This window comes from Canis lupus, chromosome 30 (genome assembly GCF_048164855.1).
Source record: "Canis lupus baileyi chromosome 30, mCanLup2.hap1, whole genome shotgun sequence".
NCBI lineage: Eukaryota > Metazoa > Chordata > Mammalia > Carnivora > Canidae > Canis > Canis lupus.
In genome coordinates, this window is record NC_132867.1 from 20,788,092 (window position 1) to 21,941,524 (window position 1,153,433).

General features: G+C 34.2%; 1 protein-coding gene, 1 long non-coding RNA gene, 1 other non-coding gene and 4 pseudogenes across 4 annotated transcripts; 2 read left to right on the forward strand and 5 right to left on the reverse strand.

Annotated features, from left to right (window-relative positions):
- Window positions 1-99,370: 99,370 nt before the first annotated feature.
- Window positions 99,371-155,991, reverse strand: LOC140621403 (eukaryotic translation initiation factor 4B pseudogene; annotated as a pseudogene).
- A 20,811-nt stretch (window positions 155,992-176,802) lies between these two features.
- Window positions 176,803-691,583, forward strand: NCAM2 (neural cell adhesion molecule 2). Of its 2 annotated transcripts, XM_072806615.1 has the most exons (18): window positions 176,803-177,080; window positions 470,445-470,519; window positions 473,916-474,122; window positions 476,369-476,512; window positions 482,031-482,168; window positions 510,836-510,953; window positions 522,445-522,605; window positions 523,226-523,371; window positions 553,060-553,210; window positions 585,288-585,475; window positions 590,456-590,552; window positions 608,556-608,729; window positions 633,523-633,642; window positions 637,481-637,602; window positions 647,920-648,100; window positions 676,140-676,344; window positions 682,037-682,156; window positions 686,128-691,583. In XM_072806615.1, the coding sequence occupies exons 1-18, from the start codon at window positions 177,026-177,028 to the stop codon at window positions 686,237-686,239; spliced, it is 2,514 nt and encodes an 837-aa protein (XP_072662716.1). In that variant the 5' UTR covers window positions 176,803-177,025; the 3' UTR covers window positions 686,240-691,583. The 2 variants fall into 2 exon arrangements, with proteins under 2 accessions (XP_072662716.1, XP_072662717.1); XM_072806616.1 differs by lacking the exons at window positions 676,140-676,344; window positions 682,037-682,156; window positions 686,128-691,583 and adding an exon at window positions 654,406-660,446.
- On the reverse strand, window positions 274,442-274,569 carry LOC140621850 (U2 spliceosomal RNA; annotated as a pseudogene).
- LOC140621864 (U6 spliceosomal RNA) lies at window positions 525,151-525,252 on the reverse strand. The gene has a single exon (XR_012021587.1). It is a non-coding gene; the product is annotated as a U6 spliceosomal RNA (small nuclear RNA).
- On the reverse strand, window positions 543,390-547,306 carry LOC140621503 (uncharacterized). The gene is made up of 2 exons (XR_012021232.1): window positions 547,222-547,306; window positions 543,390-543,542 (listed from the first exon to the last, which is right to left on the reverse strand). It is a non-coding gene; the product is annotated as an uncharacterized lncRNA (long non-coding RNA).
- A 15,031-nt stretch (window positions 691,584-706,614) lies between the features above and the next one.
- Window positions 706,615-718,304, forward strand: LOC140621404 (small ribosomal subunit protein eS4, X isoform-like; annotated as a pseudogene).
- Window positions 718,305-950,860: 232,556 nt separating this feature from the next.
- LOC140621405 (ADP-ribosylation factor 1 pseudogene) lies at window positions 950,861-951,187 on the reverse strand (annotated as a pseudogene).
- Window positions 951,188-1,153,433: the final 202,246 nt, after the last annotated feature.

The window sequence follows — 1,153,433 nt, forward strand, 5'->3', positions numbered from 1 at the left end:
AGGGGGATCCCTGGGTGGCTCAGCGGTTTAGCGCCTGCCTTTGGCCCAGGGCCTGATCCTGGAGTCCCGGGATAGAGTCCCACGATGGGCTCCCGGCATGGAGCCTGCTTCTCCCTCCTCCTGTGTCTCTGCCTCTCTCTCTCTCTCTACGTCTATCATGAATAAATAAATAAATAAATCTTTAAAAAAAAAGTTAGGAAATCTAATAATGTCTGTTAAAATAGTGCGATTTGCATGTATTTTATGGAAGATGTGATGAAATAATACTAATTTATGGCAGGCATTTTGTAATTGGTTGTTTCAGTCATTTTTCTCAGTTTACACTAAACAGATGGTTATTATTATGTTTGTATTTGTGATTAAATTGTATTCAAAGTAGTTATAAAAATTATCTTCCAGGGAGAGTCAGTTAATTTTGTCCTATTCACAACTCAAAATATGGACAAGATATCATTGAAAATATAAAAGGAAATTTGATTCATTGAATTTTCAAATGAGAGTAGAATCTTATGCTAACTACAGAGAAAAGAAAAAGGAAAAATAAATTTACATAAATATTTTCTACATCCTAGTAATTTATAATCTACTACAGCATAGATGGCAGTTTCAAAAATTAGTATGAGACAATAGGTGTCTACTACCAGGTCTGGGAAAATGCTACCATAATAACATGTAGATCCAGCAAAGCCCAAGTTTATCAGGACTGCAGCCCTGGGAGCTACTGATTTGACAGAGTTTTAGGAGAGTCCCAGAAGGAGACATCAATTACCATTGATATATTCAAAAGGTTTTGGAGATCTCATTTACGACAGGTTTTCTGTAAAACAAATATAAATTAAAAATAAGAGGCTTAATTTGTTCTGTTTAAAATAAGGGAAGAGAACCTGCCTCCTTCCTTTTTCTTGGAGCATTTACATTAGAAACTTGTAATTTTAAGTACTTTCTCCTCTCTTTGAAATGTACATAAGTCCTTTTGAAGAGTAGATTGGCATCTTGTTAGTGTATGACCTAGAAATGTCTTTCTCAAGGACCCTGGAACTATCTCTTTAAAATATGATGACCAAGGGAGATAGCACCCCTATCCGCCAGTCTCTGTGGGAGTGAAGAAGCTTAACTTCTGTGGGCACCTTGCTCCAACTTGCAAAGCCACCTCCTATCATAAAGATAGTTTGTTTTCTTCTGGATAGAGCAAATTAGTTCACACAGATGGTCACCCCAATAATAAGATAAGGTTAAGATGAACTAACTCTGTGTGACAAATAATGCTGTTAAGTCCTCTGATTTGAGAGGAGCTAGTCATTGCTTATGTTGAAAACATGTAAGTAATGGCCTGTATCTGCATGGATGTATAAAAGAGTGGCATTTATTTTGGTCTTCACATTCTCTTAGCAGATTGCTTGTGATTCATATCAAGTTTTGGTTTACTTAAAGTTTACTCAAAAAAAAAAAAAAAGTTTACTCAATAATGAATGTGTTCTTTTTCTCTACTAGCTTTGTAGAAAGGATTTCCGGGTTGGGATGTTTTGTTTGTCAGTGTATTTGCCCAACACTTCCAATGCAGGGGTTCTGTTTGGGGCTGGGTAAAGATTGTGATACAGTAGTTTAGGATTGGTGGCACAGTAAGAGAATGGTCTTAAGTGAGTCTTAATGAGTAAAGATTTGTTGGTTCAGCTGAATTGAGCATTATTATTCTGAGAAGGAGCTATTTACTCTCACAGGGGCAAATAGACTGGCCTGTTCAGATAAATGGCTACCCGATAAGTTCCAAAACCAAATAAAAACGTGTTATAACTTGATCTCTCTGGGTAAAACATTTCTGAAGTATTAAATTCATGTTAATTGCAGGCAGTAGAATATTAAATTCATGTTAGTGTAGACAACCAGCTGTGTGGCTGTAAATGGTTTCAATTCTCATGTAGAAACTTGCTGTTTAAATGGTATAAGACAAATGTTAGTGTTCAGAGTACAGACGCATCATATTTCAGTTAGGATGAGAGAAAGCATGTTCACGATTCTGTTGGAAATCATGACTATTAATGAAGACAAGAAAATTCAATAGGAAGCCATGAGGAGAAAAGATGTTCTAACTAGAATTAAAGTGTGTGAAGCTATAATCTGGGAAGAGGAAGTGAATATTTAGCTCCATTGATTAGTAGCCTGAGGTGAGCCTGGAAAAAACAAAAAAAAAAAAGGAGAGAGATTCTGAAGAATTCTGACCATTAACCTTAGGACTTTGGTTTTACTTGGTAGGACTTGGGGGTGGCAGAGGGAGGATCAATCAACAGTTGACTTAAAAAAGACTTCTCTATTTTTTTAAGATTTTATTTATTCATGAGAGACACAGAAATAGAAAGAGGCAGAGACATGGGCAGAGGGAGAAGTCGGCTCCATGCAGGGTGCCCAATATGGGACTTGATCCTGGGACTCCAGGATCACGCCCTGAGCTGAGGGCAGATGCTCAACTTCTGAGCCACCCTAATAGAGACTTTTTCAATTCAGTAATATCACTAGAGAAAATATACCAGCTGGGACTGCTTTAGGAGCAGAATACACTATTATTTACTTTAATTATTCAATATTAAAAGATGTCAGGAGCAGGTGATTCAAGGGTTACATAATTCAGTTGCTTAACAATGTCAGGATTCTAGGTCACCTTTATATCATTCTCTTGTTGATAAAATGGCTTTCCTGTGGATTAAGCCCCACATATTCATATGACCAAGTCCAATCTGAGACTTAAGAAGGTGGTTTTCTGTTTGTTCATCTCTCTCTCTCTCTTTATCTCCTCTCTTTTTCTTTTAATTAGAGAGGCACACCCTTCTAGAAATCCCCCCAGAAGACTTCACTTCAGATTATCAGATCAGGACACATGCTTATACTCTTGCTGCCAGGGAAGGAATGTGAAAATAAGTTGAAAGAAAAAAAGAACGAGGACAAGAAACTTCCTCCACAAATTTTAAATTACATTGCACAAAGCTACAAAAACATTAAGAAACGTCATTTTGCCTGAAGTACTGACATAATGAAATGATAGACAACTTAATGGGGTAGTCAAGATAAGATAGAACAAATGATAATGATTATATAAAATGTCAGAGGAGTTGTGATAATAAGCTAACTAATTAGAAAACAATCAAAGTATACCCCAGTCTCATGTCATATCATGGCATAAATTCCAGAATGATTAAAACAATTAATTGTAAAAACGAAGCTATAAACTGGATGTTAGAATATGTTTTCAATTTTGGGATCAGATCATATCACAGCATAAAAGTGATAACATAAAGGAAAAGAGAAATCACAAAGGAAAATATATATAATTTAAACTATATGACCAAAAAGCCCCAGAAAAACATGTAGATGAAAATGTTCTTGAAATACTTGCCATTTATTTTATGTATTTACTCACATATCATTGTATTCATCATTAGTTTATGTATTTACTTACATATCATTGCTAATTTAAAAAGGATTTTTAGAATTTTTAAAAATTATATAGATGCCCCCTAAGTGGGTAGAAGAAAATATACAAAGAAAAAAATATGAAAAGAAAACTAATAATAATGATTGCAAATTTGAGCATAATGATGTTTTCTACCATATTGTCAAAAAAGAATAAAAATGAATATACAAGAAATGCTAAGAATGTTGGAAAATCAGCATTTTGTATCTTATTCATCAAGGCAAAAAATGAAAACATGCCTGATTTCTAGAAGATGCTTTGGTAATATAAATCACATTATTAGAATATGCCATGATTCATTATTAAGTCCTGTGAGTGTTGAGTAATAGTGTAGAAAAGTACTATTCCAAGTACTTCCTATACAGTAACCTGTGTCATCCTTGCAAGGCAATGAAACAGGAATCATTCTTTTTTGCTTTTACAGATGAGGAAACTAGCAAGAGGTAGAAGAGATTCAGGTAAAACAGCTGATAAGTATTGGAACCAGATTTCAAAACCATGGTGTCTGTCTCAAGTGCTCATACAGATGAATGTCATATTACTTGGCTCCTGTAATTTTAATAATCTTAAAGAAATAAAGAATTGTGAAAATATTTCTAGAATATATTTACATAAGCAATTTTTAAGTAGTTAAAACTTGGATATGAAGAGATTGTCCAAACAGAAGAATTTTGCTTAAATTGTTTACATTTCTTGGGGTGCCTGGAAGTCTCAGTTGTTAGAGTATGTGACTCTTAGTCTTGGGGTCATGAGTTTGAGGGTGTAGAGATTATTTTTTTAAATGTTTACAGTTCTCAAAATTTTCAGCAGTGATCCTTTTTTTCTGGCTGATGATTAAAATCACTCATAACCTTCATTTGAGAGATCTTAAGTAAATGACAAAATTCAAATTCTGAAAATATATAATCTGTAGTCTTTCTTTCTTTCTATCTTTCTTTTTTACTCTTCCATTTTTTTTTTTTTTTCTAAACAACAGTTTGGCAAATTCTTGGCAGTATGTGGAGAAGCATGGATCTCTGAGATAGAGGAGGTAGGCTATAGGAAGGATAGAGTGTTCAAATTGTTCAATTGAATGACCTGTTTTCAATTTTCCTTCTTATCTTCCCTCACCAACAAAAATATTTCATTGCAAGTTGTTTCCCTATTGTTTTCTATTTAGCAAGTGATAACACTATCATTTTGTCATTTCAGGTAGAACTCATAGACTGAGCCTGTTTATCTGCCTATTCTGGGTTGCCCTATCCTCCTCTTAGGGGATGATTAGACTGATGAATGATGATACTTAGAGATAGATAGATAGATAGATAGATAGATAGATAGATAGATAGATAAATAGATAGAGTAGACAGAGAGAGAGAGAGAGAGAGAGAGAGAGAGTTCCTGTATCTCTATCCTCAGCTTGACTTATCTAACATCAAACCAAGAGATGGGAGAACAGAACTAGCAATTTTGGCCACTTACCTTCACTCTTTGTTCTTCTCTTTTTTGTTCTCTTAATCCATACAAGAGGGGAAAAGCATTCTTTCTGCCATGTCATATTATCCTTTACTCAAGAATAAATGTTATATAGCTCAACTGACAAAGGCTTCATTCTCCACTGAATTCTCTGCTCTGAATCTTTCAGACTGGTTCTTCAGGAATTTAGAATCTCTCTCTCTCTCTCTTTTAAATCTGAAACTGGATTTCAAACTACTGCCTTACTAAAGGGATCAGGTACCCCAGGTGTTTTGGGATGTTATACTCATAATTCAGCCACCAATAGGGTATAATTCAAAGGGAAATTAAAACACATTTTACTTATTTGTGTTATACAAGTGTATTAATATTAGACAAACATCAAGGTAACAACAATATTTTTTTCCTCTTGGGTTAAGTAGTTTGGAGGAGGAAGAGTTAAGTAATTTTTTAAAATGACATGCAAAACATTTTAAATCAGAATAATGAAAGTCATAAAACATTTGAAACCAAGAAGACCATTAGGAGCCTATGAAACTACAAGCTGTGCAATATTATTTTCATAAGGATTAAGTGGAAATTTAGATGACAGACTAATTAGAAATTAAGGAAGGGAAGATGTGGCTACCGCGAAATGAAATGGGCTCACATGCCATAGTTTGCCTAAGAGTTGTAGTTAGAGACAAGGGGGGATAGCTGTGTAATAGAAATGCTGTGCCCGATGTTCCACTTTCCCTCAACCTCAACTAATCACTGTTTCTGCTTTGTCTGTGAGGAAAAAAAAAAAGCATTCATTCAAAATCATTAGGATTTGTGTTATATAAAATACCTGTTCTGATTTTTATTCTTAGTTCTATCACTAGAAAGCCTGATGAAATTAGAAATATGCGATCTGAATGTTTACATTTAAATGATATTTTATACAGTTAAGCCAATATATTTCTCTTTTATGCAGAACTTGATATCCACATTTGAAATGAACTCTATGGGATGTTGAAGAAGATTAAAGATGTAGAAGATAATTGGAAAAATAGAATTCTGCAGTTTAATTTTGTATTGAGGGATTTCTTGAATCTAGTTTTGTTTGGGTTTTAGTTGAGAAGTGGCATTATATTTTATCTCTGTGGAATACATTTTAGGGCAATATTCTCCTTTAAAACTATAAGAGATACATAGAAATGTATGAATCATTGATATATGAACATGATTAAGGAAACTAAGTTGCCCATGCCTAAATAATTCTTTAAAAGTATGCCATTAGAAAAATCATAACATGACAAGTTGTAATTATTACCTTTTAAAAATATCATTATATTTAGAAAATAAATATACTGTGGTAAAATAACCATTGGTTTTACAGACAACAAAGAAAAACTAATGCTAATAATATATATATATGTATACATGTTTTTTTCCTACCTAGATATTTTCTTAATTACCTTTCTTAATGACAAATTTGGATTAGTACAACTAGTCTTTCTATTTCAAATCACATTCTTTGAATTTTTTAAATCTAGAGATGAAGTGGCTTCCTTTGAAATATCAATATCAATAAACATATGCCCACAACTTATTAGCACCAAATTAAGTGAAAGAAGAAACAGACAAGAGAATATTTAAAAATTTAAAGATGTCACCTACTCATCTCTGCATATCAGTAAACTGATTTATACTGAGGAAATCCAGGCATCTATCTGCTATCAACTCACAAATACTAGAAAAATAGATACAGTACATGAGTGGGGCACCTGGGTGGCTCAGTGGGTTAAGAGTCTACCTTCGGCTTAGGTCATGATCCCAGGGTCAGGCTCTCTCTCTTTCTCTTGCTCTCTTGCAAGTAAATAAATAAAAATATTTTTTTTAAAAAGACGTAGTACATGAGTTTAAATTATATAGATGAGGGGGAACTCCTGGGTCACTCAGCAGTTGAGTGTCTGCCTTTGGCTCAGGGTGAGATCCCAGAGTTCTGGGATCAGTCCCACATCCAGCTCCCTGTGAGGAGCCTGCTTCTCCCTCTCCCTATGTCTCTGTCTTCTTTCTGTGTCTCTCATGAATAAATAAATAAAATCGAAAGAAAAGAAAGAAGAAAGAAAGAAGAAAGAAAGAAAGAAAGAAAGAAAGAAAGAAAGAAAGAAGAAAGAAAGAAAGAAAGAAAGAAAGAAAGAAAGAAAGAAAGAAAGAAAGAAAGAAAGAAAATAAAAAAGATGAGGAAGCTGAGCTGTACAAGTAGAATATCAATGCCAGAGGTATAATCAAAGCAGAGTACTTATCTACTATTATTGCTCCAAAGAGTAGAATGGTGGTTGCCAGGGACTAAAGGGTGAGAGAAATGGGAGATGATTGTCAAAGTGCTAACTTTTAGTTATAAGGTAAGTAATTTCCAGGAATCTAGGGTACAGCATGGGACTATAGGTAATAATATTGTATAATCAAACATTGCTTTGAGAGTAGAGCTCCCATGTTCTCACCATAACAACAAAATGGTAATTATGTGAGGTGATAGATCTGTTACCTAATCTTACTGTGGTAAACATTTCCTAATATATATGTGTGTGTATCGATTCATCACATTGTACACTTCACTCACGCAACATTGTATGTCAATTACATCTCAATAACACTGGACAAAAAACTAAGGAGATGGCAGTTTCAAATTTATCTCTTTAGAATCTTGGTGAGTAAATCAAGAGTAAACATGCTTGATATTTAGATTCTTAATTCACTCAAGCTAAAAAGAAACCACTCATACAGGGGGAGCAAAATTTGTTTGTTTGCTTGCTTGTTTGTTTTCTTGATACTAATACTTGAATGAAATGTCTATAGGGAATCCCTTAGGATATAGAAACATATGTCCTGAAGATACTGTATTGAGTTCATTATTTTTTTTATAACTTTCCTCAATTAAAGACAATTTTCCAAAGGACCAAACCACTTATCAGTACTCCAATTGTCTGATTTAAGAGTAAAATTAAGACTACCTGGAGAACTGATTATTTGGTTAAGACCACACTACTGTTTCAAGACCAGCCCCAATATTTGGAGTCATAGGTAAGGATATCTCAAGTATTAAATTTTATATGTAATTGGTAATTCCCTGGTCAACTGCATGGATTCATTCTTATTTCTCTTCCATTTTTCTTTATAGAGTTATTTTTCAGCATAGTGTCTGATAGATTTTTTTACTTTGTTTATTCTTTGTTATTCTTCAAAAGCAGCTTGTAGATTTCCCAAGTTACAGGTGAGGAAATAGATTCCAACTGAAAAATAAATTGACTGAATATTCAATTTAGTCAAACAACTGCATGTAGACAAAGTCTGAAAAGAATCCACTTGCAGAGAATAAGTGTACAAGTTGTCTGCATTACGAAACTTGAGGCCAAGTTTACCCATGGCTCAGATACTTCTTGGTTGTAATTTTACAATCTCATTTGATCATTATTTTATTATTTTATTTTAAAGATTTTATTCATTTATTCATGAGAGACAGAGAGAGAGAAAGAGAGGCAGAGATACAGGCAGAGGATGAAGCAGGTTCCACGCAGGGAGTCCAACGTGAGACTCCATCCCAGGTCTCCAGGATCACGCCCTGGGCTGAAGGTGGCACTAAACTGCTGAGCCATCCAGGCTGCCCCATGATCATGCTTCTAGATAGAAACAATTTCTTTTTTTAACATTTTGTGATTTATGGTACTTCAAATAACTACGTAACACGTAGTACATATTTAATAAGTTTTATATGAATATATAAATGGTAAGTCTTAAATCACTGTTTTATTGTCTATAATTTGATTCATCCATTATTAATTATTAATGCCATTCATGTAAGATTTCAGCAATGGGAATAAGTCTCTTAATAGTTACATTTTATCAATGAGAATGATTTCAGGTAAGTTACAGAAAAAAAATGGTTCAAACAGTAAGATATATTATTTTGAATACAAGAATGATCCAGGGAAGGATGGCTTTTCTATTGGTTAATTTACTGGCTCAATGATATTATTAAAGATCTGAGTCCATTTTATCTTTCTGTTCTATCATTCCTAGTGTATTTCTGGAAAACCTCGTGGATATGAGAGGAGTGAGGAACCTCCAGGTAATACATACCAATATTTTAGTATGTAGAGTGTCATGCCATGTCCAATCACTGGCAAAGGGAAAGGGACGACAGATTACAATTTACTCCAGAGTTTAGGGCTTGATATTGACTAAAATAAAGAATAGTAAGATGAAACCATTTTGCTGGAAACATAACTAAGTCTGCTGCCCATATTTACATTGTATTGAGTTATGAAGTTATTAATTTTCATAGAATAATAGAAGTCAGAATCATTGATTACATTTTTGTAAGTGGAACAGCCTGCCTTTTGAAAATGTATCCATAGTTCTAGTGCTACTCTTCTATGTCCACTTGGTTTGGGATTATCTAAAACTCAGGTTTGAGTGTATCCAAAACAGTTTTTAAATTATCAATTTTTAACCTAGGACCCAAGTTTCTAGATTATGAAAACCAATTCTGAGCTTTCTTGAATTGAGCCCAGCAAGGTTATTTTCCTATCAGCTTTTCATATATATGGGCTTAAAGAGAACCATCTCAAATGCTTTTATAAAATACAAAGAAAGAAAGAAAAAGAGAGACAAAGTGAGGAAGGGATGGAAGGAAATACCCAAATTGCAGAGAATTTTGTCTTTTTAATTTTTTTGCTAAGAAAGGGATATTTAAAAAAAAAAAAAGTCAAAGTCATTACAGAAATCATTTGAACATTCTTTTTACCTTTTTAGTCATTCTGCAGCCATGACTGAGTGCTCATGATATGCTTACCATGTGCCAAGCTACTATTTTGATTAAGATGATTAAGATATATTTGCTTCTCAAATTCTTTAGCTATTTTATTTTATTTTATTTTATTTTATTTTATTTTATTTTATTTTATTTTATTTTTAAATCTTTATTTATTTATGATAGAGAGAGAGAGAGAGAGAGAGAGAGAGGCAGAGACACAGGCAGAGGGAGAAGCAGGCTCCATGCACCGGGAGCCCGACGTGGGATTTGATCCCGGGTCTCCAGGATCGCGCCCTGGGCCAAAGGCAGGCGCCAAACCGCTGCGCCACCCAGGGATCCCTCTTTAGCTATTTTAATATTTATTTCAGTAGAAGATATGTTTTCTTTAGAGGATGATGATTATTTATTTAATAAGGAGGATCCTCTTTTTTTTTTTTTTTTTAACCAATGTTCTCAAAATCTAGGGGAAAAAATGTTTATGAATGAGAAAACACACAAATTTTGTTTTGGGCAGTATTCACCAGCTACACATTATCTAAAGAAAATGTGATGTGAATTTAGAATACCTATGTTATGTCTAAATAAAAAGCAAGAATGTTGTCTCATTGCCAGCAGAAGTAATGTAAAAGTGAAATAATTAAAAATAAAAATACAGGAAAATACATATCCAAATCTCTCTTTGTTATCAAAAAGGCGCTTGAGCATCTTAATTATTTTCTCTCTTCCATTTACTGTACCCCCAATGAAGTATAATGATGGTTAGTACAAGGGCAAGAGCTTTCACTGATGCAAATTTAAATTTACATGAAGATTTTTTATTGTGGTAAAAATAAAAATAACAAAGGTATTGCTATGGTACAGAATAATTGGTTATGATGTGACTAAAATATGAGGAACTTGGTGGAGAGTTGAGGCTGAATGGGATTCCATTAGAATTGGTAGGCAGCTTAAATTATGTATGATCTTCTGTCATGAGCTTTGGAAGAAACAATGATGTATATATACTGTGGATTACTTCCAAGAGATGTGGAGTATGAATTGGAAAACTGTTTTGAATCCTGGTACATCTATTCATTCATTTATTTCCTACTCATCTTTTATCAATTTATCTATCTATTATAATGAAGTGATGATTTTAAAGCATTTTACAATGGAATATGTTTAATCTAATTTTGAGTTGTTATTTTTTGCAGGTCAGATTTTCTTTATTAGTTATTTCATTTATCATCAGCAATAATATAGGCACATGATAGCAAAACTCTGATGCTGCTGAAGAATAATGGGTAAGTCTCCTTTGGGAATCTTTTTTGGGAAATTTGTTTCCTAACCACAACATCTTTTCCTTGAGATGCTGGATATTGCTGATGGTAATTTTGAGTGATTGTCACTCACATAAAGAATGCAGGGCTCTGGATTACTGATTGTCCACCACTGACCCTGGGGCTTGAATTGCATATGTAGGTTTTGGTTATAGTTCCTGCTCAACCTTGTTCCAACTAAAGTGCTGCCTCTGACTATATCACCCCAGAATCTCTGGGGAGGTAGCAAGTACTCTTTGACCCTGTGTCTCCCAGCCTTGTCACTGAGCATAGTCCACCCACTCCAACTTTATATTTTCTTTTTTTTTTTTTTTTAAGATTTTATTTATTTATTTATTTGAGAGAGAGAGAGCACAAGCAGGGGGAGCGGCAGGCAGAGGGAACAGGAGAAGCAGACTTCCAGCTGAAAAGAAAGCCCAATAAGGGACTGGATCCCAGTACTCCAGGATTATGACCTGAGACAAAGGTAGAGACTTAACTGACTGAGCCACCTAGGCACTCTCATACTTATATTTCCTGAAGACTTTTCAGATCTTGTTGCTTCACAACATCAATGAGGTCTCTGGACCATGCCATCTAATTGCTTCTGATCAATGTGATGTCATGCTTTCCCAGGTAGTTTATAAGCTGAAGTAGAGTAGGGGTAGACATTACTTGGGTGATTGGGAACATTCTTCTAGCTTCATTCAGACCGCTCATCTGGTTCTCATTCCCCCTCCTACATGATGATTTGTACAAAAGTAGTATGGAATGTCAATATTAAAAGAGATTACAGGGCATCCCAGGGGGTTCAGCGGTTTAGCACCTGCCTTCGGCCCAGGGCGTGATCCTGGAGACCCGGAATCGAGTCCTGTGTTGGGCTCCCTGCATGGAGACTGCTTCTCCCTCTGCGTCTCTCTGTCTCTCATGAATAAATAAATAAAACCTTTTAAAAAAATAAAAGAGATTACAGTTTTAAAATGCTGTGATTATTGCCTAAAGAGTATAAAACAATGAATATGTGGTTGAAGATATATTATTCTACATGCACATTATAAACTCCCAGTTGGGGGGGGGACTCCCAGTGGTAAATATAACATGACAAAAAAACTGTTTTTCACTCAAATTTTCCTGCATACTCTGAAAAACATTGTATGTGTGGTTGTTATCAATGAAGCAGAGTCACATTTTCTTTATTTTTTTAGTTATTTTATTTAGTTATTTGAGGGAGTCCTTTGAAGTCAGTACTCATGAGTGACACAATGAATAACACAGTATCATCAGTAATGATGTAGGTAACATTAAATAAATGACATTCAAGTATTGCAGAGGCAAAAAAAAAAAAAAAAGTCCATATAGTTTCAATTCAAATAGGCTGAGAAGAGCTATTTCATTAGGTATAATAATGATACTGTTATCTTTTTTCTTATTGTATAAGTTATGAAATTAACAAGAAATGACACATTTGACAATAAAGAATGAGAATACATGGTCTCTGGACCTGAATAAGAGAAGATGGTTTACTATTCTACAAAGAATCTTCTTGTGCACTATGGAACAATAAATAAATACATAAATACTGATTCACTATTTTAAATCTTAATTAAATCACTCTACCTCACATGGGTCCATGAATTTTTAATACATTTTTAAAAATCAAACTCTTTGTAGATCTTTATGGCCCTTGCAAAAATGTTCTGCTTAAAGCTTCGCATAACCCTGGGCTAGTCCAGAAATATGCTATTGATACAGTATATCAGTATAATCACATGATCTGGAATCTACTTTCTAATGTCCAGTCCATACTTCAGTGCTAGCAGATTTGGAGAAAATTAATCCTTTTGTATTTCTTTTTTACCTCTCTTCAGAATGTATTTCTTTTTATTTTTCTTATATCTTTAGTATGGTGTGAATACTAATTACTCATATAGAGTATTTAGTAATTGTTGACTGATATTATTACTACTAGTCTAGTGCTCCATTAATATAGTACTAGTACTATACTACTACTACTCTATTGGTAGAAGATTTGTTCTTGATTTAAAGAGATAATAAGGAAAAATTTCCTGGAGGCAGAAATGTTTGAGAGAACTTTAAGAATACATTCTTAAATATTTAATATTACATTGTTGTTTTGCAAACTCTTTTGTGAAACTCCTCTATGCTTCTCATGTTCAGTTAATTCTGGTATATACACAGCCTTGTTGAGTCCATAGTCCCCGAGAAAAAGAAATGGCTTGTGGGAATTGGCACAATGTGGAGAAGAGTGACTTCTGGGGAATGACATCACAGAGAAAGTGGACTATAGGTACAGAAGAAGAAAAAAAAATCCAGAAGAGAGCAAGAGAACCTGAAGTAGGAATTTAGAGCTTGAGGCCCTTAGAACAAGTGTGTAGGCAAACTTTTCTCCAAATCCTCAGGATCTCTAAGGCCATTGGAAACAAAGTTATCTTCTCCTACCTTCATCATATATGGAGAGATGATTTAAGACAATTTTACCTAAATAATAAAAGAAAAATTGACAAGCAACTTGGAGAGTTTAGGAATGCATAGCAAGTTGCATCTGGTTATATGAGCATTATTTTCCTGGATTGTAATAGTGAACGAGTCAGCTTAACTTAAGTCTTCACTCTGAAAATAAATGAAGCACATATATGCTACTCACTAGAATACCATTTTGAACGTATTGAAGACTGAGTCATGAGTTCATGTGAGCTTTTTTAAATAATTAAATTTGATATTTACCACATCTTTGATTCATTAGTGTTAATTTTTTCCTCCAATAAAATCTCCCTGAATGTTATTTTTTTGCTACCATACCCATGAGGCACCTCTATGGCAAGAAAGCTGAGCATTTCAAGATTTTTTAAGACTTCATCTCTACACCAAGGCTTTCCTTATAGAACCTACAAGTAGGCTAGCACTTCTCACCCAGGTTCAACCTATTTTCTGATTACCAGCATTTTACTACCAGTATTTCAGTGTGTCTGCAGTCTATGATCGGCATTTCCATGTATGGTCCCTCATCCTGACATTCTGTCTGTGGGCATCTCTTCTCTCCTCTGTACTTTTCCATACTACTTCCATGTTTAAAGAGCACTTCCAGTTTTTTATCATTTCAGTGTACTCATTTATAAGTTATAAACTTACAGTACTTATTTTCCAAAATGCTACTGGAACTTGTATTTGAATATTGCCTAAGGAGGACCAATAGTGCTGACTTGTATCATCATTATTTTTTATGTGCCTAAATGTATTGTGTTCCTTACTAGATTCTCATCTCAGGAGGATTAGGTCCTTGCCATATACTCATTTGCTTTGCACTGTGCTCAGCATATAATAGCAATAATGAAGGGCTGATTTGATGTTTTCCTAAAAAATTAGTAATATCATATACATTTAGGATAGAGATAAGCAATAAGATCACTGAAGAAATTTTAGTGATACATAATTTAGGCCTAATTTTCAGAAAATGAAATATAATTGGAAGTTGATATGCACAAGTATACTTTAGATCAACTATAAGTTCTCTAATAATTAAACTGTATAAACACTCTCCAGACATTTCACACTTGAGATGATAAATGCCTGGCTAAATCAATTAATAAATAAACAAGCTAATAAAATGCTGATGAACAAATATTAATCAACTAGAATATAGATCAGAAAAAGTACTGGTAGTCACCTAACTCTAAAAGAGTGCAATTTTGAGCCTGGAATCTGAGCTGTTGGCTATAAAGGATTTATAAAATATGTCAAATGTAATTATGAGTAACAATTTTTTGGGAAAAAACTGCTTCCATATTTGCTGACTTTTTCCTCTGATGACAAAGGGCTGGTAAGTAGCAATTTAATTTTAAAATGTTTTCTTTAATATATAAGTGACGCTAACAATAAATAAGAAATATCTCTGAAAGAGATTTATGCTATAGAGAGATCATTTTTATAACAGAATTTGGAAATTTTTCATTGTATGTATTTTGTTATTGAAAATTATGTGTGTGGTAAATGTGTCACTTACTAAAATTCTCATTTAGGTAACATTTTTTTAAAACATTTTAAAGCCATATTATATAGCCTGGTGATATTCTAGTGCCTTAAGAGTCTTAATGTGTTTTGTATGTATTTATAAAATGTCATATAATATAAATATAATATATATGTAAATATAAAATGTAACATAAATGTGTAATTGCAAAATAACTCACACTATTAGCTATTTAAAGTATCTGATAGATATTAGGGAAAATTGGAATTTTCATAGCTAAATTAAAACTATAGCTGTTGTTAATTTTTTTATGCTTTTAAATGAACATCTTGCTTTACCATGGACAGACAGTAGTAATGTTTATTTACCTTTGTATGTAATTGCAACATCTATTTCTGAAGTATTATAACCATTAGGACAAAATACCCACATAATCTGAATGTAAAATCTGATTTTTTTACTTTCTGCATCACAAATTCTTAAACCAACTTTAAATTTTAGTAGTAACAAAGCATGTTACTTCTTACAAAACATTATCATTCATTCATTAGCCAATTAATTAATATATAACTTAGAACAAGCTGTTTAATTGCATTAATAAAGTTAATAATTTGAAGTAAGTATATTTCATCTTGACCTGATACGTTTACATTTTTATTTTCTTCTCTATTTATGAGAATAGGAGATACCCTCCTTTTTTTTTTTTTTTTTTTTTTTTTAGAATATTAGTTCCTCTTTATATATGGGGAGATACATTTCAAGACCCCTTTGGATGCCTGAAACTGTGGATAGTAGTAAACACTATGTGTACTATGTTTTTTCCTATACATACATACTTACGATAAAGTTTAATGTACGTATTAAAGAAAGAGATTAACAACAATGCCTAATAAAATAGAATAATTATAACACCATACTGTACTAAAAGTTACGTGAATGTGTCCTCTTTCTCTCAGAATATTTTACTGTACTGTACTCATCACTTTTCTCATGATGAAGTGAGATGGTAAAATGCCTACATGATGAAATGAAGTGAGGTGAATGACACAGGCATTGCGATGAAGCAGTGTTAAGCTACTACTGAACTTCTGAGAATACATCAGAAGCAGGATCATCTGCTTCCAGACTGTAGTTAGCCTTGGGTAACTGGAACCCAGAAAGCAAAACCGTGGATAAAGGGGGACAACTATATATAATATTACCTTATGCTATATAGTACCTTACTGTATAACAATAATACCTCATGTTATATACATACATAAATGCATAGTGAATTGCAAAGATTTTCTGTCAATCATCCATATTCTGAAAACATGTTTAGCATCCTTTGTATGTCACAGAAGATAATTTAATGTTTGTAGAGTGTATTGTTTTATACAACTAGGTAAATAAGTCTGAAGAAAATCCCTTGCAGGTAACTTTATTCAAGTTTGGGCTCTTTGTAAAGTTCTTGCTTACCCCAGAATCTTGAGGATTTCCAAGCAAAGTTCAGGTACTCCTTTAACAGATTTTTCTCAATAGTATTCTCTTAAAAGCCTGTTTATATTATTATTGGCAGCAATGAAATGAGTTAAACCATGATAAGTGTGATCTTGAAAGAAACAGTTATCACTATTTCTAACCTATATGTCTTTAAGGGAAATACAGTATTTAGAAATACAATTGAATGAAAATTTTATGAATATGACCTTTTCCTTCACTAACTCTCTTTTATAATGATGGCCTAACTCTATTGGGCCCCATTGTCCTTAGGATTTGACAGAAATATATTGTCTGAATTATGTGGTATTGATTTTAAGATACCAGTTGGTGATTTTAAGAAATAGAGATGCAATGATTTGCTAAATAAGAGGATTTTTTTCCCTAAATGTCTCAGATGATATATAAATAGAACCACTATCCCTGCAAGTGCCTAGTTGCCATCACAAATAATTCAGTCATTGCATTAGTCCACGATTCCGTAGGTTTGGAAGCTATATCAATACCATAAATCCACTCATAGTAAAAATCATTATATCTCCTGCTATAGAAAGAAAAGCAATCAGAATAAAAATACAGTTGATCACTGACTGAATATTTGTACTGGCAAAATTGAGAGTTAAAATCATCTGTGATACCCTAATGTAAATAATATTGTTTTATCATTTGATATACTTTTGCCTATAAGTAACAAAAATTTCAAATTAAATTATGTCTTAATGAAAAGATTTACCATCAGAACAGAAAATGCATGGTCAGAGTGTAGTGACACCCATAGGGTATGCATGGTCCTGGGAAAATATTTTTGGCAGAGAACCCATCAGTATGAAGAATTTTATTTTTTTACAACTGAGTTAAACTGTCATGGCATATGTGAGGTATAGTGATTTACTGATGACTGTTTATCTTAATAGTAGAGAAGAGGGCCATAAATATTTGTTCATTGTCCAAGAGTGCACTTGAAGATTTTTTAGTGTCCAGGCACTATCTCTTCCTGTGCAAGGCTATCAACAATCTCTTTATGTACTTTGCTGTCATTTGTGCCCTTCCTAGGTATATTAGTTTTCTACTACTGCAAAATTGACACAAACTTAGTAGCTTAAAAATTCAAATTTATTCTCTCTCAGTTTTCAAAGGTCAGAATTCAAGGCACAAAGTGATTGGATTCTCTGCTGAAGGCCTGGATAGTCTGGAATGAAGATGTGGGCAGGGACTGTGTTTCTCAGCTGGGCTCTAGGTTCTCTTCCAAGTTCACTAAAGGATGATGGCAGAATCATTTCTTGTGGCTGCAGACTGAGATCCCTGTGATCTTGCCAACTCTTGTCTATAGACTGCTCTTAACTCTTGGAGGACACCTGGATGGAATTTATCACCGTATAGCTCCCCAGACAGTTCACCAAATAGATGTTTGCTCTCCTCCAGAGCAGCCAAAACCTTTTGTCTCTGATGTCCTCTTCTTCAGCCAACAAGATAAAGCACTCAGCTTTCAAAAGGCTTAACTGATTATGCCAGGCCCACCCAGGACAGTTTCCCTTTTGCTTTACATGTGTCATCATCACAAGAATGATATCTCCTTATTTTCCTAAGTCCTATCCGCACTGAAGAGGGAAGGGATGATACAAGGGCAAAAGTCATTGGGGTCCATCTCCACATTCTACTTACCTCACTGTCTAACTTTATATCGAGCACAATGAGAAAAAGGTAGTGAAAAAATATGACATAACTACTGCTCACATTGTGATTGTTTAGAAATGATCTGTATTAAAACCATACAGATATTTTTTGCACCTGTAGTTCCCTAAAATCATTTACTTAATGTTGTCTTATCCATATCTTTCACAAGTTAGGTCCCCTTTGCTTTGGTGCAGTGGTCTCAAAAACTCAGAGGATATAGGTGCAGCCACCCCTGGAGGACTGGTGCATATGTGCCAGGGCTCGCTGCTGTGGTGAGGCGATTGCCAGCATGCCTGGTAGGGTGTCACACAGAGTAAAGAATGCCCTCTACCCCAGGCAGGCATCTAATGTTAACCAGAGACAGTGCCTTGTTCAACACATGCTCCCACTCACCCACAGCTCAAGCCAAACCTCAAAATGTGAAAGTAACCAGTCCAGAGTCCTGCATTTGCAGGGTCACCACATGACCAGTCATTCATTCTTGATGGCCCCCATCTTCAGTGAGCCTGTAGAAATATGCAGCTCTAACCGATGGGAGTGACTGGCTCCTATGCTCCTCTCCTGGAGCCCAGTTATTCACAGGACTCCACATGACCCAATAGGAGTTAAGCCCTGGAGCTCCCCTAGGCATCTGGTTGACCCCAGGCATTTGGTTTCTATAACCGAATGGACCATCAAAATATTTTACTAAACAAAGACAGTCTTTCTCCATTTCTCTGATTCTGTTGTCACTTTTTAATTCCTGGCTATATGCACTTAAATGCTTCCCACATTATTTCACAAGTGTTATGGGAATGCAAAACTTTTGTTTTGTATATGGCAGAGACTGCATAACATAAAACAGACAATTTTCTGTCATTTTCCTTGTTCAAAAATATCTCAAAATCAAAATTTTTCTCTAGCTGGATTTTGTAATGACGTATGACTTTTAAATCTGATTTTATCATAGCCTCCAACATAAATCTAAAACCCACAGGGGTAGCAAATTCCATTTGTATTCATCAGATCTATTATTTAACTGTTAGTCATAATCTCACCCAAATCAGTGAGATTTGGGTAATATAGATAGGGAGATATTTCAGGTTCTAAAGTCCTACAGTTTTATAAAATCCTTTAGGAGCTTGTTCACATATTTAACAACCTCTCTTGTCAAGAAATTCATTTTTCTATCTCACACCCTGTCAAGTGTGTTATTTTCCCCTTTAAAAATCTCTGTGAGCCTCTGCCTTGGTCATTTTGTGTTTTTATCCTTTAGTTGAACTATACATATATTGAGCATTATTAAATGGAAGAAGGACTTGTCAATTTTAAATTTCTTGAGACTTGATTTAATGATACCAACCTAAATAAAAATGAAAAACTAAGTTCAGAATATATGATAGGATGTTAGGAAAGTTTCTGCCCTCCATTAATTATCCTTCCCCTTGAAAACCAACATCATATTAGATAGCTGCAATAATGTATAAATTAAGTTTCATTGCACTTTTAGATCAGAAAATTGTGAAGCTATAATAAATTATGATTGTATATATTTAAAGTAAGCTAAAATGTGTAAATATTTAACCCACTATCCAGGCAAAAATTTTGTCTCCAACTTTACATCTAAGTTCTAAAATAACATTTTCTAATTTTTTCTTGATTGAAATTGACAGAATCTGTTGCAAATAAATAAAACGATTAGGTGACTATGTATTGGTTACTCAGTTTACCTCCTATTAAAGCTAAATGAGAAGGAAGTCTCCAACTCCAATGATCTTGTTTTATAAGAGAATCAAATTAATATCCTGAGATGTCATGTGATTTGCACACTTAATTTTAGGTGCAATTAAAATCAGACAAAAACTAAATGTCTAATACTGCTGTCCTGGCCCAATAAATCCAATTATCTAAATAAATATGTGTATAGATGGTAACTAAATATATATGTTGAATTAAAAAGCAATTAATATGGGATCCCTGGGTGGCACAGCGGTTTGGTGCCTGCCTTTGGCCCAGGGCGTGATCCTGGAGACCCAGGATCGAATCCCACGTCGGGCTCCCGGTGCACGGAGCCTGCTTCTCCCTCTGCCTATGTCTCTGCCTCTCTCTCTGTGTGACTATCATAAATAAATAAAAATTAAAAAAAAAATCTTTAAAAAAATAAATAAATAAAAAGCAATTAATATATCATTTTCTGATGTATTGACAAAAATAATATTACTGGAGTTAATGGAAAGCCTAACAGCCCTACTAGTCTTCTCTATTCCTCAAGATTATTTACTTCTCTAATTATAATGAACATGTAATTATTATCTCATTTCTAAAAGGACAGGTGTAAGATCAGTATATTTGGGTAATATAGATATGAAGATATTTCAGGTTCTAAAGTCCTTCAGTTTTCCAGGAAATTTCCAGAAAATTTAAGGTCTGTATGGTGAGACTAGAGGGCTAGAATATAGCAGGGGTTATGAGTGAGGTAGAGTCATGATTGTGGAAGCTGTTGTAGGCCAGGTAGGTCTGCTCCCCCAACATTGCCCAGCCTCCTGACATCAACTATACACTGAGGAAGATAGGAAATAAATGCAATTTCTACAAATATGTACTTGTTGGTTACCAAATTATTAAGAATTATTAGGAAGACAACATATTGACTATAGCGTTTCCTGACAGGAAAAAAAGAATGTCTTTCATCGTAATGACTGGGCTAAGAATAAGCATTTGTTACTGTTGTGACCTCTTATTCTGCTGGGTCCCTCCCTTCTCCTCAGTATACCATCACCATCTATACACCCAAGGAAAAGAAAGAGAAATAAAAACAAAATGACAAAAATCCTTAAAACCTAAGTAAGCTAGAACATCATGTTGGTAACTCTCAATTTCCCAGAACAAAATAATTACACAAACAGGAATTGCTATTCTGACTGTAGAAAGCATTTGAGAGTTAACTAGGAGAGAAGTAAGATCCATACCTCAAAACAAGATTTAATTGGAAAGTTCTGAGTCAAATTGCTATGGGTTGTACATAGTTACACAGAGTCGGTGCCTTGTTAAGAAAGTATTGGACCAAATTTAATGCACTTCTGTCATTGTAGTGGTGGACAAATCTGTTTTATTATTGCTATTGATGGTTTGAAGGGATTGGGTTTTGGGTTTTTCAGTGTTTTGTTTGTTGTTGTTCTTTTTTTGGGGGGGCGCTTTTTGGTGTCTTTTTGTGGGGGTTTTTTTGCTCTATATGTTTTTCTCTCTTCATTTGACTGTTGAAAATGTAAAAAGGGGGAAGGAGAGAATCTAACTAGAAAGCACAGTGTTTGAGAAGGAAGAGGAATAGAGTTAGCTAGAAAAGTAGTTAGGAACACATCTACAGGAGTTTATAAGGACTTTATTAAATAAATAAACATATTGGGATTATTTTGTGAAGTGTTCCATGATACCAAAACTACAATAATAAAACAATAATAAAATTATTAAGCAATAAATAAAATAAGGAAAGATGAAACCTGGACTCTTTTTCAAAGAAATATTTTACTGTTGAGAAAGGAAAAAAAGCTGGGTGGGTGGGAAATTGTAGGGACATTGTCAAATCTGCTACACTGCTAATGTGAAATGTTGGGATTTGGAGCAAGGGAGCAAGGAGTCAGGTAAATCAAGAAGGGGTTTTTCTTTCTTTCTTTCTTTCTTTCTTTCTTTCTTTCTTTCTTTCTTTATTTAATTTTTTTTTTTTAGCAGCATAAGTTAAGTGATTGGTGAAGGAATCATCCCCAGCAGTTCCATGACCATGTAATTCATGGTTCAAAGCAGCATATGTTGAGACTGAAAAGAATGCTATGTGTTAAGACAGGAATGAACCCGAACTGTCTGCAAACTGGAAACTTATCACAGAGCAAAGCATCAGAGCCTCAGCAGTTGTAGTAATAATGCTAAGTATAATAATGTCATCATGTCATCATCGCCATCTTCATCATCATGTCTTGTGTCGCCTTAATTTTGATGTTGCTGTCATCTGTTTTGTTATGTAGTTTAACCTCCATAGCTACCTGATGATAGGCGTTATTGTTATTACTATTCTTCTCTTGCAGAGAAGAAAATAGTGACATAGGGAGGTTAAATAAATCTGACAAATGTATACAGCCAGGAAGTGATAGAGTCAGAATCTAGGTCCTATCACCCCAAAGGTCTACTTAACACTATGTCCTATAACCTAACTCTAGCAAGGGAGTCAACTAAAACTTCCTTACAAATTCCATGTCACAATGAATAGAGGCAGCTGGAAAAAGTGCTTAAAAGAGGAGGGGACAATACAAAATTAAGAACTGAAGATGCACAAATAAAAATAGAGTTCTCAGTTCCTCAGAAGTAATAATTTCACTGAATTCTACAGTGAGTTTCTTTTTTTTTTTCTGAAATAAAGGAGACTCATGAAAAGTTTTCTTGGAAAAAGAGGCAATCCAAGTAATCATAGGACATTATTTTAGGCAAATGCCCAGCATAGCTGCGAAGAATATTGCCTTGAAACTGAATCCTCTCTCTCAAAGAGATCTCATACGTTAGTAATATTACTACCCAGCTGTTGATTTACCCAAATGTTTCTTTTTTAAAAAATATTTTATTTTATTATTTATTAGAGAGTGAGAGAGAATACAAAGGGAGAGGGAGAAGGAGAAGCAGACTCTCCACTGAGCAGAAAGCCAGATTTGGGGCTTCATCCTTCCCCCAAGATCATTACCTGAGCCCAAGGCAGACCCTTAACTGATTGAGGCACCCCGATGCCTCCCAAACGCTTCTGGAATGCTTCTTTCTAGCCAAGGTAGCATATTAAAAGGTTACCAAACATTTTTACTCATTTTATTTCTTTATTTTCTTGGCTACAATGTTTCATCTTTTATACATTTCATCAGACAGCGTCTCCCCAAACCTCCACCTTCTTCCCATTTTGTCATTTTCTGTTTAGTACCTGTGTGTTCTCCCTTGTAGGCCTTTCCTGACCACCTTCTGCTTTCATGTACCAACAACTGTCTTAACTATGATTATAATTGTACCCAAAGAGCCTTATTGCATTCCCTGTATTTTTTTCTCAATTTATGTCTCCAATTTGAATTTTTAATATCTGTTTACATATGTTAAATTATTGCAGGGTTGGAAATATTTTATCCATCTTTGTACTTCCACCCATCACCATTTCCACCAAATCCAAACATTAGAACTTACACAGTAATCATTCAGTAAATTTTTGTTGCTTTTATTTATGGGTGTTCCTTTCATTAAGGATGTTCCTTTAGGCCGTTTTTTTCCTACACTGTTTTCTTTGGTTCCTCTTGTTCCATTATATTATATACATGTATATAATATATTTCATATATATAAATGCTCTATTTATACGACACAAATGAATTAGGGAGTCTTTTATAGCAGGAGACTAACCATTAATGTGAAAATTTCAGAAGCAATGAAATGAAAGGAGTGCATTATCCTCATCCAACAGAGCTGGATTTACAAATAGCACTTTCCAACTCATCACTGTGAGATTTGCATTACATGACCCTGGAAATTTGGTAGGAATAATTTCCTATTCATTGCCTTCTCTTCCTTCATGTGCCCTTCAATAAAACTAAGCATACATCTCGATTAAGCTTTGCGTTTGGAACTGACAATACCCATGTAAAAGCTCAAGTGGACAGATATTCCCCAATAAACATTTTTTTTATGAAAAGATCAATGACGTATTATGCTGTACAGAGCTGAAGGTTCTAAGTACATTCTGGTTTTTAACAAGCAACAGGAAAATTACAAACTAAATCAATACATCCAACAGAATGCCTGTTCATTTGCTACTGACTCAGGCTATTTCTGGAGATTCTTGTACAGCTCTTTTTTCTACATTTTGTTTTCAGAACTGACACATGGAAACTTAAGGACTGAAATACTAAGACTTCAAAGCTCCCACTCTGTGTGGGAAGCATCTTTCACTGGCATCAAGGATGACACAATCGCTTTCATCATTGGGCTAAATAATAAGCCTTCCTCCAGGGGGCAACTCCTTGGAGGAAGCTCCCTGCACCCATAATGTCAGACTACAATTTAGCAACTTGAGGGATTGTGGCCTACTTGCACATAAGGCATTCGTATTTTTCTAAGGCTTTTGTCCAAGTGATAATTTTAAGGCTATATTTTGAGATTAAAAAAAGAAATTGTCACCGAAATTTCTATTCTGAACATTTGAAAAACAGAGCCCTATAAAATAATATTGTTGTCACATGAAAATATTACTTTTAATACATTTGTTCCTACAGAGAATATAACAACAGCCATAGAAAAATCAAAACTGTGTCTCAAGTATTTGAAATGGAAGGAACATTTAAAATTTTGCTTTTAGCTGAATACAATAGAAAAACATGATACAATACTGCTTTTAAACACATTTACCTCACAAATAGCAATTATGGAAATTAAGAGAATTTTCTAGATGTTGTATTATGTCCACACTTTTTAATTACACAAATATAGCTACTGCTTTTAAACAGCTATTTTCAAATATGTTATTAGCCAAAGTTCTCAATAATGTACCCTTTATGGACGTTATGATACATGCTTTCAATTAAATCTTTTTTCAGTCTACCTGAAGCATTGGAATCTTTGGTATAAGCCAAAATTACTAAGAAATTGGTTGCCTTTACTTTCTTGCAACATAAGCCTACTGTTTGCAAACTTAACATTGGATATATAATCTTAAATTACTAGATATAGTCAGTCTCCTCGTATTGGTGGGACAGAGTCTCAGCTCGGCCCTCTTTACTCAAGCCTACCTAATTGGCTACCTTATGGATTCATTTGGTTGGGCTTTCCCAGCATGGTAGCACTCCCACTCCCTACACACGCATTCCCAATGGTTATGGTAGACTCATCACCCCAATAGCTCTGGGCTTTTCCCTACAACAAATGCAAGAGTTTTCTAAGACTATCAAGACGTAAGGGAATTGGCTATACTCCTAGTGATATAAAAACATTTGCTATATTTAGAAAGTTCCATTGGTTCTTTGAGACTAGAGAACCATTTCACCACACTGTCAAACTGGAGAACCTTACAGAAAAGGTAGCTATAGTACAATTATACATTAATGTGAAAAGTTACTTACTAACTACTATGAATGAATGGCTATTCTGACGGTGATACAAAGTATGAAAAGGAAAAAAAATCATAATTCATATAACTTTGGGTGTTGAAGCTGATTTAAATAGACTATCATTGGGTTGATGCATCGAATTTATGACTAGTGTATATATGTAGTAGTAGTAGTAGCAGCAGTAGTAGTAGTAAAAATATCATAGTAATAATAACAATAAAATTTATTTCTTCATCCATCAGTATTATCATCAAAATCATCAGTATCATACCATAACCAAACTGAAGACATTTTCCATAAGCAGATGAAGCCACTTACTCAATAAACTTAAGAAGGTATTGATATCCAAGTATTCTTAGTATCTTATATTAAGTTCACTCAGATTAAACATCACATTTGAAATTAAGTACTCAGTAGCTGGTTGTGACTGGAGTGAGCTAGCTATGAGCATGAGGTGACAATAAGGGGAGGAACCATGAATACTTTAAAATTTTGTATAGAATTTTAGATACAAATTTAGAGCTGGTGTCTGTAACTTCTCCTTTGTCCTTACCATAGTTTCCTCTACAACCTTCTGGTGCACCTACTTTGAGTGCTTTTTAAATTAGACAAACTTTGATACGACTTCTGCACTTAATGGTTTTATAGACATATATTTTTACATGCATATACATATTTATCATAAAATGATAGAAATACTGAAATTAAAAAAAATACCTTGAAAACTCCTTTCCATTCATGTAAATTTTGTACTTTATTTGTAAATTGTTGTAATTTGTAATTGCTGTAAAATGTGTTGAAATAAAACTGTATAAAGATACAAAATGGAAATATTGACACAATGAAAGTCTGGTGAGATAATTTCTCAATGATAGACCTTGTAGTTTCTCAATGGTAGACAGTATATATCAATGAACATAAGAACCTGGTTTCTGGGCAGCCTGGGTGGCTCAGCTTAGCACTGCCTTCAGTCCAGGGCCTGATCCTGGAGACCCAGGATCAAGTCCTACGTCGGGCTCCCTGCATGGAGCCTGCTTCTCCCTCTGCCTGTGTCTCTACCTCTTTCTCTCTCTGTCTCTCATGAATAAATAAATAATAAAATCTTAAAAAAAAAAACCTGGTTTCTGAGTCTATAATCTTTATCAAATACTTTATGTCCAACATCTAGAACATTACCTGCCTGTTAATAAGCATTTAAGGTAGAGCTTTTTAATGAATAAACAAATGTATGTATTTTCCTTTTAATTTAAGAAACTCATGTAGTATTTTCAGGCATACTTCTAAATGCTTTATAACTGTGTTCCTATTTAATTCTTATGACAACATTATGGGGTAAATGCTGAAATGGACCAACCTTGCCAACACCTTGCTCTCAGACATAGGATCTTCTGAATTGTGAAAGAATGAATTTCCTTTGTAAAGTACCCCGGTTTATTAGGGCAAGCCTTGGAAACTAATACGGCATGTAAGCCAGGTTAAGTTTAAAAAAGAACAAACCTAGGAATCTAAATATAAACAATGGATTTAAATAGTAACAAAATACAACTGCTTGCAGTGACCACCAAAATCCTTGACTCAGTAATGTAGTAGTTTTGTTAGTTTTCTCTTTTAACACTGACCATTTAAGTGTACTCCTTAATTAAGATTTTTAAGTGTGAGAATAATAAGTTTTTCCAAACATAAACCATTGTGTTTAGCAATAATTTTATTTTGATAGGCATTGAATTTTGAAGTTATTCCTATTCCTATCTATTGCAAACATCAAATTTTGGAGAAATTTCAATGACTTGTTTAAAAAACCACACATCCAATTGTAGTATCTTATTATGAATCCTCCGAATCTCAAGACCATATCCTCACCATCAATTAAAATACACTCGGAATATTATTAAAGCCTAGCTAGTAGCTGATGATTTTGGTTCTGTTTGTATATTACAATATTTTTTTTTACACTTTATATTACACTTTTTTTTTCTCTTTTTTACTTTGGAAAAATAAGTTTCATGGGATTTTTTAAAATTTCAGCATTTTATTGCTTTTTCTTTTCTCTCTCTCTCTCTCATTTTAGATTTCTCTCTTTACTCATGGGCACAGTTCCCTATATTTTCAACACTACTAACACTGATAGTTTGCCTGGTCAGTTAACCTTCAATCTTAGATATTTGGGTAGAAAAAGGGAACAGTAGGAAGCAGTCAAGAGAAGGTATCATCTGTGTGATGATGTGAGCATCATATCTCGAGTGAACCAAGGGTTTTAACTCACATTAGAGTTTTTGGAATCCTACAGAAAGTACTCTGGAGAGGTACCACATCTAAATTCTATAGACATTGCTACAGATTTCCATTCTTATTCAGATTGAAAGCTCACTGGTTTTCAGCTGGCTATTAAAATGGAAATTCAAAATACACTCTGCTAATTGTGTTTAAACGGAGCCAACTGCACGAGACACTGCCCCCTCCTCCAGCTCCATCAACAAAGAAAAAGATATTTATGACTTTGATTTTTATCTATGAAAATATGCATTTTTCTTATAGTAATTCTTTTAATTTATGAGCTAGGTACATTAAGTTAAATACAGCATAGCTTCTAGAAAAGTTTTATGTTAAAAATAGTGTCAAAATGGGCAGCCCGGGTAGCTCAGCAGTTTAGTGCTGCCTTTGGCCCAGGGCCTGATCCTGGAGACCCAGGATCGAGTTCCACATCAGCTCCCTGCATGGAGCCTGCTTCTCCCTCTGCCTGTGTCTCTGCCTCTCTCTTTGTGTCTCTCATGAATAAATAAATAAAATGTTTAAAAAATTCATTATAAAAAAAATAGTGTCAAAGTTAGTAAAATCATTTAAAGTTTTCTAGTCACTATATAGATTTTTTCAGATTTTGTTTCAGACTAAAAACTGCATGATAGCTTTTTTTCATCTTTTATACAATGACGCTATTTTGAATCAATCATTACCATATTTGATAACAGATTGAAAACATATTGTTATGTATGTATAATACTCAAATTTGATGTTTTACATAAGCCTCATTTTGTATAAAAGCTTATAACTAGGAAAGTTATAATTAGAATATTAGAAAAAAAACTGTCTTATAATTAAAGTTGGGCTGTCCTTTAAATTCATATCTATAATATTCACATACATTCATTAACTTCAGATCTAATTGGAAGGCACATAATTAATGCAATGGCTCTGAATATTTGTCAAATTACCACCAATCATCATAGTTTCTTGATGATGCTCTACAACACAGGGCATGGACATCAATAAAATACTAATTATGAATTACTAATTATAATGACTCCACAAAGCCTAAAAAACAGCATTGCTATTTAAATTAAATTTAGTTTTATTTACTTAATTTATTAAAGGATGAGCTGTTTCAAGCTGTAGAATTTTGAACTGATATTTTAAATTATTTCTGTTATAATTAATGCCTATTCTTCTGAAAGTAGGAACCACAAACAAAAAGATGCTAAGGATGTAAGGTCATACAAATTAACACATGCTTGCTTAATAGATGCCATGAAGTGAGATAAATGTTAAAATATATTCATACATTTTTATTTCAGCTCTTAATTAAAAAACACACACATGCACCCAGAAATGTAGAAGTAATGACCTTTCAAGAATTTCTCAGAAAATCTTTTTTAAAATTCTATAAATGCAAACGTTCAAAAATGTATTGAAACAACAATAAAGACCACCACTGATTTTTTTCCTGGTATTATGTAAAATACTGTTATAATTAATCTGCTTCTCTCCAAGCCTGAAGTCCCCTGCTATGCATCAGCAAGGTGATCATTCTCTAATAAGTCTTTTCATAGTATAAACTCTAGAAGAGTAATCTTTTAATCAATTAAATTATGTATTTAAGGAACAATTCAAACTTAATTAATTTCAGAACTCATCAGATTGAAACTTGGTTCAGAAACACAGGTAATTCCAAATTGTTTCCAACTTCAAAACATTACTTTTAGCTGGAAACACATGTTAATTACTGAGGCACACGGAAATTAATATCTTAACTAATTTTTTTCAATTCCCACTGACAAATGGAGTACATTTACAAATGTAGACTGTGTGTTAAAGGATGCTTATGTCAATTCACATATTCAACTCCCTTTGGGGGTGATTAACTCAGGGGATCTCCATATAGGAGACCCTACAAGGCTGTGGATGGAAAGCAGAACTAAAAAAAAAAACAAAACAACTTCAGTACTGATCACTATTCCTGATTTATTTTTGGTACTTTTACCACTGTCAGGTTTAACAAATCTTTTCTAGAACTTGTGAAACTAAAAGAGGCCTCTCAGGTTATTTGAAAGGTACCAGTGCCCTTCTTCATCATCTATGAAATGGAGGATAGTTGGAAGAAAAGCAGGCAGGGGATAAGGGCCCGGTCCTAAGAGCAAAAAGGAAAAAGACCTTTAAAAGGTAGACCTTTTTCCTTTAAAAGGAAAAAGACCCCATCCTGTTATTCAACACTACCAAGGAAAGAGCCCTTCACGCTTGCTTTCCCATGTAAACAACTACCTGATTGGTATATGAGCATGTGGACAAAAACCTGATTATGTGACAGGCATCTGGAGGGTTAACCAGATTAAAACAACCTGTCAACATTCTCATAAAATCCCCTAGATGTGGAAACTTTAACGACATCCCTCTCAGGTCCCCTTCTTCTTCAGGAGTTTTGTAGTATCACCCAATAAACTTTGCTTTGCTGCCCACCACTCTTTGTCTGGTCTACTTCTTTATTCTTCCCAGTGGTGTGACCAAGGACTGGGCACTAAAGGAAAAAGAAATCTTGAAACATACATATTTCTGACATTGCAACAAAAGCTATATTATCTATTGCCTGTGTGTTCTTAGTGATGTAATTGGTCTAGGAATAACAGTGTCTTATATTTTGGATTGAAATAAGTCTAGTTAAAGCTGAACCCACTAAATACTAGATTATAATGTTGGTGGTTTTCTTGAAGCTTCACTGAAAATTTTCAAAGAAAACCAGTGTGTCCACAATATATGTCAGCTGGTATCACATTTCGAGACATAAAATGCTTCAATTTCACATACACTTTGAATTCGGTATTGCCTTATTTTCTAATTTGTTATCTCTCCCTCATGTGAAAAAATTTACCTTATTTGAGGTCCCTGCTGGAGAGCTTCTAGAACAGTAATTTCTGAGTAGTATGGGATATACCTTTATTTTACCCTAGAAAGGCTTTCCTGCTGTCTCTGAGGGCAATTTAGGATGAATGGTGCTGACCAAGATGTCCTTAATATTCTCCACAATTTAACTAAATTTTAGACAGGCTTTTTCCTGCCATTAGATCCCTGACCTCCTTTTCACACTGGACTTTTCAGAATAGAGGTAACCTAATCACAGAGAAAAACATTCCATACCAATGGCCCTAATCACAAACTCAATAAACAACCCAGTGCACTCAACACAACCCATTGATCAACCTTCTCTAACACCCTCTGAAACTCTGCCCCATAAGGTTAATGAAGTTGAAACTAACAGAGAATTTAAACTTGTTTTTCAGAGAACTGCTTGGCCCTTAGCAGCCAGTATGTCTTTTCAGACCCCACTAACAAATATGCCTGAATTCAAGGTCAACTGATATGTTTCCAGCCGATGAACAAGCAAGGCCCTGCATTCCTAACCCTAGATAATGAGCCCAAGACCTTATCCAGTTTACACTGGCTCTTGGAGCAGGTCTCAGCTCCTCTTTATCCTATGATAACCTCCTGACACCAGGCACTCAACTTTGCTTTGTTTTTTTTTTTTTTTTTTTTTTAACTTTGCTTAGTTCTAATGTTAAGTAAGTCATGAGACTTACTTAGAAGTAAGTGAGCATGAGATCTATGTTACATACATGTTTGCTCGTGTGTATGCTCCATCTTTCCTCATGAGTAGTCATAAGTTTCCCTACCCTTTTCATCAATATGTATGTAATCTCAATCCCTTATAAAAATTGTTCTCTCCCTATTCCAGGTGGCAGATTTGAACCTTATCCTCCTGTTTTCCCTTGACTGCCTCTCAAATAAAGCCTTTCCTTGCTGCATACTTGGTGTCTCAGTGATTGGCTTTGCTGCATATCAGGCAAATAGACCTGGCATCAGTTCCTCCAGCACTTTTCCACTAGCTCATCCCAGCCCCTAAAAACTTTACCATTCTTAGTTCCAGCAGAACTGAGTTCAGACTTATTTATGACCTCACTTCCCTATTACAATAGTTTCAAATAAACTCATCCTTGCCAGGTTAACATTGTCCAGTGTAATTTTCTTTGACAACCTGGAAAAACCCACAGTGCTGTTCCTGTACTTGTTGCACACAATACTTGAACTAGGATGTACAATATGAGAATTTGGGTGACTTTTGTCTGTGAACACTTTGATAGTTATGAACAATGATGGCTTCTTTGGGGGAATGCTTATGCTTTCTAACAGTTGAAGTTGTATTGGCTGTTGATATTAAGAGAATGAGACTGAGAAATAAAGTGAAAGATGTCAGAAATGACACCTGGGTGGCTCGGTGGTTGAGCATCTGCCTTCAGCTCATAGTATGATCCTGAGGTACTGGGATCAAGTCCTGCATCAGACTCCCCACAGGGAGCCTATTTTTCCCTCTGCCTATGTCTCTGTTTCTATATATCTCTCATGAATAAATAAGAAAATCTTAAAAAAAAAGAAATGGTCACAAAGCAATAAATATGTCAATTATTAGAAATTATTTGCATTAAATTCTCATAGGACATTTAAAAACTGATGAAATGTGAGCTGTAACAGGGACGTGGGTCTCAGGTAAAAGGGCCTGGCTATAAACTAATTAACTGATTTCTTCAGTTAGTGTAAATTACTAAACAATAACAACCCTTCTTTGCACTGTATTGTTGATTAATGGACATTTCTATTTAATTATTTTCAAAATTAGACATTTGTCCAATGTTTCTTTTCAACAAACTAGCCTATCTTATGTGGACCTGCTGCCCTGCCCTGCCCTATGTTTATTAATGCAATTACATGTAAGAGTTCATTTTCTCTTTCAAATTGTAGGATCCATTATTTTCTGATAATACTAGTTGTGGAGGCCGAGAAAAATCAAGGCCATTCCACCTCAAGTTTAGCATTAGCACAAGTACAGCCATCTTAGGCCCCTGTGAATAAGAGCTGAACTTTATAGGAAGAACTGCAGAATGAATCCCATATCAGAAAGACAACAGAGCCCACGACTGTGGTAGAAAGTCCCATATTAGAATGAGAACAGAGCTCAATGCCCTTGAAAGCCCCATATCAGAATGTAAACAGAACTTGAGAAATTCCTCCACCCCTTCTGAAGATTCCCTAGACCAGCTTATAAAAAAACCAGCTGTAACCCACTTCGGGGTCCAAGTCCCTGCTCCCCTGTGTCGGGAATACTTGGACCCAAGCTCGAGCTTGCTAATAAACCCTCATGGCTTGCATCGGTGTCAGCTCCTTGGTGGTTTCTCGGATTCGCAAACTTGGGCACAACAATAGTAAAGAATTTGATTCTGTTCACTCTGCACTTGTCCTAGAGATGCCCATGGGTGTAAAAAGAAGAATTATCAATGCATATATGTATAGTTCTGAGGGTATTTGTTTGTTTTATTTTCAGTGGCATCTATATCTCCTAGAATAATTAAAACATTAAATTATAATTTACTCCAAAGTGCTATAAAAATATTCTTCTCTTTACTATATTATGTCTCTGTATTTATACATTTATTTTTCCAGAATGACTCAATTTATTCCTCTTACTGTCATATTGAAGAACAATGTGATTTTTGAGCCCACAGCAAGTCAACGCATATTTCCTAAAGACATCTTCATGTGATTATTTTTTTCTCACCTAAATATAAACTATCTCCCACAGAAACCTAGCAAAGAAGTGGGATAAAATATTAATGAGAAAACCTCAAGGAAAATACTCACCAAAATATTCCAATAAGTAAAATGTTGTAATCAAAGTATCAAACTGGGTTGTCTGACTCCAGATCTCTTGTTCTCAACCATTTTCTTCAGGAAAGATGAGTAAGAAAATGGACTTTCTTCAAAAAGGTTACAAATCAGTATGAGATGAAGATTTGTATGGAGGTATGTGATTTGAGCTATTTACAATTTAAGAAATATATGAAAAACAAACTAACAATAGTGGCAACATCAAGACTAATAATAGTTGTAAAAAAAACCAATAGTTAATATTTGTTGAGCACGTATTGTGTGCAGGACCTTTTAATAAGCATTTACCTAAAATATTTAACTTTATTTTTGTTTAATCCTTGTCAAAGCCATATAAGGCCTACAGATGATAAAATGGGGAAAATATAATATAATTTGCCTAAAATCATAATTGTGGTGACAAATGCATCTGTATTTTTTTTTTTTTTTTTTTGACAGAATGTTGAGCTCAGCCAGGGAAATGTCTGTCTTTACCACTTTTTTTTCCTCAAGAGTTCATATTTGGGTGGACAACTAACCTTCTATGTGTATATGAAATAATATGAAAAGTAATGTTTTTTTCTAGTAGAGAAAAGCAATAATTCGAGAATTTGTGGAATGTTATTGACACAGGCTATCACCCAAAGTGTGAGGAAATTCTTCCGATTTTGCCACTCACACAGATACACACACTCACTCCTTCTACAATGATATGGGAGAGCTTGGTTCATGTCTCACAGAGTCTAAGAATGTATCTCACCGACCAAGGAGAGTGAGTAAAGCAATAGAAATTTAGATACAGAGAAAGCTCCTAGAAGTGAAAGGGGTCCCCACAGGTTTGCCACTGAGTGCTTGTAGGGTTGGCCTTTTCTGAAAGCCAACCAGGAAACCTAAATCTTTTAACATTATCTATTGATATCACCATTGAGTAAGGACTAGTAATAATACCTTCAATGGCTTACTTCCTTTTTAGGGTCTGGGAATTCTTTGTTGGTCACAAGTAGCTGTTATAACAAGACCCCACCTTGGGCATCTGGGACAGGATGGTCTTGTTTATTTATCTCTGGTTTACTTTCATCTCCACATTTTGGGGATTTTTGTGAGTCTAGTTCTGTGACCCTCTACTTAGCCCAGGCTAGCCCCAATTGTCCTTAACTCAACAGGATGATAATAATCATTATTTGTGGGCATGTCTGTCAGGGCTTTTCAGAATGAGATCTACATTGGAATCTGTGAACTCAGCTCAGTAAAATGGATTGACCTTCCAAGGGTGGTGGTGGTGATGAAATCCAATAAGGACCTGAATAAAATGAAAGGCCGAGGCAATGTCCACACTAGCCAAACTACAGAAAGAGCCCAGATGTCCATCAACAGATGAATGAAGATGTGATATATATATATATATATATATATATATATATATATATATACACACACACACAATGGAATACCACTCAGGTATCCAAAAAAAAAAAAAAAAAAAAGATATCTTACCATTTGCAACGATGTAGTTGTAACTAGAGGGTATTATTCTGAGTGAAATAAGTCAATCAGAGAAAGATAATTATCATATGATCTCACTCATATGTGAAATTTAAGAAATGAAACAGAATCATAAGGAAAGAGAGGAAAAAAATAAGACAAAATCAGAGAGGGAGACAAACCATAAGAGATTCTTAATCATAGGAAACAAACAAGGTTGCTGGGGGGGGGACTGGGTGGGGGTGTGGGGTGGGGATGGCGTAAGTGGATGATGGGCATTAAGGAGGGCATGTGATGTAATGAGTACTGGGTATAATATAAGACTGATAAATCACTGACCTCTACCTCTGAAACTAATAATACATTATATGTTAGTTAATTGAATTTAAAATTTTTAAAAAGCTGAGGAAGAAGGGATTAACTCCTGTTTTTTTCCTGCCTCACTGTTGAAGAGGGACGCCTCATTTAATCCTTTCCTACCTGGCCCAGTGACTAGGATTTATACCATTAGCACCCCTGGTTCTGAGGCCTTCAGACTCAGACTGAATGATTTAACTGGTTTCCTGCGTCTCCAGGTACACACAGCACATCATGGGACTTTTCAACTTCCATAATCATGTGAGCCAATTCCTCAGGTCTAATCTCTTTGTCTGCCCTTCCATCTCCTATTGATTCTATTTATCTGGAGAATCTTGATTAGTACTCTCACTCAGACACACACACAACACAGCAGCACACACGTACAACATTTGGGATTCTCATATATCCACACTTAAAGAGTTATTTTTAAAAACATCTCTAATTTTTAATGTGTAGCACCTACCAAAGTGGCATTCAATATATGTGCAGATTGAGAAATGCAGCTGAAGACCGAACAGAATTCAGTCAAACTAAAATATCCTCAGTGACCCTATGGATTGCGGGTTTGTGACACGCCTCACATAATATTTCCCCTTAAATGTTTTGGAAATTGATTCTGAAAATATACAGATATCAAATGCTATGAAAATTTCTTCAACAGACAAGTGTTTAACTTGATCCAAAGTATTCCAGTTCCTGTTTTAATTTTAGTTGTTGTATTGTGTAATTTTGGCAAAGGAAATACTATGGCAATTTGTTCTAATTTTTTTTTTTCCTTTCTTATAAAAGATCCATGATAGTTGTTTTTTGAACTGCTTCTTTCTCAGTGGTCAGAAATGCTTTTTTTTTTTTTTTGTCTTAAAAAGGAGTTATAACTTCCCTTTCCTATTCTAAAGGTACAGACTTTGATGCACTGTTAGGGCAGACCTTTCAGAAGTGGAGCTTTCTTTTGAACAAGCATAACCCGAAGGGGCATGACCATGTGTCTTCAGTAAAAATGGTCAGATACGGAGCTGATAGTTTTCATTTTAGTGGTCCAGCTCTGCAACTCTTCCTTAGAAAATTATTCTCTGAATGCTTGACTGATTGTTACCTTGTATTTTTCTCACTCTAAATCAATAGAATTCCAGGAGTATTTACTCTCTTCTCCAGGAGATTAAATAAAACAGACCTTATATTAACTGCACATGTCTAGGAAAATATCAAGTAAACATATTCCATGAAAATTAAGACTAAACATTTTGTTTTAAAGTATATGTGAATATTATTGGAATCAATGTATATTTAGTCCAAAAAAGAAACTTCACATAATTTTGTCTCTAGTTTAATTTGTGATTAAAATTTAAATGTTCTCCATAGCCTCCCACTTAATAGCATGACTTTTTGTTTTATACTAGAGAAATGCACATAGAGAAATCCTGTTTTATAAAATGCGCTACCCCATGCCAGTTTCTCCAAACCATATAGTCTTGACACCTTTGTACCATGAGGGTCATGTTAGCAGAGTGGTCTAAAAAATGTTAATACAATTATACTTTTTCAAGTACAGTTTACAGCTCTTTGTGGGGACAGGTTTCTGTTATTTGATAATGCTTGAAGATTGCCAGGCTGCCAAAATGGTAAAAGTTCTTTTGTCTTTTGGGGAAAATCCTTAATAATAGAACAACGTGAACAACACCCAGAGATCTATGGCAAAAAAGGGTGAGGAGGGAGGAGGAACAAATTAAGAACTTTACAGAGAAGGATTTAATGTGGAGTTTTAATTTGGAAGCAATAAATGACATACTTTCAAGCAAGAATAATTTTATTACAATGGTCTTTGTTTATAATATTTTTTCCTGACTAGAAAATATGAACATAATAATTACATAAAAAATAAAAACACATGAAAATACAACTCGTATTTCACAAGCAGATTTCAGAATCCTTTAACATAGAGGATTTTTCTTTACCTATTACATCTAAGCTAATCTGACCTTTCTAGCCTCTCAGTGAATGTTCTTCATATCCTTGTCCAATTCATGCCTCATTCTTGGAAAACACATCCCAAAATACTTAAAGGTTTTCATATGTAAAGTCATAATATGAGTTTCCCATGTGAGAGAAACATTTGTTTTCTTGCTGATGTTTTATTTTTCTGTTTTCATGGCCAGCCATGCAGAGTAACCTATGAAATATCTCTTACATTTAAAACTTCAGACTGATATTTACTAAGGAATATCAGAATCTTAACACAATAACTTTGGAATGTATATTTATTCATTTTACCGAGGTCAATTTTCTCAAGGTGAAATTCAACTTACAATGGCATAGATAGAAAGTTATCCTAATTTTTGAATTTTGTTATTCAATTTTTTAACAGGTACAACTATATATGGATAAAAATCAAAAGGCACAAAAGGGTCTAGAGTAAATATTGAATTCTCCTTATTTATATTCTATAGCCTCTAGATTCTGGTGTCTGAGATATCTATTATTACCAATTCTTTTGGTTTTTTTTACTTGAGATATGATGTGATTATATTGACTCATACCTAAGTACTTTCTTATTTTACAGGCTTTTTAAAACCTAGAATCATAGCTTAGGTATTGATTGTTATCAGCATATAGAGACTTATTTCACTTGTTTGAAAGGAAACATCCTACTGTGTTAAAATGGTGCACTTTGATATGTTCATCCAATCTTTACAGAGAAGCATTTAAATGTTTCCAAAATTCTTTCCTTTCACAGACAAGGTTGCAATGAATCTTTTCCAGTTTGGGTTCCTCCAGAAACAGAACCTAATCAAAGGTCTTGGGTACAAATAGTTTATTTGATAAAGACGCCAGAAACACAGGACAGGGGGTGACAAAAGAGACACAGGGAAAGGAGAGAATCTGAGACAGAGAATCCAAGTTTCAAGAAACTTGCCATTGTAGGTCACTGGATTTCAGTCTTGCTGGGGAACTCTGGCACATAAAGTAGAATATACCTTAGTTATTCCAAATCAGGGGCTGGGAAGTGATAGCACTTATCCACAACTCCTCAGTCCATCATGGACTGTGAGCTGCTCACAGGGATCTTATCTCTATAGTACTTTTGGTATTCCCTGTACATGGTCTGACCATGCTCTTCTAGCTAAGAAGAGGTGGAGGGTGGGAAACCCTCACACTTAAAATGCACATGTTCACGTGAAATAGTTTTTGGGTTTTTTTTGTAAAGATGAGAAGATGTAAAGCGGAAACTGACATGATCTTCAACATTATCTTTATTGGTGTCTTTTTGTACAAGGGCTGGGGGCATGTCCACTTTTAGTTTTCCAAATGATCAATATACCAGTTTTCCAAATGATCAATATACCAGAAGCAATGTGTGCTTCTTTCAATGTATTTTCCCACTGACAGAATTTTTGGTATTTGACATCATATTTTCATAATTATGATATTTGACATCATATTTGCTAATAATTGAAAAAATTAATGCTATTTTACTTCTGTTTTGGTTTGCAGTAGTGTCACTAAGGTTAAGATTAAGCTGAAAAAAAAAAAAAAACACCAGAAGCAGCCTGAGTCATTTTATTTACTTATTATGAACTATCTGTTCACATACTTAACCAATTTCAAAAATCACATTGTTGGTCTGTTTTTTATTGTTTATGACAAGCTCATCACATGTTGAAGAGATAAAACATTTGTTATATAGGAATTATATTTAATAAGATTCATCAAGTATTTTGAGTTTCAAATACTCTGCAGGAAAATAGGATGGTTTTTCAGAAATTGATTGGTTCATGGAAATTATTCAGCTCAGGATAGAAATAATCAAATCTATACTGTAGAAAGTCTTATCAATTTAAATCATCTCTAACAACTTCCATGAATTTTGTAATATACCATAAGATTTCCATGCTATAATTTTTAATAAAAAATATTTGGCAATTTAACAGTATGTTATTATAATAAAGACCTAGGAGTGGGAGTAAAGCATAAATATCACTGGAGATAAACTCAACCCACCAAAATAAAAGATGATGGATAGAGGGTTATGGGCCATAGAAATCTTAGAAATCCCTGTGAAACTTCTAAGAATTCAACCATGACTTGAGTGGAATAACATTTAATGATCAGGGAAAAGTTAATTAGGGCAGTTTTGGTTCTAGGAATGGCATAAGCAAAACCATGGCTATAGGGATAAATAAATATTTTGTGCCTGCAGATCAATGAGGAGATTAGTCTTGACTATATTCATGTTTTGGGCAAGAAAAGGTCATTGGAGATTCTTGAGTCAGGAGAGAGAAAGGTGACTAAAGAGATGTTTCCAAAATCTAGCCAGGGATATGTATGCAGTTTGTATTGGAAGGGAATGAAATAGGAAAGAGAGACACCAGATAATGATGAGTAAAGCATGGCAAATAATCTACTTGAAAGAATCTCTAAAGTTTCAAGTGGCCCCATGTTACACATACAAAACTATAAAATGGATTCCTTCTGAGAACCAAGTTCTAAAGCCATCAGAAAAGAGATGACCACTGTATAACTGTATTTTCCAGCAATATTTGCAAGGAGTACCCATAGAAGAGAAAAATATTGAATATATATATTTGTCAGCCTTTAATTATTTCAGTATCTCATTGTAAGTGGAAGAAACTTGTTAAAAATTTAATACCAAAGCTTAGATTTAGTACCTTTATACAGCTTTGTTTTTGCAGATGAAGAATTGCAGAACTTTATAAGGCAGATTTTGAGAAGTACGGATTTTGAATCTAATTTTGCCTCTGTAACATCCGATCTGCAATGAGATTTTTAGGTCAGGTTTAGTAACCTCTTTTCATTAAAAGATGAAATATTAACTAGAACATTAAGGGAAACCACAGTGCTCTTCCCCCGACAAGAGACAGAAGTCAACCACATTGGTCCTAAATAGCTAAATGAGCAGATTCCTTTTTCTTTACTGAAGTGGCTGTGACTGACACTAACTCCTCTTGCCTTAAAGCAAAATCATGGAGATGTGCTTTCCAGGGAATCTCAATTTGTTGTCTCATTAATCCTCATTTTTATTTGAAGAGTTCCTAGGCACTGGTGCCTCTGCTCCTTTCAGCAATACTATTTTCATTTTCGTTTGGCACTGATGTTAGCATTTAAAACCTTATACCGCATAAGCATTGAGGAATGCTCAAGGAAATAAATAAATTCATCAGACCTGTAGCAACTGGATACTCAGCATCAATTTTCTCTTTGTGGAAAAATTAATGGGTTTGGTAACAAAGTGCCTACAAGAGGCAATGTAGTAAGATTTACAATTTGGTTTTCTCATTCAACCCAATGATTTCTCTTAATGTAGGAGTCATAATATTGAGAGACATTATTTAATATAAAATTGATACTATCATAACATCGTATGTATACTCAGGGTCAAGGTTCAATTGACAATGCAGTAATTGGAGATAAACAGTAAAAGGATTTCTTTATTTCTAGATAATGACACTTCATAAACTTGAATTAAGAAATATCACAGAACTACCATACATCACTTAAAATTGAGCAGTTGTAGGCAATTAGTTTGATATCAAATAAGATCTAAGAACTTTTATATAATCCTGGTATGACACATATTACTAGGTAACCATCAAACCCATTTTTTCTTTATTCTGGGCAGGCAGACTGTTTTCTAGTTTTTCCTACAATTAAGAGGAATAATATGATTAAGTTCTAGCCAATGGAATGAGATCTGATATGATACACCAATAAACTCACAAAGTATTAGCCATGCAAACATTCCCATCCCATCCATCATGACCTTGGTTTTGATGCACTTTCATTGCTTCTTTTTTCTCTTATGACACAGCTATCAGCAGCCAATGAGGCAGATGCCCAGTGATGCTTACCCTCATTGAAGTTTCAGCAGCAGCCCACTGGGTAAATTTCTAGTGAGTCCACCCTAGTGGTCCTCAAATGACATTTTTGATGCTTTTCTCATCTGTACATGAGAGATGTGTTTACTGGTTAGCTGTTCAAGCCTTAGTTTCCTGACCATCAGTATCAAAAAGGGATGTTACTTGCTTGCCAGTCCTGGCTGTGGTTCTCTGCCTGCCAGACTCAGCCATCTGTATCCCAAAAAGTTTGTTTTGTTTTGTTTTGTTTTGTTTTCCGTTTGCCCAGCAACTGTGAACTAGTTCTGGCCTCTATAGAGCAACCCAAGATGTCCATTATCCGGTAGGCTGCAACCATATCTTCTCCAATGAGAATCTGGACCCCAGACTTGACAAAGGGGTCCATCTTCCAAGTTTGTTCCCTTCTATGGGACACTCTTTCTGCCAGAGGATATTCTTTAGAATATTCTTTACCCTTTATAGTTAATAATTCTTTATATATTACACACTCTGTTCAAATTACTATGTGGTTTCTATCTCCTAATTAGACTCTATTGATACAGTAGGATTAAGTATCTAATTAAGTATTCCATTTTCTGAGATACCCAGACACAATTCTACACAATCCTCCAATTGCCAGCAAACATATCTTTTCTCTACAGATAGGAAATTGCCAAATTCTCTGATGGGATACCTAATGAGGCCCAAAGACAAAAAGACCCTGACAGCTATGTTTCTTCAACTAAATAGGCCAATCACTTTACCCTAGAGTGAGGCTCTCAGAAGACAAGTAACATCCACAAATCCAGAGTTTAAAATCAGCTATTCATTCTCCACTTTAAATGCAAGCAAACAATGAAGGATTACCAGACATCTAAGGGAAACCTCTAAAGGAAAGAGAATAAAACAAAGAGAAAACAATTTGGATGAAGTAGAAATTATGTAAAGAATAGAAAAGCTTTAAAAGAAAATAACATTGATAACAGAGAGTCAAAAGATATTACACTGCAACCATGCAAAAAATTACTATTTCAAAGATAAAAGGACACTCTGGTAATTGAACCAACCATAGGAAATTAAAGTGAGGATGGCAGAATTAATAAAAGTAACAGATATATTGAAATAAAAAGCTGGAGAAATCTCCTTGAAAGAGAGCAAATTCTCAAAATAAGGAAAATAAGGAGATGGTATGATCATCAGAGGCCTGCTCCAAGAAACCTAATATCTGAAATTTATGCTATTTCTTACAAAAAATAATTTAAAAAACCAGAATATCATACATAAAATAATTAAAATGTTCCCCAAAACAAGTACATAGTTTGACAAGCCTAGCACATGTTTGAAAGTAGAACCACATCAACACACATACAATTCTAGATCATTATGGACAAGGAGAAAATTCTGTAAGATCTGAAGGAAAAAAATAGTCACATACAAATGATAAGGAAACACAATGGCTAGAGATCCCTAAAGGATGACACAGGAAGCCAAAAGCAATGGGACAGTGTGTTCAAAACGTTGAATCAAAATTATTTCCAACTGTGAATATTTTTCAAAATTTATTTATTTATTTATTTATTTATTTATTTATTTATTTGAAAGACAGAGGGCACAAGCAGGGGAAGTCGGAGAAGAAGAGGGAGAAACAGGGAGCCCAATATGGGGCTGGATCCCAGGACACCAGGATCATGACCTGAGCCAAAGGCAGACGCTTAACCAACTGAGTCACCCAGGCATCCCTTTTCTTGTTTTGTTTTGTTTTGTTTCCATTTGCTCTGTTTTAGATGGTTCCGGCAGATGCTTGTCACTAAAAAAGGAACAAAAGAAGGAAGAAACTGTTTTAGGATACATAAACTAGAGATCTAATGGAGTCCCCAGGAAATGGTGAAAGAAATCTCAAGATGGCATCTGTGCAAGTGGCACAGAGAGCAACCAATCCAGAACAGATCAGACCAAGTGTTCCAAGAGATAGCTTGAGAAAGATGAATAGAATACATGATGGTCTTCATGTTTTAAGAAGGGATTTAGACATGAATGAGTGTAGTAGAAAGTGTACATTGAAAACAAAGCAAAAAACCCAAAGCCAACAAAAAAGAAGGCAAGTAGAAAATTACAGGAATAAAAGGAAAATGTTTAGTAAAAATTTAAAGTATTCATACTTTACTGAATTTAGTTAATTATGAATTATCTTCATAAAGTAAACATTGGTCTATTCCAAATTATCATGTAACTGAATTGGGAGGGTGAGAGCATTTAAGTAGATGATGGAGAGGGAAACAAATGGTTAATTCTTCATCTTTTATGTTGGGAAACTGGTAATATTTAAACCTAAAAAATCAAAATACAATCACATAACTTAGCCATCAAGAGATAAAGTCAAAAGTAGAAAGCTAACCGAAATGAGACCTTAGAAAAGAGGGACAGAGGAAGTGAATGGCAGAGACTACACTTTTTCATAAGAAATTTTAGAATTGGGATCCCTGGGTGGCTCCGTGGTTTAGCGCCTGCCTTAAGCCCAGGGCGTGATCCTGGAGACCCGGGATCGAGTCCCACATCAGGCTCCTGCATGGAGCTTGCTTCTCCCTCTGCCTCTATCTCTGCCCCGCCACCCCCCTCTGTGTGTGTCTCTCATGAATAAATAAATAAAATCTTAAAAAAAAGAAAATTTAGAATTATTTTACTCTTTAAACTGTATGTATACATAACTGCCATACCAGACAGTTTAAAATACTAGTGTCACTGTTTTAATGGATTAAATCTGAAAAGCATTGTATGAGCCACATTTTTAGTTTATTTAACCTTTCTTTTTTCATAAGTTATGTAACAGGGGTTTGGAGAAGTGAAACTTTGATGATGTTGATAACCTAACTTGAAATATCATGTGATATGAAATTTTGAGAGAAAAAATATAATGTATGGCATAGGTATATTTTTGCTATTTACTGTAAACATTCTTTTCTCTATAATTCAAATGAACCTTGGCCATCTTTTAGTTAGAACATGAGGTTCCTTAAAATGTTATCCACATGATAGAGAAATACCTCTTTACTTAGTTTTCCCTAGAGAATAGTCATCTTTACTAGCATTTTACTTTTTGTAACAAACGTCTCCTTCATTTTATTATTAGTGAAATTTAATTTCTTTATAAATCACATATTGTCTTCAAGGGGTATTCTTTCCAATAAAGATTTCATGTCTTTACCTAAGTGCTCTTGTTTGAATCACATGTTGATGGTGTTTCATAAATTGGAACCATAAAATTTCCTTAAGAGTTCAGCTTAATGTATTTTCATGTCCATTACATAAGTCAGTAAATAATAATTCTGTAAGGTGTTAATGGGCATAGTGGGTAAACTAGCACACCATTTGCCAATCTCCTGAAATTGCTGATCGAGAATTCTATTTATATATTGTCTCTAAAATTATTCATGTCTTAGAGTTTTTATGTTGTCTGGCCTAGAATTAGTAGGATCTTGTTGAAAGTATGTATTTTTTTCTTTTATTTTTCAGGGGAGACAATGATAAGAAGTGATAATTTAAACATTGGGACATAAATGCTGAATTTGGCAAAATATTATTGGATATTGTATCCATCATTGGATATTGTATCTTACTTTTTTTTCAAAATCAACAAAAGGGCTCTTAACATATTACTCCAAATTTCGTTTTGACTGTAGGATAAAAGAAAAGAGAGAGAGAGAGTTTTACTGTGTCACTTTTATATGTTATACTTATGAAAAGGACCTAATTAAGATGCCTATAAGAAAACAAAAGGGTGTGGTTGTTATCAGTTGTTCTCTTTATGGCTTCCTGAATATAAACTTTTTTTTTTTTTGTCTCCTCCCTATTTCTTTTCCATCCCATTCCTAACCTCAGTGTCTGATTTCAAAGTCAAGTGGGTGTGCAGGAATAGCCCCAATCATGTTCTACATTTTGGTCCCTTTTCAAAAATCTGGAAATATATATCTTATGTAAGTCTGACAAGGTTATCTTTTTATATTCTCATTTTCATTTTTTCTACCAATCTATGCATTGATAGCACTGATATATAGAACCAAGGTATGAGCTTACTTAGCTATCTATACACAAGTTTGATGTAATCATTTTAATAAAATTAACACGGAACATATAACAAATGTTTTTCAGAAAAGGATACCAATTTGTCTACCAACCATTTATGAATGCCTATTTCCTATAGTCACAAGACACTGACAGTGTCTGTCTGACAGAACAGACCATCGAACCCCAACATTGTTCTAACCTGTAAGATTATACATTTAACCATTATATTCTTAGCTTTGATTCAGATGAAGGTTAATATAATGTAAAGTAAACTTTTTTTTTTTTTTATGATAGTCACACAGAGAGAGAGAGAGAGGCAGAGACATAGGCAGAGGGAGAAGCAGGCTCCATGCACCAGGACCCCGACATGGGATTCGATCCCGGGTCTCCAGGATCACGCCCTGGGCCAAAGGCAGGCGCTAAACCGCTGCACCACCCAGGGATCACAATATAATGTAAAGTAGACATAGGGAAACTAAGCCCCAGAAGTAGAACATCAAGTCCAGAGTATGTAAAAGTCTTCCTACACTTGCACTGTCTGTTGACCATATCCTAACATAGTATTTGGCAGACAAAAAATTCATGTTATTCCTATCTTCACAATGTTCAGTGCATTTCTGAAGATAAAGATGTGACACAGAGTTTAATACCATGGAGTCAGAAGTCAGGCAAATGTGGAATCATAAACCAACTTCTTTAAAAGTTGTTTGATTTCTCTAAATTATAAAATGTTATGTGTAAATATTATAATATATAAGAAGCTCTGTCTTAGATTTATAGAAAAGAAAATAAGGAGTAGTATGAAAAGTTCTGGGCATGATGCCTCAAACAATGTTGATTAAGACTGAAAATCATGATAGAGACACCTGAGTGGCTCAGCAGTTGAGCATCTGCCTTGGTTCAGGGCATGATCCTGCAATCCCAGGATTGAGTCCCACATCGGGCTGCACGGAACCTGCTTCTCTTTCTGCCTATGTCTCTGCCTCTCTCTCTGTGTCTTTCATGAGTAAATAAAAATTAATCTAAGAAAAAAATCCAAAACACTGGAAATCATGATATATAGAGTACATGATGCTTGAAGCAGAGTAGAAGGTGCTATTCCAAACATTGGCATGACAAGCAGATCAAAAAGGAAACAGATATTTGGAATTCCTTCAAGGGAAGAACTAAGACTAATGATCATAAATTTCAAAGAAGATTTGAGGTTAATAAAATGAAAACGATTCTAGATATATAAATTTTTGAACAATTTAAGCTGCCTAAAATATTTCTGATCTCCTCTTCATTTATTTAAGAGGTTGGATAAATTTTTGTCAGAAATCTTCAATGGAGATTTCCCATATATGAAAGGAGATTGCATCACGGTCAAAGAAATTTTAAGTTTTATGGTTTTGAAGTCTGGAAAATTCTTTGAAATATTTCTGTACACCAGATGTACTCAATATATCAGTCCAGGGTGAAGATAAAGTCTGAAATAGATGCATGTGCATAACAAATAGTTACATTGCAAAATGGTTTTGCTAGATAAAATTATTTGCCCTATGTTTCCAGATCTTTAAGTCTATGCTGTATAAATAAAAATGAACTTTTAATTTTATCCAATTAATACCATGTAGAATATAGAATTCCAAATTCTCAACCATTATACTTGGTTTTATCCTACATGAAATTTAGGTAATTGCAAGTTTTGGCTAATGATAACTGTGGCAATTCAATTTTGAACATAACTGTCGATGTAAGGCATTTTAGAAAGAGATAATGGATCTTGAGATTTCAGGAGCTGTTGGTCAAAAGTAATTACTGAAAATTCAGATTTAATAAAAATGTATACATTAGGAGAGATGGAGATGAGCCTGCCTTTTGGGTTTTCTTTTAAAATACAGCTAATTTTGCACTGTTCCTTCTGAGAAATTTGTTGGATATTTGGCTAATAAAGATGTAGAGGTAGAGCCTAGGGAGCTGCCTACTGTTCACTAGATACAATTGCTTATTGACTAACTCTACTCTAGGACAGCTAATATGCTTACATTATCATTTGGGAGACATGTTCACTTCATAATCTGCCTGAAAATGTCATGACTTTTTTTTTATGGCAAAGAAAATATGTGAACTGTTCCTTTAATTTGTACTTTCTCCCCTTCACTTTTTTTTTTTTTTTTTTAATCCAAAAGAACAGGTCTCTCAATTTGGTACCTAAAGACTCTCTTTTATTGGCCCATGAGATTTTTTTTTTCCCATACTACAGAACTTTTTGTTTTCCTATAATGTTTCTTTCAGGGTTTTTTACCCCTATTTCACTCAGTCTATACTCTTTCAGTCCTCTTATTGATCCTTGGTTGTTCTCAAAGGTAAATCATCTGAAATCTAAAACTTCTTGGCAGCAGAGACAGCATTTTTTAAATCTACAAGAGCAGCACTTTAAATTTTAGAGGCTTCCCCCCCTTTTTGAATAACAGTAAATCTGGTTGATGTCAGTTTCAGACTGCTCATGTTAAAGCAAATTGGAAGACTGCATTCATTAAGCATTTTGATGAGAATGGAGTTTTCTTAAATCCATTTTCACAATGGATAACTCGCAATGTACTCAAACAGCAGAAACTAAGGGTTATTCTCTAGAGGAAATTAATTATTTAGGTTGGAAGAACATGTAAAAATATTGGAGCAAAATGGTTTTCAAAAAAAGAGAAAGAAAAAGTGGTGATGTATTCAGATCCTAGACTGAGTCTAGAATAGAACTTGACTCTGCGACATTTTTCTCTAATTTTCAAAGCTTTTAGTATTTCTGTCTTTAGGACTAGGGAGTCAGATCTGCTAATAAACAAACCTCCCTCCAACTCAAAACAAATCTATAACTTCAAAGAATAATCACAAAACTTGTGTTGATATTGATTCATCATTGGAAATGATGAAAATTGTTAACTCTCTTTACTTATAGAAATGCATTATTTTAGTGTTAAAAATAAAACAAAACATACCACTTAAAGTCATCTTTAAAATAGTAGGTTTTCAGAGTTAGCTGAACCTACTTATATGTATATTCTCATGCATCCATGGGAAAGTAGCCCCCCAAGAATTCAATCGTTAAATTACAGTTAAATTATATTATAGTTAAAAGAAAAGATAAAATATACCCCAAGACACCAATATTTTTTACAATAGTATTGAATATCATAAATTTTAAAGGATATTTGATTTATGTTTCAGGTATCTACTGTCAAAAAATCATTAAATGTTTCAGAAAACTTTTTAGTTGAAAAAAATGATAGTCGGATAATTTAAGCAGATAAGTACTTCTAGTTTCTTGAAAATGCCTGAATGTAAAGATACATCTAATATAAAATGGAATGCCAAATGGTAACTTTATAGACCTATATTGCAATAAGGAACAACCATTTATTCCTCTGTAATATCATTTATGACATTCATAATCCAAAAAATTTCACATCAATTTTGATTCTAAAGCATTGATAAGCCTCATAGGAAATTTAAACTTGTTATTTCACACCCAAACTTCATATATCTACACCTCTCACTTAAGTAAACTTTCCTTAAGCCAACCTTGCTTAAATAAATATTCAGTTAGTTAGTAGTATATTTGTGCTTCTGTTTTAAAGTGTAATATTTATCCAAACTATAGATATTATCTCTAAGATACAAATATATCCTCTAAATATTAAGCAATTTGAGCACTAATACATTAGCATGCAGCTAATACATTGTCAAAGGAAATATATGAACACAAGCATCTGATCTCAACATCCATGCTCTTCATCACTGTGCTGCACTGTCTCTGATGCACCGATGTAAGAAAAACAAAATATAACAGATATAACCATAACTCAGTACCAAATTATAGTTTTGTATAGGTCACAGATGAGTTTATAAAATGTAAATATGCATCAAGTGAAAGGTACTTGGAGTTCCCAGACCCACTTGCAATGTGAGGAGAGTATGGGCAGTTTCCCCACACATAATACCAAGCAATTCTCAGATACCAGCAACTATGCAAAAATTCAACTCAATTCTAACACTATATACTTAGAGATACTATCAAATTCCATAGGGCAAAGGTTCAATCCTATAAGACTGTCCCCCACCCACTTTAGAGGCCAGTTGCAAGCCCCAAAATGTTACCAGTGCCTCTGATGGACTGGAGGTTCCAACGATCTCCTTAAGTTTTTTTAATTTGCTGAGAGATTCATGGAACTCGGAATCACTTTAACACATTTACTGGTTAATTAAAGAATATGATAAACAATACAAATCAACAGCCAGGAGAAGATATATGTAGGAAAGGATATGAGGAATGGCACAGAGCATCCACATCCTCTCCAGGCAGGCCACTTTCCCTTAATCTCCATTTGTTCACCAACCCAGAAGCTCTCTGAACCCAGTACTTCTTGGCTTTTGTGGAGGCTTCACTGCATTGGCCACTGGTGATTGATTCCTAGGAGCTCAAGGAGGTGTGTTTTAAGGTTCCAACCCTGTAATCACTTGGTTAGTTCTTCTGGCAACCAGCCTCCATCCTTAAGTTACCCAAGGGCTTCCTAAAGGTCACTCATTAAAATAATAAAAGACACCTTTGTGATTCATATCACAAGAATTTCCAAGGTTTATAGGAGCTGAGAGCCTGGAACTGTGGACCAAGACCAGATACATATGAGAAATATATTTTGGTCACCTGAATGGCCAAATAAACATTTCTTATAAATCATAAAATCACAGATGGAAAACTCAGAAACTAGGAAAATGCAAGAGGCATGTTAAGGATCATGCAAAACAGAAAAAAAATCAAATATATTTTCTCTTTTCTCTTTCAGGTAAAGTTTAAAATGAGGCAAATATTAAATGAAATGTAAGAATGAGGGGAATACCAGGGATAGTCGTGTGGTGTAGTCAGTGACTGTTCCCACAGCTAAAGACTTTACTCTGAATTCTCCAAGTGATGTAGGAGATGTGTCCCTTGAGAAACAGATAAAGCCAAAGGGTGACTTTTTCCTCAATTTGAAATAGGAAGGCATCGGAATAAGGGATTAAAAATATAAGAGAGGGAGAAAAAATTGACTGCAGAATTTCCCAGAGCAGTTACTAACATCCAAAGCATAGCCTTCTAGATTCTATTTTTAGGGGAGTAACAGGGAAGGAAAGAATGAGTGAGAATTGATGAGATAAAGGGGAGCAAATTCTGAACTCTTCACACTTAATGTGGTGACTATGTGCCATTACTTAAAACACCGTCTTTCATTCTGCAAAATTGTCATGACAGTGTATTGAGTGATCCTTCACAAAGGAAGAAAACTCTCTCAATGAATATTTAATATTTCCTTTGACAGAAGCAAAATCTTTCTGATGTACATGGTTACTTATTAAACCAATAAGTAACAACCATAAGAAAAAAATAGGAGCCTCAAATTTCCACTTCATGTTTGCCTTAAAAAATGCGAGGATGTAAACTACCAAATAACAAATCTGCTAGCATAGCTTTATTTCCATGATTAGGCTAAGCAGGTTAAATAAGCTCTTCACTTTATTTGACAATTACCATCAGTGGACACGACACAGTTATTAGAAAGTCAGATAAGTTATATGTTAAATCTGACATCCTCATGGAATACTAAAGTTTGTTTCTCTTGTATAAAAAGTTTTAAAAACACACTGCCTAATCATGTTTTAAATGACAATACGTGTTCTACAACAATCTTTCTCATTTTTGCCTTGATCTAAGAATGAAAGTATTTATGTACATAAATCAATGGCACAGTGTCATGCAGTAAAGTTCTAAACAGAGTAAAGGAAATGTGCTTTTATCCTTAGTAACTGCTACATATAGGCGTTTTGGACCTATAGGAGTTCACCCTTGGATGGTGACTCTCTTTGGGTTCTAATAGAACTAGATCTCTGATGAGAGATCATCTATCTCCATATCCATAATGGGTACTTGAAACAAGCCAGAGGTGAGTAGCTATGGGCAGGACACCATCATATCAGTGCTCTCTCTCATAATGCTGTAAGAATATGGAGCTCATAATAAATAGCCTCAGAAAGAGTTGTTGAAAATTCTCCAAGTAAAAAACATTGGTAAGGCAAGATGGTATGTATGCTCAGTCAGCACAGGCTTTCATCACATACAGTGCTGAAGACCTTCCCTGGTGCTCTGTGAAGTCTCTTCTTGTTCTATAGCTTGAGGCTAAGAATTGTGTTGATTATGCTGCTAAATCTATACATCCTTTTCTATTGTTACAACTCTATTTCCTTGCACTGAATTCATACAGTAATACTCATGTGTCTCTTCCTCTTGGTCTGAAAAATCTAACCAATTATACCAAAAATATTGAAAAGTCTAAATTAGGAATCAGATGATCTAATGTATAACTTTTTCTCTACTATTGAGTAAGAACATAGCAAGAAGTAAATCATTAAAATCCTTTTGCCTCAATTTTCTTACTTATAAATTAGGACTAATAGTATTTCCATTCCTTACCTACTTCATAGATATGATGCAAATAAAAGACCATATGCAAACATTTTTTTTAAATTGAGCATATTATAAGGAAATTAGCTGAACTATTTTATGGAACTAGAAAGGACTATATGGTAATTTTACCATCAGATCAAGAGGTCTCCTTTGTATAAAGACAGGAGAGTAAGAAGCTATTTATCTTGTTTTCTATTTGTAATGTATATGGTTTTTTTACATGACAAATTTTTGAAAGACAAAACATAAGATAAATTTTAAAAAAGGTTTCTCCAACATATCTTTTAACCAGATATATATTTTTTTAAGATAATATTCATTTATTCATGAGAGAAACAGAGAGAGAGAGAGAGACAGAGAGACAGAGACACAGGCAGAGGGAGAAGCAGGCTCCATGCAAGGAGCCTGACATGGGACTCGATCCCGGGACTCCAGGATCACGCCCTGAGCCATAGGTAGGCGCCAAACCACTGGGCCACCCAGGGATCCCTAACCAGGTATATTTTTAAGCAAAAATAAGAAGAATCTGCAGATAGAACTTAATTTTATAGTTTAGAATTAGGAACACCTTATAATTCATAGATTTCATCAATAAATTTAGACTTTTGGTCTTGGATGATCCTACAACTCTGGCTTATACAATGACATCCTACTTCTTCACAAGGAAACTTTATCTCCATTCAAATGAAAAATAAGCTAATACAATTTGGATTAAACTTTCCCATCTGAAAAGCTCTGGGCTATTAGAACATGCAGGACAGTGTCATAAAGACTTTACATGGTCCACCATGCAAACCATTGATATGTTGATTGAGACATAATGGAGTATTAGTAATGATAGATTATTTAGAGCAACATTGTGATGTAGAGACATACAATACATTATGGATAATAAAAGTGAACACATTAATACCTCTTGTGAGCAGGCATTCTTCTAAATGTTTTACATGTATTAACTTAATCCTCATAGAACCCAGTGAGATAATGCACTAGTTCCCTGTTGCTACTGTAATAAATTACCATAATCCTAATGGCCTAAAACAACACAAATTTATCTTTTTACAGTTCTGGAAATCAGAAAACTGAAGAGTTTCATGAGGCTAAGATCAACATGTCAGCAAGGCTAATTCCTTCTGGAAGCTCCAGGAAAGAATCCCTTCCTTGTCTCTTGCAAATTCTAGAGGCCATTGGCATTCCTTGGCTTCTGGTCACATCATCCCAAAATCTGCTTCCGTTGTCAAATCCTCATCTCCTCTTCTATAGCCAAATCTCCCTCTTACAAGGGTACTTGTGATTGGATTGGACCTACGGAAATAATCCAGTATAATCTTCCTATCCCGAGATCCTTACTCACATTTGCAAAGTTTAACATGTAAGGTAACATATTCACAGGTTCTAAGGATTCATACTTCAATATATATGGGGGGCATTATTTTGTCTACCATGAATAACTATAATTATCCTTATTTTATAAATAAATGAGAAAACTGAGGTTTAGAAAGAGATCAAACTTGTGTAAGGCTATTTAGCTAATGAAATGATAGAGCCTGAAATCAGTACAGTAATGTTCAAGTTCATGACCACCATGTCATTCTGACTTTATGCTAATTGAAGGAGAATAAAGCCGTGAATTTGAAACCTTGGTTAATCCATTATCATAGACAAGGATTCTATGTCACAATACTGGGTCCAATCTGAGATGAGCTCACTGAGCATGGGTGAGCTGGCTGCTTTTTCTGTCTGCCCTCATTAGTGTATATGTCAGTAATCCCTAGGTTCCTTTGGTGACACAAATATCTTCCTGGCTCAGGTGTCCTTGATAATGTGGATCAACCAAGCCAGATTTCCTATGATGCCTTTCCTACAGAGAGTCTACTTTTGTGTTCCTCTAATAGCAAAGCAACATGTTCCCTATTCTCTAAGATGGTGTTTCTCTGTCTTGTGCGTGTGCCCAGATCACCTGGGGATTTCACATAGAAGTGACTATGTGGACACACTGCAGTCCTACTCCATCAGAATCTCCCTATGTTGGGACCATCTAGAAAGGTTTGAACAAATTTTTCTGATTATTCTGACATACACCAAATTTTTTAAAGTCATTCTAGATTACATCTTGATTCATAATCTTAAGTATTTGTTCACTATGTTGTTTCCAAGGGGACATTTGCCAACATTTTAAGAGATGTTGTTTTGTTGTCACAAATGAGGAGATGCTACTGTTACTTAGTACATGGAAGTCAAGTTATTACTAAACATCCTATAGTGCACCAAATAGCTCTCTCACAATAAATAATCATGTGGCCCAAAAGAAATCTGTTCCAAAGGAATGTTAGGAGATAATGTGATATCTATTACTTATCCTAGATCCAGTCTTCTCTACTCAAATGTATTTCTTCACATCAATAATTTCATTTAGCATTGACTTTGAAGAAAAAAAAATGCAGGAGAGAAAACAGGTAGGCAAAAGTTGAAAAACTTCCTACATGTAGAGGGTTAGAGATAATAAACTGTCCACATTAATATTTTAAACATATTTTATAAGGAGTAATACTATATTCAGTTGTCTCCTAAGAGCAGAAAACACTGTAGGAAATAGTCGAGCAATCTATGCTTCTCTGACTGAGGTTCACTACCATTGTGTGAATGGTTTCCAGTTTCTAATATGATAACAGATTGAGAGTGGGCATTACCAACTTTTATAGCCTTTAGTCATTGCCAGAATAGTGAAGCTTGATTTTTGGTCTTGGATCTATCTACTCCCGTCAAGCTATATATCTATGAGAAGGTTAATTAACTTCTCCAATCCTCAATTCCCTCATTTAAAATGACTGCTGATTTTGAACTCCAATATCACATATATTCTTATATCTCCAAATGACAAGAGACTGACCTGTGCATGGAACTCCATCTGTTTCATGGGAACTCATTTTATTGAGAACTTACTATGCACATAGGCATTGTGTTGAGCATTTTATAAATATTCTCCCACATTGCTCCTTTTTAAAATAACAAAGCTAAGAAGAAAACAATATGTTTTTTTTTATTTTAAAATGTCTATAACACTTATACTGTTAAACATTGAGAATCTCAGTAATGATTATTCTGATTTTGAACAGCCAAGAGTTTGAAGAACCTAGACATATAAGGGGAGTATTAATTAAATCGTTCAATAAAAATTCTATTATTGATTTATGGTGCTTGGGACCCTGGAAATAAACAGCCAACAGAGCAGAAAAAGCCCATGCTTTCTGGGGGCTAATGTTCTGGTTGCAAGAAACACTCATTTTCCTGGAACAGAAAACAAGAGTCACCTTACCTCCTAGGTATGTGTGAAAACCCTGGGAAGGGACTTGGAGAGAATGCAGATTAAGCTGATTGAGTCTGTTTGTTCTATATCACAAAGGTCTGGATTGCATAAATGGATTTGGTTTGGGTTTGATTGCCCATATATTATAGTTGAGGGAATTGAGATTTGGTAATTGCGGATTAAGAAATTTGCCCATGGACACGCAGTTAGTACGTGTTAGATCAAAGAATGCAATTCAATTTTGCCTGATTCCCAAACCAGGATCCTAATGACCTTGCTGCAATATATTGAGCTGTGATGAGGAATACAGTGGAAGTTAAATTGATTGTCTCAGTGTTGCTTTGCATATCAAAAGATGGTCTGTGCTTAAAAAAAAACTTAGTGTGGTTTGTAATTAGAAAGGTCATAGCAATTCAATAATATGTTTCATTGTGAGTTCCAGTTACATGTTACAGGTTTCTCCTGGATTTCAAACATCTTGTGTATTTTAAAGAAAATACATCCGGAGTGTTTTAAAGAAAGAAAACCAAATGAATAATCTACAAAAATAATTATAATGCCTAAAGTTAAGTAACATCTCCCAAATGTCAGGTACCATTGTAGAAACTGCATATATATATTTTTTATAATTCTGAAAGGCAGTGTTACTGGTTTGATGTTGTCATTTGAGATAATTGATATTTTCTCTAAATTTCCTCAAATAGTATCAGAATTAAGATCCAAATCTAGGTCTATAGATTGCAAAAGGTAAGAACAGATGGTTTTAGATTTTTAAATAAAACTGATGCTTTTTTTTAAATTTGTAGTTTTTAGACAATTTAGACCTTCAATCTGAGGGTCCAAAATGAAAAAAAAATAAAATAGAATTTTTTTATTGAAAATTTACAAGAATAAATGAATGTCCAATAAATTAAATATCAACTTTCAGTTTTATTTAAAGTTATACTGTTTATGCATCTGCAGTTACCAAAGCTTAAACTTGCACTGAAACTTTTGGGACAAGTGTGCTACTGCTTCTCCTTACTGGCCAATCAACTAATGACCAAGAATTACTATTTACAGGGGCACCTGGGTGGCCCAGTGGCTGAGCATCTGTCTTTGGCTCAGGTTGTGATTGATCCCTAAGTCCTGGGATCCAGTCCCACATGGGGTTCCTCACAGGGAGCCTGCTTCTCCTTCTGCCTATGTCTCTGCCACTCTCTGTGTCTCTCATGAATAAATAAATAAAGTTTTCAATAAGAGAGAGAGACAAAGAATTGCTATTGACAGAAGTAGAATTCAAAAAAGAACTTTAAAAAAAAATACTGCTAGAAAGTGTGTGGGTGTAGCCAAACAACCTGAGCACTTTCCTTCCTCAAAGATTACTCCTGATGTATGACATGATTTTGACATTTGACTCAAAATCGTCTTATTTCTTAGGCATAGCGGGGGGGGGGGGGGGGTTGCTTCAATGGAGAAAATAAGTTATTACTCTTATTTTTAATTCTTTTAGTCTTACAGAAAATCTGGATACATGCAATACCTATGTTTTATTTTTTAAATAAATTAGGCAATAGCTGCAATTCATTTCTTGCAAAAAGATGCCACAGGCAAAGCTATTAAAAATCTCTGTAGCTCTGCACACTATACCTGTTTGTAAGGTAGATCATTAAAAGGCAATTTGCTACAGTGAGTTGAATCGCAAGACAAATAATATCTACAAATATGAGCAATTAAATTGAAAACCGCTCACTTTACTTATTCTGCCGTATGACATTGAATCTATAAATATAAAACTTAAATTGTATTTAAAGTATAACAGAATTTTGGGGGGTCAAGGGGTAATTCCTTGGAATGTAACTGAAAGCAAAAATTTACAAAGGTGACTAGAAAAACAGACTTTGGGAAAACTACTGCTTAAGAAAAATACTTTAAAGAGGAAATCGTGTTTATAGTGTGCAGTGTGGACTTTAGTGAATTTCAAGTAGTTGCAGCATAAACATTTTCAGAAGTCATGTCTCTATGTTTTAAACACTAGAATGGGGAATAGAAGCTAAAATAAGAACCACAGGGAACTTTGTGTATGTATATAAGTATGTATGTATGTATATTTTTAACAGGGGAAATTTTTAAATGCATAATATTACTAACAAAATTTCTTTGAGTTGGGCATACTCTCTTCAAGGACAAGACATATTTATCTCGATACAATAGTGTTCTCATTTAATAATTATGAAACACTGAATAAGTAAAAGTATTGAGGAGACAAAAATATTGATATGAAAAGTTTTATCCCATTCTCCCCACCCTGGTTCCCCTTGAATTATCAGTTTAAAGTGATTTTTTTTCCGGTGGTCTTAAATTCAAATTTATTCTCTGCATTACAATGGCAGTTTGTATGATCAAAAACTGTCGTTGGGAGGTTGGAAACAGAGTTTCTAGGGGTGGGGTAGGAGCATCTGCTTCCCATAAGGACCAAGGCCTCATTTGCATGGTATTCTCCACACAGAGCAATCCACATGCAATCACCTGCTTGCTCTGTGATGGGAAGAAGACTTTTCTCTACTCTTCAAGAGTCTTCTGGCCATTTTAAGAATTAAATCAATATGGGATAGATTAACAGGAGAAAATAACATTTAATTATATACAATGGAGCTCCATAAGAATATGAAGCTCATAGGCAGTCAAGTAGTTAAGACTTTATATGTCATCCTGAACGAAGGGGAAGTGAGCAGGGGTTTGGGACTTCAAAAGGAAGGAGGACAATTCATAGGAAGATGAAAAGAGTAAATGTTTGGTAAACCAATTTTGCTAGGCCGTACAGAAACAATGGGACATAGAAATTTTAACAGAGTTTGCCAAGTTCCTCCCTGTCTACTACACCTAATTAATATTATACTGTGGCTATCTACAGTGATGGCTCCCTTCCTGGAACAGGTCCTCTATATAAATTATTTTAGGCATTTAGTGGGGAAGGCAAAATGAAAACCTTCTTGAGATTTCTGTTTCTTAAAAACTACTCCCCCAAACAATCCACATGCCAAAGAGACACACTGTGGGGCAGTCAATTCCATTCACCTACACTCCTTTGCATGATGTTTCTTTTATATGTTAAAATAGCCCAGAGGTGTATATATTTCTCTATCTCCTGTTTACAATTCAAGATAATCTCAAAATTATCCACTTTAAAATCTTACTTCTTCCAGGCTCTCCCACATCAGACCTGGTTAAACGCCTCTTACTGGAAATTACATAATACCCAGTATTTATAGGTATGATAACAGTTATCATACTGAGCTAAAAACAGGGTTATTTTTTCTGAATTAAAATTAAAAGCCCTCTAAAATGAAAAGTTCCTTGAAGATGAAGACTATTTGATATCAGAAATACTACCAGTCTGTCATTATAATTGACATTTTGAAGATGCTTGGAATTTTAGGATTAATGATGACATTTATTTCTGCCATAAATGTTGTTGGGTTGCACATACATTTAATAATATACAGTTGTATGTATAGATAGACACCTATTTGCATATCATCAATTGTATAGGCAACATATATTTATCATGTATGTACCCACATATACATACCTGCATATATGGCTACATATATGTATATACATACACATGTGGTTTTGTTTATATAAAATCATATGTGAATATATTTCTTCCAAACTGGATATCTCTTGTTTGTTCATTTAAGTAAGACTACCTAGCATATCTTTGCTCTTTGAAAGGACTCCATGTGACAGAAGAAATCAAAAGTATGGTTAAAATTCATTTCTAAAATGTTAAATAAATTTTTAAAATTCACCATGACTGCACATAAAAATTGAGTACTCACCTAGATGAGCATTATATGAATTATTGTTTTTGTGCTAATGAACAAATTTATTCAGTAGGATGAGATGTGTGGGAAATTGCCATTCACTATAAAATTAATGAAACAGAAAAAATTTCCCTTTGCAATCTAATGCATTTTAAAACTCAACATAGATACTGAGATTCAAGTTTTTATTAAGTGCAGCTTGATCAAGTTTCAGCATGCATACATCACCGTTGTCCAGCAGTAATTGAAGATTTTGTTGCCTACACTATTACCAGGAACTTCATGTGAATATGAAAATGAGGTGAATGACTATGAGGATTGATATGGGACCTCCGGAGGGTGCCAAGCTCTTCATTTTCATAAGGACTTATTTTCAGATGCCTCATGAAGGTTAAATGCTTCTCAAAATTTCATTACAATTTGGATTTTGGAAAGCTAATCCTGGAAATAAAAGTATAAATCAGATCTTATTAAGCCCCATGATAAAGGAGTTCTCTGTTAGTATCCATTTGTGGAAACTGACACTGACTTACAGGTCGGCTCTGAGAAGGAAATGCTCATTAAACGTATTAAACATATTCAATGAAGTAAGATTTTCTTATGTGAATGAAAATGGTTGAAGTTTCTTTGTTTTATTCTTTGTGTGTGTGAGTGTGTGTATGAGAGCATGTCTATGTGTGTCTCTGTGGGCTTAATATTTGAATTCATATGTTTAGAAAAGACTGCGTTTGATCTTATATTGGACACACACAAATTAAAGCATAGGGATAAAGGCATGATTTGTTTACCATATGCAAATATTTGGATATTTGCACTAAAATGGTAGTGAATTTTCCTGAGTATATAAGGAAGACTGAAGGCTAAATTGATGTCAGAAAAAGTCTAATTGCTTATAAAAAATGGTTGGTATTTCAACAATTCCACAAAGTTAAGCACGGATTCAGCTTGTTGCTCTCCTTTGCTGAGGCCATGATCCTCTTCTGCATCAGTAAGAATTAGTCTAGTCATCTCGTGCCAGCCCTCTGCAAGGAAAGAAAAGAGAGAATGGGCTACCTCATTAATATTCTGTGCCCGTTTCCATTGTGTGGGTTTTTTCTTCCCACACTACCAAGCAATTCTCAGACATGGGGTTGGCATCCTACAATTCAACTCAATTTTGACTCTAACTACTTCATCAGATTCCACAGCAAGGGCTGAGTCCTACAAGATACTCTAAACACTCACCCCCTATACCCTCAAACAACACTCACAATTCAAGCTTGCCCACAGATTTTAGTGGTCCATGATGCCGTCTTTATGTTCAGTTAATTTGCTAGAGGGGCTCACAGAAATCTGGGTAACATTTTTCTTGCTGGATTACCAGATTGTGATAAAAGGATGTAACTCAGGAACAGCCAGATAGAAGAGATGCATAGAACAAGGTCTGGGGAAAGGGTACAGAGCTGCCATGTCCTCTCCAAGTGTGCTACTCTCCCAGCATCTAAACGTGTTCACCAACCTAGAAACTCTCCAAATTTCACACTTTTGCAGTTTTACAGATACTTCCTTACAAGGACATGATTGATTAAATCATTGACATTGGCCATTTATTCAATTTACATCTCCTTCCCTGGAAGTTTGTTGGTAGGAATGAAAGTTCCAACCTTCTAATCATCTGTTTGGACTCCTGGCAACCAACCCACAAGCTTAGATGGAACCCAAAATTCACTTCATTAACATAATAAAGGACACTTTTGCCCCTCTCCTCACTTCGGAAATTCCAAAAGTTTTAGAAGCTCTGCTGGGAATGGGGCTGGATACCAAATATATATTTCTTATTATAAGTACAATATCACACTCTCACATAATACTTAAATGCCAAGGCCTTGAAGTGAAATGTGTCATGTTGGTCGACTCCTCATTGGCCAGAACTCATTTACATGAGCATTCCTAACTGTAAGGAAAGTTGTGAAATGCAGTCTCTGGTTATGTGCTCAGTTTAAACTTTGGGTGGGAAGTTCATTGATTAAAAGGAAGAAGAGAAAATGCATGCTGGGTGATATGTTGTGTCAGTCTAATATCTGGCAAAAGTTTAAAAATTCTCTGGTGTGTGTGTGTGTGTGTGTGTGTGTGTGTGGTTTTGGTTTTGTTTTGTTTTGGTTTGGGGTTTTCTTGCACTGTTTTAACCTGTAGTCTGTTCCCACTCAGAATTCCTCAGATATTAAATACTATCCTAATCAAATTCAGAATGTTATTATTCGATTGTGGTACAGTCAGTAGTCTAAAACATAGTTTCTGACTATGCTTATATTGTTTTGTGTGACTTAAGTCTTGGACACTGTCCACATTTAACTGTCATTTTAGAGTTACCAGTTACAACATTGGGCATATTATCCAGAATGATCTTATTATACTTCCTATTATGTTTGGACAGTTAATATTATAATCAGGGTTTATAGAAAAGATAAACTGGTCTAGAGGATACCTATTATTGGATATACTATTTCTAATATGTTATATATAAGATATAAAAAATACATAATATGTATTTCTAATATATTAGAATATATAAAATATGTAAATATATATAAATTAAATACATAAAAATATATAATATGTATTTGTAATATATTATAGAAATGTGTAGAGGTTACACTACTCTGATGTAGTGGATACACTAGTGTATCCTCTATATCAGTTTATCTATTCTGTAAATCCTCATTGTAATGCTATTATATAATTACTGTTTATAAATTAGTATTAACTAATAATTATTAATATTAATCAGCAATCAATACAATGAATATTATTCATAATTAGTAATTATAAATATAGTATGATTATATTAGACAGAGAGTGAGAGAGAGAGACAGTGACAGACTCTGGGAGATTGAGAGAGACCATCATAAATGCAGACATAGAATTAGACACATCAGGCATCCCGGGTGGCTCAGCGGTTTAGCACTGCCTTCAGCCCAGGGCCTGGTCCCGGAGACCTCAGATCGAGTCTCAGGTCAGGCTCCCTGCATGGAGCCTGCTTTTCCCTCTGCCTGTGTCTCTGCATCTCTCTCTCTCTCTCTCTCTGTCTGTCTTCATGAATAAACAAATAAGATCTTTACAAAAAAAAAAAAAAAAGAATTAGACACATCTGTGAAATATGAGTCAGGTTAAAATATCTCAATTAACTCTAAACTTAAAAACACACTTTAGCAAATATTCTGCTAAAAACTACTTGTTTACTTAGATGTAGCCACCAATTAGGGTTACTGTATGTTACTCTTATAATGATTTATTTTTTTACATCCCCAAATCCCCAAGTGTCTGTGTTTTCTGTTCAAACCATTTTAATTAGTTTTAGCTAAAAGTATCCAGTGTTCTAGAAAGCTGGAGTTTGAAGAAGGGCTTATGAATGTGGTTGGCGGAACAGGATTTAAGGCCCAAGGAAGCTCAAGGACACTGGAACTATAATGGTTTCATCTGAACCAAGGTGATAAGGAATGATAATTGTGGCAAGAAGAGAAAAAAAAAATGGAAGAAAGGAATGGAGATAGTGAGGTTCAATGCAAATTCAAACTGTTTACAATGCTTCTTGGTATGACAAGAAAGTCTTTTCTAAATTAAACTATAAGAAAATTTTCTATTCCTAAAAATGCACCTATATGAGTTGGGATAATTTGGGGGTTAAAGATTGACTTATTGAATCCTATAGTCCCTCTAGCTCTACTCCCCTAACATACTCTCCATGTGGCTACTCTATTTTTAGGCGGTAACAACAACAACAACAACAACAACAACAACAACAATGGAGTAACAGCTTTTAAAAGTTTTACATGGGGTTAGGGAAGACCTGTCCAATGTAGGATAATGAGGAAGGACCTCCTTAAAGCCCCCACCAAATACCTTTTTGATGCACTGCCACAAACTGGACCAGGAGCTCATTCTTTTTTTTTTTTTTTTTTTTTTTTCAGGAGCTCATTCTTGAACCAAACATTCAACAATGACCTTACATTCCAGTTTCCTCCAAAATGTTACCTGTTTTCTGTCATAATTAAATTAAATGGCCCCTTTCACTCTTAATATTGTCTAAGTTTGAATAATAAATTATATTACTGTTCTACCTAAAGTCATACTGGTCAAATCTTGAAATTGGAAATGTGATCTGGTTTTGTTGGGACAAATGTGCAAGATGAAGAAGGGAGGATTCCTTAATGAAATCAGAGTTCTTTATGAAAGAGAAAGAAAATGAACATCTGCAAGAAATCCAAGTGTCCTGCAAGGTACAATTTTTGAGTTATGGGCCGGATTGTGTCCTTCTCACACCCTACATTGATATGTTGAAGCCCCAACTCCCAATGTGACTGTATTTGGAAATAGGGTCACTAAGGAGGTAATAAAGCTTAAGTGAGGTCCTAAGGATGAGACCTTAATCCAATAATAGTGGTGTTTTTCTAAGAAGAGGAAAAGACACCAGAAACCTCTCTGCACACACAGAGTTAGAAGCTACTTGAGGACCTAATGAGAAGTTGGCTGTCTTCAAGCCAGGAAGAGAGCTCTCTAGAAACCAACATTGATGGCACCTTGATCTTGAACTCCAAAACTGTAAGAAAATAAATCTCTGTTGTTTAGGCCACCCAGTCTATAGTATTTTGCTAGGGCAGTCTAAGCAGATGAATATGCCTGCTATATATTTTTATTTCTCTAATAAGAATATGGAAGTTTACCTATGGGTGTGCTGGGCACTTTCAACTGTGAATGCTTTGGGGGAACTGGGCTCTTCTTTTCTACTTCTTCCACTCCATCTACCTCTGCATTTAGAATTCTCCAATTCTCTAATTATGGCACCATATCCTCAACTCTGGATGAGAAGGCTACATGTACAATTGACCCATAGTCTCAAAGCTTTCAAAAGGCTATATGTTATGTATACATTCTTGGATAATTGTGACCCATTTTAGACTTCTCTGATGCCTTATTTATGAGGTGACTGACATGTGGTAGCTTAAATGGACTCAGTATAAATTTTGTCTGCCTTATAAAAACTAAAACCAAAATCAAACCAAACCAAAACAAAATCCCCGTAAAAAATAGGAAGGGTTTTTTGTTTGTTTGTTTGTTTGTTTTTTCTTTTTGAGGGTGGGGAGCTTCTAATATGAGATCAAGGAATATCAAGGAGAGGTTAAAAGAGAAATGTTTAATCAGAAGCGTAGTGAAATATATGCTGTGAATTTGAGAGAGATGTTTTTTTAACCTAACCTCAATTTGGATTTTCCTTATGTTTGTTTGCACCTTCTTCTACTCACTATTTTTCCTCTCAGTTGAAAAGACTTTTTGATGAAGAACAGCATTTCCCATATGCTGTATTTGTCTTTAAATAAACAAAAGCTCAGGTTAAATTCCTCTGAGGCTATATTAGATTTGCTCTCCATTAAGTTTGTTGTTAAGGCATATTTACCAATATAGTGACTATCTAATCTAGGCATTCATTTTAAATTTAATGTACAAGTTCTGAAAAATGCAGGGCATGAAGGGGTGGAAGATTTATGCTGGAAATATACAATTAGACCGAACTGGGACTCTCATCATCTAATTGTTAAGACTGCAGTTCATTGGTTTCTAAATATTTCGTTTACATACCACTATTGAGGATACAAGAAAGTATTTTAACGTGCCCAGGAGGATCTGAGAGAGCAACCTGTAATAAAACACACTAGTACTTCTGGAGTAAAACGTGAGTGTTCACACTAAGTATGAAGAAGATTATAAGATTAATTCAAGTCAGCTTTTGCTTCTGAAAGAATTTAGGTCAGGTCGAATTTGCAGCTGTCTGAGTTAACAAAAGAAGCCTTTACCTTTTGGAGAGTTTTAGATTTCAAAATTGGACAAGGGGTTATGGACCTATAATATCTTCACAATCCAGATTTACAAGGAAGAAACTGAGAAACAGAGAGTAAAAAAAAAAAAAAAAAAAAAAACATATTCAAAGTTTCACAGCTGGTCTCTGACAGAAGCATGATTTAAATTCCTGCAGTGCAGATTCATTAAGTCATCTCTATGAGATAAGTAACAAACCAAGAGAAACTCTACTGTCTCATGGGGTGAGGAAGGTGTCTTGGAGGTGGTGGCACTTGAGGTTTACTCTGTTGATTTTTAAAAATGTGTTACTGACTCAATATTTTTCCTCACCAAGTAAATAAAAACACAGTCAGCATGGGGAAGACATTCAAATGTGACCTTGACTTTTGGATGAATTTGGAGGGGACAGAGAGTTGGAAATAGGTTGAGAAAGGGAAGAGGGGCCAAGTTGTAGACTCTACTCATTCATATAGTGCTTAGAAATCCAGGCATGATCCTAGAAATAACAGGAACATGACTGAATGATGAAATGGGAGGTTTGGAGTTGTGGAGAATTAATAAGTTTACAATACATGAATAAAGAGAAAGGCACAAATTAGCTGAACACCTTCATAAATATAGCTTTCAAAACAAAGCAAATTAGTTAGGTGAAGTCTCCATCAAACCCTGCCCCTAAGTCATTGCCTAAGTTTACATGAGAGGTGCCTGGGTGGCTCAGTCAGGTTAAGAGTCTGCCTTTAGCTCAAGTCATGATCCCAGTGTCCTGGGATCAAATCCCACATCAGGCTCCCTGTTTAGTGGGGAATCTGCTTCCCTCTCTCTCTCTACCCCTGCCTCCTACCCATGCTCTCTCTCTCACACACATGCTTTCCCTGTCTCTCAAATAAATAAAATCTTAAAAAAATTTACATGAGTTCTTTCTATTACCTTTAACAAATCACATTTGTACTAGGTCTATAAATATTAAATTATGACATGACCTTGTCCTCACCAAGCTAGGATACAGTCTGTAGTACAGACTGTGGTACAAATATGGAATATGCTCCTTGAAATTTTTAAGTTTGGAGCTAATTTGAGAGACATTTTTAGAGAGTTCTAGTCAATGTTTGGTATTCAGTTAATACTTTGACTAGTTTAAGAATTCACTGTTAAAGGTGTTACAAATGATATTATGGGGAAATGTCTTGAGATTGCTGGTTATCTTAAAAGCCCAGTTGTAATCCTATGATATAAACATGACCAGTTGGATTGATTGGAGGATTCTATCTAAAGACATCATTCGCTGCGTAAAAACACAATCCAGTGAGTTAACTAAAAATGTAGTACCAAATGGGGGAAGAAGGAATAAGGAACTAATATAAAGTAAATAGAAAATATCCTTTCTCAACATGTTGAAGTAAATCAAGATTGAGTACAGAAAGGGAGTCAGGCAAAATAAGGTGCCAAAATCTATAATGAAATATCAAAATTGTAGAAGGAGTTAATAAAAATGTGCTAGCTGCAGGTTACAAGTCACTGTTGCTTTTGTTATCAGTATATGAGAGAATTAACTATAGTAGCACTCAAATAACACCAGGGTAATTAAAGTTCTGTCAACATTCCTATTATAAAGCCCAGTTTTTCATGCTCAGCCATATAACTTGGTCCAAAGATAATATTTAGGGCACAACTGAAGGCTAAGAAATTTTAGGTTCTATATGGATACCTTGGATAAAAGTGCACACATTATGTATGTTGTGTGCATATTTATCTATATATGTGGATCTCTGTGTGTGCATACATCTGTGTGTGTATATATTCTAAAAAAGAAAAATAATTTATTTAATATAAGATTTTTCAAAGTTAATTTAATTTGAAAACTTCATAGAGCTTAATCAGTTAATCAGTAGTTGTCTATTTGTCTGTGAGCTACTAATTCTTTTTTTTTTTTACCAGAAGCCTTTATTTTTGTGTGTGATATCACTTCCATTAATTGTTAAGTTCATTTACAGAAATTCATCTTACATTGTTTATAATCATGCTTTATCCAGTTTTCCATTTATCATTTACTTGTCTCTTACTTTCTGCACCAACTCTGAAGAGCGTTTTAGAATTTAAACATTAAATTGTGAGGGCTGTTCAACAGTTGATAGGTGCACACAATGTGTTAATCATCCACAAAGGCCAACAGACCTTTGCTAGACCTTGAACTGACCCATCCCATGAGTCATGCTTATGTGTCATTCATTAAAGGATTTTTTTCTTAATCCCAAGTTTATTTTCATATTTTTACTCTTTATTATTGTTCTTTATTTTACTGATTAAAAAAGGAAATAGTTATGGCATAAAAAATAAATTTTATGATAAAACATTGTTATGGACTAACAAGGAAAAAAAAGAAGCTACATGCTGAGCATTTTGGGGTTACTTTTTTGTTAATCTTCTGTCCCAAAATTACAAGAGAGTGTTTGGGCATAAATTATGTCCACTCCTAGATGAAAAGGAGTTTGTAAAATGGTCTATTTCAAAGATAGTTCTCTATCACAATAATAATAATATTTCTATTATATAGAATGCATCCCATTGGTATTAGTAAGAAGTCTCTACTGTAAATTACATAACTGTGAGAATTCAGCATGTGTCATCTCTAATTTTCACAGAAGAGTCCTGTTTGCTAAACAAGCTCAATAATTTCAATCATGATCCTATTGTTGAAAATCCATTAATATGCAAGCCACTATGCCAGGTGCAGGAGAAACTAAGTGATAGTATGATCAGTTCAAAGCTCTCTGACCTCAAAGATCCTATCACCTAACTAAAGGAGATAGATTACAAACAAAAAAAGATATTTACCAATTTAAAACATCTTTTCTTATGAAGCATTAAAAATTTCAGTATCCCCCTAGCTAATTATTTCATTTGTCAAAAAAAGCAGTTTACATGAGGTATATGCATACAAATTTATATACAAATTTAAAAATTACCTTAACAACTTTTAATATAATCAATAGATTGAACTATACCTTGAAAGTAAAACAGGACTCTAATCATATTTAATATCAAAGTTAAAAAATTCCATGTAACTTTCTTAGAGCAAACAAGATACCAACATTTGTTGTCTATAATTGGGATTGCTAAGATAAAGAATCACTATTGAAAAGGAGTTATTTCAAAATATAATCACCCTTATTTCCACTCAGAAAGTAATCATTATTTCCAAGCTACATTGGGCTGAATTTCCTGCTAACAAATGTGATAATATAGAACTCTATGAAAATTAATGTTGCAATGAGAGCTCCAAAAATGATCTCCTCAAAAAATAATATTTGTGCATTAAAATAAAGAATTACACATTGAGTTCCAAGTTAAGCCCTCATGGTATTAATGCAAAAATAGGCTTTGATGTACTCATCTTATATTTTTTCCTTTTGAACATTTTTTAAAATGTTGGAAGTTGGTTAGAAAAATTAATCTATGTACCAAGATTAAGATCACAGTGAGGCTCATTTATCAGGAATGTTCAGAAATAGTATTTAATTTCCATTATTGATATAAGGCTTCCTTTTTTGCTATTGATTATTTCATAAATTTTTTGATTTGAGCTTTCAGACCATTATGGTACTCAGTTTGATTATACCTGAGCCATCATGTGTTGGTAACTTACTTTTATTTGTCTTAGAGAGAGTTTTCTTCTTCTTTATTTATTTTTTTTAATTTTTACTTTAAAGAATTATTAGACTTGGTTTGGAATATTCTGTGTGATTTGGAAATGAGCCAAAAAGATACAAACTCTGGAAAACAAATATTTTTCCATATTCTTCACTACATCCCTTTCCACATGTATACATAAACTTCTGTAAGGTAGTTTTTGCTCTTAGATTATTCTCTAAGAAGCAAGGAAGTATAAAGTAGTGAATATTTTACATTAAAGATACCAGTTCTATTATTTTATAAGATGCAGAAAGGTAGTATGCAGAGAAGAGGCTGTGGCAGTGTAAAATCAGCAACAGCATGAGCTGCTCGGATTTGATACAGTCTCTGCTGAAGAATCTATATTTATTCTCCATGCACTAGCATGGCTGTGCTCAGTAACCAGTGCTCATTCTGATTGACTGATGCCCCATTTTGATTGGTTGATACCCAGCTGTACAAGTTGTTAAATATTTTAAATATCACTCTTCCTCTGCTGGTGAACATGGGCAAACTAATCCCTTCTTAGCCTCAGCTGTGAAACAAAAAATTTGAAGTGAATAGTCTTCCAAATTCCCTTCAGTCATTACAGTCTATCACTTGGGATTTAACTCCAGACAATGAGTAGGAGTCCAGATGCACAGTGAGAAAGGCATAGAGCAAATTTTTGAGAACATCACAACTTGACCACTGGGTTAGAATATATAATATCAACTGTTAAAATAGAAATTGAGTGCAGGCACTGCAGAGTCTTGTGGAGATTATTTTCTCAATTAGACAACATGGGCCTACATGGAGATGGAAGCCAGCTGGTTTTGTAAAACCAAACCTCGAGAGTATAAAGACTAATGTTGAATATGTTCTTCTTTTAGAATCTTGCCAAGCAACTCCAGTCTCCTTGAACAGAATTGCAGAGCCAGAAATTTCCAAAACGTTAAGTCTACATTTCTGTTTGTGAGTTATTAGGTTTTAGAAAAAGATAGAAAATTACTCCAACTGCTTTAATTAATATGATGGATAAAAAACATTTCAGTAATGTAAGCATACTAAGCAAATATTAGTATGCTATTATTTATCATCATTAACTATCATTCTCTGGTTCATAAATACATGAGATACGGCCTCTACTATATCACATGCATTGTGTTACTTGTAGGGGACACAAGTAAACTACTTGTACTCAAATCTTTTTCTCAGGATCTGCCTCTGGGAAAAGCTGGCCCAAGTCAGTTCTGTGTGTGTGTGTGTGTGTGTGTGTGTGTATGCATGTACATATGTACATGGTCATATGTTGGAACAGTGTGGGGGTGGGAGGTGAGATGTAGGGTATTCTAGATGGCTAGAACACCAAATATAAAAATGTGGAGGTGGAAAACAAAGAGAAGAATGCTAACAATACCTAATAACTCACAGAATGACAAAAGGATATAACATACAGAGTGGTAAGAGAACACACTGTAGTGGTTGTTAGAAGCAAGAACATAAATAGCCTTCTATGGATCGGTAAAAAGAATCTGCACTTGCTCATAAAGACCTCTGGGAACTTGCTTGGGTACAAGTGAGTTGGGTACAGAGGAGTTTGTTTGGGTACAAATCCTATTAAAGAAGTTTTGTGTATTCTTTTAAAATAATAGAGAAGTCTAAATGTGCTAATGAGAAGATGATAAAGGAGCAAGATACGAACACAATAGTTATTAGAATTGTTTAATGTCCATTTGTTTTATGTTGATCAGCACATATTGGCTACCAATAGGAAAACAAAACTGAACATCTGCTCTTCTATCATGTTAACAAATAGGGTAACTGATTTCCACAGCTCTGTGTCCCAGTTAACAGACCATTTATTCTGCTTGATCTAGTACACTGTTGAACTCCTCTCCTGAACTTTTCAGTTTAGTTCTTGTATTATTCAGCTTTATGATTTCCCTTTGACACTTTTTAATATTTTTATGCCTTTGTTGAAATTATCACTTTGTTCATGTACTGCTCTCCTAACCTAAGTGAGCATCTTTGTGACTATTATTTTGACTCTCTATTGGGTAAATTGTCTATCTCCATTTCATAAAGTTGGTCCATATCTCCATAAAGTTGATCTCTGGATATTGATCTTTTTCTTTTGTTTAGAAAATATTTCCCTGTTTATTTTCTTTGACTCTCTGTGTTGGTTTCTGTGTATTAGGTAAAACAGCCATTTCTCCCAATCTTGAGAGAGTAGTCTTACGTAGGAGTTGAATCTTGTCAATCAGTCTGACCAGAGATTCCGATCGCCTCTCAAACTTTGGTGATTGTCCAAGTCATGTTTTTTGTTCTTAGTAGCTTCCAGTAGTTCAGGGTGTGCCAAGACCCATCAGTATCCCAAAAACATGGGGAATGTCCATCTGCCTGTTCTGGATCCCAGGCATAATTATCTGGTCCCTCAGCTCTCTAATGCAGGCAAATTGGAAGCCTAACTTTCAGGCAGCAGTGGACATGAGATAATGCAGTCTAGCTTCTTATTGGGGAGGAACTGGGACTGAGTGTGTGTTCATTCACACAGTGCTGTGCCAGAGGGAATAGTTGCTGAAAATTTTTGTGCCCCACAATAGAACGACCTCTGTATTTTGTGTGGCCCTGGGAGACTGGCTGCTGAGCCCTATCAGCATTCAGAGGTGGTTGATTTGGAATCCAGTTTCTCTAATGGAAGCTGTAAAAATTGGAGTGCTATATATGTGAGCAAGCTCCTTCTAAGGAAATACCAAAGACTTGGTTTTACTGTTGGAGAAATCTGTATTTGGAGTGGAGAGGAGACAATAAAGGACATGCTCAAAATCTCCTTCAGGCTTCTGTGAGGATTCCAGTTTGGTCCCATGTACAGAGGGATTAGAAATTGGAAGCACTGCCAGCAGCTGGGAAAGTATTCCATCAACTTGTTTCCAGAGAAACACTGGGAGATGGGTGCTTTTGCCTATGCCCTCTGCACTGAGCCCAGGTGGGTAGCTGCAGGGAGTGTTTGTGCACTCATTTAAAAACTGCTTCTTTGTTTGCTATTGTTCTGTGTGACTGAAGAATGCATGGCCCATTGCCCATCAGAAATAGGTAATTGTGGGGAAGACATCCTTGGGGTGACAGTCTTAAATCCCTAAATGTTGCATTATTAAATTATTAAAGGTATGAATAAGATCCTTCTAGGGTGAAGCTGGAAATTTGGTTTTATTGTTGGAGCAAGACAGAGGGAGGATGGGCCCTTTTGGGCTCCTGGAAGGATCTCATTCAGCACTAGATGCAGACTAATTTGAAGCTGGACCCTCAAGCAAAATCTGGTAATGTATGCACTCAAACTCTTCCAGGGAAAAACTGAGAGATGGCCATTTTTGTCTGCTCCCTCTGCACTGAGTCTCCGGGCAATAGCCAGAGGGAGTGCTCGTGTGTCCTTTTAACAGCTGCTTATGTGTTTGCTATAGTCCTGTAGGACTCATGAATACAAGCCCCACTGGCTATCAGAGCTGGGTGATTTAGGGACCTGTCTCTTGGATGACAGCATTAAAAGTTGGAGAATTACATGTATGGTCTGAACCCTTTGCTCCTCAGGGGAAAGCTGGGAGTTGGGAGTGCCCAGTTGTAAGGCACTGTGCCTGGAATAAGGCTTATGGTGAGAGTGTCTCATCTGTTTCTACTTGTTTCAATGTGGGCATTTTCTCAGTGTGTAGGAGCTATTCAAATCTGGCTTCTGGATTTCTCTCAGAGGGAACTGCACCATGTGTAGCTGTGTATTCTGTGTGTCCATGGGAAAAGGGAAATTCAGGAATCACTTATGACATCAACTTGGTGGTATCACTCTCCTTTCCCCTTTTTATTGACTACAATTGGAAAATTGTGGAATATTGCCGCTTTTAGTTAAGTTGATTTTCCAGGAAAATATGCAAAAAAGGGAGGAAAATCATCACCCTACTAGGCTGTGCAATGCTATTATTAGTCCTGCTAATTGCAGTCTTACAGTCTGCACTGTAATTATTGTTCATAACTCTCAACTGCATCATTAAGATAGGTTCGGGACAATTCTATATCTATCTAGTTTGCCATGGCCACAGGTCAGCCACCATTCTATTTTACTGTTTTCCCACCAAACTGTAAACTAAAGTGCAGTAAGCTTTATATCTTTTTTTTTTTAACTGCTATGCACACGTTGTCAGTGTAAAGATGTACATGAGCATGGCTTTCCTCCAGAAACCAAGAAAAAATACCTTCCAGCTCATATCAGCTACACCACACCGTTTGTAAACAATTGCTTGTCTCTTTCAAATTAGGACTCATCAAAGAGTATTGGAGATCCTCGGTTTAAAATGTCTGGCCAAAATTCAGATATCTACTTAGTCCTGAAAAATTACTGGGACAGAGCTGACACTTAAATTTTCATGAACAATTCCATTATATCATTATGATATTTTTAGTCTGAGATTATTTTTTTCTTAAATGAGGCAGTAAGCAAAAATCTTAGTGTGCCATGTAAAAGTGTATTAATTTTAACATGGCCCTTTGTCCCTATTTAAATATTATATCCATTTATAAATGGGTTACTGGGCTGATAAGAGAATAAGAAATGGCCTCCCAGGCATTCAGATATAGAACCAAGAATGAAAATTAGCAGTCTTGTTTCAAAAACATAAGATATTGTGAATTCAAAATAATTTGAAAATTAAGTGTGAAAAACAATTGTTTTAAAGATTTTTGAATCAAATATTCAGAGTTAGTCTTTGGAGTCATGCTGAACCCATATTTTGGGTAAGCCTAAAATTATGATGTAGCAGGTATACTATTAGTAGATTTGTTTTTATCTTCAGTCTTTCTATCACACCGTTAAATCTCCATGTCTGACATTTCTGGAGGGAGAATACATTAAAGTCCCAGAGCAGCAAGGGTACAGAAGAAAGGGAGCCTACTTCCAACACAACGCTGATAAGCTCAACATTCTGTCCGCCCATCCTTCCGGCACGCTCCATTCCCAAATCTCTTGTTTGTAATGTCTTCATTCTAAAATAGTTGATACTCTAATTCTCTGATTCACTTCCACTTTTTTCTTAATTATCTATCCACAAAAATTGGATTGAACAACTATGTATAACTTCAAGGGAGGCGTGCGCACACACACACATACACCAACACCTTTAGATAAAACAACATTTGGAGTAATTATGTTACTCTCATAGGTTGTAAAACTGAAATGAAAATCTCTACTGGTTTGCTATACTTTCTCGGATATTTTTCTCCCAGAGTGATTAGCATTTCATTCAAATGGCATTTCATGAACCCAGTATAATTTATCGTTATAGGAATTATGCTAAGTATCAGTGATATGAAGGTATCATGCTCAATGTTGGAATTCTGATATAATATCCTATCCAATTATAATCAGGGAACTCATGGTATTAAAATAATCCATCCTATTTTTATTTTTATATTTTCAGAAAGATCTTATATTGAATCCCAAACTATTATCTTCCACTTGCTGGTATTATTTGTACATATAGGCCACACAAAACTAATCTCCTTCTGAAAAATGATACCTGTTCAGATATTTTCAAGGTATTATGATTTCTTATATTAACATTTTCTTTTCAAGATGATATCCACAATTCAGTGAACTATCTTCATGAAATGCTTTCCATACAGCTCAACAAATCTGTGATCCTTATACCACCATGGTCATGCTTTATGGTCTCATTTTTTTCCCCTAACTTTACAGTACTTACAACAATGTTCATTTTACTTACCACTTACTCATTGTCTCTTTTCATGCATTGAAATAAGTTCCCTGCAAAATGAAACTTATCTGCCTTCTTCATTATTAAAGTCTTAAAATATACCACAATTCTTGGCGCATGGTATATTCAATAAATACCTATTATATGAATGAATAAAAGGATGAATCTTGTAGCTCTAAATGATCCTAGGGAATAAGCATTGAACTTAAGCCCCTCATTTGATATATGATACTGAGCTTCAAGAAGACATGTGAATCACTTTAAATCATACAGTTTGCAGCCAGGTTTGTACTAAAATGCAGGTTAATTCATTCTAGGGCTTGCTGTTATTATACCACACAGGTTTATCCTTGACAATAGGAGTCTGCATAATCTCAGTTACATTGTGACATTTCTAATTAGATATGATTTTTATGTATTATTCCATACACCCTGAAATAATAATAGCTCCTATGATTGAAATATTTTAAATGTAGTCTTCTAAAATTGTGTCAATTTTTTAAGTAATTTATATCCTTGTTGTCTCTTACTTGTGACGAGCAAACCCTCCACAATTTTTAACATCCACTGGAGTTTGTGCATTTTTCACACTTCATTTATCTCCATTAAGATGATAGCTGTTGGTTTCATCCCATGTTTCCAGGATATTGAGGTAATTCTAAATTTTTAATGCTGATATCTATGATATTAAGTAGCAATTTCACATTTGTGTTGACTACAAATTTGATTAAAACGAATCTAGGCCTAAGGATGCAAAACAAAGTCTCCAGGGCTAAATTTGATTCATATAAGTATTTTCATTAGCCAGTACAGTTATTTTTTTTATTTTTTATCTTTTTTTTTTAGTTAGTTATTTTTTTTAAATGCCCAAGGCGGCATATTCATTTTCTAAGGCTGGTGTACCAAAATGCCAAAAACTAGGAGGCTTAAAACAACAAAAGTTTCTCTTTTCCTAGTTCTGGGGGCAAGAAATCTGAATTCCAGATGTTGGCAGAGCATTGCTCTGTCTGATGACTCTAGGGGAGAATCCTTACTTATCTCTTCTGACTCCTGGTATTTGACTGTGTAGGGGCCAAGGACAGGCTGCCCAAATTGTGCCACTTTGGCATACTGATTATTTTAAATAAAAGTCACTGAAGAGGGATCCATGAAGAAGGGATACTCACACCCTCCTCCATCCCCCTGAAAGCAGGTGAATATTCATTCCATCCCTATACCAGGAGGTGAAGAAGACACCCTTATCACTAGAGAAGCAGAGAAGGGTATATACACACTTGTTACTTTTTAGCAATTTACTACCACAGCCCAAAATCTGTTTAGAATTCCTTACTAATTGAAGTCCAAGTTAAGCTTTTATTGTCCTGTCTATTCCTCACAGATTTATTGTCTCTATTTAAAAAGCACAAGAACTGTGCACCTTGGTCATTTCTTTAGGTCTCGATGTCATTGTTGGACCTCCATGGACACAAAATAAAACTGATTTTTTTTTCTCCTGTTATTCTACCTCATGTAAATTTAATTCTTAATCCAGCTGGAGGCACTGTTGACATGAAAAATTTCACCCTCCCTGATATCTGCAATCTTTGTCATCTTGTGGCTTGTAGGTACATCGTTCCAGCCACATGGCCATCTTTTCCCTGTGTAGCTTCATTTTGTCTTTCCTCATTGTATGCCTGCCCCTGTGTTCAAACTTCTCCTTTTGATAAGTATGCAGGGCATATTGGATCAGGGTTAATGCTAATGATCTTATTTTAAAGTAATTACCTCTGTAAAAACACTATTTCCAAATAAAGTCACATTCTGAGTTACTAGAAGTGAGGATTTTAACATACTTTTGGGAGAAGAACATGATTCAATTTATAATAGAAAGCATTTAGATTTGTGATCTCTACTCATTTGTGGATATATACTGTGCTATTCATCATATTATACAGACTATGTCATGCAAATCATATATGTCATACATCTAAATCCTAAATGCATATATGTCCTAATATACAATGTATACACATTGTATATGTATGGCATTTTTTAAAATTTTATTTATTTATTCATGACGGGCAGAGAGACAGACACAGGGAGAAGCAGGCTCCTCATAGGAAGCCAGATGCGGGACTTGATCCCAGAGCCCAGGATCACATCCTGAGTGGAAGGCAGAAGCTCAATTATTGAGCCACCCAGGTGTCCCAATGGCATGTTTTATATATAGGTATGTATATGTGTGTATATGTGTGTGTGCGTGTGTGTATCAGCACAAAGTTACAGACTTTCTAGTCTACACACACAAAAAAAATGTTCTCCTTTGACAAAAGCTAGTGGTTAAAAATTTAAGGTAATTTTTTAGCACATAGTGTTTTATCTGATCGACTTGATTGTGAAGCTGGTTTTTATGACTTCATTTTATACACAATGATATCACAAGTCCTCATTCTTCTTTTCAATCTGGTAGCAGATTTTAAGATGGAGCAAAAAGTGGAATCCATTATCATCACCATGCTGAAGTACTGAGATGAAATAATGCCTGGCAATATTTTTATAGATCGAGTAACATCTAAGAGAAAGCACAAATTTTCTTTAAATGACTCTGACTTTGAGAAACAACAGTTTATAGATGAATGAGGCTGAATTCAGACATTTTCTAGCAAAAGTAAGTCATTTTCTTATTTTCCTTATTTATAGCTTAATATTTGAAAAAGCAGAAGTCATCAACTTGCATATTTGTCACAGTTAAACATATAGAACTACAGTGGTTTCAATTAAGAGTTTTCTATTTTTACCAATGATACACATTGGAAAGTAGATGAAAATGGAGCATCAAATTCTAATTCATTAAACAGAATAATGCATTTGTCTAATAAATCTGTCCAAAGTATTTTAAATAACATAGGGGTTACCATGAGATTTGTTATGATGGGATGAAATATGATATATAGTGGAAGTCTTACCTTCTAAAATCTTAATTTAAATTACAGAGACATATTTTCTTATCTTATGATCCATTAAAATCAAAGTGTCAACCTGATTTTTTTTTTTTATTCCTGGAAAATGGTTCCTGTTCACATTGTTCAACAGCAGCACCTACTGGCTAAAAGCTCACCACTGACTTCACGTTGGGTGGATTTCGGTTGTCTTGTATGATCGAAACATCATTCCAGAGCATGGTGGTCAGTCGGAGGGTTGGATAAAGCGGGGAGAAATAGTAGATAATCAAAAGGGCTTGAGTGAAGATTTCTTTAATAGATTATAGTTTACTTTCATACCTAGAGAAAAATGAGATCTTTCCATTCAGGGTTTCTACAGTCTTATTGCTTACGTCACACACAACATGGCTATAGTTTAGAAAGTCTTTATTACCATTGTCTCAGAAGTAGCTACTTTATTTATACATATGAAACATAGTTGTAAAATAAAAAAGAAAAAAAGAAACATAATGTATACAGATGGAATAATAGGATCTATAAATATTATTAAAAGGAAAAAAGTGCTCTATCATAAACATTAGGACTTAAAGGGTACACTTTACAACATAATGGTGGTTATCACAGGAAGAGTTGAAGATTTGGAAAGATATCTTGAATCTCTTTATTATTTTCAACATACTAACTTTGAATTCCAAATACAAACTCTAAATATTATCCTAAAGCATAAATGATGCTTTTGATGTAGTATATCTACATCAACATGTAAGTAATAACTGCACAGCCCACTGATATGGATTCCTTGCCAACACTCTCTGACATAGACAATTGTCGTTTTTTAATTGGGATGTTCAGCTTGCTAAATTTGAAATTTTGCTTCAATAACTTTTTTCTACAATGAAATTACATTTAAGGAAGCTGAATTGAACTTGAGGTTTACTTTAGCCTTAAGAATTTTTATTTAAGAAGAATAAATGTAAGCATTCAGTATTCTAGAAGGGTTTCTTCCTAACACAGTATAATATTCATATTGCAGAGATAAAAGCTGTTCTTTTCTAGCTCTATCAAGTTATCATCTGGTTAGTTATTTCTGATAGTTTGAAGAGCTATAGCAGTAATATCAGTGTTTCTTTTAGTACCTGGGATATATATATATATATTACTGGAAAAACTATTTGCAAATTTGTTTAAAAAATGGATTTTGCAAATGATCACTGGTTGGTTTATTTATTTATTTTTATTTAGCAAACTCTTGCATAATATGTGTTTTGGATCAGAACTTCCCTAAGAGATTAAAACATTAATTAACTTAATCATTTAACAACCTTAGAAGGGTGTAGGATAATTTGTATTAAGTTTATTCACAAATACTCATTCTCTCTTCTACCCATTGTGGGTGGGTTTATTACCCTGCCTGATGAAGTGTGGGTTGGACTTGAGACTTACTTTTGCCAATAGATGGGGTTATCTGCTTAGAAAAATGTGTGCACATTTGATGGCAACACAGGTCTTCAGTGTGTACGCATGTTTCGGCTTACTTCTTATGCTATTATTATGTATTAGGCACTATTCCTTTAGCTAAAGTGAACAGTTTGAGAGGACCTAAACCCAACCTCCAACTTTAGTACCTAGCCAAGCAAAACCTCCTAGATAAACACATTCTAGGTCAACTGAACCTTTCTTAGGCCTTCACTAACTACTGACTCTGGTTTTCATGATAGGGTAGATAGTTGCAACACAGTAGGAACAGGAAGGTGGACAGCTGGATCTTAGTTTACTCTTTGGGTCTCCTCTTGGCAATATCTATGTTGGGTAACAATCATAGGTAACCATAGTTTGACAATGGCATGGAAACCAGAGTTTCAGTCCCTTGAGAATGAAGATCTACATTATCCCATGTGGTGAGCAACCTACACTTGACCAAATGTTAGAAAATAATATGATGAGCATTATTTGTAGCCTTAGTATCAATTGCAACAGTGACTACTATGGATTGTTTTATTACTTTTCCTCTTTAAGTTTTTTTGTTCCCTAAAGAAATTATGCTTTGCTGCCATCATGAAAAAGAAGCATTGTCAGCATAGAGAGAATTTATTGTGAGGAACAGGTGGATCTGAGTGTCACAAGGGTGAACTTCTACAGACTGTCAGCACCTTTCCATGAGTGTGGTACATTATAATTGATTATATATTATAATTATAACTGATATTATAATTGATAAAACAATATTGATATATTTTTAAGTCCATAGTTCACATTATATTTCCATTGTATATTTTATGGGTTTTGACAAATGTATAATGACATGTGTCTACCATTACAGTATCATATAGAATAGTTCCACTATCCTAAAAATCCTCTCTGTTCCATATATTCAGTCCTTTCTCCTAACCATTGATAACTGATCTTCTTACCATCTCTATAGTTTTGCTTTTTCCAGAAAAAACAATGTAGTGGGACCCACATTACCCTTTTATTAATTGCTGAGGCTGCTATCACAATGAGCTCGGGGACTTTGAGGAGTGATGCAATTTATTTTGGGCTGTAGAGTTAGCCTCTCAGACTGAGTCTTTGGATTCTTGGTATGAGACTGTAGAAAACTACAAGTGGTAGGAGAACCTGTCTCTGACTTCCAGCAAATAAGTTATTCACAGCTTTTCAACTGTTCTATTTACCTTCAAGAGATACTTCAGCAGCAGTTGAAAACATGAGCAGCTTGCCCCAGGGAGAACAAAAATTGGAAAAAATATATATAAAACCATAAATCCACCAAAATTATAGGTGGAAAGTCCCAATCGAGAGTCACAGTTAGGGAGTAAACATAGGAGCCATAAGTATGCAAGCCTTTTGGTTTGCTTTCAAATTCATCCTTTTCATAACTATGTAAGTTAAATATTATGATCAACCATACCATTTCTCCTAAAAGGTATGCTCCTTTAATCTTTTCTGGAGTAGTTCTCCAACATACCCTATAGCCACCAACTTGAATTGGCTGCAGTTGTTCTGCTACATGTGAGGCACTTCAATTTTTTAAGGGATTATATGTTGTGCTACTTGAAAACATGATCACTATTTTTATTATTACTTTATCTTTGCACTTGGAAAAATATAACCATCAAATTGCTGCCTCTGTCTAGCTTCTTTCTCTTGGTATTATAACTGCAAGCAAAGCAAACAGATGTTTATGTCACAAAAACATGCAGAAAATATGCTAGGCCAAGAGAAATAACAGGCGCCATGTGCAGTTAGCATTATTCTCTCCAATCCATTAAAGGTGATTACCCCAAAAGGGAACTACCTACCTGTTTGTGCTACTCCTATATTTCTAGGAAATTGTTGATTGATTACTAATTATATAGAAAAAATTGCTTTTCTTGGGTCATACTGAATCTAGAAAAGCACCAGTTATATATCAATGACTGACTTTCTGTGATACTTCAGCTAATATGGAATAATCTGTAATTTAAAATTCAGTTAGTTATAACATTATAATCAGTATTATCAGTCATCCTCTCAAGAAAAAGCATATACTGCATTTAATATTAGCTAATTTCTGAAACTAGTAGAGTTTAATCCTGAACACAATTTAAAAACAAAAGTAGAAATATCACAAATATGAACAATTGTACACAGTCTGATCTTACAAGCAGATTAATTATTGTCTCTCATTTAGATGGCTTTTGGATAATTATTGTATGTTAGCATGTAAGATCTAAGGTCTAAGTTTAGAAGGTCTAAGTTACTGAAAAAGGAAATATTGTGAAGTAATTATTTGAAAAAAAGGTTTAAGTATGAAAATAAGCTATTCTTTATAGAATATATATGTCAATTTTAAGGGAAATCCAAGTCCATCATATGCAATATATTTACACAATGTGCCAACCAGCAACCTGTAGACAGATATTCAATCTTTTTTTTTTAAAGATTTTATTTATTTATTCATGAAAGAGAGAGAGAGAGAGAGGCAGAGACACAGGGAGAGGGAGAAGCAGGCTCCATGCAGGGCTTCTGACGTTGGACTCAATCCTGTGTCTCCAAGATCAGGCCCTGGGCTGAAGGCGGTGCTAAACTGCTGAGCCACCCGGGCTGCCCCTAGATATTCAATCTTTTTATGTTACCACTAATTTTCTGAAAACATCAACTTTTTCAGATAATACACTTAATTGTCTAGAAGTTTATGTTATTAAATACATTCAATATTTTTTACAGTAAGTTCATAGAAGTAGAATTATAGGCCAAAATTTGAATATCTATTTAAATATATGATTCACATGGTGAAAACTTCCTCTGTAAAGTGTATAGCATGTGGTACTCCCACCCACAGGTCTAAGAAAGTTCTGAACTCCTCTACAACTAAACTGATATTTAGCTTTATTATTCCTAGATTCTATTCCAATTTAAGAGATAAGCACAAGTTTTGCATTTAGCTTTTATTTTTTTAAGATTATTTATTTATTTATTTATTTATTTATTTATTTATTTGATAGAGGGCACAAGTGGGGGATGGGGGAAGAGGGAGAGAGAGAAGCAGGCTCTACACTAAGCAGGGAGCCCAATGGTCAGGGCTCAGTCCCAAGACCCTGAGATCACGACCTGAGCCAAAGTCGAAGGTTTAACGTACTGAGCCAGAAGACATCCCAAGTTTTGCCTTTGTTTAAATAATATTTTCTTCCATTAGTATTGGTGTCAGTATATTTTTCTTATGATTATCCCTATGTCTCTACTATATATATATATATAGATAGATAGATAGATAGATAGATATACATATATATATACACATATAAACATGTATATTTATCCATGTACATATGTATGTATCTATCATCTACGCTGCAAATCCCATGATCGTAACCCCTTCTCACTTACATAGTGAAGTATTCCTTTTTTACTACTGACTTAAATTAACTCCTTTAGTAATGATTATTATGATTGTATATCATATATGCTGTTTTCTCAATTTTTATTTACTTTTCAATTTTGCTCATCCATCAGTATTTAAAGCACAGAAGTTAAAATGTTTGTGTAGTCCAATCAGCCAATCTTTTCCTTTATAGTTTCTGTGTTTGGCGGTAAAGAGTGATTTTGAGGCAAGAGTTTTCATTTTCAATAAACTTTTATTGAGCACTTGTCCTAGCTTAGAGGCAGAGAGAGAGTCAATTAAGTGCTTGTCCTGCACGAAATTTCAATCCAGTTGTGGAGATAAAAAAATAAATGTACATTCACACAACATTAAGAAATGTTTTACCAACAGCGATCTACAAATAAATGCAAATTGATACAGTGCAAATTGAGAACATATGTGCTAAGAATAAAGGAATGGGTAATTGAATAGAGTTTTACAAAAGAGGGAAATTGGAGATAATAAAATGCATAGGGCTTTCAAAATTTTCATGACTTCTTTCTCAGTAGTTTTTCTATGCATGTAAGAATTTTTCCACTTTGCACGTATTAAAACAAGCTGGACATTGCTGGACAAATTTTATATACTTTCTCCTGGGACACAAGGAGCTGACATGCTATAAATAGTTAGGTAGAAATGCTATTTTCAGCATCTTTCCATGAGAAATTGAGAGTGTTGAATATGGACAAGAAAGAGAAATTAATTATTTCTCTTACCAACCATGAACACACTCCACACCACCTAATGCAATTATACCTTCCTACCCATCTACCAGACACTACTCTAGAGGCTTAGTTTCAAAGGTAAATATATAATAAGAAAAAAAATTGTGGAAGTGGCAATAGTATTATGAAGTCATCAAAAGAATAAAAGCCACAAAATAAGAAAACAGAACTGTGTACTTTTACTTCCAAAAATATACATCATAATCTAGTTGTCATTGTTCATGTCTGGTGCTCATTTAAGTGGTGGAAAAAAGAATTGCAATTTTGGTGAAATATGTTAGTACTTTCTAGTTGTCACTCAATTTTATTCTAATGTCTTCCAATGATGTCCTGGGAGTTGTCCCTGCTCTGACTCCCTCCAACACTAATCTCCAACGCTCATTGCTGATGCCAAATGAAGCAGGAAGAAGTGATAATATTGTGACAGTGGCTTAGTTTCAATTCTTGTGCCTGCTGTATACCTTACCTTTGAATTTTCCTACACTTAAGTTCTGAATGATTCTGTTCAGAGCCATAATTTTTATTCTTACCTGGAGTATCTGTCATGGAAACTTAAATTCCATAACACTAAAGTGAGCAGGACAGGCCAACCTAGGGGAAAAACTCATGATAATATATCCATGTGAATTCTTTAAACCAAAGAAATTAAAATTATATTTCTCCTTCTAGGGAGCTAATTGATGCTAATGTGAACCCACCAATCATAGTCTTCTCAAGATAAAAATTCTAAACCACAACAGTTTTGTGGTATCTTCTCCAAAGGCAGTATGGAAAATAAACTGTAAAAGGACATTTGCTTTCATTCTGACTTACAGTAACATACTTTGGTTCCAGTAATTGCCTATTGCTAAGACGTATACCTATTATTTCATAGTTTAGGGTTTCTGACAGTTCTATGAAAGCTGCTTATTTCTTCCTTTATAATCCTTCTTCATATGACATTTATGTTTTTATGACCCCCCTTTCTCCATCCCTTGACAGAACTGCATTTAAAGGTAAAATATGGAACAGCCAAAATCTCTTACAATCAGGTAAAGTGATAACTTACTTTCAAGAAGCAACATACCAGGGATGCTGGGAGGCTCAGTGCTTGAGCATCTGCCTTCGGCTCAGAGTGTGATCCCCGGGTCCTGGGATCGAGTCCCACACAGGGAACCTGTTTCTCCCTCTACCTATGTCTCTGCCTCTCTCTATGTTTCTCATTAATAAATAAATGAAATCTTTAAAAAATACCATAAAATATGTTTTGTTGTCTAGTGTGTTCAATTAGAAACGTGTCTTATTTTAGAATTCAAAAAAATGTGTATTGTGTGTTTTGCAAAATTGTTTTTTGACTCTGTTTATCAAATTCTAATGAAAATAAATTTTAATTTAACAGAGTGTGTCTTAAGATATTCATTTTGATTCAGGAGGTTTCTTCTGAAAAATGTTTCCCATTTTGATATTGTCAATGAAAGCATATCTTACTACATTGTGATGGGATAAAAATGAAGGAAGAAGGAAAAATCTTTTATCTGGACTGAATATTTCATGCAGTTACTACTCATGAGAATAAACCTCAGAGGACCTAAATGTCACTAAAACCATCTTGAAAGTATAATTGCTTGCAACTCTTTATCCTTAAAAATCTTACATGCTGCTATGTTTGTTGTAACTGCAATATGACTCCAAGTTGTGTAAAGAAGATCAGAAACTCAAAACAAATGCTTGGTAAATTTAAAAATATTCTCCTTAAAAGCCTTGGAAATATTTGAAAGAGGAAGAAAGATGAACTATTTTATAGAGATAATATAACCATCACTTACAAACTTATTGAAAAACTACTAAGTTACTATCCTTTCCAACATTTCTGTTTTGTTGTGATTAATATATTCCATTCCTTCATCATCTATAAGCATTGGTCTCATTTGAATTCAAGTCTCATGCAAGACAGTATGAAATAATAAAAACTTATTCTCAGTTAAGGAGGCAGAAGATTGAAATAAATATGAATACATTTTATAAAAATAGTTCCAAATTTTGAAATTAATGTTAGTGTAGGATATATGTTATATGGAGTTAAAGAATCAATTGTTCTGGAGTTGTTATATGGGATCATATACAAATATAGGCTTTATGAAAATTTAAACATTCTTATGCTTGATTCTTTGTGATTAAACTTAACCTGCCTTTTTGGTCTTATTTCTGGAAACTACACTCTTGAAATCAAAGTTCCATTTAAATTGAACTCCCTTCTATTCCTGAAAAAATTCTACACCTGCCCCATCTGTTTCCTATACTGTATTTTCTATGGGCAACACTTTCTTTCACTGTCTTCAACTATTTAGTTCCTACTTAACCTCCCAGTTTGGTATTTCAGAATGTTTCTTGATCCTCCAAATCCAGGGTAGTTACCATTCCCATTGCACCCTCTGGTGGTCATTTCCATATCCACCTTAGTTGATTAAGCCAACTGGTATATTCCACACTCTACACCACTGGCAGTTTGAGGAAAAGGCATGTGATCTAATACTAAACAATAGAATGAGAAGCATATTCTGTTAGAAGATTTCTAATAAAAGTTTCCTCATTCACAAAATAGAGCCACTGGAAAATACAGTATCTCTTCTATTTTTAAAACATATTATTGTTGCTTCTGCCATTATTGCTGTTGATGCTATTTTTTACATGATTTCTGAGACTGTTGTTACTATATTTTAAAGAGCTTGATGTTGAAATAAATCAAAACGGTGGAATAATGAAGACATGAGAAAAAATTAAGTTTCTGTCCACATTATGGTGCCAATAAATCAGACACATTTGAGGTCAATTTTAGCAGTTATTAGCATTCCTCTTGTCTATCCAGAACCTGACTTGCTTATATATTTGCAGAATCTTCCACTTTTTTGAAGAAGAGCCTGAAACTCAGTATCAAATCTGAAAATGCCTTATGTTCTTTTTTTTTAGCCTTTCTGGTGTTGGAAGACATTTTCCCATGAATTGCATTCCTGTACAGCTGGAGTCCCTTGAGCAAAAGCATGTACAGTCAATTTTTATGTATGGAAACAGTCCAGGATATTTAAGTCTTTTTTCCTTTTTGTGGGGGGAGGGATTTGTTTATACCCCAGGATATTATACATAGAGATGGCTTCTCTTTCACTGTCATATTTCCTTATATATCACAATGAAGATAATATTCCTGTTGCTCTTTCTTTCTCTGGAGGGGAGGATAGACAGGTCATGAGCAGCCCCACACAAGATCATAGTTTACTAATTTTGACCTTTTTATCCTATGATGCACTTCATGGCATGTGCAGATAACTTCTGGCTCTAGTTATATTGCCCTGTGGGAATTGATGTATAGGGAACAAATACGGATAATAAATGGTGTTTGTCTCTGATTAAGGAGTCATCTGTATATTATTAGTCTGCCCTGGTATGTATTCAACATTCTGTCCCAACACTCAACAGAATGGACTTAGCATGGCAGTATGGTCCTTGACTATTTTTCAAAACTATTTACTTATTTGAGAGAGAGAGAACGTGCACATGGTTGGGGGGAGGGGGAGTAGGGAGGGGCAGAAGGAAGGGGAAGGAGAGAATCTCAAGAAGACTCCCCACTGAGCATGGAGTCCCATGTGCAGTTCCATCCCACAACTCTGAGATCATGGCCTGGGCTGAAATCAAGAGTTGGACACTGAACCCACTGGGTCACCCAGGGGAGCCCCAATCCTTGACTTTCTACAGCGGGCTAACTTGTTAGTTGGCAAGTATGGTAAAATTACAGACTTTTCATTGTTTTCCGCTTGACATTTTATGGCTAGAGCTTATTCTCATGACTAAATCCAACAATTAGCTACATTGCCCATTTTCAACTGGAAATGTTGATATGAAAATTCAGGTACAATACTGAATTTCTAGACACAGCAGCTATATTTTCCAGCACCCACTGGTAGTTTTCTCAACTATGTGAGCTGCCTGACTTCTGCCTGTTGGTGTTGGGAGCCCTGGGATCCTACTAAAACATGTCAGTTCATATCACACGGAAACCTTCTCCTCTTGCCAGAGGGTTTATTATTCTCCATATTACTCACCACAGTTTGATTCACTTCATTCTTCACTTTCTATGTCCCCACTCTGGAATGTAATCTGCATGAGGGAAGGCATTTTATATATTATTATCTCCATCTGCACATACTAGGCTCTCAAAAATATTTCTGAGGGAATATCGGGAATTTGGAAGAAATCAACATCAACTCACTGTTTTTCTCTTGATGAAATGGCCCGTTGTGTGAAGCAAGTAGTTTTTTTCTAACATCTATAAATTTTTAAAAATTAAATATCTGGAGAACAAGTGGAAATGTGATCATAAAGAATAAAATATGCCAATACATACAGTTTGCAAACACATTTTAGGATGTAAATTACCACTATGATTAGCATTTGTGTTAGTTCTCTAGCTGCACAAGGGATTATCCAAAAACTTAATGGTTTAAGACAATAAACATCATCTCACACAGTATCTGTGGGTGGGGAATCCTGGAGTAGCTCAGCTGAATGGTTCTGGCTCTGAATCTCTCATAAGGATCCTGTTAAGATTATGACTGTGGCTGCAGACATCTGAAGGCTTGACTATGGCTGGAGGATCTGTTTTTATGATGGGCTCCTTTCCAGAACTGGCAAACTGATCTGGCTGTTGGCAGGAATTTTCAGTTTTTCACCACATATTCCTCCCTATCCTTAGGGGTGTTAGGGATGACTTACAACATAGCTGCTGAATTCTCCCAAAGGGAATGATGCAATAGACACAGAAATTAATATGCCTTTTATGATTTAGCCTTGAAGTCATATTCTGTAATTTCCAGAGTGTCCTCTTGGTTATACCAGTCAGCTTGATGCCGTGTTGGAAGGGACCTGACAAAGGCCTGACCACCACCAGGTGAACCATACTGGGGCAATAGTGGAGGCTGGCTTCCACAGCAATAATGATTTCCTGCAAGTCTTATCTTCTTGTAAGGAAAAGTATAGATATTTAGAACATTTTTAAGACCCGTAAAGCATTTTTATTAGTGGACAAAGGAAATGACTGGACAAGCCAAATAAAAAGAAGTGTGTAGTTTTCTGATATAAGAGATTCTTAATTTCTCTAGGTATCATTTTTCTTTAGCCACAATTTAATCAACATAGAGACTGAGTTAGTGATATGTTTCTGCTGAAATTTGTGGATGTTGGTAGATTATATAACAAGCTGACAGAAACCAAAGGCTTCCTCACACAACAGTGAGTGCTCATGTTATTATTTACTAATTTCAATCCCTGGCAGATATTTTCTTTAAAAGAATTATAAGCTCTAGCGAAGCCTAAGTGTATGACCATTTATTAGATGGCATCCATCTTGTCTTTACACTTTGATGCATTCAAAGAATTATGTAGATTCTTGCAGGATGTGTTGAAGAGACCTTAAAGTACATTGTGTAATATATGGTATATTATGAAAGTAATACATTTCACTAAATTGTATATGGTAAATTATGAAAATGTGTTTCTTCTCAATATATAGAAGAACTATGAAGAAAGAATATGTCAGATAAAGCAGCATTTATTTTGGCCCACTTTCTATCTCACCAAATTTCATCTGCCATTTTGATCTCTTCATACTATATTACTTAGCATCTGTTAACCCGAAAATAAAGAACCACACAATTAGCAGTTAATGGGGGTTTCCTGGGATCAAAGAACTGAATTTCAGGAAGCACAGATTCAGGTAGAAACTCAAGTAATGTCCTGCTGATAGAGTGAAAGTACAGGGTTTTTATGAGAAAAAGGAAGAGGGAAATTCTATGAGTTGAAGAAATATGAGGGAAAAAAGTTTTCTGTGGATCTTAACAAGCTAAATTACTCTGGATTATACATTGATTGACCATTGATTCTATCTTTAGAAAGTCTACAACCATCAGCCTGTGATTAGGATGTCCCTCCACCCTCTGACTTCTCCAGCAATTTCATTAGACAAATGCCATTTTGCCAAATCCAAAGGTTTTGGCCCAGTTCAAACAAAGGTGGCAACAGTAGTTTCTCTGCAGGCACAGCTCTGGCTCTGTTTTAAAATGGCTCTAGTCATGTCAGTCTTTCACACTGTATCCGGTGCCTACTGAGATTATTAAAAAACCTCTTATGCATTTCCATTTATTTATTTATTTATTTATTTACTTATTTACTTATTTACTTATTTACTTATTTATTTATAGGCACCACACCAACATGAGGCTTAAACTCATGATCCTGAGATCAAGAGTCCCATGCTCTACCAACTGAGCTGGCCAGGTGCCCCGAGTTTAATTTTAATTCTCTATCGTCAGACTTCTTAAAACTTGGATTTCTTAATATCATTCTGAATTTTTACTGAGAGTATTGGTCAACATGGTTAACCAAAATTTAAATTTGTACTCTAACTTATGCCAAATATGATATATATTTTTTTCAAAACTGTTCTCACTTGTATCCTCACATGCTTAGATGTTCCAAAATATTGTAAATATTTAAAAAACTAATTGAATGTCTTTAATTTTACTATTGTTAAAAAAGGGTGGTTCTTGTGTTTTCAATAATAAGAAAAATTGTTAAGCTGTTGTGATACTGGGATTTATAATAAATATATATTGAGTCTTCTGGCACAGAGGCTAAAACCCTTGGAATTTCTTAAATTGTGAGAGAGATAAAAAATGATTTTTGTTCTGTTAATGAGGTGACTTTTATATCACTCAAGTATGAGGGCTGATCTTTTGAGAAAGCAGCCAAGTGATTAAAAGGTTAGAACTTCCAGTACCATCCCACTCACCTCTAGGGAGAGAAGAGGGACTCGGGGTTAGGTCAATGGCCAATGGCCAATGATTTAATTAATCATGCCAATGTAATGAAACTTTTATAGAAACCCAAAAATAGGGAATTTGGAGGGCTTCCAAGTTGATGAATATGTGAGGATTTGCTCCCAGAGAGCACTGAAGCTCTGCGGCCTTTCCGCATACCTTTCCCTATGCATCTCTTCCATCTGGCTGTTCCCAAAATATATTCTTTTATAATAAATTAGTAATCCAGTAAATAAAGTGTTTAAATTCTGTAAGCCTCTTTAACAGAACCCAAGGAGGAGGCTCCATGATGGAAATCTATAATCTATAGCCATATGGTCAGAAATACAAGCAACAACCTGGACTTGTGACTAGTGTTTGAAGTTGGGGAGAACTGAGTCTTCTGAGCTCTGCCCTCTGGGGAATCTGATGCTTTCTCTGGGCAGATAGTGTCAGAATTGAGTTGAATTATAGGAAATTTAGCCAATATCCTGAACGTTGTTTGTTGGTGTGGGGGAACCCTCACCCTACTACATGCACATTGAAATTGGTGATCAAAACCCAAGATAGCAATCTTAAAATAAAACAGGTAATCTGGACTTTTTGTGTCATATTTTCCTCCATCAATCTGAATGGGTACCTTTGTTTGGGTCAATGGCCTATATGAATGACCAGTATTTTACAGATTTATGACTTCTGTCTCTTAGCACTACACATTTTCGTGTACTTGAACTTAAAATTTTATACGGTTAAAAATAAAGTAGATGGAAAATTCAAAACAATTTAAGGCTTTTAAAAAAACTTTCACATTATAGGCACCTGTGTGGCTAGGTTGGAAAAGCAGCAGCTCTTGATTCAAGCTCAGGTCATGATCTCAGGGTTCTGGGATCAAGCCCTGTTGTGAGCTCTTTGCTCAGTAGGGAGTTTGCTTGAGGATTCTCTCTCCCTCTCCCTCTGTCCCTCCCCAGCTTGCACATGCTTTCTTTCTCTCTCTCTCTCTAAAATAAATAAATAAATAAATAAATAAATAAATAAATAAATATTTTAAAAATTCACATTATATGTGCTGTGTAATTCACTGTTTGTGATTGTTTATGCAGTACAATATTCGATCTTGTTCCTTCCCCCTGGAAATATTCTCATATTATTTTTTCAAGATAGCACATATATTTTTCAAAGTTTAATCTTGCAGAATTTTCCCCGATTTTTTTTTTAAGATTTTATTTATTTATTCATGATAGACATAGAGAGAGAGAGAGAGAGGCAGAGACACAGGCAGAGGGAGAAGCAGGCTCCATGACGAGAGCCCGACATGGGACTCAATCCTGGGACTCCTGGGCCAAAGGCAGGTGTTAAACCACTGAGCCACCCAAGGATCCCCTCCTTGATATTTTTTTTTGTTTTTTGTTTTTTGTTTTTTTGTTTTTTTTTTTTGTTTTTGTTTTTTTTCCCTCCTTGATATTTTTAAGTAAAATTTACTAATGATACAAAATTAATTAACAGTTTATGATGTCTATCTTATACATCTATAATGTTAATCAAAATAAAATTTGACTGGAATTAACAAGGAAAAGGCCAAAGTTTTCTTTTTCTCAGGAGCAAATACAAGATATAAAGCTTATATCATTACCTACATACTCATGAAATGCTTCCCTACACAACTAATTAAGCATTTCACACCATGTCCTTTCTTTGCATATTGAATCCATATACCTGGAGATTAAACTGGTCAAGCATTCAAAGGTGCTTATAAAAACATGGTATTAAGCTTTGATTGCCCACACAAATAAGCAATTCATGAAACCAAAGAAATAAATCTATTATATAAAACATGTTGCTAAAAAAAAGACTTTCTTAGTTTTATATAATAGATTTTTATTTAGTTTTCAAATTTAGTTTGACTTGGAACTTTTCGATATCCTGAGTATAACTCTGGCTTTACAAAAAGCCAACATCTATTTTTTTAAAAGATTTATTTATTTATTTATTTATTTATTTATTTATTTATATATTTAGAAAGGGAGAGAGAGAGAGAGCACACGCATGAGAGATCATTAGTGCGAGGGGCAGAGGGAGAGGGAAAGAGAATCCCCAGCAGGCACTTCACTGAGCAGGGAACCTGACACAGGTCTCAATTTCAGGACCCTAAGATCACGACCTGAGCCAAAACCAAGAGTAAGTCACTTAACTTATTGTACCACTCAGGGACTCCGAGAGCCAACATCTATTTTTTAAAGCTCTTAAAAATGTTTTATAAGTATCCTTAGATTTCATCTTCTCATTTATAAAATATATTGCAATTATCTATTTTCTTTCTCCTCAGCTAAATGTTCAGCTCCATGATATCAAGCATATATCTATTCATTTGGTATCTCCATATTAAAAATGCAAGGTAATTATTAGCAGTTGGCAGCATTATAGTATTCTAAACTTTCTACAAAGTGATTCCCAAGCAATTGAGGTTACTAAAGAATAGTAGACATTTGGGACTGGAAATGGACTATGAGATCCAAAGGACTTTCTTATTTTTACACATGAGGCCAATTGTATCAGATATTTTCCGAGGTCATACAGCTTATTAGTAAAAGGCAAGATGAAAATGCAGCTCCCTCATTCCACAAATGTGCATAAAGTGCTATGCAACAGGCACATTGAATTGGTGTTACTCATGGTATGTAGTTATAAATTAACTTTCTTCATTCTTCTATTTTTTAAACCTTCCCAAAGTGAATAGTTCTCCTCTTAATCTTGACTGAAAAGCTAGAATGACTCCATGACATTTTTTTTTTTTTTATCACTATGAGATAGCAAAAAGTCAAATAGTTGCTTTACAATGAAAATACACCTTCAATTCATTGATTAAAACCATCCAGGGATGCCTGGGTGGCTCAGTAGTTGAGCATCTGCTTTCAGCTCAGGGCCTGATCCTGGAGACTCGGGATCGAGTCCCACATCGGGCTCCCTGCATGGAGCCTGCTTCTCCCTCTGCCTGTGTCTCTGTCTCTCTGAGTGTCTCTCATGAATAAATAAAGAAAATCTTTTTTTAAAAAAATACCCAACACATTTTTTTTTAATTTTTATTTATTTATGATAGTCACACACAGAGAGAGAGAGGCAGAGACACAGGCAGAGGGAGAAGCAGGCTCCATGCACCGGGAGCCGGACGTGGGACTCGATCCCCGGTCTCCAGGATCGCGCCCTGGGCCAAAGGCAGGCGCCAAACCGCTGCGCCACCCAGGGATCCCAAATACCCAACATATTGATCAATACTGTAACTATCATTCAATGATAAGATTCCCCCCTCCCCCACCCTGCTAAAGCCAGCTATTTAGTTCATTTCTAGTTGCCTTGAAGTAGAGCTATGGTTCTTCAACTGTTAGGTATCACTCACCAATTTCCCTTCCTTTTTCTGCTATTTTAGCACCATCTGAAACAAAGAGGTTGGAGAGATAAGAGGTGAGGAAATCAGAAAGAGTTAATTCTTTGGTACTATGAAAGATAGCTTTGTGTTCTCTTGAGTAATAAACATTTAAAGCCGTTCCTTCACAGATAATTTTCTGAATTCTCATTGGTTCTCTTGATTGTCCTGGCAAGGGCTTTGTTTTTCAATTAACCAGCTACCCAATTTGCAAACTTTAGCATATTCTCCCTGTGGAGCAGGCTTTAGCCTCCTACTGTTGGTGTCCTATCACCCTGTAGATTATTTCCTGTGCTGACTTCCTAATGGTGGTTGTCTCACTGGGCCCCAGGAATTGCACATCTTTGTTTCTCTGCTGTTGGGTAGTTACCTTCAAGTTTTAGACCTTCTTCCTCCTATTGTCACTGGTCACTACTTTTCTTAAGGATGAGTCAGAATCTCATTCTTTATGCCTTTCCAATGACATAAAGTATATAATAAGCTCCAGGAATGATTTAGTTAAAAGCACCTTCTGACTAAGCTTGAAGTTAGAAAAAGAGCCCCATCCTTATATTGCTACTTACTTTGGTAGAGAACTGATTAAGAATCAAAACAATTCCTATCAATCTGACTCAGAAATCTTCCCTCAATCGTCATTCCCTCAAACATTTTGCATCACGGATAGGAGTAAGGGAACCACTTACCAGTCACTTGCTTTAAAGAACCCTATGAACCAGCAACTCTTTCAAGATACAAAACATGGACTTACTGAAAGTTTGAGTTTAACTTTTTGTTGTAGCTGTTATATATTAGACATTGCCATGGAGAGGCAATGGTGAACTGAAAGAGTCTGGTCCCTGTCCCCTTGGAGGTTAGTGTGTAGAAGGGAAATTACCATTATTCAAATGATAAAAATAACAATTGTAATAATAAAGTGTGAAATTACAACTGAGTAAATGCTTAGAAGGGAAGGTAAATGCTGCTGTGAGTCACATCCTGAAGATGGTTTGGACCAATAAAGAGGTTGGCTGAGCCTTCTGTAAGAGACCATATAGTGGAGGTCTGAAAGTTGAGTACAAATGAACTTGCTGAAATAGAGTGGAGTTTGGGGAGAATTAGGAAAAACATCTTAATCAGAGAGACTTTCTCATTCAATAGTTTAGTGCTGGGACTAACAAAAACAGGCCAGTGGAGATGGTTTTGAGTGAGGATTCCTAGGAGCAAAACTTGAGGCAAAAGATTCTTACAAAGAATTTAGAATATGCAAGGCCTGATAAGCTATCTTAAACATTAATTTTTTATTTTTTTAAATTTTTTAATAAATTTATTTTTTATTGGTGTTCAATTTGCCAACATATAGAATAACACCCAGTGCTCATCCCATCATTAATTTTTAATCTTAAATACAGTGCTAATCCATTAAAGGATTCTACACTGCGGATAGAAGTGGAGGATAAAACTACTCTTTTAAAAAGAGTATTTTAGGCTGTGACTTGGAAAAAGATCTGATGGGGAGAAGCATACAGACATAGGTGACAGATTAAGGAGGTAATCTCCGTATGAGATTTGTTTCAATGTGAGTGGTTGGAAAGCACTTCCAATTTTACCATAAAGCTTATAACCTCACTTTTCCAGCATTAGTTTTAAGACTGCCTGGTGGCCTAAACCAGTTATAGTTTTGGCCAGGTTCAGAAAGACACATTTTATAAAATAATAGGGTGACAAAGGTAACCTACTAGTGAAAGCCTGCTTAATGGCAATGCAGAAATTTCCACTGATTCTACACTCCTCAGTTCAAGTATTATCAATAATACTTTATGAAATTCAATGTTATTTACATTTTGAAAGTGGTTCACATTATATAACTAAAAGCAAAGTAAATGGGTTCTAACTTTCTAGCTCTATTACTAGATGTTTGTACAGCATATGATAAGGCAATAACATGCATAGAACAACTTTGTGTAAAACACTATATCTGCAGTGATATTTTGGGCAGCCTCCGCCACCTACTCTTAATCCTTGCAGACAAGGGCTTCCATGACATGGATGCTTTCTGTCACTGAAAAAAAGATGTAATCTTCTACTACCCCATCTCACAATTTACACTCCAACTTTAATGATCTATTTTTGGTTCCAGACCTACCAATTAGTTTCAAGTCTCTGCAACTTCACAAGTCTCTTGATCTGAAAAAAGAGCATTCTCTTCCCATTCTCTTGGATTCAGACTTCTCATTCTTTAGCATGTGGCTCAGATCTTACCTTAACCAGAAAGCCTATTTCTTATTACTATCTCAACTCCAGTCCCCAAGGCAGGTTTATATATCCTTCTCTTTTCTCCCCTAATGCTCTTTTTTCCCCTAAAGCACTTGACATTTGTAATTAGAATGTTCTTTTTGAATATGTAATTTTCCAGCTATAAACTCTTTGATGAAATTACTTTTATTTATTTTTTAATTTTTCTTTTAGCATTCTTTATTTTCATAGTTCCTTTTTTTCTTTTTCTTTTAATTTAAATTCAATTAGCCAACATATAGTACATGATTAGTCTCAGATGTCCTGTTCAACAATTTATCATTTGCATGTAACACCCAGTGCTTATCAGATCACGTGCCCTCCTTAATGATAAGATTGCTTTTAATTCACTTGTGCCTGCCTAGAACTTAGCACATTGTGTACATGATAAATTCTCAGGAAATATTTGTTGGAGTAAACTAAACTGACATCCCATAACATCTTTTCAGAAATCCTTACAATGAAAACATTTCTTTGAAAAATGTATCTCATTACATGTATTTTGGCCCTAATGGTTATTGTCAAGTGCAATCTTACATTCAGGACCTGTACCTTGCTTTTGACACTAATTAGATTAAATCAGTTAATAAGGCTGCCATGGCATATTTATGGTACAATACTGTGAATAAGTTATTACCCCAGCAGAGATATTTTGAATTAATCTTATATTTTCTTTAGCTCGTTCATCTTTAGAAATGCCAAATAAGGCAATTGAGTATTCACATTTTTCAGAATGCATTTTAGGAGCAATTCTGAAGTGTGAAGGGCTGAAATAATATACATTTATCTTTTTTTCTCTTAGAGCTCAAAATGATAATTTACCATATTGAGTTTTTGGGAGCTAGTACTATGGAAATGAATAAAAATAAAGAACATAAAACTTTTTCTAATAATTTGCTCTTTGGCAAACACAGTTGAAATTATCTTTAAATTCAGAAGGTATGTTTTGAACAACAAGCCTCACAATATCAATGTCTTATATTAGTGTGCATTTTACAACTGGCAAAGTCCCTTCAAACATATTATTATTTCATTCATAATAATACTTTGGGTATTTTGGGATCTGGTTCTGTACTCTGCTAAGAACTTGAGGCTACAAAGATAAATGTGACACAGTCTCTATTTTTCTGGAGCTTTCACTCTCATTGGAGGAATAGATAATGGATGATTAGATTTAAGGATAGTAAGTGTATTGGGTAAAGGGAGGTGACTGAGTTTTCTGTAAGAAATTTAATGTAAGGTAAACAACATTACCTTTTGAGTGATAAATGAAGTCATGAAAAAAACAATAGTCCCAAAGCCTGAAGACATAAGCAATAATTTACTGAATGGAAGTATCAGCTAAAGAAGGAAAAGGTTACTCAGAAGAAAGGCCGGCCAATGGAAAAAAAGATACAAAGATCATAGAAGCTAATGTAGACAGTTTGTTTTTTATTTTTAGAGTGAGACAGTGAGAGTGTGCAAGGCTCCATGCAGGGCTTGACCTCACGACCCTGAGATCATGACCTGAACCTAAATCAAGAGTAGGACACTTGACCGACTGAGCCACCTAGGTGCCCCAAATGTCAACAGTTTTAATCAAAGAGCTATCCATGGGAGTGGGCTTAGCTAAATTTAAAAAATTATTCTAGGTCTATCGCTAAATTTGATCACATCAGTAAGAGATGTATAAGAAGTTAAGGCCAATAACTTCCAAGAATCCACTCTCATATTTAAGACCACACCTCATATGGATATGAAAGCCATTAAATATTTTATTCCTTAATTCTTTTCATTATTATCTGAAGATGACCAAGCAAACTTTAATAATGATGTGGCTTCCCCCATAGATCTCCCACAGGACAGAAAAACAGTGCTAGTTAGCCTGAGATAAACATTTCCATCTATGTGGGAATTACATCTCTTTTTGTATTAACAGATGGCATTCTGGTGTGAATTCCTTTAATGTAAATCTACTACTAGCAATGGAGTTCCAAAATGTTCCAAAGAAATCAAGTTCCAGTGCCTCTAAGACTGAAAACTACGGCAAATTTCACAACATACTAGAGATCCTATATGTAAAGTTTTGGATAGAATTTGGGAGAGAGTGCTTGAGTTCTTGTCCTGGATCCACTGCTGTCTGTGTAACCTTGAAAGATTTACTTTCCATATCTAAGCTTCTTTATCCATGAAATGGGAGACAATTATGTTATTTACCTGATAGAATTGTTGTGAAGAGGCCAGCCTGGGTGGCTCAGCAGTTTAGCGTGGGCTTCAGCCCAGGGCCTGATCCTGGAGACCCGGGATCGAGTCCCATGTTGGGCTCCCTGCATGTAGCCTGCTTCTCCCTCTGCCTGTGTCTCTACCTTTCTCTCTCTCTCTCTCTCTCTGTCTGTCTTTCTGTGTCTCTCATGAATAAATAAAATTAAAAAAAAGAAAAACAAGAATTGTTGTGAAGATATTTAGCTTTTTAGGCAGAATATGGTTTAAGATAGGAAGTGCTGTGTTCCACAATCACTGGTAAACCTCAAGCAGAGTATACTTTTTTTTTTTTTTTTAACTTTAAAGATCAGATTTATTTGGAGAAAACGAAACAACAACAACAACAAAAAAACCCACAACCCAAAGGTTGGGATTTTACATCTCAAGACATTTCCCAGGTATTAAGTCTACAGATTACAAATCATTTTCATAGAAGATATTTTGTACAAATTTTACATGTACTAAGGAGTGAGACAGGACCCCTGCTACTGTGATAACAGGAGGACAGGTGGGGAGTGGGAAAAAAACTGCTTTTTTGGATACAACCATTTGGAAGTAGACCTGAAGAGGGCAAAACCTACCTTTTCAATGGTTCAAAAAAACCCAACCAAACCCTTCAGCCTTGGGTATCTCTCTAAAAGCCACTTCCTGGCTACTGGCCAATCTAAGCCAATTATTTAAAGTTACTCCACTTGGTAAGTCTTTTCTGCCCCTGGGGCAAACGATTCATTAGCTCACTGCTGCAGCACTCCCACAATGCTCGTCTGCATGGCCTGGCAGGGGATAACCTAGGACTGATGGGAGGAGGGCTTGCCAACAAGAGACAGAGGTATCACTTCTCTGCCAGTGCAGGTATCACACATAAGGATGCCGGCTCCTGGGTTGACAGTATAAAGGTGCACATAAAAGCAGGCAAATGAAGCTACTATGTTGCAACAGAAACCAGGCCCTTGTTAAGAAGTTCTCTCCTGTATCATTTGTTCTCTCAAGGGAAGCTTAAAAAAAAAAAAGAAAAGAAAAGAAACCCTCCAAACCCCCACAGCCCCCCAAAACCGCACATTGGTCAAGGCCACATTATAAATACAAACATAGGTGTGGGATTTCAGTGGAGAGAAAACTTGCCAGAACAAAACCAAAAACCTCCCATCAAGGTGGTAAGAACAGCCCACAATCCATCCTTATTTATTTGCCCTCACTCACCACCTAAGCCATTAATTCTAGAATTTTCTGAGGTGTAAAAGGGGTCAAAGAAGTAGAAGCAGGAATGGAGGGAAGGAGTGAGAGTCAAAAGACATGAAGGAGCCCCAATCTGCTGGAGAAGAGCAGTGAGTGATTCTTCATTTGCCTCTGCTCCTGGGGCAGATAGAGAACACCTGGATCAGAAACTGCTTCTGGGGAATGACGGCAAAGAGCATGAGGCTCAGAAGCCCAGGACAAGAGTCTACATTTTTTAAAGCTTCAAGATTTCAATGGATTATGGGTATGTGTGAACTTTCAGAAAGGACAGTATTTGAGAGAGGGCAAAACCAGGACATACAGAAGACTTGGGAATTCCCACGACCCCTAAGTGCTTCCTGTTCCAGGGATCAGTTGAGGTCATGTCATTCACCCCATTACTGGTGCAAAATAATCCGTTACTTCCCCAGAGCCTCTTTTTTTTTTTTAAGATTTTATTTATTTATTCATGACAGACACACACACACAGAGAAGCAGAGACACAGGCAGAGGGAGAAGCCGTCTCCATGCAGGGAGCCTGACATGGGACTGGATCCTGGGACTCCAGAATCACACCCCGGGCTGAAGGCAGCGCTAAACCATTGGGCCACTGGGGCTGCCCCACCCCCCCAGGGGCCTCTTTTTAAACCATGATGTCCCTGCTCATTTTGGTCACCAAGCAGCCCTGTTCTTTAGTGGCCTACAGACTCACTCTCAACTACCCCCCTGGGTGGTAAAAATGAAGGAATTCCCTCAGGCTGGCCCCAGTAATTCAGAATTAAATAAGAGCGTGGGGGGGGGGGGCAGGCAGCCATCTGGAGATTACAACAACTTCAGAGACTAAGCCTACCTTTCCAAAGATGGAAAATTTGATAATGTCTGAGAATTCATACATGCCACAATAGGATAATGAGAATCAGAAGGTAGAAATCGCACTCTTCCTTAAGCCCGCCCTACTGCCCAACCAGATTCCAGACACTGCATCACTGTCACTGCCATTTTGCTAAATGGAGGCCCCCAGGCACTAATCACACAGGCAACTGCATGTGCTATAAAAATGCACAACTTTTCCGTTAAAAGCTGTACATCTCTTTCTCTCTGGCTACATTGGCGATTCTCCAGTTAGTTCAATACTTTAAAGGCTGCAGCAGCATGCAAAAGAATTTCATTTCACTGTTTTTTGTTTTAAAAAAAGTTAAGAAAGGTCTCCAGGAGATGGTGAGTTATATTGTCTTCTCTGGATAGAGGTTTGATTTGCTCTTGAACGTTCCAGGGTGGAGAGACTAGGAGAAAGAAAGCACAGGATGCAGAGGCCTATTCGGTGTAATCTTCTCCTTTGTTCTCATCTTCACCATCAATGGAGAGAGCAGCATACTTGCTTGCAGAACTGAACTTGGAAGCTGGATTTTCTTCAGGTTTCTTTTAATTAGGTGTAGATCGGGAGTCTTGATCCTTTTTACCGTCTTTCCAATCTGGCTCCTTCCAGTGGTCTTTGTTCCCTCCATCTCCTGGACCACGGCTGGAGTTCCCACTGGGGCCTTTTGGGACACTCACCCCATCTACTTTGTTTTCATCTGCTCTCCTTGCTGGTCCTCCCTCCTGTGATTAGGCTGGGACTGCTTTCCCCCCACCACCTGTAGGGGACTGCTGCTCTGTGTCTGAGCTCTGAGATGGAGCAAGAGGGTTAGAACTTCGCTTCACCCAAGCATACTCCTTTGGTGGAGGGGCTGGCATTACCTTCAGAGGCTGTTCAGATTTGGGTGGCTTAGAAGTTGGAGAGTGACAGTCTTCCTCCTTATTGGGTGTTTCATTTTCTAGACACTTCTCACTCTCTCTCCTTCGTGCATTTCTGCCAGATGTGGCCGAGGTCCCAGTCTGTGATGACTCACCTCCTGTCCTGGACCATTACCATCCCTGAGTCTCTTCACTTTCTCCAGCTTGGGTGTCTCTCTCGAGGCCGTCACTCTAGTTTTGTTTGGCTCATCCAGCTGGCGCTGCAGCTTCTCCTGCTCCTTCTGCAGCTGCTCTTCTACTTCTTGCTCTCTAGCAGCTGTGTCAACAGGCTTTGCCCCTCCAAAGACAGAGGCCTCTCAACTGGATTGGGAGGTGCTAGCAGAGGAACCATCTTCCTTAGGAGTACTCCGAGGCTTTAGATTCAGTTTGGGTCTTTTTTTGGGAGGGGGACCTCTATCATCACGCCTATAGTCATCCCGAGAGTAATCATCACTGGAGCTCCATCCCCGGTCATCTGGTCTGTCATATCTATCTTCATAGCGGTCCCTGCCTCCTCTGTAGTCATCATCCCTACGGTACCCACTACCAAATGCTCTTCTGCCACTGTCTATCCTGGAACCATAGCCTCTGTCATAGTCTCTGCTGCCTGGGTCATCATAACGATTGGTCCATATCTTGGCGTGGACCATCCCGATACCCATCCTGATACCCATCCTGATACCCATCCCAGTATCGGTCTGAATCATAAAGGTCTCGATACTTGTCTCCGAAGCTCTCATCACCTCTCCTAGGTGGGTAGTCATCGAAGCTGTCTGTGGCAGGAGGCGCCCTCCAGTCTGTATGTTTTGTCAGAATCCTGATTTCTATCTCGGCCAAAAGAACGATCATCCCTGTCTTTATCCTGTGCTTGATCAGCAACGTCCACTCGAATTCTCCTGTTACCTAGAGACTCTTCTTGAGGCTCAGGGCACTGAGCAAAGAATCCGGGTCCTCAAACTCAGCCTAACCAAAACCTTTCAACCTCTCTGGATTGCTGGGTTCATGTGGTAAACGCACTGCACTGATATTTAATCCTCTAAAGAATTCCTTAATGGAATCATCTATGACACCATAGGGCAGGTTGCCTAGAAAAGCAGTATAGGATGGCGATTTTGGAAGACGGCTCCCGTTGACATTGGGTTCCCGAGCAGCCCGTGGAGCAGTGGGCAGGATGGAACAGTCAGCTGGAGGTGCCCTATACATGTTGTTGTCATTACTGTGCCAAGTGGTTGAAACATCTCCTTCCAGGTCGTCTGTTTCATCAGCCCAGCTGACTGGTTTGGGGACATAGGTGCTTCCTCCCCCAGTCCCTCCATCCTCAGCTGGAAAGTCTGTTAGGGAGATAGTTTTCCCCTTCTTATTCTTCTTTTTTTGCTGAGGCTGCCATGTTGGCAGAGGGTAAAGCAGAGTATTCTAAGGTCTGGTTAAGACTCCAGAAAAATTTTGAGAATGGGTCCATCTGTGCCACAATCAGGAAGTTGGGGGATGAAAAAAGCATCAAAAAAAAAAAAAAAAAAAAGAAAAAAGCATCAATACAGCTGTTGTCTCCAGAAATATGCCATTACCACTTCTGTCCATGGATCAGAGACCCACTGCTTCCATATTTCATTCTAGTACCACATCCTCTCTTTTAGATCATTAATGGCAAATGGATGGCTCATGGAGTACAAAGTGGTGGCAATCTATCTTTTCACAAATCCTCTCTAAATTTAGATTTTTTTTTTTTTGAGACTGCATCTGATTGACAGAACCTCAATATATCGATAACCCCAGTCACAAGGTGGTCTGGGGAAAGAAATTTAGCTTTCCAGACTCCATAACACAGAAAGTAAAACATAGGTTATCACTATACAGTATACAAATCTACTAGCAGATGACCCCCTTCTATCTTCTTTTAATCTCAAAAATTTATACAGATTGGGTAATCTGTATAAAGAGGCCTCCTAACAGTGGATGGATACAAACTGATTTTTTAAAGTATGTGAACAGAAAAACAAAAATACTAACTGGAGTTAGTAGCAAAAAAAAAAAAAAAAAAGTGTTAGGCGATCCCAGACAAAGAGGCAAACTGTAGTTAATTGCTGAATGGAGATCTTATGGCATATTTATTTATTTCCAAGATCCTCCTGTTTTCTAGAAGCTACTTCTGTTTGTATAGCTAGAGAGCAGAATTTGAAACATGGAATGATGAACTAACTTGAAGTTCTGTAAAGAAATCAAGGCATGGTGAGTCTTATAGCCATAGTAAGAACATGAATTTCATCCTGTGTCATTAGGGAGTTACTGGAATTATTTTAGGTACAGAGCAACTAATTATATTTGCATTTATGGAAGGACAATCCACAACTATATGAAACATGGTTTGGGTAGGAATGGGTGGGTATTCCAGGCAGGAGGCAGATAAGACAATGAGCAGTGAGATGAGATGAGTCTTTGCAGATCACTGAATAAAAATGATGAGAATATGAGGAAATTTTATGGCAATGTTAATGGAAAGAAGACAGTATGTATTTAGGGACTATAATTATATGTCTAAAAATACTTAAAGCATTGGAATTAATTTAGATTTTAAAAAATTGGATTGTAGAACTATTCATAGCTATAGGGACAGGTTTGGGAGAAATGATGAGTTCAAATCTACATATTTAATTGACTTGCCTGAAGGTCTTCCCCTAGGAGATATTTCACATATAGCAAATTACATGGACAACAAGTGGTACCTGAGGGAAAGATCTGCTTAGGACATAAGTATTTTGTAAGTCTTTATACATAGGTAATAAAATGCCATGGTTGTACCCTTTTTTTAGATAATGTAAATAAGGTCTGACATATCAAGTTGTGTAGAGGCAGACAAATACTCAATACAAACTTCAGAAAAAAACAGTTTTTCTGTCCAGTAAAAAGGAGCCTTCAAAAATAAGAAGGTATGACTTAAGCTTTGGCAGAAAATATAAGAAAAAGCCCTAGTTCAGTGGCTGAGAATCCTAAAGGTTATAGAGGGGTAAAAGATCATATTGACAGAATATATATGGGGATAATCCCTAAATCATTGGAAATCTCGGTAAGTATTTAGAATAAAATGACAAAGGAAGAAAGTGGAATTCAAGTTGTTGAGGGTGGAATAATTGATAAGGGAGAAGGAATAATGAGAATAAATCACTTTCCCAAAAAGTTTGGCAATAAAGCAACAGAGATATTTGGTGATGTCCAGTTAGAATCCATGATCATAGAAGCAAAAGTATAAGAGCTGTGTGTGTGCGTGCGTGCGTGTGTGTGTGTGTGTGTGTGTGTTTTCTTTGATTGTTTGTTGATTTACTTATTTGTTATGCTAAGAGGTAATGAGTATACTTACATAATTACACTATAGGAACAAAAATGCTAAAGTCTATTTGTCATAGTGTGTTTTGCTGGGTTGATGCTGCTTTGTTTCTGGATTCATATTGGGATGATCTTAGGTTGGAGGAAAAAAACATGGAAGGAGGAGGAGAATCTAAACAGTTGATTTTCACTGGAGAACGGATAAAACAAGAGTAAAATCACTGGAAGGATCAAGGAAAAGGGAAGAGAGAGAGAATAAGTTGCCTCAATTTTGAGAATTTTTTTTTTTTTTGCAAGGAGAAGCCAGCAGCCAGATAACACAGTAGAAATTATGAAGTAAAATATCAAAAGGATATATTAATAAAATGCTTCTTTGTGGTATAATTTTTTTTTTTTTGTCAAATTTTACGTCTTCTGGGGTAAGATTTTATTCACATTTTAAAAGCTTGGCATAATGAGATCTCTCCAAGGAGGGGGCAAAATTTAATCAAGTTATATTAATATGATGATGAGAAAAAGACAAGAAAGGAGTGAGATTGAAAGAGCAACTCACATTTAATCTTTACATGAAATTTCAGGTGGATATGGCCCTTTCTGAATTGCAGATGAGAAAGTGGTGATAAGCAGGTTGTAAAAGAGCAGAAGCAGGATGAAAACACAGAATTTAAAAATCTGTGAAAACTCCCACATGTTAACTCATTCATCACTATAAAAGAGGAAAAAACCCACTTTTTAGAAGTAACAGAACAAAGACTATAATTGGTCCCCCAAAAATCTGTTCTATTCCTTTTTTTTCATTTTGAAAACTAAAACAAAAATTTCCAGATTTTACTCCAAATCGTTGGCTTTCAGGAACAAGAATTTATCAAAAGAAAGAAATAATAACAAAGAGCTTGAGTAGAGTAACTTTGAAGAAAGTTGTTCAGAGTTCATTCACATTGAATAAAGAAATATTGTTCATTTATTGAAACACATGCATGGTGCTATGTTCTCCTGACTTTGTAAACTTTTATTCATTTACTCCTTATCTGTATCTATTTACTTCTTTTATAGCAAAGGAGGTTCCACTGTATTTGAAAGAAAGGAAATTTAACCCATTGATCATGAGCTGAGCACCCAAACAGGGAAAGTTGGGATATCCCAATTAACAACAACAGAATTCTGTATTAGTTCTCAAGTGGGAGGAAAAATGACAGGAGCAGGGATAGGCAGGGCCCCAGGCCCAAGTCACCAAGAGAAGCTGGAAAAACAGAGATCTCTCCAGTGGTAGCTTGAGTATTATCCCTAGAGAGCTACAGAGCTCCCAGTGGAAGATGAACCCAAGGAGGATACACAGTGGTTCTTAGAGAAGCTACAGAAGCAGAGAGAGTGTTGTGGGCTCCATTATGTCCCCATCTCTCCCCTCCCCAAGTTCTTACGTTGAAGTCTTACCTCAGTGCCTCAGAATATGACTATATTTGGAGATAGGGCCTTTTAAGAAGGAATTAGATAAATTATATTATACAGGGGAACCCTAATCCATCGATCTGATGTCCTTCTAAGAAGACAAGATTTGCACACACAAAAGAGATGCACCAGGAGTGCATACATGTGGAGGAGAGTTCATAGGAGACACTGTGAGAAGGCGGCCATCTACAAACCAAGAGAAGGGCCTCAGAGAAAATAAACCTGCTGACACTGTGATCCTAGACTTCTAACTTCCAGAACTGCGAGAAAAATCTTTTGTTCACGCTGCCCAGTCTGTGGTATTCTGTTATGGCAGCCGTAGCAAACTAATATAGAGTGGCTAGGGATATACTCTGGCTTCTTTCCTACAGCTGGAAGATCCCTTCTCTCTTTCTCCCATGGGCAAATATTGCTGGGGAATGAAATGTATGGCCTGCAGGAGTAGCCCCCCTTGTGGTATAAAGCAGAACAACTGAAAGCTCAGGACAGCATGCACTGTGGCAGCCTTAAGTATTAGACTATCTTTTTATCCCATGCTAAAGAGAAGACACCTCTTAAAAGGCTCGGATACATCAAGCTACTCACCTGAAATCACAGCTCGTTAGGGTTCCAAAGCCCCTGCTTTAGCCAGTCACTCTGCTGACTCTTGGTAATAAACTCTAACATTTCTGAAGGTTTATGAGATAGCAACCTTCCTTTGCTACCTCTTTCACCATTTTCAGTGAGAACTGGGCTAGGACAAGGAATATGGTACTTGCACAATACTAATGGTAACACTGAGAGAACATCCAGGTCCTCTGTGTGTGTGTGATATAAACCCAAACTGACCCAATTAAGCTGAGTGTTTCAAAATGTTTGAGATAGTAGTACCACATTTAATGTTATGCTTCATTTCCTTCTAATCCCCCTTTTTTTTTGGAAGTAGTATGCATTTATTTAAATTGAAACTCTGTGTGTGCACGGGGAGGCAGGGTGAGGGTGCTGAACAATAATACACAAGATCATTGAAATTAGACATTTCCTGGGGGTAAAAATTGTGTTGTTTAAATTGTACTGAAAGACATTTTGTCATTCCTTTCATTGGCTAACCAAATATCTACTTTTTTGCTTTGTAGACACATCTGACTGAAATTCATCAGCCTTAGTTTTGCCGAAATAATTCATTAAGGGAAAAACTAATAAACTGGTGAGGACTATTACACACACACACGCACACACACACGCACACACACAAACCACTGACAACCTAGCTTTGCTACATCTGGTCCAGGAATTTGAGTGGCTTACAAACATTTACATGTTAAATCCATAATCTTGTTTCTAATAGATCATCTGAATCCACTCTTCTGTGATTTCTCAGAATTAATCAGTGTCTCCACTGCCACTTGCGTGGCAGTGTTATTACTAATAATTCCAAATGTTTGGCAATCATTCTTTAAAGTATTAAAAGAGACATAAAAAATATACTGAATTTTGCCAGATAAGTAAGTATAAATTCTCATTGGGTGGTATGTTGTGCATATTAATGGAAACTTCTTCAAAGCACATGCTCTAACCAATGACATCACTGCAGCCATCAGGCTATTGCCTTATAAATTGTGCTCTTGAGCAAATCAGTGGCCTACCTAATAAATGATTTTTATTACTTCATCAAAAATAATTTTTTTCTGTAATGTTTCTCTTCTACCAGCATATAATTTGCAATATATTCTTACTTCCATTTAAAACTTTCAGACTCTGAGGATTTCTGATAACTCTGTAATAACCTTGAGAGGAAAGCTCAAATGGTCTTCATGTCTTAGGATCCCGAAGATGTATCGCCTTTTTAATAGGATCTCTTGGTTGTTTTGCATAATTCATGGCTCACATAAGACTTTAACAAGGAAAAATGCATAGTTTATATGATGTTTTGCTGGCATCCTGCATATTGATTGTCTATTATATTTTATGTCTTGATTGTAATATTTTTCCAAAATAATTCACTTTTAAGTGGTAGGACTATAATATCAAGAGTGACTCAGAAATCTATATGCTAGAAATTTTCATATTTGCATGCTCTTATCCTTTCTCATTTTGGATTACAAAGTAGAGGCATTTCTAGATGCTATATAAATGTATGACATTAAGGGAGTCCCCTTTCAACAGAGTTTCATGGTCTTCTGTTACCAATACAGAAAAACAGAAGAAAACAATGCTTTTACTAAATTTCACTCAAGAAACTTTCTGGAATATAAATATCATTTAAAGCAAAGCTTGGACTTAGTAAATTATTAATCATGCTTAGTAAACCATTGTTACCTTCCCTTAAATTTTAATCACAGTATAATGCCAATAAGTAATCATGAAATAAAGTAAAGCTAGAGAAATAATTTTTTCATTGATAGTTTAAGTGTGTATTATTTGTCATCTTTAAGGGGAAAAACAATAAAGCAATCAGCATGTAAAATTAAAAGTAGGAAGATATTTAAAATAAACTTGAACTTTTCTGTAATATAGTTTTACTAGTTTAATAATTTAAGCTTACTAGTTTGTGGTTGAAGTAACTATTCTTTCTTAATCATTTTCTTAACTTCCATTAATGGAAAATGTGTAGAAATAGCACTAAATCCCTTATTGTCTGTCGTGCTCTAGCTCTCATTTTCCAGGGTAAATATATTTGGTTTTGAGTTTTCTGGAATTCTGTTTCCAGGTGAATTTATCTTGAATGACGGAGAATCAGGAGATGTTAAGTAAAGGCTAATTATAAGGAGATTTTTTTTTTAAATAAGGAACATAACTGTGTAGATGTATGTAATTCATTCTTCACTAAAATATATCTAAGCACATTCTCTAGGTCAGCCAGTTGAATTGAATCCATCCAAACGGCCCGTTAATTCATCCTTTATCTACTCTTCAAGTACAGCAGTGTGATTGCTTCACCTTTTGAAGGTAAAGACAATCATAAACATAAGAGATCCAAGGAATCTGTGCAAGGAGACAGTAAAAAACAATCAGTGAAAACAGCTATGGGTTCATCTTTTATGCAGCTGTTTGATTTTCTTCTTTGTTCAAATGGTTGTATTGTTAAGCAGAGACAGCCTGAGATGACATGATTATATGAATACGTGTGAGAAGTGAACAAATGTTCAGCTCCGAAGACAATGCTGCCTTTCTTTCCCTGTTTTGGCATCTAAGAAGGGCACATTTTGACCTTAGTACAATTTGTGATATTAGTACAATGACAGTGGAAGTAATATGCAAGCTTAACATGCCGAGGCACTATTCCAGGCCACACCATTTTAAAAGTATTTTTTTTTCAATTTAATATTAAAAAATCAACACATTCATCAGATTGGAAAGATTTGTTATAATATCAATAAAATAGAATCTCTATTTCATTTGTCTAATATGCTTTCTCAGGGTAGCTTTACGGATTATTGCATGAAAATTCACTGAGCTCCTTTGGGAAGAATAAAGGGAAATTCAGCCTGAAAATCTGATATATTTGTTTTAGATTTGTTTTAAAGCTGTGGTTCTCCACCAGGGGTGATTTTTCCCTCCAGGGAACATTTTGCCACGTCTACAAATATTTTTGGTTTTCGCAACTGGGAAGGTGTTACTGCCATTTGGTAGGTAGCAGCCAGAGATGCTAATCAACGTCCCACAGTGCACAGAACAGCCTTCCCATGATTATTCAGCACAGAAGTTGAAAAGCCCTGTTTAAATGAATTAAAGGTAGAGATGCTCTCTACTCTTTCAGAAAGAAATGTTGCTGTGTGGAATGTGAAAACTTGTCTCCCCTCAAAAACCTGGTTATTGACTGTGCTCAGATGTCTATATAATTTCGAAATCAAAACCATATCTCCAAAAAATCCCTATACACCTGGACTGAGAAAACAAATGATTACATGACGTTTTTTTCTCTATGACCACATTAGGCTTTAGTGGTAAGTTTGAAAATTTCTGAAATATTGCTGCCAACCAGATATAAAGAAAGTGTACTTGTAAAAGGGACACTATTTGTGATTAAATAAGGTAGGGTGGGTATAATGTAAGTGGAAGAAGGAAAAAAGTAGATAAAACAATACATTTAAAAGTATATCCTTAACATTTTGAAATAGATGACAATGATGGCAAGCATGCCCTTTGACAATTCCCTGTCTGGAAATACTGTGAAGATCTTTTTAAGAAGCTGATGGTGTCTTGATCCAACAACATCTTAAGCCTTAATGTTTGACATAGTAAAAGTGCTTTGGCATGTGAAAGAGAATGACTATATCAAGTATTTCTAACTATCAATATCTAACCACATGTTGGGGAACACTAGCATAAATGTTGCCAAAGGATGTACTTAATGGTCTACATGAAGTATGCTAACTTTGATGCACCAGAGGAGATAATGAAGCAAATGTCTATTTACATATTAGGTAATTTTTAGGCCAAATATTACAACAGGTTTTCCTGTCCTTAAAAGTACAAGGACATTCTAACAGTATTAATTCTTCCAAACCATGAACATGGAATATCTTTCCATTTGTTTGTATCATCTTCAATTGCTTCCATCAGTGTTTTATAATTTTCAGATTACAGGACTTTCACCTTCTTGGTTAAGTTTATCCCTAGGTATTTTATTCTTTTTGGTGCAGTTGTAAATGGAATTATTTTCTTAAATTATCTTTATGTTCCCTCATTATAGTGTATAGATATGCTACAAATTTCTAGGCATTAATTTTGTATCCTGCAATTTTGCTGAATTCATTTACCTCTTCTATGTTTAGTATCATGTTATCTGCAGATAGTGACAGTTTAATGTCTTTATCAATATGGATGACTCATTTCTTTTATTTGTCCTATGATTGTGGCTCAGACTTCCAGTACTATGTTGAATAAAAGTGGTGAATATGAATACCTTTGTTAAAATATCCACAGTACCCAAAGCAATAGACAGATTCAATGTAACTCCTATCAAAATGCTAACAGTATTTTTCACAGAACTAGAAAAAATAATACTAAAATTTGTATGGACCCACAAAAGACCCCAAGTAGCCAAAGCAATTGTGAGAAAAGAAAACAAACCTGATTACAAGATACACCACAAAACTGTAATAATCAAAACAGTATAGTTCTAGTACAAAAAATAGACACAGAACATTGAAACAGAATACAGAGCACAGAAATAAACTCATGCATATATGGTCAATTAATTTATGAAAAAGGAGACAAGAATATACAATGGAGAAAAGGCAGTCTTTCCAGCAAATGGTGCTGGGAAAACTGGACAGCTACATGCAAAAGGAATGAAACTGGACCACTTTCTAACACCATACAAAGTCAAAATGGTTTAAGGATTTAAATGTGATACCTGAAGCCATAAAAATCCTAGAACACAGGCAGTTATTTTTGTCTCATTAGTTCTAGCAACAATTTTTCTAGATATATCTCCTAAGGCTAGAGAAGCAAAAGTAAAAATAAACAATTGGGGCTAGATCAAAATTAAAAACTTTTGGACAGTGAAGGAAACTATTAACAAAACAAAAAAGGCAAACTAAGGTTTAATATCCTTAAAGGTTAATATCCAACAAGGTTTAATATCCAAAATATGTAAAGAACTCATACAACTCAAAAAAACAAGCAATGTAATTTTCAAATGAGCAGAGGACATTTTTTCCAAAGAAGACATGGCCACCAGACACATGAAAAAGATGCTCAACATTACATTTCATCAGGGAAATAAAAATAAAAAATACAATGAGATATCATCTTATACATGTCAGAATGGCTAAAATAAAAAATACAAGAAGTAAGTGAGGTGAAGATGTGGAGAAAAAAGAACTCTCATACTGTGGGTGAGTATGCAATTTGGGGCAGCCACTGTGAAAAACAGTACGGCAGTTCCTCATTAAAATGAAATGCTATATGATACAATAATTCTACTACTGGGTATCCATCTACCCAAAGAAAATAAAAAACACTAATTCAAAAAGATTTATGCAGCCCTATGTTTCTTGAAGAATTGTTTATAGTGGCAGCCAAGATATGGAAGCAACCCAAGTGTTCATTGATAGAAGAATGGATATATATCAATATATATTCCAATATATGTATAATGGGACTTGTGTATATATATTGGAATACATATATAATGGAATATAGAATATATAATAATATATATAATGAAATATTATGCAACCATATATTATGAAACCATAAAAAGGACAAAATTGTGCTATTTGTGTCATGGATGGAGCTACAGTGTATTACGCTAAGTAAAATAAGTCAGTCTGAGAAAGACAAATGCCATTTGATTTCACTCATATGTGGGATCTAAAAATGAGTAGGGAAAGAAAAAGCCTAATCAGACCTGTAAATACAGAGAAGAAACTGATGGTTATCAGAGGGGAGGGAGGTGAAAGGGTGGGCAAAATGAGTGAAAGGGAGTGGGGGATACAGGCTTCCAGTAATGGAATTAGTAAGTCATGGGAATAAAAGGCACAGCATAGGGAATGTAGTCGATGATATTGTAATAGCACTGTATGGTGACAGATGGTAGCTACACTTGTAGTGAGCACAGCATAATGTTTAGAGCAGTTGAATCACTATGTTGTACACCTGAAACTAATGTAACATTGTGTCATCTATACTCAAATAAAAGATTTTAAAACATAAGGAGAAAGCCCACATTATGGCTTTTAGTTTTCAAAATGTTTCAGCTCTTTTTTTTTAATTTTAAAGTAGGCTGCACACCCAATGTGGAGCTTGAATTCACAACCCTGAGATCAAGAGTCACATGCTCTACTGACTGAGCCAGTCAGGCCCCCCTCAGCAATTTAATATATAAATATATAAATAAATATATAAATATATAAATATATAATATATATAACTGGTCCAGTTAACCCAATTAGCCTAATGTTTTAAATTTACAAAGCTATCTCTTTAAATAACACTACCATGGAATCAAAGATAGTTAGACATTCAACCTTCTGATTGCATCTTCATAAAATTAACTCAGTAGAAATTCACCTTCTACTGCTGATGGGGCATAAGTGTCCAATTCATGAGTGTGCAACCTCTGCAATCATTCAGAATTAGGTCTGACTTAGAACTTCATTATCACTATCTTGAAGTTTGTAATGATTGAGTTTTGGACAAGGTTCCCTGCATTTTCACTTTCTGCACATTTATACAGCCAGTTCTAAGCATCATCCTGGGATAAAAGAACTAGGGAGGAGCTGTTTTTGCTGTAATGAATACCAGCAGAGAAACACCATAAGGACAGGCCTGCATCCTGGTGGCAGAGAGGTACTACCATAAACAGTGTAACATTCATCCCATTAAAAAATAACCCCCCACACTATTATCAATTTAGGTCAGAAAATTCCCTGTTGAGGCAGCTGTCCTGACTACTGAAGGATGTTTAGAAACATTTATGGCCAGGGTACCTGGAAGGCTCAGTCGGTTAAGCATCTGCCTTCAGCTCAGGTCATGATCTTAGGGTCCTGGGATCAACCCCTGGATTGGGATCCCTGTTCAGTGGGATGTCCCTCTCCCCCTACCCCTTCCCCTTGCTTGTGCTATCTCTCTCTGTCAAATAAATTAATAAAACCTTTAAAAAGAGACTTTCATGGCCTTTTCTGACTTGATTCAAGTAACCATAGCCTCCAGCCCTACTCTTAATTTGTAACAATCAGAAAAAAAGTTATCATCTATCTATAATATATCTGTATTTAGACATTGCCAAATGTCCCTTGGGAAGCAAAATTGCTGCTGATTATGAAGTACTGCCTTTTGTGATTCAAGACCCTCTTACTCCTCTTCCTATTCCCAAACAGGAAAGAAAGCCAGTACACAACCGACTCTCTATACCCTCTGTAAGTAGGTGGACTTTTCAACTTATTTTTTTTTAATTTATTTATTCATGATAGACACACACGAGAGAGAGAGAGAGAGAGAGAGAGAGAGAGAGAGAGAGAGAGACAGGCAGAGGGAGAAGCAGGCTCCATGCAGGGAGCCCGATGTGGGACTCGATCCCGGGACTCCAATATCAGGCCCTGGGCCAAAGGCAGGCACTAAACCACTGAGCCACCCAGGGATCTCCCTGACTTCTCAACTTATTATTCAAACGAAGCCAATTCCTGAGTTAGAAGGGGCGTTATTAATAACACTGAGAAAACAGATGTAAACCAACCCTGTACTGGTCAATGGGGGAAAATTGGTCACATGACCTTATAAGCTACACACAACCAAAGCTGATCCTGAGAAAACCTTTTACTTGAGCTGAGTGCTGAAGCATAGACTGAATGAATAGGGCAGTTTGCAATGTGTGCTTTATGCCCATGCATCCAGTAACTGGACTAATTAGAGGGATCACTTTAACTGTAGTGTGTTCGAGAGTTGGTAAGAATAACAGGACATAATCTTCAAATTCTTGGCATTAGCTTGTAGAAGCAATTCTAGTACAATGGGCTCTGAGGTTTTCAAAAGACACACCCAGAAGTCATTCAGTTCCAGGTTTACACACAAGGGAATATGCTTCTCTGGCAACATATCTGCTTTAACTGATCTCAGACCATCTGGAATGTTGGTAGCAAATTGGACATAGTATTTTCTTGTAGTTCCCTTTACCTCTTCATATTGGCAGATATATTTATTGTTGTTTTGCTTGTTTTCCTGAAGACTCAATCATAGGACTTAATCATCACCTTTCCCACTGCCCACACTTTGTGGGCCAAATAGTATTGCCAGCAGAAGGTAAAACATATGTTGCAGGAAAATGTCATAGATTTCCTTAATATCCCATGAATAAAAAAAAAATTCATATTTGACATAGACTTACAGCAGTGACAAAGCAGTGAAAATTTTTATAAAAAATACGATTAAAAATATAAATATTTTTATAAAAATACTAGACATCAGCTTACCTTTATTTGCATATCTTCATATGCCTCGATAATTTAAAGCATGAAGAAAATTTTTTTCCATCCAAACCATCCTTTATGCTGGTCTGTAGAGAGTGACATCAGGATTTCAGTAGTAAGAGAAAAATAGTGTGGTATTGTTCCTTTGTATAAAATTATCTTAATAATTTATATTTAAAGCAATGAAAAATACATCTTAAAGGACAGTGATTAATTTAAATATAATTTTCTGTTTTTATAACAGTAATAAAAGTATTTTTTGTTTACTATAATTTTAACTTATTTTCTTTTGTTTTACCTTACTTTATATTAAACATATAACTCATTCTAATTACTATTATATTTGTTTTTCAGGGCAATGGCATTTTTACATTTTGAATCCTCAATAATAAAATTAAATCTTGACAATATTCATCTTTATTTTCTTGTTCTTCAATTACAAACAGTAACTATCAAATGGTCTAACAGTTTAGTCCTGGATGTCATAATATAAACTTGATTCCTTTAACAGGAGAGGTTACAAGAAGTGACGTAAAATACTTTGAATCAATCACTAGACTTGAAAAAAAATGTATTTTTAGCACAAACCAAGCTGATTGATCTCATTTCCAGTTATAGGTATGCCCTGCTTTCTGAAAGTTTGCCTTATGCCACTTGCCTTTTATGAAGTACCTACATTAGTATAGTAATGGCTTGCTTTTTTTTCAAAAGCAAAAATCCTTCTGGATTTTTTTTGATTAGTGAAAAACAGGTATTCATAAAAATGAAGTGGTATAACGTGAACTTCCAGAAAGTGGGGATCATCTTTCAGTTTAGGAAATGTTTCATAGGAATGCTCTACTTTGCTCTACTTTTATAGTGGGGGAAACCTGTTATAGCCATAAAGCTCAAGTGGGCTCTTCCTATTACCCAGAAATCCTATTTTACTTGCTCTAGTCCATTCATATTCTTACTCCTCAAGTGACAATTTCATAACTCTCCCAAGTTCCACTTCAATATGTTCAAATTCTACCTATGCCCAAATCTACCTTTCCTTCTTCTTCCCTTCCTCCTTCTTCCTCCTCCTCTTCCATCTTCTCTTAGTTTTGTTGTTATTGTTTCTCTTGTGGGAAAATTTGGTTGTCATCACCCTCAAACTTTCTGTCGAACTTTTATGTGGTAGATGTGACAATTCCTTTTAAAAATTTCATGCTTAGTTGGGCTTTACCTGTCCTAGTTGCAAGATATTTGGAGAAGGGGACATTGGAAGGGGTCAGGTTAACTTAAGTTAATGCCCCCCTCTCTGTTGCTTCTCTGATGGATCATTTGAGGCCTCTGTGTAGTCCTCCTTCCTCTATTCACACCTCCCCTGGTTAAGGATGGCTCCTTGTCCAGCTCTGAGTTACCCATGATCCCACTTTCTACTGAGTCCACAGCATGCCCATTTTTTAGGCTGGAGAGATTTGCTGGTACATTCTGGGATTTTCCACCTGCAGGCTACATACATCCTTTATGAGCCTTATCACTGTACCTTATCTAATGCTCCCACTCTGGTTGACCTTGGCCCTATTCACAATGATTCCCACTTGGGGTGAGGTGCTTCCCTTCTAGAAATCTGTTTTTACTGATTTTTTCTGAGATCTGCCACTACTAAGGCCTCCTGACCACTTCTATTCCTCCTTGCTGCTGTGGTCACAGTTCTGAATGCCTTCCCAAAGGGCTCTACTACTCTGAGTGGATGTGTGATGACTCAAAAGTGATGTGAATTATGAGAATATTTTTGTCTTCTAGTTTTGCTGAAAGGCAACTCAGCTTATAAGGCTTTGATTTTCTGTTTTTTTACGATTATTCTGTGCAGGCCAAAGGAGGAAACGCAGGAAGCATCAGAAACAAATTGCCTCTGTATCCACACCGCTCATGACTTTTTGAAGCTGGTCACAGAACAATTTAATTTTTATTCCAATAAATGTAAAGATCACATTCATTGTGATAGTGAATATAATCTTTCTCTTTTTTTTCTCTCTTTCCCTCTCTGTGTCTCTCTTACCACCTCTCTCTATTTCTCAAGGATAGCATGTACATTGCAAAGAATAATAAATAATGAGATAATAAATGTTGAAGATTTGGATATACCAACAAAAAAAATCTAGTAAGTTAAAAAAATGCAATAGATTTAAATGTCACTGAGTGAGTTATTAAACCAGAAGAGTATAAACATTTATACTTTAGCTACAGAAAAAAAAGAATATTTTTCAATATTCTCTGTTTAATAGGTACTATAAAACTATTTTTATTGTGTGAACCTTTTAAAATGTTTTCTAATTTGTTTTTAATTTAAAATGTCATTTAAATTTACTTCTCAAACATATTTTCAAGTCAATGTGCAAAGAAAGCAGAGTTAGATGCACTAAATATTAATAAACTGTGCCAAACCTCAAAATGAATTACCAATATAAGAACATATACAGAATGTAGGAAATAGTATATGGATTATTTTCTCACTGTATATTTTCTCTGCCCCACAGAAACAGACTCTACATAATCTGAATTATTTAGAAGAACATTTTTATTGTTAGAATTCTTATTAAACTACTAACTCTGAAAAATTCTTTTCTGTTTTCTACAAAGAGGTTCAGATTCACCATGCCAGGAATTATTTTGGTTCAATTTATTGCAGATTTTATTTGCCTTTATTTTTATCGATAGCTTTTATATGCACACTTTTGAGAAAGCATGGCCCAACATATGTAGTCAATAAATAGTACAGATTCACAACCCCTTACTCAAAATCTTTGGGGCCAGATGTATTTCAAGATTCATGCTTTCTGTATTTAGTAAGATAGATTGACACAGATATGATATTTATCATTGACACTCAGTCAAATGATATCAGTAGGGTCATGGCAGTACACAGTAATATTTCTGAAGGAAAGTGGATGAAACAGACACTCCTTAATTGGTGTTAAAAATAGCAACACAATACAAAGAAAATCTTCTAAATAACTTCATTGTCATCCCAACCACATTTTGTCATTTAATTGAGTTATAAGAAAATTCTGATTGCGAAGTTTTGGATTTCAGAGTGGCAGATGAAAGTTAAGACCTGAGGTGAAGACCATCTCTGCAGTTCAAAACACCTTTCAACACAATAATAAAGAGTTTTTGGAGCATTTTAAGTGCCATCCACATGTCAGGAGAGAGTACTTAGCTATAGATGTGATAAGAATCTTATAATTCTATATATGAAATTTGGGGCATTTAAGTCTTACCTTTGACTTAGAAATTTGCTTTTGCTGCATCTGCAAGTCTTCTAAACAATCAGAACTGTGCACCCACTAAATATAAGGTGGTGTTTCAACCCTTGCAATTAGGCTTCTTTTTCCTTTTAGTCGGGAGAGTATGGCTAATAGAAATAAAACAATTTATACCAGCATGAAGTTGTACATATTTGAAGTGTCAAATGAACGGTAACGATGATAAATTCTCAGACAGCTTAGAGATTCAAAAATGAAAGTGACACTAGTTCTCAAGAACTACTCTGCTCCCTCAAGAGCCCAGGAAATATTTAAGTATGAGGGAGGGAGGCATTTGGTGGTGATAATAGTTCTCAAAAGTTCTCTAGTCAAAGCAGTATCTGTCTTCATTGGGGATTATATAAGGTTGTGTATGGGGTGAGTGGGTTTTCACACAAATGTATACAAGAGAAAGAAAAAAGAAAAGAGTGAAAGACGATAGTCTTATGTACACATTCTAGGAGGTTTAAAAAGTAATCCTATGTCAAATGATTGTGATATACATTATGGACATATTGAACATTTTCCTTTGAAAATGTTGAACACTGTCCATTCACTAATTCATTAGTTCATTTATTTATCATTTAATTGTTTGTTGTGTGCCAGATATGGTGCTAGGCACACAATAAATGCTGGGAAAATGTGCTGACATTTTTTGGAATATCCCACAAGCCTTTTAGATCAAATTGCTTGTAACAGCAAATAGCAATTGAGTAGTATATTCAGAAAGTCAAATTAAGTTCAATTTATGGCAGAAGGAATATTCAATACAAGACAGTTATTTGTCATTTTTATGCTTTCCAATTTTCTCATAAGACATAAGTTCAAGAAGTCTATGTCCATTAATATTACAATTCCTAATTATCTATTCTTTTTTTTTTTTTGCCAGAAAGAGAACTAACTTTTCCTTATGGAATCTACTTGACAGCAAGTTAGGTGTTTGCACTGAAAAATAGCATCTGTTCATTTTTCTAAAAGAAAGCTATAGATAAAAAAAAAAAAGAAAGCTATAGATAAATTTCCTTTAGTTACAGACATCCGTGTTAATTTTTCTTAAACAAATATTTCCTGTGTGATATCTAATATGCTATAATTATATATGTTTTGTTAATTATATACATTCTGATTAAAAAATAGAGTTAGCTTAAAAAGCTTTTCTTAAAATTAAAATGCTGCCCATACAATATCTGTTTCAAGAATACCTATACCTCATATTTCAGGATTTTTCATATTTTGGGTCCCGGATTACCAACTTACTTAAGAGGGCATAATGAAGAGCAGTGATGACACTGTATTACTCACAAGCCTGTGAGAGTTTTTGTTTTGTTTTGTTTTGTTTTGTTTTGTAAGATGCTATTTATTTATTTGACAGAGTGAAAGAGCACGAGAACAGGGGTAGGCAGAGGGAGAGGGAAAAACAGGCTCCAGCTGAGTAGAGGCCCCAACGTAGGGTTCAATCCCAGGACCCAGAGATCATGATCTGAACTAAAGACAGACACTTAGCTGACTAAGCCACTCAGGTGCTCCAAGCCTATGGTTTTCAACAGGTGATTTGTAGAACCCAAAGGTCCCATCAATACTTCTCCAGGTCTTAAATTGAAGAGAAGACTCCATTAGCTGGGCTTACTTACAAAAGTTTTTAACAACTGTTAATATAATAGCATAATCCTCTCAAAACAACTATATCTGCATATTTTTAAAACATATTTTTTACTTTTCGACTTACTGTTTTGGCTGGGGACATTATACCATGAATATTTATCATTTTTCTGAAGATACCTGGTACAATTGTGATTTGCCATTTGCACTGGTCCAATAATTCTTCAGCATGCCATTGGAACAGGATTAGAATTCCTGTGGAAAATGAAATGGCTAGCTCTGTATCCTGCATTCCAAGCTTTCAATTTGCTTCATTTCAAAATTACAAGCAGGCTCACATGCCCATGTATACATATATATATGTACATACATATATACATATTTTGTTTTACATAAGAATAAATATGAAAAAGATTACAACATCAGTAAAGGTTTGGATATATATTACAATGTAATTTCAAATTGAGCAAATTGAGTCACTAATATGAATATTTTAAATTATTTTTTTCAAATCAATCCAGAATCACTGGAGATTTAGTTGGTTTTTCAGACAATGCTATGAAAATAAAGCTGCTATGAATCTGAGACCTGAATTCTTGACTTGTGTACATGATAATCTTGAAGTAGAATTGGTAAGCATTAAGCATTTATATACAATGCTAAATAATCTTCCTGTAACATTGTGTAAAAATCACAATTATGGATACATTTAAAAAATAGAATGTACAGCACTGAGGGAACTCTAATATAAAAAATGGATGTTGGGTGATAATGATGTATCAGTGGAGTTCCATCAACAGTCACTGATAGTGAGTAATAGTCTCAATGGGGAGGCTATGTATATGTGGTGTCAGGAGGCTTATGGGAAACCACTGAAACTTCTGCTCAATTTTTCTATAAATCTAAAACTGATCTAAAAATAAGATCTATTGAAAAAATAGCAAAAGTGAAAATATTACCAGAAAATATAGGAGTGTAACCAATGCTGTGTCAAAATAAGAACAATTATCCTTAAAATGTCTTATTTAAAAAGAGGAATATTGAAGGCATCTATCTCAAGAAAGTAAAACAAAAAATAAAATTAATAGTAGAGAGGCAGTTGTTAGGATACAATTTTAAAAATGTGTAATTTAATGAAGTTGCAAACTGAAAAATTGAGAAATAACACTATCTTTAAGTTCCTGAACTCTTCTCAATGTCAGACCTTGCGTTCAGTGTTCTGAATACCTTATTGCATTGGATCCTCATAAAAGCTCTATGAGGCTGACACTTATTTCCATTTTACATAAAGAACTAAGACTTAGACATTGGAAGGAAGTGCCAAGGTCAAACAGAAAGTAAATAGTGGATAGAATTTAAACCAGTTCTACTTGAGCGCACGCTTTTAATAACTAAATCAAAATATGTATAATATACAAATCTAATGCAATTCTTCAAAGACATCAGTGAAATGAATAGTTTCTGGATAGATAGATACGAATACAAAATTTTTCTATAAAGGATCACATAACTCCAAAATATAGACAAGAAAAAAATGGCATAATATGAAAGGTAAAATGGATAAACTTCATCATTTTAAGAAATATATTTTATTTATTTCAGAGAAAGAGTGAGAGCATAAGCATGGCAAAGAAGAAGCAGATGTCCCACTGAACAGGAGGCCTGATGGGGGCTCAATCCCAAGATTTCTGGATCATGACCTAAACAGAAGGTAGACACATAACCAACTGAGCCACTTGGGAGTCCCAAGCTTCATCATTTTAAAATCATATTTCTCTTTAATTAAGCATATGAAAAAAACTAACCAATGCATCTATAGTAAAATCAACAGAATTAGAAAACAATTCAGTTACCTAATGAATATAAGTAGATTATTGCACCCAATAATTTGAGATTACATATTATTCTCAAGCAACCCAATAATTTGAGATTACATATTATTCTCAAGCAAAGTTAGAACAAGTTTTTTAAAGATTTATTTATTTATTTGAGAGAGAGAGAGTGGGGGGAGGGGCAGAGGGAAAGAGAGTATCCTCAAGCAGACTCCCTGCTGAGCACAGATCCTAACACAGGGGGACTCAATCCCAGAACTCTGAGATCATGACTTGAGCTGATGTCAAGAATCTGCCACTTAACCAATTGAGTCACCCAGGTGCCCCAGAACAATCACTTTTTAAAAAGGCTGTGCCCAAGGTCCTACTGTAATAATTTGAAAAGGACAATTTAGAACATAAATAAAAATATATGAAGTACATTCACATTAAAAAAGAATTTATGTCAATGGTGAGATATAACATATTGTTAAATAAGAATTGTAAAAATCAAATTAAATAAAAGACACACAGTTCATCATAGCACTGGACAAGATAATTTTGAACTTTATATGACATGACAACAGCTAAAGGCCATGAATGGATGAAGTGCTCCTGAAGGAACAGAAACACTATAGCTGGTTTACTTGAAAAATTTTTTGGTTCATGGTGGTAATAAAGTTCTAATTTATTAGAGATACATCAAAAAGTCAAAAAGGCAATCTAAGGTTTGACTTTCTAATCAACAGGAAACCTGGAAGCTATACTAGGAAAAGAAAAAATATTTAGCTGTATAAAACTTAAAACTTTTGTAAGACAAAATATGTGACAAACAAACCCAGGATATAAGAATAAATAAGAGGGATGCTTGAAACCCAGAAAACAAATGGTTAATGTCTCTATTATACAAAAGCATGTGTCTATTGATAACAAAATTAAATACAATGCAACATATAAACAGAAAAATTATATGAAAAAAATCACTAATAGGAAAACTCAATAGCCAATTAACATATGATGGCAAATGGAGCATAATCTTCTTAATGGTCAAGGAAATGAAAATTCAATTCACAATGAAAAACAACTGTGCATCCAGCTGATTACCAAAAAACAAAAAAATAGCTTCTACATTTGGAAGAGAAGGTGGGGGTGGGTAGAGCTGGCAACTATTTTAAATAATTGAAAAGCACAAAGTTTATTCCCAAATACTTAAAATTTATATCAAAGTACTATACAAATGTCTATGTGACACATAACAACACGGCATTTGCATTCATAACAACAACCACAGAAGACAAAATAGAAAGAGAGAGACACAGTATAGGAAAGACATTTTACTATACCTCCATAATTCTATGGCCAACCAAATGAGATGATAACATAATGACTTAACAGCAAGTCAGATCAAATTCCAATATGCTGTATTGTATTTCTTGAAAACATAAATTAGACATTCTTTTCACTTATACATGAAACATTTAAAGAATGTTATCTATTTCTCCACAAAGAAATTTTCACTCAATTCTGAAAAGAAAAATGAGTACAGAGGACATTCTCTAATCTCAATAAAATAAAACTACTTATGGATAATAAATCAGAATTTTAAAAGCCCACCATATGTAAAAATTAAAAAAAAAAAAAACAACACAAATCAACAACAAAATTCTTCTTCAAAGTGGTTGAAAGGAAATCGAAACTGAATTTTTACCTGGGATACAAGTTAAGCAATTATTAGGAGAACAATGAATAACTCTAAATTTTTATATTACGTTAAAAAGAAAATTTATATATATATATTTTTTAAATATTTTATTTATTCATGAGAGACATAGAGAGAGAGAGGCAGAGACACAGGCAGAAGGAAAAGCAGGCTCCATGCAGTGAGCCCGATGTGGGACTCAATCCTGGGACTCTGGGATCATGCCCCGAGCCGAAGGCAGATGCTCAACCACTGAGCCACCCAGGCATCCCAAAGTTAAAAAGAAAATTTAACGTTTTTTAGCATATAACTCAAAAGCTTAAGGAAAAATCATAAAATAAAGATAGAAGATGGAAGAAAAATATTGAATTGTTGAAATAGATGAGCAGCAAAATAGTGTTACACTTAGTAATTAAAGCTTTAAGCCAATTATTTGAATAAAATAGTAAAATACATAAACAGCAATAATAATCAGAAATAAGAAGGAACATGCACAACACACATACAGAATTATAATGGGAAAATAACCATTGGCACACTGAAAATTTGAAGAAACCGAGAACTTTGCTGAAAACCATGAAATACTTAAGTACCTATAAAAATTTAGTGTATGGTAGAGGTCGAGAAGTAGATCATTTGATATATTAATGACAGTTGTCTGGGGAAAAAATGCTTGAATCTCTTTCCTTATGGATATGTTAGGAAAATTATACTTATTATTCACCTAAGAAATGCTTTATAAACATGTGATGCATGAGCCTGTTATTCTGTATATTTAGAAGCTAGTGTTAATTACTAAAAGGCAGAAGGCTGTGAAAATATTTCCTCCCTATGATCAAGTTCTCTTCACATCACTGATTTATTTGTAAAGATAAAAAGGAATTCCATATTCATATCAGATGGGAATCAAATGGATATGGTTAAAGCTAAGAACGAAAAATGCTTCTTAAAGACATTGTTTGAAGGGGGCACTTGAAAGAAACAGAGGTAACTTCATTAAGACTGAACTCCTCTGCTTCATTTTATACACTGAGTTCTAAGCTTCTTAGCATATCCTTTTCTCAGAAAATAAGTTTGGTTTTAGCATAGTGACTTCTTTTGTATTTAAACTTAAATGTATAAAGTCCTTTCTCCAGGCCTTATTTTTATGAGTATGCTTCAGCAAATTCAAAGATCCAAGAGATAGTCAATGAATTCCTCTTTTACTCAGCTTTTTTTCTTTTAAATGTGGGGCTTTTGCATAAGAAGATAAATATTATGAGAGCAAGGGATATAATGGAAATCCATAGGTTTTGAGGCCAGATCATTTTTCCAACTGTAGGACTTATCCATGTCCAATTCTCCAACTTCATTTTTGTCCTCAAGGAGTGGGGATAATTTTTTCTTTCTCTTGTTCTCTCTCTCTCCATCAATCTGTAGATACACATACATATATATGATTTTTCTATATATCGATGTCGAGTACGTAGTATATAAGCAACTAATCATGGAAGTTATTAAAAAATGGAGGCTAATCCATATTTGTCTAATTGACAAATATTTATGGAATGCCAATTATGTGTTAGGGTTATTATTATGATCACTATTATTTTTTGTGTAAATTAATATACACAATAAACAAATCATTTTTGAAAAATAATATGGCTGATAATTTTCCTTTGGACAAGCAGGACAATTTATTTTGTTGAGGATTCATACAAACAATTACTTTTAAGCCAATACAATTTAGGCATTAAAATTCAAAGTAAAGTACTAGAGGTTTAAGGATTAGTTGAATTGCAATCATTCTAGATAAAATATGACAGGAAAGGACAAACTGGAAACAGCCAGTATAGTAATTGTTGAAAAAATAAGTAGTAAATGCAGGTTGGACAGAAATGTTAAGCACTGATTATAGGAAACAATGTAAGAGTAATGAATAGCTTTTAAATATTGTTAAAATAGATTAGAGAGGACCAGTGGGTAAATCTCCATATTCTTGAAGGACGATAGTAGTTTTAATATATGTGCAGATTTAGCAGTGATAAGTTTAGTAAACTATTAACCACATAAACACAGATTTCTGGCATGGAATGATGATGGGATTTCCCACTGATTAAATGAAGTATACCTAAAAGAAGATCATGAAGTAAAATATAATTTTATTCACCACAATACACCTTTAAGTTAATGAACTAAACTTTAAGTAGTTTAATCACTATCTATCTTGTATCAGAAAGTAACAGTGAATAAGACATAAAAATAAATAAAATTTACATGTTGAATATTTAAGAACTATTTTATATATTGGAAATATATAAAAACTTAAAACGCTAAGATACTGTGTATGTATGCACAGTGTGTGTGTACGCTGCAAATCTTCCTCTCTATCCATCAACAATAATTGTTAACAAATATTTTGTCTAATTCACATATGGTAACATAATAACATAGCACTATATTCATAAAGATTTCATTTTTGAAAATACAGGTATTAAATTACCCTGATGCGACTTTGAGTAGAAAAATATTCCTTCAGATTAAGCTCTTGAAAAAATTCTTCCTGTAAAAAAGATTGGGGTTTTAAGAGTTGGCTTATTTCTCACTCAAGTTTGTCAATCTTTTCCAAGTTGCTTGTTGTTTGTTTGTTTTATGAAATGCTCTTTATCATAAGCAGTTGATAGAATGCCCACACCATATTTGCAATGTCACAAAGTTTTCTTTCTCTTCTGAAGAACCTATCCAAAAAGAAAGGAAGCATGGTTTTTCTTTTTTTTTAAATACAAACATTTCTAGCCTGTTTAATTGTAATAATAAAACCAGCCATGGTGAAATAGCATTTCTTACTCACAGGTTTTATTATAAAAATTATGGCATTATAGTAGCATAGTGTCCACTTTGAATTGCTATACAATTTGGAAATAAACTTTCCTTCCCCAGTTTTCTTAATAGTTCTTTTTATTTTTTACCTAAAATATCCTCCAAAGTCTGTGATTCAAAGATGCTGAATATTAAAATTTAGTTGAAAGCAATTAAGAGTATTTATGAAAATCTCCTTAAAGAGGTTTAATAAATTCAATAGCCAAAATGAATAAGACTGCTAAACAAAGAGTTTAAATGTTTATTTAATGCTTAATTTGAGCTCCTTCTATTTAGTTATATTTTAAACATCATTTTGTGATACTCAGCAATTTATTTTGGTGTAGTTTTTGTTGGCAATTATTTATTGATTTAGCAAAGTGGAAATCCAGGTTGGTTCTTAATTTATGACAATTTGGCTAAGTCAAAAAGTAGTTTTCTTACAGTATAATGATTATCAACCATATTACCTGATAAGTTTATAGGAAACTATTTCATGCCTAAAGTGGTACAAATGATGATACTCACATATGAAATTCAATGAAATATGCAATGGTGTAAGCACAGTATAAGAGCACTCCTGTGGTTATGGAAACAGGCATATGGATATTAGCTATTTAAATGAGCCTCCACACATTATCCAGTATATTTCAGCATGTTTTATTGACAAATACCATATGATAGAAGTATATGGTAGTTTTGCCTCAGGAAATTCAGAAAGTTTTATCTTGGGGTTCTCATTCTTAAGTTTCCTTGAAAGATGAGAATAAGACAATTCTGGGATTATTAAAAGAAAATATTTAGTAATGTAAAATAGGCAGTGTAATACTGTCAAAGATTTTCAAAATGATTTTTCCCGAGACGTTATATTTTCAAAAGATATTGTCTTCCTAAAATCCACCACAAGCTATATTGAACTGCCTCACACATTCATTTGTGAGCATCTCCTCATCCTACTCACTTCTAAAGATCATATCTTTGAATATAACTGGAACATCAATATAGTCATACTAATAAACCATATCCATTTGAATAAAATAGGAATCTCTGAGTCTTCACTGATGTAAATATACAAGTTAAATACAAATAGAGAGGGAAGTTCTTTCTCAAGATAAAATAATAAGTCCAGAAGTAATAAATGAAATAGCAAATCTCCATTTGGCAATCATCATAGTAGTATTTAACCAGAGCATCAATGAAGAATAGAGGTACTATGTGAAAGTTAGTTGAGCATTGGAATATTTGCATAGTCTCAAAGTACTTTCCAACAAAATTCTTGTTAATTATAAGGAGGAAAGAGTAGATAAAGAGTAGATAAAGCTAGCACACATTGAAATTCACTCATAGAAATGCAATGAGAATACATCATCAATTCTATGATTTTCCTGACAAAAAATGTGTAACCTGACTCTAATCATGAGGAAACATCAGACAAACTCAAATTCTGGAACATTTTACAAAATGACTGGCCTATACTTTTAAAAATCTAAGGCCATGAAGATCAAAGAAGCCCTGAAGAGGTATTTTAGGATGAGGGAAACTTAAAAAACATGGTGATCAGTGCAAGGAATGATCAAGGGTTAGATTTTTCCCCCAAACCAGCATCATTGAGGAGATTGGTAAACTTGAATGTGGTATCTTGTGAAGAGTTTACGGAACTATTTCATACTATGCTTGCAATGCTTTATTTGCTTTTTAAAATATTTGTTTATTTATTTGAGAGAGAGAGACTTGAGGGAGGGGCAGGGGGAGAACCAAGCAGACTCCCTGCTAAGCATGGAGCTCCATGCGGGACTCCATCTCATGATCTATGAAATCACGACCTGAGCCAAAATCACCAGTCAGATAATTAACAGATTGAGCTACCATGGCAGCCCCTTATGTTTTACTAAGTTTGAAATCTTACCAAGACAAAAGAAAAATATCGTACTGATACTGCTACTAATCTATAAAGTTACTCCAAGCCTCTTGGATATATATTATTAAAGTAAAATTAGAAGATTAAGGACCAATTTTTATTTATCTATCAATCCTTTGTCATGCATACTGGTGTTCTAAATAAAGTAGCATTCTAATTTCTTAACTAGATTAACAGACACACTAATTGGGGAAAATTAGAATTTTTTTTCTGTGATCAACCACAGAGCCAACAATCCAAAGGAAAATATATTAAATTCATTTCTGCCAAGTACTTTTTAATGAGTTAGTCATCTGCACCACAATGCTATCAGGCTGTATGTCTATTATACATGAAACATACTTAGTTATTTTTTTATTTAAAATGATGAAAGATGCAAGCATCATTGGCCAAATAATTATCAATCAGGACAACATTCTTTTATAAAGCACAGAATATAGATTATATTGTATCACACATGAAATAGAGTTTGAGACAGATAACATGATACAGAGTGTCATTGCTCTAATTTTGATGATGATATCAGAGACATTATCTAACACAAACTTAAATCATCTGTAATGACAAATATATATAACCCTTACTCATATTTCCAACAGTTCATCAGTTATTAACTTTCAGATAAATGTGAAATTATAGGAGATTTGCCGTATTACTTTTCTCTGGACTATCTCAAGTATAGAGACCTATAACAACTTAAAAAGGACTCAGCAACATTTAAGTATGTGTGTTTATTGTATAATAACCTTCATCCCATGAAATTTTACTCAGATCACAATGAAATGTATTTTATTCACCATGTCAGGAAAAGAAATCATCACTAAACAGCTTGAATGTTATGTTCATTCAAATTTGTTATGGCTGAAAAGGAAAGGAAAGAGGTTTTCTATGCAGTTGTATTTTTCAATTTCAGTAAAACAAAATGAGATTATATTAGTTATAGAAAACACCTGAGTTCTGGTAGACAAGTCTTGTCTTCAAGCTTACATGTAGGTGGGAAGTCATTTAGAGAATATCATTTTCTTTATGCAGTCTACCAAAAATTGTGAATGAAACGAAATGCAGCAGTTTAGCTTTAGTAAACTGTCCACTTCTTGTTAAAGCCTAAGGTGAACATCTGGCAAAGGAATTGCAAATCACAAATTCTAGTGATTTCTTCCATTAATTTGTAAATACATAGCAAGCAAATATAAGGTATTTACTTAGAGAACATCTCAGTTATTGATAATGACAAATAATAAGTACTTTTCTAAAAATCCATATAGAGCCATAGTAATGAGCTTCCATGATAAAGGCAATGCTATAACTTGTTTGGACTATTTCAATTTCCTTCCGTGCACAGGAGATGACTCCATTTCATCACTCGCTTATTGACGAGATGGGGCCAAATAGCAAGTTCGGAACAAAGGAATATGGGTAGATGTGCTGTAGTGAACTTTCACTCCTGGTCCTAAAATTTTCAGTTTTCAGTGGCAGGATGGCAAGTGCTGGAGTTCCATAGACCCAAAAAGTGAAAGAAATTTCCTTCTCTAAATTATCCCTTGAAGGAGACTGGCCCCGAAGAGTTCTCTGACCAACCACATCCATATTGGACTATGACATAAACTTAAGGATGTTCATCCCTTGATATTAAGGGTTCTTTTTTTATAGTAGCTCATCTAACTGACTAAAATAGCTTTCTATTTGAATCATAAGGTAATCTTGAAACAAACAGTAAGTATGTGTGCGTGTATTTGTATGTCTGTGTGTGTGTGCAAAAGTGAGTCAAATTGTATAAATTTCCCATTGCCAGAGTAAATGGATTTTTCCTCCCATTTTCACAGCTAATTTTATAAGAAAGATTTGAATTGTATACAAAATATCCTGATTGTGACTTATTTTTAAAAGAAACCTGAATTCAACACAAATTTGGCTTGGCTTTTCAACCGCCTTTATCTATAGTACCACATGATCAGTGTTCATTGATGTTTGAAATGATGGCTCTGAGAAGGTACAAGATGCTTAACCTTTGGGTCAAGATTTTATCCCAGGGACAAATCATGAAAATTATAAATCCAATGGACCAAATATTATTTTTAGATAGTAATGTCCATGTGAAGTATATAGAGTTTAATATGGAGTAGGTGAGAGTTGGTAGGTCCCCTCCACACATTGATCATCCAGAGAACAATGTCAGGTCTGTTAGCATAATAACAGAACAGACACCTAATATGTAGAGAGCTTGGCAGTACAGAGAACACTTTACATGGACCATCTGATTGAAAGAATCAGAAGGCCACTATTCTGAGACTGCCCTGGTGGGAGTAGTGTTACTGAAAATAGCCTCGACATTTCACTCAGTGTCTGACAAACAATAAATACTGGAAGATCTTTTTTGCAGAGCTAAGTAATCAAGGATTTCTTGCATGTCCTTTGATTCCAAACTCATCCTGTTTGCCAATAGTACTGATGTCACCAGCTGGCGGACTCTCATGATGTTTTAGTAGCATCCCTTTCCTGGAGCCCTTGCTGTGCTTCTTCCTTGAACTTCCAATAAATGATAACAAAATATATGCCCTATAATGAATGAATATCCTACTTCTGAACTGAGGAAACTAGAACTCAAATGCACTCATATGAACTTGTTGTAAGTTCATACTGGAGTTACCTCAGACTCACAGATAAAATAAGCCAGGGCTTTGCACTTTAGAAGATGTATCTTGGCTTTCAAGCCTTTCTACTCTATCCCAACCCCATGGAACTATGGATTATATTCTAATAGTAAAAGATCAAAGTAAGAAAAATTAAGAGCTGACCTCAGCGACCAGTTCCAAAAATCAATGTTCACACCCACCCAATCTCAAAATGCTGCTTCAGCCTGGTAAGGAGAATGGTGATCTCAGTGGAAACTTCAAGATAAAAACAACAGTATGTTGTGGGAGTTAATCAATAGCTTTCTGAGGAGGAGTAAGTCATTCAGCTGAGCTTTAAGTAGGATGCTTCTTCCTGTCAAAGTTTTAAGAAAGGGGTTTGAGGTATATAAACATAAGTTACATCTTAAATGTAGCATCTCAAGGCTTCGGCATTTGGTAACTTCCTTTGCTAATTATTAGGGAAAAAAACGACAGGATGCATTTCTGTTTCAGCTCTGTTTATGGAAATAAAGAAGAGAGGGATGTATTGTCAGTAATTAGGGGACACCAAGAAGAATTGATATTGAGATAAACCTAGTGGCTATATCAATATGGCTTATATATTGGGGATTTCAACATGCAGATCAAGTATCATATTTCTTTTGAGATATAGTTATTAATTTGTGTTCATTAGTTTGAAGCATAACTTTATTTTTATGTTGCCATCCTTTCCACAATATAGAAAAGAGTCTGCAGCCCAATTCTCCTATAGTGAATTCAACATCCAGTTACTTACACTGTTTTATTTTCCTTGCATTAGGGATGGACAGGGATGTATTTATCCTTAAATGTTAAATTGTATCAGAAGGTGAGATGTTCAATTTAAATTGGAAGGATTTCCATTATTAGTTTATTTCTATGTGAAGCGTGGGTAAAAAGAAAGAAGTTAAAATTTATTTTGATTTTGAGAATTTTACAAATGTTACCTAATTTAATTCCCATGATAACACTATCTGAGATAGATATTGGTGTCTTCTCTCGCTTTTTCCTCCTCACTCCCAGTTTTTAGTTTAACGTGAGGAAAGTGAAACTATGAATTTAATTCCTGTGTCCATCATGACTCAGAGCTCTGTCTGATTTCAAAGCTACCGCTATATTTTTCTTTATTTAAAAAAAAGAAGAAGATTCATCCGGGAGCTACTCCTTACAGGATAACATTGAAATAAATTGTCCAATCTGCTTAGAGAGGATAGCTTTTCTTAAATGTAACTAATGAAATGCTCTTCTTATGAATATGAAGCAAATAAACTACCTCAAGAAGCAACAAGGAATTCTGATCATTTGCTTGTCCAATTTTTGTCAATATGCTCCTATTTGCCACGATGGATATTTAATATCTAATTAAGTTGTGTCTGTATAACATGGGTGACCCAAATTCTGACCACAGTTCTACCAATTGTGACCCAAATTCTAACTCAAATTTGTCTCACATTATCTCTTTATGCAGTATCCAAGGGGGAGTAATCTGACTTGCCCCTGGATGAAAACTTATAGATTCCATGGGGGTCCCATAGGAAATAGATACATATATGGTGTCTCATTGTCCTAACGCATCTTAGTTCAGGAAATGGAATGTCCAACCCAAGACATTAACCAATACTATGAACGTGATTTAGTTTCAAATCATCTTCCTTTGGAGATTAGGTCTGGTGGAGGTGAGACTGCTGAGTGACGTAGGCAGACATGACAGCTTTTTGTGTTTTATCTTCTATGCACTGATCTTCCTCTCTGCCCTTTCCTCCACAAAAGCTAACTAGCTAGCTTACCTGTGCAATAGTCTTGAGTGAGTGGGAGGGGTACTGGCAACAGAAGAGGAAAGATCTTATTTGAGCAGATGCTGTTAGGAGTTGGTTTCTCCTTCACTGGACCTGGCAAAGGTTTCTTTGGAAGTTCCCTGCTCGTGCTCCTTTCTTTCGTAATTGCCTTGCTTTGGATGGAGGCATCTCTACACTTTAATAAGTCTGGTCCCCTGTAACTGTTTCCTTAGAAACTGGTAGCTACCTGCAGTTTCTTTTGGCTGAGATTTCCCCACCCATCTGGACAGTCATCTTGCACAGGACACAAAGGAACCACTTACTAGATTGCTCTCACCAACATGGGATGCATCTGAATCATAGAAAATACATATCCTTTACCTCAATACTCTGGATTATCGGGCCACTCCTGGTTACTAGACCTTTCTTGTCTCTGCCCTGCAGAAGGCCACAGTGCCGGAGTGACCCCAGGGCAGGAGCTCAGGCGAAGCCCCTCTGCCCTTGGACTTTGAGCTGAAGGAAGGAGCAACAATCTCTTCTTTTAGTGGAGTCACCACTTTTTAGTGGAGACTGAAATGGAATTAACAGTGTATCTTTTTGCAAAATACCTTCCTCAAATCACCTTCCCTTCTGTGTTTTAAAATGTTATTTGAACAAAAGTATTGAAGAATCATGAAATAAGTTCTTAGACATTTCCCTTTAAAACTCTGTGCATGTTGATTTACTAATTTTGGACTCAATTGATATTAGCTCTTCAGTTAAACTCAGTCTGGAGATGGAATTTTTTTAAAGAATGCATTTATTTATTTGACAGAGAGAGAACACAAGCGGGGTGGGGGGGGGGGTTCAGCAGGCAGAGGGAGAGGGAGAGGGAGAGGCAGTTACCTGCCGAGCAAGAAGCTTGATGCAGGGGTCCATGCCAGGGCCCTGGAGATCATGACCCAAGCCAAAGGCAGAAGCTTAACCAACTGAGCCACCCAGCTGTCCTGGAAGAATTGAATTTAAGCATTGTATTACAAGCATTGAAGATTTTCCCATTTGTCAAGCTACCAGCTAGCCATAAGAATTTGTGTCACAAATAAGAAAAACAAGATAGTAAATACATCTGATACCTGCTTTATATTAACATGAAGGGTAATTAGATATCAGATCTTAACATCACACATCAATATTGAAACAGTGGGCTAGTTGGTCAGGAAAACAAAGAACACTCTGGGAGCATTTAACAGGAGGGAGTATAAAGTAGGGAGTTTTAGACTTACAGAGTATTTTGGAAGATCTAAAAGATACTCTGGCATATTATCTGAACTTACTGTGGAACTAAAATGAATGCTTAGCTTATCTGGAAACAGGTAGCAGAACCTCAGATTTCCACGCACCTATCCACAGAACCCACTGAAGAATAGTGTTTTTTCATTCAGTGTTACTCATCAACAGGGTCTAACTTTGAACCCTCCTAAAATGATTAGCCTGTGTTAGCAGGGAAAAGTATAGAAAAGGATGGGAAGGTGTGAGTAAACAGCAGACATCCCTGCACAGAGATATGCATGTGGATTCGGTTGCTAGAACATACCAAAGAGAAAGTAGAAAATATTCTTAAATGTAAAATGAGAGTAGTTGTGAAAAATTATAAACCATCTTAGAAATATATGTGACCTCACATAAATGTACTACAATGCCTATAAAAATAATGTCATGCAATATGAAAGAATATAAAATTGAGTTCAAAGAAACTATGCACGTATGGTTTTTCTGAAAGAGAATTGATGATGATGTGAAGCAGTTCTTCCCAAAAACATGCACACTGATTAACCTATTGTAAAAGCACCTATTTATTTTTCTAATAAAGGTGACTTGCAGAGAAAACACATTTGCACACTGAAATTTTGCCAATCTGAGATATGATAAACATGGGGGCTTTGTAACAGACTTCAATTCATCTTCCTTTGACATTTTTTTATACTCACCAAAGACATCAGTAAGGCTCTCAAATAAGAGGCAATAAAACCTTTTAGCAAAAATTGAGATGAAATGTCGCCCTGTGTGTGTAGCCAGATTCTGTAGACTAGCCACCCTTGGCAAATACTTTTCAAGAGCTCCAAAGTGCAAGGTAGCAAAGGGAAGCCTTATCAGTCAGCACAGCGCACACTTCATTAACTAGATCACTAGGGATATGCTAAGGAGCTCCTGACATGCATCAGAGTATAATTCTGAAGTGTTTATTTTACATGTACACACACACACACACACACACACACACACACACACCATATGGCATTTGAGAATTAAGACATCCAGATTTTTAAAAGTTATTGCCCCGAAAGCTAGAACATTTTGTATTCTGTTATTCATAATATTAAACTGAGAAACTGGAATTGGCAAGTATAAAGCCAAGTGTAGCATATTATTTATTGCTCTCTTTGAATGGTAGGAGGACTTAGATTTCACCCAAGATTCTAATAGTACTATTTCTTCAAAGAATGTGAAATGAGCTTTCAAACAAAAACTGTGTTTTTTCTTGGGCTACTGTTATCTTTTTTCTTCCACCATGGAAATATAGCTGAGATTGAAAAAAAAAAAAAAAAAGCATTGATTCTGACAGTTTTTAAACAGTTTTGCCAAGAGCTATATTTTATAACAATGTGTATGCAGAATAACAAATATTATAAGAGTTAACATAATAAGAATTCTTTGCAGCTGTGCTTTTAACTGATGGCAATTCAAAGTAGAGTAAATGATCACCAAAAAAAAAAAAAAAAGAGTTTTCAAGTACAGAGTGCTCTCTTACTGGTGTCATCTTACTGGTGTCTTCTGTCTTCTGTTTAGTTACTAGTTTCCATAACGTACTTTCAGTTTCTCTCTCTTTCTTTCTTTCTTTCTTTCTTTCTTTCTTTCTTTCTTTCTTTCTTTCTTTCTTTCTTTCTTTTCTTTCTTTCTTTCTTTCTTTCTTTCTTTCTTTCTTTCTTTCTTCTTCCTTTTTTTTGAGCTAGATCTTTGTGAAAGTGTTGGGATTTATCTATGGTTGCCCATATAAAGAGGCTTCTTGCATTTGCCTGGAAGAACTTGAACATTAAAATTCAAGTTGTCAAGAAAAGCCTGCCAGTGTGGCAGCTGATTAAATGTGATTTGTGAACTCAGGCACCTTGTTCTCCTTTTGGTGGGTAAATTGAGAGCCAGCATCATTTATGGTGAGATCAAGGATGATAATGCCACTCTGTGTGCAACTGAACACTGCGGCTTTTACAGAATTCTGCAGATTTAAACTCCCTATGTTCTCTGAAAGTCCAGGAGATAATAAACTTAATAATTTTAGTAGAAGAACCTGTCTGAAGCTGATATACAATCCATAATAATAATGCCTAAGGACACATTATTCAATAAATACGTGGTGAGGGCCTATTCTGGTCCAGGTACAATACCATGACCTAGACATGGTATGGTGTAGAATAAGAGATGGTTTTAAGGAGATTAGCATCCTGACACCAATTTTCTCTGATGAAAAAAATTTAATTTATTTCACAAAGACCACAGCTATCACATATTCTCCTGAGTTGGCAAGTCTGCAATAGGCACTCATTTATTCATTGTTTTGACCAATACTGCTTATCAATGTCAGGTTTTAGAATCATCCTAATTCAAATAGTCTTTATATATATATATATATATATATATATATATATAGTGGAAGAGGCAGTAAATCTCATGTTTTTTCTAGGCCTTTGAACTTGATCACTATGCTTTTGTCTATCACTTAAGGGTTACTTACTTTTAAACACCGAGGGCCTTTTGTGTCACAAATACATCACCCAAACCCTGGCATTGGGAGTTCAGTATCCATCATCTTTCCATCTTGTGGCTCAAACCTGTTTAATGATACATGAGAAAGTTTGGCCCTGTGCTAAATCAACACTTCCTTGACAAGGGAATAAATAAATTCTGGGGTTGGATAGCTTTGTCAGCTCCTACACCAGTCGGATTGCAGCAGGGACTGGGAAAGCCTTGTCAGCAATTTGTCTGACCTAGCCCCCTCAGGTGTGACCATACTTCCTCAGCTTATCTACAAGAAGGGGACATTCATACCAGGTAAGGTTATATTTACAGCCAGAAATTAAATCACCAGATATTGCATGGGACCCAAGCCAGGAGGAATGGCACTTGTATTGGTATGAAATGAAGAGCAGGTCAGTGAAAGCTCCAGGTGACAAGGCACTCTCTTATTACATTGAAGAGGTGATGGCAGGGCACTTGAAGTTATCCAGCTGGAAAATAAGCCCTGCTCTGGAATATTTATTTCAGCAGCACAGAGATGCTTAAAACCAGTTTCTTCTTTTCATAGGAAGAAATCCAACTGCAAAGGTATCTATTTAAAGTGATTTTTAGGTTGGGGCACCTGGGTGGCATAGTCCGTTAAGCATCCATCTCTTGATTTCAGCTCAGGTCATGATCTCAGAGTCCTGCGATCGAGCCCTGCATCAGGTACCTCCCTCCGTGGAGTGTCTACTTGAGATTCTCTCCCCTTCTGCTCCTCCTCCCTGCTCTCTCTCTCTCTCTAAAGTGTATAAATTAACCTTTAAAAAATAAAGTGACTTTAGGTTATGTATACCAGTGATTGAAGCATGAACTGTAGTTCTATCCTCAAACCTTAAGGCTAATTTGCTGCCAGTCCCTTCCATTATATAAATTACGTTCCAAATTCAGATAAAATGTTACTCCTGCTTTTCATTTTTTTTTAAAAGATTTTATTTATTTATTCATGAAAGACACAGAGAGAGAGGCAGAGACACAGGCAGAGGGTGAAGCAGGCTCCATGAAGGGAGCCCGACGTGGGACTCGATCCAGGGTCTCCAGGATCACGCCCCGGGCCGAAGGCAGTGCTAAACCGCTGAGCTACCAGAGCTGCCCTGCTTTTCGTTTTTATACATAAACACACACATGTGTGTGTAAATACACATATGTAAATATACATATATATATATTCACTCATCACATGTATAATCATAAGCTGCAATTCCCATATTCAAAATATAATGTTGTCTGCACCAGTACCACAGAATGCCAAAAAAGGAATTATAACTTACTTAATTCTACATGAATAATTATAGTTGGATTTCAAATATTATGACATTGTTTTCATAGCAGATGGCATTTTCATTGTATTAGTACCTCACTTCAGACCATTAGGAATCTGACAATGTATCTGCAGTTGAAAATGGAGTTATTTCAGACTTTTTCAAATATATTTCAGGACTACTCTCTGTTCCCCTTGCTGTTTATGAGTTTTTGCCTTATTTTGTTCTGTTTTGTCTTTGTGGCTGACTTATCCAGCTTCATGAAGAAAACATCTATGTGTTTACTCTATATTGACATACAGCTGAGCAATGGTAAAGAGAGAGTGAAAAAAAAAAAAGCATGTTTTCATATATTGATGAAGATATGGGCTGGAGAAACAATGGCATACAGATCAATCTGTGGCTCAGAAATCTGGAATTGTGTTTCTGTTGTTAAGCAGGCAGAGAATAGAGAGCTTTTCATAATGCTTTGTCAATAAAAAGGAATCATGACCCAAAACAAGCAATGCCTCATATTTTCAGCTAAAGCTGTTTGGCTTTTGAGGTATTAGCATTAACTACATTTGTTAATATTGTCCAGTGATTACCATTTTTGGGGGTCATGCCATGCATATGGACCATGTGCACTTACAGGTAAAAATGCCAGAATGTATGCATTCTCAAAGGAATAACAGCCTTGACTGTACACAATTATTTCACAGACTGATGTAATTGGCCTGGGCATGCTTCCAGGCATGGCTAATTTTTCAAAGCACCTCAGATTCTTCCAATGTGGTAGAGTCAAGGTTGAGAACCACTAGAGTAGTGCTTCCAAAATTTGAATGTGCATATAAACACCCTTGCTATCTTGCTATAATGCAAATTCTGATGTAGTAGGTATTGAGTGGGTCCTGAAAGTATGTATTTCCACAAAGGCCTTAGAGGATGCAGATGCCAGTGTTGTATGTACTACATATTGTGTAGCCAGAAGCAAGATGATATGGCAGCTACAATTTCCAACCCACCAAAACTTCAGTTTTAACAGGGCTATAATGCCCAATCTCCCTCTCTCTCTCTTTATTGTTGTTAAGATTTATTTATTTATTTCAGAGAGAGACAGAGCAGGGTGGGGAGAGGCAGGTGGAGAGAGAAACTTAAGCAGATGCCACACTGAGAACAGAGCCTCACAAGGGACTCCATCTCATGACCCTGAGATCATGACCTGAGACAAAACCAAGAGTTGGTCTCTTAACCCACTGTGCCACCCAAGTGACCGCCCAATCTCCTTTTTAGCAATGTTATAAGCCTCAGAATTTCCAATTGCAAGTTTTTGTTTGTTTTTCATTTTTTTAAAGGTTTTATTTATTTATTCATGAGAGACACAGAGAGGCAGAGACAGACAGAGGGAGAAGCAGGCTCCCTGCTAGGAGCCCGATGTGCGACTTGATCCCAGGACCCTGGGATCACGACCTGAGCCAAAGGCAGACACTCAACCACTGAGCCACCAGGTGCCCCTTTGTTTTTTAAGTAAACATTTATATTGCTTTGCCACATTGGTCCACAATCGGTTATGTGATCTACACTCATGTTTCTAGGATCCCATGATGAACAAACATGCTTTCTGAATAAGTCACCTGTATACCTATAAATTTTGGAATACTTTACAAGGCCCAATATATTGAATATGCTGTAAGGTAATAATAGAATGAAACTCATTGGTGCACCTTAACAGAAGCACAATCTATTGGGGCATTATTGGGAAACATATTCCCTAAATAATCATTACATGGGATACCAAAAATATTACTAATCAGAATGTTGTCTATTGTTCAAATATATTTTCTAAAATATATAACTAGGGTATGTATCTGATTAAATTCTGAAGCATTTCAAACATTTTATCAATGAACAAATACTGGTCATTATATTATTTAATTCAGAATTTTGTCTGATACTTTCATAGTTGTTAACCTGTCAAATACATCAAGGAATTTGCTTTGGATTCATATTGTGAGTCTTTCTATTTGGTTTAATATAGGAAATAACAAATATAGTAGTTTGTCTTCATCTATCTCTTAAAACATTTTTTAACCTATGTTATGTTTTTCTAGGAGCAAGACCAAGGTTCATATTTGTTGTACTTTGGCAAGTTGTATTTTGGCAAGTGCTTTTTATTACTTGGTTCAAACAAGATGTGTTCAGAAAAGTAGTGAAGTTTCATGCTATCTGTGCAGAATCCCTTCTTTGTTAGTGGTGTGTGCAAAGCCATCTGTTCTCTTTAGAGCAGCAGTGATGACTTGTGTGGGACAGTGAGTGCTTGTCAGCGCCTGGAAGCTGGTCCTCTGCATAAATCATTATCCTGTCTTTATGTCTCACAAGCACTGAACCCTTTTTAGGTTGCATTTCTAGCTGAGGTTGGCATACACTGGGGGAGGAGTATCAGAGTCAAGGAGAGTTTCTTATTAAATTACTCATCTCACTTTTACGGAACAGCTGCTAAACCAAACTGGCTAAAATATCATAGTAGTTATCCATAGCATATGTTTGAATACAGATGCTCACTCTAAGCAATTCAAAGAGCCAAGGCTGTGGAGGTTGATAAATGTTCAGCTTTTAGATACAAAGCAGAGGTTAAATGGATATGTCAAGATGCTTAGCTTGCCTTGCTACTTTGAGCTGAAGAATAAATGGTGGCAAGCTTACCACTAAGCTATCTTCCAATCCTAGCATGTGAGAAAAAAATTAATGAAAACATTCATCTATTGCTTTTAATAATGCATTGGCTTCATTTTATTTAATTTTTTAAAACTAAAATTTAAATTCTATTCAAATCAAGCAACTCATAGAATGATATGTTTATTTATGCAATAACCTATGCCAGTGCATAAATCCCTAATATTTCTTGTAGGATTTACCTTATTAGAACCAGACAGTTCACTCTAAAGGACTGTTTATTAAAGGTTGATGCATTAAACTGTAACTGTCGTGTGCATGAGCTTGAGATATGACAGTTTGCCTTCCAGATTTGAAATCAGACCACTAGCCAATTCCCAAGGGTCACTTAATATCCATTAAATTATAGCAACTTTGAGTCACAACTAATCTTGAAGGTGTTTGGACTGCTAACCTGGAGATGAAATGTTTTATAACTTATTACAAGTCTCTAATCAATTAAGTGATTCTGATTCGAAGAAGGAGGCATTGTTTTTTGACCAATCCCTATGTAATGCCTACATTGATTTTAGCTACAATATGAAGAGTAAAAAAAAAAAATATATATATATATATATATATATGAAGAGTAAAAAAAAAAACTATTTGAACTATTTCTTCCTGCATAAAGAATTGGCTCAATTAAAGTCATTCTTATTTTTAGCAAATTAAGAAAATATTGATGATTATGTTGCCATAGGCTGCCTAGGTTGAGTTTGAATTCTATTTCCTGATGGGATTTTATTAGGAATTCCATTTCCTGATGCCTATTAGATGATAGGCATTTGATGGAAGTTCCTTATTTTTAGTACTTATGCATGCAAAAGTGTTCAGAGCTGCAGCAATTCCCTAGGCAGATATAAGTCCATGCAGTCTTTAATATATTCTTTGATTAGCTAGATAATTAATCACTTTTATTCATATGCTCAGTACCACATTCACCACTCAATCCACAATACCACTACTAATTTAAACAAAATTCTGCATCTGACATCTTTTTCATATGCAGATTCAGTTCATCCTCAATACTTTCTATCAAGAGGAAGGAGAATAAAATAAAGCTCAGGAAAAGTTAAAATAATCCATGACTGCATTATTCTTCAAAGGAATTCTTAAGCCATCCTTTGAAACATTGTGAGCAATCCCTTTGTGGAAAGTGGATTCATCATATCTGCAGGTTACTGAGATAACAAAATGTGTGGAAATGTGACCCTAATATTAGCAAGAAAGATCAAAGTAGAAAGTTAGAGTGACAATGGTCCACTCTTCTGTTAAAATATTAAAAACAAGATCACTTTCAAGCAATAGCATTATGATCCAAATTGGTACAAAGCAGGCAACACATAAGGCATAAAAAGACATAAAACTATGTTAAAATTTAAAAAAAAAAAAAAAAAAAAAAAAAAAAAAACTATGTTAAAATTTGTTTTTTTTCTATAATTGTTTCTACCTTGTTATTAGTGAAAAAGGCTCTGTCTTTAAATGTTAAGCCATTTTTCAAAACTGAAATAAGACTCATTTGTCTTTATTTTGTTTACATACAGATACAAGAATTTTATTTTATTGAAGCATAATATATCTTTTCAAGCCTTTTACTTAAATCTGTGTTCATTTGATTTATAGCCCTTAAAGCAATCTATGGTTGTATTTATGTTTACTCAAGGCTGACAATCTTGAACCTTTATTCTGAATATTTAGTTCATAATTAAATGATTACTTAATGATACATTTGGCATGTATGTCTTTCTTTCTAATACATTTTTTTCTATTTTGCTCACTTTTTTTGTTTTCTTCTTACTCTCATTCTTTCATTCTTTTGCACTAAGTCTTTTTAATTTTTTCTTTACAAACTATTAGTTACAGAGACATTAAAATGTTTAATGGTGGGGCACCAGGATGGCTCAGTCAGTTAAGTGTCTGCCTTTGGCTCAGGTCATGATCCCAGGACCCTAGGATATAGCCCTGAGTCTGGCTCCCTCCACAACAGGGAGTCTGCTTCTCTGTCTCCCTTTGCCTCTCCCCTTGCTCCAGCTCGTGCTCACTCTCTCATTCAAATAAATAAATAAAATCTCTAAAAAAAAAAAAAAAAAAGTTTAATGGTGAAACTAGAGATTACAAAGATTCATTCTTGAGTTATTACTACCTCTATAGGATAATTTACCTCTGGAAATTAACCAATCACTGAATTATAATAATTTTTGTTTGCTTTTAAAATAATTATGTTTTTAGAATTTTTTTCATTTCAAAAGTGTTCTAATTTAAGATTTAATTATCACTGTCCAAAGTCAGTGATCATCAAGGGCCAGAGATCAAACTTGCCTCTGAAACTTCTGAAAGCATGGGAGAGAAATAATTATGTACTGGAAAATAATTGTCAGACAAAGAGTAGGGAAAGAAAGACTAAGTGTGACCAAGAATAAGGCCCAGGAGATGTATTTATTTTGAAATTCAGGTATAGCTAATGCTCACTTAGTTTTGGGAAACTTAAAACCATCTTAGCAAGGTCCAGCAAAATAAATCATAAATATTTTAAAAATTCTTATCTTAATTCTTATTTTTGATAAATTCAGACCTCCTATGACAGTTTTTTACTTTTCTTATTCATGTTACCTCTCTCAACACCAGTCAAAAATTGAATACTGTTTGTTCAATGATATATCTGGCTTTTCTACTGATTTAGCATTTTCAACAGTAATTATTTTCCTATTCTCCTAAAAATAAATTTATATGCAGTATCTACTTCAAACAAATACCGTAAATTTCTGAATGCATGTCTTACTGATCAGTAATATTAGTTACTGCATTTAAATTACTTAAGTGATCATTCTGAACTTACCTATAATGAAAATTCCAAGATTGTACAATATAGAATGGTAGCTAAGAGGATATACTCTTTATATAATGAAAATTCCAAGATTGTACAATATAGAATGGTAGCTAAGAGGATATACTCTTTAATAGTTATGGTAGTAAATGTTTTCCATAATTTAATATAAAAATCTAACTCCTTATATTTTGAAGTTTTACTTGTATTTAAAAATTATAGAGGTCTCCTTTTAAAATAAAAATGTGGTTGGAGACCAAAAACTGATTATTAATACTTAGTGAATCTCACAAATCAGTCACACTAAGATTTCAAACTTACTTCTCTAACAAGTTGAGGAAAAACAGATTAAATATTCCAAATGCTATCTTAATTTAAAACTTGAGTGTATCTGAATTTGTGTCAGGTACTAATTTTATTTCTCAACTCTGGTCTCTGACTATGCCAATTATCCCTCTTGTTCTTACTATGAAATATAGAAAAATTTCCCCATTCAGATAATATAATATTCTCATAAAACTTTTCTCTTTAAATAAAATTTGCGTGTACTTTGAATCTTTAGTAAGGTAAGATGAAAGTGTAATAGAATATCTGTGATTGGCATTAAAAACAAGTTAATTAAAACCATTTTTCGTATCCTATTACAAACTAAAAATGGCTTCCCATGGCAAAATAATAAACAATATCTTATAGCAAAAGAACTGAAGATTGTGCATTGACTGTGAAAGAAAATTCAATTTGCTTTCACATGACATTTATGCATTTATTATATTAAAATTGAAAAGACAACAAAGAATATAAAGATGATGAATATTTGCCAAGATATTTATATGTAAAACCTCGGTTTCTTTCAATTTTAATAAATTATCATGCATGTTTCAGAAATTCAAATTACTTCCTCTCTGCAGGAATTCCTTTAAGTTTCCCATAATGCTTCTAAGATAGAAGCATTAGTCATTAGTCAAAATGGCAACTAAAATCCATAGCATATCATTGACTCTCAATGACATTGCAAGATGAAAACTTACCCTGATTTTTACAATATAAGTAACTAGAATAACATACTGCATCTGACTCTTGATTTTTAATTTTGGCTCCAATCACAGTCTCAGGGTTCTGAGACCCAGGGCTCTGTGCTGGGCTGGATGTTGAGCCTACTTAAAAGTGTCTCTCACCCTTTAGCCCTTACCATCTCACCTCCCTTTCTCTCCTGAAAAAGAAAAAGAAAATTATGTGAATATATATAGTAACTTTTACATGTAGGCCCCAATTCACTAATTTTCCGGCTTTGACCTAGATCAATATTCCTTATCTGTTCTAAATTTCATTAAATTTGGGCAGGTAATCTTGATCCTTTCTAGAAAAATGAAACACTAAAAAATGGCTGAATTGTCTCTCATAGCACAGGTCTAATCTACTGTGCTTCACTGTCTCTTTGATTGGATCTCAAGATAGGACTTGCATCTGATTCTGCTTAAGTTTATCCTTTTCATAATCTATGGAATTATTTATTTTGTACTATTTTGGAGAAACAAACAAAAATCCTGATTGCCTAAACTTTTAGAAACACTAAAAAGTGTGAGTTAGCATATATGGCATAAAGCGTTTCCCTTTACTTAAGCCTTTAGAGACATTTGAATGTCCCAAAGAAACTGTTTAAAATAGATAAAGAGGTAGGATGTTCTTTTGTAAATTTGTAAGTGTTCACAACAAAGTTAGGTTTTAGAATGCAAAGCTGCCCAGGGAAACACATGCGTTTTCTTTCTTTTTTCTTTTATTCTAAGATTTTATGTATTTATTTGAGAGAGAGAGAATGAGAGAGAGAGAGAGAAGGAGAGCACAGAGGAAGAGGCAGAAGCAGACTTTCTGCTGAGCGAGTCTGACTTGGGTCTTGATCCCAGGACACCATGATCATGACCTAAGCCAAAGTCAGATACTTAAAACTGAACCCCTCAGGTGCCCCAACATATGCATTTTCTATATTCTTACTTTTATTCTGATAAGATAGAAGAATAGAGGTGTAATGTGTTATTATTGAAGATATTACACTTACTATTTTTTAAAAAACCTTAGAGGGTCCAGCATTATATTATATGCTCTTGTCTTTTGTTTATTTGTTTGCTTGTTTGTTTTACAAGGGAATAATCAAGGAAAGATAGATTTTGGGGTATCACCTGTTTATTGTAAATGTATTTTATAATTCAGGACTTTTTATAATCTTGATTTAGAGAAATACATGTAACCATGACTTGAGAACCCCTAATCAAGGTGCTATTTTTATTTCATGAAGTGATGAAAAAGTTCAGGGTATAATCTGGGCACTGGATCTTCATTTCTCCAACCTAGGGTTATCATTTACCTCCCTTCTTGGGTGTCCTATCCCAAAATAAAATTCTTTTAATAAGATTGTCTTTCTGATGTCACTCCTGGAAAGACCCACTCACATTACATGTGTTCAAATCCTTCTTTTTCAGCAATTCTCCAACCCCCTTTTCATATTTATCTCTGCTTGTTCTTATTTTCCAATGCGGTATACAATTCTGCATTTAAAGTGTGTTGACTCTGGAAAATATTGTTTGAATCCTGGTTCACCAAATTACTAGACAATTAATAATTATTAATTATCATCTGACCTTTGTTTTCTCATCTGCAAAAGCATGATACAAAATATGACCTATAAGAGTGTTTTTTTTTTTTTTATAAGAGTGTTTTGAGGGAAAGATGTCACAGTGTTTAGTGTATGGTCCCTAGCATGTGGACTAAAATCAAGGAATGCTTTAAAAATGATACATTCATCCCTTAACTCCCTGTCTTATATTTCAATTACCTAAACTTTGTTTTTTTAACAAAATTTAAACTTCATATTATATATGTTATATGGTATAAAAATGTAAGGAAATGGTATAAAATATGGTAGGGGATATTTATTTTGTTTTTACATTTGTTTTGTTTTGTTTTTGGACAATTGTTTTGTTTTTATATTCAGAGACATAGCCTCTAGGATTGTTTGGGAATGACCAACAGATTTTTAAGTTAATTTTGGGAGACAGCAATTTAAGCGTCTTAGCTGCAAGATATTCTTTAACCCTTTAGAACAGCCCTTTGAAATTAAAGATCAGATTGTTGCTAGAATGTGATTTTCTCTATTTTGAAAAAGGGATATAAAAAGAATTTAAAGGATTTAGTTACCTTTATTCTACCCTGGTAAGGTATAGAGAGTTATGTGAAAAACTAGACAGGTAAGTAAGAAGTAAGGGAAGTTAATATAAATAGTTTTCAAAGCAATATCAGGGAAGTGTCTCAGATAAAAATTTTAAAGTGAGCAAGAGAAAGCCCGATAGTAGCCCCTGAAGGAAATAAATTTGCTATCAACAAATTCCATCCCGTATTTTTCAGATGCTCAAACCGAAGATTAAAGAGTTTAAATTGTTTACAGAGAGTTAATTATGGTAGATAATATCAGAGCTAGATCTGTAATTCAAGTTTCTTAATAAATTATCTTTTTCTTATCCCATCATGAAAGGAAGAGCAAAAGCCATAAGCCATTTAATTGTTGCTCTTAGTACTAATACTGGAGAGCCCAAGGCTATGAAATACAGGCTGAAGGGATGCTCTAGCAATAATTTCTCAAAGTATGTTCCAAGTGATAGCGGGTCCTATGAGAGGTTTAATGGAAAACAACATCTTCAGCATCTAAAATATTTAGAAACTCAAGTCCTTGGCAAGATTCTCTCCTTGACCAACTTTTGGACAGGCTCTTCTGAGCTCTCTTTTTGATGAGGGCTTCCACATCCTTCTTTGTAGAGTCCAGTTCTAGCAAGAATCCTGCTAAGTCAATTTTGTAAAAATATCAACCCTTGATATCTGATCAATTCCTCACCACCATCTTTGGTATCTGATTACCCAGGCATACGTTGAGCAAGAATTCTTTTAGGTCCCTTTAGCCAGAATCCCTCCATATCTCTGATGCTTCCTGACTAATTTTCCATCCAACAACACCTCCAACCTTGCTCCTTGGCTGTCCATTCCCACTTGTTCATGCCGTATTCAGAATGCAGACCAGTTAATAGTAAAGTCTCTTTTTCCCTGCTGCAATAGTTTTTATAAATAATATCTGCTTTTACAACTTTAACATCTATCCTCCTCTGGTTTTCTTTGACATCTCTCTCCATATTTGTGTTAGCATGTTAAGGGATCAGAAATATCCTGATGTAGATAAACCATTCAAATTGGTGCAACCCCTTGACTATTATAATTAACACATTTTTTGCTTATTTTTATGCAAATGTGTAATTGACGGCCTAGGCACTATTGTATTACAGAACATGTTTTGAGAATTGCAGTTCTATGTCCATTCACCGTGATTTGTGACAGTCAAACAGGAACTCAGATTCAGAGAAAGTTACCATTTGTTCGGCTTTTGGTCCTGGTAATGCTTTCTTTAATGCATTTGAAGCTTTCCTTGAACACATAAACTAGAGGATTAGGGTCCTAGATTTTAAATTTTCTTTACTGAAATACTTTCATTGCAAATATTCATGTAATTTATTATGAATAAAATACACCCTCTTGAAATTATTTAACAAGTCAACCCTAAAGTACATGTATAGTGATTTGTATATTATAGTTAGAGGCAACATTTTAAGACAAGTCTATGGGGAGTTATAAATGTGTAGAACCTCTAGGTCGACCCATAAAGCTAATCTTCACTGATTTTAAAAATGTATTTTCCATTTGAACCATTAATACTTAGAGTTTATTTTCAAATGGCACCGTTTATCTGAATATTTTCAGGTGTCTCTGAGATCACTCTGTAATAATTCAAAATCATTAAATACAGGCCCTCTAGTGTAGAGATGGTGACATTGCTTTTGGCTAAACCGTATATTGGTGCAGTGGAAGGGAATCCTAGAGGAGTTCTTGCTTCCTCAGTCATCAGTTAATGACTTGGAGTCTCAATTTTTCTCACTGGTTAATGCTTTACTTAACGCACTAATTTACTGATTTGAAAATCAATGAAGTATGTAAGAGTTCTTTTTAAAGCCCACAATATTCTAGAAACTTCAACTGGGATTTTCATCATAGTGCTATATGTACATGATCCTCCTCTACTCTGTGAATACCTTGAAAGAAGTTCTGTTTTGAGAAACAAATATTCCACATTTTATCCCCAGAATCTGAAGGGATATTAAACATACCGACAAGAAAATGAGTTAAAAAATAAAACAAAAGTGATTAAAATACATTTCCCAGGACAAAAACACTAGAAAACAAGTATCTCCCATTAATATTTGAATCTCCATTGAGATTCAAACAAAATGCTATTTATTAGAAAGTACTCAGTGGGGCACCTGGGTGGCTCAATCTGTTGGATGTCTGCCTTTGGCTGGAGTCATGATCCCAGTTTCCTGGGATTAAGTCCCATATGGGGCTCCCTGCTCAGCCAGGAGTCAGCTTCTCCCTTTGCCTCTCCTCCAGCTTGTGTTCTGTCTCATACGCTCATTCATTCTCTCAAATAAATATATAAAATATTAAAAAAGTAAAGTACTAAATGAATTCAAGTTGCACTGAGTTGTGAAAGGAACACAGACAACAGTCTTTGAAAATGGTGTGGTATTAGCAATTGTAGTGACTTTTTGATATTTCCTACCTCCTTTAAAGCTTGGATCACCTATTTTTTTTTCCATTTGTTACAGGCCTTATCAAAGGAACTAATAAACATTCATAGATGCTTTGTTATTTTAAAGTTATTAAAATGCATACAAATGTCAGAATTCATATAGGAAGTGAGATTGTTTTTGAGAACATAGAGATTAAAGATCTGATCACTCCTGAGCATCATGAAAGTATTGAAGGGGTGTTATCTCATTTCCATGTGGGTAGCTTTATGAAAACGCAAAAAGTATATATCTGTAACTGGAGAAAAAATACAATTGTCTAGATAGGCATTGTTCAATATGAGAGACAATAGTTACATGTGGCTCTTTAAAGTATTGGAAATTAAATAAAATGTAAAAATCAATTCCTCATTTCAAGTACTTAACAGCCACAGGTGGCTAGTGGCTATTATATTGGATGGCACCAATTCTAGAACATTTCTATCATTGCAGAAAGTTCAGGAAGACAGTGCTGATCTAATTTTTTTAAAAGAGATAAACACACACAGTACATCATTTACATTCAGTAATCAGATTGTATATTTTTGATATCTCACTTGGAGTTTTAGATATTTAAAATCTCATTTTAATTTTTACATATTTATTGATCCTCTGTTCTGCATTGTGCTGGAAAAAAAGAGAAATGTGGGACATATTTATATTATTAACATAAAAGTCAGAGGGTCCATTCTTCTGTATATATCTTACATCTCGGTATTCAAAATTTTTTCTAAAAACTGAGACAATTTTTGTTTTAAAAAATGCTTAGAGAACTCCTTAGTATAATGTTGTAACTCAATAAACATTGTCTTCCCTTTAATTTAATTTAATTAATTTATTTATTTTTAAAGATTTTATTTATTCATGAGAGACACACAGAGACAGGCAGATACATAGGCAGAGAGAGAAGCAGGTTCCCCAAAGGGAGCACAATGTGGGACTCAATCCCAGGACTCCAGGATCACGCCCTGGGCCGAAGGCAGGTGCTCAACTGCTGAGCCACCCAGGGATCCCTTTTGTTTAATTTTAAAGGAAACCAGAACCATCTCCACCACTAATCAATGAAACCAATTACATACATGCAGGTTAAATATCAAATATTCATTCTTTAAAAGTCTTTCTTCCATAAGCTTTGCTAAATTTTCATAATTTTCATGTCTTGAATGTATATTTAGGGAAAAAAACAATTTAAGTTAATTTGAAAGGATTTTGTAATATCCTCCCTACAATTCATTTCCTGTCCTACCACCTGCCCTTACTGAAGACAGATTTTTCTTTATTAGCTTTAGTATTTGTCTACAACTAGTATCTGTCAAATTATCAAATTGTTTGAAGTAGAATGAGGATCAGCTAAAGATCTTTTCATACTCAGAAATTCTCTTAAAAATATTGAGGCTGTACAGGAATTTCAAGTTCAGTTGCTCATTGCTACATTCAGGATTTCAGCACTATTTTTTATCACTCTGTCCTGCTGTGCTAAAAGAAATAGGCAACTTTCTATTGAGATTTGAAATGATGACATCAGCTCACCTGGTTCAGGTAAAAAGGTAAAGGACACTATAAAAGGTAAAGATGATTCTATCGTATGTCTGCATGAGCATGCGCACACCCACGCACACATCCCCAACATATTTTTTCTTTATTTAATATATTATAACCTTGAAGGATTTGACATTATCTTTTCTTTTCTTTTCTTTTCTTGTCAGTGGCTTAACTGTCCCAGTCTTACTCCAACAAATAACATTCAAGTCATTGGTCTATTAGAATCATTGTTCAATTAGTATGTTCAACATAGTCTTGCCAAAGCTTTGAAAAGCTAGTGACCTTAATCCTTGAATGAATTGTTGGCTTTAGACTCAAAGTTTTTTCAAATGAACACTTGTTTATCTTGTTGGGTATTCTGCTTTCACATCACTGGTATCTAACTTTATACAATTGGAACTAATGTGGGTCTTTGATACATCGCACTTGTCACTCCTATCCATGCGAAGGTTTTTCTTCTTTTGTTATCATTTGTCTTCATTCTTCAAGACAGTTCTTTATCCAAGTAGCTGTCTTCCACATCTCTCCATAATGGTTGACCTTGTAGATTTAGTTTTCTATCTGGTCATTTAGGGAACGATTTGTACTGTAGGAAAATTATGTCCCCAATTTTCTCTGACAACTGTATTATTTTATCAAGCAAAATACTATCAGGTTTGTCAGGTGTGGTTGTCTTCCTGTGATCCAGGCTGATTTTCTTTAAACAATTCATCACTCCCTGAATGTTGTTTTCTCAGTTCTGATCAGCATTTCCTGTTATTTTCAGTGTACCTGAATTTATTCTGACAGGAAAAAAAAAAAACTTGCAATTCCTTTTCTACTGAAAATACTAGATTTTTCTTCAATAAGATATTTCTTATACTCCTTTAATTTGTTATTGTAATAACTCTATGTTTTGTTTGCAAAGGGCTTCAGAACTGGCAGAGCATTTTCACATACATTATCTCGTTTAAATTTACGTTTTTTTAAAATATAGGTTATAAGATAGTAGTAAATGAGTCAATTTTGTTTAAAAAAAATCATTTCCAGAAAAAAAAATAAGCAAATGTTAACTGTTTATTTAATGAAGGGTCCATGCAGATGTTACATTTGGTTCAAAAGAGAATACAAAAAATAGACACATTTATAGATTAGAAATATTCAGATTAATATGTACTTGGAGGAAAGATGGGTTTTCTCTAGGGTAAGAGAGAAAAGTCAATTGAACCTCAACTACCTAGGGTGCAATTTGCATCTTAATCAATGACCTACAAATTATGATTGAAAGTCTAGAATCAACCCAAAAGGATATGCTGTAGACAGCACATGGTTTTCCACAGGAGTACAATTTTTCCTATAGTTTTCATAAATTAAATAGCGATGCTTAGTAATAAAAGTATCTTCCCATTGAACACACACAGGTGTGAATCAAAATAACTGCTAATATAGCATAAACTAAATTTTATCCTAAGTTTTAGGTACAAAGCAGATATTCATTAGCCTGTATTTTTAATTTAATTTATCGTTTTCATTAACAGAAGTCGGAATAACAATGCTCAAGGGGAGAGCTTTCTAGATCATATACTATGGTATCCTTATATGTTCCAAATGAGTAACATATGGGACATGAAGAAATTGATAACCTTAGCTTCTAAGGGATCCTGATAGAGACTGGGCAGCCAGGGATCATGGGCTAGTCATTTGTATCTCAAAGAGTGACCCCAAGAAGCAAGATCTGAGTTTGCACTCCTCCACATCTTACAGTCAGTGTGTACTAATTAGGAAGATCTAAATTTGATGTTCTGTGCACCTGTGGCTAAAAACATGCTCAGTTCTTCATCTTTTTCAGTAGCTTCTTGCAACACATGGCTCTATCCTTTCTAAACAAGAGGCCCGTGGGACTGCAGGGAGATTCTGGGATCTGGTTCCCAGGTAGCCCAGCGTGCAATTGAAGGAGCAGAGAGTGCACTGGGCAGAGAGGTAGGAAGACAGCACGGGTAGAGCCAATGATGACCTCAACTCTGTGCTTTCCTGTATACAATACTCCTCTTTATTTGCAGCTATTCTATTCTTATGTGGTACAAAATTCAACCTCATGATGACTTTTTTAATACAACATGCATAGTGTTCTTTATTAATTTTAAATTCTTGACTTGTAAAGTTTGATTTGATTTGAAAATAATTCACATTATCATGAAAAATTTTAGCATGTTTTTGGAGTGTAAGAGAAAAGCAAAAGCCATAGATTGTGTAAATATAATGTCAACTAATTTACACTGTTCCAATAAAGTTTCTTATCAGTGGGTATTACCAAGTCGCCTCACTAACTGATGTCCACCTGGCCTGAAGCTCTTACACTTATTGAGTCAAATAGGATCACTCACCTATCATGAAAACCATCTATTAATTTTATTATGATATAATATTAAATTATAATGAAGAATACAGTTCACAGAATCTTGCTACTACAATTTGATATCTATATGACTCTGGGCAAAGCACTCAATGTTTACAAGACTTTGATTCCTCATATATAACATGGGAATAAAAATATTGTCTGCTTTAAAGATTTGTTATGACAATTGAATGAGTAACCCCTGCAAAGCACAATAACTGTCACAAAGTTAAATTTAAAGAAAAAAACTTGCTCTGTAAATGAAATATAATTTCATTTACTTGTTTCCTAAATCTAGTCAGCTCCAGGCACTTAAAGAAGAGGCTGGCATTTTAAAGACTTTTTATGAAAGGGCACTGTGTTTAATCTCTTTCTCTTAATAGGCACCCTGTTACACTTAGATGAATAGTTAATATGAAGTTTGACAAAATTAAGATTCAAAAATCTCTAGGCAGTTATTTGATGATCATAGATATGCAGTGCACTAGCTATGAGTAAAAAGAAAAGACACTCTGGAATAAAGAGCCAAATGTTTCTTATAAATAAAAAAAAGAATGACAAAGGGAGTGATCAATTCCTATTGCTACCAAGCCTTTATGAACAGGGAATTGACAAATTTCTAAAATCCCTTCACTTCTAGTCTTTTAAAACTAGGTTTTGAAAGCATAAATTCTTCATGCCAAAACAATGATGGAACAGTGAAACCTCTAAATCACTTAAGAGGAATTCAGGCCAATCCTTACCCTCCATTCTTCTTCGAGGTGGTGAATAGGGACCTGCTTGACTGTCAGGTACAGAGCATTTTCAGAAAGCTTTAAAACACTGAAGGATCCCCAAGGTCTTGGCCAAGGGATGAGATAGAAAGGGAGTTTACACTGTGTTACCTGGTGCGAAATCATTTTCCAAACAAACAATTAAGTTGGGTGTCCCCATTGATTAATCTTTAATGGAATTTCTGAGCTCTGTGATGACCTGACTAAAGTCTAGTAACATGTCCTAAAATTCCTACAGACATAGGACCTCGGAGATCTACACAAAGTTAATGACCAGAGATGACTCCAGGATCTACAGAGACACTGTTCCAGTGAATAAGATTTGGTACCCAGTGTAATACTGCATCTTTGACAGATATAATTCAGTATATGTCATGTTTTGTAGAAGATTGGGGTGCATATTTTTAGAAAGTAGACTTTAACGTCGCAGAACAAAACAGTCTTTAAGTTTGTAATCCTATTTTCCATTTGAAACTCATACAGACTTTCTCACACAAAGGAGAATTATACTCTGCACAATCTTTTCATCTTGGTTGATTTTATTGCAAATGTTTTTGTTTCTGGCATTGTTTTTCAACATTCTATACAGTTTCTTTGGTGTTTTCAAATTTTATACTTTAATGAAACTGTCCTTAACATAGTCTGAGTCATCATTTAAAAGTTTGGCCCACGAAAATTTGGTGTTTATTTATATGTTGGTGCGCTTCAAATTTACTCTGTTTTCTAAATGATAGTCATAACTCATGACCACATACTTCTTAATAAAATGGTGTGATTTTTTTTTCATTATTTTTTGCAACCTATATGCTCTTTTTTCTTACCAGCAATTTCTTTTCACTTCTGTTCTATGATTTGCCATGTGTTTTTGATAAAGTTTAATTTCTTTATTTTCTTAGTTTTGCTGTTAATTTATCCCTTAATCAAAATATACGGTAAAAGATCACATACTTAAATTTGCTCCACAATTTTTTTTTCTCTTCTAGAGTTTGTGCAGCTTAAAAACAAGCTGATTTCTTTATCTCCATGAAAAGCAAGCATTAAAGAGACATATATAATGATCTCCATGTTTGATTGTAAATCGAAGAGGCTAGCACTCCTGGTATGCTAGTTGTAATCATGAAAAAGAGAGGAATTTTATATTAAGAAATATATAAACTTTATATTTCAGACAGAGCTTAAAATGTTCCATTTGTATTGGAATTTTATGTCAAGAATAACTCTGGCAAACTCAATGTTATTTAAACTCGTTAGTTCTTTAGATATTTTATCACCTTTTATAATGTTCTTTAAATTAGTGACACAAATACAGGTATAGGTATTTTACTCTTAATTTATCAAAGTTATCCCACTTCCTCCTACCATTTTCATTATTTCCATAAAAAGGTATCTTATTTACAGAATTGTACATTTTTCAGAAATGCCAAATATCCACTCATAATCAGCTCTAATCACTGGATTGTAGGATGAAACTACTCAAAGGAAGCCCCAGACATACCCCTGGTTATGTTTCAGCCCATCATTTCACAGAGGGAAAGCCCTTCAATGGAAAGTATATAAGATTCAATAACAAGTATTGGAAGATTTTAGAGTTATCTTTAATATCATCTGACAATTCTCAACATGTCTATGACTGAGAGTACCTGGAGATAATATTCAATGTGGTTTCAAATTCCCATCAAAGCCACTAAACAAACTACTCCATAACCAAAGCACTGATGTTGCCTGATAATTGTTCTGGACTGTATTTGCTATGCCCTCATTTTCATTTTGTAGTTTTGTTTCCATATAGATTTTTTTTTTGAATTAGAGTTATTACATAGTAAGGCATAGAAAGCTGTTTTTTTTTGTTTGTTTGTTTGTTTTTTTAAGTGACTGCATGAGGCTTTCTGGTTGGAGTAGGTAAGACAAAAGAAATGATTGAAGAAGTTTACAGTGTTGTTGGGAATTATTTTAGGAAGATGCAAGTAAATGTGTATGTGTGTATTTGCATGTATCTAAAATATAAATTTGGTATAACATGTCATAATATTTAGAACATTCAAACAATTACTGAAAATAGCTTTATTTTGTAAAGTATAAGTAAATAAGAGGAAAAGTGATGCCAGCTTAGTTTTTTAAATTGCAAATGCAAAGCTAAATGTAATTGAAAATTAAAGATTTGTATATTATTCATCACTTTGAATTACCTATGCTCTGGCTACACTCCATTCCTTCTGATAAGCAAAATTTTACTGGATGCTGAATTTTGGAGTAATTGCTTATCAGTCAAAACAATTGAAAAGGAATGTAATCTATTACATGGAGAGACGAATTAGCTGTTCCTTGACAAACCATTTCATGCAGGTATATTGAAAGCATAATAAAACCCACAAGAGAAATTAAAAAGAGAAAAAGAAAAACTCTATTCAGTTTCTATGTGATGACTTCCAAAAGTTACTGATAGCTTCCAAATGAATCTTTTGGTACCCCCACCTCCCACTTTCCCCCTCACAGTAAAGTTGACTGAACTTTTCTGAAGTGTGTGGGGGAAAGATTGTTTGGAAAATCAGGTCTTGGGCATCCCGGGTGGCGCAGCGGTTTAGCGCCGCCTTCGGGCCAGGACGTGATCCTGGAGACCCGGAATCGAGTCCCACGTCGGGCTCCGGGTGCATGGAGCCTGCTTCTCCCTCTGCCTGTGTCTCTGCCTCTCTCTCTCTCCTCTCTGTGTATTCTCATGAATAAATAAATAAAATCATAAAAAAAGAAAAGCAGGTCTTTTCCAGTTGTCTAGGTATAAATAGTTCTAAGATTTTCATTCTGAAAGTAAACACAGAAACTCAAGTCCTCATGGACTGCAGTGGCTCATACAATCAGCAGTCACTAAACGATCATGCGTCCTTTAATGCTATGCTGCCCATGGCAACCACCTGTTCTGTCTGAATGATGGAGAGTAAAGGAGCATGAAGGGGCAACTCCCAAGCACAACCTGTGCAGAGGGAATTGGATATACAGCTCCCTTCACTATAATTGAATGCCCTGTCTCTAAATCAGTATGTAGCAAATGCACCGCCTGAATGTCATGAAGACAGAGAAATACCTCTTCCCTCCGAGTTTGCTATACATTTTGTAAAATGGCTAAAATGCATCAATGTAATTTTTCAACAGGGTTTTAAAAATAGGGTATTGGTAAAACAATGTGCAAATTACAGGGACACTTCTTACTGCTTGATATAGGTAACTCACATAGTTTCAAAACTTTCCCTGTCTTTCTAAGTATGTACAATGGTTATAAAAATTAAGGATATACTTTTAATTTCTGCTTTCTTGTATCTGCGTTATCATGAATAAAGATTTTTTTTCAAATGCTATCAGTATTACAACTGCTATCAGTGGTTTTCTGTATTTATTGCATAGCCACTATGTGCCTAGGATTTTTTTCCTAGCTATTATTGAAGGAGATGGCCATGTTTTTCATTTTTACTAAATTTTCAACAGTCATGGTGCTACAGTACATAATTATTCATCAAGTATTTAAATTAAACTAAGACATGTACTGCCAACAGAAACTAGTAATCCTCTTTATCAATTCTGTGACATGTTTTTGAACATTCACCTAATATTTTTATGGATGTGGTTTTAAATCCCAAATGAGTAATCAGAAAATGCTTATAAACTTAGACCAGATATACTGGGAAAGGTGCTTTGAGCTATGAAAGGCATGCTCAGATGCCAAACTGGCTGCCTGGTACCTTGAGCTGAAGTGAAAACAGGCCTAAGACCAAATACGTCATTGTGACGTGCTCAATCACAAATCCTGTGCTAGGGCTTTTCTTACCTACTCCAAAGGGGTAGAGCACAAAGGATACAGTACAAAGTGAAACCCTTTTGATGAGCTTCTGTTTTTTGTTGGCTTTTTTGTTATTTTTTCAATAAATCTCAGTGTGATGAGAGAAACTTCAGAATATAGGGAAGAGTGCTTGCTGTCCGTGACCCAGAGGAATGTGAAGGGCCAGGAGGCAAGGGTGGAGCATGCAAAGTGAACTACAGTTAAATATACTAAATAGAAACTCAGGATTTAAGCTAACACAGAATGTATGTTGCAGACTATAAGTGGATTTGATGTATCTAATAACTTACAAAGGTATCTAATTTCTATTGACTTATTACCAAGGGAAAACATATATATATATATATATATATATATATATATATATATATATATGAGAAATTTGGGGGAGAAAGGGACATGTAATACACATTCTGACTGACTTGTATTATCTTCTTTGGTACCCTTCAATAAAATGCCTCTATCTATCTATCTATCTATCTATCTATCTATCTATCTATCATCATCATCTATGTTGGTAAAAATTCAGTACAGTATGCTAGAGTAAAAATTTTATAAAGTTGAAAATTTATTTCCAATATAATCTTTCACTTAGAGAACAGTGTAGTTATCTCACATTTATTCAGGAGCTACTAAGAAATATAGTATGGTATTTCTTATAAAATAATCCATTACCTTCTGACAGCATTTTCATGAGATACCTAACATACATAAAATTTTACAAACATGGAAACTGAGAATAAGAGGATCTAAGAAATGGGATCTGGATGGTTAATAGTGAATGGTGCCGGTGTATATGATGATTGAATCTTGTTAATAAATACCATACCATTTGCCATCAGCCTAATTAAACTTCAAAACATTTGTATATTGTCAAATCTTGTTAGCAAAAGAAAATTGGACTAATTTCTTGAAAATATAAATGTAAATATTTCCCAAATGAATGATTATGAAAGGAACATACACCTTTTTTAAATATGCTGGCCATATTGATAACGAGTGTACCTATTTTTTTAAAATAAAGCATTGCTCCTTCCAGATGCACAAATATTTGTCCACTATAAATTGTCACATGTAATCAAGAAGTAACATCTTCACCCCTAAAGGTCTGTTCTTCCTGAGTGATAATGCCTTTGTCAGTTTTAAAAATCCAAGAAATAAAAATATTCCCTACATTGTAAATGTACAGATTAAATTTGCTATTTAGTGCAACAGCTGATATATATTCCTTTTCTTACAGAAGATTATTTCACAAGCAGGTAGAGAGGATTGTTAATGGTGAGAAGGGGAGGTTGGCAGGAACTTGCCACAGCATGGGGGGAAATGGTGGCAGTAAAAGAAGCTCTCAGTAACTAAGATAAAGGTTATCAGTGGGTGACAGAAAGACCAGAAGGGAAACTAGATTAATGAAAAGGATCAGATATATGCATTAGAATGATTTCAAAAGAGATGTAGATTACAATTACCATTAAATTGATTTTTGAAAATAGTTTAGGTTTTTAAATCACTAGCAAGATTATCTTTAAATAACGTTTTAACAACATTAATGAAAACTTCTTTAGGAATTTGGAAGAATGATTTCCAAAAAGGAGACTCTGAGAGTCTCATATCTGGATTAGTTCTAAATAAGCCAGAAATTTTTTCCCCCTCCACCACTGTGAAAAACACACTATGTGTTCTGATAGAATGTTCCAAAAAAACAAAAACAATAACAAAACCAAAGAACATTAAACATTCATGGGAAATAGGATATTATTTTCATATGATGTGGCATTAGAATTATTTTAAAAACATGAAATCAATAAGCACTTTTGAGAAGCTATAAAAGGGAATTTAGAAATTCTTTTTATTGTTCAGCTCACAGGCTCTTCCAGTCTTTTGCCTGGTGTGCCTGTTTCAAAGAGACCTTGTATCACTACATTATGATTATGGTAAAATGTTGCAATTTCTATTTTGTCATTGCCCAAGGCTCAAATAAAAAGTGAATTGCCTGAGTGCTAGGTTTTTTTTTTTTTTTTTTACATGCATTCGATTTAGGGGAAAAATAAAGTTTGGGTGGTGAGTGCCCTTTGCCAAAGTGGTAAAGGGGCTCAGAAAAGGGTTTCTTCACCTATAAAATAAAGCCAAAAGATAGCCTATGAATACTGCAAGCCAACATGTTCTCACAACAGGGCAGGGAGATAGACCTTTTGTCCCAACTGCACTGAAATTCAAACCTTAGAGGAGTGGGACTTTACCATTCATATCTCCTTCTCTCCCTCTAGATTCCAAGTGGTTTAGAAATTGTTCATGCCTTTGCATTTTAATGGAAACATTTCAAGTAATTATATTTATATTGATAATATAAAGTAATTAAAATATATTTAATTATATTAAATGGCAGTGTTAAGGAGTGTAGATATATAGTGCAGTTTATTTTTTATAAACCTCAATAAGTTAAGCTATTTGTTGCTTCCCTCCCCTGAATTCTTAGGTGTATTGGGCTGTGCCTGAATATTAAATTTACTCTTTATAAATAGGGCGATGGATGATGTCACATTAGTTCCTGAGATAGGTAGGTAACGTGGGCTCCCTCTGGTGTCCGCCTAGTTCCTTCTGAGTTACCTACAAAGGACAGAAGACAAGATCAAAGATTTAAAATATCAACTTCTATCATAAACACGAGGATAAAAAGAGCAAGAATAACGTACATTTTATAAAGACTTACATAAGAAGTGAGCATGACTTTTAATTAATTTGCAACAAGGAAACAGGTATTCCTAGGATAGACACTTATTATGCCCAGACTGCTGTTTACTGAAAATGAAAACATAAGATCAATGTAATTTAGGAATGGTCTTTAGAGATTTTGCCATCTAAGTCTCTAAACTGTAGAAACAAGTTGTTCAATGCTAAAAGAGTCAGTGCTTAAATTTATATTTAATAATTGAGCTCATTAACATCACCTATATTAAAACAAAACTATTTGTACAAAAACCACCGATATTTGTGTCCAGAAAAGCCTTTATTTAAGAACAGAGACAATTTCAGGAAACGTTAGAAAAAATTCACGGTTTTACAAACTTATAAAAGGCTGTTACGTGGTTTAAGAAAGGTAACAATAAGAGGTGGCAGGTTATAATTATATGGAAGACATTCCATGTCCTGATATTTTACCCTGCTTATTTCATTAAATTCTGGTGTGAATGAGTACATTTAAATCTACTTGACTTTGATTTACCAGTCACACAGTGCTAGGAATCTCTGCTCCATATGTATGTATATAATTATAAATATATATTATATATTTATGTGATCATGTTATATATTAATATAAATTATGCAATTTTATATAGATTAATGTCAGTATTTATATAAATTACACATTAAAAATATATATATAGCCACTGATATTTTCTCATATGTGATGATAAATTAGATTATGGGATCCAACTGCAACATGTTTGTGTGGAATGGGGGGCTTCCCACACAACACTAAGCAATTCTCAGAAATCAGCAGGAGGTCCAAGAATTCAAGTCAGTTCTATCTCCTGAAGATAATAACTGAGGGTTCAGTTCTATAAGACTACCTGCCCTTCCTCCACAACTGCAGATGCCAATCACAAGCCCAGGTTGTCACCTGTGCTTCTGACCTACCAACCATAGATTGAAGGTTCCCACAACCTTCTTCTTGGGCTCAGTTAACTTGCTAGAGAGGCTCACAGAACTCATAGAAACATATGACTTACCAGTTTACTGGTTCATTAAAAAGGATATCATTTAGGAACAGCAGGTAAAAGAATGCACAGGGCAAGGAGCTTCTATGCTCCCTGCAGGGCACCACTCTCTCTACAGTTCACATGTTCACCATCCTGGAACCTCTCTGAACCCTGTCCTCTTAGGTATTTATGGTGGCTTCATTACATTGGCAGGGCTGATTATATCATTACCAATTGGTAATTGATTCAACTTTCAGGTTTTCAACCCCTCCCTGGATTTTGGACTTAGAGCTCCAACCCTCCAAACACATGGCTGATTCTTCTGACAACCAGCCCCCATTCTAAGCACATCCTAAAAGTCATTGCATAAATATAACCAGAGACTTGATCTGTCTCAACACTTAGGAAATTTCAAAGGTTTCGGGAACTCAGTGCCAGAAACAAACAAGAACAAAGACCTAATATGTATTTCTTCTTATAATAATATCTTATATATCATAATATATAAAAATACCTTCTTATATAATAAAAATATCTATAATAATATATAATAAAATAATATTATTATATATAAAAATAATATAATTATCATCTCTGTAGTGCTATTTCAAAAGTAAATAAAGTTGAAAAAATATGCAGGGAACAAAATACACCTTTATAAATGTAAATATAATTCTAGAGTTAAATATACCACTCTTGTAAGAATCAGGCCATCATTAGTTTACAAAATAATTCAGCTCCAAAGTCAAAAGTACACACAGGAAAATAACGATTGGATGACGACTGTCAAGTGTTTAGTAAGCTATGCTGTGGTATTGCTGCCTCGGCAACCATTTCATATGACTGACAGCCTGCTGAGACCCTAAACTGAGGCTAGTCCTCTCAGGCAAGTTCCCAACACCACCCCCCTACAGCCCTTGTGATCAAGTCTCCTCTGCTTCCCAGTGACTTCTCTTTATTGCGCCTTAGATAAACCCTCCGTGTAACTAACCAAAGCTCTGACCTTTTGGTTTGAATCAACCAATCAAAGGCATGTGCTCCATTTATAAGTACAACCTTATACTAATACTTTATAATTATAAAGTATAATGTACTCGATTGCCATATTAGGTATGGAGAAAGTCTTCCTGGAAGAAGAGACAAACATGTGCAAAAATTGTTTGCTATGATAGAAATAATCCATGAGTCCACTGATCAAGGCTAGGGAAGTTTTGATATTAAAAAACAAATAAGCAAACAAAAAAATCCCAACAACAGAAAAGCCCAAGATCTGCACTTTTGTCAAGCCTTATCAGATATGCCAGGCCAAGAGAAATCCACAGCTGTTTTGTAAAACAATGACATTGTTTTCTTTTTAAGATTTTATTTATTTATTTCACACACACACACACACACACACACGCACACAGCACACAAGTAGGGAGAGCAGTAGGCAGAGGGAGAGGAAGAAGCAGGCTCTCCTTTGAGCAGGGAGCCTGATGCAGGGCTTGATCCCAGGACCCTGATATCATGGCCTGAACTGAAGGCAAGACACTTAACCAACTGAGCCACCCAGGCATCCCAACAATGACATTTTTATAGTTTATTGTTGCCTTTAAGCAGCCCTATAAGAAACACACACACACACACACACACACACACACACACACACACACATGCACACACACAGGAAAAATGTCTTCTCTTCTTTTAAGAATCTAGTGTATTATTTATGAAAAAAAATGCAAGTTTTCCTCTGTGAGATGTGCTTGCTTCTTGGGTGAACTAGTGAGAAAATCCTCTCCAGATCTCTCCAGTGTGAAGAATGGAGCTGAGTGTCTGCTTTAGTCCCTGCTTTTCATATGGCTTCAGCCTTCACCTCTCAGGGACAGCAGCACATATGAACAGAGAATTCTTTCTAGCATCTGGCGGAAGTCTGAGCTGCTCCATTGACAGGGAGATTATAGTAAGAGATATGAAAAAAAGGGTTTTGGAAAGAGAGAGAGCTTAGTGGATGATCAATCTTTTTTAAAAGCCTAGCTCTAAAGCTTGATCCTTCTATGGTAAAAGGAACTACTCTGTTAGAAGGAGCTGCAAACTCTAATCTCTATTCCCCACACTTTCTTTTGCTCATTTGAAATCCATGTGACACACAGTAAACAACTTTATGTTGGACTCGATTTCTGCAAGTGTTTAGACTAGAGAAGTTGTATAGGGCATTAGATTCTCAGGAAGGTAAGAGAAGGGAAGGAAATTTATTCATCTTTCACGGACCACAGATAAGATAAATTCTTTCTGCTTTCACCCTAGGTTACCCTGTGGAATCACCAGAGGCCATGACAGCAGAGGAAGGACAAGAGGAAAAAATATCACCCTAGCAATGCTTCTCCCGTGCCCAGGTACAAGAGACAGAAATACAGATATAGAAATAGGTTTCCCTGACTATTAGCAAAAACCTCACCATTTAGGTGGAAAGCTAAGGGCCTTATCATGCTTCATCTAGATATTGACATAAATTGGCACTTATTGTTTGCTTCTCTGAAAAAAAAACATAAAATATGAATCTCATATATACCTTATTTATTTATTTATTTATTTATTTGTAAAGATTTTATTTATTCATGAGACACACACACACAAACACAGAGGCAGAGACACAGGCAGAGGGAGAAGCAGGCTCCATGCAGGGAGCCCGACATGGGACTCTATCCCAGGTCTTCAGGATCACACCCTGGGCTGAAGGCGGCGCTAAACCACTGAGCCACCCAGGCTGCCCATATATACCATATTTAGTTGTATCATTTTGATAGCATTGTCTGTCATAATATTGCCTTGTAATTCTAATTTAAACTTTTGTGTTTTGTAAGTTTGTTCAGCCAAAAACATTGCTTTTTGTCAGACCTAAACACATCTCAAGGTGGAAGTAAGAATCTTCATATAAGCTCTGTTGTGGTATTCTCTCCAAGTTTAAGAAAAGAAGAAAAAGTGCAAAAGAAAGTAAAATAATATGTGTTAGGTTTAATAAATCTTTAGGTAGTGATCAAGTGATGGCATGTCCATATTAAGGAGGATATGTATAACTCCCACATGTGGATTTAGTATAGAGGCAAAAATAGTGGCATCACTAATTATTCTAATTATTTTTATTTCAAAGGGGCATGAGAAAAGGTCCAGCAAGTGAGATAAGGCAAATGAATGGTGAACCAGAATGCATTTTTATTTCTAAGTAGATAACCCGTCTTTTCCAAAAGTCATAGTTATCTATGATCCCAAACTATAAAATCACATTCAATTGTTTGTTCAAAAGTGTTACCTATAATTCAGCAATCAGCACAGGTTGTAGAGGACTTTCATCATACGTAGCAAATAATGTACAGGGAATAGCTTTCAGGGTGTATGATTACCAAGATTTTTAACCAATGTTACTTCATTTGTTATCATAATTTTGTTGAAAGTGAAAAAGACCCAGTGGCTACCTTAATATAGGGTAGATCATAGTACTCTGCCCTGAGTCCATTACCCAAAGATAGAAGTGTTGAAATGCAGTTGTTAATGTATCCAATGCTACTATTATTCTGTTATTTCGTATATCAGAGTAATGGGTCTGGAGAACCAAACCAATTATGAGCCTTGGATGGGCAATCAACACCCCACTGGGAAGAACACAGGATAGAAATCGCTTCAAGTAAGTGTTCAAAATAGCAGAGGAGAAAAGACAGGTATGGGGAAGTCACAACAAAAGACTGGGTTTTCCCACAAATACTTGAATGGTATCCAGTGATCAATATCATACCATTACATTACTTTCCACACTGAACAGTGGTGTAGCAGTATTCGTTTGATTTATTTTCTCTCTAACTAAATATAAATATGGACAGGGATGAAGTTTAATTTTTAAGAGCAATATATAAAATACCAGGTCACCATTCAATACATGAAGGACTCTGGGCACACCACTTCCTAGCTCTGGGGTTCAATTTCAAGCTTCCAGTCTTGGGTCAGTTCTGCTGAAGGTCCTGCAGCTATAGAATCCTGTAGTCCTAGGGCCTGCTCTTTAGATACTCTCAATGGCCACATACCTTACGAGGTATGCACATGGCACACGCATTGCCTCAAGGACTGCATCTGCTTTGTGAGTCTCACGCCAGCCTTTTCAGGGAAAAGACCAAAAAAGAATATGGCATGTGAAGTCTGCTCTTTCTCTCTCCCACTTGCACTTCATTCACTTCAGAGTTCACTGCTTTGTTCTTGTCTATTATAGACAGAAAGTGCACTCAGGAGACACATGGTATTTTCCTGTAGGACAGAATGACCCCAAGTATAGCGTATTCTTTGCTAAGCTAGATTTTTTCCCTACAATTCCTAGAGATAAGAAGGAATTGCCCTGCATAAAGACCTACATTGCTAATATTAAATTGATTTCTGTAGATTATTATTCAACACTTAGTGGAAATCCAACTGTGCGCCAGGTGCTGTCGGAACACAAAGTTAGTCACATTCTCCACCCAGTGGGCATAATTACAATCCAAATTAGACAGGTAAATCAAACCAACACAAACACTGACAGCTTTCCCAAACACAGTGGTCATTTCTGAGAGGGAAGGGGGCCTCAAGGTGAGGCTATGGAGCACCACAGCTGCCGTCACTTCATCAGGCCGAATTTAGCTTGAACACAACCACTTTTTAAAGGTGTTAGAACTAAAGTAGAACCCATAATAGATCCAATCTATGGCCGTATTCAAGATTTTTTTTTAACCAAGTGAAAAAATATAAGTGATAGAGTGGTACACTGTGGCATAATTTATGTTAGTGCCTCTTTAATTGTGTTTGCAGTATTCACAAGGAAGCATTCTGTTTGGATAATTACTCATCTTCGTGAAGATCGGTAATTTGGTTCATGAACACTTCAGAAAATTACTCAAAATGTTGCAAGAAGAGAATTTCCTACAAACACTCAGACCTACAAAGTATAAATAAGTGCTTCTTTCATCCTCTTTCTACCAGAATACTTTAAGACATTTCTTCTAAGCATTTTGTGCTTTTAAAGTTGTTCATAAGAGTGTCTTTTTCGGCAAAATAACTGAACCAGTTATTTCTTTCTTTTATGTGGACAATTGATAATGCCACACACTAAAAAAATTATAAATGTTATGACTTAGGGGAAATTAAATATATGCTAAAGATACTTCTAAGTGATAAATATATCCAACATGCATAGTAAATAAAATTACTAAATGTCATATCTCTACATATATACAAATGTGCTGTCATTAATACTTATTTAACAGTACATTGGGTATTTTTCATTTGTAAGTTATTTTATTCTTTCTAATGCTGACAACTAATAAAATAATAGGTTTTCAAATTATAAATTTTATATAACTTCATGTTAATATATATTTAATGTGTATGCCATAATTAATGTGTCGAAACTTGATAATTGCTATTAAAGATCAACAGACTAATATTATTAACCTTTTTAATGTTAACTTCTCCATCTTGAATTTTTGATAATTTAATTAGATCATTCTCATTTTGGTCATTTGGTCATCTTAAGTAATTGAAATTATAGTGCATGTGGAGAATTTTGAAAATTGTCTACTTTTTTCCTTTTACATCATCTTTGCTTTTTTTTTTTAATTTTTTTCATCTTTGCTTTTGAAGAGCCTTTAGTAGATGGCTTATCAGCACGTTATACTTAAAGAAGAGGTTTTAAACTGATTGAAATACAGATATTTGCTGTCAGGTATGCCTGAGTCCAAACCATAACTCTAGCACTTCATGTCTCTGACCTTACCCAGTAGCTAGAGCTTTCTGTCCTCTAGCATCTCATATATAAAATGGGAATAGTAATCCATATCATAATGTTTCTATGAGGAATAAATTGCATGATGTGTATGTACCAATGCCTTAACTCAGTACATAGGACATATTACCTATTCAAAATTTACTAAAATGCTGGGGCGCCTGGGTTGCTCAGTGGTTGAGCATCTGCCTTCATCCAGGGTGTGATACCAGAGTTCCAGGATCGAGTCCTGCATGGGGCTTCCCGCAGGGAGCCTGCTTCTCCCTCTGACTTTGTCTCTGCCTCTCTATGTATGTCTCTCATGAACAAATAAATAAAATCTTTTAAAAAATCCTCAAACCAAAATTTACCAAAATGCTAATGGATGTAGTTGGAGGAGCTCATGGAGAGGACATGACCTCTGGTGGACACTTGAGCTGGCCTGGGCCATCTGAGGCTCCTCATCCTCATCCTCTCCTCTGTCCTTGGAATGTATATTCTATCCATCATTACCACAGTCGGACCCACTTTCAAGGATGTAGGCTTGAGAGAGCAATGTGTTCTTGAGAATATCTAGATGATATATATGATGGAACTATGTTAAAGCTACTGTATTTAACTTTTAAAACTCTGGCAGAGTGGGTACAGCGAGCTGCTCATCTTGTAGTCATTCAAGACAAACCTCATATGTCCATCACCTTGTTTATTAAATCTCTCACCTGCCAATCTGTAGTGGCCTGCTTCTTTCTTTGTTCTCTCACTGCCCTGCATGAAGGGGAGAGGGTTGGTTTCAGACCTCACCTGGGAAGCTCCCAAGGTTGCAAACCAACACATTGCCAAAATTAGTATATTCTCTAGCTGCAGATAGGATGCATACTTTATATTATATTAGAAAACATAATTAATGGGTATTTTCCTCTTATAGTTACTTCCCTCTACCCGATGCCACTTTTCTCATTACATTATAACCATTGCACTATTTAAATTATAGGCAAGTCAAATTTTTATTTTCCATAGACGTTTAGTAAGCACTTACAATCAAAAAAGCAATTCTTTTTTTAAAAGATTGTATTTATTTATTTATTTATTTATTTATTTATTTATTTATTTATTTGAGAGACAGAGAGAGAGAGAGAGAGAGAGAGAAAGAGAGAGAGAGAGAGAGAGAGAGAGAGAGAGAATGTGCGGGGGAGGGCCAGCAGGAGAGGGAGAGAGAGAATCTGAAGTTGACTCCCCACTGAGTGCCAAGCCCAATGTGGGGGCTCCATCTCATGATCCCATGACCCTGAGATCATGACCTGAGCCTAAACCAACAGTCAGACACTCAACCGACAGAGCCACCCAGGCATTCCTCCAAAAGCAATTCTGTATGCTACAGACAGCACAGAAAAAGGGGTTTACTTTTGAAAACTAATAGTACAATGCTTTCTGAACTACCTAACTGCATTAAATATACCCTACTTTAACTTGTGCGCTCTCTCTTTGCATTATGCTTAAGGAGGTGATTATAGCCAATTACCTATTATTTATTGAGCGTCGATTTTGTTGATCAGACCCATTTAGAAAAAAATAAATAAACTAGTTATTTGGGAATTTTAGCCAATAATTTGTCAGCCTGTGATGATTTGGCTCAGTTTTGTACTTTTAAATCAGTTTTTGGCATTGGTAGCTATAGTCACTTTGGTAATTAGAGATGAAAGCTGAATTAAGAAGAAGGAATCTATTAATATATAATAATGGCATCAGAGTCACCAATAAATAAAACTGCTCCTCTGAAATCATTAGAGTGGAATCTAACTTTTAAAAAATATCTTAACAGCAATACTCTCACACTTCATTTAGGAAATAAATTATAGAATTATATTATGTAGTGATTAGGAAATTGATCTTGCATTTTTCCATTTTTAAGCATTCTGTAGCAGAAAAATTATTACTCTGATTCAAGTTATAGTTTTGCTCCAGAAGCTCAATGAAATTGGGCAGGTCATTTAATCTTTCTTAGTGTCAATTTTTTTCATTTGTAAATTTAGAGAGCCAGACTCATATGTTCCACCTAAACTTTCTCATCCCTTTGACTGACTATGGAATACAAATGATGATGGTGTATAGAACAAAATGTTTAGTTTACTACCATGTATTTGTCTGTAAGTAAAAGGAAATCCAGGCATACGTGGCTTATAAACAATTACGACTAGTAAGTCTTCTGATTTCAAAGAAGAAAAATGTCTTGTAAATCTACCAAATTATATATTCAAGTAAATGAAGTTAAGACAAAACATTGAATTAAACACCACTTTGGCCTTTCCAATACTGAGTGAACCTGATTTTACTATACTATACTTAGGTGTTACTGTGATACTTTCTTGAGACACCACCTGTAATTTGAAGAAGATCTACTTAAAGGTCAAATTTTCTGAACATTGATTTTCTTTCTTGTATGAACAATGACTTTTGAAGTTACATTTTATGACCACTCTTTAATATTGCCATTTGCTAATTTCAAGGTGCATTAGGTATAATTATTTTTTTAATAAAGGCGGCAGTAAAAAGTGTATTCAAGTATCAGGCTTCATGGAAGTTACCATATTCCTGCTTCCTCCCTACAGCATTTTCCACTCTGCAACCCTTATTAGCACTAGCTTCTCAATATCTCAAGATTCTTAAACATGACTCCTCTATTTCAGGGGTGAGTTAAAGAACAGATTCTCCAGTGTTTTTAAGACACCGTTGCTTCAACTCTGATGCATTCAATAACTCCACAATTCATTTCAGAATGACCCCAGACCTTCAGTACAGGTTCTGTAGCTTAAGTAGGAGCACTGCTATGTTTGCCTTTCTGGGAGCTGGTCTTGATAGCTATTCATTTGTGTTATGGAAACAGTTATGAGGGCAGAGGAGGGACTGAGCCCTAAACTGGTGAGTGAATACAGGCAAGGGACAGTTTCCATGCGAGGAGGCGTGAGCTCATTGTGAAATATCAGAAGACCTGATTTGAAGTGGTAGGAAGGGATGGAGTCATATCAAAGCTGAGGAAGACAGTATAAAACTGGCCTGCAAGGCTGATATGCTAAAAGGAGATGGGTAACTATAAAGCCAGAGTAGGGAAACTAAGAAAGACACTGGGGTTGTAGGCAATTCTGGAGCAATTATATGAATGGATCAGAAGCCTCTAGGCACATCCCTATTTCCTCAAGAGCTTAGTAGTCGAAGTAAAATAAACTGATAAAATTATCTTAGCTCTCTGGACATATAACAGTTTGTTAAATGGGGTCTGAATCATAATGTTTTGAAAGTAGCCATGTCAGCAGGCTGTTGGCAATTTCTGCATTTTTGAGCATGGGTCAGACATGTTTTCATTCATAGAGGGATTCCATTGATAACTCATTTCAGTAGGGAGAGAGAGGGCACATATGCATCTGTTTTTCTGGGATATCTCTGACTTAATGAAGTTGTCTCTGTGTAGCTGTTTCCACCTTGAATGTCGAAGACATTTTAAAAAATAAATTGAGTGCATAATTAGCAAACTGGATGTTTCCGGACATATAATATTTGTCTTTTTGCTTTTTAAAAATATTTATTTATTTATTTATTTATTTTAGAGAGAGAGAGAGAGTGGGAGAGAGGAGGAGAGGAAGAGGGAGAGGGAGTTTCAAGCAGACTCAGCACTGAGTGTGGAGTCCAATGTGGGACTCCATCCCACAACCCCGAGATCATGACCTAAGCCAAAACCAAAGGACATCTAACCGAAGGCACCACTCAGGCACCTCTGTCTTTTTGTTTTAATGAAGAAGGACTGTGCTGGCTTCATAACAATAGTTGACTCTTTAAAGTTGCTTTCCCTAACTCTGTCCCCAAATCATGCCATTCCAAAACTTAGTTTATAAGATTGAAAGTGTCAAGTCAGTAGGACTTGCCAGACTGGGCTCTTTTAAGTTGCTATGCTCATAGACTTATGTTTAAATGAAGACATTTTATGTAAAGAATTTGGAGCCCCCTTGGGGTTGCTCTACTGAATGCATTTTTTTCTTTGAGGTCTAGCATATAACATTATTTAAAATGAGGGGAAAAAGAAACTTCAGGAAATTGATTTTCCATTATAATTATTGCCTTTTTTGGGAAAAATGACAAAGTAATGACAAAAAGTCACACTATATCTAGGGTCAAATTTGGTTTTGGAGGATGAGGATTGCACCATTAAAAACACTTCTGAGAAGAAAATGGGGCTGGCTTTGGTTTTAGAGAAGCAAACAAACAGCTCTTTTTCTCAGGACACAGGCAGTTGTTTCTAGACCCATCCTGAGAAAGATTTTTTTAATTTTATTTTAGAGAGAGAGAGAGAGAGAGAGCAAAGTGAGAAAGAGTGTATGAGCAGTGGTGAGGGGCAGAGAGTAGATGCAGACTCCTCACTGAGGAGGGAGCCCAATATGGGGCTTGATCCCAGGACCCTGAAATCATAACCTGAGCAGAAGGCAGATGTTTAATCAAATGAGCCACTCAGGTGCCCTAAGAAAGATAGTTTAGAGCAGGACTTCTCACCCTAATATTTTGGATAATTATTCATTGTGGAGGGCAGCTCTGTGCATTGTAGGATGCTAAAGGATGCCAATAGCATCATCCTCCCAATCACGACGATCATAAGGGCTCAAGACATTAACAAATGTTTCCTAGGAAACTGAATAGTCCTCAGCCATGAAGGATTAGGTTAGAGAAATTCTTCTTGGGAGGGTAATTGGTGCCTAAAAAACCTCCCAGCACCGAGAAAGAGAATCCGTTAAGGGGATTCACTATGGAGAGATGAAGTGGCCCATGGTCTCAAGAATGGGTATCTATTTCTTTAAGACTTAGCTTTTTTCGGAACAGTTTAAGTTAACAAAATTGAGAGGAAGGTAAAGTGATTTACCATTTATTCCCTGCCCCTATACGTGCAGAACCTCCCTTGTTATAAAAATCAAACATTAGAATGGTACATGTTTTACCAAGGATGACAGTATACTGCACTTCATAATCACCCAAAGTTCATAGTTTGCCTGAGGGTTCACTCTTGGTGTTATACATTCTATGGGTTTGGACAAATGTATAATAACATATAATCATCATTATACTATCATGCAGAGTATTTTAATTACCTTAAATGTTGTTTGTGCTCCATTTTTTCATCTCTCCCTTAACCGCACTGATCTTTTTTTGTCATCTCCATAATTTTGCCTTTTCTAGAATGCCATATCATTGAAATCATACTGTATGTAGTCCTCTTAGACTGGCTTCTTTCACTTAATACTACACATTTAAATTTCCTCCATGACTTTTCATGGCTTGATAGCTCATTTCTCTTCAGTGCTGAATGATATTCCACTGTCTGGACATACTACAATTTTATTTATCTGTTCACCTACTGAAGGACACCTTGGTTGCTTCTAGTTTTGGCAGTTATGAATAAGGCTGCTCTATAAACATGTGTACAGGTCTTTGTGTGAACATAAATCTTCAACTATTCTGGATAAATACCAAAGAACACAATCGCTGGATTATACGGTGAGAGACTATGTTTAGCTTTCTAAGAAGCTGCCAAACTGTCTTCCAAAGTGGCTGATGTACTGTGGTATCTATTATTCAAGGTTGGGTTTTCTTTTTGTGTTTTATTGTGTCTCTATTACTCTCAAGCTTTCAATATGCTTTACTGAACATCTCTGCTTGAGCTCCGAGCAATTAAGGCAGGTGGCTGTTTTTTAGGCTTCAAGTGAAGTGATACAGAAAGGAGAGTACAGCCTTGGCTAACCATTTATAAGATGGCAAAAAGTAACCTCCGGGGAGGGAACAGCACAAGGTGGTGTTGGGATTACACACAATCACCAGGTTTTATGTGTGAAAGATGCCTCATTTCTCAGGCATCCACAGATGCAATACAAATCTAGTATCTACAATTGGTCATATCTTTAAACCAAGTTATACAACTTCTAGTGGTCTACAGAAATAACCTCCACTATGTTCAACGCTCTATGGAGAAAGATATTCACATTGCAGTGTTTCTCATAAGAATAAAATTACAGAAAAACACTAAATGTCTTAGGGTAGGAAAATTGTTAAATGGATTAGACTATAGTTCATGTAATCAAACGAAATTATTAAATTTATATTTGTCGAAGTTAATGGCAGTATAAAATACTGATTTCCAATATGAAACAAGGTGAAATAGGCCAAGTAGTATTATCTCAAGCCATGCTAAGAAAAACATATATATGTATGAAATTTTGAAGAAAATGGACCAAAGTGTTCAAAGGTAGTATCTGTCAGGTTGATAGGGTATAGACATTTTTAATTTCTTAATTATTAGAATGCAGGTGTTTGGGGAGAGTAAATATTAATCTACAATAAAACATGGACAGATATATTGTTTCATTTCTCTATTTTATTTATATATTGTCAGGTCATTTTCTTCCATAAGTGTTGAGTTCCTCATTTTATGGAAGGTTATCAAACCCAGTATTAAGTACATATTCATTTAAATATGAGGACTAATGATTAAAAATGGTTGTAAGGAAAATGTATCATAATTTTTTAATGAGTGAGGATCATCTCATGTAAATGTAAAATGCAAGTATTTTTCACCTAACAATACACATTAAAATAAAAGTAAAAGAATGTGTATATTCAAATAATGTGCATTGGTTAATTATTAGGACATTATTAATGGTTTGTGGACATATAAGAGGGAATCCTATTGCTACCAGTAGCTTTCTGATTACTAGGAGAATTGCATATCTAACTTGAAAATTAACAGAAACATAATTTTATTAAGGAGAGAACCAAATAATCCTACGCAATAAGAGATTTTCAAATGTAACTACCTATTGTCCTGCCAAAATGCATTTGGTTGGTGTTGTTTCCTCTTAAACCTATACCTGCATGGAATCACTTGCCAGATATGAAGGATTTGCTTTTATCTAGGATGTAAAAACTGCCCCCCCCATGATAGGATTTGTGCAGACATCACCTTGTTTAATATTACCTATGGACAAAAAATGTGATTTCTGAGTGCTGTGATTAATATTTGGGCAATCAGCACTTTCCATTATGATCCTTGTCATATCAAATAGGCTCATTGCTAGCCATTGCTTGATTCCTTTTTCCCGTCTCACTTTGTCCTAACTATATTCTTAAAGTTGTGTCAATCACTGTTTTGTCAATGGGTAATAGGTTTGTTACATTATCTGCTCTGCCCATCATTATAGGTGCCAGGGATGTCTTGGTAAAGAAAAATATAATACCCCTTAGAGTTAAGAAAATATTATTCTGGCAAGTGGCAAATTATAGGCAGTTAATGCATAATTTCAGAGTGAAGTGAGCAGTTATTTGCCCAGAGGGAACATGAAGTAGCCATGAAGGAAAATGACCCCATGTATCTTGAAAGAAATTAAAAAGTAAGAGTCTGTGACAATTAGGGTGCCTCAAGTATCATAAATCTCTCCCTTCTGTTTCTTAATTTCAAGTAGAATGGCTAAGAAAGTAAAGCATTTACAAAGGAAGGTGTTAAATCTAAATTCTACTGCTATAGTAGCTACTGTCAGATGCTCACAAGTAGCCTGATAAAACATCTAAAGTGCTGTTGTATCAAAAAAATTGAAATTATTTTCAAAGGGATGACCGTTAGAAAAAGTGGCATTAATGGAGAAGGAAAAGCAGTAGCAGGATAATCTATTTATAGAGGTATCAGGCTATCTGCCTATATATACAGTGTTTTTTTTTTTTCCTTTGTAATAAAAAAAAAGTCAAAACAGGCAATTTTCTAGACAAGTAAATGAATAGGTATAATGGTTTATGACATTTCAAAAATATAAATGAACACACAGAATGTCCCATTTCCTAATAGTAAGATCCTAACACACATAGATTTTGTTAACAGAGACTAAACAAAAATAACATCAGAAATACACAAACAGAAATGATGTTTAAATCCTGCCCACTACACACCATTCATGCCTGGGATCTATGTGTGGATTATATGCCTGCATGCCTTTTGCAAGAACAGATTGCAGTTGGAAGAGTTAGAACCTCTCTGAGAAGATAATTTCCACACATAATGCACCTTATCGTTTTCTATCTTTGTGCTACTCCTTCATGTTCATTTTATTGATTTTTTAAAAACAAATTTATCTGCTTTCATTTAACCATGCATCCCGTCCTGTTGATATTTCCTACTACTCAGCTCTTCATAGCTTCTGAGTTCTGTTCAACTTTCTCTTACTTTTATAAATGAAATAATTAAAGCCCCAGCTCAATCTCTGAAACACTTCCCCAAATGGATGGAGACTATGATAATTTGTCTTAAATGTAATCATGGGACACATAAAGGAGGGAGGATGCATTTCTATACTTTTTATATCCTGCCCAGGACACATGGCTTAGTCATGTTCAGAGATTTGGCACATTTGGTAAGAGTACTCAGTGTCTGCACATGGGAAGCATGCATTTGGAGAGGGGAGGAGGACAGCGGGCAAAGACAATTTTTCTACAAGTTGTCCTCACACTGGCAATCTGTTGTGGAGCAGGAGTGACCAAGGCAAATGTCAGGTTGTGTATCACTTTGTCACTGCAACAGGGAATGAATGTGCTTCTGATGGAGCCCTGGAGAGACACTCCTACCTCTGGCTAAGAAGCAGTTTGAGCAAGTGTGGGAAGGCTTTCTTTGAGTATGTGTCACCCTGCTATTGAGACCCCACAGCAACATAAATTCAAGATAACTATGCATAAAACGCCTGAGAGCCTATGTTATAATCTTCCCATGGGTTCACAACTCAGACTTGTGTCTCAGGGATGGAGAGATAGCCAGCCTGGATCTTCTCGACCATGTATGTCTGGACCTTTATTTGAAGAGGGTTGTACATACTATTATGATTTTTTTTAGCATAACATAGTCCTACACCCCTTTTCCGACTCCAAACAATCTGTATATTTTACACCATACTTTTTTCAAATTAGACTTCTCTCTGTTCTCCATGCAAGCGGTGTGCTTTCACATTTCCAGGCTCTGCTTAAGCTTCTCTCTGACCTTCCCTGTCTCTACCGATCAAATTTATCCTCTTTCTTCAAAGCTTCCTGAAGCCTTTCTCAATCCTCTATTCAGAAATCATCCTCTCTGTTTATGTCCCAATAACAGTTTGTTTTCTATTAAGATATTTTCACAACCTGATTTATATGATCGGATCTTGTGTTTATTCTTGATCTAGTCAATAACACTATTAGCAAATTGAGAGTAGGATCAATACCTATATCACCTTTGTATTTTCCTGAATATCAGCGCTTTATTTGTTCATTGTTTCCATACACATTGGTGCATACACACACACACACACACACACACACACATTCCCCTTCTCTCTCTTTCTGCTTCTCACAGATAGTTTGTACGCATCTTATAAAATAAGCTTCTACTCAGAAATTTCATTTGTGTTTGATGGATCATTTTTACCTTCTCCCCTTCCTTTACCATATTCTAAGAAGATTTAATAGCTAAATCACCTCAAAGGACACCAGGCAAATTCTCCCCTGGCAAAGTTCAACCCTCCGTAAAAGTAAATTGACTTCCAATAATAAAGAACGGGATCTAATTGTCAAAACTATCAGATGTGAGTGTGTGTGTGTGTGTGTGTGTATTTGTATGTCATAGGTACTTGACTATTCCTGGTGTCACACTGAAAAATTTCAGGTTTTGTGGTGAAGGGGCTATTTGGCACAGGTAGCACGCTTTCAAATGTCTTCTGTGACCCTGTGTGTGTGTGTGTGTGTGTGTGTGTGTAGTATTTCTTGATTCCCTAGAGAAATCAAGAACTGGTGAAAATAAAGGAATCATTTTCACACCTACAGATGTGCTGTTTCCACCCTTTCCCGCAAAGAGCTGACTGTGACCTTACTTAAGTACAGTTGGTGCCTCCCAGAATGAGGAGAGGACGTAAGGTGGGAGCTTTGACAAAAGAATCTCCTAAATATACTGTCCTAAATACAGTATTGTCAAAACCAAGCGAAAGAAGAGGCTCCCAAACGGAGAGGCGCTAAGAGGGCCGTTGGTCAGCGTCCAGCCCTGGGTACCGGACGGCTGCCTTGGCCTCCCCTCCTCTCGCAAACCCACCCCAGATGCCAAGCAGGTGGATCTCCCGTGGAAGGAGCCGGTTCCGCCTGCGGAGCACAGGCGCAGCCGACGCCTGCCCTTGCCTGTAAGCGCGTTTCTCCTTTGCCCCGTGGGCCCCCCGAAGCAGGGACACCTGCATTTCAGCACCGAGCCCCTGTGTGTGCGGGGCGGGGCGGGGCGGGGCGGGGGTCTGGGCGCTGGATTCCGAGTTCTACAATGTTGCCGTCCCCTCCTACTTCCCACTTGAGTGTCCTCGCTCCTAGGGAAACGGCCAGTGGTCTGGCTGGGCGTGAAGCCCCCGGGGAACCAGGACGAACGAGTAGATGGAAGGACGCACCGTCCGCGGCAGCCGCGCCGAGCCCCCGCCAGCCCCCGCCAGCCCCCGCCGCAGGCCCGCCCGCGCCCCGACGAGCCAGGCCCGGTCCGCAGCCCAGGAGAGCTGGTTCTGGGCGCCGCCGCGGCTCCCCCGGCCCGGCCCGGCCCGGCCCACGCGCGCACACGCAGGTGTGTACGGGAGGCGGCGGGCAGGGGCGCGTCCCCGCGCACTCCTCGCGCGTCCCCAGGTCCCCGCGGTCGGTCGCCTCCGCCCGGCCTCTCTCTCCGAAGTACCTGCTCTTAACGCGGCGGGTCCGCGTGGACGGGAGGCAGCGTCCACATCCCTCCGCCTCCCCTCTCCAGCCGGAGGAGACGGGCAGTGTGGACACTAGAGCACAGCTGCCTCCCGTCCGCCGCGGCACCGGGGAAAGCGTGGGGAGGGGCAGCCGGCCCATGGGTCGGCGGGGGGCGAGGCCCGGGCGGGACGGGCTGCCCTCGGGGGAGCGAGGGCCGCGGAACAGCCCGCCCGCCCCCCGGCGCCCCGCTCCGGCTAAGTGCGGACGCGCGTAGAGCGCGGGCCCGGCGGCCGCCCGCAGCCCCGGCATCGGCTCCCGCGGACTAGCCGGCGGCGTGCAGGGCTCCGGGCCGCCTCCGTCCTCGGAGGCCCCGGGGGCCGAACCCGCGGCTGCGAGCTCGACTGCGGACGAATCCCGGGGCCGCGCGGCGCGGAGGGATACGCCTCGGCCGCGCCCCCCTCCCCGCGCCCGCGCCCGCGCCCGCGCCCGCGCCCGCGCCCGCGCCCCCGCCCCCGCCTCCCTCCCGCCCGGCTCTGCTGCCGCCGCGGCGGCCGCTGCTGCTGCCGCCGCCGCCGCCGCCGCCGCCGCCGCCGCCGCCTGGATATAGTGCGGAGAGGCGCGGAGCTCGCAGTCACTTGGCGAGGAGGAGCGCGCGGGCTGCGGGCGGCTGGGGCACCCGGGAGCGGCGGCGGCTCCAGCAGGCGGCCGAGGCGGCCGAAGGTTCTCTCTCCGGGGCTGGACTCAGTAACTTTGGAACTGTCCTCCGGGGTCACGTCCTGAACATGAGCCTCCTCCTCTCCTTCCACCTGCTCGGGTTGCTTGTCAGTAGCGGGCAAGGTAGGAGCGCGGTGCTTTATCGCATTTACTTTCCCTCCCCCTTCCACCCAACCCAGAGAGGCAGAGGCAGAGGCAGGCACCGAAGAATTAAAGGAAGGAACTTAAAGTTCTAGTTGCGGTGCTTGCCATTTCTGTGTTCCCTGTTTATTTTAGCTGCCGCTGAGAAGGCTATCGGTGCTGCGGAGACCCCTAAATAAGAGAAAATACGGGATTTGGAGATTGGCATCAGTGAGCAGGAGATCTAGGCAAACTGCTTCTTCTTTTTTTTTTTTTTTTTTTTTTCTGGGCTCTTGGCTTTCTCCGATTTTCATTATCAAAAATTGGATGAGTACGTTGGTGTGTATTCACAGTTAAAGATCTGAGGTTGCGGAAGGAAAGGGAACGACGATGTTTTACAGAAGGAGCAAAAACTATCAGCATCAAACTCGTTGGTGAAATGTCTCTGCTGTGCAAGAAATTCAATTCTTAAGAGACCCCCTTTTTTTTTTCCCCCTTTCCCGAGACCCCAATTCCTGACTAGGAAGTGAACGATGATGGTTTATTTCTATTGAAACTAAGAGAGGGGCCCTGGATGTTGTGTGTAAGACGGCAAATGGATAAAACTAGGCATGTGTTGCAGTCATTCATTTTCAGCTCCCCCCCCCACCACCCTTGTTAATACATCAAGGTTGGAAATTTTTATAGCGTCAGATTGTAATTACACCTGTGAGGGATGCTTTAGCTTGTGGAGAACTGGGTGAGATTTTTATCTCTCGAGGGGTAAAAAAAAAAAAAAAAAAAATGAATAGCTTACTAGAATAACCTGGGAGAATTTGTGGAAGCTACCTCTGTTTATCTGTATAGAGATAGATCTGAATTTATCTTGCTTTGTTTGGGTAGTTCGCGTTCACGTAAAATATATTTGTAATAAATGGAAGCATTTTCAACTGTCCAGACAAGTTTGGACATTTAATTGGGAACACAACATGCTATAAAGCATGCATTGGTGGAAGTCTCTAACGAAAAAGAAAATAGCAGTAATTTTGTGGTGTGTAATAATTGCGTAGATTGTTATATTATTAGTATGGCATGAAAATTGTTTTTTGAGAAAACATAAATTACAAGACAAGTTAAAATATCTCCACTGTCTTCAATACTAAGCGTTTTCTCTCCTCCTCGGTGTTGCTCGTGTGGTCCAGCAGGGGGTAGTAGAACTCCATTTTAAACCCAGAAATGGTGGTTTCTGTTCTTCCACACTCCCTGGGTCCTTCTATCATTCTTCAGCAGGGCTTGACATTTTGGATATGAAGCCTTCCTTTCTCTGCCCTCACCTCCCTAAAGCTATACGGTGTTAGTTGCTGATGAAACACGATTGGATGCAGATTTTTATGTTCAGAAATCAGAATGCAAACACCGAATGTTGCCATAGTTTATAAAGTGTCTTGGAAAAGATGCTGCCCATTTTCCCTTAATAACATAGAGTATGCAAAATTTCAGTCACAGCGAAATTGCAGATGTGTCCATCCAAAGCTGATATCAGCCCAGTTAATTTAATCACTATTATAGCAAAGATCAACATAGACTTTATGCCCTACAGACATGCTGCTTTCATTTTGGCAGAGCTGCTGATTATGTTTAACTGTTCATTTATAACACGGACAGGTATTAGTGAATCCTAAGAAGCAGCCCCTGAAAATTGCAGTTAAAATAGCACTGCAATTAACCGAGTGTGGCTAGTGAGGAGTAAGACGGGAGCATAATAGAAAGCAAGTTTATGCAGACTTATGATTGCATTGTGACTGGTTTGGGGAAGAAATATGTCTCAGTGGTGGAGTCTGTGAATTTACAGCTATAGACACTAAGTGTGTTGGGATTTGGGGGACAAAAGAGAAATCTGGGAATGTTTAAGTATTATACGCAGACACGATTTAATTTGGCTCTGTATGTGTGACATATCTGAAATTGTGATTCCCCTAATACATAATTCAGAATGCAGAGTGATTGTAAAGAGGGGCTCTAAAACTAAAGCATGCCTGAAAGGGAGCCTATATTCACTGTAATGAAACAGAGAAGGAGGAGAGCATCGTTCTAAAGATCTCTCTATCTAGTGCGATTTAAAAATGCATGGCACTCATAGAGGCGTAGATGCATGTCAGAGAGACCTAGCTTTTGTGAAACTGAACATGTAGTACTTCTGTGCCATGTGTCCTAATGAAGTCAGAGATGCGTGGAAACAGCAATCCTGATCCTGGAGTCCAATTCTTCTATGCTAGTGTTTTGTTCTTCAATTAAGGATGCAGAAGCAAGTATCAGACACCACTGGAGCAGTTTTTGAAAAAAAAAAAAAAAAAAGGGATCTAGTGTAACTCATAATTTTGTTTATTCTTTTATAAATGGGGCCACGGAAAAGCCTCCAGTTAGTGATCCCTGAGCTTGCCTTAGAAATACTAAAATCTCAGCTTGCTGATTTATGTTTCCAACAATATACTTGCAGGGGATTTTATGAAGCATGATTGAAGCTATTGCTTTGGAAAGTGGTGTGCAGTTAGACTGGGGAAAGGCAACGATGATGTATTCCCTTTTAAGTAGTCAAAACGTTTTGAACTGCAGCAGTTGAACAGCAGAAAATGACAGAAGTGAAAAACTGAGCAACTTAAGTGGATGCCAATACCATAATTAGCTAACAAGGTCTAATAGTTCTAACTTTCAACACAACATTATTGTTCTGCTGTAGTGAGAGCCTTTATTATAGCAGAAATGCTCCCCTCAAAAGCCTCTCATTTCCACTGCAAGATTAATATCCAGTGAAGTAAGGTTGGGATTTACCTGTCAAGTCTGAATTTAATTGTCAATGGAAGGGAGATTCTATAACTCTTAACTTTTGCAATTATTTTTCTTTTGTATTCAAAACTTGGTCACAGTCTCTTGTCATCGTAAATCTCAATCAGTAACCCGAGTCTGTGATTCTCAGTGCATTTGCTGTTCGGATCTGTGTAAATTCCAATTCCCAAACTGTAATATGTATGGGCTGCTTTCCTGAAGCTTTTTCACTGCCTTAAATTATTGTCTTCTCCTTTTAAAAATTACTCAAGTATGATTAATAAATATCTATTCCTGGATGCTTACATATATGAAACAGAAGGATTTTTGTATGAAACTGTAAGAACAGAGCTATTCATCTCTTTTGCAGTCCAGTTCAGCCATACAGTCAGAGCACTTACCTAAGCCAAAATCATGGGGAGAGGGAGGTGACTTGCCCAGTTAATTAGCTGAACTTACAGGCATCTGCTTACATTTTCTCTTTCTGGTGAAGTGCTAGTAGGACATCCTTCATTAGAGAAGTGTACCTGCTAAAAATAAGGCTTGGGTGGGTGTGTGTGGCTGTGTGGGTGACTACTAGGTTCACTTCTACAGGAAGTGTGGAGTGTGTGTGGGTGTGTGTGGGTGACTACGAGTTTCACTTCTACAGGAAGGTCTCCACAAACCTGTCTTCAGGGTAGGCTGTTACGCAGACAGCCTCTCTCACATCCTTTCTAATCTACTCTGCTCTAATTCTTTGATGTCAGCCTCTTGTGCAACGTTTCTATTGAAGCAACTCCATATGCATTTGCACTTAGAGAAGATAGGCGGTGTGAATTAATATTGTTATTGTCAATGAACAACCCAGAGGGTTTTCTTTCCTGCTTTATGTCAAAGGAATTAAGCAGACCACTTGGCCACTTTAGTTTCTAAAGCCGAATCGGAGCCTGGGAGAAGAGCAAGAAGGGAAGGTGGTAGGTCCCAGGGGGTCCAGTGAGCCTTTCCAGTGACACAGGGGGCTAATGTTCTTCCAGAGGTAATGTCCTATTAGAGAAGCAATTAATGGAAGAAAATGACCTCTTTCACTACAAGAATAAAGTCAAACTTCATAAAATTTAGTGAATAAAATGGCTTTCTTTCAAACATACAGCTAGTTTGTAATGGGACTGAGAAATGAGCTATAGAAATTGAGGCTGGTAACCAAGCCTAACAGTCTCATTTGTTTTTGTCTATTTCCTTGTGAGGGAGCAATGCGAATGGAAACAAGGCTGCCAATCAGAAGGCCCTGGAACTAGTCCTGCTGCTCTCTCTGGCTTTTGACATTTGGGAAACGATTTTAATTTATCTGTTTTCAGGGTCATCTCTCATAGTAGTGAACTTTTGAAAACATGAAGAAAGTGCTTGATAAGTGGTAGAGCAAGTTTGAATTGCTTGTTGTTGTTGTTGTTGTTGTTGTTTCTGTTTTGGTCCAGAATAAAATGAGTCCTCCGGGTGTTGGTGTATGTGAAATTAATTTAATAATTTAAATATACTTATAAAGGGGATACCGTCCGTTGTATTTCAAGTTTTACTAACCTAGATTGTACATTCTTTGTGCCCTTCATACTATCCCAATTATATTGAAGTTAGACCTATTTAAAAGATCATAAATTAGTTTTAATTTTCCAAATTATATGATAGGAGAACACTTTGAGATGCACCCAGTGCTTTTAGGCTTTTATTAAATGTAATATTCCTGAGCTTCATAGAGCTAAGGTATCTTTAATTGTTCAGCAAATAAAAGTGCTTCTATGTGGCACTATTTAAAATATTTTAATGACTTTTAACTATTTACAGTTTTACAGTTGTAATAGTGCTGATTCCAAATGGCTATCAACGTACTTCCTGGTGTCACATATTCACCTCTGCCAGTAGTGAATGGTTCATCAGCCATTACAAGGCATTTTAGAAAGCTATGATGTAATGAAACAAACATGTCTGAATTTAAATAGTTCAGAAGTCTAGTAAGGAATTTTATGAGTATTTACAAACATAACAATCAATAGATGACAGTTCTAAGGGTGTCAAATCAGTTGGTCAAAATTTTCTTGGCTTCATTTTGTTATTAAAACTAGCAGGGAAGCGGAGAGAACATTGAATTTGAAATCAGAGGACTTAGACCATTAAATCTCTTGACTTTGAAGAAACAACTTAAACTCTCAGAGCCATCATGTGCTTATTTGAAAATCAGACATAAATATATCTAATAGTTGCTATACCGCTGTGAGGAGCAATTGTGATAATAGATATGTGTACGCCTCCTATAAAATGTCAACCCTACTATGCCAGATGTTATTATGCCGGATGTATATTATGAATACAGATAAATCTGTTCATGGTTTAAAAATATTCCATTTATTCAATTTTTTAAGTCATTAAAAACTCTGTGATTATAAACAAATATTGAGGGGGGGCAGAGATAATGTAATTCATGGATGAGTGGTTCATTCATCATTTACTCATTTATCTAACATTTATTGAATCCTTACAGTGCCTCAGACACCTTATTCAGCGATATTCAGAGGAATGGTTGTATAGGTTGCGTGATGAACAACTGCAGGGGGCGCCACTCATAGTCATGGTAATAGAATACATATTTATTTTCACAGTTTTCCAGCAGATGGCAGTAAAGGGTCTTGAGGAATGGATTTCTTATTGTATCTTAAATCCGTTTTATGGGCCAACACCAGGCTGAAATTAGTTGCAGAGAGGCTTAGAATGGGCACACAATTAGGAAAAGTGAGTTAGTAAAGATCAAATAGTAACTAGAGCTCTGGTCTCCAAACTCTTAATTCAGTTCCCTGAACACCAGGCTTTTGCACTGGTTTAAATTAATCTAACATTTCTTCAGCTCAAAGTAATGGTGATATTTAAATTTTGTGCCATTTTGTCAGTTCATTGATTAACAAATACTTGTGCAGGCCTTATAATGAATACAATGCCAGCATCTTGTAACAGTATAGACCACTAGTTCAAAGTTCATACAACGTCCTTGTAAAGAATGCTCAAGAATCCAAAGGAATATTTATTTTGTGGATGGAAATTGAGGTACAGAGGAATTCCCTGATTTGCCTACATCGTTTATAGTTAGTAGTTTTCTGGAGTTAGGATTCGATTTTCTCACTTCTAGTTCAGTGCCTATATTTTAAATGTATTTAATGTATTCATTTGAAAATTTGCATGTGTGTGGGAGCGGTAGTACACAGAATTCAATGCTGGTAGTTGAGAAGGCAAAAAATATAAAAGCCAAATCAGCATAACAGAGATCAATAAACTTGGTCAACAAAATGCTGCAAAATGAGAAAATTTATATAATTAACTAAAAATTAAAAAGCCTAAATAAGCCCTTAGGAATTCAGCACCTAGAAAGAGCTAAAATTTGTTGAGTGTTTGCTAACTGCCAGGCTCTATGGTAAGCACTTTACATGTACTTAACTAGCTTAATATGTAAAACAGCCCTCTAATTATTATATTGCTATTCCCCTTTTACACTTGAGGGCTATGAGGCATAGAAAATTTAAATGACTATCTGAGGTTGCACAGCCAAGAAACAAAGCTGTGAACTCAGGACACATCCAAAGACTTGCCTTTTAACCAGGACCCCACCTTGCCATTCACTGAAGCAGAAGGGTATTCAGCATGGAAAATGGAGAAGATAAGACAAGGGATTCAAAACAGGTGAGCATGCTGTGAGAAAGGATGCCCCAAGTGTTCAGAGGACAGAAATGATCCAATTCAATTAATTTAAGAGTTTGGAAAGGTTAGTTGTTGGGCATGATTGTGGAAATATTGGTGGGACAGAGAGGTAGAAAGGCCTTGAGGCCAAGCTCAGCTTGGCTCTCAGGTCTATATCTTTAGGAGTTGTTGTTTGGGGAGGAAAAGAACATGATTAAAATTTGGTTTGTTTTTAAGTCTCCTGGCCATGCATGGGGTGGACCTGAGGGAAATGATAAAGGAGTTGAGAGGTCATGTCATGTGTTTCTCTGGAAGAATTAATGGATCTTCATATGCCATTCGATTAGGGAAATTGGGAAAAATATAGTACCTGAAATTTTAAGCTTTTTTGACAGAAAGAATGATTATCTTAATAGAAATAGGGAAATATGGGATCCCTGGGTGGCTCAACGGTTAAGCGCCTGCCTTTGGCCCAGGGCGCGATCCTGGAGTCCCAGGATCGAGTCCCAGGATCGAGTCCCACATCGGGCTCCCTGCATGGAGCCTGCTTCTCCCTCTGCCTGTGTCTCTGCCTCTCTCTCCCTCTCTGTGTCTCTCATGAATGAATAAATAAAAAAATCTTAAAAAATTTTAAAAATAATAAAAAATAGAATAAGGGAAATAGATAAATGCAACCACTTATTTTAGGCAAGAGGGTTTTTTGTTTTGTTTATGTTTTGCTTGTTTGTGATTTTCTATGTTGATATGTTGACTTTGAAGTATCCATGAAACATCTAGATGGTAATGTCATCATTAACTTTGGAAAGGCCAGCTGTTGATCTTCATTTCAGAATTTGTCTCCACTTTCATTTAACTTTGCTCTCTTGTCTTCCATCATTGTTTGCACTCTCATATTAATTGGTGTGTATGTGTCTGGATTTTGAGTAAAATTTCAGAAGCATGTAGGTCAAAATTGCTTTTATTATATGTTCTTCATTTTTCTGTGCTTATACATAGCTTTTTATCCCTTTTTATTCTGGAGAAATAAAACATGAAATAAGAAAATTAAAAAGAAATGAAAATAAACTAAAATAAAAACTTAAAAAAATCTTGATATTAAATACATAGAATTGGACATTTTTCTGTGAATCTTCAAAGGAACTAGTATTTTTGAGTGCCTACTGTATGCCAGGTACTGTGCCAGGTATTTTCACTCATTGTCTCCTTTAATCCTGACAAAATCACCATTGATAGATGATGTCTTGAGATTGAGAATGTCAGATTGGCCTTGAGCTATTAACTAGGGTCTGTGGCTGACACCCAAAGTTGCAGCCAAAGAGCATCCTATGCATTTAAGATCTACTTCTGTTTCTTTGTGTGTGTTTTTGATACATGATTGGTTAATAGGGGGATGATACAGGAATTGTGTTGCTCCATATATTACTTCTTTAGCTCATTAAATTTTAAGTGATCAAGAGCAAGCTTTCTCACTGTTAAAGAGAAAGCCTTGGCAATCTATGAAGATGTTAATAAAAAATATGAAAAATTAACTCAAATGCTTTCCTTTACTGCAAGTATCTGTTTAGCAGTTTAAGAACCACCTTGATTTCCAGTATATTATATATCTGGAAATACTGAGAGTACAGCTTAAAAAACTGGAAAGTCATTTTTTCCTGTGTTAAAATGATGTGTTTGTTTTTACTTTTTAAAAGGCTACACCCTGATCATAGTTTTCATTTTATAGTGAATGCCCTTCAGGCCCTGCATCTTGAAAGAAAATGCAAATGCTAGGTACAAGCATCAGGAAAGATTTAACAGTGCTAGTATTTTAATTAGGATTGTTATGGTTGTTGTTAGTGCTTGGTTACACATTTCTGTAGGTCTGGAATGTTCTGACCTCTAATCCTGTCTTTTCCAATAAGCCATGATATTTTTTACTGCGTAATTTTGCAGGCACCAGCGTTTTTCAGGAATGCAAATGTGGTGTTAGCATAGAAATGCATGCCACCACTTGTACAATAAACCAATGTAATAAAGCTAAGACTTACAGTAGAATAGAGTATATCCTAATTTAAGAAAATAAGCGCACTTATACTTTGTTCTAAGGATTAATGAGGGTTTGTGGACAGTGTTTCTATTGTTGTAACTTGTCCATTCTCAAGCAGTTTTCTAATAATACGGTACTACTCTTTCTGATTACTTTTATATATATTGCCTTCCTTAATCTCTCTCTGATTATTTTTATCTACCAATGACAAGTATTGAATATACTGCCTCAACAAAGCAAGTAGCATCTTTATATTATAGTGATAGCTTTGTGTCATTGACGAGAGAAATGTGAAACACAAATTATGTGAAAATTAGATATAACATGAAGTATATGCCATAATCTTTGTCAAAGTACTGATCAAGATATTGACCTGTTTTTTTTTAATTTTCTTTACTTACGTAAACCATATATAATTTTCTAATGCTAACTGAAAACATTTTCAATCCTGTTTACTTCTTTTTTATATTCTTTATTGCAGAATCACTGGCTTCACCCTACCTATTGTATAGATTATATATTAATACTTTAAACTAGGTTACACTTTTGAATTATCAAAGGGTTAGGGTTACCTTGTAGAATTTAACAATTTTGAGTGGATATATTATATGCTGAGATGGTCAACTTAAATTTACCTACCTAAAGTCCCACAATTACTCTGAAACGTAGATACTATTCCTGATTTAGAAAAGAGGAAAATGAATGCCGAAGAGGTCAAATTACTTGTCCGGGAAGAAAGACTTGAAAAATGGTTGGCCCAGGACTTAATATAAATATTTTATTCTTTATACAGCATTTTTCCTATTCTAAAGTCTGTGCTTTTGCAGAAATATATTTTACTCATATTAATGGAGCAATTCTCAGAAATAACTTTGTGGCAGGATGCGTGGGTGGCTCAGTGGTTGAGCATGTGTCTTTGGCTTAGGGTATGATCCTGGGGTCTGGATCAAGTCCCACATCGGGCTCCTTGCTGGGAGCCTGCTTCTCCCTCTGTGTCTCTGCCTCTCTCTCCCTGTGTCTATCATGAATAAATAAATAAAATCTTTAAAAAAAAAAACAAGAAATAACTGTGGCACAGAAGATACTTTATGTTATTCGGCTCTTCAAAGTTATTTTTGGACTGCGTTTACACGTGCTGTTCATTTTAGAGGACTCCCTTTCACTTGAATTACTTGGAAGTTCCTGACTTAAAACTGTTAAGACATTTACCTTTTATTCATTTGCAGGATCTTGTTTCCTTAGCCTCATGCCTGTTACCATGCCCACCAAGCAGTTTTGCACCATTTCTGAGATCCCCAGACTTGGGCTCTGTGTTAACACAGCTCATGTATTTTACACTTTTCCTAACTTTCTTCGGTCAGACAATTCCCATTATTTTTCTTCAAAACTCAGCTAATCCATGTCATCAGTGAAGACATCTTTCTTTCTCTCAACAAATATACCTAATCACCAGTCAATGTGCAGGACACTGAAGATCCAATCATAGGTGGTAATATACCTGAATTCTGCATGTCAGACTTCACTGTAACTGTATGTGACCTTTTTTGTGATCTCCCTGAGAGCAAGAATGCCTTTCCATGCTGGCTTGCTATTAAATACAGTGTAATAGTTAGGGAGTTCACTGTAAATTCATATGTGTATTCCTGGAACATAGTAGATGTTTAGTAAATATGTGCTAAATGAATATTTATATATTACCCACCGAGAGTAAAACAAACTATTTAAAAATATATTTAGTTCTGACTGTTGGGAATATATTATCTGTTGGTCTGTGTATTTGTTTTAAAAATTTGTTTATATCACTACTGCACGTGATAGGCCTTCACTAAATATTTGAGTATCTATTAAATAATCCAGTCACAGTGATTACTTAATTCGGAAGGAAAGAAAAGATAACCTGCTTTATCTCCAATACCGAAAATAAGTTAGACCAGGAGTAAAGCAAACTTTTAAATCTTACTGTAAGATTTGTTCTTTTGAAGCCTTATCTGAGGAATAGGAGACCATTACGTTGTTGAGGTTTCAAAGTCTTCAATACGTAGAAATAAATGAGGAAGATATAATATGTTGGTAATGGTATAATTAAACAGATTAGATATTGTCAATAGTAAATGTCTGATTTGTCAATGCAGCAAGTATTTAAAGCCCTGAAAAATCAAGATAATCCCTGGGGTTAATTAAAAGTTGATTATTCAATCAATGATTATTGGAAGCCAATTTTAAACTGTATGTATAGGAAGACAAGTAAGATAAGAGTATTTTACCTTATTGTTTCATAGACACTTGGGTTTTGCTTCTTTTTAAAAAAATGAAATTCATTTTAACCTAAAAAAAAAAAAAATCCCCTCCTGTCTGGTAGCCATGTTTTGTCCTGATTTTCTGATGTTTCTATGTCTGACTTCAGTGGTAAGAGCATTTAAGTTAATTGGGTTGAATACATTTTCAGATACTCCAGAATGTCTTTATCACCTATTTATTTGTCTTCCTTCCATTTATGCGCTGTTACCAGTATTGCATATGCCACTTCTAACGTGAAACACAGTTGGAAATTAGAGATATGACCACTGCTCCTGATTCATCCATTTTTACTTTCATTTCCCCCCTTAAATCTCACATAATTTATAATCACTTTAATTGATTATCCTCTTGAGTCATTTTATTTCGGAGCCCCCTCACGAGAGCCCCCATGCTAATGCATTTTACTTCTGTGGGCATTGTGTGTGGTCTGCAATTTAGCAACAAAACTCAGCACAGGCTATTACATGACATTATGTCACTCTCTGTGCTTTACTGAAAACTCTCACAGCCATATCCAAAGTGGATAGAAAGTATTCAACTTTAGTATTCTTATGATATTTAAATAATGTTTAGAACAGAATTATGAGCAATTATGAAGTACCCTAAATTGCTCATGTATTTTCTCCTTCAAGTCCTTGTTCTGTTCCTATTTTATGAAACATTTTATTAAAAATACTCTCCATCCTACGCTGTACATGAATACAGATTATTTGGTAAAAGACGCCTTATTTAAGCAGAATGTCTCTCTTGCTAGGAAAATCAAGGGATTAAATTTACTGACTATGGCTGGTCAGGGGACTTATGTTAAGGTAACTTTCACTTGTCTCTTCCTGTTTGGCTGCCTCTCAGAAGGCACCTCATTTAAAAGTCTTTACATCTCAGATGCTGTACCCACACGTGGGTGTGTGATGGGAGAAGAGAGGTTGTTGTAAGACGTGTAAATTATCTTTTACTAATTGTGACTCCAGAATGCATTCTGACTCCTGAGCAGAAAGGCATGCAGGAAGCTAAGAATGAGAAAGGAAAGTAAATACTGTTAGTAAAGATCACTGTTTTGTTTCAAGGATAACTCATCAGCTAAAAGGTAATGAGGGAAGTGGATGGTGGGGTCAGACTTTGAAGAGCTGGGATCAAGTCTGACAGTTACATGTGTGCAAGGGGAGAAGGAGATGCCCAACAACATAGAGAGGGACAACAGACAACCTTGTGTCCTCACGGAGCAGTGTCTGTTTGTAAATATTTAATGGGTTAATTGAATGAAGAAGTGTCAGAGATAAACAAAGCAAGGCACTGGTCACAGCAGTTAAGGACAGATTTTAATCAGTAATAGACCATGTTGGAAATGAAGTATATGACTATATTCAGTAGGGTGAAGAGCTTAGTGTGAGCTGAGCTCAACTTTGATTTGTACAGAGGTGACTGGGTGTTGTTTTCTTTTTTAAGATTTTATTTATTTACTCATGAGAGATATAGACAGAGACGGAGACATAGGCAGAGGGAGAAGCAGGCTTCCTGTGGGGAGCTCGATGTGGGAGTAGATCCCAGGACCCCGGAATCACAACCTGAGCCAGAGGCAGATGCTCAACCACTGAAACACCTGGGTGCCCCAGACTGGGTGTTTTAAAAGGGAGAATGAGGGAATAGCAAGCGAGGTATGTGGGGGCTCAGTAGAATTAGGGAAGTGAAAAATTGCAAAATGTTAGAAGGATGGTTTGGTCTGTTTGAAATCTACCTGGGTTTGTTAACTGGTGGTTATCAAACGTTCCTACTTTCCCACAGAGGTTGGGAGACAGGTGTGGACTGGAGCAAATAGGAAGTCTTTGGCAGCCTTAAGTTTTCTCAGCCACTTTAAGTCATTCCAGGGATGCAGCCTTGAGCTGTTAAAAATGCTAGTGTTTCATTCAAATCTTTATAGGTCAAAGTTGAGGCCTAGGTGAGAGGAGAGCTAAGTGTAGCCTGGTTAGAGTTTGGTAAAGCAGAGAATGTTAGAAAAAAAAAATTTAAGTCACCCTAAAGGGTACTTTCACATGCATTACTTCATTTTTATATTTGCAAGATATATAGAATTCTGAAGTATTATGTTACAGCTGAGGGAACTGAATTGCATAAAAGTTAAGTGGCATCTAATAAGTAAAGGGCTTGAAATTTCAGATTTAGTTAATACTTGGTTCTAAAACTTGACTCCTTTCTCTGACTAAAACATGGTACCTTAGAAACAGAAAGGAGAAAGCAGAAAGGAAGTACTAGGAGTAGCTCTAGTTTCAGGTTTTTACTGCTCTCAGACTATTTCTTTTGAATGGTTAAACTCTGGGTGAGTGACTACTAATTAGTAAACAAGTAAATCTTTTAGGGACTTAAAATGTTAATGAGCACAAAGAACCAGCAGGTTTTAGAAATATTGGGTTCATGGTGGCTGCAAGATGGGGCAGTTTAATTGTCCAGGTTAGTGTAATTCATTAAGGGCTAACATTAATATTTAAATATAAGTTGTATTTTTAAATGGCTTCTCTTATTGTAAAACATTATCATTATTAATAATTCAGTAGGTCATCAGTTCGTGGTTGACTTACTGAGTACTTTGATAATGAAATTACATCAGTTTAGGATGCTTTTAGGGGCAAATAAGAAAAGGACATATTTTATAGGGCTTAAAAATAAAAATCTATTATAGCATATAAGAAACCACCTAGAGGCAGGTTTGGACTTTTTCTCCTTATTTTTTTTGCTCTTTTTCCTTGACTTCATGGAAGAAAGGTGGCTGCAACAGTTTCATGTATTATATTCTTCTGCAATAAAATCTGAATTTAGGGAAGAAAAATATGTCACTGGCCTTGTATTACAAAAAAATAAAAATTCTCATATATCATTGATCAGTCTTCCTTCAGTTCTCATTGGCTTGAATTCTATCATATGAACTCCCCTAAACTAATGGCTGGTGAGGAGAATGTGATCACCATGATTTCCACTTACTAATCCACTCCTTTCTGTTGCTGAGGGAAAGGTTAGTCTCCCTTGGAGCCTATGATTGTTCAATCAAATTCAGTGTTCATTGACTAAAGAATGAGGGAGAGGACATAGGGTGCAGTGGGTGGCCAGATGTGTCTGCTACAGGGATGCTGAGAGGGCCTTTTTTGACAAAGAATGTAAACTGTGTCAGAAGTCAATATTTATGGGGCACCCGGATGGCTCAGAGGTTGAGCATCTGCCTTCAGCTCAGGTCATGATCCTGGGGTCATGGGATCGAGTCCCACATCAAGCTCCTCTCAGGAAGCCTGCTTCTCCCTCTGCCTGTGTCTCTGCCTCTCTCTTTCTGTGTCTCTCATGAATAAATACAAAAAATCTTTTAAAAATAAAATAATTCAATATTTATTAATCACTTACAGTGTGCCATTTCAGTGTACTTTGTATGTGTGATCTAATTTAATTCTTCAGACTAATTGTGAAGATGATTCTGTTGTAGAGAAGGGGCTGGGAACAGGTTTTGAAGTGTTTGAATGACCTGTCAAACTCACAAAGCTGCTCAGTGGCAGAGTTGGGATTGGAACCCTGGCTGGCTGGCAACAGAATCCTCTTTCCCTGCCAGGTCACTGTAAAAGGAAACTGTTAACACTGTGCATAGTTTTACTATTGTTAACTTGAAGAATGGTAGGTAAGAATACCAACTTCCTTTGTGAATAGGGTATATCCTGGGAAATTGTCTGAGAAAGCTGTTATACTTGATCTTATTTAATATGTGTTTATACATCTTTTACCATTTTTTAAAATTTTACAGATAATGAAATTAAGAGAGAGTAGATAAAGCAATTTGCCTGAGGACACATAGCTATGAAGTGGCCAAAGTGGGATTTGATTAAAAGTTTACTTTTAATTTGAGGCATTGAATGCTTCCCACTATATAATGCTTAAAGATTGTAGTCAAAGTATGGCAGGGCTGGGGTAATAGACTTGGAATCAAACAAATTACATAAACCTGATCAGTCTTCCAGAATCTTATGATATAAAATAAACTCATTTTTTTAAAGGAAATATATTTCATTTTTACCCAAACTAGATAGGAGAATAATGTTCTCAAATTTAAGGAGGGCAAGGAAAAATTCTCACTTGGTCTCTGGAAGAGTTGAATGAAAAATAGAAATGGGGACCAGGGTCTCCTTTAGAAAGAGAAGTGGAAATTGGAAACAAAGAATATTGACTTGATATTTACTGATGAGACAGGCTAAGTATTGAAATGAGTAGACTCACTAATCAGAGTGCTAATCTACTACATGCCTAGACCAAGATGTGAACTACACCAGTTCCTGGCCTCTAGATGGTTTCTTCCTGAGACTATACAATGAATTAAAAGGCAGGATAAAGATTAAGATGCTTAGGGTATAAAACTGTGTGCATACTCTTAATTACTTTTTCTTCGAAAGTCATTCTAGTTCCTCCCACCCCCATCCCATGCCAGGTACTCTCATCAACACTGTTTTTCTGAATGGCCAAATATATAAAATATATATTTGTGCATGTGTGTGTGTGGGAGTGTGTGTGTATACCTTTGTGTGTGTGATATATATATACTGGAAAATCATTCCATCATTTTATGCTGTGTCAGAATCCTTGCTCTATTTATTGCATTATTTTCATTAGGGCTGAAATTCATGAATATTTAAAATGATTTGTTCTTTGCTGCTTTTTGCCTCTAAGAAGAAAATGTACTCCATGATAAAACATTGGACTTATTATTCACACTTAGTGTAACTGAAGACTAATTAGCTAGTGTTTAATTTCTCAAGACTACAAAACAATATCTGTTGTCTCTCTGTAACACAAAATGAACAGCTAAACAGCTCTCCCACCTTATTTTTTTAAAACAAACTCCCAGCACACAAACATTCATAATTTATGATGTTTTCCATCAAAACATATTCCCTGAATATAGATAAAATCAGCATTTGGAGCATGGATGCTTTGGTTCCAGCTCAGGGACTGTGATTGAAATGCATGCACATGCTTGAAAAATTCTTCATTTTCATTTTCCCCAGTTTGCAACTGAAGACATGAAGCCTGCTAAGTTCCTAGCAGTGTTATGCTCTCTTTTACATTGCTCTGTACAACTGAGTTACATTTGTTTCAATGCTGCTGAACAAATTGTTTAACATATTTGTAATATCACAATAAGGATTGGATCATAAAATTGTAGATACACATTCTCTTGTATCTGTGTTTGATTGCCATGTCCCTTTTGAGGATTACTAAGCAGATAGTCTGCTTCTATTTCTGATGACAGAGAACAAATTCATTTGTGTAAAGAGCTTTTGTGAGATATGTTGCTAATGTTTTTCATATAAAGCATTTCTGTCTTTGCAGGTATTCAAGACAACTGAGTTTACTTATTTGCAGCCAAATAATAGTGTTCAAATTAAATAGTTTCTATTAACTTTATCATTGACTGGTTTATGGCTTTATGGAGATAAAAAGTGTTTTGAGAGGAGCTTTCCCTTTCCTCTAAATGGCATTGAATGGTCCCATTTTAAAAGATTTTTTTGATATTCTTCTAGTCCTTATGGTTTGGTGACACCAGTCAAAATTGTTTTGGAAGTGTTCAGAATTCACATCGCGTGGCTGCTTGGTGAAGCATTCTCTCTGAGTGGTTGGGTACTAAATGAATTCGTGCCAGCACATGGCAGTTCCAGCCACTGAGGCCAATGGCTGCTTAGTGCTGGGGCAAAACTCTTTCCCATGCACAAGTTGGTAGTGGTTTCCTGTGATTAAATTTGGATCCTGTGGCCCAAATGATGTCTTCAAGAAATAACTCAACATCTGTGTTTTATTTCCAGCTCTGTTCCATACTCAGTGAAGCCCAGATCTCTACTTAGAGCTAAATATCTGAATATCTTTACATTTCCTTTAGCGTCAAGGCAAAAGTTTTGTTAATTTTACTTGCAAACATTTTTATTTTGATTTGTGGGCATGCAAATGCTTTGGGCCCTCAAAATATTCTTTCATATCAGTGGCTGTGAGATGGGGAAGAGCACAGACTCTGATCTCTGGCAGATTTAAATTCAAATCCTCTTCACCCACTTGCTCAATGAGAGGCCACAATCAAGGGATTTACTCCTCTATTCCTTAATATTCTCATCTGTAAAATGGGGATAGTAACAGCACTGCTTACGTAGTAAGTGTTCAATTATATTCACTACCATTAATATTACTATAAAGCCAAGGTATAATTACCTGTTTGATAATTTATTAACCAACCTTCCTTAAAAGGCTTCTTTTTTTTAAATTTTTTTAAATTTATTTATGATAATCACACACACAGAGAGAGAGAGAGAGAGAGAGAGGGGCAGAGACACAGGCAGAGGGAGAAGCAGGCTCCATGCACCGGGAGCCTGACGTGGGATTCGATCCCGGGTCTCCAGGATCGCGCCCTGGGCCAAAGGCAGGCGCCAAACCGCTGCGCCACCCAGGGATCCCCCCTTAAAAGGCTTCTAAAGAGAGTCTGGCTCTATGGAAAACAATGCTGTGGTATAGTGTCTCGATTTTTTTTTTTTTTTACATGATTATTAGTTTTGGAGAGCTGTGTTATCACCGCACCATTGATTACATTCTGTTTAGTTTTCCCACATATTGCTAAGGGTGGGTGACAACTGGTAAGTTTAGCATTTGAGACCTTTATGGTCTCCCTGCTGTTCTTTGTTAGCTGTGTGCTATCACAGTGCAGGGCTTCACAATTGAGGCAGAACAAGGAATTAAGGATAATTATGCCACTTAGTATGTGACCACCTCAGAGCTGTTTAAATCCTGAATCTAGTGCCAAGTTCTGTTTCCCTCTCAAGGACTTTCCTCCTCTTCACATAACCCTACTCAGACTCTTGTCCTGGTTTAGGTGGGAGCTTATTGTCTTGATTTGTTTCTCTACTCTTATCCATCCTTAAGTCAAGTGTGCCTCTTGGTTCTGCTTAGATTTGGGGCAGTATCTGTACCACTGGCCAGATGGTTTGCAACCTGGCCCACACACATGGGGGCGGGGCAAGAAATGATTAAGGAAAGAGGCAGATTGGGAGGGATCAGGCTTCATAAATGCACAGACAAGGCTTGTCTTGAATGGCTGCAGACAGTAGATCTCTACACCTATCTGCCACAATCTTGAACATTTATATAGAGGCCTTAACTGGATGCAATCATGAATACCATCCAGATGGTCTCTCCAACACATTGTTCGCTCAAGGCTGCATACTTGCAAATGGCTCCCATTGTGGGAACAGTTGGCATAGCATCCTCCCTCTAAGGCCTGGGGAGGGAATGAGGAGCCTCCAATTGCCCGGGTCTAGCTTGTGGGTCAGCTGGCAGTTATGTCCTCCTAATGGCCTCCTTCAACGTGGATGTTTCATTTTGGTCCCTTTCCATGATAGGATCAATGAAGGTGGTTCCCACACTACTGAATAAGGCTCTGCCTCAGCTCCCACTGACTCTGATATGCAAAGAGGCTGAGCCTTAGTAGTTCCTCCCTCATGACTTACCCGGTGGTGTTCCCCCCATCTCCTGTGCTACTGGGTTTTCTGGTTTAAGTTTTAACATCTCCTTCCCCTGGCCAAGGTAGTTCAGTGACAATTTATTCTCCTTTAAGATCTGCATCATAATAAAGGGATTATAAGAACACACATTACATCTGTTGCATATCACAGTTGAGTCACTGAGGTCTTGGGGGAAGAGCACCATTTGGGCCATGTGGGGCTAATTAACCTTCCCAAACTTTGTTCCCTATTGTCAGACATGCTGGTGCCCTTTCCATGCTTACAGCTGGAAAACAAAGAAAAAAACCCTATTCTGCTCTCAAATCTCTGAGTGAGTGGTGATGGTAGTAGAGATTATGGTGGTAGGGATAAAAGGACAAGCCAGCCTGTTGCCTCCTGGATCCGCCAAGAATTACAACACAAAGAAGAAAAAGATAACTCTCTTAAGAGACACTTGACCATCACCTGTTTTATCTTTCCCCAAAACTAGCTGCAGTTCTTCTCTTTTTAGGAAATAGGAAACTGTCCTTATATTGGGTGTAGTCTTCCTTCTCTGTGGATATTTTATAACCTTTTTGCTCTGAGTCATCAGTTACTGATATTGAAAGGGTCACTTACTATGAAAATACTCTTTTCTTTCAAGTGCCTGGATTTCAACTCTAAAGATCTAGCATTCAAAGCTATCCATCTGCCATGCTCTATTTAAAAGTGCTATTTGAAAATCACCCCTGATAGTGACCTGTTGGTTCTCCACTCTTTCACTCTCTGTCAAGGGCTGGATGGTTTAGTGCAATGAGTGCAGAGCCCTGGACGGCAGGTTCCCAGAGCTGCAAGATGATAAAGACTCAGTGTGTAGACATATTAGAAGGAAATGGAAATATGAAAGAAAGGGCAATGAGTGAATTGTGATCATTACGTTTACAAAAGTAGGAGGATTGATTTGATCCCCCACTAGAAATTTCAGAATAATTTTCTAGAGGTAGTTTTTTAGATCCTTATAGTAAGATGGCAGTTTTGAATTTGCTCAGTTTATCATATAAAATGAAGCTCAAATCCTGCTTCATTTTTGAAACCTTTCTTAGTCATTCCAAACTGCCTTTCTCTTATAAACCGCTAGAATATAGATTAGTACTGCCCGTTTATAATCTCATATAGTCTTGGGTTGTGCTTTAATTTCACTTTCACTAATCTTGTCTTTTAAATCAGATTCTAAGCTTATACACAAAGGCTTTATGTTATGTGATGCACATAGTGGATACTCAGTAAATAGCTGTTGAAAAAAAATAAGTGAATGATGCTCTTACAGTGCTATTTATATTTGTAGTAAAAGTAGAGATTAAAAACTGTGACAAAAGGAATTTGTGTTAAATAGAAAAGATAAGTATCGGGCAGCCTGGGTGCCTCGGCAGTTCAGCGCCACCTTCGACACAGGGCCTGATCCTGGAGACCTGGGATCCAGTCCCACGTCGGGCTCCCTGCATGGAGCCTGCTTCTCCCTCTGTCTGTGTCTCTGCCTCTCTCTCTCTCTCTTTCTCTGTGTGTGTCTCTCATTAATAAATAAATAAAATTTTAAAAAAAGATAAGTATCTGGCTGTGGGGACTGCTATTTAGCATATTTTACTGATAAATGTTATAGAATATTTGTACTTTTTTACAAGAGTATTTTTTAAAAGGATAAATATTTAAAAATTTATTAATTTACTTGAGAGAGAGAGAAAGAGAGAGAGAGAGAGAGAGAGATTGCATGCCTGAGTGAGCAGAGGGAGGGCTAGAGGGAAGAGGAGAAAGAGAATCCTCAGCCAATTCCCTGCTGAGCTCAGAGCCCAATGCAGGGCTCAATCCCAGAACCCTGGGATCATGACTGAGCCAAAAATCAAGAGTCAGTTGCTTAACTGACTGAGCCACCCAGGTGCCTGATTAGAACAGTTTTGGTAGAAATATAAATTAAATAATCAAAGTTGCCTTGAAGTTCACTGAAAATATGTACTTAAATATTAAACTTCTGTGTTTTTCCTCTTTATATTATTTCAGTTGTTTGAGTCAGCAATTTAATAAGGAATATTTACACTTTTCCTTCTCAATGATCTCTCACAAACTTTTAGAAAAGCTATTAAGTAAGTGTAATAGTCAGAAACCCAGAATCATATCTTCTTGTATATACTCTAGTTACTTATGTGCATTCCCTTCCTATTTATTTATTTATTTATTTATTTATTTATTTATTTATTTATTTGTTTATTTATTTATTTTTAAAGATTTTATTTATTTATTCATGATAGACATAGAGAGCGAGAGAGAGAGAGAGGCAGAGACACAGGCAGAGGGAGAAGCAGGCTCCATGCAGGGAGCCCGACGCGGGGACTCGATCCCGGGACTCCAGGACCGCGCCCTGGGCCAAAGGCAGGCGCCAAACCGCTGAGCCACCCAGGGATCCCTCCCTTCCTATTTAAATTTGTACAATTTTTTCCTGACCCTTAATATTCTATAGCAAAAGTCTATTTCAGTTATAAGAAATATAAAATGACTTTTCAAATGGCACCATCTAGACAAATATTTGAATTATTTTGTTACTAAAACTATCATATTAATAAGACTTATACCCAAATTCATTCATTCTGACTACTAAATACCTCCAAAGAATACTCTGTAACATACGTATTTTGAAATAATTGTAAGATATTAAAAGATCATTTTTTTCTAAATACTCCATTTATGTTCATGTAATATTATAGAGTATTGACAATTTCTGAGTAATCCATTGTTGATTACTTTCAGTGTTTCCTTCTGATGAAACAAATAATAAAGCTCTTATAATCTCTTTTCAGTTTAATTTTAACAGGAAAAAGGTCAGAAGGTGAGAAGTGATTTGTATATGAATATATATCTTATAGTAATTAAATAAGCAAAACAGCTATAACAGAAGCACAGTAAAAGTTAAAGTAGGAGAAATTAGCCATCCCAAAAATGTCTGTGATTTAAAATAAAATATTCCTAAATATTTAATTTGCTTTAAAATGCATTAAGATTTTTAGCCTGTAAATGTGAAAATTTATCTGTGGTCACACTGTGAAAGATATACACACAACAGTACTCCTAAAAACTTAAATAAGAATATGAGAGGCAAGAAAGGTACTACCATAAAAATTGAAATGAGCCATATCAGTGCATTTGAAGTTATATTTAATTCAGAGTTCTGGGATCCCTGGGTGGTGCAGAAGTTTGGCGCCTGCCTTTGGCCCAGGGCGCGATCCTGGAGACCCGGGATCGAATCCCACGTCGAGCTCCCGGTGCATGGAGCCTGCTTCTCCCTCTGCCTATGTCTCTGCCTCTCTCTCTTTCTCTCTCTGTGACTATCATAAATAAGTAAAAAATAAAAAAAAATTCAGAGTTCTGGGTAAAGGGGAAGATGGAGTATGTAATTTTTATTATCAAATGATCAAATTGTACCATACTGTTTATCCAGAAGGAAGATTAAAATTGATTTAATGTGTGGCATCTAAGGTCAGATAATTTTAAACAGTTTAATAGATGATGACTTCCATTCCAGTTTTAGGAAAGATCCAGATATTTTATATAGTGCCATTTCATATAGCTATATTTGGAAAGAGCCTAGGGCAGATCAGATTATGTTAATCTATATCATTTGTTTGTATGTACATATTTTATATACATATAAAATATAAACAAAGAGATAAACATTTTTCAGTGTTTAGTGTTTATATTTTTAGGTAGTTCAGTGATGCTAGATTTTTTACATTAAATCAAGGTGTTAAAACACAATTTTGAGTGATGAATAATGAAAAGAAAAATTCACAAATGCATTTTTCAGAATTGAGTTTGTATATCTTGTACTCATTCCTATCCTTGAAGCCATTGAAGCCTACGGGTAATAAAAAGATATATAAGCCCTGAATCATTTTCTCCAGGGATTAACCATCTAGCATCAGTAATAATACACTTATTCCCAAAGCAATAATACAAAGAATATATGATCTTTCCATATAAGTGACAAAATGCGGTATCAACCTGTGAATGCAATTTGATTATATGTGTGTCCACCAAGTGCTAAGAATTTGATTGAAACAACACAGTGCAATGAAACTCTGACTCAGGAAGAACCATAAAATCAACCAGTTTTTCCTGCCACCACAACATACCAGTTCCTTTATGGTTACTATTATTGTTGGGGTCAGGCACCTTGCTTTTGCTCATGCACTTCTCCCTGGAGCCAAGAAGATGGTTAGGTTTTGTGTTGTCCAAGAATTCCTATAAAAAACAGGGTGACTTGAAATATTTATTCATAAGAAAAAGAGTTGCAAATCATTTTAATCAACAATCTGATTTTACAAATGTAAATAAAAAAATCCTCTAAAGGGATAAGTGACTTGTTCAGTTGTTGGGAGCTAGAAGGTAGCATAGCTTAATCTAAATTGACTTTCAACTTAAGTACAAAAACTTTAAATAGTTCATATTAGGAGAAAAATTGTGTTTGGCCAAAATTTCATGTGCTTTTAAAATTCTTTTATTTTTAAGATTTTAATTTATTTATTCATGAGAGACAGAGAGGGAGGGGCAGAGACACAGGCAGAGGGAGAAGCAGGCTCTTCGCAGGAGGCCGATGTGGGACTCGATCCCGGATCCCGCGATCGCAACCTGAGCCGAAGGCAGCCACCCAATTGCTGAGCCACCCAGGCATCCCTTAAAATTATTCTAAATGTGCCAGATGGGCTCCAGTGTTTTATCCAAATATCCACTATAGTTCTTTATTCCAAAGGGAAGTGATTTAAAACTTAAAGACTAGAACTGTTGTAATATGTTCTCTTTCTCCAGTAGTGACAATACTTTTATATCAGAGAAGAGATTTTCGGGATACTGAGTATCCCACTATTTTTTTTAATATTTTGTGATTAATTGGAGGAATTCAATTCCTATCTTTTTTAAATACTAAAATCACTGTTAAAATTAAGTCTTTATTGCATCTGAAAAAGTGTGTTAAGTTTACCTGGAATCAAACCAGTATATTTTATCTTCCAGGATTTTATTATGTGATGTAAATATTTATTTCTCACAGAGAGGGGGCATTTTTAAGGAAAATTAATAGAAATGCTATCACCCTTCCAGGGGAGAGGAAGCTGTATTGGTAGGATAGAGCCAACAAACTGGGTATACTAGAGGTTATGAGCTGTTGTGAATCAGAATGAGAGAGTAAGTCAAGAGGAAATTGATTTGTGGAGTGTATTATGAAGTCTTGGCCAAAGAGTGTTAAGCAAATTGATAATGTCTTTTGGGAAATTATAGGAAGACAGAGTTGAGTAAGTTCAAGGACAGTCACTATTTTTTATTAAATTGTGAATGATAACAGACTGAGAACAATGTAAACCATTTTCTATGCTGGAGTCCTTTAGAGGTTAAACTCCAGAAATAAGTTTAATGAGAGCATTGAGAACTTGGAAAATATTGGCGTACGTGGACTCATTCTGAAAACATGGTGGTTAAGAGAGGGACTAATGGAGCTTGGAAGTAAGGCACAGAGTGACCATTTCCTAACATTGTGTTAAAGGCAAGCAGAAGAATACTTAACTGGAGATAGCTAGGGTCTATTTGAGAAAAGCAAGAGGTTGGAGAAGAAGGTGTAAAAACATTTCAAAGGTCAAAATCAAATGCTCAGAATGGAAAGTTCTCTTGACATCTTGGGACATCAAAGATCAAGGCACTAGCAGAGTCAGTGTCTGGTGAAAGCCCATTTCCTAGTTTGTAGATAGCTGTCTCTCTGCTGTGTCCTCTTTGTTAGGAGGGGCTAGAAAGCTCACTTCAATATCTTTCATTAGGGCATTAATCCCATTAATGAGGGCCCACCTCATAATCTAATCATTTCCAAAAGGTCTTGCCTCCTAATCTCATTACATTGGGGGTTAGGTTTTCAACATATACATTTGAGGCAGAGGGAGCTTGAGGAGGGCCACAGACATTTATTCTATATAGCCATGTTTAACCATGACAGCTTTCTTATTTTCTTGAGTTCTGACTTTTTTTATTTGACCACAGGCAGTCTGAGGTATTACTATATATTTTCCATTGTTAGATAATGTGAAGTCCCTTATGGATTTACTTATTTTAAGACCTCTTTGGAGAATCAGCTGTTTACCAGCCATTTTGATAAACGTTTGATATATTAGTTTATAGAGATGAATCAAACTTTTGTCTTTTAGCTCAGGAAGCTTTAGGTTTTCAATAGAGAAAACACTTAAGCAAACAGTTCCAATAAATTATTCTAATTATTATAACCAAGGTCTCAAATGGTTCCAAAAATGGAAGCAATTTTTGAACATGAAATAATACTGAAATATAATTTTATCATATTCTTTGACTAGTCTGCTTTCAACTTTGGAATTGTTTCCTCAAGTGTGGAAATGAGAATGTAGCTTTATTTCAGGCTTGCTTTATATCAAGGGAAGAACAGTTAATAAAAATACTTTCCCTAGTTTAACACAGTGCTCATCACAGATGTGTCACATTGCAAATATGTTCAAAAATGGACATATTGTTTGAACTCTCTGCACTTCCTTTTAATTACTCAGGAGCATATCCTGTGTTATATACATTACTTTCCTACCTAGTTAAGTAATTTTTTAAAAAATATTTTATTTATTTATTCATGAAAGACACGGAGAGAGAGAGGCAGAGACACAGGCAGAGGGAGAAGCAGGCTCTATGCAGGAAGCCCGACGTGGGACTCCATCCAGGGTCTCCAGGATCACACCCTGGGCTAAAGGCAGCGCTAAACTGCTAAACCACCAGGGCTGCCCTATTTAAGTAATTTTAATATGCCAAAGTGGGTTCCGAACATGAATACATAGTTCTTTAGGATGCCCTTTTTTCTGAATTGTATTTATTTCTTAAGTTTCTAGAGTGAACAGGACTGTTGCTAAAATACCTCTTATGCTCAGTTGGCTTGTTGATTACTTTATAATTTTGACATTTTTCCTATGTACCAAATTTGTTTTTTTGATTCTTTAGAAATTATATGAATCCCCCAGATCCAATCATCTTATTATTGCACAAATACCATTAACTGATAATCCTATTCAAAAATATATTTTGGGTGAAACTATTTACTTATTAGATTCTTTAATGAGGCCTGGCCAGCTCTTTTGAGTGAAAACCAAATACAGTGATTCACATTTCCCAAACAGACCTTCAGTCTAAATGATTTTGAGTCATATTTGAGGTCACTTTGTTGTTGTCATTGTACTTAATCTTCCCAGCATCTTGTCCTTCTCCCCGGAAAACTTTGGTGTGCAGCCGGCATGTAATCAGGGGCAGAAAGCTGCAGCATAGATTACCTTAACTGAATTAAAATGAGACAGGGCTGTAAGATACGCAGACTTACGCAAGACAAACATATTAGGTTTGTACACAAAATGTCCAAATAGTCTGTCTTTTGTAATATATAACATCAGTAAGTGTACATGTCTATAGTATACCAATATTGTTGAATAAAAATCAATGTCTCATATGAGGATACCTGATTGTACTTAATATTCTCCTGGAGCATAGGGAAACAAAACGTGTGTGTGCGTGTGTGTGTGTGTGTGTGTTTGTGTGTAAGATGTTTAATGTTATAAAAATTTTAAAATGCAATCTACCATCAGAGATACATGTAATTTATATTTTTCATAATTACGAATGTTTAAAATTACTCTTAGTATTAAAATTCAGTATGGGAGGAACTAAGTTCCGAGAGAATTAATTTGATTGAAAATATAGCTCTTTAGCTGCCTTGAAGTGTGGACTTAGAAGTGTAGGAGAATGAGTTACGTGTAGCTTCTGTAGAAAGGTTGTGGTCATAACCCATAAATACAAATCAATGCGCTTTGATTCAAAAAACAGAAACTGTTCATTAGCAAAGGTATGCTCTTGTACAAATATTTACAGTTTTCTTTTTCTGTCTGTTTTGACTTCCTACCTTACGTGAAACTTTAATTGTTATATTTTTCAGATGAAATCTGTGACAGTGGTCAAGGTATATTTTGACTTAATCACAAGCATTTAATGCAATCAGAGAACAATAGATTCTTTCTGATGTAAAATTCTCAGTTGTCATGTTGCTAGTGTGCTGTTTGTGACTAGAATGCAAAGTAGTTTTAATCCATACATCCTTTTTTCTGTGCTGGGATGCCTGCCAAATCTATGTCTGCGATTAACTTTTGAGGTTGTCAGCTCGAAACAAATGTAGGGGCAGGAGAACTCAGGACAGTGGGTCTGTATTTGATGCATATTTAACCATAGTGTTAGCTTTCAGAATTAGAAAACAAATAATTATCTTCATAGACTAAAAGTTTCATTGGTATCATATTTGCTTTTTAAAATTGCTTTTAATCTAAATGTTCAAAAATTTCATGTAAAATTGATGGAATTTAATAAAAATAATCTGTCAAAAATTGTATTACATAATTATCCATGATATTATATTATCTAGAACTCCCTGCATCTGGCTGGAGGTGAAAGTCACAAAATTCAAGAACAGTGTTGCCTGATTTGCTTTAATTCCCTAATTGATTGGTTAATATTCTAGCCAAATGTGATTTAGTGAAAAAATAATGCTTGGGTTCAAAACAAAATTACTGGGTTCATATCCAATCTTGACTTAATTTCACTGGGAATCCATATCTTTGTCTATATACATCTATTTTGTTACCTGCTTTGAGGGTATTCACATCATTAGTGCTGAGTAGGAATGGAACGTAAGAAAATTCACATTAAATGAATACAACCCCTATATCCTAGTTTCTGTTAGATACTTTGAATCCTATAGCTAATCTGCAAGGAATGTTCATTTTATATAAATTCCCAATTAATGAACTAAGACTCAGAAAAGGCAAATCACTCTTCCAAGGTTGTCCAATTGATAATGGTAAAATCTGGAATTCAAAAACTGTGATTGTCCTGTCTGCTTTCAAAATTCTTGTTCACATGACTGCAGACAGCCTTGACTCTACCTTTAGCTAGAACTTCAACTCTCATTTCTTACTACCTTCTTGACGACAGAAGGGAGGAAGTGATATTGAACATTTGAGCAAAGGTCTGTAAAAATATATTTCTTGAGCATTACCTATCCCAGGCACTGTGCTAAACATTAGACATATATAATCTCACTTGAGCCTAAACATAACCTTATAAGGTAAATTCTATTACTGGGCCATTTTCAGAATATGAAAACAATGCTCTGAAGTTTTAAGTGACTTTTTAAAATTTCAAGACAAGGTAGCCTGACTTCAAAGGCCTTATATTTGACTGCATGATATTAGTTTTCTTTTACCACAGAGTTAGTGGTTTAAGCAATACTGATTTTTTTAAAATTCAGATTCAATTTGGGTAACATATAGTGTATTATTAGTTTCAGGGGTAGAATTTAGTGACTCATCAGTTGCATATAACACCCAGTGCTCATTATACCACGTGCCCTCCTTAATGCCCATCACCCAGTTACCCTGTCCCACCCCCCTATCTCCCCTCCAGCAACCCTCAGTATGTTCCTTGTAGTTAATAGTCCTTTATGGTTTGCCTCCTTCCCTGTTTTTATTTTAATCTATTTTTCCTTCCCTTCCCCTATGTTCATCTGTTCTGTTTCTTAAATTCCACAGGTGAGTGAAATCATACGGTATTTGTCTTTCTCTGACTTATTTCACTTAGCATAATACCCTCTAGTTCCATCCATGTTGTTGCAAGGAGCAAGATTTCATTAATTTTTTTAAAGATTTTATTTATTTATTCATGAGAGACAGAGAGAGAGAGAGAGAGAGAGAGAGAGAGAGAGAGACAGGCAGAGGGAGAAGCAGGCTCCATGCAGGGAGCCTGACGTGGGACTCGATCCCGGGTCTCCAGGATCACACCCTGGGTTAAAGGCGGCACTAAACTGCTGAGCCACCTGGGTTGCCCAATTTCATTCTTTTTGATGACTGAGTATGTATGTATATCCCCTCACATCTTTTCATTCATCTCTTAAAGGATATCTGGGCTCTTTCCATAGTTTAGCTATGTGGACATTGGTGTTATAAACATTGGGTTGTATGTGCTCCTTTGAATCGTTATTTCTGTAGCCTTTCAATAAATACCTAGTAGTGTAATTGCTGGGTTATAGCGTAGCCCTACTTGTAACTTTTTGAGGAACTTCCATACTGTTTTTCAGAGGGGCTGCCGCAGCTTGCATTCCCACCAATAGTGTAAGAGGGTTCCTCTTTTTCTCATCCTTTGCCCACATCTGTGTTTCCAAAGTTGTTAATTTTAGCCATTCTGACCTATATGAGGTTGTATCTCATTGTGGTTTTGATTTGTATTCCCTTGATGGTGAGTGATGTTGAGCATTTTTTCAAGTGTCTGTTATTAAGTAATACAGATTTATTTTCTCTCCGTTTTAGAGGTCAGAAAACTGGGATAAAAATGAAGGTGTCGGCAGGAGTGTGTTCCTTTTTGAGGCTATAACTGGGAGGATCTATGTCCTCTCTTTTCCCAGCTCCTAAAGGCCATCAGCAGTTTCTTAGCTCATGGCCCATCTTCAGAGCCACTGGTGTAGAATGTTCACATTTCTCCCTTCCTCTCTTTCCCTCTGTCTGACATTCTGTCTTCACCTGAATCACCCACCTCCCCTTTTTTTATAAGGGCCCTTGCTATTATTATGGGTCCATATAAAGAACTCAGGATAGTCTCTCCACCTCAAGATTTATATTTATTTCTGCAAATTCTCTTTTGCCACATAAGGCAGCATTCATAGATCCTGGGGATTAGGATGAGGACATCTTCAAGGGCCATTTTTTTTCCCCAACCACCAGTGTATATTTTAGAATGTGTGATGTTAAAGGAGGTAAGTTGGAGAACATAATAGTCCTCTCTGTGGAGAGCTCAAAAGAGATTATTCAGTATTAATTGTTTAATCAGGGAAATATTAATACATTTATATTCAGCAACCAGTGTTGTTTAAAAAATACAAAACTAGAGTGGAGTTCAAAGCTGTATAAACTGTATGACAAGAAACTCATCACAATAATTTTTAATTAATAAATATTAATACCAATATATCACTTAATTAATACACATATTACCTCTCTTGAGGCATGACAACTAACATGTATCATTAGTTTTACCATTTATTTTTTCTGTCATTTTTAATCTTGTATTTGCCATTTTCTATTGAGTCATTTTATAATCTGCTGCAATGATTTTTAAAGACTAGACAGGGTATTAATCCTAATAAACAAAATGTCATCCTGAGACATGGTGAGTTTTAGTAAATTCCCCAGAGACACACAACTAATTGGTAATAGAAGCTCACTTGCTGCCTTATTCACTGGACTCTAAAGTGATTGATGTTCGGTCCAGCCACTCCCTAAATTCTAAGAGAGAACTTAATGAGCCCTTAGCCTTCTGATTTTACTGCCTAATCAGGTTCATTTGTGTAATATAGTAATTGGCAAGAGTTAGACTTCTTTTGTGACCTAGATCATCTTGATTTTGGTGGAGGAAATCTGCATGATATGAAACTCTTAAAGTAGGCCTCTATAAGAAACACTGCAGAGGACTATAGGGGAAGGTGGGGAAAACTGAATGGTCAGTCATCAGAGAGGGAGAACAACCATAAGAGACTCTTAGCTATAGGAAACTGAGTGTTGTTGGAGGGGAGGTAGGTGGGAGGATAATTGGGTGATGGGCATTAAGGAGGGCACATGATGTGATGAGCACTGGGTGTTATATGCAACTGATAAATTATTAAACACTACATTTGAAACTAATGCTGTACTATATACTGGATAATTGAATTTAAATTTTAAAAAGTAGGTCTTTCACATGCAAGCAGGCAGTGATGGTCAATGGAATTGTCAAGTAAACTAGAATTATATTTAATGGTCCCAGTTAAGCTTTTACTGAGTTAACTCACTTTTACCTCAATATGCATTAGTATATTTTTTATTAAATATATTCTCCCTCTGTCCCTCTCTCTCACACATACACACACATACACAATTTCATTATCTTTATAAAAGTACACATTGAACAGTGTCATATAGTCTTTGTACAGTTTCAGTAGATTTTTTGGTAATATTTATGCAGATATCTTGATAATATCATGCTTTATAGTAGAGGAACATTAAGGTAAATGTGGTTTGCTAAATTTCAATATTGATTAGATATTTTTAAACTTAGCAAGGATTGTCTGTTCCTCTCCTTGATGTGATGTCAGTGTAATATTGAGCATATGAATTTAGGAAAATATCTAGCTGTTTATGACTTTTAAATTACGTTATTAAAAAAATGGTTTCATTCTAAATTACTCCATAGATAATTTTCTTTAGGGAGTGATTTCCAACTAGTAACGATATATTATAGCCAGTGATTATAGAAATAGAAATAAAACTACAGTGGCTAAACTATTTATATTTATTATTTAGTAAGGAAATTAAATTACAAGTTACGTTTACTTAAGCATAATATATAAATGGCTATTTTAAAGTTAAAGTTTTCTATGAGATTTCCCTTGTCATGTAGGCTAGGAAGTCTCTATGATTCCTTCATCCAGAAAACCACTCACTGGCATTAGTCTGTGAATTACAGGGTAGCTATCTATTTAAACACCAGGAAATGTTATTGTAATTGCTAGAAACACTATCAGCAAATAATCCTAATGTCTACAGTATCTCAGTTTGAAAAGAAAAATATGTGTTGACTATAGCAAATCAAAATAAACCTCTCAGTATTTCACATCAACATTCTGCATTTTGCCTTAGTTCTAAAATATGGATTAGCTCTTAGTGTTTTGTTGAAGGAATATAATTACAGTGCATTATGAAACTATAACATAATGTTATTTCATGGAAGTAGCCAAGTACTAATTTACTCAAACAATAGAATAGTCAGAGACATAATTATTAACTTATTTCATGAAGTAAATTAATGGTTATTGGTAGCTAGTAACAGACTCATCAGTACTGTATTGTGACCTTTAATCTCTTTTTCATAAAATACATTTAGAAACTTATCCACACACCTTGACAAAATGGTGTTCTGTTTTGTTTCTGGTAGTAACTTTAATTCCTAACAGTTTGTTCATTCGTTAGGTTGTGTTTTTACACAAAATTCATAATGTGCGCCACATTGTGTTTAGGCACTTGGGATGATAAAGTGTTAAATGGCTATAGCTAAGATCATGATGTCAGAGGAAAATGTTCCTATATTTCTTATATATAGAATGATATTGATTATAGAACGTAATTTTCAGGAGTAGTGCATGCTTTCCTCTTACTTTGTAGGTTCACCTTCTTCTTCTGACAGCCACTAAGCCAGTTAAGAAGTCCAAGTCCTTCTTGATTTCCAAGAAGTCAAATGATTTTATAGTTAGTATTTAAACTCTTCAAAATGAGAGAGTGAAATTGAATGATTTATAATTGATTGTTCACTTCAAGTTGTTTGTTCTATATATTTCTTAGATAATAAATAATTAGAAATAAGAAGAAATAAGAAATTGATAGGCATTTATTGGTATTTACAGGCTCTATGTTAGGCTACATGTCTAATAAAACAGTACAAATAAGCAGTAATTTGCTAATTTGCAGCCGTAGACTAATTGTTTAAGTCTTCATGATTACCATAAATGAAAGTCTGAGAGAACAGTATGGAGATATTACTAGAGCTCAGATTTTGTCAATTAGAAATTCTAACCTAAAAGTGGGGTGGATGGAGAATAATAATTTTGGTTTGAATGTACTGATTCATTTTGATATATAGTTCCTTTGTACACCACATACTTTTAAGTTGGTACTTTATGTTTACCTGATTAAAATTGGAAACGACAGAGTAGGATGATTCAATTTTCTGATAATTTTGATCTTGTGAAAACAGAACTTCTTTATTTTGAAAAGCAGAATCCCCATTTTAAAGACATATTAATACAGATAATATCATTTGCGTTGGGATGTCTTACAAATAATTCTGCTTTATCTGCTTATGAGATTATGAAAAATGGGAGCAAAAAGGTATTGAAGATGGTCTCTCCTATTTTCTGGCCTTAATAATGGTTTACTTCGTGTTGTTTCTGCTCACAATTGTCTTGAGATTTTTTTTTTCCTGCTGTTACTGTTAAATTACCAATTGGCATGATCCAAATCTGGATTTGTTTTAGTGGCTGACAAGATTGATTTTTATTAAGAGTACAGAGATTAAGAAGCAGATCAGTCAGCATAATAAGAACCATTTAGTCATTTACCCCCCAAAAAGAATAGGTACAGATCTTCAGAAAATGATTTGGCTGAAATATTTGTATGTGAAAGGCAATCAATCCATTGATTAATTTGATTTTAAATGATTTCATTCCATAAAAGAAATAAAAATTATAAATTGCTCTTTTCTGAGAGAACCTAAATCCTGATCTTCCACTGTCACTTTTGAAATTTACTGATTTATTTAATCCCATTTTGACTGTGGACTGAATGCACAAGCAGTCTTCATGCTCAGTAGGTTTCCATTAGGATGGCTCTGCACAGGAACACTTTGCCAAGCAGAACCTCGTTCTCCTGGAAGACGTTCTCTCAATGTTTATCATCTTAAAATGTTAAGCAGACCACTCACCTTTCCAGCCACACTAACAACGGATATATTTCTTGGTCAGAGAAACTAAGACCTGTAACTCTGAAGTGTGTCTATTCCATTCATCTCTATAAAGAAATGTTTCCCACACGTGTTCTTTTACAGTTTCTGACGTTTCCTTTAATTAAGAAAGTAGATATAACAGGCACATTAATATCAATTTGTTCTTTGACAATAGTGGATCACTATGGGATAGCTTTTTGAGAGGGAACAGCAAATCTTGAAGAAAAATAATGTAACTTTAGGAAAAACTCAGGGTTATATTTAAGTGAATGCATATGTTAACTTAGTATTTTAATAATCATTTGGGTTTTTGATGTGTGAAAACATTAAAAATTAAAATGAGAGTATTTTCCCAGCAATTCCATAACTTTCTGCCTTGGACGTATGCAAATCACTGAAGTTGCCAGAGGGTCACTTATGGTGTTCTCTCTCAAGTGCAGCACTAAATGTTAGGATTGCTTGTTGATATCCAATCCTCAGTTAACATCATAAATCAGCGCTTGTCAGATCAGGGAAGCATATTAACTAGAGTTATTATATTTCAAAACAGTTAGGAGTGTTTTTTATTCTGACAGCTTCCCAGAGAGGGGAGTCTGTGATGAGTAGCTGCAGATATTTTACACCGGTAAGGAGGCTACACATTGCCAGTTATTACTGTTAAGGGCAACCTCAGCTAGCACGTCGTAATTCTCTCTAGAATCCTCCATTTTAATTCTTGTCACGCCACAAAGTTATTTACTCCCTTTACCAAGCTAACAGCTGCCAGCCAAGTGCAGTTTTATGGAGTTATAGAATTTTAGAAAGGGTAGAGGAGGAACTGTACAGGATACCTTATGAGTGTTCCTTTTCCTGTTGAAGATCCTAATGGCTTTTCATGACTGAGGACTTACTATGCGCTGGCCTAGAGAAGGTGTTTAGTTTGCTTGCTTCAAATTATACAACTGACATGTCCTGTTCTAGCATCCAGTTCATTTATTTTCTGTCTCTGCCTTTCTCAGCGCACTGTTACCTACAAAAGAATTATTTTTTAATATATTGTTTTGCCATATGCCAGTGGAAACCTATGTATAGAAATAGTGCCATGTCCTACAATCAGTATGTCACAAAATTAATGTAATTTATCCAGATTAAAAAAAAACAAGAAAAGTATCAATTGAAAAGAGCTTTCTGATGCACATTTACAGAGGGCCTTAACAGTAAGTAACACAGAACCAGTGGATACAAACAATATTCCCTATTCTATAAGAATAATACAAAATTAGTGTAGCCAAGAATAAGGGGAGGCTTTGGAGAATGTTGACAACAATAGAAAGTCACTTGGCGAAGCTGTGGTGTGATGTTAAAAGATGCTGTCACTCACTAATTATGTAAATAGATGGTTTTATTTTATTAAAGATTTCTTATTTATTCATTTGAGAGAGAGAAACAGAAAGAGCAAAAAGGAGGGGGATGGACAAAGGGAGAGGAAGAAGCAGGCTTCCCGCTGAGCTGGAAGCCTGATATGGGGCTTGATCCCAGGACCCTGGGATCATAACCTGAGCCAAAGGTAGACGCTTAACCCACTGAACCTCCCAGGTGCCCCAATTGATGGTTTTAAATAAAACAACTGTATGGTTAGCTAATGATAGAGATAAAGTAGATGTACTATTTTTCAATTCTTTGAGAATGATTTTCAGAAGAGAGAGCTGAGGAGCATTGGCAAGTAGAGTGTGGTGAGTAGTCTTTAGGAAAACAATTACCATAAATGCTTTTCATCTTCTTTATTCCAATAAATTCTATCACAGAATAATACCTGAACTTAGGTGAGAACATTTTATTCTGCAGTCTTTGAAGTAGTGAAAGTTGCTATGAAAATGTGAACTTTTTGAGTTTTTCACAAAGTAGATGTACCAAACTATATGTATGTGAACTTTGATTCTGGGTAAGACTTCAGAGTACATTAGGTAGCATGCGTGTGTGTGTGTGTGTGTGTGTGTGTGTGTGTGTACCCTCAAACACATGAGCTGAAAGAATGAAAATAGTGATTATTCAGATGTTGTTTGACTTTATTTATGGTTAGTCATTGGACTGACGAGTAGGGAAAGTTTTTAAATCTGGTATATCTGAATGTGAGCTCACTGTTTAGTAGAAGCTTACTTTGTGGGTAATATGGAGAAATGTGGACCAAAGAATTGATTTGTAGCAGGTTAAATGACTGTGTCAACCTTCATTAATTTTAAGCACAGTGAAACATTTTTGAAGATATTTACACATTTTTCTTAAACAGTAACACGTATACAAAGACAAGGATTGTGATATATAAACAGATTAAGAATCTAAAATTTGGAAAGTGTCGGGATCCCTGGGCGGCGCAGCGGTTTGGCGCCTGCCTTTGGCCCAGGGCGCGATCCTGGAGACCCGGGATCGAATCCCACATCGGGCTCCCGGTGCATGGAGCCTGCTTCTCCCTCTGCCTATGTCTCTGCCTCTCTCTCTCTCTGTGTGTGACTATCATAAAAAAAAAAAAAAATTTGGAAAGTATCTGGAGATTGTTCATTCTGACTGTTGAGGGGTAGATAGGCATAAAATTCTCATGGGGTCTTATGGGGTAAGCATTTGGTATTTCTAGGAATTAACAGGAAAGTAAGGTTTATCTTTCTAAATTTAGAAGTAAGAGTTATTGTGCAAAAATCTCAGGGATTCGTCTTTTCGTGTATTTTAAATTATTTGAGCTTGAATTTTTTATCTATAAATGAGGAATGTTGCCAGGTACAAAATGAAGTGTGAATTACTCCCTTCAGACTCTCCATCTCACATAGCAGCTGTTACTCAGGTTGATATTAGAAACCTGAAATCAGCTTGGTTCTAAATAATGAAGAATTGAGTTGGCTAGGTAAATGGAATGCAAGCTTTATATAGATCTTATTTTCTGCAAGAGCTGTCCTTGATCAATAGGTTTAAATAACAACAAGCTTAATTTTCTTAGAGAACACATTACATTTTATTTCTTTGAAAGCTTTATAAAAAAGGCAAGAGAAACAAAATAAAATGCCTGAAATCGAAATATCAATAGCAATATTCAATTTTATTGTAACACCTGCCATAAACATAACTTATCCACAATTAATGTTTCTGAAATCACTATACCAAGGAATGGCAGGCATTCTTTTTATTAAAAGATAAACTGAGGCACACTAAAATTTTCCAGAGTCAGAGCATGAGTTGATTCAAATGGCACAGCACCAAAGGTAAGGTGGTTTAGGAGGACTCCACTAAAGGGAGCTAAGGGAGAGTTTTTTTTTTTGTGTGTGTGTGTGTGTGTGTGTGTGTGTGTGTGTGTGTGTTTTAAGATTTAATTTATTCATGAGAGACACAGAGAGAGGCTTAGACATAGGCAGAGGGAGAAGCAGGCTTCCTGTGGCAAGTCTGATGTGGGACTTAGTCCCAGTATCCAGGGATCACGCCCTGAGCCAAAGGTAGGCACTCAACCACTGAGCCACCCAGGGGTCCCAGGGAGAGGTTTTTTTAGAGAAGATATGGAAATAGAGCAGATATATTGTTTGCCTGGCTACAGTTTTGAGCAGGTTCCTTATTTGGGAAAATCTTATTGGCTGTTTGTGACTGTTTTTACCTCTAATTTTTCTGGGATTTTGAGTTCATTGACTCTGGCTTTGGTTTACCAGGCTACCAAAGGCTTCAGAAACATCTCAGCCTAATGGCTTCTATGTTTAACTACTTTAACATTTTTAAACACATCAAATTGTATCTAATTTACAAATATGAATTATACCCAAGTAAGGAGTTGTGTATGAAGCCACAGCCTCTGATTTAAAGGAACTGATTATTCCTTTCCCTGTCTCATGCCCCTCTATAAATGGCTACATTGAAGTCTGTAAATATCACAAACACAGTAATTGGATTTATATAGGAAATACAGTTCCGTGGTTAAAAACCAGGGCTTGGAGCACCTGGGTGGCTCAGTCAGTTAAGTATCTGACTCTTGATTTGGTCATAAATCATGATCTCAGGGTCATGAGTTCGAGTCCTGCCTCAGGCTCCATGGTTTGTGTGAAGTCTTGCTTAAGATTCTCTCTCCCTCTCCCTGTACCTGCTCCCTCTCTAAAAAACAAAAACAAAAACAAAAATAAAACAAAAACCAGGGTTCTGGTTTTTGTTTTCTGTTCTGGTTTTTTTTTCTCAGTATGACTAATATGGAATTCTAGTGACACAGTGTGGAATCTTGGATGAGTAATTTAATTATCTGTAAAATAAGAATCATTATATTTATTCCATGGGATTGTTTTGAGAATTAAATGAGAAAATATAGATAAATTGGATGGTAATTCCTGGTACCTAGTGAGTAAATTTTGTTTTCAAGGAAAAAAGTATTTATGAAGAAATATGTGTAATGTTAGTAATTTCTTGTTAGAGTGATGCTGTCAAATTATGTTTTAATTTAAAAGGTAAAATATGCATTATTAGTCTTTGAAAAAATAAAAAAATACAAAACTACAAGTTTATGGAACTTACAACAGGGTTTACTGGAACACGTTAATTAAGTATTTTGGATCATTGATGATAATTTTGACTACTTTTAGCCATAGAAGTGTTTTTTCCAAATATTTTATTTAGACTGCATATATGTGTATGAGAGAGAGAGAGAAAGAGTAAGAGACAGAGAGAGAGAATAAGTTCATTCATGTGAAATTTCACTGTAAAATGTATTAGTACATTTTATCTACTAAAATATGAATTTCAGTTAATATGTCCTAAGAGTATGTTTATAGCTACTGCAATCTTAAAAAATATAATCTTGTGGCAGATTTATACTAGAAGGAATTAGTCTTTCTTTTCAAAGCCATGGAATAGCTTGAATAGCAATAGAAGAGCAGGGTTTGTAAAAGATGGTCTATATTACTCTGTTGGTTTTTCTGATATTCTTTATTACATTTAAGATATGTAAGTTTAAGCTGATGACCATAGTGAGGAAATGCAAGCCCACTCCATCCCACTGGGGATGCCACTTTAATCTCCTGTTAAGAGTTGTATACCCTTTAAACATAGACAAAGGTGAAATAGAAATGCCATAGGATCGGTGTTTCCTTTTCTGTAAAAAAAATACAGTAATTATTATAGATTTAACTGATTTAATATAAATCAAAGTGAATGTGCAAGACTTGTCTCATATTAGGTAGTACTAAATGTTAGTGGCAATGAATAAATCAATGTTTCTGTCATCAGATAGGCTTGCATTTAAAATCAAAGTAGGTCTATTTAAAAAGAATTAATAATCTGAGCCCTCAACTTATTTCAATTTAACATGGACACATATATCACATGCTGTCAGCTGTGTTCTCTTCTTCCTTGCCTATCTGCAGAAGTATTGCATGTTTTCAAGACCATGACCATTCTTTTTGACCTATCTAGTATACCAATATAGAGAAGATTTATACCAGATATATAGTCTTTACAAATACAAGTTCCACACTGTCTGGGTTTAAATTTTGGTAACATCACTTACTAGTGGTCTTCCTTCAGAAAAGTCACTTAGCCTCTCTTATGCTCATTTTCTTACCTGGAAAAGGAGGATAACTATGGGTCCTCACTCCTAGGATAGGCATGAGAACTAAAGGCAATGTGTAATGAGTAAAGCACTCTGAAAAACTCAGATCTCAATAGATGTTACCTATTGTTTTCTACATCAGGTAGAGAAATATCTTATGATACTAGTTTGCATGTCTGTCTTCTACAGGAGACTCTGAGTGCCTGAGCAGTAAGGAAAATGTTATTTACTGTTTTAAGTCTATTCTAATTTCAAGCAAATGGCAGAAAGTTAATTATTTTGACTGCTGTTATACTTAATTTTAAAAGAGCTTTCTCAAATGTAGATTCCGTATTTTTGTTTGGTTTTAATATTTTTTGAAGATATTATTTATTTGAGAGAGAGAGAGAGAGAGAGACCACTAAGGTGGGGGGGGGGGGTCAGAGGGAGAGGAAGAGAGCCAAGCCGACTCCCTGCTGAGCTGGGAGCCTGATAATGGGGCCCAATTCCAGGTCTCTGAGATCAGGATCTGAGCAGAAGTCAGAAGCTTAACCAACTGAGGCATCCAGGTGCCCCTACATTCCCTGTTAATAGGTGTTTATAATGCCTTAAATTTTTGGGTCCCCTGTAGATGACTAGAACTAAATTTTATTTGAAATGCCATTGGATTCTCTCTTCACAAATCCAAACATTTAAATCTCAAATCCTGCCCCGTAAAATCATATGTATTTTTCTCTTACAACTTTTAAGATAAATCCTTTCCTTTCCACTGATTCCTATTACCATAGTCAGGTCTTGTGATACAGAGCTCTGACCCTTTCTGCTTCATCTCTTGGTTTAGATTTTTTGCCAGTACCAAAAAGTGCTTGTAGCTCATTTCTTAGTTACATGTCTGCATTGATGCTGCAGTTCAGGGACACTTTATTCTTACTGATTTTTTTTTCAGTTTAATTAAAAATAATGTTTACAAGGGCATAAGCTAAGTAAAGAAACAACTCTATGGGACGCCTGGGTGGCTCAGCAGTTGAGTGTCTGCCTTTGGCTCAGGGTGTGATCCTGGGATCCGGGATCAAGTCCCACATTGGGCTCCTTGTGGGGAGCCTGCTTTTCCCTCTGCCTATGTCTCTGCCTCTCTCTCTGTGTCTCTCATGAGTAAATAAATAAAATATTAAAAAAAAAAAGAAACTGAGCTCTAGTTTCTGTTGTTTGACAAAGAAGAAAGTGTGAGGAAAGAGAAGCAAAACCAAACAATAATAGCAAAATATCTGAGAAAATTTAGTATTTTTCTCTAAATGGTGTTTATTTAGTTATTTTATTCTAAATTTATGTATTTCCTTTATTTAGTAAACTAACCTCTAAAGGAATTGAGTTAGTATTTGATGGTAAGATATACTACAGCTTCTGAAACACCATTTGAAATAATCTGTCTGCATTTGGATAGCTGCTTTATGAAACAGTCTGTACCCTTTTTCAGAAAGATTTTGTGTTATCACTGGTTTGTATAAGTTAGGAAAGCTATTACTAAATAGTTTTGTTAGATTTGCTTTAAATAATGATTATATATACTTAGAAATGCAATAAAGAAATTTCTATTTTTATTGGGGCATTTAAGACAAAGCTTGTAATTCTTCAGTGATTTCTTTGGTATGATCACATGAATTTGGCTAAACAAATATTTTTTCTAAATAACTACTATTTGAAAAATAGAAAAATATGCTTGAAAACAAAACTAGTTTTGCTAATAGGTTGTCATTTAGTTTCTAAGTATTCATTAACCAGGAGGTGGCTAATGAGCAGATGTTTAATGAGCAACAAAAATGAATAGACAGGTTTTTTGCTTGTTTATTTTACGCTGACGGAAGGTATAGCTGTGGTTGATGAAATAAAATTAAAAAACATTCAGTTTGATGTGACTCAATGGAAGGATGTTCTAATAATAGAATTGAATATGGTGTGGAAACTTGCATTAGAATTTCAGAAAAGTATTGATATAATTTTAGAGGTAAATGAAAATAATTCATGAATAGCATTAATAAAGGTATAGAAACAAATGTCAACTCATGTCAATATATTATGCGATGTTTTAAAAAATATTATGCAATGTTTTCTTGCCCTCTTTTGTATCTCATTAGGTAATTGCCATGTTATTGCTCATTTACGGGGGTGGGAAATTGTGTCACTTTTTGGTTTTTCAAATTCTGTATATCCATGGATTCTTCCATCTTGAACTCAAGTTTACTTACCTGAGATTTCTTATATACTGTGCATCCCTCATAAGATAATCACAAGGCTATTAGAAGAGCATTAGAAAGATCTGCACACACCTTTAGTCGTAAGATATTCGGAAAATTAAATGAATTTGCATTTTATAAAAGGGAGAATCCCAGTCTTCGGATGACTTTTCCATTTTGAGACAGCTGTTTTTTTTCACTTTCTTCTATTTGGTCTATCATTTAAAGCTAATTTTCAGATACAGAACTCTTAAATTTTGGTCTCCTAAATGAAATTTTTCAAAGAAGCCAGTTGTTATCCCTTTACCTTAATAAAAATCCTTTGCTGGTCCATCTGTGCAAATATTTCCTTTTATGGGCCTTCAAGCATTATATTTTATTAATGATCTGTTGTAATTCTACTTCACTTCCCTACAGTAATTACCAAAGCAAAAATTACAGCTTTTCTCTGAATTTTACCTTATGCCTGTTGATGAAATCAAATTGTTTTCTTTAACCCCCTTCTCAGTCTAAATCTGGAACACATTTTGGGGAGTATTGCAGCTGAATTAATCATAATTTATTCCATAATTTATCTCTGCAGCCATAAAGGAAATATTATAATATTATACTAATATATTTGTCTTTATTTTTATATTTAATTTATATGCTGATGCAGCCAAACTGTACAGATTAAATACCCTATAATGATCAAATTCAAGTGTAATTTTTCATGTCCATAAAATACCACAACATTAGGCTTCTAATTACATGTTTGATTCTTTTTAATGGATTTATAATTGATGGCAAAGACCCCTCTGAATTGCCTAATAAAAGGAGCGTGAGAATTGGAATCAGCCACTGAATACCACAGCCACTTCTTCCTCTGTGTTACTATAAAGGATTTATCTGTGTGTTACTCTAATGATGTTTTCATTTAATATTCTAGTTAATATTACGTAACATTATGCATAGAAATGAGCTTTGGAAAATGTAAATAGAATGCAAGTGGAGGTGTTAATATTGTAGTAGGAGTGTCTGAAGACAACCTAATTATTATCCTAGATTATTAGAAGCACAGTGATCCTACAGGTCTGTCTTGGGTCAAGTGACTGATTTAAGGACTGGACTGCTTACATTGACTAGAACTTGCAAAATTTAGATGTTTATCTAATTCACACTGAGTCCTGTATAACACAAAACTAGGTCTATTCCTCATGAATCCTCTTTAGTATGATCACTTCTTAATTTATTTCACAAACTCTCCCAATCTATACCAGAGATAGAAAAATGAAAGTTATAAATTTCTTTAAGGAAGCCCTGGAGAAATTATCATTTTAGAATCCATGTCATTTAATTATGCCAAAATCTATTTTCAGCAGAATTTAAGTCAGAGATTATGTGCTACGCATGTGACTTTTTTTGAGGAGGGTTTATGAATATCAGCAGAATTCTAGAGCCTCAAGAATATGCATTAATTCACATTGCTCTCTGTGTTCCTCATTGACCCCTTTGGTTCGTTCTTTTTAATTCCAGCTCAATGTTATGCCAACCCCACTTAGTCTAGTATTCACTTTTAGATTTGCAACATTTTTGTCTTGCTGGAATGTAAGATACTAAAGTCAGAGCCTGTGTCTTATTGATCTCTGGATTCCCCGTAGAGTTCATCACTGGTCTAGCAAGGGAGCTGAAAGATGTTTTAGTACTGAGTGTTTTACCTTCTTGGTGCTTTACTGTCTTGATCAGGGAAATGAAAACGAACACATTATAAAAGTCCCTGTGTGATTGTTAGAGTTAAATGAGTTAATGCCCTAGATTAGTGCTTAGAACATATAGGCATAAAAATGTTAGCTATTATTGGTTATCACAAGTGTTCTTTTCTTGGAGGTTGTAGGAACCCTGATAGTGCTATCCAAAATGAATGTGCCTGTGATATTAAATATTTGTTTGGTAACAGTATTTGAACCTTGATTTCTTTTATCAAGTGACTTTGAATTTGTCAGTCTTCAGACCAAGTAATCTGGGCCCAACCTCACTTGGTTTCCACTAAAAGGGGGGTTTGTACCAGCTACAGAGAAGGCTGTCAATAGCAGATTTTTAAAAAGTTTTTATTTAAATTCTGTTTAATTAACATATGGTGTAATCTTAGTTCCAGGTGTACAATTTAGTGATTCAGCATTTCCTTATGACACCAATGCTCATCACAAGTGCCCTTCTTCATCCCCATCACCTATTTAACCCATCCACTCCTCACCTCCCCTCTGATAACCACCAGTTCTCTAGATTTTTGTTTCTTCAGGAACTGCTTCAGTTGTAGATGATCCCATGCTTAAGGTCATTCCCTTTCTCTGGGTCTGTCTATAGCCTATAACAAGTAGAGGTGATATATAAAGGTCTGGCTTTCACTACCCAGCTCAGAAAATAAATTATAGCACCCCCCGCCAAACTCCAGAGATTCCACAGGGTTAGTTGAAGCTGCCATTGGGTCCATATTACAGTTTGGCATCTCTCTCTTCCATTTTAGAAGAGAGTGAGAGCTTGTGAGTGAGGGGTAGAGGGAGGAGAGAGAGGATCTATTTTTTTTTAAAGATTTTTTATTTATTCAGAGAGAGAGAGAGAGAGAGAGAGAGGCAGACTCCATGCAGGGAGCCTGACGTGGGACTCGATCCTGGATCTCCAGGATCACGCCCTGGGCCAAAGGCAGGCACCAAACCGCTGAGCCACCCAGGGATCCCAGAGAGAGGATCTTAAGTAGGATCATGGCTCAGTGCAGAGCCCAGCTCTGGACTTGATCTCACAACCTTGAGATCATAATCTGAGCCCAAATCAAGAGTCAAACATTTCACCCACTGAGTTACCCAGGTGCCCCAACATCTCCCTCTTCTTAAGCCTGTATCTCTCCCTCCAATTTAACAGGTGTTGATCCCAAGAGCATACCTTAATAAATATCCTAAATGCTAAAGCACCTCAGAATCTGTTTCTAGGAAACCCAGCCTGAGATACATAGTACTAGTACTTTTCACATAGTGGATGTTTAATAAACACATATAAAATTGAGCGGAGAGACAAAATACAAAGCATTTTATCTTCAGCGTGCAAACTCAGGTGTCCTGGATTACATTTAGCTGCGGATAAGACTAAGTCACAATAGGTGCTCTGGCTCAGTGTTGTAGCTTCCACACCTGGTGAAGTGTCTGATGCCCTAACAGGCTCATGGCAAATTCTTCTCTGCAAAACAGCAGGCAGAATGTTTCTGGCTGTTTAACAACTTCTGTTGCCCGCTCCTCTTTTTGTCAACCCTTTGGGCTCTCACAAAAGTGTAGAAATATCTTTACTGCAAGACAATGATTAATGTCCTGTTTTGCATGGTTAATATGTAACAGAAACAGTGGCTTGGGTAGTCAACCTCAAGACATTTCTCCATTATTGTTATTGTTGATAACAGGCTAGTGTCTCCAATGGAAGGAGAGACTCTTTTTTTTTTTTTTTTTTTTTTTTTTAAGGAGAGACTCTTTTAACCATGATCTTAGTGAGCTCTATAACTGGGGACTCCCATGAAGCCTTTTTCTTCATGGATCCCAGAGATTTTCATCCAAGTCCTACGACAGGTATGACTTGTAGCATCTTTCTAGCACAGAGTAAAGATTCTGTGGCATCTGTGCTGGACAGAGTCCAAGGAATTGTCATCTACACTAAGCATTGAAAATCTTTCCTTCCTCCAAACCCATAAACTCCATCTTCCTTAGAATGAATTTCCTCCCGGAAAGACTTTTGGTCTCTTAGGCAAATAGACCTCTGGTGGCCCACACAGTAATCCTGCCAACCAGACAAGCTCAGACAGGTTAGAAACCCTATAATGAATCTAATTTAGGTTCCAGCTGGAGTTTCCACTATAATTAGAAAGTAAATGATTGTATAGTATCTTGCTTATTCTTTCCTTTAAAGCGAAAATAAAACTAGACAATAATAGACTATTAGTACAGAACTCTTGACTTTTAAGGAAATTTAGAGATAATAAAGGGTTCATAGGCTTCAGATGGTCAATTCTATTTTTTTTTTTTTTGTATTTTGGTGTTTTGCTGTGCTTCACTATTCCCATTACCATTTTTCACCATTTACTTACTCTTTAAGGGTATGCATATATAATTTCCTTTACTTAGACACTTTTTGAATAGAAGCACAAAAAATTATAAGCCAAAAGCCAAAAAATCAGATTTTTTTGTGTGTTCTACTGTGAAGACATTGAGAATGGTTATTATAATTTTATAGAATAAATAAATTATCTTGATAGACTTATTTAAAAATTTAAAATTTGCTTCTGAGTATTTATATAGTAGTTATACGTTTAAATGTTGAAGGAGAAAATGAATTTGTAATATAAAAATTGGGGGTGGGCATCAGGGTATAGGTGATAAATTTTTTTAATCTTTTCATGCCAGCTGTATTTCCAAAATTTTTTTATTACAAATTCTGATGAAACTCATCTGTAAAGCTTATGGACTAGATACCCTTTTAAATAGTTAACATTTATTATTTCCAGTTCTTTTTATGTGTTTTTCCTTGCTTAGTTTTCCTGAATTCTGGAGGTCAACTTTGTGGACTACATTTTATAAGTAACCTATTATTATTATCTCTAAATTTAATTTTTTGCAATTTATTTTTATGTGACATCTTTTAAAATTATTAATTTACATACTTATGTTATTGGCCTCTTATATTCCTAATGCTGTATATTTTTCTCTGTTTTTTTTGGTCACAAGGATATTCTTTTTAAGAAACTAGCTTTTATTTTTAACCACTTCTTTCTGTATTTTTGTGTTTAATATTCTATTACATTAAATTAATTTTTTATCCATATTGGTCCTCAAATTTTTTCTTTATTTTATTGCTCATTTTCTTCTTTATAGTATATACTATCAGTGAGTATGCAAATAGTATAATATATACATATATATGTAATATATACACACACATACTATATACATATACTCTTCCCATAGGTTTAGATTTGAACTATTCTTTTTTTTAACTCTGTATCTTTATATAATTGGGAATCTCAGTTTTTATTTCCTTGTAGGTTTAGAAGATGATCCTTAGAAATACCAATTACTCAGCCAACTCAACATCTAGAATGAAATTTCTTATTTTCAGTGGTTTGACTTCAGAATTAGAAACTAATTTTGATAAAATAAGCATTGTATACTACAGGTTATTATTCCCCAGTCAACTGTCATCACCAAAGCTTTTTGTTATTTTGTGCTATTGCATAATCTTATCACAAATATTTTTAATAATATTGTATATTAGGAGTCTAGGCATAAATATAAATTCATTGTTGAGTATAGTTTGGACAATACTTCCATACTGTGCAAGATATAAGATATTCAGATGTCTGAGTATCTTGTATCTTATATAAGGTAAGCAAACATCTGTTTGCTTTTAAAATTCATGTTAACACTTTTACTTCAGTTTATAAAACTTGCTACTAATATACTCCTGTGCTCTAACTTCATCCATTAATGTAAAATGTGAAGATTATAACTTTGATTCAGTACATGAAGATATACTACTCATATATAATAGCTCATGACGATTATAACAAAATATATAGAAGTATGATTTGTAATCATAGACTTAATGAAATTTGCTGAAGAGTAATTATCTATGTATTAATATTAACACATATACATGTAGAATCAGTATATATTAATACCTCAAATGTTCATGATTTATGATTTTTGGGCATTCAATTATTAGACATATTGGAGAGTTCCATTTCCAAGTCTGTGCATAAGTAGAAATAAAATACCACGGCAAAGTTTAAAATATGAGAGAAAAATATTGTTTCCAGGCGAGTTCATAACTGGCAACTCTATAGTAGTAATTCAAAAAGTAAATAAATTGGTTCCAAAAGAAGTTATATCAAGCTCCACTTTAAATTGTTAGAAGATAAATGAATTGAAAATTTGACGTAAGCAATATATTTTTGTAAAAGCTAACTCAAGTCTTCCCATTAAATTTAGATTCTGAGTATTTGTCTTGAAGAGAAATATTCATGTAGGAAAAGCATGACAAAACCCAAATGTGTACTACTTACTTATAGCTAACCCTTAACTTTTAAAAAATTCTTTCTCATCGTCCTGAGAGAATAATCAATGAGAGTGTTTATATCTCATACATCTTTACAGCTAAAAGCCTTCTTAGGGTGAAATTTCTTAAGTGCAGAAATAAAGAAGCTATCACTTAAAACATCAAGTTTGGATCATTTCCTTTTATTTTAAGATTCATAGGAAAATGTATATCATAAACACGTTAATGGAAAATGAAACAATGAGCTACAGGAAAGAAATTCATGTATGGTATCTCTTTTTCTAGCATTTCTTAAGTATGGAAAAACCCAACTTTTTTACCTGTTATGTTTGGTATATATTTGATATGTCTGGATAAACAGAGAAAAGAGATTAAAACAGAGAAGCCACTGGGGCACCTGGGTGGCTCAGTCCATTAAGCATCTGACTCGATTTCAGCTCAAGTCAGGTCATGATCTTAGCATTGTGAGATTGAGCCCCATGTCAGGCTGTGTGCTGAGCGTGGATCCTGCTTAAGATTCTCTCTCCTCCTCACTCTGTCCCTCACGTCCCCACTCTCTTTAAAATACATACATACATACATACATACATACATACATACAGAGAAGCCAGTAAGGTAAGCTAAATTACTTCCCGAACACTTGGACACCAACTATGTGATCAACCTGTGATGCCATTCAAATAACTTATGGATGTGTGTGTATGTGATTATGTTCACTGGGCAACTTAGTACAATAGTTTAAAAGTAACCTTATCATCTCTCTTGATCTAGCAAGATATTATTTAATAGGTCATGAGCAGGAAACTACACTGATGATTCCCTTTACTAAAAATAATGGTAGGTTTAACATATTAATAAGATATGTTTTAGGTAGAGGATAATGATGGGAAGCCCTAGATAGTTTGAGAGCAGTCCTATTTGATCAGTGTCTTCTTAGTCTGTGCTCATTAATTAGAGGTAGAATGAACTCTCAAAAGGACAAACAGTTTCTTGGTTACTTTTGTAAGTACAAAAGCATATCATATCTCAAAACAAAATGGGAAGCATTGGGGGAACTACTGGTAGAGGTGAGTGGTTAGGAGAAGGCTCAGGAGCCCCCCATGTGGGATTAGACTAATCACCTCATCACTCTGTGCCTGTTATTTACACTGCCTAAACCTTAATTTCCTGATTTGTAAGATCATAATAAGGAGCCTAACTCACAGACTTGGTAGAAGAATTGAAAGAGAAAACCCATGTTGATACAATGCCTGGAATATCCCATGCTCAGTAATTATGAGCTCTTATCACCATTATTATTATACTTACATATCTCTAAATGTATATTACACATTTCTATGGGACTAGAAATCCATCAGGATGAATAAAAGATAAAATAGTACACCTGTTCTTAAAGTACCTCATTTTAGGACTAGCTTTATATCCAATAAACTATTTTCTCTCTGGGGATAGATATTCTGGCTTAGGCATTCTTAACTTGCACTGATTCAACTACTGTCTGTGCCCATGGTTAAAAAACAACAAACAAAAAATGAGAAAAGCCAGTGTCTATATAATAGAAACCTTATGAAGGCTGACAGGATTCATTTTAATATCTAAACATGGAGTCGGGTTGTTGTATTTATTTATGAAACTTCCCAAGAGTGTATACCTTGATCAACAACATATATTGAATATATTTGTGAAGAAAAGGGCAGAAACATTGTGGAATTCCAACAGAAATTAATGAGGAAATATATTTTATTTGACTTTTCCTTATTTTCTCCTACAGTGTAATTTTATTTTACATTTGTAGGACTATGTTGCCCGTTCTTCTAGCTCATTTATCAAGTTGCAAAAATTCCTCAAGAGACAAATTAAAATAAATAGATAATTGCCAGTGGAGAGCAAGTGACAGAGATATGTGTTGTTTTTATCACAAAAGACTTCTACTATTACTTCTAAAGAAAAAACTGATCTGAAAGGCAAGGAAGAGACAGTCTTGTTCAGGGTTACTTAATTCATTGAACTGTTGCTACTCTAGAAAGTTGGAGTGCAGCTTTGATTTATGCAGTTAAAAATTGAGAATAAACAGAGATAGAAATGGATATTGTAATGAAAAGGCAAAGGGCAACCTGCAGATTTGAGAAGGATACACTTCAGTAATTGGAACTGGAATCATGTAACATCAAAGAAACCAAACAGTTGGCTCTTTCTACCTTTTTTCCTCTCCCATCTATTTTTTGGCATTATAGAACCTCTTTAATAATATGTTGGAGTGAATACTTTTTATTATCCATAATCCTAATTCTTTGAAAAATACCTTTTAAGGAGTGTTTCTTTGTTATATATTTTGCCTGGAAACAATCTTAAATATAATTATTGAGTCACTATATTGTATACCTGAAACTATTAAAACACAATGTTAAATATACTGAAATTAAAATAAAAAACAATAAGCACAATCTTCAAGAGCAAAATGTATAATATTACGTTTATGGTAAACATATAATATGCTTATATAAATAAGCTCATATAAATATATAATATATATAACATAAGATGCATAAAATATAAATTATACAAACATAATACTAGAAAAGATTCATTAATCTAAGATCAGATATAAGGGCAAACTTCTCTGTATGTTGGCAAATTGAATTTAAATAAAATATTTTAAGGACACCTGGGTGGCTCAGCAGTTGAGCGTCTTCCTTTAGCTCAGAATGTGATCCCGGGGTCCAAGGATCCAGTCCCACATTGGGCTCCCTGTGGGGAGCCTGCTTCTCCCTCTGCCTCTGTCTCTGCCTCTGTGTGTCTCTCATGAATAAGTGAATAAAATCTTTAAAAAAATATTTAAAAAAATAAAAATAAGACAACAAATAGATGGGTCCTGGTTTTTTTTTTTTTTTTTTTTTTTTTATCCAGTCTGAAACCCTGCGCCTTTTGATGGGGTCATTAAGCCCATTCACGTTCAGAGTTACTATTGAAAGATATGAGTTTAGTGTCATCATGATACCTATTCAGTCCCTGTTTTTGTGGATTGTTCCATTGGACTTTGTCTTAAAGAGGAATTTTAAGAGTCCCCCTTAAAATTTCTTGCAGAGCTGGTTTGGTGGTCACATATTCTTCCAGTTCCTGCCTGTCTTGGAAGCTCTTTATCTCTCCTTCTATTCTGAATGAGAGCCTTGCTGGATAGAGTATTCTTGGCTGCATGTTCTTCTCATTTAGGACCCTGAATATATCCTGCCAGCCCTTTCTGGCCTGCCAGGTCTCTGTGGAGAGGTCTGCTGTTAATCTGATATTCCTCCCCATATAAGTTAGGGATCTCTTGTCTCTTGCTGCTTTAAGGATCTTCCCTTTATGTTTGGAATTTGGAAGCTTCACTATTAAATGTCAAGGTGTTGAACGGTTTTTATTGATTTTAGTGGGGGGTCTATTTCCTGGATCTGAATGCCTGTTTCCCTTCCCAGATTAGGAAAGTTTTCAGCTAGGATTTGTTCAAATACATATTCTGGACCTCTGTCCTTTTCGGCGCCCTCGGGAACCCCACTTAAACGTAGATTTTTCTTCCTCACGCTGTCACTTATTTCCCTTTATCTATCCTCATGAGGTTCCTCAAAGAGTTAAAAATAGATCTGCCCTACGACCCAGCAATTGCACTGCTGGGGATTTACCCCAAAGATACAGATGCAATGAAACACCGGGACACCTGCACCCCGATGTTTCTAGCAGCAATGTCCACAATAGCCAAACTGTGGAAGGAGCCTCGGTGTGCATCAGAAGATGAATGGATAAAGAAGATGTGGTTTATGTATACAATGGAATATTCCTCAGCCATTAGAAACAACAAATACCCACCATTTGCTTCGACATGGATGGAACTGGAGGGTATTATGCTGAGTGGAATAAGTCAATTGGAGAAGGACAAACATTATATGGTTTCATTCATTTGGGGAATATAAAAAATAGTGAAAGGGAATAAAGGGGAAAGGAGAAAAATGAGTGGGAAATATCAGAAAGGGAGACAGAACATGAGAAACTCCTAACTCTGGGAAACGAACTAGGGGTGGTGGAAGGGGAGGTGGGCGGGGGGTAGGAGTGACTGAGTGACGGGCACTGAGGGGGGCACTTGATGGGATGAGCACTGGGTGTTATTCTATATGTTGGCAAATTGAACACCAATAAAAAATAAATTTATATAATAAATAAAAAATAAATTAAAAATAAAAATAAAGGCACACTTCTAGGAGTTAAAATGTTTTCTTTATAAGTAGTTTAAACTTCACTTTATAAACGTTGATGAAAATATTATACAGAATTTACAATAGCAATTACACGAAGGTCAAAAGATTACAGGCAAGAGGAGAGAGATTGCAACGAGTACTAATAAACTGTTGGGATGTAATAAAGAGATGGGATTACTTGTCAGTGGATGAATTGTATATTCTGCTTTCATAGTTTGAAATGGTTTAGTTCCATTTTCAAGATTTCATATATATAACCCTAATATACTGAAGTTTTCCAGACTTCAAGGAGTAACCTCTACTTTTATTGTCCAATAGTTGAACGCTTATAATCCATAAGTGTAAGTGATCCCCAATCAGGACAAAGTATTTACACATTCTGCAAATCTGATTGTTACTTGTCATCTCTCATTTGATTTTTCTCTCAGTTTCTCCCTAGTTGTAACTGGGCTTCTGGGGGAGCATGTCCATGCAACTGATGCTTTTACTTTAACCAAGGCATTTCTAAAGTTGTCATTTTTAAAAGACTTTTTCCTAAGGGTTGAAGATAATATAATGCAGTGATGACACTAACTACCACAATCTGGAGATCACTTGGCTCTGCTCCTAGAGGCTTCAGGCCTCTCACCTTCCCTGGAATTTTTTTTTTTTTTAAGCCATTTCTCTCTTTAGACCCTCTTCTTCATTATGTGATACTCCCCAGATGTTACCCTACCTACAAAAGACCAGAAAATCCAACTCCTCTATCTAGATCCCAACCACTGGGAAGAAAACATGATATTCCTGCAAAGAATTTCATCCTCTCAATCAAAATGACTTCTCTGTAATTAGGCATAATGCTTACCACTTCATCAAGAACCACTGCACCAGTGATCAGTAATGCTCAAGAACTCCCGGTGGATTGATGACAAATACTGTACAAAAAGAATGTACCAAAGTGGCCCCCAAGTACCTTTCTCTCTCACCACCTCCAAAAAACAAACAAACAAAAACAAAAACAAAAACAAAAACCTCTAGCTTTCCAAAGTAAAAAGAAAAAAAAATAAATGAAAGCTTGTATAGCACTTTGTTCCCATTTTCAGTAGTTTCTTTTCTTTTCTTTTTTTTTTTAAATACAATTGACTCTATTCCTACAGTGCATTCCCATTTTTAGTAGTTTAGATTTCAGAAATACTGGGATCTAGTTGTTGAGCGTGTGTGTGTGTGGTTGTGTGTGTGTGTGTGTCTGTGTGTATTCTGTGATGTTATTTCATTGTGCTCATGGATATCTAAGAGCAGTTTTTACATTATTATGTCAAGAACACCTAAAATACCCATCTACTCTCTAATAACACAAAGTATATTTTATTGTGCAATTTATATTAAAGGCATCACCAAACATTTGTTGATACACTCAAAGAAAAGAAAGAGAAACATATAGCAGTTGTCTATAGAGTTAGAAGTATGTTATGTCAAGGATAAGATTTACATAGATTTTGAAACACTTTGTTTTGTCAGCTATACATTCGGGTACTTGTGAAAGCAGGCTTGCACTGAAATTCACAAGAGTTGTTTTTCTTTTCTTTTTTTAAACTTCATTTATATATTGACTCATCGGGTCATGTTTTTCCATGTTGGCTAAACAAAAAAAAAATCAGTTTTTTCTCTTATAGTCCATTTTTTATTTTTTGATATATGAAAATAGCTTTTCCATTTTTCAATGCATTTCTTACTGCAGCCAACCAAATACAGATGTCTTCATATTAATTTGCATTACACTATTTTCTCCTGCCTTGTTTGAAGATTTCTTCTGCCTTGTGCTGGTGGCAGGCTGGTTGTGTTTCACATTTATGGACAGTATTTCCAAGATGTGTTTCTAGGATATTTAAGTGAATTTTAAACTCTGCAACAGAAGAAACCCAACCTGAAAGGCAGCCAAAAGCAGAGTGGGGGAGAATCTATGGTTCAGATCCTATGTTCAAGGCTCTTCACTGACCCCAAAGCACTTCTAAGGACTTCCAAGGCTTTTCTGAGCAGTTTAAAAGCATAAAAAATGTAATCATTTAAATCTGCTTATGGGAAATGTCCTGAAGTGCTATCTATTATTTCATCTACTTATTGAGAGGGTCCTTGTGGGTGTCCCTTCTCCAAGCTTGCCCTTAAAAATGTATTGTGGTCCTCCTACCTGCATAGTGGATGGTGCCTTTACTCAGGTTAGGTTCCTTGCTTGTGGTCTGCTGCAGTAGCACGGGGCAAGGGATGGGAGAGCATGCATGGATTTCCTGTCGTTGCCAGGTGCTCCACATACACATGAATTCCTCCTTGGTCAGATGAGGAAACACACCTGTGCTGTTCAATGGGTTATTAAATTTAAATTCATGAAAATTAAATAAAATTCAATTCCTCCATCAAACTAGCCACATTTCAAATACTTAGTAGTTGCATACTGCTAGTGGCCACAATAAAAATTTTTTTAAAAAGGGAGGATCATCCATGATCATTGGTTTCCAATAGTTGCTTAAAATGTGACACTCAAACTTGACTTTAATAACCCAGATATTCCTTGACCATGGGTGAATGTATTTCTCCCTTTGTTCCTGTCTTTCTCCTCCTCTCCTCCTCATCCTCCTCTTTCCTCTTCCATCTCCTCTTCTTACAGTTGACTTGCCGACTCTCACTCTCTTGCTGTGGCATAGAAATTATTTCTTTTACAGCAACTTCAGTTTTCATTAGCTATTTCATCTACCATGTCACACGTTTGACTCTTTTTTATGCTTGAAATGAAGAACTTCTTTTTATCTTATGTATGTCAACTTCTTTGCATTTTTGTGTTTTTTGATCTAGTGCATAGCAGTTGAAATATAAGAGGAATATAGATGAAGGCAGGGAAAGAAGTTTATACTATGTCAGTTGATTCAGAAGAGAATTTTTAAAGCTAAAGTTTGAAGCTAAATGTGTCAGAGATTTGGGGACATTAATAAGATATGGTATTGGAAGAAAGTAGTGTGAGCAGAGATGAAGTCTTTCAAAATTTCAGATTTGACTTTGGTTAACTTAATTTAAAACTCCAATGAGGGCAGCCCAGGTGGCTCAGCGGTTTAGCGCCGCCTTCAGCACTGGCCGTGATCCTGGAGACCTGGGATCGAGTCCCATGTCGGGCTCTCTGCATGGAGCCTGCTTCTCTCTCTCTCTCTCTGTGTGTTTCTCATGAATAAATAAAATAAAATTAAAAGTAATAAAACTCCGATGAGATACTACCTAACACCTCTTAGGATGGCTATTACAAAAACAAACAAACAAAGAAACACACAAAAATTGTTGGCCAGGATGTGGAGAAACTGAAACCTTTGTATACTGTTGGTGGGAATGCAAAATGGTGCAGCTGCTACAGGAAACAATATGGGGGTCACTCAAAAATTAAAAATAGAACTACCATATGATCCATCAATCTCACTTTTGGATATTTATCCAAAAGACTTGCAATTAGGATTTCAAAGAGATATTAGTATGCAGATGTTTATTGCAGTGTTTTTCTCAAGAAACAACCTGTATTTCCATCAACAGATGAATGGGTAAAGTACAATGAAATATTATTCTGCTTTAATAAAGTAGCAAATTCTGCAAATGTGACAACATTGATAAACCTCATAAAAAGACAAACACTGCATGATTCCATTTACATGATATATCTAAAATTGTCAAACTCATAGAATTAAAAAAATGGAGTTATGGTTGCTAGGAACTGAGAGAAGGGGAAAATGGAGAGCTACTAATCAATGAGCATAAAGTTTCAGTTAAAGAAGATAAGTAAGTTCCAGAAATCTGCTGTACAACATTGTACCTATAATCAACAATACTGTACTGTAGACTTAAACATTGTTAGGAGGTTATATGTTTTATGAAGCATTCTTAAAAATAAAAATATTTTTAAAAGTTTTATTTAAATGGAATTAATATTTCATTCTAGACTTTGTGTCTAAGAAGATGTATATGGGAGTATTTTGTAAATAGGAACGGAATTAAGCAATTATATTAGGGAACATTTTAACCTAAGAACCTTTTTATACTTAGAATACAATACCTGTTGTGTGTATTAATGTCATCTTTATCTTTTACATAGCATTTATGATATAAGCCATATTTTATTGAGAAGTTAAAAATGGTTTTGCACAGTATCCTCTTTGACTTTATTTTTTTTTTCCTCTTTGACTTTAACCTATTCTCAATCTCTAAAATAGTGGTTCTTAGAGAGGATGTTTTGTTCCACAGATTTAACATCTAGGGATATTTTTGGCCTTCACAATTGTGCATGAGTGTGGAGTGCTGTTAGTACTTAGTGGACAGAGACCAACAATGCTGCTAATCTTCTGCCTTGAACAGCATCACCACTGTAAACCAAGAATTATCCAATGCAAATTGTCAATAGAGTGGAGGTTGAGAAATACTGCTGTGGAAGTTAAAAGGTTGTAATGTCTGAATGATTGTTTTTGGCAGTATTTTTGGTCAGATGTAGAAATGTCCAACTTAATGGATTTTGTATAATTATATTTATTACGTGAAATATATTGTACACATGTCTGAACTATAATCTGATTATGAAGTTAGGGTTATGTTTATACACTCTTGACATATATTTTTAAAGAGTGTCTATTATAGATACACTAATCATGTATATTTATTCCATTGGTACCAAGTTCAATAGGATTTCTTATGCATAATACTCAAAGTGGTAATATTTTATTTATTTATTTTATTTCAACTTACCACATCACTGAAAAACAACAAAAGGATCACATCATTGAAAATAGTCACTGATAGTCAAACCATTTTTATATCTATTCTGATGTTCAACGACATGTAAATGTGCTACATTATAAATGCATAATCGTATCTGTGTATGTATCTGTACATTTTCTCAATCCCCTAAGTTTTAGAACATATTACTTAAAAATTATTTTATCTGAAGAAAAATATTCCAATTGAAATATGTTTAATTGTCCCTTTTAATTTTCTATCCAGATGTTTAAATTTATTCTGAAGGAGATAATTTCAGGCATCAAAAATGAGAAACATGAGTTTCAAGACGTATAGGAACATTAGTAATATTAAATGCTGAGTAAAACTGTCTATCTGGACAAGGTGTAATCTATCACACAATATTAAGCAGATGTAGAAGGTGACAAAATTGGAATACTGAGATATGTCTATTTTTTCAATAACTGTAGCTTAATGGAGGGGAGTAAGGATGGTATATGTATGTACATATGTGTATACAGATATCCTCTACTTTTGGAAAGTTCATGCTAAGCCACTTCACTTTTACAAAAGACCTACATTAATACCTGTTTTTGCTAACTGAAAAATCCAAAAAGGATTTTCACTGTTATAAAAAAAAAAGGTTCAAAAGCAGAAAATATACTTCAGTGCTTGTTTTGCAGCGAGGCTTTATCAGAGGCAGGACACACTCCAAGCAACAAGAGTGGCCCCACCAACCTGCTTCCCTGGAAATTATATTTAGCATCACATGATCAAGCAGCCATAGCTTGAACTGTGCCTGTGAGCATCTGTACTCTATTTAGATTTATTTTGTGCATCTGTTAGCAAGATGCATCCTAAGGCATTGGAAAAGCTTAAGAAAGGTTATTTTTTGGGTCTGGGAAAGCTAAAGATTTTTTTCTTCCACGTAAGTTAATGTTAATTGTTTCTTTGCTTTACACTATTTCAACTTATGAAAGGTTCCATATACATGTTCTACTTTCAGATAGCAGGGGAGATAAAGATATAGGTATAGGTGTATATATGCATTCTTATTGGGAAAAGGAATACGTTTTTTTTTTTACCTGTTCACTGGCAAATTTTAATATAACAAACTTAAGCATAGGACTAGTAGAGAAGTGGGAGCTATAAAATGATGAGGAATTCCTTGATGGAGAGTGCTTTTGAAAGGAGGGCAAGTCATCCAGGATCCTAGTAAACTTTTTTGGGCAATAGCCAAATAGCAAGAAATGCTAAGAGGGAAAGGAAAAATCCAAATGAAGATGGGTCTAAAATTAAATTTTTTCTTTTTTTTCCAAGCATTTATTATATTCTGGCTAGTTAACATACTAATATTAGTTTGAGGTGTAGAATTTAGTGACATCACTTGCATACAACACCAGGTGCTCATCACGACATTTGTACTCTTTAATCCCCACCACCCACTTAACCCATCCCCTTCACCTCCCCTCCAGCAACCTTTAGTTTATTCTCTATAGTTAAGAGTCTGTTTTCTGTTTTGCATCTTTTTTTTTTTTCCTCCCCTGTGTTCTTAAAGGATCTTCTCAGCTGGCTTCCTCTTCTCTCCAAGGTATAAAGAGGCTTAGTGGGAAAAGAGAAAGATAGTATAAGGTTTAAAAGATGTGAAGGTTCAGAATAGCTATTCATAGCGAAGAAACTAGCTATGGACATAAGCTGGAAGTGTGAAGAGTTCAACTGAATGGTACCAATCTACATAATATGCAGCTACTTTGATATTTCTATTCTAAAAGAGAGTTAAAGGCCATATTAAATATTAAACAGTCTCTTTCAGAGTGTTCTTGAAAATACAGTCTTAGTGTCATTTCAAGTTATTGCTGAGGCTTGGCTTGATTGTTAGTTGGCTGCTGTTAACAACCACAGTTATAGATACTGAACACATCATTTTTGTTCTATTGTAAGGTGTACTTCTGTTTTTTTCTGGTTTTAGAGATAAAGGTCAAGACCATTTAGATTTAGGTGCATTTTATACAACTAGATTTGATCAATGTTAATGACCCCTTTCTTTTCTGGGTTGAAGGAGGGAGAGCTTTCTTATATTTAAAAAAATGAAATTCTCTATAGATAATCTGAATGGAAACCATTCATTCATTCATTCACTGATGAATTAGAATTTAGATAGATAATTTTGCTGATGCTTAAAAGCAAAATATCCTTTAACCTTTTATTTCTTTGAAACATATACTAACTATGGCAAAATAATAGAAATTAAATAGTTATTGGTATTGATTAGATGTTTAAAATATAAATTTGGTTTGACGTATAGTTGTGTCTTAAAGGTCTATTTATAGTCCTCTGGGTCTGGACTGCTGTTATTTAATTCTGTTAATCTATTAAATATTCATGATGCAGTTTAAAAATAATATTTTTTACAGTGTTTTGATATTCAGTTACAATAATATCACAGAAATAATAGTAGTACTTTGCTGTAATAGCAATTACCATCACACTGTACATTCTATATTGGAAAACAGGTGTAATAGAGAGTAGAGAGTGGGAGAGCACCAACTTTACAAAATAAGGATTGTCTAGGCACTTTTAATCTAGATATTCCTGCTCTCTTAACTTAAATGATAAAGCAAAAAAACACTCATACGTTTACTTGGTAGTCAGAAGTGGTCAAACATAAAGCTAAACATTAATTGGGGGAGGCTGCTTTTTAAAGTGAGGAGAATGTCTTGAAAGAAAGTTTTTTTTTTTTAATTTTTAACTGTCCATGTATACAGAAATGTAAACAAAGCTGAAGGGTAGTATTTGGGCATACATAAAATTATCACCATTTGCAATACACTAATAGCAACATCTCAAAATATTTTTTTGTCTTTTGGGAATTTTTTCTTAAACACACAGAAATCATCATTTCCACATAGAATATCATATCCATAAAACATCTATTTTAAAAACATCAATAAATCACTAAAAAATACATTTGGTGGTAAATCAAATGATATACACCCAACATACAGTTGGCATCTACTCAGTGCCACATCTTAGGCAGGCTGGGATACAGCATGCCTGCCCTTTCAGGACTTGATAACTAAAGAGGAAGCTGGAGGGAGACAAATAATTACATAAATAATAAGAGCATTGTGATAAGTAGGAGAAGAGATGATACTATTTTTGTTTTATTTATAAGGATACTGAGCCTCAGAGAAAGCACGTGGCTCCAATGAGGTTGTTAGACTGGAAAAAAGTAGACAATTTGAGATCAAACCTATTTTATTTCTGGTTTTATATCCAGTACTCTTTTGGAGCTTTCATTGTATTTACATTAATTTAACTATGTTTTGACGTATTCCATGACTTTTTTTTTCCTTGAGTGAATGTGACATAGGTCTATCAATTGAGAATTATTTTCCAAAATTATCTTACAGTGGTCTGGTTTATGTTATATAATGTTTACTTGCAATATCTTTTATTAATTTTTTTAAGATTTTTTATTTGTTTATTCATGAGAGACACAGAGAGAGGCAGAGACATAGGCAGAGGGAGAAGCAGGCTCCCCGAGGGGAGCCCGATGCAGGACTGGATCCCAGGACTCCGGGACCACGACCCGAGCCAAAGGCGCTCATCCACTGAGCCACCCAGATTCCCCTTGCAATATCTTTTAAATTTATTGTTAATTAAGTTTAAGTTTAATTAAACTTACTTGGAACATTTTCTTGAATTATTTGTTCTGTATGTTCTGATTGATGGCCTGTGAAGTTATGTGATGTCTTAAAACAGAGGCTGTTGCTACATCAAACTAACAGTGGGAGCCTGATTTGTATCCTTCCCTAAATTCCTACATTGAAGTCCTAAGTACCAATACCTCAGAATGTGACCCGGATGTGCAGACAAGTTCTTTCCAGAGCTCACTGCATTAAAATTAGGTAATTAGGGTGGGCTCTAATTCCAATATGACTTATATCTTTATAAAAAGGGGAAATCTGGAGATAAACACCCAAGAATAATTCCTTGTGGAGATGGAGGCAGGAATGGAGGTAATTCAGCTAAAGCCAAAGGCCACCAAAAGATTGCTAGTTAGCTACCAGAAGTTAGGAAAAAGATACAACAGATTCTCCCCTCCAGACCTCAGAAGGAACCAACCCTATTGACACCTTGATCTCAGACTTCCAGTCTCCAGAACTGTGAGACAAGCTTCAGTTGCTTAAATCACCAAGTTTGTAGAATTTTGTTAATAGCAGCCTGGCAAGCTGATACATCAACTAATAAGCAAATGTTTTGAATGAGAAAAATGTATTATTTGTTTTTATATTTATACTAATACAGAGGCCAATCATAGCTTGCTTAGAAAAGAAAGCCCTCATATATGGACGATTGCAAATAATAATCTAATCACTTTCAGAAAACAATTATTATGCTTATCTGGGTTTGAAAAGTATATTCTATGTCAGACAATGAGAAAGATGATTACATATAATATATATGAAGAAATATGTGTGAAGAAAATAGTGTTTTGAGTTCTCAAAACGTGAAGCATTTAAATTTACAGATCTTTGCAGTGTTAACCTTATACTGTTATTTATCATAATGAAATGTAACGTGAAAAGAGAGCATTAACATTGGCATAAAATAATAAAATTTTAGTTTTTTTTCTAGTCCAAAGTAATCCTACTTAACTATTTTTTTTTTACCCACTGCTGGCAAAACCAGTTCTGTAGTACCTACAAGTAAATAGATTTATAATCTCAGAATTAGAAGTAAGAAAACTGTCTTTACAGTCTTAACACCATGGAAATGATGAAATGTGGAATTTGAAGTTTAAAAATCACATATAAATTTAAGTGTCAGAGGAAAGAATAAATTTCCCAGTTGATAAAATTCCCACCTTAAATGTGTGACAGACTCTAAAAGGAAAAAAGAAATAACAAAAACAATCCAAACAAAACAAAAATCAAATCTCTTGTGATAAAATGTGCTTAGTAAATTATTATCAATGCTTTCTATAATATTTGTTAATGAGGTACCATTCTAATTAATATATATTTGCATTTTAAATAGCATTAAGAACTTATTAATTATGAGGCACATTATTACATTTTGGGAATAAAATAAAAATAAAAAAATAAAAAAAAATAAAATAAAATAAAAATAAAGGCTTTTTATATCAGTAGAGTCTTTGGTCTGGTGGCATGGGATATATGCACAAATGCTGACATCAGAAAGAAAGCAAAATTGGAGGATATAATGAGAGATAATAACAGGCAATTTTTTTGATTTAGACATGTAGGAAGAGATGTGTTATCTGAGACATGAGTGATGCTGGAGACTTCTGAAGAATTGAGCATATATGTCAGTAGAAGGAATAGGACCTATGAAAACTGTGAGCTGAGAGATTTTAGTACATGCTGAAAATAAAGTAAGGTCAGTGTGGCTATAGCACAGTAAATGTGGATGTTCTACAGCTGCAGATATAGAAGGTGTAAGACTACACCAGTCCCTGAAGGACATGTAAAACGTTTTGATATTAATCCAAGTACATAACCTTAATCATCCTTCAGGTGTCTGTTTAAGCTTTGAGTGAAATAAAAGGAGACCCAGTCCAGCTGTCCCAAAGAACAAGGTTTATCTTTATTCTGCTTCTTAAAAAGACTGACCTAGCACTTTTGTGGAATGTGCTGTGCAAAAGACTTCTTAGATATCTTTTCTCCAAAGTTTCTCAATTATAGCACTCATTAAAGATTACACTCCTTTGTCATTGATGTATTGATATAGGTCCCACATTATGGTTTCTTGTCATGTATGCCCTTTTGCTCCACCAAAAGCATCCTGGCTTCCATCTGCAACCATATTAATCACTCTAGGAATTGCTGTAGGTTCAGAACCCTTTGAGAAGTGTGGTTTCTCTTGCACTTTGATTGATTGTTTATTAGAAAATGAAGGGGACAGTTTTTAATAAAATTCTACATTGTGTTCCACTACGCTGAGAAATGTTAATCTCAGGTCTCCAGACATAGTTTTTAGTTTATTGTAACTTTGTATAGTGGTTGGGCTGTTACTGCATTTTCCCTTGTGTTAACCTAGACATCAAATCTGTAAGATCTTGGTCAGTTGACTGCTTGATTACCCACCATCACCTCTTTTTAGAGCCAAGAGTCTCATTTAGAAATAATAGAATATTATAGAAATTATAGGCCAACAGTACTTCTGTTCCTTGAGTTCCATTTAATACAGGTATTAACCTGAAAATCCTAAGTCTTGTGTGCCCTGGTTTTTCATTTTCATCATATGAATAACAATCTTAAAGAACTCAAGCTTTATGGTTTCCAGTGATAGCTGAGAATCACAAAAGACCCTTAAAATAACACCAAAGACAAATACTTGAAGCAAGTCCACAGCTGAAGCATCATAAGTTTGTAGGCAGACTGGCATTGTAGGACCATTTTTATTCACTTTTGAATAAATGAATCTCCTTTACAGAGTGTTTCTACTCATGTAAATATTCTTTGTTATTAAAAATGGTGGCTGTCATCCTGTATGACAGGGTGTCCAGAGTCCCAAGTCATCGAGGCTGGCTGTTACTAGTTAATTTAATATACATAGTTTGAAATTGTTGAGTACTAATTATTATTCAAGGTCATGAAAGTATTTTGTTATTTAGATGGAAATATGTGCTATGACTAATATATTTATTGTTAGCCATTTACAAAATGGCTTATATATAAGAATTGTATGTCAATAAATTTGAGCAAATTAGACAAAGGAGTGTTCTATTTCATTTCAAAGATAATTTTAATTCACTAACTCTTAGCTAGATTAATGCTCCTAATAAAAATTAAGCACTCCCCAATGCATGGCATGTGTACCAAATGACCTCATTAAATAGGTATATGGAGAACAGATGCCTCTATGACCTGTCTCCAGATTTACTGAGGAGGGAGTGTCCTTGTTTTAGTGTCCCTATGATCAGTGAATGAATCTCCAATTAAAGACACAAGGACAAATATTTCCTCATGGGATATTCTCTATGCAGTTTGGCAAAATTTGAAACGTTATACAAGATTCATATTTTGCTGAAAAAAAATATGATTTTCTTTAAATACCAATAAATCCTTGATTTTTTAAATCAGATTTTAATCTTTGAATATATTTTTTCATTAGAATGCCCTTTCCAGACAATGGGGGTGTCAGTCTTTAGGTTCCTTTTTGTAAATATTACCAGATTTTAAAATGATACCTATTTTGATTTTTTCTATAACTTTTTTATTTTTTCTATAATATTAATCACTATGAATGCATTGTTTTCTGTAACATACATAGGTGTCTAATGAAACCATTATTTTTTGTTGTTACTGTTGCTGTTGCTTCTGCTATTGCTATTGGTTTTATAGGTTTCTCTTAGCTAAGAAAAAATAGAACTGTTAAACCAATACCTGACTTTGTGTCCTGTTACCAATGGTGCCTCCATGTACAGGAATAATATGGATTATTAACTGAAGAGTGAGCTATCTCCTCTTAATTATGATGGTAGCAGTATATACACTTAGACAAGTAGTGATTCACTTTAAGTCATTATGTTGAAGATAAAGTGTAACAAACTGTTGACATAGTTCAAAAAATATAGAAGAATCATTTTCTTTTTGGCCATTAGTTTAAATTGTGCTTTCAATTTTAGAGAATTTGATTTTTTTAGCACCACTTGGGAGTTTTTTAATTAGAAAAATCCTAAATATTATAATTCATTACAAACTTGGTTTGAACTAAGAACCTCTAATGATTTTGGAGGAAAGTAGATGGGGGAGACCTAAAAGGAGGGGTTTAAAAGGTATTAGATATAATTTTCCCTTCTGGGAGGTAAGAATTTGGATTTATAACTCTCTTTTCCTTCATGAAAAATAAGTAAAAATCATTGGTTAAAACAAATGTGATTTATTTTTATTTCAATTTTTGAAAGTAAGTTTGAATTGGACTCTATGAAGGTAATCAGAATAACTGTTACTCAATGAAATCAAGATTTGATCAAAACAGAATGTTTCCCAAAATTATATAGAAACATTCCACTCCACATTCTTGAATTACTGTGTAGTATATTCTGGAGAATAGGCCCTCAGCTATAAATTGAATGAAGGATGAGTGATACCATGCTAGAATGGGTGTTGAGAAACCCTCTAGCAAAACTGCATTAGATAGATATATGAGGCTTATATCTATCTAATTTTATTTTCACTGAATCACTTTAAATGATTTCTTCTATAGGTCCTAATTTCCTTTAAGTCCTTTCAAGTAGAAATAGAATATATCTTATAAAATTATAGATTCATAGATTTTTGTTTTTTGTGATGGCTTATTTTACTCAGCTTAATGTCGATAAGGTATATCAGTGTTATAGCATGTGTCAGAATTTCTTTCATTTTATAAGAATGAATAATATTTCATTGCATATATACACATACATATATATGTAATAAAATGTATACATATGTGTATATAAATCATATACATTTATATACACATATGTATATATAATTATATATACACACATATATTTTGTTTATACTTTCAAATTTTATCCAAAAAATTTTAAAGTATATTGACATTGCATTAAAACATGTCATATCTGATGCATCCTCCTCAGTCATAGTGAACAATTTAGTGTATAATGCAAAATTGCAGTGAATGTGGTATTATAATTCAGCATTTCCATTAGTCCCTGCACATGTTTACTTAAGTACCACAGAAGAGTTGGGTCTCAGATTTTCACTATACCTTTAGTATACCCAAATTGAACAAGTATTTAAGAGTTTCATGTTTCATATTTAGGACCTCAAAGTCCACTCTATATAACCACATTGTCCAAATGAGTTTTGGAAATTATCATTAAACAGTTTTCTCCCCATTCCAGCATAACAGAATGGCATGCCATGTTGTTGGAACCACTCCAGGTGATCTTCCCCTACCCTGTCAAGTGCAAGCATTTATAGGTCACTTAATGTGATCAATAAATCAAATATGTGCTTATATGTCTAGTCTTTGTGACCATAGTGTGTTTTAGGCAGGTTCATCTTTCTTATTTTATATAAAAGGGATCTGAAACTCTGAGGTTTTAAGTGACTTGCCTGAGGATCAAGTGCTTTTGTCAGTCAAGAATAGAACTAAGATCTCTTGATTCTCCAGCCATAGCTCTTTCTGTAATACAGTGTTCTTTGTGGTTTCTGATGTATTATTTTTATTACAAGTTTGTTTGCTTAGCCTTGGTTTGCAATAGCCACACTTTCGTAATTATGTCTTGAAATTATCACTTAATTAAAGCCATGTTTCATGCCTTATCTCCCAAGAAAAATATCCAAGTATGCCATATTCCTGTCTGAGATATGATATGTAAAGAAATAGAATTGCTTATCATAAATGTGTTGATATTACAAAAATGGTAATATATAATTCAAGATATTTTAATGAATTTAAAATAAATGAATTCATAAGATAAATGGTTAATACAAGGATACCTTGAAGATGTGCTTTAATGTTCAATACCAGTTGGAATGCTGATTTAATATTAGAATCCAGGTCAATTGACTGGAACTCTTCCAGTGGGTCAGGATCTAGAATTCATCAGTGGGTCAGGGTCTGGTAGATGGATAAGGTGAAAATCATAGTCACTTATTGCTTCTGAAGAGCCATCCCTGTGACCAGATGGAGTTTAGCTAACACTTGTTCTTTGTTGTTTCCTATGTCTTTACTCTGTGTTCATTTTGGTATTAATAAAATCAGATTAAAGGTATTTCTTTGACAAGATTGATTTGGAGAAAGTACTAAAGAATCATCTTTGTTAATGGTAGTTATTGTTTTATGTGTGGACATTACCTATACAAGATTCAGTTCCCATTTTTTAACAATTGCTGACAGAGCCACATTCTCATACCTGAGTCATGCCTTAATGACAGCATAGGGACAGATTCATTATATACTGAGATAGACTGTGATAGATAAGTAAGAGCTGAATCCTACAAATGTTTGTTGAGATGGATAGAATCAATATGTATTGATGATGTAATAGCTGATAGGTAATTCCCAGTGAACATAAGTAGGTACCATACAGGATTATATAAATAGGTTTAAAGCCTAGGAGACAGTAATTTTATATCAGTCACAATGGCAAGAAGGTGATAAAAGCAAAAACTTACTCTAGGACAGCTACTGTTAATTCATAATCAGTTCTGTGTGTGGTCCCTTTAGATCTACCTGTGTTAATGCCCAAATGAAATCAGAGGCTTCCAGATAAGCCTGACTTTGCTGCAATGTGGAATGGTTGTGGTAGATGTAAATGGCAGTTCCAGAAATCTTCAGCATGTTGTTCGAGTAAATTTCTACTTTGCCCCAAAGTCACAATAACCTGGTCTAATTGCTCATGTTTTAAATGTATGTAAATTTTCCTTTTTGGAATATTCAGTCTTTAAATCCCATATGAACACGATTCAATACAGAAATATAAAATAAGAGAAACTTAACTTAATGAAAATCTCGAAAGAAAAACTTGAGAAACGTATTTTTAAAAATGGAAAACTTTATGATGATGTAATTTAAGAATATGATCATGAAGATCAGCATTTTCAAAAGAAGTTTGATAAAAGTATAATTTGTATTACAAGGGAAATGGACTGAAAACATTCTTCCATAGTGCTTTTATGGGATTTTTAAAAGCTGAAAACGCATTTAATGCTGCACATAATGAAACTTGGACCTTTACAATTTACTAAAACAACAACAACAACAACAAAAACAAAAAAACTTAAACAAAAAGGATCTCTTTAGTTTCTGTCCTGATCTCTTTGCGTGCTTTGCTAAGTAATTATTTCAGGCTTATATTTGCAAAAATTTGTTAGAAAATTAGAGCCATTAGATTTTTTTTACTGCTTTATTTTGTGCACATTTTGCTTTGTCTAGATTTCTCTTTTTAAACATCTTTATAGCTCTTTCAGTTAAGTTTGAGACATGTCATTCCCTCTTCCTTCCTTTGTTTCTTTCCTAAATATCATTTGTCTTAAAACTAGGTCAGTCTGCTTTGATTTAATTTCCTTGCTTTCTGAAGATTATTGATTCCAAAATAAGTTCCCTGACATTTAATATTATATATGATTCATAAAATAGTTTTTAAAGTCCTCACAACTGGGCATGTGCACATATGTAATGTTTTCCAGGCTCCTAACAGGCTACGCTTTTTCAGGCCCCATGGGGGGGTGTACGGAACATAATTTTTTTTTTTTAAGATTTTATTTATTCATGAAACACACAGAGAGAGAGAGAGAGGGCAGAACCACAGGCAGAGGGAGAAGCAGGCTCCATGCAGGGAGCCCGATGTGGGACTCGACCCCAGGTCTCCAGGATCACACCCTGGGCCAAAGGTGGTGCTAAACCGCTGAGCCACCCGGGCTGCCCCAACATAATTCTGTTCAGACGGGCCCTTTTTTCTTGGAGTAAAATGAAGGGAATCCCATAGGGCACAAATTCCTTCTCAGCTGTTGTCTCCCATCTGGTCAGGGAGGCTCAGAGAATTGGGAGGCCTCTCGTTTGCAATGAGTACATTGACAGAGAGTATGAGATGCCTGTAACCTTGGCCATATTGTTTGGGCAATTTCTTCCCATGATCACAGATTGTCAGGAAAAAGGAGGCAGTGTGTTGAGTAGAGAAGTCAGAGAAAGGAGATATGGAATCATTTTCCACCTCATGTGAGATTGGTGATCTGAGACAAGTATTCAGCCTCTCTTAGTTTCAGATTCTTATTTAGGAAAAAAGCAGGGGCGGGGGGGAATCCCTGGGTGGCCAGCGGCTTAGTGCCTGCCTTTGGCCCAGCGTTGTCCTGGGGTCCCAGGATCGGGTCCTGCGTTGGGCTTCCTGCATGGAGCCTGCTTCTGTCTCTCTCTCTCTCTCTCTCTCTCTGTCTATCATGAATAAATAAATTTTAATTTTAAAAAAAGTAAAAAAAGGGGGACAACTCCTACCTTTAAAGAAAACTTTATGACAAGATATTTTAGAGGAAGTGCATGGCATAGGTTTTTCCATAATTTGCAACTCAGGTGATAATTACTTAAGGTAGATAACATGTAGCACTGGAATTGACTTAGTGCTTTGCTTCATCCCAGTATTTCCACATTAGATGATTTAAACCTAAGCAAAGAAAATACTCTGTCTTCTGTTGCAGATTTTAGGTTTGGATTTTTTTTTCCTTTTCCTTAATAGGATAGGCCTTCAGTTGCCTTTCAAAGATAATTGAAGGATTATTGAAAAGGAATCATCTTCTGGCCTTTGCACACAATTAGGAACAACATACCCCTGTTTTTCTGTCTTGTTTCTCAATTTCAGATTAATGAGACTCATTACCTTTTGAGGCTGTAACATTTTTTAAGTGATAATGCCCAGATGTTATCAATGTTACATAACCTAAAAAGTAAAATGGATTGTTTGCTTTAATATTTGCACATTTTATAAGTAAAAACTAAGAAGTACAGAATGAAAATTCTTTTTCCCTCTATAAAGAAATAAAATAGTTCAAACACATAGAAAAAGCAGGAACTTAAAATATTAAGATAAATTTGAGATAAACTCTCACTGAATACATTGCAAAAGAGATACAGGTGTATTTTAACTGACCTTTACTAATAGACCACAGATCACTATTTTATGGCATTCAACTTTATTCATTCACTGGAACACCATGTTACTCATTTACTTGATGTAGAGAGAGGAAATTGTCATGTGACTTTTATAGGCCAAATTGTAACTAACTCTTTAGGGTTTTGGTGAAGTCAACAGTGAAATTTGAAGATTAGAATTTAGGGAAGACTGTAATCAAATTTTGAATTTAACCGAACAAGAATGGTAGCAGAATTATTTAATAGCAATAGTGAAATTGAAGTCAGTAAACTTCTAATTCATAACACTTTAAGAATATAGGTTAATTTTAAGTGAAGGTGTTGTCTCACGTGTAAGGGGAGTGTGTTTGATTTTGTTCTATGTTAACGTATAACAAAATAGAAGCATTTAGTATTACTACCTCTTACTTAGACTCAGTTATTTTTGGGGCTTGTGTATTTGAGTGCTTGTGTATGAATTTGAGGCTTGGCTACATACGTGTTTTTTCATGTAAAACAGTATGGTGTTATATGGATTCAGCCTACTTTTGTATTGAAGAATTGATTGTAATTTCTGAATTGTTTTTAATTGTGGATCATCATCTGACCATTGACATAAGTGGCACTTATTTTAGGTGTCCTGTTTCACAGAATATTTAATCTCTCTAACATTATGGCTGCTAAATTTAGTTTGAAAAGTAGTTTTTATTAAAAATTGGTTTTTATTAAAGACTTCATTAAAAGTCATACTAAATGTTACTATTACTTTAGCTATTACTACTGCAGTTACTATACCTAACACTACTACAGCTAGCAATAGCTAAAGTGCATTTACCATGCACTGTCAATAGTACTTTTGGAGCTTACCTGAGCCTTTGCAGTTACCTGAAGGAGTCACTGGTCTGATTTGTTGTGGTCATCTTTATATCACATGTTTCCTTGTAGTAGAACTGTAGTTTGTCCATCTCCTTCTCTACTATATTCGAGATGTACTAGATGCCTTAGATTTTAGCTAATTCACCAGTCTCTTAGCCTCTAAGCTTTTGCACTTCGCTTCCACTGCCTGAAAAGCTCTTACTCTTTCTTTATTTCAGGATGGGGGACATATGTCCAAGCATTGTATAGTTCAGAAATCCCCCTAGCTTCTCCTAAAAATCTGAGTGGGAAATCTACTGTTTGCTCCTTCCAGAGTCTTTTCCTTCTACCATGGCATTTGTCAAAACAGAGCATCTGTTGATTTGGGTCTCTCACTGGCTCCTTTATTCCCTGAGGTTAGAAATCTCCATTATGATCAGTAGTAGTGATAGTAGTAGTGGCAACAGTCCTGGTAATAATAGTGGTAGTGGTAGTAGCAGTTTTAATAGTAATAGCATTTGTATTTCCAACGTGTTACTATAGCACCTGGAGCTCATTGCAGGCCTGATGTTTGAATGGATGAATGAATACATGAATGAAAGAATGGATAAAATGATATCTTTGTGGTAATTATCATCTCCATTTTACAGGAGAGAAAGCTAAGGTTTCGATAGGTGAAACTATTTCTTTGCAGACCTATCAGTTGAGCTTGGAAACTAGACTCCAGTGAACTCTAAAATCCATCTTTTTTATTTAATGGAGATTTTTATTGATATAATTGTAGATTCAGTGTTGTGTTAGGGTTTTCCAGAGAAATCAACCAGTAAGAAGTGGGTGGATGGATGGATGGATGGATGGATGGATGAATGGATGGATGGATAGATAGGTAGATAGAGATAGATCTAGAAAACATTTGTTATAAGATACTGGCTCACATGGTTATGAGGCTAAAAAGTGTCATGATCTGCTGGTCTGGAGACCCAGGAGAGCTGGTAGTGGTGTTTGAGGATTTGAGTGCTGGAAAGCCAATCATTTAGATTCCAGTCCAAGTTGAAAGCCTAAGAGCTAAGAACTGAGGATAGGAGATCAATGTACCAGATGAGAGAAAATTCAAACTTTCTTTGCCTTTTTGTTCTATTTAGGCCCTCCAAGAATTGAATGGTACCCACCATATTGTGGAGGGCCATATACTTTACTGAGTCTACAATTCCAATGCCAGTCTCTTCTAGAATTACCGTCACAGACACAACCAGATAAAATGTTTAACCAGCCATCTAGGTATCCTCTTTGACTCAGTCAAGTTGACATATAAAATTAATCATTGTAAGAGATCAGAAAAATTCCTTTAAACCTTGTCCAGTTTTCCTCAATGGTAAGATTTTGCAGAACTCTAGTATAATATTATAACTAGGAAATTGACATTGATGTACCTAGCTGATTCAGACTTTTCTCAGTTTTACTCATTTGTATGTGCTTTGGGTGTAATAAGTTCTATACAATTTTATTATCTCTGTAGGTTCCTGTATCAACCAACATAGTGGAAATACTGAACAGTTCCAGTACCACAAAGATTTTCACACTGTGCCTTCACAACAACAGATATTTCCCTCCTCACACCCCCACCAGTTCCCAACTCCTAGCAATCACTAATCTGCCTTCATTTCTAAAATTCTGATGTTTTAAAAATGCTATGTGAATGGAATTATATTAGCATGTAATATATAAGATTCTTCAATTTATAATATTCTTTAATCAGGGGCTCCTGAGTGGCTCAGTCAGTTGGGTTACTGACTTCACCTCAGGTCATGATCCTGCAGTCCCAGGATTAAGCCCAATTTAGGCTCCTTGCTCAGTGGGGAGTTTGCTTCTCCCTCTTACTCTGCCCTTCCCTGCTTGTGTTCTTTTTCTTTGGCTCACCCAGTCTCAAATGGATTAAAAAAATCTTTAAAAAATATTGTGGTAATCAATAAAGAAGTAGTAATAATATTAATAATTTACTTTCATCTGTGCATATTATATATATCACATTGATTAAGAGACTATCATAATTGGATACTTCTTTTCCATGCTATGAAGATAGGGACTATATCATCTGTCCCCCACTCCCCATTTTGTTGCTTCCAAATTGACTTGTAGAGCACACATCATGTAGTTGATAATAAATATTTGTCTAAAAGAATGAATAACTTTGTAGTTAAAATTGTAGAGCTTAAAAATTGTTTATAGTAAAAACTGGGTTTATAGTAAAAACTCTGGGTTTATAGTAAAAACAGGACCCTTTCATGTTTGATAATTTTCACTCTGGGTTTATAGTAGAAACAGGACTCTTTCATGTTTGATAATTTTCACTCATGTAAATAAAATATTTTTATATTGAGTTACAGTAGTTGTCACTGCACTGGTGTGATTTTACAGATACCAGAGAAACCGATGCACCCATCCTGCCATCTCCACTTCTGCTTCAATCAGTGGTTAAAATTATTCCATTATCACATTATCATAGGATTCAGAAGGCCAAAATTTAATCTTTCTTAAAAATTGAATTATAATTGATGTTAGTATTATTAGTTTAGATTATTAGTATTATATTAGTTTCAGGTATACAACATAGTGATTCAACATTTGTATGCATTGCAAAATGATCACCATGGAAAGTCTAGCTGTCATTTGTCACCATACAATATTAATATAATATTGACTGTGTTTTCCATGTTTCACATTGTATCTCCATGATTAATTTATTTTATAATTGGAAGTTTGTACTGCTGATCCCCTTCATGCATTTTTGCCTTTCCTCACTCCCCTTCTCTCTGGCAGTCACTAGACTGTTCTTTGTATCTAGGAATCTGAGTTTTGTTTTGTTTTTATTGGTTGTTTTGGTTTTAGATTCTTCATATAAGTGAATTGTGCAATATTTGTCTCTCTTTGTCTGACTTATTTCATTTAGTATGATGCCCCCAGAGTCCATCCAAGTTGTTGCAAATGGCAAGATTTCATTCCTTTTTTATGACTGAGTAGTAGTCCATTGTATGTGCATGTATGTGATATCTAAAGATATCTTATTGCATATGTGATTTGAAAATATCTTCTTCCATTCCATAGGTTGCTTTTTCATTTTGTTGGTTTTCTTTGCTGTACAGAAGCTTTTTAGCTTGATGTAGCCCCATTTATTTATTTTTACTTATTTTCCTTGGCTTTGGAAAATTTTAAAATTTTAAAAAAGTCACTAAAAACAAGCTTATAGCTTTTGTTTTCTTCTATAAGTTTTATGGCTTAAGATCTTACATATAAATCTTTAACCTGTTTTGAGGTAATTTTTGTATATGGTGTAAGGTAATAGTCTAGTTTCATTCTTTTCAAATGTAGCTGTCCAATTTTCCCAGCACCATTTATTGAAGGGACCGTCCTTTTCCTGCTGTATATTCTTGCCCCCTTTTTTAGATATTAGTTGACCTTACATGAGTAGTATGGGCATTTGACAATATTAATTATCCTGAGCCATGAGCATAGAATATCTTTTCATTTATTTGTGTTCTTTAATTTCTTTCACCAATGTCTTAGAGGGTTCAATGTATAGATTTTTCACTTTCTTGGCTAAATTTATTCCCAGGTGTTTTATTATTTTTGATGCAATTGTAAACAGGATTGTTTTCTTGACTTCTCTTTCTGATAGTTTGTGGATAGTGTATAGAAATGCAATGGATTTCTGTGTATTCATTTTGTATCTTACAAGTTTACTAAATTCGCTTATTAGTCCTAACAGGTTTCTGTTTGTTTGTTTGTTTGTTTTTGGTGGAGTCCTCTATGGTGTTTTCTATATGTAGTATCATGTCGTCTACAAATAGTGACAGTTTTACTTCTTTCTTTTCTATTTGAATGCTTTTTATTTCTTTTTATTGGCTACTTGCTGTGCCTGGAGCTTCCAATACTATATTGAATAGAACTGCGGAGATGGGCATCCTTGTCTTTTTCCTGATCTTAGAAGAAAAGCTTTCATCTTTTCACCATCAAGTATGGTATTAGCTGTACATTTGTCATACACAGCTTTCATTATGTTGAGGTATGTTCCCTTTATTCTCAATTTGTTGAGATTGGGCACATTGATGTTGAATTTTGCCAAATGCCTTTTCTGTACCTATTAAACACTCAGATGATTTTTAACTTTTATTTTGGTATTGTGGTATATCACGTTGATTGATTTTTAAGGATGTTGAACCATCCTTGCATCCCTGGAATAAATTCCACTTGATCATGGAGTGTGATTCTTTGTATTGATGAATTCAGTTTATAATATTTTTTGATATTTTCTGCATCTATGTTACTCAGGGACTTGGCTTGTAATCTTCTTTTTTGTGGTATCCTTCTTTGATCTTGGTATTAGGGCAATGCTAACCTGATACACTGAATTTGGAAGCATCTCTCCTCTTAAATTTATGGAAGACCTTGAGAAACATAGGTATTAAATCTTTGAGTATTTGACAGATTCATTTGTGAAGCTGTCTGGTCCTGGACTTTTGTTCATTGGCAGGTTTTTGATTATTTATTTAATCTTCTTATTAGTACCTGTTCTATTCAGATTTTCTGTTTCCTCTTTATTTAGTATTGGAACACTGTAAATTTCTAGGAATTTATCCATTTCTTCTAGGTTGTCAAGTTTACTGGCATGTAACTGTTCATAGTAGTCTCTTATGTGAGTATTTATTTCTTTATTTTTTAAAAGATTGTATTTATTTATTCATGAGAGGCACAGAGAGAAAGAGACACAGGCACAGGCAGAGGGAGAATTAGGCTCCATGCAGGGAACCCGATGTGGGACTTGATCCCAGGTCTCTAGGTTCACACCCTGGGCTGAAGATGGTGCTAAACCACTGAGCCACCCAAGCTGCCCATTCTTTTGTATTTCTGTGGCTGAATTTGTAGCTTCTCTTTCATTCCTGATTTTATTTATTTGAGCCTTCTCTTTTTTCTTGGTGAGTCTAGCCAAAGGTTCGTCTATTTTATTTATCCTTTCAAAAAATCACCTCTTAATTTCATTTATCTTTCCTATTTTCTTCTTGGTCTATATTTTCTTTATTTACACTATGACTTTTATTAATTACTTCCTTTGACTAAATTTGGGCTTTACTTGTTCTTTTTCTACTTCTTTTAGATATAAAGTTAAATTATTTAAGATTTCTCTTATTTCCTGAGATAGGCCTATATTGCTATGAATTTCCCTCTTAGGATCACTTTTTGCTGCATCCCATAGATTTTTGTGAGTTGTATTTACACTTTAATTTGTCTTTAGGTATTTTTATATTTGTTTTTGATTTCTAACATGGCCTAACATGTGATCTATCAGGGAGAATGTTCCATGTGTACTTGAGAAGAATGTGTGTTTTGCTTCTGCATGTATCTATCAATTCCATCTGATCTAATGTGTAATTGAAAGCTGATGGTTTTTTACTTATTTTCTATCTGAATGATCTATCCATTGATGTAAGTGGGGTTCTAAAATGCCCTACTATTGTATTGGTGTCTTTTTCTCCCTTTAGGTCTTTTAACACATGCTTTATATATTTCAGACCTTCTGTGTTGGAGATATATAATATTTTATCTTATAATAAGTCTTTATCTTAAAACATAAGATATATATATATATATATATATATATATATATATATATATAAAATATTTTCTTGCTGAATTAAATGCTTTATCATTATGTAGTTCCCTCTTTGTCTTGTCCCCCCTCTATGGTCTTTTTTAAAGATTTTATTTTTACTTAATCTCTACACCCAACTTGGGCCTCAAACTCACAGAGATCAAGAGTTATACACTGCTCTGACTGAGCCAGCCAGGCACATCTCTACAGTCCTTTTTAAATTCTACTTTGTCTGACATATTATAGGTATACCAGTTTTCTTTTTGTTTCCATTTGTGTGTAATATCTTTTCCCATCTCTTCACTTTCATTCTGTGTGTGTCCTTACTTCTGAAGTGAATCTCTTAAATTTAGGCAGTATATAGATGTGAGATGTGTCTTTTTCTTTAACCCATTCTTCCATTCTGAAAGTCTATTTACCTTTAAAATAACTATTGATAGGGAGATACACACTTGCTGTCATTTTGTTGATTGTTTTCTGGTTGTTTTTGTAGTTCTTCTCTTTTCCTCTCTTCTGTTTATCTCCTACCTTGTGGTTTGGTAATTTCCTTTGTTATATTTAGATTCTTTTTTTTTTTTTTCATTTTCTTTTGTGTACTTACTATAAGGTTTTGTTTTGTGGTTATTGTGAGGTTTGTGTATATCATCCTATGTATAGAATGGTTTATTTGAAGTAATAGCAACTTAAATTTGAACATATTCCAAAACTCTACCTTTTTATTCTCCTTCCACATTTTATGTTTTGATATCACATTTTATATCTTTTTAAATCTATTTCTTAACTAATTATTGTATTAATTTTGCTACTTTTGTGTTTTAACCTTCATAGTAGCTGTATAAGTGATTGATGTACTACTTTTACAATATACCTTTCCCAGTAAGATTTTTACTTTCACGTTTTCTTGTTATTAATTAGTATGGTTTCTTTTCAGCTCAAAGAAGTCCTTGTATAGATGATGAATCTTTCTGTTCAGTTTTTCCCTAGTTGTTAGTTGACCCTTGAACCTTTGTGATTGTCTAAATTGCCTGGTTCACTATTGATAGGTCCCAGTTGTTGAGGGTTTTCTTAGACCTGTCAGTGTTCCAAGGCTAGGAATCTCTTTTAGCATGAACTTGCTACTTATAAGGAAATGCATAATGGTAGAATTGTATGTGCACAATAGACCACTGTTCAAAATACATTCTATATCTTAAATGGCCAGGAAAGGTTTATCTCATTTTCCTATACAACTTCATTTGTTTGTACTACAGTACTTAGGATGCATAAGGTTAATTTTGCAATGCTGCAAGGGTCAGGGCTATCAAAAAGCAATGTACAGTGCTTCAGTGTAGTAACGTCACCACCTCAGAATCTGTAATTAGACATTTTGAAAGATTTACATAATAAGATGTGTAACAGTAGTTTGGTGGTGTTTAAATGTGAGTTCTAAATAAAATGGACAGTTAATTCAACTAGAAGAGTGAAGAGAGCAGTTTTATTTGGGTTAAAATGTTGTAGTTTGTGCTTCAAAGAGTTCCTGATTTTATTCTTGATTTTTTTTCAAATACAAAAATCAATCCATCCTTTTAATAATGATATTTATCCTATTGTGGACATATCTAACATTCTAGTGTCTTTCTGGCAAGACGAGAATTGCATAAGAATTTAGGTTGTCTCTAACATTTAGATTATGCATGGTTGTTTTTCCTCTTAAATTCTTTACTGATAATTGTGAGGAGTAGAAAAGAAATTTCAGGTTTGAAAAATATTATAGCATACTTTTTTTGTATTCCCTTAAGGATTTATGTTGCTTGCTTTCATTTACTTCTTCAGATCCCCTCTATACTTCTGCACCCTTCTCTTGTCCTAGAAACTGTCTTGTATTTTAGTCAGTTGGGATGGGCCAATAGGGAGTCCTTTCAAGAGACAGAAGAGAAGGGGATCTGAGTGTTTATTCTTTGACTTACTCTTTGAGATTGTGTCCTGCCCTAATGTCACTGTTTCCCTTCAGGTAACTCATCCACACATCTCTCCTGGACTTTGATACCCACTCCTTTCATTGAGGAGACTAGTGGTAACTGCTCCTTCCCTGTTAGCTCTGGTGGCAGAACTTTCCCTCATTGTTTCCCTATTCCTTGTCCACATCTTTGTAATTAGTCCCTTTGCAAATAAGATGCTATCTTAATTTGAGTGTACCAGCTGTATCCTGTGTGGACCATGGGGAGTTACAGCATTTTGGATAGTGCAGACAGGATATGGAATCCAGTGAGACAGGAAATTGTGCAATTATTGCATAAGGTACTAAGAATGCCTCTTATTTGGAACTTCTGTTTGGTTTTGGTCTTTGGGAGGCAGAAATGATGGTCTGCTTTCACATCATTTCTGACAAAATCTCATCTGTGTGTGATCAGTAATTGTGTGATCACATAAAGACTCAATATGACTAAGAATGGTGTATCAGGAATTAGTCATGTCCTCAAATTTGTCCTTACTATCTGAGCATTGTTTTTCAAATACATATAAATAATCTAAATTTATCTTGAAATATATATCTCCTCATTGGTTTTATATGTTGAAGGTCTTTAAAGTGCTTTGGAACCGTAATTACATTATACCAAGAATATGACACTATATTAAATCATAATTAATTTGTATGTAAAGTTAATAGCTTTCAAATAATTAAATATGATCCATATTTGCAATCAATACAAATATTAAATGTACTACCCAAATCACTTTAGAAGAAGCATTACCTCCTTTTCAAACTAAGCATATGTCAATAAAAATTTAAATAATGCAAAGCTAATATAATGGATATTAGGTTATGCCAAAATTATAATTCATGTTGCATTGTTTAATGTACTAATATCCATGATATCGAATAATCTTCCAGGACTATATTTAAGTTATATATAATTGCATTTCTCAGCTGTAAATTTTCAAGAAAAAATTGTGTTGAAATTCTTCACATTGTGAAACTGAACTAAAAACAGAATGTCCATGTTGTTACTTCATACTTTCATATTAGAGGAAAGCTCTCAATCACATATAACAACCCTTGTGATCAATCATTGTTGCAAACAGAGAAGTATTGATAGTCTTATGTCCCAGGGGTTCGTTTTGTTATCAATTTTTTTCCTTCAGGGTCAGCTTTTGGGAGTTTTTTTTTAATTGAGATATAATTGACATGTCATTTTATGTACACTTAAGATGTACATGTCTTGATTTGATTCATTTATGTATTGCAATATGATTACCACCATAGCATTAGTTAACACCCTTATGATGTCACACACTTTTCTTTTTTGTAGTGAAAACAATTTAGATCTGGTTTCTTAGCAGCTTTGAAGTTGATGATATAATATTATTGACTATAATTACTATGCTTTGCATTAGATTTGCAGAACTTATTTATGATTTTAACAATCAGTGTTCACTGAAACTGATTACTGAGCACATCCATTCACAGCCAGACACCTTCATAGGTAGTGGTTTTTAAGCTTTAGGGATCATAGATTTACAATTTGGGTAGCTAGCCATATTATTGTAATCTTTTGTGAGTTTTTAGTTTGTTTTGTTTTGCTTTTTTAGTAAAAACTGACTGTTCAAAGCCTTCCACTCAATACACAGAGTTTAGAACTAGAGAAATTATGCTTTGCAAGAAAATGGAATCTTTATTTGAAAATACAATAAAAAATTACCCCAATAGAAGTATTTGGAACAATTACTGTTAATAAAGAAACCTACCTTTAAAAATAATTTTGTTTTCTGAAAAACTTTCTCCAATAGCATTTTGCTATTCTCAAAGTTATGGTGTAATTTAGAATATAACTGCTTATTTTGGCCAGAAAACTTCTATGTGCTTTTTTCTCCCTAATGTATCTATCCCATCTGCTGCCTATTAGTGGCAATCAAACCCACAATAAAGAATCACATTAAAAACCACCACTTTTTTTTTTCTGTTAGTTTTCTGAAATTATCACACTACTGGTAATGATGGAGGCTGAATATTTCTCTGAACATCTATTTGTAATTGAAATTGGATACCTATACCAGACTGTTTGTCTGAAACTGAGATTTGATGCCCATGACATCTGGAACAACTGTTGTCTGCCTTCTTTCATTTTCTCTGTTTCTCTGTTTCTCTGGTTCAGTTAGTGTGTCCCTCTGCTCTCCCACAGCATCCTCCACTGAGATCTGTCACTGCTCTTTACATAGCATATTTAAGCTGTCTGTCCATGTCCATGTGTTCCTAAAGGTCAACTGACAGTATACGTCAATGGTGAAATATGCTACTAATTTTTTTCTTTTGAGTTTATAAGTATATCCCCTGTGTGCATAAATTGCAACTCCTAGTTTAATAATTGCCATCCTCTTTACTTCTTCTTTCATCCAACAGATCATATTCTCAAACAAAGAATAAATATTCAGAAACCAACAGATATCAATACAGTAACACTAACAACATTAGCAACAACAGCGGGTTGCTAATGGGTTGGAGTGTGGGAATTGGAGGAAGGGACATGAACTGCTACTGTCCTCCAGCTCCTTTCTACTCAAGATTTGGGTTGAGGATCAGCAACATCAGCAGCCCATGGAAGGTTGTTGGAAATGCAGATTCTCAGGTCCTGCTCCAGACATAGTCAGAATCTGCCATTCACAATTTCCAAGCAATGTGTGTACATGTTAGTGGTTGAGAAGCACTGCTTTTCTCTCTTTTTCTAATTTCTTTGTGTCTTTCTATCCACGATTGTCAAATCTGCTGAAGTCTTTCTGGGTATGTGGATTTTTAATGTGAAAGTTCTTAATTTTCAAAAATTATCTAATTTGGTTTTTGTTGTTACTGTCATTTTTTCCCCCTATACTTTCTGGGACCAGTGAAACAAACTGAAAATATCATTAGGTCTGAGAGGCCATCAGTTCGCAAACTGTTCCAAAACATCTGATGTCAGAAGTAAATGTGGGCAGCTTTATTGTATTTTCAGGAAACTGTAGTACCTAAAAAATTAAGCAAACAATAAAAAATCAAGTATTGCTCTCTATACATATGTCAAGTTTTGTTTAGTTTTTAATAAACAGCCCAAGTTTATTTTATCCATAATGCTGGTTGCTTTCACTATTGTACTGTGTGTATCGTAGTCATACAGCAGCTGGAGTGACCCTATCAGAAACAGAGTCGAAACTATCATTTTCTCCAGTGGCCTCTATATTTCTCAGGAATAAAAGTTGGCACCTTGCAAACTTTTTGAAAGACCGTCACTCCAGTTTCTCTTGTTTAAAATTATGTCCAGGCACCCGAGCAAGTTTGCTGTTTCCTCAACCACCTAGAAAAACTCCGCCTCAGTGCTGCTTACCCAGATTCAAGCATGACTCGCTCTTCAGCTACTTAAGGGCTGCTGCGAATGTAATTTTCACAATGAGGACTTCTCTGATGAAAACTGGAAGTTGATAGCCTTCCACTTTCACTCCAGCCCCCTTCTTCTATGCTTTCCTTCTAGATCATTCACCATCATCAGACTTCTGTGAATTGGTTTATTTGTTCATTTCCTGTTTCTCACCACTCCAGGGTTCATTCTATGAAAGGGACTTTTGGTCTTTTTTTTTCCTGATGTACATCCCTGGTCTGAGTGCGAGGCTTGGCACATGGGTGGTAGCTTCTTAATAACAGGTGTGGCAGAAATGGATTACATCCTTGCTTAAAAATTATGTGACATTACTCACAGGTTTTAGTTTGTTTGGTAATAGTACACAGTTGAAGGGGATTTTATTAAGTAAGTGTGTAGTGTAGGTATAACATGATTAGAATCTTTTTTATTCCGTAGGTTATATGTTTCTGTGGGTTATTTATTCCTCTGCTATCCTGAAAGTTTTATGACTATATTATTTTACTTTTAAATGTGCCCATAACATATCTTATCTTCTTTAATAAAATTCTTTTAAATTGTGAGTGCTAAATTGTGATTATCAACTCTATTCTAAATTGTATATCTCAGCTCTATTTTATTATTTGTTTTGAACAAATAAAATAGAAATATAAATAAAAATATAAAATATAAAATAAAAATAAAATTTTTTTTGAACAAATAATAAAATAAAATAGGAAATCCTTCAAAATAGGAAATCTCATACGGTATAATTTAAAAAGTCCAGTTATCCTTTGAAAAGTTTTTTTCTCCCTAAATCAGAATGGCAAAGAAATGATCTTACATAATTCTTTCTTTAAATATTTTACATTTTACTGAGAATAACAAGTATGATTCTGAGTACTATTTAGTTATTAGCATAAGAAAGAGATTTGAAACCGTATGTTACTTTTCTCAAGTGCACTATCTAGCCTCATAATCATCTGACACTGAATAGGTTGTTCTAAATAGAATATCTTTTTTAAAAAAAGATTTATTTATTTATTCATGAGAGACAGAGAGAGAGAGAGAGAGAGAGAGAGAGAGGCAGAAACATAGGTAGAGGGAGAAGCAGGCTCCTCGCGGGGAGCCCAATGCAGGACTCGATCCCGGATCCCAGGATCGTGCTCTGAGTTGAAAGCAGGTGCTCAACCGCTGAGCCACCCAGGTGTCCCATAGATAGAATATCTTAAAATGCACAAGTGATTTATTCCTCTAATTACATCTCAATATTAAAGAAATAATCCTTTTAAAAAAGATTTTTCTTTTTCTTTCTTTTTTTAAATTTTAATTTTTTTTTACTTTTTATAAAATCCTGAGATGTACACAGAAACCCCTTGATAGCTAATATTAATTTATGTATTCTCCGTCAAATAGGGAATAGTTTTAGAAACATTGTTTTTAATGAATAAATTAAACCCTAACAAACTAGATGTTCAATAAATATTTGATAAGTAACAAATTAATTCATTAAAAATGAATTTGTGGTTAGTGATAGGTGGGGAACTTGCCTGTCATGAGAAGGGTCATGAGGCTCTTTCGATAAAATGGAATTGGTAGTGGGTAGTTGGTAGAGGGTCTCTTACTTACAAGTTAATTAAATGTACTCAATGAAGCATTATCAGATGTTTCCACTGTGATAGACAAAAATAACCTTAAAAGAATGACAATTTTGAATTCTCATTTAATCTATGTTAATGATGTAGAATACTTAGTAGACTTCTTATAGCTTCTTTTGAGTTGAATTTCAATTTAAGCATTAAAAATAATTGTAAATATTTATTTTACCCTTATATGCTGCAAAATAGATGGTTAGGCTAGAAGAATTTACTGCACTAATAATTTAATTTTACCTCTCAGTCTTAGTGGAAATATCTATTAGCACGTATAGTTATTTTTATTTTATAAATAATGACAGCTTATAGTAGCTATCTGCTTTGGTGCTAGTAAGAAGACACATAAATGAGTAGCATTTCTCAGAATACTTATAGAGATATTAGGTTAAATATATCAAGTTAGTTGGCTTAATACTTCTGTTTTAATCTGGAAAACAAAATATGAGGCAAAAGAGTGATACAACTTGGGAAATCTGGATAGGAACTCAAATCCCTTGATTCTCAACTAAGCCATGTGTATACATGTAATATATAATTACATACTGTAGACATTCCCCAGAGATTAAGCTGATATATAATTCAGCTAGTATATAATAGAAAATAATACTTCATATCTCTTTATATATATGTTGTTTTTGTTATTTGTGTAGTAAAATTTTATTTAATATCATATAAAATATTAAAATAAAAATAGCAATGTCAATTACAAGTACTCAGCAGAATTTTTGTAGCAATGAGTGGAATGTCAGTTACTTGACATTACCTATAGTTTTCATAACTTTTTTTTAAATATTTTATTTATTCAAGAGAGAGAGAGAGAGAGAGAGAGAGAGAGAGACAGGCGAGAAGCAGGCTCCGTGCAGGAGTCTGATGTGGGACTTGATCCCAGGACTCCAGGATCACACTCTGGGCCGAAGGCAGACGCTCAACCATTGAGCCACCCAGGTGTCCCAATTTTCATAACTTTTTAATAACTTTTCATTATGTGTCAAGTCCAAAGATACCAGAAAATACAGGAATTAGAGGAAGGTCAGGAAGACAATTGGTTATGCCCAGGAAAATTGATAGGAGTAACAAATTGGGTCAAAGTTTAAATGGTATGGTGCTAAAAGGAGGCATGGTTGGTATATGAATAGCAAGGAGGCTGAGATTTTGACATCTTCCTCTTGACCTATCATTTTGCCTCTTCACTTTCTCCTCCCCTAGAATAGTATAGCCTTCTTTTTTTACAACTACCTCTCTATCTTCTCTAGATGCTATTGGACACTGCCATCAACTAAGATATGGACATGTGCTGTAATCTCATACAGTCATTGTTAAGTTTATTTCCAAGGGAGATAGCAGAAAAGAGCCTGTTCCTCTTCGGATCATGGGTTAATAGGATGTGTACATGAAGGGCTCTGTAGATAACCCTTCAAGGGAAACCATGAAAAAATGATAATAAAATTCTTTGTAGCATACAGGTCCTTGCCCCACTAGTCCTCAGTTTCACTTTGCCTTGCCTGCTATGTGGTTACATGAGCCAGTAATTCTTACTTAGACTGAAACTAGGTTCATTTAATTCTCAGCTCGAGTTTTGATTAATGCATCTTCTGTGGCAAGAATAGTTCCTAATAGTGCTGAGGTCAGATTATATATTAGGATATGCTATACTGAACTCACAATTTAAGGTACAGAAGAAACAGGGAACAAATATAATATAGGAAAATAGAACATAAAGATGAAAGGGTGTTAGCAGGCATCAAGTTCAGTATCCATTAATGTGGACAATGAAGTAAAAATTTCCATAATATTTTCAATGAGATGTCCCCACTCATTTAATTAATGAATAATCATATTGACCTCAGATCTGGAATCCCACAACTTTCCATAGAAAGCTGCTCCTTTCAGAGCTCTCTCATAATCAAGCAACAACCTAAAGCCAAGTAAAAAGGAGATGTGCATAATCAAGATTTGTCGTCTACCTAGGTCTTAATCTAGCAATGTCTGTCATACTTATTTCTTGAACAGGACTTCTTTAGCTTCTAACCTTGATCAAGATAGGGATTATTTAATATTTTGGCTCACTGTGTGTCTCCTTCCAGCCTAGCATTCAAATTCTCTTCTGAATACTCTTTCCTTTGGCTTTTGGTTTGGGAAGACTTTATGGATCATTCTTTTAAATCACAAATTTCCCCTATGGTTTTCTCCACAGAATCATTCATTGGACTGTGTGCATGTGGGGGAAAAGGGAGACCCAGACAGATATTTTGCAGTATTCTTGCTTATATGAATAATTTGAGTCCCCAAATCTGCATATTGGGACAATTCTGGTGAGCCAGTTTTGTAATTTCAGAAAAGAAATCCCAGACTGACCAGCAAGAGTGATGTTTTCATCAGGCCACTCTCTTAAAACCTCCCTTACCACCGAGGTCCTAAAAGATCACATAGAAACAAGTTTCAGAGACCTTCAGGGCATTAGATTGACCTCTTAAACAGGTTGGAAGAGAGTATCATAAAACACAGAAATGTGGAAGGGAAATCATATGGGTCCTAGTCTTAGCTCACAATACCCCATCCAGAGGTCACTTCCAGCTATGCTCAGCCTTCAGCACCAAAGGGGTACTTAGAAAATTTTCAAGGCATCAGGAAGCCTGAGGTCTAGTGTTTTAGGACCTCATCAGGGGCCCTGCTTTTCTACTCTAAAGGTATACTTGGCTTACTTGTCCCTCTTTTTGGGTCCAGTCATAATGGTTACAAAGATAGCTTTCCCTGAGTCAGGAACTTATTATACTCCCATCCCCACCTTCTGACCTTCTAATATTTTATGACTGTGACTAGCATTGCCAGTCATTCCATTGCCCAAAAAGATGAGTTGGAATCATCTCCTATCTATTCATCCTCCAATACACAATCCATCACAACTCATGCAGCCTGGACCTCTTAAATAAAATGATCTTGGATGTCATTCACTAGTTTCCATCTTTATAACCTCCTTCATGGACCAAGACAACAGTGCTATAATCACTTTGTAATTATTCACATCCATTCTAGTCCCTCTTCTTGAGAGAGCATCCTTTATAAACTGGAGGTATGATTATATCACGTTTGCTGCCAAAAAATTCACATTTAGTCACCTTTCAGTCTTAGAATGAAGTATGAACAGACTAGTCTAAGGACAGTTTCCTTACTGGGGCCTGTTTTTGCATTGCCTCATCTTTCCCATCTCTCTCCCTTAGCAGCATCTTTCTCTGTGACTGATGTTGGTCTCCAGGTTCCAAAATACAATCTGTATTTCAGTCCTTTGTACTTTCATCCTTTGCCTCTAATGATCTTATCTTCCTTCCTTGCTTTTTACATTTCATCTAGTATAATTTCCTCAAGGAGACCTTTTTCTCAAGGAAATGTCTCTGAGTGGGTCAGATGCCTCTTCTCTAAGCTCTCATTGTATTTTGTACTCATGAGATATTTCATCAAATTTGCAAATTTAATACATTTGCATTCCCCACTGTGTCAGCTTTTATGAGAAGAGATCCAGGACCTCATTTTGCCATACACTGTATATTTGACCTTTATATTGTGACTGGCTGTACAGGTTGGATATTGAAAAAAAAATCACTACTTGGAAATTGAAATTTATGACAGATAATGAAATTAAAGTGTTTATTGTTAAATTTATATGCACAAATATACATTTGATGATAACTTGTAGAGACATGGATTTGTTTTAAAAGCATACAAAAACAAAAAAAAAACAAATGATTAGCCAGATAGTTCAAAAAACAAATGTATTTAGGAAGAAAAAGGAGACATATGCCCTTAAAAAAGCCTGCAGGAAAGGTAACATAAAGATAATCCCAATGCTTGGACATTATTTGTTTTTTTACGTGAAGGGTAAGGTAAGGAATATGCTCAGTCATTAAATATGATTCTTCTAGGTAAACTGTTACTTAGAATATCAAGAAAGTGAGATTTGCTTGGATGAAAACACTTCAATGTGGTGTTATAAATGTAAGTTATTTCAGGGTTTTACAATACGCTTTTAGAATGACTATAAGCTTTATTTTGAACTTAAAAAAATCACGTGTATTACAAGGTAGCTTTCTGCAGAGATATTAGATGCGACATTATTTGAAGGTTTATGTATAGATGTAAGTCAGCATGTTTAAAGACAATTCTCAAAGGGTAGATTAACTAAAAGATTTAAGAAAATTCAAATTAAACACTTCTAATTGGCAAAATTTCCATAGGGATATTAATCATAATCAGTGAATAATAAAGAATATTGGTGTATATTAGAGACGTAATTGTTGACTTCTAAGAGAGTTTTAGGTTTCTCTGAGCATTGATATTTACCATTAAAAAGGAATCAGTCTGTTAGCTTTCTCCAGATAGATTTATTAATTAACATTTGATTAGTTAAATATGGTCACTTTCCTGAAGTAGAACTGTTGTCTTGAATGTCTTGAGAAATATTAAGTCAATTCAGATTATGTCTACGTTTTAAAAAATGAAGTGTATACCATTTCTAAGATGGGAGTGCTAGTAACTTCATTGTCAAAAAATATAAGTCAACAAATAAATTCTTTCAAAGCACGTATGCTACAGTTTAATTTTTTCATTTGGAGGGATTCCTGGGTGGCGCAGCGGTTTGGCGCCTGCCTTTGGCCCAGGGCACGATCCTGGAGACCCGGGATCGAATCCCACATCGGGCTCCCGGTGCAGGGAGCCTGCTTCTCCCTCTGCCTGTGTCTCTGCCTCTCTCTCTCTCTCTCTGTGACTATCATGAATAAATAAATAAAATCTTTAAAAAAAAATTTTTTTTCATTTGGAGGTGTATTTTTTGGAGGAGGGTATAGATCACATGAGTGACATTAGTCACAGAAGAAAAATTAAGGCATACATATATACATAAGATTTTTGATACTTGAAGCACTAGTGTGATTATGTTAAGCATATAAACATATTTCATAAGTTTTTCAGAGTCATCTATCAAAAGATGCAGCTAACTTTGCTTTTAGCAAAAGATGAGAAAAGGGAGAAAACATGAAATATATGGACAATGAGTACATGTTCAAAAAAGTATGGAAGCAAACGTAAAGTGAAACTAAAAAGATAAGATCTTTAAGGGAGAATGACTGATAAAATATTTCTCAAATAAGCCTGTTTCTACAAAAAGCCTGTACACTATTGTGTACCTGTGAAAATATAAATAAAATCATTGGAACATGGGTATTGTAAAGAAAAATATCAGTGAAAAATAAATATTAAATACTTGTGTATAATTTATTAAATAAAGAAAATCATGTTAATTTTTATCCTTTGTTTCAAATTTCAAAGTATCAGCTTTCCCATAGTATCTTTTAGAGAGCCATGATTTATCTTTTCTTTATATTTCTAATGTAGCACAGTATCTGATAGAGAGCAAAACTCATTAAGGATTGGCTGTTGAATATTATACTCTTCCCATCAGAAATTCACAGATGTACTTTTTAAAAAGAAAGGAAGTGAGAGACAAGAGAGAAGAAACTAATGAGGCAGATTGCATCAGACAATATGATCAGAACATCTGTTTATGGGACACTAAAAAGTCCTTAATTATCCTATGGGAAGATCCATGAAGATTCTTCATTTTCCCCTTGCGTTTGTCTTTGTCTTACCTAAAACCCCTTACCTATTACCGTTAATTTTATTTAATACATTAGATAACAATGTCACAATTTCTTATCAACAAGGGTGTTTGCCAGGTTTTTTCAAAGTTCATTATCTCAGACAGAATAGATTAGATGTTGACTTTAAGTGTTTTAATTCACTTCGTTTTAAATTCCCAATTGTTTAGTGTCAATTTCTTTTGACATTTTCACTGTAATGATCTCTCAAAGTATATTTGCATAGAACTGCAGGACTGTAAAATGACACTGCAAAATGAACCTATGCAAACAAATCAATGGGAAAATTATGATTATTCCCATTTAAAATTTTTTGTTAAAATATTAAAACATCTCTTACGTTGTTCATAAATGCATAGAGGCATGAAAAAATAGTAAAACTAATATTTAAAACACTATAGTTTAAAACATTAGGCATATTAAGAATTCAAATGATTTCTTTTTTTGTAAAATACTTCTCCAGATTTGTGTGAACTTGCCTTCTCATTGTTTAGTTCATGGTTAGTATCATTTTTTCTGATGCCTTGGTGGATTGTCATATTTCTTTCTAAGTTTGGATCAACTTTCTAATATTCTTTGTCCTTTCAATATCGTGAAATATTTTTGAGAGTTCCTTTGATGTGATTTTTTTTTTTTTTTTTTGGCATCACTTCCTTTGGAATATCTTCCTCCTTTTTGTCACAATCAATTTTTTCATCTGTGCCAAGTTTTGCCTGACCCAACTTCCTTTGGCTAGAAGCCTCTTCAATGGCAGCAGTATCTGCATTCCCAAGTAAGTTATTTCTTCTATAACTCCATTTGCCTTTGACTTCACTTCAGCATTATTACTTTTAGTTTCTTCCTTAGTTTTCACTGGCCAGTTCCCTCATTGTTGATCCATTTCTGTGAAATATCATACGAGTTTATCACTAGGACACCATGAGACAATACAACCATTGGCTTTGCTTTTGGTTCATGAACTGAATGGGTTGATCTGACCAATCCCCGAAAGACTATAGAAGAAGTGACATGATGGGTCATTGCTCATGATAAACATCTGTTATTTACATAGTACTTTATGTGTTGAGGAGCTAGCGGTTACCTGTGTACTTAGGCAGTTATGGTCAACATGCCATTGTAACAATATAGCCCTGGACCGTGTTTTAGTGGCTATTATTTAAGTGAACTGTGGTAACCAAAATTCATACACCCCGGAACTGTGTAAAGCAAAGACTTCCTGCATTTTTGTTATTTGGTATGGATATTGCTTGTACGGACATACATGTAAAATTATTTCCATTTTTAATTTAGTTTTTTTAAATTAAATCCATTTTTAAATTTAGTTTCTCTAAAATAAAAATATGTGAGTTTATGGAAATTAAAATAGAACCTAGTAAGACTAAGCACAGGCCCTGGCTCTACCATTGGCCTGAAGGCTTAAGGTCTGTTTCCTCTACTTCTCAGGATTACTTATTTTTTTTTAAGTTTTTGTTTAAATTCCAGTTAGTTAACATCCAGGGTAATATTAGTTTCGGGTGTACAATTTGGTGATTCAGCACTTTCATACAACACCGATGCTCATCACAGTAAGTGCCATCCTTAATCCCCATCACCTATTATCTCATCCCTCTACCTACTTCCTTTCTTGAAACCATTAGTTTGTTCTTTATAGTATGCAGGTTCCTTAATAAATTTAAAAATATAAATACCCTGCATCTAGCAGTTGCACTACTAGGTATTTACTACAAAATACAAAAATACTAATTCAAAGGAATAAATGTACCCCGATGTTTATAGCAGTATTATCTACAATAGCCAAATTATGGAAGCAGCCCAAGTGTCCATTGACTGATGCATGGCTAAAGATGCGGTATACATATACCATGGAATATTACTCAGCCGTAAATTAGAACAAAATCTTGCCATTCGCAAGAACACTGATGGAGTTAGTATTATGCTAAGTGGAGTAAGTCAGCCAGAGTAAGACAAATACCATCTGATTTCACTTATATGTGAAATTGAAGAAATACAAAAAATGAGCAAGGGGGGAGAAAGGCAAACCACAAAACAGACTCTTAAAATTATCCATTATTAACAGAGATGTCACTTAAAACTTCTCATATGCTTACTGTTTTAAACACAGACTTTTCTGTATTTTATTTTTTTAAAGATTTATTTATTTATTTATGATAGACCGAGAGAGAGAGAGAGAGAGAAAGGCAGAGACACAGGAGGAGGGAAGAGCAGGCTTCATGCCGGGAGCCCGACATGGGATTTGATCCCGGGACTCCAGGATCGTGCCCTGGGCCAAAGGCAGGTGCTAAACCACTGAGCCACCCAGGGATCCCCAACTTTTCTGTATTTTAAATTGCACATAAATTTCAGTGATGGTCCTGTTTATGTTGCATGAACTTGGACACATAATAGATACCTGTTGGGTGAACAGTAAAAACCTATCTGGCTGTTTCAAGCATGCCAAGGCCAGTGACTATAAGAAGGGTCTGCAGACATTCTCTTGCACCAAACTAATTCTTTACCAGACCTCAGGGATTGATTCATCCTACCAAAGCACAAAAAAAGCAATTGATGAGTCAACTCAAATCTTTGAATTGGTAACAAAAATAACTATGAATTAGATGAATATTGTCGCACTGCATTTTGTAATACATTCTTTCACAGATAGGAATCTCAACACTACTTTCAGTTGTCATGTTATGGGCTTGGACAAAAAGCTAGAATTAGAGGGCTCTACCCTCAAAGAGAAAATGAGTACATGTTCTCATTGACAGGCCCCTCAAGAGGCAGGATGCCTGATACCTGAAAGCACATATTCTAGAGTAGTACATCACATTATGGTAGCCATTAACCACCATGGCACTTGAGCACTTGAAATGTGGCTAATCCAAATTAAAACATTTTCTGAGTGTAAAACACCAATAAAAAATAAATTTACAAAAATAATGTGCTGAATTTGAAGGATTACTATGAAAACATAATGTAAAAATCTCAATAATTTTTGTATCAATTATATATTGAAATAATATTTGGATGTATTGGTTTAAATAAAATGTTATTTGTATTAGTTTCACCTATTTCTTTTTACTTTTCTCAGTGTGTCTACAGGAACTTTAACATTGCCTTATGTGACTCAAGGGGTGAGCTTGGCTCCAGAGCCACGTAGTGAACTAGGTTAAACTTCCAGCTTCACAATTTCCTTGTCATGTGACAGTGGCCCTGGCACATAACCTTTTTGTTCTGTTTCCTTATCTGTCAAATGCAGAAAATAACAATTACTAGAATGTAATTTTAAATGCTTTATTTAAATAAGTTAATAATAAGTATTAAGCACTTAGATATTTGCCTGACATTTACTTAAGCACTATATGTCAGTTACTATTGTTGAGCATTGACCAACAGAGGAAATGCATTGAACATTTTTTCTTTTAAACTCTTTTGTATTTTTGTGTTCTTACAATCAGCATCCTTTACTCTTTCCAGACATATTGCTGTATAATTGGATCAGATTATACTTTGTTTACGTCAGCCATATCAAGACATCTTTTCTTAAGAATACACACAGGACTGTGGACAGAGTTGAAACACAGCCCAATTTCATCACTGTCATGTTTATATTTCATCAGGAGCATATTCACACACCATACTACTTTTTGGTTTACTTCTATGTATAATAATTGTATCCATTGTGTGTGTGTGTGTGTGTGTGTGTGTGTTAATTATAATTATTTTCCTGACCAAAGGATGGCTTTTTTTTTCCACATTGTGGCAAAATAATGGGAACTCTTTTATTTTTTATGAGAGCTCTCTTTTTAGTAAGAAATGATTATGCTATTTAGTTTCAAAAGTAACTTTTTTCAATATGCATCTACACCTATGTTTATTTTTTTAATTTTAATTTTAAAAAGTAACAATTTCCATTTAATATAAATTAAATAATATGTAAACGTTAACTGGAATTTTGAATATAAGAATGTTTAATACTAGTGTGTGGTACTGTGGTTCCTATTATAGTGCCAAATAACCACAGATGTTGTATGAATTTATAGTTTATAGGTTCATTGGTAAATTTAACTTTTAGATATATTTATGAAAAATATTTTACTGTAGATATGATTTCTAAATGTAGCTGGCTTAAATAGATTTCTGTGGTAAACCAAGGAGGAATTGCATTCATATCTGTTTTATGTTAAAAACATAACTTGTGCTTAGATGTTTAACAAAATAATTCTTTTAGGTATCTGTAATATAATTTTGCATTATCTCACCATAAGTGATGAGTGTATGTCAATTTTCTTCTCTGTGTTTTATTTAATGACCAGTACTTCTACAACTGGAATAACCATAATCCAAAATAACCATTCCTCAAACACAGACTTCCAATGACGTGACTCTAGTGTTTTTACATCCTTCTCTTTTGCTCAATGTCTAGGTTTATGATGTAGTCATAATAGATATTCACAGGTAACCACACTCATCTTTCATTATGTACAATGAAAACAGCAAGACTTTGGCAGTTTTTAATCACAGTTATGAATTTTTTCAGTTTGAAATATTTCTATTCTGATGTTAATTTTCTCTTAAAAAGATATCCTCTTATCTAACTCATTTTACTTCCCATTCTATGGTTAGTTAATTTATCTATTAATAGCAGATGATAAACTTCATCTAGAGCTTTCCTAAAGTCTATACTTTATGAATTGAATTTGAATGTATTGAGGCAGTAAAAACTTCAAAGTATTGTAATGGGTTTGTTAAGCATGAATTCTCCTGCCTGAATTCATGTTGGCTATAATTAATCAAATTATGCTTTACCAGGTGTGCATTTGCTATGCTCCCTAAATACTTTTCCATGAATTTAATTCTACAGCAGATGTTAACCTTTGTCACTCTTAATTCATCTTCTATTGTTCATTTTATATTACATTCTGTGATTTAAGTATCTGTTTAATGAACTAATAATACTCATTAAGGTAATAGAATAGATTATTTATTCCAGTGAACTTATTAGTTATTTTAACTGGAATTTCCCATGGATTTAATCTTAACTATGTCCTTAAACTCTGAATTCTTATAGTCAACAAATATGCGGGAAATAATTATTATAAATTAAATTCTAAGTTTTAAAAGGTATCATTCCATTTTTTTTTTCAACTTAGTTTTCACTTTAATCATGTGGACAAAGAAAATGAGACTTTCTGTATTAACATTTATCCAGATGGAGAAGTATCATAATCAATCCCACAAAGAAGATACTTGAGCTCTATGCTGGGTTCTTCACGTAATGAGAAAACATTACAATTACAGCTGGTCTTAAAATGTGCCTAATTCAAAAAGTAAAGAAAATAATTTAAGATATTTATCTTCTGTTAGATAGATAGCACTATGACATATGCCATCAATCTTTAATATTGTCATAGATTATCATTATTTGGCTTTGCAGTAGGGGAACAGTTAAAAGCACAAAAACAATGTTCTATTGGTAATTTTAAATAGAACACAAAATATTTTGTCTGTTTAAAACTGTTATCTTTGTGCAGGTACAAGTGATGAGTAAAAAGAAAGTGTGGCCATAATAAAAAACAATTAACAAGTACCACAACTGGGTGACTTAAACAACAAAAGTATTCTTTTTTTTTTTTTTTAAGATTTCATATATTTGAGAGAGAGAGAGAAAGCATGTGTGTGAGAGAGAGAGAGAGAGGGAGAGAGAGAGAGAGAGAAAGAGAGAACATGGGCAGAGGGAAGGGCAGAGGGAGAAGCAGTCTATACTTTATGAATTGAATTTGAATGTATTGAGGCAGTAAAAAAATTCAAAGTATTGTAATGGGTATGTTAAGCATCCCTGCCCCAAGGAGCAGGGAGCCTGATGTGGGGCTCTCTGTGGAGCTGGATCCCAGGACCTGACCTGAGTTGAAGGCAGACGCTTAACCGACTGAGCCACCCAAGTGCCCCAGTGAAAGTGTTCTTTTTCATGGTTATGTAGGTTAGAGTCTGAGGTCGATGTTTTGGCAGAGTTGGCTCCTTTTGAAGCTTTTTATCCTTGGCTTGTAGGTGACCTTCTTTTCCATGTGTCTTCACATCATCGTCCCTCCTTATGTATTTGTGCCCAACTTCCTTTCTTAATTTTATTTTTATTTATTTATTTTTATTTATTTATGATAGACATAGAAGGGGGGGCAGAGACACAGGCAGAGGGAGAAGCAGGCTCCATGCAGGGAGCCCGACATGGGACTCAATCCCGGGGCTCCAGGATCATGCCCTGGGCCAAAGGCAGGCACTAAACCGCTGAGCCACCCAGGGATTCCCCCCAACTTCCTTTCTTATTATAACACTAGTCATATTGGTTAAGGGCCTACCCTAGTAACCTCTCTGTAACTTAATTACTCCTTCAAAAACCCTATTTCCAAATATGGTAACATTTTTGTGGTATAGGGGGCTAAGACTTCAACATTCATTGTTTTAAGGGGACACAGTTCATCTCCTAACACCCTGAAAAAATTTAAATTTAAAAGAACATGCAAAATATTTGACATTAAGTTTATTAAATCAGAACTTGTGTTGTCATTTTTATTTCATTTGCAAAAAGATTTCATTAACAAGATATATAATTAAATGTTATGCTTCAAATATAAACTGAAATTTTTGATGAAAGAAGATGCTTACAATGTCAAAATGTTCCTTTGTTTCTGACACCTGCAGTGTTTCTTGATTTTTCATACATTTGCAGGAGGCATTAAGTACTGTAGAACTCCATGCACAGTATTACTCATTAATAGATATTTTTAATAAATAAAAATGGAATATGGTTCTCTAGAATTTTTTGGAATCATAACAGCATTATTTTTTCTTGAGTCCAACATAGATCTTTTTGTGTACTATATTTGTCTCACAAAAATATCCAGCATACAAATATTTAGATAGTAATCATTTATATAAATTTTTACTCATATTTTTCTATTTATTGGAATTATAACATTTTTAAATGTAATTTGTTTAAATAAAAAATAAGTGAATATTAAAGAAAGTACTTTACATTCTATTCTTGCTATGATATATACCTTTAGAATTTAATTTTATAAAATTGAAAGTACATGTTATATAATATAGTTCTAAACTATTTTTAGTTTTTTAGTACTGTATGAATAAAATTTTTGTAAATAGCTTCATTTCAATTTTTTGTTTTTTTGTAGCTTTTTTGGCTCTTATAATACTATAAATATTGAAGTCAATTTTTAGAAAACTTAATTATTTATAAAGATGTGCATTGATATTATTAGATAAATGCAAGTTTAAGGATCTATAATGCTATTGTTTCAATGCTATCACTGTATTTTCTTACTATTAGACTTATTAGCTTTTTTCTCTATATATCTTCATAATAGACCTATTTTATAATGTGATGAATTTATGTTTTCATAGAACTACCCTTATTATTCTTACTCACATCTGACATTATATTAAAAATATTCAAATATATTTCAGAGCAAAAGGGATGATCCATTTTTAATGTGTTACCATAGATTAGATATTAAACCTATTAACAGATTTATTGCTAACACTAGCTCTATTAGGGAGGTATTTTTGTCTTCATTTTACAGACAAGTAAGCTGAGGTTCAGTGGATTGAGCTGAGGAATTAGTTCCATTTCATTCCAAAGCTGAAATATTTTCTGTGATGTGCCCTGAGACATGAGGAGGAATGTATTTCATAACTTTCTCTTAATGTTCCTTAACCTTATTTGGCTGGGATGTAAAAGTTGACAAAAAAGAAATACTTTTGAAGTTTACATCAATATGGAAACCCTTTTATTAAATCTATTATTTCTCAGAGGCCTAAAGTGGACTCATCTAGTGCACTCATTTCAAGAAATTACCAGAAACTGATGGAGGGAACATTTCCTGCCTGAAATGTCCAGGCATAGGAAGAGCTAGGGGATGAGGTTTGGTGGCAGTACTAAGAGAAGGTTAGGAATCCAATGGGGAACCCATACCCAAGTGGAGTGACCATCCATGAATTCACTTGTTCACTAGTATGTTAATAGGCAGGGTATTGTTGAGCTCTCATAGTGTGTTAGATATTATCCAGAAGGCCATGGAGGCAGAAGGAGTGAAAGAAATGAGAAAGAAAGCCAAACCTGAGATCTGTAATCAAACAGAATTCTAGACCATAGAAAGGCGGATGGATCCTGGATGCTGCCTTGAATTGTAGTGAAGTACACATATTTTGCCTTTATTTATCATTAATTTTGGAGTACTAGGGTCAGCCAACCTACATTAAATGTATAAACTAAGAGTAAGGAAATGGGATCTAAGAAAAGGGCCAGTTGTTACCTTTAATCATTTCCAAGTGCCAGAGGGAATCTTGGTAGATTTCCTCCATTTCTTCCTTTGGACCTAGAGTTTATAGTAGATATCTCAATGCCCCTAACCCACCTGTCATACCATAGTTATTTCTGCATTGCTGGACATAATTTAGTCATGACGCTTCTGCTTATCTTGCCTTTATTTTATTTTAATTTTCATTTTGAAAATAAATGCTATATAGCCTCTAGTTGCCTGTATTCCAGCATGATACCTTTGCCATGGGTGTAACTTGCCACGTTTTTTAAGCATCTTTTGTCTTCTTGTAGCCAGCACAGACTAAGAAATTAAGCAATGTTTTGGTTGTTTATTGATATATTTTTAATTTCTCCCTCCACCCCTTCCCTCTCTCACTCCCCCCTTTCCTTCCTTCCTTCTTTCCTTAATTTTTTTTGCATTTTTCAAACGAGTCCAGTTCCTCCAAATATGGACTTTTGATATAATTGGCCTCTCGTTCTACTCAGATTGCCTTCTTTTCTCCTTTCTTGTTTCTCTGGCTTGTGACTTCTAGTAAATCTCCTTCCTCACCTATGCAGGGCCTAGAGATGTAGATAAACATCCCTTTTTTGGGGAGCACACTTCTTTCAGGGATCCCTTTGCCCTTTCATTTGTCTTAATGTAACAAATGTGCTTCCCTAGGATTTAGTTTGCTAGGCCTAATACTTTTAATCTGTAACATTGACTTACTAAGCCCTAAATGTCCCCAACAGTACCTCCCAATGAAATCTACGTAGCATGGTGGTATTTAAGGGCACACTGTGTATGTAATGTATGATACTATCTATTTTCTGAGGAAGTAGTTACTTAATGGTCTAAAGTGAATCTATAATATTTACTCTTTAAAAAATACTTTCACAAACATTATTTCAATATAACCTTTTATGTGAATAAATACTAAATAGCACGTGTCAGTTTTCCTTAAAAATTAATATGTAGAAGCATGCACACCCCTAAGCTATATAGATAATAGACAATAAATATGTGTTGTTTGTACATGGGAAAATATGCATGAAAAATATAACAAATACTTAATCATAGTTAATTATAAAACAGAAATGATGCTTCATTTCTCTTGTGTTTTTCCTTTGTGATTATGATTCCTTAGAGACCACTTGTTATTTTTGGAAGCATAAACAATGAATACTACCCTACTTATAACGAAATATGCATGTCCTTAAAGGATCAAGGATGACTCAATATAACCAAGTGCTTTTCTGTCTCTGGAGTCAGACTGCCCATGTCCGAACACCATCTTCAATGTTTCCTGGCTGTTTGACTCTGTGCAAGTCACTGAACTTCTCCATACCTCAATTTCATAATTCAAAAAGTATTCATAACATACATAATTTATTGTGTTGTGGATTAAACGGGATAATGTGAAGCACCTAGTAAGCACCAAATAATTGTTATTTATGAATATTCTTTTTATAGAAACTATAACTTTAAACTTTATTTCAAATCTAGATTTCTGACATCATAGGGTAAAACATGGCACCTTTGTTGGACAAGTAAAAGAAAAATTACTTATGACTCAGTAGCTAATACTGAGAAGTGAGATATTTAAATGTAACCTTTTTTCAAAAAATCAGAATAATGTTCTCTAACTTTTGCACTTGATCTTAGCCAAAAGGCCAAGAACTGATGTGTTCTTTGACTTTTGAAGTAATGAAACAAACAAAAGCAGCAGAAATTAAGAATGAATCTAGGTGGTTGCACAAACAACTGAATAATCCAAAAAAAGAAAATTAATTTAAAATCATTAGTTTTGTGATCCCACTTTTATTTTTTGAGTTTATGCAAGGCTGCTACCTGAAACTACAGATTTTACAATTATTGGTGGAATTTATCAAACATCTCCAGTTCTCACCTTTTTTGGGTATGTTCCGGGATTGTATTTGCCTGCCTCTGAAGTTAGGCCTTGTATGTAACAAATTTTGGCCCATGAAGTACAAGGAGTGGCAGTTGTTACCTTTCTTTGCTCTCCTCTGATGATCCCAGAAGCTCTAGTCAGGAGGAAGCTTCCATCATCCTGAGACTGTGACCATGATCAGAGAGCCCCCTGCTGACCTTCATTGGAGATGAAACAACAGCAAAACATAAACCCTTTAGTTAAAATAAAACTTTGGAGTTGTAGGCGGACTATAACATAGCAAGCCTAAAGCTGTCCTGTCACAACATTTATTTAGATTTTAAATTTAAATGTATAGTATAATATGATATGATATAGGATATATGACATGACATAAAACTTTTTATTAGAAACACTATTTACTTATAATTTTAATTTGAAAGATTGTAAGAAGTTGACAGTCTAATTTTTTAGTTCCTCAAAATATACTACTTCTCAAATGGTAGTTCATGTATGTTATGGTTCTCGTGTATTACAGAAAACTTTAAACAGAGTAGCTTAAGGGAAGTGAATTGGGCATTTAATAAGACTCTTTTGCACTTAACTAATAATTCATGGATATGCACCAAAACAATTACAATGAAAATTGGTTTCAAGTGCAAAATATGTGTAGAGCGCTGTGATAAGTTTTTGAAGGAAAAGAGTAAATGAAAATAGTGGAAATGAGATATTCTCATATGATGGTTTTCTAACTTGATGCTGAGTTATAAAATTTCCAGTAGAAACTATCATTAATGTATTGTGAAACAGTTTGAAAAGGTCTTTCAGTGAATCAACCTGTCTTTGGTTTTGGGGTTTATTTAAAATGAGAGTAATAATAAAAGAAAGAAGGAAAGACAGAAAGAAAGAAAGGAGAGAAAGGCACCATTCTCTTGCTGTTGCTATTTTCCTGATAGATTTTAGGGAGAAATAAAAAAAAAAATCCTTATATATAATTATGTAATATATCCAAATGTCTTACATACTATTGTGACTTTGCCATTTTTATAAAATCTGTCATAAATAGTTTTAAGTCTCATCATCTAATGCATGCATTCTTGTCTTGTCTTTTTATCAAAGGATTCATTCTTGTGAATCAACAAGGCATAGACCCAGACCAAAGAGAGCTTTCATCGTTTTTAAGAAAGTGACGCTAGCTTACAGTCTCCTAGGAAACTCAAAAATTCAGCAGCTGTAGAAAGTCCAAGTTTTACAAAACAGCTATTATTGGGGGTAAAATCTTCCTAAGAAGCCTTCCCTGTAACCTCACCTTATTTTTAAATTTAGTCTAAGAAATACTTATACAGTATTAATGGTTAGTCATTTGTTACAGGAAGAAAAAAATGAACAAAACCCAGATTTGGACAGTTTCCATATTCCTTGATCTGTGTGGAACTGCAATTAAACTCAGGAAACTTAACAAAAAGCTGATTATTTGAAGGGAATGGTCATCAAACAAACAGAAAAAAAATACAAATTCAGTAGGCACGAACAGAATCATTAATGAGGCAGTATAATAGCAATTAATTAGGAGAAATACATATCCATCCCAGAGAAATATGTATTTCAAAATATAAAATATAAAATTAACAATACATGAAATAGCCAATTTCTCTCCATGAAATTAAGAGCTTGAGCTAAATGAGCTTCAAAATTGCTTTCGAGAGAAAAAAAATCTACAATACTTTTTTTTTTTTTTTTTTTTTTTTTTACTTTTGTAAGTGTCTAGCATGCTCAGTTTGTTACTTATGTTCTCTTTTGGATGCTAAGAGAGAAGTACAAAGGAATATTGCTTTTAGAAATATGTACCTGTTTTACATGCTGCTATGGAAGATGGTTATACATTTTGCTTTCAAAGGAATATTAACTTTTGTAATTAGGTGAACACGGCCTAATGTTAGTCATTTCATTTGTGTGTGTTAATGATTCCTTAAATATCAATGGATCTTGATGAGAAAAAATCCTACTTTTAAGAATGAAAAATTAAATTCTAAAACCATTTCCTTGACAACAAAAAAATAACAGCTGTGAAAATAAACATGCTTGTGGAATTTTCAGCATGTTGACTCATGCTTGTCACAGTGGAGTGGAACAACGAAGAGGGATGTCTGACATCCAGCAGATCTAAATAGAACCCCCCCTTTGTTTTCAGTATTATTTCTGGGACTTTGGTAAATTTAAGTAACTCCTCTGAAACTCAGTTTCTTTATGTGAAAAATTCAGTCATTATAATTACCTCAAAGGTGTAGGATTTTTTTTAATTGAGATACTGTCTTAAGTTTTTAGTAAATGTTATTACCCTTTATCCTCGCTCTTCCTAAAGAAACTTAAGTAAGTTCTTTTTAAGCAGTTGCTATAATGTGATATATATGTGTATATATCATTATTGGATAATATATATACTCTGATATATGTTTTATATATATTAGTGTGTTTTGTGTATTTGCATGTGAAATGCAAAATAGATAAGATGGAAAAATAAAAACAAGGAAAATATTTGCCATACATCTTATATAATAAAGGCTTCCGATCATCTTTTTTTTTTTCTCATAGGTAGTTCCTTATATATATACTTTTTATAGAGTTTTTATTAATTGCCATGCATTTACTTTAATCATGGCATTGAACAAGGCAGACACATTTTGCTGTCATGGGATATGTATTCCAGTGAAGAAGAGAAAATGAGAAATAATAAGCAATTGCACTACTAGGTATTTATGCAAAAGATTAATTGCAATTAATAAGTAATTGTACCACTAGGTATTTATGCAAAGGATACACACTGCATTCTGATGTTTGTAGCAGCATTATCAACGATAGCCAAATAATGGGAAGAGCCCAAATGTCCATTGACTAATGAATGGATAAAGCAGTCATTATTTTATGTATATATAGGAATATTACTCAGCCATAAAAATAATGAAATCTTGCCATTTGCAATGATGTGAATGGGGCTAGAGAGTATTATGCTAAGCAGTATAAGTCCGAGAAAGACAAAAACCATATGATTTCACTCATGTGGAATTTAAGAAACAAAACAGATGAATATGAGCATGTGGAAAAAGAGAGAGGCAAACCATAACACAGACTCTTAATTCAAAGGAACAAACTTAGGGTTGCTGGAGGGGAAGTGTCTGTGTGTGTGGGGGGGGGGGCGTGGGTTAAATGGGTGATGGTCATTAAGGAGAGCACTTGTGATGAGCACTGGGTGTTGTATGTTAGTGATGAATCACTAAATTCTACACCTGAAACTAATGTTATATTGTATGTTAACTAACTGGAATTTAAATGAAAACTTGAAAAACTCAAAAAATAAATGCATTAACGTGGAGAGGAACTAAAGACTCCTGCCATGAACAATGAAAGTGAGCTTAGAATGGATTCTCTGGCCCCAGACAAGTCTAAGATTGCAACCCTAGCAGACAGCTTGATTGCAATTTTATTGGAGCCATAACTACTTGTTTAAGCACCTGCTAGATTCTTGGCCTTCAGAAATAGTGTGGAAAATTAACTGCTTATCGCCTCAAGTACTCATGTTTGGAGATCTTTTTTATGCAGCAGTAAATGATGAATACACAAGAGTGCTTAGAAATGAAATGACTTGATGTAGGATTTCACAGACTTCAGTAGAGTTTGAATTTTAAGTTATTAAAAAAGCTTAAGTTATTAAGTGATTTGAAATTATGAAATATATATACATATACATATACATAAAGGGATCTGACTTTGTTATAAATAAAACTGAATTTATTCTTAAAACACAGTAATTTGAGGACCATAATAATTCATCAGGATGTCAAGTTAATTAGGAGTAAAACAGATGTGTGTATGATAATGATTAGAATTGAATAGAACAAACACAAGTGGAACTATTGGGTACAAAGGTGATAGAACTGGCAAGAAATGCTAAAGATGGGGATATCCTTAATATACATGATTACTTAAGATCGATGAGAAAAATAAAAGGCACATAACTAATGAATTTATAAATGACAAAATGCATTTGCAAAAGATGCTCAATCTCATTATTATGGGCAAAAAAAATCAATAATAATGACATTTTCATCCCACAGATTTAAAAAGACTGATAACCTCTTCATTGGCAAGCCCGGAAAACTGTTCATTCTCATTTATTGTAGATATGAGTCAAAACTGATATAAACTCTCTGAAGCTAGTCTGAAAAATGCATACACTTTGTTCCAGAGATCCTTCTTCTAGGAATTTATTCTAATGAAATATTTGAAATATTGATAGAATACTCATTGTTCACTCCAAGATTATTTATGTTTGTGGAAATTTGGAAGTAGTTGATAGACTCATCCTTGTATGTGTAATGAATCATGCTAATGGCATAATGATAAGCAAAATAATGGTTTCAGGATGGTGTGTTGATCATGAATCCATGTATGTAAAATATCCATGCCATTATTTGTGTGTGTATGTGTGCATGTGCGTGCATTAAAAGGTAATATTCAGAATAATGTTCAGCGGTTGTCAATATTTCTAAGTAGTGGAGATCATTTTTTGCTTTCTTTAGATTTTTCTCTCTAAGGTTCTTTTTGCTGACGTGTTGTTTTTAATATTTTTTTGTATATAGACTTTACTTTTTATTATTTTTATTATTTTTTAGACTTTACTTTTTAAAGAAATTTTAGGCTCCCAAAGATATTGAGAAAAAGGTAGAGAGATTTTCCATATACACTCTGCAAAATGTGCCTCTCTGCTTCTCCCATTAACATCCCTAATCAGACTAGTATATATTTTTTTAAATTAATCAACCTACATAGACACATCATTGTAACCCAAAGTCCATAGTATCCTTGATATTGTACATTCTCTGGGTTTGGACAAATATATGATGGCGTGCATCTATCAATCTTTATAGTATATTTTCACTAAAAATCCTTTCTTCTCTGCTTACTCATTCCTCCCTCCTACCTACCCCCTTGCAACCACTGATCTTTTTACTGTCTCCATAGTTTTGTCTTTTCCAGAATGTTATATAGTTGGAATAAAACAGTGCATAGCCTTTTTCAGATTCATTCTTTCACTTAACAATATGCATTTAAGGTCCCTCTCTGACTTTTCAATGTTTTATAGCTCATTTCTTTTCAGCACTGAATATTATTCCATTGTCTAGACTTGCTACAGTTTATTTATTCATTCACTGGAGAACATCATGGTTGCTTCCAAATTTTGGCAATTATGAATAAAGTTGTCATAGACATCTGTGTGCAGATTTTTGTGTAGACATGTGTTCAACTCCTTTGGATAAATAAATACTAAGGAGTTTAATTGCTGTATCATATGGCAAGGGTATGCTTAGTTCTTTAAAAAACTGCCCAAGAAGCAGTCTGAGCCTGGGTGGCTCATTTGTTAACAGCCTGCCTTCAGTTCAGGTCAAGATCCCAGGGTCCAGGGATTGAGCCCCGCATTATGCTCCATTATACTCCATGCTTAGCAGGGGGTCTGCCTTCCCTGTCCCTCTGCCTGCTGATCCCCCTGCTTGTGCTCTCTCTCTCTCTGTCAAATAAATAAATAAAATCGTTTAATAAATCAATAAATAATAAAATTTTTAAAAACTGCCAAAATGTCTTACAAAGTGGCTGTACCATTTTGCACTGTCATCAGTAATGGATGAGCATTCCTGTTGCCGCACATTCTTCTCAGCATTTGGTGTTGTCAGTGTTCTGGATTTTTACAATTTTAATCTACCACAGGTGTTAGGGGTATTTTATTTGTTGCTTTAATTTGTATTTCTCTGGTAAAATTTGATGCTCAGTCTCTTTTCATATGCATATATGCTGTCTGTAGATTTTTTTTGGCGAAGTATCTGTTAAGGTGTTTGGCCTTTTTTTTGGGGGGGAGTGGGGGTTGTTTATCTTCTTATTGCTGAGTTTTTAGAATCCTTCGTATAGTTTGAGTAACAGCCCTTTATCAAATGTGTCCTTTACAAATGTTTTCTCCCAGCCTGTGGCTTTTATTCTCATTCTCTTGACAGTGTCTTTGGCAGAACAGGAGTTTAGATTCCAGTGAAGTCCAGCGTATCAATTCTTTCTGCGCCTTTGATTGACATGTTATTTTTACAAATACAGATAATCCAAAACTATGTAAAAAAGAAAATAAACTGAAGAAAAAATACTTAAAAGTCATAATCTATATCGTGATTTTCTAGTGTAACAAATAAGTACAGAAATGATTCTCTTGCAGTAGTCCTTTTCCCTATTCAAATCTTTTCTTTATAGTGATAATTTAAGATTCACAGTTACCTACCTTATTTACCTTTTCAAGACTTTAATAATCGTTCTTTGCATTTATTGATTTTAATTAGAGCAGAAAAATATAAGAATAATAAGAGAAAATAAAACTGGATTGATCATTGAGGAGAAAATAAAATATCAGAACATAGTTTTTTTTTTAAAGGAAATATATATATATATATATATTTGCTACAGACTTATTACAGATATCAAATTTCCTGGTTTTCAGATAAATCATGGACCAGGCACATATGTTTCATAGAGATTGCTAAAGTGATGTATTCGTTCTGTCAGTTTTTGCAAAAGAATTTAATTGGGTAAAAAGTATTTCCCAAAACTTATTCTCATGTTAAATGGTAGTTTATTCAAGATCTAATGTAGTAATATTAAGAGAATTGTATCCACTGAAATGCTGCTTTATAATTTTGGTTTTCGAGACTGACCAAGAATCATATTTAAAATCAGTAAGAAAGTTCTGCTTTCCATATTTATTTGATAGTAATGTATCTAGTTCAGGGTTTACTAGAGGTCTTAACCTTTCAGGCAATTTCATCTGGCAATAACAGCCATAATAATAATGTGTTACTTTTGTAATTACTCATCTCATTTGTGCTTTACATTCAGTGTCTCATTTTATATTTATCATAACTTGGGGTAGCTTTGATTAATGGCATCCACTTGAGAAATCAGAGAGCTGAGGCTCAGAGGGGTTAAATGGTTTATTCACCATTATAAATCTAATAAGTAGTGGAGAAAGAAAATAACTCCAGAGCTCAGAATGAAATAATGCCTCCAAAAGAGTAAATCAGACTTTCTTTTTTTTTTTTTTTCTTTTTGCATTCAAAGCTTGTATACTTATTCACACAACTTTCAGAATGTCCCATTTGGTTTCACTATTGAACAGGGACAGGAAATTATTTCTGAAAAATGTTTTCCCACTCCAGCTTCTCAACCTACACTTTTCTCTCTGTATAGTAAATATCGCAGTTTTAAATAGAAAATATGGCAATATTCTATTTCTAATAGAATATGGCACCTGCCATGTTTTCTATTTAATTTTTGTTTTGAGTATACTTATTAATTCAATTAAAAATGACTTCATATAAGTCCTAATAAACTGTACTTACTACATTTAAGCGTCTAAGACAAGACTGTAGTCCTACAGAGCTTACAAAGTTGATTGGGGATATAAGGCATGTTAGAGAAATCATTGAACAGAAACAACACCTTCTAATCAATGCTTTCATTATTGACAATTTGGGTCTTATCTCTTCAGCACTACCCAGTGAATATGACATGAGCTGAATTTACTTCAACCTCGATGTCATTGCTAAGATTTACAAGATATTTATTGGAATAGGAGTTATATTTGACTTCTTTAATCTGGTCACTTCATAAGAAACTTATTTATAAGATACTACTTGATTATAATCTAGTATTGTTCTACAGTTTATTAGTGTTTTAATGAACATTTGAAAGTTCCCAGTATACATTATTGCACATGTGAGTGGAAATATATTTGTTCTATGTAAAGCACCTGTAATATCTGAATGACCATGAAGTTTATTTTAATTTTATGTTTTTATTTTATTCATTTTTTGCATATTATATCTCAAGAATGTCCTTATGTTCAAAGGCTAAATTGTTTCACCCAATCATAATCAAATATTTTTAAAAAACAATTTAAATCATAAATGCTTTTATTTTTCATTAAAAGCATTAAAATGTACTGCCTGCCAGGTTTTAAGTTTCACTCAGGAATTCTACAAAGTGAGGCCGTATTTTAGACAACTGAATTTCTTTCACAGTTTAATTTCTGTTATAAAAGTTGAAAAACAGCAATGTAGAATACATTTGGCCATCAGTGGCACTTTTAATTTTGAAGCTATACAGAAGCTGTCACACTGCCATCCAAATGGTTGTCAAAAACGAGTATGCTAATTGAAAAGCTTTGGCTATGAAATGAAGTGTTGCAATTTTATCAAGCAGAGATAAGAACTCCATATAATATGTGGGTTTTAAGGCGAATTGATTATCAAGTTGTAAGACCGGGCCACAATTAGAAAATTCTACATAGATAGGTTTTTCAATTTCTGATTTGTTGTGAAGACTACACAGAATTTAGAATAAGGATATTTCTACCTGGATCTGAAATTCCTCACTGCCAAAGCTCATGAATCTTTTTGTTTTCTGTTGGACCTGGAGGACTATCTGGCACACAAAATACTGAATTTCAGGAATTTATAATCAAACTCAGAAATCATATGCTTTTATCTCTGAATCAGAGTATGTATCCAAAAAATACAGAATAAATCAACCTCATTATTTACTATCTCTCAAATACCACCCAAGGTTGTGTTTGGGGTCAGAGTCAAATGTTTTTGATTGTAGTTATGGTAATGGTCTCTAGTTTTTGTGTTTTTTAAAAATATATGTTTCTGGTATCTAAATTATTATAACAGTAACATAACGTATATGCAAGGGTTGTTTAGTGGCTAGGGTCACCACTAATAGGAAAAGATAATACTGTTTGCAGTGGCTGGAATATATATTTTGTTTTAATTAGAAAGAAAATGTCTTGCTTTTAAAATGTCTTTCCAAGGATAAGTCTGGTATAAGTGAGATATGATTCTGTTGTTTAAGATTAATGATATAAATGGCCAGTTAAATATGGTTCTGCACTTCCTGGAAACTCTTGAATAAGATAATTTAAATATTTGAGTTGCATTATTTGACATATACATACACACATATCTTAGATTTTCTTTTTTTTAAGGTTTTGTTTATTTATTAGAGAGCACAGGTGGGGCGAGGAACAGAGGGAGAAGCAGACCCCCCACTGAGCGGGGAGCCCGATGTGGGACTTGATCCGGGACTCATGAACTGAGCTGAAGGCAGATGCCCAACCGACTGAGCCACCCAGGCGCCCCATATCTTAGATTTTCTAATTTAAAAGTTTGCTAAATGCTTGAAATGCATGATTAACTTTCATAAGATAAAAGTGAACTTCTTTCCCTGCATAGAAACATAACACAGTACCTCTATTGTTTAGTACCTAATTCCTAATACTATATTCCTTGTCTTTTTAAAAATTTCATTTTAGTGTTAATAAAACTATTATTTCATTTTAGTGAAATAAAACATGGTGGCTAACATTCAGTGAAGATACTTTTCCTTCTCATTAAAAAAAAAATTCTACTTTTTTATTTGACACAGTGAGAGAGTGAGAGAGTGAGTGCAAGAGAGTGTGAGCAGGGGGAGAGGCAAAAGGAGAGGAAAGGGTTGAAGGAGAGAGAGAAGCAGACTCCCCACTGAGCAGGAAACCTGACAGGGTACTCCATCCCAGGACCCTGAAATCATGATCTGAGCCTAAGACCGGTACTCAACTGACTGAGCCACCCAGGCACCCACTTTCATATCATTTTTTAATGTAGTGATAAGACTGACAACTTGTTGAACTCCTAAGCTTATTTGTTAAGCTTGAACTTTCTTATAAATAAATATATAATTTAAATAAATATATAATCAACTTGTTGGGGTGCCTGGGTAACTCAGTTAGTTGTGTCTGATTCTTGATTTTAGCTCAGGTCATGATCTCAGGGTCCTGGGATCAAGCCCAATTTGGTGGTCCAAACTCAGTGTACAGTCTGCTTGAGCTTCTCTCTCTTTCCCTCCTTCTGCCCCTCCCCCTGCTTGTGTACTTTCTCTTTCTCTGTGTCTAAAATAAATTTCAAAAAAAATCTTTAAAAATTCTTTTTAAAAATTGTTAATTCAGTCATAGGATTATCGTATTTTTCACATCTATTAAATTTTGAGGACAAACTATAATTCATCTCTTTTTTCCTCAACTGTTAATGCAATATTTGGAATGTAGTAACATCTCACTTAATATTTAAAGAGAAGAACCTTAAACATAGAATGCCAGTCCAGTGAGGTGAAAGAGAAAGGGTTAGTATTTCCTGTCCAAACTTCTATTAAATGTGAAACATATGTGAACATCACACTCACACACACACACACACACACACACACTAATTCTTTAAATTGAGGTATGTAATGAAAGAATAATTTTATCAGTGTTTTATGAACTATGTTTTATCACAGTAACATACCAAATTATCATTAACCTATACTTTTCATGAATGTCCCACAGAATGCCTTCTTCTGTGAATTAGTTTTGAAAACATCCTAATATTTTACTAAAACATTTGTTTGGAAACTGCATGTTTCCCTACTACAAAACTATCACTGAACATTGAACAAGGACAAGGAAAAGAATTTGTGCCTAAATACTGGCTCTACTAATTATAGATGGAGCAAATTTAGTACCTTAATTTAGAAGCTTCATCTCTTACTCCAGTACATTCAGACAATGACTACAGAATTGGTGAGATTATCAAAAAGTTTGGGGAAAAGAAGTGTCTGGATATGGTGCATGTTTAATAACAATAGTTGAATAACGTGGCATGCCATAGTACTAAACTAAAGAATCATTATGTAAATATTAGTTCAGTAAACAAATTCTTTGTTAGTTAACACACTGTAGTATGAGTTTCAGGTAGACAGTACAGAGATTCAGCACTTCCCTACAACACTCAGTGCTCATCACAAGTGCCCTCCTTAATCCTCATCACCTATTGCATCCATCCACCTACCCACCTCACCTCTGGTAACCATCAGAACTATCCTTTGTTTAAAAGCTGATGAAATTAATTTTTCATTGAATATAGTTTCAGGCAAAGCATTATTCTCTGAACAAAAGATTATGCTTACTTTCATCCAAAATAGGATATTGTAATATCCATCTTGTTTCCCTTTCTAATCAATCTTTCTACATTTGAAGAAACTCAAACCTAAATGAATAACATATTGCAGTGACTATGTTTTTCCAAGTGCTGATTATTCTGTTTTACTTTATTCATACAATACTGCTCCTTTAAAATATCAATTTCACTCCAGGGATCAGGACTAGAATTGTGCATTTGGAACTGAAAGCACAGAGGTATTATTTAAAGCTATGGGATTGGATGTGATCCATTAGTCAGGGAAATGGATAGTGGAAGAGATTCCAGGCTGAGCTCTGGGACATTGCAGCATTTGGAGGTCTTCAGGATGAGGTTCGTCTCACAAGAAGACTTAGGACCCACATGGAGGAGAAGCAAGAGAGAATTGCTCCAAAAGCCAGGTGGAGAAAGTGATGCAAGAAGGGGAAACTGGGGGATTCCTGGGTGGCTCAGTGGTTTAGCACCTGCCTTCAGCCCAGGGCGTGGTCCTGGAGTCCTGGGATTGAGTCCCACGTCAGGCTCCCTGCATGGAGCCTGCTTCTCCCTCTACCTGTGTCTCTGCCTCTCTGTGTGTCTCTCATGAATAAATAAATAAAATCTTTTTAAAAAGGGGGGAAACTGGTTGATCTTCTTACAGATCAGGGCAGATCAGATACAGTGCAGGGATAATCCACTCACTGGAACAAGAAGAAAGGCAAAGTGCAGGTGGTTACAGAAACTAGATGCTTGGTGAAACTGTGGTTAGATGGGGAAGGTGAAAGTTCTCTTATGATTCTACTATTTCTTTTTCTTTAATTATATTTACTTATTCATGAGACACACACACACACACACACACACACAGACAGAGACACAGGCAGAGGGAGAAACAGGCTCCATGCAGGGAGCCTGATGCAGGATTCGATCCCAGGACCCTGGGATCGCAACCTGAGCCGAAGGTAGATGCTCAACCACCTAGCCACTCAGACACCCCCCTACTATTTCTTTTTTTTTTTTTTTTCAAAAATAAAGTCCTATTCATCTGATAAATGTGAAGAGGTGGGAGGGAATGTTTGAGATGAGGAAAATGGAGAAGGCATGGAGCACTCCACCAGAGGACTCGGAACTCATTGACTAAGGACGTTATGTGTCCTCTCATTGACTTGTGTGTTTTTCAAAGCAAAAACTGCGCTTCATGACCAGTAGATATAAACTCCAATAGATTAATTATGGCAGAGTAGATTTTTAAAATATTTTATTTATTTATTCATGAAACACACACACACACACATAGAGAGAGAGAGAGAGAGAGGCAGAGACACAGGCAGAAGAAGTAGGCTCCCTGCAGGGAGCCTGACGTGGGACTCAATCCCAGGACCCCGGGATCACGGCCTGAGCCGAAGGCAGACGCTCAACCACTGAGTCACCCAGCTGCCCCTATGGCAGAATAGATTAATGTTTATTGTGTGAATAACTCAATCATTATTTTAATGAATCATGTAATACAGGCATACCTCCTTTTATTACACTTTGCTTTGTTGCACTTCACAGATACTTTATATTTACAAATTGAAGGTTTGTGGCAACCCTACCTTGAGCAAATCTATTGGTTCCATCTTTTTCCAACAGCATTTGCTCGTACTATGTTTCTGTGTCACATTTTGTTTTTTCTCACAGTATTTCAGACTTTATTATTATTGTATTTGTTATGTTGACCTGTGATTAATGATTACAATTCACCAAAAGTTTAGGTGATGGTTAGCATTTTTTAGCAATAAAGTATTTTTTCATTAAGGTGTGTACATTTTTGAGACATAATGCTATTGCATACTTAGTACAGATTATAGTATAGTGTAAACACATCTTTTATAGGGACGTCCAGGTGGCTCAGCGCTTTGGCGCCGCCTTCAGCCCAGGGTGTGATCCCGGAGACCCAGGATTGAGTCCCACATCGGGCTCCCTACGTGGAGCCTGCTTCTCCTTCTGCCTGTGTCTCTGACTTTTTCTCTCTGTCTTTCATGAATAAATGGATAAAATCTTAAAAAAAAAAAAACACATCTTTTATATGCACTGGAAAGCCAAAAATTTCACTTGACTCACCTTATTACAATATTTGCTTTGTTGCAGTTATCTGGAACCAACCACGGTTATCTCTGAAGTAGTGTGCCTGTAGTTGTATTAAAGCCTGCCTTAATAATATTCTGAATGGTTGAACCGTTGTAATTTAGTATAGACATCCCGTTGTCATTTTAATTACTATATTTATCATATACAAATTTATTTTTTGCCTTCTCTGTTAAAACAAAATACTATATTCTTAACATTTGAAGTTTCTTTTTATAAGATATAATATTTTATAGTGATTCCTTGTGTTTTATTTCTACTTTGCCACTCTTTTCTCCCTCCCTCTCTATATATATGTATTTTCCTCTGTACCCCCTAAAACATATTTTTTCCTTACATTCTGCTCTGAGTTCTGAATTTTGTGTTTAGAACATTTTTTTTTTGTCTGTAGAGAATAGAGGCAGCTTGAAAAAGGTAACTATTTTTCTAAAAGCATGACCCATCCTCATTCTTCTATTACTTACCTGTTTCTATTATAACTTCTATCAACAGTGTTGCTTTCCTATTTGAAATAAAGTTGAACTATCACAGGCAGCCTGAATGTACTTTAAATATACCTCAAAGGGAATTGAAATGTATCAGTTCCTTCTTATACTTCCAGGCCTGCAGTCACTCCTCTCTGGTAGTTATTTTGTGACACACTGATTGCCAGATGGTATCAGTCCTGATAACTCCATTTAAGAAATGTACGGAAGAGAAAACTTTATCAGTGTCACCATCAGGCCTTATCACCCACAAGCCAGTGGTCAAGCTAGAAGAATAGTGCAGATCATAAAGAATGTCCCGAAGCAGATTTTTATAGGAGATTGGCCAGTAAGATTGAAGTTCCACAGGATTCATCTTTTCACTCTTGAATCAATAACAAGTATTAGTAAAAGCATATCTTGAGGCCTCCTTCAACTACTTAGGTTTAGAATTGGCTTCCTAGGATTAAAAAGGATGTGGTGTGTTCTGTGGCTTTCCTACACCTGGCCCTTAAATGTGGCACCTCTGTTGCTGTCGACACATAGCCATTTATTCACAGAACAACTTTGTGAAGAGTTAGCATAAGATATTGGGTCTTTTAGAATTTAAGACCTATAGCAGCGGTTCTCAGAGTGAGAATATCCTCCAAATGCATGTACTAAAACTTTCAGGGGATTGTGAATTAAGCAAGCTATTTTCATAATAATGCTAAGACAGTAATTTGACTTTTCTAGTGTGTCGACACTTGCTCTTTCTAGTGGTCTAAAAGCAGTGGTGGGCAAAAGTGACCCTTAGCAAGAATTAGACAGTGCCACAAAATTATTCTAATGGTCATTTTCTTCACTATCACACAATCACAGGGAGAAGAAAGCCAATTTCATTTAAGAATGTTCTTCAATAAGCAGTAAAATGTAACGTGCTCAACACTTGACGACACATCTTTTCAATATTTAGTGTGACAAAATTGCAACAACATATAGAGCATTTCTGCTCCAAACAGAGATATAATTATCTCGAGGAAGAAGCAAATGTGGGTTATTTCAGTGTGAGCTAAACTAGCTATCTGTTTAAACATGGGACATTATTCTAACTTGAGAAAAATGACTGACAAAACACGGTTATTCAGATTTGGGTTACCAGACATTATTTTTTTTCCCTAAAATGTGCAAAGCAAGCCTGTCACTTCTAGGAAACTAACAATATTTGTTGACATTCTTATAATTTGTGCTTTTAATCAGCTAATTCTAAATAGTGAGAAATATACTGCACTATGCATATTTGATGTGGGTTTTTCCTCCAATTATTTATCTCAGGTTTTAAGACTTAAATTAATGCCTCTTTCATTTTGATTGACCTTCTGGTAATCCAATATTAATGCTGGTTTTAACTAGGTATAGTAATATTGTTAGGCAGTTGATTTCAATTTGAATGACCTCAACTTCATCATAATTGCTGTATTTTAGAGTTAAGGCAGTCTAAAAGTGTCATATCATTCTCTGAGTTATAATCATTCATTTGAGTTCTAATCACTCAGGTGAATCAACTAATTTTGCCATGTCTATTTTAGCTCCTGTTTCTATTTCTTGTTTAATCTGTGCTTCCAAAATTTATTCTTACTATTTACTCTGGGAATACTCATGAACCAAACGAAAAACACCTCCCAATTTATATTATATAGCATTTATTAGAAAAATGATAAGCTTTTTGAGTATGCCTTTTACATTACATCTGACTGGCCAAGAACCTCACTCCTCCCAGGTTTTGGGAGAAGAGTGTGGCAAGCTTCCTCGAGAATATTAAGGCATATACACACTTGAAAGTAACATAAAACATCTGATATCTTATTTTTCTTTTGATATTAGTTTTTAAATAGACCTTTGTTCTGTATATAATACCTTATTCTTTAAATAGAATGTAGGCTGTTATAAGCAATATTTCATTTTCCTATATGGTACTTTTAAAAGTATCATTTGTAAGTTGCTTGCAAGTGGTTTTGCATGAATGTGTTTCTAAAATTGGGAATACAAGTGTGATCATGGACTAATGAATCTCCTGGGATATAACCCTTATTTTACAAGGGTCGGTGTTAATGCACCGCCATAGGAACACGTTAGTAATAAGGGTGGAGGTGTCATCTGTGCCAAATATGTTTCTTAAAACTAAAGAGCATGACAAACAATGTGGTTCAGGCTATTTTAATGATGCCAAGAGCACTGAAAAAGCATTTTTATCAAAAGCTGTCATAATGAACCACTGAGCAGACTTTCTAGGGCAAGGGTGGGAGACTAGATGACAAACCAAACAGACCTCAGAGTTTTCCACAGCTTCCTCACCTTCAACTAAAGCATCTCTGCCTTTTTTTTTTTTTAATTTAATGACCTGTTTTACTCATTTTGTCTATTGCTTTCATTTGAAGACATAGTGAAATAGTGTGAAAAAGATGCAAGAAAGCCATAATTAATCACTGTTCCTGCAAGTCATTGTTACATTTACTTGAGAAATTACCCACTGATGTTAGCTAGCATGAAAAAAGAAATTTTATTAGAGTTTTTTCTAGTCCATTCTTCTAGCATTAGTCTTTACTGTCTGCCCCCAGCCCTGAATGCTCAGTCACCATGTATCGCCCTTGTTGTTTAATTACCATATAGAGAATACTCAAGAAACAAGTTCTATAGGAATTGGTTAAGTTAAATAAAAACATTAAAAATGTCAAATTTATTTTTAGTTACCCATCCCATTTAATTCTTCACTGCATGTCTTCTCCACAGTTAAAATATTAGGTTCATTCTGGTTCTAATGGCCAGATCAGTTATTAAAACTGCTCTTCTCACAGGTAATTAAATCCCATTACCAGCTTCTGTAGGTAGGTTCATGGAATGTCTCTGTATTCAGTGTTTATTTTCCTGGTTACAGGCTCCTTTAAGAAAATCTTCTCTAACATGACTTTTCTGAGATTGCTATCCTATAATTCTGTATTCTGCATTAAGCACCTTCATTTTTTGGGTACTCATGATTCTAAAAACTTCCTTCCCAACAATTGTACATGGTTTTCCTGGAAAAAAAAATTGAATTCAGAACCATAGAAATTGTGTCCATGTGTATGTGCATGAGTGTACATGAGAGAGTAAGTGTGTGTGTGTGTGTGTGTGTGATTTGCAGTGTCTTCTGTGGAGAGAAGTAAAATCAATTCAAATTGGCTCAAAGATATTGAAATGTTATCTTGTGCGATAACAGGAAGTTCATGAGTAAGACTGGAGTTTAGGGTTCTAGCTCCACTTCTCTAGGATTCTTTTTCCTTTTTCATGGGTTGGGTTTTTCCTCGGTTAGACTGTTTCCAGTTTGGATACATCAGTTCTAGGCATCAAATCCAGATACAGTAATGTACAAAGGAAGATACTATATCTTCTATCCCTGCATTTCTTACCTGAGGATTAATCAATTTTCAGATCCTCCCAGCAGATAGATGTCTCTTTTACCATAAGTGAGTTATGTGCCTTGTATCAACAGATTATCATGATTGCTTGAATGAATAATTTAGGGAAACCACTGCTCTGACTAGTATAGTACTGAAGGGGGAAACAGTTATTTTCCAGAACATTGTTAGATTGTTTGGAACATGACATACAACAAAGAAAATGTACCCTTAAATACTTTGTAAGTTTATTGATATGTATAATAATATATGATGTCTAAAGGGAACTCACAAAGTTGTTTAGACATACTGGCCTTCATTTGATTTCTTTCAGTGTTAAGTCCTTTCCTTTGTTGACACTCTGGGACACCCCTTTTATTTGTCTGTTTAATTCTCTTCACTAGTTTCCTCAGATCACTTCCTTGAGGAGTCTTGAAGAATCTTCCTAGATCTTCGAAACTGCTTCAAGTCTCTCTGTATTTTTTTTTTTTCTATCACTTAAACACCAGTTGGGTAATCATTGATTTGATGGCTTTCATCTTATTGAACTGTATATTTAGTTTAATGTCATGTCAATTTTGGTCACTATCTTTAGCACCTATTTGGCCCATTTAACATAGTGCTGCAAGAAATAGTTGTTCACCTACTGACTCAACAAATATATTAATGAATGAATGAATGAATGAATGAAGTCACAGAAAGAATTAAAATTACAAGGCAGTGGTCTTTGAAGAAAAACCAGAAACCACCAGTACTAGTCTTTATACAGAATCTACTCTTCCATCATTTGATTTGGCTTATGAAGATTTACTGAGAATTAATGGATGTATCACAGTTTGTGGTCCACATTTTTTTAAAAAAGATTTTATTTATTTATTCATGAGAGACAGAGAGAGAGGCAGAGACACAGGCAGAGGGAGAAGCAGGCTCCATGCAAGGAGCCCGATGTGGGACTTGAACCTGGGAATCTGGGATCACGCCCTGAGCCAAAGGCAAGCACTCAACCGCTAAGCCACCCAGGTGTCCCATGTGATCCACATTTTTATATGTATTTCTTTGAAATCAAGTGGTTTTTCTCACTTAATTTCAAGTTCTATGAAAACAGCTTGTATCTCATTTGATGGACAACTGAAACAAGAACATGACTCATTATTAGGCACATACTAAAACTTGAAAACTTAAATCCAATTCTGTTTGACAACTGGAATAATGAAGAGATTAAGTTATATGATATTCATGTCTTTTAATTATACTGACAGAACTAAAATAGTGCATTTATTTAGGAATAACTTTCAAATCTTAATGGAAAAATCAGTAAATATGAAATTGGAAAAAAATCGTCAATTTTTCCTTGTCAAAGTGCCCACCTGTTAGAATGCCTACTGAGACGCAACAAAAAATAGAGTAAGTTCTTGTGATGACATTGTTTGGTACCTTTGAATGTTCTTCAGAATGAGAATTTGTTACCTTCTTTTTATGCTCAATACTCTTGATGGTTTAAATGGATCACATCATCAGCGTGAAAGGAGTTCAGGTTATCACTGCACATACCCAACCACCTGTTCTAAGGAATTATTTGTTACAAACAACCACCAAGACATAAAGAGTAAGGATATGATTTGATCTGAAAATGAGTTTAAGAACAGGTGACTTAATGGTATAGGAATGGGAGAGGTCATTCTGTCTTCCTGCAAGATGGGTGATCTAAACTGGACTCTGAAGCTTAACCAACTCAGATGAGCTAACAGAAAGGAACATTTTAGGTGGAGAGAAATTAATAAGGGAGAATGCTCCATATTCAATTACTGTATACAGTCTGAACTGATCAGTAGCCATATTAATTAGAGTAACACTGAAAGAAAGGCTTTTGCCTTAATTTTCTCTCTTCTCTTTTTCCCTTCTTTCTTTTTTCTCATCCTCCTTCCATCCTCCTTCATTTTTCTTCTTTGTTTCTTCTTCTATCTCATTCTTATTTTTCCCTTTCCAGCATTTCCACTACTGAATAGTCCCTTCTCCATCTCCACCCCCCAAATACACACTTCTGTGCTTGTTCTTGTTGAGATAGCTTGCTTATACTCTCCCCACACTCACTAATTTCTGATGTAAAAAGATTAGCACCTTATTCCCAGTGATTTTGTATGACAGTGTTTTTAGGAACACAATTATGTTTATGTTGTGCAGGTTCTTAATTTTATACTCACTCCTAGTTTTTGGATTAGTGAGCACTATCCTATGGGTACCTGTAATCATTTTCATCCTCCGCTTTTTTGTTTAATGGTTCCTGTTTTTGTTTGTTTTCATTTTGTTTTAAGCATATTGTGGATTACTTTTTTGAAAGTTCAACTGTCATTTTTCATTTGGAAGATCGTGATACTACATTTGAACTTCATTCAGAGCAAGGTAATTGGGCATTTTCTTTCAGTTCTAATTCTCTTTTTATATGTTCTTTTTAGCATAATGATTACTTCACAGTAATATTATAGTTTTCTTCTTACTTTAATTAATGTCACATCTCAATTCTAAGTGCTTGTTTTCAGCCCCAGGGTACTAATTTCATATCTTGTTTCTTAAATTAGCTGACTGTAAGCTCAGATTTCTGGTGGTTCTGATAGTCATATAGCTATTCCGTGTTCCCATCATAAGAAGAAATTAGTGTTTTAATGAAGGATTTTATGCTATTCTGTTAGGTATTTGATTTTAAAAGAACTGTAGTATTGTTTCATAGCCCTAAGTTGCATATTAAGCAATAATTGCTCTTCAGCTTATATATTTTTGTTATTGCTGGAATCATTCATAGTTTATAAAGTGGCAGAGAATGTACAAAATGCATCTTAAAATAACTGTTTTATTTTATTATTATCCTATTTAATAAGCCAATATAGAAAATAATGCAAGTTTTTTACAAGCTTTAAGATGATTTGTTTATGAACTCAATTTTTTCTTTGATAATAAGGTCTAGGAACAAAAGAAGATATTCTCTAGAGACATCTTATTAGTGCTACATCTAAACTATTAGAAAAAATAATTACAAAAGCAGCTCATAGATATTGAGATTTATATTTTTATATTTATACCACTAGAAATTTGAATCTCAAAATATAAATAGTTTAGCTTCATATTAAGTAAAATCTATTGTTCGTGTTCAGGTATAATCTTTCTACTTTGATTTAAATTTTTGCAAAATCCCATTGTGACCTCATTCTGCCTTGGTCCCTAAGCACTGATTTTTCTCCATTACCTCAGTGTTTGATTTGTTGCCCAGTTAGTAGTGATGATTATATTGAAGCTCCATTGTTGTTATAATTGCTTTAATAAGTGTATTGTCTTTAGTTAGAAAGTTTTACCTGTTGCATTTGTTCCTTATGTACTATAAAGAATGCAAGATACTTTCTTAGGCTTCATTATTTTATTAGGGATATAATGCATTTTCTGAATATAAGGATTTTGTTTATATTAATAGCTTTGTTATTGATTTCTGAGGATAATAACATATGAATTTGAGTTTTCCAGTATTTTGTTTAAAAATGAAAAGTTGAAAAAGACAGTGATGTCACTTGACTGTTAGCAGTTATATCATTATAAAAAAATACAAGTTATATGATGAAGGAAGTAACATTAATTTAGGGATGGAAAAGGAATTTCTGTGGTGTTGCTGTGTGCATGTCTGTGTGTGGGTGTGTAATTCCTTAGGACATGGTTTAAAGATGATATTGGGAGTGTGAGGTGAAAGTAGGAAATATGTACTTATAGGCAGTGGAAGCTGTTCATGCAGAACCCTTGCAATAAAAGGGAGCTTGGGTTTGACAGGATGGGGAAAAGACCAGCTTGGTCCAACATGGAAAGGAATGTAATAACCTTTTTAAAGGCAATGAAAAATTTTAAAAGAAACAATTTTTTTTAAATGTTTTTTGTTTGTATACTGTGAATGACTTTACTGAGAATACATTATTTCTTTATATGCTTGTTGAATTTCTCTGTTTTTCATTGATATTTCATATGATTACTATTTACAATATTGTTTTCTAATATTTCAGAAGTTTCTCTCAAACATCATACAAGTTTCTTTTTATAAAAGTATGAACAATTACACTCTAACAATGTTGATTTCAACAGCTCTAATGTTTGCAGTGTACATCACAGATACTTCCTCCTTTTTTCACCTTCTCCCTTTTTGTCTTTAACCTACTTATTAAAAATTATTCTTTACATTTTAATATAGTTATAATCCTCCAAGTACATTAATTGCCAAGGAGAGAGTGGATGAAATTAGTAGTCTTATTTAATATTTGCTGTTTAATATAAACTCCAAATGATGAAAGAAATTCTTCTATATCATAATTTTATATTTAGTTGCATATCATAGCTAAAAATTTGGATAACTTTGACAAGGCTCTAATTGTGATTGGTAAAGTTATGGAAGTTTATTTACTCTGCTGTGTTTATTAAGCAATTAAAATGTGTCCAAATACGATTAAGGATACAAAAGTAATCATGATCCTTCTTCTAAGGCCAGAGCTCTGAAAGATAAGAGAATCCATTCTAGCCAGTTTAAACAGAAAAGGATTTATCATGGATTATAGCTTGCTCACTGAAGTGTTTTGAGAGCTGATGGAAAAGGCTATATATAGGCTGAGGTTTCAAGAATGCCTCCCAGAATCATGTTATTCAGGTGGCCCACCAATGGACCTGATGCCTCCATCATGATGTGGTATATGATAAATCAGGAAGCTAATACCGGAGTTATCTGCAGATTCACATTGCTTCAGAAGAGGTGGTGAGACAAATTGAAGGGAAAAGGACAATTAATTGAGCTGAGCTGTTTCCAAAAACAACTGTGAAAATATGAGTGTGAGCTTTGAAGACAATGCATTCTTACGAGGATTTGACCCACTTGTGTTTTACAAGGAGTTAAAACCAATTACTGTTATTACTAGAGGTCTGGTAATGCTTACAAGTTATAAAATAAGATATCAGAAGTAGGAAACACTGATAGGCTAGGAAAAGAATCAACCTTTAGTTAGAGGAATTCTGTCCTATGATTGTCCATCTGTAATTTAATACTAATTAGTAATTTAACAATGATAACAAACACATTTTATTAAATTTCTTAATATGTTCTGCTAAGGCGATTACATGAGATGGCACATGGTTCAATATGGGGAAAAAGATCCTATTTTCTGTATATAGTCAAGGTACTCCATATACTATATAAAGCCTGAGTTTCATAATGCATGTAGTCTGGAGCCCTAATTTTAGTAATAGGCAAAAGATAAATAGTTGTGAATATTTTGCCCTCCCCCCCCAGTGCATCATTTCTCCTTATATAAGTTGTAAATTTCCACAATAATGCTATACAAAAAGCTATCCCAATAATTATTGTATAAAACATCAACTATTTAGTATTTCTCACAATTCTGAAGGTTGGCTAAGTGATTCTTTCTGAGCCTACATTGGCTAATTTGGGCTGGGCTTTCTGAGGTATCTGCAGTCAAGTGGTAGGTTGACTGGAAAACTAGCTGGGTCTTAGCTGGGCTAATTCAGTTTTCTTTCACTTGGCCTTATATCTTCTAGCAAGACAGCCCTGTGTTAATAAATCAGAGGCAGGAGTCCAAGAGTTTTGGAAGCATGCCAAACCTGTTGAACCTTCAGATTAGAGCGGACACACTGTGACTTCTCATACATTGTAGCCTAGGAAAGTTATTAAAGACTATTCTAGAAGTAAGAGAGAAATAAACTACAACTCTTGATAGATACTGCAAAACTGCATTGCAGACCATTCACCATACTCTCCTATACATTCTCCTATACAATTCAAGCAAGCTTATTACTCTCAATGAATTTACCCTCAGTGAGTTTTCCTCAACTACTTCTCCCTTATTAAAATAGCAACTCAGTTTCAAATAAACACATGTCTTAGCAGGCTATGTATTGTCCTTGCCAATAAAATTATCCAAGTGTAAGTAAATTTTAAAAATGTTTTGAGCACATATTATTCGAAAATTCTCCTATGCACAATACAAAATTGAAAAACAGAAACAAAACAATAATTTCCAGTATAGCCTGTAAGAAATTTGGAAGTTTTCATGTTATCTTAACAAATAAAAATTGAACAAACTGAAAAACAAAACAAAACAAAACATTTCTTAGATCTGAAGAGAAATGAAATCACAGGGTTTACCATTGCCCTTCAAGTTGAAGACAGGTGTTTACTGACAGGTGTGCACAGAATTACAGCTTAACCTAAGCAGGGTTGAAACCTCCTCAGAAACCAGTGTCTGGGTAGGGAAGCCTGCATTGTAATTGAAGAATTGCTAGAAGCTCAGCATGGAAATGTCAGAGAGAAATTCTCCAGAGAAATCCGCTCCTCGGGGGTCCCCATATTTCTGTGAATTTTATTTCCTGGAGTTATACCAGTTCTCTGTCACATGGTCTCACAGTGAATATCAGAGAAAAAGACGCTTGTGCTCACCATAGAGAGGGCAAAAGGAGCCGTTTTGAAGTAGGCCAGAGCATTCTGTAGTTTTCAACAAGGTCTGTTCTCAGTAGAGCCTAAACTGCTGAGATTTTATTGGAGCCTAAATGGCCTGGGTTATAGTAATACCCAACGGCTCCTCCTTCTACCCTTCCTTATAGGAAAATTCTCAGCTCTTGTTCATCTAACCATCCTGTCCTACTTAAGAGAGAAGGGGGCCTGAGAAGCATATATAAAGTTCATAATCTAGAGGCAGAAAATCACAAAAAGACTGAGCTCTAATTATAGGATGACAAAATGCTCCTTTCCCCCAACACCTTACCATCACTTTACTAATGACTTATTTACAGCATTGTGTAGCCAGTACATCATGGCTAGCAATCAAGAAAAAAATTACAAGACATACTAAAAGTCAAAAACATAATTTGAAAAGACAGAGCAACATCAGAAACAGACTCATGTGGAAGGGATATTGAATTATTAAATTGGATGTTTAAAATAACTTGATTGATATGCTAAAGACTGTAGTACATAAAGTAGACAGACTGCAAGAACAGACGGGCCATGTAAACAAAGAAAATGTCTATGAAAGAAAAGGAAATGATAGAGGTAAGAAACTCTGTAAGAGACAGGAAGATATGCAATTGATGAACTTATTGGTAGACTGGACATTTCTAAAAAAAAATCTGAGATAAATAGAAACCTCCAAAACTGAAAAGCAATAGGAAAAATGATTGAAAAAAAGAAAATATTCAGATCTGTGTGACAAGTCTAGAAGCTATACTAGTATTGGAGATACCAGAAGAAGAATAGAAAGGGGGAAGAATGGGAGAAATATCTGAAACACTGAGTAAGGATTTCCCCAAATTAATATCAGACACCAAACCACAGAACCAGGAAGCTCAGAGACACCTAGCAGGTAAAATGTCAGAAAAACTATACGTAAGCACATTCAAACTACAAAGAAACCAAAGATAAGGACAAAATCTGAAAGAAAAAAAAATACTTGTAGAAAAACAAAGGTGAGAATTACATCTAATCTCTCAGAAACTATGCAAACAAGAAGACAGTGGAATGAAATATTTATTTTTTTTTGTTTTTGTTTTGTTTTGTTTTGTTTTTTGGAATGAAATATTTAAAAGGTTGAGAGAGAAAAAAAGAAAAAATATATAATTTTGAACCCCCAAAAATTATCCTTCAAAAGTAAAGGAGAAATAAAGACTCTGATATGAACAAAAATTTAAGGAATCTGTTGCCTTGCAAGAAATGTTAAAAGAAATTCTTTAAAGAAAAGGAAAACAATATAAATCAGAAAGTCAGATCTACCTAAAGAAAGGAAGAGCATGGGACAGGAAATAAATGCTAAGAACATTTATTATTCTTAATGGACCTAACAGAAAAAAGTTTGTTCAAAATAATAACAGCAATGCGTTTGAATATGTATGACCATATAGAATCATGGGGAAAAGTGTTCAATCTCATGTCACTAGGGACTTGGCACCACCAAATTCTGGCAAAGATCTGGAGCATCATAGACTCATATTCAGTGATGGTGGTAATGCAAAATAGTACAGCAACTTTGGAGGATAGTTTGGCAATTTCCTACAAAATTAAACACCCTTACCAAATGATTTGGCAGTTGTGGCCCTTAATATTTACACAAGGAATTGGAAAATTTAAAAAACCTGCATACAGATGTTTATAGTAGCTTTATTCATATTTTCCATTACTTGATAGCAACCAAAATACCCTTCAGTGGGTAAATGAATAAATGTACTGTGGTGCATCCAGAAAATGAAATATTATTCATCATTAACAAGAAATGCACCATCAGACAATGAAAAGTCATAGAGGAAACAAATGGATATTACTCAGTGAAAGAAGTTAATCTGAAAATGACATACACTGTATGATCTTCAAGTATATGACATTCAGAAAAAGGCAAAATTTTGAGAATAATAAAAATGAGCGGGTTCCAGTTGTTAAGAAAGAAAGGAGGATAAATAACTGAGCCAGACAGGATTTTCAGGGCAGTATTCTGTATACTATGATGGTGGATATCTATCCTTGTATGTTTGTCCAAACCCATAGAATGTACAATATCAAGAGTTAACTCTGGAGTAACTGTGGACTTTGGATGGTAATGATGTTTCAATATAGGTTCATCAAAGTTCATTAATTGTAACAAATGTGTTACTCTGCTGGTGGATGTCCATAATGGGGGAGGTTAGGCATGTGTAGCAGGAGGGAGCATTTGGGAAATCTCTGTACCTTCTGGTCAATATTGCTATGAACTTAAAACTACTTCAAAACATGTCTAGTTAAAAAAATAAACAGTAAGTGGTGTCTACATTTGTCCTCCTTTAACACCTGTTCAATTTTATCTTCTTTTTCAATTCTAAATTGTATACTCCAGGATTAAGGATTATATAACACACTGGCTACTAAACTTAACCTCAAGTGCTGTCCCCTGATGGGAATGGATGTCTTTGAGATATTTTGTTGCCTTCTTTCTTCTTCTTTTTTTTTAAGATTTATTTATTTATTAATGAGAGACACAGATAGAGAGGCAGAGACATAGGCAGAAGGAGAATCAGGCTTCCCGCAGGGAGCCCAATGTGGGACTCAATTCTGGATCCCGTGAGCCAAAGGCAGACACTCAACAGCTGTGCCTCTCAGGAGTCCCTCTTGCTGCCTTATTTCTTTAGTAAATATCTATGATGGATGTTGCAAATAACATGTTTTGCTGTATATGAAGAAATAAATAAGTTAGAAGAGTTAAAATATATTGGTTTTTATATTAATCACTTTAGTTATTCCTTATGACAACTTTATGATTTAGATGTTATGGCTATACCATTTTACAGATGATGAATCAGAGTCACAGAAAGAGATAACATTTAATTTAATTTCATATTGTTTTCAAATTACATTCAAGTTGATAATTTTTGGTACATCAAGGGCAAAGATTACCCTTAAAATGGCTAGGTTATGTTGCCGAAACTTACTCTGTTTAGCACAATGCCCTTCAATCATTTACAGTGAAATTATACTGAGTTCTTACACAATATTTAGAATTTAACAGTATCTACACACATCATTAGACAGCCTGGATTTTGTCTGGCTTACATAAAGAAACCAATATCAAATAGCATTTGTTATAGTCTTTCAGTAGTTAGTGTAGGTTTCTAAAATTGTAACCAACCATCAGTTCTGGAAGGTTATGCTTGCTGATTGAACTAGAATAATAGGGCAAAATATGTAGACATCAAATTAGGGAAATACCTTATCCTCACAAAAACTTTGAACGTAAATAAAACAGGACACCTGGGTGGCTCAGTGGGTTAAGCATCTGCCTACGGCTCAGGTCATGATCCTGGAGTCCCAGGATTAAGCTCCACGTTGGGTTCCCTGCTCAGTGGAGGGTCTGCTTCTCTCTCTCCCTCTGCACTCCACTCCCTAGCTTACATTCTCTCTCTCTTGCTTACTCTCTGTCTCTCTCAAATAAATAAATATAATCTTTAAAAAAAAAAACTTAAATAAACCCATTGCATTGAATTTCTGAATCATGAACCAAACCTAACATATAGTTTAAAACTTGAACCATGTTGTTATTTTAAGAACAGTTTTTTTTTTCTTCTTCTAGGCTTTCTTTCCTAGGATATGACACCATTATTTCAGTTTACCTGAGTTCCAACTCTAGTTCTGCAGCCATCATAGTAGAATAAAGAATAAAACTTGATCCTACTTCTCTAATGAATGGTCTTAGTGAGTCATTAATGTTACCATTTTTACCCTGGGAAAAAAAGGAATGTGTAAAACTGGAGGGTGAGATCTTGCAGGAGCCTGTACCAATTCTCTCCATCAGTCACAGTTGCTAGGCAGAGCTCAGAAACAATAATCTAGGGTGCACAGCTTACTTTATAGCCAGAATGCTGTTGATGCTCAAAGCCAGATAAAAGGAGACAACATGGGGACACTTGGGCATTCTCTCCATGAGGGAAACTGTGGAGTGTACACTTGGCCATCTGCCCTCTAGAAGTACCAAAATACCAAATTGTATCGGTGATGGCCAGCTGGGACATTGCCATCCTCTATCCCTCCCCATCCTCCTTCCTACATTCGTTTGCTACTAGAATATACTGGTGAGCTGGTTGTTAAGCACAGACTTCAAGAATTAAATTACATAAACTACAAATATAAATTTTATTAAAAACAAAGAGGGGCAGCTCGGTGGCTCAGTTAAGTATCTGACTCTTGATTTTGGCTCAGGTCATGATCTTGGGGTCATGGAACCTCATATTGTACCCTGGGATCCACAAGGAATCTGCTTGGGGTTCTCTCTCCCTCTCCTTCTGCCCTTCCCCACCTCTCTCACTCAAGTAGATAAATAAATCTGTAAAAAACACAAAATCTAAAGATAACTCAAACTCCTCGTTTTGTAATTATTTCATTACACATCTCTATGTTCTTTAGGTTATACATCTATTGTATATGACAGAAATACTATATAATTTAGTATTACTCTATGTCTTCTTTAAATGCCACATTTAGTAATGTCACATTTATGGCTGTTTAACTACTTTTGTGTGAGACCTACTATGCAGTTATTTCCCAGTGAATTCTTACTATTTCTCTACATAGTTTCTTCCTTCAACTATATCATATCCTGTTGTGAGATTTAGTTTATCTGACTGCTTTGTGGAAACCTAATTTAAAATATCTGCATGGAGATAAAAATACATTTTTTGAAAAATCAAGCCATTTCAGCCAAAGTAGAAACCACATCTTCTTTTCTCTGTGAACCCCTTGACTCCAAACAAACCTTGTTTTCCAAACTTGTTGAACTGGCATGAAATCAGCACAGCACAATGGTCTCTAAATTGAACTTGAATGAACTTCATATTTCATTCATTTTCAGATTTGCTGGAAAGAAACATGGAAAAAGAGTTAAGCAAATACATCATTTTTTTCTTCTCCAGTATATCAGGTTCACCCAACAAAACAATTGTCTGTAAAGCTTTTCCTCTAGCACTTACTCTGTTTGTGCCAAAGAATCCCAAAGCTTCTACTAATATTGTAATGTTTAACTAACATGCTTTCAAAAATGGCTACATCCAATTATGTTTCTTAATAAGAATGTTCTATTAGTCTCATTTATAAAGGGTGTTTTTCTTAGTAAAACATAATGAAATAATTGCCTTCGACAGTGTTTAGTGAGAGAACTTTGACTGGGGTAAGTGCTGTGAAAAGATGAGGTCAGATTGGAGTTTCATTTGTCATGTTGTCATGGAACATTAAAAATATTTATAGAGAAAAATTTCTTTGAGTTAATGTAACCTAGTGAAAATATATTTTTTAAGATTTTTATTTTATTTTATTCATGAGAGGCACAGAGAGAGAGGCAGAGACACAGGCAGAGGGAGAAGCAGGCTCCAGGCAGGGAGCCCGACGTGGGATTCGATCCCCTGTCTCCAAGATCAGGCCCTGGGCTGAAGGTGGCGCTAAACCGCTGAGCCACCAGGCTGCCCAGTAATTTTTAAATTATTATGGTACTCTTCTCAGATTGTACAAAATGATAAAATACATCCAAATATATTTGCTTATTCATTAAGGCTAAACATATGTAGACCCATATGCACACACACATATATGTGTACTTTGAAAACAAGAAATTATTTTTTATTTTTTTATCTATATGTTTATATTTCTTTTTCTTTTTTTAAGATTTTATTTATTTATTCATGACAGACACAGAGAGAGAGAGAGAGAGAGGCAGACAGAGACAGAGAGAGAAGCAGGCTCCATGCAGGGAGCCTGTCGTGGGACTCGATCCCCGGTATCCAGGATCAGGCCCTGGGCTGAAGGCGGTGATAAACCGCTGGGCCACCGGGGCTGCCCCTATGTTTATATTTCTGTCACAGTTACATAATAACCAAAGTATAAGCCTTTCATTAAATATCTTCAGTACAACGTCATATGCATGCTTTGTGTGGGATATGTGTAAATGTATGTGTGTTGTGGTTGTATTGTGGAAAATCATATATTTGATATATTTGTTGAAGCCCACTAATCTAATGAACCTGAAATTTCACAGTCACTTCTGTGGAAAGAGAAGCTCATCTTGTCATGAGAAATCTTGCTATATCACATACATATATATGTGTGTGTATATATATATATATTATATATAAGCTTTATAAAAATTAATGGCCTTATAATAGGAATATTAGCAATTAAATAAAATAACAATTTATTTGCTAAGCAGTAATATTGAAAAAAACTCAAATGTATGTTTAGACTTACAATTTTATTTTTCTAACTGGTATAGATGTGCATTTTAAAAGTCATTGTCATATTTTGTAAGTTCGAAGAAACACCTTAAAGGTCAGAATAATGGTACTTTTGCTTTCCAAAAACAAACCAATAAAAATACATATAAAAAAACTGCAACTAAATTTTAGTCTTTCAAGTATTTTTATCATAAAAACTTTCAAAAATAAGTAATATATATACATTGTTACTCTGTTTCATCTATGTTTTGCTATTATTAAAAAAGAATAGGAATCAGTCATATATATATATATACCTTATGATTTTTACATGATTTTGTTTTGTTTATAAATAGTTTTGGCCTGACCCTTATGGAAATCATCACATAAGTAATAAATTTAGTACAAGTATAAAATGAATACATCAATGAACATTTAGAAGTAAATATCAGAAAACAGGTATCCTGAAATAGAAGAAAGAGGCCAAAGTGAAACATTTCTAAATATGGTCAAGTAATTGATTATATCTTTATTTAAACACATTTAAATAAATAGAAATATATCTATTTGTCTATCTAAACATATATATTTTATAACAAACTGTCCAAATTACTTAGAGAATGCACAATGATATTAACAACTGGAAACTTGGCTGGCATTCAGCTCACAGATGGGATTGGTGTTTTGGGATGGCAAGTGCAGTATGTTTGCCACTCTATGTTACTACTACTGTTTCTCTTTAGTCAAGAAAAGGATTGTATGCCATGAGTGAAGTGTGTGACTATGCTACTATATACTACATCTGGTATGTGTGTTTTAAGGAAGGTGAAATCAGAAAGAAATCTGTGAATGGTAGACTGTAGTTAATACTGGCTTTGCTTCTTTGTGTGGTCGAAGAAAAAATACAGAGTGAATCAAATTTGTGCAGGAATAATTATTTTTATTATATTTCAAGGATAAGGCCGTAAGAGTAAGGTAAAGTCTTTAGTTCAGAATTAAAATTAATGCACACCTGGTATTCACAGATTTATCTAAGTATTATACATGTCACCATGACTTCCAACTTCACATCTGATAGGGAAACTTCGTTAGTATGCAAATGGAGACATGGGGTGGCTGATGGAGTAAATAAAACATGGACTGAGAAGATCAATATCTCTTCTGAATTAACTGTTGAGACAAATGAAAAATAAAGGATGAAGAAAGATAAAAGTAAGAATTCTATACAACCACATGTAAAAGTTGAAATTTATAAGATCCTATAGAAACAGAGCAGGAGTAGTATGTGATAATATACAGGTACTTTTAAGGATTTGATTTGATTCTGGATGAAATATGAAATAAATATAAAATATAAAATATTTGGACTTTGTAAAGCAAGAAATAAAAATGAATTGAAAGCATATCTCAAGATAAAAAGTGATTTGACATAACAAGATAGTAATGAAACAAAAGATCAGGCTTGCCTGGGTGGCTCAGTGGTTGAGCATCTGCCTTCAGCTCAGGGCATGATCCCAGAGTTCCAGTATCAAGTCCCACTTTGGGCTCCCTGCAGGGAGCCTGCTTCTCCTTCTGCCTATGTCTCTGTCTCTCTCTGTCTCTCTCATGAATACATAAAATCTTTTAAAAAAGGAAGAAAAGAAACAAAATATCAATAGCTAAATTAAATCTACCCTTTGAGATGGTGAAGAACATAATTATTGCTGTACAAAATTGAATCAGAATTGTACAATAAACAATTGTACAATAAAAAATAAAGGAAATAAGGAAATGTTTAAAGTACTAAAGACACTTTAGTATATTATATATGTGCAAGATCAAGCTAAAAACCAAAGAAAGAATAGTGGATAGAAATGATCTAAAATAAATACAGCAAATACTGCAGATGTGTGTAACAAATATTAAATTATAAAATATGCTTAAATTGCTTCTTGAATAACAACCATCAATTTTGCATATAGACAAATTTTATGACATGAATTTGCAGCTGCTATTTATTGTAAATATATTGGTCACATTAATCTGTATAATATCACAATTTAACAAGTTTTAAACAATTGGTAGATTGAAAATAATTTAGAACAGTTTCTATATTTTCTTTATCAAAACCTTATTAATTAGAGCAAATGAGAAGGTTATAATAATAATTTAACTTTTTATAAATTTTTAAGCTGCCTGTTAATTCTGCAGGCAATAGAAAGTTTGACATAAGAAAGGAATATAAGTATGATAAATAAATTGTATGATGAATCTACTTTTTTTTTTTTTTTTATCAGAATCCGCTATAGCTTCTATGGTACTTGTTTGGGTGATGTAAGGTGGATTATGGACTTAGAACATGCAATCATGTACAAGAATACATGAGCCTTTGCCTGAGACTTGAAGAAGAATTAATTAGTTAATTAAAGATTTATTTATTTATCATTTTAGAGAGGGGGATGGTCAGCGGAAAAGGGAGTGAGAGCACTGAATACAGAGCATGACACAGGGTTTGATCCCAGGATGCCTAGATCATGACCTCAGCCAAAACCAAGAGTCAGACACTTTAAAACGATTGAGCCACCCAGGCGCCTTGGAATATCATTTCATTTAAAGAGGAATATGAAACCAATATCTTTAGAAAAATGAATATATTTTGTTAGATATGGACTTCTCTAGCCTTTTTTTTTTAAGATTTTATTTATTTATTCTTGAGAGACAGAGAGAGAGAGAGAGAGAGAGGCAGAGACACAGGTAGAGGGAGAAGCAGGCTCCATGAGGGGAGCCCAACATGAGTCTCAGTCCTGAGACTCCAGGATCCTGCCCTGGGCTGAAGGCAGGCAGTAAACCACTGAGCCACCCGGGCTGCCCCTTCTCTAGCCTTTCTAATTATATTGTCAGATATGCACACATAAAGATGTTAAATAAGAAAGAAACAAAAAATATATATAAAATAAAAAACAAGATAGTTTATATGGTCTAAGTATGTTTTCAACAAAAAAATTGTTCATGAAATGTCTTTCATTTCTTACAGTTTTGTTGTCTGTGGAACAATGCTAACATAATAATTTGCCAGGATTGAGCACTTTGTAACTCAGTGTTTTATACAACTGGAAATTATGCAAAAGTTATCCTGTTCATCTTGGGAAATATATAGCTTCAAGAGGATTTTTTTTTCAAGAGGATTTTCTTAAAGACACTTAATAAAATATTCAATGGAATACCTCTTATTTTAGAATATTTTAGTCAATATTGGCCAAAATTGTGGAATAAATTTTAAGTTTATGGGGATCAATATCCCAAACTCTTAGTGAGCCGTGCAATTGTCTCTCTTATAATTTTTTAGGATTAATATAAAAGCCTCAACATATGAAAAAGAAGCATATATAGTTAAAATTAATCCCAAGTGTTAATTGATAGCCTATAGGGGATAGTCAGTAGAAATTAGTTAATATGGTTAAATATTGACTTAATTTGACATGGTACAATATAATTGCCTTTGAATACTATCCATAGCTGAGGAAATACTTTAGTTTTGCTCACTTTCTCTGTACTATAACCTTGCTTTTATGTAAATTACAGACTATTGTGGTATTTTTTTAAAAGACATTAACTTATTACTTATTAAATCAAAACCAGTTGAAAATACATTCAATGGCATTTTTTTCTTAGTCATTTTATTTATTTATTTATTTATTTATTTATTTATTTATTTATTTATTTATTTAAATTTTTTATTTATTTATGATAGGCACACAGTGAGAGAGAGAGAGGCAGAGACACAGGCAGAGGGAGAAGCAGGCTCCATGCACCGGGAGCCTGACGTGGGATTCGATCCTGGATCTCCAGGATCGCGCCCTGGGCCAAAGGCAGGCGCTAAACCGCTGCGCCACCCAGGGATCCCTTCTTAGTCATTTTAAATTCACAGAAAAATTGGGGGGAAATACAGAGAAACCCATATACTCCCTGTCTGCACACATGCATAGCCAACCCCATTATCAACATCACTTACTAGAGTGGTACATTTGTTACAAGAGATGAACCTACACTGCTAGATCATTATCACCCAAAGCCTGTAATTTATCTTAGAATTCATTCTTGGTGCTGTACATTCTGTGGATTTGGACAGATGTATAATGACATGTATTCATCATTATAATATCATACAGAGGAGCTTCACTGCCTGCTATCCTATTTATTCCTCTCACTTCCACCTCCTGGCATTTACTGATTTTTTCCTGTGTCCATAGTTTTGCCTTTTCCAAAATTTTATATAGTGGAATTATACAATATGTAGTCTTCTCAAACTGGCCTCCTTCAGTTGCTAATATGCATTTAAGATTCCTCTGTAACTGTTCATGGCTTGATAGATAATTTCTTTTTAATGCTGAATAATATTCCATTTTCTGAATGTACCATAGGTTATTCATCCATTTACCTGCTGAAGGGCATCGTGACTGCTTCCAAGTTTTGGAAATTATTAATAAAGCTGCTGTAAACATCAGTGTGAAGATTTTTTTGTGGACTTAAGGATCAATTTTGGGGGTAAATATCAAGGAGCATAATCGCTAGATCATTTGGTAATACTGTGTTTGGAAACTACCAAACTCTCTTCCAATGTGGCTGTACCATTTTGCATTCCCACCAGCAATGTGTAAGAGTTCCTACTGGTTCATAGCCTTGCTAGTATTTGTTGTTATCAATGTCACAGGTTTTGGCCATTGTAATAGATATGGGTGGTATCTTATTATTTCTTTGATTTGCCTTTCCCTGATGACATGTGATGAGGAGTATCTTTTTGTATGCTCATTTTCCATTTATATATCTTCTCTGATGAAGTGACCATTAAAGTCTTGGCCCACTTTTTAGTTTGGTTGTTTGTTTTCTTATTTTTTTTATTTTTAAGAGCTCTTTTTATGTTTTGGATCACAGTCTTTTGCTAATTGTGTTCTTTGCCATTCTTCTGACACTATTGTGACAGAACAATTGTTTTTAATTTAAATGAAACCCAGCCTGTCAGTTCTTTTTTTTTTCATGGATCATGCCTTTGATGTCATATGCAAAAAAGCATCACTATACCCAAGGTTAGCTAGATTGTCTCCTATGTTATCTTTTAGGAGTTTTATAGTTTTGCATTTTACAGCTGGGTCCAGCCATTTCAAATTAGTTTTTGTACAGGATTTGGAATCTATATTTAAATTTGTATGTAGGTGTGGATGTCTAATTGTTCTAGCACCATTTGTTGAAAAGACAGTCCTTTGCTCCATGGTATTGCCTTGGCTTCTTTTTCAAAGAACAGTTGGCTCTGCTTATGTTGATCTATTTTTAAGCATTCTGTTCTGTTTCAGTGATCTATTTGTTTCTCTCTTTTTTTTCCTGATACTAACACTATGTTGATTACTGTAGCTTTATATTACAACTTGAAGAGAGTAGTGTCAATTCTCCAACTTTGTTCTTCTCTTTCAAAATTGTGTTAGCTATTTTGAGTCTTTTAACTTTCCATATAAACTTTGGAATCAGTTTGTCAATATCCATAGAATAACTTGCTGAGGATTTATTTGGGATTGCACAGAATCTATAGATCAAGTTGGAAAGAACTGACAACAACATAGAGACTTCCTATCCATGAACATGGACTATCTGCAATAATTTAGTTCTTTTTTAAGTCATTGGTTTTATAGTTGTTGGGTTTTTTTTTTTTTTTTTTTGCAGATTTTACACCTATTTATTTAGATTTATACCTACATATTTCAATTTTGGGCATGCTAATGAAAATGTTACTGTATTTTTTACTTCAAATTCCACTTTTTATTGCTGGTGTGTAGGAAAGCAGTTGACCTCTGCACATTAACCTGTCCTGGAACCTTGCTAAATTGCTTGTTAGTCTGGTAGGTTTTCTTTTTCAGTTATTTTGGATTTTCTACATAGACAATGTCGTCTGTCAACAAAAACAGTTATTTTGTGCATTTTTTGGTTTTTGTATTTTTGTTTTTAGAGCATCTTTATAAAGCTATAATTCACATATATAATTCAACAACTTAAAATAATTGATTTTTAGTATACTCACAGAGTTGTACAACCATTACCCTAATCAATTTTGTAACATTTTCATTACCCATCAAAAAACTCCAGTTTTTGATCATTTTCATTCCCCATATCCATTTATCTCTGAACAGTCACTCCCCATGTCCCTCTAATACTTCTCTTATCCCTGAGAGAGCACTAATCTACTTACTATCTATATGAATTTTCTCACTATAGACATTTTTGAACTTCTGTTTCTAATTCCTTTCATGTAACATGATGCATTCAAGATTCACTCATGTTGTAGCATGCATCGGTACTTTATTCTTTTTTGTTGTGTTATTTATGATATCCAAAAAAGTATAAAAACTCATGTCCATCAGTGGATGAATGAATAACTAAAATATATATCCATGCCATGGAATATTACTTGACAAAAACAATTTTCTATAACTTTTGCTTCTTAAAAAATTACCAAATTGTCATAATATCTAAAAATATATTAGGTTATTAAATGAAAACCAGTAGACAGCTACTTCTGTCTTTAGAGCCACCTGTGGGGAGTCTTCAAATGAAAACCAGTTGACAGTGTGATTGAGTTGAATATTAAAAATGGTGTGTGTGTGGGGGGGCAGACATTTATTAATATTTTAGTTCATATGCATATGAATTAGTGGTGCAGAAATAATGCTGTTAGGTTAAACTAGGTGTTTTAGGTGTACAGTGATTACTTTTGATTTTAGTTAAAATAGAGGACAATATATTTAAATTTTTATTGTGAAATTCCATAGATGTTTTGCTTACCTCTAAGATCTATATGTGCATATGCAAAAATGTAATTATATCATAAAAATTATATTTATTTTAATAAGGTTAAAATTATTATCTAGAAACTTCGAGCTAAGCTACTACCTATGAAAAAAGTAGCTGACACAGACATACCTGACTGATGCCTGGGGAAAATGGTAGGAGTAGTGGTAAAGACTAAAGTATTACCATTCAGTAACCATGTCAAGAAGCAATGCCAGATTAGTAACTTTATAACTAGAGCATTATATATATATATATATATATATATATATATATATATAGGCCTTTATGCTGTACTATTTTAAAAATAATGTATTGTGGAGCACCTGGGTTGCCCAGTTGGTTGGTCGTCCAATACTTGATTTTAGCTAAAATCATGGTTCAGGGTTGTGGGATTGAGCTCTACATCTGGCACTATGCATGGAGCCTACTTGGGATTCTTTCTCTCTCTCTCTCCTTCTGCCCATCCCTGTCCCCATTGCTCACATACATGAGTGCACACACACTGTCTTTCTCTCTCTAAAAAATTTAAAAACTAAAAAAGTTATGTGTTGATTTATAATCTGTGTAGAATTATATCCTAGTTTTCTCTAATTAGAGATCTATTAACTACTGCAATTCTATATATAGGTGACACTACCTACAGAATAACACTGTATGAAAAATAAACAGCTATTCAATTTATATTCATATTCATATATTCAACTTATATTTCATTCAAAAGATTTTAACTTAAAAATATATGTAATAAAAGTTACCACTTAAAATATTCTTACAAGATTAATTAAAAATTAGTAGCAACTTTGCCTAATTTTTCTCTTTTTCTTTTCTTGCCTCAATACCCATTCATCTCTTATACCTCATTCATTTATTTCAATATATATTGAACTTCTACTATGTGTAAGATCCTGTGTAAGATTCTGGATATATAGAAGTGAAAAATATAAAATATGTATCTATGTAAATAACTATGTAGGTATATTAGTTTTCTATAAATACTGTAACAAATGGCCATAAAGCTGGTAGTTTAAAACAACACAATACTGTAACAAATGGCCATAAAGCTGGTAGTTTAGTATCATTCTGACTGCTGGAAGTTAGAATTTTGAAATTAATCGCAAAGAACTAAAATCTAGGTATTGGCATATTTTCCTTCTTGAGGCTGTAGTGAAGAATCCTTTTCTTTACCTTTTCTAATTTCTAACGGCTACCTGCATGTATTTGCTCAAAGTTACTTCTGTCTTTAGAGCCTCCTGTGGGGAGTCTTCAAATCCACCTCTCTTGCTTTCCCTCACTGTAGGTCTTGCTGTCCTTTTCTCTTTTTTCTCTGACCTCCAATTAGTCACAGGTTCTCTGACTCCCCTGCCATCCTCTTTCCCTTACATAGACCCTTGTGATCACATTTGGTCCACACAAATAATATACAATAATCTTCCCATCTCACTTCAAAATCTTAACTTAATCCCATTAGCAAAGCCCTCCCCCCCGACCATGTAAATGAAAAAAATTCATGGGTCCTAGGGATTATAAATGGACATCTTCAGTTGAGGGAGCATTTTTCTGTCTACTTCAGGAGATATGCTTATATTTCTGTTACAACTGCATTTATAATATATGTGTGCATATTGAGTGGGAGAAAAATGTTCAGTATTCTAATTTTAGATTTAACAGAGTCCCTATACTTATTAAAATAAGTTATTATTAAATTTCATAAACCTTGCTAAAGATTTTGATGGAAAGTTCTTTATGGTATAAACACAGATTTTGGTTTTGTATTATTGTCATAGATAAATATCTCTTTTTATGAAAACATTTTGTTATGGAATATAAAACAGAGACAACTACATAAAGCAGGAATTTGCACCATAATTAACATTTAAAAAAAAGATCATCACATAAACCACAGCATAGTACAGAACCTTATAAGAAGAACTCTGCCAGCACTCTAGAAGCATTTGCATGTTGCTTCCAGGGCATACTCTTTAGAGATAACTGCTGTTCTACCTTCTAGTAATCATTTCCTTGATATTTTTAGCCCTTAGACGTATGGCCTTAAACAATATATTCATACCTGCTTTTATAATATAAATCAAATTACATTCTGTGTATTATGATATGTCTTGCTTACTTTTCTCAGATTATATTTATAAAATCCATCCATCATTTTGTATATAAATCTGGATTATTTATATGATATCTGTACAGAATTCCACTGATTTAATTTAAAATGCAATAGTCTTAGACTGGAACATATTAAAACCTACAAATTGAAATAACAAGATAGGATAATAGTGATGATAATAACCAGGAATTATGTTGGCTTTCCTATCTCATTACACTTCTATCACCAGTCTATACAACATGTTCTTTACTGTTAGTATGAAAAAGCAGCCATATCTGGGACATTTACCATTTCTGTGGCAAAGGAAACAAGTAAATGGTTTGAATTGGATTTTGTCCTTTAAAGCATCTTCCCGGAACTGACACAGAACTTCCATTCCTAATCATAACCCAAGTAGGTCACAGGCTCATACGTGATTTCAAAGAGAGGCAGGGAAGTACACAATTACACAAAGTAATTGTGTAGCTGGAGTGGAAAGGTCTGGCTGTATCTTATGAACTGCAGTAATCAGTTCTGTGACTACAGTATTAATTAGTCATCAGATACTCAATTTACTGTCCTTTCTTCTCACAAAATAATCCTCAAGTACATAGTCATTGTATAAAAAGTACATTATTAATTGGTAACAATATTGGGAAAATGCAATTACTGAGTTTAAAGTTTGTGAGCCTATTTTAAGATGTAAGTTAAACATGCTGCTTGTATAGTAAAATTTAAAAGAGGGAACATTACACTACGAAGAGTGTGCTAAAAATATGGCTGTATATGCCAGAGTATATAAAAGTGATCTTACCTAAAAACATCACTTAAAAAATTAGAATTTTGGAAAGAATCATGCTTTTTTATATTGTGACATTTCACATCATAGCATATTTCTTAAAAACGTTAGTCCTTTAAAGTGCCTATAAAATATTTTAAATCAGGTGAGACTTTTGTGTCATTCAGTATGACTTAGGAAAATATTGACAGCATGAGGATGAGTTCCTTCTGGTTGCTTCCAAGCCTTAGAGGATATCCTTTGAAGACAGTAGTCAGTTTTAGGGGATGTTTTTTGTGTACATGCTGAGATTCTTTTCAGCGCTCTTTGTGATGGATGGCTTCTTTTCTTTCACTTCATGGGTGTAAGGTATTAGCAGGAAATTGGCACCATACTTTGGTATTGGTACATTTGGCAAGAGCATTTTTAACAGTGTTTCCTTAAACTCAGCTCACTCCAGGCATCAGCTTGCTGCCATCTTGTCTAGGGTCTATATTCCTAGAGCTGAGAAACACATCTTATGTCCCCCTTCCAAACTCTAATCAAGGCACTTCAAAAAGCAAGTTCTGCCACTTGCTAAAGCCTTATCTTGGAAATAGCTACATTTCATATTCCCTGAATGTTTACAAGCACAGACTTCATTAATTGTTGGTCTAAAATGTCAAAGTGAAATTTCCCCCATTGGTTTGCCTAGAGCTGACCCAGGTATTATCATTCTCTCCAATCCACTCTGTAAACTGCCTTTACAGCACTTTTCAAACTTGGTGTGATACTGAAAAACAAAAACAGGGGCTTTAGAGACAAATAGGCATGTTTGACATGCCTTTTCTATGCCTCATTTTCATTATCTGTAAATTGGAGATGATAATGATAATAGTTCCCAAATCTTAAGCTATATCTTCTGTTTAGTGTCTTTATTTGCCTACCACATTGTGGGAATCAATTAAAAGTAATTGTTTATATCAAATGACTGGCTCTCACCCCCACCATTTTGTGAACTACATGAGAATAAAGGTTGCATTTTTCACATTATCACCACCCAAATCAACAGCAGTATTGCAAACAGAATGCAATCTTTATATACCAGCATTAGACTCTAACAGATAACTGCGTTTAGCTGTGACATATTCATATTAAAAAAAAAAGTGTATGTTCGTTTTGGTGATTTTGAAAAATATTCCTAATAATTAAAGCACAGTTTTATAGCTAAGCATACTTATGCCAAAAATATGTTTCATGTTTTAGTATTTGGCTATTTGACATTGTGGTCATTGACTTTAGGTGATATTAAATATCTCTGCATTTACAATGCAGTCATTATATAGTAATTTTTTGCATAGTTATTCATCACTTTGTTCATGCTAGGATATTTCACAATAAAGAATGTAGTGAGTTGGATAGTGGCCTTCCCCAGAACCTGTAAAAGTTACCTTCTTTGAGAAAAAGCTCTTCACAGATTTATTTAGTTCATTAGGTCTACCCTAATGAAATATCACAGAATGGATGACTTCAAATACACAAGTTCATCGTCTTACCGTTTTGGAGATTAGAAGTCCAAGAATGAGGTATTAGCAGATGTGGTCTGTGATGAGGCCATTCTCCTCGGCTTACAGATGGCTTCTTGGCTTAGAGATGGTCTTTCCTCTGTGTGCCTCCTTTCTGTGTACACATTTTCTTTTCTAATAAGGACAGCAGTCAGATTGTATCAGGACCCAAACATGTGGCCTCCTTTTACCTTAATTACCATTTTAAAGACCTTATTTCCATATACAGTTACATTCTGTGGTACTGGGGAGTAGGCCTTTAACATAGGAATATTGTGGGGACACAGTTCAGCCCATAGCGGCAGATGTAATTGAATTAAGGATTTTGATATGAAGTTTATCTGCCTGGGCCCTAAATTCAACAACAGTTATTTTTCTAAGAAAAAGATAGTGGAGGTGACACCTGGGTGGCTCAGCGGTTCAGTCTGCCTTCAGCTCAGGGCCTGATCCCAGGGTAGAGTCCCTCATTGGGCTCCCAAAGGGAGCCTGCTTCTCCTTCTGCCTGTGTCTCTGCATCTCTCTTATTTCATTCTCATGAATAAAAAAATAGAATAGAATAAAATAAAAATATAGTGGGGGATTTGAGGTCAACAGAAAATAAGGAGGCAACATGACCACAAAGGGAGATATTGAAGTGAGTGCCCACAAATCAAGGAATGCACATAGCCACTGGAAGGTGCAAGAGGTGAGGAACTAGATTCTCCCCTAGAGCCCTGGAGTGTAATCCTGCCACATTTCAGAATTCTAGCCAACAGAGCTATGAGAGAATACATTTCTCTTTTTTTCCCCCCATTTTGAGTTTTTTTTTTTCAATTAATTAACATATAAGGTATTATTAGTTTCAGAGGTAGTGTTCAGTGTTTCATCAGATGTATAAACACCCATTGCTCATTGCATCACATGCCCTCCTTAATACCCATCACCCAGTTACCCAATCCTCTCACCTTCCTCCCCTACAGCACCTCTCAGTTTGTGTACTATGATTAGGGGTCTCTTATGGTTTGTTTCCCTCTCTGATTTTGTCGTTTTATTTTTCCCTCCCTTCCTCTATGCTCTTCTGTTTTATTATTTTTTAAAGATTTTGTTTGTTTGTTTATTTGTTTTTGAGAGACAGAACGCTTGTGAGCATGAGCTGTGTGTACGTGGGGCAGAGGTGCAGAGGGAGAGGGAGAAGCAGGCTCCCTACTGAAAGGGAGCCTCTGATATGGGGCCCTATCCCAGGATGGTGAGATCATGACCTGAGCCAAGGCAGATGTTTAACTGACTGAGCTACTTAAATTCCACATTTTGTATTTTGATTCTTAAATTCCACATATGAGTGAAATCATATGATAATTTTCTTTCTTTGATTCACTTATTCATTTCTGTTGTTTTAAGCCACCAAGTTTGTGGTAATTTATTATGGCAGCCTCAGAAAACTAATACAAATTTGTTAATGTCTCTAGTTCTTGGCACCTGTTCCTGAAGATTTAGAATGATTTTTCATAAACACCCTTAACCTGTTTGTTTCTGTAGAAAACAAGAAGGAAATTAACATACAAGATACACAATAATATCCATATGTATACATATATAATTGCAACAATCTATAGATGTCTTTATTTTATATTCTGTCTTTTACATTGATGTAGGAGAAATATGTAAGAAATTTTTAAATTCTTATTTTTAGAATTTTAAAGTGCTGGAAAAAATTACGATTGTTTGAAAATATGTGTACAGAAAAGAAGTCTACAATATAAATTTATAAGAATTCGCCAGTAACCTATATATGCATATATCTATATATTAAAATATTTAAAATGCCAATGCATAATGAATTTTAGTTCTATGTATGAAGAATACTGCTACCTTTGTTAAACTCAGTTTGCTAATAATTTAATTATAAAATTTAGTTATCTAGTATAAACAAATCTAAAATTATTTTCAGTTTATTATTATTAAGATTTGCTTTGTTGGAAATATACTGGTAACTTCCATGTTAAGAAAGTGTTCATGATGAACAGTTTATTCACTGAGGAAGATGATATTCCAAGAATTTAGGACATGGTAATGATGGATTCTGAGATTTACCCAGAGTTTCTTTTCAAAGATTATTTTCCTATTGCTAGAGTAAATTGTCAGGCTACTTACTACTTAGAAAGTAAGAAAAATCTTGAAATCCACTTCTAAATCATTAAAATGGGTATAATGTTGTTAATTGTATCAATTTCAAAAGTCTTAGACTAAAATAAAAAAAAGTCTTGAAAAATAAATGGTACTGCAAATTTAAACACAGTTTTGTGAGATATAAGGATAAATTATTGTATTGCAATACCTGGATATCAAAGATAAAAGTTTCTATTTTAGTAATGTTGGCTAGAGCAACTGAAAACTCCATATGGGGCCTCTGGGCACAGCAAATATATTAAGTAAGCCAGAACTTCAGTAAATGATTCTTAGTGAAAATAGAACTATTAACAGAAACATGATAATTTGTATCCTACTATTAGTGCTATTTTCCTTTTGGGCTTCAATAAATTACCATCATGATGTTAACATGATGTTAACAAGCAAGGTATATTTTAATTTTGGAAATACAGAATAAAAATCACATGAAGTCTACAGGTTTTTCTTCACTGTGAATCTCATCAACTGCTTTCTCTTAGTGGGATCACCAGAGTTCAGAATCTTGTACTCTGATTACAGCTGTTAGTTTACTCAGAGGTTATCAGCAAGAGCTTACATTATTCTTTAGTGCTCTTTTTTCTCCCTTTTGTTCAAACTGCCTCCTAGGAAGTCTTGAAAAATCACTTTATTTTTTCAGTATTTTTAACATGTTACAATTTCTGAATCCATACAGTATTAGGAATGCTGTCTAATTCAATTTAAGGACTGTCAAAGCAATAAGTTAATAAAAATCTCTGCATATTACTGGTGGCACGGGTGCAGAGGTCGCCCTAAGACAGTGTATAGTGAACAACCAGGAATGGAGGGAAATGATTTCCTTAATTTAACCCTGACTTGAGATGCACCCGGTACCAAAGGCCTTTTGCAGCCATCCAAATGGACTGTTTACCATAGTCCTAGAGATTCTCTCCATAGTATCTTAATTAATATTTTCTCATCTTTGCACATTTTTGTGAGTTTGACTTTGCTCCTGACAAAATTGGAGGACATGGCGTTTCATAATTGCAAAATTTATACTACGTAAAATATTTTTGATTTTGTTGCTAGAAAACTTGTAGAGTGGCTACAAGTGTGTGTGTATAAACATGATATGTTGCCGTTTGACAAACTTTTCTATTTCCTGTAAATTGCTCTTCCATTAGGAGGGACAGCTTGTCGGGTGTCTCTTTTTATGATGCTAACAGCTGCTGGTGATCTTTGCTTAGATCCATTAATTCACCAACAGTTAGAAATGATGCTATTTTAATTCCATCATTCTATCCTCACTTATTAGTAGATATCTTTATAAAGAAGAACATCCCTTTAGCAAGGCTCCAGTGATTACCTGAACATAATAACGGAGATAAGAACCACTCATGCCCTGACATGATGAAAACCACCACATCACTTACACACACACATTTTTTCCTGTGGACAGTTCACTGTTCTGCACACCACCTGCCCACTTCCCCTCCCCACCCTGCTCCCCAGTACAGTTAGGATATACATATGTGCTCAAAGTATGAGAAGCTTTGTTATGATGTGATTCTGCTTTCATGACAATGATAAGCTTTAGTTTTAAGTATTTACTGAATGCCCTCTAGAACTTCTGTGCAGTTCATGAGGAAAGATTTCAAAATTGTGGGCTATGAGGCACCCATGAGTATAATTCCACAATTAGGATTACCATTTGAATCCAACAAGAGCATTGTAATGTAGGTGAGACTGGTATCATCACTTCTGTTTTACAGATGAGACACAGAGATTTCGAGGTCAGCTTGTTCCTGGACAAAACACCTGGGAAGAAGTAGGGCTAGGATTGACATCCAGGTATTCTTAGTCAACTGCCTGTCTTCGTGTCTTTCCAGTCCCTTTTTTTTTTTTTTCTTGTTATTTCCTTTCCTTTCACCCTAAAGATCACCTTTATTCATATGCAAATGGAAAAAAAAGAAAGAAAACATTCCTCCACCAACTATATGGCTACTAGTGGTATCAGAAAGGCAGGGGAAGCGCTTGCTTCATTCCTATCAATGACTAGTTTTCAGAATAAAGATTTGCCTATTTAGAACCTTCATTAGTGAACAATTAGTTTATATAAACATTGTTATGAACTCTTGAATATAAATGAATATGATGGATTTCCTTCCATCCACTCAGATGATTCTCATTTTTTGATACTCAAATTTTCTCAATTTCTACTCGTAGGAGCCTCTTCAGTTTAGTTAAATTCTTCGGACACAGCCCAACTAAGTCTTTGGTAGCTTCCAAGCTCTCTGGAATAACAGTGTTCCAGGTTTAAGTTATATATCTCCTTCTATTAACCAGAAATCAGACATATCTCCAAAATGAACTGCTTCCTTTTACTGGGCAACTGTATCTGGACTCTAATCTGGGTGCTAGGGATGCTTATTACTATTGCATTCTACCTTGTTCTACACACTTCAGAGAACAGAGCTATGAAAATAGATGCTAGATCTCTTATCTGACATAGCTACATAGATGAAATAAGTCAAGTCCCTGCTGAGTTTTCCAATTCAAATTCAGCCTTTAAGGGTTTTTGTATAATTGATTCATTTCACATCTTTACTTTTCTCCTCCTTTTCAACAACATTAGAAATAATTGAATTAGAGTAACATTTGCTGTACTTCACAATGTACATACAAGAGCCTCAGCAATACAAAAAACAAAAGAACAACCAATAATGAATACTGTAAATAGTTTATTTTTTGATATTTTTTTCTGTCCTTAGGCTGTATCTCGCTATAAACATACAGTCAAATTGCTCTGGCTAAAGTCACTTGGAATCATTCAACCGTGTGTGTTTGTGGGTCATGTGTCTGTTCAATAACTAGACACATATTTAAGTTCACTTTTCCGTTTTTTTCTTTTGTTCTTTTCTTTTTCATTGTATTTGTGTAAAATATTTTGAATGGGTTTCCAGCCAAAAAGCAAAGCAAAGTGTGTATAATATGGATGTATTATTTTTCTCCCCTTTTTCACTTATGATACATGGGGAGCAAATCATAGTTATATACAAGAGTACTTGTTCCTTTGTAGAGCTGGATTTCAGAGATATAGCACACTTTATTCAATTGAATCTTCATTGGAAAAAAATGTGGCTTATTGCTAGTTTTGTTGGGTCCCACTCCTTCCCATGGATGCTGCCATTATTTGCTTAGTTTACAAAAGATATTCTTTTCAAAAGTATTTTTGCTAGTGTATATTTTAGATACATTCCTATGAAGTTATATTGCTGGGTCAAAGGGTAAATAATTTAAAAATTTGTCGTGTTGTTGGTTCATAGGCTCCTTGGGCGCTTCCCGGGTGTATTCTTAAACTGGTTCCTTTACTTAGAGGGCTCAGAGGTACTGAAGAGTCAGACCACTCCAGATTGGTAGGTGGCAGGTTTAATAAGCAAGGATATTCATATAACAAGGCTTGTCTTGGGTGGCTGCAAGATGAGTAGATCTCCACACCTGCCTGCCAGATCTTAAAAGTTTACGTAGAGTCCTTAACTGGGTTCAGTCAAATGTACCTTCCAGATGGTCTTAATACCACATTACTATCTCAAGGCCATGTCCTGCAGGCAGCCTCTGGGATCAGGCAGGGCAAGCTGAATCCAAATTCCAATGACAGAGGAGAGGATGTCAAGCCTCTTATCACCTGGGTCCAGTTCATGGGTCAACTGGTGGTCACATCTTCTTGATGACCTCCTCCAACACACATAGGCCAAATTACTCTTTATAGTGATTTTATCATTGTATCATCCTGTCAGCAATGTATGAAGGTTAATATTTAGCTGCCCCCTAGTTAGTTGAATATGTTGTTATATTTTTGACTTTTTGCCAATGAAGAGTTGAGAAAATGGCATTTCAGTTTCTGGATTATTTCCATTTCTTTTTTCTAGAAAGTGTGTGTTCCTTTCTCTACTTTTTAGTGTTGTTGAAGATTTTCTCTAACTTTAGAGCTCTTCATTAAGCATAGTAGCTCCTTGATATTTTAAGTTCCAAATATTTTTCACAGTTTGACATTTGTCTATTTACTTATAGTGTCTTTTGCTATGCAAGTTTCAAAATGTAATCAAGTTTATCTCACATTTTCCTTATTGCTTCTGGATTTTGAATTATAGCTTTAAATAATTTTTCTTCTCCCATTTGTAAAAAAGACAGCCAAGTTTTCTTCTGTTATGTATATAGTTTTATCCTTTTATATTTAAATCTCTAGCCATTTTGGAATTTATCCTCATGTATCATATGATGAACAGATACAATTTTATCTCTTTTCTTTACTGTCTCCAGTTATCCAAAAACCACTTACAAGAATACATTTTTTGTCTTTTTTTCTAATATGCCATTTCCCCTTTGGAACCTTGTTTTTTCTTGCACCCAAACACAGTTTAGAGTATTTAAAATTTTTGGCATCCTGTGGACCTTTTCTCCTTTTTGTTTATTTTGTTTGTCCCTAAGATGTTTTGGACAAAAATTACTTCTACTTATTTGTTTTTACAAATAAACTTTTGAATCCTATTCTTATGCTTCAGATAATTGATGTGATTTCATTGGCATTGCCAAAAATGCTTAACTTATAGATAATTCACATTTTCATAATGTGGGATTTTCCTTTCACGGGATATAGTATTTGTATTTTGGTTCTGTGTATTACTTTTATGCCTGTTTGTGATTGTCCTTTTTTTTCAATATTTCAAAGTAAAATTGGTTTATTTATTTATTTATTTATTTATTTATTTATTTTTTTGTAAAATTGGTTTATTATATGCCAGCATTATAAAGGCAAGTAAAAAATTAAAAAAAACATTTAAAATAAAATTTTAAAATGATATATTAAAAAAAAGAGTTCAAGATGTGTAAACTGCAAACAAAAGAACATTGCTGGGAGAAATCAAGACTCAAACACGTGCAGACACACCCTATGATCATGTAATAAATGACTCAACAGTAGCAAAGTGGCACTTCTTTCTAAATCTGTATATTCCACTTAATCTCAATATTTACATATAACATAATTTTATATAATTTTATATTATATATATTATAAATAAGTATATATTTTTAAAATTTAGGATGTCTTATTCATGACATGTCTTTGAATTTCTTTTATCTTACCATCATACAACACAGGAGAAATCCTCTCCAGCTTAGATCAACACTCCTGCTCCCAAATGCCTAACACCATGCCTCCATCATTCCTTTTAACCTCTTTTTTACGTTTGTAGTTTTAACTAGAGACAAAGAAGGAAGAATACAAAATCTAAGCATCTTGATTAATAAAATGCTTAGTCAGTAACTGATATATGAGGAAATCTAGAGAAACAGGCAGAAAGTGTTCCAACAGTAATGGAACTTTTCCTTGAAAAGTCAAAGATTGGCTTGCATATATATGAAAAACAAACCAATGTGTGAGAAGTTGAAAGAAAGATTGATCACTGAGGATTGAAAAACTTTATTGCCACTGATATGAATATTAAGCAATCTTAGTCTCTGCATGAATGAATTCCTAGTAGAGAATTCAATGCATTTTGATACATCAGTCATTTTATTTTATGATGACTCCACTGAACTTTTTAAAAGTTTCTTATCATTGAAAAACAAGAAAACCTTTGGTAATGACAAAGCAAAAGCAGAAAGAAAGGCTTTGAAGCTAATGCTAACATGAATTGCAAATATTTTTACAATGGCTTCATTCAATAAGACAAGAAAAACAACAAAAATTTTAAATTGTGTTATTTGTTTTTATTGGTAAGATTTTTCAGCATCTTGAATATTACTTAGATGTTTTTAAGTTGAATAGTTATGAAATGGAGTATAAATTATTAATAACTTATTGAAATTTATATGTGTAATCACAATGATGAAAACAATCTTGATGTTCCCCATGTAACCATGCACTGTCTTCTACAGAATTAAATATTGATGAGAACTATTTTGATTTTGGTTTTGTTATGTAATATAATTTTAGTCGTTTGTTATTTAGGGTAGCTTATAAATCTGTATGCTACGGACAATAAGATGAAGCCAAAATAGAAGAGGGTAAAAGGATTATTGCAAAAGGAAACTATGAATAGTAAACTATGGCCAACACAAGAGAACTTATAAATTAAAGATTTATCTATAAGAGGTTTATGATCTCCAGTATGCATGGAACAATTCAAGACACTGAAGATAAAAAAGATGAATAAATAAGATTTTTTTTTAACCTAAGGACTTTACAGTCTAGTAGGAAAGATAGGCAGGCAGTGACTCAGGTGAAGTATGATACATTTAACAATAGCAGTGTACTTAAGGAGTTTCAGAAAATAGTGAAGACTATGATTAAATTTGCCTGAGGGAACTAAGAGAGCCAGGAAGGCTTCACAGAGAAGCAGGCTTACAGACAGTAAAGATGGCAATATCTTTAAATAGCAGCTGTGCCTGGAAACTTTTGCAGTGGAGAGGCACATTTTTCTACAGTCTTCAAAAATAAAAATAATAATGGATCAAGTGAAAATATGAATTGAATAAATTCTCTCACTGTATGCTGCTGTACAACTATTAGAAATATAAGAATAAGCATCTGTGATTACCTAAAACATTCATAATATTTTTACTGAAATAAAATATTCTATTTCATTTTAACTTTAAGAAGATAAGCTATTTCTACAGGTAAGATCACAGCCTTACTTTACCTTTAGCTTCTATTCAGGTTTCTTTTGTTTGTTTTGTCTTGACTATTACACATTATAAAAAGCAAACTGTCTTTCTGACATAAATATGATCTGATTCTTTTGAGCAGGTGTTTAAGCCTTCTGTGGTGATCTTAAATACCTCATGTGGACTGAAATTACCTGAAGGGTTTGAGCATAAATATTAGGACCACAGAGATGAAGGCTTTCTCTATTTTAAATATTGTTGAACAGGAAGGAGATTGCACAAGCCTGGTTTGCTGGAGAGCAGATACTGATTACTTCACAGTATCACCTTTATTTCATTGCTATTTTCTCTGGAAAATTTTTTTCTCCTCTAAGGAGAAGATATTGTTAAAATGGAGATTTTAAAACAAACCCAAAAGAAGACAAATATAGCATTTCATTCCAGAAATATTTATTTATTTATTTATTTATTTATTTATTTATTTATTTATTTATTTATTTATTGGAATCTTTCAAAGTAGAGAATAATGCTGGACAGCAGTTTTCTTTGTGGGAAGCTTTTTTTAGCAACTGCTGTGAGTAGTCACATGTGCTTAAGTTGTCATAGTTATTAATAGTTCTGAGAATTTCCCTGAGTTTTCCCAGTATATTCAGTTAATGCACAGATTTTTGCATACACATTGACTTGAATGCATTTACTAATCTGCAAATAATTCTTAGAACAGAAATAGAAACAATTGTGATTCTAAAGTTGTATATCTCATACAATATTTACTATATTTGTGCTGTAAGGCATACATAGCTACCTTTTTTAAATTTTTCAAATAGGAATCCACTTTATCCACCAACACTTCTTGAAAGTCTATTTTTCCAGTTTTAATATCATAGAGCCTTTGTCAAAACCAGTAGACCATGTATATGTGGATCTATTTCCAGACTATTATGTTCCATTAATCTAAATTTCTATTATTATTCCAACACCAAACTATCTTCAGTTCTTTATGTTTATATAAATTACTGAAATTAGGTATTATGTATTTTCTTACTTTAAGTTTTCAAAATTGTTTTAGCTATTCTCTTTTTTTGTATAATTTAGAAACTTCTTGAAAATTCCCTTAAAAATGTCTGCAGAGAATTTTGGGAATATTGCATTGAATCTATAGATCAGTTTCCTCAGTTTTTTTAGAACTTTAATTTTTCTTGGGAATTTTTTGCTACTTTTAAGTGTTCAGGTATCGTGTGTAATTTGTTAATATTCTCCCTAAGTATCTTATGTTTTTATATTACTTTAAAAGTTACTATTTTTCAAGCAAAGATATATTTATTTGTTGATATGTGGAAATACAATTAGTTTTTGTATATTGACCTATGCTCTGCTGACATATTTACCTATTAATTCTTACAGTTTTTTGTGTTAGGTTCTATAAGTTTGTTACAAATCATCTGAGAATCACGTAGTTTTACTTCTTATAATATTTATAGTATCTTTCTCCATATTTGTTTTCTTTTTTAAAAAAAGATTTTATTTATTTATTTAAGACAGAGAGAGACAGAGAGAGAGAGAGAGAGAGCATGGGACGAAGAGGGACAGAGGGAGAGGGACATGCAGACTCCCTGCTGAGCAGGAAGCACTATCAGGGCTCCCTCCCAAGACCCGAGCCTAAGGCAAATACTTAACCCACTGAACCACTCAGGTGCCCCTGTATATTTGTCTTTTGCCTGTTTTACTGCTTGAGAACTCCAGGACAATGTTAAATAGAAGTAGTGAGAACAGACATCCTTGTCTACTTCCTAATTTTATGGAAAAAACATTCAGGTTTTCACCATTAAATATAATTTTAAATGGAGGCATTTTGCAAATATTCTTTATTAGATTGAGAAAATGTTCTTCTGTTTATGGTTTAGTAACATATTTAATTATTAGTGAATGTTGAGTTTTGTCAGATGCTTTTTTGGCATCTCTACCGATGATCATATGACTTCCCTTTTATTTTATAAATATGGCATCTTATATTGTTTGATATCCATTCTTGGGATAAATCCAACTTGGTCATGATATGTTATCTGTTTTATGTATTGGTTTCAGTTTGCTAATGTTTTCTTTTTGATTGCCATATCTATGTTCCTGACTGTGCTATTATTTTCTAGTAATATCTTTTTCTGTATTTGGTATAAGACTAATACTCTTTTTATTAGTTAGTTGGGAAGTGTTCTGTGTTTGTTTTCTGGAAGAGTTTATGATGTTTGTTCATTCTTTCTTTTCTTCCTTCCTTCCTTTCTTTTTTGATGCTATTTCTTTCTTAAATTACTTGATGAAATTCACCAGGAAAGTAATTTTGGTCTGGAGTTTTCTTTGTAGGAATATTTTTAAAATATCATATTTGTTTCTTTAATATTTACATGTTTATTTAGTTGATATTATTATGTTACTTGGTTTTTGTCTTTTTTAAGGATAATTAAATTCGCATCTTTATTTTCTAATATTATTCAAACCAAAACATTTTAAAAAATACTTCTGCATCTGATAAATTTTGATATATTTCACTAACATGATATTTTATAATTTCCTTTTTTGATCTGTGGGTTATTTAGAAGTGGCTATTTAATTTCAAATATTTGTAATATACCAGATATTTATTTTGAATTTATTTACCATATGTTTAGAGAATATACTTGGGTTGATTTAGTTATATCATACTTACTCAGACCTATTTTATGGCCCAGAAGATCATCTATTTTAGAGAATATTCAGTGTACACTAGAAAAGAGGTCTAGTCAACAATGATTTGTTATAGAGTACTATTACTGTTTTTTTATGTGAAGTTTGTTGATAGGACCATTCATATATTCCCATTTTTTTCCTATTTTGGCTGCTTGTTTAAATTACTCAGAGAGTAGTGTTAAAATCTCTAACAATATTGTTAATTTGTTTTTTTAAATTGTGTCAGATATTTCTTTTCAGTTCTTCCTTTATATTGAAGCTCTATTATTAGCAATATATTCATAAAGGTTTTCTTAACACAAAAAAATTTTAATGTCATTCTTGTGAAATTAGTCTTTTATTATATTGAAACACCCCTCTCTATATCTGATCATATTGTAATGAATTTTGTTTTGCCCCATAGTAAGATAGCCTTCCTTGCTGTCTTATGATTAATGTTTACATGGTATCTTTTTCTCATGCTTATATTTTTAAATATGTGTTTTCACTATTTTCTGATTAGTATTTTTTCTGATACAGTATCAGAATTCTCTTAAATTTGTTCCTCTATGCATAAATTGATTTTTTAATCTAGCTGTTTGTAAGGTCTTATCTTTATCATTGATTTTTAGCAATATTGTCATGATGTACCTCAGTGTGATTTTTAAATTTTTAAAATAAGTCTAATTAGTAGTGCCTTATCCTTTTATGTGGGTTTTAAGAAATATTGCTGATTGATGTATTTATCCTAATTAGAGATTGCTGAGCTTTTTGAATTTGTGGGTTTATATTTTTTCATCAAATATGGAAATTTTATATTTTTCTTCAAGCATGTTCTGTTTTACTTTTCTGAGACTCTTATGTAATGTATGTTGGATTTCTTGGTGTTAATTCAGACCACTGATACTTTATTCATTTATTTATTTTTATTGGTTAACATTACTGATATGTCTTCACGTTCATTAATATTTTTTCCTACAGTTTCAATCTGCTATTAAACTCATCCAGTGAATATTTAATTTTAGATTTTGTACTGACAACTGTTAAATTTCATTTAATTTCTTGATTTCTTTTTTCTGTAACTCCATTTCTCTTTATTATAATTCATATTTCCCTTTAAATCCTTGACATGTGTATTAATTCCATTTTATTTGTCATTTTCATTTATTTCTTTTCATATATTTTTCTCCTAGTCCATGATTCTTCTTGAGTTTACTATTTTTTGTTGTACTGGTCATCATGAGTGTCACATTGTTAAGTTTCTGGTTTTTGATGTTTTCCTCTAAAGAGGATTGTATTTTGCTGTGATGACGGTTTATTTGAGGATTAAGTTGACCTGTTTAAGCACCTTCTTAATGAGTTTTATGGGAGACTTTGAGGAGGCAGTAGTTTAGAACTAGCATAGCTGGACTTAACGGTCTTGGCCTTTTATAAGTCCCTACTGAATGTTCCAATTTCTCAACAAATTTCTCTGTCTTCTTCAAGTTTGGAACTCTTTCAGCCTTGTAAGTTGTAGTGTTTTTTAAACTTGTCATTCCTTAGTAGTTGTTCTTTCCCTCTGAAAGGTTAGTTTAGGACTCAGCAATAGACTCAAGGGGACTTATGTGATGCTGGAGTTCCTTATCTGTGTGGCCTTTTTTCTTTCTAATCCTCTGACACAAATTTTAGCTGCCTTAACTCCTCTGAGCTTAACTTTCTGTCTTCATAAATTATAGAAATTGTTGTCCTCTGTCACCACCGTGTACTGGTGTCTAGTTTATGCCTCTAGGCAGAAAGTTAGGATGATCTTAAGCCTCATAGTTATTTTTCATTTCTCAGGTCAGTGTACTGTATAGCCTGTTGTCTGTGAAAATATTTTGTTCTATTTCAGTTTTAAGTTGATTAGATAGAGGGTTTGTCTGGAACCAATTATACCATCTTGGCCAGCAATGGAAAGTCTACTATTCTTCTTTTTAATAATATATTCTTTATTAGAAGCCTTTACAAAACCATATTCTTTTAATATGGAACATAATTCCCTCGTCATTTTGTGTGTCTCCTTCTGATCTCAGTTTAAATGCCTCCACCCCATCTCCCCCTCCTCCCCAATACCCTAGAAGCTGTCTGGGATCTGTGAGTCCATATATCCTCTGTATTTGCTGCCATGGGATTCTGTGCTTTCTCCATTAATCCATTTGTTATACTACACCATGTTTATTTGACATTGACTTGTTTATGTACATAACTGGAGAATATGATCAAAATATTGTAATAGAAAAATAATGAAACATTTAGTTCCATAAATGTAAATAATTAAGCCCAAGTTTAGGGACAAAATGAATTAATTTCAAGTTCAGGAAAAAAACCATCATGACTTTTATAGGATATGACTGTGAGCAATATGGAATGCTAGGAAGCCACATTATAGGCATAGGAGATCATGTGAACAAAGGCACAGACTGGAAAATTAGAAAACATAGAAGTGAATATAAATCTAACTTGGGGAAAAATCTGAAGGATATTGAATAATACAATGATGATTGGAAAATTGCATTCAACTCAATCAGTTTTTCAGCAAAAGACCAATGGGTTCAGATACTTCTGGTCGCATACAGGTAGAGGAAGCAAATTTAATCAGAAGCTATAAGAGTAGAAAATAAGATACAATGCTCAGATAGATGTGTAGTAATGAGGAAGGTCCAAAGTGTATGCTTCATGTTTATTTTTCTTGCCTAATACCTGCTTATACTTTTATAACTGAGCTAGAGAATATACAACATAAAAAGTTGAGAGGATGAAATCACATAACTTTTAGCATGAAAGATTGGAGAAGCCTGCTTCAAGTTTGGGTAGATATATCTATTTGGCAATTGGATTTGGATTTTCCAGGTAACAAAAAAGCATAGGACATAGAATAACATGGTAGATAACACCATAAAGAAGCAAGTAGTCAATTTCATACAGGGAATTACATCAATAAAATAACCCATTTTATGATATCCAAAAAAGGGGAATTAATATTGAACAAAAAAATGCATGCACTTTTACAACAATGCTATATATGAATGTTACTTGATAGTGGTTTGCACAAACCAACTCTAAAAAAATTAAATTAAATATGGATAGCATATTATTTGATACTGAAGAAGTATTTTAACTTAATTCAGCATAAGGATGGCAAAGTGGTCCTGTTCAAAAAGAAGTCTAAGATAATAGGTCTGTGTTAGCAAGATGTGTGATACAAATTGTGTTTTATCTGATATTTGCTTTAAAATACTGTAGAAAAAAGCCAAAAAGGGAAGGACATATAAAATTAATGGAAAAATATTGATCATTCTTGACGCCATGTGCTCTAGTTTTGTCTATGTTTGACAATTTCTGTGAGATTAAAAATTCAAGTGTGCAATTTAAAAGAAAGTTTTTGATTATAGATTTTAGAAAAATACACAAATATACTAATTTATGTACACATATATGTGTATGTGTATATATGACACTTTAAGTTATAAATTATATAAAATTGCTATAGGATGAAATAAAGAATTAGAAGACCAACACCAGATATCTTGAAGCTAATAATCGTTTAGGTAGTTGGAAAATGATTAGCTATAGAACCCATTAAAAAATCTGGAGAAATGGTGGTGAGTGGGGCTTTCATTATGATAATGAAAATAAAATTATGAAGAAAGGAAATGCACAAATGCACCATCATTTTGGTAAAAATACCAAGATTGGGCAACTGCTTCAAGTTTGGAGGGAAAAGAGGAGAGCAAATTCAGTTTTGAAACCAAAGTTTTGGACTTGACTGTAGTAATGCTGTCAACCAAAATAGCAAACGGGGAAAGGATTGTAGCTCTAGGAGGAAATATGATGGATATGATCTCACTCTAAGATAGTCCATTAAAGAAAAGACACTTCAGAAAATGCGTTCCATATGAGTCCTCACACAGTTAGTGACAACCATTATCTCTCCCTACACACTCTAATTTTTGAATCTGCTTAATGCCACTATAAATATTTTTATTTGAATATATTAAAAAACTGGATCTGGGCAGCCTGGGTGGGTTAGCGGTTTGGTGCTGCCTTCAACCCAGGGTATGATCCTGGAGTCCTGGGATCGAGTCCCATGTCAGGCTCCCTGCATGGAGCCTGCTTCTCCCTCTGCCTGTGTCTCTGCACCCCCCCCTCTCTGATGAATAAATAAATAAAATATTTAAAAAAAATTGGATCCATTTAAATTTTTACATTTTATAGAAACTCATTAACATGTTGAAATTAAGTATACATTTGTCTATATCTTGTGGATCTTTTATTTTTACTTTTTAAAGAAAATTAGTACAGGATGCTATAGTTGTGTGTTAATCATGATTATTCATAATATCACTATGACTATCCTGGTGCATTTTATTTTACTCTTCTTTTTTGTCAACCTCTGGCTAAATAGATGATTTATTAGTGGCATGATGAAGTTTGGACGTTTACATTAGCTTTAGTATATGGTAAGAGCTCCTTTTTTGAAGTAAGACCTTTAAATCAATAAACTTAATAGAAATCACTGTAATATACAAAATATGCTGAGCAAGATGCATGAAATACCAGGAAAACCTGGGGAAACACCCTTTAAAATAGTTTAAAAAATTAATAATTAGTCTAATTTAATTTGATATGTAGAACAACCATATTAAACTTTTATTTCCATCTATGAAGAAGGTCCTTCTTTCTTTAAATTATCATTGATAATAAGGGTGTCGTAATCTGTACACCTCTGCTTCCTACCCTTGGACTCAATATCTGGAAAATGTTCAGAGACCACTCCAAGCCATACTGAATATTCATCAATCTTTTCAGACACCTATACACAATGATATAAAAAATAAAAATGGTCATGCTACTGTAGTATGCTGCTTCTATAATATTCCTGTCTCCTATTATAAGGGATGAAGCATTTTCTCTTCTGTTTAATAGAAACAAACCAAAATAAGGTAAATTCCAAATTAGTAGTGTTTGAATTCCAAAGGAATAAATTTATTCTGGACACACCTAAACATCTTTGGTTAGATGGTAATGAGGCCAACAAGAACAACAATATTTTGAACATTAAATCATTTCATAACAAATGTTTGTCCTTCCTATTTGATCTGGTATGGGAGTCATATATGACAACACAAGTGTGGCATGGCTTATCAGGAACTTCTTGATAATCCTATGAAAGTGATATTAAGGGGAGCCTGGGTGGCTCAGTGGTTTAGCGCTGCCTTCAGCCCAGGGCCTGATCCTAGAGTCCCGGGATTGAGTCCCACGTCGGGCTCCCTGCATGGAGCCTGCTTCTCCCTCTGCCTGTGTTTCTGCCTTTCTCTCTCCCTGCATCTCTCATGAATAAATAAATAAAATCTTAAAAAAAGAAAGTGATATTAATTGGTTGCTAATTTGCCTATAATACTAAGTCATTAACGGTGGAATTAGTTGTAGATAGATAAGTAGGTAGATAGATAGGCATAAATAGATGCATAGATGCATAGGTCCATAGATAGATATATAGATACAAAGATTAAGGTATAAAAGTGGATATGGCTATCATTATAGATATATGTCATGCTATCTAGATGGTATTCTTTTATGGACATTTTCCAGAGAAACAAAACAAAACAAAGAAAATTAGTTGAGAAGAACTTAACGTATCAAAAAGAATGGAGGGTTACTTCCAGAAACCACAATCATAACTGTTTACAAAACTATGACTATGATGCAGTTGTAATTTCTCCTAACAAAGGCACTGGGGAAATTCCTATACAGGGTTGGCCAAGGAGATGGCGTCTATTCTAATAAGGACTTATTGTCTCTTCTTTATTAATTGTCTAAGTCCCACCTTTCTTCTCTCACAGTTGCCTAATACCTTTTTTACAGAATCCAAACTATTACTGGTAGAAATTTCTGTTTCTGTACACACAGTTTTTCATTTCACCGCAGAGGACCAGCTGTATTCCTACGAATTTTTTTCCTACTTCTCTCTAATAGACTCTGTAACGTACCTGACACATGTTCCTTATTCCCATGGAATGGCTTCTCTATTCATCTGTGGACTCATAGCTGTATCTTTCACTCAACTGATGTGTTACTGCTGCATTAATAGAAAGGAATTATGTCCTGCCCAGAATTTTGGCAGGAAGAGTAATTCACTACTTGAATCTGAGCTAAAATTAGCCTCCACATTGGTTAGAAATATGAACACCTTGTTATGTCCTATGCAATACCATTGAACGTTTTTCCCTGGCTGCTGCACTATGGATTTGTCTTAACTATATTTTACACTCAATGTTATGGATTGCAGTAGCTCCAAAAGTTGGTAAAATTCTGCTTTTGTACCATCACAAATTATTTTGAACACAGGACTGTTGGAAGTCTTTAGGATGCTATCTATGTAGGCTTATGGTCGCACAACAATTATATATTTAGATTTCAGAGAGTAATCATGTATCACCATATTTGTACTATCATCATATTTGTGCATTGTCAAGTAAATGAAGGGAGAGAATTAAGTGCATTACACTTTATAATGTGTGCCCTGTTACAGAATCTTCAGAATGAGAACTTCCTTTATATGGAATAATCTGCGTTTTTAAAAAGATCTTCATAAAACATGCAAAGAACAGCTGCCTGTACTTGCAGCTGCAAGACAGAAATATTTTGGTACACAGTTTCTATTTGTACTGAGGCAGGTGAAGGTTAGAAGGATCCACTCTAGGCAAAACGGTGAAGTCTTTGAAGTTTTGTTGTCGTTCTTGTTTAATTTCTACTAAATTGAACAACCTTACAGCAGCTCCTTCCTCAATTGCAGAAATGTGAAGCTTGGAGGCACACCTCATTCTCTCAGGCATAGATATTTGTACTTAACAGAAGGGAGCCATTTAGGTTAAGGTCTGGATTTTGAGCTCACCTTGATCTGGGTTTGAATTTCACCTCTGAATCTTTTACTGGCTGTGTGATCTTTGAAAGTTTAACATCGATGTTTTTTCATATATTTGTGGGGAGCCTCAGTGGCTCAATGGTTGAGCATCTGCCTTCAGCTCAGGTCGTGATCCCAGGGTCCTGGGATCGAGTCCCACATCAGGCTTCCTGCAGGAAGCCTACTCCTCCCTCTGCCTATGTCTCTGCCTCTCTCTCTGTGTCTCTCATGAATGAATAAATAAAATCTTAAAAGAAAAAAACAAAACAATGTTTTTCTCATGTATTTGTTTACTCAAAAATTATCGAACTATGATAGGCATAGATATAAAATACCAGCAAAGCCTCCCATCTTGGCTTATGAGAATTAAATATCGTAACTGATTTAGAATAATGAATTAAATATATTTGGAATAGAGTATGTGCTGAATAGAATTTAAATTCTACATATCGTGTGTGTACATATTGTGTATGTGTGTTTTGTTCAGTTAATTTTTATTATGTGAATATCTTATCAAGTAAGATAAGAATCTATATGTACATACATAAAATATTGAACTCTGACATTGAAATTGGACTGGATGAGTGATATATACAGGGAAAGAAAGGGCCTCCAAAAAGTAGGCATTTATCAATATTGAAGGAAGGAACAACTGAGAAAGTCAATTTCTACTTACCATGTTTCCAAATATGTTGTGCCTTTATGAACCATAATTAGACAAGGGTTCTGCTTCACCATTTCTCATTATCAAATTCTCTAACTATATGCATTGTGTAATTTTTTTTCTACTGGATTCAATTGTTATTTTATTTAATCTTCATGTGACTATTTAGTGTCACTATGTGAAAAATGGAAAAAAAAAGATAATTTCTGCAAGTTTAAAATAAGCATAGAGAAACAGTAGCTTACCCAGTAATGTCATTGATCCATCTATTTCCATGATATAAAATTTGACTTAAGTATCATTTCTTGTAGCAAAAATATTTTTTAAGTCCATGCTTATTTCAGTCAAGAATTTTACAAATTTTAGTTTGCATTGAATATTCATGCTACACGACAGATGAAGCTAAATTTAATAAAGGACATTTTATTAAAGATAAATGTTTTATTTCTTTCCCATACAAGATTCTAAAATCTTACAATATTTTCTAAAATATTTATAAAAGTTCAAAAGAATGTTAACGTTAGTTAAACAATTTTAAAGATGAAAACAAATTTAAAAAAAAGAAAAAAAGAAAACAAATTTAAAGGTGAAAAGATTTATGGACTATATTATGCCCTCATTATCACTAAAATTGAATAAATCTGATCTGTCCAATCATTTATTAATAACTTACTATTTCCTTTTTTATATTTTAACTCCATAATACAGTGTTGTTTGTACAAGACAATATTGCAAAAAGTGAATTTTCTAGGACATCACTGGGAAGTGTGGAAAAAAAGCTCCAACATCATTACTTTTTAGTCTTTGTTTGCAATGGCATTTGCTTCAGTTGTTCATGTAATCATTTAGTCTTGTTATATATTCTACTGAATGAGCATGGGAACACTGAAAAATATTAGAAAGATTTTTGATTCAGTTTAGGTTACTGACTGAAAGAATTCTGGCCATAAATTCATAAGATCACTTCATGTTGTAACAGTGAAGTCCCTGAAATATTGATTGAGAACTTTGTATTCTCAACCTATGTGTTGGTTTTCTCTTGCTATCTGGCACACCTCCATTACAAAACACCGAAAGAAATTTTCCTATAAATCAATTTAGACAAAAGAAAAAGTTAGAGCAATAAAAACAAAATTATAATACATGAATATACAATTGATTAGATAGAAAAAAATCAGTAATCTTAACACATAGAAAAAAGGACTAAGTTAGGAACTAAAATGCCAATAAGACACTGGCTTCATTTTTTTAATTATATAATTTTCATGTATTTGACAAATATGAATTAAGCTCTTCTGAAGTCCAAATTTTAGAGTAACTTTTTGGGAGTTAGAGTTGATTTTAGTATACTAACAATCAGATGATCACTAAAAGTTTCTTCCAAATGATAGTCCACCATACTAGATTTATGACAATCTCATAATTGTGGAGTTGAGTGAGCTGAGTGAATGTATCATCTTGTATATTATATATTAATATATCTTAGTGTTATTGTAAGGGCCAAATTTAAACATGAAGGCCAAAAGCTAAAAAGAAGAGCTAGCAAGCCTGAGGCACCCTTGAATAATAGATAAATGCATTCAGACCCCGGGAAGGCCAAATGAGCAGAGATTCGGAGTCATGCAAATCAGGCACCATTCTAGGTCTGTATGACCGATGCAAAAGCATTTGTGTGTTTCATGAGTGTGTTTCATTATATTAGATTTGTACTTTATTACTTTTACATTAGTTTGGGTTTTTTTAGTCAACTGATATTTGTTTGAGGAGTTCCTATCAAGTTAGCCAACATTCGGTGTACATGAAAATCTTTTTCTCGTAGGATTTGTATATATTTATGTTAGGAAAAACTTTCAATTTACTACATGGAATATATATTTAGGATATATGGTTTTAAATATTTTCCACCATTCTGTTCTGACCACAGTTGGTGTACTGTGATTTAGTTCTGACCCAGACAACTGCCTGGAGATAGTGCAGACCCCATGAAGTAAGTCCTCAGTTCTCCACAAGACTGCCTTCACTTGAGACAAGCTGCAAGTGAAGTCACCAGTCCACCCATTCTTCTGAATGCCTGAATTCAAATACTAGGGGTTGCATGACTCTCTCAGCCTTGAAAATTTGTTAGAATAACTCCTAGAACTCAGAAAAGCATTCAATATCTGTACTTTTATTATGAAGGATACAACTTAGGAAAAATCTTAATGAAGAGCCATAGAGAGTAAGGTCTGGAAGAGTCATGAATAGTGCTTTCATGACCATTTCTTATGGAATCCGGACAAGTCACCATCCCAGCACTTTAATGTGTGCACTTACTAGGAAGCTCCACTCTGTATGGTCCAAAGTTGAGGTTGCATTACCTATGGCATGATTGACTAAATCAATGGCCACGTGACTGAAATCAGTGGCAATGTGACTGAAAACATTGCCTAGATTCCACAGAGTTAGAATCTCCTTCCCAGGAACCAGGAATGAAACTAGTCAAAAATCTTTATTATATAACAGCTACCATTTACATCATATTTGAATTCAAAGCCAGATGCATGTGGATTAGAAGTATGTGGTACACGGGTACAGTTGAGACCGTTTTGGAATAATTTGGTTCATGAGATATATGATAGAATGTAAAAAGTAAAAATATTTCATATCTCATTTGTTTCTTATTTACTCTCTGCATTATATCTCTCAAAAACAATTGGGATTTTAGCAGGATGAATTCTATGACTAGAATCTTCATGTGTATCTCACTGAATTTATGATATATTTAGAGATATTTATTACAATATTCATATTTGCACATTCAGTTATTTCTTATCCTGCTTTAAAAAACTTACCCTACATCCAATTGAAAAGCAAATTCAGAGAATGATTTATTTCACAGAGATACTCATCTGCACCACATTTGAAATGTAATCATATTTTCACAAAATAAAATTCTAGGACATGATTTCAAAACTATTTCATATAATGAAGGACAACTCTCGGCAGAAGTTTAAAAAATATTCTTCCTGTGAAATAGGAAAATAAAATGGGTCATGTGTCTGAAAAATATACATAAAACATAGAGACGAATGTTTGCTGATTCACCAGATTGTACATTTTCATGAGCAGTTGTGCTTAAAACTTTGTTTAAATACCAGTTTAGCAAATTACTAGCATAAAATATCACAATTTACATATGACTGTAGGCTGTTAAGGGATTGGAGTTTATTTAGATCATGAGAAACTGCATGAAAAACGAAGGTCCTCTCAAGTTCATATACCTCCTCTCTTCCCATTTAGTTGAAAAGCCCAAATTGCACATTACTCTTTCCCGGTATTATACTTGACATATGTACTTAAATGATTACAGGCATAAAAAAGAAGAAAAAAATTCTTGGTAATGATTGGCATGTACCAAGATGTAGACAAAAGCTTGTAAAAAGCTTTGCTGGATTACCCCAAACCCTAGGAAGCAAGCAATTGCTATTTCTAAATGTTACCGGCATCAACACTGATATGAAATATATCCTTTATTGATAAAGAAAAAACAGGTGGACGTTTAATCTGTCAAAAAGTATCATGAGTAAGGAGTTTAAATTTTTCACTTGGAAGAAATTTGGCAGTTCCTGTGAGGAGATTAAACTGCTTTTATGAATAGATAAAAAAGGGAAGTCCCAATTGCTTACTCAGTCCTTGTGCTTAAAATAATGAAGTGTCCAATTAGCATATTCTTTCATCCCCTTTCCTAAATAGTAATGTTGAAGCAAAAAGAGATATTTATATAATCATATATTTCTGTCCTTGATATATGGCATTGAATTAATGATGTCAGGGGTACAGACTGAGAAATAAACTAAGCAATTCCCCTGAAGAAGCTTACACTCCAGTAAAAATAAAGATAAATGCATTATTTTCAGTGGTGACAGCCAAAATCAAGGTCAGTGATTACCTGTAGGAGAAAGCATGATTGAAGTACTTCAAAGGCCGTTCACTAGAAGAGAAAGATGTACAAAGATAGAAAGGAGGATAAAGCTCCGTGGTTAAGAATGCAGCCCACTTATCTGGTTCCCTTACTATGCTAAATGTGTATTAATCAGCACTCTTTCTCATTGAAGACATTTTGTTTAGTAAAAGTGAAATTTTATGGTTTTAATTCTCTTTATCTCTCTCTCTTTCTCTCTCTCACACACACACACACACACATATGTATATACACACACACTCTGCAAACCCAGCATTCTCATGTATTTTTAGTTTGCTTTTTTCTTACATTAAAGAGACACAAAACATCTGAGAGATGCAGTAATAAATGTGTAATCAAGTGTGTTATTATTGATCACAACTTATTTTAAAATCAAGAAAAGCCAGCAAGAGTCAGGCAGAACAAATATTTGATTATGCCACGTTTCCATGGGATGTAGACAGCAGCACTGAGTTATGGAATGAGACCCTGCTCACTTCCTTTCCGCCTACCTGGCAAAATTTTTGTTAGATAAGGCAAAGGATGAACAGTCTGAATCACCAGTGGTTTGAAGCATACAAGAACAATTACAAATAATAAGATAATAGGTGGGCAGTATCTGATTACTGAATTTGGGCTCAAAAAGGCAAGAAGAAAAATTATCCCCACAGAAGGTAATGCTCAGAAGGTATTTCAACTCATAATTTAAGAAAAAGAATGCAAGGGGTGTCTGGGTGGCTCAGTGGGTTCAGTTCATGATCTCAGGGCCCTGGGATCCAGTTCTCTGTGGGGGGTGGCTCCTTGCTCAGTGAGGAGGAGTCTACTTCTCCCTCTCCCTTTCCCTCTGACCTGCACCTGCTCGTGCTCTCTCTGTCTCTCAAATAAATCACATCTTTGAAAAAATTAATGCAAGAAATCACCTTTCTAGAAATGTCTTCTTGCACATTTACATGGGCTAGCATATCCTAAAGGTATATTTGTCCTGTAATTTTTTTAGGTTGATACAGAGTGGTCTACTTCCACCTTCTTTTGTTCCACATGAAGAGAAACACATAAAACCACCTAAAGCTTACTTACTTATCTATCTATCTATCTATCTATCTATCTATCTATCTATCTATCTATCTCTATCTATCTATCTATCTATCTATCTATCTATCTATCTATCTATCTATCATCTATTTAATGTGCCAGGAACACTTGTAAGAACTTCTATGAGTTATCTATTTAATCATTACAAAAGATCTATGGAAAATTATTATTATTACTTCTCTTTTACACATAAATTAAGGCCAAATTTAGGTAAAGTAAAGGTTTTTCATTTAGCAAGTGGTGGGATAAAGATTTGATCCTGACATTGCTTTCAGAAACTTGTGTTCTACCCCTTAATTATTGATGTGGGACTAGATCAGGACTTGATTACTCCAGTTTTCTCCTGGCCCAACATATCTGAGTTGGACTATTGTAGTGAAATGAAAACTGAAAAATGCTACTTGCATCGTTGAGGTCTACTGGGAGTCTCAACTAAGACTCCGGTACCCAAAAAGTCTCTCATTATAGATAAACTCGAGTGGAAAGTTGCCACTAGGTGGCACCAAATACAATCAGAAGTAGAAGGATAAGCTCGGGTCCCAAGGTATCAGGTCCTTTAGGTCAGTTTGGCTGAATAATGTGTTGTAATTCTGAGGTTTACAATATTGAGAATTTTTGGACTTCACTTATTCTTGTTTCAGTGGGGTTTTCTATATTTGATTGGAAATTGAAAAATATTCCAGAAAGAAGATTATTAAAATTTTATGGATGCTTGCAAATACTTTCAGAGAAACTATATTTGATCATTTGAATCAGAATCTGAGACTTGCAAGGAAGTTTAAAGGCAATTAATCTGAAAAGATGGAATGACTGAATTCCTCTTAAAATAGCTAGGGTTTTTTGTTTGTTTCTTTGTTTCTCTGTTTTTAAGTAGAGTTATTGCCTGCACTTCTCTAATAAGAAACACAGTCCCTGAAGACTACTTGTGCCATCTTTGGTCAAATCACAATTAGAAAGTGCTCTATGAGGGTGGGCAGAAAGATAGAAAAAGAGTCCTAAGCAGGCTCCACAGTCAGCATGGAGCCCAATGTAGGGCTCTATTTCATGACCTTGAGTTCATGACCTGAATTGAAGTCAAGAGTTGGACCTTTAACTGACTGAGCTACCCAGACACCCCAGAAAGTGCTTTTTTAAAATTGAGCCAAAATCTACATTTAAATAACTTTTACTTTACCACAGTTCTGTTGCTTCTTAGTCATGTTTATATTTATTCATTAACTTATTGAAGAAGTATTAATTCAGTGATTTACCTTATGCTTGACACTGTGTGAGATGCCAGATGGTTAAGGGGTCAGATAGTGAGTCAAACAGACAAAACTCTTGCCATTGTGGGGTTTATAGTCTAATGAGAGGAACAGACAATTATCAGCTAATCATTGTGATTGTAGATTGTGTTAAATTCTCTGAATGCAACAGAGAAAGGTTTGAGATAGTAATAAGGAAAATAAGACGATCCAGTTCTTACCGTGTGCCAGACACTGTTGTAAGTACTCTTCACACACTGTCATATTTCATTCTTACAACAACCTTGTTAGTCTTTATCCTCTAAACCACCTTTGATAATTCACTAGATAGAACTCAGAGGGCTCACAAAAGCTTTTTCTGATAATACAGATACAGTATTTGTATTACTGTTCATTACATTGAACAGATACAGATTGAAATGGGCAAAAGAAAATGGTACATAAGACAAAGTCCAGGAGAAGCCAAAGTGTAAGCTTCAAAGTGTCTCTTCCCAGTGGAGTCACACTGGGACACACTGAATTCTCCCACTGATGATATATGGCCATACACGCAAAGTGCTGTACATCAAAGTGCTATACGTGCAAAGTACTGTCAACTAGGGAATTCACCCAAGTTTTGGTATGTAGAAATTTTATTGAAATCAGTCCATAGGCATGCAATATCCTCATGACTAACCATAGCCACTCGAACTCCAGTCTCCTGTCAGATCAAAAACAAACACTCACTGTAAATCAGTTTGTCCAAACTGGTTCCACATGGCCAAAGGGCCCAGGCGTACAAACACACTCTTACCAGGCAGATCATTCCAAGAGTTAGGAAATTATTCTCCAAGAATCAGCCAGTGTCTTTCTTTGGAATGTGAATAGTTAGAACAACTCAAGTCTGCTAAATTAAATTTGACTTCTCAGTCCTGTCCTAGGCTCTCTTATTGTAAAGCAATTATTATTTTTTCTGAACATCTGCATTTAGTATAGCATTTATATATCTGTCATACAACAAACCAATGAGAATTACAAATGTATTTGCTATGTTTTCCCAACAAAATCAGCCCTTGCACATATATCAGATATATTATGGACAAGCATCATTAAAATTGGCCATTATTCAGTTATTTTTTGGGTTCTAAGTTGGTTGGCGACAAGCCAGTCACTCTACACAGGCTTGTAATGAGACTGATTAAGTAGGGATAATAATTCAGTTTCAGCCTTCTTTGTATTTTTAAAATAGGCTCATCCTCTGTGGCATTTTGGATTCATTCTGTGATGCTTACTGCTTTATTCCCATTAGAAACCATTGTCTTTTACAGTTCTGCTTCATAACTTTCTACCTACAAAAACACAGATGATAAGTATTTATGCACAGCACAATGTGGCCTATTGGGCATGCAGTTACCTATTTTGTCCATATTATCAGGGGCCCTTCTAAGCATTTAGTCATCACTGTTTATAGTTACATAGTGATTAGTATGCTAAGAATTATATACCACCTCATACTCTGATGACCTAATGGAGAAGAGTTTTTAGAAATTTCTTCACAAATGGTATCTTTTGTAGTAGATGTAACCAGAAAAATGAGAGCCCAAACATTCTGGTACAATACTAGAATTCCACTCAGTCATCAATGATTGGTTTGGATCATCATCATATTGTATGACCAAAATATCTCCCAGAACAATATAATTCAGTTTTATAGGTTTTCATTTGAACTTGTTACTTTCTGAAAGTAGGGATTGTCTTGGAAAACAGATGGCTTCACCCTCTTGGACATCTGGTATAATAATTGTGCTATAGGCCTTTCTTTGGAATATGCAGAGTTTGAACAACTCAGGACTGTGGAGATCACTCTTTACTGCCCAGATAGCTACTATTTGTATCCCCAGATGACATTTCGACTTGGACATGTGATTAATGACCTTCTCAAAATCCAATGATGCAACTTTAGAAAAGTTGATCAAAGAAGGAAAGAGTGACATTTAAACAAAGCGTAAGGAGTGAAAAGGAACTAATCTTAGAAAGAATGGAATGGAAAGCACTCCAAATGAGGAAGTAACTGGTATAAAGTCCCTGAGATAGAAAACCCTGAATATTCTGGGGATTGTAGCAAGTTAAACGAGGATGTAGCATAGTCAAGAATGAGTGAGGGAAAACATGATGTGAGGTAAAATTCAAGAGATATACTGGGCCAGATTATGTAGGACTTTTAACATTTTTTAAGAGTAAGGAATTGTAGAATGATATATTTCTTTTTCAAAAAGAATCCTTCTTTCATGTAAGTGCTGGATTATGGTAGAGGAAGAAGAGATTATGGATGAAAGTAGGTTGCAGTTTTAGGTAGGATGATGGAGAACAATGAAACAAGAGATGAATTCAAGTTAATTTTGGGGAAATAAAATCCAGAACATGAGATACATCAGTGAAAAATCAGGCATTTAAAGCTTTGTTTTTACTGACCTTACATTCTGTTTGAGAGAGACACAATAAATATAACAAGCAAGCAAATTATATATTAAAGATATAAATAAAATAGAAAAGTAGAACAAGGCAAGAAAGATTATGAGTACAGAATGAAAAAGAAACACTGACTTGAATGGAGTGGTCAGTGTGGTCTTATTAAAAAAGTGTCATTGGAGCCATTGCTTCCATTATTTCTCCAGATAACTTGATCCTCTTCTCTGAACTCTAATTTGGTTCTTTTTGTGATGTGTTTTAAGAAAAAAAATACCAATTTTCTTTACCTGATTGAGTTTCTAATTGTCATAATCTATACTATAACATTTTATTTTGTTGCTTTTCCTTACTTAATGGTTCATGGGCTTCTAAGCAGCTGTTTATTTTTCACCATACTACATCTGTTTCTAAAAGATATTTTTGGTGGAACAGAGTCATTCTGGTTAGTTAGAATATTCCATTTCATCAAGTTTTATCAATACCAGTGTAAGAAATAGTCACATCCTTTGCCATAACCTGTTAAGTACTCTGCTCTAATTGGTGCCTTATCTCCCCTTGATGTTCTTAGTTGCATTTTTTTTCTCATTCTCTTTTTCTTATCTACCTAATCTCTGTAGAAATGGTTTTCAATTTTGGGGGGAAGTAAAGTACAGAAAGGAGGTTTTCCAGTCAGTGGGTGGGAATTAAAGTGAATGTTTTTGTCCTGTTTCCAGAGAGGCCTGCCAATCTTACCTAAAACAGAATGACATCCTCTCTCTCTTCTTGAAATTTATTATTCTTTATAATCAGATTATCAAAAAGCTTTACTCATGATTAGAAAATAGATTTTGAAGTGGAGAAAAGGCATATCCCAAGGTAATAGGATTTGCTTTCATATGACAAATCTTCGTTTTTAGTTTGAGTAATTTAGAAGAAAGATACTACATATTGTCCATAAAAATCTTATGAGCTTCCACTTTTGAAAACTAGAAAAAATAAGAGCAAATTAACCCAAAGGAAGTAGAAGAAAATCAGCAATAAAAATTAAAGCAGAAGTCAATGCCATTGAAAACAGGAAATCAGTAGTAATAACAAAACCAAAAGCTTTTTTTTTTTTTTTTTTTTTTTTTTTTAAATCAAAAAATTGATGAGTTTCTAGCCAGGCTGAGAAAAAAAAAAAAAAAAAAAACACAAATTGCTCATATCAAAGGAAATGAAAAAGGGGCTATCACTACAGATTTCATGGACATTAAAAGGATACTAAAAGAATACTATGAATAACTTTATAGTGACAAATTTGAGAACATAGATGAAATGGACAAATTTCTTGAAAGTCACAGTCTGCCACAACGCACAGGAGAGAAAATAATCCAAATTAAAGACATCAAAACAACAATTAATAACCTTCCAGAACAGAAAGAGCAGGTCTAGACAGGTTCACTGGTGAATCCTATTAATAATGAAAGAAGAAATCATACCAATTCTCAACAATCTCTTTCAGAAACTAGAAACAGAGATAATTTCTCCTACTTTATTTTGTTAGTCTTGGATTACTGAAACCAGACAAAGTCATTACAAAAAAGAAAGAAAAAAGAACCACAAAGCAATATCCTTCATTTATATGGATGCAAATATTTTTTACTGACATTCAATAAAATGTCAGTAAATTAAATCCAACACTGTATAAACAAAATTATGTACCATGACCAAGTGGGGTTTATTCTAGATAAAGGTTAATTCAACATTTACAAATCAACTGATACGTTTTATCACATCACAAGTTCTTGAAAATCACATGGTGATATCAATAGCTACAGAAAAGTTTTTGACAAAATCCAACACCCATTCATTACTAAAATCTCTGCAAACTAATAATAGAGGGTAACTTCTTTAACTTGATAAAGAAGATGTACAAAGAACCTACAGCTAACACCATATTGTAGAGTGAGAAAACTTGAAGCTTTCCACCAAGAACAGGAATGAGGTAAAGATAGCCTTTCTCACCACTGCTTTTTGAAATTGTACTGGAAGTCCTATCTAATGCAATAAGACAAGAAAAGGAAGTAAAAGACATACAGTTTGGGAAGGAAGAAACAAAACTTTGTTCATGGTTATCTATATAAAAACTCTGAAAGAACCGTTGAAAAAAAACCCCTAAGTACTAATAAATGGTAATAGCACAGTCACAGGATACAAAATTAAAGTACAAAAAAGTACTTTATTTATCAGCAATGAACAAGTGGCACTTGAAATTAAAAATACATTACCATTTACAGTATTACTAAAAAGATAAGCTTAGCTTGAATCTTTTTTTTTTAAGATTTTATTTATTTATTCATGAGAGACAGAAAGAGAGAGGCAAAGACATAGGCAGAGGGAGAAGCAGGCTCCCATTAGGGAGACTGATGCAGAGCTAGATCTCAGGACCTCGGGATCATGACATGGGCCAAAGGTCACCACTGAACCACCCAGACACCCGCTTAGCTATAAATATAATAAAATACGTACAAAGTCTATATGAGGAAAAGAAGAAAACTCCGATGAAAGATATCAAAGAAGAACTAAATAAATTGAAATATATTTTATGTTCATGAATGATAAGATTCAATATTGTCAAGATATCAGTTTTTCTCAACTTGATCTACAGATTCAGTGCAATCCCAGTCAAAATCCCAGCAAATTATTTGGTGAATATCAACGGACTGATTCTAAAGGTTATATGTTGAGGCAAAAAAGCTGGCATATCCACCTCAGTACTGAAGAAGGACGATGTTAGAAGACTAATAAAACTCTACTTTTAAGACTTAACAAAGAGCTTCTGTAATCAAGACATGGTAGTACTGCTGAAATAATACACAAATAGAGCAGTGGAACAGAATACAGAGGGAATGAACATGTCCATATAAGTAGAGTCAACTTTTTTGACACAGGAGCAAAGGCAACACAATGGAACAAATACACCTTTTTTCACAAATAGTGAAACAACCAAGCATCAATATGCCCTCCCTCCCCCCCAAAAAACTAGACATATACCTTACAGCTTTCAAAAAATTAACTCAAAATGAATCTTAGACTTAAATGTCAAATATAAAATTCAAAACTATAGAAGTCCTATGAGATAGAATAGAAGAATACCTACATAACTTTGGGTATGGTAGTAACTTAGTAGACACAATACTAAAGACATTACCATGAAAGGAAGAATTAAGCTAGACTTCATTAAAACAAGCAAAACACACACACAAAACAAAACCTACAAAGACACTGTCCAGAAAATGAGAAGACAGTCCACAGACTGGGATAAAACATTTGTAGAAGACACAATGGACAAAAGATTGTTACCCAGAATATACAAAGAACTCTTAAAACTAGTAAGGAAATGGATAATGCAATTAATAAATGGGCAACAGACATGAAGAGAAACCTCACCAAAAATGATATGGCAATTAAGTATATGAAAAAATGGTCATTAGAGGATTGCAAGTTAAAACAGCAAGATACCCTACGAACCTATTAGAGTGGCCAATATCCAAAGTGCTGACAATACCAAATGCTGGTGAGGATGTGGAGAAAAATAAATTCTCATGCATTGCTGGTGGGAATGCAAAAAAAGGTACCGGCACTTTGGAATATAGCAGTTTGGCAGCTTTTTTGCAAAACAAACAGTCTTGCCATATAATCCAGCAGTCACATAACTTGATGCTTACCCACATAATTTGAAAACTTATATTTTTTTAAAGATTTTATTTATTCATGAGAGAGACATACACACACAGAGAGAGAGAGAGAGGCAGAGACAGGCAGAGGGAAAAGCAGGCTCCATGCAGGAAGCCCAAAGTGGGACTCGATCTCAGGACTCCAGGATCACACCCTGACCAAAGGCAGATGCTCAACCACTGAACCTCCCAGGTGTCCCTGAAAACTTGCACTTATCACAGAAACTTGCATGTGGGAACTTAAATGCATTTTACTAATTGTAAGAAGCAATCTGAAAAGGTTACATACCACATTTTTCCAACCATATGATATTCTGTAAAAAGCAAAACTGTGGAGATGGTTAAAGATCAGTGTTTGCCAGGTGTTGGGGCACAGCGAGGGATGAATAGGCTGAGTACAGAGGATTTTTAGGGCAATAAAAGCATTTTGTATATTACTACAATGGTGGATACATATCGTTATACATTCATCAGATGGGACACCTGGGTGGCTCAGCGGTTGAGCGTCTGCCTTCGGCCTAGGGTGTGATCCTAGGATCCGGGATCGAGTCCCACATTGGGCTCCCTGCATGGAACCTGCTTCTCCCTCTGCCTATGTCTCTGCCTCTCTCTCTGTGTCTCTCATGAATAAATAAATAAAAATCTTCAAAGAAAAAAATATATTATACATTCATCAGATACCAAGAGTGAACTATAACATAAACTATGGACTTTGGTGGGGATGTACCAATGTAGGTTTATTGGTACAAATATACCACTGTGCTAGGGGGTGTCGATATTGTGGGAGGTATGTGTGTGTGAGAATAGCAACCTTTCATACTTTCTACTCAACTTTGTTGTGAACCTAAGACTGCTCTGAAATAAAGATTATTTTTTAAAAATGTGATGTGATTGCAGGTGCCTGGTGCCTCAATTGGTTAAACGTCTGCTTTCAGCTCAGGTCATGATTTCAGTGGCTTGGGATGAGCCATGTTGGGCTGTGCTCAACGGGAAGTCTGCTTCTGCCTCTTCCTCTGGCCCTCCCCCACCTGTGCTAGCTCTCCCTTGCTCTCAAATAAATAAATAAATCTTAAACAACAACAACAAAAAAATTAGGTGATCAGTTCCAAACTTCTTCCTTTTATTTTAGAGGTACTTGGACACATCTTCAGCTTTAAATTTTGATATTGTAATAGATTACATGGTCAATTAGACAAGGGTGTGGTAATACATTTATAATGTGACACTTTCAGCTTCTGCTGTGATTAATTGCCATACATTAAACATTGGCCGAGAAACCACACTTGGTAATGATCATGGGATTATTACTTATTTGAACAGGGTTCTAAACTGGAGGAAGGCAAAGACTTGTAGGATGTTTTCTTAGGAAATTCTTTCAAATTACAAATACTGGTGCTGCAATGCCTTGTAAATGGTGAGACATTAGTAACAGTAATCTAGGAATAAAAACTAAACTGTATTGACCACTCCAAGTGTGCCAGACACTGGTATTAAGAGACATCACATGAATAATATTATTTTTGTCCTGGGAGTATCCTTGTTTTGTAGGGTCTATTTCAACCTGTTGTGGCATTAAGGAATTTGTGAGGCACCCAGGCCTATAGTAATTGCTTGAAGTCACATAGGTAGAGAATGTTGGAGTCAGATGATCACGGTCTTGCCTCCAGAGTATGATCTTGTCTTCTACCTTCCTCTTAACTGTCACTGACTGGAAATGCAAGAACAGTGAGTTTTAAAGAAAATATTTCATTCCCTTGTTTTCTAGGTCAGTAGGCACCTGAGAAGATTGATGGGTGAAGAGAAACAAAACAAAACAAAACAAAAAAAAATCTCAAATATTTTCTGTAGCCTAAAGATTGTGAAGTACAGTTGATTGAATAACAAACTATTTTAACTGAGAACACTAGTGTGGGCAGACAGAAAAGTTGATGTTAAATCAGCAGAATATTGTTTTGGTGGCTAGAGTAAATGGAATTCTACTAACTAGTGTAGTAGCAGGATTATATTCTGTTTATAATTTCATATTGCAAGGACTTCTCCTTATATTTTTAAAAAGCCCAATCATCGTAAACAAATGAATCACTTTTTATGTCTTTTTTTCCCCCAGTAACCTTAATAAATCAGCGTAGCCCAGACAGAATGTGACTCTTCCACATATTTATTTGCCTTACCAAATATAGATGATCTTATTTTTCTCCCTAGTCTAGTGTCCTATTTAAACTTTTTTTTAGCAAGCTTGCATTTGTTTCCAGTTGTTTTCTGACAGAATAGTGACAAAGTCATCAGTTTGGTAAATTAGGAGAAAAAAATAACAGATTTTTCACATCTGGAGCCTCAGGCTACATTAAAAAAAAAAAAAAACCTCTACAGACACTCATAGCACCTTTATTTAAAAGCATCATAATAGTTTGTGATGTCTTACAAATCGTCCAATAAAAAATCATTTTCTTCTTTCATACATTTATATCATTTTGATCTAACTTAATTACTTAATTTTAATCTTTAGGAGAAGTTTCTTTTTTTTTTTTAGGAGAAGTTTCTTAAAGTAATATATGTATATATTACTTTAATATATATTAGTATATAAATAAATAATATATATTTATATATTACTTAAAATTTATATATATATATAATAAGTATAAAATTAAGTATATATATTATATATGTATATATGTGTGTGTATATATATATATTATATATATATATATATATATATATATAAAGACTTCTTATTCCTACTCACATTCCATCTATAAGTATGAAACATTGTCCTGTAGAAATACACATTAAAATAATGGCTTCTTAGTATACACTTTACATACACATTGCATATTGAACAGTTGAGGTCATATATAAATATATAATCAGTCGCCATTTATAAGGTTTGACATAATTATATGGAAGAAGCAACTGCATTGGCTTAAAGTACTTCAACATTTAAATGGGTGTAGTGTTTCCTCTCACTAACTAAATGGCACCATCAATTTCATCTAGAGCTTCAGGCAATTCATTAATACTTTAGCAGATGAATATATGACATTTAAAATATTCATCTAACTGAAAACTGAAGACATAAACTGCACCAAACATGCTATTGGCTGAGATTTTTCAGAAAAGTTACAGATGTAGAAATCACTTTTCATATGTATCTCATAATGTTGTTTTCCAGATGTGTATTTCATAAAGAAGAAATAAACAGTAAATATGAAACTATATTTGTTTAATTCACTTCTCCTACTTGATCTGCTCTTGCTTTCAATTTTTACCCCGTAATATTATTTATGAGACTCAATAATAGTGGACTTGACTAATGGTAACAGTGTAAAATGTATCTTCACTTTGCTTTCTTGCATGGGGATTTGAGAGGGCAAAGTAATGTAAATAATTAATATAACACAATGCCTAGAGCAGAAAGAGTATTTAAGAGTTGTACAAATGAAAAAATGATGGCATTTTGTATTTTTATTTATGAACATATAAGAACATTGCTCTGTTGATAAAGAAGTGTATCTCAGAAAGGAACTATTTGTACTCAGGTGTTAATTTCTTGCTCTTCATTGGAAAGGAAGTGGTTGAAGCTCAATGGAATTAAATATGGTAGTGTAATGAAGAGTTATATATACAGCACTGTACTTTAGAGTAGCCATATATCAGCATAACACAAACTTACTTAGAGATATATTAAAAGCATTTTAGTTCCTTTAACTTCTAGGGTTGTCAGTGACACTGAGTCTGGTATCCATTTAGAGGTGCACCATGGCAGTGAGGTAAAACATAATGCATTTTGCACACCTTCATTTATCTTTACTGACAAATATAGTAGAGAATGGCCTGAAGGATACACTATGAAACATGCGAAGTTGCCTTTATTTAGTTATTTCTCTAGGTTTCCTTGCAGGAAGTCAAGAGCAGAACTCCAAAGGCAATGCCATGAAACTTCTTTTGTAGGAGGCCTAGACAATTTCACAGATATATGCTAATTTTCTGAGGTATTATTACTATTTCTTAAGATTTTATTTATTTATTCATGAGAGACACATAGAAAACCAGAGAGAGAAGCAGAGGGAGAAGCAGGCTCCCAGGACTCTGGAATCATGCCCTGAGCCCAAGGCAGATGCTCAACTACTGAGCCACCAGGTGCCCCCTATTCTGAGGTATTAAATCCTGCATTTTCCTACATCCTTGGAGTAACAAGTAGTATGCTTAGTTAAAGAAATATTCCTGATACTTTCAAAGTATCTGTATATACTACTTTTTATTAATCAGATATCTGGTAAATATTAGCAGGAGTCTGTTCACAGCCATCGTTCTAGCAAGCCTAGATATCATACATAGTATCATAGTACCCATGTGGCTGGTAAGTAGTGTATCAATAGGCTTAGAGGTCATGAAACTTACAGTTGACCTATAATTTTGAAACTTAGAGATTTAAGCAAAGATTCACACCCTATTGACAATATGTTTAGTGGTAGAATTGTCAGAGTAAACAAATGCTGATACAATGCCTACTTAAATTTGAATTTTAGGTAAATAATGTGTAATTTCTCAGTATAAGTATCTCCCACACTCTATTTGGAACATATTTATACTTTTTAAAAATCAGTTTTTAGGGGATCCCTGGGTGGCCCAGCAGTTTAGCACCTGCCTTCAGCCCAGACCATGATCCTGGAGACCCGGGATTGAGTCTCATGTCAGGCTTCCTGCGTGGAGCCTGCTTCTCCTTCTGCCTGTGTCTCTGCCTCTCTCTTTCTCTGTCTTTCATGAATAAATAAACAAAATCTTTTAAAAAAATCAGATTTTATCTGAAAGTTTTTTGATTGTCCTACATTTAATCATATAGCACCCTATATTGAGTATCTAGGAGCAGATGAGGCTGGACATCATTTTTGCCACATGACCAGCACTGTTTGAGGGATAATGAACTTACCACAAAACTATGTTTCTGGAAGGAAATAAGCATGAATTTCATTTTAAAATTCAATTCATTCAACAAATATTTTTTAAGTGCCGACTGGATGTGAGGAATTCTGCAAGGTACTTGGCAGTGAAAACATAGGATCACTGACTTTGGCGAGAGAACATTATAGATAGGAGACAGATAATAAACAAAATGAATCAGTAATTTTAAATGAAGAAAGATGGTATGATATAAATAAAACACTAATGTGAAAGAAAGGAGGCCATCTTTAATGGCCTTTAAATAAAGAGGCCAGGGAAAGGCTGGCTGAGGGGATAGACATGACCTAACACCTAAAAATTAAGAATGATGTGAATTAGTCATAGGAAAATTGGAGATAAGAACATGCTTGGGAGTGGGAATTCTTCTGTAACAATGCCCTAATCACAAAAGGACTCAATATGGAATGTAAAGGAAAATAGTTATGGAACAGAATGAAACATTTTATAGAAACATTAAATAGGTCTTTGCGAATCATAATGAGAATTTCTTTTTTTTTTTTAATTGTGTTTTCCTGTTTTACTTTTCAAAGTAGAAAGCCATTGGATTCCTCAAAGCAGAAAAATAGCAAACTTTGGTTTCTATTTTCAGAAGATGAGTTCAAGTAACACAGGGAGAGAACATAAATACAAACTGGCAGACAAATTAAGATGCAAATGCAGTAGTCTAGGGGGCAGGTAGGAAGATGGCAGATTTAGAAAACCAGAGTGGGGGATCCCTGGGTGGCGCAGCGGTTTGGCGCCTGCCTTTGGCCCAGGGCATGATCCTGGAGACCCGGGATCGAATCCCACGTCGGGCTCCCGGTGCATGGAGCCTGCTTCTCCCTCTGCCTCTGTCTCTGCCTCTCTCTCTCTCTCTGTGTGACTATCATAAAATAAATTAAAAAAATAATAATAATAATAAAAAATTAAAAAAAGAAAACCAGAGTGGTAGCAATAAAAATGACAAGAAGTGGAGAAATGTAAGGTTTGCTTTCAGGAAGTGACAAGGGCTCCTTAGGCCTACAAAGGAAAGGGCTCCTGAGATCTACAAAGGGCTGAGTGGTTGGGACTAAAAAAACAGTAATGAAGGATGACTCAGCATTCTAGCTAAGAGTAGTACCAGATCATAGGAAGAAGGATCATAGGAAGAAGGGGGTTGTGAAATAAAATCAAGTGTTAATTTTTAAAAGTGACAAATGAACATATGCTTTGGTAGATATCCTAATTATTGTTGTTATTATTTTTATTATTTTAATTAATTAATTAATTAATTTACTTTTAGAGAGAGACCCTGAGATCATACCTGAGCCAAAATCAAGAGTCAGATATTTAACAAACTGAGCTACCCAGGTGCTCCCTAATTATTTGTTGTTTGATTCCTAGCATGAAATAGTCTAATATTTCCATCTAATAGTCAAAACAATGATTTTAACTTTTTCTCCCCCTTATCTCCTAGAGGACTAATTCTCTGTAGAAACTTTGGTTCAAAACAGATATATCTAAAAATCAAAGTTCCTTAAATTTTAGGAAGACGAAGTGTGTTTAAGCAATACATGGTACTCTAAAAAAAGAGCACTGAGGTAGCTGTGAAATGATTCTGAAAAACCCAGTTTTCCAATCAAGAGATAACACCTGTGAATTATTTGATTTTGAATAGGCTCTTTGTATTACTCTGTTACCTTTCCCGAGTCATTTGTCTAGAGATCTTAGATGAAATCAATCATACTTCATAAGTGTATTGATGACTTCAGTGCCATTTCCAGTTTATTTGACTAAAAGTTATCATCAGAATAATTCACAGAAAGTTCTATAACCATAAATACTGAGAAATAGGAGTGTAATTTCAAAAATCTATATATAATTGAGATATCCTTCTAATGATGATGGATAATCATAATTGAATTTCATTATTAGCCATCTGTCTTTCATATCCATTTGCTGATTTGGCTTTCTAATAAAATCATGACAAATATTAATCTGGTTTTTAGAAACATTGACTTTACAATTTTTCCATGAAAAATGTAAATAGGCATAATACATATGATAATATAGTGTTAAAAGAAACTGAGACATACTGAAATTTTTAAGAGTGTATTTGAACAAAAATCAGTATGAATGGGCAGCATCTAATCTAGCAGATAAAAGGAGCTCCTAAAAGCTGCACAAAATGAGAGACTTTTATAGGCAACAAAGCAGGTTGGTTATTGCAAAGTTACTTATTTTTGGGGGGATGGGTGGAGTCTATCAGGCAGACGGTTTAACTAATGCTAATGAAGTGATTTCTTATTGACTAGTTTAAGATTCCACTACTGGGAGAGCTGAAACTATAATAAACTGTAATTAAGTCTCAGTTTGGTGACACAGGACTTTGCATAAGTGACTCATTTTGAGTTTGTTGTCTTAACTTTGACAATTCTTCTGTTTGATCAGCCTCACAAAACCCAAACTAATCACAATCAAATAAATCAGATGAAGACCTCATTCAAGGAGTCATTTTTTTAAGCCAATTTGTTTATTCAGTGATGTTACATAACTGGGTTTCAATTTCCCCAGAAGTATTAATTCAAGTGCAGCAAGGGTGTTGGCCATAGCACAAATACCTCCTTACTCAGCTAAAAGATAGTCAAGGGTTATCCTATTATCAAGAACAAAGCTGGGGCAGCCCGGGTGGCTCAGTGGTTTAGCGCCATCTTCAGCCCAGGGCGTGATCCTGGAGATCCGGGATGGAGTCCTGCGTCAGGCTCCCTGCATGGAGCCTGCTTCTCCCTCTGCCTTTGTCTCTGCCTCTCTCTCTTTCTCTCTCTGTTTCTCTCATGAATAAATAAATAAAATCTTAAAAAAAAAAAAAAAAAAAAAGAACAAAGCTACCCAGAGAGTTTAGGGATTTGGGGGGCCACTATTGCTTTCACAGAGATTCTGCAATATCTTCAAGAGTGAAGAAGTGATTCCTGATCAGAGCCTCATTTGTACTCATTTTTGCCAGGGGAGTAGAAACCCACCAAAGGAAGTGGATTTTGAATCATGAATGCTTCCTGGTAATTCCTGACTTGGGACTGGGAAGATGGCAGACAGCCATGGAGGCCAGTAGAATTTAAGGATGTGTAGACTACCCTGGTGGTTTTATTCTGGTTTCCCTGGATTTATGTCCCTTTCTTTGTACAGACTCTTGACTCAAGGCTCCCCAGGTTGGGGGTTGTTAACTAGAGAATAGGAAAGGGACCTCCAGGATTACGGAGTGTGACACAGTAGAGAGGGGGCTGACATTTTTCCAGAGGAACTGAGGCATTAAAAATCAGAGAGAAGTTTATGACAGGAGAAACTACAGGATCACCATCAAAGTGGCAAACACAACACTGGCGCAGAGGTTGGATCAACCTCCTTTGCAATGGCCTGAGACATGTGAACAATGGGATTATCTTTCCAGGGCAGAGAAAAGCAAAACATGTCCAAAAGAATAAAGACATTCATGATCTAAAAAAAAACAGGAAAAGAGTGTTCAGAGAGTGAAGGAGGGTTAGAATAAAACATTCTTGATTTAACATCTTGGGAGGAAGCAGACTACCTTGATGGCAGCAACTTCTCTGATTTTGAGATCTCCAACTTTTCCTCAGGACCAGATGCACTGTGCCATATTTTGGGGAGCCCCAACCTACTGGTTGCCATGCCAAGTTCCCAGGATGCAAAACAAGACAAACTAAAAGCAGTAGTTATCCCTGGGATAGAAGGATCAACAGCATGTGGACACCCGAAAGCAAATCCATGAGTCATAAATTCAAAGATCTAATTCTTACAAATGTGGAGGGTTGTTTTTTTGGGGGGGTGGGTGGGTGGGTGGGTTGGTTGTTGTTTGCCTGCCAATCTGAATTTGGGAAGAAAGGGACAATATGAAATGTTACCTTTCTCTCTTGACCAGGCACTATGGATAAAGATTTGGGAGAGTTGGCTTTGGCAACAATTCTCACTCTTTGCCAGCTTCTGCTAGTTGAATCCCACTGATATGCTGTAAAGTGAGTCTGGGTGTTCTAGTCAATCTCATCCTGGTTACACGCAAATGTAGAGGAGGAAATTAATATTTCCTCTACCCTTTATGGTGAATACTTGGCTGAGACCCCTTTTTCTCTAGGCATCTCAAAAATGGATGAGGTTATCTGGATTAAAAGTTCCCCACTGTGGCCACTGTAATTCAAGGTTATCTTTGATAAGGTTAATCTGCTTGTTCAGCTTTAAAACAAAATTTTGTTCTTCTCTTGCCTTACACTGGACCCAGTCCAGTTTCTAAGTCAGACCCAATCTGATGCCAGCTGATTTCTGGGCTCAGTCTGGGAAAAGAAATGCTCTCAAATAAAATCTGGAAGCATATAATGTAAAAGCTGCAAAGCTAGATCTGAGAGGGACTTAACCCACAGCCTTAAGAGGCAGCAGGAAAGCAGTGAGTTTGCAGGGCTTACAAGTACCTAAACCTGGTTGCTTATTGCTCTTGGGAGCCTTCAGGGGCCTCTTTCAGTTCTTCCTTTTGACACCAGAATTGCTTAAAGATAAACTGAGGTGTATTAAAAATTTTAAGAGTTTATCTGAGCAAAAATTGATTCGAATCTGGCAGCATCCAATCCAGGAGATAGGAAGTGCTATAGCACATGAAAGACTTTTATAGACCGAAAAGAATGGAAACAAGGAAGTTATACAAGACAAAAAAAAAAAAAACAACAAGTTGGTTATCAAGGGAATTTTCCTTTAGGGGATAGCTGGGGCCTATCATGCAGATTACCTGACTAGCTCAGATTAGGTGACTGTTGACTGGTTTAAGAATCCATTTCTGGGAGAGCTAAAACTGGAATTAGGCTTGATTTGATGATGTGGGTTTTAGCATAAGTAACTCTCCTTTGAGCCTGCAGCCTTGTTTTTGACAATAGAAAATTAAAACATGATCAAAATGTGAGTAAACTTACTTAGAGGAAGAAAATAACATAGTTTTAAGATAGCTTTTATGTAAAATGTTTTTTAAATTTGAAAAAATATATTAAAATGTATTTTTCAGAAGTTCACTGTCCATGAAGAAGGTTTGAGATTTTATATATTCAATATATATATATGGCTTTTGTGATAAATCCTTTTCCAAATGAGAATGTATCATATACTTTATTTTCCAGCTTTTATATACAATCATGAAATTGTAGTAAACCATGGTTTTGTTAAAACAGCTAGATGATGTGATATATTTTTCTTTACAGAATCAACATTTAACTGTACTAGATAATTGTTGTACTAGTTATTTATTACTGAGGATTATAGAGCTATTTGTTGATGTAATGATAAAAGAGAAAAAGAAGAAACCCATAATTTAGAAATTAAAATCTTCTCAACATCATTCTCTATTACAACCAAAAATTGCATCTAAATAGAAATATCTAAGTCATATTAAATACCAATGCCTATTTACCTAGAATATTTCTAGTCTTTTTATTGGCACAACTCTAATGTATTTTCTTTTTTTTTTTTTTTTTTTATTTATTTATTTATGACAGATACAGAGAGAGAGAGAGGCAGAGACACAGGCAGAGGGAGAAGCAGGCTCCATGCACCGGGAGCCTGACGTGGGATTCGATCCTGGGTCTCCAGGATCACGCCCTGGGGCAAAGGCAGGCGTCAAACCGCTGCGCCACCCAGGGATCCCGCTCTAATGTATTTTCATAAGACAATGCCAACCACATTGACAGAGAGGGAGAAAGAGAGGGAGAGAGTGAAAGAAAGAGAAAGGAGAAAGGGAAGGAGAGACAGGACAGATATATTATAGGAGCTATTATGAAAGTTTTCTCACAAACAACTAATTTATTTTTTCTTTTCTTTCTTTCTTTCTTTCTTTCTTTCTTTCTTTCTTTCTTTCTTTTTCTTTCTTTCTTTCTTCTTTCTTCTTTCTTTCTTTCTTTCTTTCTTTCTTTCTTTCTTTCTTTCTCTTTCTTCTTTCTTCTTTCTTCTTTCTTTCTTTATCATCTTTAGCTTTATCAGAAACTTAGAGGATGACCATGTTGTACAGTCTATGTTTATTAATTTGGTGTTAGTGACTTATTTCCTACAAATAAATTAATGTTAAGCTTCATCTATTTTTCCTTTGTATTCCTGCAACTACTTTCTAATTATCAGTTAAAGGTTTAATCCTCATGTATCTCTGACTCAAAATTTGGATCTATTCATAATGTTTCTAAGGGACTTAATAGAATATCTAGAAAACGCTATATTCTTCATAGAGTTATCTTGAACTGCTGTAGAAACATTAATTAATTAGGTTTACCAAATACCTTTGAAATGCTTATCATTTTATGTGAAGATAAATGAATTATGTAGTTATTTTTGTTTCATATTCTTGTATCAAAATTATTTATAATGCATATTTAAAGCCAATAAAATGAAATCATATATTACAATTTTTGTGAAAACTTATTTTATGTAATATATATTAATATAGCACAATATATTAACATATATCCCCCTCTTTTTCTCTCCCCACCCACCCCCCTGGCCCTTTCTTCCTCCCTCTCTCCCTCCTTTTCTTCCTTCCAACAATGAATGGGACATTTCCCCTTCAATGAAATGAACTGTACTTCATCTTCCTTGTCACACTGACCATCACTGCTTTTGCCCTGGAAAAATATTACTGATAGGTAAGTTCATAATATAAGAAGAGTATTTTGCTGTATAATGCCTAGCATATATTTTGGGAAAACATTTTACACATGTTTGTAATTCTCTTTGGGTAGGATTGGATAGGAATTAAATACTAACAATTGTAATGTTATTATTTTGGAGTTTAATCCCGTAAGTTGAAAATCAGTCTTTTGTATCTGAAGATAATAAGGATAATAACAATAAGGATATTGGAAAATGAATTACTTAATATAAGGCATATTACTATTTTCTTCTTGTCATGATAATTCACATAACATTTTTCTCACCAAAGCAACCAATCTGGATGCATTATTCCATTTTCATTTCTGATAGAACAGTTATAAGCCTGAATTTTAACTAGTGCTCTGATTTACCTTTTCTGAGAGAAAGGCAGAGACCAAGACAATGAGGAGTTGGGGGATAGAGTGGGAGGGATGGAGAGAGAGAGACATACATTAGTTCAGCTTATAGGAAACATCAAACATGGCAAACACGTCTTTCTTTTCATTTTAATTTAAAGATTTAGATTTATCGCTAACTTCTGATTTCTCCAACATTCCCTCTACAATTTTCAGTTCTTATATAAACTGTTCATTCAGTTTAGGAAAACTTTAATTTTCTGAATTTTTGTCAGAAAGATATTTTCTAAGAAGGTTATTTAACACAGAATACTCTATGTTGAATACATACTATGATCCTATCACTGAGACTTAAAGAGATAAATTAGACAAGTTTGCTGATCTCATACTCTAGTATTTCCAAGTGGACCTTTTAAAGTGTGGAACAATTTATAATCTGCCTTCAGTAATCATTTGGTTTAAACTCTTAATCTAGTCTTATATAATTCTTTAACACTGGTAGAAATTATTTTTAAAATAATAGTATTATAAGTACATTGTTTAAAATAATACATTTTTAGTATTTAAAAGATAATTAAGGATTACCTATTGTTACTACCTCTGACATGGCCTTCTTATGCTTAGGTCTCATACTTGAAAAGCACACATTTTGGCTGCAGACTAGTGTCACATATTGGCATAGAGCAGGGCAAAAATTTGTCACAAAGGTTGTGTCTGTCTTACAAATATTTGCTAGTTGTCTTAGAATTAGTGAGGGCAGATTCAGAGGTGAGGGACTGTAATATCTGAACACTGCAGTTTTGAAAGTTTCACTCATATCCTGATAAGTACTTTTCAGGGATGCCTCTCACTTCTAGGAATGTTTTCATGAAATTAAGGTTTGAAATGTTTTTTCCTTCTAAAGAACTTAAGAACTTTTGTGTTTTAAAAACTATTTGGAAAGTATATTAACTATAGTTTTTACTGCATTATTAAATTAATGTTTTCTGATGGTTTGCTTGAGGTATTTCTCAAATCATATATACCTAAAAAGAATTGAATTTATCCTACAAATTCCTCTTTTTCTCCCTTCACAAACTGCTTTGCCTTAAGAAATTTTTTTTTTTACTATAAAAATACTAATGAGAAATTCCAGTCAATACTAAAATGACATTCTCCCAAAATGCTCGGGTGTTAACTATAATTAATCCCAATAGCTCTTGTCTTCTTTTATGTGTGACATTTGTCAAAAAGCCATCCTCATACTTTTGGCTTATTATGGTGTATCTGGGCAGTTTTATTCAAATTAGAAAGTATATTAACTTCATGACAGATACAAATATCTCTGGTTATTACATGTGTCATTTTCATGAGGAATATGTAATTGCTTTATTTTATTTTTTTAATTTTTTTATGTTTCAGGTTTTTATTTAAATTCTAGTTAATTAACATATAGTGTAATATTGATTTCAGGAATAGAATTTAGTGATTCATCACTTACATAAAACACCCAGTGCTTATCACAAATGCCCTCCTTAATACCCATCACCCATTTATCCCATCCCCCATCCACCTCCCCCCAGCAACCCTCAATTTGTTCTCTATCTTTAAGAGTCTCTTATAGATGGTTTGCTTCCCTCTCCTTTTTTTTCTTCCTTCTCCCTATGTTCATTTGTTTCATTTCTTAAATTCCACATCTGAGTGAAATCATCTGATATATGTCTCTCTCTGTCAGACTTACTTTGCTTAGCATAATATCCTCTAGCTCCATCCATGTTGCTGCAAATGGCAAGATTTCATTCTTTGTGATGGCTGAGTAGTATTTCATTTATATATACCAACCATCACTTCTTTATTCATTCATCAGTCAGTGGACATTTGGGCTATTTCCATAATTTCGGTATTGCTGATAATTCTGCCATAAACATCAGGGTGCATGTATCACTTCAGATCAGTATTTTTCTATCCTTTGAGTAAATACTTAGTAGCGCATTGCTAGGTCATAGCGTAGTTGTATTTTTAACTTTTCGAGGAACCTCCATACTGTTTTCCATAGTGACTGTACCAGTTTGCATTCCCACCAACAATACAAGGTTTCCCCTTCTCTGTATCGTTACTTGTACCTGTTGTTTCTTGTGTTGTTGATTTTATCCATCTCAGAGGTGTGAGGTGATAACACTCATCATCAGGGAAATACAAATGAAAGCTACAATAAGATGTGTAATTTTTTTAAGATTTTATTTATTTATTCATGAGTGACAGAGAGAGAGAGAGAGAGAGAGAGAGAGGCAGAGATACAGGCAGGAGAAGCAGGCCCCATGCAGGGAACCCGATGTGGGACTCGATCCTGGGACTCCAGGATCACGCCCTGGGCCAAAGGCAGGCGCCAAACCACTGAGCCACCGAGGGATCCCATGTAATTGTTTTATAGTCAGCGTTGCTTGTGCAGATATAGAACATTATGGGCTAACTCTGGAAGCAGTATGGTATCTACCACAGAGGGACCATTCATGTGTTATTTCAGTTCTTTACTGATGTGTAACAAAAACAGACCCAAACTTCATAGTTGTTTTAAAAACAACAACAATGTATTATTCCTCATAATGTTGTTGGTTCATTGGGAATTTGCTTGCATTGCCAAATGGAGCTCCTACAAGGTTCAAAATGACCTCATAGAAATGCCTAACTATTGTGCCCCTGCCATAGGAGAGATCAGCTGGAGTTTTGGGGCAGGGACAGCATTTGTTCTCCACATTGACTTCTTCTCAGCACTACTTGGGCATCCTTTGAGAATAATGGCTAAGTCCCAAGGAGGAGTATTGGCAAAAGCTGTGCAGCTCTAAAGAGCCAGACCTCACAGTTACACAGTATCACTCTTGCCACATGCAATTTTTTCAAGCCTTTGTGGATGGAGACAGAGAAGGGGAAGGAAAGTAAGTTTTCTTCTCCTTGACTGTGAGTTAATTCTATTTATTTATTCAGCAAATAATTGCTTGCTATATTGAAAAATCTTGTAGATTTTGAGTGCTTAAAGATGAGTGTTTTCTCATGCATTTATGTATTAATTATTTTGCCTTGTTTCACAAAAGGTTAGCATATGTATTAGAACTTATGATAAAACACTCTAAAATAATATCACAAACAGAGCGACACCATATAGAAAACTATCGGCCTAGGAAATAGGAAGAAGGTCATATAAAGAAATCCATACATTGCATTGATGTCTTTGCCCTCAAACTATAGCAAAGCTATGGGCAATTCAGGAACATTCTCTTATGAAAAAGCTATCAATATGATGTGGTGGGTGTATGCACATGTGTGTTTTAAAAGAATGTTGTGGTATTCTGCAATCACATCAACTCTGAAAGTGGCATTTTTTTTTTCTTTTATGTCTTCTGTTTTGGGCACTGGGCTTCAGTTCTGTTGAAAACAAGCTATCATCTCAAAACTAGATCACTGATACAACTATATATTTTCACATTAGAAAAAAAAAAGATTGATGGAATTACATTTTATAAAGATACAAACTCAGTTTCATATGCCTTTCCTACATGTTATTCCCTGGTGTTGAATTTCAATGCAATAAGGGGATGTGCTGATAGAAGGAAATTTACTTTTGATTTAAGTTCTAAAATCATACTGTCTTTTACAGAACACAATTCTGTAGTTTTTCTGTAAATATGTAGTAGTTGAGTGTGTCTCTTCACAAAATTACCACTTTGTTGCACATAATCTCAGCACTGTAGGCAAGTAAAAACCTATTCTGTTCTCATCTTACAATGTCTATTTAATAGAAGTGGAATATTCAGTGTTGATGCAGAAATATATAATTTACAATAACTAATGCTGTTTTCATACTTAACCTAAACCTTTTCGGTGTGTGCATTGCAATGAATAAAAATCTTTTACAATGTGCATTTTCTTTAAAATTTTATTTATTAATTCATAAGAGACACAAAGAGAGAGAGAGACAGAGTCACAGACAGAGGGAGAAGCAGGCTCCATGCAGGGAGCCTGATGTGGGACTCGATCCTGGGTCTCTGTAATCCTGGGTCTCTGGGGTCACGCCCTGAGCTGAAGGTGGCGCTAAACCACTGAGCCACCGAGGCTGCCCTACAATGTGCATTTTATGGGTATGGTGATGAGTGTGATGGCCCCGCACCCTTTGTAAGACTGCTGCTCGCCAATCAAACGCATTCTTGTATTAGGGCCTTTGCACTTTCTGAAACTTCTACTGGAATGCTTTTCTCCAGATACTTTCATAACTAGGCTTCTTCCTCCTTTGCTCAGATGTTTACTGAAATGTTGCCTTCTCTGTGACAACCTCTCAGTCTTTCAGTATTTCTTGTCTCCTTTTCTATTTTCTTTTTACACATTATTTGTTACCATTCAGACTGATAACGTATTAATTTATCATCCTATTCTCTCCCTGCTCCATTAGATGTAATCTTCGTGACTACCAGGAATATTTTTTAGTTTAATATTTCTCATAGCTATAGCCCTAACACCTACAATAGCTACTGATACATAGTAGTCACTTAGTAATCTTTTTAAATAAATGAATGGATCATTATTGAGGCATTGATAACTCAGCATTAATCCTAAATGAAATATTTAACATATATATTTAACTGGTGTTCACATAAAGCTTTTTATGTTGATTCCTCTAGAGAATTACTTAGTAACCTTATGACAAGGTGAATTCCCAACAGCAATAGGAAATACATATTAATTTGCACTTTGACACATCTCACTAAATGTAAGAAACATATATAATGTGAAGTCTCTGGACAGTATGAAAACATTTTAACTATTTTAGTGGGAAAGCTATTTTCATAATAATTTCAGAATACATATTTTGAGCCATTCAGTCACCCTATGTCTTTTGATCAAAGCATTTAGTCCTTTTACATTTAAAGTAATTACTGATAGGTATGTACCCCTTACCATTTAGTTACTTGTTTTATGGTTGTTTTTGTAGTTCTTTTGTGTCCCTTTTGTCTCTTGCTCTTTTACCCTTGTGGTTTGATGGCTTTCTTTAGTGTTATTCTTGGATTCCTTTTTCTTTTTTTGTGTGTGTCTCTATTATAGGGTTTTGATTGATGGCTACCATTAGGTTCCTATGTAACATCTTAAACATGGAGTCTCTATATTAAGTTGATGGTTGCTGAAATTTGAATCCATATTTTCAGAATACATATTTTCATATGACATAAATCCCCATAGTTTTACTTTGGTCTTGGATTGTTGAGACAGTAGCCCCAACTTTGATATTCATCTCCATTATACCAGCTATTAATGTGCTTCATGATCCCAAATAACATCTATAAATTTTGTCATGTGTCTGTTTTAAAATGTTCATTAGTGTTTTGCTCTCTTTGAATTGGCTTTGATAAAATTTATATTAGCAATCTTCACCAACCCAGTTTTATTTTAGCTGTTCAATTTAGAATATTACTTCACACACAATTGCTATCATAGTCCTAATGCACTGGAAAGCCAATATCTTTGTAAAATATACTTTAGATATGATTTTGATGGAGATTGGCACTTGACAGCTCGACAGGCTGGGCAGTATTTTTCTATTAAGATGCATGTATGCCTTGTCCAAATCATTTTAGTCACTTGCTCAAAATGTTCAATGGAACATTTGAAATAATCTCATAATAACAATTTCCCTTCTGTGAAATAAAATATTCTAGGAAAAGTTAAGATAATTTTTGTAGTAACCTTTTGAAAATTAAAGTTAAATTTTGAAAGTTAAATTTTGAAAATGTATTTATGATATCTGTATTAAATAGTACCATACAAATGATAAATTCACTCAACCAACATAAACCGTACATATGTTCCATGACACACATGGTGCTAAAAATAGGAATATAATAATAGGTAGCAGTTCTTGGGATGTCACTATCTTAGGCACTGTGTTATCACTTTATATAAATTTGTGCATCCTGTACTCCTACTTATGATGCAGGCATTAATTTATTATTTCCATTTTACAGCAGAGGAAATGCAGGGACACCAGGGTTAAGTAATTTGCTTGGGTCATACAACTGATAAATTATGAAGCGAGGATTCAAATGCTGGTGGTTTGACGGTAGAAGCCAGTCTCTTAATCCCAGTGCTATGCTGCCTCCCATATAACTGTGAATAACTAGGCCACAGCAGTGATTATTAATGAAAGAAACAAACAGATCTATCTTTACTTTACTGTGCAGTGAGTTTTATGAGAAGGGTAAGTAAGGATGCCATGAGAACATGTTGGAGCAGCCAGCTAAAGGAGCTTTGGGTGGCAAGGAAATAAGTTGAGGAAACTTGGTGAGGATACAGACCTACTTTGTCTTTTCATTGTTAAATTCTTCAGCCTGGCCATGACAGTGCTTTGTGGGAAAATGCACTAAACAAATGTGACATCTAAACAAAAATCTTAAAAGTATGAAATATGGAGGATTCTCTCTTGAATATTTCATATGGATCTGAGCTGAGAGGAGCTGAAAGTATTTGTTTTAGCTCATGTCATATTCTTAATCTTTTGTATCTAAAAGAATACCACAGTCTATACTGACCAAAAATAAGTAGGTGGTCAAAGTCCAATTTGCTGTACTGAGACCAAGTTGGAAAAGTAACAAAAATGTAAATAAAAAAGAAAGTAAATCTTACTCCACAGTCTCACATTTTCATTTTAATGATACGGCAATTTAATAGAAGTATAGAATTGGATGCTAATCACCGAGTTTTGAAGTTTCTCACCATAATAGGAGTTTACCAGAATATTTATTTGCTAAGATACTAAAATATGAGAAAGGAAAAAATATTCACTGGCTAATACATACATACCCATACAAATATTACAAAAAAAAAAGGAAGAATATGCTTCAACATTTTTTTTTTTTTTATGATAGTCACAGAGAGAGAGAGAGAGAGAGAGGCAGAGACATAGGCAGAGGGAGAGCAGGCTCCATGCACCGGGAGCCCGACGTGGTATTCAATCCTGGGTCTCCAGGATCGCACCCTGGGCCAAAGGCAGGCGCTAAACCGCTGCGCCACCCAGGGGTCCCTGCTTCAACATTTTTTTTCAGGGCCCTGGAAGGGTTTTACTATTATTATACAATTTTTTTCTGTTTTGTTTAAAATGCTTTTAAGAGAGGTAATTTAGTTTATTGGGTCATACCATTGACAAAAACATACAGTTAAGATTAGGAATCTGTGAAGAGAGTAAAATTAAGGAGTCCATTTCTGTGAGATATGGGAAATGCTAATGACTTCATATGCCAAGGTAGGGCTTTAAAGTTGGTATTTGTAAAGAAAAAAGAAAAAGAAAGAAAAAGAGAAATAAAAAAAAATAAGAAAGTATCCCTTAACTTAAAAGAACTTGAACAATTTCTGCCTTAACTGTAGAGTATATTTTGACACATGAAAGACTGATGACTTCATGCCCTGGTTCTCAAAACAGGCTGCTTCTTAGAATCACCATGGGGATGCTTAAAAATTACAGATGCCTGGGCTCCTCCTCTAGATTAACACTTAAGTGGGCCTGATGGAGACCTGGTCATGAATATATTTTTTAAAGCTCCCAGGTGATTCCAAGGCACAACCGTTGTTGAAAACTAATAACTCAGGGCTTTATAGCAAATTAAAGTTGGGAGGATTATTTCTTGGGAAGAGTTAATATTCTGATAACAGTGTCCCTACATGGTGGCCCTGTTTCTTGCCAGTTTTTCAATCTAGTAAATACTGAGAGTGTTAATAATTAAAGAAATTGTCCCATATTCCCAGGGAGCTTCTAATGAAATGAATCAATATTGAAACGCATAGGCTGTTTCTAGGAAGAGCAAATGAAATGTATTCTTTGGGAAACTGTTCAGCAAATTACTGTCATTATAGTACTTCTGTAGCCTTTTTTTTTTTTTTTTTTTAACAAAAGGAGCTTAAGGTTTCAAGTGGAGGAATAACTGTACGTTTACAGATGGATTTGTCAGAGGTGATAGAGGAGTCAACACTAATTTGGTCAATGTGGACAAATGACACCATATTCTCAGTATGAGGAAAATAATATGCAAAATATATAAACAAAACAATGATGCATGTTTTAGAATTTTCATAGTACCACATAGCAAGTTAAAATGCTTAATCCTCTATAGTTATGAAGTCTAACACTTAACACACTTTTAATACCTTAAGATATTTGCTATAGTGTTTTGGTTTTCAAATGTATACATATACATTTTTAAGAATGTTTGCCAAAAAATCACATTCATCCAGTTTACTCTAGATGTGGCTTTGTTCTATGCTTGTTACTTTTGACATTAGATGGGGGTTAGCAAAGACTCAGGCTAGAAGGTTTTGAAACTCCTATGACATGTGGTCATAAGACATTTTTTATTCAGATACTCAGCAAATTTATCCTTGACTAACTTGTCCATCATCTTTAATTTCAAGCTTTATCTTTTTTGACTTTTAAAATTGCTATTTTTCTTTCAGAATTGTTTTTACTTTACTTATAGAAGATTACCTTTTCCATTATATTCAGTGACCCTCTATGGAAATACAATTATTAATGTTAATTATTTGCTTTTATCTTTAAAAGTTTGCCGTATAGTCACTTTGAAAAATTGTTTGACCATATCTTCCATAACTTCATTTGTAGTGTGCTATGACTCAGCTTGTCTGGTCTTAATTGTGGTAGCAACTGAAATGAAAAAGTTATTTCATAGTAGCACTATTTCAGTTAACCCCAAATGGCAAAACTATGCCAATCAGTAATAAAGTGGAAAAAATACATTGTGTTATATTCACAATAATTATAATATAGCAATAACAAATAAAGGCCTCAAGTTATATGCATAATATCAGTTGATTTTCTATACATCATGTTGAGGAAAAGGAATGGAAAAAGTGAAAGCATATGATATATAATTACATTAACATACAATTTACAAAAAGCTATTGTATTATTTTGGAAGGCAGGATAATGGCCTGGGGCAGATTGTGACTACAAAACAACACAGGAGGTATTTCTAGGCACAGGTACTGTCATCGTTCTTGATGTATAGTCTAATTATTCTCAGCTGTGAAAATTCAAAATGACATAATTTTACAATGTGTGTATTTTTCACTATATCTGTTGTACTTGAATAAAATGTTGAAAGAAACATCCAAAATTTTGCCAAAACTGAGCTACAATCCTAAAAATCCAGATAGATCCTTTTATTTTTTTTTCCAGTATTTTCTGAAAAATAACTTAGAATACAAACAAAATATGGAATTTGTAATTATTACAAAGAGCAAAATATATTTCATCAATTTCTCACAGGCCAAAAATCAACTACTCCTGGGGTGCCTGGGTAGCTCAGTTGGTTGGACAGATGCCCAGTTAACATAATTTCAGCTCAGGTCATAATCTCAGGGAGTTGGGATTGAGCCCCCTACTGGGTTCTGTGCTCGGCAAGGAACCTGCTTGGGATTCTCTCCTTCTCCCGCTGCCCCACTGCCTGTTCTCTCATGCTCGTGCTACCTTTCTCTCACAAATAAATAAAGAAAATCTTAAAAAAATAACTACTCCTTAAAAAAAAACAAAAACAAAAAAAAAACTACCCGTTTACTTTTTTATTTGTGATATTTGAACTAATACCATGATGATCAACAGGAGGTTTAGTAATGTATGTGACCCAGCAGGAACCATAGGATTTATTCTAGGTATACCATTATTCTTTCTCCTCCTAATAGGCTTCTAAACTTTTCAACTTATGTGCATTATGTACATTCTAAATGAGGTTTAAACTAACCTCTTATACATATATATATTATATATATAATATATATATATAATATATATATATCATATATAATATGTATATATAGTTTTTAAAGATTCAGTGAGACTTCAGGTGGTTGGCAAATGAGAAAACTATCTTTCAGAATTCATTGTGAATCATAAAAAATAAGTTTTATTTGTAGGAAATTTTAGTGCTTTTATTTCAATTTAATTATTGACTTAGTAACTAATTTAGGTAGTTTTATATGAGATAATCATGATATAAAAATAGTAAATAGAAATTAAGATCGCTAAAATTTAGAAATTATTAATATAAGAAAATAAATGTGTTCCTGATTTTTAAATGTAGTCTTATTATCATTGTTCTTTGAAAGGGTAACTCATGCTAATTAATTCCGGTAGTAGAGTATTACCAGCTTTTTATGTATGATAGAATTACCTATTTCTTATTTATATATCTTGTCTGCAGAATTGCCCCAGGAATAAACTAATCTTAGCAAAACATGCTATCTTTTTTTAAAGAGACGTGTGACAGCCTTATAAAAACATAGTATCATTTAAGTGTAATTTTTTTAAAGAACAAATGACAATTTTTTTTAAAGATTTTATTTATTCATTCATGAGAGACACAGAGAGAGAGGCAGAGATACAGGCAGAGGGAGGAGCAGGCTCCATGCAGAGAGCCCGACAGGGGACTCGATCCCGGGTCTTCAGGATCAGGCCCTGGGCTAAAGGCGGCGCGAAACTGCTGAGCCACCCAGGCTGCCCACAAATGACAATTTTTAAGAGATTCTTAAATGTAATAATTATGCACATAAATAATACTATGATTAGAAACTTCTGGTTTTGGGCAGCCCAGGTGGCTCAGCAGTTTAGTGCCGCCTTCAGCCCAGGGCCTGATCCTGGAGTCCCAGGACGAGTCCCACGTCGGGCTCCCTGCATGGAGCCTGCTCCTCCCTCTGCCTGTATCTCTGCCTCTCTCTCTCTCTCTCTCTCTCTCTCTGTCTCTTTCTCTCTCTGTGTCTCTCATGAATGAATAAATAAAATCTTTAAAAATATATATATTAAATTAAAAAAATCTTAAAAAAAAGAAAAAATTTCTGGTTTCAAAGTCTTTCTTGATGTTCAATTATTTTTATTATCTCAAATATACAATAGTTCTTGTATTATAATTTATCCCAATGTATTTTTAGGATTTGGAAATATAACATTGTTAGAAAAAAAGAGAGGGAGAAAGCAAGAGAAAGAATGTGTGTATGTATGTGAATTACAAACTTAAATGACATTTTAAGAGTACATTTTAAATATTAAAATATGCACATTTAAGGTAGACCTATTTATTTAAATATTTATGAATCTTGATTTTAAGTCATGTTGAAAAGACAGTTGAACTTTGATCAGTTTCTCTCCTATATTGCCTTATCTTCTTTTCCTTTTTTATTTAGATGCTTTGCAAGAAGACATTTTATTTTGTTTTGAATACTTGTAAAGTAATACTTGTAAAATAATGAAATTTGCTTTAGCTACTAATTCTAAAAGTTGTCCCCAGCAAATATCTATTTTAAGAACTCATATCTTTAAGAAAAGTTTGTAGACATTTGCTATTTTTAATGTACAGGGCACATTTTTCTAACGGCAAAGCTATAGATACTATTTGGAAGACGTCTGTGCTCACCACTAGACGACCAATGCTGCAAATGTAGACACCATTTGAAAATGATTTCCTTATTATTAACTCCTGTCATTCTGGAGCAGACTAGATTGAGTATGTATAATGGGATGGGGGGAGTATAGTTTATTATTGATTGCCCTGATAATGAGGAAGCATTGTTATCAGTCATGGTTAAACATCACTGATGATATAGTGTATATTTGTGGGTTTGTGGATGTTAAAATTGATTACTTTTTTGTAAAAGTCTGCAAACACTGTACTCCAACAGCTACATAAAGCAGTAAATACTCCACAAGTTTAAAAATTTATAGTTTTCCATGTGTTTACCATTTTGCTTTCTCTCATTATTCTCAAATGTATTGTTTTTAGGAAAACTTTAAAGAGTAGGGAAAATAAATTATTATTAATCTATTATAAACAGAAGCAAATTAGGACCCAGATGGGTTAAATGGCTTTCCAAAGGTCACAAGGGTAATAGTTGTTTGAGTAAAGACCAGAATCTGTGTCTTCTAATTTTTGTTTGTTTTTTCTCCAATTAGCTTGAAATGTATGCCTGGATTGGCCAGGAGTTTATAGAACATGATCTCTGTTAAAAAGAACACTTCAAGATTATATTTGAAATTGGCCTAATTTAACAAAGTAAAAGAAAACAATGAAGTTTTTTTGAGTTCTGTGACATCCAATTACATTTACAAATCCTGGAATTAATTTAAATTTCATAAATTAAAAAATACATAACACCATCATATCTCATACCACTAATATATAAGAAACTATTTACTTTCATGGTAATAATTCATTTTATCTTGTTTTCCATCTATACAAAACAGCAGTAAGTGTGAACTTTAAGAAATTATATTGTAAGATTGTTGAATATACCTCCCTTCCAGTATAAATTTATAATGTGAGAAGAATTTTTACATGGACATAAGTCTTGACAATGCCCAAACATCCATCCTCAGTAGTGAGTGAGCTGTGGGTCATGAAGGGCATTGAAAAGAGAAATCATCATTTTATCTCTTTTTTTGCTGTCTTTTTTAATGATGTCATTATAAAGTCAAGAGCTAAATAAATTTTTTGTTCCAAATATAACTGTTATATGACATAAACCAAGCAAATAGAAGGTCATGACACAAATGGTTCTAGTTATTAAAACTTTATCCCTTCCTTGGGGTTATGCCATATGACTTTGTATAATCGTTGTGTCTTGGGTATTCATTAAACCTGTCTCCCTGGTAAATGAGCACATTAGTGAAATAACACATCAAATTGTCATGAGAGTTGAATCAAAGGGGTAGATTATGTCACCATGGTTAGATAGATAATATCTGTGAAATTCTATACTGCAAACTTTATGTTATGTTGCAAAAAAAGTAAAATATGAAGGAAATAACTTTAAATATTGGTCAGTATAGCTGTTAATACATATACATATTTGTGGGTTTTAGCAAATACTCAGTAGTTTATGGAAATCAGGACAAAGTTCCTAGTTAATTATTTTTCATATTCAGTGATGGAATAAAGGTATAATTACTACCCATTAAAGTTCTTTAACAAATTTATTTTAAAATAAAAATGAGTTATTTCATATGGAAGACTGAAATGTTTCTGTAATTGGCTATGCTTTACAAAAACCAGCAATCTCATTTCATGGTATTTATCTCTAAAGGAAGCTCTTACTAAAATAAAGCTGGATATAATTCTGACTAGAGATGCCCATTAACAATCAGCAAGATGCTGGATTAAAATAAGTGTTTGATAAATAATTTCATAAGGGGCCCTTGGATTTTCTAGCCGTGAAGCAGTACCTATATTTATGCTCTTTGCCAATGGCAAAAGTAAATAAAGCCAGTGAATTGCAGGGAAGGACGGGGCTCATTGCCTCATATGGGTCCCATGGATCACCAAGAGTACCATGAAAAGAGATGAAGGGTTCCATCCAATGGTGAATAGTTTAGTCCATTTTAAAAACAATAGCATACGAGAGCTAGATACAGTCACTCTGCCTTGAGCAGTCGAAAAACAAATGAAATATAAACCTTCAAAGTACAGAACCTTTTTGTCAAGTGCAATTTATGTAGAGTCCCTTGGTACACAAAGTATAAAAAGGAGGGCTGATTAAAATGGGGCAGGTGTCTTGGAAACCAGCCCAGAAACTTATGAGAATACTCCAGGGATCCCAAGCCTTCAGTAGAACACATGTGCATTTTAGCTTATACGATGTTAGACCTAATAAAACTTCAGTATTTATCTAATCCCACTCCTTCATTGTGCAAATGAGATATTAAAGTTCTTCAGGTTTGGGGGTTTGCCTTTTAATCCCAAAGGAAGTAGTCAGAAACTTTCTGTCTTCTGAAACCAAATGAGGGGTATTAAAACCATTTGGCTCTTAAAAATTTGCTCAGTTGATACCTATTTTAGTAGCAAATCATTTTTTGAAGACAACTCTTAAATATATAATAAAAAATGAGAAAAAACTGTGTCATCTCTTACAGAATGGCTTTGAAGTTAATAATGAAAATTTTAAAAAGAAAACTACTTCTAGATAAGATTTAAATATTGTGTAAGTAAGGGTGTCAAGGATTACTAATTGGATGTTAAAGTTTCCAGACTTGACTATAGTTGCAAGATATAAACAATATCATAAATCCAAAGTTAAGTGAGAGAGAATCACGTTTTCAAAACAGTTATTTTAAACCTGGTTACTTCTGGATTACTCTTGAACCCTCACCCACTAAAAGGTGTAAAAATGAGGAACTGTTTGATGTTGTGACAGAAAGATATTTTTGAAGTGCGCCTCTTTGGATAAAACTGCTAGGAATTTACTCATTTCTGTGCCAAAGGCAAATATGTGAATTGGTACTCTTGTCTTCTCTGATCAGCCTTTTATGGGACCACTTAGCAATGTGTCCCTGGCTGTCAGGGGAAGACTGTAAAATAATGTCCACCTAGTCTTTGAATATTCTGTAGGAGAGAGATGGGCAAGTGGGTTGTATTGGTGATGGAATAAAGGAAGTTAGTTGTTAAGTTGCAGTAATTCTTGACTTCTAGAATTATCCAAGAGAAGAATGCCTGTGTGTTAATAATGACCAGATTCGGGCCATGCAGAAGTGATGTATTGGGGAAGAGAGGGATTTATTTGGGCTGTATCCAACTGAGCAATGAAAACTGACAAAACAGAATCTGGAAAGAGACCATTGGATTCCTAGGTGTTAAGAAGTGAGCAAACAGCAGCTGGAAAAATTACCTCAAGTGAGGACAGGTCTCCAAATACTGACAGACATGTGCTGTGAATAAATAAATTAGTTTGTACTCTTTCCTAGTTCCAGAAAGCACAGCACCACCTCCCGATATTGCTGGCTTACCTTTCTTATCCACCCACCCATCCACACTCCACTCCCTACCACCTACTTCAACCCACAAGCTTTTAACCAGGGCCAAAGAGAAGAAATTTCCCCACTACACAAATTTGAAATGAGGCAATGGGGGAAAATAAATTTGCTTTATGATTAGACCCTGAATCTTGTTTCTTCAGTATTGTAGTTATTGATGTAAGAACTTATCATTGATAGTAATAATACATTTGGGAGCAAGATTAAGTCCACGCTCCTAGGTAAGATTATAAAGCTTCTGGATTCTTTTGTATTGCCTGAATTCAGTGTGTACATGCATGTGTGTGTGTGTGTGTGTGTTTGTCTGTCTCAGGAGTCTAGTGCAGGAAGTTAAGAGAACAGACTCTAGATCAAGACTAGCTGGGATTACATTCCAGCTGTACCACTTACTAACATTGTGACCTCTAGTGATTTAGTTAATTTTTTGATGCCTTAATTTGCTTCTCTTTAAAATGTGTGTAAGAATAGTACCTACCTTATGGGGCTCTTTCAAGAAATGAATAAGATGAATGATTCTGAGCACATGTAAAGTTCCATAAAATTATTTATTATTGCTAACACTGTTATAAATGAGAGTGCTGGTTAGTTGGATATCTTGTTACTGACAATGTTAGATCAAAGGTCAGACATATTTACATATTTATTAAAAACTGTCAGACTATGTTCTGAAAAGCCATTTACAAATAATCTCCCTTTAGATTTAAAAGCAAAAGCTACATATAAATGGAGGCCATGTGAAGGGAAACATCAGGAGGTTCCTTTGGCGATGAATGATAGTTTGTAGAGAGCCAGCCACTTTGAAAGTTATTTGGGAGAAACACACAGAACAGGTGGACTGTATGACCTGTTTGCCCTGTGAAAATTAGTATTTGAAGTGACCCGATTCTCAACCTGAGAATTTTCAAAGTGACAAATTATGCTCATTTGGCTTGTAATGATGTCCTGATTATAGGCTATAAGACCAATGATGGATTTCCTTGACTTCTTTTCTTAATGTTCTCAAATCCTGTTGTGACCTTTCCATATCCAAGTATGTAGCAATGTTTTCAGAAACAGCTAAAAGTTTCATAATTATATGTTTAAATATGTATTTCATGTCAGAGGATAAACTGACATGTTTTATTTTATATCAGTCTTTCTGTAGGTGTCTTAATCCTTATTTATTTATTTTTTATTTAAACAACTGTGTGATTAAAGCAGTTTCAGGAATTACCTAATTTCTCATGTCTTGGGTAAGACGTACTTTAGACATACCTGTGAAAAAGTATTTAAGATTTTTAAAATTTATTTATTTATTTTAGAGAGAGAGAGGGAGGGAGACAGCACAAGCAGGAGGGGCAGAGGGAGAGGAAGAGAGGAAGAGAGCAGTCTGTGCTGAGTGCAGAATCCATTGTGAGGCTCAAGCTCACCTTCCTGAGATCACGACCTGAGCCAAAACCAAGAGTTGGATGCTTAATCGACTGCGCCACCCAGACGCCCCTGTTTTAAGATTATTTTAAAATTATTTTCATTAGTACATTCTTAGTATTTATTGAGTTTCTGCTGTGCAGCAGGCATAAAGCCAGGTACTGGAGAAACAGATGTGAACAACAGGCAGACTAGCTCACTATCGTCATGCTGCTTACAACCTAGGGACAGAATGGACTGTCAACAATCTCACATTTGTGACTTGCTGGCATTTTGAGGACATGGATTAGATCACCTGGGGAAACTTGAGAAGAGGCTTGGTTTTAAAAACTGAAGATCAGAGAAGCCCATAAATTAGAAAGAGAAACAAGTGCGGTGGAATAAAAATCCTGAGTGCTCTAAAACGGAGCAGAAGAGATTGTTTCCTAAGGGGGATGGTGGTAAAGTCCACAAACACCACTAATGCTTGGTGTATGATGTAGAAACATAGAGGTTATTGGAAACCTTGACAGAGCCTGTTCTGGCCAGGGTGGCAGTTGAACCCAAACTGAGGAGGATTTAGGAGTCAATCAGAAAAGAGAATTGGAGACAGTACAGCAACCAGAAGTTTAGCCAAACAGGACACAGAGAATTGGGATGTTTGCTGGAGGGACATGTGGCCCCAGGGTGAGTTCTAAAGACAGTGAATCTAAGAGCAAGACCGAATAAGCCCTGTGGGGCTGAAATGATGATGTGAGAAGCCCGAGAATGGATGAATGTAGGTTCTTGCATGGGAGGAGGGTGTAATGAAATTACAGATTGAGGTCAGCAATACCAATCTACTGCTAATGAGAAGAGACTTGACAGGGAAGGGATTTCAAGGGGCTGAGTGCCAGCCTCAAGATTTTATGCCTATCTCAGGGCGGTGAGGCTATTGGCATAGGGTAATAGACCAAGGTACGCTGCTTTAAAATAATTTAGGGTAAAATAATTCTTTTATATAATTAGAAATAATGGGCTATTTTGGTTTCTTCTTCAGGGTAGTTTGTTTATGTGAAATACTTAATTTTGAATTCAACAGACTTTGGCCTTAAACGTAAGCTCCTTTTATTTCTTTCTTTATTTTTTAGATTTTATTTATTCATTCATGAGAAACACAGAGAGAGGCAGAGACATAGCAGTCTTCATGCAGGGAGCCCAATGCAGGACTCGGTCCCAGGACCCTGCCAAAGGCAGATGCTCAACCACTGAGGCACCCAAGTGCCCCTTAATCTCCTTTTCTTGATTATGCCAGTTACCTAAAATATTAATTCTGTGCCCAGCTTTCTCCTTTATCCCAGTCCATCCAAACAGATTATGTCTCTATCACTTATGTCTAAGCCAAACTGGGTATAGAATGGACACTCAGATTTCAACTGGATGAATGAATGGGTTGTAGGTGTATCATATTTATATTATATTTAGTTGTTTCCTTCTTTATTATTTAATAAAATGTCCTGTAAAATCTGACCTGTTTGAATCATGCTAAGAGGAAGAAAAGATAAGCTTTTTTACCTATCACTGGCAGAAACGTTAAGGAAAATAGACTGTTCTGGGAATAATCGTGGCCATGAGAGTAAAAACAAACATGAGAACTTCAAAGAACAGCTGAAAATAAGTGGAGAGGATATATATACTTCATTTAATTTTCATTACAGTTAATATCACAGTCTATTTTCAGAAGTTCTCAATAATGAGTTACTATTTCAGGTGTAGAGGCAAATATAGTTAAATGTTGGTATTGAACTTAAAACATCTTTGTCTTAGTGATCATTTTGTAGTGAATTATGTTGCATGTGATACAGTTTCTCTTTCATATGAGAAGACCACAGTTTTTCAAAAAATATTTAAAAAGATAATAAAATATGATAATTAAACAACCCACTTTTAATTTTATCATATGAAATAGATTCCCAGTATATGACCTTTATCTTTACTAGAAAGAGTCTGACCTTAGTGAATAGTTCTAATTTCTCTTTTATTAAAACCATAATTGTAATTGATGTATAGCTTTTCTTTACTTTATAATATGGTTGATCATTTCTTTAATTTATCAGAAAAGCATTCCAGGTTGGAATGAATTTGAAGTATGGCTAAATAAATAAATAAATAAACACACACACACACACACACATACATACACACATATACACTTACACACGTGTGATACATGCACATACAATATCATTTATAATCATAGTTACGGAGTTCTCATAATATGCTAGGACTTGACTGAAGCACTTTACATCTATTAATTCATTAATTTTCATAAATGGGTAGGTATATCTCCCATTTTAAAGACAAGAAAACTGAGACAGAGAGATAAAGAGTTTAATATATATATAATATAAATAATTAACTGGAGGGACGCCTAGGTGGCTCAGTTGGTCAAGCATCTTACTCTTGATTTTAACTCAGGTCATGATCTCAGAGTCTTAAGATCAAGCCTCACGTGGGTCTCTGCACTGGGTGTGGAGCTTGCTTAAGACACTCCCTCTCCTTCTCCCTCTGCCCCTCCCCCTCCTAAAATAAATAAATAAATCTTTAAAAAATAATTAACTGGAGCTGACCTCCATTTTGCAAGGGAGAGAGCTGATACTCCAGGTATACGTTATGATAATGAAAGGATAGAAAGTGGTATTGTAAATTGAGGGTGGGGAATAAATTTTATAGCAACCACTGAGGCAATAAAGGAAGGACAACATTAACTACCATTGTTCATTTTTATTGCCATATTTCTGTAGAAAAACAAATAGAAATAGAAGGAAATAAATGTGAATGAATGTATAAAATTGTTAAGACATAAGAACTATAACATTTCACTTGGTGTCCTAAAGTTTAAAATAAAAGTAAAAGAATAACTCTGAATTAAAGTATTCCATGTTTATGCCTTTAAGGAAAATTTTATTCTACAGAGAAGGCTTCGAGTATTTACCTTATTCTTAAAGATCCATATAGAAATACATGAATAAGAACCTAGAATAAACAGTTAAAAAACAGAGTCAAGAAGGAAAGTAAAATAATTAGGTCACTGCACCTATCTTTTCAAAACCATTATAGTTTTGTTTCTGTGATGACATGATGTTCTGTCTATAGTAGATCATCCCAAAGGTGTGCAGTTCTGAAAAAATAATATTAATACAACATCATTAGCAAGAAGCATTTTTTTTATAGGAGTAAAGAATAGGATCTGGAATGTGGAACACATTTTGTGTTTTATATAAAATGATAAAAAAAAGACTGAGTAAAAATTATTCTGATGTATGTTTGATCAACTAACTCTTTAACATGTTTTTTGACAGTTTGTGCAATGTTGCAGATATTGCTGTAACTGTAATGAACAGCTCAGTATGTGAATATGAAATGTTAGACTTCAGTAATATTTCCTTGATTTTATATTTTCAGATACATCAAACCTAGGAGGGAAGTGATTGAATGGGAAATAAAACTGTGAGCTAAATTGACCTTATAAACTTGTAGTAGGGATGGAAAGACCTTTTTTTTAAGATTTTATTCATTTATTTGACAGAGAGAGAGAGAGAGGGGGAGATAGAGCAAGAACCAGGGGAGAGGCAGAGGAAGAAGCAGATTCCCTGCTGGGCAGGGAGCCCCACACAGAGCTCAGTCCAAAACCCTGTGATCATGACCTGAGAATAAGGCAGACACTTAAATGATTGAACCAACAGGTGCCCCAGACTTTAAAATTTTGATAGGATTGATTAATATCTGAGTTTAGATTGTTAAAATAATCTGACTTCTAAAAATACATTTCACATTCTTAGTCATCCTAAGCTGCATCAGAGTGTGAATCAGCTAGTTGATCTAAGTTCTAACCAATCCCACTTTGGGTTGAATAAGGTCATATGATGTGTTAAACATGGGCAGGCACCATTCAGAGCCCCAAGAAAGGACTTCTGCTTCCGGGAGATTTGTCAAGAGACAGACTTTAGCTGTCAGCTCACTTGAGGATTTCCAACTCAAAAGTCATTTCACCCAAAGTCATATCCTTCTTGGAACAGTGTGGATCTGACGACTAAGTAGGGATAAAAAGACTTGAGCATTTCAGTCCAATACAAGATAATGCTGAAGAACCATTTAAGTTCCACAGCTCTCTCTCTCTCTCTCTCTGTCTCTCTCTCTCTTTTCACAGCTCTCTATGAGGATTGCTGAACCCATTGTACTTACAACCAGCTTTGTAGCTCAATTCTTTTTTCTCCACCTAATCCTTCATTCCTCGCTTCTTTTTCAAAGGGGTTGACTTCTGAACACTAAATATTTCTTGGAGTCTGCTGCACAAAGGATTCAAATCATAACATAAGGATCTGGAGCTCTTAACAAAGTTACCACCTGGGCCCAAGATCAAATTCTATAGGAACTGTCTCAGTTTGTTTGGGCTGCTATATTAAAATACCACAGACTGAGGAGCTTATATATAGCAGAAATTTATTGCTCACAGTTCTAAATATTGGAAAACCAAGATCAGGGTGCCAGCATGGTCGGTGAGGGTGCTCTTTCTGTCAACAGCCTTCTTATGTCCTCACATGGCACAGGGCAGGGGGCACTGTGGGATCTTTTTTTATGGACTATAATCCCATTCATGAGAGCTCCACCCTCAAGACCTAATCACCTCCTAAAGACCTCACCATTACGTTAATACCGTTACAGTGGGTACTAGAATTCCAATATGTTCATTTTACAGGGACGCATTTAGACCACAGTGGGAGCCAAGTGGGTAAGTTGAAGTAAGTGAATCAGCCTAAATATAAAATAATAGCAAGTATGACAATGAGACCATGGGGACCAGAAACCGGAGAGCACAGGCCTTCTCTAAAAACAAATGAACAAAATATATTGCGAGGCAAACAAAATATATTTTCAATCCAAAAGGGAAGACTCACTGTTGCTAAATCTTCAAAGCATAAAGTCGTGTGGAAAGGGAGGGAGAAAGAAGTAAAGCAACACTCAGGATTTTCAAATCTTAAACTCTGAATAACATGTTACAGTTTCTAACTAAAATATGACAAAACAGAATTTAATGCAAATTATTTCTGCACTTTTTGTGTAAAGAATATACTTTGCCAAGTTCCTTCCTGTTCCATGGCTAAAGAACTGTCAGTATAGAAATGATGAAGGTCAGTAAAATACATACAGTAGACTGAGTTGAGGAATTTGCCAAGAAAACGCTGAGACAAAAATCAAAAGCCCCCTTGAACACAGTTAACATGGAACTGAAATATCAGGCTTGGTGAAATGGAAGCATTGCACATTTGGTGACAAAAGATTCGGGCTGAAGGTGGTCTCCATAGTTACTACAGCGAGGGATATAAGTGATATTTTCCATGCCTTGATCTTTATCTCTGTTAAAAAATGCTAACATAAATACTTTCCACTTTACCTGGTTCATTACACTCTTGTGAGGATCATCGAAGTTAATGTATATGAGAACACTTTATCAGTGTTTATTTCTTCATCACACACACACACACACACACACACACACATTCTTTAGGATTTTTTCAGCTGTTTCTCTTCTATCCAAGACGAATTCACTTATTTTCTTAAATATAATGTCTTTCCATTTAGAGATCTGTCCTTTTTCACCTTTTACTATTGTTAACTCTATATATTTGCATTTTAATGCAATTAAAGTTATTATAAATTTCTCTTGTGCATTACTTTGATTTAGTGTAACCATACAGAATACAAAGAAGAATAATCTGTTCAGTTTAGCCAAAATGCATTTTAATGGGGAAGAAAACTATATAACAAAGTGAGTTGAATTAGAACATTCATACCATGAATAGAGAATGACCTTATGTAAAGATGAATTAAAATGCTTTGGAAGTTGTAAGGAAACTTGCTGTTTCTCTTAATAAAATCAAACATTGGTCATTCAAGGCTAGCAATAGAAGAGGAAGAAATTTTACTGTTCTGACTCCTGTCCTCAAGATTAACTTTCTTCTCAAGGTCTGTTAATAATAACCACTGGTCTAAGCATATGGAGCAGAAAAAGGTATTATATTCTTTAAGGCTCCTGGCTGTGGCTATAAACTTCCCTGTGCTCCTCTTTATATTATATACAATATACCTCAATCAACAGCACAGAGCTCCCCATATAACAAATTCTTGATACATAAATTCTTAATGAACATAAATATCAGAGACCAAAATGGAGCATTAAGAAGTGTTTTTACTATTGTTGCATGAATAAAACAAAAGCAATGTAAACACAGAGAATTAACATTCCACCATTAACCTTGAACTTAGTGTCCTTATTCAGAGGATGGACCTAACGAACTGTGGATGACCTTATTTCATGACCTCAATAGAGAACAAGATAAGAATAAAATAAATTTAACATATATATATATAAGAAATGCACATATATACTGCGTAGAGACTGTTTGCCATATAATAGGATAGGATGTCAGATAGTTTGTAAAAGATTTATTATACAGGTTTGTCTTTTTGTTATATAATTGTCTAAAATTCTGAGAAAATACTTAAGTCATAGCTATTTATGTCATATCATGTGTCTCCTCTTAGACAAAACACTTCAAAGCTAAAGCCTGGATATCCTTTGAATATTCCACAGCATTTATACAGTGACTTATGCAGTCTAATAAATGGCCATTGAAAGATAAAATAAAACTCTAGGATAATTAAAACTATTCACAATTTTACTGGTGCACATATTAACTGACTGTATTTCTGTGCCACTACATCAAGACTGCCCCCCAAACTTGAGGGATTTCTAATAAGAAAATGTTTCAGTTTTTGTTTTATTCTTTTTTTTTCTTTTTTTTTTAAATTTATTTATTTATGATAGTCACACAGAGAGAGAGAGAGAGAGGCAGAGACAAAGGCAGAGGGAGAAGCAGGCTCCATGCACCGGGAGCCCGATGTGGGATTCGATCCCGGGTCTCCAGGATCGCGCCCTGGGCCAAAGACAGGCGCCAAACCGCTGCGCCACCCAGGGATCCCTTATTATTATTTTTTTAATCTTTAAAGAGGCACACCTAAAAGTAGAGGAAAAGAAAAAAACAAACCAAGGCAGGATGGACTGGACTAACATAGCTGATAGATCCAATAACTATGCCATGCATTCCTGGCTTGACCCCTGGTAACAGCGCCGTTGTGAAAGGATAAATAGAAAATGCACTTGGAAAAGGGGTGCTTTACTTTGGATAGCAATGAAATGAACTTACATTGGGGTCAACACTTAGTTCATACCAGGAAACACTGCTTGATGGTTCTCAGAAGTTGCATGACTCATGTAGCTGATCAACCGTTAGGAGTAGATTCTGAGAATTCCAAATGAGACAACACCATGCCAGTAAGAAAACTGAAATCTTCATTTGTCTTTCATTAGTAGTTTTCCCAGCTATTATTTTTTCTGGTTCTAAGAGATAAAAAGGATAGAAAACAGTAAGTGGCCAGATAAAACTGTCAGGTACAATTTGTTAAGCCTTAAGCTTTCTGCTCACTATGGAACAGGGGATCAGACACACCAGAAAATGCAGATCACATCTTTAGACAGTGTATTTGCTGTTTAATTTATCTTCTATTTATCAGGTTATGATATAGCTAAATTAGTGACAAGGCTCAAAATGTGATTGCTCTAAAAATAATCTTCTAATTATGTGAACCTTGACCTCTATGAACCTCAAACCTCTCAAAACATCTTGATTCTTTGAGAAATAAAATTGTCTTTTAAATGTGTGTGTGCATGCACATGCACATGTATGCTTATCTTACATTCTCCTAACTTTATAAATTTTTAGGTTCAGTGATAATGTATCTATAGATCTTTTCTTCTACAACTGTATTGGAGTGCATAGTAATCAGTAAATGATTTAAGAATACATTTTATGATTTTATGTATGTTTCCACCTCTCAAGTAGTTTGCTGGAATAACATAATGCATGTGGAATATAATGAGACTACTGTTGCTTGTTGATACTATAGGTGCAGATAATTAAGCCCACCTCTATAGTAAAACAATATTCCCAATTTAGTTTCATTTCTTTACCATACATTTATTTTATGAGTTGATATTAGAAGATGTGGGAGCTAATACTATAAATGTGACTATAGCCTCTAGTTTCAAGGCTCTTGTTTTGGGGCTGATTGAAATAGTCTATCAGGACCTAAAGACAAGACAGCTTCCGAAATTCATGATCTTGAGTTATGCTGCTTTCTCCCCTTTTAGCAAGGAATGCCTCTTTTAATAAGACAAATGTCATCCCCTATGGTTAGTGGGTGAAAGCCAGAATTCTAGAACAGCAGGTGTACCACCAAATGATCTCAAATCAGATAACCTAAACATGGCTCCATAACAACAAATGACCCCGGACCTTTTTCTGACAGAAAAAGGACAATAATGATAACTTTGTACTGTCAGTTAATGGAAAGAAAAACATAACCCAGAAGAAAGAAAAAAAAAAAACTGGATGACTCAGGCAGTTTCAATATCTACTAAATATGAGTATCTGTGTTCCTTAGACTGGGTACACAATGTGCTTCACTGTCAGTTGTTTTTAATATACATATTAAAATTTTTTTTCCAACAATGGCAATGAAATAGATACTGTAAGAAAGCAGTGGTTCTCATCCCTGGCCTGCACTTTTTAATCTCTTAAGGAAATATACCCACACTCAGATTTTCTGTTTCCATTGAATGAAGGCAGCAGCTTTGGATCAGTTTCAGAGAGGTAACTATCTAGAATGTATACTGTTTTATCACATTTTTATCAGAGTATTTTGGATATAATTATTTGTTTCTCTGGTCACCATTATGAATACTAGTTGTCTGCCTCCAATTTCAGAGGCTCTTGAAATGGGCCAAGAACCTGGGGTCCAAGAACACCAATGATTTCATGGATTGAACTTTAAATGTAATTAGTATTTTGGAACTCTATTTTAATTTGTATTCAATTCTATATTATTTTATCTTTATTTATATGCAGTGGATAAATATAGTTATATATAATGTGTACAATACAATATTGTACATATTACATCTATTTAATAGTTACAGCTTATTTAAATTATAATTCAGAGACAGAGTCATCAGACTGTCAAATGAATCATTGACACAAAAAATTCAAAAAGATACAAAAAAAAAAGTTTAAGGAATCCCATGTAAGTGTAATTTGACTTTTAAATTAGTTGCCTCCTCAGAGCTATGGTCTTTATTTCTTTTGTTGTTTTTGTTTTCTTGTCTCTCTTGTTAATAACTAGCTCTAGATTCGCTTATATATTTACTTGTTCTTGTGTATTTCACCTGGGAAATGAAAAACTAGTATACTCTAGAGTGATTTTCTGAAAGCTCATAAAAGTCAACTGTACAAACTTATCACACATAGATTTAATGACATTTATTTTGCCAGTCTTAAGGTTTTGGGGGGTATCACTTCATATACACAGTAAGAACCTCAGAGTAAGTTTGAAATTGCCCATAATATTCTCCAGTAGTATGATTTCCAATAGGATAGAAATTTTGTATTATTCATTCCTGAATCCCAGGAGTCTAGTGCATTTCCTAACACGTGGTAGATGTTCAATCTATGTTTGGGCATAAAGGCATAAAAAACATGAGATGATGCTGTTCTGTTGTAAAAAGCCTGAACTACACAACAGTGAGAGAGTTTTGCAGATATCTTTGCTTGAGATAATCCTCAATTTTGGAATAAATAGAATTTATGGCTTTCCTAATTCCTTTAGAAAATGTATTGATATTGAGAAGTTGATTTTTGCTCTATCACTGGGATTCAGAATTGATTGATTTATAAATATAGAGACTTATTTGTAAGTTAAGTTTACTGACATTTATTTTAAGAGTTCTTCCTTTGGATCATGACAATTTAAAATCAATAACTTTTCTGTTTCTTCTTATTAATCAATACAAGTTTTTGACATTGTTATAGAATGTTTGACATATTTTTTAACACTGAAAGTCATTCATTTATTCATTCAATTAAGTGCCTGTTGGCTTTTAGCAAGTATTTCCTGATATAGCTGGTTACTTTGACCTCTGCTTACTACAATGCTCCATCTTCAATTTTGAAATATGCTTACCTACTGAGTCAGAACTCTCATCTAGAAGTTATTTTACTATTGTCTTTCTTAATTCTTAAAATTTTTAGCTTTAAGCTCTGACTCTGACATCATGACATAAGCATGACAGTTATTCATAGAGAACCATGCCAGCATAATAAAAATATAAAATGAATATTTATGGTTCTCAAGATAGTTACTGCTGAAATTATTTTTATGGGCATGTTTTTGAGATTTGCTTTGAGATTTCCAATAGCTTTGTTATATTTTATAAGAAACACATTCTCTATAACCTTGTGGTACATAATCTGTATAAATCAATGAGAACAAAGAAATTTCTTTGGAAGCCTGTTTTTTGTTTTTTTATTTTGTTTTTCTTAAATAATATTTTCAAGCCTGAGATAATTTTTAAAACTGGAAGAACGGCCACACTGGAAATCAGATCTGGATTCCAGCCAATATTCTGTTAAAGAGTCTTCCAACCTTGGCACTAAGGTTAAAATGGACCCCTTATATTGTACCATGAATATTTGCATGGACTGAAATGAAATCATCCTATTTGAAATAACCTTTTTCGGACTTCTGCTCTCTAACATATATAGTGAAAGGTTTTAGAAAAATTGGCTTGTTGCCAATGTATTCATATCATTGCATACAGCCATCTGGCAAATATTTTCCTTAATTGCTTTTTGGGGTGTTATGCATAGCAAGGAACTACTGTAGCTCTCTTGACTACAATTTCTACATTAATACGGAACTTGATCCTCTGATAGTAGTTACTTGCACTTTCCATTTTTCCTTTACACCCTTTGCTTAATTTCTAAATTTCCCTTTCATAGGTACATGAATTACTATTTGTAATAAAAGACGTGAGATATTTACTGGATGTTTCAATAAAAATTATGTACTTATATGAACATATATACATGTATGTATGTTCATATGTATAGCTGTATAACATATAGTGAATCCACACACATACACTAAAAATTCTGATGAGAAGACAGACATTTATTGTTCACATAATGTACCATTAATGATGTGGATTTTGTAATATTTTACCTGCTGAAGAAGCTTTAATATATTTTAATATTCGAACTGAACATTAGCTTTTTTCTGTATGTCTTCAGACATTTTAATCATAAATTTCTCATAAAACCATTCAATAGCTTACAACCGAGTGTTGTAAATACTAAGTATATCAGAACTTTGGACCTATTAATTGTGGACGTTTAAAATTTTATTTAAATTTTTATCAGTGCTTGGCTACTACTGCAGACTGCCTGAATCAGAATATGCTGGAATATGGTCTAGACATATAATTTCCTTTAAATTTCTCACGTCACTATGATGTGTATAAACTTCCTTGAAACCCACTGCTTTTTATGTAGATTATACCTCGTTTAAATCTTGTTTTAAGTTTAGAAACTTTTTAATAAATCATGATATTATAAAGCCTACTTTTTTCCTTTAAAATAGAATAAAAATGAGATAAAATCAGCACAGTGAATAACCTGCATTTGACTGCTCAAAAGAAGTTTCCAAGATCCCTAATTTTCTTTTTTTTTTAAGATTTTATTTATTTATTCATGAGAGAGAGAGAGAGGCAGAGACACAGGCAGAGAGAGAAGCAGGCTCCACGCAGGCAGCCTGACGTGGGACTCCATCCCTGGTCACCAGGATCACGGCCCGGGCTGAAGGTGGCGCTAAACTGCTGAGCCAGCAGGACTGCCCCCAAATCCCTGATTTTCAAAGAAACTTTAAAGTTTCAAGAAACTTTTTTTTTTTTTTTTAAGATTTTATACTTTATACGTGAGAGACAAAGACAGAGAGGCAGAGACAGGCAGAGGGAGAAACAGGTTCCCTGCAGGGAGTCTGATGCGGGACTCGATCCAAGGACCCAGGACCAGGGATCATACCCTGAGCCAAAGACAGACACCCAACCACTGGGCCACCCAGGTGTCTCAAAAAACTTTAAGAGTACTCTTAGCAGTTTATCCAATTTCATGTCCCCTAAAATACTTGCTATGTTTCTTGGACATAGTAGATATTAGCACCTATAAATTCAATAAATGAAGGGTGTTTAGAAGAGTATATAGAAGAGTATACAAATGATAGAATAATATTTATTTTGCAATGCATTGAATTCCACATCATAGTTGTAAATTTATATGTATTAATAAGCTCAATTTTACGTCATGATAGGTAGATTTTCATAGGATAAAGTTGAATATTGGTTCTTAGAAACTTGTCTTATTACTAAACTAATTCAAACTATATTCAACAGGTATTTAAATTATATTTATATATGGAAATATGAAAGCCCACTTTATAGTTGATTCACCTAATTATGCTCCACAATGCTACTATAGTAGCAGACAAAGACACTTGAAGCACAGTAAAATGTCATATAGCCCTACTAAGTCAGAACATTAATGGCATCAGAAATATTATCTCCAGTAAGTTCTTATAATTTTTTTAAAGAATCCATTTTTACAATACTGATGTTTTATGACTTCATGTTATAGATGTTATATGCTTCTGCAACATAAAATGTCATGCTTAATAATTTTCTTGATTTTGTCACAATTTGGAATCCAGGTTATTTTAAATTGATACCTTAGTTTCTTAGCATATAAATTGGAGATAATGTAACTATTTTGGTAATGATTATTAAATAAAAGGATAAAAGCACTGATTCATTCAGTAGGAACCCAATGCTGCTTGGTTTGGTATCTATAACATCTGCAGTTAACTCAGATTATTATAGATACTAAATAATGTCTTATTAAAACTATGAGGGGATAATTTGAATATGGATGAGGAGATAGCCAGTGTCTCTTTCTTTAGGATGTACAAAGTATTTATAAATGTCTACATAAGCCAAAATCGTATTAATGGATATCTCTCAGAATTTTAACATTGTCTTTAGAAAATTAAAAAAATACATTATGCTGATTATTGAATATTAAAAACAAATAGGGGCTTTTATACCAAGAAGAGCTTAAATAATGTTTGATACACTTAATGAAGCAAACTTGGTTTTAGCTTTGACAGAAAAAAAGTTCTGGGACAATTGGATCTTCTTTAAATTCAAAGGAACTTGGGCCATGATAATAAGCACCGTGAGTGCTCTGTGAACAGTGATTTAATGCATGTTAAATTACTACTGGTTTTTAAATTTCATCATGCTTTAGTTTTACTTGTATTTAATTTGTAAACTCTAGATTTAATATTTGTATTATAATTTCTAAACAGGAAACCTAGAAAACATTTTCCTTTATAATCATACTATTTGATATACTATAATCCAAATACAGACTCTGCAGTCAATAAGGATGAAGCAGTTAATTCTGCTCAGGGGAGTGCTGGAAGGTTTTGCCAAGATGATGCCATTTTGAGAATTCTCATCTTGAAGAATGAATACAGGAATGGTAGGCCAAGACAGGGCAAGAGAAAGGCTAAGGGCAGTAAGATACATAAAAAGGCAAAAACCAACAAAACAAGAGAAAACTTACTACATGAGGAAGTGACAGAAATATAGATAATTGTTAAGGATCTTTTGTGCTCAGTGAGAGAATTCGGATTTCAATACATTGCCACTGAATCCAACAAATACAAAAAGCAAGGGAACATAAAATAGACATTTATAAGTCACTTGTATGTATATTGGCTTTTTGTAAATTAAATCATGTTTTATATAACATTAGAACCCTGTTGGGTAAGGCCCCCTGAAGTAAATGGTTTGTAATGGAAATAAATTGCCCTACCACTTGTGATGAGCATAGCATAACAACCAAAGTTGTTGAATCACTTTGTTGTACACCTGAAACTAATGTAACATTATGTGTCAACTATACTAAAAAATAATAATAAATAAGTTTTTATTTTTAATAACTGCTAAAATAAATTAAAAATGAGTAGTGATCCTCGTTTCAGAAATACCTGAAACATTTATCTGCTTATGAACAATTTTATTATCTGCCTTCTCTGCTGAGTAATTAGATATGAAACTTTTAGGTATTACAGAACCATATCATTCAAGATGGACCTTTGTGCCCCAAGAAAAAATACTACCCAATCAGAAAGCAACAAATTCCAAGTATTAGAACTGCTCAATGAGAGTACACTGTATGCATAAATCCAAAGCCACGTTTCAGTGTGCCTTGGCTACTTAATCAACAATCAGACCTTCTTTGAGAATTTTTTCATGGTAATTGTTTGCTGATTTAACTACCTTTGCTACCTTATTTTATTTATAATTTTATTTTTGTTTTCTTAGTTTTATTACATTGAGGACCATATAGTAATTTTCCATAATAATTTTGCATGGAATGTAGAACCTGCTAAATCAGATGGTTTGACAAAATATGTTTAATCTAGATTGTTTTCTTAAATAAACTTGGTGTAACATTGTAAAAAAAAAAAAGATACCACCCTATAAATTATCTAAAAAATAAAATAGGGAAAACAGAAACAAGACATATTGTAGATTATGTGGTCAAATTTTTTGCATACATATAACACATAGCACAGAATCATAATATTGTTATGTTAAAATGCAAATTGTCCCATTAATTGGGCAAAACTTCAGCAAAATTGAGGTTTAATTTAAAGGGTAGGAAAGAGGGGTGCCTGGGTGGCTCAGTTGGTTAAGTGTCTGCCTTCGGATCAAGTACTGCTCCCAGAGTCCCGGGATCAAGTGCCCTATCAGGCTCCCTGTTCAGTGGGGGAATCTTCTCCCTCTGCCCCTCATTCTGAATGTTCTCTCTCTCTCCCTCTCTCTCTCTCTCCCCCTTTCTCTCTCAAATAAGTAAAATCTTAAAAAAAAAAAAAAAAAAAGGATAGGAAGGAATGTGTGCAAGGGTGAGTTTTGGCAGTCAAGAAGAAACAGTATTATCTATGCCCGATGTTTGTCTCCGTCTTTGCACCGTTTTCCTATGACTAGGCACTCGAAGACATGGAACTTTGGTGCTTGAAGGAAATTAAAGCCATTCTGTTGAATCTGTCATGCCAAGCCAGGGAATCAAGTCTAGGACTCTAGCACAAAGGGGCAAACTAGATTGTCCACAGAGAGCTGTGGGGTTTGCCCACAGAGAGCTGAATAAGAACCTGATTTTTAGAAGCAGGACACAAAGTTATTATGACTCTTCAAATAACCAACCTGTAATATATATTGCAGCTATGAATTATATTGGTTTATTCAGGTATTTGTTCCCAAGTCAAGTATAGCGTAAGAACTTGTCAGCTGGTAGGAATGAATATGGATATGATGGCAGAGAACTAAACCTATAAGCATAAGAAGACCCTCCCCAAATGATAAAATATCACACAATTGAAGTGCATAGAAATTGTTGACTGCAAAATTCTCAAAAAGGTAAACTGCATATCATAATGAAATACAAATGTTCTAGACTCACCGAAAGCTATAATATAATCTGTTTAAGAAAAGTATGACTGTCAGTTTTCCAAGTTAAATAATAAGACTATGCCTCTGAATTATGAAGCAACTTTTTAATACATTATTATTTTTTTGTGACTATGAACTTAAGTAACCAATTAATGGAAATGCTGTTGACACATAAGTCGCTTTGAAGTTGATTACAATTAGTTGCTAGAAAGAATTCCAAGGAATATTGAAAGTCTAACAGCTATAAATATTTCCAGGGTATAAAGTGCAATAGAAAAATTTTAAAGTGTGGAATGTAGCATTGGACAATTGTATGTGACCTTGAATCAATTGACAATGAATAGAATAGAACATATTAAAGAAACATTTTAATTATCAGCTCAAACCATTTAAATGTCTTCACACTAATAAAATGCAATCTGTACTAGGCAGCAGGGGAGGATGGAATTGTCTGTCTCAGTTGTAATATTAATACCAATTAAAAGATTTTGTAATATTAAGAGCCTGGGCAGGCAGATATCTATTAAGTATCATGATTTTATTCTTAGTCCATTTTTAAATTAGAATGACTTGAGTAAAATACTTAGAATCTTCTTTATTTTAGCTTATTTGTGGCAAAATGTATATAAGTTTCAAGCCTTATTTAATGGATGTATTTGACAATAGATCAAAATTTGGTTATAAGATAATATGAGTGCTTGGTAAGTGGTACTACTTATTTGGAGATTATTATAAGAGAGATCTTAAGGAAAAAATCTTGGACATTCTCACCTGTATACAGCTACTTAGTTTATGTTCAAAGAGACCCATGGAAAAATAAGTAGCTGTTTAGTTCTTAAAATTCCCAGCATAAGTTTTCTCATTGCATCATTTCATCTCATGCAGTGTTTTTATATTCAACTAAAATGATCTACTTAAATTTATAAACATATTTTCTCTTTCTGTGGTTTATGTTTAGTGAGGTAAATGTTGAGAGTGGACTATAAGAGTTTCACACTTAATAAGCAGCGGTTGAACAGGATTTTTAAAAATCTGGATTCGTACATTGATACTTGTTTATGTTTGGGCTTAACATAAAAATAATCCTGAGTCTATGATCTATACTGATGTTGCATTGCTATGTGCTTGCTTTATTTACACTGTGAAATTTCTACTCTCAGTATCCTATCAAGAGGTAAATTTGAGAACATGAAATGGTAATGAGCAAGAGTTAAGAACTGATTCCCATTTTTGTGTTGATAATGGGCTTAGGTTGCATTTTAAAGCATAGTGGTACATCTGGTGCTGGGGGAGCAGATCTTGGTTACATGAAGCAGGAAGATTAGAGAAACTTTCAGCCAGTCATGAGAATGGATCTGTGCACAGACATATGGACTGGTGATATCCCTTCACAGGAGGACTGAGAAGAAGACGCAGTGGCAAATACTAGAAACCCATTATCCTCAAAAAAGTGGTACTTGACACACTTTTGCTGTCCACCCACCTCCAACCCCCTCGAAAGCAGCATAGAATTATGGCAAAGTGGTCAGAGTGGAAGAACCTGAGAAACTTGTCCTGAGCATAGTCTCTGAGGAGTAGACTGGGATTGGAAGTGCTGGATAATATTTTATTATAAATTCAGTAGTTTATGTCACTGTCATGGGTTTGGTTGAGAAGAAAGAAAATAAACAGTTGTTCCTTCTGCCACACAATAGTCGACATACTATGATAGATAACACTTGGCCATGCAGTTCACTGTTTTCCCTTATCTCCCATCAAGTTCATTTTACCTTGAGACATTTTATTAGTTGCAGAACATCACCATCTTGGTAATTATTGCACTTAAATTTGGTAATAGATTTGAAATACATACAAAAATACACTATTTACAAGTTATGATAATTCTAAGCTATCATGTTATTTAATGTTCATAACTTAAAGTTTTAATCACCTAAGGTCTACAAGCTGAAAGAATTGAAGTTGACTCTTGAACACAGGTTTGAATTGTGTGGGTCCATTTATACATGGATTTTTTACAGTACAGACTGTAAATATAGACTGTCTTTTATAACTTTCTTAATAAGCTTCTTTGTCTAGGTTACTTTATTGTGAGAATACAGTATTAATATGCATAACATACAAAATATGTGTGAATTTACTAATTATTTATAAGCCTCTGGTCAGTAGTACACTATTAGTAGCAGGTAAATTGGGGGGGAGCATCAAAAGTTATACACAGACTTTCTACTACACAGGGGCATCAGCACACTAACCCCCATGCTGTTCAAGTGTCAACTGTAATTTCTTAAACACTTCTTCAAATAGTTACTTAAGAGCACTGGGCCACTCCATGACTGATGTACTGTAAGAATCTTTCATGAAATACAAATTCTTACAGATTCAAGAAAAATAAGAGAGCTAAATAACTCTCTTTCCAGAGTTATTTCATGAGTGTTGTGAAAGGTGAGCTTGTATTTGTGAGGACAGATTTACCTGTATTAATCAACAGGCAAGATTTCTTTGTTGACTGGAAACAAATGAAGCAAGCATTCCATTCTCTGGGCAACCAGAGAGATTATAGGACAAGTCAGCTACACGGTTGCCCAAGACTATAATCTACAAGGAGTGTTAGAATGTCTTTGAAAGGCAATAAGGTAGAGATCATCTTATTTACCAGAATTCCCCTTGAGGAAGAATATGTTTTGTAGTTGAAGGAGGTCCTTTGATAAGTCACTGATGTGTAGGTGTAAAGGGAAGAGAGAGAGAGAGTGAGTGAGGAGAATGGGAAGTGGGGAGGAACCACCAAACTGGGCAGTAAGGGGGCTTTCTATATAAGAGAAGTACATGGCTTTTTATTAATCTCCCCAAACAGAGACACATGCGCGTGTGCACATGAATTACTAATATCAGGAATTGCTACCAATACTTCTTTCCCATCTTTCTTTCATAAATCACTGAATAAATTTTCCTAAAAGATTTTATTTATTTATTCATGAGAAACAGAGAGTGAGGCAGAGACATAGGCAGAGGGAGAAGCAGGTTCCTCGCAGGGAACCCGATGTGGGACTTGATCCCCAGATTGGCATCACACCCTGAGCTGAAGGCAGACGCTCAACCACCCAGGCATCGCAATCACTGAATAAATTTTAACAGTCTTAAACTCTCTGCTAAATAAGCCTAAATATTATTTTTTAAATTATGCCTTTTTTTTTTTAGGTTCAGCTCCAAGGTCAACAACATCCTTTCCCCAAATATAAACTTAGCAATTGATGGGCAGTTTCATCCAAAATCCATGAAAACTTTTTGCTTAACAGTAGTGCATCTGATTTTTTTGTAAAGCATTTTTATTATTAGAAACAATATGCTGTCATATTCACCAGGCATGGTGATAAATCATTTAGGAACAAGCTTTATTTAATCTGTACAACAGCCATAGGTAACATATGTTATGAGCCAGGATTCAAGTTTAATTCAAATCTGCCTGACCCTAGAGTCCTTGGCACCTTGGTATTTTCAGTGTATTTCAGGAAATAGCCTTAATTTAGGTACCAAACCTATAGTTACACTCTTTGCCACCTAGTGTGTTAAACAGGATTATTTGTTTCTTTTGTGTTGAGCTATAGAAGTTATCTAGATAAAGAGAGGAAAATATAATGAAATATCTTGTAAAATCCATGTTATAGGAAGGGCAGCACATATTTTCTGAAAAAATACATAGGTCTGAGATTGAGATGCTGTTAATTTCCTCTCTCCTACAGTCACTGCTTCTCTCCTCATGTTCCTTTTATTGTCCTCTCTCTCTGAAAATGAGCTTCTTTTGCTCCATAGACCTATAATAGAAATATACTGTCAAGTTCAGCCTGTAAAATGCTGTTCTGGCCAGATTATAAATCCTGACAGATAGAGCCTTGTTAGTGCTCTTTGCCCTGAGTCTTTATACCTTTATACTGTTGAAGATGCAGAGAAAATTACACATTATTGGTACTGATTTAAAATGATACAGTGACTCTAGAACTCAGTTTGGTAGTTTCTTAGAAAACTTCATATGTGGGGCACCTGGGTGGCTCAGTCAGTTAAGCATCTATTCTTGGCTCAGAACATAATCTCAGGGTCCTGGGATGGAGCCCTGCATCAGGCTCTCTGCTCCAAGGGGAGTTTGCTTCTCCCTCTCCCTATGTGCCTCCCCCATTCATTCTTTTTCTCTCTCTCAAACAAATAAAGTCCATAAGAAAAATTAAAAATAAAAAAATGAAACTGTATATGTAGTTAACCATATGACCCAACAATTGCATTCTTTAGTTTGTATTCCAGAAAAATGAAAATATGTATTTACATAAAACCTGCATGCAGGGCAGCCCCGGTGGCGCAGTGTTTTAGGTGGCGCAGTGGTTTAGCGTCGCCTGCAGCCCAGGGCGTGATACTGGAGACCCGGGATCAAGTCCCACATCGGGCTCCCTGCATGGAGCCTGCTTCTCCCTCTGCCTGTGTCTCTGCCTCTCTCTCTCTCTCTCTCAATCTGTGTGTGTTTCTCATGAATAAATACAAACAAAATCTTAAAAAAAAAAAAAACCTGCATGCAGATGCCCATTTCAGCTTTATTTGTAATAACCCCAAACTGGAATTAGCTCAGCAATCTTTCAACAGGTGAATTGTTACATAAACTGTAGAACATACATTCCATGGAATAGTAGTCTGTTTAATAGGGAATGGTTAAATTTGTAACAAGTTTGATGAATATCAGGTCATTGTGCTGAATGAAAAAAAATCCAGAAAAGTTGTATACTGTATTATTTTTTATCTAAAATTTTTGAAGTGGCAAAATTTGGAAATAGAGAACACATTATTGAGTCATAGGGTCAAAGATGTTAGTGGGACAGGTGAAAAGAAGAGTGTATATGAGGACAAAAAGCAAGAGGACAGATCCTGTGGTGTTGGAAGCATTCCCTATTGTTATGACTATGGTGGTAGATTTACAAAATTATACAGTTAATAAAATCGTAGAGAGCTTAATAAACATATAATACACATACCAAATGACTGTAAGCTAACTCGAGGAAATCTGAATAATATAGGTGGTCTCTACCAATGACAATATCTTATTTGTGACGTTATACTATAGTTTTGCAGAAGGCTGTCATCAGAGAAAATTGGGCAATGTGTGTATGTGGTGTATTTGTGTTGCTGTATTGTATTTTGTATCACATCTTCATGTGAATCTTCAATAATCTCTGTTAAAATCTCAACTTGAAAATATACATAACTAAGTAAATACTTGTCCCATGAAAGAATAAATGAACAAGTCAGTGAAGAATTTCTAGCTATGTGTGGATCTGTAATAACTTATGACTGCTTTCTCTTAAACTTATTAAAAACCTAAAATTACTACTAAACCTCCTAGACACATAGGAGGATAGGCATTCTCATGTGACTGGTATGGATTTAGTATATCTAACTTGTAACTTTAGTACTGTTTAGAGTTGCCAATTATTGACTAAAGGTTAAGCTACACTTTGAAATTGTTTAAAATAATAATTTTTGGTAAATGCTTCCCAATTTCAACTGGTTTATAAATAACATTTTATATTGTTACCTCACTTAAAATATGATACGTAGTTCATGACCTCATAAAATATACTAGGAAGCCATATTTCTCAAACTCTGAGTATGGCATGCTATATCAAGAACTTTCAAGGTAAAAGCATTGGGATGATGCTATTATGAACAGTGCTTTTGAGTATATGTTCATATTATACAGCCTTTTACACCTTTTACTGAAGAAAAATCTTATTATTATTTTTTTTAATCTTATTTTTCTGTCTTCGGTTCTCCACAGGCTCATTATCATTTGAAACATGTTTTGTAAATCTTCGGGTTTCATATAAACATAGCTACCCATTATGTCAGAACTTCACAGAAGTATATAAATATCACATAGATTGACAACATGAAATAACTAGGTGCACCCCACATGCAATGGAAGAGTACACATCCTGTTTTTTGATAGATTTTATTTTAAAAAATTGCCTAACATAAATAAAAACATGATATTAGGGGTGATTCTTTGAAGGACATTCCAGACATTCTACAAATGAACCTCTTGATCAGCTCAGATCAATGGAACTGAGTTTTTGGCAACCACATATTGACCGCTGCCACTAAATATACATATGCACCTGAAATCTTGGTGATTTATTTGATAGGACAATATCTGAAAATCAATTTCTACTTTGAGTGCAACCTGCTAAGATATACCAAAGCTAAATTCTAAGTGTTTGTTTTATTTTCCTTCCTTCTGTGAATGAATTTCACTTACACTAAAGATGTGTAGGAAGTGAAGCTCATGGTACTGTGTGGGTGTTTTTGTGCTTTCCACCTATTTTTTGTGTAACTTTTCAATTTTTGAGAATTACAGTCTTTCCAAGTAAAGCATTTTATGAAATATGCTTGTGGAGTCCAGATTGTTGAAATAAGTATGGTAATTACCCATGCTTTGCATTCTTTAGTAATGTCAGCATTTCTAAATAGCCAGCTCCAATTTTCTTTCTATGATATCTAATTTCTATGAAGTACTTATTAAATTATACAACGGTTAGTGAAAAGTTAATTTGAGTAAAGTCACATATTTAATATGGATGCCAAGACAATTGGCAATGTAAGTACAATGTCTTAAGATTGAAGTTTTTTTTCTTCTCACTCAAATAATTACTGTTAACTCTTGAGAAACTCCCAGAGAGTTTTATTTCTTGATACAATACAGGCTGTGCTCTCAGCACAAGACATTATAATGAAGGAGAAATATTTGCAATCAAGTTTAGACCTTGAAATATATTTGGGTATTTGCATTAAAGGAAATCACTAAAATCATGACTGCCGCAAGTAAAGCAAACAAGTTTGTAAAAAAAAAAAAAAAAGAAAGAAAGAAATAATGAAATTAGGATTAGTTTCTTAGAGGGACTTAAGTTCTGATATAAATAATTTTAGTTTGAAGTTACACAAAACAATCTCTTGGCAAGAGCAATAATGATGTCACTGGAAATACGCTGATTTTAGAAGTCTTTAATATATTTAACAATAAACATTGAATGTAAAAGGATAGAACCGATATTTTTTACTGATCAGTTTATTTGTGAAGATCAAAATCTACAGAATAAAAACCTGTGATGATGGAAAGATCATAGAGTATAAAGAACTTCTATAGAACCAACTCCAAATGTTAAGGATATTCTAAGAGAAGCTCCATGAATCTAGTGAACTTATGTGCTTCAGATTTTCCATATATGTATGTGTTCATTTTTCTACAAAGAGTAATACATGCTGTGTCAGAAACTTTCAGGATAAAACAGTTTGGGCAATGCTGTCTGGAACAGAGCCATAGCGATGTACTCACATTAAAACAGCAACACAGCTAAGAGCTGTTCGAAGAACACACTTAAGGATTATTTTTAATGTAATCAGCTCATTGAAATGCCTATTTCTTAAATGTTGCTTGAATAAATAAAATAGAGCTTTTCATTCTTTGAGCCTGAGCAAAAAGATATGAAGATCTCTCTCTATATATAGATAGAATAATAGATAGATAGATAGATAGATAGATAGATAGATAGATGATAGATAGATAGATAGATAGAGGGAACCCTGGGTGGCGCAGCGGTTTAGCGCCTGCCTTTGGCCCAGGGCGCAATCCTGGAGACCCAGGATCGAATCCCACGTCGGGCTCCCGGTGCATGGAGCCTGCTTCTCCCTCTGCCTATCTCTGCCTCTCTCTCTCTCTGATGACTATCATAAATAAATAAAAATTTAAAAAAAAAGATAGATAGATATAGATATATATGTATATCTTCTGGGTTATCAGATATTTGATGAAGATTCTTTCCATGAAGGATAAGAGGAAAATCTCTCTAATAACAGAATCTTTCTTCTCTTTTTCCTACCTCTATCCATTTGCATGGGAAGAAATATAACTAGTTTGACCAAAAAAAAATAAAAAATAAAAAATAAAATCTCTCCAAACCTAGAGAGAAAATTCAAGCTAAACTGAAGTAGAAGACTAGTAAAATAATTATTTTGATAACAGAAACAGGCGTCGTCCATATCGTCCATTTCCCAGACCTTTGGGTCTCAGGCCTCTAGATCCAATTTGAGCAGAGATAGTCAAGAAATCTGTAGTGGGTTTTGACTGTGTGTCAGCCACTGTGCTAAGGCACCAGGAAAGTATCAGTCTCGAGCTAGACATTTAATTATCAGTCAGAAGGAGCTTAGTGAATAAAGACGGGCAAGAATTAAAGGAGAAGACAAGAATATATAGGACACCATTGACAATAATAATAATGTCACCTGCCACCAGGGCATTGATAGCTCAGTATACGAGCAACATTTGGGGAGAATCACTGCTGAGGCAAATTATATACAGGAGTCTACATCTGTGTACAAACTCTAGAGCACAAAGTCTGGACACATCAATGTGAAAGGTAACCATCCATCTAGCCTTGGAGCATAGAAATACTAAATACCAACTAGTATATGCTACTGATATTGAATCTGTGTTTAAATATACATTTTTTATTTCTTTGATTTATTGAATCATATTATCGCAAAAGTGGAGGTGTGTAAGGCACTGTAAAAATGAAAAGATAATCTTAAATGTAGCTCCTACAAGTGGTAGAAGGAACTTTAGAAATAATCCCCCAAATTCTCATCCTGTAGTTATTCAGTTAAACATGAATCTAGGTACTGCTGGGAAGGGACTTTGCAGATGGAATTAAGAATACTCATCAACTGACCTTAAGTAGGGAGATTATCCTGGATCTAGTGTAATCACATAAGCCTTTAAATCAGCAGAGGAAAACAGAAGTGTCAGTTAGATAAGAGAAGACAGAGGCAAGGAAAAGGCACAGCCAAAGGAGAGGTCCGAAATTCAAAGCATGAGGAGAACTCAAGGACATCTGCTGGCATGGAAGATGAAGGAAAGGAACTACAGCCAGGGAATGCAGGTGGCCTCCAGAAGATGACTGTAATCCCCGGCTGAAAGCCGGGCGGGGGGCGGGGGGCGGGGGGGGGGGGAGGAAAACTTAGTTCTACAACCATATGGAACTGAATTCTGTAAAACCTTAGAACCTCCAGGTTCTAAGGAGCCCAGCCCTACCAACACCTTGACTTAGCCCTTGTGCAGAGGACAAGTTCTGCATGTTGTCAGTACTTTTGAACCACAAAAACTGGGTGATATAATAAATGGGTGCCTTTAAGCCACTAAGTTTGTGGCCATTTGGCAATAGGAACCAGATACATTGCACAAGTGCATTTAGAATATACTCTTAGGCGGTGCCTACTTGTGCTTCCAAGCATGACCAGTATGCTGAACCAAGAGAAATCCAGTGCACAGAAAACTTAATCACCAGATTCCAGCTAGCACGCGTTGAAATAGTAGTATTAGAATTATTTCTTACTTTAAAGATTTGCAATGCAGTACACTTTCAGAAAGCCCTCTTGGAGTTCTAGTTCATTGCTAGTCAGACTTTTATGTTGGGCATTTTCACTTTGAAAGGATATTCAGGGGCTAGAAGTTATATAGAAATAAACCAAGTATGTGGCTTAATCCTAGCCTGCAGGGCAGACCAGTTCAGCTGTGCTGCGTCACTCATTACATTGCTTAATTTACTTTTAAAAGAAGAGCAGGAGGCTATCCTAATACTACCTAAATATCTAATACAGTTTGGGAAGTAAATTTGCCCTCCTGAATTTTCACAAAAGAAAATTAAAACAAAAACAAAAACATACAGTGGATGACAATGAGAATCATCTTGTATGTTGTTTCTGTGAACCAAGTTACCATTTGATTTCCTTTCTCAGACATACACCAGCATATCAGTACCACAGATTATGGACAAAATTTGAAAGCATTAGACTCCTTAATATGCAGAGAAAATGAGATGAGATCTTTATAGGGACATTTTTTTTTGATAACATATGTTATGAGCTTTTATAACATAGAGTAGGCTCAAAGCTTTGAAGATCCTGTTATAAATATCAGGTATCGTTGAGCCCCTGAGGCCCAAAGATTATATTTGCCCAAAATCATCATCATGAAGGTTTCCTTTTTGATATTTTTGCCACTATAATGCTCATTAAATTGGTCTACATATTATTTTAAAGAGAGAGTAACAAGATTTATGTGAGTGGCTCATTAACAAAAATACACCCATTTGCAAATAGCAGTTGTAATAAAATGAGAATTTTCAGATAGTTTCTAAATGGCAGGCCCATTAGCTAATATTCTGTATATTTTTATTCTATGACTTTCTTCTACTAGAGATCAAGAGAAACTCCCCTAAGAGGACACACAGCCTTTTACATTTTCGTTTCCTCCTAAGAGGCTGCCAGTGTCAGCTGTTCCATTGGACACTGTTTGTCAACTATATAGTAAATAGTTGCACTGAAGGTTGTGTTTGGAAGAGAAAATGCCCCCTCCCCCAAAGATGTCTCTATCCCTGGAACCTGTTAATATGTTTTGTTACATGGCAAAGGAGAAATAAAGATGGAAATAAGGGGGTTTTTTTTGAGATTTTATTTATTTATTCATGAGAAACTGAAAGAGAGAGAGAGAGAGAGAGGCAGAGACACAGGCAGAGGGATAAGCAGGCTTCATGCAGGGAGCCCGAATGAGACTCGATCCCAGGACTCCAGGATCACGCCCTGGACCAAAGGCAGGCGCCAAACCGTTGAGCCACCCAGGGATCCCCCAGAAATAAGATTTTTAATCAGCTGACCTTAAAATAAAAATATTCTCCCCTAGTCTCTTCATAAAGATACATGGCCTTACTGATACCCTAAATTTAGCCCAGTAAGACCTGTGCAGGCTTGTGACTTAAAGACAGTAAATTTGTCTTGTGTAAAGACACAAACAAGTTTGTGATAATTTATTATAGCAGCAAATAGAAAGCTAATTCAAAAGTGAATAGTTGCATGCTATTAATTTGGTTCTACTCAATTTAAAATATTCACTTCAGTCCCTTAAGGAACTTTACCTCCTATCACCCCACCTTGTCTTTAATTCTATTCTATTCCATCTGCCAAATCTATTTCCATTTAGTGATCCTTCAAAATAATTCCCCTGTACATCTCAAAATGTAATATGTACCGGAATCTCCATTTTATGTTAAAAAGCAAGTTCTTTTTCAATCTGGGCTGAGGTATGGATTCTGCATTTGTACCAAGCTGCTGGTCCACAGATGATACTTTGCTACCCTGACTCAATGAGTTTGCAACGGATAGAACTACCTTCAAACCAGCAGCTGAGTCATACGTAATTATCTCTCTATAATTTTAAAGAACTTATTAACAAACATATACATTATATATATATATATATATATATATATATATATATATATACACACACACACATATAAAACAAAGGTGTATTTTTGGAAAACTCTTGTGTATTCTAGGAGTTCTAAAACTCTTAACTTCCATATTGAGAAAATAAATAGGTTTGAGAGATTTAGTAACATTGTCAAGATTAGAGTTGCTCATGAAAATCTCCCAAAATATTGTGCTACAAAGTATCCAGAATTCTAAATAAAAACAAACAAAACAGTTTGGCTACCTTTCTGAATTGTTTGTACAAAGAGCCTTTTGATAATTAGTGGTTAGTGTTTAGAGATACATACTAGAATATGAAATTTCTCTTGCATTGTAGCTTTTTAATTGATGTGCTCTCCAGAATTCAGTACAGATTACAAAATCAACTGACTATGTCTGCTATCATGACTAAGTGCAAAGATAACCACTTCCCTTTGAAAGTCTGCATTTATCTTCACACATAGTCATTATCTCCAAGGAGAGCTATAGATAGATGGTGGTGAAAGAAATAATAACTTCCCAGTAATTCCAGGAGATGATCTAAATAGACCAGTACACATCATATCGTGGTTTCCAGTTATCCAGGGACCTTTTAAAAACCAGTATTTACACTTCCTCCCAGACCAGCTAAAATAGAATTTTTAGTATTGGAGCTAAAGCATTAATACTTTTTTAAAGCTCTCCAGGTGATTCCAGTGGTCTGTCAGGTCAGCGTTGAGGTTCATTGGTCTGGAACTGCACTATCTAATATAGTAACCACTAGCCACATGTGATTATTGAGTAGTTGACATATGTGTAGTTCAAATTGAGATATTCTGTAAATGTAAAAACACACCAAATGTTGAGGGCCTAATGTGAAAAATGAATGTAAAAGATATCATTAGAAAAAAAAATTTTAAAAAAAGATATCATTAGTATTTTCTATATTGATATATTGAAATGATAATAATTTGGGTATATTAGGTCAAGTAATATGTTATAAAAGTTAACACCTTCTGTGTCTTTTTACTTTTTTTTTTTTAAGATATTTACTTATTTAGCACAAGTGGGAGGAGGGGCAGAGAGAGGAAGAGAGAATCTCAAGCAGACTCTGCGCTGAGTGTGGAGCCCAACATGGGCTCAACTCAAGACCCTAAGATCATTACTTGAGCTGAAATCAGAGTTGAAAGCTTAACTAACTGAGCCACCTAGGCATACCTTTACTTTTTACTAATGTAGCTGCTGGAAAATTTAAAATTATTTTTGTGGCTTATACTTGTGAGCTGCTAAAATTCTTCTATTCAGTGCTCCTCTAGAAAGTCATATAGGCTTTTAATCTGTTAACTCACAGAGTACTTCTTTCTTCTGCTGTTACTTCACTCTGTCTTGCAATGTATTTTAAGCTGCTGGTGCTCAGACTATCCTGCCACTACTTTAGTAGAAATTGAGTGAAGCAAGTAGCTATCATTGACATCTCCAACTTTTGCCATATAGAACTTTCCTTCTTCCTATTCCTCAATGAATATATGGAATCCACAGATGATGTCATTATTTGATTATTTATGGGCAAATGGGTAAAGTTTCACTGCATATCTCAGTATGATATATAGCAATATTCTACAATTTTTTTCAGGAGAAATTCTCCCTTTATTTTTTATTTTTTTATTTTTTTTAAATTTTATTTATTTATTTACGATAGTCACAGAGAGAGAGAGAGAGAGGCAGAGACACAGGCAGAGAGAGAAGCAGGCTCCATGCACCGGGAGCCTGACGTGGGATTCGATCCCGGGTCTCCAGGATCGCGCCCTGGGCCAAAGGCAGGCGCCAAACCGCTACGCCACCCAGGGATCCCCATACCTTTAAATATAATAACCGAAGAACCACTGATTATTAAATACTGGTGAAATAAAATTGGAAAAACGTAATCTTTTATCTTGGAAAATGATCATGGCTTCTTTTTTTTAAGTTTTTTTTATTTATTCATTCATGAGAGACAGAGACAGAGAGAGAGAGAGAGAGAGGCAGAGACACAGGCAGAGGGAGAAGCAGGCTCCATGCAGGGAGCCTTGACATGGGGACTCCAGGATCACGCCCTGGAATGAAGGCAGCGCTAAACCGCTGAGCCACCCAGGGATCCCCTGATCATGGCTTCTTATATTCAAAAGGAATATGGTGATATGGGATAAATGTACAATAATTGTATGTGTTTCTTTCTACTCTCCTTTTTATCTGTCTTTTGGTTTTTTTTTTTTTTTTTTTTTTCTGTCCTTAACTCCATTTATGTTTTTAGAGGAGTAGGAGAATATAAATCTTTTAAGACTGTATATTTTCAAGTGAGCTAGATAAATTATGTTATTCTTCTTTTGTTTGAAGAGTTTGCTTCCTTAGTCAGTCCCCTTTCATTTTATGAGAAAATTTGTTTGTTTATTTATTTATTTATTTATTTTTAAAGATTTTATTTATTCATGGGAGACAGAGGGAAAGAGAGAGAGAGAGAGAGAGAGAGAGAGAGAAAGACACAGGCAGAGGGAGAAGCAGGCTCCATGTAGGGAGCCTGATGTGGGACTTCATCCTGGGACTCCAGGATCATACCCTGAGCTGGAAGGCAGACACAACCGCTGAACCACCCAAGCATGCGTCCCTTATGAGAAAATTTAAGGAAAATATATACTCTGTCATTTTCTTTTTTACTCTTTTTCTACATTTTTTCTTTTGGGACAAAGGCTTTATTGATCCATGTGAAGCCTGACTATTATCCTACGTATTTTCCATTACTTTTACTTTTCTCTTTTAGAAAGGTAATTTTTTTCCAATGAATCATGAAATACGAATTTTAAAAATATTTCTCTTAAGAATTAAAGTTATGCACATCTGGGGAGTATATGTGTATGATAAACACACACACACACACACACACACACACACACAGATATCCCTTGTATTATTCATGGTTTTCCACAGAAACAGAATCAGTAAGACGTATATGGGGAGCAGCTCAAGATGGTGGCATACAAAGACCCTGAACTCACACAGACATACCAGATCTACAGCTAAAATACTTCTTTCTGAAAAAGACCTGAAACTTAGCTGAATGGCTCCTTCACAATGAAGGATAAAAAGACCATGTCAAGATGAGTAGATGATGGAGAGATGAGGTCTCACCAGAAACAACCCTGGTGTGATGACTCACAAGCAGGAGAGATCTCACAAATATGTATCATATCCCTGAAGAGCAAAGGGCTTGAGCTCCACATCAGACACCCCAAGCTTGGGACCTTCACCAAAGAGATGAGCCCCTAAAACATCTGGCCTTGAAAACCAATAAGGGAGACGTAAAGGCTATAGGAAACTGAGACTTGTCTCTTGAAGGGCTTGTGCAGACTCGCCTGCCCCAGAACCTAGCACAAAAGCAGCAGATTGAAAAGTGTCTAGAATATATGTGAAGGAGATTCATGTGGGTTGGTTTTAAAGCATTTTTTGGACAGGAAGAGGTCTGTTGGAATTGACTCTGGGGATGCAAGTTTTGGCTATTGCAATTGTTGTACTCTCTTTCTATCTTGCTAATGCCTTTGTCCTGCCCCTGTACTCTTCTGTGGCCTTCCCCTGCTAAACTTAGCAAGAAGGCTTGCTCCACCATGGTGCTCTTATACAACCCGTCTCATTAAACCCAGTAGGCAGGCAGGCATGCCCTAGCCTGGAACTTCCTCATGACCCTCCCACCACCGGTAAACTTGCTGGGAAGGTTTGCTGACACCCATTGTGCTCCACAGCCCCACCAAAGCCAGTGAGTGAGCACAGTACACACAGGGGACCCCCTTTTTAATGCCTAGCTCTGGTGGCCAAAGGAGCATGCATTTCTGGGCCTCAGGGGACTGAAACAATTAGAGAAACTGTTCTTGGAAGATTATCATCCCCCAGGGTACTGCACAAACAGCAGACTGAAACACACAGATCTTCCTGTGACCACTCCTTCAAGACTGGGAAAGATAGCTTTTCTGCCTAATATGTAAAACAAATACAGTGTTCAAGCAAAATGAGGAAACAGAGGAATATGCCTCATACAAAATAATGAAATAAAACCCCAGGAAAAAAATCCTCAATGAAACAAAAGTATTAGGTATAGTGAAGGGTTCAAAGTAATGATCATAAAGTAGCTCACTGATTTCAAGAAAATGAATGAACACAGAAAACTTCAACTAAGACATAGAAAATATAAGAAAGTGCCAAAAGAGTCACAGAGTTAAAAAATACAGTAATTGAACTGAAAAATACACTAGAGGGCATGAATAGCAGACTAGATGAAGCAGAAGAAGGGATCATTGACCTGGAAGACAGTGCAGTGAAATTCACTCAGAGCACCAAAAAGAAAAATATTTTAAAATATAAAGATGCTTTAAGGGACTTCTTGACAACATCAAGCAGAACAGCATTCATATAATAGAGGTTCTAAAAGGAGAAGAAAGGGACAAAAAACTTATTTAAGAAATAATGACTGAAAACTTCCCTAACCTGGTGAAGGAAACAAACATCCACATCTAGGAATTTTTGAGACTTCCAAATAAGATCAATCCAAAGAGGTCCAAAACCAGACAAAATGTCAAAAATTAAAGATAAGTAGAATTTTAAAAGTAGTAGTAAAAACAACTTGTTACATACTTGTTGAACTCCCTAAGATTGTCAGCAGATTTTCAGCAGAAACTCTGTAGGCAGAAGAGAGTGGCAAAATATAAAAATGCTGAAAGCAAAAGCACTTAAAACAAGAATACCCTGCCTGGTAATGTTATTCAAAATTGAAGGAGAAGTAAAGAGTTTTTTAGACAAGTGAAAATTGGAGTTCACCACCACCAAACTGGTCTTACAGAAATATTAAAAAACCTTCTATAAAATGAAAAGGAATGGTACAGATTAGTAACAAGAAACTCTATAAAAGTAAAAATGTCACTGGTTAAAGTAAATATATAATAATGGTAGTAGATTCATCACTTTTAAAGCTAACTTAAAGGCTAAAAGCCAAAAGAAGCAAAAATAACTATAACTACAACAATTAGTTAAGAGATACACAAGTAAAAAAAGAGAGAGATAAAATGTGACACCAAAATCATAAAAAACAACAAAAATGTAGAGTTTAGAATGCATTCAGACTTCACTAGCTACCAACTTAAAATAGACTGGTAAATAAAAAAAAATAAAAAAAAATAAAAAAAATAAAATAAAATAGACTGGTAAATATATTAGCTAATATATTTAAGCCTCATGGTAACCACAAAACAAAAGCCTATAATAGATACACAAAAAATAATGTGAATGGATCTAAATATGACACTAAAGTAGGGTACAGACCACAAGAGAAGAGATCAGGGAAAGAAGAAACAGAGAACTAAAAATAACCATAAAATCATTAACAATATGTCAGTCAACACATACCTGTCTGTAATTGAAATGTAAATGGACCTAATTATCCAATCAAAAGACATATAGTACCTGAATGCAAAAAAAAAAGTAAGACCCACCTATATGCTGCTTTTGAGAGAGTCAGATATAAAGACATGCACAGAATGAAAGTGAATGAATTGAAAAGTTATTCCATGCAAATGGAAACCAAATGAAAACTAGCATAGCTATGCTTATGTCAGACCAAATAGACTTTAAAGCAAAGACTGTAATAAAAGATGAAAATGTGCATTACTGAATCATAAAGGAGTCAATCCAGCAAGAAGATGGATTTGCAAATATTTGTAAATATTTAAACACCCAATGTAGGAGCACCTAAATATCTAAATCAAATATTAATTTGTAACAGATATTTGTAATATATTTGTAAATATTTAAGCATCCAACATAGGAGCAACTAAATAAAGTAAATATTACCAGATCTAAAGAGACAAAGCAATAGCAATATAATAATAGTAGATTTTAAGACTCCATAACATCGATGGATAGATCATTCAAACAGAAGATAAGAAAACATAAGTGACACCTTAGACCAGATGGACTTAACAAATATATACAGAACATTCCATCCCAAAGCAGCAGGATATACATACTACTTCTCAAGAGCACATGGAACACTTTCTAGGACAGATCATGTATTAGGCCGCAAAATAAGTCTCAATAAATTTAAGAAGGTTGAAATCACACGAAGCATCTTTTCAGAGCGCAGTGATATGAACCTAGAAATCAATCACAAAAAGAAAAGTGGAAAAGTCTGCAAATATGTGGAGATTAAACAATGTGCTACTGAAAAACTAACAGGCCAATGAAGAAATCCAAAGATAAATCAAGAAATACCTTGAGACAAATGAAAATGAAAATACGATATACCAAATTCAGTGGGATGCAGCAAAAGTAGTTCTAAAAGGAAAGTTCATAAAGGCCTACTTCAAGTTCAAGAAAAATATAAAACAAGCAATTTAATTTTATATATAAAGGAACTACAAAAAGAGGAGCCAATGAAGCCCAAAATTAGAAGGAAGGAAACAGTAACAGTGGAAATAAATGAAATAGAGACTAAAAAGACAATAGAAAAGATCAGTTAAACTGGAAGCTGATTTTTGAAAGGATAAACAAAATTGATAAATCTTTAGTTAGACTCAGTAAGAAAAAAAGAGAGAGGGTTGAAATAAAATCAGAAATGAAAGAAGCAAAGTTACTACTGGTACTGAAGGAACACAAAGGGAGTGAGACTAATGTGAAAAATCATATGCTAACAAATTGGACAACCTAGAAGAAATGGATAAATTCCTAGAAACATGTAATTTCAAGACTGAATCATTAAAAAAAAAAATAGAAAATCTGAATAAACTGATTACTAGACCAGAAAATGAATCAGTAATCAAAAACTTCTCAGGGGGATCCCTGGGTGGCGCAGTGGTTTGGGGCCTGCCTTTGGCCCAGGGCACGATCCTGGAGACCCAGGATCGAATCCCACATCGGGCTCCCGGTGCATGGAACCTGCTTCTCCCTCTGCCTGTGTCTCTGCCCCTCTCTCTCTCTCTCTCTCTCTCTCTGTGACTATCATAAATAAATAAAAATTAAAAAAAAAAAAAAAGAAAAAAAGACACTTGCTTAAAAAAAAAAAAAAAAAAAATCCTCCCAGGGCAGCCCAGGAGGCTTAGTGGTTTAGCACCGCCTTCGGCCCAGGGCCTGATCCTGGAGACCCGGGATCATCTCCCACGTTGGGCTCCCTGCGTGGAGCCTGCTTCTCCCTCTGCCTGTGTCTCTGTCTCTCTCTCTCTGTCTCTCTCTCTCTTTGTGCCTCTCATGAATAAATAAATAAAATCTTAAAAAAAAAAAACACCTCATAAAACATAAGTGTCCAGGACTAGACAACTTCACTGATGAATTTTATAAAACATTCAAAGATGATTTAAAATCTACCCTTCTCAGGCTCTCCCAAAAAAATTGAATAGGTGAAATGCTTCTAAACTGAAAAACTTCTAAACTAAACTAAAATGCTACGAAGTCAGCATTATTACCCTGATACTAAAATCAAACTACAAGGACACTACAGAAAAAGAAAATTATAGGCTGATATACCTATGAACATATATGCAGAAATTCTCAACAGAATATCATTGAACCTAATTCAATAATATATTAAATATATTTAAAAGATCATACACTGTGATCAGTTGGGATTTAGTCCAGGAATGCAAGGATGGTTCAGCATTCACAAGTCAATCGAAGTAATCAATGTGATACACTACATTAACAAAATGAAGGGTAAACATAATATGCTTATCTCAATAGATATAGAAAAAAACATTTGGAACAGTGGGTATAGAGGAATGTACCTAAACATAATTAAAGCCATATACAAGCCCACTGCTAACATCATACACAGTGGTGAAAGTTGAGAATTTTTTCTCTAAGATTAGAAAGAAAAGGATGAGTATTCTTTCCACTTTTATTCAACATGGTATCGGAAGTCCTATCCAGCCAATTAGGCAGGAAAAATAAATAAAAAGGATATATATTTTAAAGGATAAGTAAAACTGTGACTATTTGCAAGCAATGTAATTTTATATAAAGAGAAATGCTAAACACTCCACAAAAAAAAAAGCCCTATTTGAAATAATAAATTAAGTAAAATGCAAGATAGAAAATCAATATACAAAGATCTACTATAGAGCACCTGGGGGCCTCAGTCAGTTAGGGTCTGACTCTTGATTTTGGCTCAGGTCATGATCTCAGGGTCATGAGATGGAGCTCTGCATTGGGCTCTGTGTCTAGCAGGGAATCAGCTTGAGATTCCTTCCCTCTCCTTCTCCTTCTATCCCTCCCCACCCTTCTCTCTCTCTAAAATAAATCTTTTTAAAAAATCCGTTGCATATTTTGTACCACTAGCAATAAGATATAAAAGAGAGAAATTAAGAAAACCATCCCATTACAATTGTATCCAAAAGAATGAAATATCTAGGAATAAATTTTACAAAAGCAGTGAAACACCTGCTCACTGAAAACTACAATATACTGATGAAAGAAATTAAGGAAATAAAATATATTCCATGCTATGGATTAGAATAATTAATATTGTCAAAATGTCCATAAAGATGTGATATATATATCATATATATAGATATATATTATATTGTATATATATAAATATAATATATACATGATATATATAATGGAATACTCAGCCATCAGAAAATTAAATATTGCCACTTGCAATGATGTGGATGGAATTAGAAAGTATTATGCTAAATGAAATAAGTCAACCAGAGAAAGACAATTATCATATGATCTCACTCTTAGGTCGAATTTAAGAAACAAAAGAGAGAATCATAGGGGAAGAGAGAAAAAAATAAAGACAAAATCAGAGAGGGAGACAAATCATAAGAGACTCTTAATCATAGGAAACAAACAGGGTTGATGGAGGGGAAGGGAGAAGGAGGGATGGGATAGCTGGGTAGGGGGCAATAAGGAGGGAATGTGATGTAATGAGCAATTGGCATTAAAAAATAAGTTAAAAAATAATTTTAAAAGTCCATATTTTCCAAAGCAATATATAGATTCAATGTAATATGTGTCCAAATCCCAATGGCATTCTTTTCACAAAAATTAAAGAAATTATTCTAAAATTTGTATGAAACAACAAAATATACCAAATATCCCAAACAATCTGAACAGAATAGAGAGCTCAGAAATAAGCCCATGCATGTATGGTCAATTATTTTCTGACAAAAGAGATAAGAATATATAATGAGAAAAGGACAGTTTCATCATATGGCATAATCAGCCATATGCAAAAGAATGAAATTGGACCATTATCATACACCATACATAAAAATTAACTCAGAGTGGATTAAAGGCTTGAGTTTAAAACCAGAAACTATAATACTCATAGAAGAAAACATAAGTGCTAAGCTTCTTGGCCCTGCTATTGGTGATGTTTTTAAAATGTGATTTCAAAGACAATGGCAATAAGAGCTAAAATAAACAAATAAGACTACATCAAACTAACAAGCATCTATCTGCGTGGCAAAGGAAATTTAAAAAAAATTAAAAGGCAACCTACTGAATGGGAGATATTTGCATATTACATATCCAATAAGTGGTTAAGATCCAAAATATATAAAGAACTCATACAATTCAATAACAACAAAAACATACAACTCAAAAAAAAAAAAAAAGCACATCATCACTAATCATTAGGGAAATGCAAATCGAAATTGCAATGAAGTATCATTTCATGCCTGTCAGAATGGCTATTATCAAAAAGAAAAGAAATAATGAGTGTTGGCAAGGATGTAGAGGAACGGGAACCCTAGTGCACTACTGGTGAGAACGCAAAGGAGTGTAGGCACAATGGAAAAGAATATGGTGGTTCCTCAAAAAACTATAAGTAGAACTACCATATGAGGGATCCCTGGGTGGCTCAGTGGTTTAGCGCCTGCCTTTGGCCCAGGGCATGATCCTGGAGTCCTGGGATCAAGTCCCATGTTGGGCTCCCTGCATGGGGCCTGCTTCTCCCTCTGCCTATGTCTCTGCCTCTCTCTCCTTCTCTCTATGTATATCATGAATAAATAAATAAAATCTTAAAAAAAAAAGAACTACTATATGATACAACAATTCCACTTTTGGATATTTATCTGAAGAAAATGAAAACACTGGGGTGCCTGGGTGGCTCAGTTGGTTAAGTCGGGATCAAGTCCCACATCAGGCTTCCACCTTAGTGGGGAGTCTGCTTCTCCCTCTCTGTCTACCCCTCCCCCTGCTCCTTCTGTCTCTCTCTCTCTTTCACTCTCTCTCAGATAAAAAAAAAAAGAAAATGAAACACTAATTTGAAAAGATATATGCACTCCTGTGTTCATTGTACAATTACTCTTTATAGCCAAGATTGGGAAACTGCCTAAGTGTCCATTAATAGATAAATCGGTAAAGATGTGATATTTATTTAAATATATATATTACTTTATATATGTATTTGTAAATACATATCTATTCATAAGTTTATTTTATAAATATATATTATTTATATTTATTTTGCATATGTGTATTTATAAAAAACTATATAAGAAAGGAATATACTCTGCCATAAGGAAGAATGAAATTTTGTTACTTGTAACATTGATGGGCCTTGGGGAGCACAGCATTCACTATATTTCTCTCAGTAAATAATTCTTATGCTAAGTGAAATAATTCAGACAGAGAAAGATAGATAGCAAATAATTTCACTTATATGTGGGATCTAAAAAGTAAAACAAAGCAAAACCAGTCTCATACAGAGAACAGACTGGTAGTTGCTAGAGGGCAGGAGGGTTGAAAGATTGGTGAAATGGCAGAGGTACAAACTTCCAGTCATAACATATATAAATCATGGGGATGCAATGTACAGCATGGGACCATAGTCAGTAATATTGTATCCTATATAATGCAACTTTATATCCTGACAAGCAAAAGGAGACTTATTATATTGATCATTCCACATTGTATATGAATATCAGATCATTATGTTGTACTCCTGAAACTAGTATAATGTTATATGTCAATAATATCTCCAAATAGGATATACATGGGCTTATTAATAAAAGATTTATTTTAAGGAATTACCTCATGTGATCTTGGGAATGCAAGTCTGAAATTTGTAGGACAACCTCTGAGGTTGAAAATGGGATTTCTGTATTATAGTTTTGAGGCAGAATTATTTTGTTTTGTGAGAGTGTGTTCTTGCTCTTAAGATCTACTGATTGGATGAGGCCTACCCACATTATTGAGGGCAATCTTCTTTACTTACATCAACTAATTGTGAAAGTTAGTTACATTTACAAAATACTGACACTGCAACTAGACTAGTGTTGGATCAAACAACTGGCACCATAGGCACTTAGCCAAGTGGATATATTATAATATATATATATATATATTTTTTTTTGAAGCTTTTGTTCTTTATTAAATTCTCTTAAGTGTTACCAATATTATTATTCGAGTTTAAGACAGGGCATATCTTATGAACTACTTATGGGTTCTCTTCTTATAAATAAATTTATAAAGAACACATCCACTAATTTATCTCTACTTTCCCTAAGCTGCTCAATTTTCTAAAATTGAAACAAACGATTCTGGTGTACTAAAACCAGAGCTGAGGCTTTTCAATATGTTCAATTACAATACTTTTAATTTAACTGAGTGGTTGGTGTGTTTTGATGATTTTAACTATTACACAGCAGTATGTACTCATCACCCCGGTCTTCTTCAGCCTCAATTATATTAAAAATTTATATATATATATTATATATATATATCAGATATATATTATATATATATAATTACATGAAGTATATATATGAAGCACATCTATGGATCAGATATATATTATATATATAATTACATGAAGTATATATATGAAGTACATATATGAATCATTTAGAACTACTTTTAGTAGAATAAATTATATTTATATATACACATATATATACACACAAAAATTTATATTTTATTTATGTCAATCTCTCCATCTAAAAATTCATAGGAGAGTAACTATATTCTGAAGTGATTAAAAGCCTCACATAATAAAAATATCTAGGGATGCCTGGCTGGCTCAGTCAGAAGAGGATTCAGCTCTTGATCTTGGGGTCATGAGTTCAAGCCCCATGTTGTGTATAGAGACTACCAAAAATAGATAAACTTAAAAAGATATCTAAATTATTTGGTATCTTAAATTACACCAAAATTTTTGTACATCCGCACACACAGACACAAGCACACACACGGATAAATATATCAAGTCTTGGAGGATCCAGAAGAGTTAAGAATCACAGAAATACAAACTCTACATGAAGAACACATAATTCTATGTTCCCATTCTCAATGAGAATATAACTAAGCTCAATCATGATTGACATATTTTTTATTAAATTCATATATACTGTTGGAAGTGAGCCCACTAGATGGAATCCAAACAAATGGGTCATTTAGAAGGATTTTTAGTAAAATAAATGAAATTTAAAATAGGCTTACAAATTTATTGAACTGCAAAACTGTTGGTAAAAAAAATTATTTGGGGTAATTTGTCAGTCAGAAAGTATAAAATTAAGTACTAATGAAGATATCACTTTGGAATAGTTCATATGTACATAGGTCAGTAAATACAGAAATACATTTTATCAGCTTGGGAGAAAAACACATAATAGTAATGATTTCAGCTCACTAAACAATTCTAAAAATTCTGGCTGTAATCACTTCTCTCATTTAAACATCATGGTTATATTATGTAGTGTTCATTGACTATGAGTAGCTGTAATGCATTTTTGATATAGTCTTACTATAATAAAGTATCGATTAGCTTTTTACATATTTGGTCTTCCATCAGTATATTTATTATATTTATTTTTCAACTTTGTATTGTTCTCTTGCCATATTGGGATGTTTCTATTCATTCTGGCTTATTTCTTTAGCACCATTCATGTTTTTAACACTTTGGCTTTACTCAAGTTAGAAGCAGTGAATAAATTAATAGATAGATCTGAACAGTTATATAATTTTATCCACTAAAACATTTAATTTTCTTATATCCTGCTAATGCCTATTAGAGCACATCATAAAATTCTTTTCATTAATGCCAATTGCACAAAAACTAATTGAGTGAATACAGTGGAAGGAAAATATAATGAACTAATTGGTATGCAAATCATTAGCAAAGTGAAGCTAAAAGATTTAAAAATGTAATAGCTTCACGTTCTTTTAAAGCAGAACTTCATATTATACATACTCAACCAGAAGAATCCCATGTGTTTTTAATATTACCATGAAAAATAAGAGAAACAGTGTTATTTTTAAATTGATGGCCACTCTGTCTCTTTGAATCCTTGTCTTTGACTGAAATCTGTTGACCTGAGTAGTAAGCTTCTTTTCATCGATTAAGTTGTGATGTCATTGTTATAGTACTTAGTAAGCAAGAAACAAAGATAAGGGATTGGCAAATGTGAATTTAAGTCCTTCTTCTGATAGTCAATGACTGTGACTTCATCTCTCTCAAATTTTAAGAAGGCTAGTCTATAAAATAGGGAAAATAGCATTTTCTACATGGTTGTGATAAAAGACAATGCTTTATGTGGTTGAACAATAACATGGGCTTGAACAATGCAGGCTCACATATTTTTTCAATAGGTGTATAAACTTATAGTATTGATAGATACAGTATAGTCCTGTAAATGTAATTTCTCGTTTTCATGATTTTCTTAATAACATTTCATTTTCTCTAGCTTACTGTATTGTAAGAATACATTATAATACATATAGCATATAAAATATGTGTTGATTATTTATGTTATTGGGAAGGCTTCCAGTCAACAGTAGTCTGTTAGAAGTGAAGTTTTTTGGGAGTCAGAAGTTATATGTGGATCTTCAACTTTGTAGGGTGGAATCAGCACCCCTAATTCCTGCATTGTTCAAGGGTCAACTATAATTATTCTCTATAATATACAATCTGTTGTACCTATACTAATACATAAATGACACATTTGTATTATATTGTTGATGTGGCTTAGATACATGCATCCAGCCATCCTTACAAATGATATGCACAGACACATCCCTCTCTAAGTCTTATTTTAAAGAATATTCTTTATATCCTAGTATATTAAATTGTCTACCATATAATCACCTGTGTTTAGTGTTTTGTATATACCATCTCAGTATCCATAACAACCTCAAAGAGGTAGGGACTCTACTCCCCATTGTTGATAAAGTAACTGATATTCAGAAATAATAAGCATCTCTAATCCCTCTAGATATTAGTCACAGTTCATGTGGAAGGCTGTCTGAATATAGAACCTGCATTGTAGCACAATACCTTATTTTTCATGTTAGTTGTCTAACTAGTTGTCTGTTAGTTGTCTGTTACTCTTCAACATGACATCTGCTTCTACTAAGCCATTGATATTATTCATTCAAATACTGTCAATATCTGAAACGTAAAATCCAAGTTTTCTTAATCTTATTTTATGTCCTAAAGCTATTGACACTGTGGAAGCCCTCCTCCTTTTTTAATATTCTGCTATCCTATACCTCCTCAACCCTCCCCTTCTCTCACTGGGTGTATCATTAACTTGTAGCATATTGTGGAAGAAGGGGACTGGACTATGGATATGGACCTGGATTAGAATCCTATATCTCAGGAAAGTCACCTATTTCTCAACCATTGTTTGTTCATCAATGGAGAATAATGCTACCTATCTTGCAAGGATGTTATGAAGATTGAGTGGGTAACATTTGTAAAGCACCTAATAGTTTGTATGCCACTTCAAAATTTGGTTGCATTACCTTACTAACTTACTTTTGAGAATGAGGCCAGGAGATGTATGGGTTTTCTAAAGTTCTGCCATTGAACTCTCTTCTCCTACATATTTTATTTCTATTGTACGTTTCATCTACACTCATGTTTCTAACTATTATTTTATTTTTGGCTACCTCTAATTATTCTATTCTTCTGTTCTAGGTACTGCTCTCACTTTCTCATGGCTTACCTGACAGTTGCATTAATCTCTGCTCTTTTTTTCTTTCTTAAAGATTTCATTTATGTATTCATGAGAGACACACACACAAAGAGAGAGAGAGAGAGAGAGAGAGGCAGAGACACAGGCAGAGGGAGAAGCAGGCTCCATGCAGGAAGCCCAATGTGGGACTCCATCCCGGGTCTCCTGGATCACACCCTGGGCTGAAGGCAGCACCAAACCGCTGAGACACCTGGGCTGCCCTCTGCTCTGTTTTGTTCATTTTGTGTCACCCTATACTCCATTCTCAAAACACTCCTCTTAATACAAACATTTTATTTTAATATAAAAATTCCAAAATGGCTCGTGACTATCCACTGCTATCCAAAAAACTAAAATATACCTATCAAAATGTTAAATTTATTTGAAAATCCCCCTGAAATCTGTCTTCCTAGTAAACATTGTCTATTTTGTCTATTCTTGAAATCAAACTCATTCAAGACTAAATCAAATGGTTCCCCATAACTAAATGGTTCCCTAATAACTAAAGTTATTGGAGATTTTTCTGAAGAGATGATGTCCTCATCACACATTTTTATTTATTACATACCTGGTTAACAACTTTCCCAGAAAACTTTATCTAGCTCTTTTCTCATTTTACACAACACACATAGGTACATGGTGTGTACATATATCTCCCATTACTATTCACTAAATTGCCTTGATTAGATGCCACATTGGTTGTCACCATTATATAATTTCTTACATGGTTCTTGGTTCTAGAAATACTGAAAATTAATTAGCAAATTTCTAGAATAACAGAAATGCCCAAGCAATAAAGATAGATTCAATAACATTTAATAGTTTTTAAAATTCTACTTTTTCTGATTTTTTCCCTCTTTTATCTGTGGGAACCATTAGACACATCAATACCATCCTTTTAAAATCCTGACCATCCTGTTATATTGTCTAAGAGAACATACTTACTTTCTCATTTCTCAATAAAACTCAGAGGTTTTTTAGGTATATAAAAGAAATGGTGAAGAAGTAGAAAAGAAAACATTGCCCTTCTTTCTTTCAAGCCAAGTATACATGTCTTCAGATCAGTAATAGCCACCTTAGAGAGTACTAGAATGAGGATTTTGTGAGCCATGCAGTGCCTCCCTCTAAAGAATGTATAAAACAGGAGAACATAAAGCTTGAATTAATGTACCATGCAATGTTCTATGATATATAGAAAATTTTGTCAGTACCATTGAAACAGCCTTGCTTTGCAAGTTCTTTTCAGACTAGAGCTTGAGTGAGCCATACAATTGAAAAAGATAATAGTTATATTAATGAGATTCAGAAACTATGCTTTATCTCAAAACACTGCCAAACTAAATACAATGTAAACAGAGATAAAGTGGCATGCTTAAGAAGAATCAAGCATAATCTAGAAACAAAAAATAAAGCAGAAAAAGCATTTGCAATCATCACGTTTCAAACGCAATTGGAGAGATCTGAAATATAGCCCATCAGAAGGAAAAAGCAATCACTGAACACAATGCATGACAGGGTTGGGGAGTGGGAGATTCAGAGCTCTGTAGAACATTTGTTATCATAGTGGAGCTCCATAAGTGCTTTTCTTACAAAACCACTGATACTGAGTGCTCAATCCAGCCACACAAATGTGCAGCAATTTGAATGTTAGCACAGAAAGTCAAAGACAAAATTTCCCCCCATGGGTGTTACCAAATACTGCAAAGCCTTTATGACTTAAAGGATTTTCACATTTGTTCTCATCTGTGAATAGGATATGAATCTTTCCAAGGGAGAAAAACAATCTTATTTACTGTAACTGGCACAGAGTAGCTCTGTGCTTCAAATGTTACTGAATTTCCACTATGCTTAAGATGTTTTAGTTGTATCTGGAATATATAGGATGTTCAAAGATAATCTAGATAGAATGTAAACAAATGTTTGGATGCTGTTATCTCATATTTTGTTTCAAGTAGATGTCCTTCACCAAGGGATTATTTTAAAGAATTAATTTTTTGTACAAATATCTGTAATCTTTACAGAAACACATAGATATATGTTAAATATATTTTAGAGATAATATATAACTCTATCCATAAGACTCACTTAACCTTTTGAATTTACATGAAATCCAAAGAAAATTAAAAGAAGGAGATTAGCATTTATATGGAGGCTATTTGGAACAATCTTATTTTTTTAAAAATTGTATTTATTCATTAGAGACACAGAGAGAGAAAGGGAGGAGGCAGAGATACAGGCAGAGGGAGAAGCAGGCTCCATGCAGGGAGCCCAACATGGGACTCAATCCTGGGTCTCCAGGATCACACCCTGGGCCAAACACAGCACTAAACCACTGAGCCACCAGGGCTGCCCTGGAACAATCTTATTTTTAACATATGATTGGCCAACAAAGACAGAACCTGGACAGATATCCTTGTTGATTCTTATGGAGAAATAATAGATTTTAAATTTTTTATATGGAACTATTGTCAGTAATATCACTTCTCTCAAATATTTTTAAAGTGATTAAAGCTGATGAAGTAGAAATGTTCCTTGCATATTATCTTTAAGTTAAAATAATAAAATATTATGTATTGCAATAGAAACATGTGAAGAATTCTGCTTCATTATATATTTATTATATATTAGAATGGCAGTCACAAAAGGCTCATTGCTTTACACAGCAGAGAAAGTCAACTTAAAAATCCTAGAAAATACTTAGATTCATCTGGCATGCATTATTTATTTTGAAGGTGAAGAAATTCACATATAAGAGAGGTTGCAGACTCACCCAAGCTCACATTGTTAAAGTCACAGTTGGACCTTTCTACCTTAATGTACTAATTAAAATAATGTTGAATAATCTATTATAGGTGTCAGAATATATATGTATAATATAACACTGATACTAGATATGAATCCTACTAATTCCTTTTAATTTTCTTTTTACATCATATTCTGTTTAATTTCTTAATCCTTACCTTTAAACTTTACCTAAAGTTAAAATTATAAATATACAGCAAATCAAAATGGAACCGAATTTGCAATACTGTTATTTTCCAGTAACAATATTTCAACAGTTGATTTGAATGAGGTGACACACTAAGAGTTTGTATCTACTGTCATCCGTAATAACATTTAAAATAACTATCCTAGGATTTTAGAAGAGGCAATGCAAAGAGAAACTGAGAAATAGATGTCCAAAAGCTATGTTAATATACATTGCTTCAGACTTAATTTTAAGTAAATAAAATTCAGAATAACACTTTGAAATTCCTGACATAATTCTAACTACAAAGAGCAAAACTGTGAGATTATAAGAATTGCATGGCAGGCAGGTTTTGTGGACTAAATGCTGTAGGCTCTACTGTGCATATTCCAGAAATAAAAATGTACAGTGTCCCACCTAACCTAAAGAATAGCAAGAAGACAAATGTCCGGATGAAGTCACTTTGGATTTCCTTGTATCATCCGGAGATTTATGTGTGTGTGTGTGTGTGTGTGTGTGTGTGTGTAATCATGTCCATATACTCACAGCATTTGCTATTCAGAAAGAACAGCTTGCTCAAAAAGAAAGAAAAACCTATATATTCACATCTGAAAGTAATAGAGTAGAACATTTGGATCTCTGTATAGTTAAGAAACTTTAGCATGAGCATTCTTATAATTCAATAACTGAATGATACATTTTTTGTTATATAGATTTGGATATTTTCACATTAATTCAGAGATTGCAGAATAGCCTTCGTTCATCTCAGTAATACTTTAAAAATATCTTTGCATATTGCATCCAGGAAAAAACTATTCCATGATATCTATATCTTCTATCTCTAAAACCTCATAACAGTTCCAAATAATATCACCACACTAGTCAGAAAGAGTTTTCTTTTTAGTCACCATTGTACAAGTTTTGTCCTTCACAGTTTACCTTGACCAAGGAAGGCTAATGAGAGATAAAACCCAGATCTGTTCTACTCCCCAAAGTTAAGGACTGTGGTTCAGAGCCACATCAGCTGGTAGGACAGGGCAACTCTTTGTAATATCTTTTCCCAGGAGTTGCATCTTTTTAAAAATTTGTAAACTTTGAGTGATAGCTGCTGTCTTTGGATACTGGCCACTCAAGAATGTTTGTGAATACTCCAGGAGCTATACAAACTATACTGTGCCATTCCCTATGTATAGAGAGATGACTCAATTAGGAGATAGTCTTTGATTATCCTCTGATCATTTACATTGTCCTACCAAAAAGCAGGAAGACTACCCGTTAGAATCATTTTTGATTCTTCATTCATTCAACAGATACTCATTGAGAATATATTATTCTGAGTATATCTTGGTGAATAAATAGCTTAAATACTTGTACTCATGGACCATCTATTCCACTAACTCTAAAGAGATAACAAAGGTAAACAAGTAAGTTGTACAGTGTGTTAAATGCTGGTAAGGAATATTAAATAAAAACAGCAAATTAATCAAGCAGGAGTAGTCAAGGTGGGGGTCAAGATAGAGGTTTGAGCAAACACCGAAGAAGGTAAGAGAGTGATCAGTCTTCCTGCTGGACTCATAAAAGATCTTTGATTTTTATTCTGAGTGAAAAGTGGAGCCACTGATAAAATTTGATTAGCTATGTAATAAGATCTAACTCATGTTTTTACGTAATTACTGTTCAAATAAACAATCTTGCTGCTGTGTTGATCAAACTTCTGTTTTTAAGAGATTGAACTTACTACACTATTGATAATGGAATCAATTGTTGAAAGAGGAATGCCAATTAGACATTATGGCAAATATCCAGAGTGAGAGAGAATTGACTTTTGAGAGAATTTTAGCAGTGAAAATGGTGTAGAGTGATCAGATTCTACGTATCATTTCAAGGTAAACCCACAGTATTTTCTGATTTATTACATGTCAGTTGTGAAGGAAAGAGGAATAAAGATTATGAAAATCCATAGGATTTCCCCATCAAAATTATCGAACCATAATATTTCTCCATCAGTTTGTCTATTCCTTAAGGAAGCAAAACACATTCCACCATGCCATATATGCGTAATCCACCAAATTCTCACTGTCTGTCCAGCTCTACTATTTTATTATAGAGAGGAACTGAAACTCATGTTGAAAGTAGTACCAAATATTCACTATGACCAAATAATGGCCATCAGTCAGTAAACAGCCTCATCATGATCAGGGAAATGCAGATGAAAACAGCAGTGAGATACCATTCCAAACCCGTCAGTTTGATGAAAAAGTAAAAATATGTTAATGCTGAATGTTGGTAAGGATATGACAAAGGAATCACTCTCATGTATTTTTGATGGGAGTGCAAGACAGCAAAACAATTTGATAAAACATTTGACAATACTTGGCGAAGATGAAGTCCTCATGTTTACTTTAATGCAGCACATCTTCCCCTAGGTACAGATACTATAGATTCTCCTGCACGTCTTCTCAAGGAGGCAGCAACAAGAATGTGAAGCACATAATACTTTGTAATAGACAAAACAAAAACAAAAACAAATAAGACCCCGCAAAGAATAACCTTGATGTTTATTAACATGTAAATGCATATAATTTAGTATTTATACAGTGCAATTTTATTATTTATCTATTGTTATTTAACAAATAACCTAATATGTAGCTGCTTAAGACAACACACGTTTAATTATTTTATGTTGCTGTGCGTCAGGAGTCTGGGCATGACTTAGCTGAGTCCTCTGGCTCAAGATCGCTCATAATATTGTAGTCAAGATGTTAGCCAGAGCTGTTCTCTCATCCCAACATCCCAATCTGGGGAGAGTCTGCTTCCAAGTTCACTCAAGTGTTTGTTGGCAGGATTTGGTTCCTAGTGAGCTGTTGAGCTGAGAGCCTCAGATCCTTGTTGGTTATTAGAAGCCTCCCTTACTTCCTTGTTATATAGGTTTCTCACCACATGGCAGTGGACTTCCATCAGAGCAAACAAAAGGGTAAGAGAAGGTGAGCAAGAAAGAAGCCAGAATCTTTGTGATCCAATGTCAGAAGTGTCATCTCATTGCTTTTGATTTTCTTTCCAAACAAGTCAGTGGGAAGCAGGGTTCATTGACATACATCTTAGAAACTGTCTACCACAGCTCATAAGAGCAATTAAAATATAGAACAATTAAAACATATGATCTAATGCTGCAAGTACCAGTCTCTGTATAAATGCCAAACATGCAATGTTGCATGTTGAATGAAAAGGACAAGGTGCATAAAATTATATACAATGTAGTACTACTTCTATAAAACACAAATATATATATGATAGATGATAGATACATAGTAGATAGATGATAGACAGATTTAAAGAAAACATGGAAATATAAACACTATTCAGGGCAGCAGTTTTTTTGTTTGTAGAATAGGAGGGGATAATATCAGGAGGTTTAAACAGAAGGGTTTAATTGTTTTTGCAAGAATTTATTTCATACTCTGAGTGTTAAGTATTACATGATTATTTATACATGTTTTAAAATGCTTCAGAAAAAAATTGAGAACCTGCATTCTACTTCAAGAGGGACTCAACTCAACCATGTTATGGAATTTTATCTACAGAGTGAATGGAAAAGTCCTGCTCCATACTCTAGGGATAAAGCATACAGTGCAATGTCTGTTTGGCTCATTCTTAGCTCCTCAAACTCATGGTACATGCAAATTCATTACATCCTCACTGATTCTCAAAAGCAAGCCTCCAACACTGTATGAATCTCATTGTATCCCACTTATTTTAGTTTGCTGGAACCAACTTGCTTTCTTGATCTGTTTTCACAATTTTATCTGGACCACTTTACACCAAATTATGAGTATTATCGTCAAAAAAAATTTTTTTATTCCAACACTTGTTTCTAGACTGACTTTCAACATTGAGTCAATAGGAATACCATACAGCCTTTGCTATATTATCTTTCTCTAGCTACAAATGTATTCGTGGCAGTTTAGCTTGTATAAATAAATACCGAAAGATGTTTTCTTAAATTTGATTTGACTTCAACCAAAATTTCATATTTTTTTTCCTATTTTAAAGAGGCCATGGAACCTGTCTTGGGGCAAGTCATTGTCATTCTGTCTACCAATATACTTTTTTTAGTTTTCAGAGTAATGATTATGATTATTTTTTTAAATAAGGAGATACCTTTCAAAAAACAGACATAGCAATGATAACGACATGTAATGTAACTTTGTACTTATATAGAGGGGAATTTTATGTTTCTCAAAGAGAATTTTGCATTTATAGAAAAACATTTTAGATTGAGTATGAGGTTAATATATTCTGTAAGATACTCTGTATCCAGTTTTGTATGATTGGGAATATATCTATATTTTGTTGATAAATATCAACAATCATAATCAATGAAGTTAGATGAAATATACTTCTAAATTAAATTAAATTTGTGATATACCTGAAGATCCAAATAGAATATAATTTCTGCACCTCATTTGCAATCTTGAAACCAAACAAGAGTAGCCCAAGAAAATTAAATCATAGGCCTGTCTTCCAAAACTACATAAAGAAATAAAATAAAATATTAATATAACAAATACACAGACACACACATACATACACACACGACAACTTTCCCAGAATACATGGGTACTTTAACATTACAGAGACTATTAATACAATTTTCCACATTACTAGATTAAAGGAGAAACAAAGAAACATGCATAGGATTATTTTAGTTGACGTAAGAAATGGAAAAATTTTAAACTTGTTTATAAGTACTATTAGCAAACTGGGACTAAAAGTTAGCTTTCTTAATCTGATAAATTGCATCTACCAGTAGCAAATAGAGCAAGTATAAATAATGGAGAGACTTAGGTCATATTTTCTTTAAGAAATAAGACAAAGTTCCTGCCAACAATCCATTTTTATTGAACATAATATTAAAGTTGTCACGGGCACACTAAGTAAACACAAATAAACCAAAAAATTAAAAAGGACTGGAAAAGAAAGATAAATGGTAGTACTTGTAGATGACCTAATTGGTGACAAAAAATACAACAAATCAAACTAAGTATCCTTCAGCTAAAGAATAAAGAACTGTGATTTATTCCCACAACGCAATAATATTGTGTACCCATGAAAATGACTGAAGTGTATCTTTATGAATCACTATGGATAAAGTTTTCAAAATCCAGTATTTAGTGAAATGCTAAAATTTTAAAACTATTTAAAATAAGATATAATTCATGTAAGACTTAAAAACACACAATATATTATGTGGTATGTGTTCAAACTGTGCATATATGGCCTAATAACAAAACTGCTCCTGGGAACCATTTACTATCTTGGGGATAATTTTTATTCCTAGGGAGGAAAAAAGGAGAAGAAATGGGGGTTGCAAATTTTCTGCATTTGCTGCAATTCTAACACTTTTTTATTAAAGAGAACAATTTAGATAATATATAAATGCCACTTAACATTACATCTAAGTACAGTATCATAATTAAGTGTTATGTTTTTATTCTGTATTTTTTTAATGTTTGAGGCATTCTGTTGCTGTTTTTAAAAGCTAAAACAAGTAATTTTTCATTACAAATTAAAATGTTTAAAATTATTTTGTATATTTAAAATCTTAACTATGAAATTACTTTTTTTTGTATTTCAAAGTATGTATGTGCACACACATGTATGTGTGTACCCTTGTGGAAGTCTTGGCTTAATAATTATAGTGGGCCTTTGCTTCTTCAGTCACTTTTGCTGCCACTTGTCGACCAAAAACATATTGAACCATTAGAGGGTTTATTGTAGTATTTGAGAGGATTTTAAATTATCAAGTAAATTTAAAAATAAAAAAATAATACATTCTCAAATGCTTATCATTATATTATCTTAAGAACCTATGTTGACTTGCTAGGTTGATTACTATAGATCCTAATTGACTATTAAGCTATAGAGACATTTTCCTTGTAATCGACTGACTTTCATGTCAGAATTTTATTTCAGATACTATGAGTAATAAACTATAAAACTATTTGTAAGAAGCTACCAGTTTTGCAAAAGCTTAGTTTATTGGCTGATATCTTAAGCATTACAGTACAAATACTACACTTCTTTTCTTAAATTCCACATAAGTGAGATCATATGATAATTGTCTTTCTCTGATTGACTTATTTCCCTTAGCTTATTATTCTCTAGTTCCATCTACATCATTGCAAATGGCAAGATTTTATTTTTTTGAGTAGTATTCCACTCTCTATATAAAGCCACATCTTGTCTATCCATCTGTTTGTGGACGTCTGGGCTCCTTCCATAGTTTGGTTTTTGTGGACATCGCTACTATAAACTTTGGAGTGCAGGTGCCCCTTCGGATCAGTACATTTTTATTAGTACAATTGTTGGGTTATAGGGTAGTTCTGTTTTCACATTTTGAGGAAACTCCATACTGTTTTCCAGAGTGATTGCACCAACTTGCACTCCCACCGACAGTGTAAGGGGTTCCCCTTTCTCCTCATCCTTGCCAACATCTGTTGTTTCCTGACTTGTTAATTTTAGCCATTCTGACTGGTGTGAGATTTACCAATTACCACTGGTAATTGTGGTTTTGATTTGTGTTATTTACCTGATGCCAAGTGATGTTGAACATTTTTTCATGTGTCTGTTAGCCATTTGTATGTCTTCTTTGGAGGAATGTATGTTCATGTCTTTTGCCCATTTCTTGATTGGATTATTTGTTGTTTGGGTGTTGAGTTTGATAAGTTATTTATAGATTTTGGATACTAGCCCTTTATCTGATTAGTCATTTGCCAATATCTTCTCCCATTCCGTTGATTGTCTTTTGGTTTTGTCAACTGTTTCCTTTGCTGTGCAAAAGCTTTTCATCTTGATGAAGTCCCAGTAGTTAATTTTTGCCTTTGTTTCCCTTGCCTTCACAGATGTATCTAGCAAGAAGTTGCTGTGCCTGAGGTGACAGGGGTGGCTGCCTGTGTTCCCCTCTAGGATTTTGATGGATTCCTATCTCACATTTAGATCTTCCATCCATTTTGATTCTATTTTTGTGTATGGTGTAAGGAAATGGTCTAGTTTTATTCTTTTATTCTTTTATTCTTCTAGTTTTATTCTTCTGCATGTGGCTGTCCGTTTGTGGAAGAAACTGTCTTTTTATCCATTGGATATCCTTTCCTGCTTGTCAAAGACTAGTTGACCATAGAGTTGAGGATCCATCTGGGTTCTCTATTCTGCTCTTTTGATCTATGCGTCTGTTTTTGTGCCAGTACCATATAGTCTTGATGATTACAGCTTCGTAATAGAACTTGAAGTTCAGAATTGTCATGCCACCAGCTTTGGTTTTCTTTTTCAACAGTCCTTTGACTATTCAGGATCTTTTCTGGTTCCATACAAATTTTAGGTTTGTTTGTTACAGCTCTGTAAAAAAAGTTGATGGCATTTTAATAGGGATTGCATTGAATGTATAGATTGCTCTAGATAGCATAGACATTTTAACATTATTTGTTCTTCCAATCCATAAGCATGGAATGTTTTTCTATTTCTTTTGTTTTTCTCAATTTCTCTCATGAGTATTCTATAGTTTTCTGAGCACAGATCCTTTGCCTCTTTTGAGGGCGGGTTTATTCCTGGGTATTTTACTGTTTTTGGTGCTTATGTGAATGGGATTAACTTAATTTCTTTTTGTCCCATTGTGATTGTTAGTATATAGAAAGGCAACTGATTTGTGTGCATTAATTTTATATCCTGCCAGTTTCCTGAATTCCTGTATGAATTATAGCAATTTGGGGGTGGAGTCTTTGGGTTTTCCACATAAAGTGTCATGTAATCTGAGCAGAGTGAATGTTTGACTTCTTCTTTGCCAATTTAGATGCCTTTTGTTTCTTTTTGTTGTCTGATTGCTGAGGCTAGGACTTCTAATACTATGTTGAACAGCAGTGTAAAGTGGTCATCCCTGTTGTGCTTTTGACCTTAGGGCAAAAGCTCTCAGTTTTTCCCCATTGAGAATGGTATTTGCTGTGGGCTTTTCATATATGGTTTTTATGGTGTTAAAGTATGTTCTCACTAGCCTTACACTGTGAAGAGTTTTAATCAAGAAAGGATATTATGCTTTATCAAATGCCTTTTCTGCATCTTTCGACAGGATTGAGAGGATCATATAGTTCTTGTCCTTTGTCTTATTAATGTAGTGTATCACATTGATTAATTTGTGGTTGTTGAACCACCCTTGCAGCTTAGAAGTAAATCACACTTGGTCATGGTGTATAATCCTTCTGGTTAGTATCTTGGTGAGAATTTTTGCATCCATGTTTATCAGGGATATTGGCCTGAAATTCTTTTCTTTTTTTAAAAGATTTTATTTATTTATTCATAATAGAGAAAGAGAGCAAAAGAGAGAGGCATAGACATAGGCAGAGGGAGAAGCAGGCCACATGCAGGGGGCCCGATGTGGGACTTGATCCCGGGACTCCAGAATCACGCCCTGAGCCAAAGGGAGATGGTTAACCCCTGAGCCACCCAGGCATCCCTTGGTCTGTAATTCTTAAGCTTAAACCCAGCAAGAGAAGAGAATTAATAAAGATTAGAGCAAAAATCAATGAAATAGAAACCAAAAGAACAGTATAATACTTCAACAAAACTAGCAACTGGTTATTTGAAAGAATTAAGTTTGATAAACTTCTGGCCAGATTTATCAAAAAGAAAAGAGAAAAGACCCAAATAAATAAAATCATGAATGAAAGAGAACAGATCACAACCAATACTGAAGAAATACAAAGAATTATAAGAACATTTTATGAGCAACTATATGCCAACAAATTAGATAATCTTGAAGAAATGGATGCATTCCTAGAGATGTATAAACTACCAAAATGGAGACAGGAGGAAATAGAAAACCTGAACAGACCCATAACCAGCAAAGAAATTGAAGCTGTAATCAAAAATCTCCCAACAAACAAGCATCCAGGGCTGGATGATTCCTAGAGGAATTCTACCAAACATTTAAAGAAGACTTAATACCTACCTATTCTTCTGAAGCTGTTTCAAAAAATAGAAATGAAAGGAAAACTTCCAAACTCTATGAGGCCAGCGTTACCTTGATCCCAAAACCAGATAGTAATTACGTTTCTACTGGTTTCTCTATTCTGTGGACATTTCTAAGTACATTGCATACATTAATTTATTTAATCCTCATAGAATCCTGTGGTCACTACTTCTCCATAGGAGGAAGTGAAGTGAAGAGTATCAAGTTATGTGGCCAAGGTCACAAAGCTAGGAAGTGATATATTGGTATTTTTAGTCTGATAATCTCTCTTTAGAGATAAGCTCTCATCTCATCTCATTCTTTGTGATATCAGTCCCTTTTGTTCTTAATATATATTAATCTATTCTATAACTAGGTCAAAAATATTTAGTGAATGCATTCTTATATTAGTCATTATTTTTAAGTTGGAAACATGGAAGCAATACAGATTTTTAATGCTCTAAAAATTAAATTAACTATCTCAGAGGTGTTTACAAGCTAATAATCACTTAGTTGGGTTTTTGGAAATAGTATTAAATTAAATATTGAATAAAGACAACAAAAATGATACATTTAACATTTTGAGCATATATTATATGCCCGGGAACTGTTTTTTCTAAGGGCTTGAGGTATATTGATTTATTCAAAACACACACATACACACACACATGACATAATTACATTATCCCATTTAACAGTGAACAGTTTGAAGCAGATATTTTTAATAATTTGTCTGAAGTCTCACAGCTATAAGGTACCAGATTTGGATATGGGATTGGGCTCTATTAGTAGTCATCAAATGCCATACTTTTGCTATTTCTTTTTAAATTAATAATGAAAAAATGTTTTATTTTAATAAAGCCAGAACGTATTAAAAATAATATCTTATATGGTTATATAGACTGTATTTAGTCTATATAGTTTTAAAATGATTATTACTTAAAATTTTTTTCAATTAACATTCTTTGGGTTGTTTCTTGACCTGCAGACAACACTTTGCTATACAGATGATGCTGTGCTCTCTCACTTGCTATGATACCAACATTGTTTTGGTCTCGTATCTTTTCTCTTTACCCTCTTGCGATATATTTAATTTGTTTTTTAAATAAATCTCTCCCTCTCTCTCTTCTTTATTATTTTTTAATTTTTTTTAAATTGTGGATGGTAAAATAGTTTCAGATTTGCTTTATTTTAATGTACTTGCTTAAAACATTAAAATTAGAAACCTGTGTGGCCCTAAATTATTGTTTTGTTTTTATTATGTGATTTGGCTAACCATGAAATCCAAGTCTGTGGCCTAAAGATGTCAAAGCATTACTTTCTAATCGCACATTGTGCTTTGATGCTAAAAGTACAAACATGATTTTGTGATCATTTTTCCTTCTCCTCTATCCCTTTATTTCCATTCTCACTTCATTATGATGAAAATAGCAAGTCCACCTTACTCATCTTTGTAAAATTTTTATTGCTAGTGAGATGCTTATCCATAATTGTCTAAGAATTTTGTCAAAATTGAATTGTATTGTCCTCCAAAATGTTTCCACCAATGCACATAGTTGTATTGTAGGTGGATAGGATATTTCATTATAGCAATAGGCATATGAGAGATATGTAATAATGATTTGTACAATTATAAAATATTTTTGAAGACATTGCTTCAGTGTTTGCTGGCTGCTAAAATTTTGACATCCTCACAAAATTGCCAAGCAATTAAGAATGATGGCAAGACTAGCAATTGGAAATTAATCATTGCTAAAAACGTAGAAGTGTTATATTGATTTGCACTAAGAAAAAATTAAAAGTACAATGCCAAAAGTACCTGGTTGTCTAACTATTGCAGCTAAAGAGCTGATTTAGTAGATGAGGGGGCAGTAAATTTAACCGAACTTTTCATAAAACAGAGATGTGCATGGAACATTCAAAATATTGCCTAATAAATTGAACTGCTGTAGAATTTATATGACAGTTCTCCCTTTTAATAATTTAATGGGAAAAGTTCTGACAAAAACTTACAGGAATGTATGTATCATTATCATATACTTCCTGGGAAAACAGCATGAGATATGCACTTTTGGAGAAAGTAACAGACTATAAAATTAAATATAAAGGCCAAAACACTTGGCTTATTTTAGGTGTAATTTTATACTCTAGCATGAATGCATATTTTTGTAGATTATTGCTGTTTAAGGACTCTATCTACTTTATTATGTTTCATGGTTTAATCATTGCCAGAAATTATTAAAAGGGCAAAATTTAGGAGGAAGTTAACAAATCTTATTTCTGAAAACTTAAAAACACGAACTGATTGAAGTAAATCTTGTGTAGGATCATCCTGCTTGATTTAGGAGCAATCATGAGAAGATACTATTTATGGATATTATGTAGTTTGTACTGTTTCCAACCAAAATGATCTTACCTTAATGTGTTACTTTTCCAGCTGTTGGGAGGTCAGGAATTACAAAAACTGATGTATATTTCTTTAGATATCTAACCTCATTTAGGGGTGTATATAACTACTGTTTCTCACAAATATTTCTAATGCATTTGTATGTTCCATGCCTACCTAAATAGCAAAAACAGAACATAGTACTGAGTCTTCTTGTGTCATTATAAAAGCCAGCTTTGTTCATTTTAATGAAATTCTGTTCTCTTGAAATTGACCATTTCTCTTCTGGCTCTTGGGTTTTTTTTTTGTTTTTTTTTTTTTTTTTAGCTTCTAATTTAGGAACATACTTCTGCATATCCACCACATTCTTATTAAATGCATAATTTTTCAGATAATCTTAAGCCTTTTTGGGACACCTGCGTGGCACATGCTTAAGCCTCTGATTTTGACTCAGGTGATGACCTCAGAGGCCTAGGATTGAGCCCTGGGTAGGGCTCCTCACTCAATGAGGAGTCAGCTTCAGGATTCCCCCTCTGTCCCTTCCCCTGCTCGTGCTCCTGCTTTCTCTATCTCAAATAAATAAAATCTTATAAAAAAACATCTTAAGCTTTTTCTTCCCATTTTCTTGCACTAGTGTGCCACCTGTGACAATACCGGATCCAAACAGAGGTTCCTAAGAGGCTTTCAGATGGTCGATGGTACTAGATTCCTATCATACCCATAATTATAGCATTACTTAAATATAAACCAGTCCTGCATATTCGAAGTTTTCTATTACACCCAAATTATATGACATAAATATAAAAAAATTCTGAAAATAAAGTGTATATAAATACACATTTATATTTAGTTGCCACCAAAAACAGAGATTGATGACTTAAAAACAAGAATTATATTAATTTACAAAATTAATGTTAGTCTAATTATAAAGTCTTTGAACGAAATAATTTCGTATCTCTTACTAGAAGAATCAGTCAGTAAGTATTATGACTAAGTTATACAGCTATGTTTGAATATTACTTGATTTGCCACCTGATGGCAGTCGTGTGTTTGGTATCAGAAGGGCAGTTCGCTTCTCTTCTGGTGAATGGGGTTTAGGTGATTTAGACACATAGTCAGTGATCTTAGGAAAACTAAACTTGTTATGTGGAGAATAATATCAATTACCAAGACTAAAAAAAAAAAATTACCAAGACTAATTTTTGCTAGATATAGGAGGATATATTTACGTGAAAGTTTTTATCCACTTTATTGAGAGATCATTTGACAAATAAAGTTGTGGGATATTTAAAGTGTACAACATGATGATTTGATGTAATATGCTTTTAAAAGGATTCCACCTATCAAGTTAATTAACTCATCCATCTCCTCACAGATATATCTTTTGTGTGTGTGAAAACATTAAGTTCTTTCATGTTTCAATTATGCAATATGGTGTTATCAACCATAGTCACCATGTCATATAGTAGATCTTCAGACCTTATTTATCCTATAATTAAAATGTGTTACCCTTTCACCAATCTCTTCCTATCTCCCCCTCCCCCATCCCCTAGCAACCTCTTTGTTACTTCTTATTTCCATGAGTTCAACTGTTGTCTTTTTATTCCGCATGTCAATGATAATCATGATTCTATTTTCTGTCTGGCTTATTGCACTTAGCATAATGCGTTCCAGGTTCATCTATGTAGTTGCAATGACAATTTCCTTCTTTTTAAAGGCTGTATAATAGTACAGTGTGTGTCTGTGTGTGAATGTGTGTGTGTATAGACACCAGATTTTAAAATTCTTTTATCTGTTGATGGACACTTAGAGATTTTTTCCGTATCTTGGCTATTGTGAATCATGCTGCTATGTACATAGGAATAGTACATACTATTAATATTAATAGTACATACTAATAGTACAACATATCTCTTGGAGGTAATGATTTCATTTCCTTTGGACATATACTCAGAAGTGCAATTGCATCATATGGTGGTTCTTTTTTTTTTTCTTTTTTTTTCATATGATAGTTCTTTTTTTAATTTCTTGAGGAATCCCCACAATGATTTACATTGACTCTGTAGTACTTCACATTCTCACCAACAGTGTACGCGGGTTTCCTTTTCTGTACATCTTTTCCATCTTTTTGATAAGACACATCATTACATTATTATCTCATCATGGTTTAAATTACATCCTTCTGATATTAGTGATGTTGAGCACCTTTTCATGCACCTGTTGGCCATTTGTATGTTTTCTTTGGGAAAATATTTATTCAGGTCCTTTGCCGATTTTTTAACTGAGTAATTAGGTTTTTTGCTATTGAGTTGTACATGTGTCTTGTATATTTTGAATATTAATCCCTCATGAAATCTGTGGTTTGGGCTTATTTTCTCCCATTTCATAAGTTGCAGGTTTTTAAATAAAGAGTAAACATTATTTTAAAAATATTTTAAACAGGATTTTATCTTTTAAAATCATTCCCTGGTGTAATACCAAGATTGTTTCAATTATACAGGAGATCCTTTTCATCACTAACCCTCCAGTCAACTCCCTCTTATGAGTATTAACGATTTCTTGCTGTCAAGACACTGATATTGAGTATACTTAAATTTAAATTGGAATTGTTTAAATGTACTTTGTGTGGCAGATGAAATTTTGATATGACCAACCATGAAAAAAAAATTAAAAGTAAAAGCACAAGAAGTTATATATGCTTTTTCTTCTTCATGAAATTAGTAATTTTGGTTATAATGCATATTTTTCTTGCTATGTAGAGATTGTAACTAAAAAGATAAATTGTGAGGTTTGTTTTTGTTTTTTTTTTTTTTTGTATTTAGTAATGGAGGTTAAATCTAGTAATCATACCAAATAACTATCACTATACATATTCAGCCCTCTGAAATAAGATATAATTTCTATATAGTGTAATGGAAAGTATATACTATATTTAATAGCATACCTAAAGCTCATAACTTTCACACACATTGAAAATAAAGAATTATGATTAAATTGATGATTAACTAATATTTTAGAGTATTATATATTTAGAGTATTATGTATTCAAAGAAATGATGAATAATTATTGACCAACCATGACCAACCATTATGAAAGTTTCATTAACATCCACCCCTAGTAAAGAAAAGGAGGATCTGAGGGCTAGTTTTTAAAATATTTTCAGAGGTTTTACTAATAGCCAAAGTAAACATTAATATTGGAAAAATTAACAATCACCTCTTGAAGGATATTGGATATTCCTGCATTAATTTATTTTTCCATTTATTAACAATATACTATGTACCAGAAAAGCACCTTGCCTGGGAGGTGCCATGATTGGTGCAGAAATAGGGTAGGACATCTGCCGTCATGAAATTTATACTCTTTACGCAGTAAGAAAATGAGCAAGATGTGTGAGGATAGGAAAAATACAAGAAACTATATGAGCCTGCAATGAAAGTATCTTAGAGTCAGGATCAGGAAAAATCCCCTGTGGGAAAAGATACTAATATGCACTGAAATATCTTTTAAATGGGTATGTGTGTCTTAGGAAAGAAATTTAAATCACAATGTGAATGAACTCCTCTTCTTAAGAGAGTGTTTAAACTATTGATTCATTCCCAAAGAAAATTTTTATGTTAAAATACTGTGAAAGATGCTGATTTTCAATTCTATAATAACTTTTTTAGTGATGACATTTCTCATTTGCACATTATCCATGGTGTGAACCATATATGCACTTTTTTTTTCCCCCAGCATTAATGACCTCTTAGCCCAAACTTTCCCTAAGAGTTAATGAGTATCTGGAGTAGAGGAGCTTTTTTTAAGAGGAGTTGAGGACCCTTGATCCATATGGTCATTATGTTACAGGAAATGCCTGACCAGCAGGTCATTATTGCTGTTATTGTGCTGAGAATTTAAATAAATGATGAATAAATTGCTCAGTAGATTCTTTTGCAATTCACATAGATATTTAGTAAAAAGTAAATTGCAGCTAATGGTATTTGAGTTCCATATTTTACTTTTATAGTGGCTACGTTTATAATGACATAACATCGTCTATAATATTTTCCAATTTTATAAGTGAAACATTGCAGGAAAAGAGTTTTCAAGTAATTTCCACGTATCCATCTGGAAGTTAAAATAGGACATCAAATTTAATTATTCAAACACCTTTAGTGTTAGATGACTTTATGGCAGGTATACAAGAAAAATAAAGGATATTTAACATGAATATTGATATGCTTTGTTAACAAAGAAAAATAGCTTTATCTTTTTGCTTTTTACCAATTTAAACTTTTATTAGAACTTAATGAAATATAAATGTTCACATATTTTACATCTTAGGTTTGGACAAGTAAGAAACACTTGGGATTGAAAGATTTCCAGATATTTGTAAGGAAATTTAATGCATAGTTTATTTATTCTCAGATTGAATAATCTCAAAATTATTATTTTATATATGGATTTAATTGGCCAGTGACAAAAAAAATAGATCAGTAGATGGACCTAGTCCACTTCATTACTTCTAGAAATTCTATTAAATTAAATTCATTAATCATGAAACTCTCCAGAGATATCTAAAATTATGAACTGAAAATAGCATGAGTGGAAGTGATCAATACACTTCCAAATCAATTAGGACCCTTTGTATTGAATATAACAGAAAATTCAGATAAAACTGGTATAAATAATGAATGGAATTAATTCACTTAATTAAAAGTATAGTGGGATGATTGACTGTAGATGCACCTTCATCCAGCTGCAGTTTGCTTAGTTCCTCCTCCACATTCAGATCTTGGCTCAAAGGTCAATACCACTAGGATGACCTGGCATCAACCTCTGTCTTTACCGGACTAGATGAAGTCCCTTTGCTATATGTTCCCATAGCACATTCTAGTGTTTTCTTGTTGTACTTAGTAGTAGTAATAAGTGTAAGAGTAGTAGTAATCTTATTATTATTAAAGTTTGTAATTAATTATTTCCTTGCCTGGCATATCTTCAGCATATAGTCTGCACTTACTGAGTCTAATGAATGCTTCAATGAAATCAAGCACCCTTCACCTTTCTTAACACATAACATGACCATGAACATCAGAACTGTCAGTGTTACTTTCTCTTGGCCTTTGTTCGCTGTTTGTGACTGCATTGCTCTCTTCTGAAATTCTGCCTTCCATGAAACTTCCCTGATTCTCAAAACAAAACAAAAACTAAACTATCTTTGAAACCCATGAGATACTCTCTTTTTTTTAGTATTGATTATGGTCAAATATCCTCTAGTGATTTGAGGATGTGTGTTTTTTTCTCTACTAGATCATTAAATTTGGAGAGTATGAATTGTCTTGTGCTTCAATTTTCTATGGTAGAGAATTCACAGCTATAAATAAATATATTTGAGTTAATAAATAAAAGATGCACTCCTCTTATTTGACAATTTGATGTCGTTTACAGCTACCAGTGTTTCCTTGTAAATGTGAAGGGGATCTGAATCTTGATTTGGGTAGTTAGTGCTCTACAATATCATATTTAATCAAATTTGTGCAAATTACATTCCATAGACTGCCTGCTTTTAATTTTTTTTAATTTTTATTTATTTATGATAGTCACACAGAGAGAGAGAGAGAGAGAGAGAGAGAGAGAGAGAGGCAGAGACATAGGCAGAGGGAGAAGCAGGCTCCATTAACCGGGAGCCCGACGTGGGATTCGATCCTGGGTCTCCAGGATCACGCCCTGGGCCAAAGGCAGGCGCTAAACCGCTGCGCCACCCAGGGATCCCAAGACTGCCTGCTTTTAAAAGAATTATCCCGGGATCCCTGAGTGGTGCAGCGGTTTAGCGCCTGCCTTTGGCCCAGGGCGTGATCCTGGAGACCCGGGATCAAATCCCACGTCGGGCTCTCAGTGCATGGAGCCTGCTTCTCCCTCTGCCTGTGTCTCTGCCTTTCTCTCTCTCTCTGTGTGACTGTAATAAATAAATTTAAAAAAAATAAAATAAAATAAAAGAATTATCCCTTAATAAAAAATAAAAGAGTAGATTTTTATTATATAATGGTCTCCCCATATCCATTTATAAGTGAAATAGAATGAGATAAACTCAGTTCTTTTTTATGATGACTTATATTTCATAAACATGCAATACTTACTAGGCAACTTCATTGTTCTCTTTCCCATGAGATAGAATCTCAATAACATCAGTAGATATGTAAGACATAAAAAAATCAGAGTTTCACTCTGATAGGTAGTTACTAAATCCAACATGTATAAAATGAAAATGTTTCTGTAGGTTTTCAAAAATGGTTCTTTAAAAAGTATTTTCTGTTTTTTTTTTTGTAATTTTGTAATATCTAAGAAATATGTATAGCCATTAGTAGGTGGAGGTGTTGATTTTGATAAGCAAGTGTAAAATGTTTCCAAAATAATTTATATCTTTATTTTTATACTTAGTAGTTTTGCTTCTATTTATGAAACTTGGATATTCCTGTATAACTCTTAAATCATGAACATTATGCTCAGATAAAATAATTATTGATATACTTTATGAAAGACTGTTTCCTATTTTTGTAGGCATTTTCAAAATAAAATCTTTAAACTTGGGAGCACTGGATTTAAGCTTATGACACTGTAGTATTTATAAATCTTTTTATAATATTTAGTATTTATTTTTAAGAGAGAAAGAGAGGATGCACAAGTTAGGTGAAAGGCAGAGGGAGGGAGAGAGAGAGAGATAGATAATCCTCAAGCAGATTCCCAGTGAGCATGGAACCCAACATGGAGCTCGATACCAGGACCCTGAGATCATGATTTGATTTATTTTTGAGCCAAAATAAAGAGTTGGACACTCAAGCTGAGCCACTCAAGCTCCCAAAACTTTTTATTTAGGATTATTAGGATTGTTTGAGGTCACAGCATATCTGATGACCTAATAACACACATAATAATAGCAAACTCTTGAGTTTAAGCTATACCCACAGAGATCACTATGTGTGCCGATCCGTGTGTGTGTGTGTGTGTGTCTACATTTTACAAATAACATCTGGAGTCCTATGTTTTCTCTATTACCTAAAATGTCATTAATAATTACAAAATATTTAATGTAGACATTTTGGCAGTGTGGAGGTGCAGGACAGAAAACTAATGTTAAATATGCAATTCTGTTTGTGCACATCTTCTGTCTTATGTGTCCATTTTCAAAGTTCTCTCTCTCTCTTTTTTTTTTTTTAAGTTCTCTCTATTTTTTTTTTTTTTTCCCTTAAGGCCTAAACTGTTAACCTTGGAATTCTGCCCCTTATTTATGTTTCTATCCCTGGTTTCTCTGCTTTCCAAGCCATTAATTACTGATTGATAGTTAATCCTATTTCTGGAGGCACATGGTTGGTATTTTCAGGAGAAGGAACAGAAATAATACAGCTGTAATGGGCATGACTACCTAATTCCATAATCCTTTCATTAGTCAGGCATCCCGTTTAGTAGAGTATTTAATCCTGCAGAGAGCCCTGAGGGAACGGCTCATATTGTCACTGTGATTTCGAATTTTTTAAGGGTTCATATCATTACATCTGAAGAAAAGTTCCATTTAACTACTTTCTATAATAAGCTATGGCAATAAGTAGGTGCAACATAAAACTTTTGGCATATTTAAATATTTCATAGCAAGTGGTGGTACAATGATGAACCTTGGGACTACTATTTTCTCTTTCTAGCATTCCAACTCCAAATTCTCAATTCCTTTATGAATCAGAAACCCATTTGCTAACTTCCGACAGTCTTCATTTAAATGCTCCTTTAACCTGCTTTATAGCCCAAAGTTATGTTGAAATAAAGAATTTCTCTCCCAGATTAAGAATATCTATTTTATATACTGTTTTCCACTTCATGAAAGCACGTGTTTCCAGAAGTAGGATCAGTTCAAAATTTACAGTTCTCCAGATTAATTTGAGACTTGTCTTTCCAGAAATTTTAAAGGTAAATCCTATTTGCTGTACATTATATTATCCTAATGAAGAGCATTGCTACAAAAAGAAATAAAGTTCATTCATCAAATCATGGAGTATAGTTATGATTTAAGTAGGGTTTTTAAAACAATATTCATATTTAGTGTTGCTTCACAGTTTTAAACATTATTAAATACTAGATTGCAGATACTAAAAAAATAGGATAGGATTTTTGGAGGATATTCTATTCCTTTGAAAAATTATATTCAATGCATTTAAATCCTTAAAACCAAAACCCACAACATCATGCTAAATTTGCAAAATGAATTACTTTGATTTTCTATAAAAGTTTGCCATACAAATTGATAATTAGGACAAAACATAAGAAAATTATTTAGATTTACATCTTTATGTTTCCCTTAAAATGATTAATAAAATCAGTTTTTCCTTAATCTAACAGTATTCTTCTAACACTGAATATTGGAAGTTTTACAAATAGTCTTTTAATTATGGAATAGAGTTTACTTTTGAACATAAAGATTGTAGAAGACCAAATATATTATCATAAATGAAAATACAAAAGCAGATTAAGATGAAATCATAGAAACATTTAAAACTATGAATACTTTAGTTTTGAGCATAAACTTAATTTTAAAAGCAAGTTTTTGTTTTTAATTGAGTAGAATCAGGGTGCATCAATATTTTTTTCTTGACATTAGTATTTGTTAGCTCAGACCTACATCAAATCACCTTTGAAGAGGGTGAAATCTGTAAAAAATTTTTGAAAAAGGAATCTTTAGTCACTTTTAGCAACAAACATTAGAGCAGTAGTCTTTCCTGTAAAGAGTTGTAATAAGTGGTCATTTTCCCTTGAAATAATCAACTGGAAGTTCAGAGAGTTGTTTACCTCAATTTCCTAGGGTTGCAAAGTAGCAGCTCCTCAAATATGTATTATAATACTGATAAAGGCTTCAATCGCGTGGCATAATCTTCTCAGAGCAATTCCCCTTGGTGGGTCATTACAGCAAATAATGGAAGCATTTGTAATCTCTAGATAAAATTGGCCTAAATGAAATTAGATTCCCAGTTTTCTCATATGAGAATATTTCCTAATGTTGTCAACATTTATTGAGCAATAAACTGGGGTGTTGACATTGTACAAAAGAGAGACACAGAGCTCCCCCATTTCCTTTAGCTTCATCTCTAAAATGTTTGTTTTTTAAATTAAACATTTATGCAAACTGTAAATTCAGATGCTGTAGAAACCCAGCGCAGAAAGGGCTGGTGAGCAGTTTTTTCCCTGCGGCATTGGCAACTCATAATTTTTTGTAAAAAAAGTTTCTGTATGAAAAGGAAGAGTGTGCATGCCACCACAGCCATCTTCAGGCAACACTCATCCAAGGAGACATCTGGAGCAGAAAATTTTAAGAGGGGAAAAAATGTGGTTGGTGGCAGAAAACAGTAGGCAAGCAGTCTGTTAGCCATATTCTATATATAGGGTATTATGCTTTGCAACCAGCAAGTATTCATAAAAATTAATGATCTACCTATAAAGAACTTATTGGATAGTCCTGATAATGATTCAGTGTCATGATTGTTCAGTTTTCGGTTGGTATTAGTAAAATGTAAAGCTTTCTCTGTTTAAACATTGAATTTGCAGGTACCATCTATCTAATTATTGAAACTTTTTGCAAACTTGCATCTGATGTATGTATTTATAACCACAAATTAGCGACCATTCAGAAATAACATTTGGACACTCATTCCCAAAATGGTGGGAATTTTTTCTGCTCTTACAGCACATTATATCATTGATCAGTCTGTACCTACAAGGCATGGCGGCTTTAAATGAAAATATTCTAATGTATAATATATATGTGATTTAATTTGGATGCATTTTATGGAATAGGATTTTAAAAATTAAGGTCAGAGATACTTTAAGATTATATATATAATTATATTATAATTATTAAATTACATGTTAATAGGTAATAAATATATAAACACAAATAAATATAAATAATTTTAGGTAATCTTACATGTTTTTCATTCCAAACAGCAATTGCTTTAGGAAAATCTGTGGCTAATTTTCTCTGTCTCTGTCCCTGTTTCTCATGCACACCGACACACACAGACACAATAACACCATCACCTTGCTTCCATTTCTTCTAGAAGAAGTTGTGTTGTAGCCAATACATATTTTTGATATTGCAAAGTGCTTGTACTGAAGAAGTACTAAAAGAATAAAATAAAACTGTTTTAAATGGGAATATATCAAGTGCCCAATAGACTTCTTTTAGCCATTTATGAATTGTAAACTCATCCCATTTATGGTGGCATACATACCTAAAAAGTAATGTGCAAAAGCCTAAATGCTTTCTCCCAAAAGTTTAGAAAGTTTCAGTGATTAAGGCACCTGGGTGGCTTAATTAAGTGTCCAACTTGACTCTTGATTACAGCTCAGATCGCAATCTCAGGGTCATGAGATGGCACCCTGCCTTTAAGGTGGTCTCCACCCTGTGCATGGAGCCTGCTTAAGATTCTCTCTTTCCCTCTCCCTCTGCCCCCACACAACATATGTGCTCAGTCTCTCTCTCTCTCACAAAAATAAAAATTAAAAAAAAAGAATTTAGGGATTGAAATAATATTAGCATGCAAAATTATTTCAGATGAATTTGCTAAAAATTTTTTAAAAAGCAAAATTCTCCAATCTGCATTAACTGCTTCCAAAAGAAAATTGGCTTTTGGACTACACTATTGCATATCCACCCTATGGAAAAACTACTTCATTTTTCTCCTTCTTTATCTGACAGGTGGTGTGGTAGAAAGTATGCTTAACCTAATTCTTGTTCTGTCACTAATTATCTAAATCATCTTTGGGGAAATCTCTTATTGGAGTGACCATTTATCCTTTTGGAAAATTGTGCTATTTATAATAGTTTATGAATTTATATTTTTATATCTGCCATCTTATATTATTCTTATATCACTCCTATGAGACATTGGGGAATCATGATTATATTTTTATATCTATTATCTTGTATTATTCTTACATCAATCCTATGAGACATATTGATCATCCCATGATCTCTGTTACCCATTAAGATGTCATGACTTGTTGGGGACTGGAAATGAATGTAAGCAAGTTATCTATCTTCTATATATCAACTCTCATCTGAAGAAACAAGGATAATTATATCTATTTCACAGGGTTGTGAGGATTGAGTTAATATTTATAAAATTTTCAGAATAGTCCTTGGCAAGAGTAAGTACCAAATAAATACACAATTATTATTCTTGTTATTATAAACAACATCATCATTAGCATTACCATAATACAGTTAAAATTACTAGGACCAGAACCCTTACAGGACTTTATTTCCGTGATTAGATTAAAAACCTATATAAAGGATTTGGAACTGTTTTAGGAAGTGTAACTGTTTTTTTTGTACAGTATAATTAATAAATTCAGAGCACATTTTGGACCATAATGTGTCTCAAATATCTTCAGTTAAAAACAAACAAACAAAAAAAAAATCACTGACCTTTAAAAGGGCAGTAAAACAATGGCAACAACAGAAAAATGATTTTTAAAAACATATATTGTGCTGGGAATCCCTGGCTGGCTCAGTGGTTTAGCACCTGCCTTCGGCCCAGGGCATGGAGTCCTGGAGTCGAGTCCTGGGGTCCTGGAGTCCTGAGGTCAAGTCCCACATCGGGCTCCCTGCATGGAGCCTGCTTCTCCCTCTGCCTGTGTCTCTGCTTCTCTCTATTCTCTGTACCTCTCATGAATGAATAAATAAAATCTTTAAAAAACAAACAAACATATATTGTGCTTTAGGAGATTATTTTTATTGACCTTAAAACAACCATAGTTTCCTGATGATTTGTCTATGAGAAAAGTCTTTTAGGACCCCTTTCTAAATGATGAAAGAAGTATCACATCACAATCTATATAGGCTAGTCCTGTTTACTTAAACTTCTAAGTTCTATGAAATGTTTCACATATAGCTGTTACTTTACATATTTTATAAATTATGGAATTAAAACACGTATATGCAAATTAACTTAGCCACGCTCAATGAGGATGTGTGATAGAGTTTATGCTGTAACCCAGATTTATTCTGCCCAAGTTCCACACACGTGCTTTACCCTGCTGCAGTAGGGCAGATGGTGGAGACGACTCTAATGACAAGCTGTCTGGGAAGTCTTGCCAACTCCATTCATGTGAAGCACTTGCCAGGTTGTAAAGGGTTTATTCCAGGTAATTTAAGGAGCTGAAATAGAGACTGATTTAATTTTTAAAAATGTAACCCATGATTTGATACAAAAACTTGCATACTTCTGAACATCCTGTTGACCAAAATGTCGGCTTAGAGTATATTGTGCTTGTAATCAATAAAGTTTGGTCCTGAGAGTTCAAAAACTGTCTTCATTACTTGGTTAGCTTCCCCACTAATTGATGGTACAAGGAAAAAGAAAAAAAAAAAAAAAACGACTAATTGTAAATAAGGTCTAGCTAGAAATCTAGGTTGAGAGCTTGAAGAATAATGTTATTAAATAAAGATTTGGAAACTATTAAAATAATATATCTCAGAAGAAGACTGTGGAAATTCATTCATTCAGCAAGTTATACCACATTATACTTTAATTGTTGAGCACCCATTAAAGTGCTGGAACTATTTTGAGTGGTAGGAATACGAAGACAGCACAGGAAGTCTATTGACAAATGTTTACTGGTTATTTGTTCTTAATATTTAAATAGGAGGTAAGACTTTTGGAATCACCACCAAGTGAAAGAGGTAAAGGAAAGCTTTTCCAGTCAGAGAAGAAATAAGAATAGCCAAGAAATGGTGGAAGAAAAGCTATAGAAGAAGATAATTGTTCCCTGTGTGTTCTAGACCTTCTTATTTCAAGCAAAACCAGATAAACTATCAGTTAAGCTGTCTTAAATACCTAAATTAATACTTCATACAAAGAGATAATTGAGAGATAAAAGAGAGGATCTTGAAAGAAATACAGAAAACCCATAGGGCAGATGCTCCTAAGGTTTTAAAAACCAAAGAAACGATCTAATGCCAGTGCATACAGGCAGTGTTTGCATGAAACTCAGTGTCCCAGAGGTTCAATATTTCTATTAGTGAAGAGCAAAAGTCTTAAAACTGAAGGAAGGAATCATTTAGAATGCATATATATGTTCCAGACCATTTGAGAAAGAGAGTTACACCTTGAAAAAATCATAAAATACTATTAATTCTTTGTAGGGGAAATATTATAGCTCATAAAGTTTAGCAGAGGTTCTATTATTACTGATTGAAAGATATTTGGGGCTGTATTACCTTTTTTTTGGATTTTAACAAGTACAGACATGCTTGGGCTTACCAGTTGATGAGAATTTATTTTACTGTTAAGATATGTTGAAAAATAAGTCTTCAAAGCCATTTTGTCTATCGTAATCGGCTAGGTTTGACTTTGGTCCTGACACTTAATCCTGACATGAGTGGTCATAGTAATGCAGTCATATGACCTTGTAGCTTAAGACATAACTGAGGCCATTTGCCAGCACTTAGATGCTGATTAGAAGTTGGAAGTATAAATTACTTGCAAATGTCATAGCTTGTCCTCTAGAACAGTCATAAAATACATGTTTCTGGGAAAGAATAGAGGAGAAGGGATGGGTCCTATTCGAGGAAAGTAAAATAGAGCCTATTTTACAAATAAACAAAAACAAAGACAAAAAAAATGTATGGGGAAAGACAGAGAGCAGGGGTTCTAATTCCAAGATGTACATCTGAACTACCTGCTGAATGTTTTTTCTATCCTTTCCAAATTCTGTTTTAATTGACCTAGGATGGTCCCCAAACATTGGCATATCTTAAAAACAGCCTAGGTAATCTTATGTAGAAACAGAGTTGATTACCATTTGTCAAGATTAGAAGGAATATTTTTCTGCCTATGTATACTAAGATGAGACCTGGTCAAAGTTGGTAGAAAGCCCTGGAAGTACACAGAATATCCTATTTTCTGCATTAGTTTTGGCTAACTAGTCAAAAGAATAAATTCCCTTCAACATGAAAGGAAATTTTCCTTCCTAGAAGGAAAAACCAAAACTTAGTCAAGGAATAGCTATGCTAAAAACTGTAGTTATTGGAAATACATAGTTAACTTAGTTTTGACATCAAGTTTGTAATCTATACAAATTCTAATATCTAATTGTAAACTTTTCAAGCACATTGCTGCTTTATCTTCTTAGAAAAAGATGAAATTTTGTTATTAACTCAATGAAGTTTCCAGGGGAAAATAAAAACCTTTTAAAATTTTTGTTTTTAATTGAATTTATATATACCCTCCACATTAAATGCTCAAATTATGCATAAAGAAAACAAAAAAAAATAAGGACTGCTGTATCACAGTACTTCATTATGATATTCACAGTACTTCACAGTACTTTATTGGTTAACTGAAGGATACTGATTTGAAGGGACACATGCACCCAGATGTTTATAGCAGCATTATCAACAATAGCCAAACTATACAAAGAGCCCAGATGTCCATTGACTGATCAATGGATGAAGGAGATGCAGGGCCTTTTGTGTGTGTGTGTGTGTGTGTGTGTGTGTGTATACATACACCATTATACATACATTATCCTCCTTGCTCAGGAGGGCTCGGTCCCAGAGGACCCCAGGAAGATGACGGAGGTGGCCACTGACTGTGCACATGGGTGTGGAGGAGGAGGTAGACAGGTGTGTGTGTGTGTGTGTGTGTGTGTGTGTATGTGTGTGGTATAATGGACAGGTGTATATATATATATATATAATGGATTATATGTATTATATAATATATATAATGGATTATCACACAGCCATCAAAAAGAATGAAACCTTGCCATTTGAAACAATATGAATGAAGTTAGAGTGTATTATACTAAGCAAAATAAGTCAGTCAGAGAAAGACAAATACCATATGATTTCACTCATAAGTGGAATTTAAGAAACAAAACATATGAACATAGAGGAAGTGGGAAAAAGGAGAGCAAGAAGCAAACCATAAGAGACTCTTAACTATAGAGAACAAACTGAGGGTTGCTGGAGAGGAGGTGGACAGGAAATGGGCTAAATAGGTGATGGGTATTAAGGAGGACACTTGTGATGAGCACTAGGTGCTGTATGTAAGAAATGAATCAGGAAATTCTACACCTGAAACCAATTTTACCATATATGTTAACTGACTAGAATATAAAATTTGAAATTAAGATACAAACAACTTCATTGGGTGACTCTTTTCCCAGCTTCCCCCTTGAATTGAATCCATGACAAATGATGTGCCTCCTCAGTAACAAGCACTGACGAAAAAAGTCAAAATTCTTCAAATCATGATTTAAAATAAATTGAGAATACCCAGTATCCAAGGAGGATACCGCCTGTAAGATCGGTGATTGAAATAAGGTTGAGAAACATCTTGAACCACTCCTTACGTGTTTCTCCACATTTCCATGGGCCAGCCATCACAGTCGCATTTCATGTGCATGCGTTTCTTCAAGCTTTAAGCTGTTTTCTCTGCCCAGATGCCCTTTCTCTCCCTGTATCACTCATTCTTCATTCAGAGATCAAATATCATAAACCTGTGAACTCTTCACTATATACTGCACTCACCACTTCTGGGGCTAAGATAATGACTCATTCTTTTGTGCTTCTATTAGCTTTTGCAGTTTTATCACACTGTATGTTAATATTGGTGTGATTGCATATGTGTGTGTGTGACAGAGAGATACATATCTCCCTTATTTGTTGGGGGGGTAAGTTATTTGAGAACGTAAATGTGTCTTTTTCCTTTGTCATAAGCATAAGTTTTTTTTTTCCTGTTTTGGGGTGCACATGAAAAGTTGTTCTATTGCCCAGATGGACTGGGCAGAAAGCTTCAATGGCCAGATAAGCCATCTCTTCAGTAAAATTTCTGGGACAAGACATGAAAATAATATAGGTCCGAGTATCTCTTTCCTTGGACCCAGATTACCAGAAATTACTTCTTTAAACATGTGCCAAAGTCTTTCACTCCCTTAAAATCATGTTGCAAATATCAGAGCTTATAATTTATTGGTTTATTTTATACCATATATTTCTCTGGTATTTTTCTTATGAAAACCATTATTTGCATTCTTCCTCTCTCTTTTTCTCCTCTCCTTCTGAGAGAGGGAGAGGGAGGAAAAGAGGGAGAGAAAATGAGAAGGAACAAAGGAAGGATAAAAGGAAAATAGGTAGATAGACAGATGGTAGGAAGTGAGATGTGAGTACCCAGATGGTGGATATGGTGGGTTGTTTGTTTGTTTGTTTGGTGGTTTTAAAATAAGCCCATAAATTCATAGTTTTCCTTTCAAGTGATGGAACCTAATTTTTCTTCCTTTTTGAGTGGATTGTAGTTACTGGCTCACTTCTGGCAAATAGAATAGAGGGTAAAATGACAATGTGCTGGTTTTGAGACTAGGTGATAAAAGCACTGAGCGTTCCCCCTCCCTTTCTGTCTTGGATGCCTCACTGCATGGGTAGTGAATTGCCATGCCCTCAGGGCACCCAAGCAGCCTGTAGTAGGGTGGATGTAGCCAGGAACTGAGGTTTCCTGTTGCCAGCCCTGTGATTTAAGTTGTCTTGGAAGTGAATCATCCAGGTGACATCCCAACTGCCACCACATGAAAAATGTTGGCCTAAACCACCCACCTAAGCCTCTTTTGACATCTTGATTCCAGAAACTGTTAGATAAATATCTGTTGTTTTAAGTTATAATGTTTAGGGTAATAATGATTTGCATCACTATATACTACAGTAAATTGGAGAGAAGTAGATATATGATACATCTGAGAGAAGTAGAAATAGAGAAAAATATTACAGATTTATGCTTACAAATTCATAAATATATGCAATAACAGAGCTACAGCTACCATATTTTAAATAAGTTTTGCCTCCAAGTTTTTGTTTTGTTCATTTTTTTGTAATTGCCAATTTTACAGAAACCTGCAAACTCTTCCTTTTTCTAACCTATTTCATACTTACTACATTTTCTGGATATTGACAATAACCACATTGTAATAAAGGAAACAGAACAATTCGGTGAAAAAAAAAACACTTCCTTACTCATTTGGCTCAAATTTTTAAATTTTAAAAATGAAGTTTTTTTTTTAACTTTCGGTGACACCATCAGTATCTTTACTTATATAAGCCACCTTAGTTTATCTACCTAATATTAGCATTTCTGTGATTGAATTGTCTAATACCTCTATTTTATTTTCCCTAGTACATTCAGACCCACTACAATATTTATCACCACCACTGGTTTAGACAGCAAACACATGATTCAAAATTTTTAGAACAGAAACCTATAAGTCATGACCTCCATCTACTTTTTGGAGAACAATGGATGTGAGCTTTATAGATGGAGGCTTAGAATTCTAAGGCTACATAGCTAGGATGTGACTAGTGTGTCACATTACACTGTCTCTATAGTAGTTTATTATGTTAAAGAATATGAATTAAACAGAGAGACTGTGGTTGTTTGGCTCCTTCAGACAAATCTATTAAAGACAAGAAGAAAAAAAGTTCAGAATGAATCTTTGATTTAAAAGTTAAAATCTATTTTATTTTGGAATATTTGTGTTTCACTAACTGTGTCTTTGATGAATGAAATTCTATCTAGGTAGACCTAAAATAGTTACTGTGAAAGTGAAATATAACTACCCTGTAATTTCTGATGAATTATTTTTTATCCCCTGAGGAACTCTGTGTTGAATGAAATGAGTCACCATATAATCATATTGTTTATCGTAACCAGTGCTTGTAGATTCATATTGCCATGTAATTACACTATTAAAGTATAAAGTAGGACAAATGCACATTCATTCTTATTCACACCTGCTTTTCTTCGATCATCCTGTTTGATGTGATTAACTCAGGGGAGAATTTTTCTACTACTGCTCATTACTGTACAGAGGCTTTCTTTCTTTCATTTTTAAAAACATGAGTTTAAACTGACTTTAAAGGCCTAAGGTTGGAGGAAAGAATAGACAGAAGGGTGACAAGGGGTGGAGAGGAAGTGTGCCCACGCTTGTGTGTGTGTGTGTGTGTGTGTGTGTGTGATAGAGAGAGAGAGAGAGAGAGAAAGAGAGAAAGACAGAGAGAGAGAGAGAGGAGAGAGAGATCATTGATGTAAAGAAAGACCATAGGCCTTATTATCTCCACGTAGAGCATCAATCCTCCAGAAGTGAGAATCTAACTTACTGATCCAAATGCGTAGTCCTTCCCTGATCATTGACTCCCACCTCTCCTAGAAAGCAGTCTTTTTTAGAGAACATAGTTATTCTAACTCCAGATGATGATCTCTAAGTCCCTTTGTTTTGCTTTCTGTCCATTTAACTAGTTGTCATTATCCTTTCACGATTTAAAGAATATCATTTTGCTTCTCATTAAACAATTGAGTAGCTTTCCTTTTTCCCTTTATAACCTTTTAGTGCTCTTCTACTAAATGTTCTTTGACTCATAAGACGAACCATCACACTTAAGAGTTCTTGCTTTCCTACAAAAGTATAGAGTTCACTAAGATTTACAGTTTTCTTCATGTACCAAAATGCTTTGCTCTCAAAATAGAAACATAAAACTTTGATGAAAACTTTCAGATGCTAAAAAAAAAAAAAAAAAAAAAAATGCAAGTCAGGTAATGCTAATTTCTGAAAAAGACTTTATTTCTCCTGATTTCTATCTCTTTTTATCTTTTCCAATAATGTGGCAAAGAATAGTAATAATAATAATAATAATAATTATTATTATTATTATTATTATAAATCAAGGTGATAAAGTAATGTTACCTAGGAAGTAAATCAAAAAGAATGTAGTTTTTTTCTGCATCTGAACCAGTTATTCAATAGCCTTGTACTCCAACATTTTCACATGGGATTCTGCAGAAAATTAAGTTTATAGAAAATGATTTGATTGATTCTTTCAAGCAAGGTATATTGCTAATATTATTATTGATGCATATGAGAGGAGTTAATAGGTTGCATATAATGCCTTGGGGCACTGGACTTTAATTCTCCTGTAGAACTGTGGTTCAGTAGAGCTCTTCCACTCTCAGGGTATGAAAAAATTATCTGCCTGTCCCATCTCCCTCCTTTTTGGCCAACCAGGGAAGGCAGTTGGAGTCCACATTAGGGCCTCCATCTTCATTATATTATAAACATGTTCTCACATTTCTGAAATTTGTGTTGTATAGCCAATGTGTACATTCAGTAAAGTAGTATTTTCTTTGTTTCATGATACACTTCCGCTAAAATGATGACCCTACCTTATAATAAATGTCTTACTAGGGTTAAGAAAATTGAATACCTTCTTTTTGCATCCCATCAGCATCCCCTTACAGATTTATTTTTCTCCCTCAATCCTTTGGCACTAAAATAGAATGTCTCTGCAGCAAACAAGATTTTTCTCTAAATAAAATATTATGACAATTGTTTAAATTTAAATTGGGTGAAATATTTATAATTGAATTGTTTCTTCTGTTAAATTCTTTAGATCTGTGATTTTTCCTACTGCGTGGATTATAGAATGAAATGACAGTAGATTTAATGCAACCAAATATATTTAATGGTTATAAGAGTAATGGATTAATAGTGCATGGTTTTCCACCAAGTTTACCATGCCTCTCTGTGGTCTAGCATTTGAATGATTTCAAGAACCAGTGCCCTAAGGCCTTTTTTTTTGTGCTGGTTGATAATGTGCAGTAATAGGTTCAGATAGACTAATTTGTGTCTAAGTGATAGCTAATATATCTTCCTCCCAGATAGTATTTAACTTGATTAAAATGGACAGGTCAACATAAGGCATTTCAAGTGGGAATTTCAAGCACCATTGAAAGCTAATTGGGCAAGACAAAGCTTATAAGGAAGAAAGTATACTTGGAGTCGCCAAAATTCTAAATGGTTACTAGGAAAAATTATATTTGCATCAAATTTGATACAAGCACTTTGGTCCTCCTCAGTCCATGCTGCCAAGGGAGCTGCTTACTTTACCTAGAAATTTTACTTTCATTACTGATTAACAAACTGGAAAAAATGCGATTTGACTTATATAATGTGACCACATGTGCCACATGTTTCAAAATTTGCATTTGATAGTTATTTAAAAATATGTAAGAATTATGACAGTCTTTTTTTAAACATTTTTCCTAAAAGGGAAAAAGAAATAAGCAAATTATCAAGATACGCAGTACATGTGTCAACAAGTCTAATGTTTATATAGACCCTGGTAGATAACTGCATTAGTGAAGAGAGGAAATACAGATACCACCACAGACCTGGGCATGCATGATCTCCCAGAAGACATTCAAATTCACTTTTTGAGACAATCTTGTGAGCCAAACAAGACATTTCTACTGGCCATCTCATGTCAGTGGATTACCAGTCTGTAACCCCTGAAAGGAAATTTCAGCTCCAAATCTTCTCTTAATTTGTGAATATGTTATTAAGTATATTACATTTCTCTTTTTTTAAGATTTTATTTATTTAATCATGAGAGACACAAAGAGAGGCAGAGACATAGGCAGAGGGAGAAGCAGGCTCCCTACAAGGAGCCCAGTGTGGGATCCAATCCCAGGACCTTGGGATCATGACCTGAGCCAAAAGCAAATGCTCAACCACTGAGCCACCCAGGTGCCCCAAGTATATCAATTTTCATTCAATGTAATTGTAAGGATTATTTTATAAGATGTATAAGTAACTATTTAACAAATTCCCTTTCTGGTCTGGTTATATTTTATTCACAAAAAAACAATTTTGATCATAGATTTTTTTTTCTACAGCTAATCTAATATTACATTATTACAACTGCTTTGTTTATTAGATAATATGTCCTCCACTAGTGCAGAACTAGATTAAGCTAAGTGCATGATTCTGTTTAACACCTGACTTGTCTATTCTGTCTCATAGGGAAAGAATTAAATGCAGTTTTTTTTTTCCTTTTTGACTATATGTCATTAAAAAAAAGCTAAGTGCTCCTTCTCTCTTTTTCTCTAACGTGCATAAGCTAGAATTATTCTTAACAGATAACTTCATCTAAGGCTGACTCTGACTATCTTTGCTCTATAACCTATCTAAATATGTTCTTTAAAGATAGAAAATAGATTATGGAAGATACCAAAACAGGAGATGCACAGGAAATTCTTTCTAAAACTAAATCAAGATAAAACAAGAGTAATGTAAATACGGCAGTTGTGACTTAAGTATTCATGCTATTTTATATCAAATAATTAAACAATAAAAATATTTCCACGCCCATGCTCTCTTTTTGTGCTCTTAAACACGTGGGAAATTACACTGAATAAATTAGTAGCCAGAATCAGGGCACCTCAGTGGCTCAGTGGTTGAGCGTCTGCTTTTGGCCCAGGTCATGATCCTGGGGCCCTAGAATGGAGTCCCACATCAGGCTTCCTGCTGGGAGCCTGCTTCTTCCTCTGCTATGTCTCTGCTTCTCCCTGTGTCTCTCAGCAATCAATCAATCAATCAGTCTTTAAAAAAATAAAAACGAATAGCCAGAATCAATTATAAAATGAAAATGAAATCATCTTCTTTCAGTCTTCAAAAACTCTTTTTTTCTCTCTTCTCTCCTTCCCACTCATCCTCTCCTTACTTCCTTCTCTGTCCCTGTAGAGACATCATTTCCCTACCACTCAGCCAGATCCAAGACTTCCAGTTAAGTTCTAGCATATACAATAAGTTCAGCCTATTTTTGGGCCATTAGAAGTATCACCACCATCTGGCTCTAAATTGTTGAATCTACCAAAACCCCTGGAAAATGGCTTCCTCCTACCTTCCTTGTGTTTTTGATTGTATGGTCTAGAGGTAATTTTCTTTCTTTCCAATTCCAGTTGTTGCATAAGTATGTCTTTGGACTGCTTCTTCTAAAGTCCATCCACAAACTGTCAGTTTTTAATGTTGCCTTCTTTTTATTTTTTTAAGATTTTATTTATTTATTCATGATAGGGCAGGGGAGAGACACAGCCAGAGGTAGAAGCAGGCTCCATGCTGGGAGCCTGACATGGGACTCGATCCCGGGACTCCAGGATCATGCCCTGAGCCAAAGGCAGGCGCTGAAACGCTGAGCCATCCAGGGATCCCCTAATGTTGCCTTCTTTATGCTAGTGTCGCACTTTGCTTATCCATGTTTCTCACATTCTTTCTTGAACATTACATTGGTTGGGTATGGCTCATCTTTCCACTAAATTAATTTTTTTTAAGATTTTATTTATTTATTCATGAGAGACATAGAGAGAGGCAGAGACAGAGGCAGAGGGAGAAGCAGGCTCCATGCAAGGAGCCCGACATGGGACTAGATCCCGGGACTCCAGGACCACACCCTGGGCCCAAAGCAAGCGCTCAACTGCTGAGCCACCCAGGGATCCCTCCACTAAATTAAACTGAGCATAATCTCATTATCTTCTCCCCCTCTTTAAGTGTTAGTTTTTTATTCTAAAAGAGAATGACCAGAAACATTGAGTACTGAAGAATCTGTTTGTGGCACTTTTTGTAAAAATTCTTAATGGAGTGTGAATATTTTATTTTCTTATGTATCCTTTTTGTATTAATGATGAGGTTAATGAATGAATGCAAATACTTAATTTGAACTGCAGATGATTTATTTTTGTAATCCTAGCAATACCTAGAACCATTTCTCCTTTATATGGTAAGTCCTTAATAAATACTATTTAACCAAATCTAATATCAGTTCTTATATTAGAAAACTATTAAAATTAAATCGCCTACACTTTTAAACTGGTAGATATCAAGAACCAGCTTAAAAAAAAAAAAAAAAGAACCAGCTTAGACACTGGAGTTCTAGGGCCCAGTAGGCATCTGGCCAAGATTTCTGAAACAGAGTTGCTAGTGATTATAAGCCCAGGCTTTGGCATCAGAACTCAGTGAGATATGTTAACTTTCATCTGAAGATGCTAGAAATTTTGAAACACAGAGGAAAAAAAAAGAAACACAGAGGAATTACAAAATCCAAGACCTGTATTGAATTCCCAAATAAAAGAATCAAAAAGTACAATATTAAAAAAGAATAGTCAAACTAATAGAATTGATCAGAAGCAAATACCAAAATAAGAAGTCAACTGCAGGAGTCCCCAAACCAAGATAGCCCAAATTTTAATTTCATTATATTTACTTTGTTTCTCTTACTTATTTTCTTTAATTGTGTGTCAAACACTGCATTAAGCTTGTCACGTTATTGTTCATTTTAATTCTTAGAAAGACTCTATAAATTCAGTGGTATCCATCTGCTAAAACTCGGAGACATCAAGAAGACTAACTGACACTTCAGAGCTATTGGGTGGCAGGCCAGGATCTCTTAATCAAGTCTGACCAATACTTGAGTCCTAATCACTCAACATTTCCTTAGAAATCTTGACTGATAGCCTATAATCAAAACTGTGATTTGTGGCTTGGATTTTATTTGCCAAATGAGTTGTGTTTGTGAATGATCAGAAAATGGCATGTTGGTCATTTGGCATTATCCTCTTGCTGAGATTCCCACCTCCAGAACATCTTTTGGTAAGAGATTGGGTTTAAAGACTAGACCATAACCATCATCTGGCCCGTAATCTTCTTATAATGCAAGTCACTGAAGTTGGCCCTATTCTGCTATGCAGTATGCTTCATTTCTTCAGTTGCCCAGTCTAGGTTTGGAGTAAAGAGTTGTACCAAAGCAGGATACTTCTAAGATGGAATAAATATACATGAAGTATTTGGGGAGTGGTAGTGCTAGAATTAGGGAACCACTTCAATGATTTCAGAAAACTCGGGGTGGTAGGTCCTCCATTTGTGACAAGGTTGGTTTTATATCGCTGTTGTGAAAACAGACATTATTCCCATCAACCTATTTGTGGTTGATAGTAAGCATATGTATTAGGGATTTTTTTTTTTACAATTTTTTTTTTCCTCCTAAACGAGTTTGATTCCAAGTTGAAAGCTTGGGTAGAATAAACCACAAGCTATCAAAATGACATAGACAACACAGTTAGGATGCAGCAAAAGTGTTGGTATCCTGAAGTCTTTTGAAGATTGAAGGTCATAATATCTCTATTCTTTTTGGGACTGGTCATGGCCCTGGCACTAGAATCATGCTTTCCTATACTGCAGAGTGCTACAGCTTATCAGTAGCTTCCAGACTTCCCTGGGAGGTATGCCCTATTTAATGAAGAGACTGGAGTGCTTTCTGTGCCTCACTTTGTTAAAGACTTGTCCTCCCAAGATCTAAGCTGGTGGTTTTAATCAAGCAGCGCTTCACCATCCTATGAACCCTCTATGCTATCTCTGCTTGCTTCTGCATCCCTGGCACTATGGCCAGCAGGAAGTAATAATCTGCTGCTAGCATTATATGCTGTCCTTCAGCTAATGGTGTTTTTTTCTTTTCTTTTTTCTTTTTTTTTTCTTCTTGCTTATGTGATAGAGTGCCTTTCAAAGTACCTGACTAGAAACACTTTATCAAAGTATTCTGAAGAATGCTCCCTATTTTCATCCCCCCCATAGCATGGTTTATTTCCCTAATTCATATTTTTTTCTATAGCATTACTTTTTTCTCATGTTAGTCTGTCTCCCACCTGCTAGAATGTAAACTTCACGAGGGTAGGGATCTCTGTCTGTTTTCTTCACAGATTTACCTGATTGCCTGGAATAGTACTTGGCATGTAGTAGATTCCTTGTAAATAGTTGCTGAATGATGTGGCCCAACGATTTGGCATAGTGTGAGCTATCCCTACCTACTCTAGGCTATGGTGATTAGGTCTAAGAGTCTTAGGATGCCAAGCTCATTCAATAATTGTCATCATCCCCCAGAAAATAGTTTTATTGAAAAATTTGCCCTGAAATACAATCCCTGGTATGACTGACACTGGATGGGTAAGTACTGAGGTAATTGCCTTTATATATATAAGCCCATGTTTGAAGATGAATTTTCTATAAGATAGGGATAGACTGCATTAGGATATCTCTTAATCCAGGCTGCTATAATAAGACTGGGTGGTTTAAACAGCAAGCATTTATTTCTCACAGTTTCAGAAGCCGACAGTCTAAGAACAGAGTGCCAGCACAGTCAAGTCTGGTGAAGACCCTCTCTGGTGAAGACAAGTATATTGTTGTATATTCACATGGTAGAAAGAGAATGAAAAAGCTCTTTGGAGTCCCTTTTATAAAGCCACTAGCTCCAGTCACATGATCTAATTATTTCCCAGAGACCTCACTTCATACTACCATCACATTGAGATCAACATAAGAATTTCAGGGGAACAGGGACATTCAGTCCTCTGCCGGGCAGACCAGGATGGGGATTGATTGAAATAATATTTCCAGTTATTAGAATACTATAAATGTTATGGGGGTTCAGACTAGTCCCCTTCCTTGCATACAGAGATCAGTTATTTTACCTGGGTTGTATAAAGTTGGATGATAGATTGCTTATATCTTCTTGCATACAGAAGGGCTATTGGATGCCTTTGATTGTTGGTGAGTGTTCACGCTTAGAGACTGAAATAGAGTCCCTTCTCCCTCCACTTGTTGATGACCTAAAATTCAACCTTAAATAATCATGTGCATTTCTAAAGGAATGCTATGTTTTCAAATGCAGAGAACAGAGGCTCATACAAGTCCAACCTAAAGAACAAGTTACAATATATTCAAATATATTATAGTTCTTCAGCCTAGAGATTCAAGTACTAACCTGTTAATTAACCTCTAGATGAAGTCACTTCTGTGTGTTGGACATACCTGTGATACCCCATCTGTATACTTAGTAACACTAGAAAAGCAACAGTCCTCTGTTCTTTACCACTAGTGTTTTTGATAATGTCATTGTCTGTTCTCTCCTTTGGCTTTCCTGCAGTAGACCTGCAATCATTCATCTTTTTAATCAAGCTGCTAATATAGAATAGAACTCTGCAGTGATTTAGTATGTCCTAGAAGTCATTATCATAGGGTTTCTGTATGTAGGAGGAGAATTTGACCCTGTTCCAGTTTTTCAGATAAACAAGATAAAAAAAGAAACCACTTGCCTGGAATTGCCATTAAACCGTAAACTCTTTGGCTTGTAAAATTAAGTGATGGATTGAATTAGAATACAACCGATTTCTCTGCAGATTAGGAGCAAAGACTGGTCACTGGAGTAATCACAGAATTGACAGCTAAGCACTCCCTTCTGTCAATTAAGTGGGGAGTGAATAATTGGAGAGACAGAAACTTCAGGAACCTCTGAAGGTGGATAAAATGTCCTATGGAATCCTTCTGGCTGTGATTAGAGTGTGTTATTTGCCATCTAAGACTGTAAAGGCTCAAGAAATCTAATAGTGTCTTCTAAATTTTTACCAGACCAAATGGTACAACAAATAAAATAAAGAATCCAGGAACCAAAGATGAAAGAGAAAGAACATGAAACTAGATTTTTTTTTTTTCTGAGCTAGCTATACTTATATTATCTTAGCTAGCATATATAGTGGGGAGGGGAAACCCACTTATGTAAATTTTCAATGATTGGGAGATCCATTGATACATGCATGATTCTGTTGTTCTTGGGTCAGTTGCCCATTTGGGGCTCTGCTCAGTTTCCTGACCCCTTGGACTCATGTCGAGAGGGACTAACTGATGAAATTTAAAAGTACCACTGTAAGGCAGAGTCACATAAATTTAATTAATATTGAAAAAGTAGACAAAGTTGAGCACTATGAGTTATATAATATATGGTTTTACTGTTAATATTCTATTTAAAAGTATATGTATTCAAAATTCACTCTTTCTTTACTTCTGTTAAGGTTCTAAGCTAGGTCACAAAATATTAAAGTGCAAAATACTTTTATCACCCCCAGTACTCAGTATTCAATTGCATGAGATGTAGTTGTTTTGAATGAAAAAGGTTAATGAATAGGTGAGCATGTTATTTTGGTTTTGAAACCTATCATAGAACTCACTGATACAGTAATAATCATCTTTCTTTGCAATCAACAAATCAATCAATCAAATAGTACATATTCAGATTTGCTTCTTTCATTATTTATATGATATCAAAATAGAAAGGTCTGATTATAGAAAATATTTAAAAATATAAGTTAAAATAAGTACCCTCTCTTTCCTGGCAGTGGGAGTGGGGAATAGATTTGTACCCTTTTATTTGACAAATTTAGATTTGAATGTGTTGATTAAAAAAAAAATCCAACTCATGTATACATTTTTTCTTTAAGAAATGAAATAGATGCCGGCAATATTCCAGATTATTTAATACATTTAGTAAAGCATTGTGTTTTCTCAGCAAAAATTCTAATTAGAGATAAGGCCATATAAAACAAATAATTATCCTTCAAATATGGTAGGTTAGACAGAGTGATATGCTGAAGGAGCTATAGACACAAAGAGACAAAGAGAATGAGGCAGACAACCTAATTCTGGAAGGTAGAAGAGAAGAGAAAAATAGGAGGCTTGCCATGTTGAAGAAGAGGAGCTGCATGAAACAGGTGTAAAAAGGGGAGACTTCTGATGTACAAATAACAATTTTCCAGGGGTCTTGTTGGAGAAGGAGTCATATGCACATGTGACAGAATTTGAAACATATGATACCCTGAAATATTAATTACTATACTAGTTTGGCAGAAATCAATCACTTTGATACTATTATAATTTTTCTTAGCACTGATTTAGAAATTTGGTTACTTCAGGTGTGTTTATTACATTATAATAGCTTAAGAGTAACTATCTCGTCCACAATTTTCTGCATAAATGCTGACAGAGACAATAGCTTTTATTTTGTTCGTAAGGATGAAACTTCAACTTTTACAATAGCATCCTAATGCCCGAGCTGATATGTGAGAAGGTGGGGCATTTGGGAGGTGATGAGGTTATGAGAGTGCAGCCCTCATGATGGGATTAGTGCCCTTTTAAAAGGGACCTCAAAGAGCTCTCATTTTCTTTTCACCATGTGAAGACACAAGAAAGTAGGCAGTCTGCACCCTGGGAGAGAGCCTTCGCCAGGGCAGAACCATGCCGGTGTCAGGATCTTGGACATCCAACCTTCAGAACTGATAAATTAATGTTCGTTATTGATAAATCACCCAGCTTATGGCATTTGGCTATAGCAGTCTAGGTGGACCAAGACTGAAGTGAACAAATCTTGCTTAAATACATTCTAACTATATTTGGATTGAGTAAACAATTTCTCAGTTTATTTGGGATGAAAAACGACCAGTACAGTTTGAATGGCAATCTTAGTGGTGTGCAAACATGGAGCAGTCGTCTTAGGTAAGAGGAACAAAGATACGAAATTTGTCTTTGTGAGCACCTCTGGAGCTAACGAAGAGGAGGTGTTCCAGTGATTGCAGTTAACATTCATTTGGTATTTACTTTGTATCAGACACTTTGTTTCATCCCAAAGACAGAATATGGGTTTATTCCAGTTTATACAATTAATTCAATATCATTCAGGTAAATTCTGAATCTTTAATACCACCTTCCTCAGATAGTAGCATCTGTGTGTCTGGTATGGTAGGGAAACCTTCCTTTTTTTCCCTCTCTCTCTGTCTTTTTCTATTAAAGAGAGAATGGGGAGGGAGAGAGAGCGAGAGAGAAAATATTCTTTTTTTTTTTAAGATTTTATTTATTTATTCATGAGAGACATAAGCAGAGGGAAAAGCAGGTTCCCCATGGGGAGCCTGATGCGAGACTAGATCCCACGACTCCAGGATCATGCCTGAGCCAAAGGCAGATGCTCAACCACTGAGCCACCCAGTGCCCTATAGGAGAGAGAGAATCTTAAGCAGGCTCCACATCTAGCCAGTGAGCCTGAAGTGGGCCTAGATCTCATGATCCTGAGCTCATGACTTGAGCCAAAATCAAGAGTTGGATGCTCTACAGAAAGCCCCTGTACCCCAAGGGGAAACTCTCCTACGTAAACTTGGAGACACTGGCCAGTCTCTGGTCTCTTAGTTCTAACTGTGGTCCTTGCTTCAGCTGCTTGGTTTGGTTTGGTTTGGTTTCCAGCCCTGCTAGGGTTCCTGATTCCTTGAACTGGTGTCTTAGAGAAATTGCTGGTGAATATGTGGTTTGTCCTGTGAACCAAGTCAGGGGTGAGAAATTCTCTCATGCGGCCTCAGCTGCACTTCAGCTGCTGTTGGTGCTGAGGACTTCTGAGTTCTCCTACATTTTCTGCCCTGTCCTTGGCGGGTGTGTGCCTCACTGTCAGTCACTCACCTCTCAGCAGGGAAGCCTCATGCCTGATGCTGCTTTCTGCTCCATGAGACTTGTGTGGGTTTGGGGACATTACATCCTCCTGCACCACACAGGAGTCAGGAACACACCCTGCAACAGTACTAACTCCCTCTCTTTTTACTCACTCTGTCACTCTGAGTTCTCTGTTGCCTTGGGTTGTTGCAGTCACCAGTTGTGGAGTTGCTGCTGTTCACACATAGAGCCTGTTCACATGTAGAGCCACACAAAATTGCAAGGTTCCATTTCTCTGATTCCAGCCTTCCTCTACACCTGTGGACAGCCTCTCATTCCGTTAGCCCAAAGTAGGAGGCTGTAGAAGATGAGTCCTGGCAGCTCCATGGTTTACATGTCTTTTCTGATTCTCTTGGCTCCCTGGAAGAGGGGGTAGGCTATCTGCTCTTTTCCCATCTGGAAGGGATTATCCCCAACTTAATTTTTCCGCCCCTCTGAGGAGGTAACCAGTCTGCTCTTTCACTCAGTCTTCAACAACATAGCACCAAGTATTTTGGAAATCGAACATTACTTCAGATGGAAATCGAACGTTACTTGGAAGTAGTCTAAGCACAGAACTACTTCTGGTTTATCTTGGCACCTGCTGAAACAGATAAACCTTCTGGACTCATTTCCTCATCTGGAACCTGAGATCACTAGACTAGAGATCCTGTAGACACCTCCAGGCTGTAATAATCTGACGGAGATGTTTAAAATGCTTTCATTTAAAAAGAAAAGTCGGGGTGGGGCACTGGGTGGCTCAGTCGTTGAGCATCTGCCTTTGGCTCAGGTCATGATCCCAGGGTCTTGGGATTGAGTCCCCCATCAGGCTGGCTCCTTGCTTCTCCCTTTGCCTGTGTCTGTGCCTCTCTCTCTGTGCATCTCATAAATAAATAAAATCTTTAAAAAAAAAAAAAAAAGGCTTCTCTATATTTAACGATCCAAACTAATTTGCTCTTTTTAAAAATTTCTCTGGCTTGCCTCCATGACTCTGTGAACACATTGGAATAAATCATATGTAAAACATCCTTTTTTTGGTAATATTTAAGCTTAGTATTATATGCTCCTGGTCATAATATAAAGTTATCATTGATTTGGAGGCCTAGGAAACAAAACTGTTGTTGACTTCTTAAAACATATAAATTGCTTATTTCATGAAACTATAAACTTTTCAGCCTCATGAAATATTATTGTGGTTATATAACAACAAACTTGATATATATGTGCTCAGGCAAATCTACTCCGTGATCCCATATATGGTTATTGAGTGAGCCACTCAATGAGTAACTAATTGCATATATCTTTGAATGATCAATGTCAGTTTTATTCTAGTAATTGCTGTTAGTTACCCTGTGCTATTGAAAACTTTTAAAAATATTATGACTCATGCCTATAGTCTTTCAAAATTGTTTATTTTAATGGAGTGTATTCCTATAGAAATATTTTGGACTCTGTGACATAATGTACTCATGTTATAGTAATTTTATGATGTGCACTGAGCAAAGGAAATTAGTATACTCTTACATTATGGATGACATCTTTCATTGGTCCTTTATAATTATGCTTCTGATTTAAAACATTTTTGTTCCTAAAGTTGCAGAATACATGTTCTTTCTTTTTTTCCTCACTATTTCACACTAGAATTTGCAATATCCCGACAGCTTTCACGTTTTCTGACAATGTATATCAAGGGAGGCTGATAAGCACTATTAGTGTTGAATACCCAGCCCAATGAGACGACTCAGGGAAGGAAGGCAGGTGAACATTCTGGCATAGCTGTGCTGTGATGGATGTTTGATTTTTGATTTGTCAGGCTTATAAATAAGGTTTAGACTAACCTCAATCTGGAGAGAAAGTCCACACACTTGAAGTAGACAAAGCACTTACATAGGCATCCAGACACTTAGGAATTAGCCCCAACGCAAACACTCTTCCTTAATTTAATTTATTACCGCATAGTATTAGCAGTGATTCAAAATTTCACACAATGTTCTATGCTGGTTTCATCAAGGCAGCTAATAAGTTACATGTCTAAGTGGTGTCTGTTGAAACAAACTTGGATTGGATGTAGAACTTGGACTTAGCTGCCACTTCATGATATTTTAGTTTTAATTAAATGTCACACTCAAAATAAGTGATGAGTGAGCTGTGCTTGGTCTGGTAATGGACTCCAAGCCTGCCCACCACGTAAGCACAGATTGCTTCACTCATCACTCAGACGACATCTTCTAGACTAATTGGCATGAAGGGATATTTTTTCACTTTTATTTACATTAAATGATTTAAGAAAAAAGATTTATTTTAAAATATGGGACAGATGGTATTTTTCCTTCCAGTTTTATAAATATAAAGTAATGCCATTTTTTTATTTTTATTAATGAACTATTTTGTTGAGTGTGCTGTGTGTTGAAGTTTATCTAAATTTGGAGTTTCAAAAAATAAGTATTGACATATTTGGAGTTTCAACTTCTATATTTCATTCTAAATTTATTGCATGCTATTTAATTTCAGACAATGGATTTTGGGAAAAATCATTTTGTCTGTTACAACAAAAATATATTTGAATCTGCAGTAACTTCATTTCACAAACACTTCCTCTTTGCTATGATTTATTTATAATTTCTTGATAAGCCCAGGTTTTTAAATGTTTGACATGTTGGAAAATCTCAATACATAAGTGATTGATTTTTGTTCAGTGCTGTGGTTCCATGACATATGAGTGTAATGATCATAAAATGTATTGTCTCACCATGATGGTCTTCCCAAGCTGATCATTTCTTGACATTTCTTTATAGACATTCTCACTTTCCTTTGGACTTCTTTCTTTCTTTTTATCCTTATTCACTCTTTCTTTTCCTTCACATGTCTCTTTTGAACATTGGTTACTTTTTGAGTACCAATCATTTGAATGACATATTTGTACACATATTCACGAGTAAAATGCATGTCTGATTTGAAACACAAACACTCACAATTACTGAATAATCCATGGTAGCAGAACATTTTACTTGAGTCACTTAATATGTCACTAATGTAATTTATGCAAATTTTTATAAATTTAGCAAGATCTAGATTCTCAAAAATAGAATAGTCTATAGAAAATAAAAGTAGATTTAAAACTCCTTTTTATTCACTTCAACCAACAGAAACATCCATGGAGGAATATGAATAAGAAAGTTTCATTTGTTTTTATTTCATTGCCTATAGTATCACTTCATTTATGTATACATTTTTTAAGTTTTTATTTAAATTCCAGTCAGTTAACACACAGTGTAATATTAGTTTCAAGTGTAAAATATAATGATTCAACTCTTCCATACAGCACTCAGTTCTCATCACAAGTGCCCTCCTTAATCCCCATCCCTTATTTCACCCATCCCCACCCATCTCCCTTCTGGTAACCATCAGTTTGTTCTCTATAGTTAAGAGTCTATTTCTTGGTTTGCATCTCTCTATATATTTTTCCCCTTTGCTCATTTGTTTTGTTTCTTAAGTTCCACATATGAGTGAAATCATGTGGTATGTCTTTCTCTGGCTTATTGTCCTTAGTATAATACTCTCTAGGTCTATGTACACTGTTGCAAATGGCAAGATTTCATTCTTTTTTACAGTCAAGTAATACTCCATTGCATATATACACCACATCTTCTTTATCTGTTCATTAGTAGATGGACACTTGAGCTGCTTCCATAATTTGGCTATTGTAGATAATGCTGCTATAAACATTGATGTGCATGTATCCCTTTGAATTAGTATTTTTGTATTCTTTGGGTAAATTCCTAGTACTGCCAACTGATTAAAACATTGCCCAGCACATAGTAAACATCATATATGTGTTTGGAGTAGAAGAGAATATGTAGGACTCCAAGAGAAGAAATCAAAGAAGAGATCACTAAGAAATGCAGAAATTCAGGGCATATATGGAAGAAGAGATGTATCCAAGAAGACTAAAATAGGAGGATGTAGAAAAGTGAGCAGAGAATAAATATGTAGGAATCAAGGAATGGGACAGTTAAAAACAAAATAGTCAGCAGTGCCTCATCCTTCATTAAGTCAGGTTTTTTTTCAAAGCTGAAAAGTGTTACTGAATTTGGAAATTGGATGATTGTGGTTGACCTTAGAATAGCAAGCCTATTAGTTGAATGAAAAGAACTGAGTAAAGTGGAATAGAATAAAGAATGACTGGGGGCCTCAAGAGTTTCTTTCTTTCTTTTCTTTCTTTCTTTCTTCTTTCTTTTTTCTTTCTTTCTTTCTTTCTTTCTTTCTTTCTTTCTTTCTTTCTTTCTTCTTTCTTTCTTTCTCTTTCTTTCTTTTCTTTCTTTCTTTCTTTCTTTCTTTCTTTCTTTCTTTCTTTTTCTTTCTTCCTTTCTTTTCTTCCTTTCTTCCTTTCTTCCTTTCCTTTCTTCCTTCTTTTTCTTCTTTTTTTGTTTTTTAAGTAATATGATGAAGACAAATAGGATGTACCATAGTAATTTCAGAGAGAAGCAAGGAAAGGATGATTTTTCTTTTTATCTTATTTGGTTATTTTGTTTTGTTCTCTTTTTTGTTTTTGTTTTTGTTTTCACTTAATAATTAGGATGAAATTTTAGGATGGAAGCCCTTAGGTGGAGTCTATAGTTTGACAGGAAGGGGCCAACTGAACAGAAGCATTAGAGAGTCAGGCTTTTTCTTTTAGAAGCCAAGTGATCTAGCAACTGCGACATTTGTTTTCCTAACTTAGGATAGGAAAATTGAATTCAAATATCAAAACAAAACAAAACAAACCATGCAGCTGGAGAGGAATTACACTAAAAAGTTTAACTTCATCTTGATAAACTTAGATGAAAAAATTTATTTAAAAATAATTCTCATGAAACATTCATAGCATCAAATTTCCTAAAGTGTTTGATGACAGAGTATTTTTTTTGAGTATTTATTTCTTAAATGTTTCAAAAGTTCTGAATTTTCTTGAACATTTTCAAAATCTAATAAACCACTTAGACGGTTGTACTATAATGACATGAAAATTCAATAATAAAAATGTGAACAAGTAAACTATTTACATAATTCTCTTAAAGCAGGTAAGTTTTAAAACGTTTTCAATGAAAAATTGAGAATATCATACTCATTTGGTATCAGTAATTTATAAGGACTTTAAGTGAGTAAGATTCCTTGAGAGTTTCTGTAATTACTAGGCAAGTGCCTTCGTTCCCCAACTCCCTGGATGTAGAGGCCAAGGAATAAAAGTGCTTGCTTGAGAAATGTTACAAGTCATTGTATCAAGATAAATCAGTGCCTTAAGTTCTCTCTGCATGTCTGTTGAATTTTAAGTGAATCCAACTCTGCTTTGTGTCAGGCATATAGTAGACTGATGAAGTTGTCAGCTTTTAAACCTCTGTAGGTGATAAACTGGCCCTTTTTAAATGCCATTGTTAAATGTTGTATCAAACTGCAACAGGCTCTTGGGCCCCTCATGGCACTTAGAAATGCCAATGACTTCATTATATTTATATTCCTATGAATTAAGAAACTCTATTTCGAATATCTGCTACTTGATATGCATGCTTAAAGTTATAAATATTAATTTAAGCTTTGTTATGATAGCGATTACCTTTGTGTTGCCTGTGTTCTATCTTGAGAAATAATTTTCATTTAGGAAATAAATTGCAGTTCTGTATATTCTTTTCATTAGCTCTCCTCCTGATATTCTTTTCCATGTTGGTGACCTGTTTCACTGAAGTAGAAAATCTTAATATCTTTGACTTTTTCCCTATTCATCCTAATTTTCTAATTGATCCCAGGTGTAACTTCTATTTTGATCTTTCTTTGTTATTACATCTGTTCCGGTCTTTCCAAATTCTTTGCCACAAGCCAACTCAGATACTCAACATAACTACCCTAGAGTGCATGTCCCCTTAATTATTGTCAGTCATCCTATCTTTGCCTAACCTTTACTAAATGCCAATTTTGTCATGTCAGTATCTATTTATAAATAATTAATGAAGAAAAATTTAAGGTTTGACATTTACCATGGCTTTTGAGATCCTCCAATGTCTTTTCAAAACTATTTCTCCAATGATAATATATTACCAATATTATACATGAACTTAACCTCCTCTATATTGATTTACTAACTATCCTCTGAATGTTCCTTGAATACTATTACCTTACCTGGAATGTCCACCAGCATACATAATCCTTACTTGGAATGTTTATCCTCTTTCTGTCTATTATAATATCTTTCATATTTTTTAAAGTTTTGTTGTCCACTATGCAGCCTTCCTGATTATAAATCTCATGATGGCCGTAATTGATACATGTCATCTTATTATTTATCGTTTTATGTAGTGTTAATCTTTGCAAATAAATTATAATTCCTTTGATTTTGGAATTATGGTTTATTATTTTTGTATACCACTGAATTTAAAAGAGTGATTTGCAAAATGCATATAGTTAATAAACACTGATTTTTATAGACAATTTTTAATTTTTTAAAATTAAATCAACCTTTTAAAGTTGATATTACATTCATTTCTTTGAGAATAGTTCACAGAGAACATAGGTTTATCAACGTTCCACTTTTCAGTCTGTGGGTTAAAGTTTTTTCTTACCCTTCAGAATCTTTCATAAAGAAGAGCACCTGGCTGGCTCAGTCAGAAGAGCATGTGACTTTTGATCTAAGGGTTGTGAGTATACCCACATAGATGGGGTATAAAGATTTCTTAAATAAATAAAACTTTTAAAAAAAGAATGTATTGTGAAGATGCATTTTTTTTTACTATTCAACCTTAATTCTAATACAAAAAGATGATTTATTGGTTGAATTTTAAGAAATGCCATTATGTAATCAGTAATGACTTATAAGAGGTGAATCTATGAAATATTATACTCTACACAGTCTTCTTTAAAGTTATTATGTCTATTCCAAATATATAAAAAAGTAGAACATCAAAATGAGATTGTTGAGGATCAATGAATGCCATTTAAGTTTCAAATTCCATCCTACATAGAAATTTTAATTAGAAATGCTTAATATTATTTTTTCTAAATGAGATAAAGGCCTCATATTACTATCCACTTTCATTTTTTGTGTGTGTAACTTGAAACACCAGAAATGAAGGAGAGATTAACAAGGTAGGTATCAAATAGAAGAGTCCTATCCAGTTTTTTATGGACACAACTTTTGACACTACAAAACTTTAATTTTCTTCTGATATTTGGGTCCAAAATGAGACTATTGGAGGTGGCCATGGGGCAAGAATGATTACAAGGGACTCTGGATGTTAAATCACAAGAGCCATGATTAAGACATGACCTTAAATTTTAGTTCTTCAAGTTTTTCCTAATATGCACATGTTTTAATGTATCTATAGAGGTCAATAGTGCAAATTGAGCCTTTGGGAAATGTATTAAACTAGGTTATTACATATTTTCTTTATATATTTTAATAACCTGAAATATAGCAGTGTGTCTAGTCACCAAAATGTCCATGAAAAATATGTTCTTGATTAATGGGTGAATTGATAGTTTTGCTTAATGAAAAATTAACCAAGTATTTTAATATAAATTAACTAATTAATTTCAGGCTCAATTCCATTTTATTACAATGATAGGATATTTATTATACCCATCAGCAAATTAATATAAAATTATCGAGAACTATATTTAACATTTAAAGTGCTTACATCCTTCAAGTTTTGTCTTTTCTATAAACTTTTCCTTAAGAAAGCAAATTTACCACAAAGACCAAAGATGGAAATTATTTAAACAACAATTGGCAGACATTTCTCAAACTGTCTGATATACTTAAATTCAATTTAAGGGAATGAAGTCATTCCAAAATTTTATAATGTCAATAATGTCAGTGTCCTGTATCTGCCATGTAATAAGCTCTTGGTGTTTATCCATTGTTCTGCCATATAGTCATATTTTTTATCAGTTTAATTAAGCAAGGAACAGAAGTGAGGTTGATGAGCCTTCACTTTCAGAAATTTACATTTAAATAAGGTAGAGAAATTAATATAAGTAGCTATTATGTAAGTTTGATGAAAATGCCTAATGATCAAAGATATTTATTTATTGATAGCATAAAGAAACTATCAAAGAATGTTTTGTAAAGTTATTGATATTTTACTCTTGCTTTGAGGATAGAATATAGCCAGCCATGTGAAAAAGGGAGAGAAAGCCAGAGGAAATAGGTTTGAGTGAATACATAGTGGCAGGAAAATAAGAGTCCATGGAGAAAGGGCAGGGATAATTAATTGCAGTTGTCTCTAGCTTCAGAACATTGAGAAAGATTAATTGGAAATAAACTTGGAAAGGTAAGTTTTCTTTCAATTAAAATTTGTATAATAATTAATTGGGCTCAGTAAATCCACTTTGAGGACTTTTGAACTAGGAAGGTGAAATTGAACAGTTTTAGAAACTTATGCATACAACAGCCTGAGAAATACTTCATGGAAAAAGAGATTGAAGAGAGAAAAGTCAGAAAAAGAAATAAATAATCTGATATATCACCATCTCAGATTAAAATAAACGTCTCACATCAAAATTAATGAGTACATGTATTAGGGGAAAAGTATTGGAAATTAATAAGAATGCAAGCAAATGATATTTCAGAGGCTGTATCTCCAAGACTTGAAAACTGATTGACGGTGACCAAAACATGGAATATAAACAGAGAGCAAGTTTTGGTGGAAGGGAAATGGGTTCAGTTTGCACATAGGAAATTTGAAATTAAAACATGTTGTCCAAACGGAATTCTAGCTGAGGGTTGGAAATCACAAGATTAGATTTTGGAAAAGCGCATACTAAAGATTCAAAGAAAAAAGCAGGGGCAGCCCCGGTGGCTCAGTGGTTTAGCGCCGCCTTCAGCCCAGGGCCTGATCCCGGAGTCCTGTGATGGAGTCCCATATGGAGCTCCCTGCATGGAGCCTGCTTCTCCCTCTGCCTGTGTCTGTGCCTCTCTCTTTCTGTGTCTCTCACGAATAAATAAATAAAATATTTAAAAAATAATAATAATAATTCTAGTTACCTTCTAAAATTTTAGAATATTCAGCTATTTAATTTCAACTTTGACAACAAACTTATTGAACATCTCTATTTTATTACTAGTTTCCTGGTTCCTTCACTTATTTATTTATCTTCTGAAAATAATGCTCATTCACATTTCTTATGTAATATTTTTCTTCTTTTCATGGAAATATTTTAGTAGATGGTTAAAATGTAGTTTATATTTTTATTGTTATGATGACAGTATAAGATTTACTCTTTCAAACAAGCCTCCATATGTTAGGCAAACATTTTCTGTAATTATTGCCCAATGTGGTAGTACATATACAACCAAGAATTCAAATATGAAAGTGAATATGAATTTACTTATTTACATGATCAACAAATTTCAACATGTTAGATTTAATAAGTCTTATATTTGGTCTGGTTGTGAATTACATCTAATCAGACATAATGCTGTTAGACTGTATTTTATAATAAGATTGTATTTTATAAAACTTCCATTTCTTTTTACAGGTAACAAAAATTTACAGGGAAAATAATTTCTGTTTGGACTGTGGAGTTTATAGATCATGTAATAAAATCTTAGAATTCATGTTGAAAGCCATACTAAATTATTATTTAATTTTTTTTCAGCTCTTCTTCAAGTGACAATTTCACTTAGCAAAGTAGAGCTTAGTGTGGGCGAATCTAAATTCTTCACATGTACAGGTATGTATTTCTACAAATATTTTCAGATGATGACTTGTTTTATGCTTTAATAATTTAATATTATATATTTGCAAAATTTAGATAGTGAAAAATTCTCTGAAAATAAAACCTTATTATCATTGGGCTTATGGGACTGGGAAGTGTTAATAACCATATTTTGCATGTTAAAAAGTATGAATTTTATTAGTTAATTCCAAGTTATTAATTTTTCCTGCCAAACAAACTAGCTCATTTATTTTGAAAATAACTTATTAGCAAATATATTGTATGCACAATAACTTAAATAAATTCAAATATTATTCTTGTATAAATGGTAATATGAGGATGAATGAAAATATTATAACTGAATTATCTTTGTAAATATATAATGAATAAATTAGATATGGCACACTGCATTATAGTTGTACCTGAGTGAAAACTTTGGGACAAAGAAAATCAAATCTATCCTTATGAAAAGTGAATTTAAAAAAAGTTAATATTGAATCAGCAAAACTTTTTGCAAGAATTTTGAGACTATTAATCAAAAATATCATATATCATAATACCTGTGGGAGGTTTATGGACCTCATTTAGTTTAATCATGCATATGCAGAATTTTTTCAGAAGACATTTAAATACCTAAGCAATGAATTCTAATTCAGAGTACTATAGAGCTCACAAATGCACACATTTGACTTCTATTTATATTCATCAAATTCATTTTTATGCATACAAGCCTTCATAGCCAAAGTTTTAAAAAGTATTCATCCAGTGCCAGAATTGCTTTTTAGAGTATTTTATTTTTTTAAAGATTTTATTGATTTGTTCATGAGACACACAGAGAGAAGGCAGAGACACAGGCAGAGGGAGAAGCAGGCTCCTTGCAGGGAGCCGGATGTGGGACTTCCAGAACTCTGGGATCATGCCCTGAGCTGAAGACAGACGCTCAACAGCTGAGCCACCCAGGCGTCCCAACTTTTTAGAGTATTTTAAAATTGTTTGTATTCCTGATTATGCTTAAGTCATTCAAAATTGGCTTAAAATAGGCATTTCTGACATAAAATGAATTATAAAAGTCTTGAGAATTGCATGATTTACATCATTATTAAAATCAATAAAGATAGAAAGTTATAAAATTTATAAATAATATATACTATTTTATATATATATTACATGAATTATGAATGTGTAATATCACATTTTATAAAAAACTAATAGAAGCCATGATTCTTCATATGTTTGCCTTCCTAAAGGTCTGAATTAATAGGTCTATTGATACATATTTTTGCATATTGACAAGTAGAAAGGCAGAGAGGAAGTGAGATATTGGTTTATCATCATTTATTATGTTAGCAGAGCTTTAGCATAAGAAAGTAGATCATTGTTTATGAATCTCATCCATGTTTTATATACACAAGTGCACATATGCACACACAGCTCAATTGTGTCACATATTCACAGAATAGTAGTTAAAAATTTTGTATATACACAGCGATTTAAATTATATAATGTTATTACCTCTGTAGGTATTACATAAGGTCAGATTAAGACATAATTTTAAAGAATGAATTAACATCATTCAGTGGTACTAAGTTTCGCTCTTAAAATAAGATAAAATAATGAAATATTTTCTTTTCCTTGTATAAAGTTGCATAACCAAGAGCCATACTGTTGTCATGTAAATTTCCTTATATACATTAAATACAGTAATAAAACAAGAGTCTAAAAATCAGATGTGGGAAACCCTTGCAAGTCGGAATGCTTTCATATATTTTTTCCACTACAGTGCTGACCAAGTTGATATGACTCTGAAGTTTCCTAACACACTAAAGCATAGACATCTGAACTCAATAAAATATATGTCCAAAATTGATATATCGGACCCTCAGAGAGCTAAATAAAAGTATGTCATAACTAGCAAATGAATTTGTATACCACATTTTTAAGAAAATACAAAATTTAATGATATTTATCAGTATGTCCAATAGTCTAGTCTTAATAAATAACATAGAAAGTTTCACTGGAAATTAGTAGTTGTTAGAGATGACATAAAAAGAGAATCATGGCTGCTCTATGAAAATCCATAATAAACTCTCCATGATAATGGAATTTTATACCATATTATTAAGGAAAAGAATGCCCAAAATATTTCACAGAATCTCCTAGTTACTGTATAAAATGAGATTTTTGTACTGTTCAAATTTAAAGTGCTACTCATTTAAATTATTCATTTGTAACTTCTCTGTGGAGAGAGGAATTAAAACACATACCTCCCCCAAATGAGTCATTCCATAACTCTAAGATTTTATGGTTCTGTCCAGAAAGAACTGAAGATAACATATCTAATATCCATTTAAGATTTAACTAAACTGTCTTTCATACTTTTTGCTCAAGCATGTCTAATTTGATATGGTAAGCACAATAATTTGTTCGTAAAGCCATTTCTTGGTAATAAAATAAGAAGGAACAATGTTTTTCAAAGTTGTCCTGCCAATGTTAGTTAACTTTATGCATTTTCCCCTGATACTTTTGAGTTAATAGCATATACTGCTTCCACAAATTATCTCTCAACTAATTAGGTGAAATACATCCTTTTCGTGAGTAAAAGCAAATATTGGAAGTTTTTATGAAGAGGATAAGAACCTGGATTCTAAATTGGAAAACTTAAATAAATGTTTACCCTATAATGATTTGGTTGTAATTGCCTAACAGTAGAAGTATCATTTCAATGTATTCTAATTATCGTATGATTAAATAGTTAACAGTTTTAGATTAAAATGATGAAATTATTCATTTCATTTGAGAAAAGAGATTAGGACTCCATTTCAAAAAATAATTATTAACCTTATCTGTATATGTTTAACAACTTGGGAAATTAATTCCAAATTCAGTATTATCAAAAGCCAAAGTTTATTTTGTGTAAGATTTACATTGTTATGAGCTGTACTTAATTGGGAAAAAAGTGCTATCTCCTGACCCTAGCAAGGAGAATTGGGAACAGGTGAAATCATGTTAGTAATCGTGTTTCTGTTCAGATGTATTGATCACATTTAATTTATGTCTGACTCGGTGGCCAAAGCAAGCTTCGTAACTTAACTGCAGTAATAATTCATAGATTGCTATGGTAAAATTTCAACTATCAGAGCTTAAATACCATACTGGAAGTTTCCTATAGAACTTCTGGGTTTTGCTTATGCAAACAGGATTGAATTCTCAACACTGAATAAATACGAATGAACATGTGTGCTAACATTTGTGTTTACTTTCAATTTCGTAAGATTTTTCAGACTTCCAGCCTTCTCTTATTTACATTTTCCCCAAAAATTGTTAAAAATTGTTACATAATAGTAAATGTCAATGCCAAAACAAACACTTGAAACATATTTTCAAACATTTCTTTTCCATTGCTCTTTGCAGCAATTGGTGAACCTGAGAGTATAGATTGGTATAATCCTCAAGGAGAGAAGATAATTTCAACCCAGAGAGTAGCAGTGCAAAAGGAAGGTGTTAGATCACGATTAACCATCTATAATGCGAACATAGAGGATGCAGGGATCTATCGTTGTCAAGCAACAGATGCCAAAGGACAGACACAAGAAGCTACAGTTGTTTTGGAAATTTACCGTAAGTCATGCATTTATTAGTTGATTGAAATTGTGGTTGTATAAAAACTTGAACAAAAAATGTGTTTAATAAAAAATAACACCCATGAAGAACTATGTGATAGGCAACGTTCTAAGACCATTACAAGCATCAGCTTGTTCATATTTTACCATAGTGCATCTCTAAAATAGAGTGGATAATGGATAATAGTTTATTATAAACACGTAGATGGAGCCACTTCTGTTGGTTAAATAAGAGAGATGAAAATGTTTTAATATTCTCCACCCATTAAACATCTGTTGGACAAATAGAAAACAGTAGATTATTTAATGTTAAGAAATTTATAGGGAGTACTTTTTCATTCTAAAATAAAGTTCAGGATTAGAACAAGTGAAATAACATATATGGTAACACTGAACAGTCTAGAATGAGAACTGAGAAAAGGTCAGTGAAGAAGAGTAGACACACAAAAAACTGAAAACTCATCTACTGGAGAATAATATCTAGCTGAATTCTTCAGCATCAGAATTTTCATTAACAAGGTTCCACACTTACACCTCATTTTATGACTTGAGATTGCCCACTCTCTGCATTCCTTCACCCTTCTTACACTTAGGAATCCTTAGCCTATTTGTTTGTTTGTTTGAAGATTTATTTATTTATTTTAAAGAAAGAGAGGGAGAAGGGCAGGGTGCAAGGGTGGGGGGGGGGAGACAGTCTTAAGTAGACTGCTTGCTGAGCAGGAAGCCCAACACAAGGCTGAGCACAGAGCCCGACACAGGGCTCCATCTCATGATCCTGAGATCACAATCTGAGCCCAAACCAAGAGTCCAGTGCTTAACTGACTGCACCACTGTAGTGGCCCAGGAATCATTAACCTGTTTAAGAACACTGTAAAGCCTGTTGACTCCCTAGGCTGTATCACTTACTTTAGTGGCTTTAAGCAAATACCTATCCTCTCTGTCTTCAGTTTTGTCATCTATAAAATGGATATAATACTATTACCTACCTCATACACAGAGTTATTTTGAGCAGTACATTAATTAATATTGTACAGTGCTTAGAACAATGCCTTAAAATTATTACGTGATAGTATTTCTATTATGTATTAAGAAAAATATGTGAAAATCTATAAAATTTTAAATACTAAGTCATAAGACATCTCTTCCTTATAGATTTATTATTATTATTATTATTACTATTATTATTATCATTATTGAAATAAGACAGGAAGGAAAAGAAAGGCAAAGCATTCCCACAGCATGACTTCCTCTTTGATGCCCAGGGCAAATTGTTGGCATATTACTGCACTCTCTGTTTCTGATTTAGATTTTCACCCCACTCCTTTTGGCTTCTAAGCTCCTTAAGAAAAGTTAGTGTACCTATTTATGTGACTCTACTGTACCTATTTCATAAATAGAAAAAAAATTAACTGAAGTGATCCTTTCACAGACATAGTATTTGGAAAGATTTTTCCTTACTTTGAATGATGCCTGGCATTTTGAAGATGCCTGGTGTTGTTTTGTAAACTAAAGAAATGACTTTTTTATTTTTCCTGGCAAAAACAGTGAACTATTTTTGTGAAAACTTATCAGCAGGCATAAATACCCATGTTCATTCATTCTTTCAACACATTTATTGGGTGTCTACTACATAACAGACAATATTCTGAGTCCTAGACACTCATTAAAACGGAAATGTCACTGGCCACTTGGTGCTTATATTTTAGTGAGCAGAGAAAGACAAGCAATGAATGAGCTTAGAAAAATACATGGATGCCATATATACATGCTATAGAATTCTATAGTGAAAAAAAGTTAATAAGATAAAGAGATGGAGAGAAGTGGATTAGCAAGGGAGATAGTTATTTTATTTGTGAAGGTTGAGCAGAAATCTGAAGGAATTCAAAGGATCACAAGTGCCTGAGGATGAGAACAAACCTGAAACGCAATTCCTTGAATTGCAAAGACAGTTTGTCTGGATCACAGGTACTAGGAAAAGAGAGAAGAAATTGAGATCCAAGTTGTGGGTTGACTCCAGTTCACTTAGGATCTAATATGGCATTGTGAGGACTTTGACTTTTCTTCTCAGTGAGATGTGAAGTTCTTGGGTAGAGGAATTACATTATTTGACTTAAGGTTTTAAAAGATCTAGAGTTAACTAATGATTTAATCATAGCATCAATCAGCACAGATTTTGGAATATGTTATCGGGAGAACTGAGCAAGCAATAATACTTTTATGGTTTGTTTTACTTTCTTGATACAGAAAAACTCACTTTCAAAGAAGTGGTATCTCCTCAAGAATTCAAACAAGGAGAGGATGCAGAAGTGGTTTGCCGAGTCAGCAGCTCACCTGCCCCTGTTGTCAGCTGGTTGTATCATAATGAGGAAGTCACCGCTCTTTCCGACAGTTAGTATTTGGGTAACTCCCTAAATTATATGTTCTAATAACATTGCAATTTTTAGAAAGACTGGATCCACCTTGTTGAATATAGATTTTTTTTTTTAATCCTGAGCATCAAATAACTGTTCTGAGGACTTTAAAGTTTTAAAGTAGGGATTGGCAAACCATAGACCTTGGGCTGAATTCAGCCCCTCTGCTATTTTTGCGTGGTATCATGAGATTGCAGCCAAACTTCACTGTTACATAGAATGCATGGCCACTTTGGGGACAGGGTAGAGCAGCTATGACACAGATGGTGTAACCTACCAAGCCTACAAGACTTACCATTTGGAGATTTACAAAAAAAGTTTGCTGACTCTATCTTATTCAAGAAAAAGTTAGTACAAACAGTATAAAGATAATAAGTGAGTGAAGGAATCAATCCTGATCCATTCAAATTCTACATATTATAGTTCAAACATCATCCCGTAGGCTCATCTACATAATCTTATAATAATATCTATAAGAATCCTGTTTATTATTCTGGCACTGTTCTTTCAGAGACATCTACGTGTTCTAAATATTATGGTAAAATGCATATGGATAATAGACAAAAAAGTACATTCATTCAAATTGTCTTCATAATTTTGATTCAGATTGAGCTAAAATTCCAGAATAATATGACATCTGAAATTGAAAGCATAATTTGCTTATATTATGCTACTTTACCATTGTGCATTGGGAAGCATTTTCAATTTAGAATATTTTTCAATGCATCTGCATTGCAGAGAGTTACAAAATAATTGAATCTTTTTAAATACTCTCCATCTTGGATGATTCCGTTGTGTGTTTTCTAGGAGATAAAACTTATAGCATAAAGGAGAGAGAGCAGATAGTATCTATTTTTGAATATGTACAGAGAATGTGCCATAATCATGTTTAATAGTCATTTTTTTTAAATTTTGAGACAATTTTTCTGGTCTTAGCATTTTCAGCACTTGTCATTTATTGACTACCTCTCTTTTTTCTATTATAATAAGTTAGTGAGAAATAATACTTTATTTCCTCTGACTTTATTTCAGGATAACTGCTTTATATCTTATTAACAAATCACATGAGTACATTGTGCAATGTATTTTCAGCAATTTTTACCTCAATAGTAAAGAAAAGGCAATTCTTTTATAGCAGTTAAATGACAATGTCTAAACATTTTCAGATTGCCTCATCTTAGACTTCAAGTGTGCATCTGGTTTATTGTGAACCTTAATTACATGAAGGTTTTGAAATGAATTATAGTTTTTAAAAGACACGTAGAATAAAAGCCTCAAAGCAGAGATTGATAGTCAAGTGTGTTGGTGACGGAGGAGCGCTGCTTCTGTGATACAGCTCACACATTTTTTTTTTCCCAGTATCCAGGGATGAGATGATTTGAAGCTGGAATGCCATTATGGTTCTACTCCTTTCCTTGGCCTAGAAACTTTGAATCTTCTAAGTGCTCTGTATCTAATTCAGATTCCCTGTCTGTAAACAATGGGTTATTATCTCCAATTTCAACAATAGTTGTTGAGTTTCAATAAGACTTTAGGCACATAATAAATATTTTTTAAATGAATGAATGTTGTGTATATCAGTTTCTCAACACAATGACATTCATCTTTATCCTCCCTTCTCATTGAGTTTTGAAATCTCAAGAATCAGTGTTACCAGAATTATATGCACTCGGCTATAACTAGAACAACAACAACCAAAAAATCCAATGCAGGGGAAGTGACTAGTCTAGAGTAAGCATGAAATGAAACATGGCTCTGAGTTGTATGGCAAGCAAAGAAAAAAAGAATTTTTTTTTTTCTTTTAAACTCTAGGATATAAAGGATTTAGGTGAATTGTGAGGAGGGACAAACTTTTCTAATCTTTTAATATTGAAGGAACTCACCACATAGTTCATTGTGGAGCAATTTGCAAATTCATAATGGATTTATAAGAAATAATATTCTTCACCTGATTATACCTTGTATGGCCCTTTTATTAAAGCTAATGGAATAAGATTACATTTATAACTATGAAAGGAACATGTAAAGAGATTTAGAATAATGTAGTATGTCCAGGTAACTTCCTAAAGCCTTAATGTGGTACGTGAGTAAAGTTTGCAGGCTCCAGATGATATAATGAAAGGTTGGAAATGTCCATCTTATTAGCCTTGCTTTTGGTAGCAGCTGTATGGCAGGTATTCATAATTAAAATTCCAATAGAATATTTGAAGTGGAGGTTTTCCATGTTGCTTGTTGAAAGGAATCCATCTGCTAAAGAACCCAAGCATTTAGGGAGTAAATGTGCCACTTTGTTACAAAGTTGAATATCTTGACTTAGTATCCTCAGGATGGAGGGATATGCTATTGCAGCTGCTCATTCAACTCAGCCAGTTTGAAAGTTATCTCTAAAATATCCTAGATGCCTTTATAATTGCCTAATGAAGTACCTTGTTTGCATCAAAAACTATGGATCATTTTGTTCAATATTTTTTCATGTAATCTACTTCCAGTATAAAAATTCATTCCATTTTAAACTAGTTGTTGAAAACCTAATGTGTGCCATTTAGCATGCTGAATGGTGGCTAGTCATAGTTATCAAGGTAAATAAGTACACTGCCTTCAAAATGCTAATAATTGGGCAGCCAGGGTGGCTCAGTGGTTTAGCGCCACCTTCAGCCCAGGGCCTGCCTGATCCTGGAGACCCGGGATTGAGTTTCACATCAGGCTCCCTGCATGGAGCCTGCTTCTCCCTCCTCCTTGTCTCTGACTCTCTGTCTCTGTGTCTCTCATGAATAAATAAATAAAACCTTTAAAAAATGCTAATACTCTAGTAGAAAAGATTAATAGAGAATCAATGAAAAGGTATATTGAGGTCTATGAAAAGAAAAATGCAATGACAGAGGATGATTTAAAAAAAAAGAATACCTCAACCTGTTAGGGCAGGGGAGGGTGTTCAAGATGTCTGCTGAAGAGAGAAATAATCCTTAAATATGAAAAGGAATAAGCCAGGCAAAGAGTGGTAGGGACTTTTCAGAAGGGGAAAATGCCATCTGCAGCGGCCTGGAGGTAAAAGACACTATGAATGATGCTTTTAAGAAATTGGAATTAGTTCATTATAATGGGGATTTATGAATAAGTGCAACTAGAATACTCATACTAATAGACAAATATAAACTAGGATTGATCATAAAGGACTAATAAGAAAGGAAACTGGAAAGGAAGGTTGAGCCAAGTCATTATGGCCTTAACATCCCTGCTAAAGAATCTGGAGTTTATCCAAAGGGAACATCACTAAAGGATTTTAATCAAGGCAGTAACATGACCCAATATGAATTTGAGAAAGATATTAATGCTTCAGTGAGAAGAATGAATTGGATGGTCATCAAGGCAAAACTCCAGGCAGTGATAACAATTCAAACCCTAATGAAATAGTTGCTGAAGGAGAAGGAGATTTAGACTAAGTAATGATCAAGGCAGAAGTCACAGGACATAAGGTTTGATTAAATATGCAATGGAGGAAGATGGAGAAGTCAAGGATGACTCAAGGAATTTGACTTGGGCAAATAGTTCAACGTAAAGATGCGTGAAGACAGAACTGGGGAGACCATATGCAAAATTCCAGGGATAGATAGTAAAGTAAATTTTTCATTTGATGATTTTGAAGTACTTACAGTCCTTTTGAGTAACGACATCCAGTCTACTGTTAAACACTTTTATAATCATTTAATGGTCTGGTCTGAAGAAAAATTGCTAGTCTCAAAATATAGATGGTGATTGAAGCCATAAGAGTAGATGAGACCAATCATCAGTGGCTGGGGAAGGAGAAGAGAAGAGAACTAGAAAACAATTTGCCTAAAGAAACATAAAGCAGATCACTTACTGAGTATTATCTTATTTTATTTATTTTTCTTAATGCAGTAATGAAAATTTACATTTTAATAATGAAACTTCTGTATAATTGAGTGAAACAAATAGTCTCTAATAATCAAATAGTTCTGATATCCAGAGTTATGTGTGATTGACTAAAGCAGTGCCTTCTGAGCTGAAAATCATGGTTGTTGCTTTATAATCAACATTTCTGTCTCTGGGATCTTCTGAATCTAGATATTTCCATTCTGTGTTAATTATCTCTTGCTTACCCATATGAAGCAAAGTCCTAGTCTGATGATTCCCCTATTTGTGTTTGTAGCCCAAACTAGAATCGATATGGTATTAAGGAGTTGCATTAAGGAAACACGATAGCAGATCAATCCCAAATCTGAACTGAGCTCCAAACTGGCTGATATCAAAGTAGTTAATTTCTCATTTATACAAAGTCCAGTTAGCAGCAGATCTAGGGGTAGGACTGTACCCAATGCATCCATTCATCACTCTAGGCTGAGGGAGGCTCTACCTTTATCTCATGTGCCTTCCATGTTTGCCCTAACCTACCAAGCCACCAGATAAGGAAAGAGCAGTAAACATTGGAATAGATCCAAAAAGTAAATTTCAATGGTATAACAATAAACAGTTCATCCCAGAGATGAATACCTTAAACTAATCGGCGCTTCTACTTTACCAAAAGGTCCAAGGGGGTCAAGGACATATTTCTCATATTTACCAAAGCATCTCAAATACTGTACATACCAAATAGATGATGTTTAATGATGTATTAATTAATGAAATTTAAGATACTGCTTTTGCAACGTTTTAAAATAGGACCAGATATCAGACTATTCTTTACTTGATAAGAAGAGAAAAGGTCTTAGCACTACGACAAAATTGTGATGATTCAAAAATCAGGCCAGACCTTCTAGAAGCACTGTCAGGCTGAGATGATGCCTAGGCCAGCCAGATTATTTTAAGCAATCTACTAATGCATGCCCTGTAACAGCTTATTTTTAATGTATATTCATGTGCATATACTCACATGTAAAATGGAATATTCAAATAAAAATAATCAAGTCTAATCTGTTCATTCCTAAAGTGAATTATCTTGCATTCAGAAAAAAATTCAGATAAATTCAGTATGTGGCCATTTTATATATCCTCTATGTGAATTGAATATTATTGTATCATTCAGCTGCCTCCTCAGAGTATACAAAATTATTAGTTTAATTATTGTGTGAGGAAGACTGTTCAATTTTCTAACCCTTTCCCATACACAAGTTGCTACATATTTGCAGTCAAAATGTCTTCATGTTTGCAATATCTAATCTCTCAGCATTGTTCTTTTGTGTATCATTTCTGCATTCAGAGTACCAAGGGGGAAATAATAGCCTAACCGTTTTATGTGGAAATAAAGTCTCGAATGTGTTTTAGAAAAAAAAAAAAAAAAAAAAGGTGTAACAAGGCAGTGTGGAGTGGAAAAATTGAAGCCATGAAATTACATTTTACTTTCAAATTTGAATTTGTTTGTTGATGAAAAGTTTGATAGTGTCAGACAAGTGCCATATTTTAACTCTTAGCAATTTAGAGCACACTGGACTCTGCTTTCAATTACTGATATCATTTCCTCCCCTTTGCTTACTTTCCAGATCGCTTTGCTATGCTAGCCAACAATAATCTGCAGATTCTCAACATCAATAAAAGTGATGAAGGTATATACAGGTGTGAAGGAAGAGTAGAGGCTAGGGGAGAAATTGACTTCCGTGATATCATCGTTATTGTTAATGGTAAGCAGAGAATACTTTGTATGTATCTTATTATTATTGCATGTTGGGAATATGTTTATTGAAAGGGCAGCCATGCACACGCAGCATTCTAATACACCTCTTCTTTACCTGGAGGAAATCTCCTCATCCCAGCAATAGAATCTGTTACATTGTGTGTAGCCTCAAGGACAGGATCCGTGACTTATTTAACACCATCCTCTTCTTTTACAAAGATTCTCTAAGACACTAGCTGCCTTTTTCTGGCTTTGTAGTTGTTGAAAGAATGCTAAATGAAACCTAGTAAAGTATCATACTAGATTTTACTTTTAAATTGCATGAATCACTTGTTGCTTAAACTAATCTATTTAACAGTTTTGTAGGTTTTCTCAAATTTAAATTTAATAATTGATTCCACAGGGAGATTGATAACTAAGTTTATGATATCACGATGACATCTCTTCTTCCAAACTTGGCTTCTCCTGCTATATTTCCTGCCTGTGTTAACATGACATTCTGTGAGCCCAGATGATATATTAATGTTATCCTGGTTGTCTCCATTTTGGTAATCTAATCTGTAAATGACATGTGCATTGCATACTTTTAACATCTTTAAATATATTCTACTATGATATCCCTCCATAAGAGTGAGCCTTTCAAAAAAAATTTTTTTTCTGGAATTGCTACAACCTTTTTCCTTTACTCTTAGTCTCATGATTTCAACAACTTTTTCTCCATCCAGCCCTCCAACACTTAAAATTGTCAATGCTTCCCATTACCTTTGAGCCAAAATCAAAACCACTTTTTTTGCTATAGGAATCCTTTTATGATCACCAGCCCCTCTTCCCTAACATTCAGCTATGAGCAGCCTACGCTTCAGCCATATGGAAATACAAGTAGTAACAGTACACAAATGCAGTTTTGTTTTTTCTTCTTCTTGAAAATAACACGTTAGGGGTGTCTAGGTGGCTCTGTTGGTTAAACATCCGGCTCTTGATTTCAGCTCAAGTCATGATCTCAGGGTTGTGAGTTGGAGCCCCACATCAGGCTCTGCACTAGTCATGGAGCCTGCTTAAATGCTCTCTCCCTCTCCTGCTACCCCTCCCACCACAAAAAGTAAAATAACAAGTTAGTGATAACTATAATGATAGGATTCTGTAAGCAGAATGTCATTTGTTCTTTTTAGAATAGACAAAATATAATATTAAGGAGTTAGCCACATGTTTCCTATGAGTTAGAGCAAGGACAGAGAAATGAATCTGTGTCTTCTTCTGTATTCTATCCCCATCCCACCATGAGCTCTCTCTCTCCAGGGTCTTGAAGACTGGAGAATACTAGGAATCTCATATAAATCTAAAAGAGTTCATTGGTCTTTTCTTACTTGCAGCAAAGGAGTTTAACCACAAAGTTCTTGCTGAAGGAGAAGGAGAATATTAAAATACTGCTATCTTTTTTCTCTCCTTCTCCAAGTTGTAATTCATTGGGATTTATGGATAATATAATGGAATAGACCAGATGGTATGATATGAAAACTAGACAGGCTGGTAAAAATTGCACATGCTCATGAAGGAGGCCAAAGGGCCAGGCTTTCAGAGAAGAAGCTTTTCTCTTTTAGAAATGCAGAGTCCAGTATCTATTAAGAGTACCATACCCCAGATGTTTTGACCTTCAACACAAGGGAACAGTTTCAGTGCATGAAAAATAGTTTAAAGTGTAGATGTGTATCTATATCTGTATCCCCATCTACTTCTATTACCATTAAGCATCTTTAAACTATTTCTATTATGTCCAGTAAACAAAGATAACTTACACTGTTTAATTATTGACATTTTATACTGTGCTTTATTTTCAAAATAATTTAAGCTGGCATATGTTAAGTATATTTTGTCACAGACAAATCATTGTGCTGAGTATTATTTTATGAAAATGGGGATTATAATATTCTTACATATAAAGTTTTGGAGGCAGTATGTAAATATTTACTATTATATGTTATATATATGGATATATATGTCAAATTATGCACATATTTTACACTAAAACATTAAGTCTGATACTACAAAAGAAATGTTATCTAGCCAACATAGCATGTTCACCCTTCATTAACTATTTTGTTATTGTAATTTCTCATGTAATACACTTAATAAGTGTTCTAATCCATTTCCATACTAGTTTAGCTGTGAATGTTTATACATGATTACATTTATTTCAAAAGAGGCATTATTTGGGTATGAGTGTGTTGGGTTAACAAAGTTTGAATCTTCAAGTCCATCGTGGTGTACGCTCAAAGTGGAATATTTAGTTCTGAATGTCTATTCCTATTATGTCAGGGTTCACAAGTAGATAAACATGAGATTTTATTTTTTTTTACCACTCAAATCAATCATGTAGACGGTTTTCTGTTCTGCCTGCATCAGATGGAGCCTCCCAAAGGCAGGCAAATCATTCTCCTTCCATATCCCAATTTCCTCTAACAGAATCAACTACAGATCCTAATCTGACCTTTGCTCGATCATTGCTTTATCTCTGCTTCTTCTAATTAGTCACATTTTCCCTTTCTGGTCACAGACACTCATACCTTAGAATTCCTGGTGCCACTACTCTTCAAAATAACAGTGTTCACAAAAATCAGCCATTGATTTATTTCGCTTCTGGATGATGCAGTTGGACCCTGTCAAGGGAATGCATTGACTAATGCCACCAGTTCATCTGTGCTTTTCTCTCACATTTTGCCTTTACTTCAGCCAGAAAAATCATTCTGTTCTGGTCTTATTGACTCTGGTCCTGCTTACTGACTACTGGTTCCTTTTACATTTTGAACTCTTATTAGAATTATCCCCCTATTAATTCTCTCTAATAAAACCTCTTAAAGATGTTTCAATGAAAAGTTCAAGGGTACAAAAATAATTAATAATAATAATAATAATAAAGCAATAGCTTTATCCACATTATCTTATCTCTCTTTTTAATTACAAATTTGATTTGTTCTATGACTTTTTCCTTAATTTATGTTGCAAGCCCTCTCTCTTAATTGCTAATAATTTTTATCCTAACTGATCTGGATTTTATCCTGGACCTCCTTTACTTGTCCCCTATTCCTCAAGTACACTGGAGTCCTGACCAAAGGCTCCAGGCAACTCCTTATGTACATTTCACTACTTCCTGTAAAATCTTGGCTCTGGAAGAAATTCTTCTCTTTCTTCTATATTTTGCTTTTGAAAATGTTTCCCTCAAATTTCCTTTCTTCCAATTCATACTTTTTGTTTCAATAATTAGTTGAAAGATATATTAGCTAGGTTCCTCTGTGGTACCAGCAGTATTAAATGTTAGGAATATTTTTTCTTTCCTTTTCTTTTTTTTTTTTTTTTTCTAAAGATGTATTTATTTGACAGAGAATAGGGTGAGCCAGAGAGCACAAGCAAGAGGTATGGCAGCAGGTTGGGGGAGAAGCAGGCTTCCCACTAAGTAGGGAGTCGGATGCAGGGTTTCTTCCCAGCCCCCTGTGATCATGACTTGAGCCTAAGGCAGATGCTTAACTGACTGAGACACCCAGATGCCCCAGGAATATTTTTTTTCTTAACTTCCTCAGTGACTTTCTTACTATATTTTTTAATGCCTGTGTACAGTTTTTCACAAATACTTCTCTCCTCCACTGAAAAGGTTATATATCACTGCTCAATGATATGTGGATTATGGTGCTTCTGGTGGGAGAGTTATGCATCCCCACCCAATTGATGATGTGACTGGTCTGGTCAATGGCGTATAAGCAAACACAGTATACATTATGATTGAAATAAGCTGCAAGAAGAATCACATGTTTCTTATCCTGTTCTTTCCTTCTGACATGAAACTAACATGACACAAAGAGAGACTTCTCATTCACCTTGGACATCATGTTGAAGACATGTGCAGCAGAGTCACAGCTGGTCTGCAGGTGCAGACACGTAACATAAATAAGAAGTTAAAGCATGATTTGTTTAAGCTCTGAAATTTAAGAATCATTTGTTATCGCAGAAAAGCAGACAATGCAATGCAGTCTTTTTCCTACTTAAAATAAGCAAATTAAATACTGTTTAACCTAGGGGTACTTCTAAAATTACTTCGCTGACTGTGGCACAGGCATCTTATAATCCTACTTCCCCCTGATGGTGATCGTTCTTATGATTTTTTTATCACCTTATCAAAATATTGGAAATTCAACTGAAGACTCTGGATAGAAGTTTCAATATTAACTTATATTGCATTTGTATATTTATTGAACAGGTACATATGAAGTGCTAACTGTATGTTTCACAGTATGTTATGCTCAAAATACTAGTAGGCTTAATGTAACATCATTTCCCTCAAAGCACTTAGATTTTTATCGTAATAATTTAAGGTAATCAACTTTACTAAAGTCCTTTATTGTTTATGAGGCAGTTGGATACAAAAGCATATACTAAGCGCAATTTATATGGATATACATGGACTATTTTATAATAAGAAGAGGTACCTAATGTGGCTTAAAGGGAGACATGCTTGGTATTTGGGACAAATCTATTGATGAAAAAGTGTTGCCTTACAGAACAGAGAGAGAGAGAGAGTGATAGAGAAATAAAACAGTATCTACAAAAGAGAAGAGAGGTATGACATGAAAAATCATCCAAAAACTGTGACTGGATGTGATATTTTGGGGAGGGAGTGATAGTAGTTTTAGGTGAAGATACAGCTGGAAAACAGGTAGGGCCAGATCATGGAGGACTATGGACTATCTTCTATGAGACGGAGATGAGCTGACATGGAAGAACAGGAAAACTAGAGAGCAAGGGCATTGACAGAAGGATAGAGGCAGGGAGAGAAAGTGAGTTGGTTAAAGTGAAAGATAATTAGGGCCAGTGCTAAAAAACAGAGAAATGGAGAAGGAGATACATAATCAGGTATTATTTGAAGCAAAGTCTTTGTGTTACGCATGTGTCACAGAGGCTAGAGCAATCAAGGGTAATTTGATGGTTTTTAGTGTAGATTCTAGGTTTTCTGTATAATAAATGCAAACAGAAATAACCAACAAAGTGAGAACTAAAATATATCTGCTGAATTTGACCATTATGAGATTACCAGAGACATTAGAGTCAATGATAGCATTGAATAGCCTGGAAAAAATTCATACTGCAATGTCTTGAAGAATGTACATTGTACATTCATTTGAAGAATGAAGGTAGCAAAGGCACAGCATTTGTTACCCCAGCTCATTGGAATCATTTGTTAAATAGGAAACATCACAAGTTTGAATTAAAGACTTGAGGAAATGGTTGGAGTATTAGGACATTTGTAAGGAAGATAGTCCTTGAACATAAGGAGGATATCTTTTATGCTGAGCCTGGAGCAAGAGAGTCAGAAATGAGTTAGGATGTGGATAAATTAATTCAAAGATAGGTCTGGTTGATAATTTGAGAGAAATGTTGCCACATGAGTTCACTATTCTATTTCCAATCACCTGGCTTCGTCACTAGCAAACATTGATATACTCTGGATATTGCTCAAATATTTCTCCACGGTTTTATGTGTTTACATCTGCTTTTTATTGGATTTTCAAGTAAGCTTTCTAACATGCCTAAAATTTTGTTCACAAATCTTCCAGTGGCTCTCTTCCTTTTATTATTATACCTTACTTTATTACATATTTGATAAATTGGCTAGCCATATTCTCTATAAATTCCTGGATGCTTTTTACTAGATAGTTATATTATGCACCCCCCCACAGACACACTACTACAAAATCTTAGTTACATTTCTTAAAAGAAAATCAAAATCATTTCTGTCTTTTTAACCCATGCCCCATCAGACTCCTAGCCCTTCGTTAAGTAGAACAGTCTCTAAAGCTGCTCAGAAAATGTCCATACAAATGACAGGGCTGGAAATAAGTCTTAAATTTAAAGTGTAGTCAATAGAAAGTTATTTTTATAAAATGCTCTTTTAAAGTATAATGATTCATTATTTTCCAAATCTTTTGTAAATTTGTGGAGAGTGATCCACTAATTGCCAATTCAAACTTGGGATAATGGAAGCAGGAACAATTCAGAGTGGATGAAAAACACCTAGTGGTATAATTTTACAGCAATTGTGTCTTTAGTCTTCCTTTGAACATTAAAATCAACAGTAAGTGACAATGGCCAGAGATATTTGTGCAAGTACATGTCAGAATGGATAGTGCACTTTGTTAATGCAGTGGCCTTCAGGCAGTGATTTTGTATTCCTACCCATTTTCTACCCATTTCTGAAAATTAAGAACATTGGATACTTTTCTTTAAAAAAAAAATGAAAAGTCAGAATTTTCTTCTTTAAATTTTACACAATGTTATATAACATAAAGGATATAGAAAAATAGAAGAGATAGTGAACTAGCCTCTTTATCAATAATATAATTGAATCAACCATTCAGAGCAATAGGTTAAGTCAGTTTAATGACTGCAAATTATGATGGGATTTCTAAATAATGGCAATAATATGTAATTCACCAAAGAATTAGTAAATAGCATTTATCAAAACCAGACTATTTTCTGATGTTATTATTATTATTTTTTTACCCCTAATGGTCCCATTAATTTTGAAAGATTACAAGTCTAAGAATATAAGGTAGAATTTTTTTTTAATTTTTATTTATTTATGATAGTCACAGAGAGAGAGAGAGAGGCAGAGACAAAGGCAGAGGGAGAAGCAGGCTCCATTTACCGGGAGCCCGACGTGGGATTCGAATCCGGGTCTCCAGGATCGTGCCCTGGGCCAAAGGCAGGCACCAAACCGCTGCGCCACCCAGGGATCCCTAGAATTTTTTTTTTCTTTTTACTTTTATCCAATGCTATTTTAGAAACTTCCAGGGGCACCTGAGTGGCTCAGTCAGTTAAGCATCTGCCTTCAGCTCAGATCATGATCTCAGGGTCCTGGGATAAGCCCCAAGTCAAGCTTCTGCTCAGCAGGGAATCTGTTTCTCTCTCTGGCTCTCCACTCTCCTGCTCATGCTGGCTCTCCCTCTCTCACTTTCTCAAATAAATAAATAAAATCTAAAAAAAAAAAAAAAAAAAAAAAAAAGAAATCTCCATAATATAGAAATGTGACAGATATCGGGACGCCTGGGTGGCTCAGCAGTTGAGCACCTCCCTTCAGCCCAGGATGTGATTGATCCTGGAATCTCGGGATCAGGTCCCACATCAGGCTCCCCATAGGGAGCCTGCTTTTCCCTCTGCCTATGTCTCTTCCTCTCTCTGTGTGTCTCTCTCATGAATAAATAAAATCTTAAAAAAAAAAAAAAAAAAGAAATGTGACAGATATGTTAGCATGAGAATCCACTTCCCCAGCCTCAGTGCTTGAGTTCAGCCAAGAAAGAATTCAGAGCCAAACTCTTAAATAAGCAAGGGTCAAAGTGAAACACTCAAGGTGGGGGAGTGGGCAGGTGTGACTGCATGCCAGGGGCGGGGGTCCAGGTTATCCTTTCTTTTTTATGTTTGCATAGGTTATGAGTCATAGCTAGGGTGGTCTCTGACTGAGGTTGCTTTCAGTCATCTAAGGGACTCCTCCTGCCTGTTGGGAGAAGTCTTTGGCTCTCTATGGTCTTTGTTGGAACTGCCATGGCAGCCTTCCCCCACAGGGAGGGAGGGTCAAAACAGCAATGTAAATGTATCAAAATGAAGCTAGAGTTTGCTATAGGACTGAATTTGTAGGGAAGAATGCATGTGGATCCCCTGGGGTCTTTCCTTGCTGTTTGGAACTTGGTTTCCACCCTATATATCAGTCTGAAAGCACCTATTCCCTGCTCATATCTAGCTAACTGCCTATTCTATCAGATAGATAGACAGATGAATCACCTACGTATATCTAAGGACATTTTTTTTTTGCCTTTCCCATCAACATAAATAATTGGGGTGAATATTTAATATAGTTTCTTCCTTTTCTTCAATCTGTATTTCTTTTTTGCCCAGAATTTCCTAGGCACAAAGGGCATAATATTATATTTGCAAGGTTGTAGAAAAGCATACATTTATTTTACAAGGTATTCCTTTCCAAAGGCAGAATTATCCCATTGTTTGAATCAGATCCCAGCTCTGATCTCAACCATCCTCTGAATGGCAGTTTCCTGCTGGTTAGGTAGAGATCGGTGATCGGTCTTTGTAATTTTTCTGTAACCCTTGGTTAATAAGTACAGAAGTGAATACTATCATTTGTGAAAGCAATAACAAAAATTTCAAGAAATCTATAGTGGCTACAAGATTCTGCAACGATGGAAATATTTTACATTTCATGGAATCAATCAGTAAAGTAAAAGACACCATCAGCCTATTATCTGGCATTGTGCAGATGAATGACATTGAGGACAATTAGTGTCTAAATTACATTCATGATATTCATGAGTTCTGTTCTTCAAAGTCTGCTACACTAAAGGATAACTTAGGAAGCAGTGTCACTATTTTATTCATACTGCAAGTTACTTATGACCAGTATTTCTTGCTTTCACTTACTATTTTTTTTGCATCATATCCTATGATTTTCAATAAAAGTGTAGGTATCCAGAGCATGTGTATTTTTAACAGTGGAAATAGTTAAGAAACAGAAAGAATTCCATTTAAGTTAAGTATGGATTAAATAAATACCCAGTTGTAAGTAAAATTAGTTCCCTAAACTGAACACATTTTTAAGTACAGTATGGTTTGCCCCTTTATGTAGGTACATTTAGTTTTACCAGGGTAAAGGAGTGTGTAGGCTCTATATAAAGTGAGTCTTCTGTCTCTGTCTCACACACATACACACACACAAAAGTAGCCTGATTTCTATTTTCTCTGTAAGACTTAATTCAAGTATCATGTCTAGCAAGCTTTTCCCAATTTTATCTGCCTCATTACCTGACTTTCTCTCCTTGAGATCTCATAGCACTAAGTTCATCTCTAAAATTTTCCCAAGTTCAGTTATTTGAGAGGACTCACCAAATTCCATACAGAATACTCACGGAAAGGTCTTATTTTAAAGGAAAGAGTATGCATGGTGCAGCAAGAGGAAAATAATGCAGGTGAACATCAGGCAGGCTTCCGGACACAGTCCCCAGTGTGAGATCCTCAAAAACCCTCTTTGCTCTTTACCTTGAACCACCATCTGAGTGAGGAATCTCCAAGAAGCCTTCAGTGGGGGTCCTTAAATAATTAAAGCAACTTTTATAAATTGGCCAGTCCAGGTTCAAGCTGTTAGGGCAGAAAATGTTTGGAGATTGCTAGGGGAGTTTCTGGCTCATCATAAATTTCAAAGCCTTTATCTTTGTCCAAAGTCAAACAACAGACATCCAAGTATGCCCAAAGGTCTTTTAGAACTTTCTCAGCTGAGCTATTAACCACCTCCATCTCTACAATCTCTCTCTCAGTGTACCTTTCACACTGATTTGAAATTATCTATTTGTGTGTGAAATTATCTCAGACTAGATCATTAATGCTTCAAGAAAAAAGGTAATATTTTATAGCATCAAGAAATACCTTAGAGTTTTGGAACTCTTAGAAAGCAGTCAACTTTAGGAATAATTTCTTCAGCTTTTAATTATGTTATACAAAAGTATCAGTACCCCAGTCACAAAAGACATTTTATTTGATAATTATCATGGCTTACTTTTTTTTTCTCCTGAGGTTAAATAATGCAAATTATCTTACTATTACCTTGAGGACGTTTCTCCCTTATATTACTAATCTACCAATCCAATTTTAGTTATGTTGCATATATTTTAACAGTCTTATTGAGTTATATATAATACATAATAAATTGCATATTTAAAATGCCATATATATACATATATATGTATATATGAATGCCATATATATAATATGACTAATGACAATCAGGATAATACCCATTATCCACAAGAGTTCCCAGAATTTATATAAAACTAAGCATGTGGGAATGCCTGGGTGGCTCAGCGGTTGAGTGTATGCCTTTGGCTCAGGTTGTGATCCCAGAGTCCCACATCGGGCTCCCTGCATGGAGCCTTCTTCTCCCTCTGCCTATCTCTCTCTCTCTCTCTCTCTCTCTCTCTCATGAAATAAATAAATAAAATCTTAAAAAATATAAAAATAAAAGTAATCATGTAAGGGTGCCTGGGTGGCTCAGTCAGTTAAGTGCCTGACTCTATTTCAGCTCAGGTCATGATCTCAGAGTCATGAGATACACCCCTGAGTCAGACTCCATACTGGGCATTGGAGCCTGCCTAAGATTCTCTCTCTCCCTATCTACTCCTCCCCACCCCTCCCAGCTCACTCCCTCTCTCTAAAACTAAAATAAAGTAAAATAAAAATAAAAAATAAGAGTAATCATACAGTATATACTCTTCTAAGTGACTTCTTTCACTCAGCAAAATTATTTGGAGATTCATTCATGTTGTTCCATGCAAATAATAACTTTATTCCTTCGTATTTCTTAGTAACATTCGATTTTAGGAATATTTCACAATTTGCTTATCTATTCACCCAAATGACTATTTGGAATGTTTCAAGTTTTTGCCTTAAAAATGAAGCTTCTATAAACATTTGTATGTATGAGTCTTTGCATGGATATATGTTTTTATTTCTCCTGGAATAATACCTTTGAGAGGTATGACTGGATCATAGGATATGTATGTGTTTAACCTTCTTTTTAAAAAATCCACCAAATAATTTTCCCAAGTGGTTGGACTACTTTATATTCCCAAAAGCTATGTATTGGTTGTTCCACATCCTCAACAGAACATCCTATGGTCAGACCATTTATGATTACATGTGTTTAGTAGTTTCACATTTGAAGATTTAATTTGCATTTCTCTAATGACTAAAGATGTGGAGCAACCATCAGTTTTCTTTTTTTTAATCTTTAATCCACCTTTTTTTATTACTGGATTATTTTCTTATTATGGAGATTTCAATTGCCTTGACCCTAATCTTTCAGAGGAAATATTCATTCTCTCAGTATCAAATATTTGGTTAGGTATAGGCTTTGCAGAGCTGGTCTTTATCAGGTTGAAAAGTGACCTTTCCCTAGATTGGTAAAAAATTTCATCAATAATGAATTATGGATTTTTCCAAGTACTTCTTTTCTGAATCTAATGAGATAATAATATAGTTTGTGCTCATTTAATCTCTTAATTTGGTGAAATACATTGCTTGATTTTAGAATGTTAACTAATTTTATATTTCCACATGGCCATAATGTGTTATTCTTTCATATAACGTTGGATTTACTTTTCTGGGATTTTTGCATCTGTATTCTAAGCGATATTATTCTGCAGTTTCTTGAGGAGGGGTTGTTTGTTTGTTTGTTTTTCAGTTTTCTTCTTTTGTTATGCATTTGTCTTATTTTGGTACCAGAATATTATTGGTCTCATTGAATGAATTGGAAAGAACTTTCTTTATATTGAGAAAGTTTGTGCTTAGTTTATTTTTTCATTAAATATTTAGTAAAATTCATCATTAAAGCCATCTGGGTCTAGAGTTTACATTGTGGGAAGATTTTAAGCTGCTATTTCAGCCTTTAATAGATAAAAGTTTATCCACTTGAAGTTATCTATTTTTTCTTAAGTGGAATTTAGTGGTTTATACCTTTCAAGGAATTTGTCCATTTTATCTAAGTTGCTGACTTTATTGGCATAAAATTGTTCACAATATCCCACTGTTATCCTGCTAATACCTTTAGAATCTACAGTCATCTTGACTTTTTCAGTTCCACTATTGGCAACTTGTATCCTCTCTCTCCTCTTTCTCTGCCTTGTCTCTTTTTCTCTCACTTTCTCTCTCTGTCCCTCACTCCTCTCTCTCATCTTTTCTGATCAGTGTGGCTAGAATTTTGCTAGTTATATTGGTCTCTTAAAGGAACTGATTTGGTTTAATTAGCTTTTTTTTTTCTATTTTATCTTTTCTTGCTTATTCTGGGTTTAACTTGATCCTCTTTTCTGTTTTTTTTTTTTAATTTAAACCTAAAGACACTGGTTTGAAATCTTTTTTTGCCTCTAAAGCATACATTTAATGCTTGAGAATTTCCGGGGTTTTTTTTTTAAGATTTTATTTATTTATTCATGAGAGACACACAGAGAGAGACAGAGACACAGGCAGAGAGAGAAGCAGGCTCCATGCAGGGAGCCCAATATGGGACTTGATTCCGGGAGTCCAGGATCACTCCCTGAGTTGAAGGCAGACGCTTAACCACTGAGCCACCCAGGCGTCCTGAGAATTTCCTATTTGTACAGTTTTAACTGCATTCCACAACTTTTAATATGCTGTGTATACTTGCCATTCAGTTCAAATGTTTTGCAGTTTCCCTTCTGATTTCTTATTTGTCCTGTGGGTTATTTAGAATTGTGTTAGTTTTCAAATACATGGGGATTTTTCCAAATATTGTTCTGTCATAATTTTTAGTTTGGTTCTAATGTGGTTAGAGAACCCACTTTATTTGGTTTAGATCTTTTCAGGTATATTCTCTGTAGAGTAGAAAAGAAAGTGTGATCTGCTGGTTTGGTTAGAGTCTTAATAATAATCAGTTAGGTTAAGGTCAATTGATAATGTTAATCAAGTCTTCTTTATCCTTTTTAACTTCTTGTCTGCTTGCTCTATTAATTATTGAGAGAGGGCTGTTCAATTTGTTAGATTTGTGTATTTCTCCTTGTAGTTCTATTAGTTTCTATTAGTGTTTCAAAACTGTTATTTTATGCATAAGTTTAGAATTATGTCCTCTTGATGAATTGACTTCTTGATCATTAGATTAGGCAGTATATAGATGGTTTAGTGGTCTTTTTTTTTTTTTTTAATGGTCAATTCTAACAATCCTTGACTTTGTATTGGAATATTCGCACAATTTATATTAAATGTCTTATTGATTTAATTGGGTTTAAATCTTCTATTTGTTTTCCATATATCTTATTGTTCTTTGTTCGTTTCTTCTATTTTTGACTCCTTTAATTTTTGAAGTATTTTGTATCAATCAATTAATTTTCTATCCTGGCTCTTTAATTATAAATCATTGTTATGTTATTTTAGTAATTAATTGTCACAGTCCTTTATCAAGTGATGTTATACTATTCACACATTGAGTAACAGTATTTCCTTCCAGCTTTTGTGTAATTATCATCATATGTTTTATATCTATATAAATTATAAACCTTGTATCAGTTCTCCATCTATGGTAACAAAGTACCACAAATTTGGTGGCTTGAAACAATACAGATTTATTACTCCATAGTTTCTGTAGATCAGAAATCCAAGTAAGCTCAGCTGGGATCTTCTCAGGGAATTATAGGTCCACAATCAAGGTATTAGTGGGATTGCCCTCCTTGCTATCAACTCTGAGGAAAAATCTCTTCTAATATTCAGATTGTTGACAGGTTTGTCCTCTTTTTGCTGTAGGACTGAGGCTCTAATTCCTTGCTAGATATCACCCACAGGAGACTGTCTTTGGCTTTGAGGGGCATTTCTGGTGCTTAACATGCAGACAAAGGTGTAGTCCATCCTTCTCATACTTGGAGTATTTCTGACGTTCACTTCTGCTGCATCTCCTTCTGCCTTCTGTTTGGTATTCCAACTGGAGAATGTTCTCTGCTTTTAAGGGCTCATGCAGTTGGTCTGACCTGGATTATCTAGGATACTTTTCCTACTATAATGTTTTAATCCTATTATCATCTGAAAATTTTCTTTGCCATTTAACTTAACATATTCATAAATGGCTGGGCTTATGGCATGGATGACATTGACATCTTTACAGATGAAGGGGACATTATTATCTACTACCACTTTTCTATGTATTTATTTGTTTAAACTGTCAATGAGCTCTTAAGGTGACTTTAATAAGGAAAGCAAATTTTTTATATATATCCACATTGTTACCATCTCTAGAGTTCTTCATTATTTTGTATATATCCAGATTTCTATCTGATATCACTCCTCAAATGTCTGATTGACTTCCTTTAGCATCTTTTTACAGGGCAGGTCTGCTAGTAATGATTCACTTCACCTGCTGTATATGTGTGAAAATCTTCATTTTGCCTTCATGTTTGAAATACAATTTTGCTAAGTATAGAATATAAAATTGAATTCTTTAGCCCTCCTAGATTCTCAACGATTTTTCTATCACTTGTTTTAAGCAATTAGGATTTGATATACCTTGGAGTAGTTTTCTTTATTATTCTTGTATTTGGGTTTTGTTGACAAACTTGTATTATAATCTTTATCAAATTTGGAAATCTTTTAGCCAGTAGGTCTTCACATATTGTTTTCTGTCCCACACTCCTCTGGAACTCCAATTTCACATAGACTAGGCCAATTGAACTTACTCCACATCTCTCAGAGTTCTGTTCATTTTCTTTTAGTCTTTTTTTTCTTCTTGATGTATTAATTTTCTGGATAGTTTCTGTTACTATTTTCAAGTTATCTTCTACAAGTTTAATCTACAATTAATTCTGTCTTGTGTATTTTACCTTCAGACACTGTAATTTTAATATCTATAAGTTTGATTTTTTAAGTCTGTAACATGATCAGCCTTTGCTCTAAATTCTTGAACATATGGAATGCAGTTATAGTGACTGTTTTAATATTCTTTACTGCTAATTCTATCATCTGTGCCACTTCTGGGTCACTTATGGTTGAATGCATTTTTTTTTCCTCATCCTGTCTCATATTGCCTGCTTCTTTTCATGGTGAGTAATTTTAAATTGGTTGCCAGAATTTGTGGATTTTACTCCTTTGCTGTGCTGAATATTTTTGTATTTATTTTAGTTTTTTTTTCAGAAATGCATATGAATTACTTGGAAACAGTTTCATCCTTTCAGTTCATGCTTTTAAGTTTTTTTAGGTGGAATCAAAATAGTCCAGAGCTAATTTTGCCTCACTCTTGAGGTAAAAATCTTTCTAAATTCCTTATTTGACAAATTTTATGAGATGTTTGGTTTGGCTTTGTTTTTCTCATTAAAAAAAAAAAATTCTGGCTGGTGGGAATAAAAACTATTTGTTTCTCTGAGCTTTGCAAATTGTTTCTCCTGAATCTTTTGGGAAGTTCTTTCTCTGACCTCAGTAGTTTCTTCTCATGGACAGATGTGAAACAGTACTCATCTGGAAGCCACAGGGAAACTCACTGCAGATCTCAGGATGTCCTTATTGCACACCTGTCTCCTGTCTGGCACTCTGCCCTGTGAACTACAGCCCTCTTTGCTTCCCCTGAGTGCGTTCTCTGCCTCAATTCAGAGAGACTTCTCGACTCCAACGGGGCTCCTCTTCCCTTCACTGCAGCATAGAAACTCTCTAGACAATTAGCTAGGGCAGTAATAGGACTCACTCATTTCCTCTTATATTTCAGAGATCACTGTTGACTGCTTTGTCAACTGATTCACAATGTCTTGAAGACTTGCTTTGTACAGTGTGTCAGATTTCTTGGTTCTTTTACTTAGTAAGATAAATTGGGCACCTCTTTCTGCATCTTGGCTGGAAGCTTACTTTTTTTTTTTCTCTTGTATTCTTTCAGCATAGTAAACATAATCCTAGAGAGAATGGTAAGAATTTTAATAATGTTAGTAATATGTTTCATTTAATGTGATGTTGCTCACTTGTACCTAAATCCTAACTTTAAAATATTACAGTCTCCTGTTCTGTACTGAATTCAAAATCATTTTGTATCTACATATCTGTGTCTAAATTTCATTTTCTGCCTATGTTACCCACACATTTTGCTTTGAAATTAATGTATTTTTGTTAATTAATTAACTTAATTGTACTCCAGTTTTGACGCTGGACTATTGCTAGCAGGGTGGCCAAAACCATGAACTGAAATGTGGACAAATTTCTAGGTGTTTCAGAAAACAGGAAGAATCCAGAAGCTGTGGAATCTGCAGTTCACGATAGATAAAAACAAGCAGCAAGAAGTGAAGGGATTTTCAGAGTACATTTGGCAGATAGGAGTAATGAGTTAAAGAAAGGGGAGGAGTTTAATAAAGTAAAGTTGAAAACAGCACACCCTAATGTGAGTCAAGACTCCCTCAGATTTTGGGAAATTCCTGAAATTTTCCTGCTTCTTTTTAAATTTTATTTATTTTTTTTATTTAAAGATTTTATCTATTGATTCACAAGAGACACAGAGAGAGAGGCAGAGACATAGGCAGAGGAGAAGCAGTCTCTTTCAGTGAGCCTGATGGGGGACTCAATTCCAGGACCCCAGAACCAGAACCTGAGCCAAAGACAGACCCTCAACCACTGAGTCACCCAGGCTATATCGATTTTCCTGCTTCTAAACGATGAGGAACTGACTTCTCCAGGAGTTGTGGATGATTTCAGATGTCACCTTATTGAATCTGGTAGATAATTGCCATACACTTAATGATACATTAAATAATGCCATTATTTAAATTATACAATGATAGTATTTATAATACAATTATAATTTCGTAAAACCTTAACACATAATTTTTTGAAGTTTGCCTATTTGCTTTATATTAACATCAGTAAAATTTACTTCTTTTTTATATTTACTGTACAGTTCGATGAATTTTAATGTATACATAGATTCATGTAACCACCTCCACCAGATTCAGTAACACTTTTATTTTTTTCTCTTTGAAGTCACATCTTCCTGCAACCTCTCAGCCCCACACAACCACCATTCCCTTTCCTTCACTCTAATTTTGTCTTTTCAAGAATGTCATGTAAATGTAATCATCTAAAGCCTAGCCTTATCTAGGGTAAATACCTTGGGTTTGGTTGCAGGGCCATAAGGTAAGTGCATGTTTTTATCTTCATGAGAAACTGCCAAGTCATTTTCCACAATGGCTGTGTAATTTTGAATTCTCTCTAGAAATACATACGAAGTCAAGTTGCTTCTCATTCATACCAGTGCTTGATTTTGTCAGTTTTGTAATTTTATTTTTTGTTTGTTTTTAATGTGACACATCAAAAGAGGTGTGTAGTGAAATCTCTGGTCCTAATCTGCATTTCTGCAATGCATTGCCATGGCTTTATGCAGTGGCCAAAGATAGTGCACTCCTTTTCCTGTTCTTATCTCTCATTTCTGTTATGGTATCTCCTCTTCAGTGAAATGTCTCTCTGCAATGTCTGTACCCATGTTCTAATTGGATTTTTTTTCTTCACTATTACATTGTTAGAGTTCCTTACAAATTGTCAGTGCAATTTTGCCTTCTAAACAGCCTCTTTAGTGATGTATCTGTTCACTTCTTAGGCACTTTTTTTCTCCTATTGTTGAGTTTAGATTGTCTTTATATATTTCAGATACAATTCCCTGTTTGGAGATGTGATATGCAAGTACTTCCCCCATGCTGTGGCTTATCTTTTCATTCTCTTCACAGTGTAACTCAGAAGGCAAAGCCTTTTAACTTTAAAGAAGTCCAAGTATTAATCTTTTTCTTTATGGACCATTTTTTTGAAAGTGTCATGTCTAAGAACTCTTCACTTAACCCCAAGTCACAGAGACTTTTCTCCCAAGTTTTCTTGTAAAAGTTCTATACTTTTATGTTTTCAGTTTAGGTCTTTGATTCATTTGAGGCTCATTTTTGTATGAGGGATGAGTTCTCTGTCCTCAGGTTCATGTATTTGCATATAGATATGCAAATATTTAAAAACCATTACTAAAACATTACTGTTTCTCAAAGTATTGAAATACCTTTGCAGAGGCATCTGGGTGCTTCAGTGGTTGGGTGTCTGGCTTTTGCTGTGGTCATGATCCTGGGGTCCTAAGATTGAGTCGTGCATTGGGCTCCCCACAGGGAGCCTGCTTCTCTCTCTGCCTGTGTCTCAGCCTCTCTCTGTCTCTCAGGAATGAATAAATAAAATCTAAAAAAAAAAAAAAAGAGAGAGAGAGAGAGAAAGAGAGAGAGAAAAATGGCTTTGCACCTTGTAAACAAAATTTTAAGACATTGGTTGTATCATAAGAGTCTATTTCTGGGCTCTCTTTTCTGTTCCACTGATTTATGCACCTATCCCTGCGCCATTATTATGCTTCCTCAGTTGCATAGCTTTACCCATACCTTAGAATCAGATAGTACAATTACTATTACTTTGTTCTTCTTTTACAAAAATGTTTTACTAATTTCTCTGCCTTTCACTTAAACTTTAGAGTCATTCTGTCTACAAAATGGTATACTGCTGGGATTTTAATTAGAATTGTACAGAGTCTTGATAGCAATTTTGAAATATTTGACATTTTTTTCAATGTTGAGTCTACAAATATATGAACGGTATATCTCTTCATTTATTAAGGTATTTTTTCATTGATTTAATCTGTAGTTTTTAGCATTCAGATGTCATACATGAATGCTGTTTGATTAATACCTAAGTGTTCTATTTTGGTGCTATTGTATATGGTTTTATATTTTAATATGTTTTTAAAATAATATAAATATTTATAATATAAATGTATGTTAATATATAATTGTTCACTGCAAATATGTGTACAGAAATATGATCGTGTTTGTATGTTTTCCTCATATCTTGTGACTGTGTTATGGGCATTTATTAGTTCTAGTAATGCTTTTATAGATTTTTGGATATGCAGTGAAGACAACTATGCATCTGCAAATTGGAAGAAAATGATTTTTTCCTCTCCAATTGTCTGCCTTTTATTCTTATTTCTTGCTTAGTACTGGGTTCAGTATGATGTTAAACAGGAGTGTTGAGTGGGGACTTCTTTACTTGTTCCCAGTCTTAGAAATAAAATATTCATCCTTTTACCTGACCATCATATGGGTTTGGTTTGTTTTCATTTTATTCTGTTTCTCATTCTTCTATTTCCTCTTCCCTGCCTTCTTTTGGATTATGTGAACATTATTTAGTATTCTATTTTATCTACTATGTCATTGGCTATATCTGTTTTTTTTTTTCCTTATGGCTATTGTGATTACAATGTGCCTATTTATCTTGGAACCAATAGTTTACTGTTTCAGTTGAAATGTAGAAGCTGTAGCACCATACGTCCTTATACCCCCTTCTTCTTTGTCTTAATTGTCTTATGTACTATACCTGCATTAACTGAAAACCTCTATTATACAACGCTAAAGTTCTATTTCAATCATTAAACATATTTTTACAAAGATATTTACCATTTCTCTTGCTCTTTCTTCATCCCTGAAACTTCCTCTGATAAAATGTGTCTTTTGTCAGAAGAGTTTCCTTTTCCAGTTCATTAAGGATCAAATCTCCTGGCAGAAGTTTTAATTGTCTTTTATCTGAGCATGATAATGTATTTTACCCTCGTTTCTGAAGGATATTTTTGCTGGACATAGAACTTTTTCTAAAATATCTGTCTTTATGACACTTTAAAAATATTGTATCACCGCCTTTTAGCCTCCATAGTTTCTGATAAGAAACCTACAGTTATTTGAATTATTGTTTTCCTAAAACTGATACATCTTTTGTATTTGTATGGCTTTGGTTTTTAGCAATTTTATGATGTTAATATCTTTATTTTCACAATCTGTAGAAATTCAGGCCACATATTGTGACCAGACTTCTGTGGGGTGTGGATTAAAAATTAGTTACATTTTCACAACCTCTGCAGTATTTTCAGATCTGTATGCATGTGCACCTGGGGCCATTTCAGTACCTGTGTGGTGGTTTATCTCTTAGTTCAATTCTCAAAGTCTTGGGACTGTTTAAGATCAGATCTCCAAATGTACAGCTCAAAGCTGAACCCAATAACCTTTAGTTCCCTGAACTAAAACCTGGGGTTTTATCTACCCCTCAGTGCCACAGATGTGCCTTTATTGAGGGTCAACTAGCTGGAGGAAAGAGAAGGAGCAAAGCAATGGGATTTGCCTTGCCCTCTTGGGAGCACAGCTCTTCTAACTGATGAGAAAGAATTTCTTCTCGCTGAGACTCAGGCACTTGCAGGCTTTGCAGGCTCCCACTGCTGTGTCCCAGGAGAACTCTTCTGTTCTCTGAGACTGAACCAGAAGGCATCTCTGGATCAACATCAGGCCATATTGATTTTTTTTTTTTTTCAGAGTATCCAGCTGCCTTCAGTCCAGGCCAAGGGTTCTGAAGGAAAAATAAATAAATAATAATAATAATAATAATAATAATAATAATGTGGGGATTTTTGTGTTTGTTTGCTTTTTACAGATTTTCTTATAGTATTTCAAATTCTGTTATTTTTCTAGTAATGATGTGCCTGCTACTATTTACATTTCGAAGTCCTCAAAAGAGATTATCCATGCGTGCTGTCTAAGCGTTAGGGAAGAATTAAGTGATACAGGCAGGATGCATTGGGGCGACTCTCATTAACCCAGAACTGGAAATCTGTAATATTATTTTTAAACTTGTTGACATGTAAATGATCAGAATTTTTTGTTGTTCGTTTTTTAAACTCAAAATGAGTATCTTCTCAATAAAGATATTAACTGAAATGATTTACAGCAGCTCACTTGATATTTAATTTGTCATTCAAGTGTGGCTCTGAACTTTTAGCTCAGACTTTAGGATGGCTCAGACTACTTACTAACTTTTTCCATAAGTATATTTAAGACCATTTATATCTACTTAGAGGGGAACAAAGAAAATCTGTAACTCTCTTTCTGGCAGCATATGACTGATGGAAATTATATTGGTCTTATAAAATCTGTTCTTCTAAAAAATATATAATAATTGTAACTTCCTAAAATTATGAACTGTATGATCATTTGATGATTTATTCTAATATCTATTCAGATTTTATAATAAACTGAACAGTTTTTAATATAATACCAAGATAGCCCTTTTCTCCCAAAGTTTTTGTCATCAGCCTTACCTTCATTCCTGTCATATAAATGAGCCAAAGAAAAACCCCTTCCTCCTATTTTAATTGTCATGTTGTTTTTGCTTTCCTAGCATGCTGGGACCATTAGCTCAAAGCCTCATTAGCACCAAATTCATATTTTTACACATCTATTGTTTTAAATATAGCCAAAATATGCATATTTTAACCATTTAGAATCTGTCTGCTTTGCACACCTTGCAGAAGTGCACTCACTTTCTGCTACCTGTAGACAAGACAAACTCTGGGCCACCCCAGGCCGCTGCTGCCCTCCGGAGCTCCCCTGCTGAGCTGCTGAGTGACATCACCTACACACAGAAGCCTCCCTCTCAAACCCACCTCTCCCAGTAGTTTCTTTGACCTCCTCCCACTCTGGAGACACACACTGTCTCTGGAAGGTCTCCTGCCAGGAAGATTTTACCCTCTTCTGCAACCTGTCCAAGCACCACCCAGATATAACCTATTGTCTACTGCTGCCAGCTTACCATGTCTTTTTCCTTGGTCAGTCCTGAAATCCTCTAATTGATCACACTTCACAACAAATTCACTTCTTCAGAATTTTTCACAAGTGATCATTACTAACTCTTTAGGAATGTGTTCTGAAACAGTACATATTAATTTTAAACATATGGCTTTGATTTTAAATTACTTTTCTTTATATAATATGATATATATATCATATTAGGTATTGAAATGGGAAGTTTTAAAAATAGTTAATTCATTTAAATTTTAAAATGTTAATTTATTGTCAAAAATAATAAGTATACTAATCTAAATACCATGTTAAAGAAAATAACATTTTCAAAAATACAGTTACATAGGAGCTTCTTTTTACATTAAAAAATTATTATTGTAGTATAGTTGATGTATAATGTTACTCGAATATACACCTTAGTGATGTGATAATTCTATATGTTATTCAGTATTCACCATGATAACTGTAGTCACCATCTGTCATTATACAGCATAATTACTGTATTAGTAATTATGTATTAGTGACTGTATTAGTGACTATTTTCCCTGCTACAATTTTTATATAATATATATTATGTATATATGTGAGTGTGTATATATACACATATATATATATACACAACTTTTCGTTCTCCATTCATCTATCAGTGGACACTTTGGTTGTTTCCATATCTTGGCTATTATAAATATTACTGAAATAAAGAGAGGGATACATATATCTTTTTGAATTACTGTTTTCATTTTCTTTGGATAAATACCCAGTAGTGAAATTACTGGATCATATAGTATTTTTATTTTTAATTTTTTTTTAAATTTTTATTTATTTATGATAGTCACACAGAAAGAGAGAGAGGCAGAGACACAGGCAGAGGGAAGGCAGGCTCCATGCACCGGGAGCCCGACGTGGGATTCGATCCCGGTCTCCAGGATCGCACCCTGGGCCAAAGGCAGGCGCTAAACCACTGCGCCACCCAGAGATCCTTATTTTTAATTTTTTAAGTTTACTTCATACTGTTCTCCATAGCGATGCACCAATTTACATTCTGACCAACAGTACCTGAGGATTCCCTTTTCTCCATATCTTCACCAACACTTGTTATTTCTTATCTTTTTGATGCTAGCCATTCTGGATGTGAGGTGATATATCATGTGTGATTTTGATGTGCTTGTAGTTTTGATTTCCCCAATGATTACTAAAGTTCAGCATCTTTTCAAGTGTTTGTTGGCCATCTGTTAATGTCTTCTATGGAAATGTGTCAATTTAAATCCTCTGTCCATTTTTAAATAAGATTATTTGGATTTTTGGTGTTGAGTTGTAGAAGTTCTTTAAATGTTTTGGGTATTAACCCCTTATTGGATATATCATTTACAAATATATGCAATATGTCTCTTCATGCAAGGAAAACAGAAGGAAACAAACTATTGGGACTAGTCCAAGACAAAAAGACATCCTTTTGTTTTGTTTTGTATTTTAAATTTTTTGCAAGTTTCTCTAGTGTGTACTATAACAGAAGATAGGGAGATTCTTGTATCTGTTGCTGCATTCAATCTTCTGTGATATATTTTTGAACCCGAGAAAAATACTCTTTTAGATTAGGTGGTTATTGAGCTTTTCCTCCATTAGCACAATCCAATAACTGGGATTGTAAAAACTGTGGGAATTTTGCAGAAATCCATATTCACAGAGATATGTGGTTGGTAAAGGGTTTTGAGGGCTTCTGAGGTTCTTGAAACATACTTTGAGTACTATAGAATATTGTTGATATAAAGCGTACTCAGAAAAACATAAAAATGACCATGCTTAATTGTGAAAATATTCCTCAGCATGTCTAAGACTTTAAGACTTTTTATAAAATTTTTCCCTGAGGTATCTTCTATATTAACTTGAGTCTTTTATTTAGTTATCATCTCTTACTGTGGGAACAAAAAGAAAATCAAAGTAGTGCTTTCCATGCTTCCAATTGTAATCTTTTTATTTGGACTTTCTTTAATAAGGGTTATAATGCTTATAGACATTCAGCTATGGATTAACTTTAGGAATTATCTGAAAATTATTTACTTCAACTTTTATTGTTTTATTTTCTTATTTGTTCATTTATACTTTTTTCTGGTGATAAAAATAATCCATAGCTGAAGTCAAAAATTGTGTAGTGACAACTTTGATTTAATTTTCTTCAGTCAAAATTATATATATATATATATATATATATACACATATATATATGTATATATATATTTTTACTCCTTGACATATAAATTTTACTTCTAGATAATTAACTTGAGCATTGATTGCAGTAGATAAAGATTGTAATAGATAAATATTTGGATATTCTCAGGTGACATACACATGTCCAGTAGTTTATCCACAGGGTAAAAGACTGTGCAATTTGAACAGGAGTGAAAAGTTCTCTACATTGTGACATGAATATATCACTTTATTAGTAGTACTATTAGTTTGAGAAAAGAAGCATGGTATAAAAAAGCTTTATTTTGTAAAAGGAAGAAGGAAACAAAAAATATTAAAAATGTTAATATTTGCATAAAATACAAGTAATTAATTAAGTGGTTAAGGAGGAAAGGAGAAAAGTCAAGAATTTGCCTATCAATTTTATTTCATTATTGAACCTGTGAATATGATCTACTTTGAAAGTCAAAGTAAAAGAACATAAAAATGAGATTTATTTGACAAAATTTGGAAAATACAGAAAAGCATAATAATGCAACAAAGCTCCAGTTAACATTTTCTCTTTCCTTTTATACTTTCCACTGAAAGCAATATTTATTTGCCAATATTTATGACATTTTCCATATTAGAGTTTACTATGAATAGAATTTGATATGCTAACAGAAATATCTCCCTTGAGTTTTTTTTTTTTAAAGCAACATTTTGAGCCAATTTTGTAATCAGATGAAATCAGATAAAACCCTTACTGTTTTCCTCAGATAGGTTTGATTTTAAAACTCAGTTTCAACAAATTATTATAATTATGTTACTATTTTACTATATTTACATATTAGGAAAGTATATGCAGAAAATGCCCACCAATGAGTTACCAATTCTCAGTCAAATACATTAAAAATTGTTTTTGATTAGATTTTATAGAAGGAAGTAGTAAGTATGCTAACACTCTGCATGAGAAACTATGTCTATTTGAAAAGAAATGACTATAACACTTAATTTACTATTATCAATGCGCTAGATTTTCTTTCAAAATGAAATGGTATAATATATTAGCTTTTCTTTATGTTAATCTTATATTTTGTATTTGTTAAATTTATGTCTTGAGTTCCTCAAAAAAACCTTATTCTTACTTAGTAGCACCTTAAATTGAACATCCTCATAAATACCAAGTGAAGGATTATTGCAAATAACTAGAATGAATATTAATGAAAATTGAGAGAAGTTAGATGATAGCCTATGAAACAGAAGTAAAGAGCAAAACAAAAAAAATAAAAAATAGAATAAAGAAAAATCCATGCACATGTGATATCAAGGCCTGATAAGACTATTAGATAGTATTAATCAAATGAGCAAAATCATGATGAGAATGCATTATACATAATTTAAATATCTTACTGCTTAGTGTCTACATAATATTAAAATACCAATCATTCTTTTACTACAGATTATCAGCCACTAAGTACATGAAAAAGTGCTGAAGAGTTAAGTTGTACTTGCTTCCGTGTCAAAGGAGTAGTCTTAAAATTAAACTGAAAAAAAAATGGACTTTTCTAGCATCCCTGAATAATATGAATCAGCTTTGCCAATGTAGTTTCCTAGTTGTTTCATTTTTTCTCTCTTCAGTGTATATGTAAAATGGAAAGAAACACATGTGGATGAACTCATGGAAAGACCTGAGGAAAGAAATTAAATTACTTTCCATATACATTAAGACAAACAATATAGAATATTAAAACCAGAAGGTACTTCAGTGTTAACATGATCTATCTCTTCTCTTGGGACTGAGATAGCATATATGATTTTTCCCTCTTCTTTTTTTTTTTTATTTTGGTAAATATTGCATAAGATAAAAATTTACCAACTTAACCCTTTTAAAATGTACAGTCAGGTGGCATTAAATACATTCATAATGTTGTACAGTGTTTAGGACCATCCATCCCCATAACTCTTTTCCTCTTATAAAACTGAAACTCTATACCCATTTAACAATAACTTGCTATTCTCCTCTTCCACCTCTTGTCCTTTCCATATTCCTCTTGTTATTCCACCTCACCTAGCAGCCCCTGGCAACACAATTCCACTTTCTGTTTCTATAATTTTCACTACTCTACGTACATAGTAAGCAGAATAACAAAGTATTTGTCGTTCTGTGACTGTTTTATTTTACTTAGTTTAGCTTCCTCAAGGTTCATCCATGTGCAGTATATGTCAGAATTAACTTTCCTTTTAAAGCTAAATAATATTCCCTTTTGTGTATACCACAGTTTGCTCATCCTTTCATTCATTGGTGGACATTTGGGTTGCTTCTACTTGTAAAATACTGTGAATAATGCTGCTATGAATATGAACATAGCTGTGCAAATACCTCTTTGAGACTTTGCTTGCCGCTTACCTTCCATGTCTTCTCCTGGAAGCTGTAAGCCTTCAATAAACTCCAGAGATGCAAGACAGTTACGTGAGCCAGATTCTGCAGTTGCTGCCCAGGTCGGGAGACAGATGACTGGTGCTTACTATTTTACCATTCTTTTCAAATCTCCTCTTGTGCTAATGTCTGAGAGTCACATAGCCTTAATAGTAAAAACAAGGAAAAGTAAAAAACAAAAAACAAAAAACAAAACACATGAGTCTTAATTTTAGTAGTCTTCTGCCGGATAGAGAACAGACCTGTCAATTTATTTGATGATATATATTTTGGTCAGATGTGGTTAATCAATGAGTTATAAAAGAGTAGCTTTCCTGACAATGGTGGTGATTGGGGGTGAGGATGTTGTTACCCTTCTCTTGAATAAATTTGGAGGAATTATTGGTAGGTGGTCAATTTGAACCACAAGAGTTTTCCATAGTTAATACCATGTTTTCATTTTCTGAGAAATATTTAAGGGGTAATGCGTGGAGGGAGATTGTAAGACATAAAATATATGTGGAACTGCTAGGTGCTATTGTTGATGAAAGGGAATTAAGCTATCAAATTAGTGGGATCTTTGATTCCTGAACAGCCAGTGAGGGGAATTAGAACATGAAGATGGACCAAAATTTCCACTTAAGTCAGAGTTCTGGGGCTATCTCCCTCCCATTCTCATGTTTCTTAAAGCTAAAGTATGAGAACTGAAACTTGCCAGAAAACATTGACTACTTAATATATGTGGAATATAAATATTTGTAAAGTTATTAGAACTAGATATTTCAGATACTGTCAAATACAAAAAGTATTTTTAAGAAGTTAAAATAGAGTAGAAAAATTATACTAGATATGGGTCTTATGAGATGACAAGATGACAAGATGAAATATAATTGTAATCCCTTTTTAAATTATTTAATCCAACTAAATAGCAAATTCAGAACCAATGAGGTATTACACATAAAATGCTCCATAGTCTAAAACAGTGACTAATGAATTCTCTGAACATGTTGGCATCAGAATTAGTGAACACTTCTGCAGGTTTTGAATGCTGTTATTCTTCAGAATAGCTCTTGAATTACTCTTCAAAGTACCATATAAATAAGCAATAATAATATTGTTCGACAAATCCACATTGTAATTAAGAACGCACATTTCATTAGCAGAGTCACTCTATCATATAACATAAACATTAAGATTTTACAATTCTTACAGGTCATCCAGCGTATGCAGTTTACATTATAGAAAATTATGATAATAAATATTTGTTTAAGGTAGTAAAAATAACAGGATAAGAACTGGAGCATGTGATTCTCCATTTTGAAGTCTTTCTTTAAAATAAAAAAATTTGTTTATTTATGAGAAAGATGTGTACAAGCATGTGGGAGGGGCAGAGAAAGAGAAGGGAGAAGTAGGCTCCCCACCAAGTAGGGAGCTTAGTGCAGGGCTCAATACCAGGACCCTAGTATCATGACCTGAACCAAAGGCAGACACTTAACCGACTGAGCCACCCAGGTGCTCTGAAGTATTTCTATTTACACAAATACTTTACCATAGAGAGAATTTCTATTAAAGAGTTCATTTTCATTATAATTATCTAATGGGTTACAAATATTTATTGTTGTAATAAAATGTAGCCATGATGCTATTGGAACCACTTTTATTATAACAAAATGAAAGGCAATACATTTTGATTAAAATGTGCTATAATTACAAAAGAAGTAAAACAAATTACAGAAAGTCTAATTTCATTGTAGTTAAAATGCAGAGTTAATATCTGAAAAAAGGTCCATCCTATTGTAATACTTGTAATTATTATGTTACTTTAGAGACACCATGTCAGATCATGTCCCTTGTATCTAAATTCATAAAGGCAGAAACTTGATTTATTGTGCTTAATTGCTAAGATACGTATCAGTTCCCATCCCTACCATCGATGGCAATGATACAGCATCAGTGCTGACCTGAATGTTATTGTAGATGTATTTAATTTTTATCACACTTCTAAATGCCTGTCTGGTCATGTTGTTTAGGATATACAAAAAAGCAATTCTAATAATATAATTAATTTTAGGAATATAATTTTGTCATATTCAATTGAAAATCATAAAAGTGTGCATTAAATAAAAATTTATGCTCTACTTTGAAATTTAGCATCTATTATGGACATGGACGCTATTGATTTGTTTATTGCAAACAGTACATTTTAGCAACAGTTTCAACATGTTCAAAATGTGCAGCCTATACAGTTTTTGCAATGTAATTAGTTAGAAATTGGGAAGCTTAATTTTAAAATTGAATTGTTCATGAAAATCTATTTCATACTCTCTATGGCTCCAGCAGTTTCTCTTCATAAAATGTTCTATAGTTGTATGAAGAAATTAAGTGCAGTTAATCAGAAAGAACATTATAGTTTGACACCTAATTTGAAAGCCCTGTCTTGAAGCAGTGAAGGATTGCTTATAGAATTACATACACCAATGAGAACCCAAGTAGGAAATCCATTTATGCTCCAAGTAGATCTCAGTGTTGATGTCAATCAGGGCGCTATAGTCTGTCTTTTTGTGAGAAATATTTCATAAACGTAAGTATATATAAATTTGTTAAAATGTCTAGTTTCTTGTTTCATCTAGTTTGATACGTTAAAAATAGTAACATAATATTAAGGTGAATCATCTACTTATTGTACATTGGAAGGCAGGTCAGTGGTCTTAAGGTCACTTACTGTGCAATCAAGTTCGTCCTGTTGATACAAAGATATAGAAGTAAGCTATCAGGTTCTGAAACTTAGCATTTTAACAACAACAAAAGTAGTTGTAAGAAAGTCCCAATTGTGTTGATGAAATGTTTTTCATCTCTATTTAATCTGCGTTCATCTCTTTTTCTCAGTGCCGCCAGCAATCACAATGCCTCAGAAAACCTTTAATGCCACAGCAGAGAGAGGAGAAGAGATGACGTTATCTTGCAGGGCCTCCGGCTCTCCTGAGCCCTCCATCTCCTGGTACAGGTAGGTTATTGTGCGTACATATCCTTCTGACTTGTGTCCAGAATCAATTTCATGGAACCGTATTTCTGATGTGATTTTATCAAGAATAAAAGTATTCTTTTGAATTTTAATAAAAAGTCATGATGGTTTTGTTTTCTCTTAAATTGGTTAGGTTAAATTGTTTGAGAGATTAACAGAGAGATGGAACCCAAATCAAAGGCTACACCCATTGCATTGGTTATTCTTTGTATAAGGCATGTTTGAGCAAAATGGGCCCAGAAATCTAATGACTGATTCAACTACATTACATTAATGTTACTGCTAGAGAGTGTCTAGAAATAGGAATATTAGAATTAATGGCACCATCATTGTATGTGTATAGAAATCATATTTTATTAGAATGTAATTACGTATTTTATTTATGTACCATATTATTCAGGAAAAAAGCTCATTATGTACAGTTAAATTTCCATAAATATAATGTCATTTTTAAAAAGCTTACTTCATCAAATGAAGAAAGTCTCTTTTCTAAATCTATTCTTTGACAGTTTACTTTTATATATTTGTTTTAGATTTTAGAGTGTTATTTGATTTCTATTAACATCAAACAGCTATCAACATATTTCATTCTTTTAGGTTGTGGATCTGCTGTTTAAAGGGAGACAATGGGGAATCCCTGGGTGGCTCAGTTGTTTTGCGCCTGCCTTTGACCCAGGGTGTGATCCTGGAGTCCTGGGATCAAGTCCCACATTGGGCTCCTTGCATGGAGCCTGCTTCTCCCTCTGCCTTTGTCTTTGCCTCTCTCTCTATCTCTATGTCTCTCATGAATGAATAAATAAAAACTTTAAAAAAATAAAAAAAGAGAGACAATGAAACTTTACAAATGGATAATGTTATTAATACATATTAGTTATTAGTTCAGGTTACCACTCAAACATGGCTACAGATATTTATAGAATCTCTTCTATACTTCATAAACCAATAATGTAAGAATAATCACAAGAAAACAATTAGTAGAAATATATTCACATTGACAAAAGTAGCCATGGTGAGGATTAGATTTTTTAAAAAACTATTTTAAGAAGGATAATTGCAGTCTGATTCCCTTTTTTTCTATTACTTCCTGAGCACTTACAAATATTCTACCCATTTCAAACTTTTATTCATTTAATATGGCAGGTAACCATAAACAAGATGTTTCTTCAAATAGGGAAATAGATATTCTTTGCAAACATTAATTCCTTGCTGACATACTATTAGTATATTTTAAAGGATTATACATCAAACGTGAACATATTCACCCCACATAATGATCATGTATCTCAGAGACTTCTGGTTTCTGATGTGTAACCTTAAAAGTCAATATTACATCTAATTGCAGCAAGAAAAGCTCTTGGATCATTCATTACAATGAACAAATATTGTTCTAGAATCTCATTCTCATCATTGTATCTTTCCAGAGAGACTTCCTTCTGTTTAGATTTCTGTCTTAAAGTTCAATATTTGTTCAAAATTCTCATATTTAAGTGGAAACATAATTATCATAGAGGCTAGAATAAATCAAAATCAGAACCTAATGTAGTAAGTCATTTAAATCTATAATGTGGGATCCCTGGGTGGCGCAGCGGTTTGGCGCCTGCCTTTGGCCCAGGGCGCGATCCTGGAGACCCGGGATCGAATCCCACATTGGGCTCCCGGTGCATGGAGCCTGCTTCTCCCTCTGCCTGTGTCTCTGCCTCTCTCTCTCTCTGTAACTATCATGAATAAATAAAAAAAAAATTAAAAAAAAAAAAAAATAAATAAATAAATAAATAAATAAATCTATAATGTTTTTATCTTTATATTTATATGGCATTTGTTTCATCCCTCTAATGGTGTAAATAATAATTGTTATATTCTCTGGATATTTAATATATAATGGGAGAATGGGAATGAGTATATGATAATGACATCAACAAATTTAAAATTAGTATTAGCAAAAGTTTTTGTTTTTATATGCAGATAAAAGCATGTTATCCTTGCCAAAAAAAAAAAAATCCTGTAATCATTAGGTAATATAGAGTAGCAGCCCAACGAGAAAGACCCAGTCTCCCTGTTGCACAGAGATAATATGTCCAAGGGGTATGAGAGAAGCCAAAAAAAGAAAATAGTTAAGGACCAAAGAATGGGGGAAAATTAAAAAAAAAAAAAAAAAATTCACAAAGAGAATCAGGAGCACTTGGTGACGTGGAGGCCAAAATGCTAGTAAAAGCAGCTACCTCTAAAGTATCTCTCTCTTTGTTCCATTCAAATGCTTCTTCTCTGTCTGTTGAGAATACCATATGGATTTTTATCATTAGCCCATTAATCAGGGAATTCCATTAGTTTTCAAATGTTAAAACAGTTTTGTGTTCCTTGAATGCACCCACTTGATTATGCTGCATTGTCTTTTTGATGTCTTGTTGGAGTCATTATGCTAGTATTTTGTAAAAATTGTCACATTCAGTTATGAGAGATAACTGTTTTATTGTGTTGTTGTTCTTGACTTGCTTGGGATCAGGGCAATACTGACCTCACAGAATGAGTTAGGGAAGCGTTCTTCTTTTGTTTTCTGGTAGAGTTTATATATAATGCTTGTTATTTTTTACTTAAATATTTGGAAAATTTTCTAGTGAAACAGGCTGTGCTAGGACTTTTCTTGTGTAAAGGTTTAACTACAAATTCAGATTCTTTCATACATCTAAGTCTATCCCAGTAATACATATATCTGTTGATATATATGTATATATATTTCCAGCAATTTGTCCATTTCATTGGTTTTTACTAGCTTAAAGTCATTTATAGTATTATTTTATTATACTTGTAATTTGTGCATTATCTATATTGATATTCCCTCTCTCATCCTGATAACCTGGTAATTGGTTATTTGTTCTACTCTCTTTTTCATCCTCATCAGTCTAGATAGAGGTTTCTGAAAAGAAAGATCTTCTCAATGATCAGCTTTTAATTTCAATTATTTTCTATTGTGTTTTTCTATTTTCTAGTTCATTGATTTCTGCTCTTATTTTTATTATTGTCTATCTTTTGTTAACTTTGTGTTTAATAGTCTCTTCTTTTTCAGTCACTTAAAGTGGATACTTATTGATTTCAATCATTTATACTTTTTATAATATAAGCATACCTTTTCTCCTTTAAATAATACTTTAATTGCACCTTACTAATTTTAATATGTCACAATTCCATTTTTGTCCAGTTCAAATATATTTTTAAAGATTTTATTTATTAGAGAGCTTGAGTGTGAGTTGGGGGTGGGGCAGAGGGAGAGAGAGAAGCAGGCTCCCCATTGGGTGCAGAGCCTGATGCAGGGCTCAATCGTAGGGTCCTGAGATCATGATCTGAGCCAAAGGCAGACACTTAACTGACTGAGCCACTCAGGCACTCTTAGTTCGATTATTTGTAATTTTTTTTCTTGTCATGTTATTTTGTCTGCTTCAAATTTTATTTAAATTCCATTTAGTTAACATATGGTGTAATATTAATTTTAGGTATAGAATTTTAGAGATTCATCACTCTGGTATAATACCCATTGCTCATGAGAATAAGTGCCCTCCCTAATCCCCGATACCCATTTAATCCATCCCCCTCATTGGCCCTCCAGCAACCCTCAGTTTGTTCTGTGTAGTTAAGAATCTGTGTTATGGTTTGCCTCTCTTCTTTTTTTCCCCCATATTCATTTGTTTAGTATCTTAAATTCCACATATGAGTGAAGTCCTATGGTATTTGTCTTTCTCTGACTTATTTTGCTTAACATAATACACTCTAACTCCATCCACATTATTGCAAAAGGCAAGATTTCATTGTTTTTGATAGCTGAGTAATATTCTATTGGATATATATATATGTGTATATATATATATTATATACATATACATATATATATATCACATCTTTTTCATCCATTCATCAGTCCATGGACATTGAGCTCTTTCCATAATTTGGCTATCATTGATTATGTTACTATAAACTTGGGGTACATGTGTCCCTTCGAATCTGTTCTTGTAATGTTATTTTTGACATTGGTTATTTATAATGCTGTTGATTTGTTTCATATGTATTTCTGTTATTAGTTTCTAACTTAAATTCCATAACTGTCAGAAAACATACTTGCATATATTATCAATTTATTTAAATTTATTGGGTCTCATTTTATGATCTATATTTTTAAATATTTTGTTTGCATTTGACCATACATACACACACACACATCCATGTGTATACATATGTATGTATGTGTGTTTGTGTATATGTATATATTTATATTCAACTATTGTGTGGAGTAGTCTCTAAATATCAAATAGGTCAGCTAGTTAGTATTCTTCACATCTTCTATACTCTTACTGATTTGACAACTATTGTCTATATCTGTGCTCAGTTCTGTTTTGTTCCATGTCTTTTGAAGGTCTGTTGTATGTTTAGATATTTATCAATATCATAAAAATTATTAAAGAACTTTGTTTAGAAATAAAATGATACCAGATAGAACTTTGAGTACTTTTTTCTGTTTCCAATTTTTTGTCTTTAAACTCAATAAATTATATTGACATATTTTCAAGTTCATTGATAGTTTTCTTTTGCAATGTTTAATCTGCTCTCAAATCTATCAGAGTATTTTTCATCATCCCATTTTTTATCTCTATAAGTTTGAGGAAGGACTTTATTTTTGAAGCAAAATTGGTATATAATATTATTAGTTTCAGATATACATCGAATTTGATTTTTGTATACATTACAAAGTGATCACAACAATAAGTCTAGTTACAGTCTGTGACCAGGCAGTGGTTTCCCTTTACCCGTTTCACCCACCCACTGTCTCCCTCTCTGATATCTACCAGTCCATTCTTTGTATCCATGAGATTGTTGTGTTTGTTCATTTCTTATGTTTTTTTAGATTCCACATGCAAGTAAAACCATAAGGTATTTATGTTTCTCTATCTTTTATATCAGTTAGCGTAGTACTTTTGAGGTTCATTTGTGTTGTCACAAATAGCAAGATATCTTTCTTTTTCTATCGGATTTTTCCTTTTTTTTTTTTTTTTTGTAATTGATTTCTAGTTTCATATCACTATGGTCAAAAAGATACTCAGTGTGATTTCAGTCTTCCTAAATTTATTGAGACTTGTTTGTGGCCTAATGCCATTTATCCTGGAGAATGTTCCATGTACACTTGAGAAGAATTTGATGCTGCTGCTTTTTGATGGGCTGTTCTGTGTATATCTATTACACCCATCTGGTCTAATGTGTTAAGGCCAATGTTTGCTTATTGATTTTTCTGTCTGGATGATAATATATTGGTGTACAGGGGATATTAAAGTCCTCTGCTATTATTGCGTTGCTGTCAGTTTCTACCTTTAGGTATGTTAATACTTGCTATATATATTTAGGTGTTCCTATTTTGGGTGCATAATTATATATGAATGTTATATCCTCTTTTTTGAACGACCCTTTTATCATTCCATAATACCCTTCCTTGTCGTTTTATATAGTATTTGTTTTAAAGTCATCCTTTTGTCTGCATAAGTATAGCTATGCTAGCTTTGTTTTCATTCTTATTTGCATGGAATATCTTTTCCTGTCCCTTCACTTTAGATCTCTGTGTGCCCTTAGGTGCGAAGTGGGTCTTTTATAGGCAACATATCAATAGGTCTTCTTTCATCCATTCAGCCACTATATGTCTTTTGATTTGAGAATTTAGGCCCTTTGCATTTAAATTAATTGTTGATAGGTAGGTACTTAGTGCCATTTTGTTCCCTGTTTTCTGGATGGTTTGCAGTTCCTCCCTGTTGTTCCTTTCTTCTCCTGCTCTCTTCCTTTGTGGTTTGATACCTTTTTTTAGTCTAATGTTTAGATTCATTTCCCATTGTCTTTTTTTGTATCTGCTATGCAGGTTTTTGCTTTGTCAGGCACACCTATAGCAGACTGTATCTATAGTAGTTTATTTTAAGTTGAGAGAAGCATAAGTTTTGAATACATATTAGAGAATCTAGATTTTTACACACCCCCACCACATTTTATGTTTCTGATGTTGTATATTACATCTTTATATTTTATGTATATAGCTTAATAAATTATTGTAGTTATAGTTAGTTTTACTACCTTTATCTTCTAGCCTTCACTGTAAGTTTTTAAGTGGTTAATCCACTATCTTTAGCATATATTTTCCAATCAGATTTTTACTTTCATGTTTTCTTGTTACTAGCTAGTACCTTTTGTTTTCAGCTTGAAGAATTACCTTTAACATTTCTTACAAAGATGGTCTATTGCTATGAAACCCTTTAGCTTTTGCTTGTTTAGAAAACTCTGTCTCTCCTTTATTCTTAATAGTAGTCTTGCTGGGTAGAATATTCTTGTTTGGAAGTTTTTCTTTTAGCACTTTGAATATATCATGCCATTCCCTTTTGGCCTTTAGAGTTTATGCTGAAAAATCATCTGAGAGTTTTATGGGGCTTCTTTTTATGTACCAAGTTGTTGCCTTTAAATTTTCTCTTTTTAACTTTTGACGTTTTACTTAAAATGTGTCATAATATGGATCTCTTAGGATTCATCTCTTTTGGAGCTCTCTATGCTTCCTGGACCTAGATGTCTATTTCCTTCCCTAGGTTGGTTAAGTTGTCAGCCATTATTTCTTCAAACAAGTTTTCTGTCCCTTTCCTTCACTTTTTAAAATTCTCTTTGTTGTTGTTCAAGACAGTTCCACTGTCTTGTCTTCCAGGTTGCAGCTCTGTTCTGCTTCGTCCAAACTGTGGTTGAAACACTTTCTATTTTTAGTTCAGTTATTATTTTCTTTAGTTCTTTGACCTCTTTGATACTTTCTTATATTTTCTGTCTCTTTGAAGTTCTCAGTGTGTTTGTCCATTCTTCTCCCAATTCAGTGAGCATCTTTATGACCATTACTTTGAACTCTTTGTCAGATAAATTACTCATCTCCATTTCTTCAAGGACTTTTTTTTTTCTTTTCTGGGGTTTTATCTTGTTTGTTCTTTTGGAATGTATTCTTGTTTTCTTATTTTGCTTTCTCCGTATTTTTGTTTCTGTGTATTGGGTGGAACAGCTACCTCTCATTCAGAAGTAATGGCCTTGATTGGATGATGAAACTTTTCATCCAACCTTATCCTAGTTTTTGGTCATCTCTAGAACCTTTGTGCTTACCTATATAGCCTGATTTATTCTTAATCAGGAAGCACACACAAGTTGAATGAGCAACTTGCTCCAGTGAGACTCAGGGAGAGACAGCATATGGGCAGAGTGAGCCTCCTGGGTTCAGAGAGGCTATGGGAGAACCCAGAGGGAGCCCAGGATAGGAGGGAACAAATTGGCAATAGTAGGGCCATCAAAGCTCATGGGCAGGACAAGCCAAGAAGTTGAAGCAGGGTTATGGTAGAACACAGGGAATGGAGGAAGCCCTACTATACTATTAAGATTGGGTAAGAATGTAAAAATCATCTTCTCCCCTGGAGAAAGTCCTACCAGACCCCTGTGTCTCCCGGACATGCTAATGAATCTCCACTGCATATGGAAAGATGTTTTCCAAACCACATATTTTTTTAGATTCCTAGGGTGAATGAGTCTGCATAAGACCTTTAAAAGCAGCCTCTCTATTTCTCACAGCTTTTTGGATGTCTGGGATGTAAGCCTTTTTACTTTACAGAGTCAGATATTTTGGGTGCTCATCTCTCCAGTATAATACCTAAGGGCTGAGGTGTCTGCTATGGGGTATAAACTCCTCACTCCTCACTTCGAAACTATAAATTTGTGATCCCTCCGAGTAGTGATTTGCCATGCTGAGGATAGGGATTTTGGTGAGACCATGTCTCTGCCTCTCTTGCCTATCTCAGTGTAGCCTTTTATCTTTATTGTGAAGAAGCTCTTAACTAGTTTTCCAGTATTTTTCAAGGAGAATTGATCCCTGTGTAGTTGAAGATATGGTGTGTCTGTGGGAGGAATTTAGGTCAGGATCTTCCTATACCACCATCTTGAACCACCACTCTATTTACTTGATATTTATTACACATTCTATCATAGAGGATTTTCTTTTTTCTTCTATTCCTCTCCTACAACACTCGTATTTAACTTCCTTGAACATACAGAATATATTTGAATAGTTATTTTAACAGTCTTTTCTCCATCATCTGTGTCATTTCTGGATCTTTTTAATTGATTGAATTTTCTCCTTGTTATGTGTCATATTCTCCCACTTATATACTATCCTTTTTTTTTTTTTTTTTCTTATATACTATCCTGATTATATACTATCCTGGTAATTTTTGGTTGAGTGCCAGGTACTAAGGATTTTATGTTCTGGAGTCCTGGATATTCTTGTATTCTCTTACTCTGGTTAGATACAGAAAGTAACTTGGGAAAAGTTTGATATTTTGAGAATTGCTTTTAGGCTCTTTTAGTGGATGCAGAGCAGCCTTCAGCCTTGAATTAACTTGGTTCCATTACTGAAGCAATATTCTTCTAAAGAGGTGACTTGATGTCCTGCATTTTGGAAGGTCTTTATACTCTGGATGGTTGAGATGCAAATTATTCCAGGTTCTGGGATTGTTGTGCTTTGTCTTTTTCAATGGTTCCTTCCATATACTGGGAAAGCCTTACTGGCATGCAGTCACTTATAAGGAGTTAGTTAAAGATGATTTGGGGATGCACTGCAAATCTCTCTGCCCTCTTTCTTGTGTAGCTGTCTTTTCTTAAATTCTCTGATCCACAAATTCTAGCTACTTTAACCTCCTCCAGCTGAGAACTCTGCCTGGCTTGTGTTTTGGGTTCTCTCTCTGTGAGCTACAGCTTGGAGCAGTCTTTAAATAGTAGGCTGTGGTGGTCCTTACTGGTCACACTCATGAGCTATTTGTTGATAGTGTTTGAAAACTGTTATTTAGTCTATGTCTAGTGTTGTTTGCAGTTTACAATGAGAAGGTAGATATGAACCCTGTTACTCCATTATGGTTTAAAGTGGAATTATCCTCACTTCCTTATAATTTCTACTAATTCCCTAGTTCTAATCCCTATTTTATTGTGCCTAGAAAAGGGATACTTAGAGAATTGGTTTGCATCTTAAAGTATGGGCTTACAGAATTCAATCAGAATTCTTTGGGAATCTTTTTCAGGCATAACATTCCTCAGAAGTGGATAGTAAATAATAACAAGTATATTCTATATCACAGGCTTATTAGGAGATAGGTATTAAAGAGCTATTACTTTGGTTATATCCCTTGCTGATATTTTTAAATTGACCATAGTCTTTACATAGTGATTTCCTCTAAATCTCTTTAAGATCTACCCATCTGCTTCAGAGCCCAAGTCATAATTTTTTTTTCCCATGAAAATTTCCGGAATTTTCATCCATTATTCTTTTTCCTTCTCTCCCACTATAGAGATCCTTCCTTGCCCCTACCCAACACAAAAAAAGAATATGAAAAAAATTCATTAATGGGATTTTCCTTATCCTTTGGTACTGCTGTTACTGCCAATTTTATGAATTCTTCATGATAGGTAGCCATGTCTCACTTATTTGCTGTACTTCAAACATTTAGCACAATATTCCAAATGAGGTGGGGAAATAACTCTATCAAAAAGAACACTAGAATGTATTTAATCTGCTGCTTATATTACTGTGTAAATCTAGGTATCTTCATCTGTGATTTCAGGATTGGGAAAATCATACTTAAAAATTTAGTTCTCTAATCTGTGAATGAGGGTAGGAGTGAAAATGAACAAATGAGCTAATTGTGAGTTTTGAAGTCAGTAGAATACATAAGGAAAGTGTTTTATAAGGCATAAATTGCTTAAACCTCTAGTGTATTATTATTATTGTTCTTCTTGTTCCACAAATGAATAATTTCTATTGACTAGAGTAAGAAATACATTGTATCACTAGTTGCTGTGAAAGTTCAAACTATACATTATATTCTAGACAAAATCACTGAAACATCATTTTTAGTTGTTATGAGATTTAGACTAATAAAAATATGAATAAAATATAAAAAAAAATACAAAGCAGGGAAATCCCTGGGTGGCTCAGCAGTTTAGCGCCTGCCTTCAGCCCAGGGTGTGATCCTGGAAACCCTGGGGTCAAGTCCCACATCAGGCTCCCTGCATGGAGCCTGCTTCTCCCTCTGCCTCTGTCTCTGCCTCTCTCTCTCTCTGTGTCTTTCATGAATAAATAAATAAAATCTTTAAAAAAAACAAAGCAATATATATACATATTAGTATTTTACAAACTCTACTTTCGAACCCTGCTCTTAGGAAATTTTTGCACATTTCGTGATATCTTTAGAGATATCAATAGAAATGGAAAAACAGATGTTAATGAGTCATAAAAGGAGAAGTATTATATTAGGATATGTGCCAATGCTTTCTGGAAAGTGAAACTAGAATTCACTGGAAAGATCATTTATTGTATTGAAGAAATATTCTCTTTCATTCTAGGAAATATTTGTTATAATTCTTTCAGAATTTTTTTTTTTAATTTAAACTTGTATGGCTAAATAGATGTCTCATCCCCTTAGGACATATCCTTAACGTTTTACATTAATGGGCCTTAAAATCAATTCAATTCTTCAAAATACCATTATAAGAAAAACATAGAGGGAAAACTAAATGAGAAAGAAAAGGAGGAGGAAGAGGAAATAAGGAGAATAAATTAGAATGGAAGAGAATGTACAGTATAAGAAGGTTTCACACGTATGAAGGGAAATTGTAGAAATAGTTTAAGATTTAAGTGTATTTAAAGTATTTCTTACTATAAGTTATTATACAAAGTTTGAAAGACATTGTTTTAATAGGTAACAAAAACTAGAACTGGAAGAGAGTGAAGACTATTTCAACTCAAAAAGAACTTGGAAAATATTGAAAATTATTTGTATCTAAGAGGGAACATATATAAGAAAAGTGGTTTCTTCTCATAAATGATTTAAATCATCATATTCAACATAATTTTTCTAGCTGCATTTGCACATAATTGTTTCATCCTACCCTCTTACCATCACTAGTACTTATTTGCGATATAAATTTGTAACATATTTAAATTGCATTTACTTTGAAACTTCTTTAATGGATGTTTCCATAAAAATTCTGTTAATGTGTCCTAGGAACTTAGTCAATAAGCATGTGTTGACTTACCAAATAAAAAGTATATAGGGAGTTAAGATCAATTAAACAAATTTTTTTTTTTTTGCTAGTAAGCAAAGTAAAAATTGAACCAGTGTGCTTTTTTTGCCTAAGGTCAGTGTTAAGATTTCAGCATAGCTCAGATGTTATTCTTGTCTCTAAATTCAAAGCAATTTTCAAGTATAATTTGAATATCTAATAATTGAGATTCACTGGGCTATTCAGAGTATACTTAACGATTAGAATATAGCTTTGTCTATCAAAAGCCATGAAATGGATGACGACTACTGATCACAAAATGGAATACAATCTCCTCCTGAGTTACAAAGTCAGATTTATGAAGATCAACCTCTGTTTTCTTCTTTAGGAATGGCAAGTTCATTGAAGAAAATGAAAAGTACGTATTGAAAGGAAGCCATACAGAGCTCACTGTCAGGAACATAATTAATAGTGATGCGGGTCCTTATGTCTGCAGGGCCACAAATAAAGCAGGAGAAGATGAAAAGCAGGCATTCCTCCAGGTCTTTGGTAAGTATTCTAGCATAGTGGTTAAAATTATAGTGTCTAGAGGGAGGTCTGAGTCAAATTCTCCTCTGTGACTTATATGTCACTAACTTTTCCAAAATTAAATGTGTTTTCTCATCTGAAATATATTTTAGCATTGCAGCTACCGGAGAGAATTATTTTAAGAATTACATGAAATGATACATGTATATTCTTGCAAAATATTGGCTAACTCATAATAGTAGATGGAAATTTAAGAGATAATCACTAAATATGCAAATGTCACACATAAACACATATATACTCCTCAACATAGGTACCATATGACTTTAAAAGAGGAAATTTTTATTTTGTAGTTTAAGAGAGGAAGAAATATCTAGAGGTCTTTTAAATTGCAAAATTTCAAAAGGAATTATAATTTGCATGTTTGTTTCTAAGCCACTTCAAATTATTTTTATGATAATCAATGAGAATTATTTTCTAAAGCTTTTTCTCCTGTACTTTGCAAGTCTCTTGGCATCTCTTTCAAGCAAAGTGTGCTGCTGTAACGCTACAAACTTAAAAATTCTATACTATACTAATATGGACTTAAATGGAAGTATTTCTCTTCCAGACAGATTGAGTAACGTATGTATTCTTTACAGTACAGCCTCACATAATACAGCTTAAAAATGAGACTACCTATGAGAATGGTCAAGTCACTCTTATATGTGAAGCAGAAGGGGAGCCTATTCCAGAAATCACTTGGAAGAGAGCAGTAGATGGCATCACATTTTCTGAAGGCGATAAGGTAATAAGAACTCAGTATATAATGATTTTCAATGCCATTGTATTTTCAGAGTTTTGTGTATTATTAAATCTCATGGTGGACTCCAATTTAAGTAACTTGTAGGAATGCAAGAAATGGTTTAATTTTTAAAAAGGTAACTACCACAGTCAGCCTAAAACTAAGTGGAGGAGAAAAAAAGTGAAAGTGTGATATTTGAAGATGTTTTCATTAAGCCACAAAAATCTTAGGTTGCTAAGACTAGGTTGCATGGACTTTTAGCATACATTGAATCTATAAATTGTGTTATTACAATTTTAGCTCACCCACTTCATGCTGTGAAAATGAAAATCATTCAAATTCACCAGATTCTGCTTCATTATTAACTCTTTCCTCTTTAGAATTGTTGTTACACAGTGGGAGATTGGTTTTGGCTTTCATGTAATTTAGTATCTAATAAAGAGAAATAAGCCCAAACACAACAAAATACATCATTTTGGCAATTGCCATTCCCCTGTAAATAGGCAACCTGTTCTGAGAATGCATTAAAATTTCTAGCAAATTAATTAATAGGTTTCTTATTATTGTTATTTTTCATTATTCATATAAAACTCCAAAGTATAGACAAAAGTGAAGCAGAAAGGAAAAGATATTGAATTAGTGATATGATGAGCTGACATTTCACACATGTAAAAAGGATAAGATTAATATTACAGATCTCTTCTTAATATTAAGGAGAACCCCTTTTAAACTTTTCATTTATTTAAATCAGATCTGTGACGGACAGTGATTTCTACAATATAAATACCTTTGACTTACCAACATTGATAGCAGAAAAATTTGAAACCAATTTATCTAAAAGACATTCTCTATCCCTCCAATTCATCATGTAGTTTTTAACAATATGATAACTCCATAAATTGACAAAACAGCTACCTCCCTGCCTATTTACTGTTTATTCTTTGCAAGAATTGTATTCACATATGTGATATGTACATATGTATGTATCATACGTATATATGATATACGACATGTATTCATATATATCTATATATCACACTTCTTTGCCTCATTTCCTCCTCATAATGGCATTTTTAAGAGTTAATCCTTTTTGGTAATAGTTATGTTATTTTGGTATTCGTATTTTATATATACAAATTGAAAATCAAATTTATAAAATATCTTCTGGCAATCCAGAGAAACCATAGAGTTTGCCTTATATTTTCTTGTTAGAGAATCACAGATATTATTAAGGCATAGTTGCCAAATCTGAAAGGTATATTTCCATAAAACTATTTAATTTTTTCTAAGATTTTATGTATTTATTCATGAGAGACACAGAGAGAAAGGCAGAGACATAGGGAGAGAGAGAGAGAGGCAGAGACATAGGGAGAGAGAGAAGCAGGCTTCTCACAAGGAGCCCGATGTGAGACTCGATCCTGGCACTCCAGGATCATGCCCTGAGCCAAAGGCAGGCGCTCAGCCACTGAGCCACCCAGGCGTCCCTCCATAAATCTATTTTAAATTATATATATAAAAATAAATAAATAAATTATTTAATTAATTATATATATATAAATAGATATATAGAACTGTAAGTAATTGTCAATTCAGTACATTTCTTTAGACAAGATCACTCAAGAATAATGATTGTCATGTCTATAAGCCCTTATCAATTATACGTCCATATTCCTACCTCATGCTTCCATTATTTTCTTGTCCGCTGTAAAATTTCTAAAAGTTCTCATCTTTTTTTTTCATTAGTAGCTGTTTATTGATGAATGATTTGATGTAAAGTTATTTAAAAATATGGAGTACTTGACGAATTTGCATGTCATCCTCACACAGGGGCCATGCTAATCTCTGTATCTTTCCTATTTTAGTATATGTGCTGCCAAAGGGAACAAGCCAGCAACTAAAAGTTCTCATCTTAAAGATAGTGTTCACTCTTCATTTAATAGATGTTTCCTTATGTGTATACCAAAAATGAGAGACACATTATGTTCAGTTTTTTTAATCATGAAGTTTTCAAGTAACTAGAAGGCTGTGATATTTTTTTCTACACTATAAACTCCAAACCACCCAAAACATACAGAAATTTCTTCTCTAGTAGGTATGAACAATAATCAACAGGTTTTGTTTGAACAAAACTTTCTCGATTAAATAACTCATCTTTTCTTGGTGGGGTGGGGGGATTATTTGTTACCACAATTCTAGAACCCATATACTCTTTGGTTTTTCCAAATGTTTTTTCTTTTTGTTTTTCCAAATGGTTTTTCTTTTATCCAGTATATAAGAAATACAGGTTATTCACTTTCTATCTTGACATTTCTCCAAAGTTATTTTAAGATTCATATCTTATTTTCTGCATGGTAAGCCTCCTTTCTCCTAACATTACTAGCTTCTTCAGCAGCCAAAATTCAAAACCTGAATGTTTGACCTAAGCTTTGAAATAAGACATATCTCGTTTGAATCTCACCCCTGCCATTTGACAAGATTATTTGAACTCTATTATTAATATGAGTTTCTTCATCTTTAAAATGTGGATAGTAATAGTTCCCTTAAAGAACAAGAAATGAGGAGTATGCCAAACTCTATATTTTGTAAATATTCAATAAACTTTATTTATCTTTGTTATATTACTTTGCCATATTACATAATTTTCAAAGCATACTTTATCTTATTTCTGTTATTTGGAACAAATTCTAGTTGTTAATAGACTCCATAAAGTCTGGTGCCTAAGATTTGATTAAACAGTATCACAGAGTATATTCAGGTCCTATCTCTTGTCACGGAAAGCATGAGATTATATTTTCAACAAGAATCATTTGGAGAGCCTGTTAAAATGCACTCTCTAGAATCCCATTTCCCAGGGTTGATTTGGTAATGCTAACACAGGACCAAGAAGTACATATTTAATAAACTTATAAGGTTGGTATCATATGGATTGAATTCAGGCCATACTCTGGAAAACAATTCTCTAAGTCAAATGATATTTAACAACTAATCCTGTCAACAGAAATATGCTCTTAACAGATTACTTGGCAGCTGATAGGGGCTTGGGAAATACTGAACAAAACATATCAAAACTTCCCATCATGCATACACTATCAAAGTTTAATGAAACTGCTAATTATTTAGGCCATAGACAGTGAAACAACATCAGTGCAATATGGCTCAAATTTATAGCTTCGCCCAGAAATATGACAATGCATTTAGCAAATATGTTCATCAATGTAGATTTTCAAAGTATGTGGTCTCAATCAATAGTATCCACTTTCCTTGCCTAATTCTTAATCCTCAGCTAAGACAAAAGAAATAAATAGGGATTAAATGTCATGTGGCTTAAATCTGCAGGTAAGTGAATGTCTTATACCAAACTAGAGCATTAGACAGACTTACACAGCACAGTCCTGAATAGCATTAAACCTTGTAGCCCTCCACTGTGGGAGACTAGGTGTCACTGCTAAGGTTACCACCATGGCTGAGAGCAAGGGAAAACCTGAGTCCATTCTGAAAATACAAAGAGAATATCTCAGAAAAGCATATTCAGTATGATGTCCCCATATTTACCAATAAAACATCTGCCTAGTTCTCATGGGGGGAGAGTAATTAAGGAATTGGAAAGTCCAGTACGTATGTTAGCAGAGCTCCCTTCCTATGGAATAAATGTTAGGAGTCCATGAGAAATGTGCACTGCCTGACAAACTTTATGTTAATAACATCTTAAAAAGCACTGTATATGCATTGTTGCAATTTAACTTCTGGTATTCTTACTGCATGGTAAATAACCTCAAAACATAGTGGCAAAAAACAACCTTTTTCTTTTGCTCATGATTTTGTGGATCAGGAATTTGGGGAGGCTTGACTAAGTGGATGAGGCACCTCAAATGGGCTCACATGTAGTTGTTTTCCGTATCTGTAGTTTTGCTGAAGACTGAATGAGGCATATTTAGATACCATAAAAGATCTGTGCATAATAAAGCATCCTTCAGAAATGATAACAAAAAATATGGTACTTAAATACAGAGTCCTTTTAAACTTATGACTATATCATCTAATCCACTTTAATGAATCCTATCTACATTTAAAATAGTATATATAATTTTTAAAACTTCAGAAAATTTCAAACATATGTGTAATATGTAAGAAAAGGAGCTTTAAAAATTTTTTTAATATTGTTATTTCAGAAAAACAATTCATTGTTCATTTTATTATTAAAAAATTCAGTTTTAACTAACTTTTAATTACCCATGTATTGAAAAATTTCTAGGCACTTTAGTGCAACTTAAGTATTATTTATGATTTTCCATAAAAAATATTGATTTACCGGTGTTATCCAGAAATTCATTAAACTGACAGCTTAATATTGGCATATTATTTTGGAGTCATCGTAAGATACATTTGTTATAAAAATCATAAATCACTAGCCCTTTCATTTAATAGATATTATACACGTAATTTTAATAATATTTAAATATATATATATATAAAAAGTTTAAGATACAACCAAAGCTATTTTTATGGAATATAAAACAGCCATGAATTAAAACTAATAAATTGTTTTGTAATTTACAAACTAAGCAATCTAATTTTATATTAAAAACTTTATTTTTAAAATAAAACCATGCTTCTTTCACAGAATTGATCTATGGATTATGTAAGATTATATTTCTAGAGTGTTTTGACATAGTCCCTGGCATTAATTCTTATCATCTATTTTGAACCTGTTTCTTTAAATCATTCCTTCTTATAATTCTTATTACTCAATAAACGTTAGTGTATGTAAGATTATAGGTTTTGATGAATTAGTATGGGATATCATGCAAAATGTCACACAAGTCAAAGTTTAATCCTAATTTTGTCACTTTGGTGTGTCATTCACTATATTACTTCTTATATCTGACCTCAGTTTTTGCAGGTCCAAATCAGGATAATAATGAAATGTCCCTGGAAAAAGTTTCTGGAGATGAAGATGTTATGTTTCCTCATAACTATATGCCAGACACAAATTGAATATCTTAAAAATGTTTTTTTTTCTTGTCCTTAGGGGTATCCAGTCTTCTGATATTTTATGCATGAGAAAATGATCATATTAATTCCCTGTTAATGACTGCTGTCACAAAGGAAACCAGTTAAAAAAATTGAGCATGGTCATATGTCCCGTATGAATAACACAAAAACAGGAGAATAGTGTTATAGTTTTTATAGATTGTGCTTCTATGACATAACTGTATATGGAAATTTACTATAAAATCATCTCTAGCAATATCAATTCCAGATCTTGTAACTATATATCACATTCCGTTTGGAAGTTGACAATCTGAATTTCAGTATTCATCTTACTGTACGTTTGATGTCAATCTCCATCCCTGCAAGGGAGTGCAGATGAGGGCTCAAACTTCCTGGCTTGGATGAGAATAGGTTTTATGCTAAAGAAAGGCTGGTGTTTCTTCTTAAAAGACATCAAATATCACAGATTTCTTTCTGCTCTCTCAGTTCTGTCTTCTCCTAAACCCCCAAATTTTCCTCTGTAGGAAGTGATTCATTTTTTTTTGGACCCATGTAAATCTCCCACATTACATAGCAATAAATATTGATTCTAAATAAACCCTTATGCATTGTAATAAAGAGTATACAGGTCATTAAAATAGGAAGAAAAAAATGTCACACTCCACAAAGCAAGATGACTTAACAGTGCCTGGTCCATAAGTTTTCAAAATATGGTTTCATAGTCATCTGATAAGCCTGATATCTTTTAAACATTTATTAAAGCAATATTGTTACTTGTTATTTTAAGAGTAAATGGAAGTAAAAAGATCTACAGGGAGTGATTTTTACTTTTAGAATTCTTACAAAATGGTAAACATGACAGCATGAAACCCCATCTATACGAGTAGAATGTTTTATATAATAATTATAAAGTGCTTATAATATTGTCTGGGAGATGACATCTTACACATGCCACTTATATACTCTTAAGATACGGAATCTATAATTATCTTATTCCTGGTACATGTGTCCTGCATAATAAATTATAGGCCTTCCTCTACTAGAAATTAATCCCACCCTACATTGCATAAGAAGTATTTGAAATGTATAGCAGTAAGTTATAACTGTCTTACAGCAGAATTTCTCAAACATTAGTCATTTGACAGCTTCATCTCCTCTGTAATCATGTGCTGCCTGTTATGCACTTATTTTTTCTTTAAATTGAATTAGTTTTTCATTTATTCTAACCCTACCCCAAAATGTCAGTGGAATCAAAAGTATGATTATATACTAGTTATGTTTTAAATATCATTAAATAAATATAAAGCTATAAGATAAAATTGTTTTTCAAAGTCATACTAAACATGTGTACCTTCACTGGTACACAGACTATACTTTTAAAATGACTACTTTTTGTGTCAAACATACTTTGAATTAACATGATACAAAGTTTAGGTATGAAATTTTGTGGAGTAGAACACATTCACACATAGCCTGATTAAGACAAAAACCCATTTCCCGTCCTCTTCTTGTTGGGACCAAACACTTCCCTAAACAAACATGGTTCATTATTAATTAAAGGCAAAAGAGATTACAGATACTAGTAACAGAAACTCATTTAGTAACAGTCCTTAATACCAAGTGATCCTTTCAAAATGATGCCAATAGGGCAGCCCTGGTGGCTCAGTGGTTTAGCGCCACCTTCAGTGCAGGGTGTGATCTTGGAGACCGGGGATCAAGTCTCATGTCAGGCTCCCTGCATGGAGCCTGCTTCTCCCTCTGCCTGTCTCTGTGCCTCTCTCTCTCTCTCTCTCTCTCTCTCTCTCTCTGTCTCTCATGAATAAATAAAATCTTCAAAAATAAAAAACTGCTTCAAAATGATGCCAATAAACTCAGTACATAAAGTGGAGTGGTTAACCTCAAAAACAATTTCTTCCTATTTTTTGCTGAAGTAAAACACCAAATTCTACTCCTAGTCTGAATTTAAATTTAGATCAAGTCAAAACTTTGTGATTAAAATAATAGGATTTTCCATTCTTTTACATTCCTTTTGAAAAGGGTGTCTGTGTCCAAGAAAGCTAGCTGATTCTTCATCAACTTTTGTATTTTAAGCCCATATTGCTTTTTGTTACTTCACAGTATTTAAACTGAAATTTAAGATTAAAAATAATTAAGTATGAATACTTTAACATTTCATTATGCACTTATGTACAGAAGTCATAGTTGTACTGAAATGTCCCTTTCTATTTTAATATTGTAGAAGTGGTGAGCAAATTTCTCCAGGTATTTAGACACTGTGATCTGGACAATACTTACTTAAAATGCTCTTGTAGACTAAAATACCAGGTCAAAGAGATTTCTGGCAGTAATAAGGATAGGCAGTTCTTTCATACAACAACTTTTTTTTTCATACAACTTCTTGAACAAAATATGACACTTTAAATTTTATAACAATTTAAATATCTCAGCATATATTTATTACATGATTATATTCATTATTATATTATTATTTTATGCTTTGGGATATTATTACTTTTTATCTATGTACAGCTTTGGACCTAAGGAAATGTCCAGTCTATTTTTTTTTTTTAAGATTTTATTTATTTATTCATGAGAGAGAGGCAGAGACATAGGCAGAGGAAGAAGCAGGCTCCTCTCAGGGAGCCTGATGCTGGACTCGATCCCGAAACGCCAGAATCACGCTCTGAGCTGAAGGCAGATGCTCAACCACTGAGCCACCTAGGTGTCCCGGGAAACTTCCCATTTAAAAAATGATTTATTTAAATCCCTTCTAATGAAAAGCAGAAGGTAATGGATTGAATGTTTCACATCACATGAAAAGCTACACTGAAAATTCTGAGATCTTTTATATTTAAAATGAGAAGATTACATTAACCTTTTCTGTGTTTCTCTCTTTTTTTTAACTCTAAAGTAAATATGACTTCTTAAAAAGATAAATTTCATAAAATGTAAGCAGTAAAATAATCTTTAAAGTGATAGGGTTTTATATGACTAATGTTTTCTTTATCATTTACCCAAATTCATTTAACAGCTATCAACAAATACTACTGAGAACTGTTATGTTTGCATGAACTCTGCTAGGTACAAAGAATGCAGCAGTGGGAAAAAAAATCTTCTACATTATGGTGCATACAACTTCGGAGGGAGATGGAATCAAAGCATATTTAAAATCAGTAGTCTTTTCCCTATGAATATGCAATTCTGAATTATGCAATTTGCACATCCAAAATACCAATTTTGAGTATGTAAGTGCGTTTTTACAAGACTACAGATATTGCTTTGGCATATTTTTTTGTGCTATCGCAGACCCAGTTCAACTTGTTCTTCTGGTTGGCCTGTGTATCATGCACCTTGGAGAGTAGGTCTACTCTCATAGAATATCTCCACTCCGCTTGCTCCAGAATGATAAAAATTGCATAGACTGATTTAAAAACAAAAACAAAAACAATGGCATAAGTGGCTGCGTCTTTGTATTATAAGGAAAAATGAAAGATTTTCAACTTCATTTTCCTCTTTAAATAGAAATTACCAAAATAAGACCAACAAATCCACAATTATTGATTTAAAAGAGAGACTGTAGAGTTTCAAATATCTGAACTTTATTATAAATACTCTAGTGAAATGAAAAGCTAAAATATGGCATATTTATAGCATCATCTTTAAGTATGAAGGACAGAATGTCTGTATCTTTTATATATCTTTTAAGTAGCTATACTTCTGGGCAAATTTTTTACAGCTGTATTTTTATCACTTTTATGATGAATTTTATTTATACCTTTTTACCAAAGCTAGAAGATCCATTTGGCATGCAGTTATGGGCAATTCTTAGTGCCTGATTCTGAGACCGATAAAACAAAACAAAAACACAGGAATAGAGGTCAAGGTGAGAACTATAATGTAAAAAAATAAATAGGCAAATAAAATCAATAAAATGTTTTAGTACAAAATTGAAAGAGCACTGATGATATATTTGTTCAAATATTTTAAAGACATCCATACATACAGTTGAACTAGCTGTATTGCTTAATGCAGGTAATCGTATGACAAAAGGGTAGAAGTTATTAAAAGGCATAGACTTTCCATGAATCAAGGATTACAGATAATGAAATTGTTAAATTTCAAATGAAAGAATGCTCCCTTGAATTCCTCTAGCGCAATTTGCAAAATCAATGTCTGAAAGGAACACCTTTCTTTTAATGTGCTGTGCGTTAGAGGATCTCAAGGAGCTATCCATAGAGTAAGATACATTAAAAAAAATAATCTGCATAACCCATGGGTTCCTAACTACGTTAGCTTTGGTATTCCCAGTTCATTTAAAATACAGTGTTATGAATTAGTGCTATGTATAAGTCACAACATTGAAATAATAACTTAGTATAGTGAGGCAGTGTTTGCAATCTCCTTTTTCTATATAGCTTTTCCATACAACTCAGTTATAAGAAAAATTAAGATTACTTTAGTAAAATCTTTACATTGGGGGGGAAAGTCAATTCTGATTGTAGAGAAGAATGCCAAAGAACATAAGTCTGGCACCTGTAGATTTTAAAGCCTGTATTTTTTTTTCCCTTTGTAGAGATAATGGGCTTTTCTGAAGGATTTTGTATTTGAATGACATTTTTAAGGTCCTCCTAATGCATTTTTTCATACTAGTGCTCTGAGAGCAATATTATAGGTCCCTGCTGGGCAATAGGCAAAATGGATACTTCTATCCCCCATCTGATGTAGGTGGTAGAATAGAATTAGGCAGGTTGGAAATCTTCCTGGATGCTACTGAGCTTGCTGAGAGGTGGGTTTTCAATCATTTACAGCTTCCTGAAATTCTGTTTCCAGCCCACAGCTTGAATAACAATTATCAAAGAAGTCAAGCCATAAGTTCAACATATGCTTTTAAAAACTACTTTTGATAAAATTCGGTGAAATATTTTAAAAATAGGAGTGTCATTATTCTTTTAAAAAACATTATTTATTAATGAACTATTATTTTTAAATGTATTATAAGAATTTCTACTTGAAAGAAGCCGTCATCAGGTTTGTAAGATAGCAGTAGTTCACGATTTCGCAGGAATTGTTCTGGGGAAACATATCATTTATATACTGAAAGTGATTTTAGTATGGCTTTGTAGCAGAAAATATTTTTTTCTTGTAAATACTTTGTCCTACATCGAGTTCAGTTGATATTTATTTCTTCTTATGAAGCAATCTAGTACTGTCCCCGAAAAAATATAAAATCATATAGCTATAAGGAAATATGGAGGTGTCAGTGAATATTAATAGACCAAAAAATAAATTTTCTGGTATTTGTAACTTCTTTATTTTAGTAAATAATATTAACAAAATTCAAGAAACAAGATGAAGCAAATTTGAATAAATGCATGACAGTTATGCAGTCATTTGGGTATGATTTAAAATAATATATATGAAAACTAAATTCAAATTACTATATAATAAATGCAGCATATCTGAGAAAATATTTAATCCAATATCTAATAAACAACTTGCATAAAAATAATACATCTGATGTATTTCGTTGTCAACTTTAAGCATCCAACAAAAACAGGTGCATAAAAGAATGTTACTTTCACAATAATTAACAAATAAAACTGAATACATTTTAATGAAAATTACCTTAGCATAGTTACTGCAGTGCCTTCATTGCCCTTGACTCAGAGGTGAACAGTAAAATTAAATGATGTATTAAACAAAGATATTCAATAATAGCTGTGTTCAGCCATCTTTTGAGCACTGGTGTTTATGATAGGGGTTCAGGGTGGGACAAAAATGTTTTACATGTAAATCAGTTTTGGCTATTAATGTTACATTGTCATGATCTACATCTTGGAGCAGCATTATTACTGTTGCTTTGTAATCCACAGAAAGTTCTTTCGAGTTTCTAAATCTCTTATCCTCAGATTATTTTTAGATGCATATTTAATAGTGCATATACTTATAAGAAAAATGTATTTATACTCTATCAGATATGTAGAAGCAATGCATTTCTAATATTTGTGGATTCTACTGTTTTTTCCCTGACCTAGACCACTCATCTTGCTCACCTTTTTTAATCCCCAGCCTAAAATTTCATTGTCTATTATTATAATTAGGACTTCATACGCATTGCTCAATTTTTTTTTTTTTTTGGCTTCGTGAAATGTTTCTGGCAAAACAGCACTCATGGTTTAATTAACCTCCACATCTATTCCACACATGTGGTAGGACAGCTGAGCTTACATGGAGGAAAAGCTTGTAATCATTCTGAATGGTCTCTCCTTAAAGTTGTGGTGCATACCCTGTGGGCATTTTGTTGTTGTTGTTGTTGTGTACCATTCATTCCACATTTTTCTGGTCCATTTTCTTGACCAGTTTTAGACAACTATCTTCAGTTCATTTCCTACATCCTCAAATTTGCAAATTTCCTCTATCCCCAAAGTTTTGCTGATGATCTGCTCTTTTATTAAGAAGCAATCAAAAAAAACTTTAACAAATTCCTACTACTACATCTACACTCATACATATCTGAACCTGTATGTTACCATGAATGCAATATCTGAGTTTTTTACATGGCTCCTAGTATGCTTTCTAACATATGAATATCAGTCCAGTAATTCAGATCCTTATTCTCAACAATATTTTTACCCAGTACCTTATTTATCATTCCTGTCAACATCCAAAAATATTCTATTATTTTTCTTTTATTTATATATTGCATATAAAACATATGCATTTTATATGTATATCTGTAACATACACACATACCTACTACACATATCCTTCATATATGTGAATATATGTGTGTATAACATATAGACAGGCAGAGGATGGATGGATGGATGGATGGATGGATGGATGGATGGAAAGATAGATATCTCATATAGCTTCCACATGCCATCTGATTTTCTATCCTGTGTAGTCACAGCAAAATCCCTTGAAAATGTTGTTTAACCTTGCTCTAATTTTTTTCCTCCAATTATTTCCTGAACATAAGCTTTGATCATATCACCCCACTGAAGCTCTCTGACAAATTTACCAGTAATGTTCATCTTCTTAAAACTCAGTGGTAAATTATCAGTCCCCCCCCTTTTTTTTCTACCTAGTAACAACAGTGACCCAATGAAATTATCTCTTTTGCTTAAATCTTGTTCTTTAGCTTGCAATATACTTCTGGGTTTTCGTTTGCCACACTTCTCTCTCCTTTCAGTACCCTTTGATTAATCTTTGCCTTCTAATTGGCCTCTAAGTGATTAAAGGCCTTGGTTTGGGGCCCATTCTTGAATTCCTTTCTCTATGCTTATTCCCTTGACTTATTCATCTAGTCTTATGGCTTTGTTTACCACTTGGATCCAGTAAACTCTAAATCTCAACCAATGGACCTCTTCACTACTTCCTAGTCTTTATCCAGTCATGTACCAGACAACTTCATTTGGATATTAAATACGTAGTTTAAAGTGAAAATATCTAGTACAGATCTGTCCATTATCTTCATATTTGCTTCTTCCTCCATCATCTCAACCTTATTAAATGGTGACACTTTCCTTATAGTTACATAGACTAAAATTCTTGGAGTTATCTTTGATTGTTATCTGTTATTACACCCATATTCTTTCTTTAATCTTCTAGCCCAATTTTAAATATATTCAAAATTTGTTCATTTCTTAACACCTACTTATTACTGCTGTAGTCCAAGCCATCATAATTATTTGGCCTAGATTATTACAATGGATTTGAAGAGATCTCAGTGCATTAGTCTCCTTAAAATAGCTAGATTGCTTCACTTGAAACAAGCCAGATAATATCATTCTTTTGTTCAGAAGCTTCCAGTAGTTTCTCATATCGTTTGGAAATTCCTTCTATTACCTGCATGTCTCTGTAGGTAGGCCACTCTTCCAATCTCTGTTATCTCCTTTTTTCCCATATGTCCTACTATTAAGATTAATTAGTTTCAACCAAGTAAAATTTCACATTCCTCCATCAATCCTTGAATATTGCAAGTTTTTCAATAGTGTGTCTACTATATCCATCTAGAATATTAACTGCACATAGCAAGTAATAAGTGTAGTGAAAACTGTCACAAATCTTTGATGTACTGACTACAGTTTCCAATTACTTTTGAATCTTCTGAGAGTCCTTGACTGACAAACTGAGGTCTATATAATAGATGGTTGATTTTTAACAGGTATTAACTCTGAATATATTTTGGTTAATTATTGAGTTCTTCATGTAAACTAAGGATAAGTTGCAGACCACTGTTCTTTCAATTACAAAATTCAGAGCCACTTAAGAACTTAAATATCTCTAAAACACGAGAGTTAATTTCCTCTCTGGACGTTTGCATTCAACTCTGAAGTTCACTGTATCTATCAGAGTCATAGGAGCTGTGATGATTCAGGAACAAATTTTAATTATAGAGACATGTAATGCTGAAGTAATAGTAGCATATCTATTGATCAAAATTTGAATGAATTGATATAATTGTTTGATTACTTAGTAAGTTAATAATCTGTTTATCCATAAATTAAAATGCACTTTGGAGTCAAGTGATAGATAAGGTGATAATTAAGGGGATCCCGTTCACAAAATGAATAGAAATAGGAGATTATCAAGCCATTAAATTGCACATTTTTTGTATGTGTATCATGGAGATGTTGGAGATTTATTGAGGCCTTATCCATCTCTTCCTATATTATAAGAAAACTGCCTGGCTGGCTATTTTGATCAGCACTTTGAGATATAGGACGTTACATATTTATTCACTAATAGTATGCTTTTTTAGTATCTTCTCATAAAATTACAACACTCTGCCCTATGTTATAATTATTTGACCTCTTCTTATGCTTGCATATTCCAGCACACAATTAGAGGCTTGATGAAAGCTGTTTCTCATCAATTTTATGTCTTGTAGCCAAGGTAGTATAATTTCCCAGACCATCTCTGATCCCTGGGCATTTAGTTTCACCAGATCTCCCTTTAATGATAATGTTCTTAATTTTTTCATGGTCTAATGATTGATACAGAACACTGTAAAGATTCACCACAGGCATTTCTGATTTATAATTTTTGGATTGTTTTAAGGAAAATTACTACAATATAGAAATACAAGATGCTTTATCTTCTCCTAATGTCTTTGACAAATTCCACACAGTACCTTCTCTTTTTCATGGTTTCAGGTTGCAGCATTGATTCATTTATCCCATCAAACATTTTTAGTTCTCCTCCTCCTTTGCATTATCATTTTAATAACTTCTATTATATCCTTTCTGAAGAGTTCCTTCTCTTTAATTGAAGGCTTCTAACAATAATAAAAAGTTCTCTTTGCATATGCATTCTTTCTTGTAGCTTACCTATTCTTTATGGAGGATTACTTTATTTGCTATAAAACAAGCAAAATCCAAACCAAAAGAAAAGCAGCTCAATGGAGTTTATATATTTGTTACATACAGTTTTAATTTTTAGCCATTTCTTGGAGATAGGTTGTTTCTGTGTCTGTGTAATGATTTGATGAAATTGTGGTTTTTGGTATTTTGGTGCATAGTGAGTAATTTTTGGTTTTTACATTCATGCCTTATATAAAGCATTTCCAATAAATATACACTGCTTTCATTTATGATAATTATGTTCATTTGCTATGAGTCAAATAGCAACACAGCTACCCAATGCCTGGTTATGAGACTTTGAAATAAGGTTTTAATCACTCAGCATAGCTCCCTGTTCAAAAAGGAGCATATATTTGCTATAATACTAGTGACACATATAATAATTATATATATTAGCTATATAAGATTTCTTATATATCCAATGATGTAGACATTTAAATATATATTTTGCATGATGTAATTTAAAAAGGAAGGAAAAACATACACATACATTGCCAGGTACTTTTTTTCTTCCCTTTATTTTTTTGTTTAAGTTTTTATTTAAATTCCAGTTAGTTAACATATAGTATAATATTAGTTTCAGATATAGAATTTAGTGATTCATCACTTATAAATAACACCCAGTGCTCATCACAAGTGCCCTCCTTAATCTCCAACACCCATTTATCCTATCCCTCCACTTTCTTCCCCACTAGCAATTCTCAGTTTATTCTCTACCATAGTTGATTCTCTACCATAGTTGGTTTTATGTTCTCCCCTCCCCCATCCTTTTTTTTATCCCTATGTTCAACTGCCCAAGTATTTCTTGTGGTTGACTTCAAGTTTCATAGTGTTGTGCTTGAAAAATATGCATGGTATGATATGAATCTGTTTGTATTTGTTGAGGTATGATTTGTGATCCAGTATGTAATCTGTTCTGGAGAATGTCCCATGTGCACTCAAAAAGAATGCTACTTTAGGATGAAATATTCTGATTATATCTGTTAAGTCCATCTCATCCAGTGTGTCATTCAAAGTCATGGTTTTCTTAATTGATTTTCTGCTTGGATGATCTGTCCATTGCTCTGAGTGGGGTGTTAAAGTCTCTTACTATTATTATATTATTATCCATGAGTTCCATTATGTTTGTTATTAATTGTCTTATATATTTGGATACTCTCAAGTTAGGGGCATATTTACAATTATTAGATCTTCTCATTGGATAGACCTCTTTATTGTGATGTGGTGCCCTTCATCATTTCTTGTTACAGTCTTTGGCTTAAAATCTAGTTTGTCTGATATAAGTATGGCTACTCCAGCTTTCTTTTGTCATCTGCTACCTAGATAATGGTCTCCATTCCCTCAAGTTCAACCCGTAGGTATCATTAGGTCTAAAATTAGTCTCTTGTAGGCAGCATATAGATGGATCTTAGTCTTTCTTATCCATTCTGATACCTTATGTCTTTTGATTGGAACGTTTAGTCCATTTGCATTCAGAGTGGTTATTGATGGATATGGACTTAGTGCCATTGTAATACTTTTTTAAGTCTTTGTTTCTGGAGATTTTTCTCTGTTCTTTTCTAGCCTTTGTTGCTTTTCATCTTTCTTTCCCGCTAAAAGAGTTCTCTTTACTATTTCTTGCAAGGCTGGTTTAGTGATCACAAACACCTTTACTTTTTGTTTGTCTAGGCAGCTTTTTATGTCTCCTTTTATTCTGAATGACAGCCTTGCTGGATAAAGTATCCTTCCGCATATTTTTCCCATTCAGCGCATTCAATATATCATGTCATTCTCTTCTGTCCTGCCAAGTTTCTGTAGAGAGGTCTACTGCTAACCTTATTTGACTTCCCTTGTAAGTTGGAGACTTTTCTCTTGTTGTTTTTAGGATTTTTTCCTTATCTCTGTATTTTGCAAATTTAACTACAATATATCTTGGTGCTGGCCTGCTATTGATTTTGCTGGAAGTTCTCTGTGCCTCCTGGATTTAGATATCAGTTTCCTTCCCCAGATTGAGAAGTTTTCAGCTATAATTTACTCAAATAAACATTCTGCCTCTTTTTCCCTCTTTCTTCTGAGATTCCTATGATATAAATGTTTTTACACATTATGGAGTTGCCGAGCTCCCTAAGTCTACATTTGTGATCCAATATTTTTCTCTCCCTCTTCTTTTCATCTTCATCATTCTCTATAATTTTATTGTCATCACTTATTCATTCCTCTACATCTTCCATCCTTGTGGTCATTATATCCAGTTGGTTTTATATCTCAGTTATAGCATTTTTATTTCTGTCTGACTAGTTTTTAGACTTGTGCTCTTTTATCTATGTGGTAAGGGATGCCCTGTTGTCTTCTATGCTTTTTTCAAGCCCAGCTAGAATCCTTATGATTATTGTTTTAAATTCTGGATCAGGCATATTACTTATATCTGTTTCAATTAAATCCTTGACCTTTTCTTGTCCTTTCTTTTGAGATGAATTCCTCTGTTTTGGCATTTTGTCTAGGTCCTTGTTTTCTTTCTGTGTTAGGAAAGCCTGTTATGTTTCCTGCTCCTGAGAGTAATGGCTTTATTAAGAAGAGGTCATATGCTGTCCAGGGCCTGGCACTTCTGTGTCTCAGGTGTGTGCTGTGTGCACTATGCTGCTGTGTTTTGGCTGCTCTTTCTCTCAGGTCAGCCCTCTGCAGAATTTCTCCTTGCCTGCAGTAGGAAGTGTTTGGACTTTGGCCAGAGTGTGGTGAGTTTTAACTAGATGTGCCCTAATCTGCTTGTTAAAAAAGAGATTTGATGTTATTTCCACTAGAGCTGAAGCTTTGCAGAGCTTTCTGGTCAGTAGATGTGGTGCATGTGGGGAGGGGAGAGCATTGTGCTGGTTTTCTGGGTGATGAGCCCGCTGTGCTAGTTTTCAGGCACACTTGCCCAAGAAGAGCAGCACTTGCAGAGCCTAGGGGCCAGGACTTGGTGTATGCAGTTTAGGCAGCCAATGTTGGCTCTTTGCTGCTAACTGAAGTTAGTTTATGCTGAGGAATAGGGGAGAGAAATGGTGTTACTGGCTCTTTTGTCCCCAGAGAGGAAATGCCACCTATCCCAGATCCACTCCAAAGATGAGGAACCCTCTCTCCCATTATGTCGCAGGGCATCCTTACATCATGCCATTTGCCGCTGGGCTATCTGCCCTTATCCACAAGAGCACTGCAGTGCCCTCAGGGGCTTCACACCAGCCATTGTGTGTACCTCCAAAACTCCACTCTTTGAGCCTGGCTGGTGGTAAAAACTCACAAAAATCAGCTCCTCTCATTTTCCCAGTTAGTGACTTTGGGGAAGTGTTTTCCTTGTGTGATCCCCTATGTGTCCCTTCCCCCTTCACTCTCTCTGTGATCAGGGCTCCCTCTCCTCCACAGCACCCTCAATCCATTTCTCCCCCCAAACCACATCTCTGCACCTCCACAATGCGGCCTCTTTACCTCTAGTTGTACAGTTCTGTCAGCCCTCAGATCAGTTTCTTGGGTATACAGAATGATTTTATATTTATCTAGCTGTGTTGAAAGGATAAGACAAGGCTGGTGTCCTCCTACTACTCTGCCATTTTAGCTCCTCCTAACAAAATACGTTTTAACTTACGGTTTCAGTCTGATGAAAATGATGTTAAAAGTGATGTGTACTCTAAGAGTTTTCATATCTATGACAAAAAGTGATCATTGGAGGGTAAATAGGTAAATTTTCTGATGGTCGTGTGGAATTAGTGACAACTTAAAATACTTGTTGGGGCCCCTGGGTGACTCAGGCAGTAAGGATCAGACTCTATTTTGGCTCAGGTCACAGCCTCAGGGTCCTGGGATTGAGCCCATGTTGGGCTCCCTACTCAGCAGGGAGTCTGCTTGTCTCCCTCTCCCTCTGCCCCTCCTTGTGCTCTCTCTCAAATAAATAAATCTTTAAAAATTACCTATTAGAGCTTCTCTTTTATAATGGATAAAGCAGGGCTTGATTTATGCTCTGGATTTAAACAACAAGTACAATTTATGACATTATGGGCAGCACATTGATCCCTGAGAGAAGAGAAACAAATGATATGAGTCTTATGATTGCTCAAGCATAATGTCGGGAGAGTTTCCAGGCTACAGCAAAGAGATGAATGGTCTGGTTGTTTCTCTTAGTTGAAGAAACAGTGTTCCAAATTTGAGTCATCCATGGTGCTAGAATTCGCAGTATGGAATACTAGAGAGGAGAGAGCTCTGTAGGAAAGAGGGAAATTCACACACAGAGAGGTCCAAAGATCTTCAGTATTTTTCCCTGATGTTTTAAGCTGAGTACCAATATGTGTATGTGTGAGAGACTATTCAGAGATATAGAAAGAACCACTGGAATACTGAACAATGTTGCTTTAGTAGTGTGACCAAATTAGTCCTGAACTAAAGATTGCTCCCACCTCCCCTAACAAAATTTAAAATTTCAAAAGAATAAAATAGTTTTCAAGGATTTTAACAGTGTCTCAGAGAAGAGACCAAACACACTGAAAGGAATTAAAAAAAAAAACACTGCACTCAAAGTGTCTGGCACCCTATCAAAAATTATGGCAAGAAATATATAACGAATAGCAAACAAAAATACATCAATTAATATAAACAAATCCATTAATGACGTAGGAAATAGTAGATAAAAATATTCATATATGGGCAGCCCGGGTGGCTCAGCGGTTTAACGCCACCTTAAGCCCAGGGTGTGATCCTGGAGACTCAGGATTGAGTCCCTCATCTGGCTCCCTGCATGGAGCCTGCTTCTCCCTCTGGCTGTGTCTTTGCACCTCTGTGTGTGTGTGTGTGTGTGTGTCTCTTATGAGTAAATAAATAAAATCTAAAAAAAAAAAGAATAATCATATATGTATTTTTTACATATATACTGTCTAAAAAAAAGCATGAGCATAATAAGGAGACACAAAAGAAACAAAGTAAATAATTCTAGAGATCAGGAAACGTCTGAAGTAAAAAAAGAAAAAAAACATGGAATTAATAGCAGATTACATACTACAGAAGAAAAAAATTAAAAAAAAATTAAGAATTTTTTAAAAAAAGATACTACAGAAGAAAAGATTAGTGAAATCAAAGAACAATATAACTTATTCAAATGTATATGGAGGAAACAGACTAATATATTCTTTCAGTAGTCCTGTCTTTTTTTTGTTTTGTTTTGTTTTGTCTTAAGTATTGACCAAAGATGACATAGGATAAGGGCTCTATTTGTCCCATTAGTTAGAGCAAAGAAAAATGTTCCCAAAATATTTTTAGTTTCTTCATACTAAAGTGGAAAAAAATCCATTATAGAATATCTTGTAGGATTTGTATAAAGATATACTAATGGAAAAGCATAGTGACCTCAATTAACATTTATTGAATATATGGTATATGTCAGGTATTTTTTAAGCACTTCATATAACATTATTGTATTACTTCCTATTTGATATTATGCTTCTGCTTTTAAAACTTCTTTGTCTAGAATTTGAACTGGATTACCATACTCCTTAAACTGGTTACATAATTGACTATAACATTTTTCATGTACCTAGAACTGAGCTTACCTAATCGTATATGATTCTAACTAGATGTGGGAAAAAGCAGCAAAGAGTAAATACTCTGTATTAGACAACTTGTACTGTGATAACTCTAGCAAAATAAATGACATTGAAATATCAGTGCCTTTCAATTAAGAATTTTATGGATTTTTATGTATTGACTTTGGATTCAGATCTTCTCTACATTGTTCTAACAGTTCAGGAAATGATCTAAAGGAATAGATCCATCTTGACTGTGCTGTTTATAATTTCCCATGGTAAATGTATGATGTAACTGAAAACAAAGGCAAAAGATTAGAGAACAGTATAATGAAATATCATGTCTATTCTTCACCTTTACAGGTATTAATATTGTGTTATTCCAATTCTAGTATTTTTAATATTGTGCTTCTTCTATTTCCAATGACTATCTTTGTGCTAGATAGTAAAACATTTTAAATTTTAGAATAAAAAACATGGAACCAGGTGACCTATGGATTCTTCAAAGCCTTAAAATCATGGAATCTGTGCTTATTAGTGATTACTCATATTACTTCCAGAGCAGTATGACTTAATAACACGATATCAATGTTCACAAGTTAAGTTCAGTTATGTGACATAAGTCATTGCACTACATCTGAGTATCTTATAATAAATGTTGACTAGGAAGGTTTAGAGTATAATGTGCCTCATTTTTTCACAACCCTTTTCTGTCTTTTCATGGTTGTATGACATGAAACTAAATTTTACCTTAATAGAGGATGTGATTTTTGGATCTGAGTATCTTCTTGGCTTCATTACTTCTTATTGATTTTTTGATAACCAGTTTTTCTTACATATCTTATTTTCCATTATAAAGGATACACAGAAAAAAAATGAGACTCCAGAAATGATAGTGACCATTCTATTTTTCTTGATTTCTTAACCTTGGAAAAACCACTGGAATTTTACATAGATGATACTTTGAATCAGTGGTATATTCTAAGTCCTGACTTTCTATTCTAGTCCCATACTTATGACTTAAATTCGTGTGTTTTGCATTTTCTAAACAATCCTGATATCAAATATTTTGTTTCATTATCCTTAGGTTAGATTAAAATGCCATACATAATTACACAACAAAAAATAAGTCTTGTCAGGCAGATTAGCCAACAGTTATGCCAGAATTATGGTCAGTTATACTATAAGCATATTCCTCTTATTCAAATTTACTTTCTTGGAGCTCTAATCACAATGAATGGCCATAATAAGTAATAGTGAATATCACAGACATGGGGTCATGTTACTTTATATGGCTTTGACCAGTATAAATTTCAGGAAGGTGATGCATAATCATTGGAATCTTAAAATTTTAAAACCATTGAATGGTATCATTGAGTTCATATCAATGTAACACTTACAAGACTGACCTTTCATACCAAAGTCATGGCCTTTGAATAGGGAAGGTCATCCTGATGAAGAGCAAAGTCAAGGATACATGCAAACTGTCCACAAATGTGATGGCAATTACAGACAAATTTAATATCTAGAGTTTTATTTTAGCATTATGGATATAATAAAATATGAATCCCATTATTCAGTAATTTAATTATTTATGTGTGAAATGTTTTATCATTTATCAGTAGGATTTTGCTCTCCTATGGTAGTTTCTTTGTCCTATTTTAATTTTGTTCTTTACTGAATATATTACAAATTTTTAATTGACAAAATATTATAAATAATTGGGATGTAGCTATGGGACTGTGAGAAAAGTCTAGCAGTAGTAATGCACTGGTGAGTAAAAAGAAGATAGGAGAGTTATTATTTCTCTGTGAGACAGAATACCCTTCGCTATCACAATGAAATGGATGTTGTATAAACTTATATATTTATCTCTTGGATATGGATATCAGATGTTTTATGCCAATTTATTTATCATGTAATAACACATCCTAAGCTCTTTACAAATACTCGTTTAATCTGCATAGCAGATTATGAGTGTTGCACTCCCATTATACAGAGACAGAAACTAAGATACAACTAAATTAAGTAATTAACTCCAGGTCATAAAGGTTGTAGGTGGCAGAATTAGGATATAAACTTTCCAGTCTGGTTCTGCCGTCTTAGCTGCTATGTTATGCTAAAGTTGGCATCACACTCGGGCATTAATATGAAATAAGCAGTTCACATTCTGAAAACCATCATTTTGACAACTGTTAGTTGGAACCCACCTTATATAATTTTTTTTGAAATTAAAATCTGTGAAGAGTTTATTCTAGTTTCACTTTATATCAACATCTCATTTATTAACATTTCAATTTTAAATATCAATTTTAAAGTACTGAAAATATAATATGGAACAGAATTATCCCAGTTATTAAAATATGGGTACATATCATAAAAGATGAATATATGCATGCATATGTATAATTTATAGACATACAATAGTTTACTAATGATAGAGAATATTTCCCATCCTGAGCTCTGTGACAGAAACCTAGAAATACTCTCTTCCCTTTTTCTTTCATCACAATTTCTCATCCAATCATTCACTAAACACTGTTGATTCTCCTTTAAAGCATTTATAGAATGTATTCACTTCTCTCCATCTCCACTACCACTACCTTTTCTTAGCACCTTATCCATGCAGTATGCTTCCATGGGCCTCTCTTCTCCCTCTTGAATTCATCCTTCACCCCACAGCATGAATGATCTTTTCAAAGAGCAAACACATTTGCCTTGTAGGCCTGAAACCTTTCATATCCTTTTCCAATTGCTTATGGAACACCCAAATTCCTTCTTTAATTTTTAGCAGTTTTATTTACAAATAATCTATGCAGGATGCAATTCACTCATTAAAGAATACAATTAAATGCCTGTTAGTATATTTGCAGAGCTGTGCAATTATCCACAAAATCAATTTTGGAATATTTTTCATCATCTGAAAAAGAAATTCCTCCCCTCTTGGCCATCACTCTCAATCTCCCCAAGCAGCTGCCGATATACTTCTGTATCCATAGATTTGTCTATTCTGGAAATTTCATATAAATGGAAGCAGTCAATATGTAGCCTTTGTTACTAGTTTTTTTCACTTAGCCTAATGTTTTCAAGGTTCATCCATATTGTAGCCTGTGTGTAAGTATTTAATTTCTTTTCATTGCCATATAACATTCCATTGTATGACTAGATCATTCTATTTATGCATGCAGTAGTAGATGGACATTGTAATGCTTTAATTTTGTGGTTTTATTAATAATGCTATTATGGACATCCATGTATAAGATTTTGTGTGCACATATATCTTTAATTCTCTGGTGAGTGTAATTGCTAAGTCATAAGATAACTCTGTGTTTAATATTCAGGATAACTGTCATATTTTTTTTTATCCAAACCACCTGCTCCATTTTTCATTCTCATCCACCAGCCAATTTGTCCACAGCTTCACTGATACTATTATCTATCTTTTTGATTACAGCTAGCCCAGAGGGTGTGAAGTGGTATTGTGGTTTTGATTGACAGTTTCGTGGTAGCTAATGATGTTGAGCATCTTTTCATGTTATTACAGGTCTTCCTTTGACTTTTGAGCCTCATTACAGCAGTCCTGTCCCTCTCTGGCCACTTTATCTCTTGCCCCTCTCCACTTTATATTAAGTATTCTAGTTCCAGTGAGCTTCTTTCATCTTTCTGAATGTGCCATTTTTTTCCTTCTAGTTCAGGCCTATGTAGTTCCCATTTCCTTCCTCCTTTGTTTCTTCTTTTAGCTTGGCCAGAGCAATTTTGTCAATGTGTGGTGTGCACAGTTGTGCAGAGCCTGACACTCACAAGGGCCCTGTGTGCTTCCATGTATTGCTGTGGTTGCCTTGAAATTCACAATAAGTTTTAGACAAGATATCCCACATTTCATTTTGCAGTAGGTCTTGATAATTATATAGTCAGCCTGGTGCTGGACCCATCTTTATTACTTATCCTTCAGATCTCAGTTTAGACAAACATACCTGTAAGACATTGTCCCCCACCTCCATAGACTGTATCATGTGTGTTTCCTGAACCTCATCTATACCAGCATGCATTATGATGTCATTTTTTTCATCTATGCCCTTTGACCTATAAGACTAAAGGCTCTGCCTTTCTGATTCATTATGATGTCCTCAGAAACCAGCACGGTGGTAAGATATGTAGTTCAACCCCATAGTTATGGCTCAGCAAAGGGCCACATAAGGAAAGTAATTCCAAATATGAACTCCAGGGCCAGACAGCCTTGACATCCAGTGCTATAATTTGTAAGATGTGTGGAAATTGCGTATTTAATGTTTTTGTTCCTCCATTTCCTCATCTTTATTTTTTTAAATATTTTATTTATTTATTTATTTATTTATTTATTTATTTATTCATGAGAGACACAGAGAGAGAGAGAGAGAGAGAGAGAGGCAGAGACATAGGCAGAGGGCAGAGAGAGAGAGAGAGAGAGGCAGAGACATAGGCAGAGGGCTTCCTGCAAGGAGCCTGATGCAGGACTCAATCCCAGGACCCTGGGATCACGACCTGAGCCAAAGGCAGATGCACAACCACTGAGTCACCCAGGTGCCCCATTTCCTCATCTTTAAAGTGGGAAAAATAATAGTCTAAATCTCATAGTAGTAGTATTAGGATTAATTGGGGATTTAGTGAACTAATAAATGTAGAACATTTAAAATAGTATCTTAACTACCACTGTTACCTGCTATCTGCGCTATATTCAGTTCCTATTTGTTGAATACATTATTGACTCTATATACAAAGAGAGAAGAGGGCATTAGAACCTAGGGAAAAATTATGTAAATTAAGAAATTACATTGTTCATATCACTCTTCCTTATATGATTTTGCAATGCTAGAAAGAAGGGTAGTTGTACAAAAGTTCAGTTTAGGGAATCAGAGCAGGAAGAAAATTAAGAAGCTGGGAGCAAGCTCAGAGGAAAGAGAAATTAATGCTAAGAGTAGGTATAGGAATCTTATAAGGAAGGAAGAGAATCTTTCTGTTTAAAATTCTTGCAGAAATTATTCAACTTAACCCAATGTTAACATAATTTTGAGAGGTTAGCTTGAGTAAATTAATACCAGTAACCTTTGGAACATATTTCCTTGTTTATGTAATTAACAGTTATGCTTTTACATTACCTCAAAGTATTTGAAGTTGCATTTAATTTACAGTCAATGAAGCTAGAATGCCATTACAAAAAGGCAAACAGAATGTATGATATAGGGATGCATGGTTTCTGTGTGTCTGTATTTGTCTTGGGTCCGGCGTGCTGTCTCTGTTTGCCAGTTCAACATCAGGAGAGCCTATGTACCCTCACTCTCTTCTCTGTGCCTGCTGGCTTCTCTCAGTTGCTTCATATGCCTTCTGGGGGCACCAGTTTTAAGTTCTCTCTATAAACTGTTCCTCTTTCATTATTCTGAGATCATAATCCAAACCTCCGTTTATCAGGGAACATTCTTCTCACTCTACCCCACCCCTCCATTTACTCATCCTTAAAATGGAATTTTGGCATTCCTACATGGTACTTTTCAGTTTGTTTGTATTATTTTTTCAAATTAATATCTGCCGAATTTTAATCTCCCAAAGGGTAAAAATGGTTCAGTTTTGCTCAACATGTATCTCCAGTGCCTGGGTGCTTTTTGTAGAATAATTGCACAAGAAAACAATTGCTGAGTAACTAAGTGACATAATTCACAAAACTCCCAAAAGGCCAGCCAAAGGGGCCAATGACATCAGTATATAGAATACAGATAGGGAATATCACCACGTCAAATGTGTTGTATACTACAATTGGGTTCTAAACCTGGCAATAAATATCTGGTCAGTATGGTCACAAAAACAACCTGTAAACATGATACATTGCATAATTTCAACAGTCCAGCAATTAAAATTGACAACAAAATATTTGTGTTGGAACTAAACTCTAGAAGGTAGTTATCACATAGATGTATTTCATTAAGTGATTCTTTTTTTTATCATTAAATGATTCTTGATTGGACAGTAAACTATCAATAAACATTTTTTTCAGTGCACTCTATAAATAACCATTTTATAAAAATATTGAAATATCATTCAAATAAGCAGTTCTTAAATTGACCTTTTGGAAAGGCAAAGAATATAACATTAAGTCAAATCAGAGTGCCTTTCTGTAAAGGATTGGAATAATTTTGTATAGTCAGGCACTTTACTTTCTAATCATCTTACTTAATGCAGTGATATAACCTGAAAATACTAGATGGACAGCTAATATGCCCATTAACCTGTCTCAATCAAATATCAGATGTCTTGCATGAATATTTGGTAGGTGGTGAATCAAAGCCAAGATATAAATTAATTTTCTCTCAGAAATATGTAATGCCTTTTTGTAACACAAAGAGAAAGATGTCCTTTGAAATGTCAGATATGAGAAGGAATGACTTTGGTCTTCTAATGTAAGTATTTGAGACAAATGCACATTGTAATTATTACAGAGTCAATGTCAAGTCTGAAAATGACTTATGATTTCTCAGGGAATCACACACTTTCCCAAAGAAATTCTGTTCTTCCAGAATTTCTGTTAATAATTTCAGATACATTGAAAATAACTTTTAAATTCCAACATCTTTACTAGTATCATACTAATTTTTAAAGATACCAGTTTTTCATAAGTCAAAAACCATATCATTTACAGCAGGTAATAACATGAGGACCTGTTTATTTTCAAAGGAGGCATATTTTCTCTATCAATTCTGTGAAAGAACAATACTTTTCCTAATAGAAAAATGAAGAATTTGTTTTGTATTATTAAAACGGTATTTTATCACATTAATAAAGTTACTAACTGCAAATTTTTAATTCATAGTAAATAATAACTGGAGGAATACTTTTCCTTTACTCAACTATATCTAAATTTCACTATAACTTAATTTGCTTTAAAGATATTAGAATATAATGGCCCTGTTCTTGGTACTAGTCCAGGTGACTTTAACATAAAGTGCCATAAAAATAAAAATGTTCTCACATTTGTTCAACTATAATATCCTACAAGATGAATTCTGAAGTTCCAATTAGATTAGAAAAAGTAGTGTGTTCTAAGAAAAGCACAGAGTTCAAAGTAGTACATTTAATAATTATATAAAACAGTTGATTTATTTTGAATATAAACTGATATTTTCCCAAGAAATTAAAGGGATGATGACAGAACCCTGTCATGTAAACATAGAAGAGGTAAAGGGGCAAAGGTTGAGACAGGTCTATGGAGGGTGCTTATGGAAATGACAGTAATTCAGATTAATTGGAATCCAAATTAATGGTATCCAAATTATAAAGTGGGCTTAAACAAAAAATCGATGTCTTAGACAGAAAGGAGATGTCACATGGAAGTCCTTAAATGTCAGGCTGAGACATTGGGATTTTATTCAGATGTCAGTAGAATGTTATTCATGATTATAGAGCACATGGTATATGAAACCTTCATGAAGTTGTTAGGAGAATTAAAAGTTTGCTTTTAGAAAAACTTATTCTTAGCTACACAAGAAATAATTTCTGCATCTGCAATGAGACTTTGCTAAAGAAACATAGGAAATAACATTATGCTGATGGCTTTTGCAGAGTCAGGGAATCTTTTTCAGTCGCATTCACCCTGAGTGTGATTGTTCTCTCTGAAACCCAGAGATGCCCGTTAGCATTCTTCCAACTCAGCAGCACAACTAAGCTTACAAATAGGAGAAGCAGAGAGCAGATAGGTCCCTGGAAATACAGTTGGTAGACATTGAACATGATAATGTTGAACAAGATGATAAACTGAGATTTATCATCACTTACCATGTAAATGGATAAAGACTTAGCAACTGATCTAAGACTGAAGACATGGTCTACCATGGAGCATGGAAAACAATTAGTACCATTCATGGAAGGAAAGACCACAGGAGTAGATCGTGTTGTGCTGGGTGACCGAGTGATATGTTCAGATATACCCATGCTGGTTGAGAAACATCAAATGGGCATGTCCTGAAAGAGACATATCTGGTTCCATAGCTCTCCCGGGAAAGAGGAATCTTGCCTAGAGAAAGAGTGACTACAGGTCATGACAACTGCTAATATGGGAGGGGATGAGAATGTCTAAGCAGAATTCATTGGCTGTGTTCAGGACAGAATACAGGGGCCCCCAAAGAGAGGAAACCTCAACCCAGACTAACAAGTAGTCAGAAAGTGACACTGGGAGAAAACACAATAGAGTGTGGGTGTCCTGAAAGCCAAGGGAAGTTTGCACATAAGGACGGAAGGGTAGTTTGTAGGGTCCAATGATAGAGATGCAGTAAGATAAGAAAATAATACTCATTTAGTTATCAAAAAGTAGTTACTTTGTATAACAAATTGGCCATTCTGTTTGAGATTACTCATTCTAATTTTTACTTCTGTGAGTTTCTGCATTTTTTTTCTCTTCAGTATGTACTCGGGTTGGCCACTGAACATCTTAATTATTGGAAAAAAGAGAATGTCTTTTGCTTGAAAGCCTTACCTTACTATTTTTTAGCAATACTTGAGAGTTGAGGAGCATATTTTTGGTCTGATCTGGGTCACATAATACATTCCCTGCATGTTTTTGTTTCTTTGTTTTTGAAAACCATTTTTACGATCATGATAGTAAATGAATTATGAGTGGCTGATATGATTGTATAGTAATTGCATTCCTTTATAAAACTAGAAGGCAAAAAAGTGATCCTACTGTGTCCCAATCAACTTCATGTTTGAAAAGGAGCTTTAAAATAGTCTTTTGATATTAATAAAAGAAAATAAACAAATTTTAATGATACAAAGACACATATTGAAATTCATTTGAATTTCAGTTATATAGAAAATTAAACAGCCATTATGTTATTACATAATAACTTACATATTTCAAATTAAATGTATGGCATGTAGTTTTTATTGAGGCACTAAAACCTCAAATATTGAAAATAATCAATTCAATAATATTAAAGTACATATTACAAATGAATTATAAAATGGCAGATACCACTATATTTCCTGATTGTGCAAAGTAAAATTCAGTAAATTAACTACCTCTGTTTTAACATGTGTGCTATCAAGGTATTTAAATGATTTAAGAAAACAATTGTAGGTATACCGATTAGGTTGCACACAAGAATTCTTATTTGAAATATAATCTCTAGGCTTTTGGATTATGAGCAACTCCTTGATTTGCATCAATATTCATAGGGCATGTGATTAATCTTTTTCATGTTGATTCCATTTACTTTCTAAGAATGACTTACATAGTGCTGTTTTTAATAATTTATCTGTTATAAATATGGTACCTAACAGACTTTGGAGCAGTGCTGTTTCATGCATTCAAAATAAATATAAATTCTTCTTAAAGCTTTAATTTCCATACATCTTTGTACACTGACTTTACATGGTGAAATGGAAACTAAAGTGAAGGAGGAATATCATTTTCACTGGTGGGTTTCAGCCAGAATTGAATGGGCATTGTTGTTCCATTCTGTTTGTGAAGAGCATAATTGGAAGCCAACAAAGCCCTTCCTAGAACATGCAAGCTTTTTAAAAAGCAAAGAGTGCACTAAATAAAGAGGTTGATAAAATATGTGTTGAAGTTTTTACTACATGTTGGTGTCCCTGTAAGCAAGTGGGTGGGTAAAATGGAAAAGCTAAAAACAGAAAGTCATAAACACAGAAACATTGGTTTTTAAAAAAGTAATACAGGTAAGACTTTATTTTCGTTTATTATATATGTGATAAACACCCTATGTTTGGTCATAATTTTGCACAAAACAAGCGTAAAATCTTTCTTTTTCCTGAATCGATGTAAACAGAGCCCAGATGGTCGTATCGAAGTCAAAGGGCAGCATGGAAGCTCATCACTGCATATTAAAGATGTGAAGTTGTCAGATTCAGGGAGATATGACTGTGAAGCTGCAAGTAGAATTGGAGGGCACCAAAAGAGCATGTACCTTGATATTGAATGTAAGTTATTTTCATTTTGTATGTTTATTAAAACAACTTTTTCTGCTTTGACAAGTATGAATTTTGGTAGGATCATCGAAATACCTGTGTAGTTCATGATTTGATGCATAGCTCTAGAACTATTGTTGGCATTCAAAGTCAGTTTTTAGAGACATCTAGTGGATGTTATAGGACACTTCACAGTACTATATAGATTTAATGGTTTTGATACTACTTATCCTGAAAACTTTGATTTTCTTTTTTGAAGTGTTTAACCCAAACACAATACAATTTGAATTGCATTAGTTATCAGTAATTGGTCAGTATCTTCTTAAAGTTTTATCTGTTTATTTATAATAGTAATAGTCCTGTGTATCACCTGTGTATTTTGTTAAATTATTTTGCATCCTCATAAGATATGAAATACTGTTTTTAAGATGATTGTATCAGCATTCATATTTTATCAGAGTAGTGTTTATTGTCTGTAAGTGGGAATTATGACAAGGAGATGTAATATTTGGGGAATATGAAAGCTAATGCACAATCCACCTTCCATCACTGAGTGGGATTTTAGAATAATTTCACATATATGTTTCTAAAAAGGAAGAAATTTAATATTATTTTCAGTGAATATTCAGGAATCATCAATGTTGGAGATTCTCTGATGTTTGAGAGGACATAACGGTCATAGTGGGGATGTATAAGATGCTCTTATTCACAAAACTTTGGAGAATTTCTTGTGCATTAATATTGATAAAATGTGATTAATAACTGTGAAATAAGATGTATTTTCATGGAGAATGCCTTTAGAAAGTAAATATTTCCTCAAGAACAGACACAAATAATCCATGTTATTTTACATATTCATAAGTGTTCTTGTTAAGAAATTCATGGAAAGGCCAATTAATTACAAAAAATGTGAAGGATATTAAATAATTATTTCACAAATTGCAGGTTTCATTTTCTAAAGGTAGAGAACTTCCAAGAAAGTCCTTTTATTGTCACCATACATCTTAAAAAAATAGAGACCAGCAAAAAAAAAAAAAAAAAAAAAGCCATAATAACGGTACGCACAGAGGAAGAAGTGATACTGATAACTTATTTATTAGCTTTATTTCCTAACACTATTTTCTGCTATTTTCCCATTATTTTATATGTATTAATATGTCACATATTAATAGATATATCTTTTTCAAGTCAACAGCATTTGTACAAATTATGAACATTTCTCAAATTTTCAACATCTTTGTTTATATTTTGTAATTCAAAATAAGTATTTTAAGTCAAAATTTACCTTACTATTTTTTTACTTTTTTAAATGTGAACCTGCATGAGCAAAAATTTAAGGGTGCCAAAACATGATTTATATTAGAGCTGCCCAACCAGTTTGGAGGGGCAGTTCATAGAATACTTCCAGCCTTTTCTCACTGTGCCAAAGAAATGGTAGGCATCATATTCTCTTAATAAAACTTAACTTTAGGGCTTTTTTCCTTCGCATTTTGTAAATATTTAAATGCTTATTTAATATATCCTAGAATTACTACTAAATTATTGCTATAAGTACTCAGAAAAGTGGAGCTCATGAGAAATGAGCATTGTTGATATTTCCAAAACAGAGTAAGGCTGACTGGGTCCTATAGGCAATATTAGGTTAATATATCAGTGCTAGGTTTGGTGCTAATTAGTTGTTTGACATGCATCCCTGGGACCTTGATTTCCATATACGTGAATTAAGAAGGTTAAAGGAAGAAATTTGTGGGGCTTCATTATACTTAACCATGTAAAAATGCTTTTACTCAAGCATAGTCACATCCTACAATCCTAGAACTTCTTAATTGTCCTCCATGCATGCCTACCTGAGTTTTCATTATGAAATAAATAAGTTAAATTAAGGTCTACAATTTCTGTTCTGTTTTAAAACTTCATTGAAAAGAATTTTAAAATGCCATACTGGAACAAACCGAGAATCTTTTCATTAAGCTGTTTAAGATTTAGAATTGGTACTGAGTGACTGTAGACACAAAATGAATAAAACAGAGCTCATGCTTCATTAGAACACTGGGATTGAGAGAGATTTAAATCAAACCTCAACTTGAATTCAAATTTCCAAAAGATAGGTGGAGAAAAATATCAAGATAATGTGAAATGCTGATGTATAATGACATGAGATTTTTAGTTATTACTGATTTCAAATAGGTAGAAAGCAATAGGGTAAACAAATGATTGTATATTGCAGTACAAATTGCATGTTCTTGTGATCTTCTAATAGCATGAATACTTTAACACACACACACACACACACACACACACAAAACATGCTTAGGATACTCTTTTTCAAGGACTAATATAACGAAGTACAAGTTGCTTTTGATCACAGAGGCATTTCTCCTTTGCTTAAAGGTATAGACATTGGTTGGCCTGTTTAATTTTCTGAAGTATATGTTTAGAATAAAGCTCACCAGCAAATTATACAGTATCTCTTATTTAGCCAGGATCAAAAAGAAACAATTTTCTTTGTAAAAGAATGTTTTGAGAATTCTTTGAACATTCCTTGAGATTGTTGTTGCTACCTGTTGATTAGAAGCTGGCTAGGTAAATCTATTTCAAAGATAATAAAATACTTTGTTTCAACTATTGAACCATTGTCTTAATAATTTTTGTTTTATGGATAGCTTTTAGAGCATGTGATCAATTTTTCCTTTAAACAATTAAACATTGAATTTTATTTTTCTTTATTAAGAATAATTAGAGAAATAAATACCCCTTGTTGACAATTTTATTAAAATATAGTTGGATTGTAGTTATGATGCCAATATATAAAGGGCAAAATGTTAACAGTTTTGACATATGGAAGTGCCTGCATATGTGTCACCATTATCTAAACAAACATTTACATAACCTCCAAGGATTTTCTCAAGCTCCTTTGTAATCTGTTCTTTCATTCTCCTCCCAAGCAACTGTTAGTCTACCTTCTATCACTATAATTTAGTTGCACTTCCAGAACTTTATATGCATAAGTCGTACATTAATTTTAATTTTTTACTAAGCACTTTCAGGCAACATACATTGATATGTTGACTATGAATAAAAATTTATAATTTGTTTCTGTCTTTGCATTGTGTGAATAAAACAAAGTTAGTTTATTTAGTCACCTGTTGATGGGCATTTGGTTGTTTTAAGTCTGGGCCTATTATGAAAAGCTCTTGTGAACATTTTTGAACATTGTGTAGAGATTTGTTCTTTATTCTGGAATAAAAATGTCTCTTTGAAGAGCAAAAGATTTTAATTTTGTTCCAGTCCAACTTATCATATTGGACTCATGATATTTTTCATGTTCCATCTAAGAAATCATTACCTAACCTATGACCACAAAGATTTATGACTAGGCTTTCATTTTATTTTATTTTATTTTATTTTATTTTATTTTATTTTATTATTTGTTTTAAAGATTTTATTTATTTGAGAGACAGAGCACAGACAGTGGGGATGAGTGCAGTTAAAGGGAGAAACAGACTCCCTGCTGAGTAAGGAACCTGATGCAAAAAAAAAAAAAAAAAAGGAACCTGATGCAGGGCTCCATCACAAGACCCTGAGATCATGACCTGAGCTGAACGCAGTCACTTAAGCAACTGAGCCACCCAGGCACCTCTAGGCTAGGCTTTATTTTTAATGTTTTGTTGATTTGATTTTTGCATGATAGTCTATGATCTGTTTTGGATTCATTTTTGTGGAGTTAATATATATTATTTTTTCATACATATATCAAAATGACTCAGCACTAATTTTGACTTTCCTTTTTCTAGCTAAGGATTTGTCAATATTGTTGATATTTATAAAATACTAGCTTTGGACTTTTTTAATTTACATTCTTTGTATATAAATCTATTTTCTAGATTGTTGATTTCCATTTTATTTTCAATATTTCCATTCTATATATTTTGGACTTACTTCGACCTTTGATTATATTATAATATTTCCTTGAAGTGAAATATTAGGTCATTTACTTTAAATATTTCTTATTTTCTAATACCATATAAGACTCTACATTTGCCACAAAACAATACTTCACCACAATCCAAAAATAATAATATGTTATATTTTTATTGTCATTTATTTGAAAATGTTTTCTAATTTTTCCAGTGATTTCATCATCGGTCCATAGTTATTCGTAAGGATTTAATCTCCAGATATTTAGTGTTTTCCTACATATTTTGCTATTATTTACTTCTAATTTAATTCAGTTTTGTATAAAAATACCCCCTTAGGTCACTTGGGTGGCTCAGTGGTTGAGCATCTACCTTTGGCTCAGGCCATGATCCTGGGGTCCTAGGATTGAGTCCCGCATCAGGCTCCTCATAAGGAAACTGCTTCTCCCTCAGCTTATGTCTCTACCTCCCTCTCTGTGTCTCTCATGAATAAATAAGTAGAATCTTAATAAATAAATAAATAAATAAATAAATAAATAAATAAATAAGAAATAAGAAATGAATAAACTCCCTTGTGTTATTTTTAGCCATTTTTGTTTATTGAGACTTATGCCCCAGTATATGATCTATCTCAACAACTACACAGTGTATATGAAAAGCATATATATTCTGCAGTCATAGAATACTGTGTTCTATAAATATCCATTAGATAGAGGTAGGTGACAGTGTTGTTTAAATCTTCTGTCTTTACTGACTTTTTTGTATAGCTGTTTTATGACAGTGAGAGTTGTTAAAATCCTCTACCATGATTGTGAACTTTTCTCTCTCACTTTAATCTGTTGCTTTTTGCATCACGTATCTTTAAGTTCAGTGAGGCCATGCTCATTTATAGCTTGTATGTTGTATTCATTTTCTATTTCTGCTAAAACCAATGACAACAAACTTAATTGCTGGAAACAGCCCAAATACATTATTGTTCAGTTCTGGAGGTCAGAGGTTCAAAATTATTTTCACTTGAATAAAATGTCAGAAGGGCTGTGTTCCTCTATGGAGGCTCTAGGGCAGATTGTTTTCTGTCCATTTCAGCTTCTAAAATCTGCCCACATTTTTTGGCTCTTGGTCCTCTTCCATCTTTAAAGCCAGCGATGGCAGATGGAGTCTCTCTCACATCACCTCATCTAATTCTGGGGCTCTTCTCACTTCTCTGTCTCTGACTTTCCATTACATGAGACCCACATTGGATAATCTGGGATATTCTTCTCAAATTAACATATTTAACTTCATCACAGCTGCAGAGTTCCTTTTGACATGTAAAATGACATGCTTGCAGGTTCCAGAGATGATGATGTGAATATCTTTGGAGGGGCAGGTCACTGTTTGCTCTCCCACATATGTTTTCCTCATGAATTATTTCCCTTATTTTCTCCACTAATCATTTGCCTAGAATTATTTTGTCTAATATTCAGATAACTAGTCATACCTTCTTGTTTTTACTGTTTATACACCCTTTTTCATTTATTTACTTTCTGCCTTGCTGTATTTTTATGTGAAATTAAAATGTGTCTTTTTAGGCGGCTTATGACAGAATATTGCTTTTTCATTCATACTGTCAATCTCTAACTTAACATTAGAGTGTTTAAAGTAGGAATCAGTGATAAGTGGACCAGTTAATAAATATTTTAAATTTTCATGATATAATCTCTATCACCTACAAACTATCTTAAAGGCTCATACATTTTTCTCTTACAAATGATTAAAAATGTAAAAAAAAATTCTTAACTGTAAGCATACATATAAGAGATCCTTGGAGTATATTTTGTCCATGGTTCATAGTTTGTCATAGTTCATAGGCTACACTGTTAAATTGAATGCTGTTATTGATATAATATCATTCAGGTGTAAAATTTTGTTTTCTACTTTTTCTCTCTGTTTTTTCATGTTCTGTTTGATTTTTCTTCATTATTTTTAGTTATATAAGATTTTAATGATTTATTTTAATTTGTATATTGGCTATATATTTGTATGTTGGCAATATATTTACTTTAATTTTTATGTTGGCAATATAGTTGTGTTTTTTTTTTTTTTTGGTTTGTTTAAGTGATTCTCTAGGAATTATAATACACAAACCTAACATTTCACAGTCTTACATTGAGGTAATATTTTGATACCTTATATTAAATAGAGGAGCTTCACAACCATATAGATACCTTTACACCTGCCCCACCACTGATCTTTTTATTTTTTATTTCATATGCATTATATCTATATTCATTGAAATCTCACCAGAAAGTATGTTAAATTTCTATTGAATGGTCATACATATTTTTGGGAACTGAAAATAAAATATTTTAATTCACTTATCCATTCACCATTTATTTTGCTTGTCTTCATCCCTTAAGTTCTAAATTTCTTTTTGATAGTATAATCCTTCAGCCTGAAGAAATTTCTTCTCCATTAATTTTAGAGCATATATGTTTGGGATAGACTCTATTTTTTTTTCATCTGAAAATATTCTCCTCATCCCTCATTCCTGAAGGATATTTTTCCCCCCTGGAAAGAATTCTGGATTGACATTTTTTTTTTTTAAAGTTTGGTTCCACTATCTTCTAACCTCCTTGTTTCTGATGAGAATTTCATGATTATTTGAATTGTGAATTCCTTATATGCCACATGTCATTATTCACTAACTACTTTCAAATTACTTTCTTTCTCTATTCTTAGCTCTGAATGGAATGTGTTAGGTGCAGTTTTCTTTGAGTTTTTTGTTTGGGGTGTACTGAGCTTCTTAAGTCTGTAAATTTATATTTCTCAATCTATTTGAGCAATTTGGACATTATTTCTTCAATTATTAGTTCTTTCCTAATCTTTTTCTCATCTCTAGGGCTTTGCTCAACTCATGTGAGACCTTTTGAAATTATCTAAAAAATCCCTGAGGTACTGTTCAGTTTTACACATTTTAACTATTCACTGTTCTTTAAATTAGGTAATTTCTGGTGTTTTCTCTTCAAATTAACAGAACCTTTATTCCACTATTTCCTTTCTGTTCCTAAGCTCAATCAGTGAGTTCTTTGTTTTAAAATATTAATTTCTGTTCCTGAATTTATTTGTTCTTTTTTTTTTCTGTTTATCTCCTGACATTTTTTATCCTTATTCATTTTATGCATGCTCTCCTTTATCTCATTGAGCATAGTTAGAATAGCCAGTCCAAAATCTATAAATCTAAAATCTGATAGAATCAACATTTGGGTCATCTTGGAATACATTTGTTGATTGTCTTTTCCCTTTAGAATTGATCATATTTTTTCTGGTTCACTGAATGTCAAGAAATGTTGGATTGAGTCCTGGTTACTATAATTATTATGTTGCGCACACTGTAAGACTTTTGACAAACATCTGGAAAAAGAGTATTGAGCAGATATTCACTCCTAATTCTGTATTGCCTACTGTGAGCAGTGACTCAAATCTCAATTAACTTCTTAAAGCCTTTTCTATATAAATTTGTGCCTGTCCCATACATTCAAAGTTCAGGGGTTAGGTTGATTTCTGTGGTTTATTTTTTAATTTTTTAAAAAGATTTTATTTATTTATTCATGAAAGACACAGAGAAAGATGCAGAGACATAGGCAGAGGGAGAAGTAGGCTCCTTGTGGGGAACCTGATGCAGGACTCAATCCTGGGACTACAGGATCAGTCCCTGAGCTGAAGGCAGATGCTCAACCACTGAACCACTCAGGCATCCCAATTTCTGTGGTTTATGTGCAGAATTATGGTATCTCCTCTATGACCCCTATTTGGAATTGCCCCCTTGCTATTCATCCTGTATTGGCTTCTTCCAAGGAACTGCTCTATTTCTAGACAGATTTTAACTCCAGTATCACTGTGAAGCTCGACTAAGGCCTGCCCTTTAGACAAAGCCAGGAGAGAGAAAAAGAAGTGGGAAACTAATTTTGATTCCCTTCCACAATGTCCTTGATTTTGTTTAATCTACAGAAGTCTTATATAGTGACTTTTGTTATTGTTTTTGTGTTTTTGTTTAATTTGTATCATCTCTAAAGCTTTTAATCATTACTAGTAGAGGAAATGGACAATCAGATTTATACTGCCATTACGGAAGCAGAAATTTCTATATATTATATTCATATAATTTTAAATCACAAAAATATTTGGTTTCCCTAGTTTCCAGAATTGAGGTACAAATGTTTTAATTTCAGTCTTTTGGAGTGTTTAGTATATTTCTTCCTTTCACTTTTTTTTTTTCAAATTTCATGTTTTTGATTTTATTTTTTATAAATCATATGTTCTCAAATAAAGCATTATACTGATCAAAGATTATTTAAAATCCAAAGTCCTAAAAAGAAGTAGAGTTTCTTTTCTCTCTTTTACTACTTTGATCTTCTGTGCAATTTCATTTATCTATACACAAACCTTAATTATCCTGAAAAGTGTATTAAGTTCTTCCTATGTAAATCATTTCAGATTTTAAATTAAGAAATAGGATAGCTTTAGCTGAAGTTTAGAGTTAGATGTTCAAAGTTTTTAATAGTATCCCTTAGAAATTATCCTATAGAGAGATAATTCTAATTCTACTGATACAGGCTATATTTCATGTAAAACAAAAGAAAATATCTTCTATTTTAAGATGAATAAATACATTTAACGGTACATTCCATTGACATTCTTTTTCCATCTTTTTTTTTAAAAATCTCCAATTGAAAGGAGTTTTTCCTGCGGTTATAACCTACACACAGATGCTACGTATTAGCTATCTCCTTTTGTTTTCTCCTCCAGATGGATACCTTTTAAGTAGCCGTTACAAATTATCGATAAATCTCTAGAAGTCTAGCTTGCTTTGATTGATCCAAATTGTTATGCTATTTCTTCATATACTTTAATGAGAATTCCTTATTTTTCACAATTGAAATTACTCATGAATTCTAGGAGGATACAAAATATGTTGGAATCCTAACCCACTTTTCCACCCTTATATTACATTTAAGAATAAATTTTAGCTTTAGCATGATAATACTTTGTCTATCCATGTGGCTAACCTCTTCTCTATTGTATGTACATGAGATTACTACCTCATGGGTAATATAATGTATTAAAACTGAATCATAAAAATGCTTAAAGTTGATGAGAATTATAGTGGAAAATCCATTTATGCTAAGTTATGTAAATATGCTGAGAGATGAATTTTACCTAAATCAACATAATTATTAATCTTAATTCATTAATTGCTAAAGTTCAGATTTTATTCTTGTGATAGAAATAGAGGAAATGCCACAATGTTATCATTTGTCTACAGTAGTTAACATTATTTTGGGGTGTTGTTAAATGATCATTTGGAATATGTAACCATGGTCATAATTTAAAATATAGTTGGCCTGCTCTTCTCTTCCAATTATTTTCCTTGTAAATTAGTGTAATTATATTATGAAATTTGGAACTCTCTTTATATTTGTGATAACACTATTGTAACAAATCTTCATCTTCTTTCATATAAAGACTAGTAGAAATTTTGATTTTTGAATATTGCACCAATATAAGTACTGAAGCTTATTTCCTGGTAATTAAAGCCTATGTTGTTATAAGATAGGATGTTTTATTTAGCAGCTAAATTACAATAGCAATAAAACTTTTGGAACCTGATAGGCAATGCTATGATAAGTTATTTTTGTAAATAAATATTTATGAATGAGAATGGTAAGAATATTTTTATTCTGTTTAAATCAAAAACAGTATAGGAACTATGAAAACTACAAAGGCATTGCACAATGTTATAAAACACTGACCAGAACAATCTTCATTGCCTGACTCAAGCAGCTACAGTCTTATTTCTAAAAAAGAGTGAAAAAGAATCAAGCCGTTTATAATTGATACCAACTGTATTTACTGTAATAGCACTAAACTTAAAGTATTTAAATTAAACTCCCTTTTTAAAATATTCAAAACCTCTTTTATGTTTCTCTGAAACAGATTTCTTGGCTTCCTGCCAGTTCATTTTCAACATTTCAAAGGCATTACTTTTACGAAGAAACAGAAGTTCAAATAAAGTTCCAATTTATAAAACAAAGGAGACAACAGGCATGTGATTTGTGGCTTAATGCAATAAGCACCGATTACATAGTACATTTGATTGAAATTAGGATATCATTAAGCTTTGTGACTACAGACTCATTGCATATTACCTGTTAATTAGACTTAACTATTTTATGTGATAAATTTAACAGTTACAATGTAACAATGCATGTTAAGAAATAATGAATTTTTCATTTACATTTTTTTCTCATCCAGCTCTCTGCACCTGCTTTTATTTCTTGTTAGACTAATAGCAATAGTTATACTCATTTTTCCTGTGATATAAAAGCATTAGTAATATCAGAAACTGTTTAAGGATGTGGCAATATTAATTAATCTTATAACAGACTCATGTTACTTCCATATTTACATGTGTTTCATAGAATTGATACATCTTTCATCACATAAATTATTTCCTCACATTTTGCACTCTCAAGATAACAGTGATTCTGGTAGCATGATCTGCTGCATGTACAAGATGAGGTAGATAAAATGTGAATTCGATTTTAATATTTAAAAAATTATCTTAGTAAATACTTTGAAATTAGAAAACCTTCTTGGTCATAGTAGACACACACTTATATATGTGATTGAAATCTTGTATTATGATCCTAACTTTTATACTAACCATAATAATTTAAGCTGTCCAGACTCTAAAGAAAATGGCTTATTTGTAGAAATAAGTTGGTTCTAATGCTACCAACAGCTTAGGTTTTATATCCAGTATGATAATTTCAAGGACAGTATTTGAGAGGCATATAAAGCTTATACCTACATGCAGATGATAAGAATAGAATATTAAGGAAAAAAGTGAAAAATCTTTTACTGCTCTGCTGTATTTTTTTAACCCAAACTTTCCATGTATCTCCTGGGAAAATTTGAAATACCATGCTCCTCAAGTAAAGATACTATCAGTTATTCCAATCTTATTCCATTTTTGTCTATTTCTGATAGACATCATCTGATTCAAATAAAATCATGTTGAAATGTACTTCAGAGATTATGATGATAAATTGTTAAGGAATTTTAGGAGATATCCAGCTCTTGAGAGGATAAACCTTAGAAATGAATAAGCAAATATCAAACAAAGAAATAAAAATAGCCATATCATATAGCCCCTGAATTTATCACTGCCTCTTGGCACTTGCTTAACTTAACTGCCCAGAAATAGTGAGCTCTACCTTCAGTTTGCCACAGTTGTCCATCCTTCCTCTGGATTGATTCCTTTCCCCAGGAATCCCAGTTCACACTAGCAAGTGAGTGTCTCAATTTGAGCTGCTATATAACAAGGTATCATAGACTGAATGGCTTAAACACAAACATTTATTTCTCACTGTTCTGCAGGCTGGAAGTCCAAGAACAGGATGCCAGTGTGGTCAGGTTATTGGTCAGAACATTTTTCTGGTTATGTCCTTATATGGCCTTTCCTTGATGCAAGCACAGACACACCTTCTATCTCCTCCTCTTTTTTTAAGGACCTTAATCCCATGAAGGGATTCTACTCTTTTGACTTCATCAAAACTAATTACCTCTCAAAGGTCCCCCCCACCTCCAAATCCCATTATATTAATGATTAGGGCTTTAACCTATGAAATTGGGGTGAGGTGGGAACCCCCTCATTCATTCCATAGCAGTGAACTTTCTGGATTTGACAGAGAAGATCACTTCACAGATGGAACTAGAGCACAAGTTCACAGAGTGAAGCTGTCCACCAAGATCTCCATCACAGGATGGAGAGCAGGGCCCAGAAACAATGTTCTCTTCTGACTCTTACAGGGCACTGCTCCCATTCATGAGAGGTCCACCCTTACAACCTCATCTACTCATCATCTCCCAGAGGCCATGCCTCCTACTGCCATCATATTGGGGAGTAGAGTTGCAGCATATGAATTTGGTAGGGATGGGACACAAACATTCAGTTTGTAACAGTGCTTCTCCACTTTCCTCCTCTTCCTTGAGACATGGTGCCAGAGATTTACCTTGTTGTATTTGCCACTTTAATTCTTAGTCTGCGATAGCATGGCCACCAAAAGTTATGATATTGATTCTTGAAAAAGACCACCAAGGGCTTGAATCCAATGAGCCAGAACTCTGTGGCCATAAATCCTTTAATCTTCTAAATTCTATTCTTTAATTTCTTTGGAGCAGTGGCAAGGACAAGCTTTTCCTAATATTATCTATGTATTCTTGATATCTATCCACTGACTGAAGTCAGCTTTTGTTTGTGATGATTTGAAATAGATAGTTTTCTAATATATTGAGCTTTACAAAAATATTTGAATATATTAGTATTAGCAGCTTTCCTTACATTTTAATGAATCTGCTGGATCTAATCCTAGGATGGTGCTAATTTAAATTATGGAAACTTCAGTTTCCGGATTTGTACAGAGGGAGAGAGAGAGATGGATCTAAACTCATTATTTTATGAATTTAGGCATATTGAGGTTAGGATCTTAATTATATATTTTTTCACTCAACAGTATTTATCAGGCATGTAGTACAAACCAAGCACTTTTCCAGGTGTTGAGTATAGAGAATTAAACTAAGCAGGCAAAAATGACTTTATAAACCTCACCCTGTTTCAAGGAAAACAGATAATAAACAAAACAAAGTTGTAAAATATATAATATGGGACAGTGAAAAGGATCAAGGAGAAGAAAATAGAGCAGTGCAGTGAGATGCAGCTAATGCTATGATAATCAGACATAATAAACATCCCAGAACTCTGCGGCACTTGATAATAATTCCCATGCTCAAATGGAACCAGCTGATACGGGCAGGCTTTCTATAGGGAGCTCTGTGTCAAGCAACAAGGCTAAATTCCATTCTATGGATCCAATGACACTTGTAACCAGGCAGAAGAGGTGACAACTACAGGGAGGAAGCCGTCTTGTGACAATGACAGAGGCACAAGAGAACAAGCCCCATACCGAGAGCTGATTTCATGTGTCTGCTCATGTCACATCCAAAAAGTCATGTGGCTAAGCCTATCATCAGTCCAGCAGGAGAACACACTCCTACTGGGAGGGCTTTGGAAGTGACTATCTGCTGAATATATCAAAAGTATATACCCGTGAATGAAAGATAATTTTAAAATGATATTCAAGTTTGTGAAAACCTATGTATCTACAGTTTTTCTCTAAGTTGCTTCAGAATTGTTGTATCATCACATATCGAATAAGGAAAAACATAATTTTCACTAAGTTGTTTTAAAGATATTAAAGAAGTAAATGGTATTTTTGTATCTTCATTTAATGACCATAATAATTACTTGGGTTAATAATATTTATTGTATAACATTAGAAGTAATGTATTATTAGGGCTCTTCAAAGATGCAAAATGATTGAAGGGATATACAAATATTGCTATATATCTAGGTAACCGGAATCCATTTATGTGGATCAGCTTAGAAACTATTATAAAATAACATATAATTTAATGCAATTATAATTAAAAATGTGTCATAGAGACTATACAAATGAGCAGTAATAGAAAAAAAAAACACATAAAAGCCTCTTAGAAATGCAATATCATCAAAATATCCTGAAGTAGAAACTAAGATCAGATAATGTGGATTCTATATCCATACAACTTCAAAAACCTATGTAACTCATTTGCCTTACTACATTTACTCATATGGATCATTTTTAGTTGTTTGATTTTGTACAATGAAATATTCTTTCCTAGAATAAGTGGAGATTTTTCCAGTATAATGTAATATGCACAAAGCCAAAGCCAATTATTTTGAACATCTCTCTTTTTCTAAAGTGGGGTTAAAAAGAAAGTAAAAGGAACACATATTTGTGATTTTCTAGAAGCTCTCTGGGAAATCCCAAAACTATTTTTGTATGTAATAGGTATCCTTAAATCTTTATTTCTTTTTTTCTAAATTTAGAGTTTTATTTTGGGAAAGCAAAATCAAAAGCACTTTCACAGGTTTGTCCACCTGCTTGAATTTAATCAAATTGACAATAAACTATTTTAAAATAAACATTAGAGGTAAAAAAAAAATGCTTCCTTGGTCAAACCTTCATTATACATTGGTATTTTTCTTTCAGACTATGGTTTACAATGTGTTGTTTCAGTATTATTTTCATTTAATTCTCTACTTCCTAAACCCATTAATGTTATTATAAAACTGTAGATTATTTGTAATATGAATTTTGTACATAATAGTTAATACCAGCTGCTTGATACTTTTTGCCATATACATTCATTAAATTAATATTTATTAATGCTTACTATATGCTAGGCAGTATATTGGCCCTGGGGAAACCCAAATAAAGGATGCACATTTTTTAGCTCAATAAAAGAAACAGCTGAAGATGGAGATCTATGTCAATATTATTTTAGGAGAGACTGTACATTTTTTGTTTTTGTTTATTTTACTGTGATGCAGTGCTCTGAAAATATATCACACATGATTCATTTCTAATCATAGCTTGAATTACTTTTCTATTTGGCTCAAAATATTTTGCTATGTTATGTAAAAATAATTTAATTTTAACAATAGCTTCTCACCTCTTTAAATAAAAGAATGTTCTAATCAAATACACATTAAAAATATACATGTCAACATAAACAGCAGTTAAGCAGGAAGAAATTGTGATCTAAGTCCAATTAAATAATACAATGAGGGCGCCTGGGTGACTCATTCACTTGGGTAGTGGACTCTTGTTTTCAGATCAGGTCATGATTTCAAGGTCATGAGAGCCAACCCCACCTTCTGCATTCAGCAGGGAGTTGACTTGATTCTTTCTCTCTGTCCACCCCCCACACACACACTCACTCACACTTGCACACTCTCTCTCTCTCAAGTAAATAAATCTTATAAATAAATAAATCTAATACTATGATTCTTTGAGAGTTAAAAATATGTGATAATTGATACCAATTTTTATTCAAGACATTTAAAGGAAGATAGAAAAGGTTTACATAATTCCCTGCATTTCAGCCTTTCAACTAAGAGGCAATAAATATAAAGGTAAAGTAGTGATAATAATAATATCTAATGTAATTGCAACTAAATTTGTTCATTATACAACATGCTTAAACATTGATAGGTCATAAGCACCACATTAACTGTTATCATTATTATTATTATTATTGTTGTTGTTGTTGTTGTATTATGGCAATAATACTGAGAGTTTTTGTTTTTGGTTTCCATTATTGTGACCCAGACATTCCTTTATGCATATAAGCAACATTCTAGAATACACAATAATGCACTTTGAAATATAATAGTGAAAATGTTTTAGTTTGTTTTTGAAATCTTTTAGCTCATCAGTGTTTGATAAGTTTGGGAAAAGAATTAAACTTACTGCATATAAGATTAATAACCTAGACATCAAATTGAATCACTAGAAAAAAACTGTACTTTTAACTTGATAGGGCTTTCTTTTCAATTCTAATAGTAGTGACAGACTCCAAAATTATTTGACATGAATAAGCACAAATAACATAAATAACAGAATGTGCTATAGTTAAATTAGACTCTGAAGAAACTAACAGTATTGTTATTTATAAAACAACTGTAACACTGCTATATCCATATGTCCAATCAATCTTCTTTTGACAACTCAGAAATTTTTACCAAAGAGATCCACTCAAGCTTTCTTTCCTAAATGTCTATGTAAAATTGTGCATAATAATAATATAGTCCTTAAAATACTGCAGTTTTATAGAAAATTGAATTATATCAAGCATCAATAGAGGAAAAATTAACCATAGGTAGTAAAATACTTTTATTAGTATACATATGTATGGTTTAAGGAAGAGAAATATTAAGACAAGAAAAAGAAGAGTAGTAATAGAAATAATAATTCACTGTACTTGAAATCAAGCTTTTCTTATTAGTAATAATTATATCACTAATATTAGTCAAATTAAAGAGAACCCCAATGTGTGCTAAAAATCCTATATAAGTTTTATCTTCATATGACACTTAGGACTCCAGGGTTGTAAAATATGCTGAGGGTTATGCATTACTGGATTGTTCAAATTTGGTATAGAAAATGCACATCCAACACTATGGTTGGTTAATTGGCAATAAGCACACATCTAATTTAGTATTCCATGTAGCCACTAGAATTCCCATGATACATGGACTGAATCCAGTTAATTGCCGTAGCTGATTCCACCTATGAGTGAACATGCAGTAGAGCTGGGTCTATGAAATTATTAATTGAATTATCCTCTAAATGTGCCAAAGGATATATTAGTTTTTATTCCCTTGGTAGTTTCCCTCAGCATAAATCAAATGAGAAAATTCAGTGACTGAAAAAAAGCATCAAGGTGTTTTAGATATTAAAAAAACATGTGCAGTTAATTCTTAGTTAATTTAAGGGGCTGGCTCCTTCACAAAATAGGCAATCGGAATCTACAAAAGACAATGTATTAGCACAGAATTAATACAGGATTAAAGTCCTAAATTCTGTGATACTAGGAAAATGAAACGAATGTTGATATACCTTACCTTTTCTATTAAATGCAATGATAATATTTAGAATCTATACTTAACCTGGATTTTCATTCATTTATTTAACTGTTATTTACTGAATGTCAAATATTAATTCAGGTGCCATACAGAACTCAGAAAAGAAACAAGAAGCTAGTGCAAAGTGCTGAAAGCAGGAAAGTTAGGGATGGTCCTCACCATCCCTCATCCGTCTTAGGATGGATTGAGTTAACTCAGAGACAAAGTAGACGCAGAAATAGGCATAGGCCAGCTAATGTGGAACTTTATAAATCTTTTAAAAAGTTTTTGATTTAAGAAGTGTGAAGAGAATCTTACAGCAAGGATTAATCAGAATAGTGACGTTATCTTAAAATAGAAGCTGGTAGGCCAGGAAACCAGTAAGGACCAGCCTTCTAAAGTTAACCAGGTAATGATGATGGCCTCAACCAGGGATATAATAGTGATAACTGGAAGAAGTGAATGGTATTTTTATATGCTGTGATTTATTGGTGAGGAATAAATGTCAAACTTTTAAGAATATTTCACTTTATTGTGTTTCTTAAAAATCTAATATTAAATAAAAAGAATTTGAAAATTTTGTGCCAGAAAGTATGATGATTAGAAGAGGGGGTGGTATTTCGTGGTAGTATAGAAATTATTTGGAGAGTGTGTGAGACAGATTCGCTATATGATTTTCAAAGTCAAATCATGATTTTCAAAGTCAAATTTATTTTTCATCGATTTTAAATCTTACCCTCTCATATGCCTTTCAATTTGATTCACAAAATGGATAGTGTATAGTGTGTGTGTATAGTGAGTTGCCTGATTCTGTTATTCATGAACCTTTGGAAATTCAGGTCAAGGATTTTTATAGATCAGATCCCAGAGCCTGTGTGTTGTGTTTTGTTATCAGCTCCAGCCTGCTCATGAGCAAGCAGAATTCAGGAATCCAGGCCAGCACCCAGCGAGAAGTAAGACTTTACTTAGGTCACAGGTACCAATCACAGATAAACCATGTTCAGAAAAAAGCCTTCAGAAACTACGAGAGAATGACAGGAGAAAAGTGAAAAGCTTGCATTAAGCAAATAATCCAGGAGGGAAGTTTCGTGCAGTGTCAGGAATGCTGTGATGAGTGCTGGCTGCACATTCAGCCCTAAGTCTCAGCCATAAGACAAATAATAAGGCAAAATAAGAAAACACATTTACCAAACAAGAGTAACTTGGCACCAAGTCTGAAAAGTTTCTTTAATGTCTCCTGGTACTCCTGGAACATGCTTTTCCTGATCCCCACTTTGAGGAAATGACAAAATCAGATACTGACACACTCTGCTGTTTCTTCTTATGCTGGCAAATTTAAATTAGAGATTCAGTTAAGGTCATGGACATAAGTACTGTTGAAATGTCCTAGCTCAGCTACCATTTAATTAAACATAAATAACTTCTCTTTAGAGATCTTCCTGTTGTGATAATAGCTAGGAGAACACAGATCCTTGATTTTTAAGGTCTGTTTTCATTTTATATTCGGTTTTACATGTTCTCCTTCTCACAGTCTGTGCAATCATATATATAGTTTTATTAATCATATTCATAAGTAGAATATATGGAATCCTGAAAATCATGTGCTTCCTAGTATTTTCACCACCAAGGAACTCATGATTTTCTCTCATGCACTCTTCAGTTTTTTAAAGATATTAACTTATTAAAATGATATTTAGTAAGAAGGCTTATTCTTCATTTGTATTATATGTGTACATATATATGTAATTACATGTATGTGTGTACAGTAAACTACCAGCCATGAGATAATTAACTATCCTGAAGTATTTATAATTCTAAGCAAAAGCAAATGTCACTTTTATATGGTCCAATGCCTCTTTATATATGGTAAATATTATAACCCTCTTTCTATATTTTTAATTTGTCCAAGACATATTTTCTGTGTTAGTAAACTCCTAGAGTTAAAGAAACAAGTTCAACTATTAGTTCTAGAAAGAAAAAAATTAAAAACCCAAAGCTCAAATTAATAAACAGAAAATTAAGGGGACATAATTGCTATCTGGCATCATTGGGACCTGAATCCAATAGAAGGCCTGACACTATTTTGAATATTTTATTATTGTTATTATTATTATTAATTATTATGTATTATATAATAATTCTAATATAATTATATTCACTTATAAACAGTAACTGCAAATTTCTGTCTTCTATTATAGTTCAGCCTCCAGTCTGTGTGTGTGTGTGTCCAGATTCTTATTGTCAGGCTTGATGGGAAGATTCAAGGTTCAGTGCTAATACCTTTGAGACAAGAACCTTACCCATTCCACTTCCATTGCACTACATATTGCCTTCATTATAGTTATGTATTTTTGCATCTTCCTGATCCACTAAGATAGGATTCCCTGCTGTCACGAATCCCCCACATTTTAATAGAATTTAGCATAAAATAGACAAACAAAAATAATTTGGGTAATTAGTGCAGCAGCCACCCCTCCCAGAGCAGTGCATTAGAATATTTAAGAGGAAGCTTTAGACATCTGATTTTTTTTTCCCCACAAGCTCAAAATATGATTTGATGGATAGCCAGGTTGGCAAAACTTTTATACCTAAACAGTTAATATCCACACTTACTAGTGGTAGCTTTGTGTCAGTGGGCATAAATTACTGTTTAAATCTTAAGCATATTACCTCATGTGCAGTAGCTACAGTTTTTGAAATATGAAAATGAAGCCACTTATGAGTTATTCCAAATAATATTTCTCAACAAATAAAACAGATTGCTTAAAATCTCCCTGAAATGATACATATATGTTTGCACTAGAGCAAATACACAGACACACACATGTAAGTTTGTAAGGCTTGTAAGTTCACTAAGACTAAAAAAGTATCAAAAGTAGAATTACACTGTTGAAAAGATACAGAATGAGAAAGATACCAGTATATATGTTTGCTATTTTTAGAATATGCAATTTTATGTTCACTATTTTTGGGATATTTTAGAAAAATATCCTCTATCTTAGCAGTTACATTTAGTATTTTTTTGCTATATCCTATAAGTGATATTTTTAATAACAAAACCCCATGTTTTTCATTATATTCTAAAATAGTCTTTTATTAGAGGCAATATATGTGCAAGTGTATTGACATACAAAAATAATCTATAAATCATAATTATCAGATTTAGATATGAAGAGAGCATATTCAAAATGTCAGTTTCATAGCACATGTTAGTAATTATAATGATAGAAGCAATGTAACATATTTTCAACTCTTAATGTTTTGAAAAGTAATAACAACCTACTTTCTTCATAAATGTCCTAATAGGAAGTTGAATATCAAGCTCAACTTTGGAAATTCCAATGAATTTTCCTTATATAAAAATTACATAGTATATGCATTTTGTATAGATTATTTATTTTAGACAGAGACAGCATGGGGGAGGGAAGGGCAGAGGGAGAGGGAGAAACTCCCCTCTGAGCATGAAGTTGGAATAGGGGCTTGATCTCAGGACGCTGAGATCATGACCTGAGCCGAAATCAAGAGTTAGACACCCAACAGAATGAGCCACCCAGGTGCCCTAGTAAATAAAAAAATATAATTTAAAAAGTGTTAAGAAACAATCATTACATTTTAAGGCACTAGTAAATATGCTCATTTGGGGATTAAATGTATTCTTTATTGAGATGTTGAATGATATCTTCCATTTATGTTAGGAATTTTAATGCAAGACTTCATTTATTATGGATCAAGAGCAAAAGTGCTGTGGCTAGCTTATTCATAATTTCTTAACCATGAGAGGGCCAGACAGCAAATTTTGAGATTACTTTGAAATATCAATTTATATATAAGCAGCAACCAAACAAATTTTATACACTACTTTAATATATCTTATTATTCAAAATGAAAAGTATGTTCAAATTTCCACACTGGAGCTGAGGGGATTACCTTTGACTTTGATATTGAAACAGTGAATTAATTTTTCTCCCTATTTGCAATTTTAGTAAACTTCTAGTTTATTATTTTAGTTTTTTGTGTCCTGATGCTGATAATGATGTATCTATAAGTTCTTTCAAGTTACCTCAAATTATAAAATAAACTTGAAAGAACATATAAACTTCAAGAAGGTGGGGAACCTTGTCTTTCATGTTCATCATTCGATCCCCATATGCAGAAGAGAATGCAAGTTGAAATCAGGAAATATTTATAAGATGTAAATTCTACAACGAAGCAAAATATACTTTATTGTCTTCTTGTCCTTGCTTTTATTTTCCTTCTTCTTTTCCTCCTCTCTTTCCTTCATCCTTTACTCCTTCTTTTTCTCCCCACTCCAGATTTCATTATTCTCTATTAACCTTAATGTGAGATTAACTTTCCTGAGTTTTTATCCAAGAACTATTTATTCAAGGATATATTGCTTAAATGCAATTCTAACCGTAAAACCATTAGTGCAGAAAATGACTGCTCTGCTCCAGAATACATTTATTCTTACATCATAGCTTCTCATACATGAACAGAGAAATTGGAGAAGTGGTCATGATTTAAATCATTTCATTTTATTGGCATCACCTGGACATAAGTGAGTGTGCACTCGTTTCCATCAAATTTTTTTTCTAAACCGCATACATGTTTCTTTTATTGCTTAAATATAGCATACAGGAGTAATAAATATTTCCTTGATTACTTGGTATAATCACTTCAAACTTTAATTTTCTATTAATGATCTTTAGGAATGAGTCTCTGAAAATGTACTTAGTTATTAATAGAATAACTGTCATAACATGATCATAAAGAGCCAAAAGTCTATGGGTTGGCTCTGCCACCACCTTCCCAAATATCCCAGAATCAAGTTTCTTGTATGTGGAACAAAGATTTGTAGATGACTCTCATGTTCCTTTTCAGATATTAGATGCTATGAGATCTGTCTAGTTCTGCCAAACTTGAAATGACCATGTACACAAAAGACAAGTTTAATTTTGTTCATAGGTAAATACAATAAATACAATAGGTAAATACAATAAATACAAAGATCTCTTCACGTAACGAGAACTTGGTGAATTCACACACAGTTGGGTGTTAATCTTTCATATCTCCTCCTCTGAAAGTCTGGTTGGGGTAAATTTCTTTTTTTTTTTTTTTTGTTTTCTTCTAGTATTTGTAGTTTCATATTTTGTTTTAAAATTAATAATACAAATGCAACTAGTTTTGGTGTGGGGATGAGGTAGGAATACATTCAATCTCTAACTCACTATTTGTTGTTTTTTTATTTCTTTTTTTTAATTTATTTTTTATTGGTGTTCAATTTACCAACATACAGAATAACCCCCAGTGCCCGTCACCCATTCACTCCCACCCCCCGCCCTCCTCCCCTTCTACCACCCCTAGTTCGTTTCCCAGAGTTAGCAGTCTTTAGGTTCTGTCTCCCTTTCTGATATTTCCCACACATTTCTTCTCCCTTCCCTTCTATTCCCTTTCACTATTATTTATATTCCCCAAATGAATGAGAACATATAATGTTTGTCCTTCTCCGACTGACTTACTTCACTCAGCATAATACCCTCCAGGTCCATCCATGTTGAAGCAAATCGTGGGTATTTGTCATTTCTAATAGCTGAGTAATATTCCATTGTATACATAAACCACATCTTCTTTATTCACTCATCTTTCGATGGACACCGAGGCTCCTTCCACAGTTTGGCTATTGTGGACATCACTGCTATAAACATCGGGGTGCAGGTGTCCCGGCGTTTCATTGCATCTGTTATCTTTGGGGTAAATCCCCAGCAGTGCACCCAGCAGTGCTGGGTCGTACGGCAGGTCTATTTTTAACTCTTTGAGGAACCTCCACACAGTTTTCCGGAGTGGCTGCACCAGTTCACATTCCCACCAACAGTGTATGAGGGTTCCCTTTTCTCCACATCCTCTCCAACATTTGTTGTTTCCTGCCTTGTTAATTTGCCCCATTCTCACTGGTGTGAGGTGATATCTCATTGTGGTTTTGATTTGTATTTCCCTGATGGCAAGTGATGCAGAGCATATTCTCATGTGCATGTTGGCCATGTCTATGTCTTCCTCTGTGAGATTTCTCTTCATGTCTTTTGCCCATCTCATGATTGGATTGTTTGTTTCTTTGGTGTTGAGTTTAATAAGTTCTTTATAGATCTTGGAAACTAGGCCTTTATCTGATATGTCATTTGCAAATATCTTCTCCCATTCTGTAGGTTGTCTTTGAGTTTTGTTGACTGTATCCTTTGCTGTGCAAAAGCTTCTTATCTTGATGAAGTCCCAATAGTTCATTTTTGCTTTTGTTTCTTTTGCCTTCGTGGATGTATCTTGCAAGAAGTTACTGTGGCCGAGTTCAAAAAGGGTGTTGCCTGTGTTCTTCTCTAGGATTTTGATGGAATCTTGTCTCACATTTAGATCTTTCATCCATTTTGAGTTTATCTTTGTGTATGGTGAAAGGGAGTGGTCTAGTTTCATTCTTCTGCATGTGGATGTCCAATTTTCCCAGCACCATTTATTGAAGAGACTGTCTTTCTTCCAATGGATACTCTTTCCTCCTTTAGTGAATATTAGTTGACCATAAAGTTCAGGGTCCACTTCTGGGTTCTCTATTCTGTACCATTGATCTATGTGTCTGTTTTTGTGCCAGTACCACACTGTCTTGATGACCGCAGCTTTGTAGTACAACCTGAAATCTGGCATTGTGATGCCCCCAGATATGGTTTTCTTTTTTAAAATTCCCCTGGCTATTCGGGGTCTTTTCTGATTCCACACAAATCTTAAAATAATTTGTTCTAACTCTCTGAAGAAAGTCCATGGTATTTTGATAGGGATTGCATTAAACATGTAAATTGCCCTGGGTAACATTGACATTTTCACAATATTAATTCTGCCAATCCATGAGCATGGAATATTTTTCCATCTCTTTGTGTCTTCCTCAATTTCTTTTAGAAGTGTTCTATAGTTTTGAGGGTATAGATCCTTTACATCTTTGGTGAGGTTTATTCCTAGGTATCTTATGCTTTTGGGTGCAATTGTAAATGGGATTGACTCCTTAATTTCTCTTTCTTCAGTCTCATTGTTAGTGTATAGAAATGCCACTGATTTCTGGGCATTGATTTTGTATCCTGCCACGCTACCGAATTGCTGTATGAGTTCTAGCAATCTTGGGGTGGAGACTTTTGGGTTTTCTATGTAGAGTATCATGTCATTGGCAAAGAGGGAGAGTTTGACTTCTTCTTTGCCAATTTGAATGCCTTTAATGTCTTTTTGTTGTCTGATTGCTGAGGCTAGGACTTCCAGTACTATGTTGAACAGCAGTGGTGAGAGTGGACATCCCTGTCTTGTTCCTGATCTTAGGGGAAAGGCTCCCAGTGCTTCCCCATTGAGAATGATATTTGCTGTGGGCTTTTCGTAGATGGCTTTTAAGATGTTGAGGAATGTTCCCTCTATCCCTACACTCTGAAGAGTTTTGATCAGGAATGGATGCTGTATTTTGTCAAATGCTTTCTCTGCATCTAATGAGAGGATCATATGGTTCTTGGTTTTTCTCTTGCTGATATGATGAATCACACTGATTGTTTTACGGGTGTTGAACCAGCCTTGTGTCCCGGGGATAAATCCTACTTGGTCATGGTGAATAATTTTCTTAATGTACTGTTGGATCCTTGGCCAGTATCTTGTTGAGAATTTTTGCATCCATGTTCATCAGGGATAGTGGTCTGTAATTCTCCTTTTTGGTGGGGTCTTTGTCTGGTTTGGGAATTAAGGTGATGCTGGCCTCATAGAACAAATTTGGAAGTACTCCATCTCTTTCTATCTTTCCAAACAGCTTTAGGAGAATAGGTATGGTTTCTTCTTTAAACGTTTGATAGAATTCCCCTGGGAAGCCATCTGGCCCTGGACTCTTGTGTCTTGGGAGGTTTTTGATGACTGCTTCAATTTCCTCCCTGGTTATTGGCCTGTTCAGGTTTTCTATTTCTTCCTGTTCCAGTTTTGGTAGTTTGTGGCTTTCCAGGAATGCGCCCATTTCTTCTAGATTGCCTAATTTATTGGCGTATAGCTGTTCATAATATGTTTTTAAAATCGTTTGTATTTCCTTGGTGTTGGTAGTGATCTCTCCTTTCTCATTCATGATTTTATTAATTTGAGTCTTCTCTCTCTTCTTTTTAATAAGGCTGGCTAATGGTTTATCTATCTTATTAATTCTTTCAAAGAACCAACTCCTGGTTCTGTTGATCTGTTCCACAGTTCTTCTGGTCTCGATTTCGTTGAGTTCTGCTCGAATCTTTATTAACTCTCTTCTTATATAAAAAAAAAAAAAAAAAAAAAAACTCTCTTCTTCTCCTGGGTGTAGGATCTATTTGCTGTTTATTCTCTAGCTCCTTTAGGTGTAAGGTTAGCTTTTGTATTTGAGTTCTTTCCAGTTTTTGAATGGATGCTTGTATTGCGATGTATTTCCCCCTTAGAACTGCTTTTGCTGCATCCCAAAGATTTTGAATGGTTGTATCTTCATTCTCATTAGTTTCCATGAATCTTTTTAATTCTTCCTTAATTTCCTGGTTGACCCTTTCATCTTTTAGCAGGATGGTCCTTAACCTCCACGTGTTTGAGGTCCTTCCAAACTTCTTGTTGTGATTTAGTTCTAATTTCAAGGCATTATGGTCTGAGAATATGCAGGGGACGATCCCAATCTTTTGGTATCGGTTCAGACCCGATTTGTGACCCAATATGTGGTCTATTCTGGAGAAAGTTCCATGTGCACTTGAGAAGAATGTGTATTCAGTTGAGTTTGGATGTAAAGTTCTGTAGATATCTGTGAAATCCATCTGGTCCAGTGTATCATTTAAAGCTCTCGTTTCTTTGGAGATGTTGTGCTTAGAAGACCTATCGAGTATAGAAAGAGCTAGATTGAAGTCACCAAGTATAAGTGTATTATTATCTAAGTATTTCTTCACTTTGGTTAATAATTGATTTATATATTTGGCAGCTCCCACATTCGGGGCATATATATTGAGGATTGTTAAGTCCTCTTGTTGGATCGGGGTAAATTTTAGTTTATCTGATATAAGGATGGCTACCCCTGCTTTCTTTTGAGGACCATTTGAATGGTAAATGGTTCTCCAACCTTTTATTTTCAGGCTGTAGGTGTCCTTCTGTCTAAAATGAGTCTCTTGTAGACAGCAAATAGATGGGTCCTGCTTTTTTATCCAGTCTGAAACCCTGCGCCTTTTGATGGGGTCATTAAGCCCGTTCACGTTCAGAGTTACTATTGAGAGATATGAGTTTAGTGTCATCATGATATCTATTCAGTCCTTGTTTTTGTGGATTGTTCCATTGAACTTCTTCTTAGAGGGGAATTTTAAGAGTTCCCCTTAAAATTTCTTGCAGAGCTGGTTTGGAGGTCACATATTCTTTCAGTTTCTGCCTATCTTGGAAGCTCTTTATCTTTCTTTCTATTCTGAATTAGAGCCTTGCTGGATAGAGTATTCTTGGCTTCATGTTCTTCTCATTTAGGACCCTGAATATATCCTGCCAGCCCTTTCTGGCCTGCCAGGTCTCTGTGGAGAGGTCTGCTGTTACCCTAATACTCCTCCCCATAAAAGTCAGGGATTTCTTGTCTCTTGCTGCTTTAAGGATCTTCTCTTGATCTTTGGAATTTGCAAGCTTCACTATTAAATGTCGAGGTGTTGAACGGTTTTTATTGATTTTAGGGGGGGGGGAATCTCTCTATTTCCTGGATCTGAATGCCTGTTTCCCCTTCCCAGATTAGGAAAGTTTTCAGCTATGATTTGTTCAAATACATATTCTGGCCCTCTGGGCGCCCTCGGGAACCCCAATTAAACGTAGGTTTTTCTTCCTCAGGCTGTCGTTTATTTCCCTTAATCTATCTTCATGGTCTTTTAATTGTTTGTCTCTTTTTTCCTCAGTTTCCCTCTTTGCTATCAACTTGTCTTCTATGTCACTCACTCATTCTTCCACCTCGTTAACCCTCGTCCTTAGGACTTCTAGTTTGGATTGCATCTCATTCAATTGATTTTTAATTTCTGCCTGATTAGCTCTAAATTCTGCAGTCATGAAGTCTCTTGAGTCCTTTATGCTTTTTCCTAGAGCCACCAGTAGCTGTATAATAGTGCTTCTGAATTGGTTTTCTGACATTGAATTGTAATCCAGATTTGTAACTCTGTGGGAGAGAGGACTGTTTCTGATTCTTTCTTTTGAGGTGAGGTTTTCCTTCTAGTCATTTTGCTCAGTGCAGAGTGGCCAAAAGCAAGTTGTATTGGGAAAGGGAGAAAAAGAGAGAAGAGAAAGAGGGAAAGAAAAGAGAAAGAGAAAAAAAAAGGAAGAAAAAAAAAGAAAAAGAGAAAGAACGGGAAAAAAAGGGGTGGGGGAAGGAAACAAATGAAAAAGCAAAACAAAACAAAACAAAACACAACAAAACAACAAAAAAGAAAGAAAGAAAGAAAAATGAACCACGGGGGGAGTATCTTCTGATTCTGTGTACTGTAAGTCCCTTGGCTTCTCCTGGAACTTGTCCGTCTAGCTGGTCTTCTGGGGGAGAGGCCTGTTGTGCTGATTTCCAGGTGTGAGCACTTGGGGGAGCTGCTCTGCCCCTGCCTGGTGCAGGGCTCAGTGGGGGTTTTTCACCCCGTGAGGCCCCAGGAGGAACCACCGCAGTGGTGGGGCCAGCTCTGCAGCCCTGGAGTCAGCCCCCGCAGTAGCTCCAGAGCTCTCCGTCTGCAGGGCCTGGAGGCTCTGGGGAGGGGCCGCTGATCTGCTCAGCTGGGGCAGGAGCGTCCTTGCTGTCCTGGGCCCTCCCGGCCTCTGCCTGTCCGGTGGGAGGCCGGATCCTGGGCTGTGTCCCTGCGCCCTGTGCTCCGGAGCCTGCGCTGTTGGATTCTCGCTCCCGCTGCTGAGCCCCCGCCCCCCCGAGCTGCTCCCGCCCCACAGCCCCCTCCGTGGAGCCGCCCCGAGCCCCCCCGAGCTGCTCCTGGAACCGCGCAGCCCCCTCCGCACGGAGCCTCTTTCTCTGCCCGAGCCCCCCGAGCTGCTCCTGCCCCGCAGCCCCCTCCGCGGAGCCTCCCCCGAGCCCCCCGAGCCGCTCCCGCCCCGCAGCCCCCTCCGCGGAGCCGCCCCCGAGCCCCCCCCCCCTGCCCCCCGAGCTGCTCCGGGTCCCCCGTGCGCGCTGCAGCCCTTAGGGAGCTCGGCGCACTCTCCGGGGCGCAGGTGTCAGTGTCCCCGGAGCCCGAGGGCATCCCCGCCCTCCTGGGTCCTGCTCCAACCCCCTGCGAGCCCCTTTCCCACGGGAAGGTCGGTGCAGCTCCTGCTCCTCCGGGACGGGGCTCTCCTGTCCTGGGGACACTCGCCCCGGCCTCAGCCCGGCTCCTCGCGGGGCCCCTCCCCCTTGGAGGCCTTTTGTGTCTTTATTTCTTTTTCCCCGTCTTCCTACCTTGGTAGAAGCGCGAACCCTTCTCACTGTAGCGTTCCAGCTGGTCTCTCTCTAATTCTCAGGCCGAATTCATAGATTTTCAGGATAATTTGAAGGTTATCTAGGTAATTTGGTGGGGACAGGTGACTTGGGGACCCTACTCTTCCGCCACCTTGCCTCTCCTTGCCCTGGGGTAAATTTCTTTATTGTGTGATTGATTTTTAAAAATTGTCTAATTCTAACAACTTCAATTACACAAAATATAGGAGATATTTTGTATTTTGACAACCAAGTCAGCATCTTAAACTATGTAAGCTATCTGATATATAATTGTGACCAAAAATTAAGTAGTTCTTAACGCTGCCATATTTGCTTGAGATCTTTGTTGTTGTTATTGTTCTTGTTTTCTTTCCTCTTAAAAGGAAATAAGTTTTTCTTTAATTACCTTTTTTGGGGGGGGTACTCTATCTTTTGTCAAAGAGAAATTATACTGACACTTAAAAATAGTAAGGAAGACTTTATTGGAATGGGGGTCAAGACTGTTGCAATAGGAGAGAGAGATTGAACTCAACTCCAAATACAATAAAGACAAGTGAGGATTTATAGCCAAGGAGCAGAATGACAGAAGTCAGTGGATGGAAAATGACTAACAGAAACTTTATTCAATTTCAGCTGTAATGTGATTCTCGCTAAACTCGCATGCTAGAATTCTCACGAAAGGCAGGCCTGGGTCATGGGCTTTAAGGGTGAGTAAGAAGGAACTTGATCAGATTTCAAAGATATTCAGATATCAATGCTTGAACGATTCCCACTAAACAGACTTAGCAGGATTCTTCACTAAAGGAAGAAGCAGAGCAGGGCAGGACCTAATCACAAAGCCACATCCCTATAGAAAGACTTATAGAAGCCTGACGAAAGTTTTGTCAAGGAGGGCATTGTTGCCATTTTCCTTGCTTCTCATTGTTACCAGAAGGTTTCTAAGGGACGCCTCTACTTTTCCATGCCATGAATGAAATATTTCATCTTGTCACTATATTGATTTCACTGACTTTTTTCTCTACTTTGCTCAGATAAAACGTTCTTCCAATAAAGTGATTTCTGCTCATTGAATTTTTTAGAATTATTTATTTTGGACTTGAATAGGATTTGGAGGACATATAATGCCTTGGGAGAAGTTTCCACTACTTTGTGTTCTGTTTATGCCATATTCTTTACTCCTCTTCCTTCCCCCTGCTGTTTTGTTAACTGCTCAAGTTTATTTCCTCTGCACAATATTTGAAGCTTTTCATGATGGGAAAGGCCTACTTCTTAAAAAGGCCGATTCTCTGAAAATTACTATATTTGATTTATCAACATGAAATATGGCTACTTGTTTCTAGCCTGAAGTTTTCACATGCTGCCTGTGCCAAAGTCACATCCTTCTTCAAACAGTGACCCAGCACTAATTGTTGGATTTTATTAACATGCCAATCTTGTGCCAGTGAATATTGGTGCCTTGCTACAATATCTGGTTTGATATCTACAAAGCATATAACATATAGAAATTTACTTTGTGTTTAATTGTGGATGGAAATTATCAATATTTTCTTGCCTCACACCACAAATATATTTTTTTTAATGTGGCTTTCAGAATAGCATGTACTGCCTGTAAGCATGTTTGCATTCAACATCAGTGATTCCAAATTAAATTCCTACTGAGATCATCAGGCAAACAATTAGCAGCAATTGCTTGCTTTTATAGAAAAATCAAATCTTGCCCTAAGTTTATGGTTAAATTATAATAACATAATACATATTCACACAGATGCCACATCGTGGACAGAGTAGACTGTGAGTCAGCTATTAATAGTTCCGCTAGCATGTATGATTTTCATACTGGGCTATATTTATATGCAAATAAATTACCCATAAACCTTTCCTTAGAATATTATAATATTAAAGAGATTATATTTCATATTTAGTAAGTGTAATAAAATGTTTTATAGATAGAGATAGAGATAAAGATATAGATATAACCTAAGCTTTTGACTCTGAATATCAGGAACTTTGGTTTCTCTTACAACTGCACCCCTAATTAGTTACACATCCTTAGATTTTTCACTTAATCTTCCCAGACCTTGAAAAAGTTTTTGTTTTTGTTTTGTTTTGTTTTGTTTTCTATTCTCCTTGAAAATACCTTCTGTTCAATATATGTGAACTGTTGAATTGAAAACTCATCGATGGCTTAATTTCAAGTAAATTTGATATACAGTGTTTGAGAACCAAGTCACCATCTTACACTATGTAAGCTATCAGGTATATAATTGTGACCAAGACATATCTTAGCTCCTAAGATTCAAATCATTTGGTGGAGAAACAGTGATGTAGATCCTCTCACTTCCTATTACTGGGCTAAGAGAACACACAAAATCTGTGGGAGCACCAAGTACAGAAGCTCACTCACAATAGAAAGTCATGGAAAGGCTGTGTTTAGGTAGTATGGAGCTTAGTTTTGAAAGCAGCCAGGTGAAGGAAGGACGGGCACATTACAAGCTGAAGGATAATCACAGAAGATACCTTTATGTAATATTCAGCATACCTGAGTGCCAAGATGTGTTACTACATAGCTACACAATTCTCTTTGGAGGGACAGTAAGCTGTTTTTGAGTTTTTGTTAAGATAACAATGCATTAAAAGTCCTGTGTATAAACTTTAGATATTTCTATGTATTTTTCTGGAGAGATACCTAAGACTGGATTGCAGAATCAAAATTATAAGGCTTTTTAAGATTCTTTATCTTCTGAGGAATTGTTCAAATTGTACTCACTTCAATAATGTATGATGGGATCCACATCACCAAAATGTTGCTAGCAGTGAATAATATAATTTTGTTCCTGGGGCGAATAGATATAGAATGAATGGTCTCTGGTTAAAATCACCCTAAATTCACATCCCAGACCTACAACTTCGTGCTAGGATAGCTTGACAGCTCTTACTCCAGATCCTTCATGCTTACAACAGGATGACATCTTCCACACAAGATTATTGAAAAGATAAAATAGAATAAAATATATAATCTTACTGTCTTACATAGAAAACATTCAATTAATATTTCATACTCCTCTGTGAGACTGGCATAACAAACATACACTAAAAAAAGGACAAGAATTTTTAAATCACTTGTGCATTTGTACTACAGATTATAATCTGTATACAGATTCTTTTGTATCTTACATAAAATCCTTTGGTACAACAAAATTACTTTAGCTCAGTTTTAAGTAATTAGGGGTAGTAAAACAAAACATTTAAGTTAGATTACTGAAATTGATAATTTACGAAGTGATACAAAGTTTTTAAGGTTAATAACAATAATAGTATAAATACCAGCAACATTTTATCTACCGCTTAATATAGGATTTTGCTTTTATGCAAAAATTTTAAAGGTGAATTCTTTCAAATAATAATATAGCCAAAATATTGAGACTAGAAGAAGTTATAATTGATTGGCATTTGTGCTACATCATAGTTCTAGATTGGAACAGGACTAAAAACTACATTTGTGTGTCTTCACAATTAGGTTATTTCAATAAAATAATATAATAATATTGTATTTTTCTCTTAAACTATTTTTATATAGAGGTCTGACGTAGGATCCTGAGAATTGACAGAGCTTCATAGGGATTGATTAATTTTCAAATCAACTTTGTGGATTAAATTAAATCATTTCTGGTTTAATTAAAACTGGAAATGATATTTCAGGAAAAAACTATTTCTTAATTGTGATATTAACATTTAAAATTAGATTTTATATCTGTTTCAAAATATCTGAAAGAAGAAATTATATGAGTAAGACAATATTTAAAAATGACACAAGACCACTGATTTTGTTATCCTGAACTTACACTTTATAATGAGGTTTGTTTCACAAACAGATTTCACATATATAGATAGCCATTAATTAACTGGATTGATAATTTTTTGTCTGGGCACTAATGTTTCATATTTTAACAATTGGCCAACTTTGAATATTTCTATATTAATTTTAAAATTATTTGATGAGACAGTCAAATGACATATTATCATGAATTCCAATGTCGTGTATTAATAAATATATGAAATTAGAATTGTTGCATCTTCTTTGTAGTCAAGTAGTAATTACTATTGTTTATACTAATTAAGTGATTATCTTAAAGAAAAGGTCTATAAATGTTATGTTATTTTGCTTTACAGATGCTCCCAAGTTTATATCAAACCAAACAATTTATTACTCTTGGGAAGGAAACCCTATCAATATAAGCTGTGATGTGAAATCTAATCCACCAGCATCAGTCCATTGGAGAAGAGAGAAATTAGTCCTGCCAGCTAAAAACACCACTAATTTAAAGACATACAGTGCAGGGAGAAAGATGATATTAGAGGTAAGTCTTGTACATATGAATAAGTTGTATTATTTTAGGAGTTATCTGCTATTTTAGAATATATATAAATATGTTAATATAAATATATTTATATAACAAATATATAATATCTATACACATAGAAATCTCATTATATATCTTTCTTGTGTATTTACTTAAAAGGGAAATTTTATGTGTTTGGACCATGGCCCATTAATGATTAATATCTCACTATTTACTTATATAGAAATATGAGTGTATAGCAAAAGCCATTATTTATCATAAATTTATTTTTGGAAAAAAATAATATCAGGACAAAATAGGGTGAGAGAATGAGTAATTCGTCATTTATTAAGGGCCAATAGTTCAATTTCAGTGTTGATACTAGCTATTGATTCTGAGACCATGCCTTCTAAGACTGGCATATGTAACTTCTTGCTGGGTACATACTTAGAACTTTCTAAATAAACCAGATTTACTTTTTCAGTGCCTTATTTTTTTAATTTTTTAAAGATTTTGTTTATTTATTTGAGAGGGAGAATGAATGATGGGGAGGGAGAGAGAGAGAGAGAAAGAGAGAGAGAGAAGGGCAGCCTCCCCCTGAGTAGGGAGCCCTGATGTGAGCCTCGATCCCAGGACCTGGGATCATGACTTTAGCTGAAAGCAGGTGCTTCACTGACTGAACCACCCAGGCACCCCTCACTTCATTTTATATTATATTATTTTATATTTACATTTAAATTAAGATTGTAGATAATTGTCTTTTGTTTGTTTGTTTGTTTATTTTTTTAGATAATTGTCTTTATGCTGTCAAGTGCCTGGCATTTAAATTCTGTTCGAATACAATGCCTTTTATTTATTAATTGTAGATTGTGTGTGTGTGTGGCAATTCACAAAGTTTGTGTGTCCATGGTCACAATCATGAACCCTTCTAATTTATCATGCTTTCGGTACAATTGGAATCTTCCTTGGATAGCCTTCTTTCACTGAAAGTATACTGTGTTTTGTTTCACTAAAAGGATACTGTGTTTTTCCTTGTGATTCAATTTATAGACATTTTATATATGCATGTTTTAAAATAACATCTGATACTCCTAATTCATTAACTTAAAGGTATTCTAATTGGTGCCACATTAACTCTTTTATCTGGTAATAGGACTTCATAAAATGTTGGTTAATGGAAGGAATTAGCTAGCACTTCCCCCAAATATTTGGGTAACTGACTCTTTGCTAATTAGGCAATTGCTTAATCTGTTTCTTTTTTTTTTAATTTTGCATTTTATTTATTTATTAATATAGCCAAAAAGATAAAAGGCTAGACTGTAAAAAGAGCTATTGTTTTACATTCGATATTCGAGGCCTAGGGAAGAGAGGCTTTGACTATCACTTATATATATGCCCAACAAATACACATATTATAAAATATTAGTAAGACAAACATCTGTGCACACCACCCATCCCAGAGGATTTAGACACCTTGGGGTGGGTGGTGTCTATATCTGTTTTGATTTAAATTGGCTTCTTTGTAACTTTATTAAAATTAACTGGGTGAGTTGACACAAAGGTCAATTTTACAGACATTTGGGTAGATTTAACTCACCCAAATTTAAAAACAGGTTAGGTTTAACTTTAGTTCTGGACACTGTGTTATTGTGTTTGGGCTGCTGTAATGAATACCACAGGTGGGGTAGCTTAAACAAAATAACTTTCTCCCTCCTGCATATTTCTGTAGGCTAGAAGTCCAGATAAAGATGCCAGAGGATTGGCTTTTGGTGAAACTCCTGTCCTTGGGTTGTAGATATGCCTTCTAACCATGTACTCACATGGCCTTCCCTCTGTGCACGTAAAGAAAGAGGTCTGGTGTCTTGTTATCTTATAAGGACATCAGGGCCCATTTTTATGATTTCTTTTAACCTCAGTTACTTCCTTTAAAGACCATATTTCCAAATAACCTTAAGCGGTTAGGATTTCAACATATGACTTTTGTTGGGTGACACAATTTATTCCATAGCAGATCAGTATAAGTTCATGTTTAAATAGCAGACTAATCTGTGATTTCTGCTTTTGGTTCATTTTACCACTTTTCAGTTTCTAGGATAGCTCATAATTCTTCATAGTCAATGTCAAGCAACATGTTATAAATCTGACATTTAAATATTTTAATTTTTTTTATATTTAAAAATTGTATTCATATAAAGCTCTCATTTTATTTACTTTTCTGCTTAAATAGCATTCCTCCCCACCCAAAAGTGAAAACGAAGCAATTTTTGTTTATACGTACCACATGATCTGTTGATTAAAGCATTGACCTTGAACATATACTTTTATGTATATACTATTTTTTAAAACAAAATTAAAATCTTGAATAAATAACTAGAGGGTAGCTAATACAACTTAAAAACAAAATAATAACTACAAAAATGAAAAAGCAAAGATAAGCATTACTAATTTGAATTAATAGCATACATCGTTGCTTAGGATAGTGCAGTGTTATTTTTTGTTAGTACTCATAATAGTCACGTAACTGGTAATTCTTAAGAATATTTTATACATTTAATACAATATTAAATTTGCAACTGATAACAAGTTGATCAATAACCGATTTCTTGAATTGATTTTTTAAAGTTTTTCATTGAGTAAATATATATATTAAGTCTTTCAAATTTATGAATTCTTAAACATAAAAAGTAATCTATAAATCTTTGGATTAGTGTCAATAAAATCATCTATCTGTAAAGGTCATCCATTTTTTTTCCCTGAGCACTTTCTGAGGTAATAAGTCAACATTTTAATATATGGGAAAAAATTTGTTGTAGGAACTTTGTAATAGGTTGATTGGAATAATATTGTGCTTTTGATCATTTGTATTGCTGTTCTTTGCCCTAAGTAAAATGCTAACTATTAAATATGTGATTTTCTCACCATGGAACACAAAGAAAGAGGAAATCAAATTTTTGCAATTTAGGAGAAAGAACAGTGAGCTCCTTTATTAACACTGTACTCCCAGCTCATATTTTGATGTTAAAAACTATATCAAACTATATCTGATTTATTATATACTGTGAAAGCCCAGTATCTTAGGTAAACTTGAATTGTGAACTGAATATTAAAGTGTGAAAAAATTGAACCATATGTAGATATTCCTACCACTTCCTGGATAAATATCAGCAATAACTGATATATTTTAAACATTTAAATATGTTTAAATTAATGCCTTATATGTTTGTTGTATAATATTTCATTTTTGACAAAATTAACTATCATTTAATTGTGCTGGGATTGGGTGTAAAGCCACTATTGGGAGTTGCATTCATACTGTTTTCCTAGAACACATCAGATAGGCTGCAGAGCACATGATTTGATCAAATTATATCTAGGCCTTTGGGCTTGTTTTTTTTTTTTTTTTTAATACTCTGTGCTATTAGAGGTGTTTTCTGTATTTGTTAATCATACATGATAAAGAAGTTATTTCAGATAAAACTGTAAAACTTTTATCTTTTGATTAGTGAACTCCTGGGAACAGAAGACAAAACAATCAAATGAAAAAACCCTGAATTGAGCCTTTTAAAAGTTGTTCCAATTAAACTAGCTATATTTGAATTACTTTTTTAATACTGAGGGGCTGCACAATATTCCTGATTCTCTGTCATGGCCATCCTGTCTACATTTTATCAGTACAGCATACATTATTCCCTGTGGACTATACAAATAACCCCCCTATGCCTGTAAATTGTAGAAAAATTTTTGGCAGATTCCTTTCTCTCTAGTAAAGTTATTTTCAAGTTAAATTAGCCTGGTATATTAAAAGCTGAATGTAAGAAAAATGAATGTTTTAATCACTCAGGAGTACTTACATAAGAATGATTAAAGCTTCTAATCCTTAAAACTTATGATCTATTCCTAGATAGACAGCTAACCAGAGAATGAATGACACAGCTTTTTTGTACTTTTTTCAGAATCACCATCTTCAATGGACCTCAAAATTACACTTTTAGTTAATAGCCTCCCATTACCACAAAATCATTTTCCCCCTTTTGGGATAGAGTTGAAATTAACAGCAACTCTTGTTGTAAGCATATTCTCTCTTAATAACAGTTACTGGGATTGAAAATTATATCTATTACTATCATCAGATCTCTTTTCTGAATTGATACTTCAAAATTTCGGTACATTTGAATTACAGGGTTGGTCACAATGTTCAGCAATAGATTCCTGGAAGGTTAACTTAATTATGGATTTCAAATGTGTGAGGACTGAGGTCAGCTATTTTCCACCTAAACTGAAAGAGAATGATACAAATTGAACAGAAATGGAGGCAAGATACTGTTATTAGCTATCCATATAATGTGCCTGTCTGCAAGGATTGCTACACAAGGGTGACATTTTCTTCCAAAATACCTTCCTGGAAAGATTGATTGATTGATTGATTGATTGATTGATTGATTGAATTTAGAATGAGTCTTCATCCTTCATTAATATTTCACAATCAATAAAGTCATGAGAGGGAAAGAAAACTGATGCATTTCCTGGCTTTCTTGAACTTTAAATCTGCTTGACTTCACGCTAAAAACAAAACAAAAACAAAACAAAAAAACCAGAGGGTTAATTAACATTGCTTTTGGTATAGTGTTCTGTTTTCAAGTTCATGTCGGCAGCAGTTGCAGAATATATATTTTTTTCAAACTGTGTTCTACTTTCAGAGGTTTACATGCATAAATATCTAATGATTTTTTCTTTTGAATAGATGTAATCAAATTGTAGCATTGTCTACTGACTAAATTATTGGTTAACCTATGTTTCATCTAGTCCTGTGGAAATATGGGTCCATTTCTTACATCTTAAAAGGTTGTGATGCTTACTAAATACAGAAAAAAGGAGTTATGGCAAGGCATTGTGAATAATTGAACATGTGTGAAGTTGGTAGTCATATTAGAGTCTATTTTAATACTGCCATGATACTGTTTCAAAATTGTTAAACTTTTATTATTATTAATATTTTAGATAGCACCTACATCTGACAATGACTTTGGACGATATAATTGCACAGCCACTAACCGTATAGGAACAAGATTTCAAGAATATATTCTTGCTTTGGCTGGTAAGTATAGCACAATAATTTCTGAGATCTCATAAAATATTTTTATAAGCAAATAGCTTTACATTTTTTTAGGTCATAATACATGTTATAATTAGGATGAATGGGCCAGTGCTTAAAAATTAGGAATAGTTGCATCTGACAGATAGTGAGGACTTAGAACACTTTTACAAATCAAGATTGATTTTAAACCCTGATTCTAATCCCCCAACTTTACAAGTGAGCTATCTACGAAAGAAATAGGAAAGATATATCTTAAGAAAGCAAATTATAGGGATCCCTGGGTGGCGCAGGGATTTGGCGCCTGCCTTTGGCCCAGGGCGCGATCCTGGAGACCCGGCATCGAATCCCACGTCCGGCTCCCGGTGCATGGAGCCTGCTTCTCCCTCTGCCTATGTCTCTGCCTCTCTCTCTCTCTCTCTGTGACTATTATAAATAAAAAATTAAAAATTAAAAAAAAAAGAAAGCAAATTATATTTTATGTTAAGTAAGAATCCTATCAAAAAATTTAAAAGACCTCTTGAGAGAAAATACACTAAAATTAATCTATTTTAAAATCTTAAACTTGAAAGTACAAATAATCTTATTTTCAAGAAAATTTGGAGCTTACATAACATTCACTGAAAACTATTGCATTTTGTGCATGAAAACATTCTAGTTCTTCCTCAAGAGCTTAAAGATATAGAGATCATAACTTGTAGATACAACTTATTTTAACTAGAAACTAGTTATGTTTTTATTTATATAAATAAGTTATATATAAGGCACACATATATATTTATAGAATTTGCATTATGTTTTACAAGACTGATTGGAAGTCTGAAAATATACATAGCAGTATCTTTACATAGCTCAGAAGATACAAAAACATGATTTATTGTCTTTAGGGCTAGTTAGAGAAATATCAGAAAATTATTGTAATGTTCTGTTTTAATAGAATAAGTAGCTTCCATGAAAATTTTTAGAATGTTTTATTAGTGTTCTAGTATATAACTATTAACTTGATTAAGAAATATGTTTCCTTCTATTGATATGTAAAGTCACATCATTAGTTTGAAAGACCAAACGAGAAATTTAAAAGTTTACAAAGCAAGTAATACTAAAATTATTATGTGACTGAAATCTGCTTATCTCCAATTCGGGTTTTTCTACACGAAGGAGAAGGGAGAGAAGGGATTGTGTGAAGTGCTTTAGGGAAGAAGGGGGGTAAGAAAAATATTGAGATGAAAGGGAATTTAATTTAGGGAGAAAAGGATTAAGGAAGAAAGGAAATAAACAAGTATTTATTGCCTACCGTGACATCATTAGAAAATTGATCTCAATGAAAATCATAGGAAATAGACTATCAACATTTAGATATATGAATAAACCATTACACAAGCATTAATTGTAGGAAAATTAAATGTGCTAAGTCATATCAAAATTCACTGATAATGAATTGAAGTGAGCATCATCTGTACTGATCAGAAGCATTTACTCCTTACATTAATTCCAAGCCTCTAAAATTAGGCAAATTTTCTTGTAGTTAGTATGAACTTTTTTATAAATATAGCTATAAATGTGATCAATATATGTATATACAATTAATTAACATTGATATACCATTTTACATTGTTTTCTTACAAATCATATAGGTTTGGATCTATTAGGTAAACTTATTAATGACAAGATATGTTTTTTAAATTTTTAAGTGCTTGTAATTCCAGAAAAATGAAAAATAGAACATTATATTCATGAGATTTTAATATCTTATTAAATTCTCAAGAAATATTTAATGCCTGTACATTTTCATATCTCACATTTCTTATGGTAACATTTTTTATTGAAAAATATATTTGATATGTATCCTTCTAATTAAGATATTAACTTAATGAGTTTCCCTCAGCCTAACCATAAAAAAAAAATAGAATATGTTCACTCAAGCGAAGAGCTAAAATGTTATTGGAAATATTTCTTAAATATGCAACTTTCCTAATATTTCAAAATTTTGTGACAAATACATACTGAATATTTGTTTCAGAAAGAGATAGATTCGGGGGGATCCCTGGGTGGCGCAGCGGTTTGGCGCCTGCCTTTGGCCCAGGGCGCAATCCTGGAGACCCGGGATCGAGTCCCACATCGGGCTCCCTGCATGGAGCCTGCTTCTGCCTCTGCCTGTGTCTCTGTCTCTGTCTCTCTCTCTCTCTCTCTCTCTCTGCGTGACTATCATAAATAAATAAAAATTTAAAAAAAAAAAAAAGAGAGATAGATTCGGGGGATCCCTGGGTGGTTCAGCAGTTTAGTGCCTGCCTTTGGCCCAGGGCGTGATCCTGGAGTCCCAGGATCAAGTCCCACATTGGAGCCTGCTTCTCCCTCTGCCTGTATTTCTCCTCTCTCTCTCTCTGTGTCTCGCATGAATAAATAAATAAAATCTTAAAAAAAAAAAAAAGAAAGAGATAGATTCGACTGAAATTGTAGCAGAGATATAAAAATGAATTAGACCCACAGACTTAGAGGGGAAACATACATTTAAACATCAGCATTTATAAACATTATTCATTTGATGGACCTTTTTATTTAATGCTTACAAAATTAATGAAGAATTTGAAAAATGAAAGTGCAATATGATTTTAAATAAAATGTAAGAGAAATGTTATGTAGAAATTTAAATATTTCAAAATAGATGTAAGTATCACAGCTCAATATCTCATTAGTTTATCTGACCTAGTAAAAGGTCCAGATCATTTGGCATATGGTACTTTATAACAGATTACTTTGATTCAAAATGTCAATAAATTAAAACAGTGACAATTAAACATGAAATGATGTGCTATCTATTCAGTGAAAAATACAGCAAAAAGCTACCTTTTAAATTCCCTTTGTTTCAAAAATCTTTGTTTCCTTTTTCTTTTCCGTTTTTCTTTTCTTCCTTTTTTTTTTTACCTCCTTTATAATGAAGTCTTACATCTGAGCAAGTAGACATCTGTATGCAGGTTGGAGCAAAGCAGCCTAGCATAGGATGTCTGACTCTCAGCAGAGTTAAAAGACTAATGAGGGGTCCAGTGGTCTAGTGTGGGTGTTGGAGTCTAGGCAAGTGAGAAGGATTTGCATGTGCCAAGACAGAAACAGCAACTCAGAGAGGAGTGTTGGAATCTAATCAGTGTAAGGAGAGGCCCAAATAAAGTGGGAGCAGTGATGGGTGATTCATTTCTACAAGCCTATGAGTAACATCAGTAATTGCATACAGACACACAAATTAGAATGACCCTAGGGTAATGGTTGGGTATTGGAGTTATTGATGTGAAATCAGGTTTTAATGTATGTAGCTAGATATAGAAAGGAGAAAAGAAGTAAAGGAGTGTGTGTGTGTTTACTCAGCCATGTCTACAAGGAACTTCTTTTTGTCAGGAATCTTACTTAGAAAACAATTTCTGTATGTGTAAGTGATGAGCCACTAAATTCTACACCTGAAACCAATTTTACCGTATGTGGTAACTAACTAAAATTGAAATAAAAACTTAAAATTAAAATATATATATATATATCGCTGAGCTAGCTCCATCCACTGGGAGAACTTGGGAGCTTCCACACAGCAAAGCACTACATGTCTCTGGCAACCACATCTTGGTTTCTAAATACTGTTTTTCACTAAAAATAACCAAGATTTCTTGTACAATGGCTGATTCTAGGAGTGGGACAAAGAGAGTACAAGATAAGCCTGGAACAATGTGTTGTGCCAGGAGGAAAGAAATTTAAAAAAGAATAAAGACATGTCGAAAACAAACATCAACTGTTTTTTTGGGTTTTTTTTGTTGTTGTTGTTCTTAAAGATTTTATTTATCTTATCTCTCTCTAGAGAGAGACAGAAATAGCAAGAGAGAACTTGAGTAGGGAGTGTCAGAAGAAGATGACTACTCGCTGAGCTAGAGAGCCCAGTCCCTGGACTGGAGCTCAATACCTGGACCCTGGGATCATGACGTGAGCTGAAGGCAGACAGTTAACCAACTGAGCCACCCAGGTTCCCCCATCAAGCATTTTCTTCTTCTTCTTCTTCTTTTTTTTTTTTTTTTTTTTAAGATTCCATTCATTTATGCATGAGAGACACAGAGAGAGAGAGGCAGGGACACACAGGAAGAGGGAGAAGCAGGCTCCATGCACTGGGAGCCCGACGTGGGATTCGATCCCGGGTCTCCAGGATCGCGCCCTGGGCCAAAGGCAGGCGCTAAACCGCTGGGTCACCAGGGCTGCCCCAATCAAGCATTTCTAACAAATGCCACCATACAAATGAATTCACCTGAGGGGCATCAATGGTTGCTAATGCAGGTGTATATTGAAAAAAAAATAGCGAGCTAGATGACCAAAAAATAAACGGAAATACTTTTAAAGTGCCTATCTTCAAATTATTTTTTAATTACAAAGGAAAAATAGCAACATTACATTTGTAAACCTACCAAATCCCACTTTAATTAAGTGATCAAAATTAGCATCACCAGTAATGAGAAAATTAAACTTGGGCACTGTCAGAAATAGGCAGCAAGAACACAGAATAACAATTGTAATATTCCTGCCAGAAATGCATAACCAGAATCTAGTATGAGGAAATAGAATACAAACCCAAATTGAGGTACTATCTACAAAATAACCAGCCTTCGAAGTGTCAAAGCCACACAAAGGAATGATTAAGGAACTTTCTGTATTAAAGGACAGTAAAGATAAATAACAAATAAATGCCATGCCTGTATCTTTTGTTATAAAGGACATTACTGGGATGATAGGTGAAATTTGATTGCAGTCTTTGGATTAGATAGTAATTTGTTTTATAGAGCTTATGTAGGAGAGTGTTTTGTTATAGTAAATACTAAAGTTAGCACCATATCAATTTATTTTAAATGGCTCAGATTAAAAAAGATAGGTTCTACACACTATTCTTGTACATTGTCTATAAACATGAAATTATATTTTTAAAAAAGAAGTAAGGGCACCTCGGTGGCTCAGTTGGTGTCTGACTCTTGAAGTCAGCTCAGGTCTTGATCTTGGGGTTATGAGTTTCAAGTCCAAGCCTTGCATTGGAGTCCACACTGGGCATACACTCTACCTTAAAAAAGCAACATAACTTGTGAATATAGGTAGCATTCTTGATTTTTAAAAAATCCGAAATTAAACAAAAAAATTTAAAAAAAATCCAATCTTTTGTGTGTACATACATAGCTTCATATATGATCTTATAGTTTTAAATACTGAAAAGAATGTTTGCATATTAAATAATTAAATAATTAAATAATTCATTGATTCACAGACACGTGGTGTTTCAAATATGGAGGTATAATTTTTATTCTAAAATATAGAATTTTATTCTAAAATAGATGTTATTCGAAATAAAATTTAGACACTTTTCAAAAATATCTTAATAGATATGATGATAATACTGTTCTTAACAATCAAGGCATAGACTTAGTAGGATATCGAAGTGTATGGTATAATAGGGTATCAAAATTGGCATATCGACACCACTTATATTCATGTGCTGGATATTTTACCCATGTGCTTCCAACTTAATTTTCCTTTATCTTTGCTGGGAAAGAACAGCTTGATAAAGTTCTAGCAAGAAGATGCATAGGAGTGATTAACTAAGTTGAATCTTGAGTAGTCATCAATATAATTCTCAAAGTACCTCATGGAAGTACATGAGATACTATTTATACATATTTTACAGAAGAAAAATACATTCAGAAATTAAAAAACACAATTTATAATAATAATTATAATTATTTTTATACCTATTCTGATGATGATTTAAATAGTAAGTAGGATAAAATACTGGCTAGTCCGAGGTCTCCAATGATTAAAGTGTCAGTGAGAAAACAACATTTTGTTTTTTTTTTTCTGGTCATGTTTCCTACATGTGATCTTAAGGGGCCAAGTACTAATTTTAATTTCATTTTTGTTTTTACAGTCTCACAATTAATATCAAGGAACTTATATCCATTTGTCAAATGATTTTTTAAAATAAAATTTATTTAGCTGTGCTTAGATTAAATCAGAAAAAACTTGAACAAGATCTTCCTATCAGGCCCTGGCTTCATATTTAGGAGCAAGGATTGTTTCAGTTCTCTTTGATTTATATCCTGTCTTTGGAAAACTACAATTAATGGGAAATATCAAGTATTTCCCATATGTGTTTGATAACAATTTTGTTATATTAACTTTTTACTAAAATATCAGATACAAATGCAATTAGATGAAGAGAGAGAGGGGATCCCTGAGTGGCTCAGTGGTTTGGCACCTGCCTTTGGCCCAGGGTGATCCTGGGGTCCCGGGATCGAGTCCCGCATCAGGCTCCCGGCATGGAGCCTGCTTCTCCCTCTGCCTGTGTCTCTGCCTCTCTCTCTTTCTCTCTGTGTCTATCATAAATAAATAAATAAGTAAATAAATAAATAAATAAATCGATCTAAAAAAATGAAGAGAGAGACAGAGAGGTGGGTTTTTTTAGGATTTATTTTTTTATTTACTCATGAGAGACTCAGAGAGAATAGCAGAGACATAGGCAGAGGGAAACGCAGGCTCCCCACTCAGAGCCCAATGTGGGACTTGATCCCAGGACCCTGAGATCACAGCCCGAGCCAAAGGCAGATGCTCAACCACTAAGCCACCCAGGCACCCCCTTTTTAAAGACTTCTTTTTTAAAAAAATATTTTATTTATTTATTCATGAAAGACACAGAGAGAGAGAGAAGCAGAGACACAAGCTGAGGGAGAAGCAGGCTCCATGCAGGGAAGCCCAACATCGTACTCGATCCTGGGACTCTAGGATCACTCCTCGAGCTGAAGGCAGGTGCTTAACTACTGAGCCACCCAGGCGTCCCTAATCTAACTTTTGAACATTATCAAATGATTCCATTAATAATTTTAGTATTCTTAATTCATTTCATCTTTAACTCTTAACTGTAAACTTTTTCTTATTTTGTCAGTTAATATATTTTATAGTGAATTTTTTTGTAACCCCTTCTTCTCTTCTGTTTCTTTTTTTTAATAAATTTATTTTTTATTGGTGTTCAATTTACCAACATACAGAATAACACCCAGTGCTTAATATAATGAGCTCCCATTTGCTTCATTAGTGATGTGCTTTTATGATAAAGTCACCTTTTCCTGTGCACTTTTAGGGGAAGGACTCTGCTGTAAGCTGTTAGGCAACATATCACACATTGGGGAATGGGTGCTTCTGTCCTGAAGGGGGTTTCAGTGCTCCACAGAAGCCATTCCAAGATCCACCTGATCAGAATTGTGTGAAAGTTAAGTGAAAAAATGAATTCAAAGCACCAGCACAGGGCATGTACTCAATAAGTATTAGCTAGCTACTATTATGGCCAAGTTGTTGTTCATATTGATTACTTTGGGTAAAAGTCAGTTTGTTAAATATCTCTTTAGATATAACACGTAGATCTAGAAAAAAAATACATAGATCTAGACACTGTAGACCAATGCATAGTAAAACTGGATAATGTGATAATGACCTCACTTATATGGAGGTCATTACTTTTCTATTAAAGGATACAAAATTTCATTTGATTTTGCCACGTTTTTCCTTTTGTTCCTACATCTTTTTCACACAAACTGCTCTTAAGTGAGTTCTCCTGTGCTGTACTTCACAATTGATTTTTATTTTAACCTCAGTCAGGACCCTGTACTTAACCCTATTAAATCTCATCTTGTCCATTTGGGCTCACCTTTTTAGCCTACTGAGACCCTGTCAAATTCAATGTTTTAGCCCTCTTTCCAGGATTGACTTAATTCAAAAATATCAAGTGTGGTCATCTCTATTTTCACCTAAGTCATTGAGAAGTCTATCAAGTCATTTTTGAGACTAGAAACCTGCTTATATGCTAACCTGAATCAATTGAACAGAATTCTGTATTTATGGAATTATAGTCAGTCTACTTGTCCTTATATCTGAATCATATTTTTTCTGGACCCTTATTATATATAAAGCTTGAAAGCAGATTCAAGTTTGTTCATTTAGAAACACACTTTCTTCAGCTGAATATAAAGTCAGGTTTCTTTTACATGATCAGTTTTATTATCTAGCCTGGAAAAATCTACATCTTGCTCTTTTTTTAAAAAAAACTATGAGGCAAATTTTTGTGTGTCGTCAGAAATTATTTATGGCTTAATCAACTTAATTTTGTAATTCCCCTGATCCTCTGAAAAAAGGAAATTAGAATAGCTAGATATTATTTTTAAGGAGCTCATGCTTGCATCAATTTTTAATCATTTCTTAGTTCACTCACTCAAAACCTGTATAATGAGTTTCTAATAAGTGCCAGGTACTGTGTTAGATCTTGAGAATCAGAAGATGAGTAATATATGGCCCCCACTCTTTACATTGAAGTAAGAGTACAAAATAAAAGGGTGATGATAGAAATGTAGGTGAAATATTTAGGAATGCAAAATGGAATTCTGTTTAGAATTCTTGGGGAAGGTTTCAAACAGGAATCAATTTCTGAGTTAAGTCTGAAAGACACTAGAAACAGATCCATTGAAAAGAAAGGGAGAAATGGCAAGAATCAAAGGTACCATGCTGTGGAATGGCATGAATTGTACAGTAATGAGAGACAGGAGGCCATATTATGTGAGGGGATCAGTGGTGGTGACGCAAACAGGAAAGTAGCGAGATGGTCAGATTATGCATGTCCTTAGAAACTTTTAGCATGTTTGCATTCTCCTGCATCATGTTTATAGCAAGGGAAGTTTGGAGTTTTTAGTTATAAAGCAGCATGATCCTTTTATGTTGGTAGCATTGTAGACATTGATCTCAACATGGCCTAGATACCGGTATGTGGCAATTGCCAATTTCCATGTTTCTCTAAATATCCTAAAATTTCTAAGTGTAAACTCAAACGTCTTAAAGTAATGTCCTTTGTTCAAGAAAGGGAGATGATAGAAAAAGAATGTGTATATATAAACATATATATATTTTATATGCATATATATATATATTTTATGTATGTATATGTGTGTGTGTGTGTGTGTGTGTATAACAGGCAGATGGATTGCTTTTCTTTTGTTCTGGAGGGTATCAGTGTGGGGAAAAAAAGTAAGCTTTTTATTTCTGTAATGAAAAATAATTCTTATCTTTAAAAAAATCATCCTGACCTTATAAATTCTTCTGGCCACTACATAATTTCTCTGCCTCTTACTCTTCCTTAATAAATAAACTTCACAAAAGAATTGATTATATTTTCTGTACCTAATTACTTTCCTCTTATTCTGGCACACATCTTCCAGTCAGGTTTTTACCTCTACTGCTCTATAAAACCTATTATTAAGCTATCCATTGAGCTGCTCATGCTCAATCAGTGGCCCATTTTTCAATCCTCATACTTCTTGATCTAATAGCAGAATACTACCCAGTTGATCATTTCTTTCTCCTTGAATAATCTCTCCAGCCCCCAACTTAGCTAGCATGTCACCATGCTTTTCTGGTTTTCCTTCTTCCTCATTGGACCCTACTTGATATTTTTTGCTAGTTGTTATAAATCTCCCTGACCTCTTAAAATTCACTAGGACTCCATTTTTGGATCTCTTTGTTTTTATATAAACTTTCATCCTTGATACATTAAGTTCATATGGATTTTTTTGCTTTTAATTTTTTTTAAATTTTGAGGTAGTTGTAGATTCACATATAATTGCAAGATATAATACAGAGATCCATGTACCCTGTACCCAGTTTCTGCCAATGGTAACATCTTGCAAACTTGTAGTACGATATTATAACCATGATATTGGCATCAGTACAGTCAATATACAATCAAATACAGAATACCACCATTTGTATGGATTTAAATACCCCTTGTATTCCACCTGTAACTCTAATATACATCTTCAGCTTGGATCTTTTCCCTGAATGCTATATTTTTATATCCAACTGCTTAATTCCCTCTCTACTTAGGTGTTCTGTAGGCAATGCAAATGTTAAGATATCCAGATATCCAAAGCCAATCTCCTATATTCACCCCTACATATCTTCTTTTGTCATTCTTTCCATCTCAGTAAATGGCAACTGTCTCTTTCCACTTGTTTGGGCCAAGAAACACACAGTTATCCTTGAATCTACTTACTTACTCAGGCCCAACCCTTTGACAAGTCTTGTTGATTCTGCTGGCAAAATATTTCAAGAGTCTCATTGCTTTCATGTCAAATTCTGCATTCTGGTTGTTTTTATTTGTTTGGTTGGTTGCTTTACTTTTGCTTTTAATATAGATAGTTGCATAAATTCCTAAACTGGTCTTCCTGCTTTGGCCTATGTCACCCTAGAGTATAGGCTAAATTTAAAAAATAAATAAATAAAGAGGAGTTCTTTAAAAACTAAAACAAGCAAACAAAAATCATAAGTCTCTTCTGCTCAGAGCATTTTGGTGGCTTACCATTTTGTCCAGTGATGAAGTCATCATGATTATAAAGGCTTCATAATGTTTCTTCCTACACTGTCTTCATTGGCTTCTCTGACCTTTGTCTCCTTTTTCCCACCTTAGTTATGCTCCTACGCATATATCATCCCCTTCTTTAAAACTCCAAGGCATATGTAATTTTTGTACTTACTATTTTCTCTTCCTAGCATTTTCGAGTTGAATTTTTTTCTCCTTTAGGTCCTTGGTTAAATATTACCTTTTTTAGCAAAGATATTCTTGTCCACTCAATTTAATTTTTTAAAATTTTTAACTTTTATTTAAATTCAGTTAATTAACATATAGTGTATTATTAGTTTCAGAGGCAGAGTTTAGTGATTCATCAGTTGCATATAACAGCAAGTGCTCATCACACATCACACATCACATGTCCTCCTTAACACCCATCACCCATCTCCCCACCCCTTTCCTCTCCAGCAACTCTGTTTATTTCCTATAGTTCAGAGTCTCTTATGCTTTGGCTCCCTCTCTGATTTCATCTTATTTTGTTTTTAAAACTCCAACACTCCCAATTCTCATCCCTATACTCCCAACCATCTCCCTTGCTTGCTTAATTTTTTACCACAATATTTACAATAAATAATTTGTATATATAATTTCTTCTATGTAGTTACGATATAACCACCATAAGATAATGATTGCTGTCTCAGTTTTACCCCAGACATAGAAAACTGCCTAGCTCATAGTAAGTTTAGATGAATTATTGAAGGTATAAAGGATTTAGTATACTCTATTTAATTTGCTGATTGAGGGATCCCTGGGTGGCGCAGTGGTTTGGCGCCTGCCTTTGGCCCAGGGCGCGATCCTGGAGACCTGGGATCGAATCCCACGTCAGGCTCTCGGTGCATGGAGCCTGCTTCTCCCTCTGCCTATGTCTCTGCCTCTCTCTCTCTCTATCATAAATAAATAAAAATTAAAAAAAATAATAATAATTTGCTGATTGATCATAGTTGAATTGTCCAATTAATAAGGGACATAGGAGTCAGTGACTTGTGAGAAGGGTCCACACTTGACTATTATAGAAGGTAATAATTTCCACTGGTATCTCAAGAGTAAGTGAGCATTTCAATGGACAATATTAGAGGTAAAAATGATGTAATTAAAAAGAGATCCCTGTGTTACTTCAGTTTAATTGTTGGACTTAGGATAGGAACAAATAAAATGAAAAACAATTATTCAGAGTTAATATAATCACTTGTACAAAGAAAAATTTAAATGTGTGATCAAATGCTGTGAAAAGATTGGTAGACTAATGCTTTGGATTTGCAATTGGAGAAAAACGGATAGGTTGTGAAATTTATAAGGTTTCAGATGTGTTGCAAATTTTCTCTTATGTCAAATTAAGCTTACAATTTAAATAGGAAAAATATATACAAAATCTTATTGGAAATAAAGTGGCTACTCAGAGCAGAGGCCAATGGAACCCATCTCAGCATAGTTCCCCATGGGCATGCAATTAATATGATACTGCATATTCCATGGTCTTGCTAAATTCAGGAGGGTCAATCCTTTATGTGACAATTCCTTTAATATTTGTGTCTTTTATCACATGGGAGACTGAGAAACAAACCAAGCAGAAAAGAACTTCATATTGAGAGTTGGGTGGTTATAAAATCATTGGAGAGGCAGAGAAAGGGGAAGATAAGAGAATCACCAGTCTTCCAGCTTCAAGGTCATAATCTAGCAAAGTACAAGCTCAGAGGTCAGGTCTTCAACTGTTAACCAACCGGAGGTCAGGAAGTCCTACTGCCAAGCTACCCCCTGCTGACTTCACAGCCACCCTGCACCAGAAACTGTGTGAATAGACTTGGAGTAGGGAGTACAGCTTCTGTCTTCATTCACAGTTAGGTCCTCTTGTTCAGATGCACCTCCATCGAGAAGTGGAAGTAGTGTTCATTCCTCTTCAGTATTCTAAACCACTTACTTGTGCATCTCATCCTGAGCTTTTGTGGCACTTCAAACCATACCAGCAAGTGAGTCTGGAAAATGAAAATTTTATCCTTCCATTTCTTATGATAAAGGGGAGTAGCTTAGATGATAGAAATGGATGTGATGTGTCAACAGAAAATGTCTAAGGTACTTCTATTACCTAGATTTAAAGCACCATTCTGGACACATATTCAATCGAGTACTTCCACTTAAGAGAAGTTTGAAAAATACTGAACTCTTCCAACTGATCTAAGTTTAGCAATACCACATCCTCATCTGGGGGGAAAGAGCTGAGTCAGTGATTCTCAGCCTTACCTTTGTCACTGGCACCCCAGCATTTCAGGAAACCAAATTGCCAAAGTAAAGTAAAGATGCCAGGCCAGAAATCAGAGATAGCCTGTTGGAACAGCATGACAGGGAAGCAAAAGAAGAGTTTATGGCCTGAGAAGAAAGTAGGGTGAAGACAGTTTGTCGTGTGAGATTTATAGTTCATGGTAGCAAGATGCAAAAAGAAGTAAAAACAAAAAAGAGAAGAAGAGGGAAGAGAAGAGCTCTCTGGCGATGCAGTGTCCTGGAGAACAGACATGTTAAAGAAATGGAGGGCTTGCCCTTCAAAAAAAGAGGAAGGCAGCCTTCCGTTACAGGTTCATTCAGAAGCCATTGAATACAATTTGAGTGAGCTTACTTGACGACTTCTATTTTCCCTATTGATATTAAGGTCTTTTTATATTTGCTGAGAATTGTGGATGCAGTCGAGGAATAGTTTGAACAGTTGAAACACATATACATGCAAACACACACATGCACACACCACAGCTAATCTTTGTTGTTGCTGTCATTTCAGCATATCTCAGCTTATCCTGAATCCTGAAGAAATATTATTTTGTAATTCCATGATTCATCTCCTTTTAAAAATGTTTCTAAAACATTTACTCATCCGTGATTTCCTATGCACTCACATTATATTCATGAGTTCACGACCTTCCCCTTCACATGAGTATCTTTGGACATATATTTTCAGAATTTTGCTTTTTAGAGTGTATCTTTACTTTGGGATTCTTTTGTTATTGTTGTTAGAAAGAGGAATATGATATTTGATGTATTATTTTGAATCTGTTTTCACACATCTATGTATATATCTGATTGTTGTACTCTTTGTTGTTTTAAATAAGACTCCATGTAACAAGTACTTCCATTTCACTTACTAGTTGCTCTTTTTTATTTATCTATTTTTAAAGATTTTATTTATTCATTCATGATAGACATAGAGAGAGAGAGAATCAGAGACACAGGCAGAGGGAGAAGCAGGCTCCATGCAGGGAGCCCGATGTGGGGACTCGATCCCGGGACTCCAGGATCTCACCCTGGGCCAAAGGCAGGCGCCAACCGCTGAGCCACCCAGGGATCCCCTCGTAGCTCTTTTTTAATTCCATTATTTTATTTTATCAGTATTAAAGTCAGAGAAGCAACTTTTTCCATTGTGTTGGTACCTTTCACAAGATAAAATAATCACCAAAGCATACTTTTTAGAAGTTTCATTTTTATACTTTGGCTAAAGGCATATGTATGCATATCAAAATGTTTATTATATTTGTTACATTATAGCTGTGGCTTTAAGCATATATATAAATATCAAAATGTTTATCAACATTATTTATACACTGACAGCCTTTTTAAAGAAAGGATAAGTGAAAATAGGATTTATGAATTTCCAGTGGTTTATGTCCATCAACTTATCCTCACAACAGCAATTTATAGTGTTCACTTTGTTACCTTTTGTGTAGGAGGAAACTAATAGTCAATGCATTTAATTTGCCCAGGGTCATACAGCAACTCCTACAACAATCTGCTGAAGATTGTTTCTGTCCTGCTCCTACATCATGGCATTCTTTGCTATCATATAATGTCCATGTCTCTAAGCTGAACCTCAGGGTTCTGTCTCTTACCTTCCATGTAACCAAAATATTGACAATAGCTGTGGATACATAATAATACAATAGAAAGGGTGTGGCTATCAAAGAGAGATAACAAAATGGCAATGATTAACATTTACTTAGTCTATCTCAGGTTCTGTTTTGTGTACTGCATTACTTGATCCTTATAGCAATCTTAGCAGTGGGTATTATTCTAATCTCCATTTTAGAAAGAAACAGGTGAAAAGACAAAGGATTTGCCCAAGATTGCTATTGAAAAAAGTAGCAAGGCCAGTCTTTGGATCCATAGATTCCGATGATATAGTTCCAGGCTCTTCATCTAGCTCTATGCTGGTTCTAGTAGAGGTGAAAAGAAAGAATAAAGAAAGAAACGCATGTTTGTACAGTTGTTCTATTCATTTAGTGATGGGTGGCATTCATTAATTATTGAGATGGAAGGTGCTAGGAAGTAGTTTAGAAAAATAGGCTAACAACGATGGGAGTTTTGTTTATGGAATTCAATACCCACAAGCCCCATTGGAAACATAGGACTGTATTGGATAGTCTTCAACAATACAATCCTCTGTTTGCATAGATCCAGTGAGGTCGATAATTCAGGGTATTGGAAGCCAGACTGAAAAGTCTAAATTTGATATTATAAAGAGGAGGAAGCTTCTGAATACCTTGCTCAGGGAAGTGACATAATTAGAGTGGTGCTTTAGAAAGATTGATTTTGCATTTACACACCATATGCATTGAAATTTGGTGGGATGTCCAATAGGAAAGGAAACCAAGAGCCACTAATGGCATTGGACTTAACTAATAAGCCTTGGGCTTAACAGTGGAAACAGGAAGGAAGAGTAGAACACAAGAATTATGATGTGGGAATGATGAAAATAATTTTGTGACTTATTGTGATGTATATAAGAGAGACTCAAGGATGAACGTGACTATAAAACAATTGAGATAGTGGAGGGAAGAATTAGAGATATTGGTTTTAGGCATCTAAGACCTGAATATGTTCTGTACCTTTGTATACTATTTTTTTTTGTATACTATTTTTAATTCTAATCTCCATTTTAGAAAGAAAAATACTGGTGAAAAGACAAGGGATTTGCCCAAGATTGCTACTGAAAAAAGTAGCAAGGCCAGTCTTTGGATCCATAGATTCTGTTAAAATGAAATGTTTAATTCATCATCTATTTCCCAGGGGTTGAGTATAGTCCAGTTATTTTTCTCAATGGCATATATATACACATAAGTATGGAATAATTTGATAGTCAGGAAGTGGTTGAACATACAAAACCAGAATGTAAAAGAAAAAATATTTAGGAAGTTCCTAGAGCTGCAAGTCATAAGCATGTCTTTTTTTTTTTTTTTTCCTTTTAGTCAGGTAACAGAAAGAAGAGATCAACAAAAAATAAATACAAATGAAAAACCAGGGTAAGAGTCAGCCCATCTGAAAATAGACTATCTGGCTAGAAAAAAATATGTACTGCTCAGGTTTTGGTAATGGTATCTTTGTGCTAAGAAAAAAAAAAAAGACTCTTATTTTTCTGTAGTTGTATTATGTCACAGGCACAGCTCAGCTAATGTTGCATACCTCTGTGGTCAGAGTAAGAACCAAGAACCATGTCCATTCTGAACGTGTGGTCAAAGGTGGAGCCCAAGAGGTATCATATGTCTCCCTCCACGAACCGCTCCCCCCTCCCCCGTACTTAGTACCTTTCCTTTTTTAAATGTAACCTTAAATTGAAGATTATAATTGCTATGATGTCCAATTTAGACCTGACTGACATTAGAGAGTCTTGAGCATGAGGTGAAGAATTGGCATCTTATTATGAGCAATCAGAGTGTGGATGTATGTTTTTTTTTCCCCTGCAAATTTTAGATCAGACCTACAGATTAAAAAAACCTATAGTCATAATCTAAGAATTAAAGAAACATGAGGATATAATAATGTTTATGTATGGCAGCTTTCATAGATTTTTTAAGGTAACTTAAAATTTTTATTTCCAGATAAGATTTTAGTAACAATATGACTTTGGGATGCATCAGTATTCTGCACATTAATTTCCAAACCTTTGAATTTTTCCATAATACACTTAATAGGATATCCAAATAATTTACAGTTACTAATTAAAGCTAAAATGTACACTGTTACATTTCTCTACAATATTCTTATCCAGAGGCCATAAGCCTGTCTTTCTGGCTCTTGCCCAGTCCCATTTATAAGGCATACTTTTATGTGATCTGCAGTGCTCTCTTTCAACTCTAGCAAATAAGGCACACTTGACTTTTGACAGCCATTAGAGATTTTTATAGGAATGTTTGATTGTATCAGAACAGGAATTTGCATTTACTGCATTATTTTTAATCAAGTTTTTTTTTCTCTTTTTATAAAATTAATTTCAGAGATATATTTTTATATATACATATATTTTAAAGATTTATTTATTTATTTGAGAGAGAGTGGGGATGAGGGGCAGAGGGAGAGGAAGTCTTAAGCAGACTCTGTGCTGAGCTGGGCTCATTCTCAAAACCCTGAGATCATGACCTGAGCTGAAACCATGAGTCTTATGCTTAACCGATTACACCACCCAGGTGCCCCTTACTTACATGTTTTTATAATATATGTATATATTTTATGTAAATTATATATAAATTTCCAACTTTATGATGATTTCAAATGTGGTATTGAAAAGAAAGAAAGAAGGGTGCACCTGGCTGACTCAGTTACTAGAATGTGTGACTCTTGATCTCAAGGTCATGAGTTCAAGCCCCATGTTCAGTGTAGAGATTACTTCTTTAAAAAGGGGTAGAGGAAGAGAAATTGAGAGATAGATATCCCTTCAATGTTTAATTGCCTCTAATTCTTCGTGTTTCTGGAGTAGATGTTTCATTGATTTCCTCATAGGACTTTTTTCTCTATTTTTTACCATTTTTTATAATTGTTTATAAAGTTTTGTATACTGGAAAATAAAGTTTAATGCAGGATACATTATTGAGCTTGAAATAAATGTGAGTAATGGATTGATACAAAAACACACACAAGACAGATTTTATAGCTGTTTTAAAATATAGGGGTTACAATTTAAATATTCCAAATAAAGCTTTATTCTAGTAAATAATATATAAGTGAAAGTAAACCAGGTCATGTGCAGCTTTATTTAGTTCATAATGACATTTACTCTAAACACTTTCCCCAAAATTATTAATAGAATTTTAATGAACAAAAAGAAATCTCAGATCTTCACAAAAGTTACTTATGCTAATGATTGAATAAAGTCTTTGTTCTTCTTGTATTTTAACTGTACCTACATTCTCCTTTCCTCTCTTTCTGTCACACATACTTAAATACACACACATACATACTCATATACACATAAGAGCTTGTTTTCCTTGAATGCAAATGAATCCTCATATTATATAGAAAAGGCAGCAGTAAAATTATTGCCAAAATCAATGGAATTTCATAATGAATATTTTACTCTTTATTTGCTGTAGTTAAAAAGATTGATTAATGTATACTTCTTTGCCATTTGAAGACATCATTCAGCAGTTTATGCAAGCCTTCTAATTCAAATATATTAAGCAACATGGGAAGCAATTTTCCTTTATTCCTAATTAGCAGAATACCATTAAGTCTTAATAATGGCCATCCATATTAAGCCATCCATTATCCTGGCTTATATTTCCTTTGTTTTCACTTTTTCATAGATGTGCCATCCAGTCCCTATGGAGTGAAGATTATAGAGCTGTCACAGACCACAGCCAAGGTTTCTTTCAACAAGCCGGACTCCCATGGAGGTGTGCCTATTCATCACTATCAAGTGGATGTCAAAGAAGTGGCATCAGAAACCTGGAAAATAGTACGCTCCCATGGAGTTCAAAGTGAGTCAGTGATTTCAAAGTATGTTGGTTAATTCAAGCTGATCTCCAATGTTCTTGTGTGATTGGGTTTTTATTTTCCTTCAAAATGTACCTTTTTTTTTCTTTTAATAAAGTAGAGCTGAGAAGACATTTCTTACTGCCCTACTCTTCTTGAGAATGACTTTAATAGGAGTTGGAAAGTTTTCATCTTTAATAAAGATGGGAGAGTTTAACAAAATCACCAAAGTTCAATTTTATGGAAGAAAAGTTAGTATTTAGAATTGTGGTGGTGGAAAAACAACTCCTGACATGTCAGATTTGATGATCCAATATTCTGAAATATCTTTGGCTTTCATTTATTAGTAAGATGTCTTCCAAAAGTAGGCATAAAAGTCATACTATAAAATGTGGATGTCTTATCGTATGTATTTATGAAGCCATCTATAAAAACTCATCTGTCTACTAAACTTTATTTCAAAATTGTGTTTTGAAACTCAGGTTTTTATTACCAATTATGGCATTTTGGAGAATAAGCTAATTCTGGGAAGTTAAAACAATTTACAGCACTTCTTTTCACTTGTATAGAATTTCATCATGTTGTAAAAATGTGATTTGTTTTCCCACTAAAAGAAGAAACTAAAGTATAAAATCATAATAAACTATGAGAACTGGACTCTATTGGCTGGGATGTAGAACTACATTGCATAGCCGAAAAGGATAGTAAGGAAAATAGTGAGGAAATGATGGTTCCATAGTGCCCCTTCTCTGCTGGCCCTGGCCTGGGGCCCTGGCTGGATCCTAACATGTATGGTGTAAGGGAGCTGTAAAAGCCATGAGCTGTCCTATGAAAAAAGTATGAGCCCTCCTGTGAAGAATTGTCCTAGTCATTCCAGTTTCACCTATGCTGGCACCTACTTGTTCCGTTTTTACTGGGATCAACTATATGTTTTTGATAGAAGTGCCAGAAATATTAATCAATATGTCACAAGTCATTTACCACATGCTTCAAATAATGCTCCCCAAACACATCAGCTCTTATCATTTATTTCAATGATGAGAGGCTTTGCATAAGTAATATTCTTTGTGCAAATGCTGTGTGGTTTAGGAGAGAAGACAATGTCCCAAAGGAATGAGCAAGTGAGTTCTTACTCTAGGGGAAGAAACTATTATCCTAGATTCAAGAATAATTTTTTTTAAGAGAGAGGTGAAAGCTGAGAGATAGCAAGAGAAATGAATTCTTTCTGACACTATGGAACACTCAAAGTGGGTGCTTGTGCACAATCCTGAGGAAATGTGATGTTAAAGCTGAATATTAGAGACATTAAACTTAGCAAAATAGTATTGCCACACCTAACCCTTCCTCTCTGGGGAAGAAGATTAACAGAATCTCTCACCACTTCTTACAAAATAAAACCCCATGAAGAATGTTTAAGGCCCTGATCTGGCGGAGTTATTCCTGTTCAAAAACCTGATGTTGGGGATCCCTGGGTGGCGCAGCAGTTTAGCGCCTGCCTTTGGCCCAGGGCGCGATCCTGGAGACCCGGGATCGAATCCCACGTCAGCCTCCCGGTGCATGGAGCCTGCTTCTCCCTCTGCCTGTGTCTCTGCCTCTCTCTCTCTCTCTCTCTGTGTGACTATCATAAATAAATTAAAAAATTAAAAAAAAAAAAACCTGATGTTGTTACTCCATGCATCCATCTCTCAGAAGCAGATTTCCACGTTCATAAAACAGGCATATAAGAAAGAACATATGTGAATTCACAACAAGAAATCACTGTCCTCGAAATTAGTTGGTTAGAATATCTATGATAGGTATACTCTTTACCTGTGAGTATTTTATGGAGGAAAGAAAACATGAGTCAGAAACCTGTTTGGTGAGTCTTGAATATCAGTCAGGGAAGTTACACAAATGAGCTATCTAATGCCCTCAGACTGGGACACCGTAAAGCTTGCCAGTGAGACTTGAGTACTCAAAGTCCTGGTTTCTCTTCCTCTTCATATAAGAACACTGATCCCATCACAGGGCTCCACCTTCATGACCCATAAAGCATAATTACCTTCCCAAGGCCCACCTCTAAATACCATCACATTAGAAATTTGGGTTTCAACATATGAATGGGGGGGTGGGCACAATTCAGTTCATAGTGCCAAAAAACTCATTTTATTTTAGTCACTGTGTTAAGAACTGAAAATAAATCAATAGATTTTGAGCACAAACTGAAGAATGTGGTATTATCAATATCTTCTCTTTTACAGAGTATGAACCTGAGGGTTATCTATATAAAGGAGAAAACTGAGACTAGAAAGTGTAGCTTCTTATCTCTAAAGTAATATGGATAAATAATAGAGAAATTAAAACTCAAGCCCTAGCAGAAAATCTGATTCCAGAGCCTGTACTGTCGACTCTTATGCACCTTTCATCCTCTATTCAGTCAAGAGTTGAGAAAGTGTAATAGAAATTACTGCTCTGTAAAGTATTAATATGACCCATTATATCTATGTGTGCATGTGTGTGTATATATTATATGTATATATATATATATATATATAGTTTGAAGGTATATAATATAATTTTATGTACATTTATATATAAATAATTTTATAGTATATATATATATATAATGTGTAATATGTGTGTGTGTGTTTGTTACAATATGTTTTAGAAACTTAGTAGAAGGAGTTACATAGAGAATTTAGGGAATGATTTGCCTAACCAAGTTAAATATGAATTAGAGTTGAAATATCCCTATTATTTAGAAGTTTCTTCTTAAAAAGAGGAAAGCAGGAAGGAAGGGACAGGAAGGAAAGGAGGGAGAGAAAAAGGAAAGAACAAGAACCTGTCAGATGACTATGGTTTTACATCTTAAGCATGTTTCTTCACTCCACCCAATATATGTATGGTTAACTAGGTGACAGGATCCAGAATACGTATGATAGATATTGTGTACATGTGAGTTGTGAGATTATGTGATGTATTAGTTGGTGGTTTCAAAAGGATTACAATTGGGAGAAAAATTGGGTTTTGGCCCAAGGCCAAGACAAACAATTTTTTTTTCTGGTCCACACTTCTACATTCTTCCAAAAACTTTGAGATTCTTGGCTGCATACAGGGGTCTAAGCCTTAGATCTCCCTCTCTCTTCTTTCCCCAGTGGCGACATTCAAACCCAATCTCCTCTATTACACATCTGTGCAAAAGCTCTCAGCTGTCTGAGTATCACTGATAATTTCCACAAGACTGCAGTAATTGATAGAAAAACAATTGCATGACTAATCCTCTAGCTGCAGGTCTCACCATTCACGTCATTTTTTTTTCATATCTCAGAGTTTGCCTTCCTTTTCTATGAGATAATATGTGCATTTAAAGAGATTTTTGAAAATGGTATGTAAAATTGCAAGCATATTTTAAAAATTTGATTTTCTTGCTGTATAGGTGACCATATTGTTGAAATTCTGAAGACGTATTTTAAAACACATACATGGTTTTGAATAATGGAGAAATGCTTCTTCGGTACCTTTGTTTTATAGTTTGTACTTCTCATTCATTTTAAAGCTTAAGAGAGTTTTGTAAGCATACTTATTGTCTTTGAGACATTTGTTAGAAGATAAATTTAGGTTTATCTATGAAAAGACAGTTACTATGGTCATGAACATTTCAGCTACTACTTTTTACCCTCACTTGGTTTTATTTATTTAATTTACGTGAGTTTAGTTGATGTTCAGTTATTTTTCTTTGTTCATAAATATCTATAATTCATTATGTACTGTTCCTGTGTCTACTTCTACCTAGAAGTAAATATCAGCTCTTGTTTGATTGTGTTAGCATAAGCAAGAAAATTTTAGCAAAAAAAAAAAAAAAAAAAGCCTGTTAGTAGAGTCTGATTCTAAATAACTCATTAATTAATTTCCAGTGAATTTCACCTGCTTACTCTGCACCTGGTCCTAGGTTTAGAGTGCAATTGCAGTCTGGACCAGTTATTATATTCTTCAAGGTTTAGCTGAAGTCTTACTGATCATCCCAATCACTGATGTGACACAAAACCAAATTTCAAAAACATGAAGAATTATGAACAGATCTGATATCAACAACTTGAACTATTTAAACCTGTGAGTCATTCTGACATTTAATTTTGAGTGAAAAATATGTAGCACAGGTGTAGCAAGACTTTTTGATTGGGAGGGATACATGACATTTTCATTACCCTATCATTTAACACTTTGTAAGCATGTTCTATATACTTCATTGGGCACAAATGAAGAGAAGATAATAATCTTGCAAAACAGCTACTCATTTTTCAGTATTCAAAATAAAAATGAAAAATTAACACTTTGAAATATCAGGTTCTTTTTATCAGAGAATAGAACAATTCTTCAGATAGCATAATCTATTTCTTTTAATTTTGAAATGTTTAGCCAGATAGAATCACACACAGACATCCTTTCAATCTCAACCAAGATTATTATATGCTCTGCTTCATTTGGGTCTAAGGTTATAGCAGAATTTCTCTTTGTTCCTGAAAATAAGGGAGATAATTTTTATTTGAAAATAGTCGCATTTTGTAAATGGGACACTCATTAGGAATATATTCAAATTTTTACCATTTTTATTAATTGAAGGATGTAATAATAACTAACTACAATTTGAAAGTAAGTTCACAGTTGGACTCTACAGTTCATTCATTGCATAATTTCACTAAACCTTCAATATGACTTCACAGGTTGCAGTTGCAGTATGTATATTTTAATCTGTAAATGGTAATTTTAACATTATAGCATTTAGTTTGTAAATGTTGTGATTAAGGTTATGTACATGGTTCATTATTTCATATAATGCCAAACTTTTTATCCAGGTTTTGATTTTAGTTCTATTTTAATTAAAATCTAAAGGAAGGGATGCCTGGGTGGCTCAGTGGTTTAGCGCCTGCCTTTGGCCCAGAGTGTGATCCTGGAGTCCTGGGATTGAGTCCCACATCGGGCTCCCTGCGTGGAGCCTGCTTCTCCCTCTGCCTGTGTCTCTACCTCTCTCTCTCTATGTCTCTCATGAATAAATAAATAAATAATTTTTAAAAATAAAATCTAAAGGAAAAAATATCAACTTATATGGTAGATAAATCCATTTTCAGCTTTATGAAGGAGTTTTTCCAAGATTGTTTTGAAGTATAGGTTTGGATTTATAAATTATATGCCTGTGTCTGATAGGCCCACAAACTTATTTTAAATAGGAGCTTAAAATGGAATAGAATGAAAATTAATCAAATCCTTAGAAAGATTTCAGTGCAACTGAAGAGATGCTACTTCCCGGTGTCTTCCTTTGTCTCAAGGGCGGGGGGGCGGGGGGTGCCCTTAATTCAATGGCATCAACATCAACAGCTCTCTTGGAATAAAGAATCTTTCTGGCTTGAATTCTCCCAAACCACAAACTTAATATATATATATATATATATATATATATATATATATATATACACACACACATACACACATATATATATTCAAGCTGACTCTCCACATAACAATGATAAGTTTATTTATTATATGCATGGAATTTCCTTGTACCAACAGCGCTGTTACATATTCCTCCATGTTTTAGTTTTTCACCAGAAATCACCTCCATGCCCTGCTGTCCTTTCACCACCCCACCCCTATTCACTTTCTCTTAATGTAACAGGCTTGATATGGCCTACAAAGTGTTCTTTTACATTATTTGCCTCAGAGAATTGTTTAGCTTTTAAAGCTGGACATTAATGCCTTTTAGAAAGTTAAGATAGATTTTGGTACAGTTTTTTGTAACTTTTTCCCATTGTTTTGTATTAGAATTTCTTAATCAAATGTTACATTTTTTAAATTAATCCTCCTATGTTACCAGTGTTTTCTCTCATTGTCTCTACTTTTATCTTTTACTCTGCCCTGAATTTTTCAACACTTATTTTTTATAGTTTACCTATCAACTTTTAAAATTGTTAAATCTTCCATTATCAGATAACTTAATTCATGTGTGCAATATATTCTCTTATCGCTCTGATAACTGTAATTATAATTCATTGTCAGAATTATTTTTGCTTTCTGATTTCATTTATTTTCTTAGGCTTACTTTGTTTTTATTGTTGTTACTTGTTTTGTTCTCTGTCATTCACATTGAAAATTTTCACCAAGTATTTGGTGATCCTTGCCTTGGATATGTGCATTTAAAAGTGAAAAAAAAAATCATGCCTGAGCTCTATGCAAAAGGCAGGGTTTTTCAAGCCTTGACATTATATGGGTTTCTAACTTCCTCATCAACAGAGGTCTGTGAAATAGTAATTATTTTCGGATATCCTTTTTGAGGCTTTTCAATTATTATTGGCATACCTGGCTACCAGGACACTGTGGAAAAGCAGATTGTGTCATATGGAGTCAGATGCTTTCCACAAAGTTTTGTCTAGCACATCAACTCCATGCTCTCTCATGTTTAGAATTCCAGAGCACAAAACTTCTTAGGTCCCAGTTATCCAGGTAATAGACCTATCATCTTCCTTTTAGGTGAAAGTGAGGAATTCATCTTCTTTTAAATCTGAGAAGAGGGCAGGATAATACAATTGTTTAAATGTTTGATGATCATCCAATCTCGTGCTTTCATCTTTTTGGACTTAAAATTCCTGAGACTTTCTTGACTTCTGTAGGTCTAGTTTACCTCTCCTTATCATCTCATCTTATGCAGAGTTTTATAATTTTTGATGTAATATTATATTTTTATATGTGGGTTTTTCAACTTTTAAAACAGACAATATTAAATTAATTTGTTTACATATTGATGACATAGTATTGAAAATCACACTTTTAAGAAAAATGAGCATATCAGTGTTACTTACTGAGTAATGATTAGCACCTATAACCAGCTAATCTTCTTACTCTGTTGTGGGTTTATAGGCAAAAAGAAATTCACATTTTTCTTGGAAACTGGATAGCTTCATAGGCACATTCAGTAGAAATTTTAAATATAAATTAAACTTCAATATTTGACAGTTTTTCTAACAATACTAAAAATAACAAAGGCCATTAGATGTGGACACAGTGTAAGGTTGCATATATTGTATAATATATCACCACAAAAAGAACTATTTACAATAGACTGTGATATAAGGGAATCCACTGAAATCATTACAGTAATTCTGCCTACTGGTAGATATTATTACATTGTGCAAAAGAACCTGTTAGAGTCCAAAGATAATTTAATACAACCAGCTCTTTTTTGAAAAACATGCTATTTGATATTCATCTCATTTTTTTTGTTCAAAAACCCATTAATTGTGCTATAGAGTTCAGATTACTTAATAGTTCCTGTATTCTTCAGTGGTAATTGAGGAACATTCTGTATATATACAATGCTATGTCGACAAGGAGGGAATGATAATATAATAGTGCAGATTTCTTTCTTTTAAATTATTAATTCATTTTCGTAGTGAAAATATACAGGATTGGGCTTCTTCTGAATTGTGACTCCAAAAAAAGTAACTTATTGTCAGTGGAAACATTATATTAAAGTTATTGTTTATAAATGTTTTGCTGTGATTATTATTGAATATAAAACCTTCTTGCTTTTGTTCATACTTAAGAAGGTGGCCAGTGTTTATTTAAAATACAGAAGGAAAATACTGAGAACAAGCATCATAACTCAACCAAACCAGAGTAAGCCCACCCAGGTATTTCTTCGAATGTGTGACTTTCCTAAATTTATCAGGAATTTTCTATGTTGTGTTACGGCACCACTAAAAATAATGAAAGAAATAATTGATAGGTCTTTGTTACTTAAAACTTTTTTTTCATTTTTTTTGTCTTTTTATTTTTTTTGGAAATACATCTCAGATGTCCCTGTGTAACAAATGACATGATCATACTTTTAGGTTCTTTCTGTCTTCTGTCTCTCCTACCAACCAAATACATAATGGTTTCATTTAACTATAAAAAGGAATTTCCTTTTTCTTTTCTTTTACCTTTGTGTGTGTTATGCCTGTGTTCTTGAAACACAATTATAAATTTTCTTTTGTTTTGTGATATTTTAGTAGGCATTATTTTCTAAATAATGAGCAAAGGGTTAATGTGGTACAGTGACATGAACATGACAGTTACTTATGTTTACAATGCTATATTATACCAGGTCTCAACAAACTTCCTTGGCTACCAATTGTGTTGAAAAGGGTCTGAGAGGGTTTTGGAGTTTGTTTTTTAAGTAATCTGTAGCCATTACTCTTTTTTATTTTAGTAGGAATGATTTTTCTGTAGGAGGATGTATAGTTTTCCTATTGTTTTCCAATGGCTAAAAGTTATCACAGCATCATTTCCAATTACATTTAAGATTTTTATTCCAATATTTCTTTAATAAATGTTATTTATAGTTGCCTGGGTGACACTGGATTTTCATATATCGTACTACTAAATATTACAATTTTAGAAACAATTTTAAATAACCATTGTTTAAAATTAGTTCTAAACTACTGCAGATTTTAAAATCTTAGTAAATTCCAGTGCTTTTAAAAATTCTCCACAAGGAATATCTTCTACAATTATACTATTTTCAACATAAATGCTCCTGAAGAAAAATGGTTATCATTTTAATGACTGTGTTTCACATGGTAAAAGAGTGACTACAAAAATCATCTGTCTATATTAAATACAAGTGCAATAAGCTTTTATAATTGCAAAAGAAAGTATAAAAGTAGTCCACATTAATTCTAATTATTTTCAGTGAATGGAACTTTGTTCTTTTTTTTTTTTTTTTTTTTATTCATGAGAGACACAGAGAAAGAGAGAGAGGCAGAGACACAGGCAGAGGGAGAAGCAGGCTCCATGCAGAGAGCCCGATGCGGGACTCGATCCCGGGACTCCAGGATCACGCCCTGGGCTGAAGGCAGACGCTCAACCGCTGAGCCACCCAGACGTCCCGGAACTTTGTTCTAATTTGAATATAATAGAAAGAATTCTGTAGGTTAAAAATCTAAACAAGAATATCTTGGATTTTTCATTGTGCCTGTTTTAAAAACAATGAGCTAAATTAGAAATTTATGTATAGTAGAAATCTTAATGAATTTAAACTATATAGATCTAAATATATGGGGAATGAGACTAAGAAGGAACTTGAGTGAAATAATACCCTTAAGTAAAATTATTTCTTTGTTAGAAACTTCCCCTCACATCTCAGTATGAAGACCCAAGTCATTTATAATTCTGCACTCAGCCTGGTCTCTTCTATAATGATAAAGAGAACTTCTACACAAATAATTCTTAACTTTTTAATAAAATTAAGGAACAATTCTGTGTGTATATAATTTTATAAATCAGAGAAATAACTGGTATAAAAAAATGAACTTAATTTATATAAAAAGATGTTTGTGAGTAATGAGAAAAGAAACATATTTCGTGAGTGTTTTATAGGAATTTACTCCACAGAAGGATGGCAGTATTCATTGTTACTAGAAACTTAAAAAAAATAAGAGTCCATCTCGCTGCTCAAACACTTTTTTGAACACCTTAATATTCAGTGTAAATATAATTTTTCCTAGAATATAGCTCATAAATTTTTCTTAATTCTGACAAAGAATCACTGTGAGCTGACCATCATGGTTATTTTAATAGTGAATTTAACTAATAGGGAATCTTAGAAGACATGATTAAATTTTATATCCCTAAAATTTTTAAAATCATACCTAACACATTTCACTTTATTAAATAAATATTATTTGATTTTTTGATTGTTAAGGTTCAATATTAGTAACAGCCTTTTCTGTATTATAGTAAATAAATATTCTCAAAGTTTAAGGAGGAGTGTAGAGCTTTTCCTTTATATGCTAAGTGGCTCAAGATTCTTCTATCTTTGGAAGGGTTCTAAGGCCTTCCTCAGGAGTGCCATCCTGTAAGCAGGATGATTGTCATGGACTGGCATGACCAGAAATGGTTTCAAAGACTGACAATACTCTGGTTCTCAACTCTTGTACATCACATGTGAACCATGGAGATAATGTTCTTTAATATCTTGCCATCTCATATGTTCCTTAGTTTTTCTGTATACACAGGTCTGATTAGCATTTTATACTAATAATGCACCGCTTTGACTTTTCTCACAGCCCTTTTTAAAAATCACTATTATGTATAGCAGTGATATCGAAATAGGATTCTTGTATTCCACGATATATAAAGGATCAGCCATTAAGGTCCATTTCTCTAATCAAATTATATGTTATGATTCAGATAACCACATTTATAAACAATTGGCAATATAAGTATGTATGTGTGTGTACATGTATGTGAGAGTGTATGTGCTTCATATGTCCCTTTTCTTCATCTCATAAAACGTCCCTAAATAAACATATGGCACATCAAAGCCTTTCCACTCACTGTGTCATACATGTGTTCTATGTTCTTATGGCCATACTTGAGTTTGTGTTACTCCTTCCACTCTCTTATCCATCCTTCAAGATCCAATATAAATTTGAGCTTTTTGGTAAGGGTTTATTTTTTAGTAGAAATATTTTTACATTCCTTTGAAACTCTAGAGTAAATATTGCTTATACTAGTATTTGCCAGCTTCTCACCTCATAATATAAGTATTAAGGCACAAGTCACATTTCTCTATCTTGATTGCACATTTGAGAGCCTGTGTAACATATTGTATGAACCTTTGAATCTTCTACATCACCTGAGATGAATGAATGGATTACTTAATTACTAGGTTTACTTATACTCAAATAAAATTATATCATTTTTAACTATTTCCAAATATCTGTAAATTATTAGTGGGTCCCTGCTAAATTAAATGGAGCCATCTAAGCAAGTTGGTTGTTTTTTCCTTTCTTTAAAGTTTTCAGATTCCACAAGCTTTTCTGGATACTAATGTTATGGAATTTGCTGTTCCATAAAATCTGATGCTATTGTATATTAAAACTCCCTTTCAATTATTAAGATTTTAAAAATCTTTTGTAGCTTTTTTAAAAATAGTCTAAATCTAGACATAAGTAGACAATTGAGAAAATAGAGACAGCAGTTTATCTTTCCCTAAAAAAGCAGCCTTAATTATTCCTGTTTTTCTCCACACTTCAGACCAAAGGTAAGCATCCAACCACTGTAGGTCATGTACTTCTGCTACTTGCTCACCTAACATTAAAAACGAAGACCTCCTTACGTGATAGAACATCCTTGTGCAGTTCTGGCAACTGGGCATGTCAATGGGCAGTTAGGATATCTATCACATCATAAAAAAATTAGTATGCTCTGTAAAACTGTGTCCATTTAGCATATTTTACTAGAGATGATCATCCTCACAACTGGGTATTGTGACACAGACACACATAGCAAGAACTTTGGAATCGGAGTTCAAGACATGTGATCTCAAGTCCAGGGTAGCATTGTTTTATCCCCGAATCTATCGGTGAAGCTGCTTATCCTGCATATATCTAATCCATGGATATGGGATGTATTTCCATTTATTGATTTCTCCTCTAATGTCTTTCACAAAATTTTTACAAAAAATATTTTGTAGTTTCTGTTGTGCAAGTCTTAAATTTATTTCATTGAGTTAATTCCTGTTTCATTCTTTTTGATGCTATTAAAATGGAATTTTTTTTTAATTTTCCTTTTTAGATTGTTCATTGTTAGTGTACAGAAAAGCATCTGATTGCTTTGGAGTGTTGACTTTGTGTCTTTTCACTTCATTGAATTCATTTTTTTAGTACTAAAAGTTTTTGTGGGATTTTTAGGATTTTCTACATATAAGATCACATCATCTCTGAACAGAGATAAGTTTACTTCTTTCTTTCTAATGTAAATGCCTTTTATTTTTTCTTGCCTAATTGCTCTGGTTAGAAATCCCAGCATTATGTGAAATAGAAGTGATGAAATCATCTTTGCCTTGTTCCTGATTCTGGAGGAAAAGATTTAATATTTCACCATTAAATATGATTAACTGGAGATTTTTAATATTATGCTGAAGTATTTATTTTTCCCTAGTTGTTTGAGTGTTTTTATCATGATGGTTATTAAATTTTGTCAAATGCTTTTTCTGCATTAGGATGATGATATAATTTTTTATCCTATAATTGTAGTGTTTAATTTTGTATGTTGAAATACCCTTGCTTTTCAAGAATAAATTCTACTTAGTCATAGTGGATAAACTTTTTAATATGCTGCTGAATTTGGTTTGCTAATGTGTTTTGAGGATTTCTGTATCACTGTTCATAAAAGATACTGATTTGTAGTCTAATTTTTTTTTGTAGTGTTTTGTCTGGTTTTGGTATCATGTTAATACTGGCCTCAGAATGAATTAGGAAGTATTCCCTTCTCTTTGTTTTTTCGTTTGTTTTTTGTTTGTTTTAGGAACTTTTGAGAAAAATTGTTTATAGTTTTTCTTTTTATTTTTAAAAAAGATTTATTTGTTTAATAAGAGAGGACGCAGGGCAGCCCCAGTGGCACAGCAGGGTCGTGATCCTGGAGACCTGGGATCGAGTCCCACGTTGGGCTCCCTGCATGGTGCCCGCTTCTCCCTCTGCCTGTGTCTCTACGTCTCTCTCACTCTCTCTCTCTCTCTGTGTGTCTCTATGAATAAATAAAATTTTAAAAAAAATGAGAGAGGAGGCAGAACAAGAGAGAGAATTCTGAAGTAGACTCCTTGCTGAGCATGGAGCCTGACTCAGGACTAAGATCATGACCTGACCCAAAATCAAGAGTTGGCCACTTAACCAACTGAGCCACCCAAGCACTCCAGTATTAGTTTTTCTTTAAATGTTTGATAGAATTCATCAGAAACTTTTGAGTCTAGGGCTTTTCTTTGTCAGGAGATTTTTGAATACTGATTCAATCTTTGTACTAGGTATGAGTCTATTCAAATTTTCTTTTTATGATTTAGTCTTAGTAGGCTTTATGTATCTAGAAATTTGTCCTTTTCATCTAGGTTATCCAGTTAGCATACAGTTCATAGTAGTCTCATAATCCTTTTTATTTATGTAAAATTTATAGTAATGTATCCAGTTAATATCTGGTTTTAGTAATAGAGTATCTTTTATTTGTCTTAGTCTATGTAGTTAAAGTTTTTTTTTTTTTTTTTTTAACTTGTTGATCTTTTTTGAAGAATCAACTTTTGGTATCATTACCTCTATTATTTTTCTATTCTCTATTTCATTTTTGTCTGTCCAAATTATTATTATTCTTTAACTTTGCTGGCTTTGAGATTAGCCATTTCTTCTTTTTCTAGTTCATTAAGTTGTTGATTTCAGATCTTTCTTGTATCTTAATGTAAGCATTTAGTGCTATGATTTCCTCCTGAGCCCACCTTTTGCTGGTTCCCATTAGTTTTTCATACATGATATTTTCATTTTTATTCATCTCTAAGTTTTCCTAACTACCCTCATGATTTCTTCTTTGACTTGTTGGTTTAAGTATGTAATGTTTGATTTTCATGATTTTGTGAATTTTTGAATTTCCCTCTGTTACTGATGTCTGACTTTATACTGTTCTGGTCAGAAAAGTTACTTGATATAATATATATCTTTTAAAGTCTCTTGAGACTTAGTTTGTGGCCTAACATATGGTCTATCTTGGAAAATACCCATGTGCAGTTAAGAATAATCTAATTGTTTGGACAGTGTTCTATACTTAATTGGTTTATTTTTTTGTTTAATTCCTCTATTTCTTTACTTACCTTTTATCTGAATGTGCTATCCATTATTGTGAGTGGAGTATTGAAGACTCCAAATACTATTATTAAACTATTTCTCTCTTCATTTCTGTCAGTTTTTGCTTCACATGTATCTTGATTATCTGTTAATACACATGTATATTTTTATAATTGTTGTATTTTCTTGCTGTATTGAAACTTCCATTAATATATAATTTCCTTTTTGTCTCCTGTGACACTTTTTTATTTAAAGTCTGTTTTCTCTGATATTAGTATAACCAGCCCTGCTTTCTTATGGTTATTATTTACATGGATAAACTTTTCCATCCTTTCACTTTCAGTCAGTTAGTACTTTAGGATCTAAAGTAAATCTCCTATAGATTCTAGTCATTCTGCCAATCTCTGTCTTTTTATTGGAGAGTTTAATCCATTTACATTTAAAGTAATTATCAATAAGGGGGAACTTATGTCATCTTGCTGTTTGTTTTCTTTATGCCTTACAGCTTCTTGGTCCTTTGTTTTCCACATTGCTGTCTTCTTTTGTATTTAGTCAATTTTTTGTGGTGAAATGTTTAAATTCTGATCTCGTCTACTTTTGTGTTTATCCTCTTTTCTTTGTGGTTACCATGGGAACTTCATTTAACATCCTAAAGTTATAATGCTTTAATTTGAATATATACTAGCTCTACTTCAGTAATATACAAAAAGTCTACTCTTTTATAGCTATAAGGATGGAGACATCCTTTTTGGTTGTTGATATCAAAAAATTACATCTTTATGCATTATGTGCCAAAAAATTACATCTTTATGCATTGTGTGCCCAAGAACATGAATCAGTAATTCTTTTAAATGTGTTAATATTTTAAATTATATACAAAAACAAAATTTGGAGTTATGAACAAAGTTACAATAATATCAGCTTTTAGAATACTTAAAAAATATCTCTTTAATCACTTAGAAAACCACCAGTGCAGTTATTAATCATTGTTCTAACAGTACCAGCTTTTGTGATTATCTCTGTATTTGCCTTCATTTTTTATAAGACTGTGAGTTATTGTCTTGTCTTGTGTCCTTTTCTTTTACTCTGCAAGACTCCCTCAAGCTTTTTTGCAGACTAAGCCTAGCAGTAACAAAGCAACTCAGCTTTTGTCTATCCAGAATGTCTCAGTTTATCCCTCATTTTTGATGAACAATTCTGTCAAATATAGCACAGTTTTCTTTTTTAGCACTTTGAATAAACCATCTCTCTGCCTTTGGCCTTCACAGTTTCTGATGAGAAATCTGCTAAGAATGTTATTACGGATGCCTTATATATAATGAGTAACTTCTCTCTTGCTGCTTCCAGATTCTCTCTTGGTCTTCAGCTTTTAAAATTTTGATTAAAATGTGGCTTGATATGGGCCTCTTTGAGTTCATTTACTCTGAAATTCATTGAACTTCTTGGATATTTACATTCATGGCTGAGGTTTTCAGATATTATTTCTACAAATATTCTGTTTCTTTCTTGCTTTTTTTCTTGTGGGACTCCCACAGTATGATTATTTTGCCCCCTGATCATGTCTCACTGGTCCCTTAGGCTCTGTTCATTTTTCTCCAATCTTTTTTTCTTTCTATTCCTTAGATTCAAGATTTTTTATCATTTATTTTCAGGTTCATTGGTTCTTTCTATAGCTCACTCAGATATACCTGTGAAACCTTCTAATAAATTTCTCACTTTAGTTATTGTACTTTTAAGCTCCACAATTTTTTACTGGTTTCTTTTTAGATTTTCTGCCTTTATTTTGGTCATAGATTGTTTTTTGTTGTTTTGTTTGTTTTCTTTGTTCACATCTTCCTTTAGTTCTTTACTTAGAACTAAAGGTGGTTGTTCTAAAAATCCTTTTCTGGTATATCCACTATGAGATATTTTTCAGGAAAAGTTTATGTTGATTAAAATTTTTCCTTAAAAAAAAAAAAAAAATTTTTTCCTTAAATGGGCCATAATTTCCTGTTTCTTTGACTGCCTTGTGAAACTTGTGTTAAAAACTGGACATTTGAATTTAATAATATGAAAACTCTGGGAATCATATCTCCCCCTTCCCTAGCATTAACTCTTGTTATTCTTGTTTATTATTTTTAAAAAATATTGTTGTTGTAGGCTATATCTGTGCCAAGGATCAGACTGTCGTGTAAATGTAAGGTCTCCTTAGGTCACCAGTTCCTTTAATACTGGGAAGTCACTTTGGCCAGAAGAGATGGGGCATGCAACAGTGAAGGGGTGTGCAACAACAATGGCTGCCCCCCTCCTTGTCTGCATTTCTGTGATGAAAAGCAGCAATCAAAATCAGAGTAAGATCCATGGTATTTAGAGGAGAGTGCCCTTTTTTACCCAGCCTGACTCCCACATGCTGTGTGCAAGCCACTCTAGAAACATGTGTGCAGCTGCCTTCTATTTGACTGCGGTGGGAATGGGTAGCTGCTACTGTGCTAACAGGTGAAATTGAACAAAATTTACCAAATTGGCATCCATATCTTCCCTAGAATTTGCATGCTTTTAATAGACTCTAAGTTTCCAAAATATTTACATCAGACTGATTCTGCTAGTACAGTTGTTGTTTAGGTGGGGAGACAAGATTCCTGGTGCTTCCCCCTTCACTATCTTCCTAGAATCCTCCCTTTCCATTTATAATTCTTCACATTCATTGACAATTTAATTATAGACATTTGTTCTTTTAGCTTTAAAATTCAAGATTCAGATGATTTTTTTAAACACTTTCATGAGAGGTTCCAGTGGAATTGTTCAGATGATCATCTTCAGTTTATATGAAGTATTCATAAATAAATGAATTATGCACATGAGTATTTAGCCATAGAATTGTCTGGCTCAAAATATAAATTCTCCAAAAATCACTTTAAAATGCTCTAAGTCAAATAATTTGATAGCTTTAGAAATAGCTATATAGAAATATTTTCATAAAATACTCCAAATATTTACAGATAAATTTTTGACAGAAGTTGTTAAAGGATATGATATTTATAAAATATGAATGGCAAGCATTCATATTGACTGACTTGAAATGCTTAAGGTTTGATGGAAAATGAAATACATACATGTTAAACAAGATAAAGAAAGGAACATACATGATCCAAAGTATCTAGATAAAGTAAAATGTTTCTATGTTCTCAAATTCATTAAAAAATAGCGAGCAATTGATTAGAACTAATGGGGATGTCTGGGTTAGCTATAGAAAAGCATGGTTTCTTTAGATGAAATTTCAAGTACTGTTACGAATTTTAAAAATACTATATAACTTCCTTGGAAATAGAGAAAGAAAAGTTTTTTAGAAGAAACTAGAGAGGGATCCCTGGGTGGCACAGCGGTTTGGAGCCTGCCTTTGGCCCAGGGCGCGATCCTGGAGACCCAGGATCGAATCCCACATCGGGCTCCCGGTGCATGGAGCCTGCTTCTCCCTCTGCCTGTGTCTCTGCCTCTCTCTCTCTCTCTCTCTCTCTCTCTCTCTCTCTCTGTGTGACTATCATAAATAAATAAAAATTAAAAAAAAAAAAAGAAGAAGAAGAAACTAGAGAGAAAACTGCCCAAGTTGCACTTGGTTCTGATAAATGATAAAGGATAGAGCAAAACCAGTTAATCCCTCATTATATGGAAAAGTGGCTAGGAATATATGGGCTTGAGTGGGATATATGAAATAATCTGTTTGATTTAGTTTAAAAATAAATAAGACAGAGTAAATTAGACAAAATGCCCATAAGCAGACCCAGCTGGTAAAAGCCTCTCTCCAGTGACAGGGCTCAGACTCTGAACTCAGGGATCAGATAGTCTGATCTAACTTTGCTTTGAATCTCTCATCATTGCATTTTGGCTTTTATTATAATATGCTCCTGTGAACTAAAGGAGAAAATCACTGAGTTGTGTTTATTTTATGGTGCTCAGAATTTATGAGGATCATCAGCATGCATTTACATTGTTCTTTCTGATAACAATCCAGAAATGCGTGAGTATTCTAAGAGATTGTGTTCTCTGATAGCTTAAATTAAATTTAAAAGGCATATACATTATTGCCATTTTTGTTAGTTTACCATTTTTAGTTTTATATGTAATTAGTGTCTTTGGGAAAATGGAACACATTTTCCTACATTTAGGTTTATGAGGATTTTTCCAATTCCTTTTTTACAAAGGATTTTCTGTACTCTGGTTTTAAAGGCCAGGATTAGGTTGGGGAAGGATGTAAAGTTTTAACTCTAAGACAGAATCTTGTTTAAATCTAAGCTTTGCTACTTAGTGGCTGGTTGATCTTTCTGAGCTTCCATTTATTTATCGAATGTAGAATACAACCAAACTATACTAGTCGAAGTGTGAAATGAATAGCATCAAATGGAATTTGAACAGTGGATTTCCCCAACCCCCAACAAGAAGTTTTTCTTGGAGAAATAAAATGTACTTTTAGTGTTCAGCAGTGTAAGAGTAGAGTCAATAAGTGATAAAGGATACCAGCTATAGATTTAGCAGTGCCCTCTTTGGGTCAGTTTCTGTAAAGTGATGTTTTCTTTGGCGTATTCTTTTAAATATGCCATATCAATTCAAAAACTATTTAATTCTTGCTTTGCATTCAAAATGTGAAGCCTCTGTAAGGGGTGGAGACTCTCCCTGTATATATATAAACAGCTTACCAGATTCTTACAATAAAATGCTTCCAACAATTACACAGTCAACTACAAAAGTAGGGAGCATAATCAATGAGAAAAAATATATATGTTGTTAGGAGATTAAATACCTGAAATGTAGCTTAAAGTTTCTATAGGCACAGTGGAGGGCAGGGGCAGAGGGGGGCATTTAATTACAAAAGCTTAATTTATGCTGACAACCTCTGCCAAACAAACAAACAAAGCTATAGCAACAAAAAGTTTGTAGCATTAAAAGTTTTGTGGACACGGACATTTTAAGAAATTAGCCTATTTATAAATGAAAAGTAATACTCTGATTACTTTTAATCATCAGGAGATTTCATGAATATTTTACAAAAACCTATGGTTTAAACTATAGAAAGAGATGTTTGGTAATTATAGATCTATCATATTTTACATACCAAGTGGGTCCTGAAAACAAGTATCATTTGAACTTTTGAATAGTAAATTCAATGAATAAATTTTGTGTCCTAAGAAATATATTTGAAGTGAGAAAAGTATGAATTGTTTGTGAAAAAAATATTCTTTGATGAAACCATCCTGTTTTGAAATCAAAGTTTTTATCTAGAGTTACTTCAAAGGGAAGCCATTTGATTTCAAGAGACAGTATGTGTTTCTTATGTAAAATCCCATGTCAGTTAAAACTGACTTGTTAAATTGTTTTTTTATGCATAGTTTATACTCATGATGAAAAAGAACATAAAGCGGTACAATAAAGAAAAAATTATGAATATCCTAAGTGACGATCTGTGGTCTTAAAATAGTGCCGTCAACATACTGTTTTGAGTAAAAGTCACAGACAAACCAGATAATTATTTGATTAATTATTCCTTCTGCTTTTCATCAGTACATATCAATATGAATTATGTATTACACAGAATCTATTCATAATAAATGTTATACATCTCAAAGTATGTATCTGTGCAAGTTATATATTATGATTCATAGAAATTTTTAGGCACTTTTGAAAAGATGAGATTATATTCTTTTGCAACTAATGGAATCTTGAAACACAATGTGATTTGTACAAAAATGCATATTTTACTTTTCAAACGTAAATGAAAATCTAACTGAACTGAGAAGGTTGCTTATATAAACTTCTTAAAACTTAAGAACACTTTGCACTGTTAATGGAATAATTCCACAAGTCATTTATATGTATGTAGAGAATAACTGGAGTAAAAGTATTTAATAAATTCTACATTATGGATAAATACACTTTTATTTAAACCTATTGCAAACTCCTGCAGAAGACAGTATGGTAATTCTCTCTCTCTCTCTCTCAAAGAAAAAGAAAAAAAGGAATGAAAGTTTTTTGTTTTATTTTCATTGTGTAGAGAACAAAAGCTGAATCTTAGGTGAGAAACTTCAGGGAATTTTATTATATTTTCAGATTTATCTGAGGAGATAAGCAGCAAGTGCAATTTTGAGTGCTGAGTCCCATCTTAGCTAAGCTTTATGATTTCTCATAGCTGTCTGACATGCCTCACAATTCCTGACAACATAAATAAGTGGCATTTCAGGTGGGTAATAAAGCACTTCTCCATCCAGGGAGTCGTTATCTGCTAATATTGACTAGTTGGAAAACCCTATGGAGAGGCCTGAGGTTTTAAGAGAGCCAAAAGAGCATAGCTAAATTTAATCTCACTTTACAACTTTACTCAACCTAATTAGTTTGCAAATATGTAATTTATTTTGCTCTGAGGGTCATAAGGATTCTGTAGCCTCTGCTTCTCTTGACAGTTGAAGGGATGGGATTTATAATACCTAATTTGGACAAACAAAAACTTACTTTATTCAACTCCCTTTAATGAACTCTGATTCCCTCCTTAAAGGGAAAATGAAACTTCATATTTTTCTCTCTAGCAATACTATTTCCATACTTGCAAAAGTAACGTAAAAAAAGTTTCTGTTTTCCGTCATTTGCTAGTTTAAATGTCATTATTTTATGCATTTTAATATTTGATGCACCTTTGCATTTGCAGCCAGGTGACAAACGGTCTTTTATGAAACTCAATTGTATTAAACCAGGCAGAAACATTAAATTACTGAGGAAAACCAGAACCTTTACAGAACCAATACCTATTGCCATGTCACAGAAAAATTCATTGTGGTTTATAATTTTCAGAAGAATTGCATTGTGATTTCCAAATCATGCTGACTGAATGTAACTATAAAAATACCTTAATTTGTGCCATTTTTCCTTAGAGAACTTGTAGTAGTTTGTAACCTAGATCTACTTTCACCTAATTTCTGAGTTCAAATTTCTAACAAATTATAGGGAAAGAACCCATCCCACACCTCAGTTTGTGGTTCTTTTGTTGTATTGTATGGGCACATTTGGGGAAAGCAAGTCTTCTATTAACTAACTTCATAATTTGAGGTATGAGTCTATTATAGAGTACACAGCTTTCGTTTTTCAAGTGGTAGTTTGCTTTCAATCTCTACCTTGGGTATTCAGAAACCCCGTGTTTGGTAATATGCCAGGAAATTGTGGATGACTTAATGTATATATCCTCTCATTTAAGAAAGGCAAGTCAAATTACAGATCGGGGCTTTGCCTCCCCTGAACCTTTTCCTTTACCTCTCTTTGAATTGGTCCCAATTTAAGAAGTTCTTTCTATTTCAACACAATAATCTTTATGTTCGCACAATGTTAATAAGCCTCATAATAAGTGTTATTGTACCGAAACCCTTACAGTCAGAACTCAAAAACCGACTTCTTCTTGTATATAAACTTCGTAAAACTTGCTTCAATAGGTTTACTTCCATGCTTCTCCCCTATAATTTTGAAGGCCCTCCATCAGGCCCCCTCATCCACTTTACCTATGAGTGTTGTAGCTCAGCACTGTAATAACAGTTCAGCCAACATTTAAGCTCTTTGCTCTTCTCCTCCGTGCACTGCTCTTAGACACCAGAGGGGGGGGAGTCTAACATGGAGAACAGCAGAATATGAGGAGACTTGATTTCAAAATAATTATAATGTAATTAGAGAAATGAGTTTCCCCTGGGCAGAGACAGAGGGACACTCAAAGCTCCTCACAAGCCCTGTGAAATGGTAAAAGAGGAAGAATGCTGACCAGTTAAGCCAGAAAGAGCTTTCACTAGAAACATTCAGATAATTCAAGTAAATGTGGGAGGTATTTGGGAAGGGAGAGGAGGTTGTTGTTTTCATTGTTTAATCTAAAAACCTCATTTCCCCCTCATTGGATAAGCTCTGATACTTTGCTAGCTCTGTTTTCCATTTTTAACCTAAGAAGATGAAACATCTGATTTTCACACTTTTGGTTTACAGATAATTTTATTTACGATTAAAATTGTATGATTTCAGTTCTACTGTTTTACTTGCTGAGTTGTATGAAGACAACTAAACATACACATTAGGGATTGTTCTCACCTACATTGCTGAGTTACAGAGTATCAATGATCTTAAAATGATGACAGCAGTTGCATCTTTACATCATAGAAATATGGACAGGCATAGCACAGAGCAAAGTGGTCTGCAACAGGAAGACAATTTCTCCTATATCCTTATGTAGCATACTGCCTAAATAGGTATCTATGCAAATGTTAATATTTATCAATAAGTGTATAAATACAGAGTATTTTGCCATTAAATGGAGGCAAAGATGAACAACTTTTGTATGATCCATTATTTTGCATCATGAGCAGCATAGATCATCAGTGCATGGTGATGATTATTTCACAGAGCACAAACTATTTTATCTGAACATTCTTTCAATTTATTTTTGTACTTTTGTTTCTGTGACACTTAATAAAACTGTCTTCATTGATGAGGTGGGAGACTAACTCAGCCATGAGACTTGGTGGAATCTCAGTCAATGGTAGAATAAGGCTCAGAACCAAATGACTTCTTTCATGATTTTAAAGCATGCATCACAACAGTGTCTTGAAAGAGTTTGTGTAGTCAAACTAATACCTGTACGAGTCTTCTATGTCCCTATGCTACATTAAGTCATTCTCCAGTAGGGTAAAGGAAATGGCAATCAAACACTGACTGTTCCATGACAACACGTTGAACATTGACTAGTCTGTGAAAGTATTGATTGTCCAAAGGCATTTTTATTACAAGCCCTGACGAACAAATATGTTCGTCGTTATAAAGCTTTGAAAATCTCTGCAGAATAGTAAGCCTATTTCGTATTGGCTTTAAATTTGTTATATTTATTTACTGGGAAAATTGGTAAGATATGATGACTTTTAAGCTCTTGAATTCCTTGTTATACTAACCTTGAATGGAAGCTTTCTTTCAAGGACAGTAGGATTCCAACTTCTCAGCATTTTAGCTTTCTAACTTTTCATTTTATTTCCTCCTCCCTTTCCATAATCTGCATGATCTAATTCACTAACCTCTCAATTGTAGCTATTTATTTTTCTTGGACTGATGTTATATATTCACTGATTTCAGGTCACCAACCAACTGGATTTGGGTTTCTTGAAAAAGCTCACAGGTTGTTAGCTTGTCAGCAACAGTTGGATTCAAGATACAATAAACAGTTGTATTCTCATTTATCCTTATGGCTTATAAAAAGTCAGATATCCCTTCCCATCAGTTCTTTCCCACATGACCTCCTGTAACTTTGACACCAAGTACTATAATCTGAGGTTTTGACAAAGCAATGGAAACTCCAAAACAAGATCAGTTTTTGTTTTTGTTTTTTTACTTACAAATTTATTTTTTTTATTGGTGTTCAATTTGCCAACATATAGAATAACACCCAGTGCTCATCCCCTCAAGTGCCCCCCTCAGTGCCCGTCACCTAGTCACCCCCACCCCCCACCCACTTCCCCTTCCACCACCCCTAGTTCGTTTCCCAGAGTTAGGAGTCTTTCATGTTCTATCTCCCTTTCTGATATTTCCCACTCATTTTTTCTCCTTTCCCCTTTATTCCCTTTCACTATTTTTTATATTCCCCAAATGAATGAGACCATATAATGTTTGTCCTTCTCCGATTGACTTCTTTCACTCAGCATAATACCCTCCAGTTCCGTCCATGTCGAAGCAAATGGTGGGTATTTGTCGTTTCTAATGGCTGAGTAGATCAGTTTTATTACAAGGTAGAGAAACATAAATACGAATGTCAATTTTACCAATTGGAAATATATCCTTTCTGCTGGTCTTAGAACATCTGTCCTGTATTAAATAAGGTTTGGTTGATGTCTTTTTCTTTTTTTGCCATTAAGAATTATCTGTCACATATGATAGAATATATCAGATACATATTATATATATATAATTTTTATATATTTTAATTCTGCATTTTAAACAAAAAATATCTTTACTGTGCATTCAGCAACTTTTTTCTTTTCTGTAGTTTAATAAGTGATTCAGTGAGATTAAATAATTATAATAAAAAAGCTAAAGAGATGTCATGATAATGAATATTAGGGAAAAAAGGAAACAAGGAAATATCAAAACAAATTCATTAAGTATATTCATAAAATGTGGAATGAAATATATCATCTAAAATCTATAATTAGTTTTCAGAAATATGTTAATAAATAATGTATATCAGCTTCACTCATGGTTGATATAAAGCAGTATTTGTACAGATATGTTCCTGGTTATCTATGATTTAAGCTTTTTTCACAATTGATTATATCTTCTATTATGAATTGGTCATTTTACTTAGAGTTATTGTATAAGCCAGATATAATTTCTTTGTGATTGTTTTTGAAGGCGTTGCCACTTCCACTGGTAAATTTTTGCACTACTTAGCAAAAGCAGTAAGACAGCTATGAAATTTTGTTGGCTTCCTCAGAGGAATTTGTAAGGATATATTTTAAAGCTGCAATTGTACCCAGAATTCTTTGGCAAATGGAAGAGATTGGCATGACCCAAGAAACATTTCTAATAACTTTTTTGGATTCTCTCTTATTGGTGTCTTGTTGAATCCAGGTCTGATAAAGTATAGAATTAAGAAATTCAGAGAGAAAATACAAGAGGTGACAACTTTCAAAATAGCACTAAAAATAATTTGACTTAATTTGATTTGATATTTTCAAATAAATGATCTACTTTGGTTGTAGAGTCAGCTTTGTGACACTTTTCTGACATGAGTTGAACACCTTATACTGGAGGCCAGAATTCTGTGTACTTAATTCTACATCTTATGAAGTCCCATAGAAATAATCAATTTAAAGTAGATAGAATATTTGGAATGCAAACAGTAAGGATGTTTTGCTTAGCTCACTCTTATTTCTTGAATACATTGTGAATGTAAGAATCATAAAAGAAGCTACTAATTTTCTTCTTTGGAAGTTATTGCATAGAATTAGAAAACTAAATGAAATAGAAATGAAAGGGGAGTGTTCACAAATCATTCTCTTTTTATATATATTTCCTATTTTTTCAGGTATTTTCTGGAAAGATTTACAGTGAAATTGTTTACTTAGCTTTGTAATAGATCAATTTGTTTACTTATTTAAATATATTAACCATACACACATATATTTTTTTTTTCTTCTTCTAGCAATGGTTGTTTTGAGCAACCTAGAACCAAATACAACTTATGAAATCAGGGTTGCAGCAGTAAATGGAAAAGGGCAAGGAGACTACAGTAAAATAGAAATCTTCCAGACATTACCAGTTCGTAAGTAGTCATCTCTGTTTTGCTCTCTTTCACTATTCTCTTCACTAGCAAATTGAAGGGATCTTGAAATGCAGAGAGGTGTTTCAACACTTTGGGGAAGTGAATTATGTCTTTGGTGAAGTAGTTTCTGAACATGGTGGCATCTGAGATTTATAAAAATAACTTTTCTCTGGAACAAAGGCAAAAAGGAAAAGGTGCACTATGATACAGTAAAACTGCCCTCAGGAAATTTTCCTCATCAGGAAGTTATCCTATTCATTTATAGCCTGATTAATTGGATTATATTGCTCAGACCATAGTCTGTGACAAAGTAAAAATAGTGACTTTGTAATATGTCCAATATTCCATTCTTTTGATGAGACATGACTACTGCCTTTATCCCCCATAAAGGGCCCATTTAGGCTGTAAGTGTGAGAGAATGACACCACTGAATTAATCCATTATCATGGTGACTGCAGAAGATTAACTATTGTAGCCTTATCCCCACTACTATCCTTTTTCAGGATATTGTAAATCAATTGAGTTATATAATGCAAAGATAAATTTGAAAAGACCTCTGTTTCCTTTATGCTGAATAAATTATTTGAAAATGTGAGAAATTTGTCTGTGACCCAACAAATGCTATTGCAAAATCTATGTATCACCCTGCTTCTTATATACACCTAATTTGACAAAATGGCCACAATAAATCATCTTACTCTAATTAGTGACCTACTCTTGGTTTTCATAAAATCTGTCAGATGTCTCATTTTTTCCATTTCCAATGCCTATGTCTTTTTCAGTCCCTCCCTATTTTCTCTCCAGGATGACTGCTGGTACATCTTGACTCACAACCGTACTTTCAGACTAAAATAATTCTAGAGCAACTTTACACAAATTTAAGCAAATCTGTCCCTTCTTTACTTAGAATCCTCAACATCAGCCTTCACCTTCACACCTTCTGTGCACACACACATTTGCCTGCCTTTCCTCCTCTTACCCCTTCCTCTGGCCATAGTGCTCTGGGCATCAGTAGGTGAAAATCAAGTTTGATCCAGCTGTATTCCCTTTCCAATGTGCTGTGCATTCTGTCTTGATTCCTCTCTCCTGGTCACTGCACATCAGCCTCCAAACAGGGACCAGTAAGACCCTGACTAACCACTCCAACTTCTCAACTTCTCCTCCTTCAACTCAGCATGATTCCCTTCCTTCATACCTAGAAAACCCTCCTAGGTGTTTCTAACATAAAACCCCTCTCCTTTACTATTTTTTCATCTTTCCTTTTTTAAATTCTAATGCTTCTGGGATGCCTGGGTGGCTAAGTGGCTGAGCCTCACCTCTGGCTCAGGACGTGATCCCAGAGTCCCGGGATCGAGTTCCATATCCAGCTCCCTGCATAGGGGGCCTGCTTCTCCCCCTGCCTGTGTCTCTGCTTCTCTCTCTGTGTGTCTTTCATAAATAAATAAATAAATAAATAAATAAATAAATAAATAAATAAACTTAAAAAATCTTTTTAAATAAAATAAATTCTAACACTTTTAATTTCTTAGTGTACTGACTGCAGTTGACTTGCAGACTTCTGTCCTAGACATTGAGACTTTAAGGGCCAGGTCTTAGTGTTTTGAATAGTAAATATATATTTTAGTTGCTTCGCAAGATTTTTTTTTTAATTTACTTATTTAAGAGAGAGAGAGAGAGAGAGAGAATCCAAGTGTATGGAGGGGCAGGAGGAGAGGAAGTGGGAAAGCAAACTCTATGCTGAGCATGGAGTCCATGACAGGCTCCATCCCACCACCCTGAGATCATGACCTAAACCAAAACTGAGATTCAGATGCTTAACTGACTGAGCCACCCAAATGCCCAGTAGCTGCTTCTCATGATTTTTTTGAAGTTTAAATAAGATGGTATATGCCAAGTACTTAATATGACATAACTATCCATTATTACTTCATTATTATTTATATTATTACTCTTGTATAAACATTCCATTAAACTGCTAATGGAAACCTTATTTTGATCAATTCCTTTTTGATAGCATTTACATTTGTTTGGAACTTTGTTTTCTTTTCAAGAAATAACAACTGTAATGGAATCACAATTTTAGAATATTGTAAAGGTTAAATGTAGACATAAATATTTTAAATATATATATTAAAACATTTGTGACTGAAAATACAGTTCCTACTGTATAATTATTGTCTCAAAATGCTATTGTCAAAATAATATGATTACAGTATTATTAAATGAATTCATGCTATACAGCATACATTCTAAAATTTAATTTATAAATTATACTAAACTGAATATAAAATTCATTTTACAATACTTAAATTTTCCATAATCTCTTAAGTCTTTTAAAGAAATTATTGTACCAGTTTTTACAGACATTTTAATTCACTTATTGAAAATATGTTACATTGAATACAGATTATATTATATCATAATATCTGAACACTAATTAATTTTAGCAAAATCACTCCAAAATACCTCTATTTACTTTGTTTCTATATGGCTCTAGTATGCTAGGCTGCTTTATTTTTTATTTGCACATCAACATATTCTACTGGCATATTTCTTTAATGATATGCCTTTTCTCAAATAAACTTCTCACTTCATAGGTTTATAAACACCATATTAAGAAAAGATAACCTGCTGAGAAAAAAAAAAACAGATCCCCCAAGTTTGGATACATAAAATCCTCTTCAACTCTATTCTGTTTACTTTGTCTTAACATTCCTCTGAGTAGACCCATACTACCAGTTTCTGGAACCTTGCAAACTAAAGCATGTCCTCAGAAAGTTCCTTAGTATTGCTATATTCCTATCTATATGAATTGGAGGAATTAAAGGTAGAGAATGCCAGCACATGCCAAAGGACATCACATAAGTGACACGCAGCAAATAGTTCCCATTCCAAGTTGCTAAGCAGTGATGGTATCTTTCACATAGAAAACTCTTACATTCCACTAGATCCCTATTCAGGTTAAACATATAAGCATCTTTGTTATAAGACCACCTCCATGGGAAGAAAAACATCAAAGGCAAGTATGTTCATGATGTTAAAAGAAAAAAAAAACATATTGGAACACATGTCTATCAATTAGATACAACAAAATTTCTGTAATTCAAATCTACATCTAGTTAAAAAATACTCAGTATGGAGTGCCTGGATGGCTCAGTTGGTTAAGCGTCCAACTTGTGGTTTCAGCTCAGGTCATGATCTCAGAGTAAAGAGATTGAGCCCCATATCAGGTTTCATGCTCAGCATGGATTCTGCTCGAGATTTTGTCTTTCCATCTCCCTCTGCTCCTCCTCCTTCTCACATGTTCTCTCGTCCCCTCTCTCTTTTCTTTTCTCTCTCTCTCTCCCTAAAAATAAATAGATAAATCTTAAGAAAATACTCATTAAAGCAATATGTAATTGCTAAGCCATTATCTTTCTTGGGAAGTATGTATTCTATATAGTTTGATAACTTAATATGTTTGTATTAATACATATGTACACAATGTAAACCAAAATTACATTATTAAATATGATTGCACACTATTAATAACACAAGAAAAAAATTTACATTTGTATAATGCAGTAATATTCTCAGAACTTCTGCATATCAATTTGAATAATATTTTGATTCTCAGGTGTCACAATTTTGTCATGACACTTTTAGATTTATCTAGATTTATGAATGTTGCTGTTTCTTGAATGGGGAGAAAGGACCAGAGGTTTTATCACACCAAAGGGTAAATTCAGGATCACATCATGTTTTTTTATTACATGACATTGTTCTCTTTATTAGAATGCAGTTTCTCCAGGTGTCTGAGGTGTGTGTAAACATCAAGAATATTGTTTTGCTTATTAAGGTGAACCAAGTCCTCCATCCATACATGGGCAGCCAAGCAGTGGGAAGAGCTTTAAACTCAGTATCACCAAGCAGGATGATGGAGGAGCCCCTATTTTGGAATACATTGTGAAGTATAGAAGTGTAAGTACCTTTTTATTATAATCTTTGTACAGTGTTTCCAAATTGCATTAAATTTGCATTAAATTCATAAGCATATTAGGTGTTGATGTATATTAAATAGTAATGATCAACAGTTCTCATAGAAATTCAACTGCTAATTGTCCATTGCTGAAATTCATCATTATAAATTGTGAAATACTTGTCTTTTGAGTCTGTGTGAAAAATCATTATAAATTGTGAAATACTTGTCTTTCGTATCCGTGTGAAAAATCTAAGCATTAATCATGCAAATCATGCCATGTATTCAACTTGTGCTTTCTAAACTTCACATTTCAGAAGTGAAGTAACATTTCCTTGTTTTTCTGACAAGTTTAACAGGACATTTCACCTTCCATTCTGCTTGATGTTAGTAGCTTCAAGCTAAGCCCCTCTTCTCAATTTAGTTATTGTATCAAAAATGTTTTGTTTTTATTTTTATGAATTATTAAATTATTAGTACCTTAACTTTATTAGGTATATGATATTAATAATTTCATTAAAAACAAATTATTCTCATCAACATTTAATAAAGAATGGCCACATTGAACTTGTGGAAGAAGGATTAGTTTTTTTAAGTTTAATTAGCACTAGCTAATATGGAATTTTGGACAGCTAAGAACTCCTTTGGAACTTATACATGTAGGGGTGAAGGACATCTGCTTGTAGAGTGATGAAGAAAATGACCCAGTGGATTTTGCCTTTGGCTGAAAATTATGTCAAGAGCCACTAAAAGTGACTTCTCTTAACTTTGTAGTAAGTGCCATCGAATATTTGTGTCTATTGTGGAATATATTAAAAGTGAAATGAAATTTTAAATTAAATTTTATAATGTTTATTTATTAACATTTATGATTATCCGTGTCATACAGTGTCAATTTTAAGTTTATATTTGCTGGACACCTCATAATACTTTCTAAGTTTATTATATTTTAGCAAATATATATTTTAGCAAATTATACCAAGTAATTGCTCCTTAATAGTCTATAAATGATTTTCAGCTGTTTCCCACAAATTCATAATTTTGTAAATTGTAGTATTTTTTAATTCAAACATCTAAGTTTTAAAGTTTAGTAAAAAAAAAGAGTTCAGTTTTATTTAGAAGTTTGATATTGAATAGCATACTTAAAATTATTAATTTTAGACATCAGTCTTTTAAATTTAAAATTAATATCCCCTTCCGGGACCTTTTTGTTGCAGGTTTCATGCTGGGAATGATGAGCAGCTGTGGGTATTTTGTGGCTAATTGTCTATGAAGGTTTCATGCCTCTACCCCAAAATGGCTCTGAATGGCTCACCAGTCTTTCTATGAATTTGATGGTTTCATGCTACTCAAGCCAGGTTTCATGGCCATTCTTATTTGACCATCTGGAAACTCTTTGGAAGGGAAAGAGTCCTAAAGGTCATAGGCCTGAGCAGAATCATGAATTAAACGGGGGGAACAGACCTCAGTGCAGATTGTGGCCTACCATTGGACAGAATTTTTGGCACAAAATACAGGTGGATGATAGGAATTCATAGGCAACTCCAATAAAATCCCATTTTTAAACTGAGCTACAATGAGGAGTTATAAAAATACATCTAAAATTTGCTATGAATATAATTTGTACCTAAAATTAAAAGTGATGTTTGACTTATCCTTTCTAAAGAGTTTGATACTGGAATTAATACCAGTGCTATGTTGAATTCAACCAGAATCATTTATTTCAACTGATGATAGCAAGTATTTATTATTTCCTATTGTATCTTTTCTTCATATACTAATGGCTTTTATTAATGCAGCATTATATTTTAGGAATGTATGACTTTTTCATCTTATAAAATCAGGCATCCATAATATTTTTCTTCATGTCTTTCATCTTTAGCACGTTGGCTTTTATCTTCATGTAGATTATCTTGTGTTTTAAGACAGTGGATTCACATCCACATTCCAAATGTAGAGAAGGTAAAAAGCACAAAAGAATAATAGGCTATTTTTGTCTTTCTTTTCTAGCAATACAGTACAAATTTTCCAAAAACTCCACTGAGCAAAATTAAAATTATGTCCCATTAGACAAATAGTTCTCAAGACTGTCACTAAATGAAAAATCGTTAGTTGGGAGTTAGGTCAACTAAATAATAGGGTCTGGGATCTGCCACAAATTGTTAAAATAATTATCTTTATTGTCACAACAACTGTCTTAGTCCACTAGGGCTACCAAAACAAAATACCATAGTTGGCATAAGCAACAGAAATCTGCTGTCTCACAGTTCTGGAGGTTAGAATTCCAAGATCAAGGTGCCAGCAGATTTGGTTTCTTCTGAGGCCTCCCTCTTTGCCTTCTTCCTGTCATGACCTTTTGTTTGTATACATACATCCCTGACCGCTCTTCATCTTCTTATAAAAATATCAGTCATAAGTGTTCCATCCAAATAACCTCCTTACAGACATATATCCTAATAAAGTCACACTGGAATTTAGGGATTTAATATATGAATGGGGGAGGGACACAAGTCAGTCCATAACAAGTTATCAGTCATGAATCCTGTGTATCTGAAAGGACTCACTATTGGCATTTTAAATATAATAGTGAGCCCTCCAGATATCTACCCCCTATTACAGAATGTTTAGTATCCCTGCCCTCACTCACTATATTACCAGTTGTGTCCTTGATCATTATTGAACCCAAAAATGTCCCCTAGAATAGCACTGCATCTGTTTAGAACCAATTATATTCACAAAATGGGGGGGAAATGGCATTTTAGATATTCAAGGGGAAATTATAAATATTATAATAATTTATTTTATCATTTTATTATCTATTTTTAGTATTTATTATTTTAATTAATTAATAATACAAGCCATTTAATATGCTGCCAAATTAATTTTTATTTGTTTTACATGGATTAGAATTAATGTCTTATGCAAAGTTTTGTGTGAAACATATGGATACAAGTAAGTTAAAGTGTTAAGTATAATAGATTCAAAAACATGGAGTAATTCAAATTTCCATAAAGATGATGTAAATATTTTTTACATAATTGTAACTTTCATTCTTTTTCCCTTCTCTCCCCCTCCCCCCAAAAATAGGGGGGGAGGGGAAGCCCTAATAGCAAGGGAGCTCTATTTTGCCTATTTACTCAACATCTATGTTTACTCTACCAGTAAAAAGTTTTACTCTCTTTTCAATTCCATCTTACTTCTGCCTTGCCATACCTCTCCTCTTCATTTCCAATCCCCAGCCCTTTCTAACTTGAAAAAGTGCTGAAGGACTTGTTTTTAAATGCCATAATGAAAATAATTGGTTGCATAATTAACGCATAGCTACAAATGACTGATAATCAATTAGTGTGTTAGTACTCTTAGAACTAATAGCATTTTAGATGGAACACTGTTGTAGTAGCAGAATTTTCGGCTCCTATGGCAAGATTTATAAAAGTAATTCATCTCCATCCTTTGTACTTCATGCAAGGCATTCTACTCTTGGATACTATAAATATAAGTATACACATAAACGTAAACCATTAATTAAACATTCAGTGAAGGGAAGTGGGAGACATAGTTATGGGATACATAAGTCATTGGAATAAAACACATAGCATAAGGAATTGACATAATATCATTGCCTGTAGTCCACAATATTGTAATAGGGATGTGAAATACCTGGACAGATGGTAGCTACACTTGTGATGCGCAGAGCACAATGTATAAACTTGTTGAATCACTACTTTGTACACCTGAAGCTAAGGTAACATTGTGTGTCACCTATACTAAAAAAAATTGATACCTTTTAATACTTTCTAATGGGCAAACTGTACCCTACACAATATGGGTGACTTAGTGGGCATGGGGAGCAGATATCAGAACATAAGACTTTATAATCTAAACATTAGTTTTGCAGCAGTAAGTGTTGAATTGAAATACGCTTACGGAGATTGTATCGACCCCTCAACCACTCTCCCATCTCACTTCAAATGACCAGCTTAGCTCTGTACATCCAAAATACAGCCATTCTGACCCACTTTATCTTTACCATATCATTTATGGTATGTCTTCTACTTAAACACATCAACATTATGTCCATATTTCTGTTTATTTTTCTTTCCCTTCCTTCTCTGCCTCCTTCATCCTACAAACATCATGCTCTGCAGGTCTAATTAGGAAATTCCATGATTCAATGTAAGTTCTATTAATGTGGTCAAACAGTAGCAGATCTTGGGAAGGAATAACTTTCTCCACATATTCTTTCTCAATTGATTACTTCATCACATTTAAAAATTTGCATTTTAAGATTTGGTAGCTAGATATTCATGGCAGCATTTGCCTTGATATTTGCACTTGTATAGAAATAGTAAACTATTTCAAAAACGTTTTTAATCATCTCTTCTCTTTGTATGATTACAAGCCCCTTCATCTATTAGTTTCTCAAACTGGATGAATTCCACAGTGGAGTAAACTACAACTGAAAAACTTGAAAAAATATTTAGCTATATGCAATGTATTTTTTTAATTGTATGACCTCCATGGAAGGAAGTAGAGGAATTCAGAAAGTAAACATTATAAGGATTTTAATCTTGATTGCCTCTTTGACCCTATCTTTCAATTTCTCCATGTGCATGGGACTGTATATTTAGGAACACATGGGAACACATCTAGGAACAACAAAACTAAGCTAATATATTCCTAGTGTGAATGTTGACTGCTAGCAGACATTGAATCTAAGTATGAAACCTGGATTTCACCAGAATGAGGATAAGACAAATCATATCCTAATATAGAGAATGTGTAACTCAATATAGACCAGGAACAACATACTATTCCATGTTATCTTATAGTAGATAGAGTACATGATTTTGTTCAGTTACACATTACGAAGACAGAATTTATGAGATCAGAACTAGAGTAGTAAAAGAATTAGATGTCTCTATGGATTCTTTGTGAAAATTAATGTCTGTAACAGTAAGTCAGTAGGATTAAACCATGTATTTGGAGAATAGACAAGCTTATTAATTTCAAAATGTATATGGAAAAATGAAAGAAATTATTTTATGAACAGAATATTTTACACCTACTTTGTGTTGTAGAGTCAATGTAACTGCATATAATTTAATAAATAGCTTTTTACATGCTTCCATAAGTTTTTCACTGTTTTCTCCCAGATTTGATGATAGCTGTGGGATCATAACTATCACTTAGTGTTGGCACATTAAATAAGTTTCCTGAGCTGAGAAGGACTAAAAAAAATTAGTTGCTTAAAATCAATTGTGAAGAAGGTACTTTAGGGACTAGCAACAGTGCTCTAGCATACGTTTCTGAGTCTTAATTGACCTTCTTAAGCTACTTGGAGTCTCTGGAAGGTGTATCTCAATAGCCATAGGAAAAGAAAATTTTTAAAAGGATATTAAAATGATACCTACGTAAAATTGAGTTCTTGTTGTTGAGATAACTTATTTTCTAATTAATTATTAATGATAATAACCTATTTTCTGATTTTCTTGTATTTAGGTGGGTATACTGAAATTTATTTAAAGCCATCAGTATAGTTTTGAAGCATTTTCAAGTAATAACTATGGCCCTTAAACAATCCTAAGCTTTTTAGGATTTTTCCTTTGCACCTAGTGAAAAGGATAAGTTTTATTCATTCTCGTATTGATATCTTCAAAAAGACTTTGTTGTCTGAATGAATAAAGCCATCAAAGAATCAATGAATGAATCAGTCTGTGTTGAATAATTGTAAGTAATTATATAATTAGATTAACAAATATAAGAAATAATGCAAGAGGAAAAAACACTTGCATTGGGTGAATTTTTATGGGTTTCGAGAAAACAAAGTGATTAATAGGAAAAATTACATTTTAGTTTTCCCTAAAGAGATATGTGAGTGATGGAGACTAGGAGTAGGTTAAGTAAGATCCAGTTTACAACATTTTATCAAGCTTCAGGAAATGGAATAAAGGCAATTTGAATCAGTTATGACAATAGAAAAAAGGAAATTAGAATTTGCATCAACTGTGCTGATTCAGTTAGAAAGAAAGAAAGTAGAATTTGAAACTTTACTAAAATCCTCCAAATGTTATACCTTTTCAAATCACAATTGTGTGTGTGTTTGTGTGTATTTGTGTGTGTGTGCATGCATGCACGGGCGTGTGTTTGTGTATGTAATTGCCAGGTTACCTCTCCTATAATCAGAGTAATAAATGGAGCTGTAGGAGATTCTGGGATGATTCTTACAAAAGATCATACAAATAGTGAGTAGCTGAACCATGCTACCAGGTAATCCAGGAAGCAGAAACTGCCTTTCATGGAAACACAAAATCTTAAAGCTTAACACATGGGAGGAATGTCTGGGTGGCTCAGCGGTTGAGCATCTGTCTTCCACTCAAGTCATGATCCCGGGGTCCTGAGATTGAGTCCCACACCAGGCTCCCCATAGGGACCCTTCTCTGTCTCTCTCTGTCTCTCTCTGTCTGTCTCTCCCTCTCTCTCTCACGTGCATGCAAGCACTGTCACTCTCTCTCTCTGTGTCTCATGAATAAATAAAATCTTAAAAACAAAGCATAACACATGAGATTCACAAGAACCTTAAAATTCATCTACTTAGTACAAGCACATTGCCTCTCCTGTCCTCTGCTGATTCTACTTTCATTTAAGATGATATTGACCATATATTCTCTGACACTTGCAAAAGGATTAGTGAATTACTTCTTATAAATAAATGCAGTCAGCAAGTCCTCTGCAAATAAAACCAACACACCCTTCATCTCCTCTCAGCTTTCCTCCCTAGACAGATGATAGCAAGTATTTCCCCACATGCTGATATTATGATTTCAAAATAACTATTAAGGAGAAATCTTAATTGTCATTTGGCCCTGCTGTCTATTTTCTGAGAAAAAGGATTGCTTAAGAGAAGCTATATCAAAGCAAAATGGCCATTTTTCTTTTAGTAGCTGCCCTTCAACATTAATTGGCTTATTAATAATAGCCCTATTCAGCAAATCATCTCATTAAGTTACCTAGGAGAACATTTTGCAACTAGATTATCTTAAATCATTCCCTAGGCATTTAAATTCTGTAAATTAGGCACTCTACAGATGCATAATTGAGATTTTGATACCTAGGGGAGTATTTGGTAACACCCACTTTAATTTTTTTCCCTATTCCCCAGGAACAGCAATTAAGGGATTAAAAAAGCCTCCTTGTCTAATATTGAATGGAAAATGAAATTGACTTAAATGGGGGGAGATATTAGGACTCCCTTTGGTTCCTTATGCCATCAGTCCAGCTACCTAAAATGATGGAGGGGTTTTTAATTTATCATACTAAGAGCTTCAGCAATTAAGAGTTAAATGATAGGTATTTCAGAAGAGACTATCTACATGTCTTATGCTTGTCAGGAAGTATCACTTCAAATGCTCAGTTCCCAGAAATACTATTTTTGGAGGATTATGTGAAGGACATGAAGTGTCTCCATCACTATGAAGAATAAATTTTATCCTGGGATAATCCAGACCTCAGCTGTTGGCTCATTTTCTGGCTCTTTTACCCGCATCTCTATTCAGATCCAAAGCAAAACTCAACTCTGGATTTTCATCAAGATATTCATTCTCAGCTGACACGTTGTGTTTTGGCGACAGACAGGCAGACAGAAAAGATATTCATTCTCACCAAGCACTTCATAGTTACTTAGAACTTATGGAATTATTAGGGTAAAAAGAAGGCCACAAGGGCAGCTCTTTCCTGCTCTATGTACCCCTTGTCTTTATCTAACCTTTCAACTCTCCTATTTCTCACCCATTCCTTCCTATAGATGTGTATGTGTATACACAGTATAGAACATATCAGATATTTATGTTACATAGATTTTATTGTGTCTATGTATGTGTTTATATATGTGTCACACATACACACATATATAGACACAATATATATGTCTATACACACACAGTCCTCTACAAATAATAAAACCACTAAAATCTATACATACACATATGTATACACATATGCATATAATATGTCCTCTAATGTCATTTTTGAATAAATATTTTAAGGGTTCTTTTTGGTCCATATCTATAGCATTTTTACATTTACTGAAAACAATAAGCCTATAGTGTGTATCTTACTATCTCCCAGTGTTCATGCACCTTTGTGAGATTTTCATCATTGCGCTTATGTTTGCGTCTAAACCACTGTGAAAGAATCACACTTTTTTGTTAAGTTAGGACAAATGAAAAATGGCACTGGAGTTTATTATTTCCAAAGAGGATGATGTCACCTCCCTAGAAGAAACATTCCTAGCCCTGGGATTTAATATTAAGTTTCCCTGTTTCATGCTCCCAGAGCATTCTTGGTTTTTCAAAGAGCTCATGTCTTTCTTCTCACTTGATGTGAACTCCAAGATGAGCATATTCTACGTGTGTTGTTCACTACTGTGTTCATAGTTCTAGAACAGGCCCTCTACCCAGTAAAGGTAGAATGAATAGTTGATGGATGGATTGATAAGGAATGAAGGTGGTGGGAAAATCATGGCTGTTTGGCACAGCTGTCCCAAGCATTTCAAAAGCATGCCTAACCTCCTTTCTTAGACTTACTAGTCATGTAGTGATGTAGGCAAGTTACAAGCATTCTGGTCCAAATTATTTGTTTTTCCACTGGTCTCTTCAGTATTCCTCATATTACCTTAAAATAGCAATGGACAACAATGTATTAACTTAATCCATTTATAAGCTTCAAAAAGCAAAGGAAATGTCTCTTGTTTATATGGCTAACTTTAAGTGCTTTTCCAGAACTCATGGATTCATTAGGGGTACTAATATCTTTAGTTTTAGATGAATTATCAAAATAGCCTGATGCTTTTGTAATAAAAGTTCTATATAACCAAAAATAATTAAGTAGGAAGATAGAGTAATAGTATGGCATCAAATTAATAACGTCTTCTTGTCTCCTTTTAATGAGCACTTCATGTTTGTAGCACCATCAATTTAATGCAATCATGCATTTAACTTCCATAATTTCATTTCAGAGAATAAATCCTCAATTTTTACCATAAATGCTGAAAACATTGTTATGCTTTATAGCCAAAGAAACATTGTAAAATATTGGCTCAACATAAAGTAATACTGGGCTGAGCTCTGAAGTTAAAAAGGATTCATCTGTCTGCCCTTTATCTGTCTATCTACCTACCTAAATCTATCTATCTATGTATCTATCTATCTATCTATCTATCTATCCATCTATCTATCTATCTATCGCCAGGCTCTAATTTACTTATAATTATATCTCTGGGAAATTGAGTTTTGCAGTTTCAGTGATAATTTATTAAATACATCATTCCAGAAAAATATTATTTTATTTTCATACAGTTATTATGGAAATAAGTTCTCCTTAATAATGGCTGTCATTTGTTAAATGCTTATGATTCCTAAGGCCCTGGACGACCCAAAGTACTTGGTTTTCCTCATTGTTCCCTCATGAAAGCTGACAGATGCAACTGTTACTATCATTTCTATAATAGAAACAAGGCATTGAGGTTAAGGAACTTACCAGTGTTTAAATGGTTAACATGGCACAGCCAAATGTTCACATTATTTAGGATAGTTTGTCACTAAATTGTATAGATTTATTTTTCTGTGTTAATTGTAATCATAGTATATTTTTGAAATAGAGGGTAATTATAAAACACGTTCTAAAGCCTTTATTTTAGAATCAGGATTTAAGTGTAGGTGTCCAAGGACAGCATACCATATTTTATTTTCTGATGCTAATAACATTTTTAACAGGTAATAATATTTCTTACATATTATTTTATTATGACTCTAAAACATCAGAGTAATAAAAATTTAAATCTATAAAAAATATCCAGCCTCCATTTGCAAGACATTGTATCTCCCCCCACACCACCTCAAACCTTAAACAGTAGTCTCTGGCAATTATTTTAATGGATATACTAGACTTTTTCTGTAAATCATGTCTTATTTTTTCTGCACACATGACTATTAATAATTGAAAAATGGCCAAACAGTAAAATTATACCTGTGAAATAAAAATAAAGATATTAATGAGGGTGAATCATCAACCACTGAATTATCAGGAATTAATTAGGAAATCATTGTTTGGCTAAAATTTTAAAAATATTACATATATTATAGAAAATTCTTAGAAATGACTTCATTGATAAAGCAACTTTATCAACTTTCTGTAGATGATAAATATCTTTTTTCACTATTAATAAACCACTTTTTCTATCTGAAGATAAATTATTGTTTTTTTTTAAATTACAACTTTAGTATATGGGTATTTACAAAATATTTGTATTGCCTCTACAGAAAGATAAAGAAGATCAGTGGCTAGAGAAAAAAGTCCAAGGAAATAAAGACCACATTATTTTGGAGCATCTACAGTGGACAATGGGGTATGAAGTTCAAATTACAGCTGCCAATAGATTGGGATATTCAGAACCAACAGTCTATGAGTTCAGCATGCCACCAAAACCGAACATTATTAAAGGTAAGCAAAACTATATGCTTTCTTAGGCTGGCAATAAAAACGATATCATCTTTTTTTATAACTCCTCTGGATTTTTTCTTAATATTGAAAACATAATTTTATAGAAGAAAAGTGTAAATTCCAAGTTCTAATCATGATTATTGTGACATGTCTTACTCAAGATTTCTCAAGTCATTCTTGTCATGAAGTATCAGTTAACTTGTAAATACACGCTGACAATTTTGGTGAAGTGATGGAGATAGGATAAACGGTGGGGGTGGGGGGGTGGAAGGTAAGAGTGAAGTGTCAAAAGTCAACATGAAAGATTTCTGATGAGACCAAAAAATCTTTTGCAAAGAAGACAACTTTTCTACCAAACACATGGAGGCTGGTCCTTCACTTTTGGAAAAATGTGGTCAAAGATAACGATAAGCCCATCCATGACTAATCAAGCAAGTTGATTTTGGAAAGATAGACTCAAACACACAATGAGGCAGAAAGGGCCACAGACATAGCCTTAGAAAAAAAATTAATTAGAGTTAAAGGAGGCTCGCAATGTTGCAGGACACCCTACATCCATATTCACAGCACACTAGTGGATTCTACCTTTATTAAGTAACAATGCTTGCATCATTATATGCTTGTGATATGATCAAAGTCCACAGAGGGATGTTAACATTTTTTTCAGATACATGCTGTAGAGGTAAAGATGCAAGAATTTTCCTGATTTATAGTCATATTTGACTCTGTGATTGTCACATGGATCATATTTTAACATCTATCGTTCTTTTAAATATAATATGTAATATTTACTGGGAAATTTTAAACGTACATGTATGAATATATATAATATACATATGCTCTTCATATGCATATATGTAGACATGAGAGCAGCATATTCGTAAGCATGGCTTATTGGAGTCATATGAGAGTATCAGTATTGTTACATAACATTTTTGAAACTGGGTTAAAAATAAAGTTTGTCAGTTCAGTCATGCTCTTTAACCCTCTTGTAACTTCAAATTGATATTAATATCATTATAATGAGCTTGTGATCCGTATATCTTCTCTTTCAAATTGAAAGGATTTTTATATAGTTAATCTTCCTATTAAAAAATAATTATTATTGGTTATGTGGTTTAAAAGTAATTGATATTTTGACTTTGCATTATTAATATTAATTAAGTGCTTCCAATTATCATTTGAAATTAGGAAGTTGGGAGCATCTAGAACTAATATTGATATAATATCATTTTTAAAAATTTATGAACTACTTTTGCATTTATTATCTCATTATTTAGTTCATATATCTCTGACTCTGAATTGAACAAGGAAAAGTTATACTCACTTTACAGATATAAATTTGGGGGTTAAGGGATCTGTTCAAGATCAGAGCTACTTTAGTCATATGACGAATCCAGTACCCTTATAAGATGATACACCTAACCAAGAATAATGGTTGAATACACTGTCAGGTTCATTGCCTTGGTGACTTTGAAACATTGGTAACTACTTCTACAATTACAATGTTTTATATTTGTAGTAATTATCCTCTATACAAATATCTGCAGCATGATATAAATATGATTCTAAATCTGAGTTAAAATCTTCAAAGGATGATCGCAACAGTGTACTCTATTTCCTAAATCTTTAATTTAGCTAATATGTTTGGAGGAAATAATTATTTTTATTGAGATAAAAATTAATACTGTATGAAGCTAGAAGACAACATTTTAATGACATTTTATAGGTAACACAGAAACTGTAAAAAAATAGATTTTATGCAGGTTACTTTATGTTATACTTTCAGAGTCCCTGCTATTTTCAAAAAAATTGTTAATAAAAGCCAAAAATAAGTATAGAAAAAAGGATAAATAAATAAGAATATATGTATATACATATATGCATACATATATAGATACATATAATTACATACATACATATATATACCTAAGATATATTATGATACATTTACTATAAAAAAATATTTTGTTTCAATTTCAAAATCAATTTGTGGGAAGTACCTGTAAGAAAAATGGAAAAATTATGGTTTATAGTTTCAGCTTTGCTTTTGTTACTTAATTTCTCTTGATATGCTTTTTCTTATCTCTGAGTTAGTTCTTCTGGATCTGCAATGTTAAGATTCATTCATTTGTTCCAGATATTTATTGGGATCTTGCTTTGTGACAAGGACGGAGATGAGTAGAGAGGAATGACCTGTGAAAAATACAGAACTGGCCTCTGTCCTCAAAGATTTTACAATCTCCTAGGGAAGATAGACATAAAACCAGAGTTAGAATAACCACCAAATAATTACAACTAGGAGATGTGCTGGTACTGTATGCTGCCATGAGGGGGGTTGGCATTTGCACCTAACTTGGGGTGATAGAGTGGGGGTAGGGAGGGGTTCTCGTAGAAAGTGCCTTCCCAAAAGAAACTTACTGGAAATGAGCCTTCCAGGGAAAGTGTCATATATAGAAGAAGCCTTTAAGGAAGAGAAAAAAAGTTGATCTGCTTTAAGAACTTTAAAAAACATGGCCAAAGAGAACCTGGAGATATGTGAACAGAGATAAAAGATAGAGAGGGATATAATCCAAGGTCTTCTGAAAACTGCATAAACAATCATAAGAGAGTACTCACTTCAGCAGCACATATACTAAAAAAAACAATCTTAAGGGAGATCTTAAACGCAATAAGAACTCATTTCAAGCAAGGACATTATATGAGTAGATAGGCATTACCGACAGATTGATCTTACTCATATGGGTAAAAGGAAGAGATGGATGAACAAGAACACTTAAAAGAAAGTGATAGTGGTAGAAAAAGAAAACCATGAATAAATTCTGGACATAGTATAATGTAGGTTAACCTTAAATGTGTAACAGATCAAATTCAGTAGATATTGATGACTTTTGTGTCTCCTGCTTGGAGGTTGGAACAATGTTGGCATCATCTCTCAGGATAAAGAATTTGAGGAGCAGGATTTGGAGAATAGGATCAAACATAAGATCAGTGTGTTATTCACTAAGTTTGAAATGTCAAGTAGTAGTTATATGTGTGCATTAAGATAAGAAGACTATCATAGACTGGAAACATACATTATGATGTTAATACTAATTGAATGGTATCTGAAGCCTGAGTGAGGATAACAATTACACGATGAATAGTGCCTAAGTTCTATGAAAAGGAGTCAATGTCTGAAATACTCGAAGATATCTCCCTGGTACCTAGAAGGGTGACTGGCACAACATATATGTCAAGGAGTACTTCTTGGGATTACTGAGTAGAGAAGAACTGAGCCCAAAAGGAATTAAAATAATATAAGAAAGAGCAAACCACATCCCTCCCATGAGAATAAGATGTTGTAGAGGTCCTGTAAAAAGAGACGACTGTAGTATCTTGGAAGTTAAGAGAGAGTCATCTTTCAAAAAGAGAAGCTGTAAATCGCATTTGCCACTTTAGATGCTGCTGAGAGGTCAGTGGAACTCAATTGAAAGAGATGTGAAGTGTCCTTCGTACAAACAACTTTGCTGAAGTGGCTGAGAGAGAAATTAGGTAGGAGTGGAATGAGGATTTATGTGAGGTTAGGGAGGTTTAGACTCCATGTTTATTTAATGCTTTTAAGAAGCTTCGCTATGAAGGTGAGCAGAGTTTAAAAAAAGAAAAACAGTGTCAGAAGGACTTTTAGGATGAAAAAAGCTGGAGTCTGTTTCACAGCTGATGAAGCAGATCATGCAGTCAAGGAGAAGTCAGAAAAAGCTATCTGAGAAGGTAGGAGAAAGAATTTCTCCTCTCTAAACTGTGCAGCTGATGCAGAGCAATAACAGCTTCCTGAAAAGGGGAAAGAAGAAGAAAAGATTAATTTATCTATAAAAATGTCACAAGATGATGTCTAATTAACTATAGCCACCAACTTGAATCCTGAATCCACTGGCTGCAAAAGCCTTGTGGAAAGCCACATTAAAGATGTGCCTTTATAGTTTAAGAATTGTTCGGTTTAGCTCCAGAAGGTTTCTCTGGGCAATTTTAAAGGCTGTGAAGAGAGATGGTGAGTTTGGGAGTCTTTATGCCAGCAGAATCCGATAGAGTTAAAATTATGTATTGGTAAATAAGGAAAATGATCTGCATGTGCCTTCACCAAAATTACTCTTGTAGCTGTACGATTTCTTATACCATTTTAAAGTAAATATTATAAATTCAAACTCATATCTGAAATATGTTATCTATAATAAACTAGCAGACCTTAAGTCTTTCTATCCAGTTTTAGAAGATGTGAACTTTCCAAGTTAATTTAGTTTTAATTCATTTTTGGTAGCAGGCATTGCACACTGTCTAAATAAGTTTATGGACTTTTGAATTTAAAAAGTCATTGCTCATGTGCATTCAATATATTTAACTTTTGTAAGCAACAGGCTAAATGTAAAGTACACATACTTGTTGGACTGAAGAACTATTTTTTAACATTATGCTCACCTTCTGTTTATATATATTATATTGATAATAATGGCCTTTCTACATATATAAATTAGTGGATATCACACTTCTCCATAGTGTATTATCCTAACTTAAAAAGTACTTTGTGATGAATAGTATTTTCTCATTTTCACTTATTAAACATGTGTTTACTTTGAAAGATGTGTTTCTTGATTTACATAGAAATAGGGTGCAAAATAACAATCTTGTTCCTTTTTGGAATATTCACACAGCATAATGCTGTCTCTTTTTATTTATGACCAATGAGAATATTCAAATGTTATGACTCGTTCTTATAAAATGATTACAAATCTATAGGAGGAGAGTCTGATAAAATGACATTTATGGATTCATTCTATAATCTCTCTGATTAAAAATACTCCTAACTTGGTGGAATGAATATAATCTAATGTTTTAAAAAATCCTTTAAAAATAAATGCATAAAATAAAAAATCCTTGATGATTTTATGTATTTCAATTTATTTGAAAAACATTTCCCACCATTTCTTTTGGTTTGTGACATGTTTAATACTGTTTCTTTTAATCAAAAAGAGGGAACTTTTTTCTTTTAATATTGTTCCCTTTTTCTGCTTTTGTTACTATGAATTGAACACATGTCTAATTTTAGCACTATCAATATAATTTGGGAAGAAAGAATTCCATTCATACATTGTTAAGATCTGATGATAAAATAATTCTACCATCTGAATTCAAGCATGTAATACATCTCTGAGAGTTCCTCAAATTTAAGAAGATAACAAATAAATTATATAATCACCATCACTAAATATATTGCTACAAATTTTAGGTCTTTTCTTTTCGTGTTTTCATGGTTTTTTTGATTATACCTCTAATGAACTGTAGAGGAAAATTATCTTGATGACGCTCAGTCTAGTTCCAAGAAACCTAGTATAACTCAACATAAACAAAAACAACTCATTCAAGTGCATGGCCAATACTAAAATGTCTTCTTAAAGTTTAATTTATGATCTGTTTGGAATATAAATAAGAGAAATTTTAAAACAATGGTGAACTTGAAGTTTATTTAATTGGCGAAAACTTCTTTTTAACTATCTGGAAATCTCAAAGCTAAATGTTAATACTACACCCAAAGCAATATTTCTTTGAAGCATGTAATGAAAAAATAAACCTATATTTTTATGCTTTTTTTTAATTTTTAAAGAGATTATTTTTAAAGAGATACAATAACATATGTCTAGAGTTTGCCTTTGGTCTGTTGGGCCAGTGCTCCTTGCTCTTCTATTCTTATGGCAAATTTTCATTGTGTGAAATGTAATTTTCACTGCTATTTCTTGGTAGTTTTATTCACTGTTAAAAATCTACTTTTATTAAATGTTTTTTCTAAGATAAAATGGCAGCTAAAAGTACTATCAGTAAACACTGCAGAATGTGACGAGCTCAAATTAACAGTAGCAATGTGAATTTACCAGTAGCCCAGTGATATGACAGCTGCCTGCCTCCTGGCTCATAAGTTACATCTTCATTAGAGAATAATTAAGATGCTTATATTAAATAATCAAAGACAGAACTATTGTCTGGTTTATGTGAAATAAGAATAACTAATATCATGGCTCAGATATGTTTTTAATATGTGACAGCTATTTAGAAATGTTCTATACCGATTTTAGCCATTCTTTGTCTTGTATCAATGTAATTTTTTTGTAGGTAATGTGTAACGGCTTTGTGTAAATCTTGCATTAATTATTCTCTTTTTTTTTCTTTCCTACTGTCACTTTTTTCCTTTTCTTTACTTTCATGTTTGTAACCCTACTCTTTTCTTCCTTAATTATTTTATTCTTACTCTATTTTCAAAAACAATTTCCGTCATGCAGATAAATGCTGTGAAGCGAATAAAGGCGAAAATGGAAGCCAGTCATGGCAGCTGAATGCTGCTGGGTTTTCTTTCATTATAGCCATAAGTTTGTCTTGGATGTTTTAATGTTGTTGTAATATATTTCCTTTTATGCCTTGCAAGTTTACAAGACTAATCGGGAATTCTGATAAAAGATTTTCTATGGTCCAACTAATTATGCATGTATTTTCACCCATGAACAATTAGCCTATTTTCCTTTCCGCAAATTGTCAATCTTTAAAGTAGATAATTTGTCAGAAAATCACTGAAAGAAAGAGAATCAGGAATGTTTCTTCCAGGATACAGTTCACTGCATAACTTGCTTCGTTCTAAAGTTTCCTTTAATTTCTAAGGTTGACCTTGTTAAATATCATGTCACTTTTACTTGAAACATAAGCATTTGCTGCATCTAATCTTCTTTCATTTGATTATTTTGCAAATATAATTCAATATCCATGACCATACACTGTATAAATAGTAATTTTATTATGTAGAATTGTGGATCTTTTATATTGGTTTTCATTGTTACTCTTTCAAATGTAAGTTTCTAACTTCATGGACATTTATAAAATTTCATGGTGTTTACCATTTATATAGAACATAAACCTGGTAACTTTTATTATATTAGATGTGTATCCCTACTGTGCTGCCTATTTTTCTTTTATTGACCTAAAATGCCATAGGAATAAAGTGAAAGTGTTTCCTCTTTTAAATTTGAACACCAATTTAAAATATCCAGACTTTTCATTAAGTGAAAATATATCTCTGCAAATATCCCAAAGTAAATAATAAATTAATTTTGAATGTGTTTAAAAAGTTGCACCCTGTTCACTGGTTATGGATTGTGCTGTGAGCTGGCATCAAAAATTGATGTTGTAACAACATATACGTATACTTATTTTTCACATCTTTCTGGACATGTAAGAGTCAATATCTTTGCAAGGACCAGAGACAGAAGTAAATAATTTAGCTACTACTTGCAAGAAGATGAAACTGAGTTCCATTTTTCAAAGGAACCTGGATTTGAGGGAGTATCATGAGTAATGATTTCAGTTTTCACATTTTCATGCATTATAAAATAAGAAGTGTTTTGTGCTTTTCACTCCCAACCACACCCTAGTAAATGATCTTACTACTCATTCTGGATAATTAGAAAGCAATCAGATTTACATATGTGCGCAAAAGTGACCATACTAATATGGTAAATCATATTATTGGATTCTAGGCTTTGAGAATCACTCATCAAAAACTATTTACTTTTTTGCATGAAGGTATTCTCTTACTCTTTCAAAAAACTAGCTATAGGATCCTATTATGTAAGATCTAAGGCTAGACTTCTCTTTAGTAGTCTATCTTCTTTATCTTTTCTAAACTCTGCAGTGCACTGCTGTCTTTCTTTCTTCTTACCTAGCAATAACCCATCCACAGATTAAACATACTTCTGCCTCCTTCCCTTCTCTTCTGCTGACACAAAGGAACTTCCAGACTTTAGTATGAAAATCTAACCTGCTTATGGGGAATGTTCTATTTTTAAAATCACCATAGCCAACTTTTTGTTTTTTATTAAAGAACTAATTATAAGTGCATATAATATTCAAGGATATCTGTGCTTATAAAAGATATGTAGACTTATTGGTTACTAATATGTAGAAAGTGTTGGGAAAAAAGTTTCAATAACTCTTCCAGGAACAATTTTTCTGTTCACTATAACCTGACTGGATCTTTCCAATAAGATAAATGCTTCTTCAAGAAAGTCATGTAGAAATTATTTTGACATAGTATATGATAGCAAAATATTTTTAAGAACATGGAATAGGTCTCCTATAAGATAACATAGTTGATTTTTTAAATTTAATATTCTATGACTTAAGGTTACCAACAGTGATATGAAGAAGACTCGAAATCAGGTTTATATGATACCTAAAATAATATTTTGACAGTTGATAAAATAATCTAAAATTAAACTTTTATTCTCACAGAATTACATTTAATAAATTCAGCATTTAGTTTTTTTTTTTTTAAAGATTTTATTTATTTATTCCTGAGAGACAGAAAGAGAGACAAAGACAAAGGCAGAGGGAAAAGCAGGCTCCTGCAGGGAGCCAGATGAAGGACTCCAACCCAGGACCCTGGGATCATGACTTAAGCCAGAGGCAGATGCTCAACCTATGAACCACCCAGGAACCCTTCATTTAGTTTTTATAAACATCTAAGTACAGATCAGGTTTTTAATCCTGAAATTAATGAGCAACCTTTCATTTGACCAAATGTTTATGCTTAGAAGACGTTATTTTACAGTTCTGAGAAATGCATACATTCTTGAAAATAGATCCTTAGATATCTTAAAATACAGGCTCTGTGCTTTGGTTTATTTCCACAAGAAATAGGAAAGCACAAAACTCTGAACAGTATAGCTATAGCATTTCAATAAACAAAACCTTAGGGATTGTAAATTACCATCTCTGATTTAAAAAAATAATAATAAAGTGTAAGTGTTGCTAAGTTATCTTTTTTATAATCTGAGTTTTAGTCTTTAGTCTATATGCAACCATGTAATTTGACAGTGCTTTTTAGTCTAATTAGTATCTGCCTATAAGTCTAAGTGAATGTGAATATTGGTAAGCAAAACATAAAAATTCAGCTTATTTTATGTCTCTCCCTCATATTACCCAATGATTTTTTTTCATCCAATAGATTTTTAAATAAAATGCTGTGTCTGAAATGTATAAAATATGAACTTGTGTGTTAAGGTGAGTTTTATGTTAATCATTACATTTAATGTGTCTATGTCTATTGACATGTATATCATATCTCCAAATGTTTAATCATTCCAAAATTTTGTTAACGGGCATATTATATGAGTTATTAGGTTAGGCTGATTTACTTATGAATGATTGCAGCTTTGGCATGTGGAGCATCAGGGTTAATTTCTTGTATAAACATAGATATCTCCTTTTTTTTTCCTCCCAGCTCTTACTTGGTCTGTCTTCTTTTCTCCTTTAATTATTCAGTGCTACTGGTTTCTCTACCCCAAACCAAACTCTGTAATTATTCATCAGATCACTATAAAGCTCACCAATACCACGTGCCAGATGTGCCAGGAGAGTATGCCTAGCAAGTAGCAGTAAATTCTTTTCTATGAAACTTCTTACATGGGAGATTCATAGGTCAATTAACATTTTTCATCCTCTCTCCTCATATTAGTCATTGGGAATAGCTATACTTTATAAATGCTACACTCATACTATTTCCAAAAACATTACACAAAAGAACATATATGCATTCATTCCTGGTAGACATGGACAAGATTAAAATGTCTTATGGCTTTATTTTTTTAAATTTATTTCCATTATTTCCTTCACCTAAAGTATCTTAAGTATTTTAAAAAATGATATAAGTAAATAAATATATTCTAGACATTGGGTTAATAGTGTATGTATGTAATTTCAGTTGGACATATAAAATGAATACATATGCAAATAATTTAATTGCAAATAGTTTTTACTATTTAAATATACAGAAGATTTTTTTAATTAAGAGTTAAAAATACAAGTATGCACAGTAGTTCATAGGTTCTACAATTTGGATCAATTTGGAAGCCATTAAAATTTAACTCAAATATTTTCCATATAAGAATGGCCACTTACCGTATTTAACTAAATTAAAACTGAAATACGGAAAATTCTACTGTAGTTTCAACTTTATACAATTGGATTTGTGATTAGTCAGTTATATTCAACAAAACAGAGTTGCAAGAGGTAATTAATCATTTTTGAGTCAGGATGAGCTCTATTATGTATCTGAAAAGCGTCTTATTTATAATATGGTATACCTACACTGGGAATTGAAAAATAAATTTTAAAATTACAAATGATTTTAGTGATTTAAGGTAGATATTTATATTACCAATACAACCATTAACTATGTTTGGGGCGAGTTTTCAAGAAGAGTTAGCTCATGTTACCTATAATAGTACTTGCAGTTTGAAGTAGTTAAGAAACCTCTCTAGTTATGTAAAATTATCTGAAAATTTCCACCTGTTTGTTTTTGGTTATGATATTGGCAGCACTGGGAGCTTTAGTGTGTTACAATACTACCTAATTAAATGTTATTTATAATTTTCTTTAGCCCTTATGTATTATAATTTTGCTTAATGAATAAAGATATCAGATCATAAGGTTATATCTAAATGTGCCATTTTATGCATCTTATTATTATGGCTCAAATCTGTGAGGTATAATGTAATACCCTTCAAACAACCTTTGAATAGGTACAAATTAAGTAGGTTTTCTCTTATTATGGCTTAATTCCTTCCTTCATTCTTTTCTTCCCATTCATTCCACCATTTCCTCTCTTCTTCCCTCCCTCCCTCCATTCTTTCCTTCCAATTTATAATTTCTAATAGTCCCTCTCTTTCCCTGTCTCTTTCCTCTATTCCTCTTTTTTCCTCCTCTTTGTCTCTCTTACTCTCCTCTCTCTCTCGCCCACCCTCCAGCCTTCCTTTCCTCCCTCTGGATTTCTAGCCATAAATAAATAGGAATAGGATGTATTTTTTCTATTCCTTTTCCATTAATCAGTGGTAAATATTAAAGTCTTAGCATTTGTGGTTTGGATATATGTCTTAAAACCTTCAGAAAGACTAACGTATTGAATGGGTAGCTCAAATTTGCATAATTCATATGACTAGAGATGCAAATATTTGACAAATCGCCCTTGAAATTATTTCAGTATGAATTGAAATTAGTAAAAATTCCATTTCCAAATCAGCTGATGATGTCATAAAAAATAAAGAGAATTATTTAGTCACTATTAATTCTTGATAGTTTATCATAGAATTCAGAAGATATTACCACAGTAAATTTTAGGATCTAACTAAAGAAAAAAAAAATCTAATTAACCTGATTTCTTTTGTATCGCCATCTATATTGGTAGAGTTAACATTTAGAGTTAATATTTTTTTTAACTTTTAAATATAAAGCTTTAGTACTATCTCTTTTTAATTTATTGTACCTAAAAACTTGATGAAATACATAATGTTTATTATAGTATATTAAGCAGCATCTCAATTTTTATCTAAGGTAAAAAATTCAGTAATCTTAAATCTAATTTAATTGTTCTGAAATAAGAGATGTGAGTGTAATATCAATGCTTCATTTTCCAAATGCCTTTGGTTTTAATATCTTCTTATCTAAGATGAATCAGATAAAGATTTTTTGATAGTAGTCCACTCTTCTTCTATAGCTATTCATTAATTTCAAAGCCCAAACTGAAAAAATTGAAATAGCCAAGGAAAACTCATATGTTTAAGAATTCTATTATTATAGCTTCACTGATCTGAACTGCAACTGATGTCCTTACTGCTTTGTTGATAGACTATAATTCATAGACTATTATTTTACCTAATTTTAAAAGATAGATTCATTCAAGTATAATCAAATTTCATTTTAAGTGTGAACTAATTGTATTATAGGTATATTGTAAATTTTCTTAATTTGTGTGTGTTAAGTTATTCTTTATCATTCCATTTTAACTAATAAAATATAAAGTTACATATTTGCAAGCACTACATAATGTTAAGAGATAGCATCTTTTTCTTAATTATATCATATTTATTTTTATTCTATACCTGTACTAAATGGGAACTATGAAATAAGTCTCCTAGCTAATTTTTTTAAATGCAAGCAATTAAAAATTACTGTTTTAAGTAACATCCATGATTCATGAGCTTCTTTAAGAATATTTTTATCTCACATCTTACAGATTTTATGTATAACACTTGTGTTTTAAAGTGACTATTTCTGATCACTTTAATTGCATTTGTTTTCATCATAGCTTATTTTCTTGAAAAAAAAATGTACGTTGTAAATGTATTGTCTTCAGTATCATCTCTTATTTGAAACCCCCAACATAATATCCAGCACTATGTGTAATCCTATGCATGTGTTTCATAGTATATTAAATGTCATTTTATTTTCTGTACCTCTGTGTCTCCATTGTTGTAATAAAGAAAACTGAGGAAAATCTTTGTTATATGTGTTTTCTTTATTACTGGTACAAATCTTTTCTGTCCTTGTTGTGTGTTTTCATTTCTAACTTGGTCAAATCCAATCTCTCAATGTAATAAACATATAATCATTGAGTGACTTCTTTTTGGGATAAATAAATACATCATCAGTCGGCTGATGTAAAATAATTTAGATACACTATTAAATACTGTTTCTTTCATAGTAAACTAGTTCAAGTGTTCTTAGAAGACTTCGATAACCAGTACGAGATGAAAGTAATTGATACTATCTTAATAAAATACAAGAATATAGTTAATAATTTTAATAATGCAAGCATTGTTAAATAGTTTCCTTTCCTAGCAAAAGTTTATAAAGGCAGAGATAAATGCTTAAAGAGATTTTTAAATGTCTTTGGTTAATGTATTGCTATAATTTGGTTTAAGCACCATAAGAATAAAATTATAGAAAGTTCCTAAGTTTCTCTGCTTATACACAGCCAGGGTATGAAACAAAAATGACTTTGGTTCTATTCTTTAATTAATTCTATTTTTTAATGTGTACTGCCACACATGCTGTGTGGAATATTTAATTGACTCTTCATAAAGTCTCTTTAAAGTTTCATTATCCCATATTTTAGATGAGAATAGTGAGGTCTAAAGAAGTTGAATAATTTATGTAAAGAGTCACAGTTAGAATCCAGGTCCAGTGCTCTTAATGAAACATTATATTTCTTTTTTTGTTTTAGTAGTGGACCTGGATTCAAATGACAATTCTTTAATATGGAAATTATTCAGTTGGTTTTTACAAAGGACAAATTGCTGCATTAGATATGAATATGTATTTCTCTTATATAAATAAGTCAAGTGCTGCATTGCCAGATAAAAATGAAACAGTGTAGAAATTACAAAGGAGGAAATGTTCATTTTCAAGATTTGCATAATTTTAAGGCACATTTAATCTTTCTTATTCCAGAACAGCCTAGTCTTAAATGTAGGTCTTAATCTATATATCCCCCATTAAAACATATTTATATACATTTCAAAATGAAAATTTTAACATAATATTTTGTTATAACTTTTGAGCTCTTTCAGTTGATTCAACAGTTACAGAGGTTTTAGATGTGGGGAGAGAAAGAAAGTTGTTTTTCTTTGCTGTTCTTATTTTTCCTGAAACCCTTTGACAATGAGACAGTATCAAAAGGGAAGTATCTGGGAATTATTGGACATTTTTATAGTGACTGTCACAGTGACTTTACATTACTCTATTAGCTGTATATTACTTTCTTGTTTGGGATCACCATGAAAAAGCTAAAGAGATTTGAGGAAATCTACTCGAATAGCGTCATCAATACCAATTATTTTATGTAAACAAATTGAGGATCAGAGAAGCCAAATTGGGAGGCATTAACTCTCAGCATTCTTCCTGTCTTTGTTTTATCAAATTACACTGAATCAGAGAAAGAATAACTCAATCCCTAGTCTATAATTCATACAGACTTTGTCTTTGTCCCACTTCCTTTAATTTCTTCTTGATTGCCTCAAAGAAAAAACAATGTGAGTTAGGAAAGGCCATGTATAAATCAACTACAGTTCCTTCCAGTAATCTCCATACTCCATTCAACAAATCAGTTTACCTTTCTCACTTCCACTTTTATACAAAGCTCCTTTCCCATGATCAATGTAATATAATAAACTCACACTCAGTTTCTAGCTCTAAAGGAATATCAAATTAAATGTGATCACTTTATGATTTTTACATATTTCCTGAAAATACCTTATAAAATGACGTTTTTGCATTGTTAGTGGAAAGAGGTCATTTTCTAGTAATATTTTTGTGTACTGTCTAATAAAGACTAAAACAGGTGTTTTCATATCAGCATCTGTCCTTTTCATTTTAGGAAATCAAAATAAACAGCTTCAAACCAGAATTTACATAGTGACTATATGCTTGCTTCTCTACTGATTTCTCATTTATTATTACAAAGAGAAACAAAATATTTAAAAATTCATATTATAATTAATATAGACTATTTTTCCTTACTTAGATAAGGTTAGCAAAAGTAAAAATCAGCTCTTCAAACTAGCATTTCTGCTTTGAATGCATGAACAACAACTTTGAATTTACTATTGTCTCTATATAATTTCACAAAGGCTAAATATATATGTTACATAGAAGATTAAATGCAAAACTCTCTGATGTTCTTGAAAAATGCTAAGAAAAATTTTTCACAGTGCTTATTGGTGGAAAACAGAAAAAAATATTGTGGCATTTTTATATACTGGCCTGTTCCATCAAATGGCTCAGACATGAAGAAAAGTTTATTTAAGGGAATATAACCATTGCTCTACAGCAAGGGCTGGTCTGGTTCATCGGTGAGTCCCATAATACTAAAACAGGAAGCCAAAAATGTTTAAGACTTTCCTGTGTGTCATCACTTAGCAGGTCATTTTTTTTTAATTAATGAAGGACATAAAAGATTGTTTATTGAATTTATAGACTTTCTCAGTCAATTGAGGCATGTTAGCCATTTTTGGGGGGAAGATTTTCAAGATATGACATTGTATTTTTTTCCCATTTTTGGAAAGACTTTACTTTTGAGAAGTTTCAGGTTCATACCAAAACTGAGAGGAATGTACAGAGTTCCCCATTTCTTCCTGCCCCAGTACATGTATAGCCTTCCCCTTATCAACTTGGAGAATGGTCCATTTGTTACAATTGATCGACCTCGATTGATACCACTGACATCGTTTTTACTCAGAGACCAGTTTTTGCATTAGGATTTATTTTTGGTGTTGTCCATTATATGGGTTTTGATAAATGCATAATGAAATGTGCGCACTATATAGTATTATAGTATTTTACAAAAGTTTCACGGCTCTAAAAATCCTCCATTGTCTACCTGTTTGTCCCTCCTTCTCTCCTAACCCCTGGCAACCACTGGTCTTTTTTACAGCCTCTATAGTTTTCCTTTTCTGTAATGTCATGTAGTTGGAATCACATAGCACATAACTTTTTCAGAAGATTGGCTCCTCTCACTAGGTAATATGCATTTAAAGTTCTTTCATGTCTCTTCATGTTGTGATGGCTCATTTTTTTTTCAGCATTGAATAATATTCCACTATCTGGATGTACCACAGTGTATTCATTCACCCAGAGGAGCATATCTTAGATGTACTTTTTAAATATATTGAAAATCTGCACTTCTATTTTAAAGTATACTATATGATATATTATTTTGAAGTACTATGTACTATGTAATAATATACATTATAAGTGGTCTTACATATTTAGATGTTTCATTTTAATAATGTAATGGGGGTTTTAAAATAGAACCCTAAGGCAGAAATTGAAATCTCTACAACTCAATATAGTGAATGTCTAATGCTGGAAAATTTTCAAAACTTAGTGTTATAAATTCCTTAGAAAATAATAGGATCTATATATTTGTTCATATTTTTTCATTTATTGTCTTATATATTTATAAAATTCAAAGGTCTGTATATTTAATAATTTTGCAATAGATTAGTTTTTAATTTAAACAAACAATTTGTAAAATATTGTAGTTTAATCTTATACAGTTATGATTCAATTTTGTAATATAGAGTCTTTAAGAAAAAAAGTATTTTGGGGGCACCTGGGTGGTTCTGTCAGTTGAGCGTTCGACTGCACTTTAGCTCAGGTCATGATCTTAGGGTCATGAGATGGAGCCCACGTGGGGCTTCACTCTCAGTACAGTCTGCTGTCCTTTTCCCTCTGCCAGCACTCATGTGCACTCTCTCTCCCTCTCTCTCTCTCTCAAATAAATAAATTAATTAAATCTTATTAAAAAAGAAAATATGGTATTTTTTACCTGTGCAAAGTATTCCATATTCAATAAATGGAACTAACTAATGTTAACAGAAAAAAAAATGAATTTGGCCAGTTAATGGTTAAGCCAAAGAACTAAAATTTAAGTTATTCTATTCTTTAACACTGGTTCATGTCTGTTTTTATCATATTCATTCCAATCTAAGAAGTTTTCTTCCCTATAAGTCAATAAAAACCTTCATTATCTTATGAGAAATACTCAAATCATCTTCACCAAAGAAAAATAACACATACCATAAGATTTAAACTGCATATGGAAAAGTACAGTTAGTGAGATAACAATAAATTTCCAAAGTAGCAGTTTGAATAAATAGTTATGACATATAAAATATTTTATATCTTGCATTTTTTTGTGAAATGATCAGTGGTTTCCATTCCAACACACTTAGCAATTTGAAATGTCAGTGTAGTTAGGAGCACAGGTATTCTGTTGTGGAAGGACTCTAGATATTTCACAATCTCTCATGGTTTGTTGCACCAGATTTATAAAAAACACTTAGAAATATTCATTTCTAAAGTTTTCAGTTATTTGAAACATTTACCAAAAATGTGCTGTTATCTATTAGATAATACTTTTTTTTCCAAAATCAGGACAGCTTATATCTTTAATTCCTTTCCTTATATTAAATATACTACTTTAACTTTTTCTGCGAATGTGACAAGTTTTCATCAACACTCTCATAGAAGAATAATAACTTTATATTTTAGAGTGTTCCTTTTTACAGGGAATTGTTTTCAAAAGATAAATACTAAAACCTTAAGAAGGATTGTGTAGATAATAAATTTTTAAAATGGTGTGAAAGAGATGAGCCACTTAGAATGTCATTCCATTACAAATTACACAGAACAGTTATATGTAATTATAAATATATATTATGTAAATGATAATACTTTATCTTATACAGTGTCCATTTTTAAAACATATTAATGGTCACTAATTAATGTTCTATCACTAATCACATGTTCTAGGCTAAGTCTATTTTCTCACTGCTTCAAGTATCAAGTAGAGATTGACAAGCCTGGGTGCATTATGGAAATGGAGGTGGAATAGGAGACAGGAAAGACTGGACAGATGTTTGAAGCCATAGCCCAGGCTTCCACTAGCTTCTTTCCTGCAACAGATTCTAGTTCCCTTCCTATGTATCTCTAACAACTCTCTACCATCTTTTGTGAAAAGATCACACGTTTGAGGTTCTGTTAGTGGTGGTGACTAATTTGGTTTGGGTGATTTATTTATCTACTCAGTTTGCAAGGTCCACATTTTTAATTTCATCATTTTTATCACTTCACTTTGACCTTTTCAACCATCTTCAGTATTTTATCTCTAATATTTATATATATGCTAATTTAAAAATATACCATATATTTTCATACATTTCCACATTTACTCATGGCGTATTCTGTCAATAATCACTTCCTGTCATCACATGGAAATGTTCTCATTCTTCAATACCATTTCAAGCATTGTCTTCTCTATTACGTCTTACTTGACCACGAACTACTAACATATATGATTTTCCCCCCATCTGCTCAGGTTACATTAATTTTTACCACTAGTAAAGCAATCAATTGCATTGCATTTCAGTTTCCAGTTACATGTCTTACTCTACTCTTCTCAATTTAATGAGTCCCCAGTGAAGAGAGTCTTTTGCCTTTTTCTTATTTCATCTTCACAACTGCTTGATAAGATTGTTTAATAAGATTGTGCTAAATTAAAGGATGATCATGTATTTTGGCCCAATTCAGCCTTGGGCAAAAATATTTCTGTATTATCAAAGGAGAAGAAGATATTTTGAAAAGATATTTTATAATTCTGCCTTTGTAAACAAACAAACATTCCTTGTCTAGGAAAAGACATTCTTAGGAAAATGTATAGAGTTTTGTAATTATAAATAATACACACACACACACACACAATTCTCTTCCCATTACCAAACCAGATATCCTCAATTAGCTAATTAGCTAATTATCTTGCCCCAAATCAGACAGTAAATATAAGTAAGTAAATAGATAAATAAGTAAAGTCTGGTTTATCTGTGCTGCCCTCTCAACCTACCTTCTCCCAAATAATACTTCCTAGTAAGGATAAGTGACTTGAAGGGAAATTTGTATTATCATTGAGTGTGTGTGTGTGTGTGTGTGTGTATTTGTTATATGTGTAAAGAACATATTGACGTAAGAATCAAAATAACTAAATAATAGAGACACAGAAACACAATGGTAGGAAATAGATGATATAAAATACAATCTTCACCCCCACACACACAAAGAAATTTGGTAGTAAGCAAGAATACACCTACATCAATATCGCTTAACTGAGTACACCCAGAAAAGACAACACCACCTTATTAAAATGTACTGAAATATATTGAGGATTTAAAACACATACAAATAGTAACAGTAGGCTTTGTTAATATATTTGAATAGTACTGAAAAATCATTGGTAAATTTTACTTATAAGATTAAAAACCTGAAAATTTCAGGAGTGCCTGGGTGGTACAGTTAGTTAAACATTCAACTCTTGGTTTCAATCAAGTCATGATCTCAGGGTCATAAGATCAAGCTCTTCATTGGGCTCCACACTCAGCTTGGAGTCTGTTGGGTTTCTCTCTCTCTCTCTGCTCCTATATCCTGCCCCCTACATTCTCTTTCTTTCTCTCTAAAATAAATAAATCTTTAATAAAAATCTGAAATTTCACCTTTTGAAATTAATGTGTGGATACACAAATAGTGTTATCAAGGATTATCAGATATTAATCTCGGACATGAACTTTTATAATTTGTTTTTGGATTACTGAAAGAGCTCCAATAAACTCAATACATGTTCTTTCAATACACAGCATATTACTTTTGTGTGATCCTAAAACTCAAACATCTGTCAGGCTGATCACAATGCACTTATAAATAGTGCAATTTCATACAATTAAATACTCTTCTCATGATTATAACTTTTAATTTTTAATATAGTTCTAAAGATTTTAAATTTTAAAATCCTAAGACTCCTTTCCCCAAATGCAATCCCTTATAAAAGACTCCACAATTTTCTTTTCACCATTAACAATACTCTTACACAGCCATCACAGATATTAGTTGCATTGCATACTTTTTCTTTACACTGTTCATTGAAAACTGCATGCCTAAAAATTCATGTTGCACCCACACAGTTTTCACTCAGTTAGTTCACTAGGCAGTTAAATATCCAAATAATATGAACTTGAGTGAACTTAAAAAGTTGCTAATAAGTGCACTTTGTCAGGAAGCTGAACGATGTACTTTCATTATCTCATGAATATTAGAAGCTTTTCCAAGAGGGAACCAAGATACAACAGAGAAAAGATCAGAATACAAAAGAGGTACAGTCTTTATTTCAGGGAAGAGGTTTTTGATTTGTTAGAAATAATCTGTTGCAAGTTTCAACCAATTTTTGTTTCAGTGAAGACAAATGTGTCTAAAATGCACAAAATAACCATAAAAACAAATGTAACAATAGTAACAGCAAGAAAAAAATCTAATGGTGAAGTAAAGAGGGAAGGTGAATTACAGAATAGAATTATATGTATATATATACCCACTATATAATATATATATTCTTGTCCCAAACCAGGCAAAAGCAGTTTCATCTATAAGAGTCAAAAAGAGCATTTTTAATAATTCTCTTGCTTTCATTTATTTTAACATCACCCTTACAAAGATCAAGAAAGATTATGACATACAGAAGTATGGGAATGAATGACCAGAGAGATAATTTGCTATATGAATAATGAACAAATGAAAAAGAAATGGTATTTAACCATGCTGAGTTCTAGTCATAGTGAAATTCACATCTAAAACCAGAAGAATGAAAATGGTTTTAAACCTTAGACCTTAATGAAGACAGTTTATCAAAAATAATGATACAAAAACACTTGTAAAATGTAAATACATGTTTACAATTATTTTTATGCATCGCAGTTCATAAGTGTTAGCAATATTCAAATGTTTAAGCTTCTAAAATATAGGAAGGTTTGGGGTAAAAGTGGGGAAATTCTATTTTTTTAAAGAAAATACTGTAAACAAAAATAAAAATAAGCTACTATAAAAATGAGCATAAAGTAACAAGTATAACAAATGAAATAATAATGCATTTGTACAGTTCTTAGGAATTCCCAAATCATTTTCATAATATGATTCTCAAATAATATTTTAGCTAGGATACATTAAAATTATTACTCACATTTTATCAATAATGAAAAAGAATAAAATTGTAATTATGATCTAGTTATATCTAATTGCAATGTGTGAGCCACAAAATGCATGAACAATGCATTGCATTGTGTGTCTATCAAAGTGCAAATGTCATAAAATATTACCTATTTATAATTTAAATGAAAAAAATGTATCTTAGGAGAGTACACTCCATTTTTTTCCTGGGTGTATGTGGAAGCAACAAAAAAATAGTTTAGACGGAGGAAGAATATAAAATCCAATATAGTTGCTCGTCAGTTTGCAGTTTGATTTTTAATTTTTTTAAATTAGCAGAAAATATTTTTAATCCTTGCTGATGCAACTTGTAATATTTTCCTTCTTTTTATTTAATACAGTTTAAAGAGGGTATTAACCACACATTGGAAACTTCAGAAGTCCAAACCTTTGTTTCAAACAGGGATATTAAATATGAATCAAAATAAAATGGATCTATCAATTCAGGAATGAACACCAGGCACCCTAAATGGAGGAGGTCTGTGGTCATGACACAGAGAAATGTGGTATTTGGAAAAATGGAAACAGTGTTACATGTGCTCAGTTTACTAAGATGAGTGGTTTTAACACTTCCCTCTTTAATAGTGAATTTTATAATATGAATAAATCAACATTTACTTTTTTCCTCATTTATGATTACTACTACCAAGGTGACCTGAAAGTCATGTTTTTTGTTAAATATATAAAAATAGATATTTATAATGATTTTTTCTAAATACAATATATAAATATCACATTTACAAACATATGTCTGATTCTCCATTTAGTTTAGCTGAGAAAAGGCTATCAAATCCAAAGACAAATCTTAACATAATTTAGAATCTGTTTAACAGATCTGTTATTCCCAGTAGAGAATAGAAAGTCTTATAAATGCGTAATAAGACATTTATTTACACAATTCCATAGGTTGGAGAATATTATTTTCTTTCTTGACAAGTGGGTTATGTCAAGAAATGTAAATACTGCAGCTTTGTCTATAGTGGGGGAATGTTGTGATTAGACTTTATTTTCAATATCCCCATCATTTTTGAAATTGTGAGGCTTATTAAACTTTTTATAACTTTTTAAAAATTATTATTTTGTTGAACTAGTCTAGACCTTGTCTCATTTCTATACTTTTGTTCTTTCTGCTACACTTTTTTATTCTTTGTTAATGTGGAGATCCTATGGAAAAATCATAAAACATTAATTTACCAATTTAAGATAATTTCCAAGTCTGTAAGTGACAGATGATTTTTGAAAACAGCTTGTTTATCAACAGTGTGAGAAACTGTGAAATCCTTAGGGATGATAGTTGGTTTTGAATCCAGTGCAATGTCCTTTTTTTGGGGGGGGGATGTATTACTGTAGAGTGTGCCTTCTATAATGCAAGATTACCACTAATTCTAGTGAAAACCCTTACTATTAACTGTATGCCTTTATTAATATAAAAGTCTTTTTTCTTCTTTTTTTTGAGCTCTTCCTTTATTTTTTTAATAATAAATTTATTTTTTTATGGTGTTCAATTTTTCAACATACAGAATAACACCCAGTGCTCATCCCGTCAAGTGCCCCCCTCAATGCCCGTCACCCATTCACCCCCACCCCCCGCCCTCCTCCCCTTCCACCACCCCTAGTTCGTTTCTCAGAGTTAGGAGTCTTCATGTTCTGTCTCCCTTTCTGATATTTCCTACCCATTTCTTCTCCCTTCCCTTCTATTCCCTTTCACTATTATTTATATTACCCAAATGAATGGGACCATATAATGTTTGTCCTTCTCCGACTGACTTATTTCACTCAGCATAATACCCTCCAGTTCCATCCACATTGAAGCAAATGGTGGGTATTATTCTTTTGTTCTTTGCTTGTATTTTTTGGAGCTTAATGAATGAAATTAAATTTTAGGAACTTGTGCTTTGTAAGTAGAAAAGGACTTAAAAGGATGTATAATCCTAAAGATTTATGTTGATTTCTATTAGTTCTATTTTAGTACGTATCAGAAAGCCCATCTAGTTCTACACTAATTAGGCAGGCACTCAGTGAAAGTTTGTGAAGCATACATGGTTTGATAGTCTTTTTTTTTTTTTTTTAACTATACAGCCACAAAGTCTTTAGTTAATCCAGATCTGATTTTAAAGTAGCTCCCATTGTGGCTCAGATGGAGCCCAACTCAGAAAACCACCTGCTTCACCTCTTTTCACATGGGACATATATGAGTAAACATGCATGCTTATAGATTTACACCAAGATTTTCCATAGATCAACTGATGTTTGAAAGTGTGTTACTCTGAGCAGGATGAAGGAAGAACAAACATACAAGAAAGGAGACAAGTATACCTACTGCGATTTTGGAGGATATAGTACCTAGCAATGTTATGAGAAACACCAAAAGTTTTTGAATGTCTTCTTGTCTTTCATAGACTAACACTATTTACTTACCTATATTTAGGAATATCTCTTATGGAAAGAGCTACCACTATTCTGGGAGGAAAAAATAAATCTCCCCTCTTAGGACCCATTAAATTAAGAAAATTTTTTTCTTCATATCTTTATTGCCTTTCCAAGACTGAAAGTCATTTTCAATCTATTTGGAGGAGATGATATGTACACATAGAAAAATAGTTAAGTAAAATACTAAACTATTTAAAGAGTCAAAAAACAAGGCTAGTTTTATAAATATAATGTACTGGTTTTTGAAAACTATTATCAAATGTAATACATTTCACAGAAGATTAATTCCGTGTTTTAGTTGTGAATTAATTTCTACAACAGAAACATAAAGATATACATGTGACAAATTTTAAATGAAGGTTTTTTTCTCATTTTAATGCTTTGAATTTATGTTTTTATTTCAGTTAGGATGTGATTACACAAGGTCTGGGGACTAATATGGCTTGAGCTTGACAATTTCTGAATTTCATGGGACAGAAGGTCAGCTGGGAGGGAAGTTATAGAAATACAATTAGAATGACTCTCCTATTTGCTCTCAATAGCAAAATATATACCAAAAAAACAGATGTTTAAATTTTATAATTCCTAAATTATTTATTCTTATTAAATTCTAGTATAAAATACTCTATCAAAAAGCAATACAAAATGATCACTAAAAAGAGAGCTAATGATACATAGATAAGGGGCACCTGGGTGGCTCAGTCAGTTAAGCATCTGCTTTCAGGTCAGGTCATAGTCCCAAGGTCCTGGGATCAAGTCCCACGAGGAGCTCCCTGATCTGTGGGGGGCCTGCTTCTCCCTCTGTCTCTGCCTTCTCCCCTCTCTCTCTGTCTTTCATGAATAATTAAAGCTTTAAAAAACTAAAAAAAAAAAAAAAAACTAAAATAAAGAATACATAAATAAATGATTTACACTGTTGTACCTCATTTAAATTGTTGTTCCTCTAGTAGTGTAGGGAAAAAATAGACATTTTCCTGTTCAAAAAAACTACATGTTTTATTTACTATGTTACCCCTCTCCTGATTTTTTTGAAGATTTTTATTTATTTATTCATTTGAGACACAGAGAGAGAGTCAGAGACATAGGCAGAGGGAGAAGAAGCCTCCCTGGGTGGAGCCAGATGTGAGACTTGATCCCAGACCCCAAGATCATGACCTGAGCCAAAGGCAGATGCTCAACCACTGAGCAACCCAGGCATCCCTCCTCTTCTGATTATTTGATGAGGAATATACAATACAAAACTGACACAAGTACAAACAATATAAAACCTGAAGCTAAATAGTCTTCACTGATACTGATCTAATATCAAGGGTTATCCTGAGACTTAGGCCACTATACTCTCTGGACCTCAGTTTTCTTATCTGTAATGTAGAGATAACACCATTTTCCTATGTCATGGAGTTGTAAAAATTATCATAAAGTATAGTATCATAAAGGACATGTGTAAATATTCTGGAAAGCTAAAAAAGAAAAGTTGAACTTAAAATCTTTTACATTATCACTAGGCTCAGTTTCAATTTGTTAAATAATTAAAACTGTAATGAACTTAAAAAAGAAAGTATATTCTATATGTCACCGAAAAAAATAAATCATTGCTAGTCCCCAAATCCTAGTGATGTAATTTACATGTGTTCATGATTTTGTTTCTGAAAAACCCAAAGACAAGTAAGTAAATTTTCACACCAGACTAAAAAGGTGGTAGAAAAAAAAAAAATGAAAACATTAGAAAATTTGGCTTTCATAGTTATTGTCATGGGATGTGAGAAAATATTAGCATTTAAATACATTGTTAAGCCAATTTTTAAAAACCATAACTTAACAAGAAAATTAAATATCTATTACATAAACTATCTTGCTGTCCACCCTATCCTCTGCAATGACAAAACATATTCAGTTTTCCATAAAAATAACTTCAAGTAACTCTCAACATTTATAATCATGAGCTTAAAAGATATAATTTTGTTTCCTTAGGAAAAAAGTAATTAGCATTTTAGCATCAATATTCCTTTACCATAAGTTGCTTTACAAATATAATGTTTCTAAAGGCTTTTCTAAAGATGGTAATAAAGCAGATCAGTATGCTGGTTTAATGATAAAAAGGTCATAAATAAAATATTTATTATTTAAAAGCTAACTAGCTAAAACTAAAGAAAATAATGTGACTGTATTCTTAAGAAAATAATAAGTGTTTAATAAGAGAAAGTGTCCCACATTAGGGTGCTGATGAAAAAAAATATGCTTACAGAATAGATTAAATTTAGAAGATCAATTTTTTTCTAGCAAAATTTCATTTCCCCAGAATTTTATAATAGCAAAATAGTAGTAGCAGTAGTAGTAGTAGTAGTAGTAGTAGTAGTAGTAATAGTAATACTAGTGCTAATATTGCCAATATTTGTTAAATTTTTACTCTGCACTGGACAATAAATGTAGAGGTGTTAAGTACATTAATATGTTCACAACACTCTTTCCAAAACCCCATGACCAAGTTTGTGATTGTTGCTGTTTCTATAATTGTTCTCATTTTAATAAAGTGACATTGCAGCCTTGAGAAGTTAGCTGCCTCACTCAAAGATATACAGCAGTATGTGATGGACACCAGGTTCAGTGCATTTAAGTAGAAAGCCAGTCCTTTCATACTTAAAAATGGTGAATAAAAGTGTGCCTGGGTGGCTCAGATGGCTAAGTGTCTGAAGCTTGATCTCAGCTCAGGTCTGGATCTCAGGGTCACAAGGTCAAGCCCTGCATGGGGCTCTATGCTGGGGGTGGAGCTTACATTAAAAAAAAAAAAAAAGGTAAATGAAGATTTAACAATGGGCCAGGTAGATCATCATTGACCCGGGGGATTTATTGTCTAGAACAGTGCTGCATGGGAGAGGATCCTAAGTGAAGCAAAAGAAAAGGCAATAGTTTATAACAGAAGGGTCATTTGGTCAATATATCCAGAAGGCCTAATGCCCGATCAGATTTCTATTTTTCAACTCCTCTTTTTTGAGCTTTAGTTGTTGAATCATGTGCAGTAGAGCAAAATGAATTTCCGTGGACTCTGAAAAAAAATTTAGCTTTATATGTAATCAAAGACATTTCATAGATGAATTGTCCTTATTATATTGTAATGGTACATTCAGGTAGGAATCGCGTATATTCAAAAAAGGATAATGGAAGAAAATGTATAAAATGATTTTCTAATTGTCAAAAGAAAGCCTGGTTTGCTTAATGTATTATTTTTATAGCTTGAGACGCTAGGTTTTTTTTTCAATCTTGCCTATAGATATATCTTTGATAAATAACATTTAGAATCTCACTCTCCATTTGTGTATTGGAACTTTGCAGAAAACTTATTTATCTTCCAACACAGTTATGTGTTTGCTTCCTGTTTCTCTTTATCAGAAGTAAAAGAACTATTATCAAAATTACACTTGCTTGGAAGTGTAATTGCTTGGAAGTTGCAAGTTTGTTGATTTAAGACTTCAGGAATTCTTACCTGCAATTTCACAGAAATGCTATAGAAGTACCTCCATGTTCTAGCACAGGTGAACCACAAAGTCACCTGGGTAAGAAGCCAGGAACTATGTCACAGATAGAATGAATTTTTTTTTTTTTTTTTTAAAGAACATGCATTTCCTGGAGAAAAAAAAATAAATATAGATGTCAGGCTCGGTCATTCAGTGGAAAAATCAACTAGGATTTATACAGGTCTGTCATCATCTAGCATCAGCTTGATTTAAAATGCAAATGAGTTACATTGATTCCTTTATATCACAATTTCTTCAAGTCACTATTAAAATATTATACCTAATTTTAAAAATATAACTTAGAAAAACTTTGTTTTACATAGCTATTTTTCAGAAGTGATTTTCTCCAAACTAAGTGTGCATCTGTCCCTATCAATTGCATTGCACACATCTTAGATATTTAAGATGCCATTATGATGCTGAGTAATAAATATATTTTATCATTAAAAAGGATAATTATAATTTTATAATGTTATGTAAGCAAATGTTAACATAATTATGTTAAGAATCATTTTGAATAATTCTCTAACACTGTCTTACAATAATTATTTTCTTCCCTCAGATAGATAACAAAGTATCACCAGTTTAATCTCTTTCCATGGTACTTATTTTTGTGCCAACACTGTTGTGATTGTGTGGTCTAACATCAGTTTTGACTATAGGCATGAAACACTTGATACATCCTCACTTCCACTCTCCTTCTTGCTATTTCTACTTTGTCAGTCAGCATATTCCATCCTATTCCCAGTTACCTCTTTCATGGATAGTTTCTGTATGACTTTCAAGAATTTCCACAACCACAGGTCAAGGAAAAATGACTCCCATCGTCCCTAGCCTTCCCATGATACACTTCAGAAAGGTCATAAGTACCATAGCTCTGAAAAAGTTTGCTTCTAGTCTAATATGATTTAGTAAGATATTAGCTGAAAAAATATAAGTAAATCATTTATTCTAAAATGATGATTTTCAAAATATTCATACACAGATATTTTAAAATGTATTCTCTGTCAAAACAAAGTGCTTGGAGTGCACATAATTTGAAAGTTCAAGGCTTAACTGAGATAATTCTATATGGAACATTTATTTAACCTTCTCCTACAGGAGTTTTGACTACATTTTCCTCTTAATAATGTGATGATCCATTAATGGTTATGAGTTTCTAATAGAGTACAGTTGGGGCTATAATAATATTCATTATCTTCCCCTTGGGAAATCAAAAAATATATTGGAAAGAGTGCTACTTAAGAGTATTTTTCTAAATGAAGTCTGAAAAAATATTTCAGGGACCCCTGGGTGGCTCAGTGGTTGAGCATCTGCCTTTGGCTCAGGGCGTGATCCCCAGGGTCCTGGGATCAAGTGTCACATCTGGTTCCCCATGGGAAGCCTGCTTCTCCCTCTGCCTATGTCTCTTCCTCTGTCTCTCATGAATAAATAAATAAAATCTTTTAAAAAAGAAAAAATATATTTCAAATCATTAACATGTCAGTTGCTTGAAATATTATTAGAAAGCCAGAGAATGGTTCCCAAAAATCATGAAATTAAAATTTACCAGTGACTCACTTTTTTCCTGTCTCTTTAGTTAAGATTTACTTTCAAAATAACTATCTATTTTTTTTTCTAATTTGGAGCTTAGTAAAATTATTTTCTTTTATTTTTTTAAGATACGCTTTTTAATGGTCTTGGGCTCGGAGCAGTCATTGGCCTGGGCGTGGCGGCACTCTTGCTAATCCTTGTGGTAACGGACGTCAGCTGCTTCTTTATTCGGCAATGTGGGTTATTGATGTGCATCACGAGGAGAATGTGCGGGAAGAAAAGTGGTTCTAGTGGGAAAAGTAAAGAACTCGAAGAAGGAAAAGCTGCATACCTGTGAGTAGCAGATATTTGCAGCAATTACATTACACAAGTGCCACAGTCAAGTTTGAATATTTTGCTCAGGGACTTTGCTGAGCAGAGTAAAGAGCTCAACTCTAAGATCAGTGAACACTACTGTCTGCTTTCTGATCTTCAATCTAATGACCTTAAATAATATAACATGTTATGGAGCCAAATGCTTTTGAAAACAGATTATTAAAAAATAAATCTTAAAATGGGATCCACACAAAAATTAGTTACTGTTATGATTTAAATATAAACAGATGGAAATATAGACAATGGTACAAATATATTTATCATTTCTTCCACCGTTTTTCAGTTTATGTTGAATAAAAGAAGGATATAGATGGTAATTTGAGTTAAAAACTTGGGTAAGCTGAGTAAAAATATGTATTATGCAAATTCCTTCAAGTGTAAGAGGCTACATAGAGGCTTCAAGATTGTATAGAGATGTTGTATGTGCCATGCAATACATTATTACAGATTCTAAACTAACTCTTCCAAATTTTGATCAAAAGATGACTATATGTTAGAATTTGGCACTCTCTGTGGCATCTCCTTCAGTTAGAATATGAATTCCAAGAAAATACACAGAGCAGAATACTATAGAAAACTTTTGTTATGTAAAAGATCAACTAAGAGGTTTTAATACTTTTTGTTTTGTTTCATGGCCTTTTGCTAGATTTTATCTAATATCAAAAACACAAAAGGCTCAATTAAAAAAAAAGAGGACACAGGAGAACATGCACATTCACATATAAACATGCAATGTTTATGTATATGTGTGTTTGCATACATATACATATATGTGTATATTAAACCCTGTAATCAAAAATAAGCATTCTTAAGAATTGAGAACATTTCCTTTACTTTTTAAATCTTAGTCTTTCTGTTCCACATCTAACACATACAAAAGAGTTAAAAGAATTTCATAGCCAACACCCATTTATCATCTATGTGGATTATAGAAAAAATATTTTATTTTATTTCTCTTATCACATATTTATCTATTCCCTCAATCCATTATTTTATTTTTTGCATTTCATAATGTATCTATCCACTGAACCCTACATAATTCATTGACCTGCCTATCACTGCATGCAATTCAAAATGTGTCAATGTTCTCTTTAGGTAAAACTTGCATAGTGTAAAATGCACAAACTGTTCCATTTGATGAGTTTTGACAAATGTTTATATCTGTATAATCCAACCCCTATCAAAATTCAGAAATAGCATCATCCACAAAATTTCTCTCATGTTTCTATCCAGAAAACTAACATTACCTCACCCTGCCACAGGCTACTATTATTCTGATTTTTTAAATCATAAATAATTTTTAGCTGTTATAGAACTTGATAAAAATGGGTTCCTGTAATGTTGACTCTTTTGTATCTGGCTTCCTTCATTCAGCATCATGTTTTAAGATTCATTCATAGTGTTCTGCTTATTAGTAGTTCATTTATTTTTATTGTTGAGTCATTACTATTTGCTTCTCTATGCATACTTTTAGGCATCTATAGTCTCATGCACTAATTTCTAGGCTTCACAATATAGGAGAAACCATTCTTTAATAGCTGTATTGAGTTTTTTTTTTTTTACTTTGTTTTGTTTTGTTTACATCTCCAAGCTTATTTCAATCCTACTAAGCAATTTGTCTATGACCATTTCTTATGGATTCTCTACAAGGGATATTTTCACCTCACAGGATTCTAAATCAGATAGTATATATTTTCATTTCAAAAACATTAGATTCGGGATCCCTGGGTGGCGCAGCGGTTTGGCGCCTGCCTTTGGCCCAGGGCGCGATCCTGGAGACCCAGGATCGAATCCCACATCAGGCTCCCGGTGCATGGAGCCTGCTTCTCCCTCTGCCTGTGTCTATGCCTCTCTCTCTCTCTCTCTGTGACTATCATAAATAAATAAAAATTAAAAAAAAAAATTCAAAAACATTAGATTCATTTCAATATCAAAATGCCACCTACTTACTTGTTGGACAAAGAACAAACAGAAATCAGGCTCCACTTCACACTTTGAATCAGATAGTAATGTGTCCCATAGTAAATGTAGCGGGATCAATTCACTATCCAGCATCTCTTGCTAGAACAAAGTCTACTTTTAATAACTTGCTGTGCTTTTACATTATTACCTAAATATATATATATATATATATATATATATATATATATACCAAACTTAGTTTTAGTCTCTTTTTCACATATTAAGAGAACCATATATTATATAACATCATACATATATGATTTATATATTGTATAAAACCATGTATCACACACATATATGTATGTGTGTTATGATATGATATAATACATATATATCACTCATACAAATATAACTCAAAGCTTAATTTTATGTATCTCTATTCTTTTTGAACCACTGAGCAAATATTTCCTGGATAAATACTAGGTAATAAGCACTGCTATACAACCAAGCAGTAAAGAGATGACAAAAGTAAGTAAGAATTTTATTCACATGGAGTTCTTGTTCTGACTTATGAAGACAATAATAGGCAGTAACTAAAAAAGGAAGTGTTTAATAGCAATAAGCACTAAAAAGAAAAAAAAAAAACAAAAATAGAGTGATAAATTCTTACTACAGATTGGGTCATGAGACGCCTTGCAGGGAAAATGAAGGAGGGTGTAGCATGAGTGATAGTGGGCAAGAATATAATAATCAGGGCAGGAATATCCTATAAGGTGGAATAATTAATACAAAAGTTGTTAAGGCAGAAATCATCTTACTATGTTAAAGGCCAATGAACATGAGTGATGCCAGTCAGAGAGAGTCTGGTACAAATGTCATGTTAGAGAATTACTAGATACCAAAGTATTAAATTTACTTCAGTCCAAGTAAGAAATATTTTTAAATAGAAAGCTCCTGTAAGTTTTTTTTAATTGATTTTATTTATTCATTCATTTATTTGAGAGAGAGAGTGAGGTAGGGTAGTGGTAGAGGATGAGGGAGAGGGAGAAAAAAATCAAGCAGACTCTGTGTTGCATGTGGAGCCCCATTTGAGCTGAAACAAAAAGTCAGATGCTTAACTGATAAGCAACCCAGGCATGCCCAATAAGTTTTTAAAGATTGCTTTAGCTACTTGTGAGGAATGCATTACAGAAAGGTTGATAGGTATAGAGGAATTATTTAGAATCAGAATGATGGAGTGGAAGGTCCTTGAAATAATCCAAATAAAAAATAACATTTTTTGGACCAAGGTATAGACATATAAAATGTATGGAGTCTAGATACAGCTGAGGTAGAGTCAAATACTATGTGTTGATTTGACTTTGGGGTGAACTAAAGAGAGAAATCATGTTTTTGTCTTAATTAACTGGAGGATATTGGTGACCATAAAATGTATGGAGTCTAGATACAGCTGAGGTAGAGTCAAATACTATGTGTTGATTTGACTTTGGGGTGAACTAAAGAGAGAAATCATGTTTTTGTCTTAATTAACTGGAGGATATTGGTGACCATGTGCAAAACAATGAGGATATTCAAGTTCTGCCATTTATTTTTATTTCACTCTATTAATTGGTAATTTATCCATCAACACTTTGGTTTATAAGTCCTGCTGGGTTTAATTAACCTTAAAGACTTGGGAAGATGAAAACACAGGGTTCGTTCCTTGCTTGTTATCCATCATAACTTTTTATATCATTATTTCCTGTGCTTTGAGAAAACAGTTTTCAAATATTTTTCAAATATTCAGTGTTTGATTTGGGAAAACATGATATATATTTTTCAAGAATATTACATAAAATTGCAATGAGAAATAGAATATAACTGATTTGATGGATTGGATCTCCACTGGCCTTTAAACAAGATCTGAAGCATTCTTAGACTAGTACTTTCATGTTATCACAATTAAAAACTATACAGCTTTATTACAGAATACGGTAATTACACACTTAGAGAATTCTTGTTTAAAGAGTATAAAGTTCCAGAAAAGAGAAATTAAAGTCCATAGCATACAGAATGACATTCGTGTAAAGTTATAGAATATTATATCATTTGGCTCTTATAAATTTAAATTTACATTTATCTTGCATTCTTATCATGTATCTAATAAAAATGGTGAATGATTTCTATTTTATCAAACTGTACCTATACTCTTGCTTACCCAAGCATTAATTTGTGCAAATAAATATTTATTGAACACCTACATAGGCACCATTCTAAGCCCCAGAAATACAACTCTGAAGTAAAGCAAACTAGTCCCATCCATCATCTAGCTTTTACTCTACTGGGAAACACATTTCAGTTAAAAAACAACCAAATGGATGAATAAATAAATAATTTATGTTATAAATGCTACATAAAAAGGAAAGGATTTTCCTGATTAGACTTACCTGAGCAAGCTGTAAAGGAACTAAATTATTAAAAATTAATAAGATGTAACTAGCCAAGGTGTATGTGTGTGTGTGGAAATGGCTTTTCAATGTTCAGAGAGATATCCAAATCCAGCCCCCTTTACTGGCATGTGAGAGAAAGGAAATACATAACTCCAGTCCATTAAGCCATTCTGACTCACTTCAGGACAGAAGCCTGAGAAGCAGTTGTGACATTTACAGTCCAGGGGCAGAGACTTAATGAAGCCCAATGATAAGACTATTGAATGTACCCTCTCCACACCCCACTTTACCACCATGTTAGTAAATGCCTGTATTTAGCAGTTCCTTCTAACTAGTACATCATGTCCCAGTATCAAGAAAACTATAGATTATACTGAAGGCAAAAATCATTTTGAAGAAGCAGAACTAGCATCAGGGCCAGATTCAGAGGAGGGGAGGGATGTTGGAATTATGAGACCAAGATTTTTTTTAAGTATATGATTAATATGGTGAGAACACTGTAGGACAGCATGAAAGAATAGATGGCCTGTGTAGTAGAGAGATGGAAATTCTGAAAAAGAATCCAAAAGAAATGCTAGAAACCAAAAACATCCTAGTAGAAACGAACAATGCCCTTGATGAGCTTGCCAATAGACTAGACATAGCTGAAGAAAGAATCTCGGAGCTTTGAGGAGATTTAAAAGAAAATACCAAATTTAAAAGCAAACAGAGGGGCACCTGGGTGGCTTGGTCAGTTAAGCGTCTGGCTTTTGATTTTGGCTCAGATCATGCATATGTTATGATATTTTTATTTAAGCTATTTTCTTGAAAATATGAATATCACATTATAGTTAAAATCATTCATATAATTCATGGAAACATTTAAAACAATAAAACATCTCATATATAAATTTTATCTTCTGAATTGTAATATAGGAACAATATTTTTGATGCTATATTTCAAATAAAAAATTTAAAGCATATGGCTAGTTAGAGGGAAAAGCTACTTTATGTCATAATTTTCTTTAGCAAACATTTTTTATTTATTTCACAAAATACACCATCAAATTTAAATTTGGACTTTTGTAAAAAATTAACATAGCTTTGAGGAGAAAAAGAATTCTAGACAAAATGGAACTTCTCCTTTCTATTTTTTCTGAGTGAAAATTATGTGGGTGAGATGAATTTAAATTAAAAAAATTGTTAGTGGTATTCTTAATCTGACTGTGTTGGACTTTTGGCAGAGGGAGGTGGGATTAAGTTGAGATGCTAAACTATGTTTCATAATGCTTCTATTTTTGCATTACATGAGTAAGGTTTTTTGTTTATTTATTTTTTAGGAAAGATGGATCAAAAGAACCAATAGTGGAGATGAGAACAGAGGATGAAAGAATCACTAATCATGAGGATGGGAGCCCAGTAAATGAGCCAAATGAAACCACACCACTAACAGAACCTGAGTAAGTAAATTCAAATGCTTAATTATTTTTGGATAAAAGTTAACATGATAAATTATAACATGATCTAATGATAACATGTTGTAATTACTTATAGCATATATTTCCAAATAACATCATTTGTAGAAAAATATTTCTTTTTCAAATAAAATACATGTGAATATCAAAAACCATTTTTTAAAAGATTTTATTTATTTGAGAGAGAGAGACAAGCAAGAGAGAGAGAGGGCTAGCATGAGTGAGGTAGGGAGGGGCAAAGGGAGAGGGAGAAGCAGACTCTCTGCAGAGTGGAAGCTGGACTTGGGACTCCATCCCAGGATCCTGAGACCATGGCCTAAGTGGAAGGCAGACACCCAACTGACAGAGCCACTCAGGTGCCTCTGTAAACCATTTTCTTACTTAGACATTTCATATGAAAATGTTATATCAATACCAGAGAAAATCAACTGTTCAAACATGTATTTATAATTTTATGTAAAATTATCAAAAACATGGAACATGTTAGAGTCAGATTTTCTTACACTTATTTTACTCTTTAAGAAAGTGATACTTTCAGGGCATCCAGGGGGCTCAGTCAGTTAAGGTTTAAGCATCCAACTCTTGATTTCAACTCAGGGTCATGATCTCAAGGTTGTGAGATGGAACCTCCTGCACTCAGTTGGGGAGTCTGCTTGAGATTCTCTCTCTCCCTCTGCCTCCCTGCACCCAGCTCATGTTCCTTCTCTCTAAAATAAATAAATGTTTGTTTGTTTTTAAAAGAATGTATACTTTCAAAATGTGATATCTGCTGAAATATAAAAAAAGGGTCAGGAAATAAGTTATTATTCTGAATATGAATATCACAATTTAAAATAAAAATTAATAGTGTGAAAATATACACAAGTGTACTTTAAAAGGAAAGAAGACTCATTAGGAAGAGAAAGAAATACTGTTAAATTGTCTATCATTTTAATGTCTATATAGCAACTGGTGCTTGCTCTTCATTCAAGATTATATTATTTACTTCTTTCTACACCCATCAGAGGTCCATTGTAGACATAGCAGATATTTATTTCAACTACATCTGCAAAGAGGATGGACACATTCAAAGATGACGATGTTCATCAACATGAAAGTTAAAGTGATTAAAGTCAAAGGCATTATGAGGGAATGGTAATAGTATTCTATGGAATGTATTAGGTACCAACAAAACCATAGCTATCACATTATTCTTTAAAAACTGCTCACTAAAGTGACTTCTAAATTTTATTTTTTTTAAGGATCCCTTTTTCTTTACCAGCAAAGATTCCCTTGCAGAGAAATTTGATTTAGGCTTCTCATCCTGAATGGAAGGCTATGAGTTGTCACAGGTGAAGAAAATAACTTGTTGCAGAAATTCCCTGATATCTGCTCTCAAGGGGCTGAAATAATTACTATTTAGAGAAATGCAAAGTACTACTATGTAGCTAAAATTTCAGTATAAATCCTCAGGTCATGTCAGTGACTGCATTTAGAGATTATTATCTTCTAAATTGAAGTTTACTCTTTAGAGGCAGCTTTTACAAGATGGGTTCTATAGTTTCCCCTTCAGAAATTAGAAGAATTTTAAATGAAGCAAAATATTACAAAACAAACAAATTTCTATATACTTATTAACACCTGCAATCAGATTGGTGTGTATGGAAACTAGCTAAGATCTGGGTTTTATATGTAAGCTATGAATCACTAAATTCTACTCCTGAAACTAACATTACACTCTATGTTAACTAACTGGAGTTTAAATAAAAACTTGTAACCACAAAAAAAAAAAAAAAAAAAAAACCACTAGCTAAAAAATATCCTTACATGTGTTACATGTGGCAGGATAATATTTTGCAAAAAAAAAAAAAAAAACAAAAATAAAAAAGATGATTTTATAACTACTCCAGTCCTCAGTATAGAAAAGAAATAGTCAACATAAAAACAATAGAATTAACAGTAATCTTTAAAAACAATTTAACATAAATGTAAGTAGTGAAAATTATATATGCAAATATTCATCATCCAAGAATTAGTTGAAAACACTGGTTAATTACAATGTTACAGTTCTTCAAATAAGAGATATATTAAGCATTATGCTAACCTTTTATCCAAGCTCTAAATTTCTCTGTGTTTTGCTGCTTAGAAGTGACCCACTGGTTTTATCTTTTATTATGAATGTTTGCAATATTTGGGAATGGGAGAACTGAAGAACTATGAAGGCATTATTATAATATAAATTAAAGAAACTGCCCTAGTAGGTACAAAGTAGATGGTACTTCATTCCCAGCAATGGGTTGTAGTAACTTTTACCTGTGACTTACTTTTGTTTGGTTAGTTTTCACTAATAGCTTTCATCTTCAGAATACAATACATTCAAAAATAGAAAAGAAATTACAAGTAAATCCCAGAGAAACTAACATAGTAACATTCACTGCACCACAAAATGATGACATTATTTTTTATGATGACATTAAAGTACAGAAGTGAACTGGAATTTGTTTTTGATGTGGAAAAAGTATTTTGTCAAGGGAGGAAATTTTACCCCCAAAGCCATGTACACAAGGCATAATTGTTAACCATTGAATTCAAGAGTGGTAGAAAAAATTATACACCTTGAATCATTGTCATGATAGTAAGATTTGTGAAGCTATCATAATATTTAGAAATAAAGGGGTGCCTAGGTGGGTCAGTCGAATAAGCATCTGTCTTTGGCTTGGGCCATGATTTTAGGGTCCTGGGATTGAGCCCAGCTTTGGGCCCCCCATGTAGCAGGGAGTCTGCTTCTCTTTCCTTCTGCCCCTCATGCTCCCCCTTCCTCTACTCGTGCTCTCTTTCTTGCTTTCTTAAAAAAATAAATAAAATCTAAAAAAGAAGAAGGAGGAGAAGGAGAAGGAGAAGAAGAAGAAAAAAGAAGAAGAAGAAGAAGAAGAAGAAGAAGAAGAAGAAGAAGAAGAAAGAAGAAGAAGAAGAAGAAGAAGAAGAAGAAGAAGAAGAAGAAAGAAGAAAGAAGAAAGAAAGAAGAAGAAGAAAGAAGAAGAAGAAAAAGAAGAAGAAGAAGAAGAAGAAAGAAGAAGAAGAAGAAGAAGAAGAAGAAGAAGAAGAAGAAGAAGAAGAGAGCTTGTTTTTCTTAGTTATAATTGAAAACAACTTTCAAAAAGTGTGTTCATAGGGGATCCCTGGGTTGTTCAGCGGTTTGGCGCCTGCCTTCAGCCCAGGGTGTGATCCTGGAGTCCTGGGATCGAGTCCCGCATTAGGGTCCCTGTATGGAGCGTACTTCTCCCTCTGCCTGTGTCTCTGCCTCTGTGTGTGTGTCTCTCTCATGAATAAATAAAATCATAAAAAAAAAGAGAGAGAGAGATTCTTTCTCCTTTAAAAAAACATGCTCATAAATAATACCAAAATAACAACAAAAAATAATAGTGTCAAGAGACTAAAGAAAACATATATAGTAAATGTAGAAAAGTGAGAAAGTCCTTAAATGCATTTACTTCCATTAAGTTCCAAAGAATATAGCTAATTCACCCAGCTTTTGAATTCTGTAATAGAATATGGCAGCAACTTTTAACAGTTTTTGTTTTATTTTTAAACAGTTTTTATTTGAAAAAATGTATGTACTAGTAACTCACCTATTTGATATATAAAAATACTGGCTTGTTTAAATTCCAAACAATTACATTTTTCATACTAATGACTGTTTATCAATTCTAAGCCACCCTATAGTGAACGATTTGGTGCATGTAAATCTACAAATACCTCAAATGTCTCATTAATTGTTCTGTGCTATATCACACATTTACAATGGACAATATTAGCTAATTATTTAATTATTTTTCTATCAATTTTAACAAATCTGATTTTTTTTCATTCTAATAAGTGCGGGCATTGCCTTCTATAAAGCAATAATGTAAGCATTAAAGAATACCACATTAATTACCTTAGAAAATGAACTTCATTACTTTTATATTTCCTTCCAGAAAATTGCCTTTAAAAGAAGAAAATGGAAAAGAAGTCTTAAATCAAGAAACTATAGAAATTAAGGTTTCTAATGACATCATCCAATCAAAAGAAGACGACAGCAAAGCATAACACCAAGATCACAGAGGCTTGGGCAATGCTACAAAGAGCATTTGGATTGCAGTGACCCTATGACCAAAACTATTCCATTGACCTTAATTTCTTGGGAAACTTCTAGCTTGGAATAGCTTGTACACATATACATATGATCAAATATTCCTACCCATGGTCCATTACCTTTTGTTGTTGTTGTTATTGTTGTTGTTCATTTTGTTATGAATTTCAGTAGAGAGACCTGACTGGCATCAACTCTTGGGTATCAATTTGATTCTGTGATTGAAGTACTGCAATTTATTATACATCTAAAGTGCTCTGTTTCTTAAGAAACATATATTTCATTCAATGACCTCTCCAACCAACAGGGGTTTAAGAAAAAACAAAAGGAAAGAAAAACTTTGTGAGCTAAATGTGTAAGAAAGCCCTGCATGTTTTTCATTCTATCTTGGGCAAATAGATGATTAAAGTAGATTTCAGTTTAAGATGAAAACAGTTAATAAAGGTTACACTTTTTATCAGGAGAATTTCAGGGAACATGGGCTTGAAGGAGCCAGTATCTTTAGCAGATAAGTTGAGAGAAACTGGAAAATTCTTTTTAAGTTATAATTACAGTGCTATTTCAATGTTCATTTTTGGTAGACTAAAGTGCCAGATCAAAATTGTTACCCATTTGAACGAATATTAGTTGTGTGTAAAATTAGATTAGAAAGATTCCGTAAATCTCTCTTTATATATGCCATAATCACTCACAATGGATTACACAAAATAATAAATGTATTGCAAGTGAAAATATGATTTCTGCCCTCAGCTTCAAATAAAGTAAATTGAAATGGTAACAATATCAATGTTGTCTTGATATATTTATAAATATGTGATTATCTTTTACTTTTTAAATAATTTTATCAAAAAATAAGTCCTTAGTGTTGAAATACTTCAACTCGTATCCTCGGATATGCTTTTGGACCATTGTTTTAGATAATCATTGTTTAAAAATTCATTTTCCCAATGTTATAGGTCAATCATTAAATGTAATTGGCTACTGGAAATTAAGATCCTTAGTGGTTAAATTAAGAAGAAATCAACATTTACACATGCCATAAAAATGTCAGTGATAAACAATTGAATTGCCACTCTGTTTTTCTTCTTGATATTGTAGCTAGAAGTCATTTTAAAATTTTGATAAATAACTTTGGTTGAAGAGATTCCTTGGCTGTTCAACACAAACTTTCTAATGTTACTTGATAGGGCCTAAACCAGAATAAAACACTTATTAACTTCCAAGCTATGCAAGCTCCCAGAGGTAAAAGACTGAAATGTGATTTTCATTCATATGTGAGGTAAAATAAATGTATTTATGTTTATAAATATACATACCAGTTGGGAGCAGGTTTTAGATTATTTGTTATCCTAGAGAGCCAAAGGTTTCTTTAGGCCCCATTACATTCATAATCTTTAGTGTTTCAGGTGGTAATATAGCTCAAATATTGGCTGGTTGGGAAGTGCATACCAACAGAACAGTGAAAAAGAGTTTTAACAGTGCAGAGCAACCTGCTTCGCATGTCTCTCTGTAGAGATAACTTGATGAATACATCAAATGCAATATTAATGCTACTCATGAGCACTTTTCTCTACAAAGTGCTTGAAACTGTCAGACAAGGAGAGACAACTAATTTCACAGAACTTTAGTTATTAGCAGGACAGAATGTGTCCGTCTGCATGTTTGTGGACTAAACTCCAGCATCATTTTCATAATTCACAGGATTATAGTGCAGGAATATCCCCCTTGATATTTTTTTCTGACATATTCTGAAGAAATGCTGTGCCTCCCTAGGAATTTGAGTAGAAATTATCCACCTGGTCTTTTGATAGACTTGACTGTTGCTATCTATTTATGTTGGTTTGATCACCTCTTTGCTTTATTTGACGTTTTTTTCCCCCTTTTGTACCAATGTGCTGTAACTAGTCAAAGTACTTGAATTTATTTGTGCAAAGTAAACAGGCTTAGTAAAATGTCCATGAAGCAATAGCCATGAATGCTAACTTTTCCTGGATAGGGCTGGTTTTAAACTGATAATGGTGAAAGAATTAGAAAAACTGAGAAACCAGTTTAGCATGTTTACTATTATTATATTTGTGCTATACTTCAAGAGCAGAGAAATCATAATAAAGAACAAATATTTTTGTGTTTCCTCAGTTTGAAAGTTTGTCTCTCTCATTTCTTTGGACTTTCCATGTAAAGCAATTTACTTAAATATTTCTTTTATATATATATATATTATATATATATACATATATATGCTGTTAAATTTCTTGCCACTAATGTGGAGTAATGATCTGAGGTTAGCAGATAATTTGAAACTAATTGTAGACAAACCGTTTCAAGTGCACTGTTTCAATTGTCTGAGTGGTCCTTATCTCTTGTCCTTGAAATCTATGCCATGCAGGAGCAAGGCAATACTGTGATGAAAAATAATAATAATAATAATAATAATAATAATAATGTTTCAATGGAATGCTCCAACTTGCTCTATTTTTAAAAGTTTCCAAACAAGAGATGCTTGTAGTAAATTGTAAAATATGAGTAAAACTGAAATAATCTGTTCTTATTTTCATTCTTATTCTAAACATGCCATATAACTGTATAAATGTTATTTTTACTGTCTGAGAGTGCTCTTAAATATTAATATAAAATGTCAAAAGATTTGACTGAATATAAGTGGGTTAAATAATCAGAACCCTATGCTAATTTAAACAAAGAAGAAAAAAGTAACTAAAAATATTGATATTTCTTGATAGGTAATGTGCAATTAGGCAATGACAATCTATATTCAACAACATATAGGAAGGAACAGTAATATCAGCATTTTGACACATTCTGTTTTTAAAACTGGCATAAATTAATGTGTCAACATATTTTACAATGATCTGCAAAAGAACTTAAGAATTGTGATTTCTATAGATTTGTTATTTTTGTTGATTGATTTATTGCCATTCTTTTGATGCTAATGCTAACATTAATGTAATGTTTCTCTAGTTTTCCCTTATTTTTAATATTAATAGTTATACATTTTTTCAAAGATGATTTGATCCAGCAAAGTTTACATGAATCTGAGTCTTTGGTTTAAACGTTTATATAAATAGGATTTTATTAATCAAATTATTTATTTGAGTGCCAACAATTAATTGTAACTTTATAATCAGACTTTTATTTTATGCTTCTTATTTTAAATAATTAAGATGTATTTGTGCCTTTGGATTAGCATGATATTCTGCTTTATTAAAGGAAAAAATCAACTGCAATCTTTATTGATTAATTTTGTTCATATCTGTGACACTTAAGTGGTACTGTCTTATTTACATTTAGTGAATAAGCTCAACTTAAATTATTTTACTTTGAATACAAAATCTAAATATAATAAATAATACTGTGCAACTTATTTCATTTATAACAAAGCAATTCCTTTAATGCACATGTAAAATATATTTCATTTTGTCTACACTATTGTTCTAGATAATAAATACATTCTAGATATTGTTAAAATTGAGTTCTACCACTTGTAAGACAAAGACAACATGATATTTTAGGATAGGGTAAATTATTTTAGTGTCACTTGGGTCTACATTATCTTGTACATTTATTTGGGGTTCATACATCATCCTTTATTATTGATAATCTAACCACTGATAAAAATATCTACAAGAGATATAATAGAAAGAATAATCTCCATTTCTTAAGAAATATTGGAATAGCATATTACAATTACTTATTAAAGTTGCAATGTTCTTTTTCATGAAGAATAATGTAAGTGCTCAATGTCAGTTGCTCATGGAGTTCTTCCTCATAATCATATCCAGAATGTTTACTCAACAAACTTTATGAGTAAGGGAAAATATTTTTTAAATGAATTGTTTGCATTATTTATATTTAGAGAGGAAAGATTTGCATCTTTGTGTTAATCCTTTGAAGCATCATTACATTGTCTCTCACACTGAAATGGCACATGGAAGTATTAGGGTATACTAAAATTAAACTATGTAAGGTCACAGAAATGAAGTACTTCAGTCCTGAAGTGAAAATCTTTCAAGAAAGCTTTCTACTCATGCATTTAATCATGTTCTGAGATGAAACAATGATATGTGTAAACGGGAAGCTTATAAAAAGAGCCTAGACGTAGTACTCGCTGAACACATACAATTTTTCCTTCCAGGTCTTTCCAAATCTCCTTTTTTAAAAATGCATTTACCTATGTAGATGCATTCTTTTAACAACACTATATGAGAATGCAGATTATTTCCCCTCTGAGATTTTTATAATATATATAATGTTTAATATTTGTTTGATAACACATTTAACGTTCTTAAAAATAGCTCATTATTCACTATAAAATTTTATCAATAACTTAAATACCTTAGCTGGTACCACCACTTTAGTTTTTTTAATATAATTTTCAGGTTTTTGGCCATGGACGTTCATAATTATTAATATAAAAACTGCTTATATAAATTTAACATTGCCATTTTTTTTAATCTAAAATAAAAACATATAATACACTAAAAGTAGCATCTGGTTTTAGCCTTCTTTGGGAAAAAATAAGCCATGCAATGGCTTGGAGCATTTCAAATCACAACCAGGCATAGGAGACTAAAGAAACAAAAAACTGAAAGAATCAAGAAAGGCAAACTGAATTCCTATATTTAGGATAGATTGGAAGGATGTAAGTGTGAGAAGTGCTGGACCAGGGACTAGGAACACCACTTAGATAAAAATTAAGGCCAATTATACTGGTGCAAAGAGAAGACTCAATTAGATCCAGAGAAAAAAGTTAACTTAGAACCTAATAACCTAATATTCAATTTTGCAGATAGGATTTATTTCAAAAACAATATGCATTATATAAAATGGTACTGTTAAGAAAAAACATATTTGTTCCAATTCTTAAAGGAATGTTCATGGTTTAGCATTTTTGCCTCTAAACTGTGTTAGGAATATGTGAACTTCTTACAAATAAAATTAGAAAACCTTTTTGTTCCCTTTTGGTGTATGAATTCTATGCTGTGTTCAGTATGCATAAAAACATACTTTTCTTTAACGTATATATCCATTCAAATTCTATATTCTTAAGTTAGCTACCACGAAGTTTTCTTATTGTTTCAATATAGTATGTCCCTATGAAATGCTGTATATATATGTCTAAACTGTAAAAATTATACTGCAAATGTTGAAGTTTTGTATTTATGAGAGACATTGAAAGTATGGCTTACAGTATATCAAAATTGTCACTCTTCACCATTTGTATATTAATAGTAAAGATACTTTTACTTTAATAAAGTGTTGCATTTATGTTTATTTTGAATAACATCTCTGCATTGAGTGAGCTTATGACTTGACATTTCTTTTTTTTTCAGATATTTTCATTTTTAAAGAATTTCCAAATTTATCTCTATACATTAAAAAAAAGGAATACTTTCTGCCATTTTGCCCTATGCTGAATCACAATATTTTGATAATAAACGGTTGGTAAGAACAGTACTTAAAATCAAACCAGCAGCATTAGCACTTGGGAGTTTGTTAGAAATGAATATAAGTTTCTGGACCTCACCACAGACCCCCTAAATTAGAAGAATCTGGGAAGGGCTACAGGAATTTGTATTTTAACAAGCCTTTCTAGTAACCTAATGCACACAGAAATTTGAGAGCGAGTGGATTGGAGACACATTTGGGTGACAATCTAGAAGTAAAAACTTCTAGTTCATGTTGAAATTTTATTTCTCATTATTATATAGATTATGTTCAAGCAGGACTTCACAAGTTATAAGAGAAGCCAGTCATTCTTCACATGCTTTTATAAGGTGTTTTCATTTTTTTAACCAGTGTAAAGTTCAACTTATTCTTAAAATGAAAAAAAAAAAAAAAAGAAAGAAAAGCAAATACCAAATTTTCACAAGGGAACAATTCTCAATATAAGCCTTACAAATACCACAAAGTACATACATATGTAGAGTAAAAATAATATTAATAGTTGGTCAAGAATGAAAAAAACATTTATATATGGTGCTTGTTCTGTCAGTTACCCTGTATTTCATTAAAAGAACAGTTATAATAAAATACAAAATATACCATGAGAAAGAGGCTGAAACAAAGTCTCTGATATATAATAAAAATGCATCAGGTAACTCTGTTAATATTTTAGAGAATTTCTTCTATTTCTTTTTAACCTAAGCTATCACCTACTATAATCCTCTTTATTTGTTTTTTTTTTTAATTTTTATTTATTTATGATAGTCACAGAGAGAGAGAGAGAGAGGCAGAGACACAGGCAGAGGGAGAAGCAGGCTCCATGCACCGGGAGCCTGATGTGGGATTCGATCCCGGGTCTCCAGGATCGCGCCCTGGGCCAAAGGCAGGCGCCAAACCGCTGCGCCACCCAGAGATCCCTCTTTATTTGTAATATAGGTAATGAATGTATGTCTCCTAAGAATCATGTCATATATGGAGTCAGCACTTTAAATTTCTTTTTAAATTTAATTACTTTTTCTGAATGCATTTTCAACACACAAGTTAGAATGTTCTCAATCATAAATGTTTTCTGTTTTATGTGAAGGGTCTTATATATGTTCTTATCCTTGGCATAACTTTGTTCACCAAAATAAAATGCATGCATTTGGATATTTTCACTTTCCTGGATAACTTAAGTCATTTGCCAGAGTCAGAATTTGGGGGTGGGAGATGCAAGGAGGAGGCAACTGTACTATTATACTAGAATAATATTAAATTTAATCAAAATTTAATTTACTTTGTCATTTTATTAATCTAGCAGGCTATAAAGGCAGAGGTTTCTAGTATTAAGATATTAAGATTTGGGGATAAAAGACTAACCTGATGATTCAGCTAATATCAACATCTCTTCTTTCACCTTGAATTTTCACATTCCTCTGCAGATCCCTTTATCTTCCTTTATCTGTCATAACAAAAGCATGATCAATGTCTAGAACTGACCTGGCAAGACTGAGATATATAGAGGAAAGAATGATAGCTAAAATCAATCCACTCACAATGGAAAAGTCAAGCAATTACAAACTTTCTTGGAAGATTCATTTTATAAGTAGAGGGTTGTAAAAGGAAGTGGTAATGTTCCTTCTAATTAAAGAGGATGGACCAGGGCAGCCCGGGTGGCTCTAGTGGTTTAGCACCGCCTTCAACCCAGGGCCTGATCCTGGAGTCCTGGGATCGAGTCCCACATCGGGCTACCTGCATGGAGCCTGCTTCTCCCTTGGCCTGTGTCTCTGCCTCTCTCTCGCTCTGTGTCTCTCATAAATAAATAAATAAAAAATAAAATCTTAAAAAAAAAAAAAAAGAGGATGGACCATATGCAAGAGATCACTCAGTAGAGGTTGGGGAAACTTGGTCACCATGTCTGACCATGTGAAGCTCCCCTAACCATTCTAATGAAAACAACCCCTGGAAAGCATAAACAAAATTTTCATTAAGTCAGGAACCAAGAGACCCATATCTTTTCTCACCAGAAAAAAAGATGAGGAAAGAATGTCTCACAAAGTTGCAGTGGGGATAGAACTGAGATTACTAAAGTAATAATAGGAAACAGATAAGAATCTAAGTATTAGAATTAGAATATACTTGGGCTCACAGTCCAATTCTACAACCTATTGCAAGCTCTAAGCTTAAACAATTTATGTAAAAAATTAAATCTTGATTCCATCATCTATAAAATGTGGTTAGATAATAATCATCTCCAAGAGTTGATGTAAAGATTTATTGAGATATTATTAATAAAACTCTTTATGCAGTGTCTACCACAGAAAATAACAATAAGATAGCCATGATTATCTCTATATCTGCCATTTTTTAATACTGATTCTAATTAAGTTGTGCTAGACAGCTACATCACATTCTTTAGAGACTGACCATAAATAAGTCAATTGTTTACTAATCTATTAAATTATCTATTAGTAGGTTAAATTTGAGTCATTAAAAGCTGAAAGTATGGCTTTCCATTTCATTATTTCTTTTACTTCTGTTTTAATTATCTTTTGTTAAATATAAATCAAGCCAAAATATATAATGGCTTAAAACATCAACAATATATTATTTTTCATACCATATCTGTTAATTTGACTCGGCTTGGCAATTATTTTCCTCCATATGGTGTAGCCAAGTTCACTTATATTGCTACTGGTTTCTAGGAAGAAATCCTACAAATGGAAGCCTCATTGTGTATATACTTACCAAGACTTGCATCACACTTGAGATATCCAAGTAGTGAATAACATATAGTCAATGTGTGAGCATAATGTAACAAGAGCATGACATATTTGAGCAACACTCCTAAGTATGGAAACATTCTCTTTCTGTCCCCTAATGTTTCACATCTTTTCTACATGCAATGTGTACTTATCCATTTCCCAAGATTTCCAAAGTCTTATTTCATTAGTTTAAGAGACTTGAGCTTCAATTTCAGACTTTAATCAACTCAATAACTTTGAAATGTCAATAAGGCTCCTTGGTTATTATAACTTGGGTGGGCCTTTCCAGTACAGAGGCACTAAAAAGACAATATAACTGCCCCAGGGAAACCCTACAGATAATTAATTGTAAGATATAAGCAGAAAAAAAAAAAAAAAGCACTAGACATTGCCGTTTAAGATAAAAAGGGAGGAAATTAAGGAATTCAACAATTACCACGTCTACAGAAAATTTGAAATCCAGCCAATCAAACATCACCAGTTCCCCCTTGCTTCCAACAGAGAGCATTTTAACTTTGGTTTGAATTTGTGCCAGTCATTACTAAATCTGTTGCTCCCAGTGGCTCCTAGGAAAACTCTTTGAGGTATACTTCTTTTCTGTGGAAAATGGTGTGTGTAGCTAAGTAAATTTCTTGTCTTGCTACCTGGCCAAATATATCTAGTACTTACAAATCTATTTCCGTTTAAACCGAGTCCTCTTAAGTTCAAGCTAATACAACTCTTCTATTTTATCTTATATATATATTTTTTAAGATTCCATTTATTTATTCATGAGAGACACAGAGAGAGAGAGGCAGAGACACAGGCAGAGGGAGAAGCAGGATCCCTGCAGGGAGCCTCATGTGGGACTTGATCCCGGGACTCCAAGATCACACCCTGAGCTGAAGGCAAACACAACCGCTGAGTTACCCAGGTGTTCCACTAATACAACTCCTTTAGAAACTGAGGGGTGTTTTTGTTTTTCTTTGTTATGGTTGTTTTATTTATTTATTTAAGTTGTTGTTGTTGTTGTTTTTACGTATCAAATTATAACCATTACATTTGACAAAATCCACACTCTCAAATCTTTTTAAGGCAGTGTCTTCTCTGTGTTGGGCTGCAAAATGAGCTATTGAATAATGCTCTTAAGATTCTTTAAAGCCCATTTGTCTAATTAAGAAAGTCTACAAAACACTTCCTTAAGTGTCTTAAGCAATTCCTTAAATTCTATGTGACCCAAAACAAAGGAAACCCTTGTGATTTTTGACCTCAAGATTATGTTTTACTGACAATAGCTTAATTTGATATTTATCCTTATGCCATTTATTGCTTTGTGAAACTTTTGACAGCTATAAGTGTGGGGATGGAGAGAACAAGTCTTGGATTAAAAATTGTTCCTCTTAATTCTGCTTAAAATTTGAGTATCTGTCTTGTTAGCAAATCTTTCTCTTGAAAGATCTTATCATACCTGAGAGGGAAAAAAAAAAAAAAAAAAGAAGATAGATACCACTTTCAGTATGTTGCCTGGATATCTCCTTAGTCAGATTTACGAACTCATTAGTTACATTTTCTGTTTCCCAATTTATCACAGGTAACAGTTTGTTACCTAACTGTTACCTACCTAATTGTTCTGCCTGATTGTTACCTGATTGTTCTGCCAGTATAAAAGGTAGCTTTGTCTCTGGTATCTGATAGTAACTGTTCTAGTGGACTTCATGGTCTCCTTACCCTATTCAGTCCTCTAGCTCCTATCCAGTCACAAAGCTAAAGACAGAAGTTTCAGATTTTGTTACAGTAGTAACTCACTTGCAGTTATACTTTGTGTCTCACTTATCTGAGCTGTATCAGTTTCCCACTGTTGCCACAAAAAAATACAAGGAAGTTGGTGATTTAAAAAATAAAATTAAATTAAAAACCCAACCCAGGGTGCCTTGGTGTTCCAGTCAGTTAGCCATCAATTCTTGGTTTACGTTCAGGTCATCATCTCATAGGTTCTGGGATCAAGCTCCACCTTGGGCTCCATGCTCAGTAAGGAGTCTGTTTGAGACTTTCCCTCCCTATCCCTCTCCCTCCCACTCATGCTCTCTCTATCCCTCTCTATGTCTTTCTCTTTCTCAAATAACAAATCTAAAAAAGAAAAAAAAAAAAAAACACTGCCTGCAAGTGTATTATTTCATATTTGTAGAGGTGAGACTCTGATATGGGCTTCACAGGGCTAATATCAAGACGCCAGAAGGATTGTATTAGTCTGAAGGCTTCTAGAATTCCTTAGTCAGTTCAAGCTGCTATAACAAGTTACCATAGTATTGGTGGCTTAAACAAAAAAACATTTATTTTTTACAGTTATGGAGATGGGAAGTCTGAAATTAGGGTGTGAGCATGGGGGTGGGGGATTTGGTGAAGGCCTTCTTTCTGATTATGTTCTCACATAGCCTTTTCCTGGTGTGTGTATTCAGACAGTAAAAGAAGAAGGGGAGAAGGAAGGGAAAGAGGAAGACAGAGAGGAAGAAGAGGAGAGAGAGAAAGAGCAAGGGGAAGTCTCATTTTATAATTTTCTTTTTATGAGGGCATTAACTTCACCATGAAGGCCTGACTCTCATGACCTAACCTAACCTTAATTATCTCCCATAAACTTCACCTCTAAATACCATCACATTGGAGATTACAGTTGCAACACAAAAATTTGAGGGGGATACAAATATTCAGTTGATAACATGAACACTGCCCACATTCCTTGACTCTTAGTACCCTTCCATCTGCAATGGTACTACTCAGGCCTCTGTTTTTGTCAGCAAGCCTTCTCTGACTCCTACTGCCTGCCTCCCTATTTCTTATTAAGAAGCCTGTGATCATATCGAGTACAACTGGATAATCCAATGTAATCTCTTTCTTCTCATAGCTCCTAACTTAATCAAATACACAAAGCTTTTTTTCCCCTCACATGTAAGGCAAGATATTTGCAGGTTTTAGGGATTAGGACCCCGACAGGCTTTGGGGGTTATTGCTCTGCCTACCAATCTACATTATAAACTATTATCAAATATAATGGTAAAACAACAACACTATTATATTATGATTCTTTTGTGTTGACTTTGCACAATTTGATGTGATTTTTTTTTCCCCTACTGATGTGCTAAGGTCAGTAACACAACCACATTCAGCTGGACCCTCAGGGGAAACTAGAATGTGGAAAATTATCTCTCATCCTCTAGATCTTTCTCCACAGGGCCCCAAATCATTCTGTAGTCCAGTACAAAGATCTTTAGAGTATGGTGAATGGCTTTCAAAAGAGAGTTTTCAGGAGCACAAATTCCAGTGTGCAATTATTTATCAACCGTCTGTTTGCATTACTCTTGTTAATATGACAACAGCTTCCAAATGTTGTGCCTACTCAGTCACTGTGAGAGAGGGTTTCATCAAGACACATGATGGATTAGCAGCGACAAATAAAACATATCCTACTAAGCAGTGAAATGGCTCAAAATATTAAATTTGCAATAGATAAAAAGAGGTTTTACACTCAGAAAGAAAATCATAGAATAGAATGAAATAATAGAGTGTATACAGGCACTAGACACCTCCTTGTTAATTCCCATTATCTTTATAACTGAAATTCTGATCAGCAAAAAGATGAAATGTTTTTTCTTGGATTTATATATCTGGGAAGTAGCAGAAACAAGATTCAAATTCAGGTCAATCTATTCTGATTTTTTCCACTAAGCATCACATATCAAGAGACAACATATATTAATGATGAATTTAAAATTAATCTCAGAATATATCTGGTTTAAACTCAAGATCTTCAGTTATGCTCTCCATATATATATTGGATTTGACAACAAAGCAATGTTAATAGAATCAGCTACATAACTTCAAAATATACTCTTTGGTGATATATTTAAGTGTAAGAAATAAAACATGTACAGCTTAAAAATATAAGGACCGATATTATAGAACATACGTTAAAGCCCGGTTATTTAAAATTCAAAGAAAAAATTATCAACCTCAAATAAAATTATGTGAATAATCACCTACCTTATTTTTACTCCAGAGTGATAAGAAATGTTGAGAGTCAAACTCTGCAGTCTAAGAATGTTTGAAAAAACATTGATTACTTTAAAATAATCAGTAATATTTATTTTTCAAAAGATTTTATTTATTTATTTATTTATTCATGAGAAACAGAGAGAGAGAGAGAGAGAGAAGCAGAGACACAGGCAGAGGGAGAAGCAGGCTCCATGCAGGGAGCCTGACGTTGAACTCTATCCCGGGTCTCTAGGATCAGGCCCTGGGCTGCAGGTGGCGCTCAACCGCTGAGCCACCCGGGCTGCCCAAAATAATCAGTAATATTTAAAATTCAGTAATTGACTTGACGGTGTGAGCACTGGGTGATATGATATATGTTGGCAAATGAACTCCAATTAAAAAAATAAAATAAATAAAAAATAAAATAAAATAAAATTCAGTAAATGAAAGGAGAGAACTGGCTATGTTTTGTTGTTGTTGTTTAGTCTTTGTTCTATCTCTTGTTGACAAGAAATTATTCATAGGTCGTGACTTAAAAACATATTCTAAAAATCATATTTATTGGGGATTTTACATTAGTTATTTTATAATTTATTCAGATTTTAAACTATCCCATACTTTATAAATTGAGCAATAATTGTGATTTTCAATTGTACATAATAGGTAAATGAAAAATCAAATTATGTTCAGAGAACACACTTTGTTATGACTTGACTACTTTTAAATTTATTGAGACTTATTATATAACACAGAGCATCATCTATCTTTGCAAACATTCCATCTAAACTTGAAAAGAATGTGTTTGCTTCTGCATTTTTGTGGAGTATTCTATGAATATCAATTATATCAATTTGGTTGATAATGCTATGTAAGGGTTCTGTATCCTTACTGATTTTCTGTCTCCTAATTCTATCCATTATTCACAGAATGGTGTTAAAATCTGCATCTCTAGTCATGAATTTGTCTTTTTCTCTGTGCAGTTCTACAGTTTTTTCTACTTTTGTTTTGAAACTCATTATTACATATAGAAATATTTAGAATTGTTATGTCTTCCTGACGAATTGGTTCCTTTATCATTGTAAAAAGATCTTACTTATCCCTCATAAAATTCTTTGCTCTGAAATCTACTTTGTCTTATATTAAGACAATACTAACTACCAATAAAAAAAGTAAGCTATATGAATAATACTGCAATAAACATGTAGTGCTGATATCTTCTGGATACTATGTTTTTATTTCCTTGGGATATGTACCCAGAAGTGGAATTGTTGGATCACATAGTAGTCCAAATTTTCATTTCTTGAGGAACCTTTAGGGGCTGTATCAATTTACATTCTAATAGTGCACAAAGGTTCCCTTTTCTTTACTCCTTGTCAACATTTGTTATCTCTTGTCTTTTTGATGATAGTCATTCTAACAGGTATGAGGTGATATCTCATTGTAGTTTTGACTTACATTTCCCTGATGATTAGTGATGTTGAACATCTTTTCATGTACCTATTGGCTCTTTGTGTATCTTTTTTGGAGAAATGTCTATCCAGTTCCTCTACCCATTTTTTAATCAGATTGTTTGCTTTTTATTGAGTTGTATGATCCAAAATATGGAAATTACTTAAGCACTCATCAATTGGATGATGACAAAGAATGGACAAAGAATATATGATATATAGTTTAAATATATGTATATAGTATACATAATATATATGTATTTCTTATTCAGCATAAGAAAGAACATTCTGTTACTTGTGACAACATCATGGACCTTGGGGGCACTATGCTAAGTGAGATAAATCAGGTAGAGAAAGTCAAATACTGTATGATATCAATTATATGTGGAATCTCAAAAACCATACCTTGTAAAAGAAGAGTATAATGGTGGTTACGAAGAGCTAGAGACAAAACGAAGAAATTGGGAAAATATTGTTAATGGGTATAAATTTGCAGTCAGAAGATGAGTAAGTTCTGGAGATCTAATGCACAGCATTGTGGTTATAGTCAACCATACTGTATTATACATAGTATATCTAGTTAAGATATTATATACCTACACAATATGTCCTTTATATCTGAGTTTAAAAAAGAAGTGAACTATTGCCACAATGTACACTATTCTCAAAAGTATTAATTTGAGTGAAAAAACCGGAAACAAGAACAGATTTTATGATTCCATTTACTACAGAAAGAAAGAAGAAACAAAAACAAAACAAATTTTATGAAATGTAACCTAATCCATAGTGAAATAAATGTCAGTGGTTTTCTGGGTGTGGGGAAACTGGAGTGGAGCAGAAGGAAGAGATTTCAAAGTGGTACAGGACAAATTTGTGCGGATGATACATGTATTTATTATTTTAATTGTTTTGATGCTTTCACAGTTATATACATTTGACAAAAATGGCCATATTGCATAAATACACATGTACATTCTATTGTTTACTAATTATGCCTCAACAAATTTGTCAAAATGGAACATACATTTTTATGGCTCTGATGAAAATATAACAAAATCTGTGCTGTGTAACAATTGATGAGGTCAAGTTGTAACTTCAAAAAAGAACATGCATTTTTTTCACTAAAGATATCAAAATAGTATTCATCAAGTGCCCCTCAATTTCTTGGTGAATAATTAATGAAATATACTATAAAGATTTATCATAATTTGGCTGTTATATTCACTTTCTTTGATATCCCATCTGAAAAAGTCTCATTTTATTCTGACAGTTATGAAAACTGAATTTCTTTCTAAATGAAATTGCATATTTATTTTGTAATTTGGAGATTTTCTATTTTTTTTAATTTTATTTATTTATTAATGAGAGACACACACAGAGAGGCAGAGACACAGGCAGAGGGAGAAGCAGGCTCCATGCAGGGAGCCCGACGTGGGACTCAATCCTGGGACTCCAGGATCACACCCTAGGCTGAAGGTAGGCACTAAACCGCTGAGCCACCCAGGTGTTCCTATGGAGATATTTTAATATATCTATGATAGAAAATTAAGTTTTAATTAAAGTGAATAGGATGTGTAGCTTAAAAATTATATTTAACAGTGATTATTGTGAATAGAGCACCATTGCTTAAAACTCAAGGTGAAAAAAAAGAAGTAAAATAAGTTACTTTTGTCAGTTCATTAAGAATGAATGAGTGAATGGATGAATGAATGAATGAATGAATGGTCATAGACCTAAATGTTAAATACACAACTATAAAACTCCTAGAAGATAACAGAAGAGAAATTTAGATGACCTTGGTAATGGCAAGACGTTTTACATATGACACCAAAGACATGATTCATGAAAGAAATAATTTATAAGCTGGACTTAATTAAATACTTCTGCTTTGTGAAAGACAATGTCAAGAGAATAAGAAGAGATGCCACAGGAGCACCTTCATGGCTCAGTTGGTTAAGCACCCAATTCTTGGTTTTGGTTCAAGTCATGATGATTTCACGGGTTGTGGGATTGAGCCTCACATTAGGCTCCATGCTCAATGGGGAATCTTCTCAAGAATTCTTTCCTTCTCCCCCTCTTCCTACTCACATGTGCTTTCTGTCTCTGAAAGAAAGAAAGAAAGAAAGAAAGAAAGAAAGAAAGAAAGAAAGAAAGAAGAAAGAAAAAGAAGAAAGAAAGAAAGAAGAAAGAAAAAGAAGAAAGAAAGAAAGAAAGAAAGAAAGAAAGAAAGAAAGAAAGAAAGAAGAAAGAAAAGAAGAATGGAAAAAAATGAAAAAAAGAAGACACAGACTAGGAGAAAATATTTGCAAAATACACATCTGATAATGGACTGTTATTCAAAATATACAGAAAACTCTTAAAATTCAACAATAAGAAAACAACTTCATTAAAAAATGGACTAAAGACTAACACATATCTCACCAAAGAAGATATATAGATAGCTAATAAGCATATGAAGAGATGCTCCACATCATATAATGTGAGGAAAATGCAAATCAAAACAATAATACAATATTACTACATACCTATAATGGCCACAAATCTAGGATACTGATAAAATTGAACACTGGTAAGGATGTGGAGCAAGAAGAATTCTCATATATTACTGATAAGAATGCAAAATTGTACAATCATTTTGGAAGACAGTTTAGTGTTTTCTTACAATACTAAACATGCTCTTACCATATGATCCAACAACTCTGCTTCAAGGTATTTACTCAAAGAAGTTGAAAACATGTTTGCACAAAAACCTGCACAAAGACCTCTAAACATCTATGTTTATTTGGTGACTTTATTCATAAATGACAAAACTGGGAAGCAACCAAGATGTTTTTTCACAGGCGAATGGATAAACTGTGGCATATCCAGACAATGGAATATTATTTAGCATCAAAAGTAAATAAACTATCAAGCCATGAGAATAAAATAGATGGAGGAAACTAAAAATCATATTACTCAGTGAAAATAACTAATCTAAGAAGGCTACATAGTGCAGGATTCCAACAATATGACATTTTGGAAATGTCAAAACTATGGAGACAATACACAGGTCAGTGACTGCCATCTATGGGAATGAGGGAGAGTTGAATAGGTAGAGTACAGAGAATTTTGAGGGCATGGAAAATATTCCATATGGTACTATAATGATGGACATATGTCATTATATATTTTTCCAATTCTGTAGAATGTACAACATTCAAAAGTGAGCCCTAAGGTGAACTATGGACTTTAGTTGATTATGATGTGTAACTGTAGATTCATTTGTGGAACAAATGTACCACTCTGGTGACTGCTGTTGATAATAGGGGTGGCTCTGCATGTGTGGGAGCAGGACATATATGTATCTTCTCATTTTTTTTGTGAGCTGAGAACTGCTCTTAAAAAATAGTATAACAGAACCTTACATTAGGATACAAAACAAGTGTTAATAAATTTTAAAAAATGAAGTCATCTCATGTACTTTTTTCAACCACAGGTCTATGAAACCAGAAATCAACCACAAGAAAATATCTGGGAAGAACACAAAGGCATGGAGGTTAAAAAGCATGCTACTAAAAAAAAACAAAAAACAAACAAACAAAAAAAACATGCTACTAAACAATAAATAGGTCAACAAAGAAATCAAAAAGGAAATAAAAAAGTACATGAAGACAAATGAAAATGAAAACACAATAGTCTAAAATCTTTGGGATTCAGCAACAGTGGTTTTAAGAGAGAAGTTTATAGTAATATAGGCCTACTTCAAGAATCAAGAAAAATCTCAAATAAACAACCCAACCTTACATCTAAAGAGCTGGAAAAAGAACAAACAAAATCCAAATCCAGTAGAAAGAAGGAAATAGTAAATATTAGAGCAGAAATAAACAAAATATAAATGAAAAGAAAACAAAAACAAACAAACAAACAAAAAACAAGAGAACACCAATGGAACCAGAAGCTGATTCTTTGTAAAGAACAAAATTGATAAACTGTTAGCCAGATGCAGCAAGAAAGAAAGAGGATTCAAAAATCAAAATAAGAAATGAAAGAAGAGAAATAACAGCTGACACCACAGAAATACAAAGGATTATAAGCGAATATTATGAAAAATTATATGCCAACAAATTGGACAACTTAGAAGAAGTGGATAAATTCTTAGAAACATGTAACCCCCCAAAACGAACCGGGAAAATTTAATAGCTTTGAACAGACCAATTACCAGCAATGAAATTGAATCAGTAATCCAAGACGCCCAAAATACAAAGGTCCAGGGCTAGATGGTTTCACAACAGAATTTAGCTAAACATGTAAAGAAGAGTTAACACCTATTCTTCTTAAACTGTTTCAGAAATTGGAAGAGGATGGAAAGCTTCCAAATTCATTCTACAAAGCCAACACTACTCTGATATCAAAACCAGATAAAGACACTACAAAAAAGAGAACTACAGGCCAGAATCTCTGATAAGCATAGATGCAAAAAATCCTCAACAAAATATTAGCAAACTGAATCCAGCAATACAATAAAAAAAAAAAACCACCATGATCAACTGGAATTTATTTCTAGGATGCAAAGTTGTTTAATCTTTGGAAATAAAAGTGATACATCACATAAACAAGAGAAGATAAAAAACATTTGATCATTTCAATAGAGGCAGAAGAAGCATTTGATAAAGTACCACATCAATTCATGATAAAAATCCTCAACAAAGTGGCTTTAGAAGGAACATTCTTCCACATAATAAAGTTTGTATATAAAAAATTAACAGCTAACTCATACTTAATGGTGAAAAACTGAAAGTTTTTCCCCCTAAGATCAGGAACAATACTAATATGTTCCCTCATTATGTTTATTTAGCATAGTACTAGATGTGCTAGCCACAGCAATCAGACAAGAAAAATAAATAAAAGCCATCAAATAGGTAAGGAAGAAGTAAAGCTATCACTATCTGCAGATGACATGATAATATATATAGAAAATCTGAAAGACTTCACAAAAAATTACTAAAAGTGATTAATAAATTCAATAAATTTGCAGGGGACAGAATCAATATACAGAAATCCATCGCATTTCTATACATTAATAATGCAGTAGCAGAAAGAGAAATTAAGAAATCAGTCTAATTTACAACTGCATCAAAAATTGTAAAATATCTTGGAATGAACTGAACCTTGGAGTTGAAAGTCTTATACTCTGAAAACTATAAAACATTAAAATATCCATATACCCAAAGCAATCTACAGATTTAATTCAATCCTTATCAAAAAAGCAACGGCATTTTTCACAGAACTAAAACAAATAATTCTAAAATATATATGTAACAACAAAAGACCCCAAATAGCCAAAGCAGTCTTGGAAAGGAACAAACCTGAAGGTATCACAATCCCAGTTTTTAAGCTATACCATGAGGCTACAGTTTTCATAACAGTATATTACTGGCACAAAAGTAGACACACAGATTCAGTGGAGCAGAAGAGAGAGCCCATAAATAAACCAATGAGATGGTCAATTAATATGAAAAGAATGAAACTGGACCATTTCCTTATACCATATGTGCACAAAAATAAACCTAGGCATCCCGAAACCATAAACATTTTAGAAGAGAGCACAGATAATATTTTCTTTGACGGTGGCTACAGCAGTATTTTTCTATATATGGCTCCTAACGCAATGAAAGCAAAAGCAAAAACAGACTATTGGGACTGTGTCAAAATAAAAATCTTCTTCACAGAAAAGCAAAAGACAACCTACTGAATGAAAGAAGATATTTATAAATGATATATATCCAATAATGGGTTAGTATCCAAAACATATAAAGAACTTACACAATTCAATACTAAAATACACAAATAAGCCAATTAAAAAATGGCCAGAAGACATGAACAGACATTTTTAAAAGAAGACATACAGATAACAAACACACACATGAAAAGGAGCTCACCATTACTGTCAGAGAAATGCAAATCCAAATCATAATGATATATCACCTCACACCTGTCAGAATGGTTAAAATCAAAAGCACAAGAAACAACAAGTTTTGGCAAAGAGGTAGAGAAAAAGAAGCACTTGTGCACTGTTGGTTGGAACGCAAACTGGTATAGCCACTTATGGAAAACTCTAGAGTTACTTCAAAAAATTAAAATCAAAAATAGAAGTACCATACAATCCAGTAACTCCACTACTGCATATTTACCCAAAGAATATGAAAATGCTAATCAACAAGATATATGTGCCTCCATGTTTATTGTTGCCTTATTTTAATAGCCAAATTATGGAAATAACCCAAGTATCCATTGACAGATGAATGAGTAAAAAAGATGTAGTATATATGCATAATGGGACCTTACTTCAGCCATAAAAAAGGAATGAAATGTTTCCATATGCAGCAGCTTAGATGGATCTAAGAGCTCTAAGAGAATATAATGCTAACTGAAATAAATCAGAGATAAACAAATGCCATATGATTTCACTCATATGTGGAATTTAAGAAACAAAACAAATGATCAAAATAAAACAGAGACACACAAAAAAACAGATTCTTAAATATAGAGAACAAACTGGTGGTTACCAGAGGGGAGGTAGGTAGGGGGATGAGTGAAATACGTGAAGGTAATCTCCTTGTCATGACATGAAAGTTATCATGGCCACAAACCGAATAGAAACTTAAGATCTAGACCTCATCAGAGAAGGCCACATTGATGGGTAGATTTGATTTCCCTCGAATTTTTGATGTAAAATTGAAAAAGTGCATTTTTCAGATCCACAACAGCAGAATGATGCTGGTTGATGATGTAACCTGGGACAACTTGATCATGGCTAAAGATAATCTCTCCAGTGCCCATATCAAGGCGTTCTGCACAGAAACTAGTCTGGTGGCTTGGAGAGAACGTAGAATGAAATTAACAAATCACTTCAAAAATCTAAAGAAAGTGTTCTTTATTCATAAAACAAGGAGGCACCCCTGAGGAGCTCTGTTTCCAGCAGACCACAGTTGCCTTCAAGGAAATGTTTGGGAGTGTCCCCACCTCTCGGAGGGATGAGGTTGGGAAAGTTGCCCGGATGAACCCATGTTCCAGTTGCTCTTTCTTAGCAGAACCTGCTGTGTCAATTTTTGAAGTGACATGTAGGATGCCCACAAGGCTGCCTGCCTTCATCCATGGCTCATATGTAGTGCTTTCTCTCCAATAAAGTGTGTTTTTTCTAAAAAAAAAAAGGGGGGGGAGGGAATGTCAAAATTAAGAAAAAAAAATTTGATCAGGCTGCTTCAAAAGTATGTTTAAGTTTTCGCTTTATTATTTTTTTTAAGTTTTCACTTTATTTACAATGTTTTTGGATGGATCTCTGTATAGTTTCTGAGTGGATGCTACAGTGGATAATACAAAATACATATTTGATTTATAGAAATCTACTAATGATATTTTTCCAGTTGGGACAAAGTGTGGAAACCTCATTTCCATTTAGATTCTTTTGCCTGTAATTTTCCAAAATTTAATTATGATATCTTTTTTTTTTAACTGTTAGGGATCCACTCTGTTTCTTGGATCTGTAGGTTTGCATATTTTGCCAACATTGGCAGATTTTCAGCCATAATTTATTTAAATGCTCCTTCAGCTCTACTCTCTTTCTCCTCTCCTGTAGGACTCTGAATATGCCTGTGTGGGATCTTTTTTTTATTTTTCTATAGGTCCCTGAGACTGTGTTCAATATTTTTCAGCTATGTTTTTTATCTCTTTTGTTCATACTAGGTAAATTGTATTGCTTGGACTTTAAGCTTATTGATTCTATCCTTTGTCATATCTACTGTTGAGTCTGTCTAGTGGGTTTTCAAAAGTATCTTTTATTCTATTTTTCAGTTATATAATATCAATTTAATTCTAATTTAAGCTCTACAATATGTATTCGATTGTTTTACAAATCTTAGTTCTTTGCTGGGATTTTCTTTTCTTTTTTTAAAATCTGCTTCAAAAGAATCTGTAATTGATCACAGAAGCATTTTTGTGATAGGTGCTTTAAGATCCTTGTGAGATGATTCATTTCAGTGTTGGCATCAGTTGGCTTCTCTTATGTAAGCCATTATTTTCTTAGTTCTTAGTATGGTGGGTGATTTTCAACAGAATCCTGGGCATTTTGTCTATTGTGTAATACTACATTTTTAATATTTATCTTTAATAATTTTACACTGAATTTATACATAAGATATTCTTGAATTAGAGGAAGATTTCCTATTAAATACTTTATAGTAAATAAGAAGTGGTTAGTCCCCCTAAGGGACTTTATCTTACTCCTAGGGCAACAAAATGATAGCACACAGGATTTTTTTTGCTTTGTGAGTGACTTGACTTGTCATAGGTGAGGGAGAAGAAAAATTTTTATCTGCTTCTAAAAAGGGGAAAGAGGTCGATATCTCTGTATTCCTGAAAATGTATCTTTATTCCAGACATTTGTGATGTAAATAACATGTTTGATGGGTGCCAGATAGCCCTACACTATAAGGAAGAACTCTTTTCAAGGTCCAGGTCCAAAGAATTCTTCCTTGAAATGTAAATATTGAGGAAAATAACTCCGTGTGCTCAGGGCTCATTTGTAGCTTACTGGGAAACTTAGCAGGAGTAGAATCATTTGGTTCTCTTAGAGAGGAGAAATTTTACTCTTATTTCACATTAGAACAATCAAGTAGATAGAAGGCTGCAGATCTAATTCACATGGTATATAAAGAGTCTTTGGAAACTATGACCTTTTTATAGGAATACTGAGAAATTCAGAGAAGTTTTATGTCCCCACAATTAGGAGATTCTGGGATATATATATATATATATATATATATATATATATATATATATATCCCTCATAGATAGATAGATAGATAGATAGATAGATAGATAGATATGAAAGAGAGAGAGAGAGAGAACTAGAATATGAGCATGAGCAGAGGGAGATGGAGGGAGAAGCAGACTCCTAGTTGAGCAGAGTCCTTGCAGGTCTGATCACACAACTCTGAGATCCCTACCCCAGCTAAACCAAGAGTCAGAGGCTTAACCCAGCTACCCCTACTTCATTGTTTATTCTTTTCACCAGTGGGCACCTTATTTAAGTTTAGGCCCCAAGATTTAGTTGACTTTGTAGGCTGTCAGTGGACTTCTCAGAGTCTTTGCAATTGTCTTGGTTGACTTGGTTTATCTGTTGCAACTTGCACTCGCCTTTCCCTTGATCATGCTGCCTCAGGTGGCAGTAGGGTGTCCCTGGATTGGAAGATTAGAGGAGGATTTTGTGGGGTTCCACTAAAAATCTCTCTTCTTTCTACCCCAAGCCAGCCAGAGTCTCTGGGCAGGAAAAAGAGATATCAGGCCCACGTAGACAAAGAGGCTGCTAAGAGGGTTGTCTTCTATTTGGCAGGAAAGAAGAATGCTTCCCCTGCTGGCTGCTTGTCACTATGGGGTTCCCAATTGACCCCCTTAGCCCTGATGCTGTCAGAGGGATTCTGACTCAAGAAAGAAATCAACCTCCCTGGACTGCCTTCTGTGGTTAGGCTGGAGATCTGAAGGCATGGGATCTGGGTGGTCTCTATGTCTGTGTTGTTGTGGGGGTGCAGCCAAACTACCTCTGTGTTGTTCTTCAGATCTTGGCTTCTCTAACCCACTCTCTTCTTTCTATCTGTCAGTGCTCTGTTGGTTGTCTCTTATGTTATTACCAGGGTTTATAGTTGTACTTTGTGCAGAGGAACAGGAAAGAATAGGGAGAAATGAGTCTATACCATCTTGTTTTGACTGTAAGCCCCTCTAAAGGAAGCAAAAATGGAAATCTAAGAAGATGTATTTTGGGTGTGCTTTAGGGAAAGAAGATAACCTGTTATAATATGCTATGAATGTCTAAAAAAATTACTGTTGATACAAGCATATAAAATTGAAGGAAAAACTGTTTAAAAAAAAAGCAATTGTGACATCAGACTATTTTCCAAGTATCTTTAAATGTTTGCTTTACAAAAGCAACAATGGAAAGTAGAATGTTGATGGTGCTATATTTTAGGAAAGAAAGATACTTTTGAGAACATCATGCTTTAAGAATTGTCTTGAGCCTGAAAACATGAAAATAGTAGTGAAAAATATATACCTTTATAAGATTTACTGTTTTAAAAAAAAAATATATATATATAGTTTTATAATTTTAACGGCATTAGCTTTAATTTATTTTGGTGACTAAACTATCCACTACTGATATCAATCATATCTAGGTTATTTTTTAACTCCATCTTATTATTGCCTTATCATTGTTGTGGTAATTTGTTGCTTTAACTAACTGGTTTCTTTTCCATTTTCTATTCTTTTGGCACATATGAACTGTGTGAGCCAGAGTAAAACAGTTTTCACACTATCAGAATGTCGCTCTGTATTCAAGGCCGAGCAAAAGATGCAATCCCATGCAAAGAGATATACTTGGATTTTGGCAGGGAATATCAGGGCAAATACAGTTTCCTATTAGATGAGGATGTTAATACCAAAAGTTGAGTGGCAATCTTGAAATCGCATGTGGTTTTTACCTGAAAAAAGGTAACCTAAAGAAACAGAATCAATTGGTGGAGAGAAACTAAATTTAATGACATTAATTGAATTCTAAAAGAAGTTGTGTTGGGGCACCTGGGTGGCTCAGTTGGTTGAACATCTGACCCTTGATTTTGGCTCAGGTCACAATCTTAAGGTCCTGAGATGGAGCTCCATGTCTGGCTCCATGCTCAGCAGAGAATTTGTTTGAGATTCTCTGTCTCCTTCTTCCTTTGCCCCTTTTCCCCACTCTCTCCATCTCTCTTGCTCTCAAATAAATAAATATATAACCTTTAAAAAAAGTTGTGTCAAAGCTGTGCATTCCTCTGGAATTTTCAATTAGAGAAGTTAATACATTCCCTAGCTTAAATCAGTTTGAGTAAGGTCTTTCTGTATGTATCCTAAATATTCCTAAGTAATGCAATGATTACAATGTTCTTTCACTTTTATTTAACTCCTTATCTGTATCTACATCTTTCCCAGAAGATTGAAGTTCAAAAATTGGGGTCCAGTTTAACTGCACAGGTTTCTTTGTGAGGTGTGGTCAATTGGTAATAACTTGGAATATAATTTATTTCTTCCCACTAGCTATTTACTTACAGATAGGGTACCCTAGGAGGACCCATAAAAATAATGATCACTCTTCATTAAGAGGGTCAGAAGGAAATTGGGCCATCTGTGATGTTCCCAATGGTAAATAATAAGCGGATGTCAAACAAATAACAATGAAAAGCCCCAGCAGGGTTTTTAATGTTCTGATAATAACAGAAGCTGTGAGTGACCTATGCTGTAATGGCTGTAAATGACATGAACATGAGTGAGTCATTAAGGTTTTGCTATTCAAAATTTTACTCTCAATAGAGGACATCCTAAGATGGGAATGAGGTTGAGGGAGAGTATAGTTATATTAAGGACCATAAAAATTTTACCTCGACAGCATACATTATATCAAAATTGAAGCATTTAAAAGATAATTATGCTGTTTAAATTCTTAGCCTTTCCAGATTTGCAAACCTAAAATACTTTTTAAAAAACTATCAAATAGCTGTTTTCTGGCTCCAGTTATATGATTTCAAATGGATATCGCTTGTAGATTATTAGGTAGGTCATCAATGGAACCTGACGTGTTCTTGTGTCTTCATACTGTCACAAAGCCAGAGAGGTAGCAAACCCGGTGACAGGCTCTTATTCCATGGAGGAACTAAGTGATCACACTCACATTTTCCATTGTGGTTTTCCTGAAGTTGTGCTCAGTAGCAAATCAAGTATATTATTTCTATTGCCAGCAGTGAGCTCATTTGGAAGAGATTCAATTCCATGCCAAGGACAATAACCTTCCTTGTTCAGCTTGTCCATTTCAGTCCTATTTTGTGCCTTCCCCCTCCCCCATCAGTCCTGTACACCACAGCCTGATACATACAAATTGTTAAAGCCTAATCTCCCAGCTTCTTCTTTACCCACTGTCCTGATCTCTACATGTTTTTTTTCATAATGGGATCTCTATTCTTTTTGCCTACCCACAGACCCTCTCAAGACCTTGCCTGCAGTGATTCTTCTATCTAAAATGTTCTTCCTTTCTTCTCAATCTGTAAAGCTCTTTTCCATTATTTATGTCCAGCTCATGTCTTAGTATCTATGCACTTCCTGTCCTGACTTAGCTACTCCTTTCTCTCTCCCACAGTACCTCTCCATGCCTCTATTTTATTTGCCTCGTTCCAATTTCTCAACAGACTGAACTGGACGAGAAGGAAAAAAAGTTGTTCATTCATTAGAGTTTCTTTGATTATTTATTTTTTACAAGAAATCTTTCTTTAATGAGTCAATGATTTAAAAATGACTCCAAGACTATTCTGGAGGTCAAATCCTTTCTAAGGCTCAAAGATAGACTAAAGGCTGTCTATGAAACCTACAAAATTATTCAAAACCATTGTGCATGTTTCCTTATGTACACAAAGAAACCATCATTTGATCAGTTTCTCAAATTTGTCCCATGGACAAAAGAGGTTGAGGGCCATGGCTCTAAGGGGTTAGGTAAGAAAGCTGAGATCAAGAAACAGTGGAGAAACTCCTCTCTTATTTTTTTTTCCACACATTCTTAGGATTTCTTTCTTTTTTTATTGTGACAAAATTAAATAATATTAAATTTATTATTTTAATTATTTCAAGTTTATAGTTCTGTAGCATTAAATACAGTTGACCCTTGACCAACACCAGTTTGAATGGCATGAGTCTACTTATGTGCAGATTTATTCCTGTAAATATAAAACAGTTCTGTAAATATATTTTTTCTTCCTTATGAATTCTCCTAATAATATTTTCTTTCCTCTAGCTTACTTTATTATAAGAACATAGTATATAATACATACAACATACAAAGTATGTGTTAATTGACTGTTTGTGTTATTGGTAAAGCTTCTGGTCAACAGAAGCTATTAATAGATTTTGGAGAGTCAGAAGTTATATGCAGATTTCTGACTGCATGGAGGAGCCATGTTCCTTGCCCCTATGTTGTACAAGGGTAAACTCTACATATGCATTGTTCATCCTAAGTTTTTTATTAGATAACATTTCCACAAATATCGAGCTAGATCATAATGCTTTATTTAATTTGAATTTAAAAATGACCACAAAACTAAATTATTACTAATCCCTAATAATATTTTTAGAAATGTTGGCCTGAATTAGCAGTCTCAAAGACAAAAATAAAATTCCAGTTCAATTATGGGTTTTGGCATTTTATTTTATTTTATTTTATTTTATTTTATTTTATTTTAAGATTTATTATTTATTTATTCATGATAGAGAGAGAGAGAGGCAGAGACACAGGAGGAGGGAGAAGCAACTCCATGCTTGGAGCCCAACGCGGGACTCGATCCCGGGACTCCAGGATCACGCCCTGGGCCAAAGGCTGGCGCCAAACTGCTGAGCCACCCAGGGATCCCCGGGTTTTGACATTTTAAAATAAAAATGGTCATTCTATGCTCTTTGCAATTTGCAATTTGCAATTAATGAATGATTCAAAAGACAATTCAAGGGAATATCATCATGTGACATACAGTGTACCTCCAACTAAATTATTAACTGATCTGTTTCTGTCCCAAACTGAACACAAGCTAAAAAAAAAAAAAAAAAAAAAGATGTGACTGTGAAGAATAATAAACTGCTCCATTTGTGTGCTTGCTGGATAACCTTAGACAAACTATGCAGTCATAATTTCTATATATTCTTCTCTTGCCCCATGGCACAATAGTGTCTTAAATAAGCAGGAGTTATAGGAAAATTAATGTCCCCTTTTTATATAATGAGTAGAATTAATGATGTATTTAACTTTGTTCATTTGATTGACTATCTCTTTTATTAAGCCGTGACTAAAGTGTTCATTTTATTTGCTACAACATACTCAGATTCTAACTCAGAGCCTGGCACATAACCAGAACTCAATTATATTCTTGGTAAAGGAGTGTTTGTTTCATTAGCTATGTGACTGACTGTCTGAATGAATGAATGAATGAAGAATGAATGATCTCTTCCTCCCTGTGTGACCTGGCTTCCCTCCTAGCTTCACCTCGCCCATGTGCCTCTCTGTCCTCTAATTCCTTCTTTTTTATCCCTCTAATTCCTTCTTATCTAGCAAATTTTGGCACATCCTCTGCTCTCTGTTCTGTTTCCAACACCTTTCTTTTTTCCTCCCTTAGAATCTTCATTTCTTTCTGTCAATGTACCTTTCCTCAATTATGTGTGATTTCACACTAAAATTGCCAAAGAAGCCCTGTTGCTTTGTCTTCTTACAAGCAGAATATGCAATAAAAATATTGTTGTTACGCAACATCCTTTTGTTTCTCTTTTGAATTATTTAAAAGGTAAGTTGTTATAAATTTATTTATAATTTTTTATTATTTATAAAATTTATTTTTTATTCCTATAAAAAAAGAAAGCTTCTTTTTCTTGCTTGCTATACTTGATTGTAGATTTTTCTATCTTGTGGGTTTGGAATCCTTGACATAAAAATGGTCTATATACCACAGAAATGGAGGATGAGAAAAACATTATTGAAAGAGAGATCAATCTTACCAATCTAAGCAAAAACTAACAGACATGCACAATTAAAATCCTTACATTACATAGTTTTTAATGCGTTAGAAATAGATTATGGGTTTGAGTAGTTGCTTCAATTATTGGTTTAGAAAGTGATTTTTCTGTATACCAGAATCTTGACAATATTTTTTTAAATTTTTTTTAAATTTTTATTTATTTATGATAGTCACACACAGAGAGAGAGAGAGAGAGAGGCAGAGACATAGGCAGAGGGAGAAGCAGGCTCCATGCACCAGGAGCCCGAAGTGGGATTCGATTCCGGGTCTCCAGGATCGCGCCCTGGGTCGAAGGCAGGCGCCAAACTGCTGTGCCACCAGGGATCCCAATCTTGACAATATTTAAGTTAAATTTTTACACAATGAAATATACATAGATACAAAATAGATAAAAAATTCCTTAGGCTTAAGGATCTTAACCACATGCAAAACCAAACAAATGCATTAATTAAAAACAAAATCACATTCTCAATAAAATTTGAATTAGCACCACTACATTTATGTGATGTGTACTATTGATTTATTGAAATTGTAATGTTGATGTTGGGTTTGGCTGTAAAATGCATCTTTTGAATTTTCCTTCTTTCCTTGATCACTGCTATTCAGAACATAATATATTCCCCTTTGAGATGTTTCTATTATTTCTATGATTATATATCCTTTAAAATTAGTTTTTTTTATCAATTCCTCATATTTTATGGGATCAATTAATTCAATAATGCATTCACCAAATATGATGATTTTAAATTAATACCAGTTCTAAAGAACAGTTATAAGTTAGTAAGTAAGGGACCATAGTCAGATAATATTCTACTTGAAATATCCAGTTTGGGTGGCCTGTTTTTGTTTGTTTGTTTGTTCAGTTTGTTTTGTTCTGTTTTAGTTCAGTATATCCATACTAGTTTACCCTTTAGGACAACTTAAATCCCCTACTTCTTTCACATTTTTCCCTCAATTTAAACCACAGTGAAATCTTGAACTCTGAACCATAAATTAATTTTACTTTTACTTGTTACAGACAAGCTCATATACAAAAGCAAGTAAGTAAATGCGAAATCACATGGCAATGTTTGCTTATGAAGTTTACATCTAGAATATTTTGATGCTGATTTTTTTCAAGACCATCATACAATTTAAATCCCATGACTAAAAATATGCTAGACCTTTGTAGAGCCTTTAGAAACTTGTAAGAAGCACTTTTGTGCCTTAATAAGTTAAGTCTTCAGTAGAATCCCATAAGACGTGACAACTTCACTTTATACAGATTCTAAAATAAAGATTTGGAGAAGTTCAATTTGTAACAACATTCCACCACACGGTTATAATCTACAAGACTAGCACTCAGTATCAGCTCTATTTGATTCCACTTTTTATTCTCCCCATCACTGCTGATCAGTTTCTGCTGTACTTATTTTGATATAGCCTCAGTAACACTATTTCACTACTTTGATAAATGTAGCTCAGCATTATGCATAAGCCACAAGACATTTGAAAATATTATATTAAATTCCAAGATAAAATTGACCCAAATCCTTCCAAGTGCCACGAATTACGTCTGTGATAAACTCTCAAAATTAAAAGAAAAAAATATTTAATTCAGCAATGCTCATTCATTTATTTCTCTTTTAGACCTACAGTGTTTGGATGTATGGCCCCTTTGAGTAGAATCCCAAAGAAAGTCCTGGGATTAAAAAAAAAAAAAAACTCATAGAAATTTCTATACTTTATAGATGTGCTATGATTAACAGGACTGAGAATTCCTAACAGAGAGTAGTAGTAAGAGAGGGGAGAGAAAGCTTGAAATTTGGAAGATGATGATGGCTTATCACAAACTTTAGATCATTCATTCATTGTGCCATGTTGTGTAACATGTACTCATTGTACTTATTGTACTTATCTATTCCATCCTCAAAGAATGCAACATGAAGTTGAGTTATTCTCCTTTATTCAATGTCTCCTTTACTCGATATCAATCAGTATGTACTTCCATTAGTGTTTAAATGAACTTTTCTTTGTGTTTAGCACCATTAGATTGGGACCTGCTATGGTGACTGAAATGGTAGAGAGGCAATGGTATAGAGGTATAGTGGTAGCAAAGGCAGAGGAAAATTATGAGATATTTGATCTCAATGACAGTCAGTTTGGTATCTGGTATTTAATGGAAAATAAGAGAGCATTCTCACCCCTGACCTTTTCATTATAAATTGCATTACTGTTATATATTTTCCTTCATTAGTTTTTCTTCTAATCTTTTTTTCCTCATGGAAAGCAATCGGCTTGAATAAAATCCCATCTTTTCTGAATCGCAGCATATATTCTGTTTGAATGTGGATATTAAGTTATTTTTTTTCTAAAGCTATCGAACATGGGTGTTCTTACATAGCCTCAGGATAAATGTTAGGGCTTCAAAGGTTTTAGTTTAGTTTTGTTTTTATCTCACCTTTAGCCTGATGTGAGCCTTTTTTCTTAAAGTTGGAAAATCCATTCCTTTAAATTTAATTGGCACTGACTCAAAACAACGTATCCTAACTTTTGCTGGCATAGTTTGTGCCAATTATGCCCTAAAGAGTATTAGGATAATTCAAATCTACACAACAAAACAACTAAAAGTATTGAATAGACATAACAAATTAAAATATTTCATAGGGTATTTGAGACTAAATCGACAGCCAATTAAAAAAAGAAAGAAGCTATTCTGCAATATAATCTGAGAAAAGTGAAATCCTACTATAACAGAAGAATGCTGCTAAATTTTCATAGGAGCACAGATTTGCCAGATGAAAGTAAATATTTGACCTGTAGATAAGACAAAGTCCCAAAATTCTGTCACTAGCATGTCCATGTGACCAGTTTGTGAGGCTACCAAGATATGTATGGGTCTTTAAGAGTGATACAGGCCATTAAGGACAAGTTTTCTTTGGAGAATTAAAAAAAAAAAAAAAAAAAAAAAACAAAAACCAGTAATCTTTTAGTGCCTAGTGTAGCCATAGCTCATGGTCCCAAGAAGCATCTAAAGCATGTAGCAGCTCCATCGGACACTGATTAAACTGACTAGTTATGTTTGTCTGTCATCCATCTACTTGCCCCCAGAAGCTAAGAGAAGGTCTCCTTCTCATCATTTTCCTGATAAATAGACGTAAGTATGCCCTAACAGGAGATGAAATAAAGAAGATCTGTATTCAGTGTTTCATCAAGAGTGATGGCAAGGTCCAAACTGATATAACCTACCTTGCTAGTTTTATGAATGTTATCAGCACTGACAAGCCTGGGGAGAATTTCCATCTGATCTATGACACCCAGGGTCTCTTTGCTGTTAATTGGCTTACACCTAAAGAGGCCAAGTATAAGTTATAGAAAGTGAGAAAGATCTTTGTGGGGACAAAAGGAATCCCTCACTTGGTGAAACAGAATGCTCACTCCACCCACTATCCAGATCCCCTCATCAAGGTGAATGACACCATTCAGATTGATTTGGAGACTGGGAAGATTACTGATTTCATCAAATATGGTAATCTGTGGATGGTGACTAGAAGTGCTAACCTGGGAAGAACTGGTGTGATCAAAGAGAGATACTCTTGTTCTTTTGATGTAGTTCACATGAAAGATACAATGGCAACAGCTTTGCCACCTGGCTCTCCACCTTTTTTTTTTATTGGTAAAGGAAACAAACCATGGATATCTCTTCCCAGTGGAAGAGGTATCCACTTCACCATTGCTGAGGAGAGAAACAAGAGACTGGCAGTCAAACACAGCAGTGGGTAAAATGGCCCCTAGGTAACATGATTGGAGGAAGTCTTTATACTTAATTAAAGATCAGACAACATGATAAAAAAATAAAATCCAACTAAAATTTGTTCTACTTTTTATTGTCACTGTATACTAACAATTTCAAACAATATCAGTGATAAAATGCTCCTCAAGACAGGGCAGATTGTTTCCATGGCCTCTCTCTCTTGATATGTCACTGATCAGGAGTCAACACTGGAGCCTGCCATGTATGGTACTAGAGGGTGCATTTGACTACCGAACAAAAGTGGAATCTGTGGGCCTTGGTCATTTTTTTTCTCCTTTCCACTCTTATGGATTGAGAAGGAAAGAGCTAGCTGCTGGTTTTTCTCCAGGCGTTACTTAAGAGGATTTCATAATAGTCCATTTTTTTCTTGATAAGGATAAAGAAGTCTAGAACTTAAAGCAAAACTGGAACATTGAGAAATTTGTTCCAGGGACTGTTTTAAAATACTAATTTCTTTTTCTTTTTTTTATGATAGTCACACAGAGAGAGAAAGAGAGGCAGAGACACAGGCAGAGGGAGAAGCAGGCTCCATGCACCGGGAGCCCGACGTGGGATTCGATCCCTGGTCTCCAGGATCTCTCCCTGGGCCAAAGGAAGGCGCCAAACCACTGCGCCACCCAGGGATCCCTAAAGTACTAATTTCTTAAAGCTTATTTCTTAGTTTGTTACTGAGATGGAGAGTTGGATTTAAAAAAAAGAAAATTTAAATGCTTGACTCTTTGGGACACCAATTGGTGGCTCATTAGTTGAGCATCTGCCTTCAGCTGAGGTCATAATCCTGGGGTCCTTGGATCGAGTCCCACATCAGGCTTCCCATAGGGAGTCTGCTTCCCCCTCTGCCTCCATCTCTGCCTCTGTCTCTCTCATGAATAAATAAATAAAATTTTAAAAAACGCTTGACTCTTTGAAGAAATAATGCTGTGATGTTACAGATATATTTATGCCTTAGTTGGCTTTGGTTCAGAAAGTTTCTCATTCTCCACCTAACTCTGGGAAATGAACAAGGGGTGGTGGAAAGGGAGGTGGGCAGGGGGTTGGTGTGACTGGGTGATGGGCACTGAGAGGGGCACTTGATGGGATGAGCACTGGGTGTTATGCTATATGTTGGCAAATTGAACTCCAATAATAAAAAAAAAAAGATAGTTTCTCATTCTCCATTTATGTTAACCCCTTTCTCATGTTCAATTTATTTTTCTCCTTTTCTTTCACATGAGAAAAAAAAAAAGCCTCACACTTTGGTTTAGGGGCAGTAATAAGAAATAAATCTTCTGAGATTTTACTTTAATTAAAAAGAGCTATGTCTGCTTATAATGTTTTTCTTTCTACATGCAGTGAAATTCTATTATGGATGCTGATGGACAGAGAAGTAGAATGTGTGCATCTATATATGGGTCCATAGAAAAAAAACAAATATTAATCTAGTAGTTTCACATTACTTGGGAGGCTCTATGTTTTATAACATTTCCCATTACAATTAGATATCATATCAGGATACTCAATTTTTAAATACATTTTTATATTTTCAGAAAGGCAAAGATAATTTCTGGAAGGAAAACCCATGACTATCTTTTTTATTTTTCCCCCAAATAAATTTTGTTTTTAGCAACAGTATATAGTTTTTTCTCAAAGTATTTATGACTCAGAAGAATTTCAGAAGCCACCTCTCTATATATAGAATGTACAGAATAAAGAGGGAATCCATCCCTCATACTGTTTGATATCATCTGTGATGTTGGATATGTTCTTGTTGTCCAACACAGGAACCACTAGCCATGTGCCACCACTGAATACTTGCATTGTAACTAATACGGGTAATTAAAACTTAAATTTTGTCATTTTAATTCATTTAAACTTAAATGGCCATAGGCAGTTAGCTGCTACCCTATTATTCAATGCAGCATGAACAGCAGTGCCTTTAAAATATACTTTCTCTGGAAGATGGTTTTTCTCCTTGTATTTAATAATACCAGGAAAAGATGCTACTTTCCTCCATATATTCTAGCCAATATAGTTCTAGTAGCTTAACAGGTATTTGATTTCTCTTTCTCTGTCCAGCACCAGTTGCTGGCTGCACACAGGGGTCTGCTATGCCAGTTCCATCTTCACAGCTCCGCTACATGCAGTCAAGGGCTGCATCATTGGTGAGCAAAAATGTGGATAACTCCCAAAGGCTCCTAACTGACTCGCACCAGAAGTGACACGTGTAACGTTGCCTCACAACCCATTAGTCAGAATAGTCACATGGCCTCTGTGTACCTGCAGGGGGGCTTGGAACTTCCCAGGGTCCACAGCAAGGAAAGCAGATAATGGTGAGCAGAATAATCACTATTGCCCTTTATTTCACCTGTGTGATCGTGGACATATTGGACTCTCCAAATTCCAGTTTCTTCATCTTCTTAAAATGTGAGAATTCAAGCTGATCTAGAAGTTCTTTGAGGATTAAATAGGATAATCTTGTGGAAATTGCATCACATACAATCTGGCTCATAGTAAATGCACAATAAGGGTCAGCTCTATTGCTTTCTTAGGTCATTGTTCATTTTTTGTGCTGAGTTTTCCTTTCACTCTCAGTTTAAATGTATGCATGCACTGTAAACCTATCTACTTACAATTTCACTTGGTGTGATATTTGTAAACTTTTTTCTAATAGGATGAAATTATTAAGTGACAAAATATTAAAGAAAACATGAAATATAATAAGTCCTTTAGAATAATTGTTGACACAACGCATTTATTACCTAGTAGTATATCTATCCACTTGGGAACTCAATTAATATAGAAATACGTATAAAAACTGGAAAAATATGAAAGTGTCATCTTTTGGTAATCATTTTTCTCTTTACTTTCAGTAGTAAAAGTTTCATAAATCTGAATTACTCTTCAAAAGAGAACCATACAGTATTTTCAGGCATGGTGTGGGCAATTTGAGGGAGGAAGCAAATGGAAAATTAACTATGTATAATGAATACTTGAGTAAATATTAAAATAAAAATATGTTTATATAGCTAGAGGGTAAGTTCCAGCTGCTCCTAGGCATATTTAAATTATGCATTCTTATTTTAGAGGATATATGACCTTTATATTGCTCTATTTTGGAAATGGCTTCTGTTCATGATTTTGGTAAGAAAATGCCATGTGTGCTCTTATTTAATTGTTTCTAATCAGATTCTAACTAGTATTCAATAATAATAAGGCTGTTTGATTAGTGTCCTTCACTTTAGTGATGGCTTAACAGTGATGGTTACTTTATTTCATATGAACATGCTAGAAAGACAAAAAAAAAAAAACAAAACAAAAACAAAAACAGAGGTCATCTTAGTTCTTGAGATTGAGACTACATGACCAGTATAATGTCTCATTGATGTATCATGAGAGCTGAGAAGAGTTTTAGTCTCATTATAGTGAAGATATTCAGTGCCTTCTGGTGAGTATTTGATCACAGTAGCATATGGTGGAATCACTCTGACTTCTCCTCACACCCATTGTCCCCTTACACACACACACACACACACACACACACACACACACACACACACATACCCCAGCACCTACTCTTCTCTGCATTTTTCTTCTTTCTACATTTCTCTGTTGTAGTTCGTAGAATGGAGACTCTTTCAATCCTGGTTTGGACATAGACATATTCCAATGGGGCCTATGTTACAATGACATGTCTTCACCTACCATTTGTTCATTCACAACTAGTTTGAGGATGAAATGCAGTAAAGGATAAGCAAAGGCTGGTGCCAATAGCTCTTCCTTTAAATAAACAATCCCATTTCCAATAAACTGCTATCTGCTGCTCTGCTACCCCACGTTTAAGAACTCTCTGATCCCATACCCAAACTTGAGAAAAAAATAAACTTTAAAAATGTTAAATGTGGCTCTAGTTATCTGACGCAGGTTTTACAGTGTCTTCGCTTACTAAGGTTTATATCCCTTTCAGTATAATATTTTTAAGCAATATTTCCCAGCATGATTAAAACTCGGAATTTCAGGATGCTTGTGGGGCTCAGCGATTGAGCTCCTGCCTTCGGCTCAGGGCATGATCCCAGGATCTGAGATTGAGTCCCACATCAGGCAACTTGCATGGAGCCTGCTTCTCCCTCTGCCTTATCTCTGTCTCTCTCTGTGCCTATCATGAATAAATAAAATTTTAAAATAACTTGGAATTTCATAAACCTTAGTCAATGTAATTTTAATATAAAAGACAATTTTCATTCAGACAGAAAACTGAGCTTCCTAGATGCCACTTTGTTTTCTGTGTGTGTTTGCATGTGCATGCAACTTATCAGCCCTATTAAATCACCTTGTTATGCTCAACCTTGCATCTGAAGCACTGAGCACCAAAGACCATCATTAACAAGAAATAGCTTCTATTTCAAGTTCCTGTAAAATCCATTGTTGTGTCTCTAATTTTCTTGTTAGTAGTTCTAAAACTAATCAGGATATGTTTCTCTCTCTATCTCAAAATTAATTGTGAAGTTATGTACAACCCAAGGAATCTCTCATTTGCTTCTTTGCCAGGTGGGAAGATTTTCAAATTGAACTATAGTCTTTAAAGCTGAATTTCATGTTTGCAAAAGCAAGGGGAAAAAAAAGAAACAAACATACCATAGAGTGGACACTGCTCTTGTAAGAAGGGACTGAGAGTATTCAATGAAACATTTTAGCAAAATATACCTTTCAAACCAGTCTATCCTGACAGAAGTTTCTAGGCAAAATTACTCATTAGCATTTAATCAAGACAGTCCGGGGCCTTGCATATGCCTCCAGCAACTGTCAAGATACCGTATTTATATGATGAATAAAGTGACAATGGAAACAAAGGTTCTTCATAGTCTAATGTGTCAAATTTAGAACACAGTATAAACCATTAGTTCCAGAGTATGTGCATATGAAGTTAATATTTCCCTGTCAAATTCCAGCACAACTTTAACGTCTATTTCATAGTGAGAAATATATAGATTATAGATTTAAAAAAAGAAACAGTTAAATTGATCTAATGCAAAAGGTGCATAAAAGTAAGGTATAATTGTTCATAATAATATGTATACTTTTAGCTCAATCTGTTTTACAGTTATTAATAAAAATATGAATATTTATAGATCAGATACCAGATTGGGTACAAATATCTTCTCCTTGCCGTCTCAAGGTCTCATTAAATGTCAGAACTTCTTAAGTTTTGTGGAGATAAAAAAGATTTATACTAGGTATATTTCATATATATTTTAATATTTTAAAATATACTAATACACATGTATAAATGTAATATATTTCCATATTTTTGCTCTATTGATAAACTAAGCAATGTGTGTCAGGTAAAAGTTATTTGAAGGTAACAAAAAGCATATTATACACTTTAAGCAAAAAGTAATACAGGGAAATTGGTAAACACAAAAATGTTGGAAGATCTGGAAAAGCAGGCTTCAGGTTGGGCCACCATTATAATGACTCCCAAAACTGTTGTTGAAATCAGCATGACTGCTGCATGCTGATCCCAGGCACTGATCCACCAGAACGGTGGGCCCTGGAGCAAGTGAGTCTCTGCTTGCTTATTACTGTCTAATAAAACCTTAGTCATGAGACTTTCAGTTGTATATCAGTGGACCATATGCTTGGGGGATGATTGCTAACATATATCTTGGGGGTTAGAAATAAAAGAAATTTCCAAAGGAATTTTTATATGTTAAAGTAGATGTACAGGATCCTCTGGGGTTGGGATAATATTAAGCTAAGATTGCCTTTTGCCTTTAGCAAAGTACCAACATCGAGGCATCTGAGTTCCTAGAGGAAAGTCACTCTGCCTGTTTCAAGGACTTGTCAGTGGGCTATAAGTCATAAGGAAATTTAATTTTTCTTTTGCCTTTGCTTCCCATATCAGTGGATACCTCTCCCATTCAACTGTTACTTCCTCAAATCAAATTCTTTTGATTTTTTTCCATGCAAATATTTAATCTCTTCTGCCCCTTTATCTCTCTTCATTGTGTTATTTTAGGCTTTCATGTTTTCTGGTCTAGAATCCTCCAGTAGAACCATCCCATATCCCATTCTTTCAGTCCTCTTGAATGTCAAATTTCAACATGGCCATCAGAGAGATCTGCCTAAAATACAAATCTAACTCAGCTTCTTCTCTGCTCTAAAGCATTCAGGGATCCTCTTACCTAAAAGGTACAGGCTAAGAGCCGTAGCATAACAATTATATGACTCTCCATATTATCTATATCTTCAGGAACCTTTAAAGTTTCCCCCTTTGTATTTGTATTTCTACAATGCCAAATAACTTGCCACATCCTATATGTATCCAGATGCCAAAATATTTCTCTTCTTTATGCCCTGCTTGCCCTCTGACTATCCTGTTCCTGAGTCGCCTTACCTGCTCAAAAGAGGTTTCCATGACTACTCCTTCTCCATGCTTAGTAATATATGCCTTCTAAACACATATTATCCTATATACTTAGTACTCATTTAACTTGCCAGATTATTTTAGAATAATCTCTTTTTTTGTGGGTCTGTTTTTCAGATAGTTGGATTCTTTGGATCAGCATCTATATCAAAATTATCTCTTATCCTGTTAGCCCATTAAATAAGTGCTCATCAAATAAATTATTTAGTTAACAAATGACTTATTAATGATTCTTTTATCATTAAGAGGTATAACACACCTCTTCCATGTCAAGAGTGATATTCTTGAACTACCAGTATTGCTAAGCTACCAGCATTGCTAAAGAATTCATAGCTAAGGATATTCTAAAGAAATAATTTCCTAAAAATTGAAAATGTTAACTGATATATTTAATGGAAAGGAGGGTAAACATAAAGCTTTTTTTCTCATCCTGTGTGTTGCTCCTGTCCTAAGAAAGGTGTTTCTTTGAGCAGGTGCCTCCAGGTGTCAGCCTGCAGGGAGTCATTTAAAACTGGGGCACACCAGGGTAGTTTCCATGGAAGCAGAAATTAACCCCCAGGAACCTCGTATGTTTTAAGAGCCTTCAGGAGCACATCTGGTATAGCCTCCATCAGAGACAACAATTGAGGCAAATTCTTATTATAAAAGACAAGTAGAAGGAAGAGCAACCACCTTAATCATCATTTCCTATACTGCTATAAATCTTCCTTTGAAGTGGCATGTGTTTTATAAGAATATTCAGGGTAAATAGACACTCTTTAGTTTGATTTTTAAAATTTTCTTTTTTCCAAAATTATAAATTATTTTGATTTAGCCTATTTTACAATAGTAATAATAGATATTTAAGATTGATAAACACTTTCTGTCAAATAGTTTATCCATGCTATTGCTTTTAGCCCAAGTTTTTCTTTTTTTAATATTTGTAAATAGCTTTAGTCATATTTTTCCAGGAAAGGTTTCAATTACCCCCCAAAAAAGACTGTTTAGGGACAGCCCGGGTGGCTCAGCGGTTTAGCGCTGCCTTCAGCCCAGGGCCTGATCCTGGAGACCCGGGATTGAGTCCCATGTCGGGATCCCTGCAGGGAGCCTACTTCTCCCTCTGCCTGCATCTCTGCCTCTCTCTCTCTCTCTCTCTCTCACTCTCTTTCTGTGCCTCTCATGAATAAATAAATAAAATAAAAAAAAAAAAAACACGAAAAAAGACTGTTTAAGATTGCTACTCACCATGAAGGAAAATACTGTGACCTAACAACTCTCATTGTTAGGAAAAATTATTTAAGAATCATATTAGGTTTATTTAACAATCTGTGCCAAGCACTGTTGTGTTTTATACATATTAATTCATTTAATATTATACATTTATAAATATGAACTCATTTAATCATAGCAACCTTCTCAAATAGAAACAATTATCATCTCCCCCTATTCACATAAAAAGGAAACTCTGTCAGAATCTGCTTAAAAAATTTGCCCAGATCATGTAGTTAAAAAGTTGTAAAGCCAAAGGTTGGCTTTTATCCTTTTGGAATCAGAGTTCAAGCTCCTTGCTGCTGTGTCCTGTCACCATTTTCTTGTTTCTGGTGCAGAGTAAATGGAGATCCCAATAAGCAAAGGCTTAAAAAGTCCTGTTTGGATCTAGTTTCATGCAAAGATTTAAGATTTGGAAAGAGTGAAAAGAACATGAACAAAATTCTTGTTACAAATTCTTCCACAAGTGTTTGTTCCTTGCTCTTGTCTGGAATCTGCAACTGCTTAAACTCTCCTCTTTGCCTTATTTCTGTGACTTTCACTGGAATATCAATGGATAATGAATTCCTACAACCCGAAAAAATTATTTTACTTAATAAGTGGATCCAAAGCAAAGGCTAACTCTCACACTCTCACATCTATTTCAAAATTGACAGTGAGTAGTATAATTAAGGAAGCAAGAGTCTTAAGGAGAACTATGTCCTTTTACCTGTATTATAAGTCTCAATAAAATATTATAAAATAATACTAAATTAAAAATCCTCCCCCTTTTCTGGCTATATCCATTGAAATGTTCCAGGAGGAATTTCAAACCTGTGATTCATCTAAGTGTCCAGACTCTTGTTCTTCCATACAATAATTTTTCCACCTAAATGGAATCATGACCCTTTGGAGAAATGAATTCATCATGTTTGGAATTGAAAGGTACAAAGTAAGCCCAGAATGCATTGCTATGTCAGAAAGTAAGACAGCTTTTAAGTTTCATTGGTTCATGTCAAATACTCAGAGACTAACTTGACAGAGGTTCATACTGTCCAAGTAGCAATAATTTTAAATCAAATGGATATTGACTGGATTTGCCTTATAATTATATTAAAGTTATATAGTTATATTAAAATAATAAGTCCATAATGAAAAATACACACAAAGATGGCTAGCCAATGGTACTGATAAAGATGAAGAGGATAGAATGCATTGTGCTGAGTCTTCCTAATCAATTATTTTGTTATCACTAATTTGTTATGCCAAGAAAGAACATGAAAATTAGTAATGTAAATAAAAGAGACATTGTTTACCTCTACTGATTTGAAATCATCCTCTAGATTGTATCTTGGGTCGCAAAAGACATGCAAGGTATCTTGAATTCACTTTTAAGTATCTTAAAGAGTTTTATGATCTTAAGATTACAAAGGGCTGGTGAAATTTAAGGCATCCAATAACTTACCCTTTTTTAAGGGCTTCTGGAATGTCAGCGTCATGTGTGAAGAGCCCAGTCAATGCTGTCTCAGCTAAACAATCATTTAATAGGCAAAAATCATAAATAATCTCTCTAAATGGCATTAAGGACATACATCAAACGGAGAAGTACTTGTTCAAGAAAATCTACTATATCATAGTACAAGCAAGTGTCTGTGGTGCTTGACTTCAACTTGCCCTCTTTGCTCATACCTTAGACAGAACCCTCCACATAGCTCTCAGTCTTAGGGCCATTGCTCCAAATCTGGGAGTGACACCAGAAACTTTTATACATGTAGCTCTATTTTGCAGAAGCTGTATTCTAGCAAATGCATTCAGGAGTACTGAGTTCCACTTCCCCACAATGCCCAAAATAATAAGGCAGGCCAACAAAAACAGATTCTAATCACTCTGACAGCTCACACTTAAGGGTGAAGGTTCAAGATCAACTATTACTCAGATAAGAAACAAGACAAGGATGCTCACTATCACCACATTTTTTCAGTAGTGTAGTGAAAGGCCTACCCAAGGAAATTAGGCAAGAGAATGAAATAAAAGACATTCATATATAAATATATAAATACATATCTATATATCTATAAGTATCTATCATATATTGAGAAAGAATTCTAAAGAATACACACTTGCACACAAATTTAACTAATAAATGCTCTCAGTAAAGTTACAAGATACAAGATCATTATACAAAAGTCAATTGTATTTCTATAGACCATCAATAAAAAATGCAAAAATGAAATTAAAACAACAATACCATTTACAACAGCATGAAGAACACTAAATCACTTAGAAAACGCAGCCAAAACAAGCTCAAGACTCTTACATTGAAAACTACAAATCAGGGACACCTGGGACACTCAGTTGGTTAAGCATCCTATTCTTGGTTTCCACTTAGATCATTGGGTTCATGGGATCGTTCTCAGCATCTGGTTTCACATTCAGCATGAAGTCGGCTTGAAATTTTCTCTCCCTCTCCCTTTGCCTCTTCCCCTATTTGCCCACTCTCTCTTTCTCTCTCTCCCTCAAATAAATAAATAGGTAAATAAAATCTTTTTTCAAAGTTCCCTACAAATCATTATTGAAAGAAATTACAGGAGGGGATCTCGGGGTGGCACAGTGGTTTGGCGCCTGCCTGTGGCCCAGGGGCGATCCTGGAGATCCGGGATTGAATCCCACGTCAGGCTCCTGGTGCATGGAGCCTGCTTCTCCCTCTGCCTATGTCTCTGCCTCTCTCTCTCTCTGTGACTATCATAAATAAATAAAAATAAAAATAAATAAAAAAATAAATTACAGGAGATCTAAATAAATGGAAACACATACATGATTTTGAATCAGAAAACAATATTAAGATGGCAATACTCCCCAAAATGACATACAGATTTAATACAATACATAAACAAAACCTTGGTTTCTTTTTGTTTTATGAAAAACTGATCCTAAAATGCACTTGTTTATGTAAGTATCATGAATCGTGTTCTCCTGAAACTTATACGTTGAGTTCCTAACCCCTAGTACCTGAGCATGTGACTATATTTAAAGGTGAGGTCCTTAAAAAGGTAATTAAGTTAAAATTACATCATTAGGGTGGGCCCTAATCCCAGTACTCACAGTATCCTTATAAGCAGGAGAAATTTGAACACACAGAGACATGAAGAGAAGACCATGTGAAGAGACAATCTATAAGAAGAGGGCCACCTATAAACCAAGGATAGAGGTTTCAGAAGAAACTAATTCTGCTATTTCTTTCATCTCAGACTTCTAGCTTTTACACTTGTGAGAAAATAAATTTGTTACTTATTACCTACTCAATAGCATTTGGTTACAATAGGTCTAGCAAGCTAATGCACCAAAGGATATAGAACAACAAAAACAACCTTAAAAATGAAGAGAAAAGTTGGAAGACCCACATTTTTTTATTCCATTGCTTACTTCAAAGCTATAGTAGTCAAGACAGTGTGGTGTTGGTATTGACGAGATATTTGGGCCAATGAAGTAGAATTGAGAGTACAGAAATAAGTCCTTATATTTATAGTCAACTGATTTTTGGCAAGTGTGCCAAAACTAATTCAATAGGGAAATAGTAGTCTTTTCAACAAATGATATTGGAACAAGTAGATATACTCATGGAAAATAAATGCCATTGATGCTGTTTTTCACATCATTCACCAAAATTAACTAAAAATATACTGTAGACTTAAATTTAAGAACAAAAATTACAGAACTTTTGGAAAAGAGAAGTTAAGAATAATGTTATGACCTGGAGTTAAGCAATAATTTCTTAGATATGACACCAAAAGAAAGATAAATTGTATACTTCATCATAGCTGTAAACTTTTGTGCTCCAAATAATACTACCAAAGAATTGAAAAGGCAACCCACAAAATGGGAGTAAATTTTTGAAATTTATATCTCTGATAAGGGATTTGGATCACAAAGAAAATTTATAACCCAATATAGAAATTTAAATAATATAATTGAATACCGACAAGAGATCGAATGGATATTTCTCCAAGGAAGACATGTAAATAGCTAATGAACAGATGAAAATGCACTCAACATTACAGTTAGTAGGGAAATATAAATCAAAATCTTGAAATGATTTCTATGGCTATAATCACAGGCAGATAATAACAAGTGTTGATGAAGATGTGGAGAAAATGTTATCCTTATACATTTCTGATGGGCTTTGGAAATCAAAGGGTTTTCCAAATATTTTGGCAGTTTCTCAAATGGTCAAATACAGAGATACCATATGACCTAGCAATTCCACCCCTAAGTGGACCCAAGGGTCATGAAAACATGTCCACACAAAAACTTGTAGATGAATATTCATAGTAGCATTATTCATAATAGCCAAAATGTTGAAACAATCTAAACGTCCATCAAATTATGAATAGATAAATAAAAAGTGGTATATCCACACAATGGATATTATTTATCAACAAAGTATTGATCAGGCTACAATATAAATAAACCTTAGAAACATTGTGCTAAATGAAAGAATTCAGTCATAAAATACCGTATATGCATATAAATTATTTTTAAACAAATGTAAATTTTAAAATATTTAACTGTATTTTCAGAATATATCTTTAAATATATTTAACCTTAATTCTGCCTCCCGTTTCTTCAAAATATGTATTTTAAATATCTTCTAAAAATCTATATGAATTTGACTTCACTTCCTGGTTGCTTTTTATGTTGTCAAACTGTATACTTTGACACTTTTTAAATATATAATATCACTTTTTAAATATATAATACTAGCCAATCCTTTAAAGTTTGTATATTTTTGAGTAAAAGTGTCTCCTTTCTCTGTGGATCACAGGATTCCTCAACAAAGTAAGAGGTGATTGAATGTATCTTGGCTTTTATCTATGAATAAAATGAAAAGCCATAGCAGTGGTATTTTAAGAAATGGTGTGAAGTAGCCTCCTGCCTTCTGGCCTTCCAGTTATTTAATGTCCAACTGTCTTCTTCCCGAATACAGGGATTTCTTTTTAGTTATTTGTGGAAGCCACATATATAAAATATATATGTGTATGTATATTGTTTATTGTATATATAGTATATAAAATACTACATGTCTGTGATATGTGTGTACATATATACATATATATATTTATATATATGTGTATATATATATTTATATATATATATATATACATATACTCAGAACATTTGCCTTCTTCAGGAAATTTTAAAGTCATTTACTTTTTTTAAAAAAAGATTTATTCATTTATTTTAGAGGGAGAAGATGATTAGGGAGAGGGGCAGAAGAAGAGAGAGAAGGAGAGAAGTAGACTCCCTCCCCACTGAGCAGGGAGCCAGGTGTTGGGCTCAATCTCATGACCCTGAGATCACAACATGAGCTGAAACCAAGAGCTGGTTGCCTAACCCACTGAGCCACAAGGTGCCCCAAGGTAATTTACTTTTAAAATTTAGGGAAGTATCATTGTAGTGGAACAGTCAAGAATATTAACGGTGCACTGGTTCCAGAAGTTACATGCCTTCCCTCTCTTCAACACAGAGCACAGAATATCATAATCTATATATTCATTCATTCATTTATCCATTCCTGAATATAATCAATAGCATTTATTATTAGTGAATAATAATTGGGTGAATAATAATTACTCAACTTAAAGCTAAGAAGCCATCTTCTTGAAGTGAATGCCTAGTAGAAGAGATAAGCTAACATTTAAAATTGTGTCTTTAAAGCATGCAATGGAGATTGAGAATAACTTTAGTAACTGACTAATTTAACCTTAAAGGTGGTCTAATTAAGCTGTTAAAATGTGTTTTTACGTCTAATTTCCAATCCTTCCTATAAATGCTGTATATTTTCAGATATCTAATTTATATACAAAACAAATTTCTAGGTTTATGTGTTGGTTGAGCTTGAAGAATCTTTTGTAGGGGATCAATTTAGCTCTTATAATAAGTTGATCCTATTATTCAATTGTGTTGGCAAAACAGAGCTATTTTATTGTTTTCATTTGTGTCAGTTATGGTAACACCCAGTTGATGTTTATAATACTTCATTTACTCTTCCTGTATGTGTATTATGTTCACCTGGCCTGTTCAATACTTCTGCTCCATCATTGTTTATATTATTATTCAGAGCATTTATTATCCAGAAGAGTGAAGCTATCTGCTTCTTTAACTAGGAAATAAACCTCAGGAGAGTACGTCATGGACTGCGACATACTACATGTTCAAGAAGTATTTATTTAATAAACCATTGACTTAGCTGACTATGCATTTGGGTGCTAGTTTTCAGTTCTCTAACTATGTGCCTTCCCAGATGTTCACATATTCTAATACTGATTTATGCTAATCATGCTTCTCATTTAATTTGTCCCCTTCTCACAGAAATAAACTTCATTTTCTTAAGTTACCTATAATCAATTCTTCAAGTTTTTAATTACTTTCTTTGCCCCAAAGTGAAAGTCTTATTTCTGAAAATGATGTATTATGCTGGAATATGCTTTATCAGTGCATGTAAGTTTAATTAAAGTAGCGAATTCTAGGTAAGTTTTCTTGTCAAAACAAATTTGTTAAACATAGTGACATTTGGAACCACTGAAAAACAAATTATGCACTGTAATCCTTGATTCCAAGGATTCTATTATTTTTTATTTTGCTTTCACGTCAATTTATTTTTAAAACCTAGTTGAGGGCAGCCGGGGTGGCTCAGCGGTTTAGCGCCGCCTTCAGCCCAGGGCGTGATCCTGGAGACCCATGATCGAGTCCCACCTCAGGCTCCCTGCATGGAGCCTGCTTCTCCCTCTGCCTGTGTCTCTCTCTGCCTCTCTCTCTCTCTCCCTCTCTGTGTCTCTCATGAATAAATAAATAAAATCTTAAAAAAAAAAAGTTGAATTAATATATTGATCCAATAGTGAACTAAAACAATCATAAATGTGTAGTATAGTTTATTAGTTTAAAATTTGTGATTATACTATCCATTAAAATTCTAATAATATTATGTCTATTTCATGAACATAAATTATTATGAATTCTATTGCCTTACACTTATGTGACAATAAAACACATTTTACACATGTTTGTTTTAGATAAAAAAATATTTCCCAGATTTATAAAGTATATAAAACAGTTCCAGAAGTTTGATATGTAAGAACATTTATTGACTACTGTGGATCACAAGTGGAAGGATCATTTTTATTCCTTCATCAAATTTAAATTGAGTAATTATAACGTTGCAATATTATAGTAGGCAGAGTAATCAGGATTTTTTTTTTCTAGGAATAGGTTAATTTAGTTATTAGAGCCTTGACTAAGATACAGAAAAAGCAGGGATCCCAAATAAATTTGAGTCAATAATTGAGTAAACAGGAAGAGTCAAACTTTTTTGCATAGGAGTAATTTAAGAACCGAAACAGAAGAGGATTGTGATGGTGGAGGTGGAGAATAGGAGATGGTATGGTGGACATTACAAAATCTAGGTCAGCAGATCTTTGCTTGACTGTGAGTAATAGCAAATGGCAAAAACAAAAACAATAAAGCTGGCCTACACAGTTTTAATAAAAGCATTATGTCTTACAATTAGAAATCCAAGGTGGAGTGAAAGTGAGATCAGTTGCTTAGTAATATCATAAAGGGTCAGATTATTTTCACCATCTGCCCATCCTAAAAGGGAACAATAAGGAACAATTATGTATGTCTGGTTTCCTTTCTTGTCACAAAATGAATGCTTATTATGACCATAACTACATGTTTCATTGTTCCTACTGAACAGGCAGCTTTTCAAAGTTCATGACCTCAGCCAGACATATTCAGCTTAGGTCACATGACTGCCCTTGGACAAAGGGGAGTCACCATCAGAATATCATGCATTAATTGGCTTAGAATAAAAAAGATAGAGCTTTGCAGCTAAGGATGGGGTCCTGAGGCATATGGGGCACAAGGATATTAAATGAAAAAATAATTTCTTTAGGAATGAAAGAAAGATTCTATGTAGGTAGTCAACATTTCCAATACAACAACTATGGATGTCATGTGCAAATAGTGAACAAATATATAAAATGAACAAGCAAATAATATATGACTAACAAATGGACAAATGATTATAAATAATAATACAAAGGAAAGTAAAGAAGTTTACTTTTAGTAAAGAAGCTCAGAAGTTTCAGAACACACTGCATGGACTATGTTACATTTTGGGAGATTTTCTGTATTGTTTGTAAACAGATGGTGCAGAACAATTGGAATGATAACACTTTTGGAGTCAATCAACATGGGTCAATTTATCACTCACCATTTTTATTATCTGTACAGCTTCTCTTGAGTAACTTTTTCTTTTTCTGAGTTTACATTTTTAGCAATAAAATCTTAACTTGAATAATGTTGGTGTGAGAATGAAATGAAAGGATGTATAAAATATATTAAACTCAGAATCACCCCTGTCCTTAGTCTTATCGAGGAATGTCCTTCTTTCACCTAATGCAAACTTCAAGAGACAGGTCAAAATCACTTCTTGTTTTTAACCATCTGCTGCAATTAATTGCAAAAATGGCAATAATTATCACCCTCTCTGTATCCATGCTCCTTTGCCATATGTCTTTGCAGCTCTTTCTTTCAAAAGATAGACTCCATGTTCCTACCCCATGAATCTAAGCTGGACCTAAAACTTGCTTTAACTAAAAAGACATTTTAAAAGACATGACATAATGCCAGTTCCATGTGTAGATTTCAAGAGTCCTTTTCACATTTCTGCGTTCCTTCTTTTGTCCTCTGTGACTGCCATATAAAAAAGTCTGGACTAAGGCACTGAAGATGGAGTGGCCCATGGACCAGTATTCAGCTCAATTTCTCAGCTGAAGCCTCAGATATATGTTAGCAAAGTCAGGATCAGCATATGCAACATAGAGCAAGGCCAGTTGCAAGCTGCTTTTCAAATCTGAAAGCTAAATAAATGCCAGTTGTTTTAAGCCACTAAATATCAGAGTGATTAGTTTCACAGCACTACCTAGCCCACATGTCCTAGGGCACATTTATGCCTTTTGGTGTGCCAACAGTACATTGCACTCTTTCGTCAGCCCACTTATCACATCTTTCTTTGACCTGATATTCTCTCTTTTCTGTGACTCATCTATCCCACAGGGACAGAGACCTTTTTTTTTTTTTTTTTTTGCTCATCTTTGCAACCTTATAACTAGGTTAAATTCCTAACAAATAATAGGTATGTAGTAAATGCTATTAACTGGTGAATTCAATCAAAGTGGTCAGGCTATTTGTAACACATTGGCAAAATTTTAGATACCTCCTGTTAATACTCAGATAATGCAGCCATGACTTGCTTTACGTTTTCTCATAGCTGCAGAGGCATGAAACATCCTGAGAGATTCAGTGACATTTGCTATCCAAACATTTTTGTTCCAATTAATAGTGGTGCTTCTCAAGGGGAGTGCAGCACAAATGAGTGGTCTCAGAGACATTCTCTCCCTGGGAAAACTGAAGTGGAAAATCAAAATATGCCATGGTTTTAATGAAAAACAGTTTGCATAACTCTCAGTAGAAGTGGAAAACTGGGAATTATATTGTGAAATAGAGCGTGTCAAACACAATGTGGCCATTGCTCTCTGCTATTTTCTCTGGAATAATTCAACAGAAAAATCAATGAATTGACCGATTTATCTCTAACAAACCTGTAAGGATTCCATTATTTTGACAATGTTACTCTTTTAAAAATCACTTTCTTTACCTTTCCTACCTATTAGCCATAAAGCAATTACAATTTGCTTTATGTATATGCTACATGTGTTACCATTGTATAGGAACTCAGCACTTAACCACATCTACACAGAAATATTATCATAATAGATTTATAAAACCCTTTCAACTACATGAAATGCCATTTTTGTTTTAATGATGTAAATAATTGAGGGAGGTGGCTTCAGAAAGAACTGCCACTTTCATTTCATATTAAAGACAACAAAATGAAAAGAGTTAATGTATTAAATTTCAAAAAGTAGTTAAGAGTCAAGATTAGAACCAAAATCTTACTTGAAAATCATTGTATTTTTTAACAAAAATATGATTTTATCTGATCTTTTAAAAAATATTGAATTTTTTTATTATCCTCACCATTCTTCAATTTACCCTTGAGCACCAGCTTACTTATCTGACTCATGGTTTTACTTCAGGGCACTAAGGAGAGTTATGGAAACTTCTAAAACTGATTTCCAATGATAGAAACTTTACATACTGAGGAAGTCATTGCCTGCAAATATAAACAACCTTAAAGCTGATCATGAAGAATATTCAGCTCCTGATTTGTCAAGTAAGTAAATTAAAGAAATTTGCAGCCTGAGATGACTCTGGAATTGTCAGTAATTATATGTGATTTTGCCTACTTATACGGTCAGATATACATGTTAGAGAAAAATTATTCATTACCTTTTCCACATATTGTGTGATATGTGCCACACAGTGCCTATTATGTTCCAGGTGCCATGCCAAGTCCTGGCTCTATGGTAGTATATAAAACCAACATAGTGCCTGGTTCATGGAGGTTGTGCTCCAGTGGGAGACACATATTTTTAATAAATAGAAACACAAGTATGAAATTTGAAATTGCAATCAATGTTTTGGTGAAAAGAACATCCAGGTGCTCTGTAAAGAAACAATGAGGATAGATTGAGAGAGAATTAAGGGATGAGCATGCCAAGGAAATGGAAGAGTGAAGTCTGAGAGACAGGTGAGAGCCTGGAGCTCTGAGGGGCTGCTGGAGGGAAGCGAGTGAATCTAAGACGGCCGAGTGTTACATTTTGGGAAGGTGGGAGAAGCTAGGTCATATAGAGCCTTCAATATCAGCTTGTCTAAGAAGACTGAGAATCTAATTTTTTTTGAAAGATCACCATGGCTGCTATGTGGAGATGGTTGAGAAGAATAGAAATGGAGAAACAAGGTAGACAAGTTATCAGAATAGCAGAGACAAGAGATTTTGTTTACTAGTATTCATATTGGACCAATGAAGATGCAATGAAGCACACACAGTTTTTGATTGTTTGGGGGGTAAAGTGATACAATAACAATCAATCAAGGTGATTGATTGCATATGGGGGTTCAGAAAACATATATGTCAAGTATGACCTGCAGCTTTGTTGAAAGCATATCTTCTATCATGAAGATTTCCAAGATTCCTAGGAACAGTGTGATGGATGTATTTAGGGAACGTTCAACATAAGACACATGCTACAACCACAGAAAAACCTAGAAGATGAGGAAATTAGGATAGTGAAATAAGCCAGTCACAAAATGACAACCATTTATATGAGGTATGTAAAGTAGCCAAATTCAGAGAATGAAAGTAGAATGGTGGTTGACAGGGTCTGAGGGAAGAAGGGAATGGGATATCAGTGCTCAATAGATACAGAATTTCAGTTGGGGGAGATGAAAAATTTCTGGAGACAGATAGTGGCAATAGTTTGCAACAATGTGAATATGCTTAACGTGCACTGAACTTTCCACATAAAAATGGTTGAAGTGGCAAGTTTATATTATATATATTTTACTGTAATAAAAAAATAGAAAAAATATTGAACTCAGCAAATCAATGAATCTTCTCACTTGAATGAATTCATGAAAAACAGGCATGAATATTTAGGAATGTATTCCACATCAATTTAATGTATAATATATCAATGTGTGTATGAACTAAAGTATAATGTAAGAAATTGTGCATCGTTGCTTTGGCTGCATTTTGAATTTTATTCAGCAATGCTCTGAGGATGTTTTGCATGCTCTGTGTGTCAGGTTTTAGGCATTGCCTTGTTCTTGTTAAGATCTGGTGTTCCACTTTTCCTCATTTTAAATAACTTTCACCTGACTTTCATTTCCATACCAATAAGTTCATTCTAGCAATAAAATTTTATTGTCAGTCTTTCCAAGTTTTTATTTTCACCTTTTTATGAATACTATCAGGAGACAAGAAAGAGCTTTACCCTTATATAACAATGTGCCACTCAAATTTATTTCCCAAAGTTAATCAAAAGTTTTGGAGGATTTACTTTCTCTTACGGTTATCCAAATGTGTCAATTTAGTAACATATAGGTGTTCTAAAAATTCAGCAGCACGAAGACCACGTTAAAGCCATTGCAATTATTAAACTGAATGAAAGCTGAGCTTTTTGAATGTAAAGAAGGTATCTCTACCTACCCCCAGTCGGGCTCAATGTCTTACACATGAAAGGTATAGACCAGTAGAGAGGATATGTATCATTGTCTATTATCTTTGGATTAGCCTTCTTCTTATATTTGGCTAAGCTCTCATGTTATTCAACAGAGAAGTGATGTAACTTGAAATCTTTGCTTTCCTTACAGTCAGGATGTGGGCATGCAATCTGTGTATCCCCAATCAGATGTCCCCATGTGAGACCTTAAGTGAGCAACATGAAGGCACAGATCTGTATGAAGACCTAATTTGCTGAAGCAAGTGATGTTAGAGGTGTCTGGTGTTAGGAAAGCAGTGCGTCAAGGTCGCATTCTTGAGCCAAAAGTAGTATCTGTGTGGGGCAGTTGTGTTTGCAGAGTGGTAAAGTTCTACGTACCACCTAACATAATTAATTATGTTTCTACTTCAAACAGTGAAAACTGATTCTATTCTTCACAACAAAGAACAGATTTATAAAACTGATAGAAACATTTGTTCAGTGGTCTCCCAGTTGTTTATCATTAGATTTGTAAAGAGCATTTATCATTCATGCATTCAGTCATTGAATCAAGCACTTATTTACCATCTACACTATTGCAAGAACAGAGTTGGGTCCAGGGTAGGCAAAGACTAATAACACATCACATACTTCTTTGCCTAAAGCATACTTAAGTCTAGTCAAGAAGACTAAGTCAATGTACAAGCATAGTAATAGTGAGATCGGGAGTATAAGTAATCAAACAGAATGTGAGATATGAGAATACAAGAGGAGCACTTTCACTAGCCTTGGGAGATCAGTGAAGGCTTCTGAGAAAAAATGGTGTTTTCCAGTTTGGTTAATAGGTCACCTGCATTACGGCTACCTTCTGGTGCTTGACCATGCCAGGTTGCTTGTCCTGCTCTATATATACTATATGCAAATTTTTGGCTTTTTACTCAGGAATCATTGACCTGTGGAACTAACACCCCAAGAAAGTTGGGTAAGGAAAGGAAATGAGTCTGGAAAGCTGCCTGTTCAAATTCCCAATAGAGGAGCAGTAGATTGGTTAGTGTCCCAGACCAAAGACTAGAAGGTACAGATAGGGTTAAGCATCTCTAGGCTGATAGGTTTTGACATTAATGTAAAGTGCCAAAATTTTGTGTCAAAGAGATCTGAATTCGGATCTTCCACTAACTCCATTGGCTATCTTGTTACAGTTGTACAAGCCAATGTGTCGCCACCTTGACAAAAAAGACAATGATACCAAACGCATTAGATGATAGTGAGGATTCAACATTATTAATTGTTTGAAGACACTGACTTTCAAAAAAGATTAGTCTCTTCCTTACCTTTGGATGTGTTTCTGCCAAAAAGAGTTGCCTCTATTTTTGTTGGTTTGTTTTACAGATATTTGTCTTTAATTGTTAAATATGGATGTCAAAGAAGTGTACTGCCAATTCACTTTATGCGATGCACAGGAGAACAGCTGAACAGATGGGAGCTTAATAAATGACTTTCAACAATAGTCGTGATAGTGGTTCATACCTTCTTAAGTCATGTGTAATATTATTGAGTTCACATTCTACTAAAGAAACATAGCCTTAAAAAAATATATGGGAATGTGCTTGTTGATTCCATGAATACTGGCTCCGACCTAGCCTGCAAAAAATAGCAAATGAGAAAAAGACATATTTGGCTAAATGTCAAAGAAAATATTTTAAAATGTACTCGGAAATATGTTAGCAGATGTTTCCCAATATTTAATATTGTTTTCGGGGAAGCTTTGTGTTGGCATAATATTTTCACTCAGATTTAAACTGCTTTGTTCCTAAGAAAATAAAAAGTGTATCCACCTCTCTGATTATGACCCTTTTGTTACTTATTTGGATAAAAGAGAGAGGACTAGAACAATTATGCCTGAAATCACTCTTTATTGAAACTTTCCAGTTTGATATTTCATGCTGTCCTTGTTTTCTTGATTTCCCATGAATTCAGATATTATTTTCTAATTATGGCAGCACAATAACAGCTGAGCTACAGCAGGCTTTTCCTATTACTGAGTTTGGTAAACAAGGTATTCATGATTTCAGCAAATGTCTCTGATCTGAGACATTTTACTTCTTTCTAAGCAACGGATGAGTGAGACACAAGTCCATCATTCCAGGAACAATATGCTAATTACATAGTCCCAGCCCCAGGACTTTAGCCATTACTCCTCAACCATGAACTATTTGCTCATCATTGCTCATCTACCATGTTGGTCATGTGCTCCTTTAAAATTGTTTTCATTTCTTTTATCTTGTAGATCATTGCCTAGAACTTTCAATACAGGGGCATCTGGGTGGGTGCCAACTGCCTTTGGCTCAGGTCTTGATCCCAGGGTCCTGGGATTAAGTCTGACATTGGGATCCCTGCAGGAAGCCTGCTTCTTCCTTTGCCTATGTCTCTGCCTCTCTCTCTATGTTTCTCATGAATAAATAAATAAATAAAAATCTTAAAAAAAAAACCAGAACTTGCAATACAATTTCATTGTTACCTAACAGTAATTCCTCCCTCATTTTATACTATTGCTGTTAATATGGTACTACATTGCAAAAGTGCTTGTTCACAAGTATTTGTTATGGATCTTTTTGCCTTAAGACATACTTATTTTTAAATATTTTTTTTTTATTTGAGGTGGGGAAGGGGCAGAGGAAGAGAATTTCAAGCAAACTCCCTAATGAGTGCCCACCTTGATCCCACAACACATGAGATCATGACCTGAGTGGAAACCAAGAGTTTCACACTCAACTTTCTGAGCCATACATGCACCCCTTTAGACATACATTTATTGTCTTCATATTGTCTGTGATTGTTTATAGACTCACCGTCTTTACTATCTACCATCTGTAGACAAAAGTATGTATTTCTTGTCATGTCACACAAAACCTTCCACGATTTGATGTTAATCGGCCTTTTACAGATATATCACATGTCCTATCCTTTACAAATCCCATGCTCTAGCTGACATGAATTTTTTCTAAGACATGTCTAAATTTTCCTAACCTTTTGTATTGATTACTCTGTTTCTTCTCCCTGCGACAGATACCTTTTGTTCATATTTCCATAAGTTCCACCTTTAAGGCCATTATAAATAGAATCCCCTCTCAATGGATATGAAGGAGAGTTCTAATATTTTGCTATAACAAGCTGCAGTGGACATTCTTGTCTATGTCTCCATATGTGTATGTACAAGAGTTTCTTGGGAATACACACATACTGCCTAACTGTCTAGTTTCCCTGATGCTTGGTAGATGGTGTGATGGCCCTCGGCAGATCCATCTTATGCTAGGAGGTAGGTGGGCTTTCATTTCCCTCACTGCTCTCCACTTGTTCTTACTGGAGCCATGTGACACCAAAGGAAGCATGCCACCCACTGCAGACTTCCAAAGAAGCCCATTGCATGTGCACCACTTTCAGGGAGCTGTCGGTAGAGTTCTGTCTTAGTGGGAGGCAGCAAAAACTCAAGCAGGAGCTCCTGCAGATTTTTCATTTCTTTCAAGGGAGATCTATGTGAGCCAACTCTTCTGAGGGCAGGAGCTGATGCTGGGCCTGACCAGGGGTGGGCCCTGGCTCCTGAGTTGACCATTCACTGACACTGAAGGGGAAAAGCCAAGTGTGAGAGTCCTTTTCCCTGCTCATTTGGTCTTAAGAGAAGACTACCATAGTCTCAACAGTTTATTTTTGCTTTTGTTTCCTTTGCCTCAGGAGACACATCTAGAAAAATGTTGCTAGGGCCCATGTCAGAGAAATTATCACCTATGCTCTCTTCTAGGATTTTTATGGTTTCATCTCTCACATTTTAGTCCTTAATTCCTTTCACATGTATTTTTGAATGTGGTATAAGGAAGTGGTCCAGTTTCATTCTTTTGCATGTAGCTGTCCAGTTTTCCCAACACCATTTGTGAATGAGGTGAAGGGGAATAAGAATAGACTTATAGTGATGAGGACTGAGTAATGTATTGTTGAATCACTGTATTATACACCAAAACTAATGTAACACTGTATATTAATTATACTGGAATTAAAATTTTAAAATATGCATAAAATAAGAAAATAAAGTATGTTAAGAAAAAAAAAAAGAAGAGAGAAGACGGCTGGACATGCTGACATGATAGCAGTGTAACTCTGGCCAAGACCTATTTTCCATGAGAATGTGTCTGAAGCTAGTGCCCTTTGACCACTCTTTTTTTTTTTTTTTTAATTTATCCATTTGGGGACAATGGGATAATTTGAGCTTAAAATTTTTGGTACTACTTAAAACCACATCTTTAAAAAAAAAACACACATCTATTTACATTTACATCTATATTTATCTTTGGAGGCCAGGAAAATAAAAACAAAAATGAACTATTGGTGGGAATGCAAACTGCCACAGCTGCTCTGGAAAACAGTATGGAGATTCCTCAGAAAATTAAAAAAGAAAATTACCCTACAACCCAGCAATTGCACTAGTAGGTATTTACACAAAGGGTACAAAAATATTGTACCCAGATGTTTATAGCAACATTATCAACAATAGTCAAATTATGGAAAGAGCCCAAATGTTCTTTGACTGTTGAATGGGTCAAGAAGGTGTGGGATATGTACGTGTGTGTGTGTACTGAATATTATTTAGCCATCAAAAGAATGAAATCTTGCCATTTGCAATGACATGGATAGAGCCAGAGTGTATTATGCTAAGTGAAATAAGTCAGAGAATGACAACTATCATATGATTTCACCCATATGTGGAATTTAAGAAATGAAACAAATGAACATAAGGGAAAAAAGTGAGAGAGGCAAACCAAGAGTGTATTGAAAAGAAAGTCTTTACAGAGAACAAACTGAGGGTTGCTGGGCGGGGGTGGGGGGGGGTACTGGGCAGGGGGATGGATTAATTGGATGATGGACATTAAATAGGGCACTTATTGTGATAATCTGTTTATGGCAGTAATGAATCACTCAATTCTACTCCCGAAATTAATATTACACTATATGTTAACTAACTAGCATTTAAATAAAAACTTGAAACTACCAAAAAATATTTCCTATAAATGGGAATTTATAGGAAATTGAAATAAATTTTCAATTTTATAAATTATGCTGAATTGGTCATAAGTAGTAACAATTTAGATTTTTACCTAACAGTAATAATCTTACCATAGTAAGATCCCTAGTTTTGGTAGATTTTAGATACTGCTAGGTTTTAAAACATTTTAATTTAAAAACATTTCACAAAATGTGATGCCAATGATCTCCATGTAGCTTTAATTTTAATTTCCCTGAATACAAGTGACATTTCCTAAAATTCCATGATCATAGAAATTAGATAAATTTATCCATACAATAAACAGTGTAATCAAAGGAACTAGAGCTATATTATAAACATAGATCATTCTTAAAAATTAAAATATTGATTTTAAAAAGATGTGTATACTTATACATCCTGCTTTCTATATAGTAGCATACCCCTTATATAAAACTTAAAAGCAGGTAAATCAAGCCTACTTATAGTTTATGGACACATTTATAAATAGCAAAAATGGCTATTTCTGGGAACAGCGGTTAAGGGCTGTCATTGTGGAGGGGGACACAGACTTCTATTGTTTCTAGAATAGTTTATCTCACCAGTGGGCTTACAGGTATTTTATTTTTTTTCTATAGCTTCCCAGCTCATAAATATTTTTATGATTAAAAAATATGGATTGCATACAGTTGATTGCTATTTTATTCTATGATCCTTCATTTTTCTTTCCATGACATAGAAGACAGAAAGTGAGCTATGCCTAACCTAACTCCATTCCATTGCTAAGCTACATGGTCTGAGCCACCTCAATGCCTTGTCCATATTGTGGCAAGTGCATGACAAATGGTCTCCCTGCTTCCTTCCCTACCCTTCTTTTAAGGAATCTATTTCATTTGAAAACTGCCATTAGTTCTTCAAATATTTAAGTCAGATCATGTCATTTTTTTCTCCCCAAAGCCTTGTGATCAATTCCCATTCCAATCACAACAAAAAACGTATTTCATCCAATGGCCATAAGATGTTAATTTTCTCAGCTTATCTCATACTATTCTATGATCAGAAATACAGGAGAATATCATAGGGCATTGATTCCAGATATCCATTCCATTTGGAACACTATTTCCAAAGATATGTGCTTAACTAATATCCCTTACCTCCTTCATGTCTTTTTTCAGATCACACTTTCTCAAAGGGGTCCACTAAACCACTAATTTAAAGTCTTAACTTGCTCTCAATGACACCACCTTGTTACAGATCTCTTCTCATTCTACTCCACTTTCCCCATTTTCAATAGCACTTGTCAATTATAACATGCTACACATTTACTTATGTACTAGGTTAATTATTTACTACGTGTTCCCTTCCACTAGAATATAAGCTCTCCAAGGCTGTGAATCTTTATTTGGTTCAACAATGATCTCAAGTAGCTATAATATGTGGCACTCAATAAATACTTTGTGTCATGATACCTAAATAACTGAGAGAAGAGAAAATTTCCATATTCTATCTTATACTTACTATGGGTAATTGCTCATGTAGAACAAATCAGGACAGTTGGTGGCACTATATAAATATTTTCTCTCTGTGTGTATATTTGTGTATTCTTATGACTTCATCTGGCCAAATTTGTCAAAAGTCACCATACATATGATGACACAAATCCATGAAGGTATTGCCAGGTTCTGTATTAGAGACATGAGGTTCAAGAATTTTGAACTTGCATGAGAAAAGTTCCTTCTCTAGAGAAGCCCACAATAATAATAATAATATGCAGTAATGATGATTTGAAGTCAAAAGATTGCTGACCTAAAACAGTGTAGAAAACATGCACACACCACTTCTGATTACATTTTCTAAGAAAAATCCTACAGCCTTATCTAATTATATGAGAGTAGGAAAATCCAATCCTATTATGTTCCAGAAGCATAACCAGAAATATTTGGAACTATAATAATGACCATCTAATTGGCCTCACATAATTTAAGGCATTCTTCCCTCACACCCACCTTAAATGCTTCTTCTATAAACAGCTGCAGAGGGGGAAAAGATCAAGCTCTGAGTATCTCATTTTAGTCAGATGAAAGAAAAGACTTGTGCATCTCTGAGACATCCACCCTTATTTACTAAAGACCAATTACTAAAGGACCAATGCTAATCCAAAATATCACAGCATTGAGCACTCAGGAAATTACCTTTTTTGCTAGATTATAACCAGAAAAGCATCTAACCTAATGGTTTCTATTCCTGAATTCCTCTTGGAATTACCTGCAACATTTTTTAAAGATACATCTTTTGGCATCACTTTAGGAGATCAAGATTGAGTAGATCTGATGTGAATATCATGGATACATGTTTAAAAAGAATATCTCAGCCAACAGATGCTGATGTTGCTATGTGGACTAGAATTTGTACCACTCTCCCGCAAAATGTTGAAACTATCAAGCTTTTCTGACTTCCAAAAGATGAATTCAGATGTAGTCTGGGGTCAAGGAATCAATATTTCTATCTAATACCTCAAGTTATTCTAGTCATCTGGTCATCTGACAGTATTAACCCATTATTATAGAGGAAAGAACTTTCAGTGAAAGTGAGTTGATCCCTTGTCTTTGAGGCTACATAGGGAGGTGCAATATTGTCATTAGAACTAAAGAATAATAGAGAATATTCAAATTCAAAAAGTGTAGAGATAATCTAGTTGCCTCAGTTAAAAATGAGAAAATTTTTAAAAATTAAGTGGCTTACCCTCAGGGAAAGGAGTTTGCAACTCCTGAGTCCCATAAGAGTCCATGGGACACTTATGACTAAGTAGGACATTGTTTTTTTTTTTCTTCCTTCCCTCCCTTCGTCATTTCTTCCTCCCTCCCTCTCTTCCCTCCCTCCATTTATCCTTCCTTCTCTCCTTCCTTCCTTTCCTTAATGGTTTTCTGTACTAAAAAACTATTTTCAATTATTTGCTTGCTAGAGAGAGAGAGGAAGGGTTTGAGTCCTGAGCACCTGTCCAGAGTGGCAGAGTTAGTTCACAGGGCACAAGGAGGTGTCTTCTCGGGGCCACAGCCTTTCTTGAGCTCAAGCTGCTGCCTACAGATTCATACTGTCTTCTCAGCAGGATGCAAAATCTCAGCTGTTTGCCATTTCTCCCTGAAAGCTGCTGTTGCCCAATTCTTAATGTTTTTTAGGCTCAAGACTTTTAGCTGCTATTTGCTGCTATTGAAGGAAAGAAGTGTCCAAATTGATTTAGTTGAGTATTTTTTGTTAATCATTGTGAAAAAATAGGAAATAAATAAATGAACTGATAAAATTTGAAACATAAGAAAATTTTCAAGTTTGTTAAAGACATCTTTTCTGGTCCATAATTGCTGATCTAGATCCTAAAGAAATAAATTGGAATCTCTGAGATTTTGCACCCAACTTTTATTAATGATGAAAAGACTCACAAATAGTGACCACCACATCCCAGTTTCTCAAGCAAAATGATAAGGCATCATATGCTATATAATAGGCATCTCCCCTCCTTGATGATAGACATTACAGTGAATACTAATGTGTCTTTTCAAAAATTAATTACAGAAAAAAGATACTTGAAAAGTTAATAAACTTCTTCAGTTATATCTCCAATTGTCTTTACTATTTCTCACTTTTAGCTTCTGCAGAATAAGCAGAATATAAGTGAAACCAAATTTCCAGGTCATGGAGTCCTTTCTGAGGGATGAGAGCTGTCCTGGAAACTTAAACACACTTCTTGAGCTCCTATGCCTTTGCTGCCTCATTTCACTAGCAATCAAGTCTACTCCAGATTTTTATAGGCTCAGGCCTTCAGTTAAAGGAAAAGGAAGTTACTGAGGAGAGGTGGTAGTAAACACTCATTCACATATCCATCCATATGATATGGATGTTCTTTTTTAAAATTCATATATATTTTAGTTGATGTTTCTAAAAGAAATGATTCAAACATGCACATGCAATATCCATCGTGCAATAACATTTGCAAACCTAAAGAAATATTCATAATAAAATTTTAATATCACATTTGACAATTATTACAGGTTTTCTGATAGCAATTTTTGCTATTTCAAGTGGAAAAGAAAATAAGGGAAATTATTAGGAAAAAGGATTACTCTTGATTTTCTTCTGAAAAGATGGTAAAAACAAAAATTGATGGTCAGGTTTCACTGTGATTAACTTAACAGCAGACCCATTATTTATAGTTGCCCCCAAGGCTACACTGTATGTTAAGCCCATTTTTATAAAATTGTCTTTATACAATTATTCTTAATTATTTTGCCATTTTGTAGAAATGACTAATCCATGTGTCCTGAATGAAAAATATCTGCACAATTACCTAACTGCATTTTAATTCTTACCTACTGTTCCAAATCAGAGACTCAAACACCCAATGCCTCTCTGAATTAATACTATAATTTTACATTACAAAGAAAACTATCAGAAGTGTCAATTTAATTACTGAAAATCAGCCAGTTTTCTTTCTCTTTTTTTACTATAAAAAGCTTTATCTATAATATACAAAAATATTCAGATAGAAAGAATATTATTTTCCTTACAAAGTTCTTAAAAGTACTAAATGTCTTTTTTTTCCTTTTGAGAAAGAGAGAGAGAGAGAGAAAGAGAGCGTGTATGGTGGATGAGGAGGGACAGAAGGATAAGGAGAGAGACAATCTTAAGCAGACTCTACATTTGGCATGGAGCCCAACTCAGGGCTCAATCTCATGACCATAAGATCATTACCTGAGTGACAATGTAACTTGGGTGCTCACCCACACAGGTGCCCCTTAACATCTTTATATTTTGGCCAAAAATGGACTAGCTGCACTCACCTAAAACAAAACTCCTTCTGGATGACTGACAACTTTTGTAGACACAGCTGCAGTGTATAATGATGGTAGAATTGATTACTTAATTTTCATTTTATTCCTATTACAATTATAAATATATTTGGAGAAAGGTAATTTTCATAAAGATAAATCATTATGCATTCTTTCCTTGATTCAATCAGTGTTTGTTTTAGTTTGAAACACCAGTGATGCATTTACTTCAGCCAGCAACTAAGTAGCATTAAGCAAAAATACTCCCCATTATAGAGCTTTCAGAATGTTCTAACATTAATGTAATTAAGAATTTCCCAAATGCCTGTAAATATGAAGACTTCAGGTCCCCACCATGAGAATCTTCTCTTTAAGTAGGTTGGAAAAGAGATGGAGCATCTGCATTTTTAACAATTGTCCCAAATTGACGGTTAAAGGAATTGCATTTGGAGAAATACAGGTTTGAAACCCAGTGAATTGAAATTAAACTTTATTTTTTAAAATCTGAAAGAGTAACTCTTCTAACACTTGAAACCATGCCAATTTTTGTCTTGCCCAATGACTTTGTTAGCTAGTTTCTGAATAATTCTAATTAAAAGTGTTTATTACTTTGCACTTTCAAAACAAAAACTGAATTTCATCGACCTGTGAAAAATTTCTAATTGTTGAGTAGTATTTATGTAAATAAAATATTTAAATTAATTTAAATAGAGGGAATTTTTAAATAATTTTTTTAAGAGAGAAAGAGAGGATGTGTGTGTGTGTGTGTGTGTGTGTGTGTGTGAGAGAGAGTATAAGTGGCATGGGGAAGGGCGGAGGAAGAAGGAGAGAAAGAATCTCAAGCAGGCTCCACTCCCAGCATGGAGCGCAAGTAGGAGCTCAGTCTCACAACCCTGAGATCATGACCAGAGCCATAGAGTTGTGGAAACTTTCCTGACTGAGCGTCCCAGGCGCCACAAGGTTGTTTTTTTTTTTTTTTTTTTTTTTTATATGTTCAAAAACTACATTCTTAAATCAAATTTGTATGGAATATACAGTTTACTCTCAGAAAGTAATCAATACTTGTTTCTCACTTGGAAGTATTTTAAAGAAAAGTATATTTTCAGTGTGTAAACTTGGGACTAATGCTCACAATGGTCATATTGAGAAATATTTAGTTAGGTGATAAAAATCTCATTATTTCTTTATTTCCAAAGGTGAGGACTGGTTACAATGAAATAGGGTAGTTTATTCTTCAGTTTTATTTATTTTATGTTATAATTTTCAGTGCTTACAATCTCTTAACAAGAGACCATAAGCCACTATGTCCTCCTCTACACTCAAAGGGATGTAATGATAGATAGGAAGGGGAAACAACAGCAGAATTTGGTATTTTTTAAAAAAACTATCAGATTTTTTAATTAAAAATCTATCAGTTATATGCTCCTTTCATTTCCACTTTCTTCTCCTCCCTATTCCCATTTCTCCATCCTTCTAGTTTATCTGTAAGTCTTTGCTCTTTTGAAGTTCTCCCTCACCACGAAAAGAACATAGGCAGCTAACCTGCTGGTTCCAGGAAGAAGAGGAAGGACCTGGAAACAGAGTCGCTCCACTCACTGCAGACACAATCTCTACATCCTCAATCTGCCAGCAGAGCACCAGTGAGGAGCAGAGACAGTGAAGGTTCACTGAGCACCTGGCCAACTTGAACATATATGAGTGATGATAAATGATTGCTGCTTTAAACTGCTACGTTTTGTGTTAGCTCTGCAGCAACAGCTGACACAAACAGGGGGGCAGGGTACAACCACCAGAAGCAGAGCTGGTCCAGGAGATGATGCCACTGGGGACATAGAAAGTGTAATCAGGAAAAACAGACTTACAAGAGAAGGAAGATAAGAGATTTTTAGCTTAAGTCATTATGGAGATAAAAAGTTAGGGAATAACCAGTAAAATTCCATAAATTTTCATCCAAACTGTTAGGACCAAATATATATGGAATATAGAATTTGCAGACTTATGAAGTTATTAGAGTGTATATGTGATATATTTTGTAGCATTCATCAGCAGGTTCGAGGATGATGTCTCATAATAAATTACTCTGAAGCAAAACAAATAAATATTCACAGCAAATAAATCCTATAAAATTCATGTCAATCAGGTCAGGTTTTGCTTCTAAATGAGTTATTAAAAATATTTTAGTTTTTAGAGCTTTACAAGTTTTGGAAGTATAGATGAAGGCCCTGATATGTCAACATAGCAGAAAATTGCCAAAGTATGGAAAATTAGAAGAACCACTGAATTGGATGTTAAGGCTAAAACCTTGTTGGACTACCTAAGATAAGAAAATAAAACTAAAAATTAGTTATGTTTAGTGAAAACTCTAAGCTATTGATGAAATAGTTGATAAAGAATACCCATGCTTTCCTCTGTAAGTAGGAAATTACCCGGCCCCAGTTCAAACTCCTTGTAATATTGTGACTTGAATGAAAAAAAAAATAAATGGAAAATATAGTTTACTGCCTTTTCCATACACTTAATTGAAGAGATCTGCAAAGCCTGAGCAGAGTGTGGACTGTGAAATGAGAGGGCAAAGTGAAAGGTGGGTGAGTAATTTCACTCCAACTCAATTGTATGGCCATGGTCCGTCCCCAAGTGGCTTTTCAGCATGTGTTTTAAAGTAGTCTCTAGCTTATGAAAGACACAAAAGCATAATCATCTCCAGAAAGGTAACCAGAACTGTCAGAAAACATAGAATTGTGTGGCATCCAGACGCTCAAAGTAAAGACTTGTTACGGTCCAGTTCAAATCCACCTGATAATTTAACAGTATGATACAAGCTTAATTCACATCTGCTTATTTGTATGCCAACCAGAGAACTAGTCACTAGGCCCTTATTTCATGGTCTTTAGCATCATATTTAAAAAAAGTTCTGTAGTTTTGGGGCACCTAGGTGGCTCAGCTAAGCAACTGCCTTCGGCTCGGGTCAAGGTCCCAGGGTCCTGGGATGGAGCCCTGGAACAGGCTCCCCACTCAGTGGAGAATCTGCTTGGCCCTCTCCCTCTGCCCTTCCCCCACTGATTGTGCTCTCTCTCTTTCTTGTATACTCTCTCAAATAAATGAGTACATTTTTTTAAGAAATTAAAATTAACAAGTAAAAAAAATTGTGTTCATTGAAATCCCATCCTGTTATAAAATGCATTATCATTACTACTATTATTGATAATATCATTGGAAATGTAAAACTCTCTAGAATTATTTTAAGTGGTATTAAATGGAATAGCATATAATCTTGGGAATGTTCAGGTGCCATACATGGTAATTATATTTGGTAAATAAATGAACATGGAAAATTATGAGACTCATCTTACTGTGGTTCATTTATTGGTTTAATAATGACATGTTCTTGACTAGATGAATGAATGATGAGTATGTTTTTAACCATCCATTAATATTGGACAGCTGAAAATGTTTTCTTTAGTATTTAAACAAGCTGTGTGTATTTGAATGCCCATGTTTTCCTGTTCTTAATTTTCAGTTTGGTTTTTCAATACTTTTGTTGATATGGTCCGAATGTCAAATTTTTATGTATTAGTAAAATTTCCATGGAAACAAATAGAAAAATTTTCAGTCCATGGTTTGAATTTATTAAGTTTTCTTTTATCAAACTAGTGTGACCATTTAAAACTGTATTTCCATGCTTGCTTGTCTATAATAATTTCTAACAATTCATTTCTATGTGCAATGCTTTTTTTTTTACCACTTTGCTGAGTTATGATTGACAACAAAAAGGTGTATGTATTTAATGTATACAACCTGCTGAGTTTGAGGTTAAGTATATATCTATGAAACCATCACTACAATCAATGCTATAAACACATTCATCATCTAAAAAAGGTTCCTCCTCTCTCTTTATTTTAATTTTTTTGTGATTAAAAACATGTAAGATCTATCCTCTCAGCAACTGTATAAGTAGAGAATGCAATTTGTTAACTGCTGGCATTATGCTGTACAGTAGATATGCATGACTTAATCATCTAAGCACAATGTTTCAAAGTCACATCTATTCAGAGGTTTGACTATATTAAAATCCAAAATAAGTATGATATCAGGTACAATGTGTATATATTAAAGCACTCAGAACATATTTGATATTAAAAAAGTGAATATTGCATATTGACTCTCATATTGCCATTTTCCCCAAAGTTGTTAATAAATGAAAAGGCTCTATAGTGTTTCTTTTTGGTAAAAGTTTGAGAATATTTTTCGATTACTTCAAAATATGAAGAGCTTTAATAAGTTAGCTATCCTGATACTATTTTATAAATGCTATTATTTCAAAGAGATGGATATATTCTAGGAGTCTGTTAAAAATGAACTTAGTTCAGAAGAGATTTGATCTTTGTAGGAAACTAATTATATGGAAAATGAATCATTCAAGATATCAAGTACCGAAAAAAGACAATTCTAATTTTTGAAATTCAAAGATAGATCTTCTGAATAGATATAATAAAGAATAGCAATTACAAATAGAAGAAAAATAAATTAAAACCTATCTAACTCTGCAGATGGACAAAAGAACAAAACAGAAATTACAGACAAGATATATTATTAAAAACCAAGGATACCACAGTTTAAAAAAAAACTTTAAAAATTTATTTTAAAAACCTTAAAATTTGTATTTCCAATGTGAATTTTGACTTCAGATGGATATATTCCCTAAAGATGTAAAAATGAACTTTTCCATTGAGAACAGAACTTGTCTAAGAGATATCAAAACTGTATTTTCCATATTATTATATCTGATTATAGCCAATTGATACTCCTAAGTTATTAAACATTAATAAATGACACAGACACCAGACTCTTAGGATCTAAAGGCTCCTTCCTGATCAGTGAACAATGGGAATAGCAAAGAGCTAATCTTGATTTCCTCCTGATTCTGAGACAGAAGTAGCTCTAGTGCTGTTCCTATTTTAACAACTTCATGCAGAGACCCCACAGTTCATTTGAAGTAGTGGTCTAGAATTCTTTCATTTGATGAATTCTTACCTTCTAAATTAAGGTAGATCAAGTCCTGTGAAGGAAGGGTCAAGGAAGCTCTTATTTGTGACTTAGTATTGCTACTGAACCTTAATTTTAAGAAGATAAAATACAGATTTCATACAAATACAAAATTAACATGTGTCGAATGTCTTAACTCATTAACGCATGTGGAAACTAGAAAGATGTGAAAATCAGTTCAAAGAGAAATTTGAAAAACACCTAAATCTATATATTCGAAAATACATTTGCTAAAAGTTGCAAAAATGAGTTCATATTTTATAGGGAAATAAAATGCAAATGCAATAATTGGGGTCATATTTTCTACAGAGCAGAAGTCAATTGTATTTCCACTAAAAAATTGTACACTTTGCAATGGATAAAAATTATTTGCATTTCCATCCATTTTATACAATTTAAATTCCACCCTTACAGAGTCATAAAATTATCTATTTAAGGAAGGCAAACAAAGGTGAAAACACAGAAAAAAGTCCAATAACCCTTGAAGGATGACTAGGCAATGTCTAGAACTGCAATGTAAAGAAACTCAGTAATCTTATTTGCCATTTACATGTTGTGGAAAAATTTTTCCTGAGAGTCTTTTAGTTGCGTCCAAGCCTGAGAGGTTTTCTTGATTTAATAACTCTTGTTTGGCTACCTTTATCTTTCTAATTTCTCAAAGTCTGTAAACACCTAATGGTGATGTTAGTCTAGAACCTCCCACTAGACTGAGGGGGACACTTGACGGGATGAGCACTGGGTGTTATTCTGTGTGTTGGTAAATTGAACACCAATAAAAAATTAATTTATTAAAAAAAAGAACGCAGCTAGTAAAAAAAAAAATCAATGCACAAAATCAAAATATTAGTTCACAATTTTGCTTTTACCTCAAAATACACTGTGCATCATAAATTTAAATAAAAATTTAATTTTGAGAAAGACACACTTACAAAAAAAAAATGCTTTTAGGCGTAATCCTAAATGGAGTCAAACATTCTCAAACACAGAACTGGAATTAAAAAGGCAATTTTTAGCAATCTGCCCTTTCAACTCATAAGTAGAACCCGAAGTGACCAGATATCTCAACAGGACAGCAGGCATGGCGTGATACAAAAAACTATGGCTAGAATTAATAGAAAATAAAGGAATGCATTTCAAACACTAAGCATTAATTGACCTGTGCATTGCTTGGCACAAGTTGCATCTCAATGAATAGTTGGGGATATAAGGACATAAAGGCTCCAGGAGAATACAAAGATGCATAAGTAAATATCCTCAACTCCACAGGTACTCATAACTAATAGGTTTTTTGAGGAAATGGGAGGAAGTTATTTCAGCCCTAGGTCTCATGGATTGCAAACCTAAAGATCCTTAGGGATTCAAAGCGCCATTAAAATAACAGATAGCTATTGTTCTATCATGACTGGCAAATGAATAGAAGGGATTTGTATAAGGGGGAAAGCACTTCAGCTGAATAAATAGAGTGGTGACAGAAGCAAAAGAAAAAACATATAGTAAACATCACTCTCAAGGGAAGGCACAGTACACAATAGATTAACTAGAATAGTTACCATTTCAGAATTAAGTCTACACCAGTCTACACTTGAGCAATCCATAACCTCTGTCACTTCTGAGAATTCCGGATTCTATAACTGTCTCAAGATTGTGTCTTATCCTGCTGAATCTATTTAGCTATAGTAATTCAAAATAAAGCCCTTTATTTCTAGAGCAAAATAAAGAGATGGATACTTTGAGTCCCTATCTTTAGTTGTCATCGGGTTGGACAGGGGGCATGGTGGAGAGTCAGGTAGAGAAATGTGTTTGCATGTGTGTGTATATACAGAGTGAGAAACAGAAAAACAGAGACAGGAAAAAAGGAGAAGGAGGAGAAAGAGTTGAGAATAAAAATAAGTAGGAGGAGAGAAAAGAAGCAGGGAGGAGAGCCAACCTGGGCTTGAAACAAAATCTGGAATTCAATAGCAGAAAAGCCACATAATTATTTTGATATGGCACAAAATAGCTATATGCTTATACCTAAATTCACAGCCTCAGGTACATCTGCAGTGGGACAAGAGAGGGGAGAATGTCAAAACATGTGCCCATTCAGGTCATGGGTTTAGGTTATAAGAATCAGAAAAAATGTTCAGCATATTACATAAGTGTTCTCCTGCTGTTGATATGTTTGTAATTTTAAACCCCCTAGTTTTTTCTCTCTTCTTTCTGTTCTTTTGTCCTAATTTCTATGAATGTGGGTTCAAATCTTTTTTATATCCTTAACACCACTTTCCTTATCCCTAATTATCACAGCTGATAGTTTTAGACCTTAGAGACTATTTAACTAAGAAGGAAAAGTCTGCATTATGAAATAGTTCAACTCCAACCATGCCACCTCCATCAGCTGCTAAAATACCGAGCCTCTTCTGCTCCTACCAGCTCCAGGAGAACTGATGGAAACTAAATTTGTAGAAAGGATTTTGGTTGAAAACAAATTGATCAAAATAATGAATTGGTCAAAACAAGAATACTTATAATATGTTCCCTTTCACATAGTGATAACTTTTAATAGACAGAGGACATTTATGTACTTTAATTTGCCATCAGCTTTTTAAACCATTTGTCCCGTATATCCAAATTTATCATTTAAAACTTTAAATGTAATGTTAGTCAATTATTTCTACTCTATCTAATAGCAATGTTTTCATAACATTTTAAATACCATTTCCAGCTCTAAGTAATTTTTTGAAAACAAATTTGTTGAAATGAATGTTGTAATCATCAAAGTTTATTTAAATAAATTTTGAGCAACCCAAGGTAATGCAAAACTTGAAAACACTAATAATTCCATAGGTTACTACTTGTATTTTTTTTTGTTTTTTATGTAATCACTTAAGGCCCATGTTTCCTATTTGGCCATAGTTATTATACTTTTAAAGATTATAGGAAAAATTTTGAACAGTTTTTCAATTGGTATAATTTGCTTTGGTTTGATATAGTTATTATTTGCAGTTATATTAAGAATTGAATTTCCATTGTTAAAAATACATTCAAGATTTGGAAATAAGCAGAAGGTTAAAACATGCCAGGTGTGTAAATAGAATAGTATTTCTAAGTGAAACTAAAAATCTTTAGAATAATCTAAATTTTTGTGTTTGGATATTTACTGAATATTAATTAACAAAACCAAAGGATAATTTCTGAATAATATTTTGTGTATCCAAAATTATACTCAAGGACATTAAAAATAAAACTCATATTGATACATTCCCACACCTTTTCTCCCTAAGAGAATATAGAGAGGAATGTTGAAATTCTTTTCAATAGCAAAAGCTAATATCTACTTGGTGAATTCAAAATGATTGATGACCTTTCCTTACGGTTATTGATAGGGCCCCAAGAATAAATCCTAGAATTCTACAAAGGAATACTAACACTTTTAAAAAGAGTATGCTAGGAAGATGTTTTTTATTGTGATAAAATATAGATAAGGTAGGATTGACCATTTTAAACATTTTAAGTGCACAATTCAGTGCATTAAATTTCATTGAGTGCATTTACACAGTGCATTACCTCACCACTATTCCTCTTCAGAAATTTCTCATCATCTCATACCAAAACCCTCTACCCATTAAAAAATAATTCCTCATTCCCTGCTCCCCTCAGGCCCTGCTAACCTCTACTATACTTTCAGGTCTCTGAATTTGACTATTTTTGGTACCTCATATAAGTGGAAGAATGTAATATTTATCATTTTGTTGTCTGGCTTATTTCATTTAGCATAATTTTTCAAGGTTTATTCATGTTATAACATGTGCCAGAATTTCATTCCTTTTTAATGTTAAATATTCTATTATAAATAGATAGATGATAGATATAGATAGATAGATAGATAGATAGATAGATAACATACACACACACACACACACACACATCTCATTGGTTCTTCCATCCATCTGTTGATGGATTGTTTCCACTTATTAGCTATTGTGAATAATGCTGCTATGAACATTGGTTTGCAATTATCTGTGGGGGCAAGGGTTAGTCAAAACACCACAAAATTTCCTACTGGCTTGAAGGTCACATTTTCTTGATTAAGGATTTGCTTGATTGCTATAGACCGTGCATCATTTTTCAGAGACCCTATAAGGTTTATAAAGCCAGCTTCTGGTTGTTTTTTGATGTTTCTATGAGTGCAAAGGGGCTTGGAGTTTCATAGACCATTATTTTGCTCTGCAAGAGAAATCTTTAAGCAGAATTGTCTCAAAAAATTTTTTTAATCTAAAAATGAAAATCTTGTGATATTGAAAATAATTTACCTTACATTTAGAAAATGTATTACACTTTTATGATATTCATGGTACACAGATCTAAATCTACCAAACTGTTCGTATACCAGAGAAGTTCCCAGTATATGGCAGTAATGTCACACATTTTGTTTTTCAGCAATTGTATGAGGTTGGTGAGGCAAAGACTATTATTGTATCATGTATAAGAGAATTTAAACTTAGGAACAGAATGTGATCTATATAACTCCTAATTGGTGATCTGAAAACTTCAACACATGCTGTGTGATTTCTTCCTATCAGGACATTTTCCAGCGCCTTCTCTAGTTGGATTTTTTTTTGTTTAAAGTTATACACTCAAATGTTTTGTCATAACTTTTCTGCCAATTCTCATGATAGCTGCCAGGATATATTCAAGGGCCATAACCATTAATTGTACAATCTTCTTGGTCTTCCTGGGCCTTAATAAGTTATGAAAAGATGAATAGAAATGGTATTTATGGTTTGTTAGTGGAATCAGTGGTTTAAAATCAAGTTCCTATTGCTTCTGTCTACTCAAAGTTAAACACTTCACCAAGTCTCTACTCATTTTGCAGTGAAAATCAGCTCTCAGATTTGGACCAAGACCTGAACCACAGGCAGCTGAAAGAGTGAGTTCGGTTTGGCTTGGGAAACCATGGGTGAAATAAAAACAGAGATTATTAGATCAAACTTAAATAAAACTTCAACATAACAATATGACATTACACACCCTTCCTTCTTCACTTTACAACATAAATATGAATAAATATGTCTCAACAGAAAATGATTATTTTCAACAGAAAATGATTATTTTCAATAGAAAATGATTATTTTCAATAGAAAAAGGATTGTAGAAAGGATTTTGGTTGAAAACAAAGTGATCAAAATAATGAATTGGTCAAAACAAGAATACTTACAATATGTTCCCTTTCACATAGTGATAACTTTTAATAGACAGAGGACATTTATGTACTTTAATTTGCCATCTGCTTTTTAAACCATATTCTAAGGCTGAGATCAGTCATATGTCTATAAAAAACAAACTCAGTAGACTTTCCATTTCATTTTATTTGATGTCTCTTTGTTTTTGAACCACTGTTTGCTTTGATTCTCCTTTTTTTCTGGCCACTTCTCAGGAGAAACTGCTGGCTCTTATTCCTCTCACACACCAGAATTTGCTGATATTTTTCAGGCTTAATTTTATTAATTTTCTCATCTCTCTTTTCATGATCTGCCTGATGATCTAATCTCATTGTCTCAACTGTGATCTACTTACGGAAGTTTATAAAGTCTTTCCTGAACTCTAAAACTGTAGTTATTCATTCTCACATTTATTCATATTATAGGCTTCTTTGGAGGTATTGTTCAATGGATCCCTGGGTGGCGCAGCGGTTTAGCACCTGCCTTTGGCCCAGGGCGCGATCCTGGAGACCCGGGGTCGAGTCCCACGTCCGGCTCCTGGGGTATGGAGCCTGCTTCTCCTTCTGCCTATGTCTCTGCCTCTCTCTCTCTCTCTGTGTGACTATCATAAAAAATAAAAATAAAAAAAAATAAATAAAAAATTTGATCAAGCATCCTTTTCAACTTCATCTTCTCAGAATTTTCAATTTGATTTCAAATTTAAGAAACTTAAATTTAACATGTTATATTGGGGCCCCATTCTCTCTATTTCCAGTGCACTCCTTTTTCAGATTTCCTTATGACTATAACTGATATCCTCATGAATGCCCTAACCAAAATCCTAGTTCCTCTTCCCTTCCCACCCTGATTGAATCCACATTGATATAAATCTCCATCTCATCTCTTTTTCTTTTAAATAGGAATCATTGGGATCCCTGGGTGGCGCAGCGGTTTAGCGCCTGCCTTTGGCCCAGGGCGCGATCCTAGAGACCCGGGATCAAATCCCACATCGGGCTCCCGGTGCATGGAGCCTGCTTCTCCCTCTGCCTGTGTTTCTGCCTCTCTCTCTCTCTCTGTGTGACTATCATAAATAAATAAAAATAAAAAAAATAAAGCAATCTGGCTAAGATTCTTAGAATCAATTTAAAAAAATAAATAAATAGGAATCATTTGCTATAAAGAAACGATGAACTTACAACTAACAGCTATTGAAATTAATTTGAACTATAAAGGCACAGACTGAATCATGAAGATGATACTAAGAAGTGTAGAATTTGAGTCCAAAATTCAAACTTGAATGACTAGAAGTTGATTAGCATCCACAACTTTCATAAGGTGCTTCAAAGGTCTTAGATCTTGGAGCCTTTATTCAAAAGTTCTTATAGAACATGTTAGGATAACTACAAACAAATTAAAAATCTATCTATCCAGAGGCAATGTGTTTGAACTTCTGAAATCAATTCTTAAGGTATTCTTCCTGAGGTTTCATTTTATTCTTTTAAAATGGCACTGGAGAATGAAAAAATGGAAACAATAAGATTTTACAAGAGTGAAAGCATTTATGAAACCATATAACTGCCAAAGAACATATTTTAAAGCATCTTAAATGGTTTGATTAATGAATAATTTAAAAAGTCATTGTAGCTAACTACTCCATGTTAAATGACCTTTATCCCTTGGGCATCTGATAAAGAAAGGTTCAGCTTTAAACAATATAAATTGAATTAGAAATTCACATGCTTATCCCAAAGTCATTCATTTTATGAACTGATTACCTCTTTTTTCTCTCCATTGATTTCTTTATGAATTTTCATACAGAATGAGTCATATGATGACTATGAGAAATTAAAAAAAAGAATATTAGAGAAGGAATCTTGCAATAACCCATCTATGCTTGTAGCAAAATTTCCTGAATCCCTTGAAATTGCATGTCTAATTTCTACATATGTCATACTTCCAAGTCTGTGTTTTTGCTCAACTACTCTCCTGGTGTAGAACTTGCTTTTCTCTTTCTATGTCTAAATTCCTAACTCACAGGTCACCAACAGTGTAAAATTTACCTTGATTCTCTTGTGATTAATACATCATCACTTCCATGCATTCTCTCCTGTAACACTTTGTCTATAATATGAGTACCTGCATCAATATTAATGTGCATTACAACTGGTTACATATGCTGATATAAACCCCATATATTCAGTAATATTCCCTTTCTACCTAATAAAGTGTTAGCTCATGAGGTCGGACACTATAACTTTAGCAGTTTTACATGTCCTTGGAAATAGCAAAATGCCTTGAACATGATAATTACTCAAAATTATTGACTTACCTGAATATACTGCTCTACAATATTCATATTCTGGTTAAACAAACTGACCTGGGAGCCCAAAACTTTCATAATCTGAATTCAATTTGGTTATGACTATATTTTGTATTAGTCCATACAGGTATTCTTTGGTTTAATTTAAAGATAGTAAAAAAAAAAAAAAAAAAAAAAAAGTTAAGAAAAAGACTGTATTAGTCCATACAGGCATTCTTTAGTTCAATTTAAAATAGTTAAGAAAAAGACTGTTATACTTATGTATGTTGTATTTTCTATTTAGTTCACATGATTATATGTTTATTATATGTTTATATATCTGTTATTACTGCCATATTAGCTGTAAGAACAACAAAAATAAATGTATAAAATTTACCTATGCATAAACACTGGTAAAGCTTTCTTACATTCTTTCTGGATATTAAACACATTCAGAATCTTCCTGTGGTGATGATCTCTGCAGCTGGACATCTACTAAAATAGAAATGACTTTAATTAAAGTTCCTATTGAGACAGTTGCTTCTAGAACACAGGGTAATCCTCATGGATCAAGCAGTGGCCATCCTACTTATTCTCATAGCTAAGGTTTTATTCCTGATAGGGTAACCACTGTTCACCTTACTTTTAACAAAGAAATCACCTCCAGTGGGCTACAACTCTATTACAGTTCTACAGGTTGGAAACATGGATATTTATTGCAGTTAAGGAACTAAGAATTTTAAAGAGGTGCTTTGCCAAAGCTAGCTGATAAATGACCTCATTCTCCTTCATGTTTATTGTCAACACCGTGCTGTGCTGGCACTCCAAGATGTATGATGTGCTTCATGTCTTTCTGCATGAGTTTCAGAGGCACAGCTCTCGATAAAGAAGCGTGCTTAAATGGCTGATTTTATTTGTTTACCAAAGACTATATCTTTTGTAATTCATCAAAGTATAAAAAGACTATTTCAAGTAGTTTCTAATAATTACAAGTTAAAATACCAATATAGAGGCTTTCCTCTATATTAGCTTTCTTCTTCTTCCTCTGCTGAAGGTTGGGTGGGCTTGATGAGTTTGCAACCCAGGCAACCTTATGGAATCCCACACTCAATAGGGCCTTGTTGATGGTTTCCTGTTCTGCCATCACCATCTTAAAATTCTTAGTTGTTTTTGAACAAAACCCATGTAATTTCATTTCATTCCATTTTGAAATGCCTCTGGCATCATGGTTTAGAATGATTCAAGTGATTTTGGCTCCTGAGGCAGACAGATACAAACCAATTAGGTAAAGTTTCTTTATTTCCAATTCCTTGAACAGGCAGTTTCTATACTATGATCAAGAAAATTGTATTGCAACCTTTAATTTATCTTGCAAACTCCACATCCTTTGTTTTTTCCTTTTCCTAATGAAATGTTAGAAGCTCAACCTCTGAAAACATTAAAAACTATAGCTCATCTTGTTCGGTGTGGGTTGAAAGGAAAGGATGGTCCACTTTTCTCTGGGCATAGAGGTGGAGAGGGTAATTTGAAGATCATAAGGCAGCACTGAGGAACCCATGCATGAGGCAAAACACTGTTTGGAAATAAAAAAATCAATGAAGGCCAAAGCTATTGGAATAATTGCAAGTAAGTGAAAGTCTGTTAGTATTCAGAACCAAAACATTTTATTTAGAGGACTGAAGAGACATTTGAGTTGAATGGGCTTAAAAAACGTACTAGTCTTGGCTACTTGATAATAAAGTACAGCAGGCTTTCCAGAGGCTTACAATCTCTGTGTTAGAATTTTTTTTTTTTTCTGTGTTAGAATTTTAAATCTCATGGGGCACTTGGGTGGCTCAGTGGTTGAGCATCTGCCTCTGGCCTAGGTTGTGATCCCAGGGTCCTGGGATTGAGTTCCACATCAGGCTCCCAGTAGGGAGCGTGCTTCTCCCTCTAGCTATGTCTCTGCCTCTCTCTCTCTCTCATGAACAAATAAATAAAGCAAACAACAACAACAAAAAAGAATTTTAAATCTCAGATGATTTTTATCTTTACATCTAAATACAGAATATAATTAATTATAAAGCATACAATTATGTACAAATTCTAAAATGTTATGGTAGTTTAGAATCTATCAAGGAAATATAGCATAATTCTTAATATCAGCTTTCAGCATATTGCTATGACCTCATTTATCATTGTGTAAAATTGTTTGATTAAAACTGGGTGTATCATACAAACATGTTGCACTTTATTGGAATTAGAAATAGCCCAGACACAATGCCATTAACAGGAGTGCAATGAACTATTCCATCATGAAGGGTCTTAGAATATTGGTAAACATTGCTCCGCATCCAAATTGAGCTTTAGACTCAGTATCTCATTATATAAGTGCAAGGCGTGAATTTTATATGCCGAGACCATGTCAAGCACTATTAAACTGACAAGGGTATAGAGAATGAACAATATAGACCTCTTGAAAACTCTCATTATTGCTTTCAGTCAGGTGGCTACAGGTATATATAGTTTCAAGAGAAAAATGGAATAATTTTTGAAAGCTGTCACTGATCAACATTCTAAATGCACACTTTTTAGGAAAAAACAACACATGGTGATTCTTTTCCAATATGCTTATCAGTCTGGTTATCAAAGTCATATTTCAACATTGGTTGTGCTCATTAAATTTGTACTTGAATATAAATGTTTGAATATGCATTTTTATGTAGCAAAAAAACATCTTTAAAATAATCTAAAGTGGATTCAAGGACATGCTTTGCAGTTGATGATTTACTAACTAGAGATATGACATTTTGATGATCCCTCAAATCTGTTTCCCAGAAGACCCATTGCCCTTTTAAAAGCCATGACGTGTCCTAATGCCTCAGTCACACCTGGGCCCTTGTGACTGGATTTTTTGAGCAATAGAAGTAATATGGATGACATCATTTTTCCTAAAAGCCAACTTGAGGAACTTTGAAGGCTTCGGCATCAGTGGGAGAAAGCCTAACCAAATAAATGATCTCTTCTACAGAAAAATTGAGCCTGAGAGAAGCATTGAGAAAAATACCATTTGACAACCAGTGAGATCCTTTGGGTTCTCATCTTACTTTGAGAATTCTGATTTTCCTTTATACTTCAACAGTAAGGAATCTATTCATTCTAATGTTATGTCAACAATAGAGTCCAACATTTGATATTGCCTTTTCCTTTTTCTTTAAATAAGTAACTACTGGGAAGTAAAAGTATGTCTGGTTGACTGAAAGTGGTTAGAATGAGCCAGTAGCAGAGGCTAGAATAACAGAAAGGTAAACAGGAAGGGTAGGTATTTCTCTAGACACATTCAAAGCTGGATGAAGGCCCTCACAAGGCAGAGTTTGGTACCAAAGCAACTACTAAAGGGAAGAAGACAATATGATGTAGAAGCAACACCCAGTAGAGCAAGGACAACCTGGGTTAAAGTCATGACTCTGCCATTTACACATAGCTTATGAATAAATTACTATATATTTGTTACAGGATTTATTTTTCCTTTAGTGGTGGAGTTCTTGGTCATACCAATTGGAAGAATGTGGGCAGCAAAGCAAAGTTTATTGAGGGACAGTACAAAGCTCCCAAAAAGGAATAGGACCTGTGAGGATTGCCACCAAAATTTATAAGTCTAGGGGTTTTTATGGGTTTGTTGGCAGGCTGTTTTAATCTGATTAACCCTCCCTGAGCCTGTCACCCAATCAGGTTTTTGTCACGTGGGAAAAGGTGGAGGACTCCTTCCAGGGTGGTGTAAAATCCTTTAAGGGTGGTTTCCTCTTAAGCTGATGGCTCTTTGTCCCTGTCTGACTTTCTTCCGACTATCCTTCATGATATTTTTGAGCTTCTTTTTACTCTTATGGAACAGAAAAATGGCAATATCTTCAAAGACAGAAGGATTGAGATTACCTCCTGTAGTTAAAGCATCTGATAGAGTAACTGGTACTTTGTAATTGTTTCTAAATTTTAGTTATTGTTACTGCCTTTTCAAGGAAAAATATTCCCTATATATCAAAATTAATAAATGCCCATAAAATACATTGTTGCACAAACTTGGAGACAAGAAAAAAAAAAACAAACTTGGAAAAAATTTTATCAATTCACTTTTTCCTCATTCTGGGGAAAAATATTTTGATTTTTTTTCTTTCCTTTCCTGTGGCATTTTAGTGAAATAAGTGATAGCATGAATTCTGGGACTAGTCTGTATTCAAATGTTGCCTATACCACTTTCTAGCTGGGTGATCTTCGGCAAGTTGTTTTCCTCTCTTGATGTGTCCTGGTTTCCTTGTACTTGAGTAATATGAGAGTGAATTCTAGGTTTTTATGAAGACTAAGTTAATCTTTAAATAGTTTGTAATAGTATTTGGCATATAGAAACTTCTATGTAAATAATAGATGTAACTTTTCAATAAAATGATTTTGGTGGCATTTTGAGATATTCATCGACATTTCATGTTGCAAACTACTGCATACACATTTTGTGCAGATTTTTCATTTTAAAATATTTATTAAAATTATGTAAATTAATTTGCTAAAATACTGGTGCTGTTATTATAGCTTTAAATTTTATTTATTTTTTTAGCTTTAAATTTTAGCATCAATTTCAGAATTAGTAAAATAGACTTCCTTGTTTTTTTTTTTAAGATTTTATTTATTTATTCATGAAAGATATGAGAGAGAGAGGTAGAGACATAGGCAGACAGAAAAGCAGGCTCCTTGCAGGGAGTCTGATGTGGGACATGATCCCAGAACCCTGGGATCACAACCTGAGCCAAAGGCAGATGCTCAACCACTGAGCCACCCAGGTGCCCCTTCCTTATTTTTTTTTTTTTTTTAAGATTGTATTTATTTCCTCATGATAGATACACAGAGAGAGGCAGAGACATAGGCAGAGGGAAAAGCAGGCTCCCTGCTGGGAGCCTGATGTGGGACTTGATCCCAGGACCCTGGGACCATGACCTGAGCCAGAGGCAGATGCTCAACCACTAAGCCACCTAGGCATCCCATTTAGACTACTTTAGAATCTGAAAACATACTGCTTCCTAAAGTCATTTGGAACAGGAGAATGGCAACATCTTCAAAGACAGTAGGATAGAGATTACCTCCTGTGGTTAAAGCATCTGATAGAGTTACTGGGACTTTGTAAATGTTCCTAAATTTTGGCTATTTTGGTTATATATAATATTTGGTTATATATAACATATATATTCATGTGTGTCTTAATTTTAATTTAATTTAATTTAATTTAATTCAATTCAATTCAATTTTACCCATTCCCTTTACAATTGTAAACTTCCTAGGTGTACTAACTTTCTTTGTTTTCAAATACACATTTGAGTCTTCATTCAAATGTGTACTTAACCTCATTCACTATTACTACCTTTCCCATTGTTTAAAATATATACTTGAAGCACTCTTCAAATGCACATAATCAACTTAATGGTTGTCCTCCTTTTTGAATTCCAAAACAGTTGTTGAAATGTGTTTGTGGGAGGAGTGAGGCTGTAGTAGGAAAGCCTTTCTTAGCCCAATATGAATGAGAATGTGAAAAGGAGGACCCACAGAAACTGAGGTGTGGCAAACACAGCACTCAACAGACCCTTTGATCTACTCCTGCATAGATTCTGTGGTAAAGAGCAGAGATGTGGTTCAGCATTTCCAATTCAACGTTTCCACAACATGCCAAAGTCAATATGGATCTTTTGACTGAAGTCTTCAATCAGAAAGGGTTTTTTGTTTTGTTTTGTTTTTGTTTTAACCTTTCACAGAAAAAGTCAACTTATTTTCTGTTTAAAAGAAATGGAATTCTGAAATAATATCCTCAAAGAAACTCTGAATATTCCTTTATTACCTATAGAAAGAAAAATCAGCCAAGTGTTGTGCCCAAGATTCCGTATCCAAGAAACCACCAAGGAGCCGACACTGATGCAAACACACAAGGGTTTACTTACAAGCTCAAGCTTGGGTCCAAGTGTACCTGACACAGCGAAGCAGGGACTTGGACCCCAAAGTTAGTTACAGCTGAGTTTTTTAGGGCCTGGTCTAGGGGATCTTCAGAAGGGGTGGAGGAATTTTTTCCATTCCAATATGGGGGAAAGGTTGGGGAGTTTCTTAAGATCTGATACGGGATTCTCTGCCCAGGGCATTCTGACCTTTATTGTCTTTCCAATATGGGATTCCCTGCCCAGGACAATCTGCAGTTTTTCCTGTAAAGTTCAGCTCTTATTCCCAGGGACCTAAGATGGCTGTACTTGTGCTAATGCTAAACTTGAGGTGGAATGGCCTCGATTTTTCTCAGCCTCCACACAAGAAGGATTGAAAAAGTATGTATATAAGATGGACTCAGAAAGCAACTAAAGTGTGTTAAAGCTTTCAGGTTTTAGGCATTGTGTTGGTTACATAATGCAGTTTTTTGTTACTTTAAGAGGTTCTGTGAGTTGTATATTATTAACCCTTCTTCAGAGGGGAGAAATTTGAGTTAGAAAAAAATTAAGCAACTTATGCCCTTGAACATAGTTTCTTATTAAGATTTCAGTACAGTATTGAAAATGTCTGCATAGGTTTATATAATCATATTTTATTTATATAAGGCATGTTTGTTTCTTCCCAGGAAACCCAAACTCAAATGCTTTCTAACAGCATCCAGGATTGATGGAGGATATAGTCAGCTAAAGATTATTGTGCTTAGTAATATACCACTTAAAAATAAATATATGATTCTGCTTATATGACATGTACAGACTAGGCACATCTATAGAGATAGGAAGTAGATTAAGGTGATTTAGGGCCAGGCCTGGCAGTTGGAGGGGATAGCTAGAGGGTATGGGGTTTCTTTCTTTCTTTTTTTAAAAAAATTATTTATTCATGAGAATCAGAAAGAGAGAGAGAGAGAGAGAGAGGCAGAGACACAGGCAGAGGGAGAAGCAGGCTCCTTCAGGGAGCCTGACATGGGACTCGATCCCGGGTCTCCAGGATCAGGCCCTGGGCTGAAGGCAGGTGCTAAACTGCTGAGCCACCCAGCTGCCTGTATGGGATTTCTTTTTGAGGTGATGAAAGTGTTTTACAATGATAGTGGTAATGGTTGTACAACATTATCAATATACTAAAAACCATTGAGTAGTACACTTTATTTTCCTATTTTTACTTTTTAAATGTGAGTATGGTTGACACACAGTGTTACATTAGTTTCAGATATACAACATAGTGATTCAACAACTCTATACATTATGCTATGCTCCCCACAAGTATAGTTACCATCTGTCACCATGCAGCACTGTTACAATACCATTCATTCAATTCCCTAAATTGTTCCTTTTTTTTCCCCCTAATTTACTCATTCCACAACTGGAAGTCTGTATTTCCCACTCGCCTTCACCCATTTGCCAATCCCTAACCCCCTTCCTTGTAGCAATGAACACAGCTGTACACTTCAAATGGGTATATTGTATAGTATGTGAATTATAACTCAATAAAGCTGTTATGGGACACCTGGGTGGCTCAGCAGTTTGGCGCCTGCCTTCAGCCCAGGGCGTGATCTTGGAGTCCCGGGATCAAGTCCCACGTCAGGCTCCCTGCATGGGGCCTGGTTCTCCCTCTGCCTATGTCTCTGCCTCTCTCTCTCAGTGTCTCTCATGAATAAATAAATAAACTCTTAAAAAAAAAAAGCTGTTACAAGGACTTAAGACAATCACAGGAAATTAAAGCACAAGTCTCCAATTTTGTTAAACTTGTGTCCATTCGGTTTTGGTAAACATATATCTTGTCCTCAGATATTACAGTAAGAATTAAGGGAAGTACCTGTGCCTATTTTCTGAATGAAGAAATTAGCTATGAGTTTTATTTATTTATTTAGATTTTATTTTTATTTATTCATGAGAGACACAAAGAAAGAGGCAGAGACATAAGCAGAGGAAGAAACAGGTCCCCTGTGGGGAGTCTGATGCAGGACTAGATCTCAAGACCCAGGATCATGACCTGAGCCAAAGGCAGATGCTCAACCACTGAGCCACCCAGATGCCCCAGCTATGATTTTAAATCAAGACCAGTCAACACATTTTTTTTCCTCTTTGTCAATGCTCAAGTTCAAGGAGCCAAAGGGAAGCAAAAAATTGGATTTCATTAAGATTGTGCTTTAGAGAATACAATAGTGCAAGAGAAAGGCAAGCGAGTTGATGGAGTATGCAAATAATTGCTTGTGATCAGATTATGGAGATTTTGGTTTTATGCATAATGATAAAATCAAAGCTTGGTCATGAGAATAAATTGTGGAAGGCAAGTTCCCTGCAGAAGAAAAGATCCAGGAAGTAAGAGCCCAGGGGTCTTGGGAGAATCATTGTAGATAATGAAATCACTTGGGATTTTATATGAATTATCTTGGGAAGACAACCAGTAGGTGAGGAAATAATTCTAAGAATAGTGGTAACAGGTTTGGGTTTGAATAGCTTAATCACATAAAAATCAAGGATTTTAAAAAATAATTTTATCGACTTCCTTCCTTCCTTCCTTCCTTCCTTCCTTCCTTCCTTCCTTCCTTCCTTCCTTCCTTCCTTCCTTCCTTCCATTCTTCCTCCCTTCCTTCTTCCTTCCTCCCTCTCTCTCCTTCTTTCTTGGCAAATTTTCAGTTGGAATACTTCCTGCTTCTTTGAGATGTAAATATTTTCCAAGCCTCCTGTCAGTTTTATAATACTAGAATTTTTTTTTTCCCCCCCAAGGACCTAAGGAACCATTCCTTTGAAATGTAATTATCAAGAATGATAGTGTCCCTAACAGTCTCTGTGGGATAGTAGAGGTCTAACTACTAAAATGGAACATTTAGCAAACAAGATGCCCTGCTCACATCCAAAGACCTATCCCTTGATGCCCTCCAGTACTTTTTCATTAGCTGTGCTCAGTGCTTAAAAATGCTCTCAACCTTTTATTTCCATGGAGTTAAGCTCACCCTCTCTCTCCTATTGCAATAGTCTTGAACAAAGTATTCCTTGCCTATTTAAATCTATGTGGTGCATTTAAAAAACATTTTATTTTTTTATTTGACAGAGAGAGAGAGGACAAGTAGGCAGAGTGGCAGGCAGAAAGAGAGGGAGAAGCAGGCTGCCGGCTGGGCAGAGAGCCCAATGTGGGACCTGATCCTGGGACCCTGGCATCATGACTTCAGCTCAAGGCAGATGTTTAATGGACTGAGCCCCTCAGGTGCTCCATTTATGGTGCATTTTTAAAGATAATTTGTAAGTAATTGTGTTGTTTGCCACTGTAAAAAGGAGACTTTAGGTATGCCTCAATAGAAAGTGCTGAGAAAAGAGTTCTTGCTGGGTTATTGATAGGCAAAGTGAGATTTAACCACAATTATCTCTGTTCACTGTACATGCTCCTCAATATCACTAATAGAGACCTTGACAGGAACTGGAATGCAAGTGAAGTTCTACCGAAACCTCTGCCTTATTATAATGCTACTTATTTAATGGGGCACCAAGGTGGTTCAGTGGGTTAAGCATCTGCCTTCAGTTCAGTTCATGATCTCTGAGTCCTGGGATTGAGTCCCGCAGCATTGGGCTTCCTGCTGAGCAGGGAGTCTGCTTCTCTCTCTTCCTCTCCTCTTCTCATTCCCATTGTTCATTGTCTCCCTCTTTCTCTCAAGTAAATAAATAAAATCTTTTAAAAATATATAATGCTACTTATTTTAATAAAACTGATTCATTAAACACTGAAAAAATCCAATATAAATATTGAGGCAAAAGGTATAACCCAAGACTGATACAAACTAAGTACATAGGATGACACAAAAATCTTGGGGATGAAGCACTGTCCTTTCCCTCCCATCTCCTGCAGAGAGTGAGCAGCCAGCATAAAACTCAATAAGCAAAAGCTAGAAACAGCCATTAGACATCAGCAGTCAAATTGAAGTCAGTTGACAGAGTCACCCAAATTTAGTGCAGAGGGATGGAGCCAACAGGGCTACATTCAAAAATTACTATGTTTCCTCAAAATATTGTAACAGAAATAGGGTTTTTGTTAAATTTGTCTCTTAAAGATTCTATTTGTCAATGTTGGAAAAGAGAAGAGAAGAAGAAGGGAGAGAAGATGCATCTTGCTCAATTACCATGTAATGTATTACTGAAAAGTCAAAAGCATAAAAATACAAAATGAAAAAATTAGAGTGAAAAGTCTTTATAAAATACTTATGTATGATATATCTGTTCAAAAATACTTTAGCATTTTTACAAAATGCATAGTTTTTGCTTTGCAGGCCAAAGAAAGACAGTTTGAATATTTCTATTCTCTCTTATTTCCTCCAATCGGCTATTGAATCAAAGTCATGAATCACTCTTAAGTATTTGAAGTTCTTTCTTTAAGCTACTTTATGTCAAATTTCTCCTTGATTACTAAAAAATTTCATTTTAAGAAAAGACTTATTTTTATGTAATCAGTGGAAATTTTGGAGCTGTAATCTTTTTTTCCTAGGTATTTGCAAATATATTACATGTGAAACTGTAGGGATTAGTTTAGTGGCATTTTTGCAGGCAATATTCTCTTATCCTATTCCTGGCACACAATTCCAGAGTGCTCTAGGCTAATTAAACTAAACAAGACAGTAGTCTCCAAAACAGCCAGGCATTTCTGAGTATGTCAATTTTACATTCACTCAGAATTACATTTACTTTAGGTGGAGAGCTAAAGGCATATAAATTGCTTTATTTTATTTATTTTTATTTTTCCTTTAAAGGATCTTGAACTCTGAAGCTTGCTGATCTACTGGATTCAAATCCTGCATCAACCACTATTTAACTGTGTGGCTTTGGGCGAGTTAAAAAAAGTTATTTAACTGGCACTCCAGGGGGCTAAGCGGTTTAGCACCGCCTTCAGCCCAGGGCCTGATCCTGGAGACCCGGGATCTCCCTCTGCCTATGTCTCTGCCTCTCTCTCTGTCTCTCTCTGTCTCTCATTAATAAATAATTAAAATCTTTTTTTAAAAAAGTTAATTAACAACAAGAACTCTCATTCATTTACTACTGGGAATTCAAAATGACACAGCCACTTTGGAAGACATTTTGACAGTTTCTTACAAACTTAACCATACTCTTACTGTTTGATCCAGCAAACATGCTTCTTGATATTTAACTACCTAAAGGAGTAGAAAAGTTATATCCACACAAAAACCTACAAGCAGATGTTTACAGCAACTTTGTTCATAATTGCCAAAATGTGGAAGCAACCAAGATGTCCTTTAGCAGGTGAGTGAATAGAGAAATTATAGTACATACAGTTAGCTGTTATTGAAAGCTAAAAAGAAAAGAGCCATCAAGCCATGAAAAGACACGGGGAAATGTAAATGTGAAAGAAACTAACCTGAAAAGGCTATATATACCTTATGATTTTGAGTATATGATAATTTGGAAAAGATAAAACTGTAGAAAAGGCATAAAGATTAGTATTTTTTAGGGGTTGGGGGGGATGGATAGGCAGGGCACAGAGGAATTTTAATGCAGTGAAACTATTCTGCAATGATGATTCTGTAATGATGAACATATGTATTTATACATTTGTCAAAACCTATAGAATGTACAACACCAGGGATGAACCCAAGTGTTAACTATGTGTTAACTAAGTGATAATGATGTGTGAATGTAGGGTCATTTTTTTTTTTTTGTACAAATGTACTTCTATGCTGGGGGATGTAGATAGTGGGTGAAGCTATGCATGTGCAGGGACAGGGGGTATATGACAAATCTTTATATTTTCTGCTCAATTTTTCTATGAATGAAACTTCTCTAAGTTAAATTTTTTTCTAAGTTAAATTTATGAATTAAATAAAGTTACTTAAATGCTCTCAACTTCAGTTTTGTCCAATGAGGAATGTAGGTAATGATCACATCTGTTTCATATAGTAGTTATAAGGCTAAATCAGCAGGTACCATTTGCTTAGAACAGTGCTTGTCTCTTAGTACACATGGGTTAGCTGTTATTAGTGGTAGTATATCAATTAGATTTACTAGGACTTCTTTTCCATTTCTTTTATTTTTTTTCCTTTCAAAAGTTTACTTAAATTCAAGTTAGTTCACATATAGGAGTGTAGTATTAGTTTAAGGGTAGAATTTACTGATTCATCACTTGCATATAACACCCAGTGTGTGTCACATTAAGTGCCCTTTTTAATGCCTGTCACCCAGTTACTCCATCCCCCGACTTACCTCCTCTAGCAATTCTTACTTTGTTCCCTATATGTAAGAGTCAATTATAGTTTACTTCCATCTCTCTCTTATATTTCCTTCCTTTCCCCTATGTTCATCTGTTTTGTTTCTTAAATTCCATATGTGAGGGAAATCATATAATATTTGTCTTTCTCTGATTGACTTATTTCACCCAGTATAATACTGTCTAGTTCTATCCATGTCATTGCAAATGGCAAGATTTCATTCTTCTTGATGGCTGAGTATATTCCAAGATGGGTATAGATATACATATGGATATGGATATGGATATAGATATAGATATAATCTCTTCTTTTATCCTTTCCTTAGTCAATGGACATTGGGTCTCTTTCTGTATTTTGGCTACTGTGGTTATTGTTGCTATAAACATTGGGGTACATGTGCCCATTCAAATCTCTATTTTTGTATCCTTTGGGTAAATACCTAGTAGTGTAATGGCTGGGCCCTAGGGTAGTTCTATTCTTAACTTTTTGAGAAACCTCCATATTGTTTTCTAGAGTGGCTGCATCAGTTTGCATTCCTACCATTGGTGCACAAGTTTTCCTTTTTCTCCACATCCTCTCCAACACCTGTTGCCTCTTATGTTATCGATTTTAGCCATTCTGAAAGGCTTGAGGTGATATCTCATTGTATATTTGATTTGTGTTTCCCTGATGATGAGTAACATTGAACATCTTTTCATCTGCCTCTTGACCATCTGGACATCTTTGGAGAAATGTCTGTTCATTTCTTCTGCCCATTTCTTGGCTGGATTTTTTATTTTGAGGAGGTTTTAGTTTAATAAGTTTCTTATATATTTTGGACACTAACCCTATATCCTATATGTCATTTGAGTTTCTTCTCCCATTTACGTATGTGGCTTTTTAGTTTTGTTAATTGTTCTCTTTGCTGAAGCTCTTTGTCTTGAGGAAGTCCCAAATAATTCATTTTTGCCTTTGTTTCCCTTGCCTCTGAAGACGTGTCTAATAAGAAATTGCTGCAGCTGAGGTCAAAGAGGATACTGTCTGTGTTTTCCTCTAGGATGTTGATGGATTCCTGTCTCACATTTAGGTCTTTCATTCATTTTGAATTAATTTTTGTGTACAGTGTTAAGAAAGTGGTCCAGTTTCATTCTTTTGCATGTTGCTGTCCAGTTTTCTCACCACCATTTGTTGAAGAGACTTTTTCCCGCTGAATATTCTTTTCTGCTTTGTTGAAGATCAGTTGACCATATAGGTGAGGATCCATTTCTGGCTTCTCTATTCTGTTCCATTGATCTGTGTGTCTTTTTTTATGCCAGAAGCATACTGTCTTTATGAATACAGTCTTGTAATAGAGCTTAAAGTCTGAAATTGTGATGCCTTCAGCTTTGTTTTTCTTTTTCAGTATTGCCTCATTACGAGGTCTTTTCTAGTTCCATACAAATTTTAGAATTGTTTGTTTCATCTCTGTGAAAAATGCTGGTGTTATTTTGATAAGGGTTCCACTGAATGTCTAGATGTTTTGGGTAGTATAGACATTTTAACAATATTTGTTCTTCCAATCTATGAGCACAGAATGTTTTTCCATTTATTTGTGTCTTCCTCAATTTCTTTCATAAGTGTTTTATAGTTTTCAGAGCACAGTCATTTTACCTTTTTGGTTAGATTTATTCCTAGGTATCTTATGGTTTTTGTTGTAATTGTAAATAGGATCAATTCCTTGATTTTCCTTTCTGCTACTTCATTATTACTGTATAGAAATGTAACAGCCTTCTATGCATTGATTTTTATCCTGCAACTTTGCTGAATTCCTGTATCAGTTCTAGCAAATTTTTGGTAGAGTCTTTCAGGTTTTCTACATAGAGTATCATGTCATTTATGAAGAGTAAAAGTTTGGCTTCTTTGCCAATTTGGATGCCTTTTATTTCTTTTTGTTGTCTGACTGCTGAGGCTAGGACTTCCAGTACTATGTTGAGCAATAATGGTGGGGACATCCCTGTCATGCTCCTGACTTTATGGGAAAAGCTCTGTTTTTCCCCATTGAGAATGATATTAGCTGTGGGTCTTTTGTATATGGCCTTTATGATGTTGAGGTGTATTCCTCCTATCCCTACTTTCTTGAGGGCTTCTTAATCAAGAAATAGTGCTCTATTTTGTCAAATGCTTTTTCTGCATTTATTGAGAGGATCATATGGATATTATCTTTTCTTTTATTAATGTGATTGATTTGCATATGTTGAACCATCCCTGCAGCCCAGGAATAAATCTCATTTGGTCATGCAGTCTAAAACCTTTGGGATGCACCAAAGGCAATTCTAAGAGGGAAGTAAATAGCAATACAGGTCCTCCTCAAAAAGCAAGGAAAGTCTCAAATACACAACTTAACCTTACACCTAGAGGAGCTGGAAAAAGAACAGCAAAGAAAGCCTAAATCCAGCAGAAGGGAAATAACAAAGATTAGAGCAGAAATAAATGACATAGAAATTAAAAAAAAAAAAACAAAACAGATCAATGAAACTAGGAGCTGGTTCTATTAACTTATCTATAAATTAACAAAATCTATAAATCCCGCACTCGATTTTTCAAAAAGAAAAGAGAACGGACCCAAATAAAATGATGAAGGAATGAGGAGAGATCACAACCAACACCACAGAAATACATTTCTTTGTTCTTTATAGTCACCACCCACCCACACTTAAACTGTGAAGCACACTAAACAGAAGTCCTTATCCCTTCTTTACATCAAGAAACAAAAGGTAAGAACTCAAATAAGTTCTATAGATCATAGGTCAGACTGGAAATAGGCCTTCTGTCTCTTAAAACATTTTTTTTTTCCATTACACACTTTGTCTAAGGCCACCTTTACACTCTTAAAATTACAGCCAACTCTGCATAGTACAGTATTAATGGAAAATTCATGCATATGAGAACCATGCAAAGCAAGGAATGCCTGCATTGATGAACCCAAAGAACTTGTTGATGTAGCTTATATCTCTGGATGTTGACCTTATGAGATATTTAAACTGAGAAATTTAAAAATCCAAGACACATAAGAGTGTGATTCATGAGTCTTCAGATTTTTTTTTAGTTTATATCAGATTTTTAAAATTTTTATTTTATTATAATTTTTTTATTGGAGTTCAATTTGCCAACATATACCATAACACCCAGTGTTCATCCTGCCAAGTGCCCCCCTCAGTGCCCACCACCCAGTCACCCCAACCCCTGCCCACTTCCCCTTCCACTACCCCTTGTTCATTTCCCAGAGTTAGGTGTCTAATGACACCAATAATAAAATTACACAGTATGCTCCTGAGAGAATAAGAGTGAGAGGCAAGAAAAATCTTCATCTTTTTTATAAAAATAAATCAATTTGACCTCTTAGATGTTAATGAAAATGTTTTGGAATACCTAGCAGTCCCCAAACCAGAGTTTAAGAACAACTGCAACATACAGTATGTCATGAGAAGGCTTCATACATGGCTGTCCCTGTCCTCAGATACCTCAGTGGCTCCCCGCTCTTTAAAGGAAGCTTTCTCATATTCTTCCAATTGTCTTTCAGCTTGATCATTAATTTCACACTAGACAACTTCTGAGTCTATGTCCCCTTCATGTCCATTGATATCTTTCCCACAGGTGTATGCTCCCTTGGGAGAAAACAGGCCTTAATATCTAAGAGCTTTCTGCCTGTATGAAACTCTTAGCTCAATTCATGCATAGCAGAGCCTGGGAAAGGAAGCAGCTTTGGTCTCAGCTAAAGAACCAGAGAACCCTGAGCTGAATAGGCTTCAGAAGCCACAGAGGTGGCCTAGGCCATACTGGAGGATGAAGTGGATGCTTTGATGTAATTAAGTGAGTAGAGGCCACAGAATGAGGTATAGAGTTGAGCAGGACAGGGCAGTGGATGAGCCAACTGAGACCTATCCAGAGGCTTCATGAATAATCAACAGTGTGGAGAAACACTGGTTGGCTACTTAATGCAGTTTATACAAAGTAATTTCCTTTGTTTTTAAAACATCATGAATGTCGATGAAATGCCCTTTCATTTCACATTTAAGCTATAAAATGTCACCAGCATTTCCAGTTTATTAGATGATGTGTTTCTTTAAAACTTTTGGTTTCACAAATACCATGCTCTATTGTTGCATAAGGTCAGAATTATTTTCTGCCTGTTTATGTGCAGTTTGACAAACTAAATCAATTTTTGGTCTTTAGGAGAATAGAGTCAGAGCTGATATGTTAGACTTTGTGTACATAGCAGTTTTTCATAAGGGTTCCTTATACTGAGGGATGTGATAGGTATTGAAACATCTCCATATCACAGGCTTTCACATGCAAGTTGGCATAGGATATGCCGATTAATAGTTGGATATCCTGTCCAGAATGTAATTCTGCATTATCCACAAATGTTTATTGAACTCTTATTTTGCACATATCATTGGACTGAGTGCTGAGTATAAAAAATAAGTGTAAAATGTAGCCTTCTATAAAGGCTTATCATGGTCTAGATGAGAAAACACATAGGCATTCATAAACATATGTGGGTGAACACAATGTAGTTATAATAATGTAAGGTAAATGCTAAATGTCAAGTGCTATAGACCAGAAATATGGGAGGCTAGAGAAGGGATCTATGGTGGAAATCTGTTTAGGAATGTATCTCTTCCCCGGCCCCTGCCATGGGATATCATAAGAGCACAATAAACCCCAGTAGTATGTATATGGCTCTTGCCTGGTTAATTAGCATATTTTTCTTGCTAGCCACACTGCTTCAAACTGGACCAATGAAAATCTGCTTCCTGATCTACTGAAGTGAATGTGGATGGAACTATTTCTGTGAAGGTCCTAGGCTAGTAGGCTTAAATCATGGAAGTCCTCCTGATTATCTTTGCTACTCAATTAGAAGAGCCTTCTGGGAATAAAGTTTAAGACAAAGAAAACAGTATTGAGAGATGCAGAGAGAGAGGTATTCCTGTATCTCATTATACCTAGAGTTTCTTCTACCCCTGCACTTTTCTGGGGATGTTGACCAAAAAATTCTTCCTATTCTTAAATCAATTTGAGTTGAATTGACGAAACCAGCCATTAAATGAGTCCTGATTCACAGAGGAAGAATAATCACTTGAAGACTGAAATTGCCCAAGAAGGCTTCTTGGAATGATTTGAACAGAATCCTGAATGCTGTTGAGACCCAATTAAGACGGAAGGATGAAAAAGGATATTTAAGACAGGGAAAACACAGAGGGCAAAATCCAGAGTGGAAAGTTTAAAGTCTAAAAGTGTGTAATATAGAGTGGCTTCACGTATGGAAAGAGATCCAAAGTTTTAGGAAAGGGAAAGAATTCAATTTAGCAGAGATAGAAGCTGGTAGATGGCTTTAGGGGTGCTCATATTTAAGCAGTGGAATACAGAATTGAAATTAATGAAGGAAATCTACAAAGAAGAGAATCCAAATAACTAATAGAGAAGTAAAAAATGTATATGTTTTATATATATATATATATGATAGAGATGTATCTATATCTGTATGTATGTATTTATCTATTTATCTACCTGTATCTGTATATGTATATCTATTAGAAATATGGGTTTTTGTCTTGCCACTGGCCCTGTAAAATTGTACATGTAATCTTAAACCATTTACAGACAGGTGCCAAAATCCCCTTCCAGCTTTAATTATTGTTTTTGTTTCATATTTATTTTAGCAAAAATAATACATTCAAGTAAATTTATAAAAAATAAATGTTACCAAAGTTTATAGTAAAAACTACCTTTTTTTTCCTGTCTGTTAATTGTTTCTCTCTCTCCACTCCCAACTTCAGCACTAGAAAAAAAATACTTCCAAGTCTTCCAGCTCTTTCTTTATATATTAGCTTCATATTCTACATAGCATTTATACTGTTTCATTTTAAATTTTCAATTTCAAACATCATCTATTTTCTTCCTGCCAAGTTGACACCCACTTCTACTTTTCCTCAAATAGAATCATGATTTTTGGTCACATTCTGAGTCAGTATTTATTTAGCCTATGTCAATATTTAGCCTATGTCAATACTCTTCTCCACTGAGTCACACAGGGCTGTGAGTATGATGCATTTTTTTAATCAAATAGGTTTCACTTTTCTGCTTCAACAAACTAGTCAAATACTTTTTAGGAATATTGTTTTCTAAATGCTCAAATATATCATGGTAACCTACCAGCTTCACTTTCCTTTCTTGATCTTTCTGAAGCTCTCACTCTTCTCTTTTCCTTCTCAACCTCAAGCTTCTTATCTTCAATCCTGTTTGCAAGGTATCCCAGGGCTCCAAGTTGTCACCTGTCTAGGCTTCAATGGGATCATTTTGCTCTGGAGTTGTTCCTCCCCTTTCTCTGCTAAGTCAGCTACTGCTTCTGTATCTGCTGACTTTTACAAAAACATGTTAAAATCTCATTAGGGTTTGTACATATTAGTTTTCACGTTTTTTTAAAAGCTTCTTTTCTCTGTTTTAGTTTTGAATAGGGGATAACCAGCATGGAGCTAACCTACCTTAATTATCTAGAAATTCCTCCATTCACTTTAATCTCTTGGTTCCTGCCTCCAAATATCTGAATTTTATATTCTCCATATTCTCTTTGGAATATAAAGTTGTTGGTTTTTTTTTTTTTCCCCAGAATCTTCAAAAAATTTTTAAAAGGTTCTTTTATCCCTTAAAGTCACTTCTTGGCATTTAGTGTTATCCCCAAATGCACTCATTTTTGTCCCTTAAATTCACCATTTGTATTCCACAGAGTCCCCACATTTCACTTTTTATTAAGAATTATAAATAACTCAGAAATGATTTTCAGATCCTTATGCTTCTGCTAATAGATTTTAGTAACGTCTCTGACTTGCTTTATAGTCACATATAAGGGTATATCAATCACTTTGAAAACTGATTATGGAATAATGCCTATACTTTAAGAATCTTCTTAAAATTAGTGGCCTGCAAATATATACAGGTATCTTAATAAGTTAATAGGCATTTGCCCTTAGAAAACAGCCACCCCAGAAGACTGTGGTATATTATAACTTTAACTATTGGCAGTTTGAAACATGAAAACTTGAGTAATAATAGGTTCCAAAGCTTTTTTTGCAGTCTCCCTGATGGTCCCATACTACCGGATAGGTTCACTATCAATCAACTGGAGATGGCAACCCCAACTCAATACAATAGCTATTGATTTCACCCACAGCTGCTATGGGCCAGAAATGCAAATTTTACTTGTTATTTATTTATTTTTTGTAGAAATGCAAATTTTTTATCAATCCTTCCATGCGTTTTTTTCCTTGTCAATGAAAGCAAAACCAAAAACAAAACAAAGAAACATCAAAACAAACAAACAAAAAAACAAAATTAAAAGAACCCTCCCATTTAATTTAATTAGCAAAAAAGTTGATAGATGTGCAGCTTAGTTTTAGTTGCTAACTATGGTCTTTTGTGTCTTTATTCAATGATACAGCCCTGAGAAATTCCTCTTAACCTGTATGTGTTTAATTTTTTTAAGTTTTTAAGTCTTCCAAGTACTTTTGACAATTACTTAAATTCTAGTTGTCCATGCCAATTGGAGCCATTTGTCAAGGACTGGCAGCAGAAAGGGAGAGATTCAGTCAATCCTCATTATTCTTAGATTTTGTATTGCAAATTTGTCTACTTGCTAAGATTTATATATATATCCCCCAAATCAGTATTCCCAGCACTGTCAAGGTCATTCACAGGCATGCCCAGAGCATCAAAAAATGCAATTGGCCAGAATGAACTTCTGCCACTGACATGGACCAAGGCCACTCTGGCCACTCTGGCTTCTAGTGTCAGCTCTCATACTCTAAGTGAGCATCCTTACTCTACATGAGCAGTCTATTTAGTGCTATGTTTTCTGTATTTTCGTTTTTGTTATTGTTGATGATGATTTAGCTGTTTAAGATGGCCCCGTAGTTAGCGTTAAAGTTACTCTAAATTTCCTAAAGGCATCTTCTTAGGTGATGATATGCCTTTCTGATAAAATACATGTGTTAGATAAGCTTCATTCAGGCATCAGATATACTGCTGAATTCAATGTTAATGAATTAGCACTATATATTAAAATGTCCTTAAATAGAAGCACACATAAAAATAAGATTATGTATATGGTTGTTGCACATGTTGTGATCAGAGTCTCACAGTACATAACTCTGTATTTTCCCTGGAACAATGGTTCCCCACTTGCTACATCAGTGTTCACAGAGGCTTTATAAAACATAATTACCAAGTATAATGAGAATGGACTGTATTTACTTATTAACCCCACAGATGCCTATTCTAATTCAAAAAACTTGAGTTAAAAGTTATTGTGCAGATTTCAAGTCAAGGATGGATAAATAGGTTAGCCTCCACTACTTCTTACTGTTATATGAAGACTCAAAATAACAAAGTTAATAGTTCTATTTTCATATGTATTTGTTCACTTTTGTTAAAAAAATGATTAAACAAAACAATAGATGATGTAAACAAAGTGTATTTAACCATGAGACTGTAGTTTTCATTCTGAGAACTGCAAAAGGTAAGGAAGGCAGGAAGCTTTTTTTGGGTAAAGAATAACGAAAAAGGAAAAGACAAAAAGAAAATATCAGATTGGCTAGGGCCACATAGTCAGCCTTGTTAGTGGTGAGAAGGAACCAGAAAGTAAGTATGGTGCCCAGACCAGGCTTTGTGTTTGGGGATTGGCTGACTGGATTTATAATACTACATTTCTCCTCTAACAAAGTATTTATAGGGACATGAAAGTTTATCTGAGATTCAGTTCCCTGATGTACCACCTGGGGCAGAAGCAAACTCCATGTTGCTTATTGCTTATGTAGAAACTTATTTCAACACTTTAATGGACCACAGGGAAACAAAAGGAATGACTCAAGTATCTTTGTCAAAGCAAAGCTGCTTTTTTTTCCCCTTTTATTTATGTCATGAACATGTATATAATCTTAAAATTGTCTTTTATATTAATTTACTTTCAAATTTATTTCTTATGTTTTTTGATACTTGGAATTATAGCAGCATCTGAACTTTTTTTTTTAAGAAGGAAGTTTTTGTTTTTGTTTTTAAAGATTTTATTTATCTATTCATGAGAGACACACAGAGAGAGAGGTAGAGACATAGGCAGAGGGAGAAGGAGGCTCCATGCAGGAAGCCAAACGTGGGACTCGATTCCAGGATTCTGAGATCACACCCTGAGGCAGGCGCCCACCACTGAGCCACCCAGGCGTCCCAACATCTGAACTTTTAAACCCAAAATATTATGTTGTTTATTGGCTTCAAAGAGTATGTGCTGAGTTACCTTTTTGGTAAAACAATCAAACCCCTATAATATTTCTGTCCTTTTCTTGAAAAATTCTGAAATAGTAGTTTTAAGTTCTATAGAATCATATATTGAATGTAAAATATATTATTAATTGATGCTAATACATAACAAAACTGAGTATTTAACTGTCATAATTCATCTGCAGTTTCATTTCAATTAAAATAAAACAGGCTATAAATGAATGTTTCAAATTATTTTGCTACGCTCTGATTTGTTTCCTCACTAGGAATTACAGCTGCAGTAAAATAAACTACAACCTAATATATAGGAAATAAGTTAGTGGTTTATACAGTCATGTGGATTTTTTTATGTTAGTTTGAATATTTACGGACTTGGATGCATTGAAATCAGAGTGGTTTTTTTTGTAACTCTACATGCAAATAATTGATTAAATGACCCTTGTCAATGACACAAAGTCTTGAAAGTTAGCTTGTCAGGTCTATTATCAATAATTAAGATAAGACTGAACATACCTTGCTTCCCCAGTTCTGCTTTATTTGCAAAACTTTTTTTTTTCCTTAAAAAAATATCTTCCCAGTTGCTGAAGCAGAAAAATTACTTTATTTCTACCTCAGTGGAGCTTCTGTTTTGGTGTTTGAAACACCTGCTATGCATATATTATGTAAAGAACATACCAATCATTTAGAAAGAAAATTTGAATATAAGTGCCAGACATTACTAAAACCTGTTTCATAATGTGCTTATGTATCATTTTCATTGTTTTACTATTTTATTGCTGTAGAATCAGGCAGGCATGTGTGTGTGTGGGTGTGTGCTTGTGTAATTAATGGATGAGAGTAACAACTACGGTTAACATAAGCCAATAACCTTAGTTATTTACCTGTGCTAACACTATTTGACAAGAATTCTATAAAAATGACGCAAAAATTTCCAATCCTTGTGTTTCTGCTTCATTCTATTTGCATTGGGGTATTTGCATTTAATCATTGATGCTTTTCAAATTGTCTTTGTCTCTCAGAACACAGACTGAGAATGCCCTACACATTTTAAGGACATGTAGATGTATTCCACAAACTTCAACTAAAATAGAAAGTGACACTAGAAACAAGTGATATGTGGAGAAAGTGAAATTTGACCCACTGCCCAAAGCTTGTTAATTACTTCCTTTATTTCAATTGTGATCATGAGGTCTCAAGCAACTTATCCATCCCAACCAGCATTTTACAATTGATGTTTATATATGCCCTGATCTTTCTCATCTTCGTTATTTCCTCATTTGTTTTTTTTTTTGTTTGTTTGTTGTTTTTTGGTTTTGGTTTTTAAGTCAAACACTTGAGAGGGTATATGGATGCATTACCTGCATTGTAAACAATCTGTTTCAGTCTGGATTACATTATCACTGATTTGCAGAAGGTACTATTACAATTGGCAAAAATGGGAGCCTATCTCACTAACATCCTCAACTAACGTCCTCCTTGAAACACTTTTTTTTTCTTGTCTTTTATGACATATCTCTTTTGGTTTCCTCCTACTTCTTCGCCTTATTTTACCCAGTTTTACACATCTTTTAGCTGGACTTTTTACAACCCAGTCCTTTAATCTTTTAATCTGTAAATTCTGCGCTATTTTCAAAGGAATTTTTCCATATTAACTGGCTTTTTTTTCTTGCTCTACAACTTCTATGACTTCCAGCACTGACTTCTCCTTGAATATCCACATTCCTATGTTCAAATACTCACTTCAGATCTCCATGTTATTTCCAGATACCTTTAATTCAGTCTGTCCAAAAGTGAACCCATGAATTCCCATCTGCCATTTTTTGTAGCCCAGTTTAAAGTGACTTCATTGGCCTTCAAATGATCAAATTTAGACAAGCTAGATTTTTCTAGATTTCTTCTTTCTTATCCTCCTTATCTAATTGATTATCAAGTTTTATTTATTTTACTCATTAGATGTCTTTAGAATATGCTGTTTTCTAAATGTTTCACTCCTTTTGTGGTTCATGTTATTATCATTTCTTACCTAGATTATGGCAGCAACCCAATAACTGGTTTCTGTCAATTCATTTTTTTATTCCTCATCCAAATTAATTTTTTGTCTGCATGTGTAATTAATGTTATACAACGTGAAGCCAAAGGCAATGGACAGTCAATAAAATATATAAAGTTGGATGTTGTTATTGTATGTATGAGAGAAGATATTTGGCACTACTGAAGCATCTGGGTTGAAGGAAGACTCTGGTTTGAGGGGTGATGAGTTCATTTTAAGGGCCTGAGATTAGTAAATAGTAATAGAAATGAAAAAAAAAAAAGGAGTTAGATAAGTAAATACTTTTCAGAATGGTGTTTGTGGCTAGTAGATGTGGATATGGTGGTGAGAAGGACTCCTAGCAGTCTGAGCAAGTCAAAGATATATCCTGATTAGATTTAATGCAATCTTCTTTAGCAATGCCTAAGAAAATGACAGTATTCTCTTTCTTATCAGTTAGCCACCATGTGCATGTGTGTATGTAAATATATGAGTGTATGAAGGTACACATTTATAAATGCATATGCCATTTATATGCACACATGCATACACATGTATGTACATATATACATGTATGCTTGTAATGCATATACACGTGTGTGCACACACGTGTGTATGCATTTATACATGTGCATACATACATGCACATAATACATATATAAATATGCCTAATGTATAGATCATGACAAGAATATTTGTTTCTCTTTGTCTGTCTCAGTAATCTAATGCTTTCTAGGATAAATTGAATGTGGGAAATATGGTTCAGAGAGAAATTGATCAATACTTTCTGAACAGATCAAATAGCACTATCTAGAAATCATTTTCTTTCACAGGCTATAATGAACTGTTAAACCTAACCAAGATTTATTAATTTCTTCATAACTTTTTGTGTCTGATGATAATTGTGAGTCTAATTTATTTTCTGAGCCCAAAACTTACCAAATCATCTTTAGCAAGTTATTAGGCCCACATTAGCTCTCTGAACATCTACATTTATGTATAAAAAAATCTGTTTGGATATCTAGCATTAATGAAGAAAGATGAAAACAAACTAGTTCTATGACATTGTAATTGTTAAGCTAAAGACTGGAAATTGTACAGATTTTGATTCTTCTTTTGCCTTTCTTTTTATATCATTACTATCTCAGTCAGTTCATGCTGTTATAACAAACTACCATGGACTAAGTGGCTTGTAGATAATAGAAATTTCTCTCTCATATTCTGGGTGATGAAAGTTCAAGATCAGGGTGCCAGCATGGTCAGGTTCTGGTGAGAGTCCTTTTCTGGATTGTAGATTGCCATCTTCTGGAATCCTCATATGGTAGAAAGAGGGTGAGAGAACTCTAAAGGTCCTTATTATAACTAAGCCTAGTCATAAGGACCCCACCCTCATGACCTAATCACCTCTCCAAGGCCCTCCTCCCTCCTAATAAAATGATGGTGGAAGTTTAGATTTCAACCTATGAATTTGGAGTGGGGGAAGAGACACATTCAGTTTTGTAGATAGAATGTTTAATATTCCAAGCTTGTTAGTCTATGTGAATTCCTTTCAAATTTTCATCATTCATCAACAGGGTGAGTGATAAATTTAAACAACTAAGTTTACATATCTCATGGTATTGACATTTTTCTTTATGAAATAATTTTGTAAAAAATAAGATCTTTGGGTAGCCCAGGTGGCGCAGTGGTTTAGCGCCGCCTGCAGCCCGGGGTGTGATCCTGGTGACCCTGGATGGAGTCCCATATCGGGCTCCCTGCATGGAGCCTGCTTCTCCCTCTGTTTGTGTGTGTGTGTGTGTGTGTGTGTGTGTGTGTCTCATGAATAAATAAATAAAATCTCTTAAAAAAAATAAGATCTTTGCAATATAATAAGTATTTCAGAGGAAGTAACAAAATTTCTCAACTTCAATAATTATTTTGAATATTCTTAACAGAAATTTCAGTAAAAAAGAGAATAGATTTCATATTTAATATGTAGTTTCACTGGTTTTTTTTACTCAATCTTTTTTTTTATGTTATCCCTATGTGCTAGAGATATATGTAATCTGCAGTCACATATATAAACATTTACTATTATTTTTATTTAGAAAATAATTATTTTTCAATATACTAAGGTACAAAGTAAATAAGCATAATATTAATTGAAACCATAGTTTTCCTTAAATGTATGGGAATAGTATTGTAGCATAGTGGAAGTATGTCCAAATCTGGCTTTTCGTTGTATAACTATTCCGTTATATATTATTGGTAAAGAGAGAAATCATCAAATAAGATGGGCTGATTTTTTCCTATTTTCTTGTCTTGAAATTGAGGAATACCAAGACATAAACAACTAAAGGGGGATCCCTGGGTGGCACAGCGGTTTGGCGCCTGCCTTTGGCCCAGGGCGCGATCCTGGAGACCCGGAATCGAATCCCACATCGGGCTCCCGGTGCATGGAGTCTGCTTCTCCCTCTGCCTGTGTCTCTGCCTCTCTCTCTCTCTCTCACTGTGTGCCTATCATTAATAAGTAAAAAAAAAAAAACAAAACTAAAGGATAAGAATCCATGTATACTCCATGGTCAGAGTCCTTTGATTTTAATTTCAGCCCCTTCCACTTGTAGGTAGATGATCATAGAAAAATTCCTTTCCTCATTCTACCTCTAAACCAGAGATATGTATAATGCTGTCATAGGCCTACTGAGAGTTTACTTGAAATAATTCATGGAAAATACTTGTCACTCAATAATTTTTTAAAAGGTAGCACTTTATAAAAATCTATAGAATTTTCAGCTTCTTTAAAGACTACTGAAAAATATAGTGTACGTAAGAGTATTGAACCAATGAAATTCTACTTCGTAATGAACAAATGGATGTTTTCAGTCTTGACTTCTTCAGAGGACTCAAATTTCCATAAGTATGTCTAAGCCATCCCAATCAATATTTAATCTGTCTTTAGTTTAGTAAGAATCTATATAAATGAGGGATACCTGGGTGGTTCAGTAGTTGAGCATCTGCCTTGGGTTCAGGGTGTGGTCCTGGCGCCCTGGGATCGAGTCCCACTTTGGGCTCCCTACATGGAGCTTGCTTTTCCTTCTGTTTATGTCTCTGCTTCTCTCTGTACCTCTTATGAATAAATAAATAAAATCTTTAAAAAGAAGAACTTATATAGATGAAATACAGTAGATATATTTTTAAGCAGACAGCTATACTTTATATCTTAGGTTTTAATAATTACAAAGAGTTTAATATCCAGCCTAAGGTATATATTGGCATTTTAAAAAAAGCATTTACATCACTCTTTTAAACATTTCCAATGGAAGCAAAGTACTCTAATGATTTAATATCCACTATTATATATTTTTAGGAATATATATCAACATTGTTTTGCTTAACCAGCAGAAATTTTCCATTTTTTCTTCTAAATACATTTTTCTTCTAAATACATTTTTTCTTCTAAAACCAATTTCATTCAACTTCTCACACTTAACTTTTATTATAAGGTGATAAATTTTATGCAAAGAAGAGTTTTATTGATTTAATTTATTTTTGTGGCCATAAGCCCCTCTAAACATTGAAAAATTATTTTTTTAAAAAAGATTTTATTTATTTATTCATGAGAGACACACAGAGAGAGGCAGATACATAGGCAGAGAAGTAGGGACCCCAATGTGGGACTTAATCCCAGAACTCTGGGGTCACATCCTGAGCTGAAGGCAGATGCTCAACCACTAAACCACCCAGCCATCCTTATTATCACTATAAGTTTAGTGTTGAGGAGACATTTTATTTTTAAATTTGGAGATTTTTAGTATACAGTGGTGGAAAATTAGACTGAAAACTCCATTAAAGACCCTTAGCAAAGATTTAATATAAAAGGTGTAATTCCTTCAATTCTCTTAAACTACCTGTAGCCACATACTCTTGAATGTCTCCATATACTTTAGTGGCACACAAAAGCCGGGTGGTAGACCACTGATGTGAGGAACAGCACCACACTGGTGGCTAAACAACGTCACAAAGGATCTTTTTGGCTTGCTTCTTTCAGATTTCCTCTCCTAGGCTTGCTTTTAAATAGAAATTCTGGAGACTCATAGGAAAACTTAAAAATAAAAAACAAAAAACAGAATTCTTTAAAAGCAGCTGATGTTTAACATTTTTAAAAATCTTACCTAAATTTGTTAGGGCTGTTGTTTTCTTCCTCTTTCTTTCTTTTTTTTTTTTTTTTTTTAAGGATTTTATTTATTTATTCATAGAGACAGAGAGAGAGAGAGAGAGAGAGGCAGAGACACAGGCAGAGGGAGAAGCAGGTTTCATGCAGGGAGCCTGATGTGGGACTTGATGCCAGGACTCCAGGATCAGGCTCTGGACTGAAGGTGGCACTAAACTGCTGAGCCATCCTGGCTGCCCTCTTTTTTTTTTTTTTTTAAATCAAGGCTGGATAGTCTCTTGGGGCATAGTCTCTTTTGTGTACAGAACAGTTTCTTATTTTAATTTCCTACATAATTTAAAACTTGATGAATTGATTTCATTAGCACATTAAGTCTGCACAGCACTTACATTGCCCATTTCTCTTAACACAAACTAAAGTAAAAAAATAACCTCTGTTGTTGTTTGAGATTTCATTTGAGTAGATTGGGTTCTGACTGATTGCCTCATCACAAGTTGCATTGATTAAGATGAAAGTAGCTACACTTCTTACATCTTCTCAACATCTTATTTAAAGCTTATTTCAAACTTTTATTCGTTTTAGAAATTGTGCATTATACATCCTTGGAAATAGTTTCCAAAAATTCCTTAAGCCTTTAATGTATTCACAAGTTCTTGATTTTCACCTTGGCCACACCAACGCCTTTCATCTAGGGCAATTTTTAAAAATCAGCTGCATTCTTTATCGAATGAAAGTTGCATACAACTGATAAAAGCAAAGATCCATGGTCTATTTCTAAAAGAAAGAAGTAGTCTCCCTGTCCCAAGATCTGTACAGTAATTGTGGACACATTAATTTTCATTCAATTGGATATCCATCAAAAGGGGTAAGTAGTATTTGAAATACTACAGTCCAAGACCTCTTCTAAAAATAAAACTTAAAGGGTTCCTTACTGGTTTGGGGGGCTAGATCCTGATACTTTGGACAAACATTATGTTTTAAACATCTAAGGGGGTTGAAATTTTAATTATTGTTATTGAAGAGGGAAAATTTGAAACAACCACACGTAGATTAAAGTCCTGAAACATTTAGGTGCACTTGGGTGGTTCAGTTGGTTAATGTCTGACTTGATTTCAGTTTAGGTCATGGTCTCAGGGTCATGAGATTTAGCCCCTGGTTGGGCTTCACATTCAGTAGGGGGGTCTGCTTGAGATTCTCTCTCTCCCTTTCCCCCCTATTCCTGTTATCTCTCTCAAAATAAATAAATAAAATCTTAAAACAAAAAACAAGTCTTTAAGGGCTTTCTATTAAAAAAAAAGTCCCGATATGTTTGTCATGAAAAGATCTAAGTCATAATATCGCATCATAAAGAAAATGTCCATTAATATGGCAATCTGAATAACTGAACTTTCAATTTTCAATGTGCATTGTGGAATAATATTGAACAATAAATAGGATTAACCAAGCACTTATTATATACTTGGCTCTGGGCTAAGGATTTTAACTATGTTACACCATTTAATCATAGCAACTCCACGAAGCATGCATTTTTAAATTGGACCTGACAAAGGTGTAAACTGAGGTTTATGTGATAACAGATAAATCCAGGATTTAAATCTTCAACTACATAATGCTGAGGTCTGTGCTTGAAAGCCTTCACTACCTCTCTGAAAAGGAGTTTATTCTAATATCCAAGGGGAGGATAGTTAGGGGGAAACAAGAAAGGGGATTAAGACATACAAACTTCCAGTCATAAAATAAATAGGTCACAGATATGAAAATTACAGCATAGGGAATATAATCAATAAAATTGTAATAATGGGGGAGCCCCCATGACTCAGCAGTTTAGCGCCGCCTTCAGTCCAGGATGTGATCCTGGAGACTTGGGTTCGAGTCCCACGTCAGGCTCCTTGCATGGAGCCTGCTTTTCCCTCTGCCTCTCTCTCTCTGTGTGTCTCTCATGAATAAATAAATAAAATATTTTTAAAAATTGTAATAATGTTGTTTGATGACAGATGGTGCCTGCACTTCTCATGGTGAGCACTAAGTAATATATAGAATTCTTGTATCAATGTAATGTACACCTGAATCTAATACAACATTGTATGTTGATTATACTTCAATTAAAAGAGGGAAAAAAGAATTTCAACAAAAAAGAGGAGAGATAAATAGTACAAGTAATTAAAATGAGTATGCTTATATTTTTTTCTTGCTGTGTTTTATTGATGAGGACAATAGATCTTTCCTGAACTGCTAACTTGATTTCTAATAGCAGGGCATACGAGGTCTGGGTAGCAGTGGCTTCATCACAAATTCAATGTTGTGGTGATTCAATAAGATGTTACACTTTTGAAAGTTTGTATCATCCTGCTGAAATAGAAAAATGAAAATGCATTATCTTTGAAAGCAAAACTAACAAGATAGTAAATGTTGACTATACCTTTTCCTAGAGAACTCCACCCCCGTCATCATGATTTGTTGATTTGCAGCAATGACAATTCTTTTAGATATTTTTCTTGAAGGTCAGTCAAATTTATCCCCCTAGTTGCATTAGGATTTGGGACAGTTTCTCTTATAGTCATGAAACCATAATCTTACCTGGTTGGCATAAGGTTGGAGGATCAGTAAAGTCATGATGACTGCAAGGTTGGGACTCTGTGCACGAGAGAGAAACTCTAGGCATGAAAGGTTTATAAGACTTTAATACAGGTATTGTTTCTGGTAATGAAAAAGACGAACAGAGATAGACACTGTGGAAATTCATTAGTACTAAAAACCAGTAAAGCACTATGTCAAAACCCATTTCTTGTCAAAAACCTTTAACTTCATCTTAGTTCTTGACTGGGGACAGCCAATCAATCACACAATCAACACTTGCTGAGTATGATACAAGGCAAAACTCTAAGCATAGCCTCTGCCCTTCTCAATATGTAACCTACTTAGTCTTTCTACTAAGACAACTTCTAGACATAGCTCTTTTAGTGTCCTTCAAAATCTTTAAAGCAAAATTTTCTGCATAAAAATATTTAATACAGTGATATGTTTCTAATGAAAAGATATCCAGTGTTTCTTTCCCTCAAACACCTTACTTTTTGTTTGTTACCCCATTTCAGAGATGATCTAATAAGAAAATACTAACAGCTGTTTCATTGTGAGTTTTGGTGTCAAGGCTTGAATAAGTTCATATTTAATTCAAGAAGACACACAGTAGGGACTGCTAGTATCCAAGATCAAACCACACTCATACGTAATTCAAAACCAAAGATTTAGTAGGACTCTGCAACTGGTTTTTGAATGAATTACCCAGCTGTTTTAATGGTAACTGACAGTTATTCAGCAAATTAGGATTTAGCAGGAAAGAAACATAAATTATACTGCAAACCTACTCTGTTGTCCATGATATATGTGAGTTAAGATTTACCACCATCCTTAAAAAGTTTAGTTCAGAGATTCTTAAGAAGTTATTCAAAATGGGTGGATCCAGTGATCACACACTTTTGACTTCAGAATTCATTTTATTCCACTGACCTATATAATGTACTGTCTTATTAATTTATCTCTTGTGGAGAAACATGGGATATTGAAAATATTATGTAAGTAGTCTCTCTGTATACTGACAAACAAACATGATTGTATGTTTGCTCTTACTTGGTTCCTATGCCTAGTAGTTTCACCAGGCAAGCATTATATAAAATCTACATTCATTTGTGTATCCCACCCTAGAGTTTTAAAAAATGACCATGAATATACAAGATACAATTAAAAAGGAAAAGAAAGAAAAGTTATTTTAATTCAGATGCTGCAATAATGCTGCATGCCATTACGTACCCTATAATCTTTTTTTGTGTGTGTGCACATATATGTCTTTTCTGAATTTTGAGAATCCCCTGAAGTTAAAGGATGTTTCATGCAAGATGAGATAGATGAGTCTATGGAGAAGTTAAAAATTAGGGTGATTATTAATTTTGGCCCAGATTCTCACACTATATTTCTAGGAGAAACCTAAGCCAATACCATAATTCTCATAAGGTTGAAGTTCAACCAGAGCAAGAAATTGATCATATACATGTTCAATCACTAAACCTACATCCTGACAGAATAATGATGTAGATTTCACATTTCAAAAACGGTATTGCATACTAAGTATAAATTCTAAATTTATTCCAGAAACCTTGAGCTCGATAATTTAATAGCAGTGTTACCTAGTAATTGGAACTAAAAAGATTTAACATGCTGTCTTTTAGTTTTACTTATGCAGGGCAAATTATTTACATCACTTGTCTCCAATTATGGAGGCTGACTTCTAAGGGCAGAGCAATTTTTCAGAGCTGCCTCTGGGAAAAGAGGATAAACTAAAAGATAAATTTGGTCTGGAAACTCTATCTTATAGAACCATCCTGGCTAATACAAAAATTAAAAACTGATTTTAATAAATATTTTTTGTTATTAAGAAAAACAAGGATTTTACATTTGCACTTTTATGAAGACCTAAAACCCTTGTTTTGTACTCCATTGTCATCTTGCACTTGTAGGAATCTGAAGATTAAGCATGTCTTACAGAGCTGTAAAACAAACAGAATCCTTCAGGGTTGTTTCTCTACCCTTGAAGTCAGAAGCTGATTTTTCAAACAGTGGTGTGAAGAAATTAAACATGACCTGAAGCAGGATAGAACAATACTGTAGAGATAAACAAATCCCTTCTGCTCTACCAATTTTGTTATGAGTGATTCAAAGGAGCAAAGTTATAGAGCAGAACATGGTTGCTATGAAATTGCAGATCACTTCAGCAAGAGAGAAATGCTGTGGGTTTATAATTGTATTTGAAGAGACTTAACTTGATTTTTTCCCAGATTAAAAAAAAAAATTGATGTCATTAAAGCTTTACACAATTTAGATTAATGATAGTGACTTTTTTCCTCGAAAACAATCTAAACAAAAAAAAAAAAAAAGAAAATCTAAACATTAGTGAGTTATTAGGCATTTACTAATTGCTTAAGAAATTTAAATATTTAGTGATGATTTATTAAAGTATGGGACTTTCTGCAGCTTTTATATATTTATTTATACAATGACCATTCTTGTCCAATTGATATAGTTACTGATGTAGCAAGCATAGCTGGATTGAACAAGAAATAAAATGGGACGCCAGGGTGGCTCAGTGGTTAAGTGTCCGCCTTTGGCTCAAGGTGTGATCCTGGAATCCTGGGATTGAGTTCCACATCAAGCTCTCTGCGTGGAACCTGCTTCTTCTCCTTCTGCCTATGTCTCTGCCTCTCTCTCTCTCTCTCTCTCTCCCTCTGTGTGTGTCTCTGGTGAATAAATGAATAAAATCTTAAAAAGAAAAACAAGGAAATAAGATGAAACAGAGGTGTTGGCAAACTTGGATAAATGTTTTTTGGTTGAGGTCATAAAAATAAAATGTGAAAAGAAAACAAATTAAAAACGTGATTATATGGAATTTTTGCAAAGATAAAAAGATAATCTTTTTTAGACAGTTACAAGTTAGTTCTCTACCTGGGTCTCCACCCAGAGTGTGGAGTCTACTTGAGATTCTCTCCCTTTGCCCCTACTCCTCTCACATATGCTCTTTCTCTCTCTGTTTGTCAAATAAGTAAAATCTTTAAAAAATACATCAACTTTCTACAATGTTTTTTTTCTACAATGCATTTTTTGCTCTCAGTGTCCAACAAACCTGAAATTAAAATCTCATTAATGATTTTCATCATCTATTGTTATAACCATATACAAAAACTCATGTAAAAATTCTTCATATAATTCTTAAATAATTCTAACATACGTGTCAGGGAAATATTTCTAATCTGACTAAAGCCTACTGCATAGTAGTCCTACTGCATAGTAGCAAAAATATATTATATAAGAAAGTGGAGAATGGAATCCCAAGACATTGACACCTCAGTAGAAATATTTTGACAGTGAATGTGTAGAATGAACAAGAATGGAAAATGATTAAAGCAATGTTGAAATGATAAAAGACTAGTTTTGGAAATTAGGGAACTATGTAAGGCACGTAATGAATGCTCTCCTTTCATGCTCAGTTTCCCTTACTAGTTTATTTTAGTATATGTCTGTCTATACCCTTCTTTGGATTGGTTATATGAAAATTTTCAAACACCATTTTGTCAATATTAGATATGATCAGTGGAATGCTGGGACTGCTATTCCAATAATCTACCTAGGTTTTTACTGATAGGAATATTGGGCAAAGTCTATGGATGCTGGTAGATGTGATGTTCACTCTAGACAATGATAACCAGAACTGTGTGTCATATACTCACAGAACACACAGACTAAGAGAAGAGGGGAGAAAATTGACAAAAAGGGGAGTTTAGTATACTACTAATTATGTCATTCTCTCCATTTGGGGATATGCTGAAATACTTCCAGAATGTACAAATAATTTACAACAGAGTATGGAAAGAATCTTATTTGGAAAAAAAAAAAAAATAGAGGAGGGGCACCTGGAAGGCTCAGTTAAGAGTCTGCCTTCAGCTCAGGTCATGATCCCAGGACTGACCCTGCATCAAGCTCCCTGCTCTGCGGGGAGCCTGTTTCTCCCTCTCCTCTCTGTGATGCTCCCTCTGCTTGTGCTCTCTCTGTGTCAAATAAATAAATACAATCTTGAAAAAAATTAGAAGATAAAGAACTAAAAATATTATTCAAATTCAACATCTCTTATTTCAATTTTATGGCTTTGTTTCAAATAAATAAGCAAAAAATAAAAAAGATGAAAGGAAATTAATGTGAGGAGATAGTAAATTTCATTTTACATGCATTTATCTCTAAGATAATACAATGGGAATATGGAATTGGTTTTTGAGGAAGAGTGAAACAGAGAGGAATTGGCCAAATGCAGCCAAGAAGTCAGACTTGAAGACTGAAAAAGTTTGTGTTCTCTCCTGAATTGAGCATATAGAGAACTGAAACAGACAACCAAGAACTGAGCCTTAATTGAGACCTTACTATGCATTTCTCTTACTGTATGCACGTTTCCAAAGCCTATGTTCTTCTTCACATTTCACTAAATCAGTCATACCTGGGCATATAGTGATAGATTTCGACATTTGGTGAAGTAAGGCATTGAGTGTAAATAGAATCAAAACATTAAAGAAATATACAGAAACACAAATGTAAGGACTTTGAAGTTAAACTTTTACTTTTTGTGACCACTACAGCTTATCAAGCCCCTAGTATTATGCTGGATATGAAGAGAAGCAGGCATTGGATTTGATGTATTTGTGTTTTCAACATTTAGCATTCCATACCATAGATATTAACTACAAAAAAAAAAATTGAAAAAGACCTCACCTTAGGGAATCCATCATTCAGTTTGGAAGAGTAAACATATATGATTCTAAAAATGTGAAACATATACATAAGTAATTTATACTAAGAGTTTAGTAAAAATGATAGGCATTCAGATAATATATATTTTTGTGCATCAAAATAACAAAATAAAATGACCATTAAAGAATACAGTTCAATAAAAATTGTGATATAAATAAACAAAGAAAGTATCAGAAACAAAATTTCAGAGTTCATGATAAGCTTGTCATTTGATCATGGTGTCAAATCCTCACTTACTGAAATACTGAGAGAAGAAAACAAGACATATTCTACACTCACAGCTTCCCTGTCATTGTGAATGGATCTGACCCCTCCTCTCCTTTCAGTTTCCCATCATGCTTCTCCTTCAAGTTTTGCCATTATAACTTGCCATGGATACAGGTTTCCAGAGTCACTCCTTTGCCGTTTCCAAGTCTGTAAACAATGTCTATGCAGTGTTTCTAAAGTGGTAAGGTGGCAGTTCACTGCTCACTTGGTCTTTTGTGGATTTCCACTGCTATGAATTTTTCACAGGCAATTTCTAGTTGTTTTGTATAGGATGGTTCATTCAGAGGTTTCATGGAATATTTCTGGAAGTAAAAGTGGTTTGTGGGACACCTGGGTGACTCAGCTGTTGAGTGTCTGCCTTTGGCCCAGGGCATGATCCTGGAGTCCTCCGATGGAGTCCCACATTGGGCTCCCTGCGAGGAGCCTACTTCTCCCTCTGCCTATGTCTCTGCCTTTCTCTGTGTCTCTCATGAATAAATAAATAAAATCTTTAAAAAAATAGTTTGTAAACAGTTTCTTAATGGGAAAACAAGCTAAGTAATACAAGGAAAGGGTATTTTAAATGGCTTTCTTTTATCAATAATTAAAACTTGTCCTAAAGTGTCTACATGTGTCCATGTAGTAACAAGTGAGAAATGCCATGGTCTTAAATGGAAGCAAGAGAAGCAAGGTAAGACAGATTAGCCACGGAGGCTCTTACCTGGAAGCAGCAATTAAATTGGTTTACTCTTCAACAGGTCTGTGAGTAGGGTGCATTGGAAGAGAGCAGAAATACCAAATACCCACCTATCAACATAGCCCTTTCCATCTGGTTTGATGTTAAAAGTCTGAAAAGTGCCAATAGGCCAAATATTAGAGAAAACAGTGGAAGATATGATGGAATGAATTTAGATAAGATTGAACAGATAAGATAATCATCTTATTTCGTGATTTTCTTTTTTCTTTTTTTTTTTAAGATTGACTGATTGATTTGAGAGAGAGACAGCTGAGGACAGAGGCAGAGGGAGAGGGGGAGGGAGGAGCAGACTTCAGCTGTGCAGGGAGCCCATTACGGGGCTGGATCCCAGGTCCCCGAGATCATGACCTGAAGTGAAGGCAGATGCTCAACCAAATGAGCCACCCAGGCACCCCTGTATTCAGTGATTTTCAGGTTTGAGGAATGTTATTTGAGGTTCAAGGACAAGTCTTGTCTTATGTTGCTTTGTTTTAATTCAATTCTTGTTCAAAGCCCTTGGAAGTAATGGTGTGCCCTCTCTTGGACCACATAGTAAAAGCAAAGAAGAGCTGGACATGTGTGTTATAGCTTTCCAGGCAGTTCTGATAGGACTCCACTTTTCACTAAGTATCACTGCAAAGTATCAAATTGTGGAATTCTGAGTCCAAATAAAAACATCAGCCAATTTTTTCATTTATTTCTAAATCCTCAGATGGCTAAGGCAGGATGCTACATTGGAACAAAAATGCATTTATCTCTTCTAAATATTTGTTAAAATGACAGCAAAGGAATAAGTAAAAGAGAGCTATGATGTCCTGTACGTCATAGGAAATAGCACATGCAAGATTTTCAACAAATCAATGGAATTAAGAGAGGAGAAGTGAATGTTAATTGAAAATGAAAACGAAAGCCCACATAGCATCATAGTTTGAGAATGTTGGGATATGAGACATTTTATCATAAAGGCCTATTGATGGTTCAGAACAATTATTGGGATTCCCAACTTCTTAGGATCAAGAGATTACATAGAGTATCCAAACAGTAAACCAAAAGCCTGTAAAGAGTAACAGTTGTCAAATTGGTGGCAGGTGTTTTATCAGGAAGAAATTAGAAGACAGTGGAGTACAGATCTCTGAAAAAAAAAATCACCATTTATCCAAATTTCCATATTCTGCCAAACAATATACCCAGTGAGGGTAGAAAAAAGTTGATAGATGAGGAATGAACATTTTATTTTATTTTTTTAAAATTTTTTATTTATTTATGATAGAGAGAGAGAGAGAGAGAGAGGCAGAGACATAGGCAGAGGGAGAAGCAGGCGCCATCCACCGGGAGCCCGATGTGGGATTCGATCCCGGGTCTCCAGGATCGCGCCCTGAGCCAAAGGCAGGCACTAAACCGCTGCGCCACCCAGGGATCCCAGAATGAACATTTTATAAAGAAAAATGGAAATAATGAATACAGGAAAAAGAATAACTACCAGGGAAACAGAGCAGAAAACTTGCTGGTTGTCTTGATTCTAAGGTTCTGGAAAGTAGTGTTCCCTGGTAAAAATGAGGCATTGATAGAAAGGATATATGGCTGGACACTCTGAAAATCTTGTGGATAAATTAAAGGCATTGTGTGTGGCATTAAAAATAGAGATGTAACTTACACTTAGCTCATCAACATTCTCCCTGAGTGGTACAGGAGTTGTGACATTAAACCCAAAGTGAAATAAGTAAAATCCTTGCTCAGTTCTGAAGAATATTTGGATTAGAGGGAAAGGGAATGTTTTCTGTTGACATGCATTTCTTAGAATCATTTCATGGACACTGTCTAATAAACATAACCATGGCTTTAGTAGAGAGTATAAACCTCACCAAAATTAATGAGTTAGAAATGAGAGTACAGCCAGCTGAGTATGACAACTGTCATTAGGGGCAGGTTGTCAGGGGGACAAATGGAAACAGAAATGTGACCTTTTTAGAAAATGAGAATTCAAGAGTTACTACCTGTGGTAGAGGGAACAAAATTGGGGCTGAAATCTTCAGGGGCTGGAAATGGGGCAATTTGGTATAGTGACATAAGCATAGAGAAGGGTTTTATTATACAGCTGAGCTACTGTAGCACAGAGGATGAGGCAAGTGGCAAACACCCACAATTTTTTGAGAACTTTTTTTCTGGGTCCAATCTTTTAGAATGTTTTCCTGGTTAAGCTGCAGAGCAATGGTATGCATAAAACATCAATCACTGTTTTACAGAAAAATAACCAAGGTTCAAGGAGATTAAGTAACCTGTCACATTTATGCAGCTGTAAAGAGATATGAGCTGGGTTTGAATGTGTTTCTACTGCTTGTAAAGCTCCTACTCAATGCACTGTCTCATGCTTCTTTCTCCAAAGGTCACTTCTTCAGTAAAAAGTGCTGGGGCATGAATCTGGACCTTCTGATTCCAAAACTGGTTTACTTACTGCTTCATAGTTCACACCCTGAACCAAGAACTGCTGAGTTCAGGGAGTAAAAGAAGAAAAGAATCATCAAGGATTAAAAAAAAAAAAGTCCGTGCTCCATGCTTTTTTATCAAGACTCTGTCTGGAGGTAGCCTGAAGAAATACCACTGCTGTTACAATTATAGGAAATCATGAAAGCCAAATCCAACCATTAACTATAGTAAAACCCTGACCTACATAATGACTTTCCCAAGCTTTAGGACAATAAAGATATCAGATTAGTCCAGAGAAAGAAAGCAGATACTATTTCCTTTTAAACATGCATTGACATTAATGCAGATTTGTGAGAGAAAAATTATACCTTTGTGTTTATTCAAAAAACTGTATAAAAAGCCCATATATTTGGTACTGACCTCTGTGATTTCCTATATTTTCTTTTATGAAAATATATGGAAATGAATTTTAATAATTCCCAATCTTCTTATTTTTGATCTTTTAGAAGTAAATATTTAAAAACACTGCCTATTATTTCCCTATTACAATATCAAGATAACCTAAAATACAATTGTTTCTGTGATACCTGGTATTGTATAAGTTGTACCTAAACTCCATATGAGAATTTTCCATTAACATTTAAATGTCAGAATTTCTATTTTATTTCAACAATGGAAATTAGGACATCCATATTTTTTTTTAAAGTAAGTACCATTCAAAGGACTTCATATGTTAGTTTGACAGTGGCCTTTGTGCTTCAAATACTTTTAAATTCTATATAAATCAGTTCCAAAATGCAGTTTGCTTTGCCAATAGTACACAACCTGTCTCTTACCTGCAGGTGACAGATACACAGTTTTGTAGAACTTCTTGCAGCATATCTATATTCAAATGAAGAGGTTTGGGGATACACTACCAAAATACAGTTAGAGTTTTTAAAATATTTTATTTATTCATGAGAGACACAGACAGAGACATAGGCAGAGAGAGAAGTAGGCTCCCCACGAGGAGCCCAATGTGGGACTCGACCCCTGGACACAGGATCACGCCCTGAGCCAAAGGCAGAGGCTCAACCGCTGAGCCACCCAGGCGTCCCAATACAATTAATTTTATCAGACTAAATCATTGCAAAATAATGTCTATAATGGTTATTTTAAATTTGTGATCTACTTTGCCTTTGAATATATACTAAAGATCAGGGGGGAAAAAGGGAATATGTTGGTCATCTAATGTTTAACCCACCAAATCTACTTCAATTTTATGTATACTTTAAATATGAAGAGACATAGATTTTATATTAAAGTAAAGCTACATGGAGATTTTTGTTTCAAGCTGTTTTTTTTTTTGAAGTTTTATTTAAAATGTAAAAGAAACAATTCTTGAAAATGCTAATAAATAAAGCAAAAAGAGACAGCGCTCTCTTCCTCCTATTCAGCCAGCCTATCCATGGATATGTTCATATTTGGACTCAGAATTCCACAATTTGATACTTTGTGAGAGACACACAGAGAAAGGCGGAGACATAGACAGAGGGAGAAGCAGCCTCCCTGATACATGAGCCAGTTTTGAGCCTTTGAATAAGAAGTTTTGAGACAGAAAATGCTACTATGGAAAAATCAAAATACCATTGAAAAGATTCAAAACAGTGTCACAGATTTAGTTTGAGACTCAGAAGACAGGACAAGAACTGTGGGGATGGCTCCTTGATACAATATTTTTGAAAGGAATGGAGTGATTTTGTGGAGACAAAGTTTGTTAATCAGGGGTCTTGTTTGGTACATTTGAATTTGAAATGCCTGTCAGATCACCTTGTGGCAATATCTGTTTATTTCCGGCAAGGAGCTAAGGAGGATGGTAAAGAACCAGCTTTCCTCTGCATCTCAATGTGGTGGGAGGAAGGAACTGTGGAGGACAGTTAACCAATTTAGGCAGAAGAGGGAGTTCCAAGGTGAATATTCTGGATCCTATGTGTGTTCAACTACCTGATAATTTTCATTATCAACATCAATCATATACATTTAAAAATGATGAAAAGAATATTTCAACTATATAATGTAAGAATAGATTAATCACTACATTATACAGGTCCAAGCCATTAATCATTAAAAACAACAACAACAAAAAGACAGACTCCATTTCACCCAGAAACTATCTAAGCAACAGCAACAAAAAGCAGAAATTATAAAAGCAAAACTTTTTTATAAAAATAAAACCGCTGTATAATGAAATATACTATCAGTAGTAAACAAGCAACAAATTCTTAAAAATAATTGCTGTATGTATAAGATACAAAGAGTTAACAGAACATTTAAAGACTTATTATAAATCAATAAATAATAGACAAACTTTCTAGTGAAAAAAATTGAGCTACGGTTAAGCCAGACAATATATAATACACAAAAGAAAATTGTATTTTGAAGAATACGTCCAATATTTTAAAAATCTAATGGTGGTCCAAGAACTGCAAATAAAATAGCAATGCAGTAAAACAACAAATCAAATGTCTCACATGTTTAGAAAATACTCCCTTCAACTACGGGTGCAAATTTAAATTGGCATACATTTTCTGATGGGCAGTTAACTGAAAAAAGTTTATATTGCCCTGAACCAGTGCATTAGAGATGGCTTAGAAAGCCTTGGCTGCCAATTGAATAATACAACGTTGAATACAATGACAAAAATTAGAAAGTAGTTGATGTCCAGCAGAAAGTGATTGATTTAATATTAAGTGGAATACTAATAAGTCATTAAAATAGCATAGCAGATGTAATAGACATATGTTGCAGGGGTTGGAAGCACACCAATTTGACCTTTATTCTGGGTACTCATAATAATTAGCCTTTGCGAACTATCACCCCCTTCCCTTGCCACACATAGAATGGACAGAGTCCTGATAAGAAATGTCAAGATGCCCTATCTCCCCTGGGTCTTGAGTGGAGTGACACAGGCACCCAACACTTAGAGCTGATTAATCCCAACAGAGGCATCTAGCATTGACTGTGCCTTGGTCTCTGCTAGTTATATCTTTGAAGCTTATCCATTTTCTGTACTAAATATGACAAGTATTTTTTTTAGCTTTTCTGTAAGTTCTATGAGCCAGTCTATATACTTAAGATTGTTTGCTTGCTTAATGGACTATACTTGCTTTCTGTTGCTTGCTATCAGAGAACTTGAAATAAATTAGATATATTTACTGAGAAAATATGGTCACCAAATATTGGTGATTATAGAAAGAAACCTCAACACAACATATTCATGTGGTTATATTTTTAATTTTTTTCCAGTATATTTGCTCTCCAAATAAATAAGCATATTTTAATATTTAGCTAATGAAATATAAGTAATATATTTAATAAAATATGAAGAATAACAATATATGTTTAGTATATTTGGTTTAAGACATAATCCATATTGTATATTATAGACCCAATAATTGTATTTGAATCTACAATTATCTCAATAAAATTTATAATAAAATGCCTTATGAGTATATAAAAGATGTCAAAATTCATTTATAAATAGATAAATGCAAATTAAAATAGTAAGGAACCATATTTTACATAATAGATTGGCAAAATAATAACCTTTGAAAACTACAGTCGATCAGGGTGCATTATTTCATGATGTGTGTGTACCAGTGTTCCAGGCATGAAACAGACAGGTTCTCTGCTCAGGATTTCACAAGGCTGCAGTCAAGTTGGCAATAAGGCTGAATTCCTTTCTTGAGCTTGGGATCTCTTGAGGTTCATGTGATTATTAGTAGAATTCATCTTGCTACTGTATGAGTATGGTATTTCTTTTCTTGCTGTCAATTGAAAGCAATTCTTAGCTCCCAGAGACCGTTCAAATTTTTCTGTCATGGATCTTTCTTAAGCCCCTCTCATCATGACAGTTTGCTTCTTAAAGACTAGTACACTCTCTGGTTTTACTCTGCTAAGATGGGGTCTACAACATAGTCTTAGCAATGACTATCCCCTCATCTTTCCTATCTCCTATCAGCACAATCAAGCCAGAGTTTCCCCACACTCAAAGTGAGTCGATTTTAAAGGGCATAACACATAAGGTATATGTCCACAATGAGTTACTTTATAATTCCTTGTTTCAATATCTCACTAACCCTGCTTTTAAAATAACCAAATCAGGGGATGGGGTTAACAAAGTCCAGTTTATTCATATTAGATTCAGTCTTGCAATTTGACTGTGTTGATCACAGTGAACAAATTAAATATTTTCAGGTCATTTGAACATGTCATGGTGGAAACATGCATGGAGAATCCAACTTAATATAAAATACTAAATTTAAAGAATGTTCAAAAGGGTGAACTATTCTTTTTATTTTAATTTTTATTTATTTATGATAGTCACACAGAGAGAGACGTGGGATTCGACCCCGGGTCCCCAGGATCGCGCCCTGGGCCAAAGGTAGGCGCTAAACCACTGCCACCCAGGGATCCCTGAACTATTCTTTTTTAAAGATTTTATTTATTTATTCATGAGAGAGAGAGAGAGAGAGAGAGAGAGAAGCAGGCTCTATGCTGGGAGCCTGACGCTGGACTTGATCCCCGTCTCCAGGATCACACCCCAGGCTGAAGGTGGCACTAAACCACAAGGCCACCAGGGTTGCCCAAGTGTGAACCATCTTGATCTAATATTAACTTTGCATGATCCTCTCTAAGGTGGAAAAAAAAAAAGCCCTCTTGAATTGTTCAGAAAATCTTTGATTTGAGTGTGTAATAAATAAATGTCCTTCAAAAAAAGAAATTTTGAGTTATTTTTGGAAGTAGTTTGAAAAAAGACAAGATTCAATCAATCTTACTTGATGCTAGAGAGAGATTTTGGTTAAAATAATACAGGATATTCATATCCATTCTATATTTATATTTCCCTGAGCTAAAAATCGATTTAGCCAAAAGGATCATGTTTATTTATACATGAAGAAGGATATGACATAAAGACAAATATAATTCCTAACCTCATGTTTCACTTTTTCATAGTAAGCATAAAATATACAAATGGAACATAAATTTGAAAAAAGTTAATATTTAATAAGAAGTCTAACAATTTTTGAAGCAGATATTCTGCTGTAAGGACATGTGTAAAATATAAGACTTAATGATTATTGAGATCTGGCTGAGAATGTGATAAAGTAAGGATAGGATGAGGTATACCCAAAGAAAAATGAAGGCTGATATATTAATTTTAGTGCCTATAATTCCTCTAATCAAAGTTTTATTTGGAGCTTTAACAAAAATAACTTAACTTTCTAATTTTCTTTACTTAACTATTGTCATTTTTATTTATTTATTTATTTTTTAATTTTTTAATTTTTATTTATTTATGGTAGTCACAGAGAGAGAGAGAGAGAGTGGCAGAGACATAGGCAGAGGGAGAAGCAGGTTCCATGCCGGGAGCATGACGTGGGACTCGATCCCGGGTCTCCAGGATCGTGCCCTGGGCCAAAGGCAGGCGCTAAACCGCTGCGCCACCCAGGGTTCCCTAACTATTTTCATTTTTAAATGGAAAACGTCTAACGATACATTCTTGTAGAGCTTTTATATTTTTATTTTATTTAGATTATACAACTCAAAATCAGTAAATTGACATACTAATTACCTTATTTTTTTATTTTTCCTCTGGATTTTATTTTGGCATGTAAACTTATGGATGTTTAAATCAATACATTTGTCATTTTAATTAAGGATGCATTTATTTTAAGGCATTTATTTTATGCCTTAAAGTGTGTGTGTGTGTATTTTTCCGCCTGAAAAATTTGTAGTAAAGCTAAGTAATTTTTTTGTCTCTTTGAATATGGGTTAGCAAAAAAAAAAATAATGATAATATAAAATGTGAAGAATGATATTATTGAGGGGAACATTTATGGTATGCATAGCTGGAAATTGCTGCTTTTATATTATGTTTTCCATTATAGAGAATAATTTTTTGAGGATAAATTGTTTGAATACAAATGAGTAAGTATTCATATTTAAGATTAACTACAATAAGAGTTTAGTCATCAAGAATTGAAAAGATAATACATTCACATAGTACTATACAGATATTCCATACATGTGTAAACTAAGACTGAATATTAATTTTCTTTCAAATCATGTAAAAACAATTCATAAATGTATGAACTGAGATTCAATGTAATGTGAAAGAATATTGCTTCTTAACATAATTTTATGATTGAGATGTTCTGTGTGGAAATGCCCAGCATGGTATGGTTATAGTAACATTTCAGGAGCAGTTTCAACCATAATGGTTGATAAAAAGTGTGTGAATGACAATAACTACACTTCCTGCAAGGAGACAAAGGATGTTAGGTGAAAGTTTTAGTTTAGTTCTAGGCAGCTACACCAAATTGCTGGAAGAATCAGAAGTTCAACATACAGGTCCATTTTCTAGGAAGGCAGGGCAAGAATTGTTGACATAGTTTTGAAGGAAACTATTTGCAAGGAAATTTGCCGGAGGCTTAAAAAGTACAAATTCCAAAAGCATCTCTTATAAATTCCACATGGCTTTAGCTTCCTTTAGGAAGATTTCTGGGTTGGCAAGCTGTATCTGTTTTGATGCTAAGATCTTTCTCAGGACAAAGGAAATTCAATTGCTCAAATCAGGAAAATCCATGGCTGAGGCAGAACTAGCGAGGGTCACCCCTAGTTTTGCTTCTCACTGTACAAATTATCTTGGAATATTTGCAAGAAAAACATATGCCCAAGCTCTTACCAACAGACTATTTAAATTGATCTGGGGTGGGTCTCAGGTATTGTTTTGTTGGTTTATTACTTTATATTGCTGCCGTAACAGATGACCACAAACTCAGTGATTTAAAACAATACAAATCTATTACCTCGAAGTTCTGCAGGTCTGATTGGCTGGTGTTGCATGACTTGGCTGGTCCCTCTGGTTAGAATTTCAAAAGACCAAAAACAAGATGTCAGCGGGTAGATCCTCATATTTGGAAGATTTGGGGATGAATTCCTTGCTTGTTCAGCTTGTTGGCAGAATTCAATTCTCTGAATAGGTAAGACTGAGTTCCTTGTGTCCTCATCAGCTATAGACTGTGAACTATTACCAGATCCTGGAATCCTCTCGCATTCCCTGGCTCATGACCCACTTAACTCCATCCCTGGATTGGGTTATTTATTTATTTATTTATTTATTTATTTATTTATTTATTTGTAGATTTTATTTATTTATTCATGAGGGACACAGAGAGAGAGAGACAGAGACAGAGACAGAGGCAGAGGGAGAAGCAGGCTCCATGCATGGAGTCCATCCTGGGTCTCCAGGATCACGCCTGGGCTGAAGGTGGCACTAAACCGCTGAGCCACCTGGGCTGCCTATGGATTGAGTCCTTTATATGCATCAAATCCCCCTGAGCCACCCTCTCTCTGCCTCATCTCTCCTGCCTGTTCTTCCACATTCATCTGACTCTTCTCCTTCCTCTTCTAATCCAAAGAGCCATGTGATAACATGGAATCCGCCTGGGTAATTCAAGACCATCTCCTTATTTTAAGGTAAGCTAATAACCTTACTTTCCCCTGTAACATCCCTTCACAGCAATACTTAGATTGGTGTTTGATTGAATAACCAAGGGATGGAAGTTTTGTGGGAATATCTTTAGAATTCGGCTACTACATTTTGTTTTAGGTTCTCTGAGTAATTCTATACTACAGTTAGGGTTGAAAAATATTGGTAGGGATGCATCCCTCCTTTCCTCCTACCTGACCTCAAAATACTTCCATCCTTCTGTAAGAGTCGAATATATCCAGTATGGAGAGAAATTTAAAAATCTCTCTGGGACTTCTGGTTTCAGTTCTGACAATACAAAGAGCTTAGAACCTGTATTACACTTCTATTGCTACTGTAACAAGATTTTACATAGTGGCTTCCAATAGCACAAATTTATTATCTTACGTTTCTGGAGGTCAGACATCCAAAATCAGTCTCACTGAGCTAAAGGAAAGGTGCATGACCTATCTTTTTTGTTCACAAATCTTTACCCAGATAAATAAGACCATAAATCAATAAACAATTTTATCTTTATTCAGGAAACCCTTATAAGCTATTTTTTTTCCAAGCAAAGAGCTCATTTGGGCAAAGAAGTCTCCCTTCAGACAATAGGTTGTAACCTAGCCACATACCTTGCTTGTTTTTTTTTTTTAAGATTTTATTTATTTTTTTATTATTTATTCATGAGAGAGAGAGAGAGAGAGAGGCAGAGACACAGGCAGAGGGAGAAGCAGGCTCCGTGCAGGGAGCCCGATGTGGGCCGGGTCTCCAGGATCACGCCCTAGGCTGAAGGCGGCGCTAAACCACTGAGCCACCCGGGCTGCCCATACCTTGCTTGTTAAACACCAGTTTACTTTCAAGATCCTCAACTCATTGTTTCCATTAGTCTTAAATTATTATGTCACAATCTTTACATAAATCCAATTAATCTTCCTCTCTGAATAAGGGAAATAATCTGAAATATCTGCTTGATCTCAGACCCCAACGATCTATAAATGTCCTTCTTGGTAAATCCCCTTCTGAGACACTGCAAAGACTCTTAAGTCTCTCTTACTGTAGTAGGACCAGTAAACTTTACTTGATTAACAGATTCTTCTGTGGCTTTTTTGATGGTGTCAGCAGTCAATACTTGTTTTATGGTTTGACAACTTGCACCCATTTTGTACACTGAAAATGTAGAACTGCTTTATTTTACCATTTAATGAAGAAATAGAGTCTCAGAGAAGGTGACTGATTTGTACTATTATTTAGAAGTAAGAGACATAGAGTCAGGTTCTAATCCCTGGTTTGACTCAAAGTTCTCCAATGTGTCCAGTCATTTCTGTGCTCTACTACTTTTTTCTCCATATGGGTAAGCATATTCTATGCAATAGAATAATTGATCTTTATCTCTCATTTTCATCATTCTCTGAGCATCCGTTCTACATTTTCAACCGCCTGCAGGACTTTTCCACTTGAATGCATTTCCATCATCTGACACCATTTAACTGATACCATTTAAACTAAACTCTTCTACCCCAAAAATGTAATTCTCCAGACTTCATTATTATACAGAAATTTGACAGTGGTTTTTAAAATCTTAAGCATACATTTCTTGTCTCCCCATTAACATTGTAAATGTCCTGAGGAAAAGGATCTAGTAAGATACTTCTCAATATTGTCCTTTCTGCTAAGCACAGTGCAGTGTGAGGCATTCAGTACAAGGGAGAGAAGAGGAGGGTATCTAAATTGAACAGTGAAAAATGATTGAGCTATAAGTCATTTTAATTACTACATTAAATTAAGTTCAGTGTGACATTTAAAATTACAATTCAATTTGATTCAATGGTCATGAGCTAGCATCACCAGGGGTGCTCAGAAAAAAAAAATAAAAAAACCCAGGGGTACATGCAAAGGATAGTTACTAAACCCTCACCCCTAGGCAAGCTGCTCTCAGGTTTCTGGTACAACACAATGAGTTCTTGAGGTGATTCAAGGGAGGAAAGGAAAAAGGAAACAGAAAGGTAGAAGCTTCTTTTATTATTTTTGCATTTTTTCAGCTGAAATTGTCGACAGAAGAGGGACTTTTCAATTTTCAAGGATATTTGGAAAGGAAGCACATTTTAAAGAGAGAAGAGAAAGTGGAATACTAGAATGGGCCTGAAGGATTAAGACCAGCAGTGCTATCACAGGAAGAAGGCTCTAAAATTGCTGAGCTTTCTTCTCTAGAATCTCCTCAGTTGACTCCCATGCTGATGATGTAAGCAAAGGCAGTCCTCCATTACTCTAAGCGTGCAAATGCTTCCCTGAGGAAGATCAGCCACAAATATAACAAAAGTCATGTACAAGGGAGTGCAACGTTGTCCTACACCAGGCCTCTATCCAAGTCCCAGAATCAGTGGTGAAGGGAAATCAGGAAATCAAATGTAAAGATTTTCTCTCTGTGATGGAAACCTAGAAAAGCTTTAGACATCATCTATTAGGTCAGGGATAAATCTCATGATACAGCATTCGTTTTCATTCAACAAAATCTAGCAAAGATATACTAGATACTCTATTAATATTGTAGGCACACAAAGGAAGTGAATACATAATGTATGTCTGCCGGGAGATGCATTTGCTTGTAGATATAAGCCTTTAGTGCTATGTGGGAATTCTACATTTCCCTATTCCATTCTCTGATCCATGCTCCTGGATGATTTCATACTTGGTCCCATCTTCTCAAACTTTCCAAATCTTCTCCACCATCCTTTCTCACAGAGGGTCATCTTGCTTTCTATTTCACTGAGAGAAGATGAGCAAACTGAAGAGAACTTCCACATGTTCTGACCACCAAATTCACCCACCTGCTCACAGGGTGAGTACACCAGATTTAAATACCACCTGTTCACTGAACATTCCCAGATGCTTAACCTTGGCTCCAAACTTACCCCTGAACTCCAGACTAATATGGGTGGGAGCTTACTCACAATAACTGCTGCCACCTTAGGTGTCTAAGAGGCATCCACATTTCAGTGTGCCCAAAAGATCTTCTAATCCTCATCCTAAAGGGAGGGGGTAGTTTCATTCTGCCAATTCCTTATGTTCAACATCTTGCATTTATCCAGGGCCTTTCCTTTCATCTGATGTCATGTGTCTTGTCCATTTGCAAATCTAATCTACCTTTGAAACACACACAGAATATTTTTTTAAAGATTTATTTATTTATTTATGATAGACAGAGAGAGAGAGAGAGAGAGAGAGAGAGAGAGACGCAGAGACAGGAGGAGGGAGAAACAGGCTCCATGCCGGGAGCCCAATGTGGGACTCGATCCCGGGACTCCAGGATTGCGCCCTGGGCCAAAGGCAGGCGCTAAACCGCTGAGCCACCCAGGGATCCCCCCACACACAGAATCTAATCAAGTTTTACTGTTCATCGATATAAGCCAGGCCTACCACACCATCATCCCACGTGGAATGTTGCAGTAGATCCTAACTGTTCTCCCTACTGAGCTTTCTCTGTGATGCTCCATGCTTGTGATAACATTAAGGAGCCCAAGAATTCTAAATACAAACAGACTTCTCGGTTGTTTGGAAAGTAAGTTTGTCAATGTAAGAAACGTCTAGGTATTTTATTCAGGAATTGGCTGCACCAATTTATTCATTTTACATATTGGACATAAAATTCTTGAGCTCCACTTGAATTATTACTCTGCAGCCCCTCATGTTGGGTGGAAGTGGGTGCCCTCCCCTCTGACTCTTTTCCTTCTGCAGTCTACTGGCCTCTCTGCTTTTTCTCAAACATGCCAACATTGTTCCTACTTCAGGATCTTTTCACCTGCGTTTCTCTCTGCCTTGGACTAGCTTGCTCAATTTTCACCTGATTCAAATGCATCTCCATTCCTGTATTCCCTTTTCTCCTATGCTGTTTTATTTTTATTCTCTACAAAAATACCACCAGCTAACTTTTAGAGACTTAGTGTATGTTTGTTGTCTGTCCCATCTCACTTGAATGCAAGCTCTGTGAGAACAGAGACCTGACCTAACGGATAGTATTTGGCACTTGGGATTACTGCCTGCCATAGAATGGAGCTGCCATAGATATATTGTGAATAAATGAAGACTATTTCAGAATTGAGTATTTCTCTATGTCTGGGATTTCTATTTTTTCCTTAATATAAATATGCTTCACCTCCCAGTAGAACACCAAATATGGCCAGTTTTTCGGGAGTTAAGAAGATGACTAATAAAGTTTAGTGAGTAATAAGTGAAATACTATGGTAGGATGAGGCTTTCATATGTTTTACATTGAAGGCCTCTGATTTGATACCATGTGACTTTTAGTCTCAGGTACACAAACATACCCAAACATCCAGAATATTATAAATTCATCTTAATCTCATGAATATCAAGTTTATTTCTGTGACGTTTAAGTATGAGTGACCTATGTTTGCCACCTCACATGTTTCATTTTAGTAGCCCATAATCCTGGGACACATACTCCTTTATTTTATTTTATTTATTTTATTTTATTTTATTTTATTTTATTTTATTTTATTTTGACTTTATTTAAATTCAAGTAGTTAACATATAGTATATTTTATTAGTTTCAGGGGTAGAATTTAGTGATTCATCAGTTGCATTTATCATCCAGTGCTCATTACATCAAGTGCCCTCCTTAATGCCCATCACCCAAATACCACCCTTCCCCCACTTCCCCTCAAGTGACTCTCAGTTTGTTCTCTATGGTTAAGGGTCTATTATGGCTTGCCTCACTCTCTGTTTTTATCTTATTTTATTTTTCCTTCCCCTATGCTTGTCTATTTTGTTTCTTAAATTCCACATATGAGTGAAATCATATGGTACTTGTCTTTCTCTGATTGACTTATTTCGCTTAGCAGAATACGCTCCAGTTTCATCCACATCATTGCAAATGACAGGTTTTCATTCTTTTTGATGGCTGAGTAATATTCCATTGTGTGTGTATACAGACATAGAGATAGAGGTAGAAATAGGGATATATATACCACATCTTCTCTATCCATTCATCAGTCAATGACACATACTCTTTTAGCTCAAACATGTGAACATGAGCACACAGTAAAGAAACCTAAATTGCATTCTTACGAGTTTCTGTGCTAATGTGACACTCATTCTGTTTTTTTCTCTTCTCTCTTGTATAAAAGCATTTGACTTTAAAAAAAATTAAACATATTTATTACATACTCTAGGTATTGATTTTCAGCCATTTTAAATATAAACTATTATCTTTTGGTTTATGTCACTGGTCGAATGAATCTATTTTAAAGTATGGTTTATACTTGCAAATAACTTCTCAAAAAACATCACGTGTGATGAAATAGTATTTGGAGGTATTGGCCAAAATTGTGTTACATATATTATTCCCTTTTCCCCAGTCTTCATTCATTCAACAAACAATAGTGTTAGTTTCTTTGTAAATCTAAAATAGAGAATTTCTCCTCCTATATACAAACATGAAAATTAAGCTTCCACTGTAAAATAAGGAACAAATGTTTCTATAATATTATAATAGTGTTGCCACTTGTAGCTTTGCAAATTTGATTAAGTTTCGGCATTTCTATAGTTACAGAAAACTACTTTAATCTTAGGAATATAACAGAGTAAGATTAATTTTAATTTTCCCAATGAATGCCTGAAGTTCATTCCTCCGCTATGTGACTAGTGAACATATTTTCCAAGGTCCAGTGGGGTTGCAATATTATTGACACATACAGATTTTAATACACTTATCTTGTTTCATTCATGTCAACAAGATAAATACTTTTCAAGATACCTGATTTTTCTTCCTATTCTCATACTTAATCAAGAGTAAATCAGATAATCTAGACTGTGACTTAATTGCACTGCTGAACTAAAGATCAGTTTTGGTCATTTATCTAATCTTACAGAGTGCTGAATTACTCCCAGCTAAGTTTAATAAACTCCTCAGGTATATATATGTGTGTGTGTATGTGTGTGTGTATATGTGTATGTAAATCTAAGCTCAATATATTTAATACAATTTTTAGATTAAAAGGTACATTTTGATAAAATAACTTTGATTACTTTGTTCTAATAAATATTTTCTTGCTCTGAACTGCCATGTGGAATACAAATTAAGCTTCTTTGTAAATCTAGTACCTATAGGCTAGTATCTCTAGCAAGAGTGTCACATATGAAATATGGTATAATACCCTCTGTTAGTAGAGCACAGACTTTGAATTTTTTTCTCTTAGAAGTTTGATGGTTGGCATGAAATCATGCATATTATCTTGGCCTAGCCACCAAGAAGCAACTAACACTTATTCATAAAAAGTTTGGTTGACATTAGTGTTGCAGTCAGAGGGCAGGATAGAGTGATGCTAATTGACCCATATGAGAATTGGACTCAAGAACTTAGTTTCAGTAGAGCCAAGTGTCACTTACTTAATTAACTAGCTATTCTCTTGATATTATTCAAAATCTGCTTGCGTTGTGCATCACAACTCAAATGCTTCCTCACTCACCTTTGGCCTTCAGCAGGAACCTAAAGGTATTTTAGGCTGCTTTCATAATATATATATAATATAAATAAATGTAAAATTATAAATGTCTGTATATAAAATTCTTTAAGTAAATAGCCCTAAGGATGTTTTCTTAGGGTAACTTACATGGTGAGAGAGTCCTAGAAGAAGTCCAATTTGTAGAATCTGTGATTTCACACATGGCTGCATAGGTTTTGGCCCATTGAAATCATAAATATGCTTGAGAGGATGATGAAAACTCATGGGAAACACATGACCAGACTTATTGTCAACTGCTAAGACCTAGAGTCTCAGAAAGACATGGACACTAAGGACCTTCTCTAATACCCTACGCAGTGTGCATTGAATTTGGGATGAATCCCCTCTCTTCTTCTACCTCCCTCTCCCTGGAGAAACTACTAGAATGAGTATTAGGATAGAGGCCACTTATGAAGCTGATGGAGGATTTTGAAAGCAACATTGAAAAATATTGCTTGAATGATAATTCAATCCAGCCTACCAAGATAACTTTTAACAAGCTCCTCAAGAGGGGGTATATGTAATGAACTGAGCATGTAAATGAAATAAAATAATTACAATCTTAATGGGTAATGTAAAAAGTGACAAAAACAGTCTCTGGATTTTACATACTTTTTTTTGTAAATAATTATTATCTTCATTGAAATGCTTATTAATAAAATTGATAAAGAATCTCCAGTCTAGATAACAGTCTAGGTAAAACTAATTAAAATCAATATATTACAGACAATCTAGTTGACTAATACTATAATTTGCTTTTGCATGTGAATACCCAACTATAGACGTTTTAGTCAAAGTTTTTTTGTAAAAGATGTCATACTGGGGACGCCTGGGTGGCTCAGCGGTTTAGTGCCTGCCTTTGGCCCAGGGCGTGATCCTGGAGTCCCAGGAACGAGTCCCAAATCGGTTCCCTTCATGGAGCCTGCTTCTCCCTCTGCCTGTGTCTCTGCCTCTCTCTTTCTCTGTGTCTCTCATGAATGAATAAATAAAATCTTTAAAAAAAAGACGTCATACTGAATAAAATTCAATAACATTCCTTTTTTCATTTATAGATTAATTCAATGCTTGAAAAATGTTAATTTGTATATTAACTATGAACAACTTAGTTTCTTCTATAAATATGTTTATTGATAGGGATGTAAGTTATATTTATAGAATCATAAAATATTTTCTAATGTGAAAATTATGATTTGTTTACCAACAAGTCAAACAGCTTTTGCTGTGTCTGTTGAAAGTAGCGGTAATTCTTGTCTTCCTTCTCTCTTTTTACTTTAATGGACAGGAGGCTATTTTTGATATGCAATAATAGCAAGTATCAGTTTAGGTTTTGCCTGGTTCCTCTTACTGCAGTGGTATATAGTTGTCTGTATCCAATGCACTGGTGCAGACAATTTGTCCCTGACAAGCTAGCAGACCTAGGAAGTATTTCTTTCTGGTCAGCTATGGGAACTGTGTTAAATGAAGTGGCTTAAGGGATCTACCAATGTAGATTTTTTTCATTGATGAATTTCCAGTATCTATTTATCTTTTCATGATGAAAGAGTCAATGGTAATCTTAAACTTTGAATTGCTCATGTAAATGCATCTTGACTAAAGAAGAACAGATAGGTTAGGGGCACTTGTTAAGTGTTCAAATTATTTACTAAGGTATAACAAACCCATAGAACCTAATGGCTTAAATAACAACCATTTCCTTATGATTGCTCATTTTCTACATCCTGAATTAGAACCAGACACAGGGGGAATGGCTTGTTTCTAATGGAAAGACTCCGATAACAGGAAAATTGAGTATCTGGAGTCTCCCTTACTCATATGTCTAATGGCTGAGTGGGAATGACTCCAAAGCTGAGGTCAGCAAGGAAGATAGACCAAGGCACCTATATAGATGCCTGTCTTTGAGTCTTGAACTTCTCCCAAAATGGAATTTGGAATATGAGAAGATACATCTCAAGAGGGACCATCCAGAGGGTAAGTGAAACAATATAACCAGGTGGTAGTCACATGACCTGTTATAAATGAGCCTCAGAGGTGCTATAGCTCCATGTACTCTATTGGCTGAGGCTGACACCCACCCTTGCAGATTTTAAGTGAAGGAGATAGAGATACGACTCTTGATGGAATGAGTATCAAATAATTTGGAGTCATGTTTGAAAATTGTCAGGGGCTCTGGTGAGAGTAGTGGGAGAATAAGCCAGAGGTAGTTCCTTAAATAGAGCAGGAAATAGAGTAGAGTCCCAGCTAGCATATTTAATTTAGATAGCCCACATCTAGGAAAAAAAATTATCTGATAGGGATGAGATACAAGTAAAAGGATGTGTAAGAAAGTGGTAATAAAGTTATTATCTTTATTATTAATAAAGGATGTGTATGAAAGATGAAAAAAAGGCAAATTCTCCATTTTTTGGTTTTATTTAGAGCTACATAATATATTGGAAAAACACTAGAATTATTTATTTTACTATTTATTGCAGTGTCATGGTGACTCTTTTCACTCAAATATTTATGTTCTTCTAGCAATTTGTTTAATGATTTCTTTTTATTCTGAAGCTTCCCAGGCAAATGCTAAGTGAAAGGGAATTGAAACACATTACCAGGGATGCCTGGGTGGCTCAGTGGTTGAGTGTCTGCCTTTGGTCCAGGGTGTGATCCCTGAGTCCCAGGATTGAATTCCACATTAGGCTTCTTACATGGGGCCTGCTTCTCCTTCTGCCTATGTTTCTGCCTTCCTCTCTCTGTGTCTCTCATGAATAAATAAATAAAATTAAAAAAAAAAACACATTAGCACACTTTTTAAATATTTAATGTTAAAAAATAAAATAATGAATGGATGAATACAGATGCACACATATATACATACATACATACATACATACATATATAAAGTGAGTATTTTTTTTCCTAAAGTGGGTCCTTTAAACTTGATTTTATACTTTCAGAAAATATTTTTGTTCCAAATTAATTTGAAGGAAATTTTAGTTCCTTATTTCACTTAGAATAATTCAAAATCATTATGAAAACAGTCAAAATCAGTCATCATAGGAATACTGTGAGTGTAATACTCCTGTGTATATATTGGGAAAAGTAAAAATCTGTATCATAGGTATTAAGAAAAAAACAAATTCTAATAAGCTGATAAATACTCAGCTTTTAAAAGGAAATAGGTAATGTGCTGGTAAGTGTCAGCACTTACAAATGGGTAGAAAATGAAAGTTATGGGCAATAAAAATCAAAGTTGATATTTTTATCTAGTAATATGAAAGTTTTTATCATTATACTTAAAGTCTCAAAGTGATAACTTTACTGCACATGAATATATATTGGTGCAAAGAATTTCAGGAAAATTTTGAAGATGATATACCTCTTCAGAGAAATTAATTATGCTCAATTATTTTTTACAAATACAAAATTCAGATTCATAAGCAAAAGAAAAGGAGATTGGTTTCAAGGTGTATAAGAGAGTGTTGTGCTTATTTGGAATGATTAAACTTTGTGAATAAAATATACTCAATATATAGTAGATGCTCAGCAAACTTAACTTATTCATTACCTGTCAATGTTTAGGCTTAATATAATTTATTTATAAATTTCTTTAAATTTATATTGTTACTCTTATTTTTTAAATTTTTCTGCCAAAGCTTTAGGGCTTATAATTGACCTTAACTACCATTAATTACATCTAAAAGGATTTTGACTAACATTTTTTGAAATTCAAATCAGCATTATAATTCTTTGAAAAATCTGATTTTCTCGCTACTTTCCCTTTATGTTTACCCATAATTGATCTTTCTTTCTTGACAGCATTTTGGGGACATTGAGTGGCATCTGAAGGCAGTCATGACAGCATCTGAGGAGATTTACAGCACTTAACCTGTCAGTGTTTCGTCCTTAGAATTAAAGAGGAACAGGATATCTTTAGAGCTCAGGTCTCATGCTTAGTTACGTTCAAAATATCTTGTAAAATTAGTTTCAATGTCAGCATACTAATGCCTATGTCAGCTTTTTAAAAAAGAGTGGCAATGATATACAGCCACCTAACTGACTACAGACTATAAAATAGATGGAGTGGTCAGATTTAATCCTAAGTAACCTTTTATCCAATGACAGTAATTACTTATTTGAACCTTTAATTCATTTAAATTTGCTTGAACTTTTAAGTGACTACCCACATATTTTCCCTTTTGACAGATAAAATTAAATGACTAATATGTAGAACAACCTACCTAATGCTATGGTGTGATTGACAGTTGAAAAATCATAAAGCACCTTTTACATTTCCAACTTTGAAAAGCTGAATCTTTAATAAGATCAATTTATATTTGTTACTTTATTACATTAGTTTCACAGAAACATCCATTAAACTAAAAATTCAGGATTATGAATGAGATTCCAAGAGGTTCTGGAACATATGAAAATTTCCTATATATACATTCTTTGCCCGTGAGAAGTTCAAAATCATCCTATTTTCAAGTTTGTCTCTGACTTTGGTAAAGTTATGGTCACTACTTTAAATAGCATTTAAAGCATTTATGGAACAAATGACAAAATGATCCTACCAAAAACACATTGTAAATGTATTGCGCCAATGAAAAGATCCAATATAAATAGTCTTTCATTCCCCTCCTCAAATATACCATTCTCTAACTCACTTGTATCTCTTAACACTGTTGGCTATGTTTATTGACAGTCCTCCTAATTCTAATACTAATTCTTCGTGGTTTTCTGATGTCATCAACTATAAGAATAACTGGAGCAACTTGTTATAAATGACAATTGTTGTGATCCATCTCAAGTTTCTAATCCAATAGCTCTTGGGTGCAGCCCTGGAACCAGTATATTTAATAAACTCCCCCTAATTATTTTGCTTCTAGTTTTCCAAAGATCTTGGTTTGAGAAAAATTATTTGAGAATTTCATTTCCCTTATAGGAAAGATTATCTCTTTTCCCTATCCTCTATGTGAATTGCAAACAGCAGACATAGTTAATAACTCTTATACAATTATGAAGAAAAATGAAGGCATAATTTATACCTGAAAATTCTTGCTTTTGCATGTAAACTTTGGTGAGCATAATGCTATCAGTTGATTTTTGCATTTTTTCTATCTTTTCTTTCATGAGTATTCTGACTTGATTATTATTTAGAATCAGAGGACATTAGAATTTTATATTGGACATCATATTACCTTATAATGAAGTAAATAATTGCCTCACTTTACAGATGAGGAACCTGTCTAGAAAACATATGGCTTTTTTTTTTTTTTTAAGTAATTAGAGGGATGCCTGGGTGGCACAGCGGTTAAGCTGAGCATCTGCCTTTAGCTCAGGGCATGATCCCTGGGTCAGGATGGAGTCCCACATAGGGGCTCCCAGCGGGGAGCCTACTTCTCCCTCTGCCTGTGTTTCTGCCTTTCTGTCTTTGTCTCTCATGGATAAATAAATAAATATTTTTTAAAAAGTAAAAATAAAAGTAATTACATATTAACATCATTTAAATAAAAAATTAGTTATAATACTTGTTCTAGTATCAAAGCTAGAACTGACACTAATTTTAGTGTTATTTCTGAAATCTTCTTAAAAGAAATTTCTTGCTAAATAAGAACTTTGCCCAATAACAATATTTAACTTTATTTTTTTATTTTGAATTATAAAAGTAAAAATAATACAAATATTCTCAACTAAGAAAGAATAGAAAGCTAAATAATTTCTCTGATTTTTCAAATGTTAGTACTCAGAGGTAAAAGGTATTTTCCAGACTTATTAATGGAATGCAGCTTTTATATTTATGTACTTTTTATGTACAACATAATGTTCATATATATATGATTGATATATATCAATCTATATGATATATATAATTTATATATGATTGTCTTACAACTTGTTTTATGTAACACAATATCATTGATATTAAGCCAATATACTGGTCCTAAAATTGTTGTTTTCAACAGCATCTAGCATATAAAAAGCATTAGCAAATATTATATTAAATATATTGAATAAATAAACCAATAGATTAATGAATTATATCTCTCAGTTCCTACATCCCTATAATACTACATTTTTGTTTATTGCCATAACATTTTTCAATCAATGTATATAAGCAGTAATATTTAAATGAGGTTGGATAAAGAATAACTAGCATAGATGTTCAATGCACATTTTTCTTTAAGAAAGAATAAATTATTTTATTTTTCCTTATTAGGAAAAAGAATAGGAAATAATTTTATATCATCAGAAGATATATCCATTATCACACTGCCTTTTAAATATTACAGGATATAAAATAAGCTGCCTTATATTTGCCTCTTCAGCATATGTATGCACATATACATAGTAAATGGCTAACAACTAAAATAGTAAAAAATCATCAATGTACTAAGCTGAAGACATGATATTATATTTATTTACTCACCAACCATCTATTGGTTATGTACGATCAAGCGTCTATTATGTGTGTGAGTGTGTGTGTGTGTGTGTGATATAACAATCCATAAGAGAACATGATCCCTATTTGAAAGCATAGATTTTTAATGAGCTACTCTTACAGGCTCATATGGTTTTTGCCATTTTTTAATTGTATAGCCGTATTTTATAGTCATCAAATAGTTAAGACATTTCTGTAAAGCTCATGTTGCCAAAGTTTACAGACATGGCGACTAAACCCCCCATTTTATTGATAAACTTAATCTTCAGAATGTACTTATCCCTAATTTATTTACCCTTAGGGCATGTGCTTCTCAGAACTGGTGGTTACTCATTCATTTTTGTCTCATACTCGTTCCCCAACAACTCAAATTCTTGCTTTTCTGTCCCTTTTCACAAGACCAACCAAAATGTGTGTAATATATAAATATCTAACTCATGATCAGAAAATCAAAGTATTCTTACTTTCAGAATAATCTTCCCACTAGCACTAATTAAAACTTTTTTTCTCTCATTTTTTTTTCCTTTGCTCTTATTCTAGAGTACTTGATAGAAACTCACTAAAACTTCTAGAAGCTTAATTTTCCCTATTTAAAAAGTATGGGGAGTAACAAAACTGAGACCTAACACTGCCTGCAGACACAGCATGTCTGTTAAGACTAAGAATGAAAAGTGCCTACATTTTACTATTTGTTCCAGGAAACTCTTTCCCTAGAAGACAAGTCTATAAATCAGTAAATAATTTCATTGTTTGTTTCTGGAACTTCTCAGAAACCAATTTATCTGAAGACTAACTTGCTCAAGTAATTTCCTCCTCAGGATAGCAATTTGCCCATCTGGGCCCAAAGCCCCCTTTTCAGGACAATACCTTGTTCAACCAGACAAAACCATTCAACTTTGGAACAAACTGTTGTTTGCTCACACTCACTTTCAAAACTCTCACTGTGCCCATTAATCTTAATTTTTTTCCCATAAAATTGGCTCATTTCAATTAAATGTCCACATTGAAATTCTACCTTAAATTCTCCACTCCCAGACGCTGAACACCTATTGATATTTGTCCTGTGGCCACACCAAGATGCATCAAACTGATGCCTTGTAGTTACAGACAATAGACTCAACTTTGCATGATCAATTCTGGCAATCTTCTGGAGATCTATAGCCAACACTTTTAGAAGTCCTGGCAAGATAGAATTAAGTTCCTTTACCACTGTTCAGTTTTCTGTCATCTAGTTCTCAATTCTGAGTGTGTTTTTTCCCGTAGGAATAAGAAACCCCTTTCAAGAATTCATTAATTATTAAATAAGATTTGCACATTTTTATCCTTGGTAAAAATATGTCCTATTACTGATGACACTGCTATTTGTCCCTATTTTCCCCTTTCCCAGGGAGTGCTATAACCTTGCCAAATTGATACTCTCCTTTAATGCAGCAGGTTGTAAACTCAACTTCGGTTGATGAACTTTTGGGAAGTCAGAGGTCTAAGCTGCTTGTGTCATAGGTTTACTGTAAATGTGAGAAACAAAACAAAACATTTGTCAGGCATTTGAGTGGCTCAGTGGTTGAGCATCTGCCTTCAGCCCACAGATGTCAGCCCCCTGAGAGCACCCTTACCTCCTCCGCACAGAGGATAGGGGATGAATATTCAAAGCCAGAGAAGGGAGATGCACCCCAGGTCTTGATTCTGAGGTCTTGGGATGGAGTCCTGCATCAAGCTCCATGCAAGGAGCCTGCTTCTCTCTCTGCCTATGTCTCGCCTCTCTCTCTCTGTGTCTCTCACGAATAAATAAATAAAATCTTAAAAACAAAACAAAACAAAACAAAACTTTGTCAAATAATAAGTAGTCTTAAAATTTTCCCCAGTTGTGATCAAATCCATGACCAGCTATAGTATTTTCCTCTTTATTGTCTAGGATTTCTTCTTTTAGTCTCATTTCTCAATGCAACCTATTTTTAGCCAAATATTATACACAATAGTCCACAATTGGATAGGAATGTCTTTATATCTGTGTTGAAACAGTAATTAGAGGTTGTTTGTGAATGTCTTCTGAAGTTTCCAAATCTCACTTCACACACCATCTTTTTCGCTCTATGACAACATAGATTTAATTTTTTTTTTTTAATTTCGTGTTACAGCTCTTAGGTTGCTAATTTCTAGTTGTTCAATCCACACAAATGGTTGAAGTTCAGTTCTTCCCCCAAACAAATGCTGTGTTAACACCTTAACAAATACAATTGCTTTACCTGTCTGTCAATACCTGCCATGGCTTTTAACAAAAACTTATTTTTAAGCTATTTTTTGACTAAGCATAAGAAGGATCATCTGGAGGTTGATTAAAGTCTAATTGTATTTAGGGAGACTCTAAGAACGCCAACAACCATCCCTGTTCCTGATATTCAGTCTTGAGCTATTAATTCCCCTGTAGTCATTCGCTTCCGATCAACAGTACACGGCAAGGTTGAGGAGATGTCATTTCCCAGATTTTTTATAAAAGACCGTAACTTCTGTATTGCTAACACATTCTTCCAATGACCTTCTTGGTTTGTTCTTTAACCAAACAAACTGTCATGTGAGAGGACCCCAGCAAGGAACTTTGAGCCATCTCCGGCTAACAGCCCACAGGTAACAGGGGCCCTGAATTCAACATCCCACAAGTGACTGAACAAGAAACACTAAGTGAACTTGTAAATGGTTTCTTCCTGAATCAAGAATTCAGGAGATGAGGCACCCTGGCCTGTACCTTGAGTATAGTCTTCTGTGAGAAACAGAGGGCTCAGCTGACCCATAGAAACTGTAATATAAGTATGTATTGTGTCAATTGCAAAATTTGGGGGTAATGTGTTATTCAGCCATGGAAAACTAATGCACATGGTCTAATATATCAATTAGAATTCTTTATTTTGTGGTTACTTCTTGCTGTCTTTCAATTTTATTCTTCTCTGAGTGCAAGGATGATTTTAAAAATAGGCTGTGTATCACAAAGGTTTTATGATTTATCCTTTTAGAAGCCATAAAAATCAATTTTTTTGTAGCGAACATAACTCTTACTGATTAAACACTAAGTAGAGAGAGAGGCTTTTATTTTTGTTTTCATAGTCTGTGGAACAGCACAGGGAGGAGTCCAGAGAGCCCAACTTGAAACAAAGCTTTCTCAAACACACAACAGGCTGTTGAGGAAACCACTCAAGCTTCTACTGCCCCACTAGGCTCTAGAGAAAGATTCCACAGTAATAGAAGCAGATTTGAGAAAGGACTCAAAATTACTACCACTTCTGAGAGTTGGATGTGTGTTTCCAACTATGGTTAACCTTGGAACAATGTGGATTTTAGGGGCACTGACCCCCATGCAATTGAAAATCCATGTATATGACTTTTTACTCCCCCCAAATTAAATACCAACAGCCTGCTATTGATGAAAAGTCTTAACTGATAAAAGTAAATTAACACATATTTTGTATCTTAAGTGTATTATATACTGTATTCTTACAATAAAGTAAGCAAAAGAAAGAAAAGTGTTATTAAGAAAACCCCAAGGAAGAGAAAATACATTTATAGTACTATACTGTACTATAGAAAAATTTCCCATATAGGTAGAACCACAGAGTTCAAGTCCATGCTGTTCAAGGGTCAACTGTAGTCCCTTCCAAACTGAAGTCTCTCTTGAGTGTTCATATGACTGGCAAACCAATGCTATATATCTGAATCTTGATTCCAATAGAGGCTGATAATTTTAGGTATTTTGAGATAAATCTTGAGTTGATGGGATTCAGGAGCTTGAAAATTCCCCCGGTATAGGATCTAAAGAAATAAAAGAACAAGCTTCAAAGAAATGAAAGCACATGTCCTGAAGCATGTATTTTGTTGTTGTTTAATGAGAATCTTTGAGCATCATCCCAAAGCAGGAGATATCACACCAGTTGTAACATTTTAATATTATGAGTGCAATTCAAAGTTTTCCCACATTTCCTATTGCTAATTTTGAGATTTAGAAAGGACAAGTCTTTGCACTCGAAAGCAAAGGAAATTACAATGCTTAATAATATAGATTTGGAAAGTGACTTAACTATGCATTTTGGGAAGAGAAAGGACTGAGCAATGTGGTAAATTTACATCTGAAAAAAAATTTAAATACTCATTTTCTTAAAAGGAAAATTTTGAGAAAAATAAAGTATACATAGGAGAGATTCAAATATATATTTGAAAACAAAGTGAGTCACAGTCATTCTGAAAATAAGAATAAAAAAGAATCAAAAAGGAAATATGACACTAAAGAAGTATAAATTGTTAAAGATATATTTTGATGGGTTAGTTACATATATGATTATGCATGGGAGGTTTTCCCTCATTGCAAAGCAGTCAAAACATAGTTGTCAACTACGTAAACTCCCTTATGATATAAAATATTCAAATCACATCTAGTTTTCTAGTAGTTTTTAGTGAGGATTCTACACTATATTTCCAAGGCTTGGATAGGTCTTCCTCTTCTAGTTCCAAACATTCATTTTAATTTTTATATTTGGCAAATTATATTACAATTTCCTGTGTCCTTTTCTGGAATTTCATCTGAGCATAAATTAGAGTACAGAATGAGTCTCATTCATCCTTACATCCATACTGGTTGCCCAAATCTGAAGCTAAAAATCATGGATGCTACAGAGCTTTCTGTGGGCAAAAGTGAGACTTGATGTTTCACATACATTTATTTGACAGACTAAACCATATCAATCTGTGAGATAGGAATACTAAAACTTTTTTTTTTTAATTAGAAAGTCTACTAGAGGAAAAATTAGTATTGAAGAAGTGATTTTTTGAATGCTTTACATTTTAAGATGTTGATTAACATGATATTAAAATGGAAAGATGAACTTTAGTAATCAATTCTTAAAATAGCTTCAAAGAAGAGAGATCTGTATTTGAAATTATTTGGTATGCATAATAAAGGGCCTATTTTTTCTTATTATGCAATAAAGAGCTTTAAATAAACTTAAAATACACATTTTGTCTGGAACTGTTTTTCTGTCATTTGACAGTAAATTTTTTAGGTCCCTCTTACCTTAAAACTGTATTATTTTTACATATAGGTTATGGAACTAGAATGCATGTACGATGCCTCTCTCCTATAAATGCTGTCCTTAAAATGCAAAGGTCCTCTATTATGTCATTTATGGTAGTCTCTAGTAGATATTATAAAATACAGTTTGAAATCTATAATTGTTATATTTATTAAAATTGTCTTATTTCAAAGAGAATATATATGTCTTGATTTATTCATTCACATATTTATTTAAAAGCTTTAACTGTGAGTGTATGTCAATAGCCAACTTCCCAAGACACCACTAAAATCACTTCAAATTTGGTGCACCCAAGTAGCTCAGTTAGTTAAATATTTGACTCTTGGTTTTGGCTGACTTCAGTATCTCAGGGTGGTGAGATTGAGCCATGCATCAGACTCCACGCTCAGTGCAGTATCTGCTTGGTTTTCTCTACTCTTCTCTCTCCCACACATGTGCTTGTGCTCTCTCTCTCTCTCAAATAAATAGAATATTTTTTAAAATAAAATAAAATCACCCCAAATTTATTACTTACTACAGTAAGAAAGACTACTACCATTTTAATCTTGATAGTGATTGCTCTGAAAAGAGGATGATTACTTTGACTAACTAGTGTTTGTATAAAGAGATATATGGAAGTTACTTAAATAATCAATAATATTATTGGCAACCTCATCTTTCTGGGTGAGAAATGTCCTGGAATAGTAAAATTAATTTAACAGAGTTCTTTTTTTTAATATTTTATTTATTTATTTGAGAGAGAGAGAGGGTGGAAGCTAGAGAGAGCACTAGCAAAGGGTGGGGCAGAGGGAGAGGGAGAAGCAGACTCCCCACTGAGCACGGAGTCAGACTGGGGGCTCCATCTCAGGACCCCAGGATCCTGATCTGAGTCGAAGGCAGCCACTTAACCAACTGAGCCATCCAGGCACCTCTGATAAAGGCTTTTCTTTTTTTTAAGATTTTATTTATTTATTCATGAGAGACACAGAGAAAGAGAGAGGCAGAGACACAGGTAGAGGGAGAAGCAGGCTCCATGCAGGGATCCTGATGTAGGACTTGATCCCGGGACTCCAGGATCATGCCCTAGGCCAAAGGCAGGTGCTAAACCACTGAGCCACCCAGGGGTCCCCCTGATAAAGGTTTTTAATTAATAAATTCAACTTAATGTAAACAGTGAGCTTTGTGGCTATGGATGAACCTGCTATCTTAATAATTCACTTTATAGAGCCAAAAGTTATAAAAGTAGGTCAGACTTGTGACTAGGTCAAAGTCAGAGAATACACAGGATCAGGCAAATATTTGCTGGGCCCTATCTATATATGACCAAAGTGAATTATGGTCAAAGTGAATCATGGTAGCTCATCAGTGAGGTTTTAAAATAAAGAGTAGAGAAGAGGCACTGGCATATTTATTTATTATTCAGTAAGTACTTGTAAAGATTTTTCCAGTGTTTAGGCACATATCTTCCTTTGCTTGTATAGCAACTACCTGTGTCTCTGTGTGTGTGTACTCTGTGTGTGTGTGTGCGTGTTATCATCAACGGTAGAGTTGTTGGCTAATGTCATGTCACTGACGTTGAAAAAGGACAGCACAAAGCCATGGCTCTTCAGAATCTGTATTAAAATTATACAAATCTAAAAAAAAAACACCCACTATATAAATCTTTTCTCAGTTTCTTGACATCACCTTATTTAATGCTGGCTACCTCACTTCTCATGGTGCTGTGTCATCCATTGTGCCACTTGTTAGTACTCGCTCCTCATGACTCACTCAGTGTTTATTATCAGGCTTCCTTGATGACAATAAATAACGCAAAACTTATTCACTCTATGAAAGAGGGTGCCTAAGGTCATTTATTATCTATTTCAGTTTTCCTCATACTAAGTATGGTACTGAACCAAGTCACTTGAATACTACTGCTATAGACCTTTGGAAGCTCAGTTTGAATAAGGAATTTCTTCATCTTCATTTTCCTTGGAGCATTTTCTTTTTATTCTAGTCCACAGATTCTATAGATAGACCCCTTGAAAGTCAGATCAAATCAAATATATTTTTTCATTCCTTGGATTCTTATAGGTTCCCTTAAACTGAGTATAAGGTTTGGATAGAAATTGGAATCATCACTGTTTTCACGTTTAAGAAATATCTCTTGAAAGTACTAGTTTAGTTTTTTAATAGTTTTACACTGTTATGGATTATGAGCTTTCTTCCTTTCTTCTCTGTCTTCCTTTCTTTCTTCTTATGTGACTAATGCTGTAATAAAACATGTCTTCACAATAAAAGACATTGATTGAAGATGGCAGAATGATTTGTTAAAAGAGTGTAGTGTCGAGAAAATTACCAAACATTTGGAAATAAAGCAAAACTGAATATTCACTATAATGTTCTCTTAGTATTCTAATTGGGCATGTTTGAAGGTTTTTTTAAGATTCAGATTTAGAGAGAGAGAGAGAGAGAGAGAGAGAGTGGAAGGAAGGAACAGAGGGAAAAGCACAGAGAGAATCTCCAGCAGACTCTTCACTGAGCCCAGAACTGAACTATACAGAACTCCATCTCGGGACCCTGAGATCATGACCTGAGCGGATATCAGGGGCCAGAAGTTTAACTGACTGAACCACCCAAGTGCCCCCAATTGGGCATGTTTTAACAGGCCCTTCCAAGAACTATTTGATCCTCCAACTATGGGTCCCAAGAAGTACTCCAAATCCTTTCAAACATCTATGAGACCTTATTTTTTCCTATTACGTAGTGTATGAGGCTGAATTTTCATCATATATTTCAAATTAAATATTATGTTTCATCATATCAAATGCAGAAACAGAAATAAAAATCCTGCAGTTTTATTCCTAATATTAAAAAGACTTGCAAATAACTATAAAATAATGTCACACTTTCCACTTTTTGTTATGGAAATGCATTTATTTTTCAGAATGATATATGTTATTTATATTAATGTTCAATGGATTTATTATTTTTAATGATTTTTTAGATTTAATTTCTAATATTGTAAATTTCAGTAGCTAGAATCAAAAAAACACAAAACTCATTAGCATCTTGAATTTTTTTCTTTTTTTGTAAGTGTTCTATAATTTTTAGTATAAAGGATTACTGAGAACATTTTAAGAAGTCTAGCTATAGGAGAATATAACTAGTTTAATGTTGCTATTTGGATAGAGGCTATGAGATTATATATAAAGTGATATACTTGTGTCTGTAAAAAAAAAAAGAAAAAGATTCAAAAGATAGGGCTTAATTGCCCACTAAGACACACATTAACCAATTTTGCATCTAAACTAGCATTACCAGTTTTTTGCTGTTTTTTATACATAAGCAGTCCTTAAGTGCTCTTAGAAACAACTTTACCATCTTATTGGCTCCGTCATTTGTAAGTTTAAAAATCTTTGATATGTGTTAAATCTGTACCTGGATTAGAGTCACATTTTTAACTTTTTGAAAGTTTACTTTGACAGCAGATTAACTGAATTTTATATTTTATGTGAGTGGTAAAGACCTTATAATACACATGACAATACAACCTTTGTTTTGCCCCATAAAGGAAATTAAAACATAATATTGAATGAGAATGCCCAGATCTTTTGTAGCATTCCACAAAAATATAGTTTCTTCTGAAATTCAGGTTTATTACAAGTTACTGTTTTTGAGGAAATGAAATAAATGTCATCTTCACAAAATTCAATTCTAGAAGTCTTGATTTCTATTTGAATTTACTAAACAAGATTTTGGGGACAGAATTGGTTAAAAGTATTAAAATGTATATAAAGCTAAATGTATTTTTAAAAATGAGTAGTAGAACATGCAAATAAAGGATTATAGAATGAGGAAGGCTACAGATTTATTTTGTTTCTCCATAACACTCAGTTTAAATTTACAAATAATACAATAAAATGCCTTGAACATTTGAGAAAGAAACACACACACACACACACATAAAACAGATGGAGAAATGTAATAATCATCCTTAGAAATTATTATTGGAAAATAAATCTTTAAAATTCTGATATTCTGTTAATTCTGATATTTAATCAAACATATTTAGGTCGGTTGGGCAAAGTCTATTTATATTGCTTATGCAAGTACTACATATTCTGGAAAAAACAACAACAAAAAAGAAAATATGTGTAACAAATAACAAAATATTGTATTTTCTATAAATATACAATTACCTAATTATGTAATGAGCATGGGCTATGGGCTAGGTCCTAGAAGTACTGAATAAGTATATTATCAAAAATATGTATTTAATTACTAGAAACTAATATTATTTCTGGTACTTTTAAATCCATAATTGGTCCAAGCATTGGTCTACTTAAGTTAGATTGTATCTGGTGATAGGTCTTTCTGCACATTATCTAGTTTTGAGAATTGTTAAATAGCGACATAAACTTTTAACAAAATAGCAAGAAATATTTTCCTTGATTTTTAAATTATTAAATATTTAATGAGCATGAGAAGTTTTATCTTATTCCATGTACTACACATGAAGAAGGGAAAGAATACTGTTTTTTTTTTTTTCTGTTTTTGAGAGATGTACTCTAGACTTGACACAATATGATACATAAAAATATTTCAATATGTTTTAAAACTGGAAGAAAAATGAAATACTAGTAATTTTACATTACTATTTCACTATTGGGAAAACTAAAACTCAAAGTATTTCAGTGACTTCGTTTAAAAGTAGACACAAATTTATTCAGTGGCAGAACTAAGACTAACACACAATCGTTATGACTCTGTGGAGGCTGAGAAAATTAAGGCCATTCCACTTTAAGTTCAGCGTTAGCACAAGTACAGCCATCCCAGGTCCCTGTGAATAAGAGCTAAAATTTACCTTACTTCAGTTACAGGAAGAAAACAGCTTACAGCTTAACGCCCTAGAAAGCCCCATATTAGAATGAGAACAGAGCTCAATGCCTTTGAAAGCCCCGTATCATAATGTAAACAGAACTTGAGAAATTCCTCCACCCCTTCTGGAGGTCCCCTAGACCAGCCCTTAAAACTAGGCTGTTACCCACCTCCAAGTCCCTGCTCCGCTGTGTCGGGTGCACTTGGACCCAAGCTCGAGCTTGTAAATAAACCCTCCTGTGCTTGCATCAGTGTCGGCTCCTTGGTGGTTTCTTTAGATTCGCAATCTTGGGCACAACATTTGGGGGCTCGTCCGAGATCTGAGAAACCCCCAGGACCCCATCCGGAGGGTTTCATGTGTGATGAGTTCACTCAACTTTTTCCACTTTTTGTGCGCATATTCCCTGAGAGCTCTAAACTGTACTTTTACCTGTAGGAATTCCAGTCTGTATTGGGTCGGCATTGGCTTAGGCAGAGCGCTGGTGGGCTGTTGTCGGGGGTCTTGAGGAGACGGCTTTGCCCCTGCCTGGAGGACTGGGTCTCATCTGTAAAAAGGACGGAGGCCCTCATCTGTAAGGAGGACGGAGGTCCTCATCTGTAAAGAGGATGGGGGTCCTCATCTGTAAGGGGGACGGGGGTCCTCATCTGTAAAGAGGATGGGGGTCCTCATCTGTAAGGGGGACGGGGGTCCTCATCTGTAAGGGGGACGGGGCTCCTCATCTGTAAAGAGGACGGGGCTCCTCATCTGTAAGGAGGGCCGGCTGCCAGCCCTTCAGATTACTTTCTGTTTTGTCTCTGTGGCCGCACTGGAACGTTTGTCTGTGTTACTATGTCCTTGTTAACTGTGCATTTGTCTGTGTTCTGTGTCTTTGTTAACTGTCATAACTGTTTACATAAGGAGAGGGAAATTTCAAACTTACTGCATGTCAGAATGGCCAACCTTTGGCGTGGGATGGCCCCGAGAAGGAACTTTCCACCCACCTATTATCTTACAGGTTAAGGCCATGATCTTCAGGGACAAACGGACGGCCACCCTGACCAGGTGTCCTACATCCTGGTCTGGCAGGACATGATCAAGAATCCCCCTCCTTGGCTAAAAACATTTTTACCCCCCAAAGCACACAATTCAGCTGAAGGTAAGGAGAGACTCTGGGTCCACCACCAGACTCTAGGGGCAGGTCTCCAGGCTGCTGCACGCAAGCCTACCAATTTGGCCAAGGTATATGGTGTGAGACAGGGTAAGGATGAGAGTCCAGCAGCCTTCTTAGAATCTCGGAGGTTTTAGGCAGTACACCCCTATGAACCCAGAAGCCCCGGAAACAAAGGCCGCAATTATCATGGCTTTTGTTAACCAGGTTGCTCCAGACATTAAAAAGAAATTGCAAAGAGTAGAGAGACTAGGAGAGAAGAGCTTGCAGGACTTAGTAATAGTAGCAGAAAGAGTCTATAATAATAGAGAAAGCCCAGAAGAGCAACAAACCAAACTAAGTGACTGGCAGACCCGAAACCTGGCCAAGATCCTGCTGGCTACAACCATGGACGACCCACAGGAAAGACGGAGGCACCTCAAGAAGCTGGCTTCAGGGACAAGTAAGGAGGATGGCCCTGGTCCCCATTGGGAGCACCCTAAGCTGAACAAAAACCAATGTGCTTATTGCAAAGAAGAGGGCCACTGGGTGAAAGATTGCCCTAACAAAAGATCTAAGGCCCCTGCCAAGATCTTAGAAATGGAGGACCTGGACGCTTTCATAGATGTCTGCTCCTTGGTGGTTTCTCGCATTTGCAATCTTTTTTTTTTTTTTTTTTTTTATTTATTTATGATAGTCCCAGAGAGAGAGAGAGAGAGAGAGGCAGAGACATAGGCAGAGGGAGAAGCAGGCTCCATGCACCAGGAGCCTGATGTGGGATTCGATCCCGGGTCTCCAGGATCGCGCCCTGGGCCAAAGGCAGGCGCCAAACCGCTGCGCCACCCAGGGATCCCTCGCATTTGCAATCTTAAGCACAACAACTCCAAGTCCAATTCTTGCTTTACTGCACAATATTATCCTACAGAAAAAGAAAGCAATGGAAAACAGAAAAATGTGTTCAGTATCAATGTCTTAGCAAAATGGATTATTGGCAGTAACACATACAGAGAAGTAATCTCCTCAATCAGGTTTCTGTGTGACCCTCCATTGTAAGTGAGAGACAGATTTACAAAAGAGATTGACAATCTTTTTAGCCTCTTTTGGAAGGAGCTGCCATTCATTAGCTAATCATGGAAGGAAGAAGAGATAGTTAAGAAAATTAATATATGGTGAACAAGAAAAGACAACTTGAAAGGAGATCAAGAAAATAATAATGACCTAAATAAAATAGAAGAATGTATATGGCATGAACCTGAGGACACTTTCTGTCTGAGATAAGAACACTCAGGAAGTTAGATACCACTCATAGATACAACAGAGAGCTGGGTGAAAGGATCAGTGAGCTTGTTGACCAATGCAGATTTTGAAAGGTTGACTGCATAAACTGGAAGATGGCTGCGATGGTGATATGCAATGATTATAATTAAAGTGGTAAAATCTACAAAATGCGAGATGAATATTGTGAGGTCACCAGAAATGCAGTATGTTGCTAAAACTCTTTTTTCCTTGTTGGTTTTTGTTTAAAAAGAGTAGCTGTTTTACAAATAGCCTTTGGATTTCAAGTTGCTTTTGTAGGTGAGCCATATTTGATTGAGCCCACTGTGTGAGGAATCTGAAATATCTAAAAATAATATCTTAGAGTAGGAGACCTCTTATTAAGCTCAATTGCTTCAGCAGTATGTTTAGCTAAACATAGATTTTTTTTTTTTTTTTTTTTTTTTTTTTTTTTTACTTTGTAGCACAATTTCTTCTTGACATTTTTGGATGTAAATTTTGCAAGGAAATACTAAAAGTATTTTTTAAAGTTACTTTTAATGTGTATGTTTTTATGACTCCGTGGAAAATATCTCTATGTCATATTTCACTTTTCCTCAAGGATTCGCCTAGGATAGCAATGGTGAGAAGAGATTAATAATGCCTTTAGCCCAAGAAACTAGTATACTGGGGATATTCAGGGTAAAGGATAATCACAAAGGTTTAATGGCAGTGTGAATCTACTGAGTATTGGCAGAGAAATTAAGAAGAAAAGCAAAAACAGAATTTACTCTTAAGACATTAGTGAGACATCTATAAAGAGACATCTGAGAGAGTTGGAGACAAGATTAAAACAAACAAAACAGAAGAACAGAGGAGAAGACAGGATTAAGGTACTGATTTCTTTAATCATTCCATGAGTTTTAAAGTCCTTGTTGATATCATGGGGGGGGGTGAGATACCTGGGGAATGAATATAAATAAGCATGGAAAAAAGGACTAATGTTAATCATGAGACGCTCAACACCAGGAAGTAAAAGGGGAATGAGAAATTAAGTGTCCATATATCTTTCAAGGCATTTTTTACTAAGCCTGGTCCAAATATGTACAAGGAGATTGTGGTTTAGGGTAATGTCTCAATTCAATCTGTGTTTGGAACCAGATATTCTAGGTTAAATCTTTTCTTCACTCTCTCCAGCTATTGCTCTTTGAGCATTGATGAGGGAACAGGGCTAGTTTTAGGACAAAGGAGAACTGATATCCCACAAACAGCCCCCACTCAGGATGGGGTACTTGTGACATTCTTCAGGAAGCTTCCAGTTGTCTTAATGTTAATGCCTGGCTAGAAGGAAAAACAATCTTTAACTTGACAATTACATGGCCTCTGATATCTTGTAGGTCCTCCTTAGCATATGAAAATCCTTTTGCAATCTCCCTGTTGCTTGCATCCCAATTCCTATATAATCAGCCACCCCTCACAAGCCCAGGGCAGCAGCTCTTCCTGCTCACAGGTCCTGTCTTCATGCTTTAATAAAACCACTATTTTGCACCAAAGACGTTTTAAGAATTCTTTCTTGGTCGTTGGCTCTGGACCTCACCTATATTCCAAAACTTCATCAAGCATGACTTACAACTTTTTTTGGATTTGAGTTTCCTTGTTTGTGAAGTGTAAATAATAATACCCATACTTCTGTACTAACAGTAATTTGAAAGTTAGGGCTGCAGTTTATGTAAGTTCTTAATTCAGGGTTATATACATAGGATTTTATGGAGTGATTTGACTAGAAATCACATTTTCCACTGATCTTAGAACTTTTAAGGCGGTATTGATAAAGTCAGTCGAGTCACCAATGAACTCCTTGCATTTCCTCGTTATTTTAGTAGACAAGACTAGGAGCTGAAACAGTGAAGACGATTGTCAATGTCTCTGTTTCTTGGGTGAGGCATAGTAAAGTTCTCATAAATAGGAGTTTGGCCACCTACCACGCATCTGGAAATAATGGCTTAGAAAGAGGGAGATGACTCATTTAAAGATGAGCAATGGAACATTATGTTGACTGATAAACAATTTTCAGCCTTAAAATAACAATCTGTCAGTTCAAAAAACAAATCTCCATATCTAAAAAGTAAATTAACATTTTTTGAAAGGATCTCTAAACATCCTAAATTTGGAAAAAAATAATCTATCATCCCCCATTTATATGTAGGGCCTCCCGATAATGGAATGCAATACCCTTAAAGGGAAATTCAGATTAAAGTTTCATCTCTTATAAACTAAATCTTTTATCCCAAAATGAAAGTGTTACGTTTTTCAATGAAATGTGGTTTCTTCGATATTTAGAATTCAATATCTGCAAGAGCTGAATGAAAAGGAGCTTAATTGCTTAGAAGGACAATATATAACAGGGAATGGAAAGGAATAAGATATTTGATTCATGCATTTTCCCTCAATTTTGTGGATCTCTTTTGTTATGATTATCTTTAAGCCTCAAGGTACTTTTTTCCTTGTATATCATAAAATCTTTAATTAATCATTTGCTGGTGCATATAAAAATGAAATGAATTAGATTCAGCTCTGAATTATCCATAGTAATGGAAGAGTCACATGTAATTTAACAATTATAATATGGAGGGAATTGGTAAATATTTTTTGCAATAAAGTTAGATATAGACTCTATTCAACATTCAATTGCCTACCCCATACATACACTTTCAGCTAGTCATTGCTCTGCTTTTGTATCTAACAACTTGAACTTCATCCCTTTCATTGGATTCCCCAAAATCAAGAAGTTGGAAAAGCAGCTTATCTCAACAGCAATATAAGCTCATGGAATTTTTCAAAACATGATTCATTATCATCATCATTTATATGCCGTCTTTTGGTCCCTGTCTCAATATGCTAATGTTTTGTGATGATGGCTTACTAAGTGAATTGTATATCTCCCTAACTAGATGATACAATACTCGATAGAGGTCAATATTATGTATCAATATTATCTATATTTAAAGAAAAATTGCATTTCTTATGCCTTCAATCTCTTTATTGGAACATTTTACTAACACTATAGTGACCTTTGCCCACACATGCTCTTATTCCATGAGTGTATCACTCTAAGCTATTGGTGAGAATTTTCTTTTCTTTTTAACTGATAAGTCCTTGTTCACATTCTTGAGTGCTAAACTATAAATAAAATAATATTCAGTTGAGAGAGAACTTATCTCCCAGGTGTTTACTTTTAAAATATGCAGTCTTGTTTATGGGGTATTTAGTTTTTAAACACACACATGCACATACATATATGCAAAGGATCCATCATTTCTGACCTCATAATGAGTTATTGCAGGAATCCTAGCTCTCTCTTAGTGTGTGTAATATCATTTTGGTTTAAAGCAAGCACATTTAAAATTCCCAGATGTGCAATGTAACAATCACTATTTCTAGTAGGTTTGTTTCCAGGCATTTTGGACATGCAAATTTTCTTTGGAGAGGGTAAATTTAAACACCTGACAAAATTCTCTGATTGGAGCAAATGACACTCTACCTCAGCCATCAACATCTTTTCTCTTTTGTAAATTTAAGAGAGGAGATGGATGGAAAAAAAAAAAAAATTTAAACTAGTTCTTTGGTAATTAGCCATGACTGGAGCAATTCAAATTCACAACTTAATGGCAATTCTGAATTGGTTTACATTACTTAAAGCAAAATGTTCTCACTTGGATCCATCACCCATTAAATGAGACATATTAATAAATGCTATATTAAAAAGCAAAGCTTAATTGAATGCAAGATACTTATAGAAGATAGGTTCATCTTGCTTGAGGGCAATTTTTACTGCCTGCTGGAAAAGGTATATTCTCAAACTTAATGGAAATGAGAGGTTTTTAGAAACCACACTCCAATTTCCAAGATGAAACAGATAAAATGGCCATTTTTTTCCATCTCTAAGCAACAAAGCAACTCTAACATATCTTTACCCCCTTTTCTAAAAGATTGCCCTGGGTTCAAATATATATCCCAATAAAAAGTCGATCATATAGGAAAACCATGTAACCTTCCCTTCATAAGGAGACAATAAAGTTTTATCTTTTTGGATATACGTAAAGTTCCTACTTCAGAAAGTTTACAATAAATAACACAAAATATAAAATTGTTTCATACTCTTTCAATCTATGCAAGAAGTTCTTTTGGCTAAAATATTTTTGAATTTAAAAAAGAGCATTTGATGTCTATATATTGTTATGAAATGATTTATAGTATGATGCAGTTTACCTAAGAAAGACGGAGTATACAAAAACATTTGCTTATAGTAAGTATAGCATGAAAAAATATACAGGAGAATTAAAAATAAGGGTTACTTATAATGAAAGAAATAAAATAGAGGAGATTTCTGTAATAATTAGGCTTCTTTAAATAGTCCTTGTTTTGTAAATTCTACTTTGGAGCTATGCAAATATTTCATATAATTATTAAACAAAATTGAATTAAAAATCCAAAATAATACAAACAAAAATAAAATGTAATAAATGCATATGAAGATGCACAAAGTTGGTCATAGCCACACAGGTGGAAATGATGCCAAATGGATTTAAAATACAGTAATTTGTTAATTTGTAGTAGAACCAAAATAAGTATTGTGAAAGTTATTAGTATTTTTCAAAATTTATATTTCTTAAAGTGGTACCTTTCTGAGGTAATTGTATGTATTGTAAAGTATACAAATTGAGTAATCTTAAAAAAAATGGTTGCTCCCCTAGAAATAGCATGCTGAGATCAGCCTTCCACAAGATTTGATCCAGGATATGGAGGAGAAATGTCTTACTCTAACTAAGGATAATATACACAAGAGGAGTCTGCAACATCCTAATATCAGAGAGCGAGGAAACTCTGGAAGAATGCTAGGATCATGTCAAAAAGATTCAGGAGCCTAAAAAAAGAAGCATCCACTGGCCAAAGGTGGCACATGCTTGACATTACCAAAAATAAACCATCAAATATATTCACACCACAAGTTAATTAAAAAAAAAAAAACATTTTGAAGCTTGAGTTAAAATTATATTGAAAGCTCCTAAAAATCAAAAAAAGAAAGAAAAGTATTTAGGTTTTTCTCTTAAAGATTGTATGTGATACTGGGTAATCAAGTAGGGAATGATAGGAAACTACTTTTTATAGAAACTTTCTAGGTAATACATAAAGAATGAACGATTGGATTAGAATTTTTTTTTTTTGCTATCCTCAGTGAATTAATGGATTTATGCATTAATCATCAATACTTGTTAACATCACACACACACACACACACACACATACATAACCAGACCAGATGTGTTGCCTGATAAAAACTATGTCTCCTGTTGAAAAACAACATTTAGATATATTATAAAATATTCTTGTTAAAAAAAAAATCCAACCTGAAGCTAGATTCACCTACCAATGTATAGGGTATACCATGAAGAGAAAAAGCAGTTTTATTACTTTGTAGCAATACAGTCCTCCAAATCCAGAATGTGGGGAACACTATAGGAAGGCAACATTCAAAAACAAAACAAAATGGGAATAACATAGAAACCAAAAACAGTATAATCAACAAATGAAAGAAAAGGAGAGAAAGTGGGGAGGAAGGAGAAAATAAGAGGATGAAAGTCTGTAAAGGAAAAGTAACTCAAAATGTAATAGAAATTTACACACATTTTCTTTTATTTTATTTTTTAAAGATTTTATTTATTTATTCATAGAGACACAGCTAGAGAGAAAGAGGCAGAGACACGGGCAGAGGGAGAAGCAGGCTCCATGCAGGGAGCCCAAAGTGGGACTCAATCCAGGGTCTCCAGGATCAAGCCCTGGGCCGCAGGCGGCGCTAAACCGCTGCGCCACCATGGCTGCCAAGAAATTTACACATATTTTAAAGTATTGTTAAAAAATTGTGACACTTTGAAATGATTAGAATTCGAAAAGTGACACTGAATATTAAAGTATTTGTATTTAGTACATATTAAAGTATTAAAGTACATATTTTAGGTGTATTAGAGATACTGTGGTTACATTTTTTAAAAGGCTTATTTTTTAAAGATACATAGTTAACTGTGTGAATGAAATGTTATAATTTATCTAATTTGCTTTATAATAAAAATAGAGGTGGGAGTGCTGTGGAGATATAGATGACACATGAGTTGAGGAAAAATACCACAAGTGGTAACTCTGGCAGCTGAGTGATGCCCACAAGGGATCTATTACATTATTGAATCTCCTATTCTTTTTCTTTCTTTCTTTCTTTCTTTCTTTCTTTCTTTCTTTCTTTCTTTCTTTCTTTCTTTCTTTCTTTCTTTCTTTCTTTCTTTCCTTTTTCTTTCTTTCTTCTTTCTTTCTTTCTTCTTTCTTTCTTTTTCTCTCTCTCTCTTTCTTCTTTCTTTCTTTCTTTCTTTCTTTCTTTTTCTTTCTTTCTCTATCTTTTTGTCTTTCTTTCCTTTTTTCTGAATCTTCTTTTCAATTAGTTGGGAATTTTCCATTATAAAAGTTAAAAACAATGTTAACATTTAGAGAAAGTGAGAATACTTGAGCACTTAGTTTAATTAAGCCATTTTTAAATGCATTTTTTTGGAGAAATTTAAAGATATTCTGGGGCACTTGGATGGCTCAATTTGTTGAGCAGCCACCTCTTGATTTTGGCTCAGATCATGGTGTCAGAGTCCTGGGTCTTAGCCACATGGCTCTGTGCTCAGAGAGGTCTGCTTGAGATTCTCTCCCTCTCACTCTGCCACTCCCCCTGCTTGCATTCTCTCTCTTCTGTCTCTCAAATAAATAAACCTTCAAAACAAAAAGCCACTTTCTGTTTTTGAGAACTGCACTGTCCAAAATATGGTATCCACTAGTCATATGTGAATACTGAGCACTTGAAATGTGAGCTTTAATTAAAATGTAAAAGCACAATAAATTTCATATACAATATAAATGTATAATATCTCATTCATAATTTTTCTATTGATTACATATTGAAATGATGGTATTTTTGGTATTGGTTCACGTAAATATCTTACTGGATAAATTGTCCTTGTTCTTTTAACTTTCTTAGTGTGGTTACAGGAAAATTTAAAATTACATGTCATTTGTAGTATGTTTCCATTGTATAGTGCTATTCTATATAATATAGGAAGGCAAACTAAATAATACTACTAAGGGCTCTTGAAAAATTAGCTTTAATGTAGCAATATACCTGATTTAAATATGCAGATAATTATAAATGGCTAAAGCATTTAAGCCATCAAGAGAAACAATAACAAACAAATTACTTATTCAGCTAGCAGGATGTACTATATAGAAATGAAAAAAAAATGAATAAATTCAAAATCTGAAATACTCTCTGAGCATAATTTCTTGAATGTTATTATTTAATTGATTAAGTATAGACAGTAAAATATACTTTTGTTAAATGTTATCTCTGGAATGATTGATCATTATTGTGCATAATCACAGTTTTAACTGGGAAAGTTTTATTATATCTTAGAGAAACCCTAAGAACTATAATGCTGAGATGCTCCAGAATTATGTTTAAATATTTAGTATTGAATTATTAAAAATGTCCTTCTATGTTTAGTACTTTCTCACAAGTTTCAAATGACAAATGAAACTGCAACATTTAAGATGAGATTTTTGTTAATCAGAATTTATTCTCATAAAGAAATTTCAAAGCTAATTTGGAAAAAGAATAAAGTAATGCACATAGGTTTAGATGGAAAAATGACTTAGCCATATCCCATATCAATTTCTATTATTTTTCAAAAAAAAGAACTTTTAGAAACTATTAGTACAGGGCAGCCCCGGTGGCTCAGGGGTTTAGCGCCACCTCCAGCCCAGGGCCTGATCCTGAAGACCCAGGATAGAGTCCCATGTCAGGCTCCCTGCATGGAGCCTGCTTCTCCCTCTGCCTGTGTCTCTCCATCTCTCTGTCTCTCTCTCTGTCTCTCATGAATAAATAAATAAAATCTTAAAAAAAAAAAAGAAACTATTAGTTCAATTATACCAAAAAAATTTGGGGGCACTTGGGTGACTCAGTGGTTGAGCATCTGCCATTGGCTCAGGTTCTGCATCGGGCTCCCTGAGGTGGGTGGCTGCTTCTCCCTCTGCCTATGTCTCTGCTTCTCTCTCTGTGTCTCTCATGAATAAATGAATAAAATCTTTAAAACAATTTTTTAAACAGTTTCTTTAAAACTTAGCACTTCATAATTAATCATGTATCGTTACATGTATCTACCTACATTTTAAAAAAGTAACTCTTTTCTGTCAAAAAGGAATGATTCCAACTCTTTTCTCTCAAAAAAAATTCATACTGCTTTTCATTACTCTCTTTCTCTTGTCTACCTCTTTGTGCATGGAGGTCATATTGAATTTGGTCTTGATTGAGTCTGAATCTTAATTCTATTATTATGTATCTGCCATTTGCAGTTCTCTGACACTCTTACTTCTGAGTAGCTGGAAAATACTGCGATCACGTTATTTATTGTGGTTTGTTGGGAATATATGAATCTGAGAGAATATTTTACCAATGGGACATCCTACTCATTCAAAATTAAGATAATGGATATTGTAATAAAAGTTAGGAGAATGTGGTTTCTCACTCTCGAAATATCTTACTGTACTGTACTCATGTTTCTCTTGTAATGATGAGAGATGATACAATGCCTACAGAATGAGATGAAGTGAGGTGAATGGAATAAGCGTTATGACATACCCCTAGGCTACGATGGACCTTCTGACCACATATCAGAAGAAGGATCATCTGCTTTCTGACTGTGAACTGTAGTTAACTGGGGGTAACTGAAACTTTGGGAGGGGGACTGCTGTAATCAGTATCAGCCTGTGTGCCCATTTATTTGTCTGAAGTTTTTCAAAGATAATTTACTAACGGGAAGGAATGGTAGGTATAACAGGCATCTCTGGTTTCATTACAACACAGATCGTGTGATTCTTATGTTTTCCATGTATGGATGAAAGTCTTTACAAATTAGAGGATGGACAGTAGTATTGAAATCACATAGTAATGATGTATGGGGTCCTTGCCTTAGAGAAGAATATGAGACAATAATAGATGACTCAATAGGGCATTTGTAAATGGAAAGAGAATATAAATGTGGACTTGTCTAATCCCTAATTATGTAAATAAAAGTAAATTTGAGTATCTATCAGGATTGTGTTATAAAATGGAGGGGGATAAATTCCAGTGGCTAAATTGCCTCAGACGAATTGCCTCCCTTATATTTTATTCATTTTTAGACATGACTGCACTACTTAATAGAATGGCCAAACTAGGGAATTTTGTGTAGGCTGCATGACTAAATAGAAAAAGTCGAGTCACATCTTTTTTTATCCAATGCATACCAGCATATTGTTCTACATAGTTCTTTGAATGTCTGTTTTAAAATTTTTTTCATCAAGTATTTACCCCTGTGCATTGCTGAAGGACACAGGGAATATACCGATGGCCAATTCAATTTTTAATTCATTTAAAAAAGTTAATTCAAAATGATTAGTTATGTGATTCTTTTATTTTCTTAGGAAAACTCTTTTCCTAAGTAATAAAACTAGAAAGAACATTTCAACTTCATTTATATCAGCTTCTCACATCATTCCCCTTTGGCACAATCAGTGTAAATGAGTCTCTATTCTGGTTTCCATTGGCATTAAAAAAAAAAAAAAAAAAAAAAAAAAAAAAAAAAAAAAAGACTAGCAGTTCCTCTCTGGCAGCCAACAAAACAGAAAACACAGAAAATCAGTTCTTAAAATTTAAAGTACTCTTTTTTTCTTGGCAGTTGTAACTGTGACTCACAGTTCAGGAGTGTGGTGAAAATGTAGGTGTGACATATGTGTGACATATTGTGAAGTTGCTTGCTTAAGAACATCAACAATCTCATGTACTCAAGAATGCCTTAAAAAAAAAAAAGAAAGAAAAGCAAACCTAGAGGAAGTTCACTTCTTCTTCTAGGTAGTTTCTCTAATTTCTTCAGGTATAAAATTAAATAGCAATAAAGGATGTGGTTCCTGAAAGAAAGGAAGAAAGAAAGAAAAAGAAAGAAAGAAAGAAAGAAAGAAAGAAAGAAAGAAAGAAAAAGAAAAGAAAAGAAAAGAAAAGAAAAGAAAAGAAAAGAAAAGAAAAGAAAAAAAAAGAAAAGAAAAGAAGGCAGGCAAGAAGGAAGGAAGGAAGGAAGGAAGGAAGGAAGGAAGGAAGGAAGGAAGGAAGGACATTAAAGAAAAGAACTTTATTTAGGAGGGAAATATTTCTTAGAGTGCCTGCCGGCTATTTCAAATTCAATACAATCTTCTGGATTTTATTTTATTTTTATTTTTTTTTAATTTTTATTTATTTATGATAGTCACAGAGAGAGAGAGAGAGAGAGAGAGAGAGGCAGAGGGAGAAGCAGGCTCCATGCACCGGGAGCCCGACATGGGATTCGATCCCGGGTCTCCAGGATCGCGCCCTGGGCCAAAGGCAGGCGCCAAACCGCTGCGCCACCCAGGGATCCCTGGATTTTAAATTACAGTAAATCGACTTGAGGAGGAACAAAAAGAAACTTCAGTGCCAAATCAGACCATTGAAAAGAACATATCCTCCCAAGAATGATGATCTATAATTAATGCCAATCATTTGATAAAGATTAGAAACTATACACCAGCACCAAGGAAAAGTATAGTGATTTCCACTCACTATTTTAATAGAAAGAAACTGTGATTAGATCCATGGAAAAGCATATTGCAGGGTATAAGAATGATGATGATGATGATGATGGTGGTGGTGGTGGTGGTGGTGACGATGATGGAGACTTAGAGCACTCTAGAATGGTTTAAGTAAAAATGGTAAAAGCAGTCAAAGACAATGAAACATTCATTTTAGTTTAAAATAATAATTCAAAAAATTCTTTATTTTGATCTTTTACTCTTTTAAATGACTTTCATTTTCTTATACCTACCCTGGGTATCCTCTCCTTAGATTATGAACAAGTATTTTTCTTTGTGTTCAATGCTCATACTTAGCTCATGATTACATCTGGCTAGATTTACTCAATTGCACTAGAGTTTCCAAAATAAGTTTAGTTTCACACCCTATTTAGGCTTTAAAAGCACTGCTTCGTAGCTCCTACTGTATCTTTCTGGTTAGTTCAGTCCAGAACCCTCTAATACAACATATTTGACATTGTTTTCCAATTAACTATTCCCAGGTAACAAAGAATCCCCAAACTTAGCAGCTTAAATAAATAATTTTTCATTAACATGTCTCATAGCTCTGCAGGTTGCCTCTGCTCAATTGAGTAATCATCTCTTTTAGTTGCAGATAATATCTAAGGATAGATCCGTCTGAATTCTTAAGTGTGCTGGACATTCAAAGTGGGTACCTAACTCAGATGTCTGGTACTTTGCTACTTCTGTCTCTACCTCTCTGTCTTTGGTATCTCATTTCCTCCTCATGGCTTTGCCTTCTTAGAGCATGCTGGACTCAGGATATCAGCCCCTTTTATAAGGACTTGGCTTCCAAGAACAGGAATCAGAAGGTGAATGCACAATTAGAGGCTATATCTGGAACTGGCACAGAATCGTTTTGCCTATGTTTTATTGGTGAAAGCAGTCAGTATGTCTGCTTAGATTCAGAAAGGTTAAAAAATAAATTCCAATTACTGATAGGAAAGTGGTTATGCCATAGTGCTGAAGAGTATAGAATATGGGTGATACTGTTGTGTCTTTAAATAACCATGTGCCATCTGTGCACTATTTCTTCAAATATACGAGCTTCATTCCTGATTGCTCACTCATATGTACACCAAAATTTTCTAAATGCTCTCACTTTTACTTTATAGAAAATATTGAAGACATAAGGTGGGTGCAACCTCAAATTTCAACCCCTAGTTCTATATGGATTTTTGTATCTGCTCTCCTATTACAGTGGGGAAGGATCTGTTTGTGACAAAAACTAAACCTTTCACTCTGCTATGGATTTTTTCCCTATATTCTTTCTTGGCACCTCATCATGCCACTTAATTTCTTTTCTTCAAGATCTTTGATTTCTCTCTTTCTACTCATGAATTCTCTGTTCATACAACACAGCTCAGTATTCCCCATTGTTAAAACAAAAAGGCACACATTGAACAAAACAAAAACAGAAGTTTTTCTGTATTCAATGTACTCATTCAATATCTATGAGGATATAATCTTGCCTATCTCTTGGTTTCACCACAAAATTTTTTGGAAGAGTCATCATCATTCCCTTCCTTTGTATATTCATTCTGTTCTAAAGGAGCTTGTCAAATGTCAATATAAACTCTGTAGTTTCTAAGTCCAAAGGGTACTTCTTAGTGTATCATATTAGAAATCTCAGCTGCCTTTGACAGAACAGACCATTTATTCTGGCATAAAGTGTACTGAAGTATTGCTGTTTCTGCCTCAATGTCTCACAACAGTTTTATTATTTTTTTTAATTTTTATTTATTTATGATAGTCATAGAGAGAGAGAGAGGCAGAGACACAGGCAGAGGGAGAAGCAGGCTCCATGCACCGGGAGCCCAACGTGGGATTCGATCCTGGGTCTCCAGGATCGCACCCTGGGCCAAAGGCAGGCGCCAAACCGCTGCGCCACCAGGGATCCCTCACAACAGTTTTAGAGAGATAGTTTTTTTCTGAATTTAGTTAAATTTGTCCTAGGGGCTAAAGAAGAATCTGAGGACAGAAGCAATGACTAGTTCCTCCAATGTCTTAGTTAGATCAGGTTCATTATGTCCAGCTTCCTTATCCTTTAAAATGACTTTGTACTAGAAGTTTCTTCACCATCTTTTAAAACTCTAGTTGTTTATTACCGTCATTCCATTGGACAATTTTCAATCACAGTTTAAGCTAAGTTTATACCAGTAATGTACTAGAGGAATAAAAAAATATTTTTTTCATAAAAATAATGGAAAATAAGGGCACTATAGTCATTTCTGATTTCAATTTCTTAGGAGAGAAAATAGTCACTTCATAGCAAATGTATTTGGTACCATAAAGGACAATACAAAGATTAATATCTAATACGTTGTCTTAAATGGGAAAATAAAAACTAAAAATCCATCAATAACATGATCCCTTTTTCATGAGTTGTTTAAAATTTAGCTATGGAAATAAATCCATGAGCCTTTAAAAAATTCTAAAACTATGTTTGTAGTGGATTGGTATCTCAAAGGTGGATTAAATCATTCTTTTCTTGTATAGTTAAACAAAAATTTAGTGTGGTATGCTGAATCACTCTGACCTATATCAACTCTTTGATTTAATGCCTTGCTGCAATTTCAGCAGGTAGAAGTACAAATGAAAAATGAAATTTGGTATATTCTCTTCTCTGAAATAGACGGTGATTGTAAGGTGTGTTTGTTGTTTTTTATAGAATTTAGAACATAAGAGGGAAAAAAATTAGCTCAGTTGGCAAGCTATTGAGGAATATTAAGAAGATCAAATATTTAGAGTTCTGATTCCAACTCAGAATTCTAAATAAGTTAAGATCTTCATTGAATGATCTGGGACTGATAAAGCATGTTTATGGGACCTGCGTGGTTAATTTTATGTGTCATCTTGATTGCGACACAGGATGCGTAGATATCTGGCTAAACAGTATTCCTGGGTACTTCTATTAGGGTGTTTCTGGAAGAGACTAGCATTAAATGATGACTCTCCTCAATGTGAATGGTCATTATCCAATTTGTTAAGGGCATGAATAGATCAAAAAAGTAGAGGAAGGTTGAATTCACTCTCTGCCCGACTGAGCTGGGACATTGGTTTTTTGCTGCTCTCCACATTCTCTTGGATCTCAGACCTTCAGACATGTACTGAAATCTGTATCATTAGCTCTTTGGATCCCAGGCCTTCAAATTATACCACCAGTTTCCTAGGATCTCCAGCTTGCAGATCTTATGGGGCTTCGCAGGCTATATGAGCCAGTATCTTCTAATAAATCTTATTTTCTCTTTATATAAAATACGATCCCATCTGTTCCATTTCTCTGGAAAATACTAATACTGGATCTCAATGGCAGAGGATGCTAATATTTGGCTAATTATTGCTTCTACCCAAGGATCAATGGTGATATTATAACGCATAAATAGCACTTCTAAAATAATTATTTTGGTAACACCATACCTCTAAGATGCTACACATATAAATGGATTTTAAAATTCATTAAATTCTAGATCATTATTTGTGTGAACTATGCCATATCACTTAGTCTATTTAAAATAGGATGCTTTGATATATTAGCAGAATACACATGCGCTTGTGAACACAAGACCAAAGATAATCAAGAAATGAACAGGATAAAAATCTCATAAATGACAATAAAATTGTGAAATATTTTTATGATAAGGAAATTTGGGAGAAGACAGTGATGGAAAATATGAAAAATAATAATTTACATAAAGTGTCTTGTGTTTTTACATTGCTTCTAACTATTTCCTTCAAGAACAAAATAACATCTATAAAATGTATGGCCTATACTTAGAATATATTCCAAAACACTATATACATATACTTAAAGGTCTTAAAAACTGAAAGGTCTTCAAATAGTATGAAGGTCTTGAATTTTTTTAACATAAATTCCTTATTATTAAGAAATTATATATATATATATAATCTTACACATATTATATGTAGTGATAAAATATATATAATTATAATAATAAAAGTTAAAGTTATTTGGCTTTTATGATTATCTAAATTTGTGCTGTGGCTCACCCCAAGTCACATTTCTATAAGATACAATTTTAAAAATCAATCATATTGTGAATAGTAAATTGTTTGAACCCTCTGGTAACTTCTTTTAAATTATACAATAATATATAGAACACAAAAATCATATGGGAAATAATTGATTGGGTAGAAAAAAAAGATGGAAGGCAAAATACAACTTACCAAATTTATATTTATATTTTGTATGGACCAGTAATGTAGGAAGTAGGAAAGCTTAGGCTATGGGTAAGGGAAATGACCTTCAGTTTTGCCAAAGACAGTTCCTTCATTTGTATCCTCGGTTCCTTCCATATCATCTCTGGTGATTTTGTTTTCCTTATTGTGCTTTGCTTCTTAAAACTTTCTCCATGAAATCTTTCTTTAACTACAAAAATACTTCATGACTTTCTAGCCTCAAAATACTTTTCCCTTGCTACCACCACAATGTAATGTCTTCTCTTCATCATTATTACTGACATCAAATTTCCTTGCCAGTCCTTTAACTCCTTGCTGATCTTGTTTCACAAGCCTTTTAGCACTACAGCAATGACTCCAGGATGGTACCTTTCATAGAATTTTCAGAAACATTTTTATTCCTCAGTTAGTCAATAGCCTCTTGTAAAGGTTTACACTTTTCTAGATTAGTAGTTTCTTCTATAGGGTGGATGCAGACTCTAGAGTCTAGACATGCTCACTCTAGAATTCAGACATGGGGGAAATATTTGCATATCCAGAGTCTAGGTTGGGACATTTGGGTAAATGCTACTGGGAGCCACTTTTCATAAGTTACTTCCTGGGAAATAACTAGCCTAGGGAAGGAGAAAATTGAAGCCCACTGATTTCAAAAAAGGATGAAGATTCAGAGTTAAGGTGTGGATTATTCAAAGATATTACATGTTCCACCTGAGTCATTTCCCTAGGTCAAGTTTCCATAGAAATTATTAAATGATGGTGAGAGCTTAAGAACATAAGAGCAAAAAAGAAAATTGTCTCACCGGTATATTCATGAAAAACTGAAAAATAAAATTCTGTTGGCTTTGCAATAGCGAAGGAAAAATTACTGACAGAGATCTTTCCATGTCACAAGCATTTAGAACATTTGTTCTGTAGAGAATTTATATAATTAATGTATGAGACTTTTTCATGTTGTGGTTTAAGAAAGAGTGTCCACATACATTTTTGGGATTTCTTCAGGGAGCAGTTACTCAAAACAAAACAAAACAAAACAAAACAAAACAAAACAAAACAAAACAAAAAAAACATGTATCATTAAACACATCAATCTGACTCCTGAAATATATACAAAAGTAATAAAAGTAACAGTATATAAAGATATATACATAAGAATATTTATCCCAGAATTATTTCTAAATAGCAAAAATCAGAAATAGAGTTCTTATCATCAATAAGAAAATAGCTAAACAAAAATGGCCTTTTTGTTCCATGGTATATACATCATGGAAAATTATGCAGACTTTAGGAGAAGAGATCTTCTTTGATTTGGTTTGAGAAAGAGTTCTCAAAGTTATTTTTGGATAGGAAATCAGCATACAGAAAAAGTTGTATATCATTTCAATATTTCAAAAATGAGGAAGGTTGAATACTAAATGTGATGGTTAATTTTATGTGTCAACTAAATGATGGATATCTAGATATCTGGTCAAACATTATTATGGATGTGTCTATGAGAGTGTTTCTGCAAGAGATTAACATTTGAATTGGTAGACTATTAGATTGTTCCCCACCTCTGCTCATGTAAGTAGGCCTCACCCAATCAGTTGAAAGCCTGAATAAAATAAAAAGATTGACTTGCCCATGAGTGAGAGGGAATTCTTTTTTTTCTGATTACACTGAGCTGGGACATTGGTTCTTTCCTACCTTCAGACACAAACTGAAATGTTGGTTCTTTCTGGGGTCTTGCCTTCTTACTGGAAATGCACCATCAGCTCTCCTGGGTCGCTAGCTTACTGACTATAGCTCTTGACACTTTTTAGGCTCCATAATCATATGAGCCAATTCCTAATAATAAATATATATCTCATTAGTTCAGTTTCTCTAGAGATCCCTGAATAATACACAGTTTATGCAATAATGCAAAACATCAGACTAGGAAATCAGGTACACACAAATTAGAGAATTTACCCAGAATTAGATTTTTATGAATAGTTACAAGGATACAAGCAATCACTAGGCACAAACAATGCAGGAGATGCCAGAGACAGTAAAAGAGCTCACCGGGTACTTTATTTTTTTCTTTCTTTTAAGATTTTATTTATCCATTCATGACAGACACACAGAGAGAGGAGTGACACAGGCAGGGGGAAAAGCAGGCCCTCCCACAGGGAGCCCAATGTGGGGCTGGATCTCGGACCCTGGGATCACACCCTGAGCTGAAGGCAGACGTTCAACCACTGAGCAACCCAGGCATCCCTCACCAGGTGCTTTCTTATGACATCGAATATGTTGTGGCCCAGATTAAAATGTGAGGTTTCCAAAAAAATGACAGTGGCCACATAAATTATACCCAAAAAAGCCATCTTAATCATAAACCATCTCCATCATCCTCGGATGGTCACAAGCTTACACATTTCCCAGGAAGCTATGTTTAGCAAATGCCATTAAATTGTTTGCCAGGAAGCCTATCATTACCAAGTTTACAAGAAACATAGATCACATTACCTGAATTTTATTTCCTGGGAATACCAATGCCTTTCCAGAATTGAGAATAGATGGCAGATCTGCTGCTTTCACCATTTACTTTCTAGATGCTGATATGGATTATGTAGCAGTTGAAGCAGAGGTATGCAAAGGTAAGTAGGTAAATAAAATATAAACAAATAAATAAAGCAAGCTTTATGAAAAAAGAAGACAATATATATGAAAAGTCTTTATTTATGTAAAATAGTTATGCATTGGATTATAGATATTTTAAAAGTTTCTTCCCTCAAAAAACCTGTTATAGTGCCCTGTATATTGTAGGTACTCAAATATTTCTTAAAAGAGTGCAAATGTCTACTGTTCAAATAATAACTCAAAGGATTAAAAATTTTCTTACAAAATATATAATAATATAATACTATTTTAAAATTAAATGTGGCCCTCATTCCCCACATAATTCTGTTGAAAAATTTCTGTGGAATGTGTTAGACTGAAAAGAATAAATTACACTAAAAGATTTTGGGCATCTGATTTGCCAGTGAAAATTGATGTGGGACTAAAACAGACCAAAAGTTCTCCAAACTTTACTTCACCAATTGCCTTGGAAATGTGCTGTGAGTATTAAAATTGTGAGCATTTTCATTTTTCTCATTCTCCTAATGCACATGCAAATTTCATCTGATTCACATTGGGGGTAGTCATTACTTTTAACCTGATTGTCTTAAAAGGCAAACATCTAAATAAATGTCCACATTTATGACCAAAAGTGTTACAAGAAAATTGAAATGCTTCTCATATTGATGTGGGAAACAAAGGCAAAAGAAAATATTAAATTTCCTTACTACTTGACAAGTCCTTGAAACAGGCAGAGTGACCTTCCTCTAAGAACTCAGTTGCCTTGATGTTGATACTTCGCTGAGGGCAATCTTAGCTTAACATTATCCTGGCCTCCAGTATCCTATAAACCTTCTTTAACATATAAAAATTCCTTTGGAAACTTCTTGTATCTCTATCCTCTCAAAATGTATGCTAGCAATCATCCTTCAAGCATATGGCCCATTGATATAAATTGAAGGGTCTTATGACTGAGGTTTTACTGGACTGTAATAAATGACCTTTTCCTAACAATAACTAGCCCCTCAAGGTCCTGGAAACTATGCTTCCAAAGAGACTTAACGCTATCCCTAACTCCTTTCCAACTTGACAGTATATAATCAGCCACCGCTCACAACCCCACTGCAGCTCTTTCTTTCAATGGGTCCTGTTCCCATACTTTAATAAAATCACCTCCTTGCACTGAAGACATGTCAAGAATTCTTTCTTAACCATTTGCTCTAAACCCCAACATTTCCATATCAATATAATCTAATACAAAATAAGATAAATTTATGCAAATGTTGTTACATAAAGCAATGTCACAAAAAGCACTGCATCTCCTAAAAATAAAGTGTAGAAAGGAAGACATAGCTTTCAAAATTAGCAGCAAAACAGTGCAAAGATATTTAAATTGCTCATTTCCTCCTTTACCTCCTTCTCTTCCCCCTCTTCCCCTTCCTTCCCCTTCTTCTTCTCCTCCTCTTCCTATTGTTTTCTTCCTGCTTGTCATGCTGCTCTTCCTCTGTATTCTAAGCTTCACAATTTTCTCTGATTGGGTGAAAATAGTTCTGAGATTTGATGAAAGTTTAAAGGTAATAACTGTAATTTATTTCAGTTTTTTACACTGTAATATAATTTGTTGGTAGATTTTTATTTTGGAGATCTTATTTCTGATCTTGTATACTATGACACACAAGGAGTTTATCTAATTAAATGAATTGAAACTATTATCAACAAGTATCAACAATGAAAAGTTGTTGACACTTTTTCATGAAATACACTTCCTAAAATCCTAATATCCAACTATTTTGTAGAAATGTTGTTGAAGGGGATCCCTGGGTGGCTCAGCTGTTTAGCGCCTGCCTTTGGCCCAGGGCGTGACCCTGGAGTCCTGGGATCGAGTCCCGAGTCCGGCTGCTGGCATGGAGCCTGTTTCTCCTTCCTCCTGTGTCTCTGCCTCTCTCTCTCTCTATGTCTATCATAAATAAATAAATAAATCTTAAAAAAAAAAAAGAAATGTTGTTGAAAATGTGTTCCATTAGTATATCATTCTACCTAGAACTTTTTTAAAGAAAGAAGCATGGATGAACTAAATAAAACATTAGTTCTCAATTGATTGCTTCTAAAACATATTTGTAATTCTTTGATTTAGTTTATAATACATATAGATTACTCTCCAAAATCAAAACAAATTGAATATGTATGGGGAAAAATATGAACCAAATTTCATTTTGATACCAAAGATCAGAAAACTTAAGAGGAACTTAGATAGAATATTTTAGTCTCTCTTAATATGTTTTTATAGTTCAACTATATTCTATTCATATAGTTCCCTGTTCATAGACTACAGCATCCTAGGTCCACTGTTTATCCTACAGTATATACACACATATTTGCAATAAGATTCTGCTAAAGTTTTTTTTTTTTTTTTTTTAAGATTTTATTTATTTATTCATGAAAGACAGAGAGAGAGAGGCAGAGACACAGGCAGAGGGAGAAGCAGGCTCCATGCTGGAGGCCGATGTGGGACTCGATCCCCGGTCTCCAGGATCATGGCCTGAGCCAAAGGCAGGCGCCAAACCACTGAGCCACCCAGGGATGCCCTGCTAAAGTATTTTTAAGAAATTTTCTTAAGAGGGGTATTTGGGTGGTACAGTTGATTAAACTCCAACTCTTGGTTTCAGGTTAAGTCCTGGTTTCAGGGCCTGAACTCAGGGTTGTGAAATTGAGCCCCATATTGGGCTCTGCACTCAGCACAGAATCTGCTTAATACTCTCTCTCCCACTCCCTCTGCACCACCGTGCCAGGCTCACACATGGTCACTCTCTCTCTCTTTTTCTCTCTCTCTTTCTCTCTCTCTCTCAAATAAATAAATAAACATTAAAAAAAGAAAGAAATTTTCTTAAGAAACTTGAGAAAATTCTTCTCTGCTGCACAAGCTTATATTACCTGAGTACTTTTTAAAAACATGGTATTTTAAGATTTTCAAATCATTTATATGTGTTCCCATGCATTTACTTGTAGTTATTTTGTTGTAAATTCATGTTATAATTCCAACATTATTCCCATATACCATAAAATAAGTTCTTGTAACTTACTTATAATATGGAATTATGTAATATCCATATTACCTGGTTTTCAATTCTTTGCCTGTAGTAGTTGATAAAAGATTATCCAGTATCATTAACGTGTAGTAATCTTTAAAAAAAAAAAAAAAAAGGGCAGCTCGCGTGGCTCAGCGGTTTAGCTCCGCCTTCAGCCCAAGGCCTGATTCTGGAGATCCCGGATCGAGTCCCATGTCCGGCTCCCTGCATGGCGCCTGCTTCTCCCTCTGCCTGTGTTCTGCCTCTCTCCCTCTCTGTGTGTCTCTCATGAATAAATAAATAAAATCTTAAAAAAAAAAAAAAAAACGTGTAGTAGTCTATCTAATTTGGTTTGGTTTTCACACTTTTGGTCATATTTGCAGTAACTCACATTTCTATTAGAATGTTAATATGTGATATGGTCTTAGTTTCAGTTCTAACTCCTCACCCACTGGCATAAGTACTCACAGTTTCCTTATTTTAGAAAGTGAAGAACACAATCTAGATTTATGCATCTCTCATTTCTCCATGGAGGAACCTATAATGGTTGTGGAAAAAACATGGTCTAGTCTGCAGGATTTACCTTACTTAAGAAACATTTCAGTATGCATTAGCAAAAACCTGCTACATTGTAATTGTCCTTTCTGTGTTATTGCTGAAACTTGAAATTTATACTCTTCTGAAAATTGAATAATTGGTATTCTTCTTCAGTTAAATCTCTAAAATATAATTGGTAAAATACTTGTAGCCAGGTGAATTATTTCTATTAAACATCCTTACAGATGATGACCAAGATACTTGTTATTGTTTCAACTGAATTAATTTACAAACCAATGGGAAAAAATTTCTTTAATATATATGTAAGATGTTTTGTGTGTTTATGTGTGTATACTTATCTATAAGTAACCCACAAATCAGTAAACTTCTTCATTAAAAACTTGCCAATCAATAGTCAGAGATGTCATGCACCAAGACAACCATAGTATTTCGAATATTTTATTAACTCTCTCTTTTTTTAAAAATAAAGATTTTATTCATTTATTCATGAGAGACACAGAGAGAGAGGCGGAGACACAGGCAGAGGGAGAAGCAGTCTCCGTGCATGGAGCCCGATGTGGGACTCGATCCTGGAACTCGAGGATCATGCTCTGGGCCAAAGGCAGATGCTCAACCGCTGAGCCTCCCAGGTATCCCTAACTCTTTCTACAATACTCTTAGTTTCATTTTTTCCATAATTAAAAAATGGAAAACTAAAAAATATTTATGATCAACACAAGTCAGCATTTCTTTTTTTATATTCATTTTTAATTTCTGAAAATTCTTTAGGTTTGTGAAACTAATGTAGACAAAATATTCTAAGACAGTACATTATTACAAATATTTTATATTAAAAATAAATCCAAAATGAATTAATGACCTAATGTGAGACCCCAAACCATGAAAATCTTAGAAGAGAACACAGGCAGTAACTACTTTGGCATAAACTGCAGCAACTTTTTTCTAGATATGTCTCCTGAGGAAAGAGAAATAAAAGCAAAAATAAGCTATTGAGACTACATCAAACAAAACAAAACAAAACAAAACAAAAAAACAACTGCATAGAAAAGGAAACAATCAATAAACCTAAAATGAGAGAAGATATTTGCAAATGACAAATATTTGATAAGGGGTTGGTATCAAAAATCTATAACGAACTTAACTGAACATCAAAAAATCAAATAATCCAGTTTAAAAATGAGCAAAAGGCACAAACAGACATCTCTCCAAAGAAGACATCCAGATTACCAAAAGACGTATGAAAAGATGCTCAACATCATGTATGATTAGGGAAATACAAATCAAAACTACTATGAGATATCATCTCACACCTGTCAGAATGACTAAAATCAACAACACAAGAAGTGACAGGTGTTGGAGAGGACGTCAAGAAAAAAAAAAAAACACTTGTGCATCATTGGTGGGAATGCAAACTGGTGCAGCTACTGTGGAAAACAGCATAAATATTCCTCAAAAAGTTAACTATAGAACTACCCTATGATCTTGCAATCATGCAATTGGGTATTTACCCAAAGAATCCAAAACACTAATTCAAAAGTATACATACACCCCTATGTTTATAGTGGCATAATTTACAATGGCCAAGATATGGAAGCAGCCCAAGTGTCCATCGACTGATGAATGGATAAAGAATAAGTGGTATATACATACAATGGACTATTCAGTTATAGAATAGAATGAAATCTTGCCATTTGCAACAACATGGATGGAGCTAAAGAGTACACTGTGAAGCAAAATAAATCAGGCAAGGAAAGACAAATATCATACGATTTCATTTATATGTGAAATTTGAGAAACAAAACAAATGAGCAAAGGGAGAAAAAGAATGAGAGAGAGACAAATCAAATAACAGACTCATAACCACAGAGAACAAACTGATGGTTATCAGAGGGGCAGGAGAGTGGGAGAAGTGGATTAAATAAGTGTTCATAATTTCCAAAGTATTGTATCTTAAAAATCATGAATGAGTTTTGAATTTTATCAAATATCTTTTCTAAATGTATAAAATAATCATGATTATTTTCCATTTATTCTATTAATGCAGTGAATTACAATGATAGGTTTACTGGTGTCCTATCATTCTTCCGAAACAACACGAAATCAGAGAGGGAGACAAGCCATTATAGTCATCTTTTAAGTCCAATACTATGAGCCATCAATAGAGTGTATGGATTGGGTACTGTAGGATGGATTTTCTGAACTATCTCATTTATAGCCTCTAAATCTCAAACAAAACATTATTCCTTCTAATTGGGCTTCCTCACTGGTAAGTGATGGGGATTAAGGAGGCACTTGTGATGTATGGAGGGTTTCAATCAGTATCTTGTATGTCTGAAATGAATATAACACTGTATGTTAATTAACTGGAATTAAAATAAACACTCAAATATATATTTCATATCAGTCAAGAAAACAGAAATACCAAAATAGGTATTTTGAAAGAAAGATATGATTTAGTGTAGGGTCATTTGTTTCATGGTTGCTGGCAGGTTGGAAAGTCAAAAAGGGAACATTCAGATTCAGAGCGACCAGGCTAGAGGAAGCAGCACTCATGGAAACCTGGAGAACAGGAGAAGGGATCCTATGAAGACCAAGCTGAGATGTTTCAGGAGGAACCATTGCCTGGCTGTTGCTGGTTGCTCCAGGAAGGAGGGTGCCTGAGGCTTGCCCTGGAGACCTGAAGGATCTGGAACTGGAAACAACAGCTGCTGTGCTTCTGTCAGTTCAGGTGTTCACTATGGGAAGAAGCTGGTAGGAGCGGCATGCAAATAAAACAGAGTAGGTCCTTTCTCAAGACTCCTTTCTTTCTGATCTCCATCTGGTTCCCTCATGAAAAGAAACAGTAGAAAGCCCGAAAGAAAGAAAGAAAAGGGCATGATGAGGTGCAGTCTTCATCTCACAAAACAAAGCAAAAAAGAATGTTCTATATTTAGAGTTGAAAGATAGAAGATAAAAGAATGGCACCTTTTTGGTGATTCAAATATGGAATCCTAAAATTCCATTACTCAGATTAAAGGTAAACATACTTCTTCCAAGGCGAGGATGTCTTAAAGTCCCAGGAGACAGTGAAGTGTTCATTGTATTTTTTAAAGTATGTTTCATCTGCCACATAAGCTATGTATGAACTTAGATATGGCTCTACTCCCTTCACAACTATAAAGAAAAGTCATTGGAAATGATTTTAAAGTGTGCTTTGCCATCCGTGTCTTTTCCAATTCTTTTAAATATGATACATGGTTGTACATCCTGAGTAAATGTATATATTTAAATAGAAGGCACATTGATGGATCAGTTCTAATGTTCACATTTTAAATATTCCCCATATTGCTTCTATATAAATCTTGATTCATAAGCATTGAGAAAATAAATAAGCAAAATGTAAAGGGATATTTTTAGCTTTAAAATGTATATGATCTGATGCAAAATCAAATTTATTTTATAGCTTATGTCCAAGTCAGCAAATTTCCACCAATATAGACCATGATTTGACCATTTGTGGGTTTTGTTTTGTTTTTTTTCCAAGAATTACTCACAGAAACAGAGAACTTCTGGAGCACACTTTAGTTATGGAAATTTGAGAATATTTTGAATGTAAAATTATGTTCACTTGATGAAGCAACTGAGGCATAGCAAATTACTCACCCTTGGATACCACACCTGGAGTGACAGAGCCCCTCTGCATCCCAGATTTCATGATGTCTAACTACTGTACTAAGTTCCTCAAAAAAATTATTTTGGGGCAATAGTATATACTTCAGCTATTATATAGGGAGTCTGATTTATAACATGTCAGACTAAAGAATTAGGCTTTACAAATCATTTATTTAACCTCGCTATTAATTTAAATTTTTTTTCTGCTCTCATTTCATTTAACCTCTTCCAAAGTTCTCAATAGATAAATTCTCCTAGCCTAGCTGTCTGTAGAACAAATGTCTGTAAGTTGGTGATGGCATTATTACTATCATCAGAACAATCAATATTCAAATTTAATTCAAGGAGCCTGCATTCAATTGTCTTCACACTGTTAGCATGGGTTGAATTATATTTAAGCACTTAATTTGATATACTGTATGAAATAGCTAACAATTAAATGGGGTTTCAATCTATCAAATACATTTTCATGACCTGCTCACTCACTGTACTTTATTTATTTTTTAAAAATATTTTATTTATTTATTTAAGAGAGAGAGAGAGAGATTGAGAGAGATTGAGAGAGAGGCAGAGACACAGGCAGAAGGAGAAGCAGGCTCCATGCAGGGAGCCCAACATGGGGGACTCCAGGATCACGCTCTGGGCTGAAGGCAGGCACTAAACCACTAAGCCACCCAGGGATCCCCTGTACTTTATTCATTGAATACAGAACATTTAACATGAGAAATGTTAGCTTTTATTTAGGAAAACAGGATTTCCCATGGCCTTGCCAGTTCTTGAAAATTCACTAGGTTATACCTTTTGCATGATATAAGACTTAGGACACACTTCCCCATTAAAAAAACAAAACAAAACAAAAAAAGTCTCAGAGGACAGTTTCTTATCTGTTCTATTTCCTCATGGCCTGAAAAGTGCCTGACCATAGTTATCTCTCAATACCTATATGTTGAATGAATGAAGAAATTAATGAGCAAATGCACTGTTGTTCTGTATGAACATGCCATGAGTGAAGGGATATAGGCACATACTTGATAGCTGATCATTTATAGAAATGGTATATTGGCAGTTTACAATATATTATTGAGCATTTAATTTACTGAGATTTATAAAATCATGAAAATGTTGGATTTATAAAATTAAAAAAATACTATATTAAGCTAACTTGATGCAGCATATGCTTTTAACATGACTTATAAAATTAAAAAAATACTATGATTTATAAAATTAAACATGATTTATAAAATTAAAAAAATACTATATTAAGCTAACTTGATGCAGCATATGCTTTTAAAGCCCCATATCCCATCACTGCTGCACACCTTCAATTTCAGCACAGCCTCCATGAAAATATCTGGTAGGCTGTCCCACCTGAGATCATGTTTCTCTGCCTTTGTACAAAAAGCTTTTTTCTAAAGCTGAACAGGGCCCCTCAGTTTTCCTGAAGGTGCCACACAGAAGTTCAGGGACATTAGGACTACTGGGAATAAGCTTGTCTCTTGGGCATGGGCGTCAGTGGAGAAATGTCCCAGCCTCCTGCCCTAAGCAGGAGATTCTAAATCTGCTTTATACAGCTCTTTACAGGGTCCCCAAGGGAATCAACCCAGATGCTCATGGCAATAACAGCATTTCACCTACAATGGTGACAGGAGGGGTGATCAGCTCTACATGGTTTCTTTAGGTTGCTGTTTATGACAGCATATGACAGACATACAGCCCTTTAAGGACTGCCCATTTCATTTATATTTTATCCTTTAGGTTGACTATGTCTACTTCTGAATCTCTTCTTTTGCTACCCTTTCTGAACCTCTAAAGCTCAGACATTTTGCCTCCAAGTATTGTTCTATTCCCTATGACTTATATCTCTTTGATATGATAAACACTCAAAATCGTAAGTTATGGATTTAGCTATTCTCAAATTTTGTTTCAAATTTCCACTGCATTTTTATTGCTTCAGGTTACCTTGGATTTTTCCTTCTTCCTGATTTGATAAATTTCGCAGGACCACCTTAATCTGTTTCTGTCCATCCTGTGTGCTGTAGATTTTGTTCCTTCCTGGTTTACCCTGACCTTTAGAAAATACTCAGATATAACCTATTACTCACTTGAGACCAAAATATATATATATTTTTTCGAAGTTCTTTCTAATTTTTCTCATTACTCAGATGTGAATGGATTTAATACATTTAAGTATACTTATCTCTAGTGATTGTTTTTACTATAGCATAATTACTAATAGCACAAAAACACTAATACTGAGTCAAAATATTTCAATATTCAAAATATTTCAATAGTTCAATTAATTTTTTAAATTATGTAACAATATGATTAAACTAACCTTTGCTTAACTTTTCAAGAGTGTTATGAAATATTGGAGTGTGGAATTCAATTATTTTTCAAATTGGTAGTAAAAGTACAAATCAATCTACTACATCATCATCTATTTTGGAGACAGAGACTGCAACATTTTCAGAATACAGCAAATGGACTAATTGTTGGCAACATTTCTTCTTACTCTCATCAGAACCAGATTTTGAAAGCTTAGGTCATCCTTTGTTTCCTAAAGGCCATTATCCATTTTCAACTACAGATACATTTTTAAGACTAACAGGACTAAGAAAGAATTACCCAGGCATGGCACTCTTCCATAAGTATCCTTTCTATGGTCCCACAAGGACTATTTCTCATTGCACTTACTAGAATGTGACCCATCAATGGCTTTTAGATTGTTGGTGCCCCCTTTTCAATGCTTATACCATGGAAGAGTTGGCAGTGTCTTTCCAATTTCTATCTAGTTCCAGAATTACTTTTCAAAATATACTCATAAACTTATCATTTGAATATTTAAAATGGTACACTTGAAAACTTTTATCCATCCATGCATTTATTTATTCAACAGCTATTTATTCTATCCCTACTGCATGTCATGATTTGAAAATATTTATAAACTATTGGTCATTTTTCTTATATTTTCATGGAAAACTACAGTACACTCATAGAATGAGAGGGTGGAAAATGAGAAGGAAAGAAAATTAGAAATGAACTCATCCAAGTTCCATCATTTTTATTGTACTAGATTAGATCACAAAAGCCCATATTAAGTAACTTGTCCAAAGTTAGCAAAATCAATTACAAACCAAACAAACAAACAAAAAATGACCCAGGTATCATAATTGTTCATCAGTATTTTTTTTTCTAATAATCCAACATTTTCTCAATTCAGGCTGAATTAAATTGATATTAATCTCATTATTTTAGTCACTTGTTCATTCACATAACAAATATTCAGCAGGTGCCTATTATGACAAAAACTATTATATAAACTTGGCATTACATAAATCCCTACTATTGTGACTATTATGTAAATAAATAATATATTATGTCAAAAGATTATATATACTATGAAGAAATACATGGAATGGATTAAGGGGCATTTAAAGTGCAGAGAATGAGTATACGGAAGGCTGAAACTTGAAAAGTCAATAACGTCCACTTAAGAGGTGAAATTTTCTTTTTCTTTTTCCTTTTCCTTTTTTTTAAAGAAAGGCAGATTGCCACATGCAGCTTCTCAATTGGATGTGTCTAGAGTCTTGAAAGCTTGACCATCCCACCTTCTCCTATGAATGGACCTTGAGAGCTTGTTTGGTGGCTCGAATAGGAGAGCACAGCCACTCATATCCTTGACTTAAGAACAGTCATCCTCTATCCGGGAAGACTGTCCTCTTCCACGGAGTGCCCAGCTTTGGGAGGAACACACATGGAGCAGTAAAGGAGAAAATGCCTAGCCAGCCAGATTAGTCAATAGACCCTGCTGATCAATGGAGTGATAGATATCCCAGCCAAATTGCCTTCACTTCCTAAGAGATGACATTTTAGCAAAAAAATTAAAGGGTGTGAGAAAGTTCACCAGGTGGACATTTTAGAAAACAACATGTTAGGCAGAGGAAGTAGCCTGGAAAATTCTTAGGCTGTGTGAAAGAAACCACCATGAAGAGGCCAGTGTAGCTGGGGAGAGTAAGAGAGTGTGTCATGGAAATCGAGGTCAGAGAAGCAGTGGGTGAAGCCTGGATAGAAAGGATCCTAGGGTCATCAGAAGGAATTTGTATTTTACCCTGATGAAAATGAGAACCACAGCAAGGTTTTAATGAAAGGAATGACATGACTTATACCAATTGCTTTATTAAGAAGAAAATTTAAGGGCACAACAGTGGGCAAAGGTTCACCAGTCAGGTGGCTCCTGAAATACTGAGATAACCCTAACTCAGATTAGGATGGTCAGATTTGCATGCTGCATTTTATGGGGAGTTCTGAATGGGATGTAATGAAACAGTTTCTTCCAACAAAATTATTATATAGGAGCTTATTTCTAGCACTTAGAGAAGAGAGGTGACACCACAGCTTCAAAATATGGATAATGAGACTGCCAAAAAGTAAAATAGTGAGGTAGTGTCATCCAGATAGATGTGACTTCTAGGGAGGACAGTAGGAGATATAGTTCCAAGGTCAAAGAGCTTTCATAGCTGTGATCTTGTTACAATGAACTCAGAATGAGAAATATGAGGAAAATTTAAGACGCCTTTTATTTACTTACTCTAGAATAATATCCTTGTATCTTTTTCCTTTGAGGTAATTATAAATAATTAACAATTGTGTATATTTAAGGTATACTAGTTGATGATTTGATATACATATACATTGTGTGAAATAATCATCACACTCAAGTTAATGAACATATTATTACTTTATGTATTTATACCATTTCCTCTTTTTTTAACTTTCAAAATTTTAATTTTTTAATCTCCATGCCCAACATAGGGCTCAAACTTACAACACTGATATCAAGAGTCATATGCTCCACCAACTGAGCCAATCAGGTACCCCCATCTTCTTTCTTTTTGAGTGTATATGGTGAGACACTTGCTATCTATCCCCAGCTAATTTCAAGTATACAACATGGTATTGTTAACTATAGTTACACTGTTTATCTCTAAAACTTACTCACTTTGCAAAACATAAATTTTGTACCCCTTGACCAACATCTCCCCATTCTTCACCACCTCCCTTTCCTAGTAACTACCATTTTACCTTCTGCTTCTGTACCTTTGACTATTTTAAATTCTACATATAAGTGAGATTGTGCAGTATTTCTCTTTCTGTGTCTGGCTTATCACTTAGCATAATGTCCTTCAGGTTTATTCATATTGTTACAAATGTCAGAATGCCATTCTTTTTAAAGGTTGAATAATATTCCTGTGTGTGTGTGTGTGTGTGTGTGTGTGTGTATGGATGTGTATCACTTTTTCTGGATCAAGATGAAATGCAAAATCTGAACAGACCAATAGCAAATAAAGAGGTTGAACTGGTAATTGAAAACCTCCCACTGAAACATAGCCCAGGACCAGATGGTTCCAAGGGTAAATTCCACCAAACATTAACACACACACACACAACTTTTTTAAACTTCTCCAAAATAAGAGGAGCACCTTTAAATTCATTTTATGAGGCCAGCATCACCTTGATACCAAAACCCAGAATACTACACACACAAAAAAAAATCAAAGAGGTCAATATCCTTGGAACACAGGAGGAATGGTCCTCAATAAAATACTAGCAAACCAAATCCAGCAGTGCATTAAAAGGACCATACCATGATTTATCCCTGAGATACAAGGATAGTTCAACATATGCAGATGAAACAATGTCCTTAAATCTTTATTCATATTCATACTGTTTTTTTTCTCAAACCCATAAAGCCAGATATATTTTAGAAATTAGAATTTTGGAGATGCTTTGATTAGCAGTATATACAGATCCTGTGTACCTAACAGTCCTAGTGGGATCTATTATCAAGCATAGTGTTATATTCACAGAAAATCATATGGATAGTCACTCTAAGTGGGAAAGAAAAGCTATAATCTCAAATCTATTCACTTCTGAAGTGAACATAGAGCAAGTCAAATAATATTGTCCACTGAGTTATGAAAATACTTTCAATTTTAAGAGGTTTTTGGGTTTTATAATCACAGATAAGTGATTATGCATCTGCATTTCATCATATGTTTTATCTCAGTTGCTGCAAATATATAGTCACTTGATCTAGAAACAGCTTAATGAAAGAATTCAAATGTACTTTGTGGTGTGTGGACTTAAATTAACGGCCAATATTACGTGCTGTCTTGACATCTCATAAAAACAGGCTGCCATGATAAATTAAAAAACAATTTAAAGATTTTTAGAATAAAAATACTTTGAGGAGCCTGAAGATTTAGTTGTCAAGTCTAAAATGAGACTATATATAAAAACTTAAGTTCTCAGAGTTCTTTTGATCTAAATTTTAATATTGACAGAGTTGGAAAGACTATACTGACTATCCCTAATGTACATCTGAGCACCGGTTGAATAATAAAATGTATATATAATAGAAGACATGCTTAATTGAAACGTGTTCATATTTTTGTAGTTTATTGGAGGATATGTTTCTGGCATGACGAGAAACATAAAACATGTGCAGACATTTTGATATATTTTTCATTGATGTCCAGAAGATGACTTCCCAATGTATTTTATGTTGCCATAATTTTATGGCATGGGAGACACTTGTTTTCCATCACTTTTCTGATGTATTATTCCAAAGCCTCTGAAATGGAGATAGTTCAGTTGCTTACACAAAAACATAATTCACTTACCATTAGATTTATTGAGGGAAAGAAGCTGCCCTATTACATGTGTTCGATTTTTTATAGTCTGGGCTATACTGCTATTAAATTTAAATATTGGAAGGTAGACTCAAAACATGGTGGGATAAAATATTTATTCTATTAGCATTTTTCACCAGTTTAATTCAGAAAACGTTACTTGTTATTTCAATTGCTCTTACTTTTCAAATATAATATTCTTATTAATATTGTGAGCAGTAAAACAGTCAACAAAAATTTCCTTCCCATTATACATTTTTATAAAAGATACAAAAATAGCATTTTCGTACACGACAGTAACTAATCATAGATTTTTTTCCTGTTACATAAATTTATTTCCCAGAGCCCTCTAGCAAGAAAAAGTGTCAATTTAAAAACTCTTACTAGTATTCCTTAAGTCTCTGTGAAGAAAAAGCAATGCAAAACTTCATCAAAAATATGTATTAGCCCCCTTGTTAAGTATTATAACACATATAAGTGTACAAGTTACATTTATAATGTATATATAATGTGTGTGTAAATATATACAAATAAACATTATACATAAAAATATAGGTCATTATATTATGCTAACCTTTCTTTATCCTTACCAGGTGTGTTCAATATTGCTCCCCACATATTTACCAAGTGTTACTTGCTATTTATCCTAAGATTTTTCAACATTTTCTTCCTTCTTTATACAAATTTTGCTCTCTTCATTGATGCTAGTCTTAGAAAACTCCATGTGAGGATATCAAGAGCATTTTTATATGAGTTCTGCCAACTTCATTTTGTAGTCTAGAAGTTATACATCATGTATTTAAAAGTGCTTGGAAACAGCTGATGCATCTTTTTTTTTTTTTTTTTTCAAGATGATGCTAAAAGTCCCATCTAATTTAATGGACAGAACAGTTCTTTACAAGTTATGTTGTAAAAGTATTCATTAACATTGATGGAGAGTGCTACTCAAACAGCAAAAAATGTGTCTGGAAAATCTTATTAAGATTCAGAGGCTCAAATAATGCAATTCAAGAGTTGAAAAACTTCAGTTGAAATTCAGCTACAAGGGTTCTATCAAAGGCAGCCCGGGTGGCTCAGCAGTTTGGTGCCACCTTCAGCCCAGGGTGTGATTCTGGAGACGTGAAATCAACTTCCACATCGAACTCCCTGCATGGAATCTGCTTCTCCCTCTGCCTGTGTCTCTTCTTCTCTCCGTCTCTGTGTCTCTCACGAATAAATAAAATCTTAAAAAAAAAAAAAGGGTTCTATCAAATGCACATTTCAAAAATGGAATTTGCTACAAATATGATGAGTTTTTGTGTATTATTTTACACTAAGATATTTTACTTGGGCTTTGTATTTCTCTAATGTATTTGTAATACAGAGTGTCTACATAATCTCTCCTTTTAAAACAATATTTTGAAATATCTTTATTCTGATTCCATCATGCATTTTATTTTATTTTTTCATGAATTGACTTTTGATTATGTTTCAGTCTTTATCTACATGCCACTACTCATCTATGGAACACATGTAAATACTTTAGAAACCAAATAGTTGAAACATAATTAATGTTACATATAAGACTAAATGTCATCTGTTTTAATACTTTTGAAACAAAATTGTAAATATTTTGTTGCTATGTGTTAAAAACTTTGTTATGAATTAAAATATGTTTTTTATGCAGTATTTTTATGTCTTTGGAGCAAAAGAAGTACTGCTCATATCAGTTTTGCCTGCCATATTGACATAATTTTTCTTTCCAAAATATAAATAAGGAAGGCAGTTTCAGGGAAGCTTAACAGTAAACAGTAAACATTCCTAATATTGCTAAATAATTAAAATTAAACTAAGATTATGTATTGTTAGGGATTTACATTTTTGAAAATTCGGTCAAGTATTCTTTCTCATAGTTGTAATTAACAAACAACTACACTGATGACCAAAAAGCCTTTTGTCACTATATTTCTGTAGGAAATGATGAAGAACATTTTTAAAATATTGGATCAAATATCACATCATAACAGAAAGTCTTTCTCCTCCAAAAATAAATTATGTATGAGGGACACAGAAGATTAGATAATGGTCTGGACTATAAAACCAAATCTCTACCAACAAATTTATATTTTGAAGAGAGTAAACACTCTCTCTCTATATATTCCATTACCCATTTTTACTTCTAACCACTTATAACACTTCAATCCAATTTAAAAAAAAATCAATGTGGTTTACTTATTTATTTTTCTCATTTAAACCTTTTACAACTGGAAGTAAGTAACTCAAAAGGTTAATAAAGGAAATGACTTTATCGTGGTTTTGTTTTTTTCATTGTAGAATTTTAAGAAAAACCAATTTATTTTTTTTAAGATGTATTTATTTATTTATTTTAGAGACAGAGAAAGAGAGAGTGAGAGAGTGCACAAGCAGGGGAAGGAGCAGAGGGAGAAGGAAAAGAGAGAATCTTAAGCAGACTCCCTGCTGAGCACAGAGCCTGACCCTGGGATTGATCCTACTACTCCGAGATCATAACCTGAGCCAAAATCAATAGTTGGTTGCTTAACCAACTTAGCCACCCAGGCAGCCCTACATTTTAAATATTCTCTATTAATTGAATTGAATCCAACTTGAGCATTGAATTAAAGAAATCTAAAATGTCAGAATAGTTCGCTTTAAGTTAAGACTGGTTTCTCTCCACCAAGATCAGAGACCGTAAAGTGATATTAACAATGAAAAGAAAGATAATCATAAAAAAATGACAATGAAGGGGATGTCTTCACCTTCCCATTCCAACATATATTCTATGGTCATATATCTATGCTATTTTTTCCTATAAATGTGCAATTATTATAAATATTACATGAATATTGGAAAATTTGATATGTTTAACTCAGGAGAAGACAGTATATCTAAAATAAAAATACAAAGAGAGAATTTAAGAGGAATTGTTACTATCCCGGATTTAAAAACCAAATGACAGTAGGACAACAAACCTCCCTGTCTATTCCTTTAGCACATGTAGAACTTGGAAATATAAATATTAAGTTGTCAGAATCAAGTAATGTTCATAAAGAGGAGGAAGCTATTGCCATAGAGAGGAAATGAGCCAGTTCCACTAACTTTAGCACTAAGGTATCTGGACTTCTTTACAAAAACCACTCCACTCTCCTACAGCAACACCCAGTAAGTCTACAGATGGACTTGTTATAGAGTATAAAATTGTTAGTATGGGACAATACTAACAATATTTGGCTTCCAAGGTCAAAGATGACGTAAGATTTTAGGTGTTCTTAATATTAAAAAAAAATAAAATAAAACTAAGTTCTTTGAGAATTGCTTGTGCGATGCCAGCATGTACTTCACTCTCTTCTGTCACGAGATTTGTACCTGAGTGCTTAGGTAGATATTGTTTTCTGTAAATCACTTATTTTTCCCTCCATTCTCTACAATTTGTTTAAAGAATAAAGTCCAAAGTCAAATTTAGTCTTGTGAACCCAGAGATACTTCTGCCTTACTAGAAATACTCTTAATGATTTTCATAACAAAAAGGTTTGACTCTAAGTACAGTTTCAGTAACTTTTTTTTAAATTAGGGCTTCAACATTTTAGAGGAACACAATTCAGCCCATATATCGTCCATTTAAAATCATGAAAGGATACACAATCTTTACATTAATTCATTAGCATCTTTCATCTTATATTAGTTTCCAATTTTTTTCATTTATAATATTATTTCAACAAATATTTAAGTAAATACCATGTGCTTGACATTGGGGATATAGAGGGAAAAGAAAAACTCGACTCTCCTGCTTTTTTTTTTTTTTTTTTGAGACTGAAATTCTTGTATTATTTATGCCTAGAAATATGTATTTTCGTGCCCAACAAACATCGGTTTGGATATATATCCCAGGTACATGAGTGTGGACAAGTCACTTAGTCTAGTTAACTGTTTCTTGATTGTAAAATTGAGAATGCTGATAGTATTTACACACAGAATCATCATCAGAATTCAATGTGACTTAAGTACTGAATGGGATCAGCATGGTTCCCAGCAGAGAACGCACCAAATCCCTGATAATACCCATCATTGCCTTTTTCAAGATCACTAGAAGGCTGGCATTCATTCCACTGTGTCAGGATTGCTTGAGTGTTAGCCACTCTCTCCACAGCACTAGTGTGTGTGTGTGTGTGTGTGTGTGTGTGTGTTTCTCTGTGTAAATATTCATACTGGAAAATATTGGTTTTTAAAAAATCATTTTGTCTGACCCATAATATCAAAATGTTTTTATGACGGATAAGAGTTATTCAAAAAGGTATTTATTTCATTTTCTAGTCAATAAAATTTTACTTAAATCATTCCAAGAAAATTATAATCAGTTCTAGTTTTTATCTTTGTGGCATTTCTTGCTGGTATAAAAAAACAACTATTAGGGAATCATTCTTCACAACATAGTCTATCGCATCACTGTTTGTTTTCACTGCCTTCCAAATTTTGAGGGGAAGTGGCCTGGACACCACTGTTTGCAGAATGTAACCCTCAACCACTATTAGCGTGGTCACTCTTATTTCCTTTTCCTTTACTGGGATTTCCTTTATTAGTTAACCACTTAACAGATTATATTTCCCTCCCCTGAATCTGTCCCAATTTTCTACAAAGCTGGAAAAAAAAAAAGAAAAAGTGGAAAGAGTGGGAAAAAAAAAAAAAAAAAAGAAAAATAAAAAAACCCAAAGCACTGAGAATATGATTTGGGAATCACTATATCATGTCTGAGTGCACTGTTTCTTCTTAGGATTCAGCACTATATTTGCTTTCCCTGGAACTGCATCACTGATCTTGGCCAGTTCATTATCTACTCTGACACTCAGCTATGTATCTGCCACATTGCGCATCTTACATTTTTGCATTTGGAAATTTATTTTCCTCTCCAGTTATATTTCCCTCATCTTATATTTAATGCATTTTGTTCTGTGTGTCTTTACACTCCTGGAGGTCACTTTAAATTGTTATCAGATTCTTTTAGTTTCAAGCTCTTTCCTTTTCTCTCTTGCTGTTTAATGTTATCTGAAGAGTCAATGAGCACAGTTGATATTCTATCATCCTGATTTCAGAATTCCTTCTCTTAAATGATTCATGACTTAACTCTGACCACACACTTCCAGTAAGATACCAGTTATGTAGTTATTATTCTGGTTATCTTTAATTGACCAAGGCCTGGAAATCAAACTCAAGGTTATGCTTGAAGACTTCTTCCACATTGTCTAAAAAATTAAGTCCAATTTACCTTTTCTAATATTTGTTGTTGTCAGTTATTTGATCCTAATATATTTTTCAGATTTGTTTTCACTATTTTTATAACCTTTGAAGACCGAACTGGAAAGGGGAGAAAACTGGAATAGATGGAATCAAGGGTTTCTTTCTTTCATGCATGCACTCATTTATCTGCTCAGTATCAATATAGACCTACTATGGGCCAGACATTTTGTAGGTGCTGGAGACACAATAATGTAATGAGACTATGATGCTTTGTTTTGAAGATAAATAATTACAAATACAACTGTGTTACAATGTGGGCATAGTGACCAGAAAAAAAAATCTAATTTAGGATATAAAATGTGAATAGAAGTAATTGGAAGAGGAGCATAGGAGAATACAAAAAGAGGGAATGATGTGGACAAAGGATTAGAGGAAAAAGAGAAAATTACCCCCTTTGCAAAGGAATTTTGAATGTATGATGAGGAATTCTATGAGATGGTATAGAAAATTTCAGCTCATGAATGACAAGGATTTGGATTGTGAAATCAGAGCATCTACATGGACTTTTGTGTCATGTAATAAGATTGGTAGTACAAAAAAATCTTTTGTGTAGTTGGTACGTATGATGTTTAATTTGATCACACTGAAATAAAGATGCATTCATGTTTCAACTAGAAACGGCAAGTATTTATTTCTGATATATCTGTGGTACTTGATCTAGATTAGAGATGAAGTTTTGGGGCTCATTGTCATAAGTATGGTTAGTAAAAGCCATGTTGTAGAGGAGATACCACTGAGAGGACGTTTGAATTTTTTTCTTTCGTGAAGTCCAGAGATTGTCAGTCCAAGATTGGAAAGTTCTTTTTTTTTTTTTTTTTTAAGATTGGAAAGTTCTTTCAGGGGTCCAGGACTTATGATATTCCTCTATTTTATTACCCATTGAACATGCCATTGCTTTGGACACTGTGATATGCCATCAGATCTCCGTCGCTGAAGGATTTGTTTTCCCAGTTATTAATGAACTGTCAGCACATTGTTGTCAACCACTCAAGGGGTAGTTTTAGGAGCAAAGAGCTGTCTCTCCTTGGGTCTCATGCTCCCCTGGATTACTGACAGCTAATGACTTATCAATATAGGAGTATGAAGCCTTCACCACTTCAAACCCACCTTGAGACTCTTTCTGAAGGACAACTCTTGCTCCATAGATCTCATGAGATCACTGGAGGCTATTATGGGACCCCCATCTCAGTTCAATTTCTACCTCTGTCCAGTCCTGTTTCCTTGCCCTACATTCTATTGTGGATGATCTAAAAGGTACTATTAATAAATATCTTGCATACCAAACTCCATTTCAGTATCCACAACTCAAATTGTGAAAGACTCTGTTCACAGGAATTTCTCATAGTCCATTTTCGCCTCTCCAGCTGTATCCATTATGTACAAATTCCAAACAACTTAAAGGAATTAAAAAAAAATAGAAGGTTGACTCTTATACATTAAAGTCATTGCAAAGGTTATGCATTTTTATATCCCAGTGTCTAGAACTTAGTTTCGAAACTATACCTATCAGAAACTACCCTCAGAAATGTCATTTTTATTTTGGTTGGCTATGTGCCCAGATAGAATAGTCTGCGTAACATCTTTCCTTCTTCCTTCATTATGAGAAGCTATCTTAAGCCCTTGTTAGAAATCTGAGTGGTGTCTATGAATTCAAGTCATGAATCTAAAGGGTGGATGAAAAATGAGGAGGATACAATCTTCAAACCATGGCTAAGTGCTATTATTTTTCCAAAGCAAAACATCACACTTTATTTATCTAAGAATTTCCTGATGTGAAGCACATGTTTTTTGGCTTGTTTTGGAAATAAATTATTTAACTGAGTGCAGATTATTTTATAAATATTGCATTAATGAGATCTATATACTTTTACTGATTACATTCTATGTATCAATTGCTATGCTAGGCATTTCAATACATGAAAAAGATTTGCTTGGGTGACTTTAGAACACAATTCATTTTGAACTCTTGGATTTGCAATTGTTAAAAGGGAAACAATATTTTTCTCAGGATATTTATTGCTATGCATGCCCAAGCTATGTTCTATCTCATAAGCGGCAAAACTCCTAGTTGAAGAGATATTATGTAAACACATGAAGTATTAACTATGAAAGATAACAGTACATAATATACTAATTAGTGGCACATAGACACTAAGACTCATATCTTGATTAGGAACTTGTGAAAAACTGAATTTGCATATTTGTCATGCCATGATAACCCTATGCCAAAATATGTCCAGGTTTCTGTTTGCCAAAACATGATTGTCCATTATTATTTGAAATTGAAGTTTATGCCAGCTGGTCTTACTGATTTGTGATTTCAACAAAATATTTTAAAATACATTTACATTTTCTGATATTAATGTCTGACAAATAACATGAAGTCAACACCATTAACCCAGACTGTCACATAACACATACTTGAAATATAATTAATTATCAATTTCATGTATATATTACCCTCTCTTTGCAAATTTCTCAGGATTTTTCATAACTTTTTCCAAACATTATTCTCATTGCATTTTAAAGCCTCTTGGTTCTTGATTTTGATTTGATCTCATGAGATTTTGCTTCCATTGTGGCATTTCTGTTATTTTGTTCATGGGCAAACACTTGCTAGGTAGTGTCTTTGACAGAAAGGCTATGGCCTAAAGATGCCCACATAGTTATCAGTTGTTAAAGATTTGTGGAAGAAGTAGGTGGCAAGTCTTAGGGTTGGAGTAGCCTTTGTGTTTTATGGGTTTGTACAAGCATGGTTTTCTGAGACCATATGCTCCTTTCAGTATGCCAGTTTTTAACCATTAAATGTTTTCCTCACAATTTCCTTTTAATACACCAGTTAAAAATAAAAATACATTAGATACCACAATATAGATTATTGTGTGCCTTGCATGCTGTGGTAGGATGAATAATGGAGCCCCAAAAGGTATCCACATCCTAATCCATGGAACCTGTGAAAGTTACCTTACATGGCAAAAGGAACGTTGCAAGTGAAATTAAGTTAGGATCTTGAGATGAGGGAATATGTCTGAATTTTCTAGATAGGTCCTAAATGTCATCACTGTATCCTTATAAAAGAAACATTTGCCGCAGACTATAGAAAAGGAAAGCCATATGAAGGAAGCAGAGAGAAACAGAAAGAGAAAGAGATCTGACACTGACTTTGAAGATGAAAAAGGTATCTTATGAGTCAAGGAATACAATTCTAGGAGCTGGAAAAGGCAAGGATACAAATTCTCCTTTAGTATCTCCAAAGAGAGAGTGGTCCAGTGAACATCTTGGTTTCAGTCAGGTGAAGCTGATTTTGGACTTTTGGCCCCCAGAACTCTAAGAGAATAAATGTGTATTATATTAAGCCATGACGTTTGTAGCAAAGTCTGTTATACTTCATTATAGCAGGCATAAGAAACTATAACTGCATATTGTATCATAATGGACTACTTTGAACTTTGTTTTTGTGGGTTATAATATATTTAGTGAATGAATATTCTGGTTATAAATGAAATCAATTTTCATTTGGTTTCTGTTTATTGTCTCAATTTTCAGCTAAAATTTTGATAAAGAATTCTCATATATACTTGATATATATTCAGTATATAGGATAATTCCACACTGAAGCAATAACCAAAATAGTCATTATTGCACAAAGACAATATTTATGTGGTTTTGGCAGAAACGAATTAGGTGCCATTCACCTCATCTCATCCCTCTAATTCTTGTATATATTTGTATCTAGATTTTCTTAAAACTCCTTAGGAGATTCTACAATTATATGTTTTGCTAAAGCACTACAGTCAGTCTAAATTCATTTGAAAATTTAAAAGTCTCAATTTACATTCTCTTACTACTTCTACAGAATCCACAATTTATAAAGAAATTAGGTATTATAAGGAACAAAATTCAGTTATTATTTTTCTCTCTTTTAAATGATTTTTGTATTTTTTCCCCACAAGAGCTATGTAGCATATTTTGGACACTCAAATAGATGAAAAGTAGCTTCACAAATTGAAGATGGAAATAAATAGAACTGAAATAATTAGAAGAATGAGTTTTAAAAGTTACCCTGTTACACATGTAACTTTCAGTATGAGATAGAGTAACAGTGAAGTCCTTATGGACTTAAACATTAATTGATGATAAATCATTTAGTGATTGGCTTTACTGCCTTCTCTGAGCTCCAGTATAGATTACAGTAATTATTATTAAAAAATCTCTTTCCATTTAACATTTTATGATGACAGAAATCCTTTACTGGCCCATTTGAGAATCCATTCAGTCTTTCTTAGATTTTGCCATTGGCTGCCTACTTATACAACAATTAAAGGAATATCTAAAAATTTTATTATTACAGTGAAATATGATCCTTATTTTTTAAATTTTAAATGATTGAAGCAATTAAAAACTATATTCTTACTAAAAGTGCCTTAGACAGAAAGCTGACGAATACCACAATTTTTACTGAAAATGGTACTCTTCGTGACTTTGTAATACATTTCCTTACATGTCTATACCATTTTTTCTTCTCAGTACTCTTCCCTCATTCCATATTCTCAACAGATTAATTTATCAGTTAGCTACCTTTCTGAAGCCAGCAACCTCAAAAAACTTTTAGATCGCTACCCCATATTTCCTACTCAACCTTTTCTTATTGTACCAGTTTGTCCATAATCTCTAATGGGAAGGGAGGATAGGATATTCTGATATCATTCACTCATGTCTCAAGGAACATAATCGATTTACCATCCCTTCCTGACTTATATGCTCTAATTCATCTTTCTTCATTAGTTCTATTTCCAAATATGCTCTAGTTTGTTCTACCCCTTTATTATTTTCTTCAATCTGACCAACTCTTTTAATCTCTTAATCTTTTTTTTCTTTTCTTTCCCTTAAACTTCTTGAAAATGCAGAGAACTTATCGATTTCATTAGCTCATCATCCACTCATAACTCAAACCCTTGAAATCTAGTTTATATTTGGATCATTTCTCATGTCTGCAACCATTTCTTATTTCTGACTGCTTCCTGAGTTGTCCTAGCATACTTCTCTGCCCCATATGTAGCTTTATTTCTGAGATTAAATAATATATAAGGTTAAATAAGGTTATATGTGACAAGAATTCTAGCTGTAAACTACAAAATAAATATAAAAGGAAAGAATTACTATAGTATAGATATTTGCAATAACAATTGTTTTTGTTAGTAGTATTATTTCTACTTTCTCAGTTTAAATATCATCTCTAGTAAATGAAATATGTCTCTTCTGATTCCTGTGCTAAGATTTAGTTTCATATATTGCATATATTATTTTTCATATATTATTTCATATATTTCATATACATGAAATAATATATTTCATATACATGAAATAGTATATTTCATATACTATTTCATATATTATTTTTCTTCAGATGTAATTTCTATTTGGATATCATACCTTTTGATGACTCAAACATAGCATATGTAAAACGCTTACTCACCTTCATTTTTTAGGGGGGAAATTGATGAGACCGCATTTGCCTTCTTTATTTCTACCACAGTCCTCCCAGTCACAAAACTGAAATGTCAGCATTTCCTTGGACTTAAAAGCAAGAATTCTGGACCCACTGCACGAGCTTGCCAGTTATTAATTTTGTGTCCTTGAGAAATGCATTTTTTCTCTATGCTCCTCAATTTCTTCATCTTGAAAGTGGGATTAATAATAAAAACATATCTCACATAGTTGTTCTGTGGATTAAACACATTGAAATAGGGGCAGCTCGAGTGGCTCAGCGGTTTAGCACCTGCCTTTGGCCCAGGGGGTGATCCTGGAGTCCCGGGATTGAGTCTCAGTCAGGCTTCCTGCATGGAGCCTGCTTCTCCCTTTGCCTGTGTCTCTGTCTCTCTCTCTCTCTGTGTCTCTTATGAATAAATAAATAAATAAAATCTTTAAAAATAAATAAATAAACACATTGAAATATATAACATTTAAGGAAGTGTCTAGCACACAGTACACATTATGTATGAGCCCATTATTATTATTTGCTCTCATCTCTTATTTAACCAGTCAGAATCCTGATAATTTTCATTAGTAGGCTTTATGTTCTTACAAAAATAAAACAATTTAATTTGAGAAAATCGGGATCTGGTCCCAATCCCAATACTTTCTGGATCTTTTGGCAAGTCACCTCACTTTAAAGAAAGTCCGTTTTATTATGTAAAACGGTAAAACAAAAATGTGTGTGTTTATCTCATCTTTTTCTTTTAAGTTTTAAACAACATTCTATGTCAAAATGTGTAGACATTTTAATATTATATGTTGTATGTCTCTCCTTTTTTATTAATATTGTACTTAAGCTATTTTGAAGACTTACTATCTTGTGATGAGACAAAGAGACTATGGAATAACACTGTCTTGTTTGGATCCTCAGCTTCATCACCCAAGATTAAGCAATTGTAGGTGAATTATTCAATGTACCTGAGCTTCATTTTCCCCCTATAAAATAGTGCCAGTAAAGGATCTCCCTGTGTGGACATCAGGAAGATTGATTAGGTAGTCAAACACCACAATGTCAAGCATATAGTAAATATATAGTAAATATGCATTGTTAGTATTCTGATTACTATCATTAACATACTCCCATGTTCCTTTTTTTAAATAGATTTCATTTATTCATTTATTTAGAGAGAGTGCATGCACATGTGTGAGTAGTGGGTGGAGGGGCAGACGGAGAGGGAGAGAGAGAGAGAGAGAAAGAATCTCAGGCTGACTCCATGCTGAACGTATAGCTTGACTGGAGACTTGATCTCATGAACTTGAGATCACGACTTGAGCCATAATCAAGAGTTGGTTGCCCAAAGAACTGAGCCCCTGCATGTTCCTTCTAATCCATTTTCAGTAGATGCAAAATAAAAGTTGTTAAAGGAATAATATGGATATCAAGAGGGATAGGTTAAATTTTTACTTTTCCTATTTTTTCTTCTTTAACCAATTTAAAGATCACCTATATTATTTTGTTTTATATTTTAATATATACAACACTTTCAGTAACTTTCTTAATCAGCTCAGGGTTAAGGAAAAAATATAAAGCAAATGCATGCATTTAAGTTAAATCATATGGATGAGTGCCCTCAACATTTCCAATATTTTTAAGAGTCCTTCTTTTAAAAGAGAAGAAGAAGCTTGGAAATAATTTAGAAAACTCTCATAATGAATAACTATTTTTAATATGAATGAAAAGTCAATTTCTACAATATAACTGAAAATTATTTTAGCATCATTTCATAGCAATCCAGTAATTTATTGCTTAAGCAGTATTTTTTTTTTTTTTTGGTTTAGGAAAAATATTATATGAGTTACTGATAGTTCAGTATGGTAGAAATATGTGATCTGTTTGACATAAAATACAGAAAAGATCACATTTAAATTGAAAAATTATTTTAATAAATTGTTCAAATTTTAATTGATTTCTAAACTTGCCTGTAAATCAGGCTATTTTTCTTTTCTTTTACAAACCTATTAAGTAGTATATATTATTTAAATTATATCTCATTTATCATGCATCAGTTGGAATATCAAAATATATATATAGTTGAAAATATACATATATACATATATAGTGAGGTCTTCCTGCATCATTCTCAGAATAATTAAATAATTAAATTTAATTATTTTCTAATCATTGCTAGGTGTGAAAAATGTTTTTTTACTTATTAACTCCAAAAAGTTTCATAACTACTAGCAAATATTTTCTCTAACCTGAATTAGTTTAAAAATTACAAAAAATGCTTTTCCTTCTTCTCTTACATTTTTTCTCCCATACCCAGAAATTTGAAAAAAAATAACATTGTCATTTTTATTTGCTACTATATTGCCAAAGGGAAGTCCCTGTCAAGAAAACATCTGATTTAATGTAATTTTATCTCTTGCAAATCTTAACTATTTTATCAGTTTAGTCCATGAATACTCATGTGTATTACATATACAAAGAAAAGAACAGTGATTAACATGGGCCAATGAACTAGTGACTGCTTAGGAAATTTTTAAGTAATTTGGAGGTATATATAATATTGATATTATTTGATCACTACAGAATTTTTATGTTAAGATTATTAATATTTATAATAGAGTTTTTCTTAACAAATATTCCCAGCAAGGTAGAAAATATTATTTAGGTTTTCTCTGCATTAAAAACAAAATAATAATGTGTTCCAACAAAAGGCACCAATGTTCCTTGGAGAAATGACTGATTTTATACTTAGGTGAGGCAAGGTGGAAGATGGGCATGTAACATATTGTTCCAGAAAGCAAGGGAGTATTCAAATTCTAATGTGAATGTATGACAAGGGCAAGAATCTGGTGCAAAGGTGTTTTTATGGGACAAATTTAGGACAGATTGTGTATTTAAAGTGAAAAAAAAGCACAGAAAGAAAGAAAGAAGAAAATGATTGATGTTAATAGATTTTAAAAATTTGAATAACAAAAGTTTCCATGGATCCATAATGATATTTGAACAAAAAAAGGAGGAGGGTAAAGAGAAAGCTCTTAGTAACAGAGCAATGAAACTTAATAGCAGAGAAAGAATGATTGAAGATACTTTGCCACCATCAATGTAATAATCATCAATGGAGACAAAGATTGGATAAAACTCTACTGGAGAACTAGGATATTTATAAGATATTTACAACATCTCAAAGTATCACCTTACAAATTACTTATTGACCGCAAAGAGAAAAAAATTCCTTTACAACGGAGAAATCTGACAAACATCTTATCAAAGTGATTTGACTTAAATATTGGGACACATTGATTCTATATATCTACCTACATACATTATGCAAGAAAAAAATATACATCACGGTAATGCTACCTACAACAAAGTTCAGTGTAGTTGTAAAGATGGGGACAGATCGCACATATCCAGATTGTCTGATATTTCATATGAGAGACTGAATATATAAATAGGCAGTGTCTAGATCATGCATAAAAATAGAATTTTGAGCCATAGTCTGAAAAAACAGGCCCAAGAATTCAACCCATTGTCTATAGTAGACAGTCCAGGAAGTCAACCTACAAGATTTGTAGTATATCATAATATTTCCTTAGCAACCAGTCAGGGAAATCAAATAATAACCTTTGTAAAAAATTGGCTCCAAGTGGCCAGGACTTGATTAATAAGTGACAGCTTTGTTAATTTTTGTTCTTACTTTTAATTTAGGATTAACAGGAGAAAGCCAAATATGTACCTTTAACAAATCACACAGGCTACCTCACTTCTAGTTAACTCAGCTATCAGCTTCCCTAGGTAAATGCCTCACAGTAGGGCGTACTTGAAGCCTTATCTTTTTCCCACTATAATGCTTCCCCACTCATCTGCCTGCCTTTGAATGTGCCAAAACACAAATAATGGTGATGACTCCCTTGCACAAAAAGTTCTGAATAATAATGCTCATTCTCATTTGTGTGGTCTACTGAACTCTTAAAAAATATCAATATCTTAAAGGAAGAAGAAACTACAGGTTTTATTTTACAGTACATAGGTATACAGTAATAAATAGTGTAGTCCATTTTTTTAATATTTCAGTATGTGTGTTATTGTGTGTGTGTGTAAATGTGTCTACTTGTGTTTGTGCATTCAGGTAGAAGAAGCTAAAAGATTAGATATTTGTAAACTGTGCAACAAATTGTTTTATGCTGTTTTTCATTAATTTGAAAATTAAAGGAATAGCAGGATGTGGAGAACAATTTAAGACTGGAGTTTGTTTGAAATAACTGAAGGATTGTGATTGACAGAAAGAATTTTAAGAAGTATATTCAGCTAAAAGGAATGTCATTGAAGAAAGGATTGATGTGTTTCAAGAGTTCAAGGCACAAAAAAGGAGGGCAAAACAGTATGTAAACAGTACGTAAAAAGTCAATATTTCCTGATGGCAATGAATAAAAACATGTATGACTGCTGAAATATATAATATATGTAGTATATATCTTTATATAATATGTTAAATATTATATTATTAATATAAGTATTATTGTTTATTATATTAGCATTAGATAATATATAATATATTAAAATACAGTTGTACATATTTATATTTAATATATATTACACTTTATATATTCCGTATTTCTTGAGATAATCTGGCTATATTTGTAAATAGAGCTCTGATGCTACATAATGGTAGGACAACATAGATCAATGCATTTTATAAACCTTATTTCACATTAGATTTACACATAAACACATGAATATCTTTATAGGAAAAACATCATAACTAATCCACATATGGCAATATACTCAGGATAACAATTCACTCTATTTCTCTCTTTATACACAGAACACATATTCTAGTACCTGTCTATAAATTTAGCAAACTCTGGATTTTTTTTTCTGTAAATTAAATTGTTGCTAGTAGTGTATTAGTTTTAAGTTGCCTTGCAATCCAGCTATTTTAATACACTTTATTATTTTATAATCTTACCTTAGAAATATTAATTCAACATATAGTGGAATTAATACATAGATAGGACTATCACAAATCTTTAAAGACCTGAAACAACCAGAAACAATATTGCAGAAAGTCACAGAAATAATTAGTGTTGAAACAGAAGTAAAAGAAAAGACTGGTAATTGTTGTGTTACAGAAATCAAGACTAAGAAGAGCCTTAAAATTTGTCTTCTGCTATATTAAATATTATTTTTCACATGACATGAAGTCAATAAAAACATTGGAACCATTTATGAGGAACTGACACCAAGTCTGCACAGTGTGTTATTAACAGAATTTGAGAGTGAGACAGAGCTAGGTTTAGAGTTTAGCCCTAACAGCTGCAAGTCCTCAAATATGTTGCCCACATTCCTGAGCTCCATTTTCCTTTCCATAAAATGGGATTATGAGTATTAAAAGCCATGATATATAAAAATAATTAATATTATGTTCAATTTCTCAGAAAACTGGTTATTTTCTATTTTTTTTAAAGATTTTATTTATTTATTCATGATAGACAGAGGGAGGGAGAGAGAGGCAGAGACACAGGCAGAGGGAAAAATAGGCTCCATGCAGGGAGCCTGCTGTGGGACTCGATCCGGGACTCCAGGATCTCGCCCTGGGCCAAAGGCAGGCGCTAAACCACTGAGCCACCCAGGGATCCCTGGTTATTTTCAAATAGTAATGATAATGGTCATTAATGTTACAGGCAAACTTGAGATATCACTTATTATATCTCCATATTGTTCAAAGAACTTTATGTATGTGAAATCACTTACTCTTTACAACATAACTATCAGATCAATGTGGTAATTATCTCCTTTTGAAATACCAAAAACATCCCCCCAAAACAAAAAAATTGACACCCAAAGTTACTAAGTAATTTATTTAAGAGAGTAAGTGCTGAATCCAGACGTGTGCACTTGGGTCTGGTTTAAGTATCCATGCCCTTAACCATTGTGCCGTAATACTTGTTTGTCATACCCGTTTGCCACTGTTACCTACAACAAGGAGGTGATTGCAATCCTCCAGGGAATGTTACCCACAAACACTGAACACAAGAGGGCATGTGTTGGATAGATGTGCTGACAGTAGCCGTGACCAAATATAGCTGAATTGGAGCTCATCGTGCACTGTGCTGGCCCCAAAAACCTTGTCATGGGAGTGGGGGCTGATGAGCTTTGTATAAAAAGTAACATTCATAATGTGAAAGTGACAGAAAGGGCTCCCAGGATGTTCCCAATATAGAACCCCAGAAGTAAAGATGGCAAAGAAAGAATATGCAAGTAGTATTTAGGGGCCAACCTACATGGGATGGATTTTAGGAATTGTGGGAGATTGATTTGGGAATGAAGTTGAGGAACAGATTGTCAACAGTTTGGGGGTACACATTTGGATATGATATTGCAGAAAATGGAGAAACGAAAGAAATAATGACAAACTAGTAGTATTAAGCTTAATTGAAACTGAGTATTGAAATTAATGTGATAGTTTTTAGGTACCTTTAGGGTAGGTCTACAGGGATTCTGGTGCCTAGAAATCATTAAAGTAGTGAACGTAGCAATCTAAATATGATGGTAGAGGCAAACATTTAAAAGAAACATGAAGGGATTCCTGGGTGGCTCAGTGATTGAGCATCTGCCTTTGGCTCAGGGCATGATCCTGGAGTCCCAGGATCGAGTTCCACATCGGGCTTCCTATGTGGGGCCTGCTTCTCCCTCTGCCTGTGTCTCTGCCTCTCTCTCTCTCTGTGTCTCTCATGAATAAATAGGTGGAATCTTTTAAATAAATAAATAAATAAATAAATAAATAAATAAAACATGGATGCTTTATGGGAACATATTAATAGTTCATGAGTAGCTATTGAAATCTGTGTCAAAGAAAAGTGAATTTTTAGAAGTCATTCTGGGGTTAAACTAAATGGAAGAATATGGTACAATTGAAAGAAATAGGATTAATCTCTACTGTGAAAAATTGGATGATACCATACCACAAAGTTATGTTTAAGTTGAAAGAAGAAATAACTAACCATAATAGAATAGTATCAAAGAGGGATTTTGAATGTTAATCTCACTGGAGTTTCTGAAAGTCTTCATTTTCATTCCTTTCTTTCTCCTTTTCCTCCCTCTCTTCACTGCCCCCTCTCCCTTTCTTTATTTTCAGTTTTTTTTTCCTTCTCTCCCTATCTCTTTCCTTCACTGTTTTCAAATTTATTCTTTTTTTTTTTTTTAATAGATACTCAGTAAGCACTATTCTGTGAATATTTTTGTTTCCTTTCTGGGTCAATAGCAATCTTATGAATTAGCTTAACACTGGATTAGATATGTGAGTTTCAGATCATGAAGTTAGCTTGTTCAGTCTAATAAACTACCACTTCATTTACATAGATGATAAAAATATCAATTTCATTATTAAGATAAATTTGAAATGAGCGTATGAATTATTAGCTGCAATAAATAAACCTACATAACCAAAACTGTCTGTGGCCTAAAGGTTATTACAATCATATATCAAAAGTAAAGGATGTGTGCATGGGGTGTGTGTATATGTGGGTGTGTTTGATGATGTTCAAGAACCAAAGCCAATTATCGTGTTATGAGTCAATGCTTCCTAACAGCTGACACTTGGGCTTTCTGGCATTTTGAACTTCTTTCTGCCATTTGAAATAAGTTCATCAATTTGAATTAACATTTTCTTGTTAAGCCTGTTTTCCCCCTAACTCCCCACTAATGTATGAGCCATTATTAATACTCTCCTTTTTTCCACATTGCAGGAATTTTTAATGATTCTTTTCCTGTATTTCTTGAGATTTAATCACTAACATTTGAATACCATATGTTCCTCCTCATTTTCCTCCAGGGTAAAAATTTGAATCTCTGTACTGGTGCATGCAAACTTTTTTCATTGTTGCCAAACACATTATAGATAGGAGAATTGTGTGTAGCTTGTGTTCCAGTGAATTGAATTAGTTTATCAGTTGAATGGTTACTTATTCATTTGTTTCGTGAAGGAAAGCTAAAAGGCTTAGATGACACAGACTGAAGGTGAATTTAGAAGGACGTATGACTTAAGCTTTATAATATTACACAAAATATGCTATGTTTATATTGTGTTTGTCATAAGTATTAATATATTTTTTGTTCTTTCAGTTGCTCACTCTATCACACAAAGTATTTAGGCCATTTTATGTATATATTGGGGAATTGAAGTTTTCAGCATTAAGCAGATAAGGGTCACAGGTAACCTTCCAGGGATTTTCATCCCCTGGGTAACAAAGAAGCTACAGACAATGCCCGTGACTCTAGGTGAAAGTAGCAAAAAAACAATAGAATCTAAATAAAGTCAGCAGATAGGAAAGAGGAATGTTTCAATGTCAATCTGAATGGATCCCTGACTGAAGACCAGAAAGGATGAAGAAAGTCTCAGGATTCTCATGTTAGTAGACTGTTTCAAGTGTTAAATCATAATATCTGGGCACTTAAAAAGAACTCCAGATGGAGTGACTTCAAGTCTTAAAGACTTAAAGTCACCTCAGTGATATGAGCCCTCAAAATAGAAAATAAGTTGAATACTTGGGAAAAATACATTATTTCTTTAATGCACTTGAGTTTGAGTTGACATTCATAACTACAAATAAACTCCCAAAGAAAAATATCAATAGGCCCATATAGCTGTATATTTATTGTCATCTTTTAACCATGCTTCCAGTTTGACATATTGAGTTACTACTCTCCAAAAATGATACTCTCTTTGCATTATTTAATAGTATCTGTAGTTCTTATCAAATGGCTGAACTTCCTTTTCATTTATGTACTAATCATTTCTCTAAGTATTTTGACTTCTCTTGAAATAGAAGTTATTTAAGTAGTAATATTTACTTTGAAAATTGTATTCATTGGGTTATCAAACTGACTCATAGTTTAATTTTGGTTTCATTTTGTAATCCTTGTGATCCTATTAGTCTACCTCTTCTTGTCTGTTTCCATCTTCCTAAAATGAGAATAATACAATACCTCACAGCTACCTTTTTAGTTTTATTGTAAAATTAATAGTAATGGCCACAGTGGTATTAAACAGAGTTGTGAAAAAAATAAATAAATAAAAATAAACAGAGTTGTGTAGCAACGTAACAAAAGAAATAGCAAAGTATCAAAGAAAAAAAAATGCCTAAATTATTTGAGTTTTCTAATACAATGAATTGTATTAGACATTTTCTATTGATTAACTTATTTAATATTCACAGCAACTCCTGAGGTTGGCAATATTTTACCCCATTAAATAAATAAGGAAACTTAGGTTTAAAAGATTGAGCCACTTCCTCATGCTACCTAGACGATCATGTTGGCTATTATTCCCATTCAGAGCTGGCTCTTGCAGTCACCATATGAGGCAAAGGGAAAACATTAGTCAGGTAGCAAATGATGGCTCTTTCTCCGACCCTAGTAGTTGTTCTCAAACTTTGGGACATTAGAAATATCTGAAGGACTACTTGAAACATGGATTGCTGAGTCCTTCCCCTGAATTTCTGGTTAATTAGGATTTGAGGGGAGGCCCAAGAATTTGTGTTTCTAACCAAATCCCAGGTGACAATAATGCTGATAGTCCCAGGAAAACACCTTGAGAACCACTGTTCTAGATCAGATATATATAAACCCATCAAGGTTATAAAGTGGCCTCACTGAAGGAATGGTAGGTGCTACTTATGTGTAGATAAGACCAGCCTACCATCTAACTGTAGGATACATTCATAAAATATTTGGCCTTGTCTGAAATTTCATCACTAGAAAACCATTACTTTCCAGTATTATGTTTTCACTTGTTAAATTGAATTAATATCTTGGAAGGGATAGTGTCTATTCATCCAGTTTTAGCCCTTTTGGTGGACACAATCACAATACAAAGATGAATAATGTATGGTCCCTGGTTTTAAGGACCTTATTATCTACGGAATAAAACTAAACCTATAAGTGAATAATGCATAAAGATGTCATGCAAATTGGCAAAAAGTTCATTTATGGCACCAAAGCAGAGAATAACAATTCAACTTGAGTTAGAGCATGCAGTTGGGGGAGTTGAAAATGTGAAAAGTGAAAAAGGTTGGATACATGAGTTGATGTTTTAGTTTAGAAATGTTGAAATCCAAGGTTGGTGAAGCCTGGACTATAGGAAAAGTAGATCTGAAGAACTAGGCTGGTACCAGACTGTTGAGTTATGGCTGCAATAAGAATTTGGACTTCATGCAAAACAAGATTGTCAATTTCCAAATGTTTTGAGCAAGTGTGAAATATCTGTTTTGTGATTTTAAAGAGTAGTCTGATGACAATTTGCAGTGTTTATTGACCAGCAGACAGATCAAGGTTAGTAAATTAATTTTATTTATGAAATAATCCTGAGAAAAGAGGAATTCCTCGGATGTCTGGGTGGGTCAGCAGTTGAGCATCTGCCTTCAGCTCAAGGAGTAATCCTGTGGTCCTGGGATCAAGTCCCACATCAGGCTTCCCACAGGGAGCCTGCTTCTCTCTCTGCCTATGTCTCTGCCTCTGTCTGTGTGTCTTTCATGAATAAATAAAATATTTTATTTTATTTATTTATTTTTTTAAAGATTTTATTTATTTATTCATGAGAGATACAAAGAGAGAGAGAGAGAAAGGCAGAGACACATGCAGAGGGAGAAGCAGGCTCCATGCAGGGAGCCTGATGTGGGAGTCGATCCCGGGTCTCCAGGATCATGCCCTGGGCCAAAGGCAGGCGCCAAACCACTGAGCCACCCAGGGATCCCAAATAAAATATTTTAAAAAAGGAATTTCTCAAATAAAGAGGGGGCAGTGTGTATATATAGAGGGAATAGATATGTCAGAGAGTCAAAAAGCAAGATTCATAGGGCTTTTCTGTTGTTAATTGCATGCAACTGGTATCACTAGAGACTGAAGGATCAGAATCAGGCTCTGGCTAAGAAATTATACAGATCAATGGTTCTCAAACTTTTGCATATTAGAATATCTGGAAACAACTTTGAAGCATCCTGATACACAGGCCATACCCCTTATAATTAATTCGGGGGCTGTGGTAGCAGCAGTAATCCCCAGATGAGTCCAAGTGCAGCCCACGTTGTCATCCATAATTACTATCGATAATAGCACCGTTTCCTAGATAGAGAATAGATATGTAATGTGGATAAGAATGTGTCAAAAAGAATGTAAGTAGCAAAAGAATTTTAAAATATAACAAATGGCCTAATAATAGAATAAATGGCCCTGGAAGTGATGAGAGAATGTAGGAGGCAGAGTAGAGGTGGAGGCACTAAAATTCCCATTTAATGATACATGCCTCAGTTTCTGAAATTAAAGGAAAGGAGGTAACACATTACCTACATATAAATAGAGTATCTACCAAACAGCAGGAAATTGGAATGTTCATGTCCAAAATAGCCTTGCATTCCACTGTTAAGAAGTAACAATGCCATCCCCAGTGACAAAGGGAAGGAGGAAATTGGGGTAGGAAACTTGGCAAAATCATTTTCAGCTATAGAACTGCATGGCAGGGAATGCTTGGTGGTGGGGGCCTGGTAAAGATGAGGCATATCTTAGAGAGGGAAATCATTTAGAAGAAGAGAAAAGATCATAGGAAAGTGATTATTTGCTATTGTTTGCTCTGAACATGAACCTTTTTCTTACTTTTGGAAACATCTTTTTAAGTACTACATGAAAAAATATAGTCTGTAAGAGAGCTCTCATATCCTGTACACCCTGAGTTTTTGATCAAGTAGTGTGATCCAGAATAAGTACCTGACCCTCATGGACCAATTAGAGTCCTTCCCCAAGACTTCAGTAATTTGAAATAAGAATAAGCACAAGCCATTCCTTCTCTAGTATTAGAAGCTAGCTATCAAATGTGAGACTTGGACTCTGTGAGACCACTTTCTTCACCACATAGAACTCAGCTCAGGTCTTGCTCTTGGGTTCATGAATTCAAGCCCCAGATTGGGCTCCATACTGGGCATAGAGTCTACTTAGGAAAATGTAAGAACCCTATAAACTTGCCATTTGAAAAGTACATTTCCTGATCCCCTTGCAATAAGTTGGGCCCATGCCCAGTAGAATGTGATTGGAAATGCTGCGTGTTGTTTGCAGGCCAAATGAATTAGGAAGCATGAATGCCTTTTCCACTCTCTCTTTTTATTTAACCTGGAAGAAGACTGATCTGAGATGCTAGGAAAATATAGAAGGTAGTAGTCTAAATCTCTGAATTTTTAAGTATAAAAAACAGTTATATGAAAACAAAAACTATAGTAGATATTTACGTGATGAAAAATAGTTCTGATTATGTTAAGCTACCAAAATTGTAGAATTTGTTATAATAGCTAGTGTTGCTCTAACTCCCTATATGATGCACTAGGAAAATCTGATTTGGACTTATATATATTATAACAATGAATGCGAGTATGGTAGTCATTGTCTTGTTCAAAATAAATATTAACAGTCTTTAGGAAACATCAAACTCTAACTAGTCCTTTTGGGAGGCCATGTGACTAGATCTGGTCAAGAGTTGTCAGCATAACTAATATATGTTGTATTCCTGTAAGAGCTTTAATTTGCAGTGTAAAACATAATTGAGCTTTTTTTTTTTCCTAGTCCTCCCTTCCTTTGGTGACTCTAATTACATCTGTATTTGATCCCAAAAAGTTGTCACCCATCTCTCTCTCTTTTTTTCTCTTTCTCTCTCTCTCTTTTTTTAAGTAGGCTCGATGCCCAGTATGGAGCCCAATGAGGGGCTTCAAATCATGACCTTGAAATTAAGACATGAGGGGAGATCAAGGGTCAGTCGTTAAACCAACTAAGCCACCCAGATGCTCCAGCTATCTCTGTTTATTATATTACTGTTATTTTTTATTTCAGTGTTTTGTTTTAGAAAGTTTCTCTTGCTATATCTCCAAATTTACTAATCTTCTGCAATGTTCAATTGGGTAAAAATCCCATCCAATGAATTTTTTATTTTGAACATTGTATTTTTCAGCACTTACAGCTTGATATGTGCCTTTCTGATATCGTCCATGTCTCTCTTAATATGTTCATGGTTTCCTCTAGTTGCTTGAATACCTGAAATTTAATGTCTTTGTCTAGTAATTATAGCATATGTATCAATTCTATGAAAAGTTCAAATCATAGATTGTTCTTTTCATCACGCATAGACTTTTTCTACCTCTTTGTATGCATACCAGACACTGTGATGTTACTTTCCTGGATGCTGCATTGTGCATGTGTGTGTACTCCTATAGATAATGTTTCTGCTTTGTTCTAAAGTGCATCGAAGTTATTTGGAAACAAACTGATCCTTTAGGGACTTGCTTTTAAATTTTGTTAGTTTGGACCACAGCAGCATTTATCTCAAGATTCAACCCAGTGCTTCATGAATGATGAGGATTTCAACTCTGGCAAGTGAGAAAGGTCCCTATTCTCAGCCAGGTCTCAAATTATTGTCTCTTCTGATCCTTTCAGGTCCTCTTCCCAAGCCTCCTAAACTTTTTGTTACGTGTCTGCTAAATTCTTAAAGGCCACCATCTGTGGTTTTCTGGAGTTCTCCATCTGTATAGTCCTCTTTGGTATTCTGCTTTGTCAATTCCAGCTGTTTCTGCCCCCTCTCACTTCCTTTCCATCTTTCAAGGAAATCCATTAGTTGGGATTCCCCCATTTCACAAGATGATATAGAAAATCTCAAAGTCTGAACCAGTTACATAATTTGCAGGCTCAGTGCAAATGGGAAATGCAAAAGCCCTTTTTCAAATACTATTAAGAATTTCAAGGCAGGGACGTCTGTGTGGCTCAGCGATTAAGTGTCTGCCTTCAGCTCAGGGCGTGATTCTGGAGTTCCAGGATCAAGTCTCCCATCAGGCTCCCTGCATGGAGCCTGCTTCTCCCTCTCCCTGTGTCTCTGCCTCGATCTCTCTCTCTCTCTCTCTCTCTCTGTATCCTTCATGAATAAATAAATAAAATCTTTTAAAAAAGAAGGAATTTCAAGGCTGTGACAGCAGGCATTGCACTAAGTGTTCAATCTGTAGCTGCATAGGTTTCATGACCATAAAGCCAGCATGCTCAAGGCAATAATTAAGGACAATTGCAGTGTTCTTCCAGCTTGTTTCCTATCTCATGGATTGTTAGCCTTCTTTGTCCAATGTCAATGTTTTAAAAACACCTCGTCTTATATTTTGTTCTGATTTTTAGGTTTCTCAGATGACAGAGCAAATCCTTTGTTTTTCACTCTCTCTTGCCCAGAAGTAAGTTTCCCTCATTAATCAGCTGACTAGGAAATTCTCCATTAGGTAGGGGCCCTTTATATTGGGATGACCTTAGTATATCAACTATTTTTCTTGGATTTTATCAATTTATTTTATCAAGTAATGTTAGATGGTAAATGATATAATTTTATTTAGCTTTCCTTTAAAATCTGACACATATATAGGCATACCTGTATGCTTTGCGGATATTGTATTGTTTACAAATCGAAGGTTAAAGACTTCAGTGGAGGAAGTAACCACAGATGTAGTGGAAATAACAAGAGAGCTAGTATGAGAAGTGGAGCCTGAAGATGGGACTGGATTGCTGCCATCTCATGATAAAACTTGAATGGATGAGGATTGCTTCTTATGGATGAGCAAGGAAAGCAGTTTCTTGAGATGGAATCTACTGCTGGTAAAGATGCTCTGAAGATTGTTGAAATGACAACAAATGATTTAGAATATCACAAAACTTAGTCAAAAAGCAATGGCAGGGTTTGAGAGGATTGACTTCAATTTTAAAAGAAGTTCTACTGTGGGTAAAGTGCTATCAAACAGCATTGTGTGCTATGGAGAAATCGTTTGTGAAAGGAAGAGTCAATTGATGCAGCAAATTTCACTGTTGTCTTGTTTAAGAAATTGCCACAGTCACCCCAAACTTCAACAACCACCACTCTGCTCAGTCAGTTTTAGCCATCAACACTGAGGCAAATGTTGCTCAAAAGCTTGTTGAAAGCTCATATAATGGTTAGTATTTTTAAATTCAGATATGTGCATTGCTTCTTTAGACATAATGCTATTGCATACTTAATATATACTACGGCATACTATAAACATAACTTCTATATGCACTGGAAAACCAAAAAATTCATTTGACTCACTTTATTGTGGTAGCATGGAACCACATCTATAAAATCTCTGAGATATTCCTATACCTGAATTATCATTTCTGGCACATCTATCAGAATTATTTATTAATGGAATTTTTGTTTGGTTGTGATATATTTTGAGATTTCTTGATGAATTATAGTGTTTAGTGTTGTTCAAGTATCAGAACAAAATAGACTTTCACTTCATATGAGCAGATATTGTAGATGTCTGGTCTTGGATACTATTATTAATGCTGGAGAACAAATTGCACGTTTAATTTTCTGCAGGTACTTGGTAGATGCGTAAGGAAGTGTTGAGGATTAGTAACAGATACTAGCTCCAGAGGAGCTCCTGGGCAATTGTGGGATGGGCATGCAAGGGAAGTGTAAACCAATATTTTTTTTTTCTTTTTGAAAGAAACTACAAATGTAGCTGTTCATGTGAGAAATAATAATAAAAATATTGTACAGGCCCCAAATATATGATGTCCATGATTTTTTTTTCTGTTGATGGTTTCTATTTTATGATCACTATCATAAAATGTTGTTATTTGAGATTATTATTATAAAATATAACCAAGAAGAGTTTGTTCAAAAAGAATAACATAAAAAATATACAATAGCTGACTAGAATATAAACTAGAATGACTCTAGTTGAAGCTGTAAAGCTGTGAAAAAAGGTAAATATTCACAACCACCTCTACCTCCACCACAGAGGACTGACAGCCACTGGTAAGAGTACAACAAGTTGTTTTCTAAGAAATAAAATGATTAAATCTTTGCACTTGATGAATGATTAGATTGTTTTGTTTGTTTAGCCAAAGATGCTAAAAGCATTAAATTTAAAATATTTCTTTCTAGTATGGTAACCACTAATGACATGTGGTTATTAGGGCCTTAAAATGTAACTATTACAAAATATAATATAAACACTATATTTTATAGGCATACTAAAAATAAAAGGTAAAATACATTATTAATTTTTAATATTGATTACATGTTGAAATATTATTTGGATATATTAGACAAAGTAAAATACATTGTTAGAATTAATTTGACTTTTTTCTTCATCTTTTTAGTGCAGCTACTAAAAATTCATTCATTTATTTATTTTTAAAGATTTATTTATTTATTTTTAGAGAGAGATAGTGGGGGAGGGGCAAAGGGAGAAGGAGCCACAGAATTTTAGGTAGACTCCTCACTGAGAGCCAAGGCCAACATGGGCTCCATCTCATGACCCTGAAGTCATGACCCGAGGGGAAATCAAGAGTCAGATTCTCAACCTACTGAGCCACCAAGGCACCAACCAAATTTATTTATTTATTTATTTATTTATTTATTTATTTATTTATTTTTTATTCATGAGAGACACACACACACACACACGCAAAGAGAGAGAGAGAGAGACATAAGTAGAGGGAGAAGCAGGCTTCCTGTAGAAAGCCCGATGCGAGACTTGATCCTGGATCCTGGGATCATGCCCTGAGCTGCAGGCAGACGCTCAACTGCTGAGCCACCCAGGTGTTCCCCCGGCCTAATTTAAAATTAAATATGTTTCTCACATTTTCTTTTAATGGTCAGTGCTTATCTCAAAGCACTTGGACATTGAAAAACATCAAAGAATAACAATGCAAAGAGCATAGCAGCAATTAGTTGTTTGCAAACTTTCAATTTTGTAAAGATTGAACCAAAAGTTTCTTTAAAAAGAGAAATGATTAAAGCTATTGCTACTATTGATCTTTTTAAGAATTTTATAGATTATCAACACAAAAGATAGATTTTTCTACTATCTCTACTTCTCTTTAGTAGGTTTGTTATTTTTAATAAAGGCCTGTTATTCCATATTTATGTCATTTCAAATATCTTTTTTTTATCTAATTTTATCTTCATAATAACACTATATGATAAGACAGAAATTACTCCATTTTATCTTTACATTTCCTTTACTCCTTTGTCTCTCTCTAGGGGACAGAGCAACTTAGAGAAACTAAACTCCTAAGTGAGTCATTCATTCAACATTCACAGTCAAGAAATCCTTCTTATTTTAAAAAAATTGATACATCTTTGAAGAATTGGCTGTCCTCAAAATCACTCTTTTAGAGCCCAACATGCTACTTCTTCATCTACATGAACTCTCTCTACTTCTCAAGCTCTCATTTCACTTTGGATATTACTTCTGTCGCCCATTGGAGACAATGGCATTGCTAAGCAACGTCTCAGAAATGCTGAAGACAAGAATTCTAACTGATGATAGGCTGGGAAGGAAGACAATATTATGAAGTCCAAAATTTCTCTCTCCTTAATTAATGTCTCACCTCTCAAATAACTTGGTGACAGCTTTAAATCAGGTCTGCTTCATGGGAATAAGAAATAGTTCCAACTGTGCATAGTCACCAACTGAATCATCTAAGGTGTGAACAATTGCCTGCTGTTGGGAAGATGTCAGTGGTGAAACACTTTTCATGTTCTAGGTGACCTTATTTGTACTGTGCAGAGAAGGAGAAGTTCTAGTTAACTATCAATATAACATATATATTGCCCAGTTTGGGCTATCAGTGTTGCAGAACATGGGAAAGACACTGTTAAAATCTACCCTGTGTTTCTTTCTGTTGTATTTGTAACTTTATGACTATGTATCCACATCATAATTACTTTGAAAACCTCCATATTAGTTTTCTAATAATGCTATAATAAGATTACCACAGACCTGGGACTTAGTGGCTTAAACAACACAATTTATTATCTTGCATTTATTAAACAACATTTATTAAACAACACAATTTATTATCTTGCATTATCTTGCATCAGATAAGTATCTGACATGGACCTCACTGAGCTAAAATCAAGGTGTTGGCACATACTACATTATATTCCAGAGACTCATAAGAGAATCTGTACCCTCTATTCTACAGCTTGTAGAAGCCACCCACATTGCTTGGCTCATGGTCAACTTATTTCATCTTCAAAGCCAGTGCTTTGCATTGTCCAACCTTTCTCCCCTAATTAAATCTTCCTCTGATCATAAACGAGAAGGTTCTGCCCTTTTCAGCATTTGTGTGATTATACTGGGCCAGACTAATCTGCACATCTCAAAACTCTTAACTTAATCACATTTCAACATCTTTTACAATGGAAGGTAACATATTAATGGATTTTGGAGATTAGAATGTGGGCACCCTTTTTGGAGGGATATTACTCTGCCTACCACAACTTCTGTTGCTCTGAGTCTTTCCACAGGACATACACCTGTTAAAAGCAATAATTCTTTTCCCTTCACAGAGGTATTGTGCCAAAGAATACATTGCAATGGCATAAAAAATATCCCTGCCCATATAACAACCAAAAACCTTTCAAAAGCTGTTTATCTCAATGTGATATCTTTAAATCATCTAATCTTCATCCAAACCAACCAAGACTTGGATTTATACATTAACAAGCTTACATAAGGAAAGCTGTTAAATAGAAAGATTTACCTTGTTTTATATATTTTTTCTCTTTTAGCTATAGCAGATTTTGTAAATCTGACATTTTTACTTTGCTTATCACTGACAAAAGCATTTTTTTTTAATTCAAAGAACAAATCTTAAAGATTCAAAATCTTATTTAAGGTCCAAAATCAAGAAATTACATCTCCTGTTGAATTGATAATTTTTAAAAGTGGGTAAATATTAAGCCATCAAAAATTAAAATTTATTCACTGTATTAGTGTTCTCCAGAGAAAAGGAACCATTGACCTATTAAGAAATACATCTCATCTGTATCTCTATGTTTCTGTTTGTGTATCTATCTATCTATCTATCTATCATCTATCATCAATCATCTATCTAAAGGAAAACTTATTTTAAGCAATTGACTCACACAGTTATTTTGTATGTCCCAAATATGTAGCATTACTTAGCAGGCTAGAAATGCAGGCAAGAGTTGATGCTGCAGTCTTAAATTCAAAATCTATAGGTGACTCAGCAGGCTAGGAACTCATGCTGGGTTCCTAGCCTGCAATTTGTATATTGCAGACTTGAGGAAACTTTGCTTCTTCTTCAGGAACCTTAAGTCTTTTTTTATGGTCTTCAACTGATTGGATGAAATGTACTCACTCTATGAAGAGTAATCTGTTTTACTTCAAGTCAACTGAATGTAAATGTTTATAGCATTCACAATTACCTCTATAGCCAAATCTAGAGTAGAGTATGAGTAAACAACTGAGCACTAACCAAGCTTCATCTGAAGGACTCATTATTTTTGTGAAGGCATTTAGATTAAATGTTTTCTTACATATTTTGACTTAGTAGATCTCTATTGAGGGCCTACTACATAGATGTCTAAACACAACATTTTAGGGGTGTTTGGCTGGCTCATTTGGAAGAACATGTGACTTTTTTTTAGAGAGAGAGAGACTCTTAAGCAGGCTTCATGCTTAGCATGGAACATGACATGGGGCTTGATTTCAGGACACTGAGGTCATGACCTAAGCTGAAATCAAGAGCTAGATGCTTAACTGACTGAGTCACCTAAGTGCCCCAGAAGAGCGTGTGACTTGATCTTGGGGTCATGAGTTTGAGTCTCATGTGGGGTAGAGAGATTGCTTAAATAAATAAAGTTTTTTTTAGAAAAAGATTTTATGTATTTATTTAATTGACAGAAAGAGAGAGAGAGCATATATAAGCAGGCAGAGTGGCAGGCAGAGGCAGAGGGAGAAGCAGAGTCCATGCTGGGCAGAGAGCCTGATGTTGGGCTTGATCCCAGGACCCTGGGATCATGACCTGGGCTGAAGACATATGCTTAACCAACTGAACTACCCAGGCACCCCTAAATAAAACTTTTTTAAAAAAATAACATTTTACAGATGAATATATGGATATCTACTAAGCACTGACACATAAGGCATAAACACATAAAGATGAATGAAATACCCTGAAGTCAAGAAAATTGTTGTCTAATGAAAAAGATAAATATATGTAAAAATCATCACAGCACAGCATTCTTGACACTAAAAGAAGAATGAATTCAGTAGCATGATTGCAGTGTGAAAGGAGTGCTCATCGACACAGCCTAGGGAATCATGCTTGAACTAAAGAAACAGGCTGGTGGACAAAGTAAGGAGGGACATTACAGGCAGACCATAGACCAAATGGCATGACATTTTGTTGCTGTTCAGAGAGCTGAACATGTTGGTATATCTTAAATGCTGGCTAATGTTAGGGGGGTAAGTGGAGTCATACTGTGAACAGCCTTGAATGTCAGACTACATTTCATCTTGCAGGAACTAGAGTGCCATTAAAATAGTAGTTGTTAATTGGGAGAGTATTTCAGATTTGTCTTTACAGTTCTGAAAAAGCTACTTCCATTTGAGGAAACGCACTAGCTACTTGTTCCCTCCTCAGTGTCTCTAAAGAAAGAGGATGTGGAGATACTCATTCAGTCATCCAAATATTAAAGGATTGTGAATCATTTTTAATTTTTATCATGACTTACTAATAACATGAACAGATGATTCTGATTTACAATGCTTCTTTAGAACCATAGCATTTAAAGATGGTAAATGAGGGGAGAAGAATATCTCCTTTTCTTTATCTGTGTTGGTGCTTATTCTAATGGGTCTAGGGACAGATGAACGGGATTCTCTGGGTCTCACCAAACTACACCCTAGGTGCTAGCCATGTCTGCATTCTCATCAGAGGCTCTAGTAGGACAAGACACATTTCTAATTTCTCTCAAGTCATTGGCAGATTTTATCTCCTATGTCTGTGGGATAGACCTTCTTGGTTTTTAGCTCACTACCTGCTGAGGACTGGTCTTGGTTCTTAGAGTCTATCTATAATTTCTTGCCACATGACCCTCTCTATAGACCCTCTTGCAAATGGTAGCTACTTTCTTCTTTAATTTTCTAAAGATTTTACTTACTTATTTGAGAGTAAATGAGAGTAAATGAGTAAATGAGAGCATGAGTGAGAGCACAAGAGAGAGGGGAGAAGCAGACTACCCACTGAGCAGGCATCCTGGAAGCTTACTTTCAAGTACAGGAAGGGAGAATCTTTCATTTAAGGCTGCTAAAAATATGAAAGAGGTACCCTATCATTTTTGACATCTTATTTCACCTAATCAAAGGAGCGACATTCCATTACCTTTGCCATATTCTGTGTGTTAGAAGCAACTCACAGGTCCCACCTGCACACAAGGAAAGGGAAGTGCACAAAGATGTGAACATCAGGAAGTGGGGATTATTAGGGATCCTCCAGGATGGTCTTCTGCAATGTGATATGCAAAAAAAATCATGTCTAAGTCTTTTGGAAGCCTCTAGAAACTTCTTCAAGCATTCTGGATCAACATGTGAAAATTATTTCCAGAATGTATAAATAGAGCAATGTGTTGAAAAATGCTTCAAGGTGCCTAGGTGACTCAGTTGGGTAAAAAGTCTGCCTTCAGCTCAGGTCATGATCCTGGTGTCCTGGGATTGAGCCCCAAATCAGGCTCTCTGCTCAGCAGGGAGTGTGCTTCTCCCTTGCCCTCTGCCTGCAGCTCCCCCTGCTTGTACTCTCTCTCTCACTCTGTCAAATAAATAAATAAAATCTTTTTAAAAAATACTGCAAACACAAACACTACATTCATCAAATTACTAGGAAAAAGATGAAAATGCAACTTTTTAGTATAAAAAGAATTACGGATTAGTAATCTAGAAGGATTTCTAACAACAATCAATACTGATAACCATGTTCCTTAGTCATATTCAGGCTATTTTACATCAGATAACTTTCCTAATATATGCACAAGTTAGATGCATAGCTTAAAAACTATCTGATGTAAAATAGCATATATATATATATATATATATATATATATATATACATCCTAAAAAATAGAAATATATATTCTTAACCCCTGAAAGTGCTGAAATGGACGTTTTATATGTTGGTAAAAAAAATAATTTTATGTTGAATTGACATAAAAAGTAATTTTATGTGAATTGACAATCACAGATTTGCATTGAACTTATGAAAATTCAAAGTGAAGTATATAATGATCCTGCCACATGGCTACAGTGAGTTTAATGAATCAATCTCAAAGTCCCCGCAGGAAAGCAAGAGTTGCTACCTTCCAGGGGTGACTTAATTTCAGTAGAATGACCACACTCTACAGGCACACCGGGGAGCAAACAGTTTACATATTGGAGCCCCCGAAGCGCACTGTATCATATCACAATGAGAAAAAGTCCACAGAAGATGAAAAATGCCCTGTCGGGCTTCAAAAGGTACTACAGTTATAACCAGAATTAGATGATTGTGTGACTTTTGAGTGTTTTCCAACAACTGAAATATTGTGTTGCTAAAGTTAACTCCTGTTGGAGGGGCAATATTTGCAGAAATATAATGGGCAGGTTAAAGCTGTTCAAGTCTCCTGGAAATGCATCTTTTATGTTATTTCTACAGTTATAATCAGTGGATCAAAATCTCCATCTTGTGCCTGTCTACCACCCAATTGTGTAAATCCTAATTGTGGACAGAATTTCAATCTTTATATAAAGCATTAACCTGAGTTATTTCTTTGTTACTAAGATTTGTATCCAATGGCCCTTTTTGTCCTACATAGAGAACCCAATTTAATGAAAAATAACAGAGGAAAAATATATATGGTGTTTTGTGCATCATTTTGTCAGCAAACTTTTGTGTTATTTTCTTGTATTCTGATGTTATTTCCCCTTTCAGGATCTAGCTACACAAAGCAAATATTCCTAACTTATTCATATCATTTTGTCTTGATCAGCTTCTTCCACCCTGCCTTTCTCACTCTTCTATGCCTATCCTCAAATATAACTCAGATAATCATATAATATTTTAAAATATTGAGTATACCTGAATTGAACAGAATATTTCTAAAACCTGATTTATTGAGCTACTATGTTAGTTATTCAATGTTTTATGCAGGATAATTCATGTTATCAGTTCATAAGGATGCACTTAAGTGGAAAGTATTGTGTCTGGGTCTTGATTAGGTATTAAGCTTGAAATAGTTTCCTTTAATAGGCAGATTTGAGCACACATACCTCCTGATAATATGTTTAATAGCAAAAATTTAAATAATTGATTAACCAAGCATACAAGCATTTGCATTACACATTCCTTCTTTTCCATTATGTAGAAAGTGCCTGACTGTAGAAAAATCCTTGAAAATTGTCTTTTATCATATACAACATGGTTTCATATCATTATAAATAAGACTGACATGAACTCTTCTGACCATAATCTCCCAGTGCCATAGTGGCAATAGTAAAGACTATAACCTGTTGGTTCCTTCATTCTGTCATTTATTGATGTATATGACATCGGTGGAGTATTATTGTGTGCCAGCCATAATACAGAATATGAATCAGACATGTACCCTGAATGCAAAACAGATGCAACATAATAAGAACCCCCATAATTAAAATACAAGTTCCATTGTCATTTTGGATATGTTAATATTTATGCCTGCTCATCCATATGCTTTTGTGATGGAAGATGCCTATTCCTGTTTTATCCCCACCTTGTATCCCTCCAGTTCCATCTGCCTTAGTGGTTAAGCTTCATACTATATGACCCAGAACTTCTACTTTAAAGTCATGGTGATTTGATCAAAAAGATGATATATCATGAAAGCATTCAATTTACAGGCACCTACAGTTTATGCAAAATGGGCTTATAAAGATGATAATACCCAAGGACAATTTCTGACACAGAAATTTAAGCTAAGCCTATATAAAGACTTTGAGTGATGTAGAAATTTCTGAAAGATCATTAGATTGAGTTAGGCTAGAGAAGCTGTTATGGGTCATGTTTCTCTGTAAGAGTACATTACTTCCTAACAGTACCTGAGTTACATTGGATATTTGAGAACTAGGCTAGGTAAATTAGGATTAGTTGGCCTGGACCAAATCTGTTAAGCAAAAGAATCCTCACTGATATCATTATCTCCAAGTAAACAGAGCTGAGAAGACTTTATAATCTTGGTGAATGTGGGCTGACTTTGGGGGGAAGTTGAATTTCCAAAAAATATTTCAAGCCTGTTCATCATTATTTTGTGTGTGATTCACATGAGGAATACATTGAGATTCTTCTCATGATGTCATTGCTAGGCATGAGTATAAATGGGGAAACATATGAGGAAAAATACTATTTATCATGTTGTTAGATGGTTGATCAAATATATTATCATTAAGAAATGGTTGGTTGCTTTAGAATGAGAGCCAGAAATTTCAGTGATATATTTTAGAATGTGGGGTATTGAGTTTTCCAATGATGAGTACAACAGAATCTGTATTCCGTGTGTTCTTTTTACTGTGTGACTTATGATAGGATCTGTGTCCTCTCCCCTTGAAATTGAATGGCTCTTTGTGACAGTCTCAGCATAAGAATGTCATGCCCATCCACCATGGTCTTTTGGGATGCTTGCTCCTAAAAAGGAGAGACAGTCCATGGAAAGGCTGTGTGCATGAGCTTTGGCTAACAGTATAGATGAGATTCCAGCTGATAGCTAGTCCTAAATTCACAGCGGTGACTGTGAATTAACCACCAGAAAGTAGATCTTCCAGCTCTAGATGAATTGTTTCAGCTGAACCTCTTGAATTAAAGACAAGGTACCTGCTGAATCCCATCCAAGCCCTGCCAAAACTAACAAACAAACAAAAAACAAAACAAAATGAAAAAACAAAACAAAACAGATACATGAACAAAATGATGAATAAATAACTGTTGTTCTACTCTACAAAGTTTTGTGATTTTTCTCTATAGCAATGGATAAATGATACAACCAGTAACTGATATATTGTGCTGCCCTTGACCTTTTTTAAAAAAATTATTTTTATAAATGGGCCTTACTATTGCAGTTTCTGCTCTTATCCTAATACTGTACTTTTTAAAAAGATTTTACTTATTTACTTATTTATTTGTGTGTGCCTGCCTTCAGCCCAGGCTGAAGGCAGGGACTAAACCACTGAGCCATCCAGGGACCCCCTCCTAATACTGTACTTAAACAGTGGCACTGGTAGTTATATCTACCATTTATTTCATATGATTCGCAAGATCTATAAATAATATCAGAATGGGGTTGTGAATGAAGTCGGAAATTAAGGAACACTAGAAATCCTAGACTTTAAGATTGGCAAATGCCTTTTTTTAATAAAGAATTTATTTATTCATGAAAGACACACAGAGAGGGGCAGAGACACAGGCAGAGGGAGAGGCAGGCTCCTTCAGGGGAGCTGAATGGGAGACTCCATCCCAGGACCCAGGAATCACAACCTGAGCCCAAGACAGATGTTCAGCCACTGAGCCACCTAGGCACCCCAGCAAATGCCTTTAAAGAGACTTGTGTCCTTACTTCTAGATCTAGTAACAAGTTATATTTCTGATCAGACTCTGTGAGGTGACTATGAAGGTGGGTATGGTGGTTGTATATGATGGTTAGGCCACATTCAGCAAATGCCATCTTTATAACTGATGTCATGAGTATCAGATAAATGGAAGCATTCATAATAGAGGATGCCATATATTGGGTTGATGCTCATTTCACCCATACTTCCTTATCTTGGAAACTTTTTGATTCTTGGCCAATTTTACCCAGGTAGCTTTGTTTTATACCATGTATCTATGGATGCAGAGTAAAAAATGTAGAACAAGGAATCCAGAAGCTTCTCTAGACCTATACAGACTTTGTGACACATTTTATAGAAAGATTCACTGGATTATTCTGATTATCTTTCCAAAAAATGAACTAAAAGCATATGATTTGCACAAGGATATTGGAAATATACAAGGACATTTGAGTTTTATGAATATCAAAATATGGGGGTTTTATAAAGCAAGAAAGAGAAGCACCTGGGTGGGATCAAGTCCCACATCAGGCTCCCCACAGGAAGCCTGCTTCTTCCTCTGCCTGTGTCTCTGCCTCTCTCTCTGTGTCTTTCATGAATCATCATCATCATCATCATCATCATCATCATCCTAACAACAACAGCAAAAGAAAAGAAAGATATTTGAGCAAACTGAGGAATAGTAAAATGTCTTTAGTTTCAGGTGTACAACACAGTGTTTCATAAAGTTTATACATTGTACTATGTTCACCACAAGTATAGCTACCTTCTGCCACTGTACTATACTCAAATTTTTTAATAAAACAAAATTACTTTCAGCTTTATTTAAAAAAACATTTCATTCTGAATTAAAATTAAATTTAATGTAAAAAATTAAAAGGCATGTTTTTTCTCAAAAGAAAAAAGAGGGATTGTTAGAATATGAATAGGTCATATAGAGCAAAAGAGAATAAATAAACAGTAATTCATGTTGTTAAACTTGCCACAGTGACCTTGAATCCAGTTGAATTATAAAGCTAATCCTGATGGTTGGCTGTCTGTGAATCATGTCTTTAAATCCCCATGAAAACTGCCTCTTTCTTATTGTACCATCCATATCCTTATAACATTCATCTCTGCTACCAATGAGCAAATTTCTTACAATCAAAAGAGCTAAAGAGAAACAAGAGTATACAATAGCAAATGGGCTCACAAAAGATACTATGATCAATAAGGGGCAGGTGAACCTCATTAGGATATAGCCTTGAACTGAGTCTTCAAAGATGAATAAATGTCCAATGGTGGAGGAAGAAATACATCTAAGGGAAAAAATAGCATAGATAAAATTATGAAACATTCAGATTTAAAGGTCCACAACTATTTTAGAATAGCTGAAGCAGGAAATCCTAGATAGGACATAGTAAAAGAGAGGTTGGAGGTAGAAGCAAAAGCCTTTTGATGGAGGCACATATATATCTCATTCTACAAGGTTTAGACTTGATATTGAAGATAATAAAAAGTTACAAAAGACTTTATTCAGGACATGGCATAGCTGGATTTGCATTTTAGAAAGAACATTTCAAGGAGAGGATTAAAAGTAGGAAGGTCAGTGTATATATAGCTGATAGTATTAACACAGGTAATATATGACTCTGGTACAGAAAGTAGGTACAAAAATATTAAGATCTTATAATCAACTGAATCTGATTATTAATTACATATGAAGACTGTAGGTAATAAAGTCTAAAAAGAATTATTTTCCTGGTAATGGATGAAAAGGTTAAAATTGGGAAGGCAATACTAGATTCAACCTTTGGGTTACACCTGGTCGCATTTCACCTCTTAATCTAGATCCTCACACCAAGAATCTTGGGCACAATCTTGATTTTCTTTCTCTGTTATAAGAACTCCACAGGGTAGAATATATGATGATCATATGCCAAATCTAACCAATTTTTCACCTTTCTTTTTATATCTTAGTACTCAAAAATACTGACTGCAAACTGACAAACTGGCATGTGTGTTAAGGATTCTACCCTTGACCATCAAGTCAGTGTGAGTGAGAAGACGGATGGAAGATGTCAGACAGAGTCAGGACTCAGGCTGACTTGGCTTGGCAGATGAGTTAAGTCTGAATGCAGGGTGGCAAGGAGAGAAATAGAGAATTATTCCTGTAATGTAAACTAAAGCTGGTTGAATTTATTTTCCTTTGCTGAATCAAACTTGTTCCTAGTTTCAAGGCATTATCTTTGCATTTCCTTTACATGAAACATCTTTCCCTTAGATTTTCATATGATTTATCAATAAGATCACAGGACTGGTCAGCTTGTCAAGGACTCCCTTCTTTAATACTTTACTCAAGTAGTTGGCTTCTTATCATTCATCAACCAAGAACTCTGTTGTGGTTTATAAAAGGACATAGTACTCTCTGAAATTATAGTCTTTCTTTCATTTTTATATCATGTATTTCCCCATTAAAATATGAAGCCCATGAGAACAAGAACATTATTTTTCTTGTGGACACTGTGTTTTCCATGTTCACCATTGCCCTTAGAGTGATATATGTATACACTGCAAGCTTCTGAATGGATTGACTAATGAAAGAAAAATAAGATGTGAGATATTTGATAGAGATAAGAATTGAATGAGATTCTCCAGAAATAATTGTATTAACCTTGAAGATAAGGGGAGGACTTTTGACATGCAGTGGCAATTTGTGAGTTGAGAGTAAAAAATTTTTTTTAAAGATCATAGAATATAAATCATAAACCTAGAATTGATAAATAAAGAAATTGAAAGAAATAATTTTCTACCAGGCACTGTGCTAGGTACTTAATGTATTTAAACTCATATAAACTTTCAAGAACCATGACATACTTTTCTAATTAATTCAGAATTATATATTTTATCTAAAATATAAAGCATGAAGAGTTAAATTGTTAAAATTGATGTGCTTATAGAACAGTGGAAAAAAATCCCATGTAAAACATAAAGCATGTACTAAATTCAGTCTTGATAAATATTTATATCTCTTTCAGTATGACAAATATGAAAGTTATTTTCATTTGGAAAAAATATTTTTGAAAATATTGGTCACTAAACTATGAAGTAACATGTCTTTGTTGTTTTATATTTACCTGCCATCCATAAACCTAGATTTGACTAACAATAAACATTTCTACTGTTAAAATGCCTGCAGAAGCATTGTTCATGTTAAATTATAACCAGATACTCATACTTACATTGCTGGACTATCAATAAAACAATTCAAAGTTTACGGCACAGTGGCACATTGTACCTAGTGTTGTTATTGTGACATATTATGTTACCTTGTAATATGTCATACTGTAATTCAGACATTAACTTATGTGACTACTATTCTTTATCTAGAAAAAAGGATAGTATTCTCATTTCTTCCAAAAGCTGTAATTTGCATATTTCAGACTACAAAATATATCTATTTCCACAGTACTAGTTTCAATTATTTATTGGGATTCTTCATAATATACTGGTAAACATATTTTAAATTAACTTGTGAAAATAAGCAAATACATAAATAAAATAAGCAAAGAGCTGCAAGTTAATGAAATTCTGGGACATGAAATATGCTATTTAAATAAAGCACTGCTTGTACAATAGTGTTCCAGTTCTTCTTCAGCTATGTTTCTCAGATGGGGGGAATGCTTCACAATAGTTAAGTATGGAAAACAATTTTGTTTTTCTCTTCAAACTTAAAAAATTATTCCTTAAAGATAAATTACTAGGCAAAAGAAATAGGATAATAAGAAGTTGCTGGAAGTAATAGTGATCCTTTTAGGAGTCAAAATTATCACTCCAGGGTTGAAGATAGGCACATAACACCATCACCATCCACTATACACACACACACACACACACACACACACACTACATTCATATACATCACACACACATCACACCACATACACATACACACACTACACACACACACCCTAAATCTTAAAAATGTTAAATTCTTATAGAAATCTATACCCAAGAAAACAAAGAGTTCAAATGTAGTCCTCCTATAAATATATTCCCAGATGATTGCTTTTAAAATAAATTCTCTGCAGGGTTATTGGTATGGGGGAAAGGTAAAGTGAGACAGCGATGTACTGACTTACCAATTCACAATTAAATGTTGACAGTTTTGGTTTTATTTACTCCATCTTTTGGTCATCAGGGATCCCTTGTGAACAAGGAATTTCAGGGCTGAGTACTAGTGAGAAACACTGAAGTTTATTTGTAGAATTCAACACTAACATGTTAATCTGCAAGAGAAAGCCACTGTAGAATGCATACAATGATAAAATGAATATAATTACCAGTCTTGTGTCTTCATTTGGTTTAATGAGTACCTTTGAGAAAGGATGCTAATATATATTACAAATGATACACAAAGTTTTAATGATGAAGTAAAATTTTCAGGAGTGCCAGGAAATTTAAACCCATTAATTAACTAAATAATTCATTAATTAATGCATTTAGTTTGAAGACTTTAATCTATGTATTAATACTTCCATTTAAAAATGAGTTGAGGATTCATAGAAGTAAAAATACGCAATGTTACACATTGAATTGTGAGAGAGAAGATTGCACAGCAGGTTAGAAATACTTCATAGCCTATTTTCTTTATACTACACTGCTACAAAATTTCATAAAAATCTCAAATTTTGTGTTAAAACACTTTCAAGTATTGCATTCAATTATTTGAATACTTTTTCATGTTTTTTCAACTGCAGAGAGACCATAATAATTGTAGATATGTCTACAGAATTAGACAACAAAGGACAGAAAATGCTCCCTGAACTGTATATTTTACTAGAGAATTTACATACCATCTTTTTGTGGTTGTTGGACACAATAATGCATGGAAAAGACTTGGAAGGTTTTTAGAAGAGAGCAAATATAACAATAATGGAAAGTATGGTGTATGAAGAAAGAGAAGCATCAGAAGTATCTTTCTTGAAAGGCCTACACTGATTTAATGACTGTCCTCAAACCCAGGGAAGGATGTGCTGGGGAATGGCTTCCAAACAACTTCACAGATAAAGGCAAATAATGGCTTTGAGAGCTTAAAGAACAGGATGCAACGTCTCATGCCGCTCAAGATAACTATAACTAAATCATTACAGTTGAAATGTTTTCCTGTTTCTAGAATTCTTCAGAGAATAGTAAAGATGCTGAAAAGAATATATGGAAGAGAATAAAGGACTATAGATGAGAAAACAGAGGTTCTGATTTTAGTTTTACAACTATCTGCATGATTTTGTAGACCAAATGATTTCATTGGTCTGAATTTCACTTGCCTCTATTATAAAAAGGATAAAGATGGACTACAATGGTAGCTTTTGATCTTTTTGAGTCATGAACATTTTGTAAATTTGATGATAATCATGTCTCCTCTCTCCAGAAAAATGTCTTGCAGTTCCAATGTTACTTTTAATTTTAGGAATATAGTTAATACCTTGCAGCTTATTTATGGATCATCTCCAGAGATTCCTACTAGTAAATAATTTCAGACTCAAAATCTACAATTGCATGAAATACTAGAATCACTTTATTTAAAAGATTTTATTTATTTATTCATGAGAGACACACAGAGAGAGACAAAGACATAGAGGATGCAGGGAGCCTAATGCAGAACTAGATCCCTGTACCTAGATCACACCCTGAGCCAAAGGCAGATGCTCAACCACTGAGCCACCCAGGTGTCCCTAGAATCACTGTTTTGTTTCCTTTTCTTTATTATTATTATTATTATTTTTTTGAGAGAGAGAGAGAGTGTAGAAGGAGGAGCAAAGGGAGAGGGAGAGAGAGGATCCCAAGCAAGTTCACACTTAAAGCAGAGCCTGAGGCAGAGCTTTATATCACAACCCCCAGAAAATGAACTGAACTAAAATCAAAAGTCAGATGCTTATGACTGAGCCACCGAGCAACCCCAACTTTTGTTTATAAGTTATCTCTAATCAGAAAACTTAAACAAAGACCTGGAAGAAAACTACATGTTTTCAGTCCACATTTCTAGTGGCCAAAACCTGATCACATTGTCTCACTTCCTAGAAGTTAGAGAGAGGGGCAATGGATGCTTTAGCTTTGTATGTTTACATACATATCTGCAGATATCTCTTTTATCTGATAATAATACAATTCCATCATCTTATGTAAAGAAGATTACAAAATAATTGCTAATAATTTCTTTGGAACAAGAGGGCAGAAACACTGTATGCTTTTATTCATATGGACTCTCTTAGTGTCTCGAAAATATTTGTTGCTCAAATTTTCGTGATATCCATTGTGATTAAAACACTATTTTTAAGGAGTTATATGACACAATTTTAATAATTTATCTTCCTTTATGAGTTAATCCACTTCTCTCTTAAAATAAGAACACTGAATTAATTGTCTCCTGTCATCAGTGAATTTTATAATAAATAGAAATAAAATTTTGAAATTTCCATCATGTAAATATTTAATCAATATTTTCCTGGATCTTATTTATTTTATTTAACCTTTCAATTTGAAAATCTCTACTCTATTATACTGTTATATTTTTCTTCCATAATCAGATTACTTTCATCCTTTATAAATACTTATCCTCCTTTTGTTTCCTAATTTTGTTGTTTTCTAAGGCTCTATTTTGGACCATTGCTTGTTTTGACCTTTTTCTTTTTCATGGAGAGTTCATGCATTTCTACTTTTTTTTTCTACATTCTACATTTATATTTCCAGCCTTGCCTTTTTTCACATTATCTCTCTACTATAAACTCCATATACTGCCAAAATAAATAACTAATATCATAGCACCACAAATGCTTATGCCCTGCTCTTGGCAACTTGAAATCTTGCTCTTGATTCTTGATTCTTCCAGAAGTGGTTCCCATGCTCTCTAGGAAGATGTTCTCCACAGGATCATCTTCATCTACCTAGCTCTCAATAGAAGAGAAGGGGTAAAGAAAACTTAAACAAAGACCTGGAAGAAAACTACATGTTTTCAGTCCACATTTCTAGTAGCCAAAACCTGATCACATTGTCTCACTTCCTAGAAGTTAGAGAGAGGGGCATGGATACGTTAGCTTTGTATCCAGGAAGAAAAGCATCATTTGGTGAACACTTAAGAAATTCTTCACAGCAGTTCCCCTTCTCCTTTAATTAATCCATGTCCTTCCCATATTGGTTGACTTCCAGGTTTATTGAAGGCCTCAGTGAAGGAACATTTGATACCTCTGCTTAAAATCATGAAAGAGAAATCTGCCTTGATTTTTTTTAAGTTCAAATGTAAAATGCAAAAGACTACATATTTTTAGTAATTAGTGCCAATCTTAACAACTGAGACTCTTTGAAGTATAGAAGACATTTACTTCCAAGGAATTCAGAGGTAACTGTCAAATTGAGATTGCTTCATTCCTTGGTTTCCCATTGTAATGACAGCCTACTTACCAAGATAACCTTACTATTTTCCTCTGCTTTATTAAAACTTGGACAGGCTTCTTCCTGACTCTAGGCTTCTGATTTCCTTTTTCTTAGAACATTTACTTTAAAAAATTTATAATTGAAAATTTTTTCTCTACCCTTCTAAAATGTATATCTTTTTAAAAAGTTTCTTGCCAATATTACAACCAAAGACTATGTTACTTAAGGAGCTGGGAGCCATCTTTTTGAAATGTAATCATTAAGAAGAGAAAGCTTTTACCTTCCAGTCTAACTCCAAGTTGTAAAACTCCTTCCTGTCATGAAGATAGAAGAAAATTTACTTAAAAAAAAAAAAAAAGTAGTAAAGCCAATTATCAAACAGAAATAGCCTACTATCCTCTACCCCACATCTGAAAAAATTTTCCCATCTTTTTTCCTTTTTTTTTCCCCCCAACAGATTGGAGTTCATTTTTTTTTTTTTAAGATTTTATTTATTTATTCATAGAGACACACAGAGAGAGAGGCAGAGACACAGGCAGAGAGAGAAGCAGGCTCCACGCAGAGAGCCCAATGTGGGACTCAATCCAGGGTCTCCATGATCAAGCTCTGGGCTGCAGGCGGCGCTAAACCGCTGCGCCACCAGGGCTGCCCCAGATTGGAGTTCAGACTGCACTTTCCCCTTCACTATTACAAGAGTCTTTAATAGTCTTCCTTATCTGTTCAACTTTTCAGGTTTAAGTTTTGCTTGATACCATCTGGGAACATACTTAAGTCTTGCCTCAAACCTTGATCCTACTGCTTACTTTACTTGCTGCTCAGACTTTTCTTAATTTTAATTGTTCATATGATTTTGGACTTTATTTTTGATCAATTCTAAAGCTGTTTTTTATTTACTAATCTTGCTAAGTCTACTTAGAAGTCCAGGAAACTACCAATCTTGTATATCACCAAGCTGTGGTATTGCTAGTACTGTCAAGACTTGGTCAGGACTTCTTCCTCTGTCTCACACCAGTTCAGATCTGAACCAGCCATGAAATCTGCCTGTTTATGACTCCAGACTTCCTTCCCCCACATGTGTAGAATAGAGCTATTCTTATTACTTCTACCTCTTCAAACTCTGAGTTCTTGAATAATTACATGTATATAAGTTCTCTCGCTTTGTTTTCATACTTTCCTATGATTTTTGGCTTGTAAGACTCAACTGATTGCTTTAACTCAATATATTCTCTATCTTGGATTAGCTGCCTTGCCTGACTTGATGATTACATGGGTGAGAGATGAGGTACTTAGATTCAGCTTTCTCATTGTAGCATACTCACTTTCTTTTCCCATTTCCAAAGCCACACTAATTGCAAACATTTTCCTAACTTTTTGCGGTGATCTTTCTTTAAATAAGTGAGCCTTGACTTAATTTTTTTTCATGAACTGGAAATAGAAATAGAATGCACAAATCAACTAGAAGAGGTCCTGGTTTATAAAAAAAGTGATAAATTGAGGCTGATAATGTTATTTGTGGGCTATTACTACTTTGAATTTGATTCTTCTCTTTATTTCCACAGAGTTTGTCACTGAACCTTTGGCCTAATTAATAAACTAATTCATAATTCCCATTATGCATTACAACAGAGACCCTCTCCATCTTTTACTTTTTGTGACACCCTTAGCATAGACCTTGAGTCTTTGCGGCAAGTTCAAGAAAATAACACTTTATTTTTTCCCTCAGTCATGTTAGAGTCAGCTTCTTCTCAAAAAATATAATACCATAAAGTGTCAATCTAGGTCCACATATGAAGGTGAACACACCTTTGATTATTTTTATTACAAAAAAATCCAGTTGTTCAACTAGTAGAAAGAATAGAATAATAATTCCTCAAACATCCATCATTCAAATTAAAAATGATCAATATTTTTCTGATCTTGTTTTTACTCTTTTCAATTTCTTCCTTCTTCTCTTATTTTCCTTTATTTTTCTATAATTGATATTTTTAAACAAATTTCAGAATTTCATAGCCTTTCACTCATTGTATGACTATAAAAATAGGGTGGGGTGACTGGATGGGTCATTCAGTTTACCATATGACTTTTTGTTTTGTCTCAAGTCATGATCTCAGGGTCCTTGAATGGAGTCCCTCAGTCACATCTGGGACCCATGCTCAGTGAAGAGTCTGCTTGAGATTCTCTCTCCCTCTCCCTTGGCCTTCCCCCCACTCAAACTCTCTCTCTTTCTCTCTCTCTGTCTAAAGTAAATAAATGAATGTTTTAAAAAATGCTGTTCTTTTCTTATGTAATGTCAGTGTCATTATCATACCTAACAAAATGTATAACTCATTAGTATCCTTGGTATATGATCTGTATGATGAATTCTTGATAGAATTTATTTAAATTTTCTGAGAGGTTGTCACAAGGTTAGATTTAAAATGAATTTTTTGGAGGTCTAATGAAGGTAATGAATGCCTGGCTTATTTGACAGTGGAGTGGATCATTTTTTAACATCCACCTTATCTACATGACATAATTTTTTCAGGAATAATAATAAGGTGAAACAAGTGGCAATAATGGCCAGGAAAATGCAGAGTGAGTATTGCATTTTATGGAATTTCACATGTATTAAATAATGACAGAATACATATATTTATATTTAAAAATATTGATATATATATATATATATATAAAATTGAGGAAAATGATGGATTAATGCTTTTTAATTGCACTTTTTTTTAAAAAAACAATCATGCTTATGTATTCTTCTGTTGCATTGATAAACAATCATTACAATTTGTGTGTTTTGAGCTTTACCCTACACAAATTTGTCAATGACTTCTTTAAAATAGATCTTCTTCATGTCCAATAGACAGTATCAGCAAAATTATCAATCTTTTTTTCTCTTGTTTGTTGCTCAAAGAAAGGTTCTTATTAATTTTAATTTTTAAAGCATTTTAATTTTCAAAAGTATTCTTTCACATGAAGTAAGTTGTTAAGTTGTTAAGAAAAGACTTAAATATAATTTTTGTAGAGATTCATAAAAATTTATTTGGAAATCTATATAGTGTTTTGTTTTTATTCTCATTCTTTTCCATTAAAATATCTGAAACAAAAATAAACATTATAAATTTCAATTATATTTCTTAAAAACTTCTGAAGTTATTTTTCTTCTATAATAATTATTTTAAAATGGCTGAATGATAGCAAGCTGACATTATTGATTCATTAATTTAGAATGAGTATCAGTTCTTGATGAAAATAATCAAGGCAATACAATATTTCTTTTGATGTCTTTGACAGTATGAGTATCTTTTGTCAGTTCTCCAAGCATTAGTCTTTGAAATTTGATTCTACTATTCTTTGGAAGATTCCATTTTCTTACTTTTGCACCTGCATAATTAATGACATACTCCACAATTTCCATGCACCAATTTTCAAAGAATGATTTCAAAGCTTAGTGTTTCATTGTACATTCTTTAAGGCTGATTCTGGCTGTTTGTGAATATATTTTGTTTCTGATTAACCTCATTTAAAACTTCACATTGGGAGAAAAAGATAACTTATAAAAGAAAAATTGCATAAAAATTATATAATACTTTGAGTTAGAGACACAAATTGCACTGAAAGAAGGTCAAACAGTTATGAATTCTTAGTAACTTACTCTCAAGATGAACATGCCTAGCTTAGTCTCAAACCACTGGGAGATGTATGTTACAACTATAGAAATTCTCTGTATTAACTTCCACACAGAAATACTCTGTATTAATGTTTGTTAAAGGGTAAGCATTACAAATGTGATAAGTTGGGGCTTACTGAGATATCACTGAAACAAAACATTAACTGCAGCAATTGTTTAGAACTTAGGCTAATGAAAGATATTTTCTGATATTATTTAGCATTATTGGCTCAAGGCAATAATAAAAAAAGACTGATTTTTAGTCAGCTTTATTATTGTTTTCAATTTCTCTGCAGATATTGTACCCATTTGCTTATCGCCTTTCCTCAGAGTAAACTGTTCCTACTACCCCATTCTTGACATATAACAATAAAGATACATAAGTCCTCATGTGTTTATACTGTCAAAAGTTGGAAAGGTTAAATTATGGCAGCTAGCATCTCTCGCATTCAGTCCTTGCAAAAAACCCCTGTTGCTGCCTTGCATCTGAGTCCACGTCTTGAACTGAACCCAAATCTTGTAAAAACAAATCTGTTTACAAATCCTTCTGTTGCTTCTTCTGCTTGTAGAATGATGTTTTCAATTCATTAACCTGATGAAGCATTTCTCCTGACTACCTGCCCCTTTCCCTCCAGAATCCTCGCTTAACCCATTCTCAGATAGTAATCTTTGCCTCTGTCTGCAGTACACCACATACTTCCGCATCTATGAGCCTTGTACATGTCGCTCCTTTTTATTTAGTTTAAAGCTCTTGGTGCTTCTGAGTGGAGAGGTTAAGATATATATTTTTTTAATTTTAAGACCCAGAAAAAGGCCTGTTTATCTGAGAATGTTCCTGATATTTCTCATGTAGAAGGCATTTTCCTAGGTCCACAATTTTAGGACCATTTCTTATTTCTCTTTAAAATCTCTAGTGTGAGAAATATGTCCACCATATATATATTCAGGAAATACTTTTTGTTAAAAAAAGTATATAATGGGATCCTATTAGAGCAAAACACATTTAGATATGTTATGAAAATTTTCAAGTGATGATTTAAAGGTAAAAATCAGTAACTATGTCCAATTACATCTTTAGAGATATTCTAATACATGTAAAACTTACCTATCTTGAAAAATTTATTTGCTACATTCTGTTATAACAAATAACATGAGATTCCTTATAATTTTTTCTCTCTGATGCCTAAAATCTAGTGAATTGTGTATTCATTATATGACTGTTGAATATACTTATTTGGTAAGCACCCTATATTACATGCATTTTCTGAGAGAAGACATAGTGTGTGTGTTTAAATTCTTTAAACATTGTTTTTGTTAGTACTATCACAAATTCTAGAAAAATTACCATAGTGTAAAATATTACATTTTTCCAAAGAAAGTTAAAAAAATTTTAAAAGATTCGTTAAAACTTCACTCTTGTTCTCAGGGCTTTGAGAAACAACAGTGAAGTTTGGGAACAGGGGCAGGAAAGATTTTGTTTTCCCTCCAATTGAACATTGTCATTTCTTTCTTTCTTTTTTTTTTGAACATTGTCATTTCTATCAAGTTAAAGGAAATTGTGTTTATCTGTCTCTCAAATCTTTTCTGAAGGTATTGATATGGGAAAAAATGTGAAATGTAAATGGGAATGATTATTTTCAGTTTATTTTCTTACCTCACAATTAGAATAGCAGTTAGAATGAGTATGTTCAATTGCACACATCTATGATTTAAAGATTCAAAGTTTCATTACTTATGAAATGTAACAGACAAATGCAGTTTATTACAGAAGCAGTTTTTATACTTTTATAAACATAAGAAACAATTTGTAAACATGGAAGAGATAAAATATAGGCAAGAACATAAAACGTTACACATAAACCAAAGGGTACATTTTATATATGTATTTCTTTTATTTTGCATGCAATATGCATTTGCTTTTTCTGAAAACTTCTAACACATTTCATATAATGAGCTTTGGGCTACAGATATGCAATGTTCTGTGTTTCATTTTGATACTAAACCAATATTCAGTGCTCACTTTCAATGTTTTGAGTGTAAACTAAGTAAAATCTGCCACATTTTTTATTTTCAGCGGATTGATTTTTATAATTGTGTTTTGATTTTTAAAAATATGACTTCTTGTTATCCTGTATCTCTTAATAATTTAAGGATCATGATATCTTCTGAGATTGTATTGAAAACCATTGATCTTTTCCTCACCAATTAGCAGAGATGCACATAGATATAATTCTTCACATGCATTATCAAGATATCCATGCACACACTGAAATATATCCAGTAATAAGATCCTTACAGCATAGTCCAAAGTATCTTCATATTTACTCTAAGCAAATTGTATTAACTATACAGTTTGTAAGTAATAACTTTTCTTTATTGCTAGTTTATTATTTAGGGGAGGTAGGCAATAGTATTTAAATAGTATTCACCAATTCTAATTGTTTCTGAAAGTACCCCAAGATAGGCATTGTTACATAATATTTCCCATGTTCCAGTGGATATAGATTATCATCATATTATATATTCATATGAGTATATGTACGGACAGGAAAATAAAAATGCACACTCTCTATGACGTGCTAGGTTCAGTGATAATGGTTATCCTCCCATTTAAAGTTATTATGGCCTCCATTTTGGTAACAGATGTTAACAGGAAACAATGGAATTTTCCTGATGAGATAGTTTGGTTTTAGAAGTGTTTTAGAAAACAAGTAAAGTGCAAAGTTTCACTAGGCCCTCAAATAAAAATGATATAAACCCACAGATGACAGTTTAATGGGTTTAGGCAGGAGGATGGGGCTATATAATATCAAGATAGATGGTGTTGAATCTCATGGATAGATTCGGTTACTGACTCTACAGATCAATAATGGCAATCATGATGATGATTTACTGTTAGGGAAACATATTTTGGTGGGATCTAGGGCTTGTCTGACAATGCATATTCAAAAGACATATTGAATGCCCTGAAATGTTAGCCTTGTCACTGATGATTTTAGTATATTTTTTGAAACGCTCTAAGAAAAGGCTGGGCTTTCTTTTTAAAATTATTAGGCTGAATAAAAATATTTAGTTTTATCAATTACAACTGGAGATTTTAGTATTTTTCAAATATGACACTAAAGTTAAATTGCATTTCAATCAGAAGATCTAATATTAATCTTTATTCTTTTAAATACAAACTTACTATAGATTAGGTAGTAGAACAGTTTCACATCTGTTTACTACATTACAAAGAGAAAACACAACATCGAAGCATTTTCATTATAATAAAATTGAAAAATTATGCATTGTGTTATATTAGGGGAGGGCATCAAGATTGCATGAATCTGGACACCATTCCCACTATTACAAAAACAATCATTGACAGTCTTACTATAAGAAAATGGCACTTTTGCTATAGACATAGGCAAAAATGCAATTAACCAAAAGTCAATAGCAAGATATTTGAGAGTTCCTCCCTCTTCCTCCAAAATAACAGATAAAAGGATATTCAAAACTTTGTCCCCTCAAGTTGTCAATTTTCTAACTATCCTTTATTTTGTATGTCTCAAAATATATATATTACATATATATGTGATATAATGTTACAGAAAATAATGATGCAAATAATAGCTTAAATAATCTGCACAGGAGAATGCCTGTCATTTGACATTGTAGCTCATTTTTCCTGTGTCTATTGCTCTTCTCATAGAATGGAATAAAGAGATGTGACTGAACATGTTTATGAGGGAGGATTTGTGCTCTTTACTGGAAGGTGCTAGCAGAAGTTGATCTCTGAGTCTAAGCTCTGGAACTTCTATCAGCTAGCTATTTCATACCTGTGCCTTTATTTCCATACCTGCAAATTGTCAGACAATGTAGTAAGAGAAACAAATGCAAACTTCCAATGTTATCGAAATGAAGGATGTTAAATTTCAAATAAAATACTAAAACATTTAGTATGTTTGATTATGACATGATTAAACTATGACATGACTAAAATGATTTTATTTTGGAGTTCCCGGGAGGCTCAGTGGGTTAAGGATCCTACTCTTGATTGCAGCTCAGGTCATTATTTCAGGGTCCTGAGACTGAGCTCTACATCGGGCTCAGCAGAGAATCTACTGGGGAGTTTCTCTCTCCCTCTCCATTTGCCCTGACTCCTGCTTGTTCTCTCTCTGTCTCTCAAATAAATAAATAAATAAATAAATCTTTAAAAAAATAAAATGATTTTATTTTTCCTAATAAAAATACTCAATAATTTACTTAAGATATTATTTTATTATTGCTTTGTGGTTTTATAGAAATGCCAACAATTTTTACCTTTTCTTGATAAGAATCTTTATTATGTTATATATTACCAATATCTATCATAATCTTCATTTCACATAAAGATCCGGGTTTAAAATAAATGCATTCCCTCATTTAAATCACTTTTTGACTCACCAAACATACATTTCATTGATCCTACATACTGTTTCTTTCAACTAATCTTCACAGCTTTATTATGCTTCTTTCCTTTACCTACTAGGTTTAATGCTATAATCAGTCATAATAATTATCCCTTGCCTGTGTCCCCAAATCACTTTTCCCTTTCTTGATTTTACATACTAATTTCAAAAAATCTGATTAAATTCACCTTCTAGACTCTTCCATGCCTATACTGCATGCAGCGGAATGTGGCTAGAAAGTAGTTTGCAAAAAGATATCCCCAACCACCTTTATCTACTCACTCTCTCTCTCTCTCTCTGTCTGTAGTATTCTCAAAGCGCTTACTTGCTTTCAACATATTATATAATTTTCATATCATGATTACTATTTATAATAATTAAAATAATAAAAAAATGAGTAGTAGTGTGTATGTTTTGCAGATAAAATGTTGATTAACTTTTTTCTCATTCACATTTTCTATCCTGGATGAATATATAGCTATTGAAAACCCTCAGAATAATTATAATGGGCTCTGGACAAGTGTTCACCCTTTTGATTCCACCTTGCTTCTGGGGCATATTCTTTTCCAGAGATGCATGGTGCATAGGAGAGATAAAAGTTTAACTTTAAGAGGGGAAATACTGAGTTGCATTTTAACATTTTATTATAAGTGGGAAATATTAGAAAGGGAGACAGAACGTGAGAGACTCCTAACTCTAGGAAACGACGTAGGGGTGGTGGAAGGGGAGGTGGGTGTGTTGGGGGGTGACTGGGTGACGGGCACTGAGGGGGCGCTTGATGGGATGAACACTGGGTGTTATTCTATGTGTTGGCAAATTGAACACCAATAAAAAATAAATTTATATAAAAAATAAAATGCTGTTCAATTAAATTTCAGCTTTCAATCTCAATCAATCTAACATTGTGATGCCTTCAATCCTATTAAATTGCTAAAATCCACTAAATTCTTCTCTTACTTAAAAATAATTTCTGGACTCATAAAATCCTTGGTTATTATTAATATAGTGAGGGGATGATTTGATTCATAATTCTCATGTTAGGGATGAGGAAACTGAGGCCTTAAAATTAGGAAACTAGCTCAAGGTCACAAATATGATGTACTTTACACTTTAAAATTGTTCCTGAGACTTTTATTTTCAGAAGCTTAATATAAACCACTTCATGCATGCAAGAAATTATACCTTCATATCTCTTTCGGGAAAGGAAAAATTACAATTGAAAATATTTCTTATTCAGATAGCCTTGGTTCTATTTGACATTTTAACTGTACTATCTTTAACCCATATAATGAATGGATTAGGTAATTACATTACTCTATAGATTCTATTAGCATAGGCACACATTAGAATTTGGGAAACCAATTTGGCTGGTAAATTAGAAGAAGAAGTTAGTTGGAATAGCCTGAGGAAAATGAAAAATAGAATTCTTTTACGTTAAGTCACAGGTTACAAAATTAGAAGTCTACATTGTTCTTTGTTAAAAAACCTATCTCATTCACATTATGATACACACTACTCCATTTTATACAAATTCACTGTAGAATATCATATTTTTCCTTCTTGTTACCTGATATTATAATTCTTTCCCTTTAATGTAGTTAATAAAATGGTTGAGATTCCATAGTTCTTTCTTGTGTTCCTTTTTACTATAATACACATCACTTGAGAATGGAGGCTAGATGAACTCCACTTTTTGGATTTATTTTTTTACCTGAATATGCACATCATATGGTAATAGAGTAACCCACTGTCTGTTGGGTCTGTGGCCACAGCTGTGATGATCAGAAGCACCATATGTTTGTAAGAGATACTGATTATTTCATAAGTATTCATTTGTAACATGAAAATCAAAGCAAACAAAAGGGACTTGTTAAAGATGTTTTAAAATAATTAAATAATTCTAAATGAATTTTATATTTCAAATAATAGTCATTATGTCTGTAGAAAACTTCATGTCATAACTAATGTGAGATTCTCTTCTGTCTTTGGGAAAATCTTTACAACTTCATTATTTTGATTGTTCTTCACATTAGATGCAGGGCACATAGTTCACAAAATGTAAGCTCAGTTATGTGTTTGACACATGTACAATGACAGAGCTAGAAGGACCTACATTTTAAAAATATATATTTAGCTACTTTGAAATATATAAAGATTATGACTAAGAAGAAATGTCTAGGCTCTCATAATAGATTCCACTGAGTGAGCATTAACTACACATTTCACTGATAACTCATTTTGTCCTCAAACTGTCTAAATTAGGAAACTGAAACTTAGAGAAGTTTAATATTGAGACATGGCTCAAATCTGTAACCAGGAAGTCTGAATTCAGAACCCATTTCCTAATGGTTTGTGTTGATTAGCTTTAGACTAGAAATTGTAATAGAGGCTAAATAATTAATATTGCAAGCTCAATAAGCATTTTCAAAATGACTTTAATGTCTGTTTTTATTCAATCTTTTGTCTGAGTTTCACATATGTTTAAGACAATTCCAGAAATAAAATGATGCTTAATATCAATTGTTCAGAGTTTTGAATGCACATATCTGTTTTTAATTGATATGAAAGCATAAATAATTGTATTAGCAGGGTATACTAATTCTTGCCGAGAAATTATGTATAAGTTCATTTTAAAATAGTGAATATTTGATAATCTCAATAGATCAATTAACCTAATTACTTTAAGAAAGCCAATAGTTGTTTAACTACTTTAGTGGTTACTTTAGACAGGCTAGTTCAGAACAAGTTTATGAATTAAATTTGTTTTTTAAATATGAAGTCCATGGAAATAATCTAAGGTCAGGATCTTGAATCTAACCAAGTAGGCTTATCACAAGAATATACACTTTCTTGTATTAAACGGAATTTTCAGAGGTAATCAATAGTATTTGAAATTTCTAATTTCCTAGAACAACAGCAATATATTATTTTCAAATGTCTTATTCACTTCCATAAAAATCCATGACATATTTCTATTTTGTAGCCATTTCATTCTTGACACTTTGATAGAATTTTTGTTAGGGTATAGGACTGTTCTATCTTAAAGGAGAGAATATAATAGGATTATTTATACAATTTAGGGACAACATTAAGTATATATGTAATTGTTAGTGGATTAGTTGTATCATCTAAATGTTTTTACATACTTGCTCTTATGTTCATTTTACAGTTCCTTTTTAATGCATTTAATTTTATTATTTATTTATTAATGCAAGTATTTATTATTTTTTAATGTACGTATTTAAAGTGCAAAAGAGTTAGATTCTTTTTCCTTCATCCTTGCGATTCTTACTAAGTAGTTCTGGGGTGTGAATTAACAGTTTGCATTCCTTACAAATTCTAGATGATTCAAATGAGTTAGGTATTGTACTTGGAGAAACACTGGCAGCATTTTTTAATTCCAACACACATAACTATAAATATAAGTTTCTGGGAAGCCTTGGTATTAAGAGTCATTTAGTTAGATTAGATAATTTACTAGGAAAAAACAAACAAGCAACTGTCCTGATATTTTGAGTGGCTGAGTTGATTGATGACTTAACAATATGCTCAGAAAAGTTCCTTGACTTCACCTTGATTCTCAACTTTGATGTACATATAGGTTAAGAATTATGCATTTGGTGATTTGGATCTAAATACAGTTCACAAAGATTGGAGAGATAAGAAGAGATGTTTGTTTTGCTTCTGGATTAAGGAAGGAAGGGAAAAGCTATAGGAAAAATGTAAGAATTACACAAGGAAGCTTGTCCCTAAGCAGAGCTGTATCCCTGGGATTGAGGCTAGAAGGGAACAACTGAAACTCAGAAACTTGTAGGAAAATGAACTTCAGGACAGGCTTATGCTCAAGATAATGGCATGATCCCAGATATTTTGGATGCACAATCATGACTCAAGTTAATAGAATAGAAATTGTTATTGGGTTTCCATAAAATAAGAGTCTTAGATAATTCCACGGATTTTCTCTATACCCCAGAAGCATAACTACATAGAGGGTAGAATAATTTTCTATGTAAAGTAAAGTAAGACTGGGAGAGTGTAAGGCCTAAGACAATCCGACTGAATTTTCTAATTTTCTGTATTCCTAAAGGGCTTCACAGCTAGGAAAGAGAAGAAAAATAGGAGAATTAATGGCAGATTTTGAAGAATGTTTCTGAGATGCACTGATTTATATATAAAAATTAGTTAGAAGAAAGGACTTTTGGGATCCCTGGTGACGCAATGGTTTGGCGCCTGCCTTTGGCCCAGGGGCGATCCTGGAGACCCGGGATCGAATCCCACGTCGGCTCCCGGTGCATGGGGCCTGCTTCTCCCTCTGCCTGTGTCTCTGCCTCTCTCTCTCTCTCTCTGTGTGACTATCATAGATAAATAAAAATTTAAAAAAAAAAGAAGAAAGGACTTTTCAGATGTTGCTTGATGGATAGAAAATGAAGAACAGGTAACAAATGTCACACATTTCTAATAACTTGCACTGCCCACATTCCTTTAGTGTTTTTCTTTTATTTTTGAAGTATAGTTGACATATAATATTATATTTGTTTCAGGTGTACAACATAGTGATATAATAATTCTACACAAGTTAATGTTCACCAATGTTAAGTATAGTCACCATCCATCACCATATGACCTTATTACAATATTATTAATTATTTCCCTGTATTATACTTTCTCATCTTCATGACTTACTTATTTTATAACTGGAAATTTATATATTTTATAACTGGAAGTTTATATCTTTCGATTCCTTTCACCCATTTTGCCCATTCTCCCATAGCCTGAAAATATCTTTAGTCTTATTTAAAATTCAGAGGCTCACGATGCCATACATTTAAAGAAACGTAGGGTTCACTACTTAGTGGAGTTGGGCTTTGAAACAAAAATAAATTCACTATAGAAGAATAAAGATAATGTTTATTGATCACCTGCAAATACATCTAGCAAGGACTCAAAATTGTATCTGAGAGAATTCATAAAGAATGAGTGAACATATTAAAGAATGACATGGACAGTGTATTTACAATTACAGATACACTCTTCATTTCTTTCTTCATTGTTTCAAATATATTCATTGATTTCCTACTATTTGTCAAAAAACTGCTCTGGGGGATATGAGTGAAGAAATCAGATATGATCATGCTCTCCTAGAGATTACAGTATAGTGGAAGAAGTGCAAACAATAAAGAAACAAAAAATTGGATGGCCACTAACGTTATGCAAATAAATTTAAGTGGGGTAATATGTTTGAGTATTGGAAATGCTATTCTAGAATGACATTATGAAAATTCTGACATGATGTTAGCTTTTGCTCCTTAATAAACCATCTCCAAACTCAGCGAATTAAAGCCACAACCATCTCTTCAATCTCTCAAACCTACTATATGTCTGTCTATCTTAATTTTAGGCTTTTTCATGTGTCTGTAGTCAGCTAGAGAGTTGTTTGGGAGTGGATTACATTGAAAGATCTTTCTCACATGAATGGAGGTTGGTAGGCTGTTGGCCAACAGAAAAAGAACTACTGACCATATGCTTCTTATCATCCATAAGCTACTGTGATCTTGTTTATAATGCCATAGACTAAGCACAATGATTCCAATTTTCACAAAAGAGAGTGTTGCAGAGTGCAGTTGGAAAGCTTTGCTTGTACCTCATTTGTTATTGTGTCATTGGCTAAAGCAAATCACATGGCCAGTTCCAGCATTAGTGTGGGAAAGCACTACCAAAGAAAATGTATAAAGAGAGGGGAGGTTTTGTTTGTTTTGGGCATGGACCAAGATGGCAAAATAGGTGGCTCCTGACTTTTCCTTCTCCCACAGATGCACTGAATATACAACTACAAATGATCAATTTCCTCTGAGAAAAATCCAGGAACTAGTTGAATTAATCCTACACATCAGGTGAGTGAGACGATATCACACTAAAACAGGAAATAAAGACTGAGATACATGATAACCATAAACCCCATTCCCATTACAGCACCTTAAAATGGAGAGAAAATACCAAACTCTCAGTTTCTCTGTAAGGAGCAAAATGTTTGGACCACACAGATAGCACCTAAAATTTAAGACTTATTGCTTTCTTCATCTATCCACTCCAGGTAAGCATAGGAGGAGCAGGCAAAATGTCCATTTCCTAGCCTTTCCTTGGAAGAGGATAGACCACAACTTTAAAAGCACCTACCCTAAGGCACCTGGATGGCTCACTCAGTTAAGCTTCAAACTCTTGGTTTTGGCTCAGGTCATGATTAGGATTTTCACCTAGAGCCCCTGTATCTGGGCTCTGGGCTCAGCAGGGAGTCTGCTTGAGGTTCTGTCTCTCTGCCCCTTACCCTGCTTACACTATCTCTCCGTGTCTCTAAAATAAATAAATAAAAATCTTAAAAAAATAAAAAAAAATATAAATAAAAACATTGAAAATTCACAAGTTGATAGAGATTAAACAGCATGCTCCTGAAGAATCAATGGTTCAAAGAAGAATCAAAGTTATCTTTAAAGAAAGAAAAATGGAAACACAACATACCAAATTTATGAGAAGCAGCAAAGGCAATTTCTTAAAAGGGAAGTATACAACAACAAACATACTCAGAAAGGTCTCAAACAATTTATCTCAAGACTCTAAAAAGAGAAGAACAAATTAAGTCCAAAGTAAGCAGATGGACAGATATGATAGAGATTGTAGTGGATATAAGTGAAAGGCAATAAAATATGTCAATGAAACTAAAAGCTAGATTTTTTTTTAAAAAGGAGAGAAAATATTTACAAGTCTTTAGCTAGACTAACAGTGGAAAAGAGAGAGAAAATCCAGATAAATAATATCATAAATAAAAAATGAGACGTTCTAAATGATAGTATGCAAATACTAAGGATCATAAGACATTACTATAAGCAATTATATACTAACAAATTTAATAACCTAGCATTGAATGTATTCCTAGAAACATGCAACCTAAAACATATAAATCATAAAGAAATAGAAAATATCAAAAGACCTATTATGAGTAAGGAAATTGAATCAGTAACCAAAAGCTTTCCAACAAAGAGAAGTCCAAGGCCACATGGCTTCACTGATGAATTCTACAAAACTTTAAGAAAAATTAATACTAATCCTTCTCAAAATATTCCAAAAAATTGAAGAGGAAGGAACACTTCCAAATACATTTTGCAAGGCCAGCATCTCCCTATACCGAAGCCAGATAAGGAAACAACAAATAAGGAAAACTATAGGCCAATACTCCTGATGAACAGACATATAAAAAATTCTCAAAAGAAGAATTAGCAAGCTGAATTCATCAACACATTAAAAGGATCATACACTACGATCAAATGGGATCTAGTCCTGGGATACAAGGATGGTTTAGCATATGCAAATCAATAAATGTGATATACCACATTAGCAAAATGAATAAAAATCATATGGTTATCTGAGTAGATGCAGAAATAGTACTTGACAAAGTTCATTATCTCATGATAAAAACTCTCAACACAGTGGTTATAGAGGGAACATATATTAACATAATAAAAACCATATATGACAAGCCCACAGTTAACATACTCAAGAGTGAACAGCTGAAAGGTTTTCTTATGAGATCAGCAACATGACAAAGATGCCCATTCTTGCCACTCCTATTCAGCATAGTACTGGAAGTCCTAGTCAGTGTAATTAGGCAAGAAAAAGAAATAAAAGTGATTCATATCAGAAAGCAAGAAAATAGATTCTGTTAATAGATCAGTTCAAGAAAATAGATTATTCTGTTCATGATTTTTATATGGAAAGCCCTGAAGACTCCACCCAAAAGAGTTAGAAACAATGAACAAATGTAGTACTGTTGTATGATACAAAATCAATATCCACATATTGGCCATGTTTCTATACACTAACAACAAACTACCAGAAAAAGAAATGAAGAAAATTAACCCATTTGCCAAAAGTATTCAAAAAACAATAAAATACATAGGAATAAATGAATCACAGAGGTGAATGTTCTGTGCAATGAAAACCATAAAACATGGATTAATGAAATTGAGAAGACACAAATAAATGGAAAGATATTTGAGTTTATGGATTGGAAGAATTAATATTGTTAAAATGCCCATACTATCGAAAGGGATCTAAAGATTTAATGTAATGCCTATCAAAATTCCAACAACATATTCCACAGATATAGGGAAAAAAATCCTAAAATTTGCATGGAACTACAAAAGACCTCAAATAGCTAAAGTAATCTTGAACAGGAAGAGTAAAGCTGAGGCACCACACTTCCTGAGTCAAATAATGTAACAAATCTACAGTAATCAAAAAGGTATGGTATTAAAAAAGAAACAGACACACAGATCAATGGAACAGAATCAAGAGCCCGGAAATAAACCCACATGCATATGGTCAATTAACATTCAACAAGGTTCCCAGAATACACAAAGAGGAAAGGATAGTCTAATAAATAGTGTTAATACAACTGAATATCCACATACAAAAGAAGGAAATTGAACTCCTATTTAACACTATACATAAAACTAACTCAAAATGGAAAGTCTTGAACATAACATTAAACTCAAAAACTCCTGAAAGAATACCTAAGGGATAAGCTCCTTGACACTGGTCTTAGCAATATTCTTTGTTGTTATAAGAAATCCATGCAACTCAATAGTGAATGAACAAACAAACAAACCCGAATTAGAAAATGAGCAAAGGACCTGGACAGACCTTTTTTTCCAAAGAATTTCTACAACCTGCCTAAAATTTCAACATCAGGGAAACACAAATCAAAACCACAAGGAGCTATTTACACCATTCCTATTAGTATCTATTACGAAAAAGACAAGAGATAAGAAATGTTGGTGAGAATGTGGAGTAAAGGGAACCTTTGCACATTGGCTGGTGGGAAGGTAAATTGGTAGAATCAGCACGGACAAAACAGGATGGAGGGTCTTCAAAAAATTTAAAAAAGAGCTACCATATGATTCAGCAATCATATATAAATAGAAATCATATATATAAATAAATTAAAACACTATCTTGAAGAGTATTTGCACTCCCATGTTCATTGCAGCATTATTTAAAATGGCCAAGATAAAACAACACATGTCCATCAAAGATGAAAGAACAAAGAAAATGTGATATGTATATAACGGGGCATTTTCAGGCTGAAATCCTTCCTCTTTGGACAACATGGATGAAACATGGATGAAACTGGCAGACATTATGCTAAGTAAAATAAGCCAGACAGAGGAAGATAATTACTTCATGGTATCACGTATATGAGGACAAAAAAATTAAATGCACAGTAACAGAGTAGAATGGTGGTTGCCAGGTGCTGAGGCATGGGAGAGAATAGGGAAATATTGGTAAAAAGGTATAAACTTTCAGTTATAAGATGATGAAGTTCTGGGGCAGCCTGGATGACTCAGTGATTTAAGTGCCTGCCTTCGGCCCAGGGCGTGATCCTGGAGACCCGGATCAAGTCCCACATCAGGCTCCCTGTATGGAGCCTGCTTCTCCCTCTGCCCGTGTCTCTTCCTCTCTCTCTGTGTGTCTATTGTGAATAAATAAATAAAATTAAAAAAAAAAAGATGATGAAGTTCTGAAGATCTAATCTATAGCATGGTGACTATAATTAATAATACTGTATTTTATAATTGAAATTTTCTAGGAGAAATCTTAAATATTCTTACCAAAAAAGTGAAAAAAAAGTAACTGAGGTGATTATTAATTAATTAATTAATTTGATTGTGGGAATCTTTTCAAAATGTATAGGTATAGATTTGAGAGAAAAAGAGATGGCTGTGTTTAATTCCTGGGTTTGGGGATGGCTTTTTATGAAGCAAAAGCTAAACACCGGGTGTCTGAGTTTCTGGTGAATGAAGAAGTTGGACCAAAAAGTTGACAACTAGATATGTTGTGCTGTGTGTGTACTCGTGTGTGCAGTTATGAGTAGTCATGCTATACTATTTCACTTCATGGGATATTATTATGTTTGATATGATAGAGTGCCTTGACAGTTATAACTGGTTTATGAGTTTTACTTGATGAAAAATGTTTAAAGAACAGTTCAGAATGCTACAAATATTTATAATGGTACTCCTTCTACAACTTAAAGTTAGATGGCAAGGCTTTTCTATTTCATTAAGTGATGTGCAGCAAAATTTTGTGCAGCTCCTTAATGGCAATTTGCATCATAAAGGAAAGAATGGGAATATGTTAATTGGTTTGAGAATTATTTTTCTATTTAACCACATTCATTTCCATTTTGGAGTGAGGCTTCAAAACTAAAATTCAAGCTTACTATATTCAGTTGTGTCCTGGGTGACCTTGTTTAATGCATGGTTATAATTACACTGAATAATCAATGAAAAAACAGGAAACTTCAAAGTCTAATGAATAGAGTACTCTATGTATTTAAGATAAAAATGACTAGCTTTTCATTTTTTTCTGTATGCTTTTTGGAAAACTAATTTCCACCTTTCACCTGCATGAACTCTAACTGGGACACATGATACACTTTTGGCCATGTAGGTTACTTCCATTAAAAACTCTATTGCTCAAACTTATAAATTTGCACTTTCCATCTAACACTTATCACTATTGATTTTTAAAATAACTTTGCTCTGATACAGGTTGCTTTTATGCTTCATTAAGACAGGACTCTAGGTCAAAATGATACCTCATGGTCTTTTGTTAGGGCAATTAATAGTCTCTGATTATATCCACTAGTCTATTTTGCTAATCTAACACTAAAAATAAAATTTTAAGAATGACCAACTTTCATTTGCATTGAAAGTTTTCCTAGATAAACTAGAATATTTGGATCATTTCTAAAAATGTTTTTTTAAAAATGGGCCAAAGAAAATTATAGGTTTTAATTCATCCAAAATTCTTCATAAAGTATTTTTTTCTTTGCTAACAAGCCAATTGCTCTAAAGGACAGTTGATGGCTTCATGATGTTTGCTGAATAGAAGTAATGTAATTTTTTGGGCTAATCATTATTTTACAAATCTGCATAAGTGGGTGGTGATAGAGAGCAAAGACAAGAATTTTCTAGTACAGGGACGCCTGGGTGGCTCAGTGCTTGAGCATCTGCCTTCTGCTCAGGGCATGATCCCAGAGTCCTAGGATCGAGTCCCATATCAGGCTCCTTGCATGGAGCTTGCTTCTCCTGTCTCTGCCTCTCTCTCTGCCTCTCATGAATAAATATATAAAATCTTTGAAAAAAAAAAAGAATTTTCTAGTACATATTCCCCAGAAAACACTAAATCCACAGAACATTTTGTAAATGCTCCTATTAATATAAAAATGTAGAAAGAAGTTTAAAACAAACAAAAAGGGTAATCTATTATACTACAAGTATCATATAAAAATCTATACTTTGATTAATTAGGCTTTTAGCTGACTTCAGAATATTTGGTTTTCAAACATTCTTTTGGCTTTCCAGGTCCATCAAGTTTCTGGCATCATGTGTCCTGCTTTCATATCTATTACAAATTCAGTTTTTCTTCCTTTTCCCCACTTTCCCCAATCTAGTCATTCATTTAATATGTCCTTATCAAGTGCCTACATTTTGCCAGACGATTGTGCTAAGTGCAGTGCTAGATAATGGTAATTCTGGTTAGATGTAACTTCTCTGATAATGCGCTTTTCTCCATTGCCTGGACATGGCAGCTTCTACTATAGTTACACTCAGAAACCATGAAGGAACTCTCCCAGCCCCTTCCAGTGATCATCATATAGCACTGAATTTGAGAACTTAGGTTTTGAAAATAGAAAACTGGTTATCAAATTCCTTCATGGCTTTGCAATGTGTCAACTTGGCTATGCTTAAATATGTTTTCCATAATATCCTCGACTGTATATTTTGAGTTAGGGTGAGTTATAGAAGAGAATTGGTGAGAGGTCTGGTGGGTGAAACTGAGGCAGAGACATTAGGTAGCTCTCACACCTTCTTGCTGATCTGTCAACTCATCTTCATGTAAGACAGCAGCTTCACTTTCCCCTTGTTCCTTTTCTGCTTATCCAACTCCTACATCAGGCATTTGTTACCTCTGATGGAGAGCCTCGCTCCTGTAGAATGCCCGCACAGCTCAGGGTCGAGACAACCACAACTGACTCAGGCATTAGCTCTCCTCATGGGCTATACCTTGGGCTTTGGGTTCCATTTAGTGCTTGCTCTCACCCTGGTATCTCCCCTCCCTTCCCTGCTGCCTGCCCCGCTGGACCTCAAACCCTAGCATCAGACACTAAGCAAACAGATTTAGAAATATGGCTTCACCAGTTCTGGATAAGGTCAAATCTCTGAAATTCCTGAGAAGATTGAATCTCTGAAACAATTTCTCTCTCTCTCTCTCTCTCTCATAAATATGAACATTCAAACATTGTTAGGAATACACGTTGGTCCAACTATTAAGGAATAGAATGTTTCAATATATATTAAAACCATATGTGTATTTACGTTTGGATTCAGAAGCTTCACTTGTTAGAGTGAAGATATATCTCCAACTATATGAAAATACATATGCAACAGGTTAGCTACTGCTACATTGTTTATAAGGGCAAGGTACTGGAGGAAGACATATTCACAAACAGAATATTGGCTGAATAAATACTATAATTACACACTGGAGTCTATGCAGCTAATAGAAAAACTCAGGAAGGTCTGTATTAACTGATATGGAGTAATTTTCATATAATGTCAGGTGAAAACAGCAACAACAGAGATACATTGTATGCTAACATTTACATGAGAAAGGAGAATTAGGAAATCTATATGTATTTACAACTTCTAAAAAAACAAATCCTAAGAATGATTGGTCCAAAACTTCTCTGATCTCCCTTTTTATATATACATATAGTTTTTTTGTTTAGAACCACATTAAGGTTTTATACAACCAATAAAATAAAAATAAATGAAGTTTGGGGAAAATGTTTAAAATGGAAAACAAATTAACCTAACTGTATTTCAGATGCATAGCACAACCAAACAGAAAAGTGGAACAAAGAAATAACCCAAGTGACTTATAAACACATTGTCACAGTATTTTGACTATAAAGCCTTCAGTAAGAAGACCGAAACAAAAAACAAAACAAACAGAACAAACAAAAAAAAGATTTCTTTAAAAATGTTCTGAAATATGGCTGGCAAGATTTCTGTATCGGCATAGATTAGTACATTGGAAACTAATTACTAATCAGTAATTAGTACTATATATTCTGAGACTGTCAAATGCATATTGTGGACAACAGCAACAAGGTGTCTCACTATTGTGAAAGGGAATAACAATAATGAAAGGGGTTGGACATAGAGTAGATCTTATAGTATAGAACTGGAATGGGAAGTATCAGTTTGTTTAGCTAATGAGAGGATAGTATTTCTCAGATTTCCACCCAACAAGAGTGATTCATCTTATCCTCTGTTTTGAACATTATTAATAAAAAGTATTGAACACCAACAAAGTATTGAACAATTTAAAAAATGTTCTAATTAATGGAGTTCAGTTTTTATTTTCCAGTATTTCCATTTTCCAAACTAAAAATTGAGTAAAAAAATTATATCAGAAATCAATATACTTTCTCAGAGTATGTGGACACTGGAAAATGAAACTTCTTTGAATTTGTGATCATTTTGTCTTTTATTATGAGGCAAGTTAGTAGAGTGGCTTTTCTTTCTGGTTTATTGCAATCATCCAAGTAGACTGTTGGCACGGATGCTACTGAAGCCTTACTATTGAGGGTTAATAGTAAATCACTATTCTTATATTCTTCTTCCTCATTAGATCAATAATGCAAAAGGTTTAATGTAATATCAAAAGACTTGCATTTGTCAAACTGGAAATATCTTGTGGCATTCCCCACCACCAATTTAAAAAATTGCTGAAGGAATGTTTTTGAATCAGTGAATACCTTTAAGAGATTTTATAAGCCAAGGTAGCAAATAAATTAGGGAAAATGCATGGATAATTGGTAAATAAAATAAAACATAATACATGTAAGATTATGTAACATAAGTTCCTTCCTGTTCTATATTAAAATTGAATATATGTAAGATGTTTCAGAACACATATATGATGGATGTGAAGCCTCTACTCTATCAGAGTTTAGTAGGTATAATAGTGGTGTTTAAAACACACTGAATAATTTGAAATAAACTTTGCGGTGATATTTTATTGAATTTACATTTAGTTTTTATTTATTGGTTCAGTGATATTCAGTGTGGTGACTCTAGTCTGAAGCAGTTGTCTGAAGTGTGTTTTGAAACATAAAAAATGTCCAGTGGACCTGAAATCATCCCTTAGTTTTGCCATTTGTTTTGGGCAATATGTTTAACCTCTAACAAATGCCTTGCTTAGTGCTATGACAGTCCAAAACTTGTTCTACTGTTTCCTAAAAGCAGCTTTCTTTAATTAAGAATCTGCCACCTTAACAACTACACAACTTTTAACTAATTGAACAATATGCTACTGCTTTACTGAGTTACTAAGTCAGAGGATGTTTATTGAAATAATAAGCTGAAAAAGAGTTTATTTAGCTATGTCTGGTGTTTAAAGAAGGAACAGACAAACCTAGAATCATTTAAGTCATAGAAACTGTTATAATTGGAAATGTTAATTTTTAGGTAAACTGCAAATATACATCTTAAAATATGCCCAACATCATTAGTCTTTAATGAAATGAAAATTAAAACTCTGGGATACTATGATATGCCTATTCAAATAGCTAATAAATAAAAAAGGCTGATCATATCAAATACTAAGAGAGATGGAAAGAACTTAAACTCTTTCATGAACAGTAAATAAACAACCACTTTGGGAAACATTTGACAGCTTCTCTTTTTAAAGTTAAGCATATATAAGCCATATGATATAGCCATTCTATTACTAGTTTTATTCAAGGAGGAAAAAATGAATTGTATATCTATACAAATACTGGTACATTTGTCCACAGCAGAGATATTTATAATTGACAAAACAATCTAAATGTCCATTACCTCATGAGTAAATTGTCGTATGCCAGAAAAAAAATGGAATCCTAGCAATAAAAGTGGATGAGCTATTGATATAACCAACACCATGGATGAACCTTAAAATTATGTTGAATGAAAGAAACCAGACTTCTCCTTCCCCCCCAGAAGAATACATACTCTATGATTCCATTTATGTAAAACTCAAGAAAATGCAAACTCATCTCTAGTGATAGAGAGGGTAGATCAGTGGTTGTTTGGGGATGGAAAGGTGGGGTAGGGAATGAGAGGGAGGAAGGTATTATAAAGTAATATGAGGAGATTTGGGGGAGATGATGATATGTTCCCTATCTTGATTGTTCTGTGAGTATCGCAGATGCATGGATATGCCAAGCTTATTAAATTTTGCACTTTAAATTTGTGCAGTTTACTGTATATCAATTACATCTCACAAAAGCTCTTCAGAGATGAAACAGTGACATTGTCTCCCTCATCTTCAGCTGACGCCTGCTGAAAACCTACAGTTTTGGAAGTAGATTAAGAGTCCTGCTCTCTTCTATCTAATATCCCCTTTCAATATAAGATTCCAGAGTTGATCTAAGGGAAGAGAGGAAGGGAAAGTAAAGCCAAAATGTTTTACTGGACAGAGCTGTTATCTTTAAGTGTCTTTGCTGACATATTATAGTGCTATTTTAGCCTATGCTCATGTGTCCTATGTTGGGTCACTTCAACTGCAACTCTTTCAATGTAGACCATTCCAATCGTTTATTTGCATACTTCCAACTCCCTTTCTACTTTGATATTTGAAGATATTCTCCATCTCTTTCTTCTGTGGATGAACGACCCTCTGGTAGAATTCTTTCGGAACTGGAAATGTTGTAGAGGTTGTTGGGATTCACACACCTTTGACTGGTTTGGAAGAAAAGTGCAGATCGTTCCCAAAACAGTCCTGGTCTAGTCAGGTCCCACCCTCACCTTTGTCAGTCATGGGTCAGACATCAGCCCCTGCATCTCCAGTGGCAGGACACAAAATAGTAAGCTTTTCAAGTGGTACTGTATTGCCATGGAATTGAGAAAAGTGGCCTGGATTCTCCACCTTGCTGTGGAATGGAATTTTAGTACAGATCTTTCCAATTAGACCTTTCTTACAAAACTCTACAGACAAATCTGACCCTTTTATAAAATAGATAAGGTGAATCCTCTAGCTGGTTCTCAACCACCTAATATAAAATGTCTTCTTGGAGTTACAAGCTACTTTGGAATGTAGCATCTATTAATTTTATGCCTCAGACAAAAGTGAGTTAGGAAACTTCCTTTAACAACCTGTTATAGATTTACTAACACAGAGATATTTATGGAACATTTACTCTGTGTAAGACATTTTACCAGGTTCTGTAGAAAACAAAGAAATGATAATAAACATATATCCTCAAATACTTTTTATATAATATAATATAATATGGAAAACTACATATGTGGGTACTTGAATATAATTCAGATAGAAAGCAATGTGCCACTAGAGAGACATAAATAAATTATGAAAAAGTCCTTTATTCTGGATTTGTAGGATTTGGAATAGTAGAAAGAGTAAGGGAAAATCTATATGAGTAAAAAAATGATTAAAACTAGGGAGTATGATATTTTATTTAAAAAATAGTCCTTCATCACTGGTAATTTCCATTAGTATAATAATTCAATTTAAAAACCTCAGACTTCATGACTTTAGTGTTATCCAAATATCTATTAGTATGTTTCTTAATATATTTGAAATGAGAAAATTGAAATATTTATGTGCACATTAAATTCTAAAAATATAATAAATCACTGAGTTTCATTTACAGTTTATTAGTGAGTAGACTACCTCTTATGCTTCCTGGCTACATTCATATTGATCTGAGAGCTAATAGTATCAGATAGAAATGATACTTACACTTTATAATTTGCCTTTAATCATGAGGGTTTTTTTGTATTTTATGAACACAGCGATATCTTATTTTGGTTAAAATTGTGTCATGAAAAGTAGACATGCTAAAATATGTTGAAAAAACAAAGCAGGCAACATTATATAATAAATCTTGCAAAATAAAAGTTTCTCTTATCTTGATATGACTATATGAGGATATTTAAGAAATGGAAATATGTTAGTCAAGCTTGAGATACCAGGTACTTTTAGGGTAAAAGTTAATTTAGTAATAACTCTAAGGGGCACCTAGGTGGCTCAGTTGTTGAGCATCTATCTGCCTTTGGCTCAAGTTGTGATCCCAGGGTCCCAGGATCGAGTTCCGCATCAGGCTTCCCACAAGGAGCCTGCTTCTCCCTCTGCCTATGTCTCTGCCTCTCTCTGTGTCTGTCATGAATAAATAAATAAAATCTTTTAAAAAGTAACTATAAACTGGAATAGAATGGTGATTGGTAACAGATGGCAGAGTAAATGATCTCCTGGAGACTCTAGTTTGAGCATGATAGAGTGCATACTCTCTATAAGGAAAAAAAAAACTATTAAGTGTGTGTATATGTGTGCTCATGCATGTTCTTCCTGTGTATGTGTGTACACACATTCCTTCATGTCCCAACTACTGGCAGTAGTGGTTTTTCTGGCCCATAATCACTTCTTTCTGCATCATTCAGGTGTCTTCTCTTGGAACACAGACCATTTCGTTATTTAAACTAGATTTTGTTCTCAATGTCATCATCAAACACTTTCTAACATGTTTTCTTTTTTTTAAACCTCATGTAGCTCTTTTATTTCAAAGGAAGATATATAGAAGCAATGATGTTAAATCACAGATTAGTGGCAGTAAACACATGACCATGATGAATGCTTTGACCTATGTAAGCACCATAAGTTGGTTAGAGCCTAATGGCAAATTAGGGGAGAATAACTGTATGAAAGCTATCAATATAGATGTCATGCTAATTCAAGGATTTAAATGTTCAATTACATTTTAATCAAATATTAAAATAATGAATTAATTTGATGAATTATTGACATTTGAAATAATGTATAAAGTATGATGTAGCTTTAGTTTTAAATTATTTACAGAGTATTTTAATTAGTTGAAACTTAGATAATTTTTAAATTTTTGATCTTTTCAAAGAATAACATTTCTATAATTCTTCACGATTTAAAAGCACTTTCATATATTTTTCTAGTTGGTCTTCACAATGAAAAGATAATAGATTTTCCATATTTTAAAGAAGGTGCTAAGAAGCTCAGAGGAAAGAAAAGAGATCATTATCTGTCTCTGGATTCCAAGTATTTTATCTTTTCTACAATATTTTAGACATGTTATAATGATATCCATATGCAAGGAATATGTATATTTTAAATGAGTGATCACATAGTAAAATTTTAAAATAAAACAAAAACAAGCAAGCAATATAAACTAAAAATGAAAATTTGTCTGAACAACTATCCAAAGTATAAAATCAGTAAGAAAAGTACACTTGAAAAGGAAATTAATCATAGTATGGGATTAAGATGTATGGTAAAAAAAAATTAATAATAACTTCTTGAAACTAATAAAATAGACCTGGAAAGTCAACACTGACCATGAGCTCAAAAGATTGTTCTTGCTAATTAAACTTCTGCTGGATGTGGTAGGATTTATTCAAGAAGTGTAAATTGTTGCATACTTTCCTAAGAAATCTAAAGTCTAATTGTTGAACAAAGTCTAGTAAATAAACATGAGCAATACAGGTTCACTTAAGAGCTAAGTTGTGCAGCTCTGGGATCTTACTATAGAGAGAGAAGAATGTGTACTAGTATCCAGAAGGTAGAAGGTTACCTAATTCTTAAAGATCAATGGTAGCGGGATCAGAAAAGGCGAAGAGAAGGTCAAGTGACTCACAAATAAAGACTCCACAATGGGGAACAATGCAATACGATGAAGAGATTGGTATGACTATAGAAAGTTTACTTAGCAGGATATATTAGTCTGCTGGGGTAGCCATAACAAGATGTCACAGGTTGGGTGGTTTAAACAACAGAAACTAATTTTCTTACAGTTCTGGAAGCAAAGAATTCAAAATCAAGAAATTTTTCATCCTGGCCTACAGATTGCCACCTTCTCCCTGTGTCCTCCCATGACCTTTCTTCTGTGCGCTGACAGAAAGATGAGTTTAATGTCCTTTAAGGACACCAATCCTATCAACTAGGGACTCACCCTTATGATCTTATTTTACCTCAATTACCTCCTTAAAGGGCTTGTCTCCAAATACAGTCACATTGAGAGTATGATTTCAACATATGAAATTTGATGGGATACAATTCAGCCCATAAGAGGGGGTTATAGATATAAGGTGAAGTGGATGTTAGGTTTGTACCACTACTTTAGTTAGAGCTCGATTTCATGGGAAGGTTTTTACACACTGACTCTGCATGCAGCTTTAGAGTGGATACCTAGAATACGTGTAGGAGTGAGAAATTCACATGCATCCACTCCAGTGTCAATGGGGCATGTGGTCTTTTCATTTACCTCTTGCTGATGAGAATTTTTTCATAGTACCCTTTAGGTTTTCTAAAAAAAAATGCATGAGTGTTTTTTCCTATGAAAACTTTCATTAAGCTCATTTCCATTTCTACTGAGGATAGGGGAGCTTTGAAAGATTACAGTTAAAAGGGAAGAAGCCCATTTTCATCTTAAAATTTTCTCCTTTGAAGGAAATGCCCAGTCTTCTGGATATTCTTCTTCTTGGTAGGCCTGCTGTGTAGAGGACTGCCTATGTGCCTTCATTATGACAAAAAAAATGAACCTGAGCTCTGAATTAGAACTTCCTATTGTCCTCTAGGTACTCATGGGCTCATACAATGATACTCCATGACACTGGGTGTCCTGTTGTCATTTATGGTACCAATTGTGGCTAGAAAAGCTCATCTGTGTTCTGGTCACAGGTGGAACCAGCTGGGACCTCCTTTTGGACCCATCCTCAACCCAGTTCTTGCTGGTACTGCTGAAGCCTGGGAACTCAACATGTTTTCTGTTCAGTACTTGTTCTAGGTTCTTTGAACTGTAGCCCTTGTCATGGGGTGATCACCTTCTTTCAAAACATTGTACCTACCAGCTCTCAACTGTCTCTTCACTGGCTAAAAATTGACTTAGATGCAGGAGGGATACTTTTAAACACCTCTCTGGGTCTAAATAAGTCAAACACCATTTATATTCTCCTAAAATTATATAGGTACAGGGCTCTTTACAAAGTGCTCTAGAGTTTCTAATGGCAATATAAACAAAAGCTTTGATGGACTTAGCTTTCTCCTCTATTTGGGGGAATTTGTAGTTTTGTGACCCTCTACTCTATGAAGTAATAGCCCAGATGAGTGATCAGCAACCTCAAGTTTGACAGCTTTCCCTCTTTCTCTTTCTCCCTCCATAAAGCAAGAGTTTCTTTACACAGGAGGTGCTGCTTTGTTATGTTCTCCTCCTTCCAAAGTAATAATCACACTTGTCCATTTTGTAGGATAGACAAAAGTTTAGATTTAGACATGTCTAAGGGTGTGGGGAGAAATTTTAATTATGAAACATTTAAAATACACCAATTTAATATTTCCATGATATTATTTGCATGTTAATTAACTTATGTATTTACACTTGTAACAAAAATGTATTGAAAGTCTTAGTGCTAGTACAAAATGCCAGGCTATCAAGATAAGTAGTGAATCACACAGTCTAAGTTCCCGAAGAATTTAAAGTAGGGCAGGGAAGAGAAAAACATCACAGAAGAGTATTATAAATGCTACAGTAGAGGAGAAAGAGAGTATTATAGGAGAAATTGTCAGAGAGCACAATTGTATAGGCAGCTCACCTTCATGTCCAAGAACGAAATAAGGAACATCTTACAAGTACCCAGAAGGGCCATGACTCAGTGTGACAGTTAACAGGGATTGGTTTCCCATAGGTTATTGTGAAGCAATGCTACTTTAGAATGATTAATCTGATGGTAGAAGATAGATGGGTTGGAGAGGATAGAGACAGAGGTAAATGACACTGTCAGAGCCTCAAAATTGTTGATATATGAATGAATTGAGAAGAGAAATCCTTGGGAAAGGAGGATGCTCTAAGATTTAGAAAAAAAAAAATTAAAAGGATCACTGAAGATGGCATCTATGGCCAAGGTGAAATCTACAGTGAAATGTCATGATAAAAAATAATCCAATAGGATAATGAGAGGTATTAAATAAAACAATTATGGAAGAAGTGGAAAGTAATCTTCCTGCTGTTCGACATCAATCAGGTTTTTATAATTGTGTCTAGTTTTAGATATTGAACTTTAAAAAAATTTAAAAAAAGATGAAAGAACAGGAGATGGTCAGAGAAGAGAAGCTAAGATAATTAACCTCTGGCAAACAGAAATTAAATGAATTAGATTTGTTTAGCTTAGAGAAAGGAAGGACAAGGCTGATCTGATTATAGAAATGAGTCATTCATAGAGCAATTAGGAAGGAGAAGCAGTTTTCCAAGTCCCCAGATAACTAAACAATAGGAAATAGATTCTAATACAGTGGTAATTTTATTTTCAGATATAAATGAAAAAAAAAAAACACTTTAAAATCTACTGCAAAAGCACTACTATATAGCTTCCTATGTGTTTGTAGGTTCCCACAGGATTGTCTTTCAGTTCATTAGCATCTGTCTGTGCTGACTGGTTGCTTAGGAGTAAGGGAGGGGAACTAGATGTGCTCATGGGTCTATGATTTAAACAAATCTGCAAGTTTCTTAACTTGATTTAATGTGTTTGTTTTTGAAAATTCATTTAGAATAATGTAACTGTTTCTTCCATTGTTTTTTAAAAGTCAATAGCTTCCCCAGTAAAGTGTGATTTAAGTTTGAGGGAAAAGAAAATAGTCTATAAATTGCTTTACTTTCTTACCTTACTACAAATAAAAATTTTGAAATCCAGTCCTTAAAAATACATCATTAAGCAAGAGCAATTTCAATAATTTTCTAGTAATTTCACAACTGTATAATATTGCCTTTTGTAAATTATATGGAAAATCTTAATTTACACAAATTTGAGGACCTTTTTAGAACATTCTAGGAAGCTCAAGATATTCTTAATTTTATGTTTCTTTCCAAATGCATCTAATATTCCTATACTTGTCCATAAACTGCTAAAGCTATCTGTACTAACTGAACATAATCTAAGGTCAATGGAAAGAGAATAAAGCTCCACTTCCTAAAGGAGTATCAACAAATATGAGGACAAGTTAAATTCTCTACAGTAACAGAAATACATACTTTGATGAGGATACTTTAGACTGTGCATAAAACCTGTTTCTTGGTCAATGTATTGAATGAGTCAGATGTATCCATGAGTGACAATCAGAAAGTTTAGAGTAGGAAGATCACAGGATGCTCTGCAAAGAAGGTTGAGTTTGAGTGACAATCTGGAACAATTTCCAGGAGGAGATTGGTTAGTATGTTTCAGGAGAAGGTAAGGAGTCAGGACCACATGCTTGTCTGGTAGACCACAGGTAGGTAATAAAAGTTTGTTTAGACATCCTTGCTTGCTTACTATTGGTGCTTTTTCTTCTTCAAGCAGAGAATGCCAGTAGTATCTTTGTTTTTAAATAATAAAATTTAGTTTGTGTCAGTGGAGGTTGGTGTGAACCCACCATTAAGAATAAGGGGGATATTTTAATAGAAAAGTTTAGAAATTACATTGTCTCACTTAAAAGGAACTACAGTATATTACACATGGGAAAGATAGATGAGATTATGATGACAGAAACTTTGGAGGTAAAATTGACCCCTTTAGTTAACATTTTAGATATGGGAGAGGCCGTGTCCTAATATCCAAAGCACAGCATAGCCTTTTTACTAAGATGTTTTCTCTAAGGGTCAAATGCTTACAACCATGTGAATTATAATTGCTCTTGATTATTAGATAGTGCAAACATTTTTACAGAAATGCAATTTGTGTGTTTAAGGTATTAAAAAATTTCACCCTACTTAGATGTTACTCCAAATACGGAACTTCCCTTGAACATAAATATTAATGCCTGGACTGCTTTGTGCTTGGGTTTGCCATCGGTTAGCTCACTTTATTATTTGCACACTAAATTGAGGATGATTATATTAAGAGCACTTCATCTTTTCATTATCTTGCATTTATTTGACTACCCTACTTGACTACCTCATATTTAATTGAAATACCAATTGAGCCTGGGGGTTGAAAATAGAACTGTTGTGTATTTTTTTGTTTAAACTTTTTTTTTTTTTTAGATTGACAGTTTCTTTCTCTGCCTTTTTTTTTTTTTTCTACTTTTTAGATTCTGCATCTGAGAAAAAAAATATAGTAGGCTTAAAAAAATTCTATAAATGCTCAGGATATTCTTTCCCCTTCAGTCGTCTTTCAAAATTCTCCAAACATCAAAATAAAAAACACAGTTTGCAAATAAAATGTAGATCATTGTTTTCCAACTGAAGAAATAAAATAATAATTTAATATTATCTACGTTAGCGTGGTGTAGGAATTTCTCCAAGTCTTTTGGAGAAGTTTGATTATTCTAGATACAATAGCTCTGTTTTATTCTTTTTACTTCAAAATGTAAAAAAACACAATATATACATTGATTCTAATTGGGAAGTCTAAAGACTTTATTGTAGGCAAATACAACTGAAAACGTGTCACAGCATGATTTAGTATTTTTGTGGCAATTTCTTGGGTTCTTTTCAATATACCTGTGAATTATAAATAATAAGCATATAAGAACAAATTATTTCCCAAGACCACATTTTAAATTAATTTTGAGTATTAATTCTAAGCAGAATACAATAGCTGTTTTTCTTGCATTTGCAAAATAATTTTTATACTTAAAAAGCTTAAATATGAACCATTAGCATGCACAGAAATTTAAGAATTATACTATTATTTTTATAAACTTAACATACATTATACATTCAAATAACAATATTAGTAATAACTTAGAGATACAATTGCATTTCTGTAAAAATGTTCTAATAATGTGGAACAATTATAATCCATATTAATGTAAGCATTTGTATTGAAAATGTTTAATGTTTAGGGCACCTGAGTGGCTCAGTCAATCTTCCAATTCTTGATCTCAGCTCGGGTCTTAATTGCAGGTTTGTGAATTCAAGTCCTGCATTGTGCTCCATGCTGAGTGTGGAGCTTACTTAAAAAAAAAAAAAATGTTTAATGATATATAGTATTAATTATGTAATGTGTTTATGTTAAATTTACCAATTTATTATACAGAAACAAGGGTTTTGGAGTTGCTAGTCAATGTAAGTTCATTTGTGCATGTGTAGCTGTTTTTTTTTTTTAAATTTGTTTACTTATTACTATGAATTATTAGTTGTTTTTACTTTGTCATTCTTTAGGATGCCTTTTCTTTATATTGTATTTGGAGGAATATTTCAGGCTTGTGAAATATGATAAATTAATTTAACTACATGTGAGAAAAACTAGCTAAAACATTATCAAAATTCTCATTTTTGAATACAGAACTTTTTAGCATTAATGCAATCATTTTCTTTTTTTTTGCATGGAGCCAAACAGTCTGTTTAACAGATTTTAAATATTTATCAGACTAACCAATTGTGTGAATAAGCATATTCCATTTGTGGTTTTAGATTTGTATAAATATGTATAGACTATGAGCCATTCATATCCTGAGACAGTTATTGCCAAATCATTTTCATTATGTACCTCTATTATCAAATGTTTTGAGTTTATACTCCTAATAAAAGTATACTACTTGTTTATATATTATATATTTATAGTGATGTACTGATATGTACGCAGCTGCATTCTAAAATATACAAAAGGTGAATTTTTTTAAAAAAATTAAGTTTTAAAAAAGGAATAATTATAAACAAGCTCTATTTCTACATGATTTGATATTTTAATTGTATCATTAATTACTGACACAAAGAAAATCCCAATACAATAAATTACTGATACTTATTGCTCAGTAAAAATTGACACTTTTCAGTAGTTCTTAACAGTTTTGTTAACAATGATGGCTTAGCAGTATCACTAACCATTATCTCAAGGCATAACACACACTTAAATGAGAAATAAATGCACTTTTCCAGTTGTTTTCTGATTATTTCAATTTGTTTCATCTTTCTTTTAAATCTTATACTGGCACTGTTTTTATCCTGTAGTTGCTGACAAAGTGCTTATATTCTCTTTTATTTTTTTCCAAAGTGCTTATTATATTCTAAGTAAGAAAAGTATATACTCTGCTATTGCTTGTTTGCTCTTGTACTACTAGTGATATCTTCAATTCACTGTTCTTTCTAGGCGTATTTTCTCAGCTACTTGTCCACTTTAGACTTTTTTTTTTTTTAACTAGATAATACTATCCAGAAATTTACTGAACCTGAAAGAGGTATATCACAAAGCATGACAACCTGTTCAGGGAGAAAAAAGATGTTTGTCACTGTAAATCCCTTCTGGTTGAACTCTCATCCTTTCCCTCAAGGAACATTTTAAACCATGTAGGCTAATCCTCCATCTGTTGTTAAGATGGAGTGAGAAGATCAGTATTCATCCATATTTTATATATTATTAGTAGAATCACTTTCTTTCTCTATGTTTAAATATTATTTATTGTAATATTTTCTTCTTGTACCCTGATGGATTATCTTACTCACATCCTGTGAAAATACATACACCTCCCTTTGGAGACAACTTATTTTGAGAATACAGAGAACAAATTAACACAGCCAACCAAGAGCATACACCAAACTTTTCAAATGATATCGGGAGTTTTTCAAACTGTCTTAGTAGGAGATCCAGTAAATCAGCTTTTGTCAAATTCCAGACTTGTTATGGTTGTGGAATAGTTATTCTTTTCTGCTACTACCTTTGCATAGATAGGTAGTTTCTAGAAAACTTCATATCAAATTATCCCATAATGTGTGACAATATTTTTTCACTTAGATAAGCACCTAAATCTCACTTTCTGTCTAAAAGGAGATGCATAATGTGATTTTTGCTTAATTTAAACTTTAGGCTAACTACAAGGCATCTGGACAACTTAAAATAATTTTAGTATATGCATGGACTTCTAATTTATTCAATAAATATTTATTGAGTATCTACTAATATTTAGTACTCTTGTAAGAATAAAAAACATATTTATTTCCTAGTGGAAATAAAAAAGAGGTGGGGAGGGAAGAAAACTCATCTGACCTAACAGAGCCCTTGACTAAGAAAACAAGGTCAAATAATAAGAGAGAGATTGCTGTTATTTTCTAAAGTGTGTTAAGGACAGCTTCTCTAATAAAGTAATGTTTGAACAGACCTGATGCAAAGGAGAAAGCAAGGCAAGCAGGTGTCCAAAGGAAAGGTTTCCCAGGCTGAAAGAATCGCAAATACAGCTACAACAAAGCAGGGTGTGAAGTTGGCAAGTAAAGTCTCCTCCCTGGGAGCGGGAGAATGGTAAGGTGTGAAGTCAGAAAGGAAAGAGAATGATGGGGGACAGATCTACCCATGCCTGTAGGATAAGGATTGTGGATTTTTTTTTTTTTTTTTTTTTTTGAGAGACAGAGATGAAACGGAACTGTAGGGTTTTGAGCAGAGAATATGATACTATGTGGATATTTTTAAAATGCAAATCATTCTGAATTTGAACTACAGAGAGTAACAGTAGAAGCCTGGATAGTAATTAGTGGAACATTGCAACACTAGAATTAGACAGTGGTTGCTTAGAGCAAGTCAGTAACTGCAGACCTTGAGAACTGATTAGGTTGGCTCTTGGCTATATTTCATAAGACTAAGACTAAGACAGACTTAAGAGCATGTACACTGGAGATAGACTACTTTGGTTTAAATACCAGAACTGACTCATGTTTTATAGCCAGGTGCTACTTAAACTTACATGATGCCTTGTCTGTAAAAAATGAAAAATTATGTTTCTTACCTTAGTTATTTATAAAAATTCATTGCTAATGTGTGTGTTTATGTGTGCATAACAGTTAGAACAGTGTAATCACATAGTAATTGTATAGTTTGCTACTAATGCCTGAGGAAGTAGAAAGAGGTGAATCCATGATGAGTCCAAGGCCTTGGTAGGAGCAACAGGAAGAATGGAGCTGTTATTTACTGAAATTGGGAAAACTGAAGGAAAAGTAAGTTCAAAGAAGAATGAAAACTAAAATGAAGATTCAGGTATGCTAAGTCTGTGATGATCCAGAGGTACGGAAGTAACTGTTTTGCATAGGTATATTTCAGATAAGGAATATTGACTAAGAAAATAAGGAAGTGCTCAAAATGCAGGAAAGGGATTAGCATAAGTGGCTGAACAGTGAGGTTAGAAGAGAATTGGGAGGGCATAGGTCTTGGATACCAGGTAGAGAATCTATTTCTATAAAGGGAGTGACCAGCTGTGTCCATTGTTTCTGATAAATCAAGTAAGATAAGGACAAATAATTGTCCATTTGATTTAACAAATGGGGACTTTAGCTTAGTCATTGAAATACCTCGCATGACTGAGATCAAGAGAGAATGGGGAGGAGAAACACTATATACAAACTGCAGACAACTGTTGAAAGAGTTCTACTGTAAAGAGAGGAGAGCAAATGTTGCTGGTGATAATCGATAGAATGTAGAGTTAACATTTTAAAATGTATTCTGCATTTAGTTTTAACTAATAATAAATTTAAATTGTATATAAAACAAAGGAAGTGTGCAACAAGATAATTTGAAAAGGAATAATTGCATTGCAAAAGTGTAGGATTTGGCCTTTGGCCTTAGTAATACAGTTAAGAAAAAATTAAACCAAGAGGAAAACCAGAATATGAGTACAAATGCAGGTAGATGGGTAGAAAGGTCCTTGAATTTTATCTCTTTTTTTTTAAGATTTTATTTATTTCTTCATGAGAGACACAGAGAGGCAGAAACAGGCAGAGGGAGAAGCAGACACCCTGCGAGGAGTCTGATGCAGGACTCGATCCCAGGTCTCTGGGATCATGACCTGAGCCAAAGGCAGATAGATGCTCAACCACTGAGCCACCCAGGTGCCCCTAGAATTTTATTTCTGATTCAGTATACTTTTCCAATGTTTTTAAAGGATGTTTGAGAAGAAAGACAAAGTTGTGATATAGTCCTTGAGGTTTTAATTGGTGTATGTATAGGCAACCAACATTAAGTAGGCTCTCTGAGCAGGAAGGAAGTTGAGGTTACTGGCCATGAGTTAAAAGTAAGATCAGTTGGTAGACGTTTATGTGTTTTCCTCCAGCCATGTTGAGTCACACAGATGCAGCAACAGGACAAGTAGAGAGTCAAACTTAATTAAGGTTGGGGTTTTTAGAAAAATGCATAATGCATAAAGGAAAATGGGAAGGGAGAAGGGGATTTCAAGTTCATGCAATAGAGTGATTACAATGAATCCAAGTCAGGCAATAAAGACAGTAAAGACATGATGGGAATGAATACCAGTCAATGGATTGAAGGAGGTTCAAGTAGAAAGAAAGTAGAGGTTGTTGGAAAACTGTAATAATAAGAAGGGAAATTGAAAAGATAGGAGGCAGTGGTTAGAGAATGGAATTATTGAAGTTGATATTAAGGAAAGGGTATGGCTGCTGGGAAATAACAAGACTAGGGCATAACCACAGAGTGAATGGCTGAAGGGCAAGATCATTGGAGTTGAAGCAGTTGAAGGACTTCTGGGGTTAAGGAACTAAAAGGATTTTTAATATTAATCTTGAAATCACTAAAATTTTTAGTGAGAATTCTATTGGGGATATAGTATGACAGGTGCTGTATCTTCATACGGGAAGCTTATGGGAAATAAAGTCAGGATTGGCAGATTGGATTATTTTGCTATAATTTTTAACAGATAGTGAACAGGATTTTTATCATTTGGCATTAGAAAAAAGCCAATGTAATAGAGGCTATCTATCTATACTGGACTTAGTTTATGTGGCTAAGATAAGACATTCCATCAGAGAGACAGTGGAGGAGACTATAAATGGGAAATTCCTATAAATAGTTACTTTATTAACAACAATGCTCTAATTATTTTTTCCCTATAGAGCACTTGACAGTTTTTACAGCATTTACCCTGATTTCATTTGTCCTTTACAACAAATGTGTGAAGAATGGGGAGACAATTTTATGCTTATGTGTGGGGAGAAAGGTTTGAGATGTTAAAAGTCTAGATCAGAAGCTTATGATTACTAAATACACAGAAAACTCAAAATTTTTCTGAAAATATTCTTTGATCTTTGCTCTGAAACACTATGTTTATTTCATTTTTAAGTCAATATTTGTTTACATTTTATAGCACTCAACTTCACGTTAAGTAGTTAGCGGTATTGAAATACACTAAACTAGGATGTAGGAAACATTTATGACATTCCAAGATAATTGTAGGACTCTACTTAGGAAGATTCCATGCAGCAGCAGAATAAATTTTAACAGATAGGTTTGTAGATAGATAAGTACATTGATACACCTAAAATATAGATTTTTATATAGGGGGATGTTTATGAAGCAATGAAAATAATCTCTTTGGAAATTTTATGATATAATTTTAAAAATTTAAACAGCAGTTGCTTTTTAGATGCTGGTATCTTTATTATAGTACTATAGAATATAGAGCATTATGGTGAAGATTTGTATTAAATACTTGAAACGAAATATAATTTTTGATTCAGGAAAATAGTTTCAACTTCATCCTCTTCCAAGATGCTTCAGTTTTCCTGCTATTGAGATCATGTACTTCAGAATAACTTGGGCACGTTTTGTCTTTGGTGCAATTTACTGAATGTATGGAAACTTCAGTTTCTTCATCTGTAAATTAAAAATTGAGGATAACAGTGTATAACCCCAGGGTTGTGATGAAGAGAAAAGACAGTATATATAATGTTCTGAGTACTAAGTCTTTGTTCTAGTTAATAGTTGATAAATGATAGTTATTGTTATTATAGTAACACTCAATTTTTACAATTCCCTCCTGCCTTCAGAGTTGCAAAATAAATCATATTTTGATGTATCAACTATTTATTTGAATACTTAAAGCACATGCTCGAGCATAAACTATTTCTCAGCAATTTATAATTATTTCCATGTCTTTTGGTCTGGTAATTTGAATCATACCCTGGAATTGTCTTTTTAATGCTTGCTATAGTTTAACATATAAATTTATTTTTCTTCTTTGTACTAAAACACATTTTGTAAAAGATTATTTTTATTTATTCATGAGAGACAAAGAGACAAAGGCAGAGACATAGGCAGAGGGAGAAGCAGGCTCCCTGCAGGAAGCCTGATATGGGACTTGACCCAGAACCCTGGGATCATGCCCTGAGCCAAAGATAGATGCTCAACCATTGAGCCACCCAGGCATCACTAAAAAACACATTTTACTCCTGAAATTAACTTCAAGCTTCTTCTGGATTTCCCTTCTTTCAGGTGAAATTAAATGGAGATAAAAGTAAGTTCAAAATAAAGTATTTTGTCTCTGTGTGTACTCCAAGTAATAAAGGGAATTATAAATATGGGGCAAATCAAAATAGTAAAATAGGATGGTGAAATGAACTCTAATTTATCAAAAATCGTGATAAAAGTAAGTAGAAATAAATTTTCTATTTAACAAATTGATTATTGGGAAATTAATTATCTCTGCTGGTGTTCCCAGAAGCAGACTTGAAGATAAGGATTTAAGTAAATGTAAATTTTCAGTGTTTTCATGAACACAAGCAAAGACCTGAAGGCTAGGGAAGCAGTCGGTAAAGAATATGCATTCAGTTGCTAATGAACAGAACAAGTACAATTTTATCCTAGAAACAAAAGAAAGGAAAACAAAACAAAACAAAACAAAACAAAACAAAACCAAAATCAAACGAAACAAAACAAAGCAACCACTTCTGGGAAACTGTGAAAAACATACAAACCAGAATTACTTACTAGAGGACTACAGGAGCTGGGGTATTTATATACCCAGTCTGGCAAATTGGTAACTAAGAGCTGTCTTTGATGTTGGGTTTGGAAAGGAAGTATTTCACTCTTCATATCCATGAAAGAAACCTTCACTCTTCTTTGAGATGTGATGTCAGTAGTTCAGTCTTCTGATGCTGAATCTGCTGTATTAGCTATTGGGTGGTGTTGTGCCCAAGATTGCGAATCTGAGAAACCACCAAGAAGCCGACACTGATGCAAGCACACGAGGGTTTATTAGCAAGCTCGAGCTTGGGTCCAAGTATACCTGACACAGCGGAGCAGGGACTTGGACCTCCAAGTGGGTTACAGCTGGATTTTTTATAGGCTGGTCTAGGGGATATTCAGAAGGGGTGGAAGAATTTCTCCAAGTTCTGTTTACATTCTGATGTGGGGCTTTCAAGGGCATTGAGCTCTGTTCTCATTCTAATATGAGACTTTCTACCATGGGCGTGGGCTCTGTTGTCTTTCTGATATGGGATTACCTGCCGTGGACGTTGAGGACATTCTGCAGTTTTTCCCATAAAGTTCAGCTCCTATTCACAGGGGCCTAAGATGGCTGTACTTGTGCTAATGCTAAACTTTAGGTGGGATGGCCTTAATTTTTCTCGGCCTCCACAGTGTGGGTGGTGGAGGTAATGGGGTTCCTTATATGCTATACCCAATATAAACAATCAACACACTCAGAAGATAAGATCACACAAATTTAAAAATGAAACATGGAAAATAATACTAGCTTATGTCTTTGCTTCTCTCTTTGTGTCTCTCATGAAGAAGTAAATAAAATATTTTTAAAAATACACCGTATTTTAATGCATTCATATGTATATGTGAATCAGTCTATCTCTCAAATCACAATTTCCACCATCGAAAAAAAGCTATTCAATGGAATTATTGTATTGGAAAAAAAAAGACAGTAGATTTAGGGGTGAGAGTGAAGCCCTGTGTTGAAAATCTGAAGAGTTTGTGGAAAGAAGTAAACAGCAAAAATACATAAAGCCACACTAAAAAAACTATAAAGCAGGTATTTATCTTATCAAATTTCTAAAATCAAAGTTAATAGAAACTCTTTCATATGCTTTTCTTTGTAGGTGGATGAGACTTTTGAATAAGGAAACCCATAAGATTTTTAATTCTATTTATAATATTTGAGATCCATTCCTAGCAGTTACAGTTTATGTGAAATAAAATTATATTAAAAACTACTGTATGGAACACTAGGCTGAAAGATCATAGATTGGACTCAATAAATTCCCAAGTTTTAATCAGCAGGATTGTGTTGTTATCTGGAAAAAAAATTCTTATTTTATGTATTAACATCTTTGGAATGGTTTCATCAGCACAAATTTCAGAATGATCTGGAATGTATTTCAAATAAAGATAGTCTCAGATTTTGCAGGATTTTGTAGGCTAAAGTTTTTTTGAAATTAAAAGCACTTTAATCATTAAGATATGTATTAATTTTGAAGTGAATTCTTATTCTGGCTAACAAGAAGATGTTTATAAACAGACAAAATCTCATCATTATGTAGATATTAAAAGAGAAGTAGTTATTCATGTATTCATGAAATTAAGTTCACAAAGGATGTTATCAGGACATACAATCAAAATAGTTAAGGTACTATCTGTGAATTAGGATTTGAAATACAAAATGATGACCAGAATGGAAATGTACAAAATAAATGAAGAAATATATGAAGAAAGTAATTTGCATTGATAGAAATATCAGACAATGGACTTTACTATCATTACTGTGTCAAAATTATTTTAGTGTGTTTCTCATAAAGTTAGTTTCAATGAATAAAAAAAAAAAATTACATCTTAGTGCAAAGGTAAGCCTTACCTTTGGTGGTGAGAATTTTTAATTTCTTTATATGAGCTAGAGAAAATAATATATTTACCACATAATTGATGATACAATTTATGACTGTGTCACATATAACAGCTTAATTCTCTAGTCTTATTATTCAGTACTATTAAGGACTTTGTTGCCATTTTCTATTTTATTACTATGTGATCAACAGATGATTTACATAGAGTTAAGAGTAAGAGTCAATTTTAAAACTTACCAAATGTACATGAAAAATGTGTGACTATAATTTGATACAAAATAAACTATGTTTTAAAAGTAGTATTCAGTATCCTTCATATAGTCTCCTCCCCTTAAAAAGTACAAAAACTTACTGAGGGAAAAAGAGATTTACTTTTACTTGCCATATTAATTATACAAGTATATTCACTTTAATTCCTTTATATTAATTAATTAATTTTTATTTCTTTTTAAGGATTTATTTATTTTTTCATGAAAGACACAGAGTGAGAGAGAGACAGAGACAGAGACACAGGCAGAGGGAGAAGCAGACTCCATGCAGGGAGTCCAATGTGGGACTCAATCCCAGAACCTTGGGATCATGATCTGAGCCAAAGACAGACACTCAACCGCTAAGCCACCCAGGCATCCCTCCTTTATATTAATTTTAAATTTAATAAAACACATTTAAGCAATATTTTGAATTTTTAAACAAGTAAATACTAAGCAGCTATATTCTATATGTAGCCTTTAAAAATAACTACTTGTTTTAAAACTATATTAGAGCAGACTTTTATTACATATAGCTACAATTTGGTAAATTTTATTCACTTCACACCATACAGAATTTTTTTTTAAGATTTTATTTATTTATTCATGAGAGACACAAAGAGAGAGGCAGAGGCATAGGCAGAGGAAGAAGCAGGCTCCCTGGATCCCAGGATTCCTGGGATCATGACCTAAGCCAAAGGCAGATGCTCAACCACTGAGCCACTCAGGAACCCCCAGAATTTTTCTTATTAATAGACCATCTGTATTGATAAGATACTTTCATTTGCAAGAAATAAATACTAAATAAAAATGACTTAAGCCTTAAAGAAATTTGTTATAATGCAAAGTAGCAATTTAGAAGTAGGCAATTCAGTAGCTCAAAGCTTATTTTCATCTTTTTATGCTAACATCCTTGAAGTATTGGTTAGTTTCTTTCATGGTCACAAGATGGTTGCAGTGGCATCAGGCATCACATCACATACCAATAACCAAGCTAGTAAAGGACCTTGCATTTCTTATATGAGGAGGTAAAGACTTATGCCTAAAACTTCCAATGACTACAGACTTGTCCCCATTTCACACTGCCCAACATTCGGTCACATGTCAGTCCCTAGAATTCATTCATGTCCCAATCATGGTGGTACCACTGTGGGACCACTGTGGAATCACCATAGTTTGTCTTTTCAACAGTATTTACCAAAGTCTCAAAATTGAGGGTTGGGAGCATAGGAAGAAGCAAATAGGGTTGCCTTGAAGGCTTTCGGCAGTGGAGGTATATAGCATTCTAATAAAAATTAGATAAAGAAAGAATAGTAGCAAAAAATTTCTAACAAAAGGCAACTTTATTTTCAGGTTTTGCTTCAGCTCCAAATGAATATAGATCAAAATATATACAAAAGGTAAGTAGTAGTCAGGATCATGCATCCACCAATTAAATCCTGGATCAATCATTTCCCTTTCTACCCTCCACTCAATAATCTACCCATCCTTTGTCAAAACCTCTACTTTAAGGCCAGCAACCTAATTGCTAGTCTTTGCTATGGTCCCCCATTCATTATAAAGAGCAGTTGCTAATGATGTTGAAGATATAAAGGGAAATGATGATCATCACAAGTTTGTCACATTTTCTTGGCTTTTATAAAAAGGAATTAAACTACATATGGAATTTTGGCGCTTGGGCATATATTCTCTATTTTTCCAGCAAGATTACTAGATCTACATAAGTGGCCCTACCAGAAGAGCCATCTTAGCCAATCCTAATTTTTTTTTTTTTTTAAATGTGTGGCAGGAGTTTTCCAAGAAAGAATTCTAGGAAAGTATTTTCTAAAATTAAAAATATAGATGTGCAATTACAATCCGGTGAGAATTCTATATCCTGGCAAAGAGACTCTATTTACTGATTAAACTTGAGCTCTCACACAATGGGAATATATAGATATAGACCTTAGGATCTTCAGTCTCTCAATATTCTCCAGATTGGGGAAGACAAGTAACAATCATGATTGTCAATTGAAATTTGGAAAATAGTTTAGGGTAAAAGGGCAAATACAGACAGTCTAGGGATGTAGGTGGAACTGAAACAGAGTGAATCACAGGGACCCTATTGTGACCATGTAGAATGGACACCAGAGGAGGAGTGCCAAGGCTGATCCCACACAGTGACTGCTGGAGGCCCCGAGCGCCTAAAATCCTTTCTCAGTACTAAACAGTGAATTGATTCACTTTTAACATAAAAAAAAAAATTCTGAATGATTTCTTAAATATTATTTAACTCTGTGAAAGAGAAATGCCAGAAGAAAGCCAAAAGACAGTCAACTTGAATTCACCTTGACCTGCCTATTTTTTTCAATGCCTTTATTATTAAGGTTTGGATCTTTTAAAATCACCTTATCAGTATAATTCTTTAGAGAATGTTAGGTCCTTCTCCTTTAAGAAAAAAATTGCACAAGCACAGGACACCATGATTTGCTAATACATACCTTGGTGTACTCAGCTTCAAGCCTTGCCATCCTTTAGAACATTGTGGTATGAATGTGTTTGCTAGGCCTGCATAATAATTGATCTATACACCTTTTGCACCTTGACATGTAGCAGTTCACACAAGTTAATACTGAATGTAAACTAAAATTAGAATGAGAATTGTTGTATTCAATTATATTGGCTGTAATTTATGCAATTGGTTTTTTCGTGATTTTTAGAAAAGGAGGCACCTGTGTTCTTTTATTACTGTAAAGTTTTCTTCACAAAAATTTGGTGAATTTCACTAGTTGGTCTACCTCACGTTTTTTTTATGATTCCAAATTGTCTTAAGTTGTGTCTACAGTATTATGTTGTCCTTTCATTTAATCTGGTGAATGAATTAAAATTTTCTCCCACCTCTTAAAAAATATTTTTATTTTTAATAAAATATTTCAAAGGAATACCAGATATTGCCTCCTTGGGAACAAAAACCACGTTAAAAAAAAAACAAAAAACAACTCGGCATTCATGTCTTGGGAAGGTCCTACTTGGGCTTCAACACTGGCAGGACAGCATCCTTGAGCTCATTCTTCACCAGCATCCTCATGAGCTCTCAGGGATCCTGTTCACAAACCCTCTGTGATTGCCATCAACCACAAAGATGAGACCTTGTGTGGTCTGGAAACAGTGGTGCCACAGAGGGTGGGTCTTATCTTGGCTGCCCACATCCCACGCAGTGAAGCTGATGTTCTTGCACTCCATGGTTTCCATGTTGAAGGCTCTAGTGGGAATGGCGGTCACTGTCTTACCTAGCTTCAGTTTGGACAGGATGGTGGTCTTCCCCACAGCATCCAGGCCGACCACAAGAACTCGCATTTCTTTTTTGCCAAAAAGGCCCTTGAAGAAGAGGTTTGTGTAGATATTTTCCATGCTGTGGACTGGAGGGAGAGACACTGGACAGAGAAACCCTTGGAGACCAGCGAGCCCTGGTGAGGCTGCTGCTCCAAGCCAGGAGTTGGTTTCACTCCCCCTAAGATGTTATACCTTCAATCTCATATTCTTTCTGTTTTAGTACCCCATACAGGATATCTTATTACATTTACTCATAGTATCTCTATAGGTTCTTCTAGAAGGTGAACAGTTTCTCAGACCGTCCTTGTTTTTGATGATCTTGACAGTTTTGAGGAACACTGGTCAGATACTCGGTAAAGTCCTCATCAGTTTAATCCTGTCTGATGTGTTTCTCATGGTCATACTGGGCTTATGGGTTCGTGGGACAAAGATTACAGAGGCAAAGTGCTGTTTTCTTCATGCCATATCAAAAGTACATACTGTCAATATAACTTTTCACTATTGATGCTATCATTCATCACTCGCCTGAAGGGAGTGTTTGTCAGCTTTCTCCAGTGTCAAGTTACTCTTTTATTCTCAACTTTCTGTACTATACCCTTTAGAAGTTACTATGCACATCACATACTTAAGGGATGGGGACTTTGTTAGCCAAGTAATTGTACTGGCAAAGAAACAGAGAGCTTGATATGCAGAGGCATCCTATAACTAACAAACAACCTCCAGAAGACCAAACCTGCACTAACCTCCCAGGAGAATATTCCCCAATTTCCTCTTAAATGTGACCTGGGGCTTCTCTATATAAGAAAAACTCTCCAAAGGCAGAGCCAGAATGCACATTAGACAATGAACAACAGAGTTGTTTCTAAAGTGCTGTGTCCTACCAGTGACATTTGATAAATGCCTTGGAAAAGGGGACTGTGTTTCTTTTTTTTCCTCTTTCCAAATGAATTTTTATTACAGTGTTCTTATTCTTTTTTTTTTAATTTATCTTTTTTTTTAATTTTTATTTATTTATTTATGATAGTCACAGAGAGAGAAAGAGAGGCAGAGACCTAGGCAGAGGGAGAAGCAGGCTCCTATGCACTGGGAGCCCGACGTGGGATTCGATCCCGGGTCTCCAGGATCACGCCCTGGGCCAAAGGCAGGCGCCAAACCACTGCGCCACCCAGGGATCCCAGTGTTCTTATTCTTATTCCATATTTCAACATGGGGTGGATAAACATATTACTTGTCTCCTAGTTGTCTAAACTAAACATCCATACTGGAACTTGCTGAACATTATTCATTCTTCATGGATATTTAGTTACCATACTAATTTAGGATTTTCTTGCTGGAGAAAAAGAATTTGTTCCATGAATGAGAAGTGAGTGCATGGCTATTTGGATAGCCACAGAAATAAATTAACAACAGCAAGAAAAGGTCACTGTCCCTTTATGTTCTTTCATGGTAACAGAATCTTGATTCTGAGTGTATCATTATCCAGAAGAAAAAAATAACATTTCCTTCATTCCCTAGCATGTAGGTATCGTCATGGGACTAAATTCTCTCCAGTAAGATGGAAGTTCAAGAACATTTTGTTAAATGTATACAATTACAGGGTTTTCCTATTAACTAAATGGGATTTGCCTCTCACCATTGACTCCCCTGCTTTCTTTCTATATGGAATAAGAATGTATTGCAGAATTGTTTTGGCATATATGAATGAGGGCAACATCTGTAGAAGGATGAACCACCCAAAATGAATAGAATTCACGGCCTTGACAATACCATACAGTAGGAATCCCACTGGATGGAGATTTTAAGTGATAAAAATAAATATTTGTTTTTTATAAGGTACAGATTTTTTGGAACACTCTCTCATACAACCAAACTTTACATTAATTAACACAATTGACCATTGTTTCAAAAATGTATATGGGTGTTCAGAAGGCAGAAAAGGAAAAAAAAATACATTTTTAGAACAAGGTTCATGATACATTTATTTAGATATTAATAAGTGATATAATAGTAAATAAAAGAGTGAAGTAGTTTTTCTCAGAAATATAACTAAATTAACATGGATCTCAGAAACAGACCCATATATGTTTAAAACTATGCATGAGATAAAGTCACATAAGTGGGAAAAGGATAAACACTTCAGTTAATAGCAGTGAAACTGATTATAAATGTGGAAAATTCATTTTAGGTTTATATGCACATCAATTCCAGATGAAAAATAATAAATATGAAAGACAGTATCTCAAAGCCTTTTAAAAAGATATAGGTGATTAATGACACACCACTCAGCATTAAAATATCTGCAAACAAGACAAAAAAAACACAAATAGAACAGAAAGATTGATAATTTGGAATATATAATAAAATTAATGTTTCTGTTCATTAAAGTGCCCCACGAAAATATTGAAAATATGGTCACAAATTTTTAAGTTTGTTCAAAATTGATAAAAAAAAAAAAAAAAAGGAACTCAGGCAAAGATCATCCCCTGAAAACTTTGGAGAGACATCAACAGACTTTTCACAGGATAAAAACATGCCTATCTTCATTTGTAAGTGGAAAAATGCAGATAAAACCACGATGAGAAATCACAAAAATTAAAAGGTCTATAATGACAAACATTGTCACGAAAATAGCAGAATGCATACTTTCATACCTACATGTGTAAGTGTAAATTGTGAGGGAAAAATTGCAAGAGAAAGAAAAAAAAAAATCTTTAGCAAGTAATTTGGCAAAAGCCTAAAGAGTTGAATGTGTGCAAATATCAAGATCTACCAATTCTGTTCTTGACAGATACACAGATAATAGATACAGATAATTACCATGTTCATGATAGATATCATCGATCTATCCATCTACATCATAGACTAGAAACTTTTTTTTAAAGATTTGTTTATTTGAGAAAGAGAGAGCAAGACAATGAGAGAAAGCATGAGTGGAGGGGAAGGTCAGAGGGAGAGGGAGCTGCTGAGCTGCTGCCCTGCTGAGCATGGACTAGACATGAGGCTCCATGTGAACCTCATGATCCCAGGACCTCAGGATCATGACCTGAGCAGAGAAACTTTTGAACTCGTGAACAAGAAGGCTATTTCCTCTCTTTCTTTCCTCTTTCTGCCTCCTTTTCCCTCCTTCTCTCCTCTCCTTTTCTTATCTCACCCTTTCTCCCTTAGCCCCCCACCCTCTCTATCTTTCTTCTATCTACTCATCCATCCATCATTTTTATTTACTTAACATTTGCTTGCTGAATACTCTTGTGGAAGCACTACCATAAGTACAGTACAAATACTACATTTAATCATCACAGCTTAATGAGTTAGGAACAGTTACCATCCCCATTTTTCAAATGAAGAAAATAAAGCAAGTAATTGATGGCAGCTCCTGAAGGAAATACAGTTGTTATTGTTGTTTTTAATTTGCACCCACTTGTCTAAGGCTACTGTGTGTTGTATAAGTAGAAACAAGTTTTCCCTTATTTAAAATTCTTCATTTACTATCTTTTTACTTTTACCCTATCCTTTGCCTGGCATATAATTCATTTTTTTTTTTTTTATCTTAAAGCTGTCTTACTTAGAATTTCTGAGAAGCTCAATGTATGTTGAGTTGTTTTAGTTTTCTATTTTAGAACTTCTGATAGTTAGAGCTAATTTATTGTGCACAAATAAAATATAAATATAGTAATTTGTATTTGTCTTATTTTTGTGTGTTGAGTGATGAGGGAACAGAGGACTAGCTGAGGACAATGCATAAGCCCAGGGCAGCACATTGACAAGTCTTTGAAATAGGCAGAGGGACATTCCTCTATGGACTCAACTGCCTCAATATTCATACTTTGCTAAGGGCAACAGGCAATCTTAGCCTGACCCCCAGAATCCTATCAGTCTACTTTAACATATAAAAATTCCTTCAGAAATTTCCTTTATCTCTAACCCCCCAAGATATGTGTTGGCAATCATCCCCCAAGCACATGGCCCATCGATATACATCTGAAGAGTCTCATGACTCAGGCTGTATTAGACAGTAATAAGTCACCTTTTCCCAACAATAGCTAGCTCCTTCAAGGTCCTGTAAGTCTTGCTTCCAAACTTCCTTAGAGAGTGTGCTATCCTCAAACCCCTCCCAAATCCCAGGTATATAATCAGCCATGCCTCACAGGCCTGGAGCAACAGCTCTTCCTGCCCATGGGTCCTGTTCCTGTGCTTTAATAAAACCATCATTTGCACCAAAGATGTCTCAAGATTTCTTTCTTGGTTGTCAGCTCCAGTCCTCACCCCACCAAACCTCACCTATATTCCAAAACTTCATTATTAAGTACAAGTATAATACAAAGTATAATATTATATGATCATACCTATATAAAATGTATATGTGTATAGATTGTAACATATAATAATATAATTATACTATAAATCATTACATAATGTAAATAAAATATGTGTTTCATATGGTTAATAACTGACACCACGTTGTAAAACTCATTAAGAGCAGCTAATATTCTTGTTTTAATTGTTATTCTCTTCCTATTGGTTAGCCCAATGCCTATATAGTAGAGACACTCAATATTCATGATGTAGCTAACCACTATCGTACTTTCTGGGATCACACGCTCTTCATTGCTTTTCTAGAACTACCTAGTGACATGCTAAAAGTGGGTGGTGGTTGCCTCAACAAAGAGGTCTATTATATCACTATCATTGTTTGGAATTGTAGACATGTGATGATGATATAAAGTAGAATAACTTAGTCTGTTTCATTATTATTGATAAATTCTCTGCAATGCAAAGCCCCCCTGGTTGGACTCAGGGCAAAATGCTGCCACCCCTTTCCCATTGTAGTCCAGTACCCTTCCAACAGTCATCTGGGATGTTCTAGGTCAGAAAATTGATGCATGCTTATGGAATATGCTTTACCTGTGGACTTTCAGAATTAGAACTAAGAATACCTTTTTGAGTGTCTCACATTATATAAAACATTATATAAAAGTTTTGGTGGGGGTGGGTTGGGGATGATGTCAGAAACTAATCTTTTAGTCATTTGATAAGTTCCACTCAGCATTGCAGCAATAGTGAGCAGAGAAGCAGAGACAAGAAGTTCATAAAACTTCTTCCAACTATTCCTGGGACTACGATGTTTTTATATAATTGAGACCTTAAGAGTTCCCCATATCTTCATCCAAATCCTTATCTTGATTTATATATTTTAAGTTGGTTTTATGACATTTTCAACTCATCTTCTCTATCAATGAAACATGGTTTGGACTGTAACAGAATAAAAAATTCATAATGCCTTAAAAATAACAACATTAAATTACACATAGTAAGAAGTCTAAATATTGGCTATTCCAGAATTGATTAAAAGCCTCAGTAAGTTCTAAATTACCCAGGTTCTTGCTGTCTACTTTTCCATCCTGTATGTGGTAGCAGTATCTTCCTTCATAGGTGAATTCAAGTGTGTCTGAAAGGATCTGAATCCAAACCTGGTAGCTTTCCAAGCAGGAAAAAGATGATGAATAGAATCCAAAAGTTTTCTTTTTTCAGCTCCCACATTTATTAAAGTGAAAATCTTTCTCTGAGTCCCTCTCACCCCAAACAGTGTTCTCGCACAGATCACTGGTGAAGACTGAGTTGCTTGGCCACAGTGATTCACAGGAAGTTTGGGGAGATACACTTCAATAGTGTTCAGTCTCTGTCACGGGAGGTTGTTTTTTGCAAGAAGAAAGGAGGAAGAAAATGGCTGCTAGGAAGGCAAGCATCTGACATTTACACGTTAATACGCGGCTGTAAGAAGCCTTTGTATATAAGATGTTGAAGGGGAGAGATTTTTAATGAGAGTGATGACTCATCTTCTATAATTTCCTGAAGCTTCCATCTCCCTCTGTGCAAAGGATAAAATATTTCTATTGAATACATGAGGATAGTGACTACTTTAAAAAAATTACCTATTTATTGAGTTGTGTACCTAATGGGATTTCTGAGGGAACCAGTCGAATACAGTACCCAAAGTGGATGAGGAATAAGTAAGTGTACAGTGACCTGGACTTGGTAGCAATAGAGCAATCACCAGCCATGACCCTGGAGGAAAGAAAGAGAGAGGCACAGTAACAATAACTTGATAAAAGAGAATTGTACAATATAGGATTCCTTAAGAGTAGCAGTGACATTCAATTAAGATACACAGTTAGTTCAAAGCAACCTCAGAGGGAGAGGATCAGGGGCACAAGTACCCTGACCTTTCTCTACTTCCTGTCAGAGCACCTCATGGATTGAGCCCAACCAGAACACCAGAGTTCAAGGAAGCTCACTGATGTAGATAAGGGCTCAGCCTCATGTGGCAAGTGAGAAGGTAGAGAAGGCCGGAGGGTGAATTGAAGATAGCAAAGGGAAGACACATTGCACAGCAAGGAAAACCCCTGCATGTGAGAAATTCAAAGGGAGAAGTGTCTGTGCGGTGTCCCCATGACTGCTATTCAGTTCACTGCTCTAAGGAGCCACCATCAATGGTGCATTATGTTCTGTTATATAAGTACTGACAATAAACCAGCTACCATTTTTTGTTTTAAAACAGTAAAAGTTGATTTGTTGAAATGAAAGTAAACCTAGAATAAGTGCATAGAATTCCAGATATATTACAAGACTATATATAGTGATCCGTGAATCAATAAGTTCAATTATGAACCACTTGAACAGGGAGGCTTGATTCAATCCCATATCCTTTTGCCAGTGACTTTAATTTCTCCAAATCCTAGTGCAATTTTGTTGGGATTAATCTTGCTGACTTTTAATTCTTTATTACCTTCTTTTTACTCAGTTGTACTTTTTCTCACTTTTTTACCACCATACTATATCATGCCCAACTTGGAGTCCTTTTTTCCTTCTGGTGGTTTGGAATTTTAGCACTGCGTTTGTACTGTGTAATTACCTTTAGTGTACATATTTAAGTAAATTTTTTTGTATTCGGTGCCTCTGGCCTTTTGCTATAAAAGGAAAAAACCTTAGCAAATTTTAAAAAGACTTAGGAAACGCACTTTTTTTTCATATTATCCTTAATGATTCTAGCTAGAAATTAATTTCTAATGTTTTTTAAGAAATTAATTTATAATGTCTTAATGATGGACATTGGTCACAATTACTATTCCTGTGCATGATAGCTAAATTGATACTATATTTTGGTCTTTTTTATAATGGTCTTTTTAACTTTTTAAATTTTATTTTATTTTTAAGCAATCTCTACACTGAGTGCGGGGTTCAAACTCAAACCCCGAGATAGAGAGTTGGATGCTGTATGCACTAACCCAGTCAGGTGCCCCATATATTGATCTTTCATGTCACCTCACTCCTTCCATATAGGTTCACACCTGACACAGTCTTTAGTAGATTTTAAAGTGAAGGTATGTTGTATGTGAACATTCTTCATAGTCCTCTATTTGACATATACCTTTATTTGGCCTTCAATTATGACTAATAATGTACCTGGATAGGGAATGTTTTGTTGACAGTTCTTTTTGTAAATTTAAAGATTTTACTCTACTGACTCCTGGCATATATTGATGGCAAAAAACTTATCATCAATTTAATTATTTCTTTTCCTACGATCTTTTCTTCTTTTTTTCCCCCCATCAGGTTTTATGACTTTACTCATTATTGTTAATTGTCTTCAATTTTTTCAGAGGGCCTTGGTATATTTTTATTTGTGTTTATCATTCCCAGAACTCATCAAATTCTCAATCTGAGGTTTCATAGCTTTTAAAATCAGAGGAATTTTTAGGTTATTTTTAACTTTGTGTACTGTTTCTTTGACATTTTCCTCTATAATTAGCCTCCAGAAACCCTATTAGACATGTGTTGTTTCAAAATTTTGCTTATTTTTATTTCTTTATTTTTTTGTTATTTTCTCTTACTGTGTTGTTCTGTAGGTAAATTCCTCAGAACTGTCTTTTGATATACTAATTCTTTCTTTATTTATATGTGTCCGAGAGTTTTTTCCACTCATTCTTTTTTATTAATCAAGTCAATGATTACATTTTCTCATTTTCAAGATTTCTCAGTTCACTTGATAAACACATATATTCATGTAATTTCTACCCTATAAATTGTTTTATTATTTATTTATTTATTTATCTAATTTATTTTAAAATTTTTATTTATTCATGAGACACACAGAGAGAGAGAGAGAGAGAGAGAGAGAGGCAGAGACACAGGCAGAGGGAGAAGCAGGCTCCACACAGGGAGCCTGACATGGGACTTGATCCCGGGTCTCTAGGATTAGGCCCTGGGCTGAGGGCAGCATTAAACTGCTGAGCCACCTAGGCTGCCTAAATTGTTCTTTTTATTAATGCTCTTCCATTTTTTCCCCTGAAAGTATTAAAGTAATTTTCTGTTTCCTCTAGTATTTTCATTTTATCTAGTGTATATTCACCTTCAATTGATTTGGTTTGTTATTTTCTTTAATATCAGTTTGAGTTTCCAAATTTTGGGTTGTTAAGTTCATACTGATCAGGGGTTTTAAAAATTTTTGTGTATGGTTTACTCTTTTAACTATGTGTGTGTGTGTGTGTGTGTGTGTGTGTATACTCATCCTTCCTTATAATATGAATTTATATATCATATATCTCTCCCAACCACAACCAGAACAATCTTATATGGTTAGTTCAGAGTTTTATCCCATGGTGATATACATGCAGAATTTATCCAACATGTTTGGCTGCATGGTTGTACCTGCTTCATTCATTCCACCTAATTAAATATCCACCTTATATAAGTCATAGCTCCAACCAGAAGATTCATCACAACTTTTTTGCATCTCCTTTCAGATCAGGGAATCAATTTGATATCTTTACTTCATAGAAATATCCCAGTTCTGCATTTCAGGGAACTCTTAAATCCTGTTACTTCAAAGAACCCTCACCTCCTTCTTCCTCTGCTTGTTTTCTGGCCCCAAAACTAGCAGGGTTGCATATTTAAATCTGCCTGTTGCTGTATGCTTATATTCTATTTGGCCCTGGAAGATGTTTGTTTTGAACTTAGGTTATTTCTCTAAATAGTCTTTTTTTATAGTTTTTCTAATATCATTAAGTACTTAAAGTGGAACAGAGAAGTCTAATTGTAACTCTTAATTCATTGTTTATTGGCTAATATTTTCTAAGTGAAATATATCTATAATGAAATTAAATATGTTAGTTCACTTATTGAGATAAAATGTTTTATAAGTAAAAATGTGCAATGCTCTGTTTTCTTTATTGATAGATGAAGCAATTACCCTTGGGAACTCTGCTACTTAATCCTGTGAATGGATGATATATGAGATATAGCTTCTGTAATGAATAAGGTGTTAATTATGGAGATTTACAGATTATATGGGATAGAATGTATTAAACTTGGCAACATAATGACTATAATAGATATTTAGGGTGATGCACTACATATTTTATTTCTGCCAGGTACTTTTCTGCAGAGCTAAAGAAATTGTAGATAGGTAAAATCTATTGGGTCATCTGGATCATCACCTTGACATGCAGAGTATCTCCACAGTACATTTTTTAGGAATTTTCAAGATTTAAATAATATAAGCTATAGTTCTTCATAAGTGGCTCCATAGCCAGAGTAAAAAAAGATCAAATATTGATAATACTCAAGAAATGGTACAGAAATATTCAGACTGCACTTTCTTCTCTCAAAGTTGCATAGGTGAGCACAATAGTTATGTCTATTTGCACACAATCACCACATTTAGAAGAAAGTCTTAAGGTCAGAAGTTCTATTGCTTCCATATATCTAGATCCTTCAAAAAACATGTCCAGTACATGGTAACCCAAATTTAGTATCCATATTTTCAAATAAAATTATTCCACAATGCACAATGAACTATGAAGGGAGGGTGAAATTATTAGAAAGCATTTTCTTACTATGGCATCTGTTTTTTTTTTTTTTCTTTTCATCACACTAGATAGAACACACCCAAGTCTTTATCCTAATTTCCTCCCTTCTAATATGTGTTTGCAATTGTCACTCTTAAGTGTCTCTTCTTATTAAATGTCTTCATTGCTCCCCAGTTGCATAAATTTCTTGGCTTTAATTGTTGCGTCATTTTTATACTTCCAGAGATAAACTGCTCTAGTGTGTCCGTATTTTTCTTAAATATATTTCATGAACAACTTATCGCAGTATTCCAAATGAGTACAACCAGCACAGAAAGTAGTGTACCTGTTATAGGCAATCCCAATTTTATAACATTCCAGATTTTCAGCATTTCTTTTCCTAATTGCCTCCAAATTAATCAGCTGATACTGAACACTATCTAGTCTAGAATCTGAGTTTCATCTTCTTCCTTTCTGAAACTGAGCCAACCTTTTGCCTCTTCACCAACTCCTTGTCTTCCTATAGTTCTCACACATATTTTTTTTTTTTTTTTAGTTCTCACACATATTTGACATCCATTTAATGAGCCTATCAAATTCATTCAGTGCCTGGGTTGTAATTTGCCTGAGCCAGGAATCTTAAACTCATTTAGGTAGCTCAGGGAATTCTTACTTTTCTTTTCATAACATTTTTGTTTACTTTGCTGATATTTTCTTACCAAAGTGGTTTTCATCTCATTCCCAAATTACAGAGAAAATGGACTCAAAATAACATTTAAAGACTTTATCTTATGTTTGTTTGTCTTTTGACTGTCTCTTTGAAGCACCAGACCTATGACTTCTGTGTTCATTTTTTTCCTCCAGATATAGCCAAGAGTTTCTGTTCCTGTCTTCTTATAAGTAGCAGTTATAATCTAAAGTTTAGGTATCCTAATACTATATTTATAACCTCCCGACATTTGTATTTTTTCTTGGGTATGAACTGTCTTTTCACTTCTCCTAACCTTTAGATATGTTAATTTTGAAATTTCATCATTTCCATTTTCATTCTCATTTGGCGCATTTAAAATTATGGTTTCAGAGTATAATTCTCAAAATATTTAAAATATTTTTATGATTTCAGAAATTTCAGATATTGATTTAATACCTATTTTCTCTGCCTTAAGTCTAGGATACATGTCCAAATCATTTATTCAGAATCACAGATTTTAAGTTATAGTGCTTTCATTTTTACATTTTTTACCAGCCAATTCATCTTTCTTATTCAAAATTAGTATAGTACAATAATATCCCTTACTTCTTTTACAGTATCTGGGAAATAAAATTTTAGACATGGTAGATCAGGAGTGGACCAAAAAGTTCTTCCCTAAATAGTCAGAGCATTTATCAGCTTGATGTTTTACCACTGCTAAGTCCTATCCCTATTCTAATTTATTGATCGTCATTGAGGACATATTCCTTGTATTATTTTATTTTACCAGTTCATGGTGTTTGTCCGTTATATTACGCTATTGTTGCTGATTCCTCTCTGGGTGGAGGAGATGGTGGGGAGATTAATTAACATTTTTTTTCCCTGAATCATCATTAGCCATGAGTACATACTTGTTTCCTTTTATGGGATAAACTGGGGTAGGGAGATGGGCAGGATAAATCTAACATCTAACAGATAAAATAACTTGGTATTTGTTTCTAGTAATTTTATTAAGCTGCTTATATATCATCCGTGTAATCTCCAGATTGCATCCACCAAAGTTTAAATTGCCTTGTGATTTTTTTTTGTTTTGTCTTCTTGGTTTATATTCACCATTTTAATCTAAAATGTAAAAAGTAAGTCCCTTTCACTGATATATTTATATATTTATGGTTCCAAAGATGTTCAGGATCCTAAGAGAGTCTTAAAAAAACTTGAGGGGCAGCTCACGTGGCTTAGCGCTTTAGCGCCGCCTTCAGCCCAGGGCATGATCCTGGAGACCCGTGATCCAGTCCCACCTCAGGCTTCCTGCATGGAGCCTGCTTCTCCCTCTGCCTGTGTCTCTGCCTCTCTCTCTCTCTCTCTCTCACTCTGTGTCTCTCATCAATAAATAAATAAAATCTTTAAAATAAATAAATAAATAAATAAATAAATAAATAAATCTAACTAAATAAATAACTTGAAAAAATAAAAAAAAAGTTTTCATCATATTTTAGCCATGTCTCTAACATTAAATTTGTCTCTTGAATTCATTTTATCACAGATATTAATTATAATTTATGCATTATTAGAATTGATACATGAAGATCTGGATTATAATTCCTTTTGTTATATGAATGACGTTCAGGTTTATATTGAAATATAGGGAGAGACAGAAGGGAAAATGAAGTAGAGGGAGGGGGATGGGAGGAATGAAGAGAAAGAAACAAGTTATTTTTTTGTAGAGTCAAGGCTACCCTTAGAGGTAAGATAAAGATCCCTTGTTTATTATCCTTTGATACAAATTCTCAAGGTTTACTCTCGCTTTGAAATGTAAACATGTTATCTCCAGGAAGATAGGAAGATAACACTTTGTAGGTCTGGAGAGCTCTATCTATTCAATCACCCTTTAACTCTGCAAGCCTTGTTCCTTAGCAGAGATTCTTGTTCAAATTTTGACCTTTCCAAATTCTTTGGATTTTAGAATTGGTTTGATAATTTGTACAAAAAAAAAAAAAAAAAAGAAAAAAAAAGTCTGATGAGATTTGGAGATTTTATTCAAATTTACCAACCATCAATTAGAGGAGGGAAACTAAATGTTAACATTATTATTGAGATTTCTCATCTAGGAACAAGATGTATTTTTCTATTTCTTTAAGTCTCTCATTTCTCTCAGCAATGCTACAGGATACAGTGGACAGGCCATGCATGTATTTTGTCAGACTTACCTCTAAGCTTTTCACGTCTTAAAACCTTTATAGGGGATCCCTGGGTGGCTCAGCGACTTAGCGCCTGCCTTTGGCCCAGGGCGCGATCCTGGAGTCCTGGAATCCAGTCCCAGGTCGGGCTCCCGGCATGGAGCCTGCTTCTCCCTCTGCCTGTGTCTCTGCCTGTTTCTATGTCTATCATAAATAAATAAAAAATCTTAAAACAAAAAGAAAGACAAAACTTTATAAATGTATTTTGTTAATTAATTTGGATTTTCACTCTGTAAAAATGCAATGGATTTTGTATGTTAGTCTTGGATCCTGTAAACTTTCTAAATTCACTTATCAGTTCTTTAGTTTTAGAAGCTTAGGATATAAGCAGTATAGGGGAAAGGTATGTAATTCTCCTTACCACAATGCCTTATATCAGATTACATGCTAAATTTATGAGATTTTATTATGAATAAATTTTGGATAATTTCAAACATTTTTCTGCATCTATGAGATCATCTTATGTTTTTGTTTTATTATCTCAATATGGTTAATTACATTAAATGATTTTAAATGTGAAACAAAATTTGCATTTCTAAAATAATTATAATGGTGAAATATCTTTTTTTACAGATTATCAGATTCTATTTGATAAAAATTTGATAAACATTTTCTTTGCATCTGTATTCAAGAGGGATACTGAACTATAGTATTTTTTTCTTACAGTGTGTTTGGTCTTGGTTTTAACATAATGCTGGTCTCATAGAATGAGTGTTTTGCCCTCTTTAACATTCTGAGATTTTATAAAAGTGCTATTATTTCTTCTTAAAAGTTCTCTAGAGGTAGGTGCCTGGGTCGCTCAGTTGGTTAAGCCTTTGCCTTTGGTTCAGGTCATGATCCCAGGCTCCTGGGATAGAGCCTCATGTTGGGCTCCCTGCTTAGTGGGGAGTCTGCTTCTCTCTCCCTGTGCCCCTCCCTCTGCTTGTGAGCACCTTCTCTCTCCCTCTCAAATAAATAAAAACCAAATAAATTTTTTTAAGAAAAGTTTCTCTAGAGGAACAATTTAGGCCTAGAGTTCTCCTTGTAGGAAAAATTTTAACTAAAATTTCAATGTCTTTCATTGATATAGAATATTCAAGCTATATGAAAGAAACTGTTTTCCAGGTCTGTTTTATTTTCAAGTCTATTTCTACTTTAGTAAACTTTGGTCATGTTTGCATTAAAGAAACTTAAAATGCTGAACTTAATTTTAATTTATTGGAATCAAGTTGTTCATAATATTCCCTAGTTATCTGTAACCATCTGAGTTTTGTTACCTTTCTGATTCCTTGTAATGATGGAGTGTGACTTCTACTTTTCTAAGTAATCTGGCAGAGATTTATCAATTTTATTCATTTTGTCATAGAACTAGTTTTGTTTTGTACATATTTCTTCATTTTTTATCTGTTTCCTATTTCATTGATTCATGTTCTGATCATTATTTCCTTTCCATTGCTTTATTTTTTTTGAACAATAACAAATCCTCTTTACTGATATTTTAGATAATTAACATTAACTAACATTAACATTAACTTTTAAACTCATGTGGCATTAATTTGTTGACCTGAGGCAAGAACCTAAGCTGTTTCCAAATAGCTAATTGCCCTGATACTATTAACTAAATAATCTTCTTTTGTATTAACTTACAATTTTAAAATATCATTTTATTTACAAAAATAAACTAGCTAAAAAAAAAAAAAAAAAACCTAGCATCTGAATATAGTAAAAACCTTAGAGTTTAAAAAAAAAGTATTAGTGCATTTTTATATTTTCTTTTTTCTTTCTTTTTTCTTATATGTTGACACACAAATGTTTGTAACTAATGTTACATTAGTTTCAGGTGTACAACTTAGTGATTTGGTAAGTTTATACATTATGCTATGTTCACCAAAAGTATAGCTACTATCTGACCTGTCATCTTGCTACTGCAGTGTCATTGATTGTATTCTCTATGCTGTGCCTTTTATTCCCATCAAACTGGACCACTCTCTAGTATCATACACAAAAATAAACTCAAAATGAATTAAAGACCTAAATATGAGACCTAAATCCTAGTAGATAGCCAAGGCAATCATTTCTCTGACATTAGTCATTGCAACATTTTTCTAAATATATCTCCTAAGGCAAGGGAAACGAAAGCAAAAATAAGCTATTGGGACTATATCAAAATAAAAAACTTTTGCACAGCAAAGGAAACCATGGGCAAGACAAAAAGACAACCGACTGAATGGGAGAAGATAATTGCAAATGAAATATCTGATAAGGGATTAATTCCCAAAATATATAAAGAACTTATACAACTGAACATCAAAACCCCAAACAATTTTATTAAAGAATGGCAGAGGACCTAAATAGACATTTTTCTAAGCAAGGCATACAGAAGGGGCAACAGATACACAAAAAGATGCTCAACATCACCTATCATCAGGGAAATGCAAATCAAAACCACAATGAGATATCACCTTATACCTGTCAGAATGGTTAAAATCAAAATGACAAGAAAAGTAAGTATTGAAAAGATGTGGAGGAAAAAGAACTCTCTTGGACAGATGGTAGGAGTGTAAATTGGTACAGTGACTATGGAAAATAGCATGGAGGCTTTTCAAAACATTAAAAATGGAAATACCATATGATCTGATAATTCCAGTACTGGGTATTTACTTAAAACAGAAACAGTAATTTGAGAAGATATATGCACCCTATTCTTATTACAGCATTATTTACAATAACCATGATATGAATGCAACCTAACTGATGAACTGATGAATGGATAAGGAAAATGTGGATAGAATATTACACAGCCACATAAAAAGATGAGATGATGTCATTTGGAACAACATGGATGGAACTAGAGGATATTATGTTAAATGAAATAAGTCAGATTGAGAAAGGTCAATTTCATATCATTCCACTCATAAGTAGAATTAAAAATATATTGAATAAACAAATAAAAAGTAGAATCAGACCTATATATATATAAAGAATAAACTGATAGTTGCTGAGAGGAGTTGAGGAGGAGAATGGGAGGATGGGCAAGATAGATAAAGAGGAGAGGGAGATACAGAGTTCCACACGTTGCTTTATTTTGAGGTTTTATTTATTTCTCATATTCTTATATTCTCAAGTCAAAACTGAGAGTGCTGATTTTATTTATTGCCGTGAATTTTCCCTTTAGTATTGCTTTAGTAGCATCCCACTAATTCAGATTCATGTGCTTTTATTTTCACTATAGTCAGAAATAATACTTCAAGTGATTACAATCCTCTTCAATTTATTGAGATGTGACATATGGTCCAACTTGGTAAAATGTTTCACATATACTTCAAAACAGTTTGTGTATTGCTTCTTTGGTTAGAAAGTTCCATAATTGTCAATTAGGTCAAAGTGGTTGCTAATGTTGTTCCAGTCATATATTCTCATGATTTAAAAAAATAATTTTATTTGAGTATACTTGACAGATGATGTGACATTGATTTCAACATAGTGATTCAACAACTCTATAGGTTACACTGTGCTCATCACAAGTGTAGCTAACATCAGTCATCACACAGTGCTATTACAATACTATTGACCATATTCCAAATGCTGTACATTTTGTTCCTATGACTTATTCATTCCATAACTGGAAGCCTGTAACTCCCGCAACTCTTCACCCATTTTGTCCAACCTCCAACTCCTCTTCTGCCTAGCTACCATCAGTTCGTTTTCTGCATTTATGGTATGGGTCAGATTCTGGTTTTTGTCCATGTATTTATTTCTTTTGCCTTTTAAGTTCCACATATAAGTGAAATCATATTATATTTCTCTCTCTCAGTCTGATTTATTTCACTTAGCATAATACCTTCTAAGTCCATTCATGTTGTCATAAATGACAGGATCTCATACGTTTTTATGACTGAGCAGTAATCCAATGTATAAACATACTATGGATTCTTTACCTATTCTTTGTCTATTGATTTTAAGTCTATTCTCTTCAGTTGTTGGAAAATGGGTATTGAAATTTCTAACTATAATTGTAGATTCTCCTATTTCTTTTTGCAGTATACTGGCTCTGCTTTCATGTACTTTGAAGGTGTATTATTATGTGCATGGACATTTAGGATTATTATATGAATTGGCATTTTTATTATTATGAAATTATCTTTTTCATACCCCAAAACACTCTTTGAGTGGAATTCAATATTCTTTGATATTGATATCATAATTTCACCTTCCTTCTCACTTTCTGTTAATTTCTTTTTCAATCTTTCTACTTTTTATACTTGTGGTTATATTTATAGTTTTCCTTTCTCTTGGGCAGCATATAGTTAGAGCTTGCTTTTAATGCAATATGAAAACTTTGTCTTTTAATTGAAGACTTTAGACCATTACATTTAATATGTTGTTGATACAATAAGATTTATGCCTATATCACAATATTTATGTTCTGTTTGTTTCATCATCTATTTATTCACTTTTTTCTTTTTTCTCTACATTTTTTTGGGTTAACTGAGTATTGCTATGTGTGCATTTTATCACCATGATAGCCTATTCTGTTTTATCTCTTTGTTTTGTTATTTTAGTGATTGCTTCAACTTATCACAGTCTAATTGCAAATGTTATTATGCCACTCTACATAGTCTATAAGAACCATAAAATAGTATACCTTCATTTTTTATTTTCTAGCCTTTATAAAAATGTTTTCATACCGTTTATATATGTGTAGGTCTTTTAATATTACATGTCTGTATGAATTTATATACATATTTGTGTACATGTTATCAATTCCACAATGCATTATTAATTTAAGCAGCAAATATATTTAAAGAGCTTTAAATAATAAGAAATATATCTTGTATTTTTATTTATGTAGTTACAATTTCTGGTATTCTAAATTCCTTGTATGTAAATCCATATTTTCATCTGTTGTCATCTTTCCTCTGCCTGACAAATTTCCTTTAACATATCTTGTAGTTTATGTTCTAATAATAACTTATTTTGGCTTTTGTGTACTAGGATATAATTTTATTTTTTCTTTATTTTTTAACAAATAATTATTTAATCAATTACATATTTATGAAATTATATATTTCATGTGCCCATTATCACTCTGTTTTTCCTAGAACATCTTCTGAAAGTACATGGAATATAAAGACAAATTAATTCATGTGTTTAAATGGGCAGGCATGCTAGTTTCTGAATCAAGAAACAAGCTAAGAAAGGAAAAACAAAGAAGACTTTTCTTAGGATATAGGAATGAAAAGGGATACCTACAATATGAGACTTTACTGACTCCGTGAAATCAAGGTCTGAAATGTGTTTCATATTCTAAAGAGATGGGGGAAAAAAGTAACAATGGATTTTTGGCTAGTGTTAGTACAATTTAGGTAATACTGATAGTGAGATGGAAAGAAACAGATACAGCCTTATACCAAACCCAGTTGATTATTTAAACATCAGGAACCCAAAGTTTATGCATTTTAGACTTTGTCTTTTAATACTATATATTTATCAATTTCTATTTTACTTTCCCAAGTTTTAGGTAGCTATGCAACGTTTTGTTTAATTTTAGCTTGGTCTTCCAGATCATTAACTTTTCATTTCAGCTTCATGTAATGAACATTATAATCAATCCAGAGTTTCTAACATAAAATATATGAATTAGTATATATGTATATTATATGTAAACATATTTTCTATTTTTATAGAAATTCTAGTTAAAAGAAATTCTAGTTTTAAGTTAATTTTTCTTTTTTTTTATTTTTTTTATTTATTTTATTTTTTTTAATTTTTCTTTTTAAAATAGATTTATTTATCTTTTTATTTATCTTTTTGAGAAAGAGAGGAGAGAGAGATAGGAAGAGAAAGTGGGGGAGTGGCAAAGGTAGAGAAAACTCAAGCAGAATCTGTGCAGAGTGCAGAGGCCCACACAGGGCTAGATCTCATGGTCCTAATTTCATGACCTGAGTCAAAACCAAGAGTCAGAAGCTCAACCAACTGAACCACCCAGGTTCTCTTAAGTTAATTTTTCTTATCTCATTCATAATGAATTATGTTTTATTCTTGAATTGCCCTTTCTGCTTATTTCCAATAAAATAAGAAACATAAATTTATACTGACATTCTATTGTATAAGTCAGATTTTGATATTGAGATCAACTATTTTGCTAGTACAATTATCTAAATGCATGATGCACTTTGATTTTTGATCCATAAATTTCATATTTCACTTATTCGTATTATAATTTTTGAACATATCAGTTGAGTTTGAAATTTCTTTCTGTGTGACAAAAAGAACAAATATATATTTTAAAAGTGTATGGTATACCATGGGCTTTTATTTCTTGGGAGGTAAAATTAGGCATGACTCAAACCAAAAACCTGAATTAGGGAAATAGATTACATGACACATGACCCATCCAAAGCACTTCTAAATAAATAAAAAAGTTCTTAAACCTACAAAAAAAAAAAAAAAAAAATTAAACATGAACTGGTTGAATATACTAGGATGGAGTAACAGAAAGTAAGACTAGGTAAATAATATGCTGGATTATATAGCTTTTACATATAGAAGCAAAAGAAGCATAAGAGAATATGAATAGTCATCACTGATAGATTATATGATTTTTCACTAAATGTTCGGTGTACCCATGACCTTTGGGGAAAGAATGTAGATCTCCATTCAGTGGTGTTGAGCTTAGCAATGCAAATTGCTTTGGCTAATGGTATTTGAAACATAACACTCCACATCTAAGTAAATTATTTAAATAATTTGCATGATTTAACTTGGTCCCTTAAGCCTCTTCCCTCTGCCATGAGAAGAAGATAGTCCAAGTGTTATTGCTCCATCATCCTAAGTTTTGAAATCAGAAAACTGGAGGATCAAGCCAAATTCAACCCACAGCTTGACCAGAGCCATCACAGCCAATTTACAGGTATATGAGTGAGAAATCAATGATGGCAATTGTGAGGCAGTAAAACTTGGATCATTTGTTTCATTATTATAGCAAAAGCCAACTAACACCCATCCAAACACTGTCCAGAGATTTTAGCCAAGAGATGTCAATTATTCCAGTTTCATTGGCAAGGTTCTGCTTAATGTAAAGGATACATACAACTATTCTCCATCATTTCCCTTTAAAGTTTAGTTTGTTTATTCCTCTTTGTTTTATTTAAATGTTCACCAGCAACCTACTGAATATGATCTGACTACCCACATAGCCTACTTAAGAAGAATGGACTGTTTAATGCTACAAATCTACATATACTTCCACATATAAAGCTTTTCCTTTTCCTTTTGAGTAAGTAAAATGACATTTTTGCTCTCTAATAGTGTCACATACTTGAAAAATGAGATTTCCTTGAGACATGCATCTCCTCTTAGTGTGCTGACATTGCTCTTCAAATCAATATGTGCCAAATAAAAATGTTTTTCTAATTTTTATAACACTAAGTATAAATTATTATAAAAATAAATTCTGTTAACATTATCAGTAGTAAGTCATGTTGATATCATGAATCCTTGAAATGATGTTTTGAAAATGCCAGTTTACCTTTATTGTCTTCCTCCTCAAAACCTATAACTCCAGTCTAATTCTGAGAAAAATATCAGACGAAACAAAATTGATGGGCAACCCAAAAAATACTAGACATGTCTCCTCAAAACTGCCAAGTTCATGAAAAACAAGGAAGAGAAATCATCAAGAATACTCTAAGGATTGATGACAACTAAATATAATGTGACATCCTGTATGGGATCCTTGAACAAAAAAAAAGAGAGTATTTGGTAAAAACTAAGATCATAGAAAAAAGTGCAGATTTTAGTTAATAAAATTGTATTCATATTGGTTCATCAGTTGTGAATAACTTGCCATACTAAAGTAAGATGTCGAGACACCTGTGTGGCTCAGTGGTTGAGGGTCTGCCTTTGGCTCAGGGTGTGATTCTGGGATCCAGGATCAAGTCCCACATCAGGTTCCCTGCAAGTTCTGCATCCAGCTCCTTGCAGAGAGCCTGCTTCTTCCTCTGCCTATGTCTCTGCCTCTCTCTCGGTGTCTCTCATGAATACATAAATAAAATCTTAAAAAAAATAAAGTAAGATGTCAACAATGAGATAAATGGTGTGCAGGATATATGGGAACTCTGCACTATCCCTGCAGCTTCTCTGCAAACCTAAAACTATTCTATAATGAAATATTACTAAAAATAGAAAAAAGTATTATTTGTATAAGGTGACAATAGAATTTATTTTCATTAAAAAAAAAAAACACATCTCATTCCATACCAAGGAATGTTTATTGTTTTATTTTTCTAAAGATTTTATTTATTTATTATGAGAGACACGGGGTGGGGGGGGGGGCAGAGACACAGACAGAGGGAGTAGCAGATTCCATGCAGGGAGCCAGACGAGGGACTCCATCCTGACTCCAGGATCACACCCTGGGCCAGAAGGCAGACGCTTAACCACTGTGTCACCCAGGTGTCCCCATACCAAGTAATGTTTAAATAATAAAAATAAGGAAAGTCAAACTATCTAGACATTTGCTTATATTAAGCAGATTTAAAAATAAGAATTTGACATTCTTCCAAGGATAGGGAACCTTTCTTTTCCCTTTTTTAAAAGTTGATTGATTGATTGATTGATTGATTGATTGATTTTTAGTAGTCTCTGCACCCAACATAGGGCTCGAACTTACAAGAGATCAATAGTGTCATGCTCTTCCAACTAAGCCAGTCAGGCATTCCCCTTAGGGTAACTTTCTAAGATTAGATAAATCACTTTGAAACTGGATAAATTTGCCTCAGTTTCTTTACAAGACTTGTACATACTAAAGACTTTCAGAAGACAAAGGATAGATTTTAATTATTGAACAGGGAAGGGTCTGAGAACTGGTGCCAGTCAGCAACCATGTTTTATTTGAAATTGTATTATATTTAAATACATGTGTGTCCAGAGTTTCATTATATTTTAATTTATTTTTTCACATATATGTTAACCTAAAGTTTTGTCCCAGATAGATAGGAAAATCAGAAAAGCTAAATAATGCAGATTGATTATACTTTAACATCTATGCAAAATTAATAGACTGGTTATAATGTGCCAGAGAGAAAAATCAAACTCTCGAAAAAAGCTATTGTATGTACTTTACATAAAAAATATTGAAGCCTGGGATCCCTGTGTGACTCAGCGGTTTAGCGCCTGCCTTGGGCCAGGGCGTGATCCTGGAGTTCCTGAGTACCACCCAGCATGGAGCCTGCTTTTCCCTCCTTCTGTGTCTCTGCCTCTCTCTCTCTCTCTCTTTCTCTCTCTCTCTGTCTATCATAAATAAATGAAATAAATAAATCTTAAAAAATATTGAAGCCTTATAAAACACTAATAAGAAAGATGATATAATAAGCTATAATATTCATGAAAATTGAAATATAATTAGGACAAAGAAAGGTACTATTTATTTCTATAGAATATAATATCAATTACTTTTAAGGTGTCTACACACATAACTAGAAGAAAAAAACAACCAGGTAAATCAGGTCTTAAACTATTTTAAACTTAACAGTTGCAGAATGATCATGAAGTCTCTACAAAATTGAGTTTTTAGTTTGTTGAAGTGGTTAGTAAAAATTCATGATTATGAAATTATTTGATATTACAAAGCTATACCCAATAAATTCTAAAGTCTTTCTGCTTAGTATTAAAAAGTTATGTTTCTTTTTTGATATTATATTATTTACAAAAGACACAGAATAATTTTATGAAGAAAAATATATGACTTCCAAAATCATGTGAACACAATTGACCAAACATCATGTTTTTGGTTTTTATTTCTCTTTCTCTCAATTTTGTCAATGTTGGTTACATAAATAAATTTTGGATAGTTAGCTGACATTTCATTTTAAAATATTAAAACATTCTGCAGGTGGGTATCCCATTAGGTAGTTTTGCACAAATATTTTTTGGTGAATCTTATATTACACGGCTAAAGCTTGATATAAACATTATGTTGTATAAATAACCAATTTTCTGATTGGTAATTGGGCTGATTTTAAAATAAGGGGCCAAAGCATGTGTTTCATACTATGGTATTTTCTCATTATTTACCAAATATGTTGTAAATTATTAAATGGTATTTTATTAATATCACATTTGCATTTTAGGCTATGAGTGTTGAATGCACCAAATAATTTATTATAATGTAATATGCTGTTTTCTCTGTGCTTTAAAATAGATTTGAGGGATCCCTGGGTAGCTCAGCGGTTTCCAAAGGCAGGCCCAGGGCGCGATCCTGGAGACCCGGGATCGAGTCCCACGTTGGGCTCCCGGCATGGAGCCGGCTTCTCCCTCCTCCTGTGTCTCTGCCTCTCTCTCTCTCTCTATGTCTATCATGAATAAATAAATCTTTGAAAAAAATAAAAAATAAATAAAATAGATTTGAAATGATAATGTAAGAAAAATTATACAGCTTTTAAATTACTATAATCTCTACTGTGATTAAAAGAAATACTTGAAGTTATTTTAACATCAGGACTGCCAAGGTTATGGGTTATTATGTTGCAGTACTATACATCCTTCACATTTGGCATCCCTCTCCAAGGACAATCCCATTACCTAATTGATATATTAAGTCAAATAGCTGCCCAAAACATTTTGCAAGTTTGTATTCTCCTCTTCTAATCCTTCCTTAAGGAAGTATCAGTTGGAACGTCAGCAGTCAGTCTAAGTTGTTACCTATTGAAAATGCTGTCATTCTGTCCTCTACCTGAAAATAAGAAAAGTATATCCAACAAAGCCTAGTTATGATTTGGTTACACATTTTTCCCCTTGCCTCCTCCCACCTCCCCAAAGACAGAAACTTAGACACAATTCCCATCATGTATTTTTCTATATCCTCCAAGATTTAGGGTCATTACACATAAAAGTCATTCAATTAATATCCCTTGAAATGATGAATAAAACATGTAACCCCAATTTCATACTATGATCCTGATATCTAAACTTTCCACTTGATATGTAATGTAATTCAGGCTTCCATCCTTATTAGTGCTTTCCATCTGCCATCCTGTTTGGTTGATATCAATTATCCATTCTAGAGTGTGATGTGATTAGTTTTAAAAGGTAACAACTTCTCCTAAATTATATATCAATGTATTCATTTACTGAACAGTCCATCTAAAATAATATGCTAGTTTACTCCATGAATAATAGTAATTCTATATATAGTTCATAAGGTAAATAGGATTTAGGCATACCATTTCCATCAATGATTTTTTGTTAGATGTTCTATCATATTGTGAAAAAGGCTCTCAAGACAAAGAACAAATTTGTTTGTGGTGTGATTGGACCTTTAGCAGGATGATATTAAGTGGCCTTGAGAGTTCTTCCTCCAGCAATAAGCCTTATCCCTCCCATTCCTCCATGTAACTGCTAATATGTTGTGTCATCAGATAGGACTTTCTGTAGCCATCCTTTTATAGTATGCATCCTCCATGTTCTATCATTTCCATTACTACCTTTAATATTTTAAATTGCAAATACATATATGTATATATTAAATTGCATTACCCTAAGTTGGAACAAAATATACTTTTTTTTTTTTTTTCCTGATTTGTTTTTCTCTTGCTACCAAAATATAAACTGCATGAAGACATGAACTCTTCTATCTGGGGTGCCTACACTAATGCTGGGACATACTGTAACAAAATACCACAGACTGGTCACTTATCAATAACAATTTGTCATAGTTCTAGAGATGAGGATGTCCAAGATCAACATGCCAGCATGTTATGATATGACTTGTCATCTTAGTTCATAGTTGGCATCTTCTCACTGTGTTCTCACATGGTGTAAGGGGCTAGAGATCTCTCAGAAGCCTATTTTATAAGGCACCATGAAGGCTCCACTTTCATGACTTAATCACATGCCAAACACCACACCTTTTAATATCATCATTTCTGGGAATTAGGGTTTCAACATATAAATCTGTGGGAGCATAAATGTTCAGACCTTAGCATGGTCCTACATTCTTATAATATTTTTGGCCTTGTGTAAAGCCACATGTCTTCTACTTTCAGAGAATAATAACAATGCAGAAAGGAAATAATCTACCATAAATTAATTTTAATTATTTAATAATATGGGTAAATGATTTGAAAAAATAAGCTCCAAATTTATGCTTCCCCATGTTAATCAAAAGTTCAAAAAATTGTAAAAGAACAATTTTGAAAAATAAATTGCCAAACATATCTGGTACAATGCGAAAGTTTTTTCTTAGGTAAAATGAAGAAATTTCACCATCAGTTTCTGTAAGGTTCCACCACAAAAAATAAATAGAGTAGAGTTCCTACTCTACTTATGGAGTAGGCAAACTGTAAGGCCAAGGTACAATGCAAACTGGAAAATATGCCTTGTTTATAGAGGTAGCAGATACCCAAGGTTTTTATAGAAATAGCAGATACCCAGGGAAGAAGTGCCTGGTTTATAGGTAGGAATGAAAGCTATGTGGTGTCATAGATTCCAGTCTGGGGAAAGAAGTTTGAAATCTGGGTATCAATTTAATGTTCTTAGATATTCAAATTTTGGAAGCTAATTCTAAACAGTTTAATCAGGCCAAAAAATGTCTGTCTGAAGACAGGTCATCAGTTTTAGCCACAGAGTTCCATGTCCTCATAATTCTAAGGACTTTTGAAAATAATTTTTACTCAAACACATAATATTTTGAGAGATGTTATAAGAATTCATATTTGAGAAGCACCAGGGTGGCTCAGTTGGTTAAGCATCTGCCCCTGGCTCAGGTCATGATCTTGGGTCTTGAGATAAAGCCCTGGGTTGGGCTTTTTGCTCTTTCTGTCTAAAATAAATAAATAAAATAATTAAAAATCTATTTTCTGAAATTATTATTGTGGTTATTATTGGAATAATACTAAAATTTTGTTTATAGGATGAATATACACTCTTTAGAAAATTTAACTTAGTTCTTTAAGCATTTTTCTCCCCAGATATTGGTGTATTTTCATTTTACAAATACTATGTATTAGTAATAATCCAGTTTGTGATGGCTGCAGAGAAGCCATCTGCATACAACTCAAGCAAATACATAAATATCATGACAAGGATTTTTGATGACTTTATTACATCACTAAATTCTAATGAAACAAGATATACTCCAAATCTCTAAGATGATATTCTCTGTGTATAACATTCCTGTCTACAGTGCACATATCTGCATGTATAATATGTAAGATACAACTATAAATATAGGAATTATTTATTTTGTTCACATTGCGTGTCCCAGAAGGGTGCCTGGCATATAATAAATACTCAATATATATTTTTGAATGAATGAATAAACAAATAAATCCATTAAGGTGTAAACGGAATTCCCACTAAGTGTTGAAAACTATATTAAGTCACTTAAGCAAAGTGATTATTTGACAAAAAGGCTTTTGAGTTTTTGATATGTGTGTCTTAATCCTCACTTACAAATGATAGAAATGAAACTCAAATAAGTTACAAAATCTGTCAATTCTCACATATTTAGGTTAATAATGTACTTCTTAAAACTCTGTGCTATTTCCATTATCTATTACTTTATTTTTTATTTTTCTTTTTTCCATCATTTAAAAAATGACTTTAAATCATTAGATGATTTAGTAGTTTATTAAATCTGTTCTGCATTGCTTTGTCTAAAACATTAAAAGAAAGTATGTCTCTTTAACCAATTTTCCTTAAAAGGTAATTACATTAAATAAATAAATAAATAAATAAATAAATAAATAATCAGTAGCTTGGATATTAAAATTCATGGTAGTAAGAATATGTCATGCAAATAAGACACACAATTGTTACTACACATTTTACTTTTCAACAATCCATGTGTTTTTAAGAAGGTGACCAAATTTTTCAATTTATAAAAATAAAGTAGTATGTATGGTGCTGCTTTCACATTTCCAATACCTGTTATGTTTATAAAATTATTTACAAACAAAATGCTTAATATAATAATGTTTTTTAATTTCTGTGTTGCCATTATCCACAGTAGCTCCAAATTCTATTTTTTTTAGCTCCAAATTCTAATTAAGATTATTAAAAAGGTCTTGAACCAGAATTATAGATATTGATAGCTGTTCTGTAGTCAATGACAACATAGTGGAGCATATATTTGGAGAAAGAAATCCTGATGAAACTATTGGTGACTGTTCAATCTTTTCCTCTAAGGTTGATTGAAATGCAGAAGAAAATCCTAAAGGTGTAAGGATCTGAAACATTTTGATTATAGAAAATCTGATGATGACTCAGACATTTTTACTTACTTATTGTTAGTAATGTTATAGGTCTGGATTTTCAAGAGTCTGGGGTAGGTTTCAAGAGATGGGTTTGTCTGAGTTTATTTTGTAGTACTAAATATAATGCTAAATATATACTAAGTGCTTTCTTGTTGGGATCATAGATAATGTGGAAAATGGAATTTACTTCACAATAATTGCTATATAATCATCATAAAATTCATTTTTGTTACACTTTTATTGCAATAATTTGAAAATTTAATAATGAATGTTGAGTGTTTTTTTACTGGAAGGAGATGCTCTTGCTTCAACTTAAAATTGTATATATTGCTAGATACGTATTATGATTTTTAAATATTTAAATTGAAAATATATCTATTTCTCTGGACATAAAACAAATGAATAATTTAAAAAATAACACTGTATTCTGGAAATATTTAATGTGTATAGTATAAGATTTCCAGATATTCTAGAAATATTATGAACGAACAGAATAGATAAGCCACTTTAAATATCCATTCTTACCTTTGAGAATAGATATAGAAAACTGTATAAGCATAGACTCCGGAGTCAAATTGCCTAGTTGGGTTTGATTTTGTACTTATGGGCTCTGTGGATATGATCAAGTAAATTAATCTTTCTGTGACTTACTGTCTTATCTTTAAAGTGGAAAAAATAATAGAAACACCTGCAAAGGACAAAAGAAGACAGTGAAATTAAAATCCATAGAAAACATTTTGATTTACACTTGTTACAGAATAATCATTCAATAATTCATTCTTCAATGTGAGTACCCTTTAGAGCCTTCAAAAACTTCCATTTGATTCTGTAACATCCAGCACTCTGAAATGGGGTTTGGAGTGGATTACTTTCTATTTCAATATAAATCAATGTTGTTTGATCTTAGGATGAGCATTACATTCCAAGGAACATTTGCCCTTCTAAATGTGATCATCATTACGTTTAAAAAAGAGTTGTTAATTCCCCTTTGGTTTCTACTGATCACTTTTACCTCACCAAGGAGCCTTCCACCTTGGCCTAGGAACCATTTAAAGTGCTTTGGCTATATTAACTCATTTAATCCTCAAAAATGTCTCTTAAGTAAATACTATTAGGTATACTTTATTAATGAAAAAGCAGATGTCAAAACAGTTAACTTATCAAGTGTTATACAATCAGCAGAAGGTAGAACCAGGATTCTGAACAAGAGTTTTCTGACATGAAAATACATATTCTTTATCATCTCCTTAGATTTAGTCTGATTGAGCATTTGAGGTACAAGACTATAGGAAAGAAGAGGTTCTTGCTACCTAGAAGGTGATAAAAAATAGAAAGCATGATCAACTTCAATAAATGAAAATATGTATGTAATCAACACTAAATTTCTTCTCCTCACAGTGAAGGGAGCTGTTATGGACTGAATATTTGTGACCCTCCCCTCCTAAAGTAATACTTTGAAGCCCTAATTCCCAGTGTGATGGAATTTGGAGTGCATTTGGAGTTAATTAGTTTTGAAAGGACACGGGGGCGGGGGGGGGGGGGGGAGGGGGGGTGAGCTCCCAGGATGATCCAGACTAGTGTCTTTATAAGAAATAATAGGAAGAAACTCCAGCTCTTTCCCTGTGAGGACACAATAAGAAGGTGGCCCTCTGACACCCAAGAATAGGGCTCTAACCAGGAACCAAATCTGCTGGAACTTTGATCTTGGACTCCCAGTCTGCAAAAGTGTGAAAAATAAATATTTGACATTTCAGACACTCAGTCTATGATATTTTGTTGCAGCAGATTGAGCTAAACCAGGAACATATTGCAACTTTTGATCTATTATTCTTTGATTCTATTATTCTCTCTATCCTTCAAAATTACTCCATTATTATTACATTTCCAAAGCAACACTTGCTCTAGTTCTTCTGACAACAAAGTAATGTTTTACTTTTCCTTGTTTCTATCGCATAAAGATTCCTAGCACATGATAGTAGATATTGTAATTTATTATCTCATCTGTCAAGTTGTGATTATTTTCATTATTTCATTCTCAAAATATCTCACTTATAATTGAATTGATTTTCCTGTCCCTTTCTCTGCTACTATTTCCACTCTGTCAGGAATTGCAGTTTTTAATACTAACTCTTTCATTAGTGTGAATTCCAATGTCAGAGAACTTTCCAATTGATAGTGTGGGAGTAAGTGCTCTCCTTAAGGCAAGCTAATGTAATTATTGCCCTCATGGGCATAGTTATAACATTATCATTCACATTTTCCTACAGGCTTCTAGAAAAATTTCAATTGTTCTTGGAGTAAGCTGATCTTAAAGTATACAAATGCTGAGTATTATTTTTCTGAATTAAAAAATATTACATATTTTTTATTCAATTGATGTTATAGTAACAGAATTATAGGAAATAGATTGATGAATGATACTTTTTATAACTATATTTTGTATGACTCTTAATCCTCCTATTTTTTCACACAGATTCATATCATAATACTTATGACTGTCACTGAGATCTCAAAATACTGATATAATAAAAACATTTTTAAAAACTAAGCTTCTTGGGATGCCTGGGTGGCTCAGCATTTAAGTGTCTGCCTTGGGCTCTGGGCGTGATCCTGGAGTCCTGGAATCGAGTACCACACCAGGCATGGAGCCTGCTTCTCCCTCTGCCCTTGTCTCTGCCTCTCTCTCTCTCTCTCTCTGTCTCTAATGAATAAATAAATAAAATCTTAAAAAAAAAAAAAAACTAAACTAAACTTCTTGAGAGACTTGAAGTATGCTATTTAACTTTATCACTTACTGAAATAGCAGCTACTGTGCCCTCAGATTATAGACCAATGAGACCATGACATGCCCATGAAAGGGTTAAGCTTTCTCCAACACCTTTGAAAAATAAAACCAGCGCACAGAATATTTAATCTTTGATCTTAGGATCTTATAATCAAAACGAATCACAGGAAATTCTTTTTGTTTCAGTAAAATTTATAGACTATTGAAGATTAAATTAGGTAGCACAACTGCCAAACTATTCTTTGGTTTATGTGGTAACACAATTTGAGATTATAAGACATAGTGTTAAAATATTTTAGGACCATATTTGCTGATCATATTCTCATAGCCATAGAATGTTAAATTATGGTAAAGTGATTGTTTTAAAGTATATACTTTCCTTTAAATTTGGGGGATCAAAAATAGTCTATTTAATTAATTGTTTTTTTAAAATACATTTTGGAATTTATGTGGGGAAGTAAATGAGCAATTTTGTTTGAAACATCTAGTAAATTCAGAATAGAATGACTAAATAGGTATGTGTATGCTTGTTAAAAATTCAGATAAATTATTTTTAAGAGTAGCAAAGTCTAGAAAAAACAACACTATACAATAATTTTATAAAACCCTTACCACTTGGACTTTTCCCCAACATTACCATGCCAACTTAAACTTAGGGCTTAGTTACACTTTTTTTCTCATTCATCAAGTCACTAATAAATATGTCATTTCATAATTAAAAAGTCTAAAGTAACATGACTTCCTTTATTTACTACAGACAACATATTTGAGAGGAGTAGTTTTTCAAAGCGTTAAATTACTTAGAGATACAAAATAGGACAAATAAACCTCTTACATTTTGGGATGAATTTATTGCTTAATACAATTCAATCAACTGGACTCATTTATCTTAAAAAAGAAACTCTCTAGTAAACAGTAAACTGCTCATTTTATGTTGAAAAGGTTACAAAAGCCACCATGCTGGGCTACAAAGAAACATTTAATTTAGTGAAAAAGCAAAACAGAAATCATCTTCAGCAACAATTACTGCAATTTTCATTGTAATGTTGGAAAGGTTTTTTGAAAATTTTTTTTTAATAGGATAAATGCGTATCCCTGCTGAGGTTAGGCAGTCCAGTGGAATGTTATACAGAGAAAATCCATTGGCCTTTTAGTTGTGGAAATGGGTGGCATATTCATTTGCCAGAAATCCAGCTGTAAAATACTAAAAGCAAAGCAACGAAATTTCTTCTACTACCTTTGTCAAATAAGTAAGAGGCATACTCAATTGCTGTTTGAATCATTTACAACAGGCGATTGTCATGATTGTAATGTGTCATTTGCAATTACAGTCAGCTTTTTCATTAGGTTTTCAGACTTAATTTCGGAAAATGAATTCATATTTAAAGCTCAGAGCACCTGGTCTATGACTCAACCATGCATCAGCACAAACAATTGGACTGTTTGATGAGAGAAACATGCTTCTGTATTTAGTTGGCATTTTGTGACAACGGGTGTTAATTGTTAAATGGCTTGGCTGGTTTGATGAACTGACAATGCTTCAATGTATATAAATTCTTTCTAGCTACACATATCTTACTGTGTATTGAGCATGAGTTTTCCAAGTTGTTCTAAAGCTTAAACAAGGTAGAATTTTACAGAGTAACTTAGAATATTTTTAGGGACTGAGGGTTTAGGGTCCACAGTGCTAAATTTATTTGATCATTTTTGTAGCAACTTCAAATGGAAAAAAATTGGATCAAAAAGTCAAAATGGAAAGATCTTTGAGGTCTTAAAAGTAACAATAGAATATTGTTTTTGAATGGTTACGATTAAAGATATATATTGTTTATCAACAACTCAATAACTTCCATGTTTACATTTTTAACTTACGAAATTTCAATTCTCTAAAGAAAAATATATAACTGTTTTTTGCAATTGATATATTGATTAAAGGAATAACAGAATGATGTTTCTGAAACCCATCTTAGTCATAATCAAATTTAATACTCTATGGCATAAGGTAGATTTTATTTTTATTGAAGTACCATTTATAGCTGTGTAGACTTAAACATAAATAAAATAAAATAATTAATTATAAAAAGAACCTTTCAAATGTTCTCCTTCTGAACTCTTCCTTTATTTATTATGGTTTCTATTCTACACATGGTTCCAGGCTTCACAGGATCACCATCACTGGGAAGTTTGTAAGAAATGAAGAATATTGGGCCCTCTCCAAGACCTACTGAGTTATAATCTTCATTTTAAATAAGATTCCTAAGTGATTCATAGGGGCATTAAAGTTTAAATAGCACTGATATAGACTACCTTCATTTGTAGCAGAGGGAATTTTCATTTGGTCTGAAGATAAATAATAGTCTCTGATATTGAAGCTAGGTCTTATGCACCAGGCCACAGATATGATTCGTAATTTATAAATGTCTATTTTTGTGTGTATGGGCATAGAAGTGAGTCACATGTCTATACCAATTTATTATTAATTAGCATTATTAATAATTGTTATTCTAGACTGTATAATCCAGAAAAGAGTATAAAACTATATCTAATCACTTGAATAAGAGGCATACTAAGTTAAATGACTTAAAAGACGTACGTAATTAAATATTACTAGGGACCAAATAGTAACAAGGAAAAATAATACAACCAATGGAGACAATTCATTATGGAGAAAGCTTTATTCGAATTTTAAATTAAATATGAACAGAATGTCAACAGATATAGCTAGGAACTTGTTTCTCATACAGGTTGAAGTATGCACAGAAGCCCAGATAAAGGAGGAAGGTATTTTTGATGAATAAGTAGTCAGTCTCTGACTGACTTGGAATATATTACATGATAGGAAGTTAAAAATTAAGACTTCTGGCTTTAGCAAGTTCCTCCCTTGTTCCCATAAAAGGTTTCTCCAACTTGCTTTGTATCTTGAAATCATAGAATAGATTTTATGAACAAGATAAAGGCAGAAGTTACTAGGAGCCCTTCAAAGAGAGCTCACCAATTCCACACCAACCCCATTTGTGTTTTGCCTCCTTACTTTAGAGGAAAAACCATCTTAACAGCTGAATCTCTGGCAGACATTTCACAAGTGTAAAAATGATACTCATACAAAAAGGATGGAAACAAATAAGGTCAGAAAGTACTGGTTTGCTCTGAAAACTAGTCAGAGCCATAGTATCTCCTGGATTTCTTTCCTTGAAAAGTCCCTATAAATGAAAACAATTTTAACATTCGTTTAAACTGTTGTTCGGGGGCTTATTGCTTCTCTTGCCCAAATGTGATTCTTTCACTGTGTCTTGATTCTATTTTAGTCAATCTGAATATGTAGATTTAACATCATCATGGGCAATGTGGACATTTTAAGGGAAAGAAATCTTAGTGTATGATGCTGAGCCTCATAATCCATGTGGCTAGCAATATATGTTAAACTAGGGGTAGATTTTAAAGAAAGATGTGGTTTTTAGATGACAGGCTTATTTATCACTTTAATATTACTTCAGCTTTCTGTTCCAATCGTCTTTTGTTGATAGGACCTAGCATGAATTCCATGTTAGCAGCCATAGCATCAATCATAGGTACCAGCTGAGAAAGCATGACATCCTAAAGTCCCTCAATTCCATATTCTTATCATGCTGGCCTAGTGCAGTGTGAAATGCATGCTGATCTATTAGGGGATGATAAAAAGCATAGTGATTAACTAGTGATTTATATCCTTTGAGATCGACAGCATATAGAAAATAGTGACTAATGGGGGATCTAGTGGGACTGCGAAACATTATATTAAAAATAGAAAGCCTGATTACCTTATCCTAGGGCATTCATCACTCTTGCCTTCATCAGTTATCTCCTCTTCACCCTGCACAATAATCAATGATGCAAAAAAAAAAAAAAAAAGGAAAAAAGTGCATGCTGAACTTATATTACATACTCTTAGGACAAATGCAATTCTTAGTTTTTCTAAATTTTTATTTTTTAAGATTTATTTATTTATTTATTTATTTATTTATTTATTTATTTATTTTAGAGTGAGAGAGAGAACAAGAGAGCATGTGCAAGCAGAAGCCAAGGGAGCAACAGATGGAGAGAGAGAGAGAATCCTCAAGCAGATTCCATTCTGAGCACAGAGCCAGATGCCAGGCTAGATCCTAGGGCCCTGAGATTATGACTTGAGCTGAAATCAAAAGTCAGATAGATACTCAACCAATGGAGACACTCAGGTGTCCCTGCAATTGTTGCTCTTAAGGAACATCTAAAATCTCTCAAAGTGGATCTTGCAAATGATGATATCATAAAAATATTCAAATTGAATAGAGATATTCAATTCGGCTCACATTGCAAGCATTATTTTTGGTTTATCCACTAAAAATATCTAAGGAATACAAACTGCAGAGCTTATTTATTAATATTCATGAGATCCAGGTGAAAAAAAAGACACAATCTTTGTGAATTATTTGAAGGAAAGCTTAAAACCATAACAGGAACCTCTGTTGCCTGATCAGTAGATATTTACTTCTTTGCTGGAGAAATCAAATTTTTATGTTCATCCTTCACTAACTCAATAGTTACCTGTCTCCAGCTCTGGGTTTCAGAGCTGATCAGTTTGAACCAATTATTTAGGCGTCATTCTCATTTCCAATGGATTTAAGCATTGACTTGTAAAGCAATTCTAGCCAATTAGATAAAAAGGCATGTTTCCCAGGAATCTCTAGGATAGGATTCTATTTTTTTTTTTTTTTTTAAGTCTTCCCTTCACATTCACTCTTCTTTTCCATTTCTGAATGCGTTGGCTGGAACTACTGCAAGTTTCCTATGCTTTGTGAAGAGTTAGCCTGAGAAAAGCCAACATGCTAAGAGTGGCATCACAGATTTTCAAAGGTTCATTGATCCTTCAGGAAATAATTTAGCAGCTAAACTCATAATCCTGGAGATTTCTACTGTTAGCCTATTTGAGAGATGATTTATTTCTTAGTTATTAAGTCAAACAAGTAGGGTTTTCTATTACTTGTTTTTTGCTGATAAAGACATTTGAGCAAACAAGTATCAATCGATGTCTAACCTGTGCATGCCTATTTCTTGTTTATGCTTTTCTAATTTTTTAATATAAAATAAATATTTTCCATTTTGTATTAACTCAAAGAGGGTACAGAATATTCTGGAATATGATCCCCATTGGCGTTTTTAAACTGTGATCACTTGAGTACTAATTCCTGGAGGTTAAGATTTCAGATTTCTAAGTACTCCATTAGACTTACTATATCAGCCTATTTAAAGATGATAGTCAAGATTTTTTAATTAAAAAAAACGCTTCCTGTTATCTGTAGTTGTTTGAGAAACAATGATAGATATATAATGAATTCTTTAGCATTTCAAAATCTGGGCATCTTTGCATATTCTCCATTAAATAAAAATCTTGTGGCTTAAAAAAAGAATCAAGAATTGATCATTTTTATGCATAAAAGTAATATCTAAAGAATTTTGTATGAAGCTATTGTACCCAGAACACATCTTTACGTCAATGTATTAACAAGTGTCAAAGAAGACTTTTTAAAAATGTAGCCTTTTCAATTACATTACTCTCATTGAAATATTATTAATGTTCATATTTATTTTCATTTCATTTCATCATAGTATTTTGTGAAAGCAAATGATTATGCCCCTCTAATAATAAAACCTATTTTAAAATATTAAAAAATCTAATGACTTAATATTGTCCCAAAGACTATTTTTAAAATGTCAAAATCTTATTTTACAAGTAAGTAATTTTATAAAGGCTAGCCTTCTCCAGTCCCAAAGATATGTGTCTTACGCTAACACTCATGAACACGATTAGTGTTAGCATCAGCAGTTTCTAAGATTTTGTTAAACTTACTTTTAGCTACCTTAATCAATTCAGTACATTTTTGAAAATTCCAAACACATTGAAATTGTACTATCTTTATAATAGATAAATGACATTAAAATTTTTAAGTATTTAGATGGTTAGAAATGAGATCAATAATACAATTCCCAAAGGATATAGAATCCCATTTACAAGTGCGAATGAATCAATTTTAATGATGGTTAATTCACAGAGGATTTAGATCATTGCAACTGTGATGTCGCATATGCTGGCTCCCTGAACTAATTGTAGAAGAAAATTCATTGTGTTCGAAGAGGAAAATGAAAATACCATCAATGATCAGAGAAATGTGCTTTCTACTTGGGCGTTGGGCCCACAACTAAGCTTAATCATCTGCCTGCTGGTCATGAGAGCTGCACTGGGAGCAGAAAATAACTCACTGCCCTTGATGCAAACCTGAGAATTTATGTGCACTCCTCAGAGATACAACTGCAGAGAGGATTTGAACATTTGCCATTCATAACATGCTATGGTTTGTACTTGTGATCAAACCAGTTTAGCTGCTGAAGATGAAGGCCACCAAAGTCATTACTAAAGATGCAAAGAAACAGAAATTTAGCATGTCAATAATACTCTGTCAAGATGTTCCGAGATGTTCCATGGTAATGATTTGTTGTGATACAGCACTTGCTGTATCACACCTTAGGATGTCTTTGTGAACTAGGTCTAAGGAGAATTTAATATGCAAATATGCCAGCAGAATTGAGGATACAGCACATACCTACTGCATAATGTTAAATATGCATGAAACATAATGTCTTCATGTTTAATTCTATTATAATTTTGGGAGTTGTATTTGCACATTCAAATTTTACATTTCTACTTTTTATTATTAACATAAGGATGTGAAAGCTATTTTCTGTAGCTACAATAATGTAGGCTATCAGGGCTTCCTCCCTGACAAAGATAAAGTTATTATTATGGGATATAACTGAGGTAACCACCTTCTTCCTGTTGAATCACTAGCACATTGCATGAGTTTCTCTTAAAACTTTTATCAAAATTATTTATGCACAATATGTGCTTAACAACCCATAGTGATAAGTAAAAATTCAAAAGGGAATTTTACCATAAACATAAAAAAGGTGTTCAACTTATTTCAAGGCACATTAATAATTTATCTAATGCCATCTTTGTAAAGTTAGAAAACCAGCTCTTATTTCTCTTGTTCTGCAAGATGAGTTCTCCAATTATTAGCATTTTTAAATTGTATTGTATTGTAGGGTTTAATGGAAATATAAAACTAGATTTAATTTATTTCTAATTAGTGTGCTTATTTTTCTCATGTCCTAAATCAGAGATTAGTCTTGTTCCTAATAGAAACATGATACGTGCTCCCTGAATATACTTAAAGAGACTAGCAATACTCTGGTATATGTTGCCACACATAGAAACATAAAAGAGAAAACATTCTTGATCAGTCAATTATTTTGTGAATGATCATAAATGATCATTAAGTTTGGTTCCTAATTATAGGCTGATGATAATCAGATATCCCTTTATTATGCCAGTTTAGAAGCTAGATTGGTAAGAAAAGTTTAAGATAAACCATGTCACTTAAAAAAAATCACTTTAGTGCTACAGGTGATGAAATTGAGATGAAAACATACTTTTCACATATCAAAACCTGATTAATGTAAGATGCATAGAACAGCTAGCCAACTTCCCCACACAGATCAACTCATAAATCAACATAGACTATTTTTACTAGAACCACTAACATTGGTGCAGTTGTGATTTTAACATTGATTTACTTTTTTTTTATTTTTTTATTTCAAATATGACAACCACTAACCCTTGGGTTTCCAATTTATGAGGCAGTTGAACATAGTCATCGAAAATTCAGGGAAAATGTATCAAAGTTCTCAACTACCTGAAACACATTTTTCTTCTTTCTGTACCTATATTCTTTAGAGTAACTCATCCAGTTCTCTCAATCCCCACTCCTCTTTCCTGAAATCTAAACCTCTCTTTTCCCATCAAGATTATCAATGACAATTTTATTTTCTTTCTCCATTAAACTTCTTTCTTGTCTCAGTTAATGCTTTTTTTTTTTTTTTCTAAACTGTACTACATATTGTTTGTACCTCTCCTTTTGGCACAGAACCTGCACTTTCCATAAAATGATGGAAATGATGATTATTATCAACTCTCGGAAATAGAATTGAGTATCTGCTGTGAGTCAGAGATTTGAGGTCATTTCCCTCTCCCTGGCTACTTACTACATCAGCCTAGGGATGAGGGGGATACAGCAGGGGGCACAGCTAGCTACCCAGATCTATCTTAGATATAGTGGCTCCATGCTCAGCATGTACACATACACACACACATGCATGCATGCACATTTACTACTATTCCTATCTCTCCATATGTTAGGTTCATGAATGAGAATTAGAAATTACACATTGTCACATGGCACATGTAGAAGGTGCTTTGGTTTAATGGATGATTCTTTCTCTCAAAGGCCCTTCTGTGGCTTTCTCAGATCCTTTTTGCCAAAATTCCAACTAATAGTCTTTTGATGAGGAAGCCAGTATTTCCAAGTCTGGCTGTTTACAATCTCCTCTACAAAGATATTTCTGGTAGCACACTCATAGAGCACCTCCAATCAAACTATACTCCCTCTCTCCTTAAGCCTCTTCATGGTTTATTCATTTCTGCTCTCATGATAGGGTAAGGGTGCCAACATTAAATTTTAACATTTCTTTGCAATTCCTACATTAGTTGATTCATCCTTCAATACATTGTTTTAAATTAGTGCCTGAAAACTGCCAGCACTGGGAATATATTATAAAACAAAAGGGAAATCAAATTCTGCCCTCATTGACCTTAGAAACTTTAAAAATAAAAGTTAAATGCATAGTGTGCTACATGGTGATAAGTTGTAGGGAGGGAAAATAAGCAGGAAAGATAACAAGATGTATATATGTATGGGTGGGTGCAGTTGAAATTTTAGATAGATGTATCCAGGGTCAGCCTCTCTGAGGACATGACCTTGGAGTCGAGATCTAAGGAGGAGAGAGAATGAGTGTGGGTGATTTGGAGAAGATCTTTGCAAACTGAATGATCGATCATGTGTTCAAAATGCTGAGGTAAGAACATGCTTGGATGTTCAAGGCATCTTGCAGGAGCCAGTATCAATGGATTGGACTAAAATGAGTTAAAGAGAAATAAAATGGTGGAGTTGAGAAGTACCCTTTGCCGGTAGTAGGCCTTGGGGGCTTTAAGAAGGACTCTTGGGTTTTATCCTGAATAAGTCAGAAGACCACCAGAAGGTTTTGAGCAAAGAATGGAAATGATACTGTTTACGCTTTATTATGGCTGTGTTGAGAAGACTCTGAAGAGGGCAAAGATAGGATTAGGGATACCAGTTATCAGACCCTTGCAATAATTCTAAAGAGAGACAATGTGACCTGTCTTGGGATGGTAACAATGAGATGATGAAAAGTTGTCAAGTTTGCAATAGTTTCAAATGTAGAATCAACCCAACTCACTGAAAATAGACATGTGTGAATGAGAAGAATCAAGAATGACATGAAGTTTTAAGTCTTCAGCAAGTAGAATAACAGAGTAAGAAGTAGTTGAATGTTGCACACTGCAGGAGCAGGCTTAAGGGGGGTAGATATGGGAAACATGTACAGTCTGAAAGTCAGCAGATAATTCAGTATCTCAGATGCACTCCATCAAATATTACTTTTTGTTCTCAGGACTGCAACCACAATAGAGAATTGTGATCATAAATATTCTAATATAAGCTTATTCTGTGTATATCTTCTAATTTGATCCTAAACAAAAAAAAAATTCTAAGACTGATATTATTTCCCCTAGTTTAAATGATTAGGAAGAGGAGACTCTAAAATTTTACGGTTATTTTGTCCTTTCCAGAAACAGATTAGACTGCTTGTTGTATGTCCCTTAGTGGCAGCCTAAATGGTTAGAATCAAAGTGCTAATTAGCAATCAGGCCATTTTTTGAAAGTCACAAAACCTTTTGAAAAGCAAAACTTATGTTCTAGCTTCTCTCTTTACTAATATTTTTTTAAATCTAGATCACAAGTGCTTCTAGATTTCTAGAAACGTGGAGAAATTTTATTTTTCTATGCTCCAAAACTCTAATTCAGCACCTGATCTCAATTGTCTCTGATTTAAAAAAAAAAATTTTCTTTTGATTTTTCTTGTGAGTTAGATTTTAAAATTTTCTTTTATACAAGATAAACATCCAAGAAAATCTTTACTTCTTTACATTCTATATCAGTGTCTTTGATTCAGTGATAAACAACCTTTAATTAAAACTCAACATATTTCATTATATTCTTACTCATATTAAGTGAGGGAAATGCTTAATCTGCATCTGGACTGTGTGGGGCTGGGCTGGATCAAGGTTTTTAGGTCTTCTCTTTCTAGGATCCAGGACAAAGGTGCAGTTACTATATTGAACAAGCTATTATTCTGGGTGAGGACAGAAGCTGGAAGTGGTAGGGGAACAGACTTGAACCACACAAGTACATTCATAGCTCTAATCTGAATGTGACTTATGCCATGTTTATTCACATTCTATTGAGCGAATCAAAGTTTGACCAAATCCAAAGTCAATGGGGCAGAGAGTATACACTCCCAGTGACGCAGCCCAAGAGGAGCAAGGAGGAACTTAATAAATGTGAACCAACTGCACATTTTATTTTAAAAATATTTTACCCTTATAAGGTAAGTTTATCTTCACAGTTATAAATAAAATCATCCCAAAAAAGTAAAAATCTACTGATCAAATACTGATCTCCCTTGATGAACATACACATCCATCTCATAATTACCTTTTTCTCTACAGCCAAATGAATGCATGAAAAGTAATTATATTTCAATTATGTATTCCATTCATTCTGAACATAAGTAGGCTTATGTCTATTTTCTTCAGTAGTTGTTATTTTGATATTAGTAACATGTAGCATGTCTCATCATACAGAATCTCCTCAAGATACAAAGATCTTTGGCACTTTGTTCAGGAATAGTATCATGTATCCATGGTTGTTGAGATATTTTTCACAGACACAAGAGACCACAAAGCCCAACAAAGGAAACAAACTATTGAATTTTATGAAATAAAATAGTTCAAACAAGCTGGATATGACCTTCTTACTGAAGGAACAAACCTCTTGATATTCTTATATAATGATGTAAAATAGATTCTTATCATTCTGAGAGAAAATTCTAAGAGCTTCCTATCTCTTAAATAAAGAGAAAAACCACATGAAACCATGTGTTTTAGAATGAGCACAATTGCATCTTTTTAGGTTCTATGGGGAGGGGAAAAAGTTATGGGAATATGAGAGAGAACTGAATTCTTTGGATATGAGAGGGATAAATTGATTTCATGACTCATCAGTTTAAAAAAAAGTGTTTTAAATCATTTGTTTCACTTTTTAGTTATGAATAACAGGATAAAAAAACACTGGTTTAGAGAGAACATAAATGTATGAAATGATATTTGCTATCTCAGGAAGGACAGGAGAATCAGTATTGGAGTTTAGACAATTAGAAGTTGTACTCCAAACACATGTAATACTATTCTCCAGACCCATAAGCATAAAGAGCTGAGCTAGACACAAACATCTCAGTTCGTGTCATAGACACTGGACAAGGTACATTATCTTTGGAAGCTCTGCATTTATGGACACTGAAAAGGCATGAAGGGTGGAGGGGTCATTTCTTGGCATCTCTAGTTTAATGAACAAAAGGCTCAAGTGAGATTCTGATTGTTGGGACTCATTTCACATGGCTGAATAATGACTGATAGAAAGCCTACTTAGCTGATTCTCCAGCTTGGTGGTGGGGGGTGGGGGCAGATTCTCCATATGATCAGTTTCACCAACACAGGAAGCATTTCTAAACATTTCAGACCACCAAAAAGTGTGACTGATGTCTGTATCATATAACTCAGAAATATCTTCCCTATACTTATAGATTTTCACAAAATGACATTTCCCAGTCTAGAAACCCATAGGTTTCTAGAAAACCACAAAGAAACAAGAAAACCACAAAATTAACTCCAAAACTATAATACAGCATAATATATTGATTTGGCTGAATTTAATCCTGTGTACAGTGTTACATATTTTCCACTGATATTTTCAATACAGTCTTTCTCTTGTCTTTTGCTTTATTGCCCTTCACAGATACTGATTTTCTATTTTTTAAAAAATTTTATTTATTTATTCATGAGAGACAGAGAGAGAGAGAGAGAGAGGGGCAGAGACATAGGCAGAGGGAGAAGCAGGCTCCATGCAGGGAGCCCGAAGTGGAACTCGATCCCTAGACTCCAAGATCACACCTTGAGCTGAAGACAGACGCTTAATGGCTGAACCACCCAGGCATCCCTGATTTTCAATTTCGTAGGTTTGGGGCAATCCTGCACTAAAGAAGTCTAACAGTGCTTTTTTTCCATTAGTATTTGTTCATTTTGTGTCTCCTGTGTCACATTTTGGTAATTCTCACAATATTTCAAACTCTTTCACTATTATTCTATTTATTATTGTATCTGTGATCAGTGATTATGACTCAAGGAAAGCTGAGATGATGGTTAGCAACTTTTAGCAACAAATTGTTTTTAGTTAAGGTATATACATTTTTTAAAAGACATTATGCTATTGCATATGTTGAAGACTTCAATGTAGTGAAAATATAACCTTTATATGCATGTGGGAAACCAAAAAATTCACTTGACTTGTCTCATGGCGATATTCACTTTACTGTGGAAGTCTGGAACCAAACCTGCAATATCTCTGAGGTATGTCTATAATTCTTTCTAGTTAATGCTTTATTTAGACAATGGGAGACAGTCCAATTTAATGTGTGATAACTACAACATATTTCCCGGATGACATGTATTATGCCATCCTAAACTACATAATACATCTGCTGAATCAGTGATAATTCAGTTTACCTGAGAAATGCATAACAAATGAAAACAATTTCACACTTGAAAATCGTGTTTACTCTTTTCCATTTTATAAATAATAACCTCCTAGAAATCCTTGTTAAGACATTTATTTAATTTTGATAGTTTTATTGAAAATTAAGGGGATCCCTGTGTGGCGCAGTGGTTTAGCGCTTGCCTTTGGCCCAGGGCCCGATCCTGGAGACTCGGGATCGAATCCCACGTCAGGCTCCCGGTGCATGGAGCCTGCTTCTCCCTCTGCCTATGTCTCTGCCTCTCTCTCTCTCTGTGACTATCATAAATAAATAAAAATTAAAGAAAAAAAAGAAAATTAATTTTATAGATAATGTGGTAATGATTGTAAATAATTGTACGATGACTAAAAAATGACGTATAGGATTATTATAGAGCCTTAATATCACTCTGTGATGCATACAATTGACCATGTTGACATGCATAAAAGATAGTTTAAATTATATCTGATAAAACATACAGCAATCCATACCCTCCTGATATTTAGATTCCCCCATAACCTACATGGGCCTGATCAACAAAAGCAATTTTTTTTCACTCTTGTAAAAGAATTCATTCTTCTGTAGTATATAAAATTAGAAAATTTAAGTGTCCTCTCCAATGGCAAACTCATTACTAGGAAAGGAAATTTCTAGCACACAGCTTTACAGAATTGTAGATTTCCTTGTTAAATAAACGAAATAATAAAATAAAATATGAAGGAGAGAATAAGGATGGAATGGGCCATCAATTCATTACAGTTTTGTCATCTTAGCAAAATTTTACCCATGATGAGACTTGACACTTACAGTCAACCTCCGATCATATTTTCACATCTTTCTTCCTTTTCTTAGATTTATCAATCTATATTAGAGTCAAAACTTATGTCCTAGTTTTTTAGCAAATGGTCTAAATAAAAGATTTCACTATATTAGTGATGTTTGCATACATCCACATTGAAGAAAGAAAGAAAATAGCTATCAAAACTGATTGTTCCATTCAACATGGAACAGTTTAGAGAAGTAGGAAGTAAATTGCTGTGAAAGGAAATACTTTAATTTTTTCTGTGTTTTATATTACTTAACTTGTAGATCATATACAAAGTAGCAGAGTTCTCTGAAATGAAAAAAATAAAAAGACAACAAAAAAAGTGTATTCCTGGGACTCGAAATGTTCTCAAAATAAGAAGACACTGGGAAAATTAACTTTTATCTATGGAAATACTGGTGGATCCCTTTATGCAAATCTACCAGGTTTTTTCCCCCCACTTAAAAGTCAATTCTCAGTGATTATATCATTAGGAATAAATATTTATATCCTCTCTGTGAAGCTCCATCTAATACTAACTAAACTCCTAAGAAAACTTAATGGTCTGCCAGCTGTCTATCACATTCTTAAATGCTTCACTTTGGGATGTTACAGCCGCCATTACAATATAGAAATGTTACTTTTGGCCTTCATATATTTCTAAGTTGTATATTAGGTACAAAATTTTTAAAAAGTACCCCTGTCACCAAACACACACACACACACACACACACACACACATACACACACACATTGTAGTGAAGGAATCCGGTGATTTAAAAAGAAAGTTAAGTCTGAAAACCTTAAAACTACTTTAAGCAAATATCCTTTGGTATACTGCATTTGCTTTGTAATATGGTGTGACACAATCTGGGTAACATCAATAGGAATAGTCCAATACAATGAAATAAATGGACCACACTATTGGACCAGCAATTATGGTAGGAGAGGACCAAGATTCTCGATGATGAAGGCAATAGAATCCATCATTTTTGTTTTGTTCTGTTTTATTTAGGACCTTATGTATTTGAGCAAGAGGAAGTGTGTGTGTGTGTGTGTGTGTGTGTGTGTGCACATGCAGGGGAGGGAATGCAGGGGGAGGAGCAGAAGAAGAAGGAGAAGCAGAGTCCTCACTTAGCAGGAAGCCAGATGCAGGTCTGGATCTCAGGACCCTAGGATCATCACTTGAGCCCAATACAGATGCTTTAATGACTTCCCTAAAAAACATCTTTAAAACAGAGAAACTTAGTTGCATTTTCTTCATATTCTTTTTTCTAACAACTATGTATACCAAGTCACTATTATTAACTGATTGGCATGACTCCAAGGCATTGCTTTATGATTACATGGATTTTTCTCTTTCAGCTAGATGGTTAGAGGGTGTACATGCATACAAACTACACACAAACTAAGGCTTACTAATTAGTACTGGTTTTTAAATTATTTTTATTTTTATTGTTTAAGATTTTATTTAATTATTCACCAGAGACCCAGAGAGAGAGAGAGAGGCAGAGACATAGGCAGAAGGAGAAGCAGGCTCTATGCAGGGAGCCCAATGTGGGACTTGATCCCGGGACTCCAGGATCATGCCCTGAGCTGAAGGCAGATGCTCAACCTCTGAGCCACCTAGGTGTCCCAAAACTCTAAGTTTAATATTTGTTTTGATATTATTGTTACATATAGTTTTTACTCTTTAAAAATGTTAAAGAGATGCAGATAATGGGGACAAACTCATAAATAAAGAGAATTAGTCTCAGATTACTTTATATCACTTTTGAATAAATCAGGGTTGTCTCACAAACGCTCTTTTAGAAGTTTTACCCGCATTTCTCTGCCTAATTAGCATCATACAGCTAAAAAAGTGGACTATCTGCAATATGTAGGAAACAATGACATTTGTATATTGATTCTCATATTCTGGAGATGAATCTATTTCTAGAAAGTTACTTTCTATATTCTAGTTTAATATCTGAATCTATTTCAGGATTTTCAGGTCTCATTGATATTTATATCTCAGTCTCAAAATAATACACAAGAATTAGAGTCAGAAAATTTTCCTAGTTCCTGTCCTTGATAATGAGTAACGTCTATTACTTTCCAGGGTTCCACCTTCCCTTGGAAAGGAAAATGCTTTCTAATCTGGATACTGGTTTAATTGGGCCAAAGTGAGGTAATCTTGGGTCTTTGCACATGGTCCTAATCGGTTTTCCCTGATACACTTTTGTTATACTTCTGTTCCACTTTCTCCTATTCATAAATTCTAGGGATGTTTCTAACCCAAGCTTGATTAATGGACTCTTGGGGTCCACCCCGTATCATTTACTCCACTCTAATTCTCCATTGGTTATGTGGCCATTACTAGTCGTCAGAAACAAACTCTTACTTTTTACTAGAGCTGCTGCAAGCCCCACCATTGCCATTGGATCTTGTTCTGGTTTCACACTCTTTCCGGCTATCACATTATTGGGTTACTAATGCCAACGGTTCTGCTGTCACCCTCAAATCTAACACTACCTCTATGAGTTTGGGGTTTTTTTATTCTAGCATCATTTGTGGTCGATCTCTGGACTATTTCTTCTTTACTGGCTGCTTTCTCTTGATATGGCCTCGATATTCAGACAATACAAAACTCCTGATGGTGAATTTATGTCCTAGGTGACTATAGCTTCTTAGGTCAGTTGAGTTCACCAGATATTGTTAAACATTCCAAAACTGCTCAGTGCTAAGTGTTAAGGTAAGACACCATCCAACTTGTTAAGGAACTATTAATTTGCTGAGAGGAAGAAAGTAAATTGCAAATTGATGTCAGTGCTACTTGATAGCACACATGAGTTCACTATTGCTTCGACTCCAGCATGTACCAAGCCCTCACCTTTACTGGTACACAATCTACAGAGAGCCATTGTGGACAATCTAGACTACAGGAATTATTTATTCATTAGCAAAAATGGGCCCTAGCCTCTGATCTCTCTGACAGATCATCTCATACTGCTTCCCTTTCATAAACCCTATACAATATTGACAGCATGTTCTCCTCTGCCTAAAAATAGAAGTCATTAGGCTCTAAATAGTAAAACAGATCTTTTTTTCTTTTTTGCAGCCGCCACTTCAAACAAGGATCTTTGACATGCTTTATTCATGTGATAAATAAATTCATCTGGCTCTTTAAAAACACTAAAATCTATGAGAAGATCTACATTTCTATATAGACAAAATATAAATTTGAAATGGATCCATAAACTTCCAGAATGCTGTATCCCTTTATGGACATTAATTAAAGAACCACACTTTTTACTTCATGTTTATAGTGGTGTTGATGGTGGGGTGATCTTTCCAAATATTTTCCTCACTTCTAGAATAAAAATAGATATCATAAAATATAATGAAGGATAGACTTTACATTTTAGTTAGTATCCAAAGCATATAGCATCTTTAATTTTTTGAGCATAGTAATAGCATCAGATGAATTCGTCATTATCTATAATTTACCCTCAAATAACAAACTTGTATTCAAGTCAGGAAATTTTCTCAGTTCCTGGCCCTGAGTATATCTATTATACTTTCTACACAACAATTATTGCTCATGAATTTTTATGAAAGCAACTTAACAATATATTATAACCAAGTCTATATGCACACAGTGAATTGGGGAATTGTCACACTCATAGATATAATGCCACTTATATAACACTTCCAGCTAAGGTACCTGCCTATTTCAGGTCAATGTTCTTTTGGCTTGAGCTACAGAGAATTTTCCAACACACTATTTGGCATGTGTGGCAATGATCTTAATCAGTGTTACTATATCTAGCTTCAGAATGTCAGTGCTTTTAGGTACTTAATAATTAAATATGGATGATACAACACTCTCTGGCATTAAAATGGCACACTGGACTGTAAAATTCACAATAAAGACACTAAAAATTAAGGTGACAGTCAAGCCAGATGGCTTTTCTGATGTTCTAAAATACACGTGAAGGATTGTATTAATTTAATCACCATCTGGGATACAGTTGAAAATTAGCGTCTATGGGCAGTTAAATCCGGATATAATCTGGATGTCACAATGTGTTCTACTCCAACTTCTGTTATTTTTCTCTTTGGTGACACTGCATGGAACCACTTTAGTTCTTTCCCATGTGCAGGCACAAATAGGATACCTGCCTTCTGTATGGATGATATTATTGAAAGCACTTGAAATTGAAATGAGAAAACATTTATGTACATATCCATAAGGTTGTAATTGATTCTTTTATAAATCCTAGATCATTGTATCATGGAATCTATTGTTACATGCTTTCACCAATTAACACCATTTTGATTTCATCTTCAATGGTTTCTGAATTTTTCATATCAAATGTAATTTTCAAATAAATAAGGAAGATATGGTTTTCCAAAATAATTGTATATGCAGAGAAGTGGATCAGACCTAGACATTGTGTACTTGGTCAAGCAGGTCAACCTTCCTTAAGTGTAATTTAATTACTTACCTGTAAATTTAAGGTATTGAAGGGCCATATGGCATTAGCGTTACAAAACCAGGGATTGGCAAAGAAAGACTCTGGGGCCAAATCCAGTTCACAGCATGTTTTTTCTATTGCCCTCAAGCTAAAGTTGTTTTGTTACATTTTAAAGAGTTGAAGACAAACACATTAATATCAAAAACAGGAATATGAGACAGAGGCTATATATGTCTGCAAGGATATTGACTAGCCTCGCATATTTAAGGTATATTGTTTGCAACCTGAGATATTTACTATCTGACTCTTAATAAGAAGTTTGCCAATTCCTGCACTATATTCCATTAGCCTACAAAGCGTAATCATATGTCTTTCAAAATGTAAAAATCAACAATTTTGTTGTGCCTTTGAATTTTATATTATAAACTCCATTTATCTATGTCTTCTCATCTGATATTCACAAAGATCCTGGGTTTCTGTGTTTTGTATATAAGACTTACATAAAGTCACACAGTTACTTAGTGATAAACCTTGAGATTAATTATTAATTGAACTTTCTGTCCCCAACACCCACTCATTTTTCTCTACATAGGGCAAAAAGCAAATTTAAAAGAATAACAAAACAAAAAAGAAATTCCAAAATAGCAATTAATTTAATCAAGGGAAAAGAAAAAGAGCTTTTTTATGCATGTAAAAATGAATGGAGTTAATAGCATACCAACCTCAAACATGCAAGTTGGTGGCAGGTAAAATAAATTAATTAATCATTTTTTAATTTAATTAGACTTTATTTTTCAGTTAATACAAATAGAAGCTGAAAAAGTGAAGTGAAAAATCATAAGCATTAGGTTGTAAAATTACTGTCCGTTTTTAAAGTAACCTAAAACAGCTACTGTAAATCTGTATTCGGTATATTTCTACTCTCAGAGGAACAGATCAAAATAATTAGATGTAGATGGCTGTGAATGTAAAGAATTAAGAAATTTGCATAGTTCTTCTAATATCTTGTAAACCAGAAATATACAATGTAGAAATACCGATAGTATGACATTCACATTTTTCCTTCAATTTCTCATTTTTTTGACTAAACAACTTGTTTAATGCAAATAAAATATTAATGTTCCATTTAATTCAAATCATAAATATATTTTAGTAAAGGGTAGGGGTTTGCATTTCCTCATTGATATTCATTAACTTAATATAAAGTAAAAGTTACAGTATTTCTGAATCATGTAGACATCCTTTTTACCACTACCATTAGGGTTGGTTTGTAAAACTATAGCTTTATTACTCTACTAAAATCTTTTATACAACATTATATAATATGGGGCACTCTAGTTTTCCCTGTGGTATATAATCTTCCACACTTTTAGGTTTTTATAATCTCACTGAGTAAAACACTCTCCAAGTTACTGATTCTTTTTTAAATATAAAATTTTAAGTCTCAATAGCAAATACACATGGTAAAATAACCAGGCTTTTAAATAGGCTTTTATAGTGCAATTCATGGCATTAATTCCAAACCAGAACTCCCAAACTTAAGGTAAGATTTTTTCTGAGATCTGCATAAAAGATCAGAGAGTATTTATCATGAATTTCCTACAAAGGAAGTTTATTATCTTATATTTCAACTTTATATTTAGAGAAAGTTTTCAAAAATATTTCACAAACCTAAGCATACAGCATTTGCCTTATAACCACTACCCCGTAATACAACCAAAGAAAACTTTCCAAGTATTAATTTTGAAAACTAAAGCAAAAAGTGCCAGTCAATTCCCAAAGTTCAAGCATACCTTTTTAATTTCTGTGGTTTATTTGACCCATAAAGACTTTCCTGCTTGAGCATAGCAGAAACATTACTGTGACTTTCCTTCCATAACTTCAGTGGAAAATCAAATGACATGATTATATCACTGTAACAATGATAGAGGGTCAACTTTGGTGGTTTTGTTTTGTTTTGTTTTACAACTGTTCAGTCTTTCAAAGAGTAACTGTTCGGCCATTGCACTTGGCATTGGCTTAATTTTCTTACTTGTAAATAGAAAGAGAAAGTTACAACCTAAATAATTAGGTAATATCCCTATAGGACTTATCTCCTCAGGGAAAACATAAAGCAGAATAAATGTGTTTAATATAATTTGGTCATGCCTAAGACTATCATGGCCTGCTTATGTTTTTTTATTTCACTATAACATGCACAGGATTATGGCAAGTAAACTAACACAATGACAATTCCAAATGGCTCCAGCAAACAAAATGATACATTACCTTGGAGAAGTTAGCAATTTGGAAAGATGGGCATATATTTAAATATATGATAAATTCAATTATACTACAAACACATTTTCACAAAGAATCATTCACGGTACAAAAGAAATTCTGGATTTCGTTAGCCTCAAATTGTTTCTTCTCTAAAAGAGAATAGGCTTCCCTGCAATATTCACAGATAAGTCAATATTGCCAGCCCCTGCACATCTAAGAAGGCTCGTCTCATCTAGGTTGTAGCTCTAAGACTACAGGCTCTAATCTTAGGAAGAGAGTGTTCAATGTACAGCTCCCTTACCATTTACCAACAATATCATCTCAAGCACAATTAGTTCATCTATCTGAGCTTCAATCTCCTTATTTGTAAAGTGGATTTGAAATTATCATTTCATACTCAGAGGGTTGTTGTGGGAATAAATAAGATAATTCATGTAAAATACTTGAGTTAGCTCTTGTTACAGAATATGTACTTAATGTACCAATGCTGTCTATTATTATTATTATTATTATTATTACTATTACTATTATTATTAGCTTTCTGTTATTTATTTTCCAGTTTATATCTATATACAGCTGGGTGTATGAAAATTTAACCCCAATTGTGTAAACCAGTGTTGAACTCTATATAATTAAGATTTTCCAGTCCAATTTCTGAGGCTTTGTTCTTGTTGTCACTTCTCTCCTTTTTCCCTTTTGAAACACTAGTGTTATGGCATGACATGTTGGAAATACAGATCAATTTATTTTTTAATTAAGACCACTTTAAATATATACATACAACCCATCATAATTACTTTAAAGTATTAAAAATTAGTAAATAGTATCATCGCTGGTTTTTTTTCTCATTTTTTGTTAATAAATCTAGTGTGTGGATTATTATTGGGCAAATATGATCACTCAACAAATATGTATTGGATGAATAAATAAGCTATTACTTTAATTAGAAACTTGTGCATTAGAGCTGATTTTAAGCTACCAGACAGCTATAATGCCCTCTCTCCTGGTCCTCTCCCATCTATCAATATTGTTAAGAGGACATAAGCAGGGGATCCCTGGGTGGCTCAGTGGTTTAGTGCTGCCTTCAGCCCAGGGTGCAATCCTGGAGTCCCGGGATCGAGTCCCACGTCGGGCTCCCTGCATGGAGCCTGCTTCTCCTTCTGCCTCTCTCTCTCTCTCTATCATGAATAAATAATAAATAAAATATTAAAAAAAAAAAAAAAAAAAGAGGACATAAGCAGATATGCCTTTATAAATCAAACAAACAAGGTGATTGCTTGACACAATATTTAAGTTAAACTGAGAGTCTTCTTTAGTCACAGTGGCTTAGGGTTGAAAACATTCCTTAGTCTTAGCTCAGTACTCAGTATTTAATAGGAATTCAACTAAATGCAATTTCTTATCCTCTAATTAGATATGAAATCTTCCTTCTAAGTTCTGTATGATTCTCCCAAATACTTTTTGTCATAACTGCATTCCATTTATTAAACACAATGGCTTAATATGGATTCAATATTGCACTGTATGTGAACTAACCAGAATTTAAATAAAATCTGAAAAAAAAAGTTGTTAAACAATAAAACACGTGATGTAAATTTTCATCAACTTTGGAATATATTTTTAATAAGAGTCATACAAATTCTAATATCTTAATAATTGTAGTCCTGAGATGTTATCTTAAGGACATTTTTTAAGGAAGTAAAAATTACATGAACCAAGATACCAATTATTGCAGTACCCTAAATAGTGAAATATTGAGATGATATCTTTAGCTAAATGAATATTCATAAATTGTTAAAATACTGTGCAGCATATAAAAGTACAACTGAATATTATAACATACAGAAAATGTTTTCAATACAATTTCATGTAAAACAATGCAAAGTGCAAAATTATATGTTTTCTCTGATTAGAAGTGCTCAACTAACGTTTTAAAAAACTAAAGTTCAATAAAATATTTTTTTGAATTTCATACAGATTGCTCAATTCCCAAATGCCAATTTTCCCATATAGAGGATGATTGGGCACTCTGCCAGCACTGATGATTTGGAAAAGTAGAATCTGACTCATTCTTCTGCATGACAATGAGAGGTTGGAGGGATGATTCTGTTTCTTTTGCTAATAGAATAAGCAACACAAATTACTTTGCAAGCAATCAGCTGAAAACCAACTTGTCCGGAGGGTGTGGATTTATATTTGGTTGTAAGAATTTGTATTTTTTATTTTATTATTTTTTAAAAGATTTTATTTATTTATTCATGAGAGACACAGAGAGAGAGGCAGAGACATAGGCAGAGGGAGAAGCAGGCTCCCTGCCAGGAGCCCAATGTGGGTGGGACTCGATCCCAGTACTCTAGATTAACGACCTGAGCAAAAGGTAGAAACTCAACCACTGAGTTACTCAGGTGCCCTGGAATTTATATTTTTTTAGAGATTTGTTTATTCCCTTCCCCACAAAGAATTTAAAGTATGGCACTGAGATGGCAAAATCAAACATATATATACACACATATACATGTACATATACACACATATATTATCGTCAGGTGATTAAATAATATTCATATTAAGATTATTAAACTGCACATTAATAAATAAATCCAGACAAGATAAAATATATCTTGGAAGCACTGAGCTCCCATAATTAAAGATGTAGTTTATCCATGGGGCTCTTTTAGACGAAGCTAATTTTTTCTCTCTAGTGTATTATTTAAAATTATGACAGGCAAGCAAAAATTCTCCAAGAGGAAGAACACTGGAGTTTTGTAAATTTAATCATCCTGTGTTTTTAAAATAACGAAAACAGTGTTCATAGAATAATAAAGGCTAACCTTTTAAACCCTTGCTTTTGCTAGTCATTGGCTTAGTATTTTCCATGTGTTACCATATTTGAACTTCAAAAGATATTGCAATAGGTAGGATTCTATCTCCATTTTACTTGCGTGGAATCTGAGGCTTAGAAGAAATTACTTACCTAATATGTCCATTTCAGAAAGCCAGATTTTCTTTGTTGAAGAGCAGTTTCCCCAGTAAAACATTGTAATTTGTAGTAGTTGTTATTGTCTATAAAGTTGTCTGGTTGATCAAAAAAGGCATTCCAGGGCTAGATTCAATAAATTCAGTAAAATTTTACTTAGATCAAAGACTAGAAATTCACAGTGGTATTTGACATCTGTCTCAAAAATTCTTAAGAAAAATACTAGAATCCAAATGCAAGACCACTGATATCTCCTTTGTTTTATTATTTTTTAAAATGTGTTCTCCGTGGATATGTCTGTTCTTTTAGACTGTGAGTCTTGAGCCATATGTAACACTTGCAGAAATGGGAGACTAAATTTAGGATGTCACAATTTTTCTCATTGTATTGATTTCTTCTTTTCTACAGAATACTCAGATTTCTAAAACTGAGAGAAGTCAGGGAAAAATTTCAACTACCATAACTAAGAAGTGTAAGAACTGGGATTTGAACTAACAGATATTTGATTTTAAGTCTGTCCTTTACCTAGTGGTTATGTAAAAGAAAAGATGCATAAAAGTATACAGGAAGAATTTATAGCAATTGTCAGTGGATTCAACTGAAGGTGTGGAGTAATAGGATTTGTCACTAGAGACTACCAGGTGACAAAATCATTCACATTTATGGTTAGATCTGGCGATGGGAAAACCAATTTTAGCTAAAGTATGAATAGTCTACTTATGAACAAGCTTTAAGTGGACCAGGAGATATGGTTTTTTTAGTCCTGGTTTTTATGCAGTGAGAGCCTATACTGCGCATACAGAGATATGATAAGGATTTATGGAATCTCATGAATTTATGTATGAATTATAATGAAATACACAAGGAAGATAACATCTTCAAGATACAACGTAAAAAAAAAAAAAAAAAAAAAAGAACTCAAGAATATCCAGTCTTGAACATTGTATGCTGTCTCTCTCAAAGAAAATATGATATCTTGTTAAGCTGTAAGGTTTGTTCAGATAAGCTCTAATATATTGCTTTTTCTACCATAGCATAAAGATCTTTTTAAGTTCTTAAGACAAAGACATCTAAAGACCCAAGGTTTATTTAAATATATCATTTTGAATAGAATATTCTACCCCCAAGAGTTAAAGATCTATATACCAGTATTAGAGTAGATGATTGAAAATGTTATTCTATGAACATGACCCTTTTCATTATATTCTCTTAATTTTCTGATAGCTATGCCATTTTTATGGTCATTTGTATGTTTAAAATGTGTTTTAAAAGAAGCAACCTACTTATAAACTGAGTGAAAACACATTCTTTCGTGTGTTGACATAACATCGGTAATTAGAAGATTAAAGCTCTTAAAAAACCTTAGGCTCTAATTTCATGTAGGTAGAAATGAGATATCAAGGATTCAATACAGTGGTATAGAAACAAAAGATTGATTTAAATGTTAAAGCTTCTTAAGTGAAAATCATGACAAAGGAATTTTCCATTTACTGTATTTTTATTTCTCAAGCTATATTCATCAGCTGTCTAATAAAAACTAAAGAAAGCAGAAATCTTTATCTTCTTTGTTCTTGTGTATTTGGGGAGCAGGAAGAGAAAATAAAAAGCCAAACAAATGTTATAGAAAGAGTTGGAAAATTGCAGTCACAGAACAAAGGTAGAGTATAATACAGCAGGACTTATGTTTTAAGTAGTTTACTTAGTTACGAGTTACATAGAAGTTTTAACTAAGATGCTAAGTTTCAATTTAATCAAGTGTTGGAGGATTTCTGACTTTCTATGCTACAAATGGAGAACAGAGCCAAGAATACAGACTCACGTATTCAGGAAACAGCTAGTTCTGCCTTTGACAAACCAGGTGGCAAATCTTAGTGGTAACCAAAATATTCCTGCTTCTTTACTTTCTTTGTGATGAATTCCCAACAAACTGATTTCTGAGAATGAGGACAACTTCAGTATAATGGAAAAATGATAAGGACAGGTTGGCAAGCATCAAGATAAACAAGGCAAATGGTGGGTATTTGTCATTTCTAATAGCTGAGTAATATTCCATTGTATACATAAACCACATCTTCTTTATCCATTCATCTTTCGTTGGACACCGAGGCTCCTTCCACAGTTTGGCTATCGTGGCCATTGCTGCTATAAACTGGAGGGTATTATGCTGAGTGAAGTAAGTCAGTCGGAGAAGAACAAACATTATATGTTCTCATTCATTTGGGGAATATAAATAATAGTGAAAGGGAATATAAGGGAAGGGAGAAGAAATGTGTGGGAAATATCAGAAAGGGAGACAGAATGTAAAGACTGCTAACTCTGGGAAAAGAACTAGGGGTGGTAGAAGGGGAGAAGGGCGGGGGCTGGGAGTGAATGGGTGACGGGCACTGGGGGTTATTCTGTATGTTAGTAAATTGAACACCAATAAAAAATAAATTAAAAAAAAAGATAAACAAGGTAAGCAATTCAAATAGGGAAGGAGTGAGTGAATCGAAAAATGGGAAAATGGAACAAAGTACTGAACAATGAGTAAATAATGAAATAAGGAAAAAGTGAGGAGAACAAAATAGAGTCTTATGATGTGTCTTTGAACAAATAAAGATACAATAAAAGTGACATATTTTTAAGGAGAAAGTGAGTATTATAGACCTCTGGACATTTCTTTAAGGAACAAATGAACTAATACATTTAGAATTGAATGTATATTGGAGAAGGAAGTAGGGATTCTGCTGTTATGTTATTAACTTGATCAATACCCATAACCAAACAGACAATTTAACACCACCTTCACCCTCAATTCACTTTAGTGCTTGTAATCGCCTATTGATTGTCAGCTAACCAAATAATTACAAAACTCCATTTTCTATCTATTGAGTAAACATAATCTTAGTGGCAACTATGACTTATTTAAAATGGATAAAATATGCATCTAATAAATTGCAAATATGCAGAGTATGATCACTTTGAAAATTCAGATTGTCTTCAATCATTTGAATAGAATTATAATAACTATCAAAATAATATAATCAATAAAATAGCTAAAAGAGCATTATTTATTGTGACAGTCTATTCATATTGGAGCATTTCTCTGGAAATTAATACACTTAAATACCTCTGCCCAATCTGAATTATATGCTATGACCCTTAAAATACCATAAATAAGTAAATGTGCATTCACATATAAATAAGATAAAGTTTAAAATATGTAAGTTGAATATAGCATTTTAAAATAATAAATTTTCCAGTTTCTTTAAAAATTAAAATAAATAAAGTTATTTACTCTAGCAAAGATAACATGTCAGTTTCTTCATAATATGTTTTCATAATAGACTACAAGAGTCCTTAAGAGTAAAAATGGGCCTATAGCACAAGGATGCAACCTAATGTCCAGGTTCTTTCCCTACAGGCTGAAGGAAAAGAATCAACAAAATGCAAAAACTCAGGAAAAGTAAACCCAGACTCCTTCCTTGCCTGGCAGTCCTTGCTTGGAGAAATTAAAAAAAAAAAAAAAAAAGGATCTAGGCAAGTAGAATCATCTTATTTGCAGTGTAATTAGCCTAGAAGATATTATTCTTAGTCTTTTGAGGAAAACCTACCTGTTTTCCTTCAGTTTCCAGTTTATGCCAGATACATGATATTCATTTAGGGATAATCCCTCATCTTCTAATTTCCTGAAGAATTTGTGTAACATTGGATGATTGATTCTATGAATATTAAGTAAAACTCAGTTGTAACACATTTGTATGTGGCAGGGTTTTTTTTTTTTTTAAATGAAGTATTTGAAATTACAGATTTAGTAACTTTAAATAATTAGAGATGTTTAGGTTCCTTATTTCATGCTGATCTGTTTTCAATCAGTGTTAATTTTCCAAGAATCTATATATTTTACCTATCTTTTCAAATGTATTTATATAAAGTTTTATATCATATCCACTGTATTTTAAATCTGTGTTGTATACATTAATTGCTTATCTGTACTGTTTTCTTTTTACATGGTATTTTCTCCAGAGATTAGTCTATTTGATCAGTTTTTCAAATAATCAAATTTGTATTTTACTTTTTTTTTCTTTAAAGATTTATTTATTTGAGAGAGAGAGAGAGAGAGAACATGCAGGAGGAGTAGAGGGGAAGGGAGAGAGAATCTCAAGCAGACTCCACACTGAAAGTGGAGCCCAAAGCAGGGCTTGATTTCATGATCCCAAGATCACAACCTGAGCCGAATCAAGAATGCGTCGCTTAACCAACTGTGCTTCCCAGGCACCCCTTAATTTTCTTCTTATACTTGTTTTCTTTTAATTCATTTGTGTTTTTCCCTTTCTTCTAATAGTATTCCTTCTTCTTTTTTTTTTTTTTTTTTTAGGATTTTAGTTTGTTGTTCTCTTCCTTCTTTGGGGTGCTTACTTTGAGCTTTTTCTAATCTTTCTAAGTTATTTGTTAATTTTGATCCATTCTTATCTAAATTCTTTAAGAGAAATTTCCCTTTAGATACTTATTCAATACTCCATCCTCTAAGTTTCGTCATATGTCCTTTTAAAGATAATTCTAGTTAATGTATCATTTCCTTTGTGAATTTTTCTTTAAACCATAAATGTGTTGAAGTGTGGTCTTCTAAATCTCAATCTGTTTTTTATAGTTAATCATAATTTTTTAAATTTCTAACTTAATTCATTATAGTCAGGCTGATATGAGTTATTTAAACTTTGTTAAAGTTTGCTTCATGGTCTCACGTATATGTACTGTTGGTAATGTTCCATGTTTTCTAGGTAAAAATGTGGATATTTTTGTTCTATAAATGTACAAACATGTTTACTATGTTATTCAAATGTTTCATTTCTTATTTTTTTCGGCTAAATTTATCAGTTACTGAGAGAAAGGTGTTAAAATATCTGCACGTAATGGAGAACTTATTGATTTTGCCTTGTAGTTGCTCTTATAATTATAGAAGATTGGTTGCATTAGTTACTTTGATTATTTTACTCTCCTTGAATCTGTACCCTTTGTCGTGTGCCCTATAGTGCCTTACACTACATTCCCACTTTACTCTGGCATTTACCTTTCTTGGTTAATGGAATTTTAGGAAATATGACATGAGCTTGAAAGTGCCTGATGGATTGTGCTAGTTTCTTACCATCTGATAAGTAACGTGAGAAAGTGCCCATATCATTTTTTTGCAGACATTTTAGCAAGACCAACCAGAGTGGCTGATAGTGGATGACCAGTAAATTCATTTTAGACCAGAAACACTGCATAGTAAAACCAACCTTGATCTATATATAGATCATGAGCTGAATATATATGCATTTTTATATGTATGCATTTTTGAGTGCCTCTGATATTTTGTGTGTGGGGGGATGTTGTTTGTTACTTAAAGATTTTTTTTTAAAGATTTTATTTATTTATTCATGAGAATATACAGAAAGGAGAGAGAGAGAGAGAGAGAGAGAGACAGAGACAGAGACACAGGCAGAGGGAGAAGCAAGCTCTACACAGGGAGCCCGATGTGGACTCGATCCCGGGACTCCAGGATCATGCCCTGGGCTATAGGCAGCACTAAACCGCTGAGCCACCAGGGCTGCCCTAAAGATTTTTTTTTAAAAGAAATATGATATAATATTTTAAGCTTTTATGGCTACAAATATGCATTATTATTTAATTGGGGATTGGCATTTTAGTATTATATAGATTCTTTTCCAGAAAAGTAATGTTTGACTTTATTGTTTTTTTCTTTTACATTAGTAGTTGCTTACTAAAAAGCTTTTTACTCCATTCTATATAACTTGACTTCTATGTTTTGTATGGCATTTTCATACAATACATAGTAGAGAAAACAGTTTCTTTCAGTCAATAGAAAATCTTACATTTTATGTTGCCTTACATGTGCTATTCATAAAATGGAGAAAACTGTATGCAAAAAAACATATAAGTAGAGCCAAAGTTGGAGGCTTGTTCCCCACTTGCAATTTAATTTTACATTTTGTTTGCAAAGATTCACAAAATACCAAAATCCTTTTAGCATATTTCTTACTTGGTAGGCTAACATTAGAGTCCACACTAACTTAAATATTACAGCTGAATGACTGAATCCATGTAAAAGAATTCCAGGAAAGTAAGTTCCTTGCCAATATGTGGGCTGGATCATTCGAAGTTGTCCCATGATTTCTCATGACTGTATATTGCAATGGAATTCCCTGTGGAAGCTCTGAAAGACACACATATGTTGCCACCATCCTGTGTTAGTTTTAGTTTAGAGGAAAGAGTGGGTTAAGTTACTGCATTCATAGTGAGCAGGTGAGGCAAGTGAGGTTTCCCTAAAATGTAGATTAATGATTTAACTAGATAAATAATATTTGAATGCCATATATTTTTAAAAGTAAAAATTAATACAAATATGCATAACAAAGGAAAATCTATATTTTAAATTTTAAATAAAGGCAGGATCTGATAATGCTCTGAGCTCTCAGAGTTCTCACCTTTCCGACCTAAATATCACAAGATCCTTTCCCAATTGCTTTCTACAGGAGAATTTTTGGAGTAATAGGTTGTTTGTATGTGTAAAAGAAAACCTGCAAGTCTTATATTGAGAGTGTGAAGTCTAATGCTTCCCAGTCTCTGGAAATGTGGGTGGCTATACTCTTGAAAAGAGGGTTTAAAATTCTTTGACTCTGGAATGTTTTCTTCACAAGCTTAGCTGAATATTCCTTTTTTTTTTTTTTTTTTTAATTCTGAAAATCCTTTTCTTTACTGAGTTTTTTTTTTTTTTTAAAGATTTATTTATTTATTCATTCAGAGAGAGCGAAGAGAGAGGCAGAGACACAGGCAGAGGGAGAAGCAGGCTCCATGCAGGAAGCCTGATGTGGGACTCGATCCTGGGTCTCCAGGATCACACCCCGGGCTGCAGGCGGCGCTAAACCGCTGCGCCACCAGGGCTGTCCTCTTTACTGAGTTTTGTTTATTTATTGTGATTTCTGATCTTTGATTTTTCAGATTTAATCTGTCAACTTTTTTTTTGTGATTACTGATATTTTTGGTCTTATTTCTAAGATTAATTTGTCTTCTGGCACCTTTATTTGTCTTATATGTTGATATACCTAATTATCTTAACACAATTTAACTTGTTCAGTTTCATTAACCCCTTACTAAATAATCCATAGTTTTAAAGTTTATGTGGTCTTATATTTCATTGGCATTAACATTATCTGTTTTAAATAAGCAAAATAGAGAAATCCTATTTGTCTTTTCAGACCACATTTGCATCTTTGGATCTATCATTTAGTTCAGTAATTTTTTTCTTCAGTAATATTTAGTCTACTGCTTGACTAATCCATTACATCCCAGCTTCTTTTTTTTTTTACAATTATCGCCTGAAAAATTTTATTGTTATTTACTTTTAAAATTGGTCTGTTATTTCTTATAGATTCTAGTTTTTCTTCCATATGTTCAGGCATCACAATTTTATTTTATTTTATTTTATTTTATTTTATTTTATTATTTTATTTTATTTTATATTTTATTATTATTTTTTCACAATTATATTTTAAAAGAGATTTTTTTAAAGATTTTTATTTATTTATTCTTGAGAGACACAGAGAGACAGAGAAGCAGAGACACAGGCAGAGGGAGAAGCAGGCTCCATCCATGCAGGGAGCCTGATGTGGGACTCGATTCGGGTCTCCAGGATCATGCCCTGGGCTGAAGGCGGCGCTAAACTGCTGAGGCACTCAGACTGCCTGATTGTTTATTTTAAATTTTATTTCTAATAAGCTTAAATTCTTTTTTTAAAAAATAAATAAATAAATAAATAAATAAATAAATAAATAAATAAAATTTGTTTGTTTGTTTGTTTGAGAGAGAAAGAGCAAGCAGGAAGGAGAGGGATAAAGAATCTGAAGTAGCCTCCATACTGAGCTCAGAGCTGGAGATGGGGGCTCAATCCCACAACTTCAAGATCATGGCCTGAGCTGAAACCAAGAGTCGGACACGTAACTGACTAAGCCACCTAGGCACTAAATAAGCTTAAATTCTAGAACCTTTATGGGTTTGGTTCTATTGTCTATTGCACCTCATAGTAATTAATCATGGTATTGTACCTATTTGTGTTTTATTGATAATTTTTGAATTTATGCTGATTATTATTTTATTGGCAATTACTGGAGGCTTGGATAAAATTGTGTCCCTCAAAATAGAATTTGTGTTTCTCTCTGTTTCCAGAGACATTATCAACAACATAAGAGTTTAATTCTTCACTTAATATTTTCAGATTTGCAAGTAGAGTGAATTCAGTCCAAAATCTACATTGAGCTAGTTTTTCATGGTTTCTCAGATGAGATTGTTTTTCTTTCAATCTAGTACTAAGACCAAGATTCCTTGCTGCTCTTTTCTGTTTCATGGATACAGTCACACAAATCAAAGGTGTATTCCTTTGGTGTCTAACTATATATGGATTGGGTCTTTGAAATATTAATTTGGGCATTTCCTAACCATTCTTGGGTCTTTTCCTTTCTTACTTGCCCTAAACAGGCTAAATTTCACCAGTGTTTTTCCAAAAGCCACGGGGAGAAATATTTCCTCTGGGGTTTGCTTATCTCCAGGGATCTTACTTTTACTTTATTGTTGCCCTCAGCAGATACCTTGCATTAAAACAAAACAAAATAAAACAAGCAAACAAAAAACAGATCAGTGATGTGTTTTGAATATCATTTAAAAATATTTTACTTGACAATGTAATTATTTTTTAAAGAGTTGACTTCATTAAATTGTTTCCCAAATATTTTATATCATGGCATGTATTGGAAATGTGAAAATTCTATGACATTTTAAAAATGAGTAAGTTACTTGATGTTAGAGGCAGCTGGCTTAATATTTCGTGTCTTATTCAGCTAACTAGGTGCCCAGTGGTAATAAATACTTTTGCATACTCTTAACCTATTTGTGCACACTTGTAATACGATTGTGGGAAACAAGAGCACAGCAGCAATACACGGATTATGAAGAATTTTTTTTTGTTGTTTAGTACTTTTTATTCATCACATTGTCATGATGTGAAAAAGTATTCTCTACTTGTACTGGGAAAATACGCCCAACTACAAATTTTTCAACTGAAAATTCTTGACTTGTTCAAAATCTGTATTTTGTAACAAATAACTTTTAATAATATACTAAAAAATAAAATATTGTTGATATAACATTAAATATACCAAAAAATCCTCTTGTGAAAAGTAATATATGAAATCTGTGGTACATGAGCTCTCCCCTATTCCATTTATCAAAGTCTAGTTGTTCTCTAGGTACAAAGAGATAACTCTGTTGTTTCCCAAGGGTATATAAGCAGAGCACTATCTAATACCAGATGAAAAATAAATGTACCTATTCAAGTGAAAAAGTACTGCAAGTGCATCTGTTATTTATGACACCAATTATATCCTGAATTTGCTGCTTTGTTTTCAATATAAAAATGACAAACTAGGGCCATAGAGCATTTCTATATAAGCCTTGTCTATGTATGTAAATCATAATAGAAATTGGAGAGATTCACGTGGATAATTCAAGCCAAAATTGGCATTTCACCTAGAGTAAGGGTAAATAAAAGGTAAGAAAACAGAATTTTATTATCATATGACTTATTATTTTAATATCTGAATTTATAAACAAACATATGTAGCCACCTGGAAAAATTCTGTCACGTGTGCTTTCAGAAATGTCATATAATTTAATCTATATACATACACATACACACGCATGGCCACACACTTGGAATTTGATATCTCTCTGAGAATATTAAAGTTCAGAAAGATAATTGCATAAAGTCACATAACTAAAATACACTGATGAACTTTATGATCATTTCTGCTGGATTGCAAGGCCATATTCATCTTAGCATATCATGTTATATCATTAAAATGGAAATTTTACACTGGATTATGATATACCACGTTACAAATAAGGAGCTCTCAAAATGAAATATGTTACATGATTTACAAATATAATTATTTCATTATGAAACTTTTTCTTAACATATTTTTAATCTTTATGTATTATTAATAAATTAATAAATAATGCTATACTAAAGTTTACAAGTTTAAATTTTTCATATTATCTCTTATATTTAATTAACTTCCAAGTATACGAATTTTATTTATATTATGTTGATGAAAAATTTGACTTACTGTAAGAGAGAGGCTGGATTGTTTTGTGTTAGTTGTTAAGTTACACAAAGAATGTTTTAATTTACACCTCAAATCTTGTTTGTAAAATTGTTTTCTAAAAACTAGTTACTATATATATAAAATGATTTGAAAACTCTGAATTGTCAAAAATGGGTCCCTGACAAACTATGAGATTGTTGTATTCTCTGAATAATTAACATATTTTTTCAAGTTTATAAAGAATTGTCAATAATAGGAGAGATTGCTTGTGTATATAAAACACACAGTAGGAGCAAGAAAAGCATAATATATTAATTCATTTTAGGTAACATTGTTTCCATAAATAGTAAAATAATTTATAAATCACTATAATTTACATAATTAATAATTGTAAAATAAGTTTCCTCAAACACATTTATAATAAAACACATTTTCTCAACAATCTTTCCTTATCCTGGTGCTTCACTTCACCATCGACTGCTCTGGTTCCCAATTTTTAAAGTGAATTTTGCCTATCACATGAATTCTTTCCACAGGAAATATGGTGCTCCCTGAATGGACATTCCTTAATTTCTTATGAAGGCCAATGTTTTTCAGGAGAGAGATGGTAGCTAGTGTATATACAGATTTGGAGCTCAGAATCACAATTATCACCCCATGCTCATGGTTAGATCATACAGCCAGTGGTCTTAAGTACATGCAAGGAAGACCAAGTGTTGCTCCAAAAATTTTCATCTTTGACATCCTGGTAAAGACATCAATATGGCATTATGAGAAAAGTACGAATTAGTTTAGACTTCCTGATAAAACCTGTAAAAGTCTTCACACAGAGATGAATAAGAAACTGCAAGTGATCCAGGACCCCGCTGACCAAAAGAAAAGCAGAGATTTTTTTTTTTTTTTAAATGCCACCTAAATAAGGAAAGAGGGTCAGATGATCGCTAACCATCTTGGCTCCTGTGTTTTTCTGCATTCAGCATTTAGCTAGCTACCCCTAGGTATGGGCTGCTGGAAACAGTAGTTTTTCTACCAACAGTTGTTTTTACGTGCATTTCTTTTTTACCTAGCCGAAGTAGTTTCTTTTCCAGTGTCTCGTTAGTACACTTTTCCTTATTAAGAAACTAGTGAGGAGCCAATACGTGACCTGAATTCTTTGCAAGGTGGCAAAACAAATGCAGTTCTTCAGAGCCTTCTGACATGTAGTGGAACCACTCTCTTTTGAAATACCAGCTTCTTTGTGGTCAAAACTGGGAGACAACTTATGTTACTTTCCAGCATGACTGGCATACCTCTCTGCTGTGAGAGAGAAATAACCCCTAGATACCTTTTCCATTTCAGTGGAGATAACGATGCACTGAAATAGCTCTCAGGTGTACCCAAAACCATGACATTGCAAGGAAGTTTATATTTTAAAGCAAAGAAGTTACATTCCATTAGGTGTTAGTATCTAATAAATATGCAGTGCACTGAGAGACTTCCGAGAAAGAAAGAGAGTTGGTGCATATTTCCAAAATTGTTTGACAGACATTAAAAGTGATATAAATCACAATAAAATAGAGATGAAAACTTCATCTACAGTAAAACTAGACAAGCTCCCATCATCATCCCACACATTTTGAAATATCTACTGATACAATGAAATTTAGATGAAGCTGAGAGAAGGTACCAGGGGCTAATACTCAATTTTCTGGCAAGTGGGGAAAGTGTATTTCTAAAACTGTATACAAGACATTAAAAAAAAAAAAAAAAAAAAAAGCAAAACAGTACTATTTCTTACCTCGAAGAAGCGAGAGATGAAGCCCTGCATAGAATATCAAGAACATAAGGAACAAACTATTTGGAAATCTGACTTTTAAGTAGGCTAGGGATAGAATTCCAACATCAACACTGCGCATCTCACGTTTTAGCATGCATCATTATGACCAGAAATACTTCTTCAAAGGTGATTATTGGATCTCACATGCAGAATTTCTGATTCAGTAAGGTGAGAGGAATGTCTGAGATTCTGCTTCTCTAAAAAGTTCCCAGGTGATACCAAAGCTGCTGCTCTGGGACTTTGAGAATGTCTTGTATAAATGGCCTAGATTGTTGTGCTTCATGTAGTTATTGTCTAAAAAAACTTTATTTTGGGGGGACACCTGGGTGGCTCAGTTGGTTGGCAACCAACTCTGGATGTCAGCTCAGGTCTTGATTGCAGGGTTGTGAGTTCAAGCTCTGCCTTGTGCTCCACATTGCACATGGAGCCTACTTGAAAAAAAAGTAAATAAATTAAAATAAAAGATTTTTTTATTTTTTAGAGCAGTTTTAGATTCACAGAAAAATAGAGGGAAGGTATAAATTTTTCCCATGGTCCCTATTCCTAAACATGCATAGCCTCCCACATTATCAACATACCCCAGAGAGTGGTACATTTGTTATAATTGAAGAATCTACACTGACACACCAATATTACCCAAGGTCGTAGTTTATATTAGTGTTCACTATTGGTGTTCTGCACCACAAATGTATAATGGCATGTATCTATCATTATGGTATCATACAGAGTAATTTCACTGCCATAAAAATCCTCTGTGTTCTAACTTATCTGTTTTTGCCCTCCAGCTCCTGGTGATGATTCATCTTTTTATTGTCCCCATACTTCTATCTTTTCTAGAATGTCATACTGTTGGACTCATATAGTATGTAGCCTTTTCAGATTGTTTTCTTTCAGTTAATAACACGCATTTAAAGTTCTTCCATGTCTTTCATGGTTTCATAGCTCATTTCTTTTTAGCACTAATATCCATTTTTTGGATGTAACACAATTTATATATCCATTTACATAATGAAGGACATCATTGTTGTTGTACACATGACTTTTAAAAAATCTTTTGATTTTGTCTTCAACCTAATTTCCCAAGGAGAAAGAAAATATTTTTGTTTAAGATTTATTTATTTATTTGAGAGAGAGAGAGAGAACAAGGGCACAGAGATGGGGAGTGGCAGACTGCCAAGCTTGGAGCCCTAGGTAGAGCCCGATCTTATGACCCTGTGATCATAACTTCAGTTGAAATTAAGAGTCATATGCTTAACCAACTGAGTCACATAGGCACCCCAAGAAAATGGTTTGAAAATGAGGAGACAAGCTCACTCTAATAGCTATGGGACAGAGTGAGGGAGAAGTGAGAAAGGTACACTAAAAAGCTACCATGTTGAAAAAAAAAAAAGGAAAATAAAAGTCTGGAATCATGTGATGGCTTTGCACTGTATCAGCATGGTTACACTAAATGACATTCCTCAGAATGTCCATTCTAGTATGCTTCCAGGTAGGGTGGGCTATGCAAATATATACATCAACACAACTACTTTAAGTTTAACCCAAATATAACCAACCAACAGATATTTAAAACTATTCTAATATTCCAAATTATAAGGAAGATATATTCCACCAATCAATCAAAAAATTTTAATGCTATATAGTAAACTTCCACATTTTTTAGAGGAGTAGTCCATGTAAGATTTCAAAGGGAGAAGAAAAAAATAATCAATTGAAAATTTACTGTAATTTCTCATACATTTTCCGTGGTGGAAGAGAAAGTACATGAAGTTGAGTTTGCAGAAAAAAAGAATAGCATTTCCCAAGGCTAGAAAGAGGTGAACTCTTTAAGAAGTTCCAGGCAATAAACAGCTTGTTAACTACCGATGAAGAATTAATATTGAATGATCATGAGACCCTCCACAAAGACACTGAAAGAAACTTGATCACCTGAAGTCACTAAGGAAACAAAGCAAAACAAAACAAAACAAAATTTGTCACAGTATTAGATGCAAATAAATTTCAGTTAAATTTTAAAATGATATTTTTTATAGAAACAAGAGGGTAATTCAAAGGTAAGTCATCAATTCATATAGTTTGTAGGGAAATAAATTTTATAATTTGCTTTTAATATACTAATGTCTTTAAGAATTCTTTATAAAAATAAAAAAGTGAATAAAATTGTTTTTAGTCCATAGCATCTTTGTTTATTGATATTTTCTCCTTTTTAAATTAAAAAAACAAACTAAAATAGCAAGAAAATGCTAAAAATATATTAATTCATTAAGGTGTTACATAGCTTTTCTGAGGATCTCAGCTAATTCTTCTCATTACTCTCTTTTTTTTTCTTTCTTTGTCTGAAGGTTCCCTACTGCTTTGCTTCCCAACAATATTATATATCAGTACTATGCTTAGATACTGGCAAACTGAGGCCTCAGGCTGTAACTGCAAAGAAAATTTAAAATTATTTTTTTATGTATCTTATGGCACACATGTATGCAAACACACACAGATTTATTTTATCTAAATGGCATAAAGTGGGGAAAGAAACTTTCATTTGGTCATCATTTCTTAATTGATCACATTAGAGTAGAATTTATAGCAAAATAGAGATAGAATGATTTTAGGTAAGTTAACAAAAACAAAAATAAAAACAAAATAACTACATTGTTGTTTGGTATACAGTGCAGGTGCAATAAGATGATAAAGCAAGGGTAAAGAATATGATTGATTCTGATTCTAGATACTTCAAAAAATTTTAGAAGGTAAATTGAATATTACCAAGTTTGAATCTCTAAGCCTTTGCAAAAATAAGGTAATTGCTGGTGACTTAGCTATATAAACAGAAATATACTTGAATTAAGTAACCTTAAAGCATCACTTTATGTTTCATAAATTCGATCATTTTGTCAATGACTCCTGAGACATTGCAAAAATAAAGAAAAATATCACATTCTGTGATCTTTAACTTTCTGTTCAATAATATGTGTTGTTGATGTAGCAAGATGTCCATTCTTTCTCTGCCCCAAGCATCAATGATAAAGGAAGGCTGAGGGATTATGAGAGTGTTTGGTCACATATTTGTATTAATTTGGTGACTTTTATAAATCTTTGTCCATTATAATAGTAGCATATGTTTTCTCAGGCTGGGATGGGGTAGGGTAAGGTGGGACATGATTATGGAAGAGCTGTCTCTACAACAGAGGAAGAAATGGCAGATTGCTTCAATATATATTTTTTCCCTTAATAGTTTTAGTCAACTGAAAGCCAAATGATTTATGGCCCTTCATATTCTCATTTGTGGCTTTTTTCAAATTTACCTAAGCTCTGTGTTATTCTCTGACAACTTAAATTGCTTTTAGAACAAAAACTGTTTAAAATAAAATCATATTATGACTTATTTGACAGAAGCATGTGAATGTGACAGGGGCATCAATAGAAATTGGTAGCTTTACTAAGAAGTGTCTCTCATTCTAAATAACACAAGGCATGGAGAGCAGCCACATTTGATCAAAACATGGTCAAAACTGCAACTGTACTGCACATGCTCATGCCTTCACAAGAAATGAATACTCTTCAATGTGGTTCTTGGGAATTGAAATAGGAATTGAATTGAAGCTTTCAGCAAAATGCTATTAACCTTGTGCTCCGTATGTGTGATATTAGGTATGTATTTGGTTGAAGAGGTAGTTGATTAAAATCATTATAGCATTACTAAGTAAAAGTGTGGAGATCCTCCTGAAAAAAAAATAAAAATGCTCTGACAGATAAGTAAAAGAGAACATTATATTATTCATTCTCTAGGAAACAGGGCATCCCGGTGCCATACGTACTAATTCAATGCTTGCTGTTCTAACCTACACATAACCATACACAGAAGGAATGTTCTAAACCCTAACAAATATTTACAATCTGTCCAAAATATTAATGACTCCCACTTATTCCCTTTATACAATTGATGTACAGAAGCAATATTGAAATATGTGGTATCAGTTATTTTAGAATAAAGATTTATCTTAAGAAAATTTAAAATAATTTGATATATACACACATATGCCTCGAACAATAAATGCACATAAATCTAGACACATACCTGAGTTGGAAGAGTAGTGTGTATATTGTAACATGTGCTTTTCCTTTTAAGTCATCTTTTTCCTAACCTTGTAAATTAATTGCAATTTAGAACCCGTCTTATGGGAAGAATGTATAAAATACAAAAACAACCAACTTGCACAGTGATTTTTCTTCTTTCAATTTCTTTTCTTTTTAGATACAATGTGTATATATTTTGGAGATTACCAACATTCAATTAGCCGACCAATCTCAATCGATAATTTGTTGTGTGAAAGTGCCCATGTGCTATGAGTACTTTCAGGGGGAATCTGGTGTCATTGATGACTTTTATGTACTGTTTCAACAAGAGTGCATTTGGAGCCCACCATGAATCTCATACTTGGCTAGGTATTGTGCCTAATAATGCCTAATATAGGATCCTTTCCTTTGCATCTCAGTCTAATAATGAAGCTGGGAATACAACAAAAAGGGCCTGATAAGCTTTGGTATGTTAGGTATGTTAGGCAAATAATTCATTCCTGACCACTTCTCTTTAAATCTTGCTGAGTTAAAAAGAGTCAAATCTGATTCTCTGCTTCTTTCCCACTCTGTGACTGTGGATAAACATTTTAACCTTGCTTTTCTCCTCTGCAAAATGGAGATAAAAATACTTGTACATTTTGCCTACCTCATCGGCTTGTTATATATATCAAGTATTTTGTTTTTATATCAAGTTTTTTTTTTTTGATGTTGTTGCCAAAAGTAGCAGCAGCAGCAGCAGTAGTAGTAGTACTATTTAAAGTAGTAGTATTACTAATATTACTGTGGACAAGGTATATTTTAAATACCTTTTAAATAGCTTTTTAACATCGTAATCTACTCCAATCCACCTTAATCCACAGATACATCAGTGAAAAAGGAATAGGCACAATAGTGAGAGAGAGAAAGAAGAGGAGGAGGGGAGGGTGAGGAATATCAAACAGATACAAAAGATCATACCCACAAGTTCTGAACCAAATACAGCAGCAGGAGCCTGGAGAGGTTACAAAATTTGCCTGTGTCCCCTGTTCCTTCAACTAGCCTCTTTTCTTTCCAGCTCATCTAATTGGGATATTGTCAGTAAAAATAATTTTCACTGGATTTTTATGTGTGCAGTGTACATTTGAATGAATAATGATTTTCTCCTAGTGGATAGGTAGCAAAGCCAGAAATCACATAGTGCAGCATTTATAAATCACTCATTATGTGGAAAAAAAGCAGGCACCCTGGAAGATGGAAACAATTGCATCTAACCCCGATAACTGCATGGGTTATGTGCACCCAAACCTCGCTCTTTAAAACAAAATAGGAAAAATGTGCTTTAGAGGAGATAAATGACTCCACAGAGAGGGGCAAAAGACATATTGCTCTGTGAGCTCTAAAACATTAGTTATAAGAGAGAAAGATTCTTATCCCTATAATTCCCTGAGGAGGAAAAGCACTGGGGAGTAGAGAAGATAGGCACAACATGAATTCAGGGAACATTTTCATTTCAGTGAGCATCTGCTGACAGATAGTAAATCCAGTGATAACTGTCATGCAGCGTGGGTGCCTTTCTTTCTAGTAAGCATGGTGAGAGTACCTTATCCCTCCTGGCATAATTGTTCCCGTTCCAACTGAGCAAAATGGGGATTTAAAAAGTATAAGAGGAACTAAAAAGTAAAGAAAAACGTGATTGTTGAAAAGAAAAACTATTTCTAACAAACCTATTTTCTGTTGATGCAATTAACCCTTCCCATTTTATAATTTCAAGGGTATAGAATATCTTATGAATATTCTGAAATTTCTTTTTATAAATCTAGATGGAGACTCTTTATATGTATACTACTACTTTCAAAAGGGAGAATGGAAAGAACCTAAGAAACAATAGTAACAATAATGATGTTTCTTTGGATTCGGAAAGCTTTATGGACAAGAATTGCTTAGAGACAAATGTGACTACTTGTTTCAACCTGCAAGTCTAAAAAAAGGTCATAGACATTTTAGATTTACAGTTAGAATGAGGCTATTCCTGAAGAACAAATGATAGTATCTTTCTCCTCTAAATATATCTATTATGTTTGATCCCATAAAACATTTATTTTTATTAAATATGATGAGTTATACTGGATACAATGAATTAACATTAAAAACACCGATAATAATGATTCATTATAATTCAAACACTTATACTTAGTGCATTTCCAAAGCAAACTACCTATATAGTAAAAACAATAAAATTGATGCTGTATTATGGGATTTCTATAAGTGGGAATTGTCCAAAATTTATTTACTGGGAGTCCTCTTGGATCTCATAAAAACAGCATCATCCTAACATGTACAAAATTATTACATGATTATTATCTGTCAAGGACTGTTCTAACTGCAAGCTCATCCTGACACCTCTGAGGAAATACCTTTATCTCAACTCCAACATAATATAATTTTTCCCTCTGGTATAAGTAGTTTTAGTTTATTGATTTTTAGCAATTAAAATATATGTCTTCAAAAAACCTGGAATAACAGTGTTGCCAAGGTCAAGAAGTATTTTGTCGGTGAAGATTGCATGTATACCACAGAGATTTGCTGTCAGAGTTAATTTTTCTCACTGAATAGTCACAAGAAATCATTTAAATATTTGATTGTGTCATTACCATGCTGCACAACTTCATAGAATATTCACAACTGCCACTACTTTTGGACATTTCCCAGAGCATGAATACCAATGCCCGTCATCGATAAATAACACTTGTTAGCTAATCACATACTGTCAGGTCATGTGTCTGAATAATTTACCTTGTAATTTTCTTACATTAGTCAAATTAAAACATAGAAATGCATATACTATCCCAGAGAGTTAATTTGATGATAGATGATAAGTTAAAATTAATTATCTGCCATGTAATATTATTCCAAACTTGAATGAATTTCCTATTTGATTCAAAGATTTGCAAGTATTGTATAAATATGGGTGACTGACTAATTTATTCCATACATGTTCGTATATATTACATGGAATATAATGTCTTCAAAATTTATACATATTTGATTGCATATTTTTTGCAAGGTAGTGTCATGTACAGATTCACATGCGTCACTAGAGTCACATGATGTGAAGATGACCCAGGGCTCTTCAGGGAAATGTACTAGAAATAACAGAGTGGATGCTGTCTCCCAAATTCTCATCATTCTACAAAATCGGTTTAAATTCTACCTGCTGCAGGGTCAAGGTTCCAGCAGAGAAGCCTGTCTATAGAAATCCTTGTTAGAGAAGCTGGTATAGTTGCAAAATAACAAAGACTTTACAATAACAAAAACATCCATATATGTCAAAATGCCATAGGGCAAGTGATAGTTGTACATATCTGATAGTCCCCATGACATACAAGTTTATATGTGAATTGTTGTACTTGGGGGTGTCATTCTGAATATGTTCTTTAGTAGCCTAGTGGTCTTACCTTAGAATTAGGCTATTAATTTTTGGCCGATGAATTTGTATATATCTTTAATAAAATTCGAAGTAATATGCTTTATGGCCAGCAACACCACCTGAGTTCAGATCATTAAGCAAAGTACTAAGGCCATGGATATTGAAAGAGCTTTCCTCCATATTATAATGACTGCTGTATTCCAATGGATATGGAGGCAAATTATTTTATCAGTAAATCATATTGTATTTTTATGCATCAAGACTTGAGGGTAAAGGCCCATTGATCTGGTAGTTTAGCTAAAGTAGTAAGCATGGTTGTCTCTGTGTTTAATGGATGAGCAGACACCTATTAGTAGTGGAGGCTAAAACTGAGGGCCAATATGTGTCCTTAATTGGAGATTTAATCATAGAATGAGAAAATGAAGCTGATAATATTTCTTTTCCTTTTGTAAACTTTTTCTGTTAGAGGCTAGGAACAGTCTACATGTAGACATCTGGCAGCAGAAAGATTTGTAGCAAAGTTTTTTGACAAAAGTTTCAATCTACTGTGAAGTTGATCCAGATATTTACAATTTCATGGAGTTTGAAGGAGATATGAAATTCCAGGTCAGGCCTTGAGTTGTTGTTTGGATCACTTTCAAGGCGTCTAGCTGTGGACACTTCAAATTTAGCTATCTAGTGTCTTAATACAGAGTCTAATAAAATGTGCAGATGTGTGATGCATTGTCTCTATTACCCAAGGAAGTCAATTCAATATTGAGTCTTTCTCTTGGTAGTTGGTGGTTGCAAAGGCAACTTTTTTTATATTTCTTTGTGTTACTCTCCATACAATCACTTGTATGGTGCAAACTTGAGCTTTATCTTCATTCAGAGTCACACTTGGTCATTTGTGCCAGGATGCAATACAGTAAAAACAGTTTTCTGTTATCAAAAAGCCACCATTTAAGAGAGTATGTCTATGTCCACCTACAGTTCATCTTGTAGTTGGGTTTGTCCATCTCATTAATAGCCTGGTATTGGCATGCCTTTGTATGTAAAGGGAAATTGATTTTGGTCTTGTTTCTAGTGGATATCAAAAATAAAGCATCAATAATATACAAGGACATATACAAATGCCAATAGTAGAAGCAGAAGTAATTATTATGATGTTAAGTAAATGGGAGCAATAGCAGCTACTTTATTATTTAAGTTTCTAAATTTCACACAGACTTCAGGCACTAGCAGCTTCCAATGGCCAGTCAGGGATGTTACATTGGAGACAACTTTCGGTAGAACAGTTGCATCCCAGGCTATACTAAATCTCCTGTGAAAAGATCAAGTACTTCTTTTCTTCCTAATTTGGGACATCATTGCAACTGTAGGATCCTGGCAAGCTTCCTGGGTAAAGACCACACTTGGATGTGTTCTACTGACTTTTGTAGAAGCAAAAGATGAAGATATCATTGATTCCAAAGAACTGATTTGTCTGTACATTTGATCACCAAAACATCCCTAAAACCTGTACACACTGGTGAGAGAATAGCAATTATATGCAGGCATAAAAATAAAAGTAATAACTATATCCTGTTATCCTGGGAACTTTAAGAATACTTAGAGTCTTTGTTTAATAGAAAGGGGAAGAAGCTACATCTTACTTCTCCTTTATTCTGGCTCATCCCATCCCTAGAATTTTCTAAAATCGAATCTGGGTCTTTGTATCAGCTTATCCACATAGCAATGTTTTCAATTGCTAAGCTTTCACTTCAACAGACCATATGTCCCTTAATTTTTATCAATCTCTAAGTCTTTGCCCAAAAAACACATATATTTTGCACCTTTATTCTTTTTTTTTTTTTAATTTTTTTTTTTTAATTTTTATTTATTTATGGTAGTCACAGAGAGAGAGAGAGAGAGGCAGAGACACAGGCAGAGGGAGAAGCAGGCTCCATGCACCGGGAGCCCGACGTGGGATTCGATCCCGGGTCTCCAGGATCGCGCCCTTGGCCAAAGGCAGGCGCTAAACCGCTGCGCCACCCAGGGATCCCCTGCACCTTTATTCTTGTTTCCTCTTGGCCACCAAAAGTTTTACTAATTTTCCTTTTAGACAAATCCATCTTGGCTTCAAATATCCTACTTGTTTTGGAATTTTAATGACTGACAGATTTATCCACTATTGGTCCATCAGAGGCCTGGAACAGACATGTCTGACGCTTTACTGGTTCTGGTTCTAATGGAATCTATAGGCATCCTGCTGCTTCCTCTTGAACTCTGAAAAGACAGCTCAGTAGTTCCATCTGAGGTCTACAGGCTAGTGGACACTGTCACCATCATGCTCAGTCCTGAGTTACAGGTGACCAGGTCACAATACTTCCTGATTACCTGTCAATTTTTCCTAAATGGTAAGATGGCTAGGTAAAATTCTCTCAAACAAAAAAAAAAAAAAAAAAAAAAAAAAAAAAGCAACAAAAAACAAACAAAACACAAAGCAAAACAAAATGAAAAATGAAAACAAAAACATGGCACGAGGATGAGTTGAATGTGACTTGGGTTGAGTGCCGATTGTCTTCCGTCTTTTGAAACACACCATTGGTGCCTCATGTTGCACCTATAACACACATTTTATTGGGCAAAGTTCACAGACAGTGGTGAAATATAGTGAATACTGTCCTCTGAACTCATTATTCCATAGCCTCTGGCACAGCAGTATATAATTTTCCAACTGGGAGAATCACAGGCCCAGGCCAGCAGAATGGACATGTGACTCAGAGTACCGTAAGAAAGAGGATAGGAAAAAAAAATAATAAATAAAAAAATAAAAAATAAATAAAAAAAGAAAGAGGATAGGCCCTGTTCTTACTCTGCATTACATATCTATAGTGCATGCGAAGAAGTGTTGGATAACTACTTTTTCCTAAGAAATAAAAGATACATCAAGAAATTTCCAGGGCCAGGAATATAGGGAGTGTGTACAGCAAGGACCATATCTACACACTGAGAACTGTGAGAACAGTTTTGCACAGTGGGAAACCTGAGATGAGCCAACGCTTTTGTCTCTCTATAGAAACTTTAGCCTAGCTAAGTCATCTCTCTGGTCAACTACCAACATGGGAAGGAAATTATCTTCCAGAGACATTCAAATCATTTCTTGTCATGTGTCTATTTTTCTTCTGTATTTCTTATATGACTAAGAACAAAATCATGGTTAAAAATACATTTTGTTTGAGTTTTGATTCACTTGTAATCTATTAAGAAGGAGTTTTACACTGTACTTTACTTCAATATAAGTTTGTTTATATATGAATAAGGCTCTTTCCATCTTTCCTTTATCCTTTTACTAAGTCCAGGTCATCTGTTATGCATCAGGCCATTTTGCAAGTTGTTGGGGACATAAAAATCAATAAAACTGAATTCTAGACTTTTAAAATTTTAGAATTATGTAGGGCTCATTCCATAAGGATATAATAACCAAAAACTATATGGGGAATAAAACATAGTTTACAGAAATAATGTCAACCCCTTATAATAGTAGAAATGTCCACAGAATACTGTTTATAATAAAATAAAAAGTTATAGACTCTTTGAGGGAGGAAAGGGGTGTCAATAAGTCTTACAGTAAATCCAACACTTGAAAAAGGAGTAAACAAAATAAAGTATGAGCTGATTTAGTCTGTTTGAGCTGCTATAACAAAATCCCATATACTGTGGCTTACAGAAAGCAGAAATTTATTTTTTACAGTTATGGAGGCTGAAAATCCAAGATTAGGGTATCAATATGGTGGGATAGGTAAGGCCTTCTTCTGAGTCATAGGCTTATCTTCATATCCTCACAAAGTAGAAAGGGCCAGATAGCTCTGTAGGGCTTCTTTTATAAAGACAGTACACAAAATCTTAAGTGCTCTGCTTTTGTAAACAAACTCCACCTTTCAAACAGCCCATCACCTCAGGGGTCAGGATATCAACATATTAATTTGGCAGGACACAAACTTTCAGACCATAACAGGTGCTTTACAGATGGATGTAGTTGTAGTTGGAATTTCAGGTTGAAGAGCAGTATGAATTAAAGCATGAAGTTATGAGTAAATGGATTGTTGGGGAATTTAGCATACTTCATAGAATGCCTGGAACATGGTGTGTGTAGAGAAGAGGGAGGTAGTGGTAAGGTTAACAGAAACAGATGTGGACCATCATGCTTTTCTAATTTCTTCCTAAATTTCTGCAACTTTGAATTCTAGGTCATGGTCAGCCACTCACAGATTTGATGCAGGGGGAGAGATTTCAATAGGATTGTATTTAGAGCAAGCATATAGGAGAAACAGGGAGGGTGGATTAAGAATGGGTGAAATTAGCATTTTGGAGACTGGCTAGGGAATGATTATAGGAGACTGAAGGAGTTTCTTCCATTTCTATCACAAATTTCCTAGCACTTTCTCAGATTTTAACCATTTGTAACTTGATTTCTGTTCACAATCTAATTCAATTTGAATGACTGGAACCCTAGAGCTAAAGTCAGGCAATGAGAGGAAGATACAAGCAACAGTGAAACAAACATGAAACAAACAAATATATGAATCAATGGGAAGGGCAAGTGCCCCAAAATATGGAAAGCAGCCTGGAGTTTTAAAATATCAAAGCAAAATTCAGTCAATGTAAATAAATTAAACCCAAAAAGGATTATGAGTAAATATTCTTAACATAAAGAAACAATACTTTAGAAAATATTCACACTTACCTTATTTACAACCTGCTTGTTCTTTTATGACAGCAAACATTCAAATGGAACAATATTATAGCCACAGTTCCATTGAAAAAACTTATCAAAAAATGAATTTGCCACTATTTACCTGCAAAGAATCAATTCCTTCTAAAGCCCGAGGGCCTTCAATCTCTTCTGAAGCTATAGATCATCTTCACAGATGTGACTGTGATGTGCTGGCCATTTTTGTGAGGAAATCTTCCTGTAAACAGTGTCTATCCTGATCTCCGTGGAGATACCTATTGTAGTTTAAAAAGTCAGGGTACTTCTTAGTTAAGATTTTCCTCTGAGATCTCTTCATGGTCAACAGAACCTCTGAGATCCAGGTGCAGCCTACCTGCAGACTAATGTTTCGGCTCCCCCTGGAGGATATTAAGATGTCAGAACCTAATAAGCTACTAAGTCACAGCTAGTTTCCCACAAGCCACATGAGGTTGAAAAGATGAAATGAAATAACAAAAATCAGATATTTCTGATGATAGAATAACTGGACTTGTCATATTGAAAGCTGGACAGAGCCTATGACACTAGTTTCTTTAGTCAAAGAAGAACAAGCAACAAAAGGACTGATCACTGAGTAAAGGGAAAATCAGGAGAGGAACTTCATAATCACCGTGGCTCTTTGCCAGATGAAAATCTCACCAGCACAGCAAACTGGAATCTTAGCAGAGCATGGTGGTACTACTGAACTCTCGAAGGAGAGTTCAGACCGGCAACCTGAAATCTGCAGATGGGGAGGCAAAAATCTACATGAAGGATTCCTGCAAATCTTTGATGCATGCTTGGCTTGTGATTGTGTAGGCAAAGAAGGCAGGAGGCTTACAACAGAACAGTTGTTACCAGATTAAGAAGAAAGGATCAGCAGTAAGAGAGGTCAAACCTCTCTGTAGGACCTGAAAGATTCAATCCAGCCTGAAGGGAGAGAGCTCACTAGGGGCTTGCTTTTTTCTTTAATTTAAATTCTTTTAGCCAGCACATAGTACATCATTAGTCTCAGAGGTCTCAGAGGTAGTGTTCAACAAATTATCAGTGGCATATAACACCTAGTGTTCATCACATCATGTGCTCTCCTTAATGCCCAGCACCCAGTTATCCCAACCCACACCAGCTTCTGCTCACTAGCTTCTTCTTAATCCCCAGGCCTGAAGCCAGAGACAATGGAAAGGCTCTGATTTGGAAAGAAGGACAATGCCCAAACATATGCATTAGAATTAGACATTATTAGATTTGATGTAAAACAATGCATCGCAGTCTTAGCAAATTTAGCGTGCTCAATGCATGAGCAGTCTTAGCAAACTAATATAGATTTTTGTAGAGAGAAGTAGGGATGCTGCTGAACAATTACCTAAAAATGTAAATATGGCTTTAGAATCAGGCAACGGATAAAGAGTAGGAGTTTTCAAATGTTTAATAGAAAAAGCCTAGATTGCTTTGAAGGGACTGTTGGCAGAAATAGAGTCATGAACGACGGCTAAGGCTTAAAAAGACACAAGGAGAGCTACAGAGAACCTTCTCTCATCTTAAAGAATACATATATCATCATGACAGAATGTTGATAAGGATTCGAAATGTTAATGATGCTTCTGGTGATGCCTTGGAAGTAAAAGGTGAGCATATTATTGACATTGCCAAAATCAGGACTATTAATTGGCAGGAAACTTGGCTAAATTGTGTTCTAATGACAGGTGGAAAGTGAGGAACTTGGGTATTAGATTCGATTTCCAAGCAAAGTGTGGAAGGTGCAGTATCAACCTTGCTGCTCATAGTAAAATGTGAGCGGAAAGAAATATGTTGAAGAAGGGCCTGCTAAGTAAAAAGGAGTAAGTGTACTTGATAATTTTGAAAATTCTCTACATATCCAGGTAACGTGTGGAGACAGATAAAGGAACAACTATTTATTAAAGAGATTAGTCATGTGGTTTATGCATCCAATTGTCCATTTTAAGTCTTCAAGTGGGAGTTCTACAAGAATATTAGATCTTAAGTTATTTTCCCACAAGTTCCTACTGCTTCACCCATTTTTCCCCTGGTAGTTTTCCCTTCTGTTGTTCAGATTAGGGAGTCTATTGATCTGTCCTCAAGCTTGATGATCATAGCCTGTCTTACATCCCTGTACACTTGAACCCTTCCAGAAAGTTTTTCTTCTCTGTTATTGTATTTCATTTTTATAATTTCCATTTGGCTCTTTTTTGTACTTTGTACATCTTTGCTAATTTTTCCACTTTTCATTTGTTTCAAGAAAATGTGTAATTGATTATTGATGTATTTTTAGTAGAGCTGTTTAATTTTTTTTTAAGATTTCATTTATTTATTCATGAGAGACACAGAGAGAGAGGCAGAGACATAGGCAGAGGAAGAAGTAGGCTCTCTGCAGGGAGCCTGATGGGTGATTCGATCCCAGGACCCTGGGGGTCATGACCTGAGCCAAGAGCAGATGTTCAACAACTAAGCCATCCAGGTACCTCAGTAGAGGTGCTTTAATATCATTAGATACTTCCAACATTTGATTCATTTTGATGTTCGTATCAGACAAATGTCTTTTTTTTTACTTGGAGTTGTAATTTTCCTGATTTTAGGCATAATGAGTAATTTTTTTTTGTATTCTGGATATTATTACCATTATATTAGGAGACTAGAGTCCTATTTAATTTTTTATTTAGCAGGAATTCACTCTGTTTAGATTTACCATACAAATTCTGGCCTATATTTGTGGTCTGTGGGTCCAATGACCATTTGATTTTTAGAATCTTTGTATAGCTAGTTTCATCTGCTTGGTTTATTTGGTTCCAACTACATAAATGTGACTCTGGGCTTCCAGAGTCACAGTTGGTGGTGCTTGAGTAGATAGAAAGTGTTTAATCAGACTGGGCCGCTGTGGGGGAGGTGAGTTTCTAGTCTGTGATAATAAAAAAATGCTTCTGGACCTGGACTGCTCTCTATGGAGAGATCCCTTTGTTGTTGCCTACTGGCCATTGGCTTTCTTTAGGTGAGGAAAGGGACACTCATACCCATAAGGATATACAGTTTTCCTGGGTGAGGCCTCTTTTTATGGTGGGACCCCCTTGGTTGTAGGGGACAAGGGGACAGAGAGTTCTTCCCTGGTTGGATGTTTGTTTTGGAAGATTCTCACTTGCTGGTGACATCTATTGCCTGGTGTTTCTATGTGTGAGGGGCACTGAGGTCATGTGAGGAAAGACAACACTTCCCCTGGTTGTTCATTGTCAGTGGCATTTCTATCAATCTCTCCTTCTAGTACTACCTGGTTCACCTGCTATTCATGGTAATCCTACTTGATCTAAGTGAGTGATGAACATACCTGGCCACATCCACTTGCTAAGTTAGAGGATGGAAAACAGCAAGCCTAAGTCACATCCTTCTGTCAGGTGGGGCTTCATAAGACACGCCAGTCCTTTAATCTTGGAATCTGTAACCTTCTGCCTTCCTTTTTCCATGTTTTAGGATTCTCCTTTCATTACCTTCTGAATTACTTACAGGGCTTATTGTTGTACTAAGCAGGGAGAAGCATGGAGAAATGAGTGTATGTCATCTTGTCTGGAGCATCAGTTTTATATTTATGTTTATATTTTTATGACTTTTAAAAGGAATAATGCCAACACATCATAAATTCTTTCAGAAAGTAAAGAAAGAGGGAACACTTCTCAATTTATTTTTACAAAGTTGAACCGTAATGACAAACTTAACACAAAGATTTTTTAAAAACCTGAAAATTAAAACAAAATTCATATAAACATAGATGCAGAAGTCTTCAACAAAATACTAGCAAATCAAATCCAGTAACATATGAAAATTTTAATAAATTATCACCAAGAACGCTGTATCCCAAGAATTCAAAGGAGTTTCAACATTTTAAAAATCAATCACTGTATTTGAATACATTACTAGAATTTAAAAAACATCATAGTATTATTTAAAAAAATGCAGATAGAAAAGAAATCACAAAGTAATATGGAAGAAGGGGATATAATGGAAACATTTTACAGACAGTCTTGTTTGTAACTGGGTCTTCATTGGCTATCATTGGCTATTAAAAATAGTATCTTCTTCATAGAATGGTTAAAAAAGTCTAGACAATAGAATCAATGAAATCTGGAATTCAATTTTCCTGATTTTGTTCTCTATGAGGTCTACAATACTAACATATTACTTATTAAGCTTACTTAACTTTATCTTTTTATTTTTATTTTTTTAATCTCTATAATTAGTGTTCCACTCAGGATTTTTGTAAGAATTAATGCAAATACATGCAAAGGTCTTAGTACATAAAAACTACTTGTTCAATAGTTTAGTGTTATTGCTTGCTATTTTTGTTGTTAATGTCAAATTTACAGTAGGTGACTATTTGTGTTTATAGAATAAATATATGCATGAATAATTGAATAAACAGATAATGCAATTTAATCCCAATCCAACTGTTCCTTTTTAATTACTCTACATGCGTATAAAAGGTTCAGGATGTATTTAATCCAATAGAGATTTTACTCAGATAAAAAACTATTTATTGAGTGCCTCTGTATGCCTGGCATTGTGCAAGTTGTTAGGGATACAGATGTGTCTCATGGCTTTGTTCCTAAAACTTATATGTCCAGTGCTGAAAAGTAATAAACAAAAAACATTAATAAAGTATGATAAATACTTCTGTAGATTACAGATATCTAATCTAGACTGAAGTTTCTCAGAATTATTTTTTCAAAGATTTTATTTATTTGAGAGAGAGAATGAATGGGGTGTGGGAGGCAGAGGGAGAGAAAGGGAGAAGTGGACTCTCCACTGAGCAGGAAGCCCAACATGGGGGCTTGATCACAGGACCTGAAGATCATGACCTGAGCCAAAGGCAGATGCTTAACCAACTGAGCCATCCAGGTGCTCACCAAAATTATTTTTTGAAAGTGATTGGAAAGGTGAGATCTGAAGTAGGAAAGTAGCAAACTGAGAAGCAAGAAGAATGCTCCAAGTGCTGACATTTCCTGGGTCTCTGCCTGGGGCAACACCTTGCGGCAAGAAAGGCAATAACAAAATGCAAATAATTGAATGATGCCTACTCATTGATGGAGTATGTACGGCAGGAGAAGAGTGGTGGGAGATTTCTAAATGAATCAAAGACCAAAAAAAGAAGTCACAGAGTTGCTGATAATCTAACTGACCCAAATCCTTAGAAACATAACAGAAATATGGGCCTAGAAAATGAACAAGGAATTAATAAATTACTGTGAAATGTGTTCATTATTGAAGAAATGAAAAGCAAATAGCCAATATGATACTTTATATAATCTGATATCATATATTATACTGATGAAATATATAATAGGGCTGGGTAAGCAATTACTATATACTGTATTTTAAAGATGATGGCACACTATGTTATTATTAGAAAAAATAAGAAAATTATATGAAAAAATCTTCTAGATAGATGATTAACTGAAAAAATCTCTCAAAGGATACATATTTATACATATTTTAATATATAAATAACATTTTATACATGTGTCTATTTCACTGTGTTTACCATTATGGAGTGCTCATTTCTAAAGTAGTGAGTCTGATACTTTTCTGGCAGAGAGAGAATTTTGCTTTTCTTTTTAAATTATGCTTTTTTTGTTTTTTTACTATGTTTACTCTTTACTGTTTTCTTTTTTTGTTTTTCTCCCTGAGAGAGAGAGAATTGTTGGGGAAGTAGCAGAGGAAGAGAGATAATTTTTTTAAAAGATTTATTTATGTATTTATTCGAGAGAGAGAGAGAGAGAGGCAGAGACACAGGAGGAGGGAGAAGCAGGCCCCATGCCAGGAGCCCGACGTGGGACTCGATTCCAGATCTCCAGGATCACGCCTGGGCCAAAGGCAGGCGCCAAACTACTGAGCCACCCAGGGATCCCCAAGATAGATAATCTTTTTTTTTTAATATTTATTTATTTATTTATTTATTTATTTATTTATTTATTTATTATTCATGATAGTCACAGAGAGAGAGAGAGAGGCAGAGACACAGGCAGAGGGAGAAGCAGGCTCCATGTACCGGGACCCCGACGTGGGATTCGATCCCGGGTCTCCAGGATCGCGCCCTGGGCCAAAGGCAGGCACCAAACCGCTGCGCCACCCAGGGATCCCCAAGATAGATAATATATTTTTTTTTTTTCAAGATAGATAATCTTAAGGAAGCTCTATGCCCAGCATGGAGCCCGAGGCAGTGCTTGGTCTCATGACCCTGAAATCATGACCTGGGCCAAAATCAAGAGTCTGATGCTTAACCAACAGAGCCACACTGGCACCTTTTACACTTTACTTTTTTTAAGAGAAATAATTTTAATGGTGAAAAAGAAAGTTGAAATTAGGAAATCCAAGTATACTCCCAAGTAGTTCTGTGAAAAAGAAATTGAATAGAACCCTCAATATAAAATTTGCTTTGACCTGGTTATAACGGCTTCTTGGAAATATATTGAAGAATTTGATTATATTCAAGCTGTTCCCTGAAATTAATATTCAGAAAACATTTCATCACATTTTGAGGAAAATAATATACAGGATCTTGAATATAATTATGCCTCTGATATTTTATTTGGTTCCAAAATTGTTTACTTATTCCTTAGTGATCATGGAAAATCATATAACTTTTATGGGTTTTGGGTTGCTTAAATGCAAAATGGAAACAATAGCCGAATACACTTCAAAGTGTTGAGGCTTGATTGTTTGAACTTCAAAACTACTTTTAAAAAACTGACTACACATTTCAACTGATTTGAGAAAAGTAACTACTCTCTATCTGGAACTCTTTGCAACAGTTTTTTTGTTTTGTTTTGTTTTGTTTTTCTAACAATTATGCTTGGGACTATTCATATTACCTAGCTCAAAAACATGATTCTAGATATATTTTTTAGCTTTACTGTGTCCTTAAAAATAAAAAATAAAATTCTTCAAACAACTTAAAAACTATGCAGATACGCTATTTTTAAATAACTAAACCAAATTATGTGCTATAAAATTAGCTTACATAAAATTAAATAATTAATTGTAAAATGTATACTTTCAATATTTTTGTTAAATTTTCGTTAGGAAACATTAATTTTATGTACAAAGGACCTATAGCTTTTTAAGAGGGCACAGCTTTCTTAGCTGTGGAGGGCACAGCTCTCTTCGCTTCTGCAAGATTAAAACGGCTCCTGCAAAATGACCCTATCCTCTTTTCTTCACTTTTTAGTTGCTAATCAGAGGACCCTAGAAGCCATAGATCTTAACTGCCTCATTGAGCAGAACCAGTTTTGAATGGCACTTAGACACAAGCTGATCCAGATAAAAGTGACAAATTATTGCTGAATGAGCACATGTAAACATGAAGGAGGGGATCAACATCTTTAGATGGAAGGTCAAAAAAAAAAAAGGTATGAAAGGATGGCTGTCCTTGTCATTCTTGAAAAGAGTAATCAAAGTAATGTTACATAAAAATTGCACTATTTGTGTAAAGGAATTTAAGAAAAGTTAATACTTTATAGTTGAACTCAGAAGGAATAGAAACTAAAAGAGAAATTCAGGAAAGATTAGAGTGACACATATCATGCCTTTTCCTTCTTTTGTTTTATTGAGAGGAAATAAATAAAGAGTATAAATAATGTTAATCTCTTATTGAGAATACCTTAAGACATTTGCAGTTAATTTGAAATACCTGCCTTCCTGATAGAATGCCACAAAAGTCTATATAAACCTTAACAAGGTTGTTACGACTTTGTTTTGAGCCTTGGACTTGCTGACCTGAAACAGAACAAAGATGTGGAAATGACATTCACACCTCTTAATTGGTATCATTAAGAGAATTTTTTTTCATGCCAGAGGACAAAGTGAGAGACCTCCTTGAGATTACTATGCTCTTGGGAAAACTGAATCTGTCTTCTAATGAGAACACAGGCTTATAACTCTTATAAAGGACCAGTTAGCATTTGGTATATACTTTAAAACAGATATTCTGTTCTGAAAGTATTCTTAGTGGTTTCAGTGTCCCAGAAGGGGGGAAAAAAAGATTTGTGAGAGAAGTTAAAAGAGTGTATGTTAATTAAAAAGATGATAGAAAAGTTGAGGGGATTTTGTGTGTGTGTATGTGTGTGTGTGAAAATGCATCAGTGCATGGAAGTTGGAGAAGTGTTTAACGAAAACCCTGTGATTTATTGTAATGTATGTCACACTAGAAACTGCTATCTATGGAAAACTTTGCATGAAAATAGCAGGATGCTAAATGTCAGAAATTTAGAGTTGTTTTTTCTTTTAAGTAAGTGTAAGTCTTGAAGAATCTGCTTAAGCAAAAATGACTTTATTATATTTGAAAATATCTTAACGAGGTATTTAAAAGAGATTATGTGGATTTTATTGAACATTACTACAGAGACTATTGCTGCCCAACCTATTCATGGCCTTGATTGTCCCTGTGTTTGTGTGTCTGTATGTGTTTAAAACATAAAGCGAGACTCCTTACCTGCTCCCAAGACATTACAGGGGATCAGAAGCATCTGCACACATTGTCCAAATGTGTTTGTGACCACAATGTTCATCGTGTTTAGTCTGGCAACCTCCAAAGAGTGTGTGACCACTGTGTTCAGTGTGTAAGAGACCACCTTCTCTTGTCTCTGGTTTTGCTCTTCCACTATGTTACCATAGTGTTTGTTCAACATAGTTCAGGATGTGTCCCAATCTAGGGAGTCATTGGAATCCTGGAGATATAATACCCTCTGGTTCATATTAACTTTCCTCTTCTAAATTTTCAACAAATAATTTGTGACAACATAAATGGACCCAAAGGGTGTTATGTTAAGTAAAATAAGTCAGACAGAAACAAATACATAATGATTTCACTAATACATGGAGTCTCAAAAGCAAACAAATGAATAAACAACAAAAAGCAGAATCAGACCTATAACTACAGAGAACAAAGTGATGGTTGCTGGAGAGAAAAGGGGTGGCAGTTTGGCAATCCAGGTAAGGGTGAGAGAGAGAGATGCAGGTTTCCAGTTACGGAATGAGTAAGTCACAGGAATAAGAGGCACAGCATGAGGAATATAGTCAATGATATTGTAATAGTGCTATATGGTGACAGATGGGAGCTGTGCTTGTGGTGAGTGTAGCATAATGTGTAAACTTGTCAAATCACTACATTGTACACCTGAAATAAATGTAACATTGTGTGTTAAATCTACTCAAATTAAAAGAAAAATAAAAAGTTCATTAAGTGTTTACTCTGTATTCTAAAATAACAAATACTCTAAGATTTGAACCTCAAACTTGGAATCAAATTTTACTTAGTTCTTTCAGTCGTATGATGTTCATACTACAGGCCACCTAATAGGACATGTTATGTGCTAGAATAGGATCTTACATAAATGACTAAGGTGTAAGTTCTTTGCCCTGACTATTTACCAGTGTGTCCTGGGGGAGAACAGCATGTAAATTGATAATTAGGAGATAGCATGTGCTATACTTCAGCCATTTATATAGGTGTATGGGAGCATAGAGGCAGCACATATTTCTGTATAGAGAGAAAACTAGAGAAAGTGTCACTGCATATCTTGACTTAAATTTTAAGAATATGAATTAGGTGAATTAATGGAGGAAGGCAATTCCAGGCATAACATTTTCAAGGTTTTCTATGTATTATGTCTACATAGAGTGATATGAAAAGTGATGGGAGATGAAGTGTGGAAGGGCTCCTGAGGATCCTCAAATACCACTCAAAGAGGTTTGGACATTATCCTCTAAGGACAGGGGTGAGAAAAGAATTTTAAGTAGGGAAGTGGCATAATTACATTTGGGTTTTATTAATATTTTGCAAGCTGCGTGGATAAGAGAAAGATGGAAGCAAGAAGGTGATCTCCATAGTCTGATAACAAATGATGAAAAGCATGCCAAAACAAAGGCTGTGGGGATGGAAAAAATGTGATGAAATTGAAAAAAAAAAATCTCTGTTTTGGAGGACAAAGCAACACAACTTGGTAATTGAATAATGAATTTCATCGATTTGAAGATAAGGAAGGAATTCTAGGGTAACTCTCAGACTTCTGATTTAGATAAATCTGTATATTTGGATTTGTATTAAATATGTATAAATATTTTCAGAATCCTAGAGGGTGGATAAATCACACCCTTCTTTACCTCACAAGTTAAAAATCTACTGAGATAATGACCCTGGATTCAGAAAGATAGAAATCGAAACACTCATTTCTATAAGTAATTAAAATGAAGAATTAAATGTGGGGACAACTAAATCTTCTTCCAAGTTACTCCCCTGAATTACGTAGATAGATTCACCCCACATCTGGTCATAGGTCCAGTTGGATGAGAAGGAGATATCTGTCTCCCCTTAAGCAAGTGCCTTATTGCAAGACAGGATAGCAAAGCAAAACTTTCCTTTTCTGCTAGCAATCAAGATTCTCAAAAAAGAAACTCAATATTTGTTAAAATATTTGCACACAAACATGCATATAGATATACATACATGTATATATATATATACAAATACATATGGTTTTATATAAAAATAAGGTTTTATATAAAACGCGCTGTAATATTAACATATGTTTCTATATAGGTACATGCTTATTCGGTTTTAGTTTCATTGGATACTAGGTGATATAGGTATTGCCATCTTATTAATTTGATATGAATGCTCTGACTTATGAGAGAAGTTCATTGTAATAAAACACTTAAATTTAACAGATTAATAACATATATATTTGTCTTCAGAATTTTTAAATAATTTTGAATGATGATATTGTGTTTTCCAATCTTGTATAACTTAAGTAGCTCTTAAAGAGTGCATCTCACTGAGCTCTTCTACAGCTACAAATATGGATTAGTATATTAAAAAGTACAACATATTTTTCATGTCACATTGATAGTAAAATGGAAGCCTTATTTATTTTTTTTGGAAGCCTTACTATGCATAAAAAATTTGTGTAGGATTCCAGCAAGCTCCAAACTACCTTTTATACTCTAAATTTGAACCTGTAACTGAATGTTCCCTTAGTTCTATGGTTGGTATTGACACCTAAATTTATATAAAAGAATCAGGAGTGAAGGATTTATTGAATGCAAACATTATTGCCTTTTTATTAGCTGTCTTGTACTAGATTAATTTATCTGAACTGAATTAACAGAGCTGGATGAAAAAAAAATGCACGGGCCTTAATATTATACACCACCTTATAGATGTCTTTAATTCAAGAGACACAATTAAATTTGCAACAAAAAAAATCTATTTTGGGGTTATTTCCCATTAACCAAATAGATTTTATCTTTATTTTTTACAAATTTTGTTTACTTATTTGAGAGAGTGAGAGAGAGTGAAAACTGAAGAAAGAGAGAGAGGGAGAAGCAGACTCCCCACTGCTTAGGGAGCCCCCATGTGGCACTTGATCCCAGGACCCTGGGATCATGACCTGAGCGGCAGGCAGACACTTAACAGACTAAGCCATCCCGGTGCCCAACCAAATAGAACATAAAAAGCAAGAGCCACTTGCCTGGTTTTAGAAAGTCAGTTTCCCAAGTTTTCAGTTAATAATAATGGGGACATAAGTCAGGAGAGAGGTACATAGTTGTCTTCCTACTGGCTTAATCTATTTCAGTAATTGTGTTTGAATAAAGATGGATTTTAATTTTTTTTTTATAATTCTGCTGTCTGCATATGCATGAAATGTATTACTCTTACAATTCTCATCTTTTTTGTCTCAGCTTTTATCTTGCTTTCATGCTTTCCTGGCATATCCAACTCTTTCCTACTTTTCCACTCTCCTCTTCAGCCTATGGACTTGCAGCTGTCCTATGATGTACTTTGTAGTATTTTTCTTTATTTTACCCATCCTTGTTTATCTTACCTGCTATACAATTGAATTTTTGTCTCTCTTCAAAGATTATGTTTAAGTCCTCATTCCAGGTGACTGTGAATGTGGCCTTATTCAGAGATAGGTTTTTCCCAGATGTGATCGTGTTAAAATTAGGTCATACTAGATTAGAGTGAGTTTGAATCCAATGACTAATGTCCTTATAAGAAGAGTAGAATTTTGACATTAAAGACACAGAGAGAAAGGCCATGTGCATCAAGAAGCCAAGGAACACCAAGTGTTACTAGCAACCATTGAAGCTAAAAAGAGGTAAGGAATGATCCCCTGCTTAGAGCCTTCAAAGATACCTTGACCTTGCCTTCTAGGTGGACTTCTAGCCTCCAAAACTGTGAAAATAAATTTCTGCTGTTTTGAGGTACTTTGTTACTTCCACCGTAGAAAACTAATGTACTTATCAAATAAACATATCAAGTTTTCAGGGATTTTTGCAATTATGTCGAATAAACTACTTAGTGAAATAGGTAGAATTAATATTCCTATACTATTATTATTTTTCCATTTGGCCTTTCATAAAATGGATATAAATTCACAGACACACCCAAATATATTGAAATAAATAATAGTTCCTCTTGGTCAAGTTTAATATTATTGATAGTAAGAACTATGTCAGGTATGTATTTGTCAAGTGAGTATAATTTTGATTCACTCGTATATATGTATGTATTCAGGCTATTATTTCTCAATATTACCCTACTCAGTCTTTATCTTATTCATTTTGCAGTTCCTAGCTTCCTCTTTTCAGATGCTAAGCAGGACAATGACTGTTGAGGGACTCATTTCCCTCTGTCTTTTGAATACATATCTGAATCAGCTAGTTTCACTTTTGCTCCCAGCCCTGTGGTTACATCTTTCTGCATATGACTTCACATCATATAAAATTAAAATGAATTCTGCTAGATAATAAAAAGTTTCTTCCTAAGGTTAAGCTCTGTCTTCCTTCAGATTGCACAGAATTATGAGAAAGTATTTTGGGTTTGAATTTTAAACCTTAAGTGCCTAATCTTCCTCACGTAATAGACTGTTTGCTCTAAGGCTGTTTGGGGGCCAAGAAAAAAATAGAGACAGAGGATTGAGTCAAGGTTAGGTGTGACAGGAGAGATCTTATCAGTTACTCTGGATTTGGAGGCAAAGAGTCAGCAGAAGTAACCTCAACAATATCTGGATGGAGGAGGCCAAGCAAACTCAGTCTTGGAATGGTTTGAGCAAAGTGAGTACTGACCCGAAGTGTTTGTTCAAGGAGTTTTTACCATTTTGTTTTCAATCCAGGGTGGAAGTCCACTCTCCTCGTCTGATTCTAAATTCACAAACTCCTCTCTCTCTACTCCTAAACTCCCAATTTAACAAGTTTTATCTCATTTGAGAGCTAATATTACCTTTGAGGCCACTTCACCCTTCTCTATTATATTTTGGGTAATTTAGGAATTTGAAATTATTTCTCTATATTCTTTTTTTTTAAGATTTTATTTATTTATTCATGAGAGACACAGAGAGAGAAAGAGGCAGAGACACAGGCAGAGGGAGAAGCAGGCTCCATGCAGGGAGCCCCATGTGGGACTTGATCCCGTGACTCCAGGATCACACCCTGGGCCGAAGACAGGCGCTCAACCGCTGAGCCACCCAGGAATCCCTATTTCTTTATATTCTTAACAATAGAAATGAACCTGCAAGTTTATAATTTTTACAGTTTTGTAATGAATACTTGTGAACTACATTAACATAATGCTCCCATAGAAGAAAAGGAAAGAAATGATCCTGCTTGAATTGGGAAATTTCCAGAAACTCTTCTCTACTTGTAGCTAAATATTATTTCTAATTTCCCTATTTATTAATTATAATTCATTTGTCTTCATATTCTAGGCGACTATGGCATTTAGTACTTAAGTTTAAATTTCTCCTTACTTCTGAAACTGTTTTGACAATAAGAAAAAAAATTGTTTCAGGATAAAATATATTCTTACTATGTTGTCTATGTCATCATACTGAAATGCTCTGTTTAATCCTGAGGAAGGTTTTCCTGAGGGGTAGAAAATGTCTACATACACTTTTCTAGGGCACTATTTCTTCTATAATTCACCATTTTAAGTTAAGACAATGAATATTCTATTCCCTGGAGAAAAAATTAGTAAAATCTAATGAAATTTTAAGTTGAATGCATTCAAATAAATAAGGTTACATATATTTTATCCATTCATAATAACAAAACAATGTCTTCTGTTGCTTATGCTCCTGGTTTTCCACATAACAAAAAAAGGAATATGCAGATATTTAAAATATTTCATCAGGCACCTGGGTGGTTCCTTTAAGCATTAGGCTCAGATCATGATCTCAGGGTCCTTGGGATGAAACCGGTTAGCCTTTCTCTTCCAGTCAACCTTGGGGTCCCTGCTTCTCCTTCTCCCTCTGCCCCTCCACCCTGCTTCTGCACATCCATTAAACATACTGCTCTTGGTGAATTTTGAACTTTTTCAAACTGGAGATATTTGATATTTTTCCAAGTCTTGTTCAAATCATTTTTTATGGATAGCAGATTGAGATGGTTTTGGATGTCTATATATATTTATAGCTACATGCATATATACACATACCTATTTAGATACATGTATGTAAATATAGATCTAAACACATACACAAATATATAACATATATAGACATTGATGTAGGAAAAGACGTTAAGACTCGAAGCCAAAAGCCAAGAAAGAATTCTTGAGACATTTTTGGTGCAGAAAGGTGGTTTTATTGAAGCTCGGAATAGGACTTGTGGGCAGAAAGAGCTGCATCGGGGTCATGAGTAATGGCCTATTATGTACATTAAAGTTGGAAGGTAATTATGAATAGTATAAGTCTCTAAAGAATTTTGGAAGCAAGGTTTCCAGGACCTGGAAGGGCTAGCTATTGTTGGGAAAAAGTCATTTATTATGTCTAATAAAGCCTTAGTCATGAGACCCCTCAGATGTAAATTGGTGGGTCATAGTTTGAGAGATGATTGCCAACATGTATCTTGAGGGGTTTAAAGATAAAGGAAGTTTATAAAGGAATTTTGATATGTTAAAGTAGACTTACAGGATCCTGGTGTTGGGCTAATATTGCCTTTTGCCCTTAGCAAAGAATTAACACTGAGGCAGCTGAGTCCCTAGAGGAAGGTCACCCAACTGTTTAAAGGACTTGTCAATGGGCTGTAGGTAGTAGGGAAATTTAATAATTTTTCTTCTGCTTCTGTTTCCCACATCAGATATGTTTAAATAACTATAGATATAGATAGGTAGTTATTAGATATATCTCTATATATCTCCCAAATAATCTTTTTGTCATCAAATCACAGTATATATGCCAATATAGATATAGAACATATATTACACACTTACACATATATAAATAATATAATATATTAAACATACATACATTTTAGGATATGTATATATATATATATGCTGACAAAATAGGTTTTTTTGTTTGTTTTTGACAGAATAGTTTTACAGTAAATTAAAATCAGTGCTCAAAAAATGTGAGCTGTATAAAAGAAAAATATTTCCTAAGAACCACTGTTTAGGCATGGTTCCAGGTACATGGGACCTCTCAATGAGCAACAAATAGAGTCTCACCCTGAGGCATTCATTCTAGAAGATGAGAGAATCCATAAACGTTACATAAAATAGACTATGTAAATCAAATGATATGCTACAAGCTGAAATGAACAATAAAAAATTGGAGGGAGGAAGCAGGCTTAGGTGGCCTGGAAGTTCTCATGCCCGGGAAAGAACACTTAGTATGGAGGAACATAAATGCATGCGACGTGTGATGGAGGATGGACAGGGTAAAAGTTGAATCAAAATCTGAAGGATGTGAGAAGTTAGTCATTCAAAGTTTTGATGGGAAAACAGCTAGAGCAAAACTCTTACATAAAGAAACTGACTTTTGCACCTAGTTATAGCAAGATCAATTGTCAATATAACCAAAATAGAGTGATCAATGACCTGATTAGAATAAGGTCCAAGAGATAATGGGGCCTTAGAGGGCCTTGAAGTTCATACTTTAGACTTTGGCCTTTTATCATGAGTGAAATGAAGAACAATTTACAATTTTTTAAACAGGATTTACATTTAAAAATTTTCATCCTGCATATTCTATAGACCACAGATTTCAGGTGAGCAAGAATAAATAGAAAAAGATGTGTTAAAAAAAAAAAAAAGAAAAAGATGTGTTAAGTATTTTGATAAAAGAGTATAGTGGCTTTGGGATGGTTGGGATAGCAGAGATGTAGAGGAGTGGTGACACATTGAGAGCTGAACCAACATGACTTCCTGATGCAGACATTTCCTGATTACATATGGATGCAGCAGATGAATAAAGACATCATACAATATTTTTCTCACACTGAAAACATTTAAAAGTGGAACAGGATGGCAAAATAATAAAAATAGTACATTGAATTTTTAAATGTATGTACTGGCAATTGTTTTATTGACTGACAATTTTTTTTTTTTGATACTAGTGGTCCTACAATACAGCTGTGTTGAAAATACTGTAAGTCAAAATTCCTTTTAAATAAATAAAATACATCCATACACATAAGGTGAAAATAATGAAGAATCTTAAATTTATTATCTGAACATTACAATATAGCATAAGCAGAAAAATTATTCTACATGGATTGCTATTAATCAGTTTTTTAGCTGTTTGTCTATATCACCTTCATTTTTAAAGAATATCCTTTTTAAAAATGTGCTGTAATTTCTAGTACATTTTCATGTAATTGCCTATAATCTACTTCATAGTTCCAGTTTTTAGTTAATAAATTGAAATTATGATACTTAATTGATTCTATTTTTTATACCATAATCAACTTAATTGAGAAATAGTTTTTTATAGGAACTGAGATACCTGGTAAACTCACATAAAGTTATGCTGGAAAATATTTTCTATTTTAATTTATTTTAAATATTAATATTTCCTTCTAAATATATTGTTAAGTAGGTCATTTTGCCTTTACATATGATGCTACTTTTCAAGAGTTTTTCAAGACAAAAGTTCTCAAATAAGTTCTAATATTTAAATATATTGCTAAATGAAGATGCTAAAAATGATCTCAATTTCATTTCTTTTTTTAAGATCTCTATTTATTTATTTGATATAGAGAGAGCATGCACAAGCAGGGGGAGGGGCTGGGGTAGAAGAAGAAGTAGGTTCCCCTCTGAGCAGGGAGCCCAATGTGGGACTTAATCCCAGGACCCTGGGAACATGCCCTGAGCCAAGGCAGATGCTTAACCCGCTGAGCCATCCAGGTGTCCCAAAATGTTCTTAATTTTATTTCACTCCAGAACAGAATATAAACTAATCAGATAAAAATTATGTAATAATATTAAATAATATTAATATTAAATAATAACTCCCCACAAATCTAGATATTCCCTTTTCATTTGCTTCAATAGATATAAGTTTGAATTTTCTCATTTGCAGCAACTATTTTTGGTATTGAATTTTCTATCAGTTTCAAAAGTGAATATTTTGAGATGTACTTTTTGAATACTTAGGTTAAAGATTCACAACCATTTGAGAAAACTAAAATGAAGACTAGTTAGAGGACTCATATGTAATGATGTTCAAAGCCATTAATAGGACATGTAGGTTGGTTTATAAGGTTATTCTTCAAAGATTTTCTAAAATTTACATTCTAATGAACAATAAAGAAGGGATATTTGCAATGATAAAGACTTTTCTACATTCAACATTAGTTTCATCACAAAATTTTGTAGCTCAATACTCTATACATATTTTTTGAAAAATTATAAATTTTGACTACGGCATTAGTTTTGACTGGCAAAATATTGATGCTTGTTTGAATATAATACAAATGATGTTTTCATCACAATTTGAAGTACATGTTTCATGCATAGATTTCTTTATTTAGTATTTGTATTTTTTTAAAATATTTTATTTATTTATTCATGAGAGACACAGAGAGAAAGAGGGAGGCAGAGACACAGGCAGAGGGAGAAGCAGGCTCCATGCCAGGAGCCCGATGTGGGACTCCATCCCGGATCTCCAGGATCAGGCCCTGGGCTGAAGGTGGCACTAAACCGCTGAGCCACCCAGAGGTCCCCCACTGAGCCACCCAGGTGTCCCAGTATTTGTATTACTAATGTAGAAACTAATCATTTTATCTCCAATCCTGAAATTTTTACATTGTTTACAATTTATCATAGTATTCAATATTTCAAACATATCATCTGTGACAGAATATATTCCAAAGTTTTTACTTTCACTGAACTGCATTAAAAAACAAAACAAAACAATCCATTATTGGAATTTACTTAATTGATTTTCTATTAGAAGCACCTGATGATGGTGAGGGCTTCATTTAAGTGTGAAGTCCTTCTGGCAAAGAAACTAGCCCATTAATAAATGTCACTTAATTTCTCAATGTACAACAAAATATTCAATTTTTAAAAATGAGAAAAATTAATTTAAGAAGTCAGTCACTTGATCTAAATAATAATTCTTGCTTCACAGGATAACATATAAACCTTTTTTTCTGCAGCTAGAATTTGTAACATTGTCCCTTTTGAGTAGAAGCTTCTGAAAATAGTGACTTTTACAGTAGAAACTGCTATTATCATGCTTCTTTTGACTTTCTTGTGGTTATGGTCTCACTCTGTTCCACAAGGTAAATGATAAATATCAATAAAGATACTGTGCAGATTCAATGTTCAACAATGACTTTTCAATAAACAAATTTAGTATTCAATTTTCCATTTAACATGCACTTCAGCTTGTTCACATTAATTGCTGCCTAAAGATTTTTTGAAAAAAAAAAAACTTGAAGAGCATTCCCAATAATAAAATAGCAAAGGTTTAGAATATATAATAACTGACAAAGCGATGCGGGTTTACAGTATTCTCTTCACATCCGACAGGAACAAAACTCATCCTCTCTTTCTAGTAAATATTTTATGTTTACCTAACTGATTTTTTTTTTTTCTGTTTCTTCCTGGCTTTCACCAACTGGCAGGCTGAAAACTTATAGACATTGGACAGACCACAGGCATAGTGTCTTGGACAAATGACTAGTAAGGACAGTTACATGGCATCATTCCCCCTCTACCACCAGGAAGGCCTGGGCTGCTTTTTTTGCCACCTGTGTCTGAGAGCTGCTTTTTCCGCTTTAATCACTGAACATTTTGAATGGTATGCTTGAAAAAGTTCATTAAGATGAGTTCAGAAAGCTATGAGAAAAGGGAAATGAAAATATCATTACACATCTTTCATAACACATGTTCAACCAAGAACTCTATTTACTACATACGCATCTCAATCACTAATAGATGAGATCACGGCATAATCTGCAATAAGCAAACATACAGAAAGAAATCCATATTGTCTTAACTTTTTTTTTTTTTTAGATTTTATTTATTTATTCATGAGAGACACAGAGAGAGGGGCAGAGACATAGGCAGAGGGAGAGGGAGACACAGGCAGGGAGCCCAACATGGGACTCCATCCCCGGGACTCCAAGATCACGCCCTGGGCCAAAGGCAGGCGCCAAACCACTGAGCCATCCAGGGATCCCAGCATCCTGCTTTAACTTAATGGGACTATTGGTAAGATAATTTTATTAAAAATAAAAATATCACTTGAAAGCTAAATTTGAAAAAAAAAAAAAACAAAAAAACTCTGGAAAACAGAAACAAATTGAGCATACCCCAGGCTAAACAGTTTGCATGATTACACTAGGTATGAAACAAAGAAACCGGTCAAGGGAGATTTAAAGATTCTTCTCTGTATAAAAAAATATATATATTTTTTCTCTTATATTTTCTCTTCTCTTTATATATGTGTGTGTGTGTATACATATATATATAAAAGACATATATATAGATAGATAGATAGATAGATAGATAGTTAGATAGATATAAATGTATACCTAAAAGACTTACAACGTCTGCTAAGAATAAAGCTAAACTGTGATTTTGTCAATCAAAGAGCCTCAGGTGATTAACTCACTTGAAAAAGAAACAAGACTGTAACAAAGTAGCCCAACCTGTGTGATGCAAAGATTGAGAAACAGACCTCTGGTCCAGAAATTTAAGTACTTTGAATCAATATTTTAGTGGAGTTATTAAATAGAACTCAGTAATTCCTTACACAATGAGTGAAAAACAACAACAATAATGACTCTGATAGGGAGATGTCCTAAGAAACATTCATAAAGCAGATGCCAGTAATGCGTGAATAACAAACTGAACTTGGGGTAGAAATAACATAAAAATAGTATTTAGAAAAATTTACTGCATTATTTTACATTTAAAAAATGACTATCTTGATTACCTAGAAAGGTTATGGGTATAACAATTAGAGAAGAAGGGTAGGAAAGAAAGAGGGAAGAGAGGGAGGGGGAGAGAGAAAGAGACCACAAAAGCAAACTTCCATTTTATATATTGCAAAAAGAAGTATCCAAACAATTAACTTTAGAATTTGATCTATGATCTATATACAAAGGAGATGAAATGTTCTCATACATTACCCAGTGTTGATAAATCCACTTTAGCAAGACAACATCATCTTCTACTTGTTACCAATATGTGTTATATAAAAATGTTTGCTGTGGTCCATGTTTCCGCAATACTACCTCCCTGCCACCATTCCCAGCCCACAGTGTGCAGCATTTCAACCTTCTGAAATTTGTTTTAATATTTGTCTATTTTTGTCTAGGGGATCCCTGGGTGGCTCAGCAGTTTGGAGTCTGCCTTCAGCCCAGGGAGTGATCCTGGAGTCCCGGGATGGAGTCCCACATCGGCTCCCTGCATGGAGCCTGCTTCTCCCTCTGCCTGTGTCTCTGCCTCTCTCTCTCTCTCTTTCTCTCTGTGTGTGTCTCTCATGAGTAAATAAAAATCTTTAAAAAAATAAAAAAAAATCTTAAAAAATATTTTACCTATCGAGGTGAAACTTTATATCTAGGAAACTATTTTTATTTATAAATTTGAAAAGTCATCTACTGAAGATAGCTTTAAAAATGTACCTACTGGAAAGAGCAAGCAACTTTTTTTTAAATATTGAAAAATGATAGGTCATGAATAACTGAGCAATAGCACTGTGCGATCAGACATTGCAGAATGTTTAGAATAGCTGATTCATCATTTAGCCCCAGAAGTCTCATTTATGGAACATTTTGCTTGTCCTGAAACAAATATATTTGCCTTTTAAATGGTTTACAAGTTTTCATGTAAACACACTAGAAACATGTTATGATTATTGAACAGCCGCAATTTCCTTTTTCCATTTTAAAATCTTGCATATAACTCACATACAAACACCACTGCAATTACTTGAAATTACATTACCCCAAATGCCAATATCTTCATTGGACAAAACTATGAAGGAGCATGATATCCACATTATAAATGAAATGATGGCATTTTATATTAAAAATATCAGTACAGCACTTGTATAAAGATTGACTTTCTCACCATAAAGATTAAATCTTCATTGTAATGTGGCAAGTAGCAATGAACTGGTAATCCATCTGCACTTGCTTTCTTCAAATATTAGGATTTATTATCACAGAAAATAGGATCTACTAATTTTTCAGCCAACCACCTGTAAAGTACAATTCATTGAACAGATAACGTGATTTTTTTTCTTTGCATTACATGAAGGTAGCTCTTTAGCTATCTTCATTATCTCTGTTTGAAAATAAGCATATTTGGAGAATAGGACAATTATATGGTTCTATGAATTGTACAACTTGTTAAAAACAGCAGTTTGCTGACATAAAATTAATTTTGTGTTCAATGTATAGATAGATACAATCTATTGGAATGTACTTATATGTTCAACAGTTTCAAAAAATGGATATATGTTTAAGAAGCCTGTAGGATGTAGTTATACTTTGCTTATATAATTATGGAATATTTCATAGCCTATTCACTACTAAGCCATACTACATCCTAATAAACCATCCTGAGAGGCACTGTTGGGTGTTATTTTGAATAATGTGCTGGATGTCTAAATACTTAAGCTAAATATTAATTTCAATTAAAATAATTATTAGTACTGGGCAGCCTGGGTGGCTCAGCAGTTTAGCACTGCCCTCAGCCCAGGGCGTGATCCTGGAGACCCAGGATTGAGTCCCATGTCGGGCTCCCCTGCAGAGAGCCTGCTTCTCCCTCTGCCTGTGTCTCTGCCTCTCTCTCTCTCTCTCTCTCTCTCTGTGTCTCTCATGAATAAATAAATAAAATCTTTTAAAAAATAAAATAAATAATTATTAGTACTAAATTATCAACAGAAATTCTCTTTAGGATTTTAAAAAATTATTATTTAAAATATGTCATAGGGGAACCTGGGTGGCTCAGTGGGTTAGTGTCTGCCTTTGGCTCAGACATTGATGCCAGGGTCCTGGGATCAAGCTCCACAGCAAGCTCCTTGCTCAACCAGGAGCCTGCTTCTCCTTCTCCCTCTGCTGCTCCCCCTACTATGCTCTCTCTCTCTCTCCCTGTCATATAAGTAAATAAAATCTTTAAAATTTTTTTAAGTAAAATAAAATATGTTGTAAATGAGAACTAATGGTTCCATAAAGGTAGGGACAATGTTAGATACCATTTATTACTTTTTATTGTTATCAGTGTGAGTTTGGTTTGGCTTTGATTAGTGAAGAAGCCCTAAATAATAGTAACAAATAAAATTAAAGTTTATTTCTTCCATTAACAAAGTCCACATGTGGCACATCAGCTCTATGAACCTTAGGGATTCTGGTTCCTATTTAGTTTTGGTGTGCCATTCACAGAATGCAGCTTCCACCTCATGGTCTAAGACAATTGCCCAAGTTGGAGCTATTTCAGTATTTCAACCAGTCAATAGGGAAAAAAAGCAGAGGCAAAGTCTATGCCCTCTCTCTTTTTCAGACACTTCATAGAATTTATACATAGTATTTCCACTGACATCTTTCAGATCAGAATTGAATCAATGGCCAGAGCTAGATACAAGGAAAAGTACAAAATGCAACCTATATTTGCTGACAGCTACCAAGAAATGAAAGGCTCCCATTTAACAGTCCACAAGGAAATAAGCTGCCAGTAGCCACACAGGCTGGTTCCTCAGCTGAGCTTCAGCTGAGACCACAGCTCTGTCCAACACCTGATTGCAGCCCTGTGATGTGAGTGAGACCTTGAACTAGAGAATCCAATGTCACACTTGATAATAATGATAACTAATGTACCATGTACTTTTTCTATGTTATCTCATTTAAACCTTAAGATAATGCTGTTAAATTCTTATTATATGTGCCTATGAATCTACAAAGATGGAAATTGTATTGGAGTGAGATTAAGTATCCTCAATCAAACAGTTATTAATGAATATAGGCATGATCCGAATCCATGCAAATCTGACTTTAGGGTCTGAGGCATTCACTGATTCTCTTCCAAATTAAATAATGATCTCAACATATGTATTTTTTTAAAATACTTTATTTATTTTAGAGAGAGAGAGAGCCAGAGAAAGCATGAATGGTGGGGAGGGGCAGAGGGAGAGGAAGAAGCAGACTCCCCACTGAGCAGGGAGCCCAATGTAAGGCTTGATCTCAGGACTCCAAGATTATAACATGAATCAAGGGCAGATACTTAACCGACTAAGCCACCTAGGCACCCCTCAACCTATGTATTTTTGACCATTGACTATGTGACACTCTCTATTTTAGTTGTTAGCAATAGCAGAATTAAACAGACATTAAGATTTTAGGTAGATGAGACAAGACTACTAAAGAGAAATGACAATTAGCTGCAAAGAAGGAACCAGGAGACCGAGAAGAGATATTCTCTAAGCCTCCAGAAATTTTGACAACATTTTTATATGTTTCTGATGGGAGATGTCAGATGAGAACTGAGAACTGCAATGAAGTGGAAGTCATTATTGCCCTTGTTAGGAGCAGGACTGGCAGAGAGATATGGGTAAAAGTCTAAGTGAAATAGAGTTAGAGAGACTAGATGGAGAGGATTGGAAGCAATGAGAATAGACAACTGTCTAAATGAATTTTGGAGTAAAAGGAGCAAGGAACTAGCACAGCAAAAGCTGAGAGGGAAGGAGTGGTCCTGGTTTTTTGCTTGCTATAAAATGGGAGAGATAAAGCTATGTTTAAATGTTGAAATCAGTAATCTCCAGTAGCGGGGAAGTGTCAATGATTAAGAGAAATACAGGCAAATTGTTAGTGTTGTCCTTGAGTTGGTGAGAGTAGACAAGTTGTAATGCATGAGTGAAGAGCCCCCCTTTGGATAGAGTCAACAGTTCATGGATCATCAGAGTCAGATTGGACGGGGCACTTTTCTTAGGTGAACAACAAGGTAGGTGTTAGCTGGAGTAACTTCTGATGACTTGCAAGTAAATGAGGAAATACTACAGAAAAGGAGGAGAGGGCAGCAGAGATGATAAGAGACAGGAGAAAGTATAAAATAATCATTCAGAGAATAAACCGACTAAGAAAAATCTGATTGTCAAGCAATGTTAAATTCAGAGTAGGGAACATGAATTTAAAATGCAAATCAGTATGTCTCTGTTTTCCCTCCTTTTATATTCAGACTGATGGATGTCATGTATAGTAGGAGGGGGATTATATTTATTCCTGTTTGGTTTTTCCAAGAAAATATGGTTAAATGAAATGGAAGCAATGAAGTTGACAGTTTATACAATCATAATCAATGATGAAATTAAACTGGAGAAAAGCAAATAAATACATGACAAAGATGAATGGAATGAAGGTCTAGAAGACTGTTAGAGGCTAAGCCTTAAGGAGAAGAAGCTGAATACAAGATACTGAACTGTGAGAGAGTTGTGTGAAATTGAGGTAGTGGAGATGTTGCAGTTATTGTTAATGGCATGTTTTTGTGTAGGTCGGTCATACAAAGAAAGTTTGGGGTACAGTGGGAAAGAAACGATTATTGGAAGAAAGTAATTGCTCAAGTTCCAAGTCCAGAGATTTGCAAAAGCTATGTAGGTATTAACTGAAATTGCTAAGGATAATGCCAAAGTATTTTGGAAAGAGTGAGAGTGAGCCAAGAACTAAAACCCTCAGGAAATGAGGAGAGGCCTCAGTTAGTGACAATGAGATGTTGTGTATGTCAGAGGTCAGCGTTTCTCAAAGTCTGGTCCCTGGACCTGCAACAGTAGCGTCCTTGAGACCTTATTGGAAATGCATAATTTTAAGCCCATCTCAGACTACAACTAAAAAATTCTGGGTAGGCTTAGATATCTATTTTATCATGTAGTGCAGATGTTTCTGATGCACACTAAAATTTGAGTTCCACTGGCATAGTGTAATGACATGAGATCCGAAGCTGGAGATCTTAGGAGCAGGGGTGGGGTGGGGGGTGGGGTGGGGATTCATTTGGAAGTAGCCAGGAGAAGCAAACCTGATAATTACAGCTGTCTGCTCAGAAGTCTGGGTAACAATCTGGACTTGGGATCCAAATCTATGGTGGTAGATGAGGGGGCAGTCTATAGAACTGAATCCTTAACTGGGGACTCTGATGCCATTCTGGATGGTGTCACAATTGAGTTGAATTATATACTCCACCTTTAGGGCTGGTGGACAGAGTTGGAACATACCCAATTTAAAATAGCTAAAGTTTACTAGGCTCTTTAACCCTTTACTCTGTATTATGAAATATTGTGGATTGCTTTACATGAATGATCTAATTTAATCAAAACAACTACTCCATTTGGTAAGTACTATTATACGCTTCATTTTACAGCAAAAACTGACATGACATTATGTGAAATGACTTGCCTCAGTTCATGTGCTTAATGCCATACCTTGTTTTCAAACCAAATAAAATATTTAGTCTTCAAATGCTCCACCTCAGGTTGTGGTGACCACCACTAAATTCTGCTGCTGTTCATTTCAAAATTACTCTCTGCGATATTGTGACTTATAAATAATATGTATTTGGTCATTCAGATGACCAAAATCTATTTCTCATAGGTATTTGGTCTTCCATGATTCCTGGATTATGGTTCTCCAAACCCTTGGAAGTTCCTAAGCCATAAAAGCAGTGGGAGCATTGTCATAACAGTTGATCTCCTGTCCTCAGTGCCTGTGATTGGATCAGGGCCATAAAAGTTGACATGAAGTCTTATTGTTTATAACAAGCTCCTTTCCACCACAACTGTGTAAGTTAACTTTTAGAAATTCCCTAAGGATGGGAGCTAATTGTCAAAGAAACCAACCATATGATTAGTGGGTTGGAATGTTCAGTCCCACACCCAGCCTCTGGAGAGGCTGGAGGTGGCCTCAATTGCTGATAGCCAATTATTTAATCAGTCCTGCCTGTGTAGTGAAACCTCCATAAAAACCCAAGAGGACAGGGTTCAGAGAGCTGGACTGAGGAATGCAGAGATATAGGGACAGTGGCACAAGGAAAGGCCATTGAAGCTCGAAGCCCATATACAGCTCGCCCCATACCTCTCTTCTTTCTTTTTTTTTAATTTTTTTTTATTTTTTTATTCATGATAGTCATACAGAGAGAGAGAGAGAGAGAGAGAGAGAGAGAGGCAGAGACACAGGCAGAGGGAGAAGCAGGCTCCATGCACCGGGAGCCCGATGTGGGATTCGATCCCGGGTCTCCAGGATCGCGCCCTGGGCCAAAGGCAGGCGCTAAACCGCTGAGCCACCCAGGGATCCCCCATACCTCTCTTCTATCTGGCTATTCCTGAGTTATGTTCTTTTATGTAAAATGGTGACCTAGGGCAGCCTGGGTAGCTCAGCAGTTTAGTCCCTGCCTTCAGCCCAGGATGTGATCCTGCAGACCCGGGATCGAGTCCCATGTCGGGCTCCCTGCATGGAGCCTGCTTCTCCCTCTGCCTGTGTCTCTGCCTCTCTCTCTCTCTCTCTCTCTCTCTCTCATGAATAAATAAATAAAATCTTAAAAAAAAAGAACATTTAAAAAAATAAAATAAACTGGTGACCTAGTAAGTAAAATGTTTCTTTGAATTAGGTGAGCCACTCTGGTCAATTAATTAAACCCCAGGAGGAAGCCATGGGAACCTCTGATTTATAGCTATTTGGTCAGAAAGCCAGGTGACAACACAGACTTGTGATCAGTCTGCTGAGGTCATATTGTAGGACTGAACCCTTAACCTGTGGAATCTAATCCTATTTCTGGGTAGATAGTGTCAGAATTGAGATGGATTGTAGGACACCCAGCAGGGTCTGGAGAATTGCCTGCTGGTGGAGACTGCCCCCCACACACATTGCAGCCAGAATCCTTCCACTCTGACTGGTTTGCATGTTTCTGGAAAAGTCCAGTGGGGAGTGTTAGAGCTGCCCTAACTCATCTTGTATGACACATGTTGAGATACACTATAATAGTAGGATTGGAAGGAATCTGCTGGCTTAACTGGTCAAAATCATCTCATTTATCTAAGGCTCAGAGAGTTGGTACTTGAAAGACAAAAACACTGGTGGCAGAGTTTGATGGAAATATGTGACCCTCATGAAAATGAATTTTCTGTTATACACCCCACTTCCTCAGTTGAAGAATATTTGGATGAGGACACTTGTGCTATGTTTAATTTCTCCTTGTTCAGGCTTGGTGTTAATTGATGGCTAAAAATATAATTTTCCAGAAATGTGTCACCCCCCAAATTCCTTCAGACACACAGGTGCCAGAATGATCTATCTAAAATGCACAACTGATCATGTTACTTCTCTGATTAAAATTTTAAAATCTCCTATGGCTTACAGCTGTGATTTAACTTTTTTTTTTTTTTTAACACTCAGGAGAATAGTAGAGAATGCTATATAGTCTTTGAAATTGACTTCTTTTCTTTCTTCTTTTATCCTTCCCTCCCCCTCCTTCCAAGGCCTCCCTCACTCCTTCTCTCTGCTTGTGTGCGCATTGGTGTGTAATGTATATCAAGCTCAGGTAGACGATACATCCCAGCCTCTCTTGAAGTTAGGGATGACCAAGTGGCTGGGTCTTAACCATGGATTATAAACCGAAAGAAGGGTGTCATTTTCAGTCCAAACTTCTTAGGGAAACAGGTTTCTAACTTGTTAAGAAAGCAATACCTTTTTTATCCCCATTCATTTCCACTAGCATGAAATCATCACTGTGATGACTCCAGAATAGTGGTGGAAACTGTGGTTTCTGAGTGACTCAGTGGAGCTGAGAACTGCCCCATTTCTGGCTCCCCTGGGCACTATTCGGGAATATCACTTTTGAACTTTGGATAAGTGAAATACAAACTTGTATTATATGACTATATTAACACATAGGTAATCTAGGATTTAGTTTTTTAGACACTTGAGTTACTCTAATTTATATAGTCTCTTACTTTATGAATTCATAATGTCCCGCGAACATTTTATATTTTGTATTCAAATTATCAGCTTATGAATTTGTTCCAGCCATAAGACTATGAGATCTTGATAAAAAAAGATGGTATCTGAGATTCATCTGGAAGTATCTGTTGATCAATAAAGCATAATTGAGAGTAATATCTAAGACTGAATCTACATAGGTAAGGTATTTTGCCTGCATATATCAAATGGATCAGTAAAAACAATCAGACTGTGCAGTTTAAAGATCTTTAGACTTGTGAAACAAATAATTTATACATCAATGAGAAAATAACTTGTTTTATTTTTTAATTTGTGTGAAGCTTTGAAAATATCACTAGAATGTAACTGCCTATTTGGAAAGCACCATTGCTTTAAAAGCTATTGAAAATTACATGTTTTACTTTGTAATCTCAAAAGAAGTTTAGAATGATACAGAAGGTTATACTTATATTTTTAAGATGCAATTATGGCTTGCACTCTCTTGGTTTCTTTAGGTGGTTAACGGTATCTGTGTGAGATAAATTAACCAAGGTAGCAATTAGGGTACTGTAAGATGTCATTTTTAAATGGGTGAGCAATCACATGGACAAACACTTTACAATCAAAACCTAATTTACTTACAGAAATCAATATCTATGTCTTTTTTGGCTCTAAGTGGTTTATGGAATATAACCTCAACAAATTGTAGAAATACAATCCCCATGGCATATTGTGGCTATCTTTAATAAAAGCGACACATGGCTGGTGAAAGTAAGATTTTGTTGAATGATATTCACCATTAATTTCAAGTTTAATGAATTTGGAAGTTACTAGAAGGAAATAGAAATAAACTGTTTTATAATTTGTTGATACCCTGATTTTCATTAATCGGATTTTATTGATATAATAATTCCAACACTAGGACCTATCTTTTAGGTAAGAGATTACTGGAGCCACTTGCTATTTTAATAGACAGGACCACAGCCCAGGTACTTTGATTCCTATTATAATGCTCACTAGTAGTGATTTTCAATGGCTGTAGGGTTACTGGTAGGGACGCCTGGGTGGCTTAGGGATTGAACGTCTGCTTTTGGCTCAAGTCATGATCCGGGATCCCATAATTGAGTCCCGAATGGAGCTCGCCAGAGGGAGCCTCCTTCTCCCTCTACCTATGTTTCTGCCTCTCTCTCTGTGTCTCTCATAAGTAAGTAAATAAAATCTTTAAAAAAAAAAAAAAAGACAGGTCTTTCTAACTGTGTTTAAGAGGTATGGTTATTACATGTTGAAACCAAATAACTTTATGATCTAGTATGAAGAGACTAAATGTATATTTCTTTCATTTTCATAAGGCAGTGCCTTTATATCTCTTTATTACATCTCAGTTTTATGTTTCTTTCCTAACATACATTACATCTGCCTCTGCAATGTCTGGTCAGTGTGCCCCACATATCTGTTGGTCCCGGATTAAAATAAAATGGGCAAGAGGTAGCTGAGTTTGCGGGGGAGTTACTGCATGGTTTAGGTCTACAACTCTTAACTCCAATCACGAATCCCTCTGTTTTCTGCTTGCACAATTCGGTAAGTGGTAGTTTCATTAAGTACCAAACAGGTTCTCCTGACTCTTATGAGTAATAGAGAAATGTGTCTGGCAGTTCTCTTTGAAATATAGAGGCACTAAGCTGCCACTGGTTTACCTCTGTTGATTTAGCCTCAATTCTAAGACAACAGGAAAAGTTTATTTCCACATCCCCTCATATACATGTTCAGTGGATATTTGTTTCTAAACTTTTTCTTGACTTTTGACTCTGGTTAAGAATGGTTTGGATCTGTAGTTTTGTTAGCCAATATAATGCAAAATCTGATTCATTAGGGCTTTTATCCTACATATATTTTTACTCTATTTAGCCAATTCAGGGTCATGTTTGTCCTTTATTTAAACTCCTTCTCCCTCTAATTAAAAATATTTTTAATATTCCATTGTCTTTTGATGGTCTCATATTTGCTAGAACCTATTCGTACAGGCTCATAAGAGTCAATCATAAAATTTTTAGGGATTTTGATAACCAGTTAAACACAACCACTATTAAAAATTAAACAATATAAGCTTACAGATACAAAAATACTCCAAGTACTTATTTTATCACATTTTACTCTTATCCAATTCAAGGATATTTAAATATACTGATGGGGTGAAATCTGTGTTGAGGTTTGTGTGATGAAAAAACTATATAATAGTGTGCAATGACTTCTTCCCAATTCTACTTTTAGTGACAGCATGTTTGTATCTTGAAATTGGCTATGTTGGAAGTATTCATACTATGGAATTGGTAAACCTACAAATCAGAGCTTACCACCCTCTGCCCAGAGTAATTACCAGCACACTACTCTCAGAAGCTCTTGCCATCCAATGTAAATAACCAGGATATATAAATCCTATGTATTGTGCTAGTCATTACCTAGGAGTTATTACAGTTAGTTAGGAGCTAAAAACAAGTAATGGCTGTATAATCATACAAAATTTCTAATCAATTATCTCTAATAACTAACATTATTATTAGTTTTTTCTATAATGTTTATAGTAGTCCAAATTTTAAACATATTTATCAGATGTATCTTGCAAATAATTTTTTTCTGAAATTATCAAGACACAATATTGCATACAGTTACATTTTCATGGAGGAATTATTGACTGTTTTCACTTTTCTGCCATTGTAAGCAACTGATAGCAGCATGAATTTTGAAATTTTCAAGGTAAGATTACTCTTAACATACTATATGGTTAATTATTTAAATATGAATCATCCATGTACTTAACTTGTTCTACATCTTTTATGAGACAAAACAGTCCTCACTGTGTCTGATGGTATATCTTTCATCCCACCTGCCCAGGACTTGGGCTAGCTCTCCTTCTAGGCTTAGTTCTAAATTGGCTCTTTAAAAACTGTCTCCTACCCAGCTTCTTAAGAGCATAAATAGACATACATATATGGTGTTAATGGAAAATCTTTTGCAGTAAGGGAATCTATCCTTTTATCTAAAAGCTACTGTAAGAATTTTCTTCACACAAAAAGTAATTTACTAAAAGGATATTATGCAGTCTCCCAAAATAATCTTGCAGTGATTAAAACTCATGTTAATAAAGAATAATGTAAAATACATTCTTGATTTTATCATAGAAGTAGTTTTAAAATGACATTGTTCAATATACTCCTAATTGTCAACATATGAGATAATGTGTGGTAACAGTATTTGAGATCTTTCTAATAGGTTAATTATTTACTTCAGAGATCGTATTCTCTTTTTACCAAAACCAATGAATCTCCATTTCACTTTGGCTTTTAGGAAGCTAAAATTCAAAGTTAGTTTAACCAATTCTGTAGTCTTTTTATAGGCATGCTTTCTCTAATCCTTAATATTATGTACTTATTTTTATTTTGTTTTTCACTCATGGTGTATTCCTAATAGTAATCTTTCTTTCTTTCTTTCTTTCTTTCTTTCTTTCTTTCTTTCTTTCTTTCTTTCTTTCTTTCTTTATTTCTTTCTTTCCTTCTTCTTTCTTTTCTTTCTTTCTTTCTTTCTTTCTTTCTTTCTTTCTTTCTTTCTTTTCTTCTTTCTTCTTCTTTCTTTCTCTCTTCTTTTTTTCTTTCTTTCTTTTCTTCTTCCTTTCCTTTTTGCCTATGCTCTTGTCCTTAGCATTCTCAAAAATCTTTGTGCAATAAGTTTATAAATAGATACGATATTATTTAAAATTACCCCCATGGGGATCTCTGGGTGGCTCGGCGGTACAGTGCCTTCCTTTGGCCCAGGGCGCGATCCTGGAGTCCCTGGATTCAGTCCCATGTTGGGCTCCCTGCATGGAGCTTGCTTCTCCCTCCTCCTGTGTCTCTGCCTGTTTCTCTCTCTCTCTCTCTCTCTCTCTCTCTCAGAAATAAATAAATAAATCTTTAAAAAAATAAAAAAAAATTACCCCAAATTTTATTCTCATGTTCTTATATATTCTACCAACATAAGGTGAAATAAATCAAGAAATCAAAATAAGTAAAGGGAAATGCAATAAACATTTGAATGCTTGTTTTAGTTCACCAGGATGAGGCCTTTCTACATCTTTACTGGTTGAGAAAAATCACACATAACACTCTTGGATAAAGCAGGGAGTGTTAGTATTACTAATAACAACCCATTTTCTTTTCATCTTAGCAAATATCATTTGAAGAAAAAACATGAGTAGATGGACATAAAACAACCATTATATTTAAAATATATATGATTTTACGATTAAGAATAGAGCTTTCTGAAGTGTTCCACATAGGTTAAAAAAAGCATTTGCAAATATCACTTTGTGTTCTTGATTTGCATTATCTAAACAAACTTACATAGGGAAAATGTACTGACCTTGACAATTGTAAGAATGTGTTCTGAATTCATATTATGGAGTTTAAGAAGTGACTTTTTTTTTTATCATCTAAGATGTCCTTTGGGAATACTCACTTATGTATTTTTCCAACCGGCCAGTTAATATCATTGATGTTCTCTTGTTTAGCAGAAGGAAGACTTTATTTATGGCCTTAACTAATGCTACTCTAGAGTAGAGTAGTTGTACTGTGATATATTGGGGCAGTTTGTCATTTCTATATACAAATATTCCTTTCAAATGATAACACCTTCATCAGGATACCGGTTTCAGCCACAGTAGGAAAATGAGAAGCAGCAATTAAAGTTGCTGGGGTGAAGAGAGAATCCAAGTGTGTGGTATATTAATAGTGCATCAATGCAACACTGAGTAGTGTAACAAATGCATTTGACAATGTAATTTCTTCCCAAAAGACACTTTTAAAAGATTAATGATTCACTTACATTCATCTTACAGTCAAGATGGAAGGATTTGATTTTCTGTTGCCTATTTTCTTTATTCTGATATTTTGTCGTGTTTCTCTTGATAAAAATGTCACATTAATTCTCTTTCTACCTTGAATAGCTCATCATCTAAATTCTATTATTTTCTTAGATGACTGGCATTACAAAATAGCAGCTACTTTGCTTAGTGTTGTCATTTTCATAAAGTGAAATTTTCCTTTGGAAGAATACTATTTATAAATCCACTCAGCGTACCTGAAAGTCTTTATTTAGTGTTGGTTGAAGTTACCCTGATGGTGCCATGTTTACAAAGGAGGTTTCTAACTGAAGTGACATTTTCTTCAACAAAGATTCAATAACTTACGTTGTGTTGGTAAATGCCTTGATTTATTTTACCACTTACATAGTAAAAGCTTTGATTTAGAAAGTGCCTCTTTGCCATATTGTGGTATAGAAGATAGGAAATTTATTGCTGCTCTCTCAATTTATAAAATACACAATGTTTAATTTTAAACAAGCCTCTGTTATTTTCTTGTAACCATGATTACCCTTTGGCAGTTCAATAAGGCACTAGGAAGTCATAACTTATTTACTATCTTACAGCAAAAGAACTGCTTTAGCCAGAGAATATATTTTTTCAGTGACTTATTAAAAAATACTTTTATTAAATTAAGGAATATTGCATTATATTGGTATATTATTGTGAACAAAGGCAAAGTAATTAAATATTAGGAACACAAATTAAAATGCAATTTATTTCATTCAGCCATTTCACAGATATTAATTTAAAGCCTTTTATATGTCAGATACTATTCTAAGCACTGGAGAAACACTAGATATTCAAAATAACAGTGACTTTATAGCTAGTTATATTTCTGTGCATTTGACAAATAAACAAGGAAAGTGGTACATAATATGTCAACCCGTGAAAGGAGCTCCAAATAAAAATAAAAAAAGGAGCTAGAGAGTAACAGTTTTGATGGGTCAAGAAGGAGTTCCAGTTAAGACAGGGAAGTCAGAAGATCCTTCTGAATGTGAAATTGAGGCAGAAAACTAAAGAATGTAGGAAATAAAGCATAGAAACCAGACAGCCAACTGTTCCATGCAGAAGGAATATTAAGTGCAATAAGCCTGAGCTGGTGTGGGCTTCACAGGAAGCCAGTATAGCCGCAGCATGTGAGAAAGTGAGGATTTTTAAGAAATGAATTTAAATATGTATTAAGAGAAACAAAGATCATTCAGACCTTTTAGGCCAGTTAAAGAATGGGTTTTAACCCAAGTGTGCCATGAAGCTATTGCGGTTATTGAGTACAATTCTGTTTTTTTTTTTTTTTTTTTTTTTTTTTTTTCTTACTTAAAAATCCACTATTTGTGCAAGGTATCTCAGATGAAATGTATAGTACCCAGATTTCAGTGTATAAGCTATATGTGTCAGCTCATTAAAATGTTAATATATTTAAAAAGCTATCAAAATATTAGAAAGGGTTGACAAATGCTAGTGACAAAATGTTTAATGCAATAAAGTTGAACATAAAAGGCACACTCAACACATTAAAATGAATAAAAATCAATAAATTAAATTAAATGGATAAATTAAATTCACTTGGGAAATAGTGAAAAATAGACTTAATTTATGCCAATAATACAATCACATTAAAAATAACTCAAAAATTATTCTAAAAACTTAAATGAAAAAGTAAGCAATGTAAAATGGAAAAAGTAAGAAAAATAGATTTTGAAAGTACTGTAAATACAGAAGACAGGGAAAATGAATCTAAGGCACTTATCCTCTGGAAAAGTTAAATGTCAGAGATAGCAGAACAGAGCCTTTATTTATAACAGAAATTCTCCTAATTTGGTTACAAACTTACAAGTAGACATGGAGGAGGAAAGGAAGTCCTATTATAATTTTCAAACATTAAAAATAACTCCCACAAATTTTCAGGCAAAAAAAATAAGTCAGGTACAGAAAAAGGAAGAAAATCAGGTTGGCCTACAATATATCTTCATGACTAAATGCTAGTATCAATGGGATGTCAGTGGAAATCTGAAGAAAAACCTAAGCACATGTTAGTCAGAAATGCTGCACCTGGTCAGATCTCTTGAAGGCAAGGTGAAGGCTTTTATAGATCCAAAAGAATTCGGAATGATAGCAAACAGAACTCTTTCATAATAAACTACTTGATGTTTTGGGCTAAAATAAAGAAAGATTTATCAGAATAAAAATATATTTGATGTCTGCTTTGAATTTTCAAACTAATAAATGTATAAATACAAGCCTAACAATTGGTTTAAATACGTTTATATAATTGATTTAATCTTTTTACTTTAGAAATTATTAAACAAACTGTTTGAAATGAAAATTATGAAAAGCCTTCAATGGCACACAAAATTTGGATCATATTTCCCACCTAGAAGCAAACACAGCTCCTTGAACTTCTTGTCGCCCTTCTTACACACAGTTGCACAGATGAGATCGATGATGTCCTCCACTGGGTTAGAAGCAGTCGGTCTATTGGTATCTATCCTCATCTAACACAATATATGTTGCAAAGTAAGCCATCAAAACATGTGTGCTGAAATACCTTTTGAACAAATTATAGCTTGGAAAGAACATACCCACCTGGTATGCTATTTTAAAACTGAAAATATAGAATCAGAATATTATACTGTATGACTTTTATTATTTTTACAACATTATTTTAAAAAGTCTATTCTAATTTAATTTTCATTTGCATTTGTAAATGGTTAGAGACACCTGGTGAGATCTGTTGGTAGAGCTTGCGTCTCTTGATCTCAGGGTTGTAAGTTCAAGCTCCACATTGGGCATGGATCCTATTAAAAAAAATAAAAAGTAAGGACAGTATAAAACTTATATTTTACTCTTCTAATTTCCAGAGGCATATGGACAGATAAGTCTCCTCTGGCCATCAAATAGTTTTCTCATTTCTAAATCACAACAAAAACATCATTGACTTTGTGTATTCTTTTTCTTTTTCTTTTTTTTCCTTGTGTTCTTTTCCAATAGCTAATCCTTTTGTCCCAACATTGACAAAGATGGAGTTTCTTTATCATAGATTTCAAATATATTTTATTTTAATTTGTAATATTTAGAAACTACAATATTAAAAAAAACCAAATATATAAGAACCCTTTGGAATAAAAGAGCATGGTGTATTTCTTAATGTAATGCCTTTTAGAAATCTAAAGCTCCAGAAAGATAATGGGTAATATTAGTTTTACTTCTAGTAACCTCTTTATCAGGATAACTCAGCAGACATATAGAGTAAGTATATATGATCATAGGAAACTTTTGTATTATATAACCCATGTAGTTATATTCACATCATATTATGTTCTATTTTAGCTTATGTGTCAGTCAGTGTTCTCCAGAAAAAAGGAACCAATGGGTTCTCATATAAATATCAGTAGATTTATTATAAAGAACAGGCTTACTGGATTATGGAGGCCCAGAAGTCTCAGGGTCTACTGCTTGCAAGTTGGACAACCATGAACACCGGTGGTATAATTCAGTCTGTCTGAACACCTGAGAACCAAAAGAGCCAATGTCCAAGGCAGGGGAAGATGGATATCCCAGCTCTAGCAAAAAGAACAAATTCCCCTTTCTCTACCTTTTAATTCTACTTGGTCCCTTAACAAATTGGATGATGCCACACACACTGGGGAGGATCTTTTTCTTTTACATAAGTCTATAGGTTCATATGCCAATCTCTTCTAAAAACACCCTCACAGATACACCCCAAAACAGTGTTTTACCCCTATGTCTTGGCACAGTCAAGTTTGACACATCACGAATTAACCATCCCAACTTTCATGCTTTATTTTCTGCTATAATTTTTCTTGATGCTCCTGTTAAATGAGTTCCATATTGGATACTATGAGAGGTTAAAAAAAAAAAAAAAAAAAAAAACCAAAAACAAAAACAAAAAACAAAAAACAAAAAAACAACCTGATGGCCAGTTTGTTACTAAAAAGATCAATGAAGATAGAATATGGTGAAGAGGAAGGCATTTTAATTGGAATTTCATGTATTTCTGAGAAAGCATGAGTACTTTGAAATAAATAATGGTAAGGTGATCGAATAACAATCCCCCAAGATGTCCATCTTATCTCTCAAACCTATGAATATTATACCTTACGTGGCAAAAGGAATTTATATGGGATTAAATTAAGAATCTTGAGATAGGGAGAGTATCTGGGATTATCCATGTGGAGCCAATTTAGTCACAAATGTCCTTACAAGTGAATAAGAGAGGCAGGCAGGGCAGAGTCACTGGGAGATTTTAAGATGCTACCCTGCTAGATTTGGAGACAAAGGTATTGAAGATGGAGAAGGGGCAAGAGCCAAGGAATGCAGACAGCCTCCAGAAGGTGAAACAGACAAGGTGAGAGATTCTTCTCTAGAGCCATTAGAAGGACACAGCTTGGACTTTAATTTTAGCCTGGTGAGACACAAAGGACTCTGACCTCCAGAAGTGTAAGATAATCCATTTTCATTGTTTTAAGCTACCCAACTTGCAGTATTTTTTTTTTTTTTACAGGAGTCATAAGAAACTAATACAATTAGCTAATATCTTTGTCTTTGGAAGAGAATGAAATCACAGGATTGCTTCTTAGACAAAAATGCTGTACCTTTACTTATCGATTCCATCTTAACCAACTCAACACAATTTAATCTTCAACTTCTTTTTGTAATTTTTTAAAGAAATTACAGCAAAAGGCCCAAATGAATTTTTTCTACTCTTCCAACTAACAATGAAACTGTAGTGGTCAGCAAGGAGAAGGTCTCCAACACTTGTCACCTTAAATTTACTCTTAAATCTCTTCACTTATTCCTGAATCAGTATTTTTCTGACTGTTCATTTATCTAGTAAACATCGTCTTGTTTCCCCCACACTCAGTTGTATTTTTCATCTTCCCCTTTCTTGTCAGAAATGTACTGCTACGGCCATTTCAGATTTCAGGTTGAACGTGCTTTGCAACATTGATCCTGGTCACAAGTGATGTGTAGTATCGGTTAGTGAAACCACACATCAAAACCAAAGGAAACCAATGAGCAAGAATTCTTCTGTGTAAAACCTACAAGTAGCATTAACTTGGCTTAAGAGCATTCCAGGAATGGAAAATCATTTAAATTGTTAAAATAAGATGTGGTAATTTATCTTTTCTCCATAAGGTTTAGTGCATTTTAGTGGATGAAGTTTAGAAAGAGAAAGGGAGCCCACACTTATAGTTGGGATGAACCAATACCTGGCATTCCAGTGATTAATGTCAAGCTGCTGGTGACAGAGTATTCAGTCTTTCCATTGTTGTTATTTCTAGTACAATTAGCTGGGAGAAGATGGATATAGTAGATTTCAGAAGTGCCTCCTACATAGTTCTCACAGTCTCCAAACCTCCAAACCTGTCTTAGCCTGTTATTCAAGCGTTGTCAGTGTTGTTTTTTTTTTTTTTTTTGGGGGGGGGGGTTGTGAAAAACCTCTTAAAATCAATTTATATTTACTTATTTTAAGTTTCTGGCCTGACATTCACTTGTCAATTTCTTCTTATTTTGGATTTTTATAAAACTTAATTAAAAAAGAAATTATCCAAGCAGATTTCCTTTATTTTTCTTCTTGACTATCACACATGTGAATTTACAGACAAGTGATACTTTTTCAATGCTTGAGTTATAAAAGCATTTTAATTTCATTTCTGAGGGATCTCAAAATAGTTAAAGGAAAATAATCAATGTCCAGAGGAGCACCTGGGTGGCTCAGGTGGTTAAGCATCTGTCTTTGGCTCCGGTCATAAACCCAGGGTCCTAGGACAGAGCCCCTGCATTGAGCTCCCTGCTCAGTGGGAAGTCTGCTTCTCCCTCTCCCTCTGGCCCTCCCCCTGCTTGTGTTCTTTCTCTCTGTCTGTAAAATAGATGAATAAGTATCTTTAAACAAGAAATATCAGATAAATAAAAATGTAAAGTTACATATACTGCGCTTTTACTATTCATTTTTTTGCTCAAGCATCTTTATTGATTCTTATTGCACATCATTCAAATTCTTCACTTTGCTATGTTTCTTCTTCCTATACCTCTTGTCTTTCTTGGTCATTTTATTTTTTCTCCTAAGGACCTGATTCATACAGAGTTTTTTCTAAGCCTACAAACTGCCTTAGGCTAATTTTACCATCTCAGAGGGGTTCCCTTATAATAACATCTTTTGGCAGTTATTGGTTCATCCATTTATTTATTTTGAAGTTTTTATTGAGTAAAACTTCAACAATTATAAGTATTATGGCAAATGATATAAAGTGAAAAATAAGCCAGACACACAGTCTCTGTCTTTAATAAACTATACTTGAACTATAAAGATACATATATAATGACTTAATTACAGTTGTAACAAAATAATGAGATTGAGTATATAATGGAGGCTTAACATACTTTGGGGGATTAGCCCTTTGTAGCATTCAATCAGGAATTAGAAGCCCCCCTATGTATTCCAGACAGGAAAGGCTTGAATGGAGAGAAGTGTAGGATTACTCAGTCATTGTTGGGACAAAGATCAGTACAATCATCATCCAGGTTCTCAGTCTGCAATACCAAAGTTGTTGTTCTGGTGGTGCCCAGAAAGGATTGCAAAACTCAAGGAACTTTCAGAGTTTCCAGCTTCTATATTATGCCTTGAGTACTATTTGGCTTACATAAGCCTTTTAGATTTCAGGCTTCCAAGGACCACAGAAATCAATCAACTTGGAAGTTTTCATCCCTACTATTGTCTTCACTCTGTTCAAGTGCTTGAATACAAGTATAACTCATTCATTCCTTTTCTATCTGTGTCTCATTGCAGCCCCTCAGTGACCACCTCAGGATCTTAATGCTAGGACACATCCTGGATTAACATGTCCTATTTCCTACCAGCACTGGGATCCTGTTGCCAACTGACAGGTGAGTATTGCAAACTGAGGATCTGCTCCTTATACTACTTCTGCTACAACTGACCTAGTTTAGGAACCTCTGGAAAAAAAAAAAAAAAAACTAGTGTCAATTCTCTCTGAGGAATTTTGTCCCATCAAGTAGCTGCTTGAAGTACAAAGTGTAAATATTACTTGACAAAAAAGTATATGAGAATATTTATTAGCTCAATATTCCCTTGTCTTTCAAAAGCATCTATTTTTCTTGTCTCATACTTGTCTCAACTGCTATGAGCCTGTTTACTGACCTTAACTGCATCATGATGCAATCGTCTAATTTGCACTACATTTCCATTAAGCCATCTTCTAAATAACATTTATGTTATTGTATATATATATATATATATTTAGAATAAATGTGATATTCTGGAGCATCAGTTTTATCAACTAATTTGTCATTAATGTAATGTCATATTACATCATGTGCTTAAATGGTGGTGATACAGTTACAATGAATGATAACTAGGTACAAATTTGTTCGTTATCCATGACATCCCAAATTCAGATTTTATTAATGCTATGAATATAAGGTAAACATAAATATATTTCTGGTTGTGATAGATGAAGGTATACCTCTTTCTGATACATATACATTTGCTTATTCTTTAATAAAATGAACAGGTCAAAGTAGCTTTTCTATTTGTTTATGATTTTAACACAAAATTGTTATAGTCCATAATCTAGAAATATCTTAATAAATAAATATATATTACCATTGAATAAATTCAATTTTATTCTACAAGGGAAAGATGCATCACTTCAAGAAATCTTCATATACTAGTAGTAAGTAGCATATTTGTATGAAAATATTAAATGAAATAATATACATTTTGCTAATTTTTAAGTCACATACCTGCAAATATCACATGAATATGAATCCATCTGCTAACCTGGCTCTGTACTGAATTCTATAATTAATGATTTATATGAAAACATTTTGTTTAGGATAAAAACATGTGTTATATTTTAATACGTATATGCACTTTAAACCTAAAATAAAATTTAATATATTTCCCTAAAATAGTTTCTGATATCTAATATATCTAGATACAAATTGAACAAAATTAACCAATAAAGTGAATCTAATTTAGGGCTGGGATATTATATAAACCCATAAAAACCCAGACATCTTAGAAAAAAATTATCCAGTATTATAAAACCCTCTTTTTTCAGCTCTATTACTGTAGTTCATACTTAATTCAGCACATATAATGAGAGGTGAAGGAATGAGAGTTCCCTTTTCTTGAAATACTATGTAATTCAATCCAATTCCAAGGATGTACATATTCACAAGTAGCATCATTTCACCAGAAGGGACCATTTAGCTTTGCCTTGGCCTGTTTTGGTACTTTTTTAGAGGGTACTTCCTCACATAGAATCTGATCTACTTGTTAGAAGATTAGCAAGGGAGTGTATGATGTCTCAAAGGTCGTCAGATATCATTAAAGGCTCCAACAAGTCATAATTAACTTTGTGTTTAAAAAAAGAGAACAACAGGGTCACCAATAACACATTCTGGGCAGGCAGCCAGGACCCTACCATGGGAGTCATGATGTCTAAACATCAATTGAGTAGGCTGGACTTGCAAAGTATACTGATCAGAAGCAAGGCAACTATTAACATAGCAAGGAAAAAGAAATTTCTAATAAAATGAGCAGATGTCTTGGAAAGGCTGGAACATTAGCCTTCAGCTTAATAGCTATAGCATATATACTCTCAAATACACATGAGCCTATTCAAGAATCAAACCTTACTAAAAGTCAAGAAGCAGTTTGAGCCTGAGGGTGGCATAAAATAAGGAGGCAGTCCCCTGGGGCTAGCTCAATATTGGCAAAGTGGTGAAAGAGAAAACAAAATTGGTAAGACTCTTATTTTTGGGATGCCTGGGTGGCTCAGCCATTGAGCAGCTGCCTTTGGCTCAGGTCATGATCCTGGGATCCTGGGACCAAGTCCTGCATCGGGCTCCCGAGAGGGAGCCTACTTTTCCCTCTGCCTATGTCTCTGCCTTTCTCTCTATGTCTCTCATGAATAAATAAATACAATTTTAAAATAATAACAATAAAAAACTCTTATTCTTTGGGCCAGCTTCCTTGAGACAAATTTTTAAAAATTCTGTCCAAATTAGAGGATATTTTATTTCTACTTCAACTTTTAATAGAAGCAAGCTATATTTTAAGAAGCAACTATACAAAATTCAAGAAGAATTTGAACTCATTTTCCTCACTTTTTTAGAGGACTACTCAGAAATCTCACATCTAACTCAACAAGCTTTGTTTGCAAGTCTTCAAGTCCGACAGGAAGGAGGCAATTGTTACTTGATGAAAATCACCAAAAATAAAAAAATTCACCCAAATATCTTTTGCCACTTATTTTTGCGTGTGTGTGTGTGTAAGACATAATTTTTCCTTTTTCTGTCTTTCCTCTGCATCCCTTTCATCTAATCTTTGTATTTTACTTTGTATTTTACTGTTTTATTCTACTGCTCCACATCTTCCTGATCTCTCTCCTTGACTAACTTGAAGTTGTGTTATTATCATGGAGGGTAGACTCCCATTAATGGGAATATTTCTTTCCTTTATTTTAGCAAGATGACGATAACAGACAGAAGCATTGAAAAACAAAGAGACTTATTTGAGAATAATTGTTGTAAATATTTTGCATATTAAAGAAACAAAAACCTTGGTATCAGAGCCTGCTATCAAAAATCCAAGGATCATATGTATTTTTTAACTGGAGGAAAAAAAAAAAAAAACTCTTCTCTAACTAACAGCATTTCTTTTTAAACCTATTTTTTTAATGAAAATCTCAACATACACAAAAGTAAGCAAATCTACATGAATCCCTAAGTACCTACCATTGAGCTTCAGCAATCCTCAACACAAAGTTAACATTGATTCATCCCTACCACCACACAATCCTCTTTATTGCATTATTCTGAAATCCCAGCTATCAATCATATGTTCCATAAATATTTTGAAAGAATTTTTTATTTTAATATCAAGAAAATATATGCTATTTAACCTCAGATTACCTATATATTTCCACTATTTTGTAAAATATTAAATTACAATTGAATGAATAAAATGTAATATCATATAAAATAACCAAGTTTATGTACAGAATAAATGACAGACCTGCCTGAATAAGGACAGTGATTTTTGTGTAAAGCTGATCAAAGTCTTTTAATCTGCCTGCACTTTTGACTACTTTTTAATGCTCACAGTGGGAAGCATCACATAATACATTGAATATTTGGGGCATCATTCAATGAAGGAGGATTTAACATTCTGTGGCAAATTTTCTCTTATTTTGACTTAATACTGACTCTGTAATTCAATGATGGAAAAATAAACTAGAGTTCAGAGCCAAGTTTATGTAAAGTAAATGTAGAAAATTCAAGCACACTTAAAAACTCAATGTTATCATGAAGTATTTTTCCTCTACTTTAGAAAATTGTGAGGCCATTTTAGTTATTCTTCTTATGACCGATCATTTACATAAATTTTCATTAGAGGATTCAAATTATTTTTTTAGTCCTTGGAACATGAGTTTGAAATCAGGAATTAAAAAAAAATTAAAGAAGCCTTTTACGCAAATATAAAACCATTACGAAGAAACCAAATGAATGATATGTCGTTAAGATGCTAATAAAAACAGAATGAAGGTAAAACTTGTCAAAGTCCAGTAGTTTCACTCAGATAGGCTATAAATACTCCTGTTTTATCATGTAAAATTTAGTATCAAAAAGCAACAAAGATCTCCATTTTCTTCATGAAATAATAGAGCCAGTAAAGAAAGCCATAAAATCACAAGGAAATAAAGAGAAGAAAGAAATAGAAAGAAACTATGCAAAAGCCAGAGAACAAGTAACAAAATGTTATAAAGTAAATGTCTATCAATAACTAATTTAAATGTAAATGGATTAAATTTTTCATTCAATGGATGCCTGGGTGGCTCAGAGGTTGAGCATCTGCCTTCAGCTCAGGTAATAATCCTGAGGTCCTGGGATCAAGTTCCACATCGGGCTCCCCTCAGGGAGTCTGCTTCTCCCTCTACCTATATTTCTGTCTCTCATGAATAAATAAATAAAATATTTTTAAAAAATTTCCATTCAAAAAACAGAATGGCTAAATAGGTTAAAAAATAAGACCTATCTATATGCTCCCTATGATAGACTACAGAAATGGGGAGTGAGGACAAACACAGACTCAAAGTGAAGTGTTAAAGAAAGATATTACGTGTGAATGGGAACGAAAAGAAAGTTGGGGTAGATATACTCATATCAGACAAAAGAGACTTTAAAAGAAAGACTGTAATACAAGATAAAGAAAGACACTACCTAATGATAAAGGAATCAAACCAGCAATAATACATAATATTTATAAATACATATGCATCTCGCATAGGATCAACTAAAAACATAAAGCAAATATAAAGAGACCTAAAGGGAGAAATTGGCAACAATACAATAAAAGTTGAAAACTTTAATACCTCACTTATACCATTAAATAGATCATCCATATGGAAAATAATCAGTAGGGAAATAGTGACCTTAAACGGCAAGTTAGACCTACAGACTTAATAGATTATAGAACATTCCATCCAAAAGCAGCTGAATTCTTCACAAGTGCACTTGGAACATTCTCCAGGTTATATCATATGTCAGACTACAAAACAATCTCAATATATTCAAGAAGACTGAAATAATATCAAGCTTGTTTTCTAAACACATTTATATGAAATTGGAAATAAATCATAAGAAGAAAACTGGGGCAAAGTGTGGAGAATAAACATCATGCTACTGAATAACCAATGGGTCACTGAAGGAATCAAAGGAGAAAGAAAAAGACGTACCTAGGGACAAATAAAAAAAGAAATATGACATACCAAAATCTATGAAATGCAAGAAAAGCATTTCGAAGGAGGAATTTCATAGCAATATAAGTAAATCTCAAGAAACAAGAAAAATATCAAATAAATAATAAACTTTAAAGGCAAAGGAAATAGAAAAAGAACAAACAAAGCACAGGGTTTGTAGAAGGAAGAAATATAAAGATAGAAAATATTAGAGACTAAAAAAATAAAAATGACTAATGGATCTAAGAGCTTGTTTTTTAAAAAGACAAGAAAGATTGACAAGACTTTAGCTAGAATCACCAAGAATAAAAGAGTGCTCAAATATATAAAATCTGAAATGAAAGAGAAGTGACAACTGATGTGACAGAAATACAATCACAAGAAACTACTGTGCAGTTATAAGCCAATAAACAAAACAACTTTGAGAAAATTGATAAATTCCAAGAGATACACCATCTTAAAGACTGAATTATAAAAAAAACCCAGAAAATCTGAATAGACCAATTTCCAGTAAGAAAATTGAAACAGTAATCAAAAATCTCACAACAGAGACTCCTAACTCTGGGAAACGAACTAGGGGTGGTGGAAAGGGAGGTGAGTGGGGGGTGGGGATAACTGGGTGACGGGCACTGAGAGGGGCACTTGATGGGATGAGCATTGGGTGTCATTCTATATGTTGGCAAATTTAACACCAATAAAAAATAAATTTATTTAAAAAATCTCACAACAATCAAAAGTCCAAAACAAGACAGTATGATAAGTGAATTCTATCAAACATTCAAATAAGATTTAATACTTATTCTTCTTAAGCAATTCCAAACAATTGAAGAGGAGGGAATACTTCAAACTTGTTTTATGAAGCCAGAATTACTCTGATACTAAAAGTAGATAGGAGAGCACAAAAAAAGTTCAACTCCAGACTAATATCTTTGATAAACATATATGCAAAAATTCTCAACAGAATATGGGCCAATCAAATTCAACAACACATTAAAAAGAGTCATACACCATGATCAAGTGGATTTATTTCAGGGACACAAGTTTCAACCATCTACACATCAATCAATGTGATACACCACACTAACAAAATAAAAAATAAAAATTATGATTATCTCAATAGATGCAAAAGAAAAGTATTTGACAAAATTCAACATTTGCTTATGATTAAAACTTAGAACAAAGTGGAAAAAACATCTCAACACAATAAAGGCCATTTATGACAAACCTACAGCTAGCATCATACTTAATGATGAATAGCTGACAGATTTTCCTCTAAGACCAGGACCATGGATATTGACTTCCCACTTTTATTCAACATAGAATTGGAAGTTCTAGCCATAGCAGTAAGGCAAGAGAAAGAAATGAAAGGCATCCAAAATGATAAGGAAGAAACAAAACTATTACTATTTGCAGATAGCATTATACTATATAGATCAGTCCTAAAGTCTCCCCCTAAAAACTTTTAGAACTAATAAATAAATTCAGTAAAGTTGCAGGATATAAAATCAATACACCAAATTCTGTGGGATTTCTGTACACTAACATGAACCATAAGAACAAAAAAATAACAATACAATATCACACAATTTTATCAAAAAGAATAAAATACGTAGGAATAAATTAAACCAAGGATTTGAAAAATCTATACACTAAAAACTATAAGACACTGTTGTCAGAAATTGAAAAAGTCACAAATGGAAAGATATCCTATGCTGAATTGGAATGATTGGAATTGGAAGAATTGATATTGTTAAAATGTCCATACTATCCAAAACAATCTACAGATTCAAGGAAACTGCTATCAACATTTCAATGACATTTTTTCATAGAAGCAGAGCAAATAACTCTAAAATTTGTGTGGAACCACAGAAGATCCCAGGTAGCCACAACAATGTTGAGAAAGAAGGACAAAGCTGGAAGTATCATGCTCCCTGATTTCAAACTATATTCCAAGCTATAACAATAAAAATAGTATAGTATTAACATAAAAACAGATACACAGATCAATAAAACATAAGTGAGAGCCAGAAATAAACCCACAGATATATAGACAACTAATTAATGACAAAGAAGCCAAGAACACACAATGGAGAAAGGATGGTCTCTTCAATAAATGGTTCTGGGAAAACTGGAATGCCACATGCAAAAGAATAAAAGTACCACTATCTTACAACATACATAAATTATCTCAAAATGCATTAAAGACTTGAATGGAAGTCCTGAAACCATAAATTCCAGAAGAAAATATAGGAAGTAAGCTCCTGTACATAGGTCTTAGTGATGTGTTTGTGGATTTGATGACAAAAGCAAGGGAAGCAAAATAAATATAAACAAATGAGCTACATCAAACTAAAAAGCTTCTGCACAGCTCAGGAAAGCATCATCAAAATGAAAAGGCAACCCATTGGATGGGAGAACATATTTGCGAATTATATATTTGATAAGAGGTTAATAACCAGAATATATAAAGAACTTGTACAAATCAACAACAAAAACAAACCAAACAATTATAAAATGGACAGAGGTTTTAAACAGAAATTTTTCCAAAGAAGACCTACAGTTGTTCAATAAGACAATAGGACCGTCAGGTAAATGAAAATAAAAGTCATAATGAGATATTATCTCATACATGTGAAAATGGCCAGTACCAATGAGACAAGAAATAACAATCTTTGGAGAGGATGTGGAGAAAAGGAAACGGTTGTTCACTGTTGGTGGAAATGTAAATAGATGCAGCCACTATGGAAAATGGAGGTTCTTCAAAACATTTTGAATAGGTCTCCTATACAATCCAGTTACTTCTCTTTCGTTATGTATGTGAAGAATTCAAAAACACTAATTTGAAGAGATATATACACCTCTATGTTTATTTCAGGATTATTTAAAATATCCACGATATGGAAACAATGTGTCCATCAATGGATGAGGGCATAATTAGGATATGATGTACACACAGAGATACACAATGGAATAATACTCAACCCCAAAGAAGAATGAAATATTGCTTTTTTGTGATGACATGGTTGAAACTTGAGGATATAATGCTGGTAAAATAAACGAGATGGAGAAAGACAAATATTGCATGTCTTCACTTATATGTAGAATCTAAAACAAAACAAGCAAACAATTAAAATAGTACAGGAACTCACAGATTAGGAGAACAGATTGATGGTTATCAGAGGGGAAGGAGGTTGGGGGATGGGGTTGGGATGGATGAAATGGATGAAGGGGATCAATGGCATGGTGATAGATAGTAACTAGACTTTTGGTGATGACTGCTTCATAGTGTATGCAGATATTGAATTATAATAATTCTACACTTGAAATTTATAACATGTCATACACCAATTTTACCTTAATTAAAAAAGAGCCAATGTCATTAGGAATGATATATATTATTAATAAAATAAAGATAAAAATAATTTTAAGATTATATTTTGCATTTTTTTAATATTGAGCATGTTGTATTAACAGTTTCTAAGTTATTTTGTTACAAATATATTCAAATCATTAAAAAAAAGGTATCTCTTGTCTCCCAGCTCTTAACATATTGATAGTGCAATTTTTAAATCTTCCCTGAAGTTACTGGACCTACAGAGGATGCAGAAAGAACATGTACCAAACCAGAGAACCCTGATGACAGTAGCAATCCAAAGGATATTCAGGGAGTTAACTAATGGCAGATGATGTATATTAGCAAGGAATTCCACATTTGTTTTCATTTTCTCTTATTCTGAGAGAGGTTAAAGACTACTTTTCAGTAGTGATATTTCATCCCCAAAAGTAAAGAACACCTTGGCCCTTTAAATCCTAACTCATTCTTAAAATGTCCTTCAGAGGACACTGTATTTTTTCTTTTGCTTTTTTGTTTTGTTTTGTTTTGTTTTGTTTTTTAATTTTCATCATATGTTTGGACACAAATTGTAAAAGTAAAAAAAAATCAGAGGCAGTGTTCTAGAGTACACATTATGAAATCTTGATATTTAACTGCAAGGTAACATCTTAAATTGAATCCCACCTTTCAAAAAAATTAAAAAAAAATAGAACAGAGAAAAAAAATGACAATAACAAAAACAAAACCATATTAAAATGATAATACCAAATAATTGTAGAAATTTGGATACGAATATTTCATCAAATAAGAGTTCTGCAATATCTTTAACATTTTGCACATGATAATTTTGTTGCAGTTACATAGGAAAATTAATTTCCCTTCTGAGGAGAAATACGTAAAAGTATTTAGGATTAAAATGTAAAGGTGTCTGCAACTTAAATTTAAGTGGTTTTGCAAAATAAAACAAAATCCATGTATACATGAAGGAGAAAAAGCAGAAAAAAAGTGGCATACATTCTTTTAAGATGTTTATTTAAATTCAATTTGCAACATATAGTATAACACCCAGTGCTCATCTCATTATATGCCCTCCTTAATGCCTATCACTCAGTTACCCTATCTTCCTCCCACCTCCCCTTCTGCAACCCTTTATTTCCCAGAGTTAGGAGTCTCTCATGGTTTGTCTTCCTCTCTAATTTTTTGCCACTCAGTTTCCCCCCTTGCCTCATGATCCTTTTCATTATTTCTTATATTCCACATATGAGTGAAACCATGTAATGTCTTTCTCAGATTAACTTATTTCACTCAGCATAATACTCTCGAGTTCCATCCATGTTGATGGGAATGGTAGGTATTCATCCTTTCTGATGGCTGAGTAATATTCCATTGTATATATATACTTAGACCACATCTTCATGTATTCATCTGTCAAAGGATATCTTGGATTCTTCCACAGTTTGGCGATTGTGTACATTGCTGCTATGAATATTGGGGTGCAGGTACCTTTTCATTTCACTACATCTGTATCTTTGGGGTGAATATCCAGTAGTGCAATTGCTAGGTCTTAGAGTAGCTCTATTTTTAACTTCTTGAGGAACTTCCACACTATTTTCCAGAGTGGCTGAACCAGCTTGCATTCCCACCAACAGTGCAGGGAATCTCCACATCCTCGTCAACATTTGTTGTTTCCTGTCTTGATGATTTTAGTCATTTTCACCAATGTAAAGTGGTATCTCATTGTGGTTTTGAATTGTATTTCCCTGATGGCAAGTGATGTGGAGCATTTTTTCATGTGCTTGTTGGCCATGTGTAGGTCTTCTTTGGAAAAGTGTCTGTTCATGTCTTCTGCCCATTTCTTGACTGGTTTGTTTGTTTCTTGGGTATTGAGTTGGCAAATATTCTTGTAACTGTTCTGTAAATTTGATATTATTAAAATAAAATTTAGGAAAAAATAAAATCAGGTATAATGTGCAACTTGATGTATTAATTTAATATAATTAATAATTAACAAAACAGTAATTACTAATTTCCAAATATTCATCCCATGTAATACTGTGTGTCAAGAAGAAAAGAGAAACATATTGTTACATGTAAACAAACACACAGACTGACACACCCATTGACACATACACAAACACCCAAAGGGATAAATTTCACAGAAATCAACTTGAGCAAAAAATATCACACACTAGATAGAGAACAAACTCTATGATTTTAGTTATATACATAAAAGAAACACACTTATTTGGTTAGGAATAGTTAATGTAAGGGTGCCTGGATAGCTCAGTTGGGTAAGCTTTGCCTTCGGCTCAGGTGGTGATCCTAGCATCCTGGGACCTTGCCTCCTGTCAGGCTCCCTACTCAGTGGGAAGCCTGATTCTCCCTCTCCCTCTGCTCCTCCCCACTTCCTGTGCTCTCTCTCTGTCTGTCAAACAAATAAATGAAATCCTTAAAAAAAAGAGTAGTCAGTTTAGTGGTAACTTTGCGATGTAAAGATTGGTAAAAATAAAATATTTACCTCTTTATGAAATTATGTTACAAGTAAAAGTTACTAATAGGGATTTTAACTGAGAGCTATAGGGGGAATATGCAGAAATAATACAAAGAGAAATATATAAAATGATCTTATATAGTCACCTCTATATTCATAAGTATGTGAAAGAAATATAATTTAATATGAAATTCGGGAGAAAAAAGTGTCAAATATGGAGAAGTTGCCAACAGGACAGAGATATTTAAAGAGAGAAACAGAATTCATAAAGCTATGCTTCTAAAATTTATCAGACTCATACACCTTCTCTCCAGTATTATTTTCTACTTTGTCTCTGCTCTCAACAATTGAAGTGTCATAAAATATTTCCTAGGGATCTTCTATTTTTTACATGCTTAGTAATCACTTCATTGCTCTTTGAAGGTCTGTTTATACTTTTTTAGGGGATAGTTAAGGGAATTATGTAGGGGAAGACAAGAGAATGTTCATGAATACCTTAAAGTGATTTATACATATAAAATACTAACAAACCACAATCCTGCTAGGCTATTATGGGATTTTATTTTATAAAAGTTGAAAAAATCGTGACACTCAAAAACATTCTGAGGAAATTAATTAACTAGAGGGTTAATGCCAAAATTGAGCTGCTATGTCTATGTACTGTATATACATACTTTCTATAAAGTGGTAGGATTTTGAACCATTGTTTGATATATAGAAGAATACTTTTGTTTAATATTACATGGTACTTTCCTTTGATTAAACACTTCCCCACACATTTGATGAAGAACATAGGGAACCTCTATTACTTGGGTGTCTTTCATTTGTCCTGTACTGAAGGCTTATTCCTGCTAGGAAGATTAGCTTTGCATGGTTTGGTTCACCTCCATAGTGGGAGCCATCAATCCATCAAGTACATAAAAGAGACCGATGGCCTCCTAATTAAAGCTTGAATTTATGGTTAGAGACAATCTTCTCAGGGAAATTCTTCATGAAGCAATAGAGTAAGAAATGACTATTTTTATCTATTAAAAGGTTGTTAAGTTTATTTTGAAGGAATAAAATGAAGGTATCAGGAAGATGCATGTAGTTACCAGGTGAACTCTGTCAAAAGCTGGTAGCAAAGGTATGATATTTGGTCCACAGAGGTGGGTCATTAAGAAATGTAAGAATTACTGTTTATCAAAATGTTGGTGCAAAGGTGATCCAAATGGTAAATGGGAGGGTGTTACCACTGTCAGAATACTGGTGTCAATTTAGATGTGAGCAGAAGTCCTGGTGTCGCAAAAGACTGTCAGAGCTCAGCAAGGCTCCTTTTCAAGGAATAAAATATTTATTTATTTTAAACAGAGATGAGGTAGGATATCCCCAGTAGTTTTTAAAAATATTTTATTTATTTAATCAGGAGAGATACAGACTGAGAGAGAGAAGCAGAGACCCAGGCAGAGGGAGAAGCAGGCTCCATGCAGGGGTCAGACGCGGGACTCGATCCCGGGTCTCCAGCATCACGCCCTGGGCTGAAGGCGGCGCTAAACAGCTGAGCCACCCAGGCTGCCTCCACAGTGATATTTTCTCCTCTTTTTCCCTCAGGAATAGTCTCAATGATGTGAATGGGGCTAGAGAGTATTATGCTAAGAGAAAAAAATCAGAGAAAGACAAATACGGTATAATTTTACTCATATGTGGAATTTAACAAACAAAACAGGTGAACATGGAGATGGGGGTGGGGAGAAGAGAGAGGCAAATCATAATACAGACTCTTAATTATAGAAAAAAAACTGAGGGTTGCTGGAGGGGAGGTTGTGGGGCATGGGCTAAATGGGTGGTGGGATTAAGGAGGGCACTTGTGATGAGCACCCCGTGTTGTAAGTGATGAATCACTAAATTTTATTCCTGAAACTATACTACGCTGTATGTTAACTAACTGGAATTTAAATAAAACTTTCAAACTAGGAAAAAAAAAAGAGAAATAGACTAATTTTAATTTCACTTCCTTTAAAAAATATTTATTTTATAATATTTATTTTTATTGATGTATGATTCATACATGATATCCTATTAGTTTCGGGTGTACACCACAATGATTTCTTATTTTTATACATTATGAAGTGATCCCCATGATCATTCTATTTACCATCTGCCACAATACAGAGTTATTACAGTATTATTGACTGTATTCCTTATGTTATATATTACATCCCAACAACTTGTTTATTAACTGGAATTTTACTCTTCTTGGATGTCCAACACCCAACAAAATAATAATTTAAAATGGAAAGTAAGAAAATAAAGTCTTGCATAACTAACTGACAGTTGGCTGTAACATCCTGCAGCCAGGATTAAATATCAGGTCACAGATGTGTGGTTAAACAAAACTGCACTATATGAGGTATCATAGAATAAAAACCTTAGAAATAAGTGGACATATATTATTTGTGCTCCAAAAAAGTGAAGAAAATATCTATAGGTATAGATATTTTAAAAAGCTGATTTGCACTCTTTTACCAATTTATTTGTAATGACTGCCATGAAATGCCCATGAAACATTTATTAAAACTATAAGCAGAGAAAGAAAGAACATCAGCATAATAAGCAATTATTAAACTTACTCACGAAGGTTAATTATTTAACTTTTAATATTCTGGAAAACATAAGTACCACAATGCAGTTCCCTTAAAATATGCATTTCTTGAATTTTTGGATTAGGCAAGAACATAAGTACCTAAAAAACTGAAGGGGAATGTTCCAGTATGCCTATTTACAGAGCTTCCAGTGTGTTGTTCTTTCAGTTAGAGCTTTTTTTTTCATAACACAATATTTCTAAGTGTTACTAAAATATTATTCAATTTGAAAAAATAAAAAAGAAAAAATAGAAATATTCATATAAATTTTAATCATCTATATTTGCAAATTTATTTTGGAAAAAATCTGTTAAATGCTTTTTAAAATAATATATTTCAACATTTTTGAAACTAATTCTATAAAAGCTGTTCATTACAGCAACTTTAGAATAAATAAGCATCAACTTATTTGGCAAGAGGATATAGTAACATGATTAAAAGAAAACTAGTATGTATCTACGTGAATTCAGGGCAAATGGGTCATCAGATTGCATTCCTTAAATTCATACAATCTTTGATTGTCAATGATATCTCAGCAAAGCTGAGAGGATAAAAAGAAAAGAATATAAAGGCTGTCTCTTTCTCTCTCTCTGTTCTCTACTGTGTAGGATGTAGGAAGAAGGCCAAGTACAAAACACAAAAGTCACACCAGACACTTGATCTGCTGCCTTGATCTTGGACTTCCCAGCACTTCAGAAACATTAGGAATAAATGTCATTTGTACAAAACAAACAGACCAAAAAAAAATTCTATCATTAGGTATGGGCAAAAGTACTACAAAAGATTGGGAAGAGTGGTTGTCAGGGATGGGGCGACCAGGAATGGGAAATTATTAATAGATATGAAGTACCAGTTTTGTAAGATGAGAAGAGTTCTGGGGATTGATGGTGGTGATAGTTACACATGATGTGAATTCAGTTAATCCTGTTGAATGTACTTAAAATGATCTGTAAATTTTATAGGTGTTTTACTGAAATTAAAAAAAGAAAAGAAAATAGGTGTTTATCCAACACATATTTTGTTTGTTTCCTTGTAGTTTTTGTGTTGTTGTTTCAATTACCATGTAATAATAAGTGAGGTCGCTTGTTTTCATTGTTCATTAATTAAATGACAAATTAATTGACTAATCTGAAAAATATCAGGGTCAGTGTTGAATAAATATAATGTGAGGCTCTATTAAAAATGGTCTGAATCTTAGATACCCATTTGAATTAATTATCTACCCATTCCTGTGTTTGGTGCTTTATATTTTATAGAGGCTGCTGTTAATTAAAGGACATAGTACTCTACATAAAATACCTTTTGCATTTTGTTGTGCTTTTGGCTTTAAAGGAAAAAGACATATTTTTGAAGCCAGTTGTATATCTTATGTTTGAGAAAGTCTATGCAACCTAATTGCTCCCATGAGAGACCACTGATTATTTGAGAGAGATGCATATGTTCAAATGCTTTAAAAGTGAAGATACATCTGTCAAGTTCAGCATATATTTTTAAAAATAATAGAAATAGTATATATTAAGAGAGATCAATTTCTGTTAGTGGCACTTTTATTACTGTGAATATGATCAATACAGCTTGTTGTAAAGTAGAACATTACAGTTACATTTAGAGGTTGGTGAATACTTTGAATGTCTATTATTTCTAAAACTGAACTTGAATTTTCATTTTTATATTCTCAAAGTAAGACATGATCCAAAAATATTTGGCACTTTAGGGAGAGAATTTGTCAAATATAACTTTTAAATATTTTATGCTTGATAATACTAACAGTTTTAATGATAATCACATTTAGAGCAATTGATCCACATTTGCTTTGAATGCATTGTTAGTACTAATTAGCATTGAGTATAAATATGTATGTACGTATGTGGTTTGTGTGAATGTGTATGTTGGGGGCACCCTTGTCCATAGAAGTGAAACACTAGTCATATGTCTATGCATAATCGACTTTATTGTTAATTAGTTATTTTAATGATGTAATAAAAACCTATAAAACCACTCACAGCCATACCCACAAGCTTAGGCCTTGGGATGGGGCAAATTTATAAATACACCTCCATCTTATTCCCTGCATCCTTGCCCCAGCGTAATTTTGACAAGATCATTTTCTGAAAGCTGATACTAATAATCTTGTTTTTTAACTGAAATTTATAGCACCACACATGTACTTACAATGTAAATTTTTCTCTTTTAAATTATTTTAGCTTTTCAAACAATGGATAATCATATAAACTAGGATACAGCTTTAAAATTATTTTGCTATAAATTATTCATCTTAACTGTTATATGATATAGCATGATAATAATATACCATAGTTTAAATAACCACTGTCCTATTTATGAGTATATGTGTTGTTTTCAGGTTTTACTTATCTTAAAATTGCTTGCTTGAACATTCTTATATATTTCTTGTTAAACTTGAAGACAATTTTTTTTTAAGATTTTATTTATTTGAGAGAGAGAGAAAGCACAAGCAGGCAGAGTGTCAGAGAGAAAGCAGAAGCAGGTTCCTACTGAGAACGAAGCCTGATCTGGACTTGATCTCAGGACCCTGAAATCATGACCCCAGCCAAAGGCAGATGCTTAGGACTGAGCCACACAGGTGCCCCAAAAAACAAATTTCTTTTAGAGACAGACTTAAGATAGTCTTTAGAAATATGCAGTATATGATTTTTATTTTAGAAATTATTGCCAATCTGTTTCAACAATCATTTTATAAAATAGGTCAGTAGATGATAAAGAGGTGATAGATGATTGATAGACGATAGAGTGATCATATAATATTATTTTTGAAATAGGTATTTTTGCAAATGGAAGGGGCTCTGTTATTAATTAAATTATTAGTAACAATTATTATTATTATTAATGTTCCACCCTAATAGGTATAAACTTGGAATGTCCTAAAAAACAAACAAATAATAAAACCCACAGTGAAACATAGAAACTACAATGACAAAAACTAGGTCTGTGATTAAGTTAATTTTGGACTTGTCCCTCCATATTTGTGTAATGCCCTCAAACATGAGCTTTACATAGTTTAAGTGTTTATTTTTAAAATTTTAGGATCGTAGTAACTCAAATTTCAAGAAAGGAAATTCAGATTGTTATATGAACACATCATCATCAGATCTTTAATTCTTTATTCATGGATTCAGTCATGTATTTAATATGGTTTGATAAAATTAAATACTAGCTTGATCACTTTTTATCACTTATTATTACAAATGTCTTCTCTGACATATAATTCCAGAAGAGTATTGAACATAGGGAAAATATGTGAAAATATAAATGAAACATTTCATTAAAATTCATGCCTATTGGTATAATAAGATCTCAATATAATCAACTGGAACAAAATTTTTCCCTTAAATCACTTCTGACTAGTTACAGGGGTAAAATTCTTATCAGAACTGAAATGTTAGCACCATCTTTAATACCAGTGCTGTTAATATAGTTGTCTTTTATATTTCTCTCTATAGACCTACAGAATTTTTAACTTTTAATTCTTGGTGTTAAATTTTCAAAAGCATGTCCTCGGGAAAAAGACATTTGTATTAATTCACAGCCACTGTCACAAGTAATTTAATGGTGATATCAGTTTACTTCCAGTTGCTTTTTGCCAAATAATCAAAAAAGTCATGCCGTGACTAAACTATAAAAATAAAGCAATAACATTATTACTTAGGGCTACAAGCACTCCATAATTTTCAGCAATGTGAAATTATGCTTTTGCCTGTAAGGTCTTCAAATCTATCTGAGAATAGGCAGACTGCTAATGGCAGGCTTACTGTGAGTTCCTCAGATTGTTCCTTGATTGTCCTTGTTCTTCTCACCTGGTTTTGTCCATGTCTGTCTGTCTCTTACCATCTCTCTACTACCTATCTATTATCTATCTATCTATCTATCTATCTATCTATCTATCTATCTATCTCTCTATCATCTATCATCTATCTTTCCATTATCTATCATAAATCTGTCTAATCTTTATAGTTTTCAAAAAAACAGGCAGCATGGCAAAAGGTTTTACACTAGCGAAATATATAATCATACTCTGTGTCCCAATCCTGGCTTTGTCACTTGCAAACTATGGGAATTGAGGAAGTCACATGAACTATTTCTCAGTCGCTTTGTGTTTCTATAATTTCAAATGGTATCATAATAGTGCTTCCCCTTTGTGGTTTGGGAGAGGATATTATAAACTAACCTATAGAAAAGCATCAATGTATTAGCGACTAAATTTAGCTCTCTGTGGAGAAGACTCATTCTATGTCTATAATGTGTCAGATCTTGTTTTAAGCAATTTATATATTTTATTTAATTTTCACAATTGTGTTGGCATTTAAAAAGAACACGGAAGTGACTGGATAGATTTGAGTTCCAAAACCAGTTTGACTTCAAAGCCAGTGCTCATAACATCCCTTCTACATAGAGCTATAGTAGATTAAGATGCCAGTTTCCAATTTTAAATCATAAATAAAGTTATAATAAATAATTTTGTACTCTTAAATAAATGTGGCTTATACTGTAGTGCTTAACTGGCCTGGGTGTCCTGTCTGCTCTTAACTGTCATAAGTGTCCTTCATCTTTGTCCACTGAATACAACTTTCAAAAATGCTTTGCTAAATGTAATTATTCTATGGGACTAGTGTGGTAGGTCTTCCTCATCCTGAAGCTGTGTATAGAAGGAATCTAAATATCTTTGGCCAGGGAGGAATATGTCCTTCTTGGAGAGTTAGCATGTGACTGCTCTTTTTTTGCACTGTGAAATCAATTGCTGTTAAACCTTTCAACATTGTCTTGAGAGCAGTATGTCTGAGCAATATAGCTCATTCCCTTCCTGATCAAGGTACAGTAAGCTTGCCTAGCTTGTAGTCACAAGATAGTCAAGTTCAAATATATTAATTATGCTAAATTTGTCAATGATGCTTCACTCTTTTCAAATGAAAGTCAGTTATCTTTCCAACTTAAGAGCATATGAGGGATCCCTGGGTGGCGCAGCGGTTTGGCGCCTGCCTTTGGCCCAGGGCGCGATCCTGGAGACCCGGGATCGAATCCCACATCGGGCTCCCGGTGCATGGAGCCTGTTCCTCCCTCTGCCTGTGTCTCTGCCGCGCTCTCTCTCTCTCTGTGACTATCATAAATAAATAAAAAATTAAAAAAAAAAAAAAGAGCATATGAGCAACAGTTATCACCATTAGGTAGAGAATGCTAGATCTTAGGATATTTATTAATCAAATTGTATCCCTATTCAATCTCCCTGTGTCTGCCCTCAACATGCAGTACACACACACACACACACAGACACACACACACCATATACCCTTAAGGAATTGAACAGTTTCTCCCTGGGTGCAATAATCTTGCATAAAAAAGAAAAGAGAACAAAATAGATACTTTTTTTCTTCATGATTTTCTTCTTAGAAATCAAGTAAGGAAGGACCAGAATGTTTATCAGCCACATTTCTAAATAAATAAGCTCTTGATAGCAAAACAAAAAATCAGGTCTCTCAAAATTATTCAAAGTGGTCAGATTTGTAGTAACTTCATGAAGTAATAGAAAACTGAAGCATAGTACTTGTATAAGGGTTCTGGTATGGTTTGTTCCCAATACACACACATATACTATCAGAGGACACAAAAGTAGAGGCAATCCAGTTTTTAAAAAATATATATTTTAATGCTTTTGTTCAAGGAGTCCATTTTTTTAATCTTTAAACAAATATAATGATTAAAAATATTTAGATGAAAGATTTTTACAAAATGTCTTTAAGATCTGAGACAAATTACATTTTGGAGTTACAAATAAATATGGAAAAATGATTTATTTTATGTTTTATCACATTTATTATATATTATACATGTACATGTTATATAATTACATAATGTTATATTTATTATATGTAAAGCATATACATTAAGCCAAACATTTATTTTAAAGCCTGCTTTAATAGGAGCATTGGTACCAGAGGAAGAAAGGCATGAGAAGAGAAAGTATATTCATGGTATCCCTTGTAAACTGTCCCTTCCACCCTGAGAAAACAAAGCCCAAATATGAGAGTAATATGACATCATTGAAAGTCTTGATAATTATCATTAATGACCCAAGAATTTAAGTCCTAAAACTTCCTAGACATGGCAGGAGGAAGACTAAAGTGATTGGTAACAAAGATGGTTCATTGCTGGAGTTTCATAAAATCTCCAGATATATACTATGAGTCTAAATCCATCTCTGCAAGTTTGATCACTAACATATAGCTATATCTATTTGTTAATAGACCTAGAACTTTCTAGGTCTCTGTATTTGTGTAATCTCTAGCATTATAAAACTGTACATTTTGACAAGGGAAACAAACACTAGTGTTTTAATTTTTGCTTTATTTCTAGTAAGAAATAGGCAATGTGGAATGACAGATACAACATTATTCTTACTTTTCTTGCTTTCTGAATAAGCTATCATTTCCACTTTATATCTGTTTGAAATCATCGGAAGCCTTATCAAATTAGGTACATTTGAAATTTCAGTTTTATTAAATTTCTATATGTGTATCATGTATTGATGAAGTATCTTAGATATGTGACTACTATATGAATGGCATACTTAGTATATGTAACACATATACATATAAACCAATACTTAATAAAAAGGTGTGAAATGAGACTGTTTCTGTTTCTCTTTTTTAAGAATATTGGCTATATCATTAGAGCAAAGCTGTAAATTTTTTGTTTTTTATTATAATTAATTCCCATTGTTGTTTTGCTTAAACTCTTATTAATCACAATGATTGAATTCTTAATTGTAGTTATATTTTTCCTTTTAAGTAGTTTTAATATGACATATAATCTTTTGTAATATTCTCTTTCCTGAAGATATTCTAATGTTGCTTTTATTTCCTTATGGATTATAAACATAGTTCTTTGATATTATTTTTTATTACATTTTTTATTTTAATTCCAGTAGAGTTAACATACAGTACTATATTAGTTGCAGGTGTACAATATAGTGATTCAGCACTTCTATTCATCATTACTCAGTGCTCGTCATGATGAGTGTACTCTTAATCCCTTTCACCTATTTTATATTCTGTGTATGGTAATTCTTATTTGGAAGCCAATGCACAACTGTTACTGCTGGTTCTTGACCGTAATGCTTTTCTCTTTTTATTTTTTTTCCTTCTGTCTCAGGTTATCCTGCCACTTTTTTGAAACATCATTTGTAGAAATTCTTTGAAGTGTGGTACAAAGGAATCTGCTGAAGACAATTTGCATGTGCTGGTGGTCAGGAGTCCAACAATTAGCAGGAGCCTGTATCCTACTAGAGAAGAATAATTTTAACCCACATTCAAGAATTAAGGTTTCTTAGACCTTGTAAAACTAATCAAGCCTGCAAGCCCATGGGAAGACAACTTCTTTCCCATTCAGTCTTACCTTTGGCATATGGTCTTCTAGAGTTCCGGATTTGTGTTTCATAGGTAAGTGTGGTTGTGTAGAGACTTAAGGTCTCCATCCAGGAGCACTTTGGACTTTGACTTCTGTCCCTCTTAAGTAGCTAATCTGGCTAATTTTCAGCTATTTTACAACTCTATTTTTTCTTATTAGTAAATACTCTGAGGGCAATATTGTTTTTATAACACTAGTCATTTCTCTGGGCTATCATTTTTCCTGTGTTTGGTTGGCATAAATTTTCTTGGTGATCTTTTAAAATGCAAACATGATTCTCATACTTATTTGTCAGACACATCACTCTCCCTTTTAGAGAAAAAAATTAAGCATCATAACTAATAAACACAACAATGAACATATAAGCACCATAATACACTAGCACCTGTAGCTGCTTATACTTTTTAATCTTAACTCTTTCCACTACACAACCTTAAAGTCTATATGATTACATAGAACCAGTGGAATTTTCCTAAATGGATCTTATTCATATTTTAATTGGCTCATGTACCTCTTCCCACCTTTTATTACCACTTCTCTATCTTTGCTTATTAATTCTAATAATTTATAACTGCTTATAGAAATATTTCATCATTCTTGTCTATTAAATTTGGAATTTAAATTATTTTCTTATTATTTTATATGAAATTTTAAATGATGTTACATATCATATTAAAGTGTGTAGCAAACATTCTTTATCACTTGTATTTTGCAGACATCTTCATCTTTCATTAAATACATTGTGGTTAATTTAATTAAATCAATTTTAGAGTGGTATAATTTTGATTTCCAACTTACAAATTTGATACAGGAAGCATAGAAAATACTTTCACATATACATATGACTTTCTAACGATCTGAAAATGTTTTCTTACAATATAGTTTTCAGTGTACTTATAGATTATATAAAATTCATTTCTAAATGAATGGTACAAAATGTACATTTTTCAACTTTTTTCTTCAATGGTCAACTGATACACCACACTACTGTTTTCATTACTCTTACCTTTATAAGTCTTCCATATCACATATTTTTCACAACATATTTTACCTTTAATTTTAGAAATGTTTATCTGATCTAGTATTTATTGTCATAAATGAGAAATATTTAGAGAGCAGACACTTAAAAGTGATGTTAGTCATTGATGGTTTTATTGTTTCAAAAAATTTTACACTGTTGCTTCACATATTTCTACCAACAATCCTATGTGGTAACTCGGATATATTTATCCTACTCATTTATGATCCCAAATTAAGATTCAGCAGATTTAGCCTGCCTCAAATCTGATAGTTTGTAAAGTTTTGTACCAGGAACCAAATAGCATGGCCTTATGGAGTCTAGGCCACCTCTCTTTCCACTTTTCCTGCCATCTGTATAACAAAAAACTTGCTTTGATAAACAATTTGATAAACATTGATAAAATATAGTTTACTGATAAACAATAAATTGCTTTGATCTTTTGATCAAATAGAATACTTCATTTCCACTAGGCACATGTAAATATAACAAATAACAAAATCCTTTCATTTTTATTAATTAATTAAACCCATTAATTTCCCTCTATCTCATTCAATGTGCTTTCAATATGAAGTCCTTATTCATTTGAATGCTATAGCTTGGTTTTTATTAGTTGGAATATCATAACTAGAATGTGACTTTTATTTCATAGAAGGAAAATGAGTACACAAATGTCCACATATCATATGGTTAATAATGGTGAATTTGAAAACAGTTGCTGACCTATTTTGATAAGCCTGAGTTATTGTTATAGAACAAAAAGAATAACATTCAATAAAGTAAGCTTCTCCAATCTGCCCTAATTATAATATAACTTAGCTTTAACTTGGTCTAACTACATTACTTATATTCTTTGATGACTTTTCATTTTTTGTAAAAATGTTCACTTGGTTTCTTGTATCCTCTATCCTTTTGAAAAGTAATTTTACTTTTGTTTGTATTTTGATTTCACATAAATAATTACAGGTTGTTAGAAACAAATAACTTAATAAATATTTTTACATTTTCCTAGTAAATGTTATGTACTTAAATCTGTAAAGATCTTGGTAAAGTCAAATATTAATTTTACTATTTTTGGTGATAGATGTTCAAATGTAAAATATAACACTTGTGAAAGTATAGTAACTTATATAAAATTTAAATGGTGTCTAAAGACAAAAATACAAAGTAAGACTGTCTTATAGTATGCAAATATAACATTTAAAATGTTATTCTTTGTCATTTGGACATATGTTCATTTGGAAAATAAAAAGACCTTAAAATGTATGTGGCACTGGCAGTAGTCCTTCCTAGTTGCATTAGACTATTTTTCCTCTTTGCTTTCAGCTCGTTAGTTACTGCTTTCACAAGGGTGAGAATTGCACTTAAGGAATTTAAAAGGATCTCCTATGATTACCTAATCAAACTCTCAGAGAAAGGAGCTTACAACACTTCTGTGATGGTAACTTTTTTCTTAAGGAAGGAAAATGAATTCGTTCATTCCATTTAAAAAGACACTTGGTGCTAGAGTACTTTTCTTCCCTAGTTAATTTCCATCTGTTCTCTGTTGTAATAGACTTTCCACATCTCAGTCCACTGGTAGAACTGGCAAATAGCTGATTAGGATGATGCTACCCTTTTAGTACCTTTGCATGTATAAGGGAAGATTTGCCATAATATCCATAGCTTTGTCCCTTGTAGACGTAATGGTACTAATGTTTTACTCCAATAGAACTTTTAAAATCTTATTGCTCATTTAGTGATGTGTTCTTCAACTCATCTGGAAATTGTGGTAAAGAAATTCTCTGGGAGTTTTAAAATAGGGTTTTAAGCCAAGCCTTTGCACATAGAAGCAGTACAGCAAATGAAAGCTACAAACGATACTCCTTCAATCTTTAGCAGTGCCCGGAAATTCTGTCAGAATGAAATTACAGGTTAGAAATATGGTTCAATACCCAGGCAGTGCCTATCCTGGTCTGAATCAGAGACAGAAATCTCCTGTAGGCCTCAAACATATTTTGTGGTTACATTTGAAATTCTCCACCCAGATGGTGCTAAAGCTAGCAAGGTCACGACCTGAGAATTAATGGTCAGTTTAGTGAGGTCTGTTTAGTACTGCTCACCATGCTTGACCTGCATGCCTCATTCCCTGTGGGTTACTCCATTCTCTTTCCATCAGCTCTCAGCTCTTTCAAGTGAACTTGACCTCTGCCCTCACTGGAGTTGCAGTTTTCACCTGATCCTTCCATTCTCCTTGGCTACTCAGATCTTGATTTTTACTTACCAATATATGGCAGAAAATTATAGATGTGGAAAGATTCAAAACACTTAAATACAGAAAAAGTTGCATGTTCAAAACTAATCAGAAATGACATGAGATAACCAAATTGATGACTAGACGCCAGGGGCTCAGAAGCACTGACATGAGGCCAAGATTAATTATCAACAGAAGTTACACCAGAACTAGAAAGCCATACCATTGGCATTCTCTTCTCTTTGCATTATCTTTATTATATTTATTATTATAGTTATTTTTTGTCCTTCCTATTGAAGAACCACATAAGAACTAACATTATAACATTACTGATATCTTAGAACACACTAGTTCTTTTCTTAACAAACTTAAACCATCAACAATTACATAAGGAAATCAGATTTTAAAAATTGGACACTAGTAAAAGAAAGCCATTAAATTGAGTAACCTTCTTTCAAAAAAAGAAGAAAGAAAGAGAGAAAGAGAGAAAGAAAGAAAGAAGAAAGAAAAGAAAGAAAGAAAGAAAGAAAGAAAGAAAGAAAGAAAGAAAGAAAGAAGAGAGAAAAAAAAGAAAGAAAGAAAGAAGAAAGAAAGAAAGAAAGAAAGAAAGAAAGAAAGAAAGAAAGAAAGAAAACTGTTCAATTCCTGCTGATTTCACCTAAAATCTGTGTGTAAAAATTAGTACAGTGAAGTAAGATCACAACTGGTGATACCCTGAGGAGCCACATGTGTGGTCTAAAGGCAATACTTAATACTAAATTTTTCTATTTTATAATATTTTATCTCCTATCCTAGTTTTTCCATAATGATATTAAATGATTATTAGATTTTAATCAAAGATAAAACATTTTGTATAATTTTTAAAAAATGTAACACCTGCAAGCTTATGTCTAAGACACTTATACTGATTCACTGAAAACACACTTTATAGAACTTTCTTTATTCATTCATGTGTTCATTTGTGTATTCAACAATTATCTCACAATTATTAATCCATAGTAGAGACATGAAATATAAAAATAAGACATAGCTTCTTATATATGACACAGAGAAAAAGATAAACAGAGAGGCAGAAAGGTAGGTATTTAAAAACTGATAGATAGATGCTATGCTATGTTAGGTACCATACAATATACATACGAATGTGGGAATTAACAGAAAATTCTTTTTTTTTTAAGATTTATTATTTATCTGAGAGAGAGAACAGGAAGGAGGGGCAGAGGGAGCATGAAAGAGACTCTCAAGCAGACTCCCCACTGAGTGTAGAGCCTGACAGGTGGCTTATCTTAGGATCCTGAGATCAAGACCTGAGTCAAAATTAAGATTTGGCCACTTAACTGACTGAACCAAGCAGGTGCCCTGCAAATTCTTTTAACACAGAGAATGGTAATCTATTCTAACATTCATCCTATAAGCATAGCATCAGGGAATCCAATTCAGAAATACATTTTAAAGTGAGACTTGAGACTTCATTTATGGTTAGATTATAGAAAGTCATGGATAACCTTTACTCCTACAGAAACAATAAGAAATCACAATATTAAAAAAAAGAAATTATACTTTTCTTTGAAGCCATAACGATCTGTGGGCACAAAGACATTAAAAGTACTAAAGTCTAAAAGTAGATGCCCTTCCTAGATGAATTGGGGCATGAGATACTTTTATATGTAGTTCTAGTTGCTGAGGTTGGGGTTAAAACAGATATAAGAACCAACCAGCCCAAGAAAATATTTGAAATATTAGTCATATTTTGACCAAGTCTGGGCTGGCATGATGTGTTGGAATCTAAAGGAATCTGAAATGTATTGTTAATTATTTACAATGAGTATTTCTTACCAGAATTATCTGAGTAAGCAGAGATTGGGATTAGGACAGGAAAACGAAAGGAGATCATGTGTTATAAAATCCACTTAGGTCAATAAAAAGAAGATAAATCAATTTAGGAAAAAATACAGATAATGGATGATGAAGGAAAAAGATATGAACCCCAAATAATTTATCAAAAAATATTTTTTTCTTCTTATAGACTTTATTTACTTGAGAGAAAGAGAAAACATGAGCAGAGGGTAGGTCAGATAGAGAAACAGACTTCCTGCTAAGCGTGGAGGCCACAGGCCTGGATCCCAGGACCCTGAGATCATGACTTGAGCCAAAACCAAGAGTCTGATGTTCTACTGACTGAGCTATCCAGGCACCCCCAAGAAAAAGATTCTTTACAACAAATGCTAAATAAATAGATTTCAGATGAAATCTTAAATAATTTTTTGCCAGCATACCCACATTACAAGAAAAACTAAAGGAAACTCTCCAGTTTAAGAGAATACATCAAATGGTATTTGAGCAAATATCTGAAAAAGTAAATGTGTGGGCAGGAATAAAAGTTTGTTTCATTATGTATCTATTAATCTTTATTTTATGTAAAGGATTATTGATGGTTTAAAGCAAGATGATGACAATATATTATGAAGTTTATATGACATGTACAATTAAAATGTATGACAGCAGGAACATATAGGGGGAGTAGAATATCCACCTTTTTGGAGCAATATAAGATTATTTGAAAATGTATATTGATTTCCTAAAAGTAAATCTTGTAGTCTCAAGAGGATCTAAAAACACAAATCCATGGTAAAAGAATTTGCTATAAAGTTGACTCTCTTTCTCTTCCCATTCTCTTCCATTTTATCAATGAATAATTCAGTCCTAAAGCTGTTAGATAAATCAGAGCAAGTCAGGGATCAATTTCTGGGTCTAAGGAAGCTGTTGTGGCACAGAGCAGAGTGTTAGGACCCAAGCAGAGTGGGCATAATATCTTCATGGTAGGCATAATGAGTTTGACCCAAGCAGGATGCAGAGGGGTGATTTTGAATGTGGTAAGAGAGCTCCAGGAGAAAGGGTTTTGGTGAGAGGAGCTTCCCATATGAGGAGTGTGAGTTTGAGTAGGACAGCTAAGTCATCCCAAGTGAGAGATCTATCATGCGAAATCAAAATTGAAGAGTGACTAAGGAGAGCTTCTACCCAGATAATGGTCCAACAAGAGGAAGCAGAGCCCAAGTATGAGCCAGGCATTCATGCATGTGAGCTCTGCAGTGTGGTGTGTCAAAACCTGAGTATTTTCAGAAAGGCATCCACATGGAGGCAGAACAGCCTGACTATAGGGTATAGATAGAGTGGTGAGAGGGGTGTATGTGAGTGGGGGTAGTTCAGGGCAGGGTCTAAGCCTAAGCAGAGTGAGGAGAGCACTGGTGTAACATCAATTCAAGGAGATGATCTTCCCAAGATGTCAGCCTCAGGCAAGATGAGCAGAGCATCTATGCAAACAGACTAATAATTTTGGGTGAGTAGTTACGTCCCCAGGAGGATGAGGGGGAGATTTTCATAGACAACCTGGTGTGAGGTATTGGCAACGGAGCAGGGGGAGTAGGGAGTCAGAGTATAAACAGTGATAAAACAATCTGCTCAGGGAGGAGGGTGGAGGCAGATGCATATTGTTTATATACAGTGGGACTGATTGAATAAGTACATTTTTTGAAAATCATAGGGTCATATTTCTCACTGGAAATATGAAGAAGAAAAGTAAAGTGAATCCTTTGTCTTTGACTTAAAAGTACTGATATGGATTTATGTTTGTTTGTTTTTAAATATAAAGCCATTATTTTAGGGCAGCTTTAGGTTCATAGAAGAATTGAAAGATAGATGTAGAGATTCCCCTTATACTCCCTGCCTACCCACCTCCATAGTCTCCCTCATTATCAACATTCCTCAAGAAAGTGGTCACTTATTACATATGATGGATCTACACTGACACATCATAATTACTCAAAATCCATAGTGTACCTTAGGGTTCAGTGTGTTGTATATTCTATGGATCTGGAAAAATGTATAATCATATGTATCCAGCATTATGGTATCATGCAGAATATTTTCACTGTCCTAAAATTCTACTGAGCTCCACTTATTCATTCTTTCCAATCCCTGTCAACCACTGTTCTTTTACTGTCTACATACTTTTACTTTTTGCCAGAATGTCATACAGTTGGAATTATACCATGTATAGTCTCTTCAAATTGGTTTCTTTCACTTAATAATATACATTTAATATGTGTCCATGTCTCTTCATGGCTTGAAAGCTCATTACTTTTAAGTCTGAGATAATATTCTATTGTCTGGATAAACCACTGTTTACTTACCTATTAGGCTACTGAAGTATTCCTTGGTTGCTTCCAAGTTTGGGCAATTATGAATAAAGCTACTATAAACAAATGTTTGCAGGTTTTTATGTGAATATCGGTTATTAACTCCTTTGGGCAAATATCACGGGATGTAATTTCTGGGCCATATGATAAGAGTATTTTTAGTCTTGTAAGAAACTATCAAACTGTCTTTCAAAATGACTATGTAAGTCATCATTAAGAAAATTAACAGGAGTATGACCTGAGAATTAGAAGGTAATAATGTAATAACGCTAACTTCTTAATTTTGATGTCAGATATACACACTACATATTTGGGGTATTGGTCATTACTTATGATGGTCTCTTTGAGTCAACTTGTTTAAGGCAAACTGCTAAGATGGAAGGGAGGGCTATAATCACCTTAGAGCCAACACATGTCTTTTCCCAGTCGTTCAATCAAACATCAGTCTAAGGTGCTAATAAAGAACTTTGCAGTGTGCAGTCCATAATTAGTTGACATTAATCTAGGGAGATAATCCCTTTCTGACTATCTGTGAACACAAGTTTAATACATACACATGGAACTCTATCCTTCCCATGACCTCTTTTTACTGATTACTTGCCTCGTGGATTTCAGACAACTTTCGGCAACCTCCAAAATCACAAGGCAAATTCCTTACAATGTATTGCTCAATATCTTTATCCTCTACTTGTTCTACTTTTCTGGTTGTACTCTGGGTGATACATTACTGGTTCAAATGGTTCAGGAAAAAACTTTTAGTATATTTCCAATTTTTCTGTAACTTTTGATTATTTGAAAAATATTAAGGAAAGACCATAGAAGGTTAAAATGGCATAGTAAGTAGAACTTAAAAGGAGAAATTTGTTAGGTGGAGAATGCAGAATGGCAATATCAGGCAAAGGAAAACATATGTGGAAAGGAACAATAATAAAATAAATTGTACAAATAATGACAGGAGAGCAGTTTATTATGTCTATAGTATAGTTTTCTTTTCTTTTTTTTTTTAATAGTGTAGTTTCCATGAGGTATGTGGGCAAAGCAGAAAATGAAGCCTGAGAGCACGGTTGAGACCAGATGGTGATGAACATTTTATGTTATGCTATGGTACTTATAATGCAATCCAGGATCAGGATTAACTTAAAGATAGGTAATTACTATTGTGGTAAAGTCTACTTGCAGAAAATAACTCCACTATGTATGTGGCCAAGGTGGGAGGGATAAGATGGGCAAGCGTATATAACAGGGTCATTCAGGATTGGAGAAAAAAAATTGATATTATTAGCAGGATAGTTACATAATCCTACTTGGGGGACAATGAAACGTGACTTAGACTGTGATAGAGGAGTTACCAAAAAAAGGGTCGATATGAGATGGCATCAGCAGAATTTATTTAAAAAAAAAATATTTTATTTATCTATTCGTGAGAGACACACAGAGAGAGGTAGAGATATAGGCAGAGGGAGAATCAGACTCCCTGCAAGGAGCCTGATATGGGATTCTATCCGAGGACCTGAGGATCACTACCTGAGTCTAAGGCAGACGCTCAACCAGAGTCACCCAGATGCCCAACATCAGCAAAATTTAAAGACTGATCCACAAGGAAGTGATGGAAACAAAGGAACCAGTGATGTCTCCAAAAGCTTCAGCTTGAAAGTAAATAACTGATTATACCATAGATGGAGTAGTGAATTGCAGAAAAGAACAAAATCCAGTCAGGATTAAAAAAAAAAAAAAAAGAGTTAAGTTTGGGCCATGTTTGGCATGTGTTACATGAGCAGTGATAATTTAGCAATGCATATAGTGTTTTAATATCTATGTTTGAATTGTTAGAGGGCTTTAAAATTTGGGTATCATCAGGAGGGTGACTGGAAAGCATGAAAATAAATGGAATCAAAGGAAGAATTGGTATTTTTAGACAAGAGGAGAGAAAATCACAAAATGTTTTCCCCAAATTTTGTCTGATCATAACTTTAAGCCAGTCATCATCATCTATCCTAACAGACATGGGGGTGGGAAGGTACAGAAGCAAAGCCTTGAAAACAATGATAATTGTATCCATGCACTCCTTGAGAATAGTTTTTCTAAATGTTTTCAATCATAAATATACTTAAGCATGATATCTGTGTACAGGTAATCAAGAGATGATTATTTCTCTATTTGATATATCCATAAATGAAGTATTCGTGCATATTTTAGGTAAAAATTACTTAAAAGCCTTGGGAATATTTTTCTGCTCTCCTGCAATTAAATATGCAAAACTTGTTTCTCTTGGTCTCTAGGATTCTTTACTCTTTGCCATTTTGTGACATTTTGAAAATAGTATACCAAATAGAAAAGGCATGATCTGCCCTTTAGAAAACAATGGCACAAAATGCTTATATTTTCAAGGCTGAACAAATGACTTGAAATGGATGAAATCTGTTCTAAAAGAAGCCCATATATCATAAGTCACAAAACACTAATCTAATTGGTTTGGGGATGGTTCACTTTTACTGATTTTTTTTTCATAAATGCTGTTTTTTCTTAGAATATGGTAACTTTTCATCCAAAATCCTTAAGTAACCTGTACATTAGTTGGAGCTAATGTAGGGTGCTACCTTTGTTTCAGAGTAAATGACAGGCCTCTGCAGCGGAAAAGGATTTTCAACTAACCTCTCCCTTTATATTTTGAAAGAAATAATCTATTGATAAGTATGTGATAGTTCAGGAAACAGAAATTCACAAGGGGCTTATTTAGCTTTAGAGTAACCGCTGGGTTTATTCTGACCTCATTTCTCCTTTATACAAAGTGAATCTGAGTGTTAAGTATTCCATGGGCTTACAAACTGCAACATAACTGATTGTTGAATTAGGATAAAATGAGATGATGTATGTAAAACACTCAGAAGTTTTTTTTATTATTGTCACAGCTTCCACATTTTGGAAAACAGTCAGCATGGTGGTTGTCAATACCGATTACAGTGATAGTTGATTCAATCTTCTACCTGCTGAACTGTAATGTTCACACCATAATTTGATTTGCTTCAAGATGATGTTGTAATAATAAATTGCAGTTTTAGATATAAAAGTACTTAGAATATATTCAGCATTTGTCACATACTATATTTTTGTTTATTTCCACGTACTTTGTAGTTGTATTACTTTGTATGTATGTACCTAGATGTTAGAGTCAATGAAACCAGGTATTTCTGAAACTCATGGTAATGTGATTCAAAAAGTTTTTGAAACAGACTAAATAATCATTTAGACATAGTCTATGATTATAACTAAGGGTAAGTTGATGTAGAATTAATATAATGTTTTCCCAGTTTTTGAGGACAAATGTCACTAACGATGATTCATATATTGTTAGCTGTGTGTTTCTCATTGACAGTATCCTGTCCATACAAAAAGTGATAATATTTTGCTAAAGTACCTATGTAATTCTCTAGGATACATTTAAAACACTTTAAAAAATTATGGCCTTTACTCTTTGCATATAATTTGAATTATATAGGAAAAATGTTTTCTAACCATATTCCAAATTCCAGAATTGAGGACTGGCTATATCTCTGACATTTTCACAAGTAAAATAACTTATCTTGTTTAATTGGTCTTTAAATAAAATGTTATCAATCCATACCTACTAAATCTCTCCATACATTATTTTTTGCATGTTAGCCATTGTTGAATCAATATCTTCAAATCTGGATGAAACTGGCATTAGTAATTACTAAACATTTTACAGAATTTTGTTATTTAAACAACACTTTCAAATGTATAAGCGAAATACTCAAAAATAGTTCTTAAATGTATATTTCAGATGATATGATAAATTTATTTGAACATCAATTTTATTAGATACGTTGGCAAGGTATTATTATTCTATGTTATGGATGGATCTTAAGACACCAAATAATTGGAGTACAAGTATAACAATATAAAAAATATAAGTGGAAGATTTAAGGTATATAATCCTGATTCAATGAATTTACAAGGATATGGTATAAAAATCATACTGTGATTTTGCAATACTGCATTCTGCTGATCTTAAAGAGCATATGGTTTTGTGAAATAAGTATTAATTTTTAGATGTATCAGCTCCAACGGAATTTTTTTTTTCCCAACGGAATTTAAAATAGGATGAGAACACTACCAGTGAATTTTTTCACTGTAAAAAACAAGTAGCTTACTACTCAACATTCTTAATATATGTTTAATCAAGAAGACATGACCTATGATTGTAATTGTGCACTTGAATCCAGAAAAGAGTTGAGATGTGTGATTTGATGAAAGCTGTTCAAAAACTTTTTTTGTAAGAAATAACATTTATTGTATCAAGGAATACATAAGTATCTATTATCAGAAACACTAGCATCTCCCTCTAGCCCTCATCCTCCCTCAGGATTGTCACATCTGTAATTTTAACCTTGAATGTCTATTTCATAATATTTCAGATTAGCACATATCAATTCACTTTCTGCTATGAAAGATAAAGACTGACTTAAATCTGCATTGTTTATCTCGTGTACCCACACCATAATTTGTTACATAATTGTACGTAGTTTTCAGCTGCATGCCTTTATTATTTACATCATAATTTTGTGCAATATATATTTATGAGTTTTAGATAATGATTTATCTTAGGAAAAGGAAAGATATTAGGATCCAGTCCCTCATGATGTCATTCTCTTCTCTTTTTGTGTATGTCTTCATATTCACAGTTATATTGTCTCCTACAGCTATAACTGTTTTCTGGGTCTTAGCTATAGTTGATTCTAAAAATTAAAAAAACAGAAATTCACTGTTATTATTATAACAGTATGTATATAATTCACTACATATCTAAAGGAACATTAGTCAACTATTGCAATGCATGAACCAGTCAAAAGAAAATATTCTTAGCATGACAATGATAGTTAGATTTCAGTATTTTTGAAGTATTTTTTCTGTCATTTCATTTTTTTTCATTTTTCTTCTTCAAAAGCCTATCTTTACATTCTTAAACTTTTTTTTTTAACTTAGTGTTCTAAAATTTTACTGAGGTATGTGTAAGTATGGGTCTAGAATTTATCCATTTCAGTGTTTGTTGGAAAACCTGCTATGACCTTCAAATCTAGGAAGGTTTCTTCAGTTACTCTTTGATGATTTCTATAGTTTCAGTTTCATAGAATTCATTAAGTAGATCACTTTATATCCTTATTGTTTTCATATCTTTTTTCAAAAGACTATTTATTTATCTATTCATGAGAGACACACAGAAAGTAAGGCAGAAACACAGGCAGAAGGAGAAGCAGGCCTGATGAGGGGAGCCTGATGAGGGGCTTGATCCCCAGGCCCTGGGATCATGACCTAAGCCAAAGGCAGAGGCTCAACAAATGAGCCACTAAGACGCCCCCTATTGTTTTCATATCTTTTAAAAAAATATTTTATTTATTCATTTAGAGAGAGTGGATGGAGGGCAGGAGAGAGAATCTCAAGCAAACTCTGCACTCAGTCTACAGAGCTTGACGAAGGGCTTGATCCGAGGACCCTGAGCTATTGACTTAAGCTGAAATCAAGTCAGACACCCAACCAACTGAGCCACCCGGGCATCCCTATTGTTTTCATATCTTTTGTTTTATATTTGCTTATGGTTCTTATGTCTAGATACTACTGTAAACATTTCAATAATATTTTGTAACTTCTAAACTTTCTATATAAATACATATACATATGCATGTACGTGTTTTTCTAAATATTCCTTATTTTGTAGTGTATTGTCTTCATGGCTCTGGATTTAAACTTTCAATTCAAATTCTAATTCTGATTCTACCTATATCCCTAGATTTGCACAAATTATTTTCGACCTATGTTTGTGCTTTATTTCTATATTAATAAAACAGATAAAACATTGACTGATAAGTGTCTTGTCAGAAATTAGTGAATGCATACATATAAAACTTTATAAAAGCATTATGAATAAAATCAACATATTTTTAGAGTTAGTAAATAATTCCAGGGTCACTAATCAAGAGTATTTACTTTTTTGTTCTATTTTTTTGTTGCTATTGTTATTACTCTTTTTTAGTTCTTTGATATTTTTTCCCCTGGAGCCTTATATACAGTTTCTAATAAGAAGACTCTTTCATCCTGATGATTTTATGTGTATTTCTATCCTTAGCTGTCTATGTTTAAGAGTGCAAATTTGGGTAGCAGTTAGAATGTCACAGGTAGCAGAAGACACTAGTGCTGCTGCAATAAAATGAAAAAGTGGATAACTATAAACATTACTGTTTTGCTTATACTGGAAAGCCATGGAATGAAAGAGAATTCTACTTAGAGGGCATAGCCCTTCTAAAGTAGCAAATTGTATTAGTTTTCCATGGGTGTGTAACAAGTGATCACATACTTTATAGCTTAAAACAATGCATTTATTAGTTCACAGGTCCACAGTACAGATATCTAGGCTTGACTGGGTTCTCTGCTTAGGTTCTCACAAAGCTACAATCAAAGTATAGGCAAACCTAAGCTCTTTCTAGAGACTCAGGGGTAAAACCATTGAGAAGTTCATTTGGTTGTTGGCAGAATCCAGGTTTGTTTTTTTTTTTTTTTTTTTTTTTAACGGTAGGGCTGCGGTCCTGGTTTTCTTGTTGGTTGTGATTAAGGGACCGCTTTCATGTTCTAAAGGATACCCTCAAATATTTCTCAGCATGACATGTAGATGTGATTCCTCTATCATAGCAAATGAAAACCTGCCTCATATTAACTCCCATTCATTCTTTGAATATCTTGGAGTTCTTCCACTACCATCTAATGAAAACTTTCCACTTAATTTTAAGACTCAAATGACACTTGATTAGATTAAGCCAACAGATAATTCTCTGCATGTTAGGTTAATTGACTTGGGACTCTAAAGACATATGCAATATTCAATAACAGCTGTATCTAGAATAACATTCTAAATAATATTCTATAAGCACATGAAAATAATGTGTATTCTGGTGCTTTTGGAAAAAATGTTCTCTATGTCTGTGAAGTTCTGTATAGATCCATTTGATCTAAAGTATAGTTAGAGCCCAATGTTCCCCTATTGGTTTTCTGTCTGGATGATCTATTAATTGTTAAGAGTGAGGTAATGAAGTTCCCTACTATTATTGTACTATTTTTTCCTTCAGATTTGGTATTATTTGTTTAATATATTTAGATATTGTGGTATTAGTTGTAAATATATTTACAATTGTTTTATTCTCATAAAAATTGACCCCTTTATCATTGTTTAACTTTTGTTATATTTTTTACTTACAGTCTATTTTGTCTGCTCTAAGCATAGATAGTCCTCCTCTCTTTGGTTTCTATTAGCTTGGGATATCTTTTATGTCTCTTCACTTTGAGCTCCTGTGTGTCTTTAATGCTGAAGTCAGGCTCTTATAGGCAGCATAATGTTGGATGTTGTTATTTTATCCATTCTCTGATTTTTGATTGGAAAATTTAATATTTATAGTTAAAGTAATTGTTGAAGATAAGAGCTTACTAATACCAACTTATTTTGGTGTTTTTGGTTCCTTTGTTCTTTTCTTCTTCTCTTTCTCTCTTCCTTTCTGAATTGGTGATTTTCCATAGTTGTAGGCTTTGATTCCCTTTGTCTTTTATGTATCTATTGTAGGTTTTTTCATTGTGACTATTATGAGGCTTATATAAACATATTATAGTTAGTGATAGCTGATTTTGAGCTGATAATAACTTAACTTTGACTCTATGCAAAAACTCTACTCTTTTACTATCACCTATATTTAATGTTTTTGATGTCATGATTTAGCATTTTTTGTTTTGTGTATCCATTAACAAATTATTGGAGCTCGAGTTATTTCAATATTTTTGTCCTTTAATCCTTATAGTAGAGTCAAATGATCTTCACCATATTACACCATTAGAGTATTCTGAATTTGACTATATACATACCTTTACCATTATGTTTTATACTTTGATGTTTTCTTTTTACTAACTAGTGTCCTATCATTTCAGCTAGAAAAACTATGATCATTTCTTGTAAGGAGGTCTACTAATGATGAACTTCCTCACTTTTTGTTTCTCTGGGAAAGTATTTCTCTTTTATTGCTGAAAGACAACTTTACTAAGTAAAGTAGACTTGGTTGACAGTTTTTTTTTTTTCTTTCAGTATTTTAAGTCTACCCTTTCACTATCCCCTAACCCATATGGTTATAGCTAAAAAATCTGCTGATAGTCTTATGGAGGTTCCATTGTATGTGAGGTATTTTTTTTCTCCTGCTGCTTTATAAATTGTCTTTGATTTTAGACAGTTGTACTATAATATGTCTTAGAGAAGATTGATTTGGTTTGAACTTGGGGAGACTTGTATAATTTATGAACTTAATACTCAGATATCTCCCCAGATTTGGAAAGTTCTCAGCCATTATTTGTATATATAAACTTTCTGCTCCAGAATTTCTACTTTTTTAAGGTTTTATTTAAATGCCAGTTAGTTTGGTGTTTAGAAATATATAGTGTAATATTTATATATTATATATTATATATTATATATTATATATTATATATATTATAATTTCTATGTTGTTATTGCACTTCTCATTTTGGGATGCCTGAGTGGTTCATTGTGTTAAGCATCTGACTCTTGATTCTGGCTCAGGTCAGGACCTCACAGTCATGGCATTGAGACCTGCATCGGGCTCCATGCTTAGTGAGGTGTCCACTTGAGATTCTCTCCCTCCCTCTACTCACACAGGCTTACTTGTTCTCTAAAATAAATAGATAAATGAAAGAAATAAATAAACTCATTTTGTTTGTGTATTGTTTTCCTGATTTCATTGAATTGTCTCTCTTTTCTTGTGGTTTCCTAAGATTTGCTAAGTTTTCTTAAAACACTTATTTTGAATTCTTTATTGGACAGATCACAGATTTCAATTGCTTTGATGTCAGTTACTGGAAAATTATTGTATTTTTTGTATTGTATTGTATTTCTGTCATGCTTTTTTAATTTTTCATGTTCCTTGAAATCCTGCATTGCTGCCTTCACATTTGAAGAATCAGTAAACTTCTCCAGTCTTTACTGTGAAATATACTTTATCAGCCTTGTTAGAGATTTTGATGCATCTTCAGACGAGATCGGGCATGTTCAGGGTGGTATGGCTGTAGACTTGATGCATATTCAGACATTTTTATATGGATATGCCTGCTCCACATTTCCTCTTCCTTCATGGAAGGAATTCTTAAGATTGTATGTTTTTTCTCAATACAGTAAAGGCAGGACAATTACAGACATCTTCCTGTTTGCTTGTTTTCCTTAGGGAAATGATGAACATTCATCTATTTGTGTGTTCCCAATTCTGCAGTTGGGCTGGCTTTCTGGAAATGTTCATTAGAAGTCTGCAAAGGCTCAGTCTCATGTCACCAGCGACATTCACCAGTAGTTGGCCCTGGACCGGGGGTGAAGTATAAAGCATTGACAGTATCTGTAGGCCTATTTAGAAATCTGCAAAGGAGACATCCTAAGAAGCTCATAGGCAGGCTCTCTGGTAGGGTTTGTGACACGGGTAGTAGATCTATGTCACTTTGATGCCCTCCAGCCCTCCAGGAACCTTGACCGCTCTTCTCCCAGTTGCTCCCCACCCTCCAGTCATGCAGTAAACCTCAGTTTTCTGGATGTGGAGAGAAAGAAGTGTATTTCTTTGGTGTCATTCAACATATAGAAGGAATTCCAGCACTCATGTGTTCTTAACTATATAGAGTGTTTCTTCTATTGGAAATAAAATTATTTAATGTTGGGATACTTTGGTGACTTAGTCGGTTAAAATCTGGATCTTGGTTTCAGCTCAGATCATGATCTGGGGGTCCTGGGATCAAGCCCAATGTCGGCTCCATGGTCAAAGAGGAGTCTATTTGAGGATTCTCTCCCTTTCTCTAGCCCCTCCCCTTATTCCTGCATGCTCTCTCTCTTTAAAATAAATAAATAAATCTTAAAAAATACTTTAAAAAAGTACTTAATGCTGGAAATATTGTATAAGTTAGTGAATAAATTACAATTATTTATATGTTTATATTATAAATTAATTTATTGTTACAATGATACATATTCAGTTCAAACAATGGTTTAGAGATCAATGCAAGGATATAACAATGGTATTAATGTAGAACAATAAATAGTATTTACAAAAGAGCAGAATGGAAAAATGCATGCAATTGATGTGTAGAAGTGATAAAAGTCAAACTTCAAATGTGAATAGTAATGATTTATCACTTTATAAGTAAGATACACAAGAGTTTTAGTCAACAGTTTTATGACAGTGAAAATAATGACTTTTACCACAAAAATGATCAATTATTTCCTTTTTATGCTTTGAACCTTCCAGAAGAAAAAAGAACAATATATTTAATAGAGTACATTAATAACACACTCCACAACTATAATTAATGGGTGTCAAAAAACATTGTCACTGGATAAAATTGTTAAAAAGTCAAAGTTTATCTTAAGTGCACCAGAATTTTAATTTCTTTGCTATGAATGAAAGTTTTCAGATCAGGATCAACTGCATTTGAAGTCTTTCCTATTCTCTTATATTCCTTATTTCCTATTTTCTCATAAAAAGTCTGTTCTGGGGTCTTTTTCCTTATTAGTTATAAATCATCATTATAGCTCAAATAGCTATAGTTCTCAGGGGTTGTTGGATTTAAATGGGTGGAAAAAATGGTTGGTAAAACAAAAGCTTTTAAATTAGAGAAATGAAATAATTGTAGAAATTCAAGTGTCATGAGCCTGCTTAGATGAACTAGAACTGAGAGAAAGGTGAAGTTCATTTTTCAATCATAAAATCAGATCCCATAAATTGTTATACAATCTTTTAAAAATAAATATGATCTTTTAGATAAGAAGATATTTTCTACATTTCTAGTCAAATAAATTAACATAGTACATTAAATTATTGCTTGTTGGGATTTTGGCTAGATTTACTCTGAATCCTGAGATCTGTTTAAAAAAATGACATCGTTAAAATACATCTCAATCCATGAATGACGCCATTAATTTATGTTTTATATAACTTCTCAGAATAATGTTTGCAATTTTCAATGTACACATTTTCTACACTGTTAGATACATTTGGATATTAGATATTTTATACTTTAGAACCATCTCCTTTGTGGAAAGGAAGGGAGAATGAATGGTGAACAGCCCTGAATCAATTTCAAATTTCAGCAGCATAGCAAGAGTATGCATATGACATTGGGAAAGAGCAAACTCCCAGAATACATGCTAAAACAATGCTGTCTAATAGAAATAAATATGCTGCAAATCACATATCCAATTTTAAATGTTCTAGTTGTTCAAATAAGGAATTAAAAGCAGCAACTAAAATGAATTTTAATTGTTTTGTTTAGCCAATTATGTACAAAATATTATCATTTCAATGTGAAATAAATATAAAATTATTAAGTTAACTTACATTCTTTACTTCATACTATGTCTTCAAAATCAATTATATATTTTATGCTTAGAGTATATTTCAATTCTGATTAACAGTCTTTCAATTGCTCATTAACTACTGTGGCTAGCAGCCACTGTATTGGACAGCATACTTATTTACCAGAGAAGGCATCAGTAATTGTCCAGAGGCACAATGGAGTATGATTAACAAGTATTCTCTTTACTATCTCCGCCGAGTGAGATAACTATTGATGTTGTTTACTATCTCCGCCGAGTGAGATAACTATTGATGTTGATTTGTCATAATTACCCAACATGTTGGCAACATATTTGTGTTTTACAAAATTAAAATAGCGTTATCTTTCTTGATTTAAAATTTGTATAACTGTTCAATAGAAAAAATAAAGCAATACAAAAAAATGAAGACAAAGTTAAAATAAGTGAATATCCATAAAACAAAGATAGCCAGTTAACTGTTGTTAATATTTTGGTTGATATCCTTTCTGACATCACTGTGTGGATAAAAATAAACTATTCATGTATTTAACTTCCAATAATATATGTAAAATACATGAATTTATGAATATTTACATCTTTTCACATTTTTCCAAGTACAGCTTCTGGAACAGAGAACACTTTAAATGATTTAAAATGAGTGCCATCAGTAATTTAGTGGAATGAGGTGATCTAATTTCATAAATTGTTGCTTATCCCATTAATGAGGAAAAAAATGCCATTGAAATAACAAATGCTTAAATCAAAGCAGTAAAGGACAACTTGTCAGTAAAACACCCTCACAGTGGACATTTCACTTGGTGTCTTGAAATGTTTGACCTTTCCTAAATCTGTCCCTATCCACATATTATCTGACTTAGATTATTGTTCCAGAAAGTAACAGAAGTTAACTACATGAGAATGAAGGTTCCATGGGGGCTGTACTTCATCTATGTTTTGTTGTTTTTTCTCCTTGTGTTGTATCCTCATGTAAATATTGCTTAGGTATAGGAAGGAAATAAAAAAGGGCTACATCAGAAGGAACAAGTATTCTGAAACTAAAATTACTTTTCATCAGGGCACTTCCATGGATTTTCTAAAGCCTTTGCAAAGCTGCAGTTTTGGCAAATATTTAGCAAGCAAACATAATGGTATCAGTTGACTGCCGTTAAAATGCAGATACAGCTTGCATCTAATAGAATGAAATGAAGTTCCCATTTTCCTGGAATTTGCCAAGTATAAAAACTTCTTGTTCTATAGCATTGCCACAGCTTTTCAATGAATGTGTCACACTAATTAAAGTGGAAAAAAAATCTGTGCAACTTTGAAAAATGTTTTTCCAACTTGACTGGATAAATGCTGGAGTTAATGAGGTCAGGTGCAGCTCCAATCCTATGCAAGATTGCTGTCATCACATCAGAGGGAAATGCTGTCTACGTGCTGTATGTCATGTTTCTGATCCACTATCGTACAGATGCATATCTTTGGTTACTAAGTTGACAATGAGAAGGAGAGCTGGTAAGGAAGCCGACTAAGACTGTGAGTTCTATTTAATTCATTGCCTAGAAGTTTAGGCTTACAAAAACCTCAAAACAAAACAAACAACCATCAAAACAAACAAGCCACTGCTACTACCACCGACAATAAAAATACCTTTTCTGTGAACCATGATATTCTATTAATCAGATTCTCTAATGTTCTTGTACAATTCCAGCTACCTGACCCAGCCCTGTGCTACTCATGGTGTGGTCAGTTGACTGAGTTAATTTTCATTCTCTCATCTGCCGTAATAATATAAGTACAGATAATAAGAAAAAACATTGAGAACATTTTTGGTAAGAGGGTCGTTTATGGTCACAGGATCCAATAATTTTTTACAAAACAGAGTCTGGATTGTATGTTTATGTTTTTCAGTTTAATTTTTCTAGTTACTTACCTTTGTTGTATATTATACATGTAGAATTTGAAATTAACAGTATAGCTCTTCCTCCCAGACAGTTTGAGAAGCATTTGTCTAGGCCACTGTCTTGAAAAACTCTGTTTACAGACTAGGTCAAGACCTCTGATTTATCATGACACCAACTTGTCAGCAGATAGGTGGTATATCTAGGAAAGGGTACAGGTTGTTTAAAAGCCAGGCATGCTGGTTTAATCAATCGATTTATTCTTTAACTTCAATTTTTCACCTTGTCCCCTGATGGATTTCATGTTTGCCTCAAGCTTAATGAGAGCCTCTCATTATCTATGATGTAGGCCTGCCTATATGAGAACATATTTTAAATGAAGCTTACATGTATAGGTTTCAAATATTTCTCTTTCTTGATCCTCTACCTACGTCATTAGAATATTTGATCCATGAGTGAAATTATTTGGTCTATACATTTTAATGTTACAGAAATAACACTGATGACACTGATCCCATTCTTAATTACACATTTAGAATGCAGTTAGTTTGTTCATAAATATACACTCAGAACAAAGGAAAGTATATTTTATTTAATAGCTATCAAGGCAACCTAGAATAGTTCCTAAATATGTCATCTCTGGGTTCTCCTCTATTAAGTAGTAATTTATATAATGCTTACTTTTAAGAAATGATAGGTAATAAAAATATTCCTTGCTATTTAAGTTTTGTATTGCTTTCTAATATTGAACCACTTAAAAAAAAAAAAAAAACAGGGCACCTGAGTGACTCAGTTAAGTGTCTAACTCTTGATTTCAGCTCAGGTTATGATCTAAGGTTTGTGAGATCGAGTTCTGTATTAGGCTCACACACTGGGTGTGGAGCCTACTTAAGATTCTCTCTTTCTCCCTCTGTGTCTCTCTCAAATAATTAAATTAACTAATTAAATTATTTAAATTAAATTAATTTAAAAAATATTCTTTATTTGGGATTCCTCATTAACCACTTATATGGCCAATGAAACAACGTATGTGTTTTCATAATACTAACCATTTATTTATTCAGAAGTATTTGTCAGACACAGTACTGGAATTAGAGATCTTATGCAAGTAAAATATTTATAACGGCATACACTAATGAAACTATCTAAAGAAGAATTTACATTTATTTTATTTTTGATTTTCTCAGTACTGTAGAAAGATAATCTAAATAAAAATATATAGATTAATATATAAACTATTTTTCAGAAACAATATATTTTATTTGGTAAGATACTAATAAATAATACATTTTATCATTATAATCAGTATCACTGTTTAGAACATAGAATGAAAATTTTCAAGTGGTCCTACTATAAAATAAATTCATTATATATTAGTAATTTACTTATTTTGTTTACTTTTTTAAATTTCAAATTCTATCCCTGACATGGTAAAATATATTTGTTTTCTAATTCTTCTTCTTATTGTTTTAAAGATTTTATTTATTTATTTGAGAGATCAAAAGAGAATGAGTGGTGTGAGGGGCAAAGGAAGAAGCAGACTTTCTACTGAGCAGGGATCCTGATAGAGGCTTGATCCTGGGACTCTGGGATCATGACCTATGCCGAAGACAGACACTTAACTGACTGAGCCACCCAGGTGCCACTCTTAATTCCTCTATGTCTTATTTTTGGTAAGATTATGCTCAATAATCAGATTATTTTTCTCATTAACAGACTTTTTTTATATCTTCAACTGTACATAATTTTTATGTTTTTAAAATTAAAAATAAAGAATAATCTAAATCCCTACATTTCTTTACTGTCATCATGAGCTGAGTTATATGTTAGGTATGAAAAATAAAGTAATACAGATTATTTAAAGTAGAAAAATAAGAATATCTGAGGATTTCCTAAAGTTGAAAAAATTTTAAGCCTACAATTTTGATAGACCATGAATTGGTAAAGTGTATGTATGTGTATTTATCAATAAAATACATAAATATATTTGTAAGTAACATATTGAGGATTCAGTCAAAATCAAATTTTTATTTATTTTTTAAAGATTTTATTTATTTATCCATGAGAGACACAGACAGAGAGAGAGGCAGAGACACAGGCAGAAGGAGAAGCAGGCTCTATGCAGGGAGCCCAATGTGGGACTCAATCCCGAGTCTCCAGGATCACACGCTGGGCTGAAGGTGGCACTAAACCACTGAGCCACTCAGGCTGCCCGAAAATCAAATTTTTATTTTTCTTTGTCTAGAAAGAAACTCTCACATCAGGAAAATAACAGATACCATTGGTGGTTGTGAAAGACAATGCAAGGAAATCCCCTTCTCTCATCTGTAAGCTACAAAAGCGTTTTTTTTTGAAGTTTTGACTTACAAGTTCTTCTATCTTCTGAGTATTATGACTATATGCATAAAATTTGTTTTCCATTTAACTTTATATAACAGAAGATTTACATTAGAAAATATTAAAATAAATTACTTAAGTCTTGTAGTTCAACTTTATTAATAGTGTGTTCAATACTGGTAGTAATATGAATAACAGTAGACTGGTAACAATATTGATAAAGTATTAGATATAGTAACAGCTAACAATTAAGTGGTTACTCTGTGACTGGGACCATACTAGCTTTTTCAGTTTATTATCACTTTTAATTCATAGCAATATCTGAGACACATTATTCCAGAACAAGGAGCTATAATATATTTGAAGGGAATAAACGTCAAGGAGACTGGCATACTCCAAGAAGATCTATATTGGCTACATATGTTTGGCTTGGTTAAAAGTGGGCAATAGAATATTTTGAGGCTCAGGAAGGTTAAGCAGATAATGAGTGATAGAGCTAGTATTAAGATTCAAGTCTCATGATCAAAAGTCAATGTGTCGAGGGTGCCTGAGTAGCTGAGTTGGTTAAGCTTCTGACTCTTGATCTCCCCTCAGGTTTTGATCTCAGGGTCACGATTTCAAGCCTTGCAGTGGGACATGGAGCCTACTTAAACAAACAAGCAAAGTCAATGTGTTTAAATCTTCAGTACCTTTTCAAATGGTTCTCAGAGATGGAAGTGCATGCAGTAGCTAATAGCCTTGGTTTGAACTTTGGTCACACTCTTCTATAATCAGTAATGTAATGTTGGATAAATTACTTAATGCCTCTGTGCCTTAGTTTCCTCATATGTAAAATTAAGGTAATAATAGCTCCCATTGATAAGGTAGTTGTAAAAATGCCACGTTAGTCTATAATATATATTTCAAGAATTTTAGCCTGTGTTTGACACAGGGTAAGAATTCACAATCATTTTATCAGGCAAGATTCCTCACTGTGAGGGCTGAAAGTTTTAAATAGGTTTATTGTTTATATGATTGGCTGGTTTATTTAGCAGTTTGTTTTATTAGGCAAATAATAGCATTTGTTTAGACATAAGTAATTAATATTCTAAAATGTTTAAGTACTTTTTACCCAGATGGGAGGAATAAATATACAATCATTTCATTTTAATGCCACTAGCAAATAAAGGTGAAATACAAGTAAAATCACAAAATGATGTATCTAGACATTTATATCACATTCTTCTATCCAGATGTTATTGTGAAATTTTAGTAGCATATATATTACCTGGCTTAGATGATTCTGCAAAAAGCAGTTGTCAGTACTTGTCAAATTATCAGTTGTTAATATGCAAAATAGAATATCCAGAAGAATGAAGATCAGCTGCGTAGATGTTCTCTTAAGGCAGAAGAACTGGCAACCCTACTGTTGGTAACTTCTAACCACCTGAAGTGAGTGTGTTTCTAAAATGTTGCATATGGCATTTGGCATGAGTAAGTGAAAATGTGATGTTACAAAGTGACAGCAGCTTTGCATACCTAATACATTGTCCAAAATAAACCTTTTGAAATAGATCTGTTTTAGGTGTGATCTTCCTGGAAAGAAATCACATTATCTTATTTAGCATTCAGCCAGCAAAACTGAGGCTCTGTTGTCAGAGAAGAGAAAATCCACTGCAAATCTCAGTAATTCAGTAAAATCTATCTAACATTTAGGGCATTTAGAGGCTTGATTTAGCCATTGTTACAAGGTGTGTTGTGTTCCTCCCAAAATTCGTATGTTGAAGTCTTACTCTCCATTTCTTCAGATGTGATTGTTTTTTGAGATAGAGTCTTCATTGAGGTAATTAAGTCAAAATAAGGTGTTTGATGATAGGTTTTATTTTTTTTTATTTTTTTTTTTAATTAATTTTTTTTTTTTTATTTATGATAGTCACATACAGATAGAGAGAGAGAGGCAGAGACACAGGCAGAGGGAGAAGCAGGCTCCATGCACCGGGAGCCCGACGTGGGATTCGATCCCGGGTCTCCAGGATCGCGCCCTGGGCCAAAGGCAGGCGCCAAACCGCTGCGCCACCCAGGGATCCCTGATGATAGGTTTTAATCACATGTGACTGATGCCCTAGAAGAGGAAGGAAATTTGGACACAGATACGCAAAGCAGAGATGATGTGAAGACTGAAATTGATCATCTACAAACTAAGGATGGGGGCCTGGAACAAAAACCTTCCTTCAGGGCCCTCAAAAGAAACAAGCCCAGTAGTCATACTGATGTTGGACTTCTGCCTCCTACTCCTCTCTAGAAAAATACATTTCTGTTAAGTCACCAAGAATGTAAAACTTTCTTACAGCAGACCTAGTACACTGGTATAGCTATAAACTTTCATTGATGTTTACTTGACAATTTTTCACTTTGCCATCCGGTATGAGCTTTTTATGTCACTCTTAGAGGAAGAAAACAATTTTAGGTTCAACATTTCAATGTATCAACTATTGTCTTCGAGTTTCAGAAGAGGAGATTGGCTAATAATATAGAAAATTAAAATCAGTATTGATAATCACTTTCACAAGAGGGAAAGAGTAGAAGCAGCTATTTGAATAAAAATTACTAATTTTTATGTTACAACTGCCCAGAAATTGTGGATCTGGAAATATTTTTTTAAAACCCTGCTAGGGTTTTTGGATACTTTGGTTGGAGTGTTCTGGCACCAAAGCTTGGGAGATTAGGCTACATTACTTTGATTCTGACTTCAAAATTTCTTTCTTTAATTTTATCTGAGGGGCCCATTGAAAATGCCAGCAGTGCCTATTTTTGTTTTGTTTCATTTTGTTTCAACTACAATTATCTGGGGCAAGCTCAAATGGGTCGAGTTGCCCCTATGGCACCTCACTTTTCCAGGAATGGCCCAAATGCAAGATATAGTGAATAAACCAATGACTTATTGCCTTTCTTTAAATAATTTATCACCAAGTTGAGAAGATAAGCAAATAAGCAAATAAATTATAATGCACCATGATAAATGCAATGATTATCTGTATAGTAATGTAGTAGTAAAGAAAAAGATGAAGGATGAGAGAGACCTAACCTAAGAGCAGAGAACAGTAAGCATTGACTGCTTCTGGTTTATGAAGCCCCGGGGACATTGAGTGATTGTTAAAGTCCAGGTCCTGGTGTGGAAGAGACTCCTTGTTCCCCACTGCCTGGTCTCAGGAGAAGTTTTACTCTTTGTTCTAGGTTAGTTTGGACTCTTCCAGGAACTTATGATTTCCTAGCCCACAACTTGGGCTGGAATTGAAGCAATTTATTCCATTCCACTTTCATGGATGATACAGCCCTTTATTCCACAGCTTGAATTTTTAGAAATTGAATGTGAAGGATTGATTAATTAGATATAACAAATTATATATTTCAAGCTGCTATTGGTTTTAATACCTAATAAAAGGAAACTACACCTTATTAGTCAGAAAAGCCAAAGGCGTTCATAACTCCATCATTGACCTTGTTCTATGTTTTTGTTTGTTTGTTTTTGTTTTTGTTTTTGTTTAACTAGGTTACAACAAAGATAGTATAAGGTCAGGTCCAAAGGTAATAGAGATATGTTTACAAATTGAAGGAGAAAGAAGCGACGAGCATTTATTTTTTCAGTTTTGACCTTTGTAATTTGGATTTTCTTATAATAATGAAATGGTTGGTACTGAAATCATTGAAAAAATTAGCTATTGTGTGAATGGCCCCTCAGGTTCTTATTGAAACGAAAAATTGTAAGATCTTTTTAGATCATGTAGGTTTTTTTTTTTTTCAAAATTACAGCTGAGATATTATCAGAGAGAATATATTTTCCTTTTTGCAACAACTTTCAGATAAATATAAGACTTGTCTGAAATATAGGTAGGTACACAACATATATAATCACTTTTGTAAAACACTGATTAATGGACAATGTGAAACATGTAATTCCAAGAGAAAAAGAGTTTAAAAACACATGTTCTACATATTTCTATGTCAACTAGCATCAATCACTAACATATTCCAAAATATCTTTAGTTTGAAAATTTTGGCTTTAATAAGGGAATATGTATATATATGTATATATATACATTTATAATTATTTTCATTTTAATATTTAACTTTAGTATTTCCTCTCCTAGAAAGATAATTCCACTGCCATTGACTTATTTTAAAAAATGAGGTTTCGTGACCTACATAATTTTACATAAATACATTATGTTTGTGGGTGTATATTCTTGTAATATATTCACGATATTTTGGAATCATGTCTATAGATCTCTTCTAACATGATTACCTTAAAATAAATAAAAGTTATCATACTAAAAACTGTTATGTACTTGACTATAATATTAATTAACAAAGTTAGGGACTCCTAGGTAGCTCAGCAGTTGAGCATCTGACTTTGGCTCAGGGCCTGATCTTGGATTCCCGGGATCGAGTCCTGCATTGGGCTCCTTGCATGGAGCCTGCTTCTCCTTCCTCTGCCTGTGTCCCTGCCTTTCTCTCTCTCTGTGTCTCTCATGAATAAATAAATATAATCTTAAAAAAATTAATTAACAAAGTTAGAATTTTTTCTTAAAAACCAGAGTAATGCCAAGCTTACTTTAGTAATATAAAGTAGAACATTGATCCATTTAGATTATTTATGTCAAAAATAAAATATTTTATGTTTTGACATAAATAAATAGACTAATTTATATTAAAACAAAATTTTTGGTTTATAGACTATTCAAATAATTGAAGCTAAATGGTAACATTATCTTCTTCACTTATAATTTCATCATTATATTTTATTAATATAGCCTAAATGTGGCAAGGAATTGATATACACATACATTTTCTAAGAAAATGTGAGCTATTTTGTACATATTTTTGTAATAATACAGAATAAAATAACTTCTATTCATTTAGTTTTAAATTTGAGGGTCCTTTTTTTAACATAATTATTTCAATAGTATTTACTGCATTATTATTTTTTTTAGTCTCCAGATTACATGCAAAGTTGTGCAAAGTTTTATAAGCTTTTACTTTATCAGAGAGCAACAGGATTGGAGTTCCTGCACTACAAACTGACGGACTGTGTGTCCCACAGATATCCAACACTGGTGTGGCTCTCCCAGATGTGATGAGGGAATGGGGTAATTTCTGTCTATCTGTGTTGCACCTTAAATGATACGTACTTTATTCTGGGCCGTGGTACACAAAAGATGCATCCCTACAGAGGCAACCACCTTGAATGTCAGAGGTAGACATATATTATCCACACATAAGATTACTTTACAAAAATGCATTGATGGAAAGGATATCCCCTGTACATAAGAAGCAATGTAAACTGGCTAGAAATTATGCCATAAATTTGGGGTATACATGAACATTATTAGGATGAATGGAAAAACAAAATAAAACAAATACCAGACTAAGAAATGTTTCAGATCCAATCTTAGTGTCCCTGGCACCTGCTTTCTGTTTGATCCAATTTAGCGATATCTCACTCGGTTCCTGGGCATTGGCAACTTGCTCAGTAGACAGCTCTGGCTACCACCACTGCCTCATATTCTAGCACTACAGACCTTCTCAACCTCTCCAAAGAAAGTCCAGGCCGTACCCCTGCTTGCAGGAGGAGGGCATCTTTTTTGTCAGTCAAGACCTGGATTTCTAAAGTGAGTGCCATAAGATTGCAGCCCACAATTAAATATTAGTATCTAAGCTTCACTTCCTGCTCTATTCTCCAGATTAAAAAGATTATAAAACATCTCTTTCTGGATAAGACTTTTATCATATTATTTAAATAAACTCTCACCAGGTATAATTTTGGTATAGAGATAAAGCACATGATTTATATGAATTCATTAATAAAAGTCAATAATTTCTCAAAGGTAAGAATTCATTTTGTTTAAATTTCTATTTTTCTGCCCAAATAATAACAAGGCCAATTACAGTGATACTATAACACTATATTAATCGCTAATTAAGTGCCACATAATACTTTTCATTTAATTTGAGTCTTTATATCTACTCTGTGAATATATATTTTTCATTTAATTTGAGTCTTTATATCTATTCTGTGAATATATATTTTTAAATTCTGAGTATTTCCCCTAATGCTTCATTTATTCTAATAAATGTTTATAATCTGTTTAATGGTTTTGTGATCTAGCTCTGAGTGTCTGTGTGTATAACTTTGTAAGTCTGTTACATACTTTTACTGCAAAATAATCATCACAATTTTTACTCAACATAGTGAATATAATCTTGAAAATTGTGGGATATATTTTTATAATATGTTTCTCACTGGATTGTAAAATGTCAGAGAAAAATGAGAATAAACCCTACAAGAAAATTTCTGAGTGTAAGCAATACTTCAGGGAACACACCAGGTATTGTTTTCCTGAATTTACTAGGTGGGTATCTCCAATGTAGGATGATATGGTAGAAAGAGCAGCATACTGAATGCTAATGACAACTTGTAGTATTCTCAGTAGTGGAGAAAAGGTTTAGGGAATATTCCTTCATCTTTCAATTCCTTTATCTCATTATCTGTGCAATAAGAAATTTGGACAAGATCTTCTCTTGGGTCTACTCTAGTTACAAACTTTGTAATTTTAATGGAAAACAATTTAAAAATAAGTTAAAGTTTGTTCTAATGAATATTATTTCAAGTTACATTGAATAGCTTAAATGAAAATATTATATTAAAGTGATCCCAGAAGACATTAATGACAAAAAAGGAGGGGGGAAATATCATTGTGAAATTATAAAACAATTATTTCTATTACTATTCAAAGTCTTCAGTTACTATTTCCCAATTGATTTGACTTCATATAGGTCACTATAAACGTCCTTTTTTGTATGTTTGTATTGTTTTAATTTTCCAAGTCTTGCAAAAACTTGTAGCAATTAAATCAATGAATTTAAACAGTTCTAAAATATGTATTTTGATCATTCTGCATCTAGCTCTTTGTATAACTTTTTCTGATAATGAATCTTGGTATACTAAAATGATCTGGAAGGCCATCATTGGCCCTAGAAAGTAATTGATCTGATTTTATTTAGTGTTGCAGTATCTCTTGGGAATTGTTACAATAGAAATGGCAAGTCAAACCCTGTCCTCTAATTCAGGCCAACTATAAATTACAAACACTCTGGGGGGGGGGGGGAGAAAAATTATTAAGAGTTAAGTAGGCTAAATCTGCAGTGCTGATTTTCTTGTTGAAAACAACCAAAGGCAGACTGTAGTGAAAGCCTCAGAAAATGTGAAAATTCATGTTAGAAACCATCTATTATCTATCTATCTATCTATCTATCTATCTATCTATCTATCTATCTATATCTATCTGGCATGTTCTAAATCTGCTGTGATGTGAATTCACATTTATTAATAAATAGTATATCTTCACATTTTGTTTCATTATTTGTGCTAAAAGATTGAAACACAGATGTCATCTGTGAGATTTTATACTTTATCATCTACATCAGATAGATCTGTATTCTATTTGCTGGGAAGAAAATTCTACACCTTCTCAATATTTCTATGAATCCTCTGAAGTTTATGTGGCTTATGTTTTCATGTTCCTTGTATGCCTTACTATTTTACTTTGCAGAATCTTTGATAGTTATGTATCTTACCATATCACTCTGATCTTAGGCATTGTCTTTCTGGTCATCTGAATCCAAAAGAAAAACTGAGACATTTTCTGTAATTTGCACTAAAAACCAAAGGCAAATGACTTTAAAAAAAGAAAAGGAAGAAATAAAAAAAAAGTAAATAAACAAATCCAATAATGAATTTTGGATTTTATAATTCATCATAGAAATGAAATCTTCAAAGAGAATATTGTCTAAAGAACTGTGATGGGACTGTGATTTTTGCCCTACTTGCAAGCATACAATGTAGCTTGCCACAGTTTTATAGATTCCAGGAGAAGCCAAGAGTTCATTGGTTCAGAGAAAATAAATTTATTACCTAGGACAGAGCAGGGAACTATGAGCTTCATGTTTGCATTAATTCAAATTGCCTCAAGTGTTTTACTGGGGTCATGCAATGATTGAACCAATTAGATGCTGTATATCCAGTTGCTCTGCGCCTCAACCAAGGAAGCCCAAACTTAGGAAATGCCACATACCATAAGGTGCATGCAATAGAACGTGTCCAACCTTTGCAACACAAGGAAACCTTAACTTTCTTATCCTGGACAATAACAAATCAGTCCTTTTCTCTAGAGGAAGAGAGTATCTCTTATTTCCATAGCATTTGCTATATAATCATCCTTGAAATCATAGCCCAGAACTAAATCTGCCAGTGATTCAACTTAAAGAAAGAGAAAAATAAGAGAATTATGGAGCATTGTCTCCTGATTGGCTACTTTAATGAGAGTGCTATATAAAATGATCTGGGAAGGATGACTTCTTCACCTATTCCTCTCTTTTTCTTTCTAGATCTACTTTTTGGCTATCTCTCCAATCCTTTTCATTTATCCTTTTCTATATATATATATATATATATATATATATATATATATATATATATTTTTTTTTATTGGAGCTCGATTTGCCAACATATAGTATAACTCCCAGTGCTCATCCATCAAGTTCCCCCCTCAGGGCCCATCATCCAGTCACCCCATCCCCCACGTCCACCTCCCTTTACACTACCCCTTGTACCTTTCCCAGAGTTAGGAGTCTCTCCTGTTCTGTCACCCTCATTGATAATTCCCACTCATTTTCTCCCTTTCCTCTTTAATCCCTTTCACTATTTTTTATATTCCCCGAATGAATGAAACCATATAATGTTTGTCCTTCTCGATCGACTTACTTCACTCAGCATAATACCCTCTTGTTCCATCATCATTGAAGCAAATGACGGGTGGGTGCTCGTCCTTTCTAATGGCTGAGTAATATTCCATTGTATATATAGACCACATCTTTATCCATTCATCTGTCGATGGACACTGAGGCTCCTTCGACAGTATGGCTATTGTGGACATTGCTGCTATAAACATTGGGGTGCAGGTGTCCTGCAATTTCACTGCATCAGTATCTTTGGGGTAAATCTCCAGCAGTGCAATTGCTGGGTAGTAGGGAAGTTCGATTTCTAACTCTTTGAGGAACCTCCACACAGTTTTCCAGAGTGACTGCACTAGTTCACATTCTCACCAACAGTGCAAGAGGGTTCCCCTTTCTCCACATCCTCTCCATTTGTGGTTTCCTGTCTTGTTAATTTTCCCCATTCTCACTGGGGCGAGGTGGTATCTCATTGTGGTTTTGATTTGTATTTCCCTGATGGCAAGTGATGCGGAGCATTTTCTCATGTGCTTGTTGGCCGTGTCTAGGTCTTCTTTGGTGAAATTTCTGTTCAGATCTTTTGCCCATTTCATGATTGGGTTGTTTGTTTCTTTGCTATTGAGGTTAATAAGTTCTTTATAGATCTTGGATACTAGCCCTTTATCTGATATGTCATTTGCAAATATCTTCTCCCATTCTGTAGGTTGTCTTTTAGTTTTGTTGACTCTGTTTCTTTGGCTGTGCAGAAGCTTTTTATCTTGATGAAGTCCCAATGGTTCATTTTGCTTTTGTTTCCTTTGCATTCATAGATGTATCTTGCAAGAAGTTGCTGTGGCCAAGTTCAAAAAGGATGTTGCCTGTGTTCACATCTAGCATTTTGATGGATTCTTGTCTCACATTTAGATCTTTCATCCATTTTCAGTTTATCTTTGTATATGGGGTAAGAGAATGGTCTAGTTTCATTTTTCTGCACGTGGCTATCCCATTTTCCCTGCACCATTTATTGAAGAGACTGTACTTTTTCCAGTGGATAGTCCTTCCTGCTTTGTTGAATATTAGTTGACCATAGAGTTGAGGGCTCCTTTCTGGGTTCTCTATTCTATTCCATTAATCTATGTGTCTGTTTTGTGCCAGTACCACACTATCTTGAGAATTATAGCTTTGTAGTGCACCTTGAAATCTGGCATTGTGATGCCCTTGGTTTTCGTTTTCAATATTCCCCTGGCTATTCAGGGTCTTTTCTGATTCCACACAAATCTGAAGATGATTTGTCCCAACTCTCTGAAGAAAGTCCATGGTATTTTGATAGGGATTACATTGAATGTGTAAATTGCCTTGGGTAGCATTGGCATTTTTACAATATTAATTCTTCAAATCCATGAGCATGGAAGATTCTTCCATCTCTTTGTGTCTTCCTCCATTTCTTTCAGAAGTACTCTGTAGTTCTTTTTTTTTTTTTTTTTTAATTTATGATAGTCATACAGAGAGAGAGAGAGAGGCAGAGACACAGGCAGAGGGAGAAGCAGACTCCATGCACCTGGAGCCTGACGTGGGATTTGATCCCGGGTCTCCAGGATCGCGTCCTGGGCCAAACGTAGGCGCCAAACCGCTGCACCACCCAGGGATCCCAGTACTCTGTCGTTCTTAGGGTATAGATCCTTTACCTCTTTGGTTAGGTTTATTCCTAGGTATCTTATGCTTTTGGGTGCAATTGTAAATGGGTTTGACTCCTTAATTTCTCTTTCTTCAGTCTCATTGTTAGTGTATAGAAATGCCACTGATTTCTGGGCATTGATTTTGTATCCTGCCACATTGCCAAATTGCTGTGTAAGTTCTAGCAATCTTGGGGGGGAGTGTTTTGGTTTTTCTATGTACAGTATTATGTCATTTGCAAAGAGAGAGAGTTTGTCTTCTTTGCCAATTTGAATGCCTTTTATTTCTTTTTATTGTCTGATTGCTGAGCCTAGGACTTCTAGTACTATGTTGAATAGCAGTGGAGAGAGTGGACATTCCTGTTGTGTTCCTGATCTTAGGGGAAAGGCTCCCAGTGTTTCCCCATTGGGAATGATATTTGCTGTGGGCTTTTCCTAGATGGCTTTTAAGATGCTGAGGAAAGTTCGCTCTATCCCTACTTTCTGAGGAGTTTTGATCAGGAATGGATGCTCTATTTTGTTAAATGCTTTCTTTGCATCTATTGAGAGGATCGTATGTTCTTGTTTTGTCTCTTGTTGATATATTATGTTGATTGTTTTATGAGTGTTGAACCAGCCTTGCATCCCAGGGATAAATCCCACTTGGTTATGGTGAATAATCTTCTTAATGTACTGTTGGATCCAATTGGCTAGTATCTTGTTGAGGATTTTTGCATCTGTGTTCATCAGGTATATTGGTCTATAAGTCTCCTTTGTGGTGGGGTCTTTGGTTTTGGAATTAAGGTGATGCTGGCCTCATAGAATGAGTGTGGAAGTACTCCATCCCTTTCTATCTTTTGGAACAGCTTTAGTAGAATAGGTATGGTTTCTTCTTTAAATGTTTGACAGAATTCCCCTGGGAAGCCATCTGGCCCTGGACTTTTGTGTCTTGGGAGGTTTTTGTTTTTTTTTTTGTTTGTTTGTTTTTTTTTAAAGCTCTATTTTATTTTTTTTTTTAATTTTTTATTTATTTATGATAGTCACACACACAGAGAGAGAGAGAGAGGCAGAGACACAGGCAGAGGGAGAAGCAGGCTCCATGCACCGGGAGCCCGACGTGGGATTCCATCCCGGGTCTCCAGGATCGTGCCCTGGGCCAAAGGCAGACGCTAAACCGCTGCGCCACCCAGGGTTCCCGTCTTGGGAGGTTTTTGATGACTGCTTCAATTTCCTCCCTGGTTATTGGCCTGTTCAGGTTTTCTTTTTCTTCCAGTTTTGGTAGTTTGTTGCTTTCCAAAAATGCATCCATTTCTTCTAGATTGCCTAATTTATTGGCGTATAGTTGCTCATAATAAGTTTTTTAAAATTGTTTGTATTTCCTTGATATTGTTGTGATCTCTCCTTTCTCATCATAAATTTATTAATTTGAACCTTTTCTTTCTTCTTTTTAATAAGGCTGGCTAATAGTTTATCTATCTTATTAATTCTTTCAAAGAACCAACTCCTGGTTTTATTGATCTGTTCTACAGGTCTCCTGGTCTCTATTTCATTGAGTTCTGTTCGAATCTTTATTAACTCTCTTCTGCTTGGTGTAGGTTTTATTTGCTGTTCTTTCTCTAGTTCTTCAGGTGTGAGGTTAGCTTATGTATTTGAGTTTTTTCCAATTTTTTGAGGGATGCTTGTATTGCGATGTATTTCCCTCTTAGGGCTGCTTTTGCTGTATCCCTAAGATTTTTAATGGTTGTATTTTCATTTTCATTAGTTTCCATGAATCTTTTTAATTCTTCTCTATTTTCCTGGTTGACCCATTCATCTTTTAGCAGGATGCTCTTTGACCTCCACCTGTTTGAGTTTCTTCCCAATTTCTTCTTTGATTGACTTAGTTTCAAAGCATTATGGTTTGAAAATGGGACAGGGGACAATCTCAATCTTTTGGTATAGGTTGAGACCTGATTTGTTACTCAGTATGTGGTCTATTCTGGAGCAAGTTCCATGTGAACTTGAGAAAAATGTGTATTCAGCTGTGTCTGGATGCAAAGTTCTGTATATATATCTGTGAAATTCATCTGGTCCAGTGTATCATTTAAAGCTCTTGTTTCTTTGGTGATGTTGTGCTTAGAAGATCTTTAATTTGCAGGAAGTGCATGCTGAAGTCTGCTACTATATTAATGTATTATTATCTAAGTATGTCTTGATTGATATACTTGGCAGTTCCCACATTAGGCGCATAAATTTTCATGATTGTTAGGTCTTCTTGTGGGATAGATCCTTTAAGTATGATATAGTGTCCCTCTTCATCTCTTATTACAATCTTTGGGCTAAACTTTATCTGATATAGGATTCCTACACCTGCTTTCTTTTTTCTTTTCTTTTCTCTCTCTCTCTCTCTTTTTTTTTTTTTTTTCCGCAAACACACGAGGGTTTATTTACAAGCTCAAGCAAGTATACCCGACACAACAGAGCAGGGACTTGGACCCCGAGGTGGGTTTCAGCTTACTTTTAAGGACTGGTCTAGGGGATCTCCAGAAGGGGTGGAGCAATTCCTCAAGTTCTGTTTACATTTTGATATGGGGCCTTCAAGGGCATTGAGCTCTGTTCTTATTCTAATAGGGGCTTCCTGCCACTGGCTTGGGCTCTGTTCTCATTCTAATAGGGGCTTCTTGCCACTGGCTTGGGCTCTGTTTTTATTCTAATATGGGGCTTTCTAGGACGTTAAGCTGTAAGCTGTTGTCTTCCTGTAACTGAAGTAAGGTAAAGTTCAGCTCTTATTCACAGGGGCCTGGGATGGCTGTACTTGTGCTAACGCTGAACTTAAAGTGGAATGGCCTTAATTTTTTCGGCCTCCATATTTCCCCCTGTCAGAGGAACCTAAGGAAGGACCCAATCATGGGTCCAGGTTGCTCTCAGAGTGAGCCAGGAGGAATGATTAAACCAGGATTCTAACCAACCTTGTTGCTGTTCTTCCTCCCATTTACATTCCAGCGAAGAAGCAACATCCTATGTTAAGGCAGCACATATTCCCCACCCCCCTTTGTTGTAAGAAGACTAAGTCTAATCCCCTTCTATTTTGAAAGACAACCTCAGACTAGGGAATCTTGGAGGTGGGAAATAAGTGAGAATGGCACAGTCTTAGCTTTAGGGGATTGTCCTTGTCCAGTTGGCTTTTCCACTCTGGAACAAAGTCCTTGAGAACGGCGTGTGGGTCAGCTGGCCGGACGTGGGTGTAGTGGACCCAGGAAGTAATCCCGTCCACCTTGAGAAAGGTGGGAGTGGTCAGTATCACGATGTGAGGTCCCTTCCAGTGAGGTTGAAGTATCTGGTGTTGGTATCTCTGCACATACTACCCCTGCTTTCTTTTGAGGACCATTTGAATGGTAAATGGTTCTCCAATTTTTTATTTTCAGGCTGGAGGTATCCTTAGGTTTAAAATGAGTCTCTTGAGGACAGCAACTAGCTGGGGCTTGCTTTTTTTATCCAGTGTGAAACCCTGCATCTTTTGATGGGATCATTTAGCCCATTCACATTCAGAGTAAAACCTATTCAGTCTCTGTTTTTGTGGGTCATTTCTTTAGGCTTCCTCTTTCTTTTACAGGGTCCCCTTTAACATTTGTTGCAGAGCTGGTTTGGTGGTCACATATTCTTTCAGTTTCTACCTATCTTGGAAGCTCTTTATCTCTCCTTTTATTCTGAATGACAGCCTGGATGGATATAGTATTCTTAGCTGCATATTCTTCTCATTTAGGACTCTGAATATATCCTGCCAGCCCTTTCTGGCCTGCCAGGTCTCTGTGGAGAGGTCTGCTGTTAATCTGATATTCCTCCCCATATATGTTAGGGAACTATTGTTTCTTGCTGCTTTAAGGATTTTCTCTTTATCTTTGGAATTTGCAAGTTTCACTATTAAATGTTGAGGTGTTGAATGGTTTTTATTGCTTTTTTGGGGGGGGGGCGAACCTGTCTATCTTCTGGATCTGAATGCTTGTTTCCCTCCCCACATTACAGATTTTCTCAGCTATGATTTGTTCAAATATGTTTTCTGGCCCTCTGTCCCTCTCGGCACTCTCTGGGACCCCTATTATATGTAGATTTTTCCTTCTGAAGCTGTCATTTATTTCCCTTAACCTTTCTTCATGGTCTTTTATTTTTTTCTCAGCTTCCTTCCTTGCCATCGTCTTGTCTTCTATGTCACTTACTCTTTCATCTACTTCATTAACCTTCATCATTAGGACCTCCAATTTGGATTGCACCTCATTTAATTGATTTTTAATTTTGGCCTGATTAGATCTAAATTCTGCAGTCATGAAGTCTATTGATTTCTTTATGATTTTTTTCTAGAGCCACCAGTAGCTTTATAATTGTGCTTCTGAATTGGCTTTCTGACATTGAATTGTGTTCCAAATTCTGTAACTCTGTGGCAGAGAGTACTGTTTCTGATTCTTCATTTTGTGGTTGAATTCTTCCTTTTAGTCATTTTGCTCAGTGTAGAGTGGCTGTCTGAGTGGGCTGAGTCAAGAATATCAACCAGGATCTAAGTGAATTTAACCCTAGATGATTCTGCCAAGGTCAGAGACCAGAAATTGAAAACAAAGATCAGAATGAAATAAAACAAAGGACCACTAAAGTGAAAAACAAATTTTAAAACAAAGTAGTAAAAAATAAAAGGCCAAGAATCCCAAAAAAGAAGAGGGGAAAAAAAAAGAAAAGAAAAAGAAAAGGAGAAGAAAAAGGGGGGAGGGGTTCCTGTGAGATGGTGGTGACAAGGTTGTAGTGGAGGGAGAATGTAGTTTACCTGAGGGGTTCTAGAAGGTGATCCTTTTGGTTCTGAGTATACTAAGTTCTGTATTTTAGAAGATGCTCACTTCCAAATTTATATAAACCAGAAATACTTGCAGAGAGCCCCAACATTGACTACCAAAACATAAATGAGATAAAAGAGGGGGCAGAATGGGAGTGAAGAGAGAATATAATGTCACAGAATGAACCAGCACAATAAGCACTTGGTTCTGGGTGCATGCTCTTCATGTTTTAGAAGGTATTAACTCTGTCATTGTAAAACAAAATGAGGCAGAGAAAACAAAACAAAACAAAACACAAAATAAAAAAAAAACATAAAACACAAAACAAAAAAACATATCTTGTATATTTCCCAAAATTAAGTTGAGTATGTTGAAGGGAATCTAGAAGTGGCAAATATATCTAGGATCTGTAATTGTAGAAATATGAAAGTCTAAAAGGAAGAATCTTAAAAATGAAGAGGTGGTAAAATATTGTAGTTAAGGTGGGAAAAGAGAAAAACAAAATTGGAAATTTACAGTCTGATATAAAAACGAGTTGTACTGGAAAAGGAAGAAAAATAATAGGAGGGGTACCCTCTGGTTCTATATACTGTAAATCCCTCGACTTCCCCTGGAGCTTTCTCCAGTGCTGCTTGGTCAAGAACTTGCTCTTCCCCTGTCCTTCCAGCTGTCCTTCTGGTGGGAGGGGCCTGCTATGCTGATTCTCAGGTGTGTGCACCTGCCAGGTGCGAGGCTCAGTGGGGGCTTTTTTCCTGTGAGGCCCCTGTTCCCTGGCTGCCCCGCTCCACCCGAGGCACACGGTGACACCAGGAGGAACAGCACCACTGTCAGCGGCCAGCTCTCCAGCCCTGGAGTCAGCTTCCGCAGTAACTACTGCAGCTCCCAATCCACACTGGCCTGGATGCTACCGGGGCATGGGGGGTGGGTGGGAGTGGAGGGGGTGGGTACTGATCTGCACAGCTAGGGGGCTCCCTGCAGCAAGAGCATCCTCGTTGTCCTGGGTCCTCCGTGCATCTACCTGTCCTGGGGTGGAGCACAGGATCCTGCGCTATGTCCCCTGGCGCCTCGGGATCCTGGGCCTACGCAGCTGGAGTCCCGCTCCCGTGGTTGCGGCTGTGAAGGTATCAGGGCACAACCCCCTCTGCCCAGAGCCTCCACCTGAGCTGCTCCCAAGGCCCCGGGGTGCGCTCCAGCCCTTTACCGTGCTCGGCCCGCAGTGTGTGGCGCACTCTCCCCCAGGTGCACCTCCTCTGTTAGTGACCCCGGGAGACTGGAGGCTCCACTGCCCCTCCTGGGATCCTGCCCGAGTTCCCTGCTGAGCGCCTTTCCAACTGGGAAGAATCTGGTGTGGATTCTTAAAGTTCCTGCTTCTCCGGGGCTGGGCTTTCCTGTCCCGGAGGCTCTCACCACCTGGCCTTAGCCCGGCTCCTCGCAGGGGGCCCTCCCCCAGTGGATTCTTTTTTATTGTATTTTTTTTTCTGCCTTCCTACCTGTTGGAAGCGAAAATTCTTCTCTCTGTAGCATTCCAGCTGTTTTCTCTTTAAATCTCAGGTCAAATCTGTAGGTATTCAGGATGGTCTGAAAGTTATCTAGGTGAGTTGGAGGGGCTGGGTGACTTGGGGACCCTAATCCTCTGCCATCTTGCCCCATCCCTCCCTTTTCATTTCTAATACTAAGAAGGTTAATTAATATTGCAGTCAGTGATTCAAGATCTCAGAATCTACTCCAAAGGATCAATTGTTATTATTATTTTTTATATAAAATGACTTCTGTTTCACAGTAGAACTACATTCTCAGCTAATGAGAAACTTTTCTTTTTTTTTTTGCCATACTCTTTCAGTAATATATTTGCAAAATCAAGAGGTCAAAAATTTGTTTTTTTTTTCCTGTATTATTCAAGGAAAATCAAAGAGAAGCTTATAAAAATTATTCTCTTAAAATTATACAGCCAAAATAAATTTGTATGTGAATTAATGCGGAGGTCTTTAGCTTCTGAAAATGACTGCTAACTCATAATCTTCAGATCCAAGCCACAGCCTACTTTATAAAAGTCTTTCACCTATACTGATAGGATCAATAAATAAAGGAAAGATAGAGGGTAACCTGAGTCTGGATACCCTAAATATATAGGGATTACTCCAAATTACCTAAATTAAAAATTGAAAATTAATAGGACTCCCTTTGATGATTAGAGTAACTGGTATTAAGAAGTAGGCATCCGGGGGATCCCTGGGTGGCGCAGCGGTTTGGCGCTGGCCTTTGGCCTGGGGCACGATCCTGGAGACCCGGGATCGAATCCCACGTCGGGCTCCCGGGGCATGGAGCCTGCTTCTCCCTCTGCCTGTGTCTCTGCCTCTCTCTCTCTCTCTGATGACTATCATAAATAAATAAAAATTAAAAAAAAAAAAAAAAAAAAAAGAAGTAGGCATCGGGCAGCCCCGGTGGTGCAGCAGTTTTGCGCCACCTGCAGCCCGGGGTGTGATCCTGGAGACCCAGGATCGAGTACCACCTCAGGCTCCCTGCATGGAGCCTGCTTCTCCCTCTGCCTGTGTCTCTGCCAATCTCTCTCTCTCTCTGTGTCTCTATGAATAGATAAATAAGTAAAAAATCTTAAAAAAAAAAAAAAGAAGTAGGCATCTAAATAATAAAAGAAAAATTAAAAATAAATCTATATATGGCAAATCAAGTAGGTTAAAAATGCATAAGTGAAATATGACATAAGATGGCAAATTTTTAAAGAATGCCAACTATTTTATATATAGAATTGTAAAATAAATGTATATAAATTCTGAGAAAGGGAGAAAGAGACCCCAGTTTAATGGATAGTGCATCCTAGGAAAATATTTGTATGTATGGAGAGAAAACATGAAAGAAAATAAGTAAGTTTTAGTCTCTATAATTTTAAATACTTTGAAATTTTTTGAGATAATCAAGAAAAATGTATTTTTATAATAATAATATAAAATTGTATTTGTCCTTTGACACATCTGGCACAGTCCTACACCTCATATGTTTAAAACATATTTTAAAGATATAAATATATTTTAAGGGCTAGTAATATAAGAAAGGTCTGTATCACCTCTAAGTAATTTACTGTTTCTTCTATTTAATGGTTTTATAAATATATCTGCTTACAGAATTTTTTAATACAAAGCATATTTTTCTGTTATTGGCATAACAGCTGTATCCTAAAGTGTCTTTATGGCATTTATTTTTGTTTAACATAAATATTTCTGTAAATCACTGAAAACCTTAAGAGCAATGGACTTGTACATCAGAATTTCTGGTTCACGATCTGGCCATGTTAATGACAAGCTCTGTAATCTTGGACAAGAACATTTCTTCATTTTGTTCTCACATTTCCTTAGTAAGCACAGTGATGAACATAATGTCCAACTAACATTTGAGTTTTAAAATTCCATGTTAATAACAAAAAGCAGAGCCACCTGTTCTCTAAAACAAACCATTCCAGTCTCATTTTCATGTGAAGTGACCTCTTCCACATCACCAAGAGGAAGCTTCCCATTCTTTATTCTTGATTTAGTGGATGGGTCACATTTGACCAATAAAACCACAGGAGACACGGTTGCAATATTGTACATTAAGGCCACCTGAGCACACTATGGTTACAGGCAATGGTTTGTTTTGATAACCTTTTAAAAGGAAAATTTAACCAAAGGAAGGAGAGAAACTAAGGTGATTTTACAAAAGTGATTTAACCATGAATTTACTATAAAAAGAGATACTAAAGGAGAGATTACTATGTATACAATTATTTTTGGTTTCCTTGGGAACTTTAATATTTCTTTTGCAGATCTACTGTATCTCATTTTTTCTTTAATATATTTTTAAATACATTTCTTACTAAAATTTAAAAAATAGACATCAGCCAAATACAATTTTTAAGATATCATGTGACATATAGCAAATATGAGAGAATTTTATTTATAAAACAAAGCAAAGCAAAACAAGCGAGGACATTTTAATTCATTATGGCAATGAGGAAGCTAAGATATCTTTAAAGATTTTTAAATGACCTAATGATGTCAAGTAGTATTTTCTTTAAATTTAGGAGATCATTTAATATTCAGTTAGCATACATAATTTCAAAAGCTATTCCTGAGGATATTCAGACATTGAAGAAATAGATGTGAATCCTGAAAGGACCAATATCTACAATAACTGTCATTTTGTCCAACTCCAACTTATCCAGTAGATGTGACTGCCTACAGGTCTCCTTGTTTCCTCGAATAGCTTAAGAAATTTCTAGGGGCAGGAAAAACTTTCATCAAACTATATACATATTTTTGAATTTCACAAGAAAATCAATGTTAAATATTTTACTTACAACTTTTAAAAGTAGATGAATTTCCAATCAAATTTCACCACTAAATACATAATTTATACACACACACACAAAAATGCCTGATGATTTTTAAGCCTGTCCCCAAGTTAAGATCAAAAGAAACTTTTAAAGAGAATTATATTTCTTACCAAATAGTTCATTAGGGAAGAAACATGTCATAACTTTTTGATCTTAGAATCTCGAGGTTTGAGGATCAATATTAGTAATTAACAATGAAAGTGTCTTGAAAGGGACAAGCAAGAAGATACTGCTTTCCAAAAAGACCCAACCTAGTCAAATTAACATATATAATTATTTTTTTCTTTTTCAGAATAATGCATCAAAGTTTTCTAATTGAGGGAATATATTTACTTATTTTACCTCCTAAAAATATTTAGCTTAATTAATTTTTCTCTAAGTAGTTTAAAATAAAGACTTTCAGTTAAAGATGGTAGATTTATCACATGTATTTTCTTTAATGCCTTCTCAATTTCCAACAAAAAGGACAATAGAAACATCTGAAAAGGGAGGTAGCATGCATCTCACATGGACAAAAGAACTAGGAGAAAAATGGCAGGCTGACTTCTGTCTTGAAAGTGGCCAAGCAAACAGATCAGTGATAACTGGCTTGGACTAGAATGCAAAAATAAACAACAACAATAGCAACAACAAAAACAACAACAACAGGAAACTTAGATGTCTTCTGGGTGTCCTGTAGAACTTGGGATAGGCCAAGATTCTCATGACACCAGGTGCTCCTCCACATAGTTGCATGGTTTAAAAGTGGAGGGAGGTTTGAAAGATGCAAATAGAGTTCTAGAGAATTCCCCACCGGAGGGAATACAGTCTTGAGGAAATCAGGCACAGTTGAGGTAGGAGCACTCATCTGGAAAAGAGAAGGACTAGAAGAAATGTAGTATTGAATGATGTGGTTATTCTCCCATCCTATTCTCCTGCCATGCTCCTAACACTCTTCCATTCAAGCTTTCACCCCTCCTTAAGAAGAATGATAGATTTCTCTATAAAGAAAAAGTACAGGACCAAGAAAACTCATCTAAAAAATGACATTATTGTTTTTCCCAAGTGAAAACCCAGTACTATCATCCTTAGACTGAAGACCCTGTAACAATTCTTGCCATGCAAGTAGAAGTATACAGTAGTCTTTAGTGCTGTACTCTTTCTTTATCAAGAACTGGTAGATAAGATTACCAGAAATTAGAGGAAAATATATATAAAAGAAAATAAAATTAAGCCAAATCACAAGTGAATTATAGAATATATTACAAAGAAAAAGTAGGAAATAAAATAAAAAGTATCTTCAGATCCATGCATGTGGAACAGTATGATATAAAGGAAACATACAAACATAGTTGATTTAGGAGAAAATGGTAGATATGATGTTTGAATTATTTCAAGACATATTTAAAATGTTTTTTTCTCCAAAATATAGACATTATAAGGTCCCCACAAAACTCAGTACAATTTATGAAAGTAATAAGTTGAAGCAAATGAATATTCCTAAAACTTTTTAATAAATTACATTCTAGAAAAGTAATATCTTTGTTATATCACCCAACACATATTTGAAATTATGTTCTTAAAATCATGCATTTTGGTCATATTAAGAGATTATTATGGAGCTAGAACTCTATACATTCAAATATGAAAAACAATAAGGGATTAAATAACAATCACAGTATTATTATGGGATAAAAGTTTAAAAAAGATCAAACTGAGGACATGAATTACACATTAAGTAGTTTTGTTTGGTTGGAATTATGCAAAACTACATAACTGAAACATCAGCTACAAATAGTGTGATTTGCTTTGCCAAAGAAAATAATGGAAGTTCTAAGTAGATTTATTTAAATTTTGCACGTGAATCATAATGAAAGTATAGAGCATAAACTAACTCTGAAAAGTTTCTAAGATCCTATACTCTTACATTATACGTTGGTATATTTCATTTTAATGAGAAATGTTAGCTCTATTAATAATCAACAAAGCCAATTTACATTAATGAAAGCAAATCTTTTTTCTTTTCCATAATAGCTTAAAATTGTCTTTTTGGAAAACACCATACAATTTAATTATTATTAAACAAAGTTAGAAGGATTAGTTAGTAGAGAATATAAATCAGCAATTTTATTAGAGCATGAAATTAAGTACCTCATATAGAAGATGGAAACCCCAAGAGTTTAGAAATGATGCTATTGACATATCAGTTCATTCTAATATAAGTGATTAGTAGTTGCATTTATATAAATGGAAAAAGGGTCTGGTAGTATTAAGGGCACACACCAAATAATTCTATTAACATTTTTAAATGGCCTGAGCTTATATTCATTTAACAGCTCAATTATGTATTCTCGTTCATATAATGGACCCAGGCTGAATTTTCATAACCAGGAGAAATGAGGGATTGAGATCATTATCCCAATAACTTAGACTAAAAGTCACACTTGGGGTTCCAAGGAATTGGAAAGCAGGAAAATTTATACTTTGATTCAGAGAAGTAATATTCTATGCTAATTTCCAAGTTAATATGATCAACTCTTTTGGCTAAGATGTTTCTTCAAAAACCTCAGGAGAGGGAAGGAGAAAAGTAATCTTTGGAGCAGCCATGGGTGGGAGAATGTGCAAATATTAAGTATTTGAATATACTTAGTCCTGTCTTATACTCAGAGACTATATATTTTATTCTTTCTGTTAAAAAAAATCTAATAGCTCTGTAGCTGCTACGGTATCAGATGTCCTACAAAAGAGCCACACATCAATTCTAGAAAATTCAGAAGAAAAAATGAAGATCTCCATACTGAAGAGAATAAATTAGATGTAGCCATGGATTTGAGTTCTTATACTAAATTAATTTTTTGGAAGACTCTTTATACTTAAAATAAGTTAACATTTTTTTTTGCCATCATCCTTAATATTATTATTTTGACGTTTATAATTCAGATGCTCCACTACTGCCAAAATCTCCAAATGGGAAATTAGCATAGAATATTATTTTTCTGAGTCATAGTATAACAGAAGATGAAGGAAATGGAAGGGAAATGAAGGAGGAGGATGATAGGAAGGAGACAAAGGTGGAGAGGGAGAAAAAAAAAAAAAGCGATTTACTGATGAGACGAAATAAAGCCTTTGTATTATCTGAATAGATTTACAACTATTGCAATACAAACATCAGTTCACATCTTCTCAACTTGATGTATTTGAGTAATTTTTTCTAAATAGCTAGTTGAATTAACTTTCTCAATAGTGGCAATAAGCTTTTTAGGTTATTTTTTTTCCTTTTTTTATAATTAATTAGTCAGAAAACTTTAGGATTTGAATTTCTGGGAATTCAGTTTTAAATATATATATTTATATATACCAGAAGGTTTCTTTTTTTTTTTTTAAGATTTTGTTTGTTTATTCATGAGAGACACACACAGAGAGACTGAGAGAGGCAGAGACACAGGCAGAGGGAGAAGCAGGCTCCACGCAGGGACTCTGACATGGGACTCGATCCCAGGTCTCCAAGATCACACCCTGGGCTGAAGGCAGCCCTAAACCACTAGTCACTGGGGCTGCCCCAATACCAGAAGGTTTCAAGGCACATGCCTAAATAGGATCAAAGATCATTAAAAATGTAAAGTCAGTTAACCAAGGTAGCCATCACAGATTCTATAGAATGTTAGATTATTTTTTTTTCTTGCCAGTTATGTCTATATATCTTAGAAAAGATTTCCAAGTACAAGAGATAGAAATATGTGACTTTTTGAACCAGACTTCGATCATCAATCTCGAATTATAAAGGAAAAAAAAAAGATTGCTTATATTCTAAACTTCATAAGCCAAAAATTAATCTTAACATTTCAAATTTCAACAAAATCACTAAATCCATTTCTGTTATTCTGAGTATCTTTCCCAGATCTTTAAAACAATTATTTGTGTAACCATGTATTAAGCCGGATGAGGTTATCTATTATTCTATTCACAGACATTTTACAAATACATTCTTTAAAATTTAGGCCTCATTCAAATTTGCTTAATTTATTTGCTTGATTTGGATTTATATTTTCAGACAGTAAGAGAATATCAAAACATCGGTCATAATTGGACATCAAAGATATTGGAGTCAGTGAAAGAGCTTGATAAATCTCAGCTGAAACCAGTGTAGGAAATTAAATATGCTTTAGGCAACAGTATTTCTCCATTTTAAATGAGAATTTTTTGGATGAGTCTACTGTTGTGAAGCAATTCAAATGTTGAAAATATAACATGAAGTATGTCCATTGGCTCACCACATTTTCATCTTGTTACAGTGGGATATTTTTCATCTTTTTGCTTATTCCTTTTTTATGAGTAATATCAAAATAAAACAAAAATCTAATCATCTGTAGATATTTCAAATAAATTAAAGTCCATCATCACTGCCTGAACCTGGCTCCTATGCCCAAAACTAACTTCTAATCTCATACCCTAAGATTCCTTTTCACCATTCATTTTTCTGATTAAGTAGCAGCATCATTCTTAATATACAATGGTATTTCCTCATTTATTAATATTGCACAATATCTATTGATGCTGCACTTTAAAAGTTAAGATTAGTTCACATATTCCATTTGCCTGGAAACTTTTCTGTATCTTTTTACAGGACTGGCTCACTCTCATTCTCTGGTAAGAGAAGCTGCCTCTGCTACCATAGGTAAAGCGATTTCCCCATTTATACTGTTTCACTTGCCTGCTTCTAGATTGGCACCCAACACAAGCATCATAAGTGTAATTTCATTAACTTGTTAAATGACTTACACTCCAATTAAAATGAAGTGTTTTGTTTTGTTTTGTTTTGTTTCTATACAAGTTTCCTGCTTTCCGTATTCACTATTACCCCCAGCACCCAGTACAGTGCCTGCCACCTAGAAATAGTCAATAAATATTTATTAAATAAACTATGAGCTTTCAGAATTTTTCTAATAACAATCCATTACTTTTATTTTTATTCTTTATATCACATATTAAAAGTGTATATGTTCAGTTGAAAGTGATAGATAAATATCTGTGTAAACATGACCACACCTAAGAAAATAACACTATGACCTTTGAACTCTCTTACATGATCCTTTCAAACCACATCACCCTCCTTTTCTCACAGATGGGATTAACTTTCTACCTATATGTTGTTAATTACTCTCTTGTTTCTCTTTGTAGTTTTTGCTTGTATGCTTAATTTTTCCCTTTTTTGTGGGCTCCCTATGAATGGATCATATTTTTTAGATTTGTCTACAACTTGGCTTTTCCCCCAACATTATATATATATTCATCCCAACATATGTGTCTGTACTTTGTTATTTTCCATTATAGCATAGAAATCCATTCTATAAAAATATTTCAATCCAAAGACCATTCCATCATTGATAAATATTGAGATTTTGTGTTTTTTTTTTTTTTTTAATTACAAACCCTGTCATTTTGAACATCTTGTTGCCTTATATATATGTGAACAAATTAATCTGGGGTTTGTACCTAGGAGCTGAAATTCTGTGAATGTTCTAAAACATGTTCACTTTTATAGTGACATACTTCATGTTATATTTTCAACATTTGAATTGCTTCACAACAGTAGACTCATCCAAAAAATTCTCATTTAAAATGGAGAAATACTGTTGCCTAAAGTAAACAAACAAAAATGATACTTATATTAAATATATATTTAAATATAGAAAACTGACAAGGAAGCCAGGGAAAAATGAAATTCAAGTAGCATCATTCCTGGCCCAAAATAAATGAAAATACTAATTTTACTGTATTTTTAAAAATTTGGAATGCACTGATAAAAAATATATTAGGAACCACTAAAAGAAACTATAATTAATGTATAACGAACTAAATATAAAAAAGAAAACTGCAATATTGAAAAATGTTGAGTTGTAGTCTTTCACATCTTCAGTGTAGACTTATATCAGATGTGACACTTTGGTGTCACCATTTTTGCTTGCTCAATACAAGGAAAATAAAACAAATGGTGGATATACATATTTAGAAGGCAATGTAATATTGTCAAACACTAAAGTTTTGCTTCACAAGTAAGCAACATTGGTGTGAAAAGTGATGAATGAACACTTAATAACTACAAAATCACTTTCATGAAGTAACATGTTTTCTTACATATTACTACACAAAAATATAGTAAATTGTACTGAAATCATCTAAGAATTTAAATTTGTTAAATTTAGCACTTTAATTTTATTTCTATAAACCAAGACTTTTATATTCCTCTGCAAATGAATCCCATAATGAAGGGGGAGCACTTTCAAGAAATGTACTTATGCTTTTCCAGATAAGTGTGAGTGTTGATATTTGGTGCTATATGTATCACAGATTTAAGCTGTTGAATCCTTCAAATATGTTAAAATTTTCTTCCCAAGCTCTTTATTTTTCTGAGCTATGTTAGAAGCAAATGTTATGTTTTGTTAACAAGCAAATTTGCATCTGTAATCTATTTCTAAAATGTGTAAGCTGTGTGTTTACCTTTAGAAAGTCAGTATATCTGATGCTTGCTTGGAATCCTCTCTGCCTCGGAAACTCCAAAAAAATAAGTAGCCCATATCGCTTTGTTGCAATAGTAGTTGCTTTCAGAAAAGCCTGATTTCTTTCATTCTATTAGTGAATGCCTCATGGTGGGTCTTGCACAGAGGAAAGGCAAAACCATATTATAATAATGAAAAATCATCTCTGTTTCTAGATTGGAAGTATCCAATGTAATCATAATTTCATTAAGTATAACTGGACATTCTCCTTGAAAAATGATACCATATCAAAGTCCCCATTTCTTGGAGATTTGATATTCCAGTAGCTGCATTAACTAAATTAGCTTGCATGAACAGGAGGTTATGCTTTTTGAACTATGGATAGCTCTTATTTTGATATTTTATCAACTCCATGTATATACCTTGGGCTATGGAGTAGCCAGTGACAGCATGGTTAAATATAACTTGCCAAGTCATTGCTTCTATTTGGTTGTTTAGTGACTAATCCTTCTATGGATGTTCTACGGGTGTTCACTGGTTGAGTTAAGATGCAATACAAAGATCTTCATAACTTGTTCTCACTCACCTAGGTCCTCCCACATGTTACTTCCACAGATATAAACACCTAACATTCCAAAAATGTCCATTCAAGTTCTTCACCAACCATGTAATATATTTTTCACTATCCACAGGTCTATTTATTCTTCCCTTGGACCACTTGTATTTCTACACAAAGTAGATAATGAGGTGTGCTGCCTGAATCTCTGGTCTTTGGGAGGATTTTCCCAGATATCATAGTATGAATCAGGGATGCAGGGGGGTTATTGCAGAGTTCTCTTAATAACTACTGTCAGGGGGTTAGGGAAGTTGAATCGGAAGAACAGAAAAGTTGAACTAAGGTGCAGATACAAAGAAGATCCAGATAATCCTAGGAAATAATTAAAATTGTGATGTGACTTCAGAATGTTCCCTATTGAGCAAATGGACCTGGAATTTTTAATTATAAATGGATTTCTAAAAAGATGTAGACTTCCCCCATGAGGGAGCAAAATGTGAGGGGGGCAGCTCCCTTGTGGAGACTGCATTTCCCTGTGAGCTGTCAGAACTAAACGCTCCCAGTGCCTGAGAAGAGTGTCTATTCAGGAGGAAGGGTATGAGAATCACAACACAGCATCCACGGTTAGAAGGAACATTTCTGTAACTAGGGATAATGTGAAAGGACACCATGTAAATGGAAATAGGTCTGAAGACTGCTGACTTTTTGAAATATTCTTTCTGTAATTAAATGAAGGAATGAATGTAAAGGCACTTTGGATATTACAAGCATCACACCAATATAATATAATGGTATTATGAAAATAACACCTTCAGGGCAACATCTATCTTTATTTAACTGATGTACTATTAAAAAGAAGTCTCTGTCAGCAAGCATGTGAGTCAGTTAAATAATTTAAGGCTTTGTTATAGTGACATAAAAATGTGAGAAAGAGGAAGTGCCTTCTTTGTTTGAAATCTGTCAACCCTCCTTTTATTTTATTTTAATTTATTTATGAGAGACACAGGCAGAGAGGCAGAGACATAGGCAGAGGGAGAAGCAGGCTCTGTAAGAGGAACCCAATGAGGAACTTGATCGCAGGACCCCAGGATTACACCCTGAGCTGTGGCAGACGCTCAACCACTGAGCCACCCAGGTGTCCCTATCAACCCCTCTTTTCAGATTTTTAATAAACTAGATATAAACACACTTGTCAGGTTCACCACAAAGTTTTTCAGTGATTCAGAAAGACTTCTCACATTTTTAAGACATCTTATATCAGTAAGATGCATTATTACGATTAATGAGCTGATCTAGGTGTATTAACTAAGTTCCCCATTTTATTCAGATTTCCTTAGTTATTACTAATTCCATTTTGCTGCTCTAGAATCCCATTCAGGATGCCACATTACAGAATCACCATGTTCTCTGAGTTCCTGTTCCCTGTGACAGTTTTTCAGCTTGTTTTTGATGACCTTGACAGCTTTGAAGAGTACTGTTCATTGACTTTGTAGAATAGCCCTCAACTGGGAATTTTCTGATGTTTTTCTCATGAGTAGTCCAGGGTTATAGTAGAAAGATGATAAAGGACAGATTATAAAGGAAAGTGCTATTTTCATGATATCATATCAAGGGTACATATCATCAACCTAAGTTATTATTGCTGATACTATCCTTGACCACCTGGCTGAACAACTGTTTTTCAGTTTCTCAGCTAGAAAAGTACTCATTCTTCCACTGCTTTCTGTGGTACTCTTGAAAAGAAAGTCACTGTGTGCAGCCCATGTGTAGGGAATGGAAGTTATGCTCCCCCTTCTCAAGGGCAGAATATTGGTTTTAATTATTTGAAATTCTCATTCACAGACATTTGCCCTTCCTCCCTCCCTCCCTCCTTCCCTCCCTTCCTTCCTTCCTTCCTTCCTTCCCCCCTTCCTTCCTTCCTTCCTTCCTTCCTTCCTTCCTTCCTTCCTTCCTTCCTTCCTTCCTTCCTTCCTTCCTCCCTCCCTCCCTTCCTCCTTCCCTTCTTATTCAGTCATTTATTAACATCTGTATGAAATCATCCATACTATTTTATTTATATCTTGGGCTATAATCCAATACTATAATCTTTATTTCTGCTTGAATTGTTACAGATTTCACCATAGAAGTCTTTATATTGGTTCCTGTGTCTCTTTGACATCATCTAAGTGTGTATGGGTTCTTTTTAAAGCATTTTATTATTTTTTGGCACTATAAGACACTCTAAACTTATCTTGTATATTTCCTGCCTCACTCTTAGAATCAGGCATTTTTTTTTTCCAAGAAGCCTGGCTTCTTTTATTAGAGAATGATATTAGAATTCAAGGTCTCATTTCTAAGTATACTCATTTGCCATTAGGGTGTTGTTGCTTTTATATTCTCTCAACTGAAGGAAGAAGAAACTCTATGTGTGAATATTAAACTATGCAATACACCTATAATATTTATTTATTTTTTTCACCTATAATATTTAAATGAGTAAATATATCTACTTCTACATGAGTTAATATGAATATATCTAACTACAGGCCATCACAGCATGGATTATTTCTGCCTCCTCTCCTATGTATCTGTAAACTTCCATTCCTACTGTGAAAAACCTAAAGAGCACTATCTGTCATTCATTTACTGAATCGTTCAATTCCACTTTACACATACAGCGGTATCAGAATTGTTAACCTATATCCTCATGACACAGCTTTAACAATTATAATATAATGCTTATGCTACAGTTCCTTTTTTACCTTTTGTCTCACAGACTCAACTCATTACCAAAGTTATTTAGGTCGGCATTTACTTCCTCTCCACTTTCAAACTGTACATACATTTGTAAGTTTCATGGTATTCTCCATTCCATCCCAAGACCTCCTAGTATCTTAGTTTTGTTTTGTTTTTTACAATTTGAATACAGGAGACAAACTTTGTGCTGTAAAATTCTATGAGCTTTGAAAATACACAGTGCCATGTATCCACCATTACAGTATCATACAGAATAGTTTTATCACCATGAACATTCCTCTGTGCTTCACCTAAACCCTCCCTCCTCACTTGAAACCATAGCAACTGCTGATTTTTATACTATCTTTATAGCTTTGTCTTTTCTGGGATTTATATAATTGGAATTATACATTATATAGCCTATTCACACTGATTTCTTTCACTTAGCAATATGCATTAAAGATTCATTCATATCCTTCTGTGGCTTGATACTTCATTTAACTGCTGAATAATAGCCCATTGTGTGGATGTACCACAATTTCTTTATCTTTTCACTGATTGAAGAACATCTTGGTTGCTTCCAGTTTGGGACTATTGTGAAAACTGTAAACATTCACATGCAGGTTTTTGTGTGGGGATTAGTTTTCAAATCAGTTAGGTAAATACTTAGAAGCACAATTGCTATATTGTAAGGTAAGACTATTTTCAAGAAAATACCAAAATGTCTCAGAGGGTAGCCTGCCATTATTCATTCCCACAAACACTGAATGAGAGTTCCTGTTGTTCGGCATTCTTATTAGTAATGGCTGTTGTTGTTTGTTGGTCAGTCTATGACTTGTGTAGTCATATTCCATTGTTGCTTTAATTAGCAATACCCTAATGATAAATGACCCGAACCATTTTTTCTTATGCATATTTGCCATCTGTATATATAATTGATGAGGGGTATGTTTAGATTTTTGCCTGTATTTTAATTGGATTGTGTATTAGTCTGTCAGGGAGATCATAACCATGTACCACAGACTGAGTAGCTTAAACAACAGAAATTTACTTCTTCATGATTCTGGAAGCTAGAAGTTCTGGGAGGGTTGGTTTCATTCTGAGGCTTCTCTCCTTGGCTTTTAGATGGCCATTTATTCTGTGTGTCTTCACATGATCTTCCCTCTGTGTATGACCGCCTCCTAATTTCCTCTTCTTATAACTACACCTTTCATATTGGATTGGATCACCTGAGTGATCTCATTTTAACTTAATTACTTTTAAGACCCTATATCCAGATACAGTCACAATTTGAGGCCTTGGGAGTTAGGACTTCAACACATGAAATTTAGGGGAGCACTATTTAGATCATATATTTCTCCTGTGTGAGGCTTGGTAGTTTGTTTGTTTTTTTATGTAATTGGTCCATTTCATCTAAATGATCATATTTATGGGCATGGAGTGGTTCATAGTTAGTACACATTTATGGGTATACTATGAGATCAATACTGGGGTCAAGGATCAGTATTGATGACTATTTATGATATTGGTAATTTTTGTTTTCTTTCTTTCCCACCTTTCCTCCTCCTCATTTTTCTTTCTCTTCCTCATTCTCTTCTTACTCGCTTCCCTCCTCCCCACCTCCTGCTACTCCTTTCCTTTCTCTCTCTTTGCTATACCTCTCACTTGTTTTGGTTTGCTGGTTTAGTATTTTAACCATTTTCATGTTCTTTTTATGAATTTAGCTTTTGATTTTATTTTTTCTTTTGTTTTCCTGTTTTAGATTTAATTAATTTCTGCTCTGATTTTTGTTATTTATTCTCCTTTGAATTTAAGTTGCTCTTCTCCTTCTGATTTTTTCCCCCACAAACTTTTAGAGATTTATTATTTATTTATTTATTTGAGAGAGAGAGAGAATGAAAGAAGGGGCAGAGGGAGAGAGTGAGATAATCCTCAAGCTGACTCTCTGCTGAGTGCAGAGTCCCATGTGGGGCTCTATCCCAGGGATAATGACCTAAGCTGAAATCAAGAGCCAGTACTTAATGACCTAAGCTGAAATCAAGAGCCAGTACTTAATCGACTGAGCCACCCTGGCACCTCATCTTTTTCTAATTTTTTTAACATGGAAAGTTGGTTTATTGATTTTCAGGTTTTTTTTCAATATATGAATTCAGTGCTATAAAGTTCTATCAAACAGTGCTTTTGCTGCATTTCACAAATTTGATTTTAGTTTTAATTTTAAATAATTTTAATTTTTTTAAGTGGGCTCCATGCTGAGAGTGGACTATGTGGGACTTGAACTCATAACCCTGAGAGGTGGACGTTTAACTGACTGAGCCACGTAGCTACCTCTAAATAAGTCTGATTTTTATTGAGACTTCTTTGTTCACCAATTTGTTATTTAGAAGTGTATTGCTTACTTTCTAAATCTTTGGAGATATTCCCTCTATTACTAAATTCTATCTTAACTCCATTGTGAACTAAGAAATGCTTTGTATGATTAAGCTTTATCTAATTTTGTTAAAATGTTGATGCAGAATTTGGTCTGTCACATGAACACTCCATTAGAACTTAAGAAGAATATGCATTCTTCTACTATTGGATGGAATAGTTTATAAATATCAAGCAAATAAAGTTGATTGATAGGACTATTGAGACCAACCATATCTTTATTGATTAACTGCCTGATTGGTCTATCAATTACTGAAAGAAAGGTATTGAAGTCTTCAACTACAATAGAGGATTTCTCTATTAGTCCTTCATATCTATCAGTTTTATCTCAAATAATTTGGTATTAACTTGTTATGTACATATACATTTAAAATTGTTATGCTTTCTTGGAGAATTGATGCCTTTATAATCACCTTCTTTTTTTGAAGTCTGATTTATTCGTAATTAATTCAGGTACTCTGGGATTTCTTTTGATTTGTGTTAGCATCATATATCTTTCTCAAATTCTTAACTTTAAATCTATTTGAGTTTATTTTATTAAATGTGGGCTTCTTGTAGCTAACACAGAGATGAGTCTTCTATTTTTTAATCCTCTGAAAAATAATGTCTTTTTATTGATTTATATTTGCTTAAGACAACAGAAATTTATTCTGTCACAGTTCTGGAGCCTAGAAGAATAAAATCAAGATTACATCAAGGTCATGATCCTTGTGAGACTCTGGAAGGAATCTTTTCTTACTTTTTCCTTCCAGTGTTGGCATTCAATCCTTGATGTTCCTTGACTTGCAGCTTCATCACTCCCATCTCTGCTTCTATTGTCACATGGTATTTTCCACTTCTCATAAAGATGCCAAATATACTGGATTAGGACCCACTTACCTTGCAAGTAATTTTCTAAACCATTCATATTTAAATGATTATTGATAGAGTTGAATTAATATCTATCAATTATTAAAATCCTTCAACTTGGTTCCTGTATAGCTCAATCAGTTAAGCGTCCAACTCTTGATTTTGACTCAGGTCATAATCTCAAGGTCATGGAATCAAGCCCCATGTTGTGTTGGACTCTCCACTCAGTGGGGAGTCTGAGATTCTCCATCTGCCCTCCTCCTGTTCATGCACATGTTCTCTCTCTGTTTAAAACAAATGAATAAATCTTTAAAAAAATCTCCATCTTGTCCCTTATTGGGGGGGCATTGCTGTTATTACTCATTTCACTTTTCCATATGCTATGATCACACAATGTATTAATACTTTTTAAAAATGTTATCTCTTTTCTTAATCAATAAGAAGAAAAATAAACAATTTTATCTTGCCTTCACTTATTCTTTTTCAGATACTCCTTCCTTTATGTAGATCTGAGTTAATGACCTATATCATTTTCCTTCTCCATAAAGAACTTCTTTGAATATTTCTTTTGGGGCAGGACTGCTGGAAATGAACTCCTAAGGTTTTGTTTCTCTGAGAAAGTTTTGTCTTTCTCCTTCATTTTTGAAGGACACTTTACTGGTTATAACTCTAGAATAGTGTTTTGGTGTTTTTGTTTTGTTTTGTTTTTTTTCTACCAAAATTAAAGTATTACACTCCACTGTCTTCTTGCTTGCATGGTTTCAGATGAAAAATATGCACTAATTCTGATTCTATTTTCTCCCTTAAGTAAGGTGTTTTTTCCTCTGTCTTCTTCCAAGATTTTCTTTTCATAGTTGATTTACTTCAGTTTGAATATAACGTGCCTATGTCTAGGGTTTTTTTGTTTTGTTTTACCTTGTTTTGTTTTTAGTGTTTATCCCGTTTAGAGTTCTCTGATTTTACTGGATTTCTGATTTAGTGTTTGTGGTAAATTTTGGAAAGTTCTGTTATTCTATTCTAACTTCAAGTATATTTTCTTCTTCATTTTTTCTTATTTTAATATTCCTATTAAATCTTTTAAAATTGTCCCACTATTCTTGAACGATTTGTTTCACTTTTTATTTTTTTCTCTTTGAATCTACATTTCAGAAGTTTTTGTTGACATATCTTCAAAGCCCTGATGATTCTTTCCTTGAGATTCCAAAAACAATCTTTATTTCTGTTAGAATGTTTTTTATTTTCAGCATTTACTTTTTATTCTCTACTAGAGTTTCCATCCCCCCTTTTACGTTACTTATCAGTTATTTCATCTTGATTACATTTTCCAATAGTCTTAACATATTAAATATATTTAAAATTTTCTGTTTGATAACCCCAACATCAGCCTCATATCTGAGTCTGGTCCTGCTGCTTTCTTGCTTGCTTTCTTTATTTGTTTATTTCTTTAGACTGTCTTTTTATTGCCTTTTAGCATGTCTTGCAAGTTTTTGTTGAAAGCCAAGTGTGTTGTATCAGGTAATAGGTAATGAAGTTAATAAACTTTTTTGTCATTATAAAATGTGATGGCTTTCAAGCTCTTTATATGTTGGAGCTGAAACCAGAAGTCTTAGGTACGGAGCACAGAGCAACGAACAAAATATAAAAGAATCCCTAACCTTCATGTATGCAGGGATAAATTAAACTACAGACATTTTCCCATGTCATCTAGTTTTAAGACACCTGTAAGAAATAGCAAAACCGAAACAAGAAAAAACATTCTATTTCTTGTCCATCAATAAAGTGAATTGGAATATATTTGTAACATGTCTAACTCAATTATTCTTTTTTTTTTTTTTTTTTCATTTTCAATTATTCTTGATAAGTAAACTTGCCTAGGTTTTCCTGTACGTGTGTGGAGATGTATCCTCTGACATTTATTTGTGGATTTCCAAATAACATCATTATATTGCCATCATATTACAATATGTTTGATGACAATTTAGTGCAGATAACTTTCTCTTCAATATGTGTCTTCTCTGTCCTCTGAAATTCTTGAATGTGATTATTTTACAGATATTATCTGAAGCAAAATATTGCAATCTTAGTAGCATGAAATAAAGAGAAAATCAAAATGAATGAAAGTTCAAAGAAGAAGAAAAATATATTTTGTAGGTGGAGTGGTATGGAAAGTCTTTGCGAATTTGTCTACCAAAATGTTCTAGATAATAGTGGTTTTACTTCTGAATATGAAATTTGAGGGGATTTTGATTTTATTCATTCATCCCTCAACTCTGTACTGACCATCAGCTCTATAGCAGCCCCTTTATTAGCACTTCATATGAAGAGGTTTTTGTAAAAATGTATCAAGCTAACCACTTTCTGATGTCACAGGATTAAGCTGTCCATTGGCTTTTCCTATCCCGTGGTTCACTATAAAATAATGCACAGACTTCACTTATTAATAATGCATAAAACCACATTTTATCCATGTGATATGATTTCAAATAGTATATGACACACTTGTATCTACATTAATTTCTTGTAAATCATGTAATATAAAATGACAGGACGTGAAACTATTTTCTATACTTTGAAACTGAACTTACGTACTAAGTATATGACTTCATTGAGCACATCACTTAACCTTTTAAAGCCTTTGTTATTCATCATTGAAATGGGAAGAAAGATGCCCTCTTCACAAGGTTTCATCAAGCAATCAACATAAACAATACATTTATGACTATTTGGTTACCAATAAAGCTTATAACAGGTGCAATATGCTACATTTATTAATAAACATTTATTGAGTACTTTGTAGGTGAAATGTACCATTTCATTAGCTTTGAGAAATTGTGTAAATAAAATAGACATGTTTCATAACCTTGTGATTATGTCTATAGGGAAGATAAAGCATATGCATAAATAACTAGTTTAAGGAAATAAGAAATAATATTTATTTATTTATTTATTTGACCATAAAATAAATCAGGTCCTATCTTAGAAGGAAATGTATACAGAACCTTATTTAATCTGCTCAAAAATACTGTGAAGGAAGAGTTTTTAATTTAATTTTTAAGGAGAAAAAGCAGATGCCTTGAGAAAAGTGTTTTAGCTTCTGAGGAAAAAAATATATCTAAAATCAAAACACACTTTAATGTGCTTCTCCAATTTCAATTTGACATTGAAAAGTATTCCTTATTAGATGATCACCATCAGGTGAACTTTCAATTTATTTTCTAGAGAACAGTTGGAGGAAAGATATGTCTGAAAAGCAAAATATTTCCAAAGGTCATGAAAGAGAGAATGCTAACAAAAGGTGACAAGACATTCTCCTAGGGAGTACCTTACATGATAATTTAATTTCTTAAAACACTCAGATAAAAATGAATTCTTTTACCCTGGATTTTGCCTGTAAAGACTAGTAGGGCTAACCTCTTCCAGTAGGCAGCCAAGCAAAGGAAGGTATTTAACACCTTAGCACTTAGAGTTTTGCCCTATGTTTTGGTGCTTTATTTTCCTATTAATTTACCAAAACTTTTAAATCTAACTACCTAAGCACTGTAGTTCATCTGCAGTCAGTAATTAAATAATCCTTTTTTTTTTTTTGAAAATTTGAATCTTTGGCTGGAATTGGAGGTCATTTTAAATATAAATAAATGCATGAATAAGTAATAGGCTGAAACGAAAGAACATGAACCACAGACAAAAGACAATAAACTATAAAATCACTCATTTCTATTATGCTCAAGTACAGGATTCTTAAAAAAATGATCATTGTAATTAAGAGGGGAACATTTTCCATTAGAGATCTTTGTGCTATCTACATGACATAATAATATTAATGTAGGTTAATTATGCAAGGCATATCTTGAAAATTTATTGGTTTTTATTCTCTTCTATAATCTGAAATGCCTTGACAAAGAGATCATGCCATATTTTTTCATTACATCTGATTTTTCTACCTTTCCCTAGGTGTAGTTATAACTATCTCTTTGACCTAGAGCAAGTAACCTCCTATGTAGACATCTTGAATTCACAAAGTTCAAAGTCTGAACAATATACCAGAATCAGAGAGCACTTCAAGGGCTGAGGAAGTCTGAACACAGATTTGCCATCATCTTCCTGACCCTTTAATTCAACTAGTATATGTGCTTAAAGCACAGGAATAGAGTGGGGTTATAAGGGGGGGGGGGAATCCATCAGTTTAGTAAAGTAGGTTCTTTTCCCTTTATATATAGATTTTTGGATTCTGCCTTGTTTCTTTAACCCATATAAGAATACAACATTAATGATCTCTGAAGGATTCATGTACAAACAATTTATTTTTTTAGGGAAAAGATAATGCCCATAATTCTGTATCCATTACGATGAAATAAGAGATTTAAAGAAAGAATAATAATGGATCCACTTTGACAAACATTTGGCTACCAAAATTGAAGGATAGAGTCAGGAAAATGTAGCATAATGATGAGGAAAAACATTAGGTACCATTTTCCAAAAATTTGATTTGTAGTACAAAAGATGATGGCACAAGCCATTGTATTTTGTAGATAACATGTATAGCTGGGAACTATTTTGTTTTTGTTTTTGTGTTTCAGTTGTTCAAATTGTCTTTTAACTGTCATGTTTATAACACTTATATTTAATTCAATTAAAATATGGTTGATTTTACCATCTTGCTATTTATTTTTGGTAAAGACTCAGGAGGAGTCTTCTGTGAGTTTTTCATAGCTTTTTGCTGCCTGGCTGCTTATTTCCAGAATTGTGCCTTGCCACTGTCTGTAGTGTCAGCCTCCCTGAACTCAAAAATATATATATATATATATTTTTTTTTTTTTTCCTATCTAGCAAAGCTGCTGAACTCAACTTGGGTTTCCATTTTGAGCCAGTATTCTGGAAAAATGCCTCCAAGTAAAAATATATGGCAATTGTAGATTGTGATATCATACATATCATGCATATCCCTTTCTCAGGACCTGCAGTTCTGTGAAACCTGTTGTCTAATGTCTAAAAATATTCATTTTCTATATGCTCTCCAGTTTTCTAGTTATCTTTATCTCTCTTCATTTTTAATGGAAGAAATCTATGACTCAAAGTGTAAATCCTTAAACCATTCTGTTTCAGTATCACATGATGCTCCAAAACTTCAGAACATGAGGAAAATCAGAAATCAGAAACCTATGCCATAAACAAATTAAATATGATAGAATTTATTCTCCCTAACTCAACTCACATATGAGAACACATATCTAAAATCAAGGAAGTAATGTAAAACCTAACTAAGTCAAGATTATGTTGGTGGTTGAGGAGAAAATTGGCATCATCACTGTTAGATGACAGAAGAAGGAGTGAACACTCTTATTTTCCTTGGCAATGTTGAAATTTGTCAATGTATTAACTTTTTTCTTAAAAAGGAAAATATTTTATATAATTATTTGAGAGAGAGAGAGAACATGAGCAGGGGGGACAGTGACAGGAGAGAGAGAATAGACTCCCCGTTGAGCAGGAAGCCCAAAGCAGCTTGATCCCAGGATCCTGAGACATGACCTGAGCCAAAGGCAGATGCTTAATTGACTGAGCTACCCAGGTGCCCCTGTACTAACCTTTTGTGTGTGAAGTTCTGACTCTTTTTGAGCATTTGTTGGCTGCTGAAGCCAATCCTTGAGTTCTACCTATTTTTTAGTAGACCTGGGAGACAATGCTGGTCTTAAGGCAATCAATTTAATTTTATTATCTTTAAAACATAATAACTGCCTTAAAAGAATATTTATAGCAGGTTCCATTTCCCTTTGAGGAAAAATACTTTTAACAAACTTACATAGACAACAACTATACATTTTGAAATAAAATATAAAAAGAAAGAAAAAGAAGAAAGGAAAGAAGAAAGGAAAGGAAAGGAAAGGAAAGGAAAGGAAAGGAAAGGAAAGAAGGAACTACCTGATTAGGGAGAATTTGAAGGATTTTTAAAACTTTGCAGAACAGACTGGTACAGAGAATTTCACATTTTGTGGCTTTGCCTTCATGCCTGAATACCTTATGGTGCTGCAGTTCAGCTACAACATTTAGCAAAACTCCACTGACTGTTGGCCACAGGTAGTGGTGAAAGAAACTTCAGCAACAAGTGGATCTGGAATGTGAGGGGAGCTATACTTGAAAGAAGACAGTAATAAAAAAATCTCAAATTCTGTGTATTAGAAATGTCTTTTTTTCTGGATGACCACTGAGCCACATATAAGCATGATAAGCAGTAGTCTGCATTGAGATCTGAGTTGTCACTCACCACAGGCAAGACAGGGCATACATTTTGTCAAAAAGTGAATTAATTGTCCACTAAAATAAATATATCATCTTCAGAGGAATATAAAAACTCAGTTCCAGTTCCCACGACATAATATTCACAATGTCCAGAATGCAATCCTAGTCTCAGCAATCAGACTGCAAAAGAAATAAAAGGCATCCAAATCAGCAAGGAAGAAGTCAAACTTCTACTATTCTCAGAAAACATGATACTCTATGGAGACAACCCAAAAGACTCCACCAAAAAAAAAAAAAAAAAAAAAAAAAAAGAAAAGAAAAGAAAAATGCTAGAACTGATACACGAATTCAGTAAAGTCACAAGATACAAAATCAATGTACAGAAATTTGTTTCATTTCTATACACTAATAATGAAGCAGCAGAAAGAGAAATCAAGGAATCAATTCCATTTCCAATCGCATCAAAAACAGTAAGATACCTAAGAATAAACCTAACAAGAGATAAAAGATCTGTACTCTAAAAACTGTAGAACACTCATGAAAGAAATTGAAGATGATGCAAAGAAATGGAGAAATATTCCATGCTCATGGATTAGAAGAGCAAATATTTTTTAACTGTCTATACTACCCAAAACACTCTACACATTTAATGCAATCCCTATCAAAATACGGCCAGCATTTTCCACATCTCTAGAATAAACAATCTTAGAATGTATATGGAACCCCAACCACCACCAAAAGCCCAAACAATCTTAAAAAAGCAAAGCAAAGCTGAGGCATCACAATTCTGGATTTCAAGTTATATTATGAAGCTATAGTGATCCAAATGGTATGTAACTGGCACAAAAGCAGACAAATCAATCAAAGAAATAGAATAGAAAACCCAAAATGGACCCACACCTACATGACCAACTAATCTTTGACAAAGCAGCAAAGAATGTGCAGTGGAAAAAGGGCAGTCTCTTCAACAAATGGTGTTGGGAAAACTGGACATCAATATGCAGAAGAATGGACTACTTTCTTACATGATATACAAAAATTAATTCAAAATGGATGAAAGACCTAAGTGTATGACCAGAAACCATTAAAATCCTAGAGGAGATCATAGGCAGTATCTTCTTTGACATCAGCCATAGCATCTTAGATATGTCTCCTGAGGCAAGGAAAATAAAAGCAAAAATAAACTATTGGGTCTTCATCAAGATAAAAAATAACCTGCACAGCGAAGGAAAATGATTAACAAAAATAAAAGAAAATCTACAGAATGGAAAAAGATATTTGCAAATGGAACATCTTATATTGGGTTATTAAACAAAATCTATAAAGAACTTATCAAACTCAACACTCAAAAAACAAATAATCTAGTTAAGAAATGGGCAGAAGACATGAACAGGTATTTTTCCAAAGAAGACATAGAGATGGCTAACAGACACATGAAAAGATGTTCAACATCACTCATCATCAGAGAAATGCAAATCAAAACTACAATGAGGTATCACCTCACAGTTGTTAGAGTGGCTAAAGTTAACAACTTAGGAAATAACAGATGTTGTTGAAGATAGGGAGAAAGGGGAATTCTCTCACACTATTAGTGGGAATGTAAACTGGTACAGCCACTCCAGAAAACAGTATGGAGGTTCATCAAAAGTTAAATATATAACTACCCTATAATCCAGCAAGTGCACTACAAGGTATTTACACAAAGAATACAAAAATACTGATTCCAAGGGACTTATGCACCCTGATGTTTGTAGCAGCATTATCAATAATAGCCAAATTATGGAAAAGAGCCCAACTATCCATCAAGTGATAAATGGATAAATATGTGATACACACACACACACACACACACACAATGGAATATTATTCAGCCATAGAAAGGAATGAAGTCTTGCCATTTGCAATGACATAGATGGAGTTAACATATTATGGTATGTGAAGTTAAGTCAGAGAAGGACAAATATCATATAATTTCACTCATATGTGGAATTTAAGAAACAAAACAGATGAACATATGAGGAAAAAAAAAAGAGAAGCAAACCAAGAAACAGACTCTTAATGATAGAGAACAAACTTATGGTTGCTGGTGGGGAGGTGGGCAGTGGGATGGGCTAAATGGGTGATGGGGATTAAGGAGAGCATGTGATGTGATGAGCACTGGGTGTTTGTTGTATATAAGTAATGAATCACTAAATTCTACATCGGAAACTAATATTATACAGTATGTCACCTAACTGGAATTTAAATAAAAACTTAAACTATAAAAACAAACAAATAAATAGCAAAAACAAAGCTACTCAAAATATCAAGAGGATCAAAA

Bases quoted from the DNA above. Each gene is read 5' to 3' on its own strand.
- NCAM2 (XM_072806615.1), top strand. From the start codon at position 177,026: ATGAGCCTCCTCCTCTCCTTCCACCTGCTCGGGTTGCTTGTCAGTAGC. The intron at 177,081-470,444 runs GTAGGAGCGCGG...ATTTTTTTTCAG, and splicing joins GCTTGTCAGTAGCGGGCAAG to CTCTTCTTCAAGTGACAATT. The intron at 523,372-553,059 runs GTAATAAGAACT...CGATGTAAACAG, and splicing joins CATTTTCTGAAGGCGATAAG to AGCCCAGATGGTCGTATCGA.